This window comes from Delphinus delphis, chromosome 11 (genome assembly GCF_949987515.2).
Source record: "Delphinus delphis chromosome 11, mDelDel1.2, whole genome shotgun sequence".
In the NCBI taxonomy this organism is placed as follows: Eukaryota; Metazoa; Chordata; class Mammalia; order Artiodactyla; family Delphinidae; genus Delphinus; species Delphinus delphis.
This window is the reverse complement of record NC_082693.1, coordinates 12,068,175-12,998,584: the sequence shown is the minus strand read 5'-3', so window position 1 is coordinate 12,998,584 and position 930,410 is coordinate 12,068,175. Positions and strand designations below refer to the sequence as shown.

Here is a 930,410-nt window from a genome sequence, read left to right as displayed (position 1 = left end):
AACTGCCCTTCTAAGCTTCATTTTCCTTATCTGTAAGAAAGCACCTTGACAACATCTTTTCTTTTAATTATTTATTTATTTTTGGCTGTGTTGGGTCTTCGTTGCTGCGTGCAGGCTTTCTCTAGTTGCGGCAAACGGAGGCTACTCTTCGTTGAGGTGCACGGGCTTCTCATTGCGGTGGCTTCTCTTGTTGCAGAGCATGGCCACTAGGTGGGCAGGCTTCAGTAGTTGTGGCTCGCAGGCTCAGTAGTTATGGCGCACGGGCTTAGTTGCTCCACGACATGTGGGATCTTCCCTGACCAGGGCTCGAACCTGTGTCCCCTGCGTTGGCAGGCGGATTCTTAACCACTGTGCCACCAGGGAAGTCCCTTGACAACATCTTGGAGCTCTAAAATTCTCATTCTGTGATACTAAGAATTTTTTCAGGCTTTTTTTGTGAGCAGGAGGTTAAAGTTATCTGGAGTCACTCAACACAGGCTACTAATCAACTCTGTACTCACGGTCAGAGACAGCTCCACTCTGCTGAAAGAAGGAACTCTCTTAGTTATGGCTTGTTTACCATGAGCCAGTTACTATGCTAGGTACTTTCAGAGAGATGATAGCATTCGAATCCCAGAACAATCCTGCCAAGTATATACTGTATCGCCATTGCTCTACCTACAGACACCAAAGTTATGAACAGAGGCATCCTGATGTAATGGAGCAGACTCCAAACGGGTCCAACTCAATACACCAACAATTCCACCTAATGACTAGCTGGTTCCAGGAATGTTACTGCCTGTAAAATGGGGATGTTCAAAATAGATTTGACTTGCAAAGGTGCTGTACATGTGTAAAGCATCTAGTACAACACACTTCAGGGCACATAGTAGGTGCTCAACAAATGGAAGCTACGATTGTTACTGTCAGCTTCACACAGCAATTATAGGCTACATAGGAAAGGTAATCCCAGTCTTTTCCCCCCACACATAGCTGCCTCTCAGCCTTGTCAGCACAAAGCCATTGCCAAACACTTTGAAAGTGTCTACATCCCATTCATTTATATAATAGCATTTTACCTATTTCTGTCTTCACCCTGAAAGCCCCGAGCTGGCCTAGCATTCACAGCTAGACCACCGTGTTCCCCAGTAGAACGTGAAACAATTTCACAGAACACCAACATCAGCCAAGGCCATTGTGCCCCTGATAAAAAAACAAGGCACCTTGTAATCACGTCTGAACACAAAAAATGAACGTTGTCCAAACCACAAAAATGACCAAACAGCCCCCTAATCCTGGCTGTTATAAGTGACTGTCACTTCTTTACTTGTCAGTTTTAGCCTCACCCCATTCTTCTTGTATTTTAGATAAGAATTAAAATGCCCTGTCGGAATTATCACCCCTTCCTGCCAACATCAATGCAGAGCAATGGCCCACTTCCTTGAACTTTCCCCAAATCACCAGACACAAGCCCAAATCCTATGTCATTTCTGACACCCTCTAACTGAGACATCTCACAGTTCCCCTGGTGAGTATTCTCCCTTACTGCAGCAAGTCAGTAAACCCAAATTTATTCCTGGTGATCTTTGGCTGGAGAGGCCAGAAATCCCTAAAAGATACAAAGGCAATAAATGGAATTCTATTTTTTAGAGGCAGATAACAACTCTAAGCCAGATTCCAAGCCATGCATTATGCATTCATGGATAATGTAAATGTATTAAAAGAAACCAAAAAAAGCTGTGAGATTCTAACTTAGTTGGAAAACCAGAATCAGGACAGCCTCCTGTAGCAAACAGTTTTGCAATATATCTGACGAGAATTTCTCAAGGATTTTTTCTAAAACTGGCCTGTTGCACAGTACTAATCTGGAATTAATCTCTACAGTTTGAACGTATGTCAAATTGGCAGCATTCAGAGACACTAGGGATGGAATGCAAAAAATGAGGGTTTTTTTAATGAAGAAATGTTGCTAAGTTTCACTTTGTGGACTTCCCTTTTAAATTTATTGCTTTCTGAAACTTCTGAAGTATCCATCCTTAAGGTAAGGCCTCTTAGCTCTTTGGACCACTACTACATTGGAATCTCCCAAAAGTTTTTTTCCTGAAACAGATTCTACGCTTCACCACAGCCCTACTGAATCAGAATCTCTAGGACCAGGCTTCCCTGGTGGTGCAGTGGTTGAGAATCTGCCTGCCAATGCAGGGGATACGGGTTCGAGCCCTGGTCTGGGAAGATCCCACATGCCGCGGAACAACTGGGCCCGTGAGCCACAACTACTGAGCCTGCGCGTCTGGAGCCTGTGCTCCGCAACAAGAGAGGCCGCGACAGTGAGAGGCCCGTGCACCACGATGAAGAGTGGCCCCCGGGCTTCCCTGGTGGCGCAGTGGTTGAGAGTCCGCCTGCCGATGCAGGGGACGCGGGTTCGTGCCCCGGTCTGGGAAGATCCCACATGCCGCGCAGCGGCTGGGTCCGTGAGCCATGGCCGCTGAGCCTGCGCGTCCGGAGACTGTGCTCCGCAACAGGAGTGGAAAAAGAGTGGCCCCCGCTTGCTACAACTAGAGAAAGCCCTTGCACAGAAACGAAGACCCAACACAGCCAAAAATAAATAAATAAATTTATAAAAAAAAAAAAGAATCTCTAGGACCTTGGAATCTGTATTCTTAACAGATTCCCTCTGATGATGTTTATGCCAGCTAAATGCAAAGAATCACCAGCCTAGAGGCAGAGAAGCTATGCATGCAATCTGGAGCTAGAGACCAAACTGGCTCTGACAAGAGTAACATTGTCTTTATTGTATTCTTTTAACCCATTTTGCATGCCATTCCTTTTTGTGGATATGTTTTTAAATAAAAAGTTACTGGATAAATTACTTATCTTCCCACCCCCACTTCTCCTTCAGTGAAAATTAAAGCTCTAAGAATATGTCATATTTATCTTGAAACCTCAAGAACATACCTGGCCTGGAAGACAGGAATAATCCAAAAGTTAAAGGTCAAAGGGCATGAACTATTGGGTTGGCCAAAATGTTCATTCATTTTTTTCCATAAGATGGCTCTAGTGGCACTTAGTTGTCTTTAACTTCATGCAAAACAATTTTGTGGGACTTCCCTGGTGGCACAGTGGTTAAGAATCCGCCTGCCAATGCAGGGGACATGAGTGCGAGCCCTGGTCCGGGAAGATCCCACATGCCGCGGAGCAACTAAGCCCGTGCGCCACAACTACTGAGCCCGCGTGCCACAGCTACCGAAGCCTGCGCACCTAGAGCCCGCACACTGCAACGAAGAGTAACCCCTGCTCGCCGCAACTAGAGAAAGCCCGCGCACAGCAACAAAGACCCAACGCAGCCAAAATTAATTAAAAAAAAAAAAAAAAAGACCCACAGTTTTTTTAAGATTGTATGTGACAGCTGTCCTATCAGCATGCATTTAAAAAAAGACATCAAGGGGCTTCCCTGGTGGCGCAGTGGTTGAGAGTCCGCCTGCCGATGCACGGGATGCGGGATCGTGCACCGGTCCGGGAGGATCCCACATGCCGTGGAGCGGCTGGGCCCGTGAGCCATGGCCGCTGGGCCTGCGCGTCCAGAGCCTGTGCTCCGCAACGGGAGAGGCCACAGCGGTGAGAGGCCCGCGTACTGCAAACAAACAAAAAAAGGCATCAAAATTGGTGAATTTTTGTATACCTATTTTAATATTGAAGATGGAAGAAAAAAAGCAACATTTTCAGCATAATATGCTTTATTATTTCAAGAAAGGTAAAATGCAACTGAAATGCAAAAAAAGATTTGTGCAGTGTGTGGAGAAGGTGCTGTGACTGATGGAACGTGTCAAAAGTAGTTTGTGAATTTCTCCCTGGTCTATGCTCCACAGTCGGGTAGACCAGTTGAAGTTGATAGTGATCAAATCGAGACATTAACTGAGAACAAACAACGTTATACCACGTGGGAGATAGCTGGCATACTCAAAATATCCAAATCAAGCATTGAAAATCATTTGCAACAGCTTGGTTATGTTGATCGCTTTGATGTTTAGTTTCCACGTAAGTTAAGCAAAAAAAAAAAAACCTTCTTGACCATATTTCTGCATGCGATTCTCTACTTAAACGTAATGAAAACGTTCCATTTTTAAAACAAATTGTGACAGGCGATGAAAATGGATACTGTACAATTATGTGGAACGGAAGAGATCGTGGGGCAAGTGAAATAAAATACCACCAAACGATTAATTCCAACAAGTACTAGTTAGACCAACTTAAAGCAGCACTCGACAAAAAGCGTCCAGAATTAGTCAACAGAAAACGCGTAATCTTCCATCAGGATAATGCAAGACCACATGTTTCTGTTTTTTTGTTTGTTTGTTTGTTTTTTGCGGTACGCGGGCCTCTCACTCTTGTGGCCTCTCCCGTTGCGGAGCACAGGCTCCGGACGCACAGGCTCAGCGGCTATGGCTCACGGGCCCAGCCGCTCCGCGGCATGTGGGATCTTTCCAGACCGGGGCAAGAACCCGTATCCCCTGCATCAGCAGGCGGACTCTCAACCACTGTGTCACCAGGGAAGCCCGCTAGACCGCGTGTTTCTTTGATGATCAGGCAAAACCTGTTACAGCTTGGCTGAGAAGTTCTGATTCATCTGCCGTATTCACCAGATGTCGCATCTTTGGATTTCCATTTATTTCGGTCTTTACAAAATTCTCTTAATGAAAAAAACTCCAATTCCCTGGAAGACTGTAAAAGGCACATGGAACACTTCTTTGCTCAAAAAGATAAAAAGTTTTGGGAAGATGGAATTACAAAGTTGCCTGAAAAATGGCAGAAGGTAGTGGAAAAAAAGGGTAAATATGTTGTTCAATGAAGTTCTTGGTGAAAATGAAGACTGTGTCTTTTATTTTTACTTAAAAACCGAAGGCTTTATGATTTCTTAGAGCAGTCCTTCACAGGTTCCTTAGGTAAAAATTCACTTAGGTTATGGACTGTCAACAGTATTTCTAAATCAGATGGGGGAAAGTGTAGAAACAGGGAGGACTAGGGGAGAGTATGAATATTAGAGTCAAAATATTTCAGAACTGCAGAGAGACTTCTAGAACATCTAGTTCGTACTTCATGGTGAAATAAGAAAAATAAGAATTATACTGAGTCTTTTATGAAGTTTTATTCAATTTAAAGAACAGTCCTGACACTATGCCCTTCACTACCAACTTGGATTTTAAAATGACCTTTCTTTCATGACTATTGTGCTGGTAGATGTTTTCATAGCCTCACTTGGCAAAATTAGAGGCAGACCACTCAGTCTTGCCATCGACCCCCACCTAACCCCCCCCCTGCCTTTTTAATCTATTTTTCCACCAAATCCCAAAGTTGGGAAATCACTGATAAATACATAACACTAGCTAATATTAAGTGCTTCGTATGAGTTAAGCCCATTCCATCAATTATTTGATCCCTCCCCACCAAATCTGTTCAAACCCAGGCAATATAACCTACAGACCACACACTTACTGTTCCAACTATTTCTTTGAAGCCAAACTCATTAGACAAGTCATTTAACCTCTAAAATAGTTTCCCATATGTATAATGTAGATACTACCTATCTCCACTGGGTTATTGGAGAGATTAAAAAAATACTATTTCTACACACATCTGTAAACTTTCACCAGTTCTCTTCCACTTGACCAAGTTCCATTCTCTCATTAATTATATAAAGTGATTCAACCTATAAAGGATGGTTACTGCTCATTAGCTATCATTTAGATGCACACTCCGGCCTTGTTTCCACAGGTAAATTTGTTAGATGCCTCATTTGTTTCTCCAAGAACTCTGTTGATTTTAAAGTCACACTGATCTAGGTGACACTGTCACACTGTGCATTCCTATAGCTAAGCAAAGAAAAGCTAAGCCTATCTGAGAATGTTCTTCCTCCAGTGATTCTTTTTCTTCAGGAATCCCCCTAGTGTGAGACCCACATGTAACTCAACAGAATCACTGTTTGTCCGAAAATATTCAGGTGTAAAACATCAGGTTCCTACAAGAGAAATATTTCCCCTTGGTCTGCATTTTCAATTCCCCATTCTGTCGCTCCATCCTGAACAGTTACATCCATTTGCCTCCACCTTCGTCTCAAAACCAGGCAGCTAAATTAATAATTCCATTGAATTTGAACTATTAACACATGTAACCTTTAAGTTATTATGGTACATCTTTACTATTTTGTAGACATTAAAACGAATATGTTGAACTTTACTGACATGAAAAATTCTCAAGAGAATTGACTGCGCTCAACCCTGGTTTCTTAGAAGAAACCTCTAGATGACATGGACACGCAATGATTCGTAGGGTAAATTACTAAAACTTAGGCAGGATTTGAGCTACCATGACGTTAAGACAGAGAGGAAGTGCCAGAGGAAGAATGGAATGGGAAGCAGGGTGGAGATGGGGAGACTGTATCACACAAGCTGAAGTCCTCCTAGGTTATTGGACCTCAAGTCCGATAAAGCTGTACATGAGTTCACTGGAGAGGCAAGTGCTCTAAGTAGGTTCCGGCCACGTCTGACTCTTCAGTGGAGAGGATGGTCTGCTGCATAACTGAAAAATAATCTTACTGGTCTGGTAAGATCTGGTGCTCATTTAGGGACTTGTTTCAACATCTATTGAGCACTTATGATGTACCAGCCACCTTTCTAAGCAAAGCAATATTGGTGAAGACAAAAAATATACGAGGTAATTTCAGACTGGTAAGAACTCTGAATAAAATAGGGCAAAATAGCAAGTGACAAGAGGGTCACAGGACTTGAGACCTGAATCACAAGAAAGGGTCAGCCATGCATATATTTAAGAGTGGCTCCAGTAGCAGAAATAGCAAGCCAAGTGAAAAGGCCTTGTGAAATGAAGCCACTGAGGCTAGAGCAGGACAAGCAAGGGAAAAATGAAAAGTCATAAAGGCAGCAAGAGTCAGAAAATAGTAAAAACATAGTATAATAGGAAGACACTATGGATTTAAACGGGACAGTCACTCAACCTCTTCAAGCCCTAAAGCAATTACCTTTCCTACTGTGTAGAAAATGGATGGGATGAGGGCAGGGTGGGGGAGTAGGGGCAAGAGGGGACAGTTAGGAAGGCACTGCAGCCGTCTACGTGAGAAACAGAGGGAGCCTGGTCTAGGGTGTTAACAGTGGACATGAGGCAAGTACAGACTCAGGAGAACCCACAGGACTTACATATAGACTAAAAATAGGGATAGGAGAACAGACTCAAGGACTTTATGTCTTTCAGTTTAGGCAGTGCCCATTATCAGAATGGGTAACAAGTTGGGGAAATAGGTTTGGTTGAGAAATTAAGATTTGTTTTCCACAGGTAAGTCTGAGATGCTTACTAAAGGTTAAGGTAGAACATCAACTATGCCATTAAACTCTGGTGCTCAGGGCAGCAGGCTGGATATATGAATTTGAAAGATTTCAGAAAACACTGAATCCCACAATGAGTTTTCCCTTTGGAGAGCAGAGCTAGAAAGTATAGACCAGACCTGAAGCAGAAAAGGAGGAATTGGCAAATTCAGAAGCAGTCAGAAAGATTTAAGTAAAACCAGGAGTGTGATAGAAGCTGCAGAGAAGTGAAAAAAATAAAGTATTTCAAAAACAAGGAAGTAGACAACTACTGAATGCTGCTGAAGGTTTAGTAAGATGAGAAAAGTGACCACTGGGTTAGAAACACACAGGACACTTGAGACTTTGACAAATGCAATTTTCGTAAATATATACTTTAACTTTTTGCTAAATTTCTACTATAGGATTCTACCATTAGAAGGTCTGGTAAACAGACTAATGGCCCCCCAAAGATGTCCATAGCCTAATCCCTGGAACCTGCGAATGTTGCCTTACACGGCAAAAGGGACTTTACAGACGGTAGTAAGTTAAGGATCTTGAACTGAGGAGTTTATCCAGGTGGGTCCAATGTAATCACAAACGTCCTTTTAATAAGTTAAAGAGGGTGGCAGGAGACTCAGAGATTTGAAGATGCTATGTTGCCAGCTTTGAAGACGGAGAAAGAGACCACGAGCCAAGGAATGCCAGTGGTCTCTGGAAGCTGGAAAAAGGAAATAGATTCTCTCCTAGTTTCCAGAAGGAATGCAGCTCTGCCAACACCTTGATTATAGCTAACGATCATTAATCCGGCAAAAGCCAAAACCTAAAATGACTTGACTGGGTAACCAGAATCTAAAAACCTAAGAACTTGACAATACGGTCAACCAGAGGTCTGACCAACATGAACTCGCTAATCACACAAGTATAAGTTATGGTATGACAGAGCTCCATGGCCTGAAATTCTTCAACTCATAAACTTAAAACAACTTTTACAGATTTCAAGCTATATGCCACCCAGTGATGGTGTAAGTATGCACCTTTATTTTCTTTTTTTTTTTTACTCTGAGTTAACAGAATCATGTTCTTTTTTTGTTGCGGAGCATGGGCTCTAGAGCGCGGGCTCAGTAGTTGTGGCGCACGGGCTTAGTTGCCCCGCGGCATGTGGGATCTCCCCGGACCAGGGCTCAAACCCGTGTCCCTTGCATTGGCAGATGGATTCTTAACCACTGCACCACCAGGGAAGTCCCTGTATTTTCTTTTGACTTTTATGAAACCTGAATAGAAGAGACTTGCTTTGGTCATAAACTTCATAAATACCCAGCAATTTCAAAATGCCAACCTGGTGCATATAAATCTCAACTGTATTTAAGATAAGTCAGACTAGGATTAGAGTCTGTGGTACACTGACAATACTGCTGCTGCAAAGCAGAGAACCAGGCATGTAGCAAGTTGACAAGAAAACACCCTCACACTGTGAGACCCCGTGTGAATTACCAGTCGGCTCTCCCCATGACACACCTCTCTTGGCCCTCTAAGGCAGTCACAGCCTACTGTGCTTTCCGCCAGTTTACCAGAAATCCTCAAAAACTTATTTTTTGGTTGGTTATTCCTTTTAAGGAAAGTTATCAAGGGTCATTCACAAGATAGAGAAAAAGCAATTTGGCAGAGATGTTATTTATTTCTCTAAAGTATTTACAAACTACTAGTTCAATATTCCTTCCATATTAAAAAATAAATGTATCACAAATCTAAACTCAGTTGATTCATTTTATTAAAAGCTTGGTTAAAAAAAAAAAAAGGCTTTCTGAATACCACCTGAACTTAAAAGGATAAAGTAAAACAAACATTGCAGGTCTACAATTACCCCATTTTTATAAAATCTTTCCTATCTATCTGCATATACACATTCAGAGGTACACTCGTGTGTGTTAATGTTCACTCAATCTTAACAATTTTTTGGGGGGTAGTGGGATTTTGAGTGATTTTTCTGATATCTTTCTGCTATTTCTTTTTTTTTTTTGCGTTACACGGGCCTCTCACCGCTGCAGCCTCTCCCGTTGTGGAGCACAGGCTCGACGCGCAGGCCCAGCGGCCATGGCTCACGGGCCCAGCTGCTCCGCAGCATGTGGGATCTTCCCGGACCGGGGCACGAACCCGCGTCCCCTGCATCGGCAGGCGGCCTCTCAACCACTGCGCCACCAGCGAAGCCCTCTGCTATTTCTGAATTGCTTTTTTTTTTTCTCTTTTAACCAGCAAGTATCATTTAAATAAGTCATTATTCTGAAAGTTTTTTTTAAAAGGCAGGTCAAGTACCCCTTTCCAGTCTAGGAGGAAGAAAGGTATATACAACCCTACCAAAGCACATAAAAATTTCAAAAATCCAGTACAAGTAACTGAATTTCAAAATCAGGAAACAATTTATGTTCACTACAGAATCTTTAACCGGGTTGTCTTTCAATATAGTTATGATGTAGAAAAACTTTCTGGCAATTTCCATTTATAAAACTCAAACCTATCAATGCTTCCCAAGAAACAAACACAGTTTTGTTTTAGAGGCATTTTATTTAGACAACTAAAAACAATTAGATGTTCAGAAGCAGTGTACAATGAAAGAGAAATCAAACCAGTTACTTTATCATGTATTCCCCCTCTTCTTTATAACTAAAGCAAAAAAAAATGGCTTTCTGCTTTAAGGGAAAAGTCAGAAAAATAGGCCAATATATTTTCCCTCTTCATAATAACATAAACAGCTACAAGAAATCTACCTGTAATAAGAGAAATTGGATGTTGGTTTGCACATATTCATGAAGAAGACAACAGACTATCGTACTACAAGAGTATCACTCCATCCGCCTTCAGCTGATACTCTTGTGTTTTCACTTACAGGTATCACCAAGTTGGTTAGTTCCAGCACTGGAGCTCATTCATATTCCTCATTATTTACTGCTCATGTTTGCCTTAAGCAGAGAGTAACTCTGGAGGCTGATGCTTTTCTCTGTTTGTTTTAGTCCATAAGTTGTGTACATCTGCCTGATGCTCAGGCCTTAACCTCAGGAGTTGAACTATAGATGGAATCTGAATTCTCTGAAGCAATTTCTTCTAGCTCCTCTTCTGCTGTCTCTGGAAAACTGATCTTCGGCTTTGCCAGCTCACCACTATCTTCTTCTATGAAAATAAAAGCAATGATGATTATGTGAATTATAATATCACTAGCAATTTCTAGCATTTAACAAGCAAGAAGAGTACGCCGAGACTATGCCAAGCGATGAGCTACAAAACATAAGAGGAACAGCTTTCTTAATAATTGTGGTTCTAAAAAAGTATGTCTTTTAGATTCATACTTTTAAATCCATACTACAACTACTCTGGGATCATTAAGTATTTTTATTAAAAAACATGTCTACTTTACTAGTAAGAATCACTAAGTAGTATTATTCAGAGATTAAATATATTTACTTATAAGTTCTTTATACTGTCCTCTAGCAAATTTTGAATTAGGAGTATTCCATTCACCAAATGATCTAGGGTAAAAATTTAGGAACAGAATATATTGTACAACAAAAAAATTTAAACAAAAGAACACAGTGGATGATTTATTAGTCAGGGGCTTCTCCTTGTTGTAACCATATTATATACTTTAAAATCTATAAAGACAGAAATACTGAAAAAATTAACAGTGCAAAATGATACAAAATCATGAATAAAAATTCTTACCAGGAAGCACACATTTCCAAAGGCCGTATGTTTTTCCTACCACAGTCTGCCATAGTCGCAATGTTCCATCTTCAGAACCACTAGCATAGAGTTCTCCATCAGGACTAAACCTCACACAGTGAATGGGACCAAAGTGTCCTTTGTAGGATTCTGAAAAAGAAGAGAAGGGCTTTTAGACAATTTAATACTTAAACATGACATTTGAGTATTGATACACTAGAGAAAATATTGTCTACATTATTCGGAAGATGTGAAATTCATGAGGGCAAAGTCAAAGAACTATACCTAATTAAAAATAAAGTGATTCTCATCACACACTGGTTCATCATGTCTACCATATCTCTGTAAGATTACTCCTTTGCAATCCTAGCACACACTATGGTTTCAGACTGTCTCTAAAAAAAGAAAATACAAAAAACTGAGGCGTCATGTCCCAATAAAAATAAAGAAAGGGAGTAAATGAAAACCCCTCTAAAATCTACAGAAAGCAGATCTAAAGTCTGTGAATTCAATCCCCATTTCCAAATCCCAAACTCACTGTCTGTTTACTAGGGAACCAATTCTTATTATGACTATAGAGAGCCACCAGATGGAGCTCTTTTACACACTCTGCCTCTTCATTTCCCAGCCATCTACCTAGAGTGCACTAGTCGTTCTGTCACAAAGAACATGAAGATACAGGATCAATGCTGATCCTATATGGAGTTTAAAGAGAAAATGTACAGATTAGTAGTGGTGGTGTTCTGGTTAAGGCACATCCTTAGTTATGAACTTTTCTCATTTACTTTCTAATGCCTTATCACCTTATCAGTTTTCAAAGCTGTTTACTAGACAAGTGATCCTGTTCTGTCTCCATGTCTATTCAACTCAAGGACACTCACACACTAGCTTCCCCCAGAGAATATCATGATCATGTTACCATGAGTGTAAAAAATTATCATGAGAATAGAAAGAATATGAGATTTTGGAATAAGAATGTCTGGGTCCAAGGTTCAGTATTCACTAACTGTGACCTCAGATACCAGGCAAATAATTTACTTCTCTTTTTCAGAGCATAAAACATGTGGCCAAAACATTCTAAAACTTTGAAAAGTGACATTAAATAAAAACAATGGAAAAGAATCTCTTATTTCAACGTCACTTATAGGGACTTCCCTGGTGGCGCAGTGGTTAAGAATCCGCCTAGCAATGCAGGGGACAGGGGTTCAATCCCTGGTCCGGGAGATCACACAGGCTGTGGAGCAACTAAGCCTGTGCACCACAACTACTGAGCCTGCACTCTAGAGCCATGAGCCACAACTACTGAGCTCAAGTGCCACAACTACTGAAGCCTGCGTGCCCTAGAGCCCACACGCTGCAACTACTGAGCCCGTGCTCCGCAACAAGAAAAGCCACTGCAATGAGAAGGCCGCATACCACAAAGAAGAGTAGCCCCTGCTCACCGCAACTAGAGAAAGCCCATACACAGCAACGAAGACCCAATGCAGCCAAAAATAAATAAAATTTTAAAAGTCACTTACATTCAAGCAATAAAGGATGAACCATAAACAATTAAAATAGATTCTATTTAGTCTATTCACCAAGGTTTGATTTACCCAACCCAAATCCATCAGTTTTCCCAAAGAAACAAAACATAAAATTGTCTTTTATTCTTTGTGTATAATTCTAACAAGTTTAAGTTCATTGGGCGGTAAAGCAAGACAGCTAAAAGCAAAGTAGCAGCTAAAAAACTGGCTGAGGTGTTAATCACTGAAACCTAACATTTCATCAAGGTAACTACATTTTAAGAAAAGGAGGACAACTCACCTAATTCTTCTCCACTATTATAATCATACTTATAAAGTTTAAAATCTTCACCCCCTGCAACAAGAAATTCTTTCTCAGGATGAAGAGATGCAGAATTGATGGTTGCAGGAGCTTCAAAAGACTTAATTGGGTCCAAACTAGAAAAAAAATTTAGATAATATTTATAAATTTTTATTAGTTAATAAATAAGGAAACAATTATACATTTAAACTGTTCCTAAACTCTGAAACTCAAGGAATAATCCAATATTCATTTAGTCAAACACAGTGATGTTAAAAAAAAAAACCCTCTAGGTGTGCAAAAAAGGGAACTCTCCTACACTGTTGGTGGGAATGTAACTTGGTGCAGTCACTATGGAAAACAGTGTGGAGATTCCTTAAAAAACTAAAAATACAGTTGCCATATGATCCAGCAATCTCACTCCTGGGCATATATCCAGACAAAACTATAATTCAGAAAGCTACATGCACCCCTATGTTCATAGCAGCACTACTCACAATAGCCAAGACATGGAAACAACCTAAATGCCCATCGACAGATGAATGGATAAAGAAGATGTGGTACATATATACAGTGGAATACTACTCAGCCATACAAAAGAATGAAATGATGCTATTTGCAGCTACATGGATGGACCTAGAGATTATCATACTAAGTAAGTCAGAAAGAGAAAGACAAATACCATATGATATCACTTACATATGGAATCTACAATATGACACAAATGAAATTACGAAACAGAAACAGACTCACAGACACAACACAGACTGGTGGCTGTGGGGCGGGGAGGAAGGGATGGAGTGGGAGTCTGGAATTAGCAGATGCAAATTATTATACAGAGAATAGATAGCAACAAGGTCCTACTCTAGAGCACAGGGGACTACATTCAATATTCTGTGATAAACCATCATGGAAAAGAATATAAAGAAAGAATGTATGTATATGTATAACTGAATCACTTTGCTATACAGCAGAAATTAACACAACCTTGTAAATCAACTACACTTCAATTTTAAAAAAAAGAGTAAAAACACCTTTAAAAACCCCTCTAAATAATATTAGCAAAAAAATAAAAAATTCAGAAGGATACTATGCCCAAGTGAAGTTCATCTGCAAAATACAAAGATACTTCCACAGAGGGATATCCACACTTTGTGCAGTGAATGCCTTCCTGAAAATGACTGGGCTGGCCAATTAAAACAGTATGGCTAATATACTGGGATTTTTGCTTTGAAAAAAATTTAATTCTGCATTGTCTGATTTTTCTAGGACAAGCATGTATTATCTTTGTAAATAGAAAAGTTTTTACAGTAAGTAATTAATATAAAGGATTATTTGTATATTATTTTCAACTGCTGAGAATTTATAAGTTTCTGCAACAGGAAAAACCTTTAATACTGTGAAATACAGAACTGCTAAAAATGGATCAGTTTTTAACTATCAGGCTATAAAACAATAACTAAATCCGAGACTACAGCTACATAACAAAAATCAATGCATAACAGTAGCATCACCTGAATATCAATGAGTTTGGACATCGGCTCTTTTCCAGTCTAACCCTAAAAATCCTGAAAGGTTTCCAACACACAACGTTAGAGTATTTCAGCTCCGAAATGTTGCCATCCTATTCCCACATCACACACTACAAAGCATGAAAATTAAGGCTGACTTACGCAGGATCACTGAATAGCAACTTTCTGACTTAAATGTTAGAATATATTAACAGGCCAGCAAACCTCCACCACCACCATTTCAGGCAACGTTCTACAGCAGGGCTGCACGCTGCCCAAATCCAGAAACAATGAACGTAGTTGTATCATTTAATGGTTCTGAGCAATAACATCATTATTATCAATAACTTTACTATTATTATCAATTCACTGAGTGTGTATGAACTCTTTTACATTCTTAATTGCTCATGTCCATTATGACTGCCTTCTCTTTCCTTCTGCCATTCAGTGAAGCTTAGCTCTGCAGATGGCCCTTTAGAGGAAAGGTTAGGACTGCTGGTCAGAGTATAATGTGGTATATTCCTTATGGAAATCAAGTAAGTGGCATGTTTACTAAGAACTTTAAACACATTGCCACCCTTTGTTTTGTTTGTTTCAAACTAGTTTATTTAGGGGTTCCATTTTCACTCCTCAATGGATTTTATGTATTTCTCACATGCTTCTTCACCCATTAGTTCATCTAATTCTGAAGGGTTTGCTCAGTGTCGTCTTGATTTTCGCAACAAGATTTATTGACAAGTCCTGGCTTTTCTGCAAGGGCTTCATTAATTTCACTTATTTCTCCTGATAGAGGAGAACAGAGTTCACTAGCAGTTTTCACACTTTCCAAAGCACCAAACTCATCTTGTTTGTTCAACTTTGTTCCAACTTCAGGCAGACAACACTAAACAACATCTCCCAAAGCTTCCTGTGAAAAACTGCTGATCTCCACTGTTCCAACACCATTTTCTGCTGTCATGTTTCTCTGTGAATCTACCCACTGGAGAGCAGATTGCACAGCGTGTGGAAGGCACCCACCCAGGGCCGTGGCAGGCAGGGTGGGTCAGGTGACAAAGCAGCACGCAGGCTGCAGACTGCTCCAGCCATGACATTCCTAACCTTTGAACTGATGATTCTACTTACAGGATTCTCTTGTAAAGAAACATTCAAGAGATGTACCACAAATCTCACTGCAGTGTTAAAACAGGGGAACTGATACATGATTTAGTATAACCTATGATGCAAAACACCTAGTAAAACTGTTTGCAAAGAATTTTAATGGCTAAGAGTATTTTAGAATAAAAAAAATAGGGCTTCCCTGGTGGCGTAGTGGTTAAGAGTCCACCTGCTGATGCAGGGGACACGGGTTCATGCCCTGGTCCAGGAATTCTCACATGCCACGGAGCGTCTGGGCCCATGAGCCATGGCCGCTGAGCCTGCGCGTCCAGAGCCTGTGCTCCGCAACGGGAGAGGCCACAACAGTGAGAGGCCCGCGTACAGCAAAAAATATAAAAAATAAAAGTTATATTCATTAGGGTACTAGTAACTAAAGAAAAAAACCCATAGTAATACACACACACACACACACACGAAGAAAAAAGACTAGCAAAAAATATAGCTATCACGAACCTTTTGGCTGTAGGACTGGAGGTTTTTAAAAATTATATTTTCTAAATTGTCAACATCAGCATTTAATACATTTACAGTCACAAAAATTAAGTCTGTTTTTTAAAAAATCATTAGGTCTATACCATACTTGGAAGCAGAAAAAAAAATCACTAATTTCTCTGAAATTTTAAAGTGAAATAAATAGCAGAATCAAGATCACAGAGGTTTTATAGAGTAATGAACAATATAAACTACAGCACCAGTCTAGTGATCCTTTTAAGAAAAATACTGATTAAAAATTGGTGAATTTTACCAATAAATGTCCTAAATATCTGGAAATTAATTTGATTAATTCCTCTGATTAAAGTATACCAAATTCTTAAAAAACTCATTATTATTGGGTATGGAAACACTTCCTTCCATATACATAATATAGGCCAAAATTTGCCTTTAAAAGAGTTAAGTACCTTAGCATATGCCTTCCAATTTTTAAGTACCTTAAACTGCCCCTGTATTACCAGAAAAGAAAATGAAGGTATTTCTTAGACATACCTTACTGCACTATGAAAAGCAATAGATCGTCCATAAGTTATTACCAATATCTCTCCCTCAGGAATATATTCCATACTGCTAACAGACATATTAAAATTTAGAGATTTCACTTCTGTCATAGTAGCGTGATCCCAAAGGCTGAAGAAAAAAAAGAGAAAGAGGACAGTAAGGAGGTATTTACTCATTTAAGAAAAACGCTTACAGCTTAAATTACATCTGCAGGTTAACCAATGAAATAACCACAACTGTAAAACAACCTCTACTCCAACTCATAAATTACAGATGATACTGAGAAATTTTGGGATCCTATAAAACATCAAATTATTTGGTAGCTTGTGGATGAAATCAAAACTAATACTTTAAATATACTTCCCAAATGATTCAGGAAAACTGTGCTATTAAGACACTCCTAATCTAATCAATTTCAGCATTGCTCTAAATAATGGTTCTTACACTTGATTTTTGTGAGTCTGATAGTTATCTTTCCACAGAAAAATACATTAGGTGTCAGCTCACAAAACTGTGTACAGAATTTCAGGGGTTTACTGACACCCTGTGGCCAGCCTGCCCACTGACCCGGGTTAAGAGCATCTGCGTATAAAGGTGTCAGTAGTCTTAATTGTCTTGTGGATTCTGCTCTATGTTTATAACAGTAAATGGATAGCTTCAGAAAAATGTGACCCCTGTGCAGCCAAAGTTGTAATGTTCAGACACGATTCTTCCTACATAGTAGTTATAAAAAACTTTCAAATATAAGCTCTAAGGTCAAATATTTTTCAAACTTTAAATTATTAAAGAAAAATTACTTACCGAACAGTTTTATCATCAGCTGAAAGGATCTGTTTATCCTCACTGCACCACAGAGCCTTTTTAATACCAGAGGTATGACCACTGATTTCCTTAGGGTCTTAAGATAGAACAATTTAAAATACATTTGTTAATATTTGATTTTTAAAACTAAGCAATATTTGAACAACTATGTAAAAAGAAAAGAAATACTATGTTTTAAATTAGACTGCAACTTTTCAAAGCCCACCACAATTTAAACTTGATGTTTACCTAGGATACATTTAGTTTTCCCATACTGAAACAAAAATTTATCTGCGTGATAAGGAACCCAAGAACTATACATGTAGATGGGACTGAATACACCACTCCCTCCAGCTTACTTTTCTGCTTTTGAAAGCACTGTCGTACTTCAGTGAAATAAAAGAATAACTAAGGTGGCATAATTTAATAAGAATATGGACCCAGGAACAAGACAGCCTGAGCTAATTCTAGTGCTAACACTAATGCTAGGACCCTCTTCCAAGCCACTATTGGCAGAGAAGAGCATCAAAAAAGGTGGGAACCGGTCTCTGTTCGAGACTTTCCAAAGACTTAAAAAACAAAAACAAAACCACTTGTTATCTCTGGGCAAAAGGAGAAGTTGGAGGCAATAACATTCAACACAACTTTGACTTTGGGCAAGTCACAACCTTTTGAAGACAACATTTCTTCACTTGGAAACTGGATTAACAATAGTTACTATACCCTAGATTTGAGTATAAGAATCAAATGAGAATATACATTCAAAGTTTCTTTTTTTGCCTTTTAAAAAAAATACAGAGTTACTAGAGGTATTTCACATTAAATTCCCCCAAGCGACAATATCTCTATTCCCAAAGTTCTGCGTGTGGGAATTTGGAGGCTGGCCAGTGGTGGATATGTCCAAAGAGACAACACTACACCAGTACTATGATCCCAACTTACTCTTTGGCTGCATGATGTTTGAGTGGATAGCAAGAGCTGAATGCAAAACACAGACAGACACTGCTACCAAGACACAGATGAAAACCATGCACACGTTACAGCAGCCATCATCTAAAGTTTCTAATCGGGTTTCTGACAGACAGTAAAAGCTCAGTTAATTGCTCTTCTTTCCAATGCAAGACAGTGGAAGGGCCACTTTCAAAAGGCAGCTTTGAGAAAGGTAAAAGACGACGGAAGTTGTCTACCTGAGCCCTGAACTATCTTGCTGAGTCAGACAGATACACTGATTCAGTGAGGTCAGAGTAGTTTGCTATGTTTTGGCATAAGGTTATTAGACAGAATGGAGAGAAAAATTACCAGGTGCCAAAGGACAATAATCCACAAAGGTAGTTTGTTTCCTCACCTTAGAAGTACTTTTAGAAAAGATATTTCAAGAACAACTGTTTAATTTCCAATGTAGCTTTGACTTTCTTACAAACTTCAAAAATTTATTGACTTATGAATAAACAGTAGTACCCAAGATACAAAATTTAAGACCCTAACTAATATATAATAAATGAAACAAAATTCTTTTTGTCATATTTTGGTAGCTTTTAAAATACATAGTATGTGACTAGAAAAGCACTGAAATACTACAAAATAGAGGTGAATATCTGACTAGGGAAGAAAAGGTATATCTTACAACTTCTGTGCAATGAGAGAATTCATAAAGGAAATGATAGGTTTTACCACCCAATTTTTAAAAATGTGCATACCATAAACCTTACTGACAAAATTTAAAAGCAAATGACTACTGAGAATACAATAAAGAAACTTTAAAATGAGTAATAAAAAGATGTACAGGTGCTTGGTTCACAGAAGAAGTACATTAAAATGGTATTCAACAGTATTTTAATCTCATGAATAATTTTTCAAGTGCACATTAATAAGACAATCATTTCTCTTCTATTAAATTGGCAAAGATAAAGCTAGTTATCAGTGTTTGCTAGAACAGGTTAGCTATAGATACATTTTTATACTTCACTGGAGGGCCCTTTGGTAGTATCTATCAATGGCTTCCAAGCATACCTCCTTTTTGTCCCAACAATTCTATTTCTATGTAGGTATCCTACAGAAACAATTGTGAAAGTATATGCAACTATAAGGGTGTTAAGCACAACACTGCTTATAATCTTTAAAATTTGTAAATAACCAAATAAGCCATAATAGGAGATTGGCTAGTTCACTTACCCACAGAATAGAGAGCCACACAGTCATTAGAAAGAATGAATAGAATATTTAAAGACATGAAAAAACTATTATTACAGATTTTTAAAATTCTTCTGAATAGCTAATATACCTTTGTGGTTCAAAAGTCTAAGTATGTATACACACTGAGAATTCTTACCCTTCTCACCTTCTACAGATAATAACCACTCCTTCTAACCAAAATGTAGTTAACACTGTTACACACCTTTTTAGACTCAGTATCATAATAAAAATTTACCATGATAATTTTTTAAATTGTAGGAGGGCTATACAAGCACAATGTAGTAAATAAATCAATATTTCAAAAGATATCTGCATTAAAAAAAGAACTGGAAAAACATGAACCAAAAGCTAAAGACGTTATCAGCAATTAATAATACTGGATGATGGACTATATTTTAATTTTTTTCTTTGTGATTATCTTTATTTTCCTAATTTGAGTACTAAATATGAATTCCTTTAATCAGGAAAAGTTACTTAAATTAAAAGAAAACAAAACCACAAATACGTATAAATTACACTTACCTGCTTCAGGTTTGTTCAAGTCATATATGCGTAACAGTTTATCCTGTCCCCCGGTTAACAAGTAATTACTATCCTGAAAACACACATAAGTAAGATCTTACTAGATTAACCATTTTAAAAGCTACATCTCTTTGAAACTTCTTCAACACTAAACAGAATCCAAATAAGGCTCACAGATGTCACAAGGAGATGCATACAGACCAATTACTCCTGAGAAAATACTGCAGAGCATTTATCTTTCTCAAGCCCTGTAAGCTTCCCAGTTCAAATGTCATACCACCTCCACATGGCTTCTCTTAGCGGCCCTGATCCGGCTGCCTACTGAGGAGCACATCTGTGATGATCTCAAATTTATCCTCTCCCTTTTTGAAAGTGGCTGGGAAACATTATTTGGGCTTTTCAGATATTTGTTGCTATTGCTGAAGTATTGATACAAGAGTTCCAGGGTTCTTAAAAGCCTCATAGGATCAACTAAGAAGAAATACTCATTGAGTTGAACAACAAAGGGATCAGGGGACCCACCCTCCACACAGTCGAAATCCACGTATAAGTTATAGTCAGCCCTCTATACATGTGGTTCCTCCCACATGCAGTTCCTCCACATGTGCAGATTCCACAACTGTGGACCATGGGATACTGCAGTATGCAGTATTTATCAGTGAAAAAATCCATGTTAAGTGGACCTAGACAGTTTAAACCTGTGTTATTCAAGAGTCAACTGTAAAGGTGTACAGTTTAATCTACAGTCAAATCAAATATAAGCCAATATACACCAAATATCCCCCCAGAAAACCAAATATACAAACCAATCAAATATAAAACCATTGTCATACCCTATAATAACAGCAATTTAACTTCCTAAAACAAATTACATTTTCTGATACCTGCGTAAAATCCACAGTCTTGACAATGTGTTTATGAGCCAGGGTCATCAATTCATCTCCTGAGACAGCATCCCACACTTTGCTAAAAATAAAAAGTAAAATTAAAAGATAAACATGTGGTAATTTTGATAATTAATTACCAAATAAGTTAGATATTTGAAATGTTATATAACTACATGATAAGGTAAAAACAATATAACAATCTAATTTTGACAATGGAAAATATCAAATTTTAAGTAAACAAGTTTCATGAAGCAATCCATTCTTACTTTCATTTTAGCCTGTAGCCATAATATCCTTTTAGCAAGACTGTAAACATTTTAACCAGTTCAGTTTCACCTTTCCAATATTTTTTCTCTATTCTTTACTCTCGTGTACATGAGAAACAAGAAATGAAAAACAAGAAGTCCTTTAAAAGAATTTTACAGGAGAATGAAAAGCCTTGACAGAAGTTACATGAAATTTTAAAACAAGACAGTAGAGAAGAAAATATTCTCCCCATCTCTTCCTCAAAGTTGACTCTTAAATTCTCAAATCCTAGTCCAATTAACTTCCACACAAAGTAACAGCCTTTGATTACATAATGCTAATGTTGAGAAGATTTTAAATCTCTCAACTGTTATTTTCCCTAACCCAACCCAAAATATGTATGTGATTACACACACATACGTATGTGTGTGTATACGTTGGAGGATAATGATGAAATAATAGTTCATAAAAATACTGTAAGGGGTTCCCCAAATAAAAAAGCTTAAACAGTAAAGAAGAAGAAAAAAAACAATTCCTTTTAGGTCAGAAGAGGTCATTGAAAAATAAACAAGAAAACTTTCCACGCAGGAAAAGAAACTGTTATGAGGAACAAGCTACGCTCCCTAAAGATTTCCATTTTAATGTAATTGACAGTTATTTTTAGGAAAAAAGTGAACAATGAAATAGTGGAGAAAGAAAAACAGAGAAAAGCAAGGAGTATCTTTTCTTCATTTATTCATTAAACACACAATAAATATATCAAGTATGTCACTCTAGACTCAGTACTAGGGCACAAAAGGGAGAAAAAAAATGATCCCAAAGAAAGTTCCTGCCTTAGTAGAGCATTAGCTTTAGCTGAGATGAAAAAAAAAATCCATTAAATAATACATTTAAGAAATATAATTAAATGACAAACACACATGACTACAGAAACACAAAAAACACACCACTAATTACGCCAGAAAGTCCAGAAACTCTAAGCATCAAAACCTGTAGCCTTAAAGAGCACGTAGAAATACGTCAGGGGAAAAAAAAGGGAAAGGCCATTGTAGATAAACATTAATAGCATGTGCAACGGTAAAGAAACATGAACCATCTAACAGGAATAAATGCTGATGATACAATAGAAACCTTGTAAATTATATACTTGAGTCATGAGTAGCTGAGTAAATATGTTCTGAGAGAAACAATGTTAACTATGAGTGGTACTGCTACTAAACTCTCAAATATTAATTTCTCTTTGCACAGGAAACCTGTTCTAATCTCCCCCGTTTCCAATTCAACTCTCTTGGTCCAACCCTACTTCCCCAACCTCATTCTGTATTACTTCTCCTAATCTAGTCACACCAGATTATAGACCACTCCTCAAACAAGCCATGTATTTTCTTCCAGGCTCCTCTGTCTCTGCTCATATTGTTCTATTAAGCATGTGTTTTACATTCTCAGCTATCACAGTTCTACTCACCCTCATCTTTTCACTAAATCTTCTATTTATCTCACCTCCATTAACCATTCCTTTCTGTTTTTTCCACAAAGCTCAGCTTATACTGACTACTGTGTTTAACTTTGCTTTGCTTTTACTTTTGTTTACATATGCTTACTCTTAATCACAGGGAAATCAGTGATAAGAGTTCACAAAGATTAGACTGCTGCAATAACAGAAGGTGTCAAAAGTGAAGAAAACATCAAATGTACCTGAAACCTCTATCCTGTTCATATGATGCCACCTCAAAGGAACTCTGGGCAATGTCTTTAGAAATACTAATTTCAAGTATATTCAATCATCTTCCCCAAACTCCTTAAAATCTTAATATGCTGCTTAGACCATGTCCATTCACTGGTGAGGAGGAAGGCACTGGAGTGACTGGAGGAGTATCATCCAGAAGCCCCACGCATCTAGTTGTTTTCCTCCTATTTAGAAACACTAGTAAAATTGAGTTCGGCACTCTCGACAGAGCATGTTCTAGTCACTTGTACTAGATCTACTTAAGCACCCTCTGGACAGAGCACAGGCATCTTCTTTACTTTTGGCACTCTCCAGATGAAGACAGTAGAGGGACTGAGAAGAGGATCAGGAGATGTAGTGCTAACATTAGCTCTATGAATTAAAAGACATAAAGAGGATGGTGTTTCAGGGACAGTGTACACATCAGCTGACTTGACTGCCCGAATTACCTCAAGTTAACATTCTAAACTGACACACGGACCGGCTCTGCTGAATATATTTTCTCCACAAGAAATAGGAACAAAATTATCCTTTAGATAAACATGAAATTAATGAATTTTCTGAGAAACCTAAGAATGAGGGAACAAAAACAATCACCCCAAAATAATTTATACCAACTACGATTAATCAGGTAAGCTGGGGAGCTCTTTAGCTGGGTCAAGTTCCATAACAGCAGACCCCATACAAGTCATTAAAAGAGAAGAATATAAACAAAGAATGCACATACTCCCACACCTCACAGACACAGAGCAATTGAAGGGTAAGACTCAGCGTCCATTAACCGAGTACCTACTATGTAACAGACACTATGCTAGACTCCAGCCATGTAAGTGGAGAAAGATCTCTCTGATTTGCACAAAAATCAGACTTACACTCATTTCACAGATGTGAAAACCAAAGTTTAAGAAGCATCCCATGATCAAACTGAAAATACACAGCATGGCTAGCGCATAAACTCAGGCCTGGCTAATGTAAACGCTTACATCTTTCTCACTGTATGATGGCACCTGAGAGCCTTAACTGAGGGGGGAAGAACCCAAAACTATTCCCTCTTGTTATTTAAATCTACTCAAACTTCCTTGCATGAAACCGAAAGGTTTCATGGCTTTAGCACAGAAGTTCCAAAATAACACATGATTTTGGTCTAGTAGGGGTGGTAGCTACCAGTGTTACCCTACACATGTAACACTTACATAGTTATTAGATTTTAGGCAATATTCTAAATATTAGAAACATATCAACTTATTCAATATTCACAACCAGAGGTAGGCACTATTACTATTCTCATTTTTATAGATGATGAAACTAAAAAAAAAAGAGATTAAATAAAGTTCACAAGGTCACAGAGCTATTAAAGGATGGAGCCTGGGTTCAAACACAGACAATATGGCCCCATTAAAATTAATGCTTTGGGGCTTCCCTGGTGGCGCAGTGGTTGAGAGTCCGCCTGCCGATGCAGGGGACACGGGTTCGTACCCGGTCCGGGAACATCCCACATGCCGCGGAGCGGCTGGGCCCGTGAGCCATGGCCGCTGAGCCTGCGCGTCCGGAGCCTGTGCTCCGCAATGGGAGAGGCCACAACAGTGAGAGGCCCGCGTACCGCAAAACAAAAAACAAAAAACAAAAAACAAAAAACAAAAAACAAAAGCTTGTCTCTTTTAATGCTAATGTCTATAGTGTCTAAGATCTTGTTACATTTATTACCTAATTATATTTAACTTAAAATACCACTTTATTAACTATTAACTTACCACCAAACTGGGACCTAGTTTCAATAATGACATTTGTAAAATCCACTTACCAAATATCTGAAATCTAGAGCTTTTAATTCCAATTTTCCATCTCTGTTATAAAATCAATGACATTCATTCCCAATGACAATGCTCCTACTGGACTGAGCAAAAAACAAACTTTGGAGGAGTTAAAGGGAAAAAAAAAAAAAGCTGAACTCATGGCAGACACAAATGTCTTAGAAGCAAAACCAAGATCTATAATTCGTCCATTCTTTATCCTTCTACTTTAGAAAAATTCCTTAAGTTATTTATTTGACAAACATAAAGTACTGAACAAACCAGGGATACAAAAAAATATAAAACATGGCCTCTGGCCTCAAAAAGCAATGGCACTGAAATCAATAAGTACTGTAAGAGCCAGAAGTTTAACACAGGGAACAGTGTGAGCAAAAAGAAGGAATGGGCACCTTCACCTTCCAACACTCCTCAAGTCTTCCTCGTCTGAGAATCACTTTTACTTCCTATTTTTCACCTCTCATAATTAACAATCAAAGGAGTCTCTGTCACATTATAAGCACACATGCTGACATCTACAGCAACATTTGACCTGAAGCTGTTGACATTACAGGACTGACATAAAACCAAGCAGTTCCTTATTTTACCAGAACTTCATACAATCACAATAGGGCAGCGTGCAAAGCCTTACAATGGTTATTCATGAACATAATAACATCTATTCATTGAAGGCACAGAAAAAAAGTTCATATTGACATTTACAACTTTTCTTACTGCTCTCTCATCGTCTCAAATTTAATCCCACATAAGCATGGGATTATATCTCCCTCTTATTTTAAAAATTTTATTTTTAAAAACTTACATATAGTAAAACTAACTCCAAGATATAGAGGTCTACGAGTTTCCTCAAATATATAGTCATGTATCCACCACTCAATCAATCTGCCTTCATTTTTCATAATAAACTTAGTATGTTTAATTTGCTTAATACAAAGGAGCAACAAACACATTTACAATTGCTCCCTAGTGTGAAATTCTGTTAAAAAAAAAAAAAATCAACAAGACCACTTTTACTCTCCAGAGCCTCAAATCTTTTAATAGAGTATTACATGTGCAACAGCCCTTGACATTGCCTTCCTTAGTTTAAGCATTTAAGTGCCTGCTAAATCACAAACACAATTAGGAACTAGAGGTACCAAAGTTATATATGACACATGTTCAGATGGGGAAAGTGGGTCACCGCAAATCACTTTAATAACACACGCAAAGGCCAAAAATCAGAATAGTAAGGTGTATTCTGGCAACAATATTAGTATAACTAGACTGTGGGGCATACGGTGTGCAGTGCCAGATGATGATAATGATGAACTAGGATGAGACCAAATTTTCAAGAGCCAACAAGTGAAATTTAACCTTTAGGCCAGTGGTTAAAGGCTGCACATCAGAATCACCTAGACCTTCAAGGAAAAGAACTGATGTTCAGGACAGCACCCCCAGACCAACTAAATCAGAATTTCTAGATACATGCATCTGAGTATTTTAAAAGCTTCTAATGTACACCCAACATCATGGACCACCGACAAAGCACAGGGAAGACAAGAGATCATGAGATGGAGAACTGACATGACGATATTTGTATCTGTGTTCACGAATACAACTGGCAGCACCAGGGAGGATGAACAGATGGGAAAGGACAAGTATTAGGGACCTAAACTAATATGGCAGTGGCCGAGGCATAACAAACAATGTGGTCAGGAAACATTCTGCTGGTAGAATCAACAAAGAAGATGATAATCTAGATGGAAGGGAAAAATCAAGAATGATTTAGATTTCAGTCTTAAAAAACTTAAAATATGAAGAATAATTGAGTTGGGGAGTTTTAAATATGTCTAACAAAAATGAGACTGAAATTGGGCTAAAAATGTGGGGTCATTAAGCACTAGGAAGTCATAGGAGTTAATGATACCACTCAGCCAGCACATGTGGGGCAGTATTTGGAAGCATGACCATCAACATTCATTATCTGAAGTGTCTGTTAATAATGCAGATTCCTGGGTCCCAATCCAGACATGCAGAATTTAGTCATTTAAGTCTCTGAACATTGTGAGAACTATTTAAGAGAAAGAAGCAGGCAGGATCAGGGTGGAATTTTGGTGAGATCAAACACTATGTGTTCTATATGGCAGGCAGTGAGAATTCTATGAATACTTTGATTGAAGTTTTGATCATTTCAGAACACAATCCACAGACAACTCCAAAGGTGGCCATTTTCGGCGGCACTTACGCTGTGAAATCTGCAGCTGCTGTAGCTGCTTTGGTGGCGTCCTTATTTAGTGTTGCACCCCAAACAGCACCCTTATGACCCAAAAATGTTCCAATCCAGTCTCCTGTATCTCCCTGGCGTAGCATAGGTTTACCATCTAAAAGATATTTAAGAAGACATGTGATTTACAAGTTTAGATTCCTTAAAATTTAAGATTCAAACATAAAATGATCATATTGAAAAACAAAGTGGAAAACTGCTTTTGTTGTCTAACTATTCTCACTCACAGGGATCACTAAGGAACGTCCAGAAATAAATTAACTGAAGAACCGAGCTGGACACTCTCTTTGGGAAGCATTTGTAATTCGGTGAGAAGACTACTGATCTGCCTCAAAACAATCTAGATTTGCGTCTTATTTTGGACGAACTTCTTAACAGTAAGTCTCAGCTTCCATTTGAAAAATGAAAAATGGAAATGAAAAATTCCATACAACAAACAGTATCCTATGAGATAACAGGAGTAGCAAGTCTTTGTAAACTAAGGTGTAAAACAAGGCCTGGCCTAGTTTCTGCATTCCCCGAATCCTTGAAAGATTATTTACGGTGTCTGCTGGCCGGGGCGTCTAAGCAAGTGCACAGTTCAGCTTCTCCAGAAATAGCAATAAAGCTAAAATGAGAGACCTTGGTTAGGGGCATTACTTAGCAAAGCCCCTGGGTGTCAGCTGAGGAAACCGTAACACTACTCCTCTCCCCATCAGCCCACCGTGGACCCTAACCTCAAAGGCTGCGAGAGCCGCAGTCCGCTCGGCAAAGGGGAGTGCCGGCCCCCACTCCCTTTCCGCCCAGTCCCAGCCGTCAGGGGTCCGATCAGCGGCCCTGCTCACCTTTGCAAGCGCTTATCAGGAAATAGCCGTAAGGCGTGATGCCACTGAAGGCCAGATCCACCACGGGCCGCGTGTGGCCCGAGCAGGTGAGCGGCGTCTGCCTCATCGCCATGGTGGCTGCGAGCCGTGCGATCCGGCGGGGGAGCCGAGGGTCGTCTCGTCTTTTCTCTCCTCCGTGGCACCGCCTCCGCCTCCTCAAGGCCCCCGCCCTGACTCTGGGGTTGGGCCGGGAAACGGGAAAAGGCCAATCCGGTGGCCCCGAGGTCAGAAAGGGGTTAGGGACGGGTCAGGGAGTCTGCGACGGACGACCGACCGCCGTCGAGGGAGGGAAAGGGAGGGAGGGAGGAGAGTAGGGGAGGGGAGAACCGCAGAATCCGCGGCCACGACCCACACCGTCTACACCGGTACAGGCAGGAAGTGACGACACCAACCACGCAGAGCGTACGCCGGAAGTGACGATCCGGCGGGAAGGCGGGTTCGCCAGGTAGAAGAGGCTTAGTGGAGCGAGAAGGACGGCAGCGCGCAGGCGCGAGATCAGCGTTCGTGGAACACGTGACGCTGGACCTGCGCCCGCTACGCACGGCGTCTGGCAGCGCTCTAGGCTCTGGATAAAAGTCCCGGTGAGCAACTTTGAGCGGTCGGTCGCGGCCTTGCTGTTCTCGGGCGCAGTTCGGGGCGGGGGGGGCGAAAGCGGGTCCTTCTCCGCTCAGACCCTGAACCTGGCGGCCCATGTGGATTACGCACCGAGCAGTCCAACCAGTTGGACTCTGCTTAGTATCAGAACATTTAAGCTGAACAACCAGAGTTGTTCCCAGCGGCGCCCCAAACCTGCAAACACTAAGAACTTTTTTTTCAATCTTTATTAACAATTATATAGGCAGCTCCTCCGGTATTGTCTACAAGGCCTTTAAGAAAAGTACTTTCCCCAGCCACCCCTAATGCTGTGTAACATTCCTCCATTGCTAGTGTTTTAGAAGTGTTAAGTAACTTTCAAGACAGTTAAATTCAAATTACTTTTTGTTTTGAGGACTTCGGAGGACTCTAGAGCAGTGGTCCTCAAATTTTTGGATGAAATACCCACATCAATAAAACTTGAGTCCGCACTCCAAGTCTATGGATAACAATTTGTAAATTACGTTCATGTTAGTGCATAGACAAAAATAGAAATACTAGAAGAATCTAAAAACTAAATATAAATAGAAACGCTGGTATTATCTTCCTGCAGTCTGCCCAGTTTGGATATCGCTGCGTTGTGTGGCATCCAGAACAGTTGATGGAGTGCTCATACAAAAGCTGTACTGAGCAGGAAAGGTCCTTTCTCTGGGCAAGTTGTTTCTTTCCTTTGATGTTGGTTAGAAAGTCAATCGAAAACATCAGAGATTTTCGTGGCCTATTCACTGCTTTATCCCCCAGGCCATAATGTCTTGGCATATAACACATATTTAATCCGCACAAAAGTCTCTCAGTGTTTCCTTCTGCATCATCTTTTGGTGATAAACATGTATCTTCATTGAAGATTCAAGTCTAATTACTTGAAGGAACACTTGAAGTACTTCCCCATTTTATTTCCTTAGCATTTTGTTCATTCATCTATAGTAGAGCACTTACTGTATATGTTTTCCATTATCTTTTGTTCTCTCTGTGCCAACCTCACCCTGTGGTCCAGCCCACACACACACACTCCATTCACATTTAAATTATGAGCTCCTTAATGGGAAAGGTTATGTCTTTGTCATCTTTGTACTCTTATTACCAGAAGAGTGAATGACATTTAGTGAATGCTCAACAAATGATTATTAAATAAATAGATGCATTACTGATGGAGGTAAATAAAGACGCAAGTTAGAGCTAGTCAGTAAAATATTAATATATGTCCATTTGTTGCTTGTTGTGTGTAGGTAAGTTTTACAACTGAAAACTTCTTTGTCTCTAAAGAATGTATAGTTCCTACTCATTTGGATTCTGAGTTCTAGGAGTATTATTATCATGATCAATCGTGTGGGGTTCAAAGTCAGTTTAACATTAAAAGATTACTTCAATTAATATGATTAACCACATTAAAAGACTAAAAAAGAAAAATGATATCAATATGTATTTCATTGTATTGTATAAAAAATTTTAGACAGAATTTAATATGCATTCATTCATGATAAAAACTTAGATACCAGAACTAGAAGGGCCCTCCTTAACTTGATAGAATATTTAAAGAAGCAGCACACATAATGATGAAACACTTAATCACTCTCTATTAGGTCAGGTACAAAATAAGAATGATTACCACTATCACTCCAATACAGCATTGAACTAGATGCTTAGGTAACCCAATAAGGCATAAACGTTGCAAAGAAAATTACAAATCTGTGATTATTTAAAGATTACTTATGGAGATTACATATAAAGAAAAAAAAAAATATATATATATATATTTTTTTCCGTACACGGGCCTGTCACTGTTGTGGCCTCTCCCGCTGCGGAGCACAGGCTCCGGATGCACAGGCTCAGCGGCCATGGCTCACGGGCCTAGCCGCTTCGCGGCATGTGGGATCTTCTCGGACCAGGGCACGAACCCATGTCCCCTGCATCGGCAGGTGGACTCTGAACCACTGCGCCACCAGGGAAGCCCTACATGGCATATTTTTAAATTACATTTTATGTTTGTTGCTATGAGCTTTTTTTTTTAAATTTATATTCCACATTTAAGAGAAATCATACAGTGTCTTTCTCCATCTGACTTATTTCATCTAGCGTAATACCCTCAAGGTCCACTTATGTTGTCACAAATGGCAGGATTTCATTCTTTTTTATGGCTGAACAATTTTCCATTATATATATACATATATATATATATGTATATATATACACATTTGGCACATTTTCTGTATCCATGCATCCATCAATGGACACTTAGGTTGTTTCCATATGTTGGCTACTTGTAAATAATGCTAAAATAAACATGGGAGGACAGATATCTCTTTGAAATACTGATTTTATTTCCTTTGGATATATACTCAGAAGTGGGACTGCTGGATGATATGGTAGTTCTGTTTTTAATTTTTTGAGGAACCTCCGTATTGTTTTCCATAGTAACTGCACCAATTTACATTTCCGACAACCGTGCATGTGGGTTCCCCTTTCTCCACACCTACACCAACACTTGTTATCTCTTCTTTTTGATAGTAGCCATTCTAACAGGTATAAAGTGATATCTCCTTGTGGTTTTGATTTGCATTTCCTTGATGATTCGTGATGTTGAGTACCTTTTCATGTACCTGTGGGACATTGAATGTCTTTGTTGGAAAAATGTCTATTCAGTTCCTCTGCACATTTTAAAATTAGATTGTTTGAGTTTTTGCTATTGAGGTGTATGGGTTCTTCATATATTTTGGTATTAACTCCTTATCAGATATATGGTTTGCAAATATTTTCTCCCGTTCATTTTGTTATCTTTTACTGTGCAGAAGCTTTTTAGTTTATGATTTTAGAATGAAATCCACTGCTTGTAGGGTATGAAATCTCAAATTATATTCCAAGTGAAGAGAAGGGAGACAGTTAATATGGATAATTTTGATATTGCTCTTACCTTAGTGTTTTGGACAAAAGATCAGCTGTGGTGGGTTTTTTTTTAATAACATCTTTATTGGAGTATAATTGCTTTACAATGTTGTGTTTCTGTTGTACAATAAAGTGAATCAGCTGTATGTATACATATATCCCCATACCCCCTCCCTCTTGCGTCTTCCTCCCACCCTCCCTATCCCACCCCCTGTGGTGGTTTTGTGGATGGAGACAGAGATAGAAAGTGATGGAGATAGAGATAGAGTTAGAGACAGTTTGATGGGATAAAAAAGATCCCCTTCCTCCACCATCACTTACACTTTTCTGAGAGGAAATATTACATTGTCAGAAAGAATCCATTTGAGGCTGGCATTTTCCCTAAGTGATTCATACAGAGCAATTCCTAACTAAAGTGATGGTTCTAGTAACATGGACATGCTCAGGAAAAAGCCAGAAGGTCCATATCTAGGAATTCAAAGGTTATTTTTTCCCAAAAAAGTAGAGTTAAAGTCACATCAATATGAAGATTATACCTTCCTCATATAATGCTAGATTGTGTTGTCTTGGGAAGAAGACTCATGGAAGTGAGTTGCCTTTGTTCTTTTTTTTTTTTTTTTTTTGCCACACCATGTGGCATGTGGAATTTCCCTGACCAGGGATCGAACCTGTGCCCCCTGCAGTGGAAGCCTGGAGTCTTAACCACTGGACCACCAGGGAAGTCCCCTTTGTTCTTTTATAAATCAAGTGGAAAATGGTAAGAGTGCCCCACTGATGAAGAGACCAATCTGGAATCAGAGCACTCACCATCTTTGCCCCACAAAACCAGAGCCCTCAGGGCCACTGGCAAACTCCTCTGTCCCTCTGGGAAACCTCAGGCCCAGGAAAACCCCATCACCTTGTGAACAAAGCCTGTGTGTTTAACCACACACAAGAATGTGGCTCCTTTCTCAAGTGGCAAGAAGTTGAATTTCCCTGAGAAAATGGGTGGAGACCCTTGATGGTGGAGGCTTGAGCAAGGTCTGCAGGAAGAGTGTTAGAGTTTGGGGAGATAGAGTTCAGAAACAAAGGACAACAATCTGAAGCCCTGAGGCTTTCCCTCTTCCTCTCTCCCTTGTGTGGTACAAGAGAAAGAATTAGGTAAAGCCACAACTTCTAGGTTTTTATACTTTCTACTGATTGGAAATGCTTATTTAACTCTTCTATAAAAAGAGCTGCTGAAACGGCCATTGTAGCTCAGTGTTTATTTAGTCTAGAATATAGAGTGGTGGCCCTTAGAATGAGGGTCAGGCCAAATTAGGGCTGAGGGTGCACTTTTTTACCCAACGTGGCCCTCTAGGGTCAAGTCAGGAGATAGATACTACACAAGTTATTTGAGTAGAAAGAGCTTAATATAAGGAATAGTCATATAGATATAAAGGTGATAACAACTAAATGAGTAAAAAGAGAACTCTAAGGAGTCGTGTAAATAGCAACTTCTGGAAGCATGTACCATCCCTAGGCCTGAAGGAGCAAAGGGAACAAAGAGAAAAACTTAGAAATTTAGAGAGGGGTCCCTGGGGTGCTGAAACCCAGACCTCTGAGGAGGAGACACCGGATTGTTGGCCGCTGGTGTCTGTGCGGGGGTGGGGTAGGGATGAGGCTGGTTCTACAAGTGCTGAAAAAATTGCAAATTGGAGTCAGTGGTGGCTACAGATAAGGCATGATGTCTACAGGGGTGAAAAATGTGTGGCCTAAGCGATTTTCAGTAGAACCCCTGTCAGACAGGGAGCCACCAAAAAGGCAAACCGGCAAGAGCAAATCCCTCTTCTTTCCCAGTGTTGCAGTTTTCCTCTCATGCCCCTGCTGGAAGAACCTAGTGGAGGAAAGATGTGATTTGTAGTCTGGGTCCCAAGGTCACCAAAGGAGAGAATTAAAGGGTGGGGTGGAGCTGAGAGACATTATCTGGCCCAACAGGCAAACAAAATATATCTAAGTGTGTTTGTGTCATTGGTGATGAATCTAAAGGGAAATTGTAGCTGCTGCTTTTATTTTTTTAAATAAATTTATTAATTTTATTTATTTACTTTTGGCTGTGTTGGGTCTTCATTGCTGCTCATGGACTTTCTCTAGCTGCGGCGAACTGGGGCTACTCTTTGTTGAGTTACGCAGGCTTCTTATTGGGGTGGCTTCTCTTGTTGCAGAACACAGGCTTTAGGCACGTGGGCTTCAGTAGTTGCAGCATATGGGCTCAGTAGTTGTGGCTCACGGGCTCTAGAGAGCAGGCTCAGTAGTTGTAGTGCAAGGGCTTAGTTGCTCCGCGGCATGTGGGATCTTCCTGAACCAGGGCTCGAACCCGTGTCCCCTGCATTGGCAGGCGGATTCTCAACCACTGCGCCACCAGGGAAGTCCCTTTAGCTGCTTCTTAAAACACTTTCTGATTCCCCCACACCTGCCCAATCAGCTGTATTTCCTGCTGACACCATCTGCCAAGATACCATTAGAGAATAATCTTTAATTCTTCTGTTTTTCATACTTTGTGTTCAATTAATTATCAACTCGCGTCAATTCTACCGCTTACGCAACTTCTCCACACCTCTACTGTCACTAACCTAGTTTAGGCACACATAATTTTTCACATGACCTAATTAATGCAACTCCCTTCTTAGTGGTATTTTCTGTCTCTGGTTTCATCTCTCTTTAGTCTAGTGATTCTCACCCCAAGCTGTATAATAATACCATCTGGGAAACTATTTAAAAGATCTCATTCCCAAGGATCTTGATTTAATTGGTTTGGACTGGAGTTGGGGATCAGTATTTTTTTTTTTTTTTTTTTTTTTTGCGGTACGCGGGCCTCTCACCGCCGCGGCCTCTCCCGTCGCGGAACACAGGCTCCAGAGGCGCAGGCCCAGCGGCCATGGCTCACGGGCCCAGCCGCTCCATGGCATGTGGGATCCTCCCGGGCTGGGGCACGAATCCGTGTCCCCTGCATCGGCAGGTGGACTCTCAACCACTGTGCCACCAGGGAAGCCCCAGGGATCAGTATTTTCAAAGCTCCCTAGGTAGTTCTAAAGTGCAGCCAGGGCTTCCCTGGTGTCGCAGTGGTTAAGAATCCGCCTGCCAATGCAGGGGACACGGGTTCGAGCCCTGGTCCGGGAAGATCCCACATGCCACGGAGCAATGAAGCCCGTGCACCACAGCTACTGAGCCTGCGCTTTAGAGCCCGCGAGCCACAACTACTGAGCCCGCGAGCCTAGAGTCCTTGCTCCGCAATGAGAAGCCACTGCACAGAAACAAAGACCCAACACAGCCAAAAATAAATAAGTAAAATAAATAAATTAAAAAAAAATAAAGTACAGCAAGCTTTGGAGAACCATTATTTCAGTCTGCTCTCCATATTAGTATCAAATTACTTTTTTTTATTATTGTGTGCTATCCATATCCAATAACATCAGTCCATTACCCCAAATTCCTCAATAGTTATCCCTATCAACAGACAACATATCCAACTGGCATACCCATGGTTCTTCTTGATCCAGTTTCCACATACCTCTCCAACTCCTGTTCATTCTTCTCACTGAACTTAAACGTCTAACTTCACTTTCCAACAGTATTGAGCCACTCGCAGTTTCCTAAACATAAGATATTCTCTCACTTATCCATGCAATGCATAGTTTATTCCCTCCAGGAAAGGAACCTCCCCGAACAATAGCAAGTTTTAATCACATGGTTAAAAACACGTAGTGTAACTTTAATGTTTTAAAGCACCCTTCAAACATTACTTTCTGAGATGTCAGTTATATGAACATTTGTGAATGCATAGAAAATGAGTTGAAAGAAATTCATTAAAATGTTAACTGTGTTGTCTCTAAGCAGCAGGGTTATAGATTTTACTTTCTTCTCTGTACCTTTCTGTAGTTTAGAAATTTTCTACAATGGCATGTGTTACACTTTTAAACAGAAAAAAAGTAATAGAATGTATTGGCAAAATCATTTACGTGTTTTAAAGCACTGTATATATCAAAATATCTGAATCTACTTGATTCTGAATTAAGAAAGAAGTGTTTGGTTAATAAAATAGTATAATGAGGAATGCTAACATTTGCTTAAAGGGTTTTAACCCTGCCCCCCACTTCCTACACAAAAATGTATTTTTCCTTTGTCCACTAGATGGTGCACTCTTCCCATGTATTGCCCCATTTATAATGCTGAAGAAACTGAAGGGATTGTGCCTGGTTTACATAAATATTTTTGTTTTTAAACTGACACATTATAATATATTGTTTATATTTATAAGATATTTGAATACACACTAAGAAAATTGTGGTTTTTAATTATCTAAAATTTACATCAATTTCCTTATAAACACCTCACATTTATTTGTATTGTCCCAACCAATTCTGCTCCAATTAGCCCCATCTCACTACTTAAAAGGTGGCAGAAATTCCCTTCACCCTTGAATTCCTTTTGCTTTTCTTCTTGATTTACACCTTTAGGCTTGCAGATGATACCCAGAGGAATTACTCATCTAGCTGGTATTATCAAGACTAAGAGACCGCCACCAGCCTTCTGCGTATAGCAGCTCTGCGTTGGCAGAGACCTAAGAGTTGGGTCAAATTAAACCAAACTTCCCAAAGCCATAGAGTGGAAGGAGAAAAGATATTCCTGTGGGGAATGTCCTGAAGGCACATATCTGTGTCAGAATGATTTTAAATCTTGTCTGAAATAATGTATTCAAGAGTATTAGTGAATATTCCCAAGATTTTAGAGGATAATAGATCATTAGGCAAAATCTAAAACATTAACTGTTGCCCATTTCTCACTGATGCTTGCATGTAGGGTATTACAGGCATCAAAGAAATCTCCAATTCTTTCCAGTTAGTTTCTCTTTCTCTAGCCCTTTCTTTCCAAAGTCCAGTTGCCTGTCAAAAGTGGTTCCGCTCTGACTCACTTTTCTTAGATGATGACTTATCTGTCTGGCAGTACATTTTCAATTTACAATAAACAGCACTAAGGGAATGAGTCAAATTCAGTAGCCTTGGAGCTGTTTTTCTGCCCAATGAACTGGGCGTTTTGCTTTCGAACACGTGAGGGACATTTCTAATGTCTAAGGGCTGAGCATTATATGTACTAGGAAAAATATAGAAGCACATTATAGTTGTCATAATTTTTTCTGATTAAAAACTATACGTTCTTTATAAAACTTTTGAAAGACTCTAAAAGCTCAAAGAAGGAAAATTAAAATTGCTCATAATTTCCCCATCCAGGGAAAGTACCCTATAAGAAGCTATTTAAACCACCTATAAGGGTTTGCATTTAGAGAAGTAAGCCTAGTATCTCTGCATTCTCATCATTTTTCCCTAGTGAAATTTTATTATGTGGAGTTCTATTGCTATTGTGAATGATTTTAAAGACAGTAACAAAAATATAGTCTGTTTTGGTCTTAAACAAGATGTCAGCCTATATTTAAAAGCAAGCCACTTTTAAATTATGAACATTTTATTTTCTCTGCCTTACGTTTAAGGTTAAATATTCTTCTTCATTTATGTTAACACTTGGGGCTTACAAATGAACTCTGAGGCATGCACTGTAGCTATTTGAATCGATCTTTCTTAGGATAACAGAAACTCTGAATGCTGCTCTTACTATTCCACAATTTTCTGTAGGGCCTCAGCAAGTTAATTATCTTCTTTGTGTGCTTAATCCTCTTAGAGTGCAACCCTCATCACTTCTGCGTGCCATGCCATTCTGCGAGGATGAATGTTTCCCTTTATCCCCTGTGTATAGAAATGGGGAATAAAAGAGAGAGATTTAAAATAAGAGAACAGGGAGCCTCAGTTTTGCATCAACCTAAGAAATATGGATTCAATGTCCATGGAATTGAAAATGTCTGCTTCAGTTCTTTAGGACATTTCAGAGCATAATTTGAATTTTAAAATAAGAAGATTAGAAATCAATATTCAAAATGAACATTGGTTGCTTTCAATTATTTTCCTCTTTTATTCAAACAAACAAACCTAAAAGTAACACCATCTGTGCCTATTAGTTGCTATTTGCTGTCAGTGTAAAGTGAATTTCAAAATAAATGGAGCTATAAATTTCTTTCAAAACATTTTATATTAATTCATTCAAAGCACATATATGGAGCACAGAGATAGGTGAATAAAACAGTCTTTACTTAGAGTCTAATGAAGGAGTCAGAAAACTGTAGAGTGAAATGTATCAAAAAATATCTGTTTAGTGCTGCTGTGGTCCAGGGCATGTCTTAAAGATTGGGGGTAGAGCAGTGAACAAAACATACAAACATTCTGCTTTCACTGCACTTATGTTTCAGCGGGGGCAGACAGAGAGTAGATAAATACAGGGGTCCCTTGGTGTCAGCAGGGGATGGGTTCCCGGACCCACCACAGATACCAAAATCGGCAGATGCTCAAGTCCCTTTTATAAACTAGCGCAGTATTTTTGTGCTATGTAAATAGTTGTAAATCCAGTGTGAACGCTGTGTAAATAGTTGCTGGTGCAACGCAAATTTAAGTTTTGCTTTTTGGAACTTTCCCAGAATTTTGTTTTTCAAATGTTTTCCGTCCAAGGTTGGTTGAATCTGCAGATGCAGAACCTTGCGGGTATGGAGAGGTAGACTAATCAAATAACATGTATGGTGCGGCACGTGGTGGTGAGAGATATGGAGAAAAGCAGTGGGATAGAGGGAGGGTCACTGATTAAGTCACATTTTAGCAAAGTCCCGAGGGAAATTAAGGAGTGGCCCTGTGGCTAACTGCATGAAGAGCATTTCAGGGGATGGGAGGGGCAAGGAGGCCACCGAGGCTTGAGTGGAGTGATCAAGGTGGACAAGGTAGCAGGTAACCATAAGGGAGGTAGCGGGTTGCTGGCAGGGGCACAGGGGGAGGCCATGTAGGTCTTTGTGAGCATTGTAAGGACTTTGGCCGTCACTTAGAACGAATTGAATAGCCCACTGGAGAGTTTTGAATGAAGCAGTGAGAAGATCTGGGGTAACACAGGGACACAAATTAGGAGCATACTGCAATAACCCCCAGGAAAAAGGATGGAAACTTGTACTAGCGCGGGAGCAGTGAGGGTGAGAAGAGAGATGGTCAGAGTCTAGATATGCTTTGAAGGACACATAGCCAAACTATGCTGGTGGATTGGCTGGAGGCTGTGAGAGAGTCGAGTTTTGTTCTTTAATAAAGACATATTGGGAATTCCCTGGTGCTCCAGTGGTTAGGACTCCAAGCTTCCATTTCAGGGGGCACAGGTTCCATCCCTAGTCAGGATCCCCGCAAGCCACGCAGTGTGGCCAAAAAGAAAGAGAGACGTATTTACATGTATGAAATGCCCCTATTCTGTTGTGTAAAAATACAACTTGCGTTATTCTTTGACCAGTGTTATTCCAGCAACTTCCCAGAAGTTAGTTTTCATTTTTCTAAAACCTAATTTCTTATGGTTTTATCACTCATTTGTCCTGCTAAGTCTTCCTACAGCAAAACTTTGCAATTCCAGTGGAATACAATTGAGCACATGGGGATCTAAATTTTGTCTGAAAAGACGATATAATTTAAAATCCTGACTCATCAAATTATCCCTGGAAAGCAGATAAACCAATTCTCTTCTCATTTATACCCAACATTATATAATGAACATTGAGGGCTCCTCTTTTCATACCTATTTCTACAATTTTCACAGAAGAGGACATGTATCCTTCTTTAATCTTATTACGGGAATCCATCACAACTGAAAATGCATTCAATCCTTCTCCAGGAAGCAACAACCTAGCCACTATAGTAAACCCTCTGAGAAGCAAAAAATTTTTTGTGCTTCTTTCCCTATGTAGTGAATGCTTTGCTCAGAGGAAAATTTTGTTACTATTTGGTTAATCCATAGATGGGCACGGCAGCATGTAGAGGAACCCATACTAGTTTCTCTGGGCTGCCAAAACAAAGTACCACAAACTGGGTAGCTTAGAATAACAGAAATTTATTCTCTCACAATTCTGGAGGCCAGACATGCAAAATCAAGGTGTTGGCAGGGCTGTGCTCTCTCTCAGAGTTCTAGGGAAGAATCTGTTTTATTTTTTTTCTTAGCTTCTGGTGTTGCCAGCAATCCTCAGTGTTCCTTGGCTGCAAATGCATCACTCCAGTCCTCGCCTCTGTCCCCATGTGATGTTCTGTCTCTGTGTCTTGTGTTTTAGATTACTTCTGGTTTATTATAAAAGGATATAACTCAGGAACAACTGGCAAAAGAGATGCACAGGGCAAGGTGTGTGGGAAGGAATGTGGCACTTCCCTGCCCTCTCTGGGACTGTCACTATCCTAGCACCTCCACGTGGTCACCAACCTGGAAGCTCCAGAGTCAAGATTTCTGCTCCAAGTAATACCATGTTTTAGTTAATGAGAAGCTGAGTTGATAATTTTATACTATGGCATAGCTCATGTAATTTCTTTAAAACCAAGGTCACAGGGACTTCCCTGGTGGTCCAGTGGTAAAGAATCCACCTTCCAATGCAGGAGATGCGGGTTCGATCCCTGGTCGGGAAACGAAGATCCCACATGCCACGGGGCAACTAAGCCTGTGCGCTTCAACTACTGAGCCCACGCGCCTCAACGAGAGAGCCCGCCTGTCGCATTCCACAGAGCCCAGCACCCTGGAGCCTGCGCACCACAACTAGAGAGAGAAAACCCGCACGCATAGCTAGAGAGAAGCCTGAGCACTGCAACAAAGAGCTTGTGTGCCACAACAAAAAAAAAAGATCCCAAACGCCACAAGGAAGACCTGACACAGCCAAAAATAAAAAACAAAACAAAAAAACCAAGGTCACAGATTCTGGCAAAAAGGGTTTATTTTCTTACCACGCCATAATATATGAAACACTCTGTATAATTGGTTAAGACTCCTGTATTCTTCAATCAGAAAAAGAACAAAAAGGCCTTGTTCTGATCAGGCTCCAACACTATTTCTACGGAAGATCCTACCAGATCTTCTGGATTAGCTCTCAAGTCCCCAGGTCATTCACCAGACCCCAATACAGATTTGGGAATGAGCCAAGTGGAAGACCATCTTCATCTACTACATTTAATAAAAGTAATTCAAAACTTTGGTTGCATCATTCAAATGGTGCAATGTTCCAGACGCTAGTGAACCAGCGTTTTGCATTACCTATACGAAGAGACAGTGCTTGTCTGGGGAGTACTATCTGGCAGATCCTCGCATGTAGGCAAACCTTGTCTAAACCATGCAGGGATGACTGGAGCCTCATTAACTCTTTCAGTCATGGCTCCAACAGCTGTTTGAGGCTTTCCTTCCTCATGCCATTATTGGTTTGGGAATTCATTGGGACTTAAGCCTGCAGGTGGGGCCTCTCTGGGAGCAGAGGGGGATGGGGATGGCAAAGACAAAGGGAGTGAGGTGGGGACTGGCACCTTATCACAGTTGTTCCTGAATGTCACCTTTTTAAACATTCAAAAGCCATCAGCAACTTTACTAGCTCTTTAAACGAGGGGCACTGGACACATCACTTCTACTGCCACTGTCATACCTGGGCCCTCGGAGGTATAATGATTCATTTAAGAAGTACTTTCTGAGTACTTAAATTGACTCTTGACTGTCCTGGGGCTAAGGATTCAGTGTGAACAAGAGCTCCACTATCATGGTGCTTACATTCTGTCAGGAGAGGCAAACAACAAACGAGTATATATGTTAATTACATTATTTCCCCAAATGATAAGGACTGTGAAAGAAATAAACAGCGTGATGTCGTAGAGTTACTTTGGTTAGGGGGTGGGTAGGGCTGAGGAGGCTTCTTGGAATCAGTCAACGGAGAGGTGACATTTGATATGAGACCCGAAGGGTGACGAGGAACATGTCATGTTAACTTAATAAGCAGTCATTTAAAGTCCAGTGCGCATAAACCTCGTATTAGGTCTTGGGAAAGGGGTACTGAGATTAAAATATAAAGATGAAGAAGACGTGCTTCTTGCCATCTGGAGCCTAATATCTAATGCAGAAGACCAGTGTAGTATATGTTGATAACCGTAATTCACAGTAGAAGTGCTGTAAGAGAGATGTAAACAAAATGCCAAAGTAGTACAGAAATAAAGGGGTGGTTCTCATTAAAGGATTTGGAAGATTTGGGAGATGAGCTTCGCAGATGAGGTGACAGCTGAGCTTGGCAATAACAATATGGCTCATAGTCATCAAGCCCTGTCTATGTGTCAGCCCCTGTGCTAATGGGATTTACAGGAATTCTCCCACTTAATCTCGCTAACCCTAAAAGGTAGATACTATTAATCAGCCTCCTTTCATAATAAATACATGAAATGGGGTTTGAACCCAGTTCGTCTAAGTATAGAGCTCATTCTTATACAGATACTGTGCACCTAAATAAGATAATCAGTTGGTTAGCTATGTTTTTCTCTTTTTAACTTATTCTTTTGGTGTTGTGTATCATCTAAACAGTTCTTACCACATAATTCTGAGTCATAGTATCATTCCCCAAATAGATGAACATAATAAAAACATTTCAAACAATGAGGCAGAGTTGATAGCTCCCCAAACTGAAGAATGCACAAGTTATTAGGATGAAGTGCATCACAGATGTCTTGGTTTACTGTTTTCTAAACAGAGTTTAATTTTATTTATTTCACCTGAAATTGATGTTTAAAGTAAATGCTTATGTGTAAACAAAAAGGGAAGTTAATCACTTTTTAAATTCTTTCTGCAGACCATCAAGCTACAAACAGCAATTCTGTAAACCCACAAAGCCAGCAAAAGATGCATAACCTGAGTAGGATGCCAGTGGATAGAAATGGGACTCTTACTGGAAACCTAATGTGTGGTCTTTAGACTTGCGTTATGCTTTCTTGGGAAAAAATTTCACAATTTGTATGGAAACACAAAAGACCCCGAATAGCCAAAGCAATCTTGAGAACGAAAAAAGGAGCTGGAGGAATCAGGCTCCCAGACTTCAGACTATACTACAAAGCGACAGTAATCAAGACAGTATGGTACTGGCACAAAAACAGAAAGATAGATCAATGGAACAGGATAGAAAGCCCAGAGATAAACCCACACACATATGGTCACCTTATCTTTGATAAAGGAGGCAGGAATGTACAGGGGAGAAAGTACAGCCGCTTCAATAAGTGGTGCTGGGAGAATTGGACAGGTACATGTAAAAGTATGAGATTAGAAGACTCCCTAACACCATACACAAAAATAAACTCAAAATGGATTAAAGACCTAAATGTAAGGCCAGAAACTATCAAACTCTTAGAGGAAAACATAGGCAGAACACTCTATGACATAAATCACAGCAAGATCCTTTTTGACCCACCTCCTAGAGAAATGGAAATAAAAACAAAAATAAACAAATGGGACCTAATGAAACTTCAAAGCTTTTTCACAGCAAAGAAAACCATAAACAAGACCAAAACACAACCCTCAGAATGGGAGAAAATATTTGCAAATGAAGCAATAGACAAAGGATTAATCTCCAAAACTTACTAGCAGCTCATGCAGCTCAATAACAAAAAAACAAACAACCCAATCCAAAAATGGGCAGAAGACCTAAATAGACATTTCTCCAAAGAAGATATACAGATTGCCAACAAACACATGAAGGAATGCTCAACATCATTAATCATTAGAGAAACGCAAATCAAAACCACAATGAGATATCATCTCACACCGGTCAGAATGGCCATCAGCAAAAAATCTAGAAACAATAAATGCTGGAGAGGGTGTGGAGAAAAGGGAACACTCTTGCATTGCTGGTGGGAATGTGAATTGGTATAGCCACTATGGAGAACCGTATGGAGGTTCCTTAAAAAACTAAAAATAGAGCTACCATATGACCCAGCAATCCCACTACTGGGCATATACCCTGAGAAAACTATAATTCAAAAAGAGTCATGTACCAAAATGTTCATTGCAGCTCTCTTTACAATAGCCAGGACATGGAAGCAACCTAGGTGTCCATCATTGGATGAATGGATAAAGAAGATGTGGCACATATATACAATGGAATATTACTCAGCCATAAAAAGGAACAAAATTGAGTTATTTGTAGTGAGGTGGATGGACCTAGAGTCTGTCATACAGAGTGAAGTAACTCAGAAAGAGAAAGACAAATACTGTATGCTAACACATATATATGGAATCTAAGAAAAAAAAATGTCATGAAGAGCCTAGGGGTAAGATGGGAATAAAGACACAGACCTACTAGAGAATGGACTTGAGGATATGGGGAGGGGGAAGGGTAAGCTGTGACAAAGTGAGAGAGTGGCATGGACATATATACACTACCAAACGTAAAATAGGTAGCTAGTGGGAAGCAGCCGCATAGCACTGGGAGGTCAGCTTGGTGCTTTGTGACCACCTAGAGGGGTGGGATGGGGGGGTGGGAGGGAGGGAGCCGCAAGAGGGAAGAGATATGGGAACATATGTATATGTATAACTGAGTCACTTTGTTATAAAGCAGAAACTAACACACCATTGTAAAGCAATTATACTCCAATAAAGATTTTTTAAAAAAAGAAAAGATCTGTATTGGGTCTTTTTTTCATAGCAAAATTTTATATAATTCAAACTTTCCACGTAATTATTCAACTCTTTAATTGTGCATATATAAGTTTTTACAACGTTTCTAGTCTTTCTAACTTTCCGTTAATTTTAACTGTGAAGAAAAATCAGAGAATATTAATTTTTCTAAGTCTAGCATTTTCCCATACGTTCCATTCTTTTTCTAGATATCAGAACTAATCTTATTGTCCTTAAGTTTAGCTCAGGACTGGGCTGTGATCCCCTGATTTGTCTGGCCAAGAAAACTCCAAATTCATTGGTTACCTTTCAAAAGATCAACTGATGTTTCTGCTAACATTTAGGAGTCTGTTAGTCTCCTGAGTCAAAAGGCATCCAACAGAGATAGAATTAACAGCAAACTTGATTTCTAAACCACAGCTTAATGCAAAAGAGAAAGTAAACAATTCCTAAGAATGTGAAGAAGCAAAAGTCCTTTGAGTAAAGGCTTATCCATAGGACATTTTCTTCAAAGTCAAGTTCTAACCTCTAAAGAGATACACTACCATTCTCTAGCAAAGCTACAATTCTCAAATTACACTGGCCTTTAGAATACTCACATCAATAAACCTGAACACCATAACTTCGTGAATGATTCAGTTGCTAACCTAATTATTATGTTGATTAAATCATTTGCTTTGATTGATTCTAAGTAATTCCTTTTTAGAGAGTATGGATTTCTTTTGAAACAATGGTGTAAGAGAAACATTAGATTATTTGCTGCCTGCAATCAAAAAGACCTACAGTGTTTGCTAAACTTATTGTAATATGCTGTAGTGATTGGTTAGTCAGATTTTTTAAATGTATTTATCCATCTTATTTATAAAATACATCTATTATCACAATTTATTTTTTAATACTAGAAGCAGTAATGTTGCTCAAAAGTTTTAAAAAGTTGGAAAAGGGTTCCAAAGAACAACATAAATGGATCCTCATCTTTCTGAGTAGCTGGAAAATAAAGATACTAATTACCTGGGGTACTGCATTACCTCAAAGATCACTCTTATCTGTGACTCCAACTCAGTGATTTGTAACGCTGGAATATTTACTGGAGGTTAATACAATCAGCTGCTCGAATTTCTTATAATGACTCCCCCTTTCCATTTAAAGTAATCTTTTTAATATAAATGCATAATATCCTCACATTAAGGATGTGTATATTAAGCTATATACAGCTTTTATTATATTAAGCTATAACCTTTTATGTATATTAAGCTATAACCTACTAAATATAATTTTATAATTTATGAGTTAAATTTTATACTTTTATATTGCTTTAATGAGTCAAGATCTTAGAAAATTTTAAGATCACTATTTTGAACATTAATTCTAATTGAACAAAATTAGAATTTTGTTCTAATGTCATCTCTTATCATCTCTTTCAAATAACTATTGTGTTAATCTAGGTGCTCTGAGAAGCAGATGCCAAGACAGCATTAAATAAGGAAATTATGGCCAGTGTAAAATGCTTGTGCTAAAAAACAATGGGGAGAGGTCGGATATGGTTGGGAGACAAATCAGACCCTGATGCAAGTCTGATCCCAAATGAGGAAGAGAGAAGAAGAATGGGAAGAAGGAAGTTTGGCTGGGACCTTATAGACTTCACTACAGTCAATGGAAGGTTCAGCAAAGCTATGGGTGAGTCCTTGAACCAAAGTTGGCCGACATTGGGATGCTTTGCCTTTCTTTCTTTCTTCTTTCTTTCTTATTTTTTAAAATTGAAGTGTAGTTGATTTATAATATTGTGCTAGTTTCAGGTGTACAGCAAAGTGATTCAGTTATATACATATACCTATTTTTTCCAATTCTTTTCCTTTATAGGTTATTACAAGATATTGAGTATAGTTCCCTATGCTATGCAGTAAATCCTTGTTTCTCTATTTTATATATAGTGGTGTGTATCTTAATCCCATACTTGTAATTTACCCTTACCCCTCTCTTTCCCCTTTGGTAACCATAAGTTTGTTTTCTGTGCCTGTGAGTCTATTTCTATGTTGTAAATAAATTCATTTGTATTATTTTTTAGTTTCCACATATAAGTGATATCATATAATATTTTTCTTTCTCTGTCTGGCTTACTTCACTTTGTGTGATAATCTCTGGCTTCATCCATGTTGCTGCAAATGGCATTATTTCATTCTTTTTTACAACTGAGTAATATTCCACTGTATATATGTACCACGTCTTTATCCATTCATCTTTCAGTGGATGCTTAGGTTGCTCCCATGTCCTGGCTTTTGTAAATAGTGGTGGTATTAATATTGGAGTGCATATATCTTTTTGAACGAGGGTTTTCATCTTTTCCAGATATCTACCCAGGGGCGGGATTGCTGGATCATATGGTAACTCTATTCTTAGTTTTTCAAGGAAACTCCGTACTGCTTTCCATAGCAGCTGCACAAATTTACATGGAATGCTTTGTCTTCTTGAGCTGGTCTGCCTTAGTATTGCTACTGCACCTACTCATTGTCTGGAAGTCACCTGTGAGATGTATGTCCTCAGCTCCGATACTGAAGTGACTTTACAGTCCAATAGCTGGGACCTTCAGTTAATTACTTTCCCTACAGTAGGACATTTGTCAGGCACATTCCTGACACTGGTGGCTGACACAGCCACCAAATCAGCAGCTCCAAATCTGGCCTCTTTCCTGCTCCTAAATTGTGAACTGTCTACTGGAAAGCTCCATCAGAATGACCTCTGACACCTCAAATTCAGTGATTCAGTGCATTCCAAAATGAACATCTAGTTCTGTCCTAACTCATACCACCATTCTCCCAAGTACCAACAGCAAACTTTACCTCTTCTTTCCTTTGCCTTCCACATCCAAATAACCAATGAATTCTCTCGATCCAATCTCTACCCTATTTTTCTTTCTCTTCTTTTTTCTGCAGGGTCCCAGTGTTACTGCTCAGGTTTAGACTTTCATTGTATTTATGGTACATTATGTGCACTCCTGGCCTCTCTACAGGTGTCCCCCACCTCCCAGAGCTCCTCTCTAATCCATTTAAAGTGCTGCTGCCAGGTTAATCTCTTTCAAAGGGCAGCTATTGTACTCTTTCCATTCTTAAAATAAAAACCCTTCAGAGATATCTGCACACCCATGTTCACTGCAGCATTATTCACAAGAGCCAAGATATGGAAGCAACCTAAGTGTCCATTAGCAGATGAATGGATAAAAAAGATGTGGAATATTAATCAGCCATGAGAAAGAAGGGAGTCCTGCCAAGTGCAACAACATGGATGGAACTTGAGGGCATTACGCTACGTGAGATGTCAGACAGAGAAAGATAAATACTGTATGATCTCACATATGCGGAACAGGAAAAAACTGAACTTGTAAAAACAGAGAGTAGAATGCTGGTTACTAGGGCCCAGGGGTAGGGAGATATTTAAGTGTACAAACCCCAAACAAGTAGATAAATGAATCCTGGCGATCTAATGCACAACATAGTGATTATAGTCAACAATACTGTGTTATAAACTTCAGAGTTGATAAGAGGCTAAATCTTAACTGTTTTCAACACACAAAAAATAATAATAAGTATTTGACATGATAAAGGTGTTAACATGATGGTGGTAATCATATTGCAATATATAAATTATCAAACCAACACACTGTACACCTCAAACTTACACGATGTTATATTTCAATTAAAGCTCAATGAAAACAAAAACCCCTTAAATGGCTCCCAATTTCTTACAGAATGAACTTCTATACTCACAGCCTCTCATTCAGGGCCTCCATGATCTGGCTCCATGACCTAGCTTTTCAATTTTTCCTCCTAAAATTCCTTTTATACACACTGTTCGTAGTCTTCCTGAGTTACAGCGGGGCCACAATTACACGCTGAACTTTCCTACCTTCATGAATTTTCCTCCTAGACTTGCTTTTATTTTCTCAGTAAGTCCTGTGTTGCTAAAAAACCATCCATCACAGCCCAGCTGAAATGTTACTTCCTCTACAGATCTTTCCCCAAATCCCTTAACTGGAAGTGCTCTATTTGCTGACATTTGCTGGTATAGAAAATATGCCTCCAGTTTATAATGAAATTTGTGTTATGGGATGTGGGGATGAGTGCACATTATCAAACATGTACTGAAATTGATTTTGTGAGGAAAAATGTATTATTTGGTTCATGCAAATACCAATACTGTAATGCAGCAGGAAGACATCAATTCTGGGTTCGCAGAACTCTTAACCCTGAAAGATGGCAATTGAAATCTCAAAAGAAACGCTTTGATTCCCTGGAATACTGCCACATAGCACGCAGCCACACAGCAAGTTTACTGGTAACTGGAGATCACATAATACAGTAAAGCAAATGCCACTACAGTATTTCAGCAAGTACTTTAACTGATACCGAGCCACAATATAAAGTAAATGGGGCTGGATTATTATACAGATAGCTGAAGTACATTTAGGAAAAAATCATTGATTATGAGCCAGAACAAAAGATAAACCACAATAATACAGCTGAACGAACTTCAATATCATGTTTATACGTGAAATGTTTGTTGAATATTAGTACCTAGCAAAAAAACAGCAAGAAAAGGAAATACATTCACTTGTACATGATATTATATCAACACCATTGCTGCATTTAGCTATGGCTTATGCTAGGAATAAATTTAAATATGTAATGTTTGGGGAATAACTGAGACACTATATTGGATCAGCCTGCAGTCTGTGGTTTTAAATTTCTGCTAAGAAAGATGGCAATAGGATGCAAATGCAAAACCCGTTGTTTTGTTTCCCTCTTCTGAACCCTCACAGCACAGTGCCAGGCATCTCTCGGTACATGTGCCCATTTCAACCTGCTGCTGTGTTTACACTGAACTCTACTGGACTAGGATTCTTGGGGGTAGGCTGTGTGCTAATTCAGCTTTATACCTTCACAGTTATTTGCTCATGGATGAATGAAAGAAATGAGATCGACTGAGTAGGCAGTCAGAAGAGATAGAAGGACAAGTAGAGGTTGATCAGACAGACAAGGGAGAAAAGGGAATCACAGGCTGAGAAGAGCACGTGGGGAAGACATCCTCGTGTGAGCAGGACGTTCCGTATATGGAGGAACCGTGAGAAAAGCAGCTGAACAAGTAGAAGCAGAATCACAAAAACTTCCCACGTCACACTGAAGAGTTTGGACTGTATTCTTTAGGCCAAGGGAGATCATACAAGGAAATGGGAAGATAAGATTTTTAGACAGATCTTTCTGGCAGAGCAGAGGTTGGCTGGGAGTGTGGGGAAGGGATAGACATGGTGACAGTGGGGACAGGGAGACCAGTTAGGAGGAGGCTAGTACAGTATTTCAGACAAGACACGGTTAGGGTTTGTCTTAAAGCCAAAGCAATGGGAGTGAAGCGGTGGAAGGAATCTGATAAGTATCTAGAAGCTTTAAGCAAAGGGACTTTGTAATTGACCACACAGGCCGTGAAAGAGTGGGAGGATGAGTCTTAGGCATTTGGTGGTGATGCCATCCATGAGAGCAGTGTTTTAGGAAAGATAATGAATTCTGCTTTGGGACCTGAGTTGTGGGGAAATAATGGGACTCATAAGCAAATCGAAGAAAGGTGATTCAAGAGATAGCTAGAGAGCCGAGAGAGAGCTGATTATTATATTGTACTTAACTGGGCTTTATCTTTCCATACCTTGGGCTATCATTCTTCCCTTCCAAGAATTTTTTTCGGGCTTCCAGAATCTCTTAATATTCATATTCTGTTTAGAAGATTGCTTTCAGAATCCTCTATTTTTCCCCATATGTAAAGGCTCCTTGACCTGGTGTACGTTTCATGTGTTTCACTGATCTTATAGAGCCCATCCCCATCCCTTTTAACACAAGGATAAAATTTAGAAAAAAACTGGTAGGCCACTAGGTCATTCTAAAAGGAGATTATTGTTCAACATATATTGAGCATATCTTGGACATTCCAGAATCCTTAATGGGTAGCACTTTTCCTATATATTTTTTGTATCAAATTGTGAACCAGCCATTTTGGTGAGCATGAGTATAAAGCTTTATAAGATTGAATTTGTGAATTCCTAAGTACCAGTCAGAGTCTCTGAAGATAGTATTTTCATAAGCAAAAGATGCCACTATGCTCCTTAAAAAAGAAAAAAACAATGAACCTCTACATTTCTAAAGCAGTACATTATCTTTCACAACAGAGAGTTATTTCTAAGGACAGGACTAGCGGTTTGGATAGCAAATTTAGTTGATGTTTAAAGTAAAAAAAGAAAGAAAGAAAGAAAGAAAACATTCTTAACTGAATATTGACCTGTTTCTCCATTCAAAAGCAAATGTGGGAATTCCCTGGCAGTCTAGTGGTTAGGACTTGGCACTTTCACTGCTGGAGCCCGGGGTTCAATCCCTGATTAGGGAACTAAGATTCTACAAGCAGTGCACCCCCCCCCCCCACACACAAAATCAAATGTGCCTGCAGAAAAAAGAGAAATATTGTGTATGATAAACTCACAACCCACATAAAAAAGCTCACTGTCTCAAGAAATTTACTTTATCTTTTAAAGGATAAATTTATCTTTATGGGGGTCATACATTTTTTACATGAGTAAAAATTCAGGAGATTGCACCCAGTCCTGTCCCTTACCAGCACAAACTTGAAAAGTACCTTGTTCCTTATTCAAACTTGTTTCTAATGAAAACGAACTCTTGTACGAACTCTTTCTGTAGTGCTCAAATATCAGTCATAACCCTCCTGAAGTCGCCATGCAACATGCTGAATCTTTCTTGCTTATTAAAGAGTAAAATTTAAATGCCCTCATTTCAGTCTTAATACTTGGGATCCTGAAATGGTCAAGATCACTTACAAGTTTCAAAACCCAAGGGGCTAAAATGGCCAACAAGCATGTATGTGAGAATCATTGATTTTTACCAGTGATGTGAAATCACCTCTAGGCCACATAGTCTCGGATAGAACTAAATTGGTGTGTAATTTCTCTTAAAGCAGAAAGTGAGAAGCTTTCAGCTGCAGGAGAATTTCCAAATTTCAGACAACACAGACTTACATTGGAATGTATCCCAAGACCTTGGAACCGATACTCAAATTATCTATGACACATAGGCCAGAATTTAAGCACTTGAATTCTCAGCACAGAGATCATCTTATGTAGATGACAAACAAATTCACAGCCGCCAAGTTTTATGATTCAGTCAGGAGACAATTTATTGAAACTTTCCGCATGATCTCAGTATCCTTGGACTTTACTGTGAAAAGCTGGGAAGTTGGAGAAATAGTAAGTTGTGGAATAAGTTAAAATATGAAATATTAAAAGTCTACTATTTTTAAAAAATATTTATTTATTTACTTACTTATTTTGGCTGTGCAGGGTCTTAGATGTGGCATGCGGGATCTTCAGTGCGGCATGTTTAGTTGCGGCATGTGGACTCTTAGTTGTGGCATGCATGTGGGATCTAATTCCCCGACCAAGGATCAAACCCGGGCCCCCTGCATTGGGAGCGCCGAGTCTTACCCATTGGACCACCAGGGAATTCCCCCTAAAATTCTACCTTTCAAACACCAGGATAGTAACTTGAATTCTTTGAATTCCAATTCTGAGCTGTGCAAATAAAGTTTAGTGACTTTATTCTCTTGGTTTTGATTCCTGGGTAATCACAGATTTCCAAAGGAGAGTTTGGCTACACTGTGTTTCCATAGACTATTGCATAGTATTTTTCACTTGTTCTGAATGGTGAACATTTTTTTTCTTACAAACATTACTGGTCACTTTGACAATGATAGAAGAAATTCTCTATTTCAGAGGCTTGTTAGGAAAAGAAGTCCCACAAATGCTTAGCATCTTCTATGTTCCAGGCAATTGTACGGGCTATTTTCATTTTTGCTTAATTGAAATGACTCAATTACATTTTATGAAATTCATTTTATGAATTCAATTTATGTCAACTCTAAATATGAGAAGTATATTAGTTTTCTATTGCTGTGTAACAAATTAAACAAATTACGACAAATACCACCCATTTATTAGCTTATTGTTGTGTCGAAGTCTGGACAGTCTGGGCATGGTGTGCCTGGATTCTCTGCTTAGAGTCTCGCATGGCTAAAATCAAGGTGTTGGCAAGGCTGTGTTCTCAACTGGATGTCATGATCCTTTTTCCAAGCAGAATTCAGTTCCTATGGCTGTAGAAATGAGGCTTGCACTTCCTTGCTGGCTGTCAGGAGGGAGCTTCTCTTAGCTCATAGAGACCTCCTACACTCTTTGCCACGTGGCCCTCTCCTTCTCCAAAGCCACCAATGGAGAATCTCCCTTGTGTCGAATACTCCTCACACTTCAAATATCTCAAGGACCGACCTAGTCCCTCTTTCAGCTTCACTTAATTAGGTTAGGCCAAACTTGGATAATCTCCCTATTTTTTTTTTCTCCCTATTTTAAGGTCACCTGATTTCAGATCTTAACTGCATCTGCAAAATCCCTTCACAATAGCACTTAGCTTAATGTTTGATTGAATAACTGGGGGAAGGTGGGTGTACACCTGTGGGTAGGGAGTCTTGGGGACAATCTTAGAATTCTGCTTATCAGTCTCACAAGTCTGTAATCAAAATGTCAGCTAGGCTGTGTTCTCATCTGGAGGCTTGATTGGGGAAGTAAGTGCTTCCAAGTTGATTCAGGCTGTTGGCAGAATTCATATACTTGTAACTGTGTGATTGAGGACCTTGGATTTTTGTTGGTTGTTGGCTGACAGTCACTCCCAGCAGTGACCCACAGCTCCCTGCCATGTAACCATCTCCATAGGCAGTTCACAACATGGCTATTTGCTTCTTGAAGACCAGTAAGAGAGTATCTTTGTCTAGTCTACTAAGACAGAATCTTATATGATGTAATCTAATCATGGGAGTGACATCCTATTATCTTTGCCATACTCTTTTAGTTAGAGCAAGTTGCAGTTTCCATTCTGCAGTCAGAGGAAGGAAATTATACAAGGGTGTATGACTCATTGAGGGTCACCTTACGTTGTATCTGCACAAAAAGTCTGTGCTCAGAGCAACTTTGGAAGAAGTTCAGATCAAAGTGACTTTCAGGTTTTTAAAGAACAGGGCCTTGTTGAATGTGCAGTAGCTGCCCTCAGATGTAAACCCACATGGTTAAATGGGTATCCTGTTTTCAAACTCCAGACCTGATATCAGATTTTCTTGGGTGAATCCCAGTTCTTCCATGGATTAACTGTGCAACTTTACCTCTCTATGCCTCAGTTTCTTCCTCTACAAAACGAAGATGACAGTACACCCCCCCACCAAGGATCATTGTGAGGATTAAGGAGACATCATTTAAATGGATCCTGATATACAGTAAGTGCTCAGGAAGCAGTAGACATTATTTTATATTCCTGCTCTCCCTCTGGATGATTATATTGCATCTTTCATTCATGAATTTATCTAAATCTATTCTTAAACCTACGTATTGTTCTTTTTTTTTTAGATCTTTTTTTTTTAAACAGAACTTTCTTTTTTTTAAATTTTTATTTTATTTGACTTTTTAAATTTTTGGCTGTGTTGGGTCTTCATTCCTGTGCACAGGCTTTCTCTAGTTGCAGCAAATGGGGGCTACTCTTCGTTGCAGTGCATGGGCTTCTCATTGCGGTGGCTTCTCTTGTTGCAGAGCATGGCCACTAGGTGGGCAGGCTTCAGTAGTTGTGGCTCGCAGGCTCAGTAGTTGTGGCGCACTGGCTTAGTTGCTCCACAGCATGTGTGATCTTCCCAGACCAGGAATCGAACCTGTGTCCCCTGCATTGGCAGGCAGATTCTTAACCACTGTGCCACCGGGGAAGCCCCCTATGTATTGTTCTTGATATATCCTTATCCAGTCTTTTCAACTTTAAGAGCTCCTCTTTACTTCTTTTCATGCATTTGGTGAGGTAGTCCACATTCATTCTCCGTTCACATATTATGATGCTGATTATGCCTTCTCAAACACTTTTAATTTTCAAACTATTAATAAGTCTCTTGAGGGAAGTGAATCTTAATGTAAATTTCCTTTGACATATTTTAATTTTATGTGTCTTGTTCTTTAGATGAGATTCAGTGGTAGACTATGGTTAAGTGGTGATTAAATCTGGTGAGTGTTGGTCGTTAAAAAAAAATATATATATATACAGTTTGTAGTGGTGGGTGAGGAGATATATATGGGGGTGATCATTGATCACAAAAACAAACATCCTGGGAATTTACACAGTCTATGTTGGAGGGAAGCTGAATCAATTTTACTGAATTAAATTGAGCAGCACTAGTTCTGTGCTCGGCTCTACACCAAGCTCTATACAAGAGCAAAAATGAGATAAACCTTGTTTTCTATTCTGAGGCTTACAGTGTTGCTAGGGAAACAAAGCTCATGCATATTAGACAGACATACTGTAAGATGGCATAGGATTACTTTAAAGTTAGATGAGTATATAAGTGATGTCAGATCTCAAAGGAGGGAGGATGGATTAGAGAGAGCTTGCTAGAGAGGCTTTGGATTATAAGTAGAATTTGGGGAGGTAGAAAGTAATGAAACACACCTTCAGGGATGGGAGATATTTTGAGCACTAGTTTGCCATTAGAACTGACCCTTATCTCTTACAAGACAACAAGGAGAGCAGAATAGGGATTTATGTTAGGAAGAGAGTAGCAGAGCTTTTGCTCTATCTGATCTTTATGAGGTGATCATTGCTCTTATTTTGTGACAGTAGACCTTAGGGTAATGGGAGTTAAAACACCTATTTGAAACATGAAAATGCCAAAATGTGAAGTGACATGCTCAGTGTCATACTACAGGATGTTAAGGTAGGATTCAGTTGTCTAATTTCTTTGTTCATTTGTTGTTTGAAACAGGAAGCCCTACTGTGAATCTTTTCCATATTTTATAACTTAAGAAAAATTGTGGCTAGCCTTGCATGTAATTGCAAATGAATACCAGAGACAACAAAACAGGGTATTATAATTAAAAGATGTCATAAAGTATAAAATGCTTCATCTGGTCTTACAATTATGTAAGTTGAAAAAGTACTTTCCAGTCCACGCTTTCTTTAGATTCCTACAGCAAATCTTTCAAAAGAAAGCATGGTTTATAGGTAGCTACTTTCTATTGTAATAACCTATCTAAAAAGCTATATTTCACTGTATGTAACAGAAGAATGTATTTTAAGTGGCTATTTATAAATTGCAATTGCACTAAACCATAAGGCAATATTATTCATTGAGAAAGCCAGTAATTGAATGTTATTATCCAATTGTTTATGACCTTCTCATTTTTCAGAGCCTCTCAGAAACCAGTTTTCTACAATGAGCTATTGGAGCAAGGACAAAGACAGTTAGAAATTCCTATAAGCTGAAATCTACTTCTCCCAGCTATAAATTCTTTGTCTAGTAAATACTAGCTCATCTTGTGCTCATAAAGTAGGGCACTACACTTCTTTTCAGCTATTTTAGTACATCTTGAATGTGCTTCCTCTCCAACTGAAAAAAGATTTGTGCTCATAAATTCTCCCTGAATTCCTGAGAGCCCCAGTAAGCACGGCCTACAGAGAATCTATTCCAGTAGATAGACCTGGGATCAATATTGATTGTGACATTAAATAAACGGGTTTGATCTTCCCTTTTCAACACTCAAGACTACAAGAAATGCAATCTCAAAGAGACAGAACAGGAAAAATGGCGTGGGAGTAGGGAATCCAGGTTTGTGTCGTGTGCCAGAAAATAGACTAATTGTCGTTTTGAAGTGTCTATTTCTAAGTCAGGCAGCAAAGAGGAGTGGAGCCTCCCAATTCACTTTAAATGTAGCTAGAACCTGAGGGTTGCCCGGCTTTGTGTGTGTGTGTGTGCACTACCCAAGGGCACCTGCTAAGGGGGCAAGTGGGGTTAAATCCAGCTCTCAGTTGGTTTAGCAGTCTATGTGCCTATGTGAGAATATACCTGCTTGGATGAAGGGGGTGTCTTTTTCTCATTCATACAACTGCTCTTGTGTGGAGTGGTTGTGGCCCTTCTAAATACCACCCCAGTGGCCCGCAAATCAAATGCACTAACCGTGCCTGGGGAATCTTGAACCACTGGGATAAATGTCTTCATTCTGCTTATTCTAGTTAAACATGTGCCTTCCTTTCTCTGTGTGAAGACCATGTTAAGAAGAAATTCTCAACTTATGCTGAAGACAACTTTCAACTCTCTTCAACAATGAAGAAAGGAAAAAATATTCCACCTTCATAAAAAGTTACTGTTTATGTTAATCCTCCCTTTCTGTAATGACATTTTAAAAAATATTTAGCTTCGAGACAAAACAGAATGTCACTAGTTCCTTACGTGGATCCTTATCACCTGCTAAACAGTTCTATCACGGGACTTCCAAACACACTTTGTCATTCCATAGTTGACATTTTTTTTTTTAACATCTTTATTGGAGTGTAATTGCTTTACAGTGGTGTTAGTTTCTGCTTTATAACAAAGTGAATCAGTTATACATATACATGTATCCCCATATCTCTTCCCTCTTGCGTCTCCCTCCCTCCCACCCTCCCTATCCCACCCCTCTAGGTGGTCACAAAGCACCGAGCTGATCTCCCTGTGTGATGCAGCTGCTTCCCACTAGCTATTTTACATTTGGTAGTGTATATATGTCCATGCTACTCTCTCACTTTGTCCCAGCTTACCCTTCCCCCTCCCCATGTCCTCAACTCCATTCTCTAGTAGGTCTGCGTCTTTATTCCCATCTTGCCCCTAGGTTCTTCATGACCATTTTTTTTTAGATTCCATATGTATGTGTTAGCATATGGTATTTGTTCTTCTCTTTCTGACTTACTTCACTCTGTATGAGAGACTCTAGGTCCATCCACCTCACTACAAATAACTCAATTTCGTTCCTTTTTATGGCTGAGTAATATTCCATTGTATATATGTGCCACATCTTCTTTATCCATTCGTCTGTCAATGGACACTTAGGTTGCTTCCATGTCCTGGCTATTGTAAAGAGAGCTGCAATGAACATTGTGGTACATGACTCTCTTTGAATTATGGTTTTCTCAGGGTATATGCCCAGTAGTGGAATTGCTGGGTCATATGGTAGCCTTACTTTTAGTTTTTTCAGGAACCTCCATACTGTTCTCCATAGTGGCTGTATCAATTTACATTCCCACCAGCAGTGCAAGAGTGTTCCCTTTTCTCCACACCCTCTCCAGCATTTATTGTTTGTAGATTTTTTTTTTTTTTTTTTTTTTGCGGTACGCGGACCTCTCACTGTTGAGGCCTCTCCCGTCGCGGAGCACAGGCTCCGGACGTGCAGGCTCAGCGGCCATGGCTCATGGGCCCAGCCGCTCCGCGGCATGTGGGATCTTCCCAGACCGGGGCACGGACCCGCGGCCCCTGCATCGGCAGGCAGACTCTCAGTCCCTGCGCCACCAGGGAAGCCCTAGTTTGTAGATTTTTTGATGATGGCCATTCTGACCAGTGTGAGATGATATCTCATTGTAGTTTTGATTTGCATTTCTCTAATGATTAACGATGTTGAGCATTCTTTCATGTGTTTGTTGGCAATCTGTATATCTTCTTCGGAGAAATGTCTGTTTAGGTCTTCTGCCCATTTTTGGATTGGGTTGCTTGTTTTTTTGATATTGAGCTGCATGAGCTGCTTGTAAATTTTGGAGATTAATCCTCTGTCAGTTGCTTCATTTGCAAATATTTTCTCCCATTCTGAGGGTTGTCTTTTTGTCTTGTTTATGGTTTCCTTTGCTGTGCAAAAGCTTTTAAGTTTCATTAGGTCCCATTTGTTTATTTTTGTTTTTATTTCCATTTCTCTAGGAGGTGGGTCAAAAAGGATCTTGCTGTGATTTATGTCATAGAGTGTTCTGCCTATGTTTTCCTCTAAGAGTTTGACCGTGTCTGGCTTTACATTTAGGTCCTTAATCCATGTTGAGTTTATTTTTGTGTATGGTGTTAGGGAGTGTTCTAATTCCATTCTTTTACATGTAGCTGCATAGTTGACATTTTTATTCAAACTCGGAAAGCTCTCCTTTATCTTCATTGCCTTTCAAAATTCCCCTTCCCCTATCATTCAAAGCTCAGGACAAATTCTACCTTATCCAAGGACCATTTCGTTTTCTCTCTTCTATGCTACAATATTCCTCCACCCTATCTGTTCATCTCCATAACATACAATTGATTGATACAACCCAGGGCCCAGGCTATAGCAAAAGAGCACGTAATTCAGAGCAAGTCATCTTGGATGTAGTGGGTGTGGCATTGGCAGCCTCAGTAGGAGGAGAGATTGGGTGGAGAGACGAAGCTGGCGGCAGCAACAACATCAGAGAAATGCCATGGGGATGAGGAGATGAAGCATGTATCATAAGGAACAGTGTTGCATTAGTCTGTTCTCTCCACAGAGACTACTGCCATTAGAGGTACCCATAGGCCAATACGGAGAGTTCTTGGGTCCTCTGATACTGCCCGGGAGAGGATAAGAGCTCAGGGAAACAGGAGGATAGCTTTCATCTGGTGGGTACTCATCCAGAGCCTCTTTATAGTGCGTGCCATTCTGTTACTCTGTTGCTCATAGCTCTCTCTGTCTGGCCTCAGGCTGATGAATGAGGAATCGTGTAAGATTCCAACACCGCCCACACCCTCAAATTGCCTTTGTGCAACTCTGCCACCCCCTCAAGCTTTATTTACTGCTTTACTTTATTTCCTGCTTTTTTTTTTTAACTGCATGTTTACTTCCTTCTCGGTCTTTCCACTCCCCCTTTTATGGCATGATATTATTCCTTTTCTCTGATATTAGGGTTAGTCCTTCAGTGTGAGGAAAATATGGGTCAAATGGTCCTGCTCTGTGAGTAGAGTAGTAAGTTCGTAGCTGGGCACCAAACAGGCCCAAGCACACCAAATTATCCTACCCACTCTCTCTGGAATATGCCCTTAGATGTTCTCTGGTGTCTCTGCTCATACAAGTCCAACTACCTTGACGAGTTTTCCCATTCTGCTGCCCTCTTAAAATCAAACCCATCCTTTAATATTCAAGTCAAATGCTAATTCTTTCTTAAAGTATTTCCTGAAATATAATATTTTACTTCCTCTTTGCATACATCTTACAGTTTTTTTAAATTTATTTATTTTATTATTTATTTATTTAGGCTGTGTTGGGTCTTTCATTGCTACGCACGGGCTTTCTCTAGTTGCGGTGAGCGGGGGCTACTCTTCATTGCAGTGCACGGGCTTCTCATTGCGATGGCTTCTCTTGTTGCGGAGCACGGGCTCTAGGCGCATGGGCCTCAGTAGTTGTGGCACACGGGCTCTAGAGCGCAGGCTCAACAGTTGTGGTGTACGGGCTTAGTCGTTCCGCAGCATGTGGGATCTTCCCAGACCAGGGCTCGAACCCGTGTCCCCTGCATTGGCAGGCGGATTCTTAACCACTGCGCCACCAGGGAAGCCCATCTTACAGATTTAGAAACAACTTGAGGCTGGATGAGTGCATGGAAGGCCAGATGGATGAGAGCCAGGATGCCAGTTCCCAGACAGCAAGTAGGGATCTAAAGGTTGGGGAGATATCCAGACCACCTCCGGCACATTAAAGCTAAGAATGGTGAGCAAGTGGGATGGCAGGTCAGGATCCAAGAATTGAAGCCAAAATTGTGGATATAAGTAGGGCATTGGGGCCAATGTAAAGAATCTGTGGATGATCCAGGACTTTGGAAAAAAAAATTTTTTTGAAGTTCATATCTAGCTTTTGATGAAATGTTCTTACTTCCCAAAGAATTGGTGTTTGTGAGATAGTTCCAGAATTTTCTGTTCTTAGTTTGCTCTTCTCTTATAATGCTTACCATGCTGTACCCTGTACCTTGCAAGTGCTCATCTCCCTTACTAGCCTGTAAGCTTCTTGAGGGCAGACACTGTGGTTTACTCTTGTTCACCTCACCTGCATTGTCTAGGGAGTGCTGTTTACATAGGAATGTCAATATCTCTTGATATTGACATTGAAATATCTCTTGAATTGTAGTTTTGAAGATGAATTGAATTTGTGGAGACTACTATGATTTTAATTTTACACATGTCGAGATTATGGCATTCAGAGGGAAATATCCAGCAATCAGCTGGAGTCGAAAGACTCGTTATATAGCAGGAGTGGATGGATGGACAGATATATTTAGGCGCTTTCCATATACGAATGAAAACCTAAGAAGTGTGTGAAGAGTTAAAAGAGCTCTAAGTTGAAAACTGAATAGAGGAGGATACAAATTTATTTATCCAGCCAACATTTACTAACCTTTTAAGGTGTTCCAAGTACTTAGGTAGGCACGATTATAGAAATACACTTAATGGAGTAAGATAGTCTCTACCATCAAGGATCTTCAGTCCTCCAGTGCTGGCAACACACTAGTGAGGAGATGACTGTAAATATCAATATATTAAGTGGAGAAAGTAGAATATGCAAGAAAGTGCGTGTGACTAACAAGGATAAAAAATGCTTTTAAAAATGAACTCAAAAGACTATTTTATTTGGTTGTAATGAGATCATTGGTCATCTTCAAAAATTCTGCTTCAGAGCAGAAGTGAGGCAAATCTGCATTAATGTTTGTCATACTTGTTATGTGATGACATAAAAATACATATACATTTTAGTAAGTCCTGTATTGTTATTAGGTGCAACGCCTCCTAGGAAAATTCACATATTTCCACGTTTCTTTTTCTTCAAAGGGCATTGTTTTTTCCACTAAATGTGACGATCTGAATAATCTAAATGTTTTAGTTGACCTTCATTTATAAACATAGGACTTAATTGGCCATATTAGTCCAAACCCCAAGGCTCCAGAATCCTATGTGAGTGAATTGTTTGGAGAAAGACGAAAGAGTGGTGGTAAAAAGTGTAACAAGGTTACCCACATGGACCCAATTTACTCTCTTCATAATAATGCACTTTTCAGCTTCAATATATTTTTAGACATCTAGAGAAGATTATTCAGTAAGATCACTTCAAGGCAACCGCCATATTTAAAGACTTGAATTAAACATTGATGACCCATTTTGCTCACTGAAGTTTTGTTCCAGTGTTACTTGTGCCACTGCTGGTAGTTTACAGTTTCACATTGTTTGAAATAAAAAGGAAGTTCTCCATTTCAGCTAAAACAAATTCTACAACCTCTCACCAGGAAAAGAAAGTTGCCTTTCCCATAAATTAGTAAATATTTAGAAAGGTGTGGAGCCCACATTGCAAAAAGTGTTGCAACCTATTGAGAAAAATACAATGAGCCAGTTGCAGAGACTTGACACCTGCCAGGTGTTGCTCAGAGATTCTGCATCACTGTGGGTGTGAAAGTACATAGCAGAGACTGGTATACCACACATGCCTTGCAAATGATAGTTCAAGTCTAAATTGTTTTATTTTTTAGTATATAACTGGATAAAGATTCTGCTGACAGGTATCATTAATCAGTGGTTATTTATTTATTGATAAATCAATTATAGATAGAACTGAGAGGATTATCCATGAGGTCTTAATGTCAGTAGCTTCAGAGGTTCTAAGACCAGTGTCTTCCTTAGGGTGAAGGGGAAAATTAAGTTGTTTATTTTCCCAGGGCTTCTTGATCTGGATTTCTGGTCTGGGTAAAATTAGTGGTGAGAGGTCTTTTTTCATTTCTTTATTAATTGGTATTCACTATTTTCATAAAACACATTTAAAAAATATTAGACACATGAAATTAAAATATGTGATATATAATATAATTAAGATTCTGATGCTTTCCCTCAAATATCTATCATAACTGATTAGCACATGATTTGACAAATATTTAGAAATTATGAGCAGCATTTTTTAATGGAAATCTCACTAACTCCATTTTATGTGAATTTGAGCAGTGAACACCTAGCGTGATCCTTTAATCAGGAATAAATAAATAAATAATAATATATACATGTGATTTCACAAGTATATATCAACTATTTTAGTGCTCATAAATGAGGTTAATAGTAAGATAAAGCAAATTCAAATATTCATTAAGTGAGGGACTCATTTAACAACTCGAATGACCCCTCTTTGCTGGGTGTTATTCTAAATGCTGGGAATAGAGCTGAGGAAGGGGCGGGAATTTACTCAACTTTCACGCTAATAAGCTAGCCTGTTATTGTGTCTGCACGCTGACAAGAGACATGAGACTCTTGGGTCAGAGATGAAGGACTATATTACTCATGGCACAGCGGGCAGCGTGAGCTTTCTGTCTGCTTCTGTCAGTGTCTCACGACCCCCAGTTTCCACAGGATGACACAGGCGGGCCTACGTGGTTGCCTACACAGGCGTTGGGTTGCATTACAGGAGAGGAACACTGCGCTTGGAGAATCCATCACTTTCAGAATGAACAAGTCTGTTCTTTGTCTGGAGGGAGGTGTTACCTCTTCCCTCGCAAGTTACTTGCTACAAATATAACCCAGAAAAATGACCCAGGTAAAGACCAGTGAAGACCTGGTATTCTTGGCATACTTAGCAAGACTGTGCAGGGACTCTTAGGGCCCATTAGCAGATTGCCTCTCCTAACAAATCCTTAGATCCTTGCCCTTACAGAGCTTATATTCTATTATTAGCCTTCTTAGTGGTTTAAGGGATTTCATCCTTGGCTGTTTTATTCCTTCTGAATTACTGTCAACATTACCTTGAAGCTCGCACTTGGTCTTTTCCCCATTTTTACTCTTTATACACACTCTTGCTTCGTGTTCCATTGCTATTTATATCTTCCTTGTTAAGTCTCATGCATGAGTCAAATTTTGCCTATATGCTAGGAGCCACACTCCTATCAAAGACGGGACTGAGTTCCTCAAGACATCTCCAGGCAATTTCCTCAAAGCCTCACTCTCCGTTCAGGGTATCTCTCTTGGCCTAAAGCCATTGTCCCATGTAGGCCTGAAGCCTCAGGTCATTCAGAGTTTTGTCCAGGCCACCCTGAGCTGGGCCTCAAGGCTCTGAGCCCCTCTGTCTGGTATGTCCAGCTAGCTGTCACATATTTGTGGTAGGAGAGAGAGGACTGTCTGTCTACTTACTTTATCCCTTTATGTTTTCCTATTCTCAGCTCTGGTTCTTTATAGCATGATCGTGCTCTGAAATTTTTCATTGAGTGGTTACTAGTGTTAGAAAGAAAAGATTTGTCTGCTTTACAGTTGCTCTGCTCTGAAGAATCTGAAACACTGAAGCCTACTTCCAAGAAGGAGTATAAAGAGGCCTAAATTCACCTCTGCTCTCTCACGATGTAGACAGGGTGTTCTGGGGTAGAGCAGTAGTGCTGAGGGATAGAAAACAAGTGTGGCTTCTCAGAAGGGTGACTTGAAGATGCCCATATAAGGTTTATTCTATATCTTCTAGTAAGATGGTACATAAAAATAAAGAAATATTTTGCACTATCCTCTGATGTCCAATGGTGTTCATTCTGGCAAAGTGCTTCATCTGAATACTGTTCCAGGCAGTGTTGGGTACAATAGACAGGTTACCCATCAGTACATCATAGTACATCATCCATCAGAGACTATGTACTCATCATAGTCTGGTGGTGATGAACATAGTTCAGAAGGAGAAGAGAGGGAGAAAGATCAGAGAAAATAGAAGTGTCAGAAATTGTAGTTATGTGGGTAGACCTGTACTGTATGTTTAAATCAGCAACAGTTAATATATATGTGTGACTTTGTATGTCTGTACATGACTCATGGTTTAAAGGTGGTTATGCATTGCAAGTATATCTATGTATACACACATGTACATGACTGAAATAACTAATTTATAGTATATTAGCTCCAAGATACTATCATGGTTTTAGAAAGCTGAAGCAGTTATTTCCTTACCAGTTTTATTATGTCATATAGAAATATACGTTCTGTGTGGGAGAGAAAAAAATGTTGTACAGGCAAAAGAATTTGTGTGAGAAAGACAGAATATTTGGAAGAGACTTAAAATCTGTGACTAAATGAGAGAAGGAAATGACATTTCGAATACAATGCCCCTGTCAGGATATGCTAGAGAAAATTTATGTCACTGACAAGCCAAAGAAGGAGGCATTTGTACGCTACTGACGGTTGGTATAATATGTATGTGGAAATGAATTTAAGTGTGGGGAAAAAAAGGAAAAAGAAAACTGAAAGAAAATAGACTATAGAGAAAGAACAGCCAATCGAAACAAATGTTTAACCATATGTAACGGTTCTTAAACATTATCGCTTAAGATTCTCAGTGATGGATCTGTGCTGACATGGTGTCTGAGATTTCAGACCAAGTACTCAGGTTCACTTTGGGTTAAAACCAATACCCCAGACGTGAGTCAAGAGCTCACCTCTATTGTGGCAACTCAGGTGTTAGCCTCATGGAGTATGAGAGTGTAAGTTGATCAGGAAGAAATCCTGGTTTCAGAATAGGATGGCAAAGTTATAAAGCCCCCATGGAGATGACGCTATAGTCAGAATTGAAAATACTGGCTGAATAGATGGTTTGGACACAGAGTTTCAAGCCAAGAATCTGGATAAGTGCTATTATGAGTTAACTAAATCAAGGAAATCTAAAAATGTTTCGTAAAGTTGCAGGATGGGAATTAATTTTTATACTACCTTCCACAGATGCCCACTTTCTTAAGAAATTGATCTTTTTTGGTGGTTGTGGGGGAAAGGAACCACCTCTGGGATTTATGTGACTGTGCAGCTTGCAGTGAAATAGGCTTTGGACCACTGGTAGGAGGAGCTCCCTCCCAGAATCCAGAGACATTCGAGAGCGGTTAGAGAAGTATGCGTCATGTTTGGCACGTACCGAAAAGTGCTGCTAGGGAGGTGGGTTTGGAAGGCCAAGAAATTAGGGAGATGAAGTGAGAGTCTACACGGTCAGCACTGGGGATTATTTGGCTAACACATACTGAGCTCAGGTAGACTTTTCATAAATACTTGATGGTTGAACCCGTTGTTTCAGTCTAAGTATTTTGTATCCCTCATGAACTATGGAAACTGAACTGGATTTGGTATGTTAATGTCGTTGCTATTTATGCATTACAACACCGAGCAAACAAGTGAGCAACTATTGTTAGTAAAATATCAAACTCTTTCTAGTTGACAGGGATAGAAAGAAATATGAGAAATGACCCTGTCATTAAAGGCTCTTACTTTGCGAGACAAGACATACCCATAAAGGGAGAACTAGTAAAGCAAGAAAATACCAGATTAGTTGTGACTACATTTGTTTCCTTACTCTCCCCAGAGACTTGGAAGGCAAAGCTTTAGCCCTTTGAGCTAGTTTCTCTTTTTCTTTATCCCTCTTCTGTCAGCCTTTTACCATCCTCAACACTAAGTGTTGAGTTGAAAAATTTAGATCATTTGTCAGTTCCGATCATAATTTAATTTATTTGAGAAACACAGTGTAGGCAATAATTGTGGAAGGTGGTAGTTGCTGGGCCCTCTACAGAGAGAGTGGGACTCAGATAACTAGAAATATGTGGGATGGATATTGCAGGAAGGAGGGAGGATCTGAGTGGGCCATGTCTGAGGAATGAATGAGTAGATCTGTTTTGCTGAAATGGGTAGGACAGGATACTCTGGGAGAGAAAAAAATGTTGGAGGGATTTGGGGCAGTCGGCAGATTGTAAAAGATCCTTAATAGGGACTAATTGAACCTATGAGCCACGAAAAGTCAACGCAAGTTTGTACATATGTGTGTAATTTATACCACGTAGGATTTAAGACGAATTCTGGACTGACGTATAGGATGGACTGAAGAAGTGAGGAGGTAAGAGGTAGACAGTCTATACAGTGACCCTTACAAGGGCTAGAAATAAATGAATTAATCATCTTATTTAACTTACCCGTTTTCTGATAACGTGAGAATGTGGTGTGTGTGTGTGTTGTGTGGAGGGCGAGGAAGTTTGGCACAGAGGTTCCCTTAGGTCACAAGCTAATTAATAGCAAAGACAGGCTAGAACCCAAGTATCCTCACTCACAGTTTAGGACTGCTTACGCCGTATCGTGGTTAGGAATCTGTTGCAGCATCCAGAGCTAACGAATGAATGCCTGAATTAGATACTGCCATTTGGAATTGAGATGAAAAAGACATTTGAGAGGAAGTGTAAAGTAAGAACCAATGAAGACGTGATTGGTGAGTGGACAGTGTATTTGTTTCCCATTGCTGCTCTAACAAATTACCACAGACTTGATGGTTTAGAAGAACACAAATGTATTATCTTACCATTCTGGAAGGTCAGAAGTCTGAAATGGGTTCCCCTGGACTAAAATCAAGGTGTTGGCAGGGCTGTATTCCTTCTGGAGGCTCCAGGGGAGGATCTGTTTCCTTATCTTTTCCAGCTTCTAGACGTTGCCTGCCTTTCTTGGCTTGTGGACTCTTTCTACCCTCAAAGCCAGAAATCACCTGTTGAATCTTGCTGAGGCTGCATCACTCTAACACTGACTCTTCTATCTCCATCTTCCACACTTAAAGGACTCCTGTATTACATTGGGCCCACCCATACAAATCGGTATGATCTCCTTATTTTACAGACAGCAGATTAACAACCTTAATTCCATTTCCAACCCTAATTTCCCCTTGCCATGTAACATAAGATATTCACAGTTTCCAGGGATTAGGACATGAACATCGTTGGGGAGTGGGAGAGGGAGGTGCCATTATTCCGCCCACCATAGATAGATTACATGAAGGTAAAAAATCGAGGCTAATTCCAAGGTTTTGAGCCTGGGAAACTGTAAAGACATTGATACCAATGAGAGAAATAAGAACGCCAAGAGGGGAAACTGACATGTGGGCAAAGCATCTTGAGAAATGTTGAGTTTTAATTAATGACGCTGTACTCAGAGGAGATTTCCCAACAGGCAATTATTGGGATCTCAGTGTCAGAAAAGTTGCTATGTGGCTAGTACTTATTACTACTATGGTAAGACCGTTTCCATGTTCTTAATTTTTCTATTTGTATATTTCAGTATATTCAATAATTTTTACCATAAACATTTAAACATAAGCGTGTATGGATTTTTCATGCACTATAGAAACTTATATTACTATTAGTGTGTCTTACTATTTCAGAATTTGGTTATTTTGCCTTTAAAATAATTATTCCACATACACATAGTTTTATATTCTAAAAAAACTGAAAACAAGGCTTTCTCACGTCACCAGTATTTTAACAGAGTTCTATGCATCTTCAGATGAAAATCCTTCTATCAGTACGTGGTAGGTACAATATTCAATATCCAGAGGCAATTTCCTTTGTAAGCCAAAATCATAGCAGCTGGTCATGATTCAAAATATTTTCAGATTGGGCTTCCCTGGTGGCACAGTGGTTGAGAATCTGCCTGCCAATGCAGGGGACATGGGTTTGAGCTCTGGTCTGGGAAGATCCCACATGATGCGGGGCAACTAAGCCCGTGCGCCACAACTACTGAGCCTGCGCATCTGGAGACTGTGCTCTGCAACAAGAGAGGCCGCGACAGTGAGAGGCCCCCGCACCACGATGAAGAGTGGCCCCTGCTCGCCGTAACTAGAGAAAGCCCTCGCACAGAAATGAAGACCCAACACACCCAAAAATAAATAAATAAAAATTAAAAAAAAAATTTTTCAGATAGTTGCACGAATCACTAACAGGTACCACTGTGAATTATTCCAAATAACATTCCAAAATCAATGCCAACATCTTATCATTTTGAGAAATCTATTTCCTTAAGTATTTTCCTTCACAAGTTTATTCTGTAATTGGTCAAAACATTGCTGATAGGGTACCAAAAAATAACCAGATAGCAAGACTTATATGATATAGTAATTAAAACAGCATCGTATTCACACAAGAAATGATAAATAGACCAAGGGGAAAGAATCAATAAACCAGAAACAGCCAAAAATCTATACAGGGAACTTGATGTATAACAGTTATTAATCAATTGAGGAAAGGGTTCTGGGATAAGTGCCCATTTAAGGAAAAGGAGAAAAATATTTCTCTACTTCATACAATACAAAAAAAATCAATAAATTTCAGGTGGATTATATGACAAGTGAAACCTTAAAATGTTTAGAAAAAATGTAGCAGAATTTGTTCATGTCACTAAAAGCACCAGCCATAAGAATAGATTGTTAATTTTTTTAAGTAATTAATTCATTTTTGGCTGCACTGGGTCTTCGTTGGTGCACAGGCTTTCTCTAGTTGCGGCGAGCGGGGGCTACCCTTCGTTGCAGCGCGCGGGCTTCTCATTGCGGTGCAGAGCTTGGGCTCTAGGCGTGTAGGCTTCAGTAGTTGTGGCACTCAGTCTCAGTAGTTGTGGCTCGTGGGCTCTAGAGAGCAGGCTCAGTAGTTGTGGTGCACGGGCTTAGGTGCTCTGTGGCATGTGGGATCTTCCTGGACTAGGGCTCGAACCCGTGTCTCCTGCGTTGGCAGGTGGATTCTCAACCACTGCACCACCAGGGAAGTCCCTAGATTGTTAAATTTAATGATATAAAAGTTGAAAACCTGCATCTGACAAAGATGTTATTTAAAAACTTGAAAAGCAAACCAAAATTGGGAAAGATGTTTGAAATACATATATTAACTAATAGACGATTACAATCCAAAATAGTGGTACATGAAGAGTTCCTGAAAACCAGTATGAATACGATAAATAACCCAATAGGAAAACAAGCAACGGATAGGGAAAAAATATTACAGAAACAACACCCAAAATACAATGAACACAAAGATGCTCAATCACACCTGAATTCAAAAAAATAAAATTAAAATACAATGAGATATTAAACACTGTTATCACGTTAGCAAAAATTTGAGGTGATTGACAATACCAAGAGATGGCCATGGTGGAAGGAATTAGTATCCTCAGACACTTCAGCAAAGGTGTAAATTGATACAAATGTTTTGGAAATTATTTAAACTGACCATAACCTCTAACCCAGAAACTGTCAACTTCAAGTAAGTATACCTCTAGATAAACTTCGGTAAACACACCCATAAAAGCATGTTCAAGGATGGTTTCTCCAGTGTTTTTTCTAGCAGTAAATATTTGGAAACAGCTTGAATTTTCATCACTAGAACAATGGGTAAATCAATTGTGCTATTTTAACACAGTGGAGTACTATACAGAATTTAAATGGATGAAGTAGGTCTGTATGTTTACTGGACATTTAAAATTTTTAAATACCATGCCAAGTAAAAAAAGTGAGGTTTGAAAGCTATTTTTTATTATACCATTGATGTAAAATGTCAGAAACATTCAAAACAGATTCATGTTTTATTTATGGATATGCACATAAGTCGTGAAATGATCAAAATTTGCATGGGAACGATGCTCACCAGCTTCATGATAGTGGTTATTTCTGGGTTAGGTGGAAAATGTGAAGACCAAGGATTTCAACTTATTTTGTAGCCTTTTGTTTCTTAAAAAGATTTGGTGCAAAACAACATATTTAAAAATTTTGGAGATATCTGAATGGGCGTCTACTACATATTCTCTATGCAATATGTAGGGTTTTTTCATTCTATGTATTTTCTAACAGTTTTGCTGAAATATAATTCACATACCATAATATATTCACCAATTTAAATCGTGCAATTCAATGGTTTTTAGTATATTCACAGAGTTGCACAATTGTCACCATAATCAATTTTTAGAACATTTCCATCACTCCAAAAAGAAACCACGAACCCATTAGCAGTCACTCCCCATTTCCTCCAAACCCTCCACAGCCCTAGGCAAGCACTAATCTTTTTTTTGTCTCTGTAGATATGCCTATTTTGGACGTGTCACAGAAATGGAATTATATGTGATGTTTTGTGATGAGCTTCTTTCACGTAGCATAATGTTTTCAAGGTTCATCCATGTTGTAGCTTATATCAGTACTTCATTTCTTTTTATGGTCAAATAATATTCCATTGTTTGGATATAGCATATTTTGTCTATCTATTCATCAGTTGATGGACATTTGGATTGTTTCACTTTTTGGCCATTATGAATAATGCTGCTATGAACATTTATGTACAAGTTCTTTTGTGGACACATGTTCACACTGCCTAGAAGTGGAATAGCAGAGAGGCTAATGGGTGCTCTCCCTTAATCATTTAAAATAGAAAGATCATAAAATCTGGAATAGAAACTTCTAGCAAAACAGTTTGTTCCATAAATACATATTAAGTTAAAAAGCAAGTATTGATCTCTATTACAGACTGTTGTAATTCAGTCATTTAAAATTTTAATGAAATTTGATTATTAGGTCAAGGATCAGATCAATACATTCTTCTACTCCATGAATAGGGTAACAGTGCCAGAAAATGATATGATGGTGAAAAACTTATTTACAAAGAGCTGTGAATTCATAGTGGGTATGCATTGGGAGAATTAATCAAATCTTTGTTTCCTGAAGTATTCTCATTCATTTCAAATACTGCACCTCGTTTAAGGGGAAAGTGTATCTTTTTTTTTTTTTTTCTTTTCCAGTGAGAAAGGAGAATAAAAAAAATGTTCATGGTGGTGTGATGAATTGGGCGATTGGGATTGACATGTATACAGTGATGTGTATAAAATTGATGACTAATAAGAACCTGCTATATAAAAATATATATATTATATTATTCAAGTCATCCAAAAAAAAAGATTACATCATCTCGGTGTACAGTACTATATTAGAGATAATAGTTCCCACATCATTATATATCGCTGGTGATGTAGATAACATTAAAAATTCTAACAATGTGATCATAGGCTTCCTCAATGAAGAATCCAGCCTGGGATATAAGTTCACTGAAATTATGATACGCTCGGGTAGGAGGTTTTGCAAGCAAATGAGGCAACAGCTTTTGTAGGCATCTTCAAAAGGCCATTGGTGAGAAAGAACACATATTTCAACCCTCTTTGAATCCTGTATATTAAAATGTTTAAATTAAAATGTATCTTAATGTCAGCATAATCAATATAAAATTGTTTTCTTTCCATTTAATCCCCTCTCCCCCACAACTAAAACATTTGCTAGCAGGTCTTTATTTTGCACATAGAACCTGTTACCAATTCCAAAGGGACCTAACAACTTTAGTAAAAAGGGAGTAATCCCATCATCATCAAAATGCTTTGTTAGGGCTTCCCTGGTGGTGCAGTGGTTGAGAGTCCGCCTGCCGATGCAGGGGACGCGGGTTCGTGCCCCGGTCCGGGAAGATCCCACATGCCGTGGAGCGGCTGGGCCCGTGAGCCATGGCCGCTGAGCCTGCGTGTCCGGAGCCTGTGCTCCGCAGCGGGAGAGGCCACAACAGTGAGAGGCCCGCGTACCGCAAAAAAAGAAAAAAAAAAGAATGCTTTGTTAGGTGTCCTCTTGCATGTGGTACTCTACAGGTATTATACAAAGACCTTTTCTTAATAGTTTATAATATAAGCTATAACATAATAACTAGTAATTACTACTTATCAAGTGCCTATTATATACCACATGGTTTTAAATGCATTAGCCTCACAACACACCTGTTAGGTAGTGGTGTATGATGAAGAATTTGGTCTTGGTCCCTGATTCCTACAAGGAAGACTCTAAATCCTCTGAATTTCCTGAGTGATAGGAGTGTCCTTGTTATTCATGATGGGCCTTGGGAGCACACCTGAGTTTATGCTAATCAAGTGACTCAGGAAGGGGGCTGTTCACAACAGAAAGACCAACCACGTGATGAAAGGGTTGGGGCTTTGAGCCGTGTGATATCAGACCTACTGGGAAGGGGTGGGAGAGGTCCAGAGACTGAGCTCAATCCTGTGGCCAATAATTCCATCAATCATGCCTATGTAATCAACTTCAATAAAAAACTCCGAAGCTCAAAAAAAATTAAACAACAAAAAAAGTGTTCATAGTGAGAAAATCTAATTAGTGAACACACAAAAAAAGACATAATTAGGGGATTCCCTGGTGGCGCAGTGGTTGAGAGTCCGCCTGCCGATGCCGGGGACGTGGGTTCGTGCCCCGGTCCGGGAAGATCCCACATGCCGCGGAGCGGCTGGGCCCGTGAGCCATGGCCACTGAGCCTGCGCGTCCGGAGCCTGTGCTCCGCAGCGGGAGAAGCCACATCAGTGAGAGGCCCGCGTACCGCAAAAAAAAAAAAAAAAAAAAAAAAGACATAATTCCTTTAGGAGCTATGTTGAAAGCAGTACATAATATATCTATATTTTATACATTTGGACATGTCCTAAGTATCATCAATTTAATTCGTATAATACATGAAAATATCAGTAATAAAACTTAAATGATTATAACTAAGGAAGGGAAAAATACATTGTCAAATTTTTCTCTTTAAGTCTTTTTCTGCCCTCCTCACTAATTTCAATTTTGGTCAGACTTATTTGCAAATTTAAGGAAGAACCAGCCTACATGACTTTTACAAAAGAAAGGGCACATGCAAATCTCCTAGGACTAGAGCAGTGACTATGCATGGCCAAGAGCATTACTGGCCATTCACTCACTCAACAAATATTATCGCGTCCTGCCATAGGCCAGGCACTCCAGATGCACATGGTGTAAAAAAAGAAGTAGATAAGTAAACAGATCATAACAATGCAGAGTGATAAAGGCAAAAGTTTAAGTCTCCATAGAGTTTTAAGGGTGAATAGGGGTACCAAAGCTGAATTCTAGTCCTGAAAGGCTTCTTAGAAAAGATGACCCTTTTTAAAAAAATTTTTATTTGAGTATAGTTGATTTACAATGTTGTGCTAGTTTCAGGTGCACAGCAAAATGAATCAGTTTTATGTATACATATATCCACTCTTTTTAGGAAAAGATGACTCTTGAGCTGGGCCCCAAAGAATAAATTTCACAGACAGAACTAGGTAAAGCGTTGGAGGAAGTGAATTACACACAGAAACTGTATCATATATCCAAACGCAAAAGAGAAGAGCACATTTGGAGAAATGCTCATAATTCAGTATATTTGAACTTGAGGGCCTGTGTGTGGTGACAGAAGACTGGTGGGAGAGGACATTGGCAATCGGACTGTTCAGGAATTGCCTTGCTTGTGCCATGCTAAGGAATTTGAGCTTCCTTTTGAGGGCAGTATGGAGGTACTAAGGATCCTAAAGTCGGGCATTCATGTGAGTAATGTGATTTAGAAGTCTAGGCCTCAACAGCCTATGACTAAAACTAAGATCATATTTACTGTCAGTGATCAAATCATGTCCATCATAATGACAAGCATTTACATGGCATTGCCTCTGTGGCAGCTGCTGTCCTTGGTATACAGCGTTTATTCATCTGTTTAACCCAGGCTTCTCTATTTTGAGCCCACCTGTTGCCTCTGACCTTCATGAGGTATCTACCTTGCCAGGCAGAGCTTCCTTCTGTTCACTGCCTTTGCAACTCCAAGAATTAAGCACAACTTCTGCACAAATCCCACCTCTCGTCCCCCTTCTCTGATCAGGCAAACACCTTGACTAAATCCATGTGCCAGGGGCAGGTCATCAATTTCCACCAAAACCATTTCATATCTCCTTTTTTGGGAGACAGAGATCGACTGCTTTCTAGCCCAAGAGATAGGAAACTTCTCTCTTCTCACATCTTCAGCTGTCACTGGTTCTCCGATTCTCAGTTATGGACATGGGGTTTACTTAGTGGATAGATGATTGACATGGTGAATATGTAGCCCCTTCAGGGAGTACACCATTCCCAACTGCTGCTCTCATGATCCCAAGAGCGTGATCACAAAATTTAGCCTCATCCAACTACCACAGTTAAAATGGAGTTTGATTCTGATGTGATTTCTAGTTTCTCCTCACTAAGGGACAAAAGAAACATGGTCAAACATGGTTAAAGAATTATTTCTGTTTTAGTGTAATAGGGAAGAGCTTGGGTTTCCAAGTCAGACTTTAAGACCTGGCTCTGTCACTTACTAGACTATGTGACTTTGATAATTTAATTAACTCCCCTAAGACAGGTTCTTCATCTGTAAAATGGGATAAACAATAATACCTATATTTAAGACTGTTGTGAGAATAGAATGAGATAAAACATATAGAGTTCCAGCACAGTGCCTGGCATATAATAATAAATAGTAGAAATTATTATTATTATTACTGTAGCTATTTATAATTTTGTTTCTTCCTTTTCTGCTGATTATTCTGTGTTTCACATTGTTCCACATTATTATTTTCCTAATATAAAAACTTTTATACAATAGCAAATAATTTTCAATATCTTCTGCCTCTGTAATTGTTTAGAAAGTTAATTACTTTCATTTGCTTTTTTCCAATCATGTTTTCTGAAAAATTTCTGGTTTTAATTATTACATAGGAAAGCATCTGATTCTACTTATTTACACCTGACAGACTGAACTTTTTTTTTTATTGTGACTGGATTTCAAAGTGTTACTTCTTCTGGGTATCTAATTTTAAGTCTTTTCTCTCTCAAAGTAAAGTGTAGTACTCTCTCAACACAGTTTTAGAAGTTAATAAGCATTCTATATTTAGCATAGTTTATCTTCACATTTTTCTTCCATTCATACTACACAGCTTAATTGGTAGGTTTTGTGGAGGGTTCTGCAGCCAGATGCTGCTGGTAATAAGTCATGGTTCTTCCTCTCAAAGAACTCATGCTTTTCTGCAGAAGATGGACATGCGAGGATTATAGAAATACAATCTTGTAAGTGCGATAACAGAAGTTATGTTTTGTTTAGGCAAAATTGGTAGCACAATACATTTAGCAATAAACCACCTGCAGCAGAGGTGGAGGGGTGAGGAAACCTTCAAAGAGAGGGTTATGTTTACACAAGGTCTTGGCAAACAGAGACACTATAACTATGAAGAGAGGGAAGGAATAATTCCATTTAAAAGGGTGTGTGTGTGTGTGTGCGCGCTTATGAAGGTATGGAGGCCTGAAAAAATACGATGTTTCTTTCAGGAAACTATGAATATTTGGGGGAATCAATGGAGAAAAAATAGAGAAGAAGGCAAGGGCCGTATCATGGAGGGTGTATTATATTTGATGACAGAGACTGGACTCCACTCTATAGGCAATGAAGGAAGATGTTTCAAGTATGATAGTCACGTGATCTTAGTTGTATTTTGAGGACAGTCATTTGGGCAGCAGTTCACAGGATGGTTTGGAGCGAAACTGGAGATAACTTGACCTGTAAGGAGACCTTTGCAATGATCTAGGAAAGAAATATAGACCTGAAAGACGTTAGTGGAAAGGGGGATGAAAAGGATCTGGCAAACATGCGTGTGTTTTAAGAAGAAATTGATAGGACCTATTGACCTAGTGGATGTGGGTGAAAGGGAGCAACTGTCAATGATTTAGGAAGAAGGATGACATCCTGTAGGACATATAGACAGAAATGCTGGCTTATAGGTGTGGAACTCAATAGAAAAGTTTGGGCTAGAAGTCAGAATATTAGGAGTTGTGATCAGGAAATGTAGAATTATAGCAGAAGAGGAACAGGTGCAGCACTCTGCAGATGTGACAGTCTCCAGGTAGAAAGAGGAGGTAGACTGTTGAAGACTGCAAGGAAGCTACTGGTTAGGTAATATAAAGCCTGTGGGAGAAAATAGCAGTATCATCACAGTTTTCAGGGAGGAAGTGATGTTCTGACTGAGCACTAGAAACTCTGAATAGCTTATCCTTGGAAGGAAAAACACTGCCAGTGCAAATACCTACTTATTTTTTTATCCTCTCTATTGCTTTGACTGCTCATGCCTAATCGTGCACATTGTTGTTGAACAATAAACGACAAACAATAATAACGATGCCTGTAAAACTAGAGAACAGAGAGTTTTCTCACAAATCAAAGAAATAAAATGGCATTTTCCTCTATACCAGCAAAATGATAAGTAGAAGAAAGCCCATAAGATTTGTCATTTACTGTGTCATGAAACCTTTCAATTTCTATAAAATCCAAGCACATAATCCTCATAAAAAAAGTTAATTGAAAACTACCTCAGTGTGCCTGATATTGAGTTAGCACTATTCTCTCAGTATATAATAATAATTTTTGTTTATTTACCATCAGAAGTTATCTTGCAAGTTCCATTTAACTCCAAATAGAAAAATTTCCTGTTTTAGTTCACTTTCTTATAACTAAATATCAAAGTACAATTTAAAAATATTTAACAGATTATAGAATTAAAATGTTGCTTTTTAAAAGGAAAAAATACCTTACCTAATTAAGAATTATTGAATCAAAACAAAGAAGTGTAAGCAAGGGACATTTCTTACTTAGTCATTATTACCATATTAAATAACACACCAACATTTCTCTGTGGTGAGAATTTGTTCTGACGAATTTTCTGAGTAGAAAAGCATTAGTTGGACCTTAAGCTTGAGTCCTGACTCTGTTGCTAATATTTTTAGTAATCTTGGAAGAAAAATTAATTAATATACCTAGGCTTTTGTCTTAAAAAATGTGATAAAGATAACTTTCCCAGTATATGTTGTAAGGGGATAAAGATAACTTTCCCAGTATATGTTGTAAGGGGAGAAAAAGTGACGCCACAAAAAAGACTCAGAAAAAAACTGGGTTTCTATAATTACATGTTGTTATTAATTTCGCTTTCAAATTTGCAAATATTTCCAAATTACTTTAAAGAGAAAAAAATTAACTTGTGACTTGCTAATACTCAAAACCCAAACAAAATAATTATCTAAAATAATATGCAGTATTAGCATAATTTATAAAATACAAAGTGCACAATTTAATTTTAGATATCAGAGGATGTTGATGTTTCCAGTTAAAGCTTTAATCTAGACTTTTTTTTTTTTTTTTTTTTTTTGCGGTACGCGGGCCTCTCACTGCTGTGGCCTCTCCCGTTGCGGAGCACAGGCTCCGAACGCGCAGGCTCAGCGGCCATGGCTCACGGGCCCAGCCGCTCCGCGGCATATGGGATCTTCCCAGACCGGGGCTCGAACCCGTGTCCCCTGCATCGGCAGGCAGACTGTCAACCACTGCGCCACCAGGGAAGCCCTAATCTAGAGTAATCTTCAGGGTTTGGCCATAACATATCATAAAGAATAGAGAATTTCCATGGGAATGAACCTTGAAAATAGAACCAAATCCTCTTTCCAGTCTATGGAGATTAAAAACGAGACATGTCTTTAATCTAGGTAGGGTTTGTGTGACTACTACAACGCAGCAGAAGTGATGTTATGACAACTGCTGGGCCTAAGCCTTAAGATATGGACAGTTTTCTATTGGAATATTAGCTTCTGGAACCCAATCGCCATGCTATGAAGAAGCCCAAACAGTCCTGTGTAGAGGCCCACATGGAGAACCTCATGCATAGTGGACCCAAAGTACCCAGCCAATAGCCCCAGTTGAGTTTGCAGCAGAGCTAGTACACTTGCCAGCTAAGTAAAAGAGTCATGTTGGAAGTGGATTCTGCCCCAGTTAAGCTACCCAAACTGATGCTGTGGTGCACAAGCAAAGCCCTGCCCAAACTGTAGACTCATGAGCAAAAAAATGATTATTGTTCTTTTAAATTGCTACATTTTTGGTGGTCTGTTATGCAGTAATAGATGACTAGAATATAGCCTTAGAAATATCATAGTGTAAGTGAAGAAGATTCCATAAATAAAATATTTATATTGCTGTTTCAAAGACACATGATGTTAAAACAAACTCTTTTTGCTTTTTTTTTAATGGTTAAAATAGTTCTCTCATACTATGTATAATAAGAGTAGAGTTACTACTTTTAATGTTCAGACTGAATAAAGTGGAAAGCTGGAACTCTGGCTAAATACAAAAGGTATAAGAAATTAAAACACTGAATTCAGAGTACAACACTGGCAGATACAATGTTTCCAAATACGCTAGCTGTATTAATTCAATTCCACTGGCTATGTACTTTCTCTGACACTACAGTAATGGCTTGACATGGGCCAGTTTTCATTCTCAAGTTCCTAGTTGGAACCCACTAGGATCACAGACTGGGCAAAATGACAAAGAAATTAAATATAACTTTACCTCAATGAATTACTATTTCCATCTAAACAATAGTTACTGTTTCTTGGCTACTAAAATTAGATTAATATACCTTTGATGGACAGAACTGTAGCCATCGTTGACAAATAGAAAACTATCGTAATAATTCTTTTAGTTTTTAAATTAAAAACAGTAATTTAAAAATTCTATTATCCATGCAACTATATTGTTTATTTAAATTGGGGACTTGAGAGATGGCGAGGAGGCAGTGTATGTAGTTGTTACTATATCGTGACAACCCTATTCCCCTTCATGATTGATTGCTCTAGGGGAGGGTATGTGAACCAAGTCTGGCCAAAAAGACATGGGGAAAGTTAGCTGGGGATGTTTAGAAGAGATTTCCTTTCCTATTAACAGAGGCCCTTAAGGAGAATACCTCCTTTCTTACTGTTTTTAAACTTTTTTGTGTGACTACATGATGCTAAAGAAAGTTCTTTAACCATCTTGCAATCACAAAATTGGCAGAAGGTAAAGATGGAAAGAACCCATGCTGTTTATGATTTTACTGAAAGTCTTCCTCTATTTTTGAACTGCCTACCTCCAGACAGCTTTTTGAGTGAAATAACTTAACGTCTCACTATTGCTTAAGTAAATTGTAATAGGATATTTTAATGCTTGCAGCCAAAAGCAATCCTAATCAATTCAGTAGTGCTATAAACAGCCTCCACTGTGTCTGAAAAATAGCTTGTGTGTAAAAACTTCGATTATTGCTCCTGTAAGTAAAATATAAGGTAAAATATAAAGATAAATATGTCAAAATCACCATTGATTCCCACTGGCTCTTCATAATCTTTCTCACTCTGAAATCTCCAACTATTTTGTCCTTTTATTATTATTTTTTGACAACAATCACAAATGCTTTAAATTTGAATCATTTGGGCACATGATTTATATTGATTACAGGATTAAAATCTTTCTTTTGTACCACTAATTGCCTTATATCCAGTAGATACTCAATGACTACTTGTTGAATAAATTAATGATTACATCAGTGTATTTAAATGACATAAATATGCAAAAAGCAGACATCATAATTTCCAAGGAGGACTGTATTCTCAATGTGTGTTTGTGCAACTTAACAAAATGACACAATAATTAATAAATTTTCTGGTAGTTTTATTTCTGTTTACATTTTTGGACCCTACCTTTGACTAAATTCTAATTTTGACTTCAAGATGGAAGCTACATAAGAAAATTTAAAGGCATTTGTGTATCTCAACTAGGATTCTTCTTAGGAAATAGAGTAGAGGTCAGCCTAGTCCGGTGAAGTCTGATCGAAGATGGACAACCAGGTTCCTGCCAAGGTGCCCCCCTAAGCTTCTATTCAGCTCAATTTAAGTTCACTGCTTTTTTTTTTTTTTTTTTTGCGGTACACGGGCCTCTCACTGTTGTGGCCTCTCCTGTTGCGGAACACGGGCTCCGGACGCGCAGGCTCAGCGGCCATGGCTCACGGGCCCAGCCGCTCCGCGGCACGTGGGATCCTCCCGGACCGGGGCACGAACCCGTGTCCCCTGCATCGAAAGGCGGACTCTCAACCACTGCGCCACCAGGGAAGCCCAATTTAAGTTCACTGCTTTTGGTTACAATAATTGCAGAGACATTTTGACCACAAAATCATGATCAAATAATTCTAGACTCTTCCAGCTTTTCTGTATTAGGGAAGAAGTGTTATCTAATAAGCAAGTGTTCAATCTCAAAATCTCAAGTATTGTGAAGCAATGAGATGCAAGATTGCTGAAGGGAAATCAGACTTTAGTACAGCTGAGGATAGCTGGCCATACAGATCCAGGCACATGGGCCCTGGGTGAGGGAAGGAGTGTCCACAGGACAAGCTTTTGGAGTTGGTTGGGATGGATAAGTCAAAGGATGTGGGCACCAAAAGTTAGGTCTTGTGGGCAAAGGAAAGAAGAACTGAACATCAGTTGTATTTTTAAAGTTTTCTTCAGGACTAGCCACAAGAGAGAGAAATGGGAAAGAAAGAAATTTGTATGGGTCATGTTTATCTCTCATTTTATTCAAAGAGCCTTCTTTGGAGCTAAATATTGCAACTTTCTACCTGTGTAAATTTGGATCGGTTACTTCCCTCCCTTTCTGAGTTTCTGCTTCCTCAATTGTAAAGTGGGGAAAGCAATACTTACTTGAGTTCTTGAGAAGATTACGTGGAATATATGGGGTGTGCCTCTGTGTGTGTGTGTGTGTGTGTGTGTGTTTGTAAAATTACTTAGCATAGAGACTGGGACATAATACTCACCGACCCCACCCCTCTATGGAGTGTTAGATTTATTCAGCAAATGGTAATTGAGTGCCTAGCAGCTGCTCTGCTTTGGGCACTGGTAATGCAGATGTGGGCAAGATGAAGCCTACATTCTAGGGGATGAATGCAAAGAAGTCTGGTTATTAGAAATGACTGACCAGCTTTAGCATCTAAAAACATACTTAAAATACAGGTTCTTGCTGTTTAGAAACGTATGTATAATATGAAATAAACATATAAAAGGTTGGCAAGTATTTATAAGGGAAAATACATACTAAATTTTAATGCACAATTGATTTGTTCTGTTTAATTTAGAATTTCCTATTAAAACATTTGCATTTCTGGATTGTAGTGGACACGAGAGTATGATCTCCTGGAGGATTTCGTAAAGAAGGCAGAGGAAAAGTTGAATAGAACACAGAAATGGAAGGACAACATAGAGGATTTAGATCCAAACAGGGTTAGGAAAAACAACAGAGACTGAAGTCAGTAGGTGTAATGAGGCAGAAAAAAGAAATATTGTATTGCTTGGCAGCCGATCATAAAAGAACAAAATAAAAGTAGTCTCTTTAAATTATGTAAATATTAAGCAACAAAGCAGCAGCTGGAGGCTAACTAGGAAGAAATAGCCAAGGCAGAAGCTAAAGAAGGCTGAACAGTCGATAATATAAAATACTTTTTATGCTATTTAGGAGTTTTTTTTTTTTTTTTTAAATCAGATCCAGTAAGATAAAATGTAAGCGGGACATGCATATATTTACCAGGAAATCATTTATTGAAAGCTGGGGAATTGACAAAAGAGCATAAATAGTTAGTAGTACTAGTTGCATTCAGAAAAGTGGAAAGAATTTTCTATTCGCATTCCAGTCCCTTCCGAGAGACTATGTATATACCTGTCTGAATGCATATCTTAAAAAAATTAAAAAATCTATAAAAGACCGTTAATCTAGGGGCTTCCCTGGTGGCGCAGTGGTTGAGAGTCCGCCTGTCGATGCAGGGGACACGGGTCCGTGCCCCGGTCCGGGAAGATCCCACATGCCGCGGAGCGGCTGGGCCCGTGAGCCATGGCCGCTGAGCCTGCGCGTCCGGAGGCTGTGCTCCACAACGGGAGAGGCCACAGCAGTGAGAGGCCCGCATACCGCAAAAAAAAAAAAAAAAAAAAAAAAAGACCATTAATCTGAGGCCATATGTAAAATATTTTGGTATTACAGATTCGTTAAGAGAAATATTTTTATTTTCTTTTATGTCACAGACCTACATGTTTTCTTAGTAAATTAATTTTTGAGTCAGAGCAGATCCAAAAGGCTGCAGTTGTTTAGAGCTTTCAAAACATCTGGGAAGTTATTCTGGCAAGTAGAGTCAAATCCATTAGCAAAGCAGATGTTTTCCACTGTGGCTGGAAAAGACAACTTTCTTATACGTACTGCATATGTTCCAAAATCCACTTCAGAAACAAGATTCCACCTCATAAAGGGTCTTGGGACCACAGTGGTCTCTTAGACTCTGCCAATAAAGGTATGGCCAAGGCCATTTAGGTGTTTGAAAGTCAGTAGTTTAGAGTAATCTTTTTATCTCATGTTTTATAAAACAAGAGGAAAAAGTTATACAACTCTAAGTTGCTTCTCTAAGCCCTCATTTAAAAAGTTGGATTAAAACCAATGGGCAATCTTTGGCAGGACCCCTGGGAGCTAAAAGCAGGGAAGGACAAGAGGTCATGAGAGAGAATAGTGGCCTGAGAGTTGTTCTGGCCTTTCCTCCCAGAGAAAGTGAAAGGAAGCTGCTTCTCACTGACTCTTAGGAAGGAATATCAGAAGCTCTAGGAGATGGGTCTTGTCAAACAGCCAGAAACGGGCTTCCCTGGTGGCGCAGTGGCGCCGATGCAGGGGACACGGGTTCGTGCCCCAGTCCGGGAGGATCCCACATTCCGCGGAGCGGCTGGGCCCGTGAGCCATGGCTGCTGAGCCTGCGTGTCCAGAGCCTGTGCTCCGCAACTGGAGAGGCCATAGCAGTGAGAGACCCGCGTACTGCAAAAAAAAAAAAAAAAACCAAAAACACAGCCAGAAACTACTGTGACCCAGAAATACAGGAAATTCAAAAACTCATTTTGGGAAAAATTTTCCTTCTACAGATGCATCTTACGTTCTCATATACAGATGAATTCTCACTATTAGATGGCATAAATCACGTGTTCTAGATATATTTTGCCTTTGTAAAAATAGATATAAAAGTTTAATAGAGAGAAAGCATTTTGCATTGGCCTTTTGCAAATTAATTATTTTTAGCTAAAAAAGTTCCATATTCTTAGCCAATGCAATATTTTCCTGGTTTGACAATTCAGTTTTAGTTTATTTTTAATCAAGAACAAGCAGAAATAAGGAAAAATAGAATGAAGATATTACTTATTTTTTTATTGTATCAGATAATGTGAGAATAATCCTTACAAAGAATAAGATGGAGGAATCCTTGCTGATTAAACTGATTAAATTGGTTGAAAATCATCAGCATTGTCAATATTTGAAAATTTTCCTTATATATAAAGAAAGAAGTACTTGGGTTGTCCCAGATCACTGCTGAGTATTCTGAACTATTTTATAATTTCAAAAGCACAGCCTGTAAAGATAAAGGGGGCAAATCATTATTTGGCTTCAGAGATATGGAGATTTCTAGAGGAAGGTTGCCTGCTGTCATGAAATGTTTTAGGTCTCTTTATAATGAGGTGCTATCATGGTATTGGCTACAGTACCGACAAAGGTTCTTTATTTGCACTCTGCTCATCTTTGCTTGGTGCATACACCTGCCAAAATAAAGACTCTTCTGAACGATAGGATTTGGATTCACATGTGTCAGGGAAATGTGAACAGAGTCAATTACTGATACTAGGCAGACACGTCTTCTTTTCAGCATCTTATTAACATTATAACCTGCTTCACTTATGATATCATAGCCATCTCTGTTTACTCTCATTCCTGTCTGAAACTAGCTCATCAGGAATTTTAGAGAGAGGGCCTTTGAACCTGAAACACTTTAATTATCACCTTGCTCCGGGGAATTGAGAGCTAGAAAGATATCATGCTTTGGAGAGGAAAATAAAGATCTCTCTGTGAAGATTACTTGCGTTTGTCTAAGAGATAAACACCATTCATGCATTGTCTGGAGGGGCGCCCAGAAGAGAAATGGCAACGAGCACAGATTAGCTAAGTAGATAGCTTTCTAATTCCTTTTGAGACATGTCTTCCAAGTAGCGCTTTACTTTGTTTGAAGTGCTGTGATTTTCCAAATTTGGGTATGTACCAACTTTGGTAAGTGTGAAAACACATCCCAAAGCCAGAAAAGAAATGAGTCTTATATTGCTATTTTCCATAGCCAATCTCTCCCCCATCTCATAGCCCTACTAGGAGATCGTTGAAAACTGACATTGCGTGGCTAGGAAAAGGAGCAACTAGAGATGGAAAAGTTGTTCAAAGGTGTGAAAAAGATAGGAATATGTGTCACTGAAGGATGTGTGCCAATAAAGGGCTCCATAAGGTAAGAATAGAGGGAAAAGGAGGGTCTAGTGTAATTTCTGGGATTGGTATGTGTCCACTACACTTGGTCATAGAGGAGGAGGAAAGGAGAAGTTTAGGAAAGAGGAAAAGTGTCTCAAGGAATAGTTAGCAGAGAAAGAATCGCAGGAAACAACACTAATGATTAAACAGTTTAGGGCATGTTGTGAAAGAAACATTATGGCTTGTGTATAACTGCCTGCACTTAAATTAATTTTTTCCTGTGCAAGGAGGGGTAGAGTACAAAAGGGAAAAGGCAATGGAGAAAAAGGATGTGAACCTAGATGACCCTGACTCTTTCCTAACCTAAGAAAAGAAAGTAAAAATATGTTCTTAGGCCAAATCTAAAGACAAGAAAAACTTCAGCTTCCTCATAAAGACAGGACGCATCACTGACTAGGATGCGAAAAGATGAAAAGCTCATGAATCATAAGGAAACTCAAAGAGGCCCCTGGACTTCTATTTATATACCTCTTTAAACGTGTATTAAATTATTTTTCCAACTAATGTTATCAAGCGAAATCTTCCATCTGGCTGCACTGAGAAAGAATTTCAAAGTTGTGGAATAGTAGAATCAGAGCTGGAAGTAACCTGAGTGTCTTTTCAGCCAACCCCCTCATTTTTCTTTTAGCAATTCTGGGGTGTGATGTAAACAGACTGTAGCGAGTCCACATGCACCAGACTTGCTCATTAAAAACACAAAACGGGGCTTCCCTGGTGGCGCAGTGGCTGAGAGTCCGCCTGCCGATGCAGGGGACACGGGTTCGTGCCCCGGTCCGGGAAGATCCCACATGCCGCGGATCGGCTGGGCCCATGAGCCATGGCCGCTGAGCCTGCGCATCCGGAGCCTGTGCTCCGCAACGGGAGAGGCCACAGCAGTGAGAGGCCCGCGAACCGCAAATAAAAACAAACCACAAAACGGCTTCTGACATCCCTGTGTTCCTTTCCAGCTACTATCTGTCCCTCTTTCTTCCTAGTGAACCGCCTTGCAGTAGCAGTCTACATTTGCCCTCTCCACTTCTTTGCCTTCCTTTCCCCTCCCCAGGCCACAGAGCTGCCCCTCCATTGAAACCATACTCACTCAAGGCCCCTCACAAAACTCGCTCTTCCATCTGTGCAGAGAGGCTTCAGAGCGAGATGGCTGGACTTGAAATCTTGCTTCTGTCATTTACTTTCTGTGTAACCCTGGACAACTTCACCTCTCTGTGCCTCATTTTCTCATCTATAAAGAGGGGATAATCATCATCGTCATCATCATATCATCATCATCACCCCTGCTTCACGAGGTTGTTTTGAGAATTGAATGAGTCAAGCCGTGTGAACTGCTTAAAAGGGTCTCTGGCATGTTATAATCCCTTAATAAAATAAATCTGAGTTTTCTTAGCTATCATTATCTTTTTTTTGGCTGCGTTGGGTCTTTGTTGCTGCATGCGGACTTTTCTCTAGTTGCGGTGAGCGGCACTACTCTTCGTTGAGGTGCACGGGCTTCTCACGGTGGTGGCTTCTCTTGTTGCAAAGCACCGACTCTAGGAGCGCAGGCTTCAGTGGTTGCAGCGTGCGGGCTCTAGGGCACGCCGGCTTCAGTAGTTGTGGCACGTGGGCTCAGTAGTTGTGGCTCGCGGCTCTAGAGCGCTGGCTCAGTAGCTGTGGCTCATGGGCTTAGCTGCTCCGCGGCATGTGGGATCTTCCACGGCCTGGGATGGAACCCGTGTCCCCTGCATTGGCGGGCGGATTCTTTAACCACTGCGCCACCGGGGCAGTCCCATTATCTTTCTTGATAGCTTTGTAGTCTTACTGTTAACCAGTTCCCTCCTTTCAAGCTTCCTTCCATCCCTCCCTCTTTCCTTCTTTCCCTACTTCCCTTTTTTACAAGTATTTGCATGTCTCTTTATCCTGTACCAGGACATTGGGGCTACAGTAATGAGCAAGACAGCACATGCTAATTCTCATGGGCTTAAACTCCTAGTTTTCCTCTTACCACTCTATTAGCTGCTTCTTAGTTTTCAGTGGACGTTCCTTTTCCCCCCTCTGCCTCTCGACCTCGTAAATTATCCTCGAATTTCGTCTTCTTATCCTAACATGTTTTCCTGAAGATAAAGACATCCATCCATAAAGGTATTCCAAACCTGTCTTCTGTCTTGACTTTTCTCCTAGGTCAACGCTTCCAACTACATATTAGTTGTCTTCCCCTATTACAGAGAGACTTCAATCCCAAGATGTACAACCCAGGATAGATTATCTCCCCAGCGCAGCCTCCTTTCACCATTCCTGGTTTTACCGTGTGGTCCACGGCACCACCACCCATCTGGGCACTTACATCGGGATCCTCTGCGTTCACCTACTTCCCCCACTTCAATCACATCACAATTCTACTTGCTTCGCAAGTGTGGTCTCTCTTCTCTGTTCCCACTTGCTTCATTCAGGCCTTCTTTATTTTCCTCTTTGTAGAAGACCAGCCTTCTCAATGATCTCTACTTCCTGTCTTCTGTTCCGCCCATCTAGGCTCACACATTTTCTAAGACAAAAACCTGATCATTAATTCAATCGTGTATTCATTCACTCATTTACTCACTTGCTCTCTCACTTATTTACTTAGTAACGTTGAATGAAAACCCACTGTGTGCTGAGCACAGATCATTTTATTTCTCTCTAAATTCCTTCCAAGGTGCCTCGACTCCCTTTAATTACCCTGGTGTCTCTGTACATTCTGAGTCCTCCCTCTGCCTCCACACACGCCTTGTTCCCTTGACAAGCCACTACATGCTCTTCATAACTCAGCTCAAATTTCTCCTCATTCATTCATTTATTCATTCACTCATTCAACTCTGTCCAGTGCTGGGGCTAGAGCAGTAAATACAACTGATAAATCCCTGCTCTCACAGAATTTACATGAGGGAAACAGACAATAAATAATTGGACAAGATGATTGCAGATTATGATAAGGGCTGAGGAAAAAAAAGACAAAGTCAGGCAACAGGGAGAAAGAGAAAGAGTTGAGTTTCTGTGTGTGTGTGTGTGTGTGTGTCTGGGGGTACCGTTTTGTTTTTTTTTTAAATTCTTTTCCATTATAGGTTATTACAAGGTATTGAATATAATTCCCTGTGCTATACAGTAGGCTCTTGTTGGTTAACCATTTTATATATAGTAGTAGTGTGTGTATGTTAATACCAAAGTCTTAATTTATCCTTCCCCTTGGGTGGTACAGTTGTGTTGTGGTTTTTTTTTTTCCCGGTACGCGGGCCTCCCACTGTTGGGGCCTCCCACTGTTGTGTCCTCCCCCGTCGTGGAGCACAGGCTCCTGATGCGCAGGCTTAGCGGCCATGGCTCACGGGCCCAGCTGCTCCGCGGCATGTGGGATCTTCCCGGACTGGGGCACGAACCCACGTCCCCAGCATCGGCAGGCGGACTCTCAACCACTGCGCCACCAGGGAAGCCCGGGTGACATAGTTTTAAATAGGGTGATTGGTCAGAGAAATCTTTTCTGATGAGGTAGCATTTGAGCTGAGACCTGAATGAAGTGAGAGAGTGAGCCCTGTCGATATCTGGAAGAAGAGCGTTAGGGGTCAGGGAACAGCCAGTGCTAGGGCTGCGGTGGAAGCAGGCCAGGGTGCTTGAGGAACAGCAAGGAGGTTCGAAGGTGATCAGCGAAGGGCAGTCAAGTGAGTCCCTGTGATGCCAGCCTGATTTTGCACAGCAGAGTTGAGCGTTCATTTCTCTGTGGCTCAGATAGTGCTTGGTATTACATTATGCTGTTACAACATGGCATATGGTTGTCTCTATTTATTTCTGTCTGTTTAATTGCTAATACTGCAAGCCCTCAAGGGTGGGGACCATTTTGTACTCCTTTTTATATCCCCAAAGCCCATCCCTGTGCTTGGCAGGTGCTTGAACCTTTGCTGAATGAATGAATCAGAGGCCTTTAGATGCTTTCTCACTAGTGAGCCATCTGATTGGGTTTCTGGGTTCTTACTGCTTTCAATACTTTTCTTTCATGTCACTCTCTTAGCACCTGGTATTGATCTTTCACTTGCTTTGGCTACTTTCCTCCTGGAAACTTGAATCACGGACATTCCTGCATTGATTTCCAGTCATGACTCTGCACTCCTCCCCAGGTTTCTTTGTCTTGCAGTGATAAGTGTGCCTTGTGTGGGCAACACCAAGGAAGGGCTCTACATATTGGAGCTGTGGAAAGCTCACAGCAGGAGCACTAATAAATGAAGGTAGATGTACAGAGTGGGGTCAAAATACAGAAGGACTTGCAAGTTGAGTAAAGAAGAAAAATACAGGCGAGTGACTGTGATGATTTAGAAATGTCACCCTGAGATTGTACTTTAAGGTTTTATAAATACCTTAATCTTTATTGTCATCACTTATTTTTTGTGCAAGAGTAAATAAACTTTAGCCCTTAGCTTATTTGCATATGACCAAAAGGTCATATATGCATATATTAGAATAGCATGCTTTCACAAGATGTCCGTTTCTGAAACTGGTGACATCTATAAAATGAGACATTGTATTTTTTTTTTAGAACAGGAAGTTAGAGTTGCTTTTTTAAGGATAAAAATCTCAAAAATTGTGAATACAGGTGACAGTCATTAGCAAACCAAAGCCTCTAACTTGTTGAAATAGGTGTTGTCAAGAATGCAAGCAAAATGCACATATCACAAAATAACTCTAGCGCTCCTTATGTATAATCTACTTACTCTATTTCATACATGATTATAATAACTTGGTTATCTATTTTTTTTCAGGTCATAGCCGATTAAACATAATAAAGTATCTGGGCAGGAAGGTGGTAGAGGAAGTCACAGCAACAAAATGGATGGAAGGCACACAAGAGGCAGAAGACATCAAGCCCTCAAAACGATAGCCATTTAGAGTCTCAAATGCAAGGCAAGCAAGGCAGTTCCTCCTTGTGGCACCATCATACAGGTGCATAACAGCTTTATCTGCAAGGTCAAGTCAAAAGTTTTTTAAAAAGTTGCTTGTTTGTTTTTTCAAATTTCATTTGGTGACAAAGTCTGACGACTTGTGCTTGTTTGATAGCAAATCGAATCTGAGGGGCTATGAGGCTACTTATGAACTTCGTTCTAATTTGTGTGAATATGATTTGCTGCAGAAATAATGTGTTAATTACAACCCTGCTGGGTTGCTATGAATACGTATGTGGTATAAGCGTCACGTTACCTTCACAAGATGCAAACATCTGGTTGCAAGGGTTTGGGTAAGGAATTGTGTACTTGTGAAGTACAACCCTTAATGTGCACAATGATAACTATGGTTAGTAAGGTAAACACTCTGCTTAATAAGAAAGTGTGGAAAATGCTTTGAAAGCTTTGCATTAAAAAAAAGTGTCCATTAAAGGAAAGGAAAGTGTATTCGGAAAACCAACACGCGTTTAGAGATTTCTGTGTGTGTGTGTGTGCGCGCGCGTGTGTGTGCGCGCGTGTGTGTGTGTATCCAAGTTCTTTAAGATGAAATTAGACTTGGAATCTGGGGCATATTTTTGCTGTTGTCTTGCCAAAACTTGGATTTAAGCACTGTTATCAGCAAAATTATCTTTAAGGTTGCTGGAGTTTTCTTGAGCACCAGGGCTATTGGAGTGAGAAAGCTAATGAGAGATGCGAATTTGCTTCTTAAAACCTTTAAATTTGTAACAGGAGTTCTCTTTTGTTTTGTTTTATTCCCTTCCCACCTGGATTCTACTGTCAATGGAGAAAAAAACTGGGGTGCCAACTTAAGGAAACAGAGTCTGCATTTGCAATTCCAATGCGGTCCCCAAAGGGAATTGTTAAATAGCCTGAGGGTTATTTTAGCTCAGTAAACTAAAGATACTTTAGACTTTAGGGATGGAAATTTTAAAACTCTAGCTGAATTCTAGACGGAGTAAAGAATTCAGAAACACAAAATTCACAAAATATTACAATGTTAAATTTTCTCTGCCACAAAATAATACAGGTCCAGGGTTAAAAATTCAAATATTATAGAATTATATTAACCGAAATAGTGAAAGGAACTCCTGCCTCCACCGTCATCTCTCTTCCTATAAAAGAAACTGTTAAAATATGGCTTGTATTTCTCTAGCTGTTATTCTTTTTTTACATAAATTCATTCCTACTACAGAGTGTATTGCAACTCACCTTTCCCCTCACCCCACTTAACAACTATATATCTTGATGTCCATCCAAGTTAGTGGTTAATATAACCACCTCATTCTTTTTCATCATGAAATAGAATTCCATTTTATGGCTTTACTGTAATTTAAAATTAACCAGTTTCTGAAGGTTTACTTTTCCTCATGGTTATTTTATTTTTCTCCTTTGATTTTCACCTGCTTTCCTGGTTAGGCACACGTAGAAAAATAAAAAGCTTAGATTTGATTAGAAAAAGCTGTAAATAGTGAGATAACTGTTTTCAAATGGCAAATTTCCAGTTCTGTGGAACGAGCAGTACAGTTATCTCAAAAAGATGAAACAAGCGATGTCTCTTCTGAATTTTAAAGAATATTCAGGTGTTACTAGTAAAGGAATGAGTAACTCTCAAGTGTGAGAATTAAATTTTCCTCAGCTGTACCGAGGCATTAGAATTTCTGGAGGAAATAAGCCTTATTGTAAAAATCAACTTTCACACTTAAAATTAGGGACAGAGTATCTGTGGTCCTGCTCGGAAAGGAGTGTTTTATGTACAGAGCTCACCAGACATTCGAAGGTCAGGGATAATAGGTGATTCTGAGGCGTTCTGATGAGCTGTGTCCAGGTAAATAAGAGACCGGTAACTGGATCGCTTTAGTAACAATTGCTCTGTCCCTCCCCTGTCATTGTATGCAATTCAACAATCTTTTCCTCCGCAGGAGCAAGGAGTGTAATTAAGGTGAACACCTGTGACACACATTACATTACTATTGCAATTTATCTATAAAGACTCTCTGTTCCATTTCCCTTCCTGCCCCTCAGAAGTAACCCCTATTCTTAATTTTATGATAAACATTCCTTTGTTTACATACTAGTTTTAGCAAATATATACGTGTTCCCAAATAATATATCATTTAGTTTTGCTTGTTCCTGAGCTTTGTAAAAAGGGCAACTTACTGCACATAATTTTCTGTGATCTTAGAAACTTTATGTTTCTAAGAGTAATTTATTCTGCTGAATGTGGTGGTTGCTTCCTGACCTTCACTGCTATAGAATATTTCATGATCTGACTATATCAAAATTTATTTTTCTTTTTTTTTCAGTTCGAAGTATTTTTAAATTTTCATTCACGATTTCCTCTTTGATCCATGGTTATTTGGAAGTCTAAATCCCACTTATTTAAGTGAATCTTTAGAAATTAAAAGGTACTGTTATTTAAGTTTTAAGTTAAATCTTAACAAAAAAAATTAGTCTGAAATATATTTCTAAATCTATTGCCTTGCAAGCAGAGATTACAAGGTCTAGATCAGGGATCAACAAACCCAGCCACGACCTGTTTTTCTACAGCTTGTGAGCTAAGAATGGTTGGCACGTTTTAAATGGTTGAAAAACACAAATATTTTGAGGTACGTATAAATTAAATAAAATTCAAATTCAGAGTGCCTAGATAAAGTTTTATTGAAATACGGCTATGGTCATTTGCTTAATTACAATCCTTGTTCCTGCAGGAGGAGAAGATAATTGAATTGCATAAGCATATTGACTATGACAGCTTTCAAGTTACAGGGGCAGACTTGAGTGGTTGCAGTAGAGACCATTGACCTGCAAAGCTAAGGTATTTACTATCTAGTGCTTTACAGAAAAAGTTTTTCAACCCTCGGTCTAAATAATCCAAATTCTTTGAAATATGTTAAGGTACACTGGTGAATTTATGTAAATATTTCTTACGGGTTTGATGAGAACGTGTATTCTCTTATTGCTGTATGTCGACACTGTAATCTCTAAATATTGTATACCTTATATCTATCTATGTATATGGAGTTGTCAATAACTTATCAATAGGTGAGAGAGTATTGAAGTAGCCCCACCTTAATGGTGGATTTATCAATTTCTCCTTGTAGATTTGATCATTATGTGGTGCCCTTTCTATCCCCAATAATGCTTTTTTATCTTAAAGTCCATAGTGATTGTGTGATTTTAATGTAGCTACACCAGTCTTCTTTTCATTATTATATACCTGATATATCTTATGGTTTCCATATCCTTATGTTTGTAAATAGCATATAGCTATGTTTTTAAAAACTACTTTGACTCTTTTAGCTGTAGAGTTTAATCCATTTATGTTGTGATTTCTTACATATTTGAATTTTTTCCCTTTGGTCTTTCCTTTCTATTTTCTATTTGGCCCTCTTTTTCTACAATTCTTTCTTGTATTTTTAAAATTTTTCTTTGCACGGGGTAAATAGGTGGAGATACTGTTATGTTTATTTGTTTATTTCTTATTGCCTTTCTCTTCCTCTGCTGTTTTGGAATTTCTGCATTCTGTGTCTATTCATTCAGAGTCTTTAAGATACTGTAGAACATAACCACCAAAGCCATGTTCTCAAATTCCAACTTCGTCACACAGTAGTTAGATGACTTGTGGCTCATGTTTTTGTGTCTTTTATTTTCCCTCATGTATAAAATGGAGACTGTCAGAAGATTGTTGGAAGAATGTAAATGAGTTGATACATAGACAGCATTAAAACATTGTAAATATCATATGGGTAGTTTCTCTTGAAATTCTATCTTGAATGCTTTTCTTACAGACATTTAAAATTAATACTTTAACCCCTTCAAAACAATACAAGGACCGCAGAACAGTTTAACTCTGATCATCCTCCGGCTGATTTATGTTATCGCCCAATATTTTAATTGTGCTTTTTAACCCCACAAATTTGACATTATTATTATTATTATTTACAGACCAATTTTCTTTAGATTACCCCAAATGTTTATCAATTTATTTGCTCACCATTTTTTCCTTGCATCTCAGTATTTCTTATTGGGTCACTTCCTTCATCCAAAGGTGTGTTTTAGGAGTTCATCTAGTGAAGGTGTTAAAAAGCAAAGCTTTTATTTTTCTAAAAATGTCTTATTTCCATTTTTGTTCGGGAAATATAATTTTTCTGGACACAAAATTATAGGTTGACAGTTATTTTTCTCAACATTTAGAAGATATTCTAGTGTCTTCTGGCTGCCATTATTGCTGTTTAAAATTCTTTGGTCTACTTGCTTTTCTTCTCGCAATGCCTTTTTTTTTTTCTTTTTGGTACGCGGGCCTTTCACTGTTGTGGCCTCTCCTGTTGCGGAGCACAGGCTCCGGACGTGCAGGCTCAGCGGCCATGGCTTACGGGCCCAGCCACTCCACGGCAAGTGGGATCTTCCCGGACCGGGGCACGAACCCGTGTCCCCTGCATTGGCAGGTGGACTCTCAAACACTGCGCCACCAGGGAAGCCCTCGCAATGCTTTTAATATGGCCTTTTCCTCTGGTGTTTTGCAATTTCATTCTCGTGTATCTTGGTTTGGTTTTCTTTTCATGTATATTATTTGATACATGTATATGTTGTTCTTTCTCTTTCTGGTTTTCTTTTTAGGTATTCTACTTGATACGTGTATATGCCAGTACTTCCTCTCTTGGTGGATTCATGTCTTATATTAATCTTGAAACACTGTCAGCTATATACTATAACCTATATCTAATCTAAGAGAGTAGACTGTTAGTAATCTGTTAGTAATCTAACAGTCTCTAACAGTAATCTGTTAGTAATCTAACAGTCTCTTCACCTCTAGCCTCTAACCTATTCTTTTTGGTGTCTCATTCTGGGATTCTGATTAGATAAATGTTACATCTTCACATTCTATCTTCCATAACTCTTTAAAATATATATATATATATTTATTTATTTATTTTTGGCTGCATTGGGTCTTGGTTGCTGTGCGCGGGCTTTCTCTAGTTGCAGTGAGCGGGGGCTACTTTTCAGTGCGGTGCGGTGCGGTGCGGTGCATGGGCTTCTCATCGCGGTGGCTTCTCTTGTTGCGGAGCACGGGCTCTAGGCACGTGGGCTCAGTAGTTGTGGCTCGCGGGCTCTAGAGCACAGGCTCAGTAGTTGTGGCGCACGGGCTTAGTTGTTCTGCCGGCATGTGGGATCTTCCTGGACCAGGGTTGGAACCCGTGTACCCTGCATTGGCAGGCGGATTCTTAACCACTGTGCCACCAGGGAAGTCCCCAAAATGTGATTTTATCCTCGTGAAAATTCCACATGAGCTTGAGAAGAATGTGTATTCTGCTGATTTCAACTCTGTCCTTACTGATTTTCTACCTACTGGATCTACCCATTTCGGACAGAGGGGTGTTGTCATTTACTTGTTTTTGACTAATAAAGTTCCTTGTAGATAAGTAGGGGTTACACTTGGAAAGACTCTTTGTTAAAAATATTTCACTTCCCTTCATGCTTCAAAATTTTCACACGTCTACTTATATGGTATATAACAAATAAAGCATTTTCACATTCAAAGAATAAGCAAAAGTGAATTTGCTACACCCAAATAGATGTAAAGAACCATAACAAACAAGAAATATAGATATCAATTACAAGATAAGAAGCAAAAAAAGAAAAAAAAGATAAGACGCAAGCTCAAGCAGTTTCTAAAGTGGGAGCAAAAATAATAATCCAGCAATTTGGCCTGTTTCTTCAGCAAAGGCTAAATAAGAATGTCAGCTGTAGCCAAAAGGAAATTAAGCATATCTCAACTTCAAGATATGCTTAAAATATTTAGATTAGATCATAAAAATAGTAATATTCTTAACTACAGTAAACATTATCTAACTTATCCATAGGTACATTTTACATTACTTGGCTTTAAGACTGCCTACAAAGATGAACACAGCAGTCCCTAAATGATACTCACACATCATACTGAGGGATTGGAGTAGAGAGGGTGTGTGAAAAATACATTTGATTCTTGGGAAGTTTACATATGGTTCTCGGTCTTCAGGTTACATTTAGCCATCATCATTTCTTCATATTTTCTGTATCTAGCCTTTACACCCAGCTATAGATTTTACCTGTTTCTCAAGTTTTGCTAGTGTACTTTGTATTGGGGAGACCCCATTCACTCCATGTGTCTACCTTCATTCTGTTCTACATCATTTTCATCTCCCATACCAACATTAGCAAATGAAACCTTCAAGAAGGAAAAACTTGTATGAGGCAGCACAATAAACACGGGAGTTGGACATCAGTTCTCAGCAAAAGTGTAAAAAGATTAACTTTGGTTCTAAACACTTAGAAAAGTAATGGAGATCATTGATACCAAAACTGGTTCATATTTCAAAAGGTCCTGTTTATTTTTTTTTAAGAGTTACTTGAACTTGTAGATTTAGGAATGCTAGAGACAGTGACTTTTCATTTCAGCAGAGCATGTAGAAAACCTTTTATGAAATCCTTCTTGGTTATAGCATTGTTGCATGAACTAAAGTGCTTGATCTTGAAAAGTATTGGTTCATAAATGATTATTATCTCAGAGCTCAGTTTTGGTGGTGGGCTGCAAGGCTCTTTTGTAAGCCTGTTTTATGTAACTGTTCTTTTTTTTTTTTTATTAGACTTAGGTGGAAACAAAGAAGGCATGTTCATTAAATTTACAGATGTTATAAATTTAAAGTGATCGCTAATAATATTTTAAAATCTGAAATTATGTCCTAAAACAAACAAGATGAAATTTAATATGGTTTAAAGGTAAAAATTAGGTTTAAATATTAAATTATGGAAGTACAGACTATGTAAGGTGAAAGATATGGTTTAATTGTAGTCTGTGTGAAATTGACTTGGATATTTGATCTGACTCTCTGTAATATGCTTGCTAAAAATCCTAATGCAAGTTCGGGATGCATTATTGTCAGGGTATGCTTGGATCAAAGTGGCTGATCCCTGTGTGACTCGGTTCTCAGCCCACTGTATTTGAATGTTGTGTTCTCTTCTGAATGTACAGTTCAAGGAGAAAAGTGAAAAATCAAAGCACATTCAAAGCAGGGTATGGAATGTGGTTATGAGGGCTCACCATTGCATATGAAGAACAATGAAAGGTTCTAGAGATTTTGAAGAAGAGGAAAATATGAGAAGATCTGGTAGTTACTTAATAGTTGGTTCAAATATTTCAAGGCTTGCAATGTCTATAAGAAATGAGATTAATTTTGTGTGGCTCTTTGGGGCAGAACCAGCACCAGTGGTCTAAGTTAAGGGAAGTTGATTTGATGTTCACAAATCAAATGACACAAACTTTAGAGTTAAGCAACCCTGGATTTTAATTCTGGCATCAGCATTGGCTTTGGCAAAAGGAATGAAACATCTGAGCTTCATTTTCCTGCTAAATAGGTATAATAAGGCTCATCTCATTTTAAGGATTAGAAATAATAATATAAAAATGGCTTAGTTCCTGGCATAGGTACTCAATGAAAAATAATTATACATAATATTGATAAAAATAGAGATTTCCAACAATGGAAAAGTTTAAGTGGTTGATGGTGTAGTGGAAACATTGGAGAGAGGATTTCTACTTAAGATAGCAGACTAAGGTCTGTTCCAACTTTTAGGATAATGGTTTTATTTCCCATCTTGGTTTGAAATCTCTCTTTCCCCTGACTGTGCTTCTCCCATGCTTCACAAAACAAGCAGGTCCAATCTACTTTAACCAAGTTTATTTTATAGACTTTCATTGATTTCTGAGGGTCAAGTGACCTTAAAGAAGTTAGAAAGGAGGGGGTCATAGCTATGACAAAGCTGGAGTTTCAAGAAGAAGCAAATGCAATGTTACAGATGGAAGGACTTCTCACTTAGTGGCGCCGGGGGCTACTGGGGGGAGAAGAAGATTATAAAGGTTGGTTAGGTCACGAGAGGCATTATGTGAAAGAAGCCTCCACTACTTCAAACCACATCAGGCTCTTGGTAAGAGCTGCGAGAAAGATAGGATCCAAGGCAGTCGTGCGATGCGGGCGAGGCAGGTCTGGGCTTGCTGCTTGCAGGTAAGGACCGGTAGTTTGGAGACTCCCCGGGACCGAATGGAGGCCCTTGGGTGCACCAGTTTAAGGCATGAGTTGAGGAGATTAAAAAAAAAAAAAAAAAGGAAGCGACAAAAGGGGAAAAATAGGTGGGAGGGTCCCGGCAAGAAGACCAAGGCTGGAGGGTCTTTGGGTGCTGCAGGTTTACTGCCCGCAGGTTGGTGGCCACGAATTGCACACTAAGACCCGGGGCGCTGTAACTGGCGCGCTCCCTCCGCCAGGAGCATCCACTCTTGCCCGGGGCAAACCTCTCCTCGCGCTCTGCTCCTTCTCACGCCTCCCAGCTGCTAGTGGGTCCTGCTAGGGCACTTCTGGAAACCCGTCGGCGGCTCAGAACTTCGGCCCGACTTCGATCGCGGCCTTGATAACTCGGCGCGTTGCCTTGCCCTCTCTCCTACCTTCCGTCTCCCGCCCACCCGGCCCCGCTGGCCAGTTCTCCTCCAGCGCTGCGGCCGACCAGATGCTCCGCGCTTCGGCTGCCGCCAAGACCCGGAGAGCGGAGCGGCTCCCGGCCGCGCGGCGCGCGCTCGCGGGCTCGCTCCCCGAGATGTACTGGGCATGCGCGGCGCGCGGCCGGCTTGGGCGAGCGGGTGAGCTGGCGGGCAGCTCCAGAGTTCCCCGGCGGCGGCGGCGGCGGCGGCGGCGGCGGGCCAGGCGTTCTAGCCGAGCGCGAGGTCGGCGCTGAGCTCGCCCCGGAGACCGCGTCTCCTCGGCCGGACGCAGGCGGCGGCTGGGCGGCTCGCGGAGGATTGGGAGGGCGCGGTCCGGCTCGGGGGCTTTCTCCCGGCCGCCTCCCGCCGGGTTTGGGTTCGAGGCGCCTCCGGGGAAGCCGCGGCCCCGAGGGCAGATCCGAGGTAAGAGCCCCTTGGCGAAAGGCGCCCGCTGGGGTCCGGCGGCTTGGACTCTCCCTCGATTTTCAAAATCTGCCTTTGTGTGTCGGGATGGAGTGGTGCCAGGCGCCGCGTCCGTCTTCATTCACTTTGACTGCTTTCAACTGGTGTCGGGAGCCAGGTGTGCGAGGGCGCTGCCGCCGAAGTGCGTTCGCGGGCGGGTCCCGGGGCGCTCGGAGCCGGTGCCGACCCTCGGTCGCCCGCCGCGCCCGGGGCTCCTGCACGGTGGGCAGAGAAGATGCACACCGTCCTTGTCATATTTCCCGGTAACCTGAGCTTCCGCAGATACACCTGCGCTTCTCTGGTCGGTGGGGAGACTCCAGAACGAGTATTCTTCTCCTGGCTTGTCTTAGACTTGGGGTTTCGAGAGCTACCCTCCCCACCCCCAAATGGGGGGGTCTTTTCCAATTGACACTTTGCACCAAGGTCCCACCATCGTATACCCCCTCAAATTTCGAGAGAGCTTGTTGTTTGTGCATAGTTGTCCCTCTTAATTCCTGATGACTTTCCTTTCGTAGCGGGCTCCACTCCTCTCACTCACCGTTTTACTTTTGGGGAGACAGCCCTTCTGGTGTCTTTGTCACTGAATGCCTTTGGAGTGGATTTCCAAGACCCTGCCCGCCCCTCCTATGCTCTCACTTTCTACTTTCCTTTCAAGGACTACCTGTATGCAGAATCTTGGCACGGATTGTTCCCTTCCTTTGCACTGTTTCTCAAATCCTTCCTTCCCCGTAGTACCCGTTGCATCGCTGGACTCTCTTTGGGGGTAGGATGCTGTATTAGGTATTAGGAATTGAAATCCATAGACGTCAAGAGCGGTAGAGCATTAGGAATTGGAATCCACCTTTACAAAACATATTTCAATGACATGTATTCTAGCTTTAATTTTTAAGGTTTCAGTTCTCGCCTCAGTTAATAAGAGGAATAGATAATGTCTTAAGAGTTCAGATAAAACTTGGTTTCAGAGGCATGTGACTAGTTTGATTTTGGCTTTATTTTTTGGGAGATAGAAGAATTAGGATTCCCAGAAAGCTTCTTTATATACATATATCAAAGTAACTGTGTTGTGTATTGCTTCTAATTTATTTCACTTGAAAGGATATTATTCTTCTACAGCGACTTGGGTTTTGGAAAGTGTGAACTAGTAATTTAGATCATGTGGTCATTGAAAATTAAAGTCAATGTCATCCTTTCTCACCTAGTATAGATTTTCTAGGAATTGGAGTTTTCTGGACATATTACTATAGTTCTTTCTTAAGTTGCTGGTGTGGAAAATTTTTCGTCATGGGTTCACATTTTTAATTACCAATTTGAAAAATAACCCACTTTATAGACTTGCCACGTAAAGGGTAGGGTAGAATGTATTACAAATGTAATAACATTTTATAGAATGCCTTTAGTGCAGAATTCAGAGATTAATACTTTTAAAATTTTCCCAAGTCATTCTCTTCACAGCAGAAAAAAAGAAAAGGAGGAGAGTTAACTTGCTTTTAATTCCACTGTTGTGAGATAACCACTGTTCACAATATTTGATACATTCTCTTTGTAATCTTTTTTTTTCTCTCACTTTCCAGTGTCATTGACTATCATTATATAGTAATTTTCAGCCTTTTATTAATACCAGGGGAATACTTTAAGTTGTATTCAGAGTGAAGATTCTCAAAATGGTTTATTCTTATTTGTTCCCTATTGGGAATCTAATGCTGAATTTTGACCACTTTGCTTGCTTCTGATCAGATATAAAGATTTCATTTTGTTTTCATCTCTAGCTTTTCCTGCTTTCAATTTTTAAATCTTTGCTGATACTTTTTAGTTTGCTAGACTTTGCCTGTTTTGGTTGCTGTTCACAGTTTTGAGGAGTACTGGTCAGATGTTTTATTGAATGTCCTCTATAGGCATTCCTCTAATATTGTTCTCCTCCTCAGACTGAGGTTTTGGGTTTTTGAGGGGAAGATCACAGAGGTAAAGTGCTACTTTTATCACATAATATAAAGGGTCCATACTATGCAACATGATTTATCACTGTTGATATTTATCTTGATCACCTGGCTGCAGTAGTAGTAGTTTTCTGCACTGAAAACTTACTCTTTTTCTTTCTTTTAATGCTTTTTCTTAGAAGGAAGTCACTGTGAGCAGCCCATACTTAAGGAGTGGAGAGTTATGCTTCTCCTCCTTGAGGGTGGAGTGTTTATATAAGTTTTGGGGAATTCTTTTGAATGGCAGATTTGTCTTTTTTCCCTATTTATTAATTTACTCAATCATTTGCTTATATTGGTCTGGCCTCCTGGATATATATTTATACTTTGGGTTATAATCCAATACTACTTTATTTTGTTCCTCAAATTGTTTTAGCTTTGGCCATTGGGAGCTCTTTCAGTTGGTTCCTGTCCTCCTTTGACATATCTCCATTAATGTAAGTTTTTTAAAAGATCACTTCCTTACTTTCTAGCATTAAAAGATGCTCCAGGATTATCTTGTATATTTCCATTTCCTGCCCCAGCCCTAGAGTCAGCCAGAAAGAATCTGGTTCATCTTCTTGGGAAATGGTGTTGGAAGCCAAGAAAGATCTGGGTTCTAGGTATTCTTGTTGCTACTGAGGTGTCATTACTTCTAGGCCCTCTCATCTGACAGCAGGAAATACATATGTGTGTATACAGACGCCTGTATGTACTCTTACAGGGGTACATGTTTCTCTTTGTAACCATGTGTATCTATTTTAAGGTAAATATGAGTTCATACGGTTGTCTCCTACTCTACCTAATCCATTACCACCTATATCATCCTGGATTCCTCCCCTTGCTTATCTGTAAACTCATTCTAATAGGGAGAAGAAACCTGGCTTCCACCACCTGCCATCCATTTACTTAATTGTTCAAACCCATTATATGTGTATAGTGGTATCAAAATTGTTAACCTGTGCTCCCTTCACAAAGAGGGGGAACAGCTTTATCAACTAGAGTACATTGCTTATGTGTAGTACATTTTATAGATTTTTAGATTATATAGATTTTTAGATTTTATAGATTCCAATTAGTCTTACAGATTCCATTCCTTTTCCTCCTATTCCTTTCATGAGGTTGTTGCACACATGTATGATACAGGTAGATACTTTTGTCACAATCTACATTCTATTTTGGGATCCCCAGACCTTCTACATGATTTTTTAAAAATTTGTGTATATTGTTTCACTCTTTGTCCTGTGACGTTCTGTGGGTTTTGACAAATGAGCAATTTCATATATCTATTATCATACAGAATAATTTCAACAGATTATTAAATCTTCTGTGTTTCACATATCACTCCCTTAACCCCCTTCCCCCGGCAACCCCTGATTTTTTTTACAGTCTCTATAGTTTTGCCTTTTCTGGACATCATATAATTAGAATCATACAGCCTTCTCTGACTTCTTTCACTTAGTAATGTGCATTGAAGGTTCATTCATGTTTTCTTGTAGTTTGATAGCTCATTTCTTTTTATCATGCAATAATATTGCATTGTATGGATGTATCACAGTTTGTGTATCTATTCATCTATTGAAGGATATCTTACTTGCCTCTGGTTTTTGGCCACTATGAGTAAAGCTGCAATGAAAATTCATGGGTAAATTTTTATATGGACATAAGTTTCCAGATCAGTTGGGTAAATACCTAGGAACATGATTGCTGGATCATATGGTAAGATTCTGGTTGGCTTTGTAACATATTGCCAATCTGTTTTCCAGAGTGGTTGTACCATTTTGCATTCCCACCAACAGTGAATGCAAGCTCCTGTTGCTCCTCATCCTTGCCAACATTTGGTATTGTCAGTTTTTTTGATTTTATCCATTCTAATAAGTATACAGTAATATCTCATTGCTTTAATTTGCCCTTTCCATGACATTTAATGTTAATCATCTTTTCATATGCTACTTTCCATTTCTTTGGTGAGATGTCTGTTCTGAACTTTTGCCCATTTTTAATAGGGTTGTTTGTTTTCCTATTTTTGAGTTTTGAGAATTCTTTATATATTTTTGGTACAAGCACTTTATCAGATATTTGTTTTGCAAATATATTTTTCCAGTCTGGCTTGTCTTTTTGTTTTCTTAACAGTGTCTTTACACAGCAAATGTTTTTAATTTTAATAAAGGCCAACTTATCAATTTCATGGATAAGCTTTTGGTGCTGTATTTAAAAACTCATTTTCAGACTCTAGACCACCTAGATTTTATCCTGCTTTCCTGCCCCTAGAAGTTTTTTAGTTTTACATTTATATCTGTGACCCATTTGAGTTATTTTTTGTGAAAAATGTATAAAAAGACACTTTTCACTTTTTGTGAAAAGGTTAAGTGTCTAGATTCACTTTTTTGTCCATGGACTTTGAGTTGTACTGGTAGCAAATTAATGTGATTTTTAAGTCAAGTAGATTATATAGTAGGTTTAGGATGGAAAGGAAAGTGTTTTTATTTGATTTTTTTACATGTTTTGTGAAATTGCTTAAAAGAAACAGTTGAGAAATGATTTGGAAACCAAAATGTAATACTGCATAGACTATATGCTGAGATTGATTCCTGGACATCGTATATAATTCATTTCCTTCTTCCTCACTAAATCAGAGATTCTCCTTTGTGGAAAATAGAATTGTTAATACAGAGTAACATATGTCAGTTATTTCAGATCTAATCGTAGAAATAATTAATAAAGTTTTATTTTTCACAAAAAAGATCTGAAATAAGAGATTTGCAGGGTGTGTGCCAAGAAGAGGCAGATGATATACACACCATATAGAAACTTGAGACTTAACTGGTTTTGAATCTTATCCCATACCACTCCTCTTGCCTTTTATCAAGTGGCCTTTTTTTCAAGTACCTTTCTTTTGGTCAACACTTTGTGGTGTTGATATTAGGGCCAGAAGTATTGTTGAATTACAATTAGAACCAGTACCCTTCAGGAAGCATCTAGAGAGATCAGACATCATAAAACTACCATCTTTGGGGCTTCCCTGGTGGTGCAGTGGTCCCCGATGCAGGGGACACGGCTTCCTACCCCGGCCCGGGAAGATCACACATGCCGCGGAGCGGCTGGGCCCGTGAGCCATGGCCGCTGAGCCTGTGCATCCGGAGCCTGTGCTCCGTAGCGGGAGAGGCCACAACAGTGAGAGGCCCGCGTACCGCAAAAAAAAAACGCCCAAAAAAACAACCAAAAAACTAGCATCTTTGGTATGGGAGGCATTACATACATTATCTCTTTTAACTCTTACAAGAGCTCTTCAAGGCAGATCCCCTTATTTCCATATTACAGGTAAGAAATAGGCTCAGAAAGATAAAATGACTTGTCCATGGTCCACATGGGGAGAGAGGGACAGAGTTGGGATGGAAATCCTGATCTTTCTGACTCCAAAACCCATGTTCTTTTCACTTTGCTATGCTATCTCTAGTAAATGAAAAAGTGCTAAGATAGTATTAATATGTCTTTGATTTTATTCTTTTCTTTAACACTGTACACTACTTAAATGACTACTGATCTAATCGAGAATGGCTCAGAAGATTGTGTTTTTGAGATCCATGGAGATTCTTTTAACTTTTTTTTTTCTGTTGACTGATCTACATCCCACTGACCCAGAGGTATGAGGTATTGGAACATGTTTATAAAGAACGGCGTGCCTTTAAAGAGAGGAAGTTGTGGAGGATTAGGAAAAATAGAACAAGCAATGGTAGCATTAGCTAGTTGTTTATCCCTTTGCCTCTCTGAATTATAAGTTTCTTGAGGGCAGGGAATTGAGTCTCAATGATCTTTAAGCACAGCACATCACATGTGCTCTGCACTCACAAACTGTTTGCTGGATGAAATCAGCACTAAATATACTTTTTACAGAAGTTTGTTTAGAATGTTTAGAAGGGGATGAATTTTTCTTCACACAGGAAGTTGAACGTAATTACATTTCATTTATTCATTCATTCATCATTTATTGAGCATTTGTTGAGTATCTGTTCTGTGCCAGACACTGGAAACACAGAGGCGAATAAGGCAGGATCTCTGCTTTCTGTGATCAGGGAACCCAGAGAATGGAGGCAACCAGAGAACCATTTCAGTAGAGTGTGGAGCTAAATGGAGTATGTATTAAACAAACAAATAAGCAATGGACTTTGCAATCAGAGAGACCTTCTCTGCCTTAGTTTTCTTATCTAAGAAGTGGAAACAGTAGCAGTACCTACTTGACACAGTTTTTGGGAGTAGGTTAAGTGAAAAAGAGAAAAAAATGTTCATGTTTATCTTTATATCTCAGTGCATAGGAGAAGGGAGAGGCTCACGGTGGTTGAGGGAGTCAGAAAAGTCTTTACTGGGGATGTGACCCTTGACTATTTTTAAAATAAATTTATTTATGTATTTACTTTTGGCTGTGTTGGGTCTTTGTTGCTGCACGCGGGCTTTCTCTAGTTGCGGTGAGCGGGGGCTACTCTTCGTTGTGGTGCGTGGGCTTCTCATTGCGGTGGCTTCTCTTGTTGCGGAGCACGGGCTCCAGGCACGCGGGCTTCAGTAGTTGTGGCTCGCAGGCTCAGTAGTTGTGGTGCACGGGCTTAGTTGCTCCGCGGCATGTGGGATCTTCCCAGACCAGGGATCAAACCAGCGTCCCCTGCATTGGCAAGCGGATTCTCAACCACTGAGCCACCAGGGAAGCCCTGACCCTTGACTTTTATAGGATAAATTTTTGAGGTCAAGAATGAGAGTATGAGGTGGGACTCCAGGGCATTCCACGCAGAAAGATAAATAAATGTGAAGTGTGCAGAATGGGTGGGCATGATGAGAGTGGTGGGGAATTCTGCGTGTTTTCACAGACGGAGCCTCCAGGATTATTAGAAAGAACTGAATAAGCAGTTATTTTTCATTTTTGTAAGTAACAATACAATAGTCATTACACTGGAGTAGGAGAGAATAAAGGTACCAAACTTGTTTGAAGAATTGCACGAATCCCTTCTACTAATCATGTGACTTTCTGAATGTAGTCCTTTATGTAGCAAGTAAATTCTTGTGTTCTTTTTCAGTCCTGTGGCACTCAAGTGATTTTATTAAGAAAGAGCACTTGTGTGTTTGGGTGAAATCAGAGGTCCTCTCTCAAACCATATTTTTAAAAAAATTTAATTTAATTTTTTTTTAATTGAAGTATAGTTGATTTACAATGTTGTGTTAGTTTCTCTGTACAGCAAAGTGATTCAGTTATATATACATATATATGTGTGTGTGTGTGTGTGTGTGTGTGTGTGTGTGTGTGTATATATATATGCATGTATACTTTTCCATCATGGTTTACTGAACTATTCTTATATTTAGTAGCATGGAAACATAAGAATCTAATATCCCACAAAGGTGGGATCTAGTCCTATTTGAGCCAATCCAGAATTCTAAGAACCATGAACAGTTTCTCAACAGAACCTGAAACATAATACTTAGGAACGTTCTAAAATAGTCTGTTAAGTGAATGAATTATGTGCTTGATAAGAGGTCAGAGTTTTGTAGTTGAAAATTGTGTTTTTAATATAAGGAGAAAAAAAGGGGAAAAAAAGATCAATAGAAGGAAGAGAAGTTTATATTTAAGTAGAGGGAAAAAGATATTTTCAAAGTCCTCTATTGAAGACTATTGACATGAATTTCATTTTATTTAGAAGATCCTTTATTAGCACCATTAGAGTATTACTTCTCTATCACCATTAGAATATTATTCCTTATCCTAGAAATACATGCATATTATTGATATATTTATTGGTTTAATGCAACAATAGAATGTTTCCAGTGTCTGAAATATAACGTTTGTGATCATTAAACACTGTAATTTTTTTCTGTGGATTCTAATATTTATAATGTTTTGTAATATTGCAATTGTTTCTAATATTTTTCATTAGAAAATAAATGTTTAAAAAAGTATAAGCAGCAAAACAAATCCATAAAGAGAAATATGGATGAAATTTGTCACTTTTGAGATGACATTGAACACAATTTAATTTTCTGCAATAATTTTGACATTTGAAGTTAATGGTAATCTGAGACATGAACATATGATAAGTATGTTGATTTTAAGTATGTTGATTTTTTAAGTATGTTTTAAGTATGTTGTTTTTTAAATTTTAAGAAAGATATACTTGTGATGAAAGAGAAAGAAGATACATTTAACTTTCATATGTGGAAGAAAACAGAACATTATTGTAGCTATGTAGATTTTTTTCCCCCAAATAAGCGTGCTAACCTTGTTTGTGTGTGTGTGTGTGTGTGTGTGTGTGTGTAATCTCCAGTTTCTCTTTCCAGTATGTTTTAAGAACTTTTACTGTTTTATGAACAACTGTGTATTGGGATTTAGAATTATTACTTTTTAATTCAGAAATATTAATTTAGAAACCCTGTCTTTAGGTTGATTTGTCTTATTATTTTAGTGTATTTATCTACACTATCAGAACTTCTGATGTAAAGTCTGTTGAGTTTGTGTACTGTGGCTAGGTTATATATTTTTTACATCTCATGATCCTTTTAGTCAAGAGAGAACATTAATTTTGTTGGTAGTTCTTTTATTTAGCTCTTTTGTGGGGCCTTGTTAGACTCTGAATAATTTAAAAGCAATGGAATCCTTTCTGTGATAAAAATCTAGTCATTAGGCCAAATCTTGTAGCATTATTCACATGATACTCATGCATGTAAAGGTGTGGAATTAATATGTATGCCTGAAGGATGTGTATTAAAGAGGGTTTTTTTTAATTATTGAGGAAAATAACCCTCTAAAGATTTTAATGTGCGTGAATTCACAGATTTGCTTAAAGTCTTATCTCTTCTGTTTTTAAGTGAATGATCCATGAGAGTCAACCCTGAACAATAATGTGTAAAGAACAATATCAAAAACATTTATAACTTCATTTAAATTTAGGAATAATTAGTCCTCTATTTTTTTTGTACATTAGTATATTTGCTATCTTTATAGAATTATAGAAGAAATTAAGGGTTTAAAGTACCATTTCTTCTTTTTCTGTTATTTTACATTTTCATATATTTCTTATGCAAATGACTGAAATAAAAGTTTCAGCACCATTGATTAAAACATCTATGCACTTCACCGTATTTCACATTTTTCACCTTAATCCTCAAGATTTTCCATGGTCTCATGAAGGAAATAGTCTTATAAAAATCTTGAAGCAGATAAATGACCATGTGGGTTTTCCCTTGACACCCCTTCTCCATCCTGCTTCCCTCCTTCCTGCTTTACCCCATCCTCCAGCCCCAGTGTTCGACCTCTTTTCAGCGCCCAAATGACGTTAGCTGAAAAATGTATCTTTCATAACTTTGCTATCTTTCCAGTTACAATTTGAACTCTTTCTCACTGCCTGGTGAGATCTCAGCCGTGGAGAGTGAAATCTGAATAAAGGAGACATTCATGGTGGTTATGACATTGAAGGTTAAGTTTAGGCTGCTGGAGAGTTTGAAACAAAGGAGTGATTGAAGCCCTCATCACCTTCATCTTACTTGGGTAGTAAGTAAATTATTTTGAAAGTAAAGTCTCATTATGAAGATAATGAAATCGTGTCCAGACTGAATACATTCACAGTGACTGACTTCAGCTGGAATGCATCTTAACACCATTCAGTTTTCGTACAAATTAGAAATGATCCACCATAGTTTTCTGTGTATATTAGAATATATGCTAGTGACTTTTTTTTTTTTTAACATTTTGTTTTGTAGGAGCCCCTTAACACTGTAGGGAATTTTAGAATTTGAATTCAAATATTTGTCAAGTAAATTTGTATAATATAAAAAAAATTTTTTATGGAATAGTCCATGGTCTTCTAAAGGGTCTTCAAATAGGAATAAACGTTTCCTCATCTTGGGACTTCCCTGGTGGCCCGTGGTTAAGACTGCGCCCTTCCACTCCAGGGTGCACGGGTTGGATCTCTGGTGACGAAGCCTCCCCTCCCACACCTTACCTATATCTGTTACCTAGAGTTATTTCCACTTTCTCTCTTTCCCAGGCAGTTGGAATATTTGAAGTATGATTTTTGTGAGCTATCACTGTACTACAGGGTAGAAGGCCTGAGAATATGGTATAATTTAGCCCAGTGGCTACCGATTATATATTGTGTTATATTTATGGTTTTCAAAGGCATTTATATGATTAACCTAAAAGATTCCAAACTAAAAGATTCCAAACTAATGGATTAAGTAGTAAAATGATCGGGAAAACTAGTGGTGGTAGATTCTGATAGATAATAGAAATAGTTTGGCAGTAACAAAAGTAGAAACGCTAAAATTTCCCAAGAATCTATAGGCTGTTTTTACCACCACTGTGCTGTTCATGAACTACATATGGGGAACTTCGATTATATATACTGTAAAGAACAATGTATTGTTTGTTAGAAGTATATGTTAACTATTTATTCAGTAAATAAACATAAAATAAAGTAAAGTTGGGTTCTGAACTGTCCCTGTTCTTGCAAGATTTAACAGCCAGATCTTTCTGGCTAACACTGATTTTATTAGGCTAATGCGGACATTCATTGGATTTTGGATATTAGGTGTAATGTAACAAATGTTTGCTGTCCACAGAGGTGGGTTTAGTTCTGTGATCCTGAGAGAGTGGATATAAACTTGCGGGGAAGCTTTTAAGATGAGGTAGCTGATCTAAACCTGCTGCGTTTTTCTCCCTTCCAAAGGAGCACGGGAGTGTGTAGAATTTTGCAAGGAGTTGATTTGAGAACTTGACTTAATTTTAAAGGCGAAAGACACTCATTATTTTTTTTTTTTCCTGAAAGAACTTTTAAAAGCTTCTAGCTGTGATCACCTTAGCTTCCTATTTCCCCCTTACTCTTACTAAGTTTCTGTTACTGCTGTCAGCTATAGCAATCACTGGGAAGGATAATACTGGGGTAAAATTTCCTTTGAAAGGAAAATTATGGAAGAGGGATGTGTACAATGTGCATGTGTACAAAATGCATATTGAATACAATGAAGTACATACTGAAAGGTCTTTTGTACGTGAGGGTGAGTTTTGTTAGTTGTTGTGGTGATAGATCTTGTTTGATTCATTTCAGTTTTCTCCAGTGATCCTTTTGTGGTATGCATATACGAGATAGTTAAGTGAGATTAAGGATTTGGCTAAACCGTTAGCAGGCACATTGGCTTAATTCAACCCAATCTAGTTTCTTGATCAAACAGTTCTGGACATATTCAGCTTTATTTAATAGAAAATAATTTTGTTTCATTTAGTGAAAGTTATCTGTCAATAAAGAAATATTTAAAAAGTGCCTGTATTACTAAATAATAATAATAATTACTGTAATTAATAAGACAGACAAGGTTGCTATCCTTACTGAGTCCACAGTGTCAGAAACCTAGATTAGAAGAAGCATAAAAAACTTAAAAGAAGCATCAGATTCTAGGTAAATGGTCAAAAATGTGGAAAATAAAGAATAACCTTTCTGGCTTCTTCCTCCCTCCCATCCTTCTTCTCTTTCCTTTTCCTTCCCTCTTGTTCATTTCTAAGAGAGTGAAGATATTCACATTTTGTTTTATATTTTTAAACACATCCTGATATTGTGGATTTATAAAATAACTCCATTTCCAAACTACGTATGATTTTACAGTCATCCCTCAAAGGAACATTTGTTATTTGTAAACAGCTGTGGGAAAAATTATGGTATGCCAGAACTCCCTTTGAAAGATTTTCAACTGTTAAGGTCAACTTAAGATCAGAACAGACAAGTATGGTTTGTATTAGGTTTATACACACTGCTCAGTATTTTTTTTCTTGGAAATGTTTAGGAATGAGGAAGGCATTATACATAAAATGAAGTCATACCAAAGACCTCAGGCTGGTTGTAAAGTGGTAAACTTTAGAGATGGGGAAATATGTGTTATCGTGAATTTGGAATGTGTGTAACTTTAAGACCATCATCTGAAGCAACACTGCCTTTGTATTTGACTTGCAAGAAAGAAAGATGGGGACTCCTCCTCCTCTAGTGGAGCCCAGTACTTCCTAACACACCTCTCAAATTACACACCGCTGAAATGATCCCCACAATGTGTTTGGCTCATGTGTTTCTCGTTAGCAACTATGAATGAAAGATTCATAACTATCTATTTCAAAAAACGTCTTTATTTGCATTACAAAGAGCTTGCTTGGAACAGGATCAAGAATTGTTTTTAAATTGTAAGTCAGCATGTATGGGTTGGGCCATGATTGACACTGGACCTTTAAAAAAATAATTTCTGTGCACAAAGAAGGTTCTGAATAAATATTTATCAGACCATCAATTACTACGTTGACTGTAGAAGGATAAGAGTACCTGAGTTTTCCCACATTCTTAGTGATTTGGATCAAATATTTTTGTAGCTATTATAGAAAGCCCTGCTAACCTTTCCCTTATCTTTCCTACCGGGTGGTATATGACAGGATCACAGAAAGGAGTAGGATGTCATACAAACTTGCCAGACAGATAATTAGAGTCCCCGTGGCAACCTTGTGACCTGATTCTCCAAGCCCTGTCTACCTCACTCGAGAGTTATAGCTGTATACTCTTAGCTTAAAGAACTCTTGGCTTGTATACAAGTTGGGGGTTGGAAAGAAGGAGGGAAGGGTAGATATATAAATCCATTTCTGCGGTTTTGCCAAATCTGTAATATAGAAGCACTTTTGTTCTAAAAGGAAACTTAATTCATTATTTCCTCATTTTGGCTATTCCTCCTTATATGTTAACAAATCACTACCAAACAAATCACTACCAGAGGAGCTTATTTATTTTTTTTAATTGATGGCGCACTAAAAGTTAGTTATTTTTGAACTCTTCTCCTTAAAGGAAAAGGTAAAATGTGAATGTATCGGTTAGACGTGGTAGAATCATTTCTGTGCTTTTCTTTTGTCGTAAATTAGTTTGTGCGTTTCTGGTAGCAGTTCCTCAACTATCCAAATAAAATGAGGCTGTTTTTCTCTCACTAGGCAAATATTTATGAATACATGAAGTTTGTTATGTGATACTAAAGTCACATAAGATTTCCAGCCTTCGTTATACATTTTCTAAGTTGTTACTGCAAAAAAGAGAATTTTAGATATCACTGTGAGTCAGCTTTGTTTGGTTATACACTGACTTCTAATTGCCCTCTTGCCTCTGTATATGCTCACTAGATACGGATAGGAACTTCCTTTTCTCGCAGCATGTATATAGTTCGTGTCGTATGCTATGTTGAAATATCTTGTGTGGAGATTATTTGCTGGAATGATAAAACTGATGCAGATTTAGGTCAGCTGTACTTATTTAAATCACACTGTTTTTGTTTGACAAGTACTTGTGCCGAAATACTTATTTGCTTCTACCATATCCTGTCTCTCTTCCCACTCCTAACATTTTCTTACCTCTCTCTAGCATTTCTTGAAGGGACTCATAAACCCAGTTCTAAAATATTTCATGCATCTCCCATTAACAGGTAATTGGTCCCATGCCTATCTTTAATCCCCAACTGCACTGAGGTACCTCATTCATTTTCCTTCTTCCTCTGGGGATGATTGAAGTTCTTTAACCTCTTGACTGCCTTCTAATTTTCAACTTAGACCAAATGGTAGTCAGAGAATCATTAATAATCAAAATTAATAACATTGGAATGTAATTTTAATAATTTAGGCCTCTCTAGCTTATAAAGTGTATTATGGAGTCAGTTTAAACTGTTGTTCTTCTCTCATATGAATGTGTCTGAGTCAGAGTGTTTATATAGTAAGCTCTTGGAGTGCATGTGTCTCTTGGTGTGGTATTATGCGTAGCTAGAAACTATTCTCTTCACGGCCTCTTGCTGCTGCCTTTCTGTCTTGTTCCCAGCTAAGATTCTTGACAAGAAGCTTATACCCGTTGTTTCCTCTTCCTCACTTTTCCTACATTAGTCGGCCCACTTTAGTCTGGTGCCTAAGCTCATGTCTCTAGGTTATTTGTAATCTTCTAAAGGCCAAACCAAAAGGAAAACATTTAGTTTTTATCATACTTGGTTTTGCTGTAGCTGTTAGAGGTCATGGATTGTGTTTTGTTCACTACTGAATTTTTTATCAGCTAGAGTTTCTAGTACTCTGTAGGTTGTCTATTTGCTGAATGAATATATGTTTGCAATGATCAGTGTTTTGTCTTGGTTTTTCCCAAAGAATGTTCTCTTCCTTTGGCTCCCACGGTGCTATTCTTTCCTGCTTTCCTTTGTTACCCATCTGCACTTAGATGTTAATTCAGAAGCTCAGCTCCTTGGAGTTTAATAGGTATCTAAAAGTTGTTCCAAAGTGGTAATCTTCTCAAGTAAGTTCTAGCATCATCTGTTGGTAGCAGGGAGAGCCATCATCTGTTGGTTCTCAGTTCATGGTTTTGTTCATAATCTAGATACTCACAAGTTGAGAAGTTTCTGAATTTTCTGGGATTCTTTTCTCAGCCTTCATCTGATTTCATGTTTCATTATCTTCCAAGGTGACTTCAGTCACTCACATTGTTTCAATTAGAACATTGACTCTCAATTCTTTATCTCCTCTGATTGCTGTTCCCCTGAGCTCGGGCCCTTTAGTTCTGGCTGTACCTGAATGTTGCACAGGCACCTTGGCCTTCACATAGCCCCAGATACATTGTTGCCTTTTTCCTAACCCAGCTTCCTTCTATTCTTTTCCTGTTTCTCTAAATGGAGCCACTATTACCCAGATGATAACATCAGGGGTCTGTGAACCTTTCTGGACTCTTTACTCTGCCTTAACCATCACTCTGTGCCGCCTTTAAGTGATCAGTCACCAAAGCCTGTTGATTCCTATTACAAAATGGGGGACAGGGCACGCCCTCCTTCCCTATCCTGACAGCTGATCATATTTTTATGTTGTTTAAAACTCCTCATTGTTTCCCCATGTGTTCGTTACATAGTCCAGGTCCGCCTCGTATAGCACACAACGAAGGAAGGCCCTGTGACACAGCTCCTGCTTTCCTTCCAGGCCTCCCTCTTTGATTGCTGAGCCCCACGAATGCCCTCACAATCGCAGTTCCTGGAATACACTCAGCTCCACTCTTCCATGGCTTTGCTCACACTGTTTCCTCTGCCTGGGTTCGCTCTCTGTCATCCTCATCAGCTTGTCTGTATCATTTTAGATCTGGCCTAAAGATCACTTTCCCAGAAAAAAAGTCCTTTCTTTGTGCCGGGGTAGTATCCTATACTTACTCTAAAGTAGTAATTATGTTGTGTTTTATGGCTTATTTACTTGCTTTTCTCTCCAGCCAGTCTGAACAGTTACAGGTGGAGGATGTGTCGGGATAATCTTTGTCTTTCTTGTGCCTTAGCACAATGCTGGATGCTCAGTGTGCGCTCAGTTTTTGTTTCAATACCTATTCAATGAATAAATGCATAGAATGCTCTGTGGTGTTAGTGAGATTCTCTTCTACATGTAAACAAAGTGTGATGGAAAAACTGAGCAGGATTCATTTATTCTCTATTTGACCATTTTACCTGCTTTCTTTCCCAGCGCGTTCTGGACGTGCAGTTGTGAGGAAGACCGTTTGTTTACAGTATCATTCTGTTTCCCTTTCTCTTGTCCTTAGTCCACTTATTGCACCATAGATGCCTCAAGGTTGTCCTCCAGCTGCCCAAGACATGTCGCTGTGACCATTCTTCTACCCTTGTGAAATTTACCGTTCAAGTTATGTCAGACTGGAGAGCCTGTAATTTATAGATAAAATGCTGGGATTAGACCAGTATGGAAAATTTTAATATTGAACCTTTTGCTTCTTTCTTATGCACCCTTCCTAATCTCCCTTTCAACGAAAAGAAGACCTGTAGTATTTGCCAGTGAGAGATCAGTACCCAACCAAATCAGCTATCTGGAGGTGACTTATTTTGTATCTTAGTTACTTAAGAAATATCAGTTAGTTAAGAAAAAGTAGCCTGTGAGTAATCAAAGTAGATGATAAAGAATATGAAAATATTAGATATAAGAGAAATTTAGAGGTTGTGTAGTAGGGCTGTCTCATTTTATTGATGAAGGGGAAACCATGACATGTCAAATGATTTGTCCTAAGTCACACAACTAATTTATTGCAGAATTAGTCCTGAAATCTAAGCACCCTAAGCCTTCATATGACTGTACTTTCATAAGCCTGATGCTCTCTTGAATTTGGTCAGGAAGCTGAAAATTCATTTATTCCAAATATTTATCAGCTGTCTTTTTTTTTTAAACTAGATAGTGCCAGGCACTGGGGATACAGATGGTAATAAGGTGGCCCTCCATGGCTGGAACTAAATCATGGAGTGAGGAGGCATTAAAAATTACTAAAATTATGTAAATCGTAGACCAGTCTACTTAAGTCACTGGTATGATACTTGGCCTGTATTTAAAGCTTCTTTATTAAACTCTTAGAAGAAACTGGCTTAGCTTTTTTTCCAATCCCAGAGCAAAAAGGAAGAAAGAAATTAGAAGGTGATGATGAGGTTCTAGAAACATATATAAACAATAATGTGAAGCTTACATATATATCAGGCAAAAGAGCCCAACTCATTGCAGACTAAGAAGTGTTTATGAGCCTGAGCAGAGCATCAGTGGCTGAGTGTCCCTTGGGCTGCAGAAGAATGATGTCATCACATGGGGGAATGAGAGTTTTCTCCCCACAAAGAGTACCTATTTTGGCAATCACCCATAGACAGTAGTGCCCTTGTGGAAGTCTGGTAGTCCAGCAGAGAAGTTCCAGCATACCATTTTGAGGGGAAAAAAAAGTCTGAGATTGCACGCATTGAAGAGGGTAACAGGAACAGTTTTACTTTACGTGCATCACCCCTCCCCGAAGGTGGCACAGTTCAGTGCCAGCAGGGACCTTCTTGGCCCATGATTTCTTCCACAGGGGAAAGTGAGAGTGTGTGAGTGCCCAGTGCCCACAATGCTCTGTGTGCCTCATCCACACACACCCCCGTACTCCACCCTGTGGCCAGTTACCTGTGTGCCCCTGAAGCAACGAGAGTGAACTTTTCTAGAAGTCAGCACAGGGCTGGAAAGCCAGCCTGACTCTGTAGAATTGGGAGAGACCATACAAACTTGAGCATTCAATACTGCCCTAGGGAAAGCAAAGGGGAGGCTGTCAGCACTTGACTTGGGTTTGCAGGATCCATGGAAGGCATGCAGTCTTAAGAATTCCCTCATAAGGCTTCCCTGGTGGGGCAGTGGTTGAGAGTCCGCCTGCCGATGCAGGGGACGCGGGTTCGTGCCCCGGTCAGGGAGCATCCCACATGCCGCGGAGCGGCTGGGCCCGTGAGCCATGGCCGCTGAGCCTGCGCGTCCGGAGCCTGTGCTCCGCAGCGGGAGAGGCCACAACAGTGAGCGGCCTGTGTACCGCAAAAAAAAAAAAAAAAAAAAATTCCCTCATAAAAGGGAATAAGAAGTATGAAACAGTCGAATACATAGAAAAGATTTGAGGGAGTCCCCTGGTGGTCCAGTGGTAAAGAATCCGCCTTCCAGTGCAGGGGATGCCGGTTCAATCCCTGGTCAGGGAACTAAGATCCCACATGTCATGGGGCAACTAAACTCGTGTGCCACAACTACTGAGTTCATGCGCCTCAACTAGAGAGACTGCATGCCACAAACAACAGAGTCCATGCGCTCTGGAGCCCACGCACCCTGGGACCCGCATGCCACAAGTAACGAAAAGAAAACCTGCACGCCACAACAAGAGAGAAGCCTGCACGCCACAACAAAAGATCCCACATGCCTCAACGAAGATCCTGCATGCCACAACTAAGACCTGTTGCAGCCATTAAATAAATAAATAAATAAATTTTAAAAATAAGTTAAAAAAAATAGTGTTTAAAAAAAAAAAGATTTGAGCAAGTCTCAGCATTCCTAACAGGGCTCCAGAAGATTTTCTCTCCTGAAACCAGTCAGTAAGACTGAAGAGGTGACTGCTTCTTCAGATATAAAGACAGCAATGCAAGACTCCAAGGAACAGGAAAAAAAATCAAGGAAAAAATGACACCACCATAAGAACACAATAATTTTCCAGTAACTGACCCACTCTCCTCCTGCCAAATGGAGATCTGCAATTTTTTCCCAGTAAAAGAATTCAAAATAGTTATTTTAAGGAAGCTCAGGGACCTACAAGAAAACACAGAAAAGCAATTCAGTGAAATTTTTAAAAATCGATACATGAACAAAAGGAGAAGTTTAACAGAGAGACAGAGATCTTAGAAAAAGAACCAAATAGAAATTCTGGAGCTGAAGAATATGATGAATGAAATGCATTAGAGGGCATCAGTGTCAGCCTGGATCATGCAAAAGAAAGAATCTGTGAAGTAGAGGACAGATTATTTCAAATTATCCCTTTGGAGGAGTACAAAAAAGGAAAGAATGAAAAATAGTGAATAAAGCCTATGTGAACTATGGAATACCATTAGGAGAAACAACCTACATATTATTGAAGTCCCAGAAGGAGAAGAGAGGGAGAAAGGGGCAGAAAGCTTATTTAAAGAAATAATGGTTGAGAATTTACCAAATATGGGGAGAAAATTGGGCATCTAAATTCATGAAGCTCATAATTTCCCCCCAGATTTCAACTCCAAATGATTTACTCCAGTACACGTTATAATAAAATTGTTTAAAATCAAAGACAAAGAATTTCAAAAGCAGCAAGAGAAAAACCTTCCTTAGATAGGAGGGAACCCCCATAAAGCTATATCAGTGGGTTTCTCAGCAGAAACCTTGAAGGCCAGGAGAGAGTGAGATGATATATTCAAAGGGGTGAAAGGAAAACACTGCCAGCCAAGAGTATTTTATGTAGTAAAGTTGTCCTTCAGAAACAGAGATAAAGACTTTCCCAGACAAACGAAAGCTGAGGGAATTCACCCATTATACCTGCTTGATGGAAAAGGCTGAAAGTTCTTCAAGCTGAAAATGAAAGGACCCTAATTAGGAAACATATGAAACATATGGCAATGTAAACACAATGGTAAAGATAACTATTCAGTCATATTCAGAATACTTCAACACTGTATTATACTAGTGTGTTAAACAGTTAACTCTAGTATAAAGGTTAAAGGACAAAAGTATTAAAAATAACTATAGCTGCAATAATTTGTTAATGGATACACACTACAAAAAAGAGGTAAATTGTGGCATCAAAAACAAAATGTGTGGGTTTCCCTGGTGGCGCAGTGGTTGAGAGTCCGCCTGCCGATGCAGGGGACACGGGTTCGTGCCCCAGTCTGGGAGGATCCCACATGCTGCGGAGCGGCTGGGCCCGTGAGCCATGGCCGCTGAGCCTGCGTGTCCAGAGCCTGTGCTCCGCAAGGGGAGAGGCCACCACAGTAAGAGGCCCGCGAACCACAAACACACACACGAAAAAATGTGTAGCCACATTGGAAAAGTCATATGTGGAAAAGCTGCATAACTGAAATGGATTGAAGGGTGATCTGTTATATATCATTTATGATTTGAGAAGCTGTTATTTGTTTATTTATGTGTATACATACACAGTTTTGAAGAGTAGTAACTTTGAAAAAGCTTTCTTGTCCGATGCCAAAGTTAGGGTCTGGTTTATTGTAGAGACTCTATAAAGGTTTTGACTGAATATTGAAGAAAAGTCTTATGCTTCAAATTATTTTCCCAAAACATTATAAACGTGTTATGTTCACAGTTGAGTTTGCAGAAATTTATTTAATCCTCCGTAGCGCTGAGTTATAGTGGCTAAAATTTTCTAGTTTTGTAGTTGGAACAAGAGTCATAAAATCCATCTGGGAACCTGAGAAACATATCCTACCCTTGTTACTAAAAACCTTTTGAATAATATTCTCTCTAGCCTTTCTCATGTGCTTAAACAATCTATTTTTTTCCCCTAGAGAGGTATTTTCATCTCTCTTTTTCCTCTGCTGATTCAGGGGTAGAAGAATTTCTCTTGCCAAAAGAAGATACTGTTTTCTATATGATAAAGTGATTAAGTTGGTTTATCTCATTTTAGCTCTCCTGATCTTAAATTGTGTTTATGCTATTTAAGTTTGTGTTGTATGAATAGTTTTTGCAGCATCCTAACTATTTCCCAAAGTCTCTCTGTGCTGATAAATTGATTCCTTTTTCAGATCATCTAAAGTGACTTGGCTGAAATTAAAAAAGAGTTAGAGACTGGTGGTAAAATGTTCTAAAATCAAAGCAAGAAGGTAAAAAGTATTAAGGACAAAAGCTTGCTCAGCCAGATTTCATGGGATAGTTTGGTCTTGCTGGTGACAAAGTACTATTGTGGGTTTCTGGGACTCGGACTTGCACTTTGGTTCATGTCCAAAAGTCGAGCTCCTTTGTTTTGACGGGGAGTTGATCTGAATCCACATCTCTCTAGAGAGCAAAGCTTGTCCACCCAGAGTGCTAGCCCTGTACTTGTTCCAACCCTTACTTGGCCTTTGGGCAAAGCTTACTCTTGTGTTCAGTGGCTTATTGCCTGGAATTCAAAAGGAAAGTTATGATTGGATGACCCTTAAGTTTTGTGTTACCTTGTCAGTTGAAGGACTTGTATATGACAGGCATGTTTTCTCTAATTCATTTCCAAAAGTTTAGAGGAAAAAAGAAAGGAAAAAATAGTGATGGAATTTGGGAAGTCACTTCCTTATGATATCTCATTTAAGGTCATGATTAAATTATACAAAATATGTTTCTTTCCCTCTTTGTATTTTGAAATTAGCTCTCAATACTGGTACAAATAATTCTTACAGTGAGTTAGCTTCAGAAATAATTCAATGCCATGGAGAATTTCTAGCGCATTAGAAGAACACATCTTTGACCCCTTCTCCTTTGCCTGCCATATCCAATTGGTGGCCAACTCCTGCTACTTTCACATTAAAGTTAATCCTTGCCTCTGCCCTGTCTGCCCTACATTCACTGTTTTAGGGCTACTTAAATGTTTTCTTAAGCTATTAACCTCCTAAACGGTCTCTACATTTGCTTCCATCCTATTTCAATTCATTCTAATTGCTACTTCCAGTTCAGTTTCGCTAAAGCCGAGCTCAGATTTTGTCAGCCGGTCCTTAAAGAACTGCCAACAGAAGATTCAGCCTATCCATAACCTGGTTGCTTCCTTTCATTTTTACTTTAGCCTTACTTCTCTCTTTCCTTATAAATGACCGGTTAGCCAAACTGAAGTACTATGCACTTGCCCCTGAATTCTTCAATCTCTCCCATTTCTCTACCCTTAGTATCTCTCTTCCCTCTTTACTTGGAATGTCTTTTGCCCTTAGCTTCATATGCAAATCTATTCTATCTTTTGGCAAATTTATTCTGCGCCATTATGGAATAATCTTTACCTTCCCAGGTACACCCTCCCCCTGCTGCCCCCGCAACCCTCCAAGTTGTTTTCTCAGGATCTCTTTGGCACTTACTTCTGTTGTGTACTGTGTACTGTAATTTATATACGTATGTCTTACCTGCCACCGGGTATTTACCTTCTCCCTATCTGACTCCGTAGACTCCATGTCTGATTTTTACTTCTGGCTGGACCACAAGGTCTAGAGCGGTGATTTTTATGTGTGATAAAAGCTTACTATATATGTTTGTTAAATGGTGAAATAAATGAATCTCTGTCCTGTATATTTCATCGTGAGTTTTATATCAATAGCACCTCAGCTCCCAAATCTGAAAAGGAAAATTATAATACTGGCCACAGTTTTTACTGAGCCTACACTGAAGTACTCTGAAAAAGTTTAATCGTGGAGACCATCAGAATGTACTCTGTCATTTAGGATAAAACCTCTGGCAAACACGCCTCTTTTTCAAGTTCTCAGTTTTCAAATGCGGGCTATGATTATTCCCTTTAAACATCTCACAGATTTAATAAGTGAGCCATTGTGTTAAAGTTTTATAACTTACTCCTTGAAGAAACTGAACTCTTGAAGTAAAAGGCCAACAGAGATGAGAGTATTTCGATTTGACACTTTCTTTTCTATCCGTTCCTGTCATTAGAGAACAGTTTTCAAGGTTTGTATAAAATGCCAACCTATGAATAAGACAATGAGATCTTTCAGATACTTTTACTAACCAAACCCTCCTGAAAACGGCCTCAAAAGCAACCCTTCAGCACGTTGTTTTTAGCAAGCTCTGTGATAATTGTGAGTATTTTTAATAGTATGAATAATGCTATCCATTCTTTTTGGGTTTTTTTCTAATTTATTTTGCAGTTTTCTTTGGTAAAATGAATTGGGTTCACTATTGCTTGTTAGAATATTATTTACTAAGTGATTCTCAATCCAGGTTTTTATAATGAATAAAGTCCAATTAAGAATATGAAAATTATAAATAATTATGACAGTGGAACTATTTTGGGTACTATTCAGCTGCTGAAAGTAAAACAAGTGTAATTGCAAAAAACATTTGAAAAATAAAGAAACATGGCTTTGGTCAGAATGCTCAGGAAATTTTTGTACTGTGTTCAATTTATCTTGCTCTGTACTCAGATTCTGGTGTATGCTAGCATTAGACAAAGGACTGAAAATATGGTTACTATTTAGGGATGTTCATTGTTTGAGAAGAAATTCAACCGAATCTTTAACATTCTCATGACATGTGTGGAATAATTTTATAGAGACTATTTTAAATTATAAATGCATCTTATGTGTTAATGTCTTAAAAGTATTTTGCTTTCCAGATATGAAACTTAAGATATTTCTGTGGAAATGTTTTATTCTAATTTTTGTGTTCAGTGGTGTCTTATACTATATTTGTTTAAATGTTTGAAAGTTGATTGATAACCACAATGCTGGTTTGCTTGTTTTACTTAAAGTTTTGAAGAATTCTCTTAAATGTTTCCATGAAAGTATATTTTTCATTTATTTCTTCCTTATATGATATACCAAGTGTGACATTTATTTTAATGAGTCTGTCAATAAAATGTACAGAAGTAGAATTGCTATTTTGTGTTGTTAATGATGGAAAAATGACTTGTAATATGTGCCTGACTATCTTGTATTTTGCATGCTTTTTGATAAGCATACATCAGTTTATTTTGCTAACATCATTCTATAGAAAGAGAACGCCTTCTTTTAGCGGTAAGTTCATGCAGTCTTGATTAATGGAACATAAAGTGAGATCTTATGGGGTGACAAAGAGAGACATTGGTTTAACTTGCGGGCATATGGAAATAAATGGGATATCTCTTCACAAAGAATTTAAATATCTTACAGAGAACTCTTTGCCACTGCAATTGTGAATAAGTGTACATGTGCCTAGTTTTTATTTTGCTATTTTAAATGCTCAGGTGATTTTAATTTCATCTATAAAACAAAAGTATAGTCTGCTTCAAATAGTATGTGTATAGGAAATGGTTTTGATCCCTTTAGTTTTTCCCTGTTTCTTTTTTTACAGAATCAAAAGGTGTGTAAACCTGGAAAACCTGCAGAGAGTGCCAGACCACCTCCTTTTGTCTTTTTTTCACTATTGTATCATATTTTCCCTGGTGTCATTGTTAATATGACTTCAAGAGAAGCTGTCACTATTGTTTAATGTTAGCCATCCACCTATAAGGTCTAGCAAAGAGAGTTTTTTCCTGTGTGGTTGTGTGTGGAGAGCTAAATCACTACTATGATGGAAAGAGATTATATTTGCTTAATATTAACATTGAAAAAATGTTTTTCTCTGATAATTTTAAAGTATTAAGAACCCAACCTTAAAGTGGTATTCTTTAATTAATATTTGGTAAACACAGCATACTCAGGTTTGTACGACCTGCTAGGAAACTGTATTACCTCTGCTCTTAAAATTCCATCTTCCCCTATTTTCCCAGGATTATTCAAAAGTTAGTTGTATAATTCAGAACAGTCTTAAAAAATGGGTATCTCCAAGACTCCTTCTAACTCTAATATTTTACAAGACCTTGATTTTAATTTAGGTCAGTTCTTGAATTCAGTGGAAGAGTAGTATGATTCTAGTTTTTAAGGTAATACTTATAATTTATTTATATAATCCTAAATTGAGTGGAGAGCTTTATTTGTAAAATAACAAGCAACAAATACCCAGCTTTTGTCCTCTGCGGAAAGATAATTCTATCACGCATTTTTTGCACTTGAAATGCTTTTACTTTGTGAAAGCCACTTGGGAAAATAGATTTCCAGACAGCTTGAAACTGACAAACGGGTATTTTTGACAGGTATTCCTGGAAGGAGAGCTATAGCCACCAACCACTTCAATTTCCTTATTATAACAGCTATGTTTAGCAGAGAACAAGACATCACAGTTCGAAACAAGTATTTAGTTTTGGGGGAGGTGGGTGAGTATAAAACTTTTAAGAAATGTATTTGAAAAATAGGGCACTTCGTTCACCGTTATGAAGAATAGAGAAGCTAACAATGTTGGTATAAAGTACTTTCTTATGGCCTAGGACTGACCTGATATTGTGAACTTCAGTGTCTTCCATTCAGTAGGATGTCCCTAAAGGAGGAACCACTCTTCTCTGCCTTTTAATGGCTTTGTCCTGTGTACAGTCTGTGGCTTTAGAAAAGAAAGCTTCAAAATAAATTTTATAGCAGAAACAAATTTTGTTTTTGTTTCTTTGCATAAAATACCATTGGTGAGCAGTATTCACCAGACCTCAATAGAACCAGTCTGTTTCTATAAAATTACTTTGTGAAAAAAGTAGACCTGACCGCTCTTGATTCTATTCATATCTCATTCTCCTCCTACTTTGTAAACTTCTCATTAGCCTGTGTATATGGTAAACCATATTCTTTGGGTTTTCCTTGACCATATAAACACACTGTTAGTTTTTGAATGGAATGTAAGAGGCAATCATGCAGTCTCTTGTTCTTCACCCAAAATGTTGGCTGCTGTCATTATTTTTCTCCATCATCATCACCATTGCCACTGTTGATTTGTAATCAATATATGTATTTAAAAACCAGAGATTACTATTTGACTGGTTTGTAGCATTTGTGAAAAGTATAAATCTGAATATCTTAAAATGTGAACTGGTGTTTAGAGTTAGAGGAAATGTTATGAATAGTTAAAGAATTTAACTAATTCCATTTGGTAGTAATGATTGAATAGTTTTGCCCGTTTCAGAGAATCAAGCTAGATATATGTCTGCATGACCGCAGGGAGTCTTATTTCATAAGTTTAAGCCTGGATTAAAATCAATTGCATGTAGCTTTTAACTAGGACAAGGGTCTCATGGTCATTGTCACGTTCTTTTTAAATTGAAGTATAGGCCTTCCCTGGTGGCGCAGTGGTTGGGAGTCCGCCTGCCGATGCAGGGGACACGGGTTCGTACCCCGGTCCGGGAGGATCCCACATGCCGCGGAGTGGCTAGGCCCGTGAGCCATGGCCACTGGGCCTGCGCGTCCGGAGCCTGTGCTCCGCAACGGCAGAGGCCACGACAGTGAGAGGCCCGCGTACCGAAGGAAAAAAAAATAAAAAATAAAAAAATAAATAAATAAATTGAAGTATAGTTGATTTACAATATTATATTAGTGTCAGGTGTACAACATATTCAATATTTTTACAGTTTATACTTCATTAAATGTTAATCCAGGATAATGGCTATTATTCCTTGTCATGTGCAATATATCCTTGTTGCTTATCTAGTTTATACAGAGTCATTTGTATCTCTTAGTCCCCTACCCCTAACCTGCCCCTTCCCACTTCCCTCTCCTCACTGATGATCGCTAGTTTGTTTTCTATATCTGTGAGTCTGTTTCTGTTTTGTAAATAAGTTCATTTGTATCTTTTTTTTTTTTTTTTTTTTTTTTTTTTGTGGTACGCGGGCTTCTCACCGCTGCGGCCCCGCCCGCTCTGGAGCACAGGCTCCGGACGCACAGGCCCAGCGGCCATGGCCCACGGGCCCAGACGCTCCACGGCATGCGGGACCCTCCCGGACCGGGGCACTAACCTGCGTCCCCCGCATCGGCAGGCGGACCCCCAACCACTGCGCCACCAGGGAAGCCCCATTTGTATCATTTTTTTTAGATTCCACATAATAGGTGATACCATATGATATTTGTCTTTGTCTGTCTGACTTCACTTAATATGATAATCTCTAGGTCCAGCCACATTGCTGCAAATGTCAGAATTTCATTCTTTTTTATGACTAATATTCCTCTGTGTGTGTGTGTGTGTGTGTGTGTGTGTGTGTGTGTGTGTCTATACACACCACATCTTCTTTATCCATTTGTCTGTTGATGGACACTTGGGTTGTTTCTATTTCTTGGCTATTGTTAATAGTGCTGCTATTAACATTAGGGTGCATGGATCTTTTCAAATTAGTTTTCATTTTCTTCCGATATAAACCCAGAAGTGGAATTGCTGGATCATATATGTTAGTTCTATTTTTAGTTTTATGAGGAACTTCCATGCTGCTTTCCATAGTGACCTACCAATTTACATTCCCACCAACAGAGTACAAGTGTTCCCTTTTCTCCACATCCTCGCCAACATTTGTTACTTGTAGACTTTTTGATGACAGTCATTCTGACAGGTGTGAGGTGATATCTCATTGTGGTTTTGATTTGCATTTCTCTAATAATTAGCGATGTTGAGCATTTTTTCATGTGCGTGTTAGCCATCTGTATGTCTTCTTTGGAAAAAGGTCTATTCAGGTCGTCTGCCTATTTTTTGATTGTGTTGTTTTATTATCTTTTTTTTTTTTGCGGTATGCGGGCCTTTCACTGTTGCGGCCTCTCCCGTTGTGGAGCACAGGCTCCGGACATGCAGGCTTAGCGGCCATGGCTCATGGGCCCAGCCGCTCTGCGGCATGTGGGATCCTCCCGGGACGGGGCACGAACCCGTGTCCCCTGCATCGGCAGGCGGACTCTCAACCACTGCGCCACCAGGGAAGCCCTATCATTTTTTTTTTTTTTTTTGATTTTGTGTTGTACGGACTGTTTATATATTTGGGCATTAACCCCTTGTCGGTCGTATCATTTGTAAATATTTTCTCCAATTCCATTGGTTGTCTTTTTGTTTTGTTGATGGTTTCCTTTGCTGTGAGGAAGCTGTGAAATTTAATTAGGTCCCATTTGTTTTTTTTGTTTGTTTGTCTTTTGCTTTTATTTCTTTTGCCTTAGGAGACAGATCCAAAAATATTGCTATGATTTATGTCAAAGAGTGTTCTGCCTATGTTCTCATCTAAGAGTTTTATGGCTTTAGGCCTTACACGTAGGTCTTTAATCCATTTTGAGTTTATTTTTGTATATGGTGTGAGGAAATATTCTAATCTCATTGATTTATATGTAGCTGTCCAGTTTTCCCAGCACCACTTATTGAAGAGACTGTCTTTTCTCCATTGTGTATTCTTGCCTCCTTTGTTGTAGATTAATTGACCCTAAGTGAATGGGTTCATTTCTGGGCTCTTTATTCTGTTCCATTGATCTATGTGTCTGTTTTTGTGCCAGCACCATGCTGTTTTGATTACTGTAGCTTTGCAGTATAGTCTGAAGTCAGGGAGGATGATACCTCCAGCTTTGTTCTTTTTTCTCAAGATTGTTTTGGAAATTTGGGGTCTTTTGTCATTCTATATGAATTTTAGGATTATTTGTTCTAGTTCTTTGAAAAATGTCCTGAGCATTTTAATAGGGATTGCATTAAATCTGTAGATTGCTTTGGGTGGTGTGGCCATTTTAACAATATTAATTCTTCCAATCCAAGAGCATCATCACATTCTTTTCTTCTTTAACTTTTTTTTTAAAACACTGAAACAAATAACTGAAGAGTATTCATTTCTCTGTAATGCCTTTTCTCTGCAGGTAGATATATATATCTAAAACCAAAAATACTCTTTCCTTATAGAAGGCTTGTAATTCCTTAAGCTCCCTGTAGACACTTGAAAATCACTTGTTTGTAATACTAATTACCTTACTTCTTGCTTTTCTGAAGAAATTTGTTTCTTCAATTTTTGTAGGCCTCCTGTTATTTATTTCTTCCTTCCTCACCCCCAATAATTTTCGTGTCTCATACATTTTTTCTAATAATTAAAAAACTAATAAAACAACCATTTTTTTCTTACTGAAAGCTGATTGAAGGGTGTAATTTTCTAATCCTTTATTCTCTCTCTCTTTTTGTAGGGGAGGCTCTGTTTTTTTCCCTTTCCTTTCTTTTCTTTCTCTTTTTCCCCAGGAAGAGGTTTTTTCAAACTCTTGTTAACACTTGACTGCTCTAACATCTATTTGAGATGGATGTGGAAATCAGCAGTTGATATGGGCTTAAGACAAGTCTGGAGTCATACCCATGTCCCCAGGAAGTATTTGTGCATGAGACTTTTACTTGTATTCTATAGTTTATTGTATTCTGATAACTTTTAAAGTGAAGCAATACATTACTAAGCATTAATCTTCAGGGGAAAAGCTTATTTTAGTTCATCTAGGTATTGTTTCCTGTTCCTATTGGTAAGGAAAGTCTGGCTGACAGAGTTTTGATTTGTGAATGGAAAAAGCTTTTAAATCTTAAAAATTATATCTGCTTTTTTTTTATTTCATTTCTCTTGGAATTCTAAATTGGCTGTGACCCCATAACTTAAAGAGCTCCTAAGCTTAATTATAACCTGATCGGTATCACTAAATATGGCTTAACCTCAGTTTACAGAAAAGGATGTTTCTGACTTTTAATATGAAATAATTTAATGGAAAATGATTAATGATCTTCTCTTTTTTGGAGAATTTTTTAAGAGAATAATATTGTACTTGGCATTGATGATGTTTAGTTATAATGGTTGTAGATAGTACTTATTTTTCAATGAGTTATTTATAATAGAACCTCATTCCCTAGAAAGTATGAAACCTTATACCTCAAGATGAGAGCTTAGAGGAAGAAGAGGTCAAGGTTTAGTCAGATTATCCACACTGAACTGTTTTCTCTAGGATCTAGTACCTTAGAATTACTGACATCATACTTGGGTATTCATTGAAAAGTGGTAAATTGATAAAGTATAGTTTCTTGCTTCTGAAATTCGGATATTACTTTATGCAGTTGAAGATTTACCAAACCCAGAAAATATAATCCTTATGACTTGCAATCATAGACTTATACAGAGAAAAGGCCTTCAAAGGTTTCACAGTTGGTTTTACAGTTTATGTAAAATCAATCCTCGGTCCTAATAGCTGTTGTCTGATATTTGGCCTGTCTCCTACTGATCCTGGGATATTTTAAAATTTGGTTTTGCCTTGAACCTTGTTGAGTTGAACAGAAAATCTCTTAATCTTCCATCTAGCTACTTCTGACTTTTCTGATAAAATACTTTTTATACTCTAGCTTTGTACAAATACCCTGCTGAGTGTTGTGAATAAAAAAATGAGTTAAGTCATGGTTTGTTTTCACAGTAGCAAGAAATCTACTTGGGAGATAAATAATTTTAGTATACACTAGTAAAAAATTGTAGGGACGGGCTTCCCTGGTGGCACAGTGGTTGAGAGTCCGCCTGCCGATGCAGGGGACATGGGTTCGTGCCCCGTCCCGGGAGGATCCCACATGCCGCAGAGCGGCTGGACCCATGGGCCATGGCCGCTGGGCCTGCGCGTCCGGAGCCTGTGCTCCGCAACGGGAGAGGCCACGGCGGTGAGAGGCCCGTGTACCGCAAAAAAAAAAAAAAAATTGTGGGGACACAAATAAGTGGAGGAGGCCTGGGATAGGTATGCACTGTGTGTGAAATGAGTCTGGAATTTGTGACTTTGAAGTCTAAACTGGACAGTTGGCATTATGGTATTGAAGAACTACACTAAAATTTGATTCCATGCTGAAATGGGATGGAGAAAATAGGATGCTGTGTAGTACGTGCCTATATATCTTGGTGAGTTTATCTTTCTTCTAGTTTTATCATCTAGTTGAGAGCTGCGTAATTCCCCTTACAAATACCGTTTAAAGTTTACAGTTTCTGAGTATTTTCCATTAAGGAGCAGAGGCCCCTTTTTGTGAAGTCAGCACAATCACTGTGGTGCAGGATGGTAGGTTGCCTTGTGTGTCAACTCTGCTCCTTCCCCAGAGATCCATTGCTGGGAGACTAAGGCAGTGGTCAGGCTGTTTCTGCATCCTCCAGTCTCTCTCATCTGTGCGGTCTGTCCACTTAGTCTGGAACTGATCCAGATGTGCCATCCTTTAGGTTGTTAAATATTGTATCCCATCTTTCACTGCCTTGCCTTTTTTTATTACCGACTTGGAAAGTTTACTGTCTGAACCTGGTCAGATATCACTATCGGATGTTATTAGCATACACACCCATTTTCCCTTCTGTCCAGGTATGATTATGACCTGATTCTTAAAAATAAAAATCCTATCTTTCTATTTTAAAATATAACATAAGCCTATATCAGAAACAACTAACCATAATTTTCATAGTGAAAACACAATTGGAATTCTGTTTTGCCTCCTGAAATTTAAAAAAGGCAAAGAATTTTTTTTAGTATATAAAGGTTTAACTTGTTGATGCTGGTATATTTCTTAATTGGTAAATATTAAATACAATAGAACTTCATTATGTTTCTTTATTGCCAAAAATCAGTTCTGTGTTGAATCAGATTGTGAAAATATAGCTAATTGCTACATTAAAAGCATGATATAACTTTATTTGATGAGAAATAATTCTGCTTCCCAATTGAATTAACAAATGTTCCTTTTTAAACTTAGTTAATCAACTAATTGGGACAGTTTTGGTACATTATAGCACTCTTGTTTACTGTGAAAATGTAGGGGATATAAAATACCAAGTCATAAAATATGAAACCATAAGCTAATTTTAATAATATAGTTTATATAAGAAGTATAATAGGTATTAGCGAAGGAGGAGAATTTAATTCCCTTACATCTTTTCATTAGAAAATTTTTAAACCTATAGCAAAGTTGAAGAGTACAATGAACACGCATATATGCTTCATCCAAATTTACCAATTTTGAGCACTTTACCACATTTTTTTTTTTTTTCGGTACACGGGCCTCTCACTGCTGTGGCCTCTCCCGTTGCGGAGCACAGGCTCCGGACACGCAGGCTCGGCCATGGCTCACGGGCGCAGCCGCTTCGCGGCATGTGGGATCTTCCCGGGCCGGGGCACGAACCCGCGTCCCCTGCATCGGCAGGCAGACTCTCAACCACTGTGCCATGAGGGAAGCCCTACTTTACCACATTTGAATTTACTTTTTTCCCCTCTTCCTCCCACCATATATATGTTTTTTTTTGTGTGAATGTATATGTACATATATTCTCTCTGTGTGTAGCTATATATACATTATATATATATATATATATATATATACACACACATACATACATACATACACACATTAATGCTCTTCGCCCCTCTTTCATGGTAAATTGTAGTCATCAAGATATTTCATCACTGATTATGTATCTCCTAAAACCAAGGACATTCTCCTACATAACCACAATATCATTTTTTTACTAAAATTTTTAACATTGATTCAATCTTATCATTAACTGTGTAGTCCATTTTTAAATTTTTCCGGCTGCCTTGCATAGCCTTTTTGTTTGTTTTCTGTTTGTTTGAGCTAGGAACTATCAAGGCAGATTTATTGCATTTGGTATGCTGTCTTTTCAGGACAGGCCTCCTCTGATCTGTACCTGGTAGCAACTAGCTACCTCTGACTATTTAAATTTCTTTCTTTCTTTATTTTAATGATTATTGCAACAAGGTTAGTTAACATCCATCAGTTCACATAGTTATAATTTTTATTTTGTGGTGAGATCTTTTTTTTCTTTTTTCTTTTTTGGCCACAGAGCGCATCTTGCAGAATCTTAGTTCCTCGACCAGGAACCGAACCTGGACCCTCGGCAGTGAAAGTGCAGAGTCCCAAACACTGGACTGCCAGGGAATTCCCTATTTAAATTTAAATAGATGAAAATTGAATAAAATGTAAAATTTAGTTCCTCAGTCACACTGGCTACATTTCAAGTGCTCAGTAGCCATGTGTGGCTAATAGCTACTCCGTTGTACAGCACACCTGGACAATATTTTCATCATCACAGAAAGTTCTGTTGGACAGATCTAGGACATGCCCCATCTCTCTCTCTCTCTCTCTCTCTTTTTAACATCTTTATTGGAGTATAAATGCTTTACATTGTTGTGTTAGTTTCTGCTGTGTAACAAAGTGAATGTGTACATATATCCCTATATCCCCTCCCTCTTGCGTCTCCCTCCCACACTCCCTATCCCACCCCTCTAGGTGGTCACACAGTACCGAGCTGATCTCCTTGGGCTATGCAGCTGCTTCCCACTAGCTATCTGTTTTACATTTGGTAGTGTATATATGTCAATGCCACTCTCTCAGTTTGTCCCAGCTTATCTTTCCCCTCCCCGTGTCCTCAAGTCCATTCTCTACATCTGCGGCTTTATTCCTGTCCTGCCCCTAGGTTCTTCAGAAACATTTATTTTTTTTTGTTTGATTCCATATATATGTGTTAGCATATGGTATTTGTTTTTCTCTTTCTGACTTACTTCACTCTGTATGACAGACTCTAGGTCCATCCACCTCACTACAAATAACTCAATTTCGTTTCTTTTTATGGCTGAGTAATAATCCATTTATATATATGTGTTACATCTTCTTTATCCATACATCTGTTGATGGACACTTAGGTTGCTTCCATGTCCTGACTATTGTAAATAGAGCTACAATGAACATTTTGGTACATGACTCTTTTTGAATTATCGTTTTCTCAGGGTATTTCCAAGTAGTGGGATTGCTGGGTCGTATGGTAGTTCTGTTTTTAGATTTTTAAGGAACCTCCAAACTGTTCTCCATAGTGGCTGTATCAATTTACATTCCCACCAACAGTGCAAGAGTGTTCCCTTTTCTCCACACCCTCTCCAGCATTTATTGTTTGTAGATTTTTTGATGATGGCCATTCTGACCCGTGTAAGTTGATACATCATTGTAGTTTTGATTTGAATTTCTCTAATGATTAGTGATGTTGAGCATCCTTTCATGTGTTTGTTGGCAATCTGTATATCTTCTTTGGAGAAATGTCTATTTAGGTCTTCTGACATTTTGGGATTGGGTTGTTTGGTTTTTTTTGATATTGAGCTGCATGAGCTGTTTGTAAATTTTGGAGATTAATCCTTTGTCCATTGTTTCATTTGCAAATATTTTCTCCCGTTCGGAGGGTTGTCTTTTCGTCTTGTTTATGGTTTCCTTTGCTGTGCAAAAGCTTTTAAGTTTCATTAGGTTCCATTTGTTTATTTTTGTTTTTATTTCCATTTCTCTAGGAGGTGGATCAAGTAGTATCTTGCTGTGATTTATGTCATAGAGTGTTCTGCCTAGGTTTTCCTCTAAGAGTTTTGTAGTGTCTGATGTTACATGTAGGTCTTTAATTCATTTTGAGTTTATTTTTGTGTATAGTGTTAGGGAGTGTCCTAGTTTCTTTATTTTACATGTAGCTGTCCAGTTTTCCCAGTCCCACTTATTAAAGAGGCTGTCTTTTCTCTGTTGTATATCCTTGCCTCCTTTATCACAAATAAGGTGACCATATGTGTGTGGGTTTATCTCTGGGCTTTCTGTCCTGTTCCATTGATCTATATTCCTGTTTTTGTGCCGGTACCATACTGTCTTGATTACTGTAGCTTTGTAGTATAGTCTGAAGTCAGGGAGCCTGATGCCTCCAGCTCCATTTTTCTTTCTCAAGATTGCTTTGGCTTTTCAGTGTCTTTTGTGTTTCCATACAAATTGTGAAATTTTTTGTTCTAGTTTTGTGAAAAATGCCATTGGTAATTTGATAGAGATTGCATTGACTCTGTAGATTGCTTTGGGTAGTATAGTCATTTTCACAATGTTGATTCTTCCAATCCCCTCCGTCTGTTTCTGTCATCTTTCTTTCATCAGTGTCTTATAGTTTTCTGCATACAGGTCTTTTGTTTCCATAGGTAGGTTTATTCCTAGGTATTTTATTCTTTTCGTTGCAGTGGTAAATGAGAGTGTTTCCTTAGTTTTTCTTTCATATTTTTCATCATTAGTATAGGAGTGCAAGAGATTTCTGTGCATTACTTTTGTATCCTGCTACTCTTACAAATTCATGATTACCTCTAGTAGTTTTCTGGTAGCGTCTTTAGGATTGTCTATGTATAGTATCATATCATCTGCAAACAGTGACAGCTTTACTTCTTCTTTTCCAATTTGCATTCCTTTTATTTCTTTTTCTTCTCTGATTGCTGTGGCTAAAACTTCCAAAACTATGTTGAATAATAGTGGTGAGAGTGGGCAACCTTTTCTTGTTCCTGATCTTAGTGGAAATGGTTTCAAGTTTTCACAGTTGAGAACCATGTTGGCTGTGGGTTTGTCATATATGGCCTTTATTATGTTGAGGTAAGTTCCCTCTATGCCTACATTCTGGAGAGTTTTTTATCATAAATGGGTGCTGAATTTTGTCAAAAGCTTTTTCTGCATCTAATGAGATGATCATATGATTTTTCTCCTTCAGTTTGCTAGTATGGTGTATCACGTTGATTGATTTGTATATATTGAAGAATCCTTGCATTCCTGGGATAAACCCCACTTGATCATAGTGTATGATACTTTTAATGTGCTGTTGGATTCTGTTTGCTAGTATTTTTTGAGGATTTTGCATCTATGTTCATCAGTGATATTGGCCTGTAGTGTTCTTTCTTTGTGACATCTTTGTCTGGTTTTGGTATCAGAGTGATGGTGGCCTTGTAGAATGAGTTTGGGAGTGTTCCTCCCTCTGCTATATTTTGGAAGAGTTTGAGAAGGATAGGTGTTAGCTCTTCTCTAAATGTTTGATAGAATTCGCCTGTGAAGCCATCTGTCCTGGGCTTTTGTTTGTTGGAAGATTTTTAATCACAGTTTCAATTTAAGTGCTTGTGATTGGTCTGTTCATATTTTCTATTTCTTCCTGATTCAGTCTTGGCAGGTTGTGCATTTCTAAGCATTTGTCCATTTCTTCCAGGTTGTCCATTTTATTGGCATATAGTTGCTTGCAGTAATCTCTCATGATCCTTTGTATTTCTGCAGTGTCAGTCGTTACTTCTCCTTTTTCATTTCTAATTCTTTTGATTTGAGTCTTCTCCGGTTTTTTCTTGATAAGTGTGGCTAATGGTTTATCAATTTTGTTTATCTTCTTAAAGAACCACCTTTTAGTTTTATTGATCTTTGCTATCATTTGCTTCATTTCTTTTTCACTTATTTCTGATCTGATCTTTATGATTTCTTTCCTTCTGCTAATTTTGGGGTTTTTTTGTTTTTCCCTCTCTAATTGTTTTAGGTGTAAGGTTAGGTTGTTTATTTGAGATGTTTGTTGTTTCTTAATGTAGGATTGTATTGCTATAAACTTCCCTCTTAGAATTGCTTTTCCTGCATCCCATAAGTTTTGTGCCGTCGTGTTTTCATTGTCATTTGTTTCTAGGTATTTTTTGATTTCCTCTTTGATTTCTTCAGTGACCTCTGGTTTATTAAGTAGTGTGTTGTTTAGTCTCCATGTGTTTGTATTTTTTACAGATTTTTTCCTGTAATCGATATCTAGTCTCACAGCGTTGTGGTCAGAAAAGATACTTGATATGATTTCAGTTTTTTAAAATTTACCAAGGCTTGTTTTGTGACCCAAGATATGATCTATCCTGGAGAATGTTCCATGAGCACTTGAGAAGGAAGTGTATTCTGTTGTTTTTGGATGGAATGCCCTATAAATATCCATTAAGTCCATCCTGTTTACTGTGTCATTTAAATCTTGTGTTTCCTTATTCATTTTCATTTTGGTTGATCTGTCCATTGGTGAAAGTGGGGTGGTAAAGTTCCATACTATGATTCTGTTACTGTCGATTTTCTCTTTTATGGCTGTTAGTATTGCGTTATGTATTGAGGTGCTCCTATGTTGGGTACATAAATATTTACAATTGTTATATCTTCTTCTTAGATTGATCCCTTGATCATTATATAGTGTCCTTCTTTGTCACTTATAATAGTCTTTATTTTAAAGTCTCCTTTGTCTGATATTAGAATCACTACTCCAGCTTTCTTTTGAATTCCATTTGCATGGAATATCTTTTCCATTCTCTCACTTTCAGTCTGTATGTGTCCCTAGGTCTGAAGTAGGTCTCTTGTCGACAGCATATATACGGGTCTTGTTTTTGTATCCATTCAGCCAGTCTGTGTCTTTTGGTTGGAGCATTTAATACATTTACATTTAAAGTAATTATCAACATATATGTTCCTATTCCCATTTTCTTAATTGTTTTGGGTTTGTTATTGTAGGTGTTTGCCTCCTCTTGTGTTTCCTGCCTAGAGTAGTTCCTTTAGCATTTGTTGTAAGGCTGGTTTGGTGATGCTGAATTCTTTTAGCTTTTGCTTGTCTGTAAAGCTTTTAATTTCTCCATCAAATCTGAATGAGATCCCTGCTGGGTAGAGTAATCTTGGTTGTAGGCTTTTCCCTTTCATCACTTTAAATATGTCCTGCCACTCCCTTCTGGCTTGCAGAGTTTCTGCGGAAGGATCAGCTGTTAACCTTATGGGGATTTCCTTGTATTTTTTTTGTTGCTTTTCCGTTGCTGCTTTTAAATTTTTTTCTTTGTATTTAATTTTTGACAGTTTGATTAATATGTGTCTTGACATGTTTCTACTTGGATTTATCCTGTATGGGACTCTCTGCGCTTCCTGGACTTGATTGACTATTTCCTTTCCCATATTAGGGAAGTTTTCAACTATAATCTCTTCAAATATTTTCTCAGTCCCTTTCTTTTTCTGTTCTTCTTCTGGGACTCTTATAATTGGAAAGTTGGTGCGTTTAATGTTGTCCCAGAGGTCTCTGAGACTGTCCTCAATCTTTTCTTTCTTTTTTCTTTATTCTGCTCTACGGTAGTTATTTCTACTGTTTCATCTTCCAGGTCACTTATCCGTTCTGGCTTAGTTATTCTGCTATTGATTCCTTCTAGAGAATTTTTAATTTCATTAATTGTGTCGTTCATCATTGTTTGTTTGCTCTTTAGTTTTTCTAGGTCCTTGTTAAATGTTTCTTGTATTTTCTCCATTCTATTTCCAAGATTTTTGATCATCTTGACTATCATTACTCTGAATTGTTTTTCACGTAGACTCCCTGTTTCCTCTTCATTTGTTTGGTCTGGTGGGTTTTTACTTTGCTCCTTCATCTCCTGTGTATTTCTCTATCTTCCCATTTTGCTTAACTTACTGTGTTTATGGTCTCCTTTTCACAGGCTGCAGGTTTATAGTTCCCATTGTTTTTGGTTTCTGCCCCCAGTGGGTAAGGTTGGTTCAGTGGGTTGTGTAGAATTCCTCATGGAGGGGACTGGTGCCTGTGTTCTGGTGGGTGAGGCTGAATTTTGTCTTTTTGGTGGGGAAGACTATGTCTGGTCATGTGTTTTGGGGTGTCTGTGACTTTATTATGATTTTAGGCAGTCTCTCTGCTAATGGTGGGGTTGTGTTCCTGTCTGCTAGTTGTTTGGCATATGGTGTCCAGCACTGTATCTTGCTGGTTGTTGAGTGGAGCTGGGTCTTAGCATTGAGGTGGAGATCTCTGGGAGAGCATTTGCTGTTTGATATTACATGGAGCCAGGAGGGAGGTCTCTGGTGGAGCAATGTCCTGAACTCGGCTCTCCCACCTCAGAGGCACAGGCCTGACACCCGGCTGGAGCACCAAGACCCTATCAGCCACATGACTCAGAATAAAAGGGAGGAAAAAAGTAATAAATAATTAAAAAATAAATAATTAAAATAAAGTTATTAAAATGAAAAATAATTATTAAAAATAAAAGAAAAGTAATAGAAAGAAGAGAGCAACCAAACCAAAAAACAAACACCAATGATAACAAGCGCTAAAAACTATAGTAAGAGAAACATAAAAATCAGAAAAAAATCAGTCGTAGACAGCAGATCCCAAGTCTACAGTTGCTCCCAAAGTCCACCTCCTCATTTTGGGATGATTCGTTGTCTATTCAGGCATTCCACAGATGCACGGCACGTCACGTTGATTGTGGAGGTTTAATCCGCTGCTCCTGAGGCTGCTGGGAGAGATTTCCCTTTCTCTTCTTTGTTTGCACTGCTCTGGGCTTCAGCTTTGGATTTGGCCCCGCCTCTGCATATAGGTTGCTCTCTGGTGTCTGTTTTTTGCCCAGACAGGACGGGGTTAAAGTAGCGGCTGGATAGGGGGCTCTGGTTCACTCAGGCCAGCGGGAGGGAGGGTAAAGAATGTGGGGTGAGCCTGCGGCGGCAGCAGAGGCCGGCGTGACGTTGCACCTGCCTGAGGCGCACCGTGTGTTCTCCCGGGGATGTTGTCCCTGGATCACGGGACCTTGGCAGTGGCGGGCTGCACAGGCTCCCGGGAGGGGAGGTGTGTGTAGTGACCTGTGCTCGCACACAGGCTTCTTGGTGGCTGCAGCAGCAGCAGCGTTAGCATTTCATGCCCGTCTCTGTTGTCTGCACTGATAGCCGCAGCTCACCTCCGTCTCTGGAGCTCACTTAGGCGGTGCTCTGAATCTCCTCCCCTCACGCACTCCGAAATAATGGTCTCTTGCCTGTTAGGCAGTTCCGGACTTTTTCCTCGACTCCCTTCCAGCTAGATGTGGAGCACTAACCCCCTTCAGGCTGTGTTCATGCCGCCAACCCCAGTCCTCACCCTGGGATCCGACCTCCAAAGCCGGAGCCTCAGCTCCCAGCCCCCGCCCGCCCCGGCGGGTGAGCAGACAAGCCTCTCGGGCTGGTGAGTGCCGGTCGGCCCTGATCCTCTCTGTGGGAATCTCTCCGCTTTGCCCTCCGCACCCCTGTTGCTGTGCTCTCCTCCGCGGCCCCGAAGCTTTCCCCCTCCGCCACCCACAGTCTCCTCCCACAAAGGGGCTTCCTAGTGTGTGGAAACCTTTCCTCCTTCACAGCTCCCTCCCACTGGTGCAGGTCCCGTCCCTATTCTTTTGTCTCTGTTTTTTCTTTTTTCTTTTGCCCTACTCAGGTACGTGGGGAGTTTCTTGCCTTTTGGGAGGTCTGAGGTCTTCTGCCAGCATTCAGTAGGTGTTCTGTAGGAGTTGCTCCACGTGTAGATGTATTTTTGATGTATCTGTGGGGAGGAAGGTGATCTCCACATGTTACTCCTCCACCACCTTGAAGGTCTCCCCCGATCTTATTTTATCTTTCATGAAGTTTATTTTTTGGAGCATTCAGGCACATTGTCTTGTTGAATGTTCCACACTGGGAATTCATCTTGGTTATTTCCTAGTGATCAGATTCAGGTTGTGGCAGATTGTTTCTTCCAACAATAGCTGCACGAATATATTTATGTGACTGACATTCCTCCCGTTGAGAGGTGGAGTCTTGGTCCCCTCCCCTTGGATGTGGGCAAGGACTGGTAACAGCCGTCCAGTGAAGTGAGGTGGGGGTCATGCCGTATGACTTAAGGTTCACTCAGTCACTCTTGGGATGCCTCCCTTTGGACCTCACCTGCCAAATTCTGAGGAAGCCCGGGCCCTGTGGAGATGTGACACAGCATCAGCTAAGGCCTCAGCTGATGGCCAGACACGCGAGTGAATGGGCCTTCGGGTTATTCCTGTCTTCTAGCTGGGCCCCTAGGCGTAGTGGAGTAGGGAGCTGTGGTCCGTCTAAATTCCTGATGCACAGAAACTGAGAGAGCTAATAAATTATTATTATTCTTTCAAGCTGCTAAGGTTTGGGAATTTTGTACTCAGCAATAGGTAACTAGTATGCAGGTTAAACAGTTTTGGCAAGTGATGGTGTGCATTTCCTGATTATTGCATCACATTAGGAGGTATGTAGCCTCAGTGGGACGTTATTGGTGATGTCTGATCACTTGGCTAAGGTGGTGACCATCATATCGCCAGATCATAAGTACCTTTTCCCTTTTGTAATTAGTAAGTAACTGAGAGAAAGTTTAATTTTGCAAAGAATATAAGCTTCCAGCAGTTTCCTTCTCAACACCTTGTACCTCATTATTTTGAGTAAATTGAGAAATTTGAAGCAACCTTAGAAACCATTTTACTTAGTTTTCTCATTTGGGAGCCTCACTTAATAAATGTTATTAGGTTTCCATTAGAGATACTGCCTTGGATCTAGGGACACGGAAATATTTGAGATGTGATGTTTACTGCCTTGGCGCTTACGGATGAAAACTAACATGAAAGGAATGCAGAGGGGTTGCTTGGGTGTTACTGAGTTTGTATTCCAAGATGATTTGACTGAAAGATTTTAGTTTTCAAAAGATTATAATGATGTCATTATGGTAACTGTATACTCTGGTCTAAGACTGGTCAGTGGTGCTTTCTGAATTATACTTTTATCAGTCAGAATTAAAGTTAAAACCAGGTTTATTTAAGGTGTACTTTTATGTTAAAAGTTCTATGAGTTCTGTGTGTTAGGGATTTGAATGTCTTTTTCTGAATATATAAATATTTGTATTTTAAAATATAACTCTATCTTGGCCCAAACTTCTTATTAAATAACTTAGTAAATAACTAATACTGAGCTAAATGAATGTTTATGAGTTGAAGATTATAATGATATCATACTGTCATATGATATTTTAAAAATATGGGGTATAATGGATTAAAGAACTGTGGGAGCATCTAGCATCTAACCTAGTGCCCCAAATGGTTGTTGATTGAGTTCTGTACATATGAACCATGCTTTACAATTCCTGTTCCTTGATTATGAATATAACACATGTAAGTCAACTATATAGGGATTTAAAAGCTTGTTCTCCCAATAAGAATCCATAGGGTTTTTTTTGTTATTTGTTTAGTTCTGAGACTTAATATTTGAAGCACTTTTTGGGCATTTGGTTTGGTTTGATAATTGCAAATTTACCTAGATTTTTCTGTCCCAAATTTTATTTAAAGTTCTTGGTGGACATATAATTTAAGACAAGTTAGAAGAAATAAGTCCCACACTTTAAAATCCTGGAATCATAACTGAGTTTCTAATAGATAAGTAATGTGAAAAAAGTACTAAATGTGCCAAACTATATATTGTATAATCAGTTATAGATGTGGTTATTGAAATGGTGTTGTACTTCCCCCAAAGAATGACTTCCTCTCTATATGTTATGAAAACAAAGTAAAAATTTTTAAACTTTCTCAGCAAAATCTCATTGCAAATCTGTGATGCTGGGATTTTCTTGGGGTAAAAACACTTTCTGTAAACCCTACAGTAAGGATTTATTTCTGGTATTTATTGCTTTAATCACCTTAGTGTATATTTATGGGTCTACTTAGAATATTTCATTGTTGTCTCTCTGGTGAAACAGTGTTGGTTAGACTACGTTGCTAATGTCATCAAGTTCATGATATTTAATTCCCCCGGGGGCTATAGAGTTTCACCTGCTACTTGCTCTCAATGTTTAGCAACATTTTCTTCCATGTAACTTTGGTTACAGGAAAAATTCCACGAGAGAGTGAACGGATCAATCAGCAATTTAGAAAAGTAAATCAGAATACAACTCTGGCTGCTTCCGGATCATGTGAAAATATATGAGTAATGCTATCTAGCTGGGGAAAGAGCAATCAAAAAATAAATGAGTTCAGCAAAGTATAAAATTCTGAGAGACCTGCGGTGATAAGAAGGGTTTAACTCTGGAAGTGTGAGATAAGTGTGAAAGAATATGAGTCTATTTAAGAAATGGAGCACAATGCAGAGGGAAGAGTCATCGGAGGGACAGGGAAGGAGTATTAGGATAGACCTGGACTCCAGCAGACAGGAAAGGAGGGGAGGGGACAGGAAGCATGTTACATTTTGAAGGGGTGTGGGGTTGGGTGCTTAGGAAAGAGACTAAGGATCTGCTGAGCGGGAAACCCATAGACTGAGACCCCACTGCTGCAGGTGTTTTCAAGATGAAGACTTTGAAGTATCAAGGAGGAAGGGCTTGTTTTTCAAAATCTTGAGACAGAAGGTGTTGGCTGGCAGACTCTGAAATTGCCTACTTGTGAGTGATGCCGTCCACATGTACCTTTGATAGACGGCATCTCTCGAAGGTGTTCTCCTGACATCTTTGCCCCCTAGGATCAAGCAGACGTGACCTCTGGACAGCTTTCTGGCTATGCCCATATCAGGCCAGTGTGGTATTTGGATCGAGGGGATAGTAAAGGAGAGGAACTCGTTCCAAGGGCTTAGGCTTCCGAGGGGGAGCTGCACTCCATCCCGTCAGACCTGGGAGAGGTGGAGTAGGAAGTGGCCGAGAGGCAGATTGCCCGGTATCGTCACATCACAGCATCACGGGACAGGCTGCTCAGCCAGCCTACACCCCTGTCTCAACACTTGGGGAAAAGAAAAGTTAATATTGTTGCTCGTAGAGATTTTTTTTTTGGCGGGCGTGGGGTGGGTGCTTTCTTTCACATATTTCATTCACATTTTTTAGCTAAAGCTTGTAGACAGTTTGCTTGGAAAACGTGGGGCTGAGTGTTCAGGGAAAGGCATCATAATTTTCAGTTATAGAAGAAGGATTTGAGAGTTATTTGGATGTCTTTATCACTGCTAGCATACATGACTGTTGACTCTGTTTGCCCAGGATCTTAAGATGAATAGCTACTCGCTTATTTGTCGTTTACTACCAAGCCATGCCAGCCACTATATCCCCAAATCAGCTACTAAATAAAGCAGGACTGTGTTGTTATGTGGCTCATCCTCCTTGAGTGTTTTTCCCCCTGTATTTCTGATTCATAATGCTGTGGTGGGAAGAGGTTCAGGATTTCCATTCCTGTTTTTCCCTTTCCTGCCAAGCTCATGACCCCTGCCAGCTCCATCCTTTCCTTCATCTGCCTGCAATTTCGGTTTGGGTTCTGGACTCTTTAGGAGTTTATAGAATAGGAGTCATTGAAACTCTCTTTTTCCAAATGGGGCAAGTGCCTTAATTGAGGTCAGGCCAACACCTACTGTGACAGAGTTTTCCCCTCATCCTCCTGGCACAGGGAGAGAATTCATGGAGTAGAAGAATGGTGTGAAACTGTGTATCCAAACAGTGTCCACTGGGATAAAGCTAATGCCCAGTTGGAGGCACAACACAGCGGCTCTCTCGCCAAGCTCTGTTGTTCTGTTTGGTCTCAAGCCAGACGGCAACCTGGTGGGTGAACCATTGGCTCTGGCCTTTCCCCAGCCCCCCTCAGGTCTAGGATAAAATGCCCAGCTGTCCCTTTCCTTGCAGGAGTTACTTTGTGGAAACAGTAACTGTTCTCACTGTTACTTAAAATTTACATCATTTTGTTTAACTCTGTAACTGCTATACTACCAATATGGTTTTAGCTGGTAGTATGAAAGCTTTAAATTGTTTGCTAAAATTCAAGAATGGAATCCATTTAGCACCGAACTGTTTAAGTAAAAGAGCTTAAAAGAGCTTCTGGAGTGAGCATTGTAGAGGAAGTGAGAGGATTTGAATTAGATTGAACTAGTGTAGTTCATGTACTATATACAGTTATTTTGATCACTAGAAATACTGCTACTGACATTTGTATTAATTAAATAGTTTTAGTACCTTTTAGCCATTTCCTGACATCTGTAAGACAGAGATGAGCATCCAAAGTCTTGTTCAAGTGGAAATATAGCCACTACATCTTATGGTACTTACGCTTTTGTGTCTGGATTATATTATAGTATTAAGTGTGCCTTGTCTCAATAATGGTAGTAGCATCTACAACTGCTATGATTTGTTTTCAGTCCTCACATAGAGTTGGAAGTATATGAAGAAATCAAGAAGGAATTCCAAAGAAGAAACAAAGACCTGGTCATTTCACAGAGCTTCATCTGTGTAGCTGCCCCATTTTAATACTACCTTTGCTTTCTATGATTATGATGCATTGTTGGTACCATTCTTACAGTTGCATTTTATTTAAGTTTTGCTTTTTAAAAATATTTTTGAAAGTAATAAAAAAGCCCAAGAACTTTATTGATAATATTTCTGAGACACGTAAATGTTTCTAGACAAAGCTAAATTACTTTGGTAGACTGGGAGGAAAGCACTTTTTCCTGCTAGCCCAGGCTGGGGTCTCTCGTTCACCACTGGATTTGCAGCTCAAGGAAATATCCTGATTTCCTGAGGATCCAGTTACAGCCTGAGTCACATTTCTATAAGACATCAATGCTATAAATAAATTACAATTATCCTACAAATGCCGCTTCCACCATAATGTAACCGAAATTATGCAACTAATATTGTTGGTGTCATTAGAAAAGTAACGATTGCCTTGCCTTCCTCATGGGATTTTATGACATGAAATGAGATAGATCAAAAGTATTTTTTAAGATGTTAAGGCATCAATAAATATAAAAGACATTATGATTATGATTATTGATGTTATTACAGTTAATTTTCTGTTACTTTCATCACTACCAACATCAGCATTATTAACATCTTCACTCTTGGAGCATAATTTCTCAGACCCATCTTCTTTACTTCGTAATTAACTTATCAGGAAAGGGAAGGTAATTTAGAATTTATAATTAGAGGCTTTTCTTAGAGGGAATCTGAGATTCAATATAATGATGTTTTTGACTCTGGGCCACTAAATTTCTTTTTTCCCCTCAAACTTTATGGAGACATAATTTAAAAATAAAATTGTATATATTTAAAATGTACAGTGTGGTGGTTCAGTATACATATGTGTTGTGAAATGATTACCACAGTCAAGTTAATTAACATATACATCACCTTACATAGTATCTTTTTTTTTTTTTCTGTGTGGTGAGGATACTTCAGATCTACTCTCTTAGCAAATTTCAAGTATACAATACAGTATTTTAAAGTCTAGTCACCGTGCTGTACATTGGATCCCCAGAACCTATTCATCTTATAACTGAAAGTCTGTATGTACCCTTTGACCAACATCTCCCCATTGTCCCTCTGCCCAGCCCCGGGCATCCATCATTCTAGTTGCTGGTTCTATAAGTCTGACTATTTTAGGTTCCATATATAAGTGAGATCATACAGTATTTGTCGTTCTGTGTCTGGCTTATTTCACTTAGCATAGTGTCCTCCAAATTCATCCTTGTTGTTGCAAATGGAAGGATTTTCTTCTTTCCACTGGTTGAATAATATTCGTGTGTGTGTGTGCGCGCGCGCACGTATGTGTGTATCTCATATCTTCTTTATCCATTCATCCATTGATGGACACTTGTTTTTTCCATATCTTGGCTATTGTGGATAATACTACAATGAAAATGGGAGTCCAGATATCTCTTTGAGATACTGATTTTATTTCCGTTGGTTATATACCCAGAAGTGAGATTGCTGGATTGTACGGTAGTTCCATTTTTAATTTCTTGAGGAACATCCATACTGTTTTACATAATTGCTGTACTAATTTACATTTCCATGGATAGTGTGTAAGGCTTATCTTTTCTCTACCCCTTTACCAACACTGTTGTGGCCTCTCCCGTTGCGGAGCACAGGCTCCGGACGCACAGGCTCAGTGGCCATGGCTCACGGGCCCAGCCGCTCCGCGGCATGTGGGATCTTCCCGAACCGGGGCACGAACCCATGTCCCCTGCATCGGCAGGCGGACTCTCAACGACTGCGCCACCAGGGAAGCCCTGAAGGTGAGCTTTTAAGGACTGGGAGCGTCGTAGCCTGGTTTATTGCCATCGCTTCATATATATTTGCCGAATGAATAAGGATGGGGATTAGTGGAGTGGAGGCTGGAAGGCTGAACTTGATAATGTGGAATCTCAAATGCTGAGACAAGGATTTGGTTCTTATATGACAAGGAAAGAAGCAGAGTTCTAGATCTTATTGCTTACTTTTTCTGTCTAATGTAATAGCTTTGTTCTCTAAGTGTACTCTTATTTGATCTGAAGGGTTCAGGAAGAAAATCCGCTTGATACCAAGGAAAAGAAAGGATATTTTTATATAAGATGCTCTTTTTTGAGTTAAAATCCAATATCTGAATAGATGGTTATGTTTGTAAAACGTCTTTTAAAAGTTGCTTGTATGGACAGCCAACATGTTTATATGCCTCAATAGCAGAAGTATATTTCTATTCAGTATCCTGTGAATAACTGCTGTGGTTTCAAGTACTCAACAAAGTGAGGAAAGGCATCCACTGTTCTCATTCTTGCTGGTCTCTTTTGGCATCCTGTGGTGTTAAGTAGTTATTCCCTGTTTGAGGTTCCTTGAATCTGGGTGCCAGAGTGTCAGATTCACCCCTTCATCTACCATTATCTCTGGATTCTGACATGGACTGTTTTAGGCCGTAAGGATATATACTTTTCAAACCCTGCTACCCTGGGGAAGTGAAACCTATTCAGATGATCAACCAAATGATCAAATGGAGGAGGAGAGCTTATCTTGATAGGAACGCTTAGAGGAATTCCATCTTGAGGTTTTATCTTCATTGAGTGCTTGGACTGCTGCTTATCAGATCAAATTACCCCTGATTGTGATCAAGAAGTTCATGTATAGATAGGAGATTTCACGTGTGTGTGTGTGTGTGTGTGTGTCTGCCATAGGACAGAGTGTAAAGCCAGGCTCGCTAATCAAGGGCAATTGCTTCTGCCAGCTATGAATAAAATGGAGTTGGAATTAGGGCAGGGCCATGGCAAGCACACACGTAGCACCGGAGTGGCAGGTGTGTCCTCTACAGGGTGGGAGATCATTGTCACTGTTGGCTCCCTGCTTTCTCCTTACCTTTATCCAAGCAACCAGCAGGTTCAGAAAGATAGCATCCAATTCTCCGGGCAGTCGTTCTCAGCAGGAGGAAACAGGAAAGTTGTCATTTGAAGTTGTGGATGTAGGGGACAGAAGGCAGGGGGCTTGAGGCTTGAGGTGTCTGCAGTGTCAATATCGTATGGGAAGAGATTCATTTTTCTTAGGTGAATTATTGTCGTCAGCCTAGATTTCGTTTACATAAGAAACTGATGCTTTTTAGGCCCGCTGGCATATGGAAGCACCACTCTAATTTCCTAACCAATCTTGGAAGACCTAGAGAGGAAAGAGGAAGGTAACCATTCATCGTCTCAACGTACAGAGATAATCACTTAATACTTTCGTATCTGATCTTAATGATGAACAATATGCTATGTGTTGTTTTGATGAGGATAATTTGACTTCCCACCATTACCACGGTCATGAGTGTTGTCATTGTCGTCATCAAATATTTATTTTCAGTTCTTCACTAGGATCAAGGCAAGTTCCAGAAAGAGCGGAGAAGATAAATAAATGGAAGTTGTGGTTTCTTCTTTTAAGGAGATAATTTTCTGTTTAGGACTGAACATATGTCCTGGAAACATAAAATTATAGTATAGGATTTACTCATTTGACAGGTGTTTATTGAGCTCCCTTAGGTGCTAGGCACTGTACTCATTGTTTGAGAAACAGTGTTTAGTCGGATGTAGTTTATGCCCTTGAATTTACTGACCAGGGGAGGCGATAGACAAGCAGTAAGAATTTCCATAACTTATGTGAAGTGTCAGTGAAGTGCCACAGACAGCAAGTGCTGTAGGAAGATATTGTATTAACAGATACATTGAATAACATGTTGGACAGTGTTAGAAACCAGAAGAAAAACATTCTTTTAAGTTCTTATTTCTTAATGCTGTCCTTCGGTGAGAGCCTAGGGCATAACCTTGAATAGTCAAGTAGTAAATGCGTTATGGCAACAAAGAAGGTAATACAGTGAAGTACATTACATTCTGTTCTTCCAAAAACCACAAGGATGGAGCTTGAGAAATTGTGTTAAATGGGCCTTAACTTCTCTCTAGTATCAATTTAATATTTCTTGTGTTAGGAGTTTAACATTAGCACTGACAAGTGCCTAAAGTGATGATGTTTTGTGGTGTGGATTGAAGACAAGACCGTATGTTTTATACTCTAGATTGCCAGGTGTCAAGGTGAGTATTTCATTGTGAAATCTGGGAAGCCTGATCTTCATTTGTTTCTTGTCTAGGCAATGGATGTTTCCACCTCTGCAAGGAGGGAACTTGAATGCAAGAGAAAAAGCTTAGGTCCATTATGCCTTGGATATTTTCTCTTCACCTGGCAGAAAACTTGTTGCAGAATAGAACTTTATATCTGCTTATTCCATTTTAAACCAACTCGTTATATTTTATTTTCTTTATATCTGATGAAAGAAATGAGAACTTACTTGTTTATACCTTATTTGAGTTGTTCAGAGTGAAAAACACCAAGAGAGCTGTGGAATTTCTCTCCTGGGAGATCTTTCAGGAAAGGTGTTCAGACACTTAACTGCCTGAAATTTTTTGTGTAGAGTTTTGTGTATCCTACTTTAGAAAAGCAAGATGTCTAAAAACCCAGGCTTAGGAAATTGATATCATTAAGGATAATTTTTCTCTTACTAATCCTACTCACTTTTGTTTTCCTACTAGGTGTATTTATTTGATAATAAACAAATACAACTGTGAGCATTTGACTTAAGAATATTGTTACATAATATCTTAATTTGTATTCGTGAAGCATTTTGCAGTTTTCAAAACACTTTTACATTATTATATCATTTGAACCTCAGAGGTGTTATATAGTAGATGAGGCTGGTATGGTTATCCCCATTTTGCTGATGAGGAATCTGAGGATGACAGGTGATGGGACTTGCCGGTCACTATGAGTTATTAAGTGGTGGGGTTTGGCACAAGCCTTTTGCTAGTAAATTCTTTGCTCTTTTTAGTATATATATGAGACACTAATTTTTTTTCTTAAATGAGTATTCTGTTTTATATCAGAATCAGGTTAATACAGATTCTGGAGAACTGGATGATATCTATGGGCCATTGATTTCTTTTTTTCTGGAGACTGAATGACCACTGAGGGAAGTGAAAATATGTTTGGGGCTCCTCCCAAGTTATTATTTCATCAGTTTCTTACCAATGCAGCCTGGTAGCTGGTAATTGGGAGTTCTCAGGTCCGTTCACAAAAATAATTTAACTTGTCAAGTGACTGAATTGATATTATTGGAACTAACTTGCTGCTCGTAAAACAACACGGTCGGATGTTAAAAACAGAGAAACAGGGAGTGAGTTTGTTAATGTAAGATTAAGAACTTTCACATTACCACATTAGCTATATACAGTATCCACTTCAGTTGAGCCTTGATAAATTGGATTGTACACTTTGGAGAACCAAAATAAAATCAGATCATTAACTATCGAGTCCTTACACTGAAGCCACAGCTTATCTAGGTTAAGTTTTAGAGTTAACAGGGCCAATTGTGTACAGCGAATAAAATCCCTAGGAATAAATAGAGGGTATGTTATTGAGGGTTACTAGGTTAGGCTTTATGTATTGAGATAATTTTACCTCATAGTTCTAGTTTAGGAAGTTTATTTTTTTTCTGAATATTTACTACATACATAATACATGGTGACTGTTGAGAATTTGCTAATGTCAGAAAAGGACAAAGAAAAAGATAATTCCTTGTAACCCTTCTGTTTGAGAACATCTTTGGCGAGCGGAGAGGGTGAAGTCATTTTAGAAGAAGGAATTAGTCAGTAGAGCACTAGAATGACTGACATAACTTAGGAGCCTGAGAAGGTAGCTGGGAGTCAGAGAATATGCCTTGGGGGAGATTTGTAGATGAAATTAATTAGCTAAATTATGGCAGATCATGAATTCCAGGATAAAAGTTTTGTTATTCTCAAAGTAAGGGATTGCAGAACTCTTCTAGCCCAGGAGTCATGTTTTCCAGGTAAGGAAACCAAGTTGAGTTACTTAAATTAGTTAGTGGAGGAATTGGGGCTGGAACCCAGGCTTGATTATTAAGCTAATGTTGTTTCTATTAAATGATCTCATGGGTTGCCACTGTTGGTTTTGGGACAGAGGACAGCAGAGTAGAAGCAGTGCTTTTTTTTTTTTTTTTAAGATGTTGGGGGTAGGAGTTTATTAATTAATTAATTTATTTTTGCTGTGTTGGGTCTTCGTTTCCGTGCGAGGGCCTTCTCTAGTTGTGGCAAGCGGGGGCCACTCTTCATCGCGGTGCACGGGCCTCTCACTATCGCGGCCTCTCTTGTTGCGGAGCACAGGCTCCAGACGCGCAGGCTCAGCTGTTGTGGCTCACGGGCCCGGTTGCTCCGCGGCATGTGGGATCCTCCCAGACCAGGGCTCGAACCCGTGTCCCCTGCATTAGCAGGCAGATCCTCAACCACTGTGCCACCAGGGAAGCCCAGAAGCAGTGCTTTTTAAGAGTACATTTTCTCAGTCTTAGAAAAAGGGTTAGATGGCGAAGTTATTTGAAGTAGGAAGACCAGTTAAGCTTCTTTTGATCATGAGATGATGCTGAGTGGAAGGTGGAAGAGTTAGTGATGACTAGAGTCTCACTAACTTGAGACTCTAGTGATGACTAGAGTCTCAAGCTGGGTGATGAGGAGAAAGGAAGTGCCCTTAAAGTAAATGAGGATATTTGAAGAGTAACTTTGTTTTGTGGGGAAGATCAGGTTCAGTGTTGAATAAGTTAGGACATCAAGGAGAAATGTATTGTTAGGTAGACAAGAATATGGGGCTGATATTATAGATGTTAAATTATATTTCACAGATAATGAGGACTGACCAGTAGGATAGCATGTATTACAGGACTAATCTCTTCACACAGTACAACTAAGGGCAAGTTAGTTCTAGGAAATCTTCCTAGGGCTTTTGCTTCAAGAAAAAATAACTTACCTATTAGACAAGTCACTGAATGAAAAATCTGGTGTGGGCAGGCTCCCCTCGAAAAGACCTTACTGGCCCAATTGTATGATGCTGCTTTTTTTCCTATAAAAGCATTAGTTGGATATGCAACCCCATGTAAAAACCACGTGTTACAGAAAATGGTGTTACCCTTCAGCCATTGCTAGCGTGGCTTCGTGATATTTTATGATGTGATTACATTTTTTGTCATGATTGTAATTCAGTTTAATAATGTTTAGTTTTATTTGGGTAAAGTATTTGCCCTGGTCATTCATCACTTGTTTTTAAACTTCTGTGCATCAGTGAAACCAAATATGACAGCTGTTGATGTTTCCAAGAGGTGGTGAACCTGAGCTATTATCTATATGGTTCATGAAAATTTTAAAGATGAGGCCAGTGTCTCTGTTTACCTTCTCTTTGTGTATTTCTAAGGATCTCTAAGGTCTTTCCGCATATTTATTAACTGTATCAATTACTAACCAGTTTACTTAAATTCTTGGTCCTAGATGTTCCCATAACCTATGTTTCAGCGTTTATCACACTATGTTGTCATTATCTACCTAGGTTTGAATCCGAGCTTCATGCTTAGTAGCTGCAAGTTATTAAAATTCTCCGTGTTTCCATTTTCTCATCTCTAAGCTAGGACAGTATTTTCCTTACCTCATGGGCTTGTTGTGAGAACTAAATCATCAAATATGTCAGGCAGTTAAGAAAGAGCGTGGCACATAACACGCTCTCAGATATTAGCTGTTGCTACTGTTACTGATCTGTTTCACTCTCTCTCCTGTTCATGGTTCATTCTTATCTGCCCTGGACCTAGAGGTGTCTGCTTTCAAGGGACATAGGGAAGGGGGCATGGGAAGATGTCCCAGGATATCTCCTGGGGGGAATCAGGAAGAGGCCAGTTCTTTGTTCGCAGGTGCTATTTCCATTCTTGCTCAGTTCCACTCCAGGAGAAAACTTCTTTTTCCTTAGTCACTAAGACTTAGTGTTACTGATCCCCATATGGTGTTGTAAAGAAAACAGTTGGCTGATCTAGTCTGGGAGTGACTAATAGTTTCCCAGTAGTTTTTACACTTTAAAAAAATATGTGCAAACCAAACACCTCTCTCCTGGTGGTAGTATTTTTGTTGCCATCACAAAGTGAAGGATAGGAAAGGCTACATAATTTGTAGGGTCCAGAGCAAAATGAAAAGAGGGTGTCCAGCTTGGGTGGGGAAGTCAATCCCCCTTTTCTCCTGGGCTGCCGCCCCAAGCTGCAGATGGTCGACTTCCAAGTGGTTGCACGCAGATTTGCTTTGTGCCTTCATTGGGGGTGGGCAAGGGGACCCCATGAGTCACCCAGCTAGTGGGCTGTGGTGCTACCAGCTGAGGGTGTCGATGGCCAATGACTCCCCTTCCTGCCTCCTTGCAACCCAGTTATTGGCCCTGGTAAGGAGGTGTTAGGAGGTGGGACCACACATGAGCCAAGGCTCTGAGCCAAGCTCCATGTACCAAACACAGATTCAAAGATACCATTATTAAGAATTCAAGACAGTTCTCCCAGGACAAGATCCTGGCCCTTTCTGTATGAGACCTCGTGTACCTGTTCTGGTTGCTTGTCCATGAAGGCTGCCCTGGCGAAGAACAGTTTTTTCCCATATGCCTTTCTGGGTGGGGTGCCCTCAATAGGCAGTTCAGTTCTGCCTGGGAATCTAAGCCTGAGGACAGCTTGCCCTGGTTGTTCATTTTCTTGACTGCTGTTCCATTTGAAAGTGCAGGGTCTCTAAAAGCACTGTTTTTAAAAAAGAATGTTACCTTTTTCCTACCAATGCCAGTTCACATAGACGTGCTCAACCGAATGGTCTTGGACAACATGATGCATTAACTGTTTTTTCCATCATTTTGCTGCAAGGGAGGTGTTTCTTTTTTTATTTTTTATTTATTTTTTATTTATTTTTTTTGCTGTACACGGGCCTCTCACTGTTGTGGCCTCTCCCGTTGCGGAGCACAGGCTCCAGACGCGCAGGCTCAGCGGCCATGGCTCACGGGGGCAGCCGCTCTGCGGCATGTGGGATCTTCCCGGACCGGGGCATGAACCCGTGTCCCCTGCATCGGCAGGCGGACTCTCAACCACTGCGCCACCAGGGAAGCCCCTATTTTTTATTTTTATTGAAATATAGTTGATTTACAATGTTGTGTTAGTTTCTGGGGTATAGCAAAGTGGTTCAGTTTGTGTGTCTGTATATAGATGTTATTTTTCATATTCTTTCTCATTATGACTTATTACAGGATATTGAACATAGTTCCCTGTGCTATACAGTAGGATCTTGTTGATCTATTTTATATATAGTAGTTTGTGCCTGCTAATCCAAACTCCTAATTTATCCCTTCCTCTTCCTTTTTGGTAACTGTGAGTTTGTTTTCTATGCCTCTGAGTCTGTTTCTGTTTTGTAAATAAGTTCATTCGTATTGTATTTTAGATTCCACATATAAGTAATGTCATACGATATTTGTCTTTCTCTTTCTGACTTGCTTCATTTAGTATGATCATCTCTAGGTCCATCCATGTTACTGCAGATATCATTATTTCATTCTTTTTTATGGCTGAGTAATATTCCATTGTAATATACGTACCACATCTTCTTTATCCATTCATCTGTCCATGGCCATTCAGGTTGCTTCCATGTGTTGGCTATTATGAATAGTGCCACTATGAACATTAGCGTGCGTGTATCTTTTCGAATTAGAGTTTTCTCTGGACATATGCCCAGGAGTGGGATTGCTGGATCATATGGCAGCTCTAGTTTTAGTTTTTTAAGGAACCTCCATACTGTTCTCCATAGTGGCTGTACCAATTTACATTCCCACCAACAGTGTAGGAGGGTTCCTTTCTCTCCACACCCTCTCCAGCATTTATTATTTGTAGACTTTTTGATGATAAGGGAGGTATTATTTCTATTTTACATCCCTGGAAACTGAGGCTCAGAACGGTTGATCAGTACCTTTGCCAAAGACATGCAGTAATTGGCAAAGCTGAGAGTTAAACTTGGGAAAGACTGTCTTATTCATTAGCCTATATAGCTTCTGCTGGCTCGAATGAAAGTTTTAGTGTCAAATCTACGGGACACCCACATTCTGTGGGGAGCTTTGTGCCTGAGGACCTTCTCATTTAATGAATTGGTATATATATTTGTAAGTGCTCTGTAGCCTTTCAGCTCTATGCAAATTTTAGTCATTAGTTGGGATCTCATTCTTTATCCACTAAGATTCTGCATCTGTCAGTTTGATTTTTTTTTCCTAGTCTTTTGTTCACAAGATTTCTTCACTGCTCAGATTGTTTTCTTTGAGCATGATTTCCATTCTCAACTCTGTCTGCCCTCATCTCACAGCTTCTGTTAGTTAGTGTTCTCTGTATCGATGGGTCCCTCTGTGTCAGAGAACATAAGAGGAAAAAATGAAGGACTCCCAAAGGAAGCTAACGTAGCTTTTTAAAAGCTCATTAAAAAAACATCTAAAGTGACCTTAAAGGAATTTTACATCCTTTTCCAAAAAGCTTTGTTCACTAGTAGCCTTCTGTTCAGAGGACTCAGTGTTGAGAACATGGACTGTAGTCAGACTGACCAGGCTCAAGTTCTGCCTCTGCTCTGTAACCTTGGGACTTTGAACATGTTTTATAATCTCTAAGCCTTGGCATCTTTACCTGTAAAATGGGCGTAATACTGATATTTACTCCCAGGTTATTGTAAAGATCACATGAACTGAGGTATGTGCTGTGTTTAGTGTGGTATCTGGCATGTAGCGTGCTGTGTTAGCTGGTAGTATAGCTTGAAGGTGAGGCTTGGAAGAGTAACCCAGGGAGAGAGTCTGTGCTGAATTAGAGCAGATGTGCCCTGTACGGACTAAGGGGGAAAGATAAGACCACAACTGAAAGTCTCTTAAGGTCCTAGTCCCAGGTTTGGTAGTCTCAGCTCCATCACAGAGTGTAACTGTGGGGAACTTAATGATTTGATCCAGAAGTCCTTGGAGTGAAGGTACATATACTCATAGATGGTTTCAAAAAACATTTATTAAGCACCTGTTACTGCCAGGCACTATATGCAGGTGCTGGTGATACAAAAAGAGAATAAGTTTGCATCTGTTTCTTTGGAATTCATATTCCAGCTAGGGAACAAATATGTAAACAAATGACTGATAAAGCACTATGTGCTTTAAGGTACATGCAGAATGCCCTAGGGCATCCAGAAAGTTGGAAGGAAGCCATTCTTTGTTGAGACTTTATTTTCAGAAGTAAGAATTTTCTTATAGTAGAAGCATTATCAGTAAGTCTAATGATTTATTTTGACATTTTTAGTGTAGATTGATCCTTCAAACACCAAATGTATTTAAAATGTAACTTTACTTTGGCTGTTTAACTGAAAGCATCCTATATTTAAACTTTTTAACCATTTTATTTATTCAAAGTCTTCACAACTTAGATAAACAGACGTTATAGGCAAATTCTTGTTGTCTGCTGATTACATAAAGACACTATAGCTTCAATATATAAAAGGATTTCTCAGCCCATCAGAGTGGATGTGTTTTCCAAATGACAATTTACACCCATTGGAAATACTGTTGGCATGTGGGGAGAAATAGGTCTGTTAGCTGGCATAACATAATATTAACTAGCAGAATAATTCTTAGATGTTGACAATTAGAATATTAGTTACTGTGTATTAAACATTAACAGGAATAAATATATATATATATTTCTGAAGTATATACAAAAGATTTAAATATATTACATATATTGTATATACAGTAATTCAAATTAATATATCACAGCATCATATAGAAGAAACTGATTTCCTTATTTTACAGATGAAGGAATTTGAACTTGCTTGAAATTATATAAAACTACTAAGTGATAGAACCAAAATTGTATTTCAGAGGCTTTGTTCTTTTCACCTTCTTGATGTTGAATACAACTGTTTCTCACTTAACGGGATTCATAATACGTAAATTACAAATGCATTACCCAAACTTGAAAAATTTGAACGAAAATCTGTGCTACCATTCTAACTCATCATGAGTCTTCCTAGTGCCAGTTGACGTGAACAAAAAACTTTGGAAGTAAAAAAATCTAATGTAGCAATTTGCTTATATTTTTAAACAGTTGTTATTTTTCTAGTTCCAAAAAAATTGCTGTTTTCAATGTACTAGCATAAAGAGATTGGCCGTAACTTACAAACAAAACAATATTTTCGGTAAGGAATTGAGACCGATATCTTCTAGTTGACATATTAGTGTTATTATCTAGTCAAAACTTTTTTTTTTTTCTTACAGGAACATGCAGTTAAATTTTAAATTGTTCTGAAAAGTACTGTTGTTATAATACTTGAGGTCTATTGTAGTACTTGAGGCACCATTTTTTGAGGTACTAAATTTCTCAGATTAAAAATCTTTTGTACTGTGGAAAATTTCAAATATACAAAGTAGACAGAATAGTATAACAAGCCCTTATATAGCCATCATGTAGCTTCAACAGCTATTAACTCACAGCTAATCTTGTTTCATCCATCTCCCCATTTTCTTCCTTCCCTTGTAAAGCAAAGCAGATTTTAGATGCACTGTTTCATTTGTAAATCTTTCGGTATGTTATTCTAAAACGTAAAACACTTTTCAAAAGCCATAACTATAATTATCATATCATTATCATACCTAAAACTAAAAGTTAACAGTTCTTTAATATTATTAAATATTCAGTTAATGTTCAGTTTGCCAGTGTTTTCATAAAAGTGTCCTTTTTACATTTTGTTTGAATCAGGGTCCAGATAATGCCCTTAGGATTGGTTAATGTATAGATGTTCCTATCCATCTTTTTTCCTCCTTGTAATTTATTTCTTGAAGAAACCCTTTATTTGCCCTGTAGAATTTCCCACAGCTAGATATTGCTGATTATATCTCTGTGGTGTGGCTTAACATGTCCCTCTGTCCTGTATATTTTTTATAAATTTAATTTTTATTTATTTATTTTTGGCTGCATTGAGTCTTTGTTTCTGTGTGCGGGCTTCCCCTAGTTGTGGCGAGGGCCACCCTTGGTTGCGGTATGCAGGCCTCTCATTGCAGTGGCCTCCCCTGTTGTGGAGCACGGGCTCTAGGCTTGCAGGCTCTAGAGAGCAGGCTCAGTAGTTGTGGCACACGGGCTCAGCCGCTCCGCGGCATGTGGGATCTTCCCGGACCAGGGCTCGAACCCGTGGCCCCTGCACCGGCAGGCGGACTCTCAACCACTGTGTCACCAGGGAAGCCCCTGTCCTGTATATTTTTAATAAAGTGGTAGAAGGATCTAGAGGCTTAATTTTTTTTTTTTGGCCGCATCGTGAGGCATGTGGGATCTTAGTTACTGGACCAGGGATCGAACCCACTCCCCCTGCAATGGAAGCACAGAGTCTTAACCACTGGACCGCCAGGGAAGTCCAAGAGGCTTAATCAAATTAAGATTCTTCTTCCTTTTTTCTTTCTCTCCTCTTCTTTCCTTCTTCCCTTCATTCTCTCCATCCTTCTTTCAACTTCCTATTGCATGAGTAGTATGTCTTCTTCCCTCAAGAGACATATGATGTGTAGCTGTTTTTCTTTGTTTGGTGCTAGCAGATGTAAAGCCTACATGCTTTGACTTTTAGGAGTTGCAAAGTATGATATTTTAATTCTTTTATCTCAGTTTATTATCTGGAATACTTCTCTAAAGACTTCCCCTCATCTACTATTTGTTTAGCCAGTTGTATGATTTGTATAAGAAAGTTTGGATAAATGCCTGATTCTTTCTTGGTTTCGGAGTTTTTAATGTTAAGAGTCACGGGGAGGGCTTCCCTGGTGGCGCAGTGGTTGAGAGTCCGCCTGCCGATGCAGGGGACACGGGTTCGTGCCCCGGTCCGGGAGGATCCCACATGCCGCGGAGCGGCTGGGCCCGTGAGCCATGGCCGCTGAGCCTGCGCATCCGAAGCCTGTGCTCCGCAACGGGAGAGGCCACAATAGTGAGAGGCTCGCGTACCGCCAAAAAAAAAAAAAAAAAAAAGTCACGGGGAAAATTTTGACATATTCATGAAAAGCTCCTGGAGAATATAGAATAAGTAGAGAACCACATCCTGAACATGTATTGATGAACGAGCAAAAATGGAAAAGAATTGGCTTTGAAGGAATATGGGACAGCTTTAATGATAAAAACTTAAAAAAAAAAAGTCAGTGCATGATGCTTTGAGGAGTGTACCTCCTCTAAGACAGTAATGTCATTAGACATTTATTTAACCCTTAGTTACACGGTGGTGAAGGTTCTTCACTTACCACTATAACTTTGGGCAGGTTAAAGTCTGTGTGCCTCAGTTTTCTCATCTGTTAGATCAGGATAAGAGAGGAACCTCTCTCATAGGGTTGTTGTTGAGGATTGAATGAGCTCATACATATTAGCAGAGCCTGGAACTTAGTAGGTTCTCAATAAATGTTAAGTGTTGCTATTGTCATTATGCGTCTTTGCAATTATAGTGGAAACAAGGGAGGGAGCTTCTGATGCTTATTTTTATCCATGTTAGAGTCTTAATTTTAATATATATTTTTCCTTATCCATTTCATATGCTCCAGCCTTCTCAAAGTTACATTTGTAACTTCTACTGAAGTGTTAAGGCATTGTACATCAAGCAGCTGGTAACATCAGAAAAAGAGGCAACCAAACATTATATGTCTCTTGCTTATACCTCTGTTTTACAGCTAAGTTACGTTAACGTTTATTTATGTATTTGATGGTGTTTTCCATTGAACTGTGAATTTTTTGAGGGGAGAGACTTACTTTATACTGTTGTGTCTGATATAGTGCTTGGTATTAGTTATGAGGTCTACATCCCTAATATCTATTTCATTAACTGTTCTAACATTTCATTTATCAGGTTTGCCTAGTAATGTGATTTTTTTTAAATTGAGGTATAATTGACGTGTAACATTATATTAGTTTCAGGTGTACAACATAATGATTCAATATTTGTATATATTGCAAAGTGATCACCACAGTTATTCTAGTTATATCTGTCACCATAGTTACAAATTTTTTTCTTGCGATGAGAACTTTATAACCTTTAAGACCTACTCTCTTAGCAATTTTCAAGTATACAAAACAGTGTTATTAACTGTAGTTGTCATGCTGTATATTACATCCTCATGACTTATTTATTTTATAGATGGAAGTTTGTACCTTTTGACCCCCTTTGACTCGCTTTACCCATTTTGTTCATCCCCCGCCCCCACCACCTCTGAACCACCAATCTGTTTTCTACAAGCTTTTTTTTCCACTAGATTTCACATGTAAATGAGATCATATGGTATTTATCTATTTGTCTTTCTCTCTCTGACTTATTTCACTTAGCATGGTGCCCTTAAGGTCCATCAATGTTGCTGCAGATGGCAAGCTTTCATTCTCTTATTATGGCTGGATAATATAGACACACACACACACACACACACACACACACACACACACACACACACACACACACACCGTGTTTTATCTCTTTATTGATAGACACTTAGGTTGCTTCCCTATCTTGGCTATTGTAAATAATGCTGCAATGAAGATGGATATATCCTTTCTAGTTAATATTTTTGTTTTCTTCAGATAAATACCCAGGAGTGGAATTGCTGGATCATATGGTACTAGTTATATTTTTAGTTGTTTGAGGAACCTCCATACTGTTTTCCATAGCAGCTACACCAATTTATATTCCCACCAACAGTGCACAAGGGCTCCCTTTTCTCCACATCCTCACCAAGACTTGTTATTTGTTGTAGTTTTGATAATAACCAATCTAACAGATGTGAGGTAATATCTCATTGTGTTTTTGATTTGCATTTCCATGATGATTAGTGATGTTGAGTATCTTTTCATGTACCTGTTGTCCAGCTGTGTATCTTCTTTGGAAAAATGCCCAGATCTTCTGCCCATTTTTAAATTGGATTTCTTGTTTTTGCTATTGAGTTGTATGAGTTCTTTGTATATTTTGGATATTAACCCCTTATCAGGTATATGATTTGCAAATATTTTCTCCCATTCAGTAGGTGGCATTTTCACTTTGTTGATGTGCGGAAGCTTTTTAGTTTGATGTAGTTCCACTTGTTTATTTTTGCTTTTGTTTCTTTTGCTTTTGGTGCCAATTCCAAAAAATTATCGTCAAGACTGATGTCAAGGAGCATACCACCTATGTTTTCTTCTAAGAGTTTTATGATCTTAGATTCAGGTCTTTAATCCATTTGCAGTTATTTTTTTTGTGTGGTGTAAGATAGTGACCCAGTTTCATACTTTTGCATGTGGCTGTCCATTTTTCCCAACACCACTTATTGAAGAGACTATTGTTACCCCATTATATATTCTTGGCTCTTTTGTCATCGATTAATTGACCATGTATGTGTGTGCGTTTATTTCTGGACTCTCGATTCATTCCGGTGATCTGTTGTCTGTTTTTATTCTAATACCATACTGTTTTAATCACTATGACCATGTAATATAATTTGAAATCAGGAGCATGATGACTCCAGCTCTGTTCTTTCTCAAGATGACTTTGGCTCTTCAGGATCTTTCGTGGTTCCATGCACGTTATAGGATTGTTTGTTCTGTTTCTGTGAAAAAATGCCGTTGGAATTTTGATGGCTATTGCATCGAATCTGTAGATTGCTTTGGGTAGTGTGGATATTTTAACAATATTAATTTTTCTAATCCATGACCACAGAATATCTTTCCATTTATTCATATATTTTAATTTCTTTCATTAATGTCTTATAGTTTTCAGTGTACAGGTTTTTCATCCCCTTGGTTAAATTTATTCCTAGGTATTTTATTCTTTTTGATGAAATTGTAAAAGGAATTATTTTCTTAATTTCTCTCTCTGATAGTTCATTTTTAGTGTATAGAAACACAACAGGTTTTTGTATATTAGTTTTGCAATATACAACTTCACTGAATTCATTTATTAGTTCTACCAGTTTTTTGGTGTTGTTTTTAGGGTTTTCTATGTATAATGTCATCTGTAAATAGTGACAGTTTTACTTCTCTCATTCCAGTTTAGATGCTTTTTTTCTTTTTTTTTCACCTAATTCCTTTGGCTAGAACTTTTAATACTATGTTGAATAAAAATGGTGGGAGTGAGCATCTTTGTCTTATTCCTGATCTTAGATGAAAAGCTTTCAGCCTTTCATCATTGAATATCATATTAGCTGTGGGCTTATCAGATGTGGTATTTATGTTGAGGTACATTCCCGCTACACACACTTGTTGAGAGTTTTTTCCTATTGTAAATAGATACAATATTCTTTTCAAATTCACAAACAAGTGAATTTCCTAGCTATCTAACTACATGAGTTAAAGCATAATTCTTTAAATATTAGGATTTTATTTGTTTATCTTTAAACTCTTAGGATGGCAGTTTTTCTTACAAGCGTCAAGTACTCTCCAGCCTTATTAAGTGGAATGTAATTCATGACCATGAATACTATTTATTTGGGTTGTAATACAGTGTATCATCGGACACTGTTGATATATGCATGGTTATATGGTTCTATGTCAGATATTCTCAGGATGTTTTATAAATTTTTTCTTCACATCTTATGTTTTATTTTTCTCTTGTTATTAAAACCTAGCATTTTCTTTTTGATATCCTTTCTTTCTGCAACTTTTGGCAGTCTTAAAATTCAAATTTAATGCTTCTAAGCAGTAGTTCTAACCTGCTGTGGATTGATTTGATTACTGACTTCATTAGAACTTTTTTTTAAATAAGATTTAAAAAGATCCAAGCTGAGCTTGAGGGCATCTTTGCAGAGTAAAATGCAGAAGTTTAGCACATAGACTATGTGGAATCTATTTAACTAGCCTTGTAACTTTTAAATTTACTTCTTGACATTGCTGAGGTGTCATATATGTGTGGCCTCTAGACAATTAACATTTTATTATGTTAGGATCTGAATAGAAGAATGGAATGCTGATCTTCAGTATTTCCATTCTGTTGACTTACAGAGTTGAGATTCAAATTCAGATCTCCTGTATTCCAAAGTCCATTCTCATTGCTGTTAGACTCTTGTGACACAGAAGTCAACACTGTTAATTATTACATAATTTGTTCTTTCCAATTATATGTTATTAGTGATAGTTTCTGATTTAAAACGTGAACTATTTGTCCTCGTCTTATTATTGGCATTTTTCTCTATCCTAGGTTTAAAAATTTTTTTCACACATATGCATTCTCTAAACATCCAATAGATAGGTACATATTTAAAATGTACTTTACAGTATTATAAGTTACATAGATGTAGGTCACTTAATAGCATGCACTTTTAATATGGGTCTATTTAAAATACCCTGGTTACTATGTTTATTTGTAGGCCTTGAGCTGAATATACAAGTCCAGCTACATGTAGGAAATAGTTAAATATGCCTCTTCTACTTAACAGTTTGTGAAATGCTAGAAGCGATTACAAAGATGCAAAATAAAGCATCTTTGAGGCATTTGGGGTTAAACGTGGATTCAAGTCCTAGTTTAAGTCTTAGAATCTTATTTTGTCCAGTACTTCCCAGAGTGACTGCAAGAACTAGATCAGATAGCATGTTCGTGTGCCTGTCACAATATGTGATTCTTCACGGTCTCTTGCCTCTGTATCTTTTCCATCCATATAATTTTGAATCTAGATAAAAAGAGAACACAGAGTATGAGTAAAAGAGAACAAAGTGTATTTATTAAGAAAAAGCAACTACTGTTTGCATGCTGTGCTTAAAAATGAGTGGTATTTTCCTTTTATCCATTTACTTTTATGTGAAGGTCTTCTCTAATATAGCTCTTATTGGACTGAAATGGAAACGTAAGAATTGGAGCATATTTTCATTTTTGTGGTGAGTTCGTTTGTAGATCAATTAGTATATTTAAAGCATTCTGCTGTTTCTTAGGAAATGTAGTCATTTGCATTTACTCAGAGACATATTACAATTATCCCTGAAATGCTGTTAGTTTGGAGTGGTGGTGAAAGCCCCAGGCTGTGTGAAGCTGCCGCACAGCTGGCTCTGCTGCAGGCACCCTCTGTGTTGAATTCTTTGTGTCAGTTTGCCGATTTTAAAGTGGGAGTGATATGGCTATTGGCTCTGGTACCTTCCACATTACATATTGTGAGAATAAACTGAGATTGGGGGGGCTTCCCTGGTGGTGCGGTGGTTGAGAGTCTGCCTGCCGGTGCAGGGGACACGGGTTCGAGCCCTGGTCTGGGGGGATCCCACATGCCGCAGAGCGGCCGGGCCCCTGAGCCATAACTGCTGAGCCTGCGCATCTGGAGCCTGTGCTCCGCAACAAGAGAGGCCGCGACAGTGAGAGGCCCGCACACCACGATGAAGAGTGGCCCCCGCTCGCCGCAACTAGAGAAAGCCCTCGCACAGAAACGAAGACCCAACACAGCCAGAAATGAATAAATTGAAAAAAAAAAAATTGAGATTGTGGATATGAAAGTGTTTTAATTAAAAAAAATGTAAGATACAGGCATTAATATTCTAACTGTCACAGTGAATTAAATGGGAATTAACAGTTTACTTGGAGAGAATCTTTTTAAGTATGAACATTTTGAATGTAATTGTAGCCTAATACCACCGAGACAGTGGTAATTATAGCAAGACAGGGCCATCTTATGTATTGTTTCTGAAAAAACTGGCAAGCACAAAAGGAGAAGAGGAGGAAAGTAAGAGGATGTAGAAGTGGTGGAGGAAAGAACACAAAATAAAATAAAACCAATTAGATGATCTTGAAATCACTGGAGTGTCTAGAACTATAAATTTCTTTACTTATTAGGAAATATTAGAAGGAATTATTAATCTATGAGTTACTAAAAATGTATTTTCCATTAAAAACCTGTTTATATTTAGAGTATCTTTATATTCAGAATTTTACATTCTTGCTGTGGAAAAATGATCTAGATCTGATTTTTCCCTTCTCTAGAATTTTAGCCATTCATCTATATGCCTTGGTGTCTGTGGTCTGAAGCTTGGTAAAGCTGAGTGTTTCTTCTAACTCCGTCAGTTTTTTTGTTTGGTTTTCTTTTCAACTTCCTTTATTTCTCTTGTTGTTCTTCAGCCTACAATTACACGCCATGGTCTGTCTCTTTTTTGAGCTGAGATTTTTTTTCACATATCCTCTTATTCTTGGTCTCCCAAAATGTATACCTAGGTTTTGTAAAGGTGCCTGGATACTATTTAGTAAATGTGATGACTGTATTTCTTTCCAGCAACTATGTTTTGAGGGTATTTTCCTACATCTTAGAAGAGAAATACTGGTGGGGTGGTAGTAAAATGACTATCTTCACATACACTGTTATGCAGGTATTATCACATTCTAGTGTGGTGGTCGGTACTCTGTAGCTAGATGATTTGGTCTTTTGTCTAATGTTGCAGCTGTGACTGTGTCTTAGTCTAGAGGAAAATTATATTTTCCTTGCACACTTTACTTATTATTCAGCTCCTTGCAAAGTGACTGAAGGGAATGTTGTGTTCAGGGCCTTTCACAATGACTAGTGACCTGTCCTTTAATCTTCAGAGCTAGTGCTACAGTTTTAATTCTTCTTCAGACACTTTAACCTCTAATTGATTGCTTGGTTGAGTCATCTGGCAGCTACTTCTGTGTTCTCTTTATGCAATGGCAAATCACATGCTTTTGTATCTTCAAAAGAAATGTTGGTTTCTTACTTATTAAATAATTGGCTTATATTGTTTTGCTTATAAGTCATTTCTTTGGTTTCCCCAAAAGTAATGGACCAGTCCAAAGAAACATAGTTGTAAGGCTTTTACTCGTTTTTTAAAAATTTAGATAGTGAGTGTAGGATGTAGCAGAAGGCCTGTGTTCATAGCCTTCACCATCTTATTAATACTTGTCAAATTTGGGGCATGTATCTGCTCTGAGCCTCAACCTTCAGAGTTATAAAATGGGTACATCATTACCTTTATAGAATTTTTGGAATTAAATGAGCTAGCATATAGGGAGTGCCTAGTCCAGCGCAGAGCACTAATAGGTGCTTAGGTAATTATTGTCATTTCTGATTTCTTCTCCTCCTTGTTGTCATTATTGTCATGATTATAGAATGCAGCCTTGTAAAGGTCTCTTGTTGTTTCAGTAGATCACCTTGAGAATTGTGTGCGGTTTGGAGTTCTTTGTTGCACTATTCATCTTTGTTAGGGTGAGAAAGTCCAGGCTTACAGATAGGTAAACATATCTGACTGGGGTTACCACAGAATTATGGAAATGGGTTAATTGGTCACTAACGAGCTCTTTCTGGCAATAGTGTTAGAATTTTATGAAATACACAGTTTAACTTCAGACTTAACTACTCTCAGAAGCAGACAGCTATTTAAACTATTTACCTTTGCAAAAGCAACACTCAAAAAAGTAATAACCACTTTTAAAAACTCCACCTTTTCAGAGTGTTTCCATTTTGTGGATATGATGAAAAAATTCTACCATGAAATCAGATTTTAAAGAACAGACATATATACAGTGATGAATCATCAGCTTCCTTTTGCCTGCAAACAGGCACACTTTACTTTTTGTCTCTCAGTTCAGAGTTTGAAGGTACAAGCTGTAGAGGTTAGATAACAGCACGTGGAGTAACTTCTTGCTGTCAGTTTGGGGATAATTGAAACTACTGACACGTCAAACTGAATGAAATCTTTTTTTGCAATGTTTCTATTCAGAAAATACTCTAGCTCTGAATCTTCCGTGTGAGGTTCACATGAGGTGAAAAAGGCTGAGTGAAACATTTAAAATGGTGAAAAGCTTATTTTAAAGTTTTATACTCTGAATTTAATTCTTCAAAATACTTTGAAAAGGCAGTAAATATTTCTAGGAGGACAAGTATTCTGTTTAGGGGATTTGATTCAGTCAGCGAAAAAACTTGGGTAACAGTTGCTCAGAACATTTTGATTATTCTATCCAAAAAGAATTTATTTCCATTCCATAGCACATAAAGACATGCCTGTAGGGTAGTACTATAAGATATATTACTGACTGAACTTTTTGCCTGGGATGCATTTCTGAAATGAGTAAATGGAGTATTTTAAATGTCATGTGGAAGCTTGTCATATGTGAATCCATTTTTAAAGTAGTATTTAACATCTGAAAAACCTTTTGTGCTATTGGAGATTTTCTTATTTCCATGTAGATTAAGGAGGCCATTCAGCTTGTCTCCATTTTTTATGGTTATATAAGTGCAGTTATTTTCTGAGGAGGGTGAAGGAAAAGAGGAGCTGTATTATAGCTTGAAAATATGGTTATTATGGGGAATATGTGGTGGAACCAAAAGGAAAGAAAGCGTTGATGAGCAGCAATCAGAGACCAACTAATACTGACATAAATTTATAGGGTGCCTGATGGTCAAGTTTGTTATTCTCCTTAGTAACACAGGAAGCAAATGTAGCAAAGGTAGAGTAGTAGGTCAGTGTAAAGGTAAGGTCCCTGCCCTCAAAAAGTTAAGTTTCATATGCGAATTAGAATGATCTATCTTAAAGCCCCTTAATTTCTAAGCTCCCTGCAGATATGAACGGTCTAGTTCTAGTGTATCTTCCTGACTCCTTATCACAAATGGGGATTTGTCACAAGTACCCTTGCCTTGAAGGAAATGTTAAAAGAAATATGATTTCTAAATATTCCAGTCTGTGGCTTATCTTTTTATTTTCTTAGTTGTGTTTTAGCACATTTTCCTTGGTTTGAGTATTTTGCTACCAAACCTTGATATCAAAATATATTGTGCTTCGAATATTTCTGGAAATAGTATCTCTGAAAAGACCATTTTCAGTTAAACTTATTCAAAATCTCAGATATGAGACAAATTTCTTTTGCATTCAAAGTAAGTCACAAGGCATAAACTTTGGACTTTATTTTCTTGCAAAAGATGTATGCTGTCCTCAGGTAGATAGAGTGGTGTTAGGAGTAATGCCTGACCTTTCAAATTCAATTAATGACTCAACACCTGGGAGAATGTTCCTGATTATTGTTGCTGTGTTTTTGTAACATTCTCTGAGGTTCTTTGTCAAAAGAAACAGATTACCTTTCCGTGCATTGGGAGTCCATGTTACTAAAAGGGCCACTTCTGTAGTTACTTTAAGCTTCATCTCTTGGACTGTTATTAGTTTGGCACTGGACACTGTATAAATTATATACATGTATACACTCCCAAATCTCTTCCTGGTTTGAAATTGGAATCTATGAATTGGCTTCTGTGTCTGTTTTAAGAGTTATTACCATGGTGATGAATAGCCTGTTTAGTTTCACAGTTGGCACGATTCTTCCAGCTTGGGTCACCTGTGTTTTCTTACTACCAGTTGCCCACACTTTGGGCAGCAGTTAAATTTCCATCATTAAAAAGCAAGTAGTTAGAAGGCAAAACTAGTGATTTAGTAGAATTCGCTGCATCAATGCTTTTAATCTGTTGATTATTTCCTTTCAGTGCTAAGTAGCAGGAGCTTACTCCTTTCACACTGCTTCCAACCTTCCCTTTGCAATCGGAACTGGTGGGGAGTCGTTACCCTGGACTGCAGTTGTGAACTTGTCGTCATTTGTTGGAGCATTATGGGGGAGGGCGAAGAAAACTGACAAAAACATCTTGATAAAGGAAGCTTGACTTATCCATTCTTGATTTTAATGAGTCAACATTTCAAGTATGTTGCTTTACTATATTTATGTAAGCTGTGGCAATGGGTCGGCTGTCAACCTTAAACCTGTCTGTATCTACAAATGTTAAAAGAAATATTAAGGTTTTTCAGTTACATTTAAAATGTAACATAAGAATGAGGAGGGATGAACACAAGTGAAACAATGAATTCGAGATAATAAAATGAGTTGTTGATTTGGAGATATATATTATATGCCAAATGGTCAGACTGGATGTGATGAGAGCTTCCGATGTGGGGTTGATGCTCTATACCAAGCCCAACTCTATACAGTCCTAGATGTTTAGAAATTAAATCAACCAGGAAAACAACCAGAACCCCAGATGCCACAGGCCTTGTGAGAAATTTAAACAGTAAAAGTGTAATTACTTGTGTATCACTCAGATTTAAGTAAACAACTAATATAATTTCCAGAGTGGAATGATTTAAAAGAGCTAGTGAATTTCAAACCCTGAGAAAATACCACTTACTGAATTACAGTCATTCTGATCTATTTAATAATTTAAATCTCAGGAGTCACATGCAACAACATTTCATTTAGTTCAGTTCTGGTTATAGTCTGTCTTCTCTAACTTGTAACTCTCAGTAATCGAAATGGTTTTCCATTTAATTAGTTGAATTGAAGGGATTTTCCTCTCTCTCTTTTACTTCTACATCATTAAGAGAATTCATAATAATCATTTATGCTTCTAGAATGACTATATGATTTCATTTATACCTAATATGGTACATGTTTCATAATAGGCACTCCGTAAATCATTATTCATTCTTTCAGGAGGCAAAAGGAGGCAGGAAAACTAATTACCAACTTACGTTAAATGAATGAATGAATTAATAATTAATTAATAAATAAATAAGGAAGATAAAACTACAGGTTGTCACTTCAAAACCTGCCTCTTACTGCCATCTCACTATTTTGAGGAACGCCCACTGCATCACGAATGTCTCCAGCAAGAAAGCATTCTGTATATATGTCCATATGTGTGTGTATATATATATATACACACATACATACATATATCTTCACTCTTTGCTGTCACTCCATAGCTATCCAGGCTTTTGACAAAACCTGGCACTTCCCTTTTGACCCTTTTTCATAAATCCACTTGGCATTTATCACTATAGAACTTAGCTGTTCTAGTTCTCTGACTTGGACTTTGCCACATATCTGAACTCTAGTGAACTGATGCTGCCTTCTCAAGGTGGTTTCGTTTTAAGATTTTCTTCTCTGCCAATGACAGGGACTGAATTTTATACCCCACAGCTGAATATGAAATTCTCAGCCCCCTCCCCCAATCCTATCACTCTGTCCTCCTTGACAATAATTATTCATCTTGTTTCTTGCTGTTTTCCTTCCTACTTGTATCCTTTGTTCCTCAGCTTGTCTTTCATAGGGAAGGAACACTTAATCCTTCTTGCTTTATCAGGCTCTTTAGTTGTGGTTGTGAAATCATCTTCAGGTATTAGCTCCCCGCAAAGTCTTTCTAACTTTACTAGAAGAAAAGTGGCAGTTTGCTTCCCGAAACCTTTTTGTCTGTTTATTCAGTTTTTCTGACTAACTCCTCCTTAGCCATCATATTAAAGTCTTCTGATCTTTTATTTATACTTAAGTACGATTTTATTAGGTTCGTGCTGTGTTTAATGTTTATGCATATACCTGTGCTACTAGTATGCTTTTAGTGTGCGTATCTATATCTGTAATACAGAGTAACCTAAAGGGCAAATTCTGCATCTTATTTATGAACCAATCAGCCTACTCACGTGAGACAAATTTCAACAAATAATTTCAACAGACACCTAATAAACATATACTATAAATAGTTGTTTATTGAGAGAGCTTATGAATTTTTAAAATTCATATTTTTCCCCTCATTCATATTTTTTTCCCTCTTCTATATCTCTGTCCTTTCGTGATGAATCAGGCCTGTTGTAATGAGATTTCTACAGATCTGATGTTCAAGGTTAGTACTGAGTAGTGGGTGAGTCACCGTATGACTTAAGAGTCATTGGTATAACCCCATTGTATAATTTTCGATAGGGTGACAAAAGAGAATTAAGATGAAATATAAGAAGGTGAAAGTGCTCTGTAGACTATATATGTGTGTGCATACCCACACTCTGAGAGTGATTTCAGGCAATGCAAAGTTAGTGATGTGAGATAAAGTGTGTTGCTGCTGTAATTGCTGACAGTCTTCACAAATAGCAGAAGTTGGCTTAGAGAGCTAGCAGGTAAGTATCAGATATTTCTGGCTTATCCTGATTTATTGGCATATGTCCGTGGGCTAGTGGTATCCTCGTGGCATGCAGAATAGCGTTTGCCTTGAAGTAAACAGAGTGGATTAAAAAAAAAAAAAATTCCCTAACAGGATACCTGGGAATGAGTGATCTTTTGTAGATATTGAATTTTGTTTCATTGTTAAATGAATCAAAATGACATAAAGTGAACTGAAGGCTCATAATTTTCATGCATTTTGTACTATCTTAATTTAGCGGGGGGGAACCTTGAAGCAGTATCCATTACTTAAAGCAGTATCCATTACTTGCAGATCCTGAGATGTCTGTAAACAGGCTCCCTTACAAAATGGAGCAATGCCAAGAGAATTGGTGTGGGAGTTATGCATATGTATGTGTCTTTCTAAAAGATCCATGTAAAAATCTTGAAATCCATGTAAGCGACTATGTAATATGTACCTATTATACCATAGCAGCCAAATTTTAAAATAGAATTATAGCTGATTTGAATTAATTTTTATATCTAAAGATATAGAAAGCATTTGATAAAATTAATTCATATTCAGAAAAGCCACCTTGTTCTTCCTGAATCTTAGTCTTCTCTAGAATGTTGAAGTCATTTAAGGGAGATTTTTGGGTGGCATTTGAAACATACCATATATGTAAAATGCACAGTTTATCCTGGGAATCTGAGGTGAGGATTGGATTTTGACATCAAGCTCTGGAAGTTCATAAGCCTTAGGGATTGACTGACTGACTGACTCAGGGGTGATATTTTGAGTGTCAATGAATACTATAATACTCAAAGTCATTAAGAAATAAAGAAAGAGTGACAACAGGCATCCTCACATAAATGAAGTGATGCTTTGGTACCAGAATAGTCAATGTATTGGTTATCTTGAAACTTAATTCTGTTTTTGCGGTAAAAATTAAGCTGTGTCCTCTTTGGGATGGAAGAGGTAGCATTAGGTTAATGTGTAAGCTTTATCTTCTGAAGTACAAAATGACCTTAACTTGGGAGTTGGTCAAAAACCACTTCTGGTTTTAGATTAAATATAATTAGAATAATCTAGGCAGGATAAAGAAAGGATTGCCACATGCATCGGATTTATAAAAAGATAATCAAATGTGGTTTTTAGTTCAGGGATCATGTGTGATATTATTATTGAGAGTACAGAAAGACCTAATCTGCCTTTTTTTTTTTTTAAAGGTATAGATATAGAATAGGGTCTACGTTATGTTTTGTAAGTTACAGTTTGACATTGAAAACATATATTTAAGTTGTATGTTTATTTTGGTCTAGAGGAAAAATCTTATGCATGTTTTGCCTTATATACACAATTTTTAAAGATCCATGCTGACAATGGACAGAATGAATCCTGTTGGTCTAAAAGAAAAAAAGGTGAAAAATCAGCAAGAAAATTTTGAAGAAGTTATACAGAAATGGTTTTAAAGAGAGATGAATATCACTGCTAAACTAAAAGATGTGTGAAAAAATTTTCTTCTGTCAAATTGGAATAGATTTTTAAAACAAGTGATGCGGTAGTGTTTTGGTGAGGGTGTGGGAGAATAGAAAAAGAACCTTATAAACTATTGGTAAGAGTGTAAGTATAATGTCTGTGGAGCATAGGGGAGGAAAATGTTTTCCTTAACCCTCTCAGGGTCCCTGGCTGGACCTGCAAATTAAACTGACAAGGACAAATTAACAGGAGAAAAGCACACACATTTATTTAGTGAAAGTTGTATGTGACACGGAGCCTTCATAAGGAAATGAAGAAATAGTTAGATCTGAGTGTTTTTATGCTGGGTTTTATGAAGAGTGGACAGCTGGGCAGGAATATGATAGATTAAAGAGTATGAGATAAGTGTAGGGAAGTGGGGGGGATTTAACAAGGCCTGTGTGTTCGGATTGTTCTGTGGCCCTTTGTCTTCAGAGATAAGGACGCTCCTTTTCTCTGGGTATAGGAAGCGCACTTCTCACACGAGCGTTTTAGGACCTGTTTCAGGGGAGAAAATCTTGGTGAAGATCAGGTGACCTTCCTGCTTCTGCTGTTTCCTCAAACTCCTTCACCTTAAAATATTCAGTATGCCAAGGTGCCATATTTGGGGGGTAGTGTGTCCTGAACCCTGTCATTCATTCTGAAACTTCCCCAAGAACTTTCACAGTCCAGAAACTGAGTTAGTTGTAGATTGTCCGATAACCCATTAAAACAGTCTCTGAGTCCTGAACATTTCCATGGAGACAAAAGAAAAAACAGGTTAATGGTTAGAACAAACCATGAACTTAGTTTTTGAGTCCAGAGAGCAATCATTCGTCACGATCATTTCTAGACGTTGGACTCAAAGAATCTTCAGATGGAGTGAGAGCAAGCAGTAGCAATCTGACAGATTTTCCTGGTTCATAGTTTGTCCCTGGTGATGTCATCAGGTGTTCTGGTGAACTTTCTGAGGGGCCCACATGGCAACAGGCAGGAGGGTTGTCCATACATGTGTTATTGTGGTGATTTCTCTGAAGTTCACATCAAGTTGTCCAGCTGCAGCTTGCCGGACTTTGGGAAAGAGACAGTTTTAATTTTCAGTGATTCCAGGTCAGAAGGGTGGGAGAAAAATTGGACGCATCAGTTTGGAGAGTTGTAGCTAGGTATTGGAGGATCCTAGAAGAATTCAGGATCCAGTCCAGTTTACAGGGAGATAACAAAACCTCAAAGACAATGAACAAGGCAAGAATTTAATAACCACAGGGGTGTGCTGTAGTTTTCCATTGAAACATAATTTTTGTTTCTATTGACACCCCCATTTCTATCAAAGGTATTCTAAGTAAGACTAATTTGTTTGCAGAATAAGTCTATTCTCATTAAACTTGGCCTGATTATTTACATCAGTCCAGCAAGAATAGTGATTGACTATATATGCTCTTTTTTTTTTTTTTCGGTACGCGGGCCTCACTGTTGTGGCCTCTCCCGTTGCGGAGCACAGGCTCCGGACGCGCAGGCTCAGCGGCCATGGCTCACGGGCCCAGCCGCTCCGCGGCATGTGGGATCTTCCCAGACCGGGGCACGAACCAGCGTCCCCTGCATCGGCAGGCGGACTCTCAACCACTGTGCCACCAGGGAAGCCCTATATGCTCTTTTTAAGTCTGCTTTGCTGGGACCACTTCTAATAAGGAATCTCAGATTGGACTTTTAAAATCTTTTCAGGATTAGGAAACCAAGCCAATGACACCCTCAGCTTTTGCCTGTAACACTTATAGACTTGGGTGAATTACACTGTTCTCGAGATCCCCAAAATATCCCGAGGTTCCTGGGTCTTCCAGGAAGTGACCTTCCTTACTCACCTGTTCAGGAACCTTATAAGCAAGGTACCAGGCTGGTTTTTGAAGGGGAGCTTTATACATATATTGGCTCCTTAAATTAAACCTTAGTTCCTTAAAGCTGTCTGGTCATATCTGATTCTGTGCACATCATTCTCAGACATGACATTCCAGTCCAAGCTTTGCTAATATAGCCAATATTTACGATTGTGTCCTGTTACAAGGAGAACAGATGCTTATTGAACTTATGCGAATAACTATATTGCCTTGAAAATAAGAACACTCATGGAGGGTTTTCTAATTCTGGAGGGCTCAGGTAGGGAGAAGAGATAATTGCTTCAATTCTGTTAACAAAGGTGTAATTCACCAGATTGCTGTGAATTATAGGTAGCTTAAGAGTAAAGAGAAAAAGATTTCTTTACATCTGGAAGATGTAACATTAAAGAACCAGCAATGCTTCAAACAAAAGTCATAAACAGTCAGTTCATTCAGTCCCATGTTCTGCTTCATCTTTGATTAGCAGTTCTGTGAATCCATCAGCTTCTGCATTAGTTCTGGAAATTCTTACACAGTCCAGTGGCATGGTCTCAAAGTATTCAAGTTATGCCATTATGGAGTGTTCTCACAGTAACTGATTGTAAAAACGTTAGGGGAAGAATCAGAGTAAAACAATAACTGTCTGTGAATGACAAAAGACTTAAAAACAGTCATGGTTAAAGTTCTTATGAGAGTTCATTTGATAAGGAAATTTAGTTATTTCTGTGGCATACAGCAATTTAATACTCGGGCAAATTATTGACAAGTATTGACACATTTCTATAAACTTCACACAATTTCTGAAATACTTACACTAATAGGATCTATCCATACACATAGAACCTATGAGGGTTTATCATCACGTCTTATTTTACAGTCCTTCCCATGTCATTTAAATTCCAAATAAACCTAATTATTTTAACGCCTCTCTTTTATAAGATAAGAGACAAATCCTTTGAGATTTTCCAGGAACCCTCTGGGAAACTTCAAAATTAGTTTGAAGTCTAAAAGACTTCGGGATTTTTGTGATAAATATCAAATGGGATCACAGATCATTATGAAATACCTATTTAACCAAAGTGAAAAGAAGATTTTAAAGGCAAATACAGAAGGTTACGTAGCTGTGAACAAAATTTAGGTCTTTTAATTTTGAGGAGACTCAGCTTTCTTAAATAATTAGTGACCTGATAAAGATACTGTGAAGCACAGGAAATTATTCTAAGATATAACATCTTGATTTCTGAGGCAGATTACTTAAAAAGGTAAAGAAAACTCAGAGAAGTAGTGACGTTTTTTAAGCTATCATTTATTCCTGACAGTTAATCAGGCACTGTGCTGTGCTCTTGACAGCATTATTTCATTCAGCCTCTATGAAGAAGATTCTGTTATTTTCACTTCATAGACAAGCAAAAAAGACTTAGTGAAGTAATTTGGCCAAAGTCATACAGCTGTGAGTAACAGGGCTTACCTGTTTTGCACATAAAGTCAAGTTCTTTACATTCTATTGCGTATACTAATGATTTGTTTAAGGTCATGTAATACAAAATTGTAGAGCCAGGGGAAACAATTAAGGTTGTAGGTTTCAAATCCATGGCTCTTTTGACCACAACGTGCTACTCTTTTTAAAATTTATATTGAAGTATAGTTAATTTACAATGTTGTGTTAGTTACAGCAAAGTGATTCAGTTATACACATATATATATACACACACACATATATATATGTATTCTTTTTCAGATTCTTTTCCATTATAGTTTATCACAAGATATTGAATATAGTTCCCTGTGCTATACAGTAGGACCTTGTTGTTTATCCATTTTATATATAGTAGTTTTGTCTGCTGATACCAAACTTCTAATTTATTTACCCATCCCCCAGCATGCTACTCTTGACATAGGTTTATTTCGTCTATTTTCCGTAGCCCCACATCAGGAATACAGGGGAATTAGAGACTAGTGTTAGAGCCATCATTAAAAGGTCTTGAAACTGCAAACTAAAGAAAGATTAAGAATTGGTTTGGAGAATCAACATTTTTATCGACTGAAAATAAGTGACCCCTAATATTTTGCCCAACCAGGGTAACCGTTCATTGTATTAGCACTTTTCCGCCGAAGGCCATAACTAAATTCTGCTGACTGGGCACACTCTAATCCAATGATCTTCGAAGAAGTTAAATCACTTTTAAAACTGGTATAGCCTCCTGCATTCAGCTTCGGTGTTTGTGCAGGGGGTTTTCTTTGCGTGACGGCAACTCTCTGTGCCACTGGCAAGGCCTGTCTGATTTAAGCCCCGTCTGCCACCCCCTATTTAGTGGTAACATACAGGCTTCAAGGATCATTTGATGTGCAAATTTAATCGCAGGCTTTATTTTCGAAGGATGCCATAGGCTATATCATTTTAACAGCTATTTACACAGCTTTCTCTAAACTGCTGCTCTGAAAACGGGGGTGTCATTCTGTTTACTGTAATGCTGCCTGATTTAATTTTTCAAGGCTCGTTGCTCAGTATTAGCTTGTTAAAGTATATACAGGATGGTTCTGTGTAGCATTTCAGAGGGTACATGCTTTGAAATGACACTTGGGCATTTCTCCTGATTTTTTGGTAAGACAGTACCTTATCAGCATTCAGTTATTTTCAGTATTTGCTGGTTTACCCCCTCCCTTTCATCCTCCCTCCCTTTCTTCCCGGTTCTATAGCACATGATTATAGGTTAGGAGAAGTTAAGTTACGTTATCTAGCTAATGTGATAATTTCCTGACTGTTACAGAGTTAAGGTAAAAGTACTCTGGGAAAGGATTGGTACTCTTATTAGTAAATGTCTTTTTCTTTCCAAATGGCACTTAAGAATTCCAAGGCACCCATGATTTTAATAGGCTAAAGTAGTCCTATCATTTTTTTTAGACTTTAACTTTTTGTGGAAAGCATAGGTTTGGGGGATGACATTGTAAGTTTAAAAAAATGCTGTTTTACAAGGAACATCCTATCAGTTCTTTTGATATGCCTTCACGCAGCCAGTTACGTGGACTGGCAGCACCATCTGAGCCAGGTGAAATGAGGAAGCTCTAAGTGAAATCTTAATGATGGGAAATATTGGTACTGCACGCCAAAAGCTTCCATTTTCCCTGCCTCTCAGAAATTCTTTGTGTCTATTGTGTTTCGGCGGAGTCTGTATTTAAATGGGAAATTTTCAGCAGAAATTGGAGGTTCTGTAAAGTGTTTCTTTGTAATTTCTGAGGTGAATTTATAGACGTCCTCGTGCAAACTAATGTTTTTCCTCATTTATCATTAGGTTTTCTGACTATTTGGTAATTTTATTTTTTTCTGAAAACTTAACCGTTTTATGTTGAAAAGAGTAAAACTGCCAATGGCTGTGTTTTAGTCCAAATCTAATTAAGTAGATTTTCTATTTTTAAATTTGAATTAGGTAAGTGTTCTAGAATAGATGTGAATGAGAGTTTACAAATTGGTCTCATTGATCTCCTTTTACAGGTGAGGAAATGCAGCCGGAGGGAGGTTAAGTTACTTGCCCGGGTACAGAGCTATTCAGTGGCAGACCTGGGGCATAAACACAAGCGTTTGGTTTCCCAATGCTGAGGTCTTCACACTTTCCAACTTCTCTTTGGTTATAGGACATGAATAGAAACGAGAAATCACTTTTTTCTTTTGTTTTCACCATGTTTTTTTCAAAATTTTGTTGGCTTTTTGATTGAAATTGCCAAATAAAAGTGTGACTTATTGGAACTCTACAGTGATTTCTAGGTTGAAAATGACATTTAAAGTCCATAATCAAGTAAGTTTGTGTGATGTTTTCCAAATATATAAACTTTGCCAATTTAAGGCAAAACTACCATTTTATTCACTTATATACAATTACATTATTTTGCAGTAATAATGAGTTCATTTTTCTTAAATCAGTACTTTCCTAACATAATGAGAGACTTAAGCCATCTGTAGACTTAAAATTGAATTATGATCTCACTCTTCTAAATAACTTATGCGAAGAATGAGTATTGTTGGTCCTATTGTTTGTATTTATTCACCCCAAGAAGTGCCCATTTATATGTTTCTTCTCTTTTTATGTTTTCTACCTTTAACCCAGATTCTATGTCCAAACAATAGCTCTAAACCCGTAGTGACTCATTTGATCTTTTTTTATATGAACAAATTGGTTCTTTCTCTCGTTCACATGCCATGCATGTTTGCCCTTTTGTATGCCTATAAAATGTTAATAATTTGACATGATTCTCCCCCAATATGAATTATATTGCACTGTCATTCCTCTTCCAGATAAGTTGTTAGAGCATTTGGTTGGTCATTCTGCCCATATGAATTCAACTCCCTTAGCTTGTATGTAATTGAGATTTGACATATACAATTTAGAGTTTAGAAACCTCTTTTGGATTCTCTCATATTTGTAGCACATTAATTTCTTACTCCCATTAAAAAAAGGTTTTAAAGTTAGAAGGAGAAGAAGGGTTGGCTTAGACCCAGCAGATTGTGATTCTTAGGAGAGGAAGGAATGAAAGACATATTGAGGAACTGAGAGTGCAGTTCTGCTTAGGTTTCCAAGATGAGTGGATTGTAACAGTGTTAATCCATTCTGCTTGGCTGTCCTAACAATTTATGTAAATGACTTCATGTCTTTTTGGATCTAGTGGGCTTAGTTTGATAGGTTTTGCTATAACTTATCTTGTCTGCCTCTATATTCGTGGTTACAAAGTGTGGAATGTAGGGCAAGGTTACCAGTAGAGATGTATATGTGTGTGTGTGTGTGTGTGTGTGTGTGTGTGCGCGCGCGTGTGCATGTGCGCACACAATTTCCAGCTTCCTTCAGTAGTCATGGAAAAATGTACAGCAGTCGAATCTATCACTTTCCAAATATATAATATTTCTCATGACTGCTTCTGGTATGCTGCCCTATATTAGAAGGGTAAGGGAATCAACAAGTACCCACGAGCCTTGCTTAGATTTGTCCCATGTCATTGGCGTTCTGAGTGTGTATATGAATATTATTTTAGTCCATGCAGTTTTTTTATTATTATTCTGGATAATGATTAGTCATATACCAGCCTGTACCAGATTAGCCTTTTATAAAACTATCGTTAACATCTTTACCAATGATTCAGGACTAAAAGACGTATCAGAATTATATCACTGGGACATGGGACAAATCTAAGCAAGGCTCATGGGTTTTTGTTGATTCTCTCCCCTTTCTAAGATAGGGCAGCTCACCAGAAGTAGACATGAAAAATATGTATTTGGAACGTTATAGGTTTGGTTGGTTGCTGCACATTTTCCCATGACTATTAAAGAAAGCTAGAAATTGTATACACACACACACACACATATACATCACTGCTGGTAACCTTGTTGTTTTTTTTTTTTGATGTTGGGGGTAGGAGTTTATTAATTAATTAATTTATTTTTGCTGTGTTGGGTCTTCGTTTCCGTGCGAGGGCTTTCTCTAGTTGCGGCGAGGGGGGGCCACTCTTCATCGCGGTGCACGGGCCTCTCACTATCGCGGCCTCTCTTGTTGCGGAGCACAGGCTCCAGACGCGCAGGCTCAGTAGTTGTGGCTCACGGGCCCAGTTGCTCCGCGGCATGTGGGATCCCCCCAGACCAGGGCTCGAACCCGTGTCCCCTGCATTAGCAGGCAGATTCTGAACCACTGCACCACCAGGGAAGCCCTGGTAACCTTGTTTTATCAGGGTATTAAATGTGCCTGTTAACTTGCTATTGGGAAAGTAAATGTCTTAAAAGAATAAATGGGCCTATTTCTAAGCAGCAACAGTTTTGGCATTTAGCAAATCCACGGCCTAAAAGCTTTATCTTCAAAATGACAGGGGCTAGAATTGGAATACCCCGTAAGATCCTTTTTGACTGTCAAGTTCAGAGATACACTGATACGTTGGGTTGGAATTTTTGTGATTATATTGTTCATTTGGAAAAAGGGTTTCCCTTCTACTATCAAAGAAAGAGATTACATTAGTACTTTCTGCTGTTCTCCTGGCTGGTTTCAAGGCTTTCTTATTCTTTTCACTTCCTTGACAGCACTGCCCCATATCCTGCCCCCCCCCCCTTTTTTTTTTTTTCTGATGCTCTTCTGTTGTAGTCGGAGTTCCCCAGGATGCAGACTCTGAGGTGGAAATTAGTGCCCTGGAAGTTTCTTAGAAAGTGCTGTTGAGATCAACCGCTGTGGAGTGGAAGGAAGAAACCAGCCCTGGGCAGAGGGGACGCTAGGCTGCCCTGTAGTCTTGGTGGAGATCTGAGCCCCTAGAGGCTCTAAAACTGGGATGGTGCTTCACCATTGTCTCCAGCTAGAGAGAGGGGGGCAAGCCTTTATATTCCCCACGTCAGCCAGTCTTTGGATGTGGGCTGCCCTGGGAGGGGAGCATGAACTTGCAAGGGGAGACTTCAGCCAAGGCCATTCTGAAGACAGCTGATAGCTGAGGCCCGTATGCTGGCAGCACTGCAGCAGCTGGGGAAGAAATCCTTCAGTTGTGAAAGGGGATCTGGGTCGTACATCACAGTTTCCACTCCATCTGTTTTGCAAGGGTGCTGGAGGTCTCCCAATGGCTTGGGAGATGGGTTGGAATTTCCAGAATGAGGAGTTGTAGGGCAGAGTGGCCAGGAGGTTGAAAAGTGACAGAGAAGAAAAGTTGGTGTGAGTAGGTTCTGTCAGATCATTGAGTTCTGGCATTGATTAGTGCTTTTCTAAACAAGCTTAAAAATCCTACCTATTTATAGTGATGCTGTTCCCTTTTTTTTTTTTTTTTTTTTGCCGTACGCGGGCCTCTCACTGTTGTGGCCTCTCCCGTTGCGGAGCACAGGCGCCGGATGCGCAGGCTCAGCGGCCATGGCTCACGGGCCCAGCCGCTCCGCGGCATGTGGGATCTTCCCGGACCGGGGCACGAACCCGCGTCCCCTGCATCGGCAGGCGGACTCTCAACCACTGGGCCACCAGGGAAGCTCTAAAGTATTTTTATGTTTGTTTATTTCACATACTCCAGGGATATCACAAGCCCAGGAACCTTTTTTTCTCTTTTTTTCTTAATTTCTTAAGCTTGGAGATTCTCATACAAATAAGATTCAGACTTCAGAACTGCTGTGACACAGGCTTAGGGTTTTAATTTCTGGTTGTAAACGTTTCCCCTGCCCTCTCACCCAGATTCTCAGAGACAAGTTCCACTGAGGTCTTACTAAGACAGTGGGTGGATTTGTCCTGCCCCCTCACCAGTTTTCAGTTGTGATTGCAGCCCTTTGACAATGGCTCCAGTTTTATGGAAGCACCTCAGAGCCAATTTTATGCCCAACTTGTGTGCCCAAGATCTCTTTTTCTGTCCCTATATGGGCATCAGGGTTGCTACAAATGGTTGGACAGGTTGTATCCTGTGTTGAAGAAAAGCCGGGCCAGAAATTTAGCCTAACTCTGCTCTCCTGAGAGAGAACTTTCTTCTGATCCCATTCCTTGAGGGGGCATCTCCTTACCAATTTCAGTTAGACCTAAGAGCTATAAGAGAATCCAGTGATTCTTCCTTGGCGGCTACAGCGGGCAATATTTGCGTTTGTGCTTACTACCACTTTGGCCATCAGTCTTAGCTTTGGTTTGGCACCAGGGGGTTTTTCTTTACTGCAAGTGGAACTGTGTATTTAATTTTTAAAATGCGTTACTCTTTCTCATCTTTTCTGTGTTGTTTATTTATGGTGGAAAGTCTTCTTCATTAGCTCAGTTGACCATATTGTAGCACCTGGAATTCCCACAAGTTACTTATTAACCTCTCTTCCTCAGATATCACCTGTTTAAAATGGGAGTGATAATAGCCCACCTGTATGGCGTTGGTGTAAATTTAGAGCACCTAGTAATTTCCCCATCAGTATTTGTACCATGTAAAGCTTTACCACTTTAGGGAAGACTTGGAAATGTAGTGGTGGCTGTGTTGACTTACTTAACAAGAAGAGGAAGTCTTAGTTAACGCCCTGGAGAAACCAGAGAAACTTTGTTCAGTGTAGCACAATGTCGAAACTGAAGCTCCGAGCCCCACCCTTTCTGATGTTGATGTGCCAAAGGTCACTTGGCACAACGAGTGAACAGAGAGGAATGTCCTCTCAGTATTGCCTGGAGGATCGCTCAGAGGAGCTCTGCCTGGATTGTGAGGGTAGGTAAGCTTGAGTTTGTGAATGTTTTCTTTGCTAAGGAGGGCTCTCAAAGGCGTGATTATCATGGAGTATATTTGTAGACCTTGAAACATGTGGTAATGCTTTTAGTCCCAATAAGCCCTTTGACAATATTGTAAATTCCCATTTGGAATTCCAAGTGGATTCTGAACTTGGTGAAATTGGTACTCCAGGTGCCACAGGGCCCTGCCTCCTGCCTCCTGGCTTCTTGCTTACAGAGATGGGGATATACAGGATTGATTTCCTCCCCTTAGGTCATGATGTTTAAGAGACTAATTCCCCGCCCCCCCGCCCCAATTATAGCTAAGAAGAAATCTGTTGACTGTTAACAGTTGGGAAAGCACAGATATATCATGTTTTCTTAAAATTGCTTTAAAATTAATCTGGTATGCAAAATACTGTGATTATCCTATAAATATTAACTACTTTGGATTGTTATACACCGTTAGTTGTACTATGAAAATGTGCTTATTACCAAGTTCAGTTTTCTTAGGTTGTTATTGGCTTCGAGTCCACAGACTTAACACTGCCAAATTTCTGTGTAAACATTTTGCTTGGGACCAAAAAAAGTAGTGAATATGTGTATTTAAAGTGTTTTTTTTTTTAATCCATGTATATTAATGGATCTTGTAAATGTTTAAATAGTCAATTAATGGAATTTTTCAGAAAACAACTCTTTCCAAAAATCCATAATTTTTTATAAAACTCTTTCATAACACACCATAATTTTATATGTAGGGTGTTTTAAATAAAAAATTTGAGCTTAATGGCAAATATATATAATTCTCAATACATAGAGATCTAACTATTTTTGTAGTTCTTATCGATTTGCTTGTTACATTTAACATTCAGGAGGAGACTTTTTGTTCTCTTACTAATAATTAAGTGCAAGTATAAATTAAGATTTATACTACAGAAAAACAAAGGAGAGCTAATACTAGTGTATCACAATGTAGTACATAACAAAAGTAAATAACTGATTACATCAGTTTTGGTGCTGGTAAATGTAATGCCTTCTTGAGTTTGGGTACCACGGTTATGGCTGTATTGATCCTTTTGGAAATGGATTCTTGGCTATGTTCATTTTCCTGTAATGTGTCTGTTATTTATTGAGACTCTCTACACCATAGGAGCATTATCAATTCACACAAGTTTGAACTACTTATACAAGCATTGTTTGCAGCTTTTTGTCAGCTAAAAAAAATGAGGTTCCTTGAGATGTTTATGGATTTATTTATTTTTACCCTTGCTACAAAGCTTTTGTCAGCTTTACAGGCCAAAATTCCAAGGCAAATGTCAGAATCACTTTTAGTACAAATCTCATACATACTCTGGGAATCATACTCTGGGAATGGTATGTAAAATATTTTGTCTTTTGACACACCTATTCTCACCTTAAGAAGGATATCCCTGTACCTACTGTACCTAGAGCCTTTTAAAGGAGGTTTTTGGTTTTCAGAAGCTAAACTTGGAAACAGTTTCTTCAGTTTAAGTAAACTGCATATAAGAGGAAATGACTCTGGAGAGGATAAGATGTTTAGACTCATTTTCTATGTAAATAATTCTGAAATAAATTGTGTAAAGAGGTCTCCTTTTTGGTTTATTTTTCAGTGAAATCATGTGTCATTAATTCATCAAGGTAGGTATGAAGTTTACTTAAGGGAACTGCCTTGGAGTTTTAAGGGACTCCAAGTCAGCTCATTATATTTTAGATTTTTAAATAATAGCTTAGTTGAATTGCATAAAATTTTTGTGCAGGTGATATAATGAGGTAGATTATCATACATTCTTTTGATCATTTACGCTATAGGATAGTTCTAATTTAATTAAACCATTAAGTATTCTTTAAAACTTCTTTTTTATTTTAGAGTTGAGGTTTGTGTATGTTTTTAACTGTTTAATTTGACATGTGGATACCTAAAATGATATTTTCAGCTCTATGAAAAATTATACTTCTTATTTTAGTTAGAATTTATGAGCTTTGTATACAGAATCTTCTGTATACAATATACTAACTAAGTTTGGGAATTTGACTGGCTGAAACTTGTGGTAGTTTTAATTCTCAATGTATTTTGTAAAATTTTGAAGAAACATTAAAATATTGTCTCTCTGTACTTGGTAATGTAAAATCTCATTTGAAATGCTGTAGCTCTCACATGAACATTTGTCCAAGAATGCCTTGCTTTTAGGAACATTGGTATACAGTTTCTTGAATCTTAAAAATACATTGTGTCAGATGTTTAGATGTAACTCAGAACCATATTATTTAACTTCACTATTTATATGATCCTAATGGTCAGATTTAAATATCTGACAATATTATTATTACTGTAGGTTGCATTGCATTCTTCGTCTTCCTTCATTGTTTCTAAAAAATACTTTTCCTTCATTTTGTAGGTAATTTTTCTTTTTTTTTCCCCACTTTTTTATACAGTTTGCCAGACCAAATGACACGGTTAGTATCCATTAAGTAGAGCCATGAATATCAATCTTGGACACAAAGCCTGGGATTGTAGTTGGGGAAGCCCTCCTGCTGCTCTGGCTTGGTGTCCAAAGACTCTGAATGAAGTCTCTTAACTTATTCAGGATCTCTGAAAGCCCTTTGGGCTCCCCATTGCCCATTCATAGCTGATGTTGCACTCTTCTGGTTAAAAGTTGTCTGTGGCTTTCCCATTTCCCATCATATCAAATTCAAAGTCCGGTACGTAACTTATCACTTGTAGTCATGTATCTTAATTTATGGCCTATACTTCTTTTTTTTTTTTTTTCAATTTCTATTTTTTATTTTGGCCACACCACGGGGCATGCAGGATCTTAGTTCCCTGACCAGGGATCTGTGCCCCCTGCAGTGGAAGCACAGATTCTTAACCACTGGATCGCCAGGGAAGTCCCTGGCCTACACTTCTTGTTCTTTATGCTTTACACCTCCATGTCCTGCTTTTTCCTTCACTCATGCCACAATAAGAAAGTCTCTCCCTCATATGCAAAATTTACCTCGTCCTTAAGGTCTACTAATCAGGCCCATTAAATTTCTCCTGGTCCCCTCTTCCAACATTGAAACTAATCTGTTTTGTACTTGCTGTATTTTCTTAAGGTGCTTCATGTTATGTCTTGTGTTACCATTATTTTTACATGTGTTGTAATATTTTACGCCTCGTGCGTAGCATAGCCTAACTTTGAATGATCCGCTGAGCCGCGTCTCTGTCTCTTACTATGATGAGTTGGATGTGGTTTCATCTTATATCTCCTATGTTTCCATGTATTTAGTAGATGCTCATTGTAAATATTTGGCAACTGAATAAATGTCATGCCATGGCAGTGAGTAATTGACTACCAGGCATTTTATTCCTCTGTTGGAATGGATGTTTGGGGATAGCACATCATCTCCCCAGCAGGGAAAGCTGAAGAAACAATCAAAGATGCAGTTTAAAAATGATTTAGATTATGTGTAGTACTTTAATACTGACAAGGAAAGAACAACTTTTTCTAGGTAAAGCCTTTGGGCTGATAGGAAATTGAAGGGTAACACAGACTTTGGAAATAGTGACTATGGATCTGAGTCAGAGAATGTTTTTCAGGAGTTCACAGTTCGGGGATAAATACAGTCAGTTCTGCTATCATGCTTGTTTTGAAAATGAGAATTTATTCCTACCTTATTAATATTAGGGAACAACTTGAGTAGAATGTAAATTTCACATTTGTTATGTGTGATTTTATTTTATTTTCACCTCGTTGGTGAACACAGGCCTTCTCACCTAGCTGAACTGAGCCACATGGGAATAGACAAAATGCACACGCGCACGCCTCAGACACCTTCCAGCTCCCTGACTTCACTGCATAACAACCACCCATATCTCATTTTCATAACTTTCCCTCCAATTTCAGATAACCCTTTTTCTACCACTGCACAGTAACTCACAAGCTGCAGCCCTTGGACACGCAATTCCACAAGCACACTTCAAGTCTTTTGCAAGGTAAGATGCTATATTTATTATAGTTTTTATTTATCTTTTTAACCATTTAACGTATGAAAAACTGTGCTAGGGTCTTTCCTAGGCTCTTTTATTTTTTATATGTGTCCCTGACAGCTGTTTTTTCCCCTAAGTCCTGGGCTTTTCATGACATGAGTTTGCATAGCATCGTGATTTTTCAGGAACATATTATGCCGCATTATAACAGAACTGACTGTACTAATTGATAACATAGAGCGTGTGAACTGACAGTTCTCTCTCTTTCCTTCATTTCTACCCTCCCTCTCCCCGCTCTTTGAATGGTGAGAGACACTAAAAAAAAAAAAAAAAAAAATCATCCCTGGGCTTCCCTGGTGGCGCAGTGGTTGAGAGTCCGCCTGCCGATACAGGGGACGCGGGTTCGTGCCCCGGTCCGGGAAGACCCCACATGCCGCGGAGCGGCTGGGCCCGTGAGCCATGGCCGCTGAGCCTGCGCGTCCGGAGCCTGTGCTCCGCAACGGGAGAGGCCACAACAGTGAGAGGCCCGCCTACCGCAAAAAAAAAACAAAAAACCCTGTAAGAGGAACACAGTGCAACAGAGAAAAATGCCAGAGAACTTGTTTAACCAGTGTCGTAGAAAAAGGGCATAAAATTACCTGTGGAATAAATAGATATACTTAGAAGCAGGTAGAGACTGAACCTAAAAGACCAGGGACCAGTGGCTTACCCTTAAATAATAATAATGTTTAACATTTTGTGAGCCTTTACTATGTGCCTGGCACTATGGTAAGTGCTTGGCATGGATTAGGGCATGTAATCCTCACAAAACCCTATAAAGTAGATGTTATTACTGTCTTTGTTGTACAGATGAAGAAGGTGAGGCTTACAGGGGTTAGTTAACTTGCCCCAGGTCGATAATTCATAATTATCGAATCCCATCTGACTTCTGAACCGGAGATCTCAGTGGTCTCTTAGAGTACTTTGTAGATTATAAATAAATAACTTCCACATGTATTATTTCCTCTGCCCTCACCTGTGTCTGATTGGCATCACAGGCCGTCTTTTTACCCCTGTGATAGATGAAAAAACAAAGGTACTCAGGCTAAGAAATGCACAGTTTGTCAGAGGCAGAACAATAACAACTCGTTCTGATGCCAAATTCAGAGTTTTTTCCATTGGGATTATACGTGAAAAGGGAGAAAAATTGGACAGTTAGAGATCAGGTGAGCTGAACTAGGGAAGAGAAGAAGAAATGATTGTTTTGGAAGTTGGGGGGGAAACAAGTGAATTTATAACAATATATCAGAATTGGAAGGACAGAGCCTGATGGAGGATGGGCAGTAGGGGACCTCTAACTCTATGGTATAAGAAGCCTAATCAGATTCTCACCAAGGAGCTCAGGCTAGCACCAATTTCAACTCAGGATTATAGGGAGAGAAACCCGAGGTCATGAACATAAATTGGTTATGCTGTAAGTCCAGATTAGTAGTAGCCTCAAAAAGAAAAAAAAAAGAGGAAGAAGAGAGGTGACAATAGAGGAAAGCTTCAAAAGGCTCTGTTAGCACTTCTTTTACAACCTGTGATGTGTCTTTTTTTCTTTAGGTAGTCAGTTACTGTACAGCACTTCGCATATAAACAAGTGTTTAGTTAGTGTCTGTTAAACTGAAGGTTTGATAAATAGTTGAGAGAGCAACTTTTCAGTTAAGTGTTAAGAGCCTAATATTATACAGATAAGAGGATAAGGAAGGATTGATTAGCATCTGTGAATTTAAAGCAGGGGGCTAGCCAACTGTGCCCAGTCTGTTTTTCTACAAGCCAAGAATGGTTTTTACATTTTTAGTAGATTATTAAAAACAAAAACAAAGAACACTGACAGAGACCATATGTGGCCCACAAACCCCAAATATCTACAACCGGGCTCTTTACAGAAAGTTTGTCAACCCCTGCCCTGAAGTATAGCCCATAAAGCAGAAAAAGTTAGACTTGTTTCCTTTTAGGAAATCAGATTAGGTAAATGGAAACTGGTATTATATTTCATAGAGGGCTATATTTTCATACGTGGACCTTTACTTTTTTTTTTTTTTTTTTTTTTTTGCGGTACGTAGGCCTCTCACTGTTGTGGCCTCTCCCGTTGCGGAGCACAGGCTCCGGACGCGCAGGCTCAGCGGCCATGGCTCACGGGCCCAGCCGCTCCGCGGCATGTGGGATCTTCCCGGACCGGGGCACGAACCCTCATCCCCTGCATCGGCAGGCGGACTCTCAACCACTGCACCACCAGGGAAGCCCCGAACCTTTTCTTTTTTCCCCACATGTAGGAAGGAACTGATATTTATTTAGTATGATATTTTGCTTGGGACTTTGTATACTTTATTTCTCATACCCTTGAAAGATTTTATAACTACTTTACAAATGAGGAAACCAGGCTCATAGAAGCTAAGTAAGCCTCCACATTTATTAAGTAGTGGGATTCGTATTTGTCTGGGTTTCTCCAGATAAGAATATGGTAGAGAAGCTTTATTTGTAAAAACTGAGTATGGTCTGTTCAAAATTCTGGCTTGAAAACATCTAGATATCAGATATAGACATTTGTAGTCATTTTAGCCAGTATCTAAAATATTAAAAAAAACACAAGTTGTACACACAAAAAATAGAATTGGTTGGAGAATTGTGTAATTTTATTATAAAAATTGCATTTGAAGGAAGGTTTTTGGATAAATTATATAGAGCTATAGAGAAAACTTAAAGAACAGAAAATTCAAGCCTCATATTAAAAGCTTAAAATAATATTCACCTAAAAGAAAGATGAGACTTAAAATATTCTCAATATAAAGTACAAAATAGGAAAGTGTATTCTGCGTCAATAGAGAGTATACCAGCTAGCAGTTTATCTTTGCAAAACAGATTATTAAACAAATATTGGCTCATATGTCTAATTGTAAAGTTTTATGAAGAAAATTTCAGGGTGCAATGAAAACATGCAATGAGGGATCTAATACAGATTGGAGGGGTCAGAGGAATAGTTCCCCAGGAGGTCATTTAAACTGAGATACAGGATTTAGGCAGCCAAAGACAAAGAAGATAATTATTCCAGACAGAGTTTGATAGGCCTTGAGGATGGAAAGAGCTTGGCTTATTCAAGGGATGATCACAGAAGGCCATTGTATCTCCTAATGACTCTGAGAAGAGGAATTATATCTGTTCATCATTGTCTATCCAGCCTCAGACGTACCTGCTGGCACACAGCAAGCTCTCACCAAGATTTACTGAATGAACAAAGACATTTCGCTGGGAAATTCATGATATAATTTTGAGCACAGGGATTGCCTGGGTGAATCCTACTCCCCTCCTGTCTGAAGCTCACCTAATTACATTAAACTTCTCAGATTGTTGGTAATCCCCAGTTACTCTAGGCCACTGGCAGCCCAGCTTTCCCAAACCTTCTTAACAGCTGTCAAAGTATCTGAATGGAGCTCGACCTGGAGAAAGTCTGAACAGAAAAGGCAGGAAAAAGGAATTCAGACCGCTTCAGCTGCATCTGATCCTGAGGAGGAAAAGTGAATTGGCATCATTACAATGCCAGGACTGAATCTGAGATAGAATGAATACAGCTACTTTTCTAAAAATAACCAGCTGAGTGGGGAGGGTGTTCTGTACTAGAACACATGATCACAGGTTCTCTGAGTGATCACTGGGTGACCAAGTAACACATGATAATCGGGCTTAGAGGTTTGATTAAGAAGTTAAATACTGAAATGCTTCCTATTTGTGGAGCTTGATTCTTCAAAATCAAATCTGAGCTTCTAAATTGAGATAATTTCACTTACAGGTTGGATGCATTGAGGAATTTATAAAGTAGAAAGAGAAGGAGAGAGAGTTGCATATTTCCCAAGTGGGTGAAATAAAGTTGTAATAGACTTAGAAGGACTATTTTACAAGATATTTACCATAAGATGGAGGTGAAATAGGGGTTCACAACAACTAAGGAAAGAGAAGGTCACTTTAGGTGGGAAAGAGAATGGGAATTGGAGACAGAAGGAAAGAAAATATTTCAGGGTTATTCTGAAATCTTAGTTTCTGAGTTAAAAGAAAGAGCAGTAAGTGGTGAAAACAATACACGTACAGCTGATTATACAAGAATTTAATAATAAACTTGTCTGTGCTTTGCCTAAACTTTAGTGAACTTCAGTTGACAGTATCGGATTTGGGGGGTTTAATGTGAGGTTTGAGGAATTTCATACTGGATGTCAAAAGTCTATTTCCTTGCAAAAAGAGAAATATTGGCTAGCAGGTAAGGTAAATACTTGCTAAGAGTTGTGAGTTTTGTTTTGATCAGTGAGGAAAACAGACACCCCCTGCCCCCTGAAGAATGTTTTTCAAAGGTATGTTAGGAGGGGGATTGGTGGTACTGACTTGTGGAAAACTCTTGGTTGTTTATTTTAAACAGAATGTTTCTTAACTATTAAAATGACTGAGTTAGATATTGTCAGTGTCACTCGGCTTATTTCCAGGGACTAACTCCTGCAGTTACCAGTTGATTTGCCATAAGACATCAAGTTAATGATAACTTTCTTAAACAGACATGTTTCTTACCCATTTTAAATGAATCAACTTTTGTTAATATCATTTTGTAATTCCTTTTGACATTTGGTATGGAACTTAATAATGAACTAATTAATTATAAAAGCAAACTCTAAATCTTATCACTTTAAAAGTTTGACCATTGAAGCCATCTTATTGAATATGTGTATATTATATATATATTATTTACATATAATATAAATAATGTATATATATTTACCCCCTTAGGAATACTGATGTATTTTATTTTGTTCAGGGGATGTTCTCCTCAAAGTTTGTATGCACGTTAGATTATTTGAATGCTTACTTAAAAGTGAAAAATGCAGAGGAATTTAAAAAAAATTCTTTGAGCCCTTTCATAAGTCAAATGATCCTTTTGTAAAAGAGCATATCTATTCCAAATCATTTTCTATGTTAAAATAATTTTATATATACATTGCCTTAGTTTATCCCATTAGTATACTGTAAGATTGGTGTGTAGGGGGTGGGACATAGAGTCCTACTTCATTTGAGTAATGAGAAAATTAAGGGTCACTGAGAAATGGTGTTTGTAAGAGGGGCTGCCAGGTAAGGTTAGAGCTGGACAAGAAATCAATAGTTGGTGAAACTGGACCAGTTCTCTTTTTTTTCCCCCCAACACACAGTTCAATTTATTGCTTTTGTAAATTAAGGATTGTGTGTCTTGATCTTTATTAAAGTAGAATATATGATAATCTAATTTACCTCAAATCAAAATATGTATATATACACATGTATATGTATATATTTATATGATCATACACACAAAGCATTGTAAGGATGGTTTTAATTCGTGTGTGTGTGTGTGTTTGCCACAGAAGTCCCTGATGTCCTGGTGCATCCTCCATTACAGAGACAGCTGCAGTAGTATCTAGCCTTACAGGCCAGGCAGCCATACCTAATGACCTCACAGACATGCAGCGGTTTATTCCTTCCTCATTTACTTTTTTTATTACCATGGTAAAATATATATAACATACAATTTACTATTTAAATCATCTGTGGTGTAAATTCATGGGCATCAAGTACCTTCACGTTGTTGTGCAACTGTCACTACCATCCATCTTCAGAACTTTTATATCTTCACAGACGGTTCCATACTCATTAGAGGATAACTACTCATCAGCCCCTGTACCCCGCCAGCCCCTGGCAACTGCCATTCTCCTTTGTATCTCCATGCATTTCACTACTCTAGGTACGTCATATAAGTAGAATCATGCAGTATTTGACCTTTGGTGACTGACTTATTTTACTTGGCTTAACGGCCTCAAGCTTCATCCGTTGTTGTAGCAGGTATTAGAATTTCCTTCCTTTTAAAGGCTGAATAATATTCCACTGTATATACAGACCACATTTCACTTATCCATTCATCCGTCGATGTACACTTGGCTTGCTTCTACGCTTTGGCTGTTGTGAATAATGCCGCTTTGACTGTGAGTGTACAAGTATCTGTTTGAGTTCCTGCTTTCAGTTCTGGGTCTACACCCAAAGGTGGAATTGCTGGAACATATGGTAATTCTGTGTTTAATTTTTTGAGGAACTGCCATATCGTTTTCCGCAATGGCCACACCATTAAAGGAATGTTTTAAATGAAAAGTAAAAACCAATCTTCAATTCTCTTAAGTCTCTGGATTTTTTAATTTTTTTTTTTGCCATGCTGCATGGCTTGTGGGATGTCAGTTCCCCAACCTGGGATTGAACCTGAACCCACAGTAGTGAAAGCCTGGAATCCTAATCACTAAGTCACCAGGGAACTCTCACTCTCTGAATTTTTAAAATGAACTTTTCTAAAGTAGGATGAATATAGCTCCCTTGGGCTCCTTATGTAACTAATAACTCTAGAAAATGTGAGCTGTGTCCTTATAGGTTATTGATAGGCACATTTTAAATTGGTTAAACTGGGGTCCCCAACCTCCCTGTTAGGAACCGGGTCACACAGAAGGAGGTGAGCAGCGGGAGAGTTAGCGGAGATTCATCTGCCACTCCCCGCCGCTCCCCATCGCTCCCCACCACTCCCCATCGCTCCCCGCCGCTCCCCATTGCTTCCCACCGCTCCCCATTGCTCCCCATCACTTGCATTACCGCCTGACCATCCCTCCCCCATCCCCCGTCCGTGGAAGAATTAATTGTCTTCCATGAAACCAGTCCCTGGTGCCAGAAAGGTTGGGGACCGCTGAGTTACACTATCTTCCTGCTTCTCCTTGGGGAATTCAGAAGTCTGAAGAAGACATTATGAGAATGACATAGGTGAGTCTTAATTTTTCCAAAAAAAAAAAATATATATATATATATATATATATATATATATATATATATATATATGTAGAGCAGAATACAATTGGGGAGATTCCCATAGGAATGAAAGAAACAGATAAAATTATCTCAAAATTAGTTAACCTTGCTTCTTAATCTAGTCTACCCTCCAGAATGCACCCATAGTGATTTTATTAAAATTAGTAGTAAGACTGTTACCGCCTCCACTGGTTTGCTGCTTCCATAAAGACTGAGTCTAAATTCCCTTACATGATCTACCAGGCCCCTCACAACCTCGTGCTAAGCTCTTCTCTGCCACATCATCTTTCATATACCCTGTATTGCAGCCACACTGAATATCTCACTCTTCCCTAAAAACCATGCCCTTCCACGTACCATGCTTTGCATATGCCTAGAATGTCCTCTCCTACCCGCACCTGTGCTGATTGACACACTCCTGTGTCTCTCAACACCTGGTTCTACCGTCTCCTCCCAGATGAAACCTACTGACAGCTGCCTTAGGTTGATGGTTTCACAGTATTGTACATTTTTTATAACACGACAGTAGCATTTACTAAGTTGCATTGTAATTATCTCTTTGCATATGTCTCGCTCAACTAAGTGCTCCTGAAGGAGAGAAACCATGGTGTTTCTTATATGCCTTCATGTGAAGCACAACCCCTGGAAGGTGTAGACAGAAAATACTGAGTGAATTTCTTACGTGGTTTTGCTCACTGTATAGAATGTCTGCCTCTAATAAGTAATCATTCCATCTATAAGCTGGAATTCCTTTCATAATTTCAGCAATTATTAATAACCGAATATATCTTTTCATATGTAAAAGTATCAAGCAGGCAAGTTTTTTCTTCAGTACTTTGCTACTGCTGCATTTCTGGGCAGATTTCTTACATTTCTGGGCATACTGATTTCATCGGTAATGTTCTCACATTACCCTAGATTCCTCCTGTCTTAGGAGAGAGTATCTGATAAGTTATACTTAAGTGTTAATGACATAATACATTATTACTCCCACAAGTGTTTGCAGTTTAAACGTGGTTCCTAGGGATGAAAATGCTTAATGCAAAAGAATAAATTTCCAGTGGTCGGAATTTCATTCACTGTATCCCTTGGGTAAATGGTATATGTAAGGAAGCAGGAGGACTCTGTCTTGCCCCTCAAATCACACTAGGCATGCAGGCTTCCCAAAGCACCCCTGAATCTTCAGCACCTGGTGGTATTAACACTGGAAATATATTTCCTGAGGCTGCTACTGTACGGGCCTCACCCTTCCTTTTAAGGGGATGAATTTCCCCTTCTTACATTTCCCCTTTATAATCTGAAGGTCAGGGTGGTATGACTCTTTTCAAAGTGCTTATTCTGCCTCCTTAGCTAAATAGGAATTTCTTTTTCAAATGTTTAGAAATAGGCAGTCATTTAATATTTAAGCTAGTTTCTATGAGTCAGTTATAGATATGAGGAAACACTTATTAGCTGACGTGGCATATTAAATGATGATCTTTCTACTGGAAGCAAAATACTGCGGGAGTCAGATATTTGAACTCTTTCCAGTCTAGATTACTCAAAAGGAAGCAAACAGCAAGATTCAGTTTAATTGCTTGTTATTTTGAAGAAGGAAACGTTATGTGTATTTTTCTCCCCCAAGGACTGTGTCCAGGGCAGTATCATTTTGGTGTTTTTGCAGTTCTGTGAGATGTTTCCAAAGCTTTAGAACTAAAAAACAAGTGAGACTGACATAAATGTATCTGGACCAGTGGAATGTTTCAAAGCTTATCTAAGTAATTGTTCTTCTAGACTGAAGACTTGGTATTATTGGTACCCAAATCCTATTGATATAATGGTAACATAGAAGGGCATACATAGATTTCGGCGTGGACTGTGTAAATGTGAAATGTTTATACAGATGTATATGTGTGTAATTATATGTATGTGTGTGTTGTGTGTGATTAAGTGTTTTTAAGTTTTGGCAAGCATTCTAATGGGCAGGGGTATCACACACACACAGAGCACAGAAACTGGGAGTTTGGGTTCTTACATTGGTCTGCCTGGGCTTGGGGTTTTACCATGTACTCACTGTGTGATACTGGGCAAGGTGCTTTATTGTTCTGTGCCTCAGTTTCCTCATCTGTAGAATAGAGATAATAATAGTACCTACCTCTTAGAGGAGTTGTGGTTATCAAATGAATTAATGCATGCCAAGAATTTATAACAAAGTTTGGCCCATATAAGCACTCAGTAAGTGTTACCTATTGTTTTTGTAAATTTTTATTAAATACTGGCCACACAGGTGATTCAGAGAAGAGAAAGTGATTACTATGAAGAAAAATGATTGTTTTTAAGCCAAAGACATTAGTTAATTATGTGAATTAAAATCATAATGTTTCTAAGACACAGACCTACTAGAGAATGGACTTGAGGATATGGGGAGGGGGAAGCGTAAGCTGTGACAAAGCGAGAGAGAGGCATGGACATATATACACTACCAAACGTAAGGTAGATAGCTAGTGGGAAGCAGCCGCATAGCACAGGGAGATCAGCTGGTGCTTTGTGACCACCTGGAGGGGTGGGATAGGGAGGGTGGGAGGGAGGGAGACGCAAGAGGGAAGAGATATGGGAACATATGTCTATGTATAACTGATTCACTTTGTTATAAAGTAGAAACTAACACACCATTGTAAAGCAATTATACTCCAATAAAGATGTAAAAAAAAAATCATAGTGTTTCTTCATCATTAAGAGATTATGGTATAGGGACTTCCCTGATGGTTCAGTGGTTAAGACTCCACGCTTCCACTGCAAGGGGTGTGGGTTTGATCCCTGGTCAGGGAACTAAGATCCCACACGCCACATGGCGTGGCCAAAAAAAAAAGAGAGAGAGAGAGAGAGAGAGGGAGAGAGATTATGGCATAAAGAGGGATATGTGTACGTAGTTAGTGATTTACTCATTATAATATACCTTGGATTATTCATTTCTGACTGTATTTAAAGTCTTCCCTTTCATGACCAGATAATATATGTTTATAGAATGGTCTCCACTTTGAAACCTTTTTGGCTTTGGAAAATATATGTCTTTTGTCCATTTTGTGTTAGACTCCAATTTTGTCTAATCAGTGTTTGAAAGAAATGACACTTCATATCCTTCCTTCCAAGAAAAACATTGGGTGTTTCAGGAAGTGGTCTTGGTGAGTCAGAGGATAATACTTTTTCCTCTGAGTCAGTTCTGAACCTCCTTGATATAAACAGGTGTACTTTTACCCAAACTTCTGCTTTTCAGATCACATGTTAAAATCATCATTTATACATGCCCACACCCACAGCGGTACTTTCATTGGCATTTCCACTCAACATTGAGGGTCTTATCTAACTGTGATTGTAGAAATTCTGCGAAATAAATTCTTTAACAAAATTTTAGTTCAATTCTGTACTTCTAAATTTGTTTCTATTTTGCATCAATTTTTCTTTAAACAGGAGTCATTTGTGTCAGGTGGTCATTTATGTCAATCACAGAGGAAATTTATGTTGGTAATAATATCCACTTGGGTCACTAAAATCCTATGTGTTTTCTTCTTTTAGTACACATATATAAACTCTCCGTAGCACATGTTTAGTACTGGAATCATTTTGCCAAAGACTGTACGAGTTTGCCACTCCCCAGAGCAAGGTCAGATTTACCAAGGAATAAATCACAAAGGTCCTTCCTAGCTACACGAAAAAATATTAAACATGATAACTAATTGCCAAGTGACTAGCTGTTGCTAATGTTGAGTTGGTCAGGAAAAACCTTAAGAAAGGAGTAGGAATTGAGGAATTGAGCAATTGCTGGATGGTTGATATAAAGTAGTGGGTGGGGTGTTTAGTTTAAGACCAGAAGCCTGCAGGTGAGCCAGTGCAAGAAATGCTCAGAAGAGTGCATGGTGCTAGGGGAGGTTTATAGGTGGGAAAGCCTGTGGGAACGTGGAAGGCCGGAGAGATTGCTGCAGGCAAACTCTTATGGGTCTTGAATGGTAAGCTAAGGAATTTTCTTTTTGCGCGTGTGCGAGTGTAACTGGTAGCATTCTTTATGCTGATTCTCATGTATTTCTCTTGTGTCATATTTGATTGACTGCAACTGGATTTTACTTCAGTGGATTTCATTTTTTAGAACGAGTATTTAAAGAAAAGATCTCCATCTCTATTTTCTCCAGAATACAGTTCTTCAGGAAACTAAAGGAGCTGATAGATAGATGTAGATACAGATCTCAAGGGACCTGTTGCTTTTGTATGTCATCCTTATAAGAATCTTATTCTCATTTAACAGATGAGTAAACAGAGGCTCAGAGAGGATAAGGACTTGTCCAAGGTCACAGAGAGATGGTAGAATGAGGATTTACATTCAGGGGTGCCTATCTTCATAGCATGTTCTTTTTACTATTTCCCAATACCACAATGAAAGCATTAGAATATACTCAGTAAGTTTTTATTGTTTCCTGTGGCTCTGATAAAAAGCACCCCCAAAGCATTTTCCTTCTTGGTAGAAGCATTACTATTATTTTTTTAGGAATAGGAAAGTGGTCTTTGGATGCTAGGAAATTGCTCCTGGGCAAGCTTGCTCACCCATCCTCTTGGGGAGCTGCAGTGGGACCATCTTTATTTTCTACAGTAGATTATTGTCATTTAAGCCTCTATAAGGTTTTCAAGGGCCATCAAATATGTTTAGGAATTATTTGTGGGTAGAGGTGATCCATGCTGTTGCTCCTTTGTCCACTTATATTAGTAGATGGACACTTGGTCATTTTTCTTTTTTTTCAGTCTTAAGCATTTGAGCCTTGGTGAGTCGGAGTCTTTGATTTTCTGTCTTGGCACATACAGTTATTACAAGAGCACGCCACTTAGCTTCATCCTATTTCCTTCATGGCAGGGGAGCAGCCACGTGGCTCTCAGCAAAACTAGCCCTCCCTGAGGTGACAACAGTGGCAGTTGAGATTAAGCACCACTCTTAGAAACACTGAGTCTAATACCTCATAAAATGCGAAGACTTGTTTTAAAAAAAAAAATTCCTTTTTAGCATCCCGGAATGAAATAGTTCAATTCTTAGGAGAGCAGGGAAATTCATCTTATTCTTCCTGGCTAACTAGTTTGTATGCTACTGTGTGCTGCTATGTGCTATTTCCAGGGCTTCTTAGCAGCTAAATTGTAAAAAAAATTTAAAAAAAAGGACAACATTCCTCATGTCACATGCTTCCTTCGTAGGCGGGCTTGGAGTTTATGAAGTTAGAGTTCAGCCAGTCCTCAAAGTTACTTATGTAAGGACCACCCCCATCAATGAGAAAACAGGATACTTTTCGGCTCTGCTGTATTCTGTCAAATGGTCTGTGTAGGTAAATTTGTATGACAGGAAGCAGGTCACTGAGTTGATGTGCTAGCCTTTGTCACTGATGTCCTGGAGCTAATGACATGGGAGCTGCAAAGAGCTCTTGGAGATACCCTAGTTTTCAGCTTAATCAGTACTGATTAGGAACTGATGAGTTCAAGTGACATGTCCAAGGGCACAGTTAGGAATAGTATTAGCAAAGCAAGGAATACTGTGGACTTTGGTGTTCAGTGTTCTTTCTAATCTCAGGACAAATCTAAAGCAAGTTGACACCTAGGATCTTCCAGTTGGAAGTTCAGGAGTGGTATCTCCTCACACTCACAGGAAGAATGGTTGGGCTTTGGCAGGACTGATGTCCACTGTTGGAGAGGGGATGGGATTGGAGAGGCGAGAGGATGTAGTTAGATGAGGATTTATTTTCGACTCCATTTGGGGATGATAAGGAAGGTGGCTGGTAATAATAGAGGGCAGGATGGAGAGGCAAGAGGATGGATGGGGGTGGCTTAGAGGGATTTGGGAGAGAGTCCACACTGCCTGCCCTTTTCCTTGAGTAGCTCTTGTTAGAAGCTAGTGATGCTAAATGTTTTCTGTTTTTAACTCAACTAGTTAAAATATTTCTTACTAGGTTTTTCTTGCTTTTAGAGCATTGTTTCATTCTCCTTAGTAAGAAGGTTTGAAATAAACATCTTAGTTTGATCGAGTAAAAAAATAATTATGAGCCTAATTTTTTCATTCATTGAATACGTATTTAGTGAGAACTTACTACATGTTATGAGCTATGTTTAGCACTTGGTATTCAAGAAAATTATTTAGCCCCTGCCCTCAAGGGGTCTACAATATTGTGTACAAACAAGAAAATAGGGAGTTGCAGTGCAGGGTGGTAAGTACATCTCAGTGTTGGACTCAAGCCTTATGGGAACACATGAGAGAGGCATGTAGCCTACTGTAGGGGACTCACGGAGAGCCTCCCAAGACTAAACTTTGAGTCGGAGCTGGCTAGGTAAAGGTGGCAGGGAGGTTTTGGGAGTGAAAGTGTATTCCACATAGAGGATGTAACTTGAAGGCAAGAGTCTGCAAAATAGTTCAGTATAGCTGGTGCATAGCTGCCAGTGTGAGGGATGTGGGTGCTGGGAGGGGGCAGGAAGGCAGAGCTTGTGAGAAAAGAAGGCTTACGGTATAAAGGGTCAAATCCTCGAACAGTGCTATGCTATGCATTCGAATTGGCTACCTGCGGGGTGGTGGGGATCTCTTGACTGGATTTAAGTAGAGGAATGATTAAAAAAAAAAAATTTAAGTTTTAGAACGCAGTAGTATTAGGTTGGTTCAAATTATTTCTACAAAAGCTTCTAAAACGATTCCAGTTTAGATCATCAAAAGACCAAGAGATCATTTAAAATCCTGACAGTCTTCAAAAGTAGATTTTTACTGCTTATATAGCACAAAGCTAGGGAGTTTAAAAACTATTTAAGAGATAACACCAAATATAAGAAAACGTATGTTACCAGAAACAATCACATGTCTCCCTTGGAGTGTAATATATTAAAACTATTAGAAGAGGTTGCTGACTTGTTTTTTTTTTCCTTGTGGAAAATAATTATTTAATAAGTAAATATGAAAACAGTTCTTAAAAAGTCACGGCACAGCCACGTGGTAAGTCATTTATAGCCATTTAGATTAGGTTATTATTAGGAGTTTTAATAAGCTAGGAAAATACTTACAATTTATTTTTAGTTTTTTTGAATTTTATTTTATTATTTTTTATATAGCAGGTTCTTATCAGTTATCGATTTTATACATATTAGTGTATATATGTCAATCAAGAGGTTGCTGAGTTTAAGCTATGCTGACACTTAGCAGCTTGAGGAAAACTGTTAACTCTTTTCCCATCAAATTTGCTAAAACTAAGTAAGATTGTTAGAAAAAGCAGCACATGTTTTTAAGTTGATTTGTTGAAGTTCATGAGAGATGTTTCCCACAGAAGTTTGAGGAAAAGTGCCCACCACGTATCATTATGTTTAATAGAGATAAAATGGAATATCTCTATAGTTTCATAAGGCTTCTTGGGGTAGTTTTTGGTATCTATTTTTCATAATAATTCATATGTCCCCATGTTTGTAAAAATATATGTTGCCTCAAAGTTGGATATAAAAGTCAGTTCTAGTTTTATTGATTGCAATTATACAATTGGAAATATGTTCCCATAGAGAAATACTCTGTAATAGGCATAGACTTTGCTGAACAAAAGTTAAGGTGATGTTATGCCCTGTTAGAATTTTGTGATCATTTTGAAATTCTAGGGTGCATTGTTTTTATCCTGGTACTGTCTTTGCCTTCGTCTTGATACTATTTCTAATAGTTCTGACTGTCTCCTTCCTTTACTTCATAAATATCCAGAATCCAGTCCTTTTCTTTCTTCTTTATAAGTAAACTAGACTGTTAGTTCTTTTCTACACAAATGTATGCACTATCGTTTGTAATAAATTTATAGCAAAAGAAGAAAGTCCCTTTAGTTCTATTTAGATGCTATGTGAATTTGGGTGAAAAACAACTCTCTAACCATTATTTTCCTCTCCGCAGAATGGTTGGATGGCAGAATGGTTGGATTTTATTCTATATCTACTGATTAGCTTAAAAAAATGTTTTAACTGAAGTTTAGTTGATTTACAAAGTTTCAGGTGTACAGCAAAGTGATTCAGTTCTATATCTTTTTTCTTTTTCAGATTCTTTTCTATTATAGGTTATTACAAGATATTGAACATAGTTCCCTGTGCTATATAGTAGGTCTTTGTTGTTTATCTATTTTATATACAGTAGTGTGTATCTGTTAATCCCTAATTCCCAATTTATCCCTCCCTCCCGTTTCCTCCCTTGGTAACCATAAGTTTTTCTACATCTGTGAGTCTATTTCTGTTTTGTAAATAAGTTCATTTGTATCATTTGTTTAAGATTCCACATGTAACTACTTATTAGCTTTTTCACATTGACATGTTATTAAACTCTGTACCTAGCTTAACTCATGTGTACGGTGAGCATAGTAACGGTTCCTACCTCGTGAGTTTAATGTGACAATTAAAAGAAAATAAATAGATGTAAAGCACTTAGAGTTGTGCCTGGCACATAGTGCATCTAAATGTTAGCTGCTGCTGCTGCCCCTCCTCATCTTTCTCCTCCTCCTATCACTACTATTAGCAATCATAGCAGTAGTAGTTCAGTTCTCGCAGTGCACTGATTTTACAAAATCATTTGGCTTAAAAAGGGGGACAGTGATTATGCTAGCTAAATGATACCTAGTTTATTTACTAAAGAGCTGGAATTAATCTGGGGGCTATTTAGAAATGTTAAACTTGTTCTTGTAATGAGCGATACATTTTAATTAAATCCAATCACGCTCCGCCTTGTCTGTTCTACCTACCTCTGCCTATGGGCCATTTTCCCAGTTGCTCAGAGTTGGAAGCTATGGGAATGGAAAGAAAGAAATGCAAATGTGGCATTACCAGCCCTTGTGATAATTCCCTCTTCAAATTTCCACTTCCTTCAGACCTCAAATAGCCTGCTTACCCAAACAGATCTATCTTAACTTCCCAAACAAAAATCCATACAGTATGATCCAGGAACGTGACAGGTTGGAGTGATTCTCCCTTCCCTGGCTGAATCAAACACTTTTTTCACTTAATAATTCACTATAGTGAGTTGTGTTTGCTCTGTTTCAATTGCAGGTGCTCAAATCCAGGAATGTAATTTTTTTGGGGGGGGTTATAAATTGACACTGGCCCAAAAGTGGACGTGTTCCTATAAACAAATCCCATTTCTGCCCAAGTGGGAATAGTAGTTCATTTGTTTCTCTCTCTCTCATTTCCCAGGCTCTTAAACTTGAAGTACCTTCAGTTAGCATTTTATAGATTTTACTGCTTTAGTTTTTGTGATTCTTCTTCCCTATTCTCTTTTATTTTATTTCGTTTAAATTCAGGTTGTTATCGAATAGGATTGAAAACAACATTCTTGTTCAGGATGATTTTTGCATAGATTTGCCAACAGGGCACTGTTTCTGTGCATCAGTCTTGAAACACTGAAAGCACTTTCAAAAAACGACATAAATTCTTTGTTTCAAAGTTTCACTAATTATCCTAGGTTTTAAGTGAGGAAATCCTGAAATAACATTTCAGAATGAATCTCTCAGTCCCATACTTTTCAGAAGTTCATAGATAGGTTTGACTCAGTCTGACTTTATATCCTCATAAATACTATCTTTTCTATTCTTTTTCTTCTAAGCAATTGACAAATGTTGTAATATTATATTTATTATTTTACTTATTTCATGCTGGCTCCCCCACTAGATTGTTAGCAGCATGAAGATAGGAACCATGTATATTTCGTTAATTGTGCACCCAGGGTCTAGAGCTATCCTGTCTAATATGGTTGCCATCGGCTATATGTAGCTATTTGCATTTAAATTAATTTAAATCTAGAAGAATGCAAATTTCAGTTCCTCGGTGGCACTATCCACACTTCAGGTGTTCAACACTTGTGCTCAGCTACTGTATTGAACAGTGATGATACTGTACTTTTTCAGCAAAGCTGGAAGTTTTATTTGACGGGGCTTATCCAGAGCACTGATAACTATGGAATGGTTACATAGTAAATCCTTGTGAACAAGTGAATGAATGAATGAATGAGTACTGCTGTTGGCTCATGCCAATTAACACTGGATGAATCTTGTTTGATGCATTTACAGAGGTCATTCTGATTTTTAATTCATCAGTGTTGACATACCCCCAGCCAACTTCAAAATACTGGATTTATCATTAGTTAAAGGAAAGTATACAACAGTGGTTAAAAGCATGACTAGTGATCAAATCTTAGACATGCTACGTAGGTATCATGACCAAGTTACCTTTGCTGGTAGCTTTTGTAAGTCACAGATTCCCCATTAAAATGGGGATAATAAGCTCTTCTAACCTCATAAGGTGGTAAGAATTACGTAAGATAATGTACAAATAGTGATCGGCACAGTGGCCGACCCATTAAAATGCTTAATGAATAAGCATTATTATTATTATTTTTACAATAGAGAACCGAAATATGTCTAAATTGACCCCAGTTCATGGATAATTTCTGGGTTGGTTATAAAGAACTTCACTGCTAATTTTGAAAACGCACATTATAATTTGGCACACATTTTCAAAGGTAGTACTATCCACAGTCAAAGCTTACACTTATTATCTTTTAAATGTGAAATTTCATAGCCTTGATTTAAAAACTTTTCCCATCGGACTTAATTATTTTCTTCCTTTAATTTTTATGACTATGTAAATATCTAACCTCTCAAGAAAAGAAAGCTTCACACTACTTTTATACGCAACTTGAATTTTAAAACTAATGCACAGATATCTCTGACTTTTATTTTGGGGTAGCTCACAAAGAATTTGTTTCCCAGATATATTTATTAAAAAGGGCTTCTCTTTGGAAAAATATATTTAAAAATCCATTTAGTTAAAACGAATAAATTAGTGGTTATTTACCTAAGGATGAATTTCAGGTTTCATTTAGGAACCTAACTCTGTTATGCATTTAAAGCTATGATATAATTTCTGGAAAAACATTTAAAGATTTTTTCATTAACTGTAATGCCTGAGTTAGCTAGAGATATTGCCCACTTTTACGTATTATAATGTTGTTCCTTTCCTGGAATTTGAAAGTAGCGTTTGTTTTTATAAAAATAGCAGGCGGTTAAACGTACACTACCAAAATATCACCTGACGTTATGTAGAGTAAATCTCCTTCATTTTTTGTGCTTTCACTCTGGCTGTTATGGTACTGTTATTTTTAGTATAAACTTGTACTCATATTTCTCAGCCACCTTAACCTCTCAAGTTCATATTACAGGTGACTTTGAATTTTTCTCCTGAGTTTTTCATTAACAGATATTTGTCAATGTTTAGACAATGAAAATACGTTAGAGAAAGAAGCAGATTAAGCACATACATATATTCCAGTCTCTCCAAAAAAATAAATAACTAAATAAATGACAATGAAGGGATCTGAAAAATGCAGAAAGTCAGTGAGACCAAGGGACTCTGGAAAGTCCAGGGACGATTGTAACTAACCTACACATCCTGAGAAGCTGAAACCCACGCTGCTAGGGAGAGACACTGAGGTTCACTTCAGAGCCTCAGAAAGACTCGACAATGAGGTGAGGCTGAAACAGGAGGATGAGTGTGTTTAAATAGAGCTTAGATCCCAGATGCCTCCCCACTCTCCAGCAGGATTATTCCGTGGAGAATGTGAAGTAGAGAACTCTCAAGTGGGAGATACCAAGGCACATACGGAGGTGGGAGGATTAAGGGAAAAACTTACTAAGCAGTGAGACACCCTCAGGGTACTTCTACTCCTCCCCAAATTTTGGCAGTCAGATATGTATTCTCCAGGGATGAAATTGGAAGATGCTTCTCTGAAGAATCTGATCTATCTGTGCAGAAGACCTGTAGGTACTGATGGTTGGGGAGGTCTCCCAATGGAACAGCCCAGCCAGATTGCTCTGTAGTGAAGCTCACTTGTTGAGAAGACCCACCCATTGACACAGACTTTCCAGTCAGCTATTTAGTGCTCTACCTTCAAGGTGAGGAGAGACCAATGATCACCAGACATTTGAAGAAATCCAGAGACCAAAACAAACCTGGAGAAAACAAGGAAATTGCCAGAAATAGAGATGATGACTTGAGAAAAACATTTTTAAATACAATCATTATTCTCAGAAACATCCAAGAATACATTGCAGTTAGGAAATAAGAACAGGTGCTATGAGAAAAGAAACAGGGCATAAAAATGTACTTCTGGAAATAATTGAAAATTGGTAGAGGACATGGAAAAATTAAATAGTATTTTGAAGATAAAGTTGAGGAAGCCACTCAAAAAGTAGAACAAAAATAACAGGAAATGGAAAACAAAAGAGAAGAGACAAGAAAATTAGACACTCAGTCCAAGAGGTCCTATTCTGAATAACAGACTTTTTTAGAAAAAAGAAAATTTTAAAAAAATGTTGTAAATAAACTATCAAAGAAATAAGTCAAGAAAATTTCCTAGAATTTAAGGACAATAATTTTCAAATTTGAAAAAGCCTATTGAGTTTCTAAAGTATTGAATTTTTTAAAAACTCCTACACTGATGTAGTCATGAAATATCAAAACATCAGGGGAGAAAATTGACGATCCCCAAAGTCCAGAATTGCAGAAAGACAATAAAATAGTCCCTTACAAAATACTGAGAAACAGAATGGCACCTGAAATTTCGGGAAAAACACTGAAGACAAGAACAATGCCTTCAAGATTACAAAAATAATTTCCATTATGGAATTTGAAACCAAGACAAACTATTGATCATCTACGAAAGTACTATAAACATGTCTGCAGTTATATAAAACTTCAGAAATTATTTTTCTCATCATACTCTTTGTCAGGAAGCTCCAGAAGTATGTGCTTTTCCAAGATAAGAAAGTAAAAATAGGAAAGGGAGAGACTCGGGATCCAGGAAACAAGGATCTAAGATAGGAGAAAGATGAAGGTAATGAACAAGATGTTGAATTTGGGTACCACGACAAAAGCTGTGCAGGAGGCTTAGAGAGTCATCGATTCCGACTGTGACAGGAATATATAGAGATCAGAGAGAGATGCCCACAGAAAGATAAAAATGATGGAATAGATGGTGTTTAAATGTACTCAAAGGAGACACTTCTGGTGGAGAGTAAAGGGATGAAATTAATAAAAGTACATAGGAGAACTAAGGGTCGAAGGTAAAATAATTATTAACTCTAATAAAGAGAAAAGGTTGTACAAGAAAAGGAAATTTAACCCTAGTCTACTGTGAATGGCAATTGCGCAGACACAATGCACTAAACTTTGGTCTAACCAAATTTGATATAAATGTAACGTTGCCTTCTGTGATGTGCATTCTCACTCTATCTCCAGCTTCATCCTCATTACTTCCTACTTCTTAAGTTATTCTAAGTAACTGAATTGCTGGTGGTTTCCTAACTGCATGAAGCTGTTTCTTGTCTTCACTTTTCCCTTTTCTCTTCTGGCTTACCTGGCTCATGCATCAAAACCTGAAGGAAGGCTTTTAGGAACTGAATGCCCTCCCCTTCCCAGCAGGAGGTGCCCACCTTGCCTTCTGCCTGTCCGCTTGCCACATTGTACTATAAACATACATTTCTAAAGGTCTTTATCTTGCCTTCTTTGATTCAGTCCTTCTTTGAGGGAGATTTTGTTCTGGAGACCCACCCTGACTCTAGCTTCTCCCGAACTTTATACAGTGCTGTCCTTACATTGTCTGTAATATGCTCATTTCCTAAATACACCTTTTCTTTCTTTCTTTTCCCTAAAATGTCCTTGTAAGATGGGCAAGTTTTCAAGGAAGTCTTTGTTAGTCATAGGTCTGCTGTGAGTTGGTTGGGGTGCCAGGGATTTGTTTTTTTAGTAAAAGTATCTACTGGCAATCAGTTCTTTTCATATTCAGCCAAATGTAGATGATTACTGGAATTGGCTTTGTTTTGGGACTATTCCTGGTTGCATCGCTTTCTAACAGCGTATTAGGACTGCCTCTATTTCTGAAGATAAATGAAAAACAGTATTTTGAAAGGAGTGCATTTTTATATTTGTCAACAAAATATTGAGCTGTATTGAATAATAGGAATAAGAAGCAGTTAAGAACGATCTGAGAATTTTACCTTATCTGCCTAGTCATGAACTTTCCATGGGCTTATAAAGTTATGTATATCGAACTTGGTACACTCTGATACCTAAAGCACTACACAAGGTATTCTATTAGAGCAAAATACCTGTCCCTGTGTAACAATTATGCTGGTGTTTGGATCTGTGAAACCATATCTTGCTAAAACAGATCAAACAAATTGAAATAATGAATAGGCTTTGATGAGATATGGGACCTCTATGACTTCTTATCAAAATAATCAATGTTTGAGCGGTATGGCAGGCAGGGAGAGATGAAGTTGAGATGACAAGTAGCATCTTTTTATAAAATATCTGAGAAGCAGTTTGGGAGTGATGTAAACATGTACATTATAATGCATCAGAAAGCTTGATTTAACCTTCATTTGTACAGAATTGCATTTCTTAAAAAAAAAAGTCCTGTATCGTTTAACAATTAAACATTTTTATTTCTAATAACCTTAGGGAGATGTATTTATGTTTTGGAAAAGTGGGATGCTTTCAGCATAACAGTTGCTTAAAGGTGACAGTTCCCACTTTGTGGGTTGTGACCATTTCTAAAATTATGTTGTACAGTTTGTAAACCATTGGTCCTCTTAAGGAGCTGTACTGAAAATTCAGAGTGAATCACCTGCCGCGTTTAGTTTATTGTTTAACATCCGTTGCTCTAGGTAATACCGAGGAAGGTAATCGTGTGGCAACAGGGTAGTTAAATATTAAAATGTTATATCTTATCCGTGGGTTAGAACGCTTCTCACTGTACCTGTAAGGTTTTTGATTTACTATTTTTAGGGGCCATTTAATTACATCATAATGAAATTTGAATTCAGGAGTTTCGATTTCATTAAAGATAATTTTAGAACATATTTTTCTATCTCTCCACCCAGCTGGGTTGCGTCAGGCCCAGATAATGCTTTGTTTGCCTTTGTAAGGTATATTGACCTGTACTAATGTAGCATATGGCACTACTAGGGAAGAAGGAAGTTTAGCAATAAAAATATGTCGTATGAGATCCTAATTCCTCAGTGGCTTTTGTTTTGCATTAGTCAATGGCACAAAGGTTAATTTTGGAAACTGTCCACCAAGGTTCATAGAATATCAGTGAATACTAACCCTCAAGATTGATTTGCAAAAAGTAAAGATTTGAAAGAAACTTACTGGGGGTGGGGTAAAAATTACTGAGATGGTCTTCTCGACTTATTTTTCCAAAATGTTCTTCTCTGAATTCTGCTCAATTGAGAAATGAATTGACAGAAAAAGTTATAGTTTTATTTTTACCCTGAGAGAAAATGTCCACAGTGAATATTCTCCTACCTCTTCTTGAGAATCTATGTCTAACAATTTTTGCTTCTGGAAAGATTTGAACTTCTTAGATAATGTTTACCTTTTAAAGTTCTGATCATCTTTTGGTGGTGGTAGCTAGGGTTTTTGTTAAGGGCTGGGATCTCTCTCATGCCCTGATTTCACTTGCTTTCTTTCTCTCTTTTCTTTCTCCCTCTCTTTCTTTCTTTCCTTTCTTTCTTTCTTTCTTTCTTTCTTTCTTTCTTTCTTTCTTTCTTTCTTTCTTTCTTTCTTTCTTTCTTCCTTCCTTCCTTCCTTCCTTCCTTTCTTTTCTTCCCTTTCTTTCCCTCTCTTCCTTCCTTCCTTTCTTTCTTTTTTAGCAGTATTCTGTGCCCAGCACAGAACTAAAGCTAACTCAGATCTTGTCTGAACCAACTGAAACAGGAGTTTTACAGGCAATGAATCATCAAGAGTTTTTACTTGGTGAATCTGAACCCTTCTTTTTTCTTTCTCCATCTTTTCATTTCAATATAAAGAAACAGAATAAATAAATAAATGGTGGTGAATATACAAATCTCCCATGTAGAAGAATTCCAAATAATTTGTGCAGATACTCCTTCCTCAAGGAGGTGGAGCAGAACTCTCCACCCCTTAAGTGTGGGGTGCATATAATGACCTCCTTCCCAACAGGCCTGTAGAGTGGTGGTGAGGAAAGTCACTTTATAGTGGGGAAACCTGACAAATGCTGCTTCAGTCAAGGACCAAGGTCAGCATAAACGATGTAGAGTCATGCTAACAGCGTGTAGTCTTGGTGTGATGTGATGAGAATGGCATATATCTCTGTGGTCTTCCTTTCCAAAACCTGTAACCCCATTCTAATCATGAGAAAAACATCAGTCAAACCCCGATGGAGAGACATCCTGCAGAATATCAAAATGCAGCACTCCTCAGAAAACTGACAGGGTCATTATTGCAGATTGAATTGTGTCCCTCCAAAAGATATGTTCATATCCTACTGCCCTGTACCTATGAATGTGACCTTATTTATTTATTTTTATTAAAAATTTTTAAATTGGGGCTTCCCTGGTGGCACAGTGGCTGAGAGTCTCCCTGCCAATGCAGGGGACACGGGTTCGAGCCCTGGTCTGGGAGGATCCCACATGCCGCGGAGCAACTAGGCCCGTGAGCCACAACTACTGAGCCTGCGCGTCTGGAGCTTGTGCTCCACAACAAGAGAGGCTGCAACAGACCTAACACAGCCAAAAATAAATAAATAAATTTATTTAAAAAAAAAATTTTTTTTAATTGAAGTACAGTTGATTTACAGTGTTGTGTTAGTTTCAGGTGTACAGTAAAGTGATTAAGTTATACATATCTTTTTCAGATTGTTTTCCCTTATAGGTTATTCCAAATATTGAGTATAGTTCTCTGTGCTATACAGGAGGACCTTAACAATGTTTTGAACTGAGATATTAGTCATTTCCTGTGTTTAATATCCAAGCAGTGTATATGCACTGATGATGTCATCAGTGCAACAAGAATTAGAGGGAAATACTCAAATAGTACTAATAGGGTATATATGATTCTTCTCTCTACTAGGCCTTCCTATCAAATCTATCACAATATTACACACATAATTATGGCTAAAGTGTTTCTTTTTAGTTGTTCATTAAATTTTTTTTCATGCAGACCTTCAATTTTTATTATTCAAACAGAAAGTCACAGAAATTATAGTCATCCTCATCAGTTCACTCAGTCCCATGTAATTAATTTTTTTTCATCTTGATCTTTCGTTAGCACTTTTATGAATTCATCAGTTTTCCATTAGAGTTCTGAAAATGCTTATTCATTCAGTTCAGCAGTATAGTCAGTTACCAGACACCTGTACTTGTCAGTCTCTTCCATGAATTTCTTGAAGATGAAACCTTTTATAGGAACATTTTTGCAAAAGCATCGGAGTACACCCAGAACTGTCTGTAAATGACAAAAGACTTAAAAATGACCACAGTTAAAGATTTGATGAAAGTTCATGATAATGCAATTGAGAAGGAAATTCAGTTATTTCTGAGATATATATTTTAAAATAATAACTAGAATTATGACTTATAACATTATACCAGAACATATAAGATTTTTAGGAATTTCACGTAATGTCTGAAACATTTATATTAACATCTTTCCATGCAAATAACCCAAAGAACGTTTAGTATTGTTTTTTTAAAAATTTTTGAATTTTATTTTATTTTTTTATACAGCACGTTCATATTAGTCATCAATTTTATACACATCAGTGTATACATGTCAATTCCAATCGCCCAATTAATCACACCACCATCCCCACCCCCCCCGCGGCTTTCCCCCCCTTGGTGTCCATACGTTTGTTCTCTACACATGTGTCTCAACTTCTGCCCTGCGAACCGGTTCATCTGTACCATTTTTCTAGGTTCCACATCCATGCGTTAACATACGATATTTGTTTTTATCTTTCTGACTTACTTCACTCTGTATGACAGTCTCCAGATCCATCCATGTCTCAAAAAATAACCCAGTTTCATTCCTTTTTATGGCTGAGTAATATTCCATTGTATATATGTACCACAACTTCTTTATCCATTCGTCTGTCGATGGGCATTTAGCTTGCTTCCATGACCTGGCTGTTGTAAATAGTGCTGCAATGAACATTGGGGTGCATGTGTCTTTTTGAATTATGGTTTTCTCTGGGTATATGCCCAGTAGTGGAATTTCTGGATCATATGGTAATTCTATTTTTAGTTTTTTAAGGAACCTTCATACTGTTCTCCATAGTGGCTGCATCAATTTACATTCCCACCAACAGTGCAAGAGGTTTCCCTTTTCTCCACACCATCTCCAGAATTTGTTGTTTGTAGATTTTCTGATGATGCCCATTCTAACTGGTGTGGAGTGATACCTCATTGTAGTTTTGATTTGCATTTCTCTAATAATTAGTGATGTTGAGCAGCTTTTCATGTGCTTCTTGGCCATCTGTATGTCTTCTTTGGAGAAGTGTCTATTTAGGTCTTCTGCCCATTTTTGGATTGGGTTGGGTTTTTTTTTTAATATTGAGCTGCATCAGCTGTTTATATAATTTGGAGATTAATCCTTTGTCCGCTGATTCATTTGCAAATATTTTCTCCCATTCTGAGGGTTGTCTTTTCATCTTGTTTATGGTTTCCTTTTTTGTTTTGTTTTGTTTTTTGCGGTACGCGGGCCTCTCACTGTTGTGGCCTCTCCCGTTGCGGAGCACAGGCTCCGGACGCGCAGGCTCAGCGGCCATGGCTCACGGGCCCAGCCGCTCCGTGGCATGTGGGATCTTCCCAGACCGGGGCACGAACCCGTGTCCCCTGCATCGGCAGGCGGACTCTCAACCACTGCGCCACCAGGGAAGCCCTGTGGTTTCCTTTGCTATGCAAAAGCTTTGAAGTTTCATTAGGTCCCATTTGTTTATTTTTCCATTACTCTAGGAGGTGGATCAAAAAAGATCTTGCTGTGATTTATGTCAAAGAGTGTTCTTCCTATGCTTTCCTCTAAGAGTTTTATAGTGTCTGGTCTAACATTTAGGTCTCAAATCCATTTTGAGTTTATTTTTGTGTATGGTGTTAGGGAGTGTTCTAATTTCATTCTTTTACATGTAGCTGTCCAGTTTTCCCAGCACCTCTTATTGAAGAGACTGTCTTTTCTCCATTGTATATCCTTGCCTCCTTTGTCATAGATTAGTTGACCATAGGTGCCTGGGGTTATCTCTGGGCTTTCTATCTTGTTCCATTGATCTATGTTTCTGTTTTTGTGCCAGTACCATATTGTCTTCAGTACTGTAGCTTTGTAGTGTAGTCTGAAGTCAGGGAGTCTGATTCCTCCCACTCCGTTTTTTTTCCCTCAGGATTGCTTTGGCTATTCAGGGTCTTTTGTGTCTCCATAAAAATTTTAAGATTTTTTTGTTCTAGTTCCGTAAAAATTGCCACTGGTAATATGATAGGGATTGCATTGAATCTGTAGATTGCTTTGGGTAGTATAGTCATTTTCACAGTATTGATTCTTCCAATCCAAGAACATGGTATATCTCTCCATCTGTTGGTGTCATCTTTAATTTCTTTCACCAGTGTCTACCAGTGTTCTGCATACAGGTCTTTTGTCTCCCTAGGTAGGTTTATTCCTAGGTATTTTATTCTTTTTCTTGCAATGGTAAATGGGAGTGTTTCCTTAGTTTCTCTTTCAGTTTTTTCATCATTAGTGTATAGGAATGCAAGAGATTTCTGTGCATTAATTTTGTATCCTGCAACTTTACCAAATTCACTGATTAGCTCGAGTAGTTTTCTGGTGGCATTTTTAGGATTCTCTATGTATAGTATCATGTCATCTGCAAACAGTGACAGTTTTACTTCTTTTTTTCCAATTTGTATTCCTTTTATTTCTTTTTCTTCTCTGATTGCCGTGGCTAGGACTTCCAAAACTATGTTGAATAATAGTGGTGAGAGTGGACATCCTTGTCTTGTTCCTGATCTTAGAGGAAATGCTTTCAGTTTTTCACCATTGAGAATGATGTTTGCTGTGGGTTTGTCGTATATGGCCTTTATTATGTTGAGGTAGGTTCCCTCTATGCCCGCTTTCTGTAGAGTTTTCATCATAAATGGGTGTTGAATTTTATCAAAAGCTTTTCCTGCATCTATTGATATGATCATATGGTTTTTATTCTTCAATTTGTTAATATGGTGTATCACATTGATTGATTTGCATATATTGAAGAATCCTTGCATCCCTGGGATAAATCCCACATGATCATGATGTATGATACTTTTAATGTGTTGTTGGATTCTGTTTGCTAGCATTTTGTTGAGGATTTTTGCATCTATATTCATCAGTGATATTGGTCTGTAATTTTCTTTTTTTGTAGTATCTTTGTCTGGTTTTGGTATCAGGGTGATGGTGGCCTCACAGAATGAGTTTGGGAGTGTTCCTTTCTCTGCAATTTTTTGGAAGAGTTTGAGAAGGATGGGTGTTAGCTCTTCTCTAAATGTTTGTTAGAATTCACCTGTGCAGCCTTCTGGTCCTGAACTTTTGTTTGTTGGAAAATTTTTAATCACAGTTTCAATTTCATTACTTGTGATTGGTCTGTTCATATTTTCTATTTCTTCCTTGTTCAGTCTTGGAAGTTTATACCTTTCTAAGAATTTGTCCATTTCTTCCAGGTTGTCCATTTTATTGGCATAGAGTTGCTTGTAGTGGTCTCTTAGGATGCTTTGTATTTCTGTGGTGTCTGTTGTAACTTCTTTTTCATTTCTAATTTTATTGATTTGATTCCTCTCTCTTTCTTGATGAGTCTGGCTAATGGCTTATCAATTTTGTTTCTTCTTCTCAAAGAACCAGCTTTTAGTTTTATTCATCTTTGCTATAGTTTTCTTTGTTTCTATTTCATTTATTTCTGATCTGATCTTTATGACTTCTTTCCATCTGCTAGCTTTGGGTTTTGTTTGTTCTTCTTTCTCTAATTCCTTTAGGTGTAAGGTTAGATTGTTTTTTTGAGATTTTTCTTGTTTCTTGTGGTAGGCTTGTATAGCTATAAACTTCCATCTTAGAACTGCTTTTGCTGCATCGCATAGGTTTTGGATCATCGTGTTTTCATTGTCATTTGTCTCTAGGTATTTTTTGATTTCTTCAGTGATCTCTTGGTTGTTTAGTAACGTATTGTTTAGTCTCCATGTGTTTGTGTTTTTTACGTTTTTTTTCCCTGTAATTCATTTCTAATCTCATAGTGTTGTGGTCAGAAAAGATGCTTGATATGATTTCAGTTATCTTAAATTTACTGAGGCTTGATTTGTGACCCAAGACGTGATCTATCCTGGAGAATGTTCCGTGCGCACTTGAGAAGAAAGTGTAATCTGCTGTTTGGGGATGGAATGTCCTATGAATATCAATTAAATCTATCTGGTCTATTGTGTCATTTAAAGCTTGTGTTTCCTTATTTATTTTTATTTTGGATGATCTGTCCATTAGTGTAAGTGAGGTGATAAAGTCTCCCACTATTATTGTGTTATTGTCGATTTCCTCTTTTATAGCTGTTAGCAGTTGCCTTATGTATTGAAGTGCTCCTATGTTGGGTGCATATATATTTATAATTGTTATATCTTCTTCTTGGATTGATCCCGTGATCATTATGTAGTGTCCTTCCTTGTCTCTTGTAACGTTCTTTATTTTAAAGTCTCTTTTATTTGATATGAGTATTACTACTCCAGCTTTCTTTTGATTTCCATTTGCATGGAATATCATTTTCCATCCCCTCACTTTCAGTGTGTATGTGTCCCTAGGTCTGAAGTGGGTCTCTTGTAGACAGCATATATATGGGTGTTGTTTTTGTATCCATTCAGCAAGCCTGTGTCTTTTGGTTGGAGCATTTAATCCATTCACGTTTAAGGTAATTATCAATATGTATGTTCCTATGACCATTTTCTTAATTGTTTTGTTTTTGTTTTTGTAGGTCCTTTTCTTCTCTTGTGTTTCCCACTTAGAGAAGTTCCTTTAGCGTTTGTTGTAGAGCTGATTTGGTGGTGCTGAATTCTCTTAGCTTTTGCTTGTGTGTAAAGCTTTTGATTTCTCCATCGTATCTGAATGAGATCCTTGCTGGGTAGAGTAATCTTGGTTGTAGGTTCTTCCCTTTCATCACTTTAAGTATATCATGCCACTGCCTTGTAGAGTTTCTGCTGAGAAATCAGCTGCTAACCTTATGGGAGTTCCCTTGTATGTTATTTGTCATTTTTCCCTTGCTGCTTTCAATAATTTTTCTTTGTCTTTAATTTTTGCCAATTTGCTTACTATGTGTCTCGGCGTGTTGCTCCCTGGGTTTATCCTGTATAGGACTCTCTGCGCTTCCTGGACTTGGGTGGCTATTTCCTTTCCCATGTTAGGGAAGTTTTCGACTATAATCTCTTCAAATATTTTCTCTGGTCCTTTCTCTCTCTTCTCCTTCTGGGACCCCTATAATGTGAATGTTGTTGTGTTTAATGTTGTTCCAGAGGTCTCTTAGGCTGTCTTCATTTCTTTTCATTCTTTTTTGTTTATTTTGTTCCACAGCAGTGAATTCCACCATTCCGTCTTCCAGGTCACTTTTCCGTTCTTCTGCCTCAGTTATTCTGATATTGATTCCTTCTAGTGTAGTTTTCATTTTAGTTATTGTATTGTTCATCTCTGTTTGTTTGTTCTTTAATTCTTCTAGGTCTATGTTAAACATTTCCTGCATCTTCTCGATCTTTGCCTCCATTCTTTTTCTGAAGTCCTGGATTATCTTCACTATCATTATTCTGAATTCCTTTTCTGGAAGGTTGCCTATCTCCACTTCATTTAGTTGTTTTTCCGGAGTTTTATGTTTTTTCTTCATCTGGTACATAGCCCTCTGCCTTTTCATCTTGTCTATCTTTCCGTGAATGTGGTTTTTGTTCCACAGATTGCAGGATTGTAGTTCTTCTTCTGCTTATTAAATTTTAGGAACAAATATTTTTCTTCAGCTAATTGTTAAACCAACAACATTCTGAATTGAACATATATTTTCCCCCAAATTATGATCTTACCTGTAAACAGTGAAACATTTTTCTCAGAATTATAAAAAAAGAGGAGTCAAGTTAATTATTTTAAGTGATTACAAGGTATTGTGCCTTTAAGGCACAGAATTACTCTTTCTACATCGATATTGGCCTTGAGAAAATATTGTGCTTCCATATGGCCTAGAAATTATTGTGACACCTTCACAAGTGTTAGCTACTATTGTCATCATCATTATTATTACTGTTATCATAACAGTTTACTGTTATTAGTTTCCTAAATTTATTCACACACACAAATTCTTTATTACTAAATATTAGACCAAATGACACAGAGAAATAGAGAGGGTGACATCTCTACAGACAACAGTACTGGTAAGATGTATTGAAAAGTTACTCCTAGAAGACACAGAAGGAGACAGAATATGTGATGATTTAGCAGGTTTAAAGCACATTTTTTTGTCTTTTAGTAAATTAAGCGCAATCACTAGTAGACCATGTCACGAAGTATTGGTAGAAATTACATTTCAACGGTCTTTGAGTTAAAACCCTAAATAATGATGGTAATCAATCTCCTCACCCCTATCTTGGTTATAACTTAGACCCAGAGATGTGACTTAAACTGAAATTGAAATACAGATACTTCAAGATAGGTACACTCAAACAGACTAACAAAAACTTAAATAAACAGAAAGGTGTCTGTGACATTTTTCTGAGAGCACAAGTCATTGTGTGGTAGCTAGATTGGGTAGACGGGATTCTAACACTGCGTGATGACTACAAACTCATTCATTAATTTGAAAATTGATACCATACGCAAGCAAGAGTGAAGAAAAGAAACGGAAATATAAATTGTTGTTTATTTATTTATATTTGGGATCTTAAACTTTCCAATACAATTTTAACTTGCTGGTTTAGCCTTAATATAGCCTCATTTGTTTCTGCTTACCATGATTTTCATACATTCTATTTATTTTCCTTTGAAAATTTCAGTGTTCAACATTTTGGGTATGTTGAACTGAGATCTTAAATTTACCACTTTATTTGCTGGAGAAAATAAGGAGAAAATTATAGTAACTATGACTTACAAGAAATGTTTTCATAAGGAAACTGATATTCTTATTTCAGATTTGTTGGAAGCTATTATGAAGATTTTAGTGTACACTTTTTTAGAATTAAGTAGTTAATGTAGTAGAGTTAACTGAATTTGTGAGTCCTTAAAAGTAATGAAGAGGGCTTCCCTGGTGGTGCAGTGCCGATGCAGGGGACACGGGTCTGTGCCCCGGTTCGGGAGGATCCCACATGCCGCGGAGCGGCTGGGCCCGTGAGCCATGGCCGCTGAGCCTGCGCGTCCGGAGCCTGTGCTCCGCAACGGGAGAGGCCACAACAGTGAGAGGCCCGCGTACCGCAAAAAAAAAAAAAAAAAGCGTAATAAAGAAAAACTTTGTCTCAGTTTTTAAGTTGTTTTAAGAGTTAATAAAAATAAAAGCAGCTAATTTCTCAGTAAGACTGATGGTTCTTCTATATTATATATACATATAGTCCATATAGGTATAAATTGGATATATCTCTTAAAAGCCTAAAGGGGAGAAAACATTTGTAATTGTTTCCTTTGCAAGGTGTGCCCTGTGTTGCTGTGTTTAAATATCTGAAACCTTCTATGTTGCTACCTGAGCATCTCTGACAAATGACACTATGGTTGCCAAAGAGTAAAGTTTCTATATTTAAAATTCAGTTTAGCAAATCAACATTTTCTATTCCCTTTTATTCTATTCTCTTATTCTGACAGATCACTATTTTAAAGCAAAACAAACCCCGAATTTATTTGACTGTCATGAAGAATTAAACATGAAAAAGATGAGATGGTTATGGCTATCTCTTTTCACTAAAACCACCTGCTGTGGGTTTAAAATGCAAACTAGATCAAAACGACTGCAAACCCTGGGGGTTTAATTTATGTGCTGAATGAACCAGCTTGTTTTAAAAGAGTACTTCTTTTGTTTTTTTTTTAACTTTAGAAGAAACTTGTACATCTATCTCATCTGATCTTTCACTAGCCCTGTGAGCTAGAAAGACCAAGAATTATCTGTATTTTACTGATGAGAAAATTGAGACAGAGGCTTAATTGACTTCCTTTCGGCTAGTTAGTGCCAGAAATGGTGTTAAAGTTCCAGGCGTCTGTGAAAGCCTCTGTCCTAACCTTTAGCTCTAGATCCATAATGTTATCCCAGGCCTCTGTCCTGGCCCAAATTCCAGGACGTAACAGTGATGTGCTCTCTCTTGATTCTGTAGACTTATGAGAGCCAATTGTGAAATATTTAGGATTTTGTAAGCTGCTGTTAAACCAATGCTAGCTTGAAATGGGCCATGGGGGGAATACTTATACCAAGGAAATCAGGAAGTACTACAAATCAGGGGTTTATTTTTCTCCGGAGAATTGGTTTACCTCTGTACACTGATTGTATCTAAGTATAAATTGAAGGAAAATAAACAACAATAATAAAAACAAATGATAATATAGTATAAATGTAATGTAATTTTATGGATGCGCAATACTTGGTTAGAGGTCAATATTTCTTTGTTCCTTAATTTGGAAATTTGCTTCTAAGCTGTGAATAAATATGGACAAGACTTCAGGAAAGGTTGAATTAAATGAGTGTTTTAGGTTTCCCTGGTGGCGCAGTGGTTAAGAATCTGCCTGCCGATGCAGGGGACATGGGTTCGAGCCCTGGTCTGGGAAGATCCCACATGCCATGGAGCCGCTAAGCCTGTGCCACAACTACTGAAGCCTGCATGCCACAACTACTGAAGTCCGCACTCCTAGAGCCCGTGCTCCGCAACAAGAGAAGCCACTGCAGTGAGAAGCCCGCGTGCTGCAACGAAGAGTAACCCCCGCTCACCACAGCTAGAGAATACCCGCACGCAGCAACGAAGACCCAACACAGCCAAAAATAAATAAAATTTAAAAATACTAATAAATTAAAAAAAAAACACTTGAGTGTTTTGAGGACCTTTATAAATCCTATCCATTCTTTAAGAACTAGGTCAAGTCCCAGCCCTTCAAAATATAATGGCAGTTGCCTTGCTTTTCCTACCTCAGAACCTCTAGTAGGTTTAAAATAGAGCCACATACATTGGGACTTATTTACTGTGTGTTTCATGTGGATTGGTTTTGTCTCCTTAAGAATACAATAAACTCTTTGAAGAGTAGGACGTGGACTCTCCTTCCTTCTTTCTTTATTTGAATTAATATTTAATTCAAATATTAAATATTTTGTGCTATTCTTACTGCTTAAGAAACAGCAGTCATCAAAGCAGCTCTGCCCTTATGGAGCTTAAAGTCTAGTGAAGAATCAGGAATTAATTTAAACAAATGAGAAATTACAACTGTGGTAAATACTTTGAGAAATTGTGTATTGTGCCGAGAGTATCTGATAGTGGTGGGCTTTTATCTATTCACAGAGGTCAGTAAATGCTTCCCTGAGGACACAGTGATTGAATTGAAATGTGAAGAATGAGAAAGAATTAACTGGAAGTTACTAGGTCTTGAATGTTCTTTATGCAGGCTTTCTGTGCCCTCCCAATCTGAATTAAGTTCCCATATTATATACCCCCCAAGTGACCCTGAATTTTCCCTTTGTGATAGTAACAACAATTTAAAATTTTACATTTATTCACTAAATGTTGTTTTTCCCACTAGACTATTGGCCCAAAGCTAGGACTGTGTCTCTTTTGATCACCTTGGTAGTGCCAGGATCCATCACAGTACCTGACAATTAACTCACACAGTAGTTGTTAATATTTCTACTCTTTGCCTTTGTCTTATAATAAAGCTGGGCTATGTCCTACCTACCTCTCAGTTACTGAAAAGACATAGTAATGTAATGTATACAGAAGTCAGAAAAGTAAGACAAGATCCAAAATAGTTTAGTGCCACAGAAAGCAGGAAGGGCCACATGTTCAGGGGTGAATAGGAGTAACTCAGGTGTAGCTGTACTGTCGAGGAGAAAAAAAAAGGCCGTTGGATTTGGCAGTAAGGAAGTTTTACTTATTTGCATTTATCTTGTTTGAAGGAAATTTGTTTAATTTGTGAAACACATTAAAAATAGTTTCTGAAGATAAATTTATGGTGTTAATTTAAAAAGTTGTTTTCTTGTGAAAAGTAAAAGTTGTGTAAATGAATACCGTCTTGAAAAAAAAGGTGTATCCAAGTGTATATATAGGATGTTGTCAAATGTACTTTGAAAGAAGGAAATAAGAAAATGGAGGGAAGGGAGGGAGGGATGGAGGAAGGAAGGAAGGAAGGAAGGAAAACTAGATACAGGAAAAAAGACTGGAGGAAATTGACAGGACTGTTAAATGGTTATTTTTATTTATTTATTTATTTTAACATCTTTATTGGAGTATAACTGCTTTACAATGGTGTCTTAGTTTCTGCTTTATAACATAGTAAATCAGCTATACATTTACATATATCCCCATATCCCCTCCCTCTTGTGTCTCCCTCCCACCCTCCCTATCCCACCCCTCTAGGTGGTCACAAAGCACTGGAGCTGATCTCCCTGTGCTATGCGGCTGCTTCCCACTAGCTATCTATTTTACATTTGGTAGTGTATATATGTCCATGCCACTCTCTCACTTCACCCAGCTTACCCTTCCCCCTCCGCATGTCCTCAAGTCCATTCTCTACGTCTGCGTCTTTATTCCTGTCCTGCCCCTAGGTTCTTCAGACCGTTTTTTTTTTTAGATTGCATATATATGTGTTAGCATACGGTATTTGTCTTTCTCTTTCTGACTTACTTCACTCTATATAACAGACTCTAGGTCCATCCACCTCACTACAAATAACTCAATTTCGTTTCTTTTTATGGCTTAGTAATATTCCATTGTATATATGTGCTACATCTTTATCCATTCATCTGTCGATGGACACTTAGGTTGCGTCCATGTCCTGGGTATTGTAAATAGAGCTGCAATGAACATTGTGGTACATGACTCTTTTTGAATTACGGTTTTCTCAGGGTATATGCCCAGTAGTGGGATTGCTGAGTCATATGGTAGTTCTATTTTTAGTTCTTTAAGGAACCTCTGATGGTTATCTTTAAATGATGGGGCTCTGGGTGATATTTTTCCCCTCTGTACTTTTTTGTATTTTGTGCTTTTCCATATTTCTCAAGTTTTTTAATTTTATGAGCTTATATTACTTTCATAATGAAACATTAAACAAAGTAACATTTCATAAAACTGCCAATGATGAGGTTGAGGGGAATATAGAATTATGTTTCTGTAGTTAGAGGGTTCAGAATTATATTTAAAATTTTTCTTTTTTATATTTGCTTACAATTTTAGTATATTAATGTTAAATGCCAATTTAATCTTTGTTTATATGTCCATCTGTACTTCTGGAGCCTGAGCTCTTTGAGGGTGGAGATCTTTATATTTCTAGCATCATCCTGGAAGTGACACATATTTTGTTGAATCAAAAACTTTAAAACTGAGATGTCTCAACCTTTTTAATGCCTTCAATCCATGTACCTTTCTTTTTTCAGAACATTAAAGTCATAATGAATGGTCATATTTCTAATCATCCCAGTGGTTTTGGAATATATCCATCTCAAATGAAGTAAGTTGGAAATTATATTTAATTTCTTGGTTTTTTAAATTTGATTTGGTGGTTTTAATTGTTTTGTATTTTCAATGAAAAGATCTCTTTCATTTCTTTATGTAGTTCATTCCTCAATATATAATTTCTTTCTAACACTAAGATACGTTATTGTTAAAAGTTTACTGTGTCTCTTAAGAAAAAGATGGTTAAGTAATATCAACCCCAATGATAGTGATCTAATAGAAGACATTTGGTTCTGTTATTTTATGTATTATTGCTTTCCATAGTTGCATACATACTCTACTTCATAGCTTTCACTTTCTCTGGAGCATTCTTTTTTTTTTTAATTAATTAATTAATTTATTTATGGCTGTGTTGGGTCTTCGTTTCAGTGCGAGGGCTTTCTCTAGTTGCCTCGAGCGGGGGCCACTCTTCATCGTGGTGCGCGGGCCTCTCACTGTCGCAGCCTCTCTTGTTGCAGAGCACAGGCTCCAGACGCGCAGGCTCAGTAATTGTGGCTCACCGGGCCCAGTTGCTCCGCGGCGTGTGGGATCTTCCCAGACCAGGGCTCGAACCCGTGTCCCCTGCATTGGCAGGCAGATTCTCAGCCACTGCGCCACCAGGGAAGCCCCCTGGAGCATTCTTTTTTTGTTATTCATAAAATATTTGCATTTGAGGAAAGTTAAATGTCATCTAGTCCAGTCTCTCAAGATATTTACCATTGGGTAAAACAAAAAGAGACAAGTCCCTATGGCTTTAGATATAATTTGAAATCACCGCCCTGACTTAAGTGGCCGTTGCCTTATATATTGTGGTTAATATTGTTGTTATTTTATATTGGCCATCATGGTATAGAGTTCACTATTTTTCACAACCACGTTATTCACATTTTTCAGAACCAGGTTGTTCACATTGCTTCACCTTCCTCTTTACAAAGATGATTGCAAATCCCTTTGGTGTTGGTCGGTAAGAGACACCAGGGGAGTATGTCAAGTACTATCTTCATCTTGTCCATCAATTTATTCAAGCCAGAAAGTTTTGCCACACCCTCAATTTTTTTCTTTTTCTTATAACAAATATCCATTTAATCATGAATTTATTATAATTTCTTCTATTAAGGAACTCTTGATTCTATCCCATACTATTCTTTCTTTTCTAACTTTATTTGTGGCCTTTATCTCCTACCTGAATTTTTGCAGCACCTTTCCATCTGGTTACCTTGCCATTAATTCCTGGATTATCTTTCTTAAAAAGTTGTTTGGATCATGTTAACTTCCCAGTATAAAGATATTTACTCCATCTAGAGAATAGAAATTTAATCCTTAAGCCCTCTATTTGCCTTCCTTACTTCTCGAGTCATTCATCTCTTCCAATCCCACTAGATGCTTTTCCCCTCGGGCGTCATGCTAGTTCTTGAGCCAGATCTACATGCTTTTTCCTCACTTAATTCTCCACCTGCCTCTAGAGCTGCTTTCCATTCTTTTAGATTCTGCTTAAATGCCAGTGAAGCCTTCTTGGGCATCCTTATAAAAATTTAGTCCTTATTTGATGTTATATCTATTAGTTTAACCCAGATGTCACATTCTGTTGTAACCATTTTACTTGTTTTATTTTATTTTTATTTATTTATTTATCTTTTTTTAACTTTTTTTTTTACTTGTTTTATTAACAGTACCCTCCCCCCGCCCCGCCTTACCCCTCATTCTTCTAGATTTTAGGGCTTAATAAATGTTTACTGAATACATTTTAAAAATTCAAATAATATGTTTACTTCACATAACAGCAACAGTAAGCTAGAAGTACCAGGTAAAGCTGGTCAAATTTAATGATACCGGGTTATTTTCATTAACTGCATTTTAAGTATTTGTGAAAGTAGTGTCTGTTTCGTTACAGTCTAAATGACTGAGAACTTTTTATGGTTGGGTCACTGCTCGCAGCTCAATTCAGTATGGCAGACTTAAATTTTTCTAAGGCAGCTTCAACCTTGTTGAATCCCCTTGGCTGCGGTTCTGACTTGATGCCTGAGAGGTTGCCATTTGTACCGGCCTCCATCCACGGTGGGTCAGGATCCAATAGCCTGTTTCTTGACTGGATCAGTATCTGGCTCCATTTTACAGAGCCGGTTGTATAAACTCTATATGTTCTTTAAAAACACATGGTGATTGTGGTCCACTGGAATTTTTATTTGTAGTTTTGACATTTTATTGCTTACTTTGGACTTTAACTCAGCACGATGACCTTTTTTTTTTTTTTTTTTTGCAGTGGCTACGGATCACCACCCACCTTTTCCATGGACAGAGAACACAGTTCAAGAACAAGTGCAAAGGCTCTCTATGGTATGTTTGTGTATTTAATGGGGTATAATTCTATTTCTAACTACTTACTTTTTATGAATGACTTGTTCAAAGCCGTAGCTTGAACCCATGCCTTGTTTATATTATTGGGAATGAAGTAGCGATTGATAGATAAGGATTATTTTAAAAATAATTTTTACAGAAGCTACCAACGCCATTAATCTCTGCTGGCTGTCATACAATTTAGAACTACAGATGAAATGTATTCAGTACTTTCTAAGGAGTCTTTTTGCACGGTACCAGTACCTTAGGTGGATTTTCCCATCTAATTATGTATGATATGTTTGTTTAGGTAGTATTACAGTATGACCAACAGCCCTTATATAATTTCTTTCAGATCCTTCTCTAACTTCCATTGTCCTCCCTCTATTGTCTCACTTATAAATACTGGGGTTTTTTTGTAAACTTCAAATATAAAATAGAAGTCAATACTACAAAGAAGTTAAGGACTCCTGAAATATACCACATATGTTTAGGAAGGCGTTTGCTTTCACAGGGTCTGCATGGCCTTTTATTATTATGCAACCATAAAGAATGAGACTAGTATTGTGGTTAAGAGCAAAGACACTGGAGCCAGACGTCCTGGGTGCAAATCCAGTTATCAGCTGAGCAAATTACTTTACCTGTCTGTCCCTCATTTTGCTTGTGTGTATAGTGGAGATATCTTGTAGGGTTGACAGGAGAATTTAATGAGTTAGTACATGTAAAATGCTTTGAACAGTGCCTGGCAAGCAAAAAACACTGTATATATTTGCTATTTTTGTTATTATCTACTATAGGAACCAATAGCATTTTCTAAATTTGAAATTCGTTTCTTTTTACGTCACCTAGAGCTACAGTATCTTGGCTGTGGCAAGAATGACTCATTCTAAGGTTTTGTGATTCTTTCTCTGCCTATATGTCCAGTGACTAGACTTGAGGACTCAAATTATACAATCATAAAATGGATTTTATACCGTACACAGGTACATTTTCTGTGGCCTTGTCAATCTGATTAGCGTTGGTTTCAGTTCTCTTGAGTACGATATTGTGACATTCTTACCATGGCCTAGTCATTATGAACTGTATATATTCAACAAATACTTATTTTGTGATTAGTATGTGCCCAGCACAGGGCCAGTAACATATGGTCCTTGACCCTAAGGGACTTGCACTCTACAGAATGATTTGAAGAAACTGAAAAGGGAAAAATTTTTTTGGTTTTTGCAAAGATAATCAATTCCTTCAGTCTTTCATTTCTAGACAGAAGGTTATTACGTGTTTCTGTGTGCTTGGCCATGATCTTCACAGTGTCTGTTTCCATGTCCTTTGATTCATTTCAAAGATGAATAGGAGATGGTCATTGCTTGTGCACTGTCTTGGTGAGGTAGACTCGTGCATGTATTGTTATAATAAAGTGCTGGATAAGCTTGGATGGCAATGTGTATGAGTGCAGATGGAGGATGTGGGCAGGGTCAGCTCTTCTATGTGGGCAGGGCAGGTAGGCAGGAGGGATTTCATAGAGAGATTCAGCTCTGAAATTCTCCGGGCATTTGTGGGGCTGGAGGGTGCTGTAAACAGCTGCATGAACCCTTTTAAACTAGACTATAAGCTCTCTGAAGGTGGGTCACATTTGCCTTGGTTACTTCAGGATTCCCTAAGCTTAGCACAGTGGCTAATGTATAACTTATGCTCAGTAAATAACTGTAGAATGAATATAATGCATCAATGAGTTGCAAACAGTTAAGTGTTAACTGGAGGGCTCAAGGTGGTGCACCGGGAAATAAGATGGGAAAAATAAACACGGACGACATTGGGAAAAATCACGCTAAGGCATTTGGACATTGTTTACAAGGAATGGCCACTGAAGTGTTTTAACTGGGGGAATCATAGGTCATATCCATCTTGGATCACTCTGGTAGCAGTTGAGCATGGATTTGATGAGCATGGATGGAAGTAGGTGAATCAGAGACCTAAATAATGTAGGTAAGTCAGATATCTAAATAATAGCCCGAAGATTTTTGTTAAGGAGAAAGAGTATTAATCATCTCACAACTACCATAGATCCCAAAGTCTATTTTCAGAAAGCTAAGAAAGGAATAAGGAATAAAAAGTAGTACTCACCTGCAAATGTTAATGTTTATTTTGTGTTGGGAGCAATTTCATAAAATCATAGCTCCAATGATTGAATCTTTAGCTTTTAAGCAGTAAATTTTTATTTCTCCCCTTTTACGTATAAAGCAAGCTGAGGCTCCTTTTTAAGGTGAGGTAATTTGTCAAAGTCACAAAACTTTAAAAAGTTTGATGGTAAGAAAATATAACAGTCAATCTTGTGTAGTGTGAAGGCAATGAACAGCATATTGGTAAAACAGAGGACATAAATAGAGGGATGGAAAGGGGCAAATGCAAGAGACATTTATACGGACGAAAGAACACTCAGCAGTGTATTAGGCTTACAAGTCAGAGGGTTTTAAGTCCCTTGAAGTTGCAGGTAATGTTTCATTCCTCCTTGTAGCTAATACTCACCTCTCCCTCCCAGCTTGCTGTCAACAAACACACACACACACAGTATGCCTTCTCTCCGACAGGCTCCCAATAAACGCCTATGGAATGAATGGTCAGATGCATGAATGACAGTGGAGAAACACGTCCAGGTTTTGAACAAACCTTTGCAATGAACAAATTCTATTTGAAGTTTTAACTATATTTAGTTAACATTGGGAGTGTTTAGCCTCCCAATCTGCGTAGTTTTTTGTAACTAGAAACTTGGTAGAGGAGAGATTTGTAATGTCATTTACTGTGTCACAGTGTGTGCATTTTCTTGAAGATTTCTCCTTTCACAATGATTAAACCAGTTGAATAAATCCTTCAAGAATTCATTTATTTTCATGGCTGGTACATGGACTTCTCTGGGATATGAAGGTATTACTTAGTGCACTGAAACATGAGTTTCACGGTAATGACCACTGTTTTTTTATACACCGACCACAGGCTAGTCACTGTATCAGGAGTTTCATGCAACTTGGTCTTTTTTATGAGCACACTTTTCAGTCTGACCCCATAATGCGCCATGCAGATTGCTTCAGGATGACTCTCGGAGAGGCGTGGGTTTGGGAGGCCAAACGATCTGTGGCTGAATCATGGCACTTTCTACCAAAGGGCTGCCATTTTGAGCAAATGGTTTAGCCTATTGGTCCCAGTTTCCTCAACTACAAAATAGAAACGATAATAATATTGTGGTAAGTTTATAGGAAAAAATAGAAGTAATGAGCCTCTCATGGCAGTGAGGAAGGGCATAGGAGAGTCACTTTTTGTCCTGGGCCCTCAGATTCATCAAGGCTCTCAAATTTAATATTTTACTGTCACCTCCAAATGATGTTATACATCTAATCACAGTGATACTTTGACAGGACCAAGGGGTAATTTTCATCATATGTTTTTAAGCTTACATTCCAGATATCACTAGAAATTTTTTTTTATAAATCCTGTAAATGCAAACTACACGATTATGACAATACGTTAGCTTCTTTTAGATATGTGTTAGTTTATTCAAGGAAAATGGTTAAAATGTGTGCAGTTTTAATAACCTTATACTGTTCTTTCTTTATTATTGTACAAGAAATGTCAAAGCCAGCATGTCAGAGGCTCTGCGTCACTAAAGTCCCTGACGACATAAATAGGAAATACGTATTAATTTCTCTCTTCTACGGTTTCTTTCTTTTCTTATCTCATGACAGTAACATTTCATTTGTCTGCTGTTAATCAGGGAATTGAAAATGTTATACATTTTTTTCTGGCTAACCTGCTTGTCAATGTCTTTAAGCTTTAAAATTGCTTTTAAGGAACATGCTTGTAAAAAGTAGTAAAACATTCCCTTCTGTTGGGGCGTGGCTCCTGTAACTTCTTGTCCATGACTCAGAGGGTCAGTGGTGTGCACACGAGCTTGTGTACTGCCATGTGCTCAGAGGCTGCATTCCTTACCTTTACACCAGATCATTCAGAATCTTTTCCCTTTGGAGTATTTGAGGCTGTTTTTCCCATGTGTCTGGGTCCCAAGCAGCTTTAATAACCCCATATGAACTTTTCCCTGTTGGTAACATGCCTGCTTCTAGCATTGCTTCTGATATGTGTGGGCTGAGAAACTAATAGGAAATCTTGTGAGTAGTGTACATGGGTTCTGAGTGGGGAATTGAGAGACCTCCCCCTTATGCATTAAAATGTGCAAATTTTAATATTAAACATTGTGACGTCTCTGTCTGCCACTCAGAGGGCTTATTTTATTTAAGTGTGGATTCTCTGCTGTGTGCTGAACAGCTGAACTTCCTAGAAAAATAACTTTCCTTTAAATTAGATATTGCTGGATTTGGAATATGACCATTTACCTTAAATAATCAGCTGTCTAAAGTCATCCTGTCTCCAGAAAAATGTAAGTTTCACAGAATTATCGTTTAGTAATACTTTATTGTCATGACCAACATTTATAGTATTGTTGGGAGACCAGGTAGTGAAAGATAAACATGACAGACAGGCACTCTCTCGAGTTTCATTTTACCTTAAGTTTGAACGTTTTTGTGATATTAGCAAGTAGGAAAATACATTTGTTTTTTTCCTGATTTTCTTTGTTCTTCTCAGGGAGGTACTGGTAAGAAGTGAGCATAAGTAATCTATAAACTATACAGTTCATTCTGTATAATTGACTTGACTGTAAACGTTCCTGTATTTTTACATAGTGCTTGACTCAACTTTCTCAGAGCAGTATTCCTGAATATACCACTTTTCTTAATAGATATCTACCCCACGTATTGTTCTTCTTGTACTTATCTTTGTTTTTCTTTCTGTTTCTCTGTGTCTCCTGATCTTGGTTTGGAACTAGGCTCTCTGTTTACTTGTCCTAACTGAAGCTCAGGCCAACTCTTATACATTCAGGTGGCACTGAAGGGTTAAAACCCACTTCTCTTATCGCCATACTCATTATTTACAAAGTGTGATTTACTTGGAAAAAATAAATATTCTAAGAAAAACCTTTTTGAAATTCTTAAGAAGGAAAAGGCCCTTGATTATATACTGTCAGGAGGTTGGGCGATGGTAGAGTCAAAATTCTGCTTCGTAGAGTATGTCAGTGCACGTGACTCAGAAAGACACTTTGGCAATTTTTCCACCTCAGCTGAAAGTTTTAAAGCTTCTTTTCTCCTCGGGGATAAGCTATTTTAACGACTTGTTGGACTGGCCAATACAATTAATTCTTAAATAATGTAGTTTTGTAAAAATGACCTTGATTTTAAAAAGTTATCTTGTTCAGATACTGATTTGTCAATCCGTGATTATAGTTGCCTAGATAATGAGAGCTTATAATTTTTACTCAGTGCTTCTTACTGATTCCCACTAAGCCACCTCTCTTCTATGGAAATTATACACTGAACTAGTGAGAAAGGAATTCTCCTTTACTGTGGTTGAAAGTTTTATAAGTGTAAAGTAATATGAACTGTAGCCCATTGTTTTATTTAGGGAGAGGACTACTCAGCAGCTGCTTTTGTGGTACATTTTTTTCTTTTTAATAATCAAGTCCTTATTTTCGAAGCAGCACTTTGTTTTCAGAGAAAGAGAAAATAACAATTTTCTGAATGTTAGCTGTTTCAAATCTTGCTCTTATGCATAAACAGCAATCTAGGCAAACGAGGATTCAGTTTAAATGCTGAGACCTGCATATTGTTATAGTTGTCATTGTACTCATTGAAGCGTTCGATGAAACCTAATTTTTTAAAATTAAGACTTCGTTGGGATCAGTTTTAGGTTCACAGCAAAACTGAGGAGAAGGTACAGAGATTTCCCATATGCCTACACAGCCTAGCCTCCTCCGCTGTCACCAGCCCCCCAGAGTGGTACATCTGGTACAACTGATGAACCTATTGTAATATATCATAATCATCCAAAGTTCATTGAAACCTAAGTTTAAGTTCCTGATCCGGAAGTAGAATATCAGTTTTCGCAGCAGCGTATCAACTCAAGAATGCTAAAATGATGCGTTACAGGATTTTCGTCTTTGGTGACTGAATTCTTCCATCTTTCTGGGTTTGTATATTGTGGTCCATGGGATAAAAGCTATTAGGAAAAACTGAAACACAATCAGTGGTACTGTAACCAAGTAAAATTTGTTCCTGGCTCTAATTGATTCAGAGAGAGAGACTATTTGACCGTGATTTACGCTCTTAATTTGGAAAGAAAAAAATTTCAACTTAAGGAGATAAGATGTGGTAGATGAGTTGCCACTTACACAGATTTTGCGACAGTAGCTTCCAACCTTGGCTGCATGGTAGAATTGCCTGGAGAGCTTTTCCAAATCCCAGGGCCCAGATTGCATCCTGGGCCGATTACATTAGAATCCTGGGGGGCGTGGGGGGCGTGGGGAGCGCAGGATTTTTTTTAAAGTTCATTCTAATGTGCCTCCAAGGTTGAGAACCATTGTTAGAGAAAGTCGTGAACGTCAGGAGAGACTTTATCTTGAGTATCATGGAGACTTTATTTAGGCTTTTCACACTGTTTTAAGGCTTTGGGTGAGATTTTTCAGGCTTAGGAGCATAATTCCTATTTACAGCTGTACTTGAGAATACATGTGATTTTCATAAAAAATAAATGTACTATAATTGCCTTTTAGGAGCCTTCTCTCAAAATTTCCTATTAAAATGTTAATAGTCACTTTTATTTATTCATTGACTTAAATCACTGAAACCACTAGTTTATTTATAAATCCATTTTATGGCATTTATACATTTTTAGGATTTTTAAAGGTAATTTCTTGTAACACATACATCTTATTTATTGTGTAACATGAGAGAGAAAGAGCTTAGGAATTCCTAAAATGGATCCTTGATTTGGAAAATTAGAAATGGTTCCATATCTTTTAGGCAAGCAGAGTAATCAGTTAACATCATGCTGTTTATGAATACTATCAAATAGTGTTTTTCTATTTTTGTAAAGTACGTTTCTGTGGGATTGAGAAACTACGTGTTAGGAAATTTGGGGGAACAAAGTCTTACTATTTCATAATGAGAATATTTAATTACAAAACATAATATTTTTGACCTTCGACTGTGTTTGCCAATCACTTATCTGAAAGACTCAGAAAAGCATTTGAACATCCTGGTGTCGCCGTATCAAAATTGGAGACCATGGCAAGCACTGCCATTTCTTTTAGTGTCCTCAGATCAGACCAGAGGAAACAAAACTACCCTCATGCTCTGAGTTGGCCGTGGAGAATTGTGTTAGAATACGATGAATCAGTGATTCTGAAATATTGATCATTTCTAAAAGTGCTTTTCTCAGATATGTCCCTGAGTTATCCATTGTATTTTAAAAGTTATAATGGTTTTCCCAAGGAAAATTATCCATTTGTTAATATCTCACATTGATTAATCCTCAGCTAATAATCAGAAAAATTATGGTTGTTCACTTTTTAAAATATGTAAATTAAGGTTTATGTTTTGTCATAACAGAATAGAAAATTTTAGGTGAAACCAGATGTTTCTTTTTGGTCACATTGTTTTGGTAGGACCAGATGGATCATACTTCTTCAGATCATCATCCAAACAGAAAAAGAAAGGTAGCAGATACTGAATTTTGTAGTGTGTCTGTTTTTATTAAGTAACTTTAATGCTGCAAAAGCAAAAATAGAATATATTGGAATAATATCATAGTGATATAATATAAGGCATATTTATATTTTCATGTAAGCATTAAGATAAATGTAAATGAAAAGTCACTAATTGTATCAAAGTTTAAAAAATTCTATGTGTTAACATTCTTAGTCTGTATATGTGCTTTATATTTTTGTACTTGCTCTGCTTTTATGTTCAGCAGAACTTTTCAACTTCTGTTGTTTTAGGAAAATCTAAAAGTTTCTATACTACCTGAAAGAAACAGGTTTATATTTGGGAAAAACAAAATGGTTATTAGGAAAGCTAAGGTGTGTATGTGAGACAGAGAGAGAAAGAGATAGAGACAGAGAGACAGAATTTTACTACTGTAGGAGTCTTGAAGTTTGATCTTATTTCTTTAACCCTTGTATTTTACAATAAGGGTGCTGAGATCCAGAGTTTTGCCAAGTTCAATCTCCTACTTAATGACAGAGCCCAAGTAAGAATCAAAACTCTTCTGGTTCCCACTTAGAGCTCTTTTTCACCATAGCATGCTGCTTTAGAAAAAATAGGGCAACTGCAAATTTACAAATAATCAAGTTGCTTGATTAGAAAGCAGCAAATACAAAATATTGCCTTCACATATTTTATTTTGGTTTTGCAGCATTTTACAAAAGAAAAACAAAGGTTGCTTTTTCAATAGTTGGTGCAGAAACTTTCTACCTAACTTTCTTATTGTTTCTAACAGCTTATATCTACAATTCTGAGTATCACATTTGTGTGTTCTGTAGATGTGTGAAAATTGTTAAAGTTTAATGGCAGTGAGTATGATTGACTCTCCTTTAACACTCTCCATGGTGTGGATGTGGTGAAACATGTTCCTTGCAGTGTTTATTATTTTAATAATGTAGTCTAACTCATATAATACAGCATCTGTGACAGTATCTGCAGTTCCATTTTGTTCTCAGTGCATTAAAAGATGAAATTTACAAGCCAGTTTTTATCTTTTTGTCAAAGAAGAGGTCCCTGATTAATAAAATCTTTACACAAGATAACTTTTTCTTACAACATTAATAATCTTGTTAACCTTTGGGATTCAGAACACTTATGTTGGGTCAAATTGTTCTTGCATATAATGTAAGCTTTCTCATGACTTTTTCATTTAATGTGAACGATGAGTATTTTCAGATACACCACACAGTGGTGACTTATACTACTGTACTACTGTACTTATATATGAGATAGACTAGTTTTAGAGATGGCCACGAGACACTGATATATGAACATCAGCCCACTCATGGGTAAATAATGGCTTTTTCAACTTCTTTTCCAGAACAAAGGAAGAATTATGCACGGGATAGTGTCAGCAGCGTGTCAGATATATCCCAATACCATGTTGAAGTAAGATGCTTTGATGTTTGCTAACTTTAGAATGAAGCTTGAGGGACATAAAAATTGGTAGTAAAATCAGAGTTATGTTTTATTTTATTTCTATGATGTTGTAAATTGTGTTGACATGTTTTCTTTCAGATTTTTATAAAGCAGATGTTAAATATAGAAGTATCTTGTTAACCTGTTTTCATAGAGAATAAATTAAAATGATAACTAGTCATTTATCATTGTCAGCCTTATTTTGGTTAAAAACAGGACCAAGGCTTCTATTTTGTGTTATGGAATCTTCTTGAAATAAGCCTTGACAGTTTCAGTGGATGGTTTAGTTTTACTTTTAGTTTTGTCTAAAGTCATTACTAGTTCTGTTTAAGCAATGGTTTCTTTTTTTTAGTTTTTCCTCTATTGCTGTCTTTCAAGATATTTGCTCTTAATTGGAATCTACTTGGGTGGACATTTGCTTATTATAATGGAAAATATTTAAGTAGGAAGTAATTTTTAAATTGCTCTTATTTTCAAGTTTCTACGTCCTCAAGCATGCTTAATTACATTTAAACAGTTTTGTTTTAGTAGAGTGAAAAGTTGGACAGTTGTTACAGACTAGAATTGCTGTTGCTGCTGTCAATTACCAATGTCTGTAGTTTTCAAGCTGCCTTGTAGATTGCCTTCTATTGTTCAGCATTTAAATAACCAAAATGGAATAAAATGGATTAACTAAAGAGAATGTTATTTAATCTGTTTAGAGTTGGTTTTTGTCACGTTTATGTAGTTCCACAAGGCTCAGTATTAAACAGATTTAGATATTTTATGATTCAAGGCATCATTTCCTCTATTCAACAAAAACCTGTTTGACCTTATTATCCCAATAAGGTAACCATGAAGTTCTAGAGTACTTTGTATTTGTCTCTCCCCTCTCTACTAGCTGACTTCAGTTAGTTTAACTTGCTATTTTTTTGGAAAATGTTTAATAAGAGACTGTGTGTGTTATGTTTTTTCTTTTTGCCAATCATAAGCACTTGACTACCTTTGTTCTGGATCGGAAAGATGCTATGATAACTGTTGACGACGGAATAAGGAAGCTGAAATTGCTTGATGCCAAGGGCAAAGTTTGGACTCAAGATATGATTCTTCAAGTGGACGAGAGAGCTGTGAGCCTGATTGATTTAGAATCAAAGGCAAGTTGGAAATATTTATACTATTTTATTTTCAAGAAAGTCCACAAATATTTATGTTTACAATTAGATCAGGTTGTTTGAAAATGGGTAAAAATTTAGCAACGTAAAATATTCTTGTCAGTCATTTTGAAGAAAAAGTGTCATACTTTATGTACTTTATGCATGTGAAATCATGTTTTTAAACTAGAGATAGAGGGATACAATGTTTTTTTAACCATGTATGATGAGATGGAAGAATTGAGGAAAAAATGCATCGTGCTAAAATAAGGCCCCTGGGGACTTCCCTGGTGGCGCAGTGGTTAAGAATCCACCTGCCAATGCAGGGGACACGGGTTCGATCCCTGGCCCGGGAAGATCCCGCAGGCTGCAGAGCAACTAAGCCCTGTGCGCCACAACTACTGAGCCTGTGATCTAGAGCCCACGTGCTGCAACTACGGAGCCTGCGTGCCACAACTACTGAAGCCCGTGCGTCTTGAGCCCATGCTCCGCAACAATAAAGGTCACTGCAATAAGCCCGCACACCGCAACGAAGAGTAGCCCCCACTCGCTGCAACTAGAGAAAGCCCATGCGCAGCATTGAGGACCCAATGCAGCCAAAAATAAATAAATAAAAATAAATAAATTAAAAAAAGAGAAACAATTGCACTGATACCAAAAAAGTAAAATAAAATACGGCCCCTGTAGGGCACTATTCTTTCTTTTTTTTTGTTTTTGGCAGTACACGGGCCTGTCACTGTTGTGGCTTCTCCTGTCGCGGAGCACAGGCTCCGGACGCGCAGGCTCAGTGGCCATGCCTCACGGGCCCAGCCGGTCCATGGCATGTCGGATCTTTCCGGACTGGGGCACGAACCTGTGTCCCCTGCATCAGCAGGCGGACTCTCAACCACTGCGCCACCAGGGAAGCCCTGTAGGGCACTATTCTTTATGACACATATTAATTACATGCTATGTCAAACCATATCCCAGTGATATGGTTTGAACCCCAGTGAGTGAACTAGGATAACAAGGTTTGTGTGTATGTACATTAACTTCCACTAGGTCAACACTGGGCACCTTTCTTTTACACAGCTACTTGGGTAAGATGCTGGAGCTCTTAAAAAAGGCCTTCTCTGAGCTCCATCATCTAATAGGCATTTGAGTTGCTAAGATAAAGACAACAACTCTTTGTTGTCTGATAGGAGTCGGGGTAAAATTTGCCCTTTCTTTCATCTCATTCATTGAATTCTGTGAGAGAATAGCAACTAAGAGCTTCTCTAATCCTCATAGTTTCAAGTAATTGTAGAGGAGAGATATTATTTAATTTGCTTTTGCAAAGAAAGAAAAGTTATTATCTCTCTAGTATGGCTCATAAATTTCATTCTAATTTAATGGAACCTGCATTTTTTGTTTCACCTTTTCTGGGTCCCAGGGAGTCAGGACTTAGAATAAATTTATGGTGTGATGTCTATGTGCTGTCTGTAATAAAAGTTATTGTTATTTTTTATGTTCTAGTTATCAGGGATATTGTATTTTGTTTACTTAAAAACCCCCACAATGTCTCCTGTCAATTCCATCATGACACCACTCGCTACTTGTGTAAGGCCATTAGTGTTAGGGTAAGCACCTTAAATATATCTCATGAAATAATATTCACTTTCACAAGACCAAATATCTTAATCATTTTGAAGAATGTATTTTTTAATAAGATTGTTCTGACCATGCTGTTTGACATTTTTGGCTGGAAAAACTTAACATAGTGAATTTTTTCATCTGAGAGATTCAGTGAAATAAAAAGTGTACAAATGATGTGTTATTCTCAGCCTAACGTTTGTGATCACTGAAGGTAGAAACTAAGAGTATGACTGTACAGTGTTCAAGTAAAACAAACAAACAAACAAAAAAACCCAAAACTACATAGCCACAGGGAAAAGAATACCAGGTAATATGGTGAATAACTGTGGAAAGAGGCCTCAGTTTACCTATTTTGCTCTTAAAGGCATCATCTCTAGCCCGTAATCTTAGGAAATCAGTAATGCTAATTTCAGTATTTCTTCTGTTTATTAAGAACACAACTACATTCCTTTGTTAAATATTTCCATTTTTGTTGCTCTTTCTCCCATCCACCAGGCTTGTTATCTTTGCTGCCTACTTGTACCTAATCATCCTCCAAATTTACCGTGTTTACTAGCATCCATTGTCAGTGTGATTTGCATACTTTAAAAATTATTGGTAGGATGTCTAGAGCTCTTTGTGGGATGGATTTTATATAGGTAATGAAAAATAAGGCAAGTTATATTTTTACTTTGTAGAATGAACTGGAGAATTTTCCTTTGAACACAATCCAACACTGCCAGGCTGTGATGCACTCCTGTAACTATGATTCAGTTCTTGCCCTCGTGTGCAAAGAGTCAACTCAGAACAAGCCCGATCTTCATCTTTTCCAGTGTGATGAGATTAAGGTAAAAGAAGGGTGAATTTTCTTTCCCTTTAAGCACATGTTCCAGCAGCTTTTGATTATCTACTTCAGTCACATGGCTAGTAGGTACTAGATTTTTAGTTTCTTAGGATTTTGTAAGGAAAACAAATACCTCGGTATCTTCCCTAGGGTTTCCAGGCTAAGTAAATAAAGAGGAGATAGAATAGTATTAAAAGAAAGAAATCAGATGCATTCTGTTTGTTAAAACAAAGGTGTGGATAATACATTAAATTCTTCACTGAGGAACTTGGACTTATAATTGAAGATTGATTCTTCAAAAATCATTCTTCATGGACAAGAAATAATCATGTCATCCTATTTTATTCTGCACGAATCACATAGCATGGATTATTGCAATGAAACACTTGGACATTTTCCATGATATCGATCTAAGGTTCACTGTTTAATTATGTGACTGGAATAACTCCTCAAGATATGTAATCCCCTATTGATAATGTGAAAATAGTTGAGCATAGTTACCAGTAATAATATGCCATACGCTGAAGATTTGTATTTCAAAGTACACTGTACTTTTCAAATGATTATAACTTGTGATGCTTTATTGGACATTAGAATTTATCTTCAAACTTGAATCTTTATTTCATGAGTTGATTTCTCTAAAAGGGAAATCATTTTTGGTTGAGTTGATTGGTGCTTCGCCAAAGCAGTGTTTTATCACTGTGACTGCATATTATAACATATACAGGCAGTTTTTATCTTATAAAGAAATGCTGGGAGATTAGCATGAAGTGTCACTTGATGTTTTCTGTAATTCTTTGACCTTAAAATCTTAAAATTAAGATTGACTATGAATTGTGTATTTTATAATTTTCTTTTAATTTCAATTTATGTCATAAATGATTTTCTAAAAATCGTACTTGAAAAGAATTGTGGCAGTAGATAATTTGTATATGTAATGTTCATCAAACTTTTATATAGTGCCTTTCGAAAGTCATAAAGCGTATTAAGAATTTTGCAAGGTTAGATTTATTAAATCAGTAAGGATTAAGATGAATATTTTGCTCTGAAAATATAGTGAAATTTAATTCAAACATTTTAAAAACAGAGAACTATGCTAAAAGACATTTTAAATCTGGTGTTTGCTTCAGCGCTCTAAAATCCCTCCCTGGAAACTAAGAGTTATTGGGCTGAGTGAAGTTTCTGGATTTCAGATTTGAGGATAAAAGGTTTGCTTTATTTGATAGGGCATGATGATATTGATGGGTCCAAAACAGATTTACTGAATGCTGTTTTGTCCTCATTAAAAGTCAAGGACCACTACACAGCTATATGCCTTTACCCATTGGTGCACATATGAGATGGATGTTTTTTCTTGCCCCATTAAAAATATAAATGCAATGAAATGTGTGGTTTCTTTTCTATGGGCCGTCTTGCAACATCAGTTTTGTGTTTTAAAGTTTCTTTATCAGGGGACTTTACACAAAACTCCTGCTCACCTATGTAGTAAATTTTTTCTTAGAAATATGATGGCCAACCCCACACCCTGCCCATAGGAAGTTCAGGATTCCTAGGCATCTTCAGTTTTATTTTCCCACATAATAGAAAGCCTTTGAAATGACGTTTGTAATGTCTTCCTAAAACGAGGATGTTCTTATGGAAGTGAAGCCCGACTAGGATGCATTAGCGTTCTCGTTTAATAGCCGTGTGACCTAGGCCGAGTCATCCTATAAGTATTCCTCAGTTTTATTAATTATAAAACAAGAAGAGCAGATTATATGATCTTTAAGTATCCTTTCAGTTCTAAAATTTTATGATTACCTGGACTTATGGTAAAAGAGTATAATATGTATGTATGTATGTGTGCATATATGTATTTGAGAAAAACATCCGTAATTACAGAGAACAAGCAGGCACAAAATAGAAGATAAATACATCCCAGCAAGAACCTAATATACAGTAATAATCACTGGCTAAATAAACTTCAGAACCAAACAAAATAAATTTCTTAGCTGCTAATCTCTTATTGGTTCCCAAGAAAACCAAATTAAACGTTCAAGGGTTATTGTTGGAAAAGGATCGGAAAGGTCAAACCATTTAGAGAAAGTTAATTTTTATGAACGTGCAATGACAAAATAAAGGGGTTATCACAAAGGTTACAACCTAGTGTTGGGGTCCACCCCGTGACAATGTGGGTTCGTCTTAAACTGGGAGTAGCGCTGCTGCAACTGAGTGGTTTCCACCAGTTAATGGGGGCCCAGTGGATGGGGAGGACGGGGGAGAGGAGGGATGCTGCTCCACATGCTGGTACTTCTGATTCCTTCACTTCTTCCCAGGCATAGCTATTGACCCATTACATTTTCAGCATGTGTTTATACTTTCAGCATATGCAAATCTTTTTTCTCTTTGCCTTTATGCAAGTATAGCTTTAAAAAAAAAAAGAAAACCTAAAGGAATCTGGATTAAATAATCTTTAAAAATTCCTTCAGTTTTCCAATCCTGTCATTACAAAGTTCACTTAAAAAAACTGGAAGTGTTATGTTTCGAAAGCAGATTTAAAAAAAATAAAATGGCTTCTTTGCATCAAGACAGGGAACATAATCCCTTTTTCTGTTTTAACCTACATATCAAGACAAAAAAAAAATCCATAAGCCCCCAGGTAACTTGTCTTTCATTGCAGGCAAACCTAATTAGTGAAGATATTGAAAGTGCAATCAGCGACAGTAAAGGAGGGAAACAGAAGAGGCGGCCTGATGTCCTGAGGTAAAAACATGAAAAGAAATTAAGGGCTAGAATTGGTGTGTTTTTAAGTCTTTTTTTTCCTCTAAAAATGAAAAAAAATATATTTTCAGTGAAGGTATATTATTATATTTTGCAGATTACAACCTGTAATCTCAACTCATTTGCTCTCGCAAGTTTGTCGGTGTATGTGTGTGTGCCTTTTCTCTCCGTGATTCTGGTCTTTCTCTGATACGGCTCCTTCTACTTGTGTTGTCACAGAGACCCATGAACCAATGTGTGGCATTTTAAGGCAAGGTAGCCAAAGGGACTATAAACAGATGTTAGGTCTCTAGTTGGTTAACAGCCTTTGCAAATCATAGGAGACCCAGAAAAAATGTTAAACCTGGTTTTCAGCTGATTTGAAAATGTTCTATATTTTTATATTTCATATACATTTATAAATATACATAACATGGCATGGTTAGGAAATCCTTGTTTTTCTACCCCTTGACATAGTTCTTCTCGAGGTTGAAGGACTAATACCATCAAATTGAGAGAATTGATGTATTGTAGAAATAGAGATGGTAGAAATTCAGTTTGTTTTCATCTGTTTTTAGGATGATTTCCAAAGCAGACCCTGGTATACCGCCTCCACCCAGAGCTCCCGCCCCTGTGCCACCTGGGACTGTGACCCAGGTGGATGTTAGAAGTCGGGTGGCAGCCTGGTCCGCGTTGGCAGCTGACCAAGGGGACTGTGAGTATTTCCAGGGATTGGTGCTTATTTATCATTTACTTTGAGTTGTGACCTAGTTCTTGTTTTCAAAATCTGATGCTGATTTCTGAGCTGAAACTTGAGGTTAGTTTTGTCAAAATAAATCTTTCTTAAAGGAAAGTTAAGCCTTGGGCACTGTAAGATTATTGTCTCTGAGAGTTCAGACCAGTCTTAATAAATATCGTGTTAGGAGTAGACTCTTTTCTTTCTAAAGCAGTCAAAGAGAGGAAGTTCGACTCAACTAATAATTAAAAGAATGGTAATATTATATATACCAAACAGGAGACGATCAATATTTTTTTAAGATAATACTTCAAGTTCTTTCCATTATTATTATCTTACCACTGTCCTCTTTTGGACAAACTGTTTGTGGTTACAAGGACAGGATGTCAGGGCAGGGGTAGGGTGACGGAAAAGGGCTAAAATGCATTCACCATCGGGTAAACTTGCCCAATGGACCCTATGTCTGTACCATCATTTTACCATGACATTCTTCTTTAAAAACAAATAATCATGGCAAAGAACATAGTGTAACCTTTTATCTGACAGAATGTTTTACTAAGTCTGAAATTTTTATAACTGGAAAATGCCTTAAAATATGTTTGGTCCAATCTCTTCATTTTAAGGGTGAATAAATTGTGATCCAGTGGGTCTGAATTTGATGGAGACCATAGCCTCATTCTTTTGCCTCCTAGTTCAATGTGATTTCTTAAATCTCTTATCCTTTATCTAATAAAGCATTATTCATGAGACTCTAACAGTGTAGTTAACCTACGGAACTTGATTGCCAAAATGAGTGATACTGGACTGTACTTTGAGTCTGGAGAGCCAAAATCTGGGCTCTGGAGCAAGACAGGGACCTACCTGTGCGACCTTGTGAAGTTATGCCTTACTTGCAGAATGGGGATAATAATTCCTATGTTGCTGTGAGTCTGAAAGCAAATAATGTCTATAATAGTACCTGGAACAGTATAGTAGACATCCATTTTTGCCAAATTGAGTTCATTTTATTTTATCAATTGCTTTCCATTTTATTTAGATTCCCATGTTCTTAAAGTTATTTTCACTTTACATATAAACCCAGCTACCGAACAGATGAAAGAAAGAAATCTTCGAAGCATCCGCTTTTCAAAAATAAAGTAACAGAATTATTATTTACTGTAATGTTATAGCAGTTTCTATCTTTAGGAATTATATACATTTCTATCAATCCACTTTGTATTTACAATTTTATGTTTAAAAACTAAACGGGAGTTTACAGTGTTTTCTGCTTCTTGTGCACTTACAATATTTTTGCTACTGTTACTATTTTGTAGAGGGGATGTAGGTTTTATTTTGAGAGAAGTCAAAATGGTTTTTCTTGAAGTTGAGGAAGGATAAGACATCTTAAGTTTTCAGACATTCTGAATAAACCTGTAAAAACATCTGTAAAACCTAATGTAATGTACAACAACAAAAATTTATTCCCGGGAGTTTCTGAGCCCTCATTAGATTTTGTCTGAAATACTCTGTGCAGTCTCATCTATTTAAATTACAGTTAGGTAAGGTTTTCAGAACTTCTGGTTTACTACCAGGTCAAACAGAACACACCACTTACCACATGAGGTTCTGTCCAGCGTGCAGGCTCCAGGCCAGTTGGAAAACCCTCCAAGAGGAGTATCCCCCTGGTCCCTCTGAAGGCTCCAGCTGACTCAGGCTGGACAACTCCTTCTTTGGACCCTTAACGTAGCTCTACCCCTGACTGCAGAATAGACCTCTGTAGAATAGTGGCAGTGGGATGCTAGTAGCGCCGCAGATTATGAAAAATCCGAGAAATACCGCATCTCTCTCACTGTGCCGTCTGAATGATATTTGGGGACCTACTGGAGTTCCTGATAGCTGTAGTTCAGCTTCAACTTACTGCCCTCTGGAGTGCACTAAAACCAAGACAGCAGCTAACCGTGTGTAAAGCAGCAGCTAACTGGCAAGATTTCATATGTTGAAATTTCACCGATTAAGTTTTGTAAGACTGAGCGATTTCTTCCCCTTTTTTGGCAAGTATTCCATTTAAGGGTAAAGTTAGGCATAGAGGAGGCATAGCAGTTTTCAGTATTTTTTGCAGTTCTCTGTATTGAACATCAAGAGTCATGATGATCCATCATGAGTTGTATTTCCGTTAGTGATGATACAGTTTTTCTGTTTCATCCATCCATTTTTCTTTCATTTCATCTACTGAGAAATCTTTGAATGAGTATCTGTGTTTAGTGGAAGTGTTAACTGACCTGTACCAGGACGGAGTTCATGATAATGATCATGATTAACATCATGGTCTAGCCAACTGAGCTAATGCAAGACTTTGGTTCTATTTTTTTTGTTTTTGCGGTACGCGGGCCTCTCACTGTTGTGGCCTCTCCCGTTGCGGAGCACAGGCTCCGGAGGCGCAGGCGGGCCCAGCCGCCCCGCGGCATGTGGGATCTTCCCAGACCAGGGCACGAACCCATCCCCTGCATCGGCAGGCGGACTCTCAACCACTGCGCCACCAGGGAAGCCCAAGACTTTGGTTCTTTAATTTGCAAATTCTTGTAGGTATTTCTACTTATAAAGTTTATGGCTTAACATGATAATGAACCCAACATTGTGGGTTTTAAGCTTAATTAGACTACAGTTTTAGAAGCACTTTACTATCAGAACCCCCAAAGCTTTACTGTTGTCATGATGTTAGATGGTATGAAAATTAGGAGCTTTAGAACTTAGAACGTAGTCGGCCCATTTTAAGAAGTAGGTGCTTAGCCGCACGCATGGCCGGGACAGCTGTGTCCGGTGGTAGAAGCAGCTTAAGTGGCTGAGCCACAGCCCTCGCCGCCTCCTCATAATTCCTGGCTTTTCACAGGCAGATAAACGCCAGCTGAGTCGGAGCCGGTGCTCGGACGTGACGAGCGGGGGCTTGGAGAGGAAATGAGATAGTCCTCCCATGGGGATGCTCCTGGGACAGACCCCTGGATGTGCTTTTCCATCTGTCCTTACAGCAAGCCCGGGAAATGTAGACAGTCGGCTGCTCTGTCCTTTTGGAGGCCTCGGAAGCTCCGGGCCGCACTTAAGCAGCTGATCCTCCTGATCGCCTAACCCAGGTGTTGCCCCTTGTAACCGGCAGGGCCGCATAAACCCAAAGTGGGAGAGAGGAAAACAACCCATTTGGGGCATGTTCTATGAGAAGCCACCTGGTCGGCAAGCAGTGGGAAGGAGAGAAAAGACGGCTTGGGCCTGGTCCCCCGGGACCTTGGAGTGCCAGTGGTGGGAAACACGGCCAGGACCTCGTGGGTTTCTATTTTTTTCTTGTGTAGGAATTAAAGGGTACTAAGTTAGGGTTGGTTCCACTGGCAGCTGACTTTAGAAAGAGAGAGAATAGAGGGGAAATTACAGTGTAAATCAGTCCCATACAAATGGAAAGCCAGTACTGCAGCCCTGCCAAGTGTGGTAGCAAGGATGCACGTCAGAGGTGATGGGCACAGCTTTGACTTTTGTACCCAGTGGAGGTGTTTCCTTTTGCAAATGATGCTCTTTTCTAGCCAGTTTGCATGTTTGATGATCTATATTGGTATCACTTAAGCAACAGGTTGAAAGATACATGATTCTCTTTTCTTTAGTTGAGAAACAAAGGAATTATTATCAGCAGGAAGAAACACCTGAGGTGATGGCAGCCCGCATTGACAGAGATGTGGTAAGTGAAATAGTCATCTTTATATCTTTGGCTTTTTTTTTAAAGGAAAAATTATTAACAGGGAAAATTAGGTTGCTTTCAATAAAGGTATTTTGTGGAAACCATATTTTCTCTTTCCAGTGGTGGTTAGGCCCTTTGAATTATTTTTTTAAACTATTTTTGCCTTTATGCCAATATTTAATTAGTAGACTAAGGCTGTGATAGAACTAGACTATCAACTGGTTTGCAGAGGAATTTAAGCTGAATCATCAAGATTTGAGGGGTTTTTCTTTTCTCATAGTTTGTAACCCATAATTGAAATATCTTCTACAGTTGTCTTCCTGGCATTTACTCTAAAATATTTTATAATGCCTGAAAGATAAAAGTTATGTGGCATTTCTTAAGGGTAGATAAGTACATTTTAATGCTTTCTAAAGGATAAGGCTGTATTTGTTTTTATTTCTCCATAGTAATTTCCTTGCAGAATGACAATGTCCTGTGACATAATCATAAAATATGACATCAGCATAATTACTTTTTATACTCTACTTATGTTCTCAGCTTATTTGGAAACAAATATTTAGAGGAATTTGAAGTTTGGAATTTAATTTTTACATCACAGTATTACTTGTTAATACTTAAAACTTTATTTAATACTTAAAAGCTTATTTAACCTCAGTTTTTACTCTTTAGTTAAAAGAATGTCAAGTTTCACACATAAAAGAGAAAGTCAAGTAAGACTATAGTATGTATAATATAATATGTATAATATAATATACAATATAGTATAATCAAAGTTGATCTCATGATCTCTGAAAGCATAGTGCATCATTATTTCTGTTTTACCCAGAAGAAATGCTTATTAATGCCTATTATTGCAGATTATCTATGTGTTTATTTATCATAACACTCTAGAGCCCTTTAATTCCATGAAATAACATTGTCAGTGCTTTACTGGAAAATTTATTAGAAAAACAGAAATGCTCAGTGCTGTTCTAACAAAGTGTTTCTTGGAAGTTTTTCCCCTAACTTTATGTGGGCGAACACAATGAAAAAATCAGAGTAATTGAAAATAATTAATAATCTGAATAGATATTGTGAATGCTTTCTTTATGGTATTAAAAATAGAACAAAATTAAGCTAAAGAAAAATGTAAATGTTAGACTTTAGCCACAGGTATATTTAGTTCAAAACTTTTTCTTAGAATTAGTGATAAACCTGAAATTTGCATGTGGGAGGTGTTCCTTTTTCTTTTCTTTCTTTCTTTTTTTTTTTTAACTTTCTGATTTTCCTTCACAGTGTACAGCTAAGGCAAAAATAGTTTTCTTTTGTTTTATATTTTATTCTGTAATTTCTAATTCCAGCAAATCTTAAACCACATTTTGGATGACATTGAATTTTTTATCACAAAACTCCAAAAAGCAGCTGAAGCATTTTCTGAGCTTTCTAAAAGGAAGAAAACTAAGAAAGGTAAAAAGAAAGGACCAGGAGGTAAGTTGGATTTTCTTAACCTTCTAAAGACCATTCAGAATGCCAGTGCTAGGCAGAGTTTCTGCCCTTCTGAGTTGTTCAATAAGACTCCATTGAGCAGGGACCAAGGTCCCTTTTCTGGTTTTGAGATAGCACCAGTGATGTAGGCAGAGATTAAGATGAGCCTGGGGAAGAGTCCATTTGGTCCCAAGTTGGCTACAGTAAAGAAAGACTCTAGGACACTTTACCTAAATTACAGAGACTCTGAGATTCAGTAGTGACCATATGTCTATAGTTTTCATTAGTCATTATAAAAGTAATGTCTGTTAAAGAAAGTCATAGCACCATTCTTCCCATATTTGAATTTATTTAATTGTAAATATAGAACCTCATTATTTTGTTAAATAAAAGGATTGACTTTTCTCATTAAAATAGTTCAAAATGTTAGTGAATTTTAATTTCTTATCACAAAACACCAAACAGTACATTCGGATCACCTACAAGCAGTTTTTAAGTGTGCTGTGGTTCAGCTATTTAAAATGACCTCAAAATGTATAAAATTATAATTATGGAACAAAATGGTGTATATTGAAATATATAAGGGAATAGTAAATAAATATTCCTTTTATTTCACATGACTTCCACATCTTTCTCTAGCTCTGTCTATATCATAAGCATGTGACCTGTAGACTTGTTTTCTAGATGGATGGACGTGGATATACCTCACCTCCATACATTCTGAAATCAAGTATTTCTGATGTCTCAAACCACTTACTCCTCTTGTACTGTTTACGAAGGGTATACTATCTTCTTGGCCATCCAGATTCAAAGCCATAGATTTTTTTATGAGTCCATTCTCTAGCTTATAACCAACATTGATTTTATTTTTTCGGTCCCTTGTACCCAGTTTTTTCCTTTTTCATTTTCATAACTAGCACTGCTTCCAGCTGCCTCATTTTTTACCCAGCTTTCTAAGCAACCCTCAAGGCTTTAGTCTTCCATTCTATGAGGACAGTCTTCTTAAAGCTCGAAGTTGGTCACTTCATTCTTCTGCTGGAAAGCATGTTAATCCCATGTTCTACTGATATAAGTCAAACTCTGGTGGTTGAGGTCTGGCAGTCAAGGTCATTCACAATCTAACCTTGATCTGCTTTTCCATTCTCATGTTTCTTTGCTTTTATGTTTGTTGTTTCATGTACATGCAATTTCCTTTTTCCATGTTTTTGCTAATGCTGTTTTTATCCAACCATGATGTTTTTCTTACCAAATTGCCCTGGAACAAACTTTTCAAATCCCATCTTAAAAGCTGCTTTCCCCATGAAACATCTTTAAGAATACATTTCCCCATCTGTAGTCTCTTTTTAAGCTCTCAGTTGACATATCTCTGTTACTTATCTGATTCATGTCTTCTATAGATTTTAAGGCCTTTAAGAGTAACTTATACTTCTGTATAGCCTTCACTGTGATAAGCACAATGATTGGTACATAGAAGGGCTACAATATAAATTTATGGAATTGATGAGTAATCTGATAGTGTCTAAGGGTAGAGGAATCCATTTCAAATGTTGGATCACCTTAATTTATTGCAGTCAGACTATGAGATGTGGGAGGGTAACTAGGTAGCATGATATCTGATGTGATCATCAAATTTTACAAACATAAATGTGTTTTTAAATTTTTTTCATTGAATAAGTTTTCTTGGAACTCTGCTCTCATCTACCCCTCCTCCCATTTATTTCTTTAGAGGGTGTTTTAACACTGAGGGCAAAACCTCCACCTCCTGACTTATTTATTGACTGTTTCCAAAAGTTTAAACATGGATTTAACCTTCTGGTAAGTGAAATTTATTAATATACAATTAAGAGAAACAAACGGAAGAGATCAAAGTCTAGCCAGGATGTACCTGATCAAATTAAGAGATTAAATTGTTGTTATAGATTTTTTTTTGTATGTGTGTTTTGATTTGCCTTTCATTGGAAGAGCAGATTGCAAAAATCTGTATATCTAAGAGATTTAATCAGAAAAGAATGACTCCAGTCTTTTAAAATGAAATTCTCCTAATCTAACTCACGCTTGCTAATTAAGATACAAAAAAGTGAAACTAGTAGTAAAAACCTCTTCTCTGAGTCTATGTTGAACCTTTTTGAATGTCTGCCTTTGTCTCGATTACATCATAGTAATAGGCTTGCCTGATTGTTTAATGTTACAGGCCAAACTGAAGTCTCACATCCAGAATCCTAGTGCTGCAGATTTGGTTCACTTTTTATTTACTCCATTAAATATGGTAAGATTTTATTAATTTAAGAAAGTAATTATTCTTAGCATGTTTTCAACCCCACGTGTCTGTCTAGATTATCTAGGCAGTTTTTCTTCCTTGCCTTGCATGGGTACTATTTCTTTTGCCATCTACTGTGAACACCGAGTATGTGAAATTTGAGAGTTGAAAAGAACCTTAGAAATCATCTAGTCCAAACACCTGATTTTATAGCTGAGGAAACTGATGTCTCTGATAGAGCTAGGGAAATGAAAAGAAATAAAGACTTATTGGATACTAGTGTTTCAGTATATACTAGTATGTAATATAAATGGCTTGAACAATATAGAAAATTTTCTCTTTCTCACAAAATAAGCTAGGTGTGAGGAGTCCAATGCTGGATGGATGTCTTTGCTCCGTGAAGTCACTCAGAGGTCCAGATTTCTTTCAGTGAGGTGTTCCTCCATCTCCTGAGCTATCTCTGATTCAATCACTTATTCATTCATTCATTTTTTCAACAAATATTAACTGAGAGCCTGCTATGTGCTTGGCATAGGAACAAAACACATAAATTCTTATCAGGACTTATGTTGTAGTGTGGAGGGGCAGTCAATAACCTAAATAATGTATAAATAATTCACCCAAAATAAATGCTATGTGGAAAAATACAGCAGAGAAGGAGAACAGGGAGTGCTGTGTGTTTGTGTGTGTGTGTGTGTGTGTGTGTGTGTGTGTTGTGGAGTATTACACTTTTTGAGTAGGGTTGGTTAAGGGAATGACTTACTGAGAAGGTATCATTTGAGTAAATGAAGTGAGGAATGAGTCATGCGGGTTTCTGAAGGAAGAGAATTCCAGACAGAGAACAGCTAATGCAGATGCACTGAGATGGTAACATACAAGTCACGTTCTTGGAAGAAATAGGTACCGTGACTTGAATAGAATGAGGGGGGAGATCTCAACTAGAGGGAGATGAGGTCAGCAAACAGGAGGACATATCTTATTGGTCTTTATAGGTGATTGTGAAACCTTTGACACTTTGGGAGGGGTTTCAGCTGAAAAGGATTGCTCTGGCTGCAATGTTTAGGAATTTGAGGGAAGAAGGGACTGAGCTGGCTATGGAAATAATCCAGATGGGAGATTATGTTGTTTGGACCACGTAACATGGGAGGTGGTGAGATTTCATTCTGGTTTTTTTTTTAAATTTTTTATTTTATTTATTTACTTCCTTAATTTTTTTCTCTTTTTTTGTGGCTGGGTTGGGTCTTCACTGCTGCGTGTGCACTTTCTCTAGCTGCAGCAAGCGGGGGCTACTCTTTGTTGCGGTGCATGGGCTTCTCATTGCAGTGGCTTCTCTTGTTGCAGAGCACGGGCCCTAGAGCATGTGGGCTTCAGTAGCTGTGGCACACGGGCTCAGTGGTTGTGGCTCACGGTCTCTAGAGAGCAGGCTTAGTAGTTGTGGCGCACAGGCTTAGTTGCTCCGTGGCATGTGGGATCTTCCCGGACAAGGGATTGAACCCGTGTCCCCTGCATTGGCAGGTGGATTCTTAACCACTGTGCCGCCAGGGAAGTCCCTCATTCTGGTTATTAAACAGAAGCAACACGATTTGGTGGTAGGTTGGAAGTGTTGTGTGAGAGTCCAGGATATCTCCAAAGTTTTGGCTTAAGACTGGAAGGATGGACTAATTATTAACTGAAATGGGGAAGACTGTGGGTAAGGCAGGTTTGGACCAGAAGGTAAGGAATTCCCTTCAGACAGTGTCAAAAGTGACTTATATCCAGATGGAGAAATTTGCATTGGTAGTTGAATGTATGAATTTGGAGTTCAGTGGAGAAATCAGGCCTAGAGTTATAAATCCTGTGCATGCAAAGCCAAGAAATTGGATGATGTCACCAAGGGAGTGATGATAAATAAAGAAGAACAAGGGCTGATGGAGCCTTAGGTAATTTCAGTGATTGGAGAGTGAGAAGAACCAGCAAAGAAGAGTGAGAAGAAGCAGGAAGTCAGGAGAAGCAAAACAGGAATATCATGGTAGGTATCCTGTAAGCCAAACGAAGAAACTGTTTCCAAGAGGAGGAATTGAGATACTCTGTCAGGCATTTCTATGGTGGAAGCTGACTTACCTCCCTGTCCTTGTAACAGTAGTACAAAGGCAAAGAATTGTCTTTAAGGAGGTGACTCCAAACTTAGACAATTTCTGCTGTTATCCAGTTGGCGGGAGCTCCCTCATACGGCCATCCCTAACACCAAAGGCATGTAGTCTCCACCAGAGTGGCTATGTGTCCATCTAAAATGTAGGGGCTTCTCTTTCTAGAAGGGAGAAGAAGAGAATGGATACTAGGGGGACAATTATCAGTCTTTGGGAGGCCCATATGTGCCAGGTCTAGTGATATGTACATAATACAGATTTTCCCCTGGAAAACTCCCTTCTTGCACATGTGTTTTTTTACATAAGGTATAATTTTTGAAGATAACAAAATGGTGCATTGGGAACAATTCCTTCTGTGAAGGAGCTGGATGTTTCCATGAGTTTGTCCAGCAAAAGGTTATACCACTTGTCTCATAGGCCGGGATCCAAGATACACATTTTCGTTTTCTAGATTTTCAGTACCCAGGTATGCTCTTTTCTTATACGTTTAATGAAATAGGTGCAGTAATATACTTCCCTTCCCATTTTCCATTTCTTATATTTGCAAACGGTCTAATAGTGGTTTTTCCAAGCTAACATATACCACCATCTTCTCCACAGGACAGCTGGGAGAATTAGCTGAAATAACATTTGAGTGCAAAAACAAAAGTGCTGGGATTTGGGAAAAGCATGGCAACAGAAAGCAGATGGAACAGCTGTTGGCCTTACACACTGACAGATTCCAAAAGAGACTGGGCTACAAGTCACCCTTTTCTACAATTCCACAAGACCACAAATTTGATAGGTCATTCCTCCTTTTGTGGAGAGGGCAAGTGAGAGAGGAATGGAAAGAAGGCAGAATCTCTTTCTTTTAAATACTTCTCGGAGGACAGAGTTTCCTATTTGATGGGCCAAGACAGGGATGTGTGGAGTGTTTTTTTTTTTTGTTGTTTTTTTTTTTTGGCGGTACGCGGGCCTCTCACTGTTGTGGCCTCTCCCGTTGTGGAGCACAGGCTCCGGACGCGCAGGCTCAGCGGCCATGGCTCACGGGCCCAGCCACGCCGCGGCATGTGGGATCTTCCCGGACCGGGGCACGAACCCGCGTCCCCTGCATCGGCAGGCGGACTCTCAACCACTGCGCCACCAGGGAAGCCCATGTGGAGTGGTTTTGAATGGTTCATCCTGTCAAAAGAGCAAATAATTGCTTTGTAGAATAATAATAGCAGCAATGATAATTGTTAGTAGTGTGATTATTTCCATGATTTTTTTTAAAGGGTAAGAATGGTAACTGTGAAGCAGATAAATTTCACTAATTTGATTTAGAGCATATGAAGACCATGGTCATTGAGTTCTTTAATCTTTATAAAAAATGGAGCAAATTCAAGCATTTCTCATAGGTTTTGCTTGATTATCAGAAAAAAACGAGACAAAGAATCCAAGTATCAAAAAGGGATAAATCTCATCCTTCTTTCCCCAAGCGTAACTAGACAAGACCTGAAGTAGAATATGAAATGAATATTGCTTACAAACATAGGAAAGTACGTAACCTTATCAACATGAATGTCAGAACTGGGTGATAAGCAATTGGAAGGTGAAAGTCCGAGCCTACATCAATAATTTATGAATGCTTCCGCACGTTGTTGTTATAAATAGAGTATCCGATTTCTACTTGTTTAGTTATTGTTGAATAATTGTTGCTTTTTAAGCTCTTTTAAAAATTAGATCAAGGCCATCCATATGCAAATAAAGTGATGCTAGCTCATTAACAAAATTTTTATTCTTTATTCAACACATTTGATACTATCTTAGTTTGAGTGTTAGGAAGTATTGTTTATAAAGCAGTTTTTGCCACCTCTTCTCATTCCTTTCACAAGTCTTTCACAGATCATAAGTAGATATCTAGACATTACACAGAGTAGGACTATAAAATAGTGGGACTGGTTTCCCTAACAGACAAAAATTAGTCTTTGTGATCAGGCTATGTATCTGAAAACATTGCTTTATTTTATATTTTCTTTTCTCAAAAATGACTCCTTATTAATGGTCTCCCAAACATAGTACTTCTATTGCTTCTTTTAATGTTCTGTCTGCGGAGTCCCAGACATTTCACTTGGACAAGAGAGATGGAAAGGAACATTAATTCAGGGCCTGCTACCAGTCAGACAAAATTTAGTGGCTTTAAACCTTGAGTGTCCCTCCCTGTATCCTCAGCATCTCCACGCAAGCGTACCCACAGCACACACGCAGGCATGTGTGCCTACTTACATTCTTCAGAGGGAACTATGGCCCATAGCCTTTTATTTACTTTCCTTTGTTCCATTCCCTATTCCCACTGTTAAACCAAAGATCTTTAATATTTCTTTACTTCTTTACTATCCCTCTCAGTTATTCCTGCTTATTTATTAGCGCTTATAAGGCTTGGACGTTAAAAAAAAAATAAATCACTATGCCAGGCTTTCAGGGTAGGTTTTGTTCTCAAGTAAGGGTCTACCCACCTCCTTTATCCTTCATCTTCTCTTTCACTTTTTCTCATTCATACCCCTAACCCTGTGTCTTCTGCAGTTCAAAGTCAGATAAGTTTTGGTCCAAGCTCTCAAGGGAGGAGAACTGAAAAATAAGGCCCAACTTACAATGGCATGTGTAGCTGATATGCATGCTTGAGGACCCCAGGGTGCCTCAGAGTTACACTGTGGGGTTAAGAAGGGCTTCTCAGAAGAGGTGATACCCGAGGAGAGTTCTATTTAAAATGATGGGGAAGGGCCTTCTGAGGGCTGGGACACAGCATGTGCGAAGACACAGAGGAATAAAACAGCATAGCAGGCTCAGCACCCCTGGATGACTGGAGAGAAATCGACTCTTGGTCAGGAGCCATTCAAAAAAAAAAAATCCCTTTATCCTTGTGCCGTATCTCTGGAAAGGTGAGATTTTTATAAAAGGGCTCTGGTTCCCGCTCCAGGAGATTACCACTCCTTAACCAGGAAATGGCCCCCAAGTAATAAAATTGGAGCAGCTTTCAGACACCTACTTATCATCATTTTGCTTATCAGAGAGTAGCACCTGTTTATTTGTTTTTGCTAATCATTAAGTTATCTCTTTTAAATCAGGGCAATTTCCTAGAATTAAATTCTGGGAAGAAACACCGTCAATTCGGAGGACCACGTCTCATCTTTTCTCTCCCCTTTCTCTCTGGATCCTTTATTTTTGTATGTCTTTATAGGCATAGCCATAGACTTAACTCGAGCCTCGCTTCTCCCTAAAGTACTCATTTCTGGAACCATATTGTTCAAGTTTGACATAATAGATTTTCCAGTAGAAATACATATATATTTTTTTAAGGCAGCGATCGTTAAACCAGCTGACTTAGAATTCTCTGGATAGCCATTAGTACTTCCCAGGCAAAGTACAGTCCTATGAAGCCAATAGATAGACCCTGTGAAAGTTGTTAAACTATTAACTTCATTTTAGATGATTAGGCACCATTGGGCTGGAAAGACTGCTCTGGATGAAGATTTAATTTGAGTATATAAAAGCTGCTTGTTTTTATCATGGGTTTTTTTTAATCTACACGTTTTGAAAATGTACAAATAATCATCATCTTCTTGCTAAAAAGTGATTTGTTGCCATTTTAGGTTGTGCAGGCCACAGGAGGTCCTGAACTAGCCAGTTCAGTACTCAGCCCTCTACTGACTAAGGACACAATCGATTTCTTGAGTTACACTGTCAACGTCGATGAACGGCAGCTGTGGGTGTCATTGGGAGACTCGTGGATGAAATCCAGGTAAACATATATATGAGTCTAGCATCGAATACCTATAATACTTTAAGTATTGTTCTTTGTCTAGTACATGAATCTAGTGAGAGATTTATTTAACCTTCTATGTATGAAGGAGTAGGTGTTGTAGATGAAAAAGGCTAAACCCTTAAAAAGCTGGAGGTCTAGTGGAGAACATAGAAGTGTGCAGTGTAAGATACGATGAGTACCAGGGGTGACTCATAAATAAACTGCTGTCACTTGGCAAGATGGAGTCGTCAGGAAGAGGGTTTAGAGAGGAGGGTGCTTAGCTTTCAAAGAAGAGCTGGCATTTAAAATCAACAGATAATAACAGTAGGAGGTATATGTGTATAAACAAGGGTGCACATACAGTGTTTGCTAGGCACTCTTCCATGCACTTTACATAGGTTCCATTTGTGTGCTATTTTACGGGTGAGGCAACTGAGGCAAAGACAGGTTAAGTAATTTGCCCAAGGCCACACAACTCGTAAGCGACAGACCTGGGATTTGAATCCAGGCAACCTGGCCCTGAAATAGATGTTTGTAATTATTTTGCTCAGCTGCCTTTCAGCAGGATGAGTAGGATTTCCACAAATACGTAGCAGGGAAAGGGCCTGCTCAGTAGAGAGAGCAGCATGACTGAAGCCATGAAGCAAAAAGTCAAGAGAATGGAGCGTGAATGTGGGTTTAGCCGGAGTATAGACTTTGGGTAGAGGGGGATTGTGGAGGATGGGGAACGGAGGAATAGTGATGAATGAGGTGTACAGAAATGAGCAGGGCTGGGTTCAGCCTCCCAGTGCCACGCTAAGGAGCTGGAGTACGGTTCTGTAGGCTGCGGAGAACCAATAGCTTTGTGAATAGGAGCGCGACACAACCAGACCTTCGAAAGATCAGTCTGGTCATTGAGTCTAATAAGGACACGGACAAAAGTTACTAGAGGCGTGAGGCCCCTTGGGACGATAATGCAATAGTAGAGGTTCCTTATTAATCAGCATTCCCTGGGACTAGAACCATGGTGGTGGGAATGGAAAAGAGGAGGGGATACGTTTAAGAATTGTATCTCATCAGTAAGGTGACTGTGGAAAAGAAGTCACTAACAACTGCAGGATTCAAGTTTGCTGAGCCAAGCAAGTTATAAAAATATTTCTCATTTCATTGTATGTGATTAAATAATTTCTGCTTTCCTCATTTATTTGAATCTTTTTATTTCTCTCACTACTTAGAGGAAATCATTCAGTATGGTCACTTGAAAGTTTGTCTTCGTAATGCTTTTAGGCTAGCCTGAAAGTAATGGACCAATTCATATTTTTTTTCTGCTGTTCTTCTATTGAAATATATATAAACCATTCCCACTCAGATTTTGGACTTTGGCACCTGCTTGTGTGGGAATATGGTTTACACATGGAGTGGTTTACCAAACAGAAGATTCTTTAAGGGCACTGCAGTTGTTGCTTTTTGATTGAAAATGTTATCTAAATTTATTTCTGCATATTATTTATATATTAATGTAGCATATTGTATCATTTATATATCATACTATGTAAAAACTGGTTAAATAGATTTCTTAAATCTATTAGATTTATGTAGGTTATGATTTTATGGTAAGCCTAGGTAGGGATCTTTTCATTTTTTTCCCATAAACCCTATTAAATTTATCAGATCTCATAGTACTAAAATAGTTCAGGGTTTTTAATTTCTTTGTCTTGGGTCCTACCTCAAAATGAGAAAATTAATGACTATTAGGAAACCTACATCAAAAGGAACTCATATTGTTAGCCCTTGACATGAGAAAATGGTCATTTCAGATCCTAATTATTTAGAGTATTAGGAAGTGAATATACCAACTTAAAAACTCATAAAGATAAAAAAGAATCCTAAAGGAACATAATAACCAGAATCATTTCATCACAGTAGAAGTATAACCTGAAGAATTAAATCATGTGTGAAAAATAAAACAACATATTTTAGCAGAATTTAATAATGTCTCTCCCAGTTATTTTTGTGGTTCATGAGTGATTAGGAGCTTATAGGAATAAGTCTCAGAATTACTAAGTAATGAATGGGTCATGATTATATTACAGATTAGTACTAACTTGATTTTACTGATGAAAACCTAGCTGATCCATTCAATTTATAAAATCAGTAATGTGCTTCATTTTAGGGGACTTCATAACTTAAAAGATCATGAGCCTTAAGGATATTGTCTGCTGTTTGTCTTTTGAAAAATACATCTCGTATCAGGAGGCTTCATGATGATGGGAGGGGAGTGAAGGGAAAGACGAGGATCAGAAACGATTTGATGCTTAGAGAAGCTTATGTCCTAAGTTCTCACCAGACTTCTAGCTTCACATTCCTTTCTCAAATTGTCAAAGATGTATATTTATGTTAAAAGGTTGAATTAATGGAGAATTGAGGCAATGTAGCGAAAGCAGATCATAAAGTAGAATTCAGACTTCCTTTCATTGTATCAGCATCAAATACTAGCATAAACATGTTTACCTTCTCTGTTTGGATAGAAAGAGGGCAGACTACGTGTGAATTGTTTTTGTTGTTATTTGTTTTTGTTTTTTTTGTGGCTAGCCTTACTGAAGATCATTTTGAGCATGGAGGTGTTTCTTAATTTTGCTGTTCGTATGTCTTAATGTCCTTCTGCAGAGCAGAGTGGCCAAAAGAACAGTTTATCCCACCCTATGTCCCACGGTTCCGCAGTGGTTGGGAGCCCCCGATGCTGAACTTCATGGGAACATCGGTGGAGCCGGATCCCTATCAACTGACCGAGTCCGTGGCAAACGCAGCAGAACAGCATCGCAAGCAAGAAACAAAAAGATTATCCACGGAGGTAGTCTTTCAATATCATCTTTTGTGGGAAGTACAGTAATCTGTGTGTTCTCTTGTAATTCTGATTGTGAGTTCTCCCTTTACTGATCTGAAGATTGTTCTCAAATCAATGACTAGATGTCCTGCTGCTCTTAGGTACCTCTCACCTCTTTGTCATGGTGACAGTTGCTCTGTTTCCCTGTGAAGCCCAAACCCAGCCTGTATCACACCTCACAGCCTGCCAGCTCTCCTCCTTGAGCCCTGGTGATCCCGTCCTTTGGACTGTGTACTTTCCCTGCTTATCAGGGAATTGCCCCACTGCTGCTTGGTCTGTTCTTTCTATTTTCCTCTCCTGTCATCAGACCCTCAAGACAGTTCCTTGACCCAGGACCTTTAAGCCCCTCCCAAGCAGCTCTTTCCTGAATGTCCCATTTCTTTCTTTCTTTCTTTTATTTTTTGGCCTCATTCTGAACCTCCCGAAGTCCTATCAACCTGGCTAGAAGGCCAAAGCTCCTCCTGGACTCCAGTCCCAGGTCCAAATGATGACTTATAACACTATTACATCCTGAGGAGATCATAAAATATAGTGTATCTTTTACGATCTTTAGTAAGCTTTAGATGATGATTTATTGGGGGAGCAAATTGAGGGATTGAAATTGGGTATGATTATCTCTTCACATTCCTTAAAAATGATTTTTCTATGACAATTCTTGTTCTGACAGAAAAGAAAATTAAACACTACCTAAAGCTGAACCAAACTGAGCGGACGATCACAACCCAAGGAGTTAGATGAATGAGGTCTAGTTTGAAGAAGCAACAGAAAATTAATGACTAGGTCCTCGTTGAAGTCCTGTTCATTTCCTTTATTTAATTCCTTAGATTAATCTTCTCCGATCCCTGTGGGTATTTACAATGTGGCAAATATGATATCAAGGAATGAATTAGGAAACTAGAGTATATCCTGACTTTTAGGGAGAAACATTTATATAAATTAAACTTCTTAAAATCGTTTCTTTCGACAATAGCCATAGTATTATAGAAGATTGCTTAAATTCTGAAACTTTAAAAATAAAGCAAATATACTTCTCTGAAAGTAATATTTTTCTACTGTAATTATTTTTTCCTCTGGCTGCATATAATGGTACCGGTGGATTCTGTAACTGCCCTTCCCTCTAACTGAGTGATTAAGAAGGTGACCTCACAGTTCTGGGTGCAGGTTAGCAGACATATGTCCCTAGCTGTATTTTATAGTTCAGACCTCATCACAATGAATTTTCCTTCCTCATAAAGGGAAACTTTTCTAGAGTAAAAAAATGTAATCAAACATGAAATTATGATACACTTGCTGTTGCCATAGTTACAGCTGAGTATTTTCAAATCATAGAAATTTCTAGTTTACAGTCCTCATATCTTAAATAAGAAAATATATCCACTTTATAATGCATGCCTCAGAAATTCACTTTTGTGAGTTCTTTTTCAATTTGTTTATTTAAAGAGAGAGTAATGTGTTCTGGCTTCCAGTATAAAAGTTTGTCTACTCTCAGAGAATAAGTAACTTTCAAAGAAGAATTATTGAGAATTCTTCCTCGTAATGAGTTATCATTTTCCTGTTGTAAACTATTGTCCATTTTATGGCTTAAGCACTTATTCAGAGGTTTGAAAAAAATGAATTGAAAAGCACCTGCTAGCAGTTCTATGGGATTTTATATCTTAAGATTTTGTTGGAAAAGAGACCAAAGTAATGGTGACTTAAACATGTGTAACATGCAATCGTCCCCAGAAGAGAGATTTTATTATACTTTATTGCACCTATAATAAATGCATTCAGAACAAGACTTGGGTGATTCAGGATCTGGTGGCATAGGTGACAAGGCATGACAAATATGGGTGGCAGTACTCAGCTTCTTTCCTTTCTCTGAAGCAGCAGCCGCCCTGAGCAGTGTTGTGTAGTCATCACAGTTAGTCACTTGTCATCATTTCTCTCCTCCCTTCTCATATTGCCAGTCACTCTCAGGACCCAGTGACTTTATACTGTCCAACCTCGCTGTTATGTTCAGAGCCAGGCAGAAGGTGTGGGTGATTCTGTTTCCTCAACTCCTCCCTTTTATAACAGCATTTAACAACAACAAAAAAAATGGCCTGATCATGTAGGGAAGTGCTAAACTGAATTAATTAAGCCATTTGTTCTTTATTTTATTTTTTAATTCCAGCTTTATGGAGGTGTAATTGACAAATAAAAATATAAGATATTTAAAGTGTGCATCGTAATGATTTGATATATGTGTACACTGTGAGAGGACTCCCCCCCATCTAGCTAAATAACACATCCATCTCCTCACATATTTGTCTGTTGTTGTTGAGAACATTTAAGTTCCACTCTCTTCGAAATTTTAATTATATAATACAGTGTCATCAACTATAGTCACCACATTTTTATTAGATCCTTAGACCTTATTCATTTATAGCTGAAAGTTTGTACCCTTTTACCAACCTCTCCCTCTGTCCCCCACCCCCAGCTCTGGCAACCACTTTTCTACTCTCTGTTTCTATGAGCTTGACTCTTTTTTTTACATTCCACATATAAGTGATATTATGTGGTGTTTGTCTTTCTTATTTCACTTAGTATAATGTCCTCAAGGTTTATCCATGTTGTCATAAATTGCAGGATTTTCTTCCTTCTCATGGCTGAATAATATTCCATTGTATATACATACATACCACATCTTACTTATCCACTCATCTGTGATGGACACTTAAGTTGTTTCCAGATCTTGGCTATTGTGAATAATGCTGTAGTGAACCTGGGGGTTCAGAATTCTCTTTGAGATCCTAGGTTCATTTTCTTCAGTATTATACCCAGTAGTGGGACTGCTGAATCATATGGTAGTTCTATTTTTAATTTTTTGAGAAACTTCCATACTGTTTTCATATGGCTTCACCAATTTACATTCCCACCAACAGGGCACAGGGGTTCCCTTTTCTCCACATCCTTGTCAATTGTTTGTTCTCTCTTGTCTTTTTGACAATAGCTATTATCAGGTATGAGGTGATATCTCAGTGTGGTTTTGATTTGCATTTCCCTGATGATTAGTCATGCTAAGCACCCTTACATATACCTGTTGACCATTTGTATGTCTTTGGAAAAATGTCTTTTTAGTTCCTCTGCCCATTTCTTAACTGGATTATTTGCTTTTTGCTATTGAGTTGTATGTGTTCTTTATCTATTTTGGATATTAACCTCTTATCAGATATATGATCAGGTATATGATTTCTCCCATGCTATAGATTGCCTTTTCACTTTGTTGCTGGTTTAAGCTAAGGTATTGAAATGGTAAAAGTTGTTTATCTGTATTTGTATGTTAAGTGCAGTATCCTGATATATATTCCACAGGAGTAATATAATGCAGGTACTTTGACATCAATAGCAGTCCATTGGAGACACCTCACCTACACTGTCTGTGGATGAACTCAGCCCTACTCCTGCCAACTTTGTCATTTGAATTAACTACAGTAAATGTGCATTCAGAACTTTTCTAAAACATTCCCAATTTCAAATATTCTGTCCCAGTGAATCCATAAACAATTGAAATTCCAACGCTTTAGGGTCTGTTGTGCGTCCACCATACTTCATTTTACATAAGGAAACAATACAAAATTCATAGATGAACTTTTTTGGTTTGTTTCTTTGTTTTTGCCCCATAGCTTTAAAGCCATGCTGCTTAATGGGACCCATAGATTTCGGTTCTCCCTCCTGGTAGCCCGTTAGGCTCATGTCTGCGTTGTGTTAACTGCAAAAAGAAGTGGCTCCAGCTTTGTCTTATCCTGGACTGTTGACTCTCAGGATCAATGTGTTTTTGCGTTTCTGTGTTTTCCTTAACAGTAAATCCGATAATAGTGCTGCCATTTAAAAAAAATAAAAAATAGTGTCCATATACATTTAAAAAATGAGAATAATGAGAGAGGGTGGTATAATTTTAACACACAGAATTCAGATGATTTTCATGTGATAGTATTTACTTTGCTAGGGTGGTAAAGGTCTGTTTCTTAAACATAGAAAGCAAAAGTTAAGGGTTTCATTGTTGCTGTTTTTAAACCAGTTTTATTTTATACAAGCTGTTAAAGTCTGCCTAATACCAAAATCACCTATTACTGAAATTCCAGAGGAAAGAATTTATTGCTTTTATACAATAAAAGCATTGGGTATTTCCTGAATTAAGATTTAGTCTTTGCGCTAATTACTTTTCTTATTATAATTAGGTCTTGGGCAAAAACCCTCATTTCATAATTTATTAACATATAATAGTCAATCACTTGAAAATGAAACTGACCACAATGTAGTGGAGGGTTCTTGTTAACTGACGTCAGTGCTCATTCAAATAGTATTGGTGATTCTTTAATCTTTCCTCCTCTGTCTTTCAGCACTCCAGTGTATCAGAGTATCCTCCAGCTGATGGGTACACAGTATTCAATAACATTTATGGAAGAGGGCCCCATCTGGACCAAGGGGAAGCTGCTGTTGCTTTTAAGCCAACTCCTCAACGCCATGTAGATAGGTAACATTTCATGGGCATCATTTGGAGAGCTGTGGACGATTATCTCTGGTTTAGTGCAAACAGAGGTGCTAGCGTCTGCACTGTTCACTGCTTCTTTGAGCTTTCCATCTAGTAATTGTTTGTTAAAATTTCAGTTGTTCCTTTATAGAGCTGGCTTTGATGAGCAAAGTCTCCAGTCTATAATTCTAACTTAGTGCAAATGCCATTGGATAACTTTCCATTTTTTAAAAGATGCCTCTGACAGAATCTGTGAATTAAGAAGAAGAATTGTTTTGAAACTCTCTAGTTTGTACCAGATGGTCTCTAAGGATCTTTCCAGCTCTGTAACTTTTAAAGGAAATAATTTCCATCTTTATCTCCCCCAATAAAAACAAACAAACCTTCCTTTAGATAGAAGTATTTAAACTAAGTATAAACTGAATATTTAAACAGAATCAATGCCTTATTTGCCATTTTTACCATTTCATTTTTTATATTCACTTTCCAGGTTTACATTTCATTTATTTTCCCATATTTTTCTCTCTCCAAAAATTCAATATAGGCAAAAATGGAGAATTGAGATGGGGAAGAAATAAATTGAATTGAAATAGGGTCACTTTTTCAATCTTGTTTGCAGTGTAAACTGCATGTGAGGTTTACATAGAGGCCAACCCATACACATAAGAGAAAGAAAAAAGGTGAAATATTGATAACACGGATATGGGAGAATGATCATTAAGATGAAGTGGGGTAGAGAGCTTGTCCTACCCCACTTTGAGGTACTTTCCTACCTCAAAGCCTGTCTTACTGTGAGTGTTACATGCCCTTAATTTCTCTTCAGTATATTCTTTTCTTAATAGAATCTAAAGAAGGTGGGATTTAAAATTTTGGTTTTTTGTCAAGGATGATAACAGAGGTAATACTTAAGTAAAATGATGTGGAAATGATACAGTTATTATTCTAAGGGCACCAGTAACGTATTAAATTCAGTACAAAGAAAAGTTGTCAATGAATAATACATTTTGAAAATGCCAACATATCAAAGAAGTTTGAATTGTAGATACAATTTTTAGGAGATACAGGTGAAAATCAGTTTTGAAGTTTAAAAATTATTTCATGGCAATTCTTCTTGAGAAACTTGTTCTTCATCCTGGTACTTTCTTTTTCCTTTTTTTTCTGTCTTAGCTGTCAGTATTCTAGAAATTATTTCAGATTAGTGAAGGAAATTCCATGGAGGGCTATTCAAGTATATAGATCTTAAGACTGTCAATATTTAGCCAGAGAAATAATTTTTTTAAAAGGAGTAAATTGTATATCTCAGTTGCCTTTATGGGTCCAATTTCTCCCCTAGGCTATTATAATAGGAGCTGGATAGTTTAACAGACAGCTGGATCATTGATGTTGCTAAGAAAATTTGTCATAATTATTGAAAAAACTGTCTGAAAGTTCTGGTCTGATACGTAATACAGAGGTTTGGAATTTGTTTTTACAGTAATTATTATTCATCTTAAACTCTATTACATGCCAGGAATGCATTAAATACCATATGAAGTATATTCACTCTTCAGTGAAATTACAGTGTCATTTAGGGAAACCACCTATTGAATTTAGCACCCTCACCTTTGATGGATTATAGTTCACTGCTATTCAAAAGCAGTTCATGTTTTAGAGAAGTCTCAGATTATTGCCATCTCTTTGTCGACTCTGTATCAGCTGGGTATCTGTAACTCCAAATCAGAAACGGAGACCATGTATTTTGATATATTCTAGATCTCTTAAGAAACTTTGGTACATCTGAAAAATTACAGAGTGTGATTTTCAGATTGATAACTATGGTCAGTGTCACACCCACATTTAATCTATAGAGGGCAAGAAACTATAAACCATAAATATTGTAAATTCTAAAGCACTTTGCAAGTGCATGCTGGGCAGTCACTTCTGAGACATGCAAGATAGCAAAGACTTCAACGAGAACTACAGTCAACTTTTCTTTTAACCAACCCACTGATTCATCTACACAGTGGCAGAGAGTTATTCTTCCCTTTGCTAAACAGTACATTCAACTCTCTGTTATCAGCAGTGATTTGGAGACAAGAACATGAGGGAGGAGAGAAAGATAGAAAACTGAAGTTACTGCTGTTTTGCTAACCTTTGGAGTGATTGAAACACGTTTCCCCCTCAAATGAAATTTTAATGGAACGTGATCATATAAAACTAGAGATAGGGGTAGGAAGTCCATGGAACACAGTTTAAAATTTATTATTATTAATAATATATAATAATTATTTGGCCATAATTTCACTTTTCCCACATTTTCTTAGTTTTTTAATATACCAAAAATTGCCAATATGGTTTACAGGCTATGATTTTCCTTTGTTCCTGTTTCTCTTCTCCTGGAGTTACTATCAAAGAGGTAGCAGATTACCTATGATGACAAGATATACTGTGCCCGCAGCTGTCCTGCAGGCCCCGCTGTGACTCAGTATTCCAGACAATCTTGGTGGGCAGCAAGCAGAATGGCCACTTGACAGAGGAAGGATGACCAAACATCATTAGTGCCTTCCTGCTTTTTCTCTTACAAAGGAAATGTGGGGATGTAAATGGAGGAGAAGATTAGGGAGTAAAATTAGTTAAAAAATAATTAAAGTTATTATTTCATTATTGAAACGAAGAGAATATTATTACATTGTTGATATACCAGGTTTTATTATATTATATAAAAGTATTTTAAAATTATGTTGTTAAATCTATTAATGGCCATTTAATGATTAAAAGAAGTATTTTGGGGCTTCCCTGGTGGCGCGTTGGTTGAGAGTCCACCTGCTGATGCAGGGGACACGGGTTCGTGCCCCGGTTCGGGAAGATCCCACATGCCGCGGAGCAGCTGGGCCCGTGAGCCATGGCCGCTGAGCCTGCGCGTCCGGAGCCTGTGCTCCGCAATGGGAGAGGCCACAGCAGTGAGAGGCCCGCGTGCCGCAAAAAAAAAAAAAAAAAAAAAAAGAAAGAAGTAGTTTATTTTTAAAGTTTTCTTTTTTAAAAAAATACACCTGTTCTTACTCTTAAAATAAGTTGATAGTGAATTAATTAATTAACAAATTAACTAAGAAGTGTTATTGCTCTTGTACTTAACCCATACCTTCCTTTGCAATTTGGATAACTGGACAGAGCTTTCCTGAATATTGACACTTAGTCTTAATTTTTTCATATATATTTGGTTAATGAATTGAATACATTGCTTGAATTAGTGAAATCAACATATAATTTAAATTACCACTTTGGACATTATGTTTAGTCTCCTTTAATTTTATGAAACATGGTAACATCGACCATTATCCTGGTTCTTTCATGGTAGAAATGCTGGTTAACAAAGCAGTATCCAGTATTTGGATATTAGATTTAATAGACAAAGAATTCATAGATTTGCATTCTAGATTTGGCTTAGCACTAACTAGCTTTGTAATTTTGCATTATTTATTTTTACCCTAGCCATAGTTTGTTCATTTTAATGGTAAAATCTCCAAAATATAATCAAATCAAGTACTCATATTCTCATACTCTATAAAATATAATAAAATTAGCCACTATCTAAATAACTTGTCCAAATGGTTTCTGGTAGGCACTGGCTTGCCTTAGTGTTTCACTTCTGCTTTCAGCCTTTAGGAAAAGCTAGCAGAGTGATTATCTTTTTTCTTTCTTTTTGTAGAAATTATGATCCACAACCCAAGAAATATGCCAAATCCAGGTATGACTTTGTGGCAAGGAACAACAGTGAGCTCTCAGTTCAAAAGGATGATATCTTAGAGGTAATTTTACCTTTTTTATACTCTTAATAAAGTGGATTTATTGTATTCCTTTTCTGGTATATATCTAAACCTTCCTCAAAGAAATGCTGAGGTCAAGAAATTATTCTTCAGTGTTAGTTTGTTTTACCAAGGATACACAGCATATTATAGATACCTATATCTGTTTAGGCGGGGTAGCTCCTTTATCTGTGTTTTGTTTCTTTGCTGGGGGGGGGGGTTGGATTTCTTGGCTTACTTTGCTCTCTTCCTCCTTCTGGCCTTTATTCATTCTGGAATCAAGGCTGGTCATCTCTTCAGATGTAGATGCACCATAATATTTTAATAAGAGAAAACATTTCCTCCTTCCTATTTTAGTACCCTTGCACAAATCAGCAGTGAGTGTGCTAATGGTTTTGGGAATAATCTCCCATGACTCTCAAATTTCTTCAGTTATAACTGAGACTTCATCTTCTTTAATATATAATATGGCATAGTTACAATAGTAAAAGAAAAAATGTTTTTATACCTTTCCTCTCTACTCTAAGGATGGAGACAATAGACCTTTTCCAAGTAACTCATCTTAAGTACTTCAAATACCGCAAATGGCTAAGCATTCTTGGGAGGTAATATGGACCTTGGGTAGAGTGATACCAAAGCTGTTCTATACTAGTAATTGTAATTCTTAGTGTAATTCCTGACAGTCATTTAACCCACAGTATGTTGATGCTGAGTCAGCGTATTAAAAGTGAAAACATTTTCTTGGTCAAAGAATAAAAATCGAACTTCCTTCGTGGTTCGGTTTGGGTACACAAATGCCGCCTTTATTTTCTTGCATGATGACAGATCCTTGATGATAGGAAGCAATGGTGGAAAGTTCTAAATGCAAGTGGAGATTCTGGATTTGTGCCAAACAACATTTTGGATATCGTGAGACCTCCAGAGTCTGGACTGGGGCGTGCGGATCCACCTTACACGCATACCATACAGGTAATTACAATTTTTGAGCAAAATTTAAGTTTTTCGAATTTTCAAGTTCATCTTTCCTAAACAGGGCTTAAACACTTTTTATGTATTAGTCATTTTGAGATTTAATTGACTGTATAATTTATACCTTTTTCCTAAGGCAACAGGGGGACAGTGGCTAGGGACATAAGGAAGAATTATACATATGTTTTTCTGATTGACTTCTTCAGGAAATTGCTCAAAATGTTTATCTCAGTGACTGTTCCTCTGAATGCTATTTTTTTCTACCCTATAATATTTTTGACATTTGGAGAAATAGTATTTCTGCCTCTTTACTCTTACCCAGAGCCCTCCTACCCAAGGGGCCTGATAGAGGATGGCCCTGAGACAGTGGCTGGAGTGTCTACCAGTTCATCTTCACCAGCCTTTGCTCTCATCCTCTATATAGACTTTGATTATAGCCTGTTTGCTTTCAACTTTCCAACTACCTAATCCTAATCCTTTTTTAAAAACTGCCTTCACATGGTAGACCCTCCACCCAAGTTTCAGCGCCATTGTCTTTCTTCAGATGTGGTAATCACAAGAGACCAGGGCCGCCGCCATGTGCTTCTGAATCTGTGACAGGATCTCTAGAATCACACCTGCCGGCAGAGACGGAATGGATGGACTGTCCCATGCTTAGCCTCTGAACCTGTGGTAGCTACTTTCTCATGCCTCCAGGAAAATTCTTTTCATTTTCAGAATCTTGAGCAAAAGATCACATCTGACCCCATAATGATGTCATAAATTTGCGCAGAAGCTGAAACTGCATAGAATATGCAGTGAAATAGTGAAATTTCATGCCTAGGCTAAGTAAAATGCAGACTGTCCAAACCTAGAACTGTGGTCACATGCTGCTATGACCATTCTGTAAGGATTTCTGCCTCCTCATGGCATTCAAGCCCAGCGCAGGCCCTGCATGTATCCAGAGAGACTTCTGCCCTTATCAGAATTCGAGAATCAAGGAAACATTTAAAATAAAGGATTGATGTACAATTTATAGATCTTGATAACTTAAAGCGGTGGCAGTGGGAATTCTGTTTGCTGTGCTTATGTTTGGGCTGGCCTGATGTGCATATATATTATGTACTTATGTTATGTTCATCATTTGTCATTAGCTATTGATGCCAAAGAAGGAGTTTGAGTTATTCAAGGTATGGTCTACTCCATTTCCCATGGATTTTTGAAGTGAATTTTCTAACTTAGACTTAATACCTGTTTCTTTCCTAAGTTCTGTCTTTTCTGATTTTTGTGATGTGGTTACCTGACATAATATAGGCTTCTGTCTGGTTTGTAAATACCAATTCTTTGTGTTCTTTCCTATAGAGGTTTTCACTGAATGCCTTAAGCAGTGTTAAAGAGTGTATTCCTAAACCAGTGATGGAGTGCATTCCCTTTCAGCTATATGAACTGTTTTGTTTTTTTTTTTTTGTGGTCGCAGGCCTCTCACTGTTGTGGCCTCTCCCGTTGCAGAGTACAGGCTCTGGACGTGCGGGCCCGCGGCCATGGCTCACGGGCCCAGCCGCTCCACGGCATGTGGGATCTTCCCGGACCGGGGCACGAACCCGCGTCCCCTGCATCGGCAGGCAGATTCTTAACCACTGCGCCACCAGGGAAGCCCCTGAACTGTTTTTAATATTTAACTCATGATAAACAGTAAGAAGCACTATTTACAAAGGATATCCCTAGTTGTTGTATGTGAGCAGAAGCCCAGATTTTATATATAAAATGTTAGAAACACTTAGCCAAATTTGTTTTTATTTGTGTGCATGGTTGCTAGGGATGGCAAACTCCCATAAAATAAGATACCCTAAAACTTGCAAATACTAACGTGAATTCTAAGTATTCTCCCCACCTGAGGTTTCCTAGGGAATTTAACCTCTCTTACCTTTCCTGTTTATTGTTCAGTCTTGTTTTTTTCTTCAGTTTAGATTCCCGGCTTGGGCCATAAGTTGACTACTCTGTTTAAAGGTTGCTTCTGTGTAAAGCTGAACCCAAACTGTTAATACGTATCATAGGTAGAGTACTTTTTGAGAACATAAAATTATTTCTCCTTTCTTGAACAGAGCCTCAGCTTATATTTTTGTCAACTTTGGCAAAACCAAGAAATTTTTTAAGTGCTCACAAGTTTCAGGAGTTTGTTTGGCTACTTTATGTAAATAGAAGCTTGTAGGGATTGCTTGTTCGGGCTGTTTCCTTTTAAACGTTTCAACACTATCTGACTGTCTGCTGAAATTTTCTGGATACAGCTCTAAATGCAGTGATATACGTAGAAATGTGTATAGAAGCTGTGTGTGTGTGTGTGTGTGTGTGTGTGTGTGTGTGTGTGTGTGTTTAGGTTGAAAGCTCTACTTTTAAAAGGTATTAAAAACAATCTACTTTTTAACATCTCCTGAAATATTTGGTCTCAGCCCAACAAAACCACCGAAATCTTGTAAAATTTTAATAAGCAAGGTTGAGAATCTGCTATCTGTTATCTGGCATAAATATGACTCTAAAAGGATTCCTATTCTCAAAGCATTTATAACACACCCAGAAAAAAATGACTAGATAGAATAAGATGAAAAAAAATCACTCTCAGAAATATATGCCAATTATTTCATATCTCTACAACAGCGTTACCAGACACTTTTATCTAAAATATCTAAAGAAAAATCCTGCGGCTTATTTCAGAATGACAGTAAAGGTACCACCATATTCCTATAGATTCAGGTAATCCTAACACCCTAATCTCATAGAGCTCCACTGGATTACAAACATATCAAAAGCAATTCTATGTCTTATTTACCTTTTCATTCATTCACCCCACAAATATTTATTGAGTGCCAGCATCTCCCACTTGAAAAGAAAGACAGAAATCCTAGGACTGAGCAGTTCCTCCATTATAGCCTGCCTCCCAGAATCAAATATCCAGGCCATCTGCCCTGGCTTTGCCCCTCCCTTTGTGTTTGTGTATCAGGAGCAGTGACCCTCTGTCTGCTCAGAAGTGGCTGACACTTTTTGCCCTGTCTCGTCCATCCAATGACATCAAAATTTTACAGAAGTTTAAAGAAACTTCTCACAAAAACATTTTGTATCCCTGTACTGTACTACAGAAAGGTGCTCAGACTCTATGCCACGTCCTTTAAGGACTTCACAAATACCAGTATATTTTAATTCCTACAACAACCTTGTGAAGTAGGCACGTTTTATATATGACGAAAGTTAGGTACAGAGAAGTACCTTGCCCACAGTCACATGGCCGCATGAAGCCAGAGTGGGGTCCCAGGACTCTGGAATCAGAACCTATGCTCTGATATGCTCGACTGTCATGAAGAATAATGCTTAGAAAAGAGGCGCTAAATTCCTTAACTTGGAATATCTGGTTTTCTTTAATTTACAATAATCTTTTGATGTTCCCAACTGCCTGCCCTTTGTTACAAAACTTCTGTATAACCTGGCTTCCCCACTTGCCTCCTACGAGCAGTTCTCTTAGGGTTACTTGAGATGCTGCCTCCCAGGCTTGAAGTCCTAAAAATTCCTGCTGAATAAAACATAACTCTCAAAAAGAAAAAAAGACTGATATCCCATTTTGTACAGACATATAGTTTTTCACTGTATGAATGCTTAAAGTGACACTTTCTCAGAATAGGTTTACCTTGCACTGTACTGTGATCAAAGTTGATCTGATCAGTCATCACCCTTGGAATTGGGTTTTTGCTTTATGCCTCCATCACTTGGGTTTCATTAATTCTTTCATTTTTTAATCATTTAAGAAAATAATCCAAACTATGTAATTCACTTAGAAAGTAGGCTTTTTTGGAATGGTGGGCATAAGGGAATTAGATGTGAACGATTTCCATGTAGCATCTACAAGTCACCAAATTTTAAAAAGCCACAGACTTAGGACTGTTAGATTCATACTTACATCTCCTGTAAATAAATATGTAGAAGTAATGGCAGTTGCTGGGGGAAGGGCACAAGAGCAGCCCTTGCCTGCAGTTCACACACTGTTGGTTAGAGATTTTCTCTGTTGGCAGGGATGATCATACCTGGCACCAGTCGTCGATAGGTGTTGAGTTGCCACCCGCTGTCCCTGCGAGTCCAGGCTATTTAATATCCTCACATTTGGAGTGATTTTTTACAGCTCAGTAAAGACTACCATTCCCACTGAAAGTGTTTTTCACCAGGGTTTCAGCAAATTTTTAAAAATGAAGGGGTGGGAGGTAATAAAGAATTTTCGAAAGATGTGGAACATAAAAAAAATAGATTGGTTGAAACCACAGGGACAAGGAAGCAAATGTTTATGAGAGATTACGGAGAAATGAAGATAAATGACATATCTTTTGATGAAGATTCTGTTATAGAACATTCCAGGACTTTAGAGTACTTTTGCTGGGCAACACATGGACATCCAGGGTACTTCCTGCCCACCTGGAAACTACCTGCCACATCAAGTTTCCTGATATGTCTTTTGACTTGATTCCCTGACCTCTAGCACTTTGACTGTTCATCTACCAGAATCACCCTTTTGCCAACGTAGATTCCCATGTCGAACACCAAGAGCAGAAACCAATCCCTGCCCTTATATTATTTTCAGTATCTTCAGAGGTTTGACTAAAGAACTCTTTTATTTATTATTAATTATGAAGTCCACGTGCTTATTATTATTATAGATATGCTTACTCTACAAGATGCAAATAATTTTAGATATCTGGTCATTATGGTCCTGTAAATTCAACACAAAGTTTCCCCATCTGCTCTGTTTCCGAGCAAGAGATATTATGATATTGTGGAAACAGCTCCAGTCTAGGTCCTGGTGCATGAGGATTCTAGTCCTAGCTCTGCCACTGACTAGCTGTATGACCTTAAAGAAAGCGTTTTCATTTTCTCTGCTCCAATTTGCTGAGCTGTGAAATGGAAGGGGCCAAGTTTCATGCTCTCCACAATCCAGTCTAGATATAAAATTTTATTATTTTTCTATATACATGTTAAAGTAGCCCTAAGTTAAAAGTGGAAATATTTTCTTCAGGTGAATAGTAGACCACTAGCACTACTAATTTTAGCTCCTGTTATGAATGCTCTGTTTTTCAAGCTCAATCCAGATATTCAGACACTGCTGGACAGAGAGGACAGTTTTACTAAAGATGTCTTTATTTTCATTCCAGCAGACCAACTTCCTGATAATATTCCGTTCTTAAAAATTTTTAAGTTAATCTTAGAACACTCTATTCATCTATCAGTTAGAGGCATGGTCTTTAGACAGGGATGGTTACTTTTTATTCTGCTTCACGTGTTGACATTTTTCCAAATACTTCTTGCAATAATTTGAATAATACCTACTATCTCTCTCTTTCCATATATATATAAATTACTGCCCAAAAGGCATATTACAGAACCATAAAATTTTCTGTTTGTTTAACTGCTTACAAGTTCAACTAAAGTTCACTAAAACACACCATGATATATATTTCCTTTTGTAAATCAGCTTAAGAGTTAGTCTTACATTAAATGTACTCTAATTGAATTCTTTATAAGCTATAAGAATAAGATGAACCTTTATCTTAATATTTTTAAAACACAATACTCATACACAAATATCTACTGAAATACGGTACATGGTTTATATTGTAGTGTGAGCCTATATAATTAGTTTTCCATGGCTAGATAGTGGTAGAAATTAATTATATATTTACAGGCTCCTTCCCTGGTTGATTTGTTGGGAGGTAATCTTACTGTCAAAAACTAATTTGCTCACGGTTTCTGATATTTGATGTAAAGTATAATTGATATTATCTAGTTCCATCTCCTATGTTAAATCTTCTCATTTGATGTGATTTGCTCCATTTTCCTAATAGCAATTACTTGGCGAGCTGTCAGAGGTAACTCGTATTTGTTCCCTCAAGGCACTTACTTCTTTTTAATGTAATTTTTTGGATTCAATCTCTGGACTTAACACCCTCCAAACATTCCAGCTGTGCCTAGTTTTCACTGCAAAGTGCCAAAGAGACTAAATTTAGAGGAAAAAATGTATAGATTCCATTTTTAAGAACAGTTCAATTTTACTGGCTTTGTTGGGCTTGCTTGCATAAATTCCCTTCTGAAGCAGTATCTTGCATGAATCAGGAGCTTATCTACACGTCTTTCTTTAATCCTTGAGAATTTCTACTCAGTTTTAGTGGCTAAAGGAAAGTGACTCATTTGGACTTAATTGTCAACAGAAAAGTACATTTTCCACAGGGTCTAGTAATTCTGACTTCTTTCAGAGAAAGAAAAAAAACAAAGAGATTTTTGTTTTAAGCAGAACTTTATATTTGCGAGAGATAGAAGGCAAGAGTTAGGAAGTGACGGTGATCGTACAAAAGTACAGCCACACCAAGGTGACCCATCATCCCAGTTTGCTCACAGCGGAGGGGTGTGGAGGGATGTATGTGGGACTCTTGGTTCTGACACTTGGAGAGTCCCAGGCAAACTGGGAACAGTCGGTCAAGATTTCTTTTCGGATTTGGAGATTCAGCACCCTTCGTTCAGCAGAAGAAAGTTTGGGGTGGGCTTCTGCTCTCCAAGACTTGCCATCCGTTGAGGGGCCATCAGTTCTCTACCTTCAGCCTCATATAACCAAGAGACAGTAATAGCAAAGGGAGAAGAGCAGTAACTGGGTGGTAAGTAAAAGGGAGTGGAGAAGGTAGCAGGGGACAGAGCCAGGTGATTTCATGAGTCACTCCTGATTCCCTTTCCTCCTCGTGGAGGATGACATCAGTTTCCATGGAAAAGCCACCTTGGTTTCTGTTTCAGAGCAGGTGATCATGATTTGAGGAAGGCCCTTCCCCCACTTTTTCATTCCAGGGGTTGGAAGGATGAGGCAGGAAGGAGGACCAAGAAAAAGGGGAAAATATGCAAGTAAATAAAATTATGACCTAATTCATGAAAAATTTTCCTATGGTTTCTCTGTATATTATATGAATATTTAAGTGTGTAGTTCTGATAGGTTATACTGATAAAGTTGCATTATGTAGCAATGACAGATGAGTGAAACAAGGCACAGAAGATTTGGTGAGCCTGTCTGCAGGCCTGATTGTGACAATAACACAGGTTTTCAGTTTTTCACAGTATTATTTGATGGCTAGCCAAACGCTAGCTGTTCTTGTTTTTCTGAAAGCAAAAAATGTGAATCATATCATGGAATGCGGAGCTGAAAGCATTTTTTGTTTTGTTTAAGCTTTAAAAGCAGTAATTTAAACTCTGACACTTTTGAAATCCTAATGTGAGAATTCACTAACTCTTCATGAAATTATGTGCCGAGGACATTCTTGTTAAGGGTACACTGCATATACATTGATGACTTTGGTGTGTGCTAAGTATTACATTTCGGTGATGTTTGCTGTATTTTGATTGCTCAAACTATTTTATTGGCCCAAATATAGGAACATTGTTTTGTGGACGATAATAATCATAATATAATACACTCGATTATTGAATATATTAGAAATGTTTCCAGGCCTTGAATTGCAGAGGGGTCAGCAATATCTGTTTCTCTCCCATCAAACTCCATGGCTTGCTCTGTGAATTTGACCCCTACTCATTCCCTTCCTCTTTGCCTCTCTCCTTCTCCCTCCCATCCCCCTCCAAGAAATAGCAGCACATAAACAAACTCTTCTTTCAGTCCTTCTCCCATCCTTGTTTCATACCCTCCCACCTTCCCCACCCACTGGCAGGTGAGCGGTGGCTTTTAAAGAGGCAGTAGAGAACCAGGGCTGCTCCCCCCTCTGGTTTCCACAGGTGTTACTCATTTGCTGTGAAGGTGCCTTTGAGGGTGGTGTGTTGTTTTTTAAGCAAGAATTACAAAGTGATGTGTGTGTGTGGTGTGTATTTTGATGTTTTTGATCTCTGTGGAAATTGGGAAGGCCTCTTTTACAATCAATATGACCTTATATTTGGGCCAATTTAGAAATTAAATGTAAATACTCTTCTAGCCAAAGGACCAGATTACCAAAAGGCCTGCTTTTTGTATTTCGTCTACTAATCCTGAATTTTAGAATAATTAAAGTTGTGCCAGTGCAGTATCTAAACTTTACCTAAATTATAAGTCACTGCTCTGTATCTTTGATTCTATACAAAAAATTTGCCTTTTGAGAATTTGGAACTTATTTTATTTCAGTTATTAAATTATTTTGTTTAAAGTTTTAACTATTGTGTGTAGTTTAATAGGGAAGATGCACAAATAATATTTTATAATAGCCTAAAGCATGGTTTAAAAATTACTGAAAGTTATTATATATTCTGTCACATCTACCTTTTTTTTAATACAAATCCCCCTGTGGACTTTTTTCCTTAATAATATGCTTTTGACGTGTAGTCATAAACATTTTTTAAGTAATTAGGGGGTTGCTTTATTCCCATAATAAAAAATCCAGAGGGAGGCACATACTAGGTAGTTTCACATAATGAAAAGTCCAGGAGCCTCTTAACTTTTTCTTTTTCTAAGAATTTTTCTCTTTAACTTTATTTACATGTTGTATTATGTAGACAAATTTCCTAATTTTTAATCACTTTTTATTTCTAGGTCAAACCTAGATAACTTGGTCACAATTCATTATTTTTGTTTTTATTTATTTATTTATTTTTATTAACTTTTTATTTTATACTGGAGTACAGTTGATTAACAATGTTGTGTTAGTTTCAGGTGTACAGCAAAGTGATTCAGTTATACATATACACGTATCTATTCTTTTTCCAGTTCTTTGAAATTGTCATAGAACAATTTCATAGTCATAAACATTTAATTAAAGACCATACCATTACCCTCACCACATTCCTATTTTAACAAGGAAACTTTCTAAATTTAATAAATTAGCATTAAGATGATGGCAGAAAGGGATATGGCTTGAAAAAATTAACAATACTTTTAAATTACTTGTTTATTTTAAAGCATACTCCTTTTATCTACTGAAATATTACCCCTCTTCTTAACAAATTACTTGGAAACAGCAGAATTAAACACTTTTGTATATAATATATATTTAAAATAAGGAGTAAGTAATGCTTTCTGTTATTGATATTTAGGCTTCTAGTGCAGTTAGAAGTTCTTATTAACGGAAACTATAAAATAATCAGAAATCTCTTGACCTACCCTGATCTTGTGTGATTCCAGGTTCAAATTTAGTTTTCTTGACATTTATTACTATTAGTACTGATGTTTGCTATTGGTGTATCCTTTTTGATTGTGAACAAATGTGTAGAATATTTAAAAAATAATTTTCAATAATTATTACATGAGGTAGGATTGGAGGGTTGTGCATGTCTGTCTATACATACATATATATGTATATATATGTATATATATTAACACACACAAATCTGCTATGGATTTGCAAGGAAGTTTACAAATAAATAGCCAACAGGGTCCTGTCAAGGTATAATTTGTCTTCCTAGCCTAGGTTTATATTTTCACAATTCCGAATTAATGATTTGTCTTTTTATAGAAACAAAGGATGGAGTATGGTCCAAGAGCAACTGACATTCCCTCTGCTCCATCACCTCCTCCAACACCAGCTCCTGTTCCTGTTCCCCTCCCACCTTCTGCTTCAGCACCTGTGTCAAAGGTCCCAGCAAATGTAACCCGTCAGAACAGCAGCTCCAGTGAGAGTGGTGGCAGTGTTGTGCGAGATAGCCAACGACAAAAACAAGTTCCTGTTGACCGTAAGTTTCCTAGGGAGGCAAAAAATATACAGTTTCTCCTGGGAATTAAAAGCACTCTAAGTAAAAATTGTTTATTATTGGTTCTGCTGGTAATAAATATTATTAAATATACAGAATAGTCCTTGCACGGTACTTCATAGATTGCAAAGATTTTCACCTCATTTCTCATCCTCCAAGTAATTCTGAGAAACAGGAAGTTCTGTCTACTCTCTAATGGGTGTATTTCTACATATTCCAATATATTGTGGTGATTGAATACAGACTCTGGAGCCAGACATGCTTGGGTTTGTATAGTGAAATATCACTTGCTGGCCACGAGACTGTCAAGGATTTGATGATCCTCTGTATGCTTTAATATCTGAAAAGGGGGGGACAGTGATATCTACTTCATAGGATAATTGTGAGGATTTCATGAAATAATGCATATAAAGCATTTAGACCAGTCGTTCTCAGCCAGGGGTGATTTTGCCCCCTTCCCCTGGGGACATTTGGTATTTGTCCGGAGACATATTTTGATCGCAATTGGGTGGATGCTACTGGCATCTATTATAATAAGTAGAAGTTAGGGATGTAGTTAACAACATCCTAAGATGAATGGGACAGCTTCCCTCTCCCCCGCTCACACACACACAACAGAATCATCTGGCCCAAAATATCGATGGTACTAAGGCTGAAAAAGCCTGATTGATTTTAACCAATATGACACATTATAAGCAGTTAGTAAATATTTACTCTTATCGTCATCAGTATCACCATCATAGTCTTCCTGCTTCTCTTCCTAATATTTGCCATATATATATATATATATATATATATATATATATATATATATATATATATATAGTTTGTGTGTGTGTCTATATACACACACAGTCACACTAGCTTAATATAATCAACCTGCCAATAGCACTTTCAAATTTGCCCTCCAAATTCAGAATTTTAGACTTCAACTTCATACTTTCATAAATTGAAGTTTTATTTTTCATGTGAGTGGTTAAATCTGAAAACCAGATTTAAATAAGTTAAAACAAAAGACCCTATGGCCAACTTTGGATTATCCTTGTTAGTACTTGGGAACAGCAGGGTGGACAATTTGAAAACTGAAGATAATTCTAAGATAATTTTTATTTTCTTTTATCTTGTAGCATATTTTATCTTGTCTGTTTAATCTTCAAATTATGTTTTTTAAAGTATTATAAAATTACTTTGCTTTATCGATACTTGATACATAAAAATTCTTGGAAGACGAGAGCCAGGAGGATGTTTCCTTAATATGATAAAAGTATATAAAGTGTATGTGTGTGTAAAGGATATTTTTCATTCTCTCAAATGGCTTCTCCTAGGGCTCAGTTCTGGGTTCTTTTCTCATATAAACATACTTTTACTGTAGATGATCACTCTATTTTCATTTCTTTCAATATTGTTTATACTGTTGGAAAAGGAGTGACTTGAAAATTTGTCTTCATATCAAATCTCATCTCTGGCATCCAGATACAAGTTTTTTTATTTTATTTTTTTTAATACATCTTTATTGGAGTATAATTGCTTCACAATACTATGTTAGTTTCTGTTGCACAACAAAGAAAATCAGCCACATGCATACACATGTCCCCATATCCCCTCCCTCTTGAGCCTCCCTCCCATCCTCCCTATCCCACCCCTCTAGGTCATCGCAAAGCACAGAGCTGATCTTCCTGTGCTGTGCTGCTGCTTCCCACCAACCATTTTACATTTGGTAGTGTATATATGTCCATGCCACTCTCTCTTCGCCCCAGCTTCACCCTCCCACCCCATGTCATCAAGTCCATTCTCTATATATACCTCTTTATTCCTGCCCTGTAACTAGGTTCATCAGTACCATTTGTTTTGGGTTTTTTTTAGATTCCATATATATGCGTTGGCATATGGTATTTGTTTTTCTCTTTCTGACTTACTTCACTCTGTATGACAGACTCTAAGTCCATCCACCTCACTACAAATAACTCAATTTCGTTTCTTTTTATGGCTGAGTAATATTCCATTGTATATATGGGCCACATCTTCTTTATCCATTCATCTGTCGATGGACATCTAGGTTGGTTCCATGTCCTGGCTAATGTAAATAGTGCTGCAGTGAACATTGTGGTACATGACTCTTTTTGAATTATGCTTTCCTCAGGCTATATGCCCAGTAGTGGGATTGCTGGGTCGTATGGAAGTTCTATTTTTAGTTTTTTAAGGAAGCTCCATACTGTTTTCCATAGTGGTTGTATCAATTTACATTCCCACCAACGGTGTAGGAGGGTTCCCTTTTCTCCACACCCTTTGCAGCAGTTACTTTTTCTACCTTTTTTGATAATGGCCATTCTGACTGGCGTGAGGTGATACCTCATTGTAGCTTTGATTTGCATTTCTCTAATAATTAGTGATGTTGAGCATCTTTTCATGTGCCTCTTGGCCATCTGTAGGTCTCCCTTGGTGAAACGTCTATTTAAGTCTTCCACCCATTTTTTAACTGGATTGTTTTTTTGATATTGAGCTCCATGAGCTGTTTGTATATTTTGGAGATTAATCCTTTGTCTGTTGTTTCATTTGCAAATATTTTCTCCTATTTTGAGGGTTGTCTTTTTGTCTTGTTTATGGTTTCCTTTGCTGTGCAAAAGCTTTTAAGTTTAATTAAGTCGCATTTGTTTATTTTTGTTTTTATTTCCATTACTCTAGGAGGTGGGTCAAAAAGATCTTGCTGTGGTTTATTTCAGAGTGTTTTTCGTATGTTTTCCTCTAGAAGTTTTATAGTGTCTGGTCTTACATTTAAGTCTTTAATCCATTTGGAGTTTATTTTTGTGTATGGTGTTAGGTAGTGTTCTAATTTCATTCTTTTACATGTAGCTGTCCAGTTTTCCCAACAGCACTTATTGAAGAGGCTGTCTTTTCTCCATTGTATGTTCTTGCCTCCTTTCTCATAACTTAGGTGCCCATATGTGTGTGGGCTTATCTCTGGGCATTCTATCCTGTATCATTGATCTATATTCCTGTTTCTGTGCCAGTACCATTCTGTCTTGATTACTGTAGCTCTGTGATATAGTTTGAAGTTGGGGAGCCTGACTCCTCTAACTCCGTTTTTCTTTCTCAAGATTGCTTTGGCTATTCGGGGTCTTTTGTGTTTCCATACGAATTGTAAGATTTTTTGTTCTAATTCTGTGAAGAATGCCATTGGTAGTCTGATAGGGACTGCATTGAATCTGTAGATTGCTTTGGGTAGTATAGTCATTTTCACAATATTGATTCTTCCAATCCAAGAACGTGGTATATTTCTCCATCTGTTTATGTCATCTTTGATTTCTTTCATCAGTGTTCTATAGTTTTCTGAGTACAAGTCTTTCACCTCCTTAGGCAGGTTTATTCCTAGGTATTTTATTCTTTTTGTTGCAACAGTAAATGGGAGTGTTTCCTTAATTTCTCTTTCTGATTTTTCATTGTTGGTGTATAGGAATGCCATGGATTTCTATGCATTAATTTTGTATCCTGCAACCTTACCAAACTCACTGATTAGCTCTACTAGTTTTCTAGTGGCATCTTTAGGATTTTCTATATATAGTATCATGTCATCTGCAGATAGTGACAGTTGTACTTCTTCATTTCCAATTTGTATTCCTTTTATTTCTTTTTCTTCTATGATTGCTCTGGCTAGGACTTCCAAAACTATGTTGAATAAGAGTGGCAAGAGTGGACATCCTTGTCTTTTTCCTGATCCTAGTAGAAATGCTTTCAGTTTTTCACCATTGAGTATGATGCTCACTGTGGGTTTGTCATATATGGCCTTTATTATGTTGAGGTAGGTTCCCTCTATGCCCATTTTCTGGAGAGTTTTTATCATAAATCGGTGTTGAATTTTGTCAAAAGCTTTTTCTGCATCTATTGAGGTGATCATATGGTTTTTATTCCCTAATTTGTTAATATGGTGTATCACATTGAATGATTTGCCTATTTTGAAGAATCCTTGCATCCCTGGGATAAATCCCACTTGATCATGATGTATGATCCTTTTAATGTGCTGTTGGATTTTGTTTGCTAGTATTTTGTTGAAGATTTTTGCATATGTGTTCGTCAGTGATACTGGTCTATGATTTTCCTTTTTTGTGATATCTTTTTTCTGGTTTTGGTATCAGGGTGATGGTGGCTTCGTAGAATGAGTTTGGGAGTGTTCCTTCCTCTGCAATTTTTTGGAAGAGTTTGAGAAGGGTAGGTGTTAGCTCTTCTCTAAATGTTTGATAGAATTCACCTGTGAAGCCATCTGGACCTGGACTTTTGTTTGTTGGAAGATTTTTAATTATGGTTTCAATTTCATTACTTGTGATAGGTCTGTTTATCCTTCTAATTCTTCCTGGTTCAGTTTTGGAGAATTGTACCTTTCCAGGAATTTGTCCACTTCTTCGTGGTTGTCCATTTTATTGGCATTTAGTTGTTTGTAATAGTCTCTTATAGTCCTTTGTATTTCTGCAGTGTCAGTTGTGATTTCTCCATTTTCATTTCAAATTTTATTGACTTACGTCCTCTCCCTTTTTTTCTTGATGAATCTGGCTAAGGGTTTATCAATTTTGTTTATCTTCTCAAAGAACCAGCTTTTAGTTTTATTGATCTATTGTTTTCTTTGTTTCTATTTCATTTATTTCTGCTCTGATCTTTATGATTTCTTTCCTTCTACGGAATTTGGGTTTTCTTTGTTCTTCTTTCTCTAGTTGTTTTAAGTTTAGGGTTAGATTGTTTATTTGAGGTTTTTCTTGTTTCTTGAGGTGAGATTGAATTGCTATAACCTTTCCTCTTAGAACTGCTTTTGCTGCGTCCCATAGGTTTTGGGTTGTCATGTTTCATTGTCATTTGTTTCTATGTATTTTTTTGATTTCTTCAGTGATCTCTTGGTTATTTAGTAGCACACTGTTTAGTATCCATGTGTTTGTATTTTTTACAGTTTTTTTCCTGTAATTGATTTCCAATCTCATACCATTGTGGTCAGAAAAGATGCTTGATATGATTTCAACTTTCTTAAATTTACTGAGGCTTGCTTTGTGACCCAAGATGTGATCTATCCTGGAGAATGTTCCATGCGCACTTGAGAAGAAAGTGTATTCTGCCACTCTGGGTGGAATGTTCTATAAATATCAATTAGATCTATCTGGTCAGTTGTGTCATTTAAAGCTTGTGTTTCCTTATTTATTTTCTGTTTGGATGATCTGTCCATTGGTGTAAGTGGGATATTAAAGTCCCCTGCTCTTATTGTGTTACTGTCAATTTCTCCTTTCGTGGTTGTTAGCATTTGCCTTATGTATTGTGGTGCTCCTTTGTTGGGTGCATAAACATTTATAATTGTTATATCTTCTTGGATTGATCCTTTGATCATTATGTAGTGTCCCTCCTTATCTCTTGTAACAGTCTTTATTTTAAAGTCTATTTTATCTGATACGAGTATTGCTACTCCAGCTTTCTTTTGATTTCCATTTGCATGAAATATCTTTTTCCATCCCTTCACTTTCAGTCTGTATGTGTCCCTAGGTCTGAAGTGGGTCTCTTGTAGACAGCATACATATGGGTCTTGTTTTTGTATACATTCAGCCAGTCTGTGACTTTTGGTTGGGGCATTTACGTTCAGGGTTATTATCAATATGTATGTTCCTATTACCATTTTCTTAATTGTTTTGGGTTTGTTTTTGTGGGCCTTTTTCTTCTCTGTGTTTCCTGCTTAGAAGAGTTTCTTTAGCATTTGTTGTAAAGTTGGTTTGGTGGTGCTGAATTCTCTTAGCTTTTGTTTGTCGGAAAAGCTTTTGACTTCTCCATTGAATCTGAATGAGATCCTTGCTGGGTAGAGTAATCTTGGTTATAGGTTTTGCTCTTTCATCACTTTAAGTATATCCTGCCACTCCCTCTGGCCTGCAGAATTTCCACTGAAAAGTCAGCTGACAACCTTATGGGGATTCCTTTGTATGTTATTTTTTGTTTTTCCGTTGCTGCTTTTAATATTTTTTCTTTGAATTTAATTTTTATTAGTTTGATTGATATGTGTCTTGGTGTGTTTTTCCTAGGGTTTATCCTGTATGGGACTCTCCATGCTTCCTGGACTTGGGTGACTATTTTCTTTCCCATGTTAGGGAAGTTTTTGACTATAATCTCTTCAAATATTTTCTCAGACCCTTTCTTTTTCTCTCCTTCCTCTGGGACCCCTATAATTTGAATGTTGGTATGTTTGGTGTTGTCCCAGAGGCCTCTGAGATTGTCTTCAATTCTTTTCATTCTTTTTTCTTTATTCTGCTCCTTGGCAGTTATTTCGACCATTTGTCTTGCAGCTCACTTATTTATTCTTCTGCCTCCGTTATTCTGTTATTGATTCCTTCTAGTGTATTTTTCATTTCAGTTACTGTGTTTTCATCTCTGTTTGTTCTTTAGTTCTTCTAGATCTTTGTTAAACATTTCTTGTATTTGCTCAATCCATGCTTCCATTCTATTTCCAAGATTCTGGGTCATCTTAACTATCATTACTCTGAATTCTTTTTCAGGTAGATTGCCTATTTCCTCTTCATTTATTTGGTCTTGTAGGGTTTTACCTTGCTCTGTCATCTATGACATTTTTTTTTTGCCATCTCATTTTTTTTTTTTAATGTGTGCAATTGTGTTCCTGTTTTACTGGTCTTTTGACCTGAGGCTTCCAACACTGGAGTTTGTAGGTTATTGGGTTGAGCTGAGTCTTGGTGCTGAGATGAGGAACTCTGTGAGACCTCACTCCGATGAATATTCCCTGGGGTCTGAGGTTCTCTGTTAGTCCAGTGGTTCAGACTTGGAGCTCCCACTGCAGGAGCTCTCCCCAACCCCAGGGTCACAAATCAAGATCCTGCAAGCCACGTAGGGTGGCAAAAAACAAAAAAAGAGAGAGAGAAAAATAACAAAATAAAAAATAAAATCAGGCTAGGAAACTAACATATGTTAGAAAGAATGTAAAAATAAAAATATAGATGAATCAACAACCAGAAGGTACATCAGTACCACAATAGTAAAAAAAGAGGAGGAGGGAAAGGAAAACAAAGGGGGGGGATGGAAAGACCTTGGCTGTGGAGGGTGGGGCCTAAGTAAGGGTGAGGTTTGGGTGGTGGGTAGGGCCAATGCTCAGGACCCACAGGGCTGGAAAAGGCCCTGGGGGCTGTGGGCGGTGGGGCTTAGGCTCAAGGAACAGAAGGGGCCCAGGCGTGCCCCCCCACTCCAGTCTCAGAGGGCGGGAGACCTCACCTGGGAGCCTAGCAGGCTACCTGGGCTCGAGTGGGTGGGGCAAATGCCCTCCTCTCCTCTGCTGCTCCTCCGGTCTGGGTTCTGGGAGGGCCCCTCCCGCCTGCCTCTCCTGATCTCCCCGGCCTCCCTCCTATGCCCCCAAGGACCCACGTGGCCTGGAGGGGGGTTTGGAGGGCGGGGGATCGGCCTGGAAGCTCAGCAGACTCCCAGTGCCTGAGTGTGCAGGGCAATCGCCCTCCGGTTCTCTCCCACTCCTCCCGGAGGGCGTCTCCCACCTGCCTCTCCTGTTCTCCCCTCGGCCTCCTTCCTATGCCCCCAAGGACCCACGTGACCTGGAGAGGGCAGGGGATTAGACTGGGAGCTCAGCAGGCTCCCTGTGCCCAAGTCCAGATACAAGTTTTGAGCTATTAACTTTATAGCTGAGATTGGAACTTAAGATTCAAGTTCTCATCTCAGTAAATCATAGCCCTATCTCTTCAGTTGTGGTCACTCTTGATTTAAAGAAAATTAAAAAGAAGACACTGAAACTATTACTATTTAATTGTTCTGGAAATTCTGGTTAAATGCAATAAGCACAAACCTACTTTTATATATTACTTTCTCAGCTGAAGTATAGCCAATTAAAATTACCTTCTCATCCATATCGTGACCTTACCAAAGAACTAATGGAAAACTGAAGTTTTGGAAAAATGATTAGCTCTTTCTGTGTGGCAAAAACAACTATGCCTGTGTATGTGTGTGTATGAGAGTGTGTGTGCATAAATATAACTGGCAAGTAAATTTTAAAATATTTTTGTGTATTTTTTGAAAAGATGCTTTTATTTTTTTTTCAGACACGAAAGACGTAGTTTTGAGATGAGAAAGTTCTGTAAATGTTTTTGTTGATTTCCCTAAGGAAAATTTTCCTCTCAGAAACTTTCTTCATTCTTCCCACAAGTTTATAACATCTCCCTTCTTTGTTGCGTCAGCACGGTAATCTTTGACACAGTGGCACTCTTTTTCCAGGCCTGGGGTCAGGGTTCATAGGCATCCAGGCCCAGTTTTGGAACAGTCTGTGGGCTGGGACAGTTTGTTCTTTGTCCTAGTCTAAGAAACTAAGAATAACCTAGTGGGAAAGAGGCATGGTTAGAATACTTTAAAGATAGAGAACCCGCCTAATAATTGTGACTCATCATTTTCAAGTCTGTTTTTCATAAGTCAAAGGGTGACACTGGTATGTAAAACATAAACATATGTCCCCAAATTTACACATGTACTTGTTTCCTTAAACTAATAAAATTTTGCATTTACTTATGTAATGTTCCTTTTAAAGATAGCTCAGAAGTATAGTTTGACATTAACTATAGTCCTTTTTATAAAACAAATATTTTCTTGATAGCTTTCTTTCTTGAGCACTTTTTTGAAGAATATTTCTACTGAACGAATATTGGGGCTTCTCAACAGTCTTTTTAGAACCAAATAGACATGCTTCTTTACTGGTAACCAGGTCTCTTTCAAAATATACCTTTTGTGGTACTTGCGTTCTCTGCTTATGGCCTAGACTTCTGATAAGAGTAAAATGGAAGGAGCTGTAAATTGAATACTCACCCATAAAAATGTTACCAAATAGCTATGAACAAGGGAAAAAAGTCAACAGGCCTATTTTTAAAATATCACAAGTAGCGAGAACCCGGCTCCTTTTCTGAAGTGTTTACTGCATTTATTCAAACTAGCTGCTTGGAGCCCTGTGTCATATAAGCTATTCAGTTTGACTTGTAAGATTCAAAAAGGTTCTCTTCATCACTTTTGAAGATATCAATGCTTCAGTTGTTTTGCATGTCTTCCATTTCCTTTGAAATGTTAGTCCTTTTATATGAGTTTAATCTTTTGTAATCAGAAGTGTTGTTTTTAGAGAGAGGTGTAAAGTTAGTCTGGTGTGTTGTTATGTGCTAGAACATTGCCAATGGAAACCAAAACCAGGAACACATTAGAAGAGGTTTTTATATTCCCTGGAAAGAGGTTATGCTGTGGACTGGAAATGATCCCACAGTGGCTAAGTCAACAGATAAGGAGATAACTATTTTAGTGTGGTTATACTTTTTCTCTTGTATTTCTTTGAGATGTACTCCTATGTTGTACGGCAGTGTGACTACATTGTACTGATTTAAAAGAGTTAACTAATGAAATGCATGTCCTGTATTACTTAAATATAACAATCAATAATATTCCCTCTTACTCTCTTTAGCCCCCTCATCCTCCCTCCTTTCCTCCCTTCCCTTCTCTTATTTCTCTTTCTTTTGACTTCTTTCTTTTTCAAAAGGTTTCCTGAGTACTTGAGGCATTAAAAAAAATTAGGCTGCAATAACACTATTTGATTATTTCACACTTTCATTTATTTCCCAGGGGCACCAAACACTTTCTAAAAATACTTTCCCTGAAAAAAACAATCAGAACAATGGTCACAAAAGCTTCCTTAGTGACCAGGTCACTGTCACTTGCCAAGTTAGTTAATTGGATGACTGTATCAGTTCTTTGCATGTAATTCTTGAAGGTGATATACAAATAATGTATCTGTGTGTGTGTGTGTGTGTGTGTGTGTGTGTGTGTGTGTGTGTCTGACTCACATTTTAAATGCATCACTTTATCTGTTATATTGAGAAAAGGATGGAGAGTGAAGAGTGGGGTCATGGAGAGTAGAAGCAGAGAGACCTGTAAAAAGGCTGGTGGCTCAGACCAGGCAGCTAATAGAAAAAAATGGAGTGAAGTGATTGGGCTGTGTGGTATATTCTAATGGTAGGACCGACAGGATTTGCCAATGGATTGGATATAATCGAGGGCAAAGGGGAGTCAGGCATACCTACATGGTATTTTGTTGGGGGAACTGGAAAAATAGAATTACCAAGTTGAGAAGTCTAGCATAAAAGTAAGCTTCAGGAAGAAGATGAGTAATTCGGATGTGCACATGTTATGTTTGAGATAGCTAATAGACATCCAATGAATATATCAAATAGGCAGTTGATGTATATTGGTCTAGAGTTCTGAGGACCAGTCTGGACTAGAGAAATAATTTGGGTAGTCATCAGCTTTTAAATGGCATTTAAAGCCAGGAGACCAGGCACAACAATCATTGATGGAGTGAGTGCAGACACAGAAGAGGTCAAGGACTGTGGCCTGGAGAGTTGGGGAGATGAGATGAGCATCTGAGAAAAGGATGCTGAGGAGAGGCCAGTAAGACAGGAGGAAAATCAGAGAGTGTGGTGTCCTGAAGGCCATAAGAAGAAAGTGTTTCAAGGAGGGAGCGCCTTCTTCAAGTGTTGTTGATAGATTAAATGAGGAAACGACTGGGGATCAACCATTGGAGTTTAGCAAAATGGCATGGAGGGATGGGGCCAAAAGCCTGATCGCAGTGAATTCAAGAGGAAATTGGAGAATGGGATTTGGAGTCAGCTGGTATAGACAGCTTCTCATGGAGTTTTGCTAAAAGGGGAGCAGAGAAATGGGCAGTAGCTGGCAGGGGATGTGGGGTTAAGAAAGGGCTTATTTAAACATAAGAGAGAAATAAAATAATAGCATGCTTGTAAGCGGATGAAATGATTCAGTAAAAGAGGAAAATTGATAACATGGGAGAAGCAGGGGGGAAGTTACTGTCAAAGTATTCAAACAGACAGAGGACACGGAGACTAGTGCACATGTAGAGGGGCTGGCCTGAGGAGAGTGGAAACAGTTCATCTATAATGTAATAGAAGGAAGGCTGGCAGAGTGTACGGGGAAAGTGCTGGTGGTAAGGAGAGCTGCTGGGGGAACTTCGGGAGGTTTTCTTTTAGCTTCTTTATTTTACTCAGAAATTATGCAAGTGAAATCATCAGCTCAGGGAGAGGACTGAGGGCTGGGAACTGGAGGTTTGCAGAAGGAAGAAGATAGGAAATACTTGTCTGACCATGGACAGTTATACGGTCCCAGGCAGGATTTCTCAACCTGAGCCCCTGTGGACATTTGGGGCTAGATAATTCTCTGATGTAGCAACGTGACCTGTGTGCATTGCAGAATGTTTTGTCCATCCCGGGCCTCTACCCACTGCATGACTGTAGCTTCCTTCCCCCTTGCCCCCTGTTTGTGACATCCCAAAGTATCTCTAGCCATTGCCAGATGTACCCTGTGTTTAAAATTTCCCCCAGTTGAAAGCCACTGGCCTCAGGAAATGTAGTATGAATGTCACAGACCATTAACAGCCCAATGGAGGTTCATGATCGTGAATTTAACATGAGCTCACTCAGCATTGTTGTGTTCTATTTGGCATGCAGGTGCAGCACAGAATAAACAGAAAGTGAGATTTAACAAGGGTGGGGGGCTTGCCAGATGAACACAATGAAGAAAGAAGAGACAGGGAGTGATTTTAATAATTGATCACAGAGTTTATACTTGGTGAGGATGAAAGGAAAGATGGTAGGAATACTAGATCGTAAGTCCTGTTGGGGTCAAAGGATTCTTGGCATTGGGGTTCTAGAGAGAGCAACAACTGTTAGGGCTTTCAAAAGTAACCTCCTCTGTGTTGGTATCTAGGAAGGAAATCTCAGATGGAGGAAGTGCAGGATGAACTCGTCCACAGACTGACCATTGGTCGGAGTGCCGCCCAGAAGAAGTTCCACGTGCCACGGCAGAATGTGCCAGTTGTCAATATCACTTATGACTCCACCCCAGAGGATGTGAAGACATGGTTGCAGTCAAAGGGCTTCAACCCTGTGTAAGTCTCTCTAGGGATACTTTACAGTTCTGTGTGTATAACATGCAGTGTTTTCAATTTGATCACTAAGATGTCACAAGTGACTCTTAGAAAATGTGAGAACCCGAACTGCACCTGTTTCCATGCTCAGGAAATGACTCTAGCCATTTTTAGCTAAAAAAAAAAATTGGAGGAAGGAGAAATAACTATCATTTGATGGTACCCCATTTTCTCGATGGTGGTGTCTGTTCATCATTGGTCCCTCGAGCAGTCTCTTGGCAGCTTTGAGGCTGGTGGCTGTCTTTCTGCCTCAGAGGGTCACACAGGCTAGGTCTGTAGTCTTACCTAGACTCCCCAGACCGCAGAGGACATACAGCAGAACCTTTCCTCCTGCTGCAGCATAGAGATCCCAGGCAAATAAAAAATAAGTGACGTTACTTATTGTAGGTTATAATCTAATAGAGCTTTCCTTTAGGAAAGCCACAGTGAAGTTTCTATTTGTCTATAATTAAAAACTTGTAAACATTTTCTCGTGTATTTGGTAAACATATTTGAATATATGTATTTGAACTATTTGACGAATACATATTCAAGAGCACTGGACACATTATAAACTCACCCAGTGTGACTGAAAACATGAGGTACACTGGTTAGTCAGTTGCTTGGCTACTAGAAAGTTATCCATTCCTTCTACGAAACACCAAATTTCAAGAAATTGGTAATACACAGTAAAGATAATAAACCCAGTTGACTCTTTTTTGACACTTCATGATCAGTGATCTTATATAGCCTCAGGGTCGTCATCACAACCGTCCCATCATTGCCCTAAGCACTCTAGTACCATTTATGAGTTCCAGTGTATGGAACACCTAGAGAAGAGAGGTTGTAGCAGGACCAGAAATCTTTCTTTTGTTTTATCCAGACAGTATTTTATTTGTTTGTTTGTTTGTTTTGCGGTACGCGGGCCCCTCACTGTTGTGGCCTCTCGCGTTGTGGAGCACAGGCTCCGGACGCGCAGGCTCAGCGGCCATGGCTCACGGGCTCAGCCGCTCCACGGCATGTGGGATCCTCCCGGACCGGGGCACGAACCCGTGTCCCCTGCATCGGCAGGCGGACTCTCAACCACTGCGCCACCAGGGAAGCCCTATTTTTAATTAATTTTTATTGAAGTATAGTTGATTTACAATGTTGTGCTAATTTCTGCTGTACAGCAAAGTAGCTCACTTATACACCTGTATGCATTCTTTTTTATATTCTTTTCCATTATGGTTCAGCCCAGGATATTGTCTGTAGTTCCCTGTGCTATACAGTAGGGCCTTGTTGTTTATCCGTCCTCTATATAATAGTTTGCATCTGCTAACCCCAAACTCCCAGTCCATCCCTCCCCCTTGGCAACCACAAATCCAGACAGTATTTTTAATGCTCTATTTCCCTCTTTTCCTCCTTTTGTTTTTTCAGAACTGTCAATAGTCTTGGAGTATTAAATGGTGCACAACTTTTCTCTCTCAATAAAGATGAACTGAGAACCGTCTGCCCTGAAGGGGCCAGAGTCTTTAGCCAAATTACTGTACAGAAAGCTGCATTAGAGGTACGACTTCTCAACCTAAGGTGGTGTTTTTCTGCATTAGTCAAGAGTATGGACTGCAATTTGAAAGCTCTGGAAACAGTATTTATGTCCATATAGGTCGCTCTCTTTGCCTTTCATGCAGAGCTGAATTCAACTTGGTTCAGCTTTAGTAATCTGTCACTGGAGACCATTAGCGAGCATTTTCAGGGAGATTAATTTGTTATAAGTGCTCCTATAACATGAAGCTTGAGCTCCATATACTTTTGGATATCTAATGAAAAGCCTCATGTTCTCATTTTACGTGCACGACCTCTGTAGGAATTTTATTTACTCATTTACTTCGGGTGAGTAAATGCCTTAAGAGGCCAGAACTCTTTTACCTGTCCTTAGTATTTAGTTTGGAGATTCTAGCAGGTTAGAGGTTGTCAAGTCTTAAAACCGTGGCTGTGTGCCTTAGGCCTGCTTATACATATAAATAATCAGAGGGAAAATATTAGGTAGGGATCATTGCAAACAGCGGGCCCCGAAGCGTAATTCTTTAGTTATAGCTGTTTCTATGAAAGAAAAAGAGTAAATGTTTTCTAGATTGGCTGTTCTTAAGGTTTCAATATCCTACTCTACTTAACGTGGGCTGTGTAAGGGTAGTAGTTTCTAACTGTTACATCTCACAGCTCTCAATAGCTTTCATGAAAATTAAACTTAGACTCCAATGAAAGGGTATAGGCTTTGGCGTGAAATCAATACGTAATTATCTCTAGCAGGTTTATTGTATAAATTCAACAGTTAAATAACTCAGGAAAATAGCTTCGTGCATACAACCCTGTAACCATTCTCACTCAGGAGAAATTATATTTCCCTTGGAAATTTTTCCTACGACATTCATCTTGGTTGATTCTATATTAGACTTTTTGTATATTGAATGTGAGTCGGGATTATATCTTTGCTGAGGCAGTTTTGTTACCATTATACCTTCTAATTTTGTTGAGAATGTATAAATTCCTCCTTAAGGATTATGATAGAAAGTTCCATATTCCTAACCTTTCTGAATTCCTTCAGTCCAGACCCCCTATCACTGTCATTTCCCCTGACTTCCCATGTGCTCCTGGCCTCTAGCTCCTGTTCCTCTGGATGTGAATTAAGGCAGAGACTTCCTACCTGAGGTTCTTTGTCTTCCCCGGGCACCTTCCCATCATGCCCTTCTCTTGCATCTAGTTCATGGTTCATATTACTCACCTGTGTTGCCAGAGATTTCTGTAGATGAGAGAGGAATAAGGAGGGTGCACAGGGACTGTAGGCCAGGTTTGGAAAGGACAAAAGCCAACAAGATGTCAGAAGGTCAGAACCCTTTGGTATGAGGAAACTTGGTGTCTTCCGAGCCCAGTCTCTGGGCCTGATTTAGAATCCCCTAAGGTAGATAGATGAGTATCTTACTTGACCTAAAGAGCATTCTTTGATAATTTACCATCTTTTTGTGCTTCTTGTACAATCTCTTCTTTCCCCCAGGGAATCTAGAGCATTCCACATGCATTACTGATTTATCTTTAACAGGTTCAAGTGAAAGGCATGGTGAATGAATTGCCTTAAGACAGTATAAGTGAAAATGTGATGTTAGTAAAGTCCAGCATCATCACTTATATGAAGGGCGGCCTTCAGTCTTCCCCTTAGAGACATGAGAAGAAAAACACAAAGAACTTTTAGCCTAAGCCATTTCATGACATGATTTGCAGCCTCACAAACCAGTAACCGTCTCGTCCGAACCATGTTTGTTTTTCAGGATAACAACGGCAGCTCTGAGTTGCAAGAAATCATGCGAAGACGACAGGAAAAAATCAGTGCTGCTGCTAGCGATTCAGGAGTGGAATCTTTTGATGAGGGAAGCAGTCACTAATTAGTTTTTAAACTCCATTATTCTTGGCATTATTCCAACGTGCTTTGTTTTAAGAAGCCATGAAGGGAATGTCAGATTCTCATTTCTTGGTGTACAGAATTTATCGCCATAAAGAAACAACGCAAACATAAGTAAGCAGACGACTTGCTCCTGGGCCCGTTATTTTTATTAAAATGAAAACATTTTAAACAGAATTTCTCACCTTGGGAATATTTTGCCTACTTTACCAAGGTGAGGTTTCCTTTATTGGATTAATTATTTCATCCCCATCTCAATGCCTAAGCAGACTTTTTTTTTTTGACAGTGGTGATTCATTTATTGCAACAAAACAGAGATATTGCCCATGATTCAAAATCTAAACAGTTTCAGTTTTGCCTGTGACTATGGTAGGTATCATCCAGGGTGTAGCTTAGTTTAGGCTAGCCTCTGCTTACTTAGGTCTCTTCTTCAACATACTCAGTAATAGAATGTTTAGATTTATTTAAAGTTCTTAATGCCAACAGTTTTTAAAAAAGATTAAAACATTGAACTGTAAAATACAGCAAGGCCTTGGACATACAAATAGAAACCTTTGGAGCATTCCCGAGACATTTTATCTGTCGTGGCTCTGTTGATCACAATTCCTTGTATAGCTTGTATTTTGATTCAGTTTATATTCTTCTTCTTATCTATACTGTGTTCTTATATATGAGAAAGCACAAGTGTAAAAGAGGTCATATGCATTCCAACTCTGTCACAGGAAATAGCCTGCATTGGTGTGTGTTACAGTATTCTGCTAAATGAAGGCCTCAGTCCTGAATATTGATACACGTAGTTAAGAGCAAATTGGGGCCATTTTATGAGTTTATCTGTGTCAAGTTTTTCCGGTAATAAGAAATAATATACACATATTTTAATCCTGTGAAAGATTCTAGGTAGAGAAAAGAAAGAGACTTAACCTTCAACAAATGTTATTTTTGAAAACATGATTTTTGTCATTAAATGTTATATTATTTCACATATATAAAACAGATGTTATGTAAGAATGTTGTATATTTTAACATAAATCCATTTAGAGAGATTATCTAGATTCATTAATTTTCATAGTGCCTTTTTCACATGAGTCAGCTGGAAAGTCTGCAATAAACAGTATTTGCCGTACATTAATAAATGGCTTCTGTCTCGTTGGCAAAAGGGACCTTTGGCGTGTCGAGTGGGGATCAGGGTTGCATGGAATGGGAAAAACAGAGGCCCACGCTCTTCCTTTTTTTTTTTTTAACTGATTCCCAGTGGAGTTCTGAGTGGGTAGAAACTTCTCTAGAATACTTTCTTCAGTTGTTTCTCTTCTTTCCACCTCTCTTATTTCATCATCTTTTCTTTTACCATCTAGTAAAAACAAACTTACACACCATTTGTGGTTACAAAGTGCTTCCACATAAACGCTTTGTTAGAGATCTACAATAATCTGTGAGTTGTATTTTATAGATGAGGAGGCTTAGCTTCCTAAAGGCTAACTTTCCCCAAATCATGAGGGATATGAGAATCTCTTGTCTTCCATTTCTCAGTCTGTCCGTAACGTCGTCCCTTGGGCAAAGTGAGGCAAACATGAGAATCATAATTCTTGTAGATCCTTCCCATTTCATAAGCACTGATGCACATTTATAACTTAGCCCTTATTGAAAATCTCTGAAAATGTAGGTATAAGACAAAAGAAATTGGCATGGAAAAGTGAAAATAACCTGTGTGTAATATAGCATATCTGACATGAAAAGAATTGGTATCGTTTATAAGTATGTCTTTATGCTATAAAATTCCAAAGGAAAATATCACCAAGGTAGTAATTGCAGGAAGTAGTTACCTCCCTCTGGGATGTGGAGACCAAGAGAAGACTTGGGATTAATGGGATTTAAAAGCTTGAGGGACAGTTTGTATCCCAACATCTGAGGAGTTAGGCCACTGGGATGAGAAGTTTGGAGGAAAGACGCCACAACTGGTAAACCTCGGAGAAGGGGGCACAGCCTAACTGGTGCTGTTGCCTCAGGAATTCAGAAAAGAATTCAGCGGAAGAAATAGTTCAGCAAATCCATGGAGCTGGGACTCAGACCTCAGAGGAGAGCAGCCCAGGCAGCTGGTACTGGAATTTCTGAGAGGGAACAAGGAGGCTGCTACTGGGATTGCGGGGTCACTGGAACCTACAGGCAATCAATCACTACTTACAGAGTGAAGAACTATTATTAGGGTGATGTTGATAGAAACAGGAAATAAAACAGAAAAAAAGCAAGTCCCTTGTTTCCCCTCTAGCTTCCTGTGTCCCTGTAGCACACTTTTTGGACAGAATCTATTGGTCACCCACCTGGCAAAGCCCCAGATCACAAAGATGGGAATAAAGGGGGTAGATTGGAAACTGAGAGAACAGCTCAAGAACCAACGTGTTTCAACTCCGGCTACTTAGCTTATATGTGCACTCCTCTGTACGTCTTTGAAATTCTATAAAATGATTTTTAAAAATGTTTATACTTTTGCCCAAAAAGATGCACTCATCCTTCTCTGTTGTTTAAACAGTATTTAACATAAGGAATTGGTTAAACAGGCAAAAAGGAAACACTGTGATACCACGGAGGTAGTAATAATGGGAAAGCAACCCCCATCCCTTGGGCTAGGGCTGCACAGGGAAGGGGTTGGGTTTATCAGCAATTAGAAGCCTGAAGAAGGAAGGACCGTGGGAGCTTGGGCACAGACCACCGAAGAAGAGGCACTGTCTGGTGTTGGTGCTGATGCCTCAAGACCACAGAGGAGAGATCCCCTGTAGAGCTGCGACAGAGACTTGAAGAGAGAGAAGGTTCTGGACAGTTTACCTCTGAGGGGGTGCAGTGATGGAGTTCTGAAAACTTAGGGGGAAAATCTAGAAATTAGAGTTCCCTACTGCTGCTGGAATCAGTTACCTACGGCTGCTGCCCGAGGGCAGCTCTCATCACTGGCATTAAGCCATGTGCTTATGGCCTTTGTGTAATTTCCTGCCTGTTTCTTGATGTTCATTGAGCTTTTGGAAACTGGGGGATTATCGTTTTTACTAAATTTGGTAAAGTTTCAGTCATTACTTTTTTTTTTTTTCTGTCCTTCCTGCCTTCTCTCCTTGGGAGACTCCAATTTCACGTGTGCTAGGCCATTTGAAGTTTTCCCAAGGTCACTGGTGCTCTGTTAATTTTTTACCCAGTTTTTTTTCTTCTCTTAATTTTTTACCCAGTTTTTTTCCCTCTGTGTTTCATTTTGGGTAATTTCTATTTCTGTCTTCAAGTTCACTAGTTTTTTCTTCTGCAGTTTCTGTTCTTTTAATCTCTTCCATTTGTGTTTTTCATCTCATATTAGAGTTTTCATATTTAGAAGTTTTACTTTTTGGAAAAATATCTTCCATGTCTCAACTTGCTCAATATTTCTTCAATTTTATCAATCATATGGAAGCAGTAAAAATATCTGTCTTAATATTCTTGTTTATTAATTCCATCATCTTCATAAATTCTAGGTTAGTTACGATTGATTTTTTTCTTTATTATGGGTTTTATTTTCTTGCTTCTTTGTATGCTTGATAATTTTAAAAGCTCTGGCTGCTTTCAAGATTCTTTTCTGTGTCTTTCATTTTTAATGTAATTTTTAATTGGTTGCCAGATATTGTGAATTTTACCTTTATTGTGTTAGGTGCTGGATACTTTTGTATACCTTTAAATATTATTGTCATTTGTTTGGGGATGCTATTAAATTACTTGGTAAGAGTTTGATCTTGCCTTTAAGCTTTGTTTGGTGAAACCAGAGCAATATTTACATTATAACTAACTTTATCTCACTGTTGTAGCAAAACCCTTCTGGTTCCTCAACCTATTGTTCCATGAATTATGTTTTCCACTGTAGCAGGTGGTAATAAGGACTATTCCTGGTTCTGCATGAGCTCTGAGAACTGTTCCTCTAACGCTTTCAGGTGGTTCTTTCCTCAGGCTTGAGCAGTTTTCTCATAGGCATGCAATGATCCATCCTCAGCTTAGGACTCTATGGGGACCCTGTGCATATCTCCAGAGCTCTCTCCTCATGCAGCTTTCTCCTCTCTATTACTCTGTGCTGTAATTTTAGCTCCCTTGCCCTTGCCACACTTTAAGCTTTGTCTCCTCAACTCAAGGAGTCTGCTGAACTCCACATGGGTTCTCCCTCCCTGCACTGAAGCTTGAAAGCAATCCCTAGGCAGAAAGCTGGAACAGTTGTAGGGTTTTCTGCATTTTTTTCATCTTTCATTGCCCAGTGTTCAGTATCTTGAAAACTGTTCACATATGTGTGTGAATACATATGTGTGTGAAGCACATATTATTTCAGGCTGGAGGGTAAATCCAGTCCCTCTGACTCCATCTTGGCTCAGACTTGGAGTCACCTTGCTTTTCAAAGTATATATATATTTTTTTACTGTATATAGAAATCTAGGTTACTACTTTTTATTCTAGAGCTTTAAAAATGTCATTCCATTGATTTTTGGGTTATATTGCTCCTGATGATAAGTCAGTCATCATTCTTATTTTTTCCTCTGGCTGCTTTTAAAATTCTTTTCTGTATCTTTCATCTTCAGCAGGTTGATTATAAAATTGATGAAGGTGGTTTTCTTGGTGTTTATTCTATGTGGGGGTCAGCGAGTTTCTGGATTTTTAAGTCAGTGTTTTCCTATTATTAGAAGTGCTTTCTCCTTACAATATTTTTTTCTGCTTTTTTTTTTCTTTTCTTCTCTTCAGACTTCTATTACATGTATGTTAGGTCAGGTATCTTACTATACCCCAAAGATCCCTGATTCTCTGTTAATATTTTAAAAATCCATCTCTTCCCTATTCTTCAGATTGGAAATTTATGTCAATATGTATTCAGCTTCACCAACTCTTTTTTTCCCCACTGTGATCTGTCTTCCAGTATGTGTTGGGTCAATCCAGTGAATTTTCTTTTCAGTTATTGTATTTTATCAGTTCTAGTTCTTTTATATAGCTTCCATTTCTCTGCTGAGAATTTCTGTCTGCTCACTCACTAAAAGAATATTTCCCTTTAAGTCTTTGAGCAACTTTCCTTTTCTCCCATAACAAAGAAAGGCCGCTTTATAATCTACCTGCTGAACCCAACATTTGGGCCATCTCAGGCTCAGTTTCTATTGATTGCTTTTTTCTCCCCCACTATGGGTCCTATTTTCCTATTTCTTTGCATGTGTAGTAGTTTTTTATTATATATACTTGACATTGTAAATGACATGTTTTAGATATTTTAGAATATGTTATCTTCCTTGGAAGAATGTTTATTCTTATTCCGGCAATCAGCTGTATATTGGCTGATCACTTTGAGCTTGTATAGCTTTGGTTTTATGCTTTGCTAGGATGAATTATGGCAAGTTCAGTGTGTTTTACAAGATCTTCTAACTTGATGGGACTCTATCTACAAACTATCTCTTCTCTGAAAATCTTGTCAGGACTTGATTTCAGGCTTTGCCTGTAGCTATCAAGAGTAGTTTTCAGGGCTTCCCTGGTGGCGCAGTGGTTGAGAGTCCACCTGCCAATACAGGGGACACGGGTTCGTGCCCCGGTCCAGGAAGATCCCACATGCTGTGGAGCGGCTAGGCCCGTGCAGCGGGAGAGGCCACAACAGTGAGAGGCCCGTGTACTGCAAAAAAAAAAAAAAAAAAAAAAAAAATAGTTTTCACAGTGGAGTCCTTATTTCTAAGGCATGCCCTTTTTGGGGGGATGAATTCACAGGATATTTTACATCTCAGCTGGATACCCAAGGAGTTAAACAGCTCTCTTCACTTTTCCTGAGCTGAACCTCTGACGTCTCCCAGCGCAGCGACCTTTCTCAACCTTGCAGTGGCCACTCTGGTAAGCACTGGGTGATGTTGCCTTGTGTGAACTGGGTGGGTTCACTTACAGATTTCTGCAGCCATTCTCTGCACAAATGCTTCCACTCTGGTTCCCCTTTTCAGAATTTCCAGCTGCTTCCAGTGCCCTGAACTCTGATCTATGCCTCCTCAGCTCATCAGGGCTAACTTATTCCTTTTGGATCTTAGTGGCTGCACTGGCTTTGGGGAATTGTCCTCAAATCAAGAGCTAGTAAGTTTCCTTATCCCAGGGATTGTAGGCTTGTACTGCTTGTAAAAGATAACCAGTAGGGCTTCCCTGGTGGCGCAGTGATTGAGAGTCCGCCTGCCGATGCAGGGGACACGGGTTCGTGCCCCGGTCCGGGAAGATCCCGCGTGCCGCGGAGGGGCTGGACCCGTGGGCCATGGCCGCTGAGCCTGTGCGTCCGGAGCCTGTGCTCTGCAATGGGAGAGGCCACAGCAGTTAGAGGCCCGCGTACCACAAAAAAAAAAAAAAAAAAAAAAAAAAGATAACCAGTAAATTGTATCTCTTTCCCTCCCCTGCCCTTAAGAGGCACTGGGTCATGGGAAGCTTATGTGAGAGATACTCTAATCACTTAAAACTATTCCTTTCCTACTTTTCTCTAAAAAAAATTATAGGAAAGTTTGAGATTCATTTGTTTTCTAAAATTAAATTTATAGAGGCTGAGTTGCTGCTGGGTGGATATCTCACTAGGCTTGTTCTGCTCTCTTTCTTCTCAGTGCTTACATGGAACTATATCAGAAAGTTGTACAGACCCAATAAAGGGATTTTTGTAAAGACTGGTTGTTCCTGGGTAGGAAAAGACAATATTCGTTCAGTAAACATTTTGTAAGTGTCTGCTTTAAGAACTGGATGTTCAGAGAGCACCCTAGATGTAGCCTCTGCCATCAGAGAACATACAGTCTAAAGAACTGTTTGCTTCTTGCTGTATTTATCCCTGGTGCTAGTCTTATTGGTCTCCTGGGGCAAAATTACACCCTAAAACCACCTAAAATGAGTGCTGACTTCCCAGAGGCTGTGATTTTATACTTGTGACATTTAGTTTTTCCCAGAGGCACGCTTTTAAGTTAGTCTGCTCAGAGATCTTTGTAAGGGTTGTGTCAAGGGCTCCTGGGAATGAATTAGGAGGGGAAGGCAGTTACCATTTTACCACCCTTCTCTTGGAGCTTCTTCTCCTTATTTTAAACAAAACATAACATGCTCAAAAAAGCTGTGGTTGCTCTAGGCAATACCCAGATAAGGGTTCTACTTCCAGCAGTTGTGGGACCCCAGCAGGAATTTTAGTATGTACTCCCATCTTCCCCCCCAACCCAACCCATTCTCTTTCCACCATCTTGGTTAGTCAGTTCCTTCTTTTCTGCAGGCCTCCCCAGGACCGACTCCCACACTGCGTCACGGGCTCACACCACGTCACAGCCTCCTTTCCTGGCCTCTTTGTTCCTTTCTGTTTGCATGTTTAGGACAGAGAAGAAGCGGGAGAAGCCAGTGCTCTGAACTCAGTTTTATGAGAAATCCTCCATTTTTTTTGATGGAGAGATACCCAGGTACCAGGAAAAACATATCTTCTAGTACCCAAATGTTCAGGTTTATTACATCACATTTGTGAAAGAAAGGCTATCAATTAAACGCTAGTAAAATTCTGATAAGATAAAAGGAATTACTAAGAACCATACTCTTAGATTCTAAACTAAATTGGGATAGGATATATCTATCAGGTGCTCCAAGGGAAGTGAGGTCCAGAATCTAGATTTCTGTATCAGTGGGGATATTTTAACAGCTGAGATGCTTCCTGAAGGGCTTTAGGCATATTACATTCAGTTTGGTGCTGGGACCAATTGGGCAATGAACCAGGCTCCTGCCAGGCCCAGATGGTCCTGGTCCAGGCTGATTGCTTGGGCTCTTTCCTTCCTGACTGTGATTCCAGGCACTTGGCCCAATTCCCACTGCTTTTCTGGGCTGCCCCACCTGCCCTACCTTGAAGAGGTCAGTCTTATCCCTCAAGCGTGGCCATGGAGTAGGAGATAATGTCTCCAGCTTCAATCATTTCTGTTATCCCCCCAGATGAACACATGATCTCTTTCAGATAATGGAAAATCTGGGAGTAACACACACACACACACACACAAACGGTGAATAACATCTACAGGTCTTCAGAGCTTGTCCTATTTTATGGTTTCTTACTCTGAGCTGCTATCATATGCTAAGGGCTTCTTCCCTCCCATCTATTCTTAAAGAAAGGAAAGCAAGAACTAAACTCATATGTGCTGAAAACTTTCACCTATATTCCCCACTTTATAGATGAGGAAATTGAAACTCAGATATAAGTTAAGTAGCTTGTCACACAGTAAGTGGAACGACTGAAATTTGGACTAACTCTGCAACTTCTGTATATCCGGCAAATCATCTTTTCTCTCAGATATCATAGGTCAGTATATAAAATTTTTTTTAAGCAGAAATAGCATTTTTTAAACTATGAAATTTTAGATGTATCCCACCATATGAAAGAGGTAAAAGCAGTTTCTCTCGTTGAAGCTGCAGAGAGGAGGCCTGGAGCCTCATTTGGAAATCACTGGTCCAGAGCCCACAGAGTCCATCCTCCATGAAGACCCTCGCTGGTGAACAGGAAGCCGATCATTCCATGGCAACAATTAGACCAGGTTTGCCTTTCATGGGGACGCTTAGGCTCAGAGATAGTAGGGTGACTTCTCAAGGGCACAGGGCTGCTAGGTGGCAGAGCACTGTGACTCGCAAGTCTATACTGTTGCAATCACGTCACTCTGCTTCCCCAAACCACCAGGCACTGACAGCAAGGAGCTGTCAGCGCAGCCCTGCGGAGGAAGCTCTTCTTATGCCCAGTGGCGAACAAAGCAGCTGGTTCACGGGGGCATTCAGTGGTGTTCACAAGTGGTACCTGCCCAGGTGTACTTACATATTGCAGTTTGTACAAATTGACTTGTTGGTTTCAGAACAGTAGCCAGCTTTTCAGACAGAGTGTTAGTGCAACAGACTTGCACAGATTGCTTGCACTATTGCAGAGGTTTTCACTGGATGTGAACCAGGCCCTGGCATTGCTTTGCTGGGAAACCCGCTAGTGTGGGTTTCGTGATGCACTTGGTAGCAGAGAACCAAAGTGGAAAGCCAGGTGTGGGCAGTGCAGGGCTCTGATCTAGAGGATCAGCTCCTGTTTGGCACCATAGGCCTATGGCATGAGGGTCCTCCTTGGGTCACAGGCTGCATCTCTTTTATATCCCAAGGTCCGTGACTGTTGGGGGTAGAATGGGAGGGGGTGGTTCAGGTGTCACCCTGGGGAAACTGAGCCAGCCCAGCACAGGCACCGGCTTCAGATGCTCTTATCAAATGTATTCAAGAATCCCAAGATGGCCCTTGGAGATGGTGAGAGGTGTGCTTGTCCTGAAGAGCCATGTAATATACTAAGTTATTCGAGGAATTGTTTTCAGCCCCTCACACATTATCTTCTTTATTTTTTGAAGCCCTGTGAGAAAGCTACCATCACTATGTCCATTTCACAGATGAGGCCACTGAGTCACACTCAGGGGCAGAGTCTCAGTTGAATTTCTCTCCACCCACACAGTCCCTCGTTCTAAACCATTCCATCAGCTGTACGGCTGGGCCCTGTGCTGTCCTGCTTCCCAAGTTCATTGGTTAAGGGAGGATGTGATTCGGGTGATTTTGAACATGAAAGAACCCTTCCAAGACGATTTTCTTATTTGTGTTTGTAAAGGCAGCAGTGGTTGCAGTTAACTTTTCCTGTTGAAACAGCCCTGTGGATGTTTTGGCGTTCTCAGAACTGAACAAAATTATGTCGTATCAGCTGGCTTTGAACTCCTTTCCACTGCCCTGGACTCACCATGACACGCAGGCTCAGGATCTCCCCACACCCCAAGCCTCGTGGCCTCCTGCACGTTTGAGCTGTCATTGATGTGGACCTACTCCAGGGCCTATTTTTCACTGAAACCCAGGACTCAGGTTCAGAGTCAGTACCCTCACACGTGGTTCAAAAATCTGAGTGGGTTTCCTGAGTAATGGTCTTGTTACGGGGTTTGGAAAAAAAAAGAGAGAGAGAGAAGGAGAGATCTAACTTGGAGGAAAACCACTTCTGGAGAAGAGTACATGTATTTCCATAGAAAAGTTTATTTATTAAAAGAATCCATCATGATTCTGCAGCCTTTTCCTGAGCCCGTATTTGCCTTGTGGGTTACCCTCTCTCTGTTCTGTCTCATCTTTAACCTGTCTCCTGGGAATTTTATTGGGTAGTCACACACCACTGCCCTGAAAAACTCCCACCGTTACTGAGATGGAACATGGTCGTAAAGGTTATCCTCGGGCTGCCATATTAGTTAAGGGTACGTCGACTGCCTTAGCTGACGATGCTAGCATCTCATGGCGACGCGATAGAAATGTGTTACTGGATCACATCATGGGCCATTGCAGGCAGGGGTTTCTCCTCCAGGTGGCAACTCAGGGACCCAGCCCCCTTCCGTCTTTCTGGCGCCACCGTCTCTATCTGGAGATGATAGGTAGGTAGAGGAGGGGGGAGGGAGGGAGAGGTAGGGAAGGTTGCTCCTGGCAGATTTTCAGGGCCTAGGGGCCAGGGAGTACAGCCTACCCCTTCTCCCTCCCAGTGAACAGAACTGACTGCATGTGCCTGGGCAATGTAGCCCCAGTATGCATGGTTACACTTGCAGTGACAGTAAACCTGCTTGATTCTGCCAAAAAACACATGCACAGGAGCTGTCTGTGGAGGCCTGGGAGTCAACCAAGAAGAAAAGCTTCAGAAGGTAGGTTCGGAGGTTTGGTTACCCCCATGGGCCCCGCTCACTGACGCCGTGGGTGTTTCACGAATGCTCGCTGCCAGGGGTGAGCGTACAGCGTTAGTATTCTTTGATGTGGCTCGGCAGTCTTCAATACTTGAACGTGGCTGTATAGTCTTCCTTGACCCTTCCAGAAAGAAATCACCTGTCCTCTTGGTACTGCATTGGCTGCTTTATGTATTTCTATCACATCATCTGTACCACTCTATTGCCCTTAGTTTCCATTCTAATATCCCTTATTAGAATGTAAACTCCTCTAAGCAGAGACCTTGTCTCATCTATCTTCATAGCCCCAGCCGCTTCCACGGTGCCTGACATGGGATGTTGAGTCAACAAATGATTTTCTTTGAGGCCTAGAAATTTACTGTTTCTCAAATGGAAAGTTTTAAAAGTCAACCTCTGTCAAGGCAGCCCTTGTCAGTGCCACAGTGCCTGCCCTTTTACCAAAATGGGAAAGTCGAGTTGGACTTCAAGCCTCTATCCATGAGAGGTATAGAGCCATACGTCGGTCCAAGAATGTGCGGGGCTTTCCCGGGCTCTGAAGATCACCCCTTTGCTGGTTTCAACCATGGGTAGGAGTGGAGGGAGGGCCCGGGGGCTCCAGGGTGTCTCATCTCATTTACCTGCCTTAAACCTATCAGCCTCACCTCCGCCTGCTGTCTGCCTGGAGACACTGGGACTTACCCTTGTGTTCCTAGGGGCCAGGCCAGTTCCTGGTCCATAGCATTTTTGCTCAGTAAGCATTTGGTGAATGAATGAACATTTGACTAAAGTTAGAAACTTCTAATCATTGAGAATCACGCATATAGCAGACAGCTTGGGACCTGGGTGGAAATCAGAAGAACTGGATTTTACTTCTCACTTTGGCTTTGAACACCCGTGATATTTTGATTTGTCCCTAGAGCTCCTAAATATATATTTAGAACTCCTAAAACCCTTGGAATTTCCCAAGTGATAAGAGCAGTAAAGGTGTCTGGGTATTTAGAACAAAACCCTTTCAACCACACCTGAGCTTATGTAAACGAGAAAACTTATGGAAAGCACCAAAGCATGGGGGCTGGTTGGAGGTTAGAACTTTCAATCCCATCCCCATCCTTAAAGTTAGTAAGTTCCTTAGATGTGTAACCAAGAGAAGAAAGTGCTTTCTGAGGAATGAAGTGATGGGCTGCCCTGGAGGTGACAATTCCGGAAGCTCACTGGAAGTGTTCCGTAGAAAAGGATTAACCATTTGCCAGGGACGGAGAGTCTTTTTGAGTAGGAGAGAAGGCTAGCTTGCTGATTCTCATCGACAAGGGGGGACCATGTCAGGGTCTGTGGTGCCTGATGAGTAACAAAAACTATGAGAACTTGGTGTTTCTGTCCTTAAGCCATTGGGAAAAAAGGTGTGTACCACTATTACGGTGTGACTGCAGAAGGTTGACCACATTTGAGCTATACAAGTGAAAAATGTTGAAAAAGACTTGTCTAATGCTTGCTTAGTCCTTCCAACAACAACCAGACTCTGATTCCATAACATAGTTTTACAAGTTAGCCTATGGTACCATTTGTGTCTCTGGTGCCTGGTGTATTGCAAGTGGTCAAAAAATCTTTCCTTGATTGATTGCTTTATTCACTCAGCGGATTAGATGAACGTATATTTGTTGAATGAATGACTGGATGAACCAGGGACTCGTCCTTGACCCCAAGCTTAGAGCCCCACTTGCCCCAGGTCTTGTGATTATGGCCTTTGTTTTCCACAAGGTCGTAAGGGTTCAGGTGACCCTGCCCCGAACAGTTTGTTCGTGTCCCTCATAATACAACTTCCAGAACTAAACATGATCCTCCATCTTTAACTGAGTGACCCACCAGGATCAGGCCTTGTGATAAGCATCAATTGAAACTGAAAACTCGTGCTGCTGTGGAAGGCCAAGAGTCAGAGAGATCATGGCTCAAGTTTCCTTCAAATGCACCCAAAAGAGGATTTAAAAACCAAAGGTAGAAGTTTGTGTGTGTTAGGTTTTGTTGCTTTCTAACTCCTTTGGCCAAAGTGGTTGTTCTGTTCAGTCCTGGGTATGGCCTCTGAGCTCTGAGCCTGGGCCAGGCCCCAGGCTAGCGATCAGTGAGCTAGGAAATGCGCCAGCTAATTTGAAGCACATCACATCAGACATTTCCTGAGGTGGAAAGGAAGGCCTCCTTGCTAGAAAGCAGGGAGGATTTTGGCTCCTAGAGATTGGATTCAGTAACTTTACTCCCTTGGCTAACGGCCAATCCCCTAGCAAGTAGCTCTCATAAGGTCTGCAAAAGACTCAGTTCCAAAGTCTCCAGCCCCTGCTTTACACGTTGACACCACAGCCTTCTTGGAGAGATGTATCCCCTTTCCGGGGTCAGGGACAGCTTTTAGAAAAGGGGAGCGATTATAGAATCTGATTAAAGATTTTATAAGAATTGAAAAAAAAAACCTTACTAATTTTTCTAATTTTAAATTTGGGGGGCAGTGTTGACTTTGTAGTGGAAAATTGTCAGCCCCGAATTAGAACACTGTCCCCCCAAAAAGGTTGCCATCCATCCCTTTCCTTCCGTTTCAAGTTAAATAAAGCCATATAATGAATGTATAGGTATGGATGTATTAGTGTTAGATATTAAATGTATAAATTAGAGTCTAGTGGTAGTTTCTCAATTAACTTCAGAAATTGGCTTTTGCAGCCAAGGAATTTGATCTCAGCAGCGCTCAAAGTGAAATATTCTGTTATTCCCAAATCTTCAGCTCTTTCTATGCACCATGTAGGCTACTGTGAATGCCTGTGCTAATGCCTCTATGTTCGGTGCACCGCAGCACTTCACAGATGATTATGAATAACACTGTATTAAAACACAGAGGCCCTAGCTGCCTCCTGTCTGAATTCTTAGAGTTGAATCCTGGAGTGAAAATTAAGCTGGTTTGAGGGGCCCCTAGGGTACGTGAAAGAATAAAATACAAAACACCTTTGTGTGAATTATCAGCTCTGATACCCTTTACACCTGTGAAATATGGTGCTTTTAGTAGGTAATTCTACAGTTCATCAACTGAGACTTAGGACAGATACATTTCAAAGTCATCTATTGGGATTGAAACCCAAGGCTTCAGACAGATAGATGCTTTTCCCATCATAAACTGTACACTTCAGGAGCACCGGTGTACCAGTGATGTACAGAGTGACGGCTGTGGAGACCCCGGAAGGAAGGATCTGGTTAAGTGCCTGGTGTGACTTTTCTGTCATCTAAACTCTGAGGCTTCCGTCTAACTCTGGATACTTCATCTTCTCTTTTGGGAAAACTGATCTGGGACTATTTGATTCCTACCTGGAAGGGGTGCTCAAGAAAATCATAAAATATTTACAAAGTGCTTTAAGTTTCAGGGAAGTAAAGTTCCAGTCTGTGAACATGGGAAATGCACCTGCACCAGCAGGTGTCTTATCAGCTCACCCAACGTTGCTTACTTCACTCCTGACCTGTCCGTGTGTGAAAACCTAAGGAAGTCACACATACACTTGCTACTTTTCTTTAGCCACATGTACTCCTGGGAATGGAGTGGTACATTATTAACATGTCCAAGAAGGGACTTAAAGGGGTGGGAGTGAGAAGAGAAGGTGGCAGCAGGGAGGTGAGAAGGGGAGGAAGAGGTGGGGGCGAGTCAAAGCTGACAACACCCAGGGAGCCCAAGCTGTTAACCTGTGGGGTCTGGACAGCCTCTGCCGTTCCTCCCCCCTCCCCACGAGGAGAACCTGAGACTCCCTGCCTGGCCAGGTCTTGCAAAGAACTGTGCCAGGCTCCGCTGTGGCCAGGCCTTGGTGACAAGAGACAGTGGGGTGCAGAGCTGTTCACTTGGCATCCTTTACCTTTACAAAGGTCACTGATAAAATGTGAAACTGCGTGCATGGCTTCATGGAGATGCGCAGGAAAGCGGGGATCCAGGGCGAGGGGCGGATGCACAGAGAGGGGGACACAGCCTCCTGAAACACACACAGGAAGGCTCAGGACAGCCAACTGCTCCAGCGAAGCAGCAAGCTTGTGTTTACTTTCAACTCAAAATGTTTTCCTTTGTATATCCGTCACCTCTTCATTCTCAGGAAGCGACACAAAGTAACAGGCTTCAGGATGCCATCTGTGTCCATTCTGACAGTGTTCATGTCACAAGACACAATTATGTACTGCAATTATACAAAATGCAAAGAATAGGTTGCTGCTAGTTACACAGGTTAAAATGAAACTGACAACCCCAAAGAAAACAAAACAGAAAGTTATCTCTGTCAGAATCCATAGAGGTGCTTGACAATATTACCCCCCCCAAAATGTAGGCAAATCATTGTCCTAGCATGCTGCAGTTCATTGCCACAACTTCATAAATTCCCAGCTCTTTGGGGGAAGGAAAGTGCGTGTTCACAGCCTATAGTTCGCAAAGAAATAGCTTTTACGTGTATGCAGGTCAACAGAAAGAGGAACGCAAACTCTAGGCACCAAGATTGCTCAGACAGCAGTGGAGTCTAAAGAGTGAGACTTCAAAGTCTTCTGAACCAGATCTAGTTTGTTGAAAAGGAACCTGGACAGTGACATTAGTCCAAGAGGGCCAAGGAAGAAACACTGAACCGTTAATAAGAAAAAAACATCAAGAACTAGAACAATTAAGACTTAAATAGTTTTTCTACTCTACTTTGAAGCTGAATTACAGCTCTTCATGTTTGGAAAAGATACGCAGTTGATCTGTGGGAAGAACCTTTCTCTCTCCCCCGATCCACCCTCCCCATTCCTGATCCAGTAAGCTTATGTTGGATTATAGATAGCACTGGTTCAATTTCCTTGAAGCAGAATTGCCATTTTTTCATGTGTGGGCATGCCTCTTTTTAACAGTGAGGTATAATTTGACACCAACTATGCCTGATCCTTCTTGGGTTACGAGCTTGATCAATAGTGCGGGCAGAAAACAGTTCAACGTTCTGATAAAATCACACACGTACAAAAATTATTGCACTTAAAAACAACAGCAAAAAACTCAGCCCAACCAGCAAAGGGCCAGCGAAACTCTTCAGAAGTGTTGTGCTTCCTGCCCTTTGCAGAGCGTCTGGACCTTTCTGGTGTCCGGTTGAATTTGGTCCATTATTGAATGTCCAGAAGTGAGAGTCCGAAAGACACTGTAGGCTCTTTAAGGCTAAGTCTTCCCGCTGCTTCTATGAGATAAATTATCTTGGCCACGTACTGCAAAGCAGGGCTCTTTTTAGCAAATGGCTAGTAGAGCCCCTCCAAAAAACTCTTGGAAGCAAGGGAGGATGGGTTCACATCATGTCCTGTCCTGTAAATGAGAGACAGAGGAAGACGGTAAGCAGCCTGGGAGAGCAAAGCCCCTCATCAACAGCTCTGTGGCTGGAAGTACAGCGACCGCCTCCTGATTCCATCACTAGCTCTCATTACACTCAACCCCACAGCCCATGTGGACGTGGGCTTATCTGTGCATCTTTCTCTGTGCAAGTCCTCCTTTCTGTGGCTCTGTCTTTCCCTCTACCTGCAAATTTGTCTCTGTCTGTCGTTCCTTATTCTTTATCTTTCCTGCCTCCTTGTGCTTTCTGTCTGTCTTTGTTGATGCATGTAATGGTCTGATGCTAACCCTATCCTGGTACTCACTAGTCCGTATCCTACCATACTTCTTCCTCAAGGCACCCTTGTCCTCTCTCTCCCTGTCAGTGATCCCTCCAACCTAAATATATTCATACACATTCTATGCTCTGTTAACTGAGTTGAGTTAGAAGATTACTTGTTACTTTAGCCAAGATTACTTATACCTCCGAAATCTGATGTCCTAGTTAAAACGTAAGCACAAGGCATTGACTGTGTTACGATTTTTTTTCACGATGCTCTCAAGTCAGTACTCACGTAATAGATGAGATCAAGGCATTTGAAAACTCCGCTAACCTAAGACTATTGTCAATATTGTTTTTCTTCTTTCGGTGTCTACTTTAGCAGATGTCTTCTTTGTAGCCCCTTGTATGGCCCTTGTAGTCAGTAAAATGTTTGCATAAAGTATCTAGGTAAATAGCATTGGATGGTAATATCCTGATATTGCAGGCACAGATCCAATATCAGAATAATTTAAGGTTCAGGGTGGAGGGAATGGAGGGCAAATCTTCATGAGTTGCTGAAGCTCTTGCATGCCACACCCACCAACCTAGGCCCACTGAAGCTCAAAGATCTGCTACGGTATTTGTCTCTCCCTATGACCACCTCCCTGTGACCACCTCTGTGGGGTCAGAGTCAGCACAGATAGCCACTGCTGCCTTTGTCGTATCCCATCATGCCCTCTCCCATTGTGCTAAGACAGGGTGCCCATGATGGGTTCCTCTCCACTTACTGGTCTGGATTCTGAACTAAGACTTGCTGACATTCTCATAGATGACGTCACTGATGCAGAACTGCTGCTTCTTCTTCATCCACATCAGTTGCACACACTGATGGATAAAAATGTACTGCTCCTGGAGCAAAAGACAAAGACAGGTTTTAGAGCAAGATATCTTTGTGCAAAAATATAATATTTTAATACTATGGCAGTATTAAATGCTATGATGTGATGCCAAGGGAAACATTCTTCATTATTTATGAGACAATTATTTTAACATCTTTATTGGAGTATAATTGCTTTACAATGGTGTGTTAGTTTCTGCTTTATCACAAAGTGAATCAGCTATACACATACATATATCCCCATATCCCCTCCCTCTTGCGTCTCCCTCCGCCCCTCCCTATCCCACCCCTCTAGGTGGACACAAAGCACCGAGCTGATCTCCCTGTGCTATGCAGCTGCTTCCCACTAGCTATCTATTTTACATTTGGTAGTGTATATATGTCCATGCCACTCTCACTTCGTCCCAGCTTACCCTTCCCCCTCCCCGTGTCCTCAAGTCCATTCTCTACTTCTGCGTCTTTATTCCTGTCCTGTCCCTAGGTTCATAGAACCAGTTTTTTTTTTTAAGATTCCATATATATGACACAATTTTATAACTAGAAAATCCAAGAGAATCAACGGTAGAAATAGTTTGATTAATAATAGGGCTTAGACTATCACTACTTAATGCTAAAGGCAATGAATATTCAAACAATAAATCATGGGGCTATTTGAAAAAAAAGTAGCACATCACCTCATAATACACTGAAATAAATTCCAGGAAGTTTAATGAACTAAGCCATAAAAATATAAAGGAAAATATAGGTTCATTTTTCTCTGATTACTTTAAGGAAGGACTTTAAACTTTAAACTTTAAACAATGAAATAAGTTACAAATAAAAATGTCAAACTACTGTATATAAAAAGCAGTAAAAAGAATAAAATAAAGGGCAAGCCAGAAACTGAGAGGGAATATTTTCTAGAATTATGACAAATGTTGTTACCTTCATCTTTGTTTAAAATTCATCCACATCAGTAACATGCACACTTAAAGTGACAAATAAAATAAACTGACCACTAGACCAAATATTCCTGGAAAGAAGGGACCGTGTCTTTTTATTCCTAATACCCAGCACTTAGTTTGTGCTTATTAAATGTTTAAGTAAACTGAGAAAATATTAAACCATATGCAAAAAATGGCCAAGTAATAAAAAATTGTAAATTGAAACAATTTTTTTATATATAAAGTAAGCAAACCTAAAGGAAAAAAATAATATTCAGTGATGATTGAGTTTGTTGAAGCAATCATTTTTACCTACAGTTGGTGGAGGTACAATTAATAAAATGCTAATAAATGGCATTGTGGACAGATAAAAGTAAGAAAGGAAAGAATCCAATTTAATGTCCTATAAAAAGGAGAATGTTTTAAGTAAGCAACAGCATATCTAAAATGAAACAGTATGGGACTTCCCTGGTGGCCCAGGGGTTGGGAGTCCGCCTGCCGGTGCAGGGGACACAGGTTCGAGCCCTGGTCCGGGAGGATCCCGCATGCCGCGGAGCAACTGGGCCCGTGTGCCACAACTACTGAGCCTGTGCTCTGGAGCCCACGAGCCACAGCTGCTGGGCCTGCGTGCCGCGGCTACTGAGGCCCATGCGCCTGGAGCCTGTGCTCTGCAGCAGGGGAGGCCGCTGCAGTGAGAAGCCCGTGCACCACAATGAAGACCCAACACAGCCAAAAATAAGTAAATAAGATAATTTAAAAATATAAATAAAAGAAAAATAAATAAATAAATAAATAAAATGAAACAGTATTCAGTCTTTAAAATGAGTTATAGAGTTTTAGGCAATTTGGGATGATACAGGTAGCAAAATATTAAGTGAAAAATCAGAATGTAAAATTAGCATATGTGTATAGGGCATATGAGCACAATTGTGTGAACATTATACTTGAATGAAGGCCGAGATGAGGTACGCCAAAATATTGAGAGTAGCTGTCTTTATGCCATGAAGTCAAGGTCATTTCTCCCTTTTTCCTTATTTGCTGGAGTTTCTCTCTAAGTAATACCATTAAGAATAACCTTTAAATAAGAACCAGTTAAGATAACCACAGGATTTCAAGGACCTTTTGTATGACAACTTCATACAAAGGATAAAATTAAATACTTCAAACTTCCCTGGACTCACATGTATTTTTCAACAAAATTTGGGGAAAATATATTCCCTTAAATTGTGACAACATCACATCAGTAACTGAGCTTCCCTTTCTTGTTATGACACATCCCTCCATTGCTTCTGATGTTGAGTCAAGCACAGAGCATCAATAAGGACAGAGACTGCCTGGTTTCTCAACCCATACCTACGCAGTGGCCAAACTTTGTGTCTAAATAAATAAGTAAATAAAGTAGCTAGGCCACAGGAAAAGTAAATAAAAGACTATTTACAGACGCATCTCTGAGAGTTCCTGAGAAATCAGGAGGCTGCCGATAAGGAGAAGCAGCTGCTCAAAGCAAGGCCTGACCTCCAGGGAAAGCCTATTAGAGGAAAATTAAAAAAACCTTTGATAAAAATAGAAGAGAGCCCAGGAGAGGCGAAGGCCATCCACATGTGGCACTTCACAATTTCAAAGCACGTACCTTGATGATATCGGTTCACCTGATGTATACTTTACAACAACTAATGAACGTTGTCCTTCACGTTTTACAGATGAAGGATGGGAGCTTTTTAAAAATATATATTTTTATTGTTTAATTTTTTTTTTTTTTTTTTTGCGGTACGTGGGCCTCTCACTGCTGTGGCCTCTCCCGTTGCGGAGCACAGGCTCCGGACGCCCAGGCTCAGTGGCCATGGCTCACGGACCCAGTCGCTCCGCGGCATGTGGGATCTTCCCGGGCCGGGGCACAAACCCATGCTCCCAGCATCGGCAGGCGGACTCTCAACCACTGCGCCACCAGGGAAGTCCTATTATTTAATTTTTTAAAAATTGAAGTATAGTCAATTTACAATGTTGTGTTAGTTTCAGGTGTACAGCAAAGTGATTCAGTTATACATACATCTATGTCTATTTCTTTTTTTAGATCCTTTTCCTTATAGGTTATTACAAAATACTGAGTCTAGTTCCCTGTGGTATTCAGTAGGTCTTTGTTTGTTATTTTATATATAGTAGGGTGTATCTGTTCATCGGAATGGGAGATTCGAGAGGTGAAGTGAGTTGTACAGTGGTCAGGGTTGGTCCCGGGCCTCTTTCGGAGTCTGGCCTGACTACCCTACTCTCTGACTACCCCTCGCTCCTCTTTTGCAGGGGTCCACACGGCGTGCCTGGTCAGCTGAGAAAGGGGAAAAGGGTTCATCAAAATACGGCCCATGTGGCATGTTGCAGGGACCTGAAACATGCATCTGAGGATATGGTCAAATTAATCAGTGACTTCTGCTGTTTGTAGAGGGGGTGGGGTACTAGAATCAAGGCAATGGGCTGTCAAGAGGGCATAGGAAAATGAAAAACCAGCATGGGAGGTAACCTGTACACAACACACTGTGGTTTCTGTATATACATCGACTCCGCTGGAGAATCATTCTGGCCTCTTGAAAACCATTAGTGTCAAAGGAGTGCTCTGGGATGATGAAGAAAAATAATTTTTTACTCTGCTCTTTATTATTAGCATCAGTAAACTAGGAGGCAGCAGGACTGGGGCGTGAATGAGCTCAAGGAGGATGTTAAGGAAATCCTAACATTCAAGTTACAGTTTGAACCACGAAGAGCACAGGAATGAGGAGAAACAGAGGTAAATCATTGGACGAGTGGTTCCAGACACAACTGACAAAACCGACATAAATAAATAACTTGAACCAGAGAGGATCGCTGCAAAATCCTGAGGGAACTCAAGAGTGAACCGGAACAGTTGGGAAAAATAAGTGACCCGTGGTGACCTCTGCCTCTTCTGCTGACTTTGAATTTTCCCACGAGAGTTCAGGGAAGGGACATCGTACTTAAAAAAGACTGTTTCCCTGGAGATGTCAACCTAAAATACTACCATAAACAAAGAAGCAATCAAAATTTGAGGAAAGGAAGTTACAGAGAAAACCCAACTTTTTCTCAGCTTTACAGAAAGGCACATGGTGGTGGCCCTGGTGTCCTGGGATTACCACACATGAAGAAAGATAATGGCACTGAAAATTGGAGAGAGGGTCTACCATGTGAAGGTAGACTTTTGAAAAAGGGATTAGGATTCTGTTGTTGGAAAGTTGAAAGCCAACAGGCTGTAATCACAGTCTATAAAATTATAAAAGGTATGCATTAAGTCAGTGGGGGCAGACAGTTCATCAAATCCAAAATACTTAAAATAAGGAGTGGCCCTTTGAAGCTTGGAGATCAATATACATAATAGAGAGTTTTAAGCACATAGGGGGATATAGATTTATGGAAGTGAAAGCCAAAAATATGGACAGATTCATAACGCAGGTATTTTTTGTTTGTTTTTTTGCGGTACGCAGGCCTCTCACTGTTGTGGCCTCTCCCGTTGCGGAGCACAGGCTCCGGACGCGCAGGCCCAACAGCCACGGCTCACGGGCCTCGCCACTCCACAGCATGTGGTATCTTCCCGGACCGGGGCAAGAACCTGTGTCCCCTGCATCGGCAGGCGGACTCTCAACCACTGTGCCACCAGGGAATCCCCATAACACACTATTTAATCACTAGGTAGTTGGGCTTGTCTGGGAAACCAGGACATTTTAAACTTATGATAATAGGATAATGTCTATGTCTCCACAGTGGTAAATTAGAAGGTAGCAGGACTGGAAAGTGAGTGATCTCAAGGAAGTGAGCACACTAATAGATGTCTTGCTTCCTAATCATCCCTGAGCCATCTGAATGTGAATGAGTTACTCTTTCCAAAGTGCTATGATCTTGCTAGAGCTCAGAAATAAACAGATTGGAACGTCTGTGCCAAGCCTTGGCCAGACAGGATGGGGAGGCAGGAGGAAAAGTAAAAAGGGTGGGAAAGGGGAACCCGGAAGCGTTGAGACGGCAGCCCGGACTGTGGACTTTTGCGTTATACTGACATCTAGTGGTGTTTGTTGGGAAAAACATGAGGAAGATTAAGGCAGGTTTTAATCCCTTGGGAACTGAGTCAGAGGTCAGGGCCAGGCTGGGTTCCAGTCCATAAGTGTTCCTCCCACACACACTCCTCGAGAAAAAGGATTAGTGTTCGCCTGAAGCTAAGAAGTTGCGAGTACGGCTGGGTGACTAGGATTACGAAGAAACTACCGTGCTTGTGAACCCACACGGGTGCGCACCCACTGCTGCTCTGAGGCAGCGTGATGCTGCCTGCGGCTGCCACTCCAGCCTGAGTGCATTTTAAGGCTTTGAGGTGGAGAGTACCTGGGAGAAGAGGAGAAAGGGAAGCACGTAACGCGGGTGTATATTTCTGGGGATGCCTCCATGTTACAATGACGATTCCATTCATTTAGCTCAAGGGATTGGCAGTGCTGGTAGATGAGAGGCTGGAAATCCTTAAAATTGTAAGGATTTTATTTCATCACAAAGCACAAAGTCAACCCATATTATCATCAAAAGTGAATTGAGCCATATGAACGGCAAACTAATGACAAACTTATTGAGTCAAATCTAGCATTTTATATAGAAATTAAATCACATCGGTTTTAAAGTCTCCACTTGGTGGCATTTCCCCAGATGGCTGTCACCTTCACCGAACTCTCAGTCTGTTCAAAGAGCTTTTATTCCATTATAGATACACCCATGTGCTCTGGGTTACTGAAGGGCCTGTAACACCAATAAAAGTGCGGGCACAGTATACCAAATGGATTTCTAGAGACTAATATCTGTTTCTTTTATACCTTGGAGCAGTTTGAATGTGCACAATAAGAAACTGGGAACGGCAGATGCAAAAAAAAAAAAAAATCGAGACAATGGTTTTGACATATGCGATTGAATAATGGGAAGTTTTTCAGTCAAGGGCAAATTTAAAAATACCTGTGATTATGTTCCTACCTCGGTCTGTACCATAGACATCCGGTATGACCGCATTTCTGACACCAGCCCTAGGATGTCCACAAACTCATGATCCCGAATGTGCTGCAAGAGCCTGTCCAGGGCAATGAATGTTCCTGTCCGACCGACTCCAGCACTGAAAAAGAGGTTCCGACAGCACATCACTTAGCGCTTCTACACCGTTGGAAACAAATTGGTGATGAAAAAAGACCAAAACCAAAAACCAAAAACACACCAAAACTACATGTAGCATCATTGAAAAAAAAGACTAAACTGACAATATTTCCCCCTTAACTGTTGTTTGAGTATGCAGCCGTGGTTGATGTGTCTCCTAACATCACAGTTCTACCACTGCTACCTCTCTTAGAGAGCTGTGGGTCTGCCTTGGCCACACCTGCCCATCCCACCCCCCAGGGTTTCTGTTCCTTAGGAAAGTAAGGATTCCATGTGGAGCCTCCTGGACAGTCAGGTCTGGCCCCCCAGGGAGCTGATAAACATAAACAATTCCAGTCTTCCGAGTAGCCTCAGAGTTAAGCCCTCACACCCAGCTAGAAAGTTTAGTTGAGATGTCCACACCCTAGTTCTAGGGCTGGGGCCTTGGTAATTTGTGCGTCTTCAGCCCTAGGTCAAGTTCATCGTCTCAGACCTTCCTTAAAGTGCATCCTCCCTGCTAGTGGGTGCTAGTCTGCTTCATTCTCCCAGACAGTTGCCTCAAAATCAGATTTAATATTTGGACCCAGTCTCTCCCAGTCCCCAAATCCCAGGGCTCAGAGCATAGAGGGAAGTGGAGTGATATGGGCTGACCTATTCTCCACCACAGTCCCCAGGGTTACAGCTAAAGTCAGCCGTCCTTTTCCTCCAGTCACTCACAGACTGAAGTGAACTCCGGATTATGAGGGAATATGAGGAAATAGAAATCAAAACCAATTTACATGTGGGATTTGCTGGGAGAGAAATCCAACAGGAAAAACCATGAGTTCAGAGCCATGGTTTGCTTCTTCTACCAGACAATTCTTCCCTCTTAGGACTTATCTTCTCAGATAAAACGTTCTGTGTCTGGGTGAACACTTGCAAAGTCACATCCAGAACTATACCTGCTACCCTGCTACGTGCGTGAAAGGGGTCCATGTGTTTGACCCCAGGGTCTAGCAGCTTTATTTTCTGCTCTTGGAAAGAACCATTTTGAGATGAGATAATTTCATCTGGTGAAGCAAAACTTTTGAGCTGGGAATGACTGGCAGCAAGGGTAGTCTCCCTAATCAGAACCTTGGTAGTTTCTTTCCAGGGAGACACATTCTCTCTCTCTCTCTCTCTCTCTCTCTCTATCTATCTCACACACACACACACACACACACACACACACACACACACACACACCCTTAGCCATTCTAGTTCACAGACCAAGGTACTAGATCCAGGATTATTGGCTGCCAATGCCTCCTCTGACAGCTTTATTCCGCTTCTACTGCTGATACACAACAGGAGTGCATTTACATCCCCGGCTCTTATGAGGCTGCATAAACACGTCACAACGACATTACGTCACACTGCTGTTTTTTTTTTTTTTTTGACACTGCTGGGTTTTGATGGAACTTTGTTCACATGGTAGGAAAGAAAGCTTAAATTCAAAGATAACTCTTTCTGTAAGGGATTAGCGTGGTCCTTGATTTTTGATAATGCAGTAGATCATATAGCCCCTTTTGTCTGCACCATCTGGAAATTTAGAGATAATCTGGAAGGGAAACCTAGCAAATATGTTTATCTTCATGAGCTGAATGTTTTTATTTCACCTTTCCTTCAACTTGCGTTTTATGTCTATTTATATTACTCTGGGTTGTGATGGGCTAGTTTTAATTTGACTTTGTATTTGGCTCTGTTATAAACCCCACAGAATCCTTGATAGGATAGGGTACCATCACCTGGTGCTTAAAAGCCTGGCCTTTGGAGACCGGTGCGCCTAGATTTGAATACTAACTCCTTCATTTTCTGGGTGCGTGAACTTTTGTGACTCCCTTAATCTTTCTACTCCTTAGGTTTGTTTTTTTTTTTTTAATCTGATAATGGCAATAATATTATTAATCTCATATACTACAGGATATAAATAGCTGTATTATAAGTAAATCATGTATCTAATAAGACTTCAGTTAATCGTACATTTAAAAAAATCATAATTCATTTAACTGTTCATTCAGTCCGATCAGTGGTTTAATGGGGGGCAACTTCCTCCATGATTTCTAACCGACAAGGCATTTGATGAGGTTACCTGCAGTGCACGATCATGGGGCCTTTGCTCTTGGTCGCTTGCCGTCGGACCATGTGTACGAACTGCAGGATGCTTTCTGCAGCATTGGCCGTGGGCACCCCGTGATCAGGCCACGCAGTGTAGTTAAAATGCATCACATCCTGCATCTCATCAGCCTGTAGGAGAAAAACAAGTGTTAACCTCTCAGTCCCCCGTCAGGATGGCTCAGGCCTCGGAAGCAGCTCACAAGCGACGGTAAAGCCACATTTCACTCCTGGTCAGTAGATCTCCCTTTCCAGCTCTCAGCATTGTGTCTGGCACAAAGCAGGCCCTGAAAAAAAAAATACTAATTGTCTAAAGCTTCAGATAGTAGGATAAATAGGCTAATCTATGCCTCTGTAGCGATAAGAGCTCAAGCAGATCAGGGTTTGCATCCCGGCTCTGCCATTTAGAAGTTACATCAGCTCTGGGCGATGAATTAAATACTGAAAGGTTCTGTTGGTGACCCGCTTGGGTCCACTGGGCCAGGCTGTTGCACCCCCTTTCCCTGATGCTGCTAATAGCATCTAGCTGCACCCCACTCTTCACAGGCGTCTCCCACTGAAGGGAGCTACCTTGCTGGGAAGTGCCTAAGAGATGGCGTTCTCAGGCTGAGGGCAGCCTGCAGCTAATGAGTGATCGATACTGGGGCACAAAAAGTCAAGATGGGACAACTCTCCTGTCCTATCCTGCTTCCTTTGTTCCTGGACAGATTTTACCCAACATTACACTTTCAAAAAATCCCCTATATAACAATCCGTGTCTTGGGATCGGATGCTAGGGGAACTGACGAAGACAGACTCGCTGAATACCAGTGTTCTCTCATTCGAAAATGGTCTCATGATATCTTTAACAAGGGTTGTTGCGGAGACTAAGTGTGATTGTGTTTGTGAAGGGTGGTATCTGTTAGATATCCTCATCACTACTACAGCATAATTACTACCACTTGCTGTCATCCAGCTCAGTGCATTTCAATGGGTGGTTCTGGGAATCCCAGTAAATGGGTATGTTTTGTATATTTTCCCATTCATATGAACCCGTGTACCAAATACATTGTTGTTCCCTCTGACCTGCGTAAATATCAGCTAGGATGTGCGTCCTCCAAGATTTACTTCTTTAAGTCCCTACTATCAACTATCAACTATCAGAAATATTCCAAATCCAAGCCTCACAAAGATCTAATGCATCCCTCACCCCTCAAATTTGCTAAGACCCTAGAATCCACTCAGGAGATAGAATACTATATCATACTTTGGAAGAATTTGGTCTGGCTATGAGTTTGGAGTTAAAGTTTAGGTTTTCAGGTATTAGAGAGAAATGAATTTCAAAGTGTCACTGGTCTTGGGTGAGGTCAATATTAGAAATATAAATAAATGTATAAATACAAATATAATAATATTTGTATAAATATAAATGTCAGCACTTCAACTAGACCCACTGTCTCCTTGGCCTAAGGCCACATGTCTCCAGCCATACGCAATGTCTCTCTCTATGAGCGAGTTCAAGGGCTTTGTCGACACATGGAGCATGAAATCAGCAAAGATGCTGGCCAACCTCACTGCTGTCCTCAGGAAGTATGGCAAGAAAGTAACTCAAGCATAATAAATTGTGCAGAATGAATGAATTACTCAACACCCGGAGGATTTAAGGACACTCTATCCCCAGACAACTTTGGTTGCCCAGAAAAATTCACGAAAATGCTCGCTCTTTCCAAATGCGGATCACAGGCTGAGCACAAGACTCATACATTGTAGGATATGTGTGTTTTGTTAAAAGAAATGTTTACATATTGAAGTACGGGAAACCATTCTGGGTTATACATGAGTTAACTTGAATTTTATGCTAACCAGAATGGCCTGTGTGTGGCCTATCAAACACACATTGTACACTTGCTTTAATTATTAAAGAAAAGGGCACATTGGCCGGAAGTAAAGAATGTCCATGTTGAGAATAAAGATAAATGCCCCTCTTCCTGGGATGCCCATGCTGGTCCTCCTTCCGTGGTAAGAATCCCTTCCCAGGTGTCAAAGCCATATGGCTTGCTGTGTGTGTGCTGATCTGGATTTTCTTTGAAATCTTGAAGGAATGTATCCCTGACTTGTTTAATATTCTTTGTTCTGACAAGATAGAAAGCTGTGCAGAAAATCATACTTCTCTAGGGCAGTTCTTGAGAGTTACCTGAGAGGCTGTCTTCAAGGCTATAGTCCTCAGTTTGGTTCAAATAAATATTCCTATTGTCGATTGTTTACTGGTTATTTTCATTGACAGAATATATACATATACACGCATACATACATATATATACCTATATATATAACTATATTAGAATACATATATTCTAAAATGTATCTGAAAATGTATCCAGCTAAAATATGCAAGGTGGTTCAAAAATAAGAAGGCTTTAAATTGTGATTAGTCTCTCTGCAGCTGCAGGGCAGAGGTCTTGTATCAGATGGGTGATTCCTGTCAGCTGAATAGCGAGGCACAAGTAATGGGAACAAACAGGTTTTTCCTGGTTTTTAGTCTCCAGTTCTTACTCAGTTCATGCCAAGTTTCAAGTACTGGAAAGTGACAAATTTTGCGTTATAGTCATTTTCCTCCTTTCCTATTAAATGAGAAAACCCTGCTGGTTACATCTTACTTAACCATTCCAACATTTCTCATACTCTGATTTCCTCACTTGTGTAATTTTATCTGGTTGTACTCTGAAAATGTCCACATATCAACATGGAGGGAATAAAGAAGTATATAAGCAAAAAATGAAAAAAATAGAAAAAGGTATTCATCGGCACAGCACAATGTTCTTTGGTAATTTAACCTTCATTGCAGGAGCTTAAAATTTAGATTCAACTTGTTTATGGCCAAAAGGAGGCGCTCTGGGATCAGATGCTTGCAACTACTGTATAAAAACCAGAAACGTCTACTATTCAGCGTTTTTATTCCTATGTTTCAAGCCCTTCACGTGGTTGTCATTGAAAAGTTATTATTTAAGACCAAGGACAAGGACATAGTATTGATCACACAGTGATCGATGTCACTTCTCCCAGTCAAGGGAACAGATCTTATTTTTGCTTTGCAACTTTTTTCTCCCAGATGCAACACCTAGGGAAAGATTTACTCTGTATTTGTATAGCAGTTTATACCGGCTTCCTGGGTAAAATATCCAAGAAAGAAAGGAGAGTTCACATGGAATTGAGATTGTCAAAGATTTTCTCTGATGGCTAAGTCTGTTGATGTTTTCTAAGTGATTTATTATTTTTGAAAACATTCATTCATTCACTGATTTATTAATGCCATGAAGACTTATTAAGTGGCTAAGGGTTAGGATTACAAGGATTATTAAAGCAGGATACTTGAGTCCATTACAGTACATGGGGTGGGGGGAGATGGGAAGGCAGACATGAAATGAGAGAATTATAACCATGTATGGTGCACAGTGATGGAGTGATATATATGAACTAGAGCAGGAGAGGAAAGGGAGAAAGGTCTTTTGAGACTAGGGAAGGCTTGATAAAGGAGCTAACACTTGAGCTGAAATTCTGAGTAGGAGTGTGCTTGAGGAACAGGAGGAGATGGGCATTTCAGAGAGGTGGAACAGCCTGGAGCAGTCTGTTAACAGTTACACTGGGATTTGCCTAAATTCTCAATGTAGCAAAAGCCATTGTTAACTAGTAGTGGTTAAGAAGTGATTTGCTTCTTGTAAATATCAATAAATGGCGAGTTAATGAGTGCTTGGGTTGCACTGATAATGAACGATCCATTTGCCTATGTTAAGGTCATCAAGCATTTTCTGTAAAGGGCAGATAGTAAATATTTTAGATTTTGTGGATCATACAGTCTCTGTGGCAACTATTCAAGCTTGATGTAGCATAGAAAGAGTCATAGGAAATCAGTAAACAAATCTGTGGCTATGTTTCAATAAAATGCTATTTATGGGCATTGAAATTGGAATTTTTTAATGTCCATATAATATTTCATGTGAAATATTATTCTTCTTTTAATTTTTTCCAACTTTTACAAAGGTAAAATTCATTCTTAGCTCATGGACTTCACGAAGCAGGGTCTTTTGTTCATCCTCTGATCTACACTGTGAGAAAATGTTGTTTCTAAGCATAGAAGCACATTTTAATGAGGACTTTAGTATTAAGTTTGTCCTCAACAGAGACCATGTTTAGGGGAGAATACTAGTAAAACTTAGCCTGCCTGTCAGCAGAGATGTAGCAGTCCTTACAGGAAAAAATAGACTTTTCTGACATTCTAATAATCAGAATTCAATAGCATTTCAAAGGAGCTAGGAAACCATGATTACTAAGGTCCAGAAGTAGCTTAGAAATAATAAAAACCAAACTACAACAAAGTAAGGGACAAAGCCCAACAAAGCGAAATAAAACCCAAACCACTACATCTAAAACTAAATTTTAATTTATAATGCAGGTGCTTGTATATCCTAAATATACCCATATATGGTTAATATAAGTATGACAACACTTCTCTCCTCAGTCACGCCTGGTGAGCAGTGGGTCACCGTGTCTTCTATGACCCTGGCTGAAATCTGAGATGGAACGGTGTAGCCTTCTGATTCCATCTCCTCGGGCTCTCCAGGATAAGTATTTAATCCCCACCATTCTCGAGGAGTTAGGAAACAAGCACATTACACTTGGGATTTTCCTCTTGGAGGAAGCCATGTTGCCAAGTCTGAGGTGCTCATGGTCTCCCATGAAGGGGGACTGGTCTCCTGACCCTGGGGCTTCCCTCAGCGTGGGAACAGCTCCGGAACCCACACTCTGTGACTTACATAGTTGATCCGGAAGTGTCTACAGGCCCAGGCATCCTGCCCTTCCTCTGAGATCATCTCCACTGTGATGTCTCCATAAGCTATGGGTTCTTCCGTGAATGGCCAGTAATGGTCACATTTCACCTGAGGGGACAATAGCACAACATTTTAAAACAAACAGGCTAGGGAGGAAATAGTCTGTACTCATTTAGGGAAAGCGAATGACTTGCCTCTGAAGCATTGTATAGGATTATTGTGAGGATGAAGAATGAAGCAAGTGGAATGGTTTCCAATAGACAGTAGGCATTCAATCCATGGCAGTGGCTGGTACAGGGTTCGCTGCTAAGTGGGGCTGACCCCACTAGGCACTTACCCGCCTTTTCTCATTACACTGAGTGAGCATGACAATAATCTGAGACTTCTGTTGTAGGACCATCTTCCAAAAGTCATTTCTGGTTTCAGGCAGAGGCCCCTGTGTGGCAACATACTCCTGGGGTGAGTTGTATCCCTGGAAGGTAAGTGACAAAGTTGTCACCTAAGGAGTTACAGTCAACACCAAATGCTGTTTCACACAAATGAGAAAAAACTGAAAATTTACTGGGGATAAAATGGCAAGGGATCATGCATGTATGAAATGTTTTCTCCTTTTTTCATCAAGGAGGCAGTCATAGTAGCTGACTGTATAAATCCATACGATTGGACACATTGGGGGGGGAAGGCTAGAAATCACACCCACACGTCTTTACAATAACAACCACTGTCTTTACAGATACATTTTAAAAGCACAGGTGCTCAGGTGGAGCCCTTTGAGTTTGGTTGCTGACACTGACATTTAAGCACAAGAAAGATGATCTTTAGTATAATGATCTACTTTCAATTTCACTAATCTTTTTCAGAGAAATTTGTATATTACTAGTCTCTGGGCTTCTTTTTTTCCCTATTCTTTTTTTTTTTTTTTTGCGGTACGCGGGCCTCTCACTGCTGTGGCCTTTCCCGTTGCGGAGCACAGGCTCCAGACGCGCAGGCTCAGCGGCCATGGCTCACGGGCCCAGCCGCTCCGCGGCATGTGGGATCTTCCCGGACCGGGGCACGAACCCGTGTCCCCTGCATCGGCAGGCGGATTCTCAACCACTGCGCCACCAGGGAAGCCCTTTTCCCCTATTCTTTATTCTAAAATGGAATAATGGAAACTGTTCTTTAGAGTGGGAGTGCTTAGTGGAGAACGGCTCTCTATTGAACTGTTTGACACATCCCTGAAGCCCTAATAGTCTTCCTCTGGCTGGGTTAGAATTTGGATGCCTGATTTTTAAAATTTTGATTACTTACAGGAATGTAGTTGGCATTGATGTAGTCTGCACCTTCCTCTTCATTCATGGAGATTAATCTCACTCGGCTAAAGTCATCTGTAAAGCATAAGGAGAAAAATATTAAAAGTCAGAGTGGAAGGGTGCAGCCACTATGAAGAACAGTATGGAGGTTACTTAAGAACTAAAAATAGAGTTACCATATGGTCCTGCAATCCCACTCCTGGCCATATATCCAGAAAAATGAAAACTCTAATTCAAAAAGATACATGCACCCCAATGTTCACGGCAGCACTATTTACAGTAGCCAAGACATGGAAGCAACCTAACTGTCCATCAACAGAGGAATGGATAAAGAAGATGTGGTATATGTACACAATGGAATATCACTCAGCCATAAAAAAGAATGAAATAATGCCATTTGTAGTAACATGGATGGACCCAGATATTATTTTACTAAGTGAAGTAAGTCAGACAAAGACAAATATCATGTGATATCACTTATACGTAGAATCTAAAAAAAAAAAAAAAAAAGATACAAATGAACTTGTTTACAAAACAGAAACAGACTCACAAAAAGAAAACAAACTTATGGTTACCAAAGGGGAAATGGGTGGGGAGGGATAAATTAGGAGTTCGGGATTAACAGATATAAAACAAAACAAATGAACCAGAAAAAAAAAAAATCAGAGTGGAAGGAAGACTTGTCAGGACAATTCTGTACCCAATAGCTGCACTCAGTGCCAAGTCAAATCGGTCAGTGATATGCTAGGTAGATAAAATTTATTTTAGCTCAATATTTTAGCCTATCTCAATCTTAGCTTCTGGTTTAAATAAATATATAAATATCTCCCCACCAATATCTCCTCCCCTCAGCCCTCCTTTCCTTGAAAGAGTGGTCTCCAGGTTTTTTGGGGATTGTGGAGAATATGTACAGGAACTAAAATATTTGGTAGGTTACGTGGAAGGCCATAGAATGTAGCCTAAACACAGGATTTCCATTTCACTCAGGGACATCCAGAGAATTCACTACTTTTGGGAAGCCTTGAGAAGAGAAGATGGAGTTGATGGTCTTTATGTAAACGGACTTCACATGAAAAAAGTAAATCCTGAAATGTGTACAGAAGTAAGGTGTTGTAATGATAATACTACTTAATTTTGTCAAGAACCTTTTTAAAGGAGGGAGTTCTTTTTCTAGAGCTTTGCACTTTTCCCTTCTTTCCCAGCTCCCCCTAGAGTGTAGCAGAGAGGAAAGTTAAATCTATATTGGAAGGTATTTTAATTGTCCTGTAAGTACTTTATATTACTTTTTCTTTGTTGCTTTTTTAAAAAAAATTTATTGGAGTATAGTTGATTTACAGTGTTGTGTTAGTTTCTGCTGTACAGCAAAGTGAACCAGTTATACATATACATATATTCACTCTTTTTTTTTAAGATTCTTTTCCCATATAGGCCATTACAGAGTACTGAGTAGAGTTCCCTGTGCTATACCATAGGTCCCTATTAGTTATCTATTTTATATATAGTAGCGTGTATATGTCAGTCTCAATCTCCCAATTTATCCCTCCCCCTTTTATCCCTTGGTAACCACAAGTTTGTTTTCTACATCTGTGACTCTATTTCTGTTTTGTAAATAAGTTCATTTGTACCCTATTTTTTAGATTCCACATGTAAGCGATATCATATGATATTTGTCTTTCTGTGTCTGACTTACTTCACTCAGTATGACAGGCTCTAGGTCCATTCATGTTGCTGCAAATGGCATTATTTTGTTCTTTGAATGTTGCTTTTATTACAAGATGCTAAGGAATGGCAGAATTTGCCAGAAGTAAGAAGAGAGGTTTTTTCACACCTTGCCTCCCTTTCCATTTGCTTCCTTCCATTGTCAATGAATTGACTGAAAATAGATTATGAGCACAGATTATCTTGCCCCTAATTTGGCGAATACTTTTTGATCTCCAAAAAGCCAAATGGTCGGTCTTTTCTGTTCAGATACAATTTATTTAAAAGCATAATTAATAAATTTTCCTCCATATGACAGGATCTAATGACATCAAACACCAATGTGATCAATGCAATCACAGAGATGGCTTTGAAGATAACAGACCGTTACTGGGTCTGGCCAGAGGTCCCTGAAACTGATTACTCTTCAGTAACAGCCCTTCAGCCTTTGGAAGACATGAGTAGGATCGGCATTATTGACAATCTTACATGGTAGGATGTTTGTGTAGCGATTTTTACATCGGTTCAGTGGAAGGTCTGCAGCGAAGTGTGGAATATCCAGTCCAATCAACTTCAACTCCTGTAAAGGACAGAGAATAGATTTGAGGTTCCCATACATGGTATGGATTGCATTCTTGTTCACATCAGTTTATTGCTCATACTGGATTATTCTTCACTTCCTGCCTCCAATAGAATGATCACAATTATCACACCCCCTTTGCTTTACGCTGTCACAGTGGCTCCCTTTTGGGGCAGAGTGTACTTCTCCATCCTACTGTTGCCACCTTGCTTTTGGCCAGTGACGTTGGGTAGAACTCACGTCCAATCAGAAGCTTTAAATGTGTTTGCTCAGCCTGGTTTGCTCTCTTGTGCTTCTGCCGTCTGCTTGCAAAGAACATGCCCAGGAAAGCTACTGGTCCCAGGATGAGAAGACACATGGAACAGACCTGACTCTGACCCACAGCCTGAAGTAGAATGATCTCCTCTGTCCCACAGAGCCACAAGTGAGAAAAATAAGTGTTGTAGGTCACTGAGGTTTTGAGGTCGTTTCCTATATAGCATTATTGCAGTAATAGCTGACTGATGTAATACATGAAGACCTTGGATAGCTAAGTGATCACTTGGAAAAGGTAAGAATTATGTGTATTACACTGAGGAGTATGGAGAATTTGAAAACAGAAGTAGGTTTCAGATTTTTGGAGGTACAAGGTAACTGAAATGTATGCAGTTTGCATAAATATTTCCTATTCTATGAGGAATTGTAGGTATTTCTCCTGAAGGCGATGAGCTTTTGAGAAGGCAGAAAAGGAGAGAGTGAGGAACAAGAAGTAGGGCACATTCTCCACGTTACAAGATATAGGATTGACAGTCACTAAAATCTGGTAATAAACCCCCAAAATAAGGATGACGCAGTAGTGGGTAGGCAAACCCTTCCATGAAAATAGGAACATCCAAGTATCTGTTTGTGTGTATCATTACTCATAAATTCTATTATCAGAAGGTGCACCGATAAAGCAATTTTTATATAAACAGACAACAAAGATACTTCAGAAAATCTATGTTACTGGAAAAGGGGGTTTCTAAGCTTCTATGACATGTGTCTGATAGGAAATAGGGGTTGGAGTCAAGCCACCTGGATTTCTCCGGGGGCATCAATTATTCTGTGGTCTACATAACTGGTGCTCCCTGGAATTGTGCAGCGCATGACCAATGCAGCAAATCCCATACAAATCCGAGGGCAATATTAGTAAACGGTCTGTCTAACCATCTAGGAATGGGGTTACATATATAGTATGCATTTTTCTGTAAGACTATTAAGTGAACAAGTAGAGACACCACTTGCTGGAAATTTAATTTACGTGTATGGGATGCTATTCTTCATGATTCCTCCCAATTATTACCTTAAAGAATCATAAGCTGGAGGAATACTTCTCTGGGGGAAGAATTTTGGAAAGTCTTTGAAAGAGTTTTGAAGGGAGTTGGAAACATTTGATGATGTTTTGAGAGATTGAGCAGGGAATTTTTTTGGTGTGTGTGCGTTCAGTGTCTTGATTCAAGTGCCCGTGCAAAGCAAATGTTGTAGACACCCAGTTCTTGGGATGTCTGCTACGTCCACATAGAAGTTCTTTGGTAGTTTAGCGTGTGTGTGTTTAATGGCATTGGAATGCAAGCTGCAGTCAACATGGATGAACTGATCTAATTGTCCAGATTTCTCTCTTCCTTTGATTTCTCATCACTGTTGGCTATCCAAGCTCACAAAATTGCGAGCTCTTGGCCCAAGTCGAAGTCAATCTTAAGAGAGGCATGGACATATATACACTACCAAACGTAAGGTAGTAGTGGGAAGCAGCCGCATAGCACAGGGATATCAGCTCGGTGCTTTGTGACCACCTAGAGGGGTGGGATAAGGAGGGTGAGAGGGAGGGAGATGCAAGAGGGAAGAGATATGGGAACATATGTATATGTATAACTGAGTCACTTTGTTATAAACAGAAACTAACACACCACTGTAAAGCAATTATACCCCAATAAAGATGTTAAAAAAAAAAAAAGACCAACTATGCTGACTTTGATCTTCAGTTTACAAATTTAGAAGTTTTTTTTCATCTCGGGCAAAACCCTTGCTTGCCAAATGCCCTTAAACAGAAGCTTGTCATTTTTCCTTTATAACTGTTTTTTCCATTTTAAAGGGTTGTCAAAGACTGATTATATTATTCTTATAAGAAACAAAATTTATTTTTAGCAAACTTCAACCAAATCAGTGTTATTTTTAGGTTAGCTCCTCTTGGCAGCTATAAGTGTACTTAAATGATGCTTCCATTGCTTAAAATATTTTGGAAATCTACCTCCTTCGGGGAGTGTCTTTATAGATAGTTTGTCAAAACATCTGGCTTATTTTGGTGGACCGCTTATAAACTGCAGGGTCTTGAAAAAGTATCTCAACTCTCGTTAACATCAGTTTAATTATCTGTAAGATAAGGCTAATAATTTTTCCATACCTCACTGGTATATAGTGACTATCAAATGGAATGATTAAACTCATAAATATTAATGCAGCACTATTGATCGTGATTGTGAAATGCTTCCATTATGATTCTTTGTTTGTTTAGCTTTGCCTGACTCCATAATTTCTCCCTCCTTTGCCATTTGTGCTAACTGAACAACTCTCCCCCAGTAAAGCCCCACTTTGAGGACAGACGGATAAGCCACAGGAAAAGCCCTCCGGTACCAAAAGAAACTGTGGAAACAGATTGAGGCTGAGAGCTGGAGCACATACGGAAGCTGACTAACTGATAGGACTTTAATTGTGTGTTGCCTCCCTGCTGTAAATGCCCTAAGTTGCTAAGAGTGACTTAATTGGCTGAATACTGTAAATGTAAATTGCCAAAGTTAAATTGTAGCAAAGCAGGAATGGCACGTATACACAAAATGCCTTGCAATCTTTTGTAATTCAGCCTGTCACTAAGTGGAAAATCAAATACTAAGTTTCCAGCCCAGTAGCTTTGCAGTTATTTTTTTTCCAACCACATGGAAACTCCAGAGACTTCAGTCTTCATGAAGGCGAAGTATGAGGTGATGGCCTGAAACCAACATAAGTCATTTTTGAATTTTGTTTTGCCAGTTTTGTTTCTAATATAATTTATCATTGTGGGGTTTTTTCTGGGTTACATAGTCATCCATAGTGTTGAATGATGATCCCTCCAAAGATATGTCCATGTCGGAACCCCCAGAACCTGTGAATGTGATCTTATTAGGAAAAAAGAGTCTTTGCAGGTGTAATTAAGAATCATAAGATAAGATCATCCTGTATTATCTGGGTGCCTCTAAGTCTAATGACAAGTGTCCTTATAAACGAGAGAAGAGGAGAAGCCATATGAGGATGAGGCATTGATTAGAGCTGTACAGCCATAAGCCAAAGACACCCAGGGCCACCAGAAGCGGCAAAGAAGGATTCTCCCCTAGAGCCTTCAAAGGGGGACCATGGCCTTGCGAACGCTTTAATTTTGGACATCTGGCCTCTAGAATTGTGAGAGAGTACAATTCTGTTGTTTTAAGTCACCAAGATTATGGTAATTTGTTGTGGCAGTCCCCTAGGAAACTGAAGCCAATGGCAGTATGTGTTGTGTTGGCTGTGTTTGAAGCATACGGTCTTGAAAAGTGGGGCACAAACGCACGCACTGTATGCCTGGGTTGCCATAGCAACATACCTTAGGCTGGGTGGATGAAACAGAAACTTATTCCTCATAGTTCTGGAAGCTAGGACATCCAAGAATCAGGTGCTGGCAAGGTAGGTTTCATTATGAGGCTTCTCTTGGTTTGTAGATGGCCACCGTATTACTGTGTGCTCAGATGATCTCTTCTTTGTGTGTATGTGGTGGGGTTGGGGAGAAGAGAAAGCAAGGTCTCTAGTGTCTCTTCTTATGAGGGCACTAAGTTCATCATGAGGGCCCTATCCTCATGACCTCATCTAACCCTAACCACTTCCCAAAGAGCCCATCTCCAAATATACCATCACACTGGGGCTTGGACTTCAACATATGAATTTGGGAAGGTGGGGTATACCTTCGTTCCATAACATGTACCACATCTTCTCGGAAGAGCACAAGCTCTATTCTGGCTTTAGAGTCTGTAACAATGTCAACAGGTGATAAGCATTTGTTGTTTACTTTCGGATGAGGTTGGACATTAGAATCAGATGAGATAGATGACTAGATTACAGGACAAGTCAGGAGAAACAATGTGACCTGTGTTGTGGCCAATGAAAGGTCCAATGGGATAGGGCAACGGCTAGTTACTTTTCAGGTAAACGCAAAGGGAGAAGAAAGGATTTAGAGCAAGGTATTTAGTGATGTTCTGTATTAGTTCCCTAGGGCTGTCATGACAAAGTGCCACAAACTGGGTGGCTTAACACAGGGGTCCCCAACCCCTGGGCCACGGACCGGTACCAGACCACGGCCTGCTAGGAACCGGGCCGCACAGCAGGAAGTGAGCGGCGGGCCAGCGAGCGAGCAAAGCTTCATCTGCCGCTCCCCGTCGCTCCCATTACCACCTGAACCATCCCCACCCCCACTCCCACCCCCAGGCCATGGAAAAATTGTCTTCCACGAAACCGGTCCCTGGTGCCAAAAAGGTTGGGGACTGCTGGCTTAACAGGAATTTATCATCTTATAATAATGAAGGCTTGAAATCCGAAATCAAGGTGTCAGCAGGGACATATGCCCTCTGTAACCTGCAGGGGCTCACCTCTTCCTAGCTTCTGATGGTTTGTTGGCAATCCTTGGTTTTCCTTCACTTGCAGGTGCATGACTCCAATCTCTGCCTTTGTCATCACATGGGATTCTCTCTCTTTGTCTCTGTGTCTTCACATGGCTATCTTTTCATAAGACCCTAGACATATTGGATTAAGAGCCCACCCAACTCCAGGATGACCTCATCTTAATTACATCTGCAATGTCTCTATTTCCAAATAAGTTCACATTCTGGAGAACTACGCAATTAGGGCTCCGACACCTATAACAGGTACTCTGAAGGAAGAATGGGAAACTTGGACACCTGATGTAATACTGGGTAAGAAGGATGTCAACCTCAGGACAGTCTAGCAATAGCTAGTAGGGCCCTGGGCTCCAGGATGGGTAACGTTCCAATCACTAGACAAATTACTAGTACAGGCACTTGGAAACAGAGACCAAAACTTAGGCAATGAGGAATGAGAGCAGAGGAAACTCAGGTCTGGGAAAAAAGTAAGACCCCTTCTGTAAGAACTGCTGTAGAGCGTGTGAGTTGACTTATTTCAGCAATGCTGCAGTTAGATCTCCAGGGAACTGGACTGAAACGCAAATAAAAACAGCTACAGTGACTTCCCTAGTGGTGCAGTGTTAAGAATCTGCCTGCCAATGCAGGGGACACAGGTTCGATCCCTGGTCTGGGAAGATCCCGCATGCCGCGGGGCAGCTAAGCCCGTGAGCCACAACTCCTGAGCCCACGTGCCACAACTACTGAAGCCCTCATGCCTAGAACCCATGTTCCACAACAAGAGAAGGCACTGCAATGAGAAGCCCACGCACTGCAGCGAAGAGTAACCCCCACTCCCCGCAACTAGGGAAAGCCCATGCACAGCAACGAAGACCTAATGCAGCCAAGAAAAGAATAAATAAATAAATAGTTAAGGTTTAAAATAAAAACAAAAACAGCTACAAATGGGAGCTACTACCAGAAATCAAAGATCATCTCCTATGAACTATGTGGCGAGTGATATAGTTTTGTTCTAACCTCTGCAGCCACATCTCCAAACAAAGGTAGCGAGGGCTTTCCTAGCATCCTGATCAAACACAAAGTACAGAAATTAATGGCAAAATTAACAATACGTGCTATGTCTTATGGGATCTGAGATTCCAAGCTCTAAATTCTGGCTTTTTGAAACGTTCTCAACATGAGACAATAGAAATGAGAAATTGAATCTAATCCCCGAGTCCCAAACCTCCTTAAGAAAAGATGTATATTTTCATCAGAAGGATAATCAATCTTTCCAACAGATCTGAAATCAGATACAGAGTGAAAAAGGAATTTATTCAATGAATGCAAATTAGCAACTCGTGTAGCTTCATGTATGCCTGGTACTGGTAATACATGTAAATCCAGACAGTTTCAATTTGCATGATGTTTATAAATGACATAATGTCTCAATATGAGTGTGATCTTTCCATGTCAGTGTCAACATGAATACAGGTATTAAGCATTAATAGAAACAGAACAAATAACTGTCCGATACTGAATTTAGCTAGCCCAATTGATTCAGTCATCTCTATACCCTCTTGGGGTCCCATTAGAGCAAGAAACATTTTTTTTTCTTAAGCCTCCATTAATTATCAAGTTCAGGAAAATTTGAGGGCTGCCACGTGAAAGGTTTGACATTCACCCTGAAGTCAGGTATGAAAGTACAATGGGTCTTTGAAAATAGATGGGGTTACTCTGACACTGAACCTGAGGATGTGCGGTTGGGTGGAGTTGGAGGTTGGCAATTCCTGGGAGGCTGTCAAATGAAAAAGGAAGTGAGTCAGACCACTAGGTCACTGCTTAAGCAAATGTTAGTCCAAAACCTACAGTCTGAGCCTGTGATTTAAAACAGACTTCTGGAGAGTAATTTGTATTTTCTCACCAGAGCAGAGATACAACATCAGGACTTGGCACGAAATAAATTACATATTTGACCAATGATGTTCTAAGAACAAAGGGATATGGAAAAATATCCTTAAAATAAACAAAAATTACTAAACACATGTTCAGGTCATGGAGTGATGGCTGATTTCATGAGTCAGCTTGGCTACTCATAGCGCCAAGTTGCTTGGTCAAATATCTGTCTAGATGTTGGATGAAGGTATTTTTTTAGCTGTAATTAACATTTAAACCAGTAGACTTGAGAAAGCAGATTACCTTCCATAATGTGAGTGGACCTCATCACTCAGTTGAAGGCCTTAAAAGATTGAGGTCTCCTGAGGAGGAAGGAATTCTACTTCCAGATTGCCTTTGGACTTGAGTGGCAACATCAGCTCGTCCCTGGGTACCCTATAGATTTCAGACTTGCCAGCTGCCACAGCTGTGTGAGCCAATTCCTTCAAATAAATCTCTCCATCTATCTATCTATCTATCTATCTATCTATCTATCTATCTATCTATCTATCAGCTTCTATCTTCTATTGTATTATCATATATAGGATCTTCATATTATAAAATATAATTATATAATAATCATATAATATAATTATATAATAATATAGTTAACATATATATGTATGTATATATATGTATAAATGTGTATATACATATATATATATATATAATGTATATGTCTCCTATCGGTTCTGTTTCTCTAGAGAACACTGACTAATATGTAAGAATTATAAAGCTTCGATGTAACCTTGTCCCCAATTTAGTCCAGTGTCTCTCCATGGAATACCACTGGCTTGGGACAATTCTTTATTGTGTGAGACTGTCCCACTCATTGCAGAACACTTAACATTGCTGTCCCTTTCCCCATTAAATACTACTCCCAAGCCATTAGGATGACCACACACCCCCAAACGCCCCCTAGGGCACTGCCTGGTACAGGTCCAGCTGAGAACCACTCTGTGTTCAACTTACCCATTCTAGAGATGAAGAAACTGAGGTGATGAGAAACTGATTTTTTCCTGTATTAATTAGTGGCAAAGCAGTAGTGAGGATCCAGGTTTTTGGACTCTCAGTTTGGTACCTTCCTATCTGCGTTATAAATCCTATGAAATAAGCTTGCATGTGTTCATTTATACCTTGAATATATAGAAGCCCTCAGCATATTGTAAACTGAATATTTAGTCATAAAATTGACCATTCAACTTTTCACATTTTTGAAGCAGCTGAAGCTCAGATCTAATCACTTATTGCGTGGTCCTCTCTTTGGGTATAATGCTCTTGGTTTCTGGTTTACCCACATGGTACCAATAAGAACTGTCCTTTTCTTCCGTAATTCTGCCCTCCCAGGCTGCAGACAGTGTGAGCAGACATCATGAGCCATGCCAGCCAATCAGAATCCTCCCCTGTTATTTTTTAAACTACGAACAAGAAAGACAGTCAATGACTCCCTTTGGCAACCATAGGTGTGATACTCCGAGGCTGATTGCGGTCGCATTTTCCACTATGAGAAAGAGGTTGGTTTGCAGCCAAAGAAAGTGAGGCCAAGACAAAGAGAGAAGTAGAAATGAGAAATAAAAAGAAGGGGTCTCTTCAGGTGTGTGGCCCCTGATTCCAGCCATTCCTGAGACTGAGCTGCTTCCCTGCTCTCCTCCTGGTTTAGCTATTCAACCTTTCCTTTGATTATATGAGATACCTTAGTTATCCTTTGAACAAACTCCCTTCTTCTTTGGTCTAAACTAGTTTGAATTGTATTTCTGTCATTCACAACTGAAAAAAATATTTTCTTTTTACCAGAAAATGATTCACTGAATTTCTTTTTATAATGATGCAATTCAGAAGCACAGTAATAGTTACACTGGGGTTTGATGACATGAACTGGGGGTACTCCTAATCCTTCCAGGAGAGGCAGTGACCCTGGCTGTTCCACCAAGGTCATATCATCTGGTAGGAATTAAGAGACTGTGGCTGGGCTTCCCTGGTAGCGCAGTGGTTGAGAGTCCGCCTGCCGATGCAGGGGACACAGGTTCGTGCCCCGGTCCGGGAAGATCCCACGTGTCGTGGAGTGGCTGGGCCCGTGAGCCATGGCCGCTGAGCCTGCGCGTCCGGAGCCTGTGCTCCGCAACGGGAGAGGCCACAGCAGTGAGAGGCCCGCGTACCGCAAAAAAAAAAAAAAAAAAGGTAAAAAATAGAAGGTGTAACTACAATATAATTTTTATCAGAATTATCTAGATATTTATTTTCTTCTGAGTTTGGGCTTATGTTTTCTTATAAAAAGTGTCCTCCTTTCGTTGGTATACTCTTCTGAAATGCCATCCTCACCATAGATCTCCATTTCAAATTGAGTTTCTGTTCTTCGAGCTATAGCATTTGGTGTAGCATTTATAACTTCTCATGTACCTGCGTACAATGGATGACTGAGCCAGGCTTTATGTGGCATTTCTCGTGACACAGGTGATAGTTTGGGGGCTTTGTATTTGATAATGTATAACATCCTTCTCATCCTTAAATGCCCTGTTAGAATGAATACCCATACCAGGATTCCTGCTGATTCTTGCAGAACAAAGCTGTCCTTGGCTGATGTGAGGAAAGAAATGAATATGGATAATGAGGAGAGAGCAGCTACATTCTACCACCTGGTGTCTCACAGGAAAAGCAGCTGAGGGGCTTTAAAAAAAAATGACATAATTTAGAAAAGTCACTTTATCTTTCCCTTCTCCCTGGTCTCCTTGAGCCTTGCTGGAAGCCTGAAGAATGGGAAGCTATCCAGACTGTGTTCTGAGCTGTGAAATGTGTGGGAAGAAAACCTGAGGACCAGTTGGATCCCTCACACTACTGAGATCCTAGACCCTTTTCCATCTACTCTGACACATGTTCTCGGAATCAAAGAAATATGTGTGCTTCAGAAAAAGATGTTGCCAATTTTATTCCTCTTTTACCCAAAGCATGTGTAACTCTCTTTCTCCAATTTCTCCGAGAAAAGAAAACAAAACCCCACAAAGACATGTGCAGTAGAATGCCAAGAGTCCTACAGCAAAAGAGACACCAGGCTCTTACACGCTCAGGAGACAAAGGGTTCCAATTCATCCAACATCCACCCTTACTGTGTCCTAAGTGGCATGAGAAACACACTAAAAATCCCCTGAAAGAGAAATCGTTCCAGGTCTCAATCCTCAGCTTGCTTTCTCCCTGCACTTTCCATCCCCCTGGTTTTCAATGTTACCATTGAAAACTTCTCCTGTTACCATGTTTGTTCACCCCAGCACCCCCAGTACCTGCATCTCTTCTCTTCTTTCTTTCATTCGTGCCACCCAAACCCTGACCTCCTAACTAAGGGTTGACATCCTGGCTCTGAACCAGCACATTAGGTACCCCCAAGCCCAGTTACCATCCGGTCCATTATGAACCACACCACCAGCATTGCCTAGTGAGCAGGGGAATGACACTGGTATAAAGCCCAATTCCCCTGCCCACAGAGGGTAGGAAAAACTTTACTCACTCACCTCAAATTGAAGAGAAAATTTATAGTCAGAGTCTTTGGCCATATCCTTGATGTAAGCGTCAAAGTCATCCAGTTGCACCGGGCTTTGTCAAATACAAAGAAAGGTATGTTTTAAAAATCCTGTTGATAGGTGTCATATAGCGTTTAACACCATACTTCTCAAACATGAACAATTTTCTTCTTACTCCTCAGAGGTTAACACTCTTTTTTTTTGGTTAAAGTTACCAGTCGCTAATATATTATAATTAAGAAGAGAGCCCTATATATTAAACTTCCATGAGGATAGGAGAAACCTCTAGATTTTTAATTGGCTTTTACTTTAGCAGTAAAATATTACATATACACACACTCATACACTCACAGGTATATGTGTTGTTTCTAGAAAACTCCAGTTTATGGAAAAAAACAAAGGATTAGTCTGAAGACCTGTTCGAATTATAGTTTTACTTTATTTACCTAACTCTTCTGAGACTTAACATGCTCATCTATGAAAAATCAGAGTGATACCTACATCACAAGGTTGACACACAGTATGTTACAGATTACAGAAACATGGAAGTTTAAACAGCTTTACAAGTGTAAGGAATTGTGCTGCACTGTCTTCCCAGAGCAAAGGCAGTGTCCTGGCAGGAAACATTTCTCCAGGGAGCTCTCACAGCGCTCTCTCTCTGTCTCTCTCTCTCCCTCTCTCTCTCTCAGAGTTGTGTTCAGAGTCTTGCATAGCAAAATGGTTCAGGACAATCAAGTAACACATCTGAGTTTATGTTTCTGTATCAGTAGCAGAAGTGCTCACCTTCCTCCTTGTTTTTTGTTTTTTTTTTGAATAAGAATTCGGTTTTATTTCCTGTGGTTTTCCCTAGCTGCTTATCTCTTCTAGAGCCTACCTGTGCCAACCTGTTCCCTGAGCTTCTTCAGGATGCTGCACTGTCACCTAACCCAAGCCTTTCCACCTTGACAGGGTCCACAGAGTTGACCTTTCCCTTCGTCTTGCTGCAAATTACTCCGCTTATATCATCTATCTGTGGTCTTATGCCCTATTAGCAAATACAAAGTATATGATAGATATTTGTTCAAAGTTGTCGATTAGCTAACCTGATAGATTATGTTAAGATTTTAGTTGATTTTTGAGGGTATTATACCTCCCAGATAATACATTCAAATTTTAATGGTTTTACTTAATAATGATAACATGAATGCCTTGTACCCTTAAGACACCCTAAATACTCTTATGCGTCATCTTGCTGGGTTGATGGTTAAGGTAGACATGGACAACGTTAGCCCCACACTCCAGATGGAACTCCACAGAGAGCCCAGGCTGAGACAGTCAAATGAGTAGTTCAAAATCTCAGGGCTACTAAGCTGGAGGACCCTGGGTAGAAGCAGGAGAAGGACTCCTGGTTAAAAGCTTTGTCATTCAACTTTGCCACCCTTCCAAAAGAAACAGCTAAACGGGGGCGGGGTGGGGTGATCCTTCCCTGCTGTCTTTGCAGTGCGTTGACCTTAAAGTTGGACTTGATGATGCTGGTTCTCATCTCATTAAGAGGAAAATGGGGTTAGAAAAAGCAAAAGCAGGATGGAGAGGGGAAAGAGAGTCAGAGGAAGGATCCAGGAAGTAGAAGAATGAACATCAGGGAGAGGAAGAGAATGGTAAGGAGAAGAGAAAGAAAACTGGGAAGGAGCAGAGATCTATCAGTGGGACAAAGGTTTAGAGGGAGAGAAGGTGAGGAAAGGAGGGGCGAGGTAAGGGCTTACTGTGGTAAGGGGCGAGGGTAAAGGGTAAGGGGCAAGGAGAGCCAAGGAGCACGGTGGTGGCAGTGGGGGGGCATTTGGAGTGAAAGAGAAAAGGTAAAGAGAAAGTAAATGGAAAGATGGGAGGAGTCCCTCAAAAATGGCTTGTAGAAGCTTATCCACTGCTTGATACCCAGATCCACTGCCATTTCTCCATCGTGGGTCTACTTCACAAAGTTTACCATTCTCTACTTTTATCAATAACAATACGTTAGAAACTGGAAAAAAAAAAAAAGGTTTGTAGAGAAGGAGGGAGGATGAGAAGGAAAATGAGAAGAGGGAAGGCGGAAGCTGGTTTGACTCGAGGTTTTGGCTTGCGGGCAGGTTCCACCATGTCTACGCTCCACTCAAACTTTGGTCCACATCCTGCTTCTTCTCTCTGCTTGGGTCTTGGGCTCCCTTTTGGTCCCAAGACCGTGTCCTCTAACTGCTCTAGTCTATGCCTCTGTACTTCACTTAACAACCCCACTAATAATTTTGGGCAAGAAAGTCTTTCCGTTTCTGTCCAATCATTCCTTTGGGCTGACAGCACCTCTCCTCTGCTTTGGCTGGTCTCGTCTCTCCTGCATCACTTGATATATGCCAATAGAATCCGTACTGATTTGAAATAGATTTAGGAAAAAATTATTCTGTCACCTACATGTGCCAAAATATTATATGTCACTCAAAGCTGAAGAGAAATCTTTTGCATCAATTTTTCTCTTGTGTTATGTATTCCATTAGCGCAGATACCATAGATTTGGCTGGGACCCCTAACTGCCTCCTTAATGAATTCACCAATATTCTATCCCAGGCAAGTATCAAGAATGAACTCTATTTATAGGAATGATCCACTCTTTATATGAAGAGTTTTTAACTAAAGGCCTGGAGGTGATACTCTAATTAGGCTTTTGAAATCAACTGACCGTTCATTTTCACCCATCAGAATTATAACTCTTATGACGTAACAGTTCAGTAGATAAGTGAAACCACAGGTTAGCTAAAGTAATTATCCTTTTCTGTTTATTATAAAGATTTCCTGAGACAGCATTTATCCAAGTATTTGTTACAACATCAAACAGAGTAACAGCCTTTCCCTGCAATAGGCACGAAATTTGAAGATACAAAATGTCAAAGGTTTTTGTACTACTTTGATGTAGCTAAATATTAGATTCCTTATAGATTTAGAATAGTAGACTTCCTTCTGTAAGACTTATAATTCCTAACAACCCATTCCTTTTCAGATTTCACGTGGTGAGAATTTTCCTTATTCCTGACATGGTTTCTGTTGGTACACTTTCTTGGTGGTCACTGCCATCCATATGTGTAAACACACCTACGCATAATAGCTTAGCTATTTTAATATGCATTTGCCTCTTTCATAAGCATCCCTTCTATTTAAAGACAGCAAACTTTTCAGTTTGGAAAGTGAAGATCATCATAAAGAATATTTTTAAATGAAATAGTAAGAAAAACTTACTTAGTCAGTTTCCTCTTTTTTAAACCATTTTTACTCCTGTGAATTAAGAAAAGAGAGGCAAATTTATCTGGGCAAAAGAACTGATTAACAAAATGATTAAACTTGAAGAACTTTAAATAATTACATCAGGCACTGCCATTTTATTTAATTTTTATTAAACATACCTCATGTTTGTTTAATTACTTCCCCTTAAATGAGAAGATAATGATAAAAATTCCAGAGTCATGTTTTAAAACTCTTGTTAGATTTCTGGGCCATACCTACACTTTATGTTCTAGATTTGCCAAAAAGCTGAATTCTAGAAATATAATTTCTTGCTCCTGGTGATTAAGTTGCTGAAGTGCTTTGTAAATATATAAAGTATTTCCTGTCTAAATACTCCAGATTCTACAGGCAAAAGGAAAGAATCAGGGAATAAAGGTGAGAACTGGTGGAAGGAGGATGGACATAATGGTTTTTAAATTAAGGAATAAAACAACCTTTTCGGACATTTTCATCGGGAATGTGAATTTGTGCTATCAGTGTTGTCACGTGTCATGTATTCTATTACGGCGTTGTTCTTATTCTGTTTTGAACTAGTTTTTCAGCTATCTGAGGAACTATACCTATTACCTGTTTGTTCTGAATTCATTGCTAGTCTGCAAGCTCAGACACATGTAATACTAACGTATGTTTCAGTTTATTATACTTTTAAGGTTTTTATTAAAAGGGGAACTATTTTCTACCAACACATAAGATAACTGACCTAAGTTAGCTAATGCTAAGATAGTATCTGCTGAAGGGCTTCATTATTGTGTTTAGATTGTCTTATATAAATGATATTGATACATGATTGAGTGTGACAATTTTTATAAGTAATTTTCAAAGGTCTTGAAATATTGACGGAAGCACCCAGACTTTCAGAACATAAACAATCGATAGTAAATAGCCAGGTGTGATCTGAGTACTCTTATGTGCCAAAATATTTATTTATATTGAAAATTAGGAATGCTTGGGCAGCCGCATTTCTGGAAAGCCTTTAGCGGAACGAAGCACTGCTTCCTTCGGGCTTTCATAGCACTTGGTTCATGAGTATTTCTTACGTGGTCTGACCATCAGCTGTATATGTGCTCCTTGCTAGACTGTCCTTTGTCCCCCAGAGCTGAGCACAGTTAATGGAACACTAGCAGGTGGCCAATAAATGCTTATTTAATTGAATTGAAACAACACATCTTTGTTATGTCATCCTCACAATTTTTTTAATGATGCAATTAAGGATTTGATATTAGACTTGGGCTCCTGAGGGATCCCACTGGGGAAATGGCACTTGGGGGTGGAGAGGAAGCAATGCAGCAAAGGCAATATCCATAAAGGCAAGTGGTGTTCCTGGTTTTCCTTTTCTAGTTTCAGATAGTTTTTATTTCTTCTCAATTCTGAGTGAAGACAGTACATTTTAATAGTTCTTGTCCTATTTTTTCTCCCTCATCCTCTCTTGGTTTTCCATACTTGGGATTTAGAGGTAATAGACATTCTAGTTTTACTTCACCTCTCCCTCATCCCCCCAAAAGACCACTGTCATGGTGTACCTCTTGAATAATTCTTTTACTCTGCTCTCGTGATGCTAATTTAGTTAACGTTAGGAATCCTACATTTACTTTGCATAGTAGGAGCCCATTACTTTAGTGCTTGATGAAAACATAATGTTAGCATAATAAGGAACACTTCTGATAATGTCAGGAGGCTGCCAACATGTTTTGTGATTCAGAGTGAAATTAAAAAAAGAAAAACACAAAACCTTTCCAAATGCAAACAGACTCTAAGGGAAACTGGGAAGAAACAAATGTATGTGGTAGGGTGACACTGAATACATTCAGTGCTGAAATATTAAGTCACTACTATTCCACAGCTGTGTGGAAACCTGATTCATGGAAGAGAGGCAGTATTTTTTTTTTTTTTAGAGGCAGTATTTTTTCTTTCAGTCTCATTCACTAATTGAATGAACCTTAAATATAATATGAAATTCTACCACATGTTTTGTATGACCTCTTGTTTTAAGTGTATGTCTTCATGATTTGTGTGCAACTTTCATTGTTCTGATTGGATTTTGCTGAATTCCTGAAGATTCCAAAGGGTTCTTGTATCTTAAGGCTGTGGTACAAGACAGGACTGAATTATGAGACTCCACAGCCACACTGATAGAATTTTCCTGCATTTTTCAATTGCCGTGCTGATCCTAAGACTCAAATCAAGGGATAATTCACTTTTAAACATGTAAATTCAGGTTTTGCTAGCAATGTTCACTTTAGCACTTTATGGAAAGAGCTCGTGTGTGTGTATGCCACAGTGACCATTTTGGGTGATGTTGAAGACATCATCTTATCATTGTGAAAGATTTTCTGAATAACTGATAACACCCATCCAACATACAGTATATATGCATACAGGATGATGTGCTTCTGTTACCTTTCCTCTTTCCCTTATACTAGATTAGGTTCAAAACCCTAATGACGTCAAGAAGTTAAGATACATTTCTTTATAAGTTCTTTATGGTTATGACCATCTTGGAAAGCCCGCCAGAATGAAATTCATTCCAAAGAGGAAAACGAGGCAATGGCAGAGACATGGGGTTCACAGTGGTTAAAAACAAACAGAAACGAAAACCCAAAACCGTAAAGTCAAAAACTTTAAATGACCACAAATTCCTAAGCATTACTTACTCTTTCATGAGCTAAACAAAGATCATCCCCACATCTTAAAAAAGGTCTTTAGAGTTATGTCATTCTCTGAATTGAACATGCAACAACAAGAGGAAAGCTGAGCAGTTTAAACTAAATATTGCATCACGCTTAAAATGCCAACTGCTGAGGATTTAGAACAGACAGATGAATGTGAATAGGGCGTGAGGGGACCATGATAGCAGAAAATGAGAGTAACAACACTGAATCCAGATAGAGCTGGTCCAATTGAGATGGTTTTCTTTGAACAGGAAATACAATCTGAGATCAATAAAGTCAGAAATCCTGGCAGAATACAATCTTGGGACTAAGCCAATGGGGCCCGAAGGCTCTACACCGGTTCTGCCACCACCTGGGAAAAGGTTTGAGCAACCTATGAGGGAGAGAGTCTCTGGATTTCCACACAACCATCAGAGGCATCAGGCGGATTTTAGACAATCAACAGGAACATATCTTTCCAAGAAGTTGATAGTTTAGAGACAAAGCCGGGCAGTGTTAAGAAAAGAGAGTGTGGCTCTGTTTCTTGGGGTGGTTGTTAACGGGTGGGTGAAATATGAAGACAAACACATCTAGAGGAGGATTTTAAAAGACTGTATAGAAATGAAAACAGGGGAGAATACCCACAACTTATTAGATGTAGAGAAAAGTAGCAAAGAGTAGGGAATTCGGGTGAATTTGTGAGTTTGCTGAGTCGGACTTGAAGGATCAGGGACCATGAATTTTACCTCTTTTATTTCTGGCAGAGCGCAAGTCTAGGGCTGAAAACAGTTTACGTTCGGTATCTTTTCATTGGTTAGTATGTGTGTAGTTTACGAAAAGTGTAGAAAGCCTGGGGCTCTATGCTTTGCCTTCTCTTCTCACCTGGAGAAAACCATTTTCAGCCTCAGGACCAGTCTTCAAAAGACTACTGCAGGGCTTTTTTTCCCCCCTAACTTAGGTCTCATGTTATTTGATCAGTACTATAAATAGCAGACCTTGAAGGAGTTGCTAGAATTCCAAAATATGTGTTCATCAGGGGGACCTATTAAGAAAGACATACAAACAAGCATAGGCCTGCCTGATATAAGCTTAAAACAAACTAGGGAAAATGAGAAAGAGAATTAAGTAGGGAAAGGAATATAACATTACCTGCGTCTTTCTTTCGTTTTAATTGAAATCTGTAGAGGGTACGCTAACAGTATTGGCTCCAAGTATTCTAATGATAGGTAGAATACTTGAGGATGATCAGTAGATGTTAAGTTCAAAGTAAATGTATATTTTGAAAGTCAAGATGGAATTGATGTGTATCATGTGATGTTAAGTACTTAAAATATTGGTTGACCATGGGGAAGTCCTATACTGGAGACTTGTTATTAAGAATCAACTTAGAATAATGGTGAAGGGGTCTTCATCATCCAGTATATTCTTCTGAATTTGTTGCTTATACATCAGTGTCTACCATATTTCACAAGTTTTTCACCTAGCTCTCTTTTAAAGAAAATACAGATTGCGGTATTAACAATCTCCACTGTGAGAAAGTTCTTTTTTTATTCTTTTCCCACTGCAACTCAAATTCTAACTTTGCCCACTGTATTTATTCTGTCTCGGAGAAGCCAAAGAATGTTTGATCAATTGTCTTTTTGAATAGCTAACTCTCCGGATTGCTTTAAATCTTGAACTCCGCCCCCAACCCTCCATGAACTTTTTTTTCCCCAGTCCATGAACTACTTTTATTGCTTTTATCTGAGTCCTTCTCAAGTTGTCCAGGTTTCTGGATCTGTCTGTACATAATTTAGTACCTAAACATCATGGACTAACATTAAGGATAATGATTTTTTTTTTCCTCTGCTACCTTTATACTTATGGCTCAGAAAAAGAAACAGCCCTTCTAGATACTTTAGTCTCAGAATTGAAAATCATTATTATTGTATATTATAAAAACTGTAAAGGATACTCTTTGAGATTTGATTATTAAAATGATTTAAAAGTCAAGAAAATAAGAATTTATAGGAGGCTGCTTTTTAGAGAGGAAAGAATAGATTTCAGAGACACTTGGGTTTAGAACCTGAATTTTCTATATAGTCATATGATGTTAAGATAGTTAGTCTCCTTATACCTCTATTTCCACATCTGTAAAATGGTGCTGATAATAATCTCTGCAGAGGTGTGTGGACAATTAAATGAGAAGATTATACTAAGAGGCTTGCACACAGTCAGTTGTTTAATATTCGCTGAGTGAGCATTATTATAAAACCACGAAGGCCCCAAATACATAGTATTCTGGGTTTCTTTACCTGATTACATTTTTTCCTTCTTGGAAATAGGGAGCTAATCAATGGAAATGGTGAGAAAAATGAAGGGCATCATTTATAAAGATGAGAGGCCATGGACTGACTCAATGAAGAAACAAATAACTTAGCAATAAATGGAAGAAAAGCTTGTCAAGAACATCACAAGAAGAACATTCAGTTGGGAAAACATTATAGTTAGCATCTTGGTACCATTAGCTGCTTTAATCCATTTCAATACATAATTAATAATTTTACATGCTTCAAACACATAAAATCATTAAAAAGGATTTTCCCTTTGGTTTACTTCCTGAAAGCTAACTTTTAAAGACTTTGTAAACAGTAAAAAAAAAAATCACTTACCAAGGATTAATATAAAATGCCAAAAGATAATCAGTCCAAAGACATGAGGGTAGCAGAGTTAAGAAAGCAAATATACTCCTACGCCTGTGAGCATTAATAGATAACAGATGTAAAGATGAAAAAGTGGCAAGAGTTAGTAATACAAACTGTGAACAGTACATTACCTACTGGGATCAATTAAAATGACAAGCACGTTAATTACAATTAAATATTCCATTCTCTGAAATTTAAACGAGAGGACTTAAGTGCTATAATGTTGCCAAAATCAGTTTTATTCACATCTTATTGTAATCAGACATATTTCTTTCAACTTGGTTTGTGTCAATTAGCCTGCTGTTAGGTGATCACGTTTCGCATTCAGTTCAATTCGGCTCTGAAATGCCTCATCCGTTATCTCGAGTCTTATTCTTGGGTATTACCCTTGCGATGCTTAAGCCTATTTTAAGAAATCTAACATTTGACAGCTAACAGCAGCTTGTGTATGGAATACAAATGGTTAGTTTGTGTATACTGATTTTGGTAAACAAGCTTTCAGGACACATTCTTATAAAACTGCACTGTTAGGTGCGACTTTCTATATTATTTTAAGTATAAATTAATATATCACTTCCAAAAAATAATCCTTAAAACAGAGGTATGGTATGACACCCACGTATCATTCATTTAAAATAAGTAGCTCATCAGCTGTCTAGTTTCTAATCTTTTTTTTTTTTTTTTTTTTTGCGGTACGCGGGCCTCTCACTGCTGTGGCCTCCCCCGTTGCGGAGCACAGGCTCCGGACGCACAGGCTCAGCGGCCATGGCTCACGGGCCCAGCCGCTCCGCGGCATGTGGGATCTTCCCGGACCAGGGCACGAACCTGTGTCCCCTGCATCAGCAGGCGAACTCTCAACCACTGCGCCACCAGGGAAGCCCCTAGTTTCTAATCTTATACTCAGTTGAGTGGGAGCAAAATTACTTAGCTTCACATTAACACTAATGCAGACTGTTAATTTTAAATGCCTGGTTTGAATCAAATTTCAGATATTTAGACCAATTTTAAAATAGAACATCTATTAATGCAGATTTTAAAATAGGCTATGGTTGTATCTATAGTTATTCTGAGAATTAGGGGAAAAATGATGTCACCTTGTCACTTTAGTTATTACAAATATCCCCTGAGATATGTCTTCTCAGTTAACGAGAAAATGTCAGTGTTGGCAAAACTGTCTTTGCCCAGAGCTGCAAGAGAATTTTCTTAATTTTATAGAAATGTCCTGAAATGAATTCTCTTTTGCCTCAGTTCTCCCATAAATGTTCTCTCATAAATTCCGTAAATTGTGACCAGTTGTGTAGTTAGTCAATACGTAGCTCTCCTGAGTCACAGGTATAATGGGATCAATTCCTAGATGGGCCCCTCGTCACTGCTCTATGACTGGGCCTTTCTTAAGGGTAGGCCAGGCAAGAAACAAACATCAGTGAGTCAGCCTCTTAATCTTGGAAAAGGTGTTAATTACATTTGGACAAACCTAGAAATGTTTTCTAACTTTTTACCAGCAAGTGTTTATGGGTTTCTCTTGACAGTTGAATTAATCAGATTTGAATAGCAAAATTTGAATAGCAAAATTAATCAGATTTGAATAGCAAAAAAAATTTGAATAGCAAAATGGAATTTTGTTCTGGTTGACCTTTTAGACTAGTACAACATATTTTCTGGTTAAAGAGAATCCTATTTCACCTAGATTTTTCACCTAGAGTGGATCTCAACTAGTGTCCCACTTAGGGAAGTAGAATTTACAGTTTAAATAAGGCCATTCCTCCCTCATTAATTCCACTGCTAAAATTTCCTGTCTCTACATATTTATTTCTGTCAGAGTAACCATTTTGGGGGAGTTAGGAAAACAGAAAAAAAAATCACTTACTGAGGATTAACATGAAATGTATATATTTCAATGTGCTTTGCATGGTTGCTTGTGAAAGAAACAAACTGGATCACGTAAGCAGTGCTGGCTTCATATTAAGTGGTTAGTTAATCAGCAATTTTGTTGGGTATTAATTGCTCTGTATATTAATTAATATATTAATATATATGTTAATTCCCATGGATCGCGGTTAGGTATAACATCAACAAATTCAATCTCTTGACAATGCTTTCTTAATTCTCAGAATACATCCTCCCTCCTTAATACTCAAGCATAAAGAAACATGAGGCTATGTTTCTCAGGGAACTTTCTTAGCTTTGATATTTATCTGCCTGTAAGTGTAAGACCTGAGAGCCCTGGGCTGTATACTTCTGCTTGATTTTTGAACAGAATGGGTAGCTCATATCCCCAGGCACTGAAATGTGAGTTTTAAATAGAGACGCTGCTCTGTCTCCCACTGCTTCCCTGGAGTCTCCCCTCCTGCCTTCAACCACACTTGTTCCACGAGGCTCCTGTATTATTAACCCTTCTTCAGCCCAGTTGTGGGCAACTTGTACGACTGCATCAGTCCTTTGTGTAATATAGTGAATACCCAGCAGACTACCTCATTTTCTCTCCTTCTTACCTGAATTAAACGTACATATACTAATATGCTCTGTGAAGTAGATGTCACCTTGAAGTCTACTATCACCGAAATTATGAAAGGATTATCAGGCAAAACCTTCTATCGCCCAAAGATAGTACAATCAAGTTGAGAGCACACATAGCATAGGTAAGCCATCTAGAGACTTGTTCTGAAACAATACTCACCAGTTGTATGGAAGCTTTCCATCCCGCTCTAAGGATGCAAAATTGACAAAAGTCCCTGCTCCACACTCCCTGTTGGAAAGGAACCACAAGATCAAGGTTAGTGCTTCACAGAGCACTCTTTACCTTGACATGAGAGCCTTTAATGGCTAATCATCACAGCATTAAATTTTAAAAAAGCTAATATAAGTTGCATGTATTCCTCTTTCCGATACAATGCAATATAGAAAAATAAAACAATTTTTCACAAGGGCGCACACACCCAAATCAAGTTATTTGAAACCAGAAGGATTCAGTTCACAACACTTACCAAAGGGCGCTCATGATGCTAACATAAATCGTTGAACTATGTGGGGCAGAATATTTTTTACAAAGTCTTCAATAGTAAGGTATAGAAACTCTCCTAGATAGACTAAGGGTTTTCCATTTTTAGCAAATATTTTTTGTTTTTATAGCATTTTGATTTCCTCTCTGTAACGATAGTGGATCAAACTGGATTGTTTTCTTCCTTCAAAAATTTCCCCTCATGTTGTGATGCCCATACTATTCATCACTTGAGAGGAAAAGAGTGATACGTACTGAAGTAGATTGGCTTTCGCAGAGTCAGTAGAAAATACTGTTAGTTTTTTTTCCCAGAAGTGGAGGAAAAAGGTCAATACAGTTCTCATGCTTTCTCCACCTTTTGTTTAATATCATGCATAAATAACATAGCTCACTGGGGTGCATACCTCTCATTTTTTCCCTCTATATGAAATTGATGGACTTATTCAGAATTGAAGCAGAGATTTTGACATTGGCATAATGTGCTAATTACTTCAGTTATCTGCCTGTTCTAACTTGAGTGTTCTAAGGATAACTTTCTTCCTTGAAAAATACACTAACAGGGACTTCCCTGGTGGCGCAGTGGTTAAGAATCCGCCTGCCAATGCAGGGGACACGGGTTAGATCTCTGGTCTGGGAAGATCCCACATGCCGCGGAGCAACTAAGCCCGTGCACCACAACTACTGAGCCTGAGCTCTAGAGCTTGCGAGCCACGACTACTGAAGCCCGCGCGCCTAGAGCCCGTGCTCCGCAACAAGAGAAGCCACCACAATGAGAAGCCCGCACACCGCAACAAAGAGTAGCCCCTGCTCGCCGCAACTAGAGAAAGCCCGCGCGCAGCAACGAAGACCCAAAGCAGCCAAATATAAATAAATAAATAAATTTATTAAAACACAAAAATACACTAACATTTCATTATTTTGTGCTGCATGTATTATAAATTAGATATCAATTAATTTTCCTGCGTCAGTTTCCTGTATATGACATTTATTTTACTCTACCTCAAGGCTTCGTAATCTGGGGTCCGAGGATAGAATTTAGGGCTCTATGAACATATGTGGGAAAAAAAGTACATCTTTATTTTCACAACCTGTAACTGAAATTTAACAATTATTTCAATTATTAAAGTAGGCAACAAGCCCCGATAACATCATCAGCACTTGTGAGATTTGCTAATAGAAACGGAAGATATTTTTCTACAATAGACCTGCTGCAGATGTTGAAATATTGTTCATCGTCATCACTCTGATGAAATTATGAGATTGCTTAGATACTCTACTAAATAGTGTTATCTAATGTGTTAATAAAGAAGCATATAACACATTTGTTTTCTGAATACTTTGATTACCATATTTTCATATAATTAATTTCTTTTTTAATCCTATGTGTTTTATGTTATGCACTGAGAAAGAAAGCATTATTCTTGGAAGAAATCTACAGGCTTCATTAGACTGCCAGAGAGACTCATGCCCAAAAAATGTTAAGAATCTCTGCTCTAATGAGCAGCTGGCTGAAGTAGAAGCACTTCTCCTAAATGTTTTGCTGTATGCATCACAAGGATGTTCCTGCAATAATGCCATCACAAATACCACTACTTCCATTTCTACTCTGTTACCACTCCTTCCACTATTACTATTATGAGCTAACATGTATTGCATGCTTCCTATGACACTATGCTGTTACTGCAGTATTGCTCCTAACCGTCCACTAATGTGGGGTTGTTATCATTTTTTTTTTTTTTTTTTGCGGTACGCGGGCCTCTCACTGTGTGGCCTCTCCCGTTGCGGAGCACAGGCTCCGGACACGCAGGCTCAGCGGCCATGGCTCACGGGCCCAGCCGCTCCGCGGCATGTGAGATCTTCCCGGACTGGGGCACGAACCCGTGTCCGCTGCATCAGCAGGCAGACTCTCAACCACTGCGCCACCAGGGAAGCCCTCATTTCTTTTTGATAAATGTTCTTTCCCTTGCTTCCAGGCTACCACAATCTTAGTTTTCCCTCCACTCCACTGGATGCCTTGTCAGTCTTTCTTTTTTTGCCATTATCTTTTAGTTTCTCTCTGAAAATGTTAATATTAGATGGTGCTGATGGTCTCTTCTCTAATATACGCTTAATTCCCAGGCTTCATCCAGTCTACAGCTTTAATACCATTTGTATGCTAAGAACTCCCAAATGTATATCTTCAATCCAGACTTCTTTCCTGAACATCAGACTTTTATGTTCATCTGCCTACTCCACACCTGCACTTGCAGTCCCCTCCAACTTAACATTTCTAAAACTGGGGTCTTGATGTTCCCCCAACTCTGAAATCCTCACCTAGAATCCTATGTGAGTTGATGGCAACTCCATCCTTTCTGTTGGTAGGACCGAAAAGCTTGGCGTCATCCTTGACTCTTAATCATTTCCATTCCAAGCTCAATTTGCGAGCAAATCCTGTTAGTAAACTCCTCTATTTTCAAAATATATCCAGAAGAGGATCATTTCTTCTTACCTCCATTGCCACTACTCTGGATTGAACCAATATCACCTCTTGCCTGGATTAGCTGGCTCCCCCAGTTAATATACTCGCTTTTGCCTTTGCCTCAATACAGACTCTTTTCTACATGAAAGTCAAAATGAAAATGTTAAAATAGAAGTCATATCTTCTGCCCCAAATTTTGCAATGGCTGCCCTCTGCTCAGAATGAAAGTCAAAGTCCTGATAATGGCTTATGAAGCCCTATAGGACCTTACATCATCTCCCGCTATCCTTCCCTTCATTTCCTCTGCTTTAGCTACGCGAACCTCTTCCTTGAACCTGCTAGTCGTGCTTCTGCCTCAGGGCCTTTGCTCTGGCTGTTCCCTCTACTGGGCACACGCCTCCTCCAGATAATACATGACTAACTTCCTCACGTCCTTCAAGTCTTTTCTTAAATGTCACCATTTCAGTGAGGCCTACCTGCCTTCCAGGGCTCCTCTCATCCCCTTCATGCCTGAATGCTAATCTCCTTTACTCTATTGTTTTTTTTCTTATCATCTGCTAATACACCACAGCATCTTCTTACTTTCATCTTTATTATTTCTTGTCCACCTCCTCAACGAGCATACAAGCTCTACGAAGGCAGAGATTTTTGTCTGTTTTTGATGCAGCCCATATCCCAAGCATGCAGGGGAGTCTGACACAGAGCAGGTATCCATTAATATTTGTTAAATTAATGAATGAAGTTTCAGCGAACTGCACATGGTTGGGTTGGTTGTCAATTAGGATTTGACCCCAAGGAGTGTAATTTCAGAGCTTTATATTCTAGCCTCAGCGCTGTACCACCGCCCTCCCTATCCTCCTAAGATTTGTTCAAACACTAGCACTCAAGAAGCTTGATTTTTATATTCAGAACTAATCCCTTTTCTCGACTTTCATGGTATCCCATTTTTACCTCCTTTCTGCTACAGGTCAGTTTATACCTTTAAATATATTTATTCATGTATTTCCAGCTAGGTGCTAACTTCCTAGTGGACAGCTTGGATTTCTGATTTTTCTTTGATTGTGCTTTCTAAGGCAGTGATTGACTCATTATCAGATGGATAAGTTTATTTATGAATAACTAAATGATAGAACTCTGAGAAAGGACAAGGATGTTAATTGACAATTCAGCAGGCTAGCATCGGGCAAATATAAATTTTATACAGATTTTCCAAACCCAGTAACACTCAACTAGGCAATAGTTTTGTTTTTTTTTTAAGAGAATTGATGGATTGTTTTGATAATATAGAGGATCACAGAAAGTACTTGCAAATGTGCTCTGATAAGAAGCGCATCAGTGGTCAAAGAAAATAGGGAATCAACAAAATCATAAATCAAAAGACTTTCCTAACTGCAAGCAAAACGAAACTGCCTGCAGCCCTGGGTAGGAACTAATAGTGGGACTTGAAGGGACCTAATCATAAACTCTAAAAATATTTTCTTCCTAAACAGCTTCAACAGAACTAATGAGGGAAGGGATTATTTTTCTTTCTTGTGGTCTCCATATATATTAACTCCTTTCATTAATTGTACTGAGTAGGCATAGATCTTTCTTTTACACCAAAATATATTTGGAAGTATCCAAATATAATGAATGAATCCCAATGTATGGGCTACTTAAAATGACAAGATTGATAGTAAGAGGTCTGACTTTGTGTAAACAAACAAACTTTTGCTTTACTATTTCAACGGTAATGTTCTCTAAAATAATATTGAAAAGTCTATTTAGAAAACACAAAATAGAAACTGAAAGCAAACTCACGGCTGTACAATTTAGGTCTGCAAAAGCCACACGTGTATGAGAAACAAAAATATTTTAAAGGCTGTGGGTGAAAGATGAGCAAAACACAACTTACCTTGCCATCTGCAGATGCTTTTTCCTAAGAATGATAAGGGTAATAAGCAGTAATCCAATCAACAGTGTGCTAAGGATGGCCAGCACGGAGATGACTACCACGTTGGGATTCATCTCTGTAACTAAAGAGAAAAGCCATACATGTTCATTGTAGCTTCCATGACATGGAAACTAACAGGACCATTCATTGTTTCTCATCTGACCTTAAGACTAACAAACTTATGATGATAACATCAACAGCAACAATGATGTTTCTCCAAGCCAGCAATGGCCTCTTCCCGGTCAACTCTTAACTAGTAACGTAGATTGACAAATAGTGTTTGGGTGGCTGGAAGAATTGAGTCCATTTCAAAGGCCCATATTCAGGATGTTCTTATCAAAGGAAACTGTGAAATGTAAAGAATGCCTCTGCCATGGTTTGGGTTCACTTGAAAAAAGTATCTAGAAGTCATTATCATGTATTATCACTGTTGAACATTTTCAAAAGCTTAGAGAGGGGGAGGCTCTTATCTTATGCCCATGACTTTAAAGTCAGAAAGCACAGCTGTATACTTCCCTCACAACTAATAATGTATATGAAAAAGGCATTAGCAAGCTGCCATCTGCTGCAGCACTTAACACATCGCTAGCACTAGGCATTCTGATGATCTGTAACCATATGTTTCGAGGTGTTTCCATCTGCACAGCTCAAGAGATTAAACTTATTAATAAGTTGCAGGGTCCTTAAGAACAGGGGTTGCTCTCATATACTAGGTCTTCTATGATCCATCTTCAATGGTACTTACACATTGCCTACTTCACACAGCATCTGGAAGACCAAGATGTTAAAGGTGGGAATGTATATCAAATATTTTTATAAAACTCTTAAAAGTGGACCAGAGGAAAAGAGGAGGTACCATCCTCTGCATTGGTCACAAAGTCACAGAACTGGCTGGCCTGTGCAATCTCTAAGGCTTTTGGTATTTTCCACATTCCATTGGGGCCAGCCTGGCTCCAGTTTATGGGTAGAAGTACTTGAACAGAAAGAACATTAGACTCATGGTCAGAAGAGATGGTTCAAGTTCACTTGACTATTACCTGCCATTTGGGGAAGCTATTTTACCAGTCTCTTCTGGCCTCATTTTCCTCACTTGCAAGTACGCTTAATAATATCACCTGTTTCACTGGACTGCTGTACAGATGACAAGGAATCATGAACATTAAAGTATTTTTAGAAAATGTAAAAGGATGTCAAAATGAGAGACCATTAATATACTTTTCAGGTCCATTTTTGCCCTCACTTCTGAAAAAGCAAAAACTAAAAACAGAAAATAAAAAAGTCTATTCTAGTGGTCACTGGATGTAGTGGCAAAACATATTAATGCTATGTGAATGAAAACGAACCAGTAAAGGGATAATGTGATGGTAAGAGTGGTTTTATTACAGGCAGCTTCAGAGAGGGTCTCAGATTACAGAATTAGACTCAAGCAGGGAAGTAAAACAAATAATGTAACTCAGAAAAAAGAATAAGGAAATAGCGTTATTCTGGACTTTTCATTAATATCTAATTTCCGCAATTATACTTTCTGCTTGATTGGAAATTTTTCTGCTTTGACCCGGTACTTTAGGTTCACCATTATTTGATCAGTGACAGCTAAAGGTCAAGGCTAGAATAGGTGCACCTGACCTGATTAGGGTACTGTGGGTACCACTGAAGAGGATGATGGGGGACGATGAAATTGATGATAACAACTAGCAGTTAGACAGCATGTGCTAGAGCTTTATGTACTTTATTTCTAAGCCTGAAAACAACTCAACAAGGTACATATTATTATTCCAGTTTTACAGATGAAGAAACAAAGGTTCAGAGATAGTAAATATCTTTTCCTAAATCACATAACTAATAAGTGCAGTTAGGGATTGGAATTAAAGTCTCCCTGAAGTCAAAGCTTGGAATTTTTCAATGAAAGCTGAGTTTTATTTTTTAAAAAAGATGGATTATATATATTTAAAAAGAAAACGTAAGGAAAATCTGGAAAGATATAATTTCCAAAGACACCAGAGTCCACTAATGCCTGTAATTACCCATTGTTGAGACGGCTATGAATGTAGGGACACTGGGGCTGTCATGACTAAAGCTGGTGACACTACAGTTGTAGGCAGTGGCAGGAAGGAGGCTGGAGATGGTCACGACATGAGAAGAAACAGAAATCGGTTCCTGGAGATGCAGAAAACAAGATAAATGTTATGTTATCTTCATCTATTTTGGTTTTTAAATTATCAGTATTTTTCATAGTTGAGTAGGTAACGTGTGTGCACAGAGTAAAAAATTTAAAAAACCAAAAAGGAAGCAGTGAAAAATATTTCCTTCTTTCTGTACTTCCCATCTACCCAATTCTCTTCCATGGAAGCAGCCATTGTTGTCAGGTAGGTTAGTTTTCTTCCCATCTGTATTTTATGGATGTATAAACATGAAAGAATATAGTTAAAAATGTAAGTGCTAACATAGTTTACGCATCATTCTGCTTATCTTTTATCTTGTTTCTCAGTACATTTTGGCACTCTTTCCATATTAGCACAGATAAAGCTATTTCATTTTAGGGGTTGCATAGAAATCCAGTGAAAGAACATACTTTATTTAACCAGTCCCCTATTAATAAATATTGAAGCAGTGTCTGATTTGTTGCTATTATTAACAATGCAACAATGCATATAACTTCACAATTATGGGAACATATGTATATGTACACACACTCATTTAATATATGTATGTATATATACACATATGCATTCATATACACAAAACCTGTGTGCATATGTGTGTGTATGTATGTATGAATATACATACATATACAACCACTCATATTCCTAGAAGTTGAATTGCTGGCTCAAAAAGTTATATATTTTTAATTTTGTAAGCTATTGACAAATTATCTTCCATAGACATTTTCCAAGGGACCCATCTACCATCAGTGTGTGACAATGCCTGTTTCCTTACATCTGTCCCTACACAACAAATTTGCAAACTTTTTGAGCTTTTCTAATCTTATTAGTGGAAGTTGTACCTCATTATAGTTTTATTTTGCATTTCTTTCACCATGAGTGAGCTTGATCATCTTTTTCTATGTTTAAGAACATTTTGTGTTTATTTTCTATGAAATATTTGTTTTGGTTTGTTGGTCTTTATCTTTTTCATTTGTAGTAGATCTTTGTATATTAAGAACACTATCCCCTTTGTCTGCATCCTCGGCTTTTAAATAGCATCCACCAAAGGCATAAGGACTTTGTATTCTCCAAAATATTTAATATTAACTTATTCTTGAGTAGAAGAAGCTGTTAATTTGGTGCGCCAATGGCCAGACACTGATAAGTAAACTGCACAGTATAAAAACATGAGGCAGCATAATACTGTTTTCCAAAACAAGGATCTGAAAACAACTCTGCCTAAATAGGTGAGAGCCATGAGCACGGATTTCCCACTCCCATCTCTTTCATGATCCCATAAAAGAATGATTCTAAGGAAAGATTTTTGCTAACAGGACTCAGTTGTAGTAACCATTGTTTTCTTAAAGGGAGGCATTACTGTAGTTGCAGAGAAGAAAATTCACTACTGGCAGAGTAGCTATTTTCCAAAAGTATTCTTAGGATAGAAAAAAGATTCAGCTGTTCAGTACAGATCAAAAAGAGATACATTTGCAGAACAGACTATCAAAAGGGGAAAGAAATCAAAGCAAATTATCTTAACACTCATAGGAAAAGATTCGTACTCCCAGAAATCCTTTTTTCTTTTCAATCTCATGAACTGCATTATTTAAAAAACATCAATTATTCATGTTCATAGTATTAGTCTTTGCACTGTACTTTGTGACATCCCTCACAAATTTGCCCTTTTCCTTCCACGTCTGGCTGTAACACAGTTTTTTCGTTACCACCCCCCCAGGTCCACTTCTCTCCTTCCATTCAATTTAACCCCGTGAAAAACTCAGTATTCATCATATCTGCTATTTGTGATTCTAAAGCTTTAACGATCACCTCTCTCAGCGTTCACTTTCCCTAACAAAATCGTCCTCCTTACTAACTTCTTTTAAATTCTCTTGGTAGTATGGATCTCTCTTCTGGCACTTATATTTTATTTTAATTATTTCTACTCAAGTGAAATATCCACAATTAAATGAAAAACATTTTTTGAAGGCAAGTATTGATTCCGTGATTTGTGTCCCATACAATGCCTTTCTCATAAGCGGCAATTAGTTCATATTTGTTAAATTATATTTTATATGGCAGTGTCTTTATCCCTTCCATCAGTTTAATGGCTAATAAGAAGATGCCTCAATTTAACCTCAATATGACCTGGAGTGGCTAAGAACTGGGGACAAATGCAAGAGGGAGGAGATATGGGGACATATGTATATGTATAGCTGATTCACTTTGTTATACAGCAGAAACTAACACGCCATTGTAAAGCAATTATACTCCAATAAAGATGTTAAAAAACAAGATAAATACAAAGATGGAAATAAACTTTGTGATTTGGCAAGTTGGTTATGACAGGTTTCGGGCTTGCTCTAAGAATAATTTTAAATTTCTATCACTGAAAACCAAAAGTGTACATGAAAATTTTCATTTTATATCATTCAAAGAAAGAGGAGATTTTCACTTTGCTTGGATAATGAGCTTTAATCAAAATTAACTCAGAAAAGGAAAATCCGAGCACACAGTACCTGGAGTTTTATATCCTGACTGGAGCCAACTTGTTGACAGAAGACTTCGAAGAAATCAGCTACTCCCTCTTCAACCCACAGCAAAGTCACCGAGGTCTGGGTTTTATTCACTGCAAAGAGTGATTTTGGAGGAGCTGGTTCTGAGCAAAGATAAGTTAAAAACAATTAATTTAATATAAAATATTCTTCCTTCCTTCATTAATCAAAAGAAAAAAATAGGCAAAAAATTCCAAATATGGGTAGTTAAGAGCACCATAAAGAGTGTATATTGCTTTCAAAATATGTCCTTTTACAAAGACGGTCATCTAACTTGCAAGGCAGAATATTTTGCATCTTTCATTTTATACTTCTCTTTTTGTAACACTTCTGTTTTCTACTTCAGCTTTACTATAGACATAATCTATTAATAGTTTTTGTGTCATCTACACTGGAGTTAGCACTGCCCACATGATACCGAATTTTCTGGGTGAGAAACAAAAATCTGTACTGAAAAGACTGAGAAAAACGAAAGCGGTGTGCTCCCTTCTCATGGGGAGATTCAGTCTGGTGCTGAGCCAAAAACCTGCCTTCCTTTCTCGGGAGACTATTGGGAATAATTTAGCCAGAGGAATGGCTTCTTGAAAATTTAGTCAAAATTAAGAGGGGTAAAGCTAAAGAGATAATATGATTTTTAAGGAAGAGGATTGATGGAAGAAGACTGGATGGTTGATAAAATGTTAGAGGACTGATTTCTTTATCTTATTCTTTTAGACATTTAATTTTGATCAATAAATTAATCCGTTAGTTAAGTAAACCATTCTATCTCTGCCCTTTCGTATGCCTTTCCAATAACTGAGTCACTGGACTTGTAGGCTTGATACCAATGCCTGTCTGTTCCCCAGTTCTAGGAGGTGGTCTGCTGTCTTGTTCCCACTTGCTGAATCTCTCCTGGTCCCCTCCTTGCCGCCGTGTCCTTTGGGCAGTGCCCTTCCCTCAAGTTCCTCCAGTACACAAAGCGCTATGCCTGAATCCAAGTTCTTAAGCCAGGCTCCCTCTTACCTGCTGTCAGATCTCCTTGACATTGCTTGTTTGGACAAACATCTTGCTGTCAGGTTCACCTAATAGCATACTCTGCCCATCAGCATGTCCCTGACAGACAGCTCTCCACACTGTTTGCTTGTTACTTGGATTTCTTTTCATTATCTGCCTCACCCTTCCAAGTCTGTTCTACAGCTCCTGGTGTTAGCAAAAAAGCCCTAGAAGCCATTTCACTCTTCTGACAAGTGATATGTCTTTGTGGGGGGAAGGTCTGGACCTTCTTTCTGGAATATCATCATCATGTCCAGAACCAAGAAGTTTGTCAGAATCATTCTTGATGTGATCTATTGCAGTAACCTAAACTTGTGTCCAACTGAAAAAGAAGCATTTTCCTTTCCAGAGGCAACCTGACAAAGTTGGGCACAAGAGTTGAAGGAGGAAATAAATGAGTTGGTCTTGGGCAAGTATAACTCACAATAGATGTCAGGACCCCTTTCTCATTTGCAATGAATTGTTCATTCCTCTAGACATTGTATCGTCTCGCTTGCCCTATGATGAAGACGGTTGATGAGACACAGAAGTCTACTTCCACTTCTTACATCCTTCATAATTGTCACTGCTAATAGCATTATGAGTCAGAGACTAAGTCCTCCAGTGATTCTGACTCCTGCAGAACTTGGATCTTTGGAAGCAAGTGTGAGGTTGTCTGAGGCAGAGATAGATGATCTGTTAGGCTGAGCCTGGGCTATGTCTCTTTAAAAGATACACACGGTGGAATTGCTCCTCGGAGTGAGTTTCTTGGACTATGATTAGAATCCCTAGGACATCTATATATTTTTTCCTGAAGGGTAGATAAAATCAGTTTAGTTCTCTGATATGAACATTGCCCAGATCCTAATTTCTGGATCCAACTTTTTACGTATTGATTTCTCAGCACCTATCATCTGTTCTTACTCAAATATCTCACTGTTAACCTCAACTCCATAAGGTTAAAATGGAATGTGGAGTCCTTGCCTTTCCTCAAATCGGTTCTGCTTTCCACCTGCCCCTGATTCTGTCCTAAGCAGCATCATTATTTCAATGGTCTAAGATGACAATTTTGAAGCTCTCCTCTTGCTTCTCAGTCTCAGATTGCATTATCTTTTAATACTTCCTTTCATCTCTTCCTTTTATTTATTCCTTTTATTTTATTGTACATCCAGGCTTTTCCCATCACACGTAGCATTCATTACAACAGCCCCTTATTCCCTTTCCCTGCCTCTTACTTGATTCTTTCTTCGTTTTGCCAGCGATGGTTTAAAAGGTCTTATAACACCACTTTGCTCCAGTTAGATCCTATCTGTGCAATGATCTATTGTGATCAATGTCTATGGTGTCAAATCCAAATATGCCAAGTGTTAAATATTCTACGTACACTGGCCACTTGCTACTCATTGCCACCATCTCTCCCGCACAGACATGCTGCCCCGTAAAGCCAGTCTTCCCACTGACAATCACACAGGTATTACTCTATCTCAACTCATGTATTTCCCCTCAGTGTACTCTTTCTTCTCTTCTGATCATCTTAAAGAAAAAGTCTTACCTTCTCCTTGAAGCCTTATCTGATGACTGTCTCTTGATGCTCTATCCCTTCTCTGACCTTCTATTGCCCTTAACTATTTCCTGTGCGACCTATGTGAGTGAAGTCCTGATTCCACTGGGTCCTATTAGATTCTTTAAGAATGGCAGCCATGTGTTATAAATTATTTCATCTTTATTTTGAACTAGCCAAGTGTAGGGACTCAATGAATGTTATCTATTGACAGACTTAAAACATAAGTCAAGATTCATTAAACAGAGGCATTAGGATTCAAGCATCAGGTAAGACCAGACAGGCATTGAGTTTTGATATTCTCTGCCTTTTTATAGTGATTATATTTGTAAAAAGTCATCAGCTCTCAGTGGCAGGGTCAAGGACTGTTGTGAATTAGAAGTTTTCTCAGTGGCCCAAGAAATATGATTTAGATAATGGAGTAGGGATTTCTTTGAGTCTGGCTGAGAATGTGGACCTAGGTGAGAAGTAGATCCTCAGGAAAATCTCCAAAGGATCTGGGACCTCAAACAGCCATGTAACATTTTTTTTCCCTCAGGTGGTATATGAGGCAATAGATTATTCCAAGATCACTATACCCATTATCTCTGCATTCTTTTCTGAAAGAGCTAATGCGTTTCAGTTCTGCATTGTGAATACAGACTCACAACTCATTCAGTAGTTAATGAGTAACATTCACAAATCACCTGCTTGAAGACTTATGATCTTTGGATCGGTATATTTTCCTAGATATATTAGGGAGAATTTCCACACTACTACTCCAAAGAAAATAAAGTTATCACAATATTTCATAAGTGGAGGTGTAATTAGATTGGGAGGGGCTTATAATTAAATTTCACTACTCAAGACATCATCTGCCCCAGGGAATGTATTAAAATATTGGAATTATATTGTGCAACACAGTAGCTACTAGCCACATGTGGCTAGTCTTGAAATGTGTCTAGTCTGAATTGAGAGGTGCTGCATGAGTAAAATACAGATTAGATTTCAAAGACTTTAGTATGAAGAAAGAATAAAAATATCTCATTAATATTTCTTTACATTGATTACACGTTGGAATGGTACTACTTTGGATTTACTGGGTTAAATAAAGTATATTAAACTCAACTTCACCTATTTCTTTCTACTATTTTGTAATGTAACTACTAGAAAATTTAAAATTACATTTGTGGCTCTCACCATATTTGAATTGTATAGTACTGGGTTAGAACAGTTCTTCCTGTTTGGTAGAGAAGTCTGGAAATTCTTGGCAGAAACTGGTCAGAGGGGTTCCCCTTCTGCTGTCTATCTCTTCTCATGAGAAGGCAAGGTCAGCTCAGCCTCATAGCTTAGGATGGCTTAGAGGTTCATGTTCTGCATCCTTAGAAACAAGACTAAAAGTGGTGAATGGCTAAATATTGTTTAGACAATTTCATATGGTGGGGAATACATTGACACACAAAAGCCTCTTGAGTGGTCTGTGTCTCCGTTATGGCCTGAATTGTGTTCCCTAAAATTCATGTGTGGAAGCCCTAAACCCCAGCACCTCAGAATGTGACTGTGATTGGAGATAGAGCCTTTCAAGAGGTGATTATGTTAAAATGAAGCTATCAGGGTGGGCCGTAATCCAATCTGGCTGGTGTCCTTGTCAGAAGAGGATGTTTAAGCATACAAAGAGGCACCAGGAATGAATGGGTTCAGACAAAGGACCATGTGAGGACACAGCTAGAAGGTGGCCATCTGCAAGCCGACGAGAGAGGTCTCAGAAGAAACCAAACCTGCCAACACCTTGATCTTGGACTTCTAGCCTCCAGAAATGTGAGAAAATACACTTCGGCTGTTTAAGCCCCACGGCCTGTGGTATTTTGTTTTGGCAGCCCTAGCAAACTAATATGGTCTCTTACTGCTCAAAATATCAAATTCCATGTAGTTTATAAAGGAGAGAGACATGAAGCCTTTTTAAATTTTGTTAAATGAGCCTTAATTTAATGTATACGAAACACTTTATATAATATAAAGAGTCATGTACGTATTAGTTAACAGAACAGCTTCTGATTATCATTTTCTATCTCCCTAAATGACATTTTACATTTCTTCAAAATTCCCCCTGCTCCATAATGTCAGATGTCCTTTTGTTTAAAATAATTTCAGAATCCATGATATTTGATATGAGAACCTATGGATGTGAAGAAAGGAGATAGACATACTATTTTGACAAAATGGGATATAGATACAGGGTTGTTTGCCTTTTAATATGCTAATCATTGCAAGTGTTATACTCAACTATTTGGTCCTCTCCTTCTCTCCCCCTCAGAGCCCCTCCTACTTGTGTTGGGGATCCAACCTAATTTTTTTTTTTTTTTTAAAAAAAAAAATTTTTTTTTTTGGTACGCTGGCCTCTCACTGCTGTGGCCTCTCCCGTTGCGGAGCACAGGCTCCGGACGCGCCGGCTCAGTGCGGCCATGGCTCACGGGCCCAGATGCTCCGCGGCATGTGGGATCCTCCCGGACCAGGGCACGAACTCGTGTCTCCCGCATCGGCAGGCGGACTCTCAACCACTGCGCCACCAGGGAAGACCCCCAACCTAATTTTATAAGAAAATCAAGTACTATGCATAGAACGTGGACTGAATGGAAAGCTGTAACGCTATCTCTACCATTTAATTTAGGATGGATTATGAGAAGCTCACGGTGCTGCCCAGGATCTCCGGGAAGTGAAGGTGACATTGGGTGAAGTGTGAGCGAGTATTTGATTCACATTCTCTGCTCTGGCAGCAAAGCTCTTCCTTTCCCTGGGAATTCCAAAGGGAGTCAGGTGTAATATTCAGCCTTGGAACAGAACGGAATGTATTTAATGCCTAAAATCCATCTTTCTCTGACAGTTATTACATTGTTTCTTATTTTAATGTGACCCATTAGTTTAGCTGGTGATAGAATTATGTTAATGAGGCTAAGGTTAAATCCATAAAAGTTTACTGGTTTTATTCCATTTGTATTTCATACCTTTAAACTTGGTAAGTCGTTTTACAAATGTGTGACATTGATGATAAGGAGAATTCAATAGAAAAACATTGTAAAAAATGATTGGCATGGCAAAATCTATTTTTAATCCTCAGCCTGACTGACAGCAATTTGTTAGTATCCTTTTCACACACAAAAGCTGGTCCTTAACATCTGTATTAGAGTAAGTCTTTTAAATCGATTTTTATTTTCCTCATCTCAAGCCACAGAACGTATATTCAAATTGGCCAAAGAAAACATCTGTGACTTAAGCAGTGTAAGTTGCATAAATTACCTTCAACTTGGTCAAAAACAGCATCTGCAGAAAAGCACTCTTTGAAAAGAAAAAAAAACCCCAAAAACCCTAAGGGTGAGTTAAGATTGATATGCCATGAAATTAAGAAGAGGAAAATGTATATTAAACAACACTCACCTTCGTTAGGTCTGAAGTTTATTAGGCCTATTCTCTTACCGACTTTGGGAGATTCTTTTCCTCCATACACTTAATAAGTAATTAGAACATTTAAAATAACACTGGGGAATATAAAAATATTCAGGCAAATACTTAGCAATAAATTACAATTAGGCCCTTTTCATATACAGAACATAGAAATTTCTTAGGAATTAGAAATACCTGTCATTTTCATTGCATTTTAAAGAAATTCTTTATAGCTTAATGATTGCAAGTGTAATATCCTTTTCTGCGAATCATTGAGTAAGTTATGGTATTACCAGCTCAAGTAATTTCTGAAGATTAGTAGAATTTTTCAGAGAAATCTCTCTTTGAACTTAGTTTAAAACAAAATATCTGGGGGCTTCCCTGGTGGCGCAGTGGTTGAGAGTCCGCCTGCCGATGCAGGGGACACGGGTTCGTGCCCCGGTCCAGGAAGATCCCACATGCCGCGGAGCGGCTGGGCCCGTGAGCCATGGCCGCTGAGCCTGCGCGTCCGGAGCCTGTGCTCCGCAACGGGAGAGGCCACAACAGTGAGAGGTCTGCGTACCACAAAACAAACAAACAAACAAACAAAAACAAAATATCTGACTTCCTCCTTTGTTGGTTCCAGGAATATGTGTTTTTGTTTGGCGTTTTTATTAGTTAGGACTTAGATATTGCACAATTCTTAGAAAAAGTAGCTACTCTTACTGTATCATCAGCCTTGTTGCCTTTACTCTGAACTCAGTTATGAACTAAATCCTAAAACTGGAAGAAACATTAAAGATCATTTAGTCCAGACCCTCATTTTGTAGAAGAGGCAGCTGAAATTCAGAGGGCCTGGGTCATCTTTCTAAGGTGACACAATTTGACTGTGAAGGCAAGTACCTCTAGGTAAGGGTCCCCTTCCTGCACCCAGCTTCCTCCCTAAACATATGAGCATTTTCCATATAACTGGGGACCATGAGGTCTTCTGGAAAGTTCCTTTGCCCAGAAGACCAACTTTTCCAGAGTGGGCACTTGCTTGAGTATTTAAATCAGAGGCAGACATCATGATCATTGCCATATTAGTCCAACATCCAGATTCTCTAAATATATCCAAGGGCAACAAGCAAAACATGCAAGTCACTTTACAGTGGGCGGGAGAAACGATTTTAGGGAAGTGCTGAAATTGTGTGGCATGGCCATGGGCAGTTGGCAAATTGCAGTGACACTCAGAAAACCACTGCAATGAGAAATGGGGGAGATATATATTGAGGACAGGTATCGGTTAGTCTTGGCCCCAGGAATGGAGCCATGGAACAGTGACATGCCTGGCAGCCTAACCCAGAAAAAAATGCTTGCATGGGGCTGCTGGCCATCAGGAATGTAAAAGAATAGTAGCACAGCAGTTACGGCCCTCTGCAGACCTAAGGAAATTGCATGTGTTTATAAGAGGTCAACAGATGAGAACTTTCACAAGCTTCCATCATCAATCCCTCCTACTCATACACCCCCTTAATGCCCATAGACTCTGTCATTTATCGTCTTACTACAGATCCACCCACCCTAAGGCCACCCCCTCCAATGGCACCCTTGGTCCCATCTCCTTTGGCCCATTTAAGGACCAACAAATCTCACTTCTCACCCCAACAAATCTCACCTCTAACTATCCTGCATCATCAATTTCCCCTGCTCTGTTGAATCATTCTGATTAGCTCAATGGCAAACTGTTTCCACCCACTTAAAGGCAAGGAAAAACAAAACAAAATACAAACTTGGATCCTTTTATCCTCAGCTACTGCCCATTTTCTCACCTTTTTACAGTCTTACCTCCGCAAAAGTTTAATTCCAACTGTCTTCAGTTTTTCTGCTTTTGTTATCTTTTTTTCCTCACTCACCACTCCACCCAAATGCCTTCTCTGCAAATCACCAATGACTTCTGGGTTGCTAAGATCAGTGATCAATTCTCATTTGTCATCTAACTTATCAACAAACTTGACATGTTGATCACTGTCTATTCACTCAGGTAAGTACTTTCTTTGCTTGGCTCTTAGGACATCAGATTTTTTTTTTTTTTTTGCGGTACGTGGGCCTCTCACTGTTGTGGCCTCTCCCGTTGCGGAGCACAGGCTCCGGACGCACAGGCCCAGCGGCCATTGGCTCACGGGCCCAGCCGCTCCGCGGCATGTGGGATCCTCCCGGACCGGGGCACAAACCCACGTCCCCTGCATTGGCAGGTGGACTCTCAACCACTGCGCCACCAGGGAAGCCCTAGGACATCACATCTTATGTGCTTCTTCTTACTTTACTGACCACTTTTTCTCAGGCTCCTTTGCTGGTTTTCCCTCACCACTTCCACTCTTAAAAGTTGGGGTGCCTAGGGCTTAGTTCTTGGGTAGCATTCTTTTCTCATTACTTGTTCCCTGATAACCTCATCAAGTCTGTTTTCTGTCTACCCTCATATTTATATTTCCAGTGCTGAAATCCCCAGAACCCAAGCTCCTTTCTCCAACTGCCTACTCAGTAACTGTTCTTTATTGTTTAATAGGCACCTTCAAATGTTGACACATCCCAAACCAAACTTCTGACCTTTCCCCCTAAACCTGCCTCCCCCATAATCTTCCTCAACTCAATAAATTGCACCTTTGTCCTTCCAATTTCTCAGACCCCAGAACTTGTCATTTCCCTAGACCTCTTTCATGCATTCATAGACAACACCTAAATCTATCAGTAGATTCTCTCAGCCCCACCTTCCAAATAAATTTTGAATCTGATCACTTTTTATCACGCTGGTGGAAGCAAGTATAAGCTTGTATCTGGATAGACGCTACAGCCTCCTAACCCTAAGGAGAAGGGTGATCATGTAAGTTATCAAAAGTGTCCAGTTGGAATCCTTTTGGGAGGAAAGGGATTGCTAAAGAAGATGACTAGCTTTTACCTGATCCATAACAGACCTAAACTGGTACCTGAAGCAACTGGGATGAAAGGTCATCTTATCTAACTGGTCTCCTGCTTTTACCCTCACCCATGTGATCCCTGGAACTGGTCAGGTCATGTTACGCCTCTGCTTGAACCATCCAGGGGAACGTCATCTCTCTCTGGTTAAATCCTGCACGATTTGTTCCCTTGCTACCTTTCTGCCTTCTAAGTTACTCTTCTTTGTCTCTATTCCACGTCAGTGACACTGCCTTCTCAACTTTTCCTTGAACTTTGCAAGCGCAGCGCTGCTTCTTGAACTTTGCATCTGCGGTTCCTTCTGCCTACAGACTCTCCTCCCAGCTACCTGCTTGGCATCTGCAGCTCCCTCAGGATTCGGCTGAAATAGCACCTTCACAGTGAAGCTTCCTCTATCCCCATCCCTACAAAAACTGCATCCCCACCTGCACCACAGAACTCTTCCTGCTTCATTTTTCTCCATAACACTTATCACCATTTGGCATCCTTATATTTATGCTTGTCTCTTTTTCTCCACTAGAAGGAGGATAGAAATTTCTGTCAGCTTTGTTCATTTCTGTATCCTCAGCACCTAGATTAGTGGGAAGCACATAATAAATGTTAAATAAAGATTTGTTGACTGATAGGATAAGTTAATTTTTAAAAACTATAGTACCTTGGTTATTTTATTATCTTCTTTCTAATTGACTGGTGGTATATATATGTTGTACTTGGTAAATTTTTGCCAGCCATGACAGTCATATTATTACCCAAATTAATAGAATATCTGCGTAAAGTGTGTTTATATATATATAAATTATGTTAAATGTAAATATATATAAATAAAGGATATACACACTTTCTTTCCTTTATCAATTCCTCCCTCTCTTCAATCCATTCATTCGTTCATCTTCCTTTCCTCTCTCTGTGCTACATTGACACAAATTTATTCACCTTCTTATTGAACTCATTTTTGTTTGTTTGTTTTGGTGGTGGGTAAGGGGAATAACAAGTTAGTCACTTACCGGGAGAGGATTCAAGGAAAGGGATGGGTGGCTAGGGAGAGGAACTTTAGACTTCAGTTTGCCATGACTCACAACACTTAACTCAGTTCGTACCAAAAATGAGAACTGCATATATCCAAGTAACTATTTCCCAAAATTGTACACTCAATGACTTCAACATAAGAATTAAACAAATTTTCTCAACTGACAGAGAGACCAGGAAGGGCAGTACCTTGTAATGGCTGGGCTTTTATATAGTCAGAAATTACATTTCATCAAAATGGATATAATTATTTGTAAGCTACTAAAATTTGATGTGTGAGTGTGCATGAGAGAGAGAGAGAGAGAGAGAGAGAGAGAGAGAGAGAGAGAGAGAGTTAGAAAAGAGAGCAGATTCTAATATCCCCCCAATTCCTAACATCTGTATCTATCGTCAAATTATGTTTTAAAGATTTCTCATCTATATAAAAACTTTCATGGCGGAGATTAAGGAAATCAAACCAATTTCACAATGCTCAAATTCCCAAACAGGAACAGAAAGCCACAGGAATGGGTGTGAGGCTCCTTCCTGCTCTGTTAAGTGCGTTCATAGAAAAATGAAGTTTTTAGAAAAAAAATACACCCCAAATCCAGGAAGACATAAGCCAGCAGATGGATTAAAAAGTACTGTTTCTAGATCCAGGCTCAACAGATTTCTCTAGGTTTCAACTTGCCCAAATGAGGACATTGCACTAAATTATCTCCAAATCTCTCCCAGAACTAAAGTTATCTGAGTCCTTATCTTGAACCTGCCTGAGCAGGTTGGTGGTCAGGATAAAGCAGACCTTTGACAACAGTGGTGTACACATTCTGTTTTTCGCCTTTCTCTGACTTTATTGGCTGTTCCTTCCATGTCTCTCTTGCTAACTCCTCTCCCTCTGCTCAGTCTCTAAATGCTAGAGTGGTTCTTCTTGGCTAGACCCAGGGCTCCTCTCCTCTGTTTCTACTTAGTACTTGATGATCTTATCCAGACACCCCCAAATTTATGTTTCCAGCCTAGAATTCTCCCCTGATCTCCAGACACATATATCAACAGTCTCTTTACTTGAAAACTGCACTTGGATGTCCTTTTGATTTTTTATGTCTGAGGAAGAATCCTTGACTCTCAGCTTTCCTCCAGCTTCCTCCTCTTCTAGTTTTTCTAGTCCTTTCAATCTCAGTAAATTGTACCACCCACAACCCTAGTTGCTCAAGAGCAAAGCCTAAGAGACATTCTTAATTTCTCTTTCTCTCATTTGCTGTTTCACCCCATCAGAAAATTCTGGGGACACAACCTCCAAAACAGCTCCTGAATTCTGCCCAGTTTTCTCCATCTCCATTATTACCATTTCAGTCAAAGTTACCATCATTTCCCACAGCACTTATTTTAATTAGAACGCTGTTTTTAAGGCTAATGATAAATAATCCCTTAATTGGTCTCCCTACCTTTATTGTTGACCCCTAAATCCTTTCTCCCTTGAGCAACTGGAAGGCTTATTTTAAATATAAGTCAGATTATTTATGTTAAATTCTCTAAATGGCTTCAAATGTGCAATTTCAAAATAAAATCTCAACTCCATGCCCCGCAAGTCCCATATAATCTGACTTCTGTTCTTTCTGCCTATGTGCTCTTCCTCAACCTTTTCACGGATGATCCTTGCTATTCAGATCTCTTCTCGTTGCTTACTCAGAGAAAGCTTTTACTTCAAAGCCATCTGCATCATACTACCCTATTTTAATGCTCTGTAAAGCACTTATGACCATCTCTCCCTTCACTAGATCGTAAGCTCCTTGTGAACAGAAAATGAACGTAACTTTTTGGGTTTATTATGATAAGAAGTCTGGCATCTGAGCAGTGCTTAGAAGTTTCTCAGCATATATTTGTTAAATAAATTAATGAATGGATATTCTATTACCATAGATCTATTTTATGAATCTCATTCTTATTTCTTTCTCATTCTTGATTCTTTTCCTCACTCCTTCGTCCCCCCCCCCTTTTTTTTAGGTTGGAAAACTGATTGTACAATGCAAGCTTATCAAATCCTCCTAAAGTTTCTCCAGAGTTCCAGGTAGATTCACCAAGACTAGAAGTTACAACTGGTTGCTCATTGAAGCTGCGGTTGTATGCAGACCAACGAGCTCTTGTAAAATGACAAGTCTTAGTGTAGATTTGATTGACATTTGTGTTAACTGCCAAAGTGAGCTGTCATCACGTACCACCAATAGTACCATGAAACTGCTGGCAGCCTAAGATTCTTAATGGGATGACTGGCTCAAAGCCTTGCAAACGGCACCACTAATGGCACATATCTTCTCTGGGTGTCTGTTATGACATAATAATTGAAAAATTTTGGCAACTGTTTTGAGAGCTTTCTACCCTTGTACATGCCATCTTGGATTAATTTATGTTGTTCTGGATTTCTGGTTTCTTTCTCCAGATGTAGATCCTGTCCTCCATGACAGCAAGTAGAGCCATTCCAAAGAGATCTCTATACAGAGAAATTAAACTCAGGGTTGGTTCAACAGTGTTGCTCCTAGGTTAAAGATGGCATTCTGATTTAAACAAGCACTGAAAATCTGGGTGCCAAAGCTGTATTTTTCTGTAAAGTAGAATTAATTTGACTTTTATGTATACTAACTGAATGCTGTATAGAAACATAAAAATGGCAAGAATGAATGTTTTGTGAAAAAAATTGCAGTTCAGTTCTTACTAAAGCAAAATGTTTCACTTCTCTGAAAGCTGAAACTTGTTTTGGTTAAATATTAACTGTAATACTAATTTCAGCTTCGAGGTCTATAGTTTCAATTCCATTCAACAAATATCTATTAAGCATCTACAGCAGACAAGGTAGTGTGTGTTATAGAAAATTGAAAGAGCTTATAAAACACAATAATGTCATTAGTAGGATGGAAAATAGACCTTTAGACAAATGGATAAAAAGTAGGGTTATTTCATTTTCAGGGGGAAAAAAAGGGCTAAGGACAGGCACATTATATAAAGATTGTCTTGTTTTCAGAGAGGAACAGGATAGAGGTAATATTCTGTCTGATATTAAGATACCAACGTGGAAAAGCTTATCAATTCTAAGGGTAATGATTCACTAGAAATAATTGCTGTGGGAACGTGTCTTCCCTATTTGAAAAGTTCAAAGGAACTTTAAAAAAATATTTATTTTTATTTTATATCTTTTATTGGCTGTGCTGGGTCTCCGTTGCTGCGTGCAGGCTTTCTCTAGTTGCGGCGAGCAGGGCTACTCTTTGTTGTGGTGCATGGGCTTCTCATTGCAGTGGCTTCTCTTGTTGCGGAGCACGGGCTCTAGGCATGCAACCTGTGGGCTCAGCAGTTGTAGCTCTCGGGCTCTAGAGTGTAGGCTCAGTAGTTGTGGTGCACGGGCTTAGTTGCTCTGCAGCATGTGGGATCTTCCTGGACCAGGGCTCGAACCTGTGTCCCCTGCATTGGCAGGCGGATTCTTAACCACTGCACCACCAGGGAAGCTCTCAAAGGAACTTCCTAAACTGGTTTAGGCAGTCCTGTTTGTTAATGGGGAGACATGGAGACTCAAAACCTCATGATAAGTTTGGGAAATTATGACAGTTTTCTTACTCACATTCCTATTTGTTTGAGTGTAATTGTCCCAGTTCATGACTTTAACCCATATTCCTGAGGCTTCACGGATCATCCATAATGTCGCATAAAAATGACAGCAAAACATACAATAGGCCACTGAATACTACTTTGGTAAGACCACTTCTGAACTTGTACTTTAAGGGAGACCAACAAACCAGATAAGTTGGAGGAAGCATCTAGAAACCCGAGAAACACTCATGGTTGCTTCTGCTAATAAAGCTTGGGAAAAGAAAGTCTTGGGGAACACAGGCATGATCTTCAAGTAATTCCAGTTACCTGGAAACAAGTTTTGAACTAACATTCATACAGAGAACAAAATCAGAGTTGGAATGGTTGGAATCAGGTGATTTTTTTTGTCTTAATAAATAGATCGTGCAATGTTGGAAGCTGGTGATCTCCACATTCCTGGAATTCAAGTATAGACTGCTAGGGAAAAGCAGATTGTGTGCAGTGCATGAAAGAACTCTACTCATGATTCTCAGTAGGAGTAGTACCGCCCCCTTGAGGGTGCTTGGAAATTTGCAGAAATGTTTTTAGTAGTCACAATGGAGGAAGTTAACCATACTTCGGTGGGCAGGGCTCAGAAATACTAGATGTCCTGCAAAAATCAAGAAAGTTCCAAAGAGAAAAATTGTCCCATGTCCCACGTTCCACATGAATTTATAACTTTGCATCAGAATAAATCCACTATAAATATAAGTATAAGTACTTTATCATGCAATTAATATTGGAAAAAAATTTAATGTTATGTAAAATAATTTTGAAGAAAGTTGCCATGAAGAAGGACACAAATGGAATTAAGATGTTATTTAAAAACTATTCAACACCATACACAAAAATAAACTCAAAATGGATCAAAGACCTAAATGTAAGGCTGGACACTATAAAACTCTTAGAGGAAAACATAGGCAGAACACTCTTTCACATAAATCACAGCAATATCTGTTTTTAGTCCACTTCCTAGAGTAATTTTAAAAAACAAAACAAAAATAAACAAATGGGATCTAATTAAACTTAAAAGCTTTTGCACAGTAAAGGAAACCATAAACAAAATGGAAAGACAGCCCACAGAATGAGGGAAAATATTTGCAAATGAAGCGACCCACAGGGATTAATCTCCAAAATATACAAACAGCACATGCAGCTCAATATCAAAAAAACAAACAACCCAATCCAAAAATGGGCAGAAGATCTAAACAGACACTTCTCTAAAGAAGACATACAGATGGCCAAAAAGCACATGAAAAGATGCTCAACGTCACTAATTATCAGAAAAACGCAAATCAAAACTACAATGAAGTATCACCTCACACCAGTTAGAATGGGCCTCATCAAAAAGTCTAAAAACAATAAATACTGGAGAGGGTGTGGAGAAAAAGAAACACTCCTACACTGTTGGTGGGAATGTAAATTGATACAGCCACTATGGAGAGCAGTATGGAGGTTCCTTAAAAAACTAAAATAGAGCTACCATGTGATCCAGCAATTCCACTCCTGGGTATATATCAGAGAAAACCATAATTCAAAATGATACATGCACCCCAATGTTCATTGCAGCACTGTTTACAATGGCCAAGACATGGAAGCAACCTAAATGTCCATTGACAGAGGAATGGATAAAGAAGGTGTGGTACATATATACAGTGGAATACTACTCAGCTGTAATGTCAAACAAAATAATGTCTTTTGCAATAACATGGATGGATCTAGAGATTATCATACTAAGAGAAATAAGTCAGACAGAGAAAGACAAATATCATATGATATCACTTATATGTGGAATCTAATTTTAAAAAATGATATAAATGAACTTATTTACAAAACAGAAACAGACTCACAGATTTTGAAAACAAACTTATGGTTACCAGAGGGAAACATGGAGGGGGGAGGGATAAATTAGGAGCTTGGAATTAACATACACATGCTACTATATATAAAATAGATAACCAACAAGGACCTACTGTATAGCACAGGGAACACTACTAAATATTCTGTAATAACCTATATGGGAAAAGAATCTGAAAAGGAATGAATATATGTATACATATAACCGAATCACTTTGCTGTACACCTGAAACTAAAACAACATTGTAAATAAACTATACTCCAATAAAAATTTTTTTTAAATGTTATTAAAAAAACCTACTCAATAATTCACTTTTTCTGCCCATAGTGTCTATTTAGTACATCATGCATTTTCAATTACCAAATTAATTCTAAAGGATTTCAGTGCAAGAGTTTAGTTTTTACTGTGCCAAATAAGAGACAAAAAAGATTTAAGGCTTTGTGTCTTATGCATTGAATTATAGAGAAATGCAACTAGTGGATATACTAAGAAAAGATTGTTTTGTTTGGTTCTGGCTTTTCCAAGTTTTCTAAAGGTACATCGCTGTCAGCGCTGCTGCTCCTGGTATTTAAGCTACTAATAAAACACCCTGGATTGTTCTTTACTTATAGCTGCACATATGAACATGTGTAATAACAGAAACGATTTGAAACTTTTACAGACAGACACAGAATATAAATTAGCAGATATCTGAAACTGTGATGTCAGTAAGTTGAACTAAATGTTTTGAATTTATTTTTATTGCCATATACATTTATTTTTTATTGATTTATAATAGACACACAACATTGTATTAGTTTCAGGTGTACAACATACTGATTCAATATTTGTATGGATCATGAAATGATTTCATGATGTCTAGTTATGTATATATTTAAAATTTTCAACTATAAAAATGATGAGATCTCTGCTGTGAAAATTACATATTGAACTGCATTTATTTTGGGGTTATCATTCTCAAACTGATACTGCCCCAAGAGTATCAGTTTGAGAATGATAACCCCAACTTTTTGCCCATCTGTCCTCTTTTGCCTGCAGCTGATTATAGGATATTACTTCTGAGGTCCCTTTAAGTACCTGAAACTATTTACTTTAATACATGGTAGATTGTTGAATGTAGGAGATGTGTTTTGTGTCATATAGTGTCATTCCAAGTTGTTTTTCGTAATATAAATAATTATTTTGACACTACACAATAAGTTCCAGCTCATTTGCCATAATATCAGTTTCCTCATTTTCCCTCATCCACGGCTTATTATTTTTCTCAGCATGTTATCTCTACTTTAATTAAGGTTATTTCCCTCTTTCTTTCATCACAGGCAAATTTGTCTAGTCTCTTATTACTTATCCTAACTCTAGGTTTTATTCTAGGGTCCACCTGTACTTTTATATGCTTTATTTTTAATTACTTAAATAATTTATTTCTAATTAATAATAATAAATTAATTAATACAGATTTATTCATTTCTTTATTTTTATACTTCCTGTATGGAAGAACTACTGATCCTGTTACTTCTTGCAAACCCACGTTTATTCGTTTTCATTGTATGTAGTCATCAGGTAGTCCCATTATGACTTTTAGAATAGCTAAAATCTGTACCTGAACATATACATAGGGAATCCATATTATTTTTTATAAATTATTTTTCTTTTATTTTGATTTTGAATTAGAGTTAGGATTTATATCAAATTTAAAAAATCAACATGTGGATTATTTTATCTATGACTTTCAATGTAAGATATTAATGAGGGCATTGCATAATATTTATATAAAAGGGGAATGGTGTCTGACAGGGTTGAGAACACGGCACTAGATAACAGCTAAGGTCCATCCATCTCTAAAATTCTAAGACCTGTTGGTTCCTCTAGCCTTACTATGAATGATGAACACTCTTGTCTCCAGCACAGTAAACACTGCACTCACAGAAATTTATAAGTTGAATGTACTCTTTTGATAGTATTAAGTCTCTTTTGTACTTATAAAAGACAGCAAACCATTTTTTTTTCTATTTCACTGAGTTGCGAAGACCATGTTAAACCAAGAGATACACACACTAGTTCTCCCAGCATGATTATTTTCACACACACACCTGTGTACTTTTCTTACCTAGCTTGACGAGGTGGAGCATGGAGGTATTACTTCCTCTTTCAGTGCAAGCAGTTACGGAGATATTGTAGATATCTCCCGGAGGCAGGCTGAGAATTGTGGTCATGACATTGCGCGTTACCTGCAAGATCATCAGAATGGAGGGTTTAAGCTTCTAATGGCCTTGAACTAGAATACCATTCCAAACAACTACAGGGCTATCACAGATGTTCCCTCTCTGTTCTGTGCTGCAATCTACAGTTGATTAAGCCTTACGAATATATTATTTCCTCTGAACATGATATAAATTTCTCAGCTGAGCCAAATGCAAGGTAGCCCTAAATAGGCACAATACATAAAGGGACATTTTTGTGATTAATTCCTTTGTTTGGAATGGGTATTGCTCTGATTTTTTTCCCCTCATATTCGCAGCAAATTTTAGAAAAAGCAATTGCTTGGTTTTACTAATAGGAACATTGTTCAGCCTTAGCTGAGAAGCTCAAAAGAAACCTGACCATGTCTATGGACATCTGCTTTCTTAACTAAGACTATATTTCCCAGTTTCTTCTATAGCTAGTGGGGACCATGTGACCCCATTCCAACCATGGGTAAGAGGAGGTACCATGGGCAACTTATAGTTTTGTTCACACCCTGTATGCGCTGGGCCTTTGTGTCCTCTCTTTTCCCCTTCCTGTGGGCTGGAATATGGCTGTAAAGATGAGGAAGTTTTGCCTGTGCAGATGAGGACTACACATAGTGGCAGATGCGGCAGCAAAATAGAAAGAATCTGGACCCCTGGATGATCCCTCACAGCAGAGGTGCCCTGTTAGTGCTGGGTACTATGAGAGAGACATAGGTGTTGACATTCTTTAATCCACAGCCTTAAAAAAATATATTGTTACAGTCATTTAGTTGGTACCCTAAATACTATAACAAAAAGCTTAATAAACCAGGAGAAAAGAAATTTGTATTTCCAACACATCCGTATATTTAGGTGTTGGGGATATATGGAGAAAATAATGAAATAACTATGGTTTTCTTGAAAATGTTTAGTATCCTGAAGAAAAAGCTCTGGCATAACTTTAAACACAGGTGAAATCAATAATCAATAGATACAATGATTACTACTCACTACTAAAGATTAAAAGCTAAGCTCTGTGAAAGAAGGAATTTAATTTTTGTTCACTATCCTGTCTCCAGAACCGAAAACAGTGCCCCTTGGCACACGAATATTTTTTTGATGTCTCAATAAATGTTTGCTTCATGGTTTTCAACAGATGCCCAATACTGGGAATCAAAGATACATACACTCTTTTTAATTTTCTTCTTTCCTTCTGCAACAACCATCCAGTGGAGCATTCTAGAATGCGAGAGGTCAGTAGTGTCATCCCCGTATGTCCAACTGATATATAACAGACTGTTGAAATATTCCACAGAAGTGATTTCTGGAGCAACTGGGGCTATGAGGGAGGAAAGAACTACACTTTAGTATAAGAGACTATGAATAATTAAAATACTTATCAACAGAGCATGAAATTCCATATAGAGTTAATTTAGAGAATTAAAATTCACACCTCATGATGGTCCTAGGGACTCTTGGACCTGTCGATAATATAGTGAAGTTTGGTGGTATGAGGTGGGCACTTGTTTTGTGGGACACTACCTTGTATGGCTCAGACCCAAGACAGCCAGACCTATACCTGAGGAGAGCAAGGTTTTTTACATAAATTTCATTTACAAGATTCCAACAATGTTCACATGTTTGGGTCAAATTTGGGGTTAATTTATTGTTGGATCAATAAATTAATATTATTAGGCACTGGTGAACTTATTTTCCAAGCAGCACTAGAAACTCTGGGGTCCTGTAAAAATAAATCTTTTTTATTGTGGCAGCAAAGAAGTTTACGGGAATAAAGAACAGTAGGATCAATGAGTAGAGGAACAGAAAAATAAATATTATGTCCATAAGATAACAAGACAATGGCATTGACCGTGTCTAGCGCAGCGCTTCGCGGAAGGTAGGCTCTAAATAAAAGTTGCTGAAGCAAGTATTAAGGGAGGGAAGGAAGAGATTTTTAACTTTAAAAACCTAATTCTCCCTGACACTGAGTTTATGAATTTATTTTATAACTTTACACGTTTAAATTTAAAACAATTCTGATAGGGGAGGAGAGTTCATCACAAGCTTTATAATACATAAGCTTTGAAAGCACACTTGAATTATTTTTTAAAGTAACTGATAATTCTGAAGATTTTAACAAATACACAGTTGAATTTACATTCCATGTGATGTTGGTTTGAAGATAGTCAAGTGTCCTATTCCAAGATACAGTCCCAAACCAACCAACGTTTGGAGGAGAATTTCTACAAATCAAAAAGACTTATTTTCCTTAACATGCACTAATACGTATAACAGACATTCATAACTATCTATGCTTTCAGATACAATTATTCACTAAAGAGATGGTAATAGTAAAAAACATATTTCTGTTTCATGCTAAGTATGAGTAGCATTTCTATATGTTTGACAATAAAATCTTGAAATATCAACATGTCTATAATAAGTAGCACAAACCCATATCATATTGCAGAAAACTTGAATAAAGGAAAATAACCCTGGTTTCTTTATAGCCTTATAACATATTTTTATATAATTCACTATATACAAGAACCTATATGTATATTTCTTCAAAGAATATTTTCTCAAGTTCTAATTTGAGTGAACATATTTAAAATTGCAAACATATTTAAAATTGCAAAGCTCACAGGTATGAAGTCTTCACATTTTTATACTCCATGTTGTTGATTTCAAATCCAGCATATTGCTGAAAGGCCACCAGATGTCACTATTTGTTTATTAAACATTATTTGGTACACTAGCATAATTAGGAACTTGACTTGCAGACAAACTGCCTAACAAAGATAAGAGACTTGAGGTTCTAATAAATCGCACCTTATTCAAGTATTTTATTCCTATTCCCACACAATTTGGCAATTTGGATTACAATTGGAAAACATACGAAAGTAAAGTATGAGGTCTTTATTTGCTTTAAAATTGAAATGAGGGAAGAAAGCCCCCCCTGGCCAAAAGCTAAAATTTCAACTAGTTTTAGATACAGGTATAAAAATAAAACTCAGCTACCATATGTATTTTAGTAATGATTTAGATTACATAATTTAATTCTCACACTACCCTATGAGGTATTATTATGCCCATTTTATAGATGTGAGAATTGAGACCATCTGTGTCAATACACTTAGATAACACTGTGGATCCCCAGTGTCAGCATGACTTAGTGGTTGGTCCCAGGGAAAAATAAGAAATTCCCAAAGATCAATTTATTGGAGACAATAGACTTCTCACCTAGGCAAGTAGCTTGCTTATTAACCATAGTTTACATATCCAGACTTGCTTTGTCCACCTAACTCTTATCTCATGACCTTTGCCCATTCCCAGGTAGTTCCCAACTTAGAAAGGCACACCTAAACCATTTGAGTCCAGAACTCCAAATCCTATTAATATTCCATTTCTGATGTCCCCCTTGGGAGACACCACGAACACTCTGTCCAGAAAGTGTCCTGGCTCACTACAGCAAGTTCCCTACGCTTAGCTTTGTTTCATTAGCCAGTTGTTAGGCAATGTTTTGAGTTTTACCAGTGAGAAAATACAAGTCCAGGATCATTAAGATAATTTGCTCAAAGTTCTACAGCTGGAAATTAGCAGGGTCAAGGCTGCTCAATCAAGTGATCAGATGTGACGTCTGGGCTTTTTCCAGACAGCTGCTCTGTCTGAGAAGGAAAGAGCATTCTCAGAGTGTTAATCTCAATAAAGTTAAGTGTATGAATTACTGATACAATGAAGTTTAATTATAATTAAGTATGTGATTATGAATATAGTCAAAAAGGCTAACAGGACTTGTCAAATAATTGGTATTTTCTCTTTTTATGGTAGTCTTTCACTTCTCTACTTTAATATTACTATTAACATCTGGAACAAAGGAAGCTCTTGACATTGGCCAGTAAACAACAGTCATGAACTATGTAAGTTGATTGTGTAAGAATTCACATGATTAATTTCTTTCCATTGTTTTTTTAATGGATAAATCTCAACAGGGTAAAGCTAGAAGTCCAGTGAGTAAATTATTTTGACAAAATTATTCTTCACCTAAACAATATCTTTCTCTTTTCTTTTCTCAATATAATTTTTTTTTTTTTTTTTTTTTTTCGGTACGCGGGCTCTCACTGTTGTGGCCTCTCCCGTTGCGGAGCACAGGCTCTGGACGCGCAGGCTCAGCGGCCATGGCTCACGGGCCCGGCCGCTCCGCGGCATGTGGGATCTTCCCAGACCGGGGCACGAACCCATGTCCCCTGCATCGGCAGGCAGACTCTCAACCACTGCGCCACCAGGGAAGCCCATCAATATAAATTTAATTATGGCTTTGCAGAACCATCAAAAGTTCTTGAAAAAATCTTAGTTCAGACAATAAGGGTTACTGTTTCTCGGATGAATTTCCTCTTCTTGTTGTTACCTCTGCCCACCTCTGCTGTCTCTGCCATATGATAGTGACCTACATAATCTTAGGCTCTGAGGATCCAACACTAACAGTTTTGTGAGTACTTAAACTTTGTGCCATGTATTTTGCTAAGTAGCTTTTTTAATTGGGAAGTAACAATAGATAATAATAGCAGATTATAGATACTATTATCATCCCTATTTTTCACGTGAAAAAAACTGAGGCTTAGAAGAATTAACTTGCTGGAGTTTACAGGTGGAAGGTGGCAAACGTGTGACCCACACACCCAAGTTTATGTGTCTCCAGGTCTGGTTCAATTCCTGCAGTGGACAGTACTGCAGTCAGCCTGTGACTTTGAAAATGGCTTAATTAATAAGGAAATGGAGGCACTCTACCAAATACAATTATCAAAATGGATAAAATCATTTGAGTGTGGTGTAAAGCTGAAAGCTCTGCCTGCCGCATCTCGAGTCTAATCGATTCTGAACAGGGGTGCATAAATCCAGGGCAGTGGCTCAGGATAAAAAGAAATTAAGGACAGTAACTCAGGATATAAATTATATTTTAATTTCTAAAGGCTATTATTTAAACAAATAATAAATTTTCAGAATCAAGTATATCATCTTCTGTGAAATTGATACTCAGTCGGTCCTGGGTGAATGACTAGCAATTTCTGGAGATGGGTCCCCTCAGAACTTCCTCAAAATAGTGATCTCTCCTCATGGGACCATTTCCCACACACTCACCTGTTATGAAGCTTATGGTGGAACTGTCACAGCAGCTCAGTTCCGGGTCTCCCCATGTTACCATGGTAACTCGAAAGTTGTAGTACCATGCTGGCAACAGATGAGCTATCCTCTGAAAAAAGCAAGAAGACAAAAGACTAAGAGGGAAAATCATATTTTTGGAATACAGTTATGTACTTCTCTCAGGCTATGAAAAAATAATTTTTAATTTCCTTTTGCCTTTTTGTATTTCCCATTTCCCATTAAAAATATTCTTTTTGGAATGAGATGACGTGTAAATAAAATGATGTACCACAATATAATATATTTAAAAAAGTGATCAAAAGATATAGAGTCAAATACGTTCAGTATTGGTTTCCTTTTGCAGTTTCCTAAGTTATATTACACAAGTGAATTAGTATTTATTTGTACGTCACTGTATGTACATGGCCTCCGATTTCTAAGGCAAATAACCTTTCACAACTTTATATTCTCCCAGCATGGACCATAAAGATGCATCCATATTGGGTGGCAATCACCAGAGTTGTCAACTGGGTAGAGGACAATTGTGTAATTTGTATGTGACCTGTAGCTGACCTGCACTTTTAAAATTATTCTAGTCTCAGAAAGAGCAATCTTTTCCTGCTCTCTTGAAGAACATCCTCTAAGGGCCTGACATTATTGGTATTTAACTGATGTTTCAATGTCAAGAAGAGCCATCATTAGAGTTGTGTAGTGTCAACTAATTATTGAATGACTAGAGGAAATCTCCTGTGTTTTCTTCCTCAGGAGCAGAGAGAAACAATAAGCACTTGGTAGGTCTACTAAAATGTGAATTAGCAAATACACTCAATTAAGAGTGAAAGCTAGTTTCACACAATTCTCTCTCTCTCTTTCTCAAAAAACAACAAAAAAATTAAAAGCAAAAACAACCCCAAACCTTGCAAGTAGCAAGCTACCTGTGTGTATTTACAAAACGGTCTAATTTACATAACACATAATAAGTTTTTCAGACACATTTGGTACATGAAAGCATGTCTGTTGACACAGGAAAATGTGACAGCTGGTTAAGGAAAGATTACCACGGATGCAGTCAAGGAGACAGTCGCTGCTATTTCATAGTAAGTTGTCCATTCTGATGTCATTGTTGTAGGGTTGAAATAAAACATTTCAACCACATATTTTCTGAACACTCCTAAATAAGGTCTGGTCCAGCTCAAAACCACTGCTGTAGGACCCAAGGGATAGAGCATTAAATCCTTTATTCCAGTTGGAACTAAGAAGGGAGGGGAGTGAAAAAAGAAAGTCAAGAAGGAATGTTTAATATCTTAGCAATAGCTTCACACTGCTACCTAATAACTAGGTTTTTCACTCTTCTGATACAATCATTAAAAACTAAAAATATTTGCCTGAGATTTTCTTTTTCCCAAGTAATGGATGCTAAGGATGGCTTCCAGGTATACAATTGTAATCATTAATTACTCTGAAGGTTGAATATTGGGTGAACAAGTATGGACCTCCCATAAATGATGATAATGACTTGAGCTTAGAAATTGCACCCCTCCAAATAGTACTCTGATAAAGGTATTATTCTTGTGGCTGGCAACTTACCAATAGCAAATGTCACAGGGTCTGAAGGTGGTCCAATCAAAGGGCCTTTTCTTAGGTACATCACAACCTGGTACTGGGCACCAGGAACCAGATTTTCAATAATAGATTTGCTTGAGTTCACCTTCAAACCAAACACCCAATAAGATTTATTTAGAGCTGGGCTTTCAGAATGTGACACAGAGGCTAACATCGTTTTCAGGGACACTTTGTGAAATCACAAATGCCTCTGAAATCCAGAAGCCTTTACTTATGCTGAGGAAGGTCAAATTTCAAAATTAGCATGATATATAGTTTATATGAGCACTGGAGGAAACCCGGAACATTCAAATTCTAAGGCTAGATTTAATAAGCCCCGTGAACTGCTTTATACCCATCAATGTCAATTGTAACTATGTACACTAGAAACACATCAGCCTCTAACCATAATCAAATCAGGAATAACATAAGGATAGTCTGACATCCTAAATTGTAGTGTCAGCTGATTACATGCAAAGATCAGTGCAGGAATGTCTTTAGTCTCTCATCACTTAGAAGCATATAATATTTAATTATAGTGATGGAAATTACCTCAGAGATTATCTAGTCCAAATCTCTCATTTAACAGATCAAGAAAGTGAAGCTAGAGAATAGCCAAGATCACATATCTAGATCAGTGTTGGGACTGGAAGCCTAGCATTTTGTCCTCTACTCCATGATACAGGCCAAGCAGCAAGATACAGCAGTAAGCACTTTGCAAGGCTACTGTGACAACCTGCCAAGAATGAATCAGGAAGAAACAGATAATCTGAACAGACTGATTACTAGTAGTGAAATTGAATTTGTAATTAAAAAAAAAACAATTCCTAGCAAACAAAAGCCCAGGACTGGATGGTTTCACAGGGGAATTCCACCAAACATTATAAAGAAAAGCTAATTCCGGGAGTCAAGATGGCATACTAGGAGGATGTGGAATTCACGTATCCTCACAACTAGGGCACTAACCAGGCATCAGTGGGGGACCATGGACACCTAAGGGGACAGGAGGAACGCCCAGCAACCGGCTTGCAGGATCTTGGTTCCCAGGCCGGAGGTTGGACCCAAGTTCCTGTGGTGGGAGCTCTGAGTTCAAACTGCTGGACCAAAAGGAGAACCTCAGAGCCCAGGGAATATCAATCGGAGTGAGACCTCCCGGAGGTCCTCATCTCAGCACCAAGACCCAGCTCTATCCAGCTGCCTGCAAACTCCAGTGCTGGACGTCTCAGGCCAAACAACCAGTAAGACAGGAATACAGCACCACACATCAAAAAAAAGAAACCAAAAAAAGAAGATGAAATAGGTAAGCTACCTGAAAATGAATTCAGAGTAATGATAGTAAAGATGATCCAAAATCTCAGAAACAGAATGGAGAAAATACAAGAAACATTTAAAAAGGATCTAGAAGAACTAAAGAGCAAATAAACAGTGATGAATGACAAAATTACTGATATTAAAAATACTCTAGAAGGAATCAATAACAGAATAACTGAGGCAGAAGAACAGATGAGTGAGCTGGAAGAAAAAATGGTGGAAATAACTGCCAGGGAGCAGAATAAAGAAAAAAGAATGAAAAGAATTGAGGACAGTCAGAGAGCTCTCTGGGACAACCTTAAACACACCAACATTTTTGAATTATAAGGGTCCCAGAAGAAGAAGAGAAAAAGAAAGGGTCTTAGAAAATATTTGAATAGATTATAGTGGAAAACTTCCCTAATATGGGAAAGGAAATAGTCAATCAAGTCCAGGAAGCACAGAGAGTACCATACAGGATAAACCCAAAGAGAAACGCTGAAACACATATGAATCAAACTATCAAAAATTAAAAACAAAGAAAAAATATTGAAAGCAGTAAGGGAAAAGCAACAAATAACATACAAGGGAATCCCCATAAGGTTAACAACTGATTTTTCAGCAGAAACTCTGCAAGCCAGAAGGGAGTCGCAGGACATATTTAAAGTGATGAAAGAGAAAAACCTACAACCAAGATTACTCTACCCAGCAAGGATCTCATTCAGATTCGACAGAGAAATTAAAAAACTTTACAAATATGCAAAAGTTAAGAGAATTCAGCACCACCAAACCAGCTTTACAACAAATGCTAAAGGAACTTCTCTAGGCAGGAAACACAAGAGAAGAAAAAGACCTACAATAACAAACAAAACAATTAAGAAAATAGTAATAGGAACATACATATCGATAATTACCTTAAATGTAAATGGATTAAAAGCTCCAACCAAAAAACATAGACTGGATGAATGGATACAAAAGCAAGACCTGTACATACGCTGTCTACAAGAGACCCTCTTCAGACCTAGGGACATATACAGACTGAAAGTAAGGGGATGGAAAAAGATATTCTGTGCAAATGGAAATCAAAAGAAAGCTGGAGTGGCAATTCTCATATCAGACAAAATAGACTTTAAAATAAAGGCTATTACAAGAGACAAAGAAGGACACCATATAATGATCGTGGGATAAATCCAAGAAGAAGATATAACAATTGTAAATATTTATGCACCCAACACAGGAACACCTCAATACATAAGGCAAATGCTAACAGCCATAATATGGGCAATCGACAGTAAGACAATCATAGTAGGGGACTTTAACACCCCACTTTCACCAATGGACAGATCATACAAAATGAAAGTAAATAAGGAAACACAACCTTTAAATGACACATTAAACAAGGTGGACTTAATTGATATTTATAGGACATTCCATCCAAAAACAACAGAATACACTTTCTTGTCAAGTGCTCATGGAACTTCTCCAAGATAGGCCATATCTTGGGTCACAAATCAAGCCTTGGTAAATTTAAGAAAATTGAAATCGTATCAAGTATCTTTTCTGACCACAACACTATGGTTGTGTTACAGGAAACAAACTGTAAAAAATACAAACATGGAGGCTAAACAATACACTACTAACTAACCAACAGATCACTGAAGAAATAAAAAAATACCTAGAAACAGATGACAATGACCCAAAACCTATGGGAAGCAGCAAAAGCAGTTCTAAGAGGGAAGTATATAACAATACAATCATACCTCAAGAAACAACTCAAATAAACAACCTAACCTTAGACCTAAAGCAATTAGAGAAAGAAGAACAAAAAAACCTCAAAAGTTAGCAGAAGGAAAGAAATCATAAAGATCAGATCAGAAATAAATGTAAAGGAAATGAAAGAAACAATAGCAAAGATCAATAAAACTAAAAGCTGGTTCTTTGAGAGGATAAGCAAAATTGATAAACCATTAGCCAGACTCATCCAGAAAAAAGGAAGAAGACTCAAATGAACAGAATTAGAAATGAAAAAGGAGAAGTAACAACTGACACTGCAGAAATACAAAGGATCATGAGAGATTACTACAAGTTACTATATGCCAATAAAATGGACAACCTGGAAGAAATGGACAAATTCTTAGAAAAGCACAACCTTCCGAGACTGAACCAGGAAGAAATAGAAAATATAAACAGACCAATCACAAGCAATGAAATTGAAACTGTGATTAAAAATCTTCCAACAAAAAAAATCCCAGGACCAGATGGCTTCACAGGGGATTCTATCAAACATTTAGAGAAGAGCTAACACTTATCCTTCTCAAACTCTTCCAAAATATAGCAGAGGGAGGAACACTCCCAAACTCATGCTACGAGGCCACTATCACCCTGATACCAAAACCAGATAAAGATGTCACAAAAAAAGAAAACTATAGGCCAATATCTCTGATGAACATAGATGCAAAAGTCCTGAACAAAATACTAGTAAACAGAATCCAACAGCCCATTAAACAGATCATACACCATGTTCAAGTGGAGTTTATCCCAGGAATGCAAGGATTCTTCATTATATGCAAATCAATCAATGTGATACACCATATTAACAAATTGAAGGATAAAAGCCATATGATAATCTCAATAGATGTAGAAAAAGCTTTTGTCAAATTTCAACATCGATTTATGATCAAAACTCTCCAGAAAGTAGGCATAGAGGGAACCTACCTCAACATAAGAAAGACCATATATGACAAACCCACAGCCAACATCGTCCTCAATGGTGAAAAACTGAAAAATTTCCACTAAGATCAGGAACAAGACAAGGTTGCCCACTCTCACCACTATTATTCAACATAGTTTAGGAAGTTTTAGCCACAGCAATCAGAGAAGAAAAAGAAATAAAGGAATCCAAATTGGAAAAGTAGAAATAAAACTGTCACTGTTTGCAGATGACATGATACTATACATAGAGAATCCTAAAGATGCTACCAGAAAACTACTAGATCTAATCAATGAATTTGGCAGAGTAGCAGGATACAAAATTAATGCACAGAAATCTCTTGCATTCCTATACACTAATGATGAAAAATCTGAAAGAGAAATTAAGGAAACACTCTCATTTACCATGGCAACCAAAAGAATAAAATACTTAGGAATAAACCTACCTAAGGAGACAAAAGACCTGTATGCAGAAAACTATAAGACACTGATGAAAGAAATTAAAGATGATACAAACAAATGGAGAGATATACTATGTTCTTGGATTGGAAGAATCAACACTGTGAAAATAACTGTACTACCTAAAGCAATCTACAGATTCAACGCAATCCCTATCAAACTACCAATGGCATTTTTCACAGAACTGGAACAAAAAAAATTGCACAATTTGTATGGAAACACAAAAGACCCCTAATAGCCAAAACAATCTTGAGAAAGAAAAATGGAGCTGGAGGAATCAGACTCCCTGACTTCAGACTATACTACAAAGCTACAATAATCATGACAGTATGGTACTGCCACAAAAACAGAAATATAGATCAATGGAACAGGATAGAAAGCCCAGAGATAAACTCACACACATATGGTCACCTTGTCTTTGATAAAAGAGGCAAGAGTATACAATGGAGAAAAGACAGCCTCTTCAATAAGTGGTACTGGGAAAACTGGAATAAAAGAAGGAAATTAAACACTCCCTAACATCATACACAAAAATAAACTCAAAATGGATTAAAGGCCTAAATGTAAGGCCAGACACTATAAAACTCTTAGAGGAAAGCATAGGCAGAACACTCTATGACATAAATCACAGCACGATCCTTTTTGATCCACCGCCTAGACAAACGGAAATAAAAACAAAAATAAACAAATGGGATCTAATGAAACTTAAAAGCTTTTCCACAGCAAAGGAAACCATAAAAAAGATGAAAAGACAACCCTCAGATTGGGAGAAAATATTTGCAAACAAAGCAACTGACAAAGGATTAATCTCCAAAATTTACAAGCAGCTCATGCAGCTCAATATCACAAAAACAAACAACCCAATCAAAAAATGGGCAGGAGATCTAAATAGACATTTCTCCAAAGAAGATATACAGATTGCCAACAAACACATGAAAGGATGCTCAACATCACTAATCATTAGAGAAATGCAAATCAAAACTACAATGAGGTATCACCTCACACTGGTCATAATGACCATCATCAAAAAATCTACAAACAATAAATGCTGGAGAGGGCGTGGAGAAAAGGGACCCTCTTGCACTGTTGGTGGGAATGTAAATTGGTACAGCCTCTATGGGGAACAGTATGGAGGTTCCTCAAAAAACTAAAAATAGAACTACCATATGACCCAGCAATCCCACTACTGGGCATATATCCTGAGAAAACCATAATTCAAAAAGAGTCATGTATCACAATGTTCATTGCAGCTGTATTTAAAATAGCCAGGACATGGGAGCAACCTAAGTGTTCATCAATAGATGAATGGATAAAGAAGATGTGGCACATATATACAATGGAATATTACTCAGCCATAAAAAGAAACGAAATTGAGTTATTTGTAGTGAGGTGGGTGGACCTAGAGTCTGTCATACAGAGTGAAGTAAGTCAGAAAGAGAAAAACAAATAACCTACGCTAACACATATATATGGAATCTTAAAAAAAAATTGTTCTGAAGAACCTAGGGGCAGGACAGGAATAAAGACACAGACGTAGAGAATGGACTTGAGGATATGGGGAGGGGGAAGTGTAAACTGGGACAAAGTGAGAGAGTGGCATGGACTTATATATACTACTGAATATAAAACAGATAGCTAGTGGGAAGCAGCTGCATAGCACAGGGAGATCAGCTTGGTGCTTTGTGACCACCTAGAGGGGTGGGATAGGGAGGGTGGGAGGGAGACGCAAGAGGGAGGAGATATGGGCATATACATATATATATGTATAGCTGATTCACTTTGTTATAAAGCAGAAACTAACACATCATTGTAAAGCAATTATACCCCAATAAAAATGTTAAAAAAATATTGAATCACTATGCTATATAGCTGAAAGTAATATAATACTGTGAATCTATTATACTTCAATAAAAAAAGGTAATAGCAGTTAGCACTTTGCAAGGCTACTGTGACCCAATAAAATAATGTTGTAGAGAACATCTCTCATTTAGATGAGCTCTTCTACTGTTCCTTTTTAAAAAATCTTCTAGCTATGGAAAAAATACCATATAGAGAAAAGTAGTGTGAACAGACAGATGAGTAAAATGTATTTATTAATATTGAATGTTGGCATGCATAAGAATTGATGTTTAACTAATAGGTTAAGAAATGTGCTCCTTTGCCCGTTAGTGCCTCTGATATTTTAGACAGTTTTGCTTAGTGGAACCAACACAGGCTCTCTATTAGACTGCCTGAGATCAAATCCTGACTTCACACCTTGTAAGCATGGGAATTTATTTGTAATTTTTAATCTCTTTATAATTCTTACCTTGACTTCCTCATTGATAAACTATAGGTAACATACCTAGTAGAGTGTTAGATCCTTAAACTAGAGTATCAATAAAGTTAACTCTTACTACTCATTAACTTTTTGGCATCTCGAGTACCTAAAATTGTAAAATTGCTACAGAAAGGAGCATGAATCAATGAAGAAGAATATTGTTGACAACTTACCTATGCTGTAAGTTTTTTGTGTCTCATCATGAGTTTAAGAATAAACATAGTTATGTTTATGTGATATAAATGTTATATAAAACATTTTATATAAAACATATATATAAACATATATATAAAACATATATATATAACATGTTATATAAAACTATAAAAACATAGTTATGGTTATATGATATAAATGTTAAACTTTTTCAATACTAAACAATGATTCTACACAGTAGAAATTGTATAATTTGAACTGGTACAACTTGTTCTACATGTAAGTAAGGAAACAGCACACCAAAGTTTCTTTTCCAATAACTTGATCAAAATAAGATTAAACTGAGTTAATAAATGAGCATTTCCACCTTTTCTTTCCTATTTACACTCATGTCAGTATTTCTTGCCCATGTTCTAGAATTTTGATTCTCCTGGAAGCCATCTAAACAGAGTTTGACATCTCATCTAATAGAGCACTTCCTGAAGAGACAAACTACGCATAAGAACACATGTTTTGCAGAGCCAGCAGTACTGTTTTATCTCTTTAGAATGTATTTTTAAGTAATAAAACTAATAATGATCATTGTAAAAATTGCTCACACCATAGAAGAGCAAATGAAGTCAATTGGAAGTCTTTCTGTCCTCCTCTCACCATTACCCACTTTTTGGCAGGCAATCTTCTAGGCCCTCCTTGATACATATATACACAAATAATATGATATTGAACCATATAGGTATTATATTATCGACATTACTCCAAACTTTTCTTTTAAACTTCACAAACATTGTAGACATGTGAACATACCTGCAAATCGAACCTTGCTCATTAATCACTCATTTAGAATATTTAGAATAACACAGAGTGTAGATTGTTTCAGGGTGAGGTTAAAGTTTCTTTGGTTTGATAATATTTTAGGCAGTTGTTGATTTTAATTATTCAAATGACTTCCTGGAATCATAACCACTTAAATATACTCTCATAATAAGTTCATCTTAGAAAAATTACACTGCCTTAAAAAAAAATAAGAACCAACAATGTGTATATATATTACACTACTAAAAACATGAGAAGGCAAATGATATTGCACAAGACCTTGGTGACAAATTATAAACTAATTTCCCCCTAAGTTTTGAATATTTGCTGAGCTACCTATATCACTTCTATTCCTTCGTACCTTTTTATTTATCCTGGACTTATTTAGAGGTGGACTGGAGGTGGGAAGGGGAAATGCTCCTGTATGCTACTTACTAAATAACATGTGCTTTATTCTCTAGAAGATTACTCCACACTCCTCCCCTCATTTTCACCCCATCTTTGCAATCCAATATTTTCTCTCTCTCATTTCTGACTGGCTTAATCTCCATTCCAGAGAATCGGTTCAGCCTAATATACCTCCAGCTAGGCACCAGTCCTATCCCTCCTCAGCTGAAGAAATAGAAGGAAAGATGTACCACAGAACATAGGAAATATTTGATAGACTGTTAAATAACGAGGTTAAACCAGATGACGGTGAGAGTTCCTTTCAGTCTGAAATGGTCTTATTTCTATACTAGGTGATCCTCTTTCCATTAGCCCTTTCTGTACATTCATTACAGTTACTCTGCTTTCTACAGAGAACCTCTAGAACCTCTATATCTTCTTGCCTTGATACAAAAAGTATTCAGTTAGGTTTGCATAATAATAAAAGTTAACAATCTGGTGCACATTACTATGTTCCAGACATTGCATTAAGCATCAAGTCCTTTTATCTTTGTTACAACTCTATGAGGTAGGTTATGCTTCTCCTTACATTACAGATTAAGACGCTAAGATTTATAAAGAAAGGGACTCAGAGCTGGAAGCTGTTAAAATCAGGTCTGAAACCCAAGTCTGTTTAATTCTAGAGTCTATGCTTTTAGTCAGTACTCTTGACTCTATCAGGATGAGCGGTGAGGGCGACCTTCCCCTAGTATATCACCTGCAATCCGCCAGAAGCAACACTCGCCTGGAAGTCAGATCACTTGAGCTGGGGTCTCAGCTCTGATACTAATCAGTTGTGTGACTTTGGGCAGGTCTTTTAAATATTCGGCCTCTTAGCTCTATCATTTCCTCTTTCGTAAAGCTAATAGATCGATTGGTCTTTCTTTCTGATTTAGTCACTTAGTTATTATACATTCCTATAAACTGTCACCGAACTTTTATGGACCAAGCAGATCACATATAAAAATAAATGCATATCCATATATTACATGATGCTTCTTAATTCTGAAGTTCACGACTGTGTGTGAGACTTTGGAGAAAATGCCAGAAGCACACTTACTTCAAAGAATTGACTGGGTCCTTCATATAAAACATTGGGCACTGGCTTTACGTTTAACATATCAATGTAGGTTTATTAATGAATAGCACTACAATGGTTGTTAGAAGGGTTACATCACAAAACTCCCTTCTCCACGAACATTTGCTTATAAACTCACACACAAAACAGAAACCAGACAGGAAGAACATATATATAATGAGGACAAATTCAAATTAAGGGGTACCAATGTACCTACACGGAAGGCCAGACTCTAAGCTTCATGAAGTCAAGGTTCAAATCAAATTTGTTCTTATTTCTAGCATCTCACACAGGACCCGCTATAGAACACAGAAATCAATCAAGCTGTGGGAAGGATCAGGGGCAATAGCGGCGAATCTCATGAACGATCTAGGTAATCGGTACAGCAATGATCCTGTGGTACGGGTGATGAGATGATGGTAGAGGAAAAGTAAGGAGAATGAAAGTATAAGGGAGTGAAACATGGTGATTAATTATTCATCTGTGTTTGGCTTTGGAATCACTCTTCTTTTTGAGCTGCGTTTTGAATTTTCTATTTAACATAGCACCGTACCACTGACTGTAGAACTAAAGAAATGTTATTATTTTTTTCTTTCTGGATAATGCTTGCTTCAAGAAATAACCTAAGTCAGACCAATCCTGGCGAGAATGTCTTCTGGATTCCTTTGATTAATGGGTACATGGATCTAGGCCAATTTTTGAGATTTTTGCACTGATGTTTCCTTCTTTGAAAATGTGTGTGTGTGTGTGTGTGTGTGTGTGTGTAATGATGATGATGTAATAATAACACAATCTTCTTGCAGTAATTGAGATAACGCCTAGCACTAGTGGTCTAGTTTCCACCCTCCACTTCAAATACTGTCCTCCTTGCCTATAATCCTTAACAGCTTCATGTCTACATTTCAAGAAGCCATTGTCAAAGTGTACTTAGGGGCTTCCCTGGTGGCGCAGCGGTTGAAAGTCCGCCTGCCGGTACAGGGGACACGGGTTCGTGCCCCAGTCCGGGAAAATCCCACATGCCGCAGAGCGGCTGGGCCCGTGAGCCATGGCGGCTGAGCCTGCGCGTCCGGAGCCTGTGCTCCGCAACGGGAGAGGCCACAACAGTGAGAGGCCCGCGTACCGCAAAAAAAAAAAAAAAAAAAAGTGCACTTAGACCAGCCTTTTCTGGTTCATTTATAATTTACAATATCTATTTATACTTTTAGCCTTTGGCTTCTATGTTAACATACGTAACTTACACATTAGGTGGGACAAGAAAAACCACACCTGAGAGCAGTCAAGTTCTAGGTCATGTCCTGCAGGCAGGACACATTTTCTATTAATGCAGAGTCAGCCACGCTGCATACCTTCAGGGAAGGAAGCTAATAAGCTTCTCAGTGAGCTGTGATTACTAGCTGAACTGTTTAGCATATTTACTCATTAATTCAAGCCGAGAGATAGCCTCACCTTCAAGTTGGGCTTATCTCAGCCCTCTAAGGCTTTCAAGAGCTCCAAAGGCCGTGATTCCTGAATTCATCTTATTAATTAAAAATTTTTCACCCTTTGAATTACGCTAAATGCCTAATTTTCATGGGATAAATGGAAACACTCTAAATAGCTTTCACACAGCAAACATCTTTTTTGACTGCGTATTATATTTCCACTGTACTCCACACAAATTGAAAGTTTAATTTTTTTCCTTTAGGCAAGAAAATACTGTGTTTGTAAGACACCAAGAATCAGTACCTTTGATCTTATGAAAAGAATAAATCCAGGTTTTAGGAAAACAGGACTGGGCTCCAGGATTCCTGTGGGTATTTAGGGCATCTGAGAGCAAAGTCTGCTCCGGGACCCAGGCTGGTGATTTCATTCAGGACTGAAGATCAGGAGTGGATTTCATTCCATAGCCACGCCCAGAACTACTGATTCCCAAGTGTTTCCACTTGCCCCTCCCACCCCCCCCCCCCCACTTGTGCTCAGCTAACGCCTATTTATCCTTCAAAACTCTTCAGTTATGATTAGTGAGGGGGTAGTTTTCACTTTATGTACTTTAAATTTTTGAACTATTTTTTCAGTGAGCATGCCTTATTTTACAGTTAAAATAACAAGAAACAATGGGAAAAAAATAAAACAAGCAAATAAAACCTCCCCCAAACCTTCTGCTTCGTTATCTCCTCCCCTGGGGGAAGTTCTGAGCAGTTTCCAAATCCTCTTGCCCCAATCCATATTTATTCATGCCCTTCTTTCTGCGAGCTCATATGACCTCTCGATCATTTCCTTTTAGCCTAGGACTTATTTTATACTCTGCAGTAATTATATGTTCACTTACCATTGTTCTCACTAGATTATAAACTCAGCCAAAGCAAGACGTGTAAGAATTGTCTAGATCCTCACCATCTATCCCAGTACCCGGCACATCGTAGATGTGCAGTATATTCTCTTGAATGAGGAATTAAGTAAAAGGAAGATGGTAGTTCTAAGAGGGAAAAGGAAGGCGACTGTGATCGAAGAGCCTCGCGCATTGATTTCCTAGCTCCTCTCCCACTCTTGGTAACACTGCCGGGGACGCACCTGGGAGACCTCAGCACAGCTTTTTGCCATTGGCGGCCCCCTTGCATCCCCCGCGAGGCTGGGCTGCAGGAGGTGAGTGAGCCAGTCTGCCCTTCCAATTCCTTTACCTGAGTACAGTACTGCTTTTCTAGCCTCTGGCTCTCCTTTTGTTTCTGGCAGGTGAGTGACACCACAGACACGATGGTGCTGTTGTAGTTTTCTTGGGAAGACGTCCAGGACATCAAGGCAGTGGTTGAGCTTAGAACGTGGACACTCACATGCTGGGGCTTCTCAGTGAGTTCTTCGATCCACTCTCCTGAAGGACCTGGACATCAAATCAGACGCTGAGCTGGTTGAGGTACAAGATTCTAGTTCTAAAAATCGTGTTGTTTCCCTTTTGTCCTTACAGAGATACTCCAAGTAATACTGGCAGCCAGGCTGGTAGGTCTTTACATTCTCTGCTTAGCTACAGTCTCCACTGGGTGACCTCCCCTTTGACCTAAGCAACATCCTGGCAGCAGCCACCAAACCAGTACTGAGAGACAGAAGCTCCACTTCAGTTGTTACGTGCCTCTGAGATTATTCTGGTAAATTCTTCACCAGAGAGAATTTACTTCTCTTTTAACAAACAGTATGTGTGGCAGTGTGGCATTTCATGAGTATTTATAATTCCTTTGCTGTTACGATCTTCAGTCTCTAGAAATAATTATGTTGAGATTCAAATTAGCCTCTACCACAATCATGGGAAAATTTTTAATTTGGTGACAGCAGGATCAAAGAGGCAGGGTGTGACTACCTTAGAGAAGAAACAGGCAACAGACGGGCTCAATTATAGAAGCTGGCGGAAACCTGGCTGATAATTTGAGGACACGGTGGGCTCCTCATTATAAAATATCTCCCTGAAAGTGCCCGCCATTAGCTTTGTTCTCTTAAATTTCCAAAGTGGTTATTAGCACAGTGCCTGACACATCATGAGGACCCAAGAAATGTTAAGGTGATTATTATCTCCTGAAAGGCATTGTTAAAATGCAAACGTGCAACTTCTTTTATTTGCTTAGTGTACATTTCTCAGTTCCCTCATGGGAAGCTGTATTCCTGAGCCCCGGAGAGGGGAAGGAGAAAGCGGCTCTGTTGGGAAGGGCAGTCCCAGGCTCATGGTTAATTGGGTAAGGGAAAAAACAACAATAAAAAGGATAATAATAATGATGATGGCAAAGAGTGGTAGGACTCGCTGCGTGCCAGGCTCTGTTTTAAGTTTATATGTGTTTACATATTTTAATCCTTTAATTTTCTTAACTAACCTACGAGATAAGTACTAGGATTGATTTCACTTTCAGATGAGGAAATCGAGGCAGAGATAGCAGAAGTAGAGCTGGGATTCATGCATAGGAAGTCTGGTTCCAAAATCCATGCTCTTAACCCCTGCATAAAACTTCCTGGATCACTATGAAAGAGTGAAAAGCATGGGTCTGGAGACAGGAAAGTTGGCCCCAAACTCAGTTTTGCTCATTATTAGCAATGCAAGCTTGGGCAAATGACTTAACTACACTGAATCTCAGTCATTGCATCTGTCAAATGGACAAATCATAGAATGTTAGGATTGAAAAGGACTTTAGATTTTCAATGCTTTGTTTTACTGATGAGGAAACTGGAGGCCAGAGATGTGAATGAACTTCCCAATGTCACAGAGCTAGTAATGTTTGGGAACCAACCTAGAACTCCTGTCTCCTGGGTTGGGGCTTTGTGATAACTTATCATGATACTCTCTGATTAGTCTACTTCACAGGACTGTCGATGGGATCAAATGAGATTATAATGTGTTAGAGAACTATCTAAATGTGAAGTGTTATTACTGTTATGATGATTACTGGGGTAGTGGGGGGCATGGAGAGAGGTGGGGGAAGGCAAAATGAATTCACTCACTTAATGTCTTTACATTAGGACTGACCCGATAATCAACCCAAGATAATAGGTCACTGCAGGCTCCATGGAAATGGACTTTGCTATTAAATATTTCTAGAATCTAATTCTTCTTCTGACACCAATTTGCTAAACTTTCTGTGACTCAGTATTTTTTTTCAAGTGACAAATGGGGATAAGAGAAATATTCCCTTCATGAGGCTATTGGGAGACTAATGTAAATTTCTACCTTAATTTTTATCTCTGAGTAAAACCTTCAAAACTACACAAATTCAGTATCCTTTTATTTATTTATTTATTTATTTATTTATTTGCGGTACGCGGGCCTCTCACCGCTGTTGCCTCTCACCGCTGTGGCCTCTCCCGTTGCGGAGCACAGGCTCCGGACGCGCAGGCTCAGCGGCCATGGCTCACGGGCCCAGCCGCTCCGCGGCACGTGGGATCTTCCTGGACCGGGGTGTGAACCCGTGTCCCCTGCATCGGCAGGTGGACTTTCAACCACTGCGCCACCAGGGAAGCCCCCAGTATCCTTTTAAAATCAAAGGCATATACAGAGTACACCTGAATAACTCATTACCGCAGAACATCATATCTGAAGCTCTAAAAAGATTTTTATTGCCAGAGAAATAGCAAAATTTCTAGTGCCCTATATTTTCCTAGATGAACATTAATATGCATCTTTTTGAAATAATCATATGTTTGAGCAATTCTGACACATTCTCAGCAGCTCTGGTCAACTGGATACTCTAGGAACAGGGCAGAGTGCTTGACACTGGAAAATGGTTCAATAAATGTTTGTCGAATGTGCAACAGAATTAACAAATAAGCAAAGAGTTTAACCCCAGCCTAGGGTTTTGTAATTTGGTATGAGAAGCAGGATGTACACAAATAAAATACATCTAGAAAAATACCACACTCAGAGAAGCTCTGTATTTTGTCTTGTGCACTATGATACACAGTAGAAATTCAGAGAAGGGAAGAGCTAATGGCCAGAGGAGTTGTGGGAGTTTTCCTGTAACTTGCAGTGGATCTCTGCTGGCAGACAAGGAAATCCCTGGGTTAATGAAACATATTTAGCCTCATGGGAAGAACTGGATACTAAACTTTGCTCTCATTCTCAAGTGATGTCACGTCAAAGATTGCCCATAACTGAAAGACATGCAAGGCCATCACAGATATTTTTTCTGCACATTCAGTGGATATTTCAAGCCTTTTCACCAGTGGTGACATTTTTGGTTTCTTAAGTAAAATTGTTGTATGGGATATTTTCGACATTTTTAAGCTGCTAAGTAAACTGATCTCGGGCTTCCCTGGTGGCGCAGTGGTTGAGAGTCTGCCTGCTAATGCAGGGAACGCGGGTTCGAGCCCTGGTCTGGGAGGATCCCACATGCCGCGGAGCAACTAGGCCCGTGAGCCACAACTACTGAGCCTGCGCCTCTGGAGCCTGTGCTCCACAACAAAAGAGGCCGCGATAGTGAGAAGCCCACGCACCGCGATGAGGAGTGGCCCCCACTTGCTGCAACTAGAGAAAGCCCTCGCACAGAAACAAAGACCCAACACAGCCATAAATAAATTTTAAAAAAAAAGGCAAAATTCCTTAAAAAGCAAGCAAACAAAAATACTGATCTCCTCTCTCTGCCCCCCTCCTCCTTCCCCTGTCCATCTTTTTGAGGATCATCTGATGAAAGGTGGTAATTTGCTTTTGAAGGAGGAGATAGAGTATGGTGACCCTCCTTCTCGGAACTCAGTTTTTATCCATTCCCTTCTGGTTCTTCTTTCTGCTGGTCAGAGGCACATTTAACTCCTGATAAGCTAGGAAACTGGTTTTTGGCCTCTCAACTTCTGGTAAGCATAGTCAGATTAGCAAAAAACATTACAGACATACACTATTTGTGTAGCTTTTAGAGGCTAGTTATTGCTCTGCTATTATCCCTGATGGAATTGGTAGAAGATGCCCTAAGACTTGTTATTAGAGTATTCATGATGCTCTAGCTCAGTCTTGTGCTAACTTTTGGAGACCACCTAGGTCTCACTACACCTCCATCTCTCTTTCTTTCAAGCTCCGTAAGCTCAATACTCTAATGAGACTTTTCACACAGAAAAACAATATCCATTTTCATTATGGCCTCAAACAAAAGTCCTCTTTCCCAAACTATGTGTCCACGTCCTTGGAGACTTTGTTATCACTAGTGTGGAAGGTCAGTTTAATAAATGTTCAATTACCACAATAATTTTAAAATAGCCTCAAGTTAAATCCCTGGGTAGGTTTGCTACTATGAAACATACATATATTTTCCTGCTGTCAAAATCTCATGGATCTGGGCCTCTCATGATCTGGAAGAATTCTCAGGGTCTCTAAGGTTTGATGCATAATCGATGCCTGAACATCATGAATCTCACCAGTTCCATTTTTCTAGCTCCTCTGTAAGTGCAAAATAATCTTTTTGGTACTTACTGATATAAAAACTGAGTGATTTTGCTGACTCGCTGTTTCGAATTTCACAAGATCCTGAGGAACTGAAGGTTGTAACAGATAACTTATATTTCCCAGGCTCCTTCAGTTCTGCAACAAATTCGTGTGCCTCTTCATCCACTGTCAAATATTCAGTAAAGTTTTCTAAATCATGGATAAAAAAGAGAATATATATGAATTGATATCTGGAACAGCCTTGGCTATAGAAGTCAATTAATTTTAAAAAAAGTATTTTTTTTAATTTTTCCTCCTTCCTTTTGTCAAGTTGAATTATACCTCTCAAATTACTATTTAAAAAGGTGACTAGGGCTTCCCTGGTGGCGCAGTGGTTGAGAGTCCGCCTGCCGACGCAGGGGACACGGGCTCGTGCCCAGGTCCGGGGAGATCCCGTGAGCCATGACCGCTGAGCCTGCGCGTTCGGAGCCTGTGCTCCGCAACGGGAGAGGCCACAACAATGAGAGGCCCGCATACCACCCCCCCCCCAAAAAAAAGGTGACTAAGAGTTCAAGTTATTTTTTACAATAGTTTTAAATAACCAAATTAAAATATGGTGCACTAATCAATAAAACTAGGGATGGATATATACTGCATTCTTACATACTGTCAACCAATAAAGCTATATACACAAAATAGAAGTATAATGTTAGGAAAAAATAGCAATAATCAACGTTCTCATTTGGATATAAAAGATTAAAAAAACAGTAACAAATGTTGTATAAGTTCTTTGTGGTAGCATTAAATATCCATAAATTAAATAAATATTGATTGATTTAAATAAATAAATATTGATTGATTGATTGATTTAAATAAATTAAAATATATTGAATTATCTCTATTTAGAAATAATCCTCTGGATACATTTTTCTGACACTTGTAATACTTTTGCTTCATTGATTTGCTTTCAGAAATGTTAAAAGTAAAAATGATTTTTGCATTGCTTCAAAGCCCACCTCCTGCTGCTTGTTCATTTGAAGTTGTTATCATTTGGTGACTACAGCACAACACACCACAGTCTAATAAAAGCATGAATGAACCTTCATGGAAAGAGGCATTACAAAAAAATATGCATTATAAGACCCTATTTTCCATAGAATATATTGAGGAATAGAAAAATAAAAGATAGATTAAGGGAACTTTTTTTAATACAAGTAATTTCAGGCAAATGTTAAGAATTTTGACTCAAATAATTGGAAATGACGAAGGATTTCAATGTTATATAATATTTGGGTATGGTTGATTGCTCTCTACTCTAGTAGAGAGGAATTCACAGGTCTTGTATTTCATTCTATTGAATAAAATGGGGGCAAACAATACGTCATATATAAGACTACATGATTTGAATACCTTATCCTATAAATAAGGCTGTCAATTTAACCTCACAGTTTGGCAACTTGACAAATTTTGCTACCCAGACTACTAGACTGGAAAGCATAAAACAAAACAAACAACAAATAACTATGAAAACCTACCAAACAACAATTCACATATGATTCATGATCCAAATTTACTGAATGCTAATTAGTGAGTTAAATATAAAGAATAACTCTCAGTTGCTAAGTGAATACAATATATAATATAGCAGCTAGAGTGGAAATACCAGTTGTTATGTATTTTCTATTCTACTACCAGCTTCTCTTTGGGAAAATGTGAGTGGTGCTGGTTTCAGGGGGCACCCGCTAAGGGGAATAAGAGTAGCTTGATAAGCAGGACACAGGTCTGATACTCTTGGGAAAGTAGCCAGGTTGTCAGCAAGATTGTTTTGCTGCGTGCTTCACAAATTTGGGTACTGGAAAACAGAATATTTCTCCAGGATATTTTGTAATTTGTTATGGTTAGAACCTTAATTCAAAATCTTTCCAAATATAAAGTTTCCTCAGTTGCCTGGGGTAGGTGAAATGTCAGGTAATGAAATGTATACAGTTGCCTGTACTTGCAATGTATGAGCTACCCAAACCGGATTCTGACCCAATCTGTTCATCTTTGTTTTCTGGTTTCCGTCTGCATTGGATACTCAATTAAATTCTTCCTTTTCTTTACCATCTTTCTTTAGATATTAACTGTCTACCATCAGTCTTTCTTTCTAAATGTAATCTTTAAAAGCTTCAATTTCCTTTCCTTTGCACCATTACTTATTTCCTCTGATTTCCTATTACTTTACCTTCTCTTTCCATGTGGATATGGAATCCATCAAATGCAGTGGGTGGTTTTGGTGGTAACCAACTCAGTATCATTTGGACAGGGAAAAAAGAGAAAGAGCTGGTCGTCGATTTCTCAGTCTCACTGAGTGTATTGTTATTTTCGTATTCCATGGGAAGAACACTGACAAATTCATCTTCGCTTTCAGGAGTCGCAGATGCACTGTCCCACCAATATGGTTGGGATGTGGTTTCATAGTCACTGATGTTAAAATCAGGCCAACCAGAAGAAATGTTGCCAGAGGGAATTTCAGGGGTGTCATCAGTAAAATGGAAGAGTTTTTCTTTTCCCATTGTATCTTGTGATCTCATGAACGATTCCTCTGGGAAACTGCCACTCTGTTCTTCCCAGTTGTTTTTGTTCAAGTTTACTATACGAACTGAGATATTTTGAGGAGGATAGGGGACTGTAAGAGAGAAAATTATCATTTTCAAGTATTTTTACTATTATAATGAATACTTAATCTATTAATGAGTCAAACATACAAGCAGATTTAGAAAGTAAAGTTTAATTTTACTTTTACTGTATAGATAATTTACATCAAGAACAAATGTGGTTTCAAGTACACATACATCTAAGATTTTGTACACAGTGTGCACACATTAGCTTATCACCAGTCACACTACAAATATTGATACATTAATTCGTGATACTATGCTTGTCCAAGTGGTGATCTAACCACTTCCAAAGTAGAGTTACATACATATTTTTCAGCTTATCACAATCTCTTTTTTTCAAAACTGAGTCTCTGTCACTAGATCTTTCTTACAAAAAAAGCAACTATAGTGTTTTTATAGCTATCAAGATAAAAATACTCCCTATGACATAGTTGCACTTAGGAGAGTTAAATGTCTGAATTGCCTTCAGAAACAATAACATGCATGTTGGAAATATGGCTTCACTCCTCATCTCTCTAAAATAGAAACTATGCACACAAAATGAGTTTATGAACTATGGAATCATACTTTTGTAGTGGTAGAAAATTATGAAGGCACACTGCATGGTCTCTACCTGCAAAAGATTGTATGCATCCTGCAGATAGCAGCTCGACTCTCACCTCTTCTATGAACTTCTAATAAAAATTAACCTCTCCCTCCTTTGTGCTGTTACATAAGTTTGTACCTCTTTAGTAATATTTATTATTGCATTCTGCCTTGTATGAGTGCCAGTAGTACCTCTACCATTTTTAAGAACAGGGAACCATCGCACCAGACTTTGTCTTCATCTCTCCCAGTACTTTAAACAACTCCCAGGTGAAAGATGCTCAATTAGTTTCTTTACTTGAATAATAAAAACTACAAGTAGAATCTTAGATGTTGATGTGAGGTGAATAAAATTTAGCTGAAATATTTTCTTTGCTTTGGCCTAATTAATGAGAATTCAGATTTTTCAACACATCTTAGAATTTCAGAATGGCAGGGTCTCAGAGGTGATCTATTATAACACATTCCCAGTGTTTGTATGAATTGTGTCTCCTGCATTCCTACTGAATACTTAAGGACATTAGGCATGAAAAATATCAGTCATATTGGTATTGGCAATGGGTATTTAGTATGTGTATATTTATATTACCCATCCATTCTTCCATCTACCTACCATCTATCCATCCATGCATCCATCCATCCTATGATTGTGCTTCATATTAGTGATGCTACTAAAATTAATAATCTGATAATCTGTAGTAGAACCTCCCACATCTGTTCTTCTGTCATATGAGTATTTTGTCAGGTTATAGAATAAATGATGTGCACTTGATCCAGTTAAATTACTTAATTATAACTTTTGGTAGTATCACACAATTTTTTTAATTCAAAGATTATAAATCTATGATTTCATTGACATATTTAAAATTTTTCGAATTGAATATTTTGTTCAATTCCTTTTACATTGATAGAAAATTTGTTTTAGGTTACTAAAATACATAATTTATTTTCTTTCTTAGCTCTGGAACAGAATTTTCCTTAGAATGATAGGAAGTATATATATAAAACAACATATAACTTAATTATTTTTTCACTAAATTTGATTCTTTGGAAGACTTACCAGTTCTGTGCTGTTTGGGTTCATGACTGACACCGCTGTACTCCACAAGAGTGCTTTTATTAAAAGTTGCCTCAGATACCAGCTGAAAGGTGATATTACTATAACATATTCCTGGCAGCCAGTGATTAAATACTGTTTTTCCCTTAAAGAAATCTGAGAAGAAAAAAACAATTGTATTAAAATTTCAGTTTCCTAAATGCCACACACTTCTAGAAAGTTCTGAACAATTATGACTAACTCTCCATAAAATAATATTTCCTGCAACTCCTGGCATGGTCAGTAATAAAAAATTGATATAAGGCTAGAGATGAAAATTTGGATTGTTTTGGACACAAACTGAAAGGCTTTTTTCTGCAAGAATTGGATACAATTGGAATTAAAACTTTATTATAAGAACATTTGGTGTATTAAGTGGAGAAGATAACATATAGAAATTGTAGAGATTAAGTTTCTGCTAGCCATTTACTTTAAGATAAAAACCCAAGGTATTTTGCCAATTTACGACTTAGGAAAAAATAATTTTACAAGAAATGTTTTCGCTAGTCTCACTTGTAGAATATAGCCTATTTAAAAAATAAAACAGTTTGTCTGTCATTTGGCGGATAGGACCTGCTTGAAAAAAGAAGAAAATAAAAAATTTGAATTTTATTTGGAAAACATTTTTTTGAAAATAATAATAAATTTAAAATTCCAATCCAAGTTAGAAATGAGAGAAACAAAAAGTACCATTTATTGAATGAAAAACCAAAAATAATTTTAAATTAATTAAATTTAAAAAGAGAGCATATTAATTAACTTATTTTTAAACTCATGGCATTTAGCTCAACAAATTTTCAGTGACTACTTTTCAATTATTTCTGAACTTATATTTGCATGTGATCAAAAAGCAAATAAGGTCCCAATTATTAATTTGCAGATAATCTGTTTTCATTGAAAATAAAGAATGCAGTGATTTATGGAGTCTATTTATGTTTATTTGATTTTTTTTAAAGTTTAAAACCCCTGTAAATTCACTGCATATATTTTAAACAATGTCTCATTAAAAAAAATCCATGGAAGATTCAGGAGTTTGTAAAAGCAGCAAGTCAAAGTGAGATATTTCTGGATATCATGCCGTATGTGGTTGAGTACCTGTCCTCTACTTAGTTTCCAGTTACAACTAGTCAAATTTGAGACCATCATCTACACTCTCTGCAAATAAATATTATGGTGCTGGGTCCTGAGAATATTTACGTTTCCCCAGTTCAGTCCCCAAAGGCCCTCCCTCCTTCTCTCCCTATCCTTCTCCCTCTTGACCTGCCTCTGCCCCTGAAAAGTTGAGTTCTTTCGAAATTATTAATTCCCCTAGGTTCTCCTCTCTCTCAAGATCCCATCAAGCCAGTAAAAATAGTGAAACCAATTTTTGTATATTAATGCAATCATTTAGCTAATCATACAGATAAATATATACAAAGGACCTAAAAAACATTGTCTTTTGCATTTGAGAATAATCTTGGACCATCTCCAAGTGAAACTTTGTGAAAGGCACCTCTCTAGCTTCCCAGTTCTAGAAGTGCCCTAACACACTCAGAAAGAAATGGTTACATGAGGTGCTTCTAAATTTAAGTTTGAATTTGTTTCCTGCACCAGACATGCAGGAATAATATTTGGCAAGAATAACATGTGAGTCACAATAATTTGAGTTTTTCTTATGCTTACGCATGACACATGACTCTAAAGAACCAGACATTCTAAGACTCCTCATAACAATATTTTCACGCATCAGTAACTATTTTTATTGGTTCATTTATGACCAAATAGTGAATTATAAGACCTCTTCAGAGCAAGAGCAAGACCATTTGGCAAAAATCATGTAAAAGTAGTAGTCATCATTTTTCATCTTCTTTTTGCCTCTTACCTTTATATAACATTGTCCGGAAGTCTTTACCTTCCCAGTAGCTTATGTTTACTCTTGTGAAAACGTTATATTTTTCTGGATAATGAATTTCAAACAGGACTCCTGTTTCAGGAGAAGGTTTATAGTCATATATTGAAACACTGGTTACGGGAAGAGGTTCTGCAGAAGGAAAGTTAATGGAGAAAGAGGAATTAAGGAAAGAGCAAAAGGCCATTATCAATACTTGGAAGGGCCAAGGATTACACCTATTAGAATTTTACACATATTTTTATTATCTGTAAGACACTAAACTCCTCAGTACTCCTGAGTTGAGTGTTCTCCTTAGCAGTAATTAATGATGCATATTTTAAATAGTGATTTCTGCCTTTCAAAGAACTTTCATATTCATTTTTCCATTTGCCTTTTGCAACAACCCTGAGATCTAGGAAGAGCAAATATTAATATCATCATTCAACATATAAAAATAATGATAACTCAGACTTTAAATTACTTGTCAAAGGTAATTTAACAAGGACATGACAGAGTCTATATCTCCAGATTCCTAGTTCATTTTTCTTTTCCCCAAGCCAAGAAAATTTGACATTAATAATAGACCAGTAGCAGAAAATACATTTTGGCTCTAACCAAAGATAAATGTTTCAATAATCAGTTATTTCTTTGTGTGAACTTAGCACTTTTTTTATGTCAAGTATAACATTGCCAACCATCCTATGTTGTGAGGATTATAGTTTATGATGTTTATCAAACTATTCTTTGTACAGAAATTTTAAAATGTTTATTTCTATTTTGCATGAGTTGTTAATTCATCACAAAACTTTGTAAATACTCATTTTTTTAATAACTGTGATTGATGTATGTCTGCATCTCCTCCACATCCCACCCTTCAGCCAAAGTCTTGTAAAGTGCTGGAGGCCCCTCACCCTTCAGTAGGAACTAATGGATAAGTTTTACTTGCATTCATTTCGTTCAAGAAAATATTTTAAATAATTTGGCTTGGAGTCAACTCTTCTATTATAGAAAAATTGATTTTAATTCAAAATTTTAGAATTGAGAGGATTCTTGGACATCTATAGCCTAAATGAAATATCCTTAGTTTAAATTTTATACTTTGAAAATTTCAGTTCCAATAACATAAGAAACCAAAACTGACTTAGTTCATTCAGCAAATAATTACCTACTTTGTCTCAATCTGTAGCTAAATATCTTTCATTTTGTTCTTCAGTATCTCAACCTATTATTGCTTTTCACTGATGAGATCCAGGGAAGACTGAAAATACATGTTAACATTCTTAATTTTTTCCTGGAATTTTCTCATAAACCAAGCCTATCTATAAAACCAAAAACCAAGCCAACATCTATAAAAAAGTTGGAAGGCCTTCAGATTGCAACATATATTGGGATCATGTCCCTGTAGACTATGTGCAATGTTCTCTGGTTAGAATGTTTCTATTTTAGCTTTGTCTCATCCTTGGTTTTCCTACTTAAAGGGAGAACAGAGTGAACTCACTTAAGTGTCATGTAAAGAAACCAGCAAACCAAGCCCTGAAGTCGCTGAGTATTTCTCTTTGATTAATCCCAAAGAAGCCTTGAACCATTTGAAGATCTTTCTTCCAACTCAGTCTAATTACTAACCCAGGGAGTCTACACAATCCACTTATTGACTCTGGATATGAGAAACAAAATGAAAGCTAACCGCAAACTGCAGCCACAGAGCCATAACTCTTCCACTGCTGCAGCCCAGTTTCACATCCTCACCAGGGGTCTGTCTACTGGAAAGAGAAGTTAGAGGTCCACTCAATCTTTCATGCCCTGAGTTAGGAAGTCTGCACATCAAAGCCATAGTCAAACTTTGAAATTCAAGAGATACAGGAGGATTAGAGCATAGATATTTTATTTTGTGATTTTTCTGTTAGCTGTGCCAACAACTTAAATTTTAAACTAAGAGAATTTTTAAAATGCCTACTTACATGTTTGCTTCCTGTATTTCCCTCAGCTTCAACATATATAACCCAGGTTAGCTGTAAATTCTAAAGTCCATGCACAGGCATTTTTGAGGTATATTCAATACAAGAATTACTGTTTTCTAGAACTCAAATGCATTCTCTAGAAATGTTTTACCATCTCTCCAGTTACTTCCCTCATTGTTTTTCTTTTTGAAAAATTAAGGGATGTGGCATAAACCAGAGCTGTAATTACGCATGTGTTTTTCAGTGATGACAAGGTAAAATCTTGATCTAATTCATTACTCATTTCTCTGCCAACTATCCTGTTATACTTCCCTTTCTTGTTTCAGGAACCAGGTGAGACTGGACAGAGAAATGTAGTTGTTTAAAAATAGAAATCATTTATTATCTTCATTTATTACTTTTTTGTCTTTAGTTTTTCCTTTTTAATTAAAAAAATTAATCATTACAAAATATAGGTGAAACTCCCCCGTATAACTTACCCTGATCCCATTTGCCTCCCATAATTTGGCCAGAGGTAAAATATTACTCTGAATATGGTGTTTCTCTTTCCATGCATGTTTTTCACTTTTATATTTGTAAGTGTCCAATACTCATATGGACTATTACTTCACATACTTTAAAATGTCATGTTGAGGGCTTCCCTGGTGGCGCAGTGGTTGAGTCCGCCTTCCAATTCAGGGGACACGGGTTCGTGCTCCGGTCCGGGAAGATCCCACATGCCGCGGAGCGGCTGGGCCCGTGAGCCATGGCCGCTGAGCCTGCGCGTCCGGAGCCTGTGCCCCGCAATGGGAGAGGCCACAACAGTGAGAGGCCCGCGTACCACAAAAAAAAAAAAAAAAAAGTCATGTTGATGGTATCATATTGTACGTATGATTCTGCAGCTTATTTTTTGTTACCTAACATCGTTTTTGAGATTTGTCCATCTTGGTGTATCTCTAGAAAATTTAGTATCCATTTTACAACTATACAAACAATATAATTTGTTTTTTTTGTTGTTGTTGTTATATAGGTTGTTTTCAATCACTCACTTTTGCAAATAATGCTGCAATAAATGTTTTGGGACATGTTTCCTTAGGTTGGAAGTCCTGGATAGTAGAGTACGCACATCTTCAACTGTTTGTGATATTGTGAAAATGTTTTCTAACTTGATGTCAATTATCTATCAGTTGTGTGTGATAGTTCTTGTTTCTCCATATTCTTTTTCCAACACTTGCTTGTATCAGTCTTTTTATTTATTTTTAATTAATTTATTTTATTTAATTTTTTTTTTGGCTGTGTTGGGTCTTCATTGCTGCACGTGGGCTTTCTCTAGGTGCGGTGAGTGGGGGCTACTCTTCACTGTGGTGCGTGGGCTTCTCATTGTGGTGACTTCTTTTGTTGCAGAGTGCAGGCTCTAGGCCTGTGGGCTTCAGTAGTTGTGGCACGTGGGCTCAGTAGTTGTGGCTCACGGGCTCTAGAGCGCAGGCTCAGTAGTTGTGGCGCATGGGCTTAGTTGCTCTGCAGCATGTGGAATCTTCCCAGACCAAGGCTCGAACCTGTGTCCCCTGCATTGGCAGGTGGATTCTTAACCACTGTGCCACCAGGGAAGTCCAGTCTTTTTAATTTTTGTCACTCTGAAGCCTGTGAAATTTTGTCTCTTAATTTCCTGTTAAAGAAAATGATTGAACATCTTTTCATATGTTTATCTGTCATTCAGCTTCCCTTTTCTTAAAATCATTTGTTTGATACCCTTGCCTGTTTCATGGATTCTTTTTCCATATTTTCCTGCTAATTTCTAATGTAACCTTTGCCATATGTCACTTCCCCATTGTCATTTTTTATTGTGTCCTGTGCCTTTCATCCGGATACATTTTTCTTCTTGCTGAAACATATAATTTAATAGTTATTTAAGTTAGAGTATGGGTGTTAAATTCTCCTAGGCTCTGTATACAAAAAAAATTCTTTATTCTTGATGTAGTTTAGCGGGGTATAGAATTCTGGGTAGTCTGATTTCCCCTCAGCACTTTGAGGATATTGCTCCATTGTCTTCCTGCACCAATTATTGCAGAAGAGAAAGCTGCTGTCAGTCTAATAGTTATTCCTTTGTGGATACTATGCTTTTTGTCCATTAGTATCTTCTAAACTTCTAATTTATTTTTATTTATGCTTGATCATCTGCAGTTTCACCATCACATATCTAGGTATGGTCTTAGTTTTTTTTTTTTTTTTTTGCGTTATGCGGGCCTCTCACTCTTGTGGCCTCTCCCGTTGCTGAGCACAGGCTCCGGATGTGCAGGCTCAGCGGCCATGGCCCACGGGCCTAGCCGCTCCGCGGCATGTGGGATCTTCCCGGACCGGGACACGAACCCATGTCCCCTGCATCGGCAGGCAGACTCTCAACCACTGCGCCACCAGGGAAGCCCTGGTCTTAGTTGTGAATTATCGTCTAGGTACTTGGAATGCTTTGTCAATCTGTGGATTCATGTCATTCTTCAAGTCTTGGAAATTCCCATAATGATTTCTTCAAATATAATGCGAATCATCCCCTCCATATGTTTCTTAATCTCTTAATCTCATTGGTTAGAATCTCTCCACCTCCATACCTGTGGTAGTATTGTCTCACTGTGCTAAATCATGGGACAATGACACAATATCATCTTTCAATTTACTGACTTCATTTAATTTTTATTAGTACAGAATTTATCCCATCTATTGAAGTTTTTCAATTAATTAACATTAAATTTGATTAATTAAATTAATTTTATCTAGTTTAACCAATTAAATTAAATGATTGTATTTTTTATTTTTAAAATTTATACTTATTCTATATGTTTCTGTTTTATTTTTGCCAATTTTTGTTTCATTATTCCTTAATTCTTTTTTTTTTTTTAATTTTATTTATTTATTTATTTATGGCTGTGTTGCGTCTTCGTTTCTGTGCCAGGGCTTTCTCTTGTTGCGGCTTGTGGGGGCCACTCCTCATTGCGGTGCGCATGCCTCTCACTATCGCGGCCTCTCTCGTTGCGGAGCGCAGGCTCCAGACGCGCAGGCTCAGTAGTTGTGGCTCACGGGGCTAGTTGCTCCGCGGCATGTGGGATCTTCCCAGACCAGGGCTTGAACCCATGTCCTCTGCATTGGCAGGCAGATTCTCAACCACTGCGCCACCAGGGAAGCCCAATTCTTTTTTAATAGGTGTAATTCTTTCATTTATCACTTTGTATATCATAACATACTGTAAATTTTTGTTACATTGCTACATAAAATATAATATAAAATATTATAATAATTTTGATGCCTATCTTTTTTAGCATAGATTTCTTTGTGTGTTCTAAAATATAAGCCCTAGGCCAAATTTTGTTTTCTCATTGCCCTATTTCTTGTTTTTTCCTCACTGCTTTGAGGCAGTTTAGCATCCTTTCAGCTCACCAGAATCTGCAGTCTAGAACCAGGACATATAACATTATTTTGGGGTTCTTCATGTTGTGGATGGTATAGTGGTTTTCACAGATTCATTCTCTGAGTCAGAGGGTAACTAAGCTTGGTCCTTGATAGTAAGAATGTGTGTCCCTTGCCTGTATCCTTAGGCCTCCATATGTGCTTTTTTTCCACAAGCAGGAAGAATCTTTACTCCAAGCAAGGAGTCTGGCTCTGGGCCATATCTAATGTAGAGCGACTCAAGCCTTCCCACTCTACAGGGGCCCAGATTCAGTACTGTCTCCTTTCAGACCCAGAGCACAGGGGCCCCATGACTTCAGCCTACTTCCCTACTTTGAGTTTCTGATTAATGGAGACACCTATCTTATTTTTGAGCCTGGAAATATACTTCTGTTTTTCTTTTCACTTTTTGGTGGGAGCACAGAGTGTATGACAAAGCGGGACTTTACTGCATTATTTTTACTAAAAATCCTACCATGAAGTTCCCATGTTTTCTTTTAATAAAAAACTTTAAAATGACATTTAATATCATTATTATTTCCTCATTAGGCGTTCCATATAATAAAAACTATGTTCAAATGGAAGAATATTTTCTGTTCCTTCATTACCTTTGAACCATTCATAGAGATCATAAATAGGAAGATTTTTAAGGTTCTGGATGTGACTCTCTTAGAAGATGAAAAAACAAAAGCAAATGTGGAGCAAATACTGTTTCAAGAAAGCAGAGGTAGCCTTGTACTTACTAGTATCTGCTAAGTGCTAAGAGGTGCTTCTTTCTGAGATTGTTCTGTTTTGAGGAACTAAAACTAAAAAAGCTGTTGAGTCAGTAATCAGTATCCTTTGCTTTCAATGTGACCAACCTAAGAACGTGTGTCTTCTGACATAGCCCTCTTGAGGGAGATGAACATGGGATTAGTCCCTCACTTCTGATGGCAGGAGTAGGGAGAAGGGACCACTCCAAGTCCCAGGCCAGAGCTCTTGTAATAGGTATTGATGATAATTTGAGACCTGACCTGATGGTTCAGCTATATCCAAGCAGGCCATTGAGGTGAGCTGGCTGCAGCAGCCACCCATGGTCCAGGAGGATGGTTACCATTACACCCACTAACTTAGTTTGAGTCTCCATCAATTCTTTAGTAGGAGAGCAAAATTTGCCACCCCAAAATGTATCTCTTTGGCATGAGGAGTAACTTAGGCTGAGTATTTTTAAGAAAAAGAAGACTCAGGAAGAACCCTTAATCTTCCCCATAACTGCCTAAAAGAATTTAGATAGAGGGCCTGTTCCTGGAATAGAGCTATCACCAGAGGTATTTGCACAGAAAATGGGCTGGAAGTGGCAGGGGAAACTCAGCAGGGCCTGGAGATCAGAGTCCACTCTGTGTCCCATTGTCTCTGTGTGGCCCAGCAAACATTTGTTCACCAAATGTTTACTTTTCCATCTCCAGGTCACTTGCCTTCCTCCCCTTTGTAGTCCCAAACCACCACCCCGACATCCTCTTTTGTCTTTAGCTGAAGATGGTCTTTAAGGTGAAGGTTTTGGCCAGTTTGATGAGTTATCAGTTTTCCTGGGTCTCTCCCATGTATACATGTTATTACATTTTAGTTTTGATTTTCTCTTACTAATCTGTCTCACATCAATTTAATTCTTAGGCCAGCCAGAAGAACCTAGAAGGGTAGAGGAAAATTCTTCCTCTATGATACTTTCCTGGAATATTTAAATAGCTTTCTGAATTATTCTTCCTGCCTCCAATCTCATCTTAATTTTTCTTATTTACTTCGGTTCAAAACTTTTAAGGCTGCAGCCTACTTGATACTCTCACTTTTGTCGGAGTCTCTGACTTACACCTGTCACCTTCACCTCACTGACTTTTCCCCTCCTGATCTCTTTTGGTTCTCTTTTGCTCCCAACCCGTTGAGTAATTTTCTATTTAATGCCATCGGTATTAATTATATTTATTAATCTTATACCAGGTGCTACATACTTTGTTAAGGAGTTTATTTTAAAATGTTTTATTACAAAAAATTGATATTATTTAATAGCACCCTCTACCAAATCAGTAATCTATAGCCCACAAACCAAATCTGGCCTGCCACATGTTTTTGTATGATTTATGAGCTAAGAATGGTATTTACAGTTTAAAATGGTTGATAAATATTGACAGAAGAATACTATTTCATGACATATGAAAATTATATGAAATTCAAATTCTGGTGTCTTTAAAGTTTCCTAAGAACACAGCCGTGCTTATCTGTTTACATATCATCTATGGCTGCTTTTCTGCGGAAATAGTGGAGTTGAATGATTGCAACATAGATTATATGGTCCACAAAGCATAAAATATTTATTACCTAGGCCTTTACAGAAAAAGTTTGCTAACCTCTGGAATAGATATTGAATTAGAAAACTAAGAGAATGTAATAATCTGCCAAAGTCTACATTATGGTTTCCAGTTTTCTTTGGCTCTAAAGTTCACGCTTTGATCCACTGTTCAAAATATCTGTGTGATAATTTGTCCATTCCAATCAGGATTCAGGATCCTGTGGCTTGTAGTTCTGTTACAAGAAGGAGGTTTCCCCAATCAAATCGTGTTATGTCATTTCTTTGCATAAGATGTGTCCTCATTCCTCAGCACTTAGAGGTTAAGGTCTAAACTCTTTTGTAAAGTATTCAAGGCTCCTCCCACATTTTCTAGCCACCTTTCCCTTTCTTTTCTGGAATCACAGGTTCTTGCCACCTTCACTCTTGAAGTTCACAGGTGTGCCATGCTATGCACATATGCCCCCATTCTTTTTACCTATGATTCCCTTTAACTCTGATTGTGACATCTTCCACTCTTTATTCACTTGGCAAGTTTTCAATAATTTTTAAAGAATTGTTTCTTCTTCCCAGTGCTCCCTAAGAAGGCTGGGCAGTCTCTTACATAATTCTTTTACAGCACTTATATATTTGTCTTTTCCACTACTGTATACAATCTCTGAGTGTGGGTATTTTATTTTTATTTCTCTGCCACCTAGGACATGGCGTAAAGAATGTAGGTAATACATAAAATAAAAACTCATGCATTATTTTTATTATCATGGATGAATTTGTATGGAATATTGTATTTGTAGAGTGTCCCCTTGTGGTTCTGCCATGTTTGCAGCCACTATCTCTAGGACTTTGCAAACACAGGAGACAGTAGTGTGTAAATAGCATTTCCCAAATTTCTAAGCAATTGTTTTCATGTATTATTTTATCTATTGAGAAACTACTCCTTCTCTCTAATGTGCACATTATATACTGAAGGTTCTCAATCAATTAAATATTAATCAGAAGTCAGAGTCTAAGGGTTATGAACTTTTGAACTGGCCAAATGACTTGTTTGTGCTGTATTTATTCTTTGCCATGTTCCTCAGCTTTCTCTGAGAGCGCCAGACTCAGAACAACTGTAGAGAAATATCAAAGGACTGCCCCAGGGCCAATTGCTTTGTCATTGTTTATTTCATGAAGACAAAGATCTAACACAGAATAAATGACTGTAACAAATGTACCCTTTTAGCCTCAATGTGTCAACTCTGGGAGCAGATCCTACAAATGTTTCCTAAACTTCCAAGAAAAGCTTCCCCTTAGAAAAATAAAGATGGCAAAAATACATCATTAACTGATAAATAATGCTAACTTTAGAGCTCAAAAGTAATCTTAGTCATCATGTATTTTAATACTCTCTTTTTTAAAGAAGGAAGCTGAAACCCATCACCTCGTGCCTAATGTCACAGAAATATTTGTGCATTAACCCTCAGTTTTTATATTCCCAACCTATTATTGCTTTAAAAATCTGGGATGGTGTAATTGAGTATTTAAAAATAGAGTAGAGGGTGAGAGACAATAAACCATCATTAATCAATTTTTACTCTTTAGATATCAATGCAAATTTCCTCTTCTGCTTAAGATGTAGAAAACTGCAAGCCAATGCTATCCTCCTGTTAGGGGAAACACTGACTAAAATCGCCCGCCCTGGCCAAGCACCATAGTAGCCGCTTGCTTGAGTTATCTTAAACCGGAAGTCCTAGTAAGGAATGTGGAACTAACAAGCTACCACGAACGGAAGAATTCAGGGAAGGTCAAAAGGAGGGAGGGGATGCCAGTCCATATGTCCTACCAACCTCCCAGAATCCTCCTCGCTGGAATCCATCTTGGCTGAGCGATGCCAGGAAGGACCGTGAATCATCACCATAAAACCCGAGACTGCGAGCTACGTGGCAGAGCAGTTCTCCTGGGTTCCCTCACCCTTCAACTCTCCACCCAGGTGCCCCTTCCCAATCACATCTCTTGCTTTGTCAGCACATGAGTTTCCTCGGACAATTCATTTCCTAGTGTTAGACAAGAGCCCACTCTCAGGCCCTGGAAGGGGTCCCCCTTCCTGCAGCATCCCAACATCCAACAGTGAGAAGAAAAAGTCAAATAATCCATGAGACACAATTTTTCTTGTGTCTATCAGAGAAATAAGATTGCAAGGCAACCAAATGAACTAAATTCTAAAGACAAGCCCCTCTGAGGAGAAAAGGGACACATTAACTGTTTTACCTTTAGTAGGGCATGGCAGAAAGAAGGGGCACCATTAAAGCAGGAAAGAAGAAAGCAACTAAAATTTCCCTGATCCAGAAAGGTGGAGTGTGTTCTAAATAACAGTTTAGACTGCTCTGTCCAAGAAGGTAGTTGCCAGCCACCTGTGGCTATTTAAATTAAACTTAGAATGAATCAAAATTAAATAAAATTAAAAATGAGGGGCTACTCTACTGGACAATGCAGATATAGAACATTTCCATCATCCAAAAGTTCTGTCCAAAAGTATAGGACAGAGCTGGTTTAAAATGAGTGGGGCTCCCAGGCACAAGTGGAGCCCACTTCTCTCTAGCCCTTTACATGGGCCTCCATCAGGTGCTCAGGAGAAATACTGATGGCAGGAGAGCCACCCTCCTACCCTCCAGGGCACAGGGATGCAAGTGATAATTAGCACCATTAAGACATCAAGGAGAAAACTTAATTCCCTGGACTTTTTTAAAATACAAAGCAAAACGCTTAATGCCTTGGCAAGAGGTAGAAGTTCTTTCCCTCTCAGTTCTCTGGCAAAGACCTTCCTCCTTCTGGGGGACAGGTAGAAGTAAAAGATGTATATTCCTGAGTCAAGGGCAGAAACAGCCTTGTACCCATGATCTTCACGCACTGATAGAAGGTAGAGTTCTGCTACTATGGGGAAGAGGCAGGAGACTCTCCAACCCAAGACCATCTACAGGTTTAAGGTAGACTTTGTCTGTGAGTGTATAGCAAGGGGTAGGAATGCTGAGAATGCCCCACTTAGCATCACAACATCTGCCTAAGCCTGAGGCTGAACGAGGAGAACCAAGATCCTCCCCCATCCCCCCAAAAGTTAGCACTAGTAAAAAGTCCATTGGTAAGGGAGAGGCAAAATCATGGATCCCTTCTGTGGTGCATGTGTTCAGGACTTGCTGAACATTGAGGGTAGAACTGGAACACTGAGAAACACCTTCTGTCACTGCTGGCAACCTACCATTGACCAGAAGAATTTGAAGTCTGTGATGAACTGTAGGTTAATAGTACTTTAAACTGAGCTCAACTATTGACTGGAGTGACCCAACTCCTCACACGAACAGCCTAGCAATATGGAAGATTTAAGTATAGCAATATACTTAATTGCATTAAATATAAATGATCTAAGCTTGTACTATTTAAATTGGTAGCCACTAGCCACATATGGCTGTTGAGCGCTTAAAATAAGGCTAGTGCCATGGAGACACTGAATTTTAAATTTTATTTATTTTCATTATATTTAAGAGTAAAAAATGTGTAAATTTGTATATCCTGATTATATACTTGAGAAATAAAACATTGCCACCTTATCAGTAAACAAAGGATGTCACAGTCATCAGTGATTGCAGCCACTCCCCATGGTGAGCCCTGAGGAAACTCAGGATGTGAGAACGGAGGATACAGGCCCCAGATAGCTGAAGTGCGTATCAAAGGAATGATTTCAGTGAGCCCAGACCCTTGCATCTTCCCACACATAGAAAAACGTTAAATGCCTTAACTAGTTTTCTTTTATTAACAATAATCTTTTGTTCCTACTACCTGCCTTTTGTTGCAAAACTCCTGTATATCCTGGCTCCCCCCTCACCTCCTTGGAGCAGTTTTCTCAGGGTTACTTGAGACGCTCCCTCCCGGGCTTGAAGTCCTCAGTAAGTCCACCGAAGAAAACATAACACTCAACTTTTAGGTTGTGCATATTTTTTTTAGTCGACATACTGAAACAATAATATTTTGAATGTAATGGGTTAAGTAAACTATGTTATTAAAATTAATTTCACCTTTTCAGAAAGTTTCTTAATGTGTCTAGCAGAAAATTTAATGTTACGTATGTGGTTAACATTCTATTTTTATTGGCTAGTTCTAGTCTAAACACTCCAATTAAAAGGCAGAGATTTTCAGATTGGGGAAAAAAGCAAGATCCAACTCTATGCTGTTTACAAGAAACCCATTTACATATAAAGATATAAGTAGGTTAAAATTAAAAAGATGAAACAGGTATACCATGAAAATACTTAACAAAAGAAAACTAAAATGTCTATATTAATATCAGCCAAGATAGACCTCAACACAAGGCATATTATTTGGTATAAAGGGTGACATTGTATATAGATAAAAAGGTCAGCTCATCAAAAAGACATGGTAAACCTAAAAGTATTGTATTTGCACCTAACAACGTAACAACAGAACTTCGAACTAAAGCATAAGCTAAAAGAAGTGAAAGGAGAAACAGACAAATCCATTCTCTCTGTCAGTCATTGTTAGAACAAACTGACAGCAAATCATTAGGGTAGAGAAGACTTGAACAACCAACCCGACTTAATTGACAGATATTGAAACTTCACCCACCAAGTGCTCACAGAAAGCACAAGAGAGGCCATATTTGGGGCCATAAGGCAAATCTCAACAACTTTCTGGGCATTGAAATTGCACAGAGCATGTTCTCTGATCACAACGACAGTTACCTAGAAATCAATAAGGAGATCTCCGCAAAATCGTCAAAGTTTTGGACATTCAACAACACAATTCCTAGCCCACATATCAAAGGAGAAATCACAAAAGAAAACTGAAAACATGTTGAGTAGAACTTACTGCACATGCTAAAATATCAACAAGATATTCCAGAAATCTTTCACCATCTACTTACTTAACACATTTCTTTGTGAACCATTAACTCAAGGGCCGACGCCTCCAGCTTTGATCCAGAGTGGCTGAGTGCCTGCTAATGAGTGTTGGGTCCGCAACGGTCACTAGTTTTATTTTGCTCTGTGTCTTAGCCTTTTTTTCCTGGTTCCGTTACTTGCTCAGCTAAATTGAATTAATATTTACTGATCACCATTTAAGCATAAGGGTCATGCTAGGTCATGCTTATGAAATTATGAAGATAAGTAACGCAGAGCTTCTGATTCCAAGTGTTATGTTATAGGCATTATACACCTAGATCTGCTGCCTGGTTCTATTAGCTCCTAATTCGCCATTTCTGGAGCTTGTTTAAGACAGCATTTTACCAGGCAAGTCCTTCCTTTAATTCAGCTCAGTCCTAGATTTGTTCATTATATGTATAAACCTTGAAGGTCTTGAGTCTGTGCCATTCCTAGTTTTTAGAACTCAGTATGGATCCTGGAACTCTGCCAAGGGAAACTTTAATTAATTTTTGACAGACATGTTAAAAATATGTCCTCTAGCTTGATTCTGAGTTCTTGCTTCTTGGTGTTTCTCTTTCCTTTTATCCCAACAGAAAATAGCACTATGTCCTTTTCCTTAATTGTGGCCAGAAAGATCACGTATAGATGGCAATTAAAAGATTGCCGCAGTGGTTGAGAGTCCGCCTGCCGATGCAGGGGACACGGGTTCGTGCCCCGGTCCGGGAAGATCCCACATGCCGCGGAGCGGCTGGGCCCGTGAGCGAAGGCCGCTGAGCCTGCGCGTCCGGAGCCTGTGCTCAGCAACGGGAGAGGCCACAACAACAACAACAAAAGATTGCAACCACTGGAACAAAGAGCAAAAAGAACTTTGCTGAGACATTGCATTGCTCTAGTGATAAACTCTACCATCTTATAGATAACAGTTTTTCTTCCATACATCAACAAATATAGTAGAGCCGAATTTTACTTTGAGATTATGTATTAAAGGCAGAGAGAAAAATGAAAATCATATGTAGTTAAAACCACTCCTAAAAAATTTCTAATATCAGCATGACCTCTTAAGATATGTGCTGCTAAAGGTTAAAATGTTACTGACTTTTTTTTCTTGGCATTATTCTTGGGCAGTGGAAGCCTAGGCCAGTTTGAGGGTGAGGTGAGGAATAGCAACTGGTAAATAACGATATCTTTTACTCTCAACTAAAAATATGTAATTTTGATTTTTTTTTGCGGTACGCGGGCCTCTCACTGTTGTGGCCTCTCCCGTTGTGGAGCACAGGCTCCGGAGCGGCGCGCAGGCTCAGTGGCCATGGCTCACGGGCCCAGCCGCTCCGCGGCATGTGAGATCTTCCCGGACCAGGGCACAAACCCGTGTCCCCTGCATCAGCAGGCGGACTCTCAACCACTGCGCCACCAGGGAAGCCCGTAATTTTGATTTTGAGGCAGCTAAATATTAGCATAAATTCATTGCCTCAAAAAGCAATTTGCTTAGTATGAGAATATGTGTTCTAGAAAAAAAACTTAGCTATAATCATACTATTAAATTATATAGCAGCAAATTACATCGTCCAATCATGAATCTAAAATTGTCATTCAATCTCAAAATAGGTTGACTTTTTTTGGTTTAAACACATTTTGATTAACAAAAGGTTACAGTAAAACGTGATCCAGCTTCAGCAAGGGACTGTATTCTTAAGGTAAAGCAGAACTTTGAATCTTGTCACTCGATTTCAAGGCAATTGATCTTGCCATTCTGGGCTCTGTTTTCATGAGAACCCCCAGGGGAATACACCCAACAAAGAGACACAGAGAACAATATTGCACACGATGCTTACTTGTTAACACAGTGATTGATCGTGATGGCTTGGTAACCACATTTCCATTTACCACTACCAGAGTGATGACATAATACAGGCCGTGATAACTGGCCTGAAAGATAACGGGAGGAGGCAAAGTACTGTTGAATTCCTCAAATTCGAAGAAGTAATTTTTTGATTCACCAGTTATCTTCACCACATACACGGATGATGGACTCATGACATCTGAAGCTTCTAAAGAGACAGCGATGCTATTATCATCTCGGACAGTTACATGGAATGTTGTAGCATTCTGTTTAAGGAAAGAGAGAAAAAGGAAATGAGGTCAAATTTCAGATTATGTTGCAATAAAATTATACTGACATAATTTCCCCAAAACTAGTGTTGTGATAAGCATTGCTTTGTGAAATAGAGTTGCATAGGTATTTTAGCATAGGAGGAAAAGCAGAACGAGGGAGATTAACCCTACTGTGGCAATTGATCTTCTCAGGATTTTTTACTTTTAGCATTCTTCTTGATTGAAAAGCTGCTTCCGGTTCATGGGTTGTGCCATGTAATAAACACAAAATAAACACCATGGAAATGCGTAATTATAAATGAATGAAAATCATCTTGGCACTCGACTTCCAGAGAAGTCCTATGGAAGGACTTCGTTTCACCTATGTTGAAGAAGCTGTATGGTTTGAAGAAGCACTATTTTACTTTGGAGGGAGTAGTTCTGCCATAGACCTAGGAAAATTCTAGAAGAATGTTTCAAGGGAGTGATTTCCTCTCTGATGTCTCACCTGTCAGTTCTGGAAACTAAAATAGTCAGGGCTGAGAAACCTGTGATAATCCTCATTAAAGGTTAGCCAGTCCTTAATATGAGAAACTAAGATGCTCTTTGAGGAAAGGACCAGGCTCAGGAACCGTGGGCGTTGATGGAAAAATCAGCAGTTAGTGGACTGAAAACTTTGCTCCGAGTCTCCAGATAAAGGCTCATGAACAGTATTTGAAAAGTCATTTGTGTAGTTGGTTTAAATATTCCTTCCTGATTTTTTCCCACATGCCACAGGCAGAATCCATCCTCTTCTGTTCTCTGGTCTTGACAAAACTCATAGACTTTCTAACACTTGCCGTTCTGTTTTTAATTTACCTTCTGGGAATGTAGTGTCCAGGACAAGTTATTTCATTGTGCTGAGGCTCAGGTTTCTTTTCTACGAAAGTGGGACAGGAAAATTGCTGAAACTTGTCAAGGACTTACAAGGATCCAGGTACCAAGCTAGGCAGGCTATAAACATGATCATCTCATGTGATATTCAGAGTTATCTCACGAGGTAGATATTATTATTTCCATCTCAGTTTGTCACTGTGCAAACTGAGAGCCAGAAAGATTAAGTCACTTGCTCCAGGTCACACATGTAGGTTGGACTTTTAACCACCGTACACAAGTACCAAGACTGAGCTCCACTGTTGTTCTACATGTCTTTGCCTTGTCCTCTTGACTTATTTTCCTAACAGCGAGTCTGACAGACAGGATATAGCTGATAACTGTTTGTTAAATGAATGAAAGGATTGCCGATTGCATTAATTATATGTGATCATTCTCCTCTTAGGATTAATCTACTTATTGATTTTGGTACCTCACATATTGTCAGCAACCAAATCAGGAGTGCAACCCATCAATCCTTTAAAAGTGACTGTATACACCTAAAAACATACTGACCTTTTTTTCTTCTTATTTCATTTTGTAAGAAGTCTGGTTTTTAAAGGTCCTAGGACCTATAAAGACTATCTGGCCATTAAGAGAAGTTTAATTCTATGTTAACATTTAGTAGACGTAATTGTGTTCACGCTATTCCTATCACACTAGACTGTAAGTCCTCTAGGCAGAGACGGCATCTTATTTCTAGCTGTGTCTCCAGCTCCAGGACCAATGCCTGGCATACGCCAGGTGGTTTGTGATCTGGGCAGGCCTGGGAAGATTTATGTAACCCGGGATTGTCAGTACAGATTGACTCTTTAAATGTCCTTTATCCACATTTGTCTCTCATCCTCAGATACATGGGCAGATTTCTAAAACAGAGTTCTGTACTTTGGGGACCAAACATGAAATGTGACCCATTCTCCATTGCCAGCGGTCAGGTGGAACGTGAGGCTAAACCCAGTGTTGAGTATCCAATAGCACTGAAATCTGGTTTCTATTCATTATTGATTATAGAAGTTGATTCACTAACTCAGAAAAGAATACGTTTACAGGCATCAGAGACACAATTACTAAGAATTTTTTGCTCTATGTTTTAACAGCCAATAAACTGGAAGTGTTTATGATAATGAAAAGAGGGAAAAATAAACTCAATTTCGTAAAGTGTTTAAGAAATCTATGTCTCATGTGCCATGATGCCGTGTAGACAGTTAAAGCCTCCAGGAAAAGGAACTGATCTTCCAAATGCGAACAACAGCTTTGGGGATGATTGTATCAGCCATCAAAATAAGCATTGGCCCATGTGTTCCCAGGTTGCCAAAAATAAATCAGGGTGGGCTAATCAGATTCAGTCAGTGGCACTAATGAGGATAAGGCAGCAGGCTAAGTGCAGTCTAGGCAGCGAGCCTAAAAGAAATGTCATCTATGTTATTTTTTTCTTCTCTGTCCCCTTCACTTCAGCTTTTCCTAGAATCTACATTCAGGAGAAAATTCTGAATGTATGTTGCAGGCATGTCATCCCTGCTGAGAAGCAGAGCAAAAAGGAAGTATTAAAAGTAATCAAAATGGATCTGGTAAACTTAGGTAAGGCCAATGCTGATTTATTTGGTGGATAGAAAACTATTTAAAACTTTTTCTGAGACTGGTAAAGGTATTGCTCAACTCTGCAGTCAAAATATTTTCACTGAAATGTCCTTTGCATAACGAAGTTTAATATAGAAATTTCTCTGGTCCAACACCCTCATTTCACGCTTGAGAGGACAATGGTGCAAATGTCACACAGCTAAGTGATGTCAGAATAAGGTCTAGGATCCACACGTTCTGATGCCCTTGGTATTTCTCTTTCCTGAACTAGAGGTAAGTTGCTTGAGACAGAAGAAGGGGCCTAGGGGTTTGGCTTCAGCAAGGAAGCGGGAGCCCAGGAGCCTGTCACCTGTTCTAAAGCCAGTCCTGGGACAGAAAAGCTATTGGAGACAGAGTGGACAGCATTAAAGAGGAGAAAAATGCAGGATGAGTCCCTGGGATGTGGGTCGAGGAAGAGAACTAGCCACAGATACATACTGAATAAATCCCAATTTATAGCTTAAATTGTTTAAGTCGGACTTCCAAAATTTGCAGCCAAAGGTCCTGGTTGATACAAGAAAATTGTTCAGTGTTATAGACATGTAGAGAAGATAGCAATTCATTCTGCTTCTGCAGATGGATATGAGGGAAGGTTTCAGGGTAGCAGGGTAGAAGGGATGCTTGAAAGGTACTCAGGAGTTTCCCAGGGAAACAAAAGCGAGAAAAGTCATCTGGAGAAGTAGGAAGAGACTCCAGGTTGCTCTGGAGTGGGTAGACAGTGCTAGGATGCTCAGAGGAGAGAGCAAATAGCCCAGTGCAAGTTATGCCTTATTAAGGAATCTGGATATTTTTAGGCCAAAAGAAATCATGCACTGTTTGAATGCAGAAAAGTGGAATGATTAGACAGATCACAGTTTAGAAAGGCCAATATAGTTAGAAGGATGGGCCTAGTGTAGTTAGGAATTGGCTGACTGAGCCCATCTAAGGTCAGCAGACAGTAAGGATGTTGTAACAGTTCACATAAGACCTGACCAGAGTTCAAACAAGAGCTGGCTGCCCCAGATCTGCCCGTGTGACCTGCCGGTGTGACATGCTTCTAGAACATTATCAGTGCTTCAGCTGGCAAACCAATCAATGATTAGTATTATTAGACAGGGCATGTTAGAGGGAACACTTAGAAAACTCTGCTGTGCTAAGGTTACCACATAAGAAGCGATGGGATGCTCAGTTCTTTTAGATGGTAGTATTAATGGTGTCTCGTGCTTATATAGCACTTAATGGCCATAATTCTCTGCAGACGTTATGTAATTCATCCACTTAGCCTCCTGTCCAGCTCCTGGGAAACCTTTTCCAGCAAGACAGTCTGTCCTTTCAGTTCCTTCAGGAAGATTAAAGTCCCAGAGCAGCCCTGATACTTTCTTTCTTTCAGAAACTGTCAGAGCAGAATTTGGATGTGGATTTCAAAGACTAAGGATGGCCTCCCCCTAATCTCCCATTATTTATTCTATCATTCTTCAGAAAATTTTGAGCAACCAGCGTGTATCAGGAATGGTGCAGGACATTGGGGATATATTCTATTTGGGAGTAAAGAGAAAGACAGGCTTTGTGTGACTCTGTCCTTCCTAGAATTGCGTCTGACCCATAATCACAGCAATGATAATGATTTCAGTGATGACAATATTATAAAAAAGAACATCAACTTCCATCATGCTTATTGCATGGTGCCAGAAACTGCTCTGAAGCTCGTACAGCAGGTTCTTGAAAGCTGCTTGCCGAGTGAATGTGCTTACCAGCTGCTGTGTGCTGCCAGACGTCTTTATGTGGGTCTTACATGTACCTTTGCAGGTGGCGTATGTCAGTTCTCTCCTGCTGCCTGAGTCCACATTCACGGCAACACTGCCTTTCATGTTTTACATGCTCAGATACATCCATTTCTGTCTTTACGATTTCATGAGACAGAGCCCTCATCTCTTTTGCCTCTTACTTGGTAAAGGGGTCCAAAACTCAAATGTCTGGCAGGTAATATAAATGTGTGAAACAGTCAAGTTTAAGAGGATTGAATGATGGATTAGTTAGCAAATGGGAGGGTACAGGCATTGTCTAAAAGCATCATTAAAATCTGGCCAAAGAAAACACATTTGTTTGTCTCTAGGCAAACATAAAATAAAGGGTATACTGGATTTTGGGACTGTGGAGAAAGATGTACCTTCTAGGATAATGTAATATCATGGAAGTCAATGGAATATGGCTTCAAGAAGAAAGTGGGGGTCAGTGGTGTCACATGTTGGTAAGAAATGAAAGGCAAGGATTGAAGAAAAGTCATTAGACTTGGCCATCAAAAAGTTAATAGTAACATCTTTAAGAGCACGTCCTTTACTAGTATAAAATAATGAGAGCACAAGGCAACTTTTAAGGAGTTAAAGAGTAACACAAGCTACATACCCATAGAGTGGTTAAAATTAAAAAGACAACAAACACAAAGTATTGACAACGATTTAGAGCAAGTGGCATTTTCATTCACTGCTGGTGGTAGTGTAAATTAGCTTAAGCATTTTGGAAAACTGGCAATATCTACTGAAGCTGAATATTTACATAACACATGACCCAGCAATTCTAGTTCTAGATATAGGCTCAGCAGAAATGAATGTGTATGTGCTCCAAAAAACATGTCGAAGAATGTTCACATTAGCTTTGTTTTGGGGTCATAATAGATTCATGGGCATTGATTATATTGTAAATAGTTTAGTTACAAACAAATAAAAGGTGCCACACCAAAAAAACCCCCCAAAAAACCACATTTGCAGGCCAGTCTCAGCCCGTAGGTTACTGGGTTCAGCCCTTGAATTTGTTGCATTTGCCATTTCCTTGATTAAATAGATTATCTTTGCACCTTCAGCTTTCAACCTTACTCTGCTCTGCACAACCAGAGTGCAGAATGATAAGTCAATTTTTACCCATGAAGCATTAATTTAAAATAAATACTATTTCCTTAGCAAGTTGCCGTGTGTGTGCGTAAGTGTGTGTAAAATAGCATTTTATTATATATATTAATGCAGTAATTATTTCCCGACTGTCAGTATGGACCTGGGGTAGAAGCTCTGTGGAGCTCTTAATTTTGGAGATCAAAGAAAACAAGCTTGAGGAAAGAACTCAACCTGGCGTTTTTAAAGTGGAAAGAAACTTAGGCTGAGGAGATACGCCAAGATTTTATGTGACAGGTAGGATAATAACAATAGCCACATATCACATTTTATATATTATAAAATGGTTTAAAATACATTTTTTCATTTCATCCTCAGAACCTCCCATTAAGTTTTTATCTCACTTCACAGATGAAAACACTGAGGCACAAAGGTAGCCCAAATGCTACCTTTCATACTTGTCCTTAATTGGTGGTGAACTCTCTCAGCACAAATATGATTTATTTCTCTAATTATGCTTGAGAGATGCTCAAAAAGTGTGATATCATGATAAAAAAGCAATTTCGGAGATAAAAAGAAACTTTGGAGGTAGGCCAACGTGGGTTCAAATCTCACTTGAGTGAAAGTCTCTCATTTTAATTCTTTGAGCCTCCTTTGCTTCAGGTAAATTATGGAAAAGCTAAAACCTATTATGACCAGGTTTTGGGGGGAGGGAAGTGAGATTATATGTGTACATTACCCAGTTGAGTCCGTGATATTTAGTAGAGCCTCCAAAAACAATAGCTAATTATTGCTACGGTATTTACGACCTATTTTTCTCCTTGATTCTCTTTGGGACATGTACATTTTAGAAGATGTATCATTTTAGGACACTAACACCATGGTTCATAAATGGTTCCATAACCACTCTGACTTTCAGTCTACTTATTCAATAATCAATATTACCCTTTTTTGTGGCATCATGAAAGAGTTTCTTTTTCTATTATTACACCTGTGTGAGACAGCCTGAGCTAACCTGCTTGACTGAAGGTTACCATGGGAACAGTTTCCGGGACCTACTATGGTGACGAGTTTAGAGACCTGTGAAGCTGCCTGGTTGATGATAGACTCGGGAGGAGGTGGGTCCACCATCCAGAAAGCCATCCCATACATCTGTTCTTGACAGTCCAATGATCAGGCAAGTTCTGAAAATGCGTGACATTCTTCTGGCTTACTATGTTATGAAAAATAGGGGTCTCTGACAGGTCAATTCTGTGAAACAAGTGTTATCTTCAATAACAAGTGTTACTTCAACATGCAATACTGACAAACATTATTTTGCCTGAATTTTTAAATTCTCTACCCTGCTTCTTTATCCCTAACAGTATTGATAGTTTTTAAGTGGTTTTACCTCAGAAAGATGCTTGTAAAAATGTAGCTGTCCCACTTATAGAAAGATAATGTGAAAGATAAAGGCGCTAATCAGTTATTTTAGAATTGATGAGTTCAGTTGAATTTCCCCACAGGCAGGAAGTGTCTCTCCAACTGTGATACCAGTTAATTAAATCCTGAGGATAGTTAACAAAGAGTGCCTTCTGCTTAGAAACACATAGTTCACAGCCTATTTAGGTGCGATCCTTGTGACCTTTTGTAAGCACTGCCCTTTAACCCCCCTCCTCCTTGAGTTAGCATTGTCAACAACAGAACTTTCAGATCTTTAAAGCAAATTGTTTCCTGTTTCCTGTATCCTCCACCATCACTGGGATTTTATGATTTTCCTGGAGGACTGATCCCTCCATGCCGGATAAATTAAAGCCCAGAAGTCAAGGGAGATGAAGTGCTGTACTTTACACACATGCTTTGCTCAATGTGTACTTTCATGTAGTTTTAAAAAAATTGGTGGCACAGTGGTTAAGAATCCACCTGGCAATGCAGGGGCACGGGTTCGAGCCCTGGTCCGGGAAGATCCCACATGCCACAGAGCAAATAAGCCCGTGCGCCACAACTACTGGAGCCCACGTGCCACAACTACTGAAGCCCGTGTGCCTAGAGCCCATGCTCTGCAACAAGAGAAGCCACCGCATTGAGAATCCCGCGAACCACAAGGAAGAGCAGCCCCCGCTCACCGCAACTAGAGAAAACCCGCGCTCAGCAACGAAGACCCAACGCAGCCAAAAATAAATAAATAAATAAATTTTAAAAAAATTTTTTAAAAATTGAGTGCCTGCTGTATGCTTGGTGCTGAAGATATAGATGGTGAAGAAAAGAAATTTGGTCCTGGTTCCAGTGGTGCTTGGAGTCTACAACAGAAGAGAAGAAATATACCATTTTAAATAATTACAAGTGAAAGAGGCATTGTACAGAAGTGAATGATGATAAAAGAGGACCTAGCAACAGGATCTAACCTAGAGTAAGAGTCTATACAGGTAAGTACAGGCTATAGTAAGAGATGGCCTGCTGAAGATTTAGAGAAAAAATATGATGTGTGAAGAACAGTGTATATGAAGATTTGGCGGCTGGAGAAAGCACAATGTATTTGAGAAACCAGAATAACATAAGAATGGTTAATAGTGGAAGCTAGATCACAGGATACTTTCTAAGTCCTTCTAAAAAAGGTGAGGCTTATTGCTCAAGGCAATGGGAAGCCACTTACAGCTTATTAAGCAGGGGAGTGAAACAGATTTGCATTCTGCAATAGAAGCAAAACATTTGTTATGTTAACTGCTGGCTCCCAAATTCCTATTAGGGGAACTTTTAATGAAAAAATACTTGATAACGAACCACTTGGGATAAAAGGACACACTCTAAAGGTATGAGCGGAGGAATCTAGGCAAATGAACAAAAACAAACAAAAAAAGACAGTCAAACTAGTATTCAAGTTACAAAGAAAAGAATGGCCTTATTCCAGAAAGTAAGGGAGAGAGATAAGAGAGGAGGGGCTGGAAAAAAAAAACATGGAGAGAGCTTCCCTGGTGGCGCAGCGGATGAGAGTCTGCCTGCCGATGCAGGGGGCGTGGGTTCACGCCCCGGTCCGGGAAGATCCCACATGCAGCGGAGCATCTGGGCCTGTGAGCCATGGCCGCTGAGCCTGCACGTCCGGAGCCTGTGCTCCACAACGGGAGAGGCCACAACAGTGAGAGGCCTGCGTACTGCAAAAAAAAAAAAACCCAAAAAAAAACATGGAGAGAAGAGCCAGCATGATGGTGTGATACTGGGATACAGGAGGGGCAATCAGCTAACAGAAATATGCAGATGATGAGGAGGTCAAAGAGCATTTGAAAACTGGGAAAGCCTAATGTTTCACTTGAAGTTAGCATTTTGAATCCTAAACATTTCTCTATCTCCCCAAACCCCAATCTTTACTAATGTTTGTGACATTCACACGTGTTTTGTGTGAGTGGCTCATTAGTGTGACTTGATGAAGGGGCTGAGTTTCACATCCATGTGTTAGGACACAGAAATGGTCATCATAGAAGCTGGTGGATGCCTGAGGGAAGAGGAAATTGTGAGAATGAAAACCTCCTCCAAACTGACAAAAATCCCAAGGGGATTTGAACACTGGAAATGGGAAAGGGTTTAAAGCCAATTTCATTTAGGTCTCAGGGTGGGTAGGAGGGTCCTTCTGGTTACAGTACAGAGAGCTGGTTGGTAAGGACAGGCAGATGTAGGGTGTGATGGTAGTATTCTAGGAGAGAAATGATGGCAGCTAGGAACAGCATGATGTCAGGAGAAATGCAGAACTTTTGTTCTACAAAAGTAGAGCCAAAATAGAAATGCAGAACTTAGTGACTTGAAATCTGATTGGTTGTAGTTGCTTGTGGGGTTGATTTTACACACAAACACATTGCCATTATCATATATGAAAACGACTGCAGGCAAGCAGACATTAGCAGGGTGGGAAGAAGGTGATGTGTATAATTAGTTCAGTTCAGTTTGATACACAACGAGTATAAGATGCATGTGGGATATCCAAGTGCAAATGCCAAGTGGCTGATGAGCTATATGCATCCAGAATTCAGAAGAGAGGTCTGGATCTAATACTTGGAAGAGATCGCAGGAGAGATGGTAGCTGAAGCCCTGGGAATCGAGGAGATACGGCAGCGTGGTAACACAGCTACTACTATGAACAGTGCTTACTTTTACTAAGAATCTACTTTGTGTTAAGAACTTTTTAGGCATTACTTTGCTTAATCCTTTTAACAACCCTCTAAGATAGGTATTATTATTTGCATTTTCCCAATTTGTAATTGAGCCTCAGAAAGCTTCAGTAATATGGCCTAAGGTCACATGCTTTTATGTGGTGGGCATGAGAGTTAAATCCATGTTTCTCTGATTTCAAAGTCTGTCCAACAACCATGACACTCCACTTCAAGTTTGTGCCACAGACTGTCTTTTACTTCATTCCTCTGCAACCATGTGGCATGAACATCACTTCAAGATCACTCATCTTTATTACATGGCGTGGGCGGTTACAGGACATTCAGGTGTAGTGGAAAGAATAGTGACTTAAATAGAGCTCAACATGAATACCAGTTCCATTACATATGGACTACCCCATAGAGACCTCAGGGAACCTTAGTATCCTTGTCTAGAAAATGGGAAAAGAATGCCTATCTTACAATGTTGTTGTGATTAAAATGAAAAAAATGGAATTAAGATACTTGCCATATTTATGTCTTGCACATACTAAGTGCTTAATTTTGATGGTTTAAAAAATGGCAATTACACTTAATGAATCTGGCTAAGGAAGCTCTTGTTAGCTGCATTGCAAAGCTTTCTGAATATCATTAGAAACTGAGTAGATAATAAAAGAAATTTAAGTTTTCACTTGTGTAAGAACCCTCAACATCATAATAAAACTCTAAAATGATAATCATGCAATTTTTCAACGTGTATTTTTCAGGAACAGTGGTAGCTCAGATTTGCTGTTACTTGAACTAGTTATAGATATAATTCAATTAGAAATATTATTTTTTCTTGTCATAGTAAAATAGCTTCTAAACAAGCCTAACTCTCTCTTATTTCTCCTTTCTTCAAAATACTGAATTATTAAGAGTAAGAGAATTACAAAATTACAGTCTTGAAAAAACAATAGGATTATGAAGAGTAAGGAGCATATAATTTAGGGTAAAAACTTGTCTTATTAGATTGTTGAACAAAGGCAAGTTATATAGCCTCTCTGAGACAGTTTTCTCATCTGTAAAATGGGGTTACTACTTCCTTTATACTTTTGTGATGACCATATTGGATAATGTTTGTAAAGTACCTGGCACAGCTGAGTGCATTCTGAATGCCCAATAAACAGCACAGTTCTGGTCATGTGAATGTTCTGGGTTTAAAACCTTGGGGAAAAATACCACTGAGCTTATTATTCACTAGCCAATAAAACCCAGATTCTTTAGTGTGACCCTTAAAGCCTTTCATAATCTGTCCCTAATTTACCATCTCATCTGATCTGTCACTATTTCTCTGTCAAGAACTCCATGAACCTCACAGACTAGTCAAACTCCCCATTCCACTTGCCTAGGGGCTTTCTTGCCTCTTTTGTCCTATTGATGTATTCCTTCTGCCCGAAATATCCCTTCCCTCACTTCGAATATCCAATTCTGACACTGTATCTCTATCAAATACCACCTTCTTTGAGACATCTTTGTGACCACCTCAGACAGAATCAGTCTCTTCCTGTAATCCACAGCCCTCTATCTAAATCTCTCCCAGAACACATCACTCTGTACGTGGGATCATACGAGTCTAGTAACAGGCAGATTGCCCTTACAGTAGGAAGTGCAAATAATTTCAAAAGGCTCTTTTATCAAGATCCTGCTCTCCTCACTTTAAGTATTCATAACATCTACTTAAACCATTTGAGGTTGACATTTTACATATTCATCTTCATTTCACAATGTTAACTTTAAATTGTCACCATTTCTTACTTTCCACTGCGTGAATACTGTTCAGCCAGCACCGATGCTATGTTGAATTACAAGAAGGCTGGAACAACAATCTGATATTTATGTTTTATAAATGAAGCTCAAAAATATCTTTGTCTTTGGGAACAGCTGTAAAGAGACAGTATGCAATTTACCGCACCAAATGAAAGCATTGCATTCTTTGGGAAAGGATGGCATTTCTATAAATCATGCTGTGGTATTTGGTGAGGAAATATCATTACTTTTACTTGACATACTGAACTTGTTGTTAATTGGCATTTCATCATTAAAGAGTTTCTTATTGCCCTGTACAAGATGTAATTTAAAAGGTGAAAAACAGAAATGCTTGAAATAATTTTAAAAGGTGGTTTTTACCATTAGAACATTTTGATGGTACAGAATCTAATGGTAAACATGAATTTTTTTTTAATAGGATTCTGTACAGAAATGTTTAAACTTCTTTCTGTATCTTTTCTTACTATTTTAGTTTCTGTTCTTAAAGGCAGCAGCTATTATCGGTGGCCCGATACAAGTACCTCATGCCAATCTCCATAAATCTACACAATTTATGTTAAACAAAAGATCTTTAGTTACACAGCTTTTATTTGATTCATAATAAAGTCTTAATAAAGTCGTAGCATGCAATACTTCTACAGGCCATGGCTGAATGTGAAATCCATATGATTTTTAAAAAATTAATATCATGTGCTTTAAGTTCTGAAACACACCTTTCCTTTCTTGAATACCCTGAAATGTAATACTTATAATCAATAGTAATTTTCCATTTGCTAACTACTCTATTTCCTCTTCCTTGAATAATATTCCACTTCTCCCTTCTTCTCTATCTCTTTTTTTCCCCATTTTTTTCTCCCTTCATATTACTGCTCATGGTCTGTCTTGTGCTGTGTTTGGTTAGTTCTGTGTATAAATTTCCTGTAGATTTTAAGCTCCTAAAGACAGAGAATCGGACCTCACTTATTATCTATCACAAAATCTAACAGAGTACTTTGCTATTTGGAACTTAATAAATATTTATAAGCTGAAATCCATCCATTTATCCATTCATCCACCTATCTTATTTTTACTGAGCCTTTAACAACATATTCTTACTGTCTCTTCAGCCTATTCTTCTGTGTCAGATTACTTCTTATTACAGCTCAGTTTCTGTATTATTATGGCAAAATCATATTACCGTATTTTAGAAATAAAAGAATACTTGGCCAAACTAAGAAAGATATCAAGGAGAGAGGCAAGGAAGTAAGTGGTGAGAAAGCAGGAATTAGACACAGAGGTAAGACTAAAGGAATATAAAGAAAGAATGGGTGAGAGATAATGAAGAAAAGGTGTAAACTGGGAATAAGTAATAATGAACAATAACACAGTGGCAGAATAAGACTGACATTTCGTATGTTTGCTGGTCATGACTCTATCTGTGTTATTATTTAATATCTGACAGAAAAAAATCAAAGTAAAGTTTGGTTAATATCTCAATTGTTTCCTTATCTACCTTCCACTTTGTTTTTCTTCTCCTATGACTGTGTTATAATTTGTTTCTGACTTACAGACAATATATTTTTAAAGACTCATGGATGCATCATTAATAAATCATATGTTGCTATGGAAACTAATAGAGATTTAATCATCTAACTGCCCATGCAGAGGCCGCCCATCCACTTGGCTAAGATGGTGCCACAGAGATTCAAATATTGGATGAGAGATTGGACTTCAAGACCCCTTTCAATTCATAACTTCAAAGAGTTATGAATTAATAAAAGCTGAACCTATGAGTAATTTCTAAGAATATTAAGAGATGCATGCCAGATTTCCTTTTAGGTCATAAGTATCCAGGATCTGTTTTCTTCAAAATGATAATCTCTCTCAAGCCTTTTCCATTAGCTTAAGCTTCAAGGGAACAAATCATGGAACATTTACTGGAAGAATTTAATAATACTTTGTGATAATTCAATACTGTATTTTCCAAATACATTGCTGCGTAATTTACAATGAATATGATTAATTATGTATATTTAGTACATAACAGTATGATTTTCTGTTTCATTGGAATAAGGAAAACCACTAACTTGATGCATTTATTTAGGTGAATGCATCTACTTCTTTGTGTATTCCCTTTAGCATTCAGAGTGACAAAGAGATTTTTACTTACCAGGTAATTACAATTAAGCCTGTACTAACTGCTGTAATTAAAGAGAGAAAAGAATAGTAACAGTAGTAATAGCTAGCATATATTAAATACCTAATATATGCCAGGGTTTGTTCTAGGCATTTTAGATTAATTATGCCTAATCCTTAAAGCAATATTTAGAGTTTACTATTATTAGTTTATCAATAACTAGGAAGCAGAGGATGGAATTCAAATAATAATTTGTAAGGCTTACTTGGTGTTGGTTACAAGAGCACGATTATGAGCAAGGGAGACTTGTTCAGCCCTCGCAAAGATTAATTCTAAATGAGCATCAAATATTATGATGAGATGCACAATGTACTCTGATAGCAAGAACACCTTTACCTAGTGATGATGAAGTTGATGCTTGAAAGATTATCAGGAGTCAGTGGCCAACAGGCTGGAGTGTAGGGGACGTTTCAGGCAAGAGGGGCTGGGAGCAGCAGTGTGTTTAGGGACAGAGGACAGCACAGCATCTTCAAGGAACAGGAAGGGACTTGCAGGTCATGTCCAGGTGTTTGGGACCGTTGAAGTGTTCTAAGCATCAGAAGGCCATGATTAGAGAACAAAAGAACTAGCAGTGGTATGGAGCTCGGATGGGGAGAGGGCAAAAATGAAGCAAGAGATCAATTAGAAGGCTATGGCAACAAGCAAGACTTATCTGGACTTGGCAGTGGAGAAAGAGACTAGGGTGGCAATGAGAAATCTATTAAGGAAGTATCAGTAAAGTCCCAACTAGCTGTCGGAGCACGAAGGAGCCTTGGAGATTATGTTGTCCAAACTCCTTAATACAGATGAGGAAACCCAAGGCCGGGAAGTGGGAAGGGGCCTGCCCAGGGGTAACTGCCTGGTTAGAGGAAGACTCCTATTGAATGCAGATCTTCTTGAATCCACTCCAGTGATATTTCCATGATGATATTTTGTCCTCCCAAACCTACCAAATCAATTAATTTTTTTCCCATTTCTACCATAAGAAATAAAGCTTCCTCAAGTGGACTTTCTGTAGAGATACAAGGCAAAGTTGGCTCTTAGATGAGTGGGCAGAGTGGAGACAATTGTTGTATACAAGTGATTACTTTCCAAGGGGAAATTGAGACTGCCTGCAGAGTTTATCATTTTTTGATAACAAACGAACAAATTAAAAACAAAAAATTGAGAATTTTTTCACTGCATTTAGTCACAAACATACCAAAAATTATTATATCGTGAGAGAAATAGCTTCAATGAATATAGTGCTTTGGTAGGGCTTCTCAAAATTCAAAGGCGTATGAATTCAGATGGTCTGGGATGGACCCCAAGCGTCTGCATTTCTAATAAGCTCCCAGGTGGTAGTAATGCTCTTGGTTCATAGAACACACTTTGAGTAGCAAAGCCTTACTTTTCAAAGTTTTTCCTCGCAGGTTGCAGGCATGAATGGGTTAATCGGCAAGGTCCCGAGCCATGTAGGATAAGCCGAGAGTCTAAGCAAGTCAGTGCCTCTAACCAGGAGGCATTTGCAATGTGAAAACAGGTGACCCAGTGGAGAAGATAATTTGCTGATAAACCATTGTGAAGCCGTCTTCAGAAGAGGTGGCTTTTACCACTGGGGTAACACAAAGATGAGGCTCAGAGGCTTAAAATGAACCAGGAGAAGCGCTAGCCACACGCTACCACAGTTGACACATCTGCTTGACACCCTGGTGTCCCCCTGGGAGCACTGAACTTTGCATTAGGTACCTGAGTTGAAATCCTGTTACTTAGCTTTATGATCTAGGTTAACCTACTAAAGATTACGGGCCTTGGTTTCACTCAATTTTATTTTTAAGCTTCAGTTTTTGTCAACTTTATGTTTAGAATAACTCAGAGATGATAATGACGTAATACGCCCGGAAATTGTATGTTACACAGTAGGTGTTCAAAAGAATTGAAGGAATGTGCGTTTGAAAGTTGCGTGGGTGAATCGTTCAAGCCTTGGATCTAAATATTCTTTTCCTCACCCCAGGTCTGCAAAATTCATGAAGCAACTTTCATATCAGGCAGTTAAATGTGATTCTTTTCGCATGGAAATGGTCTGTGAAAGAGTTAGAAAAGAGTGTTGCATCTGTATATTTCCGGGTTTGTACGGGTTGTGTCACATCAGATTTAAATCTAGAAAGGGCAACAGGCAGAGGTGATGAACTCCATGTAGCAAAGGCAGAAAGCTTGGACTTTAAGAATGAAATTGAACAATTATAGACAAAAAGACAAAATTTGTGCACGTGATATAACATCAAGTTTTCTGTAAAGCAGTCACATCATTATGGCCAGATAATCACAGGATGAAACTGAGATGGCAAAGGCAGGAGAGAATCTCAATCACCTTGAGGAAAAAGCTCAGCTACGTCTGGCTGAGGGTTTCCAACACCCAGGAGAGACAAAACTAATAAATAAACTACAGTATAAAACTCCTGCATTGTCAGGGCTGCTGCTTAGTAATTCACTGTAATTCAATACGTAATTAGAGGAAATTTCCTGAATGCAGAATACTGTCATGCAGCATTGCTCAGAGAATTTGCAAAAACAGCAGGGGACATAAGACATGGACACAGATATACAACATTGGGAAGAAGACATGATCCATAAGAGCCGGGAACAAAAGGAGAGATAATATTCAGGTGGGGCAATCAAAGAATGTTTCACATAGGAAGTGGTATTTCCTTGAATCATAAGTCATTAAATTCAAAATTTAAAGGGATCTTGGAAAGAATGAGTCTGATCCCTTGGGCTAGTGAAAATGGTGAGGAAAATTTGTTAGAGGTAGACAGTATTGGGTACAGAACCCGATTAAGTTCAAAAGTTTTACTCAGTGGTAGCACGTGGCACATGAGAAGAAGCAATGAGAGACAAGGAAAAAGGCTAGATTAAAGCAAATGAAGAAAAGTCTTGGATGCCAGGCTAAGAATTTGAACACTGAGCAGGAAACCATTCAACAAGTGTTTTACAGAACCTACTGTATAAGGCCTTCCTATAAGCCCAGACAGGTTATGTCAACTCCCTATTCTTTGCCACCCTTTCTTTATAATCAGTGCATTTTGCTAGACAGGGGAAAATAGAATAGGCAAAACTATAACCCTGGATGGATTCTTTTAAATAAGATTCCATATTACTCAGCTATAAAAAAAAATGAAATGATGCCATTTGCGGCTACATGGATGGACCTAGAGATTATCATACTAAGTAATTCAGAAAGAGAAAGACAAGTACCATATGATATTGCTTACATATGGAATCTAAAATATGACACAAATGACATTACGAAACGGAAACAGACTCACAGACATAGAGAACAAACTTGTGGTTGCCAAGGGGAAGGAAGCGGGGGGCGGGGGGGGCGGCAGAGGGTTGGATTGGAAGTTTGGGATTAGCAGATGCAAACTATTATATATAGGATGGATAAACAACAAGGTCCTACTGTATAGCACAGGGAACTATATTCAATATCTTGTAATAAATCATAATGGAAAAGAACATGAAAAAGAATATATATGTATGTATAACTGAATCACTTTGTTGTACAGCAGAAATTAACACAACATTGTATATCAACTATACTTCAATTAAAAAAAATAAGATTCCATAAGGAAAATTCCTAGTATTAGAAAAAACATCCTATTTTAAACATGAACTGTAAGCAATTTACATTGGGATGTACTAAGCAGAGGAAGTGCATATATATGTAATGCTTGGCATTTCATTATCTTATAGGCGAAAGAAATGAACTATACATCATACGTTTCAGATTAGTTCCACAGTGCTGTAATATTGCTGCAGATTTGTGACTCTGTTGTTATAGTCACCACAAGTAAACACAATTTAGATTTTTTGAAAACTGAAATCATGATCTCAATGAAAACAGAAGTCATGTTTACTCAACTGGAATTATACTTCAAAATGAAATAAATATTTTCTGAGAAGACATATGAAATCCACGATTTCTCTTTTATCAGTGACAATCCTTTTGAAATGAACATGGCATAAGACACTGAATCCTTAGTTTCAAAAGAACCAGCAATCCAACATACCTATATTGTTCTTTTTTGTTTGAAGAGAATAAGATGCAACCCACTTATGTTGCCGGCAGTTTAGCTCTCAAAAACTGCGTCCTGGGTCCTTTATTTGTGTGTGGCAAATAACAGTTACGAGGCATAGGTTTGTGACTAATTCAAGAATCAGCTTTTGGATGCATCCATCAGGAATTCTACCAGGAATTCATTAGCTGGCTTTACGTTTAGTAATTCCTTCCTCACGGAGCGCGTTATCTTATTCCTAGAGCTAATTTTGTGTCAGCGCTGCCTTGGTCATCCAAACCTTTGCCATCTTTCTTGATCAAGTGAGATCAGAGAAGGCTGGTGGTAAAACAGTTAAACTCATAAATGTGGCAGCATTCAAAGCCAAGGTGGCAGAGTCCTGCTGAGTCTGATATCTTACTTTTCACTCACATTGCTTTGCCTTTTTATTCTCTGTACATGGGCTGGAATTGAGCAATAAGGCGCTGCTGTGATTCTTTTTTTTTCAGATTTACTTATCACTATTTTGGAACTGAATATTCATTCTTTGACATTGACATTTACACTTTCTCCTGCCTTTCCCCCCAGACATCCATTGGCACAGAGAAAAGCATGGCCATTGGTTGTTATCCTGTTTCACTTGCTGTAAGAGTTGCGTGGTAAGAGTCAACCATGCATCCATATGGCTGGTTCTCTAACTGAAACCTTATTTCTTCCAGGCAGCCCTCTGCTGGGGGGCTTGATGATTCATGTGCTGTATGTAGGCTGCAAGAAGCAAATACCAAAGGAGTCACTGGAGGTTGGGCCACTCGCTGTGAGCCAACATGCCAGGAAGGGGGGTGGCACAAATGATGCATGGTAATTATCCCAAGCATGAGTAATGTAGGATCCTTGCAGGTGTTGCTTTTTTTTTTTTTTTTTTTTTTTTGCCTTCTGGCGATAACAAGAAAAGAGGGAAGTAAAACTTGGCCTGCTCTTTACAAGTTTGCTTACACAGGAGAGTCTTTCTTAAACACTCCTTGCTGGAGCAAGGAGATGGATCTTGGTGGCACCTAAAGGGATCTCTTCCTACTTTGCCTTTGAGCTCCAGGTAAATAAGAGAAGGCTGTCTGATTCTCCCATTATTTTAGCTGTTTCAGCAGCTACTGCTCTGTGGGGCCTCTAGCCCCCATCTCTTTGGAGGGGACTAGAAGGTTTTAAAAAGCATGTTTTTCTCACTATGCTTCTTCTAACAATTCCCTTTACCCTGACCCGGAGACTTTAATGACAGAGGTGTGGGCATATTAGTAAAATTTAAACCTCAAGTAACATAAAATGTATATGCTTTCAAATACAAAACCCAAAAGTTTAAGAAAAAAGTTTGGGATTATTTATTCCTTTACAAGTTGAACACTAGAATAATCTACTGAGGAAGCAGGCTCTGTTATGCATGGTTCTAAATAGATTAATGCCATATTAATGAGGCATTAGAGTCCTAAGTGATTCACTATTTTAAAAACCTATGCATTTAGCACTTTTTATTAATATGCTACAAATTCTACTTTGCAAATGTCCATTTCATAAATGCCCTCTGTCCCAGAAGAAATAAATTTATCTGAGTGGGATTTGGCAGACGTGTTTCCGTTGAGCTGTTTCTGTCCCTCCTGTTTTGACATTTGGCTGAGTTTTGTTCCAGACCTGTCAAAGGCCTGCCCTAGGGAGATAAGGATTAATTAATTGAAGATAACTTACAGTGCAGGAACCAAGCAGAAATTTGCAGAACTTGTTCGTGTCAGTTCAGATTGGAGCATTTTAGTGGAGCATTTTTTTTTTCTGAATGGAGATACCAAGATATATTTTGTAAAATAGATAAGAGTAAAGATTATCCATTGGTTATGGGCACATAATTAATTGTTCGTTAGAAAAGGGGGGAGGAAATCTTAGCTATAACTTGATTTAATGTTAGGTTAAGCCATGTGAAATTTATGATATTTAACAAAATACGTCTTTGAAACTGGATGCTTTGAAAATAAAAACCAAATAACGTCAGCCCTTCCACTTCCATACAATAAATGCTTCTTGGATACCTACATTTTTTTTCCCATTCTAAGGCTGTATACTTTATTTATGTGGGCTCTAAACCAGCCACTTACCAAAGCACATAGAGACACAGTGATAGACCGTGAATTGAAATACAAAAATACTGAGTGAACGATCAACTTAAAAATAATAATTAATTTCCATGAGTCCCATTATTTTCATAAAGGAAATATATAATCATGGTATAAAAATTAAGGATATACAGGAAAGAAAATGTTAACAGCAAAGGGAAAAAAAATCCCTCATAAATCCATCACCCAGAGGTAACCACTGTCATATTTCCTGACTCTTTCACCATGTTACTATTCTTTAATAAAAATGGGATTATGCTTCTTTATAACATGCTTTTACAAATTAGCATGCGGGAAAGTCTCTGCACATCAATAAGCATTCTCTGCTTTTATTTAAGTGACTGTATAGTATTCCACTTTGGGGCGCTTGAAACTTTATAGGGTTTGCCAACTGCACAGCCCATAAGGAGGCAAGAAGTCCTATGCTCCTCAGTAATTACTAATCAAAGGTTAGTCTGTGGGACAATGCCAGTGTAATAACTATTTATTAATCATCTGGGACAAAGTAGGCACATCAGTTAAGGGTAAGCATAGAAATCATTTATCACAATTTGTTACAGAATGTAACAATAATAAAAAACAAACTGGAGCTTGTATTTTATATATCTGCTTTAACTTAATTTAACTTTTCATACATTTGTTTTTGATGGATGTATTGGTCCATGTGGATTGGGGGAAGGGAACTTGTTCCTTTAACATAGATAGTTCAAAGGTGAAACCAATTTTGCTAGATGCACTAGAACTTCTCAGCGTGGAATCACAGTCTGAGCCAATGGCTGGCTAATAAGAATGTTTTTAATAATATAGCCACTAAAATTTGGGGGAGAATGGGTTAGTATTTTGGAAAGCACGTGCTCTGCTCTCCATGGTACTGAACCATTCATTTATCACTAGAGCCTGGTTATTTCTTCTAACTTTGGATAGCTGATTACTCTGTACTAACTTTTCTCAGATATTTAGCATCAGGAGAAAGAAGAAAAAGTGGTGATATAGAGTGGGAAATATAGAGAAAGAGAAAAATTGATAGAGGTAAAGAGGCATTTTAGAAGGAGATTGCCAAGGAGAAAGGAGATGTTTTATGAATTCATTTACTAAAAACTACTGTCAATCTTAGCCAAAATGCTAAAAGATCAACATATTTATATCCCATGTGTTGCAAAGCTGCATCAGGATTGACAGTAATAAATAAATTATTTTTGAAAGAATGACAAATTACTAAGCAAGCGGAGACTGCATGACTCATATGTTATGTCAGTTACACAAAAATTTTTATGGGGTTTCTTTGCTTTAGTTTTCAAGATAGGTGAAAACTGTGTTTTGTAAAAATATCCTAAATCAAACAGAACCATGCCTTATAAATCATTATTTGAATGACTAATTTCACATCCTTTTGGAAAGTATGTCATAATCTCGATAGTTACAATTACTTTTATCCTCTGATAGGTGGGAAGTTCTATTATCCCATCTCAGCTTCCTGCCCACTTATTATGATTATGGGAGATGTTCCATATATGATAGTGACTGAATAATCTGATCAGATCGTCTATGCTTATACAAGTTAAGTTAGAGAGAAATTAGGGACATTGGTATCTTCAGGAGCTATGCCAACAGAGACACTTGAGAGAAGTATGAGAGCAGGAGCTGTGTCCTGTAGCACAGCTGCTAAAGCTTCTTTGCAGTAACTCCTATTATTTTGAAATTGGCCGTGTCTGTGGTTCTTACAACCTAAAGGGACAAAATTATAGATATAATTTATTTAATCAAACTCCTACTTTCATGTATTTAAGTTGTTTCACATTTTTTGCTTTAATTAGTGATACACTGAACGTCCCTATAGCTAAATCTTTGCACCCATTCAAAAGCTCTTTTAAATGTCAAAGAATTTCTCAGACACTCACCTGATTGAAATTTTAGTGGTTGTTGAGAGAAATCAACTCAGTTTGGTCAGTTTGTCAGAAGGTTACTATAAATTGTGTGTTTTATTAATCATAGTAGCACCTATAAAAATTGGAAAAAATTCCCATGCATCATGCGTGAGTCATACTTTTCATGTTTTCTGAGAACAGTGCTTGATATTCAAACGGATTTGCAGGCCCCTGGCACAAGCATTAGATTTTCCCCTTTTCCAGAAAATACTGATCTTTGCTACTTTACTATTCACCTTGAGAGAAAATAAAGCACCTGCCCTCAGTTTCTTTATCTTTACTTATAGGAGAGACATGCCACCCAAATTAAATTACTTTTTTGCTTGTGGATCAAAACCAAAAGGTTAAATGGAGACCCACATGTATTTTGAAATTTGATGTCAAATGAGAAATGAATGTGTTTGAATATAAGATATTTCATCTGAGTCTATATCTGCTTTCATTTGATAAAGCAGTAATTTGAAAATGGTTTGAAGTCTCTTGTAGTTGTGCAAATTTAATAAGATTTGTAATAGAAATAATGGAAATAATTCTGTGAGGGACATTTTACTGGACTACTCATTTTCAAATATGCAATTTTTGTGCATACTGGGTAAAAAGGACCTGTGATCAGGCACACAAAGGAAATTCAATGGCTGCCCTGTGACCCAGAGACCAAGTATATATTCAGCAAATGGGCAGAGAGCTTTGGATAAGATACAGGATAACATTTTGTCCTGAAAAAAGAAAAACTAAGCTGCTGAGCTGAAGATCACAATGAACATTAATTTAGACAAACTAAAGATGCTTCAGTGGTCAGGGAATATTAACTAAGATTGCCATGTGGTAAAATGCAGCATATGTATGGAGAGAGCTGAGGCATGTTCCTCTAGGATGCGAATGCAGGTTTAAAAGAAATTTTTTTTTTTTTTTTTTTTTTTTTTTTTTTTTTTTTTTTTTTGCGGTACGCGGGCCTCTCACTGCTGTGGCCTCCCCCGTTGTGGAGCACAGGCTCCGGATGCGCAGGCTCAGCGACCATGGCTCACGGGCCCAGCCGCTCCGCGGCATGTGGGATCTTCCCGGACTGGGGCACGAACCCGTGTCCCCTGCATCGGCAGGCGGACTCTCAACCACTGTGCCACCAGGGAAGCCCTAAAAGAAATTTTTAAAAATTGAAATATAGTTGATTTATAATATTGTGTTAGTTTCAGGTGTACAGCAAAGTGATTCAGTTTTCTTTTCAGATTATATTCAATTATAGGTTATTATAAGATATTGAATATAATTCCCTGTGCTATACAGTAAAACAAATTATTAAACATTAGTAACTAGTTTTTGAAATAATATATGATCCTTTTTGTTATAATTCCAAAACCTGGCACAAAGTTTTTCTAATATTAATATTTTTTTCTAAACTAAAAAGCCAAATACAAGAGTAAATAATCCCTTTGAAAAATATCTGAAATTTTTAAATTTGCTTTTATAGTTGCATGCATATAAAACCTATTTCATTGAACTACAATAATGATTAGAACCATTAAATTGATAATTGCTTCTTAAAATAACCATAGGTCCCTTGTAGTTTGGCAGTCAGGTTGCTCACCCAGTAAAATATTTTAATTACAAAAAGAGATAATTTCACCCAGCACCTTATTGTAAGAGCTTTGAAGAACTGAAATGAGAGAAAAATGAAATACTTCATGCTATTTTGGGTGGAGAGAAATGATTAAGTGGATGGCTTTCCAACAGGTACAATTTTTGAAGGCACAATCTTCCAATGTGAGTAAAATAATGAATGAATCCCATCTGAGAGGATGAGGGATGCCAGTCAATATACTCCTCTCTCAAACCCAACTCCATTCTTTTGGAAACTAAAGAAAGCCTCATTTGGCCACAATTCTGGTTTTTAGAGTCTAATATTGTGATATCCTGCAGTGTCCCTGAGGGCAATACCCACTTTTTTTTTTTTTTTTTTTAAATCAAGGACCAACTACGGACTCCTGGACCAATTATCCGGGGCAACTCACCCTAGGACTGGAAACGGTAAGTAACCATTTTGTCCCTTGAGTGACTGGAAGTTCACAAATTGAATAAACATTTTTTAATTGAGGTTAACATCAAAGTGTTGGGTACAGTTTTAAGAAACTAATGACTCTACCATTTGCATATATCCTATGGAAGTGCTGGTCTCAACAAAGCTTAATCCTTACTAGGATCATTTGTCTGGCTTCAGAGTGGCCCAGATATTAATGCACAGCACACATATCACTGACTTGAAGAGGTACTTGTTACAGCTTATCCTCGCAGTAACGTTTCAGACCCCTTTTATAGCCTGAAATTTCACTTTCTGTCCTTATCTTCTTTGACTCCGCTATAGAACCCGACTCTGTTTAGTGCTCTTGAGGGCTCCCTGATGGGCTTCTATCTCACCACAAACTCCTCACGTAGCCTCTACCTGCCCAGCCCCTCCTCAGTCTCCTTTGCTTCCCTCTGCCATCCTCCTTCTGCCAGTTTTTTATATTCATGTCCTAGATTCTTTTTTTTTGGCTGCATTTTTGGCCTGTGGGATTTTAGTTCCCCGACCAGGGATTGAACCCAAGCCCTCGGCAGTGAAAGAACAGACTTCTAACCAATGGACCACCAAAAATTCCCCCATGTCCTAGATTCTTATTTTTTCTCCTCTCTACTGTTTTTGCTGGTGATCTCATCCAGGGTTGTGGTTTAGTTACCAACCATCTGTGCTGAAAACTCTCAAATCTGTTTCCCTAGCCTTGGTATTTCCTCTGAGCTCCAGACCTGTGTATTTAACTGCCTTCTTGAAATACCTACTTGAATGTCTGAAAGACACTTCAAACTCAAGGTTTTTAAAACAAACTAAACCTTGCTCCTAAACCTAACCTTTATTTGGTATTCCCCTGTTTCAGAAGATGGTCCTCCATCCATCCTTTGCACAATCTGGAAATGTAACATGGGAGTCACCTCCAACTCCTCTCTCACCCTCACTCTCTCTTGTCATATCAAAATTATCAAGTCCTATTCTTTTTAGCTCTCAATTCCACCTGCATTTCCCTCTCTCTTAGATGCCTGGATGTCTGGAGTACTGAAATTTCTGTATTTACTTCTTATACCCTTTCAGTTTTTCTCTACATTGCATTCTGACAGTCTTTTCAATATATAAAACTGGTCATGTTGCTCTCTGCCTCAAGCCCTCCTATATTGTTTTGTTGCTGTTATTTTTAATTAAAAATTTTTTTTAAAGGTTGTTTTCCATTTACAGTTATTACAAAGTATTGGCTATGTTCCCTGTGTTGTACAACACATCCTTGAGCCTATCTTACACCCAATAGTCTGTATCTCCCATTTACCCAACCTTACATTGCCCCCCCCACTAGTAACCACTAGTTTGTTCTCTGTATCATTGAGTCTGTTTCTTTTTTGTTATGTTCACTAGTTTGTATATTTTAGATTCCACATAAAAGTGATACCATACAGAAAGTCTTTCTCTGTCTGACTTAGTTCACTTAGCATAATACCCTCCAAGTCCATTTATGTTGCTGCAAATGGCAAAATTTCGTTCTTTTTTATGACTGAGTAGTATTCCATTGTGTATATATATACCACATCTTCTGCTTTGACAATTGTGAAGATGTCCAGCTTTTCTGCCTCCACCTGCTTGCATAACAAAGGAAGGTCAGGATGCCCAGACCTTATTCCGGAGACCTCAAGTTTCCTCTACTCTTCAGGGAGAGGACTATTGCAAAAATAGACTTTTACAACTATTGAGAAGACCACTGTTGTTACTATTGATAAGCCCAATCCTTCATTTATAAACATGAAAGTATGTAAATAAGAATGGGCAACCAAAGGTCATCAGACCTTGTTTTTGAGAAAATCAACACTCTCATGTCAAAGGAGAATGCTGATCAAACAGAACTAACTGTAGAGGAACCCAAGATAATGCAACAACAGAAAAGAACTTAAATATGGAATTTAAGAAAAAAAATGTCATGAAGAACCTAGGGGTAAGACAGGAATAAAGACACAGACCTACTAGAGAATGGACTTGAGGATATGGGGAGGGGGAAGGGTAAGCTGTGACAAAGCGAGAGAGAGGCATGGACATATATACACTACCAAACGTAAGGTAGATAGCTAGTGGGAAGCAGCCGCATAGCACAGGGAGATCAGCTCGGTGCTTTGTGATCACCTGGAGGGGTGGGATAGGGAGGGTGGGAGGGAGGGAGACACAAGAGGGAAGAGGTATGGGAACATATGTATATATATAACTGATTCATTTTGTTGTAAAGCAGAAACTAACACACCATTGTAAAGCAATTATACTCCAATAAAGATGTTAAAAATAAATAAATAAATAAATTATTCTTCATTAAAAATAAAGAAAAGAACTTAAAAAGTCATAGAGCAATGACAAATTGAGATAGAGATCAAGAAAAATTCCTATAAATTAAAACCATGGTTGTTAAAATTTAACAAAAGGTATAAATAATAAAATTAATTTGGCTGAAGAGTCTTCCCAAACATGTCATAAAAGGCAAAAATATAAAAACTTAATAAGTAAGTTATGAGAAATAGAGGATAGATCAGGATTTCCAGTATCAGTCTTTCCAGAAAACAACAATGGAGAGAATAAAGGAGAAAATAAAACCCACAATTTTTATTCCTGTTCTGTCATGTGAGCATCTAAGAGCCGAAGGCAGATAACCAAATTAAGAACAGCTTGCCTAGGGGATAAAGGTGGCACAATATTCAATATACACAATGATTTCAAGAATCAGTTCTGACCTAGTACAAAGTGTCAAAGGAATAATAAAAAAATATTTCTCTGAGCTGAGAAAAAGACTATAGTTTAAAAAGGCCCACTAAGTGTTAAATTAATAAAGTAATAATAACAATAATAATAACAACAACTGTAAATAGCCAATAAGGATTGTCAGATTTAGCAAATAACAATACATACAATTGAGACAAAATTTTTATTCATTGTATACCTGAAATTAAATTTAAGAGTATCTGGTATTTTGTCTAGCCACCCTAACTCCAAATCTATGTACATTTAGATGAAATTGAGAAGAATTCTTTGAACTCCAAGGATGAAGACAATTCTATAAATGAACAAGGAAAGGAGTGGAGAACCATAACATGTGACCACAATGGAATGACTCTTATATTGGCATCAAGCTTCTTCTCTGAAGAAGCTAACACCTATCCTTCTCAAACTCTTCCAAAATATAGCAGAGGGAGGAACACTCCCAAACTCATTCTACGAGGCCACCATCACCCTGATACCAAAACCAGACAAAGATATTACAGAAAAAGAAAACTACAGGCCAACATCACTGATGAACATAGATGCAAAAATCCTCAACAAAATACTAGCAAACAGAATCCAACAGCACATTAAAAGGATCATACACCGCGATCAAGTGGGATTTATCCCAGATGCAAGGATCCTTCAATATACACAAATCAATCAATGTGATACACCATATTAACAAATTGAAGGATAAAAACCATATGATCATCTCAATAGATACAGAAAAAGCTTTCGACAAACTTCAACACCCATTTATGATAAAAACTCTCCAGAAAGTAGGCATAGAGTGAACTTACAACATAGTAAAGGCCATATATGACAAACCCACAGCCAACATTGTTCTCAATGGTGAAAAACTGAAACCATTTCCACTAAGATCAGGACCAAGACAAGGTTGCCCACTCTCACCACTATTATTCGACATAGTTTTGGAAGTCTTAGTCACAGAAATCAGAGAAGAAGAAGAAAGAAAAGGAATCCAAATTGGAAAAGAAGAAGTAAAACTGTCACTGTTTGCAGATGACATGATACTGTACATAGAGAATCCTATAGATGCTACCAGAAAACTACTAGAACTAATCAATGAATTTGGTAAAGCAGCATGATACAAAATTAATGCACAGAAATCTCTTGCATTCCTATATACTAATGATGAAAAATCTGAAAGAGAAATTAAGGAAACACTCCCATTTACTATTGCAACAAAAAGAATAAAATGCCTAGGAATAAACCTACCAAAGGAGACAAAAGACCTGTATGCAGAAAACTATAAGACACTGATGAAAGAAATTAAAGATGATACAAAGAGATGGAGAGATATACCATGTTCTTAGATTGGAAGAATCAACATTGGGAAAATGACTATACTACCCAAAGCAATCTACAGATTCAGTGCAATCCCTATCAAACTACCAATGTCATTTTCCACAGAACTAGAACAAAACATTTCACAATTTGTATGGAAACAAAAAAGACCTCGAATAACCAAAGCAATCTTTAGAAAGAAAAACTGAGCTGGCGGAATCAGGCTCCCAGACTTCAGACTATACTACAAAGCTACAGTAATCAGGACAGTATGGTACTGGCACAAAAAAAGAAATATAGATCAATGGAACAAGATAGAAAGCCAGAGATAATCCCATGTACATGTGGTCACCTTATCTTTGATAAAGGAGGCAAGAATATACAATGAAGAAAAGACAGCTTCTTTAATAAGTGGTGTTGGGAAAACTGGACAGCTACATGTAAAAAAATGAAATTAGAACACTCTGTAACACCATACACACAAAAAAACTCAAAATGGATTAGAAACCTAAATGTAAGACCAGACACTATAAACCTCTTAGAGGAAAACCTAGGCAGAATACTCTATGACATAAATAACAGCAAGGTCTTTTTTAACCCACCTCCTAGAGAATTGGAAATAGAAACAAAAATAAACAAGTGGACCTAATGAAACTTAAAACTTTTGCATAGCAAAGGAAACCACAAACAAGACAAAAAGGCAACCCTCAGATTGGGAGAAAAGATTTGCAAAGCAACTGACAAAGTATTAATCTCCAAAATATACAAGCAGCTCATGGAGCCCAATATCAAAAAAATAAACAACCCAATCCAAAAATGGGCAGAAGACCTAAATAGACATTTCTCCAAAGAAGATATACAGATTGCCAACAAACTCATAAAAGGATGCTCAACATCACTAATCATTAGAAAAATTCAAATCAAAATTACAATGAGGTATCACCTCACACCAGTCAGAATGGCCATCATCAAAAAATGTACAAACAATAAATGCTAGAGAGGGTGTGGAAAAAAGGGAATCCTCTTGTACTGTTTGTGGGAATGTGAATTGATACAGCCACTATGGAGAACAGTATGGAGGTTCCTTAAAAAACTAAAATTAGAACTACCATATGACCCAGCAATCCCACACTGGGCATATACCCTGAGAAAACCATAATTCAAAAAGAGTCATGTACCACAATGTTCATTGCAGGACAATTTACAATAGCCAGGACATGGAAGCCACCTAAGTGTCCATCAACAGATGAATTGGTAAAGAAGATGTGGCACATATATATACAATGGAATATTACTCAGCCATAAAAAGAAACGAAATTGAGTTATTTGTAGTGAGGTGGATGGACCTAGAGTCTGTCATACAGAGTGAAGTAAGTCAGAAAGAGAAAAACAAATACCGTTTGCTAACACATATATATGGAATCTACAAAGAAAAAAATTTGTTCTGAAGAACCTAGGGGCAGGACAGGAATAAAGATGCAGATGTAGAGAATGGACTTGAGGATGGGGGAGGGGGAAGGGTAAGCTGGGAAGAAATGAGAGCGTGGCATGGACATATATACACTACCAAATGTAAAATAGATAGCTAGTTGGAAGCAGCTACATATCACAGGGAGATCAGTTTGGTGCTTTGTGACTACCTAGAGGGGTGGGATAGGGAGGGTGGGAGGCAGACTCAAGAGGGAGGGGTTATGTGGATATATGTATATATATAGCTGATTCACTTTGTTATACAGCAGAAACTAACAGAACATTGTAAAGCAATTATACTCCAATAAAGATGTTAAAAATATAAAAATATAAAATATAAAATATCATGTGTTCTCTGTAAATAAATAAGAATATATTTCACTGAAAAGGTAATGCATATGCTACCTTTCATTTTCTTACAGTATTTATTTAAGACTATTCAGTTACAACTTAAAATGCCAGAAAAATGCTGATAATTAGAAATGCTGTCCAGCAAGTCAGAGGTGCTTCTCCTTGTAGGTTGCCTGTCCTATCAGCCTGTCATATTTTAAAAGGCTAATGAATTCCCTTTTGATGAGCAGACTCTTCTCACACTTGTGGGCTTAAAGTCTCAGCTGGAGGAAGGGTAAAAGCAGGTACAGGATGGAACTACAGTAAGTTATCCCTAGCAGCATCTCTCATATCAGTGTTCCTGGCATTGAGTCTGAGTCACCTAAATGACATAGAGAAGTAATTGGGATACTGATAGGCAGAAGCAATGGATGTCAGTGAACCTATGATTATCCTATTTCTTGCCATATCAGCATGATATTAAAAGCCAAGAAGCAACTCTTAAAACCAAATAAACCTGAGCTGTCATTGAAGAAATGTAAAAACAAAACAACTTCTGCGTCCCCCAAATTATGTGATAGATCTGAATGAATCAAAATGGTTGCATTTACCTTAAGGCTTAAGCAGTTAGTAAAGTTGAGTTTATGGACTAAATAGTCAATGATTCCCAATTATTCAAAAATATTTAAGTGCACTGAGCTATTTATTTCACACTTTGGTCCAACACTGAGCTATTTATTTCACACTTTGGTCCAATATTGGTTTAATTATAACACATCTCAGTTTACACTTCTACAAGAAATAAACTATACAATGATAAGTCTTAGTAGATATTTGCTCAAAACCAAGGACCCAAATACTTGGTACCTCTCTATGCTCTTTCATTTCTGCTTGCAAACCAGACAAAAATCTGATTAAGTATATGTTTTTCCCAACCCAGCTCATTGTTTCAGATGACCTAAAGGCACTTACTATTGAGAGACTAAGTCAGGGGGTAAAAAAGTGAGGATATAAAGGAGATTTTAAAGTTATGTACAAAAAAGAACGTTGAATGCGGTTATTGGCACGTAGAATTGGAAGAAAATAGATTAAAACCTCTACCAAGTACTTTAGAGAATTTCGTTGCCAAAGAAACCATGAACCTTGATTTAATTGAATGTTTAAAAGTAAAATAACCTGGCTTTGTCTGGAAGTGGATCACAAAGGCTATACAGTCTCCAAGGAGGATAATAGGAAGATGCGGCCAAGGTGCAAGGAAAAAACTTCCCAGAGTTGACCTGGGGCCAAGAAAAAAATGAACAAGGGAAAAAAAAAAAAAAGAAAAAAGAAATAAGCTATAATTAGATACAGAGAATATTTCCAATTACAAGCTAATTCACGTTTTACCAGTTTATTTCTTACATCTTAGTATTTTGCAAAGCATACATTTCAAAAATAATTAATGGTCTAATTTTACAAGATCAATAAATTATAAAAACTCTAAGAAACCTCAGAGAGCATCTAGTTCAGCTACCTTACTTTACTTTTTTAATTTTTTAAGTTTGATATTGGAGCATAGTTGATGAACAATGTTGTGTTATTTCAGGTGTATAGCAAAGTGATTCAGTTATACATATACATGTATATCTATTATTTTTCCAATTCTTTTCCCATTTAGGTTATTACAGAATATTGAGCAGCATTCCCTGTGCTATACAATAGGTCCTTGTAAACAAATGGGACCTAATTAAACTCAAAAGCTTTTGCACAGCAAAGGAAACCATAAACAAAATGAAAAGACAGCCCACAGAATGAGAGAAAATATTTGCAAATGATGCGACTGACAAGGGATTAGTCTTCAAAATTTATAAACAGCTCATACAGCTCAATAATCAATAAAACCAATAACCCAATCAGAAAATGGTCAGAAGACTTAAACAGAGATTTCTCCAAAGAAGACATACAAATGGCCAAGAGGCATATGAAAAGATGCTCAACACTGCTGTTAGATAAATGCAAATCAAAATTACAATGAGCTATCACCTCACTCAAATCAGAGCGGCCATCATCAAAAAATCTACAAACAATAAATGCTGGAGAGGGTGTGAAGAAAAGGGAACCCTCCTGCACTGTTGGTGGGAATGTAAATTGGTACAGCCATTATGGAGAAGAGTATAGAGCTTCCTTAAGAAACTAAAAATAGAGCTACCATATGATCCCACAATCCCACTCATGGGCATATATCTGGAGAAGAACATGGTTCAGCCACCTTACTTTATACAAGAGGAATTGGAGGCCCCGGGAAGGTAAGGGATTTTCCCAAAGTTCACAGCAGTTAGTTCAGGGTAGGTCAGGAGCTAAGCTTCCTTCCCTACTGGGGGAGGGGAGGGGAGGGGCACTTTCCATTTACTGACAAGGGATTCTTAAGCACTGCGACACCAGGGAAGCCCTCGACTACCATCTTTAATCCATATTTTCTGCTAAAGCAGCAGCATGCTTTGTGCTGTCTTTGATTAATCACTACACACTTACCTTCTTTTAAATATTTTATGTCTTATTGCCCAGTCTCTCATTTACTATAGCAAACGTTGATGACGCCTTGTGTTATTTACATGACCAGGAAATATGTGAAGAATGTAGCAATTAGCCACGAATGAGATGAGCCCCCAAACCTGGACCCACATCCCCACGCTGTCACTTTGCAGCTGTGTGGTTCAGGCAAGTCACCTAATCTCTCTAAGCCCTGATTTCCTTCCTGAAAAGAGGAGAATTCTATTTGGAGGGGTGGAAACAATGTATTTAGTCTGAACCTTTTTTCCATGACCATTTCTCAGGTTAAAAACATCAAATATTGGCAAAGTTATTTGGTTCAACCCAATATAAAAAATATTTGGCACATAATAGGCACTCAATTATAGATAACATAATTATTATAATTCTCTTTCAAGCTATTTTTTGCTTAGCAACTCTGTGGAAAGGAAGTACCTTAAAGGGAATCATTCTTTCTTTTTTTCTTTTCTTAAATGGAAAGCTTTACATTTATTTCATTGCTCTCTTATAACTAGATTTTAACATTAATAGACAAAATTAAAAATTTATTTTTAATCATGAATCAGGTGTGGTCCTAAGAATGTCATGTATTCGCAACAGGGTAATGAGGTAGGTGCTAAGACTGTCCCACTTTGAAAATGAAGAGCTGTAGTACAGGGTGATTTGCCCAAGGTCACAGAGCTAGTAAAGGTCAAGCTAGAACCGGATCCTAGGCAATCTGATGTTTGAGCTTCGTACATTCTTTTGTGTCACACTACTTGTCACACAGTCTTAAAAATAGGAGTCATTTAGTATTGATAAATAATATCATACCTTATTGGGAATGGGGTAGAGATACAGACTCCAGGATAAACACTCTGACACCATGATGACAGAGAATCACACACTTTTATTTCTTTGCTTCTTTCCCACCTGGCCCAGGCAATGAAATAACAACCTGCCCACAAATTAAACCTTGCTATTCATAGGTTTCTGAGTCATCTCTCTAGGACCATAGTGTTTGGTCCTTACTGCCAATCAGGCACTAATTGTACTATATTGTATCTTTTAATGGAGGGGCCAATGTCCAATATGTAACTGCCTCAATTGGCTTGTTGAACGGATGCTTTGAATGCACACTTATTAATCTTGATAAATTCTGTGCAATGTTGGATTACTTCTTTTTTCTCTGAACACGAAAACAGAAACAAAAACAAAACAAACCACAATAGATTTCACTTTTGCTTGTGCCCTCATGCACATGGTGCCTACTTAAATGATATGCTCTCAAAGGGCATTAAATAAATGTGGTACACCAAGTAATTTTATTACCATAGTCTGTTTTTATTCTTTTGATATTTATTTATTTGGTTGCCCTGGGTCTTAGTTGCAGCAGGTGGGCTCCTTAGTTGCAGCTCGTGGGCTCCTTAGCTGAGGCACATGTGCTCCTTAGTTGCGGCTCCAGGGCTCCTTAGTTGCAGCAGGTGGGCTCCTTAGTTGTGGCAGGCAAACTCTTAGTTGCGGCATGCATGTGGGATCTAGTTCCCTGACAAGGGCTCGAACCTCGGCCCCCTGCATTGGGAGTGTGGAGTCTTATCCACTGCACCACTAGGGAAGTCCCCCTGTAGTCTGTTTATTAATTAGAAAAAAATTCCCATAAATCAAATTCTGAGATCACTACTCTTTATCCTGTAGTTTGGTTGGCTTGAAATTCTCCTGACCTGATAGAAAAAGTGCTTTTGCTTTAGCATCAGTGAAGTATTCGGAAACATTTTTCATGTGTAATGAAAATACTTATTTCCAGGGATCTTGAAAAAGGAGAGAAGCGCTCTGAATTGCTTCATCCTCTGGCATGTACTCTTTTCCAACAGTTTTATAGATGTTATTTTTAATGGGGAACTTTATGGCTACCTTGACCTTTCTCCAAAACTGAGTCTGAAAAATTAGATCAGTCAGTTAGCCCCCCTCTTATCATTACGGGAACATCTTAAAATGATAAATGAACTAGTGGGCACAAACGAAGGGAAAGGAAGCTTTGCTCAATGAGAACATGAATGTCTGCTAAAAATCATAGCTCAGCTCTGCCTATTTGGTCTGTGTTTCAAACTCATCTTTGTTCTTTCAAAATTGCATCTATTTTGATCTTTGGTGTACTTTAACTTGAAAGTCTAACTGGTTAAATATGCATTAGTCATGCTCTAAATTTTACATTGTAGAAAATGTGTCATCTGCCATAAAAGATCTTACTCCTAAAGCTTTCAAAACTATTACAGTTGTCTACTTCTCTTACAATATTGTGTCTGCGTGCGTGTACAGTGTGATTGGTCCCTACAATCACTTCTGCTGAAGGCCCTTTAAGGAAGACCAACTATATCTACACCTCAAGAAACTCATAATCCAAGCCAGAAAAGAGGAAAACAACAACAGCAGGAATTGAGTTAGGTGGTTTATTTGTTCAGCAGACATTCTTTGAAGTCCGTCTCTGTACTAGGTCCCAGGAATCCAGCAGTGAATACGCATTGAAAATGATACAGTTTATGGAGAAATTATTCTATATGAGCAATTAATTTGTGTTATCGTATGAAGAGCTTGGAATGATTAAGCATGTTCACATTGCCGTGAATACAGAAACCTTCTGCGTGTAATCTCTGCCCGTGCCACTCAGAGTTCTTGTCCATGACGAGGACCACGGGCTCATACTTGGATGGAAGTCAACACACTGCTGTCTTCATTGAAAAAGTCTTGCACAGAAAAAATAGTAGCTGAAATTAAGAGTGTGCCTAGGGATGCAGGAAATTCATATGCTGGCACAAGCTCCTGAGGTCATCCTGCACATTCTACCAAGGGCCTTATCTGGCTGCAGACCAGTAAGAAACAATCTGCAGGTGGGCAACAGTCTTCTGACCTCAGTTTGGCAGGCATTGCTCTAGACTGCATTCCCACCTTGCTGAGAGTTACCCACTGTGAACTCAGTCCACAGAAGCTGTGATCTGAGAACATGCTTAAGGAAAGATTAAATCCTAGTGTTAAAGGCCCCAAAGAATCCTAGTTCAGAGTAGACTTTGGAGGCAGCACAGACACAAAAGAGAATTTCGAACAGACCCATGTTCCTGTCCTTCAGTTACATTCCTCTCATCACTCTGGTTAAGACCCTACTATCAGCTCCTTTGTGAGAAGGAATTGGAGTGTGATCAATACTTACTACGCCCTCGTTAGAGTAGCTTCTCAAACATAATGTGCGTACAGATCTCCTGGGGACCTTGTTAAGAATTCGATTTTCATTTAGTCAGTCTGGGCAGGCCCTAGTTTCTACAGTTTTAACAAGCTTCCAGACAATTCGAATGCTGCCGGATACTGGGTCACGTTGAGTCCGTGAGGCTTGGTGTTTGTGGTATTTACAGTTCACTGCATATATTATTACAGCAAACTGGGTCAGTCATTCTCAATATATTCTTTTTCTGTTTTAATGAAAACATGAATGAGAGATCCTCTGTCTAACTATTATATTCGGGGTTATTAAAAACTCATTAAGTAATATGCATAGAATTCACTCATGTTTCTCTTGATATCTATACTTGCACAGGTATTATTAACTAATTTTTTAACCTTGTACTGGGTTCCTTTGGATATGGTTGGACTGTGTAGGAATAAAGGACCTGACCATTCCCATAAATTTGTTCAGATATTTCCATAAAGCACCTAAGTATAGAGTCCCACGGCTCTCGGAAGGTACAGATAGGGATACAGTAAATAAGAAATAGAGAATCTTATATATATATATAACTATATATATATAGTTTTATATATATATAAAACTATATCTATCTGTATAAGTATGTATAGACAGAAACTTAACATAAAATTTATATCCCAGTCACTTTCCCACTTCTCCTCATATGGTATATTGATTTTTCTATTACTATTTGTCTTTGGCCAACCACTGACACAAGGGCACATTCATAAAGGTAATGAAGAGAAAGCCAGAGAATGCAGGTGTTGCTGTTTACAACTTAGAGAAACTACCAATTCCACTTAGTCACAGAGACTAGCATGTCAAGTTGCCAAGAAAAAAGAAAGTGGTAAAACCACTACCAGGATATATAGAAACTGCTCACTTCCTAACAGAGGGCTGGCAATAAAGAGCCTGGGAAATTGGATTAACTGAGAAGAGCTGAGATTTAGTTCCACCATTAATGATGGCAAGTGGGAAACATTAAGGACACTTGAGACTCATGGCTCATCCATTCGTTCATTGTGACAAGGACATGGCATTGGCAAAGCTTCCAAAGTCTTGAATCTGTGCCTTTTAGTACTGTTCAGTAAAATGTGTTCAGGGAATGTGAGCTAGACGCTGTACGATGCAGGAAATACAAAGATGATTAAGAAATAGTCCTTGGCCTCAAGTGGTCCACTGCTTACGGGACTGGTGGAAAAACAAATTAGAGGTTAAAATATATGATAAAATGATGTTTGTCCCATGTCTGAGTTATATAATCCTTGAACTTTTGTTCTGATTCTGATTATAATAAAGCTCTTTATATCATATGATTGACACTTGTTGATATAATTTTCTTTTTCTATAGCAAAGAGGAAACTTCTGCTGTCTTCTTCATGGCAGCCTTTTAATAATTGAGGTGGCTATCATAATTATTTTTCGATGCTTCTTCAAACTAACACTTATTTCCTTTTCCAAAGAATAATAGAAAGACATATAGTTAATTCTTAGCACATTATTTTGCTTATATAATCAATAGAATGTATCATACATTCGTTACATCTAACAAAAACCCTGGCTTATAGAAGAGAAAGTGGAGAGAAAGAAAAAGGAAACGCTGGGGACAGTTTGAACAGCAAATTTCTCCTACCTTTTCCTGAGCAAGCTGATGATTATCTGGGAGGCTGCAAAGAGGCCATTTAGGGCATTTTGCCTTTGGGCAGCTGGTTGGGGCAGCAAGGAAAACAATTTAGATTATTTATGGATTTTCCAAAATCTGAGTGTTTTCCTGTGAAGTGGGCACGGCAGCTGTTTCTGCATCCTGCCTGTTCTTTCGTAGCCTCTCCATCTGAGCTATGCCAGCTTGTCACTATTTTTCTTATTAGTATTTCTCATGAATGAAACGAGATTCCACACCATCTTGGTGGAGTTATCTTTTTTTTTTTTTTTTTTTTTTGCGGTACGTGGGCCTCTCACTGTTGTGGCCTCTCCCGTTGCGGAGCACAGGCTCCGGACGCGCAGGCTCAGCGGCCATGGCTCACGGGCCCAGCCGCTCCGCGGCACGTGGGATCTTCCCGGACCGGGGCACGAACCCGTGTCCCCTGCATCGGCAGGCGGACTCTCAACAACTGCGCCACCAGGGGAGCCCTGGAGTTAGCTTTTGAGCTTGTTTTTGAAGAAATTAATGGGCAATAATGGCCTCACACTATCCATGGTAACATTATAGGCTTAAAAAATAATTGGATAGATTTAGACTAATTTAACATAGAAAATCAAGTACAGATTCAGGAATGGTACTTTTCTAAATGGCTATATTAGATGACTAAATTTCCTTTTTCAAGAAAAAATAATCACATCCATTTCCTCCTTTTCTTTTGTGCTTTTAAAAATAAAACGTTAGCTGACACTCTCCTTCTCTTACAGGTGTTCAGATAATTGAATTTCTGATCAAGGTAATGGTGAGGAAAAGAATCCCTCCTAAAAGGTAATTTACGATTATGATTGAAGCAGCTAAATAAATTAGAATTTGAAATAAATGCTGTCAAAAGTGTGAATCAGATCATTAGAAGGCTATTTCACAGGAAGGGCACAGCTCCAACAGAATAAGCATAAGTGCTCAGTTTACCAGGATAAAATAAAGCAGTTTCTTGCAGAGGACTGACTTAAGAAAAGAGAGAATAGAGAAGAAAAGAAAAGGAGATGTTTTATACCAATGTATCTAGCTAGATTCTTTTTTTTTTAATTTTTATTTTATATTGGAGTATCATTAACAATGTTGTTTCAGGTTTATAGCAAAGTGATTCAGTTATACATATACAAGTATCTGTTCTTTTTCAGATTCTTTGCCCATTTAGGTTATTACAGACTACTGAGCAGAGTTCCCTGTGCTATACAGTAGGTCCTTGTTGGTTATCTATTTTAAATATAGCAGTGTGTACATGTCAATCTTTGCTGAGAACCTGCTAGACAGGAGACACTGTGCTGGGGGTTTGCCTGCTTTTAGAATGCTTTGCTAACTCAACGTGTGGCCTACAGCAGGGGTCCCCAATCCCCAGGCTGCGGACAAATGCCGGGTCGGCAGCCTGTTAGGAACCTGGCGCACAGCAGGAGGTTGAGTGGCAGGCGAGTGAGCGAAGCTTCATCTGCAGCTCGCTCCCCGTCGCTCGCATTACCGCCTGAACCGTGCCACCCCACGCCCGGACCCCGGTCCGTGGAAAAATTGTCTTCCACGAAACCGGTCCCTGGTGCCAAAAAGGTTTGGGGACCGCTGGCCTACAGAACAGCACTGTTTGTATCTTTTGGGAGCTTGTGATAAATGTATCTAAATCTGCATTTTAATAAGATTCCTAAATCTTACAAATATCATTCATAGGTAAAGGGAGGCAACCACCTCTAATGCAAACGGGAGACCAACGTTTCCTAAACGTATGTCAGGATGTGTTCAGTTACTTCTGGGAATCGGTATTTTAACAAGAGACCCAGGAGACTCTTATGATTAAACCAGTCTGGTAAACATTGATCTAGATAAATAACTGTACAAAACCCGATGGGGTAAAGATCAATTGTTTCTCTTCTAATTACTGTGCAATTTATGTTTTGTACTTATTAGATAAATGGGAATAATTCTTAGGCATATTGACACAAACTTTAATTTTCAACGTGTTACTTGAGGCCAAGTCAGTCCTTTTAAAGCTTCTCTTTAGATATGGAACACTTTGCTCAAATGAAATATTTTTCCCACTTAAAAAATCCTTTAATTATTTAAAATCTTTAAGAAAAAGGTGATGATTTTAAAATCGATCAGTATATTTTTAGTCAAAGCATAGAGTCATCCGCTATAAAAATCATACCTAATTAACTGTAATGAGAACATCTATTCGCTGGCCTGTATTTTTCTGTAAGTACAGAAAGGGAGATTTTATTTTGTTTTGGCTTAAAGCAACACACATTTACTGTCTTAGAGTTCTGAAAGTCAGAGATTAAGTCAGTTTCGCTGGGCCAGCATCAAGGTGTTCGTGGGGCCGTACTTCTTCTGGAGGCTCTAGGGAACACCTGCTTCTTGACCTATTCCAGCTTCTAGAGCTGCATTCCATGCATCCCTGGCTGGAGGCCCTTTCCTCCATCTTCAAAGCCATGTTGCATCAGCTGTCACATTACCTTCTTCCTTTGTTCTGCAGTCAAATCTCTGTCTCCTTATAAGGACACTAGATCACCAGATTATTATAAAAGGATGTAACTCAGAACAGCCAGATGGAAGAGATGCAGAGGAAAAGGTATGGAGAAGGCGTATGGAGTGTTCGTGCTGTGTCCTAGTGTGACTTTCTCCCCAAATTTCCACGTGTTCACCAACCTGGAGGTTCTACTTAAGATGTATTATAAAATGTAATACCGTTCCCAGTAATGAATGGTGAGCACTTGAAGGTAAATCTTTCAGGAGAATATAAAGATGGTCAAACATACATTTACAAGAAGATACAAAATAAACACTATTCAAAACAATTACTTAGGTTTGTTTATTAAGCTGCTTTCCTATAATGACTCAACTAGTGATAAATAAGATGACAAAAAAAATAGAAGTTACAGGAATGTTAATTAAGGGTTTTCTTCATCCCCAAAGCAGCAGCAGCTAAACTTATATCTTAACAGCAGAAAAAAAAAACCCAACATTTTTGGTGATTTACCCAATGACCCCATGATAGCCTTTCTTACAGTAACACATTTTATTTTGCAGCATTTTAACAGCCAGATTTTAGAAATGTTAATAGAAAAAGCCTTACTTCTCTTGAAATGTATATAAGATATTATAGCTGACATTGTACCTTGGTTTAAGGACATACAAAATATTGAAAAAAATCTAATTTCTAAAAATTGGTTTTTAAAAGGAACAGTATCCCTTAGGGCAGGAAATAACAACACCATGTGTCTTAAAATAGTGTAAGGTGTCTTTCAAATGTTATCCTCACCAGAAAATCTGGCATTTCCAGATTAAAGTTTCATGGTTTCAGCCATATGTGAGTGACCCCAAAGACATTCTGCAATTTTGCTGACATGTAGGAGGTCTGAGCCCGGTGAGTGAAGACAATAAACAGGGTAGTAACTGATCTTGGCAGAACATACCACGTGCCCCTCTCATGGAGGCTTGATGGTTCTCTCTTTTCTTATTCAGTGATAATTATTTAGATTATTTTTAGACCACTTGAAGCATGCAGCTTGGCCAATATAACTGTTTTTCCCACGAATTGTGATAGGGCTAGGTTAAATAGAGTAACATGACCCCAAATCATGTTAAGTCTTTGTGGTAAATCTTAGGTTATGTGAGGATTAAGCTCTTTAAAAAAACTGAGTAACATGAAATCAGTTTCCAAGTAGATTGTATTCTGATTGCCTAATTTAAACATCATGGTAGTATTTAGTATGGTCCTTTAAACTTTCTATCTTAAATATCAAAAGTGTCCATTATACCCCAATATAAAATAAAAATTAAATTAAAAAAAAAAGCGTCCACCGAACTCTTAGATCAGGGTTGAATGTGGTCAAGTGTCATGTTAAGACTTTAGAATGGTAGTGAGTTGCACATAGTAGAACATTCTGTATCAATACACAGTCGCTGGTGATTACGCTGAGATCCTAGAACCCCACTACTTTGCTCTCAGCTTCTCCACAGATAATTCTCACCTTTTCTGTTCCCTTTCCAAGGGTAAGCCATAAGCCCAGGAGAAGCAAGAAAAGTAGATTATTTAAAGAAGTTAAAAATAGGACTGCTTCCTCTGAAGCAAACCAGCTCGATCACCAGGAAAAAGCCCTGCACATAAGTCTCTATTTTATTTTTACATGAAACAATAGCTTACATTTTACATGTAGGCAGTGGAAGCAAATATTCAGAAAAATTTAAGCAAATAACTAACTTGGACCATATATAGTTCTCTGAATATACCAATTAGGAGGTGATGGCATCAAAGATTTGAATAATTGCTTTAATTGACTCTGGAAGAAAAGATACAGTCTAAGTTTTTTTCTTACTTTTTTTTAATTAAGTAATTTTTCAAATTACTGAATGACCTAAAGGGCATTCATTATCTTTAAGATACAGTTTGAATATCATTTTTTGTAATCATCAGCTTCACATTTCTCATAGCAGTTTACTTCCTCAGACTTTAATTTAGTGAGCTAACATTTCCTCATTACCAAAAATATTGCATAATTGTCCATGTAATTCCTTTAGGAAGTTAATTGCGTAGCATCCTGATCTCAGCTTGGAAAATTAGCTGTCAGGGACACATAATTTCTTCTTGCCAAGATTTAAACCACTATCCTTCCAATTTTACTGTCAGATATGAGGAGCTATATTAGATGTGGAAATCAATAATAAATCACTCCTTCAATAAGGAACCTGTGGTTTCCTGATTAGGAACGATTCTAAATTTCACTCTCCTGACTACAGTATTCTCTATCACAATGCTTACATTTCTATTAGGATGCAATCATATTTTTACAGTTGACAGGACTTTCTATTAGCTGATGATGACAAGCAGATTGGAATCTAATTTATAGACTAAACTATTTACATAGAATAACTTAAATTTGTCTTTGCAATTATACCTGGAAATTATCAGTGAGATCCATTTTCACCAGAAGTATATGTAACTTAATATAGAATATGTAGGATTATATTTAACTTCTACTTGGTTTTCTAGCATGTTTTCTTGCTTCTTTCATTTGTAATTCTTTTTCTTTTGGTAAAAAGAATCTAAAAATACCTGTCCTTACAAGCTATAAAGCAGTGATTTACACAGAATCATTTTTGTATGTTTGGGTCATGAAAACACATTGACTACTTACAGAAAATCCATAAACCCATATGATATAAATAGTAACTAGTACATATTATTATTATTTTGATAATTTTAGTTTAATTAATAGATAGACACTGATACCTGGTGTTTACATTGGCAATGAAAGTCAGCAAGCATGATTACCTTAAAGAATCTCTAATAATGCAATGTTATTTATGAACCTCCCTTGTTAACTATTTCAAAAGCATCAGCATTACTCTTCCCCTCCCACCCCCTGACCCCGGCACCACTGCACCATCCACCTCTGCCCCAGCAGCCTCTTCCCTTGCCCCCGCGATATCCCATCAGCAAGCCCTTCACACTCATTGTACCCAATACCTGGCCTTCTTCCTTTCTTCCCTTTTCAAGATTCATCCTTCTTATTCCCTCCCAGAGTCGGTCCCCTTCATAGCTCTTCCAGCTCTCTGGTTTTCCCTCAAAGTACTAGCCCAGCTCACACCCCCATTAGCTATATTTGCCACCCCTCAAATAATAATCAAATGCTAAATACTGACAATGCTAAATTTGATTATCATTCTCTAAGTCCAAAACTTCTATACAAATAGAACACAACAGGAGCCACCATATTGAATGCATATTCCTTTCAAAATACTCTGAATCATAGGGAAGAAAAAAAAACTCCATTATTAGGTTAGGATTCTGAGACTCAGAGTAATCTGCCATGGCTACACATTAAGAAAATGAATGACACAAACTTGATTCAAATTCAAGACCGTCAGTCTTTGCATACTTTGTTCTTTCCCTCTGCCACACTGATTTCCAGTGGTAATGTATGCAACAATAATCCTATTGATATAATTATGCACCTGTGAAGAAAAACAAATTGGTCCTGGATGTTAACTATTTTGTGCCAATTCTGATTAACATTTGCTCTCACATCAAACAAAGACCAAAGATCCTGTTGCATGTAGGGAACTATTTTCGTTATGAATGTTTCACTGATTTGATACTTCCAGTGTCAGGTTCATGCAATCTTTTATTTCTTTATCTTACATCTGTAAATCTTTTTTCCCATTCTTTTTTCTATCTGTCTGTCTGTCTCTTTTTTCCCCATTATCCTTTACTCAGTAACTCTTTGGTATACCTTATTCAGGCAGGCATCATTCCCATGAGGCTCTCTATTCTACTACATTTCCCTCAGCTTGTTGAGTCTGGTGGTCCCTACACTGAGAGTAAGAGGGAGAGGAACAGAACCTTATAAGCTGATGGAAGGATACTTCCCATGGATTGTTACTACAATAAACATTACTTTTACACTCTTGTCTACCGCTTATAAGAAGTATTGATGTTGCATTGACAAATGAAAGCAAATACTCTTTGGCTCGTGCAGTTTCCCAACTCTAAGTGTGAGAGAAAAAGTCCTGCATGTTTCTCAGCAGAGGCAACCGACACGCCATGGGTCTATGTAAATTGGCCATACCTCTGAGCCCTTTGTTGTCAGGCCCCTTATAGTTGGAACATCTTGGGGAAAGTAATTTGGCGCAGTGAGAGACAAGGCCAGGCTTTGAAATCAGCTGCAATATTTTGACACAGGTGTGATATTTACTGGCTGACTTCCACCAGATCCTTTTTATCTTCAGTAGATTCCGCGGACTGTTTGACTTAGATCACCAAAGTGAGTTATTATTATAAAATCCTATTTAAAAATAATAACTCTAAGAGGTTAATATAGAAATCCCATTTATTCATGAAAGTAAGGAAGTGGAAATATAATTGAATTATCCTCAACTTTTATTGAGAGTCAACTAGTCACAGGGTACTCTGTTAGTGGGTCCTAGAGATACAAAGTGGCATTATTTATTATCTGTTATTTCTTAAGGTTTACAATCTATCTGGGGAGATTGGACAAACATATGAAAAAGGCAAACATAAGTACAAAGTAGCATATGCCAAAAGACATATGACAAATACAGAGAAGTGTTTAGAATAGGTAATGATCACAAAGGGTTAAATTTTCAGGGAAGATTTTCTAAAGGGAACTAGGACTTAAATTCAACCTTGAAGAAAAAGTAGACTTAATATATTATAAACAATAGCAAGTACCATTTATTGGATGATTATGTGTCAAATTTAGTTCTTTATAAATATCTAATGCTCTTGACAACTCAAGCAGATTGATATTAGTATTGCCATTTTACAGGAAAAAAAAAAACTGAGGCTAAGGGAAATTACAGTATGCTATGTCACCTTTAAAGTGGAAAATAAGGTGCATTTTCTTTTATTTTCACACCTCAGAGATAACATTTGTGAAAATAATCTATGTAGGAAATTTGACTTTCATCAAACTTGAAAAACTTTTTCAAATAACCTAAAGAGAGAATGGAACCTCACATGACTGACCTACTCTGCACAGCTATGGCCATTTTTATCAAACGTAGGATGTCACTGATCTTATTTTGGGAGAGATACTTGATAATACAGACACTTGATGATTCCAGCAGAGATCAATAATGACTAACATTAAAAATACCCCCCCCCCAACATAGAGGGACATTCAGGCATATATCCAAAGGCAGTAAATATTCAAATGGTTAATATAAAATATGTATTCTTTCTTGGAACAGCAGTATCTCAGTCCTAGAGACCAAAATTAAATAATGATAAGGGATAATACTTAAGAAAATAATCTTAAGCTACAGTCTGGGATTTTAAAGAAATCAAATCAACCCTTTAGATGAAATCCCGCATCCCATCCCATCCACGCCTACTCTCTCATCATTTAATTTCCTTACCTTGAAGAAGCAGTCAACTTTGAAATTGCTAGGAAGGCAAACTGAATGAGCCTGATAAATAAATAGATGGTTTCAAGTCTTCTACACAAAGATCACAGAAAAATTTGAAGGAATCGATATGCTTTTCCTTTTTAGTTTTCATTTTCTCCTTCTCCGAAATCCTATGAGGTCTAATTTTCATATTTGATGAACATAATAAAGAGGAAGAGAAAGTAAAGATGTTTGGAGTTATGGTAAGAGAAAGTTAAAAATCACAGTTGTAATTGCAGGATTGGAAGTTGGTCATGGGTTGTAGTACAGAAGCTTATAATACGTACGGTATGCATATAGTTTTGTTCTTTCGTTGTTCTGCATTGGCACTCTAAGTAGATAGTAAGCTACCTGAAGAGGAGAAATGAATCTTCTACTTTTTCTGTTTCCCTCACAGAATCCAGAATTGCCCAAAGACTGATAGTTTTGAGTGCCTTTTGTTTTTTTTTGTTTTTTTTTTGCGGTACGCGGGCCTCTCACTGTTGTGGCCTCTCCCGTTGCGGAGCACAGGCTCCGGATGCGCGGGCTCAGCGGCCATGGCTCACGGGCCCAGCCGCTCCGCGGCACGTGGGATCTTCACGGACCGGGGCACGAACCTGTGTTCCCTACATCGGCAGGCGGACTCTCAACCACTGCGCCACCAGGGAAGCCCTTGAGTGCCTTTTGGATTAGACACTGTACTAAATTCCAGGGATTCAATCAATACTTTCAGGTTGATTTGGTGATCAATTGAATTGAGAAAAGAAGCTGGTAACTCTGTGTTTATGTACATAATGAGTTTCCCTGAACCTTTAAATAAATTGGATTATGAATAGAGGGTCTAGACTGACACTCGTTCTTACATTTTTCTAAATAATACTGAGTCCATAAAAGCACTAGATTGGTCAGAATATAATGTTATCCATAACTCAGAGATGAAGCTTATCTTAAGGTAAATGATGAGGGGAATAGAGCCTTCTTATTCCTGTGATCTAAAGCTCGGGAAAATCACTCAGCTTGTGACCAAATTAAACAGTGCAAATAACAAACGGCTGTAAAATCCTTTACGTACCCAAATCACTGACTATTTCCACATCTTTGTTTTAGTTTATTTTTTAATCGGGATAATACCATTTAGTCTCCAAGTCCATAGCACTTCAGTGACTAGTAAAAACAAAAATCAAGAAAAGCAAAATATTGTGCTACGTCACCTTATGTTGGTGCAAAATTCTTCTCTTTGTATGATTTTTTAGTCCTTATCCTTATGTCAAATGTAAACTGAGAGAAAGTTAACAAAATATTATAATAATTCTTCTTGAGCCTCAACATTTATGTGCCTTTGTGTGCACTCTCTATTAGTGCAATTATATCAGGACACAGCATTTATTTTTTTTACTGTGACCTGATTTCAAACCCTTGAGGAGACAGTCATAACTAAACTTAATCTAAGACCATGTCATTATTGCCTTTGTTTAACCAAGGAAGTTTACTGGAGGAAAAATGCATATAAAGCAGCTTAATCAGAAAACGAGCAAACAAAAGCCTGTATGTAATATGAAAAAATGAAGATTAAAAATCGGTACCTAAATCACTTTCAAAAATGACAATATTTTGGGCTTCCCTGGTGGCGCAGTGGCTAGGAATCTGCCTGCCAATGCAGGGGACACAGGTTTGAGCCCTGGTCGGGGAAGATCCCACATGCTGCAGAGCAACTGGGCCCGTGTGCCACAGCTACTGAGCCCGCGTGCCACAACTACTGAAGCCGGCACACCTAGAGCCTGTGCTCTACAAGTGAAGCCACCACAGTGAGAAGCCTGCGCACTGCAACGAAGAGTAGCCCCTGCTCGCTGCAACTAGAGAAAAGTCCACGTGCAGCAACAAAGACCCAACGCAGCCAAAAATAAAATAAATAAAAATAAATTAATTAAAAAATTTTTTTTTAAATGACAATATTTCAAGGTAGACAATGTACGTAAGACTATAAGAAGAATTGATGCTGATCAAAGTTTGCTCCTGGACTAAAGTTTCAGGGCTCATGATTGATTTGGCTGCTCCAGAGACATAAATTTCATTTAATGGTTTATGGTTCTTTATATCTTTTCTGGGCTTACAGAAACCACTTCCCGGCCATATATCCTTACATGTTTTGTGCAATTTCTTTGAACAATATCCACGTGCCATAACTGCATACACAGTGGCCAGCAGAAGATGGATTGTGTACATAATTTTGATAATCACAAATCAAACCATCCTCTGAGTTGGAAATAGTGAGTTATAGTTACGAGAATACTACAATGGACTCAGGTGACCCCTGAATTCTGTTTCCAGTGCACCACTAGCTTCTTAGGCTACGGTAAGCAAAGGACAACTTGTTTGAACCACTGATTAAAATAAAATAATTAAATGACACAAGGAAAAATTAATTTACTGACTTTAATATCTTAATCTAAAATACAATTTCTTTTAGCAATTATACAGAAATATTTGGAACTTGTACTTGATCCCTCAGTGGTAGGTATCCTATTCACATCCTCTTTCATTTGTTTTTCACTGTATGTTATGTCTTGCTCTTTGGTTCTGCTCCATTGGTAAGACTGTTTAGTTCCACTAATCTTGGTAAAATGAAGCAGTTAATGATTAACTTATCTTCTAGTACAAAAAAAAGCTTGTGGTTCAAGATATATTATTTAGAATAATGATAACTAATTGACTTCCAATAAATTAAAAATGAGAGGGACTTACCTGGTGGTGCAGTGGTTAAGAATCTGCCTGCCAATGCAGGGGACACGGGCTCGAGCCCTGGTCCGGGAAGATCCCACATGCCCTGGAGCAACTAAGCCCGCGAGCCACAACTACTGAGCCCACACGCCACAACTACTGAAGCCTGCATGCCTAGAGCCCATGCTCCACAACAAGAGAAGGCACTGCAGTGAGAAGCCCGTGCACTGCAACGAAGAGTAGCCCCTGCTCGCTGCAACTAGAGAAAGCCCACATGCAGCAATGAAGACCCAAAGCAACCAAAAATAAATAAACAAAAATTATTTTAAAAAATGAGGAACAGTCACTTTAGAAAAATTCTTTTTCTTAAAGGGCAATGCTCTGTAGAGTCAAGTGAAAATAAAGATAATCTTGGAAAATGGTTTCTATTTTTTTCCCCAAGAAGAATACCATTGATTTTCTTCTCCCCACATGGATTCTATATTATTAAACATTTTTGTCTACCTTATAGGTAATTAGGAAATAATTACCTTTTGTAATTTGTGTTAGCCAAAGATATATAGGACTATCAATTAGAGGGTCTGATTAGGATAAGATACCACTGCTACCATGCTAAGGTGATTAAAAAAATAAGCTAGCCCAAAGTTCGGAAATATAAAATTTCAGTTGGCCCACAGGGTCTTCAGGCAGGCAAATAAACAATTTCCATTAGAAACACCTGAACAGCCTTTCTCAAATTGAGATTCCCTGGATTCATTTATTTATTTATTTATTTACTTATTTACTTTAATAAGTAAATACAATGTTGTGTTAGTTTCAGATTATATATATATATCTCTATATCTGTATAACTGAATCACTTTGCTGTACACCTTCTTCAGATTCTTTTCCAGTATAGATTATTACAAGATACTGAATATAGTTCCCTGAGCTATACAGTAGGTTCTTGTTGTTTATCTATTTTATATATAGTAGTGTGCAAATGTTAATCCTAAATTCCTAATTTATTCCCCCCAGAGCCCTAGATCTTTTAATAGATGGCATCGTGATATATTCATGTGAATGTGACAATAAGGCAATCAGACTTACCTCTTCCCTTAAAGATATGCACAGAAATGTAGATTTAGCTAACTATCTCCTGTCAAACACTGAGACATATTGTGTCTCTAAGTGTACAGAAGTCAGCTGACACGGAGAATGGAAAGAATGTGAATTTTGAGTTAGAGAGTTCTTATTAAACCTGAGTCATTTGTAAATTTTTTTCTTTTTTTTAATACATATATCTATTCTTTTTCAAATTCTTTTTGTAATTAGGTTGTTATGTAATATTAAGCAGAGTTTCCTGTGCTATACAGTAGATCCTTGTTGGTTATCCATTTTATATATAGCAGTGTGTATATGTCAACCCCAAACTCCCTGACTATCCCTCCCCGCCACCCTTCCCCACTGGTAACCATAAGTTCGTTGTCTTTTTTCTCTTAGTCTCAGTTTATTTACCTGTAAAATATGATTAATAACATCTACCTGAAAAACACTGACAACTTTCATATCAAAAAGAGAAAGTATTGGGTATAAAAAAATATAAAATATTGCAAGCCACATGTTTGTAATGGACAAAATGGTTAAGAGATCAATGTCTTGACTATATAAATAATGCTTACAAATTAATGCAATGGTTTCCCTGAACGAAAAGTAGGCAAAGAACATGAAATTTACCAACAAAAATATATGTGCCCAATAAGCATATGAAAATATTCAATACCACGAGTAATCAGAGACAAATAATAAATAATACATAAAACAATAACATGCCACTCTTCACTGTTGAAATTAGCAAAGACTTTTAGAAAGATAGTGCTGGAGACTAGCGAGGGATGCATTTTGTTATTCAGCCAATATTATTTATTGTACGGACCAAGCACTCTTTTAAGAAATGAGGACAAAAGGGAGAATAAGACAATGGGATCATAGTACTCATGGACTTTATATTCTGGACTCTGTGTGTGTGTGTGTGTGTGTGTGTGTGTGTGTGTGTGTGTGTGTTTGGTGTTTAGGGGAGTCAAACAATAATCTGGTAAATAAAATAAACAAAGTTTATAAATTGAGCTAAGTACCAGGAAGGAAATGAAGAGGGGACTCTGATAGAAAATAATGGTAGAGGGGACATGGAGGTCAGGGAAAGCCCCTATTTAAAGGGTATATTAAGCTAAAATTGGAGAGATGAGAAGTAACTAGCTCTGTTAAGAACCTGAAAAAGTTTCCAGGCAGAGGAAACACCAAGTGCAAAGGTGTTGAATTATGAGAGGGCTGGGTGTGCTTTAAGAATTGTCAGAAAAGCCAATGGAGTTGGAGCATAGTGGCCCAAGGCAGTGTAGCAAGATGGGAAGGGACCAGGTAGGAAAAGACCATGTTGATCAGGGCCTTACAGATCATGGTAAGGGGTTTGAATTTTACTCTTAGTGTGATGTCGAACAGATACAAACTCTCAAATGAATAAGAAATCAAACGTTTACTATGCACATAGAATATAAAATAAAAATTTACCAATCAAATAGAAATAAAGCTACACAACTGATAAAATTTAAATTGTCAACATTGATATAATGTGGCACATGATCTTTGCTGACCCTGCATTGCATCTGATGCCTGGATTTAGTACCAACTGTGACTGTATATGTTCTTCTTAGTAACACGTACTTATATTAACACCAATCTTATTTTAGTTATTTTGCAACTACTCTTTACTTACCTTATCATTTATGTTTCACTTTGCTTAAATCCTCTATTTTCCTATTGCATTCTATATATTCAATAGTTAGAATAGCTAAAGTAGTACTGCTTGGTGTTAGTAAAACAGACTAACAGACATAGGACCTCAAAGAGATAATAGGATTCCCCTGTTCATTACAGATCTATTCACAATAGATAAAACGTGAAAATAATCTAAATGTCCAACGACAAATGAATGGATTAAAAAAATGTGATATATTCCAACCTTGAAAAAGAAGGAAATTCTGCGATATGGAACAAGTATGGACCTTGAGGACATTATGCTGGGTGAAATAAGCCACAGAAAGACAAGTGCTGCTTGATTCCACTTATATGAGAAAACTGAAATGATGGCTACCATAGGCTGGGGCGAGGGTGAAACGGCACATAATTAATCAGTTAGGCATAAAGTTAAGTGAGATGAAAAAGCTCTAGAGGTCTGCTGTACAATTTATACCTATAGTCAACAATAGGGTATTGTAAGAGGATAAATCTCATGTTATGTTCTTAATAAAATAAATATAATGCAAACAAACTAAAATCAGACATACAAGGAATGTCAGCATTTATCATCTTGATTATCTAGAATATTTACATGTATATATATTTATTTGTATGCATTTGAGTCATTATCAAATAGAAACAGAACACTTAGGAAACTTTCAGGTCCCCAAGAGTATGTCCAAAGACCTCAGGTGGGAAGCACAGCTCTGAGGCATAGGACTGTGGATTATTCCTTCAGACAGGGGCTCATAATTGTCAGAATTCTGTAGTTAAAAATCCAACTAAGCAGAGGCAAAAAAATTTCACAAAATACCCTAAGTCTCAAGGAGAATTTCCTACTGGGTTTTCTTATTGCTCTGGCTAAACCTTCTAACTTAAGTCCCCAAAGCTCCTTTCATGTCCTAAATTAAAGACAGAATTCAGTCACACAAATACCAAATCCCCATCTGGGCACTGAAATAATCCTGACAATTCTTCCACTTATATTGAAATAAAATGCTAGGCCATTTCTGTGTTTAAGAAGCGTGACCCATAGTTAGGATTCAATGAAATGATGAGATACAATTTATACTCTAATGAATTTTAATTAATTTTTAATTAAATATAGAGAATTGAATGTTCAGGCAAAATACAAAATTATAGTTGGTAAGGAGAATAAAATGTGTAATAGAGCTTGCTTTGCAATCAACCCTGCAGAATGTGTCTAAGTCTGATTTGCAAGGCGGTGCCAAAAAAAATATGTGAACCAGTCTAATGAAATCCGACCTATGAAATATTTTATAGTTCATTTGAATAATCACTTTAATATGTAGTGAATTTTTAGTTATCTGCCTGAAGGATATCTACTTTATATTTTGTGGATAGCAATTTTGTCATCCCTGGTTCCATTTAATCAAACTATGAGTAGATGATGTGAGCTGAGGCAATGCATCCTCATTTTATCATTAGCCTAATCTATAGATACTACATATGCATGGGCACACATATTTCACAGAAAAATTCACACAGAAAAAGAGACATAGCTCTTGCCTTTGTCACGACTACTTCTCATTGTGATTCAGTCATCTTTTCCTCAAAGATTTATTAACTTCTCTGTATTATACTCAATAGTGACATCTGCCAAAAACTTATGATTCTTCCCTTTGGCCCCTTGTAGTTGGATATGGCCAGGTGACTGATTTTAACCAGTGAGTTGTAAGTGGAAAATGTCTTGTGCAGCACTGCTGGGGTGGTGAAGTATTTCACTCTTGGTTAAAATCTTGTAGAGTCATTTACTCCTGGTTAAAATTCTGGAGAGTGTCCCCGGGTGTAATGACCAGCAGTATTTGAGGTGATGGCTATTCTACTGAGCTATGTCCCTGAATGACGGTGATGGGAAGATGGAAAGAGATTCCAGTCATATAAACTGATCAGAAAACAAACCTGTATTGCTTTAAGCCACTACAATTTCAGGGTCGTTTGTTTTCACATCATTACCCAGGCTATTCTGATATAAACTATATGCAACACATTGTACTTGGTACTGAGGATGCGTCAGTGAACAAGACAGAAATAGTGACTGACCACACAACGCTTGTATTTTAGTGAAGATACAGTTCCACGCGCTAGAATGGAAGCTACGTGAACATAGAGACTTCTGTATATTTTGTTCACAGCTGTATCTTAGGGCTAGAAGAGTACCTAGTGCTGCAAAGTAGATGCTCATCTGTGAGTAACTGTTGAACAAATGAAGGATATAGTGAATGAGCTCATAAAATGTTGATACTTTTCACTGTGGAAAAGTTCAGAGTGTGAAGACATTCTGTAATGATACAAGGTGCCCAGTCCACCTAAGGGAAGTAGAGGCAACATCTTCATCAGAGTGGCTTTTGAGAAGCAGGAATGAAGTAGGTGAGGGGCAGCAGACTGGGAAGGGAGAGCGTGTTCCAGGCAAATAGAATGGTGCGTGCAGAGCCGCTAACATGGAATGACACTGGCATGAAAGAGAAATGATGGTGATTTAGCTTAAGGACAGGGAGCAATCGGCACGGTGGTACCAGGTGTGGTGGGTGAAGCTTTTGGGGAACCTTGTGGCTCTTGTTAAGGATTGTAAGTTTTGGCTAAGAAAATGGGAGACAGCATTTGAAGGGATTGTTATATTCAGGTTGCTGTGAGGAAAATAGACTGGAAGGATTTTTTAAAAACAGGAGTTTACGCAGCATATCAGTTCAATTTATTGCTACCTCTAACTCAGAATTAAATAGTGATTTGGAGCGTAGCAATTTACCTCAACCTTCTGACTGATACTAAGCACGAACCTGTTACAGAGGAGGAACCTGCTGTCTGCACAGTGCCCTCCCCGCTAACAAGACTTGGTATAAGACCTTAGTCTCATATGAAAAGGCAGTGCAGGGAGAATGCTCACAGAATGTTCTGGAAGACATTGTTCGTTTCCTTTTGAAGTCTCTTTTGTAGATCTTTGGAAGAGATTTCTTTCTAGTTTGACACTAAGAATAGATTTGCTTCACTTAAGAAATATTCTTTTTATATTTCGAGGACAGCTAAAATTTGAAACGGATCAAATTCCCTTTTCCTGTGGCTGTGTTTTGAAAAGCTCAGGACAAATGTGTGTCCCACTTGAAGGAACTGTATGGGACAGCATGTGTATAGATACTAAACTGTCTCCTTGGTATGATTCTGCCTTTGGTGTTGCTTTTTGTTCTTACCTACTTCTAATTTAGGTCATCCTACCATGTTTTCTATATTCATCCTAAGTCATCTTAAAGGTCTTTTGGTACTGAGTATGTAAAAACAAGCGCTTCTGAACCACTTCTTGCCTCTAATCAGGTAAATAATAATCTTGGTATAAGAGCTAAACAACACATTTTTCTACGATATACCTTTTAAAAGACATGAAAAATAAGAGCCTGATTAATCTTAATATGTTAAGAAAGTCATTCATCGGTTACCTATAATGTGTGAGGTGCCATAGGTTCAAACGGTGAGTATAAACAGATATGGTGTGTGTCTTCATGAACTTCTAGTTTAGTGGGACAGACTATGGGTCTGTGAGAAACAGGATTGTATCGTATGAGACTCCTGTACTGCATACTGTAGGATTTAGAGTTTGACCACCTGGGTTTGAGTCCCAGCTCCATCACTTACTGACTTGACCTTGGGCAAGTTATTTGACTTTTTTATACCTACTTTCCTCATGTGTAAAACAGGCATGCTAGTAGTACCTACGTCCTAGGATTGTTGTAAGGATTAAATGAGTGAACGCACATAAAGAACTCAGAATAGTGCCCGGCAGGCTTATATTATTGCTCGCTAGTATTATTACCTATCAAGAGAATTTGAGATGGAATAACGCTTCAAGTGTCCCTGTGAAAGACACAATGGGAAATCAAAGCTGCTTTTTTCTTACTTGCTTCTACATGAAGCACTATATGCTATTTAGAGTTATGAGATCATTGAGAGAGAAGAGACCTTGGGAATCACCTTGGACAATTTCCAACTAATTTAGAAATCTCTACCGCTTTCCTGATGGATGCCCACTCAGCCTCTTTGTTAGCATGTGCAGAAATTTGGAGCCTACTCCTGAAAAATCCAATCCAATCCATTCCATTGGGCGGTAGCTCTAATGGTTAGAAAGCTTTTCTAGGGTTGAACCAAACTCAAATATTTCGGAGATTAATCCTTTGTCCATTGCTTCATTTGCAAATATTTTCTCCCATTCTGAGGGTTGTCTTTTCGTCTTGTTTATGGTTTCCTTTGCTGTGAAAAAGATTTTAAGTTTAATTCGGTCCCATTTTTTAATTTTTGTTTTTATTTTCATTACTCTAGGAGGTGGGTCAAAACAGATTTTGCCGTGGTTTATGTCAAAGAGTGTTTTTCCTATGTTTTCCTCTAAGAGTTTTATAGTGTCTGGTCCTACATTTAGGTCTTTAATCCATTTGTAGTTTATTTTTGTGTATGGAGTTAGGTAATGTTTTAATTTCATTCTTTTACATGTAGTTGTCAAGTTTTCCCAGCACCACTTATTGAAGAGGCTGTCTTTTCTCCATGGTATGTTCTTGCCTCCTTTGTCATAAATTAGGTGACCATATGTGCATGGGTTTATCTCTGGGCTTTCTATCCTGTACCATTGATCTATATTTCTGTTTTGGGGCCAGTAAATGGATAAAGAAGATATGGTACATATATACAATGGAATATTACTCAGCCATAAAAAGGAATAAAATTGGGTCATTTGTAGAGATGTGGATGGACCTAGAGTCTGTCATACAGAGTGAAGTAAGCCAGAAAGAGAAAAACAAATATCATATATTAACGCATATATGTGGAATCTAGAAAAATGGTACAGATGAACCTATTTGTAGGGCAAGAATAGAGATGTAGACATAGAGAACGGACATGTGGACACGGGGGGGAAGGGGAGGGTGGGATGAACTGGGAGATTAGGTTTGACATAAATATTCTACCATATGTAAAATAGATAGCTAGTGGGAACCTGCTATGTAGCACAGGGAGCTCAGCCCGGTGCTCTGTGATGATCTAGATAGGTGGGATGGGGGGGTGAGAGGGAGGTCCAAGAGGGAGGGAATATAGGTATACATATAGCTGATTCACTTCATTGTACAGCAGAAACTAACACAACATTGTAAAGCAATTTTACTCCAATAATTATAATAAAGAAGAAGCAAGAAAAATTCCAAATAAGCAACCTAACTCTAAGCCTTATGGAACTAGAAAAAAAAGAACAAACTGAGCCAAAACTTGAAAGAAGAAAGGAAATAATAAAGATTAGACCAGAAATAAGTAAGCTAGAAAACAGAAAAACAATAGAAAAGATTAACCAAACTAAGAGTTGGTTCTTTGAAAAGATAAACAAAAGTGAAAAACCCTTAGCTAGACTAAGCAAGGAAAAAAGACAGGACCCAAATCAGTAAAATTATAAGTGAAAAAGGAGACATTACAACAGGTATCACAGAAATACAAAGGATCATAAGATGCTATTATGAACAACTATACACTAACAACTATACACTATACACTAACCTAGACAAGCTAGAAGAAATGGGAACATTCTTAGAAACATACAGCTTACCGAGACTGAATCAAGAAGAAATAGAACATTTGAATAGGCCAATTACTGGTGAGAAGGTTGAGACAGTAATAAAAAACTTCCAGTGAAGAAAAGCTCAGGGCCAGATGGCTTCACTGGTGAATTTTACCAAACACCAATTTAAAGAAGAATTAACACCAATCCTTCTCAAACTTTCTCCAAAAATTGAAGAGGTGGGAACACTCCCAAACTCATTTTACAAGGCTAACATTATCCTGATACCAAAGCCAGAAAAGGACACTAGTAGAAAAGAAAACTACTAGTGATGAATATAAATGCAAAAGTTCACAAGAAAATACTGGCAAGCTAAATTCAGCAGCATATTAAAGAATCATTCACCACGATCAAGTGGGATTTATCCCTGGGGTGGTTCAATATTTGCAAATCAATCAGTGTGATACATCACATTAATAGAATGAAAGAAAATAATCATATGATCACGATCATCTCAACTGACACAGAAAAAGCTCTTGACAAAATTCAGCATCCATTCATGATAAAAACTCTTAACAAATTAGGCATAGAAGAAACATATCTCATCATAATAAAGACCATACATGACAAGTCCATGTTAATATCATACTCAATGGTGAAAGGTTTAAAGCTTTTCCTCTAAGATCAGGAGCAAGACAAGGGTGCCCACTCTCACCATTCCTATTCATCATGGTACTGAAAGACTTACGTAGAGCAATCAGGCAAGAAAATAAAAGGTATCATCAAACTACTATATATAAAATAGATAAACAACAAGGTCCTACTCTATAGTACAGGGAACTACACTCAATATCTTGTAATAAACTATAATGGAAAAGAATCTGAAAAAGAATATATATATGTATATACATATATATATACACAAGGGAAAGTTATTCAGCCATAAAAAATTGAGGAAAGTTTACCATTTGTGACAACATGGGATGAAACTTGAAGGTATTATACTAAGTGAAATAAGTCAGACAGGGAAAGGCAAATACTGTGTGATCTCACTTATATGTGGAATCTCAATGAACAGACCAACCAACCAAACTTATAGAAAGAGAGATCAGATATGTGGTTACCAGTGGCAGAGGGTCGGGGGACAGAGAATTAGAGGAAGGTGGTCAAAGGTACAAATTTCCGGCTATAAGATAAATAAGTACTAGGGATGTAATGTACAACATGATAACTTTATTTTCTTTTTATTGTATCTTTGTGAGATGATGGATGCTTACTGAGCCTACTGCAATAATAGTTTCACAATATATGTAAATCAAACCTTCATGCTGTGTACCTTAAACTTATACAGTGATGTGTGTCAATTATTTCTCAATAAAACATAGTAATTTAGTAACATTTAAGGCTACAGTATTACTTACAATATCTAATTATACTTTAATAGATATAATTCTATTATTTAGATATAATTATGTATCTAATTATATAAAACTAATATCTTAGTTTTTCTCAAAACTAAGCATACATACCTAACTGAATTATTTTCCCACGGTTTAAAGGAAATTTTAAAATTGTAACTGAAGGCACAAGTGTGATTCAAATGAGTCCAATACCAATGATTAAACTTTAATTTGCACATGCAGACATACAAATATATACACCAAAATATATACCTTTATATATGTGAACCTGTGTATTTATGTGCAAATTCACACCTACATTTGTACATCCCACATCACATATATTCAGATACATTTCCATGAGAACACATCCAAAGAAGGACCCCACTTGTAAAAATAAATAAAGGAAATGAACTTCTATAGCATACAGTACCTTCCAGAAATAATATGCTACACACACACACACACACACACACACACACACACACACACACACACACACGTATTGGTGATCTGTGTTCTCAATGGTAAAAAGGACTCATGAAGAATTAGACACCTGCTTCTGTTTATAACCTTATGTAGTCCCAAAGGCCTGATTACTTTGAAACAACCATGTGCTTGTCTTGGTTCATTGCTTAATCAATCTTTTCAGACACACCAGAATATCCCATTTTCCAATACAAGGGCTTTCATCATCAGTATATGTGATCTTTAATTCTACAGTGCTGTCATATATTAAGAGACAATAAAATGAAATAGGTTATTATCTCTTAAAAAGCACTTAATTCAAATTTGGACAGCTTCAATTTGGGCAAGGTAATTGTGGAATTATGCCTCCCTTTTCTCATGCTGCAGTCTAACATTTCATAATTTTGCAAATCTCCCTGCACTAAGCTACAAGCAATAAGAAAATAAAATTAAGATGTTGGTCATATACACTAATATGTATAAAATGGGTAACTAATAAGAACCTGCTGCATAAAAAAATAAATTAAATAAAATTAAAAAAGATGCTGGTCATGAAATTAGCCAATATAAGAGACTAAAGATTTGATTCCAAGAGGGGGCTATGGGAAGATTTCTTATTATTCACATTAGTATTGGAAGAATAAAGGCATTTAGGGGAGAGAGGAAGCTTTGAGTTCTCTCCATCATCTGACTAAAACTCATTCATACTGTTTCAATACTAAATAAAAACAGCAACAGCCACTACTTTGCTCTGGTTCTTCCTCCCCTTCAAAGCATCATCCTGTCACTTTTTTTTTTAAGGGCCAACTTATTAAAATAGTTGAAACTCATTGCCTAAATTTCCTCGGTTTCTCTATAATTCTCAGCCCCTTGCAATGTGACACTTGGCTCTGCAATTCTGCTTTAATTGTTCAAACAAAGGAAAAATGTCTTCCTATTTTTTATACCTATTGGCCTCATTTCATCCTAAATTCAGTTGTGATAGTCAGTTTTATTTCACATTGATTATCACTTCTCTCTTAAAATATTTTCCTCCCTACATTTGTTGATTATTGCTCTCACTTCATTCTCCTTTCTCATCCCTCTTTCTCTGTCTTTTATTGGGAGTTTTCCCTCTGCCTCCCTCTTCAATACTAGTATTACCAGAGATCTCATCTATTCTATTCTATGTGATTTCTTCCACTTCTGTGGTGTCCTCTCCGGGTGATAGGTAGAATTTGGGTTCAAGTCCATCTCAAATACATCTAATTGGAACATGGACACACCCTGCAGTTATTTCCCCAGACTCCTGAATGTATAATTTGGATAGCTATACCCTGTAGGTGGGAGAACCCTACCTGATTAGGGAGCACCAGCCTCTGTGGTAGGAAAGGCCAAGAAAAGTCCTTGAAATTTCATACCTCCTCACCACCTCCAGCAAAGACAGCAGTCAGAAATTGTACTTCATGCCAAAAAGAGCTTCAGACATTAATACCACCATTCAAATCCTAAGAATTGCAAAAGTAGAGATTCCTCTTATAATATCATGGAATTAATGTCTGGTCTTTCAATAAACCAGATGTATCAGGGCATATGACAGTGAACTATCAAAACTTAATTAGTGGGCTTCCCTGGTGGTGCAGTGGTTGAGAGTCCGCCTGCCGATGCAGGGGACACGGGTTCGTGCCCCGGTCCGGGAAGATCCCACATGCCGCAGAGCGGCTGGGCCCGTGAGCCATGGCCACTGAGCTTGCACGTCCGGAGCCTGTGCTCCGCAACGGGAGAGGCCACAACAGTGAGAGGCCCACATACTGCAAAAAAAAAAAAAAAAAAAAAAAAAAAAAAATTTAATTAATTAGTGGTAATCCTAATTACCACATGCTGGAGATGGTACTTTGGGGGGAATAGATTGACTCAGCCTCTTATGTTCATGCTTGGAAGCTTGTGGCTACTAGTGATTTGGTGGATGTGTTCTCCTCAACCCTCTTTGGTAATAGAAGTCAAAACAAGGTCACTTTTACATGGGAAGGACAGTATATCAATACATTTATTTCCTTGCCTCAGAGCTACACTAACTCGCCTGCTCTCTGTCACTGTATAGTCTGCAGCGACCTTGATCATTGTATGTGCTGCAACACCTCATGTTGGTTTACTATATTGCTGACATAAATACAATTGGACATGACTAGTAGTAATTGGCCAGTATTTTAGGAATAAAGACACAGACCTACTAGAGAACGGACTTGAGGATATGGGGAGGGGGAAGGGTGAGCTGTGACAAAGCAAGAGAGTGGCATGGACATATATACACTACCAAACGTAAGGTAAATAGCTAGTGGGAAGCAGCCGCATAGCACAGGGAGATCAGCTTGGTGCTTTGTGACTGCCTGGAGAGCTGGGATAGGGAGGGTGGGAGGGAGGGAGACGCAAGAGGGAAGAGGTATGGGAACATATGTATATGTATAACCGATTCACTTTGTTATAAAGCAGAAACTAACACACCATTGTAAAGCAATTATACCCCAATAAAGATGTTAAAAAAAAAAAAAAAGTTGCCTATGTACCAGAGGGCAAACCTCAGCAGAAAAAAGCTCATAGCAAAAACCCTAGGGTATTAGAGCAAGGCTATTCTTTCAGTAGCAGAGAATTCTGCAACATTTGAAAAACAATTCCTGGCATGATAGTGGATACTAGTAGAGGCTGAATGCCCAACCTTGGAACACCAGTTGACTATGGGACTAGAGCTATATATTATCTAATCCACAAGTTTGGACAGAAAGAGCAGTGATATACTATGAAAGTACCGTTCAAGATTAAGCCTGAGAAGTTCTAAAAGACACAAGTAAATTACATAAACACGTGGTGAAACACCCAAGTCATGTGTATGGTACCAATCCCTCTCCCACCACGCATAGCTGTGGCATCGTGGGGCTCCTTATGATCAAATGACAGAGGGGACAACAATCGGGGCCTCATTCACAGATAAACTGGTGTGATTTGTTCACGTTAGCTTTACTGGATAATTGTTACAGGTTAGGTTCATTTAAGGGTAGCTCTAAAGGACATGGTGAAGGGAGTAACCCTTCAAAAATAACATTTGGAAGTTCCCTTTGCATGGAAGCAAAAGTGGACTGGGCTTTGGGCTCCTGGGCAGAGTGAATGGTTTGGCTATTCAGTGAGGACTCAGGAGAAAGACAATTAGAAGATAAGACACAACGAAATCTTAGGAAGATGCATGTGATTGGATCTACGGGAGTGGGCACAAGGTGTGCATTTGTTTTTGTCTTACGTTAAAGGCCACCAGGGAGCATTAACCTCAGAAGAGGCGCTCAATAACCTTCAAGTAGATGTCTGTGGATGTCAGTTAGCCTCTTTCTTTGGCAACCCCAGTGCTAGTAGAATATGACCATGAACAGAATGACCACAGGGATATAGTGGCAGGGATATAGCTCTGCAGGCTCAACAAGAGGTCTCCCTGCTATCTACCTACTGCCAACCAGTCAGGCACAGAGAGCAAAACGGAGTCATCATTATGGCATCATTCCTCAAGGAAGCTAGTCAGCCACTTGGTAGTAGATGGATTTTATCAAACTCAATCCCCCAAAAGGAGCAGAAGTTCATCCTTTTATGAATTGACACCTTCTCTGCGTATGGAGTTGCCTTCTCTGCCTCTAGGACTAGGACCAGCACTAATGTTGTCATATTCCTGGGGCTTATATGATGTCTGATATATATTTTCATGGTTTCACACACTAAGTTTTCTCATTTTTATGATGCAGGAGATTGAAGAATGGGCACAAAAATATACAACTCACTTGTCTCACCATATATCTCATCACCTAGGAGCAGAATAATGGAATGGTCAGTTAGAGTCCCAGTGAGGACACAAACTTAGTTATAAACTCTTTAGGCAGAGGTGCTGTCCTCTAGGGTGTGGTATATGCACTAAATCAGTGGCTCTAATATGTGGCACTGTCTCCAGCAGCTAGAACATGTGGGTCCCAGAACCAAGGAGTAAAATTAGGATTGGTTCATCTGACCATCCTTTACAGGGACTCACTTGTGGAACGAGTGCTCCCCATTGCCACAAACATAAGTTCTGCAGGATTAGTGGCCTTGGTTTCTGGAAAGGGATTGCTTTTACCAGAGGACAGAGTGGAACTATATTCCTATTTTCCACTTTAACTTGAAACTATAGCTACCGCTCGGTCACTTGGGTTGCCCATTGCCGCAGTCAAGGTGGGGATTAGTAGGCTGGTGGCGGTAATTGACTCTACTTTCTATGCGGTGCTAGGATTGGTGATACGTAACGGGAACGGGAAGGAGTATGTGTGGAACTATAGCATTCATGAGGGGTAAATATTTGTGTTTCTGTGCCAAGGGATAATGTGAATGGGCAATTACAGCAAATGTACCCTCAAATGAAAAGCAACTAAGGGCTCAGATCTCTCAAGTATGAAAATCAAGGTCATCTCAGCAACAAGAAATCTAAGCCAGTCAAAGTGTTGGCTAAGGGTATAGGAAATGAATAGAATGAATAATAAAGAAGGGAGATGATGAATATCAATAATGACCTTGGTACTGGCTGCAAAAGTGGGGACTGGAGTTTGTTCCAATAAATCCTGGAAGTAAGTCTTCTCACAGATTAATGTTGATTACTACCTAGAAGGGGACTCTGACAGATTGCACTTAATGCAGGGCATGGTGGATCTGAGTGGTGCAAGGGATGGGCTAGATAGACCATTTCATATCCTCTCAGCCCGTCTCTTACCCCAACCACTGCTGTGCTGACTAGTTCCATTAAGTGCCTCAACAATCCTCACCCTGGTTCAGCCATACAGTACCTCATTTCACACCTGGACCAGGAACTCTTATTTCCTGCCATGAGACTGCTTGGCACGATGGTGTGGGATACCCATGGGACCATGTTTGGCCCTAACGTATGTACAACCAGTAGGGCATCACTTAAGTTCCAACCTTAAGTAACAGAGATGTGGATAAATGGATAAATGCTTCCTCCTATTGCCCCCAAACCATCAATTCTGAAACATAAGGACTCCTAGAAGATTCTGTGTGACTGAACAATGGTTGCTCTTGTGGCATCTTACCCATAACACATCTTCAAATTGGTTTTTCTTCTTTCCCTGTTCAAAACCATTGCCCGTCATGGTTGATCTCTAAGATTATACTCACAAATAAAATAAACTATCTTTGTATAAGCAGTGATCCCTGGCTTGCTTTGGAGGGAAACTGAGGTTAACACAGGACTTGAAAAAGTTTTTGAAGGAAACTTTTTTTTTGGAGACTTTCTAGAAGTATGAAGTGAAGGGGCAGCTAGATCCTGTCTGCCAATTTCTCATGCCTGGATATGCAACTGGTTGTGTCAATTGAAAACAAGCAGTGTTGAGAGGGGAGCTACTTGTTGGACTGGGGAGATTCACAGTTTACTTTCAGATGGTGTAACTGAATAGGGACTTCACCCAGAAATCTTTTGGCATTATAAGACTTGATTTAAGGTGAAAGGAAGGAATTGGATGATAGATAAAGCTGTGAGAAAGGATGAGCTTATCAGATTAAATAACAGCAAATTACTGAATGTGACAGCAATATTTGGGGAACATGGGTAGACCAAATATCTTCATTAATAAAATGAGCTCCCTGAACATGAAACTGAGTAAAAGTTGTCCTGAATGTCATTCTTTACTTTCACATTCACTGTACCATTTGCTCTGTGAATTCTTTTTACTCCCTGGAGGAAAAAAATACTGTCAAAATAGATCTTTCTTGAAGAAGACAGAAAAAAATAATAGGCCTTTTTTTATCCGCCAGTGAGAGCAAGGAAAGAATTCACACAGTTTTTCTAGGATGAAGACAAGAATGAACACCTTCTTTGGATTTCCTTTTTTAAAAAAGGGATAAAATATGTAGTACTTATTAAACATGAAAATCTTGCAAGTTATGGCAACAATTTCAGAGAGTAAAATTTTTTAAGGAACTTTATTGTTAAAACCTTATGGATATGCTCACTGATAAAGACTTTTCTTTTTAATTCCTCTGAAAGTAATCAGAGCATTTTAGAGGAGCACATTAAAATTTCCACTAAATTTACATTAAAATTAGACAAGTTGTTATCTACACTACTAAAAAAAGCACATGGTGCATCTATTAATCACTGCTCAGTGTTTAATATTAACACATGAACTTTTTCCAATTAAAGGGCTATTCAGCTCAGACACTAGTACCTTATCATTTTAGGTGTTTTATTATTCTTTTGGCATTTGTTAATGGCAGGACTCTGGCTATTACCAAAGATCTTTCAAATCTTATAATTTCTAAGCAGTTTAAAGTATGGGAAGAAAAAAAGCCTCAATGTCTTTTTAATTAAAAAACAGAATTTTATAATAAAACTGGCATGTGGGTGGGTGGATAGCTCTTCTATAGTATCTAAAAGAGATATAGAAATTTTATATATAATATTTGCTCTTGAATTTACATAATTTTTCCTTGAATTTGTTTTAAAAATTAAAACTTTCCCGGGTAATTTATATATTATTTTTTCACCCGATGGAAATTAGGGGACAAACCTGCACATTGCATTTTACAGTTAAAGAATAATTTGTGCTTGCAAGGAAAAAATCCACTCTCTCTCTTAGTATTCCCTGAGGCCTTCTGTAATGGCCTGGCTAAAGGTAGGTCTATAATGAGCACTGTTTACAGCTAAGTGGATCTCTTTTTGCTTCCCTTGTAGAGTACCGCAATTCACATAAACCAAATTGTGGAATCAGGGGAATAACCAGTCCTATAGATGTACAGCTATAGTCTCTGCAAGAACCAGAAAAACCCTTGGAATTCTGGCATAACAATAATAACAGAGAAACCATTCTCAGACTAGTATCATCAGAAAGATATGCTTCTGAGCTTGAAAACCACTGTTTAAGATTTTTCTGGTTTGTTATGAAGTAAAATATTAGTGTTTCAGCATTATTTCTTTTATTTAAATAACTTGCATTATTGGCCTTTAATACATTTGCTAGTTCATTCATTCATTCAGTGGAGAAGTACAGTACCAGGTATATTCTAGACACACATATACACAGATGGCATGACCCCTGCCAAAAGTGAATGTATGGTCAAGTGAGGGAGGCAGGCAGAGATAGGAATAAAATAATAATAATAATAAAATAATAATAAAGGAAAAAGCACCAGCTCTGCTGAGGACATCAGGAAGGGCTTCACTGAGGAGATAACACTTGAAGAAGAGGAGTAGGTATCACCAGGTGGGTAAGAACAATTTATGGGCACAGGAACAACATGAGGAAAGGCAGGAGGCTCTGGAGGAAGTGAACATGTGTGGGAAACGACAGCCCCTTCCCCCCACTTTTTATTACCAGCATGTAAAGAAGTTAGGATTTTTTCCTGGGGGCAATAACGTCATACTCTACAAGGAAAGCAACATTTTTTCTTTAGGTTGCTCATGTTATTTTAGTTTTGAGACAGATATGGCTCACGAGAATTTTCATGGGTCATGTAATTTGAAAATAGAAAAGCTTTCTAACTGATACTTCGAGCGAATCTCCAATCTTCATCTGAGATGAATCTAATATCAGGTGTTACTAACACCTGGCAGCCAAAAATAAATGGCAAGGGTGGCATAGCTATTTATATGAGCAGTTTCCAGGGGAACTAAGAACCTCAGGTCTAGCTACTTGTCTGTTAGGGAGGAAGATGTGGACATATAGGTGAGTCTCTGACAAAGCCTGTTAAATACTGAGCATCCTTATCATGAGTGGAACTAAGCAATACAATCTTGTGTGTGGGTTCTACAATCCTGAAAAAATGTTACTATTATGTAGACTACGGGCTATGAGACATGACTCTGAATTTAGAGGAAAAGAGGGGTTTTTTTGCCTTTATATGGAAAACCCATAATATAGAGTGCATCTTCAATCTAAGGTGTGTATATATATATATACGTATATACGTATATATATATATAGGCTTAGCCATATGAAATTGCCTGAATGCAGTTGTTTTTGACATGCAAACTGACAGTTTCATGAGGTTCAAAACAATACATACTCACACACACACAAGGTGATATATATCAATTATACATGCTTATCAGCTTATATAATCAGATGATCTCTCCTAATCTTTGTATATATACACAGAGACAGAGAGACAGAAACAGATGAGAAGCACTAAAAATTGGCTTGACTATTTATTGTGACAATATTTTTTTAAAGAATCAAATGTGTTTTAGAATAATAAAATCAGAATAATAATTATTACGTATTTGTAACTCCTAATAAAATGATTATTCTATTTTAAGAATAGTGGAAGGAAGGTATGTTTATATGATGAAAAATACTCTATTTCAAAATTGACTCCTTATGTAAGTTTAATGAGGTATATATTGGACCTTTCCCTTCTCACTCTATACTTTCTTTTAGGTTTCCCGTATCTGTGTTCCTTATGCTACCTTCTTTGTAACTTGTTCAGATCTATTTTATAATCTTTCTGTCAGTTGAATGTATTCTGCTACCCAGTTAATTTTAATATTATTCATTAAAATTGACCATCTATATGTTATTTTCATTCTTTTTCAAATATGCGTGGCTGATTTTAATACTCCTGTTTGTATTTTATTCCTACATTAATTTATTTAAATGTACCATCTATTTTTACTGTAAATTCTGAATCTTATTAGGCAAGTATCTGAAACATTTGATGACTTTGTCAGTTGTTTCTCTAGTCTTCAGCTTACACCAGCTAAGTTCCTTAGGTGTTTCTGTAACTTGAGTGTGTGCTCATATTTCTGAGTTCTGATGGGCTTGAGTAGAGGATATATTGATATTTCTCCAGGTTCTTGAGAGAGCCACAGAGGTAGATTCACCATAAACAAAATACTCCTTGCAGTTTTGGGGTCCTACAGTTAGTATGACATGTGGTTGCAAACTAAGTAATTTAGCTTGTATTTACAAAATCTCAAGGAAGGATTTTTTTTTAAACTCAAAGGCTAAGACAAAAAAAAAGTATATATATTTGTATATATATTATATATGTATATATATTATATATGTGTATATATATTATATATGTATATAGTCTTTGTTGTCATTGCTGGTCAAGTTCTTTTATAGGTCACCCCCTTCCCCCTGCATGACCCTTGACCCTCCTTGCTCTCCAGAACAAAGTGTAGACCTTTCTGGATCTGGTTGTGTATGGCTTGGTCTCCAATCTGGTTCCCCACACTGCTGGCATCACATTCTAGAACACTGCACCCATAGTTGCCCTCAAGTTGTGAGGAAGCTTCAGCGTTATCCTTCTCCTTGGTCCTCTGCTCTTTCTTGTTCCTCAAGTCCAGGGATTTCTCTCTCTTTTCTTCAGCTCATCTATTCAAAATTACATTTTAATGTATTTTGTGTCTGGAGGATTCTGGGAACCTTAGTCAGCCATAATGCCCATAATAAAATGGATTTCAAAGTTGCAATTCGTATTTTCAGCCTATAAATTGTTGAATTTACTACATGAATGATTGCATGGAAATCAGCCATAGAAATTTCTGGTAAAAATAATTTAATCAAATGTATTCAGTTTAAAGTTATGAAACTATGTTTAGGCTCAAATAAATCTGTGTGGATACATTTGCTGGATCATATATGTATCAATTTAGTAGCACTATCTAAAATATTCTCATCTGAAAATTGACAAGGGAACAGTGCTTTCAGAGTTACAGTAATATTTTCTATTTTTTTCACAGGTCATTTTTAAGGGAAGAAAATTTTGTCATATATGGGGAAAACTCAAAGTTGTTGGCACCCAGAGATATATTCATTGTAACATTTACAAAACATGCAAATGTTTTGGATTACTCAAATTCTATATTATTTTAACATTTCAGTGGATTTATTCTTTGTGATATGTGAGTGCTATGGACTAAATTGTGTCTCCTCAAATCTCATGTTGAAACCTTAACCTCCAATGTGACTGTATTTGGAGATAGGACTTTTAGGCAGTAATTGAGACTAAATGAGGTCATAAAGGTGGAGTTCTAATTCAATAGGATTGGTGGCCTTATAAGAAGAGAAAGAAAGAGATCTCTTTCTCTCTCTGCTATGTGAGGTCATAGTGAAAATGCAACTACTGATAATGTCAGGAAGACAGTGCTCACCAGAAACAGAACGCGACTTCTCAGCTTCCAGAACTGTGAGAAAATAAATTTCTGTTGTTTAAGCCACCCAGTTCATGGTATTTTGTTTTGTCAGCCCAAGGTGACTAATACAGTGAGCTGATCAACAAGAATTAGAGTACATATAAAGATTTATAAGGAAAGCCAAAAGTTGCAATGTCCTAAAAAATTTCTGATTTTTATGGTCCTTTTGAAGTGGTTATAATCAAGTCTTTGTATACTGCCTTTTTCCCAAGAACAGAACAATAACATATTCATTCAAAGGGCTTCCTATCTGTCACTTGAACTTGAATATACTGCCTAGTTTCTATTTGGAGACTTTGATTGGACAATGAATCAGACCCTTTGATGCCCTGTCTCATTCCTTCTTTGGGTCACCTGTCTCTGAGACCCCCTGCTGCTGCCACCACCAGCTCTGCATGGGTTCTAATGGACTTCATGATGGTCTGCTCTGACTTCCTCTTTGTACACAGCCTGTGCTTTTGGATTCTTTCCTCTGATGCCAGGGCTTTCCTGTTGGGGCTGAGTCATGTGATATCAGGGTCTGCTCAGAGCCCATGCACCCTTACTTGATAATGTGGGGAAGTTAATGTCCCTTGGGGTAAATCCTGGAGCTTTGGGAGATGGGAGCTAGCAGATAAATTCTCCTCTGTTCCTCTCCCCAAATGGGCCATGGTGAGATGCAATGATTCATCCAGCCTCTTGAAAGATTGTCAAAATATGTACAGTTTGCTTGGTACCAAGCAGTGGCAGGCTTCATAATCACACATATATTGTACTCACTTCTATGCTGTCTCCCCTTTTTCTTCCTCCTCCTTTCTTGAGATTGCCCTGTCTAATAAAAGGATAGCACATGAGTTTTCATCCAGGCTCTGTTTGCTTGAGAATCTGGGCTTAGAAAGATGGTTGTAGAAATAATAAGAAATATTTTTAGATTTTCCTAATTTATTTTGCTCAGTTAATCTTCCACAAAAGGCTATTATTAGCTGTAATAACTCCATTTTAGAGATGAGGGAATTTTAAACTCATAGTTTAAAAATCACCTAATGTTAGAAAGCCACAAAACGTTCATTAGATGTGGACAAATATTCTTCCAACTAAGAGTCTGAAGCTTAAACATAAACACTGCCTGAGAGATCTTTTCCATTTAGGGAAAGGAAAGGGAGAAGGGAATTAAAAGTTTTAAGTCTACTTTTGCCATTAGCAAAGGCAAGTGTGTCTGTTATCAAATTTTCTATGGGAATTTAGGGAAAGAGGAAGTATGTGGCAGTAAACACAGGGGAAAAGATGTGCCAATAAATATGACCATTTGCTATCATGAAGTATCAGCAGAGTTCATGAGAGGTTATTGTTGCCTTCTTGTCTCTTGGTTATTTGTAAAGCAAAAATTGATGTTTGAAACTGTCAGGGGATTAATGGTAAGAACAAATTGATACATAGCCTTAGAAAAAAATCACTTGACCACTGTTGCCTGAAAACATACAACATGATCACATTAATGGCTTTAGCACTAGTGCTAGGGATATAGAAAACAGCCACGGTGACAGGTTTTTTGTAGGGATTACGCTACTTAAATTGATCTGAGTAGGATATGAAGAGAAAAGCATTGTTAAGTTTAACATTAATGCTGGGATCTTCCCGGACCGGGACACGAACCTGTATCGGCAGGCGGACTCTCAACCACCGCGCCACCAGGGAAGCCCCTAACTTTTTTTAACAGCTGTTTTGAGATATAATTCACAGACATAAATCCATCCATTTAAAGTGTATAATTCCGTGGTTTTAATGTATTAACAGAGGTCTGCAACCATCACCACAACCTAATTTTAGAATATTTTTATCACCCCCCCACCAAAAGCAACCCTATATACATTAGCAGTCATGCTTCATTTCCCCACCCTCTCAGATCCAGGCAACCAGTAATCTATTTTTGCTCTTCATAGATTTCCCTATTATACATGAAAGAAATCATATAATATGTGTTCTTTTGTGATTGATTTCCTCAGTTAGCATAATATTTTAAAGGTTTATCCATATTGTAGCACGCATCAATAATTCATTCCTTTTTATTGTCATTGTCATTATTCCATGGTATGTGTATACCAAGTTATGTTTCTCCATTTATCTTGATGAAAGTTTTGATTGGTTCCACTTTTTGACCATTTTGAATACTATGCTATGAACATTCTGTATATGTTTTTGTGTGAACATATATTTTGATTTCTCTTAGGCATATACCTATGAGTGTAATTTAACATGTTGAGGTACTGTCATATTGTTTTCCAAATGGCTATACTAGTTTACATTCCCACCAGTAATGTATGAATGTTCCAAATTCTCCACATTATTGCCAACACTCGTTATTGTTTGTCTTTTGATCATAACCATCCTAGTGGGTATGAATTAATATCTTATTATGATTTTGATTTGTATTTCTCTAATGACAATGGAATTTGAGCATCCTTTTATATGCCTATTAATAATTTTTATATCCTCTTTAGAGAAATGTCCATTCAAATTCTTTGTTCATTTTTAGTTGGGTTACTTGTTATTGAGTTGTTAAACATCCTTTACATATTCAGGATACAGGTCCTTTCATATGATTTGTAAATATTTTCTCTCCTTCTATAGTTTTTTCTTGTGAGGTCTTTGTCTGGTTTTGGTATCATAGTAATACTGGCCTCAAGAATGAGTTAGAAAGTTCCTCCTCTTCTATTTTTTGGATGTGTGTGTGTGTGTGTGTGTGTGTGTGTGTGTGTGTGTGTGTGTGTAAAGAGTATGTGTAAAATTGGTATTACTTCTTCTTTAAAAGTTTGGTAAAATTCACCAAAACTTCTATTTATTTGGTAGAAGTACTTGGGCCTAGGATATTTTAATTACTAGAAGTTCTTAAATTACAAATTCAATCTCTTTTCTTGTTATAGGTATGTTCAGATTTTCTATTTCTTCTTGAATCACTTTTGGTATTTTGTGTTTTTCTAAAAATTTGTCAATTTCATATAAGTTATCTAATTTGTTGGCATGTAGTTATTTATAGTATTCCCTTATAATCCTTTTTATCCTAACACTGTAAAGTCAATAGTGATGTCTTCCTTTTTTTATTCCTGATTTTAGTAATTTGATTATTATTTCTTGATCAGTTTAGCAAAGTTTTGTTGATTTTCTCGATCAAAGAACCAACTTTGGCTTCATTGATTTTCTCTATTGTTTTTCTATTATTTATTTCATTTATTTATGCTCTAACTTTTTAAGTGATTTCCTTCCTTTGCTTGCTTTAGGTTTAGATTGCTCTTCTTTTTCCAGGTTTTTAAAAAGGAAGATTAGGCTACTGATTTAAGATTTTTCTTCTTTTTTAATATAGATGTTCACAGCTATAAATTTCCTGGTTAACACTATTTTAGCTGCATCCCACAAGTTTTAGTAAGTTGTGTTTTCACTTTCATTCATTTTAAAGCATTTAAAATTTTACTTGTCATTTTTTCTTTGAACCATTGATTATTCAGACATGTGTTGTTTAATTTTCACATTTTTGTGATTCTTCAAATTTCCCTTTATTATTGATTTCTGATTTAATTCTACTGTGGTTGGAGAACATACTTTGATGATTTCAATTCTTTTACATTTACTGAGGTTTGTTCAATGACCTAGCACATTGTTTATCCTATAGAATAATCTATGTGCTCTTGAGAAGAATGTGTATTTTGCTATTGTTAGATGAAGTATTCTATAGATGTTTGTTAGGTCTAGTTGGTTTATAGTGTTGTCCAAGTCTCCTATTTCTTTGTTGATCTTCTGCTTAGGAATTCCATCCAGCTTTGCTTTTGGTTACTGTTTGTATGGTATTTTTCTTTCATCATTTAAACTTTCAATCTATTTATGGCTTTGAGTCTAAAGTGTCTTTCTTGTAGATGGAATATAACTGTACCATTTATGAAATTTATTGTGTTAATAACTGCCTTTTTATGAGAGAGTTTAAGGTAGGATTTACATCTTCAATAATGCTAATTTTTCCCTACATTTTTTTACATCTTTGTTCCTGTATTCTTCCTTTGTTACCTTCTTTTGTGTTAAGTAGATACTGTCTAGTGCACCATTTTAATTACTTTGCTATTTCTTTTACTGTAAAAATTTTAAAGTTATTTTCTTAGTGGTTGCCCCAAGATTATTTTTAACATCTTAATTTAAAACAATCTAGTTCAGATTAACAATAATTTAATAATGTATCAAAAAATTGTTCCAATATAGCTCTGTTCTCTACACTCTCTTTGTACTATTATTTTCATGCAAATTATATCTTTATATAAGTCCACCAACACAGTTTTTATAGCTATTGCTTTATGTAGTTATCTTTTAAATCATATCGAAGTAAAAAAGATTTTCAAAAAATTAAATTTAAGCTGATTTTTTTTAAACTGATATTTATATTTACCTGTAGAGTTATATTTATGGATACTTTTTATCTCTTCGTGCAGATTTTAGTTACTGTCTAGTGCACTTTCATTTCAGTTTGAAAGACTCCTTTTAGTAAATCTTGTAGAGCTGGTAACAAATTCTCTCAGTTTTTGTTTACCTCAGAATATCTCAATTTCTCCCTCATGTTTGAAAGATAATTATGCTGGATGTAGAATTCTTAGTTGACGATCTCTTTCATTTTGATTTTTCAGCCCACTGTCTTCTGGCCTCCCTGGTTTCTGATGAGAAGCCAGCCATTAACCTTATGAGGATCTCCTATACTTGATGTGCTATTTTTCTCTTATCAATTTCAAGATTCTTTCTTTGTCTTTTGACAGTTTGTGTAGGTGTGGCTCTCCTTGACCTTACCTTACTCAGAGTTTTTTGAGCTTCTTTGATTTATAGATTGATGTTTTTCATTAAATTTGGGAAGTTTATGACTATAATTTTTGAAATATTTTCTCTGCTCTTTTCTCTCTCTTCTTTGCTTCTGGGAGCCCCATTATGTAGATGTTGAGATGCTTGCTGATGTCCCACAGTTCCCTGAGACCCTGTTTATCCCCCCCCCACTCTTTATTTTCCATCTCTCAGACTGGGTAATCTCAGTTGACCTAGATTCAAGTTTGCCAATTCTTTCTTCTAAAAGCTTAAATCTGCTGTAGATTCCCTCTAGTTAATTTTTTATTTCAGTTTTTGTACATTTCAACTCTAGAATTTCTATTTAGCTCTTTTTAATTTTTTGAAGTAATAAATTCTACCTCTTTAGTGATATACTTCATTTGGTGAAGCATCATTGTCATAATTTCCTTTAATATTTTAGACAGGAGTTCCTTTAGTTCTTTGAACACATTCATAATAGCTGATTTAAAGTCTTTGTTTAGTAAGTCTAAAATCTGAGTCCCATAGGGATAGTTTAAACTGATAACTTTTTCCCTCTGTTTGAGTAAGTCTCCTGTTGGAATCTGGACATTTCAGATTATGTAATACTGCAAATCTAGAATTCAGATCTCCTCCTCAGAGCTTGTTGTTGTTGGTTTTTGTTGTTGTTGCTGCTGCTGTTTTATTGTTTAGTGATTTCCTGGGACTAATTCTGCAAAGTCTGTATTTCCTAAAGTGGGCACTACTGAAGTCTCTGTTTGATGAGCTAAATGGTCAGTAAATGAGTGGTCAAAGATTTTCTTAAATGGCCTGAACCAGTAAGCCTTCTACCCTTTGCCAAGGAACTTCATGTGTATTAGAAAACTCTAGTAGTATTCAGGCAATTTATAATACTGCCTTGGCCATCGCTTCCTGCTTGCACAGGGCCTCATCCAGAGATGAGAGTTTGGGGCATTCTTCGGTCTTTCCTCAGCATGCACACAGCCCTACTTATGTGTATGACCATCTAAATTCTCAACAATACGTCAGAGCTTTTCAAAGACCCCTATGAACATCTCATTACCATGTCTTCCTTTTACATTTTGTCCAGTCTCTTGTTTGCCACAACTGTTAATGTAGGCCTCTGTGATATTAAACAATTTCTGCTGATTGTTTTCAACAAATGACCTGGAGGTAGGGCTCTTGAGCTCTGAATCAGGTCAGATAATGACAATGACTTGTGAACAGAGATTTTCCAGGAAGCTTTGAGACAAATCCCATAATGATGATGCTTTGAGGATGAGACTCTTTGAGGAGTTCCAAACTTGGTCTGCCTCCTCCATGGAGACTGAAAACCAAGTCTGGTGGTTTTCAAGGCTACTTGAGAACTGGGGAGCAGGGGATGAATGTAGGTCAAGTTTAAAAGCCATAAATGTTGTTCTTACTGAGGTTCAGCAATTTTTCTTGAATAATCCCTTCTCAGATTGTTGCAAGGCTTTGGTTAATTTCTAGAGCTCTGAGAAAAATGATAATTTTTTCTGTTTTCATTCTTTTTTCTCAAGTCTAGGAGGCTCTGTTTTCATTCTTTTATAGAGTAGATTTGCAGAATTTCTCACTCTGATAAGTTCTCACCCAGAAGCTCCAATTCCCTTTATTGACTCTTATTTTTACCTTACTCCCTTTCCAGTATTTCAATGACCCAGTTTCTATATTGGAGAAGTTCTTTCCTATGGATATTAGTCTTACTGTGGAATTGTTCTGAGCCATTCCCAAACTAGGTAATAAATATACTATGTTTAAATATTTCTAAAGCAATAGCATTAATAAATATCTGTACTAGTCAGCATATTTTCTAATGTATTCAATATCCTCACTCCTTTTCTTCAGTCGTTGTTCTTTGGCTTTGGGGAGTGGTAGAATCTTTGAAAAAATGTAATGAATGGTATGAACTCTCACTCCCAATATACACACGTGAGTGAAAAAAATACACTTTTAAAAATGTGTTCATGGTCCTGAATCACTAAGATGTCTCTGGAATACAGATTAAGAGTTTCTCTCTTAGCATTTTATGCTACATTTGTTTATAATCATTGTTCCTATATTTTCTACCATCTTTGTCTCTGAAAAAATTTATCATTTGTAGTAAACAAGAAAGATAAAATCAACATTTATTGAGTGCTGATTATATATCAGTCATCATGTAATATAAAATGGTTTGTGTATATTAGGTACCTAATAATTATATTTTGCATAAGTACTACTTTACCTATATTATTTCAGCCTCTCTGTTCCCTCAACTTTTGACAGATAAACATTGCTCTAAATAAAAAAACTAGAATAGTATGATAATATGTTACACTCAAGAAACAGCAGAGTGGGTGGAGGAAAAACAGATGAAAAAGTTCTGCTGATATCGAGAATAGATTCAAAATAAACTCTGGAAAACTTTAGAAATCTCTCAATTTCTACCAATCCTAAGATCTGTCTCTCCAAAAGATTCTTCAGTATGAAACAATATAAAAGAACTGATGAAGATTGCTCTCAGGGGTCTCAAATGCGATGCCAATCTAAGGGCCCAAATTACTTTCTTCTCCTGTCCTATTGTGTGTCTCTCACAGGAAAATCTCTCACAAGTGACAACGCTAACCACCATGCTAGATTAATGGTCCAAGGCAGCAAAGCCTATGTTCAACTTTGTAACTACATAATTATGTTTGTTTCGACCAAACCCCTGTGCCCACGTTACTTAGCACTGTAGATATGTATCTGAATATTGTAACAGCTTCCCATAGGTACTGCTGTTACTTCTATTTAATTTTTCCTCGTATTTTAACTAGATTCCATGTAAAACATCTGGGGACATTAATTACTGCCTGTCCTATAAACTTACACTCCAATTTGCCCCTGTGACAGTATCGTCATTAACTGACTCAGAACTAACTCTAATTAATCAACTGACAAATATAGATGGTCCACCTGCCTGAACCAGTTTTAGTCTGAATCCAGCACAAAATAATATCCTAGGCAGCATTGCCTGTGAAAATTCTGGGCACTGATAAGACAGCCTATTTATTTCTCAGGCTAAATTATAGAGGAAAACTGAATATTCTCATTATACTTCAAAATCAATATCTAGCGTATCTTTAGCGATTCGTTCAATTCACAAGTCAGAATCCTGTGTATCCTTCCCATGCCCATCCCCCCACCTCCAACAACTTATTAATGTTGGTGAGTTCTTGCGTGGTGCTGCTCTTGCGTAAATACTTTTAAGTATTTAGCTTTAGTGTTTTGGCTGAATTCCAATCTGTGGAATTACACTGTCCTCTCTCTTAAAGAAAAATAAAATCCCACGAAATCATAGGGGTTTTAATCACAGAAGTTATTCTTTACTCCCTCTCTTAAGACAAACGAGAAACTATCAAATTAAACTTCTACGGCCACATAGCAGCTGTGGTCAACCAGAGGTACTGGGTTTTAAAGTAGGTAGGAATCTCCTAACTGGTTCCATAACGGACTTCGGAATAGAAGGCATTATGCTTTTATGCCGATAAAAGGCATTATGGAACTTGAACGCTCTATTATTGTGCAAATAGCTCTTGCTACAGACAGCAAAGAGTGAAGATCTTCCATATTAAGCAATTATCTCAATTCTTAAATTGCATCCCAATGTGCTAAGAAGGCAGAAAACATTCTCAGCACATGTGAACGAGTGATACATTAGGAATATATACCACCATTAATATACCACAAATACTTGGCATACAGAAGAATTCTTAAGGAACACCTAATGAACAGAATATCTTTTAGGGGAGCTCATAATTTAAGAATTTTGCAAAGTGAAACTACTTTAAAAGACAATTTTGTTTGGCAAAAAATAAAAATCCTACACATATATGGAATGAAATTACAAACACACACATACATACAATATATGGCTGATTTAGTGAATGCCTAAGGATTTTCATTGTCATGTAATCAGTGGCTAAAATCAAAATGTGAGCTTGAGATTTTGCTACTTATTTTAACATTAACTGACCTTGCTGGTTGTAAAGTATTTCAACTGTTGCAAGATAGAAGCTTTCTTCTAACTATAATACTTGCTCATTGTAGAAAATTTGGAAAATCATGATCTCACCTACTTGAAGAAGCTAATATAAATAGTTTGGTGAAGATCTTTCCATATTATTATCTGCCTTATGGTAATTGCAGTTCATTTATTTTTTCATTTAGCAATACATCATGAACATTTTCCATGGTGCTGGTATCTTATGTAACATTAATGTTCTTGTTTGCTACGTATAAATATGCCTTAATTTATAATCTCTGCTTGTTGGAAATTTAGGTTGCTTAATTTTGTTAGTAATCTAAGTACTGTTGCAATGAACATTCTTCATATGTGTCACTGCAGTCATCTTTGACAAAGGCTTTGTATCATCTTTCACTAACCCCTTAGGATATACTTGTAAGTAGGATTACTGGGTTTAAAGTATTCATATTTGCAAGGCTTTGGATTTTTTTTTTTTTTTGATACGCGGGCCTGTCACTGTTGTGGCCTCTCGCATTGCGGAGCACAGGCTCCCGACGCGCAGGCTCAGCGGCCATGGCTCACGGGCCCAGCCGCTCCGCGGCATGTGGGATCTTCCCGGACCGGGGCACGAACCCGTGTCCCCTGCATCGGCAGGCGGACTCTCAACCACTGCGCCACCAGGGAAGCCCTGGATTTTTTTTTTTTTTTTTTAAAGAAAATGCTGGGGGTAGGAATTAATTAATTAATTAATTAATTTTTGCTGTGTTGGGTCTTCGCTTCTGTGCAAGGGCTTTCTCTAGTTGTGGCAAGCGAGGGCCACTCTTCATCGCGGTGCGTGGACCTCTCACTATCGCGGCCTCTCTTGTTGCGGAGCACAGGCTCCAGAAGCGCAGGCTCAGTACTTGTGGCTCATGGGGCCTATTTGCTCCGCGGCATGTGGGATCCTCCCAGACCAGGGCTCGAACCCATGTCCCCTGCATTAGCAGGCAGATTCTCAACCACTGTGCCACCAGGGAAGCCCAAGGCTTTGGATTTTTAATGTCACTTGCTCTTGAGACGTTTATAGAAGTTTTCCTTTATCACTGCCAACAAAGAGAATTATGATAATTTTTGTGAAAAAAAGGCAAAGAAGGAATTTCTTTGTAAATTTTTATAGTATTCACTAATATTTTTCATGGCTCTTGGCCATTTTTACTTTCTGTTTTGGAGTCACTCATTAATTCCTTTGCCTATTTTTCTATTGAAATATTCATCTTTTGTATTGATGTACAAAAATGCTTAATATATTAAGAGTATCAGAAATATAAAAAATTAGGACACCTGTCATGCATACATAGCAATTGTCCTTTTCCCTTAATTTTTCTTGGCTTTTAAATTTATTTATAATGAAATTTGACATACAGAGGTTTAAATTTGTATGCCTGTAGAATTATGCTTTGAGAAGTCTTCCACATGGTGTACCTAAATTACTACTCACATATTTTTGAAAATTATTTTACAGTTTTAATTTGAATTCAATTCTTTAATCATTTTGGAATTTATTGTGGTATTAAAGATTTTTTTTCATCGAACGGTTATGACAGACTTGAAGCTGCTATTCAGAGAGTTATTTACTATCTTTTTATTTATTTATTTATTTAACTCATTGATGGATTCTAACATAAAGGGGCTGAGATTTTAGAAATGCAGAGCAACAGGCAGGAAAACTTTCCAGATTTTCTTTAAAATATCGTAAATGCTTATACTAGTTTTTGTGAAGATCTTAAATTTACACAAAGGCTTTGTCTATAAGAAGTTTACTCAAATTTTAACCTCTGTTAAAGTATGTCACACAACTGAAATAACATATATACTTATATTAATCTTTGAGGAGGAAATAAACAAATTTAAAATTTTTGATTGATTTTCCTCAATTGTCAGAATTTTCAGTTGTCGGGGTTTTCCAGGCTCTGTGTAGTTATTCTAGGTTATATTATGAATACATACTGAAGGAAACTTTAGAGGCTGGAAATCACTTTTAATTTCATTAGTAGCTCTGTTGCAACCAGTAAGCTAATGAGGAAAGAGACATGATCTAATATAATGCAGAGCTTAAAGTCTATGTTAGATATGAAATTTATAATCTAGTAATTCCAATTGAATATTTTAGTTAATTAACCCACCATATATTTCAAATTTGGGAGGGCTTGCAGAGGAGGTAAAATTGGATGGATTCTTTAAATAAATCATAGGAATATTACTGAGAAGATTTCATATGTTTCTCGGTAGGTTTATACTAAGCTCTGCACCTCTGATTGTTAGTATATCTGTAAGAGCAGGTAAATGAGAAAGTTGAGGTTGAAGGCTTCAAGGTCAAGGAGAGAAATAAATGACTACTTTCTTCACATTTTATACATTTTCAACTGAGAGTTGTTTTTAATTATAAGGTGTGTTGCCTTAATAACATTAACTCAAAGAAATCTTTCTTTCCTATTGTAGATTATGTGTTCGCTGAACCCTTCCAATGAGGGATTTCTTCTTTTAATTTTAGTTTTAGAAAACTATATTGACTGAAAGGCCAATTAAAACTTCTTTCAAAATCTATGGCATCCCCTTCACCCCCCTTGGGTGGTTAGAGAATGAATGAAGCAGCACATTGGCAGACTAAACTCCTTCCATGTGACCGTCTTCCTTAGTGAGACAGAATCCGCCATCTCAGTGGTTCTCCACTGCAGGATTTCACAGCCCGCACGAGAGTGTCCCATGAAGAAGAATGTAAGGTTGTTAGCTCTGTCCTTCCTCACTCCCCACCCACCCCTGCCATAGTAGACATACTATATTATCAACCAAGGGACACTATATTATCAACCAAGGGACAACCTTCTTTCTCATCTCAGAAATATTCAATATACCGACCCACTTAACTACTTCCAAGAATTAAATACGCAGCAATAAACAAGAATTATATGACTTATTCTCAGTGCTTAATCTAGTAGGACAGTTTGGGAGACACATTTAAAGAGAAACAAATAAGAGAAGCAGAAGGTCAACATTCTGGAGAAATTTACCTAGGAGATAAATCCAGGCTCATCAATAAATGTCATATTTATCTATTTATTCTTGATATTTATTCATTCATTTCCAACAACGCATTCATTCAACAATATTTTTTGAATTCTACTCTGGGCTATACATTATTCTAGGGGCTGAGGATGCAGTGGTTTCTAAAGCAGGCAAACCCCTTTCTACCTTGTAGAAATGAAGACAATCAATTAATATGACCAATAAATAGGTTACAAAGTGTTTCAGTGGCAAAAGTGCTAAGGAGGAAAGTAAAGCAAGGAATGGCGCTTGCAAACGATGAGGAGATGGTTAAATTAAACCGTTATATAAAGTGGCCAGTACAGATGTACTGAGAAGGTACATTTGAATAAACAGCCGAATATGGTAAGGGAGCAATACTGGGCAGAGAGGAGGTGCAAAGGGTACATTGCAGATAGAAGCGTCAGGGCAAAGCTCTGTGTGGAAGCATACACTTTGGCACTTTGGGGGAACAGCAAAAGGCTGCGGCTGGAACAGAGTGAGCCAAGTGTAGAGTAGAAGCACACGGGGTCAGAAAGGTAACAGGGGTCCTGAAGAAGGGTCACGATGGGCCTGGTAGCTCATTGTAAGCACTTGGCTTCTGAATGAGAACTGAAACTACTAAAGTATTGTATTGAGAAATGTTCAGATGATTGATGCATTGATTGATTGATTTAATGAGTCAAGCAAGCAGTCTTTATTGTCTCCTCCATTACCCTTAGACCCAGAAAGGAAGGAAGGGCAGGCACTATTGCCCAGGCAGAGGAGAGTTACAGCTCTCTCCACTGAAGGCAGGGCTCAGAGCAGGGTGGGGTTACAGCATGGTAACTATATCCACAACAGCCCACCGGATCCAAGGAACACTCTGTCCACTTCATTTCATTCAAGATGAGATTGGGCATTGTAGGGTGTGAGGGGATGCAATGTGTCAAGCATAATTCAACATGTTTGACCTGAGCTACTGGGAGGATGGAATTGTCACCGACTGAGATGGGGAATACTACCAACGAACAGGCTTGGTGGGAGAGTATGAGAAGCCCAGTCTGGGGCGTATTAAATCTGAGATGCCTATTAGACATCCAAGTGGAGATATTAAGTATACATGTGAATCTGGTGTTCCTAGGGAGACCCAGACCTGAGTTATTACCTTAGCATTCTGCAGACTGGTATTGTTAACCACAAGACCTATTCACTATTAACTAGGTTTGCTCATTATGGATTGCCAACAGAACTAATTGTGCTCAATTATAATGCAGTGGAATGGTTTATGGAAAGCCATTTAAAACAACTGTTGGACTCCCTTCCCCCAATAGCTTGGGAAATTCCCCATAGAGTTTCAAAAGAAAAAAGATATTACCCCCAATGTGGGTCTAATAGTCAAATTGCTTTATTTACTATTTTTGAGACTGTTTTGCTGTATCCAAAATTTTGTTAATAACTATGTATGGTGACGGATGGTAACTAGACTTAACGGTGGTGATCTTTTCTCGGTACATTCAAATATCGAACTGTTTTGCTGTACACCTGAAACTAATATAAATGGTATATGTCAATTATACCTCAGTGAATAAATAAAATAAAACAAAATTTTGCTCACATTATTCTGGAAATTCTTCCCTCTTCTTTCTATCCATCAGACTTCTACCAGTTTTTCAACTCTGTCCTTCTATGTAAGGTTTTCCTCAGTCATTGTAGACAGGTGGTTTGTACCATTTATTTAGTGCGTTGTTGCAGTGCTTGTTATTATCTTGCACTGTAATTCGATTCCTGCTTCCTAAATGTTTCTTTATAAGTTTTATTGTTGGAGGTATGATACCAAAGGCTGTGCATATCTGCATTCTTGAGGAGCGTAGAAAATTGCTTTCCTATAGTGGATGTTCCAAAAATATGTACTGACTTAATTTAGCTGGGATGAAGAAATGAATCATCACAACTTCCTTCTCCTGCTTTCAGTAATAGTGTTTACCTTGTATGTATTCTAGAGTGGGGTTAATTTATTATCTCCTTCACTCAGTTTTGTCGCTAATGAATAACTTTTCATCTTTTCCTTGATCTCCTTAATTTTTTAATTGTAAAATCTTTCATGAATTTGAAATAAATGTTAGATACATACATAAATAAAATATTCAAATGGCACTACCTGAAACAAGTATGTACTTTAATACATTTGTTAGTTTATACCATCTCCTAATTAGCTTGTTGGTCACTGTGTGACCTTGCTTCCCTAAAATGAGGATAATAATAAAGAACTAATTTAGGAATTTAAAACATGCTTTTTGAATTGCAGTAAATAAGACACAAGAAATAGTACAGAAGATGTTAGAAGGGACAGAAAGTCAGATTACTGTAAACAGCACAGGGATGCAACACAAACAGACATAGGAAAGACAGCATGAGTCTAATTCCTTTTAAATCTCACTCTGGGAACACTGTTTCTTTTCGTTAACACTTCTCCCAACTTTGTCTCAAACTTTGACTCTGTTGAAAGCTTTCCATTTCCTTTCCCCAGAGGATAAAAATGAGCAATGACAGCATGACACACCCAATAGCCAAAAGCAGGATTTGGCGGCAGGATAAGTGCTTGCTATTTTCCATAGGGAGGGCTTTTTACTTTCTGGAGCAGCCATGGAAGCTTGAGCGAGTGGGAAGTACTAGTTAGCAAATGGAGCTTGCGTGGTTGCCTCTTATCTGGTGGACCTTGGGCTCATGAGGATGAGCTTGAAGTGATCCTGACTGTCTAGGGATTTGCTCAGCTACTCCAAGCTATTCTGGGTTGTATCTAGCTTAGCTTAATGTATTTCCCTTAAAGGGTCTTTCCCTTTAATGTAAATGTATTATTTAGGTAAAACAACTTCTTATCTGCTCCCATTTACCTAAGATAAAATCTTGCTATTTTAGAAGATATATATTAAAATAGCTTTTCAGTTATTTTAAAACCATTCCCTCTTCCCTTTAAGCAAAAGGAAAACCACGTGGCAATGAGCAAATTTTTGAAACCCAGAGAACCTGAACACATTTCAAACAGTAACATACAGAAGTCTGAATTATTTTTACTTTTTGAAAACTAAGTTTGCTACACTTTTGTTTGAAACTCACGAACATAAACTGAATAGTCATGTGGATTGGCCACATTTCGGAGAAGGGGATCTTGGATGGAAGAAGGAGAAGAGACCAAGGCTTCCAGAATCTAAGGTTCCTCGAGACCACCATTGAATGGTCGTGTTCAGTGTAGAAAAAGCAGTAGAGTCAAAATGAGATTCTGGTTTCTTGGCAAAGACAGAAGTCGATGGTCAAAGCTGGAGAAGTGAGGCAGAGTGAGGACAAAGCTTAATTGTAAAAAGGAAAATGAGTCAAGTCCAGAAGAAGAAAAGAATAGGTCAGAATGCAGTATTAAGAGATTTAGCAGGGCTTCCCTGGTGGCGCAGTGGTTGAGAGTCCGCCTGCTGACGCTGGGGATGAGGGTTCGTGCCCCGGTCCGGGAAGATCCCACATGCCGCAGAGTGGCTGGGCCTGTGAGCCATGGCTGCTGAGCCTGCGCGTCCGGAGCCTGTGCTCCGCAACGGGAGAGGCCACAACAGTGAGAGGCCCGTGTACCGCAAAAAAAAAAAAAAAAAAAAAAAAAAGAGATTTAGCAATCAACCCATTAAAAATGGCATTGTTTCTGGATTCCAGGCCAGAAACTCTAACTGCAATGAATTTTTATTAAAATAGCAAAATTTGGTTTATCAATTTCTTCGAAGGGCATGTTCATATTGTTCAATTAATGGGGCCAGTGATTCTAGGGTTCAAGTGGATGGCTCAGCAATATCAATATGCCCTGCTCTGTTGCAGAACAAAATGATCCAGTCTTTTCTTATTCAGCCAAATGTGTACGGATGCTGCAAAAATTCAAAGAAGGTTTGGGGGCAGGAACCTGGCATCGCTGCTAAGACTTAATAAGTCCTGCAAATCATCCCACCTCCTTCCCTGTCAAACAAGGATAACTCCCCTGTAAGTTTAATTACAGTCAGGAACTTAGATTGATGGGCTGGTGTGTGGAATGTGCTTCTCTCCTAACACAGGGGCTCCTTGTCACAGCGCTGCTTTGAGCTGCCATGATATAGTAATAGAAAACCCTGCAATTACAATGAAATAGACAGAACATTGATAAATGAGGTTTTGGACTAAAGCATTTAGGAGCCCACAGAAATCAATTATGGTAAATACTTCCAGAAAACCCACTTGACACTCCTTTGAGAGTTTTTACTATAGTAATTTATTTGTAGAGTGAGAAGCTAGGAAAACAGTTTTGCTGTTTTGGTAAACATACTGGGGAATGTACCAATCCTGTGAAAATGAATATTCACAAAGGTACTAATGACCTCTCTCTTTTACATATGCTTAGAGGTTTATCTTATCTCCCTGCACGTGTGTCAAGTCGCACTCTTGATGCTCCAGAGTGAGGCCTCAACAATGTCTTATATGTCATATTCCCAGATCCTCTTGTGATTTTTATGTAGATCATATTTTTCCTTCTAAATTGTACAATGGTCAGTTGTGGTATTTGCCAGAATTATGAAAATGTAGATTTAGCAAGTGAGGCATAAGTCAAATGGATAGTTCTCCACTATAATCTCATTTTTGCTGCACCTTGTGTTACTGATTTATGTCTGTGTATATGTTAATATTTTCATGTGCATAAAATTCTGATGCCACCAAGTATCTATGAGGTTACAAATTCTGTCATAAAAGGAAGTCTTGGAGTTTTAGTAAAACTGGTAAAATGAACATCATGTCAGTGCAAATCCTTCAACCTCTGTTTAAAGAAACTTTAAATGAACACTGATGGCATTTGTTTGCAAAGAGCCTTAAGTCCACCTGAATTATTTTTTGTTGTGTCAAACTAAGGTTTCAGACCATGAATGCTTTTACTTACGTAGTATGAGTCACATTTTTTTTGTGTGAATCATATCAAACCACTGACATATTTAGCTTCTTGTCAAATAAAGCGTCTAAATTTCGTGTTTTTTAATTCACTCTGCTGTTCTGCTGCTATCAAGTCACATATTCCCAACCTTGTGTTTGCTCACTTGGTTTCTTGGACCCAAGTACAAGATCCTACATTTATCCTTGATAACTTTCATCTTGTTTTCAGCCTATAGCTCCAGCCTATTCCAATCTTTTTCGACTCAGATTCTGTCCCCTAACATATTCATTATCTTTTAAATCTAGGCAAGTTGAAGGAGGTGTGTTTAATTTGTAGCCCAGCCAGTGTTACACAGCTGTTCTTTGAAAAATAGACCATGATTAAACACCATGTGGAGGAGAGGTAATTATTTTCTTTTGTCCCTGGAGAAGATAGTTTCAAAGTCTTGCAAAACTAAGATATTGAGGAAACTCAAGGAATTAATATTCCAAATATTTACTTTCATTCTATATTCACTTCAAACTTCTTTCCATACAGTAACTGAGCTCTGATTTATTTTGTTAAGAGAGTGCCAGTTTTCCTCTCTAGGCGTAATCAAGGTCGGCATAGAAATCAAATTTCCTCCATCTTGAATTTATAGCTTATTCCTTCTTGTAAGTTTCATTCCAATCACATTTTGCAAGGTGTCCCAATATTAGTTTGTATAATTAACTTTAGAAAGCTCAAGTAATAACGAAAAATATATAATGCTTTAAAATGTTTCAGGTGAAAACATTTGGTAAATAGGTTTAACTTTTTCAATTTGGAATTTGAAAATTCTGTATGCATTAGTCTATAATAATGAGAATACTTAATTCAGATTTACATTTTTATAAAGTATCATGTAATTTATTAATACCTGTTGAACACGCATGCCATAATTTCATTTATTTGGAGCTAGAATTTATATGATAGTTTAAGTCACTTCTAAATTAGGAGACTATTCCTTTTGGTGTATTGGTTCCTGTTTTACTGGACCTAGTTCCTAGTTCCCAATTCATTTACTAGTGAACTCTAGAACTTTATAAACTATATCATAGAAGAAAGGGCATGTGATAATAAGATACGTTAACCTGAGAAAATGCTCTGTAAATATCAAGTATTTTCTATTTGCTGTCTGCTTTGTAAAGGCCTGACCTATTCCAAGTAAATCTAATGTAAGAAAATACTTAGAGAAAATATATATAGAAACATTTAAGAATAGATAAACTTTTATATACTGTAATTATACTGTATTTGTAAAATAAAATAAAAGTAAATGTGACCCTATTGTGCAAAACCTGGAATCTAGCTCTAATGCATAGGGCTGAGAATAGTTCATATGGACTCGGTCCCTAAATCCATATCTACCGTCCAACCAGGGTTGCATTTCATTTTGCGTTGTTTTCTCAGTAGTTACTGGTGGCTTTCACACTTCGGGGTGAATCAGGAGTCCACAGTGATTTTCAGGGATGTTTCAGAAGCTTGGGGAATGGAATGCAGTGGCAGTGTGTGTGCCAGTAACAGCAACATGAGAAAGTTCTCATAAATGGGGCCCATGGGATAGCTTGTGCTTATAGGTTATGCTGTTCCAGAGGAGTCTGGTATAAAAACAGGAATAATGCGGGGAGAGTTATTCTCCTCCACATATAAGTTTGATTTCATGTTGAATATTAGGAGAGATATAGTATATTATGTAACACAGCATAGCATCTACATGGTGTCAAATTTTCAAAGATTTTTTTTTTAACATGTGTCAAACATCCACAATACTAACTCAATGTTTTAACTCATTCATTCATTTAGTCATTTGTGCTCTTCAGCAAAACCAGGTACATTGATACTTGATTCATTTATTTGACGGATCAGAATAACCTTTTATTCCCGTGGCAGATTCAAGGTTCCTGAGAACAACACTTTGTTAATGAACCTTGACCAAACAAGCCCCAATCTTCTGCTGTTTTGAGTTTCTGAAGCAAGTGATTCCTGAACTATTTATTAAATATTTATCACATATTCTGTTTTACTGGTATATATTTTTAGTGTGTAACTGAAGTTACAAGTTAAAATATATGTATATGACTAAATAGATTATAAACTGTTTAAATTCTAGTGGCTAATAGCATGTTAATGTTTTGTTGTCTTTCCTGCATACTACTTTGGGACTGTACTTGTGACAGGAAATTTTACAATTTTTATTTGTCATGTATATTCATTACGATTATACATTATTTGTGGTTTTTTAACAATGGATACAAAGTGTATCACTATATGCTTTGAAAATGTATCTTCTATGCTATAACCAGTGATCTTCAGTCATTGGCCTCAGATCACTCTTCCTGCATTTTTATATTTTTCTGAGCATGGACTGTTTGTCAGATACTATTCGAGGTGCAGAGAAGACAGCAGTGAGTCACACTGATAAGTTCCTTCCCTGATGAAACTCATATTCTAATGTAATTACAGAAGTAACTCAAACACTTCCAGCTTGTAAAATGTTTTAGAAAGGTTAGAAGCACAATGCTGGTGATTTTAGAAAGGTGAAATAGAAGGAAGGCCCACCTTTGACATGTGTGACCAGGAACAAGCTCTTGGAATATGCTGATTTTTAAACGGAGTGTTGAAAGATAAAGAAAAAAGAGTTTTAACCGCTTGAAGAGTTGAAGAATATTTCAGGCACAGGAAAGAGGAAGAACAAAGACTCTGAGGAAGAAAAATGGTTGGTGAACTCTAGAAATTATTTAATGTTAGTAAGGTTGAAGCAAAGCCATGGGGGCTGTCAAAGATGAGGTTAGCAAGTGAAAAAATAAACTCTCTGAGCTCACAAGAGAGTTCTGCAGTGACGCTAGGCACAGGGTGAACATGGAAGAAACCAAAAAACTCAGTTCCAGGAAGTCAACAAAAATAAATCAGAAAAACATGATAAAGAAATAAATCCATTTACAAGAGCAACTAAAACTTTTAAATATCTGCAAATAAATCTAGCATTCAAAATTCATGAAACAATAATGAAAGGCTTGAAAGAATGCCTGAGTACATGGAAAGGTACACTTATGTTTATACATGGATGAGAATCAATCTTATTATAAAGGTTAATTATGCCCCCATCTATCCATTAAATATTTACAAAACAGAAAGAGGTTCATAGATGTAGAAAACAAACTGATGGTTACCAAGGGGGAAAGGGAGAGAGGGATAAATTGGGAGATTGGGATTGACATATACACACTACTATATATGAAATAGATAACTAATAAGAACCTACTGTACAGCACAGGGAACTCTACTCAATACTCTGTAATGACCTATATGGGAAAAGAATCTGAAAAAGAGTGGATATATGTATATGTATAACAGATTCACTTTGCTGTACAGCAGAAACTAACACAACATTGTAAATCAACTATACCCCAATAAAAATTAATTAAAAAATAAAAATAAATACTTTTTTTAAAAAAAGGCAAAAAAAAAGTACAATTTTCCTCTAGTGGTCTCTGAGGTCACATACTCTTTCAGAAACAGCAGGTTGGATCTTCTGGAAAATGCATGAGGTTCTTGTACCTCACTTATATCAAACTTACTTTGGAGAATAGCCCAGTTTCAACTCAGGTTTTGTTTTACAGAATTAGACCAAATTCTGGGATGCACCTAAAGTTCAGTTTGAGTGCACAAATGTGTAAACTGTACATAGAAAATTTTGATCTCACTCCATAAAATGTATGAGGAGGGAGTAAAGGAAAGTGATGTAAAAATGCCAAGGGCCTTTTGGAAGATTCATGTAAACCGAGCAGAAAATCTTTAGCAGATGTAACTAAAACTGAACAGAAGTTCTGGCAGTGACAAACTTTCCATGTCGGCTTGGGATTTGTACCTGCCACTGACAACTTCTGTTCACATTTTATCAGCAACATCTGTGACATGAACTAACAGGTAGAAGGTAGAGACAATGAAGTGAAGCAGAAAGCACATTAGATCAACAGATGGGGAACCTGAATTTTTGTTCTGTCTTTGCTTTAACTACTGGGAAAACTTGGACAAATCATTTAGCATTGAGCTCCTTTCATTTATGAAACTTGGGGATTAGAGATTCCCTAAGACTCCCAAAGCTTGACTGAGCAGAATTGACTGTCTGCGGCAGGAAGAAAGCCAGGTTCATGCTTTAAGGACTGTCTGAAATATTTGGAGACTTGGGGGAGCCAGTAGGTGTAGAGGCTAAGTCGAATAATTGTCTCCACCAAGATCAGAGAAGTTGGACTCAAGAATGGATGGATTGTGTTAACTGAAAGATTTCTATGACTGTTCACTTTCCTTTACACAGAGTCAACCCGCAAGGAACACCTGCTGATTTGAAAATATTTTCTTAATGTTCATTTCTATTTCATTGAAACCATTCAGCGTACTGAAATGAATCAGTCAAGTCACTGCACACGCCACACGGGGAAGCGAGGACAGGATGAGAAGAAGAACCCCCTTGAGCACAAGCTGAAACAATCACCCCCAGCCATCAGCTGTTCACAGTTAGCAGTCAGAATACGTTGGCATGCAGTAATTAGAGGTGGAGAGGCACCATTTCAACTAACATGTTCTATTATTAGTGTATTTCAGCGGCAGAGCTGCTAAGAGAACAAAAGCAATAGCTTGTCTGCTTATAGTGAATTACTTGAGACAGCAGGACCTGTTTATACTCCACACTAGGCTGGTGTGCACACCACGTGCGCTGCACAAAACTGCTGTCACCAAGGTGACAGCCACCCTCACGGTGACCGCAGAAAGGGATAAACAGTAGAATGAAGGCAACAAGGAAGCTGAAAACAGCACTTATCCCAGCCTTGACCATGACTCCTGAAACCTCTCTAACCAAAACCACACCCTCTACCTGTCTAAGGTTGTACAGAAAAAAGATAAGAATAAAAGACAACGGATGACTAAACAATAGTCTTAGAGGAAAGACATAAAAAAGAAAAATAATAACATTTTTGAGCAACCACAGTATTTAAGATTTAAACATGGCTTATCCTATTTCATCCTTAGAGAAGAATGAACTGGTTTTCAGAGAGGTTTTAAATACTTTGCTCAGGGTTACAAAGAAGGTAAAACATATTGTTTGATGTAAAGCCTAGTGAACATTCTGCTATACCATCCAGCTAGTAAAGGGAGAAGAGAGAGGGGGAAGAAGAGAAGACTGTCTCAAAGAATGAAGTGCTGCTCCATTTCTAGTTAATGCTATTGAATAGGCATAAACTTTTAGAGGTGAATGAACTCCAGGGCCCAGGGATACCCATTTTTCCCTGTATGGGCATTAAAAAAAATCATTGGAATCAAAAAAATCAGCAACTATGAAATATTGCTTCTTCATTATTAATAGAGCACCTTGGATCAAAATTAAAATTTGTAGTGACTTTGCATAGAATAGAGAGGAAAATTGGGAAAAATAATTTAATTCTTAAAGATGCCTCTAGAAAATTCACATATTTGGAACGTTTCTGTCTCCAAGACATGCGTGAAATATTATTCTGTGTAAAAATCAATATAACATATCTATTTCCCTATATATGTTACATTGATTTCATTAAAATCTCCTTTGGCTGATTAGAATTCTGAATTTCAATTTTATTTTAGTCACTATTAACATCTATACAATTTTGACACCAAAAAAACAAAAAGCTACTTATTAATTCAATGAGTCTCTGAGCAACATTTTTTGCCTATAACAATATCAGGCAAGGCTCCAGTCACAGCTTACGCCTGTCATTTTCTGTAATTAAAAGTACACAGTCATATTTATGCATTCTGTCTCCTAGCAGCTGCACTTAGATTAACTGTGAACAAAGAAAACATTTTGACACAGTTAATTATATGGCAGTTCTCCTTTGCTAGCAAATACCAGCTACCTCCTCAAATGAATAAAAGCACTTTTTTGTTATTTTTCTTTTATATAATAATATAAATAGCCATGGAAAACTTCAGTGTCCATTTACAAGGAGTTTTCAACGTAACACTTCAGTCTAATAAACATTAAACTATCTGGTAGCTTTCAATGAAGAGGCATGATTTTCAGGTTTGAAAGATCTGTCCAAAATGTTCTTTTGTGGGGCAATATTTCAAGCGTTACTTTATTTTATTTTATTTTTTTAACTTCAGATGAAGGGAAAGATGAGAATAGGATTTAATTTCACTTTTGTAATCAATTAGAGATTACAAATAAATTTCTACATTCCTTGTCCTGGATGTGAAGGCAATGTTGGTTCTCGGGAAAAGTCTTAGCAGGTAATACATGTCCATACTGAAGTGTTTCCTTAATTGTGAGAACTAAAATTACCCAGCAAGCACTGGGCTGTTCCTGGGCAGAAAAGAGAGATTCACAGCCCAGTTATCTGCTTAAGACTGTGAATGAACATGGAAATCAGTGGGATGGGAGAGCACAGTTACAGTTTCTTACATGAAACCCAAACAGCTATGACTAATGATGGAAAAGATCATTTCTGGTCACTATTTTCAGTCCTTTGAAAGGGAAGAGAGTTGGGAGTGAAGCAATGAGAACTGCAGAATGATACTCAACCCAACCTACAAAGAAAGGTCCATCTCGGATGAGAGTCCTGTTAGGAGGCACAGAGAAATATCACCAATATGAATCACAGCTGCCTTAATTTCTAAATTCATTTCAGTCTGTGCTTCTCTCTTCCTTTCTCCCTCCCTTCAGCCTCCTTCCTCTAAATTTCTTTACTACTTAGACTTTCAAAAATCATAGAATTGAGAAGATCGTTTAGACTAAAGGGAAAGGTATGGGGGAAAATATGCAGCGTGGTGAAGTGGCTTGCTGGTAACTATATGCAGAGAGGATTTTGGTCTTTAGACACCCTTTATAAAGTTTGATTAAAATATACAACAACGTACTGAAATTTACTTAGTGGTTATGGGGAATAGACTTTGGAGTCAAACCTGTTTCCTCGGTTACTTCATATCTCTGAGCCTTGTTTTTTTCATTTGCAAAATGAGGGTCACCCTACTTGTCTCATAGACCTGTTGTGAGTATTCAGTAAGAAAACCTATACAAGGAACTTTAAATGGTTCCTCTTGTTATTACTCAGTAACAAATAAACACACACTTTGAAATAGAAGGAAAACGAGCTTTCCTTGTCACCCCTCTAGTCAAATAAATGCTTGCGATTCTCTTAGATAGTGAAACTACTTAAACTTGAACAATTTTTAGCTTTATGATGTGTGTATGTGTGTGTGTGTGTTTGTGTGGTGAGGAGACTTCTATGTCTAGTGGAGGTTGTACCCTGCATATGAATAGGAGTATCAAGGTGAATGTCTGTAAACTGAGTTATCATGTGTGAGAAAACCTACATTGATAATGGTATCAGAAATCAGACCATGCTGAAAGCAGACTATTTCTTCAACAATCAGATTCCTCAGGAAGTAGATAGTAGATATATATTCCTAACACGTACATTTTCTGGTTGACTGACGGGAATCTACCACACAGAGAAACTATTAAGGTTCCCTGTGGATTCATCGCTACGCTAAGTAAAGATAACTAAATCTGGTTATGTAAACTCTTCTTCCAGTTCTTGTGCAGCAAAGCTGAATCACATTCCTCTAGAATGAATGAGCGAAGCAATACGACTGCACAATGGCAGAAGACACTTGCATTCCCACTGGACTTTCACACTTCTGAAAATCCCACCGCTTACTCCTGTATTCTTGGTGTTCGTTTCTCTGAAAATAGTAGCTTCTATAGCTACCAACCATGAAGAGTTCCTAACTTTCTCTAAAAATGGCACTCAAATAATTTGGGGAGCTTGATGTCGTAATAGCAGCTGGTCAAGTGGAATGAGCCCTGTAACACACTCTCCCTGTTGCCAGATTCATTACCAGGGCTACATGCTGAGCTCAGACCCCATCAAGGTGCCACACTGGGTGAAAGCCAAGACCCAAGACAACTGGATGCTTCTTAAAGCACTTCCACAGGGAGAGCCTCTGGCTCTCCCTGGGCCTCCTCTGGCTTCCTGTTTCCCTGTAGAGCAGAGACATGGAGACATGGTGTACTTTGCATTTTCTTTTAACATATAGAGCATCCGCAGTAATTTGCAAATGACAAGTTTTCTCTGAGGTTATTTATTTAGGAAAGTTTTGGTATGTTCAGAGCTGGTGAAATATGGTGGTTTGCATGGGATGGAAAAATATATTTGGGAAAGGAGAGAATCTCTTAAGTGAACAAAGTTTTTTATTCAATCTCTGTAGTTACAAGTTACAGAGACTCAAACCAGCTTAAGAATAAGAGGGATTTATTTTCTTTGTATTGTGGAAATCCAGTGAGGCATGGCTGGATCTAGGTACTCAAATGATATCATCAAATATGCGTTTTTTTCTTTAATATCTTTACTTTTCTTTTTGTTGGCTTCATTATGTGTCAAGATTTCTCTAAGTGGTAGAAAACTAGCCCAGAGAGCTAAATGTTTTTGTATTTTTCATCTCCTGATATCCGGAGAGTCTCAGTTTCCCTGTGCCCCTGTAAAATCTTTAAAATAGCATAACACGATTATCTCTCCTTGGTTCACGTGCCCACTTCTGCCAATTCTTGTGTCCAAGGGGACTGGATACCCTGATTGCCCAGCCTGATATATAATTTTATAATGGAGGCAGGAATCTTGCTGACAGTACCAACAGAATCACTGGGACTAGAGAAGGAACAATTCCTATAAGAAAGAATATAAGGTACATACTCATGACAGATTTCAAATATTTATTGGAATATGTCATTTGTAAATTAAATGCTGGACTTGAGAATTTAATTTACAAAAATTTAATTACAAAAATTTTGTAAATGTAATTTACTAAGATGGGTTCAAAAGTTGTTTCAAGATACGTTTTGCTTTTATTTCCAGGGTGACTCTGAAGCCAGACCATTAGTCTGTGCCTTGGAGACTTCAACACTTAGTGAAGCTATTTTGTCAAGTTTTTGAATCTAGACATTTGGAAGGTCACAGTTTTTCTTCTCTTCAAGGAACCCATTGCTGCCAGGAGTTTCTCAAGTTTCCCTTTCGTACCTCAAGGCCATGATGAGGGAAAAAGAAAAAAAGAAATCAAGAACTCTCCTCTAAAAGCTCATATGCTAAGGGATCCAGTACTGAAGTTGTCATAGTGAGCAAAAGAATGCCAAGCCTTGCAGCTCCGTGGGCCAAGTTCTGTTCCAGCCACATGTCTGTAGCTTCCATTGATATCAATGGGAGTTGTGTGTGTGTGTGCGTGAACTGAGGACAGAAGTTGGCTGTGTATAAATAGCTCTGCAATCGTGAAAATCTCTTCTTGTGTGTCTGGTACAACAGAGGTAGTCTTTTGCAGTTAGTGGCTGCTTCTCCCTCTAATGAAGTCACCAGGCAGTTTCAAGAAATCCTGTATCAGAATATTTGAAGGCAATGATTTCACTTAAAAGATTTTGTTCAGGGAACAGGGAGCGGTATGGCCCTAAATTTCTCTCATTTTCCACTAGAAAACTCAAACCAGATTTAACAATTCTTTGCAAAACCGGCCTTCGCTGTTTTCTTGACTGAGCTGTCAGTCTGCTAATTAACAGATATGCAGCTAACTGGGGGATGGGGTGGGAAGTCCATATGTTCATGAAGGGGTTAAAATTTTATCTAGAGGAAAAAGCTTACATTCACGCTGGTTGGCAATGCAACAGAACCGCGTGGCATAGAGGGTCTTCCATGGGAACAGGGCTCTGACCCTGTCAGGCAGGACACACAGGTAGGATCCCAGGCCACTTGGTCATCTGCCATTCCGCCAGCAGCCCCAGTCTGGCAGTCAGCACACTGAGTTAGGCTGAGCCGTCTTCCAGCCTCAGATGAGAATTTCTTTTAGAGCAGAGTTATGGGTAGATTCATACATTATCCTTTAGAAACAGGAGATTTCTCCAAGATTTTCATATGAAATATTCTAGTCTATGAAAGTTACCTGTAGGTAGATGATTTTCAAATCCTTATCTTCAACCCATGTCCTAGTTCTGAGCTCACATCGAAGTGGCTTCTATACATCTCTACTTGGACGTCCCATTTATACCTTAAATTCACCCAAAATGTAACTTTTACCTTGCCCCTGACTCAGAAAATTTCTTCTATGGACTGTTAGTTAACAGTGCCATCTTTAATCTAATAATTGCAGTCAGAAAACTGGTAGTAAACCCTAATTTCTGTTTTATTACCACATCTACTCTAAGTAGAGTCTAAGCCCTGTTGACTCTACCTATTACATGTCTCCATTCTCTCCCCTTACTTTTGTCCCCTGCTCCTGCCATGCAGAATGGACTAGATGTGCACGTTCTAACCCCATTAACACCTGAGCTTAGATCCCATTTTTGTTACCTCTTTGGGGAGCATATCTTTTTGGAGGGTGTGTCTGTCTAAGCTTAATTTCCTAATCTATGAAACGTAGATGACATCTACTTTACCAGGACTGAAGAATAGGGATTAAATTAGATTGTATATGTAAAGTGTTGGTATAGCTGCTGGTACATAATAAAGTTCTGGCAAATGGTAGTGGGTAGGAAGCAGAGACTTCATCCTTTCTTGCTAAGCATATCGCAGCAGTCTCCCTGCATACAGACTCGCCCCTTCTCTGTTCTTTATTCTACACATTGCTGCTACAGTAAACTTTCTAAGATGCCCATCTTTTCACATTATACATCCAAAAACATTTTGTATGATAACTAAGTCACTTACCCATCTATTTACTGCATCTCAAACTGCACCCCTTCTTCGACTAATGTCTTACCAACAGGTGTACTATCCATTTATCCATCCAGCTGACTGGAAAAGTAGCATTTATCACTTAAAGATCCATCGTAGAATTGTCTTCTCTTCTCTGAAACTTTCCGTAATCCCACTCCAAATAGAGCTGGCTCCTTCCTTAAAGCCATCACTGTTTTGTGAAGCATAAAACTTATATATTCCTATAATAGGTTTAATTACATTACATTGGCCTTGTCTGTCCATGAATCTGTTTTTCTGACCAGACCCTTCTGTGGTCTTCAAGAATCCTTGAAGAAGAGACTATGACTAAGACAGTATATTAATCATTGTTCTCCCCCAAGGGTTTAGTACAGTGCTGTATTAGTTTTCTATTGTTGCCATAACACATTTCTACAAATATAGCAACTTAAAACAACACACACTTATCAACTTACATTTCTATAGGTCAGAAATCTGGTATGTGTATCACTGGGCTAAAATCAAGGTGCTGGCAGGGCTTCCTTTCTGGATGTTCTAGGAGGAAATCTTTCTGCTCATCCAGGTTGCTGGCAGAATTGAATTCCTTGCAGTTGTAGGACAGAGGCTCTTATTTCTTTGCTGGCTGTCAGATTCCCAGATTCTAGAGTCTAGCTGCACACCTTGGCTTGTGCCTGACTCCCTTCTTCTTCAAAGTCAGCAATGGCAGATTCTCTCTGAGTGCATCCTGAGCTATACTTCTACCTCCTTCTTCCAATTTTGTGGATTCACGTGATTAGATTGATCCCAACTGGAATTCCAGGATAATCTCAGTATTGTAGGGTCTTTAATCTTAATTACACCTGAAAAGTCTCCTTTGTTGTATAAGGTAACATATTTATAGATTCCAAGGTTAGGGTATAGACATCTTTGAGGCACCATTATTCTGCCTCTTAAAAGAGGCATATATTTTAAAAAAATTTTATTGGAGTATAGTTGATTTACATTGTGTTAGTTTCTGCTGTACAGCAAAGTGTATCAGTTATACATATACATATATCCACTCTTTTCTTAGATTCTTTTCCTATATAGGTCATTACAGAGTATTGAGAAGAGTTCCCTGTGCTGTAAAGTGAGTCCTTATTAGTTATCTATTTTATTTATAGTAGTGTGTATTTGTCAATCCCAGTCTCCCAATTTATCCCTCCCCCGGCTTATCCCCTGGTAACCATAAGTTTGTTTTCTACATCTGTGACTCTATTTCTGTTTTGTAGATAAATTTATTTGTACACTTTCTTTTAGATTCCACATATAAGCAATGTCATATGATATTTGTCTTTCTCTGCCTGACTTATTTCACTCAGTATGACAATCTCTAGGTCCATCCACGTGAGCCTAGCATATTTTAAGTGATCAGTAAATAGTGTGTTGAGTGACAAAATAAATGTATGCAGATGACAATAGTATTTAGGCCCTTGGTGTATATTAGGCAATTTTATAGGGCCACAGATAAATTAAACAATTTGATATTCTTGTCTTATTTATTTGCTATAACTTTTTAAACAAATTCTAGATATTATGTTTTCTAGATCTTTGCCCTTCATGGAATCATGCAAATGAATTATAACCAAATAGACCAAATGAATTTCTTTACAATCACTGATTTACCGTAAATCATAAATGTTATTAGTAAAGTCTACGTAAAGCCATCAGGAGTCTCTTGCTCGTTCCTTCATGACTTATTACAGAGAGATTTATCATTTGTATGAAGTTACTACAAACTCATACTTTTATTCTAAAAGTATTAGAGTGTCTATATGTGCCAAGCTTTGTGAAATGTGGTAGATAAAGTGTGGTAAATAAAACACAGTCCCTCCCTTACAAGGCTTACAGAATAATTTAGAGACAGGTAATTAAGTAATTACACCCATAGGAAGTACAGATAGAAAAGAACAGATTTGGGGATACAAAGATAATAAAGGCATATTATACTCCAAGAAAAGCTTTTTCCTCTAAAAGTTAATATTACATCCTGGTCAGGAATACAAACATATTGACAAATATTGCCACTACAATGGAATTAAACCAATGGTAGACATATCTTCAAGTTACAGTGATGCATGAAGGAGGAAGAAATCTATCACACTTGGAATGTGCTTGGGATGGTTTCAAAGAAGAGGAGATCTTAAGTTGTGTCTTGAGGGATAAACAGGACTTTTCCAGATGGACATAGAGGAAGGGAATGGAGGAGAGCTCTAGGGAGCAGTGAAAAACTTAAATGCTTCTCCCAGTTCAGAAGGGGAGAGCGTCAGGAATGGTCTGTGGATAAAGGGTCATCTTAGCTGAGACGTGGAGGATGAATATGCACTTGTTGAGTTAAGGGGAGGATGTGGGAAAAAGGAATTTTCCAGGCAGAGAAAATGGTATATACAAAAGCCTGGAAGATGGTAAGAATGAGTATCAATGTTGAGGAACTGAGAAAAGTTCAGAATGACCACAGCATAAAAAGTGAGGCTTGGGGAAGAAATGGTACTAGAGGAGTAGTCATAAACCAGGGAGGCTAAGTTTATGAAGGAGTGTGGATTTCCTCCAAAGAACCATGGAAAGCCATTTATGTGTTTTAAATAGGGAGAGGAGATGACAGATTTTCATCTTGTTCAATTCCATTATCCTTTGGCTAACTGAATTAGTGGTAGTTCATTCCCCATGCTGGAATGAATCTATTCATACTACATCAAGACAGTCCTCTTTCATTCATCATCTTTTTTTTTCATTCATCATCTTATTTCTCCTTTTCTCCACATGGAAGAGAACATGCAGGATTCTTAGGAAAGATTGACTGACGTTCTTCTAGTATATAAAATCACACCCGAGGGAAGCATTCAACTTGTCTGAGATCAATATCAGATTAGGGTGAGCTGAGGATCCCTCAAGCTCTTTCTGTCTCTGGCAAGCTGTGGACAACTTCCTATGACTCTGCATCAGATAGAGAGAGAAGCAAACCTCCACACATAAAAATGATGCAGGTGTACTATTATCATATCCAAGTTGGGCATGCAATGGGAGAAATAAAATAATACATAAGACAGCACTTAGAAAACTTAAGCAAAAAGGAGATTTGAAATAAAATTCCTGGAGGCAAAGTTCTGTGTGATAGGGTTTGTCGTTAGTGGTAGTACATTTACGACAGCTAATTACTGCTAGATGAGAAGAAAAACTTAGCAGGGACTCAGCCTTGACATTCAGAACATGGATTTGAGGATATGGGCAGTTCATATGTTTGTTGGAGAATACAGAGACACTAAAGCCTAGAAGTCCCCAAAAGAAAAAGAATAAAGAAAAGGAAGCAAAACGTTAGAAGCTAAAATCCAATATATTAAAAAGAAAGATACCCAGGCACGAGAAATAAGACTGATATATTTGTGCAAGTTTCTGATTCACACTTTGTTCTTAAAAACTAAATAGCTGGAGGAAGTTTTAAAACTTATGAGGGGGTTCTAAACTGGAAAACAAAAAGACCCCTTTCCATGTCCTTGTCCTTCATGAATTCTCTAGGGCCTCCCTGATATTTATAAAGACAAAAGGAGGACAGAAGGACCTTGAGAGTCTCTTCGCAGGCAGTAACTTTTAAGTATGTAGTTATTCTATAAAATAATTGACACAGGCAATTAAATTTTTTGTTACAAGATATAAACAAGCTGCATGCTAGATTCAGGAAGATATTTTCCCTCACACAAAGCTCAAAACCGTGTAGTTACTTTCTGACGCTTTAATGTATATATTCCAATGATTTATATATGAGAAAAAAAGAAAGGAAGAAAGAAGAAAGGACTGTCTCTATATAAAGTGTAGTAGTAATAAAAGTATAGACCAGAGAATAGAGAGAGAGAGAGATGGGTTAAGAAGAGAAATTGTAGAAAGATAGGATGATGGGAGAATCACTTTAGTCCTCTGTGCCCTAGAATTGTTTAGCGCCCAGTGGAAATCATAACCAATTTCAACCTTGGGAAATGAAGTGGGCAATGATGAACCTTAAAGCCATGAGCTGTGGAATTCCTCCTGAGAAGGGACATTGTATCAAAGCATTCCAGGATTTATCATGAAGGTATGTTGCCATGGAAGTGAGAGGTTTGTATGTTAGGCCATCTGGTGAGATGCAACTTGTCAATCTCCCAGATGGTTTGTGAAAAGAGAGAGACTTGATATTGAACTGAGATCAGCATATGAAAAGAGCCATGAAATCACAAACTTAAAACACATTTTTTTCTATATAGTAGTTTGAAAATCTCATTAAGGAAACAATTATACGAATTTTATATGATCTGAAAGATCACATATAGAAGTTTTAATTTACAATATGCAACGACTTCAACAACACATACCACATTTGCTTTCACCTCTTTTAATAGGTGTTTATTAATCTTAAGTTACTGACTTAGGAGGAAGAAATTGATATTATTTTCATTGATTTATTTGTATATATCCAAGTTTTATAAGACTTCTGCAGAAGGAGGTCTGGTAGAATTTGGTAATCCTTTGGAAAAGCATGCTATAAAAAGTCAGTGCCATGTTTGTGAAATACATCATATTACTTGAAGGTGATTTTCTCTTTGAACTTAAATTTCCAAACAAATGTATTTTAGAGCCATTTTATTACGCTCACTGATTATTCTGAAAATAATGTAATCAGCAAGCGTTACACTCACAGTATGACATAGTGTCCATGTTCCCATAATTCTGGGGTTTTTAACATTAACAATGTTCAAAAGTGGAAGTTTTGGGCTTCCCTGGTGGCACAGTGGTTGGGAGTCCGCCTGCCGATTCAGGGGACACGGGTTCGTTCCCCGGTCCGGGAAGATCCCACATGCCGCGGAGCGGCAGGGCCCGTGAGCCATGGCCGCTGAGCCTGCGCGTCCGGAGCCTGTGCTCCGCAACGGGAGAGGCCACAGCAGTGAGAGGCCCACGTACTGCAAAAAAAAAAAAAAAAAAAAAAAGTGGAAATTTTGAAATGGTGCAAATTTCTTATTATTATTTCCCTTTTTTTTTTCAAGACATCAAGCTTGGTCTCTATATTTACCTTCTATTTTTGTCAGGACATGATAAAGATTAGGTAGAGTCACATAAAAATTCTTTATGTTAGAATGTGTTCATAAAAACAATAAAGCTGGGCTTCCCTGGTGGCGCAGTGGTTGAGAATCTGCCTACCAATGTAGGGGACACGGGTTCAAGCCCTGGTCTGGGAAGATCCCACATGCCGCGGAGCAACTGGGCCCGTGAGCCACAGCTACTGAGCCTGCGCGTCTGGAGCTTGTGTTCTGCAACACGAGAGGCCGCGACAATGAGAGGCCCACGCACCGCGATGAAGAGTGGCCCCCACTCGCCGCAACTAGAGAAAGCCCTCACACAGAAATGAAGACCCAACACAGCCTAAATAAATTTATAAAAAAAACAAAAAAACACACAAAAAACAATAAAGCTTCTTTTTAAAAATTAAATTGTGAATTGTAAAATGTCTACTTATTTCAGACATTTAATATAAAACACAAATACTTCTGAGATAAATAGAGCTTTTAGTAATTTTTAATATCTCAACAACTGAGAAATTTATAAATACCTGAGACAGAGTATCAAATATAAATAAACTTTGATCTTGTATCTATTTTTACATTCACTTAAGACATCAAACTTTTTAAAAGGTCACAGAATGCATTTAAAACAGGCTTTTTTCTTTCTTTGTAGTTATGTTGTCTTCATTTTTTTTTAATCCTCCAGCTTGCTACTAAGCACTTGATTATTTCACTGTTCACTAGTTTCTTCAACTCAACTGGAAAGTGGACAAGGTAAATAAGAGGAAGATCAAATCAGATAAGTAATTTTTGCTACTGTTAATGTGATGGGGATTCGGGGGAGGAGATCCAAGCTTCTGTCTAAATGGAAACCACACATGCTTGAAGAATTAGTGGGACAGGAATTCCAGAACTCCATTGGCTTACAGCTGATAAGCTCCGAGGGGAAAAACAAAACAAAACAAAAAACACATGCTTGACCCAGTAAGAAAGCCTTAGCTATCAAAGGGATGGAAATATTTTTCTTTTTTTAAAAGGAGTTTTATTGCAGTATAGTTGATTTCCAATGTTGTGTTAATTTCAGGTGTACAGCAAAGTGATTCAGCTATACATAGACATACATCCACTGTTTTTTAGATTCTTTTCCCATATTTTTGAGTGCGTCAGGGAAGGTGTTGGAGTTGGCAGGGGTAGTACCTGGTGGAGTTGGGGGGAGTCTAATAGAGAAAGGTAGGGCCTGGAAGGGCAGATGTGGTTCCTAGAAGAACTGGGGTTCCATAGTTAATGCCCCACTCTATAGTCTGAGAAATGCTGAGTGAGCACTTTGTACAAAGAAGGCAGATGCCTCATGAGCCTTTATAATTGGAGTTATTACTGTAGATATGAACCCATTTATACCACAGAGGAGTGAAGCCCAAGGAGACAGTGCACGCTTAGCACAATATTTAGCATACAATTGTTGCTCTGTAAATGTTCATTGAAAGAAAGAATGAATTATTGTTGAACATATATGAAAGATGATCAGTGATTGTGGACAGAAACACTGTATGAATAGAACGCTCAACAATATTATATCATGAAGTTAGGTGAAAAATCACTTTTTTATGGGAATGATCTGATCAGTAGATAAGAGGTAGAGCTGATGTGAAAACATTTTGCCATGAGACATAAACATTTAATAAATTTTATGTGATCAAGCCATGATTACAGGGGACCTAAAGTTAACTTGGGTATGGCAAACTTTACTTTCTAAGAAGAAAAAGAATGTATTGATATTAAAGTATTAATTATAGTCTTTCATGATACACCCTACACACATGGACAGTTACATATAAATGTGGGAAGGAAAAACACTCCTATACCAGAGCAAATGAAACAGGGGATGCAATTATTTTTTAATAAGAATATTTTACATTTAAATTGTGCTTTACAGTTTACAAAAGTGCTTTCACAGATTGTCTCATTTGGGCTGCACTGTAATCCCAGGAGGTGGAAGTGATTATGATTCTCATTTTTACAGAGAGGTGACATGACTAAGTGACTGTGGGCAAGTTATCTTTTCTTTATGTTGCCTTGTTTTATTGATAGCTCTTACATGTTTTTCATCAAATACTTGGTTTTCTCTAACCTGAGGCATATACTACATGTTGTTAAATGGCTATTAAAACTTAGAAAATATGCTCATTCAAAATTTCTTCACAGCCATCGTTTTGCTTCAAAGTGATAGAAATCTATATAGGCAATACACCTTTAATAATAGTATAGCACATTTTGTCATGAGCAGTTTGTTCCTTCAAAAATTATCATGAAACAGATTGAGAGCTAAATATGAAATGCTGAGCTCTCCAGTTAAAGCAGAAACATCATTTCATTCAGATCAGCTCTAGACAGACGAAGCAGAAGAAATGGCTGTACAATTATTCTATTTTTTTTTCCAGTCATTGTAGTACACTACCCAGCTCAAGTTTCAGACAATTTATGGAGGGGATAGTATGCAATAGTTGGCTTGGCTAATAACTTTCTTAGCAGGACAGATTCTAGAGGGGTAGTAATCATATTCTGGGACCCTCCTTCTATAGAAGCATAGTCATTTTTATAGCGTTCATATACAGGGTTTAGTATCTCATGAACAAACGCAAAAATTTTTTAAAAGAAAAATAACATGCCCTTGGGCAAATGAAGTAAGTTCCTTAAAATTATGTTAACAGTTAATGTTGTTCTTCCATATCTTTTTTCAGATACTCTAGTAAGTTAAATAAAAAGTAGAGAAAAACAAACAAAACTCTTATCTTTAGGTATGCTTTTTCTTTGCAAAACTAATGTCACAGAACAGTCAGATATGTCATAATGGGCCTCTTGGGGAGGTAATTTTTTATTCAACTTGACGTGAAAGTTATGAGTAATTAATTATGTCTTCTGTTTATACTTCGTCAGATAAGAGTATTAAACAGAAGAGCTGAGAGGAACACAGAACACGGCCATTAATCTGTTTAATTTGCAAATCTAATGCAATCAAAAGGAAGACATTAGTGTTAAAATTGTTTTTGTCCAGGTGGTATCTTTCATGGAGGGAAAAGCCTGTCTGAGGTGTAAATGTCACATAAAGCAGCGAGTCACACAATTCCATGCAGGTTTCTAACACCAGGGCAAAAAATTCTCCCTCGTGCTTATAGCACTGACTCTGAAAGCTCTGGATGTACAAAAACTGAAACCCGGGCTCTCCACATCAGCACATTCCACTCCTTTCAGCTCTGTGCAATTACCTAACAAAGCTCGGACGCCACAGATCCATTAAACTGAAGAAGGTGATAAACAAAGGCATAAACCTGGCACTCGTGAATTTGCAGGAGTCCTCTGACAGTCAGCAGGCCTTGGTCTAGGAACATGTGACTCACAGACTGACAGAAAGGAGAAACTGCAGGAAACATTTTGGATGACCAGGAATCCATTGTCTCCAAGGACTACCCCATACCCCACTTCTCTTCAGATGGCAGTCCCCACCAAGGACTTAGAAACCGATTCGGTCACCTGTGTCTCAGGATATTTCTAGAGGAAGAAGAAGAGGCAGAAGTGGTAAGCTAGTGAGTGGGGAAATAAAAGTCATGCCAGAGTTTTCACACAAAACAGTATGGGACAGTGTGCAGAGGTTTCTATGGTCAAACAAAGGTTTCATTCTTAACTGCTTCGGTACCTCTCTGAAACTCAGTTTCCCCATTACTGAAGTAGTGATAACGATGCTCGGGGTTATAGAAGAATGCCCTCTGAACAGCAGCCATCCAATAAATGGTAGTGATTATCAGTATCTTCACCATCATTCTCAGTAAGGCAGTGAGGTTTGGAAGAACTTCTGATTTGTGCCCAATATATTTATACTGGTTGTTTCCTTTGGGACATACCTTATATACAAATGTGGCACTATCGGTAATTCATCGATTGCTGAGTTGGCAGCCTGTTTATTTACATAACAGAGGTTTAGATCTTTTATTTAGTTTTGGCTAGCAAAATGTAATTTTAACTCATAGTTTTAAATAAAATATAAAACTGTAGAAGAAATTTTACAGGTATGGGGTAATATACATGTGAATAATAATTACTATAATAAACGTGGCAATTTTTGATGTCACACATGGAGGATATAAATTTGAAAGTATGCTGACAGTTATGACTTGTCTCTGAAAAAAAATCCATTTATTTTCCATTTATCTTTAAGAGTGCATACAGATTAATGCATAAACAACATGATCCAGGCGAGTTTAAGTCTAGGGACTCATTTACTGAACTACCCAAGCAACAGAGGATTATTTTATCTAAATTAAGACAGAGCACACGTATTTAGAATTAAGCATTTTGCATTTAACAGCAAATTCAGAATTATAAAAGCAATTAGAGCTAAAATGAGGTATGATCATTTTTTTTTCCTGCACACCACTGCTGTGCTAAAGTTCATTTTGATGTTTGCCTTTGCAGCACCATTGAACAGAAGGTTGTGAATAGAAGTTCATGGCTGGGCAAAACCACCTTGCTTCCAACTCGAATCCACTCTTCCTGCTTTCATTCAACCTTGTTAAACAGGACTTCAATTTTCTCACATTCCTACTTTTGTTCCCCTGTTTCTCCCATCTGGAGTGTTTTCTTTAACCTAGTCTGTCTATCTGAATTGCAACGGATGAGGTTCACATCAAAATTTGTCTTCCTTCGTGAAACCAGTGTTCCCTCAAGCCTAAGCGCGTTCTCCCTTACCTGAAGGGAAAGGCACTTGACTGAATAGAGTTGTCTGTCTCATTCCTTTGGAAGTTAGTATATAACTACTTCAGGCTTCTCTTACAAGTAGGAAGTCGTATACCTATAGCCCTTTTACATGTAACATGTTTATGTTATTTTCCCTTACCTTACAGACTTCCTAAGGGCATAACTTTGTTTTACACTCTTAAAAATGATGAATACAAAAAAAAAAAAGACGAATACAGCACTTTCCTTACATGTCCAGTTTCATACATGTTTGAGGATTCATTGGTTGAAATACTTAAACATCTATTCACCTTCCCATATCCTCCATCCATCTCCCCTGTTTTACTCAAGCCGCCTAAGCTCCTCTTATAACTTTCGAATTCATTCTAATTTATTTATATTATTTCCAGATACGTTATTTAATAATTGTTAACGGAAGAATGACATTACTTCATCAATCAAAGTATTTTGTCCTAACTTCCCCAAATGGTAATTTCCACGACTCCATTTTTAACTGATTCTCTGAAGAGTTATGAAAATGTTAACACTGGTGGTATGGGAATGCCTTAATATCTGCTCCTTTCCAGAATTCAATAGATAAATCTCGTAAGAACATAGTTCAATAGGCAGTCTTTCTCATAATGAAATGCATTTGAGTTTGCAGCTAATAGTTTTATTGAGGTCCTTGTGTATTTTCCTGATTTTCTTTTTCACATTTGCTTAGATAGCCTTACTCTCCCTTGCAAATATAATTATTGTCTTTCAGAGACTGTCCTCATCAGAAAGAAGCTATATCTGCCAGTTAGTCAGTTAAAATACTTAGCAAGGGCCAGGCACAAATAAAAGAGAGAGAAGAAGATAAAACAAACTAAATAAAGTTATTTTAACCTTTTTCTTTGAGAAAATTATAGATTTATAGGAGGTTGCAAAGAAACGTACAGGCAGGTCCCATGCACCTTTCACCCTGCCTCTTTCAACGTTGATATTTTGCATATCAAACAAGAAGATATCCCAAACAAGGAAATATCCAAAGTATGAAATTGACATTGGTCCAGTCCGTAAAATTTACTGAGCTTCCACAAGTGACTATGCACTCATCTGTGTGTGTGTAGATCTACACACTTCGATCACAAGTATAACTTCATGTGAGTACCACAACCATCAAGATACACAACTGTTCCATTTTCACAAGTCTCCCTCATGCCACCCCTTCACAGACAGGTACACTTTCTCCTCTACCCCGTGTAATCCTTAATCCTTGCTGGCCACCCATTTGTTCTCCATCTCCATAATTTTGTTGTTTCTAGGCTATTTTATAAATGGAATTAGATAGTATGAAACGTTTTGAGATTGGCTTTTTTCACTCAGCATGCTTCTCTTGTGGTTCGTTCAAGTTGCTGTGTGTTTCAATAATTCATTCCTTTTTGTTGCTGAGTAATAATATCACATGGTAGAGAAATACCACTGTTTGTTTAACCATTCACCTATTGAAGGGCATTTTGGTTATTTTCAGTGTTTGGTTAGTACAAAGCTACAATAAACATTCCTGCACAAGCTTCAGTTTTCTGCTGAAGAGAATTACAATTCCTCTTACACAGCCAAATCATCTTGTTTAGAGCAGAAGTTTTCAGAGATGGATGACATGGGTGAAGAGCTAGTGATTCCATACTGCATCAAATATGTTTGTTAGTATATTCAGGAAGGAGTAACCATCTGTCCTGGTTTTCCCAGAACAGGCCGATTTATGTCTGCTGTCCTGGCATAATGATTCCCTTCAGCCTTGGAAGTGCCGCAGTTGGTATGATAAATTATATAACCACTCTGATTCAGATTTATTTTTTTTACTGAAGATAAAAAATAGTTGATTAGAAGATGTAGAAGATATAGTTGATTTATAATGTTGTGTTAGTTTCAGGTGTACAAGATTCAGATTTCTTAAAGATTCCAAGCATTGCTATGCCTGCTTGGCTATGGTAGAATTGCATTTTTGTAGATTGCTGTTTTGTAATCTCTCTGAGCATCAGTGGAGTGATTCTAGAGTATGAGAAATGAGATAGTGTTTGTGCAATGAAAGATAGTCTTGCTGAAGTCTCTACTTTTCTGCCTCCTCCTTTTCTGTTAGAAAACGTTCCTTCCTGTGTTTCAGTTTTATGGTTGGGGACAGCTTCCAGGCTCATGACTTAGCTCCTGTGTCTTAGCTCATGTCATAGCTCCACAACTGGAGAGGAGAGTACTCTTTCCTACTGTTGCCAGCTTGGAAGTAATTGCAGGGATGGATTCTGATAGGTTTGGCTTAGATCACATGCCAATCTCAAAGACAGTAGTCAGGTACAGTCCCCAAATGGGCTTAGCTTAGGTCAGGGTTCACCCCTTGACTGATCACTGTCCGGGGTATTAAGGTCAAGTAGGATCCTTTCCAACCATAAAGATTAAAAAGGAGTTTTCCTCAAAGGATGGCAGGTGTTGGAGAAGATGGCAGATTTGGCCATTGGAGGAATGGTGATCTGGGCAGTCACTCTAATTTCTGTCTTCAGTGAAGAGGCCGGCACACTAGCAAATGACACACAGCTGGAAGAGCACAGCCAAAATTCAGTCCTGTACCTTTTTGACTACAGAGCCTATAGTCTTAAGTTTTATTATGCATTATATTTAGCTGTGGAGAAATGGAAAATAAATGCCTGTCCATATAGCCTCTGAAGTTTTTTATGTGACTAATTCTGAAGTAATCACACTAATGGGAAGCACACATGTAGGTGATGATCCCCAACATTTCATGGTCATAATCAATACCTATGTTCACCCCTATGTCCTTCACTGGTGAAAGTACAATTGGGAATTGAATATAATTGAACCTCAGACCCCTGGCTTAATTCCTAAATTGAAGAGGACTGAAAATGCTCAGGTTCTGAAAAAATTATCATAGCACATTTAAGTGAAAAGAGCATGCTAAAATAGTGGGACAATTTGATACTATTTTTTTTTTTTTTTAGATACCCACTCCAGTACACAGACATAGGAAAAAAATTTGGAATGATATGTCCCCCAGATGGTAGTTATTTTAGAACTGAATATGTAGGAATGGCTACTTTCTTCCTTTTCTGCCTGTTGTATTTTATATATTTTCCACAGTGAACATGTATTAGTTTTCAAATTTTTAATCCATTATAAAATTCTTATGATTGGTGATGCACGCCAGATTCAGACTTACTCTGAGATTTCAAATTAAGAAATCCCTACTTCAGAACCACAAGAAACCACATGGTGAAAAGGCTAATTGGAGGCCTCAGCATAGCAACAAGAATTTTAATAGAAAGAGTCTCATTAGGTTTCCAATTAGCCTTCAAAAAATAAGTAAAAAGATGTGGCAACAGGAAAGAACCTGGAGCACCTCTAAAGGGGGGCTGACTTTCAGCAGATTTAACAGTTTTACCTAATTAAAAAGAAGCACATAAGCTAAGTTTTCAAGATTAAGTCCATAGTGCTTAATTCTAAGTTGTTGCAATCATTTTAGCACAGTTTTGATAATACCAGAATCTTCATATTAAAAATCCCAAGTACCTATCCATTTTGAATGAGACCTATAGTTATTTCTGCAAGACTAATTAAAAAGTATAATTTAGTTAGGGGAAACTGTAGAAGAAAGTCCCCATAATGATGCATAATAAACTTGGCCACATCCCATCACTATCTCTATATGTAAATAACACTATAATAACCTAGCTTTTTCTAAAATCCTTTAAGGAGGACCAAATGACTCACTGTTTAATAATACATTACAGACATTATACAATTCCCTTGGCTTTTTATTATTCACCTTATTAATCAACTTAACATTCAGAAACTTTAGAAGTCAATTTTTCTTCCTAGATAACATCTAGGAATTTTAAGTACATCCAAGTAATAAGGTATTTCTTATGGTAATGCTGTTGGCCCTTATTGTAAAAATGATGGTTATACTTTGTGGAACTTGTCAAGAACACTCTCATTTTTAGGATTACACTTTAGTTTTCAGCACAACATCAAAATAAATCGACATCCTAAAGCAATATTACGAGACTATCTATTTTCTGGACCACCAACTTGACTTAAATAGGAAATTCCTGGTTTATCTGAGACAAAGAATGATGTATGACAATTAGTCTAATTCTGATGCACCACACAGAGAAAGAGACTCATATAAGTGTGTTCTTGGAGATTTCCAGAAATTTTTTGATACTAAAAAAAGATTGTTAAACTTAAAAATAATAATTTATTAATTGCAGAATTGTTAATTTATTTTTATACTCTTTAGGTGCACTTCTCCTTATACATTCATGGAGGGGAAAATCTCTTTTTAGCCATTTATGTGAGTGTACAAATAATCTGATCACAACTTTTCCTGTATTTTTGACTCTATAGGAGATATTGCTTTATCAACAAACAAAAAGAAAATTAAAGTCATAGAGAAAAAAATTACAACTAACTCAAACTTCCACACTTTACCAATACAGTAATAGACTATGGGTATAAGTTAGTATATTACAAGACAGTGTGATACCTTTCAATTCTCTAGCGAAATAGTGTAAGTAATAGTACTTGTTTCATGCATACATTTTTGTATTCTAGTCATTTGAAAATCTTGACAGTCCAGGTTTTTGGTGTATATATACTAACATTTTAATGACTACAACACTAATTTAATCAGCCTGTTTAACTGTCTGTCCATGTTTGGATAATAAAATACTTATTATCTAGTATTCAACTGAGTATGAAAATTATCATTTGTTTCTGTATAAAATTACCTATTGGGATCTTAAACAAGAAAGCACATTCATTGTCTGAAATTCATTAAAAAAATTTCTGTGAGGTACCAATATGCATTTAAAAAAAGAAAAAATATCATTTTAAGGAATAAAGGGACTCATAAGTTTTAATGATTGAAGAAAAATAACAATGATCATCTGAGCTTCAGTCAGTCATGTGAGTTTCTGGAAATGCCTTCAGAGGTCTAGATCCAATCTGAGTATATTAATATACATTGTGAGGGAAAAATAAAGAAAAAACATTATGTAAAAAATTATTTTTATTTTTGATATTCTCAAATTTTAGAGCCAAAAAAGAACACATTTTTAGATTTGAAAAACCCCAAAACTACTTTGTTTACAAGTTAAAGTAAATTTTATGCACAATGAATAAAATAGAGAATAAGTGATCAAAAAAGCTGTTTTTACTTCATTACAGATGAGAATTTGCCACACAGGGGAACCCATTCATTGCTTGAGGACACACCATTTACCAGTGGTTGATTCTGACAATACAATAGCAAGAAAAAAAATGTGTGAGGAACCTTATCTTGATGTCTAAAAGACTTTATTTTCACTTGTGGTAATAAATCCTTTGCTACCTCCACAAGACCAATAGAACAGCATCTCGAGATTATCTCCCTGCTGTGACTACACTCTCTCCCTCAGCACTGCCTGCCCAATGGACCCTCTCTCCTAGTTCATCTCACTGTGCATCGTCTCCGTTCCCTGAACTTGCACGCTTGCAACCTGTTTTTCCTCTGTCTCGAGTCTGTCCCATAACTCCCGTTTGACCTTTCTCACCCTATGTATTCATTCAATATTCATCCATTTATTCAACAAATATTTACTGAGCATCTACCCTGCGCCGGGCACTCTTCCAACAGCTGGGGATACAGCAGTGAGCAAAAAGGATAAAGACATTGCTTTCATGGAACCTACAAGCATTCCAATAGAGGAGTTAAGTAATAATAAAGAGCTAATATAATGCCAGGTAGTGAGTGATGCATTCTCTAAAGAAAATAAACCTGGGTAAAAGTGGTAAAATTTGAGTGATGGGTTGATTTTTAGATTGGCTGTTCAGGAAAGACATTTTAAGGAACCACCCTTTGAGCAGAGATTGACACTCTCAGCCCCTTACCACGGTGCATCACAGAACACCTTTGGGAAGAATGAGAATCGTCTTCTACCCAACTGGCTATTGTGGCCATGAAAGAGAAGAAAGGACAGCAGCCAGAAATCTTGGACTGGTGTAAATAGCTTAAAGCAGTATGATGGAGGGTTGAGGACAGGACAGAGAGATGACAAGCTTCTCACATTTTATCTTTATAACCTGTCAAGTCTGTTGGCAAGCAGGTCTTCAGAACATGCAAGAAAGCAGGAGCAGTCACAACCTAGTGTCATACTAAAATGAAACAGAGATAGAAGTAATGTGTGAAAGATACAACCAGAAATAGTTCATCTCAACAGCAAACCAAACCAAACAACAAAATGACTGTCCAAAAGTGGAAGAGCCACCTCTCAGCTGATAGTAATTTCACCATTTATGACCAATTGGCAGTAATATTAGAGGCAAGATCTAAGTACCAGCTTAAGTATTGAACTAGACGATCTTTGAAAAGTATAGTTTTATGATTCAATGAAATACACTGAACAAAATATGTTGTTCTCTTAAGTCATATATTAAGACAATCATATTTAAAAATCGTGTTAAAATTAATTTTCTATCTTTTTAACAGTCAAAAGCCAAAGAAATTTTTGTATGTACAGTCACCAAACCCAGAGTTAGCGCAACCCATAAAATAAGGAAAATATACACATTTTTTTCTTCCAAGAGAGTTGAACATCAGTCCTTGAAAAGAAAGTTGGAAATTGTTGCGCTCCTTCACGCAAATTCTTCAGATTCTGAGATTTAGACTATGATTGATCTTACTGGCATGTTTCCCCTATCATTAAAGTTACTTTTCTCATTAAGGAAAGAGAGAGATAAAGAGAAGAAGTGTCTAGTGTACAAATATAGATATTGTTTCTTAAAGTGTATTCACTATTCCCATGAATCATTTTTAGAAAAGAATTCTGCACTCAAACTTGGGAAATGCTACACGCTATATCTTCCTACTGGAAGCACAATGCATATTAACATAGGGAAGGTTCTAAGAAATCCTGGTACAAAAAATAATAATAAATGAATTAATACTAGTTTAAACAAAGTTAAACAGATTACTTCCCAAATTCATGTCAGCACAGAAGTGTTTATTTTTAATAATATCTGTTAACATTTTAAGTCTCTAATGTTCCATGGAGTACACTTGGGAAGATGCTGCTCTAGACACAGTTTTAATTGTTCTTCTTCTTTGACTTTTGCTTTGGGCTATTTTTACTGTCCTATTTCTTTCTTTCTCTTTTTCTTTTTGGACACAACACTTATTGAGTGCTTACTGTACTCTAGGCACTGTTTAAAATATGTTATGGTCATTATCTCACTTATTCCTGACAATCGTCCTCTGAGATAAACATAGCCAATCACCACAGGGACCCCAGAGAGGTGAAATAATTTCCCCCATATCCTGCTGTTGGTAAAAGGCACAGTCCAGAGAGCTGAGATTGAAATCAGGTCTCTCTGACCCAATGATGCCGATCCTTTTAACAAAAGGCCAGTTCTCAACTCTTCTACTCCCAGAAGCATACCACCCCTGCCAAGCTCTGAGAGACCAACAGCCTACTTATTTCCCAATCCAAAGATTTTCCAGACTTTAGCTTATAGTATCTCTCCATTGCATTTGACGCAGTTTGCCAATCCCTCTCACCTGAAATTTCCTAGACCTTGGTTTTCCTTGATTCTTATACCTCTCCGGCTGTTCCTTCTTCATCTTCTAAGGCTCCTTAGTAAATGTTACTTGCTCCTCAGGCCCCACCCTGGCCCATTGCTCTTCTCTCCTTTGCCCTCTGCTGGGACATCCCCATTCACATCTCCAGGTCTGCCCTCTCCCCTAGACATCAGACTCATATCTAAGTACCTGCTTTTTTTAGGCACTTCAAATTCAAAAGATCCTCCACTAACCTCATCATGTACTACAGCAGTGGAGGTCCCAGCAGGACACTCAGGGGAAATCTGTGGAGTTTAATCAAGAGACTGTTAATTAAGGTGTAGGGCAGGAGTAGTGATACTAAACAGGGATGACAAAGTACCCAGGGACGAACAGCAGCGAGAAGCTATTACCCTAAAGAGACCAGGGGAGGAAGCTGTTTCTGGAACTTGGCCGGAACTTGGCCTTGAAAGAGGAGCTGACTACAGGGTTGAAAGAGGGGATGAAGCCATTGACTAGCAGGGTCCAGCCAGCGTGGACTCCTACCAGTAATCTTCTGTTAGTGCCTCCTATTAGTCAAACTCACTGCTGGCCAAAGGGCAAGGGATCCTGAAGAAGCAGTCTTTACAGGGAAGCTCCCTGGCGCTGAGGGTGGAGAAGGAGGTAGACGGATCTGGAGGAGAATGGACACCACCAGCACACTTGGTATCTTTTTTTTTTTTTTTTTTTTTTTTTTTTTTTTTTTTGCGGTACGCGGACCTCTCACTGTTGTGGCCTCTCCCGTTGCGGAGCACAGGCTCCGGACGTGCAGACTCAGCGGCCATGGCTCACGGACCCAGCCGCTCCGGGGCATGTGGGATCTTCCCAGACCAGGTCACGAACCCGTGTCCCCTGCATCGGCAGGCGGAGTCTCAACAACTGCGCCACCAGGGAAGCCCGAGCCCCTTTCAAATTTAATGTTCCTTGATTATGTATCACGTAAGAGCAGAAATGGAAGGAAATATAAAGAGGAGGTTCAGAAAGAAAGGATTCTGGCCAAGCCTGTGAGTTTAGGGAAACCTTCCAGTTCACTGCTAATGAGCACTGTTTCAGGGAAGGCAGAATCTAAATTCCTATGATGTCATATGCTACAACTTGCCTCTTTGTTGACAAAATACTGATGTCGAGTGAACTGATATAGGAAGCAATTTTCAAGGAGAGGTGTAGCAAAGATAGGATAGGTGAGAGAAGTTACATTGTTTTTGCTAAAATTATGGGAAGATGTATGAGAGGGAAAATCTAAATGAAGTAGTATTTATCTGGTGATTAAATAAATAAATAATACTCCAATAAATACTACTCGATTTACATTCACATGTGGGTAGAAGACTTTGAGATTGGTAGGCTCCCAGTATACTTGATAACAGAGTTCTTTTGTTTCCTGTTTTTAGAAATAGAAATATACCATCAATATTGATATGAAAGTAGAAATTTTCATAACCAACACTGTGCTTATGAAACATCAATTATGCAGCTATTAGCTTCATAACATAAAGTGGATGATTTAAACAATTGGCGATGACTGATTAAATGTGCCCATCATTAAGTCATGGATAGGGAACAATGCACGAAGGCTTCCTTAGCCAGGCACCTTCAGGCTACCTCAATGAAACTGGTTATAGCCAATCTTACAGAGTCAAAATTTCAGACTTTCCCACCACTTATGTCCAGCTGCTTGTTTCTGATTTGTGGAAAAGATAAAACTACAAATCAAGCCTCATATTTGAGTTTCTCTAACTTTATGGCTTTAAGGGATTTTCACTCTCATGTGGAGGATACTTCATACAGAGTATGAAGTCTGACATAATGAGAACTACAGAGATTTGGGGGGAGGGCTGGGGAAATGGTTTCTTTCTGACTTAGCACAAATAGACCTTTTTAGATTTTATCACTGATATTCAATCGACAACTTGTTATTTAATAATGGAATGTTATGTTTCTATCACCACCTGCATGTTAAGTCTGTTTTACTGACACTTATTCAGGACCTTGAATGCAAAAGCATCTCCAAATTATGGAAAGATTATACTATGAACCCAATTTACCATGTAATATACTATTTCCAAAATGTAAATGCATTACTCTATGTGCCCAGTTTACCACTCTGAACATCTCTTGTCAACTGTAACAAAATAAGTGAATGAAATAGCATGTGTGAAATACCTGGAAGACTGACTGGCACACATGGTGGGTATTCAGTGTACCTATATGAAGGCTATATATATATATATATATATATATATATATTTCTTTTGGTATACTTTATATCCATTTGACATAAAATATTGCATTTACATAAAATAAAGAGTAAAGACTTGCTTTACAAAATTACTTGTCTCATTACAATATTTACTAAAAGGCCAGCTTTATTAATGTATTTACTGTGCGATGCAGTTTATCATAATTGACACTAAACTGCAAATGTGCAGGAAAACACCTATTATGTAGAACAGGGTGAACATCTATTACAGTCTATGCCATTACTGACTGCAATTTCTCAGTCTGATATCAAGTTTTGATTAGAACTTTTGCTACAAATTTTTACATTTTTTATGGCACTCTACCCATACTCCCAAGCCCATCATTTGACCATTTCTGAAATTCTCACTCACTATGAAGAGTTCAAATAGAAACCTGAAGTAGTGCCAAAGGTTGGGTTTGGATCAGATGTCATATGTGTAAGTCCTAGCTGATACATAGTAAAATGTGTGGTTGTTCAATTTCTCACTTTGCATTCATGAAAAGTGTTGCATAGACATATAGTTATGACAGAATATGACACATAGAAAAATTAATAGAAAACTTCATAGTTTGTGTATGTTCATAAAACGTACATATTTGTGGTGTCTGCTTAAAGAGCAACCTCTTAGAGTGAAAATATATGACCAAGCTTATTATTTATCAGATTTTAAATAATATTATTGTTGATAGCTTCAGAAAACGTAAAAACATATTAAATACAATTTAGAATCGTATTTAGGCACTCTGCTGCTGGTTCTTCCGGAAACTATTTTTCCTATTTTCCATTAAGATAATGAACATATGGAATATTTAAAACTGATGCTGTTCTAAATCCGTTGGCTCTGTTCCACTATCTCCTTGCCAGACATTCCCGATTAAGGGTGCATATGAGCAAGAAGTGACTGATAAGAAGACATTTGCATCCTTTAATGTTTCGTCCATTTCTAAGGTAGATATCACTGTGGTGCTGAAAGGATAGCTCCCGGTCACCTGTCGACGTACTTGAGTTTGCTTTGCCGGAAAAAGGACTAATAACAGAACTAAAGTAGACACACGGAAGACACGAGTGATAGACAATTACTTCATGACATTTCTCCAAAGACATCTACCTTAAATTTCTTTAAAAAAAATTATGCACCGTATAGTTGTCAAACTAGGGGTATTTTGTTTTTGTTTTTAAGCAGTCCTTGTCTATTTTTCTCAGAGTTAAACCCTGAAGCAGGACATTCCAAAGAAGACACGAAAAAGTTAATTATACAGATGTCTGCCATTGAAATTTAGAGGTAGCATCCTCTGTAAATATAGCGGGGGAAAGTCTAGACTTTGTAAAGGGTATTCTCAGGTTGGAGATGAGGACTTGGGAAGGGGAGTCCTCTCCAGGCTCAAGCTGACATTCCTTAGTCAAAGAAAACCATGCACACGACCCAGCCCCGGCAGTCCATTTGAGGCTCGGCCCCCGGTGTATAATTCCAGCAGAAGGTAAATTAAGGCAAAGCCTCCGCTCATTCCGTTGGGGGAGGGAGAAAAGGTTAAGCAGCACCGGGGTGCAGTAGCGACCAGAAGGGAAAGTGATCTCATTTTGTCGGAGGAAGCACCATCCGACAAGCCCACCTTTGATGCGCATGCCGGCGGCGGTACAAGAGCACAAAGGGGGAAAGCCGGAGGCAGCAAACTTCCCTCTCCTTCCACCCCATCCCTGAAGCCCGCGGAGAACACGTAAACGCAAGGACAACAAAGCGTGCACCGGGGGCGCTGCCAGCAGCCCGGCCATCGCGACCCGGGGCGCGCCGCTCCCCCGCTACAGAGCGAGGGCGCCGGAGCGCGGGCGCAGGCAGGACCGCGGCGGCTGGGGGAGGGGGTCCCCTACCTTGAGCAGCACAAAGAGCCAGAGCAGAGGCAGGAGGCGGCGGCCGCCGCGCGTCCTCGCGGGCAGGTGCCCCATCGCGGCGTGGACGGGGACACGGGGGAACGGTGGCGCCGGCTGGCTCCCCCGGCGGCTCACAATGGCGAACGGGGGCTGCAGCCTCAGACCTTGGGCGCCGAGGCTGCTCCCGGCGGGCGCATGCTGCCTGTGCAGTCCCCCCGCGCCAGCTCCCTTTCGCTTTCTGCTCCCTGGGTCCTCTAGGAACGTGCCAGGTGCTGCTGTTCTCTAACAGCTAAGGATGGAGAGGGTGCGGATTGGAGTGGGCGAGGCTCCGCTGCCGCCGCCGCGGCTGCCGCGCGGTGAGCGAGAGGCGGGGGCCCTGCGCCCAGCCTCCGCGGTCGTCTGGCAGCAGAGATACTCTCACTGTGGGCTGCGGACTCATAAAAGTGACAGCAGCTTCCCAAGCCCCACTCCAGGCTCCGCCCCAACCTCTTCCACAGTCCCTGGGACGCAGAGTTCTGTGGGGCTTCCCTGACTCCTCTTCAGCAACTCAGGAAACAAACACACCGGTCCCTTCCCAATCTTCCTACATCTGCTCTCAGCTAACACTTGGAGGGAAGTGGTGGTTGTGATTGTAGTGATGGAGTTCAGTGTGTGTGTGTGTGTGTGTGTGTGTGTGTGTGTGTGTGTGTGATGGGGAGGATACTCCTTCCCATTTCCACTCTCTTCATCCCATTTAAACACTCATTCTCTCTGTCCCACACTCATCCAGGAGGAAATAACACAAGTATATATTTTTTCTGCTTGAGGTCAGAAGTTTTGTAAATTTTAAGGGCTGTCCTTTGACACCTGAGTGGAATATAGAAGGAGGTTGGTTCACATTATATTACACACATTTATAAACACATAAACATTTATATACTTTTTAAAATGTTTAGTTATTAAAGAAACTGTCAGACTTTCCCAGAGTGGTCATGCCATTTTACATTCCCACCGGCAAAGTATGAGTAGGGGGAGGGGAAAGAGTGGGTGTGTAATTTAAAAGTGGTAATGTTAGAGATCTTTGTGGTGATGAAACAGTTCTGTATCTTGAATGTGCTGGTGGTTACACAAATCTACCCAGATGATAAAATTGCACAGAAACATACACACACACACACACACACACACACACACACACACACACACACGAGTGCATGTAAAACTGGTGAAATCTGAATAAGGTCTGTGAACGGTACCGAGGTCAGCTTCCTGGTTTTAATACCTACTGTAGTTCTGTAAGATGTTACCTCTGGAAGAAACTGGGGAAAGGTACATGGGGCCATTCTGTGCATCTTTTCTTATTGAGCTATAATTGACATATGACATTATATTAGTTTCGGATGTACAACATAACGATTCCATGTTTGTATGTACAGATGGCTGGTATGTGTATGTGTATCTGAGAAAGGTTTAGATTGAATATAGTTATACAAGTATATATGTGTGCTAAATTCTTATATGCATAAATCTAGAATAATGGTCTGAATTTATGTGAGAATATTGTCTCTGATGCCTTCCTTTAGAAACTTCTTTTGTTGTCACCTTCCTTTTCATATGCTCACTTTAGTGCCCTTACGTCCATTCTTCTCTTTCTCTTGAGAAAATATTAGTTGCTTCTCCAGCCCTCGAGGTCAGACTCATGGGCTATCTGAAAATTTTATTCTTGGGACTACACTTGTAGGGCTTTGGTTTGGTATGTTTTACTTTTATTTTGAAACACCAGAAGGCAGCATTCTATTCCCACCCACACCCAAAAGTGGCACTAAAATTATCTTATGTCTAGAACAAAAAAGATGTTTCGGCCAGGGACAAAATCACACTCATAATTTGCCAACAATTCTTCTTTTGAATAGAGTTTGATTTTAAAGGGTATGTGTGTCCATGTTGTGGACTATGGATATATATGAAGATATACATATATGTGTATATATATGCATGTGTGTGTAGATACATGGATATAGGCTTAACTGATGTGCGTAGGATATTAGAAATATAGCCTACTAATCATACATTCATCTTGTAAATGCAAAAAGAACTTTCACAGTGATGCACGTTTTTGTAATAATCATATTTTGCTATGTTGTCTTTCTATTTTTTTCCTTATCACTTATATCACAATTTGCTTAGCTCTTTATGCCCTCATAAATATGTACACATGGACCACTTTGGGGGAACAATAAAGCAATAAACAATAAGAGTAAGGCATTCCCCAGTAAAGTATTAGTTATTAACATTATTAATATTCCATTACACTGTATTCAATCACACTGTGATTAGGTGCCCTGAGGACTGAGGGTATTATTTCGTAATCACAGAAAATGTTCTCTCCAGAGAAAAGTATTTTACTTAGCCATTGCTGAATAAAATAGTTTCATTCTTTTTCTTTTTGTACTTAAAACAATAACAGGCTTGTGAGTCTGTCCAGGAGAGACACCCAAGAAGAATGTGAATGCTCTATCATCAGCTGTGTGGGGTTTTCAATTCATAGAGCCTGCTGTGTTTTTCTTTGAACTACTGGTTGGTTTCCCAGTGTAATACTTCCAAAGGATGGTGAATCTTATTTTGCTGTTTTCAAGATTCCAAATCAGCGAGAATGTCCATGGGAAACATAAAGTGCATATAGGAATGTATGCTTCAAAATGTTTGTTCTGATTTCATTATCACAACAACACTGCTTGGTAAAGAAGGCTGATATCATAATCGCCAACTGTTTCCCCTGTAATGCTGCATTTCCAGGAGAAATAATAGATGCGGATAAAAAAGAATCTCTTGCATGCCTTAAGACAGGCATGTAAAAATGAATTCTCACAAAATGAAATAAAGCTTTCTACTTCCTTAGGAAATAATAATAAGGTGGTTAATGAGCAAGAAACTGGAAGATCTTTTTTTTTTAATCTGTTTTTCCTAAATAAGTAAAAAAGTACCCAGTACTATGTGTTCACATCTATCTCTTCTATACAAAGAGAAGCAATAGCAGCTACAGAGAAGGAGCTGTAATCCCTATGAGAGGTTTAATGAGTCAAATGGAACTCTTATCGTGCCCTTGCCAAGGAAGTTCAATTCTGTCCTCCAGGGACCAGCTCTAATGTAGTTCAGTGTGTTTAGTCCTGGCTTCCACTACTGAAATCGCCTACCAGGCTGTCAGCAGTTTCGGTGTTTCAGAGGCATATTTATGGGAGTTGCTCAATGGGAAATAGTTTACTTTTTATAGAATGAAGAAAAAACTCAAACCATTGATCTCTGGAATATAATCCACTTAAAAAGCACAGTAACAGCCGTGCATTTTATCATCCATATCTCACATATTACAATTGTTAAAACATAGGAACTGGGGGCTTCCCTGGTGGCGCGGTGGTTGAGAGTCCGCCTGCCGATGCAGGGGACACGGGTTCGTGCCCTGGTCCGGGAAGATCCCACATGCCGCGGAACGGCTGGGCCCGTGAGCCATGGCCGCTGAGCCTGCGCGTCCGGAGCCTGTGCTCCGCAACGGGAGAGGCCACAACAGTGAGAGGCCCGCGTACCGCAAAAAACAAAAAAAAAAACGTAGGAGGTGTAGATTACATGTAATGACCAGGCAGCATTTTGATTTTCAATTCATCTGAGCATTTGTTTTCATTTTTCTCTTGATGAACACTGGTTTCTCGCCTAAAAGAGGTGTTGACAATTCATAAATTCTGTCTTTCAAAATGAGAATGATTGGCAGCCCTCAGGTGAATAGCATGTTCCAACTGCCAAGACTTATTATTCTTGCCACACTTGAAAAACAGTGAAATTCACTACAGAAAGACATTTTCGCGTTTATATGGAAACTGTTTTCCCATTGCCTCTTTTTTCTTCCTAAATAATTTCTATTAAGGGACCTATCTTTTTTTTTACTTGACCCTTACATGGTTTTAAGAAAAATTAAATAAGAGTATTTTATTACAAGGTATAGGTTTCATGATACAAAATCATCCACTCAAAGGAATAAGAAAACATAGATTGAAAACATGAGCAGATATTTAACATAGGACACAAACTGAAGGCTATAGATGAGTGATCCTAAGTTAGGAAGGCAGATGGTCATTTTTAGATACTATTCTTTCAATTATATTCTATGCTGTGTGTTGTTAACATTTTCTTTACTAGCCCTAAAATTAAAAAAATAAAATACATGAAACAGCTTTAAGTTATGCAGTTTTATTTTATATTTTTTTATATGCATTGGCTAATGAACTTTTATAATAATTTTTTTCCGAGCACCCAGACATTGTTATCATATAACCATCTAACTTTTCTTCATAACTAGCCTTCTTTTTTTTTTTTTACATCTTTTTTGGAGTATAATTGCTTTACAATGGTGTGTTAGTTTCTGCTTTGTAACAAAGTGAATCAGTTATACATATACATATATCCCTGTATCTCTTCCCTCTTGCGTCTCCCTCTCTCCCACCCTCCCTATCCCACCCCTCTAGGTGGTCACAAACCACCTAGCTGATCTCCCTGTGCTATGCGGCTGCTTCCCACTAGCTATCTATTTTACGTTTGGTAATAACTAGCCTTCTTGACTAATTATAATGTAAAGCATTAACATCTTGCGTGGGAGGATTCACTTCAGCTTGGCCAAAAGGCATGACTAAAACTTGAATATAATTTATAAATAAAACAAGACATACTGTTTGCTAAGTGGAAATAGTGTCTGCAGATCATTCCTTCTCTTCTTCCTTTACTTCAGTTCAAATTAAAAATGGAATACAGCATTTACTGTCTACTAGGTGACACACATAGTGTCTATATTTGTGTTATTAAAAAGTGGTTGCCAATATATAATTATGGAAAATTTGGTCATAGTGATTTCATAGAATCTATGAAAATATTAATCACATACTTTGAAAATGCACTGCCTTAACTGCTAAGGATTTTACCAAGAGGCACAATAATACTGCATATTGACAATCTTACTCCAGGTCAATTACACCAAATCAATTTTTCATGATAAAAATTACAGTTAATAATATTCTCAAATCTGTGAGAGATAGGGTGAAGATGACTATAGTCTAAAGAGGAGTAGGGGATACCACCGATAGATTGGTGTCATTATGTGTCTTAGCAGAAGGATCTAGAAGAAAAATTTTGGGGAAGGCACAAATGTTCTGGGGGAAGTTCCAGTGCCTGAGGGAAGAATATTTTCCTCATAAAGGGACATAAATAAAAGGTATAATTTTGAAGCTGTACATTTCTAGATATGTTTATGTAGTGTGACTATCTGTAAAAGGAACAGTTTGGGAGAGGGAGTTGAATGTAGAAATTTCATCATTTTGTTTGGTAACTGGATACTGCAGAGAAAGTTACAAGGGTAAGCATTTAACATATGGGTAGAGGACGATTTGAATAAAATCCAGTCAGGGATCAATGTATGTCAAGCCTATGGTTAGTCTCTGTTAACTTACTGTCATACACTACAAGGGTCATTTCCAACCATTTCTACTCACTTCAGTCCTCCAATTCTCTGCCCTGCAGACCTTTTCAATTTCACCTTCTACCTTACAGAGAAAATAGAGGCCATAAAATGACAACATTTTTTGTCTTCACTGACAGTAAACATAATCCCACCCATATCTGTTCCTATATCTCTTGTTTAAAAAAAAAAAGCAGCTCTCTCTCAATAACCACCTAAGTCTAATTCTACCACCGATTGTCTAGAACCCATTCTTTCCAGCCTTCCCCCCCTTCTTATTTTAAACCTCCTCCTTTTCATGTATTCCATCCCTTGGCTTTTTAACCACATTCATATCTTTAAAATTGAAGGAAAGAAAACCTTCACTGAATCATTCATGCTCTCAGCTGCTATCTTTTCTTTCTCTTGATGTTTCACCACTGCCCCTTCATGGCGATATTTTCCAAAGGGTTGCGTAGACTGTCTCCATTCTGTTTTTACCATCTGCTGACTCTTCAAACCACTCTGGTGTGGCTTCTACCCCTGTCATCTCACCAGCACTGCTCTCACTAAGAATCACTTTGCAGTATGTGCTATGTTGGCTTCTCCCGCCTTTCTGAAACACTCTCATCTCTGGCTTTCCATAACCCTGCACATTAATGGTTTTTCTTTGATATCTCTGGATGTTATTTTGAAATCTCCCTGCTGGATCATTCTCTTTTTCCCGTACATTTAATGTTGCAATTTTCAAAGCCTAGCCCTAAACTCTACTGTTTTCCTCTCTATCTGTGCCCTAGCCAATCTAATGTATGACTATGTTTCAATCCCCATCTATGCAGATGATCCAAAGAGTTATATCAGCAGTCTTCATACAACACTCTTTTGACCCATGCAGACCCATATTCCTTACTGCATGCTCAGAAGTCCTTTGGAATTTTTAAAACACCTTAAGCATTAAAAACTCTACAAGTAACAAATGCTGGAGAGGGTGTGGAGAAAAGGGAGCACTTCTACACTGCTGGTGGGAATGTGAATTCTGCAGCCACTATGGAAAACAGTATAGAGGTTCCTTTACCTTAAAAAACTAGGAAAAGAGTTGCCATATGACACAGCAATCCCACTCCTGGGCATATATCCAGAAGAGATGAAAACTCTAATTCGAAAAGATATGTGCACCCTAATGTTCATAGCAACACTGTTTACAATAGCCAAGACATGGAAGCAACTTAAATGTCTATAGACAGATGAATAGATAAAGATGAGATGTATATATACAATGGAATACTACTTGGCCATAAAAAAGAAAGAAATAATACCATTTGCAGCAACATGGATGGAAAAACCTTTTCCCCCTCCATCAGGATGAAGACAAATTGTCTACCTATCCATAAATCTGTATGATAGTATGAGCAGTTTATAAAATAAATATCATAACCTAACTTAATAGAGCAATCTGAATATGTACATATAGATAAGTATCAAAATAAAAATGTCTACATGTATACGTGCTTTACTAAACATTTTGTCAATAGAGTTTTCATTCTTTTTTGGCTTAGTATTTGTTTTGTCATTAGCTGGACCCTTGATTAGACAAAAGCTCTCACTCATTTATTCTCTTTTTCAAACAGTATTTATTAAGTGTCTACTATTTGTTCAGTATTTTTGGCTAGGTCCTGTGGTTATAAACATTGTTACTTTTATTATTTTTCTATTCCTTATTCTTGGAAAAACTCTCAGTTGGAATTTTTAGCAGAAACCAAGTGTGAATATTGTTATTTTTAGAGTGTTGAAAATAGATATGCAAAAATCAAATATACATGTATCTACTCTGTTTTACAACCACAGCAATATCGGCAAAATTTCATGTTCAGAAACTTTGATATAAAGATGATTTTTAAAAATCCCATTACTGATATATCTAAAGATTTTATAAAGTCAACTGAGCTCAATTACTTTGAGTATAAGAAGCCAATTAAATATTGGAGTCTTGGGGTCCTTTGGCAATGCCCTTGAAGAGCTGAAGGATGTCCTGGGAATCTCCTTGTTTTACTCCTGAAGCTACTAATTCTTGCAGGTCCCCATTGATCCATATCAACTAGTGTTGGGCTCTTGATCCTAAACTAAATACACTGGCCTATCTTTGATATCATGAATTCTTATTGCTTTCATTGGCTTAAATATAAAACCTCAGTGTTACTTAATAGTCACTTTTTAGATAACTGCAAGGTGAGGTAAACATGTTTTTAAAAGCTGCAGAAGATTTATTTCCGATTTCCAGACTTCCTGGGTCTCACAAATTAAGTGACCATGTTGACAATGACTTAGTGAAAAGTGATTTATTTGCATGGGTAACATATGTCCCTTCTGAATTTTCCTTATAACCTTTGAAATTTAAAATGGTAGAAAAACTAAGTTGATGCTGAATTACCATGTCACATAATGTCTGTAACAGCAGCAACTAAACAGTCTGCATTTCCATTTCTTAAGAACAACATATCCCAAACCTTTCAAAGTTCTTCGTAAAGCATGAAAGTACCTCCAGTTATCAAGTCACAAAATGGAACTGGGGCATAAAATAAGAGTAAAGATGCATACCAACATGAAGGACATTTGTCTACTTACAGATGTGCAAAGAAAAGTTCAAGTATATGCCAGGCTCTGAGAAAGCCCCAAAGCTGCTAAGAAATAGTTAGAAGCCTCATGCTTCTGGGCAATGGAATTTAGAAATAATTAATATGGAAAATTTCTTCTACAGAAAATGCAAATCATCCCAGAAGCAAAAAAATTAAATGTCATTACTTGCGCTCAATGAGAAAAACATATTTAGGAATACTAAGAGATCAATAACTAAATGTTACACTTTCCATGAATTGTTTGTGAAAGTGGCATCTACCCAGTGAAGTGTGGAAAATAATGAATGCCCTGAAATTTGCTGGTCTGAATTTTGGTGTTACAGAGACTTAAAAAATAAATGAGTACCACATGTAACTTTAAAGGTTAGCAAACATAAAATAAAGCCAAGGAAATTTGTTGACAATAATGAGATGCTCTTACATATACTGAAATGTAAAGATCACCCAGATATTGTTGAGGAGAAGAACTAATTTGCAGAAAATTATATATGATGTAATGCCATTTGAACAAAAATATTCATTATGTAAGTGGATAGGAAAAACTGCCAGAAGACTTGATTTCTAAAGAGGGCAGAGTGGATGCAGAAAGGAAGTTTTTATATTTTGTTCGACATACTTTTGTAATGCTGAAAAATTTTACATTGAGAATATATTTGATGAGCCCACTGGCTTTATTTTAAAATTTACACAAAATAGATATACACAGAAAAGCCACCAATTATAAGAAAGATTTGGAACATTACAAATTAATTTAAAAATAGATGAATGAATTACTTACTAAAGACCTGGAAATATTGGGGATATAAGTGGGAACACCACGAATGCGTTTGAAATAGATATAAAAGAGTAGTCAGATACTATTTTATCAGAATAAATATCTGTAGGAAAAAGTTCCACAAACTAGATCCACATTACGAAGAACAATGCCACCATCATGGTTGGCCAATTTCACTTAGGCAGCAATGACAGAATACAAGTATATAACAATGGCTATGAGTTTTTGACTTGCAAATAAAGTATTCTCAGTCCATGTTTTGAAAAAAAATCAATATTATTGCAGCAAGCATATTACATTGGAGTGATGATAGGTTAGAAAATTTATCTTATTCTGTATAATAACTAATACATTCAATTCTTTGCCCGTCCTTTGGAATAAATTCTTTCCATGTAATATTATTAATTATGTCAGTATCAGGCATTTCTGTTGCTTAATAATCTGTAGTGCGCCAAGAAGATCCTTTAGTGAGTTTAACTTTCCCTTAGGATTATGAATTTCATTAGAAACTAACAATTAAAATATGTCTGAGAGAAGTTAGTGACATCTGTATCAAAACAAAGGAGCCAGATGTCTCCATTAACCTACTATGGTTAGCAGAGATATATGAAAGAAAGAAATGTGTCTCGGTTGCTTGCTTTCATACACACACACACACACACACACAAATCTATGCATGATTTGATTCCAAAACATACAGGAAAAAAACATTGTTTATATTTCTGATTCAAACAAGCACCAACTTTTACTCCAGGGCATTTTTTTTGTCACTTGTCTTTCTGATATTCTAAATCTCAGGACATGATAATTTATCCCATCTCAAAGGGAAAGAGTTATTCATTTATATCTACCCTCAAATCATATCAGAGAGAATTGAAAGTACTTTGATACATTCATATTTTGTGTGAAATGTTTCTAAATAATTAATAAAAGATTCCAGAAAATTGACGCTGAAGACATAAAACACGAGGAAACAAGTGAAATGTAGGTACGTCTATCTTTAAAAATAAATAAACATTAAAAATTTTCCATTGTTCTATTTAGTATATTGAAAAGGACTTCGTTTTATTTGTGAGGGATGTGTCATACCCCAGTGCATCCTGGGAGTTCAAATATAAACAATTCTATTTCTCATCCTCTAGAAGTAACTAAAATCAAATTTCCAAATCATCTTAACAGAGCCAAGTAGAATGAACATACTAGGCCCTATGTATGGTGACAGTCCGGCAGTGTGTGTTGATGAGGAACAAATGATTCTATGAACTGACACTAAGCAACTTCAGAGCCCAGAGGTAGATCTAAGACCTCAAAGCTTATACAATCTGGGGAGCCTTTTAAAAGAAAAAGAATAAAAACGGAAAATCCAAAATTAGGCGTGAAAGTAAATGTATTTAGAACGAGAAAAAAATCATAACAAACTATAAAATTTTAAGTTAATAATTGTACAAACATCATAAAAAACCAGAAAAATAACCTATACTTTTATCTCCCATATTCTTTTTTTTTTTTTTTTTTTTTTTAATATTTGGCTGTGTTGGGTCTTCGTTGCTGCGCGGGCTTTCTCTAGTTGCGGTGAGCGGGGGCTACTCTTCGTTGCGGTGCGCGGGCATCTCATTGCGGTGACTTCTCTTGTTGCGGAGCATGGGCTATAGGCACACGGGCTTCAGTAGTTGTGGCACGTGGGCTTCAGTATTTGTGGCTCGCGGACTCTAGAGCACAGGCTCAGTAGTTGTTGCGCACGGGCTTAGTTGCTCCGCGGCATGTGGGATCTTCCTGGACCAGGGCTCAAACCCGTGTCCCCTGCCTTGGCAGGTGAGTTCTTAACCACTGCGCCACCAGGGAAGTCCCTCTCTGCCATATTCTTGTTCTAATTTTTGCCTATTGTTTTTGGTGCATACTCTGGTTGCCTCTTTGTTTGAAAATAATATTGCAATATCATTTTCAATTAAAGAATAGAAATATAATCCAGTTTTTCTTCCAGCATGGATGATCAAAACTTATATTTTATTGTTAATACTTGGCATGCCTAAAACATTTGCTTTGGACCTTAAAGACACAAATTCTGATTTCATATTCTTTCATTGCCATCAAGAAAGAAAACAATGTGATCTGTTTATAATTGTATATGCTACATTTTAAGAATATTTCTGACAGGAGAGAACATCCATGTTAACACAGTACTGAAGATAAAACCTCTCCTTACAATTTAATGTCTGATGATTGGAAGAATTTTTCAGATTCCGCCTGTGCTCACATATGCTGAGCACTGTTTGTAAATAATATTTCTTTTTGGTGCTGTGTCTTTGCGTCATGATGCTGGACTGTCAGACAGTGGGTACTAGGGGGATTCCTGGAAGATATTCCTACACTGACAATAATTTTTTATTTCATGAAAGTGACTGTGACCTACATAAATATGTTTCTAAACCCACAGTAAATGCCTCTCCCGCTTCACTTTTCCTTTAGCCAGACCTCAAAAATGACTGAGGCTCCAAGCCATTCAAAAGGGAGTGGAAATTGTACAGTGGAGGGGAAGTCAGAGTGTAAAGAGAAAGGTGTCCTAACTACTTCAATTTAAAAACCTTACTTTTTCAAATTTTATAAAAACGGGTGACCATGGCAACGTGTTGAGAGGGTGCATCCCAGAGTTCTGGAAGGGGTTATGGATCGTAAGTTTCATTAGCTTCAGAGCCTCTGCCAGCCACTCATATGCATGTAGCCAGAAATATACCTTCCCCTTCCTTCCCCATGGATGGGAACAGGGCTGGCATCCTACAACAAAGCCTTCCCCCAACTCTGTATATACCCTTTGTCTGTAGTCTTTCCTCACTTCAGTTTTCTAAAAGATGCTGGTAGGGTTAGTAGTGGTTACAAACAGGTGATACAAAAGGATGGAGGATCACAGGTGACTTTTTTCCCCAGGACTGTCCCAAGCATCATTACAAAGTGTAGAAAGCATTTGTCCAGACTATACAGAAATCACCTTCAATAATGCAGTGAAGCATCTATTATGTGTGCTTGTATGTGGCATATATTTACTATAATCTATTCTGTGAAATGGTTGTATTCTGGCAAATGGTTGTTTATTATAAGAGAAAGCCAAGTGTCACTGAGCCTTACAGTGGGCATTTCATAGTCAAAATGACTAATAGCAACCACCACATTTTAATTAATACTAAGATGGTCCTCATTTTAGATCTTTATCCCCAATTTTTTTTTCTTAAAATATTTCTACCTGCTACTGTTTTCCAGTTACTTTTGTGGCTACTGTATAATGAACATAAAAGAATTCCTGAACTCCTGCTGCTAGGAAGCTAGGCAATGAGAATACACAGACACAAACGTGCACAACTGAAGTAGGTTGATGTTCAGTTTGATCCTCAATAAGGAAGATCCCTTTTCCACTAAAGGGAGTCAAACACGTTTTTTCCTGCTTCACCTTAGCATTACAGAAAACTCCCATTGTGTAGAGATTAGGGAATATGTTGAAAATGATGTAAAGAGAAAATATTCTTTTAGAAAAAGAAGATAGAGAACATTTGGATCTAAGGAAAAGAAACCAGTCCCGGAGGACAAAATACTGACCTTCAAGATGGGAGAGTTCCAATGTAATCAACCTGCCACGAGGTAGCAAGCTCAAAGTGTGGAAAATAATGCCATGGGAGGGACTCAGCACTGACTTCATGTAGTTGACATGTTAGGCACTCAGGGGTGGGGTGATAGCCAGGTCAGTCTTGGTGAAAGGGCAGCTAGGTTGTTGAGGCCATGGCTAACCCCCATCCTTGATGGATATTGTGAAAGCAGCTCATATACTGTTTATTGGTAGCCTGAAGATATATACCATGTACAACAGAATAGCACCTAAGCTATTGATCCTAGAATAGCATCCAAGGAATGTATGCCAACTGGTGCTATTATGAGTCTTCAACAGACCACTCTATTGCTTGGTTTTTCTGGGTAATGAGATGTATGAAACATCAGTGAATTGTGGGAAGAGTCCATTGCTGCATTTCCAAGGAAATAAAGGTATCTCACATGGATGTGATGTTGGATGGGATATAACAGCAGTGAATAAGATTTTCTGTAAGTAGACAGTTGGTCATTGGATGAAAGCCCTGCACACAGGAAAGGCATTTCCATACCCAGAATAGCTACATACCAGGAACTGTGCTGATTTTCTCTAATAGATACCGCATTTTAAGCCACAGCTGTGATTAGCATCACCTCCTGATTAAGTTTGCAATAATTCACTGCCATTCTCCCAGAACCTATTTGTCTCTGCACCAGCCCAACAGGCAAGTTAAATGGTCAGAATTACATTCCAGAAACTTTCACATCTTTGCATGTATTCTTTTTATTTTTCTTTGTCTCACTGTCTTTTTTTTAAAATTTATTATTGTATTGGTTACAATTGATTTTCTTTTTTTCTTTACATCTTTATTGGAGTATAATTGCTTTACAATGGTGTGTTAGTTTCTGCTTTATAACAAAGTGAATCAGCTATACATATACATACGTTCCCATATCTCTTCCCTCTTGCATCTCCCTCCCTTCCACCCTCCCTGCATGTATTCTTAATTGCACATTCCTAATTTTTAAACTCCTTCCAAGTCTTCCCACTGGCAGACCAAATCAAAAGTAAGTGAGCCGGTTGATGTAGTCTGCACAGGTTAGTCCCCTGGGACAAAAAGATGGAAGATATCTGACTCAAACTGAAAGTGAAGTATATAGTTTAGAGGTAGTTATCTACGTGAGAAAGATAACACAGTAGAAGAAGAGAATCAGAAGAGCCATGTGTCTAACATAAACTATACTGGGAATACATTTTGCTGGCTAGAAAAAAGATACCTGTTTGGGTACAGAAAAATGCAAGGCAACTTTGATCAAAACCACTAGTGGAAGGAAAGTAAGAACTTTTGATGTAGCCAAATGGAAAACAGGCTGGTTTCTAATGTATACTGAGGTGTCTGTTTTTAGAGACAGATTAGTTCCCTAAGCTCATTCAAGCTATATGCTGTACTTAGCCACACAAATAGCACTTGCCTACCTGCATATCCTTTGAAGCTTCATTTATCCTTACTGCCTTTAATATTGTAACCTTACATTGTTCAAGCAATAACTTCTAAACCTTTTTAAACTCTCATTTTCATGAGTTAGAAAAAGTACTGCAACATTAATGTATGATTATGTTTTAAATTTATGAACTATATGAATGTATAACTATTCTAATAAAATATGTACTTTATTAAATACACACAAATATACATTTAAGGATGAGGTATAGCTAAATATAACAATGTATTTTAAGTATTTTGTTTTTAATAAAATAAAAACATTCAGTGCTCAGGAAAACATATTTCAAACAATAATTTTTAGTGAGAGCAATGCTACTGAATAGGCTTCACTAATATTAAAAATTTTAGTTTGAACATTTTGTGATATGCTCTGTGATTCAATGTCTGTACCAAATTTAATTTTGAAAATGTTTTTAATATCATTGTTGAAGTATAATTAATATACATAAGGTACACACATATATTTAAAATGTGCAATTAAATAAATTTTGATGTAGGTATATGTAGATACCCTTGAAATAATGAATACACACAAGATAATAAAGATATCCATCACCTCCAAAAGTTTCCATGTACCTGTGTATAAATCCTCTCTCCTGCCCTTCCTCATTGCAAGGCATCCACCAATCTGCTTTCTGGCACTACCCACTTGTTTACATTTTCTATAAGTTTATATAAATGAAGTCATACAATAGGTACTCTTTTTTTGTCTAGCTTCTGTCTTTCAGCATCAGTTTTAAGATTCATCCATGTTGCTGCATCTGTCAATAGTTCATTGAGGAATAGAACCCCATTGTATTGATATGTCACAATTTGTCTATCCAGTCATCCATTGATGGATATTTGGGTCAATTTCAGTTTGTCTTTCTTACAAATCAAGCTGATATGAACATTCATATACAAATCTTTGAATGAACATGTGCTTTCATATCTTGTGGGTAAATACTTTAGGAGTGGAATGAATGGGTCATATGGTAGGTGCATGTTTAATTTTTAAGAAACATCAAACTGGCTTTCAAAATGATTGTATCATTTTACACATTTACCAGCAGTGTATGAGAGTTCCAGTGCCTCCATACCCTTGCCAAAACATAGTATGTTCATAATTTGTAATATTAGTTATGGTACCTCTTACCATACTAACATTACTTTCATGACTAATAATGTAACTATTTTTCCATGTACTTATTTGCCATCTGTTTATTTTATTTGGTGATGTGTTCAAATATTTTGCCTATTTTTTGTTTGGTTGCTAGTTTTCTTACTATTTGTTCCAGGAGTTCTTTATATATTTCAGATAAAAGTCCTTTTTCAGGTACACAATTGGCAAATATTATCTCCCAGCCTATTCCTTGTAATTCATTCTCTTAACAGTGTCTTTCAAGTAGCAGAGGACTTTTATTTAAATGTAGTTCAATTTATCATGCTCTTTTTTCTTTTGGATGATGTTTCTGGTGTTGTAGCTAAGAATCTTTGCCTTACTGTAGGTCAAAGAGATTCTCTTCCAGGATTTCTTGCAGAACTTTTATTGTTTTAGACTTTACATTTAGGTCTGTGATCCATTTTGAATTAACTTTTGTATACAATGTGAGAAATGGATTAAAGATTTTTTAAGTATACGAATATTCATTTTTTATATCACCATTTTTAAAAAAGACTATCTTTTCCCAATGAATTACCTTTGCACTTTTGTGGAAAATAAGTTGTCCATGAATGCAGGGATCCAGTTATGAAATTTCTTTGGATCCCTAAGATCTATTTGTCTATCTTGATGCCAATACCACACTGTTTTAATTACTGAGCTTTATATTATGTGTTATTAGTATTAATAGTATGAATAGTATTAGTCCTTCAAATTTGTTCTTTTTCGAAGTTGATTTGTTATTCTAGGTCCCTTCCGTTTCTGTAAGAATTTGAATCTCAGCTTGTAAATTTCTATGAAAAGCCTGCTGGGATTTGATAGGGACTGTGGTGAATCTGTAAATCAGCTGGAGAGAGGATGGACGTCTTAATAATATTGAACCTTTCGATACATAAACAGCCGTAGGAATTTTAAAAGTAATTTAAAAGACTTTTTTGCGTCTATGTTCATGAGGTTGTGGCCTCTCCCGTTGCGGAGCACAGGCTCCGGACGCACAGGCTCAGCGGCCATGGCTCACGGGCCCAGCCGCTCTGCGGCATGTGGGATCTTCCCGGACCGGGGCACGAACCCGTGTCCCCTGCATCGGTAGGCGGACTCTTAACCACTGCGCCACCAGGGTAGCCCCATGGTCTATCTTAGTAACCATTTTGTGTGTACTTATAAATAATGTATATTCTGTTGCTATTGGGTAAAGTGCTCTGTAGATGTCAAATAGTAGCTCAGGTTTGTTGATGGTGTTGTTCAAGTCTTCTATATGCTTACTGATTTTCTGTACAGTTGTTGTATCAATTATTGAAAGGGGGCATTGAAGTCTCCAAAAATAATTATGGCTTTTTCTATTTCTCATTACAGTTTCAATTTTTGCTTTATGTATATACAAACTCTGTTATTAGGGACATAAAAGTTTAGTGTTATTATTTCTTGATGAATTTAGTTCTTTATAATTATGAAATGATTCTCTTTATGCATGGCAATATTCTTTGCTCTAAAAATCTTCTTTGTTTGGTGCTGACATAGCTGCTCTAGTTTCTCTGGATTAGTGATAGTATAAACTATTTCATCCTTTTCCTTTTAATCTACTTGTGTCTTTATTTTTAAAGTGGCTTTTCTCAGAGAAAACATATAGATAGGTTTTACTTTATCCAACCTGTCAATCTCTGGATTCTAACTGGGTATTTAGATAATTTCCATTTAATATGACTGTTGATGTAGTTGATTTAAATGTACAATCTTGTTTTCTCTTTTTTCTATCTGTTCCTTGTTTCCTTTTTCTACTTTTTCTATCTTCCTTTGGACAAGTTGTATATTTTTTATAATTCTAGTTTATCTACCTTTGACTTATTAACTACCATTCTTTTTGTGTTACTTTAGTCGTTATTTTAGGGTTTTTAGTACACATCTCTATCCTATCAATCCCACTTAGTAGTATACTTCCATTTTTCTTCTCCCATCCTTTGTGCTATTATTGTAATACGTTTCTTTTATGTATATATTATAAATCCAATAATACATCATTACTATTTGTTTAAACAGCCTACTATTCTCTAAGAACATTTAAATAATAAAAATAATCTTAAGTATTTACCTATATTGGCACATTTCCAGTGATTTTCATATCTTTGTGTAGATCTGCATTTCCATGTCATATAATTTTCCTTCTTCCCAAAGAACTTAACTTTAATATTTATTAAAGTTTAGATAGCTGGAGATAAGTTAGTTTAATTTTTATGTCTGAAAAGTCTTTATTTTGCCTCCACTTTTGAGATATATTTTAGCTGGGTATAAAATTCTAGGCTGGCAGTAGCTTTTTTTTCCCATATTTTAAAGATTTTTCTCCACTCTCTTCTCATTTTAATCATTTCTAATAAGAAGTATGCTGTCTTTCTTTTCCTTGTCCTTTTGTATCTAACAATTCTTATTTTATCTGATTGCTTTTAGGATTTTCTTTTTTATCACTGGTTTTTTTTTTTTTTTTTTTTTTGCGGTACGCGGGCCTCTCACTGTTGTGGCCTCTCCCATTGTGGAGCCCAGGCTCCGGACGCGCAGGCTCAGCGGCCATGGCTCATGGGCGCGGTCGCTCCACGGCATGTGGGATCCTCCCGGACCGGGGCACGAACCCGTGTCCCATGCATCGGCAGGTGGACTCTCAACCACTGCGCCACCAGGGAAGCCCTATCACTGGTTTTGAGCAATTTGATTTTGATATGCTTTGGTGTGATCTTCTTCATATTTCACATACTCAGCATTTGTTGAGATTATTAGATTTATATCCCCGCCCCCCAAATTTAGAAATATTTTGCCCATATGTCATCCAAAATTTATTCCTGTACCACCATCCCATCTCTTTTGGGGGCTCCACTTACATGCTTGAAGCTGTCTCAGAGCTCAATGATGTTCTTTTCATTTTCTGTGTTTCACTTTGTGTAGTTTCTATTGCTATGTCTTTAAATTCACTAATCTTTCTGCAATGTCTAATCTATGGTTTATCCTATCTAGTTTATTTTTCATTACACACATTATGTTTTTCACCTCCAAAGATTTGAGTTGGGTCTTTTTTGTATCTTCTGGGTATCAACTTAACTTTTTCAACACATGGAACACAGTTATAATGAATGCTTTGGTGTTTTTGTCTGCTATAACTCTAACACCTCTTAGAGTTCTGGGTCAGCTTCAATTAACTGGTTTTTCTCCTTATCGTGAGTTTTATCCTGTTTCTTTGCGTGACTGGTGATTTTTTAATTGGATATCATGAATTATGAATTTCACATTGCTGGGCACTGTAAATGTTGGATTTCTACTTAAATATTCTTGAATTAGGTCTGGGAAGTAATTAAGTTATTGGAAATGGGTTATTCTGTTGAAACTGTTTTGATTTGTTAGGTGGGACCTGAGCAGGCAAATTAATCCCCATCATGAGGCAATACCTCATGATTTTTGAGTACTCTACCCAGTGCACTGTTCATTATGAGGTTTTTCAATCTGGCTAGTGGGAACTAGAACTACCTCCAACCCTATTTGAGCACTGACTATTGTTCCTTCTAATCCTTTCAAGTGGTTCTTTCCTGGAAATGGGTAGTGTCCTCACATGCATGCCCTGATAAGTGTTCTGCTGCTCACTTGAGAATAGATCTTTTGCAGATCTCTGGGGTAATCTCACTTTGCAGCGCTCTCTTCTCTGGTACTCTGTCCTGTAAACTCTAGCCAATTTTGTCTTCCCAGACTCTCAGATTGTTTCTTCAACTTGGCTCCACCTAGATTTCCTCTCCTTTAGCTCCTGCAAGACACTCTCTTAAAGCAGCAAGTTGGCACAATTATAGGTGTATTTTATTTGTTTACCATTTGTCATGAAACACTGTTCTTTATGCTTGAATTCCAGGCATATCATGTTATGAAAATGATAATTTTATTTATTGTGTCTATTTAAGAAAACAATTTCAAGCTAGAGGGTAAATCTGGTTACTATTACTCAGTTTTCGCCAGAAATAGAAGTTCCTAAATTCATTTTATTTTGAAAATTGATTTGAATGGCTATCACATCTGAAAAAGATGCCTTCAAATATATAGAGATGCAAATGAATGAAGTATGTAGTTGTCCATGCTTATTATACCATGGTACTGATTTTTGTGTTCCATCCATCAATTATACATACATTTTTCTTGGAACATAGCTGTTGTATTTCCCAGATGCACTCATGCTTCTTGAAAATAAGTGGAACTATGTTGTGTTTTTTTATTTTAAGAAAACGATTTAAAATGCATCAAAACTTTTTATACAGAAATTTTTTGAAACAGCTTAAGTAAATCTGTGGTCATATTTTTAAGTGTACAGATATGAGAGTTTTCATAGATGACACACATATCATTTTTAGAAACAAAATCACACAGTGATGCAAACACTAGCAGATAGCAGTTCTCAAAATGTACTTTGCATGACAAGGAGCTCTTTTTAAAAGCAGGTAGGTTCTCACTTGTTAAAATCTTTACCTTGAAGGAACAGATTAAATTTTTTTACTTTAGGAAACAGATTTTATGGGTAGCATATCACTGCAAGTCACTTGTGTTCACTGAAAAGGCCAGCAAATTGGGTTTTATGTGGCTTGAAACATCAGTGGAAAAAATTGTAAGGGTTTGTCTGCGTTTTCTGGATGCTTAGATTCTGAATGTCTTATGAACTGTGATGGCTCCACATAATCATTAGCTTACATTTCAAGGCAGAAAATACACCTAATGTGAGAATCAAACAGTCTCAGTAATTATGAATTATTTTGGCTTCCTTCTTGTCTTATCTGATTACATCCTCATTGTTTCTTCCTCTTGAAGTGTTTGATAAAGAGCTTAAACTAGGAATAGAAGTGTCTGCCAATTTTTGTTGTTGACCTATGAATTATTATGTTTAGGCCAAGTTTCTTGCATGAAGTCTCAGGCAGGAAGTCATCACTGTGACCTTCTTTGTACTTACAATCTGCCCTTCCCCCAGCTTACCTCAGTCACCACATGGGACACAAGCCTGTCTTATATACAGAGTAAATTTGAGCACCTGTATCTATCCACATATGACAAGTTAGTAAACCTTAATTTCCTATCTTTTTAATTTAAAATATATAATTCAAAATTCTCATATTTTGATCTATATCTCACAACTCAGAGAGGACTGGTTTGGCTTTGTGTTATGGTCCTTACTCAGATAAATTAGAGGGCTACAAGAAAGGAGGGAATTAGATTCCCAAGGTTATAACTACTGAGTGATAGAAGCAAAGACAGGTCATGTGAGCAACTACTGCAACCATTAAGAGCCTGCAAGAAAAATATATCTACCCAGGACTAAAACCTTAATACTGAGGACATTTCTAGGAATGAATGAACATACAAGGATCATATTGAAAAATTTAAACTTATGTAACTATTGGAAAATAAAAACAAATTCCTTATTAAAAAAAACTCCTTGCTACTTCAAGATTAAATATCAGGATGAGACCTAGATTATGTACTTTTTCACACAGGAAAACCCACAGAGAGATGAATTGATATATTAATGGATCTCAAGTTCAGCTGTCAGCAGACTTTGTCATTCAATGAGGCATTCACTGATGGGTAAAAACATCAAGTAGTGCAGGTTGCTTTTTCACAGTCTCTAATGTTAAACTTATCCCATCTGGTTCAACATGCATTATTCTAGCAATTTTTGCAAGTGTACAAAGCTTGCTCTTCAAGATAGAGTGGACCTCAGGCTTCTAGCCCCTCAGTGCTACTATTGTTCCAGGAGGAATATGTGAAGGTTGAATGGTTGAGAAAGACCATTATGCTGGAGATGAGGTGCAAAGTCCTGACCTAAAGTATTTTGTTGACAACTGGTTCACCACCTTCACATTGACATACTCTGTTTGTCAAAAGAGCCATTAAAAATTCCAAAGGCAATAGAGTCAAGATGGGAAAAGTCAGGAGGTAGAGCCAACATCCCAGGTTCCACGTTATCTGTTTGCCTTTGGTTACCCACACTGTGATAAAGTTCATACCACAAGTCTCTCTTTGAAGATTATATCCTTGACATCAGTTTCCATCTGTGAGGATTGTGACTCTGAGCACCCATTCTAACTGCATTGCCCCAGCTCAGAGGATGAGATGCATGATGTCAAGAGTCTGTGCTATGTTGCCCAGTAACTTGAGCAGATGGACACTGTTGCCTCTTCTTCCTCTGAGAAAAGCATCTGAGCTTCATGATGTCAGATAATCATCGTAGCAGTAAGTGTTTCAAGTTTCAAGAAGCTCTCTTCTCGTTGATAAGTAAAGCTCAATTTAATCATTAAATGAGATGTTTCTATGTAACAGAAACATGTTGTCAAATGACCCCAGAAAAATTTAAACTTTGGAGATAAGACACAGATACCAAAGGATTTTTGAATTATTTCTGCTTTTTAAAAATGGATACTTGTTTCCTCTTTTTATTCTATGACATCATCTTCTCTCTTGGACTATTAGCAAGATCAGGAATTAAGATAAAATTTAAAAGTATGTATTGAATTTTAAAAAATCAACAGTAAATTATTCCATGTCTAACATGAGCACAGCACAGCTCTGCAGTAGTATGATAAACCAGTAAAAACAGATTTTTCAAGTGAGATAGAAACGTACTTTTAATTTTATGTTTAATGTTTAATTTTATCATGTTATCACATTGTAAACATGTGGTCCATATGCATAGGATGGTGGTTGGTGAATTGATATTTAGATGAATATATACATTTCGGTGTGTATTAAAATTTTAATTAGCACTCCAAACTTATGGTTTCAGAAATGTTAGTCTTGATGGCAAAATGGCAGAAAAGGAGGCCTGTAAGAAGTTCAGACAGATTGTCGCAGCTGTCTATTTTTGCCAGTGTTGGAATACTGTTCGTCGTGATCTAAAAGCTGAAAATTTGCTTCTGGATGCCAATCTGAATATCAAAATAGCAGCCGTGTGGCTGACAGGGTCTTGGTGCTCCAGCCAGCTGTCAGGCCTGAGCCTCTGAGGTGGGAGAGCCAAGTTCAGGACACTGGACCACCAGAGACCTCCCAGCCCCACATAATATCAATCTGCAAGAGCTCTCCCAGAGACCTCCATCTCAACACTAAGACCCAGCTCCACTCAGTGACCAGCAAGCTACAGTGCTGGACACCCCATGCCAAACAACTAGCAAGACAGGAACACAAACCCACCCATTAGCAGAGAGGCTGCCTAAAAGCATACTAAGTTCATAGACACCCCAAAACACACCACCGGATGCGGTCCTGCCCACCAGAAAGACAAGATCCAGCCTCATCCACCAGAACGCAGGCACCAGTCCCTTCCACCAGGAAGCTTACACAACCCACTGAACCAACCTTACCCACTGGGGGCAGACACCGAAAACAATGGGAAGTACAAATGCAGCCAGCAAAAAGGAGACCCCAAACACAGTAAGTTAAGCAAAATGGGAAGACAGAGAAAAACACAGCAGATGAAGGAGCAAGGTGAAAACCCACAAGACCAAACAAATGAAGAGGAAATAGGTAGTCTACCTGAAAAAGAGTTCAGAGTAATGATAGTAAAGATGATCCCAAATCTTGGAAATAAAATGGAGAAAATACAAGAAAGGTTTAACAAGGACCTAGAAGAACTAAAGAGCAAACAAACAATGATGAACAACACAATAAATGAAATTAAAAATTCTCTAGAAGGAATCAACAGCAGAATAACCAAGGCAGAAGAATGGATAAGTGGCGTGGAAGATAAAATAATGGAAATAACTACTGCAGAGCAGAATAAAGAAAAAAGAATGAAAAGAATTGAGGACACTCTCAGAGATGTCTGGGACAATATTAAATGCAAAAACATTCGAATTATAGGGTTCACAGAAGAAGAAGAAGAAAAGAGAAGGACTGAGAAAATATTTGAAGAGATTAGAGTTGAAAACTTCCCTAATATGGAAAAGGAAATAGTCAGTCAAGTCCAGGAAGCACAGAGAGTTCCATACAGGATAAATCCAAGGAGAAACATGCCAAGATACATATTAATCAAACTATCAAAAATTAAATGCAAAGAACAAATATTAAAAGCAGCAAGGAAAAAGCAATAAATAATATACAAGGGAATCTCCATAAGCTTAACAGCTGATCTTTCAGCAGAAACTTTGCAAGCCAGAAGGGAGTGGCAGGACATATTTAAAGTGATGAAAGGGAAAAACCTACAACCAAAATTACTCTACCTAGTAAGGCTTTCATTCAGATTCGACGGAGAAATTAAAACCTTTACAGACAAGCAAAAGCTAAGAGAATTCAGCATCACCAAACCAACTTTACAACAAATGCTGAAGGAACTTCTCTAGGCAGGAAACATAAGAGAAGGAAAAGACCTAGAATAACAAACCCAAAACAATTAAGAAGCTGGTAATAGGAACATACATATCGATAATTACCTAAAATGTAAATGGATTAAATGCTCCAACCAAAAGACATAGACTGGCTGAATGGATACAAAAACAAGACCCATATATATGCTGTCTACAAGAGACCACATCAGACCTAGGGAAACATACAGACTGAAAATGAAGGGATGGAAAAAGATATTCCATGCAAATGGAAATCAAAAGACAGCTGTAGAAGCAATCCTCATATCAAACAAAATAGACTTTAAAATAAAGACTATTACAAGAGACGAAGAAGGACACTACATAATGATCAAGGGATCAATCCAAGAAGAAGTTATAACAATTGTAAATATTTATGCACCCAACATAGGAGCACCTCAATACATAAGGCAAATGCTAACAGCCATAAAAGGGGAAATCAACAGTAACACAATCATAGTAGGGGACTTTAACACCCCACTTTCACCAATGAACAGATCAACCAGAATGAAAATAAATAAGGAAACACAAGCTTTAAATGACACATTAAACAAGATGAATTTAATTGATATTTATAGGACATTCCATCCAAAAACAACAGAATACACTTTTTTCTCAAATTCTCATGGAATATTCTCCAGGGTAGATCACATCTTGGGTCACAAATCAAGCCTTGGTAAAGTTAAGAAAACTGAAATCGTGTCAAGTATCTTTTCTGACCACAACACTATGAGACTAGATGTCAATTACAGGAAAAAAAACTGTAAAAAATACCAACACATGGAGGCTAGACAATCCGCTACTAAATAACCAAGAGATCACTGAAGAAATCAAAGAGGAAATCAAAAAACACCTAGAAACAAATGACATTGAAAACACGATGGCCCAAAAGCTACGGGATGCAGCATGAGCAGTTCTAAGAGGGAAGTTCATAGCAATACAATCCTACCTCAAGACACAAGAAACATCTCAAATAGACAACCTAAGCTTACACCTAAAGCAATTAGAGAAAGAAGAACAAAGAAACCCCCAAAGTTAGCAAAAGGAAAGAAATCATAAACATCAGAAATAAATGAAAAAGAAATGAAGGAAGCAATAGCAAAGATCAATAAAATTAAAAGCTGATTCTTTGAGAAGATAACAAGATTGATAAACCATTAGCCAGATTCATGAAGAAAAAATGGGAGAAGACTCAAATCAATAGAATTAGAAATGAAAAAGGAGAAGTAACAACTGACACTGCAGAAATACAAAGGATCATGAGAGATTACTACAAGCAACTATATGCCAATAAAATGGACAACCTGGAAGAAATGGACAAATTCTTAGAAAAGCACAACCTTCCGAGACTGAGCCAGGAAGAAATAGAAAATATGAACAGACCAATCACAAGCACTGAAATTGAAACTGTGATTAAAAATCTTTCAACAAACAAAAGCCCAGGACCAGATGGATTCACAGGTGAATTCTGTCAAATATTTAGAGAAGAGCTAACATCAATCCTTCTCAAACTCTTCCAAAATATAGCAGAGGGAGGAACACTCCCAAACTCATTCTACAAGACCACAATCACCCTGATACCAAAACCAGGCAAAGATGTCACAAAAAAAGAAAACTACAGGCCAATATCACTGATGAACATAGAAGTAAAAATCCTCAACAAAATAATAGCAAACAAAATCCAGCAGCACATTCAAAGGATCATACACCATGACCAAGTGGGGTTTATCCCAGGAATGCAAGGATTCCTCAATATACACAAATCAATCAATGTGATACACCATATTAACAAATTGAAGGAGAAAAACCTTAGGATCATTTCAATAGAGGCAGAAAAAGCTTTTGACAAAATTCAACACCAATTTATGATAAAATTTCTCTAGAAAGTAGGCATAGAGAGAACTTACCTCAACCTAATAAAGGCCATATATGACAAACCCACAGCCAACATCGTTCTCAATGGTGAGAAACTGAAACCATTTCCACTAAGATCAGGAACAAGACAAGGTTGCCCACTCTCACCACTATTATTCAATATATCTTTGGAAGTTTTAGTCACAGCAATCAGAGAAGAAATAGAAATAAAAGGAATCCAAGTAGGAAAAGAAGAAGTAAAACCATCACTATTTGCAGATGACATGATATTATACATAGAGAATCCTAAAGATGTTACCAGAAAACTACTAGAGCTAATCAATGAATCTGATAAAGTAGCAGGATACAAAATTAATGCACAGAAATCTCTTGCATTACTATACACTAATGATGAAAAAATCTGAAAGAGAAATTGAGGAAACACTCCCATTTACCATGGTAACAAAAAGAATAAAATACCTAGGAATAAACCTACCTAAGGAGACAAAAGACCTGTATGCAGAAAACTATAAGACACTTGTGAAACAAATTAAAGGTGATACAAACAGATGGAGAGATATACCATGTTCTTGGATTGGAGGAATCAACATTGTGAAAATGACTATACTACCCAAAGCAATCTATAGATTCAATGCAATCTCTATCAAACTACCAATGGCATTCTTCACAGAACTAGAACAAAAAATTTCACAATTTGTATGGAAACACAAAAGACCCTGAAAAGCCAAAGCAATCTTGAGAAAGAAAAATGGAGCTGGAGGAATCAGGCTCCCTGACTTCAGGCTATACTACAAAACTACAGTAATCAAGACAGTATGGTACTGGCACAAAAACAGAAATATAGATCAATGGCAGGATAACAAGCCCAGATAAACCCATGCACATATGGTCACCTTATCTTTGATAAAGGAGGTGAGAATATACAATGGAGAAAAGACATCCTCTTCAATAAGTGGTGCTGGGAAAACTGAACAGCTATATGTAAAAGAATGAAATTAGAATACTCCCTAACACCATACACAAAAATAAACTCAAAATGGATTAAAGACCTAAACGTAAGGCCAGACACTATAAAACACTTAGAGAAAAACATAGGCAGAGCACTCTGACATAAATCACGGCAAGATCCTGTTTGACGCATCTCCTAGAGAAATGGAAATAAAAACAAAACTAAACAAATGGGACCTAATGAAACTTAAAAGCTTTTGCACAGCAAAGGAAGCCATAAAGAAGGCGAATATACAACCTTCAAAATGGGAGAAAATATTTGCGAACAAAGCAACTGACAAAGGATTAATTTCCAAAATATACAAGCAGCTCATGCAGCTCAATATCAAAAAAATAAACAACCCAATCCAAAAATGGGGAGAAGACCTAAATAGACATTTCTCCAAAGAAGATATACAGATTGCCAACAAACACATGAAAGGATGCTCAACATCACTAGTCATTAGAGAAATGCAAATGAAAACTACAATGAGGTATCACCTCACACTGGTCAGAATGGCCATCATCATCATAAAATCTACAAACAAATCTTTTACTGTTGGTGGGAATGTAAATTGATACAGTCACTATGGAGGTTCCTTAAAAAACTAAAAATAGAACTACCCTATGGTCCAGCAATCCCACTCCTGGGCATATACCCTGGGAAAACCATAATTCCAAATGAGTCATGTACCACAATATTCATTGCAGCGCTATTTACAATAGCCAGGACATGGAAGCAACCTAAGTGTCCATTGACAGATGAATGGATAAAGAAGATGTGGCACGTATATACAATGGAATATTACTCAGCCATAAAAAGAAACGAAATTGAGTTATTTGTAGTGAGGTGGATGGACTTAGAGTCTGTCATACAGAGTGAAGTAAGTCAGAAAGAGAAAATCAAATACTATATGCTAACACATATATATGGAATCTAAAAAAAAAAACAGTTCTGAAGAACCTACAGGCAGGACAGGAATAAAGACACAGGTGTAGAGAATGAACTTGAGGACACAGGGAGGGGGAAGGGTAAGCTGGGACAAAGTGAGAGAGTGGCAATGACATATATACACTACCGAATGTAAAATAGACAGCTAGTGGGAAGCAGCCACATATCACAGGAAGATCAGTTTAGAGCTTTGTGACCACCTAGAGGGGTAGGATAGGGAGGGTGGGAGGGAGACACAAGAGGGAGGAGATAGAGGAGTATATGTATACGTGTATAGCTGATTCACTTTGTTATACAGCAGCAACTAACACAACAATGTAAAGCAATTATACTCCAATAAAGATGTTAAAAAAATTAATTAATGAAGATAGAAAAAAAAGAAATATTAGTTTTAAAAAGGAGTTAGTTTGAAAACTTTTTAAAAACAACTCTTAGGTAAATAGTTGTGTCAGTAGTATGCAAATATGGTCAAATAGTGCAGGTGGTAGGTGAATAGCTGAGGGTTTGAGTAACACTGCACTGTGTTGCGTGTAGTGCCATAGGCATAACCTATGGGTTTTGTTGACAAAGGTCCTATATGCTGTTTTAGGCCAAGTTCCTGAGAAGTGGAGCCTGAAGCAAGGATTTTTGTACAGGTGATTTATTAAGGGGATGCTTTCAGGAAAAACCTGCAGGGGAGGAAGGGCAGGAGAAGAAGCTAAGTAAAATTGTAATGTTAGGAGAATCTTAACCTCAGACAGATCCCACAGGGAATCTGTGTGTGTAAATGCAACAGGTCTTGACCTGCCCAGAGGCAAGGAGACCCAGCTGTTAAAGCCCCACTTTAGTCTGTCATGGGCCATAGACCAGTTGGGGGAACAGCAAAATTTCCCAGGTATCTCTTGGTGAGGTGGCAATCTTCTGGAGGGGAAAGCAAGTCACAGTACCTGGAAGATAGGCACTCTGGCCTGGTAAGGGGAATCTGGAAGGGACACCAAGAGCATCTGTCATGCATTCTTATAGGGAGAAAAACAAATACCCAAAACAATAGTAAACACCCATAGTACCTTGAGATAGCTAGCTGGTAGACTACAATCCCCTCAGATCTTGAAGCCAACTGGCAACAATGACAATCCATCATCTGTAAGAATTTCTCACAGAAAAGGAATCTCGTCAATTCTAAGGATCACGTTGACCATCCCCATACTGGCTTCACGCTTTCTCTGCTGGCCGCCCTGGGGCTGATGGCAAAGGATGACACTAGCAGCGTTGTGACACGCAGTCTCCAGGGCACTGCCCTTGTCTGCTGGATCCCTGGCCCTAGTGTTACATGGATGTGGTCCCGCTAGGTGATACTCTGAACTTCTGTTCAATCATCACAAGGAAGAAATATTTCCTCTTCGTTAGAGAGTCTGTTATAAAGGGGTAAAGCGCGCAGAATCAATTAGCTGTGTGGCAGGCACTCAGAGGAAAGGGAGATTAGGTTTCAGCTGGCAGGAGGTCTGGCTTCCGGCGATGGCTGGCCCGCTTCGGGGCATATGCCAGTTCATTGCCGTTGACCACATATTTCCACCTAATATCTCGTAGACACACACCGGATGCGTCTGAGTAAGTGCTCCCAGCACCGGCTGTCATAAGTGCCTCTCTGGCAGCTCGCCGTCTTGCAGCTATTGGAGCTGGGAGCTGCTGAGGTTTGCCATGCTCACCCCAGAGGCTGTCTCAGGGGAGCCAGGTGCCTGGCAGTGTTCCTCTGCATTCTTGCATTCAGCTCCTCTTAGTTCTTTTTGGTTTTGTTTGCCCCACTTTACCCTCCAGCCATGCCTTGTTCAGCAGACCTTGCCCCCTTTGTTCTTCTTGTTGCTACCTGTCTTCTTGGGGCCTGGCTGCCGAGTTTGGAGCAGGAGGGAGGGCTCCAACATGGTCAGCTGGAGCTCACCTGGAAGTGAGAACGTTTAGCAAATTTGGTCAATGACCACCAATTTGGGTCCCTGGCAACCAAGTCTGCACAGCGTATCTCCTGTTGGACATAACGATATATAGCTCAGGGATTAACAACACAGACTCTAGAGCCAGACTTACTGTAGTTGGGCAATGTCACCTATAGTCTGTGTTACCTTGAGCAACGTATCTACTTTCCTGTGCCTCAGAATGATCATCTGTAAAATGGGAATAACCTACTTCGTAGTAGGTTACTCCTGTGGAATAACCGTAGTAGGTTATTTCTATGATGCATACAAACGGCTAGAAATAGCTCCTGGTACATAGCAAAATGTTGATGAAGTATTAGCAATTTTCATTACTAGCATTATTTATATAGCCAATATAATTTATATTATTTATATAGTTCTTCAATTCTAAGCAACTGAACGTCTCTAATATCTTAGCTGATGAATTCTCATCGTAACTCTGAATTGTTATGTTGTATCTTTCCATTAACCAAAGTAGGGCACAAAGAAATCTACCTTGTCTCTCACTGAAGTATTAATTGTATGCAGCAATGAAAAAGAATGAGTTGGATTTATTTCCAATGACTTGGAAAGATAAACAAGATATACAATTGAGGAGCAACTGAAAAATCACAGAACAGGGTGTGTAAAATGACTCTATGATCCCATTTTATGTTAAAAAACAAATGTATATATAAATATATACAATTAGGTATGTGATCATATTTGTATAGACATTATAATATGAACCAAAGTATTAATCTTTATAATTACTGGTACAGGAATCATTTTGTGGGAAGAGACCACCTTTATTGAAAGAGAAGACCCCTGTACATTAAGAAAGTGCCTGAGCCCCAGGGTCAAAATTCATGGGGAAGGGAAGAGAGGTGAGGTAAGATAGAGGCGGGAGATTGAGTAGGTTCAGGCCCAGTGCAGTGTGGAGGAAGGTCAAAGAGAAGAGGACCCCCAATTGGTGGTAGTGATGGAAGAACATTTAAAGACAATTTAAATGGGAGAGGAACCCGTCGATAAATTTGACACAGCCCCCCAGTACTTCAGAGAGTGAATTTCCTTTATGTAGACCATAGAAAAAGGCTACATTCAGTTTCCAAGTTGGAAAGGGGAAAAGACAGGATTTTTAGCTGGAGGCAAGCAGTATTTGGGTTATATGTACAGATCTATGGGGAGATGTGCAAATGGGGACACACACACACACACACGCACACACACAACCCCAAAGTGGGACAAATACATCTCAAAGTGTCACGTGGTGACTGCTGGAAAGGGACATGAGATGGCAAAGTAAGGAAGATTCACAGTCTAATTTCTCTCACTCTCTCTGCCTCTCTTTGTATCTGTCTGTCACAAGGAGTGTGTCTTCATGTTTATGTTGGTTAAACGCGCAAAGTGGCTCCTTTCCATGCCTCCCTGGTGAAATGCTTGTCTTTATCAGGATCCTGAGCCCAGGGCGTCACCGTTATTCTTCCTACAGTTCCAAGTGCTGAGGAGTATCTGGAAGGTCTGGGGTGAAAGCATGTCTGGTTTGGGTGCCCAGCCTGGGGGTCCCTTGCCCTTCTTGTATTTTCTGCTAACTTTGTAAAAGCTTTGACAGAGAAGTAAAGCAACAGATGTTCTGTAATCACCAATTATGTGCCAGCCACACTCACTCATGTTTTCCCTTTAACATTCTTACTAACCCCCTGAGTTAGTCATTGCAGGCTCCCTCTTACAGAGGAGGACTTTGGGCTCAGAGAGATTTGCCTGACAGCTAAGTTTATATGGCTAGCCAGTCCTCGGGTCACTATCAAAACCTAAGTGTTATGTTGTTTTGTTTTTGCTTTTTATTTCAGTCCCACATTGGGTCCCAACTGGCTTGCAAATGTTAAACCCTCAACTCCTTAGGGTGACTTTGTTTTCTAATCCTGCATTTGATCTCACAGTCCTCTCTCCCTTCCTGTTAATCCCTACCTGCTGCCCTCGTTATTCTTAACCTGCTTGCAACTTGGCCAGTTTCTTTCCCAACTGCTCTGTAATTGGTTCTCTTTGTGTTTTAGTCAAGTTGTCATTTGCAGATTTTCTTTTTCTCGGTCCTCTCTAGATATAGATGAGTTTTTTGAGGGTAGTACCCTGTTTTGTCCATCTTTCCATTCCTAGGGACCATCACACTGCCTAGGAAATCGTTTTTTTTTTTTTCTTAAAGTCCTATTCAGTTTTTTTTTTTTTAAATTTTATTTATGTTATTTAGTTATTTTTGGCTGTGTTGTGTCTTCGTTTCTGTGCGAGGGCTTTCTCCAGTTGCGGCGAGCAGGGGCCACTCCTCATCGCGGTGCGCGGGCCTCTCACTGTCGCGGCCTCTCTTGTTCCGGAGCACAGGCTCCAGACGCGCAGGCTCAGTAGTTGTGGCTCACGGGCCTAGTTGCTCCGTGGCATGTGGGATCTTCCCAGACCACGGCTCGAACCGGTGTCCCCTGCATTGGCAGGCAGATTCTCAACCACTGCGCCACCATGGAAGCCCGAAATCAATAGTTTTGAATAAAGATTGGTTGCACACGCGGATGAATCGATGTGGTAGGGCTGTACGTGTTCATAGTTTTCTGCCCAGTAAGACCCACTTCCATGTCTGCCCTTCATTCCCTCCAAGTGCAAACACAACCCCCTCTCCCACATTTTCCTTTACTTCTACCATGAAAGATTGCCTCCCCTCCTCTCTCGCCATGCTCTTCTGTGGGAGTTGCAAAAGCTGTGTCCACAATGGCAGCGTTACTACTTGCCCCTTCTGAGAAAGCCTTGGTGGAAGAGAACGGCCCCAGACTTCATGCCATGAGAGAGTTGAGAGACCAGTTAATAAATAAAACCAGAGCCTTTCCATAGCTTTCCTTTTGTGGATGCCAACTACATTATGTGAAGGGCTGACCCTTGACATCTTAAAACTATGAAACGTAAGTCCTTGAACCATATTTGTATTTCATTTATGAGAGTGTGAAATCTCTTGAGAGGAGAGAGTCAAGCCGAAATCATGACCGTCTATTAACCCTGGCGGGGAGAGCATGGGTTCATCTGCAGGAATGTGCTGAAATCCTCCCATCTGGTGGCCAAAAGAGGCATGACATCTGTTGATTTTCTCAATTCTGCAACTGCCGTGGGGAACAGCAAGCCGCCGCCAATTGCCTGTTTTAGAACCGTGCTTCTTCATCACAATGCAGGGTGCAGGGGCCTGTTCCCTTCCAGCCCCACCCTTTGATGCTCAGCATCTCTGCTTCTGAAAAACAACAACAATAATACATTTCACTCTTTCCACAAATGTTTGTCCAGTGGAAGGCTGGATCTTCCATTCACGTACCCCAGTGGATTTTGCTGCCAGAAAGGTGTATGGCAGGCTTTTTGTTCAAAATACAGGAGATATTTTGTTTTCTTTGAATCTCAGGAAACAAAAGCAGACGATCAATACGTCACGTGTTCTTTCTTCCACTTTTCTTCCCTTTGCCTGGTTGCACCCTCAATTGAAACAGATTTCTAAACACACAAACCAACGAGGATTCTAACAAACCGTTAGTAGACAGGAAGGTAAACAAAGGATAAATAAGTGATGAAATGGGGATTCTTCAATGAGACCACGGAAGACCTAGCTGAAGCCATGCTATTGGTTGTCAGCAGATGAGAAAGCCAGGCTTAGTGGGAATCGTCCTCCTGCTTTCATCTCCTTGTTTGTCCAAGTAATGCCCCCAAACTGGGAGGAACTTTTCTCTGAAAGCCGTTGCCACACACACTCCTGCACACGTAGAGAGTGAAGGGGCATATAAACTGCTGATCTGATGTTCTTGCCAGTGGGCAGACTGTGCAGTGACCAAATGCTGGGATCTAGCATACTTTTATCATATTTGATTAAAGATTTGGTTCACTTATACTGATACCCTAGAAGCTGGTTATTATATTTTTTTCAATATTGCATTGGAATGAAAATGAGCTATTAATCCTGCTAACTAATCTTTACAACCCCAAACCCAGTCAGGAATCCAAATTTCTCCAAGAGATTTTGAATCATTTTGATGTTATCCACATCTCTTTTCCATATTTATAAAAGCAAACTCGAGCGAAATCATAGAGATTGTGACTCATTCTGGGATAACTTGTTGTCTTTTTCTTCTGTAGTACCTGGCAGTAATGACAGAGGTTAAGCTCAGAGGTTAAGCAAAATCAGGGCGCCAGTGAAACATATTCTGTGTGCAGGATCGGTTTTCTTGGTAAAAAGTCCAATCCCTGGTACTGGATGTACTTTATAATAATGACTCACTGCTGTGAATCATAATTCTGTAAACACCTGAGCTGATACAGAACTTTCAAGAAAGTTTCTATGACACTGACAAGGCTATACTTGGTTACTTCTGAAGTGAGGTCCTGGGGGCCCTGTGTGAGATGCACTTGTGTATTTATGTAGATATCTGGGCCCCATGTCAGGCCTATCAGACCAGACTCTCTGGAATGTGGCCCTGGAATCTGCATTTTTAAGTCAGATCAGGTGACTCTTGTGCTCGCCAATATTTGTGAATGTTTGCTCTGGAACAGTAGTTCTCAACTTCTCAGAGACTTTTAAAAAATGATTTAAAAAAAAATGATGCCCTACCCCTTCTGAGATTCTGAATTAATGGGCCTGGGGTGTGGCTTGGGCATCTGGAATTTTAAAAGCTCCCCAGGTGATTGTAACATGCGACCAAGGTTGGCAATCCATGCTCCAAGACTGGGATTGGCAACTTTTTTTTCTATAAATGGCCAGATGGTAAATATTTCAGCCTTTGCAGGCCATCTGGTCTCTGCCACACCTCCTCTACTGTGCTGTTGTAGCTTGAAAGCAGCCATAGATCATATGTAAACAAATGGATGTGGACTGCATTCCAGAGAAACACTGTTTACAATAAGAGGTGGTGGGCTGGATTTGGCTGGAGTTTGCTAACCCTTGATCTCCAATTTAAGGCAGACACTTAAGACCCACCCCAGGCTTACTGACTCAGACTGCATTTTATCCTGTATGTACATTAAAGTTTACGAAGCACTGCTTTAGGAGACAGCAGGGTGTAGAAAGGATACAGCAAGTGTTTGTCACACCCTATACCACACCCATGACAGATAATCTAGTAAGTCATGGTGCCCTCTTCAGCAAGGTCTGCAGATACGACTTCAGAATCACTCTTAGCACAGCACTCCAGGTAATACCACTTATTAGCTGTGTCATATGGGACATAGCAGTCAACTTTCCTATTTCCTCATATATTAAAAGACATAGTTTAGAAAGTTTCCAAGCCCCTTTTGTTCTGATATTCTGTAATCCTGACTGTGGCCTAAATAATTGACATAAATGAGTAAAAGAATTAAACTAACTGAAATAGAACGCAGAAGATATTATTTCATACTTGAGAAATCGAAAAAAAGATTCTAGTGCCCAATTACTAGAGCAACTTAGACAGAAATCTTGGAACAGAAGATGAAAACTTTCTCTGAAGAAATGTAACTCCTGTCTCCTAGAAAACATCACATAACTGTCAGGAGGAGAATAAAAGAGGATGTTACAGAGTCATTTTTTAAATAGTATCAAAAAAACACTGTTTCAGTGGATCAAAGAGAAAAGGAAAAGGAACAGACAGCTGAAGGGATACGTTTCCCAGGAATGAGGATGGAATTTGAATACATTAATTTTACTTAAAAAAAGAGTCTTTCTCCACAAATAGGAAAGAAATTCACTGCTTCCCCATTAAAGGGTAACTGTTATGAAGTTTATTGATTTATGGTTCAGTAAGTAAGCACATTCCCTGCTCTTCAGCTGTTTGGATTAGAAACCAAACTGTGCACACCCCTTTCCTCTTAGTCACCTTGGCCTTTGTCAAGGCTATGGGGTGATTCCAGGCAGACTGAGGTTTGAAGAACCAATATGTATGCTTCAACACAAGTGCTAAATGTCCATGGAGATGTAGACGAGGCCGGCCAGTCTTACAATTGCTGTTACTTTCACAGGGTGGTGTATCAGAAATTAAAGGCCCACAGTAAGTCCCCTACATATGAACCTTCAAGTTGCAAACTTTCAAAGATGCGAACGTGCGTTCACGTGTCCAATCACGTTAAGTTAGTTCATGTGTCTGGTGTACATTGTCACGTGCATGCGTCCTCTACAAGTAGTTGTGCTTTTGTCTACTTTACTGCACAGTACTGTATAGAGTACAGTTGTACAGTATCTTTATTTCAAGCCCAGCATGTCCAGAAGCAAACGTAGCAGCAATGTAGCTGTTACGGTACTCTAGAGACGATGGTGTTAGTTGGGTAACTAGGCTAACTTTTGTTGTACTTATGAACAAATTGGGCTTATGAACACCTTGGAACGGAACTCATTCGTATGTAGGGGACTTACTGTAGATAGGACTAAATTTGAATTCTCTTTCCGCTATTTACAATTGCTTTGACTTGGGCCAAATCTCTCACCATCTTGGACCTTCAAATTCCTCAACTGTTAAACAATTTCATGCCTTAGGATTTCCGTGAACATTCAGGGGATAAAGAGGACTTTTGCACAATCCATAATATACATCAGTAATTATTAACTTCCTTTCTGGGCCTTTTTTTATTTTTTTAGTTTTTCAAAGAAATAAAATTTTTTCCCCCGGTGAGTGCCGAGTGATGAATATATTACTTATACAAATTTATAAATCCAGAGATGGGGAAAAGAGACCATAAATGCCTGCAAGTAAACAGTTTAATGAATGAGCTGAACTTGAAAGGCATAACCTAAACATAGTTTCAGATTTTTTTTCCAACCATTACTTTCATGTTTGCTCTGTCTCCTCTCTTCCCCATCTGTTCATTCTAATTTGGGTGATTCCACAGTTTTCCAGTCACTTTTAGGTACTATAAGAACATGATTAATTTTCAGGTATGAAAATGTTCAGTCAAATCTAAATAAAAACTTTAATCTCCCCTTCCGTTCAAAACTCGTTTCCTTCACCCAGCCGAGCCCTGAATCAGGGCAAGGGGGCCCGTAGTGGGCAAAAGGGTGTGATCGAGGGCATAGCTGCACAAAAGTCACCTTAGTATTTAAAAATGATCCTTTTGAGGAGCCCCCAGTCATGGTGGGTTGGCTGGATTTCAGCCACTGTTGGGCCCCCTGACAAGGCCCCTTTGCAATGATCCAAGCAGCTGAATTTTGTTTTGTTTTGTTTTTTCATTGTTTGTCCTGCCCCTTTCACTCCCCCTTCTCCATTTTCTCTTTTGCTCCTGGCCCCTCTGAGTAGAAGGGAAAGTGGTTGGTGTATTTCCAGAAAAATGCAACCAGCGTCGTTCAGTGGATGGTCCCCACCTCGTCGCATGTTTGAATGCTGCCATTTGGTGTGGGGCTGTGATGAATTTTTTGAATACTCTGCACGCTTCGCGCACAATTCCGACTGGACCAGTCTCTGCGGATTCTGACTGGGGTGACGCACTCTCTGTATGTCCTCAGCCTCTCTATACTATCATCCCATTTTGGCAGGACGCATTTTTTTGACTGGGGTCCTCGTTATCTTCCAGGGCATCTGATTGGCCCATGGGGGCCTCCTTGCCTTGACAAATGGTCGGGGTGAAGTTTGTCCCCTCTCACATTGCCCTGTCATCATAGCAAGTCCATAGCCTCCTGCCTTTAGGTTTCTCTAGGCAAAAAGTAGGTACCACTCTCTTTATTCACCTATAATTGAAGGGTTACGTGCCTATTTTCCCAAGAACTATCTCACAAAGCTCCAGTCTGGAGTCAGACTGAAGCTAACCTGAAGTTCCTGTGGCTGGCAACTTATTGCAATACAGTAGGCCCCCTACATACAAATGAGCTCCGTTCTGAGAGAGTGTTCATAAGTCCAACTAGCTCGTTAAGTCCAACAAAGTTAGCCCAGGTACTCAACTAACACAATCGGCTTTACGCTTGCTTCCGGACATCCTGGGCTTGAAATAAACATACAGTACTACTGTACAGTAAAGTACACAAAAACACAACCACTTGTAGGGGCTGCACACACGTGACAATGTATGCAGACATGTGAACTTACGTGAGTGGGCATGCGAACACACATTCACGTCTTTGAAAATTCGCACCTTGAAGGTTTGGATATAGGGGATCTACTGTATCCCCATCCTCTGCACTCATCCTCCTTACTGACCTGTGATGGTGTGTTCCGGGAGGGGGAACCCCATCCTCTCACAGAATGACAGCAACACTCTCTCAGTGTATCTTTCCAGCGACTGTTCTCTAGGTCCACATGGCGTTTATGATACAGCTCACTCTACCCTTGACCACAGGGAGACGTGAACCAGGCTGGCTAATAGAGTCTCATATTCCCCTGGACACAGTGATTGGATTTAGGGATGAGGAACTGCCCTAAACCAGGGCTATCCAAACTCATCCTGGGACTTTGACAGAAACACACTGAAAAAGGTATTCTTTTTCTACTATGTTTGCTGAAAAGATGGAGCTATTGTTAGTCATCTTGCTGCCAGGAAGAGAAAACTTGCCTGAAAATAAGATCAATGCATAGGAAAAGCAGAAGGAGGAGATGAAGAGAGTCTTGACAATATCATATTGGCACTTGGAGCCTACGTGTAGTAGCTAATCCTTATTATATTTCCCAGGAAGTTTACTTCTGGGTTGCACACACGTCCATGGCAGCATTCACTGAATTTACTGGAGTTTTATCTATAGGTACATGTTTGTCTCCCTTATGAGAACGAGATCTTTGAATTCTCCTGTGGCCAGCAACACAGTGCTCCTCATTTGTTAAGCACTCAATGAATAGTGACTCAAAAGGCTTACATTTTAAAATATTGATTTGAGCAGCTCCAAAGGTTCTACTCTTTTAAACGATCATAACTAGAGTCACTTTTCTAAGGTGAAGGATCTGATTACCCGAAAGATGGTAAAGATAAAGGAGGGATGGTTATCTATGTTAAGCTGACTTAAGGCAAACACGTGAGACAATTTTAAAGGGACGTAATCTGTTGACACTACCATCACTTTTTCTCCAGCCAGGGAAGTGAAAATCCTTACAAATAGCTAGATTTTTATATCTTTTTTTTACTCATGAATTGGTGAACAGCTTGGGAAAACCTAATAACCTATTTCTTTGAATGCATAGGACCATTGACAAGTCTGAAACCCTTCCCTTTACCATCTACAATAGACACATTAATATTGATAAATGTAGTCTAATCTTTTTTTTTTAACATCTTTATTGGAGTATAATTGCTTTACAATGTTGCGTTAGTTTCTGCTGTATAACAAAGTGAATCAGTTATACATATACATATATCCCCATATCTCATCCCTCTTGCGTCTCGCTCCCTCCCACCCTCCCTATCCCACCCCTCTAGGTGGTCACAAAGCACCAAGCTGATGTAATCTAATCTTATTTGCTAATCATAGTCTAGAAAAGTATTTCAAATGATGAAGTGTAGGAAGAGGTGAAGTACAGGAACATGAGGGGATAGCTTAAGGCCCTACATACTTGGAGGAACACCAAAAAGCATCAGAGAATTAGACTTGAGGGATGAATTCTGAAACAGGCCATAAATAACCAGAAAACTCCTTTTGGAAATCTTTGTGATAAGCACTTCCTGTATGGTTTCTGGAGACCCAGCTGGTCTTCAATCCATAAACAACAATGAAACATGTTAAAGGGGAAAGGTGAAGGAATAGAAACCAAAAGCGATGGGCTGTTCTTGGCTCCAATGTCATTTCTGATATTGGCCTGTTGAGAATGAAGAAAAAATTGATTCCTCCATGAAAAGTGGAATTGGGACGGATCACCCTTGTTCAAAATAAGAATAGAAGCTAGTCTCAAAAATGTTCTCAGCAGAATGTAGGCTCCACTGCCTGCCCAGCTTGCCTCCAAAGCGCACAAAACATGGGCACTGCAGGCACTTAGGAGAGAATGCAACCACCAACCTGCTGGTGGTTATAGCACATTCCAATCACCAACTGGTGACATAGCATGTTCCAACAGCTCTAGGGAGGTATTGCATAGCGACAAAGCCAGGGGAGAGATCAACTGTCAATTTCATTTCCTTCTCTGAGATTCATCCTTGTGTTTCACTAGATAATGACCAATTTTTCGCTAGTTTCCAGTAGAAATGTTTTCACTTACAATGCAATTCATGACCTCAGCTTTTATAGACTTTGAGTTGCACGTGTTTTACATTTCTATCTCATACAATTTCGCCGTTGAAGAATTGACCATTGTTTTAGCTATTGTGCCTCACATACTGTTTTATGCAATAAATAACTCTTAGATTCAGTTACAGAAAAAGAACATTTCTCTTGAAACTTTTACTTCATTATAGTTATAGGAAACTGAGAAGTATAACCCAATGTGCTTTGTGTTTTGCCACCTGGAAGCTAAGATCTGAATGTAGAGCCTGATTGACTTTCTCCCTTCCTTCCTTCCTTCCTTCCTACCTTCCTGCCTTCCTGCCTTCCTTTCCTTATTTATTAATTAAAATTTTTTTCCAGTTTTATTGAGATATAATTGGCAATGGTGGCGCCAGAAAAACCAAAAGCACTAGAAGGAAGAGGTTGCGGAGACGGTGGCTGTGGCTGAGTAGGAATCACAGCTGCAGACCCCTGAATACACTTTAATTTTATTCCAGCCTCTAGCCACACCATTCCTGATATTGAAGTGTGATATTAATATCCCCCTCTTCATTAATAGAAGCAGCACCACGTATCAACCTGAGCCTCTTAGAAAGTGCCAGAAGCCAGCATGGCCATTCACACTGGGTAATGGAAGGGTAGGTATCAAAGCTTCCATAAAACTTTAGAACTCAGTAAATAGAGGCTTAATGATTTCTTTGTACAATGTTGACCGGGAGGCAGGTCAGGTGTTAGCATTTCCGTTTCATATAAGAACTGAGACCCAGAGTTATTTATAAATCGCCCAATGTCTCAAAGTTTACTGATGTCAGAATTGGGCTAAGTTCCCCTTTCTTAGTCCAGTATTCTCGGTACTTCATCAAGATTTAGTAAGTAGGGAGTGGGAAAATTGCCAGAATGAAAGCAATCGTAATCTAGCTAAAAGCTACTTTAAAGCAAAATTTAAGAGCTATAACTGTATATTTTGAATCAAAAGAAGAAGTGTTATAATCATTCCATCTTTAATTTCCCCTATCATGTCTTCCTTGGGTTAGGGTCATTCGTGAGAATTCAAAGCACAGACCCAATAAAAATAAATACTCGTTTTTTAATGGGGGAGGGGAGATATCTAATTGGAAGGAGAGGCAAAAATATTTGGGTGGAATTTCAGATGGTTTCTATGATTTCAGGTAAGAATCACCTCTCTAGATAACTGAACTGACTAGATCCTACAAATCCTTCCTGTTCTTAGTTCGTTTCTTTCCATTTTAGTTCACTAAGAAGACTCTATGAATGATTGATAGAAGAGAAAAAAATAAAGCTCTTCCTACACCTGACATTTAAGTGTATTTAGATGTACACTTTGGACTTGTAGAGAAATCAGTAACAACTCATGTGTCCGTCATGCCATCGCCTGATGATTTATCTTCCATCAGCTATGTTAGCAGATTTTTTTATTAGAGACCATAATGTGAATCAATTCTCTATCAAAGAAGTGGTACAAAATGTTATTGAAACTGCCCCAAATTGGTAAATATAGGAAATAAAGAAAAGCCTGTTTCTCCCTTGTCAGACAGTCATGTTTCAACACATTTGTCCTCATAACCTCCACCTGGTAGCCCAACCAAGGCCCAACTACATTTTAATTTTGGTTACAACAGAAAATAAGCTAAAGTCTGACTCACTGCTATTGTAAGAAAAGAAATACTGACTGGGCTTCCCCGGTGGCTCAGTGGTTGAGAGTCCACCTGCCGGTGCAGGGGACACGGGTTCGTGCCCCGGTCCGGGAAGATCCCACATGCTGCGGAGCGGCTGGGCCCGTGAGCCATGGCCGCTGAGCCTGCGCGTCCGGAGCCTGTGCTCCGCAGCGGGAGAGGCCACAGCAGTGAGCTGCCCGCGTACTGCAAAAAAAAAAAAAAAGAAATACTGACTAACTGGCCTGATTTTTTCAGATAGTTGGTACAAGCAGCTCCTTATGAGAGATGATTTCAACAACTGTAGAAAGGGAAGTTGGTATTTATTAACACTTAATGTATACCTAAGACCTCATTTGATTCTCATAGGAAATAAGTAGCTTTTATTTTCTCTGTTTTCCAGTAGTGGATCTGAAGTTTAAATGTAGGTTTACTGGACTGTTTACGCCAAAGAATATTACTTCCTTAAAAATGGAGCCTTCTCTCCTCTGGACCTGACACCTAAAATTTGCATTAGTTGTTAAGATGCAAATACCACATAGAAATGCCAACCCATTCATTGGTTCTCAAAATTTAGTGTGTATCAAAATCACTTGGTGTACTTGATAAAAAATTCAGATTTCTGGGGCTTCCCTGGTGGCACAGTGGTTGAGAGTCCGCCTGCCGATGCAGGGGACACGGGTTCGTGCCCCGGTCCGGGAAGATCCCACATGCCGCGGAGCGGCTGGGCCCGTGAGCCATGGCTGCTGAGCCCGCGCGTCCGGAGCCTGTGCTCCTCAACGGGAGAGGCCACAACAGTGAGAGGCCCGTGTACCGCAAAAAAAAAAAAAAAAAAAAAAAAAAAAATTCAGATTTCTGTGCATCCTGTTACAGACTTGCTGAACCAGAATCATTTTGTGTGAAGTCTGGGAAGCTGCCTTTTTTAACAAGCAAAATGAGAAACAAAGTAGATGGAGATATAGATAACAGAGTAAATAAACAGATCAGGGTCTATTCAAACAATGAAACATCTTGCAATAATGATTCTTATTAGGCGATTCACACGTGACATTTTGAGAAGCAGTCGCATTATTTCAAATATAAATTACTTGAGCCTTAGAGGAAATGAGACACAGATATTTACTAAGGGCATGTTTTGTCAAGAATAAAGTAGGGGTAACGAGGATACTGGGCAGATGAAGAAGACAACAGGAAGCATTTACGGCAGAGAATAAGAGAAACACATCGGAGAGGGGCTGGCTATTTTCAGACAAGATAGCAAAATTTGTCCACCTCGTGTATTGTCTGGAGATCAACTGTCTAGCAGACTGTTGACAATTTTCCCCTCCTTTTTTGTAACCATGGATATCTTGTTTATCAGGACCAGCTTTCTACTGGAGGAGCTAAGAGTTACTGGTAAGAGTTATTTGGTAATTATTTCAATTTCTCCTTATAACATTTAAGGTACTTGGAAGTTTGCGTGGTGAAAGGGGGTGGGACTTAAGCAAAGGCAGCATCAAGCTGGACTTGGACAATATGAACATCCAGGAATTTTCATCTCCCCGGGCAGCCCCACACAGGTACACATCTGTAATGCACGTGACTCTGAGAATGAAATGGTTAAATGCTGACACACTTAAACTTCTGTAGCCAGAGGGAATGTTTAATAGCTTCACACAGGGAATAATATTGCATCAACGTTTCTGGGAAAATTAATCTCTTCAGTTTAGACTATAATCAAAAATTCTTCTCTCCTAAGAGTGTACCATTAATATGATAGTAGAGGGTATTATTTAACTGTGAAGTTCTCATACATTTTCTTACTTAACCCTGACAGCCACTCTGTGAGGTGTGTTTTAATATCTCCCATCGTGTAGATGAGGAAATGGAAGGATAAGGAGGATAATAAAGTTTGTTCCAAGTCCCATGAAAACAGAAATCTAAAGCTCACGCTCCTGACCAGACAGTATACTAAAGGACTTTGTTCTCCCAACTTCATCGTAAGCTCACGGGGACATAGGGCACAGAGATCAGAATTCAGCACAGAGCTGCAACACCAGAAAGGCTGAAAGCAGTCATTCTGGGATAACAGGCAAAGTAAGAAGTTAGCATTTTTCTGAGCTTAATGGAGGAAGGAAAGCCTGTAAAACGATGGATGATAAAACTTTTTACAAATTGTGGTAAAGGTTCTGATTCAGGAAAATGTGTTGCAACAACATACACCAAATGAGAACAGCATAGGAAAATTGGGGGAAAGTCAATATGACTTAGAAAGGTAAAGGGAAAAGCAAAGGCAAACTAACTGAGCTCTTCTCTCTGTTACGTTGTTTTTACTCATTTCTGATTTATCAGGAAGGAGAAGTTTATTTAAAAACCTTACTTTATATACTGAGGTTTTGAAATAAATTACTCATAAATTATGTATTTATATTATATTATATTTATATTATATATGTCCAACAACATTCGTTTTGCACACTTATTGAATTCCACATCCATTTTTTAGTGCTGACTCTATACAAAGCCTTTTAGTAATGAAACACTTTGAAGGAAGCAAAGCTTTCAACAGTGGGAAAGTAAAGAGAGATTAGATAGATAGATACAGATACAGTTCTGTAGTGAGATTACTATTTCTCTAATAATTAGCGATGTTGAGCATTATTAGAGAAATGCAAATAAAAACTGTCATGAGGTCCCACCTCACACTGATCAGAATGGCCATCATAAAGAAGTCTACTGGAGAGGGTGTAGAGAAAAGGGAACCCTCCTACACTGCTGGTGCAAATATAAATTGGTGCAGACACTGGAAGACATTATGGAAGTTCCTGAAAAAACTAAATATAGAGTCACCATATAATACAGCAATCCCACTCCTGGGAAAGGTGAAAACTCTAAGTCAAAAAGACACATGCACCCCAATGTTCATAGCAGCACTATTTACAATAGCCAAGACATGTACACAACCTAAGTGTCCATCGACAGATGAATGGATAAAGAAGATGTGGTATATGTACATACAATGGAATATTACTCAGCCATAAAAATGAATGAAACAATGCCATTTGCAGCAACATGGATGGACCTAGAGATTATTGTACTAAGTGAAGTCAGACAGAGAAAGACAAATATCATATGATATCACTTATATGTAGAATTTAAAGAATAATACAAATGAACTTATTTACAAAACAGAAATAGACTCACAGACATAGGAAACAAACTTACGGTTACCAAAGGGGAAAGGGGGTAGGGATAAATTAGGAGTCAGGGATTAACAGATGCACACTACTATATACAAAACAGATAAACAACAAAGATTTACTGTAGAGCACAGGGAACTATATTCAATATCTTGTAATAAGCTATAATGGAAAAGAATCTGAAAAGACTATATATATATTATATACATATATATTACTTAGATATATGTATATAGCTGAATCACTTGTTTGTACACCTTAAACTAACACAATATTGTAAATCAACTATAGTTCAATTTAAAAAAAAAAATGAACGTAACTCTTCTTTCATAAGGAGGGTGTGATCCTTCTCAGCCTTTCTCAATACATCATCATTTTTATGCTAGCAAACCCCAAATTAATGAACTTCTCCAAGCATTGCTATCAAATGACTAGATTGTTTATTCCTTCCTTGACTATTTATTGGAGTCTAGTTCTAATACTCAGCATACACAAAATTAACATCTGACAGACTATACTTATAACAACATTTATATTGTTCTTTGGTGGGAGGTCTAGGTATGCACTGGTTTAATATCGCTGCTACAACAAATTACCAGAGATTTAGTGGCATAAAACAATACAGATTTATTATCTTGCAGTTCTCTAGATTAGAAGTCTGAGACATGTGTCACAGGGCTAAAATAAAGCGGTCTGCAGGACAGGATTTCTTTCTAAAGGCTCTTGGGGCAGAATCCATTTTCTAGCTTTTTCCAGCGTTTGGAGGCTGCTTTCATTTCTTAGCTGCCTGACATCCTCCTCTATCTTCAAAGCCAGCAAAGTCAGGCTGAGTCCTTCTCAAGTTGCCATCTCTTTGTTTCTCTCCTCCATTTTTAAGGACAGTTTTGATTGTACTGCACCTACTTAAATAATCCAGGATAATCTCTATTTTAAGGTCAGTTGATAAGCAGCATAATTCCCATTTGCCATGTAATACCTTCACAGATTCCACGGGTGAGGATGCAGACATTGTTTTAGGAACAAAAACACCATAAGGTATTCTTACATCTTATACTTGCATGAGCTTCAAATATATGAAAGCCATACAGACCAAGTTCTTTATTGTGAATCTACTTGAGATTGTTTATATTTTTTAAAGAGAAGGAAGTGAGATTACTTAAAATGGCAGGTGATATCAGGACTCTTGGGGTCAAATAAAGAATTCTACTATCTCTATGTCTACTCTAGGTCATCTACTGTTAATTTTTCTTTAAAAAAATTTATAATTTCTTTTAATGAGATGTACACAAGATGGAGATTCTTAAATGATATTTATAAAAAAAATAAGACAATGTTTGTGGAAGATGATGTTTAAAAAACATAGCACTGAATATTTTTTTCTCATCTGGGACATAACATTTGATAAATTAAGAAATAAGAAATGGTATAAATATCAAATTATTTTTAAGAATCATAGACTTTACAATTCTCTTTTATAAGCATTAAGTCATTCTCATGGTAAGGAAGAGAAATTCCACTATCTTACCTCTTATTCTAGTCAGAAAGTGCACAGCAGGGTGATTTCCAGCATACAATAGACAAACAGAATAGCTGTTGACCAAAGATCTAAAGAGAAAAGCCAGCTCATTAAAATTATCAAATGAATTGATTTGTAAATTATTTTTGAACACCTATTTGATTCCACACGCATTTATTGAATACTGACTCTATGCAAAGCCTTTTAGTAATGAAGTACTTTGGAGGAAAGAAAGCTCACAGGCAGGAGGAGAGGTGGATATATATATGTATATATATAAAATTTCAATAGGAACTGACTGTAGTAAATACCATGATAGAAATAAAAATTCCAGTAGAACACAAGCTCTTTGAAGGCAGAAGTTTTTCTAATCCTAAAGCCAAGAAATATGGTCAGTGACACAACTAGAATGTGCTATGGGGATATTAAAAAGGAAATACAAAATTTCATAAACCGTCAGAGGGAAAAATGGGAGCTTTAGACCCCACCCTTGCTTGAATTTTTTTTGTTTTCAATTTTGAACAATTTTTTAATTGAAGTATAGCCGATGCATAATATTAAATAAGTTACAGGCGTACATTAAAATGATTCACAATTTTAAAAGTATACTCCGTTTATAGTTATTATGAAATATTTGCTATATTCCCCATGTTGTATGTATCCTTGTAGCTTATTTTATACCTAATAATTCCTTGCTTGACTTCTGAAGATGTCATTATCCTTCTTTAACACTAGGTGGCACTACAAATGCAGGCATTGGAAGAAAACTCTTTCAAAGATGTGTGCCCACCTGCTTAGAATGGGAATCATTTACCTCTTCTGTGGGAATTTCTCTGAGTTAGCCAGAGCTAGAGAAAGAAAAATACGGAAGGGGATAATACAGATGGGGACTTTGTGCAAGAACAAGGATTCTCTCTAATACTTGGATTTTAATCAATATTTCTTTGGTGAAAGTTACCATTTGAAAATTAAATTTTAAGACTTTCTTTTTTCTATAAGATCTTATTTTATTTTTAACATATAGGGATTTGGAAAAAGATGCTTTTTTGAATTTGACATATCATATCAAACTTTTTTCAAACATCATTCCATATTTAATCAAATTCCCTTGGACGTATTAAACTACGATGACAATTTCAATATATCTGGATTGTCTCAAATGGTTAATCACCCAAGACACATACAGATTTTATTTTAAATTCCCAAATACAGATCTAATAACATCTTGCTAAGCACTGAATTTGTAAATCAAATAAACCAGATGTACAACATAGTAGATCAAATTCTTCTAAGCAGTTCAACTAGCTTGAGACCCAGACCACACACACAGGGCATCATAATGCTTCCTTAGGAACAACTAGACGAAGCCAAGCTATGTTGCCGTGGGCTCTTTTGCATGGTCACATTTTTTACTGTCATGTGAGTAGGAGCTTTCTCAGATTCTCTTTTCCTCTGAAATTAGCTAGCTACTTACATTCACATGATTGCAACCCAGTGCTTTTGCCTCAAGTAACTGGTCCCTTAAATTCAAAGGGAATTTTCACGTCATATCAGAGATCATATCCACTCAACTCCAGAGTTTTACACAAAAGGATTTCTGAGGTTTCTTCACTGACTTGCCCAAGGTCAAATAGCTGGGCAAGGTCAGAGCTGAGACTTGAACCCAGTGATGATATTCTTTCTCTACAGCTCCACTGATGTGATGTGGGTTTATGATAGGGGCCAACTGCATGTTATGTTAGGGAGTCATTTTACTCAATCCACTTTTTTTTTTTGGAAGAAAATCAATAACCTCAAGATAACATAACTAGTGACCTTAGAAAATGACTTGATTTGATAAACTTCAATGATAGCCACTATTTATTGAATAAGTAGCATGTAACAGGACTGGAATTGCTATTTTCCACATAAAACAACAATCTTGTAAGGAAGAAATTATTAACTAATTTAACAGATGATGTAACGGAGACTGAGATGTTAAGTAACTTTTTCAAGGTTAAAAAAAAAAAGATCTGGAATGAATTTCAGAAACAACTGCTTCGAAACCAGTGTTATTTCTTCAGCATTGGAAGTCTTCTTCATTGCTAGCATTTTTGTTTAGTTTTAGTTTTCACTGTTTTTTTAAAAAAAATATAAGACATTACAATTTTATAATTCACTGAGTTTATTTCAAAATTGCTTTTGAAGTTATCTTTTATCTAGGTATGTTATTGATTTTAAGTCAAATTTCAAATGACAGTTACTCAATAATTTATATGACAGGGTTCTAGATGGGGCCTGTTTATCTCCCTGAAGAGAAATAATTTTACCGTTCTAATAGTTCTGGAAATACTTTATCTTAGAGATGCATCTCTGCAACTGATGGTGTGTGATGTCAGGAGCCTGGAGGTGGGTGGTCCCTGCAGCTGTTCAGCAGTGCTGATAGGGAGCACGGTTTGATCCAAGTTTCTGCTCCACAATCTGTGGTATGTTTGCTTTGGTCTTCAAGCTTGCTGCTTCATCGTGGAAGGATACATCTGCCAGTGTATCTACAGAACTCCATACAAAGAGAAGGTCCCTTCGTACCAAGAAAGCAAGTTTTCCAAGGAGCCCCACATAGGAGACTTCTGCATGTGTCTCTCTCCACTCCCATGAGGCCACCCCTAGAGAGAAGGTTACTAGGGAGAAGGGGATGGTGGGTAAGTGTCGACTCAGACAACCTACAAAAAGCGAATTACCAAAAACCTCTGGAATTTAGAAAAAGTGGGCAAGGGGTGAAAATTCAATGACAAGTCCTGAAAAGTGTAAGCCTGTTTTATATCCTCAGGGTTTCAGCAGTCAGGAAATACTTCAGGAGCCAGCCTCCAGAACACTATGCCAAGTTGGGTAAAAAGCCAAATCCACAAAGTGGGATAGTCTACATCTGTCTCACACAGGGATTAGCCCTAAAGTATGCACACTGTCTCCTGAAAATCCTTTAGAAATGAGTCAAGTTAGCCGCGGACATATTGGTTCTTAGTAAGTTCAGTGTAGCAAATTTCTACTTCAAGTTTTCAAACAGATCTCCTTTTATTTTTGGTTGACCATCAGATGAAGTAGTTGGCTTTCATTTACGCACACAGTTGTATAAAAAATACATACCTTTAAAACTATAATTGCACTCAAGCTATCTCAAATAATGAATAGCATATGTTCAGCAGACACTTGTTAACGCCTTACCAAATACCTGTTTTCTTCTTTCTCCTAAAACAGAATCTCATTGCTACTATTATCGTATTTTTACCCCTTCAGATTCTGTGCAATTAAGGTGGTCGAATGACTCTTCTCTGCCTAATAAAAAAAATTTAGATTTTTTTTTTGTGAAATAGAATTAAACAGAGAAAACTACATAATATATATATATATATATATATATATATATATTCAGTTTAATAATTATGAAGCAAACACCTGGGTAATCATACCCATCAGATACTTAAAATTTTGTTTGGGAGAGTCATCCTTGTTCTTTTATGTATCTTTAGTTTATTTCTTTTCATCGTTGCAAGGTATTTCATTGTATGAATATATTCTGATCTAATATGGTGATGGATGGTAACTGGACTATTGTGGTGCTTATTTTATAACGGATAAAATTATCAAATCACTATGTTGTACACCTGAAACTAATATAAGTTTGTATGTCAGATATGACTTAATGAAAAACAAGATTGTCCTGATCTGTTTATTTATTTTGTTATCTATATCTATATATCTATATCTATATCAAGTTTGTTTCTCATTTTGCTTCTTATTACACATTCTTAATGTATGTATCCTGGTGCAGAGAAGTCATATGCTCACTGATTAATTCCTAGGGTGTATGCCTAAGAGGGGAATTGCTGGTTTAAGGAGTTATGTATACATTTAACTTTACTGGTTGTTATCGAACTGTTGTTCCAAACTAGTTTGAAAATAGCAGTCAGCAGAAGTGTATGACAGTCCCTCATGCTCTATATTCTCACTATTAATTGATCTTGTACTATTGCCCATCTAGTCGATGTGTAGACATAGATCATTGTTATTTTCATTTCCCTAATCACTAGTCTGATCCCATTTCCCTAGGTTTATTGACCACACATTAGTTTGCTAGGGCTTCTAAAATGACATTCCCCAAAATGGATGGCTTAAAGAGAAATTTATGATCTCATGGTTCTGGAGGTGACGAGCCTAAGATCAAGGACCAGCAGGATTCATTCCTTCTGAGGGCTGTGGGGAGAATCTGGTCCACGCCTTTCTCCTCATCTGGCGGTTTACTGGCTCATTTTTGGCATTCCTCGGTGTATGGATGTATCACTCCAGCTCTACCTTGATGCTCTCGTGGTGTTTTTCCTGTGTGTGTCTGTGTTCAAATTTTCCCTCTTCATAATGACACCAGTCGTACTGGATTTAGGAGCCCACCATACTCCAGTACGACCTCATCTTAACTAATTACATATAGCAACAACCCTATTTCCACTTAAGGTCACATTCTGAGATCCTGGGTATTGGACTTCAACATATGAATTCTGGGGCGAAACAATTCAGCCCAAACAGGTAACTGGATTTCCTCTTCTGAAGAGAAGCTGTTGAAGTCTCTTTCGCCATTTTTTCTTTTGGGAGGGGGTCTTCATTAATAACTTTAGGATCTGTGTGTGTATACCAGATCTTTGTTTAAAATATATGTTGCAAATACAACTTCCTTCTCTATGGCTTATCTGTTTATTCTCCTCAGAATTTTTTTTACGCATGACATAGTTTTCGTTTGAATGTGGTTGAGTTAACAGATCTTTCCTTTATACTTAGTGACTTTTGCATATTCTTTAAGAAATATTCTTCTTCCCTGACTTCATGAAGATATTATCTTATGTTATTGACTAAACATTGATAGATTAGCCTTTTGTCTTTATGTTCTTTATCTACCTGGAAATATCCTTGTGTGTGTGTGTGTGTGTCCATCCAACTAACTGTCCTAGTTCCATCTGTTGAAAAGTTTGCCAATTCCCCATTGATATGTCATGCTGTCTCCATCATATTTCAGATCGATGTAAGTATGGACCTGTTTTTGAACTCCTGATCAGTTCCAGTGGTCTCTGTTGCCTTTCTCTGTGCTAAAAGAATACCTTTTTAATTAACATTGCTTCAAATAAATCTTGATATCTGGTAAAGGATTGTTCTGGTCTAACATTTTCCTTCTTCCAGAAGGGCTTGCCTGTTCTTGGCTCTTCACATTTTCCTATATATTTTAGAATCATACAAAATTTAGAATAAAATTACGTGGAATGCATAGGTCAATTTTGATAAAGTTGATATCTGTAAAATATTGTATCCACAAACATGGTCTACTTCTCTTTTTAATTTTGGTTTTTTAAATTATCTAACAGATTAATTATATAATTAATTAGGTTAATTAATTAATTTAATTATTATAGAGTTTCAATAAAAACTCTAATTTTCTCCATAGAGATTTTGTACATCTTTTATTTGTTCCTCAGAATTTGATATGATTTAACGCTATTGTAAGTGATACTTTTTTCCCTGTTTTCTTCTGTTGTATAGGAAAAAATTGATTTTTCATATATTCATTTTGTATCCAGATACTTCACTAAATTCTCCTGTTAATTTGATAATGTATTTAGAGTATTTAAGATTTTCTGTGTTCACAGTCACACCATCTGTGAATAATGAAATATTTTTTTCCTTTCACAATTTTTATCTTTGTTTCTTCTCTCTAGCTAAGGTACTTAGTGCAATGTTTTGTTTTTTTTTAACTGAAATACATTTGACATATAACACTGTGTAAATTTAAGGTGTAAAAAATGTTGATCTGATATATATATATTGATAACCCATTGGAGTTATCAGTAGAATATGAGTCTGGAGTTTGCAAGGGAGGTCTGGACTGCTGTGGGAGTAATCGGAATAGAGATGGCGTTTAAAGTCATGATATTAGATAAGTGTAGAGAGAACAGAAGGAAACAGGTGTAGAGAAGTCTTAAGCCCTTGGATAAATATTAGGGAGAAGGCTAAGAACCTCTAGAGAATATACGGCCAGTGATTTGGGGAGAAAAGCAAGAAAGTATGTCTGGAAGCTAAATGAAGTGTTTCGGGCTTCCCTGGTAGCGCAGTGGTTAAGAATCTGCCAGCCAATGCAGGGGAAACAGGTTTGAGCCCTGGTCCAGGAAGATGCCATATGCTGTGGAGAAATGAAGCCCGTGCGCCACAACTACTGAGCCTGCGCTCTAGAGCCCACGAGCCACAACTACTGAAGCCCACACGCCTAGAGCCAGTGCTCTGCAACAAGAGAAGCCACCAAAATGAGAAGCCCACGCACCACAACCAAGAGTAGCCCCTGCTCACCACAACTAGAGAAAGCCCGCGCGCAGCAGTGAAGACCCAATGCAGCCAAAAACAAATAAATAAATATTTTAAAAAAAGAAAGAAAAATTTTCAAGGAAAATGGACTAACCTGTTGATTGTGTCATATACTCTGATGGGGTTAAGTAAGCTGAAAACTGAGAATTGGCCATTGTTTTGATTTAGCAATGTGGGGTCATTGGAATGAGGATTTAGAAGAAAAAGAAAGAGGAATGAGAAATCATGAGAACAAACAACCCCTTGAGAAAGTCTCGAGAAAAAAAAATGAAACAGAGAAATAATATTGTATGATTGTAGACTGTTTAATAATTTTAAAAGTAATTTCCTGCTCCTTGTTTCTTGGAGACTCTCCATAAACAGGGCAATGATTTTCCATTTTATAATTAGGAAACTAAAACTCGGGAAGGTAGATTGTTTGGTTATTATTATGCAGCTAGCAGGTGACAGAGCCAGGAACAGTGTTCCAGAATATACAATGCAGATGCCATGCGCAGTGAAGATAAATTCCATGTGCTTAATTGCTCTGCTGAGGGCCATGCTCGGCTGGGTTCAGTGTACGGCTCAGTCCACTAGTGATGTTTTTTTGCAGGTTGATGAAGTAATTTGTTCAGCTCCAGAAACCCCGTCAGTCTTCAATAGGTGTTAATTCATTAATTGATCCTCAGAGGAAACTTGTAAATCCCAATCTGTTTTCTTTATTCAAGAATATAATCACAATTCCCATATAATCACTATAATCACATATTTACTCCTCAGACTAAGATCCTTTGATTTTCTCAGTGCCAACTAGGGACCTCATTTCGGTTGATGCTTGTAGTGTAGAATCATCAAAAGGGCCATTATTGTCATAATTAGCATATAAATTTAATTTAATGTCTACAGCAGGCAGAGAAAATTATTAAACACATAATATTCTTCCTTGGTCCCATGCAATTTCTTTTTATAGGAAACTAGTTAAGTCCAAATTAATGTCCATCAGATACGTAAAGGAAATCTTGCCAGTGATATATGTAAATATGCATTTACGTCCTTCTGCTATAAACAAGGCACTTATCAGACCACTGAGTGCACTTGCTAGCTAAGTTTTTCCCTTGCTACACTCTAGTGTGGAGAGGAGAAACAACATATTCCTGGAATGGAGGGGTCAGTGACACAGGAAAAATGTCTAAATATGATAAATGGTAATGTTATAGAAAAATAAATGGAATTATCCCCTATCAGACATACACACACACACAGACACACACACAGACACACACTACTAAATAAGGGGAATCAAGAATTAGAGAGAAAAAAAAGAATTAGAGAGAATACATATTGAGGGCCTGCTGCGACCCTGCAGGTTCACTGTCACTGATTTGTGAGGAAACTCGGCTCTCACACTGTGGTATAGGATTGTAGTCCTTCTTCAAAGAGTCAAGGTGGCAACTGTTTTAGATACAATTCCACTGTGAGTCATGTCAGAGAACTGAAAACAAAGAGCTCTCCTTAGTTTCTAACTAGTTGGAAAATCAGAAGCATAGGTATTAGAATTCTGCAAACACACAAGTTAGAGAAGAATTCCTGACTTTGAACATTCACGACACTTAAAGGGGAAACAGAGGTTTGCTTGGAAAGGTTTCTAATTCCCACATGCAATCCTGAGAGGTAATTTTTATAATGATTATATAATCATATGATATATATTTATATATCTATATAAATATATATCATATGATTAAGTATTTTTTGTTCTGTGTATCTCTTTGTAGTCATGATACTTATAGAGTGGGCACACATTTCAGTGCAAGAAATGTCATGTTTCTTCTATGCTGAAATTAATTTAAATCCAACTCTAAACTCCTATGCCACCAATCTCTCTTGCTAAACTCTGGGTAGCCCTCCAGGGTTGTGCAAAAGTCCTGGGGTTTTATGCAAAGCAAATATTTGAGAAGGTACTTTCAATATGGGATCCACACTTGCCCCTGCTCAGATGCCCCTTGTTCACAAGTCCTCATGGTCTTTTGAAGTCCAGCCGTGGTATTCCTTCATCGACTGAGACACAGGGTCTTTGCTGGTGCTGAAACTCAAGTGCCTAGAGCCCCAGGGCATGGCCCAAAAGCATCCTCTTCCCACCCTGGGGAGATGCCGGGGTCTTTCTTCCCACTCTCACCCTCACTGTCTCCCTGCAAAGATACTTCTTCTCCCTTCCACATTCTGGAAGCATAAAATAATGTCTTTAATGAGCCTAGGCTTTTATAAATCACAAGATCGATTGGCCTTGTAACAGTTTCTACCATCCACCAGTTCAATGATAAACTCTCAGCTTGGGAGAGGGAGAAGGTAAACTGCCACAACTGCAAAGTAGAGAAAGGAAAGACGTTGCCAGTCCAGTACATTAGCTGTTCCAGAAATGCCTGGTGAGAGTATGAGATGAAAAGGATATCCCGTAGGTTAGCGCGTGGGTCTCTAAGGCAATAATATTTGACTCAAAGTCTGTATTTTTGTTAATCTCTTCACAACAACCTTCACCATAGCTCGCTCTTGAGTGTCTGTTTTTTAAGGTTGTGGGGTGTGGGGAGAGGCAGCAAAGGAAGGATGCCAAGGAGATGGGAAGTGAGCAGAGGAGAAGGGATGGGAAGGATGCAGAGTCTCTGTGTTCAGTTCCTTGCTGGTGAAGTCCCGGAATGCTGCTACGGCAGTGAGATCAGAAAGGCAGCTTGCATTTCTCCCTTTGGTGATGCGTTTTCAAGTGATAAGTGGTAATGAACGAGGGGAAGTGGAGAAAATGGAAAATGTTGTAAAATTGGAGGATGAGGAGATAAAGAATGTTTGGACCTCTTTAAAACTTTCGAAAAAAATTGCTGTGAGCTGTCTCCACAGCCTTCCTCTCCTTCCATGAACCTCTCTTCCTCCTTCACTTTCATACACACACACACATGTATGCGCACACACACACACATGCACGTGTGCTCACGCACGCTCGCACACACATGAACACTCACACACAAGCGCGTGCGCACACACATGCACACGCGCGCACACATGCATGCTCACACACATGCTCACACACATGCATGCGTGCATGCACACACACATGCACGCTCACACACATGCACACACACATGCACGCTCACACAATGCATGTGCAGACACACATGCACATGCATGCGCACGCACACACATGCATGTGCACACACAATCTCTTTGCAAGTCTCCTCTCTGTTTCATTGCTGTCCTGTCTTTATCTTCCCTGATTTCTAGAATCTTTCAACCGTATTAAGCATTCATAGTTTATGGTAATATATTTCTATACACTAAACTGACTACTAAAATTTTTTAAGATTTCTTAACTCATAAAATTCCAAATACATTCTTTGTTTTCTTTTTCGTTTCTTTTTAAAATTTTTATTGGAGTATAGTTGATTTACAGTGTTTGTTTGTTTCAGGTGTACAGCAAAGTGAATCAGTTATACATATACACACATCCACTCTTTTTTAGATTCTTTTCCCATTTAGGCCATTACAGAGCATTGAGTAGAGTTCCCTGGGCTATACAGTATGTCCTTATTTGTTATCTATTTCATATATAGTAGTGTGTATGTGTCAATCCCAATCTCCCAGTTTATCCCCCCGACCCCTTGGTCATTCTCTATTTTCTATGCTTTCGTTTTAACCAAATCTTTAACCAAGTGGATGGGAAACCCAAATATAAGGACAAAAATGTTTCCGGATTTTGGTTTATTATCTTGTAGACAAATACATTGGCATATTTTCTCCATGTGGAAAAGAAAACTAATCCCATACTAACATTGATAAGAAGCCAAATGTGATTGAGGGAAAGGCAATCCTTCAGCTGATCCTTAACAAAGTATTTTCTTATTGGTATGTATTGAGTGAACCACTACAATCAAATTGAGATAAACCCAACCAATTTTAATTTGTCTATCTTTCTTTTTAATTAGAAGGAGAGTTTCCAAGTGATTGCACTCAGAAAAATGGGTAACACCACCATTATGTAAACATTTTATTCCTTGTTTCTCTTAGTATTTGCTTTTCCTAATGCAAGCTAGTTCACTAATCTTCCTGAAGCTTAAAGAAAGAAGCCCTATATATAACCTGTGAAATGTTGGACTTGAAAAGGTGCGAATGCAATTTTATGATAAACTATAAAAGAATTTAGGCACAAGTCATTAGGGCATAAAATTTATTTAAGATCATGATCTATTGTGGGACACAAGAGCATTTTTATTTAGGAACCATGATATATGTTCATTTTAGTTTAAACAGCATTTCAAGCAACTCAGTTGAAGACAGCTGTGGTGGTTGGCAGTAAGGTGATGAGGAAATTGGCCAGGTAGGTGGGGAAAACAGTAGGTGCATATAGCTGGTGGGGGTGGCAAAGAGAACATCAGTGGGAGGAAGAGTAATTCGCCAGTTAAGAGAATCAAAGTTATGAAGTTGTGTGTTTGTGTACTTATTTTATCCTCTACCACTTTATATAAAAGAATTTCAGTCAGTTTACAGAGAATATATAATACATACTAGTGCAGTAACTCAAACTACTTGTGGTAAAGAGCTAGCTTTCTTTCCTCTTCTTTCATTCCTTCCTTCCTGCCTTCACTCCTCCCTCTCCTTCTTTCTTTCTTTCTTTCTTTCTTTCTTTCTTTCTTTCTCTCTCTCTCTCTCTCTCTCTCTCTCTCTTTCTTTCTTTCTTTCCCATAGACTGCTACTGTTGCAAAAAAGAATGAATTACTAGGAAAATGAAATATAAAGAAAACACCCAAACTGGTCTATTTTTTTTTTTTCAGTGAGATGAGTTCACTGATCATATGTTTGAAAGTTATGTCAATGGCAAATTGCTCTCAATTCTCAATTTCTGTACTTATTCTGTCAGGGACCATGCTTTCAGTAGCACTGTACTATTCAAACAGAAATGAAGACAAACGTGAACAAAGCAAACAAACAATCGCCCACAGCAGCCAGAAAGCCACGTATCAGAATAGGAAGCACTCCTGGCACGTTTGCTGTTGAGCTCGGTCCTTGGCTATGTTCGCATTTAGATAAATCCCTCTGGTTTATGTGTAGTAGTAGGAGTCACTATTTTCTGGTTTGTAGGTGATAGAAACCCAACTAAACAGGCTCCAGTTGGAAATGTATTGGTTTACGTGGATCCTAGGAAGAACAGAGTTAGAACTGATTTCAGAGATTCTTAGAACCTGGCAATGTGGTTATTACGTAACCTCCATCTTCTTTTTCTCTTCCTTCCTAATCAGCCTCAGAGTTTGTTGTGGGGGGAGGAGTAGGTATGAGGGGAGCCTGACAGTTAGGACTTGGTTCTGTGGGCTCTTCACCAGTGTTTGCCCATCTCCGTGCTACAAATTAAGGGTATAAAGAATCAGAGGGAAATGGGTGTTGAGAGCCTCCACCCACCCCCGCCATGGGTTCCCGGCTTCTGAGATGGGAGGAGCTTACATCTCACATCTCCCTGCAGGAGTGGGAGAGGTTTTAGAGAAAGGATGTAGGCTTGTTCGTGTGGCTCAAGAGGGTACACTGGGGGCTGCTGTGGCAGGGCAATGGAAGACGTGGCTGGATGTTAACAAAAGACTGATGGTGCCCAGGAGATCCCCTGCAGGTCATGGACAATGAGATGGAAAGGCAGTTACCAAGCAAACAAGGAGGCAGGGGAGGCCTTGCAAAGCTGGTCACAAAAGAGAGCACTCTACCACCCTAGTCTCTTCTCCCTACCCCAGGTCCAGGGAGGGAGTCAAGAAGAGTAAAATGCCTCTGCTCAGAGCCACGTGAACTGCCAGCATCCTGCTGACTGGTGGGGTGGGCAGAACAGCTGAATTGCAGATGAGATTAAAGGCTTCAGATAAACAGGACTGAGTCTTAGGAGCTGAATGAGACCAACTGATCCAAAATGACTGAAAACTTAGAGAATCAAGCTGAGATATTACCCAGGAAGATACTACTCAGTGGGAAACAGTATCTCAGCAAATACTGGGAGTTGAGGCACCTTAATCAAATGGTTACATAATTAATCACCGTGGCTGCTATGTTGAAAGATTGAGAAAAGCAACCCTAGATGTAGAGATACCCTTAGGGGACCATTTTAGTGTGGTCTGGGTGAACGATGATTGTGCCCCGTACAAGAGTTATAACAATAGTTATAGGTAGATGAGGTTGGATTTGTTACCAGACCAATCAGTCAGAATCAACAGGACTTGCTGATATAGAAGAAGGTCATGGTGGGAGGAGAGAGGGATTTCCCCTTGGTTTTCTCGCTTAGGAAACTGGGTCGACGAGGAAGCCTTGTAAGGAGGCGGGAAAGCCTGGAGGAAGAATCAGATCAGCTTTGAGAGGGAGCTGCAATCAACTTTTGGCTCTGCTAAGCTAAAGTTGCTTACAAAGCAACCAAATGTAGATGTCAAATGTTCAGCTAGGTATTTAATTCTAGAGCTCAGAGATCTTCACCCGTGGACATAACATAAACCTGCAACCATTCCTTGAAAGTACCTGCATCCAGCAGATTGAAAGAAGACAGCAGCTTTATACTTTCTCAACTTGCCTTTTTAACTCCTTTCTGTTGAATGGTTCTTTCCTTCCACCGGAATGGGGAAGTCTCAGGGTTTCTAAGACCAGTATCAGGCAGAATACAAAGCCATTATCGTTTTCAAACTAAGTTTCAGATACTTTCTATTTGAAATGTCTGCACTCCACCAGCTGTCCTGCTTTTGGACTCTGAGCCCCAGAGTGGGGACTGACCTTAACTCTTCTAGTAGCGTAGGATGGTTCTGGGTCTCTGCAGGATTTCAAGGGGTTGGTGGGATAGAGGAGGAATAACTGGTATAATTGAAATGTGGCATCGGTGCCTTCTGGGTGGGGTGAAAGGGAACAGCTGGTACCCTCCAAGCCAATGCATGCAGAGTTCACCTCACTCCTGGCAGGAAGTCCTCTTGAGAAACAGGAAGTCACCTGTTTCAAGACAGCTCATGAAGTTCACCTTTGACACCTGGAAAACATACATCTTTCCTCTAAGTCTGTCAACTTGCAACTCACCCCACTCCCACCTTCTTTCCTCCGTTTACGGAGCTCTTGTCCTTCAAGGGACTCCGATACCAGTCGTGTGTTTCAAAACCTGTGTGCTAAACTCTAAATGGTTCTACAGATCCTGACTTACAGGCTTTAAGTGAGAAAGGAATACCTCCCGCCCTCATGGCTGGTGGAGAACAAGGGAGAAATATACAACACACTGACAATTTACTCCAAAGAAACCTGTACTATTGGCCGCTGCACCCTCCAATGGACTCCCTGCTTTCCTTTATAGATTCTGAAGGCAGCTGACAGTCTAATGACGGTGGTGCTGGTTTCACAATCCCTCAGCGTCACCTTCCCACCTGGTTTAGCCTCTCCTCTAAGATCCTTGCACAGTATTGCATTGCTCTCAGCCTTTGCTCCAGACAAGGAAAATGTCATAGTTATTATAGTGTTATATAAATGTAGGCATCATCTGCACAGAGACGGGGATAGCATTTACACTATAGGACTGCTTAAGAAAATTTAGGAAGAGAGAGAGAAAATAGAGAGACCCATTTAAGGGCTCCAAGGAGCTTCAGTATCCAGAAGTAAGGTAGGGAGGAACTTGCAAAGGAGTTTGCAGGGAGGGCACAGAGATGAAGGGAAAGATAGATGTTTGGTATCACAGCATTTTGAAGAAAAAAGGCAAAGTCTTACCGCAATATATCCTTCTCCACCAGAGATGAAGCTTCCTTTTGTTCCTGTTCTTTGACAGACATAATCCATTAGTGCATTAGTTCATGTTGGGACATACTGTAATTGATAATAAGATTAAAAGTGCTGGTGAACCAAAAACTTCATGAAACAACTCTTCAAATAGAAGTCAATTGTCTTTAGTTCATTTGACCAGTAATACAATGTAACAAATGGAAAGCACCAGGGGGCACATTTCAGTTTGAAAGTTCTGTGGGACTAAGAGGAGAAGTTAAATAAAAAATCAAAATTGGAAATAAAAAAACAAAAACCAACCAGCCGAACAAAAAACTATTAGGAAAGCAGCCAGTATTCATTTTCATTCTCGTATATCTAAATACTAAACGTTATTGCTGGTTCTCTTATTTGGTTCACAAAGTTGACGTTTGAGTGGAGACATCCATTTTTAGTCTGAAGTAGAATGAGCATATTGTATACTGACTGTTTTTACTGTCCAAATGCAATTAAAATGGATAATCTTAAAAATGTTTGTCTGGCATGAATGAATATACAAATGAATTAAAGAATGTATGCAATGGGTACCATGCCCCAAACAACATGAAAAATTTGAGTTTGTATGAAAAGTCAAATTAATATTTCTCCATCTGCCTTCTAAGCAGGGCATCATGTTCTAGTTAAAGAATGTGGTATAACTTATCCTAAGAGAGCCTAGGGTCTGAGAAGCTTTTAATTATAAATTTTGTTTTGACTTTGTGGTTCAAAGTATTTAACTTCTAATGGAGACAGTTATTGTATATATAATTTTAAATGAAGATTTAACTGTTTAGGATTAAGGATTAATTTCCATATTTGTTTAGTTGCATTCTCTCCCTTAAAAAAAAAAGGCTCAAAAGTAAGACAAAAGGGCTTGAACAATATTTTATCCATCACTGGAACTATATTATTGTCTGTGAAGTCATTTTGGACTGAAAGATAACCTTTAGCATTTTCTAAACTCTAGTAAACAACTTTAAACTTTGGAATCTAGAAATTTCAACAAATGCATCAATTCTCTTTTAGTGAGCAGTGGTAATTAGGTCTTTGCCAAGTAGAAAAGGGACTTTCTGGCAAAAAGATATACTTTCTTAATCATATAAAGTAGTAATTATTTCCATTCAAGGCTATTTTTAAGTTGTTTGCTTTCATGTTTGGGAAAATCAGCTTTGGCTGAGGTAAAGCTTGACTTGACTAGACAATTGGCATAAAAAACACTAACAATTTTCTCCAATAAATGTGAACAGAAAAAAGTGATTTTTTTGTTGTCTTTAAAATCCTTAATCGTAGGAATTCACTTTTGAAATCTTATTATCCTTTGTCCACAAATCACTCATTTGCCTATTGTACATCTTGGTTCATTTCTGCAGATCTTCTACATGTGTGCTGCACTGGGCCAGTCATCCAGAAAGTCTAGCTAGACGTTCAGTCTCAGGGGAGTTGATCAAGGCACAAGTGGTAAATGTGATGCAGATTCTGTTGGTGCTCAGTCAACTTGGATGGTTCAATTGCCAGGAAGTGGGGAAGTGGAACCACGTCAGAGTTGTTTATTGGCCATGGGACCAGGGTCAATGCCCCGAAGGTTGCCGGGAATCACTACAGTTTCAAGTCAAAGGGAGTCAGGAGTACTATATACATGTAGGTTCCCACACCAGCCAAAAGAGTGTGGGTAGAAGGTTAGTGCTAAAGAGTTCTCTCCATCCTGGAGATAGGGCAGCAATTCTCAAAGGGTTATGTTCTCTTCTGATACTTTTTGTAGTTTAACTTAAATTTTAAATTTTTCATAGGTAATTACATAGGCGCAATAAAATATTCAAAAAGTATAAATTGTATATAATGAAAGGCAAGTTCCTCTCCAAGCCTTCAGTTCCTTTCCCCAGAAGAAACCACTGTACCAGCGCCTTGTCTAGGTATGCATGAGGACACATGCGTGTGCATAAAGACAATTTAAAAATATACAAATTGTATCGTACTGGTTTGCTCCTTCTTTCCCATTTATCAACGTATCTTGTAGTTCATTCCTCAGCAGTACATAAAGAGGCTGTTCCTTCATTCCTTTGAGTTGGTTCTGCTCTCTTTTAATTCTGGTATTTGGGTCTGCCAACTTAACTTTATTTCATCTAACTCATTTCACTTAAAGAATCTTTGCCTTAAATTTAAATTGAAACGTGAACATTCAGCATCTAAGAAATACCTGGCATGGAGGAGGATCTTCCACTTTTGTTTGTGTGCCATTGGGGAAGGCACTCAGTTCTCTCATCTACATGAGAGGGATCCTACTTCCCTGGCTGATGTGGCCAGGTTGGCTGGCTGTTTTGCGAATGTATGCTCTCTGTTTCAAAGTAGAGAAGAGGCTGTCAAGGTGGAGACTGCAGTTCTGGGCTCCCTTTATATCGAGTGTAACCACGTAACTAAGTTTTGCCAATGGAAGATGAGAAATAGTAGTATGTGTCAATTCAAGGCCAAGGCAATTAAAACCAGAACTGTACACTAAATCATATAATTGGGGTAAAGATTAAATTCAATAAGATAACGTAAGTAAAGCGTTAGGGCATAGTAGTGCTAAGTGACATCTATTCTTATTAATACTGTAATTTATATATAGCTCTCCATCTGAAAAACATATTTTTTTTCCTGTACCAAGTTTAATAAGGACTCAATACTCAGTCATGTGCTCCAAAGTCAAATGGACTTCACAGAAGCATTAGGGAGCAATGAAGATTTTAATTGGGGAACTAAAAGGGCAAATTCACTTCCACAGCTCATAGGAAACAACTTAATAGTAATCTCCATTAGATTTTTTCTCCAAGAGATTCTTTAACTACCAGCCAATAGGTGTCTTTCTTGATGTTTTCCCCATAAATCTCTAAATTATTTTCTATTGTCCCAACAAATTCAGATTCCACGCAAAATTTAAATGATCTCACTTAAAGAACTACTCACGGGGCTTCCCTGGTGGCACAGTGATTGAGAGTCCGCCTGCCGATGCGGGGGACACGGGTTCGTGCCCCAGTCCAGGAAGATCCCACATGCCGCGGAGCGGCTGGGCCCGTGAGCCATGGCCGCTGAGCCTGCGCGTCCGGAGCCTGTGCTCCGCAACGGGAGAGGCCACAACAGTGAGAGGCCCACGTACCGCAAAAAAAAAAAAAAAAAAAGGCAATTTATCAACTATCCTCTGGTGCTCCACTTACCTTTTGAGAATCTTAGCTCTTCTCCAATCACATTATTAAAATATTTATCCAACGAAAGTTAGCCTTTACCTAGAAGGTGATATTTTTCTGCTGAGAAAAAACAAGATTCACCTCTTCCCCTCCTAATTTCATTGGAATTAGAAAAGGCTTTCTTAGTTGATTCCTGGTTGTATTCAGGAGATGGACTCTATCGGGAAATACTCTCCTCTCTTGGACTAGAATAGCCCCAGAGAAGTCTCTCAAGGGAAATTTTGAGTTACTGCATTAAAGGCAGCATTCACCAGCCAGCTTACCTTCCGTGTCACAACTGTCCTTTTGAGATTGACTATGGCTTTTGCTTCTGACCGTGTCTTAACCATCCCTTGCTCTCTTCTACTGAATGTAGCTCATGGATTCTGCCTCTACAAATGCTGAATTTACTCCTAACAACGTACCGCAACTCCCTTTCCTGCCTTTGTATTCTTGTTCATGTTCATCCTTCCAGGTTTCTGCACTGGAGTTCAGGCTCAGAGCCTTCCCATTTCACTGATTTCAGTCCTTGTCTCCTGAACACCACCAGCCCTCTTTATGTGTAGCTGATGAGTTGGTTCATTCAGAGAAGTTGCCACCAAACTAATATTCAATGTATCTCGGTCTACTAGTAGGTCGTAGAACACAGAATGCAAGTGCAAATACACACACTATATCTGTGACTAACTAGGGTGCAAGTGTGACAAAAACACCTTGAAAGTGTTTCCTAAGAATTAAAACTTGTTTACTATTCTCTTTCCCCCAACATGCTGTAAATTCTATAGGCAATGAACTGTGTCTGAATTATTCCCTGGCGTATCCTCAGAATCTAGCCCAGTTATGTGCTTGGTTATGTTAGAGCCTCAATAATGTTCATTAAATAAATGAATGATACAGATAACCTAGAAGTAAAAGACTAAAGGTTCAAATATATATTTTACAAAATAAAATCCATATTCCATATTTAAGAACATATAACCAAGTAGCATCCAATAATTACCAACTTTGTAAATGTAGACAAGATATTCTGGGTTTCCCTTTCTTTATCTGTAAAATGAAGCTAATGGTAGAGTGAAAGAAATTAGAACATCATAAAAGTGCTGTCTGTGTATTGGAGATTATTGTGTTTACTCACATTGGCAACATGAGGTTGATAATCTAGTTGTTACAGTCTGAGGACAATTATCTGGAAGTCTATTGCATTATAATAAAAATAATGTGTCTTGGTGACACCTTTATAGGAGCTCATCTTGTAACTTGCTGGTCACAAGAGGCAAATCACTTATTTCCTCTTATTACTTTTGTTTTGTTTTGTTTTTGTTTTTTTGCACTGGCCTCTCACTGTTGTGGCCTCTCCCGTTGTGGAGCACAAGCTCCAGACGCGCAGGCTCAGCGGCCATGGCTCACGGGCCCAGCCGCTCCGCGGCATGTGGGATCTTCCCGGACCGGGGCACGAACCTGCGTCCGCTGCATTGGCAGGCGGACTCTCAACGACTGCGCCACCAGGGAAGCCCTCCTCTTATTACTTTTAAAATGAGAATAATGCATATCTGCCTCCCAATTAAGCTGTGTATGTTCATTCAAGTGCTTATAATTTACCATGTATCAGCTCGTCTATACTAATTTTTTTTTTTTTTTGCCCGTGGAGCAAGATAGCATCTGTGGTTAAAAGAAACTGGCAAGCACTTTAGCCTGACTGTTACCTGTATTTCAGATTTTGAGCCTGCTGTTTTATATCAAAATGCAGAAACACACAACTGTCTAAAACCTTATGCAGTTTATCTAATTCAGAGATGAAAATGCATAATTAAATAGTTCCATGTTCTGTCCTTGACATTCACAAATCCTTGCTATTAACCCCACAGATAAACTATTCCCTGAACCAAAACTAACATAAGTATATTGTCACAACATATTAAAAGCAGCAAGTGATGGATTTTCTCCATATAGGGCAGGCCTGGGGATACTTTCAGGCCTGAGGATACTTAATAGGTAGCTCTAAAATAAAAGTCACTTCACTATAAAGTAAAGGTTTAGATCAGTAATGCGCAATGTCTTCCAGGAAGGACCCAAGTCTCAAATTCTTCATGTCCCATCAAGGTTGCTAGGGAATTTTACATCCCTGCAAAGCTTCCCTCACCATAGCAGGGAAGGGACCATGGAAAACCTCCCTCATCACAACCGTGAAAGCTTTTTGGAAAGGAACACCCTAGTCTCCTAAGACTAAATGTCATTCCTTATGGAATGCTTCCAGGTAATGGTAAATGATGGAAGTCAATTTTTTTTTTTTTTTTTTTTTTTGCGGTACGCGAGCCTCTCGCTGTTGCGGCCTCTCCCATTGCGGAGCACAGGCTCCGGACGCACAAGCTCAGCGGCCATGGCTCACGGGCCCAGCCGCTCCGCGACATGTGGGATCCTCCCGGACCGGGACACGAACCCGTGTACCCCGCATCGGCAGGCAGACTCGCAACCACTGCGCCACTAGGGAAGCCCGGACACCAACTTTTAAAAGTGTTTCTTGAAAGGTGAAGATCTAGGAACATAGTTAAGTGACAGCTAGAGGTAGCAAGCCAGGCTGAGGTTCTGGACAGGGCTGAGGAGGACCAGAATCCCTGACTCCGACACGGGAGAAGGATGCGCGCTCTAAACACTGTGTCTGCAGGGTACACAAGTCTCATCCTGTCTGTACATTTAATGATTATTTAATATGTGTGGGTATTTTCTTAAATAAGTCGATTCTATGCTGATAGTGTCTCCCCACTCTAAAGGTATGCCTAGTGAAATATACCACAGAGGGTAGCAATCCTAAGTTTGGTATCCCAGCCTTTCTGCCATGCGGTGACTATAACAGGGCTTCTATGTGTTCAAGTAGCCCTGAGCTGTCCCTTGGAAAGGTTGGGAATAAGAGAAATATATTTACTTTCTGGGAGTTAAACTAGGGACGTGAATGGTGTGGGTATCTTACTGGAGAACACAGACCTGAGAGTCATCGTAGCTGAGAGCATGGTGGACTTGGACAGCGCGGGCACCTGGACATCTGGGGGGGAGTGGGAAAGAGGATGGAATTCCTAAATAAACAATTGACAAAGAGATGTATAAATTTATTTAGTGCCAACCAGCCTTTGCTTCTGCTTGTCTCCCAGTCCCGGATTCTTGCTTCTATATTTTGACTTTGAAAAAAACCTGCCTGTCTGTCCCTCTTTCATTGAACAACTCCCTGGACTTTCACATCCTCCTATTTCACCTTGGCTTGTCCTGCCTGGTCTACGTAACTCCAGTCCTTGAGAAAGCTCTCTGGCTGGGGCGACAGATCAGTTCATACGAGGTAAACATTTTCATAGCGTTTGGTAAAATGCTGTAAGAATAGATTCATGCTCTAACGTAAGAGCTTCTTCTCGGGTATTCATCCCTCTTCTCTTCCACCAGCCAGAATCAGCACACTTGAAAACCTCTAAATGTCAAATTTGCCCTCTTTCGCTGTGCATTCATCAGACTACCATGTACAGCACCATGAATATTTTTAGATGCTTAAGATTTTTTTCAACCTAGTTTTGATAAAAGATTTGCTTACCTGATCTGAAGCATCTTAACTTGGGCCTATCTGAGGCATTTCTTTAACTTGAGTCTTTACAATGAAAACAAAAATGTATAATCCAAGAATGACTGTCTTACGTTATGAAATTAGGAATAATTACATCAATCTGCTTATATTGCCCGATAGTTGATGTTACTTCCCAATTCATTCCTTTTAGGCAACTAGTAAAAGACGAGCAGTAGGAGAACAAGCTCTTTTCTCCTTGATTCCAGATTTATTTTATTACATAATCCAGATTCTATTGATGTTCTTCTGCCAGTTTTAGGTTACTTTTAGGTTCCACTCTCAGATGTGACAATCACTTCTTTGTATCAGAATTGAAGAATTCTCAGCTCTTGTATTAGTTAAAAGTTTACTTTAATTGCAGATCTTTAAGCTACTAAAATGTAAAAGAAATTGCTTTCTTCGAATGTTTTTGGTAAACACCTAGAAATAGCTTTTTCTTGGTTTGTGTGTTTTGCCCGCCTCTGAAATTCTGCGCTCCATGTTATATTAAGAAGTTAATTGTAAAGTCTGGTGCTTGCTCCAGCAGTGCTATCTCCTGATACTACCTTCTGGCTAAAGGAAAGAAAGGAATAAAGGCAAACTGTGTGTGAAATACAGAAAAGGGTACTTTCAATAAGGCCACCTAAAGGGGGCTGTACTGGAGTCAGCCTTTTGTAAAAGTGAGCCCCTTGTGCCATCAGCCCTGTGGTAGCACTAATATGCCTGGGACCAGCAGGACTGCCAGCAGCACAGCTCCCGTTCCCGGTCTCAGACATGAGTGACAGCGTCTTTCTACTCCCTTTCATGCCTTCCTGTCATCACTCTTCATAAGCAAGCTGGCTGAAATATCATTCACCACCACAGGAGAAGAGCGTATGAGGCATCTTGGCAGCGTTCACGTAAGAGATATAACTCTACAGATATAACTCTGTAGACGTCGACCATGTATCCTTTTTTGTACTGATGGTTTTGTTGCTGGGCCCATTTTCCTTGAACAGGCTTTTTCAACCATCTCCAGAACGCATGTATCAATATTAACTTTGTCTTTTCATTATTTTTTTAAAGAACAATATAATTTTTGTTTTCTAACAATTATAATACACAATCTTCATTATAAGATGAATTCAATAAAACCAACTAAAACATTATAAATAAACCTAATGTCCCCTTTATCTATGAACACCAACCCTAGATGCCTCTCCACAGGTAACTGTTTTCATTTGTTGGCTTTACAGCCTTCACATATTTACTATGAAGCCATGTGTGCATGTTTGTGTAACCACATAGAAATTATATGGGGTTTTATACATAAATTATATCAAATTTTATATACTATATCCTGTATTGTGTTGGAAATATTTTTATGTCAGTACATGTGGAAATACCACATTTTTTTCAACATTTTTATTGGAGTATAATTGCCTTACAATGGTGTGTTAGTTTCTGCTTTATAACAAAGTGAATCAGTTATACATATACATATGTTCCCATAAGTCTTCCCTCTTGCGTCTCCCTCCCTCCCACCCTCCCTATCCCACCCCTCTAGGTGGTCACAAAGCACCGAGCTGATCTCCCTGTGCTATACGGCTGCTTCCCACTAGCTATCTACCTTACGTTTGGTAGTGTATATATGTCCATGCCTCTCTCTCGCTTTGTCACAGCTTACCCTTCCCCCTCCCCATATCCTCAAGTCCATTCTCTAGCAGGTCTGTGTCTTTATTCCTGTCTTACCCCTAGGTTCTTCGTGACATTTTTTTTTCTTAAATTCCATATATATGTGTTAGCATACGGTATTTGTCTCTCTCTTTCTGACTTACTTCACTCTGTATGACAGACTCTAGGTCTATCCACCTCATTACAAATAGCTCAATTTCGTTTCTTTTTATGGCTAAGTGATATTCTATTGTATATATGTGCCACATCTTCTTTATCTATTCATCTGATGATGGACACTTAGGTTGTTTCCATCTCTGGGCTATTGTAAACAGAGCTGCAATGAACATATTGGTACATGACTCCTTTTGAATTATGGTTTTCTCAGGGTATATGCCCAGTAGTGGGATTGCTGGGTCATATGGTAGTTCTATTTGTAGTTTTTTAAGTCACAGAGCAAACAGTGTTTGAGTTTTCTCCAAGAATTTGCAGGACTACTCCTGCACAGAGAGGCAATTCTTACCTCTGCCGCAGACCCAGCTGTTCTGGTCAGTGTGGCCCAAAACTCGCGTCTGCAGTGGCTTTCCAGGTCAGCCGGCCCTGGAAACTGCCTCCCTGGCTACATCTCTTTCATCAAGGACACGCTGAAGACTGTTCACTTAGCCTTAGGTCCCGGTCTGCTCTATGAGGTGGTTTTCTGGAGGCCACCTGATATCTTGCTAAGAACACCTAGGTTTCAAAGGAAAAAAATAACGTAGGTGTTTCCTGCTCCTCTAATCAAAAGTTTCTCAGTCTTTGGGAAATGATTTCACCTCTCTGAAACTCACCTCCTCGTCTCTGAAAGGCTAATAATTTTAAATACTAGTGCTTACCTCAAGGAGGGTATAAAACACCAAATGAGATGAGCGATGTGAAAGGCACAGCACGAATATTAACCATCTTTGTTAGGTTTTGAGGATGATGGACGATGACTTCAAACGTTGTAAATGCTGACCTTGTAAGGACAGTGTGAAGCTTTTGGAACTTTCTCAAATATACAGATATGAATTTCAGTTGAATTCACTATTTATGTCTCTTCTAGCATCTCAGTTTCCAATCCGGTCTGGATTTCATTCCAATCATTTACTAGCCTTGGACAAGTTATTCTAAGTTTCCTCTTGGGTATCATGGGGATAATTAAACGTGTCTCTCAGGGACGTTGTGAGGATGGTTTGAAGTATGGAATAGAAAACATCACCTAGTAATGCTTTCACACGCAAGGTTTTGACCAAGGAAAGAGGTCCTTCTGTGGGAACCTAGAGACCGGGAACTGAGCAGGGGCAAAGGGAAGCCTGTCTCCCGTGCGGCGCGAAGGCGGATATTTGGATGTTCGTACTCACCAGCCTGGGGCGGCCTCGCGGGAAGAGCCGGGCGCTGGCCCCGGTAGGGGGCGCCCGAGCGCCGCACTGCAGCATCCTGGCGGCCTCTCCGGGCTGAGCTCGCGTCCTGCCGCAGTCCCTCGGCGGCTAGTCTGAGCGAGTGGCAGCGAGGAGATCCTGGCGGCTCCGCCAGCACTTGCCGCAGCTGCCGCCTCTCCCACCCGCGATCGCAGCCCATCAGCTGGGAAACGCCCCCCCCCGCCCCCCGCAGACTGGGCTGCGCAGCGTGGGAGGGTTAGCGGTCCCGGAGGACCGATTCCGAACTTGCAAGGGGACCGCGGCTCTCCCGGGCCTGGAGAGTATGAACAGGTGAGTGTCACGCACGTGCCCAGGTGGCTCTTTCGGGATTGCTTCCTGCAGACCCTTTCGAGCCCCTGAACGCTCGGCCTCTGGGGCGGTCCTCCTGGTCACTGGGTCCTCCCAGGCGGGGGTTGTGGGTCACTGAGAGGGAGATGTGAGCGCCGGCGCCCAGAGCTTGACAGCGCCCTCCGTCTGAGCTGAGACAGACCGAGAATGCCCTTTTGACTTAGGCTGCATTTGCTCCCTAGGTCGAGAGCAAGTGACCTGCAGTCCACGATGGGCTTGTTTGTTTATCATTCCAGGATACCTGTTGCTTTCCGAGCAACGGTATAGCCAGGGGTCTCGTACAATCATCCTCATTCCTGTGCGTGCTGCGTTGTGATAAGGGAGCATTTCTGACAATGAGACCAGGAAAACTTGATTTCAGAGCTAGAGAAGGAGCGGCCCAAAGAGAATCTCATTCCCACGATCAGACTAGATTCTTTGCTTCCCTAAACACCTGCACTTTATTTTGATGAGACCATAAATATAGAAGTTACAAAACTATTACCGTATAAAGATGCTTGCCTTTTTTTTCCAAAAGGAAATAGAAAGCATGGACCTTGATAAGTGTAATAGTCTTGGGATTGATTTATTATGGATAAATCATTATTTTTAAATAAATATGAAAATAGGGCTATTAGTGAACTAAATGTCATAAGCCTATTGAATTGTAAGCTCCTTGAAGGTGGCCATTTAGCATAACTGCGGGATGAATCAATGCATGCATTAATGTAACACAGAATTTGGAGTCTTGCTTTTTTCTCTTCTTTCTAAGCTTTCTTTTGGTACCTTTATGTTTAGGAAAAACCTTTAATCTCTTAAATACCTAAGTGTGATTTTAGCTTTAGGAGTGATTAGAACTGAGAAGTTTTTGTCCTAATAAAGCACTGTCCACGTAAAAGGTGGATGGCAGCTTCAAGACCCAGCCAGAATATTTCTGCACAACAACATGAAAAAATATGTTTTCTTCCATCCGTGTTATGGAAGGTCTTGGATCATGAATTATTTTGAACATCAGAGACTTGGCAACAGGTCCCTTATTAAAACAATTTACACATTTATCTTTGTTTTCTATCTTTATCAAATGTAACTTTTCACATTTTCATGTGAGAAAATGTTGAAGGATATATGTCAGTTTTGTGTCTTCCTTTAAGGGATTTTTCTAAACATAACCTAAGATTTACAATAACTAGCTACATCTTTATTAGGTTATGTATGAAAAATTTAACCTACACAATTTTTCGTTCTTATGTGAAATTCCTATGCCTCTGAGGCCATTTGGGAGTTACTGAAAAATTTAACTTAACAAATGTTTTGGTTTTTTTTTTTAAACCACATTTGATGGCTACTTTCTTGAGGCGTAAATCAGATAGTAAATTATTTGGATTTTTATGTGCATGGGAATGAACAGTTCTGTATGAAATAACAAATTGTTGTTTATACAAGCTCCAGACACTTCCATGTTCTATGTTTCAAAGAAATGCTTGCCATTCTTATTCGGAATTTATTTAGTTAATACATCTCGATAGATTATGCTTCTGTGATGAACCACTGAGCCTTAAGCATAGAGGCCTTTTCTTTGTTTTTTCTTTTTGATTTTCAAATTTTTTTAGATTGTATCTTTTTCTTTTTTTAACATCTTTATTGGAGTATAATTGCTTTATAATGGTGTGTTAGTTTCTGCTTTATAACAAAGTGAATCAGCTATACATATACATATATCCGCATATCTCCTCCCTCTTGAGTCTCCCTCCCTCCCACCCTCCCTATCCCACCCCTCTAGGTGGTCACAAAGCACCGAGCTGATCTCCCTGTGCTATGCAGCTGCTTCCTACTAGCTATCTATTTTACATTTGGTAGTGTATGTATGTCAGTGCCACTCTCTCACTTCATCCCAGCTTACCCGAGGCCTTTTCGTAATGAATGCATATAAAATGACAAATAATGAAATTCTTTTTATCTTTAGCCAAAAGTGTGGGACTGGACAAATTACAGATGTAAAAGCTTCCGGGTTTTGTACTATTAATGATCACTAGGGAGTTTGTTCATTATTGGGATGAAGTAAACAACAGCCAGTGTTATTGTTGACCTTTCTGTCCTTCAGAGGAAGCTCTGGCACTGTGGAAATCAGCAAATACAAAATTTGTGAGGTACAGGTCCATAGTTTAGATGCGTAATGAAGGAGATGACTACACGTTAACGTCTTTGTAGAAACACTTTTTCAGAAAGACTTTTACTTTTTTCTTTCTCTGGGCAAGCTCTTTTTGAAAATTTGTAGATGCCAAAACTCTGGCAGGAACAGTTCATGTGTTTAGATAACAGACTTGAAAGTGAAGTCTTGTACTTAGGTTGAAAACATCGATAGCAGAAGTTCAGAATAGGGGAGCCTGCAATTCACGTGAAAAATGGGAGCCTTAATATGAGTGTGCTGAAATATAACTACAGCGCCAGATGAAGAAAAGGAAGAATCGTATGAAACTTTTGCTGGGTCATTTGTCAGGTCATATCTCAAGGGGCGAATGCAGAGGATGCCACATTTTTAGAGTGATTAAAATGGCAAATACCAGAGAAGAGAGCTGCACGTGGTCAGGAGGGAAGGTGAGGGTCAAAAAAACATAAACAAGAACAGATGTCCCATGAAGAACCAGGGAAGATGATTGGGTCTCATTTTCCTAGAAAGTAGACATCTAGAATGGGGCAAAGGTTCCTAATAGCTGCTTGGCTACTTGAAGGGCTCTGAGTGAAAGAAAAGAAAAAGTTGATATAATGCTTCTCCTCCCCCCATACCTGGAAGTGATAAATTAGACCCAGGATGGTTGTTAGATGGTTATCTGATCAAAAAGGAAGGCTGGATGGATTTTTCCATTGACTCCAAGGCTTTTTCCAATTTTACATTTCCATGGTACCAAGGACCTAGGTGTCCTTCCTGAAGCACCCAACTATATAAAATGTGCTTACATTGTATATAATGTCATTTCCCAAGTGTCAGGACAGTACCAGAAACTAATTTACTTGAGGTTGTCATAGAAAAGGAATCAGAAGTCAGCACATGTCATTTATCTTTTGTGTACCAGGGCCCTGTGCCCAGAAAAATATAAAAATATTATCTAGATGTTATATATCAATTTTGGAACATGGGTATCTGTCACATGACTCAACCATGTGATCCAGTGTGAACGGAGATAAAATTTAAACCTTGGAATGCAAATTCAATCATATTACAATGGGATACATTAATAGGAATGTGTATTATTCAGCCCAAAGGGAAATAAGAGTTCCAAATGTGACTCTCCCCATGTGTGTATGTATATTGGATGTTTGCAGACATATGGTAAATACATGTATTCACAGGCAAGTATTTGTTATCAATGACTGACAAAAAACGTTCTTTGAGGAAGTACTTTTGAAAATGCTATCTCGTGTAAAAATGCATTTTTTAGAACCAAACAGATCTATGTGCAAGTCCTGGGTCTATCACTTTTTAGTTGAATGGTTTACAGTGTACTGCTAGAACCCTCTTGCAGGATTGTGGTGAAGATCACCAGGGAAGATGTTGATCGAGTGAATGGTGCTGGCACGTAGGGGATGCTTCAATAAATATGAGTTTCTTTCTCCAGTCAGTTATGAATTCCCAAATCTCTTTTGTTGAAGGATTGCTGACTTACAATGATATGGTGAAACCAAGGGCTGGAACCAAAAAGATCTTCTCAGCTCTTTAGTTTGAACCACAGTGAATTGCCTACCAGCAGCCGGCATGGCTAAAAGCTCAGAGGTCAAACTGGCAATATTTGGGAGAGCAGGCGTGGGCAAGTCAGGTAAGATTTTTGCGGTGGTTGTGTGTGTGTGTGTGTGTGTGTGTCTCTCTCCTGTTCTCCTGTGTTGCTCTTTCAGGTGAAGCCTCTTTCTCTGAAATTTTCATTTTGCATAACCAGGTTTTGTGTCCTCTTTTGCTTCTCTATGGGAAAGAAGCTCTGCTGGTAATACACAAGGCAATGGATACAACACAGGTCTTGGTATTCTGAGGAAGGATGTTCAACTTCCAAAGAAATCAGATTGTAGAAATCAAAAAATACATTTGCTCTTTTTTTCTCTATGTGAGATCTTGAAGGGCCAATGTAATATCTCATCAATCTTGATGAAACTGGCTCAGTGTCGAGCATGTGTTGGGTGCTGAATAAACGCTGGCCGAGGGAATATATCTTTACAAGAAACAGAATTGTATTATCACCCAACACGTCTAAAATTGGGGAGGACTGGTGAAAGCTGGGGCGTGTGTGACCTCAGGTAAGATAGCTATTGCCAGAACCTCTGGGGTGAACTTAAATGATCCAGTTGTGGCCCACGTTGGTAATTCAGAGGCTTTTGTATTTCACACCTCAGTAAAGGTTTGCAGACCTTTAAGATGAAGGGTGAAATGGTGGACGTGAAAATGTGTCTAATCCAATTTGAGAAATGGATCTCAGATTTTATAATTCAATGTTAAGTACATGTTGGTGAACTATCCGGGCAACGTGGTTTTTCAGATAACGTTGCTTTGATCTCTCACTGGAGGAAAGACTCATAATTGACTTTGCCCATTGAGCTTTTGGCTCTCAGCAAAGGACTCAAACACCTAGTAGGTGTGTGTTTGTAGAGGGAAACCCATTCGGATCATCCAGTACAAGTCATCCACATAATCTTAAACAAACACGCACGAGCAGCTTTGAATTCTGCGACCAACCTCTCTTTCCAAACCAGCTCTCTGGTATATTTCAGCAATAAATCTTCCCTATTCTAAGTTCTAAGTCTCTCTCTCTCTCTCTCTCTCTCTCTCTGTCTCTTTTTATTTTCTCAAGAGGGCTCTTTTCTGCCATCACCCTTTCCTCCTGCTTGCCACTTGCTCTGGCCTTTGGCAGAAACCAAGCAAAAAAAAAAAAGATAGTTGACAAGGCTAAGAAACCGCCAGCCTTCAGGAGATCGAAGATCATTAAACTCCTCCCTGTTAATCTCCTCAGTGTTTCCTGATGGCATGAGAACAAACAATTTCCGTAGCTGGTGGAAGGCTCTGGAGAGTGAGGAAACTGTTCCAGTGAGTGGAGGACCAAGGCGATGCCGTGTGTGGGAAGACATGTTCTAACAAGAGCTGGTCTAAATTTTTCACGACCGAGGGATCTAGACTTAGAGCTCAGTGTTTAACATTCATGCATGCAAAATTTAACACAGGCAATAAGGGAAGGGGAATTTTTACCCTTATATCATTTACCAAAATAAACTCTGCATCATTTGAAAAGTGAAACATAAAAATAAAAATCCAGTGGAGAGAACCACTTAACTCTGTGTACCGTATACCCACCCTTTTTCATCTGTATTATCTCAGAGCAAACTGGGTATCTCTTCCTGTCAAGGCTGATGCATCAGTTAGACCTCAGTTTCCTTTGTCTTCCCCCAAGTTGTTTCAATTATTTCTTCAAGGATTCTTCTCATTCTCTACTGACATTTTCCCCTCGAACATTTCTTTGTCCACTACTCCATCTTTTTCTTTTCTCCAAGGTTATTGAACTTGGGTTCTGCCTCGCTGTCTTAACATTTTTGGACTTCCCATTCATTGCTTAAACATGGCAATCTTCCACTGTGGTCATGCTGCTGAAACTGCTTTTGTGAGGGTCACCACAGATCAATAACCAACCAATCTAATGAATCTTTCTCAGTTCTGGTCTTCTTAGAACTCTTGTTACCGTTCAACATAACCACTTATGCTTTCCTAAAACTCCTTCCTTCCCAGGCTCCCATGACATCACACTTCTTGGCTTTCCTGCCACCTCTCCATTGACCCTAAGCAGACATCTTCATGTGCTGCTTTTTACTGGCCTACCTCTCTCAAAGATTGGGGCTCTCAGGTTCTACATACCATCCTCTTGTCCTCTCACTGCAGACCTTCTCCCTAGGGGAACGCCCTCAGACCCAGAGCTGAAGATGACACCTGCACACAGAGTCCACATTCTGTTGACCTTCGTTTTAATTTATGCAAAGGGCAGAAGTTGAACTTGTTCATTTAGGTCCTTTCCAACTCGAAAATCCGATGACTCTTGATTAATGACTGTTCTTTGGACTGGTTTTCCTGTCCACCTTATATACATTCTACCATGCGTGTTTATTTTCATTTAGGTGAAAATGACAGTGATAGACCACATGCCTTTAAACAATTGCCTTTTTGTCTGTCATCTATAAACAGACAGTGTTTTCCTATTTCAACATGAGGCTGTTTTCCTGAGACCTTGTAACCACACCTCCCGTTTATAAAGTAGACGGGTTTGACTTATGCATGGGAGACGGTTCTGAGACCTTTTCCCATAGTTCAGTGAAAACAACCATAGAGTACTTCATAGCTCATCTCTCAACTTTGAAACCAGACTGTGAATTCACGTTTATAATAGTTCTTAATTAATATGGAGATCTCTGCCTAATCACTGTATACCACCTTCGCCTTCCTATTGTACAGATTCAATTTATCTTATAAGTAACTTTTGTTTTTTTAAGTCTGCAAGAAATTATACCTGCTGGAATGTAACTACGGCTCCTCACTTACTCAAATGCCTCCCCCAAATGGTCATGACCCATCCGTGGGCTCAAACAATCCATTTCTCACCAAACGTTCCTGCAAAGGGGCGGCAGCTTGTGATCTTGGAGTGGTAGAAACTTGAGCGTCTCTGATCTGAACCTGGGTCTGTGTGAATTACTTCAGAGGCTTCAAGCCTTACCTGACCCATCTGCTTTCCTGCACGCTCAATACCAATTTGGAATTTGGGGTAAATAAGACCATATTGGCCATTTGCTAATGGAGTCAAGAACAGGAGACCTGGAGTCACACTATTAGGTCTGACTCCCAGTTCTACACTTTATTAGCTGTGTGAATTTAGCAACTTTAACAAGGTACTTAAATTTTCAATTTCTGCAATTATATGAAGGATGTAATAGTGCCTATTTCAAAGAGTTGTTGTTAGGACTGGCTGAGTTATTACACGCAAGTCTCTTAGAACAGTACCTGGCACGTAGTAAGTGCTCAAGTATATTAGCTTAAATTATTACAATTTTTCAAGGTGTGCTCTTCTTCATTTGTAAGTTGTCTAGTGAAACCATACAATCAAAGATATATCTATGGGCTTCCCTGGTGGCGCAGTGGTTGAGAGTCTGCCTGGCGATGCGGGGGACACGGGTTCGTGCCCCGGTCCGGGAAGATCCCACGTGCCGTGGAGTCGCTGGGCCTGTGAGCCATGGTCGCTAAGCCTGCGCGTCCGGAGCCTGTGCTCCGCAATGGGAGAGGCCACAACAGTGAGAGGCCCGTGTACCGCAAAAAAAAAAAAAAAAAAAAGATATATCTACATTCAAGTGGATATTTGGGTTTTCAGTAAAAGTCAGAAAGCTTATAAGAAAAAATTTTGTATTGCTTGCTCAGCACACCCTAAACACACACACACACACACACACACAGACACACACACTTTCTCAGTCTCTCTCTTTGTCTTAAATCCAGAGTCTGGTTTATGTCAATTACAGCTTGACCACTGCTGATCATAACAATACTTCTCCTGGCTAATATCTTGGAAATCTTGGAAAAACAGCCAGAAGTATTATGGTGTCATCAATAAATTAACACCGTTAAATTTGAAAGCGCTTCTGGTATGTGGTGGATGGTTTCCTAAGCCCAGGTAACAGATAAGCCTTCCATGTTTAAAACAGAATTTAACGTTAACCAGAAGTCTTTGGTTGACAGGTTGACATTAGAAGCGGCAGCACAGGCGAAACTTAATAATGTGTTAATTACAAAACATGTTGGGTATGTGTACATGTGTACATATATTGCAGTATTTACAGGGTCTTTTGTATCAGGAGGATTCTTCTTCCTTCTGTCTAGTTTTGGCAGTTCTTGCAGTTCTGTCTTCAACTGAGCTTCCTGGCTTGGCGAGTTTGCTGGTTCAGCATGAGGAACACTGTGTGGAATCTTCAACGTGGAGAGCCAAGTTTTCCCAGCCCTTTGCTTCTTCTCTTGCCCCAGCAGAGTAAACGTTTCCCTTCTCTGGCTAAGGGTAAGGCAGCCAGTAATAACACGGCATGTAGGGCATAGATTTCCTTTCTCGTGTGTGCCAGCCTGTAATGTGGCAGGCTCCAAGTAATGAAAGCAAAAAGACCTGCCATAAAACCTAGAATGAACACCACATTTATGTAAATGCTTCCTGGATTCACATTATTCGAATGTGTAGTAAGTGGGAGGAGTCGAGAGAAAAACAACTGAAATTTTCAGTTGCGTTTCACAGTTGACGTTCTCATTTTAGGACTGAAATATCGTGTGCCATAGCTAAATATATTTCTTGCAAGGGATAGTCTCAAAGTTAATGGAGTAATGCTATTCTCTGATTCAAAACCAATTGATGCGCTCGTCCGTGAAGGCTTAAGTTCTTAGACTCAGGTTGCTGGGCTATGAATTGGGTGCCAAACACAAACTAGCATGGGATACCGTTTCCCTTGGCACAAAGAGATTTATTTCTTCTTCCTTTTTCTTGTTCTTGTTTGCTTTCCCCCCTCTCTCTCAATTATTAAAAGTTTTAAAAAGCCTTTTTCATTTTATTTTCAAGTGGGACGGGCAGGGACAATTCTGATTTTAAATGTGACTTTTCCAATGAGCACCAGATACTGCTTTAACATATATGTTTCTTGCTGGCTGAGTTATGTTTATGAGATCTCATATATATTAAATAAAGACAATATCAACAGCATCTTAGGTAGGTCAATTTCCTTATGCTATAGAGCTCAGCTTTGTGTTTTAGAACTTTTTCTTTACCCAAGTAGCTATACCAGTTCGTTCCCTTCATTTATACTTCATGGTGTAGTATGATGCTTCTTAAACATTGTCTTCAAAGTACTTCTAAAAGAAGGAGGAGAAAGATCTAGGGGATTGGGTCATGCAAGCATCTCATTACAATCATGTAATTGTTTTGCATGTTTTATTACTTATAGAAATATAGGCAAATTTTAATATTGATCCACAATATGTCTATGTTTGTTTGAATATAAAAACAAGTTTATCCCCAAATCAGTGACTAAAATGGACTCTCCAGGAAGATATAGCAAATTGATCTGTGGCTTCAATAATGCCTAGGCTTTGGGTCCAGTTTCAGGACCACGAGCAGAGGAAATAGCCTCAGCTGTGTGCATCACATGAATGTGAGCACCGACAATGGTCCTGTCCCTCACTTTCTACCTACTTACGTTGCCAAGCAGCTCTTCAAGTTCTCGTTTATTCTTGTTCTAAGATTATACAGTATAATATTCATGGTAATTTTTCTTTAAATATTTGTTTAGGTAAAAAGAGGGACAGGTTGTGTTTCAGGTGGGTACAGAAGTTCCACAGCTCCTGGAAACGTGTGTGTGTGTGTGTGTGTGTGTGTGTGTGTGTGCGTGTGTGAAGAAGCCTTTCCTAAGTGGTTGTTGAAATTTAAAGATTACCAGAAATCAGGTCCATTGGTTCCTGTGTAGATGGTGGTTAGAGAAGTAATTGTTTTTTAATGGACTGGGCCAAAGGGAGGAAGGTGGCATTGAGACAAGTTTGGATAATGCTGGAAAAATAGCTGTTCTCTTGTCATAAAATACCGTGATGTGGTTACCTGTGGCTTTCAAGCATTTATACCTTCCTTTACCTGCAAAGATAGAAAAGCAAAAAGAGACAAACAGCCGAAATGAGTTTATTTTCATTTGATTCTTCCACCCCAAGAGGAATAGAAGGGTGTTTTCAAACTGCAGGTGTATATCTAAGGATATGTACAAAGTCAGACTTCTGTGCTAGGCTTAAGTCACGCAGACTTTTCTTGCGTGCCCAGGAAGTTAAGCAAAGATGAGGAATCGTGCATATAAGGACTTAGAAAAAGAAAGGGAAAGGAAAGAAAGAAGAGGAAAGGAAAATTAAAAGAATCAAAATCAGTTTTTTATTGGTGGGTAAACATTTTTGTAGGCTGGCAGTGGCCAATTCTTAAGCTTTTCTCCCAAGAAAAATATAATTAGGAAAGAAACAATACTGGAAAACAAAACAAAATCAAGAACTGTTTTTCAAAGTCAAAAGGACATATCTCTGTCTCTGCTTTTTTCTGCTGGGATATATTATCAAAATTCAATTGTCCTTAATTTTTATCTGATGGCTAATTTATTTATTGAAATATTTTGCTGTAGTTTAATTATCAGTTACCAATTGGTTCCATTTTGATCATGACTTGTTTTCTTGGCAACAGACAAAGACTAAATTTGAAGGAGGGAGTGAAGAAAATTGTAAATCATCCTTGTAATTCCCCTTTTTATTACTGGTATTTCTCCAACTCATGGGTTTGGGGAAATCAGCCAAATTTTCAAGGTGGTACTGGCCTTGAAGCCAAAATTCCAGTGCAAACGCATCCCTATTGCTCCAGCTGCCTTTAAAAATTGATGTGGTTTCAGAAAAACAGCCATAATTTCTTCCATCCCATTAAAAATGAAAGTAGTTATATTATGAAGACAAGGCAGCCTGAAATAGGTAATTTCAGCTTGGAATACGCAAATAGGTAAAGCTCCTATACATACACAGGAGAGAGATTCTTACCTAGATCACCCAACCTACTGGAGCCTCAGCCACATCTAGAATCCCAGTTTATGACTGTACGAGGCTTTCGCAACTTTGCTACTAAGTGTTTTCATTTCGTATCACCCTGTTCCTTTCAAACACCTTTAATTAGGAAATGAAATGATCATTAGACTTTTGTAATATGAATTTTGTAAAAAAAAATCTAAAGGTTTTTTTTTCATAAGAAATTTCCAGTAATCAGTGAATTATCAATGCATGGCAAAGCCCCCTGGGAGTACGGGGTAAGTTGCCAATCAATACAACCAAGATTCTCAGCAACCTGTATATGTAGGAAAGTTCCCCTGTAATGCAGTATTCCATTTGTTATAGCTTTGGATCAAGAGTAAGAAGACTGATGAATCATCTTCTACTAAAGGGTACATTTTCCGTTGTTATCAAAAGAGAATATGATGCGCCATGTCCTGTCAGTATGATCTAATGAAAAAGAAAAGCACCCAGCCGAACCGAGTGAAAGGATTGGGCTTTAAACTTCACCTTCATCCCATCCATGACTCTCTCTTTTTATTCATCCGTCAAATGATACTTTTATTTGCTTTTTTTTTAGCAGTGATGCAGGTCGGATAGGCTGTGAAGGTACTCTGAAAAGTTACACGTGTGATATAAATATGGTCCTAATACTATCATGCTTTTATTATGGAAATCCGTGCAGTTCTTCCCCTGCGTTCCTTAACATTCGTGTTTGGAAAAGCAGTATGGTCTGTTTCCCGGCTGTCCATCGCTGGAGGCTGGATGAGCACGCTCAGGTCAGTAGTTGGCTATGAGGGTTCCTCCACTGAGTGTATAACGTTACAGACTATTCAGAGGTTGTAGATTCTATGCTGAAGGAATTTGCACTTTCAAATGTGTGAAATGAATAGACATTAAGTCAGGGTGTTTTTGTAGGCTCAGTATATAAGGGGGTCAAAAAAGGAGAAGAGTTTAGGAAAATAATTTGGACTTATGCCTTACTGGAGAAGGAAATATGGCATGTTATAGAATTTTTTGATAATCAAATCTTATCCTTATTAAAAAATTAAAGCTTTAAAACATTTACATATTTTTGATAGAAACATTTCTCAAAAAATATATAAATATATGTATCTATATATTTCCCTATAATCTTAAACTATGTTTTTATTCATTCATTCAATTATTCATTCAACAAGTATCTGTTGAGCGCCAACTTTGTGTTCTAGAATACCTTGCACATAGTACAGGATTCTTGTACATTCCAAAAAAGCAGAGTAGTAACTATCTCTGCTCATTATTATATTCCCAGAGCAGATGAAGACTGGCTCCTCAATAAAGTGAATAAATTAAGTTAGAGTACGTGGTCTATATGTGCTATATAATTTCATCAAGAATCATATCTTCTAAATGGTCTCTTTATTGTTGCCAAAGTGGTTTCCTCTCCTGCACTGGAATATCTCTGGTAACAGGAACTCAGCATGAGAAGAAATAGACCGTTCTATCCTTGGGCAACTGTATCAGTTACAGTCTTCCAGAGAAACAGAAACAGAACCAGTAGAACACACGCGCACACACACACACACACACACACACACACACAAAAATTACGTCTTTCTATATTTATTTGGGCTGGCAAGAGTGAAATCTGTAGAGAAAGATGACAGTCTGGAAAGTCAGGGAGGAGTGAATGCTGCAAGCTAGAGGAAGAATGTCTTTCGCTCTGGGAAAGCTCAGTTTTTGCACTAAAGGCCTTCCAGTAATCAGATAAGGTCCACCCACATCATTCAGGCTAATCTCTTGTGCTTAAGGTCAACTGATTGTAGATGTTAACCATATCTACAAAATACCTTCACAGCAAATCCTACAGTAATATTTGATTGAATAACTGGGTCCTAGAGCCCAGACAAACTGGCACATAAAACTATCACAAGTCTTCCTGTCTGTTACTTTACCTTCTTTGCAACCAAAGGCTGTTCACCAGTTTCTACTCACTGACTTTAACCCCTTCAAGTTCCACAGAGCACTTTAAATTCTTCTTCCTTATGACAGCCCTTAACATATCTGAAGATAAACCAGCATGCCTCCACCCATGCCTGAGTTTTCTTTTTCATTGTCTGGTTCCTCACAGTGATTTCATTTGCTCTGCAGAGATCACGGTTTCTGGTCACAGCGTCATCCTTGCGGTTCCACTCCAGCTGTGCACTCCACGAAGTGTAGGGCTTGGAAATGAATGCAGGCCTTTCAGATGGGGGATGCCCAGACCAGATAAGAGCACAGCTGTGGTTTTGCTACTAGATACTTTGCTTCTGCTAAGACATTCTAAGGTCACTGTTGCTTTCAGGGTGACGGTGGGTACAGTGATGGCTCATGGGGTGTATACTGCAAATGAAGTCTTTTTCTTTAAATATATGCTGTTGCTGAGTCAGATCTTCCCATACTTGTACCTGAGTATGTGTATGTTCCATTCAGGTGTAGAAGTTAATTTTTAGCCTCTAAAATACTGTTTTGTTCAATTTAATTTATTCTTCTGGCTTGTCAGGAGCTTTTCGGATACAGCATGTGTATCATCCTTCTCTTCTTTCTGTCATTTGGAAATATGTTGGTTTTGGAACATTTTAGGCCCTGGTTGCTCTTACTGAATCATAGAATTTTCCACTTTGGTATTATTTAGCTCACTGAAATGATGAGGAATCCCAGTGAGTTTTTTGGATAATTTTCAGCTAGTAAAGAAAAACAAAGGTCTTTGACTCTTGGTGTGGGGACATTAACACCATATCACATTACTTCCATGTTCATTAAATAAGTGCTGTTTAGATTTGCCATAAAATAGGTTGTCTGGGAGGAAGCCTTACACACATTCTTGTCTTACGATTCAAGGTATCTTGCTATATAAAGTGCATAACAGTGATCAACTTTTATTGGCCCACATATCTAGCCTTTACAGAAAGTCATTTTCCAGAGAATCATTCCAGGATATGTATGTTTCTGTGCTGAAGTAGCTGAGTTTATGTGATGCAAATCAGAGCTGAATTTTGGAAAGAGTTTTCTTCCTTAGATTATACTGGTAGATATCAAACTTTAGCATGCCTCAGAATCACCTGGAGGGCTTGTTAAAATATATATTTCAGGTCACCACCCCTGAGGTTCTGATTCAGCAGGTCTGTAGTAGGGCCAGATAATTTTTTTTTTTTTTTTTTCGGTACGCGGGCCTCTCACTGTTGTGGCCTCTCCCGTTGCGGAGCACAGGCTCCGGACGCGCAGACTCAGTGGCCATGGCTCACGGGCCCAGCCGCTCCGCGGCATGTGGGATCTTCCCGGACCGGGGCACGAACCCGTGTCCCCTGCATCGGCAGGCGGACTCCCAACCACTGCGCCACCAGGGAAGCCCGAGAATTTGTATTTTTTAACAAATTCCCAGAGGATGCTGATGTTGCTAGTCTGAGGACCAAATTTTGGAAACCACAGTTTTAAGTTTGCTAAGTACTCAGTTTCCATTTGAAATAGGTGTTTTCGGCTTTGGAAAAGCATACAGCTTTTTGTGAGCTACATGTAATAAACATTGAGTGCCAGGCACTGTCATGGGTACCAATGATACCAGGGTAAATAAAACAGACAGGGTCTCTGCACTCATGAAGTTAACATTCTAGCGGGAGTAGACTAGGCCAAAAATTACTCTATTGGGGCAGAGCAAATGTGAGCTTTTCCTGTGGTTCCTTAAGACTAGAATTTTTCATTCGCTTCATGGTAAGGTAAGTTTTGTTTAAAAAAAAAAAGTGTAAAGCTCAACAACTGTGACATGCTGAGCTTTGATTTTAAGATGATACTTTGGCAACAGTAGGGGTGGGTTGGGCTAAACTACAGTGTTAAGAGTCTGGGAGTTAAACATGGTCGAAGACCATGGTACCAAATATTCTACTGAGAGAAGCTACGTAGACCACATAGGAACTGAACCTAATAAACTTGAGCCTATGAACACAATGCTCCATCACTCAATTAAAGCCAATGTGGATTAGCTTTAATTAATATAAGATAGTTGTTCTTTCTCCAACATTTGGAAAAAAACAATTTTCAATTGCTTGCTGACAGTGGCATTTATAAAACTTACGCAATGGTTGTGTAGACAGAACTACGATATTGAGAAAAGTTCATAAGTTTCCACTGTTTTGGATAGAAGGATAACATCTTTTTCTCGGTGATGCATTTCCAGGTTTTTTTTTTTAAATGTTTTTTAAAGTTCTCTTCTGCTTTATGCCGTTGGACAGTAATTTAAGTGGTGAAGCCAAAAATTAAAAAGTAAGAATAAAATTGTGAATATTTATCTGTCTGAAAAGCATTTGACTTCTTTTTCCATTAAGAATCTTGTAAATTACAACTGAACCTAATAACTGAGCCAGCTTCCTAGTCATTTGGCAACATGTGTTGAGTTAGATGTTTTAAAGGAAGACTCAACCACACTTAGTAGTGTGAGTAATGGTTATCTGTTCCAATGCCTGGGACTATTTTTCCATTCATATATTTTATAATTGGAAACTGTTTCTCTAGCAGTTTCCAAAAGAGGTGAAATCAAGAGCACAGTAACCACACATTTAAATCCTTGAGTCCCAAAATTTAACCCATGATTTCTTAATGTCGCCCACTTATCAATTTACAAATAGTTAGGAAATTCCTCCTATGTTCCCAATTATTCCACCCTCTTCATCCTCCTGCCATATGCCTAATAAAATGCCAATATTTGGGGGGAAGTCCAGAGAATTATATGATTATCCTCGTCTCAGGGACCTTAGTGTTTTGTTGGGCCTGTATGACTTGCAACTAGAAATCAGCTGGTGATGGATTCCAGCACAATGATCGATTTTGACAAATTTGCATCTTGAAATATTTTTAGAAAATTGTCAGAGTTGCAAAAACAAACAGAGAGCTCTTGTGTACCCTTCACCTAGCTTCCCCCAATGATTAACACCGCACATAACCGCAATACATTATCAAAACCAGGAAACTGACATAGACACTGTATCAATTGTATGGCATGGTTACAACTAAGCTGTAAATATTAGAATGATTGATTTTTGACTCAATTCAGGCTCAGGACCCTTTTGAAAAGACAACAGCGATACAGAAGGAGAGACTTCAGTTGTTTTAAAATTAGTAATTGTTTATTTTACAGTCTGTTTGAAACAGGCTTTTAATAAAGGCTATGGACTGTAATTTTGTTTGATGCATGTCTTACATGTGGAATTTATGGAATTCATGGAATTTATGAGATTTAAATTTCCTCCTCCATCAATTTTTTTGGGTATTATTTTTGTTAAGAAAATGCATCATTTGTTCCAAGCAGTGTCCTGCAAACTGGAATTTGCCATCTGGATCCCCAGAGTGTTGTGTAACACAGTCCTCTGTCCCCTGTATTTCCTGTAAATACAGGAAATTGGTGGTTAGATCCAGAGGCTTCATTTTATTCAGGTTTTCTTGTTGTTGTTTTTTTGGTTTTTTGCAAGGTGTTATTGTATACTTCTGTCACTCAATGTCTGGTAGCAATTGAAGCTCATTGTCTAGAGTAGACTTTCTAGAACAGCACTTTCCAACAGAAATTTCTGTGGTGATGGAAGTGTTCCATACCAGTCTTTACTTATTAGCGGGAATATTTTTATAAGGAGAAACTTCCTCTTAACCACTGTGTTGCTCCTGTGAGGTTCAGTTTATATAGGAAAGACAGAAAAATTGTTTAATTCTTACTCTCTATTATCAGCTGTCAAAATAATAAGTTGGTTCCTTAGCATTCTCCAGAAGTGATGCACCCTCATCTTCATGTGTTTTTTGTTGTTGTCATAATTTGCATTTTAATTTATTGTAGTTATTCTTGTTGAGGCTCAAATTGGTCAATCCTTGGCCAGAGGGGGTTTATTCAAATGAAGCTCATCATGGGTTTTCAAAAGGTGAAATTCAGTAAGCTATTTACTATCAGAAATTTATTTTTTGAGGTCTGTGCAAGTTAGTATCTTAAACTGTACACAAGACAGTGTTCTAGCAGTTGAGTTCAGGCCATAAATGCTATAAGAGTCAACAAGAGGGAGAGAAATCAGTGGGAAATACTTGGGGAAGCTTTGAGGGAGGCGGTGGGAGACTGAAATACCATACGTTCAGTGAGATTTTTATGGTTCCCTTTCATTTCTTATCTTTCAAAATTATGATGTTTTCTTCATACCAATTCACATATGTCATTAATATTGGAATTAGGAGGGGAAAGAGGACAACAAGTAAAAATGAAAGGGATAGGAACTAATTGATGCTTCGGGAGGGTGACGAGCCTTGGGCATCCTGCTGATTCAGTTGCAGGAAAAGCCCTTATAAAGCTCCCCAGAGCCAGCTTTTCAGTCTTCATCTCCCTTCAGTGGCAGGAACACAGGTTTGGAGCCTGACAGGCCATATATTAATTATGTGTGTGGTCAGCTTACTTAACTTCAGTGCACCCCAGTTTCGTCTTCAATAAAATGCAGAAGATAATAACCATCTTCTATTAGGGCTGCTGTATGCCAAGCGCATATGAGATCTGATGATAACCAGCAATTGCAATAATTAGCTCATGTTTATAGCATTGACTGTAAGCCAACCGCTGTTATAAAACTTGACACATATGAACTCACATAATCATAACCACTCCTCTATGAATTGGCCCTGTTATTATCCCTTCTTTACAGATGAGAAGCTTGAGGAGGGCGTAAATAACTTGCCCAGGGCCTTACAGGTAGAGATGAGACTCTAGCAGAATTAGGACTCAAATCCAGGCAGTTTGCCTCTGGTGTCTGTGCTTTTATCCACAGTACTCGGAAAATTTCCAACAAAATGCCAATGCAGAGTTGTAGATGCTCAGCGATTGCCTTCCTCCCTTCTCCCTCTCTTGTCTTCTCTTCCTTGTTACTTGCAAACATTCATTTCGATTCATCAGTATCCATGAAAAGTACTTTACTTCACTGGAACCATTACTAGGAAAAATGAGGAACCAGAGCAGAGGAAACGGTGCTTAAACTACCAAGAGATCTTCTAGCTTTATATTACACTTTGCTTCAGCTCAGTTTTTAAAATAATACTTCTATTCCAAATTCTGCCTATGATTTCATGCTGAAACCACTTATTGGGCTTTTGAGGCGCAGCTGTATGCGAAGGAGGTGTTACGGGAGAAAGGCGGAAGTTGTACAGAAAGATGGGTGAGCTTAGCACTGAATATGTGAAAAATGTGAAGCGTGTTAAACATCTTCGGTGGGAAGGGAGGACACATTAATAATTTGACCTGGAAGAGCCCCAAAAGCAAAACTCAGAAGCTATTTAAAAATGTGAAAGTCCTAGGATGTCAACATTAAGGAAAATACATTGTCAAGTCAAAAATTTTAAATGATGGGGTGTGTTAAAAATATTGGATCGCAGAGAGTTGCTTCATTACTTATCACAATAAGAGGGTGTTTTTTTTCTCCACTGAAATGCAAGATGTTCTTGTGAACCAAATAGCTGGAAGAATCGGGCTCCTACACGGGGCAAAATGCCAGAAGGCTTCAAACATTTTATGAAGGCAGATTGGATCCCATCAGATAACTGGAAATCTTTTATCTGCTATGAATAATTCATGATTAATTATTGCTGGAGACTTCTAGGTCAATAAATATTATTGAAGACTACAACGCTTCTTATAAAGGCAAAGGACCCCTGTCATCATTATTGATGATTGTTTTTGACTCCGTAATTCATTATGCAAATTTACATTATGGTGGTGCTATTTTGGGTGTATAATTGGTGTAAACAGCCTTGATGGCAAAGCAGAAACTCTACATATTGTTTTCTTAGGTCATTTTTTTCAGAGTCAGTCAAAAGGAGATGCTGTTCAGTACAAATTAAGAAATTCCTCAAGCCAACCATCACGAGAAAACGTGAGCTTTTGTAAATGGGTTTTATTTAAGGCATAATGAAAGAAGATTTCTCTTGTATTATCTTTTATTTATGCAATGCAGCATTGCCATAGTTAGTAAGTGAACACTTTTATCTTATTGGGTCACCTTCAGGATATTCATTATAATTTCCCAAATGCCTTTGTCTGTGTGCTCAGCTAAGACTATTGTTTAGTCCTGTGTACCTTGTGCCCAGTTCCAATAGCATTCACAATATCGATAGGTTTTATTTCTAACATGTTCTGGTTTGAATGGCTTAAAAATTACTCTAGAGTAATTTTATTACAGTGAAAGGTTTCATTTTATTGAGGGACACATGCAAACAAAAAGAAACAACTTGCCAAGAAATATCAAGTTCATTTTAATCTTGGAATGCTCTTTCTATAAAGATGTATCGATAAAGTTAGAAACAAAACTGAATTCTCCATGCTCCACATTTTCAACATACTGGACGAGCCATTAGATCAAATTAGGTAATTGAAAAATCTCCACTGTTATTTGATGAGTGTGTGTATGTGAGTGTGTGTGTGTGTGTGTGTGTGTGTGTGTGTGTGTGTGTGTGTGTGTGTGTGTTGGCTAAGAATACTAGTCCAGAAGATCAGAACCTCAACCAATTATGAATGGCAGTGGTTTCTACATTTGAAACACATGAAAAATTTTGAGATATGAATGGGCTTAATATTAGTCTCTGTTTAGTCTCATGTTTAGCTTTTTCCTCCATATGTGGCAAATCTAGAATATAGGAATATAAGAAAAACATATAACTAGCTCTGCCCTGGGAGTAGAGAGTTGCAATCTGAATGGGAAGATTGTAATGGCATACAGTAGACAGAGTGGGACATGCAGGAAAAAAAAAAGAACACTCATGGTCTTTTCAATAAACGCCTCAGAATGCCATCAGGAGTGGAAACCTTTGACAAAATGTGTAAACTATAGAAATAAAAAGAGTTGAATTATTTCAAAACATGCACATTAGAAAAAGGCTACCTTATGTTGCCACCTAGAGCCTCAGCCTTGCCTGGTTTATCTGAAGTAGATAATGAGATTTGGGACTTTTGAGCTGATGAGATTTTGAGGAGATTTCTGGACTTTGAGTAGATGCTGTAATGGATTGAGGACCTTAGGACGGCATGAATATATTTGCATGTGGAATTCCCTTGCGGGGCCAGAGAGAGGAACGAGATGGACAGAATATTGAGGACCTGAGGACGGCATGAATATATTTGCATGTGGAATTCCCTTGCGGGGCCAGAGAGAGGAACGAGATGGACAGAATAATGACCACAAAGATGTCCACGTCCTAATCTCCAGAACCTGTGAATATGTTACCTTACAGGGCAAAAGGGACTTTACAGATGTGGTTGAAGTTACGAACCTTGACATGGGGAGACTATCCTAGATTCTCCAGGTGAGTCCAGCTTAATCACATGATTCCCTGACATTGAAGAACCTTTCCAGGCTGAGGTCAGAGGCTGAGGTCAAGGGGAAGTGTGGCGAAGAAGGGATGGTCACAGAGATGTAATGGTGCTGGCTTTGAGGATAGAAGAAGGGAACCTTTAGCCAAGGATTATGGATAGAACTCTGGAAGGTGGAGGAGGAAGGGAAATGGATTCTACCCAAGAGCCTCCAGAGAGGCACTAATGACTTCTAACCTACGGAAGCGTAAGATGGCAAATTTGTGTTTTTTTCAGGGCACTAAACTTGTGACCATTTGGATTCTTATTCATGAAAATGGAGTGTGGCTCCCAGAAGCTTTGATTTCATACACTAAGAGCCTGCTGAGAATCAATACGCATTTCACAGAATGAGGTCTCTGAGTCTGTGCGTACGTTTGCCCCCTTACCCTGACGTTCAGAATCATCTGTGGAAACTAAGGAATGGAGCCCAAATCAGCCTTGAGGGCGACCAAATGGAAGGGGATGATCAATATCCTGAAGAATCATCACTGGTCAATTTCCAAGTTTAGAGAATTGCATTGAGTGATCACTTGAGTGGGCGTGACCCAAGGGGATTTGAGTCCTGCACCCCTCTTGGTAAAGAAGGGGGGTGCCTTTGAGAACTACACCCAAAGGAGGCTGCTAAACAGGTCAGACCGTATGGACGGATCAATAGAAGCATCCTTACTGAGAGAGGACAGGAAGGTAGAGAGCAGAGGAAGTAGATCCAGGGGTTGTAAAGGAAAGAGAGCTGAGGCCCCAGGGCTGGAGCACCCAGACCAAGAGACAAAGCGGTTTGTGACCTTTAGGCATCTCTGCTTTCTATGGGCCATGCGTGACCTGGTCATATTGAGGACAGAGACCTAAAGCAAGCAAAGCTGGGGACACAGGATAAAAGACTCAGGCTCCTTGATACAGGGAGCTCCATTCTGGTGCCCCTGGATAACACAGGATGCTGTGCACTGCATCTTGCTCTCCGCACTGCCTGTGCCCGTGAACACACACACACTGAAGACAGATGGGCTAGAGACCTCTGCTCTGCCTCAGTCCGTGCAGTCAGGCATTTATACAGTGCAGGGCTGACGTTCCAAGACGACTTCAATCGGCTTCTGACATTTTATTGTCTGGCTTTGCGGGTCCATAAGAATAGTTTACTTCCTACAATGCCGGGCACCTGGCAAAGTATTTTATTTCTCTTATCTCATTGAATAGCTCACCACAACACAAAGAATGTTGGTCTTGTTATAATTTCTCTCTTCCAGACGAGGCTCAGAGAGGTTTAACAACTTGCCCCAAGCATCCGTGGAATATATAGCAGAGCCAGAACTTGAACCTGCGTCTGCTGAATCCAAACGCCAGCTCTTTTCAGTTTCAGGCCCCACTCCTATTTCCATCGAGAAGAGCAATCCAGCCACACCAGTCACAGAAAGCACATCTCTCCCAGGTGTTTCTCTCCCAGGTGTTTCTCTCCCAGGTGTTTCTCTCCCAGGTGTTTCTCTCCCAGGAGTTTCACATTTAACTCTTGGTGATCTAAGAGATTCTCACTGGCCTCCAAAAGAGGCTGCATTTTGTGACACCTACTAATAACTAGGATGGTTTTACAGCCCAGTAGCCAGACTGCTGAGGTTCAAATCCTGGCTGCGCTAGGGTGTAAGTTACAGAATGCAGGCATTTGTGTGTGTGTTGATCGGAGCAATAGCCCCAGCCCCCAGACTAGCGTTTGACACATGGCAGGTGCTAAATAGATATTTGGAGAATAAAAGACTGCTTCAGTTGTGACTGTAAGTATTAAGTGGAAGAATCCATGAACATACTTAGAACAGCACCTGACAACGAATAAGTGCTCAGCCAATGTAAGCGATCGTTATTGTACATGAGATTGACACCCTTGGTCTGTGGTCCAATGGGCCTGGGATCCCTCAAGATGCCAGCCAAGAGGAGGTTCGGTTATTTTACGATTAGAACCTTTCTCTCTCATTCCTGACCTTTCTTATTTCTCCTCTCATTCTCACCTAGGACTGTTCTGTTTCAGAGGCAACAATGAAAGATTACACAGTATTTCTAAAATATAAACTGTGCTATGGATGCTGAAGAATAACCTCTCCTCTGCAGTATAGTTATGTACAAAATACCTTTCTCTGAATGGATTACTGACAGTACTTGGAGAGTCGCCATTTCTAACGGTCTTTGGAAACCATTTCTCAGCCCAGAGAAGTGGCATGGGTTTTGTTTTTAGTGTAAACCAGACGCTCACAGATCATCAAAAGCTTTCCCTTCAATGTGTTTACTGGAGTTGATTCTTAGTATATTTTTGGTGCAAGGTCCACAGTCTTGGTAGCAGAGGAGACGTGATTGACCTTTCCACCAGGGTTTTAAACTTGAGCAGCGTTGCTAATATGAAGCCCAAGTGTGGGGTTGCATCTGTTTGAGAAATACTTGCTCAGGGGAAAAGAATGATTAAGACAAGGTGTCATTTTCTAGCATGTTGGTGCCAACCTTGTAACAAGCTGATAATGTTAATTATCTCCTTCCAAGGAGTCAGGGTCAACTCTTCAGTCAGAAAAGCTCTGCCTGGGCAGAACGAAATGTTCTTTTATTTCCCCAGAAATAAACGAAAGCTCTGTCTCTACACCATTTCACTGCGATGGGCGGTGTGCCCCTTCTTCTCCTGGACTTCTTTCTCATTTGCCTTAAGATGAATCCTGTTCACCAAATCGTTAACTAGAGAGGTCTCACTTATGTAAACTTGTGGAGGAACAGCCCCCCTTTCTCGGATTTTAAATGTCCTGAAAGGAGGCAGGAAGTGATGGGATTGTATTCCTCAGGTAGTCAGGGCTCACACACTCAGCTTTGGATGGGGCACGTTTGCAGCGCACTGAGCTTCATGGGCGGATGGCTGCATCCCTTCCACGTGCTTGTCTGTTTAGCTTGTAATGTGGCTCACGATACACAAAACCCAAAACCATCCGACTGAGTGGCTCTTCGCCTTACGTTGTCCCATTTAAGCCATGATCTGGGGACAGGAACATAGGATGGAACTGAAGCTGTGAACCTTCTGGGGAGGAGGATGGCGTATGGACAGTGTATTCATCATCAGGGATGCAGCTTCTAGGTAGCTGCGTGCCTCAGTTTGGTGCCACGTGGCAGCCGATGCTGTTTCCTCCCACCTTCCTGAACTGATTTTCTTTTGACCTCAGTTCAATCTGAGACCAAAAAATGCTGATAGATTTGGGTAATTAACGAAACCAACAGGAGAAAAATGAATAAATAACCCACAGCCAACCTTGCTGTGCATTAACAAGGTAAGTGGAGATTTTCCCACGGGGGGCTACGGAACCAGGATACAGTCATTTGTAGGGCAGGGCGAAAGCCACCTGCTTAGCAGAAAAAAACATGAGTGGGCAAAACCTATTCAGAGATTACCAGTGACCTCTGTTGATCCAACTCTTTGTTTCCTAATGAGGCACCCTTGGCATTCAGGGCATCGCCCCTTATGTTGGAGGGGGGAAGGGGAGGGGAGGTGATCCGGTAGTGTTGGCAATTCCTGCCTTTTCTGACACCTTAGGCTCATCCTTAGCCATACTGGACCTTATCCAAAGCAACGCACCTGAAGGCAGTGCGGGAATCTCCTCAATTCTGCCACCGTCTCCAGGTGGCTAATTAAAATTTTTCCATTTCATCCCTTATTTGTTCATTAGCCAAGATGATAACGATGTGCAGAAGGGCTAGACCCGAGTCACTTGGCAAGCATTAATTTGAGAGGCTCTCTAGCTTTCTGGGTCGTGCATTACACGTTTCCACAAAGTGTATTCTGAAAGGTAATATAGGTAGATGTTTCAAAAACCAAACCAAACCCAAAACTCTCTCCATTTCTGATGGATGTAAAGGGGTGACTCCTTGACATACGTTACCCCATGCCATCTGGCAACCGGAAATTGGTCTTGCAGAGGTAGTGGATTTCGAGTTGGTGGTGAAATCATAACATCACCGGTACGATTTTCTCTGTGGATTTCATCAAGTTCTCAGTGGTCAGACCAGCAACCCAGGATCCTGCAGCAAGCAGAGGGTGAAAAATGGACATAGCAAGAGATCCTGCTGTCAACAGAACTGCTTTAACAAAATAAAGCAAAGGAGAACTTCCTTCTTGGCAACTGCCTAGAGAACATCATGTGAAGCATTCCTGGAAAGATGGGCTCCAGGCTTTTAAACGACACCAAGACTCTATATACTGTGCATGAATCTGAGCTAATGAAATACTAGTAAAAGAGTAAAGCGTTCCTCATACAGATTTCACTTGAACACCATTTTTTTCCAGGAGATCAGAAAACATTTTTTTTTCTCTTTTATTAAAAATAGTCTAATAAAACCTATTTTCAAAAGTATAGGTTCTGAGGGGAGAATGTATAGATTTGGGGAACTGAGGGGCAGCAGACCATATGCGAGAGGGGGTAGGAAAAGGGTGTTTCAAGAGATCTGTTTCTAGTGACGGTGAAAGGATCATTTACAATCCTGCCGAAATGTCTTCTGCCTTTCCTTCCTTCACGGCAGGCCTGGAATGTGCCATTGAAGGAAGCCAGGGTTTGTTGCTTAGAGCCCAGCCTGGATCCTGTAAGTGTGTGTCAGGCAAGCTGTGGGAGTCCAGCTGCACACTGTCTCTTTTTCACCCTTCAGCATTTAATTTAGCATAATCCTCTGAAGCTTTTCAAAACAGGGAAATAACCTTAAATCCTTGCACCGAGTTTGTGAGTCAGTGTTTTGATTGTTCTTGTAAAGGTACGTACCTTTCTTCCTGTTGGCAAAGCAAAAACCTCAGATTCAAATTATCTTGGAGGAGGGGTGGGAGAGTTGAGGATGAAAAAAAGCAAGTCTCTTTTCCCTGATTCATGCCTTTTTATAGAATAATAACCTGAGTCGTTTGCCTACCTCTGAAATTCAGGAACAGGAGCATGAATGCAGGGGAAGTAATAGCCAAGCGTTCGGAGGCAGATTTCTCTCCCTTGCGATGGTATTTATAGTTTCCCGTACTTACAGTACTTTTCCCTCCAAACCAGACCCAGAGTCAAAATGCCAGATGATCAGAAACATCTCCCAGCTCTAGGTTCAGCGCTCTTTCCGCTACACTGTATCGCTGTGTCTCCGTTATTATGTCCTGGACCCACAGAGTTTCTAAAACTGTCATTTTAAGAGTGTCTTTCTTTGGGGGAAATAAAAGAGGGGATTTCAGTGTGGGAGCATGAGAATGAGTGCACAGATAAGACTGTCACAATGGCAGAGAGGCAGGTATAATTCTCCACTAAAAAGAACCAGAATTCCTTGGAGAAGGGGTTCCAGCGCTGGGGTAGGCAAGTGAAAGATGAACGTGGAACATCTTGTGGCACCAGAAAGTAAGAACGTGCTGGAAAACAAGAGAGGAGGGAAACATATCCACCAACCTGAAAGGGCTCCCAACGGCCAGAGTTGGAATAATTTGAGCAAAGCAAATAACAACATAAATCCAATAATAGTATTGATTATAATTCAATGGATAACATGGCTCTCCTTGAGTCCACACTGATATAAACAAACAACCAGCTAAATAAAGACGAAGAAATAACAAGTCTTCTTTACAAAACAATTCCAGTTAATAAATATAGAATGAATGAGAGGAATAGAACATTATAACATCACAGGAGTAATTTATGCAGGCAACCATGGATGGATTTCGTGGGTGAAAGTTTTAAGCAGAAATGGGACACTTGCATAGTTTCAAAAGATCTCCCCTAAAATAAACATTTACTAATTGCAAAGGAAAAAATAGTAACGTTATAATGAAGAAAGCTGGCAGGTACCACCTTAACCGAGTACTAAAGGGGAAATTAAATAAGAAAACAACTAAATAAAATAATAATCACTAGGTGCAAGGCATATCGACATAGTATGATTCACTGAGGAGGGTACATCGTATCTGTGGCAGTCTTTCCAATAATGTATAACCTCAATCTACCCGTGGATTAACACCAGACAAACCCAAATTGAAGGGCATTTTGCAAAGAGCTGGCCAGTACTCTCTAAAAGTGTCAAGGCTGTGAAAAGGAAAGTCTGAAGAGCTGTCACAGAGTGTAGGGAGACTAAAGAGACATGATAACCGAATGCAATGTGACATTCTAGATTGTATCCTGGAAGAGAAGAAAAAAAAGGACATTATTGCAAAAGCTGGCGAAATCCAAATAAAATCTGTATTTTGGTTAATAGTATGGTATCAATGTTAATTTCTTAGTTTTGATAATTGCACCATGGTTACATGAGATATTATCATTACATGAATGTGGGTGAAGGGTGTACAGAACTCTCTATTTTTATAACTCTCCTGTAAGTCCAAATTTATCTCAAAATGAAAAGTTATTGCATCGGTGATATTTAGTTATCTCTCTGTATTTTTCAACACTGGAAAATAAATGAGTGTAAGGCATCCGAGACAGTGGCAAGAGAGCTGCTTATAAGAAAACTTGGCGTTTGTTCATTCAACAGTTATTCAGAAGCCACTAGGTTGAATCACTGTGTTCGTTTCAGGGATTTAGCAGCTAACAGGCGAGACAGTTCCTGACAAATCAGTGAGTGCCAGCATGAAAAGTACATGGTTCTATGTGAAAACACAGAAGCAACACTTAACTTAGGCTTGGGGGATCAGAGGTCACAGAGCTGAAGATGAGTACAAACAAGCCAAACTGACTGGGTAAAGATGGAGTGCAGGGTTGGGGGGAAGTAACAGGCAGTAGAAACAGTGTATCAACAGTAGAAGCGGGAGAAAACGTGGAACTTTGGAAAAACAAAGAAATAGTGAACTTGGCTGGATCCTGAAGCTCAAGGGGAGCTAGAAAGGTAAGAATCCACCTGCCGATGCAGGGGACCTGGGTTCGAGCCCTGGTCCGGGAAGATCCAACATGCCACGGAGCTACTAAGCCCGAGCACCACAACTACCGAGCCTGCGCTCTAGAGGCTGTGAGCCACAGCTACTGAAGCCCGCGCGCCTAGAGCCCGTGCTCTACAACAAGAGAAGCCGCCGCAGTGCGAAGCCTGCGCACCACAACGAAAAGTAGCCCCCGCTCGCCGCAACTGGAGGAAGCCCACGCACAGCAACGAAGACCCAACACAACCAAAAATAAATAAATAAAATAAATTTATTAAAAAAAAAAAAAGATAAGCAGAAACCAGATGATGTTAAGAAGCTTGTAACTTAACCAAAATGTGAGGGGCAATGAGTAAAGAGCTCTAATCAGGGAGTGATGTTATCAAATTTATATTATAGAAAAAGTACTCTGGCTTCCTTGTGAGGACCAGATTATACAGGGAGGTGGGGCAGAGGTGGAGGGGCAGGGACACCAACTAGGAGGCTACTACAACAGTCCCAGCAAGGGATGGTGACAGCCTTGACACCACAGTGAGGGCTTTAAAGAGAAAGTGGACAGATTTAAGAGGTTTCCGGAAGGCATAATCAGCAGAGGTCAATGCTTGATTGCATGAGGGTGGTGAGGGAGAGGGAAGATTTACTGTGGAGAATGTTCAATTCCACATCTAGACTCCATACGTCATTTCTTAGGCTGCACATAGATTGGTGCTATCATGTATGGCAGTGGCCTGTGACTCAAATATGATTATCTGGAGATCTCTGATGATGCTTGTGTGAGTGTGACAGACACACCTTAAGATGACCCCTAAGGAGCCATGCCCCTTCCCCTTGAATTCACGTAGAACCTGTGACTTGCTTCTAAACAACAGAAAATGGCAAAGGTGATGGGGTGTCACTTCTCTGATTAAGTTACATTACATAAGACTCTGTCTTAGGAAACTGGAGTGAGAGAGACACCCTCCCCTTGCTGGCTTTGAATAAGTAAGATGCCTTGCTGTGAGACAGCTGTGTGGCAAGGAACTATGGGTAACTTCTAGGTGCTCAGAGCCCCCTAACACACACCCTCCTCCCCTCAACAGTCAGCAAAAAAAAATGAATCTTAGTCCCCAACCATGAGGAATTGAATTGTCCCAACAACCCGAGGAGGCCTGAAAATGCATCTTTCCCAAGTCAAGCCTCTGATGAGACCAGAGTCCCCGGCTGACCCCTTGGTGGCAGCCCGGGGAGCCCCGAGCAGTGTGGTGGGACAAGAAGCTGCGAGATACTAAAGGGTGTCTGAGCCGCTACGTTTGTGGCCATTTGTTATGCAGTCCCAGAAAATAAGTACACTTGCTCCAGATGCCTTTATTCCCTCTTTTGTATTTCCTATCTTTAGCTCTGTCCATTATCAGGGTCTTCAACCAGGGATCTTGGTCTTGTTTTTACCTATCCTTATATTTTTCAGCTATTTAACCTGGAGGTTCCGAATATCAAAGACTCTCTTTAGCTCTAGTACCAGAACCTGGGTTAACTTAAAAATTAAGGAACATCTTACTACCTTTGGACAACCCTGTATTGTGATGTGTGCATAACCCATGACCAGTGACATTTGCTTTCAGGTTTTGGAGCAGCCTAAAGGTCTTCCCACTGTTGAATCTCTGAGGACCCGTCGTAGACCCAAGTTGCCTTTTCGTGCTCTCCTATGTCCCTTACCATAGGCCCTGTGGATGGAAGGTCTTTCAGGCTTTACTTAAGGTGTCAACAGCTGCTTTAATTCTTGCAGTTCTTTGAACCCCCTAATCTAATCCCTAAGCCAGACTCTATATAATGCACACCCAACTCCTCCCTGTCTTTCTATTACTAAGAATAGTAACATTTAAAATTAATATTAAGAAGTGGATAGATGATTATGAAAAGAGCATACGTGGAGATGTACGGAGTCTAAGAAATCATATGGATTTCTTAATGTCCAGATCTCTGTTCTGTATCCTTGATGAAATAGGTGATAACTAGGAAACTGTGGCTTTCTGCCTTTTTCATAAATTTTTGAGGATGGGATTTACCAAACTCTTCACTTCATAACCCTCAGTTATTGTGAAAATTCCTCTCCCAGAAGCCCTTTCTTCCTAACAGTCTAGCTGTAGAATCATTTACTCAATCAATATTTATATACTAGTCACTGTCTGAGGCTCTGGGAATATGGCAATAAACAAAATAGTTAAGAACAATGGAATTTGCATTATCAAGGGTCAGAGATATAATAAGAACACGAATATTTGCAATGTACATTATGTCAGAGTATGATAGCTGTGATGGGAAAAAAATAAAGATGGGAATAGAAACAGAGTGTTGAGGATTGCAATTCTAAATAGACTGATCAGAGCAGATGTCAGGAAGAAGACTGCATTTAAGCAAAGATCTGAAGAAAGTGAGGGAGTGAGTCATATGGTCATCTGAATAAAGAACATTTCAGGCAAAGGGAACAGTGAGTGCAAAGATCTTATGTCTGAAAGGACGCCAAAGAGGAAGCCCAGTTTAGCTGGAGAGAGAGGAATGGAGGACGAGAGAGGTCAAGGAGACTCTTGAGGATGGTGAAACCACATAGGGTCTTAGGTCACTGTAAAGACTTTAACTCTTACTGGAATGACATGAAAAACCATTGGAATTTTTTAAGCAGAGGAATGACATTATATGGCTTATGTTTTAATAACACTGCTCTAATTTCTACACTAAGAATACAATACGGTGTGCACTGGGGGAGAGAGATTGAAAATAAAGGTAGGAACAGAGACCCCAGTTAGGAGACTATTTCAGTAATCCAGGTAGCACAGTGCAAAAACAGAACATCTCCATCAACAAAGAAAGTTCTGTTTGACTTATCGAGAAGAGGGACAGTGTGGGATACCCTGGCTTCTTCTGGTGACTGATGTCAAGAGATCCCTTGATCTCTTTACTCTGAAAGAACATGTGGGGTTGGGGTGTTCTCTTAACTCCTGCCAGTGGAGAGCGGAGAGCTATGGAAGGGATAATAGATTCCTCCTTCTCTCAAGTAGAACATTTATTTCTCTCTAAGAACTGTAATTGGGGCTGGAAAAGCCCTTTGAAGGAAAAGCAAATAACATCTTACTATTGATCACCCATTACATGCTAAATACAATTTTAATAAGACATTGGTATAAGCACACATTATGTGTACCCATTCTGTGCTAAATACAGTTTAAATGGTATCTCATTTTTATCTCCACACTAAGTGTGTAAAGGATACCTTCATTTCTTGGTAAAGCCACAGTTCAGAAAAAAATTAATGACATGTTCAGTGTAGGAGCTGTAGTGCTGGAGCAAGACTTGATCCCAAAGACCGTTCCCTTTTCATTGATGTACTTGTACTGCCTCCTTTCTGAGCATCTCTTCATGCATGATGATCAAAGAAGAATGTTAATAGATTCAAAACCTTTGTCTATGTGTTTGTGTAACTTCCTCAATATATCTGTAGAGACACTGTGACCTTCTCCAAGTAGCAGTGGTTACCCAACCTTGGATATTTGAGCAGAATGTGCTTTCTTATCCTTTGTCAAAAGCCTATTCTGTTAGAGTGTGAAAGACAGACATCTCTTCAGAGAAGGCATTAACTCTGGCCATGTGAGAAAAAGAAAACACTGGCGGAAGTACGTGAACATTGGATTGGGTGAAGGAGGGGGCAGAATTTATGGTCTTGACTTTGCCGCTAATTAGCCTTGTGACCTTGGGCAAGTAAGTTATCCAGCTCTTTGTATATCTATTTCTCATCCTTATAATAATACTACTGCTCGTCCAAGAACCCATTCTAGCTCTGTAACTCTAGAACCCAGCTTGGTGTTCTTTATCCTTATTTACTCTGGTGGGAAGAAATTTTCTAGGTTCCTGTATCTTTGGTATTTATTTCCTGATAATGCAGAGGAAAACAATATGCAGTCTTATAAAATTATGATAAAATCTTACTTCAATGTAGTTCCCCTAGTACAATGCAAACAAGGTCTCGGGGCTTCACTGGTGGCGCAGTGGTTGAGAGTCCGCCTGCCGATGCAGCGGACGCGGGCTCGTGCCCCGGTCCGGGAAGATCCCACATGCCGCGGAGTGGCTGGGCCCGTGAGCCATGGCCGCTGAGCCTGCGCGTCCGGAGCCTGTGCTCCGCAACGGGAGAGGCCACAGCAGTGAGAGGCCCGCGTACCGCAAACAAAACAAAACAAAAAACAAGGTCTCAAAGTATTTCATTTTGCTGCTAGAAATAGCCAAAAGACCAAGAAAAAGCAGTATATGTGTATGACCTTAATTCCCATTTGTACCTAACGTTGTCACACTTAAGAGCTAACAGTGTTATGGCTGGTCATTGAAGTCTGAGCAAATTAGTAATAGTGCTAAAACCCCAGACCTAAAGAACTTTCTGGCTGCCAGTCAAATCATACTTAAATGTTGCATTAATATATTCATATTTAGCATTTGGTTGTGCTAAATACTACATTTACTCTCAGGTTCGTTGTAAGCTTTGCTCTCCCAAAAGAGTAGTGCCTTTTACTCAGGATTCATCATGGTGCCTTAATCCTACTTGTTGACTGGAATGCTGGTTCTAACACCTCTTGAAATCCCAATTTTCCAAAAGTCTATTGTTACTTCTTTCCCACCTTCTCAAAAATTATCCTGGTCATAACTCCCAATTTAGCCTGGGGTAGTGGAAAAGTTTTACCTATAGTTAAGAGACTTGAAGAGTGAGAGGGGAGATAGGCCGTCTAATGATCTCTGTAGGAATCTGAATTGAAGCCAAATTGTCCCCTGCGTTAATGTTTTTTAATAGGAAGAAAAAGAAGAAAGCAAAAGCAAGCACCCAAGTCCTCCTCCATTTTCTGCTTCAGAGCGAAGCTAACAAGAGGCTTTTCCTGGGTATTATTCCTTGACAGGCATCATTTTGGCCGTCCCCAGGGCCATCGACTCTTCCCAGCTGCTCCATTAATCTCCGGGAAATCCCCAGAGCTGCAACTGTCACTGTAAAATTAAATGCTTTGTTATTTTCTGCACAGTCCTGTACTTCGGCAGCTTATTTTCATTAATCGCAGGGCCTGTTCTTTGTCACTTATCCCATATGGCTGTGACAAAGTAGCCTCTGATCTTTAGTCTTTTTTTTTTTGCGGAACGCAGGCCTCTCACTGCTGTGGCCTCTCCCGCTGTGGAGCACAGGCTCCAGGCTCAGCGGCCATGGCTCACGGGCCCAGCCGCTCCGCGGCATGTGGGATCTTCCCGGACGGGGGCACAAACCCACGCCCCCTGCATCGGCAGGCGGACTCTCAACCACTGCGCCACCAGGGAAGCCCTTTCGTCTTTTTTGTTTCTTCCTCTTCTCCTTCTGAATCAAGGAGTTTCCCCCTGTTCTTTCTTCCCCCGTTCCTCCTCACCTTCTCCCCGCACCCTTCGTCCTCCTGCATCCCCGCCCCTCCTTCGTCTCCATCTCTCCCCCCTCCCCCTTCCCTTCCCCTTCCCCCCTCCCTCCCTCCTCCTCTCCACCCTCTTCTCCCTCATCTCTTTGACTCCAAGACAGATTCTCTAAATCATGTATCAGATTGATATCACGATTTTTTATTTTCCTGTTTCTCCTCAGACGAAGATTTAAAACTTTAGAATTTAACGTGCGTGGCTTTTTGATGTTTCCCGCACAGGGGTTAATCTTTGGCTTGAGCGCACGGCTCAGCAGACATCCAGACACTATGGATGGCTGTCAAAGCTGAACGGGAAAAAAATCAACCATTTCACTTCTCGATGTTGTCATCATGCTAGTGATTTCTTAATTGTGGTAACAGAGACCACACTTTGATAATAATACAGGAAGATCTTTTAAAATCATTATTGTCCCCAGAGAGTCCAACCTCAGAATTTTCCCCTAAGATACCTTATTACTGCTCAAAAGTGATGCCGTCGCTTTCATACACACTTAAGAGGCTTCCTGACACTAAATGAAGTGTCTTCCCCCAGTGGAAGGTAGTGGCATCTGAGGAGATCTACGGGAATGAGGGGTTCCCAGGGTGGATGGTCGCTGAATTGAACTGCAAGTTCCTTAAGGAACTTCCCTACCCATTTTCATGTCCTCTGTCAATTGATTCTCAGCCTTTGGGTGCACGTTAGAATAGGTAAGGGAGCTTTACAAATCTTGATGTCTAGGTCACAGCCAAGACCATTGTGAGAGGGGATTGTTAAGGGGAGAGGTTGTTAGTTTCATAACTCCAAAGGAGAAATTGGTGATGAGAAATGACGAAGAGCTCTCACTGGAGGCCAAGCGATTACACAGTTATAAATTGGGTACCTGCCTAGCCGTCTCACTTTCTCCTTACGTGCAGCAGGTGATGCCTAGGCTCTGGAGTGAGACCTGGATAAGAACTAGCACTGATGCCTGAAACCCGCAGCAATGCTCTTGACCTTTCTGGGCCTCCGTTCTCTCATCTGTAAATGAGAATAATTATGCCTCCGGAGCCTGTGCTCCGCAACGGGAGAGGCCACAACAGTGAGAGCCCTGTGTACCATAAAAAAAAAAAAAAGAAGAGCACACACATAATGTGTGACACTTCCCAAGAACCTAATAAATAATTAAGGCCTTGTTTAGCATGATGACGCTGGTCTACACCTTGCTTCTGTTCTATGTGCCCTCTGTTCTCACAAACTCACAGCAGATGATCCAGTATTCACAATTCTTGTTCATGCCTCTATAATTTTATTTATGTTTTTCATTCTAACCACAAGAAGCTATCTTCTTTGACTGTTTACTTGGCAAAGTAGTATTTATCCTTCCAGGCTTAGCTTGGTTTCCACCTGTGAAACATTCTACAACTTCCATAATCAGACTTAAGTTCTCCTTTGCTAACTTTCCTCCTGAACTTTGTACCTACCTTGAAAAGGGTAAAAAGTATGCTGATGGCTGAAAGGCCCATCTGTCTTCCCACTAGATTCTAGTTACTAAGGCCAGAACTAACTGGTTTTGTTTTATATTGTTTTATATCCTGGTGCCAAGCACAATACCCAGAACAGAGTAGCTGTTCAATAAATATTTTTTGAATGAATGGGAACAAATGAGTTCTTTTAATGCATTTTTCGCAAAAAAAGGTTGGAGTTGCCCAGAATGCTGTCAGGAGTCAGAAAGGAGAGGAAGACATGGAGAGCTAGGCCTCCGAAGGTGGAGATTAGCTGGTAGTCAGAGAAAAGAAACTGGGAAGTTGAAAAGAGGGGGTCAAATGCCATTAGCCTCTCAAGGAAAAGTGTTGTGTTTTTATTTTTCGTTTTTTTTTTTTGCCACGTGGCATGTGGGATCTTAGTTCGCAGCCAGGGATCAAACCCATATGCCCTGCAGTGGAAGCACAGTCTTAACCACTGGACCACCAGGGAAGTCCAAGGAAAAGTGTTTTGATTGTTTATTGAGGGTTCAAATTTTTATTCATTAAATTGAATTGAATTGCAAGCTTCCTGAGGAGCTTCATACTCACTTTGCTCCCCTTGTCCACTGACTCTCAAGCTGTCAGTGCATATTGAAATTATGTGGGAGCTTTTAAAAAAATCTTTTGCTGGGCTTCCCTGGTGGCACAGTGGTTGAGTGTCTGCTTGCCGATGCAGGGGACACGGGTTCGTGCCCCGGTCCGGGAAGATCCCACGTGCTGCGGAGCGGCTGGACCCGTGGGCCGTGGCCGCTGAGCCTGCGCTTCCGGAGCCTGTGCTCCGCAACGGGAGAGGCCACAGCAGTGAGAGGCCCGCGTACCGCGAAAAAAAAAAAAAAAACTTCGGCCACATCCTAGACCCAGGCATCAGCATTTTTTAAAGTTCCCCTTCTGACTTCGGTGAGAAGCCAATGTGGAGGGCCATCGCCCAGCACAGAACCCAGCTTAGTTCGTTGCCCACAGTGAAGGCTCAAAGTCTGTTTTCCAATTGCATCACTGAACCTCTCACTCATTACCTAACTCCTTCCTAGCTTATCATAGCTGAGAATGAGAGCACATAGCAGTGTTTTCCAAATACTGAATTAATCAGACCTACAAGTCTTCAGAACAGACAGGAGCAACTCATTTGTAGCTTCAGGGAATGAATGTTTGTTTTTACTACTTTTCTGTGTGTGCTCATCCTTGCTGTCAGATTAATATATTATGCTCTCAGAGTAGTAAGACAACTGTAAAACTATTGTGGCAGGAAATGGTGATTCAGGGAGGGAAAGAGCGTGAAGGGGGCCTCTGTTTCTGACAATCGATCGTTCAGGAATACTGTCACCCTTATCGAAGCAAACAGAAGATTCTCCCATGAGGACATTGGCCGTTCAGCACATAAAGGCCTGTAGGCATTCCCCAAAACTGCTGCACTGGACTTAATCGTTAGTGTCAATGTAGAATTTCACAGCATCATATGGTAAAGGGAAGAATCCACAAGGATCAAGGTAACAATCACTCCCACAGGTGAGAGCACGTTTATTGCACATTTGAAGACAGGAAGTGAAAGAAGAGAGGAGATTAAGAAGGAGTACCACTTTTAACTCTGATTTACCTTACCATCTTGGAAATCAAGGAATTCTGACTTCCAAACCAAACCTCAGAGCCTGTGGATTCATGTTGAAACACGCAATGCCAATATGCTGCTGATGGCTTCTGCAACTCTTGCATGCCATAGAGAGAACCTTTAAAAGCTCATCTTTCATCAGCATTCCTTGAGGGGGTGGATGCGCTGTGCCTTACAGATTGGCACAGATGAATATCATTAAGGAGATTGACTTTGCTTCCTTCAGAAGTGCAGTACCATAGAAGAAGCAGTTTAACTCTTTAAACTTCACAGGTGTTTAATGTAGTACCTTGTGTTGCAGCACGCGGGGTCTTCCTTGCGACATGCAGGGTCTTTAGTTGTGGCATGTGGACTCTTAGTTGTGGTATGCATGCAGGATCTAGTCCCCGACCAGGGGTTGAACCGGGGCCCCTGCATTGGGAGCAGGGAGTCTTACCCACTGGACCACCAGGGAAGTCCCTCTTATCCCAGCCTTATGTAACATCATAATTATGGGACAGACGTCCCATCACCTTTGCCATATTCCATTGGTTCGAAGCCAGTCACAGTTTCTACATTCAAGAAGATGTGTGGGGCAGGGGTTTGCACAGGTTGGGACTCATTGCTGTGACTATATTGTGTTTGTTGACCACAATATTCTGAACAGGCATTTTACTGAAGTTGTTGATTTATTAGAACCAACTCAGTAAAGGTGGCATAGTGTGAAGTAGAAGCGAGAGCCCTGGGATTAATGTGCTTTGCAGTCATGTAGCTCCGTGACCTTAGACTAGTTACTTAAACTCTGAGACTCAGTTTTATCTCCAGTAAGATGGGAACAACTAACAGCTACTCTATAGAACTGTAAATATAATATTACATGTGTATTTGAAAGTTCCTGTATGCTGTTCAATCAGTCTTAGTTTCCATTAAAAAGAGTGATCGGTAGAGATTATTTTAGTATGTCTGAGTCCTTTAAACCCAAGATCAAGTCACCAAGATTAAATTCTTTTTCATTTAACTCAATTTCTGGAATTTCAGCAACCTATCTGGAAAAAATACAACTCCTTTTCTCTAGTACGTATGAACTCCTCTAATAAGCGTGCAGGGGAAACCTCCAGTTGAATCCTCCAGGGCCAGATTATATAGACGGAAAAATAATCAGACAAACGGAGGTAATTTAATTACTCGAGACTTTCCCCCTCCCTACGAAAAGGAAGAAAGAGGCACAGTTTTTACCATGGAGATTATAATGAAGGTCTTAGAATATCAAGCTATAGCTCCCAGAATCCTCTCCCAGCTCATACTATCCCTTTTTAAGGAACGCATTTGAGGTTTAGGTTGTTAACGGGCACTATTTTAGGAATATGGAACATACCGCTGGACCGGAGAAATTAAATATTTCGTGTTCTATATTCTACTTGTTGAAACACTGCATGATTTGGATTCAGTTTGTGTGTAGTCTAGCAATTGTGGCAATCAACATAAGATCTAAATGTTTGGGGGGAAATGAATATTATATAAACATAGCCACCAGGAAAAAAATGATCAGGGGCGTGCACCCTTCCCTAAGACTTTGCCGGCTTAAGGATAAAGTAAGCGTCGGGGGAATTGTAAGGAGGCTACTTGTGCAGTGTTTGGTCTGTGTTTGACAAATTACTGGAGCTGCTTTTCTGTCACTTTCCATCCTAGTGTTATATTAGGTTACGGGAAAATAAAATTACATCTAAAACAGAATATCATTTCATGCCTGCCTCCGTTCTTCCTTGTGGTATTTCAGATCATGCCAGTTAAGGGAGACATTTTAAGTACCTCGGTTCATATTCTGAAAGAACTCCTGAGGGTTGGCCCACTTAGTAAGAAGTACGGTCACCCCCAAACTGACTTGGTAATAGGCATTTTTCATAATTCCCCTCTGACTGCTTTTGCGACACACCCTCTGTCATTATGATTTGCTGTCATTGGATGCTATTAAATTCATCAGTTCAAACATACTCTCTTCCCAGGTTTACAGCTTGTAATAATGATCTGGATCTCTGTGCATTCCTGATAAATTAGGCCCGTATGATCACGTAGCACGCATAGGGATTAAAAAGTTTCAGACATTCTGGCTTATTGTATCTTCTCTAGAAAAACGTGTCACAGGTCATACTTCTTTTTTGAAGAAGAAGCAAGCCGATAGTTTAGAAAAGCAAACAACTTCCGTTCGAGGATAAATAACACCTGCTTTCCTGCAAAGCTAGTCCTATATACAAAGGAACATCTTTCCCTTTTATTTGGACTGGGCCCGTTTGGTTTAATCACCTGTCACTGTGGTACTGATATATTATTTGCCTTATAAAAAAATATAAAATGTAGACATTTTTAAGAGATTAAAATGAATAGAAACAGAAGTTTGAATATTTTTTCCCTGCATCCCTTTGGAGACTATTGGTGTGTGTGAGGAAATGGGATAGAAGGTGTTGTGATTCACCCCTTTCTTCCCTTCCCTGATTTGTCCTCAGCATCATATTCTGACTGCTAAGTGTCACTGGGTTTGATGTGGGTGTCTTGGTTACGGGAGTTGGGGAGTGACAGCGGTATAGAGTGGATTTCCATAAATTCACATCACACATTTTACTTTTGGAAAAGTTACTTGGCTTCCTACAAAAATCTGATAGGAGGACAGAGATATTAAGTGTTTGCTTACAGGCTCCTCATTAGGCTCTGCAGAGAAGATGAAGAGATACATAGTTGAAATAAAACTGGGCATTATTCCCAGCTGGGTTCATGGCAGGCGAATCCTGAAATGTGTGAGCTTAGGGTTAATCAGGACGAGCTTTTTCTTTCTATGCTATTCATGGGCCTGTGTAAGAACTGTGCTTTTTATGGATTTAGGATAAACTGTAATAAAATAATTTTTCTAAAATGGTATGTGCAGGTCAGTTATTTAAAGAAAAGAAAACATCTTAATAGCCTTATAATTTTTTGAAATCTCAGAATGACAGATTGTAAAATAAACATGCTGTAAGGCATAAAACTTTACATAACATCAGAGAAAATATTCTTCCTAGGTTAGAAATTGTACACCTGAACAAGAAGTTTGGATCGAATACCATATTTCATGCCTTCATTGGCTTTCTTTCACTAGCAATTGAGATAGATGCTTACACTTTTTTGGCTGCTAAAAAGAAAGGCTCTTTTTATCAGCATATATTTCCAGAAGATGACACCAATTTTTGAGTTGTCAACAAAGTGAGGAATGAGTATACCATTACACGTTTAAATTTGTAAACAAAATTATTTTTGTTTAGCATTTACTTTTTACAATTCTCAACTAAGTTGATTAGTCAATTTGAATGCTATAGTGCTTTCTTGATCACAGATTATTATGTTCTCCCACTTGTCTCACAGGTTTATGTTAAAATTTAAATGACATCATGACTGAAAAGGCATTTTTTAAACCATTAAAGATGATATGATATGAGTTATTATTACATTATATAGTATCACATGTTATTATATTATTATATTTCAAGTTATTATTATTACATTCATTGCAATTTACGGCTTCCAACCCACATAGCTTCCATCCCACTTTTTCATGATGTTTGCACACGAATCTCCCTTTATTACTTTCTTAATGAGATAATGTCTGTAAAATATTCTGAGGTCATCAGGAAGTGAAAGATCATTATTGTTAAGTCAGAAAGTCAAGACGAACAGTTTATATCACTCGACATTGGTGTTGTTCTGGAATCAACGTGTATAGGTAGAAAGTACATGTTTTGCAATTTAGCAATTGACTCACTTTTCCTGGAATTATATATCGTTTAATGGCTTTAGGTGAGGAGAGAAGAAATAAGCCGTGTACCTTATGATGTGATCTTACGTCTTGGAGTCCATATTCGATTATTTTTTACCTCTGAAATTCTTACTACCCAACAGCTATTCTTTGATTTCGTTATGGTTAACCCTTGGGACTTGGTGTGGATGGAGAGTTCTTTTAGCAAGAAGCCAGACCTTTTTCAAGATTAATCTGCCAGTTGTTTTCTTCTTCTGAGATAAAATTATCTCATGAACTGAAATTTAATTCTTCCAAGTATAAAAGAGAAAATGATTGAATTTCCTGGTGGCCATAAAGACATTCTTCCAGAATTTACTGTGTGAATAGCAGAGCCATTTGGCCACACCTTTGCAACGACCTCCCAAGGGCATTTTCCACCTGGCTGTATGTGTGACCTCACTTCTCCCCTTCTTTCTTCCATTCTCTACTCTCTCCTCATTGAAGTAAGCTTAGAGGGCTACCCCAGCAGGCTTTTATCATTTCCTTTCTTCCTATATGGGATGAAGGGTAGGTTCACCCAGACATAATAATAAAATCTAACATTTATTGAGCTCTTCTGATGTTCTGGGAATTGTTCTAAACATTTTATTAATTAAGTCTATAACAACTCTATGAAATAGTTAACAGTATCCCTGCTTATAGACGGGGAAACTGAGGAGAGAAGGTTAAGTAAGTGGCACAACCAGGATTCGAAACCTAGCAGCCCTGGCTCCTACACTGTGTCCCTACTATTACTTATTGCTCTGTCTTTAAGTCTGCAAAGCTCAGCTATTAGCCATCTCGATAAATGGCATACCTGTGGACACGAGAAAGGAAACAAACCCCATGCCCGCTTTTGAATTGGATGTGAAATTTCGTAAAAGGGTTCTAGCTTAATATTTCACAAATTGTTCAGATCATTAAGATTCTTCAGGAAGAAGAAGACTCCCTTACTGGAGGTTGGGTTCCTGAGTTAAATTCTTATGACTCAGTCATTATGGGAATCGCTCTGGGCCTCCGCTGCCTTGTGAGTGTTGAAGGCTTTCTTTGGCCTGCTCTGTATGTGCTGGTTCTAAATGAAACCAGAGTCTCAGATGCAGAAGGTGAACCAAAAACAAATTTTCACAGCTATTGATATCTGTGTTTGGTTTCTTCCCAAGGGAAAAAGAATAAGTGGAAAAAATGAATGTCTGGATGCAATAGAATTGTCACTCTTAATCATTTTGTACATATTAGAAGAATTGAGACTGGGAATTTATGAAATATTCTTGTAATCCACGGTCTGCCTAACGACCTTCCACTCGGAAAGCTAGGGGCCTCCCCTTCCGTCCTTACCACATCAGAGGGGGAAGATATGTCCCCATGGAGTCTTTTTTTTTTTTTTTTTTTTTTTTTGCGGTACGCGGGCCTCTCACTGTTGCGGCCTCTCCCGTTGCGGAGCACAGGCTCCGGACGCGCAGGCTCAGCGGCCATGGCTCACGGGCCCAGCCGTTCCGCAGCATGTGGGATCTTCCCAGACCGGGGCACGAACCCGGGTCCCCTGCATCGGCAGGCGGACTCTCAACCACTGCGCCACCAGGGAAGCCCCCCCACGGAGTCTTGAATGAGGCTTTTACCTATGAGTGAGGCAGACAGCCACCTCGGGTATTTATGAGTAGTGCAAGGAACAGATGGCGGTTCAGTCACCTAGTTTCTAGCAGACAGGAGGGCTCTACATACTTCCTATCACCTTCAGCCAGTGTGACTTCAGTCTCAAAGCCTGTGCCTCCAGTTACAGGGTGTTGGGGATGATTTACTGGATTTGCCTTAAGGGCGTGGAGCTTTTCATTTGAACATTCTTGGCCACGGTCTGCGAAGCTACTACTTACAGGAAGCTGGGCTGTCAGGACTGTGCAGAGAGGCAGGTTTCCTCTTGCTGCCAGAGTCCCAGCCAGGAGCTCAGGCCTCCCCACTCAGGGCCCCGGCTCTCCCACCTCTCATTCCAGGACAGGAAGGAGTAGTTTGAAGAAGGCTCCTGAGGGGCCGAATGGCCCAAGGCAGGGGCTCTCAGGATCCGCGGTGGATATGCCTTGTGGGTTCATTTCACACTGAAAATAGGGCTGCATCTTTACCTTCTTTTCTGTTGTTGTTGTTTTTTTTTTTTGGAAGTATATTTGATTTACAGTGTTGTGTTAGTTCCAGGTGAACAGCACAGTGATTCAGTTATACATGTATATGTATATATAGCTCTTTTTCCAATTCTTTTCCCTTATAGGTTATTACAACATATTGAGTATAGTTCCCTGTGCTATACAGTAGGTGCTTGTTGTTTATGTATTTTATATATAGTAGCGTGTTTATGTTAAACCCAAACTCCTAATTTATCGCTCCTAACCCATCTTTATTTATAATTGGATAATTCAGACCTTTGTTCACTTCCTATATCAGCACTTTGCAGTAAAATTCCAAGGTTTCATGTGGAATTCCTCTCTGTTGGAAAGGACAGTATTCCATGAGATTTTTTCTTTTTTTTTTTTTTGCGTTACGCGGGCCTCTCACTGTTGTGGCCTCTCCCGTTGCGGAGCACAGGCTCCGGACGCGCAGGCTCAGCGGCCATGGCTCACGGGCCTAGCCGCTCCGCGGCATGTGGGATCTTCCCAGACCGGGGCACGAACCCGTGTCCCCTGCATCGGCAGGCGGACTCTCAACCACTGCGCCACCAGGGAAGCCCCATGAGATTTTTTGACTTTGCAGTTTAAAAAAAGTTAAATCCCTAGCTAAGAAATACTGTTATCTTTTTCTTTAATTTTCTTGCACTGGAAATCTCCCCAGATAGGTTCATATGGGTGAATATGTCACTTCCTTCTTCTTCCCCAAACTACTAAACTCAACCCATCTGCTTTGCATTACATTACGACTTTGGCCTGGCCACTGACCCTCAAGATCTGTGTCCAAGCTTGTGAAGTGCTGTCCTAGGCGCTTCACGCAAAGTCCAGAAACGATCTTTTGAAGCTCCCGCTGAGCAGTGGCGAAGCTGCGATAAAGTGTGACTATAACTGGAACTGCCCACCCTGCATCCCTCAGTGCCTCATTTTGCTTTCTCTGTTGATTGGTAATTTTCTCCGAGAAAAGCCATGAATCACTCTGTTGTGGCTTTCAGAGATGGCAATTGGAATAAGAAAACCCGTAGGCATTTTCTCACACTTCTCTTAATACCTTGATATTTTTGGATGTTACGTGGCAGCAAGCAAATGTTTCCTAACAGTTTTTTGGAGAGCGATGCAACCTAAATATGGAAGATCATGCATTCAGCGGAATAAGCCAGACACTTCAGAATTTTTTTGATAGAAATTCAGAAAATCTTTACATTTAACTGTCGCGTGGTGGGGCAGAAGCTTGCATTTGAGCAGGTACAGAGCTCTCATCCTGGACTTGAACAGTGATGGATGGCAGAGTCCTTAATGTAGTTCTACAGTTCAATTTAGTTAGGTAAAAGCAGTGCCAAGCCCTAGCTTTCAGCCCTTCTGAACTACATTGGTTTTGGAGATCCTTTTCTTCTAAACTGCCTTTGAGATTGCAAAAAGTTATGGCCGATCAGGTAAGGAGAAAATCGCTGCTGTCTTTAGAAGCGGTTGTATTTAATTAATATAATACAAATTTAACTAGGACAATGGAGGGGTTTACCTTGGTCCCAGGATAGCTAAGTAGTAGCCACCCACAGCAGCCCCCGGCCAACACACATACACACTCATTCCTACCGCCCTCTCTTCCTCACCACCTCCCCCAGCATAATCACACATTCTCTCTTGCTCTCTGCCTTCCCTTCTCTTCTTTCTTTCTCTCCATCTTGAATTTTTTAATTAAAAAAAAACTTTTTTTTTTTTAGCTGCACCACGTGGCTTGCAGGATCTTATTTCCCTGACCAGGGATTAAATCCAGGCCCCAGCAGTGAAAGCCCAGAGTCCTAACTGCTGAGCTGCCAGGGAATCCCCTTCCCTTCTGTCTTTTCCTTTCACATTTCTGATGTCCAAAATCTTCATTTAACAGGGGCATGGGGAAATAATTGTGTTTTAGGCAACACACTAACTAGAGAAAGCAGAGTTATAATTTCAACACAAACTTTTAGTAATTCATTAAGAAACTTTTACTGTAGGCATTCACCTCTTCTGAGATAAAAGAGTTGACCTGATTTTTAATACAGCTGTAACTCCAGAAAAGAAAACAGTTATTTACCAACAAATAACTTTTCTTCAGGAAAGCATAGTTTTTTCACATCTCTAATAGGTTGGTCCCTTTACCAAGTCTCCACGTAAGTTGAGGAACTTGGAGAATGTTGCTATGCACGTGTCCTAGATGAATGTCTTGGAGGTTTGTAGGGGTCAAACTTTCGTTTCAATGCAGTCATTTAATTTATGTTTATGATTTGGCCCTCACATCAGGTTTCATTATCCGTATTTTACAGATGAGAAAGTTGAGGCTCAAATATAATATGTAACTTGCGTAAGATCACACAGTAAGAGATAAACTTGGAACTCAAGTCCAGGCCTTCATGAATCCAAAGCATATTCTCTCCCCAAATAAAACAACAGTCTATAAAATTAATGAAAAAAGAAAAGAAAAGAAACAGACGGATATTGTCTTGTACCTTCCTTGATATTGTATTGATTGTTTCTCGTACTTTAACTTTGTAGAGTATAGATCAAGTCTATTCATTACTGCCAAGCTCCCAGTCTTCATATTTTTACTACAGTCTCCCAAAATACATAACAGTAAATATTGCAGAAAACCCAATGGTGTCATTTTAAGTGGAGTGGGAAAATACAATGTTTCAGTCAGAAGAATGGTTGAAATGAATAAGAAGAGTGTAGTTAGTGAGTTTCTAGAGAGCTTAAAGCTACTCTTGAACTTATTTCATTATAGAATCAAGTTCTTAACACATAGTCAAAATGAGAGAATTGCAGTGTATCCCTCCATTATACCATTTAGCTTTCCCCTTTCCTGTTCCAATATAGCAGTAAAAATGTGAAATCTGTTCCCTCAGTCATCCAGGGAAGGGTTTCAAACTATTTGGGAAAAAAAGCTGAAAAGGGCAGATCTGGGGATGATAGCATGTAAATGTCTAAATATAGGCTTCCAGCTCCCTTTGTTCTATGTACTCTGGGTTTCTGGTTAATACAGCAAAACAGTAAAGTGTAATATCATGCTTTTTTTTTTTTTTTTTTTTGCGGTACGCGGGCCTCTCACTGTTGTGGCCTCTCCCGCTGCGGAGCACAGGCTCCAGACGCTCAGGCTCAGCGGCCCTGGCTCACGGGCCCAGCCGCTCCGCGGCATGTGGGATCTTCCCAGACCAGGGCACGAACCCGTGTCCCCTGCATCGACAGGCGGACTCTCAACCACTGCGCCACCAGGGAAGCCCTAATATCATGCTTTTAAGCAGCAAAAATAATAGATGATACAAGTAGAAAAGAAAGAGATGGAATCAAGAGAGATCACAATTTTAGTCTCATTTTGTCTCTTGCTTCTTTATTCCTCATGTCCTTTATAGGTTCTGTCTTCCAATATATATTGTGTATATATATATGTATATGTATATATTTGGTCTCTACTCTAGATTTTCAGCTGTAGCCAATGTGTTTATAGGCTAGGAGACTGATAACAAATGTTCCTTTAAGCTGACAGCTTAGGTGTCTTTAATTTTAAAATACTGTGATTGTTTTTGCTGCCTTTCATGATCAAACATGGAGCCATTGGACTTATCAGAAAGAAATACAATGTGAGGTGCTCTATTAAGCAGTGGTATGAATTTCAGAAGAAATTCATAAACAGGTCAGCTAAATTACAGAGGGAGAATTTTTCTGTATGACTTTAAAAATTTTTAATTAGAAATTATCATGCCAAAATATATTCTTAAATTTATTTGAAAGTAATCAAAAGGATTATGAACACCTGTATATCATTTAGATGTAGAAAAATTAAGTGATGACGTTTTCAATAAAATCAATCATTTTCACACATTATGATAACATTTTAATAAGATATCAGAAAGGTGTAGCCACCCTCAAATAAATGTGTTTACAAATAAATGTATTTACCCTTTTTGTTTGTATTATTGGTACTTAAGGGGTGTGAGGGGTAGTTAGTCAATGGGAGTGTATTCTTTTATTGAAAGATCAATTATTAGAAAAGTTCTCTAAGGCAATGCATTACCCAGAAGACGAAACTAGGTTAATGTAGTTTTTTTTAATTAAAATATCTTTAAAGAATACGAAAGAAAGTACCAAGTAAAATTTTGTGTGTGCTGGTATTTTAAATTGTATCCTTATAATCATGAAAGATGAGTGGACTTTTTTTCTTTCCATTATTTCCTAAAGTATTTATGCATCATGGTAGGCAGTTTGAAAGATGTCAAACTGACTAGCCTTCTGACCATTTTCAAATTGCAGTATACCTAAGTACCTGACCTCCAACAGAGAAAAACTAACTTTTTCAGCATCTATTTTACAATTTTCATTGTTCGGTGTCCTATTTTAAGCTGATATGGATCTGTGCATGTTCGCATACTCAAGCAAGTGCGTACACTGAAAAATAACAGCAATAGAAGCATAATACCTATTATGGGGAGATGGAAAAGCCCTCCTATGTTCTGCAAATGTCTGATAGCATAGGAATATTGTGTTCTGTTCTGGGTACCAGTGATAAGAAACACAATCAAAATAAGGGGAAAGAAAGGAGGATCGCTTAGGAGATTTAATATTATTTATAATATGAGGAACTATGTGATATAAAGAAGGGACTGGAAAAAAATAGGAAATTTTAGGTTTCTGCCACATGTCATAAATTCATGAACTTTGAACTAAAATGTGTAATCACCTAAATAAATTAGATGAAAACAAAGATCAAGAATCACTTATAATATATGAAAAGTTTCAATCAAATTACATTTCTCTTTAAGAATAAATAATGGTAGGAGACTTCTGGAATGGCTAAATGAGGAGCTCTGTAAATTCACCCTCCCATAAAAGCAATGAAAACACTGGCAAAACCATCAAAATCAACTTTTTAGACCACAGGAAATTAACTGAAATCTTGTAACAATCTGGTAATAGCTTATTTGGGAAAAACTGCTGAACCTCATTAAGAACTATAGGGTTTGTGGCATTTTAACTTGATCTGCTATTGTTACTCTCTTCCCAACTCTGCACAGTAACCTTGAAAACCAGCGTCACAACCACATAACTGTGAAAAATGGCAGCCTTGGAGTCAATGGAGGAGCAGTCAGGTTGGGTTTGGAGCTCCACAAAAAGTTCTACCTACAGAGCCTTGTCATCATTTGATTTATCTCACAGCCTGGGGAAAAGCCCACTCAGGGTGCTGTTATTTGATCTGACTCAGAACAGCTGCTGGAGGAAAAGCCCTATCCCCAGGGCATTTGTCAAAAAAAATCAGTAGTGATTGTTTAACATTACAGACAAGCAACTAGAGACTTAAAAGGAAGATAAGGGAAATGTGACATCCCTAGGGGGTTTTGAAAAGCTCTAACATGTTCCTGGGGATCTAGAAGGTTGTATTCATGTACAAAGTTATATGCATGCCCAGAAAAGATGTGAGAGGGCCTAAATCTCTCATCTCTAGCCAATCTTGAAGCTCTGTGCAAGTAGAAAATGAAGTCTAAGGCAGAGTTATAAACTGACTGCCTGGGCATTGAAATCATGTCCCAACACACAGGGAAAGTCTGACAAAAAAGGTTGGAAGACTTATTTTTTCAAGACTTTTAAAGAAGTCTCGGACCAATCACTAGCTGATTAATAAGTTAACTGAACAGATACTTGAGCTGTTATATGCTACAGAGAATACAAACTTTGCAAGATTGGTCTGGGAAAGTTATAAAACAAACAAACAGCAACAACAGCAATGACACAAAAATAATAACAACAATGACAACAAAAATACTTTTTTGGGAAGGAGTGATCTAACTTCAGAGTTTCCACATTATATTATTTTAAAAGTCTAGTTTTCAACAAAAAATTATGAGACACACAAAGGAATAAGGAAGTATCATCCAGACACACACAGTCAATAGAAACTGTCCCTGAGTGATCCCAGATCATGGGTTTAATAGACAAAGACTTTAAACAAGCTTTTACAGATATGTTCAAATAACTAAAGGAAATATGTCAACAGAATTAAAGGAAAGTATGAAAATGATATCTCACCAAATAGAAAACATCAATAAAGAAAGAGAAATTACAAACAAAGAGCCAAATAGAAATTCTGGTTTTAAAGTTACAAGAACTAAAATGAGAAAAATTCACTAGCAGGACTCAACAGCAGATTTTAGCTGGCAGAAGAAACAATCAGTGATCTTGAATATAGGTCAGTTTAGATTATCCAGTGTAAGGAACAGGAAGGAAAAAGAAAGAAGAAATATAAATAGAGTCTCGGGGACCTGTGGGACACAATTAAGAATACTAACATACATATAATGGGAATCCCAGAGTAGAAGAGAGAAAGAAGCAGAAATATTATTTAAAGAAATAATGGCCCCCAAACCCCACAAATTTGATTAAAAAAAAAATTAGTCTCCACATCCAGGTAGGATACAAACTCCAAGCAGGATAAACTCAAGGAGATCCACTCTATACATATCACAGTCAACATTTCAAAAGGCAAAGACAAAGAGAGAATTCTGAAAGAAGCAAGAGAAAAATTATCCATTGTATATAATGAATCCTCAATAAGAAAAACAACTAACTTTTACTCCAAAGCTATGGAGGCCAAAAGGCAGTGGAAAGACAACCAAAGTGCTGAAAGAAAAAGGCTGTCAACGGAGAAGTCAATATCCAGCAAAACTATGCTTCATAGAGATTAAGACACTTCCCCCAAAAGAAGCAGCTGAGGGAGAAATTGTCTCTAATATATCTGCCTTACAAAACATACTAAAGGAAATCCTTCAGGAAGAATTGAAAAGACACAAGGGAGTACTTGATACCATGTGAAGAAACAAAGAGCATCAGTAGAGGTAACTGCATAGATAAATATAAAAGGCAACTTACAGGTATGTTTAAGTAAAAGGATCCAGGTTAGAAAGGAAGAAATAAAACAATATCTGTTTGCATATGACATGATCCTGTATACAGAAAATCCTAAGGAATTCACACACACACACAAAAATCTACTAGAAGTATTAAATGAGTATATTGAGATCTCAGAATACAAAATCAAGTTACAAAAACGTTATATTTCTATACACTGACAATTAGCAATTCAAAAATGAAATAAAGAAAACAATTCTAGTTAAAATAGCATAAAACGAATAAAACGCCTAGGTATACCTTTCACAAAATAAGTGCCATACTTGTACCCTGAAAACTACAAAATGTTGCTGAAAGAAATTCAAGAATACCGAAGTGGAAAGGTAACCCCTGTTTATATATTGGGAGAATTTCTATTGCTAAGATGGCAAGATGGCAGTACCCCCCAAACTCTTCTTCTGACTCACTGCAGTCCCTATTGAAATTTCATCTGACATTTTTTCTGAAATTCATAAGTTGATCCTAAAATTCACACAGAACTTCAATTGATCCATAATAGCTAAACGATCTTGATAAAGAAGAACAAAATTGGAGATGCACATTCCCTAACTACAAAGCTACAATAATCAAGAAATTGTGCTACTGGCATAAGGATAGAAATATAGATCAATGGAACAGAATTGACAGCCCAGAAATAAACTCATATTTATGACCAATTGATTTTTGACAGAAGTATCAAGAACAATTTAATGGAGAAAGGATAGTCTTTCCAGCAAATGGTTTTGAGACAACTGAACATCCACATGTAGAAGAATGAATTTGGACATGTACCACACCATATAAAATTTCTAACTCAAAATGGATCATAATTCTAAATATAAGAGCTAAAAACATAAATTTTTAGAAGAAAAAAGAAAAACTAGGAGTATTTGTGACTTGGGGTTAAGGAGTAGTTTGTTAGATATGACATGTAAACACAAGCTACAAAAGGAAAAAGAGATACATTTGACATCACCAAAATTAAAAACCTTTCATGCATCAAAGGATATTATCAAGAAAGTGAAAAAAACAACTCAGAGAATGAGAAAGTACATTCAAATAAATTATCTGATAAGGGACTTATATCTAGAATTTTATAAAGAAACTTTACACTAAATGATAAAAAAGATGAATAACCCAGTTTAAAAGTGGACAGAGGGTTTGAATAGACATTTCTCCCTGGAAGACATACAATAAACAATAAGCACATGAAGAGATGTTCAACATCATTAGCCATTAAGGAAACGCAAATCAAAACCATAATAAGATGTCACTTTGCACCCACTAGCATGGCTATAATGAAAAACACAGATAGTGATAAATATTGGCAAGGATGTAAAAAAAAAATGGGACTCTCAAACAATGCTGATAGGTATGTAAAATGGTGTAGCCCTTTGGAAAAAAAATAGCAGTTCCTCAAAATGTTAAACATAGAGTTACTATATGACCAAGCAATTCTTCTAGCTATATACCCACCCAATAGAAAGAAAACACATGTCTATGTAGAATTGTGTACATGGATGTTTACAGCAGTATTATTCATAGTAACCCCAAAATGAAAACAACCCAAATATCCTTAAACTGATGAATGAATAAACAAAATGGTATATCTACATAATGGAATAGTTTCAGCAATAAAAAGGAATGGGTACTAATACATGTTATACCATGAATGAGCCTTGAAAACATTACGTTAAGTGAAAGAAGCCAGGCACAAATGATCACATGTTGTATGATATCATTTATATGAAATTTTTACAATAGGCAAATCTGTAGATACAGAATGATTAATGGTTGCATAGGGCTGGGGGCAGGTGAGGTGGGGTGGAGAGTGACTGCTAGTGGGCATGGGTTTTCTTTTCTGGTGATTAAAATATTCTAAAATTAGACTGTGTTGATGGTTGTACAACTCTGTGAATACACTAAAATACATTGAATTGTACACTTTAGACTGGTGAATTTTGTGGTGTGATAATTATAATCTTCTAATAAAGCTATTTTTAAAAAGCTATTATGACAATCTCTAGGTCCATCCATGTCACTGCCAATGACATTATTTTGTTCTTTTTTATGGTTGAGTAATATTCCACTGTATATATGTACCACATCTTCTTTATCCATTCCTCTGTCGATGGACATTTAAGTTGCTTCCATGTCCTGGCTATATATATAAAATAGATACCTAATAAGAATCTACTGTATAGCACAGGGAACTCTACTCAATACTCTGTAATAACCTATATGGGAATAGAATCTAAAAAAGAGTGGATATATGTATATGTATAACTGATTCACTTTGCTGTACAGCAGAAACTAACACAACATTGTAAATCAACTATACTCCAATAAAAATTAATTTTAAAATGCTATTATATAGCTTAACAATGTAAACAAAAAGTGTTAGGTCTTATACATGTTAAAATACTTCATGAAAATTAGAGTGCTACAAATCATTATTTTATCAATTACTAACATAATTTTTATCGTTAGGATGTTTAACCAATACTCCCATTATTTTAGGTAGGTTGCACTCTTCAAATGTGTTAATATTATTTCCTGTGGAAATACATCACTTACAAAATACTCATTTGTATGAGCTCAAGGAAACAGAATAATTTACAATAATTTTATTGACATTTCAAGACCTTTTCAGGTTAACCTAAAATGCATTTCAAAATAATTTAGTAGCAATATAAAATTAAAAGAGAGAACAATTGCTTTGTAGGTGTGTCTATTATATATTTACTTTGACTCATCGTCGCTCCTAACCACGTTCTTACTAAAGCATGCTTTCCTGTTTTCATTGTGTTCCTGCCCCACTGAGAATGCTTTATCGATTCCCCTTAGGCTTCTCTGCTGGCCATGCAGGATTTCCCACAGTCTAACTCCAATCCAGAGGCCAGCCTTATCTGCTGTTCTTACATAAACCCTGTAAATCATTCAAATTGTCTGGTCTCTGAACTCACCTGGCATTTATTCATCATTTATTTCATTAGTCTTTCAATGAAAACATTTGTTCAATGTCTACCATGTGTCATAACTACTATGATCTCAAGGTCTTGATATGTGGTGAGAAATCAGAAGACCACAAGACAGAGTAAAAAATAACAGTATTAATCAATTCAGACAAATGCAGCAAGGAGGCCAAACTTCAGCTCCAATCACCAGCTCTGATGACAGCTTCCCAAACAGAGGGATACACACATCCCAAAGCAAGACAGTGGCACCACACTGCAGTGATTCTCATAAGCCAGAGACCTGCAAATCTTCATTCATGTTATGCAGTGATAAAGCCAATAAATACATCAGTTAAAGCCTCTGTGTTGGTCAATCAAAGAGAATAGTAACCTATGCATATAGCTGAGATTTTCTAAATCTCATTTAAGTTGTCTGCAGAGCTTTAGGCTGCCAGTCAGTCAGATAGGGTTCTACTTCCCCTGGTTGTGAGGGAAGTGATTTCGATTTTTAAAAAGGGATTGTTTAGGGTCATTTTCTCTTTGGGGAGCTAAAGTAGTTAGTAGGCAGAGCATATGGGAAAGTTTTGGTACCTTCAGTGAGAGCTGGAAATGTCATTTTGACCCAGAGTGCCTTAACACTGCAGAGTTCTGCAGGCTTCCTTAAAATGCGGCTGCCCATCGTATGCTCTACAGAACACATTCATTCAGAACAAAGGTCTGTGACCAAAAGTTCAACTAGAGTCTAGCCTTCAGATCAACATATTTCACTCAGAGATTGGAATCACTGGCCCCTGCATGTTCGTGAAATGCCCTTAATAGCAGTGATCCTAAAGGCTACAACTCCAGAAAGTGTGACCTGAAAAAGTTATGAATATTTCTTTTTAAAAATAGACTATGGGGCTTCCCTGGTGGCGCAGTGGTTGGGAGTCCGCCTGCCGACGCAGGGGGTGCGGGTTCGCGCCCCGGTTTGGGAGGGTCCCACGTGCCGCGGAGCGGCTGGGCCCGTGGGCCATGGCCGCTGGGCCTGCGCGTCCGGAGCCTGTGCTCCGCAACGGGAGAGGCCACAACAGTGAGAGGCCCACGTACCACAAAAAAAAAAAAAAAAAAAATAGACTATGTTTTAGAGCAGTTTTACGTTCACAGCTAAATTGAATGGAAAGTACGGGGAGTTCCCATATAAACTCCTAAACCCCACCCCCTCTCTGCCTTCCCCAGCTTCAACATCCCACACCAGATTGGTGCATTTGTAACAATCAGTGAACATACAATGATATATCATTGTCACCCACGTTTACATTAGGGTTCACTCTTTTAATATTTATTTTTAAATGATTTAGAACATTAATTTTATTTAAATAAAGTTGTATTTTTATGTTAAAATGGTCCTAAGTCTTATTATCATTAGAATAGTTGAATTCAGTTATGATTGCCATTTCTGTATATGTATGTCTCACTTTATATTCGATGGGGTTTACAGCAATTAAAAATACAAAACACTTTGCAAGCTGGGTCTTACTATCTGGTCCCCTCAGAATTCCTGAGCTGAGATCTCTGATACACACACACACACACACATGCGCACACACACATACACACACACATACTTTTAAGTGGATGATGTGTTGGTGTGTGCCCTCCTTGTTCCATTGCTTATGTGGTGTCTGGCTTCTGTTAATGTTCCCACCTCCTGCTCTCCATAAGAAGTGTAGATTAATCATTAAAAGAGGAAGTTTAGTACAGACCAGGAATTGCTGTCACATGAATGAATGACTGACTAGAAACTCATAAAAATAAAATTCTGCACACATTTAAGGGGGAGCCCTTTATAGCTAGAAGGAACGCTATAGATCTGTCTTTATAGGTTGGCGCTTATTGAACCTGTCATGAGCTGAAGCCATTTAAACCTCATCACTTCAAGCCTTATAGATTACAGTCTGGGCTTATGGTTCATTTCACTGGCAAACCGGAGGTAACTCCCATTCTCTTGTTTTATTTCCCTGCCTTGGTATCCCTTTGATTTGTAAACTAAATCAAACCGTTTCTTCCCAAAAGTCATTAAAATAATATTCTTCTCAAACAAAGGAGGAAACTTTAGTGTATCAACAGAGCACACCCTTTGGTTGGCCATCTGTCTACTTGTCTGTCTGTCCATCCATTATCTATCTATGTATCATCTATCTGCTTATCACCTATCTATCTACCTACCTATCTACCTACCTGTTCATTTAGTTATTTAAATTTGGTTTCCCAGAAGAAAAGCAGCTTAGTGATGGAAAGACCATGGATTTTTGAGAGGGCTGGGTTCTGTCCCTTACTTTGTACTTGGGAAGACAATAAGAATCTGCACCTTTGTTTACTCACCTGTAAATTGGGGGAATTAATATTAACTGTACAGGGTTTAAGGGTTAAGAGGGATCACGTATTTGGAAGTGACTTTATTACCCATACCGCAGCAGTGAAATGTTAGCACTGCCGTGGTGGTTGAGTGGGTGTGGAGCTGTCATCCTCTCACATCAGTCTCCAAGAATACATTTGAGAAACCACTCACTTGGAGCAGGAATGCAGCCTGTGAACAGGGACCAGGGCAAACTAACAATCCATCACTGCGAGTACAGGGCACCCATAACATGACACGAAGAAGATGGAAACCTTGCTGTTTTTTAAGGCAAGTTTCCAAAGTGCACTCACTCATGTTATCTCATTCTTATTTTGATCATCAAAACAACCCAATGAAGTAGTCCAGGCACTGATTATTGGCTCCATTTTACAATGGAAAAAGTCTGGTGAGTCAAGGGCTCCGTGGAGGTTCTGGAACCGATGAGCATTAAAGCTGGATGGAGGCTGAGTCTTTAGACTCAGAACAGGAGACGTTCACTGCTGGGTTGCTTGCTTGCTAAGTAGGCAAGCTGACTGAGCGAGGCAGAGGCTGGACTGAGCTTATACTTCATTCTGGTTTGTGGTGGATGATTGAAGCTAGAGGGGACACATCCACATCATTAATATTGAACATGAAAACAACACGTAAATCTCAGGAAATGTAGCCTTTGTAGGAGATCAGGGAATTGTACCCATTTTGTTTAGGTGCAGTGTACTATGAAAGCGGAGGCTTGGAGCTCTGTGTGTGACAACAAAAAAGGCTAAGAGCTTAACTGGTTAACTAGATGAGAAGCAATCATAAACCGAACGTGCAAATATAATGAAGGGGGAAAATGAGGTCGAAAATTGACCTTACCTTCTCTCAGGGCATAATTTCTAATTCTTATTCAACTTTCAAAGGACAAATTGTAAATTTGTGTTGCCAGTCTGAAAGGCTTTGTCCTTGATTTGGGTAAAGAACCAATTAAAACATTATTCACTTTTATAGCCCGAGGGGTGTAAAAAGATTAAACAAACAAACAAAAGATACCAGGTGATTTTGTGTCTTTATAAAAATATTAAAACGTGAAGTCTACATGAAAAAAAAATATTATTTGGATGTAATTTATATAACAATATCATCTATCTTAAAAGTTTATATCCATTATCCACCTTTTTAAAAGCACCTTTTTCTATTCCAGCTGCCATCAGAATCAACTCAAGAGGCTGCTTGTTTCTGAAGCACATTTAAAGGGTTATTTTATAGGTTATTTTATAGCCAGCATATATGCTGGTTATTTTATAGGTTATTTTATAGCCAGCATATATGCTGGCCCCTCCAGAATGTGAATCTCAGCGTGTGGTCCTCAGAACACCAACGTCAGTATCATCTTGCACATGCAAGTTCTCAGGCCCCACCCTAGACCTACCAAATCAGAAACTTTGAAGTTGGGGTCCCTGAATCTCTATGCTACAAGCCCTCCAGGTGATTCTGAACTTTGAAAACAGCTGCTCTAGAAGAGACAGGCATTGTCTTGGGGGTGGGTTAGGGTTCTTCCAAGGCAGAAGAGGTTAATAACAATACAAATGTCTTTGGAATTATTGCCCAAATTACAAATGATGGGTTTTCATGGATCTAAGTCCTTCTCCACCCTGTACATACAGAAATGAGTGTTCTGAATTATCGCCAGTGCTGTTCATGACTGTACAGCACCATATCCTCTCCCAGTTCTCCTGTAATTAGTGACCTACACCTAGGAGATGGTCAGGGGAGCTTATTATAGTCATGGAGCAGACCATGATCAAAGCACCTCCTTCTATCTCTGAAGATTGACAGGGAGAGATGGAGAGGATATGGTTCTAAGATTAGCAAATTGCAGAGTAATCCTGGGATGTTGGACAGAGGGCGTTAGCTGATCCCTGAAAGCAAAGTTAATTTTCAGGGAATCTAAAAATGTACCAAGTTGGGAGTGTTATGGTTATTGTTATTTTTTAACCTTCTTGGGTCTCCCCGGTACTAACTTCAGGGCACCATGACCCCAGTTTAGAAGGAAAATATTCTGCTTGTGAAAGCTTGCAGAGCAAATCTAGGTAGGGCTGTTATTTAAAGCCTCTCTGGTCACTGCGTGCTGCACATGAAGGCACCTTCCACATGGTAACTCTTAGCACCACCCATGACATCAAAACCATTTGCCTAAGGGCGGGCGGTGCATGGAAGGAGGGAGCCCAGAATGCCACATCATCCATTCTGCGAGGACCCTTAGGGAGATACAGAGTGTATATTTTCTGGAAGTACAGTTTATTATGTTGTTTGAAAATGTTACTCTGAGCAACAGATGTTATTTTTGGAGGCCGAGCAACTTTATTTTAGTGAAAAAAGGTCTTGGCAGAAGTTAAAGATTGTTGGCTAGAAGGAGGGGTTGGTATATGGGCTTCCAATCTAGTCTCTTGAGTGGTACTGGGACAGTTTGCATGCAGAGGCACAGGGCTGTAATTTGCAGTCTTCGAGTGGCTGCTGCCCTGCCATGACTAATGCCACCAGGGCTCAGAAGGGAAGCAAGGAGCCTTCCTCTCATCTTCAGCTCTCCAGTGCCAAAGGGAGAAGAAAAGTGGTTGAGGAGCTGATTGTGTCCTCAAATCCACTGGGGGTTTCGGGACACTTCATTCCCCCTCTTTACTTAGCTCAGAGTCTGCTCTGGTGGAGCAGATTGAGACCTTGATCCTCAGTGCCAAGAAGATTATTTGCTATTTGCTCTTATATTTAAAATTTCAAAGTGGCACCCTGGCTTTATGAAGAGAGCACTGCAATGGAAAACTTCAATCACACCCTTTTCGATTCTCTCCAGGGACAAAATGTCAAGTTTCCCAAGGAAATTTAGTTTTATTTCTATCTTATTCTCATACACCTTTGACTATTTTGTGCTAATTTATCTCTCTCGTGGATGGCAAATTACTGAAGGACAGATAGAGAAGGAAAATTCAATTTGACTGCTTAGTGGGCCAGGGGGGATCCAAGTGCAGAGAATTGAATCGAGGCTGTATTGCCCCCAAGGCTGGTAGCCTTTCGATGAAGACATGGTGCTGCTTGGGAAATTCTGTTATTGACCATATCAAAGAGACCCAACCTGGTGGGTGGGGACACAGAGCCTGGGGACACACTGGTGGTGATCAAGAACATCCCATAGGTGGCTGTACCAAGACACCAGATGATCTGTTCATTTTGGATCAATATCTTCATCCAAATTTAAGGGTTCAGGCCTTACTCACATCCCTTAGAAGAGGGAGTTCATAAGAGCTGCTTATTAACAGGCTTTCAGAGTCTCAGAAAAATGTTTCAGGATCAGAGTAGACTCTTGTGGTGAGCTGGAGGTTGACTTTATAATAGACCAAACACTTTGGTTGTTTAGGGAAACTCTAAAGTTTGGCAAATAGACAATGAGTTTGGAGCTTACTTCAAAAGCACTAAAGAGGAGGATGGACAAATCCAGACCCCATGGCAACAGAGGTCCTAACGGAAAACTTGCTTCACTTAGGATTGGCTCAGAGATCAATGGAACAGGATCTGCTAGAGTCAGACTTCATTAACTCTGCTATGTGTTCTGGTCAACAAACTGAGTAATTTCAGATTCATTTCTGCCCTTTTTCTGCTCTTCTCTGTCTCAAATGAAACCACATTTCCTAGGCTCCCATGTCCTTTGCCTTCCTGGTATGTTTGGCCAGTACGAGGCAATGACAGAAGTTTGAAGGGCTGGAAGGACGGAAAACCACCATATGTCTCCCTCTTTCTCTCTCTGCTCCTTGCTGTGTTTCCTGTAGTATCAACATTTCCTCTTGAGCTCTCATTACCTCAAAAAAGCCCCTCCCTCCATGAGCCCATCTCCCACAAGGCAGTCTCCACTGACTCCAGCCCCTTCTGGAAGTCTTCAAACGCTAGGCCCTCCACTTCCTCCTGCTGTCCCATCACCTCTAGTTGTGGTTATAGCTTTTTGCTGTTGCCTCCCCGTCTCCTGACCGGCTTCTCAGTTCTTCCACTGTTTTGGATAACAATTTCCCTCTATTAAGTGCCTTCAGTTTGAAAGATCTATGGTGGTTTCTGTATTCCTGGCAGGACCCTAGGGTACGCTTCCACCGAGCAGATGTGGAATTGCATCAGAGACCATATGATTATTAAATTACTCTCTTTCCCCTGTTTCAGATTTATGTCCTATCCTCTACTGGAAACATTTCCCTTTTCTAGCCTTATTGTTCACATCCACGTTGAATTTTAGTTCCTTGGGGTCATTGTGTCCTTTTCATCTCAAATCTATATCTTCATCTTAAAATTAGCTGGCATTGTTTGAAATACAACCTAGGAAAAATGGCTCAATGAGTCACAAAATAAAATGATAAATGTAAATTCCCATCCTTTCTTCCCTACAGCCTGGGTCATCCACTTTTCCAACTATGTTATTCCTTTCTGCTATCTGAATATCAGGCCACCTGGCAAGGGTAATGTCTGCTTGAGTTTCTACAGTGCTTCTGGCATTGTTGGCTCACAGCAAAAAGAAAGCACTCATCTCCACCTACATCTGTCATATTTCAACAAAGGGCAGAAATGCCATATCACCATGAAGCTAGAGATCCTCATTAACCCAGCCAGGGGCTCAAGAGAAAACAATAACTTGTATTGTTTCGGCAAAGTTTGTCAAAATTCTTAGCAAACATTTAGGCTTACCATGAATATCACTCTGTGAAGCTACTGCTAATGGTAGAATTTAAATTTTTCATCATACATATGTATATTATAGGACTCCAAGGTCTGGTACATTATAAGGAGTCCTGGGTTCCATTATTCATGGTGCCAGTAATTAGCTGTGTGACCAGAAGCAAGCCTTTCATTTCTGGGTTCATTTTCACATTAGTGAAATAAGGTAATTGGACTAGATAATCTCCAAGAGCCCAGAAATATAAAGTTATAACTGTATAGTAAATTTGTTTTTTTTTTTTTTTCACTGTTCATGCTTTATTTTCCCTCCTTGAGAACAAAAGAGATTGTCATGAGCAAAGAAAGAAAAACTTTTCTCTGCTGGCTTTTCCCACTTCACTACTCCCCTCCATATTACCCCTTTTTTCCTTTAATGTGTGATGCATGCTTAATATTATCCTTTTGCCCTAGAAGCAGTGCTAAGTGTGAGAGAAAAGACCAATGGGCTTTTGGTTCTGCATGTTCGGTTTGTGTAGTTAGTATTCATAGACCCAAGCTGTCCCACTCTTCTTAGCTTGGAATATCTTAGTTTTGGTATACTGGAAGACTTGATCCCCCGATTTTTTCCTTTATTCTGATTGACCCACCCATGTTTTATCCTGGTGGCAATGCCTTGTCAGGGTTATGTATGGGCCTTGGTCAATTTTGTGCATAACCAGAGTCGTTAAACATTTCAACTATGAGATTCGGATTCTTTTGCCCTCAAACCTTCCTCTTCCCATTCCCCTGCCATTGTCCTGTGTGAGGACCCCTAAAGCTTCATGAGATTCATTTTGATTAAGATAGTATCTCATCTTTCAAATCTCAGTTTATTAAACACTTCCTCAGGAAAGCTTTTCATTTCTACCCCTAGCATGGGTTAGAGCATGCTTCTATGATGCCCTCTACTCTCTTTACCAAGGAGAACAGCTACTGGAGCCAGACTGGTTCTAAATTCTGCCTCTGCCAGGAAATAACCATGTGGAAGTTACTTAAGCTTCACAAGACTTAATTTTTAAGATTCTGAAGTGAGAATAATAACTGCATATACGTCCGTGTTTGGGGGGAGGATTTTTTATGTAAAACACTTAGAACAGTGCCTGGCAATTGGTAAGTGCTCAACAATATGGTTTGCTGTTATTATTATGATTGCTATTGACATTATTGATTGTTTATTTCTCTCATCACCAAACTGTAACTACACGAGTGCAGAGATTGTATGTTTCTTCTTGCATGGTCAGAGTCCAAACTCCTAACACCTAATAGGTGCTTGATAAATATCTATTGAATGAATGAATGAATCCCTAAAATCTCTTCTAAAACGCATGTATTTCTAGGAGAATTAATTGAGTACATCAGCCATTCACACTGAGTGAAGGGAGTCTGGCTAGTTCCTGAAGAGGCAAGATATAAATGGGAAGAAGGCAGAAAGAAGGTCCAGAGTATGGACAGCAGGTCTGTGCACTGTACAAGGGGGTTTCAGTAACTAGCTTACCCCTGAGATAAAAGAGTGCTTCAAGGGGAGATAGAGGGGCTCCAAAGAATATACTTGCATTGACTATGAGGTTTTCCTTACAATTGCCCATATACGAAGGTTTTGCTGTGTGATGCAGTGGCATACTTTATACCAGATAGACTGGAACATTCAGTGAGGCTTCTACTTGCAAGAAGCATGATTCCTTTAGGCTTTAATGCTTACTGAGCATCTCAAGATGTATTTTTCCAACTCAGTTCTTAAATTTTCATCTCCACTATGCTACCATCCATGTGATGGGGGCAAATGGATTCTTAATTTCCAACACTCAATATAATGTCCTCAAATGTCCTTGAATGGAGTGTGATCATAATTAATATGACTCTTTGTCCGTGCCAAGTATTTTATTGTACAGATTTTTTTTTACTATAATAACCTGTGGGATAGGTAAGGTAAGTATTATTACCATACCTGTTTTAGGGATGATGAAATTGTGGTTTAAAGGTTAAAAGACATTTCTGAGGTCACACTCCAAATTCTGCATACCTTCTACTGTATGGTTCTTTTATGTTTTCTTTATGGATGGAGGCTTTACAAACTTTCCAAATATGTGGGCTTTAAAGAGCCATATTTCAGTGGTATCTGCACATCTCTTGCATCTCTTCAGTCCTCACGTGCTGCATTCTAGCTCATGAAGTGGCCTGGGACCAACAAGGCTACTGTGCTCCCCAACAAGCATCACAGTGCTGCAGACTGAGAATTAGTGAAACCCGCACAATCTAACACTATTTCTTTCAGTACAGTATCAAGGAAAGGATTTAAAACAAAAATGACACAAATGTGCTACTATATATATAGAACACCCCAAAAAACCTGCTCAACTACAGAGAGTATATCCGCCATTCTAATGAAATATATTTGCAGATTTATACAAAGAAAAATAGCTATGAGCATTTTTCTCTCTGTTCGTTTTCCAACATTTAAGGTAATCTCTACTGCTCTCTTCCTTCTTATGTGAACAATGGACTATCACAATTTTCCTTCGTTGTCTAAGGCCTCGGCTAAGTCTCCTAGCCACCAAGTCTCTCTTTTTCCGTTCTCAGGAAGATAAACTTGGTTAGAATTTTTTGTTGTTTGTTTTGGCTTTGGCCTGATTTATTCTTGCCTCCATAAATATAAAATGCCTGAAATCAATAACTGACATAAAGAAGCCACAAATCCTGAAAAGCCAAATACATACTTTAAAAAATACATATACATAGTTAAATCAATCATTAATCATTGTTCTCCTTCCTATAAAAGTAAAATGAATCATCTTTATGTAAGAACCAAAGATTCATTTCTGTATAGCAAGGCAGCACATTTTTCAAAAGAATGAAATACTATTTTTGTTGTGCTCAACAAATAAATGATGGGGGCCTGTCAAAAGGACACAGGGGCCAGCTTGAAAGGGCACTTGCTGGACAATTCTGGGACAAAATATTGATAGTAATGGATTACAACCTTGAATAAAATAAGAATATATGAGTCTATGTTGATAAAAACAATAACTTACGGTAGAATACCAACCAATAAGTGTAGAAAGAATGACAGATTTAGAAAACTGCCACTTGGGAGCCATTGTAGTACTAATTGATTAAGGTAAGAGTCATCCACGGATGCTGAAAGTAATGGGTGAAAGTTTCTTGAGGATCAGGATATTTACATAGTCTTAGAGGATCTCTCACAAATTATTTATTAATTGCAAACAGAAAAATAACAACTTTACCCTGAAAAATGCCACCTAAATCAAGTGATTAAAGTTAACTTCACCAACGATGGGACAAACCAACAACATGTGGCTTCTGATATGATTTACAGAGAAGGACACACTGTCACTTCTGTTGCATTTCTGCCCCCAAATGCATAAGCTGAATCTAGTCACAAGGAAATGCTAGACAAATCCAGTTGAGGGACATTTTAGTTTGTCCGTATTCAAAAACTGTATACTCTTCAAGATGCCTTGTACTCGTTGAAAATGTCAAAGGCTTGAAATATATTTTTTTAAAGACTAAAGAAATCTTCCAATTTAAGAGCGAGTAGAGATGTATAATAACTAATTTTAATGTTTGATTCTGGATTAGATACTGGACCAGGAAAAAAAAAGTAAATATAAAGTGCATTATGGGGACAATTGAAGAAATTTGAATAAGGACCGTGGATTAGATAACATTATTGTGTGTGTCACTGTTAAATTTTCTGATATTGGTAATTATTTTGTTACATTACAAAATATCCTTATTAAGTATATATGTTGAAATACTTAGAGGTAAGGATGCACAATATCTCCAATTTACTCTCTAATGGTAAAGAAAAATGCAGATTATATATATTATATATCATATAAAGAGAAAGAATGATAGAACCAATGGAACAAATTGTAAACAGTGAGTGAATCTCAATAAAGAGTATATGAGAGTTGTTTATTCTGTTTTTGTAGGTTTTTTCTAAGTTTGAAAATATATTCCAAAAAAGTGACCCAAAAAATCGGAAAGCAAAATTTCCCCATCAGCAGATGGCATCATTTGAATTTCACTGTGATAAGAAAGAAAAGCCCAGCTTCCAGAAGTAAGCAGCCTAAGTTCTCATTTCCTAGTCATCAGTTATCTTTGTGTGTTTTGGAGTTAGAGTTCTTTTTTGTGGTTTTGTTTTTACTTTTTGCATCCTTAAGTATAAGGTGGAAGCCAAAAAGAGTAAAAATGGGACACTCCTGGTAAGTTTAGAGCTACCACTTCAGGGACAGGAAGCAGTTGATCAGTTTTAGTACCATATTTTCATGAAACAGGAATATGGTTGTTTCCCAAGAATGGCCATAAATTATATCCTTCAAGTCAACCCCGGCTAGTGGGAATTCGTATGAAAAATTACTTGCTAGCTCTCAAGCTTCTTGCATGTCCCTGCTGACATTTTGGCAAAGCAAAACTGGGGGCGGCTGGATTGTAAACTATTTCCCCAAATTACAAAATATTTTAGAGCTGATACCAGACCTACACTCTTATCTGCTGACTGCAAATATTTTTAAGCTATTCTGCTATGTCCTGCGCATCTTCCTCAAATGCAATCTAAGTGGCCTCTTTTCTTTTTCCTGCCTTCTTGAACCGAAGAGATCCAGAGGTCAGAATGAAAAACAGCCCATCCGCTAAAGGGAAGACCCTAGAGCAGGTCCAAGAAAAGAAGCTGAAAGGGAAGACAGGGTGAGAGATATTTATTAATCTGTAGCTGGTCCTTCTTTTCTCATTTCACGACAGGCGAGGGATACTTTACGGCAGGCACTGGTTTAATACATTACCGTGCATTTTCTCATGTAATCCCTTAATATTTCTGAGATGGGCACTACTTTTATCTCCATTTGGCAGCTCAGATAACTGAAGTTTAGAGAGTTAAAATCATTTGCCAAATATGAACGGTGGGGTTGAGATTTGAATGAAATGCTGCCTCACTTCAGAGTCTCATTAGGCTTTAATTATCCTGTTTTATTAACTGTAATGAATACCCTGCTCTACTTGTTCTTCCCCCCCTGAGGACACATGGTGCAGTGATAATGTCATCCACTCCTGCAGAATTTGTTGCATATCTTGGTTTAGACAGAAAATACCAAAACTATTATCTGTTTTCTGAACCCAGTGATTTCATTAACTATTCCTCCAACCTACAAGCCAATAGTATTTGATCCTCACACTATTACCTCTCGGTTATACTGCAAGATTTTTTTGGGGCCTCTCACTGTTGTGGCCTCTCCCGTTGCGGAGCACAGGCTCCGGACGCGCAGGCTCAGTGGCCATGGCTCACGGGCCCAGCCGCTCCGCGGCATGTGGGATCTTCCTGGACCAGGGCACGAACCCGTGTCCCTTGCATCGGCAGGCAGACTCTCAACCACTGCGCCACCAGGGAAGCCCTATACTGCAAGATTTTGAAGTGACTTCTTAATCACCAGAAAGATAGAGATTAAATTAACATTTTTTTGAAGTAGGTAATCATAATACAACTGCTCGAAAACTGATGTGGCATTTGTGGTAAACTTCTGTATCAGGATGGGTAAACCTCTACAGCAATGTTTCTAACCTGAGGTCCAGACCCACCAAGCAGTCTTCAGAGGGTCTGTCAACTTGTATGGGAATACATTTCATCTTCATTTTCACTAACCTTTAAATTTCATTTAAGCGAACTTTAGCCTTGCCTTCCATTACAAATGTTGATACAAAGCACAGTGTTGTTAGCAATACCGGTAACTGTCACCCATAGATACCACAGATATTTTCAGTCATATATATCGGTTGCTGCTGATATTTCAAAATGTCATCTATACTCATAATTTACTTGAAATTATGATAATTCGTAGATAATTATTAATTAAACTCGTGACTAGATCTTATTTAAAATGTTAACAAAGAAGCATGTAATTGCTATATCAAAAATTTGTGTTTTTATATATTTTTAAAACAGTACATCAATATTTTAAAATATTTTGATAGTATTTCAACCTAGGTTTTATTTGTAATTACACTTTTTATGTTATATATTATAAAATATTATTCTGAGAATCGATATACAGGCTGCCAAAATGGTCCATGGCATGAAAATGGTTAGGAATTCTACTCTGTAGCATGAACCCCTTTATAGCCTGAGTGGGGAATACCCTGGCTTAACAACTGGCTGCTTTCAGAGTCCCCCAGAAAATTGCAGTGACCCCAGGAATGGAGAAAAGCTCTAAATGCTAGAACAAGATGATTGTTAGGTCCTACCAAGCGTGTCCTACCCAGTGCTTCAGGAACCTTCTCCTCCCTTTAGCCCTCACCCCTTCCAGGTTCCAGAAGATTGGGCAGTTATTATTCTGCCCAGCCCCACTGCCTGTACTCCTTCCTACTCAATTTCAATGAAAGCAGCTCTTCCGGCAGCTGCTCCAGTGCGACCCCAGTGCTCTGGGGAGCTGGGCCCGTGTCAGTAGGCCACGGGGGTAGATCAGAGCCAAGACTCTTGTGATCCTCTCCACCCTCATTTTCCTGTGAAAACGCATCCCAGGAGGACTTTGCTGGAGGGTTGATTAACTTAGCCATATATTTACTTTGCTGGAAACTTAAGTTGTCCTTTTATGTGTCATTTTCTCTAATTTCATGTTTTTTCATCTTTTATTTTCCAACAGGCAGATTCTGGTCACACCTACAGAAGTGGCCCCAGGTGTGTGCATATTTTTCTGATAGTTACAATGCATCATAGACCCTTCCTGAAAATGAAGGACGAAAAAACTTAGTGGTGTTTATATATTCTAAATACAATGCCTGCTTCCTTTCCTTTTTGTTTTTTGTTTGTTTTTTCTTTTTTTTTTTTTGCTTTATATTTTCTTCATTTAGGTTTCCTTATTTGGTCTCTTTATTTTATTTTATTATTTATTTATTTATGCAGTCTGAATAGTTCTTAGCTGAGTTTCTCATCATAACCGATCATTTTATACATATACTATTCAGTTTCTTTCCCAAGTCTCTATAGAGCAAGGATCAAGACAGTGTGACATCAGTGTCTAAATGCCTAAGCATGTGTAACTTATATTTCAAAAATGGAAAATGTGTGATACTATCATCACATTTAAATTAGCTTCTCCAAGGCTCCTTCATCAAATATTAGGGCAGACCCATTCTGAAGTTTAATATATCTTAAAAACTGTAATGTAAAAATTCTGCTTGCATGCAAGTTTTTAAGTCTTCATCTGACCCAAACAATATCAGAGGTAATGTTCATAAACGTGATTTCTGAGTGTGACTGAGGCAAGTTTTAATCTACATTATTACCCTGTTGGGCAGGGGACCAATGAACTGCCACATTATGGAAGCACCAGAAGACTTCTGGCCATAAGTGGATGTCTATGGTAGCTTCTTGTAGTTTCAGTGTTTTGTTTTGTTTTTTATAAGTTTACTTATTTATGTATTTATTTTTGGCTGTGTTGGGTCTTCGTTGCTTTGCACGGGCTTTCTCTAGTTGTGGAGAATAGGGGATACTCTTTGTTGCGGTGCCCGGGCTTCTCACTGCGGTGGCTTCTCTTGTTGTGGAGCACAGGCTCTAGGCGCGTGGGCTTCAGTAGTTGTAGCTCGCGGGCTCTAGAGCACAGGCTCAGTAGTTGTGGTGCACGGGCTTAGTTGCTCTGTGGCATGTGGGACCTTCCCGGACCAGAGCTCGAACCCGTGTCCCCTGCATTAGCAGGTGGATTCTTAACCACTGTGCCACCAGGGAAGTCCAGTTCCAGTGTTTTTTACATTCTGCAAAATTTTCACAAATCAGACTACTCTAGCTATTTGGCCAAATTTTCCTTGAAGAAAATGAAATACAATCAACCCCTGATTCTTTTCTAATTATTGGGGGCCACTGCTTCCTTCATGAGGAATAATAATAAAAATAGAATTTGTTTGGCTTCATAATGCAATATGTGAGTTTTTACAACAGAATCGTCCTCCTAATTGCTTTGCTCTGGCCAGTTCTAAAAGGAACTTGCCTTAGCTGAATGGCGGTGTGACATGATCCAGAACCGGATCAGGTGGTTGAATCTAAGGGCAATCTGGACACAACTTCTGTGCTCTGTTGATGGCCAGGGAGACTCAGTGGTAAATGACAAGCCAAAAGACAGGGCTCAGGAATATATATCTGGATTTGTTTCCAGGGGCTGCCATAACAAAGTACCACAAACTAGGTGGCTCAAACAACAGAACTGTGTTATCTTACAGTTCTGGAGGCAAGTCAAATCAGGGTGTCAGCAGCACAGCTGGTTCCTTCTGAGAGCTGCAGGGGAGAATCTATTCCTGCCTCTCTCCTAGCTTCTGGTAGCTTCAGACATTCCTTGGCTTGCAGACGGTGTTCTCCCTGTGTCTTCACACTGTCTTCCCTCTGTATTTGTCTATCTCCGTGTCCAGATTTCTCCTTTTTATAAGAATGTAGTCATATTGGATGAGGGCCCACCCTAATGATGTCATCTTAACTTGATCATCTGCAAAGACCCTATTTCCAAATAAGGTCATATTCAAGGGCACTGGGGGTTAAGACTTCAATATCAATATCAATTCAACCCATAACAATATCTATCTTGAAAAATCACCAGAGACGATAATTTGTAACTATTAGTAAAATTTATGGGAATCCTATAATTTGCCTTCAGTGAATTTATTTATTCTAGACATCTTATTTAGATGATAGGATGCCAAAAGTAATGCACCATGAATGTTCTTTTTCTGTAAATTATCAATGCTATTCAATTATTCCTACGTCTTCCAGGGACTATGGTTCCCTATTGTTTTCTCATAGACCTTGTTGGCATTTTTCTGAATTTCATCGCTCTCCCTTCATTTTATAAACACGAGACTCTCCCTCTTTTATACTGGATAAGCAAATGTTTAAAGAGTGAGTAAAGGATCTCTTTTGTAAGTAAAGTACGTGTCTGGGGCCCTGCTACTTGGGAAACTTAATTCAGTTTCATTCATTTGTAATATTCAAAGTCTGTACCACTGCTTCATATATTTCAGAATAGTAACCGTCACATTAGATGGTTAGATACGGTTAGATATGTTCTCTTAAAGTAGCATACGATTGTAATCAAATTTAAAATTAAGCATCCATCACAACTCCCCCCTTTCTTCCTTTCAAGAAAACATAAAGAAACCTGGGTTAAACCTAGGGCTCTGTGGACTTGCTGGAAAAACACTGACCCAGAAAATAAATGTGTAACAAGTCAAATTTTTTCCATTACTTAAGGGAAATTGTGGTGTTAATTTTTTTCTTAATCTCTGGGCTAAGTATAAATCTGTGACTCACCCAAACTACCTCATTCTTAGACCATAAATATTAGGAGTGATGACTTATAAGGAGGTCATGTTGATGTGTGGTGAGTAAATGCTTGTCCACACATATTAATTTAACAAGAAAATAGCACTTTCCTAAGTAGCATAACATAAACAGTAGAGAATTTAATATAAGTGAAAAGCAGTGTTATTTCTGAAGAGTTACTATGACAAAAGAATCCTTTTTTCTCCTCCAAATAGTAATACAATTGTATTAGGCTTTAGTATCTAAGAATATGTGTATAAATCTGGTTCCAATCAAAAAAAGTTCTATTAAATTTCCAATACTATGGGAAAATTAAATTTTAAAAACTATATTTGTTCATTGCAAATTTCTATTCCTAGTACATGGGAAACCACAGGGAGGTGTTCCAGCTGGGCTGGTTTTCTCAATTCAGGTTGTCAGTGTTAAACTTCAACCCTAGGGGGCTTCCCTGGTGGCGCAGTGGTTGAGAGTCCGCCTGCCGGTGCAGGGAGCACAGGTTTGTGCCCCGGGCCAGGAAGATCCCACATGCCGCGGAGCGGCTGGGCCTGTGAGCCACGGCCGCTGGGCCTGCGCGTCCAGAGCCTGTGCTCCGCAGAGGGAGAGGCCACAGCAGCGAGAGGCCCGCGTACTGCAAAACAAAACAAAACTTCACCCCAGGGCACTGCTACATGACTTGAATTTCAGTGACACAGATGGGGTGATGTCATGTGTTCTTTGTTCTTGGAGCAAACCCCTACTTTGTTTCTCTCCCAGAGATGGCTTGCTTCAGAGTCTACTCTGTTAGCGAAAATAAAACACTATAGATAACAGCTTCAGAAAACATGAAAAGCCCACTTATTACAGTAGGTGGGACAGATATATCACTTGGTCTCTAAAGTAGGCGAACTGGTGCATTTAGAAGTTTTCTAAATCAATGTAGACAGCCAGAAATATTAAATGAAAGGCATTAGTTTCCATTAGTAATGAAATTTCTATTTCTGTGACTTTGCTAATGCTGGGTTCTGCTTTCCTTTCTGCCTATTCTAGTAGTACATCCTTCTCTGCTTTCCTCAGATGGCTTTCCAAAATGACCATGGCCAATTTTCCCATCACTCAACAACAGTAATTAGCAATGCAAAACAAAATAACACCAACCTTCTAATATTTTTAGTTCCTGGGTTATTTCATGTGCCACTTGGTTATCTCAGAAGCTATTTCTCTCCAACCTGCAGGCAAGAGGGTGGTCTTGTAGTTAATTTATTATCGTCATGGTGACAAGCTCAGGACTTAGCCTATGGGAAACACTCGACATTTATTGTAAAATGACATGTTTACAATCAAATGATGACGGCAATTTGAGTCATAAGAGTAAAGGTAACCCATAGTCCATCGATCCCTTCACAGGGAGGAAAGACCTCACCTGATTTATGCAGAAAGAGCAAGCAGAATAAAATGGAATTAGGTTGACCTAATCCCATCAGCTTTCTCTGCTTAGAACTGGGGGGTGAGGGAGTTCCCTGGCATCCAGTGGTTAGGACTCCTCCCTTTCACTGCTGAGGGCCCTGAAGGCATGGGTTCAATCCCAGGTTGGGGAACTAAGATCCTGCAAGCCACTCAGCGTGGCCAAAATAAATAAATAAATAAACTTCATACATCTTTATTAAAAAAAAAAAACACAGTTGGAGGGTGGGAGGGATGGACACTTTTCCTGAGAAATTGTTGTCTTTACCGGTAGTGCCCTCTGGTGGAGTAACGATCCTCTTGCGTCACTCAATTCCTGGACACTCTATTTTACCTTTAGCTACCACTTAGCACTCCCCCACCTCAGCATGAACAGGCTTTTCTTTCAGTGACTTGGGATGTTACAGTCTACTACAAATATTGCTGGTGTGTGGTTTGTAAGAGACACCTAAGGTGAATTCAACTGAAGTGAATACCAGTTGTGACCCTTCCAAGTCTGTCAGATGCCAGTGTGGGTGCAATTTAACTGTTGCGTGCAAACCCTTGGCTTGAGTGTGTTTATGTAAACAGTTCAAAGCTGTGGACTGTGTGTCTGGCAAGTTGCTTCCAAGACACAAAGGAGAAATCGGCATGTTTTCCATTTACAAGACATGTGGTTCTTATTGCCTTACAGAGATTGGTCTTTGTTTGTACTTCATTTTATTTTTAAAGTGAGTTTTCCACAGTGAAATAAAGTGTGTTCATTATAGGAAATGTTGAAAAGACAGAGGCAAAAAAACTATCTGGAATTCCACCAAAGCCAAGACGGATTTTAGATGTAGCCTGACAAGGTATCCTGCTTCCCTGGAGTGTATAACCTCAGGGAACAGGCATTAATGGACTGAGGATGAGCATGTCATTAACCTTCTTCGCAGCTGTTTTCTCAATTCATAAAGTGCAATGAATTTGTTTACTTTCAGTTTCTGTCTCAAATTAGGTCTGCTAATTGCATAACAATAATAGCAGCTATTTATTTAGTTAGTACAGAATTTCAAAGCCTAATCCGAGAGTCACCATTTGCCTCATGGAGTACAGCAATTTAGCCCAAAGTCAATTTTTCCCTATAGCCTCCCATATCTCTGCCAGGATTTGTTCTTGTAACAGTAATAACTACCATTTATTAGGTTCTTATTACACAAGATAATACAGTGCTTAAGTATGTAGCCCGATTGAATTTTAATTCTGGCTTTTCCCCCTAATAGCTGTGTGATCTTGGATGAGTCTAAAGTCTGTTCTACAGTTTCCTCCTTTGTCAAGTAAAGGCCCTGCCCCGCAGGGTTTTTAGGAGAAAATTAAGTCCCTAGAACAGATCTGGGTACCTGGGAAGCACTCTGTAATTATTAGATGTCATTATTACTATATTGTGATGATATATTAGACATTATACTACATTCTTCTTTATTCATTATGCCATTGAACGCTCTGTACCTGGGAAGCACTCTGTAATTGTTACGTAACCATAACAATCCTATGATTGTTATAGGCTCAATCCTACTAAGCCTGCGCTCTAGAGCCCGCGAGCCACAACTACTGAAGCCCGCACGCCTACAGCCCATGCTTGGAAAGTCTTGAATTGTTATGTGATTGTTATGTAACCATAACAATCCTATGAGTTAGATATTCTTGCCCTGTTTCAGACAACGAACATGAAACAGAGAACCTCAGTGACTTGTCCAAATCACATGGCAAGTTACCCCTAGACCTAAATCCTAGCCCAGATCTGACTATCTATAAAGCCTGAGCTTGCCATCTTATTTTCGATGTGGTTGGATGTGGTGGGTTAACTATTACTTTGTTTCTTTAATTTTTATTGAAGTATAAGCTATATATAGAAAAATGCACAAATCATAAGTTTAAAGCTGTGCCAATTTTCACCAATGAGATCACCTGGGAAGTCAGCACCGTAACTTTGCCAGACCTTGGAAAGTGCCCTCGTGCCTGCATCCAGTCTCTAATGCCTCCAACAGTCACTGCTAAGTTCATTTCCAGCACATAGGTTAGTTGGCCTGTTTTTAAGCATTACATCCATGGAAGTATATAGGACAACCCATTTTATGTCTGACTTCATTCACTTAGTTTTACGTTTGCAAGATTTATCCACGTTACTGTATAGCGTTATAGCCATTGACACATCACAATGTACCCATTCTACTCTTGGACATTTGGAAGATTTCCAGTTTGGGACTAATATGATGAATATTGCTACCAAAATAATGCTTGTACATGACTTTTGGATTGGAAAGGATTAATCCTTTCCATTGGATTAATACCTAGGAGTGGAATTGTTGGGTCATAGCGTAAGCATATTTTTAGCTTTAGTATTTATTGCCATATACTTTTCCAAAATAATTGTAGCAACTTACACTCTTTAGAGAGTTAACTTTTAACCTATATAAGAGAATTAGAGGCCACTTTTTATCTTTAAAACCATTAGAACAAAAAATAGTTTGAGCTAAATAATTTTTGGATTTAAAAAATAAAATCAGTTAATAATTAGTTGCTCCTGCAAAGCACACGAGTTTTTTTTTTTAATAAATTTATATTTATTTATTTATTTTTGGCTGCGTTGAGTCTTTGTTGCTGTGCAGGCTTTCTCTAGTTGCGGTGAGCAGGGGCTACGCTTAGTTGAGGTGTGCGGGTTTCTCATTGCGCTGGCTTCTCTTTCTTGCTCAGCATGGGCTCTAGGCGCACAGGCCTCAGTATTTGCAGCACGCGGGCTCAGTAGTTGTGGCTCGTGGGCTCTAGAGCACTGGCTCAGTAGTTGTGGCGCACGGGCTTAGTTGCTCTGCAGCATGAAAGTACACAAGTTTAAATTTACTTACACAATAAAAATAACTCATTTTTGACATAGTTAAATACCATAATGTGAATGAAATATCAAGAAATTAAAAGAATAAAAAGAGTAAGCACAGTTGTGGTATTTACAGCAAAGTATCTCATGGATGGAATAGATAGTTCGCTTGCTGGTGTGCTTGGAAGCATGTTATAACGTCATCCATAAACTGTGTTTTCCACACAGAACCAACTGTTTAATATCAGAGATCTTGTCTTTATTAATTAGGAAAGACAGAAAGGGACCACATTGGAAAGTTTTAGTATTTTTCAAATTCTTAGTAACAAGTCCATTGCCCCAAAGAAATCTTACTTTGAAGTGCAAAATGTTAACCAGAGGAGCTGCTGTGGCAGAAGCAAAAGTGAGAAACCTCAGATCTCCACCTGCACTGCCTTCCCTTCATTGCTCCCGAGGACGACAACAGATCCGAGGAGCATGGCACAAGGATGTGCCTATATCCTGGATGATAAAATGCACTCATCTCGCATCGCCTCAGTCAATTGGTAGCAACTATCAGGATCAATATGTCAAGAAGGAAGGATCGGGGCTTCCCTGGTGGTGCAGTGGTTGAGAGTCCGCCTGCCGATGCAGGGGACACGGGTTCGTGCCCCGGTCCGGGAAGATCCCACATGCCGCGGAGCGGCTGGGCCCGTGAGCCATGGCCGCTGAGCCTGCGCGTCCGGAGCCTGTGCTCCGCAACGGGAGAGGCCACAGCAGTGAGAGGCCCGCGTACCGCACAAAAAAAAAAAAAAAAAAAAAAAAAAAAAAGAAGGAAGGATCATAGGCCATGGTGAGAGCACTAGCAAAGTATGCCATGATCAGTTAGTAATGTCTGCCACAGGCACAGAAGGGGATAGTAAGGGTCTGTAGGCTGGCCCTAGATATCATTTATACACATATACATAAGTATGTATACACACTGTCTTTTAAATATTTTATTTCCTATTAACTCCAAATTCTGTCAAGATGGCTAATGTTCAGTACAGATAGGCTAAATACTGACATAGGAATCACCTAGGTACGCATATCTTTCTGTATTTGTCGAAAACATCTTTGGGGATAAATTACTAAAACTGGAGTTTCTTGCATTAGCGTTAAATCTCCCATACTCTTCTACAGAGGAGAACTCTGCCCCGCCAATGTATAACACAGGTCACATTCTGCCCTGTATTATTGGTACTAGTGAGCATCCACCTCCCCATCAGAACTGCAAAGCCCTGGGTATAAGTTCTGTTTTGTGTGTCTATATTTCATTCCCCTCCCCCACTAACAGTGCCTAACATGGTGTTTCTTTTTTCTATAATAGATGTGGGTACATATTTTTTTGCTTTAAATAATAATGACACATTTTAATATTCTAATGAAATGCTAAGAATTAAGTGTCAGAATTCAGCTTACATAAGGAAAGCCTGAGATGAATTAATAAAAAAATAGGAGAAAATTTTCTAGAATTTAATATAGAGCAAATAAACAAACAGTGCCTTGTTCTTCTCAGTTACTTTCAGGGACAATAATAACAGTTAAAGGACCACTAATGAGTTTCATGGAACCATTGTCCAGAGCATTGATGTTCACTGTAGAGACCAAAATTTCAGAGCTAAATAGACACATTAATATTGCAGCAGGAATATATGAGTTTTAAAAAATCTCTAAATACCTATGGAATCGGTAGTTTTAATAAAAGTGACCTTCTTTAATTCACTTCATGTCCCCTCAGTGCCTCTGTCCCTGGCATCAATGGCTGATTTATCAAGTCACCTCACATAAAGCTTTTTCTTTAAATTGTTAATACGCTAAGATTATTCTTTATGAAGCTTCTTGTGCTGACATCACTGGCATTCCCCATCATTTGCTGGTTTTGTGTTTTGGGTTTTTTTAGGTCATTTTTGGTTTGGGTCTCTACATTCTTTATTCACCTCTTCTTGTTTTATTCCAGTTAGCATTTCTGGTGGTCCTTTTGGAAACCCCCAAAGTCCCCATGATGGCCAGTCTGCCTAGCCTTCTGTGTCCTTTGACTTTATTACCTACAATTCACTTGCAATTTGTTTTGAACGCACCTGTAGCCTTGTCTTCTGGAAAACTTCTCCCTCTGGCTTTTTCCTCTCAGTTCAATTATCTAAGAAGATATTGCACTCACGAAGCTTTGGCAGTGTTTTCTCGGATCTACCTAACCTCTCTCTCTTCGAGAGGAGATCTCAGATCCCGACGCACCTCCACGTTATTCTGAGGGAATCTGATGTACTTTACATATATGTTTGACATGTTTCATGTACACAGACAACTATTATCCATCAAGACTCCAAGACATGCTGTCTGGTTCCAGAGACACATTTGTATAGAAAAGGTAGAAGGCTCAGCCCCAATTTTATGGACACACATTTTTCCAAGTAAAAAACAATTCAGTGGTTTCTCTCGTTCAGCATTTTAATACATGAATTTCTCACAGTCTACCATCTAATGTATTCAGATCTTTTCTTCAGTTAATTATTCTGGAGCAATGCTTTGTTTTCTGTTGAATGTTGCTAAATAGTTCATCACATTTTGATAGAGGTATTCGGGGTCAGTGGGCATAATTTCAGATACAGGTTCTACATTTACATGTTTTTTTTTTCAGAGTTTCCGTTTCCCCCGTCTTGTGTCTGTATAAGAGGATGCTAATTTATGCACTCACCATTCTGAAAAATAAATATATCTGCACAATTACAGTTATAAAATGATGCCACTTTCCCTCCATCTTTATTCAGATTATTTCAGTGTGAATTAACTAAAGACCATTCCTCCAAATATTCATCTCATTTGGCTTGTAAAGACACAGTTTAGTTAAAGAATGTTGCAAAAGGCTTTTTTCTTTGAGCAAAGTTTACAATATGAATTATGTTCATTTTCAGGCCCAGATTTTCATCTTTTTGATTTATAATATTAACTTAAGGTCAAATAATTTTGTAAACCAGAGCCAGAGAGTCTTTCTGGTCACCAGTATAATTATAACTTTCAACCAATGTTTACCAGGGGATAGTGAATTCATTTTGTTAAAATGAGATCTGGCATGAACCTTACTCCAGGCTTAACTGAAGTAAACATAACCTTTTTTTTTCTTTTTTTCTGAGGTTTCACTAAATTAGATTTACAAACTGGACACAATTAAAAGCTTTAGAATACCAAGGAAAAGGCAGATTTGAGGGGGATAGAGATTTTCTTTTAAGAATGTTTGACTAAAATAAAAAAGAAAAGAAAACTGAAGAGAGGGGTTGTTAATGTAATATTTCTAAGTTGATTTGCTTAAAGCTAATCTGCGTGTTTTTGAACGGTTTGCCAATCCAATGCAAAGGCCAAATCCCTAAGGGTAAACAGGATTTGGGAAGCTGCCTGCTCAGGAATTCAAGGATTAGCCCTCACTCTGATTTTGACTTGCTGCTTCAGTCTAAGTGGGTCCATTCCTCTGTGCCTCAGAGAAATTGCTTCTGTTTACATACACATGGTTCTTAGGTAAATCAAAAGAGTAACATTGTACCTTACATGAGGGCACAGTAGATAGAAAAACAGACTGACCTTTCAAGCTGGTGGGCTTAGATTTGATTTTCCATACAGCAGCATAACCAACTGTGAGAGCATAGATACACTGCTCAAGCCATTTAAACTTTAGGCACCTCACCTATGAAAAGAAAACAAAAATACCTACTTTACCTTGCAAGGATCTGGAAAGTATATACAGGGTGACCATGTTAGTTATCATCCAAACCAAAAATACTTTTGAGTGTACAAGCCGCATTTTTAAAAATTATGCCAAGGCAATAGCAGTAAAATAAGGCTCTCCCAGACAAGCCAGAAATATAATGTAATATAAACTAATATAATATAATAGCTACATACAATTGCTACATATAATATGTTAAATACAACACAAAATACATATAATATTTACCAGTACAAGGAGCCTGGTACATTGCAGAATCTGGTGTCACTTTCTTTACCCTTTATTTTGGAACATTTATACTTTTTAAAACACTTTTATATGTAATGTGGCATTTTGTAATCACAGCAGTCTTGTAGGATATATTTACTTGTTCTCCTTTTACAAATAAGAGCACTAGAGCTCAGAGAGCATAATTATCTTGCTTGAAATTCTTTGGAAAGTTACAGAGGTGGGACCCAAGCCTAATTCTTAGCATTTCAAGTAGAGTGTATTGTGCTTCCCTTTACCACAATTTCTCCCAAAGAGCTTGTAAACACACTTTCTGTGTAATTGTGGGCTCGGGTGCTTGGTATACATTTTTCTAAAACTACCTAATTTCAATCTCTAATCATATCCTGTGTTCTGAATGAACTTAAAATCGTCCATTTTTATGAGTTTATTCTGAAACTTCAGATTTTCTGCCGTGGACTTATGGTCCACTGTGGGGTTTTGCTGCTGCCTATGTATTCCCTTGTGTGAAGTGGAAGTTCAGGGGCTTCCATCAAGCATTGGAAGTTCTTCACTGTTTGTCCCTGAAGGTGTCTGCTGGCTTTGGTATTCGGGCAGGGCCATCCCTCTGTGCTGATGAGCTTGAGCACATCTGCTGTTGAAATCCCCTCATCAGACTATAGGATGTGCTCAGGTCCACTGGCTCTTGATGACACACCTGTGGCACGTTCCGAGCCACGGAGCAAGCTTTTGTATGTGCTCTGGGTCCTACTTGGACGGTGGCTCTGCGACCCTGTTTGAGATGCATCTGCCCACTCATCCCATGAGCTACTGCTACTGCTCCTCCTTAGTCACGAGGGGTCTGGAGAGGGCTCTCAGGACCAAGACAGGTTGCGGAGGAGAGGCGTCCCTTTGTTCTAAACCTCCTAAAGCTAACCAGGAATTCCCGTGCCCCTTCTGCAACATCTCTGGCTCAGCCGAAGAGGAAAGGGATATAGCTCCACATCAGCACTTCTTTCACTTACTTTTCTCTCTGACCTCTCTCTTCCTAGACTAGAAAGAGTGCTTATCTCACGGATCTAAGGATGGGGGTGTTTGGAGGGCGAAGGGATAGACAAGGGGTTCTGTCTAGAATCTAGTTGTTAATGCCAAAATCTTGGTCACTGGAATGCTAAAATCCAGGAATAACTGTCTGGTTTCTCTTTGTATTATATGTGTGCTCTGCCTTACCTTCCCTTGTGGGAGTGAAGGTCAAGGTCTAATTTAAAGGGGAAAAAAGAATGGGAAAAAATCCAAGAAATCTTCTAAAAAAAAAACCACTTGAGTAAATGCTTCACAACACTGTCCCCCTCTTTCATTTTACAGCTTTCTTTCATTTTGTTCTACTCTTCTTTCTGTGGCATTCCACATTTAACTACTAAATAGTAAATGAACATCTTAAATTTCTGTGATTAAAAATGGTATCGTCAAACAAAATGATGACTGATAAATGTTTGAAATGGGTCCATCTCTGTGATTTTTATGTGATTCAGAACGTTTCCATAATAGCTTAAAAGCCTACATTTACTTCTCCATTTCCTCTCCTCTGTATTCTCCTGAGCCCACTCCAATCAAGCTGCCATCCGTACTGTGATTTCACACAGCCAAATGCAATTCTCAGTCCTCCTCTTACTTCCTTGCAACATTGAAACAGTTGATCAATCTCTTCTTCATGAAAGACTTTCTTTGCATAGCTTCCATGATTCTAAACCCTTTACGATTTCCTCCTACTTCACCTTCCCGGTCACCTTCACTGCTTTTACCTCATCAACCCAACTGCTAAAGGTTAGAGGTGCCCCAGAGTTCAGGGTGCTCCTATATCTATACGGTCTTCAGGTGACTTCATCCAGTCTTGTGTCTTTAAATACCATCTTTATACTGACATATTTGCAAATTTACATCTCTAGCCTGGATCTCTGCCCTCAACTCCAGATTCCTATATCCTCTACCTCTTCACATCTCCATTGCATGTCCTAAAGATATCACAAACTTATCTTGTTCAAAACTGACTCCTGATCTTTCCTCTAAAATCTTCCCTACTCATAGTTTTTCCCCATGTAAGGAAAGGGCACTTCATCTTTCTAGTTTCTTAGGTCATAAACCTTGGAGTCATCCTCCAACCTTCTTTCCTTCTCATACTCTGTAGCCAGTCCAAAAGCAAATCTGATTATTTCCCACCACCTCCATGGCTCCTCCCTGGTCCAAGCTGCCATGATCTCAGATATCACAATAACCTCCAAATCGTTCTCCCTACTTCTTCCCTTGCCCTACTCCCGATAGTCTATTATCTGCAGAGCACTCAGATCATATCACTTCTTTTCTGATGTGTCTCTGCCTCCAATCAATGTCCTTACACGCCAGTGAATTTTTTAGTAGTTTAATTTTATCTAACAGGAGGGACTGGTATTACATTTTTTAATTTCTTCTCTCCCCACACTCCCTCTCTTCTCTCCTCCTTTAGACCCCAAATATTATTTTTATTATCCAGAGAAGATGCTAGAAAAATTAAAATAGAAAAAGAGACTAGTTGATAATTCACCACCAAATAATCTATTGTTGACACTCAAATTACACCACATGAGCGTTACCAGCCATACACACATATTAGGATCATGTATATAATAAATAAATGAACAGGACAATCATTTGGTTAGCTTTTAAAATTAATTTATTTCAGAACAAAGGGAATTATAAAGTGAAATCTTCTTATAAAATACCCTAGTGAGCAACATAGAAACATTGTTCTGTGTTCATTAATTTCTAGATATTAGATATTGGTCTTGCCTCACAATTTACTGTTAGAGAAATTGCTAGCAAGAGAATATCCTTGTGTCATTTGCGTTGAAAAGAAAATAAGGCTAGCAAAGTGAATCTGAAGTATAACTTGTTCATTTGAAGAAAACAATGACTCTGGGATTATTAAGACTAAAAGATAACACATGTAGGTTTAAGAGTATATGAAAAAATTTAACACATTTTTATTTATTAGTAGAGGATAATTAAGAGTATGTAATCATATATATGTGTATATGTCTAAAGTTAGGTGACTATGAGTAACTTGAAAGAGTTAGAAAAAACTAAATAAAACTAATGGTGAAATATTAAATACTTGTTAGTTGAACTCTGTTTCTAAGTCCTATGATGCCAATGTAGGTCAGTGAAATCCATTTCGCATTGCACACATGAAAAATACTAGAATATATATCACATATGGCTGAGCTGAAAGAACAGTGAGAGAATACTGAAAAGGCAGAAATAACAGTAAGATGAAGAAGCTCTGAAACCTACTTATCCTGTAAAATATCTAAGCAACCTTCCAATTTCAGCCCTGAAATGTAAAGAGCTTCTAAATCATCACTCTTATCCTTACAACAGCAACAAAAAAGCTGAACAAACAAAATCAATTACCTTTTTTGGTCCAATCAAAAAAATTGAAGTTGCTGAGCAATATACCATATCCTGAAATCTAGAGAGAGACATGTGAATACAGAAAATTATAGCCAAGATTAGCTTACCTAGACATAAGCTAATGGAACTATCACATGAACAGGCAAGAGAAAAAAAATCACATGATCACAATAATAGGTGAAGAAAAAGCACTTGACAAAATGCAGCACTCATTCATGATGAAAACTCTCAGCAACCTAGGAATAGAGAGGAATAACTTAATAAAGAATATCTACCAAAAAAAACCCCAACAGCTAACATTATAATTAATGGTGTGACACTAGAAATTTTCTTGCTAAGATCAGAAACAAGGAAAGGATGACCTTTTCACCACTCCTTTTCAACATTGTATTGGATATTCTAGCCAATGCAATAAGACAAGGAAAGAAAATAAAAGGTATACAGATTGGAAAGAAGGAAATAATGCCATCACATATATGTAGGAAATCCAAAAGAAGAGACAAAGAGAAAGAAACCTCCTGGATATAATAAGTGATTATAGCAAGGTTGCAGCATGAGATTAAAACACAGAAGTCAGTTGCCTTCCCAGAAATAGAGACACAGATATAGAGAACAAACGTATGGACACAAAGGAGTGGAAAATGTGGGGGGGGGGGCAGGATGAATTGGGAAATTGGGATTGACATGTACACACTAATATATATAAAATAGATAATAGGAACCTGCTGCATAAAAATAAATAAATTAAATTTTTAAAAAAGTCAATTGCCTTCCTTTATACCAGCAACGAACAAGTGGAATTTGAAACTGAAAACATAATATTATTTTTTTTAATTTATTTATTTTTGGCTGAGTTAGGTCTTTGTTGCTGCACATGGGCTTTCTCTAATTGCAGTGAGCGGGGGCTACTCTTCATGGTGGTGCGCGGGCTTCTCATTGCGGTGGCTTCTCTTGTTGCGGAGCACGGGCTGTAGGAGTGCAGGCTTCAGTAGTTGTGGCGCACGGGCTTAGTTGCTCTGTGGCATGTGGGATATTCCTGGAATAGGGCTTGAACCCGTGTCCCCTGCATTGGCAGGCAGACTCTTAACCGATGCACCACCAGGGAAGCCCATAATATAATTTTTTTTTTGCGGTATGTGGGCCTCTCACTGTTGTGGCTTCTCCCGTTGCAGAGCACAGGCTCCGGATGCACAGGCTCAGTGGCCATGGCTCACGGGCCCAGCTGCTCCGCAGCATGTGGGATCTTCCCGGACCAGGGCACGAACCCGTATCGGCAGGTGGACTCTCAACCACTGTGCCACCAGGGAAGTCCCCATAATATCATTTTTATTAGCACCCCCAAAATGAAATGATTATATAGAAATTTAATAAAATATGTATAAGATGTATATGAGGAAAACTACCATACTCTGATTTTAAAAATCCAAGAACTAAATAAATTCCATGTTTATATATAGGAAGACTCAATATTGCCAAGATGACAACGTTCCCCAACTTGACCTAAAGATTCACTAAAATCCCAATCAAAGTCCTTGCAAGTTATTTTGTGAACATAGACAAACTAATCCTAAAGTTTATATGGAGAGGGAAAGGACCCAGAATAGCCAACACAATATTGAAAGAGAAGAACAAAGTTGAGCTGAAACTACCTGACTTCAAGATTTACTATACGCTACAGTAATCAAGACAGTGTGGTATTGGTGAAGTATAGACAAATAGATCAATGGAACACAATAAAGACCAGAAATAAACTCACATAAATAATGCCAACTATCTTTGACAAAGAAGCAAAGACAATACAATGGAGCAAAGATAGTCTTTCAACAAATGGTACTGAAACAACTGAATATCCACATGAAAAAAAAAAATCTATATACAGACCTTATACCCCTCACAAAAATTAAGTCAAAATGGATCATAGACCTAAATATAAAATGAAAAACTATAAAACTCCTAGAATATATCATAGGAGAAAATCTAGGTGACGTTGGGTATAGCAATGACTTTTTAGATACAATACCAAAGGCACAATCCATGAAAGAAATGATTGATGAAAATCATTAAAAACTTCTAAATTAAAAACTTCTGCTCTGTGAAGGACACTTTCAAGAGAATGAGAAGACAAGGCACAGCCTGAGCAAAAATATTTGCAAAGGATATTTTGATAAAGGACTGCTATCCAGAATATACAAAGAACTCTTAAAACTCAAAAATAAAACAACAACACAATTAAAAAATGGTCAGAATATCTGAAGATACCTCACCAAAGAAAAAACACAGAAGCCAAATAAGTATATAAAAAGATGTTACACATCATATGTCATTACAGATTTGAAAATGAAAACAACAATGATAAACCATTCACACCTATTAGAATGGCCAAAATCTCACTGACAACACCAAATGCTGGCAATGATGTTCAGCAACAGGAACTCTCATACTATATGACATTCTGGGAAAAGGCAAAACTATGGAGACAACAAAAAGATTAGTGGTAGCCAGGAGTTAGGAGAGAGGGTGGGATGGCAAGGCAGAACACCTAAAACTGCTCTAAAAAATAAAGTCTATTTTTTTCAAAGGGATAAAAGATCTGAACAGATGCCTCACCAAAGAAGATATATGGATAGGAAACAATTACATGAAAGATTATTCCCAACCTTATCTGTCATTAGAGAATTGTAAGAAAACGACAGTGAGATAACAATGCCCACTTAATAGGATGGCCAAAAAAAAAAAAAAAAAAATCAAAAGAAAATTGACAATACTAAATGCTGACAAGGATACATAGCAACAGAAACTGTCGTTCATTTCTGATGGGAATGCAAAATGGTACAGCCACTTTGGAAAACAGTTTGGCCGTTTCTTATAAAGCTAAATGTAGTCTTACTATAATCCAGCAATTGTGCTCCTAAATATTTACCCAAACTATCTGATAACTTATGTCTACATAAATACCTTCATGTGAATATTTATGGCCAAAACATAATTGCCCCAAATTGGAAGCACCCAAGATGTTCTTCAGTTGGTGACTGGATACACTGTAGTATACCCATACAATGGAATATTCAGCAATAGATAGAAATAAGTTCTCAAGGCAGGACATGACATGGAAGAAATTAAGATGCATATTGCTAAGTGAAAGATGTCAGACTGAAAAGACTATATACTGTATAATTCCAATTATGACTTGACACATTTACTGGTGGGTAGGAGTGAATTTTTCCTTCTGTAGTACTGGAATAGCTCCTTAACTAGTCCTCCTGTCTCCAGCCTTACCTTGGCACTGAAATAGCAGTGGCCTTTATAAAACAAAAAGATGATCATGTCATCTTGTGTTTATAATACCTTAATGGCTTCTCATCATCTTAAGCATAAGTAGAAATATCTTAGCTTGGCTTATAGGTTGTTCATAGTGTGGGCCCTTTTCCAACCCAATCTCTGACAATTCCTCTCACTTACAGTCTTATTTTGCCAAGCTCTAGTTCTCCATACAAACTCTGACTTTTTTAAGGCTCCATGTTTTGTTTTTATCTTATGAGGTTATGAAGATAGCAATAGGAGTTGTGATGGGGCTACAAATGGAGACACCCAGTTGCTAGAGGTAAGTCTTCAAGACCAGAGTCATAGACACAGCCTCTTAAATCCATTTGTGCCCATATAGGCAGGAACCAAAATGAGTCTGGAGCAGAGGCCATGTGTGAGAGGAATAACTTATAAGATCCTTGGTTCTTTGTAAAAGAAGGCATTCAGTGGGGATCATATGAGATATTCCTCTGCTTGTCTGGGATATTTAGTCATTCTGAATCAGTTTTATGCTCCAACAAATTCCATATGTTTCCAGTTGCCAATTTCTTGTGTGTTCTCGTAATATAAGCATAGGAAAAGAAATTCAGACATTAACACCATACACGTTCCTCTTCCAAAAAAGAGTAAAAATTAAAAATTAGAATTTTATATCCAAATCTCTTGAAAAATTTAGAAAAATACTTAATAAAAGACAGGTAATTCTTCTTAAATATAATGGCTTGGTATAAAATATTATTTTAATGAAAATAATTATAAATTATTAAATTTAAACTCTGGCTTAGGAAATCTGGTAATTTATTTCTTAAGGATCACTTATAATTAAATTATAATTAAATTGAATTATAATTAAAATGAATTATGATTAAAATGAATAATAATTTCCAACTTATATAAAACTGGTTCGAATTCCTGGGCACAGAATCCATAGCTTTTGACTCATTAACCTTCAAAAACAAATGAAGAGACAAAGCCAAATCAGCTGATTACCATATTTCAAAGTTAATTTCTCTTGTTTCTACTTTCAATTTAAATTCTGGAAAATTTATTGTTATTCAATCATACAAGCTAATTTTTAATTTAATATAAAGTTTTTTCTTGATTTTACATACTCTACAAGCATTCTCAAATCTCTACTCCCTATCAAACACGTTAAGAATTATAAGTCATGGTCCTGCTTTTTTTCCCATTCTCATTTGTCATCCTAAAGCACTGTTGTCAGTACCAAATCCTTACCTTACCATTCCATACCAAAGTAAGTCAATTTTCAAGACTTGAAATGCACTGAAGCTAGACTCCAAGGCTAGGTTTTCAGATACAAAAGCATCTCCCTAATAATTCTTGGAGATTACACCATTGATCTTTAAAAATTTCCTGCACAGAGAACTGACTTTAATTCTGTAATTCTTTCTCAGAGTGATATTTTTGTCAGAATGCAGGACAAGTCAAAATGTTCAGGCTTAAATAAACAATAACTTAAAAGCAATCCTTAGACCCCCATCTGGAACTAATTTACATCTCATTTGAACTTCTGGCATTATAAAGCAACAACTTTTATACTGCATTAATTTAAAATTCCCATTAAATTGCTCAATCTCCATGTTTTTATGGGGCTTAAATGTTTTTTATGTCAATTTATTTTGACCATCACAGGAAATAGAGCAGGGAGTAGGGGATGGGGGATGGGACTGCTTCAGAAACTATGGCTATATGAACAAATTTTTGTCCCCTGACTAGATCTGTTAAATTTTTTAGTTCAGCTAGAAATTTTAGGAGTTGAGAAGGAGGAGAACATAAGAATCAAGAGAAGTCACCATGAGATGACATTGAAGATAGATAGCACTTCTGTGCTAAGACCTCTTTTCTTTATCTACATTGAGCATCTTAACTATGCCCATTGCATTTGCCAATCACTAGAAAGTATCATTCTAGCAATTATCAACTCTCTCCAGCTTCATGCTATGATGTCAGCTGCCTATGGGACAGTGCTTAGCAGTGACTGGGACATGACAGGCATTTAATAAATAAATGTTGAATGTATGATAGATGGGTAGATAAATAGAAGCATAGAAGATGGATGGATGGGTGGATGGATGGAGAGATGAGACTTCTCTACCTGGATGTTTTCATTAATGTCTCATGTTCAACGTGTTCAATCCAACCTCACTTGCACTTAACTAATTTCTCCATTATATTCTGCCTCAGAGAATCACTCAGACTTTTATTCCATATAGACCAATCCCTCTCTCACACTTTGTACAACTAATCAGTGAACAATTTCCATAGGTAGCCAGCTCAAATTGAGCCATCTCCCTACTCAGAACCTGTGTGTGCCCACAGATTTCACTGTAAAATCCAAGCTCGTCAATGTGACATATAAGCTCCTTCATAGTCTGGGCTGTGAAGAACCTCACAACCTACCCCCTACATAGCTCCATCCACACACCACTCAACCTACGCTGAACCGCTTGTGATTCCTAAATGAACCAGGGTCTCCCATGACTCATGGGAGGCCTTTGAACATGATGCTCTTTGCTTACAGTACTCTCCCTAAGTTAGCAATTTCAACTCATCCAAGACCTAGCTCATAATTTAGGTCTAATATGAAGTCATTGCAAAGATCTTGCTTAGGGAATCCTCTGTCTTGCTTTCTTTCATGTCTAGCACAGTGATAAATAAATATTTAATGATTAAATAAATGTGTGTAAATCTCATATATGTGGGGAGGAGAGAAAGACTTAATGAGAGAGCCATACAAGAAGCATTTGAAAATATTAAATTTAGATATCAGTAAATCTGAAATCTGATTTCTGTGCACACATCTTTGCTCTGAGCCCCTCTCCTTAAGATCTGACATTTCAGAGGATGAAAAAGAATATATATGTATAATTGAATCACTTTGCTGTGCAGCAAAAATTAGCCCATTATAAATCAACTATACTTCAATCAAATTTTTAAAAATTAAAAAAAAAAAGATCTGACATTTCAAGTCACACAATTTCCGGGTGCTTTTTTTGTCATCTCATTTCCAGGGCAGCCTATTTCCATAATCTTTCAGTGAAGAAAGGGCTTTTAGTCTGCTTCGACTAGGGGTCCTGAGATTCCAAAGTGCCACATTCTTGGTTTCAGCCATATTTGCAGCTGTTAAGCCCAAACTTCAAAGACCTGTGCTGTCCCCGACAGGTCCTTCTAGATCAAATCTTTGTGCTGAGATTTCCATAGTTCAGTCCTTGATTTGAGGCACAATGGCCCAAGTTTCTTGGGGGAGGCTAGTGTAGTCAGAGAAAGAGAAGCCTGCTAAAAGGAAGAACATGAACTTGGGGCTTGGTGGTTGAAGAGAGACCCAGGAATAAAGTACAAAAGACCAGAAGTGTCAGATCCAGGGGGCGGGGAATAGGGAAATTTTATCTGGAGGCTTGATTTGACAGGAGGATGATTGAGGTCAGGGTGAGGGAAGGAAAAAGGTAAAACTGAACTTCCTCTTATATTTTAGCCAAACCCCATCCATCTAAAGATGGAACAGAAGCAATCGTAGGATTGACACTTTATACATATGACTCTGATTTTGTCTATTACACTTTCTCTTCTGGAAAACACAAGGTTTTCTCGCTTTGAGGCACTTAAGTCGGTTAGACTCACCTCACTCTGGCCTTCCTTCTTCTACCAGGCATCATAACAGGACTTAGACAACATTCTAAATTACCCACATGTCTTTTGATTTTTCCTGGAACATGCAAAAGTGCACATTCTCAGCTCCTCGAAAATAGGAACCGTGTCTTATTTTCTGTGCTGTCTTCTTCACTGCCTAAAATGTTTCCTGACATTCTATTCTGTGTTGTTGAAAGAAGGAACGTGTTAACGACTGAGGAAACTAGTAAGAAAACAGTTGCTTATCATATACTACTTTATGTCTGTATCATTGCACACTTGTTTTTTTCTTTTGCTCCATCTTTTAAAGACCTTTTCAAGAGAAAAACAAAAATCTTATTTATATAAAATTTCCTTCTTGCATCTTGAAATTCGTATTCTCTTTCTGTGTTGCCATGGTTTCTGGTCATGGATATTCCCTCCACTGAGGATGAAGAAATCTAGTCATGAAGAAAAAATGCACTCTTCAAAGCATGCCTCTTTGTCAGATGTAAGCTCATAGGGAAAACAATTCCAACCATTCAGAATTAAATCATATCCACAGAAATATTAAAATATAGTGGTAAATATTGGACATTAGAAAAAGCATGCATTTTAAAGTCAACAAACCTGGGTTCAATCAGTTCTGTCACTTGACTGCTCTGCAAAATAGACAAGTTTATTTACTTTTCAGTTCAGGTTTCTTATGTGTAAAATAGGAACATTAATTCCTACTTTTGAGAGTGTTTATGAGAAATAAATAAGCTTGTAGTCAATATTCAATACAAACTACCCTTTTGATAGTTAGCATTCCAGAAGTTCCATTAGTGTCTTTATTTAAATCATAACTAAAATCTACTTAATGGTATTTTCTAAGAGTATATACACTTTAATCCAACAGCTCATATAGTTATTAAATAGGTACTTAGTTCTACAAAATTAATGTATTCAGCAATAAACTATCTCCACAGGTCTAAGGTAGAATTCGCTCTATTTCTGTAAGTAAGCTCATTTTTATTTCTCTGACGCTTATGAACACTGAAGGTTTGGAGTTAAACTTAGGGCTGATAGTAGTATGAGGTCTGGGGCTGTGGTTTCCTCTGGCCCGAGAGAAGGGGCCTGGAGGGTCCTGTAGGTTGATGAATCAGGTTTTCAATAGACATCTGAAGTAGGCATTGAACCTGAGAAGTGGTGCTATATATTCACTGGAAGTTCCGCTGGAAAGAAGATGTTTTCAGATAATAAAAGCACACTAGAGTACCAACCTGAGTACAGTAGTAATACGGGGGCCAAATAATTTATCCAGATTTTAATTGTTTCCTCATTGGTTTCTTCAAATATTTATTGAGCACATATCATGTATCAGGCAGTATGCCAGCCATGGGAGATAAAGGTGAACAAGGCTTAATCTCTGATCTCAGGTCACTCACAATTTGTAACACATAAGGTAGTATAAGTGAATAATTTACAAGGCAGCTGTGCACGTTCTATAATAGAGAAGAAACAAGTGACAATTTCACATCACATAGGGAGTGATTAACGGCTTGGGAAGGCCAGGGGAGACTTGAAAGAGGAGGTGATCCTTCACTGGTTACCACAAGTAGAAATGCTCTGGTGAATAGTAACATTATCTATGAGTCTATTGCTTTCTAAATACATCTTTTTCCCTTTCATTGATTTAGTTCCATTCTGGGTTACCTACTTAATATGCTGACTAGTTTTTAGCTTCTTTGGACTTTCCAGGGTGCAAAGTTAAAAAAGAAATCAGCCTGAAATTATTTATGGGACACTCAAAATGAGTAAGGATCTCTGCATTGTATTTAAAATAATAATTATTAACCTTGAAAGCAACCTTGAAGAAACATACAGCAAACCACGTTCCGATGAAGCCAAATGATACCATCAGGATGATTGCATTTTCTCCCTGTGTGTTAGTACACCACGCATTACAGAATGAAAGGAGTAGGGTCAGTGCCCCACACGAAGGCAAGAAAAGAAGCCCAGGAGTGTTCAGAAGCGTCTAGAAACTCACTTTTTTTCTAGAGACATTTCAAGCCTTTATTTTCACCAGGGTTTTGATCCCTTTTTTGGTCACAAAAGCAGTGTTAGGTGACTAAACAATATATTTTCTTCAAAATAGACCCTGTTTCTAAAGTACATACAACTTTCTCCCTGAAATTTTTCAAGTTAAGAGTCTAGTAACAATAGAGGAGTACACCAATAAGACTTGTCAGCTTTCTAGTGGCAAATTCCTCATCTGTAAAAAGAGGGGCTTCCACTAAATGAGAGAGGGTGACACACTGGTGTCAGACAAGTGGGCACATATTTCAGGAAGAAATGTAAATAATCTGAGCCTCAATTTCTTCCTTGAGGTACACACATACCTATAATATGTGTATCCATATACATAATCACATGCATATATTCCATGCTATGGGGCAATGAAGAGTAAACATATACATGTAAAGATACAGCACAGCACCTGATCTGATAGCACACACTCAATAAAGGAAGGTGGATAACAATACCGAAAACACTGCACTATTTTTTTCTTACTGTTTTCCCATTATAATTTTTATGATATTGTTTAAATTGAGGCTGTGCTTAGTGAAGTGAGGAAACCATTCCCAGTGGTATTAAACTCTTTCCTCTTTCTCTTTTTCATGATTTTTCACATATTTTACTTATTGTGACATTTTCCCTATCACTCATGAAATTCAAACTGAAAGCAATTTAGTGTTGACTCTTGCCACCCATTTAAGCTTGGTAATGTATACCATTGTTTCACATTTTTTGCTGGCCAAGTAGTTACAGTGTAAGTAGTGTAATGAAGTAGAAACGGGAAGAAGAGGAAAAGAGAGACATTCTATCTTCTATGCATCATAATTTTGAGAAGTTTCACAAATGGGATACTGTGTAAGTTTATTATAATGTTTTTTCATGGTTTTTATGTGTATTAAACATTGAGAAGTTTGGTTGTAAAAAAATAGGAAAAATAATTCAGATAATGGGCAGTAAATACACTTACAACCCAGAATGGACTCTGATTATGCTAGTATTATCCATATCTGCTTTCTTTTCCTATAACAAAAGTTTTTGTTTGTTTTTCACAGCATAATTAAAACTCTTCGTGAAATAATTGCTCTAAATTTAATAGACTCTTGTGGAAGGTCATTTAAAAGTATTTAAAAGTTACCTGGTCCTACAATTTAAAAATAAATATATTTTGTATGAAAGTCCTGCAGGTTACCGAATAAAAACCATATACATCACTTAATACATATTCATAATAACTTTTCATTATGATATGAATGTAGGAGATAATGAGCACCATCTTAGCACAATATGAAGTTAAGGGTTTTCACTGGGTGTGTTACCAGGATCAAAGGCAAGTTCAAAAGTTAGTCAAAATGGGCAGGTGAAAGTTAATGTTCCTTGAAGTACTCTCAATTGAAGCAGAAATTCTTTTCCTATCCTAAAAATTCTGACCTAACTATTTTAAACACTTTTCAGCTGGATTTTTTCCCAAGATAATCAACTGACCACGATTCTATAAGCACATGATAATTTTCCCATAATAAATGCTTATTGTTGTATGCTACTGAGTTTGGGGTTGTATTTGTTACATGGCAATTGCTAACTGATACAGAAAGAAAGGAAAGGTTTCATAAAGGAGGTTATATTTGAACTAGATTTTGAAGGATGATTAGGATTTTATTAGTTAGATAAGGACTTTCAAGGCAGCAGTAACAATGTGATTAGAGGCATTAAGAGATGAATATGCGTGATGTTAGTAAGGAGTACAATCAGTCTGGTGGGGTGATGTAAGGAGTGCTATGGGAAATGATTGAAATTCATGTTGCAGAGGTATATGAGGATCCCGGAGAAGCAAAAGAATCAACTATGAGCCACAAGGTGATATTGCTATCCACATATTATAGATGAGAAAGCCAGAGTTTGGAAAGGACAGGTAATTGGAAACTGCTTTAACTGAGAACACATTCAATATGCATCAGTAAAGAGATAAAAGTTCCTTTCAGACAAAAAGGCTAGATTTTTAATAATAAGGATACATCTTTAAGAGACCTAGAGAAAAGACAATGATCACAAATATTTAGGAGGTCTCATATGCTTAAGTACCTTACAACACAGTTGTATTATACAGATTGTTAATCAAGTTGTTTCATGATTGTATAAGTGAAAAATAATGACATACATAATAGGATTTTTTTAAGAATATGAGTCTAAAAAGTAACCTTTGAAAGTTCTGTCTGAATCTCTCTTGAATTTATCTCTTAAATTTTTTTAAAGTATAAGAATATCATGTGTGTTAGTTTTCATTTACCTTGAAAAGTTCGTTTCTTTCTAAAAGTTGGTTTATTGCACAGATTACATCCAATCAATTTTCATTTAAAAATATCATTCTAGTCATTAAAGCTGGTACTTCAGATGTCTGCCTCATCGTGATAATGACATCAGCAATTATTTTGAAAAACTATCCCAATCTTGTTAACCTTTAGAAATAGTATGGCTATTTTAATATAGAAACTTTCCCATCTAACTCTTGCTTATAAACAGAATTTTATCCTATTTATTTATTATCTTGATGTCGCTTTTAATAATATTTCTTTCGATTAAGTTCTACTTAGTGAATTTTCCGTTTTGTTGGAAACTAGCTTACACTGATAATCATGACAGACAGGAAATAACCTAATCAACTACTATACTTATTATTGCTCATTCTGCTTTAGCCATACTGGCTTGCTTAATATTCCTTGAGCATATCAAGCACACATTCCTGCTGTAGGGCCTTTGCACTGGCTGTTCCCTCTTCCTGAAGCACTGTTCCCCCCACATATCTTCCCTCATCTCTTTCTTCTATCACCTTCTCATCAAAAATTACCCTGGTCACATCAAGAATTACCCTGGTCACCCAATCTTAAATAATAACTCTCACACCCTCATCTCCCAATGCTGAATCCCCCTTACCTTGCTCTTCCTATTTTATCTGATAGCACTTAACACCTCTAACAGACTATTGTAATTTATTTATTATTTTTATTTTTTAATCTGTCTCCTCCTAGAAGAATATAAGCTTGGTAAGTTCAGAGATCTTTGTCTCAATTGTTTACTGGATTATTGCAAACACCTAAAACAGAACCTGGCACAGAGAAGTCACTCAAAAAATACTTATTCAATGAGATGAGGTCAGCGAGCGTTTGGGGAAAAGATGTGAGAGTTCGTTCAAGTTTTAACGGAATCATTGGCTGCTGTGTGGAGAGTAGTGTAAGGGAGTACTGGGGGGTGCAGTTAAAATAGGGACACCACTGAGAAAGCAATTGTATTAGCGTTAAGAGGTAAAACCATGTGATGAGAGTAGTCGTGGTGGAGGAGGTGAGACTTGGTAAGATATATCCCATATGAAAATTATATTTCGTAATAAAATTATAATAAAACTAGGGATGAAATAATACTGGTGAAGTTTTGTAATTGCATCAATAAATGGTGAATGTCACTTACGCACCTCAGACAATTGAAATAACAATAAAGCCTTTAGCAGATATCATTTCCAAAGATGTAAAATTATTTTCATTCTTTTGACTAATAATTTTACATTATTATATTATTGAAAACTTAATAATATATAAAATGCATTTGTCTTTTCCATGAATAATCTGTGAGAGATCAAAACATGTTTTCAAAAAATGAATATATGACATGTCCATTTTTCAAAATGGCTTTTGATGATTTTTACTGCATTTGAAGTAGATTGAATTTTTTTTAAATGTAGGATTCTTTTGTTAAAATAACCATGACATAAAGATGTAGATCCCTTTAAAAATGTGTAGATTGATTTCATTGATTAAGCCGAGCAGCACTGCCCATTGCAAGGTGACAATCTGAAACTAAGCCCAAAACCCAGGAGTCAGCAGGAACGACGTTATCAACAACAAAATGATAACTCAAAGGTGCACCAGAATCATTTTTATATTCTTGGAACAAATTGTTTAAAACCAAACCCCAAAACTAATTTACTCCAATATTAGGCAAAATTCTAACAAGCTTGTTAATACGGCTTATCCATCTTTGGAATAATAAAAGTAACAAAGTACATTTATAGATAGGTTATTAGAGGTAGTCTCGGAAACCGTGGCAAAAAGATAAAGCCATGGGGCTTTCCTGGTGGCGCAGTGGTTGAGAGTCCGCCTGCCGATGCAGGGGATGCGGGTTCGTGCCCCGGTCCGGGAAGATCCCACATGCCGCAGAGCGGCTGGGCCCGTGAGCCATGGCCGCTGAGCCTGCGCGTCCGGAGCCTGTGCTCCGCAACGGGAGAGGTCACAACAGTGACAGGCCCGCGTACCGCAAAAAAAAAAAAAAAAAAAAGAGAGAGAAAGCCATGGTATTTCAGGGAGGAAAATATTATATATGCGTGTATATGAAAAATTATATTTATATAACCAAAAATTAAAAATACGCAAAAGCCCTAGCGCTTTAGAATTGTTTTGCCTCAATGACTCTACAGCTTCTAAAAGTATCGCCACATAACTACACAGGGCACTAATCAAGATTCTTAACTAAGATCCAAACGTTTAAGAGTGATTTAGTTCTACTCGGTATACTTGGTTTTGAAAGGCAATGGCCTGTCTAAAACATTTAATAAAGATTTCTTTGAGAAATGATTAAATTTAAATGGTCTGGGAACTGGGGTACTTCAAACTTCAGTTATGTAAAAAATTTTGTTAATTTTAATAGCTCATGGCTTGAAGATGCCAGATAAATGAATTTTTCTAGGTCACAACCTTTTGAGTTAAAACTCCATGTTCTGACAAAATGTGAAACTCTTTGAATACTGTAAGCAGTTATGTTGACTAACACTGACAATTGAAAAACAGAAGAATATCTGTCTAGGGCTTACAGTTTCTTACATGAAAAAAAAACAGACAGTCTCAAGAGAGTGGACAGTGACAGACTCTGCAAGTTGAAGATCAAACCACACGTACACTCACTGTGGGAAGTATTATAGGGTCAGTGGCCTTGCTACTTTAGGCACTGCAAATATTTTGGCTCAAATTCGGCCTCACACTCTGTAATTAGAAAGAACATTGCTGCTTTCAGTCTCCAGCCAAGGCACGTTTACTTGTAGTCTGTTTTATGAGGTTTTCATTGCAATTTGCACTGGGATCTCTCATATAAACCACTGCGCTGGGAGGGTATATACCCTGTTGATCTTAACAGAGGCAACGGACAAAGGAGAGACTGACAGTGACTTTCAACTAAATAGTCTTGTTTCTCCAAGGATTATCTTTATAGACTACTACATAAAGGGCATTTCAGTAAAACTACCATAATAGACATTTTTAAATGATAAAATACAGTAGACATTGATTCTTTAGTTAAGGCCAGTGGGATCCCAGAAAGACCATCAAGGGTATTCAAAGGGCTGGTGAGCCTGCTGAAATTATATACTAGACTGTGTGTATATACATTTTTCCAGGGAAAGGGTCCAAAGCTTACATTCTATTTTTAAACTGTCTGTGATACTCTCCTCCAAAAAAAGTTTTTTTTAAGATTAAAAACCATTGTTTTCAACTATAATACAAGAATAAGAAAATGTTCAGCATGTGTCCCATCGGTTTTTTAAGGACAATAGAATCCACCTCTCTCAAGCATCGCTCTTTCTCTGACTCACCTTCTAGTTAAATATTAGCCAGATGGCCTTGGCCTTAAATTCAGTTTAGACAATGGAGAAATTACAGGTTTCGGAAACAGCCTCTTGAATTCACATCCTGACTCAGCTACTAACTAGCTAGGTGAGCTTAGTTAAATGAGTTAACCTCTCAGAGCCTCAGTTTCCTTATCTGAAAATTGGGGTCAATCCTAGTACCTGCCTCTCAGGGGTGAAGCGCTGGTCGAGGAGATCATGCAAGTGAAGTGAATAGCATAGTTCCAGATCCTGACAGTAAGTACTTCATTGGCCTTACTTTTGAGAAGCTTTAGTGATTCACTAATAAAATCTGTAATTTGGAGTATTTTTTATAATACAAATATCTTTTCATTACAGTAAAAATTATCACATTTTAACTGGTCTTTATCAATCATTATCAGTATTCAAACTTTAGACATCCATATTGTAATGCTTTATGGCTACATTCATTGTTTTGCTAAAAACTGTATATGTGCGCATTTTCACATTGTGATGTTTTTAACTCTGTGACTAAAGGAACAAATCTAAGATGTTCATTAATGCACAACAAACCATTAAAACATGACACCAATTTTTAGGCCACAATATGAAATTTTTAAAATATCTGAATAAACATAAATCGATATATCGGGTTTATATTGGGTTTATATGCCCAGGAAACATAAAACACATATAGTTGTATGGGCTATTTCTCTTTCCTGATGAGGGTAAGAACTATAAGAAAATTAACAAATTTGATTGAAATGTTGTTCTTTTTTTCCACAGCTCTTGTAGTGAGATTTCTGACCAAACGGTTCATCTGGGAATATGATCCCACCCTCGGTAGGTCAAATTTTGTTTCATCCTTCTCTCTGATCAAAGTTTTGACCCACAAGAGAGAATGACATTTTCTGTTGCAACATTTTGAAGCATCTTGCAGCTATTTGGGAAGTGCTGTATCAAATCACGCGAAGAAGCCCTGTAAGAAGATGGATGTCCGTTGCATGCCATCTGTGCTTAGAACCCTGTGGAATTTTAATGCATAGAATGAAATCAGGTCAAACCAGAGACAAGGAGGAAATGGGTACAACTTGATGCTCTTCCATCAGTAAACGTAGCATCATTCTAGTGGGAGAAAGAGGATGCAGCGGTCGTGGCTAATTGGGTGTGGGAGAGAATGGCATGGGGAGGAGAGGATAACAGTAATATAAAACTTGTGAATGCTCATTTTGGGAAAATGTATAAATAAACTATGTTTCTCCCCCTCCTCTCTCCAATGAATCTGATTTAAGCCTATTTAAAAAATTAAAAAGCAGCAAAAATTGATATCTCTGGATCTTGAAAGTAGCAGTAGTGTTCATGGATGAGGTATTCAGCACATGTATTTTTCATAGTCCAAAGCAGAGTACTTATTCGTAATCTATTTCGTTCTCATCTTCAGAATAACACTGAAAATCCATGGGTTCCAAATAAGCTTCGATTTGACTCTGAATTAAGCCTTTGAGTTTTTGTTTGTTATGCTTCGGGACCTCCGCTGGTTTTGTAAAGGTCAATGTCTTTGAAATCCATATGGAGAGAGGCATACATCATTTCATTACCAGGCACAGTGTCCCAGACCGAGCTGGCCTTACTCAGAATGATGAAGTGGGGCAAGGTGATTCCTGGTTTGTTTTTTGTTTTCGTGTTTATCACTACAAGGTTACACACATTCAGTTTAAAAGGGGGCTTTCTTTCCCCTTGTGCCTCCTTTCATTGCTTTCACTCATTCATCTGACAAGTATGTATTAAATGCCTCCTATGATGATTCTAGGTGCTGAGGATAAATCAATAGGCAGACGGAGAAAACATGGGCTTTGGTTGAACTTACGGTCTAATGAAGAGAGAAGAGTCAAAAAACAAATATATACATGTCAAATAGTGATAAGCATTACAAAGGGAAACTGAACAGGGAAGGGAATAGACAGTGATCTTATATTTTATCTAATCTTTAACTTTTTAATCTATAGAATTTATTTTACTGAGAAGTAAAAGGTAAAGACCCAACATCTTTTCCAAATAGTTGACCGTCTTCCTATTATTTATTGAACCATCCCCACCTTTCCCCACTGCTTCCAATGCTGCCTTTTTTTCATACATGGGATCATGCATGTGAGGTTGCAGTTCTAGATTTGCTTTTCACATCCAATGCCAGTACCACACTCTTTTGATAATTGTATGTTCCTGAGAACATGTTGAAACCCAGTAGAGAAAGCCTTCCTTCTTTACTTTTTTACAGAATTATCTTGGCTACTATCTCTAGTTTATTCTTCCAGGTCAATTTTTAAAACTCTATCATAACATGACATAATTTTTATTGGAATTGCATTAAAACTATAAATTACTTTGAGAAGATTCACAGCTTTAAGATATTTAATCTTTTAATCTAAGAGAACAGCATGTCTCTACATTCATTAATCATCTCTGTTTCTGCTTTTAAATAAAATGTTTTTCAACATCAATAATTTTTGACATGTTTTAATATAGCCACAATCTAATCTTAAGATGATATATGTGGATCTAAAAATGCACTTGGTTTGAAAAAATCATTCATTATCTATTGTTTGCCCCACCTAAGTAAATGCTTACTCTCCTCTTATATTTTTATTACTTATCTAAGTTTTATAAAGATTATAGTCCCTGAGAATCTTGATAATTTATGGGAGTTTAATAGAAAAATACTAATTTTATTTAGCTGTACCAGTACATCTCAATGAAAGATGAAGCTTCTAAAAAATGATCTCATAAAATTTCTGAGCTCTCTCTGAATACGTTCTAGTAACTAATGTTCCTTTTGAATTAGTCTTGGGTGAACCATTTTCCCTTTGGTTTTATTCCTTCTGAAAAACGACAGCTATTAATAGAAATCTCCTGCATCAGTTATCTGTAGCTCGGGCTTCCTTCACTAAGAATAATGAAATTTGGGCTTCCCTGGTGGCGCAGTGGTTGAGTCCGCCTGCCGATGCAGGGGATACGGGTTCGCGCCCCGGTCCGGGAGGGTCCCACACGCCGCGGAGCGGCTGGGCCCGTGAGCCATGGCCGCTGAGCCTGCGCTTCCGGAGCCTGTGCTCCTCAACGGGTGAGGCCACAACAGTGAGAGGCCCGCGTAGCGCAAAAAAAAAAACGAAGAATGAAATTTTATTGAGTGACCTTGTACCGTGCTGCTCCAAAAGGATTGCAGTTGCTAGGCAACAAGAGTGCTCATCTGACTTCAGGAGTATCAGATAGATGACTCACTCCCAGGTGAGGCTTTCATTCAGTCACCCTGGAAACTGGATGTGTGTGTGTGTGTGTGTGTGTGTGTGTGTGTGTGTGTGTACACTCATGTACTAGAAGTCACTAATGTTCTGGCCTACAGGAGTTTCCAATCCATCTGATTCAAGATGAACCAAGCATTTCCTGTATGTAACTCCATACTATTATTATAGAGTTTCAAAAACACCACCCAAAGGGAAAGCTACCTAGAAAGTAAAACGGCATATTTGCAAAGGACAGTTTTGAATTCTGAATGCACAGCCTTCCTCCAAAACATGGGCCTTTTTTCAACCTGTAACAGAATTATTGCTCCATGAGACGCTGAAGATGATGAACACCACTCAACATGTTAACAACACAGGAATATCTATTGCTCTGAGCTAATTCTATAAAGAAAATGCTTGCTACAGATAATTCTTGCTTCAGATAATTCTATAAAGAAAACAGCAAGTGATTCCCAAAATTTAGATATTTTTTTTTAAGGAGAGGAACTATCACAGGAATTCCAGTTAGGGACGGAGGCTGAGGGAAAATTAAACATTCGGGTGGCACATACATTTCATAAAAGAAGGAAATATTATTAGCCTCCAAGTGTTTTGAAGGATATAATCTAAGAAAAAATTCAATCCCTTACATTGGACAATTTTAGTTTTCCTTAAATTTTTCTCATTTCACCACAGACCAGTGAAATCTTTGTCAGAGGCCAGAGCTGGTCTGTGAATTGCATTCGAAAACCACCACTGGAGCCTACAGGATTTGGGACTTGGACCACCTAGCCAGGAAAAACCCCTGATGGATGGAGGTGGCAGCAGTGTTCTGGGTGCAGCACAGCTGCTGTGTTCTGATTAGATTCCAAAAAAAGAACTGAATCTCTACCTCTGAGAGTCATATTACCTTCAGAAAATGCTGATCATGGTAGAGAACACGGACAAAGGCTTAGATCGTGTACAGTTGTGTGTGTACGTGTACTTACGCTTGTTGGGGGCAGTTGGAGAGAGAGAGAGGCTGCTACTACCCAGGAGGCACCCTACCCTGTGTTTGAATGGATTATGGTTTCTACTTGGTTAGTAAAGGCTCAGACAAGAGTGAGGGTAGGAAGTGGGAGACATATTGGACACACTGACACTTTGATTTTGAGATTGGCTCTTCCTGCCTGCGTTACAATTCCCTCTGCTTGGAAAGGCTCATTCTAAGAGAGAGACAAACCCGGAACAAATGCTCTCAACTGGATACTAAAGCAGAGGTGCTCAGACAACTCACAGAACTATTTAATGTTGGCACAGCAAGGAACTTTGAGATCGTCATTTGGCAAATAAGGAAGCAAGTCCAAAGAAGTAAATTTATCCAAGATTACGTGGCTAGTCTGTGGTTAGACCGCAATAGAACTCCAGTTAGTACAATTCCCACTATAGCATAAATAAACATTACTGTCATTGTTACTGTACTAGCCAAATGTCCATATTAATATGTTGAAATTTGCAGAAGAGCCAAATTAGTGAAAGGATTAATCACACAAAACATCCCTTTGAGCATCAGCTTCTTTTAGTATACAAAATATACTTCTGTTTATAAAATGGTAATGAATATAGGTTATAAATCATGTATCTCTCATATACAGTGAACTTCAGATATATGTTTTATATATATATATATATATATATATTTAATATGCCTAATTCCATCTTGAAACTAATATTGACCTTACAGTATACAATATTTGGTTCACTTCAAAGTATCTCTTAAACAATCATTCTCCCTAACACTCAAGAAAAGAGACTAAAAATTATCATTCTCTGTTAGTATGAAAAAAAGAAAAGTATTTCCACCCTCCAAACACATACACATTTATTCTCATGTTTTAGAATGAATAGTAGAATTTCACTCCAAAGTACTTAGTACATTTTTTAGAATTATCTTCGGATAATTCTAGCACACGATGTACAAGGTTTTGCCTCTGTAAGCAATGTTTCCACTGTTTTACATGTAGACATGGGTTCCTAATGAGAGAGAGAAGGGGCTTAAAGAAAAAAATGCTTCAAATGGCATGAAACCAGTGTTCAGCTTAGATGAAATCACTGCTGCCACCCGCTGCTCTGTCTGTGGCTAACATTCCCTCATTTCCTGCCTTTCAACGTTTCTGTTTCGGTTAACAAACCGCCAAAGAATCGCACAACTTCATACCATTTTCATTATATTTTATTCCCCCCCCTACTGTGACCTTCTGTGGTTGAAATACATATCCTATTTATCATGGGGGCAACTGAGAAAAATGTCCCTGTCAGACAACTTTTGGTGCAAAGAGATGGGCTAGAGCCCGGAACTCTTGTTTTCCAGGCTCCAGGGCTGATGCCAGTCCTTTGAAAGGGAAGGCAGTGCAAAGGTCACTGCAGAGCAGTGGAGAGAGAAACAAAAAGGGCATGGATCCTAGCTGTGTGCTGCCCTCTGGCCTCTCCTCTTCAGGCTGGAGCACTGAAGATGAAAAGGAAATAACTGAGAGAAAACTTCTAGATGAGTAGCTACTGTAAATGGTATTTTAGAGCATTCAATTAGACAAAACAATAATCTCCCATTTAACATAGAAGAGTAGGGGGATGGAGTGATCTAGAATTGAGAATCATTGTACATACCACATAGGGATTACGTATTATAGGAAAATGACAGTAACGTAAAATACACTTGTTAAAATCTATTGAACATAATCCCATTTTCATTTTTTAAAATGGAGGAATAGTGATTCACAATAGTATATTAGTTTCAGGTGTACGACATCGTGATTCAATTTTTTATAGATTACACACTATAGAAAGTTATTATAAACTATTGGTTATATTCTCTGAACTGTACATTTATTTACAATAGCGAAAATATAGAAGCACCCTAAATGTCCATGGCCAGGTTATCATTTGTATGTGGAGTCTAAAAAAAACAAAACAAAACTTCATTTTAAAATTTTATTTTTCAGAAAATACATTCGCAATGGGCCATGCCTATGGCAATGATCATTACACACGACTGATGGCAGGTCGAAGGCTAGCTTGGCTATAGCTTATGCTGCTTAGTTAAGTTTCCTTTCTGTGGCTTCTATTTTGAGTAGGAGACTTGATTTACAACAAAGTTACTTAAAACTGTGGTCAGAAAAGAACTGTAAAATAGTTGATGAGCTGAAGAAATGAAAGTCAGAAACATGAGACAGATAGAGAGGAAATGAAATAAAAACACTGGTTTACTGGCTACCCTGATGAGAAAGAAACTTCTAAGTTTTAGTTAGTTGCTTGGTTAGTGATTTGGGTACTTGAAGTGCAAATAATTGAGTTAATTGAGTTAATACTTCAGTTAATCATGCTGCTGTTTTCCTGGCACCATGTCATGTGTATGTGAAGCCTTTATATTATTTCACTTTATTTCTCCTGCATCCCCTCTTCTGACCTTCATTGCCCTCCTCTTTCCCATAGGTACATAATCTAATACGGTTGCTACTTAGCACAGTGGTTCAAAGCCTAAACTCCTAAAGCCAATCTTCTGGGTTCCAGTCTCAACTGTACCTACCACTTAACACCTGTGTCACCTTCAGCAACTTATTAAATGTTGTTGTGCCTCAGTTTCTTCACATAAAATGGATCTGATAGTAATACATACTGCATGAAATATTTGTAAGGAGTAAATGAGTTAACATAAGTAAAGCGTTTAGAACCATTCGTGTTCAAATGATAAGCAGTATGTGCTAGCTATTACATATTTTTTGAAAGAAGTACTTTTCTATATATGCATATACTTTAAGTTTATATACATTTTATCATGCTGTAGATCTACCTATAGAGGTAATCATGTGGTTTTTTTTCTTTAGTCCTTTAATGTGTTAATTGCACTAATAGTTATAAACACTTTGCATTACTGAAATAAACTCTACTAGTTTATGATGTACTTTTCTTATTACACTGTTGGATTCAACTGGGTAATATTTTATTGAGAATTTTTGAATCTATGTTTAAGAATAAAATTAGGCTACAATTTTTTCTCTTTTCTCTTCATATTACTTTTGCAATACTTCTTGTTGGGGTTTGTGTAATGGGTAGCTAGTCTTTTTTTCTGTTTTTCTGGAACAGCTTCTTGAATGTTTAATAGCAACCTCCTATAAAGCCAATTGAGTGTAGTTATTTCATTATGACAAAGAGAAATCTACAATCAGCATTTAAATTTCCTTACCCACTATTGATCTACTTGTGCTCTGTTTCTCATTGCAACAATCTGTGTATTTTTTTCTCTCACAAAATGTATCAAGTGTTTGAAATTTGTTTGGTATACAGTTCATAATATTATTTTATTTTTATTACTATTTCACCAGAATGTGTAACTATTTCCCCTTTTTATGCTAAATTTTGTTTGATCGCACCTTCTCTCTTAATTTATTAGTCAGTATTGCCAGATTTTTACCTTTCCTCCGCCCACCTTTTTTTTTTTTAATTTTTCAAGCACCGTGCTTTGGTTTTGTCAACGTTATCTAATGTTTTCTTTTACTTCTTTCCTCATATCTTCTTGGATTTATTCTGTTTTCCTCTTCTAACAGTTGAGTTGAATAATTTGCTCACTTTTTTCAGTTCTTCTTTTTTGTCATGTCATCATTTGGAGTAAGACAAGTACATTACCTCACTCAAACCTGCCTCTGGTCTCTTCCCCCGCCTCCAACCTGATATATTGTTGTTATCTAGAACTGTAATTCTGGATTGCTTTTGTTGTAGTTTCATTGCTTTGCTTGACTCCATTAGGATCCTGAATTCAGTTTTGCTGATGAGAAGCCCAGGGTCAATCTGAATCACATGCTTTTGTAGGTCATGTGCTTTTTTCCTTTAGATCCTTTAAAATTTTCCTCTTTGTCATTGATATCCTTACATTTTGTTGTAACAGGTTGAGACATGGGACTTTTTTCCTTGTGTGTCCTGTTAGTTCTTTTTTAAAATTTATTTTATTGAAGTATAGTTGGTTTACAATATTGTGTTAATTTCTGCTGTCCAGTGAAGTGATTCAATTATAAATATATACATGCTTTTTCATATTCTTTTCCATTACGGTTTATCACAGGATATTGAATATAGTTCCCTGTGCTATACAGTAGGACCTTGTTGTTCATCCACTCTATAAGGTCAGTCCTTTTGATATGAAGTTGTTCAATGCCTCTCATCCTAGGAAATTCTCAGTCACTACAACCTCAAATATTTTCCATTCTTCTATGGATTTTATTCTCTCTTTGAGGCTCATTTTATAGTAGAAAATAACATGTCTATTTCTATTATCCATATCTCTTATATTTTACTTTCACATTTGCCTTCTTATCATTTACTAGTGCTTTCAGGGAGAGTTCGTCAACCTGAACTTCATCAACTTAATCATTTATTGAGTGCTTTATGACAATTGTTCTAGTTTTCATATAGAGCAGCACCATTTTAACTTCTGGTTTCCATTTCACGTTCAGGGGCACACTCAGCCACCTGGTGCCCTTGGCCCTGCTAACTTCACCTGACTCCAGCAGAGCTTGGGGACTACTCTGATATCATCCTACCAGCCTCCGGCTGGTATTGAACTGCTGCCATTTTTCTACCTTGAAGAGGCAACATGAACTCTGCTTTGTTCCCTCTCCCCTCCATGCTGCCCAGCCCTCCTCCATGTTGGGTAACTGTTCCTCACCAACCCCCAGTCACTGGGGTCCAACCACCTTCTACTGCCCCAAGGGTCCCTCATAGCTTTACACAGTCATTTTTTACATGGATAGCCATCCACTTCCCTCTAATGTTCATTACATTCCTAGGGTTGAGGTCTAGATAGAAATGAACAGCTTCTGTCTATATGCCATCTTGTCTGGAACAGGAATTAACATGATTCCAGAAACTGGAGTTTTAGGAGTATGAAGGTAGAATGCACTTGTGGGAATCACGTTCTCATTTTAGGATGTAGAGGCCTCATTCTAGAAGGAAGAGAGCATCAGGAAGCTGGCCTCGTAGGAGAATAAAATAAGAGGCAAAGACTTCCTGGGATGCACATTCCCTTATGCTATAAAAACAGACATACTCCTGTGAATAATTGGTAATTCTAAGCATCAAATTAAATCATGCACTTATTTACCTTTTCCCCTTCTTTTTCACCTTTCCTCAGAATCAACCTACCGACACCAAGCAACCATTGATGATGAAGTTGTCACCATGGAGATACTAGATACTGCTGGCCAGGTGAATGAGGAATAAGCTAAAGTATTTTCTGGATCAAATAAAAATGAGATGTGCATAATATGAACAAAATTAAGATACTTTCCTATAATTAACTAATGATGCCTAAAGACTTTTTAAATTTAATTATCTAGTTATTTTAAATACAATATTAACTTATTTGCAACAGTATTAACTTATTTGCAAATGCATCCTTATGTAAATTACCCAGTATTCCAAAGGGGTTTTGAAAATATCATAACATTCACATAATATCATCTAGAATAGAATTGCCCACCTATATTTTGGGGAGTTGGAGAGATCTCCCAAAACTCCCATCGGAATGCTGTGATAAAGTTAAACAGATATCATTACTGGAGAAGTTCTCAGAGCCTTAATATGCTTATGTATAGGGTGAATCTTTAAGAAATGTACTATGTATTATATTCTAAACTTATATGACCTTAGAATCTTTTTTTGGAATACTTCATTTTCAGAATCCCTTCTGTAATATTCTTTTCAGACCTCACCACATCCGATTGAAAATTTGAGCCACATCATTGAACAATAGTAACTTATTTTAAAAGGAAACTAATATAAATTTGTTTTGTAGCCAGTCGTTCTGAAATTATAAACAAGTTCATAGGTAGGTTTGGTTCCCAAGATTAGGCATGACCACTAAGAATGAGAGTTAGGCAGCTGAAGGATTTCATGATGCTTTTCAGTTACTTGGGATCCCAAGAAGACTTGAATTAAAGTATTTAATCCAAGAAATATACTTGCAGCTAATTATACAGTTTTCCTTCTCATCACTACCTGCTCCCTATATATGTTCTCACCTTCCAGCACTGATTCTAAAGAGAGGCAGCAGGGAAATACTTGCCTGCAGAAATCATTTGAGCCTATAAAGGCAATGCATTTTCAAATCACACATGCTGCCTTCTGAGGAAGCAGGGATCACCCACTTTGAGAATCACTGCAAATGAGGTTCTGTCATTATTGAGACTGCATAATATTTGGAGGGTGTTGAGATAGAAAAAGAAGCCAAAATCCCCAGGCTTTGAGTTTGCCTCTCTATACAAGTTTTCACTGTTTTTCTGTCCTGGGGGCTAATCTAATCTGAAGAGAGAAAAAAATTAAAAAAAAAAAATTAAAAACCACTTCACTATGCCATGCCTCTAATTCTGATCTCAAAGGATGGGATAAGGTCTACTTGTCTGTTACCTATTGGCCAATTCTTTATTTGTGATGAAAAGTCTCAGAGGCAATATGCTCAACTAAGAGTATAATTTCTTTGTAGTTCTTGGGATTACACACTTAATGATGTGGCAAGAAAAAACCAGAAGCCGAAAGTTAGGTTCTATGCAGTTAGAAAATGTTTAGTTCCCTAAGTAATGCTTCTACTCCAAACTGATTGAGAAGGTCAGCTTGTTCAGGCAGACTACCAAGAAATTTTAATGACACTGAACATAAGGAATAGTCATTAAGGGATCACCGTTAGCATCTGCAGCATCTATACATGGCAATTACTGCCAGGTCTCCCGACTGCCGTATTTTCCTTGCCAACAGGAAGACACCATTCAGAGGGAAGGACACATGCGATGGGGGGAAGGCTTTGTGCTGGTCTATGACGTTACTGACCGAGGAAGTTTTGAGGAAGTGCTGCCACTTAAGAACATCCTGGATGAGATCAAAAAGCCCAAGAATGTGACTCTCATCTTGGTTGGAAACAAAGCTGACTTGGACCACTCCAGACAGGTTAGTACAGAAGAAGGGGAGAAGCTGGCCACAGAATTGGCATGTGCTTTTTATGAGTGTTCTGCCTGTACCGGGGAAGGGAACATCACCGAGATATTCTACGAGCTGTGTAGAGAGGTACGTCGCCGGAGGATGGTCCAGGGCAAGACGAGGCGACGCAGCTCCACCACGCACGTCAAGCAAGCCATTAACAAGATGCTCACCAAAATCAGCAGTTAGGCAGCTCTGTTCCTGTGAAGGCCCTGCTCAGGTGGGTTGGGTAAATGGAAACACTTTCTTGCCCTTTTTCCCTTTTTCTCCCCCCAAATAAAAGAAAATACTCCATTCCTTGTTCTGACTCTGGGAAACATCTGGGCTTCCCACTGGTCCCAGCCTCCCATATGTTGGGAAGTTATAGAGTGTTTTAATGCAATTTCAGTGCTGACAATCTCTCTTTTGCCTGCTTGAATAAAATATGCTCTTTTGCAGTTTGAACATGCAATCACCAGATTCTGCAATGGCTGTGTTCATATTAAGCTATTTTTAGGCATCTTCACCTTGCTTCGATAGGTGGAAGTCTTTTCAGAGGCATTTTTAAATTCCATTCCTTGTCAAAGTCTACAAATGATCACCCTATAAGTCTAAGATAATAGAAAATACAGTGAAAACACAGGAAGAGTACCTAAGATGTTGGACCAGGGAATAGAGCCTTAGTTTCTATTTGAAGTGAGGATTTTTCTGAATTATCTTAAATCATCTAGTTTTTCTTTAACCCTTGTTTTGTTCTTAAATTCAAACATGCTCTCACAAAGTTTTCCATTGTCATAGAGTTTGATTTCAATTTGAGTTGGTTCTCTCCTTGATCTATTGATCATTGCACCCTAATTCTTCTTCTGTGGCTCCAACAAGATTTAATTATAACAAAGGCAGCAGGACCCCTCAATTCAAATCCTCCTGGACCATTTCTCACCAAGCCCAGGGCGATGTAAAGACGAAAGGAATCTTTTCACCAAGCCCTGACTTTATTGAATGCTAATAGAGGATTTGGAATTAGAGGTGTCTGGTTCATTTCTCTCTCTGCTTATCATCTTAGAAGAAAGACAACATTCAAAACAACAGGAAAATTAAGAATGAGGCTTAACTACCCTTCCGTTGGGGAGCCCACGCTGTGGCAGGCACAGTAAGAAGAACCAGCCTCTGATTCATTAAGTTGGCTATGTGGCTTCTAATATTGCAGATAAATTAATTCACTTAGGAGAATTCAGAAAAGAATGAGTGATTAGAGTTCCCTATACCTGAATAAACGCGTATAAAACAGATTCTTATATTGAGAAAGTACAGTCTATAATTGGTAAAGCTTTATGATTCTTTTTTCCCTATTATGCCCCCACATATCAAGACTTGGGCACTTTATTTTAGAAGAAAATATATATCTTTTACATATGTGTGTATTTATAAATGCATAGATATATGTATAAAACTTTGTAAGAGTTGGAGGCTTTAATTCACCAATGCATTTGGACAACTCAGTGTAACTGACTATTTTACGTGAATATAATAAAAAGCATAACTTTCACATTCTGTCACCTTCAGGCAGTCTTTCTTGTGATAACATAAAAAGTTTGTAGTTTTAGGAGAGACTTCAAGAGATTGTTGGGTTGCAGAGCTGAGGAATCAGCTGAATCAGTGAATGTGATATAGAAAAGAAGCACCTAAACAGCTCCGTTCTTGTGAAGGTCCTGTGGAGGTGGGTCAGGAAATTGGAACCACTTGAATATATTAATAGCTACATTTTTAGAGTCCTTAGGTACTATTTTAGGCACCTTATGTATTATCTCATCATATTCTCACAATACCCCTATGCAAGAGATAGTATTATGATCACAGTTGTAGGGATAAAGATACTGAGCTACAAGGGAAAACAAGTTTGCACAGCTATTTAGTGGGCAGAGCCAGGATTTGAACCCAGAGAGAAAAAGTCAGACAGTAGAGCCCATACTATGATCCACTAGGGTATATTAGTAGGCTGAGATATGGCTCTTGTTCTTGAGCTGTGGGATGAAGATACAGGAAGGAGAAAATGTAGGGAAGACTTGTTTCATTTATGCTTTCATTCATTCACGAACAAATATTTACAGATAAACTGGGCATGTGACTTGACATGTTAGTCCATTTGATGGTTTCTGAGCTGAACCTTGAAGAATACAGTTGACCCTTGAACAATGGCGGGGATTAGGGGCGCCGACTCTCCACACAGTTGAAAATCTGTGTGGAATTTTTGACTCCCTCCAAAACTTAACTACTAATAGCCTACCGATGACCAGAAGCCCTACCAATAAAATAAACAGTCGACTGACACATATTTTGTATGTTATATGCATTATATACCGTATTCTTATATAAATTAAACTAGAGAAAAGAAAATGTTATTAAGAAAATCATAAGGAAGAGAAAATACTTTTACAACACTGTACTGTAGTTATCAATACCGTAAGTTTACATCATCGGTTTACAAGATGAATCATCTGTCAGTACCTATAGCCATATTGTCTTATATGATACAAAACACTGTAGATGTAATACATATTACTAACGCTAAATGTCAAAAATGGAAAGACCATGTGAAAAAGAAATTCATATTTATTTCATGCATTGATAACGAGGAAGCTGCAATAAGAATGCTTTATGGTAGCCTAGTGTAATCAAAATGATTGCTTCACGATAGCCTAGCCTATACACTAATGAATGAACGGCTATAATAGTATGGCATATGGTATTACAGTCATATTCATAATACAGTATTGGAAACATTTACATTTTTTAAAAAAAACACTTACCCATGACGATAGGCTGACAGGTGATTTCTTCAATTAGGAGAGAGCAGTATACTGTACTGTAATGTAATTTTTTGAACACAATGTTATAAAATGGTAAGAAAACTAACACATTATTAATTTTATATTAAATATCACTCACCTTATGCCTATGTAAGGATAGCCTAGTATCTACATGTTTTATGCATTCATGACATACCTTTTTCTTAATTATTTCGATATTTCTAGGCTATGAGTTTTGTCGGCAGGTTTTTTCATATTATCACAAATCTCCAAAAATCTTTCCAGTATGTTTGTTGGAAAAAAAAAAATCCACATAGAAGTGCCCCATGCTGTTCAAATCTATGTTGTGCAAGGGCCAACTGTATGTACAAGTTATCCAGGAAAGAAAGATGGTGAAAATATCTAGGCAAAAAGAATAGCGTGGAACCAAAAGATGGAGACATGAAAGGTGATGGTAAGTATAGTAATTAAAAGAGTTTGGAGAGCCACGTGTATCATTCTTCAGGAAGAAAAGGGAAGGGATGCAGAGAGAAGGGATTAAGAGAAAGAAAAAGGATAAAGGATTTGGAAGTAAGAAAAAATATCAAAAATTCATAGATCTACAAGTTTAGGTAATTGCATCTTAAAGGACCAAGTAGGTAACTTGGCTGTAATTCATTTTCAGTCCATTTAGACAAGGGTAGGGAAAATGAGAGCAGAGTAAAATTGTTTTTAAAATGTCCTCTTCTAGAAACATAGTCTCTTTCATTCTGTTGTACTATACTTGGAGATGAAGCTCAGTGAGTGCCCATTAACAGCACGCTCCTAAGGAGGCCTAGTGTGATACCTGGATGCTACCTTAAGTCAAACACTAAGGAAGTGAAATTCACAGTCACCAACACCAGCATCTTCCTTAGACATATGCATACAAATCCAGACCTGTTAAAACATAGAACCACTGGCAAAAGTACCAAGTGGTAATTACAGAAGAACATGAGATTGCACAAATATAAATTAGTTATTCCTCTCATGCCTCAGGTTTATCCACAAATGAAGATTATAAACAAGTCGGTTTTTTTCACACAGTATTTTAATGATGGAAACGTGTGTTCTTGAACAATAATGATGAGTTGTTATCATCACACTACTACTACCAACGTTTGCTTTTTGGTAATTGCTTTTCTTTCAAGAGTCAAGACTTTTTTCTATATATTGTGTTTGTACTCATATGCCTCACAGCGCAGAAAGAAGAGACCCATTAGTCAGGACCTTTCTTTTAAATAATAAATGTAATACGTACATATACAAAGATAAACACAACATCTTGCATTCTAAGTATGATACCAAACAAGCTTTCTTATTAAGACAGCCTATGCTCACTTTGAGGATAAGGAACTAGTCAGTTCACTTGGCCAGATTTAATCAGAGTAAAGTTGAATTCAGAGTAAAGTTGTCCTGAGCTAATAACTTATTGGGACAGTCTGAGAAAAAATAAAGACAAATATTTTTTTCTCCATAGGTTTGACATGCTGCATTTAGCAAATTCTGTATTCCGACATATATGGGTCTATTTTGAGACTGTTTGTTCTGTTTCATTGGTCTGTTTGTTTGTTCATGCTCTAGAACCATGGTATTTTAAAATTTGAGCCTGGTAATATAATTACTCCTGTTACAACATGTTTGGTTTTTTTTTCGTCAGAGAGCATTTGCTCTTTATTTTCATGTAAATTTTATGTTCACCCTGCATTACCATGTAGTAAGGGTGGTAAACTTGCTTCTTTGTGACTGGAATAATGATACTCCCAGGGGTGATCAAAATTAAGAATAAATTTTTTGGTTTGGACATTACTGTACTCTGGGACTATATAACTGTTGGGTCTAAAAATAGAATCAGAAGGAAGATTTTCTGTTAGTGCTTAGAACCCAGTGTCTATTTTTTCTCAAGCCTTATTGAGATATAATGGACAAAACATCGTGCAAGTTTAAGGTGTACAACGTGATATTTGATACACGTGTGTCTTGCCAAATGATTACCACAATAAGGTTTGTTAACATGTTCATCACCTCACATAATTACCTTTTCTTTTCTGTGGTGAGACTACTTAAGGTTTACTGTCTTAGCAACTTTCAAATATATAAAACAAGCGGTGTCAGCACCCAACAATACAAAAATTGCAATGTCTGGCATCTAGTCAAAAATTACCATGAATGCTGGAAATAGGAAAATATGACCCATAAACAGGAGAAAAATCAACCAATAAAAACATACCAAGAAATGCTAGATGATAGCATAACAAACAAGGAACTTAAGACAGTTATTATAAATATGCTACATATGCCTAAGAAGGTAGAAAGAGACATGAACATTATGAGGACAGAAATGAAAGCTATAAACAAGGCCTAATTGTAACTTCTAGAGATGGAAAATACAATATCTGAAATAATAAATCACTGAGTAGGATTAACATCAGATGAGATCCTAAAAAAATATTACCAGTGAACTTAACGACATAGTACCTGAAACAATCCAAAATGAAGCAAAGAGAGCAAAAAAGACAATAATAAACAAAGAATAGGTGACATCTGAAACAAAATCAAGCAATCTAACATACGTATAATTATAGTCCCAGAAATAAAGGAAAGGGATGGTGGGATAGAAGAAAGTATTTGAACAAATAACAGTGAAAACTTTCTCAAATTATAAGCTCACAGCTCCAAGAAACTCAGTAGACACCAAGTAAAAAAAGCAGAGGAAACACACCAAGGAACATCAAAATCAAATTCCTGAAAAATAATGAAAAAGAGAACATTTTAAAAGCAGCCAGTGGAACAAAGGCTGATAAAATGTAGTTATATTATTTGAAGGTAGGCAGTGATAAGTTGAATGAGTATATTATAAATCTTAGAATGACCATTAAAAACAAAAGCAAGAACAAAAACATAGAGAGATGTAGCTAATAGGTCAATAGTGTTTATAGAATGGAATCATAAGAAATACACAATTCAAAAGAAGGCAGAAAAAAGAGGAAATAAAGGAACAAATAACAGATGGGATAAACAGAAAATAAGAGCTAGACGGTAGCTTTAAATGTAATCATATTTTTAACTACATTAATTGTAACAAGTGGGAAGGGTCTCAAGGGAACATTTCTAGAATGACAGAACGAGCCTATATTATGATTGCTGTGGTAGTTATATGACTACATACATTTTCTAAAGCTCGTCAATTTGTAAACTTAAAATTAGCTTCTTTATTGTATGTGAATTATATCTCAAAAATGTTGAGCTGAAAAAGAAATATATCTTTCAGTTGGGAATTCAGCAAGGAGGGCACATCAAAGAAAGCCATCCTGAAAATTATTTAAAACAAATGTTCAGGGGAGACCAAGATGGCAGAGGACTAAGACGCGGAGATCACCTTCCTCCCCACAAACACATCAGAAATACATCTACACGTGGAACAACTCCTACAGAACACCTACTGAACGCTGGCAGAAGACCTCAGACCTCCCAAAAGGCAAGAAACTCCCCCACGTACTTGGATAGGGCAAAAGAAAAAAGAATAAACAGAGACAAAAGAATAGGGACGGTATCTGCACCAGCGGGAGGGAGCTGTGAAGGAGGAAAGGTTTGCACACACTAGAAGCCCCTTCGCGGGCGGCGACTGCGGGTGGCGGAGGGGGAAGCTTCGGTGCTGCGGCGGTGGAGAGCACAGCAACAGGGGTGCGGAGGGCAAAGCGGAGAGATTCCCGCACAGAGGATCAGGGCCGACCGGCACTCGCCAGCCCGAGAGGCTTGTCTGCTCACCCGCCGGGGCGGGCGGGGCTGGGAGCTGAGGCTCGGGCTTCGGTCGGATCCCAGGGAGAGGCCTGGGGTTGGCGGCGTGAACACAGCCTGCAGGGGGTTAGTGCGCCACGGCTGGCCGGGAGGGAGTCCGGGAAAAAGTCTGGACCTGCCGAAGAGGCAACAGACTTTTTCTTACCTCTTTGTTTCCTGGTGCGCGAGGAGAGGGGATTAGGAGCGCTGCTTAAAGGAGCTCCAGAGACGGGCGCGAGCCGTGGCTAAAAGCACGGACCCCAGAGACGGGCATGAGACGCTAAGGCTGCTGCTGCCGCCACCAAGAAGCCTGTGTGCGAGCACAGGTCACTATGCACACCCCACTTCCGGGGAGCCTGTGCAGCCCGCCACTGCCAGGGTCCTGGGATCCAGGGACAACTTTCCCGGGAGAACGCACGGCGCGCCTCAGGCTGGTGCAACGTCATGCCGGCCTCTGCTGCCGCAGGCCCGCCTCGCACTCCGTGCCCCTCCCTCTCCCCGGCCTGAGTGAGCCAGAGCCCCCGAAGCAGCTGCTCCTTTAACCCCGTCCTGTCTGAGCGAAGAACAGACGCCCTCCGGCGATCTACACGCAGGGGCGGGGCCAAATCCAAAGCTGAACCCCGGGAGCTGTGAGAACAAAGAAGAGAAAGGGAAATCTCTCCCAGCAGCCTCAGAAGCAGCGGATTAAAGCTCCACAATCAACTTGATGTACCCTGCATCTGTGGAATACATGAATAGACAACGAATCATCCGAAAATTGAGGAGGTGGACTTTGGGAGCAATGATATATATATATATATATATATATATATATATAGATAGATAGATATATGGGGTTTTTTTCCCTTTTTTGTGAGTGTGTATGTGTATGCTTCTTTGGGTGATTTGGTCTGTATAGCTCTGCTTTTACTATTCATCCTAGTGTTCTGTCTGTCCTTTTTTTTTTCTTTTTTAATTACTTTTTAATGTTTTTTAATTTTAATAACTTTATTTTATTCTATTTTATATTTTTCTTTCTTTCTTTCTTTTTTTTCTCCCTTTTCTTCTGAGCCGTGCAGCTACAGGGTCTTGGTGCTCTGGCTGGGTTTCAGGCCTGAGCCCCTGAGGTGGGAGAGCTGAATTCAGAACACTGGTCGCCCAGAGACCTCCCATCTGCACGTAATATCAAACGGCAAAAGCTCTCCCAGAGATCTCCATCTCAACACAAAGACCCAGCTCCACTCAACTACCAGCAAGCTGCAGTGCTGGACACCCTATGCCAAACAAATGGCAAGACAGAAAAACAACCCCACCCATTAGCACAGAGGCTGCCTAAAATCATAATAAGGTCACAGACACCCCAAAGCACACCACCGGATGTGGTCCTGCCCACCAGAAAGACAAGATCCAGCCTCATCCACCAGAACACGGGCACCAGTCCCCTCCACCAGGAAGCCTACACAACCCACTGAACCAACCTTAATCACTGGGGATAGACACCAAAAACAACTGGATCGACGAACCTGCAGCGTCCGAAAAGAAGACCCCAAACACAGTAAGTTAAGCAAAATGAGAAGACAGAGAAGCACACAGCAGATGAAGGAGCAAGGTAAAAACCCACCAGACCAAACAAATGAAGAGGAAATAGGCAATCTACCTGAAAAAGAATTCAGAGTAATGATAGTAAAGATGATCCAAAATCTTGGAACTAGAATAGAGAAAATACAAGAAACATTTAAAAAGGACCTAGAAGAACTAAAGAGCAAACAAACAATGATGAACAATACAATAAATGAAATTGAAAATTCTCTAGAAAGTATCAATAGCAGAGTAACTGAGGCAGAAGAACAGATAAGTGACCTGGAAGGTAAAATAGTGAAAATAACTACTGCAGAGCAGAATAAAGAAAAAAGAATGAAAAGAATTGAGGACAGTCTCAGAGACCTCTGGGACATTAAACACACAAACATTCGAAGTGTAGGGGTCCCAGAAGAAGAAGAGAAAAAGAAAGGGACTGAGAAAATATTTGAAGGATTATAGTTGAAAACTTCCCTAATATGGGAAAGGAAATAGGTAATCAAGTCCAGGAAGCACAGAGAGTAGCATACATGATAAATCCAAGGAGAAACACGCCAAGACATATTAATCAAACTATCAAAAATTAAATACAAAGAAAAAATACTAAAAGCAGCAAGGGAAAAACAACAAATAACACATAAGGGAATCCCCTAAGGTTAACAGCTGATCTTTCAGCAGAAAATCTGCAAGCCAGAAGGGAATTGCAGGACATATTTAAAGTGGTGAAAGGGAAAAACCTACAACCAAGATTACTCTATACAGCAAGGATCTCATTCAGATTTGATGGAGAAATTAAAACCTTTAGAGACAAGCAAAAGCTAAGAGAATTCAGCACCACCAAACCAGCTTTACAACAAATGCTAAAGGATCTTCTCTAGGCAAGAATCACAAGAGAAGGAAAAGACCTACAATAACAAACCCAAAACAATTAAGAAAATGGTAATAGGAACATACATATCAATAATTACCTTAAACATGAATGGATTAAATGCTCAAAACAAAAGACACAGGCTTGCTGAATGGATACAAAAACAAGACCGATATGTATGCGGTCTACAAGATACCCACTTCAGACCTAGGGGCACATACAGACTGAAAGTGAGGGGATGGAAAAAGATATTCCATGCAAATGGAAATCAAAGAAAGCTGGAGTAGCAATTCTCATATCAGACAAAATAGACTTTAAAATGAAGACTATTACAAGAGACAAAGAAGGATACTACATAATGATCAAGGGATCAATCCAAGAAGATATAACAATTGTAAACATTTACACACCCAATATAGGAGTACCTCAATACATAAGGCAAATGCTAACAGCCATAGAAGGGGAAATTGACAGTAACACAATAATAGTAGGGGACTTTAACATGCCACTCTCACCAATGGACAGATCATCCAAAATGAAAATAAAAAAAGAAACACAAGCTTTAAATGATACATTAAACAAGAAGGACTTAATTGATATTTATAGGACATTGCATCCAAAAACAACAGAATACACTTTCTTCTCAAGTGCTCACGGAACATTCTCCAGGATAGATGATATCTTGGGTCACAAATCTAGCCTTGGTAAATTTAAGAAAATTGAAATGATATCAAGTATCTGTTCCAACCACAGTGCTATGAGACTAGATATCAATTACAGGAAAAAATCTGTAAAAGATACAAACACATGGAGGCTAAACAATACACTACTTAATAACCAAGGCATCACTTAAGAAATCAAAGAGGAAATCAAAAAATACCTAGAAGCAAATCACAATGAAAACGCGATGACCCAAAACCTAGGGGATGCAGCAAAAGCAGTTCTGAGAGGGAACTTTATAGCAATACAATCCTACATCAAGAAACAAGAAACATCTCAAATAAACAACCTAACCTTACACCTAAAGCAATTAGAGAAAGAAGAACAAAAAACCCCCAAAGTTAGGAGAAGGAAAGAAATCATAAAGATCAGATCAGAAATAAATGAAAAAGAAATGAAGGAAATGATAGCAAAGATCAATAAAACTAAAAGCTTGTTCTTTGAGAAGATAACAAAATTGATAAACCATTAGCCAGACTCATCAAGAAAAAAAGGGAGAAGACTCTAATCAACAGAATCAGAACTGAAAACGGAGAAGTAACAATGGACACTGCAGAAATACAAAGGAGCATGAGAGATTACTACAAGCAGTTATATGCCAATAAAATGGACAACCTGGAAGAAATGGACAAATTCTTAGAAAAGCACCACCTTCCAAGATTGAACCAGGAAGAAATAGAAAATATAAACAGACCAATTACAATTCTGAAGTTGAGACTGTGATTAAAAATCTTCCAACAAACAAAAGCCCAGGACCAGATGGATTCACAGGCGAATTCTATCAAACATTTAGAGAAGAGCTAACACCCATCCTTCTTAAACTCTTCCAAAACATAGTAGAGGGAGGAACACTCCCAAACTCATTCTGCGAGACCACAATCACCCTGTTACCAAAACCAGACAAAGATATCACAAAGAAAGAAGACTACAGGCCAATATCACTGATGAACATAGATGCAAAAATCCTCCACAAAATACTAGCAAACAGAATCCAACAGCACATAAAAAGGATCATACACCATGATCAAGTGGGGTTTATGCCAGGAATGCAAGGATTATTCAATATATGCAAATTAATCAATGTGATACACCATATTAACAAATTGAAGGATAAAAACCATATGATCATCTCAATAGATGAAGAAGAAACTTTCGACCAAATTCAACACCTATTTATGATAAAAACCCTCCAGAAAGTAGGCATAGAGGGAACTAACCTCAGCATAATGAAGGCCACATATGACAAACCCACAGCCAACATCGTTCTCAATGGTGAAAAACTGAAACCATTTCAACTAAGATCAGGAACAAGACAAGGTTGCCTATTCTCACCAACATAGTTTTGGAATTTTTAGCCACAGCAATCAGAGAAGAAAAGGAAATAAAAGGAATCCAAATCGGAAAAGAAGAAGTAAAACTGTCACTGTTTGCAGATGACATGATACTGTACATAGAGAATCCTAAAGACTCTACCAGAAAACTATTAGAGCTAATCAATGAATTTGGTAAAGTAGCACGATGCAAAATTAGTGCACAGAAATCTCTTGCATTCCTATACACTAATGATGAAAAATCTGAAAGAGAAATTAAGGAAACACTCACATTTCCCATTGCAACAATAAGAATAAAATACCTAGGAATAAACCTACCTAAGGAGACAAAAGACCTGTATGCAGAAAAATATAAGACACTGATGAAAGAAATGAAAGATGATACAAACAGATGGAAAGATATACCATGTTCTTAGATTGGAAGAATCAACAGTGTGAAAATGACTATACTACCCAAAGCAATCTACAGATTCAATGCAATCCCTATCAAACTACCAATGCCATTTTTCACATAACTAGAACAAAAAATTTCACAATTTGTATGGAAACACAAAAGACCCCGAATAGCCAAAACAATCTTGAGAAAGAAAAATGGAGCTGGAGGAAACAAACTCCTGGACCTCAGACTATACTACAAAGCTACAGTAATCAAGATAGTATGGTACTGGCACAAAAACAGAAATATAGATCAATGGAACAGGATAGAAAGCCCAGATATAAACCCACGCACCTATGGTCACCTTATTTTTGATAAAGGAGGCAAGAATATACAATGGAGAAAAGACAGCCTCTTCAATAAGTGGTACTGGGAAAACTGGGCAGCTACATGTAAAAGATGAAATTAGAGCACTCCCTAACACCATACACAAAAATAAACTTAAAATGGATTACAGACCTAAATGTAAGGCCAGACATTATAAAACTATTAGAGGAAAACCTAGGCAGAACACTCTATGACATAAATCTCAGCAAGATCTTTTTTGACCCACCTCCTAGAGAAATGGAAATAAAAACAAAAGTAAACAAATGGGACCTAATGAAACTTCAAAGCTTTTGCACAGCAAAGGAAACCATAAACAAGACAAAAAGACAGCCCTCAGAATGGGAGAAAATATTTGCAAATGAAGCAACTGACAAAGGATTAATCTCCAAAATATACAAGCAGCTCAATATCAAAAAAACAAACAACCCAATCCAAAAATGGGCAGAAGACCTAAATAGACATTTCTCCAAAGATACACAGATTGTCGACAAACACATGAAAGGATGCTCAACACCACTAATCATTAGAGAAATGCAAATCAAAACTACAATGAGGTATCACCTCACACTGGTCAGAATGGCCATCATCAAAGAATCTAGAAACAATAAATGCTGGAGAGGGTGTGGAGAAAAGGGGACCCTCTTGCACTGTTTGTGGGAATGTAAATTGATACAGCCACTATGGATAATGGTATGGAGGTTCCTTAAAAAACTAAAAATAGAAGTACTATATGACCCAGCAATCCCACTACTGGGCATATACCCTGAGAAAACCATAATTCAAAAAGAGTCATGTACCATAGTGTTCATTGCAGCTCTATTTACAATAGCCAGGACATGGAAGCAACCTAAGTGTCCATCGACAGATGAATGGTTAAGGAAGATGTGGCACATATATACAATGGAATATTACTCAGCCATAAAAAGAAACGAAATTGAGTTATTTGTCATGAGGTGGATGGACCTAGAGTCTGTCATACAGAGTGAAGTAAGTCAGAAAGAGAAAAACAAATGCTGTATGCTAACACATATGTATGGAATCCAAAAAAAATAAAATAAAGAATAAAACAAATGTTCAACATCTCAGAAGAGGTTTTTATTTTGCATCTTTTCCATTCTTAATAAAGTATCAATATTTTATTTTAAAATAATAGTTTCATTTAAATTCTCCATGCTCCTATATCATTTCAGGCTCCCTGGCGTCAAGTACCTTTAGTCACTAGAGACCCATTTCAAGAGAATGCCATTCTGTTCTCTTGTGAATCCAAAGACCATTTTATTTTTCCTTAGGAAACATAGATGAGTGCTTGGCCTTATGGAGTGTGGGAGTGTGTGTATGTACGTGTGTCTGTCGAATCTTTACTTGTTTTCTGAGAGAAGAAAATAATTTGATTTATTCTATGAAGAAGGATTTTTAAGAATAAAACCTCGCTGTTTAGTAATCTAGGGAAGTGCTTGTTGATGCCTTCTTGATGCTTTTATGATTTATCAGATCCTATAAACATTGCCATAAAAACTTTTATTCTGTCATGCTCTTCATCTTCTCACTGTTAGGAGAAGCAAAGAGCTTATTGAGAGAAACAAGGTAGGACATTGAAGTAAATACAGGATATTGATTGCTTCTCTTCCCTGAGTTTCTGAGTCAATCTATATAGTGGAAGTGTCCAACTACAATTTATGTTCCTAACATTTGTTTGTAAATTGGCTTTTTGGGATGCTGAATGCAATTTCCCTGGCATACAAAGTTATAAACCACATTTAGGTTCCCCAGCTTGTCCATGGCAGCCTATTAATCGATAACATAGCACTTTTCTTGGTGAGAAATACATTAAAAAATAACATTTCGAAACAGATAAATATCTTTTCTGCATCCTCTCATCTTTCCCACACATTTTGGTGTCCTCCTGTCCCTTGAACCCTTCACTATATATACTTTCTTTGGGGAGTGGGGCAAATCAGGTATTTTTTAAGAGGATGATTCATTACACAAACATATCCAACTGGCGATATTTCAAATAGCCTAGAAAAGTGAAAGGAAATATTTTATGCAAAATAGAGGAAGGATTTTTTAGAAAAGAAGCATACATACAGTTTATATAAACATAGGGGAGACAAAAGGAACTTGGTGATCATCTAATCCAACAGCATTTCCCACAATAACAACTTTCTTGAGTCTGTAGACTGCTACTAGTCATCATTTTTTAAAAAAAGGAGAATTATGTTTCAAATGATTGGAACACGGTATGTTAATATAAGAAAAGCATTCATCCATTCAAGTATTAATATTATGCTAATGAATGTTGTAAATCAATAAGTGTTGCCTAAACTCACTTGGCTATGGGGCTGCACCTCACAGGACTAATGTTCCGTGAACTATACTTTAGGAAATAATGTTTTCATCCCATCTTCAAAGAATGTCTTCTACATCATCAAGGCTTTCCATCAATAATGGAGAGTTCTCTGCTCTTCAGGAGTGTCCCTTTGTAGGACGTTCTGTCCCTTTAAAGGAGTCCAGTGCAATGAAAATAACATGTGAGCCATATATGGAAGTTACAATTTTCTATTTTAAAGTTATTCGATTCTTATTAATTGCCTAAATTTAAATTATTTAAATTAAAAAGGTTTACATTTAAAGTAAGAAAGAAACACGTGAAATTAATTTTAATATATTTTATTTAACTCAATATATCCTTATATATGATCATTGCAACATACAATCAATACGAAATTATTAATTCATGAGATATTGCACAATTTTTTGTACTAAGTTTTTGAAATCCACTGTGTATTTTACACTTACAGCACATCTCAATTTGGACCGATCATATTTTAGGAGTTCAATAGCAACACATGGCTAGTGGCTACCCTATTGGACGGTACAGCTTTAAAATAGTTTAACATCTATTGAGTCTTAATACTCCTTTATTTTGAACAAATCCAGTCACTAAAAAATTGAAATCAGAATCCTAAGTTTTAGACATGAATGTGTTCTTAGAAATCATTTAATGCAATCCTCTCAATTCTACAGCAAAGTAATGAAAGAGTGATGGGATTGGAATGCAAGTTACATTCTCCTGGCCCCTGATATACTATACTATTTTAACATGGAAACATTATGGTCTGAATTTATAAAAAGAATTGTTGGCTTTACTTTAAAAAATCACTACAGAATCCCCCTTAAAAATTGTCCACCTCCAGAAAATTTAATAAGTGATTCTTTAAAATAAAAATTCAATTTGCAAACACATTTTCCAGACTTCATCTACTGCACAAAGTGATGCCACCTGCTCATTTTTAGTGCCAAACTAAAAACAGGGAATTTTTTTTAGATTAAAAAGCAACGCTTGTCTGTTGCTACATTTCATTGTATGAGGTACTTAAGTCAGCAGTACAAACATATAATAAACACAGCAACCACAGCCAAGTTAGCAATATGGTGGTCCTTCTCCATTTCTCTCAGGAGAAGGGGCATCCAGCTTTCATTCATCTGCTCAGCCTCTGTCCTTAAGCCAAATGATATCACTTAAAATTTGAATCTTAAAATCCATTTTGCTAGTTTCTCTAGTCAACTCATTCTACTGGCCTTGGGGAAAAAATAGAAATAGGAAAACATTAAGACATGTGATAGGCAAATTGAGATTTAATTATCTATGCAATCTTTATCAAATAATTCTTAATGGAAAATTGGGACATTCCATATCCATATTGACTTTCTGCAATAAGTGGGTTTCTAGTTTTGCTCTTTTAGTATTTTTTTTTTCTTTTAGTATTATTAACCTAATCTCTAGTTAATAGTCAATATGAAGCACCCAAGTCAACCAGTGCACCAAATGAAAGCTTTTATGGGAAAAAAAAGAATATAATCCAAGGATATGTGAGAACAAAGCAGACAAAGAACTACCCATCCAGATATCTCATGGATAATGACAAAAAAACAAACAAGAGATGTGCTGCTCTGATTATCTTTCCAGTTGAAATTAATAGTGAACCAACATCCTATCTCCAGCTACCACCTTGGCTAGAAACAATCCATTAAAATCACAGCTCAAAGTGGGGAACAGAAATTATGCAGGACAAATAACGATGCTGATAAATGATCGGATCGTGACCGTAAAACACCATGAGCAATTAAAGCAGATTGGAACTCTTCTCACCAACTCTAATTACTGGGCACCTGTCCACAAACCATATTGCTGTATCTGAATTCTGCAAAGACTAAACCCTAAACTACATTCTGGACTGCCAACCCCCCAACTTTATAATAATACTTGTTTAATTAAAATGGTATAAAGAACAAGGCCACCATCAGACACCTGAATAACAAAGTCTCTCTATTCATCTTTTTGTTTTGTATCCAGAACAGACATTGTCTCAAAATAGCCTTGGCATCAACTTATCAGATTCCTTTAATGGGCAGTCCTTACTTAAACTGGGCAGAAATGCATCCAAGTTATCTGGGAAGGAGATGGATACATTAATTTCTGATTCTTCCAGGGCAGTATCCCAAGAGGTCAGTGTCTCCCAGCAGCCTGTAGATATTTAAACTGTTAAACACCCTGGGACATCAGAACAAGGACCTCTGCACATTACCCTGCAAAGAGAAAAAAAAAGCACTCCAGAGCTTGCGAGGAGGTGCCAACGCCGAATCATACCTGGAAAGAATGGTGATTTGTGCTATAGCTGAAGGAAAAAGGGAAAATTGTTTAACCCAGGTACTGGGAGAGTCATGGAGAAATAATTACAAATGTTATCTGAAACTCTTTGCATCTCAAACATCCAGATTATTCTGCATAACAGGAAGGATCTTGTATCTAGGCACCAACAATTCAAAGTTATAAAATCTAGAAAGTATTGACCATTTGGAAGGAGGCTTAGACTTCATACTTCTTAGTATGCAATAAAGCAAAACAAATGTACAACTACTTTATTGGAAGTGTAGAGGAGAGATAAACCTAAAAATGTCTAGCAAGCAAATAATAGTATATAGAAATTCATTGATATCCATCATACAAAAACTTACTTTAAAAATCAATAATATTATGTCCACTCAGTGTTAAATTTATTTGATTTTTTTTTAACTTAATAGGTACTTGTAAGTGTGTTTGACCATCTAATATTATTTTTGTTACACGAAGTCCTTGAACTTTTCCAGGGCAAGTTCTTCTATCATGGAGATTTTCAGGAACTTTAACATAATGGCTCAAAAGGGAGTACAATATATTTTCCTTTCTTCCTTCACAGTCTTCCAAATATATATGCCTCGTCTTTAACAAACTCATTTCTGTGGCACGTAAGAAATACACAGCTTGTATTATTACATTTTCAGTCATAGCTGACAGAAATTATGCAATCTAGCTTAAGCATGATTGGAAGTGTCAGGAATAAGGGCTTCAGACATTGATGAATCCAGGGAATTATCTCTCTTCATTTTCTATTCACAAGACAGAAAAAAATAGTTACTCGTCAGCCCAGGGGAAAGAGTATTTGGAGATATTTTCTGCTGGGAAAAAAATTTCAAAGACCTTGATTATCCTGATGTGTGTATTAGACCCATCCTTAGACCATTCATTGCGTGTGTATTAGACCCACCTTTAAACATTCATTGTGTTCGGTAGGTTGCGTACTCTAATTACTCACAATCATGTTTACTGCCAACTCCTCTGGCTGGAGAAAAGATCGGCTGCACCCAGATAACACGCACTGGTTTCCCTAGAAGAAAGAGAGGCTCTAGTTCTAGGTGAATGGGGATCTAGCACTGGGTATTTTTGTCTGTTTGTTTCTAAACCATTGAAGAAACAAAATGGAGCTCCTTGTGAAACGGCTAGTGTTCTGGAGGAGGTGTTTCTCTTTGCTGCTGTCACCCAGTGGTGAAAAGGGACCATTTCTAGCTAAAGAACATAGCCTGGCTTAGTGCTTTCCTCTACTATGGCCATCGCCAGCTGGTAGGCAAGGACTCTCAACTCTCCATTCTTTGTGGATGGGTTGGGGCACACTGGTGCTTCCTGACCTGGTAAAAATATCCCTGGGAGATTTGCACTGGTTTCCTGTCACTCGGAGGCCAAGCTCAGCTCCCTAGAAAAGCACTCCAGAAATTCCTCCTAGGTGTTTCCTGTGATCCCTCTGTTCTAACCAAAAGAAACGGCATCCAGGGTCCATGCCTGGGTGGTTTCAGTCCACATCTCCTCTTCTAGCCCTACCATTTCATCCCTAGAAACATAAGATCTTCTTTTTTGGGGGTAGGAGTTTATTAATTTATTTTATTTATTTTTGCTGTGTTGGGTCTTCATTTCTGTGCGAGGGCTTTCTCTAGTTGTGGCAAGCAGGGGCCACTCTGCATCGCGGTGCGCGGGCCTCTCACTATCGCGGCCTCTCTTGTTGCAGAGCACAGGCTCCAGACACGCAGGCTCAGTAGTTGTGGCTCACGGGCCTAGTTGCTCCATGGCATGTGGGATCCTCCCAGACCAGGGCTCGAACCCGTGTCCCCTGCATTAGCAGGCAGATTCTCAACCACTGCGCCACCAGGGAAGCCCAGATCTTCTTTAGATTCTCTGTGTGAATTTTGTTTGGCCGGTGCCTCACTGTTAGCTCTTCTTCTCATGATTTTTGAATCAGAGCCTCTGGATACTATGTGTTTAGGTCTGTGGAGTCCCTCTATTACCAAGTCATGTAACTAGTAGATTCCCTCATCTTAAAATCACTTTTTACTTATGATTTCCAACCCTCTGCCCACCCAGACCAGCTGTAAATTTCCTTTCTCCCATTTGGAGACATCTTATCTCTGTTACTATATTCAGGGATTCACAAGGCTATTTATAATTTAAAACATGCCTGCAGACTTCTGCTCTGTTTCTGTTTTCATATATTCACGTGTTAACATAGGACCTATGTGGAAAATCATTTCTACATTTCACAGTCATCTTTCTAGGTGGTTTATATTTCCACAGTCATTTTCAAACCAGGGAAATAGCCTGCCTGTGATTACGCTGCTTCCTGTACCTAGAATATTATTTCTGTCTCTGCCCTTTTATACCTCCAAGTGTTTACACTCAAGAGTCTACTTCTAGAAAACTATTTTAAAGAAAGAAAAAAAATGCAGCAAAGACTTAATACCAAAGGTATTAAGGTAATTGCGCTGTCTCATAACAACAACAAAAAAAACAACAACAACAACAAAAAGAAGTCACTTATATATCCAGTAATGAGATTTATTTAAAATTATAGTATGGGCCAATACATTTTATATAGACATTGAATATTATTGACAAAGTTTTTAAAAATACAAGAAAGTGCTTATGATATCTTTTAAAAGATAAATGGGATATAAATAATTCAGATAAATCTCAACCATGTTAAAACTATGCATAAAAAGAAAAAAAACTGAAATAAACTGGTTATTTTTTAAAACTGGTTATTTTTTACTGGATTATGGAGGACTGACTAGTTTGGGTGTTTGTCAAGTAACCGGCATATGTGTAACTTTTAGGATAAGAAAAATAGCCTATAGACAGTATTAAAAATAAATACAACCTAATCTTAAGGATTCAGCTTAAATATCATCTTCTCAATGAAACTTTCACTGATCTTTCTCCTTTTTCTTCTTTGTGTTAACAGATTACTTGGTTTAACAATGATCCCCTTTTGACTTGTGCTGTGGTGATTTATGTTTTTGTCAGTCTCGTGAACCAGATCACCATTCATTTAATTGTAGAAGCCGTGCCTTGTTTGAATTTGGTTTCCATAGCCCTGAGGACAGGGTCTTCTAAAACCTTAGTACTCATTGGCCGTATGTTGTATTAAATTTAAAGCGTAAGAATTGTCTTTCCCTCGGCTTTTAGTTACTACGGCTTCTACCTTCTATATTAATGAGCTTCTGAGGATGCGGCGAGGGACATAAAAAAAAAATCAAACCAGCATCTGATCACGAACAAGAGACATCAGATATCAGCTACCTGAACACAAGATCAGTCTCTGGATGAAAGTTGCCATTGTTCCCAGAAAAGAGTGAAAGTAAAGGGACAAAATACCAGAAGTAGAATTATAGCCCAATGATAAAACCAAAATTTAAACCTCGGGATCATATAATCCGTGGTATCTCTCCATGATGAAAATGTCACTTTTTATTTGACACGTCTGCATCCACTCAGTCACGATCAAGGCTTGGTTCTGACCCTTGATTCTAGCCATGACTACGGAGCCAAAACCACCAGCTTAAAATGCCCAGTTAGTAAAGTCAGTCATTTGTTTCCATGGGACCCAAAATAAACCAGTTGTTAAGATATTTTTAAATCTTAAAATCTTTAAAATCTGAGGTTAGTAAATTGATCTGTGGTCTTGCCTTATTCACACTGCAGGGTTGGACCGACCTCAGTCAGAATTTGGAAATAAGCAGTTTGCTTTGTCTCCTTCACTTTCCCTAGGGGAAAGTGGGGAAAGGGGGTTTTAATAAATTCCCAGCACATACTCACTTGCTCTCCAATTGAATCTGTAGCTTTAAGAAAGTCAGTTCTAACAGTGGTAGTTATTTGGGCTTTTCAAAATGGTGTTATTTAATGCCAGTCATATCAATCCAATTTCTTCTAATTTTCTCAGAGCATTAATTACTTCAATCTCTTCTTCCCTCTCTGTTTCTGTGCCCAGACTTTCCAGAGAGCAGCTTTGTTCCATGGAGAGCAAAATGGCCCCTAAGTCTGAGTAACTGACTTCAACATAAAAAGGAGGTTCTTTACTGCACCATTTGTTTCATTGGACTGCAAATTTGGCAGTACTTTGTTCAAGCACTCGGTGAGTGCTGGTAAAGCGTTGATATTGGCCACATAGGCTCCAAGCACAGGTGTTCTGTGCATCGTTCAAAGGTCCAAATAGCAGTCAGACTCTAGCTGCCTCCTCTTAAATGCCTTTAAAATGTTGACAGGGCATACATTCTGCCACATAATCTTATGTCCTGTTTATTGTGAATCTGCATCTGTATAATTGTCTCATGCTTCTTTACTGAACTTTAAATGATGTCTTTATACACTCTTGAACCTGAGACAGTACTGAGAACAGAGTTGGTGCCACGTTTCATTTACTTGAAACCAGAAAAACACTTGTCAGAATATAATGTTTATGACAAACTTATGATGTTTATTAGTATTGAGAAATAGTAACTATGACTTAAATAGATAATGAACATAAGTAGATAATGATAAACGCAAATGGATAATGAAGCCCTTCCCTACCTAATGGACCCACTTACCTTTAAATATAACCCATAACACTTTCTTTTTCCTGAATAATTCAAAATTACTTGCTATAATTTATTGGCACTGAAGACAGCAAAAATTACAATCCAAAATGTATTTAGTATAAATGTCAAGTCATTTCTTCCAGATATAGAAACAACCAGTGATAAATTTCCAGTCATCCCTGATGAAAGGACTGGTGTCACCCAGATGCCACATCTTGTGTTTCGGGACCATTATACCTTCAGTGTGTCTATGGGGGACCCTCTTGGAATCAGAGGCTAATTACTTCCTGGAGTAAACACCTGTTGTTGTCCCAATGTTTTAGAGAATATAAGCCTACAAGTAATCAGGAAATGTTTCCAAGTTACTTTTGAAAAACACACCAAAAAGTAGTCTTTTGAGTATGGTTTACACTTGCTAATAAAGTTAGCAAGTGTAAGTTTGCTTACCATCCAAACTGAAGCACCTTGGAGCAAAGGAGAGGATAATTAATAAGTTTACCAAGAAAATAGGCATAAACTAAGACTGTCCCAGGCAAAATGGCTTCTGTGTTCATCTTACTCATAAATGCACTTTTGCCACAATATCAAGGAAAGGTAATTTGTGCCTAAAAGTATATTATCGCTCTAAGAGTACCATGATTTTCATCAAAATTTTGCAGTCTTTTACTGTCTGCATCATTTTCTCCTGACTGCTGTAATCCAAATGTCAGTCAAATATATAGAACTCACAAAGATGCACAACAGAAAACTCAAAATCTGAGCTGTCCAACAGCGGATGTGATTTCCTGATACTGCTGGAGTCTGTCTTGCAAGGCATGGAGAGAAAGGGTGCCAAATGGGGAACTTGACCTCTTTCAATGCTCTATCTCTCCCACCCCGAACAATACAGTGAGAAATAGAATCAACTGTTTTGTCTAGACAGTATCAATCAATGTCATCCATTAAAAAATGAACAAGCGTGGAAACTAATAATGAGAAAGTGAACTTGAAGTGCTCACAATTATCTAATTGCACACATGTCACCACATAGAGAAGCTCAAAATTAATGCTTAGTTCTTGCTAATGCCTTCAAAGTACATGGCTTTTATAAATCCACAACCCCTGCATAGGTAGAGCCCCCCAAAGCCATTGTGATTCTAGAGTTTGAATCTTTGAGGAAAATAAATAGAGTAAGAATATTTTTATCCCACATAGTTGAATTTAAAACACGAATCTTGTTTTGTAATTAAAAAAAGATATTGAGTTTGAAATGTTTTTGCTTCAAGACCTCAGGGAAATTATTTCATTCATTTTGGATGACTGTTCTGTCCAAATGAATGTGCACAGGTCTCGAGAGCTAAGGTGCTCCTTAGCGCCTAAGGAGACAAAAGAAGGCAACGACTCCATTCCCGTGGGTAGCCTCGCCTCCTGTGATGTGGAAGGAGAGAGCCTAGATCCCAATCTAAATCAGGCACATTCAATATCTTTGTACTAGAGAAGGCATAAAAGACTGGTCGAGGTCAACTTCTGGTTTTAGTTACACTCAGTATCAGTTGTTACTATTCCAGGGTCTGGCTGATGATAGACTATTATAATGGCTTCTGGGGGAAAATATAACTAAATCACTATAGCTTAGTTAACGTTCTTCACAAAAGGCTTATATATTTTCAATTCTGTAGTCAGAGAGTTTTCATTCTAGAAAAATTGGAAAGAGCTTGCAGAATAAGAGTGTTACCATGCACTCCTTTGTAAGAAGAAGCTTAAGTACTAATAGATTTCGTGGTTTACTTAAGGTCACCCTGTGTGTGTGGCAGAGCTAAGGGTGTACTATACGGGTACCGTCTGTTTTGTTAGGCTACAGGGAAGTGAAGGATATTTTTTGGCATTTCAAGAACATTCCCGCAATGTTTTTGGTGAAGAGCACACTGTACGTTTTAATATATCACCCTGATCAGTGGTTCACAAAGTGTGGTCTCCAGACCAGCAGCATCAACATCTCTGGTGAACTTATTAGAAGTGCAAAGGTTTTGCTCCCCCCCAAGATCTCTGTGTGGAGCCCCCAAAATCTGCTTTAACGAACATTCCAGCTCATTCTGAAGCATGCTAAAATCTGAAAACTATTGCACTAGTTTCCCAGTATCTATATAATTGGCAACATATTTAGGACATTCCCTTCCCACCTCTAATTTAAAAGAAGAAACAACTTTGAAATCAGGGTAATCTGCTCACTTAATGGGTCTAAAGGGTGAGGAAATAGCTGAAATTCATCATTTATTCATTTCATTCATTCACACTGACCAATTATAAACTTCATCCTATAAGTCACCTGTCTGTGTCTTAGGGATGGGGGAAGAGGAAACCAAAAGAAAGTATAAGGTAGGATTTCATCCTTGAGGAGCTCAAGTAATACCAAGGTAAAGAAGAAACTACACTTAACAATACTTTCAAAGTGATGCTTGGTAAAGCCACTATTATCTAGTCATTAACTGAGACCCTCCCTGCCATCCTCCAGGTAAGATACTTTAGAATTCCATAGCTTATGAAAGCTTCCAGCTCTTCCCAAACTTCCAGAAAATTGTTCTTGTGGTCACATCTGTCTCTTGATAGCTGATCTCTCCAGTCCTTGATTCTTTGGTCTTGATGTGAAACACAGTGCTCTTCAAATTCTAAAGATCAAAGTAAAGTAAAATATAAAACACTTGCCCATGTTATTCATGAACGCAGTTAGTTTCAGCTGGAGATTTGAGGGTGATGAAAAAGGGTTCTATACGGAAGCAAAGAGATTCCAGCCACAGAAAGGATTTTCCTGTACCTAAAAAGTGTTTATGGGGCTTCCCTGGTGGCGCAGTGGTTGAGAGTCCGCCTGCTGATGCAGGGGACACGGGTTCATGCCCCGGTCCGGGAAGATCCCACATGCCGCGGAGCGGCTGGGCCCGTGGGCCATGGATGCTGAGCCTGCGCATCCGGAGCCTGTGCTCCGCAACGGGAGAGGCCACAGCAGTGAGAGACTCGCATACCGAAAAAAAAAAAAAAAAAGAAGTCTGTGTTTGAAGCATGACCCTGAGAAAATGTTTAGGACTCCAAATTTAGACCATTTGCTTAGTGGTGATAGTTGAATCCACAGGAGTCTATTCAAATAGCTAGAGAGAATATAGAAAGAATGTGCCCTGAGGAAAGAAACCCTCATCTATAGAGGATATGAAGTAAAGGAGCCAATGAAATATTATCAGAGGCACAAATTCAAAATAATACAAGGAGGATAATATTAAGAATAGCATGGTTGTTACTAATGATGAATGCTGCAGAGGTTAAGGAGACTGAAAATCCATATGAAATCTATTGTCTCAAATGAACTGAAAGTCATTGAACTTGTACAGAAGATACCATAGAGCAAAGAGTTTGAAAATTACATTGGCAGGGCTAATGGGTTGGAAATAAAAACTCAAAAGCAGTAAGTTTACCCTAGTCTGCCCACTCCCCACTTTAACATTCTTGGGAGATAAGGTAGGAATTTGATTGCCTAATAATATAAAGCTAACGAATTTTCCATGAAAAAAGCCTTTTTGACAAAATTTTTTGAAATAATTTATATTATCAAAAGCCAGCCAGGACATACCGTTGTCCATGGCAAACTTGGTGAGGCTTAACCAAGCCCTTTTCCTACCAAGCAAGAGGATAATGGAATCACTATATCAACGTGGCTTTGATGACACCATCAAGTTTTTACTTGAAGAAAGTTGGTTTGAAAGAATGCTTAAAGCTTTATAATGCAAAACATATCTCAGAGAGTTCTTGATGGAGGTTTCAGATTAAATCCTTTTTAAAAAGTGAAAAGAGGGCTTCCCTGGTGGCGCAGTGGTTGAGAATCCGCCTGCCGATGCAGGGGACACGGGTTCGTGCCCCGGTCTGGGAAGATCCCACATGCCGCAGAGCGGCTGGGCCCGTGAGCCATGGCCGCTGAGCCTGCGTGTCCGAAACCTGTGCTCCGCAACGGGAGAGGCCACAACAGTGAGAGGCCCACATACCGCAAAAAAAAAAAAAAAAAAAAAAAAAACCGTCATCAATAGTTAAGAGTTAGACAAAACACGAAACATATAAACAACTCTTTGCAGGCACTGAACAGCAACTGGAGCATAGCTCCAATCCTTGACAGAAGGAGAGAAGAGAAGGTCAGCCCTATGCTCTTCCTAGCTCTCCTGGAGGGCATCTTCCAAACCTCAGTGCAGGAAAATGGAGTCCAAACAAAGGGCAGTGGTTCTTACTGGCAAGAAGATGCAAGTCTTTGGCGTTTCCAGGGCAGGTAGGATTTGAAGGGAGTGTCCTCAAACAATAGAGAACAATAGAGTAGGAACTCCAAATATCTGTGTTAACAATTCCCTTCAGGTCCATGGCTAACCTCTAAGCTGTATACCCACAGGGCAAAATTCCCAGAGGCCCAGCAGAGAACACCACACAAGTCTGGGGAGATAGAGGTTGGAGTTTGGGCTAAACCAAGGTGCAGGGACCTTGGTGAAAAATCTAGTCTTTGATTCCAAGCCCAGAAAGGTCACACCTTAGAAGAAGGGGCAAAACAAAACAGACTTGCTCCAACAAAGTCTAAAATCAGAGTGATCTGCCAATAATTGAACTGACTGTCAGAACAAGATTTATACCTCTTAAAAGGAAGACATGATAGTGCGGAGCCTGACAATGTATCATGCAAAATATGATTAAGCAGGAAAAGGTGATAAAAGAGCTTTAAAAAATTAATGAGATTCAGAGATGATTCATGTGTAGGAGTTAGTATGTAACATAATTAATGTGATAAAGGAAACAATGTGATAAGGAAAATGTAGACAAAATAGATACAAAATGGAATATTTAAATATAGAATATGAATCTAAAAAATTAAATGGGAATTCTAGAACTGCAGCTTGCAATAACTGAAAAATATCTAAAATGAAGAACTCATTGAATAAGTTGAACAGCAGACCAGCACAGTAGACAAGATTAGTGCATGCAAAGACAATTTAATAGGAAGTGTCAAAACTGAAGCACAGAGAGAAAAAAGAATGGAAAGAATAGATCATGTAGGACATTCTCTCAAAGTCTGACACCTTTCATTGGAGTTCCAAAAGGGGATATGAGAGGAGATGGAAGGAACATTTGAGAAATATTAGCAAAGAATTTTTCAAGTCTGCTGAGAGATATCAACCTACAAATTCGGGCTCACTGAACACTACGACAGGACAAATACAAACAAAATCACACCAAAGCACAGCATAATCAATTGCTGAAAATCAAAAAAAGAGAAAATCTTAAAAACAACCAGGAAGAGAGGCACAGTATTGAGTGCTTCCAAAGGAGCCGGAAGAAGACTGACTTTCCCCATCTTCTCCTATTTCCTTCCTCCCTCCCCCTGTGCTGGGCAGCCCACAAATCCCCACCCCTTTCACTAGCAAATAATTCTCTGATATCATTTGTCCTCATAGGCCCCACATTTTAAAGATTTTGTCAAAGATAGAAAAATGAGAAGACCAAAGAAGCTTTCTGGACCAGAAAGCTTCGGTCCAGATGGCCGCAAGCTTCACAAGGTCACCTTTGTCCGTGGCCACTCACCTAGTGCCTAGGACAATATAGGCCATGGAGGGATGATTCCATCAATTTTTTTTTTTTTTTTTTTTTTTTTTTTTTTTTTTTTTTTTTTTGCGGTACGTGAGCTTCTCACTGTTGTAGCCTCTCCCGTTGCGGAGCACAGGTTCCGGACGCGCAGGCTCAGCAGCCATGGCTCACGGGCCCAGCCGCTACGCGGCATGTGGGATCTTCCCGGACCGGGGCACGAACCCATGTCCCCTGCATCGGCAGGCGGACTCTCAACCACTGTGCCACCAGGGAAGCCCCCCATCAAATTTTAAATTATGAAATCAATGATGAGTATTGAAATCTGAGTCTAATAGACTATGACCAAAAATTATGGAAGTAAACTCTACTGTAAATCAGGAGCATATTACTAAACATTATTTAACATTATAAACATCGTTTAAACATTATATAAATACTATAAAACAATATTTGTAAGTGCTCTAAATCCATTCTGAAAGACTTGTATGAGAAAGAAATCAAGATTCCTAATAAGAGTCTACCTGATATGGAAATCTGTCTGACACTTGCAAATATTATAATAAATCTTTTTTTTTAAATGTCAGGTTTTTATAATTTGTTTTTCTAGACAATCACATTTCAAGCAAGGAAATTGTTTTCTAGATATTTTGTCATGTACTTGAAATTGCTTTAAAATTGTCTTTCATTGTAAGGCAAATCACTCGGCAAGGCACATTCTTTAAAGTTAAAAAATGGCGGGGGAGGAGGGGTGGAATGGCAAAATAATTTTAAATTGAAATTCCACCCATGGTATTACATGCTCTTTGATCTTGCCCTCAAACGGTAGAGCCTGAGGAAGCATCACTAAGATTGATCTTAATCTTTAAAGAATATAGTTGAACATAAATGGCTTGAATATCAGAGAAAAGAAGACAGTTCACCATCTCATGCTAGTAGTATCTAATAGCAGTAATATGACTAACAGTTGGAGGGTCTCTCCCAGAATAATCACAGTAAATTTGGACCTGCTGAAAAGAGTACATTGGTTCAAACTTCTGAGTTTAGTTATAGCGTAATATTTTTACTTTTTTTTTTTTTTTTTTTTTTTTTTTTTTTTTTTTTTTGCGGTATGTGGGCCTCTCAGTGTTGTGGCCTCTCCCGTTTGCGGAGCACAGGCTCCGGACGCGCAGGCTCAGCCGCCATGGCTCACGGGCCCAGCCGCTCCGCGGCATGTGGGACCTTCCCGGACCGGGGCACGAATCCGTGTCCCCTGCTTCGGGCAGGCGGACTCTCAACCACTGCACCACCAGGGAAGCCCAATATATTTACTTTTTATTGAAGTATAGTTTACTTACAATATTATATTAGTTTCAGGTGTAAAAATATTGATTCACTATTTTTATAGATTATACTTAGCCCAGGATTCTTTTTAATTTAAAGCTAAGATGGCACACGCCCACAAATAATACAGGCAATTAGAGTTTTTAAAGTTGAAAACTTATATTACAATAGCTCATTGTTAGCTTTTAATTATTTTGTTTCTTTGATAATCCTAGACAATTTATTTATACCATATGTTTCCGTTTGAAGATACTTAAGTTACCTCTGTAGTACTACATCTATTATACATAGAGAAACCAGTGGTATGAACATTTGATGCTGGCCACAATTTCACCCCTCTGATATGCCCTCTGGGAAAAAGTGTTATTTCTGATATTTTGATTCATTTTGTTTGCAGACCTCTTATTATATGTTATGTGGGCCACAGTGTTATTATACAAGGTACAAAGATAAATGAGACAAATTTCTGCCCTCAGGGTTCAGAGTCTACTGGAAGAGAAAGACAAATTATAACATTTTATTGATATTGATGTAATGCTGTGCTTTGAGAGAGGTAATTACAGACAGAGCATCTGATCCAGCAGGATGGGTGTGAGAGGATTCAGGACTCCATGGCAGAGAATGAACCCTGGAACTACATCTTGAAGGCTGAGCAAAAGCCAGCTCAGTATGAGAGCTGGCAGAGGGGCACAGGGGTGGAGTGTTGAAAGAAGGGTAACTCTTTCAAGAAGGATCAAGCACAAAACATACAGAAAGAGACTAGTAGGCCATCTATTATAGCCTGTCAGCTGGGAGCAAAAAAATAGGTGCGTATAGGCAAAGCTGGCTTGGCATAGAATTTTGCCACCATTTAACATAAATATTCATGAAATAATATAGATACATAGGTCTATACTGACTAACAAAACTGTAGTCTAGTATAATGTGACTATTACACAATATGTTTGAAATGAATAAGACTTTCAGATGCTCTGGAAATTCTCTCCAACCTACCTTCTTTTAAAACCCTGTGATATTTGTTTTTCTCTTTCTGACTTACTTCACTCTGTATGACAGACTCTAGGTCCATCCATCTCACTACAAATAACTCAATTTCGTTTCTTTTTATGGCTGAGTAATATTCCATTGTGTATATATGCCACATCTTCTTTATCCATTCATCTGTTGATGGACACTTAGGTTGCTTCCATGTCCTGGCTATTGTAACTAGAGCTGCAGTAAACATTTTGGTACATGACTCTTTTTGAATTATGGTTTTCTCTAGGTATATGCCCAGTAGTGGGATTGCTGGGCCGTATGGTAGTTCTATTTGTAGTTTTTTAAGGAATCTTCATACTGTTCTCCATAGTGGCTGTATCAATTTACATTCCCATCAACAGTGCAAGAGGGTTCCCTTTTCTCCACACCCTCTCCAGCATTTATTGTTTCTAGATTTTTTGATGATGGTCATTCTGACCGGTGTGAGATGATATCTCATTGTAGTTTTGATTTGCATTTCTCTAATGATTAATGATGTTGAGCATCCTTTCATGTGTTTGTTGGCAATCTGTATATCTTCTTTGGAGAAATGTCTGTTTATGTCTTCTGCCCATTTTTGGATTGGGTTGTTCGTTTTTTTGATATTGAGCTGCATGAGTTGCTTGTAAATTTTGGAGATTAATCCTTTGTCAGTTGCTTCATTTGCAAATATTTTCTCCCATTCTGAGGGGTGTCCTTATGCTAACACATATATATGGAATCTAAGAAGAAAACAAAAAGGTCATGAAGAACCTAGGGGCCAGACGGGAATAAAGACACAGAACTACTAGAGAATGGACTTGAGGATATGGGCAGGGGGAAGGGTAAGCTGTGACAAAGTGAGAGAGTGGCATGGACATATATACACTACCAAATGTAAAATAGGTAGCTAGTGGGAAGCAGCCACATAGCACAGGGAGATCAGCTCGGTGCTTTGTGACCACATGGTGGGGTGGGATGGGGAGGGTGGACGCAGGAGAGAAGAGATATGGGAACATATGTATGTGTATGACTGATTCACTTTGTTGTGAAGCAGAAACTAACACACCATTGTAAAGCAATTATACTCCAATAAAGATGTTAAAATAAATAAATAAATACTTCTTCCAAAAAAAAAAAACCCTGTGATAGAGATTTTGTCATAAATCATGCTAAATACTCCACTCATCTAGTTATACACTGTAACTACCTTCTTTATAAGGTAAGAGGACTGCAGGGATCCTATTCAAGATAGTAATACAAATATTGAAGGTTATTCATGTGTGGAAGGAAGTACTTAGCACTATTACTTCTCCACAGTCGTTAGGACTGAACTTCTTGGGAGCCACGGAAACATCAACTTCCTCTGTAGTTTTCCTGGGTAACCTAGAGGCAGCTCCATTTGGGCTCTTGATTAATAACAGAAGACTACCAGCTCCCACAGCTTTTCCCTTGTCTCAAACCACCTGATTTTAGGGTCACAGATGTAGGTTCGTATTTGATGGAAAGCTGTTTTATTCCTAAACATGGGGGGGGGGGGAAGGTAAACACTGCTTTTTTTTTAAATAGTAAGAATCAGTGCAACCTGCCAACCATTGTTATTCATAATGACTGAAACACAAGTCCCTCTACATTCCTGTATCAAACTCAATTTGCTTACAATTCAGGGAGAAAAGTCAAGATGCCAGAATCGATAGATGGTAGAGTGGCCCTGGATAAAGGCAGCAGTGAGAGGCACTTTATACTTTCAGATGGTCAAGCCCCTCTATTTAATGCTGGAGTTTGTGTTTAGCATAGTTTGTGTTTCCTTTCTCTATAAATTCCACTACCATAATCACCAGCTCTAAGCAGAGCTGGGCTCTTAGTTACATTTTATTTGTATAATCAACTCCATCTAATAGAAAAATGGCAATCCTGCTTTCAGGATTGGTAAATGTTGCCTTTCTGGCTTGAAAAGGGTTTTGTTGTTGTTATTGTTATTTTTAACAAAATTAGGAAAGGAATAGGATAGATTTGAAGTCTAACGTATTTAGCATATTTATTCAAATATTCTTGAAATTTCTGAACCCAGTTGTCATGAAGAACTGTGTACCTTTAAATGATCACAGCTGTGACTGAAAGGATAACAGACAGCTGATCAGTGAAACACGAAATAGATTAAATACCAGAAAGAATCATAGATCATCTCCTTAAACATCCTTAGTTTATAAGTAAAGAAACAGACCAGAAAGGATATGTGATATTTCAAATGTCACAGTGGTGGTGAGTTAGAATGCTGGATGATTCCATAGCCTAACCGTTGAGCTAGTGTGCTTGGTATACACACATTAGACTAGCATTAGTTTACAAATATTGGTGGTTAGAAGTAATATGCAGCACTGCATTTATCCATTCATCATTTCCTTTTCAGTTCTTCAGAAGGGTCTAATGACATACAAAGGCATTTTGCAAAAGAAGAGATTAACATACACAGAAAATAAAAGCCTTAAATTGTATGAAGGCAATCACACCAAGTGTTCCTTACTTCTTGTGGTACCAGTATCACCTAAATCAACTCTATTTCAACCATTATCATTCTTTCAGTGTTTATGAGAATTATACTGTATTATAGTATGTCTTATTTTAGTGAATTAATTTTATATTTCCTTCCAGAGGCCCAAAAGATTCCTATACCTTTCTTTAAGTACCTCACAAGACTCCATACAGGAGAGTAGAAGTATTAAGTAATTGAAATGTCAACTGAAAAAAATGCACAACCTAAAAGTTGAGAATTATGTTTTATCTGGCTGGCAAAACTGAGGATTTAAGCCTGGGACGCACCCTCTCAGGTAGCTTTGAGGGACTCCTCTGAAGAGGTATGGGACGAACCAGGATATACAGGAGTTTCTGCAACAAAGACCACGTAATCGGAACATCAAATGCTTACCGTTAATTAAAGAAAACCAGACGTCTCAAGTTAATGAATTTAGCCCTTTTCTGTGTATGGGAAAATACAAAAGTCTGGGCTCACTGAAATCATTCCTTTGATGTGCACCTCAGCTATCTGGGCCAACGTCCTGTGTTTTCCCATCCTGAGTTTCCTCAGGGTCATTGGTGGGTGGGCTGCAGTGGCTGAGGGCTTGATGGCGGGCATCCTGTTTCTATCTTGAGTTCCCTCAGGGCTCACCATTGAAGTGGCTGTAATATGATGGCTTGATGGCTGTAACATCCTTTGTTTACTGATATGGAGGGAAACGTTTTTTCATTGACAGAAATAATGTGAAAATATTGCATGTCTCTTATTTCTAAAGGCATTGTTTTTAATGTAAAAATTTTTGGCCGTCAGAGTAAAACTGAATAGCCACTACAATTCTACCTCAAACTTAATTGGGGTGGGTTTCTTTTAGCAATAAGTAGAATGCATCTGGTCATTGCTAGATGATTGGATTGAATTCATTTCAAGCAATCCCATATGTGAGCAGTAGCAATGTCAGTATCAGACATTCATCAGCACGCTATAATTTTCAAAGAAAAGCAACTTCAGCTTCCATTGTGCACAGTCAATTAACTTTTATGAGTTCTTGTGACACCAATAAAACCTCTGACTCCACCCCCAAGAGCTCATGTAACAAGATTGAGTATAATCAATCCAAAAAAATTAACTTTGATAACCAGGGAAACGTAAAAACCAGTGTTTTCAAGTAGGAAATTGAATGCATGAATTTATAATTTCACTTAGCAATTCAAAATGAAAGGTCAAATCGTGTCCCTGGGCCAGGAAGTAGGAATGACTATTGCTAAACAGTAATTTAATAAGTGAATAAGTGGCCAACTAATCTTGCAGTCCTGGTAACTGATTTCTCTATGACTATACTGGAAACAGATTTGCCTGGAAAAATAAAAGCTCTCATTTTATTCATACAGCCTAGATTTCACATCAGACAAGACACAGACATTCACAAGCATTTGCTGCTAATGTCTTCAATATTTGCTATTGAGAAAATGATACTTAAGATGTCTGTAGGAATGGTGAATATTTGATTAACCACTGTACACTCTGATTATTTTTTTCAAAGCACTAAATAGGCATATATTAAACTAAAAAGCATAACATTTTCAAACTAGGATCCCAAGCTGTGTTTCTGAATCTGCTGATATTAGAAACAAATTTGTGTGATGAGTCTACCTATAAAACAAAGGCTTCTGATTAGATTTAGAAAAGACGAAGAGGAAAGGTAGATTTGGACATTCAGATAGGCCACATAGGGAAAGCAGCATTCTAATGGCATCTAAACATATACTACATTATGCATATACATTCTATATTGTACGTATCCTTAAACTAAATATATATATCCTTAAAGAGAACTGATAAATGCCATAGCAATGCATAAAATTCTGAGGCTGTGAGGTTAGCAGGATAGTAAATACTAAAACTTAGAACAAATTTAGGATTTCTTAGGATTCATGATAAAATGTATGCGATGTATCCAAAGACCCCCATCCCTTCCTGTTTTAAATAGGTTCTAATGGGGGAATTCTCTGGTGGTTCAGTGGTTAGGACTCTGTGCTTCCACTGCCGAGGGCCTGGGTTCAAGCCCTGGTTGGGGAATTAAGATCCCACAAGCTATGGGGCACGGCCAAAATAAATAAATAAATAAAGTAAGTAAGTTCTAATGGAATGCTTAGTAGAACAAAAATTTTTTTTTTTTTTAACTGAAAGATGAGCTACTTCTTGCAGTGGCTGTAGAGATGTGTGGATCAAAAAAAGAGGTGAAAAAATTTTAGGACATTGAAAAATCTGTAGGTTCACAGGAATATTCCAGTCAAGAAGAAGAAACTTATGATGCAAAAGACAGAATGAAGCTGTAAGACAAGTAGGAGTAAACAGTTTTCATGTAGAAGGGACCCGGTATATCATGTTTAGTTTGCAGAATGAAACCAGAAATAGTCCTAGAACCCTCACTGCACAATCCTTACTTCAATGTGCTTGTAATTACACTGAGCAAAAGGGTTGTGTTTTTTCTTTGCGGGGGCGGGGGGGGGGGGGTTGTTTGCTTGTTTGTTTTTTTTAACTTTCTTAGTCCCTGAGACAGTAGGATGTTATGATCTTACTTCTAAGGCAGGAAAACAAACAGCTATATCCTAAGGCATTCTTTTCTCCACCAGGGCCTGTTCTAGCTACAAAACTCAACTGATAAGGCTCCTAAAACCAGAATTCCAGTGAAAAGGAACCTCCACCCCCCCCACCCCCCCCCCACCACCCCCCCCCCCCCCCCCCCCCCCCCCGCCGTCTACTTCAACCTGAAAGGAGTAATCAAATTTGAAGCTACAAAGATAATGTTTCTCTAAATAGGTTTACTCCATAAATAAAGGTATCAGATTTCTTACTCAATTTTTCTCTCCCTGAAAGATAAAGTGTGATAATCCCATGCAATGAAACCAGTTAGAGTCATTAAAAAACACAATATTCTTGTCCAAAAAAACCTTGGGAGAAGACATATGGGGCTTTGGAATATAAGGAAAAAGAACTGTTCTAAGAAATGGAGGCAAAGCAAGTGACCCAACTACAGCACAGGTATTAAAATTTTTTGTCAAGCATAAGCTATGGAATCAGGTAAATATGGAATCAGGTAAATATGAGACGCATTTCCTGTTTTCACAGAACTTAGGAGGAAACTAAACAAGTAGTCCAGTAATTAGAACAAAGAACACTGTATGTACACCAAAGGAAACCATAAAGGAAACGAAAAGACAACCTACGGACTGGGAGAAGATATTCTGCAAATAATGCAACTGACAAGAGCTTAATTTCCAAAATATGCAAACAACTCATACAATTCAACAGTAAAAAAAACCCCAAACAGCCCAATCAAAAAACAGGCAGAAGACCTACATAGACATTTCTCCAAAGAAGACATACACATGGCCAATAGGCACATGAAAAGATGCTCATCATTGCTAATTATAGAGAAATGCAAATCAACACTACAATGAGGTATCACCTCACACCAGTCCGAACAGCCATCATTAAAAAGTCTACAAATAATAAATGTTGGAGAGAGTGTGGAGAAAAGGGAACACTCTTACACTGTTGGTGGGAATATAAATTGGTGCAGCCACTGTGGAGGACAGTATGGAAGTTCCTCAAAAAACTAAGAGTTGCAATATGATCCAGCAATCCACTCCTGAGCATATACCCAGACAAAACTATAGTTCAAAAAGATACACACACCCCTATGTTCATAGTAACACTATTTACAATAACCAAGACATGGAAATAAGCTACATGTCCATTGACAGATGAATAGATAAAGAAGATGTGGTTTATATATATATACAATGGAATATTACTCAATCATAAAAAAAGAATTAAATAATGCCAACTGCAGCAACATGGATGGACCTAGAGATTATCATACTAAACGAAGTAAGTCAGAAAGAGAAAGACAGATACCATATCACTTATATGTGGAATCTAAAATACAACACAAATGAACATATCTATAAAACATAAACAGACTCACAGATGTAGAGAACAGACTTGTGGTTGCCAAGGGGGTAAGGGTGGGGGAGGGAAGGACTGGGAGTTTGGGGTTAGCAGATGCAAACTAGTATATATAAGATGGATAAACAACAAGGTCCTATTGTATAGCACAGGCAACTACAATCAATATCCTATTCAGAATGGAAAAGAATATTAAAAGTAACTGAGTCACTTTGCTGTACAGCAGAAATTAACACAACATTGTAAATCAACTATACTTGAATTGAAAAAAAAAAAAATGATGCTGTATGGAGAACTATAGCCGGAAACCTGGCAGGGTAGTAACTGAACTTTACTGCACATTAGAATCACTGGGGACTTGTTAAGAAAACACAAATAGATGTTCCCCAAACTCACAGCTTTTGTTTATTTGTTTGTTTGTTTTTTGTTTTTTTAATATATTTACTTATTTATTTATGGCTGTGTTGGGTCTTCGTTGCTGCGCACAGGCTTTCTCTAGTTGCGGCGAGTGGGAGCTACTCTTCTTTGCAGTGTGCTGGCTTCTCATTGCAGTGGCTTCTCTTGTTGCAGAGCACGGGCTCTAGGTGCACGGGCTTCAGTAGTTGTGGCGCATGGGCTTTGTTGCTTCATGGCATGGGGGATCTTCCTGGACCAGGGCTCGAACCCGTGTCCCCTGCATTGGCAGGCGGATTCTTAACTACTACGCCACGAGGGAAGTCCCAAACTCACTGTTTTTGATGAGCAGGTCTTGAATGAGGCCAGTAAAGTTTTATTTCTAACAATTCCCCAAATGATGCTCATCTTAGACTTATACTTTGAGAAGCACTTTCTAAGGAAGCAAGGAAATTCTCCTGGACATGTAAGCTTATTTAAGTTACATGATATGGGAAAGCTGAGTATAAAGTACAATTATAAATTTATTTTAAGCTATGGCTATCTAATAGAAATAAAGTAGCTCAAAAAGAGTCATTAAGTAAAACTTCTGTTCCTGCCCATGAACCAATTCCACTTCTGCCCAAGATGAAATAACTGATACCCAAGTAATTCTTCCAAGGTGAACAATAGTAAAATGTGACAAAATATGTGAGGAATATTTTCAGATGTTGTACAACAGGCAGCATAAGATTATTATCTCTCCAGAGGAAAATCCCTCAGAGAGGAAAATACATGAGATGAACCAAACAATGACCTTAACTTGTTGGCTGGGACACATTCCTGATTGAGGTGTAAGATGGCCCCATGGTTCTCCATAAGCTGATGAGGCAGAAATCATACTGACGTTGCCACATTGGCTGAATAGGGCAGGTTATCAAAGAGAAGAGAGCTACCAAAAAAAAAAGAAAATCTTTGTATGACTCCTCTTAAGATTTCAGCCAAATACTAATATGCACATGCATAGGACAAAGATAAGTGAGGTCTTCCAGGGACTTGTTTCTAGGGGTCTATGATCTGAATGGAGATTCTAGAGCTGTACAGGAAGACATAGACATTTTAACGAGCCAGAACAGAGAAACCTTGCTGAATACATACAGGGCTAAATTAAGAGCGACTCTAAAAGCACCCTTAAAAAGCTTAAAAACAAACTTCAAAGCGATCAAGTTACCAGTGAGTTAACTGCAGACTGAACAATATGAGGGTGTTTATACCAGCTTTAGCCTATCGATAACCAATGTTGTGGCTGGACTGGCCGTTCAGGTTCTTGTTACAGTTGCAAGAGGCCCTCAGCAATAACCATCAGGAAACTTTGAAAAAAGAATGAGGTTTATTACTCACAGGTCCTGGAGAGTACATGGCATATGCCTGGGGCCACAGGGCAAGGTTGTGGGTAGAGAGAAAGAGAGCTTGGGCTTGTGCTTCTTTTATTGAGCCTGAGGGTGGAGGCCTAAGAGTTTTGCAGGTTCACTCTTTGTTGGTGAACTTAAAACGTAAGAGTGGGAATTTAAAGCACAAGAAGAGAAAAACAAGCACCCCAAGTGGCGAGTTATGTAAATCAACCAAAATCTCTAAAACAAAGAAGCCTGATTAGGGGCCTGGATGGAGGGAGAGGTGGTTACTGCCTCTTTATCTAGTTGTGCGGCTGATATTGTGTTTATTTGAAAGAGCCAACTTTGAAATGGATACCTCGACAATCAAAGTGTAAGTCAGACACACAACATTTCAAAAAAGAAAAGCCAATTATCAGGCTTATGCTACAGAAGGGACAAAATAAGTGCAGATGCCACGGATGTTAAACGGATGTTAAAGGGATAATGAGGGTATCTTATGGATAACTTTACGCCAATAAATTTAACAAGCTTAGAAAAATGGTCAAATTCCTTGAAAGACAAAACTTACCAAAATTGAGAAAATATGAAATAGGAAATCTAAATAGACTTATTCTTATTATGGTAACTGCAATAATAAAAAAATTTCCACCGAGAGAACACCACATCCAGAATTAGTGAATTATATCAAATACTTAAGAAAGAAATAATACTAATTTTACATAATGTCCTTCAGTAGAAGTGGGGAGGATGGAATATTCCCAGACTGTTTTGAGGTCAGCATAATTCTGATACCTAAAGCAAAGATATTACAAGCAGAAAAAACGGCAGACCAACATGTATCATGAACATATATAAAAATCCTTAACAGGGGCTTCCCTGGTGGCACAGTGGTTGAGAGTCTGCCTGCTAATGCAGGGGACACGGGTTCGAGCCCTGGTCTGGGAGGATCCCACATGCCGCGGAGCAACTAGGCCCATGAGCCACAACTACTGAGCCTGCACGTCTGGAGCCTGTGCTCCACAACAAGAGAGGCCGCGATAGTGAGAGGCCCATGCACCGCAATGAAGTGTGTCCCCCGCTTGCCACAACTAGAGAAAGCCCTCGCACAGAAACGAAGACACAACACAGCAAAAATAAATTAACTAATTAATAAACTCCTACCCCCAACATCAAAAAAAATAAAAATTAAATAAAAGATGTAGTTTCTAAAAAAAAAAAATCCTTAACAAACTTAGCATATTAATTTAGCCAAATGGTGTTTACCATAAGACTGAAAAATTGGCTTCATATTTGAAAATCAGTGTAAGTCAGCACAATAACAGGTTAAAGGGAAAAGCCACATGGTCATCTCATCAGATAGAGAAAGGACTTGACAAAATTATTTACCAGTCATGATAAAAGTTCACAGCAAATTAGGAATAACATGGAATTTCCTCAATCTGATAAGTCATATCGATAAAAAACCTACAACTTACTTAATGGTGCAACACTGAACACTTTTTATCTTAAGATCAGGAATAAAGCAAGGGTATGTGCTTTCATCATTTCTATTCATTACCATATATCATTTCTACTCAGTACCTTACATGGTCTTATATAATGCAACAAGCCAAGAAAAATATAAACTGCATTAAAAAGTAAAACTGTCTCTATTTGCAGATATGAATTTTTATATAAAAATATATGAGATAATCTATGAAACAACTACTAAGTGAATTTAGCAAGTTCTCTACACAAGTCAATATGCAAAATCAATTTGTATCTACATACTTGCACCATACAGTTGTAAAATAAAATCCAAAAATTTTACTTACAATAACATCTAAACAAAATACTTAGGAATAAATTTAACCAAATATCTAAAGGCTTATATACTGAAAACTACAAAAATTGCCCAGAGAAATTAAGGAACTAGGTAAATGAAGGGATGTATCAAATTCATGGATTGAAACACTCAATACTGTTAACCCATTAATTCTCTCCAAAATAGATTGGAATACACACTAATTACAATCCCAGAAGGATTTTATCAAAATTATCAAGCTATTTCTAAAATTTAAATGGAAATGCAAAGAGCCTACATTAGTCAAAGTGATTTTGACAAAAATCATTGGAAGACACTATCATTTCAAGACTTACTTTTAAGGTACAGTAATTAAGATATTGTGGTGTTGGCATAAGGATCAAACAGAAGAGATGGTCCAGAAATAATCACACTTACATGGTCAATTGACTTGAAAGAAAATAAAACTATTCAATAAAGGGAATAAACATCTTTTCAATGGAAATTGGTGAAACAGCTGTCTATCCACATGGAAGAAATTAACCTCAACAATTATCTTACACCACACAGAAAAATTAACACAAAGTGGACATAACATAAATGCTAAACTTATAGACCAAAATGTAAAATCTAAATCTATAAAACACTTAGAAAAAAATATATCTCTGCAACCTGGGTTATGGCAAATATTTCTTAGACAGAATGCAGAAAGCAATAACAACAAAAGAAAAAAATGTTAGATTTTTGTTCCTCAAGACAGCATTAGAAAATGAACAGACAAACCAACTCAGAGAACACATTCACAACACATACATCTGACAAAATCTATGTATCCAGAATATATAAAGAATGCCTACAACTCAATGACAAAAAGACAATCCTATTTAAAAATGGGGGAAATTTGGGACTTCCTTGGGGGTGCAGTGGTTAAGATTCTGTGCTCCCAATGCAGGGGGCCTGGGTTCGATCGCTGGCCAGGAAACTAGATCCCACATGCATGCCACAATTAAGAGTTCACATGCCACAACTAAGGAGCCAGCAAGCCACAACTAAGGAGCAGGAGAGCCACAACTAAGAAGCCCAGCTGCCACAACTAAGACCCGGCACAACCAAATAAAGAAAGAAAGAAAGAAATATTTTTTAAAAATTAAAAAAATAAAAATGAGGGAAAGGTTTGACACTTCACTAAGAAACATTCACAAATGGCATATAAGCACATGAAGGAAGCTCAGCAAGCTAACAAAGGGAATGCAAACTGCAACACGATGAGATCCATTATATACCCACCACAATGGTTAAAATTTAAAATGCTGAAAATATTAAATATCAACAAGGAGGATGTGGAACAACTAGAATATTCATACATTATTAGAATGTATTTTTAGACCAGACAAAACTATGCTATGGTGGTTAAAAAAAAAAAAAAGGCAGAACAGTGTTACTGAGTTCAAACTTGTATGGCTTACTGCCTTACAGGTCAGTAAAGCAAGAGATGAGTTGTTCAGCAAGGAATAGTGACTTTATTCAGAAACTCAGCAGACTGAGAAGATGGTGGTCTAGTGCCCACAAAAACCATTTTACCTGAGTTAGAATTCAGGATTCTTTTATAGTAAAAAGGGAGGGGGTGCAAACTTCTTGGTGCTGGAATCCTTTGTTCTTGCAGCTGTCCAAGTAGGTCTGGTCACAATGTTTCTATAAACCTCCACCAAGACAATTGTTATTTTCTGTTCTGCAACTTTTTATCTCTATATGAATGGAAAAGTGTTATACCTTTAGAGGTAAAAGCCTTGAGAATGGGCTATCCTGTATATTTCAGGCTATAGGTAACATTCTTTTAAAAAGGTGCAGAGAAAGGGCAGACAGCAGAAGCAAGAAGAACTACAATCCTGCAGCCTGCAGAACAAAAACCACATTCACAGAAAGATAGACAAGATGAAAAGGCAGAGAGCTATGTACCAGATGAAGGAACAAGATAAAACCCCAGAAAAACAACTAAATGAAATGGAGATAGGCAATCTTCCAGAAAAAGAATTCAGAACAATGATAGTGAAGATGATCCAGGACCTCAGAAAAAGAATGGAGGCAAAGATCGAGAAGATGCAAGAAATGTTTAACAAAGATCTAGAAGAATTAAAGGACAAAAAACCAGAGATGAACAATACAATAACTAAAATGAAAAATACACTAGAAGGAATCAATAGCAGAATAACTGAGGCAGAAGAACAGATAAGTGACCTGGAAGACAGAATGATGGAACTTACTGCTGTGGAACAGAATAAAGAAAAAAGAATGAAAAGAAATGAAGACAGCTTGAGAGACCTCTGGGACAACATTAAATGAAACAACATTCACATTATAAGGGTCCCAGAAGGAGAAGAGAGAGAGAAATGACCCAAGAAAATATTTGAAGAGATTATAGTCAAAAACTTCCCTAACATGGGAAAGGAAATAGCCACCCAAGTCCAGGAAGCACAGAGAGTCCCATACAGGATAAATCCAAGGAGAGACACGCCGAGACACATAATAATCAAATTGGCAAAAATTAAAGACAAGAAAAATTATTGAAAGCAGCAAGGGAAAAATAACAAATAACATACAAGGGAAATCCCATAATTAGGTTAACAGCTGATTTCTCAGCAGAAACTCTACAAGCCGGAAGGGATTGGCAGGATATACTTAAAGTGATGAAAGGGAAGAACCTACAACCAAGATTACTCTACCCAGCAAGGATCTCATTCAGATTCAATGGAGAAATCAAAAGCTTTACAGACAAGCAAAAGCTAAGAGAATTCAGCACGACCAAACCAGCTCTACAACAAATGCTAAAGGAACTTCTCTAAGTGGGAAAAACAAGAGAAGAAAAGAACCTACAAAAACAACCCCAAACAATTAAGAAAATGGTCATAGGAATACATATCGATAATTACCTTAAACGTGAATGGATTAAATGCTCCAACCAAAAGACACAGGCTTGTTGAATGGAAAAAAAAAAACAACACACACCTATATATATGCTGTCTACAAGAGACCCACTTCAGACCAAGGGACACATTCAGACTGAAAGTGAGGGGATGGAAAAAGATATTCCATGCAAATGGAAATCAAAAGGAAGCTGGAGTAGCAATACTCATATCAGATAAAATAGACTTTAAAATAAAGAATGTTAGACAAGGAAGGACACTATGTAATGATCAAGGGATCAATCCAAGAAGAAGATATAACAATTATAAATATATATGCACCCAACATAGGAGAACCTCAATACATAAGGCAACTGCTAACAGCTCTAAAAGAGGAAATTGATGGTAGCACAATAATAGTGGGGGACTTTAACACCTCACACAAATGAACAGATCATCCAAACAGAAAATTAATAAGGAAACACAAGCTTTAAATAACACAATAGACCAGATAGATTTAATAGATATTTATAGGAAATTCCATCCCCAAACAGCAGATTACACTTTCTTGTCAAGTGTGCATGGAACATTCTCCAGGATAGATCACATCTTGGGTCACAAATCAAGCCTCAGTAAATTTAAGAAAATTGAAATCTTATCAAGCATCTTTTCTGACCACAACACTATGAGATTAGAAATCAATTACAGGGAAAGAAAACATAATAAACACAAACACATGGAGGTTAAACAATATATTACTAAATAACCAAGAGATCACTGAAGAAATCAAAGAGGAAATCAAAAAATACCTAAAGACAAATGACGATGAAAGCACGATGATCCAAAACCTATGGGATGCAACAAAAGCAGTTCTAAGAGGGAATTTTACAGCTATACAATCCTACCTCAAGAAACAACAAACATCTCAAATAAACAATGTAACATTACACCCAAAGGAACTAGAGAAAGAAGGACAAACAAAACCCAAAGTTAGCAGAAGGAAAGAAATCATAAAAATCAGAGCAGAAATAAATGAAATAGAAACAAAGAAAACAATAGCAAAGATAATAAAACTAAAAGCTGGTTCTTTGAGAAGATAAACAAAATTGACAAACCATTAGCCAGACTCATCAAGAAAAAGAGGGAGAGGACTCAAATCAGTAAAATTAGAAATGAAAAAGAAGTTACAATAGACACCACAGAAATACAAAACATCCTAAGAGACTACTACAAGCAATTCTATGCCAATAAAATGGACAACCTGGAAGAAATGAACAAAATCTTAGAAAGGTATAACCTTCCAAGACTGAACAAGGAAGAAATAGAAAATAAGAACAGACCAATCACAAGTAATGAAATTGAAACTGTGATTAAAAATCTTCCAACAAACAAAAGTCCAGGACCAGATGGCTTCACAGGTGAATTCTATCAAACATTTAGAGAAGAGCTAACACCCATCCTTCTCAAACTCTTCCAAAAAATTGCACAGGAAGGAAAACTCCCAACTCATTCTATGAGGCCACCATCACCCTGATACCAAAACCAGACAAAGATACTACAAAGAAAGAAAATTACAGACCAATATCAGTGATGAATATAGATGCAAAAATTCTCAACAAAATACTAGCAAACAGAATCCAACAACACATTAAAAGGATTATACACCATGATCAAGTGGGATTTATCTCAGAGATGCAAGGATTCTTCAATATACATAAATCAATCAACGTGATACACCATATTAACAAATTGAAGAATAAAAACAATATGATCATCTCAACAGATGCAGAAAAAGCTTTTGACACAATTCAACACCCATTTATGATAAAAACTCTCCAGAAAGTGGGCATAGAGGGAATCTACTTCATCATAATAAAGGCCATATATGACAAACCCACAGCAAACATCATTCTCAATGGTGAAAAACTGAAAGCATCTCCTCTAAGATCAGGAACAAGATAAAGATGTCCACTCTCACCACTATTATTCAACATAGTTTGGAAGTCCTAGCCATGGCAATCAGAGAAGAAAAAGAAATAAAAGGAATACAAATTGGAAAAGAAGAAGTAAAACTGTCACTGTTTGCAGATGACATGATACTATACATAGAGAATCCTAAAGATGCCACCAGAAAACTACTAGAGCTGATCAATGAATTTGGTAAAGTTGCAGGATACAAAATTAATGCACAGAAATCTCTTGCATTCCTATACACTAATGATGAAAAATCTGAAAGAGAAATTAAGGAAACACTTCCACATACCATTGCAACAAAAAGAATAAAATACCTAGGAATAAACCTACCTAGGGAGAAAAAAGACCTGCACGCAGAAAACTATAAGACACTGATGAAAGAAATTAAAGATGATACCAACAGATGGAGAGATATACCATGTTCTTGGATTGGAAGAATCAATATTGTGAAAAAGACTATACTACCCAAAGCAATTTACAGATTCAATGCAATCCGTATCAAATTACCAATGGCATTTTTTACAGAACTAGAACAAAATAATCTTAAAATTTGTATGGAGACACAAAAGACCCCGAATGATCAAAGCAGTCTTGAGGGAAAAAAACCGAGCTGGAGGAATCAGACTCCCTGACTTCAGACTATACTACAAAGCTACAGTTATCAAGACAATATGGTACTGGCACAAAAACAGAAACATAGATCAATGGAACAGGATAGAAAGCCCAGAGATAAACCTATGCACCTTTGGTCAACTAGTCTATGAGAAAGGAGGCAAGGATATATAAAATGGAGAAAAGACAGTCTCTTCAATAAGTGGTGCTGGGAAAACTGGACAGCTACACGTAAAAGAATGAAATTAGCACACTCCCTAACACCATACACAAAAATAAACTCAGAGTGGATTAGAAATCTAAATGTAAGACCGGACACTATAAAACTCTTAGAGGAAAACATAGGGAGAACACTCTTTGACATAAATCACAGCAAGATCTTTTTTGATCCACCTCCTAGAGTAATGGAAATAAAAACAAAAATAAACAAATGAGACCTAATGAAACTTCAAAGCTTTTGCACAGCAAAGGAAACCATAAACAAGACAAAAAGACAACCCTCAGAATGGGAGAAAATATTTGCAAACGAATCAACAGACAAAGGATTAATCTCCAAAATATATAAACAGCTCATGCAGCTCAATATTAAAAAAACAAACAACCCAATCCAAAAATGGGCAGAAGACCTAAATAGACATTTCTCCAGAGAAGACCTATAGATGGCCAAGAAGCACATGAAAAGCTGTTCAACATCACTAATTATTAGACAAATGCAAATCAAATCTGCAGTTAGAATGGGCATCACACCAGTTAGAATGGGCATCATCAGAAAATCTACAAACAACAAATGCTGGAGAGGGTGTGGAGAAAAGGAACCCTCTTGCACTGTTGGTGGGAATGTAAATTGATACAGCCACTATGGAGAACAGTATGGAGGTTCCTTAAAAAACTAAAAATAAAATTACCACATGATCCAGCAATCCCACTACTGGGCATATATCCAGAAAAAACCATAATTCAAAAAGACACAGGCACCCCAGTGTTCATTGCAGCACTATTTACAACAGCCAGGTCATGGAAGCAACCTAAATGCTCATCTACAGACAAATGAATAAAGAATATGTGGTACATATATACAATGGAACATTACTCAGCCATAAAAAAGAATGAAATTGGGTTATTTGTAGAGACGTGGATGGATCTAGAGACTGTCATACAGAGTGAAGTAAGTCAGAAAGAGAAAAACAAATATTGTATATTAACGCATATATGTGGAACCTAAAAAAATGGTACAGATGAACCGGTTTTCAGAGCAGAAATTGAGACACAGAAGTAGAGAAAAAATGTATGTACACCAGGCGGGAAAGCGGCGGGGTGGGTAGGGGTGGTGGTGGGATGAATTGGAAGATTGGGATTGACATGTCTACACTGATGTGTATAAAATAGATGACTAATAAGAAAACAAATAAATTAAAAATAAACATTAAAAAAATTAAAATTAAAAAAAATTTTTTTTTTAGTTTTAAAGAAAGGTGCAGCGTCAGTATGGCTAAGGAACAGGTAACAAGAGCTCAAAAGTTAGAACTAAAGGAATAGATTCAATATGGAGTCAGGTTTGCTCTTCTCTGTTAAAATTGCCTGGAATGGGAGTTACGGGAAAAGTCCCCAAGGAACGCTGGGGAAACAGAAATATTCAATATCTTAACTGTGTGTTGGTTGCACAGATAAATGCATTTCTCAAAACTCAAACTGTGCACTAAATATCTAAACATTTCACTCTGTAAATTTTACCTTAAAAACCAATAACAAAAACTAAAGCCATAATACGATTGAAAGAACCTTGCCCTATGACCTAGAAAAGCTGAAAGTGAGTCCAAACTCTACCTAGTGACCTTAAAAAATCATTTTAACTTCTCAGAGCTTCAAATACTTATTTTAAAAAATAAGACATTAATATCTACATTTCATTCAGTCGATGTTTAAGAACCTACTACAGGCCAGGCATTCACTAAACAGTTCTACTATTTCACAGGCTTATTATAAAGTTCAAATGAGAATATTGAAGTGATTTATAAGTGAGACAGTATACAAATGTTATGATTTGTTACTGAGTAAAGTAACAGAAACGGCTCCACAAGAAAAAAAAAGATATACTCAAGGTTTCAAATCCTGTGTAGCAGTGACTAATTTCTACTTTTTTAACATAAAAGAACATGAGCGATCTTACATGAGAGGGAATATTTTAAAAAGTAAACTACAAAGAGCCCTTTTAGTTTATGGTCACAGAAAGGACTCTTATTAAGGGAAACAGCAAACCTAAAAGCCTTTAATATCAAAAGCCTAAAGATCAAGAATTTAAATCCCTGAAGTAGAAGAGCTGACCCACAATGAATCAGAAGGAAATATTCCAAATAAGAAAATGGAGGTAAAACCAAAATTTGAATAGATCAGTCTTATTTTTATCCATGTTAAGTTTGTTCCATATGTAAAATAAATTAAAATATAAAATTCTCTAAACAGGAATAACAGTTTATTTTTTAAGAATTGTTTAAAGTTAGAAAATATGTAGTTTAAATCTATAGCCCATGGTAGCTACTTCTACTTAGCTCTGAACCTTAATGAAAATATCAATTTATGTGCCTAAAATGTAAGAGACAAGATGATTCAAGACAACATCTTGAACCATCCTCTAGATGTTTGAATAAATCCTCCCAAACTGAGCTCCTTGGGATCTAAATTGAATTTTTAAAATAGTTTTTATCACTCACATTAATTTAGTCATTTTTATTTTAACAAAGATTCTTATCACTCTTAATTTCATTCTGACAAACACACTAAATAATTTTGATAGGACATGAGGCAGTCATGAAGACAGAATCTATTTCAAAATGGAGAATTGAATTATTGAGGTACTGCTCCCTTCCCTGGCCTAAAGTAAATGCAAGTGATAAATCCTACTAAAAGGTACATTACTTATACTTATATATATATCTAATTGATGCTTAAATATTGTTTTCCATAAAGGTGGCAATGTCAGTCATGGGATGTCCTGTGAATTTAGAAAACTAACAGCCATTGAAGAAAGATTCCAACAGAAATCTCCACCAAGTTATTAAGTTAAAATAAGATAAATTATTAGAAGATACCCAAAGTCAATGGGACAGTACCCCCAATGAATGTTTTACAAAGCAAGAGGCTTGGAGAATTCTATTTGATTATTAAATATCCTTATGTGGGTAACATAGCAAACTTATAAAAAGGAAGGCTGACAAAAATAGTTTGAATCTGTTTTTACACATTTTCGGGATAATGAGATCTAATTCATCAAGTGCAAGGATAAAAGCAAGTAGGGAATGTATAGAATAATCATGATGGTGATAGTAAGTAGATTAAAGAAAATTTAGAAATCTATAACCTTAATATTAGTATCTACTATTTACTGATGGTCTACAACCAACTTTTATTTCACATGCTTTATTGTTTTACCCCCTTACACTAGCCCTCGAGAAATACTTTCGTATCTCCATTTACAGAAAAGAAACTGGCATTCAAAAATTTAAGTAACTTGTCTAAAGTTAGTACTGGCAGAGGTTAAAATTTAAACCAAAGTCAGGCAGACTTCAAGACCCGTGGTTTCTATTTCTGTTTTTACCACATCCACAGCTGAATGAATTTTTTAACCTATAGTGTTTATAGTCTACCCTTTCTTCATTTTATAAATAATTCATATCCCCAAAGCAAAGCCAGCCTATCATACCTTGGCTTAAGAATCTTCATGGAGTCAGTCCCCTATGTATGGCAGTGTTTCTTTAAGTGGCTGAAAGATTACATGTAGCCAGTTGACTAAAAATCTCTTCTATCTGCATGAGAACATAATGATTCAAAAAGTCTGTTGCCCTATCCTAGTCAGGACAGCCTTAGCTTAAAGTTAAAACAAAACAAAACAAAGAGAGTCCTAAGACCCCAAAAAACAGGTTAGTATAGAGATAAGACCAATGGATATGTTGTAAATTAACACTTATACCAATAATACAAATGCTTTCCAAAGGCTAAATTGAAATAAGAAAAATCTTAGTCTGTTGTCATTCTAAATTATTGGTGCAAGAGAACAAACGGAAATAAAACATATGGAATCATGATATTTGGTCAGGTCAGTCTCTCATAGCTGAATATGGGATTTGCAGATACTTTGTGAATTTCCTTCTATATTTGCACTTATTTGGCAACAACAAGAGAGAGAAATAAACAGCATCACTTTTGAAGAAACAAAGGTATAATTTATGCTTAAACAGTGGGTAGTTACTCTACCCTTGTTTTCCATTCAGTGAATATATTTTTCATTCAATATCATGGACATTAAGTGTTAGATCATTTGTCAAAGGAAAATGTGCCTGTCCTTGTTTATATTGGCATAGTCCTTGGATCTAGCTAATGCTCTTTTGCTCTTAACAGCCTTGATGGTTTCATTTTTAAAAATATAACCATGACTTACCTGATAACATAGGGGGGACATATACTGAAACAATCTGCCTTCAAAGAATTTTAGAAATAAGTGAAAACAGAAACTCTTTAAGCAAGAGAATCATACGAGCAAAGATTAATTCAGGGCCATCTCTCTTTTTTTTCCCCATCTTTTCTGTTACTCAACCGAAGTGTTCCAACGTATTGGTTGTTTTCGTGCTTCCTAATCTTCCCTGGACAGAAAGTACTCCAACTTGCTTTAGCATGCAAGTCTTTCTCATTTTCCCCAAAAATAATCAGCAAAGGAAGGGACATTGAGAACAGGAGGGGCAAAGGGGATATTGTTTGGACACAGGAAAAAGGCTGTCTGGTGCCCTTCAAATCATACAACATAAAACTCCACTGTGTGAGTCCAGCTCTGAACAAAAAGGGAATTTTCTACTGCAATTCTAAACTTTGCAGTTTATGTTCAAATATTAGACACTAAATACTTGGCTGACATTTAAACATATGGCTAACATATGCCAAATTTGTTTAAAGTTGTGGCCAAAAGTTCAAATGTGGAAGACTAAAAGTCCTGATTCATGTTTTCTTATTATATTCTCCTGAAGATAAATCAGTGCCAGTATGTCTATGTGTGTGGCAGGGTTAGGGGGTGGGAGGTCATGAAAAAGGATTAGAGGGGAGGAAGAAAATCCTTTTTTGTTTTTCCTTCTCCCTCCTTGGCAAATGGGAAACAAGGTAAAATGCTAAGAGTCTTGTAGCAAAGCAAGTCTTTGTGTCCAGTAGAATATACATTTTAGATGATAGTTGAAGGTAAGGGCACTATTTATCCAGAGCAATGGAAAACCACCGCAATTCCATAAAGGTGTGTATATTATAGGGTGGAGTTTTCTAAGCCTGTATAGTAGTAAATTTTCAGTGATTAAAATATATATATATATCAGAAAACTAAAATAGGTAATGCTTAACCATAATTATATAACGATTTGTGTTCTTACTTTGTGTCTAGCACTTTTTAAAATGCATGTATTCATTAGTTGCATCTCAGAACAATCCCAAGATGTAGATATTTATTATCATTTCCATTTTACAGATAACAGTATAGATGGACCAAGAAACTAAATATTTTGACCAAGTCAAGAGTGCCAGAAAAAGGGGGAGCCAGGATTCAAACTAAGGCAGTTTGCTTCCATAATTCATACCCCTACCCACAATGTTATGGAAAGGCTGAACTGATCAAGTCTCTGTTACTATTACTTTGAGAGGAGAAAGTAATAGTAAAATTAAATTAGCATACTTTAATAGTAAAAGTAATTAGCATACTTCTTTAGTACTGCAGTCCCAGGTTTAGGGGAAGGGTAGGAAAACATGTGGTTTCGTGTTCTTGTTTTTTTTTTTTGGCGGTATGCGGGCCTCTCACTGTTGTGGCCTCGCCCGTTGCAGAGCACAGGCTCTGGACGCGCAGGCTCAGCAGCCATGGCTCACGGGCCCAGCCGCTCTGCGGCATGTGGGATCTTCCCGGACCGGGGCACGAACCCGTGTCCCCTGCAACGGCAGGCGGACTCTCAACCACTGTGCCACCAGGGAAGCCCTGGTTTCGTGTTTTGAACTGCTGTCAGAATTAAATGCACAATTACAACAAACTTTTTTTAAAAAGACATTGCGTTGTACTGCAAAAATCTGGATATTTATGTTTCTTGGGGTTTTTCTTTATATATTTTACATTTTAATACATTGACAACTGGGAATTTGCAACAGATCAATTTGTGACAGGAGCTTAAATGTGTCGATAAGGTCACAATTTATCCAGAGCAATAGAATAAATGGCCCATCCTCAGAAACCTAAGAATTATTTCGATTCTTCTTATACCCATCTATTCATCTCCACTCAGTTATTAGAACCTTTCCTCCAGTTGACATATCTACTTATTGTTAGCAATCATACCTAACTTAATTCTATGACAATACCTTAGTTCAAGTCATTCCCATATGACAATAATCTCGCCAAACACATAAAACCTTCTTCAGGGCTTTTCCTTCAAGCCATTCCATTTCCACGAAGCTTTATCTGATCACATGCCTTGTCTATGAAATTTGTCACATTGAATACTTATATACTGCCCTGTATGTTGTCCATATTTTACATGTTATCCTGTTATCTAAACTATAAATTCCTGTTGGGCAGATATTTTTATCTACTCACTGATATTATAAATTTATAAACAAGAAATATTCAGTCTACTTGAATGATTTTATATTTCTGTAATTACCATGTAATCTTGAAAAGGGTGGCAGAAGATAATGAAAATTGATTGTAAATGAATAGCTAGGAACCCAGGTAATGACATTGTTGTAGTAAAGCAGATAAGAATAATTTTACAAATCACAGGTACACACTGGAACTCTTGCCAAGATAAATTTGAGTTATTTTCTCTCACAATGGTCCAGACTCAAAAGGAATTCACAGTGTGCTATGTGACAAGTTTTGAATGCACACATTCACTTTTCAAACTAGCATGATAAGCAAGTTACAGTACTTGTAACTTGTACAGCACATCAGCCCTTATTTATTTATTTTGCAGGCAGCCATTGGAGCCGTGAAGCTGGTCAACAGAGGTTCTATAGAAACATTCAAAGCCTCTACCTCAAAGGACTGGCATGCGTCCATCTTTACAGGTTTTGAGTTTCCCAAGCCACAAACCTACCCAAGGGGTAGAGTTCCAAGCATTCCGCTTATCCACCAGCATCAAGAATTTGTTGATTCTGCCAAGACCCACAAGTTTTAACACCTGCAGTCAAACTAGGTTTAGTTTGCGCTCTACCCTAAAGAAAAAATATTTGGGTAGCTTACAACACATTAAGCCTAGGAAATATTATTTAGGCTACCAGGCTATAACAGCTGTTGCCTGAGGGGATAAAAATGAGCAATGGGGTAAGGCAAAAGATTGGAGCATAGGTGGATTAGTGGGAAAACCTTACTATACAATACCTAAAACGAATGTTCCAATACCTAAAGTCAATACTCCGATAATCCAATTAATAACATTAACACTTAAATGTGAAAAAAAAACTATATAAGTGATTCTTCTCTAAGTCTTTTAAATAATATACTATGCAAAAATATTCCCTCCAATATATACAATTAGGAAATAATATGTCCAAAATTGTAGGGAATAAACAGAATGATATCAGTACTTAATACGGTGCCAGACATATAGCAAATGCTCAAGAAAGTTAAAATTCCTTATAAGTCTTTAAATGAACAAACCCTTTTAATGGGGGTCTAGAATCGACCTTAGAGTATTTTCTACTCTGGCTAAAAGTATGTTAGTGAAGCACCATTGCAGCAACACAGTACTCTCACTAGTTCAGGTATTACTCATCAATACCAAGATAATAGCTGACTTTTGATGAATTATGATGCTGTTCTCAACACTTAATTTGAACTAACATATTCAATCAACAGGACAAAGCAAAAAATATCATCCCCACTTTTCAGATGGGGAAACTGAGGCAGAGAGGCATCAAGTAGACTACTTAGGTTATAAGACAGCTGGGCTGAGATTTGAACCGATGCAGTCCGGCCCCAAAACCCTTGCTTTTTTAACTACCGAACTATACCACCTCTGGCATTTGGGGAACTAGAGGTAATAATTAGGGTGAAGTTGCACCTTGACTTATAACTAAACACAGTGGAGCAAAGACATCTTTACTCTATTCCTCTCTCTTAAAACAGCTGCAGATAAGAAGTCACTTCTCTCGTAAAGCACAATGTTCTTTGGCAAAATTGATTTTAACACCACAGTAGGCCATTTTTTCCCCAACCCCAAACTGCAGACATCAAAAACAGGCAGGGCTGATCTGATGAACTTACCCAATTGCAGGCCAAGAAGCTGGAATAGAGCTAACTGGAACAGGTGGACATTCTAGGAAAAGTCCTTTTCTCTTTCCTCAAGGGGACTAGAAGACTCAACTGCCTTTTTGACTGAGTGGTGTCATTTTCCTCGATTAAAGCAAAGTACCCTACTTACTAGTAAAAAGACATGACCCACTGAACGCACAGACTCTGATTATCCACCCTCCATCTAAAGGGAAGAGAAAATAAGGAGGTGAATTTCTCATTTCAAATTCCCTAGTAACTTTATTCACTATAATTCATCCAAGATTATATGTGACAACATAAATCATATCCCAAATAATACGCTAAAAATTAATAACATAGATTGTCTAAATATGAAGTTGCCAGAGAGATTAAATTCCTAAGTGGAATATCCTTTTCATGCACTAAAAAATTTAAATTCAAAATCAGTTTTCTCTTTAGTTCAGCTCAGAAGATGCTCACTGAATCTGGGTTTCTTCAGCAGTTGGGTGGCTCTGGATCCTGTCTTCCATTGGCGACTCCCCAACTGTTGTTATTTCAACTTTAAAACTCGTGTGTTTTCCAGTCACACTGAATAGGATACAGGCTATCACATCACTGTCTTCATACCCATAAAACTTGTAAAACAAATCTTTGACCCCTGTGGGTATATTCCTAGGGGGAAAAATTGTATTCCAGAATTTAAGACTACCCATACCTACGAAAGTACCAATATTACCTTGGAAAGAATGGTAGACAGGAAGTATAAGAGATAAAGGGAGAAATGTCTCGCTTTCGGTAGATCAGGATGCCATTCAGTCTATGAACAACAGTCTGAAGCTCACAATCTGTGAGCTGAAACTCATTTCTAAGAAACTGCCCACTGAGAAGTTGTCAGAATACGCTTTCCGCATCCTGGGGGTAAAATGTATCCATACGCACTGCTTTCTCTCTCAGACAGAGCATTTGAGACATTTCAGTCTCCATAAGCCTTCTTTTTGTCCCTTGATTCCCACATATTCAAAAAGTCTTAATTTCCATTTTCCCTTAGAAAATATACTTAGTACCCTGGCCATGAATTTGGTGTAAATTCTCTCTCATGGAACCACTGGTGCTTGTTATAAGTAGAGCTTCTCCCATTTTTAACATGCAACTTCTCCAAGCAACACTTATCACCCTTCTTTCTCTGCAGCCTTTTTATCCCTTTCTGCATCCCAGTAAGATCCCAAGGCTTTGCAGCTATACGCTACATGCAGCCTGTGAATCCTGTCTCCTAGGAAGGGTTCCCCCATTGACTCTACATACATGCCAGCTGGAGAGCTACTCTCAGAAAATTCCAGAAATGAAGCTGCTGTTGGTGCTTCCAAAGGCCATGCCCTCAGAAGCACTATGAGGTTCAAGGCTTTCCCCCACCTTCTAAACTTTCTAGATAGTACATAGAAAACTGAGCAAAGGATAAAAAAGTCGATTATTAACTCCTGCAAGAAAAAATGTAACCTCCATACACCAAATGCCTCAGTGAGCAACATGTATACACCAGAAATGGAGCACTGAGGGTGTAATGGCCAAGAACACACCTACAAATATTTAACAGAGCCTATCTCTTATTTCTAAACACAATAAAAACAGACTGATTACTTGGGTTCCCCTCCCTCATTTCTTCTTCTCATCTATATGTAACTTCTCATGCTTAAGCAGAGAAAAGCTATCTGCAACTTTCCATTTCCATGAAGCAAAGAAATAAGAACCATCTGGAAAACTCTGTCTCCTAGCCTAGAAACTTCGAGGAAGCTTTATTTGCTGGGGCTTCATAGTGCCTTGAATTTTAAAAAGAGGCAAGGAAAAGAGATCAAGATGGGTAAGTGAACACTCCATGGAGGAAGACGTTGCTGAATTTGAGCCAATGGAAGGATGAAAAGTCCTGTCTTGCAGATGGAGGCTGAGGCTGCACATTTGGAAGGAGTCCTTCCCACATGCTAATCCAATTGACAAGCCTGCCGAGCCTGACAAGGATTTTACACCAGCAAAGCTTCTTCTCCAGACTTCTGTGTTCCCATTTTAAAAAGAAAAAAATAAAATAAAAGGGAGAGAGATCATTTTCCCTTTCTGGATGCAGGACATAGCACTATAACTTCTTTACAGACAGCTTCACTTTGTTGAAAATACCAGTGTCATTTGAACCAATATCTTTAGTCGCAGGTCAATTTCATGCCACATCAGTCCGTGTGATTCCTATTTAATGCACAGAATTCTTGTGTTGTGTTGGGTCCCTGTTCCTATCATTTAAAATGTACTGATATTTATATGGTATTTCAACGTGCTCTGTAATTAAAATGTAGGTCTTGAGACTTGAAAACAAGAAGAAAATTAATGAAAGGATTGCAAAAGGAACATAAGGAAACGCTAACAGAATTCTGAGTTTTGAATCTGAGTAGAAGTATTCATGAATCTGAGAAGTATTCGTCACATATTTCAATGTAGTATAAGAAATTATTATAAGGGAATAACGATCATACATCGTTTCCTCTCACATTGAATAAATGCCAGAAACAATTCTTCAATTATGGATTGAATACATAACTACTCGTTGATTTTATTTTATCCTGAAATAATCAAACAAGGAGCAAACTTCATATTAAGCTTGGCAACATTCTCTTCCTGCCTCCAATTATGTGGTCTGCTGAGACCAGCTCTGGCCTGGTTTCCAGTGATTACTTCTGTCTGGGAGGTTGGTGTTTCTCTGTATTTCGCTGCCTCACCGGCAGCTGATTCCCTTCACTCTCTCCCTGGTGGCAGTGGCCAGGCTTAGCCGTCTTTATGCTCAGTAGCCTGCATGGTGTGCAGTCCCATTCCCAGGCAGCATTCTGGGCCTGTGGTCAGTCTCTACCCCTGCTCCCTAGCTTCCTGCTGGCCTCTTGTATCAGTCCCCATGTTCTGGCCAGTCTTACAGGGTGATATCTATTTTAAAGAAAGTTTCAAACACAAAAATACAGAGTACAGCAAAAATAAAGAGTCAAAGTACCCACATCAACACTTGGCCATATTTCTTTCCTCTCTTCCGTATACCTTCTTTTATTACAAGATTTTCTATTTTTAAAATGAATCCCAGACTCCAGGAGATTTGATCTTTATCTACTTTAGAATGAATCTCAAAATAATAGTAATGACAATAGTAATGATAACACAAATGACATTTTCTTACCAAAAGACATACCATTTTTATATTTAAAAAAAATACCATAAAGAAGATGTGGCACATATATACAATGGAATATTACTCAGCCATAAAAAGAAATGAAATTGAGCTATTTGTAATGAGGTGGATAGACCTAGAGTCTGTCATACAGAGTGAAGTAAGTCAGAGAGAGACAAATACCGTATGCTAACACATATATATGGAATTTAAGAAAAAAAAAATGTCATGAAGAACCTAGGGGTAAGACAGGAAGACACAGACCTACTAGAGAATGGACTTGAGGATATGGGGAGGGGGAAGGGTAAGGTGTGACAAAGCGAGAGAGAGGCATGGACATATATACACTACCAAACGTAAGGTAGATAGCTAGTGGGAAGCAGCCGCATAGCACAGGGAGATCAGCTCGGTGCTTTGTGACCACCTGGAGGGGTGGGATAGGGAGGGTGGGAGGGAGGGAGACGCAAGAGGGAAGAGATATGGGAACATATGTATATATATAACTGATTCATTTTGTTGTAAAGCAGAAACTAACACACCATTGTAAAGCAATTATACTCCAATAAGGATGTTTTAAAAAACCCACAACTCAAAGAGGTATATTCAAAGAATTCATACATCAACCCCAAATTTCCCTCCAGTGTTTCTTTTTGTAAATACATATATTTTCCCATTTCCCTTTTTTATACAAAAGCGAGCACTCTATATACACTCTTCTGTACCTTGCTCTTTTCACTTTACCATATTTTCTGGAGATGACTGTACTTAAATGTACACAATCTTCTAATACCTTTAATCCTTTAAAAAACTGCATAGTGTTCCATTGTGTGATTGTACTCTAATTGTTCAACCAATTGCCTATTGATAACCACGCAAGTTTTTTCTTTAGTCTTTGCTATTACAAATAATGCCATAATGAGTAACCTTGTGCATATATCATTTTTCATTTTTGAAAATTTATGTTTATGATAGATTTCCAAAAGTGAGATTGCTAAATCAAAGGAGGAAATTTAGTGGGAATTTTACAAACTGCAGCAAACTCTCCTACATAAGAGTTATACCATTTTGCATTCTTGCTAGCAAAGTATGAGAAGGCCTGTCTACCCAGAACACACCAACAGAATATGCTGTGAGACTGATGGCGAGAAACAGTATCTCAGTGTGATTTTCATTTTCATTTCTCTTACCATGAGTAAGGTTGAACAGTACTGTTTCATATTCATTCATCAAGATCATTGTCATTCTTTTTTGAGAAATCTGTATTTTTGCCCATTTAAAAAATCAAGTTGTTCTATTTCTCCTTGATATTTAGGATGTTGTTATACATTAGGGTCATTAGTCCTTTTCTGTGAGAGAAGTTGCAACAGTTTTTTCCCCAGTGGGTCATTTGTCTCTTGATTTTTTGCCATGCAGAAGTTTGTTTTTTGTTTTATTGTTCGTTTGTTTGTTTTTGCGGTACGCGGGCCTCTCACTGTTGTGGCCTCTCCCGTCGCGGAGCACAGGCTCCGGACGCGCAGGCTCAGCGGCCATGGCTCACGGGCCCAGCCGCTCCGCGGCATGTGGGATCTTCCCGGACCGGGGCACGAGCCCGTGTCCCCTGCATTGGCAGGCAGACTCTCAACCACTGCGCCACCAGGGAAGCCCTGTTTTTAATATGGTCAAATTTATCAACATTTACACTTCTGCATTTTGAGTTACTATTTGGAAGTTTTCCCTATACCTAGGTCAAAAAAGGAATTCATGAATGCCTTCTTCCAGAATTTGTACAATTCCATTTTTGTGTTGATAATCTTTTGGGAATTTTTCTTAGTTTATAATGTATGATCTGAATAATTTTACCTTTTCCCAAATGGCTAACTAGTTGTTCCAATACTTTTTATTAAAAAGTTCATCTTGGGCTTCCCTGGTGGTGCAGTGGTTGAGAGTCCACCTGCCGATGCAGGGGACGCGGGTTCATGCCCCGGACCGGGAAGATCCCACATGCCGCGGAGCGGCTGGGCACGTGAGTCATGACCGCTGAGCCTGCGCATCCGGAGCCTGTGCTCCGCAATGGGAGAGGCCACAGCGGTGGGAGGCCCGCGTACCGCAAAAAAAAAAAAAAAAAGTTCATCTTTTTAATTGATAAATTTGAGTTTCTAAATCTATCATATACAGAATTACCATATTCATGGCCTACTTCGTAATTTCTTTATTCTATTCCATTAGTTTTCCTGTTCATTAATTTTCTACTTCTTTAATTATAGAGGCTTTATATTTTGTTTTAATACACAATGGAACTAATTTCCCTCAACTTTTTCTATTTAAAATTTTTTCTGGTTATTCTTGCTTATTTACTCGTCCATATGAACTTTTGAATCAATTTATATGGTTCAAGAAAAAAACTTTTCGGTATGGTTATTAGAACTATTATTAAATATATAAATTAGAAAGAGTTGGCATCTTTATGGTATTAAATGTTCTCAGTATCTCTTTCTATTTGTTTAAGTCAATTTTTATGTTTTTCAGGAATGTTTTAAAACTTACTTCATAAACAGATTGCACATTTTGTATTTCTTATTATGATTTTAAATGATTTTTTATTCCATTATATCTTCTAACTAGTTACTGTTTGTAAGTATAAGCCTATTTAGAGAGAGAGATAGATATAGAGTTATTAGTTTTGTATTCTTCTGCTTTATTAAGGAATCTTAGTTTTGTAGAAGGTTTTCCATTATTTGCATTTTTTCGATATACAATCACATTATCTGTAGATATAGACAGTACCTTTCCTTTTTCAACTCTTAGGTCTTTAATAACTTTTAACAGTCTGCTTTTATTAGTAATGCTTCTGGTACTATGTTAAATATTATCAATGATTTAGGAAATTTTTTCCTGTTTCTGACTGTGGGAGAAATATGTCTGGTGTTTCAGGCACTCTTGTTAAATAAAATGTTGCCATTGGAGTATACATGTTGTATTGTTTTATTCTTATATTTTTTATTTTAATTGGGAGTAGGCATTGATTTTTGTGAAATGCATTTTCAGAATCTATGGCAATGACCACATAATTTTTCTCCTTAGAATTATCAATATACAATTTAGATTAATGGAACCCATAATATTAAACCATCCTTGCATTGCTGAAATAAATTTATTGAATACAAAGGTAGCATATATTGAATTCTGTGTGCTTTATGGTTTTATAATTGATAATATTGACTCAGTATAAGCATAATAGGTCATTCTTTTGTGACGTTTTTGTCTGATATTTGTACTAATGTTATATTTACATCATAAAAGATTTTGGAAAGGTTTTCTTTAATGTACTGGAATAGCCTAAACAGCATTGAGCCTATCTGGCTCTTTAAAGGTTTAATGGAATTTCCCTGTGAAATCATCTAAACAAGTGCTCTTGCGCAGGGAAGCTATTAGACAAGTTTCTCTATTATTTCTATGGAGACTGGTCTTCTTGAATCTGCTGTCTTATCTCAACTGCAGTCATTTTTAATAAATTGTATTTTCCTAAAGACTTATTTACTTCATTTAGGTTCACAATTTTTTCCAAAAGATGTATAAAGTAGTCATATGATGTTTTAAAATTCTTTAGTCTTGCTATGCACTTCCCAACTTTTTATCATGTATTTGTGCATCAGAGCTTGCCTTTTTAACTAAACTAGAAAAGTGGTTTCCATTTTGTTGATAATTTCAAAAATATGTTTGATATTTTCTTTATTAATTATTTAGTTTTCATTTTCTAATTTATTAGTTTTTGCACTTATCTTTACTAATTACTTCCTCCTGCTTTTTGTAAAGTTAATTTTGATGTTCTTTTTCTAACTTTTTGAGTGGAAGGTTTAATTCATATATTTTCAATGAGCTATGGCTGTCTCCTACTCCAAGTTTTGTGGGAAATGTGCTCAAGCAAAAAGCTGTAAATTTCCAAATCTTAACCTGTTGCATTTTCCATCTTTCAAGGGTACATTCCCTTTAGCCTGCATTTGGTCACTTTCCAGTGCCCTCAAATAGTTGCTTTTACGTATTGTCCACACTTTACACTTTTTATCTTAGAGGAACTAACTTGACTAAGCTACTCTGCCATTACCAGAAGCTAGGGTATCTGTCTGGTTTATAAAACAAGAATTTAAAAGATTTTTAAAAAGCGACCCTGCTTTATTTATCTTAGGGCTCTAAATCTCACAGCTTCTGCCATAAAGAGGCCAAAAAAAGGGGAAGCATTCTCCAAGTAGTATGCTTTTAATAGAATTTTGAGAGCATATGTGAAGTGACAATGGGTTGAGATCAGAGAAATAAGATTTCCCTCTAAGCCTTAAAAAATAAAGCTATAATATATTTGAGGTTAAATTTTTAAAATTACCTTTCAGAGAATGAACGATCCTGCCATAAAAGAGAGTGACTAATGATATTAACTTATTTAAAGAAAAATCACATAGATGTAAAACTCCTAAATAAAATATTAAGTCCCTATTATTGAACAGGTCATTATTTAACTTTTTAAAGTTTAATATCTTATTGTAACCATTTTCAAACTAACAGGGAAAAAAGGTATTACTAGAATCAATCTCCATATACCTCAATGTTTCTTTTCTTTTTTTAATGTGTAGTAATATAGGGTATAACTCAATAATACAAAGAGGTTAAACATCAGAAAATCTGTCAAAGTAATTTACCATGTTACCAGAATGAAAGAGAAAAATATCAAATAGAGGAAGGAAAGCCTGTTACAATGTTAAAAATCTATTAATAGTGACAATTATTAGAAAATTACGAATAGAACTTCCTTAGCCTTATGGCTTTCTTCCAAACATCCATAATATAAACATTTTAGACAAACTTTATATAAGTTTAGGCACCTGGTAAGAATTTTTGCCATTACAGTGACTCCTCAACAAAGTATTGTAGGTCTTGTAAATGAAATAAAACATAAATAAAGCTATAATGACAAATAGATATTATTTATTAATGAAATCCCAAGAGAATTACTATATAAACTACTGAACATAAGAAATTATTTTTTTTACTTAATAAAAGAGCCATATACAAGATTTAGTTCTGTTCCTCTATCAACAATTAAAAAATAATATTCCTCAACAGTTATTAAGTTCCTAGGAATTAACCTAGCAAAGACAGCATAATACCTTTATGGAGAAAAGTTTAATATTTTATTAGAGGATATAAAAGATTTTGTGTGTGTGTGTGTGTGTGTGCGTGTGTGTGTATGTGTGAACAGCAGTTCTCTTCTAAAATAACTTATGAATTATTCATTCCATGAAATTACATTAAAATCTCAGAAAATTTTGAAAAGAAGGAATTTAACAAATTAATTCAAAAATTGATACTAATGAATAAAAATCCCTGCATAACTAATACATTTTGGAAAAAGATAAACAAATATGTCTGCATGCAAGCAACATTACAAAGCCAAATAATTAAAATAGTGCCCCTGGAACAAGAACAGATAACAAGAACAGAATTCATTTGTACACTTTTGACTTAATATATGATATATGGGAGGGAATGAAGTGATTTTGTAAATGCTGTTAGTATAATTGGTCTTTATATGGAGAAAAATACATTTGGATAGCTACCTCACACCATGCACTAAAATAAAATTTAGATAGGTAAAAATCTAAATGTAAAATAATAAAGAGGAAGAAACAAGAGAATATCTTTGTAACTTTACAAGTGTAAAATGTCTTATCTAACATCCTAAAAGTACAAGACATAAGAGGAAAATTAAATATATACATTAGATCACGTGAAAAATGGAAACTTCTCTTAAATAAAAGACATCTTAAACAAAGTAAATGGATAGAAGACAGACTGGGGAAAGTATTTGTAATTTTTATAACTGACAAGAGTTAATACTGAGAATATACAAGGAACTCTTGAAATAAGGAAAGAAAATATTGGAAACCCAATAGAAAATGTAAAGTCCTTATATCTTTTAATTCAGCGATTTTACTCTTGGACATATACACCAAAAAACTCAGTCAAAATGCTGAGTGCATCAAGATATTCACTGAGTAGTGCTCGTGGTAACAGAGGTGGACATGGTCTAACATGGTCTCACCAGTGGAATGGCTAAGTAACGATATATATTAATACATAGAGTGGAATTATTATTGCAACAGACAGAAGCCATGAACTAGACTTCCAAACATTGATGGTCATCAAAACATAAATGTTGTGTGAAAATGGTAAGAAAACAAATGCAATTATAATTTTTATTTTACAGCATTAAATTTATATGTATTAAACTGAAAGAAAATCGCACCTTATATTTTTCAAAGATTAAAGCACGTTATGGAAGGCAGATTGGAAAGACTTATATGACAAATACAAAGTGGGTACCTACTGAGGGGTTAAGGAAATGGAATTGGGCATGGGGGCTGGTAAAGGAAAATAATAAATGTCACAAAATAAACATGGCCATAATTAGCCATAAACTGAAAAATATGATCAATTTTCTTCTATTCTCCCAAAGGAAGAGAAAAGTAGTGTTCAGTGTGTGACTAGGAAGAGAGACTGTGATGATCAGGAATAAAAGCGTAAAATAAGAAACACTGACTTTGTCGTTCACTGTCTCAAGATTAGAGTATCCTGATGGACTCAAAAGTCCCACACACCTTGCACAGTGGGGCTGGTGTTCAGCGTGGATGCACCATTTTGGTGGACTATAGCCAGAGTCCCAACTGAGGACAGTATCCGTTCATATGGGTTGAGGTGTGCGTTTTACCTATCGTAAAGGCAACTCTGGTATGGAGATCGAAGCAGCAAATTATCAGAACTTGATGATATTAAGTATTTAGATCATATAATTAATTCCTTCATTCTGAAACCATGCCTCCAGATAGCATCATCATCAATTTGCCTATAGGAAAATATATATTGATTAGAAGAAGGAAACAATTGTTACACCAAACAGCTTTATTTTTAGTGTAAATTAATAATCTTGATATTATGGTTAACTTTCATAATACAGTGTCTTGAACACACAAAGTTGAAGATGAGACCTTGGATCCTGATAAACTCATCAAGTGAGATTGCTTTTAATGTTTACTTAATTTAAAACATTAAAAGTTTGTTTAGATTTTTTAAAATGTTTCCTGACCCCATTTCAGTATTTATGAGAAGTCTGAATTTAAATGATTGAACATGGAATTTCCCAGTAAGTATCTATTGTTGAGGAAATCTTCCAATAAAAATGGAATTTTATTACCTGGAGCATTGTCTGATTCTAAATTGTTATAATCATCGAGTTTCCCTATCTATGAACTTGCAAAAGAAACCATGACTCCTGCCTCTATCTTCCAGAATATCTCATAGAAACAAGGAATGATATTTGATCAACTGCCTTTTTTCTTTTAACATCTCCTTAAAGTTGACATTTTAATTACACATTCAAGCATTTATATTTTAGTCCTGCCAGAAATAATTTATGGTTCCTTTACCATTTGAAATACTCATAACCAAAAGGGTCTCTGGGCTGAAGTCATGTTTCTCTTTTCCTAGAAAGAACCTCCTTGACAGTATGTGACCTGCCCTTCCAAAGAGAGGAAGACCCAAAGGGAGATCTAACTCCTCGCTACCTAAAGAGTGGTGCTCCTGTCCCCATCTACAGCATCTGCGTCCCCTGAGAGCTGAGCCTTGAGGGTCTCAGAAATGCGGAGTCTCAGTCCCCACCCCAGGTCCATGTATTAAAATCTCCAAATAAACAAGAACTCTGAGTGAATCACACGCACCTTAAAGTTTGAAAAGCACTGGTCCCCCCAAATCTGGCCAATCATCAAAATCACTGTGAAGAGCTTTTGAAAAGATGAGCCTTGGATCTTGCCCATGGAAATTCTGATTCACTTAGTTTGGGATGGATTTAAATCTCAGCTCTTAAAACTTCCAATGCTTGGGCAAATTCAGGAACCAATGCATAAAATGTTTTCATCACTAATGCACAGAGATTAATTCCATCCTGTGTGAACAGCTATTTATCTGCACTTAGGAAATGACTCTCCCCTAACATGAGAGATGTAGGTGCACCACTGAAGAAATTAACAAGGTACGCTTTAGAGGTAAACGTTCTGTTTTATAGAAGAGAAAATTGTAGCTAGAGATATAAAGTGATTTGTTCAAAATTACATTGTTAGTAATTCCAGGGCCAGGGATTGAACCTAAGCATCCTGCCTCAAAATACAGTCATTTTCCCACTATGCCAGAGCTGTCCTTTCCTTCTTTGTCTTTTGCAGTCATGAAAATTCATTCCCTCATTGCTCCCTGGTGGGGAAGGAACGTGGGGAGGTGAGCAGAAGACCACACTTCCATAAAAAGTCCTGTGTTCCCTTCTCTCTGGAAGAGGGTAAATGGGGCCAACTGAAATCCCAGTTACATCTTTTTCTCCTATCAAAGCAATAAGGTATAAAATACACTAAGCTCCAAACTCTAAATTTGAACATTATTTTCAAAATTCCTGGGGGAATAAAATCCTGTAACCTCACTACCCTACCACAACTTCTATTTTGGTAGTGTCACTTTTAGGTTTTGTATTACATGTATTACATATGTTTATATAGTGACAATTACTACAGCTTTAGCTCCAAGAATTGCTCAAAATCTCCCCTCCAAAAACATTGTTTGTGGTGACAGGAGAGTCATTGGGGTCACACTGATACAGACGGACAGCATCAGAGGGAAAGAGTCTTGAGGCTCACAAAGAAAACTTCCTGTTTGTAGTCAAAACTTGGATTTGGAGCTTTTTTTTTTTTTTGCGGTACGCCGGCCTCTCACTGTTGTGGCCTCTCCCGTTGTGGAGCACAGGCTCCGGACATGCAGGCTCAGCGGTCATGGCTCACGGGCCCAGCCGCTCCGCGGCATGTGGGATCTTCCCGGACCGGCGCACGAGCCCGTGTCCCCCGCATCGGCAGGCGGACTCTCAACCACTGCGCCACCAGGGAAGCCCTGGAGCATATTTTTAATTACAGTGATATCAACATGAGTTCTGCATAGATATTCTCCTTTTCTAGTCCTGCATAACCTGTTTTGGTTTGGTTCTGAAGGTAATTAGAGAGAGTGAAAGTAGTAGTGACTTTGATTAGCCTCTCACATCCAGACTTTTGGAAGTACATCATTTCAACGAAAAAGAAAGTGACTTACTTGAGTATTTCCTCTCCCCTTGAGCAATTGTCCTACGTATTTTTCAGGGAAACATGGGTTAGGAAAGTGGTTTTTAAACTGTTGGCAGGGAAAAACAGATTGGGCTTGCGTCTTCTTCCCCAGATATCTCACTTCTAGAACAACTCAGATCTATAGGCGTTATTTATGTTACACATCCACGTTAAAAAAAAAAAAAAGAAACAAACAAACAAAACCAAAAAACACAAGATTTTAAACATTGTGAAGATTGGTCTCGGAGTTTTGATGTGGTGTGTTAATAAAGAGTGGGGATTGGAAATGCAGGGATAATGGATAACAGGGAGGAATGGTAAATGCCCAACATTTGTACATGTTGCTGTTCACGATGGGCAAAATTAGAGATGTCTGTATCACTACTTTCCCCAAGGTTAAAATCTGCTGATGTATTTTCCCATAGGTGTTTTGCACTTCAAGCTGTTTATTTTTGATTGTAGGATAAAATGATTTGTCCTCTCTTAAATTTTTTTAGTCATCAACAAGCATGAGAACATGTATGGTGAAACCCTTTCTTGTACTCCTAAAATCACATTTTCTTCACGCAAATAAGACAGACCAAGCCTGGCAGAAAAGATAAAATCTTTTTGTCATAAGATTCACATATCTGAAACTCTCAGATGTTGAATTCTGGGAATTCAAGAAAATATTAGCAAATCTAATCAAACATAGTATAAAAGGAATAATCCATCATGGCCAAGTAGAATTTATTCCACATATATAAGCTGGTTTAATCTTCAAACTTTAATCAATCTAATTCACCATAACAACCAGCTAAAGAGGAAAAATCATATGATCATATCAATTAACACCAAAAAATGTCAACATAATTCAACTTCCGTTCACTATAAAAACTCTCTGTATGCTAGGAATTGAGGGTGACTTTTCCAACCTCATAAAGAACATCAATAAGTAATCTACAGCTAACATCACATTTAATGATGGAAGATAGAATGCTTTCCCTCTAAGATCAGAAACAAAGCAAGGATCTCTCACTTCTATTTAACATAGAACTGGAAGTTTTAGTCACTGCAATAGTGTTACTGAGTCCAAGCTCATAGTGCTCTTAGCATGACAGGCCAATAAATTGAGAGACGAGTTTTGGGGGCAAGGAATAGTGACTTTATTTGGAAAGCCAGCAAACCAAGAAGGTGGTGGACTAGTGTCCCAAAGAACCATCTTACCTGAGTTAGAATTCAGGCTTCTTTATACTAAAAGGTGATGGGGGTGTGGCTGGTTGTTACAGACTTCTTGGTGCAGGAATCCTTTATTTTTGCAGCTGTCCAAGTAGATCTGGTCACAATGTTCCTATAAACCTGCAACAAGACAATTTTTATTTTCTGTTTTGCAACTTTTTATCTCTATATGAATAGAAAAGTATTATACCTTTAAAGGTCAGAGCCTTGAAAATGGGCTATCACGCACATATCAGTCTACAGGCAACATGCTTTTAAAAAGGTGCAGAGCCAGCATGACTAGGCACAGGCAACAGAGTTGAAGAAACAGATTCAATATGGAGTCAGGTTTGTTCTTCTCTGTCACAATTATAAGGCATGGAAAAAAAACAAAAGGCACACAAATTGGAAAAAAAAGAAATCAAACAACCTCTGTTTGCAAATGGTATCGTGTAGAGATAGAAAATTCCAAGGAATCTACAAAACAAAACCACCTAGAACATTTTAGTAGGGTCACAGGATTAATGATCAGCACACAAAAATATTGACAATGATTTTGACAATGAAAAAGTAGAAACTGAAATAAAATATGCATATCATTTACAATTGCCCAAAAGAAAATGAAATAGATATAAATGTAGCAAAACATGTATGGGAGCTGTATGTGAAAATGAGAAAATGCTGAGGAAAAAAATCAAAGAAAATCTAAATACTTGGAGAGAGTATGCCATGTTCATGGATTTGAAAACTCCACATAATAAATATCAATTCTCCCTAAATTTATGTATATGCTTATCAAAATTCCTATCAAAATCTCAGAAAGTTTTATGTAGACATTGACAAACTTACTCTAAAATTTATACAGAAGGGGAAAGACTCTAGACCTTTATTTTTCAAGATAATTTTGAAAATTAAAAATGAAGTGGGAGGAATCCCTCTTCCCAATGTTCAGGCTTAGTATATAGTTGAAATAAGCAAGAAAGTATATTACTGACAGAGGGAAAGACACAAAGATCAATGAAATAGAGAACCCTGAAATTGAGCCACATTAACATGTCCAGTTGATTTTTGACAAATAAGCAAAAGCAATTCAATTCAATGGAGAAAGGATTACTTTTTCAGTAAATGGTGCTGAGTCTTCATTGGCAAAAAATGAATCTTAACCTATATCTCACACCTTATACAAAATTAACTTACGCAAAATTTAACTTATACAAAAATGGGTCATGGACTTAAATGTAAAATTATAAAATGCCTAGAAAAGAGCATAGGATAAAATATTTGGGACTTAGGACTAGCCAAAGTGTTCTCAGACTTGACACTAAAAGCATGGTGCATAAGAGGAGAAAGTAATAAATTGAATCTAATCAAAATCAAGAACTTTGATCTGCAAAATATACTGTTAAAAGAAAAGACAAATTATAGACTCAGAGAAAATATTTGTAAATCACATATCCAACCAACGCTTTATATTTAGAAGCTCATGAAAATATGTTCCACATCATAAATAATTAGTGAAATGAAAATAAAAATCACAATTAGAATCACTACATACCTATCAAAATGACTAAAAATACAAAATAATGACAACATGCAATGCCGGTGAGGATGAAAAGAAACTGCAACTGCAATTCTCTCTGTAATCCCACACTCATACATTGCTGATGTGGATGTAAAATGTAAAAGCCACTTTGAAAAACAGTTTGGCAATTAAATAAAAAAAAAAAAAATAGCGTGAAACTATTATATAGCCTAAGAGTTGCATTCCTGGGCATTTATCCAAGAGAAATGAAAACTTATGCTCACATATAAACCTATACAGAAATGCTCCTAGCTGCTTTATTCACGATAGTTAGAAACTAGCAAAATCCCAAATGCCTTTCAACATCTGAATAGTTAAAGTGTGTTACATCCGTACCATAGATTATACTTCACAATAAAAAGGAATAAACTCTCAGTATGTGCAACAACACGAATTTCCAGAGAATTATGCTGGTTTAAAAAAATCGAATTCCGAAAGATTCATACTATATGATGACATTTGTAGAACACTCTTAAAAGGACAAAACTATAGAAATGGAGAAGAGATTAGTGGTTGCCAGGGGTTAAGGAAGAGGCAGGAGGGAGGTTCATGAAAAATTTTAAAAAGTGGTCTTCTGATATTACCTCTGATACTGAGAAAACTCAGTCAATGATAGTATCCTTCTCTAACCAAGAATGAGACTTTTCTATGTCTACTCTTCCAATCTTTCTCTTCCACTCTTGACCTTTGTGGGAGGTACTACGATGTAGATGCTGTCAGTCCCCACCCACGCCCCTTTTGATGTTATCATTGGAGTGAAAACCAGCCAATTTTCAACTTTCTGAGGACTTTCTCTGCAGGTGAGGGCCTGCATAAATCTGGCTAGAAGTGTTGGGGAATCAGTGTTCCCCCTTTACACCCACCTCTGCAACATTTCTTAACCCTCGCCCTTTGGATGGGCAAACTATGAAGTACATTTTCAACATCCTGGGAGAATTAAGGTCCAGTCACAAACGGCAGTAACTGGTTTGATTATGCACCCTTTATCGACTGACTTTCCTACCTTTCTCAATTTCCCACTCTCCAGCTGGCTTTTCCTGAGTCACCACCTCCAAATCAAATGTCTTGTGTTAAAATCTTTGTATTAGGATCTTTTCCTGAAGAACCCAAAACGAGACAATCACTCCACAAATCTAGGAGTTAGTTCTGGTGAGCTTGGGATGGTCTTTTCTTCCACTGTGTGTTTCTGTACTTCACATGCCCTTACCTAGACCTTGGAAAGAGGAGATCTGAGGTTCATTCTTTTCCTCTATTTGCTTTGACCTCATGAGCAATGAATACAGAACCAGCCTAAGCATCCCTGGTTCTAGTACATTTCCCATCCCTTATTAGCTCCCTGAACATAGCCCGGACAAACAACCTCATTGGCTCTGAATTTCTTTTCTTGAATAAATAGGGATAACAGTACCCGCCTTGCTGCCCCCAGAAATCTGTCTCTAGGATAAAACGTGAACATGATTGAGAAAGAATAAAACACAATAACACGTGAAGTCAGAACATCCGTACCTTTGTTTTCCCAGGGAAAATTCTCTCTGTAATCCCACTGCCCTGGTGTGACCGGATGCAGAGAGGGGAGAGGCTCTGAATCACCCATTGAACCTTCCCCTTCAAGGCTTTCTCTGCATTCCACTAGCGCCAAATGGTTTTTGTAGGCAGTATAAGTCTGGTTGTGTTCTATCTTGTTGGGAACTTCAAACTATCTAATTTCCTCTTCACCAACCCTGCCACAACATCGTTTTGTGTTCAGCCTAAGCCAGAAAAGGAGCTTCCGTTCTGTAAAAAGCATTTACACGTTCCCTTTGTTGTTTTGTGTGAATCTCTAACAAAGGGATCTGAGTTTTATGAATTTTCCCTTCCCCACATTCATAACAGAGATATATTATTTTCTCTCTCTTTTAAATTCAAAGGGAAGATGTTGCCCAAGGCAGAGACTACTTATTACCAGATATTCATTTTTCATGTAGCTTTCCCCCTGCTGTGGCTTAATGTAGAGATGATGAAGCTACAGCTCTCATATAATCTGGGTTTTAAATAACTGCGACAAAGGTCTCTCTCACCCATCTTGGCTAAAATGGTGCAGATCTCTTAAAATGAGGGAAAGCTTTCGGAGTAAAGACATGAGAAATGTTTGGTAGAACATGTAGAAAAAATTCTCTTTTTCTACATTCTCTTAGAGGCAGTAGTAACTATAATGCCAAAGAGGCTTTCTCATTATACTTTTATTTAAGATCTGTGTGACCTTCAGCAAGAGACTTAACCTTTGTGAACCTTCATCCAGAAAATGGGTATAATAATGATGACACCTACCTCAGGGGTAAAAATGCTCAGTTCCTGGCACAGAGTAAGTTTTCAACAAATGTTCGCTGCTGCTATCATTACCATGATCATCAGTAGCATTAATATTATTTTTTCAAAAGTAACATTATGGTCATTGAGATTCTCTTCTTAGAAGATGTACATCTGTTAACTACTTTTTCTTTTCTTTTACCTTAGTTTCTTAATGTTCTTGTGTTCCCCATCATCAGGGAACGGGCTTAATAAAACAGGCATAAGTGGTAAGCAAGCTAATTACTTGCCTGTTTTCAGGAATTGTGTGTACTTTTAAAACATGTAATTAATAGACTTTATTTTTTGAGTAGTTCTAGGTTTATGGAAACATTGAACAGAAAGAAGAGAGTTATTATATAATTTTGTACTTTTAAAATCAATAAAATAATAGTCACGAGCCACTTACAAATATGACTCCAACTGGCTAAGAAAAGTGCATCTCTCTTGTCAAAGAGATGGTCTCAAACTGAAGAGTTCAATTTTGCTTGAGAGTAGGACGCAAAGGTAACATAAGTAAGAGATGATGCTTAAGAAAAGGAGAGAGAGAACTCAAAAGGCACTGAAAAAGTGGAAAGATTTTGTCCTAGAGGTAATGGGAACTATTAAAGAATTTTGCACAGAGAAAATGACATAATCAACTTCGTGTGGTAAGGTCATTCTGATAGTAATGTGTCAGGTGGATTAAGGAAAGTCAAGCCTAGGTGAGTGGAAACTAACATGTCTATTGAAATAATTCAAATATAATAATTCAAATGAGAACTCAAGCAATGACAGTAAAATGAAGGAGAGGATGTCTCATATTTATAAATTATTTGAAATGAAATTAACAGACCATGTTGGGTCATTCTCGGTGAGGACAGCGTAGAGGAAGAAATATAGAGTGACTCCCAGGTTCTGACTTGGGCAATTAAATTAATGATGATGTCATTTCCCGATAAAGAGCATGTAAGGAGAGAAGGACATCAGAAAAGAGAGTAAGTGGAGTTTTAAATATGTTGAGTTTGGGACATTCAGGTAAAGCTATCTAATAGTATATAAGATGTAACATTCTGGAGCCCAGAGAAAGATGTTTAAGGTGGAGGTAAGATTTGGAGGTCATTAGCTAGTTGAAGAGTTTTCCTAGGGTGTATGTACTTGGAATAAAGGGGAGGGTCTAGGATAAAACCCTGAAGAACACCAATATTTATGGAGTAGCTAGAGGAAACAGCTTTAGCAGAAAAAGAACCAGGTGAAGGTGAAGTCAAGGAAGCCAATAGAGAAGAAAGTTTAAAGAAGAAGGAAATAATCAATGAGGCTCTGTAAAAACAATGCTTCTAATGTAGCTCGTCACTAGAAGGTCATTGACAACCTCAGCGAGGGGAATTTGCAGTAGACTGAGGTGTGAAATTGAAATGTCTTATTCATCGCTGAATGCCCGTCACCGAGCACAATGATTTGCCCTTCTCTTTGTTCAGTAAATATTTATTGAATGACTGCATGATGTAGTCACTTAACCAACAGGAAGCAGCAGAATTGTTGTTCTTTTGTTGTACTCAAAATTTAGTGGTTCTCCTTCTCTGATCTGCAAGCTTATCTGATAGACTAACGTAATCACATGCGCTCAGCTATACACTTTGCATTCTGTGCTCTTACTCAATTATTCATGACAGAATTTTAAAACAAAGTCCTTTTCCTTGCCAAACAGTTTAAAATAAATTTTTAATGCTTTAAAAAATTTTTAATTGTGGTTAAAAAAACACATTAAATTTACCATCTTCACTTTTCTGTCTTAGTTCCCTAATGTTAAGTGCATTCACATTGTTGTGCAACAGAGCTATAGAGTTTTTTCACCTTGCAAAACTGAAATTCTATTATCAATTGAACAACTCCCTATTTCCCCCTCTCCCAGCCCCTGGCAACCACACTTATACTCTCTGTTTCTAGAGTTTGGCTACTTAGGTATTTCATGTAAGTGGAATCATGCAGTATTTGTCTTTTTGTGATGGGCTTATTGTTTTCAAGTGTCAGCCATGCTGTATCACATAAAATGGACCTGTTTCTTTAAACATGGCTTCAGTACTTTTCGTCCAAAAGTTCCAAGAATCCAACACCACATATAAATCCTACAATTTCAAGTTAAGTGGGACTCATGAGGGTTTGTCCCTCTGTTTTGCGTGTTTCTTTAACAAGGCAAGAAATTCTTCTTCCTATCAGAAATCATTCAGTGATAGGGAACCCACAAACTTTGGGGGTGCCTACCCCATTTTTTAATATACCTCACCATTGAAAGTTACCACTACTCCACTCTCTATACCGTTCTGGAGAGGCATTTATTGAAATCCTAGAATCTGACAGAAATAAAGCAGCGATCTAATGCCAGTTTAGAGCACTGATTTTCCTCAAAAGCTCATAACATCCTTCAAGTCACCTTTGTCTTTCTGGCAACCAGCCATTCTATTCCTTGTATCATTAAACTGGGGTTACTGATTAATCATTCCCCATGAGATGACTGAAGTAACAATGTTTTGCAAAAAGTTTAAGCTTTCTGGCTTGAGGGAATGAAAAGGGAGAGAGGTATAAGAGAGGAAGGTTTGAATTTATCCCCAAAGACCAAACAGAAACAGAAAGCTGTCTGCTATCTCAGCTGCTGAAGGCTACCTCCTACCCTACCAGATCTTACTATAATTAAGCTCTCAGTATCCAGTTTAGCATGACTGCAATTTCCAAAGGTATTTCAGATACAGAAAGCCGAAAGCATATCCCACACGTTTTCATTTGTAGTTTGGTCAACAGAAAAGCTGAAAGTGAGAAAGGAAGATGTCTAAACTCCTATGTAAATAGAAGATGAGGGTAATCCAGTCATGTGCTTCTACCTACGCTTCTCAGTTCTGCCACACATATATTCCAGAAAGGACTGGGTTAATCCTAGCTAATGTCATTCTTCCTTTTGGCCATGTACAATAGTCTAGTCTCCCGGAGGCAAACATGTTTAGTTATTTTTACTAGGGTTGAACAAATAAGCACTAAATCTTTCTTTAAAACTTGAGCTGATCCTCAACATAACCTTTTAGGAAGTTCCAAAAGGTTTTCTTGCTTTAAGTTTTCAACCTGGTGTTTTCACTTGTTCCCCTGTTGTCTACCAGCCAATCCTCATCTTTAAAAAAAATATTGTTTTGAGAAAGATTTTATCAGCTCTCCATATAAAATATGAGAAAAAATTCCATGATTACTCTGTCTACAGTTACTTAAACTATCTTTTTAAAAAGTTTTTGCCAGGCAAGTATTCTCCTTTCTACCATAGAACACAAACAGTGTTGTGGCCTTAGTACTAGTATTGACTAAGGTTTTCCCTTTGAGAAGACCCATAAGTGTACGTTGAAATTAATAGAAATTCCTTTATATGGAAGATGTTAACAGTTAAGTTTTACTATCCTATCTACTCAGATATATACGCTCTTGAATGCCCTTCATAACGGTTCCCTATGCCCAAGACTCCAGAGTTAGGTTATGAAGTATGTCTTGGGTTTTTGCCAAACTACATGATTCTGCTCCAGGATGAAGCTGGCTCTCTTTAGCCCCAAGCCCTCTACAGATTTGCGGAACATCCTCTCAGCCTTCTGACTTACACGTGAGGCACAGCTCTACAAAAATAGTGATTCTTGACACTTTTAAAGAGAACACAATTACAAAGTATGTTCTTATATGTTACCTTAACACAACAATCTGAGATACCCAGGTCTGGAAGCATAGCCACATTGTATAGATCAGGAAACTAAGGATAAGCCCATGGTCTAAAGACAAAGAGGTGAGCAGAGTGGAGACCAGATCCCTGGTTTCCTGACTATCTGGTTATCTGTGTAAGACCCAGAGTGAAAGCAACATTGTTCTTCATATTTCTTCTTCCATTCGGCTGTCTTTCTCTATACCCCTCATCTCTGTCTTCGCTTCATCAGTCTTCTATGCTTCTCTGGAAATTACCTCTGCCTCGTAAGAGCCAGTGCATATTGACCTGTTGTAGCCACTCCCTGAGACTTCCTGAGCTGATGGCTTTCCTGAGCTCTAAAAACCTCTCATTTTTCTCAATGCCCTGCTAGACGGTTGGGACCAATTCATGAGAAATTAATGGGAGGTAGTGGTTTAGTGCAGTGCTTCTCAATCAGGGTGATTTTATCCCCTAGGTGCCCTTTGCAGTGTCTGGAGACATTTTGTGCTCTTGACATCTAATGGCTAGAGGCCAGAGATGCTGCTAAACGTCCTACAATGCACAGGACAGCCCCCCAAGACAAAGAATTACCTAGCCCCAAATGTCAATAGTGCCCCAAATGTCAAAACCTTGGCTTAGAGCAGTAACCCACGCCACAATATTTATTACAACCATTTTCCCCAAAGAATGACCAACATCAGGACTTTCTGTCACCATGGTAGTCGGAGAAGATAATAGGATTCAACGGAGTGGGGAGTGGGAGGGGCAAGAGGGTGTGGTATTTTCAGTGAGGTCACAGAAGTAATAGCCTAGTTGGATTGTATGAACTGATCGTTCTTGACACCATAAAGCCACGTTAAACTTGCAGAGCTGCTTTCTGGCAACACAGCAGAGCCTTGCCATGAGAGGAAAGCAAAAAAGGGAAGATGACCATGGAGTTCTCCATCTCAGAGACACTCAAGGTTTTTGTGTGAGTCCCACAATGGATCTCCTGCTTCCAGAGGTGAGTTCTGGGCAAATGAGTCCCAAGCAACTACAGGAAATGATTACTTGATGGGCAAAGCCTTGAGAATTAAAAAGACAAAAATTATTTTTGATGTAGTATCCCACGGTGAGGAACACATATCAGATGTGAGAACTTGAATGTGAAATCTATGGTCTGCTATTGCTGGATCTATCAGAGCCGGGGGTCATCTAATTCCACTCCATCTACAGAATAAAATACTTATAAAAATTCATTCTGAGACCTGTGCCATGTAAATTTCTAACTAGCACCGCAAAATTCCATTTCATCTCAAGAACAAAGAACAATTTACTCTCAGCCACAAGCATCCTTTCTTCCTTCTCTGACATCAATTCTGTTCTTGGTTCCTCCTGTCTACCCTCATGTGGAACCAGCTCAAAGGATAAAGATATCCTTTCACCCCATTGTCCCTCCACTTTTGTGCTCATGACATGTAGTCACAGTATTTTGAATGCGCTATGATTACTTAATTCTAACGTTTTTTGAAAGAACATTTTCCTTAAACTTCTTACTTTCTGACTCCAATTCTCCCAATCCAAGGTAATTTCTTCCCTCTCACTTAGCTAAATCCTGGGACCAATCTTTGTTGCCTATCTTCCTGACGCCTGTTTCACATCTGATGCCTTTCCATGCTCTCTACCTAACTGCTTTCCAGTTTCAACTGAAGAGGCATTTAGTTTTTATTTTTCCTCTCTTATTGTTTCTTTATGTTACCAGAACATTACATGTACACACGTCACTTCTTTTCTTTTTGTACTATAGGATTGAAACTATACGGGTATACAAGTTCTACTCACCACTACTCATGGAAAACTGCATTTATTTTGAGCTTTCATCCCAATTAACTACAACCCACGCATCACAGTCTGATTCACTGATTCTTCTACTGAGATAAATAGGCTGGAGCTCTTCTACATTTCTCTTTTCCATAATCAATTTAAAGCAAAACTACTTGTGTGTTGTGTGTGAGTGACTCTGTGTGTGTGTGTGTGTGTGTGTGTGTGTGTGTGTGTGTGTGTGACCATCAGAAAAAGAGAGAAAGAAGATTATTTTCAGGTATTTAAAGGTGATAGAGGGCTTCCCTGGTGGCGCAGTGGTTGAGAATCTGCCTGCTAATGCAGGGGACACGGGTTTGAGCCCTGGTCTGGGAGGATCCCACATGCCACGGAGCAACTAGGCCTGTGAGCCACAACCACTGAGCCTGCGCTTCTGGAGCCTGTGCTCTGCAACAAGAGAGGCCACGACAGTGAGAGGCCCGCGCACCGCGATGAAGAGTGGCCCCCGCTTGCCACAACTAGAGAAAGCCCTCGCACAGAAATGAAGACCCAACACTGCAAAAATAAATAAATAAATTAAAAGAAGGCTCAACATTAAAAAAAAAAAGTGTATGGCAGAATTAATGAATCAATAAAATAAATAAATAAAGGTGATAGAAGTTCCTTTTTCTTAAATAAGTTTCTACTTATTTCTACTTACTTCCACTTCAAGGTCCCAAGCTTATAAGGATCATGCTAAGAGAAGAGGGATTTAGGGCTGTGTTAGTTTCCATTCACTACTGGAGTCTCTTCCAATGGTCAACTATTTTTTATCCTTTGGCAAGGACACGTTTTTGTTTTGTTCAGAAAATCCTTTGCTGTTGGCAGTGCAGATATTTCAGTTCTCTGAAGGAAGTGGAGAGAACTGTGTGACAGAACATTTTTCGTGATTTTTTTCCTCAAAATGGAAGGATATGGGTCACTGAGGATGAGAAAAATAAGGTGTATTTTGACCTCTACAAAGTAAACAGTGTATGTACTTCACCATCCCACAGAGCCTAGTTAAATCTCTATAACCACTCAGTGTCAGGTCAGTATCATCACCAGACTGCTTTTGTCCTGAAAGTCTAAGAAAAAAATAGTTAAGAACTTCATGCGAAAGTATACGTTTCACCTTTATAATAAAATACTGTTTAGAAGGTTAAAGGATCCACCCAGTGAAAGTATATACAAAGGCTTTAAACCTTTCAATGTGCTGCCCCCTAGTGATCATTTGCTAAAAAGACATCTCTGCCTGAGCGTTTTCTACCACACGCCGGAGGCGGGGCCACAGCCCATGGGGCTAAGTTGGTGGTGATGATGGTGCTGATGTTGGGGGGAGATGAGGAGGGGCAAGAAATCCACCGAGGAGACTGAGACAGAAATACAGAGACCAAAACTGGTGTGGAATGGCTACTTCTCAGAAGTTTCTCTGATGCATTCATAGATTTTGTGGACTAACCCAGCCAGGCTTAATCCATGGCAAGTTCCAATCATCACCCCAGCACTCTATTTTGGAAACCAGGGGCTAATGGGAGGGATTGAGAGGCAGAGGGAAAGAAGTTGGCCTACCAGCTGGTGGTAAAAAAAACAAACCTGAAATTTACATATGATCACAATTCTGAAAGAGCCGTCTGGCTATTGAGAAATACTCCAACTTTGACACATTACCTTCTCTGCAAAACAAAATTATTGTGAGAAAAGGAGTTGAATTTGTGCCACGTTGGGAAGTGTTGAGTCTGGGCCCTGGGGGTTCGCAGGTCCAACGTCGGCAGTCTGCCAGAGGTGAGATGTGGGTAAGCTGAATCCAGCATACAAAGAATGAGGACTTTGGAGGTCTGACCACGCCAGTAAATACTGAATCTTTTGTTTCAGCATTCTAAGGTAGCCTACTGTCCCCTTCTTGGGTATGGAATATAGGCTTAACTTCTTCAAAATTGTATAAAGGTAAAATACAGTTTAGATGCCATCTCTTTAACTAGCAGCCTATCCTTTTTGGCAGCCTTGCTCTGCTACTACTACCAGTATTACTACTACTAATGTAGAAAACATTGTTTTTGAATACCTACCGTGTCTTTCTTTAATCCTAAAAATAACCAACCCTAGATGTAAATCTAATTCCCCAGATATTGCTGCCAGGAGAGTTGCCCATGATTAGGAAACTAGTACATGGCAGCACTGAGGCTTGAACTGCTTTGTCTGATACTAAAGACTAGAGTCTTTTCACTATGCTCAAGTTGCCTTCTCCCCTCCTTAACAATCGTTTCCTTTCAAGACATACAAAATTCTGTCTGCTCTTCAGGAAGATAATTAGCGAAGTTGATCTAATCTGAGCAAAGTAACCCTCCCTCTTCTCCTGAGTCATGTGGGCATTTGTCACCATGGTTTTTTGGAGATGGTGTCAGATTCAAGGAGATCATTGGACATTTCTAATCAGACGTAAAGGGAAACTATGACAGAATAGTAGAAGTAACTCTGGGCAGATGAAACCTTGCAATTCCTCTCAAATTAAACAATATTTCTTTGGATGAGCAGACTTTCCCTCCTGCTTTGTCTTACTAATCCATTGTACTGGGCTGTATAATGTCCCCTCAATTTATGTCCATCTGGAACCTTAGAATGTGTCCTTATTTGGAAATAGGGTCTTTGCAGAAGTAATTAGCTAAGATGATGTCATACCGGATTATAGTGGGCCCTAAACCCAGTGACTGGTGTCTTTATAAGAGAAGAGAGAAGGAGACTCAGACACGAAAACACAGAGGAGGCATAAGGAACATGGAACAGAGATGGGAGTGATCTCTCTGAGCCAAGGAACACTGAGGATTGCTGAGAGCCACGAGAAGCTAGGGAGAAACAAGGAAATTTCTTCTCCTAGAGCCTTCAGAAGGACCGCAAACCTGCCAACACTTGACTTTGGACTTTTAACCTCCTGAGCAGTGACAGAATAAACCTCTGCCCACCTATTTTGTGGTACTTTGTTATGACAGACCTAGAGAACTAACAGAACCTTCATCACTAATTGATTTATCCATGCAGTTATCCCCTTGAACACTGAAAAAGCATAGAATGTGAAAGACTGAAATAGAAAATAGTCAAGGTTCAGTGGCTGCTGAAAGCACAGAAGCAAGACATGCCAAGTGGTTGGAGGGGAAATACAGCGATCCAGGAACTGAGAAAGCAGATAAGGTGAAAAGGACAGGTAAAAATATGATATTGACGTGAAACCACTTGCTGTTCACTTTTGTCTAAGGGTCCCAGTTGATGGTAATCAGTCCTGCCAATTTCCTAAAAATAAATTAGGAAAATTAACACGCTGAGAGGATTTTGTTTTTGTATTGGGGTATAGTTGATTTACAATATATTAGTTTCAGGTGTACAACATAGTGATTCAATATTTTTATAGATAATACTTCATTTAAAGTTATTACAAGGGAAATTCCTGGTGACGCAGTGGTTGGGAATCCACCTGCCAATGCAGGGGCATGGATTCAAACCCTGCTCTGGGAAGATCCCACATGCCGCAGAGCACCTAAGCCTGTTCGCCACAACTACTGAGCCTGCGTGCCACAACTACTGAAGCCCACACTCCGAGAGCCCATGCTCCGCAACAAGAGAGGCCACTGCAGTGAGAAGACCACACACTGCAGCGCAGAGTAACCCCTGCTCTCCACAGCTAGAGAAAGCCCACGTTCAGCAACGAAGACCTAGTGCAGCCAAAAATAAATAATTAATTATTTTTTAAAAAAGTTATTACCAAATAATAACTATACTTCCCTGATCTGTACAATATATCCTGTTGCTTATTTATTCTATACATAGTAGTTTGTGCCTTTTAATCCCATACGCCTATCCCACCCCTCCCTGCTTCCCTTGTAAACACTACTTTGTTCTCTATATCTGTGAGTCCCTTTCTGTGTTGTTATATTCATTCGTTTGTTTTAATTTTTAGATTACACATATACGTGATAACATAAAGTATTTGTCTTTGTCTGACTTATTTCACTAAACATAATAATCGCTTAGAGGATGTTTTTTAAATTAGTGTATTTCTTTTAAGTTATGCTTTAGATATTTTATGTAAATAAAACCAGTTTTCCCAATAAAAACATTATCTAACAAATTTTAATTCCAATACGCTAAACCAAAACATACATTTTTAGATAAATGAGTGATTTTTTTTAAATAAATAAACTTCAAAACCCGATATTCATATGAAGGCCTTCCTAAAGTCAACAGTAAATGTACGTTTATATTAGTTCTAGCCAGAAAACACTTTCAAAATGCTATTAGTACACACAGTTCTCTGCTTACGGTTTCATAAAACCCTCAGCGGATACTTTTCGGGGCTCTTCAGAAAAATAAAGTTTGAGTTAAAGTTAATTACTTTCTCAGAACAAGCAAGCAGGAGTCTTGGATGGAGTGTGGAAATCCTTTCTAGTCCCATTCATTATTAAGGAAAACACAAAAGGACGTCATAGTTTAATAAAAGGAGTCTTGTGCAGAGGCTCAGAAGACTCCACCTGAATTACAGCCCAGGCTCTGACAGCGATTTGCTGTATGACTCAAGGCAAATATTTCATCTCCCGCTGTCTCACCTTTCAACTTACTTTCGGCTGTGTAACATTCGACCAGTTATACAATAACGTTCTACCTCAGTTTCCTCAGCAATTAAATTAAATAACGCCATCTTCTTGTAGGGCTGCTGTGAGGATTAAATGAGTTAACATGTCTAAAGCATTGAGAACGATGCCTGGCACAGAGTAACTAATATCAATGATTGCGGTCTTACATGTCTTCTCTCCCCTTTGAAATTTTAAGCTTCTTGAGGACAAGAATCACATCTTGCTCATCTTGGTATCTCTCAAAATACCTAGAAAAGAATCTTGCATATAGTAGTTGCTCAATAATTAACTGACCTGAACGTAAACATCAAGGACAACGGCTATATACTATCTAGGTTGCTGGAGTTGCATTCATTTAAATGTTTCTAAAATCCTGTTATCCAGGAAAATAAGAGAAATCATTGGGGAAAACATCTGTGAACAAAGCATTCCCACGAGAAAGTTTCTAACAGGTTGGAAAAGTACTTTAAAAAATCTTCCCCCCAGTGAGGGCAGAAGACTTTCAGTCTCTCTGGGCGCCAGTGTGTGCTCTGTTAGCGCAGCTTGGAATATACCCACTGTCTGGAAAAGCCTAGTTCCTCTCGTGATCCCCTTCTCTTCTTTCTACTTTCCCCTTCCTGGCCCCAGGCCTCACCCCAGCCTCTTTCCCATTCTGCTGAAGACCTCCTTCTCCCAGGAGAACTAACTGTAAATTCTTTATTACTTTAGCTTTATTGCTTTTAGCTCTGGAAACAGTGCGCTTTTAGGCGGTAATTATATTTCATTTATAAATATTATCTCTAAGAGAATAGCTAATAGCTTTTTGGTAATGCTATCTGTAATTCTGTAGCTGCTAACGTTATGTGTCAACTAGAATCTCGAAGTAAACAGAGCTCATAAATTGATTCCTGTAAAGTGATGTAAGATCTTGCTAGACTTTAATGCCACTCAGATAAGAAGAACCCAGCTCTTCAGCTAAGCCAGCAGTGAAATCAAAAATACAATGAACATTCTGAGCCGTCTTGGAGAATCAGGAGAGATTACCAGTGAAACTCAACATGTGAATGTCAATTGTTTTGTGAAGCAGTCAGGTTGCAGGTTATGCAGCCTCCAAAAGTTCACGTATTTTTTTTTTCCCAAATTAGGTTCAAGTTAGCTTTTCCCATTAAAAAAAAAAATTATTTCATTAGAAAGAGACTTTAACCTTCACAGCGAAGAGTTCAAGGCATTGTAAAAAGAATATAAATCACAGATAGCTCTACTGACCCCCGTAGAAGGTCAGCAGATGGAAATGCTTCTCAGTAAGAAGTTCATTTCCACTCTGATGTCTTAGCTGTGATAACAGGGTCAGGATGAGCTCTAAGGTAAACTACGTGTGGTGGCTTTCCCAACACTAACGAGCATGAAATGTTGGGAAACTTCTGTATACTAAGATGAGATTCACTTTCTCTCAGGAGATAGCGTTATGGAATGATAAACTGCATAAGCTCTGAGGACAGAACTCCACAGGTTTATATTCAAATACTCTTTGAGCTGGACAAGCTGTGTCGGTTTTTTTCATTTGCAAAACAGGCAGTAGTTGCGAAGACTAAATGAGTTAATACAACAGAAGGACCTTGCACATCACAAGAGATCAATGAGTGTTTGCAATTATTATGTTACGATTATTATTATCATTTAGAGTTATTTTTCTTCAGAATAATTATTAGAGTTATTTCATTCTGAATTGTTCTATTATTTATAATTATTATTTCGCTCTCTTAGCTCTTGCAACCTTTATTTCAGCTCATCTACTGTCAAGATGCTGCCATCATCTTTACTGTCCTGAAAATCTCTTTTTTTTTAAATTAAAAGACCAAACAAGAATAAAAACAGTTAAATCTGAAAAGAAAGATATTTAGAACACAGCCTTCCAGAGTGACTTGTTACTAGTCCTAAGGGAACTGAGGTCCCCGGGGAGCCTTTGGCGTCCGCAGGGTTGGAGGAGGCTCTATTTCTGGAAATACAAGGAATTTAGCCAGTTTTCTCCTCCTCTGATCTGTGGCTTCTGTTTTCATTTACTGGGATTTCTATTTCCTCAAGACTAGTTCCAGAGTGGATCACAATTCTCCCCGAACTTTCCGTTTTTGTGCTATCTCCCCTAATTAACAAACAACACTTTTTCATCCAAGAATTTGATTACTATTACTATAGAGTAAAAAAAAAAAAAAAAAAAAAACGGTGCTTAAATTTTTAAAACATTTCTCAAACAAAAAGTAAAATTGGGAAGCTGCAGAGCTCTCAAAGTTCTTATGAAACGCTGGGATTTTGACCCTGAATGTCTTTCTTGTATGGAACACAGACCCCACTATCTTCCAGTTCTTCTGCCCATCTTAAAGGTGGAACCTTTAACCAAAATAGCATCCATCACTAAATCTTCTCCAAATCCTTTTCTTTTTAAAGACTCTTCAAAATAGGGATAAGGACATAATTAGGGTGAATGAATTAGGCTCTTCGCAAATGAGTGCCATGTACCTCAGATGAATTCCAGATGTACAGCTCTCATTTGGGGCCACCTCTGTGTTTCTCCATTTCTGTACATTAAAGGTCACTGGGTGAAGTCCGTTTATTTCAGGACCCAGTTCCCATCCTTAAACCAGTGTTTCTCAAATTTTAGTGTGTATCACAATTACCTGGAGGGCTTGAAAAGGCACTGATTCCTGGTTCCCACTATCAGAGTTTCTTATCCAATAGGTCTGGGTTGAAGTCTGAGAATTTGCATTTCCAGCCAGAATCCAGGTGATGCTGATTCTGCTGGGAGCACTTTGAGAACCACTGACTTATGGTTTTCCTACCCCGGTCCCTCCTTTCTTCTCAAATGGGGAGAGCCTTTCTGCAGAATGAAACCAGAGTGAGACACACAAAATCAAAGGAAAGGACGGGCCACACCAACAGAAACAGAAACAAGATCGTTCAGCTCTAGGACCCATCAGGGTCTGAAGCCAGCTTCAACACTCCATTTTCCAGTTATATATTAAAAGTTATAAATATACTTTTGGCTAAGCTAGTGTGAATTGGGTTGATGCCACTTGCAACAAGAGACAACACAGCCAGTATAATCTCAGTAAAATGTACAGGTATAACAATGTCCATTGGAGGGCATTGCTCACTGCTTCTGTAGGTAATCAGAGAAGTTATTTCTCCACATCAGTTTACCAGCTTCGTCAACAACAAATATCTATTAACGACGTGACAACCACCACATGTTTAATGATGGAGATCTGATGGGGTTGAAGCAGATGGAAATTCCCCCAGGTAGATGCAGGCACAGGAGGCAAAGTTGAGCATATGATTGGTGAGCCCAGAATCATTCAACCGTTGATTCAATAAATATTTGTTAAACCCCAGCTACGTGCCCCTCACTATGCCAAGTGCTGGAAGGAAACAGTGAAAAAGACCCTTCCTGTCAAGTTGGGGTGACAGAAGTGAACAGTCATTTACAGTAGAGTCAGATCAGTGCTCTGCAGGCATCAACATGGTACCATTGGCTCTGGAGTGAACAGAGGCACCAGGGAACCAGGAATGTGCTCTGTCAACTATTGCTCTGAGACAAATTTTGGGTGATGGTGAGAACGCAGTAGATTTTAATGTTTTGACGGACAGGCTTTTGTCTTCGAATAGACTTGGATTGGAGGTACCACTGTCTTCTCATCTAGTTAGTTACATTGATTAATTACCTCGAAAGCCTCAGTTTCTCTTATTTATAAACAGCTGTTTTTACCTATTTTAGGTTCATACTGCAGTAAGAACTGCACACCAGTATCAAACGTACAATAAATGTCCTATCAATGCTTGCAAAACAAAATACCCCCAAATTACATAATTTTAGAAAAACAGTGAAGGAAGCCACCGTCTTCCACTGGAAATCTACTTATAGAGGAAACATGAAACCTGAAATTCCAAAGACCAATGTGACACTAAAATTAAATAGAAGAGGAATTTTGAGTGATCAGTAGCTTCAGACCTGAAACTCCAAGGAACATCTGTAAGAATCAAGACTGAGGCTATAAAATTTTTTGGAAAATATAAGAAATGGCATGGTATCTGTTTTTGAAAATGGAAAGATGATGGAAATAAAAAGGAAGCCATGAGAGACATGCAGATTAGAAGCAGTGAAGACATAAGTGCTCTGCGGCCCTCATTCATGGAAAAGAGGAAAATTGCCACTGCAAGATTATTCGTGTGCACATAGTAGAAGAAAGAAAAAAGGCAAACCATCAGGCTTTAGACTTAGATTTCACCAAGAACTAGCTCCACTACTTTCTAGTTGTGGGGCATTAAATTCTGGGTTCAAGTCTCATGATAAATGACGTCATCAAAACACCTACAAGACAGGTTTGTGGAGAATCAAGAGGGACAGGAGTGTGAAGCGCCTAGGATACTGCTTTGCACCTAAGAGGCACTCGAAGGATGGGAGCTACAGTAACTGGTGAGACGGAGAGAAGTGAATTGATTCCCGCTCCACTGGGCAAGCGACACTCCATTCTGATGGCTTGAACCTTCCCACTGCATGACTCTTTCATCTTTTGCAGAACACAAAAAAATGCTGTTATAGCCAAAGTCAAGTTGGTTGCTGGACCTTCAATCAACAATTCTGAGACAGAAAGCCTACTGTGGGCTTAATTGTGAAATTATTGAATACAAAGAATTTCAGGCAGTTTAGATGGCATTTTCTGCCCCAGCCCAGGTGTTTCTAATGAAGAATTAACTTTGAAAGCTGCCCTGACTCTGACCCACCAGGAGAGGACAGTTTCTTAAAACATGGTTCTCAAAGTACAGGGACCTGCCTCCCTCTTACTCTGAGCAGATGCTGGCATGAACGAGCAAGTGGTGTGTCAAGATCGGGTGCTCCTGAAAACTACTGAAATTGTTCCATATGAAAAAATTTTTTACCTGTCTGAGGATAGGATTATAAACTTATAGACAGTTTTTCTCCCCTCCAATATGATAGAGAAAGGGATGATCTCAGAATCCGTGGACCATTGAGTTTTTTACATAGCATTTTAAAAAATAGGTGCTTTTAAAAGTAAGAGAACATTGATCTCACTGAAATGTGTTAAAATTGATACATAAGTATGGCACTTATATTCTGTACATACCTCCACTTGTTTTATGTATTTAAATATCCACTATCAGAAAAATATGTTTAAATTAAGAGAAACGCGGCAGTTAAAATTTTTTAACATCTTTATTGGAGTATAATTGCTTTACAATGGTGTGTTACTTTCTGCTGTATAACAAAGTGAGTCAAATATACGTATACATATGTTCCCATATCTCTTCCCTCTTGCATCTGCCTCTCACCCTCCCTATCCCACCCCTCTAGGTGGTTACAAAGCACCGAGCTGATCTCCCTGTGCTATGCGGCTGCTTCCCACCAGTTATCTATTTTACAATGGTAGTGTATATATGTCCATGCCACTCTCTCACTTCGTCCCAGCTTACCCTTCCCCCTCCCCATGTCCTCAAGTCCATTCTCTATGTCTGCATCTTTATTCCTGTCCTGCCCTTAGGTTCTTCAGAACCTTCTTTTTTTTTTTTTTAGATTCCATGTATATGTGTTAGCATATGGTATTTGTTTTTCTCTTTCTGACTTACTTCACTCTGTATGGCAGACTCCAGGTCCATCCACCTCACTACAAATAACTCAATTTTGTTTCTTTTCATGGCCGAGTAATATTCCATTGTATATATGTGCCACATCTTCTTTAACCATTCATCTGTCGATGGACACTTAGGTTACTTCCATGTCCTGGCTACTGTAAATAGAGCTGCAGTAAACATTGTGGTACATGACTCTTTTCGAATTATGGTTTTCTCAATGTATGTGCCCAGTAGTGGGATTGCCGGGTCGTATGGTAGTTCTATTTTTAGTTTTTTGGGGAACCTCCATACTGTTCTCCATAGTGGCTGTATCAATTTACGTTCCCACCAACAGGGCAGGAGGGTTCCCTTTTCTCCACACCCTCTCCAGCATTTACTGTTTGTAGATTTTTAGATGATGGCCATTCTGACCTGTGTGAGGTGATATCTCATTGTAGTTTTGACTTGAATTTCTCTAATGGTTAGTGATGTTGAACATCCTTTCATGTGTTTGTTGGCAATCTGTATATCTTCGATGGAGAAATGTCTATTTAGGTCTTCCCTGCAGTTAAAATTAAATCTTAAAAATCCCTGCAAGTCAGTGATGAATTGTTAGAGCTTCGAAATACAGAATTTGTAGAAACATCCACAGTTGTGGAAGAAAGAACATGGTGAATAAATCAGTAAAGAATCTTTATCCATTGGAGTCCAGTTAACAAAACTTGAAAGCATACTAATTACATTAATGGATGGAATTTATTATAAATAAATGATAATCGATTATAAGGAATTGCCTAAATAGGTGTTAAAAGGCTGAAAATACAGAAGGGGACATTGAGGTAATAGAGGTAAGTTCCAGAAGGAGGAACCACCATAGGGAAGGTGGAATTAAAGGAAGGAGTTGGTAGAGAAGGGGTGCTTGGGAGCCGAGCTGACTTCTGAGAAGACGCAGCCTGGCTGCTGCTGACACCTCTGCAGACAGTAGGGGGCGCATAGCAAGAACTGGAGGCTAGAACCAGCACCACGGCTGCTGCCAAGATAGGGGAGCTGTTGCCAGGAGCTGTTTCTGTCAAGAGCAGGAACTTCTCCCTCCCTCCCTCTGCCCCACAGGTGCCCCTGGCGCCTCCTTCATCCTGGCACCGAAACTAGCCTCCCCACCCAGAGTCACAAAGCTGAGGACAGAATGGTGGGTTTGGAGTAGAGAGACAGTAACTTCATAAATCAGCACAGTATCTTCTTAGCAACCCCTTCAAGTAAACTCACGCAGAATCACAAATCACAGCAGGTGTAAAAGTAAGAGAACATTGATCCCACTGAAATGTGTTCCAATTCAACTGGCATCTGCAGTTTGCATTGATCTATCCAGAGAAGGAATGCCACTGTTTATGCCATATTGATCTTTGCAACTGAAACCGAGCAGGACCCTGTGGGGCTCCTGGGCACAAAAGCCTTTCTGTGTCCCCCATTTCTTGACGACAGGAAATAGGCTTCATTCGGCCTCCATGACCTTCCCTGAGTTCCGTTAATTAGAGAAGGGAGAGGATGCAGAGACAAGGGAGAAACAAACAGTCAGGAGAAACAATAGTGCAGCCTGGGGGCAGGGTCCTGGTTCCCCATCAAGGGATATACATAACAATATCTTTGAGCTGTTTTGCAGTTACTGAAAACCACACCCGGTGGGAGAAATTAACTGTATGCTGCCCACAAGCACGTAGACCCATGCTGCCCACAAGCACGTAGACCCCTAAACCCCAGACCAGTTGGAACCAGAAGGTTGATGACGCTGACTCCCACTTACCTCACCACCAACCAATCAGAAGAATGTCCACGAGCTGATCACACCCTCTTTGAACCACTACTATAAAACTCTTCACTAGCCCCTCTAGGTCAGGACACACAGCTTTGAGGGCATTAGCCTACTGTGACCCCCTTTCCCTGACAAAGCAATAAAACTATTCTTTTCTACTTCACCCAAAACTGTCTCTGAGATTTAATTTGGTGTCGGGGTACAGAGGCCAGATTCGGCTTCACAACCATCCATGTGAAACAGGAGGGAAGGAGGCAGGGCACAACCTTTGAAACAATGACATAGCCCGAGGACATGACTTAAACTGATTAGAACCAAATGGGTCCAAGATGGCGGACAAGTCACCTTCCACTAGACCTTGAGCCTCAGTATACGATCACATCAGCAAGCTAAATGACACACCCACAGGCACCATGACAGTTCCAAGATGGACCATAGGATTAAAATGTGGGTGGTGGCCCAGTTCCTGGAAATCCCCGCCCCTTCCTAAAATAGCTGGAATACTCCTCCCACTCATTAGCCTATGAAATTACCCACCCCTATAAAAACCAACAACCCTATACCCTGGTGCCACTCTCACCTTCTGAGATGGCCCACACTCTGTCTGTGGAGTGTGATTCTCTCTAAATAAATCCGCTTCTTACCTATCACTTTGTCTCTCAGTTCTTTCTGTGATGAGACATCAAGAACCTGAGCTTCATTAAGTCCTGAAACCACGTGTGTGATCTCAGTTGGAAGACTGTGGGTTTGGGCCGGGTTCGAGTGCCAGCCATGTGGTTTCAAGTCCCAATATGGGTTTTGCCTGGATTCGAGTCCTGGCTGCATGGGTTCAAGTCCCAATCTGAGGTGCATGGTTTCACATGCACAAAATCATCTCATTCATTTATCCTTCTATTTATTCACCCAAGAAGTATTTATTGACGTCCTTCTCTTTCCGGGCATTTTTCAAGATGCTGAGATAGTTATAACAGGGAATAAGACAGATAAATTCCTTGTCCTCATGGAGCTAACATTCCAATGGGGTAGATGGACAACAAACAAATACATAATCGATGGCCAGTAGCGCTAGGTCCATGGGGAAAAGAGGGTATTCAATCCACTTTCTTTTCCTAATGTGATGAACACACAGAAAATTTTATAAAAATGCATGATTGCTCCAGTTTACCTGGATTGACATTTTACGTTAACATCCTCTCTGTCATAAGCCACCGTTTCAACTGTCAAGTGGTTCGTATCAAGCAGCCTGATTGACATCGTGTACCTGATAAAACGACATCTAAGATTTATTGCTTTCTGGGAAGAGCCAAAATACTGACACATCAGCTCAAATGCAGCTCGTTGAGGTGGGTGGGCTGCAGGAAACTCTCTGAAGGTGCTCTGGTGTCGCAGATATATCTTGTGTGTGTCTGACATGATCCCTCTCAAAGAGATTTAGCGACGAGCTGCAGGCGCAGATTTTGTAGGAGAAATTAAAACCTAGAGGAGATGTTTCAGGGGCTGATCCTTCTTTCAAAGCTTCGGTGGCAAGTCACCTACTTGTAGCTTAGTGTACAGTTAGTTGCCTGGATAAAATAATATCATAAGATGATTCTTTTAACTTTATTTTTACTGTGGGAAAAAGATGTATGACAGATGCCTTAACTCCAACTTGTTTTGCTTCTTCTAGGCACTATGACTATTAAAATATGGAGAAAATTAATCAAATGTGTGTGTGTGTTGTGGTAACCTCTGTTAGAAAAAATAACTGAGGTTATAACGTACATTTACTAATCCTTAACTAATTTAAACTCTATGCAATATCCACAGATTATGTATACTAACTTTTTAAAATGCCATGGATATAAATCTTAATTATTTTTAGAGCACTTAAAAAAATAACTCTTCTCTGCCATATAATCCAGCAGTCCTACTCCTGGGCATATATCTGAAAAAAACTTGAATTCGAAAAAATACATGCGCCACTATGTTCATAGCAGCACTATTTACAATAGGCAAGACATGGAAACAACCTAAATGTCTATCGATAGGTGAATGGATAAAGAAGATGTGGTATATAGACAAAATAGAATACTACTCGGCCATAAGAAAGAATGAAATAATGCCATTTGTAGCGACATGGATGGACCTAGAGACGATCATACTAAGTGAAGTAAGTCAGAAAGAGAAAGACAAATACCATATGATATCACTTATATATGGAATCTAAAATACAACACAGATGAACTTATCTGCAGAATAGAAACAGACTCGCAGACATAGAGAACAGATTTGTGGTTGCCAAGGGGGAGGAGGGTTGGAGGAGGGATGGATTGGGAGTTTGGGATTAGCAGGTGCAAAATATTATGTATAGAATGGATAAACAACAAGGTCCTACTGTATAGCACATGAATTATATCAATATCCTGCGATACACCATGATGAAAAAGAATATTAAAAAGAATATATATGTGTGTGACTAATCACTTTGCTGTACGGTAGAAATTAACACAACAATGTAAATCAATTATACGTCAATTAAATAAATTAAGAAAAAACTCTTCTCACCATAGTCCTTCTCATACCTAACACTAAAACTCATATTCTGACTCCTCTTCTGAGAATCTAGGTATACTGGGCCCAAATTCCCAGTGGCTACTGCTTGTCGACGTCATGCAAAATGTAGCACAGTCTCTGGTTCTGCTCAGGCAGCTTTCTGCACGTACTGGCCCCTGGAGGTGTTTGAGCTTTGCAGACTCTGCATTCCACTGAAGAGCTTAGAAGAAGTATTAAAAATAGTTAATACCCAGTAAGGCACGGACAATAGAGTGAGTTCCTAAAGGTCTCAGGCAATGTTAGGCATTCACCCCCTGGTTTATGATTGTGTGGAGAAGAGGCTAGGGCGTGTGGGTTCAAGGAACACTTAGGGGGCTCAGGAGGTCGTTACTTGCCTATGTTGTGGAAATATCAATATCTGAACAACTCATATGGCCATATCAATTATATATCAGACCTAGGTGAACACTTTAGGTTGAAGGAGTCATGAAACTCCATGAGTTTAAGGTAACTATTGAGGGAAGGGAAGATGTAGAAGAGAAAGAAAAGGTGGAATGAAGAAAGAAGACATAAAACTAGAGGATAAAGGAAGAGAGTGTGTGTGTGTGTGTGTGTGTGTGTGTGTGTGTGTGTGTGTTTCTGCCAGAACACCTAACTAAGCACATCTGTAGAGATTAGAAAGAATACTATTTCTGAGGCTCTGAGCTTTGAACTGCATAAGATGCTTGACCTACGAAACATCTAAGAGACTCCTGTCTTAAAATGGATAAGAAAAGCAATGATTCCCTGGGCCTGCAGGCCTTATAATGGAAAAACCTCGGGCAACAAGACCTCTATTAGATCTCTTATCCCACTTATCTTTCTTCTTCCACTGGATTAAGAGTCTCTCTTGTCTTTGTATTTCCTGTACTTCAAACACTGCCTGGCACACGGTGTGTTTCCTCCCATGCCCTTCCAGCTTCAAGCTGATTTAGGTGTTCCCCCTTTGTTCCCGTTTATCTGTCTCAACGGGAAGGTCCCTGAGGGAACAGACTATGTCTTATTTACTTATCATTGTGATAGCACTTGGCTCAGAGTAAGGCTTATTGTATTTGTTGAATAGATTAGGGGATGAATATCAATGAATATCAATGAATATCAATCAATACACTATCTTGGCAAATACTTGTGGGGAAAATCTGTAAGCTTAGGCATTTATTTGTTTAAATTATGCTGCTAATTTATGGGAAAATGAGGCAGACCCTAGTGACTGGACCCAAAAGTCATTCCCAACCCCTTCATCCTAGGGGTCTCCTTGTATAGCAGCTGGAAATCTTTATGGCGCCCTTTGCTTAGAAGTAACCACGTAATACAGTTCTGATCCATGAGCAGAAGTCTACTGGAATGAGGATAGGCGTAAGTGTATTACTCTCTGGCTATTTGGAACTTTCCTTTCCTATCTTAAACATGGATGTGATGGCTGGTGCTGAAGCAGCCATCTTGAAGTCATGAAAGAAAGGACTTGAAAATCCAGGCCAGGACATCTTTGAGCAGCCCTGACATCTTTAAGCAATTGAACTGTCACTAGACTCTACATACTTTCACTCTCCTTTTTATGAGATCTATACCAGATCTCATCCTTCATTCTTAAATATGAAGGGACAAACCAAAGATAACCAGACATGAGAGAACAACCGGCATTATAAAGAAAAAAAAAGAAGATAGACAAAAAGAAAAATATAACCAAAGGGGGAAAAAAAGAGAATTTGGGTATTCAAAAAGGTTTTACATCTATGAATAGGATGTGAAGAAAAAGGAGCAAGCAGAGAAAACTAAAGAGGTTAAAAACAGGATTGCAAAACATAAAGATCAATAAAATAGCAGAAAAATAAAAGAGAGAAATATCCAAAAAATGCAAGCAAAGTGATAAAGAAAACTATAATATGAGAAAAAATATAAGAGAAATAGAGAACCTGTCTTTTGACTTAGAATCCCAGAGAAAAGAGAACAGAGAAAATGGTGGAGAGGATATTATCAAAGAAACAGTTAAAAAAAAAAAAAGATTCCCAAACTTAGAACGACAGAACTTTTCAACAGAGAAGGGTTCCCTGATAGCTGAGTGGGAGCTGTGAAAAATCTTTGTAAATTTTAGAGCACCAATGATAAAAGATAATTGTAAACATTTCCAGAAAGGAAAACACAAGTGTGATCTAAAAAAAAGAGTGTGTCTGGGATGACACAGCAATGCAACAAGATTGGAAAACAATGAGTCCAGAGTGGTCCAGTAGGACAGAGGCTCTGGTAGGGGTGACTTCCCCAAAACAGTCGGAAGACTTGGTACAATAAACAAAATAATCGTGAAACCAGATAAACTTGAGGGTGTGACAAAGGCATATCATTCTTTTGCCAAAAAAAATAGAAAAACATGAGAAATAAACAAGTAAACAAAACAAAAAACTTTACAGGACTTTAAGTAATTGATGACATGTAAGAAAGAGAGTCCAGGACCTGAGAGTCCTGGAAGGTGTTCCGCTGAGCAGCCTGGAAATGTAGACATTGAATGGATGGAGGAGGGAATGTTTTCTAAAGCATGCTACTTGGCCTTGGTTTTTTGTTTGTTTGTTTTCTGTTGTGACCTCTCCCGTTGCGGAGCACAGGCTCCGGATGCGCAGGCTCAGCGGCCATGGCTCACGGGCCCAGCCGCTCTGCGGCACGTGGGATCCTCCCGGACCAGGGCACCAACCCATGTACCCTGCATCGGCAGGCGGACTCTCAACCACTGCGCCACCAGGGAAGCCCCTTGGCCTTGCTTTGAAACAAATAAAATTATATGGTCCTAATAATGGAACTGCTGTTGATTAGTTCTGCTTTTACAATCAATTTATAGGAAAAAATATATAAGGTTCATGTAGGGCTAGTGAACAGAAAACTAATGCTAAAAACCATGAGAATGTAAAAGAAAAGTTGTGGCGACAGAATGAGGAAAAGAGGAAGGAAAGTCAGAGGGAGGCATAAAGACACTGACAGTCTCATCCTAAATAAGCAAAGATTCGAGACAATGACTGAAGCTGATGTAAGAAGAAATTCCACTTGAACTATATTTTCAAAATTATATTGATAACCCATAAGACCTAAAAATAATAAGGATTGAATTTAGGGAATAAGAATGGATGGGGCAAGTAGCCAATGGTATAAGTTAATATCTCATCTTTTATAGCAGGGAGTCTCTAAATGTTGTTTAATTAAATAAAGGTATAAATCTATTCCTTAAAGTTGTGGTAACTACAAGATGAAAAACAGAAGCAGATAAAGAGTCAACTCTAGGAAGTGGAGAACAGAAAGAGAATAATGGGTACTTTGCTGTTTGGAATAAGCTCTTTAGTTTTATGAAACGCATTTTTACACTGGTTTTATAACACTAATTTTGTAACAAAATAATGTATTAAGGGAATTCCCTGGTGGTTCAGTGGTTAGGACTCCACGTTTCCACTGCAGGGGGCGGGGATTTGATTCCTGATCAGGGAACTAAGATCCTGCAAGTAGCCAAAACACAAACAAACAAACAAAAACTATAATACGTGGCTATTTAAATGCTTCATGTAAGTCACAAGAAAATAATGTATTAAGAACCATCCCTCAGCCTCATCCCTATTCCTGAACCTCATCCTATCTTTATTCTCACTCCAAGTCTCATATCCGTCCAGCCTGGGACTTACATAGTCTTCATTACTGAGCTTGAAAGGAGAACATGGCTGATGTATCGAAATTGCCCATCAGATTGGCCAAAGGAAAATATCATGAGTGACTAGTCATTTCACCCTCTGGACCTCAAGCTTTTTCTTCTGTAAAATGAGGGCATCCGTGAATAATCTAAAGTCTCTTCCAGTTTTCACATATCTTAAGAAGGTATGTGCATATTTATTCGTCTACATATTTGTTCTTGTCAGCACTAGATTGCAAATCTAAACATCCACAAGATGGCAGTAGAAGTCCAGTTCTATAAAGAATCTGCCCTTATTTTGCTTTATAATTGTCTTAGACTTGCTGGTAGAAACTACACAGCATAAAGAACCAAGAGAAATATTTTGAGGAAAAGTTCGGTATGGCCATCAACCACACCCAGAGACCAGGCTTACCTCCCCCAACCTTCAAGCATTTACCAAACCTCTCCAACAGCGTGTGAATTGCACTGTCACAAGTCCTAACAGCCTGAGTGTAAACAAGTTCAAAATAACGATCACAAAACCAAATTCTCTGCTTTGGACCTGCATTATCACAGTAGGAAACGCAGTCTGCTGCTCATTCCCCTATGCCTTCCAGCTATTTCTGAGATTCCTGGCAGGTACTTTATCAGCCAAACCTGTTACAACTTCATTTCTGTATCAGCCAATGTTCTGCCACAGAAACAGAACGACTAGGATATAAACACAGAGGGATAAATTAGGAGTTTGCAGTTAACATACACACACTACTACATATAAAATAGATAACCAACAAGGACCTACTGTAAAGCCCAGGGAACCCTACTCAATATTTTGTAATAACCTGTAAGGGAAAAGAATCTAAAAAAGAATCTATATATATTTTATATATATATATATATATATATATATGAATCACTTCACTGTACACCTGGAACTAACACAACATTGTAAATCAACTATATTTCAAATAAATAAATAAATAATTTTATGGCAAAAATTAATGTACATGATTGTGGGAGTTGACTAGCAAGACTGAAATCTTTAGGGCAGGCTAGAAACTCTAAAGCAGGTCCACAACCAGATTTCTTCTCCAGGGAAACTTCAGTACTACTCTGAAAGTGTTGCAACTGATTAGGTCAGGCCCACCTTGATTAGCAAGGATGACCTTTTTTTTTTTTTCTGGTACGTGGGCCTCTCACTGTTGTGGCCTCTCCCGTTGTGGAGCACAGGCCCCAGACGCGCGGGCTCAGCGGCCATGGCTCACAGGCCCAGCCGCTCCGTGGTATGTGGGATCTTCCCGGACCGGGGCACGAACCTGCGTCCCCTGCATTGGCAGGCGGACTGTCAACCACTGCGCCACCAGGGAAGCCCGATCTCTTTTATTTAAGTCAGCTGACTGTAGATGTTAATCACACCTACAAAATACTTTGACAGCCATACCTAGTGTTTGACTGAATAACTCAACACTGTAGCCTTGCCAAGTTAGTACATAAAACTGACCATCACCGTTTTTGTACCGTTTTCCTTTCCTCCCTCTTGGGGGGGATGGGTTCTTTGGGGCAATGTCGGCTCCCAAAGATGCACACGTTGCCGGTGCTGCTTACGTTGGGGGTGTCTGGAGTACTCCTTCTGAACTATTGAAGCAGCAGCGCCCAGGGGTTTGAATATCCTCGTCCTCCCTTGTCCTCTTAATTTCTTTACCCAGATTTCAGCAACATGGTCTTTGGTTACGGCCTTTCTTCCCTGGCACTCAGGACACAGGATAATCTAAGTGGGAAGAACCCAGGACACATTCATGTACAAACCCACCCTCAGCCACCAGCTGTTTTCTTTAGACTAAACTTGTATATCTTGACTTTCTCCTCCATTCTCTTAGAATGGATAAATAAAGGTCTAACTCTTGCCGTGGCCTACGAGACACAAAGTGTCGGACATTTTCTGTTTCTGTCTGTTCTTGCACTGTGTTCCCACGGCCCCCCTACACTGGTTAATTGCTTTGTTCAATTCCTTGTCGTTGCCAGCCTCACTCCTGCCTTGGGCCCTTTTATGTACTCTTCTCTCTGCCTGGTGTTCTCCCATCAGCCACACCTTCATTACCCCAGTATCTAGATAATTGTATTTTCCCTCCAGATTTCACTTCAGTTGTCATTTCTTTGAGAAAGTCTGTCCCGACAACGTTACCCAGTTATTTCCCCACTATATACGCCTATAGATTTCTGTGCCACAAATACTTATAGACCTTACCACAGTTGAAATATTTTTTATATGTCAATTTTGTTTCAAGTATTTCTTCCCAACTAGAGGGTAAGTACCACAAAGCTAGGGACTATGTCTGGTTTTGTTCTTTATCATGTCTGCAGCACTTAGCAAGAGCACCTGACATAAATTGGTGCTCGAAAAATTTGGTGACTGAAGAAATAATTATCTTTTGTATTCCTTTCAAGACTTAACCAGTATATTCATTTCCTACGACGCTGCCATAACAGAGGCAAATCAGGCTTCCGTAACGAAGTGTCACCCACTGGGTGACTTAAAACAACGAAAATTAATTCTCTCACAATTTTGAAGGCTAGAGTCTGATGTGAAGGTGTTGGTCAGGCCATATTCCCTCAAAACCTCTAGGGAAGCATCTTTCCTTGCTTCATAGTAGTACCAGATGTTTCTTAGTTATGACAGTATAACTTCTGTCTCTACCTTTATTGCCACATGGCCGTCTTCCCTGTGTTTCTCTGTGTCTGTGTCCCAATTCCCTTTTTTCTTAATCTTTTCTATTGTTTTTTTCATTTATTAATCAAAGTAGAGTCGATTTACAATATCATGTTAGTTTCAGGTGTACAGCACAGTGATTCAGATATATATATAAATATATATATATATATATTCTTTTTTCAGATTTTTTTTCCCCTTATAAGTTACTGCAAAATATTGAGTAGAGTTCCCTGTGCTATACAGTAGGTCCTTGTGGATCAACTATTTTATACATAGTAGTGTGTACCTGTTAATCCCAAACTCCTAATTTATCCCTCCCCCTCCCCTTCCCCCTTTGGTAACCATAAGTTTGTTTTCTATGTCTGTGAGTCTCTTTCTGTTTTGTAAATAAGCTCCTTTGTAGCTTTTTTTTAGATTCCACATATAAGCGATATCATATGATATTTGTCTTTGTCTGGCTTACTTCACTTAGTATGATAATCTCTAGGCCCATCCATGTTGCTACAAATGGCATTATTTCATTCTTTTTTTATGGCTGAGTAATATCCAAAAAATGGGCAGAAGATCTAAATAGACATTTCTCCAAAGAAGACATACAGATGGCCAACAAACACATGAAAAGATGCTCAATATCGCTAATTATTAGAGAAATGTAAATCAAAACTACAGTGAGGTATCACCTTACGTTGGTCAGAATGGCCATCATCAAAAAGTCTACAAACAATAAATGCTGGAGAGGGTGTGGAGAAAAAGGAACTCTCTTACACTGTTGGCAGAAATGTAAATTGGTACAACCACTATGGAGGTTCCTTTAAAAAGTAAAAATAGAGTTACCAGATAATCCTGCAATCCCACTCCTGGGCATATAGCCAGAGAAAACTATAGTTCAGAAAGATACAAGCACCACAACGTTCATAGCAGCACAATAGCCAAGACATGGAAGCCACCTAAATGTCCACCGACCGATGAATGGTTAAAGAAGATGTAGTGTATATATTTAATGGAATACTACTCAGCCACAAATTCCCCTTTTCTTAAGGACAACGGTCATATTGGATTATGGACATAGGGCATTGGGTAGAAAAGAGACTTAACGTTGTACTATGTTCACTTGTATACTCTTTTAATGTTTATCTTGTGTGTAGGCAAACATGTACATGATAAACGTGGACAGCCAAGTAGCACAACAGTTTAAACTGGTCAATAAGGGGGAACAAATTCAGAATTAGCTCAATGGATTCCAAAGTCTAATAGAAATGGTCTTCCCAGGGTTCATGAAGTGTTCACTCATGACAGCAGGTGGCAGCACTATGCATGATTTGGTTTAGGGGACCCTGGAGAAATGTGAAAGGAAAGTAGTTAACCACTCATTCTGAGAAAAGCTGGAAAGAGTCTCAGTGCCTTGGACCTCTGGCTCATGTTTGAAATATGTTTAGATTTATTACCTGAGTTTTAGAGTTTTATACCGGAAGGGTCCTTAGCAATTATTTTATCCAATATCTTTTCTTTAATCCTCAAACATTGAGCCCCAAGAAGACGAGTGAATTAGCTGATTACCTAGCAGGTGCTCTGCGGCAGGGCCAGGCAGAACAGAGCGCTCCCGACTGCTTTGCCGCAAGGAGATGGTGTCCACTGGTGTGGACAATCGTCCACACGATTCTCGCTTTTAAATTTCAGTTTTCAGCAGCCTGACTCCGCCCTAATGAAGCGAGAAGTCAAGCAGCTCACTTCAAGTTACAAAAAGAGAAAAATAAATACCATATGCTAACATATATGTATGGAATCTAAAAAAAAAAAATTGCTTCTGAAGAACCTAGGGGCAGGACAGGAATAAAGACACAGAGTTAGAGAATAGACTTGAGGACACAGGGAGGGGGAAGGGTAAGCTGGGACGAAGTAAGAGATTGGCATGGATGTATATACACTACCAAACGTAAAATAGCTAGCTAGTGGGAAGCAGCCACATAGCACAGGGAGATCAGCTCAGTGCTTTGTGACCACCTAGAGGGGTGGGATAGGGAGGGTGGGAGGGAGATGCAAGAGGGAGGAGATATGGGGATATATGTATACATATATTTGATTCACTTTGTTATACAGCAGAAACTAACACACCATTGTAAAGCAGTTATACTCCAATAAAGATTTTAAAAATAAAAAAAGCACATGCTAGTTTACACAAACACACAATTTTTATGGCCTGTATAAGCCTTCCCCTCTGGCCTTTTATAAAACAGAAGTTCTCTTCTGCTTCTCTCCTTGAAATAATTCAGTGTCATATCTGCTCAGTTCTCATAATATTAGTTTTTATGTTGCTCGGTCTTGTGTGATTAGTTTTCCTCTTGTGCTAAATATTGGACTTATTGATTATTCTTGTCTGTGTATCTTTTCCTTTCGCTTCTCTAGTTGTCGAGAAAATGCTCTCCTTTCCTCCGTTTATGGTGATTCTTGATCTTTTCACAACAGCCCAGTGACAATTGTTGAACAGCAACTGTGTCTCTTTGCCTAGGGTGTGTACACCAGAGGAGCACCTTCTCCTTATATACAGTTTTCTGCTCTAACTGTAATGCTAGGAACTCTGGAATAGGGGTAGGTGTCTACATCACCAGCACCATCAACCCCAACTTCTACCCAAGGATGCAAACGAATAGGAAAGGGGTGGAGGGTAAGCGAAGGTCACTGCCTCACCTGCCCAGAGAAAGCTCTCGTTCTCCCTGGTCCACCTAGTCCCGCCAGAGGAAGCAGATGAGGACAGTGAGAGACAGAGGCTGCAGAGGGAGGGTGGCCACACCAGGCAACGGCAAAAGGTCACCCCTGGGAATAATGGTGGCTGTCTGGCTCTAGCTTCTCGGAATTTGTCCAACACTTAGGTTCTGAACTCTCTGACATTCTCTGCAACTGAAGAAGTGCCTAACTGGGTTAGGTGTGGAGGAGGGAGGCATCGTCTATCTTATTAGTCCACACAATGGTCTGAGAGTCAGAACACACGACTATTAGCCCCTGTTCTCACACATATTACATATGTTTTCGGGGCAAGTGGAACTGATCTCGGAGAGAAAGCAGTGAGCATTCCTGAAGAGAGATCTTAGTTCCCTGCCCGGGAATTGGACCTGGGTAGCCTGGATGAAAACCAGGAATTCTAGCCACTAGACCACCAGGGGCAGGAGGCTTGAAGCAAACTTCCCCTGGCTCTTACACCCAGTGAAAGTAAGAATATTTCAAGAAGGCAAAAACTGTAAAAACAGGTACAAAGTATATTTATAGAGACACAGCACGATGTATGGGAGAGCCCCCAGAGAAGCAGTTTATTTATTTATAAAGTCAGAAGCTAGGCAGAAATACACAAGAGCCCACAGAGAAGCAGTTTATTTATTTAAAGTCAGAAGCTAGGCAGAAATACACACCCAGAGAGAAAGGGTATGGGCGTCCTTCCTAATGAGGAGAAGGTCAGTAAAGAGGTGATTTAAATCCCTTATATAGGATGGTTCTTCTAGGTCTTTGTTTACCTTTGGCCAATCATCCTGTTTCTTTTTTCACACCTGACCTGCCCTAGGATGCTCCCCAACATGCGTGCGCAACTTTTTGCTAGGATGGATCCCACCGCAGAGGCCTGTGGGTGCATGTCCACACTTATCATGGGGTGGCACTCCCTCCCTTTTTGACCCCCAAGGAGGCTTCCTGTGTGTGGGCAGACGGGCAGGTCTTCCTTGACCTCAGGTGTGGGTGCCTTATCTCTTTACTTCAGCAGAGCTCAGCTTCTGCCACTAGCTTTGTCCTTGGAGTGTCTGGGTGCGAACAAAGCTTCAATTTTACTCCACCTGACAAACGCCAGCTGTTCAGCCCAGGGGCACATCCACGAACTATCTCAGAGCCAGTGAAATCAGTCACTGGACGGCAATACGCTAAGAATTCGCAATACGCTAAGAATTCGCTAATTCCCAATGTTTAAAATACAGGCTTGGACCACATCAGTGTTTTCAAACGGACACAAATTAAGAAGCATTGGGGACCCATATCAAAAATACAGATTCTAAGATCTTTTCCTTGGAGATTCTTATTCGGAAAACCTGGTGTGAGGTGCAAATTGCATGTGTTTGTAACAAGAGATTCTCAGTGGCTCTTATTATCAAGAAAGTGTCAGAAGATTTCAAAAAATCCTCCAAACCCTAAACTTCTAGAGAATTCCCTTCTGCAATTGCTCTTTTTCATCTATTGTGTTCTTCCTATTTGACATTGTGCTTCCTCCGCTTCTGGGGTTTATATTAGAATCAACTTTGGAGGTTTTAAATGTATCCATGCTATTTCCCAACTCTAAGTAAAGATCACTGGTTGACAAAGAGTGTCTGTTCTTTGATACTAGTGCTCTGCTGGCTATGTCCAGTTTGCCCCTTTACATCCATTCTCCACCCTTTTCCACCTGATCTTTGGTGTTGAAGGTGAACCCTACTCACCACATCAATGGGCTCCTTTGCCTCCTGACTTCAAGTTAGGTTTATCCAATGGGAGGCATCAACAGAAAAGTAGAGGATGGGAGAACAACATTGGGGTATTAATTAGCCTCACTCCCACCCCTCCTGGTTACCCATGGGATCACGGTGGGCTGGCTGTATCTTACTACTGAAGACCACCTCCCTCTCGGGGTTGGGGGGTGCACTTCCTTATGATTAGAGCTGACCTCTTAGGGTTCCTCCAGATCTATGTTGGTCACATAGCCCCAAGATTGTTGCTAGCCCCAAGTTACTCTATTACCTTTTGTAGATTCTCCTTAATCCTTCCCAAGCCTTTGTAAATAGTCCCTTTGTTAAAATTTCCCCAATTACTCTGTTTGAGTATGGCATCTCTGCTCCCGGGATTTTGCTGGGGATAATAATTTACCTTTATCTCTTTCACATGTGCTATTTGTGTAATAAAGGTTTTCTTGTATCTTATTTAAAATAATAGAAAAAATAGAATTAGAATTTAGGAATAGAAAGAACGAAATTCTAGTGCTTGAATAAGCTTTAAATTATGTCTATTCTACACTATGCTTCATAACAGGAACTAACATAGTGTAGTAGGTCAAATGTACTTCAAAATCAAACAAACAAGCAAACAAACTCATAGAAAAAGAGATCAGATTTGTGGTAACCAAGGGGGGGTGGGGGATGGGAGGAGAGGGAATTGGATGAAGGCGGTCAAAAGATACAAACTTGCAGTTATAAGATAAATTAGTACTGGGGATGTAAGGTACAATATAATAAATATAATTAATGCTGCTGTATGTCTATCTATATGAGATGACAGCTGTTCACTAAACTTATTGTGATAATCATTTCATGATGTATGTAAGTCAAATCGTTATGCTGTATAGCTGAAATTTATACAGTATTGTATGTCAGTTATATCTCAATAAACTGGAAACAAATAAATAAATTATATCTATTCTAGCTTACTACTAAATACTAGAATCCTACATGAACTAGGTCTGCTCCATCCTGTTCATTGCAACTTTTAAAAAATTTATTGGCAATGAACATTTTCTCTTTCAGACTAAATATTATGCATTCTTCAACAGTTCTTCACATAGCATGGTTTCTAGATCCTTCTCCATCCTGGCCATTGGCTATGTTCCTTTGGGTGAATTCTGTTGTGTCAGCATTATTGCTTCATGTTTAGGAAACATTTGCAAAGTAAGCCAAATGTGGACAGATCTCCCCAGCTGGAGAAGAGCACAGGCATCCCTAAGTGAAAGGCACACCCTTCCACTGGGATGAGCAAGTGCAGACTGAAAGTTCTGGCTGCCAAACGGAGCAGCTGCTCAAAAACAGGCACATGGGTGGAAGCATGAGCTCCTGCGGGGGGGGGAAACATCCTTACCACTACACTCCTTGCATATCATGGCTTCACTTTTGAATTTATACCCTACTTTTTCTTTTTCTTTTTCTTTTTTTTTGCGGTACGCGGGCCTCTCACTGTTGTGGCCTCTCCCGTCGCGGAGCACAGGCTCCGGACGCGCAGGCTCAGCAGCCATGGCTCATGGGCCCAGCCGCTCCGCAGCATGTGGGACCTTCCCGGACCGGGGCACGAACCCGCGTCCCCTGCATCAGCAGGCGGACTCTCAACCACTGCACCACCAGGGAAGCTCCCTACTTTTTCTTTTATACTTTTTGTTTTTCACTAAGTATAATAGGGAAGAACAAATCTGACTCCATACTGAATCTGTTTCTTTTACTTTAACCTTTGTATTTTATTGCTTTTGCTACAAGTTAATCACTAAAGGGATGGTGCCTATAACTTAAAGTATGCATAATGGCCCGCCTGGAACCCTGGCTCCCATGCCTGAATGTTAAGCTAAAATGCCTTTGTTTAAGCTCAGAGGAAACATCCTGACTAAGCCACCTGTGAATGGCTACAGGAAAGAAGAAATTAACAACCCCCTCCAGAGTCTGGCCAGGACCAGAAAATACTTGCAACAACTTATCACCTTTTTATTTTACCTCTTCACACCTCCGCCACTTTGTTATAGAAAAGAAACTAGCATCCATATAAGTGGAATCTAGAAAAATGGTACAGATGAACCTGTTTGCAAGGCAGAAATAGAGACACAGATGTAGAGAAAAAATGTATGGACACCAAGGGGGAAAAGCAGGAGGTAGGATGAATTGGGAGACTGGGATTGACATATATACACTAATATGTATAAAACAGGTAACTAATAAGAACCTGCTGGATAGCACAGGGAACTCCACTTCAGTTCTCTGTACAGTAGAAACTAACACAATATCGTAAAACAACTGTACCCCAGTTTAAAAGAAAAATAAACTAGCATCCAAACCTGGACAAGATGGTTCTTTGGGACACTGGTCCACCATCTTTTAGGTCTGCTGGCTTTCTGAATAAAGTCGCTCTTCCTTGCCCCTTTTTCGGCCTGTCATGCAGTGAGCAGTACGAGCTTGGACTCGGTAACATGAGGAGGGAACAAAGTGGAATTCTAGTTGGGCCAAGGGTTAAAATGAAAAATAGGCATGCTTTAAATGTCCATGATCTGGAAACCCAGTGTCCTTACCCCATTCCAATCCAGATGTGTCCCCTGGGCTTTTAGATTTCTGGCCAGAAGGTAACAATGTCATTTGTGCGAAACAGTGAGTGCAGAGCCTGCAGCCGAAGAAATGTTCCGAAGAAATGTTCTCCAGCGCTGAGCATCTCTCGTTCCCGTGCTCAGACAAAGTCACAGAATTTATCGCTACCGTGAACCTCAGATTACTTAATTCAGGCAAACTGGAGGATCCCAAGAGTGAGATCTTTGCCCAAAATGATGGCGGCAGGATTAGAACCCAAATCTCTTTCCCCTCTATCATCCTGCCTCTCTTTTCAGTTAATTTACTCCATTCTTTTGCCACAAATTACAAAACTGAAATGAAGAAGTTAATACTGCTAGTACCCAAAACATCCAAGCCAGACAGAGGCAGCCCTTGAATTGCACAACTGCCTTGAAAGTATTAGGGAAATATAGCTATGTGCACATTACATCTGACACTACTTCACTGGTGAAGCAAACCATTATTTTATTTTTCCGATTCCGCTACCTATCTTTTGCATCTGAATCTAAACTTTAAAGGATACAAATCTTTTCAATCCACTGAATCAAGGCACTCAGAAGGCTCAGAATCTTGAGTTTAAATCTCCAGTTTGCCACCAACTCAGAACTGTACAGTTTAAAGCTGCATCAGATCTCAGGGATAACCTAGTCCAGTAAAATTTAGACCCAGAGAGGCCGTGATTTACAAAGTTATAAAGCGGAATCGGAACTTGACTCTTAATCCTATGCTCCTTTGCATGCACTGTGCTTATTTCCCATGGGACTGTGCCTTCTTTGTTTAATTGGGTCTCAGAACAGGACATCAGATATTTGCATATAGCATTTAATACAACTTCATCATGAGATTCGAGGTATCTCCTTTATTAAAGAAAATGGTAGAGGAGTGACATAAATGGTATCTTCAAAGCCTAATACCAATCATAATTAATGCCTAGCAAAAACAGATTTGAAAGACTTAAACTTTAGAGAAATACTGATGACTTCTAACCAGCTGATAGGAAAAAGTGGTAATGTTTGAAAGGCCCTATAAAAAGTTGATTTCACCCACTTGTCTGAGCTAAACTATACTGCATGAGAGAGTCTGACACTAAGAGAACTCTTAATAGTAACTTAAGGGAAACGACTGTGTAAGCCAAAGAAACCACTTCCGACAGCTGTTATGTCAAGACTCTGGCAGATCAATAGGGCAGAAGTAACCAAAGTTACAGCAGATGCTGTTGAGAGTGGCAGAACCTCTGGTGCCTCAGATGATCCCAAACTGAGCAAGCTCGTTCAACTCCAAGTGGCTGAATGCCTCCCAAGGACAAATCACCGTGATATCTGCAAGGGAAAAAAGAAGAACTTATAAGCCAATCTCACCCCTAGGAGAACCTCTTCTGCTCAAAAGGGCATCCTTCAGGCAGAGACCCCTCACCCCTCCCTTCCATACGCTGTCTAGATGACCGGCAAGTTGTCTAGAATGGCCCTTCATCCCAGGAAGGATCAGACCAGTTGTTTAATCCTCTGCAGGGCTCTGATTCCCCCAGAACAGGCTCCCAAGGTACTTGTGTTGGTTTTATTCTGCGTCCTTTTTGGGGAGATGATCCAAGGCTTTTGACTGGGGCTATCCTGTGGGAGTGTAACTCTCTGATCACACAGAGTCTCACAAAACCACTAAAGAGGGAACAAAGGTGGAATTCTAGTTAGGCCAAGGGTTAAAGTGAGAAATAGGGGTGCTTTAAATTCCCATGGTCTGGAAATCCAGTCTCCTTACTCCTTACCAATCCAGACGTGTTTCTTGGGCTTCTCTGACTGCTCTTAAGCTCCTTTACATTCTGAAATGCTTATATCCCACCGCATACTGAGAAGTGATCTCAAGGCATCATCTCATCCAGTCTCTTGCATCAGCAATAAGATATTATTGTTCCCGAATTACAGGGAAGCTGGCTGATACCCAGAGTGATTAAACACCCAGCAAAACATCTCACAGTTGTAGAGACTAGACTAGAACCAGATCAAAGACTTCAGAATTTCCATCAGTATAAACCTTTTGTCACTGTTCCAAATATGTTGGCAGAGTTAAGGATGTATTCCAGAGTCAAAAGTGAATTTGCTGGTCTTATACACACCTGGCCAAAATAGAGAAGCATTTGATTTAAAAGAGTATCATCTGAGCTTTATCAAAGTGGCTAGAAATTCTATTTGAGATCCGAGGAGTGGCATTAGACAATAAAAAGTAGATAAACTGAGAGTTGCCCGGAAAGGACACTGATTGCTATGAGTGCCACCATTTATCAAAAGTGTATTGGATGAGCTGGAAACATGTGGCTACACAGAAACCTGCACAAGGAAGTTTATAGCAGCTTTATTCATAATTGCCAAAACTTGGAAGCAATCAAGATGCCTCTCAATAGCACAAATAAACTGTGACACAACCATATAATGAAATATTCAGTGATAAAAAGAAATGCATTATCAAACCATGTAAAGACATGGAGGGAGCTTAGATAAATATTACTAAGTGAAAGAAATCATACTATATGATTCCAACTGTAGGACCACCTGGAAAAGGCAAAACTATAGAGACAGTAAAAAGATTAGTGGTTGTCAGAAGTTTACGGGGAGAAAGGGATGAACAGGTAGAGCACAAGAAATTTGGGGGGCTAGTGAAGGTATTCTGTATGAACCTGTAATGGTGGATACAGGATATTGTGCATTTGTCAAAACCCAAGGAACTGGACAACACAGAGAATGAACAAGCTATTTCAGTTAATAACAATGTATTAATATTGGGTCATGAAGTATAACAAATGCCCCACGATAATGCAACATGTTAATAATAGGGGAAACGATGTACAGGGAGAGGAAGGTGGCAGAGGGGGTCTATAGGAACTCTGTACTTTCTGTTTAATTTTCCTATAAACCTAAAACTGCTCTAAAAAATAACGTCTATTAATTTTTAAAAGGACATGCAGGGGACTTCCCTGCTGGAGCAGTGGTTGGGAGTCCAACTGCAGGTGCAGGGGACATGGGTTCGAGCCTTGGTCTGGGAGGACACCACATGCCATGGAGCAACTGGGCCCCTGTGCCACAACTGCTGGGCCTGAGCTCTGGAGCCCGCGAGCCACGACTGCCGAGCCCGTGCCCCTAGAGGCCAAGCTCCGCAACGGGAGAGGCCACCGCGATGAGAAGCCCGTGCACCGCGGCGAGGAGTGGTTCCAGTTCTCCGCAGCTAGAGAGATCCCGTGTGAAGCCGCAGAGACCCAGTGCAGCCAAAAATAAATAAATAAAATAAATAATTTTTTAAAAAAGGATGTGCAGTAATTTGCATGCATTATCCAACAAATAAAAATTCTAGCCAATTAAAAAATATTGTACCGGATACTTTCAGTATGTAGGGCCCTGTTCTGGGTGCCAGAGGATGTGTGAAAAAAGGAAGTAGGTGAGGGAGTGGTTGGCCCTACAGAGTGAAAAGGCTCTCCTGGCCCCACCCTTGTTTCCAGTACCTCACTCTGTGGTCTCAGATTGTCACTTAATTCCTCTATGTCTCAGATTTCTCTTCTGAAAAATAAAGTTGGTCTAGACTCGCTCTAAGAATCCTTCTACCGTGAAAGACTACAATTCAGCGTTGTCCTCCCTCAAGAGTATTTAACAAAACACGAAGATTCATTAAACTTTGGGGCAAGTCTGATTTCTTTTAGAGTTTTAGCCTCGGGGCATACACATACTTATTTTGGAAGTTAAGTTAAAACCCCACTTTTCTAGGTCTTTAAAGAATCTGCTGCCTTAGGTATTTCTGGTAACTTTCAAATGCCCCATGTGGCCTGAAGGAGAAAAAAAGGTGAAATTCCAAGGGTGAAAGTCACTGAAATCTTCCCGTGGCTCACCTGTTCCTAGTCCCTCCATGCCCGGAATGTCATCTCCAAACCTATGGAAAAAAATACAAGAGAAATTAGCTGATATCGGAGCCGAAGGATCCTGGAATAAGTCATGTGAAGAGTTTCCTGATTCAAAGAGAAAGAAGAAGAAGTTTAAGTTTTTGTATTTGAGAAATCCCTTCTGTCTGCATTGAGTTGGCACAAAGGAAATGGCACTCAGGCAGGTTTTAGACAATGTGTCCCAGAGGACGGATAGTTTCCCCTCTGTAAAAATTTAGCTCAAGACAATTAAGAGCCAGAAAAAAAAAAAAGAGAGATCAGTGGGGCAATTTAGTCAAGCTCCACTTTTTAAAATAGAAATTAGAATGAGAAAGCAATATGAAAGTCATTAAAATGATTAATTTATCCATTTGTTTAGTTTATCCAAAAGTACATATTAAGCATCTACTATGTCCCTGGCATTGTGTTAGGCCCTGGGAGTTAAGGAAAAAAACAAACACACAAATTTTCTCTGAGGGATCTCAGTCTCAGGGAACAGATGACAAGAAATAAATGTAATATAAAATAACACAAGTTACCATCGCTGAATGTACAAAATGCAAACATGGAAGTAACGATAATGTTTGTCTAAGGGAGTCAGCAATGGCTTGCAGAAGAAATTAACATGAGTGTGTGTCGAAAATAAACAAGATTTTGCCAAGAAGAGAAAGAGAAAAACAAAGAACTGAAGAGAGAAGATTTGAAGCCATAAAAATAAACGGTGTGTTCTAGAAGTGGCCAGTGTTTCTGTGTTCCAGATTATAGCACAGGTTACATCAGCGAAGGAGAGTGGTCAAGAAAAGTCTGAAAGGTCAAGTTGAAGGTCACTGTGAAGGTTCCATTTTCCATGTTAATTCTGGCTGTAGATCAGGAATCCTTTCCTGTAGAAAGGATTCCAGGACTGAAAACATGATTCAGCAAAGATTCTCTTAGATAGGAAAACAGAGGGTGGGGTTGGAAATTTTTATAAGTCTATTTAATATTGTGAGCATTAATTTCTTAAAGCCAAAGCACTCTTTTTTTTTTTATAGATCTTTATTGGAGTGTAATTGCTTTACAATACTGTGTTAGTTTCTGTTGTACAACAAAGTGAATCAGCCATATGGAGGGAAAAAAACAATAGAAAGTCTAATTTTTAATCTTAGTCTTACCCTTTCACACCTTTCTTAGGAGGCTTGCTCTTGAACTGACGAGTCTGCCTCTGCTTGAACTTGGGGGGTCCTTTGCGTGGGGTGGTGGGACCTTGGTTTGAAGTTGGAGGGGCCACAGTAGAATTGTCACTCATTCTGCTGGTCCTTGGGGGGCTGATGGTTTTCTTTCAGGCTCCTTAGACAGTAAGAGAAAAAAAGAAGACCCTTCAAGGTATGAGAACCATTACGTATTAGACCCTGACGATAAACTGGAGGTGGGGAGAAAAACACCCTGATAAAGAAGCTCAGTATCTTGTGTTGACACCAAAAGGGAGAAGTTATCTTTTAAAGGGATTTTTAAGAGAATGTGGTATACATCAAGGGAGGCGCTCAGTAGAGTGGGATATAAACTGGCAACTGATAGAGTTCAAAAATCTGGATGGATTTGTTGCTCCAATAAATCTGCCACTAACTTTCTATGTGAATTTATTATAAATGATGTCCTTCTGTTTGATCACCAGTTCTACCATCTATAGAGGGAGAGAAATGAACTAAAGAATGTCTATAGTCTTTGCAGCACTGAAAAATTCTTTAAGCTTTACATATATTTCCATCTAGCTGTAAAATAACCTGACTCTGAATGTTTATTGACCCATTTTTTATGGTCTCTGTTCTTTATGGCCCTTATTTTATTTACTTCTCATGTGATGCAGAGACTTCTTTCCTAGTTCTGGGGATGACAGTGTAGTAGTCTGGATAGGGGAAACTCTGAACCTGGTGTACCAACACCACGGAAGTGTTCAATACATCCCAATACACACACACACACACACACACACAAGCACACAGAAGACAGTGTGCGGTGATTAAGTAGTAAGTGTGTGCTTTAACTCCACAACCAGATATAAAGTTTTCTAGCCACATATTCCTCAGAAATCTTCAACGTTTTCTCCTATCTAAATCAAGGAGCTATCCAATATAATTTTCCCAGACTTTCATTTTAGCTACAAAAATGTACATAGTCATTCTTCAAGTACAAATAAAAGAACATAACAAATTTTTATTACATGTTATAATAACATGTAATAACGAATTAGCATGATTTATGCTAAGCTAAAGAATACTTTTCTTTCTCCTACTCTATAACAAAAGTCGATAGCACTTAATCTGGGAAGGAAGATTCTGAAAAACCTCCACAGAACTTCCAAACAGCCTTAATCTCCCACCTGGAGCCAACCTGTCCATAATCTACCGCCTGGGAGCTTGTTTTCATAGAATTCCATATTTCATTCATTATAGATTTATGCTAATATTCTTAACTTCAATTGTTCCCAACAATGTTTAGCTCATGCTAACCATCTTTTCTCTCTCTCTGCCACACTGCACACCCTTCAAAACTTATATTGTGTAACTTTTATTAACTTTTTCTTATTACTCTCAAAATCATGTAAAATTATTAATAACTCCTTGCCTCCAAGATATTTTTCCCTATTTTCTCTTCCCCAATTACTATTTTATTTCGATCCTGCCCAGTCCTCAACTTGCTCAATAAAAACACATTGACTACTCTGTGAGCTGGAACCAGGGATGGTGAAGCTGGCCAGGGTCCTGGATCACCTACACATGCAATGGATCTTGTCTTAATCCCCCACTGGAATATGCTCCATGAGGCTGCTTTTTCAGTCTTTGTTCATTTCTGTAGCCTCAGAACCTACAACAGTACCCGGCCCATAGTAGGTATGCCACATACATATTTGTCAGATGAGTGAATAAATAAATAAAGAGAACTAATACTTTGAAACTTGGGTCCTGAGATCCTGTGACATTCCTGTGACCTTCTCCGTCAAACCATATGTAAAGCGTCAGCTGATCTTCACCTCATAAAGCCCTCAGTGGCTTTAGAAAATATGCTGCCAGCTCCTCTACTCCCCGAATCCAATTCTTGTGCTGCGGGCCCTCTCCTGCTCTGGTAAACAGGCAAAGTTCGTGCCTCTCCCAAGTGTGGTTGGGACCATGGGAGTGGCTTGGCGGGCAGCCGAGAGAAGCATTACTCTCTGACCGTGCCACCAGTAACAGACACGTCCCAGCTCCGCCAAAGCCACAGAGGAAAATTAGAGAATTTCCCTCAGATCAAGCTTTTGGACTTGCCAATTCTTTCAAAGCAATAAGAAACTACAAACTTTCCTTTCTTTAATCTAGAGAGCCTACTAGGTTTAGGATTGCCACATTTAGCAAATAAAAATACAGGAAGACCAGTTAAATTTGAATTTCAGCTATACAACAAATGACTTTTTTTCTCGTATAAGTATATCCCAAATATTTCACGGTACTTACTTATACTTAGAAATTGTCTTGTTGTTGTTTATCTGAAATTCAAATTGATCTGGGCATCTTCTATGTTATCTGGCAACTCTAACTGGGATCGTACTATGTTAGATCCAAAGTCTATAATGTGAGGGTCTAAGCTAAGGTAACCTTAGTCAGTCAAATCACCCTTTAGGGGGCAAAACAGTGTAAAGAGTAGATGCTTTAGAATCAAATAGAAATAATCTCAAATTCCTGCTCCACAGAACTGTTTATGTGACCTTGGATAAGTTGCATAACCTCTCTAGGTCTCACTCCATCTATAAAATGAATCAAATAATATCTTCTTTTTAGGGTAATGGGGAAAATAAGAGGGAATAACGTAGAGTGTTCGGTGAAAAATACTCAAAAAGGAGTAACCTTTTTATAGTAGACCTTCTGACAGTCAAGGAAGCCCTGCAAACAAATTGATGGTTTCGACATAGGTTCACCCGGACTCCCACACCCCTTCCTCCAGGCCATCTGCTGAAGGGTCCTTGTCAAGCACCAGAGAGGTAATTGCTACCTGCACTTGCTGGGAAATCCTCTGCATCCTTCAAATGCCCCAACTATTAAGTTATTTTTGCTCTCACAATTCTGTCTTAAGAGGACTTCTTTGGATTCCTTTGACAACCCTAACAGCAACCCCAAAGAACTTAAAATTCACACTTGACTTCTATGTACCCCTGATTACACTTCCCCTTTTCTCTGGTGAGTTTCTTTTGCATGTTTATATAATTCTGAAATTGCAGTTGCAAGTTTCTCTAGGCTTGGACGGAGTTCCTGTCTAATTCCAAGTGTGATGCGTTACATAAAAGAATTGCCCTTGGAAAGAGTTATGTAACAGTTGCCTGGCTAATCCCTGAATCCTCATGGCCCTCAGGATTTGCGCTATGAATAATAACTGTTTTTACATTTATTGTGCATTTTGAGTACAATATTTCATTTTTGAGTACCTAGGACAGTCAACCAATCCCTAGGGTGTTTCTGTCATAGATTTACCCTCCAGTTTTCCCTGTAACGTCTTTGGGATGAGCAGAACAAATATGACCTTGTCCTGCCTTGGAAATCAGTCCTGTCGGCCACAGGTTTCACCTACAGCTGAACTTACCCTGACTGTGCTTTCCTGAGAACTCCAAGGGCATCCCTGGAAGCTGAATAATCCTGAATCTAGTATCAGACTTGATTTTAGCTGCAAGCAGAGGTTTCACATTTTTGCCTCGCAAAGTGCCAAGTAATTCATTCCTTCGCGAGACAGAATGGTTTCCCTGTTTTTAAAACACGGTTAGGGGGCTTCCCTGGTGGCGCAGTGGTTGAGAGTCCGCCTGCCGATGCAGGGGACGCAGGTTCGTGCCCCCGTCCGGAGGATCCCACATGCCGCGGAGCGGCTGGGCCCGTGAGCCATGGCCGCTGAGCCTGCGCGTCTGGAGCCTGGGCTCCGCAACGGCAGAGGCCACAACAGTGAGAGTCCCACGTACCGCAAAAAAAAAAAAAAAAAAAACCACGGTTAGCCCTTCCCCTTTTGAAAATTACAAGCTCTTCCTCTGCAGAAAGTGGATGCAGCAATGTAAGATTTCCAGGCATAGGTTTGAGGGAACTGAGGTTACTGTTGCCTTAGACCCAAGGCAGCAGAGCTCAGCTGTAGGAAGCTACAGATGATACTCCATAAATTCCAGCTAAGGAAGGGCAGTTTCCGAAGATTCTTGAGTCAGGTTCTCTAATGCTACTATTATCGCCCTAGGCTTCGAGTTCCCTCTTTCTCAGCAAAGATATGGGCGAGGATGGGGCGAATATAGGCGAAGGAGCAATTTCCTCCACGGATGTGGTTGGACCTATAAACGTCACCCAGGGTCCCGCTGAGGCAGAGAGAATCTAATAATGTGGAGAGCCAAGGAAGACCCAAACCAAAGCCGTGAAAAAAACAAAAACAAAAATCCAGCAAGTACCTTGCTTCAGCTAGGAGCAAACAAACATCTTAACCTCGGAGGGAGAAGGTTTAGCACACCTGTCCTGCACTGCGGTCATTCCCCCACTGGTTCTGGTATCATTCCCCTCACCCTCACGCTCCCATATCAGCCTCTTGGTGCCTGGACTTAGTTTTCAAGCACACCCTGGGAGTAAAGAACTGTTTGCTCTGTGGTCACTTAGTGCCCCAGATCCCTCCTTTCCCAGAAAACTGTTTGCTATGGAGCCGCCAAAAGGGAGGGTCAGTTTGGGGTTGCTTCTAAGTGAATTTAGTAATCAAGGTTTGCAATGACCTTGTAATAATCAAATTTCACTCATTAGCTTGTCACATGGCATTATAAGGAAGTTTGGGTGTATTTCCTCCATGTTTTCTCCCATTTCCATCCCCATCCCTGGTCCAGGCCCACAGGTTCCGTGTGTTCTTTTCTTCCATTTCTTTGTTTTAGAGCCAAATTGAACCCCCCCACCCCGCGCAAACAAAAGCCCTTTGATTATATCCTGCTTAAACTCTCCAGAAGTTGAGAAATACTCACAGAGCTGAGTGTTTCTCCAATGAGCTGTCCAGTTGCCTTCCTCACAGTAGATGAATAAGGGACCTTTGCATCCTGATTTATCTCTGTAATATCCTCACGCTACCTAAGCGCATCATCATAGGCTTAGGAGCATCAGCCCAGGTGCAAAGAAGCTGCAAGAGTGTGGGGTGAGACTGGGACAGGCTTTTCTGTTAATTGGATGTTCTTACAAACGGACTTGGGCTCTCTCCTGTCCATAAATAAGTATTGAATTCACACACACAGTGTTGATTTCCAAGGGGAGACTTGCAGCTTGTAGTTCAAAATCTTTTTTCCTTCTCCATTGTTACCTTTAGTCCTTACCTCCCATTCTTCCCTTTTCCCGACACACACAAGCCCTTGCATACTGGCCCTCTCTCTCCTCTCTCTCTCTGTCACACACACACACATATACACACACAGATGATCACGTAATTCTCACAGTGTCCCCTGCTTCGTTGGAGACATTGATCATGGGAGCAGTGCCATTGAGAAAGACCAGTATCTCTCCCTAATCGGTGTTATAGGCATTTTCTCAGACATATGAAACCACAAATCAGGAATAACCTAAAATTCAGTGATACGTGACAGAGAAAGAGCACAAGTGATAGCTGGGAACTCTTAACTGATGATATTTATTTGAGAATTGATTGCTGGATCTTTCGCACCAAATGCTCAGGGTGTGAGGTCCAGACTACAGTCCCCTTCAGGGGGACCCTTGACACCCATCTTCCAATTGCATTGAGCCACTGATATGAATTTGTACATCACTTTATACAGTTTTGAATAGATCTTGACTCATATGCCAGCATCATTAAGCTCTTTTGACAAATTTGTCATAAAGAAATTAAATGATTTATTCAAGATTGCATATAAAGTGAGTAGGGGAGCCAGGAGCAAGGCCCAGCCCTGCAAATATCTTGTTTATTCAGCTGTCTTTCTACTCCACTACAGCAAAGCAGACCTGGACCGAGATGCCTGTGTTGCTGGTTACTCTGATACATTGCTGGTGAACTACAGTGCGCTTCTCTAAATTGTTACTTATAAGAGAATTGTACTCCATGAGATTATAGGGAAAGAATGTCAATGTATCCTTTCTAGGCAGGGAATGATTCTTAACCTGCAGCCCCAAGCAGGTTGCATAGGCAGCTAACCAGCTTAAGGGGTTTTTTCAGTAAACTTTCCCTTGGTATTTACCAAAATTAGAGGATTCTGAAGACAGCAAACACCTTGCAGAGGCAGCAGGGTGTTTTGTCTCTGGATGGGTCTTTCCACTCCCTCCTTTGTCTCCATTACTTTTCACATCTTTCTCTACTCCTACACACCAGACCCATGGATGTCTTGATGCTTATCTGTCAAACCCTCCCACATTCTCCATTTCTTTGGTGAAGAACAGAGGACTTCTCATCAGAAACAGTGGAAGCCAGAAGGAAGTGGCACACTTTTCACATCCTGAAAGAAGAGAACTGTCAATTCTGAATTCTGTGATCAAGTGAATTGATCCTTCAGGAATGAAGGGGAAATAAAGACATCCTCAGACAAAGGAAGATGAAAAGAATCTGTCATCAAAATACCTTGAAAGAATAATAAAGGAAGTTCTTGAAACAGAAAGGAAATGACAGAAGAAGAAAATGTTGAACATCTAGAAAGAAACAACGATGAAAAGAGTAAAAGTATGGGATACAAGGAGGCGTATGAAAGACAAGGAACACGGTGAGCTTCGGCAAGGCTATGTGGAGAATGAAACATTGTTCAAGACCCTGCAGTTCTAAAGACCTGGTCACCTGGTACCTTCAGGAGGTGCATTGTGTTTCCCTGTTCCAAGTGGCTTCTCTTTCTGCTCTGCCTCCACTACTTCTACTGAGTCTTAGAGGATTGGAGTAGACTAGCCAATCAACACCCCCTGCCTCTGTTGGACAGAGTTCTTCTACCCGGTCACTTCACTGGTCATTGCCTTGCCCAGTGTGGTGAACTTTTGGTCAGTTATCTATCTCAGATCTTATCAATCGGGTAATAGGGTCAGGCAGCTATAAACAAGGTGATCAATAACCAAGTAATTTCCTGGAAGAAGCTTGGGTGTGCCTGGATTTCACAGACAAAAGAAACAAAGCCAGCAGGAACCTTGCTGGGGGGAAAGAAAAATAGAAGATTTATAGATGGATGGAGTGACATAAATGTAATAACATTATTTAATAGATGAATATTAAACACATTTTGCTAAGTGAAAGGATCCAAAGTCAAAAGACTCTATACTGTCTGATTTTATTTATGATATTCTCAAAAAGGCAAAACTATAGGGCTGGAGAACAGATTGGTGGCTGCCAGGGGGTGAGAGGAGGAGTTGACTATAAAGGGAAATGAAAGGAATTTTTGAAGGGCTATGGAATGATTTGGTATCTAGATCATAGTGGTGGATATACAACTCTATGCATGTGGCCAAACCTATAGAATTGTACACCACAGAGAGTGAGTCTTCCTATATGTCAAATTTAAATCTAAATATCATAAAATACTTTTTTTAAAAAATAATCTTTGTTCCATAGCTCTATAATCCTTAGCTCTTAATCCTTTCTGATGGATGGGAAAGTCTTGTTAATTATATACAGGAAAAGAGTTAAAGGGCAGGTACTAAGTAATTAGAAAGTAAGATTTTAGTTGTCCTATAAGCTGCTTACACAAGTGCTAATCTCTAATCTTTCTTTAGTGTTTCTTAAAATACCAGTGAGTCAGAAGACACACGTCAAAAACGCATCTCCTCCACATTTTGAATCTCCTAGACTGAGCTTCCCACTCTACTAAGGCACAAGGGACCCTAGAGAGGAACACTCTAAATGTGGATGAGGAATGCACAGGGCCAGTCCCTCCTTCCCTTAACACCTACCACGCTAAGGGATTCTCCAGAACGACGTTATCAAGCTTGAAAAAATAACTTCATTAAAAATACAATATTCTCGGGCTTCCCTAGTCGCGCAGTGGTTGAGAGTCCGCCTGCCGATGCAGGGGATACGGGTTCGTGCCCCGGTCCGGGAAGATTCCACATGCCGCGGAGCGGCTGGGCCCGTGAGCCGTGGCCGCTGAGCCTGCGCGTCCGGAGCCTGTGCTCCGCAATGGGAGAGGCCATAACAGTGAGGGGCCCGCATACCAGAAAAAAAAAAAAAAAAAAAAAGTGGGTTCAGCAATGGGAGATCTCATCCATTTACATAATTAAACCAGTGTTTCCCAAACTTTAAATTTACCTGCAGAGTTTTTTTAAAACAGCTTCCTGGCCCCAACCCCTGAGATTCTGATACAATAGTTCTGAAATCAGGCCTAAGAATTTGCATTTCTAGCAAATTCCTGGGCGATGCTGATCTGCCGATCCTCAGACCGCACTTACGGTAACCTGGTTTAAACTACTGCCCATAGCCTGATGAAGCGCAAATCATTAACTTAAGGTTGAAATCCAGTTTTATACATCACACTTACTGTCTGAAATCACTTCCTAGAAATGACCCAGTGTCTTTCAAACTCAATACTCAACATGTCCAAACTCAAGTCATTACTCCCCCAATACCTCTGTTCATTCCTTTGCGTTCTCTATCTCAGCTGGTATTCCTACCAAGGACCCACTCATCCTAGCAAGAAACCCATAAGTCATCTGTGATTCCTCACCCCTTCTCACTCTCATCCTTCACATCTCATTAATCACCAAGCCATGCCAATTGCACCTAAATCTTTCTCGAATCTGATCACCTCTGTCTCTAGTTCAGGCCTAAACAGTCTCCAAACTGGTTTTGTTCTCATCGAATCCATCTACACAGCTACCAGAGTAAACTGCAGAGGAAAACACAAAATCGATCCTGTCCCTCCTTCACTTTCAATGGCTCTGATCACGGACAGGATCAAGGCCAAGCTCCTTGTTTACATAGTGTAAGGGGTCCACTGTGACCTGGACCTGCACCTACCCCGCTCCAGGCATGCTTCTCCGCCTTATGTAATGTGCACTTTGAGGTCCAGCCACCCTGAGCTGCTTCCTTGTAATCCCCTGCACATTATTTTAGGATGCCACTCCTTTGCTCATTTCCGCTTTCCTCAAATGCCTTCTCCTCCCCTTCCAACCCTCCTCATGTCAACAACCCAACACCTACTATCCTTTGAGACTGAGCATTGTAGTCACTTCCTCCAAGAAGCCTTCTCTGATATCCTTACTTAGTGCTCTTATAATACCCCATGTATATTACTTTTCCTAGGCTCACAAAAAGTTTTCCATTTGTTTATTTCTGTTTTCCCCCATTACATCCCTTGCAACAAGGACTAGCTGCACAGGTCTAGTTCTGTGTCTTGTTTCTCTCTGTACCTGTGCACAGGTCGTAGCATGCTGTGGACTGGGAAAGATTAAGAGTTTGTGGAATTAAGAAATGAGTCTTTATGCCAAGGCTATGGAACCCTGAATAATGTAGTTAAAATGTCATATATATGAAAGAAAGGAAGAAAAAGAAAGGTTGGTCTCATTGACCCTTGGTCTCATTGACCATACTCATACTCATCCTTCCCCAAGGCAATATTCTCACCACAGGAAGGAGATGGAATCAGGGGTAGAATGTAGGTAATTCTGTCTAGTTTAGATAGATACACTTCTACTAAAAAACTTCAATTCTGGCATGATTTGGTCAAGTCTTACACTGGGCATTCCAAAGACTACAAGTTATGTAAAACACAGACCTTTCCTCCTGCAATTTGTATTTGGGTGGAGAAATGAGACTAATATTCATAAAATAATCACTAAATAATACACGGCAGTGTTTACTAAGGTACTAAATTATATTTGTATAAACAGTGCACACTCTAGGGGTTCAGAGAAAAATTACACACTTGTTTTGCATCAGCAGTGGAAAGGTTCAGCGAAAGAGGTAATATTGGATATGCATGCAGGCTGATTATAAGCACTGAGATGAAAATGACTCTTTTCTAGTTATTCTAACATTTGCTCTGCAGTAATAAGGATCAGAATGTGATGGTGGTGATGATTTTCTTAGGCTGGACCATTTATTGAGCACTTACTCTGAAGTAGGGATGCTGCTATATGATTTCTCACACATTATTTCCAACCCTTCCAGCAATGCCGAAGTTGGATATCAGCCTTCTTTTACAGAAGAGAAAAAACTAAGGCTCAGAGGAGTGAAACCATTGTCCTAAGGATACAAGGACAGGAAGACACAGAGCCAGGATATCTGCCTGAACTGCAGCTCTCCGCTCCACCCCAGGTGCTGTTTGGGCCTCAAGGACACATTGCAGAATGAATACCTCTTGCGGCAGAAAGTCTTCCCTGAGAGTTTATTTTCCCTACTTGTAGCCTCCAAGAAATATGTCTGTGCGGGTGGGTGGAGGCAATGGTGGGATGCAAATCCCACATCTCTTTGAGGACTGAAGTTGAAGAGTTCCTTTGAGATGTCTGTCGACTGAAGAAAATTTGCGCAGCCTAAAATCTGTGAGTTAAGTTTTATCCGGGGGTCTTACTGAGGACTGTAGCCTGGGAGTCAGCCTCTCACATAGCTCTGAGGAACTGCTCCGAAGAGGTAGAAGCTCTGGTCCAAAACGACAGCTCCTACCACTCTGTGACTCTCTCAGAACTTGTCACTGGCAGAGAGAAATTTCTTCCCTGCAGAAATTGTATCTCAAATGCATCTCGTTTTAAGTCTGTGGAAGGCCTTATTTAACATCGTATGATGTCCCTAGAAGGTGCTTTAAAAATGCTGGTTAACAGAATGCTTAATATTTGCTTTTTAAATTTAAAAAAACAAAACAAAAACGAGATTAGCCCTCTGAATTGTCGTTCTTCTTCTCTGTTTAATATAAAAGCACCAGGCCAAAAGAGAAGACTCCCTAAGAACAAGTTCAGTCCTCAAACTCAGATCCTGATGGCAACTCTGAAGGCAAGAAACCGTTAGACCCCAGGCCTTGTGCTATGACCTAGCAGTGCATGGTCTAATTTGGGGAGAAGGGAGGGAACTAAAACATTCAAGTTTTTACTCCATCGAATGATGAGAGAATAATGCTAGTTTTGAGCTCAGACAATTTTTGGTCACGATGGATGTATTTAGAGTTGATTTTGGTGATTTCTGCAATGTCAATAGCATTTTCACCAACACTGTGAACTTCTCTTCTCCTGGCTTAAACATCCTTAGTTTCTTCAGTAATTATTCTGATAGTTTCTAGAATTTTCCCTCTGGTCACCCCTCCTCCACATCCCCACCAAGCTTGTTGGTCTCATCTAGAACGTATGTAGTTAGCCAACATTTTTCTTGAAATACTGTGTCTGCATTAACATAATACTCCATGTGTCATCTAGCATGGCTAGCCCACATTCTAATAGTACAATATATACATGTGATCAGGACAGTATTACTGAGAGGGTCCAAAGTTGAATTGTCCACCCTCCCACCATCTGACACATCACACTATTGATTGTTTGCTATATCTGTTGCCTGCTACAGCCTTGGGAGTAACTTCCAAGACAATCTCAACTCTCTTTATTCTCAACTTTTAGAACTTCCTTTTCTTTTTTCTAGTTATTTAGATATAGAACTTTACATCTATTTTATTTCAAATGCATCTAGTTTAAGTCTGTGGAAGGCCTTATTTAGCATCGTATGATGTCCCTAGAAGGCACTTTAAAAATGCCGGTTAACAGAATGCTTAATATATGCTTTTTAAATTTAAAAAAAAAAAACGAAATATGTCTCTGCAGAAGGGGGAAGTTTCAACAGTCTGCAGTCATCCGTCACTTTTTCAGCCTCATGGCGAAGGTACCATGGAAAATTTGCCTAGAATTTACATTTCAGTATCCTTATAGCAGCAAAGGAAAGCTGGAAAATACTTAAAAGTTTTGATTGTTTTCCGGAAATTCCTGTGCAAATTTCCCAGTTCCATTGATTTCATTTGGCATTACAGACCTAAGGTCCTTAGAGTAAGAGCATCTTACTACCATGACAGGCATTTTCGTACACTTGCAGAAGCTCAGATATGGAGATGGGAGCCTTGGTACACAACACATCTTTGTCAGCATGGGCTAGAAGGGGGATGTCTGCCATGTTAATCTTCTTGACGGAATCTCTTAATCTCAGTTTTCTCATCAGATAAAAAATACATGTGAAAAATGAACTGCAACAGAAGAAAATGAGAAATGGTAATTTCAGGTAGATCCCAACCCTGACTGTGATGCTGGAAGATATTTTAGAAGAATATGGCAATTGCCCCCCTACTTACTGAAAGTCCATCATTATGTCATCAAGAAGAGGCTCTATTCTACATTAGCAACTCTTAATTCATTTGAGGTCACGGACCTCCTTGAAAATTTGATGAAAGCTATGAATTCTCTCTCCTCCTCCAATAAATGTACACACACTGCATACATACATATTTCTTTTACAGACACTTTTAGAGGTTTCCGTACCTTCCAATGTCTGTGCCTAAAACAGTGCATTCAGAAAAATTGTGAGGACATATTGGGTTTAGAAGGAAAAAAAAAAAATGCCCTTTTTGAATAGTGATGGCTTCCCTAAGAGCATGAGAAATGGGTAGTGGTATCCATTGAATCTACCACTCCCAATTTTTCAAATCCTTCTTGTTCCAAATAATTTATTCTACCTATGTTGTTGGGTTTTATTGATGTATAGTTGAGTTACAATGTTGTGTTAGTTTCAGGTGTACAGATCCTTCTGTACACCTGATTCTTTTCCAGTATAGGTTATTACAAGATACTGAATATAGTTCCCTGCGCTATATAGTCGGTCCTTGTTGTGTATCTGTTTTATGTACAGTAGTGTGTATCTGTTAATCCCGAGCTCCTAATTTATCCCTCCCTCCTCCTTTCCCCTTTGGTAACTATAAGTTTGTTTTCTACATCTATGAGCCTTTTTCTGTTTTGTAAATAAGTTCATTTGTATCTTTTTTTTTAGATTCCACATGTAAGTGATATCATATGATACTTGTCTTTCTCTGTCTGACTTACTTCACTTTGTATGACAATCTCTAGGTCCATTCATGTTGCTGCAAATGGCATTATTTCATTCTTTTTAATGGCTGAGTAATATTCCATCATATATATATATACCATGTCTATATATACCTTCTATATATATATACCATGTCTTCTTTATCCATTCATCTGTCAATGGACATTTAGGTTGCTTCCATGTCTTGGCTACTGTAAATAGTGCTGCTGTGAACATTGGGGTGCATGTATCTTTTAGAATTATAGGTTTCGCTTTTTTTGGATATGTGCCCAGGAGTGGGATTGCTGGATCATATGGTAACTCTACCTATGTTATTCTATGTTATTTTTCAATTGTCTGTCTCCCCTAGAACATAAATTCCACAAGAGAGCACAGATTTTGAGATTGTCTGTTGCCTACTGCTGTATCTAGATACCTTGTATTTATAAACAGTGTATCTAGATGCAGTGTCTAGAACAATACCTAGCACATATATTTATGTGCTCAAAAAATATTATTGAAAGAAGAAGTATGTCCCTTCTTGAGAGCTCTGAGCTACAAACTTTACTACCTTCTGTGTAAATTAATATTCGCTTTTATTTATAATATGGTCAGATACTTTGTTTCAAAGGCTATGTCCTATCTACAGCATTTTGAAATTTATAGACTAAATCTGTATTTGGTTTTCCTCACTTTTATTAATTTTAATTCTATACTGTTTTCCTTTTCATATTTTTCTAGATTAATCTCTTTTCTCCCATCAAATGACCACCACCTCCTTACTTATTTCAGTTCCATTGACTAAGGATAAGATCCAGCTGGTGACCTCAACTTACTAAATGACGTGAACAGAATGCACTACATTTAAATGACTACAAAATAAATGTCAGTTTCTCATAATAAATGTCAGTTTGCATAATTAGTCAGCTCTAAACATATTAGAACAATGTAAATACTGAAATATTAATATAAATTAGCATTTATTATTGGCAGCAACAATGGAAACGTCTAGTGAAAATGTGGCTTGGGTGCTTTAAAAACTGTTTGTTCCCGCAAATGATTTAAATATGGCCTCTGCAACTTGTTTCCATTTAAATTACTTCACAAGCCATTTCCTCAAATAAGGTACAAAGACAGTTTTAGCACTTGTTAAATTATAACAAGTTCTCAGTTAGAAGACTATGAATTAATGAAGTTTTATTTTGTAATGCATTCCGAGGTTTAATCAAAACAGTGCTTTGGCTTCTTTTAATTTAAAAGAAAAATTAGTGAAAACTACAATAAATAACATTTGACGGTTTGTGCTGGAATACACGCTACATCTTGAAATTATGACCGACAAAACTCTAAAGCTCAGCTTGAGGACAAATGTTAAGACTTAGGGCTAAATACATGTAGTTAAAATTCATAATGTCTTAGCACCCAGCATTCACTACCAGCTAACTTTCAAAATATCTGGCTGATAAGGAAGCTGGCAGAGACCCCAAAGGAACAGAAGTTAGTGATACAAAGTAAGGTCTATGTGAATTTTCTGCTACTGGTTTTAGATTACTTGCCTCAGAAGCGTATGCACGGAAATTGAGTTTTAGACATATCCACACAATTATCCATAGGGCGCACAGTTATAAGCTCCAGACCCTTGTCTGAACACTGAGGTATATCCGTGCTCACGTGGGTGGCCATGCTCTCACATGTGCCATGAATCGTCAGGAATGCTGTTCAGAGTTGGCTGATCAAGAGATACACAGCGCAAAGGAACAGGATTTGAGACAGCCCAGGGTTTCCTCTTCAAGTAGGTTTAAAACTTTTTTTTTTTTTTTTCTCACAACTTCCTTCCTGTTCTAACTGCCAGTGCTCAGAAGTCAGCCTTGAGAGACAGAGGCACCCAGGACGGAGACGTGAACCCTTGAATGTAAGTTGAAATACCTTCAGGGTAGGGGAGGCTACAGGTGAGCACAGACAAATGGAGGAATCTCTACACCAGACTACAGTCCTCTACGGTTTATTTTTTTGAGAGGGGCTGTGCCTCTTTAAAACAAACTTTATGAAAAGAAAGTACCTAAGGAGGCTGCAGAGAAGGGGAAGTCAGAGCGGCAGAGCGGGAGTGGCAGCAGTGACTCAGGGGAGGCACCTCGGTGAGGGAGGGTGAGTGCTGCAGCCCAGGAGATAAATTCTGGATGTCCTGGAAAAAGGCTCTGAATGTACCCACTGGGCGCGCCTGGCCAGGTTCCTACAAGGCTGGAGCCGGCATCTGGCCAAGCTCAGAAGCAAAAAGACTGTAGATCCAAACTGATACGAAACGCGTTGGTGGATGGTGGGTTTCTGCTGGGGTGGAGATGTGTGGTTTCCTGTTTATAGGCAGACTTTAAAGGGACTGGTTGAAAAGAAAAAAATGGTTCAAAGTTGTCAAATATTAAGCTCTTTTCCACTGAAGAATTTTCTGGGGATGTAAGAGAAATGCATAATGAAAGCCTCCCCTAGGGTACAGTGGGATTTAATTATCCAAGGGGGAGCATGGGTATTTACTCATCACTCTACAGGGATAGCATTTCTACCATTAGCAAGAGCCAGTGAGATGGGCAAAAAGATAAGTGCTGTTGTTGCCAAAGACCAGCTCTTTACCTCTGAGAGAACTCAAAGCAAACACAGAAGACACCAAACAATTTATTAAGAGATACATTCTAGAAAAATCCAGATAGGACCCCCAGTCAGTGGGCCTTCAAAATGTCAGGGTCTGAATCTGGCAGCCATGAGAAGTGCTTTAGGTGTGACCGGAAATACTTTCTTCCTTTTTAGAAGATATCCTAGGCAGCATGTTTTAGAAAGTGGTCTGTAATTAAACTCTGGACCTAGGGTAACTTGTGGCATGGGTCTGATAAACTCTGAGCTGTTCTTCTGCTCAGGGTCGGGGAATGCAGATTTCTCCTACATGGAGGTCCCATAGTCACCCCTTCATGTAGAGACCAAGAACCACTGAATTCAGGGTTAGCATGTTGGAGCCTCAGTGCAGGAATGATTAAGCAAAGAGAAGAATCAAGCGGTCTGTGCTGGCCCCAGAGAGTCCAGTCATAGGCAACCATCATTCACCTTCGCCATTGCTTTGTTTCGTTACCTTTATAAGGAAAGATCCCTCCCAAATCCAGATATGACACAGGCATAGTAAGATCATCTTATTATTTCCTGAGATGTGTGGACTTCTGAGAGAATAGTTCATTCCCCATCCATACCGCACAGATCCAGCACACGCGGAATAACCAGGTTTTAGCCAAACAAAGGCTGGCATCTTCCAGGCACTGGAATTTGGTCCTTATTTGGGAGACCGTGAGTTTGTCCCTCAGGAAGTATCCTCGGAGCAATGTCAAGGTTCTGTTTTCAGTGGAAGCTCAGAACAGCAGAGTCGATCAGATGGAAAGATGAGCGCCCCGACCAATTCATGGGAGCACAATAAATTCCAAACTTCAGCTGGCAGGAAGAGAGATGCCTTGGGGGGAGGAAAAACTAAGCAGATAGAGAAAGAGAAACAACTTACGTGGAGGGCCTTCTTTGGGTCAGATCTGGTATGAGAAATTTATAAATATGAATTCTGAGAGGACACAGTGAGGACAGGAAGGCTCAGAAGTGTTCAATGACTTGGCTAAGGTCACACACTGGTGCAAAAAAGAACCAGTAGCTACAATGCCTCAGAGGGACATTTTAGGAAATGCCCGTGGAAGAAAGATTCTTTAATCCCACATTCTGAGCATCCTTGTTCCTGGGTCAGTGTTACTGTCACCCAGGATCTTGGGTTAGAGTCCATACTGGCACCCCCAGAGACGGGTCTCATGTTACTCCTGAAACGTCAACATTTATCCATTCAAGGAGGAATCACTGAGTCCCTCCCTGCTGGTTTGCACACACTCTGGTTTCCACAGCCAGAGCTTGTAAAAATTCACTTGGGTTTTCTTAGAGGGACTGATATTCACCATTTGTGCTTATAAAAATTGTCTCTACTTCTGTCTAACTTTTCATGCTTAATTTAAAACCTCTGTGAATGGATCGAATAATTGCAGTGTAGTCTTTTGCCCAATAATGGCTGACTTAATGCAGTTTTCTTTGAGGATTATTTAAAATGAATGTTTATGGAAGTAGAGTGACTTCACACAGTAGAGGCTCAGGAAAGATGAATGCGTCCGCTGAGTTCTCTCTCCTTTTGCATATGAATCTGGGTGTCCACGGGGCACTGGTCCTAGGACCACCCCCCTTCTTCCTTGATACTAAAATCCATGGATGTTCTGAGTCCCGTGCCCTCAGTATCAGCAGAAGACCAACTGTACTATGAATGTCCAGGAAGGAATGATGTATTATTTCTCAGGAAATAATTCTTTCAAGGGAAATGCTAAAGAATTCTGCTTCTAGGAACCTGTACCCTCCTCTGATTGATCTTAATGTTTATTGTAACAAGACAGTGTAACAAGACACTGTCCTCTCAGGCATGGGGTTGGTTCCTCTTATCCAGCACTGCACTTTCAGATGTTCTTGGTGGGGGGTGGTAAAGAGCAGCTCTGAGAAGCCCTGGAAGCACCAATTCCTCTCGGTCACTAGGGAATAGTGACACACCAGAAAGGAAGCCAGAAACAAGACAGCTTCTGGAGTCCCGAAGGATAAACTGGGATTCCCCAAATGAGCCAAATTACCACGTAGACAGCAAAGCAGACCCAAATCCTCCTCCGCTAGCCCTGAGAGGGTCCAGCTCTCCATGACCTGCTGGAAAGCTACAGCCCCAGATGTGGGGAAAGTGGGCATATCCTGGACATTGGGAAACGAAGATGACAGGGAAAGCTGAAGCTCACGTAGGTACTTCTCTGACGGAAACCCCCTACTTCTGCGGCTTCCACATTTGTCTCTCTCTCTCCCTCCACTTTACTCTTCTATCTAATACTCCCGGCCTGTGCATCTAAGAAGCAACTGGCAACTTCGGGGCATGAGTTAAGTCTCCACTGTACTTTGCTCCAGAGCCAGAGGGAATTCTCTCCATTAGCTGTGCCTGTGTCTCCTGTCATTTCCCATCATTCACGGAGTGACCCTTGGCTTCACTTATGAAAGGGAGCAATAAATAGAATCTAAAATTAAATGGCTTTTTAAAGAAATATAATAGTGACAGTCCCATTTTATGGCTGACTCAGTTCATAAACAATCCTTGCGGTTCCCAGAACTTCTTGTCTCTTTCGTACTCCTCAAAGAGACAAGATCTATTTTTAAGAAGGAAGGAGATGAGCTTGTCAACACTGCAGATCCAAAAGAAAGCATTGGTGTCTGACAGTCAGTTACCTTGCTGAAGCTGAAACTGTAGCAAAACAGACAGCGGCACCAGGAAGGGGGGAGAGGAAGGGAATAGAGTGTTATTGAACATCTACTATTGACCAGGACAGTCCAAGAACTTTTCATGTTTTCTCCTACTCTTCAACCCTGTAAAGAAAGATTATTATTCCCACTTTACTGGTGGAAAAACTTGGGCTCAATGAGGTTAATAACTGGCTTAAGTCCCATAAAAAGTCAATCGTGGATACATATTTTGAATTTCTGGCCCATCGGTCTCAAAGCTCAAGTTCCAGGAGACATACAGGGTCATCTTTCTATGAATTAACCAGGTGATTTGTTTTCATCTAAACTCAAGAGTTTTACCTTTTCTTGCCCTCCAATGATTTAGAACTGCATTAATGAACCAGTAGAGTGTGCTCCATCCTGGAGACTGGTAAATTCTTAAGTGCCTTTCACTTTCAGTGTCTTGGAAATTTCACTGAATTTGTAAGCAAAAACACCGATTTGTGCTATGTTACACTCACGCCATGAGTACCCACCCTAATTTAATCTGGCGTTTTAATTGAGCCTGAGAAGATTAAGTTGCTGCCTCAGCCCATCTAAATCTTGGCACTGTTTCACTGAATACTAAACATGGGTGTGTGTGGGTTTGCTGTGAAAATTCACATGTGTAGGCATCTGTGAAGCAGGAAATAGATAAGTAGAGTGGTGAGCACATTAAAAAAAAAAAAAGCATATGTGCTTTGGGGCCTTATGAAATATAACATTGATAATTCTCCATTTCACTTCTACTGTGTAAAGAACCAAAGTCAAAAACAACCTACAAAGAAACAAACAAACAAAACAACCCTGCTCTTTGTGGAACAGGGGGTGAGCTGCAGAGGGAGGTGAGCAGACCCCAACAAGAACGTTCTGTGCTGATGGGCTGGGTACTCCCCAACCTCACCTCCACTTCCTCTTTCCCTTTCTTGTTTTACAGCTTCTTTAACTTAAGGAGCATTAGGGTCACTGAATTGTGAAGGGGTCTCAGAGATCTTTTAACACAATGATTTCATTTTGCAGAGGCCAAAACTGGAGCAGAGGTTCAGTGACTTGCGCAAGGGGACGTGGAGCCTAGTTGCACTGAAAACCCTCTTTATGTGACACTTCCCTGACTTGCTAAAGCCGCCCTGCAGAGTTTTGCAAAGCAGCACTTACCTCTGCCTGTGCACCCCCCAGGGAGATTCCCACAATGATCAAACGAGCTCTCCAGTTTCATGATTACTTCTTAATAAAGAGAGCTGGAGCGTCAGAGCGTAGAACCTCAGGTCAGACCACCCGGGCTCAGATATTCATTCTGCCACTTACACAGCAAGTCTTCTTGGGCAAGTTACTGACCTCACCTTTAGTTTCCCGGTCTGTAGAAGGGAATGGTGATAACGGCAGTCCTTAAGGTTGTGGTGAGGACTAAATGAGATAATCCTCATGACAGCATTTAGCACTTACGTGTGATAACTGTTAGAATTATTATCATCAATTATAAAACCAGCTGTTCTTTAGATGATGAGATTAGAAAAAAGTCTGGAATTTCCATAAAATTACTATTTTCACTTCAGCAGCACCCATAAAATGGAAAAGAGAAAAATGAGGGAGTTCCCTGGTGGCCTAGTGGTTAGGATTCCAGGCTTTCACTGCCATGGTCCGGGTTCAACCCCCGGTCAGGGAACTGAGATCGTTCAAGCTGCATGGTGCGGCCAAAAAAAAAAAACCAGTAAAAATTATTAAAAAAAAAAAGGAAAATTGTATTTGTAATTCAATATACACACACAGGTAGTCTGGGAAACAATTGTCAAGATATATAAACCAGTTGGGGCTTTGGGAGAATCTGAAGTTCCCCGGAAATGAACTGTGAAATTGAAAATGTAGGATCTTTGGGGAATTCACATAAATTTGAAATAGTAAAACAGAGGTAGGTAGTCTCTTATATACACCGGTGAAATAAGGTAGTGGAATGTTAATTTAGCTGACACTTGACTACAGGTAAAGGCCTTAGAAAAGGAAAGCACCTAGAGATGGTCTGCCCTAGCCCCTCACTTCCCAAGATGAGGAAAGGAAGATCACAGCAGTTGGAACATTTGCTCACAGGGTTACAGCTAGTTAGTGGCAAAGCCAGAATGAAAACTCATGCATGATGAGGCCTAGTTCAGCGAGGGAATAATTATCCAAAATCAAATAGATTGACCCAGAACTCTTCCCTAAAACCGCCCCCTGTGCACTATCGCTCTTCTGCTGGGCTTGTGGTCAGATCCAGATGTTACATGGTCTCTTCTCCTGCTTCTGAGGGGCAACGTTTCAGGTTCACAGACAGGATCCGTGGCTTGAGGCTGAGTTGTGGCATTGGTCTGGCCAGGCTTCAGAGACAAGCAAGCTTCCCCTTTAACACTCAACGCTCTGCTTCATTGTTTCCAAAAGTTACAGTTTCAAGGTCATGTTCTTAATCATGGACTTCAGTAGAATCTACAAAGGACTTCAGGAGTCCATGAACCCCTGTACTGCGTGCACAACTTCATGGGCTTTTTCCTTTTTTCCTTTTATAAGGACCATGACCCTTACCCGATTTTTAAAGAGCTTTGTAATCTCCAAAAAGATTAAGAACCGTCAGTCAAACAAGCTGGGCTTTTTGGTATGGCTAGATTGCTCTTCCTCCAATGTCTTCTCCACTTTGGAGAATAACAAGTATCAGTATGTGCTAAAGTACAGTGTCTTGTAAATACTAGATGCTCATCATATATTTGTGACCTTCATTTTGCTTTCAAAAGGCCTTTCCCTAAGAAGTGGTTTCCAGTCCTTTATTTGCCATATTATGACATTTTCATCTTTTTTTCCAATCACCTCTCCAGAGTGAACTGGTTTGGGGTCATCTGACTACATATCTCTTTTTTTTATGCTATATAATTAGACCAAATTATTTTCATGTTGTCCCGAATTTCCTCCTCTTGACTTCTACAATTTCATATAGTAATCCCACATAATCCTCTGATCTTCGATGCCTTTAAATAAATTTTTGGCTCATTTCTATAGAGCAATTATTGTATCTGTAATGAATCAAGGAAATTTAAAAGTGACACAAGTCTCAGATTCACTAATGAAAAGATCAAGCTCTAGATGACAGATAAATTGACTTGTCAATGATTACACTGTGAGAAGTTAGGAAATGCTGTCCTAGACCAGATCTTTCTCTCTCTCTGTCTCTCTCTCTCTCTCTCCTTTCAAAGTTGAGATTTGAGGGTGCAGAATTACAATTCCCTAGGTTATTAAAGTCACCGTGATCTTCTGTGATGTCATCATCTCATGGTCAAACTTCAAGCACATGACTTGTTAGAACCAAGCAATATATTCCAGAAAGTCCTGCCTATGGGGCCTGAGATGCTTTCATCTGTAGATAGCTTTCCTGATGCTCTGTCTGCAGGTTTCTTATGTGACCTCTACCCTGGATATCTGGTCAGGCTCCAGAGGAGAACCTGTCTCATCTGATTAGTCTCCTCTGGGTTGCTCTTTATGTGTGACTTAATGGTTGTCCTTAAACTACCCACAACCTACAACCTCCACCCACTGTATCCTTCATTGTTTCTCCAACCAGTTCATTCACTTTCCCTGAGCGTTTTTTGTAACATGAGGTGAGTTAGTCACTCTGTTTATTGTGATCTTCTCTAGAGGCTCAACTCTGAGTGGAGCTGATTCTGTAGCTGAAGCAAGAGTTGCCACAGGAACAGGCCTACATGCTTCCTTCCTACACAGGAAGTGGACCTGGGCATTGCAATACTGTTTTCAGAGTTGATCCAAGAGTCACAGTGTTTGGCTTGTTATTTTGCTGGAAGAGGATGGATGAGCCAGGAGATATGATTTCTCTTCCTTCCCTTTTTTTATTCTGTTAAAACTGTTTTTGTTTGGCTTCACTTCCAAATTATTTTTCTTCCTCTTGCCAATAATAGTGACATTGAGACTCAAAATCATAACTGATTTTGGCCAGACACAGCTTCACTCTCAGGAGACTTTTTAGAGATTTGAAGAGTCACTCAGGATGAGATGTGATAGGTATTTACTTAGTGTTCTGCCACTTCCGAGCACTAAAGCCTTTACCCAAAACAGGGAAGAGAGTTACCCTCAGAGCAGAGCAAAAGGAAATCAGGACATTATCTCCTTCTCCAAATATCTCCCTTGTTTCCCCCAAATAGCTCCATTGCTTCCAGCCATGGGGCCTGAAATTCTTCCAGTAGAGATTTCTTCCTCTTTATTAAGACACGGCATCTCACCCTGCTATGTGAACTTGGGCAATTCTTTTAACCTCTGGGTTTCAAGGTTCTCAATGATTAAATTAGGGTTTGGAATATATTACCTCTAAGGTTCATTTCAGCTCCGAAAAGCTCTGACTATACATGCCCTAAGAGGAATAATTTTAAAATTTATTATTCATTCATCAACACTTATGTGTGAATAATTTTATTAGATCTTCCCTCAATGTTTTAACACAAAACAAGTAAATATAAATGATGATGAAAGAAGACAGATCCCAGAGTATGCCCAGGTGAGGTCTTAGAGCATAAGGTCAGTCAGGGGAGATCTCGAGAGGGTAGAGAGGTACTAAAAGGGAAGTGGAAATTGATAGAAAGTACTAAAGACACAGTTACAATTTGTCTGGAGGAATTTAGAGTCCTTTGCTATTTTGTGTCATTTCAAAAGAACAGAAGATCTTTATATATAGAACCTATTAAGTCAATGAATGAACGCTTATAAAATGGCTGAACTATTTCAGTGTCTTGGGAGATTCAAGAGAAACACAACACTTAGTACCTGCGCTCAAGGAATTATTAGCAGTGTTGGGTGAAAACCAATCAGACACTCAGGTAGGTATCACAGGGACCTACAACTTCTCATGAGTTACCTTTGAGCTCTTGCAGGAGTTCAGGGAAAGATTCAATGAATGGGAAAGAGCTAACTGTTTTTAGCACATACTTGAAACCATCATAACTGGGATTGTACACACTGAGCACTTTGACACTGGCAAGGCTGGCTGGATTTGGAGGACTGTGATAATTTCTATAAGTATATGAGCTAGGGCCACTCATTATGGTCCGGGACAGCTGTACTATGTTGTTTCACTTGTTTTACAGGATTCCCAAAGAGTTACTTATTTTCTGTCAGTTTCATTCAGTGAACAGGAGGGACACATCCCAGTATGGTAACATTCAGGCATGTGAAAGGAAAGCCTGGAATGCATTATATTCTTATTTTGTGAAATACAATGAGGCTGAATTAGGGGAAAATCTGGAAAATCACTGACAATTACACAAGTTCATTAGGGCAAAAATAATGCTAAGAACAACCCCACAAACATCGTTCATATCCACTGACTTTTGGCTAATAGACCGTCCTCTCTCTCTCTCTTTCTTTCTCTCCCTCCTTCTCTCTCTAGATCAAAATGACTGAAAAGGCCCCAGAACCACACCTGGAGGAGGATGAAGAGCTGGATGGCAAGCTCAATTACAAGCCTCCACCACAGAAGTCCCTGAAGGAGCTGCAGGAGATGGACAAAGATGATGAAAGTCTAGCAAAGTACAAGAAAACGCTCCTGGGGGACGGGCCTGTGGTAGCAGGTGCGTGTGTGCCGAGATGCAGGGCAGGTGAAGGGGCACTGACAAGGCAGACATTTCAGCTACTCAGGAGCAGTTGCAAAGGAAAGTGTACCAAGTGCTTCCAGGGTTAAGTGAGTGAGGTGCAATCTCTATGTGCCGAATCAAGTTATGGACCAGATAATTAAGTTTTCTTCGGAGATAAGGTGCAAGTTGACATTGACATAGATAAAAATAACACATAGGGAGGGTTTAGAAGGAATTTCAGACTACCACTCAGAATTGTCTTCTCTCCACGATTGCTCACCTTCTCTCTTTTTCTTCTCTTTCTCCTTCTCACTCCTTACCTAAATAACCATCTCTTCCACATACACATAGGCAATGGCGAACTAAGACATGGCCCAAAGATATGGATGGGCCGTGACTAACCAGCAGAGTACCCATAGCCACTCAGGAAATGTCTGCTATTGAGGACTGAGATGGACCTACAAGAACCTGAAGCAGAAATAGCATCACTGGAATGTATAAGGCCACTAAGACCAAGCATGTGAATCAGCCACTTCCATTTCTTTTCTCCTCCAGATGGAGATATCCCTTTTCTTTGTTATCTTGTCTCTCTCCTACTTTAAATGCACACACACACACACACACACACACACACACACACACACACAAACACACACACAGAGTATGCAAATACCTCCTCTTTGTGCTTACATTCCCTTTTGAATCCTGCAGACCCAACAGCCCCCAATGTCACTGTCACCCGTCTTACCCTGGTTTGTGAAAGTGCCCCAGGACCCATCACCATGGACCTCACTGGTAAGTGGACACATCTGTTCTGTTTAGTGGGGCCTAATGGCATCACTGGGCAAACGGGTTTTTGTCCTCTGTCCCAGCAAAAAAAGAGAAAAATCCTAGTAAAGTGAATTCTAGTAAGGTATGCTGAGTCCAGTTCACAAATCATAGTTTTCACAGTATCTACTGTGCTTAATGAAAAGCCCAGTCTCTGTCTCTAATTGAAAAGGGGTCAGGTGTAAGTACTGGATATATCTACCTGTATCATATTTACTTCAGATTTTTATCTCCACATGGTAGCAGGAGAATTACTATTTGTGTAAAAAGACTGCTGATGGAAATGTTAAGAAGCAAGCTGTATGCTTCTGAAATGGTAATATTTATACAGTCTAAACATCAGAGAAAATATTGACCTTGCCTCAGCTACAGAACTTACCCGAAGACAGGAAGAAATCTAAGACCTCCTGAATAATGCTAGGAATTCCACTGTTAAATACACATTGTTTAACTTAAAGCTCTGATTCTTTTAAAGAAGCAACTTCCCCCACTAAAGATGTACAAATTAACATGTTATTTTCTTTCACTTTATTGTGACAAGGGTCAAGTCCTTTCCTGAGACTTAGGTCTGGAGGAAATGAGGAGAGCCGGGGAGGAAATGAGGAGAGTCGGGGAAGGTGGCTGATTTGGGGAAAATTGGCAAATGGGAGGAATGAGGAAAGGGCCACTGAGCTAGGGGTTGGGGGCATGAAAGGCAGGTCTTTAGTAAAAAACCAAAAATTATTACTAGATTCAAAAACTGGACTCATGAGACAGAATAAAGCATGACTCTAGAACAGTAGGCTTAACAGCAAGGTGGTTCCCCTCACACAGGACACATCCACTCTTTACCTTATATGGGCTTTTTGTCAGAGAGAGGAAACTGGAGGTTAAGACACACTTCCTATTCAACCGAAATCATTAGAGCATACATTCAGCTACCTCCACGTTCTAGCATTTCTCCAAGAGAGAAACTCTCTCTCTCTCTCTCATCGGACCTCAGACCTCTTCCTGTGCGAAATTGCGTAAAGTTACCAGGTACAACCATCATTTTGCAAGATAAGGTCTGAATTAGCGCTAAGGAAACCTGCTCTGTTCAGAAGGGCTTGATGATATTGCAGGGAAAACTTGGTCTCTGTCCTCTTTTCCCAGCAGCAAGAAAACCAAATTCAGTTTTCTGTCACAAAAAAGCTATGGAGGTGAATCCCAGTTGTATACATAGGATGCTGGTACCAACTCTGTACATGAAGCAGGTGCACAGAATTGGGCAAAACATACACACACACACACACACACACACAGTCACCCCGAATGTCAAATTATACAGGATCACGTTGGGAGAGGAGCAGAGAAAGATCACCTCTCTAATTAGGGGCAGATCTCAGTTTTATGGAGCCTGAAGCTTTTATAACTTAAGTGATGTTTCCTTTTCCTTAAGAAAAATAATATGAAATTGCAAATGCAAAAGCAAAATTAAGTACAAAAGTGAAATTTTTTTAGAATGATAAAAAGGAACCAAATGAGTACATTTTTTAAAGCTAGAAAACACCACAAATCTACAAAAAAAAATAGCTGGCACTCATATAATATTTTTCTCCTATTTCTTTATTTGAGGGGTGGGGGCAGAGTCTTTAACCATAACATCTTACATACCCTTAAGGTTGCAGTCAAACTTGGGGAAAAGCTCTATCACATTTCTTTCACATCTGGCTGCAAGATTTCAGGCATTTCAAATGTGTGTTTGTGCAGCAACTAATCTCAGACATTCTTTGACTTGAGGACCATGTGAACCATGTTGCTCTGAGGAGCCCAGCAAATGGCTCTGGAGCTTCAGCTTCATTCATCTCCTTGTGAATGTCCTTCTGAGGAGAATTAACTCTGTCAAAATCCACTTCTACAGGGGATCTGGAAGCCCTCAAAAAAGAAATCTTTGTGCTAAAAGAAGGTGTTGAATATAGAGTCAAAATTAACTTCAAAGTAAGTATCTGGTTTTGTATGTTTTAATAAAGTTTAAATCCTTCCTATAATCAGAGGAAGAAAAAATCAAATTTCTTGCATTATCACATTGGCATACTTTTTGTTTATTTCTCTTTTTTCCCTGGACTGTCCTCTCCCCAATCCTGGGCTCTACCTGTTACAGGTGCACCTTTGCTTCATGCCTTTTTCCAGCCAGGACCTTTCCCTTGGACTCTCCCTTGATCACTGAAGCCAATGGGATCCCTCTCCTGGGACCTTCTAATACTCCCATCCACAAGACACACATTACTTTGTATTATATACCATGTGTATCATTTCTCCCCTATTCAGCCTAAACACCTTGAGACAGGGAGAGACTATCTATCCCTTCTTTGCAATATTTCAAGCAAAACTTTTTAAATGGTAGATATTTCATGACTATTTATTGAGAAATAGATAAACGAATGAATCAATTAACAGGAAAAGAAAATAGAACAGCTAGAGCCTCAGCTCTAATTGCTCAAGGATATATAAATTCAGGGGGTGTGGTGCTTGGTAAATAACTGGAAATTACAACTTAGTTGTAGAGCAGGTAAACAAGTAAGAGCAAAACTAAGTAGGAGATAAACTGACATAGAATGAATAGGCCCGTATCCCAGTGAGCAACCAACATCAAGGAGAAAAGTAACCTTGACTTTGAAAACAAATGAGTTAGAAATTCACTGTTTGCATTTAATGGCTTATATGTGCTTTGGTTGCCCCTCACTCCCACTTGGTCACTTCCTCCAGGGCTTGGGCTCCACCAACAAAGACCCCATCCGCCCTCTCTATTTGCACACCAGCCCTTCTTTCTCTGAGGTTCAGGATATGATTCAGGGTCCATGGACAATCATTCCGCGCCACATACAAATATGCCTCAGAATAATTTCCTTCTGAAAATATTTGTTGATGCCTACTCTGTAATAGACACTCTATAATAGTCACTTACTTGTTTCCTGTATTTATTACTAAAGCACCTGAGAGTTTAGTAAGGCATTGTATCCAAATATTCTTCAAATGGGTTTCACATCAGTCCAATTTCGAATCATTAATGCTACTGCCTTAATTTTTCAATTTAATAAGCAGTTGGGATTGACACATATACATTAGTATGTATAAGATAGATAACTAATAGGAACCTGCTGTATAAAAATAAATAAATAAAATTCAAAAAGAAAATGTTGATGTGAATAAGATGAGAAGGAAAGGTCTGGTGCGTGGGCTTCTGCCATGGGTGGCAAGGCCGGGGTTGGGTCCACGGCAGTCAGGATTACACATGAAGGCGATGGAGAAGGTGGGCACAGAAAGCAGATTTCAAGTCCCATCCACTTCAGAGATTTGGCCTTGTCTCCAACAGGGAAAGATCACTCTCTATGTGTAACCCACATAAAGTCGAACCTCCCTGTGGCCTGTCCCAGCGTGGATCGAGGAAGAAACACCAGTTCCAAACTGAAAATATGTCATTGGAAAGTGATTTGAATCTTTACTGATGTCTCTTGAAAAATGTCCAAGAAAGTTTGCATTCATAACACCAGTAACACACCCTAGAATTTCATTAACTCTCTTAGTTGCTCTCAAAGTTCTTCTCTTTCTTCCTCAAAACTTAACAACACTCTCCAAAAACTGGGATGGTTCTTTTAGTTTCTTCCCCTTTTCCTTCTGCCTCCCAAGGAGATGTGGTATATGTGATTTCCATGGCTCTCACTTTTTTTTGTTTGTTTGTTTGTTTGTTGGGGTTTTTTTTTTGCGATACGCGGGCCTCTCACTGCTGTGGCCTCTCCCGTTGCGGAGCACAGGCTCCGGATGCGCAGGCTCAGCGGCCATGGCTCACGGGCCCAGCCGCTCCACGGCATGTGGGATCTTGCCGGACCGGGGCACGAACCCGTGTCCCCTGCATCAGCAGGTGGACTCTCAACCACTGCGCCACCAGGGAAGCCCGGCTCTCACTTTTATTCATGCTCCCAGTAAACTGTCTTTTCCTGGGGTGGAAAAGACAATTGGGAGGGATGTGCAGGCAGAGGAAGAGAATAACTAGGAATATTTATACTTTTCTTTCGTCTGTCTCAACCATATTTATGTTAAGTGAACACTCTATTGAGCAGTAGAAAAACAGGAGTCTCTTTATTTTGAAGCCCTTATTTACTACTCTGCCACCATTCCTGTTTTTTGGTCTTTTAACCACCAGACCACATCTTCTACTAGGCCCAGAAGACCAGCTTAGAGACTTCTAGAAAGATGCATTCATTTTTCCTATTTCTATGAGTCACATGTGGAAGTCAGAGGAATTAGAAAGTTCGGGTTTCATTTCACCACAGTTTCTTCAATGAAGCTGTTTTCTTTCTGTCTGCTTTTGGTAGGTTCATGCTACAGATTTTACTGAGTGACAGTTTCAAACCTCAGCTGGCAGGTTTCAAACCTATGCTACCTCATTGCCAACGAAACAAAATGTAGCGCTGACAGATTGCCTTAACTATTCTGTCCAAAACAAAAAGGGAGTCCTACCTATTGTCGAGGAGAACCTATTTTTAAGATGCTTTAATTCTTACATCGGTGAACAATTAAACAAGCCAGCCGTCCAGCTAATGCTGCCACGGCCACTGTAATTTGTTTGTATAAACATGACGACTGTATAAAATTAACAGAGAGACCAGTTCAGTCCTAGGTAGAATGAATCATGGAAAAACAAAGTGCTTGGGCTGTCTATATTTTCATTCTGTTTTAGTAAATTTTCTTTGAAAGGCTTGGGAAAGTGGCAAGATCTCAGACAATGTCTGAGAATGACAGCCATCCAAAATACAGATGCAAATGGATTTCACCCATTATTTACATATGAGGGGGATGTTTTCCTGTGACCCATCTCCTCATCTCTAGACTCCAATCACAGTTACATTCCAGGCAAAGTCACCTTCTAGACCTGATTTTCCATTACGACTTTTCTCTTTGTTTGTTTTTCATATGTTAGGTGGGTCATTTCTGAAGTTAGGAGTTTTCAGATATTTACACAATAGTTTCCATGGGTACCTTTGTAACCTAAAATGAGGATGGTCTTCTGGCCAGTAATATCAGGGAGGGGAGATCAAGACCATTCTCTGAACCATTGAGGAAGGAGAAATGCAATGAAGAATATTGAGACAATGTTGTAATTAACCATTCCATCCCCAACACCAAAAATCACAGTATTAGACAGTTATAACCAGATTGGTAACGTTGAGTCTTGTGACCTCCTCTCTCCAATGTCTGCCTCATCACCGCGCTAAAAGACAGTAGTAACTTATTCTGAACCAAATCTTCAGTCCTTTTGTCCTCAGAGAAGCCTCAGCTAGGTAGGATCAGCATGAAAGATGAGGGAACATGAAAGATCATCTCTAATCCAAATTGCTTGACTCCTTCCCACCTACAGGTGAACAGGGATATTGTGTCAGGACTGAAATATGTTCAACACACCTACCGGACTGGGGTGAAAGGTAAAGTATCAACACTTTCCACTGTACCAAACTCTGCTTCTCACCGACACTTAAACTTCAGGTTATTAGCAACTTTTAGCCCTAAACTCATTTAAGAATCCGATGACAGCTGTGGACACTCACCCTATGAGAGGCACACATATACTTCTGACCTACATATTAATGGCAAGGTCTGTATTCAGGAAACTTCGTTAAGACTGGGTCAGCCACTAACCTTCAGCATTCAGCTTCTGGAATTCAACTTTATTACTTATAAAGGGGAAGAGTAACCAAGATAAGTTTGAATCAAAGTACATAAATGTAGTCTTAAAATTTAAAAAAAAATCAGTTCACAAGTATAAAACCTGGGTGTCACAGAAATCGAAGATAGGAAAGACCTCTCCGATGGGAGGTGGTAGCAGCATGCGGGGGGCAGGTGGCGGGGCAGAGGGGTAGGGACAGTGCTCAATTTCATAAACAAAGAAATAGAAAAAAGTACTCTTTCTAGAATCGAGAAAAGCTTTGTAACTGAAACAAATAATACCACATGACTTAACGTGCAGTTTTCTCGACAAGTTGTACCTAAGCGGTACATGCCGTGGGAACCTGTCTTCAGTTGTCTTCCATTAATATGGGCAGGGAGAAGTGAACGGTGGAAGGCTGATGGAAGCACTTGTAAAGTTCCCTTTTACCTGAAGGTGTCAAACGGCATCCCCCGGAAGTGTGAAACAATAATGTGTAGGTCAGTTCCTCCGAATGGATCCATGAGGGCTAGGGAAGGCACTGATCAATTTGCATGACATAGAGAACCACTCAGTGACTCAAATGCCACAGAAGGTTGTTAACCTGAAAGATCTCGGTTGATCGTTCCAATACCTAGTCTCATGAAAAAATAGTTCAGTTTATTATTTTCCTTTGGGCGTAAAGACTGTGGTACTTCACTCGGGCAAGAGGTCGATGAGGTGTCTGTAGCCGTTCCTCCAAGCTTATTCAAAACAACAGCTAACTAAATGTCACCTGCCTGCCTACCTACCTTTACTTATACTTTCTAATCCCTACTATTCTTAATATATAATCCAGTTACCTATTAATAACTTTGGTTGGCTATTTTTACCATCTGTCCCAGTTCATCACTATTTTTTGCTTTTACCAAATGATTGGGTTTTCCTTTCCATTTAATTATTCCATCCATGAATTCTGTTCATTCTGATCCCCAGCTGTTACCTTATCTCCTCCAACTGTTCATAGAATGATAGTTTGTATATAGAAGACCCTTGAAGTTCATTATATAGAAAAGAAAGAGAGGCTCCAAAGTGTTAGGTAGTTGCAGAGCTGAAGCCAGAACTCAGGTCTCAACTAGTTTGAGATATTTTTTTATGGAGATAAAATTGACATATAACATTGTATCATTTTGAGGCTTATAGCATAATGATCCGATATATGTATATATTGCAGAATGATTACCAAAAGTTTAGTTAATACCCATCACCACACATAGTTGCAATGCTTTTTTCTTGTGTTGAGAACTTTTAATACCAACTCTCTCAGCAACTTCCAAATCTACACTAGAGTACTGTTAACGATGGTCACCATGCTGTGCATTCCATCCCCAGGACTTACTTATCTTATAACTGGAAGTTTGTACCTTTTGACACCTGGGATTTTTTTTTATGGTATAATCTGCTACATCTCCATAAAAAGAGTCTAGATCCCCATGGATTTAGGGCGCTGATTCCCCACCTTCCTGAATCTCAAAATCAGCTGTAATGTGTTTTAAAGACACCGATGCTTGGGACCCACAGCAGATCACTAACCTTTGGGAGTGGGTCAAAGAATAGTGTATTATTCAAAAGAACTCCAATTTAAAAAAAAAATGTTTTTAGGAGAAAAAAAAAGTTGCCCCAGGTAAATCTGGTGTTTAGCCATGATTGGAAACCATTGCTCTTGGCTTTGATCACAGGGAGCTGTGCTCCAAATTCTTCAGTGTGCAGTGTTTGTTTTCCCTCTACCAAGCTTTCACCCTAATGAATTTTCTTTCTTCCCAGTGGATAAAGCAACATTCATGGTTGGCAGCTACGGGCCTCGGCCAGAGGAGTACGAGTTTCTGACTCCAACTGAGGAGGCCCCCAAGGGCATGCTGGCTCGAGGCACTTACCACAACAAATCCTTCTTCACGGATGATGACAAGCACGACCACCTTACCTGGGAGTGGAGCCTGTCCATCAAGAAGGACTGGACAGAATGAGCGCCTCCGCCCATCCCTTTCCCTACCTTTGCCACCCAGAAGAGCCCCGTCCCTCCTCCCTGATCACAGCTGAGCCCCACCTCCAGCAACCTCCACCTTCTCATATCGCTGCATCCTCTCCCACACTGTCTCTCACAGTGGTCCCCCGAACAAGATGCTTAAAACCCAGGCTTTAATCCTGCCCCCACGCTTCTGATCCCCTCTCATAGCCAGATCTCCCCAGTTCTCCATCCCAGTAGACAATCATTTAATATTCCCTCTTTTATTCCCATTCAAGCAACTAGAGGCCAGGAAATGGGCAAACTAGCACTAACAGTCCTTTTGCCTTGGGTCTCTGTATCTCCTTCCTACCCCTGGATTCTCCTGTGGCTGCTGCTGACTCACTGAAGGTCCCTAATCACATTCCCTGGGGTTCTTCTTCACTGGGAGACACTGTAAACAGCACAAGAGCACAAGAATAAAACAGTTGTATGATCAGATTGAGACCCTCATTTCTTTGCTTTCTTCCTTCAAACAAATATGGTAACCGGATGGTTCCCATTCATGAGTTTCCTCAGAGGAACTGGGGCAGAGCACAGTACACGTGGTGTTACATCATTGGGAACAGTCTCGTTCCCCTGTTCCAGTGCGATGGGCAATGAGCTTTCAGGATAGGAATGGTAGGAAATCTCAATTTATTTTATTTTATAGTATTATCATATAGAAGTTTCTACTAAGCTGGAGACTTATATATCCCTCTGCCTGTGAGAATCTCTCGAATTTCCACAGGCACCTGGGCCACATCAGGCACTGTTTCTCTCCTGCTTAAGGTCTTTCAGTGGCTTCCCATCACCTACGAAATAAGACAAGCTCCTACACTTAGAATATAAAGCCCCCTGCGATCTGGTCCCAGCGTGCCTTTCTGCCTGGATTTATCATTCCCTTTTCTGGTAATACTAAATTACTAATAATTCTCTCTCACACCACGTTTACATCTCTGTGCTTTGGCTCTTTACATGAAACTCCCTTTCCACCTTCGTTGCTTCGTAAAATTTTATTTACCCAGGACTCTGTTTAGGCATCCCCAGCAGGAAGAAAGCCTTCACTGGACCCCACCAGTGTTTAAAATGTCTTTAGTTCATCCTGTCCTAGCACCCTGTGAGTTTCCCAATTTTATAATCATTTTCTATTTTATATTTAAATGATCTGTTCATTTGCCCATTTTTCACATAAACAATCTAGCCTGGGAGAGGTGATCAGGTCACAGTTATCATTGTATCTCTAGTGCATAGGTCAATACCCGGCATAGAATATTTTATTTAAATGAACTGACCTGACTTTCTTCTAGCTGGTTTTGTTCTGAGGCCCTGTCACTGAACTCCATCTCTTATCTCAGAAGTTGAAGGTCCCCCATCCCAGAGCCAGCTGCTAAGTTCCCAGAGCTTGAATAACACCACAGTCAGCTGAAGAGTGGGCAGCCTCAGACACCACGGCCGGGGCTTTTGGAGAAGCAGCAGGAGAATGGGGGCCATGCCGTTCAGACGCCTGTATCTGTTATGTCTCTTCATGTACAAACTATCCCTGGAAGTTGCTGCAGACGTTCAGGAATCCTCAGGTAAAAGAAAAGAACACCATGGGGTGAAAGTGTTGTTGGAAGAAGGGACGGGAACATGATAGGGCTCTGGGTATATGTCCTCCAAACCTAGGAAACTTCCCAGGAGATGCTAGACAAAGATCTGCCTCCCCTAGTCTGGCATTCTCCTTCAGAAATAGGCTATCTTGTGGGAACCCCCCTCCCCATGTTAGTAAAAAATAAATAAATAAAGCCTTGGAATGATAACTGCTAAATCTCACTGGCCTTAGTATGAAGAGAAAAAGTAGAGATGCCCTTATGATTTAGAGCTGCTGCTTCTCTATTCAGTACGCCCAAACCTTCTGTCTCTCTCTCACTCTCCCCCCACCCTCCTCTGTCTCTGCCTAGATGGTCCCGGTGCCCGGGAACCTGTCTGGCTCACAGATGTCCAGGCTGCCATGGAATTCGTCGCTGCTGCTGAGGTGACTGTCATAGGCTTCTTCCAGGTTCGTCCAGATACCCCCCCGCTGTCGTTCCTCCAAAGAACCAGAAATATTCTACCTCAAGGGAGCCACGTTAGTCACCTGCTGGCCAGATGACACTGCCTTAGCAGCCAAGGGGTACAGAGTCTGCTTTTAGCTTGTCCATCAAGATCTCTCGATTTCTAGCCATTCCCAGTCTCTGAATTATGTCTTCCTCGCACTTGCTTCAAGAGTTCTGAGACTGCCGACTGGGCCTCCCCATCTGTGGATGCTTTGAAGCTTCGGACAGTATCTGAATTTCTGAGGCAGGGGCCAGGGTAACCCAACTTCTATCATCCAGACAATGCATTTGTCAATAGTTGCCTCCAGTGTAGAACCTCTTACCAAATAAGTAGTCCCCTATGCTTCTTCCTCTTTTTTTGCTCTGAAATGTTGAATAAGGATGGCATTTTGTATATGGAAGGTGTTAGCCTCCATCTTCCAGATTGGCCTCCTGGCTAAGAAAAGCAGCCATAAAGGAGAAGGCATCATTCCAGCATTTTTCTATTTGTCTGGAGGTAACATCTGGAGATTCTCACAGCTGATCAAGCCCCTGCTCTCTCCTGGCAGACCTTCTTGTCTTGCTTCCATTCATTAATTCCAACTCATCATCACCCTGTCTATTCTGTGTACACAGCTGGAAATAGCCTTGATGAGATGTAAGTCGGGTAGGAAGACCGGGGAGCAAATTTTTCAGTGATGAGAGATCTGAACTGTAGACAAAAACAGCCACCCTCAGACTGGAAGGAGTGCCAAGGAAGTGGAGTTGGGTGCAATAACTTAAATGACCACCGGGTGTCGTTGTTTGATTCACGAGCAATTCCATTCTAAGGAGCAGAATAAAAAAAGAGGAAGCCTTGATGAACAATTGTTCATAACCTCGAATGAACTCCACACACCTTTTTGGATGAGCAAGGTGCCAACTCCCTCTGCTTGACCCCAGATGCAAGGCTAACCATGATCTTTTCTCTTAGCACATCTCCTTCTCTAGCTAGAAAGGTGTCAGGGACAAATACGTTCACTCTAGAGTATTGCCTGGAGCTGCTGAGGACAAAGGTCCCATGACAGCAGGGAGATAATGCCAGCTTGCTATAGAAGGACTGGAATCATCACTCAGAATAGGCTTCCCTGCTCTGTCCTGCAGGCCTGGGTTCTAGAATTGGACCAACCCATGAACAGTACCTTGATGGCTTACACACAGTAGAAAGAGGACTGTTCCTCTACCTCCTACACAAGCCTTTGTTAATAAACCTTCTAAGCTTCCACTTTAATTTCTCTTATTTTTATTATTTTCTTTTTTGACCCTTTTGACAGCACCTATTTCTGATTTTTGCATTTCTTTTTGCTTCCACAAATTATTCCCCAAACATTTGCCCCCTCTGGTATATCAATGACAGAGCAGCCCAACTCTGCAGGTCTCTATGATTTTGAGACCCCTCTCAGCTACTAGTAAACTGCAAGTTCTATGGTAAAGCCAGACAGGAGTCCCCGGCTTAGCCACAATGTTGTAGTTACCTATTAACCCACCCAGCCTGGAAAATTCAACAGAGTCACTGCAAATTCAGCCTGCATTTTGAGAGGTCAGTGTTGTCTCACTGGACACTATGATTTCTGATATGAATGAACACATTTCTACTGCCTAGTCTGTTTCTCTGTCTCTCTCCTCCAAAAACAACCTGTGGGGTTTTTTCTTCTGGTTTTTAGGATTTAGAAGTACCAGCAGTGTCCGTACTCCACAGTGTGGTGAAAGATTTCCAAGATGTGTCATTTGGAATCAGCACTGCCTCCGAGGTTCTGGCCCACTACAGTGTTACTGGGAACACCATTTCCCTCTTTCGTCTGGTAAGTCAGGTGGGCAGCTCCAGCCTTCTCCCAGTTTTTCCTTGGGTTGTGGACGTACAGACTTCTGAGACCAGAAAAGAGTCTAGGTCTTGAACACTGATGGTGCCGCCTGAGTCAGGGACCGTGATGACAAGGACGATGGCTCAACTCAAGCTTCCTAAACAGATGCTGTCATGAAATGGGAAGAAGCCTGGACTGAGGGTCAGGACATAAGATTTGGAGCACTGCTTTGTCACCAACCAGCCATGTGACTTGGGCAGGTCACTGAACATTTTTTGGCTTCAGTTCTTTCATCTATAAAATAAAAGGGTTTGACTATATCATCAGTAAGGTCATTGTGAGCTCTAAAATTTTATATTTTCATACCTTTGAGAGTTCACTTACATTCATCAAACATGTGGTAACAACTACTCTGTGTGCTATGCAAGATAATGATAATAAAAACACATTGAGTATATTCTCCCCTTTCATAGATCTTACAAATATAGTGGAGATTGTAAACATAATATGCACATATCCATAATACAAAGAGCATCACCATGGATAAAATATTACAAGGGTTCAAATGATAAAGGCAGGGTAGGAATTCTGACCAAAATAAATTATGAAGGAGACAACTGAACTGGGATTAAAGAACAGATAAAATTTGGACAAAATAGAGGAGAATTCATGGCCAACATGGGGGAAAAAAAATAAACTTGGGAAACAGTGATCAGGCCAACTTGACTGGATCTCAGGGAACATGTTTTGGGCAAATGAATAAAAGACAGAGAAGCTTGATTGGAACCATATTGTGAGGAAATTTGAATACCAGCTTAATGGGTTTGCACTTAAGTTGCTTGGCACTAGGCAGCCCCTCAAGCCTTTAGATCAGGGGAATAATATGAACAGAAATGTGTTCGCAAAATTATTTTGGCAGCAATGAGTCAGACGGACTGTTAGGCAAAGAGACAAGAGTAGAGAGAACTTTTATTAGGCTGACAAAATAGATCATGTACTAAGGATCTGTAGCAAAGAGGTAGCAGTAGAAAGTGAAGAAAAGGCAGGTCCTGCAAAGATAAGATATCAAAATTATGGAAAGGAGGCAAGGTTGAAAACCAGGGTACCTAGGAATAGTGAGGGCATAACAGAAATAGGGATTTCTGATGCTTTATTTTGTTGTTGAGTTTACATTGTTGGTGGAATACCAAGGTGAAAATGACCAGAGTCCACTGGAAATGAGAAACTGAGCAAAAGTTAAAGTTTCAAGATTTCTGGACTGAAGGTCCTTCCCGCTCTCACTTCCATCCTATCTATCTCATATTCCTCATCCAACCGTCTTTTAAATGTATTCTCTACTCAGTGTCTCCAACTATCTTTAAGCCCTTAAACTACCTAGTTTATGTACCACTCCATTAAAACTGCTTTCATCCAGTCCAGGGTGGCTTCTATATTTCCAAATCCAATGAATACTGCTTAAGTCTTATTTTACTGAACATTTCTGCCATATTTGACATTGTTGGCCTCTCTTTTCTCTTTAATATTTTCTCTTTCCTTGACCTAGGAGGCTCCTTCTGCTGGTCCACTTCTTTTCGTCTCCCTGGGATATTCTCTTCCTCCACCCATACTACTGCCTGACTCAATGCTCTTCCCAATGTAGGTTATATAATCCATGCTCCATGGGGCCAAAGACTGTCTTGTTCATTACTTCAACCACCGAGCATTTAAAAGTGCCTGTCATGTAGCAGGTACTCATAAATGTTTGGTGAATAGATGAATATGTGAATGATTTTTTTTTTTTTTTACTTTTTGAAAAAATATTTACTTGGAGCAGTTTTAAGTTCAGAGCAAAATTAAGAGAAAGATATAGAGATTCTTCTTATCTCTTGCCGCATACATACATGATCTCCCCCATTATCAACATCCCCCTCCAGGGTGGTACATTTGTCACAATTGATGAAACTACACTGAAACATCATAATCACCCAAACTCCATAGTTTACTTCATGGTTCACTCTTGGTGTCCTATGGTCTATGGTTTTGGACAAATATATAATGACATGAATCTATCATTACTGTATCCCAGTATTTTCACTGCCTTAAATTCCTCTGTACTTAAATTCACTTAAATTTCACTGCCTTAAATTCCTATGCCTGTGAAGGAATCAATTACTGAATGAATGTGTAATCCTTCAGTGATATAATTCTTTCTCATGTTTGACGATTGTGTGTTTGTTGAGGATTTGGAATGTTTTACCTCTAGTCTGGACCTCTCCTGTGATTCAAATGCTTGCTGGATATAACTGTTTGAATATCCTCATAAGCACAGCAGTCTTAACTGTGTCAAAACTGAATTTGTCATTTGCGCCTGCTGAATCATGTTCTTTCCTCTAAAACACTGTCTTACTGAATGGCTGTGTTCATTCAGTATCTAATCTTTGCCAATCATACCTCCTACCCTACTGAGCCTATGTTCTCCTCCACTCTTTCTATTTCACTCCTTGCTTAGATTCTTAGCATCTTTGGCATAAACATTTTCAATATCTTCTTAATAGATCTCCCTTTACTACTTCTTATAGTTTCTAGGTTGGTATCACAATGATGGATATAAAATGGAAATTTGACCATGACACGTCTTTCCTAAAAACTCTTCAATATTCCCCATGTCTTAAGAGAGCAAAATCAAGATATTTAAACATGTAGTTTGTTTTTTGTTTTTTTTTTGTGGTACGCGGGCCTCTCACTGTTGTGGCCTCTCCCTTTGTGGAGCACAGGCTCCGGACGCGCAGGCTCAGCGGCCATGGCTCACGGGCCCAGCCGCTCCGCGACATGTGGGATCTTCCCGGACCGGGGCACGAACCCGTGTCCTCTGCATCGGCAGGTGGACTCTCAACCACTGCGCCACCAGGGAAGCCCCTCTTTTTCTATTTCTTAAAAGTATTTTTATTATCTGATTTAGTTTTTGGTTAACATATAATGTTTTAGAGAAAACATGAGTATTTCAACGTTCTAATCCCTGGAACCTGTGAATATGTTACTTTATGTGGCAAAAGGGACTTTGCAGATGTGATTAAGAATCCTGAGATGAGGAGATTATCCTGGATTATCTGGGTGGGCCCAATGTAATCTCAACAATGCTTATGAGGGGGATACAGGAGGTCCAAGAGGAGAGAAGATGCTATCTATGGTGCTGGCTCTGAAGATGGATGAAGGGGCCAAGGAATGGCTAAGGTCTCTAGAAGCTGGAAAAGGCAAGAAAATGTCTTTCTTCACTAGAGCTTCTGGGAGGTCTACCAACAACTTGACTTTAGTTCAGCGAAACTCGTATTGGATTTCTGACCTCCAAAACTGAAGATAATAAAAGTGTATTGTTGTTTTTTTTAAGATAGGTTAGCTATTATTTTTATTCTTCCAATCCAAATCCTCTCCCAGTAACTAGGCATCTTTTTTTTTTTAACATCTTTATTGGAGTATAATTGCTTTACAATGGCGTGTTAGTTTCTGCTTTATAACAAAGTGAATCAGTTATACATATACATATGTTCCCATATCTCTTCCCTCTTGCGTCTCCCTCCCTCCCACCCTCACTATCCCACCCCTCTAGGTGGTCACAAACCACCTAGCTGATCTCCCTGTGCTATGCGGCTGCTTCCCACTAGCTATCTATTTTACGTTTGGTAGTGTATATATGTCCATGCCACTCTCTCACTTTGTCACAGCTTACCCTTCCCCCTCCCCATATCCTCAAGCCCATGCTCTAGTAGGTCTGTGTCTTTATTCCCATCTTGCCCCTAGGTTCTTCATGACCTTTTCTTTTCTTTTTTTTTCTTAGTTCCCTATATATGTGTTAGCATACGGTATTTGTTTTTCTCTTTCTGACTTACTTCACTCTGTATGACAGACTCTAGGTCCATCCACCTCACTATAAATAACTCAATTTCATTTCTTTTTATGGCTGAGTAATATTCCACTGTATATATGTGCCACAGCAAAGGAAACCATAAACAAGACTAAAAGACAGCCCTCAGAATGGGAGAAAATATTTGCAAATGAAGCAACTGACAAAGGATTAATCTCCAAAATTTACAAGCAGCACATGCAGCTCAATAACAAAAAAACAAACAACCCAATCCAAAAATGGGCAGAAGACCTAAATAGACATTTCTCCAAAGAAGATATACAGATTGCCAACAAACACATGAAAGAATGCTCAACATCATTAATCATTAGAGAAATGCAAATCAAAACTACAATGAGATATCATCTCACACCAGTCAGGATGGCCATCATCAAAAAACCTACAAACAATAAATGCTGGAGAGGGTGTGGAGAAAAGGTTACACTCTTGCACTGCTAGTGGGAATGTAAATTGATACAGCCACTATGGAGAACAGTATGGAGGTTCCTTAAAAAACTAAAAATAGAACTACCATCTGACCCAGCAATCCCACTACTGGGCATATACCCTGAGAAAACCGTAGTTCAAAAAGAGTCATGTACCACAATGTTCATTGCAGCTCTATTTACAATAGCCAGGACATGGAAGCAACCTAAGTGTCCATCGATAGATGAATGGAGAAAGAAAACCGATGTTTTTACTCCTAGGTTCTATTTACTCTAATGCTCCTCATTCTAAAGACTTTTAAAAAAAAAGAAGAAAAGAAACACACTTTCTCCTAAACCATTTCTCTATCTCCCTGGCACTATTTAATCAAACCCCAGGATTATTTCTGAAGAGCTAATCTAGGCATGGCATATTTTGGCAAAGAAATTTCAGAATTTGTCCCTACAGTAAATTTCCATTGTAGGAACATGTTTTGAAATAAGCTGAAATAAGTGGGAATATGAGTTGACAGCTATGTTGGAGAGATGAGAGACTGGCAAATGCTATATTTATGGAACGCATCACCTGCAAAAACAGTGCAGGCCAACTATATACATGCGATTGGGAAAAATGTAAAATGGAGCAATAGTAAGTTTTGTATGACAACCTGTCTGTGTGAGGACAGAGTTTGTCTTTTGTGAGAGTGATAGCAACTCTCACCACTCTCAACAGTACTCTTAATGTTGCCCCAACAGAGATGTAATCCCATGTTGAATAAACCATGAGCCTGTCCTAAACTGGAATTTCAAATATTATTTGAATGTTTACCTCATTTTGAGTATTCTCAATCACTTCTATTTTAAGAAATATAGGGACTTTCCTGGTGGTCCGGTGGTTAAGACTCTGTGCTTCCAGTGCAGGGGGTGTAGGTTCGATCCCTGGTTGTGGAGCTAAGATCCCACATGCCAAAAAAGAGATATAATTAGCCTAACTTTGACCCAATGGGATAGTGATGGAAACACAGTAGAGGCATCCTTTCATGCCTTTCACAATTATTCCTTGGAAACCTATTATAAGAAATGTACCTTTCCAAGCAGAGAATCAGAAGAAACCAGTGAATAAAAATAAACTGATAAGAAAGACAAGAACTAAGATACATCAAATTTTTAAATATTTTTTCTGAAGTATATATTTACCAAGTATATGGTAAGCTAAGCAACTTATAAAAGCAACCCAGAGAAGCAGCCGCATAATACAGGGAGATCAGCTCGGTGCTTTGTGACAACCTAGAGGGGTGGGATAGGGAGGGTGGGAGGGAGGGAGACGCAAGAGGGACGAGGTATGGGGATATATGTATATGTATAACTGATTCATTTTGTTGTAGAGCAGAAACTAACACACCATTGTAAAGCAATTATACTCCAATAAAGATGTTAAAAAAAAAACCCAGAGACATGAGGGCATTTGTTAAACAAATGATTTCTCCGTGATAGTCCAGATATTTAATATTGTAACTGGTGTAAACTAAGACAACTTTAATATGTTTTATGAACTGTTGGGTTGTTAATTACGGAAATTGAGCGAAATTCAAAGGAATATTGCTGGAATACTAATAAACAGAAAAGGGGTGATGAAATCCATTGGTAGCACACAGTGTCTGAAACATAAAATAATCCACATCTGATTCTCTTGGGGAAACTCAAATTATATTGTAAGGTGACAAGCCTTCTGGTTTACTGTTTACTGTTTTTATTCTGGTGCCTCTTTCCTTGGGGAGAAAAATAATATGATTTTTCAAGGAAAATTCTTTCCAAAAACTGGAAAAATATATAAAAATTCTTCCCCCACTCTTGGTTCCAGGGTTGGGTTTTTCTTTCCAGGGCATTAGGCAAATAAATTCCCTTTACAGAAGAAAGAATTCCTTTCAAATGTTGTTTCCAGGAACCCTACACATGAACGTTCCAGAGTTTTTTGGTTTAAGAAATAGAGAAATAATCGGGTATGTTTCGTTCAAAGAAGCCCAACCAACTGGAAAGGCTTCAGGAGGGTGGTTTTTATTGAAGCTCTTTGCTTCTTAGAGAAAGTTATCACCGCTTAACCACGGTGCTTCCAGTATACAACATGCCTTAAGTCCAGAAACACCTGGAGGAGCTGGAGTTTCCTGTTCGTCTTGTTCTGGGAAATGTGAGGGTTTGCCTGGAAAAGGGAGCAGAAAGGGAGGAACTCCTGGCTCAGACCACAGCTCTGTCCCCTGAGCTTAGACACCAGGCCTGCAAGTTTCCAGAAAAATAATCAGGAAGTATTTAAACATATTAAAGATTAAAAGGACACTGGTTGTGATTATAATGATGATTTTGATGGTTGAACAATTAGCAAAGCCTTAGGAAGGAGACATGCCAGGTGGCAAAGCAGGCCTTAAGCAGCTTTTAAGATCCTTTGTGTTCACTTCCTTCTCTATCGACCAGAGGAGAGGGATGGGAGAAGGGTGGGCAAGGACTCCACCTAGGAAGACTTTTTTCTCCTGCTTTTATATTTCTGCCCCAAGCTTTCTACTCAAACTGTGTGAATTTTAAAACAATTAAATATGCAAAATAGTTCACCTTTTAAAACATCCTGTGGTTTCGTTGAATTTTTTTCAAAATTCTTTTTTTGAAAGACAAACATTTTCTGTACCTCGGCATTATGTATTTCATAAGTTTGGGTTGGGAAAAACAACCGTGAAATAAAGTGATTAAATTGCCATCTGACTGAGGTCAGCACTTCTGGGCCTCAGTACCTAATACACAGCAGGCACTCAACAAATAATTGAACACAAATGGATTATAAGAGAAAAACCCAGATATGACTAAACAGACTCAGAATTAATCAAATTAACCATAAAGAGTGCATTGGGTTTCTTGGAGGTTCATATTGCTTTTAACTATACCTAGTGAGAGACCACCTGGAAGAAAAGAAGAGAAAAATAGAAGATGGCTCTGATCCAGGGCAAGATCTGATGGGGTAGGACCGATATAAGATAGCAGATAAAGGGTAAGAGTTAAGGAGTGTTCAAGTGTTGGTGGCCCAAAGATCTCAAAAGTGACCCAGACTATTTCAGGAAGCAGAATTGTTCAGGATCTGGCCCTGACAGTTTTATCTGTAGGCATAGTTGCTATGGGTGATGGAAGCTTTATCTTCTGTCTCTATGGGCATGAGGAGATGGGAGAGGGGAATGGGAAACTTCTGGGAACAATGTTTGGCAATATGACATCCTATCTTTCAACATACCTGAGTATCATGGAAAGGCAGCTCTAAAATGCAAATCTGGGAGAGCAGACCAGGTAACTAGACAATCCCTTCCACTAAGGATAATTTTTTTGAAAAAGCTGAGCAAAAAAAAAATATTTTAAAGAAAGACCTTGGAGAACCAGCAAGAGAAGGGGGAATGTCTAGGCTAAGATCTAAAATAAAATGGAAGCCCAAAAAGGTGAACCCTGTATTTGGACTGCTTTTCATCTGGGGGACATAGCCAGTTCTAGAAGGAGCAGCAGAGAGGCTGAGAGGTTTATTAGCATTTTTGCAATATTCAAGGAGCCAGAAAATTAAATGTTGGAGTTCAGGGACCACACGGGGAAGTAGGAGGTAAAACTAGTAAGACATCCTTTGCTCTACTTTGGACCCTAAAGAAAAATACCCTAAAATCAAAGATGAACCATAAGTAGATCAACCCTCCCAAGAGCTGCAGCACAGATTCGAGTCACCTCAGCCCCTGATCATATATGAATATATAAATACACACACAGAGACATACACACACATATATATATACACACACACATTACATACACCTGCACACATATATAATTATATATATGTATCATCTATATAATTTACCCGTAGCCATGCCATAGTATAATAACAGAAAGTCAAAGAAAAAGAGAAAAATCTTAAATCAGACAAAAAAGATTACCTTCAAAGTAAGCTCAAAGGGTAATACTAAGATTCTCAGATGACTTCTCAATAGAAAGAATGGAATGCAGAATACAAATAATTATATCTTTCAAAAACTGAAAGAAAATAACTCTCAACAAAGAATGCTACCCCCAGCAAAAATAACCTTCAAAGATAAAGGTGAAATAAGCATATTTTAAACAATCAAACTGAAAGAATATGTCACCCAACAGATCTAACTCATTCTAAAGGGAATACTAAATGTGTTCTCTGGGCAGAGGGAAAAAATTCCCAGATAGAAGCTCAAAAATGCAGGAAGAAATGAAGAGAAACTAAAATGTAAATGTATGCATAAGTGTAAATGTATATTGATTATATAACAATAATAATAATGTCTTGTGAGATTTAGAATTAACACACAGAACAATAATGGCCTGTAGGTCTTGAGTGTGGGCCATGGACTGATTTGGAAGGAAGTAAAGTGTATTCGAGTGTTCTAATGTCTGCATTATCGAAGAAGAAGGTAGAATTGCCAGCTAATATTAGATTCTGATAAGTAAAGTATGCATGTTGTAACGCATGCTGGTGATCCTTAGGAGAATAATTATAGCGTGTGTAACTTCTGAGTCAAAAAAGAGAAAGAAGGCATAATAAAAAGTGCTCAATGGATTCAAAGTAAGCCAAAAATGAAGGAAAATGAGATTTGGAACAGGCAGAACCAATGGAAAAATGCATATTTAATTAAATATATTAGTAACTACATTATATAAAAATAATCCAATTAAAAGGCAAAGATTATCAGACTGGATTTAAAAATAAAACTATGTGCTTTCTACAAGAGATACAATGTTTTAAAAAATAGGGACATATGTAAAGTATAAAGATAGGTTGAAAGTAAAAGGATGGAGATATGCCATGTAAACACTTCTAAAAGAATGCTGGTATAAGTATATTAGTATGAACAAAGTAGTCTTTTATGCAATGAGCATCCCTAGGGATAAAGAAGGACACTTCATAAAGACAACAATTTTAATTTGCCCAGAAGATTTACCAATTCTAAATCTGCATACATGACTTGAGAATATATAAGAAGAAACTGACAGAATTGTAAGAAAAAATGGTTAAATCCACAATCATACTGGGAGATTTTGACACTCCCCTATTGAGAGAATAAGCTAGTCAAAAAAAAAAAAAATATATATATATATATATAATTTGAATTATAAATTAACTAAGTGTCCTGATGAGCATATGCAGAATACTGTATTCAAAAACTATAATATATGCATAATTTTAAGGACACATATCACATATACAGAAGTTGACAAATAATAAAAATAAAATGTAGAAATTAAGCTGGAAATCAAAAACAAGCATATAACCCCAAAATCTTACATTTTGAAATTAAAAAATACACTTCTAAATAACCAATAGGTTAGAGAAGAAATAAGAACAGAAATTAGAAAACATTTTGAATTGAATGATAATAAAACATACATACAAAGTTTATGAATGTAGAAGGCATCCATAGCCTTATAACGGGAAATATGGAGCTTTTAACATGTATTTTAGAGAAGAGTAATGCTAAAAATCAGAATCTAAGCATCATTTTAAGAAGGAAGAAAAAATGAGTCCCAGGTAGATTTTAGATCCATTGTGAACGACAAAATAATAATGTTTCTAGGAGATAAAATAAGAGAATATATTCAAAACTTTGGTGTAGTCAAAGCACTTTAAACAAAACAAAACAAAAACACACACGAGTTATAGGAAAAGGTTGATAACTTGACTACATTGAAATCACCTTCTGTTCATATGCAGTCACCATTAAAAGGGAAGTCCCCAGTGAGAAAAGATATATAGTATAAAACCACAAAGGGTTCATATCCAGAATATATAAAACATCTTCAAATCAGCAAAGAAAGGATCAACTCAACAGAAAAATAGGCAAGTGACTTGAACACAGACTTCAAAGAAATGGATATACAACTAGTTAATCAGAGAAATACAAGTGAAACCACAGTGAGATACTACCAGATATTCACCAAAATGAATAAAATTAGAAAGGTGGATAATGCCAAGTGTTGGCAAGGATGTGGAACAATGGGACATTTCCAACAGTACAAATGCAAATGTACATTATTGTCCATTTTAGAAAATAACTTTGACATTGTCTCCCAAACACACATCAAAATACATGGCAAAAATACACATATCCGGGCGTCCCTGGTGGCGCGGTGGTTGGGAGTCCGCCTGCTGATGTAGGGGACACGGGTTCGTGCCCTGGTCCGGGGGGATCCTGCAAGTCGCGGAGCGGCTGGGCCCGTGGGCCATGGCCGCTGGGCCTGCGCGTCCGGAGCCTGTGCTCTGCAACGGGAGAGGCCGCGGTGGTGAGAGGCCCACATGCCGCAAAACAAAAAACAAAAAAACAAAAAACATAAAAACAAAAAAAATGCACATATCCTACAGTCAAATCCTAATCCTAGATACATGCCCAACAGATATAGAGACATGAGTACCAAGAGAAATGAACAAGAGTGTTCATTGCAGCCTTATTTTAATAACCAGAAGCTGAAAACAGTCTAAATTTTCATCAGTAGTAAAATGAATAAATGCTTTGCATATTTATACAATCAGATATTATAGAGCAAGGAAAATGAACAAACTATAGCTAAATGCAATAACATGGATGGCTCTTATAAACAAAATTTTAAGCAAAAGAATTGAGATACACATACAAAAAATAGTTTGTTTCCACTTACATAATGTTTTTAAAAAGATGAAACTAAACTATAACATTAAGAGATGCATTTTTAAGCAGTAAAGCTATAAAGGAAAGGATGAAGAAGGTCATCATAAGTCAGGATAATGGTCCCTTTGGCAGAAAACTAATGGATTATTGATTAGAAGGGATCACAGAGGGCTTCAGGCATTCTGGCAATGTTCTATTTCTTTCCCTGAGTGGTGGTTCCACAGTTGTTTGCTCTGTGATCATTTACTGAGGTTTACATTTTCTGTTTTGTGGTTTTCTCTATATGTGTGCTTTATTTCACATTCGAAGGGTACATAAATAAAACATAAATCTGATCCTGTAAGTGTCTCCTCTTGCCCTCAGGTTAGAGTTTAATCTACTTACCTTGACTTCAAGGCTCTTTGGGAATTTACCCTGCCTACCCCACTGTCTATGTCTCTCTTCTACCCGCACTTAACATCTACTGCTAGAGTCAAGCTAAACCAACTGCAGCTTTTAGAATGGGCATCTCGCATCATTTTGCCTTTGGCAAATGCTGTTCTTTATTTAAAATCCCACCCCCATCCTCATTCATCTGAACAAGTCTTAGCCATTCTTCAGGAGCTGCCTCTTCCTGGGAGTTTTTCTGCTCTTCCTTAGGTGACAAATGGGTCTGCGATGACACTAGCCGCATTCTGTGTGATGTTTCTGTTTACTTCTCTGTGTCCCACAGGACAGTGTGTTCCTAGAGGGCAGGGAACATTTCCTATTTACCTTTCTGTCTTTAGAGCTTTAGTTAGTGCCTGACATGTGGTAAATAGTCTAGAAACATTTACTGATAAATGAAGACAGTGACAATTTTATCCTTTTTGTGTGACCCAGGTGGATAACAAACAACTGGATTTAAAGAGTGAAGACATTGAAAGCATGGATGCTACCAAGTTAAGCCATTTCATTCAGAGGAACAACCTCCACTTGGTGACAGAGTATAACCCTACGGTAAATAGCCCCTGTCCGCAGACCCTTAAGTCCCTATGTCAGGGAGGGTACTTGCCTTCATAGCAGAAATCCTTTCCTCCAGGAGTCCTGATCTTTTGACCAATAATAATATTAACCACACACAAAATATATATATATATATATATATATATATATATATATATATATAAACCACCATTAATTGAACACCTAGTTGTTTATGTTGCCATCCCTCTACAACCCTTAAGATTGATAGACTTGTCCCTACCCAACAAAGAAAGAAACAGAAAAGTTAAATGACGTCACATGACTAGTAAGAAAGAGAGAGTGCAGGGCTGAGGTGACTACTTCGAAACTTCTGAGTTTGGTTGCCTGAGAGAGTTCAGTGAAGGCAACAAGATTGTGAGCTCGCCACAACTGCAAAAACGCTGAAGGTCCATTTTGTTTTCCTAAAGCATTGGTGACCAATACTTTTGTAAATTACAATAAAAGTAAATTAATAGACCAATGAAATGTTGAAAAACAAAGCCCACCGATCATGTATTTGGATGTCGCAACAATGTAAAATTTTTTTAAAGTTTTTATACACCTATTCCCATTTTCTGTGCCTATCTCCTTGTGGACTAGTAACTAACATTTCCTGGTCTGGCCTAGACCCTCAAGGGGTCTCAGGTTTCTTTCTGGGTTTGTCTTCCTTGGGTGTTGCATGCTGCCTGAAACCTGGGTGAAGCTGCTGGTCCACCTGTCCTGCTGGCCTTCTAACACTCTACAGCTTATAGAATTACCTTGCATGTCCTGCCTTTTGCCTTCCTGAACGTAAATCGTAGACTGATGGAGTGTTGACTTCCAGTGATCTACATCAGCTCAGAAATGCTATGCGCTCTCTAGTAAGAGTACTTTATATGCATGTCATGCTTTTTAGAACTTACAAAGCCCTTTCACACCATTTTCTCATTTAATACTCACAGAGATTCTTTGAGGTAGAAGAGAGGAAATTATTATGTCCATTTTATAGAGAACTCTCGAGTTCCAAACAACATTCAAGATTACACAGTAAGTGGAAAAGGCATCTTTTAAGGCAGAAAATTTAACTGATGATGCATTAGCTCATATTGTCTATTTCTATTCTACTGGAGAGGAAATGGGAGTTCAGAAAAGTGAAGTAACGTCCTCAAGGCCATATGAGCTTCAGTGACAGCCTATCCACTCGTCCCTGATTTTTTTATGACTGGTCTGTCTGACTGGGTCCTGTGGTTTTTCCATTACTGCACATAGCCTTCAACAGAAAACACCCCTTTTCCTGTTGACTGAATTCCTGTCCACCTCTCACACCATGTTTTTCTCCATGGAATGGTGACTCCATTTCCACTTCTGGTAAGATTCCAAACACATGCACCGCAGGGGTGTTGGCAGCAATAATTGAAAAGGCATTTTTCTCCTAGATCATCATCATTCTGGTCATTGTGTCTATAAAGCTGCCAGGAGTGCATGTGGGACCAGGAAAGATGATCTTCCAGTCCCTGAGCTTATGGTCCAGGGTCCTGGAGTTCTGCAGGCGAACGAGGGCAGACGCAAGGACTAGCCTTCCTGAGCTCTGATGCCTGGTCCATCTCTCATCTTAAAGAACAATGACATTTGTTAAGTTCCATATTAGTAGTGACAGCAAATCACATCAAGAAGAAATTAGGAAAGAATTTCTTTAGAGAAGCAAGTTCAATTTTTATTGTGACTTTTACATTTCCGAAAAGTAGTTTTTCTCAATGGGTGACCTGCCCACACTACTATAGTTGTTTCTCATCTGTTGCTGGTACAGAGGTTTGTATCAGTAGCAACTGGGCAGAAATTCATAGCCATGTAGTTGGCCTCCTGTGCACTTTTAAGGCACACACTCAATCCTTGGCTTCAAGGTGAAAATCCAGCTGTTTAATCTATTAGAATTAAACTAATCACTTCTGCTGTGTTCAATCCCTTCTGCTAAGACAACTATATCATTTGACTCCTCAGCTTTGATTTTTTGACTCTTCTCAAGCTTTCTTCTCCATCTGCACTCTAGGAGAGTAGATGCATGCTCTAAATTTAAGTAGCAGGATCTAGTAGAACAAGAGACAATTATTTAGCATCCAATCTCCCAAACTTAAAATGTAAGACCTGGTTTGAAACTCCAGGGGGAAAGTTTTGGGAAAGAACTCACTGGACTCTCCTTACCTACATGTTGGCCAGTAGAGCTGAAAAAAGAATCTCTACAGAGGAGTGTGTAGCTTCTGGAAGGATCCTACCTAGTTGCTCCCCCTCCCACCACCCTGGGACTCTGCCCAAAGATTCCTTAACACACCATACTCTCTCTTCTTGTGCACATGCTTGTTTTACAGCAGTGCTTTCTGTATTTAGAAGGGAGGGGTGAAAAGGAATGGGATTTTGTTTAAAATAGCGACAGTTGCAGCACTATTTCAGGAAAGGGAAATGAAGGGAACCAGTGCCAGAGTTTTACACTCTGTCTTCTCTCCTCCCTCTGGTTCACAGCTGTCCCCTCCCCTCCATCACCGACAACTTCCTGGGGAATGACCATCTCTAATCAGCAAAAAAGGGCCAATGCTTCTGGTCTCCTGAAGAGCTTATCTTATGGCTGACCTGAGGTGCTCTGATTCAACCATGCTGAGGGCTGAATTGGTTTTGTTGAGGATTTGCCATCAGCTGTGTATGAGGCGGTACATCCCGCTGATTAAGACCACGGACTCTGAAGCCACACTGCTTGCTGCGAATCGCAGTTCAACACTTTCAGGACTTTAGGAGATCTTGGGCCTCAATTTCTTCTTTTATAAAACTGGGACTTTGAGGATTAAATTAGTTATTACACGTAAAGACCTGAAAACAGTGCCCAGCACATCATAAGCACTCAAAAGTATACACTACTGACATGCAAAGTCCACATTTTAAGTGCATCTGGCTCCTCTCGCAACATGAAAAGGCGTTTAAAAGGTGACTAAAATGTTCCATGGTGTATTTGTTACCTATTGATGCATAACAGCTTACTCCAAAATTTAACAACTTAGAACAGAAAAAAAATGGACTGTCTCGCACAGTTTCTGTGGGTCCACCGTTTGGGAGTGGCTAGGGTTAGGTGCTGCGAATCTGGGGGCTCATGTGAAGTGGCAGCCCTTGGTCAGGGAGGCAGTCATGGGAAGGGTTGACTGGGGCTGAAGAGTTTGCTTCCAAGATGGCTCAATCACAGGCAAGTCAGTGCTGGCTGTTGGCAGGAGGCCTTAGCTCCTTGCCATGCGAATCTCTTCATAAGACTGCTTGAGTGACCAGCATAAGAGAGTAAGTGATATGAGTGAGAACAAGGCAGAAGCCACTGTGTCTTCTATGACCTAACCCTGGAGGTCACACTCCAGCATTACTGCAACATCCCTTTGGTTACTCAGCTCAGCCCTATTCAGTATGGGGAGGAGAAAACTACACAGTTGCATGAAAACCAGAGGTTGAGACTGACTCAGCACCATCTTGGAGGAGTTGCCCCTGATGTCATGGATGGACAGCTCTCATTTATGTTCTAGTGTACCTATTCACCGGTTGTCACTAATGTTTTTTTTTCCCTCCTTTTCACTTTCATTCTACTTCAATACATTTCAATTTCCCAGACTGTAATTGGCCTATTTAATAGTATGATTCCAATTCATCTTCTACTGATGATGAACAAGGCCTCCCCAGAATATGAAGAAAGCTTGCACAGATACCAGGAAGCAGCTAAGCTCTTCCAGGGGAAGGTAAGTCTGGACTAGGAAATACCTTTTTGAATACTCAGCAACAAGACACTAGAAAAAGGGTGATGGGACCAGGGAAGTGAGACAAATGAGGAAAATACATCAGGTTAAGAGATAACAAAGTGAGAACTGGGGCATAATAAATCCCATTACTCTGATTTAAAACTTAAGATGTATTTTATACTCTTAAAGATGTATTTAATCATATCTTCCATTAGCAGTAAGTCTATTTCTTTTTTTTAATGCCTTGATGGGTGCAGAGAAAATAGAGACCCAAAGAAACTGAAAATTAAAATCACCTTTTAGTCACGATTTATTTACTCCTTGCTATAAACTCTGAAGTTTTAGACCTCAGGACTTATTTCTCATCTAAAACACCTGTCAGGTATCTAGTGCCCACTGGATGTCCAATAAATACTTATTTCTTTCCCTTCCCTACTTTGTGCAGTTCTGCTTATGTTACTGAAATAGTAAAACTTCAACCACTTCAAGGCTACTGCATTGAATTAGAGGCCTCGATGACAAGGGCTGTCTGGTAATAAAACAAGCTGACTTTCTGGTTTTCTGGTTTCCCTAGCACTGGAAGTTTTCAGTGTTACTAAACGTAAATAACTCTCTAGGCTATTATCAAGAAGATTTCCACTTTGGACAGAAGGTTTGATTTAATAATACAAAATAGTTAACAGTTTTCAAGCACTTACTATACGCTTAAAACTGTACTAGAAATATTAAATCCATTCTCTCATTCAATCTCCCCCAACAAAAGCCCATTTTTCCAAAGAGAACACCTAATCTCAGGGAAGCTAAGTAATGTACCCAAAGTCACACAGCTGGAAAGTATTACAGGTAACATTTAAAAAGAATTCTCCACATTTAGCCAATAGGCCATACTTTCTCCCTTAGCTAACCCCTAGAGTCTCTTCCAGTTCTACGGTCTTAAAATTAAATAAACCCAATCAAAGGGATAAAAAACCAAAACAATGCAAAATAAGAAGAAATTCATTTTAACTCAATGAAGATTTAAACTGTGTGGCACAGACCCTAAATTCCATCAGTGTAAACTCCAACAATCACAAGGTGCCTCTTCCTCCCCAGAGCCTCAGAGAGATCTTTCTTTTCCAAACTTCTCCAACTGCAGATTCTTTTTATTCTGGTGGACAGTGGTGTGAAGAAAAATGGGAAGGTGATATCATTTTTCAAACTAAAGGAGCCTCAGCTGCCTGCATTGGCAATTTACCAGACTCTGGACGATGTGTGGGATACACTGCCCATAACGGAAGTCTCAGTAGAGCACGTGCAAAACTTTTGTGATGGATTCCTGAAAGCGAAGAGGTTGGTAAGTGTGAGACTACAGGTAAAGCAAGTTGAGGTTTGTCTCCCCTCTTGGTCCCTTTAATTTCCTGTTGAATAAAAATTCTTTGACCTCCACTGGATTTGATTAAGAGTAAAGGGATAGGAAATGTGTGTATAAATACATGCACTCAGCCTCTTCTTTTGCATAATTGATAGAGTATTATACACTATTGTATATCATTGTACAGCTTGACTCTTTTACTTAACATGAAGTATCACTTTATATGTGAAAAGCTTTCTTATAGTTTATTAACCAACTACACAGAATTTTAATGTATTGATGGACCATGATTTATTTAACTATTCTCTTATTGATTAGATTGTTTCCAGGTTTTTTCCAGCTGTTTCTCATCCCCCAATAATATAAACAAAAGTCTGTTTTACCCAAACTTTGTCCACACAATGTGTTCTCAAGCTTTCTGATCTTTATTAATATTAAAGGCGAAAAAATGGTATCACTGTAAAAAAAGAAAAGAGCAAAGGGATAGGAGGATACGGTGGTCAGAGTTGGGATGCTTTTTGGATTATTTTTATCCCCAATAATATAAACAAAAGTCTGTTTTACCCAAACTTTGTCCACACAATGTGTTCTCAAGCTTTCTGATCTTTATTAATATTAAAGGCGAAAAAATGGTATCACTGTAAAAAAAGAAAAGAGCAAAGGGATAGGAGGATACGGTGGTCAGAGTTGGGATGCTTTTTGAGATGTAGTCATGGGAACAGAACTCCAAAAACAGTTTTGGAAAGGTCTTGCATATTCAAAGGAGCTGAATTTTGGATTTTACCATTCTGTGTACAACATCAACGGGAAACAAGTAAATTCCATAGGAGGATTCATGAGATAAAAATTGAAGATGGATTGAGGACTTTCAGGAGGAATTAAATAGCTCAATTTTCTAATCTCAGAGTTCAAAAACAAGAGTGGACTCCAAATCTGAATATCAGTCTCATGGTGTTTTTCAGAGAGAAAATCATGAATCAGAAGAAAAGATGTCAAAGATGGAACTCTGATTTCTCCCTGCTTCTTCTGCGTAGGACAAAGTAACTACTTGATGCCGAAGAAAAAGGGGTGACCCAAACCTCAGAGACAGTAAACAGGATCACCAGACTTTACACATACACATACATGCACAAACACACACACACAAACACACACGTGCGCGCGCGTGCACCCACAGCTCCAGTTTGTTCCTTAAAGTCTCATTGACTCTACTTTCCCTTTCTTTTAAATTTTACCCTTCCGATTTTCTCTTCTGCATTCATACTGAGTAGGCCCATGCACTGTCATACGTACCACTGGATGCAGGCGTTATGAGAAACACTGCGCTACTGCTGTGAAGTGACAGCATTCCCAGAGGGAGATTGTTCCAGTGTATCTTTTGATACTGAATTCGTATACAGCACGCGACTTACACACAACATCTTGTAGGGTTGCCTGAGGGTTGAAACTCTGCTTTCCTCATAAGCCCATGTCCCTCTCTGACTCAGGGTCAAGGACAAAAAGATGGTTTTAAATGCCTTTCTGAAATTGTCTTTTTGCCAGAAGTCAAATGATATTTCCAAGTCTCTGAACTCAGCAGAAACAGACCGTGTAAAAACTCTATGCTTGTTTCAAGTTCCTAACTCCCCCTATAAATCAACAGTTGCATGATAAATAAAAGGCCATCATGTTATAGGAAAAGACTGGCATCTCTTTGCAGACCAAATCCCTTATAAATATCCCGCCACCCAACTCAGCAGAATGGACCTCCCCCTTTTGTATCTACTGTTAGAGTCAGGTCGTGAGCCACTAATGTGTTATCGTTCACTGTGGGTGGGATGGGAGCTGGTAGAGACCATCTTGCATGAGGATTGGTATAAATGTGGCAGAGGAGCTATGGGAATCAAATTAGGTAAAAGGTTGGAGAAGGGGTAGGAGCGGGGAGCTTGGCCCCAGGGGCGAGCTGGGGCTGGCTAAACGTGGATTATTGCAGGTGAAGTGTGCAATCCAGCCCTTGTGGAATGGAGGGAGAGTTTGGCTGAGTGTCTCTGGCCCACAGGCTGCTACTGTGAACACACAGATGAGACATTGTTCCCAGGAGGCCCTTGGCTCCAAAGCAAAGTACCTAAGTGCTGAAGAGCTGAAAAACTACAGTGTATACCTAAGGACTGGTCCAAGTGGGGAACAGAGACTGAAAGACTTAGTTGTTCCTTCCTGGGGGGGAATCTCCATGGCCACTGAGCTGGGAGTCAGCTGCTGGCATGGACTCTGTGAAAGCAACTGTGTATGGTACACCCCTCGGCAACACGAGACCAGTAGATTCTGAGAAGCCCATCCCATCCGTCCACAGGTCTACTGAAAACCACCCAAACAGTCTCCTGCTTAAGGCTGAAAAATATTCCTGGGATAGGCACATCCCAGAAGCCTCCCTTGGATACTGCAAACCAGAACTCTTGACATTTACAGTCAGGAAATTCTTCCTGATATCCAGCTGAGGTCCAGTGGCCACACAAGCTCGTTTCTTCTTACCTGTACTGAGTGGAAATTCTTAACAGCTGCCGATCACCATCACTAAATGGTACCTTTAACTCCTTGCTGGTTGGTCTTAAGCCCTCTTATCTAATCTTCTTTCCTCCATACTCATAATCCAAACTTTTCACCTTTTTAAAACATTTCCAAGTCATTTGATTGACTTTATTATTTTCTCTCTTCCCTCTTTTTCAAAGTTCCCTCTTTCTTTGCTTAAAATAATGGGATTCCAGACTATCGTAGGAATTTGATAAACGCTAAAACATAAATTCCCATGAGCTATATTTTATTCAATATTGAGTTAATTTTTCAAATATTTTACTTGAAGTCTTCCCCCTAATAACTATGGTCACCACTGACCATAGGTCTTACATTTTTACGGTGCATTTTTCTGCTTGATTACCTTCAAATAGTGATTTTACTATACATAGTACTTTGTATGTGCCTTTTTCTCTTTATGGTATTTAATTTAATTATTCCTTCTCAGTTTATGTTTCTCCAGAACTGAAAGATATTTCTGTCTGTCTTCTTCACAGTCAATCTTGTTCTTTGTACAGGAGTTATGACCAAAGAATGGAACTTCTTTCAAAAGAAGTTTCAAAAGAACTTCTTCAAAAGAAGAGATTTATAAAGGTTCTCATTCATTCACTAAAGATCACACTTAGTATTATAAACTTCTGTCATCTTTAGATCTTCTCTGTCTTTGAGTAATATCTTCCTAAGACTCTAGATTCATTTTCCCAAGGCCATATTATTGTTGAAATATCTAGATATATCACAGCTATTTTTCATTGTGGAGTCATTTATTGGTCCTAGCTGGCAAGACTGCCATACTTTTTCCCTTAGAGGATGAAGGAAGTGGTGATGTTATACAATAGAACCTTTTAAAATCTATTAGAAGGTTTGGAAGACTACAGCAGAAGGCAGGAGTGGGAGGAGGGCATGAGTCAGAGCAATGCCAGGAAAGTTTGTATTTGAGTCTCACCTCTTCTGTGCCTGTGGCTTTGTGACCTTGGAAAAAACACTTTCTATCTTAGAACTTCAGTTCACTGAAGATAATACAATAATAATTCATAGGAGTTTTTGAAATCCCAGAGTGATAATACATATTAAGTAAGTTTTTCATTACTTTTATTTTTTGGTTTAATGCTACCCTGTCTTCTCTGGGTAATGGTCATTTCTCCAATTGTCAGAACTTATGGCAAAGGAAAGTCTTCCTTCAGGAGTAGTAGTTGAAACAACTTTTAAAGTTTTGTGTTTTTGTTAATCAATCAAACATGGAGGGGCTGGGAGTCGAACCCATGGCCTCATGTATGCTAAGCATGTGCTCTACCACTGAGCTACACCCCCTCCTTCTTTGAAATAATTTTTTTGAATGTAGGCTTTATTATTATCCATGTATGGTGAAGCCAACAGATCAGGAGATGATTGCCATTGAAAAGATAGTTTGTTACTCACAGTTCCCAAGAGGCGGGCACATGCCATGTCACAAAGGGCCACATGGGGAAACACCAGCGTTGGTCAGGAGACAGAAGAAACAAGGAGGAAATATGGGCAAGAGCCTTCATCGTGGCTTTTGTGGGAAGGAACAGTCAAGGCAGGGTAAGCAGGATTGGCTGGTTTGAATAATTTCAGCAGACTCTGGGCCATAGAAGCTGTCGCTGGTTGCCCTGAACATGGCCCTGGTGTTATTAGGGCAAATGGATTTTGTCCCAGAGTGTAAGAGCCTTGTGAGAGTTCAGTAAAGGAGGAGGTATGGATACAGAATATGGACTTGTTAATTTGCATGTGAAAGAAACTAGCAGATGAGTTGTTTACGACCTCTAGAATTGGCTAGCTCTGGGAGGAGCAATCTCTCCAGGGTCAGCAAGGCCCCAGATGTCAAAGCATCAGAAACATACGGTCAATACAATCCTCTCACACTCACCTGTCGTGAGATTTCTCTCCCAACTCACCTAGTTTGGTCATGCTACAAAGGAAGGCATACTGTCTTCATCAGACCCTTATTAATACACGTATACCTTGGGTGTGGAGGGATAAGATGGGTACCAAGTGGTGCATTATTAGAGAACAGTTCATTTATTCATATATTCATTCATTCATTTAAATACTTACTAATCAACTACAAGGATGTCAGGCAAAGTTGCCTCCTAAGAGAGAAAATTTGGCCTTGGGTGATGAGCTATAGAACAGGGAAGTTTCAGTTGTAGTGACAACAGGCAGCATGGAAGCCATCAGACTGATTCAGAGAACTTTAGGACAGAGAAAGCTGGATAAAGGAGAAGGGGGTGCTGTGGAGAGGGATGGATGGGAGGCTGGCAGTGGGCTGAGGAGCCCCGGAGTTGGGGAAGAGGAACAACAAAGGGACAGAGTCTACCACAAAAGGAGAGAGGCTCATCATGGACAAACTTTACTTCACAATTGAGTTTGGAACCAGTCCTATTTATTTCACCTTTCTGGAAGGATCTGGTTTCCTAAGCAAGGAAAATAGAACAGGAAGTGGGATATATCTGACGCATGCTCCTAATTACAGCACTTTTACATACAGAGACCTAAGAATAGAAAAAGAAGGATGTTTAAAACTTCTTTTGAGTTTTGAACCTTTGAAGAAACGGTACTCAAGAAATCAAAGAAACAAATGAATTTTAAAGTCATACCTTTGTAAACAAGCATGAGATTCACCCTCATTCAAATCATTTCCAAGATAGGCCAGGGTGTCATTCTTTTTCTTTCCATTCTGCAACCAGAGGTCATTGTTTCTGTGCGCTTCACAGTGAAATATCTGAGTGACTCTAGGAGCAGAAGGTAAGGGAGAGTGAAGGATGAGGGGGTTAAGCTACATGTATGGGTTCTGAAAAATTGTGTGGAATCCAGACTTTAATGTGTCATTGTCCAAACAGTTGCACTAAGTCTTAATAGCAGGATTCAATTTCTACATTAGACCTACTAGTCTTACTACAGTAACATGGTTTTAGCCTGGGCTTGAGGAAGAAAAAATAGATGAGATTTGACCTAATTCCAGCTGTAGTGAAGAATTTAAAAATTAACAAATATGTAGTGTTGGACTTACCTGGTGGCACAGTGGTTAAGAATCCTCCTGCCAATGCAGGGGACATGGTTCAAGCCCTGGTCCAGGAAGATCCCACATCCTGGGGAGGAACTAAGCCTGTGCACCACAACTTATGAGCCTGCACTCTAGATCCCGTGAGCCACAACTACGGAGCCCACGTGCCACAACTACTGAAGCCCATGCACATCGAGCCCGTGCTCCACAGCAAGAGAAGCCACCTCAGTGAGAAGCCCGCGCACCACAACAAAGAGTAGCCCCTGCTCTCCGCAATTAGAGAAAGCCCGCGCGCAGCAATGAAGACCCAACACAGCCAAAAATAAACAAATCAATCAATTAATTAATTTAAAGTGTAGTGTTACAGGTCATGTTTCCCAGAAGGAAGACTCTGAGACTGAATTTCCTTGCAGAAAGTTTATTGGGGGTGTTCTTAGGACCTGTGAGGAAATGAAGAAAGTAGGATTGGGCAGAAGGAAAAGCTGGGCTGTGATATAGTCACACAATATCCAGATCATCCCATGGGGCTGTTTGGTGCTGAAATGTCCTTGCAGAATTATCCCAAATTGGAGAATGGGGGTGGGGCCTTTATACCCTGATGTTGATCATTTGATGCAAGCCACACACAGGAAAGGGTGTGATTGTGGGCAAGGTGACTCTCCTTAGCAGAGGACAATCTCTGGGTTTGAAGTTAGTGAGTGGGAATTCTGCTGAGAACTGTCATCTGTCAACACACCCAGCAGCTGGGCTGCTATAGTCTGAGTGTTTGTGTGACCCCAGGATTCATATATTAAATTCCAACACCCAATGTGATTAGGTATTAGGAGATGGGCTCTTTGGGAGGTGATTAGGTCAGGAGAGTGGAACCCTTGTGAATGGGATTAGTGCCTTTATAAGAGATCCCAGAGAGTTTCCTTCCCCTTCCACTACGTGAGGATACAATTAGAAGTTTGCCACCCAGAAGAGGACCCTCACTCAACCATATTGGCACCCTGGTCTCAGACTTCCAGCCTCAAGAACCATGAGATATACATTTCTGTTGTTTATAAGCCACTCAGTCTGTGGTATTTTGTTATTGCAGCCTGAATGGACTCAGACATACGGGAAGAGTGCTTCTGATCTAAAGAAGTTGGGGGTGATCTGCTCACCACAGTATCTTCTTTCAGGCTACCATAATCATTGTACCACTGCTATGCAAAAGAATGAGGAAATAATAAATTTGTTTTATCAAATAAAATATATAGCTACTTCACTGAATTGGGATTGGGGGTGAATGTTTGCTTATGTTATCTTCAGAAGAAGGGTTAGAGCAGGCTTCCAGTGACTTGTTCTCACAGTCATTCACCCATCCATCCTTTCATCAAGCATTTATTGTGTCTCCCATGCAGCGAAGATGTTTCAGGAAACAGACTAGACCCCATATGTTGACTTCACCCCTTCCCATCCCCAGCCATCTGGTTTCCCAGTAGAGGACAAATATGAAGTTGACTGGGAATTTGGTCTGTTGGTTCTCAAACTTGAGAGCTCCCCAGGTGAAACCTAAAATTGGCCCCTGCACACTAAGAGCAAGGAGAGACAGAAGAAAGAGAGCACTCCAGGTCAGCAGGTGGCAGTTTTAATCAGCAAGGAAACTTCATCCAAGGCTTGTTTAGGGTGGCCGAGAGACTAGTAGATCTCTGCACCTGCCCACCAGAATCTTAAAAGTTTATACAGAGATCTTAACAGGGTTCAGTCATGTATACTGTCCAGATGGCCTCAACAACACGTTACTCTCTCAAGGCCGTGTCCTTGAAATGGCTCCAGCTACGAGAACAGTGGGCAGAACGTACCTTCTAAGGACAGGGGAGTGGGTGAGGAGCCTCCAGGTGCCCAGGTCCAGGTCACAGGTCAATGTCCTCTCAATGACTCCTTCCAACATGGTCTGAATTTCTAATGTACTCAGTAAATATTCAAATATTTTAAAGATGATGATGATGTATACTCAACAAAGGGAAAGCGAAGACTTGAATAGTAATTTGTGAGTGAGCAAAAACTAACATTAGATTTAATTCTCAATTCTGACCATAATGCTTATTTATACCAACTCAATTTCATAAACACTATCATATCACTTATTAAATATCTTTTCCCTTATGTTCAGAGTCAATGGTGCCTTACCTTCCTCTCTCCACTTCCTGCTCCTCATTCCCTCTAGTATGTTCACTTTCTTGTTAATAATTACCAACCCTGATGTCCATCCTTTATGACTTTCCTACAATTCATGGTCTCTGTCTCTACTTCTCCCTCTATCTTTACCTCTTCCTAGGATGTTGCTCCGGGTGATGACATGGGGGAGATGTTGAGGCAGGTTGAGTTAGTAGGAGGGCATAGCACAAAGGGGCATAGTCAGGGAACGAAGTATCCAGGAGGAAGCAGATACATACTGAACAGTATATTGAAAGTTCTGGCCTGGTCCTGCACTCTCCACTTTTATCACCATGATCATGAGAATCTTACTGGTCCCAGAGGGCACTCCACTGCACTTAGGCAAACAAACATGCCACAGAAAGAAAATGGGAAATAATTACTTGGATTGACTCATTCTGCTCACTCCACCTGCTCTTTTCCCTTCACACCACTAGTAATATACCAGGGCTGGAGAGGGGAAGAGGCTAAGTCAGTCAGTAAGTGGAAATGTTAGGTGTTTGTGGGCAGGCAGGTGGTTTGTGGTAAGGTATTTACATGACTGTGAAATGCAAGAATGGTATTTGCCAATGATGGGATGTTGATTTGTAAGGCAAGGGCTAAAGGGTCAGAGAACTATTGCTGTGTTGGGGCCAGCTAGTATTTGGAAAAGGATGGCAGTCAGTGAGGTTAAGGCTGGATATAATTATGGAAGCTAGACCAGGTCTTAAAATGGCAACTTACTAAGGGTGACAGTTTTAGAATTGTCATCAACTTATGACCCTCTATTTCTCCTTCCACTGTCTCATTTTCCAATTTGCTAAATTACAAAATATTCAAGTTCATCAGCGTTTCCTCAGGGAGAAAGTCACCATTTTCTAATCGTGTGATTCTGGTTACATTTTAGTATCTTAGCAAAAGCCATTTCCGAAAAGTCACAAACACGATTTTCACATAGTTTTCAAGACATCCGATTTTAAACACAACTTTCTCAAGTTCCAAGAAGAGATAAAATTTTAAGAATAAACTTAAAAGGATTTGGTTGCTAGATAAGTAAAGAATGAACGAGGAAAGCTGTGATAATCATTAAGCAAGATCTTAAAAGGGATGCATTTAGAACAGACCATATAATAGTTACAGCTCTTAGTCACCAAAAATGGAATAGAACCCAAACCACAGCAAAGGCTGTTTCATTTGTGAAGCCAATATTAATTTCTGATGCACCTCCACAAATTCTTGACCATGTTTCAGTTTATCCTTAAATAAACAGATACTCAAAAATCCAACAAGATAAAAGGTTTCATTTTTTTTCTTCCTATGGAGAGATCGAGACTTTAAGATCTGATCGAAGTGGTCACAGTTGTATGAAAGGGAAGAAACTCCAAGGGAATAGGAATCTCGTTAAGGAAAAAGTCACCTCTCCAAGCAGCTGTGCCTTCCATCAGAGTTACTCCTCTGCTCAGCTCTTAAAAGACTGTCATGGGTTTTGTTTTTAAGACATCTAGTCTTTTATCATCTGTCACAGTAAAATGATTTTCCACTAGAAGGGTTGGGCATGGATTGTCCACAAAGAAGCATGTGAAAGGATCTGTCTCTTTTAGTGTAGACATGGAAAGTTAAATTTTACGATAACAAAGTCCAAAAAAGAAGTGACTCTTAGGAATCCAAACACTCTTTAAAATTAGCCCAACATATTGGACAAATTAACCAGAAGCATCTTTTGTGAAAATGAGCATAGGAGCATACGTACCTTCCAGTCTTCCTTTATCAGACACTTTTCTAATTCATATTAATGGGAGGGAATGGTGGGAGAGAGGCCTGCTGTTAGGAAAACTGAGGTGAGAGAGGAGACATTTGGGTCTGAATCTGGACTTGCCCATTAAATTCAGCATGTCATCTTGAGAACATCTCTCGGTCTCATTTTCCCTGCATGTAAAATGGAGTTCATCGTAACTTTCTATCTCCTCACAAGTATACAGTCGGGATAAAATGAGATGAAGAATGGAAAGCATTCTGAGATATAAAAATACACATTGACTTTGGCCCGGACTAAGAAACTCCAGTGAACTAGTCCTGCGCAAACACGCACACACCCTTGTCCAGATGCACCATAAAAGGCAGCCTCGAATGGCTGAGAAGTAGAGGGGAGAAAACAGGAGAATCCTTAAACGCAGAGTCTATCAATTAATAAAATGTTGACTCAGAATGTGTGCTCACCTGTGTGCAAACTGAATTGTTCCCACATTGGGTTTTCAACCCAGAAGAGCCAAAACGGAAAATCCCCCTTTGTAGGTACTGTCTGGTAACTGTGTGATGTATTGTTTGATCCCATGCTCAGAAGGGGAAGACATCTTACTTCTCTGAGTCCCAGTTTCCACCACGCAAAATAAGGTGGTGGGAGGGCTTCCCTGGTGGCACAGTGGTTGAGTGTCCACCTGTCGATGCAGGGGACACGGGTTCGTGCCCCAGTCCAGGAAGATCCACATGCCGCGGAGCGGCTGGGCCCGTGAGCCATGGCCGCTGAGCCTGCGTGTCCGGAGCCTGTGCTCCGCAACGGGAGAGGCCACAACAGTGAGAGGCTCGCATACCGCAAAAAAAAAATAAAATAAAATAAGGTGGTGGGAAAAGTGATTGTAAGGGTTCCTTGAACTAACATTTTCAGTTTTGAAAATTGAAGGAAAAGGAGGGCAGAACCGACTGACTAACTAGTTCCTGTCCTGGGCGCCAGGACAGACATATTGCCTCCCTATCGTCCCCTCAGAATGAAAATAACTTTGGTTCAGTTCATTCCAGCACAGCCTTAATCTACCACTGGTTTGTAAATCAATCATTAGACTCGACTCAAAAGCAGCTGATTCTATTTCTGTCTGAGTCTCAATGCCAAAATTCAATGCCTAGTTTGTTTGGTTTTAATAAATTTATTCCGTGTTGCAAACATTGCGCAAAATGGAAAAAAGTCTAGAGTGGTCTGAGTTCAGGAAGTGAGGGCAGGGCTTCTTTATGAAAAATAAACATCCTCCTCCTTGTTTCCTTTTCACTCTTTTCTCGCAAATCTGCTCGCTCAAAGCCCTTGGAATCCAAGGCTCCAACATGTGCTTATTGCCTCAGATCCACGTAGATCGCCTCTGTGAATAATAAAGCCAAGAATATATGAAGTTCCTAAAGGCAGCTGACAGTCATACAAGCTGCACATGACAGAAAAAAAACAAATTACCTGAACCCTAGTAGGATCCTTTATCTTCCTTTTATAAAAGTTGGCACATTAATCCCCGTGAAGGAGACACGTTTTGTCTGAATCTTGCCTTCCATGTTTTTTGGCACTCACTGCCCTTCTAGTGCTAACTAAGGATGTAACCTTTACCACTTCCTGTCCCACCACCGTGTTCAGACCTATAACTAAATCCAGGATTGAGTCTGTTTTCAGCTCTCTCTCTTCCACCTTTAAGGGTTTTCATTTCCTTTGGGCTCTGCTCCTTTTTGTTTCTCCTCAGGAGATTTTGTGAAGTGCTATTAAAATATAGAAGGAACCACACCCATAGCAGGAACCACACTAATATTAATTCTAGTTCAACAAACACTTGGAAGGGCCTGGTAGGAGGGAGTATAACATGGGGTTAAGCGCACAGCCTCTGGAGGCAGACAGCCTGATTCTACTACTTATTAACGGTGTAATAAAAGCATGAACTTTCTCAAGGTTACTGATTTCTCTGTGCCCCAGTTTCTACAATGTAAAATGGGAATAATAACAGAACTACCTTCCTAGCTGAAGATTAAATGAAATAGCACAAGTTAAGGACTTGACACAGAGCAAGCACTGATTATCATACTTGAGAAATATTCCAGAGTAAGCAGACATCACGCACTTCACAAACTTTCTTTGTTTTTCCTTTCTTTCCCTGGCTTGTGCTATGCACTAGCTGTTCATTTTACCTAGAATGCCCACTGCACCTTCCCTGTTGGTGGCCCCTCATCAAGTCATCAAGGGCCCCAGTCAAATGGGTCTCTCTGGGCTCCCCTAGCACACGGTACAGGCCCTGAATAATACAGCATTGATCACATCCTACTGCCATAATTTATTATATATAATATATATATAATATTTTTTATATATTTCTTATCTATGATATATTATATATATACATCTTTACAAAGCATGTAGCACACACTGAGAACTCAATACATAGTTTTGATCCCTGGGATACATCCCCAAACCTGTTGTCAATAGTTTCTTTCCACCACCATGTCTCTGATGACCTGATAATGTACGAGCATATGACCATGACCATCAGAAGACTCAGAGCTGTCTGGGGCATACAGATTAGCTTGGTTTCTTCCAAGAATAAATTTGCTGGAGTCTATTGGTTTTCTACTCTAAGAAACTGTATGTATGTTCCCCCACCCCCCATAGGAAGGCCACACAAATTAGCAGCCCCAGCTGAACAAATTAACTTTTTGGAATTTAGCTACTTACCTAAAGAGCCTTTGGAAATTTTTCAGATTAGGCCAGGCATTTACTGATAGAAAAATACATCAGGGAGGTGGGAAGTAGGATTGAAAACTTACTTTTAAAAATAAATGAGTGTTTATGAACAAGTAAAAGGACAAAGAATAGTGAAGGCATAAAAGAAAGAAGAAAACCAAAAAAAGAAAGAAAGAAACTGAAGTTTTTCTCATTTGAAATGAGGAGGCACAAAATGTGGGTCTCTCTCTCTCTGGCTCCTGTGAAGGCTGGCTCTGGAGATGGCCACAGAAGTTCTAGGAGATGAGGGACATAAACTATGTAATCAAGAATTCAGATTAATCAAGTTGACAAATATTCCAAGACAGCCTGGAGTAGAGGAGAGAACTCAACCCTGAGCTCTGATCTCAGCCTCAACATTTACTGGTTCAACCTCTGAGCAAATTAGCCTTTCTAAACCCACAATGGAGATAACATGCATATCTGGAAGGGTTTTATGAAAATTAGAAATAAAAAAGGTGAAATATCTGGAATATATTTTGGACTTCATAAATAATAGATATTATTTTTCTTAAAAAGTGGATGAAGCAATGTAAGTAAAACATGCTTCCTAACCCACAATAAGTATATGATGCATTAAATTTAATGAACTAAAACATCTTCAGTAATTATTTCCTGAAAATAGCAATTTTTCAGTAGCAAAAGAAGAGAAAAACTCACTGAAAGTTCTGGGGAAAAGTGGGCAAAATTCTTTAAGACACATAAAAGATGGCAACATCTACCTCCTAAAACAAACATACTACTATGACTTGGCATTTTTATTAGGAAATAGATTTTTACCCAAGTAGATTTTTGCCCACTAGTTCTCAGGCCAATTAAATATTGTATCAATGGTTACACAAGATATAGGACCTGAGCTGGTCCATGGAAAATAGAAAGGATTTAGGTAGGCAAAGGGAGAGGGGAGCAATCCAAAAGAAAGGAGGGGTGTGATGCAAAAGGACCCAGGTGTCTGAGATGATCCTGAGCTTTTAAATGCCCCCATCCTCCCAGCCCCAATAAAAGAAACTCCTACACCCTTGCTTATTCACAACTACATTCTGGTCCTTTTTCCATATTCTTGTCTCCTTGCACTAGGTTAGGAGACCTATTACTGATCTCTTAATTTCTGGCCACATTTCCTGTCTACACATCCCTAAACTCTACCCTAGGACCCAAGGTATAATATATTGTCCCTCTGGTTTTACCCCTTGACTTCCTTTCCTTGATAATAATTTGAACTTGGTGTCTTTTTCTGGTCCTTCTAGATGACTGTTCAGCCTGATCCCATGGGGCTATTAGAGCTAAGGTTCTTGCCAAGTCCTTGGTCCCTAGAGAGGGGATGGAAAAAGACACGAAAAATACAAGATCTTTGTAAATTAATTTGACTGAGGCAGTATTTGGGAAGGTGAGTGGTTAAAAACTTTGGCAAAATTACCGAGTTCTTTCCACGTTGCCTGTCTTATAAAACACTTTGTGTTAGCCAAATTATATTAGCTGTGAAGTCCCATGGCCTACCAAAGGCTAAGTGACAGACTGAAACTTTGGGTCTGAGGTTATGTTGTCACTGAACTATGGTAGCCAAAGTCATCCCCTCCAGATTGGGAAAGGCTTTCTCTTGTCTTCTTAAAGGAGAGTGTAGAAGTAGTTATGGTCATAGTCATGGTTCTTACAACAAACTCAATTATAAGCCATCATTATAAAAGTGATTTAGCAATATTTCCCGTGTGACTTGGTCAAACAACAAATGCATATTGATTGCCTACTCTGAGCAAATCATCCCAGTGAGCTTATTTGGTTTAAATTCACTATATATAACTCAATTTTGTTGAGATTGTGCAATATATTGTTTGGTTTTATTATTATTACTATCATTATTTGGCTTATTATTGTTCCTGGTAAAGGAGTTGAAAAATAGTAAGCAAAAGGAAATCACAGTCGCTTACCCCTAAGGACTCATCCCCTTCATCCATCCCTGAGTACCAAGCCGTTCCTTCTGTGGAGGAAGACAGGTGGGAACCTGTTTAGGAAAAGGTGTATTTTCATTTATTTTGAAAAATAAATGTAACCATTTTATTTGCATGGGCTGATGACCCTCAGATTTGTATTTCCAGTTCAAATCAGACACTGAACACCAACCACTTTCTCTATATTTCTACCTAGATATCACGAAAGCACCTCAACTCACCATATCCATTTTGATTTCTCCCACAAACTATGAACTGCTGTAAATTAGCACCGGTTGTGCAAAGCAGAAGCAAAGGAACCGTCTCTGACACCACACCTTTACCTCTGCATTCATTGTTTCAACATCACCTTCGAAACGACTTTCATATCCCTCTTCCTTTCTTCCTTTTCAACATCGTCTTGGTTTAAGCTCCCATCACTCTAGCACATGGACTACGACAATGGTCCCCCAAATTGATCTCCCTGTGTTAACTCTTACCTCTTTCCTATCTGTTCTCTTCACTGCAGCCAAACTCATTTTTTTTAAACACAATATAATTATATCACTCTTCTCCTTCTTAAACTTTTTCAATGGTTTTCAATTACCTTTAAGGTTCAAAGAAGTTAGATCTTTGGCATTTTCACATGGTCCTGCCTAATTCCCTAACCTGGTCTTATGTCTTTTTTTTTTTTTTTTCAGTTTTATTGAGGTACGATTGACAAATAAAAATTGTATATATTTAGGTTATACAATATGATTTTTTAAGGTATATAATGTGTGAAGTGATTACGATAGTCAAGTTAATTAACTCACTTATCACCTCACATAGCTACCTTTTGTGTGGTGTGCGTGTGTGTCTGTGTGTGTGTGTGTAATGAGAACACTTAAGATCTTGTGCCTTTAAAAACACAAAGCCTGGGCTTCCCTGGTGGCGCAGTGGTTGAGAGTCCGCCTGCCGATTCAGAGGACACGGGTTCGTGCCCCGGTCCGGGAAGATCCCACACGCTGTGGAGCGGCTGGGCCCGTGAGCCATGCCGCTGCGCCTGCGCATCCGGAGCCTGTGCTCTGCAGCGGGAGAGGCCACACCAGTGAGAGGCCCGCGTACCGCAAAAAAAAAATAAAAAAACCACAAAGCCTAATTCCACCTTACAACTTACATAGCTATTGTTCCTTGAGCCTGTAAGACTCTTTCTCTTCCTGTTCTTACTACCCCCTTTACATATTTAACTCTTTTTATACCTCAAATTGCAGATCAAATATTCTTCTTCAAGAAATTTTTTCCTAACCCTCTAAACTAAGTCTGGATCCTCTGTCATGTACTTTCTCAACTCACTGTACTTTTCCTTCATAATATATATATATATATATATTTTAAATGTGTCTCTCTCTGAGAGAACACATATTATTAGACTTCTTTTTAAAAATCTATTTTAATAGTCTGTATGTTAATTGGTGAGTTTGGCCCATTTACATTAACTAGAATTACCGCCTTATTAAGACTATTTTCTACAGCACAAAGCTTTTTACATAACTAAGACTTTCTCACAGTATTTATAATTATTTGTTTATATATCATCCTCTCTATAGACTATAATTTTCTTGAGGACAGATATGAATTCCAATTAATACAGTATCTGCACAGAAAGGCAAATATCATATGATATCGCTTATATGTGGAATCTAAACAAAGGGTACAAACGAACTTATTTACAAAACAGAAGCAGAGTCACGGATGTAGAAAAGCTTATGGTTATGAGGGGATAAGTGGGTGAGGGATAAACTGGGAGATTGGGACTGACATATACACACTACTATCATGTATAAAATAGGTAACTAATAAGAACCTGCTCTATAGCACAGGAAACTCTACTCAATACTCTGTAAGGGCCTATATGGGAAAAGAATCTAAACAAACAAAAAAAAGAGTGGATATACATATAACTGATTCACTTTGCTGTACACCTGAAACTAACACAATATTGTAAATCAACTATACTCCAATAAAAATTTTTAAAAAAAAGTTAACAAGAGAAAATAAAAAAAAAAAGTATCTGGAATAAAGTAAGTAGTAGTTGAAAAGTCTTGTAGAAATCAATTTTCACTGCAAAGTAAAGGAGCTGTTACAGTGGAGGATTACTGGACTAAATGTCAATATTATGACGTAGTATGAGTGTGTTTCATGTTTGGTGATTGCAATCATTGTTGCTTTTCTTGTGGTCATCCATTTACAATGCTTGGTGTCCGTTTATTTATCTCTTGTAAAAATAAAATACAGTGTGTGTGTGTGAAAGAAAAAAGTCTTGTAGAAAAATTAGCAAGTGAATGAATTATCATTATTGTGCTTAGAAACTGCCTTGTCAGTAATATGTTGACTTGTTTTTATAAATTCTATCTAGCAAATAATTATTAAGTGCTTACTACTTGCCAAGCAATGCATCATGTGTTATATTAGAATACAGATATTATGTATGTTAAAATACATAATCTTCACTTTTTAGATACTTATAGTCTAATATAAATGATATATAATCCAATACAAATTATATCTACACTCACATATAAACATGCACACAGAGAACTGTTTGAAGTCAGGTAAAACCCAAGGCATTCAAGCCATGACATCTTGTTGGACAAGTCAGTTGACAGTTCCAAGCGTCCCCATAAGAACTTTGTAAAGATAAACTATATTCTCTTTATCAAGATAATATTTTAGACTATACTTTGTATTTACATGCATTTATTATGGATTTTTATTATAGACTTGCTCAGTTGTTTGCATACTTTTTATCCTAATCCTCTTTGAAGAGTACAAAGAATTGCTTCTTTTGTATGCATATATTCTATTTTTTTAATCAATTTTTGTGCATGTCACTAGTGGGAATTTTTTCTTTAAAGTATCATTTAAGTCCTAGATTAGATAGTTTAAATAATAAGTTATATGCCAGGACCTGTATAAATTTATTTAGATATTCACTGAAATGTTCCAGTATCTTTTCCTTTCTTGAGCTTTTTTTTTTTCCCAGAACATTCAAAATGCCTGAGGGTTCTTTAACTGCCCTCGTTTGAATAATTAATTCTAATCTTACACCATATGGAAATCAACCCTACAAGCCAGGTTTGCCAAATCTCTTCATGGCAGTCCATGTGGTTGCTTTCTTTTTGTGCAACAGAAAGACACGCTGGCACGAGGAGCAGCGAGTCCGTTTTTTTACTTCTCCTTGAGCACACACAGGAAAAATCTCAGCCAGAGGAACTGTGCCTGGCCCTCGAAGGGGTGAGTTTAGGTACAAAGCACAATATGAAGACCAAATGCAAGGCCGAGAAGTCCAAGTTAAAGTTGCCAACTGACCTCCAATTGTTGCAGGAACATTTTTACTTTTGCACCATTGTCCATTTGATTTATCCCTGGCACCAACATATTAAGTATTTAAGCCCTGCTCTTCTCAGGATTCCACGGTATAGAGAACAGCCCATATCTGTATTTGAGTTATTTCTCGTTCCCAAGAATCTTTGGCTTCAAAATGTGTATCCCCACAAATCCTCCACCTCTGGCTGCTGACCTTGTGAGAAAGTTCATATGTCATCTGAAGACGGAAAGAAAGTACTGAAATTCATTCCAAGAAATACAGCACAACTTCTGGGAAAGGCGAAAATGGCACAAAATTTTCTTCCTTTCAGCTATTCAGCAAATGTTCAGTGAGCGTAAAAAAAAGTGCACGTAGAGAGAGAGGAGATAGCCTTAGTCTCTCTTTTTTGTGAATGAACTTTTTGTATATTACTTCTAGATAAGACATTCACATTTTTCCTTTTCTAACAAAAGTTGTGCTTTGTTTTAAGATAGTTGGCATAGATGAGAGGCTTGTTTTGGTGAACCAGAAAAAAAGCGAAGACAAGAAAGAAATGAAACTGTTTAATAAATATTATTCATTTTTTAACTTAATGAAAAAAGTAGTTAATTTAATTATTTAATTAATGATGGCCTTTTGGCCATCTTCCTATATTCTTGTTTTCTGTCCATTGAAATTCTTTTTTATATATAAATTGATTGATTGATTGATTTTTTTTTTTTTTTTTGGCTGTGTTGAGTCTTCGTTGCTGCACATGGGCTTTCTCTAGTTGCGAGTGAGGGCTACTCTTCGTTGTGGTGTGCGGGCTTCTCATTGCGGTGGCTTCTCTTGTTGCAGAGCACAGGCTCAAAGCATGTGAGCTTCAGTAGTTGTGGCCCACGGGCTCATTAGTTGTGGTTCATGGGTTCTAGGGCACAGGCTCAGTAGTTGTGGCGCACAGGCTTAGTTGCTCTGCAGCATGCGGCATCTTCCCAGACCAGGCTCAAACCCATGTCCCCTGCTTTGGCAGGCAGATTGTCAACCACTGAGCCACCAGGGAAGCCCCACTGAAATTCTTATATCTGTAATCTGCAAACGTTTGGTGCTGTACATGGAGTCAGTTTCTTTCTATGACCTCAACTTGTATATACAGGTTCACTCCAGCAGATCCATGTGTAAAAACCTACACGGAAAGAAAAACCCGCAAGGGGAAAATTTACATCCCACACACAGTAAGGGAACATTTCTTGTTTTACTCTTCCAGAGGAATTCTTGCTACTCAAGTGATTTTCTTTGAAGAGAAAGGACAGTTTTTCCTGTACTTACACTATAATTTGATTTTACAATGTTATCATCTGAAAATTTTTCAGGAACATTGCTATTTCACAAAGTGGATAATCAGCTAATTTAATAGTTGGATTACCATATAAGCCAAAGGCAGAAAAAATACGAGTGAAATAGTATTTTTCCCTTTTTTGAGCATACTTATAATTATTTTGTGTTTCAGATTATAGCAATTTCCTATCTTTGCAAGGAATTAAATTTATCCTTCAACTAAACAGCAGAGATATATTTAGTGTGTGTTATGATAGACTGCGGGAGCAGATTGTTAAGGGTAACTTCACTGAGCTCTTACAGTTTTCAAGCACTGAACAAGGTTTGCAGGTAAGACAATGTGTATGGGACTAGGGCTACAAAGATGAATAGAATACAAGCCCTGACTTCCCTTTGAGGAGCTTAAAATTCATTGTCATGTAAACAGACAATTTCAGTATTTTGCAGTGAAACCGGGTGTGATTTATGAAAGGGTGTCCTAGGGTTACTATGAGGACACATCAGAGGCATTTAACTCAATATGTGAATTCAACAAGAGAATCTTTTCCTTCTTTCAGCAAGAAAGAATCCAGTCTTTCCAGAGATGACAGTTTCCTAGATAGTCAGTTGGACCCTGGTGGATAAATGTGCCTGGGGTGAGAAGGGGAAGAGACCTGTGATTGTACCATCAATAGCTGAGGAAAGGGTGTGTGGCACATATGGAGAACAGAGATGCCTGTAATTCAGAGAGGAAGAAGGTGTGCACTACTGAAGAAATAAAACAGAATGCTAAGGGAGTGTTTAGGGAAGGAGAGATAACCTAGTTGGGAAACTTACTTATGTAATACATAGCGAAGCAGGTGGTATTTGAGATAAGCCTTAAAAGATGCCCAAGGTTGCAATAGACAGAGACAGGAATGCAGAAAAAGAGATTGTGCAATTAAATGAGCAAAGATGTGATGACAAACACGGAAGGACATCTTAGAACAAGTTGTTCAGTTTGGCTAGAGAACTGGTTACATTCAGAGGAAAAGTGAAAGAAAAGAATGGGACAGACAGCTGGGAATATAAGGAAGGGAACTAACATTTAATGAGCAACTACTATATTACAGACACTTACTGGGTAGTTTACAAGGATTATCTCATTAAATCTTTACAACACTTTATGTAACAATTGTCATCCTTCACATGCTACAGTGAGGAAATGACTTATCCAGGGTCACATCACTAATTAGCAAGAATAATAAGAACTACTTTCATGGAACATTTACCATATGCCAACACTGTGCCTGCTAGATGCTCACATGCATTATCTTATTTAATCCTCACTACAACTTTATAAACTATTTTCCATCAGCACCCCCATTTTTTTTCAGATAAAGAAAATGAGAATCAGAGAAATGGCAGAGATCACTAAGTGACAGAGCAGAATTCAAATTCAGTCCTGCTGACTACAAAGCGCATGCTCTTTTCCACTATCTCCTATGTCACCAGAGAATTGGGGATATAAAAGGGATAGGCTACTGACTCAATTCAAGCACTGGGCAGCTGTTGATGTTAGAAAGATGAATTAAGATCCAGTGGCTAGGGTTTCCCTGGTGGCACAGTGGTTAGGAGTCTGCCTGCCGATGCAGGGGTCACGGGTTCGTGCCCCGGTCCGGGAGGATCCCACATGCCGCGGAGCAGCTGGGCCCGTGAGCCATGGTCACTGAGCCTGAGCATCCGGAGCCCGTGCTCCACAACGGGAGAGGCCACAACAGTGAGAGGCCCGCGTACCACAAAAAAAAAAAAAAAAAAAAAAAGATCCAGTGGCTAAGGTCATGGAAGCAACCTAAATGCCCATCGACAGACGAATGGATAAAGAAGATGTGGTACATATATACAATGGAATATTACTCAGCCATGAAAAGGAATGAAATTGGATCATTTGTAGAGATGTGGATGGACCTAGAGACTGTCATACAGAGTGAAGTCAGTCAGAAAGAGAAAAACAAATATCGTAGATTAACACATATATGTGAGATCTAGAAAAATGGTATAGATGAACTGGTTTGCAAGGCAGAAATAGAGACACAGATGTAGAGAACAAATGTATGGACACCAAGGAGGGAAAGTTGGTGGTGGGGGGGATGAATTGGGAGATTGGGATTGACATATATACACTAATATGTATAAAGTATATAACTAATAAGAACCTGCTGTATAAACAATAAATTAAAAAAAATAAAAAGATCCAGCGGGTAACCTCAAAACCCTCACAGTCTGGTGAGAGAGCAAGTGTTCACGCCAGACTCTCCTCCTTACTCATCCCGGTCCCCACCCCATATCCATTTCTCCTGCCCTTCTGTTGCTCTCTCAAAACAAAACAAAACCAAAAATTACATCTTGTTCCCTTTAGTTTCTCTTCCCTTCCTTTTGATCCCATTCTTACTTGCACCCATTTATCTCCTACCAAAAGCCAGAGAAAGCACTCCAATGAAAAATCCCTTCATCCCCTCAACAAAATAAAAATCTCTTTTAAAATTTCATAGTGGCCAGAAAAAAATAATGTAAGATTACAAGAAAGACAGGAAACAGGGAGAATGATAATTGGAAAAATCAGAGTCAGGGATGATGCCACCAAGATTCAGACAAGCACTGGTTACAGGACTGTTTAAGTGAACAGCAGTGGGCAGGCTAAATTACATTTCCACAGGTCATCCCAACCCACATTTCACTGCAGCATTTTCCATCACAATTCTATCAGGGAGGAGTCAGATGTGGAAACAATCTCTTATTTCACAGCCTGTTCACTTCTTACCTTGACCAGCAGACGTGTTCTGCACTATACTCTCCCTACTACTAACCTGGAAATTTTTCCTTTCTGTCCTCTTCCAACTTTTTCTGAATTTCATCCTATTTCCAGGGTTTGCAGTGACTAGATGATGAAACAAAGGAGAGGAACTGTAGAGTTTCAGATCTCTGCCATGAGATTTTTCTCCACAGACCAAACCCTGGCTAAAAAGATTGCTTTCTTTTGTTCCAAGGATTTCAAAGCATATCAGTGTCCATCTTGAATGAATGAAGTTATTTGACAGCACTGGGAAATGACAGCAGAGAGGGCCAGCTGGGAGGTGGTGATTTGAGTGAAATTTTTGCAAGGCATCTTGCTAGTGGTTTTCAAGCTCAGGGGTGGACACCCAAACACCAGTCAGCCCTGGAAGAACCACTTTCAAAATAGCATTAAGAACACAGTGTTCCTTCAAACCCTGGATTATATAATTATTTCTCTATCTTGTTTATCTATTCCAAGGATGAAATAATCTAGAAGCACACAATTATAGCAGTCTATTTCAATACATGTTTAGAAAGAGAAGTAAACGATTTTTTCAAAAGTCACATAGGCATTGCATGGCAGCGTCAGAAATAAATTGAGCTCTTTCAGCTTCCAATTTAGTTCCCATTGAACGAGACCTTGCTGATTCAATCACTCCCACTTTCTGTCTACTCTCCTCTGCTTTGGTCATTCTTAACAATCTATTCCTTGACTATTGGGGGAAAACCAAAATAACACTAAACCAATGGAGTTAAACCTATCTTTCTGGAAATAACATTGTGTGTGTGTGTGTGTGTGTGTGTGTGTGTGTGTACTCCATGACATTACATGCCAGTGATTAATGGAGGTGCTCTACATGTGTTGTCCTATTTAATCCATCCAACAGTCCTGTGAGTCAAGTTTTATAAGGCCCGAAAAGATAGGAGACGCAGAACCTGTTCTCTATTTTGCTTTGAGTTGAAGGAGCATCTTGTAAATTAAGCCCAGATTTCCAGTTTTGCTTGGGGTCTAAGTAACTGTAGAAGTTGCCTTTGTAGACACCATGGAGCCTGTATTCTTATACCAAACCAGATGACAGTCAGCAAACATGAGTGTTCATAGACTGGGATGAGACTTGGTGATTCCTGAAGTGAGACTTGGTGATTCCTGAAGTGAGATGAAAGGTTTTAGGAAGCAACATATTTGAGTTGGAGCTTGTTTGGACAAGACAGTTTAGTGTGCAGAGTGCTGGATAAAGAAATGAGGGACTTAGGTTCCAATACCTAATGCATCCCTTTCTCTGATTTTATAAGTCATTTAACTATCTGGGATTAAGTGGCAATATGCAAATCCTTAATTTCTATTGTCTTTTTTTTTTTTTTTGCAGTACGCGGGCGTCTCACTGTTGTGGCCTCTCCCGTTGCGGAGCACAGGCTCCGGACGCGCAGGCTCAGCGGCCATGGCTCACAGGCCCAGCCGCTCTGCGGCATGTGGGATCTTCCCGGACCGGGGCACAAACCCGTGTCCCCTGCATAGGCAGGCGGACTCTCAACCACTGCGCCACCAGGGAAGCCCTCTATTGTCATATTTTAAAGGACATTGAATAAATCATTATGTTAAGTATGTATATCTTTGTTTAATTTTATCTTTAGCTCTGAAACTGGGAACTCAAGGATCCCTGTAGACACAATCACAGAATTATTTAAGTAAGTATCAGAACATTAGGGAATACTGTATGATTGTATCAGTGGTTAAAATCATATTCTTCTAAATCAAACAGCCCTGTGTTTGAATCCCATCTTTGCCATTTAATTGCTGTGTGACCTTGGATTAAATATGTAACCTCTGAGGCTTCCCTGGTGGCGCAGTGGTTGAGAATCTGCCTGCCAATGCAGGCGACACGGGTTCGAGCCCTGGTCTGGGAAGATCCCACATGCCGTGGAGCAACTAGGCCTGTGAGCCACAACTACTGAGCCTGTGCGTCTGGAGCTTGTGCTCCGCAACAAGAGAGGCCGTGACAGTAAGAGACCCACGCACCGCGATGAAGAGTGGCCCCTGCTCGCCGCAACTAGAGAAAACCCTCGCACAGAAACGAAAACCCAACACAGCCAAAAATAAAGAAAGAAGCTTTCATTAAAAAATATATATATATATATATATATATATGTAACCTCTTAGAGCCTTAAGTTTCTCATATATAATATGTGAATAATTATACTCAGTATGTAGGATTATTATGAGAAGTAAAGAACACAGTGAATAAAAAGTGATTATCACAGTACTTAGTATGTAGCAAAGACGATGTATGATATATCAATATTACTTGGATAGTTGTATAATTTTATTTGATATCTGTTATCATATTTTTTAAAATGAAGCTTTTAATAGAAAAGAAAAGGGTAGAGGAAATCATCTATACAGGAAGAATAGAAAAATTACAGCTGTTCTGAACCAAGAGCTCAGCTAACCTCCAGACTTCGCCTTTCCCCAGAAGTTTGTGCCCCGACTTCCCTAGATGCTCTCCCAAACTTGAGTTCAACAAAGATTGATTTTCATTTAGTTCAGCTAAGACAAATTAAGAAAAAGACAGGGATTTGATGGATGGGAAGCTATGTGGATTAATAAATCTGAGATGTAGAATCCATGCAAGGGGCTTCCCTTAGAACAGAGCTAAGAAGGCGGCACTGTCTCATGAAATTGGCTAGGTGTTTCTCAGTTCATTGCCTTTTGATGTCCTAGAAAGTGATTTCTGTTTTTTATCTTCAGAGATGTTGCTTCCTAACTCTTCTTTGCCTTTTTCCCTTTACTGGCAAGAGAAAGGGTTTTAGAGCTGCCAGTAAAAGAATAATATGAACTCATAAAACCAACATTTTGTAAATAAAGCTGAATCTCATGGAACTGAAAGAAAAAAATCTAACAGGAGCCAAGAAAATTTCTCAAAAAGACAACATGCCTAGTAGCAGTCTGAAAAAGACTTAGAGAAAGGATAAGAAAGGACAGAGAGCAGAAGATGTGGAATTGGTGGGGATATATATTAGCTTCATTATTACTATACCATTATTTTAGTCACAGAAATACTATAGAAAAGGGATAACTCTTTTGGTGTATGTTCCAGGACATACCATTCTGAGAAACTCCTCCCCACAGTAATTCCTGGCAGCTCTGTCAACCTTCCTCCTCCTTCATTCTCTTCCTGAAGTCTGAGCTTCTCATCAGTGTTTTTTGCAATGTTCTGCAAACAAAAGTACTGCTGAGTGCCCATAAAAATGTCGCTCCAAAGCCACCCGCCCCGTAGCGGAGAGGTCACGGCGTGAGGCCACGTCCACAATCGCCGCGAGGTCGGGGCGCCGGGCTGCACCACGGCCTACAGCCAGCAGGAAGGGAAGGATCGAAGCATATTTGTAACCAGAGAAGACCATGAAACTCCAAGGAACGCGGAGCTGGCGGCCGACGACCCCAATGATCCGTACGAGGAGCACGGACGGATGCTGCCCCACAGAGACAACATCAGCTGGAACTGCCCGTGCCTTGGGGGGATGGCCAGCGGCCCGCGTGGGGAACAGTTCAAGGTGGGCTTTTCCTGCTTCCACTGCAGCAGAGGATGTCAAGGGGTCGGACTGTGTAGACCAACTCCGCGCCATGCAGGAGCACATGCAGAAGTACCCGGACCTCTATCCCCAGGAGAAAGAGAAGCCAGCGGATCGATTAGAGGAAACGGCTGCCTCTGAGGCCACCGTAACCAAAGAAGAGGAGGGGTCCAGCTAATGAGGGCCCGGGGCGCTGGGCTCCAGCCTCCTTCAGAGCGTGTGAACATCTCCAAGAAAGTGTCTCTGCCTCTGTTGTGCTGTGCACTGTAATGGACAAAATAACTTATTGTGCTGATCAGGGGTCTTGGCCCCTTGACATATACACTGAAAAACGGGTTGTAAGAATGTGCGTCTCGCATGAACCTATCAGCAAATGCAGCTGCCGCTTTTGAATTCTCTTCTCAGATTGTCCTGAATTTTGCCGCTTTGAAATAATGTGCTGAATAAACTCAGCAACCAATAATCATTATCTGGGAGTGTCTTGTGAGTGAGCGGACTTATTCTGATTCATTGTATCCCTTTTAGTAGATTTGATTGCTAGTTGGAAAGTGAAATGGAAACAAAACATCTTCCTTTAAAAATACTGGAGTCGGGCCATTCCTTGTAGAAGAGGCAGGAAGATCAGACCTTGAGGATTTGACGAAGCGCTATGCTTCATTTCTGATATATTTTGCTTTCCAGTTTGCATTGAGCTCCAGGTTTTCTATATTTGGAAAACAGAGCTTTGGACCCTCTGAGTGACTCCTTTGTAAGTGAAGAGAAAGGCTGGTTTTTTTTTTCTGTTCTTGTTATTCCAAAAGCCCTGGTTTGGGGTCTGTGTTCACACTGGCTCTGTCTCAGCCTGTTCAGATGCAATGTTCTTGAGAGGTGGGGACCTAATCATTACCAAAGTAGCACCCAAGAGAGGAAACGGTGTCAATTAAAAGGAAAATGTGATTTTTACCTGAAGAAAAAAAATGTCAGTCCAATGAGAAAACACATCACTTGGTCTTCTCTAGGGCCAGCTGGTTGCCTAAACAAATGTCTATAGAGGAAGGGCCACTGATTAAATTTGTGATCTAAGAACACTCTTTATTCATGAGAGTAGGATCTATATCTGCATTTTTCTCCACTATATTTCCAGCTTTGTGTTGGCACATAGTAAATGCTCAATAAATTTGTAAGACGGATTCATGGATGGATGGATGATGGATGACTAAAAACATGAGGCTACTTCTGGCTCTGAAAGGTGTGGCCATGATTTGCTTTTCCTCCTGAGACAGGTGGAATAGGAGATCTTGTATTCCTCTATAGCTTCCGTTGCCTGGGTTATACCATACTGCCCATCTCACATGAGGAAATTCCTGTACAAGCTAAAAAAAAACCTGGTAATCATATCACTGTCTCTCTCATATCTTTGTTGTCAGTTCTGGGAGTGTCTTCAAATATTCTCTTCACGAAAGAATACTTTTCTTGGACTTCCCTGGTGGCACAGTGGTTAAGAATCCGCCTGCCAATGCAAGGGGACATGGGTTTGAGCCCTGATCTGAGCAGATCCCACATGCCACGGAGCAACTAAGACTATGAGCCACAACTACTGAGCCCGTGTGCCACAACTGCTGAAGCCTGAGCGCCTAGAGCCTGTGCTCCACAACAAGAGAAGCCACCCAATGAGAAGCCCATGCACCGCAATGAAGAGCAACGTCCTCTCGTCACAACTAGAGAAAGCCTGCGCGCAACAATGAAGAGCCAACACAGCCACAAATTAATTAATTAATTAATTAATTTTTTAAAAAGAATACTTTTCTTGAGTAGTAAGGGGGAAATATCTATATAAGTGTTTCTCATAATTACCTAAAATCCAAATGTAAGTTAAAGCTTCATGTGATCTAGTCTTTACAAGATATACAAATTTTAAAAATACAAAAACGATTTCAAAATTTTTTGGCTATTCTCAAACAATCTTTTACTATCTAAAACAATACAATCCATAACTAAAGCCATTCTGACTTGTCTTTTCCCATGTCTTACTCTCAATGTCTCACATCCTACAGCTGCCTGAAAGCTTTTCTGTCCACAGCTCAAATCTCTACCTAAAACTCCCCCATCCAACAAACCAAGTCTACAGAGCTCTTCCCATTTCTCTCCCTCCACTTTTTATCTACCACCATTTTTTCTCTCTCTCTTCTCTCTGATTAGTTGATCTTGGCCTTTTTTGACACAAAGGACCCATCGAGAGAGTCCCTGCTAATGCAGGGGTTAGGAATACACCTGGCAATGTAGGGGACAGGGGACCACGAGCCCTGGTCCGGAAGATCCAACATGTCATAGAGCAACTAAGCCCACATGCAACAGCTACTGAGCCTGAGATCTAGAGCCCACGTGCCACAACTACTGACCCTGCATGCCACAACTACTGAAGCCCATGTGCCTAGAGCCCATGCTCCACAACAAGAGAAGACACCGCAATGAGAAGCCCACGCACCACAAGGAAGAGTAGTCCCTCCTCAACGCAACTAAAGAAAGCCTGCGTGCAGAAATGAAGACCCATTGCAGCCAAAGAAAAAAGGACCCATCGGGTTAGTTCAACTCTTCTTCATAAGAATACATGGCTGAGAGAGCCCGAAGGAAGTCCAAATCACATACAGTTTGACAAAACATGCTGTGTGGCTGACAGGGTCTTGGTGCTCCGGCCGGGTGTCAGGCCTGAGCCTCGTAGGTGGGAGAGCCGAGTTGAGGACACTGGTCCACCAGAGACCTCCCAGCCCCTTGTAATATAAAACAGCAAAAGCTCTCCAAGAGATCTCCATCTCAATGCTAAGACCCAGCTCCACTCAATGACCAGCAGGTTCCAGTGCTGGACATCCCATGCCAAGCAACTAGCAAGACAGGAACACAACCCCAGCCATTAGCAGAGAGGCTGCCTAAAATCATAATAGTTCACAGACACCCAAAACACAGCACCAAATGCAGTCCTGCCCACCAGAAAGACAAGATCCAGCCTCATCCACCAGAACACAAGCACCAGTCTCCTCCACCAGGAAGGCTACACAACACACTGAACCAACCTTACCCCCTGGGGGCAGACACCAAAAATAACAGGAAGTACGAACGTGCAGCCTGCGAAAAAGAGACCACAAATGCAGTAAGTTAAGCAAAATGAGAAGACAGAGGAATACACAGCAGATGAAGGAGGAAAGTAAAAACCCACCAGACCAAAAAAATGAAGAGGAAATAGGCAGTCTACCTGAAAAAGAATTCAGAGTAATTGTAGTAAAGATGATCCAAAATCTTGGAAATAGAATGGAGAAAATACAAGAAATATTTAACAAGGACCTAGAAGAACTAAAGAGCAAACAAACAATAATGAAAAACACAATAAATGAAATTAAAAATTCTCTAGAAGGAATCAATAGCAGAATAACTGAGGCAGAAGAATGGATAAGTGAGCTGGAAGATAAAATAGTGGATATAACTACCACAGAGCAGAATAAAGAAAAAAGAATGAAAAGAATTGAGGACAGTCTCAGAGACCTCTGGAACAACATTACACATACTAACACTTGAATTATAGGAAGAATAGAAGAACAGAAAAAGAAAGGGACAGAGAAGAATAGAAAAAGAAAGGGACTGAGAAAATATTTGAGGAGATTATATATGAAAACTTCCCTAATATGGGAAAGGAAATAGTCAATCAACTCCAGGAAACACAGAGAGTCCAATACAAGACAAATCCAAGGAGAAACATGCCAAGACACATATTAATCAAACTATCAAAAATTAAATACAAAGAAAAAATATTAAAAGCTGCAAGGGAAAAGCAACAAATAATATACATGGGAATCCCCATAAGCTTAACAGCTGATTTCTCAGCTGAAACTCTGCAAGCCAGAAGGGTGTGGCAGGACATATTTAAAGTGATGAAAGGGAAAAACCTACAATCAAGGGTATTCTACCCAGCAAAGATCTCATTCAGATTCAACAGAGAAATTAAAACCTTTACAGACAAGCAAAAACTAAGAGAATTCAGCACCACAAAACCAGCTTTAAAACAAATGTTAAAGGAACTTCTCTAGGCAGGAAACACAAGAGAAGGAAAAGACCTACAATAGCAAACTCAAAACAATTAAGAAAACGGTAATAGAAACATACATATCAATAATTACATTAAATGTAAATAGATTAAACGCTCCAACCAAAAGACATAGAATGGCTGAATGGATACAAAAACAAGACCCATATATATACTGTCTACAAGAGACCCACTTCAGACCTAGGAACACATACAGACTGAAAGTGAGGGGATGGAAAAAGATATTCCATGTAAATGGAAATCAAAAGAAAGCTGGAGTAGCAATTCTCATATCAGACAAAACAGACTTTAAAATAAAGACTATTACAAGAGACAAAGAAGGACACTACATAATGATCAAGGGATCAATCAAAGAAGAAGATATAATAATTGTAAATATTTAAGCATCCAACATGAGGCACCTCAGTACATAAGGCAAATGCTAAGAGCCATAAAAGGGGAAATCAACAGTAACACATATATAGTAGGGGACTTTTAACACTCCACTTTCACCAATGGACAGATCATCCAAAATGAAAATAAATAAGGAAACACAAGCTTTAAATGATACATTAAACAAGATAGGCTTTAACTAATATTTATAGGACTTTCCATCCAAAAACAGCAGATTACAGTTTCTTCTCAAGTGCTCATGGAACATTCTCCAGAATAGATCATATCTTGGGTCACAAATCAAGCATTGGTAAATAGAAAATTGAAATCATATCAAGTATCTTTTCCAACCACAATGCTATGAGACTAGATAACAATGACAAGAAAAAATCTGTAAAAAATACAAACATATGGAGGCTAAACAATACATTACTAAATAACCAAGAGATCACTGAGAAATCAAAGAGGAAATCAAAAAATACCTAGACACAAATCACAATGAAAACACAACGACCCAAAACCTATGGGATGCAGCAAAAGCAGTTCTAAGAGGGAAATTTATAGCAATACAATCCTACCTCAAGAAACAAGAAACATCTCAAATAAACAGCCTAACCATACATCTAAAGCAATTAGAGAAAGAAGAACAAAAAAAACCAAAGTTAGCAGAAGGAAAGAAATCATAAAGATCAGATCAGAAATAAATGAAAAAGAAATGAAGGAAATGATAGCAAAGATCGATAAAACTAAAAGCTGGTTCTTTGAGAAGATAAACAAAATTGATAAACCGTTAGCCAGACTCATCAAGAAAAAAAGGGAGAAGACTCAAATCAATAGGATTAGAAATGAAAAAGGAGAAGTAACAACTGACACTGCAGAAATACAAAAGATCATGAGAGATTACTACAAGCAACTCTATGCCAATAAAATGGACAACCTAGAAGAAATGGACAAATTCTTAGAAAAGCACAACCCTCTGAGACCAAACCAGGAAGAAATAGAAAATATAAACAGACCAATCACAAGCACTGAAATTGAAACAGTGATTAAAAATCTCTCAACAAACAAAAGCCCAGGACCAGGTGGATTCACAGGCAAATTCTATCAAACATTTAGAGAAGAGCTAACACAATCCTTCTCAAACTCTTCCAAAATACAGCAGAGGGAGGAACAGTCCCAAACTCATTCTATGAGGCCACCATCACCCTGATACCAAAGCCAGACAAAGATGTCACACAAAAAAAGAAAAATACAGGGCAATATCACTGATGAACATAGATGCAAAAATCCTCCACAAAATACTAGCAAACAGAATCCAACAGCACATTAAACAGATCATACACCATGATCGAGTGGGGTTTATCTCAGGAATGCAAGGATTTTTCAATACACACAAATCAATCAATGTGATAAACCACATGAAAAAATTGAAGGATCAAAACCATATGGTCATCTCAATAGATGCAGAAAAACTTTCAACAAAATTCAACACCCATTTATGATAAAAACCCTCCAGAAAGTGGGCAAAGAGGGAATTTATCTCAACACAATAAAGGCCATATATGACAAGCCAGCAGCCAACATCATTCTCAATGGTGAAAAACTGGAAGCATTTCCACTAAGATCAGGAACAAGACAAGGTTGCCCACTCTCACCACTATTATTCAACATAGTTTTGGAAGTTTTAGCCACAGCAATCAGAGAAAAAAAGAAATAAAAGGAATTCAAATCAGAAAAGAAGTGAAACTGTCACTGTTTGCAGGTGACATGATACTATACATAGAGAATCCTAAAGATGTTACCAGAAAACTACTGGAGCTAATCAATGAATTTGATAAAGTAGCAGGATACAAAATTAATGCACAGAAATCTCTTGCATTCCTATACACTAATGATGAAAAATCTGAAAGAGGAATTAAGGAAGCACTCCCATTTACCATTGCAACAAAAAGAATAAAATACCTAGGAATAAACCTACCTAGGGAGACAAAAGACTTGTATGCAGAAAACTATAAGACACAGATGAAGAAATTAAAGATGATACCAGCAGATGGAGAGATATACCATGTTCTTGGATTGGAAGAATGAAATTGGGAAAATGACTATACTACCCAAAGCCATCTACAGATTCAGTGCAATCCCTATCAAATTACCAATGGCATTTTTCACGGAACTAGAACAAAAATTTTCACAACTTGTATGGAAACACAAAAGATCCCAAATAGCCAAAGCAATCTTGAGAAAGAAAAACGGAGCTGGAGGAATTAGACTCCATGACTTCAGACTATACTACAAAGCTACAGTAATCAAGGCAGTATGGTACTGGCACAAAAAACAGAAAAATAGATCACTGGAACAAGATAAAAAGCCCAGAGATAAGCCCACGCACATATGGCCCCCTTATCTTTGATAAAGGAGGCAAGAATATACAATGGAGAAAAGAAAGCCTCTTCGATAAGTGGTGCTGGGAAAACTGGACAGCTACATGTAAAAGAATGAAATTAGAACACTTCCTAACACCATACACAAAAATAAACTCAAAATGGATTAAAGACCTAAATGTAAGGCCAGAAACTTGAGCAAAACGTAGGCAGAATACTCTATGACATAAATCACAGCAGATCCTTTTTGACCCACCTCCTAGAGAAATGGAAATAAAAACAAACAAATGGGACCTAATGAAACGTCAAAGCTTTTGCACAGCAAAGGAAACCTTAAACAAGACCAAAGGACAACCCTCAGAATGGGAGAAAATATTTGCAAATGAAGCAACTGACAGAGGATTAATCTCCAAAATATACAAGCAGCTGATGCAGCTCAATATCAAAAAAACAAACAACCCAATCCAAAAATGGGCAGGAGACCTAAATAGACATTTCTCCAAAGAAGATATACAGATTGCCAACAAACACATTGCCAACATGATTAGTGATGCTCAACATCACTAATCATTAGAGAAATTCAAATCAAAACTACAATGAGGTATCACCTCACAGCGGTCAGAATGGCCATCATCAAAAAAATCTACAAACAATAAATGCTGGAGAGGGTGTGGAGAAAAGGGAACCCTCTTGTTGGTGGGAATGTAAATTGATACAGCCACTATGGAGAACAGTATGGAGGTTCCCCAAAAAACTAAAAATAGAACTACCATACGACCCAGCAATCCCACTACTGGGCATATACCCCGAGAAAACCATAATTCAAAAAGAGTCATCTACCACAGTGTTCATTGCAGCTCTATTTACAATAGCCAGGACATGGAAGCAACCTAAGTGTCCATTGACAGATGAATGGATAAAGAAGATGTGGCACATATATACAGTGGAATATTACTCAGCCATAAGAAGAACCGAAATTGAGTTATTTGTAGTGAGGTTCATGAACCTAGAGAGTGTCATACAGAGTGAAGTAAGTCAGAAAGAGAAATACAAATACCATATGATAACACTTATATGGAATCTAAAAAAAAAAAAAAAAAAGGTTATGAAGAACCTAGGGGCAGGACAGGAATACAGACGCAGATGTAGAGAATGTACTTAAGGACACGGGGAGGGGGAAAGGTAAGCTGGGACAAAGTGAGAGAGTGGCATTGACATATATACACTACCAAATATAAAATAGATAGCTAGTGGGAAGCAGCCGCATAGCGCAAGAGGGAGGAGATATGAGGATATATGTATACATATAGCTGCTTCACTTTGTTATACAGCAGAAACTAACACACAATTATAAAGCAATTATACTCCAATAAAGATGTTAAAAAAAAAGAATACATGGCTGGAGTTGACACATACAAAATTGTCTTTGAGACTCGGAGTGATACAGGAGGAGAGAAAAGGAAGAGCTCTGAATACTCACACATGTTAATCATTTTTACAAATCATGTATGAATGGGATTGAGCATAAGAGCACCCAGGCATAAATGGAAACAGTGGAAAGGAAAGATAAGAGACTCGTGAGAGATAGTTTCCAAAATAAAGTGTTAGCCTTACAAAAAGCAAGATGGTAAAGAGAGATGCGTAAACGTTTAGGAAAACCAGTGGAAGCAGTATTTAAGATAACTTGTGAAAAAGGTGAAGCTTAAATTGGAAAGAGAAATGTAAGATTTTCAAGTTTGGACTTAGCGATTGTAAAAATAAGCAATTGTGAGGTCAGAAGGCTGACAGAGCACAGATGCCATCTGCATTTGGGAGTAGAGGGGACTGCTAGAACCGACTGGAGAAAGATAGAGCTAGTGTACGTTACGAAGCACGTGTTTGCAGCCGGAGAAGAGAGAATCCTTTTTAATTCTGGAGCTGGGCTGGGGGTGAGAGGTGAGTAGCCTACCCTTTTTAGGGTGAAACATTGGAATTTAACTTGTTTCAAATTATAATGATTGGGGGTTAGTGATTAAGTTGAGTACATATAAAATGCTATATGAACCATGCCATGTAGTAAACTGGCTTTTGCAAATATAATGACCTGGATGATTTATCTTGGAAAAAGGGCACAGAAGCCAACACTGAGGGCAAATTTGTGGTTTAAAGAGGAAAACAACCCCCAATCTTGTGAGTATAAATTGTGATGGTCGAGTTTATCAAAGATGATCATACATTGTCTTCTTTCTGATGTCTTTTTAAAGATTTTATCCCAAAGAATATATCTCAATATGAAAAAATCTGGAGGGAAAACCTGAATTTTATTGGTCCCTTTAGAACTCAGTAATCCTTCAGACTACAACCGAGTTTTTCCTTTAACAGGAAATCCTTTATTATTTATAAAAGCTCTTCACAGGTTGGGGTTTGGGAGGGTGAGTCCATCCCAATAAGACAAAAAGAATGAGGCATGAGGCTCCACCTACTTGCTCATCACCGCTCTTAGAAATAAATCTTTTTTTATTGAAAAGTACACCCACCCATCCTCATCCCAGCCCTTTTGCTGATCCAGCCCAAGTTACAGGTCCTGCAACTTTACCTCTTCTACAATCTGCTGCTCTGTGATGCAAGTCTATTTGTTTGCCAGGAAGACTCTTTGGTACCCAGGCAACAGAGACACATCTGATAGAAAATGTTTTCTGATTGTCCAAGAGGTTAAAAAATAAAAGACCTCTGTCTACAAGACAACCAGAGACACCAAATTGCAATCTTCCTCCTAAAAGAAAAGAAACAGTGCCGCTGGTTCTGATGGTACAGTGGAGGTGTGTGTTTGTGAAAATCTGTGTTGGAGGATACAGGACAGCTAAAGAGCAAAGCGAATAGTAAGTAGCTCTTACTTACCTCCTTAGGGACTGTCTTGGTTGTCTCTAGGTCACCCGCATCACCTAGCAGGGTACCTTGCATCTCATCGGCCACTCACTAAAAGCATATTGAATTAGTTCATTATCAAGACAGTGCCTTCAGAAAATGCAAGATGGGTACCCACATAACCTTGCTGCACTTTACATGCGTGATATCCAGGCTGAGAGAGCATCAGGGCACAGGTGTGAGCTCAACTCACAGAACTGGACGGGCAAGTTGTTACGGAGCCAACTGAGGAAACAGAACTCAGGGGGTCCCCGGCCATCTCTGTTCTGAACACCTGGAAAAATGCATCAGGCTATATCATCAGGCGAACACCCAATTGGTTAGGATTAAGAGTTTAACCCTACTGGAAAAATAATTCTAAATCAGTGCCAGCATAGAAAGTGAAGTCCTTTCTCCCCCAGAACCTCTCATCCATCCATCAGGGGAGCAAACAGAACACTATGGCTCTGTTTATGGACCAAACCTGAAAGACCCAAAGTCAGAGCCAGGAGGGCAGACCAGAGAAGGAATTAGAAAGGCAAACATGTGTTTGTGGCAACTCCCTTCTCCGTGGACCTGTGCCAGCTCTGACCCAGACATGGGGTGGCCGCAACTTGTGTACCAGGGCAGCAGCTGCTGTAGCACAGTCGGGTCCAGAAATGAGGGAAAACTGCTCACCCGGAGCAGATAATATCTGTAAGGAATGAATATTTGGGAAAAGTCCCAGTGCTAGTTGAGTGCCAACCAGTCCCCACCTTCTCCGGCCCCCTCCCACTGGTTCCTCCCCTTTCAGCTGCTCTGATTCTTATAAAAACTCCACAGCCTTTCACCAGCAGCCTGTAGGAGCCTCTCTCTCCACCGCCGCTGCACAAGACAGTGAGAGCAACGCGGAGACACCATGAGGAGTCTACTCCTTCTCTCCATCCTGGCTGCCTTTGCTGTGGCAGCTCTCTGTTATGGTGAGAACTTTCTCCTGCCATTTCTTTGTTTTTTTCTTTTCTGCCTCTGACTTCAGTTGACATGGATTTTTCCTCTCCCTCCCCCTTTTCTTCCCCCTTTCTCTATTATAATCTTAGAGGACTATGAGTTTAACATTTCCCAAGCCCTTTGCACACTGATCTGTTCCATCGAGTCTTTTTTATATCTTCAATATCCGGACTATTGTAAGTAACTTAGCAGGCAAGTTCTTTCTATGGTAAGTCACTCTACACTTGGAAATTCTGCTGTCTCAGAAAGAAGATATCAACTTCCCAGCCCCTGAGCTCTCATTTTTTTAAGGATGTGTGTTTAGACTTTGATAACAATTGGTTAAGGGTATCGGTTGAATCACTCACCTTTAAGAGATTCAGTTTTCACATGAAGTTTTATGTATAGCTCTCTCTAAGAGCAAGACAGTCTCATGAACTTCCCATATTTCTTCAGTGGATGAATTTTAAAGTAAAGTTTTACATTTAAAGAACCTCAGAGAAAAATCGATTCCTTCGTTTCTATTGCTAAAAGACAAATTTTGCTTGGTTTCTGTGTGTTGTTAAATATCTCTGTGTGTGTTCAAAGCTAAAGAAAGGAAATCTGAAACAAAATTATTTTTAGATCATTCAGTCTTATACTTCAATTATCTGGGTATTCCAGGTATCCCTGAGCTCAATTATATTAATAACCATCTGTATTTTGCTTCCTCCTCTTGAAATTATTCACCAGTTTTCTGTGTCAGAAGATTTGGTTTCTTCACCTTCTTTTTAACTTTTCAATTATATTCACTTGCTTGCAAACGTGAGCTTCTTATTGCCAGATTTACCTGCTGTGCCCAGGAGAGTGGTAGAAAGAAGAAGACTGTTGCTTTGGCATCAGCTGAGTTCTTTCTCTGAACTGGCATTGTGCCCAGTGTGAGATGTCAGCTGAAGCCAGTGGTTTCTGTGGCTGTCAATTTAACACAGGCTCTTAAGAGGCTTTCAGAACCTCTTGGACACTTGTCTTGGGAAAGCCAAGCTGAGCCATCTGCCCAGCCTGCCTGGAGAAACTTGCCTGTTTTCTAGGCCCTTTGTCCCTTCCTTGGCCCTGCTCTCAGACAGGTCCCAAATTAAGCAAGGAAGGCTCTCTGGAGCCTTGTGTGCAGCGCTTAAATTGTCTTATTTCTCAAGACTAAAGACTTCATAGCCCCTGGGAAATTTTAGGCAATACCACGGGCACTAGCTCCTTCAACACCGGAAAAACTAAAGAGTAGAGATATCCCAGCAAGGACAGAGCTAGAGAAACAACTCATAAATCCTAAGTGCCTGAAATTTGTAATAACCACACTGCTAAATATATTTCTCCCATCTTTTGGGCTCTTCCCTCCCCTTCCTTCCCTATATTTAGACTGTTGTGGTGTGTGAAAGGTAGCAATAAAATGGGTCTTTTTTTTTAATTCCAGAATCTCATGAAAGCATGGAATCCTATGAAATCAGTAAGTGAATATTTGACTTCCTTATTGAAATCTCATGTATTGAAGAACCTCTCCCAATTCTTAAATAGACAAAAAGGTAATATATTTAACAGGGAGGGAAAAGAGGGTCTCTTTTGGAAAACTTAAGTAAATTTAAAAATTCAACTATAAAAATCACCAGATGAGCAATTTTTTAAGTTTGAAATAGTGTAAGATGGCAAGTATGCTTTCAACATACTTAGGAGCCATAAAATCTCATTTGGAAATTTTAAGTCGGTACCATATCAACCACACTGATGGAAAACAGGAGTAATGACAAAGTACAGAATTGGAGGCCGAGTCTGCTGGGAGACCACAGGCATCAGCAGTTGGATGCTATCGAATATCAACTTATAAAGACTGAGTATAGGAATAAATAGCATATCACTCTCATCTTTCATTTGTTCATTATTTTATGATGTTTAAACTGTTCATTTACTGGAAATCTAAAATTATGCTTAACAAGGCCTCAGGACAGGGAGAATTTCTCCTCACAGGAATAAGAAACACAGTGAGTAGGAATACCAAGATCAGGTATTCGATCAGGCAGTATACGAAATCTGCTCTATCTACCCATTTAATTTTCGCAGATCTCTAGTTACAAGCAATGCGTGAACGAATGAGCTTTCAAATATGTTTTTGTCAGAGAATATTCATGGAAATATTTTCAACAACTGTCTCCCTAAGACTGCACTTATTTTCTGTTTTAAGATCCCTTCATTAACAGGAGAAATGCTAATATCTTTATATCCCCGCAACAGAGATGGAGGGTGAAAGCCCAAGAGAGGTAGGTGACAAAACTTGATGGGGGAGGTCATCTTTCCCAGATCTGAATGGAGTGAGAAATGGGTTTTTTTCCATCATATATATTATTTCTAATTATATTCCCTAATCAAAGAATTTAAAAACAATGTACAGAAAACAACTGAATTTCTAGAAGACTATTTTGTGAAAGGCCCAGAAAGGAGAGGGAGGGAGGAGGAAAAGGAGGACAGAGAGAAAATTTCTATTTCCATTAAAAAAGAAAATCCCTGTTCCACCTTTCCTCCCTGTTCTACAAGTATCTCTTCATATTGGGGGATGAATGAGATCTCTCTATGATATTTTCTTATTCTTTTTTTTTTCTTTTCCTTTTTCTCATTTCTCCACTTTCTTTATGCCTCTCAATTTGGGCCTCTTTTCTTTCACTTTCTAGAATCCGAGAATACAGCAAACCTGCATATGAGATCAACAGGGAAGCTTGTGACGACTTCAAACTTTGCGAACGCTATGCCTTGGTTTATGGATACAATGCTGCCTACAATCGTTATTTCCGGCAGCGCCCAGGGGCCAAATGAGATTGGAAAAAGTTTCTTTCCAGAGCCTGGTGCCTGGTTTTGTATTCCCTTGCAGTAGCATCACTGAACTATATAGACACATACGAACTGCTTAATTGTTCCTTAAATGTTCTTGTCTGGCTGCACTCCTCTTTCCTGCCCCCAGTTGAAAAGTAATGAAAGTGCAGTGGAGTGAAGGTCAAAGGGAAGTTAAGATGTGTGATTATTCCATAATAAACTTCTGGTAGGATACTTACATTTTGTGAGTCTGATTTATTCTGGGAAAATCCTGAAATAGTTCAATCAAGGCCCACCTAGCCCAGAGCAGTAGATTCTGCTAATCGTGTTCTAATGTTGATTAGAAGCATAAGTGCACAGGAAGAACACATCTTAGAAGAAACTCACTCACCCACCCATAACTTGTCTAGACTCTCTCTACCTTGGGATCCGTGAATCACTGCTTCCTAGTATATGTTTTCCAGGATTTTCAAACATCATAGATGATCAGTCATATGATTTTCCTGCTCCCAAACTCTTTTCCTTGGCTGCCGTGAAGATGTGGGATCTTAGCTCCTCCACCAGGGGTTGAACCCACTCCCCTTGCATTGGAAGTGCAGAGTCTTAACCACTGGACCTCCAGGGAAGTCCCCTGCTCCCAAACTTCAAATGACTCCTAAATTCCTTCCATGTGGATTCCAGACTCTGTACCTTGGCTCATCACCCTCACCTGAATGTTATCATATCCTAAGATGCTACAGTCTTGACTCTTACTTGAGTCAAGAAAATATGTGTGCTTTCAAAATGACCAGACGTTTTTACAAGATTCGATCATGGAATTTTGGAGCCATACAAAATGCTAGAGCTCCTTTAGGCCTGGTTTGCCAATGAGGAGGCTCCAGAGTCTCCTGCTTGGTAGTTAGGGACAGAGCCCAGGATTTCTCAATCCCAATTCAGACCTTGTTCGCCTCTGTCATGAGGACTGCTGCATGTCCACCCCTACATCCGTTCCTTCTGGTAGGCCCACTGCCTCCATCTCTTTAGTGGAGCATCTTTCTATGCCTTCAAAACCCAGCTTAAGATTCAAGTACTTTATGAAATCAGTGATGGTTAAGTCCACCCAGCTCCCATCACACTATGCAAGCCAGGATCCAGCACTTCAAGAATGTATTTAAAGTCACTTTGCTATACAGCAGAGACTGGCACAACATTGTAAATCAACTATACTTCAACAAAAATTAAAAAAAGAATTTATGTAAGGATTCAAGTACAATTGTATTATTCAATTCATGTTTTGATTAAATTTCTTTTATGTATATTTGTTTGTCTAACAGTATGGTAAATTCTTTGAGCGCAGACACTGTAACTGCAATTTCTTTTCTCTCTATAGCCTTGGTGCTATGTCTGTTCACAAAGGGTATTCAATGAACGCTAAAAAACCAGACTGACTAGTCATGCCTGGGAGTGATCAGCCAATTCTGAAACTGTTAGATTCATCACAATAATGTGTGTCATATAATTTAACCCATCATCGTATTAATATAATGATGGGTGTTCTACAATTTTCTAAGCTCTATTGCATGCAGTAACTCATTAGATTTTAGAAAAATGCAGAAGATGAGTAATACATATTAGATGGTAAAACTGAAACTCAGAGATGTAACTTTCTGAAGACACTGTAGTGAATGCAGTGGTATGCCACTCAAATTGAGGCATTATTCACATGGTCACCAGATATACTGGCAGCAGTTAGGAAGGCCATAACATTCTCTCAGCGTTTCATTTTCTGTCCCATGGCCTGAAAACTCTCTAAGAAGTTGGGACAATTGTAGGGCTTACCTTATTTGTTTCCCATCTCTTTCGCATCAAGGTCAAGTAATCCAAAAGGAAGAAAAAAAAATAGAGGAAAAGGGGAGCAAAACAACAAAAGGGACATTTGAAAACAAATGGCAAGATAATAGACTTAAACCTATCTCAATAATCTCATATGTAAAGAGTCTAAACAGTGTGATTATCATTTTACTTCTACATATGTTATAGATCTTACAATACTTTTTTATTACTTTTGTTTTAAACAGTCAATTATTTTCTAAGAGGTTTAGATAATACAAAAATATCTCATACATTTACCCATGTAATTTCCATTTCCAGTGACCTCATTCTTTTTTGCATCCATATTTCCATCTGGTGTCATTTTCTTCCTGTCTGAAGGACTTCCTTTAACATTTCTCATAGTGCAGATCTGCTGGATTCTTTAAGTTTTAAAAATTTGCCTTCATATTTGAAAGATATTTTCACTGTATATTGAAACCTATGCTGCCAGTTTTTCTTCTAATTCCTTTAAGATATTGTTCCACTGTCCTCTAGCTTACAGTGTTTCTGATATAAAATCTGTTGCCATTCCTATCTTTATATCTCTGTATGCACTATGTCTTTTATCTCTGGCTGCTTCTAAGATTTTTCTCTTTATCATTGGTTTTGACTAAATTAGTTATGATGCATCTTGGTGTGGTTTTCCTTATTTTTCTTGTTCTTGGAGTTTATTGAGCTTCTTGAAATGAATTAAGTTTAGAAACTTTTCACTCATTATTTCTTCAAATATTTTCCCTCCCTCACTCCTCTTCTCCTTTGGAGACTGCAATGACATGCAAGTTAGGTCACTTGAAGTTGTTCCATAGCTTCCTGATGTTATTTTCATTTTTATAAGTAGTTTTTTCTCTGTGTGTTTCATTTTTGACAGTTTCTTTTAACGTATTTACAAGTTTGCCAATGTTATCTTCAGCAATATCTAATTTACTGTTAATCCCATTCAGTATATTTTTCATCTCAGTCATTATAGTTTTCATCTCCAGAAGTTTGATATGGGTGTTTTCGGATTCTCCATGTCTCAACGTTTTTAACATCTTGGATACTGTTATGATAACTATTTTAATGTCCTTATCTGTTAATTTCAATAACTGAGTCACTTCCAGGTTGATTTTGATTAATTATTCTACTTTTTATGGATCATAATTTCCTACTTCTTTGAACTCCTGTTAATCTTTTATTTGATGCCAGACATTGCAAACTGTACCAGATAGCCCTGTATTTCTGTAAGTATTCTTGAACTTTGTTCTAGGATGCAGTTAAATCACTTGGGAAAAGCTTGATCATTTTAAGTTTTGTTTTTAAAGTGAGACCAATGCAGCATTTAGTCTAGGGACAATTATTTCCCCCAAACTGAGGCAAGACCTTCTGAATACTGCACCCAATATCCCATGATTGGGTGGTAGGAATAGGCAATAATCCCAGCCCTGAGTTAGTGCCAACCACTGTTCCCTCTGTTCCACTTGGATGGTCATTTCCCCACATGTATGTGCCAATCAGTTTTCTGCTGCCTACCTGAGGGGTTCTCTCCACAGATATCCAGAGACACTCTCTCCTCTCCAGTATTTTGTCATGTGAGTTATAACCACCATATTCTCCCAGGACTTACAACTCCATTTCACCTCATAATGTCCACTAGATTCCATCTTGGTCCCACCTCCCTGAACCATGACCTGGAAATTCTCTTAAGATAATAAGCTGGGAGGGAGGGAGACGCAACAGGGAAGACATATGGGAACATATGTTTATGTATGACTGATTCACTTTGTTATAAAGCGGAAACTAACACACCATTGTAAAGCAATTATACCCCAATAAAGATGTTAAAAAAAAATATAATAAGCTGTGGCAATCACAGGACCATTTCGTTTGTTTCCCATCTCCTAGGGATCACTCTCTTTCATTGCTTGATGTCCAAGGCCTTGAAAACCATTGCTTTATATGTTTTGTCTGATTCTTTATTTGTTTCCAGAAAGAAGGTAAACCCCATCCCTGAGACTTATTATTGGCCTAAAATCCATTATCAGGCACGACTACTCCAAACGGTCATCCCAGCCTCAGAGTCCCCCATAGACTTGGCTGAAGCATTTATTGCAATTGCATAAGAGTTCAAATGCTCATTCTGCCTGCTCCTACTTCCCTCTCCCCTCTCCTGTTATACTCAAGAGTACTCCCCAATAAACCATCTGTATACAGACTTCCAAGTCTTAAAGTTTGTTTCCCAGGAACCAGACCTATGACAGACATTCAGATAGTAAATTGGGAGACCAGGGTCCGTCAGCTCCAGACCTCTTGTTTTATTTATTATACAACACTAGATTCATAGTTTTTGAGCTGGCAAGGAGTTCAGCAATAACCTAATTCAACTCCCTTCTTTTACACTGAGTAATTTGAGAGCTTAGAGACTAAATGACTATTGCAAGGGCAGGTAATTCTATTCTCTTGAGAAATTCACTTGTCCTGACCTCATAAAATCTAATTCCCTAAGCCAATTTTTTAAAGGGTTATTTATAAATGATCCATATATGTGTAATAATCTCCTACCTCCCCATCTGATGAAGCTATTTTTAATGTAGTTTCTGCCTCAGTCAGAATTTTATCTACCTTCTCAGTCCTATTTCTTTTTTGAAATATTCTGGTTTGTCTAGAGCTAAGACACATGAAGTGATAGGTCACAGGTCTTATTTTTTTTCCCCATTAATGATCTTGGTAAGGCCTTTCATGGAGTAGTATGTCCTGGGAACCAAAGAGTGTTTAAACACAGCCAGGATGCTCTGCTCCCTTCCCATAAAAGCAATTTAGGATTTTGGCATAGCATTTGAGAATAAGGACTTTGACAGTAGGCCTCCCAGCTCTACCACTTTGAACTGTGAAATTCTTGGTTAAGTTAATTAACCTTGCTGGGCCTCAGTTTCCTTATCTGTAAAAAAGATAATTCTAGTTCCCACCTTAGAGTTGTAAACATTAAATAAATGATTATATATAAAGTGCACAGAACACTGTCTAGCATATGGTAAGTGCTTAATAAGTGTTAGCTATTTCTACTGTTATTTTCTATGGTACTATTACTATTATTGTAATGCACTATACTCTGGATATTAAGAAATAACAAGACAGTCCCTCTTGAAGGCAGCCAGCAGGACTTATAACCAAAAACTACTGATAGCACTGGGCTGTTTGTACTCACTCCATTCTTCCTCTCTTCTACCTATGCTGACAGAGCATGCAGTTTCAGAAGATTAGGCCAGGGGAGTTCATTCTGATTTAAGGAAAATCATGATCTTAGCTTTCATGCTCAACTGGGTTTGGAATTCTTACACCAATACTTTTATGTAATAATAAAATATCCACATTAGAATGCAGTTAGAGTCATATGCTTATATAGCAGTAGTTGTAGTATGTTCAAGCACTATTTTCATCTATACATCTACCTTTTTAATAATAGAAATCTGCAAGTAATCTGATGTTCTACACCCGAGTTCTTGAGTATCTTGATTATCCATCATTAGTAGACTTTCCTTCAGTTTCTCAATCCTACTGCTTCTGGCCTCGTTCCTTGTCATAATGCAGAACTCTAATGAGAGTAAATTCTATCCTAAACTCATTTTGATTTGGAACCCTGAAACTTTGCCTAGATTGCCTCTGGTTTTTTTTTTTTAATTTATTTATTTGGCTGCACCAGGTCTTAGTTGGGGCTTGCAAGATCTTTAGTTGCAGCCTGTGGGATCTAGTTCCCTGACCAGGGATCGAACCCGGGCCCCCTACATTGGGAGCCCGGAGTCTTAGCCACTGGACCACCAGGGAAGTCCCTGCCTCTGGTTTTTTATTTGTGAATTAGGGTTCTATTTCATCCTAGATGGTCCTTCTCTGGAACCCAGGCATTGTTACCTCTCTATCACCAGATAAACCTGCTTCCATGACCCCTCCCCCAGTAAGAATCCCTGGCAATTGAAGTTAATTCAGACCAGAACATATTAACCTACTCTGCTTTCCCTAAAAGAATGGGGCACCTTTATGCAGGATGTGTTATACACCTTAAACTACCAAGCATTATATAGTGGTATGTTTCCAACAGGAAGAATACATGGGTCTGAGAACTAAGGTATGAAAGCAGGAGTGGCTCTATGTATCATATTTTGTAACTCACATGAGGAATTTATATTTTCTATCCTTAAAATTCTAATATCTGTGGGCCTGGAAATCCTGGTTCATACAGAGAGAACAGTTTCACCAGGGACATTGGAAGAGTCCCATTTAAGTTCTAGCTGCTCCCTGGTCACTTCAGGCTTTTCATGATAAAAGACCAGTTAGCAAGTAAAGGAGTCATCTTTCCTAAAGGGGATGGTTGAGCATATTCTTCAGGAGAAGACAGGGCTTCTGAATCTAAGAAGGGAAAAACACATTTGCTATCCAGGTAAGCCATTGTAATATATCTTGATATTCCTCTGCCCATTCGTAACAGTAAATGGACAAGTATATTAGCCATGGTCTGAGAAGGGCATGGTGATCACCTCACACCCTCAGGAATGAGGGTCTATTTCACTTACCAAATTAGACACCTAGACCACCAGATGTGCTAACTAAGAGTGAGGGAATCTAGAATGGGCCGTTAAAGAGGAATACAACGAGTATTAGTAGTGGTCTTGTGACCAACTGCAGGAGCAGGGGCTGTAGCCTTCACTACACTAACCTTCACAAGTATACTAACTTGCTCCAGGAGCGAATTATACTTCAAACATGTGACTATACCAGAGCAGAAATTACAAAGCTAGGAAAGAGGAGATAGCTGTTACACTAAAACTGGGGAAATACATTTCTATAGAACAGCCATAGTGTCCAGGAAAGTGTGACTAGAATCTATCTATTGTAAATTTTTCCTGGAAAAGGGACCAACCAAAATCCTGGAGAAGCTGTTCCTAGAACATATTGCATGAAGCAAGTGGATGTAACAGTGCAAGTGTGGACCGTAACTGATGCTGCAGTGCTTCCCCCAGATCCCTTCTTCAGGGCTGAGGCACTCATTCCCTCAGATGCTGGCAGCTGACGGCTTGCAGGTAGCTGAGTCTCTGTCCTAAAATTGCCCTGAGCTGAAAAGAGCAGCTGGCCCCAGTCCACATTCAAAACTGGTCAATGCAAGGGCATAAAGGCCTTAGCCCCTCTCCCCTGACGCTGACATTTTTCAGTCTTGTGACTACTTCTTTCTTATCTTCCCTTCTCCTGCTACCTCACTGTTAAACAGTCAGAATGTGTCATGGCTCAATTGCTCAGTCTATGAATATGCACACACACACACACACACACACACACACACATAAAGCAGAAGGAGGATATGGAAACCTCTTGGCGGGCTTTAAATTCATCCTAGTATTGAAATTGGCCCCAATTTTTCTGATTTTAAAATGTAGCTCCCCACTGCCCAGCAGACTCCTTATGTGACTGCATTATGAGATTTATCTGTTAATTTCTTTAGAGAAATGAACTGGGTGACCTGTGGGGAGGTTTTCCCTCTCTCATTTCTGTGAATTCAAACATGGAAAGCTAACCAACAAACAAGAAAGCCAGAAACATAAGTCATCTGGGGTTGTTAAAACGTGAGGTTAAGCTTTGAAAATACTGTTAAAGAAATGTTCCTTTTTCTCAGTTCGTACAGGAGATTTTTATGGTGTTTACCTAGAAACACTCTGATTCCTGTACTTTGGAGAAAGCAGTATACAAGATTTGTCTCTACCTATTTCACCTAGTGATGATAACCACTCTTTTGACAACAAACCTGTAATAAAGTAGGAAAGTAATCTGCACGTATTTGGGTGCATGTGATTAAACATCCCAAGAGAGAATTTTCCTTCTTATAAGGAGTCTTGGAAAGGTTTCTAAAGAGTAATCATTTTGTATTGCAAAAGTACTCAGAGAAAATCTCAAGTGCTGTGACTTACTCATATGAGTGAATTAGTCCTCAAACATGAGATTATACCAAAGAAGACATTTTAGAGCTGAGAAAGAGGAGATAGATTTTTCACTAAACTGATAAGTACACTTAATCTAAAATGGAATTAAGAGTTGGAAGAAAAATGAAGCAAATTTAGACCAGTTTCCCAAACGTGTGTTCTAAAGAACAATGTTCCCATCCGCATCCTGCCAAAATTTGTTTTATGCTCAAATAAGTTCTATAGACTTTATATATCCCATTTTGGGGATATATATATATCTGGAGAGTGAAAGAGAGAGAGATGATTTAATATATGAAGCTCTCACATATGATGCGTGGTCCATCAATAAAGGAATCTGAGTCTATTTAACACAGGGGCTCACGAGATAATTTGACAACAGAATATTCTTTTCAGAAGGCATTGATCAACATCTTGCACAACCTATTTTAGAATTTAGTCAAGCCCAACCTCTCACTCTTTCCTTCTGTAGCATGGCTAGTATGAATTTAACATTTAACAAACAGTTAACATGTACCTGCTCTATGTCATACAATGTGGCCATACAGTAACATGATGATGCAGTTTGCACTTAAAACTCTAGTGTTACAAAATTCTCTAGGTCACATGATGTACTCGTTCATTTTTGGATAACTAAATGTTAGGATAGAAACTTTTCTTATATTGAATCACTTTAAACATTTTGGCCTTAATTCTTCTCTTTATTTCACTTACCAAGCAAAATGTTACCAATGACCCAATGCTACACATTCCATTTGCCCTAATTCTAAGACAGCAAAGCTATACAATTTCTTTTATATTACTTTATTATTGCGGTAAGCAATTTAATATCAGATGCACCATCTCAACTATTTTAAGTGTTTAATACATTATTATTGTTGACTAAGGTACAATGTTGTACAGCAGATCTTTAGAGCTTATTTATCTTGCTTAACTGAAACTTTATGTCCCTTGATGTGTAACTCTTCATCCCGCCACCCATCTCCTGACAATCACCATCTACTCTTCAATTCTACAAACTCGACTATCTCAGATACTGCATATAAGTGGAATAATGCAGTATTTTTCTTTCTGTGACTGGCCTATTTCACCAAGCATAATGTTGAAAGATTCATTCATGTTGCTGCACATTGTAGAATTCCTTCTTTTTTAAGGTTGAATACTATTCCATTGCGTACCACATTTTCTTTATCCATTCATCTGTCAGTGGACGTTTTGCTTGTTTCCACATCTTGGCTATTGTGAGTAGCACTGCAATGAACATGAGAGTACAATTATCTCTTTAATATCCTGATTTCATTCTTTTGGATCTAGAGGCGGGATTGCTAGATCATATGACAGTTCTGTATGTAATTTTTTGAGGAGCTGCCATACTGTTTTTTATAACAGCTGCACTATTTTGCATTCCACCAACAGTGTGCAAGAATTTCAATTTCTGCACAATTTCACCAACACTTATTTCTTGTCTTTCTGATAATTACCATCCTGACAGTTATGAGGTGATAGCTCTGTGTGCTTTTGATTTGTATTTCCCTGATGATTAGTATCAGTATCTTTTCCTTTATCTGTTGGCCATTTATATGTCTTATTTTGAGAAATATCTATTCAAGACCTTTGCCCATTTTTTAAAAATCAGGTATTTATTTATTTATTTGCTACTGAGTTCTAGGTATTCCTTATATATTTTGGAGACTGACCTCTTATCAGAAATATGATTTGTGAGCAGTTTCTCCCATTCCCTAGGTAGCCTTTTCACTCTGTTGATTTTTCCTTTATTGTACAGAAACTTTTTAGTTTCAAGTAGTCACAATTGCCTATATTTGTTTTGGGTACCTCTGTTTTAGTGTCATATCCACGAAATCATTACCAAGAGCAATGTCATAAAGACTTTTCTCTATGTTTTCTTCTAGGAGTTTTATCATTTTAAGTCATAAATTTAAGTCTTTAACCCATTTTGAGTTGATTTTTGTGTATAGTGTAATATAAGGGTCCAATTTCATTCTTTTGTGTGTGGATATCTAGTTTCCCAAACATCACTTTTTGAAGAGACAATCCTTTTCCCATTGTGCATTCCCATTGAGATTTTGGTAAGGATTGCATTGATCTGTAGGTTGCTTTGGGTACTATGGACTTTTTAACAATATTAATCTTTCCTCACGAACACGAGATGACTTTCCATTTGTGTCTTCTTAATTTCTCTCATCAATGTTTTATAGTTTTCAGTGTATGAGTCTTTTACTTCAGGTTTATTCCTAAATATTTTATTCTTTTTGGTGCTATTGTAAGTAGAAATGCTTTCCTATTTCCCTTTTCAGATAGTTTGTTGTTAGTGTGTAGAAACAACTGATTTTCATATGTTGACTTCGTATCCTGCAAACTTACTGAAATTGTTTATTAGCGGTAACAGGTGTTTTAAGGAGTCTTTGTTTCCTAATATAAGACCATGTTCTCTACAAACTAGAAGCATTTTACTTCTTCCTTCCTGATTCGTATGCCTTTTATTTCTTTGTTCAACATAATTGCTCTGGTTAGGACTTCCAGTATTATGTTGAATAGAAGCAGTGAGAGTGGGCATTCTTGCCTTGTTTCTGATCTCAGAGGAAAATATTTCAGGTTTTCACCATTGAATATAATATTCGTTTTGGGATTGGCATATATGGTCTTTATTATGTTGAGGTATATTCCTTCTATTCCTAGTTTGTTCAAAGTTTTTATCATGAAAAGGTGCTGAATTTTGCAAAATGCTTTTTCTACATCTATTGAGATGATTATGTGATTTTTTGAAGTATAGTTGATTTACAATATTATGTTAGTTTCAGGTGTACAGCATAGTGATTCAATATTTTTATAAATTATACTCCATTAAAAATTATTACAGGGCTTCCCTGGTGGCGCAGTGGTTGAGAGTCCGCCTGCCGATGCAGGGGACACGGGTTCGTGCCCCGGTCCGGGAGGATCCCACATGCCGCGGAGCGGCTGGGCCTGTGAGCCATGGCCGCTGAGCCTGCGCGTCCGGAGCCTGTGCTCCACGACGGGAGAGGCCACAACAGTGAGAGGCCCGCGTACCAAAAAAAAAAAAATGTTAAAAGAAAAAAATGTCATCTTGTTGGATTCAATAGCAGAGGTAATTTTGTCATTTATTTTGTTAGCTCTTTCTTCGAGATTTGACATGCCTGAATATTTAATGAGTATGTCTTCATCTATGCCTTTGAATAAAATGTGATCACCAATGGGAATTAGCAACAGATTGGTCAGGAAGAAAGAGCCAAAGTGGGAAGGGTGAGGGAACGTCTGGGAAGGCAACACAAGGAAAGAGTGCTGGGCATTAAAATTCACTTCAATTTAATTGTATCACCCACTGTGACACATGTATCCCCATTGGTTTAGCCTGCAATATTGGAGGCCCCAATGCAGATTTAGGGAGCCAATAAGTTAATTACATGTGCTCACTTGGTCCAGTCTGCTTTATTCCCTTATCATTCAAAATGCCTAACTGAGTCATCAGGTGCTACATAATGATTAGCTAATATATAACCCAGTCTAAACCCAGCTAACTGGGCCAAGAGGACAGAAGACAAAGAAATTTCATTAAAAGTTTACAATGAGTCAGATGAAGTCTCCTGGATGAAGGGCAATTTCGAGGATTTCCCAGGCTAGGCCTTACTTACTCCTCCCACCCCAGAGTTTTAAGTCCATATTAGGTATTTACTAACGTGCTTTGCATTGGATGACCTGAGACCAGGTCAGTCTGAGATAGAACTGTGACAAAGAAGGAAAATATTGTCTCAAGCATCCATACCTTTCCTTTCCAGTTTTTCTTTTTCTGTCTACTCCCTCCCACTACTGGCCCAAACAAGTTTACCTTTGTCTTTCCAAAGAGATGTCTGCATGTTAAAAATAGAATTTGGAGAGGACTATGTTGAGTCCCAAAACAATTAGTCTCAAATAGTGTCCTTAAAGGCAGCAAGACAAGCTCCCGAACAAGGTGCTTTGGGTTATTACCCCCAGAGTACCTCTTAAATCATATTATCGAGTAATAACCTGGTCTATTGACAAGTAAAAGCCCTTCTTTGCCAGCTGAACCGCTAAGCAGGTTTCTCAAGCTATAAACTAAGAGTATAAGGAAAAGGAAGGCCAGACCAACTTGGTCCCTGAGGGATTCTCTATATAAAGGGGAACCTGAAGATTATCTGGACGCCTAGGAATTACCAGTTTCTGGAGCCCCTGCCTTTTCCCAGTATCTATAAATTAGTCAGGATTGGTTTGAAGGAGAAGCATTCAAGTCCTAACCTCTAGAATGTCAGCTATGAATGCAGACTTATAATAGAAACTGTATTTGCACACATGTGCCTCTCTGTGTGTGTGTGTGTGTGTGTGTGTGTGTGTGTGTGTGTGTGTGTAATGAAAGAAAAAGGAGAAGCAATCTCAGTGCAAACCCAGTTGAAGGTCTTCTCCATACAGGCTCTGCCCTTACTTCTGCCCTAGGAGCCCTGGATGTATGGTACTAATTTCCCATTTTTATAAACGGATTTATTTTAAATGCTTTCACATACATACATTATCTCTACTGGTACTAACAGCATCTGTGGGTTGTAGGCAAAACAGGAATTATAACCCGTAATCAAGAGGTGTTAAAACTAAAAATTTGATAGGTTAAAGTCATCTTTGAGATAAAAGCAAAACCAGCACTGGGACTCAATTTTTAATCCTGGATACCCCCTTATTCATTACAGGCAAGAAGCTTTGGGAGTCTTTTTGCAAAGGCAAAACGAGGGTTGGACAATGTTTGCAAACTGACTAAACTTTCAACAGCATAAAGAGAAGGCCCAGCCCTAATGCTAGAAAAAGGGTTGAGAAGGAAAAGCTCCTTTGCAGTCATCTTTCAGTTTCTGATAAGACTTCCTTGATAATCACAGCCACATGTTTGAAATCAGTCTAGAAAGCATTTTCCACGATCGTCAGTCTCCTGTCATAGAACAAACTAGGTCCCTTGGACAAAATCAAATAATTCGATTTCAGCTTTGCAAGAGGAGAAAATGAACCTGTGTTTCAAAAATATGTACAGTGTTGGGTTTTTTTTCCTTTGCACTCAGTGACCTGGAAGATGTAAAGAAGGCTTCAAGCCAAACTAAAATATTTCCATGGTTTTCCACAAGCTGAACTGGGGTTCTAAATGCTGCCACTTGAAGGTTTCAAAGTCACAATTCAGGTTTGTGCATGCCTGGTATACACATACCTTAGAATTTTGAGCAATGACATGATTTATCACTTTCATATTAAAGACAAACAGTTCTTGCAGAGGCTAAGTAAGATCCTAATGGATAAACTAGGTATTTAGATGCTCAAGCTCTAGAATTAGCCCTGCATATGCTACAGTTTTTCCAGTAAGCACATTTTTAAGCCTCTAGGTTTCCAAGAACTTCGTACTTCTCTGTACCTCTCTAAGCTTAATTGGGATTTCTTTTCAGTAGACCTCTTCACGTCCTCTTCCATCCCAGTCACTAGAACCAAAGAATGCCTAAATTAGAAGAGTAGACTCTCTCCTTTGCTTGACTTTTCCTCCCACCATAATCTCAAGGGACCCACCCCTCCCCTTTAGAAAACTCAGATATATATGTCCCTTAAATCCAAATGGCTGTCTTTATCCTGGCTCTTTTTTTTTTTTTTTTTTTTTTTTTTTTGTGGTACGCGGTCCTCTCACTGTTGTGGCCTCTCCCGCTGCAGAGCCCAGGCTCCGGACGCGCAGGCTCAGCGGCCATGGCTCACGGGCCCAGTCGCTCCACGGCATGTGGGATCTTCCCGGACCGGGGCACGAACCCGTGTCCTCTGCATCGGCAGCCGGACTCTCAACCACTGCGCCACCAGGGAAGTCCATATCCTGGCTCATTTTATAGCTCTATTTTACAGCCCAGAGATGAGCTCTGGAAATCAAGAGCATTATGACTAGAGGAGAATAAACAAACAAACAAACAAAAAGAGACTTTAAGCTATATGACCAACGCTTGAAGAAGTGACTGCTGTTTGGTTTGGAGCAGAGAAGGTATGTATTACATCTAAGTACAAAGGTGAAGATACAGCATGTGGGAACAGAAAAGACTTATACGTTATCCTAAGGGTAGGACTATGAACAAAGGGGAAAAGAAGACAGGGAGAAAATTTTTGTTCAAAGAATGCAAAATCTAAGGGAACAGTTCAAATTTGAAAACGGCTGTGGAGTGAGCTTCTCATCATGGGACATATTTAAACATGGGAATAATATCACTTGACAGGGACAACGATAAGGAGACTTCTGAAGTGGATTGTCACTTAGACCAGATGAACCTTCAAACCTTAATATTTTATGATTTTTACCTGTTCTCAAAAAGGAGAGATACATGAAGTCAATACTTATCTCCATAAAACCAGCTGTTAGCCTTCATTTTGTTCAGAAAAGGGAGAGGATTATACAGTAGAAGATACAAAAAAACAGGCTGAAGGAAGGAAAGTACTCTAGGACAGATACTGAGCACATGAAGTTGGTCAAATAAGGAAATGTTGACCTATTAGATTGGTGAATAATCAGAGAAATAAAATTAAGTAACTATTTGCCATTGTACCTTGATTTCTATCATGGCTCTTCGTTAATACGCACAGATAACATGTCTGTGAGGTAGGCATATTTGGAGCTTGTATTTTATTTTTCAGACGACTGATTTAATTCTTTAGGTCTCCTTATAACCTCACCATGGGTTGTGAATTAAATGTGGTCAGGGGCTTCCCCGGTGGCGCAGTGGTTGAGAGTCCGCCTGCCAATGCAGGGGACACGGGTTCATGCCCCGGTCCGGGAAGATCCCACATGCCGCGGAGCGGCTGAGCCCGTGAGCCATGGCCGCTGAACCTGCGCGTCCGGAGCCTGTGCTCCGCAACGGGAGAGGCCACAACAGTGAGAGGCCCGCGTACCGCAAAAAAAAAAAAAATGTGGTCAAATGCAAGAGGTGACAGTTAAGAGTTTGACAAGGAAGGAAAGAATGTCTATTATTCTCTAAGCATCTCGTGTCTCATAATCTTAAACGTAATTAAACTAATAAAAACATGTATAGCACATTTTATTTTGCTATGGTCCATGCATTGTAGTAGAAATGAATCTGGGCTTAAAAACAGTAAACAGTAGATGTGGGTCTTATGTCTAGTCCTCACATATACTAGTTATGTGTAACTTAACAAGGTCACCTAGCCTATTTGACTCACACCTGGAAAAAAAAGGCTAATAATGTCTGTTCTACCTACTTTATGTCCTATTATTAGAATCAAATTGGATAATGAAAATTTTTAAACTGCTGAGTGCAAATTTAGTATATGAGTGGGAAAAAATTCATAAAAAGAATTCTTGACCCAGGTTAGATATTTTTATAGACACTATTGCATACTTCTCTATATAGAACTTGTAAAAATATATACTCATCAACCACTTTTTAGCAGATCATAAAGAAGTTCCCTTTTTTAAAAAATGTCTAACTCCAGTCTTTAAAATGGGAGTTTTCTCTACACTATACACAAAGATATGAAAATGTACTAATTCATATATCTCTGGTTTTCTAATAATTTCAATACTTCTAAATCTGAGAATGAAAGACTCTTCAGCACACAAAGGACCAACTCTAGGTAAAATCCTAAAATAGTTTGGTTTTCGTTAGTGTCTCTCAATTCCCTTTCGTTTGCACTTCCTTACACACACACCCCCTTACTTCTAGGTAAAGGGTGACCCTGTGTCAGCCCCTTTAACCGCACCCCAATCAAAAATCTCCTGTCAGGAAATAATCTGTGGTCAGTCGTATGTACCTTGACACATGAAAGTCAATGTATCATTCTCTCCATAGATCATTGCTTTTTGAGATGTATCCCTATAGTCTGAAATCCTAGCTCTATTAATTTAGGAACTATCAGGCACACGTGAGCTGGTAGAGAAGATCATGGCTTAGTCGCCCAAATCTTCTTCCCCAGCTGGCTCCGAAACCTCACAATTCAAATCACTGAGAGAATTATATTAAGTTGTCTCACTAGGCCAGTAAGTGAACAACGCCCACCCTGAACTTTTGGTGTGAGTAGCTGTTTTCCCGGCCATTAGTCACCTAATGTCAATGTTTATGTAACTACAGTCAAAATCCAGAGGCACCAGCTTGACCAAAACTTTCCTTCTCAATATTACAGTACAGTTCTGCTTTTGTACACAACTTACATGAATGTCGAACTGTGTGGTTATATGAAGTTGGCCGGAAAATTATGTCTTCCTTGACAGTAATCAGGGTTCTACCCATAGATCTTCCCTCCTGAAACAACATTTAGAGGCATATTTTTTAAATGAAGGGGAAAAAACTATTAATTAGGCAATGAAGCTGTATGCCAGGTACAGAAAACCTATGTTACATCTCAGTTGAAATATTCTTATTGCACCCTACATGGGAACAATGATACGGTGTCTATCAATTAGCAATTTTACAATTAAATATACTAAATATTTATGCTATTTACTGAAACTACAAAGTATCTATTTGCAAAATGTACATATTTCTTCTATAAGAAAAAAAATAATAGTCCCTGAAACATTCATGGTTACTTAAGAAAAGAAAAGAGAATAATAATAAAATGTTGAGCAGTTGCAACTTAAAGGAATTATATAATTTAAAATTTAAGAGAACACTGAAGTCCCCTCTTCTGATACTTAAATTTCTTTGCCTCCACCCATCTCCCCAAGGTCTTTGCTAAGCAGTCAACTGATTAAATACAGCTGAAAACATGGGTATGTGAAAACTGAGGTCCATTTGTCAGAAAATTATTGTGCAGATAGATGATTTTGACTGGCTTGATCAGATGATTAGTCTATAGTGTTAAGAACAATAAAGATATCAATTTGTATCTAGACAACCTCCCTCTAAACAATAACAATTGTACTAATACAAGCGGTAGTAGTAATTGCCATTCACTGAGCTCTCTAATAGACACTGTAATAGACACTGTCTATTATGTCTATAATAGACACTATCCCAAACACTTTACACACTTCGTTCATTCTGTCCTAATAGGGACCATTTCAGGTGGATAGGAGTAACTCCATTTTCCAAAAGCGTAAGCTAAGACTCAGAGAGGATAAGTAATTTGCTCAGTGTCATCAGATCAGAAAAAGTAGAATCAGTGTTGAAGCCCACACGTGCCTGTCTCTTAAACACTGTGTCCTTTGATCAGATGGGACTTGAATGAGATGATGAACTTAAACATCAAGACTACAGGGCTGGCCAAGAGGTGTTAAAACTGTGTCCAGAATTCATCAGGACTAGGTCAGAGAATCCCAAACTCTGCCCATCAGGGTTTGTGAACTTGACAAACCGTGTGATGTTCAGAGAAGTAAGCTGAGTCAGAAAGGAGACTCTGGGTACCATATTTGATATGGACAAGAATCAAACAGAAAAATCTGCTAGTTAGGGAAAAAAAACAGGCTTGTATCACCACTTCAGGAAAATAAGATTCAGAATGCAAAGGGTCATAAACTCACATCGGGAGAGTAAGGACAAAACACCTCTCCACTGCCGTCACCCCGACAAAGGATCTGGAGATAAGACATAACAGAAACTAGGAAGAAGGCTAAAAGTTCCTTTGATTACTTCAAACCTCAGATCCTTAGTAAACTTGAAATAATGATAATACTATTACCAAAAAGGGCAACTGAGGGAATTAAGTGAGATCAAACATATACAGAACTTGGCACAATATCTGGTTTATAGAAAGTATTCAGTAAATGTAGGTGGTGGCGGTGGTGTTCTAGAGGGCCACGTTCAGCTTTCTCATTTAGTGCGTTTAGTGTAAATACTCACTGACTGACAGTCAGAAGACCTGATTTGAATCTTGTTTGCTTTGCTCTAGCTAAGCAATGTTGGGCAAGTTACAATACCTACCTGAGTCTCAACGCGTTCATCTGTAAAAAAGGGACTAAAATACCTAGTCACAAAATCATGGGGAGGATTAAGTAAGAATATATTAGAAAATGGTTGGCATGGTATTTGGCAAGCAGAGTATGCTTCATTCACACATACAAAAAAAAAAAATGTACTCAACAAAAATAATTCATTGAGGGCTTATTCAGGTGACAGGCACTATTACAAGCTTAAGTGATAGAGCGGTGAGCAAAAGATATGGTTTGCCCTCATGAAGCTTACACTCTGAAAATGCTGCTTGAGTATTTGTTTGATCTGAACTGCATATTAAATTAGGGTGGTAATATGATTTTCTAAGGATGATAGACCCACAGGCCTTTACTTATTCGTAGAAACTAGTGGGTGGACCAGGCTAAAAATAGCACTAAAGAGGAGGAGAAAACAAAATTTTTTAGCACTGTTCACGACAGAGAAGGGTCAGCACAGAGTCGTCCAAGCCATTAAAAACACAAGGCACACAACTTTTTTTTTTTTAAAAAAAAAAAAGCCTTTAAGAACAACAATAACAGCATACCGAATAGAAATCTATTATTCAGAAAAGAAGACAAAGCAAACCCTTAAAACACTGTCCATTTCCTCCAAAGCATATACAGTTAAGCAAAGGTATACTTAGCTCCTAACACATTTAGCTGTTAAATATATGGGAAACTTGGGGACCACTTGGGCTCACTTGGAAATTTCAAAGGCTCATCTAAAACTAAAACTAAAACTCAGCTTCATGGAACCTGTAAAATAATTTGACAATAAAATGATGTCAAATTCTAGAACAAATTAAATATATTAAAATGAATGAACTATAATTGTTATAGTGATGTGATCCACAGTAATAGCTACGAAATACATAAGAAAAAATAACAGGAACGGGAGGGAAATTATAGCAAAGCTTAAAAGGCTAGAAACGTTTCAGGAGGACCCAAGAGAGAATTCAGCAAACCTGTGGCATAAGCTAAAAAATAGGGAAACCATGAGACATCCAGTATGTCAAGTGATTTGGGAGACAAAGAGAAGAAAAGGCAGAAGTGATGACAATCAGATCAAATCAATACATTTTTTAAAGTTATGCAGAGAATATTGGATGAGTACCTGAACCAAGTGGTGAGGGAAATTAGAGAATTAAGCCAGACAAACAAGATGATTAGCATGAAGAAATCTGCTTTCATAAACTTCATAGACCAGGTTCTAACAAAGTAGGTTTCAAGAGGTTCAGAGAAAAACAGACCCAAATATAGAAATCTGCTTTCATAAACTTCATAGACCAGGTTCTAACGAAGTAGGTTTCAAGAGGTTCAGGGAAAAACAGACCCAAATATAGAGAGAGACTTCTAAGATGGCAGCTGAATTAAGAGGGTTGAGAGGTGTTATATTTAGATTTCAAGAGAGCATTTGACAAACGTTTAGCGTGTCTTAAACCTCTTAATCATAGTTACATTCTTGTCCTTATCTAATAGCTCCACCGTCTGGATCATCTCTCAGTTTGTTTCTGTGGATTGCTTTGTCTCTTGACATTGGATTGTTTTTCTTGGTTTTATGTGTGTATGTGTCATAATTTTGGGTGGAATGCTAGACGCTAGGTGTAGAAAAAACAATGAAGACAGAGGTCAGTTGTATTTGTGCCCTGAATAGACACACATCGGTCAGGCTTTAACATTGGGAATATGTCACCGTAGTCAGTAGTTGAGCTGCATTTGAGTTTTGTTTTGCTCTAGTTGCCTTCAGTGTACCGTAGACTTTGCATCCTCCAGGGGTGAGCTGCTGTTAGCCTGTGCTTCCTCTGGGGTCTGACATGCCTGAGGGGTTTCCTCAGTGTTTCTGTTCTGCTCTCGGTTTTGAGCAGGCCCTGTGAGCCTGCACTCCCGGGACCTGGGGCTTGTCTCTCTCCATGCAGTGACCAGCTGTGGTTTGCTACTTGCTGCTAGGCTCCTGGTGAGGTAGGGGAAGGGGTTCTCAGTTCTGGTACAGCCTCACACTCAGAAGGACTCTTGCACCTGACCTCTGGGATGGGACTATCTCAGCACTCATACCCACTCATCCCCCCACCAGGGCAGACCAACTCTGCCTGGTATCTATGAGGGTGTTCCGGCATGGAGAGAGTTTCCAGCCCTTCCCAGTGCTTGTAGACCTCTCTTTGTATCACCACAGGCTCCTGAGACAGACAGGTTTCCTTGCCTGTCCACTAGAGGCAGATGGCTTTCTTCAAATAAGAGAAGTTTTGTACCTGTTTTCATCACCAAGGGGGGCAATTTCTCTGTTCTCTTGTCCTGCCCCCAATCTTTTTCATGAACACCCAGTGGAGGCTTAGAAAAGAGCTCGAGAACGGTGCCTCTTCTGTCTTGTGACCCTGGCTGTTTCATGGATTCCAGAAATTTTATGATTTTGTAGATGTCTGGGGTTTTTTTTTTTCCTCATTTTTAGCATGGTGATGACATTCTTTTAAGGTTTCTTTACCCTAAGTGGAATGATTCAGATAGGGCTACAAACGTCTGAAGAGTCTAGGTAAATAGGTAACATATATTATTAAGCTAGTCTAAGACTGAAAGTTACGAATTATGGCTAAATGAAGAATGCATGACCCGCCTGAATTATTTAAGTCAAAAACATCTTTTGAACTCAACTGACAAGTTGCGATCCCTGGTTAAGACATGGGCAGAATTAGGTGTGTTCAAACCTGGTTGAACAACTGGGTGATGCATCACTAAAAAGAACCTTAAATTGTATCATTTTTAACCTAAAAGGAAATTCCTATTGTTATGCCCAGGAATCTCTACTTAACCCTGTGCTATTTTTAATATTTTAATTAATGTTTTAATGAAGGTATGAAAAGAATGGCATTCCAGTTTTTGCATGAAACTAAACCAAGAGTTATTGCTGTAATACTTTGTCTTAGAATCAGGATTTGTGACGGCATTGACAAGCTAAAATAAAGGGGCTAAGGATGCCTAAATGTAAGGTCCTAAAAGTGAGCTTGCACTCATAATGAATAGTGGCTTGTGGAAGACCGTCTGCTCCATAAATGTTTTTTATCAGCTAGCATCATTAAATAAATAAATAAACGTGAGCTTGCTAGATCTACTTCAAATGTACAGTTGCATAGGATCAGTGATATCTGACTTAATAATAGAAGTTCATGTCCGAATGACTCTATGATTTCTAATATGTACAAATTCAGCAAGTGAAAAAAATTGACATAGTTACACAGAAAAGCTGCTTCACCTTAGGTTGCATCAGTGAAAGAAAGCATTCAGAACAAAAGAAGCCTTTAGCCCCATTGATTAGATACATGTGTGGTGTCCTATTGCCATATTTACAGGAGTCATTGACTTACTGGAATTTACAAAGAGGAAGATGGCCAGGATGATAGTCTGAGGAACAGTCGAGTCAGAATGTTAAGTCTGGAAAGGGAGACCTGAAAGAACAGACAGCATCTTCAAATACTAGAAAAGGACAGAGGCAGTGGAGGGTGTGTGTGTGGGATTTGGCCCCCAGAGATGAGAAGTTATTTAAAACAATAGTGAATGGATTGGGATTAGATGAAACTGATGTAATAATATGTGGTATTTGATATGTTATTACATTTGGGGTAAGGTAGACAAACATTTTCCCCTCTAGTCAAACAAAACACTAATGATTGAGAAATGTGATGTATGTCTGTACCCTTCATCGTTAATGTAAGAAGATTTGTAACATGTCTTAGAGCAGGGGGAGAGCAAATTTCTGTTAGCATAAGGACGGAGTTATGAATTTTATAGAATAAGATTAATATTATGATTATGATATTAACTTTTCAAGTAGAAGATTGGAGTTTTTCAAAGAAAATTCATCTTTAAATTGGTGACATAGGTTTGACTTTAAATATTCATAGAACCTAGGAGGAAAATGTCTGTAGCGCAAAATAGCTTACTCTTCCCACCTCTCAAAGACCAGCAATGGACAGGAAACCCAGATCTCACCTCTCTGAGAAGGGATACCTGGGTGGAGGAGAAAGACTATCGATTTTTAGTAGAGGACAAAAGCCTCAAATTTTTCCAGATGCCGTCAGGACTGAGAGTACTGGAAGTTAATTATATTTCTAGGGAGTGGTTTGTGATCCCAGAGTAATAGGAGACTGGATAAGAGCCTTTATCTTTGGTGGGGTTATAGGTTAAAAGAAAACTTCAGGAGGCAGACTTCTGAGCCACTGGAAGCATTTACTCACTGTGACCATCAGGGAAGAGTAAAGTTCATCCTCCCTGAATTACACCCTTCTGCCTTGAGTAGTAGAGACATGTCATACAGGAAATAAAAGGAAAGGGCCGACCACACAGGAAACAGATGTAAACTTGGTAAAAGCCCTCTGATTCATTGCACCTTAATGAACAGGTGTAAAGAAAAAATTATTGAATATAAAACTGTTATACCAAAAGAGAAGTATCTTAATTTCTAAGGAGTCTGGGAGCTAACGTGAGTGTGGAACTAAATTTACCACTACTAATCCATGGAATGCAGAGAGTTGCTATTGTAGGTCAGAAACCTCAGTCTACTTAGCAAGTTTGATGTACATGAGAAACAAGCAGTACTTCCATCAAAACGCGTGCTAGGGCTTCCCTGGTGGCGCAGTGGTTGAGAGTCTGCCTGCTGATGCAGGGGACACGGGTTCGTGCCCCGGTCCGGGAGGATCCCACGTGCCGCGGAGCGGCTGGGCCCATGAGCCATGGCTGCTGAGCCTACGCATCAGGAGCTGTGCTCCGCAACGGGAGAGGCTGTGGCGGTGCAAACAAACAAACAAACAAACAAACAAAACGCGTGCTGAAGTGGGGAACGTGCAGAAAATGAAGGAACACAGCTCAAGAGAAAACTTTATATCATGGAAAATACTTGCCCAAAATATCATGTTATCACACACATACATGCACACACACGCACACACACACACACACACACACTTTTTAAACCCCTGTAGACAAAGAATGTCCTGCCATATCAGTAAACAAGGCATGTTGACGCCATCAAGCGGTCAGCCTCCGCAGCAACCCCAGACGGTGTGCCCTGAGGGGATTCAGGATGGAGAAAACAGGATCCTGGCCCTAGATAGTTAAGGTGCATATCAAAGGAACAATTTCAGTAAACCCGGACTCTTGCACCTTCCCACACATAGAAAGGCACTAAATTCATTAACTTGAGATATCTGGTTTTCTTTAATTAGCAGTAATCTTTTGATGATCCGACTACCTGGTGTTTTTCTTTTTGGCAAAGGCTCCTATATATCCTGGCTCTTCCCTTAACTCTTTGGAGTGGTCCCTCAGAGCAATCTGAGGAGACTGTCTCCTGGGCTTAAGTCCTCTGTAAGTCCGCCAAATAAAACATCATTCTCAACTCTTAGGTTGTGCGTGTGTTTTTCAGTTAACACCCCAAATAGAAATGTCTGAAACCTCACTGAAATGAAACTGCTTAGCTGCTCATGTCTCAGTGCTGCCCTTTCCTGCTCTTTCTCCTGGTTCTGCCATCCTCAGCTTCCCACAGATGAACTCCCTCATTCCACCTCTGAAAAGCCCAGAACTGCCCTTTTCCCTACTGCCACACATGGGCCCCTTGGAGGGACCCAGGGCCCAGGGTCCTGGTGTTGGTTACAGGTCCTCTCTGCTACTCTGTCCATCCAGGAACTTCTCTCAAGAGTTATCTGCGGGCTTCCCTGGTGGTGCAGTGGTTAAGAGTCCGCCTGCCGATGCAGGGGACACGGGTTCGTGCCCCAGTCCGGGAAGATCCCACATGCCGCGGAGCGGCTGGGCCCGTGAGCCATGGCCACAGAGCCTGCACGTCCGGAGCCTGTGCTCTGCAACGGGAGAGGCCACAACAGTGAGAGGCCCCCCAAAAAAAAAAAAAGAGTTATCTGGGATCATGGACCCTCCCTAGAAATAGAACTAACTTTCAATACCTTCAATCCCAACTAGGTCTTCAAAATTTTGTATAAAATAAATACACTACAAGAATATGTTGTACAACACAGTATTTTATAACTATAAGTAGAATATAACCTTTAAAAATTATGAATCTCTATGTCGTACACCCAAAGTATATAATATTGTACATAAACTATATCTCAATTAAAAAAGACACCCATTTCACCTTTACGGCTCTGGAGCTATTTCAGGAACTGGAAACAAAAGATGCTTCATAGGTCTTATCACTTAGGAAATTCCAAAGGTTTTAAGAGCTGTGTGCCAGTAACCATGGACCAGACCAAATATATATTTATTATAAATCACAATATCACAGGAACATACATGGCAGAAGTTACTCTGTCAAGAATGTTGAGAAGGAGATTCACACTGGGTGAAAGACGATTCCAAAGTTCTGTCCCAACACTAAGGTACTATGCTTTAAAAAAAAAAAAAGTGGAAATGAGAAAGGTTAGATAACTTGCTTCATAATGGAGCAATTGAACAATTGTTATAAAATATATTGAAACAATGGATGCTAGTGTCTCCTGAGAACAGTACACCACTTCTGTGATTTCCCTGCCAAAACCGCATAACCTGAATCTAATCATCAGGAAATAACAGACAAACCTCAATTGAGAGACATTCTACAAAAAAACAAAATACAAAATAACCATTTCGAAAATGTCAAGGTCAAAAAGCAAAATAAATACTGAGTAAATGTTCCAGTTTATAGGACCAAAAACACTTGACAACTAAGTGCAAATTGTGATCCTGGAAAACATCTATAAAAAGCATTATAGGAACAGTTGATGAAACTTGTATACGGACTCTGGATTACAGAATAGTGTTGCACAAATCTTAAGTTTCTTGCTATTGGTAACTGTACTGTGGTTGTGTAAGTGAATGTCCTTGTCATTGGGAAATAAATTCTGAGGTATTTAAGGGTAAAGTGTGCAAAATAGTTCTCCCCAAAATGTGTCACTTTGGCATGTGGGTTATTTTGAACTGAAGGCAACCGCGACCTGCAGACTCGAGGAAACCTTTTACCTCTCTTCACTGCCTGAAAGAATTTAAATAGGGCCCTGACAGAAAGAGAGCTATCACCAGAGATAACTTTTTATCTCTTTGGCAGCGCAAACATCTAAGTACCAAACATCTGCGCTTCTCATCTTCCTGTGATTTGCCCTCCTCCTCTTTGAAGCCCCAGGGCCATAGCCCATTCCTTAGCCAGAATGGCACACAAGCCTCAATTACCTGACTGCCATTGGATTTCATATTTTTTATGGGAATCCCACACATACACAATTAAATTTGTTTTTCTCCTGTTACTTTGTCTTACTTACAGCAGTTTAATTTTCAGATGACCAGCCAAAGACCCTAT

General features: G+C 38.7%; 8 protein-coding genes, 1 long non-coding RNA gene, 2 other non-coding genes and 2 pseudogenes across 20 annotated transcripts; 7 read left to right on the top strand and 6 right to left on the bottom strand.

Annotated features, from left to right (window-relative positions):
• Positions 1-9,870: 9,870 nt before the first annotated feature.
• On the bottom strand, positions 9,871-28,204 carry STRAP (serine/threonine kinase receptor associated protein). Of its 2 annotated transcripts, XM_060024342.1 has the most exons (9): positions 27,778-28,204; positions 26,915-27,050; positions 20,908-20,989; positions 20,024-20,096; positions 17,309-17,405; positions 16,499-16,636; positions 12,849-12,985; positions 11,043-11,192; positions 9,871-10,493 (listed from the first exon to the last, which is right to left on the bottom strand). In XM_060024342.1, the coding sequence occupies exons 1-9, from the start codon at positions 27,887-27,889 to the stop codon at positions 10,366-10,368; spliced, it is 1,053 nt and encodes a 350-aa protein (XP_059880325.1). In that variant the 5' UTR covers positions 27,890-28,204; the 3' UTR covers positions 9,871-10,365. The 2 variants fall into 2 exon arrangements, with proteins under 2 accessions (XP_059880325.1, XP_059880327.1); XM_060024344.1 differs by lacking the exon at positions 16,499-16,636.
• On the bottom strand, positions 14,280-15,563 carry LOC132434452 (glycine cleavage system H protein, mitochondrial-like; annotated as a pseudogene).
• Positions 18,168-18,352, bottom strand: LOC132434629 (small nucleolar RNA SNORA23). The gene has a single exon (XR_009521349.1). It is a non-coding gene; the product is annotated as a small nucleolar RNA SNORA23 (small nucleolar RNA).
• Positions 28,205-28,315: 111 nt separating the features above from the next.
• Positions 28,316-91,460, top strand: LOC132434451 (uncharacterized). Its single transcript, XR_009521305.1, has 5 exons — positions 28,316-28,397; positions 45,306-45,537; positions 53,125-53,220; positions 88,358-88,538; positions 91,246-91,460. It is a non-coding gene; the product is annotated as an uncharacterized lncRNA (long non-coding RNA).
• Positions 91,461-97,245: 5,785 nt separating this feature from the next.
• Positions 97,246-287,885, top strand: EPS8 (EGFR pathway substrate 8, signaling adaptor). Of its 7 annotated transcripts, XM_060024337.1 has the most exons (23): positions 179,167-180,085; positions 180,881-180,901; positions 182,332-182,420; positions 217,711-217,784; positions 220,029-220,102; positions 229,064-229,131; positions 230,133-230,294; positions 232,583-232,732; positions 235,388-235,470; positions 236,046-236,182; positions 239,824-239,897; positions 241,241-241,367; positions 243,091-243,179; positions 243,556-243,630; positions 249,356-249,504; positions 252,154-252,337; positions 256,735-256,868; positions 260,551-260,650; positions 261,473-261,616; positions 271,093-271,309; positions 283,100-283,280; positions 284,718-284,847; positions 286,601-287,885. In XM_060024337.1, exons 4-23 carry the CDS (start codon positions 217,726-217,728, stop codon positions 286,712-286,714), a joined length of 2,451 nt encoding a protein of 816 aa, XP_059880320.1. In that variant the 5' UTR covers positions 179,167-180,085; positions 180,881-180,901; positions 182,332-182,420; positions 217,711-217,725; the 3' UTR covers positions 286,715-287,885. The 7 variants fall into 7 exon arrangements, with proteins under 7 accessions (XP_059880318.1, XP_059880322.1, XP_059880319.1 ...); XM_060024335.1 differs by lacking the exons at positions 179,167-180,085; positions 180,881-180,901 and adding an exon at positions 97,246-97,469; XM_060024336.1 differs by lacking the exons at positions 179,167-180,085; positions 180,881-180,901 and adding an exon at positions 178,365-178,427.
• Positions 287,886-300,365: 12,480 nt separating this feature from the next.
• On the bottom strand, positions 300,366-533,401 carry PTPRO (protein tyrosine phosphatase receptor type O). Its single transcript, XM_069541225.1, has 28 exons — positions 533,363-533,401; positions 529,573-529,854; positions 412,369-412,642; positions 397,929-398,087; positions 396,032-396,184; positions 393,951-394,394; positions 391,775-391,936; positions 387,528-387,724; positions 375,605-375,725; positions 375,076-375,269; positions 374,015-374,126; positions 370,063-370,214; positions 368,776-368,896; positions 351,238-351,377; positions 348,602-348,734; positions 346,539-346,659; positions 341,866-341,934; positions 339,156-339,239; positions 333,812-333,847; positions 330,566-330,647; positions 320,388-320,478; positions 318,199-318,275; positions 317,246-317,380; positions 316,894-317,016; positions 312,081-312,235; positions 309,818-309,953; positions 303,784-303,904; positions 300,366-302,730 (listed from the first exon to the last, which is right to left on the bottom strand). The coding sequence occupies exons 1-27, from the start codon at positions 533,399-533,401 to the stop codon at positions 303,800-303,802; spliced, it is 3,897 nt and encodes a 1,298-aa protein (XP_069397326.1). The 3' UTR covers positions 300,366-302,730; positions 303,784-303,799.
• A 65,942-nt stretch (positions 533,402-599,343) lies between these two features.
• RERG (RAS like estrogen regulated growth inhibitor) lies at positions 599,344-706,211 on the top strand. 2 transcript variants are annotated; one of them, XM_060026128.1, is made up of 5 exons: positions 599,344-599,552; positions 603,237-603,400; positions 694,204-694,260; positions 702,853-702,926; positions 704,472-706,211. In XM_060026128.1, the coding sequence occupies exons 2-5, from the start codon at positions 603,340-603,342 to the stop codon at positions 704,877-704,879; spliced, it is 600 nt and encodes a 199-aa protein (XP_059882111.1). In that variant the 5' UTR covers positions 599,344-599,552; positions 603,237-603,339; the 3' UTR covers positions 704,880-706,211. The 2 variants fall into 2 exon arrangements, with proteins under 2 accessions (XP_059882111.1, XP_059882110.1); XM_060026127.1 differs by lacking the exons at positions 599,344-599,552; positions 603,237-603,400 and adding exons at positions 661,856-661,908; positions 664,481-664,515.
• A 103,432-nt stretch (positions 706,212-809,643) lies between these two features.
• PDE6H (phosphodiesterase 6H) lies at positions 809,644-813,581 on the bottom strand. The gene is made up of 3 exons (XM_060026126.1): positions 813,448-813,581; positions 812,267-812,307; positions 809,644-809,720 (listed from the first exon to the last, which is right to left on the bottom strand). Exons 1-3 carry the CDS (start codon positions 813,579-813,581, stop codon positions 809,644-809,646), a joined length of 252 nt encoding a protein of 83 aa, XP_059882109.1.
• A 14,379-nt stretch (positions 813,582-827,960) lies between these two features.
• On the top strand, positions 827,961-846,161 carry ARHGDIB (Rho GDP dissociation inhibitor beta). Of its 2 annotated transcripts, XM_060024332.1 has the most exons (7): positions 827,961-828,170; positions 837,009-837,189; positions 837,904-837,987; positions 839,900-839,976; positions 843,395-843,458; positions 844,077-844,179; positions 845,483-845,586. In XM_060024332.1, the coding sequence occupies exons 2-7, from the start codon at positions 837,015-837,017 to the stop codon at positions 845,487-845,489; spliced, it is 510 nt and encodes a 169-aa protein (XP_059880315.1). In that variant the 5' UTR covers positions 827,961-828,170; positions 837,009-837,014; the 3' UTR covers positions 845,490-845,586. The 2 variants fall into 2 exon arrangements, with proteins under 2 accessions (XP_059880315.1, XP_059880314.1); XM_060024331.1 differs by lacking the exon at positions 844,077-844,179 and having other exon boundaries at positions 827,997-828,170; positions 845,483-846,161.
• Positions 846,162-846,261: 100 nt separating this feature from the next.
• Positions 846,262-868,308, top strand: ERP27 (endoplasmic reticulum protein 27). Its single transcript, XM_060024334.1, has 7 exons — positions 846,262-847,276; positions 847,643-847,740; positions 849,460-849,597; positions 861,444-861,560; positions 865,178-865,303; positions 866,439-866,636; positions 867,617-868,308. The coding sequence occupies exons 1-7, from the start codon at positions 847,183-847,185 to the stop codon at positions 867,662-867,664; spliced, it is 819 nt and encodes a 272-aa protein (XP_059880317.1). The 5' UTR covers positions 846,262-847,182; the 3' UTR covers positions 867,665-868,308.
• A 2,132-nt stretch (positions 868,309-870,440) lies between these two features.
• TRNAA-AGC (transfer RNA alanine (anticodon AGC)) lies at positions 870,441-870,515 on the bottom strand. Its single transcript has one exon. It is a non-coding gene; the product is annotated as a tRNA-Ala (tRNA).
• Positions 870,516-870,662: 147 nt separating this feature from the next.
• On the top strand, positions 870,663-892,034 carry LOC132434236 (mitochondrial intermembrane space import and assembly protein 40 pseudogene; annotated as a pseudogene).
• A 10,334-nt stretch (positions 892,035-902,368) lies between these two features.
• Positions 902,369-905,599, top strand: MGP (matrix Gla protein). The gene is made up of 4 exons (XM_060026125.1): positions 902,369-902,523; positions 903,975-904,007; positions 904,737-904,812; positions 905,221-905,599. The coding sequence occupies exons 1-4, from the start codon at positions 902,463-902,465 to the stop codon at positions 905,360-905,362; spliced, it is 312 nt and encodes a 103-aa protein (XP_059882108.1). The 5' UTR covers positions 902,369-902,462; the 3' UTR covers positions 905,363-905,599.
• Positions 905,600-930,410: the final 24,811 nt, after the last annotated feature.

Coding starts and splice junctions, on each gene's coding strand:
- STRAP (XM_060024342.1), bottom strand. CDS start 27,889: ATGGCGATGAGGCAGACGCCGCTCACCTGCTCGGGCCACACGCGGCCC. Junction 17,406..20,023: donor CTTGAACAAACCTGAAGCAG/GTAAGTGTAATT, acceptor TTCTATCTTAAG/ACCCTAAGGAAATCAGTGGT. Junction 12,986..16,498: donor GCTTTTCATAGTGCAGTAAG/GTATGTCTAAGA, acceptor TTTTTTTTCTAG/TTTGGACCCAATTAAGTCTT.
- EPS8 (XM_060024339.1), top strand. CDS start 217,726: ATGAATGGTCATATTTCTAATCATCCCAGTGGTTTTGGAATATATCCA. Junction 217,785..220,028: donor ATATATCCATCTCAAATGAA/GTAAGTTGGAAA, acceptor TTTTTTTTGCAG/TGGCTACGGATCACCACCCA. Junction 230,295..232,582: donor TGATTGATTTAGAATCAAAG/GCAAGTTGGAAA, acceptor TTTACTTTGTAG/AATGAACTGGAGAATTTTCC.
- PTPRO (XM_069541225.1), bottom strand. CDS start 533,401: ATGTCTTTCTGTAGTGAATTTCACTGTTTTTCAAGTGTG. Junction 368,897..370,062: donor AGAAGAAAATTAAAAAGAGT/GTATGTATCTTT, acceptor ATGATCTTGCAG/GTAACGCGCAATGTCATGAC. Junction 330,648..333,811: donor AAAAAGAGGAAACTGACTAA/GTAAGTTTTTCT, acceptor TATTTGACAAAG/CCCGGTGCAACTGGATGACT.
- RERG (XM_060026127.1), top strand. CDS start 661,856: ATGGCATCATTTGAATTTCACTGTGATAAGAAAGAAAAGCCCAGCTTC. Junction 664,516..694,203: donor ACCTACAGAAGTGGCCCCAG/GTGTGTGCATAT, acceptor TTTTTTCCACAG/CTCTTGTAGTGAGATTTCTG. Junction 694,261..702,852: donor GGAATATGATCCCACCCTCG/GTAGGTCAAATT, acceptor ACCTTTCCTCAG/AATCAACCTACCGACACCAA.
- PDE6H (XM_060026126.1), bottom strand. CDS start 813,581: ATGAGTGACAATTCTACTGTGGCCCCTCCAACTTCAAACCAAGGTCCC. Junction 812,308..813,447: donor CCTAAGAAAGGTGTGAAAGG/GTAAGACTAAGA, acceptor TTTTTTCCATAG/GTTTGGAGATGACATTCCGG. Junction 809,721..812,266: donor CATGGAGGGACTAGGAACAG/GTGAGCCACGGG, acceptor TTTCCCTTGCAG/ATATCACGGTGATTTGTCCT.
- ARHGDIB (XM_060024331.1), top strand. CDS start 837,015: ATGACTGAAAAGGCCCCAGAACCACACCTGGAGGAGGATGAAGAGCTG. Junction 837,988..839,899: donor CATCACCATGGACCTCACTG/GTAAGTGGACAC, acceptor CCACTTCTACAG/GGGATCTGGAAGCCCTCAAA. Junction 843,459..845,482: donor CTACCGGACTGGGGTGAAAG/GTAAAGTATCAA, acceptor CTTTCTTCCCAG/TGGATAAAGCAACATTCATG.
- ERP27 (XM_060024334.1), top strand. CDS start 847,183: ATGGGGGCCATGCCGTTCAGACGCCTGTATCTGTTATGTCTCTTCATG. Junction 861,561..865,177: donor TGACAGAGTATAACCCTACG/GTAAATAGCCCC, acceptor TCAATTTCCCAG/ACTGTAATTGGCCTATTTAA. Junction 865,304..866,438: donor CTAAGCTCTTCCAGGGGAAG/GTAAGTCTGGAC, acceptor CTCCAACTGCAG/ATTCTTTTTATTCTGGTGGA.
- MGP (XM_060026125.1), top strand. CDS start 902,463: ATGAGGAGTCTACTCCTTCTCTCCATCCTGGCTGCCTTTGCTGTGGCA. Junction 902,524..903,974: donor TGTGGCAGCTCTCTGTTATG/GTGAGAACTTTC, acceptor TTTTAATTCCAG/AATCTCATGAAAGCATGGAA. Junction 904,813..905,220: donor AGGGTGAAAGCCCAAGAGAG/GTAGGTGACAAA, acceptor TTCACTTTCTAG/AATCCGAGAATACAGCAAAC.